The sequence below is a fragment of the Leucopleurus acutus genome (assembly GCF_964270905.1).
Source record: "Leucopleurus acutus genome assembly, chromosome: 2".
Lineage (NCBI taxonomy): Eukaryota > Metazoa > Chordata > Mammalia > Artiodactyla > Delphinidae > Leucopleurus > Leucopleurus acutus.
Window position 1 is genome coordinate 30,483,637 of NC_139143.1, and position 1,068,316 is coordinate 31,551,952.

General features: G+C 38.1%; 2 protein-coding genes, 1 long non-coding RNA gene and 1 pseudogene across 5 annotated transcripts; 2 read left to right on the plus strand and 2 right to left on the minus strand.

Moving 5' to 3' along the window:
- Positions 1–149,894: 149,894 nt before the first annotated feature.
- On the plus strand, positions 149,895–754,636 carry RGS7 (regulator of G protein signaling 7; the record flags this gene model as incomplete). Of its 2 annotated transcripts, XM_082833652.1 has the most annotated exons (18): positions 149,895–150,030; positions 151,204–151,330; positions 446,560–446,656; positions 576,369–576,419; positions 618,781–618,887; positions 623,553–623,604; positions 668,072–668,136; positions 668,998–669,074; positions 669,181–669,262; positions 717,990–718,064; positions 723,289–723,387; positions 724,600–724,661; positions 725,664–725,774; positions 727,017–727,142; positions 732,215–732,401; positions 735,230–735,319; positions 736,890–736,943; positions 754,489–754,636. In XM_082833652.1, 17 exons carry the CDS (start codon positions 151,253–151,255, stop codon positions 754,537–754,539), a joined length of 1,464 nt encoding a protein of 487 aa, XP_082689778.1. In that variant the 3' UTR covers positions 754,540–754,636. The 2 variants fall into 2 exon arrangements, with proteins under 2 accessions (XP_082689778.1, XP_082689779.1); XM_082833653.1 differs by lacking the exons at positions 149,895–150,030; positions 151,204–151,330; positions 446,560–446,656; ... (3 more) ...; positions 669,181–669,262; positions 736,890–736,943 and having other exon boundaries at positions 618,844–618,887.
- LOC309957517 (guanine nucleotide-binding protein G(s) subunit alpha-like) lies at positions 673,614–674,367 on the minus strand. Its single transcript, XM_082832798.1, has one exon. The coding sequence runs from the start codon at positions 674,308–674,310 to the stop codon at positions 674,038–674,040; it is 273 nt and encodes a 90-aa protein (XP_082688924.1). The 5' UTR covers positions 674,311–674,367; the 3' UTR covers positions 673,614–674,037.
- Positions 754,637–817,013: 62,377 nt separating the features above from the next.
- LOC309973736 (centrosomal protein of 78 kDa-like) lies at positions 817,014–838,190 on the plus strand (annotated as a pseudogene). The gene is made up of 11 exons: positions 817,014–817,076; positions 817,241–817,503; positions 821,080–821,252; positions 821,347–821,419; positions 822,647–822,760; positions 824,796–824,926; positions 834,246–834,323; positions 835,551–835,726; positions 836,550–836,721; positions 837,044–837,092; positions 837,630–838,190. The product of its transcript is annotated as a centrosomal protein of 78 kDa-like (transcript).
- A 30,867-nt stretch (positions 838,191–869,057) lies between these two features.
- On the minus strand, positions 869,058–877,360 carry LOC309958158. Its single transcript, XR_014326008.1, has 3 exons — positions 876,792–877,360; positions 874,743–874,957; positions 869,058–869,752 (listed from the first exon to the last, which is right to left on the minus strand). It is a non-coding gene; the product is annotated as an uncharacterized lncRNA (long non-coding RNA).
- Between the last annotated feature and the right edge of the window lie 190,956 nt (positions 877,361–1,068,316).

Below are 1,068,316 nucleotides of genomic sequence, written 5' to 3' on the forward strand. Positions count from 1 at the left end.
ACATAACCACTTATGTAATAAAGATAATAGCAGATCAGGTTTGTAGCCTCAAACAGTCTTTGTACAGCTATCTGCTATATCCTAGCATATTATGAGCCATCATTGAATCCTTTGAGCTGACAGTCATCTTTGTGTGATGTTAGTGAAGTAAAACACTGTGCTTTATGGTGAAATCCTACATAAGCGTTTTAGGATTCCCTGTGAGAGGGTTGTACTGAAAATCAACTTCAGTATTTGTACACTGAGGACAGTGTTGTCTCATGGGACGTTTGGCAATGTCCAGAGACATTTTTGGTAGCACTGAGGAAGGAGTGCTGCTGGCATCTAGTGGGTGAAAGAGATGATGCTGAGCATCCTATAATGCACAGGACAACCCCCAACAACAAAGAATTGTCCACCCCCACATATCAATAGTGGTGAGACAGAAACTTAAACCCCAAAGCTACTATCTCTGGAAATGCTCACTGTTTAGTTAGGCTTCACTGCTTGCTTGTGTGTATTTATATCCTGGCATTGCAGAGACTTTATTAATTGAAACCATGAGGTATCTTAGATGTGAGCATGAACAGAAAAGTGTTAATGAAACATTAAGTGATCACAGTGCTCATGGCTTGGAATGACCTACACCCAGCAGGGTATCCAAGGATTTGTGCTGGATAAACATAATGGGGGTGAGGGGCTGTCAAGTACTTGCAAAAACGCCAGGTAAATATGTTTTAAGATGGAGACGAAAACAATCTATTGATCCTTAGCAAACATGTAAAATGCCAAGGGGCTTACTTGAGCAAACACATTTCAGAGGAGGAAAGTCATGGGACTTATGAACAGATCAGTCTAGAACTACACCAAACTTGCCACACAGACGCAGCAGGGAAGTTCATAGAAAGCCACGGGCTAAATTTACTCATTTAACTGTTTCATTTGGTTGACAGCAAAAGTATATATTCACAAAAATTTATGAGAATATTTCATACTCAAGTATATTTTAAAGATCATATGCTTGAATATGGCTGTTATATCTCTTCAACTGTCCTATTGGTCTATAACTACAGCAGCAAGAAATCTTGGAGAGACAAATTTAATGTTTTTTTAAAAAGACAAGATTAAAACTGGTAAGCTAAAATGAATTAGTTTTTTTTTAAGCAAATTCATTAAATTGGCCACTTAGCAACTGACTTTTTGAGCAACTAACCTAGAGCTGCTTCCATCTGCAAGCTGGGTGAGATGAAAGAAGCTGCTGATCATTGTCTGCCATCTGTGATGTCAAGAAGCAGAGCATCAAGATCACAGAACAACTGTGTGAAGCCAGGCAGATGAGGACATTGTCTTGGTATCTTCAGATTACCCTGGAGATAACCTGCTGACACTTTACCCTGCTCTTCAGGGCTTTCCACAAAAGACGTAACTACGGCTACCCAGCCACAGGCCAAGATGCTGAGTACCAAAGGAGCTCATTAAAATCTATTTGCTGTATTAGCATCAAACATATTCATTCATAAGCCTATGGAATCTGGGATTGAGAAGACCTCTGTCCCTAGGATTAACGGGTGGGAGATAATGAAATATGTTTCCCATATAAAACACCATACTCTAAAAGACAATACTCTCTAGGAACTTGTGGTCTGGGACTTCCCTGGCAGTCCAGTGGCTAAGACTTCACCTTCCAATGCAGGGGGTGCAAGTTTGATCCCTGGTCAGGGAGCAAAGATCCCACATGGCTCACAGCCAAAAAAACAAAACAGAAGCAATATTGTAACAAATTCAATAAAGACTTTAAAAATGGTCCACATAAAAAAAAAATCTTTAAAAAACAAAACTTGTGGTCAAGTGTGCATCATCTTGCCTCAGGTGAGAAAGGGGTTTAGAATGAAGAGTTTTTGATGAAAGCTACACATTGTCATCAGTAACTTGGGGCTAATTGTCATATCAAGACATTTAAACAAAGGTGAAATTTGAAGCTGTAAAAGAGAATGGCCAAGGAAAAGGCAAAAGGAAAATGAGAGGTAACCACTGAACGAGATAGATGTGGCCATGGAGGTTAAATTAGAGTGGTTCAGTCTAGATGCTAAGGCAGGAGAAGGGGGAAGCTGGTAAATCCAGTGGAGTTCAATTTCACCTCAGCTGCTTACTAGTCATGTTCCTGGCCACCACTTTATGTCTATAAACCCATTTCCTTATCCCTAAAATGGAGTTATTGATAACATATTTCATACTTACAAAGTACCAAGCGCAATCCCTGCCTCAATTAGCTTTCTCGGTTTCCTTCCCTGAAGAGAATGGACAAAATTACTAAGTGTTAAACAGATTTTAAAAGGTAAAATTGGATTAGCCATTTTTTCCTTCAAGAAGACTGTTCAGCCATATAATTTATCATCCAAACTGGAACACTTTGTGTTCCAGAACAAAAGGAGGTGCTAAGCTAATTTAAATCGTATAATTTTTTAAAAATTTATTGACCAAAAAATTTTTATCGTATTGGTGGACCTATAAATAATGCTACTCAAAAGTTAAGTTTAAAAATAGATTTTTCTCCAAAATACTAAAAACACATGTATGAGTATGTGTGTACATTAAAAGGCAAAATTTTTAAACGATTATCTGAACAATAAAAATTAGAGAAGCAGGGCTTCCCTGGTGGCGCAGTGGTTGGGAGTCCGCCTGCCAATGCAGTGGACCCGGTTCGTGATCCGGTCCGGGAAGATCCCACATGCCGCGGAGCGGCTGGGCCCGTGAACCATGCCCGCTGAGCCTGCGCGTCTGGAGCCTGTGCTCCACAACGGCAGAGGCCGCGGCAGTGAGAGGCCCGCGTACCGGAAAAAAAAAAAAATTAGAGAAGCAGAGTGACATCAACATCATGACTGGGTGAGATGCTCTCTTTATCTCTTCCTCTTCAATCTACAACCAGTAAAACATTAACAACTCAACAAAGATTCCTCTGCCCAACACACTGGGACACTGGAGAATTCCACATATCTGTACATCTAAAGGTGGCTAAACTGGAACACATAGAGGAGGTGGAACTGGAGGAATAGCAGAGGTGGTGCCTGCAATTGGGGCCCTCCGATTGCAGCAGCTGAGCCTACAGCCCCAGAAAACCTGGTAGCAGCAGGGGAGGCTGCACACACAACTCTGGCCTCCCAGCCACAGCAGTGCCCACAGTCACAGATAACTTGGCAGCAGTGGAAGCAAAACCTGTGCTCCCATCCCTCCAGCCGAGGAGGCACCCGAGAATCTGGTACCGCGCTCCCTGACCACACCAGTGCAGCCCATGAACCTGACAACACTGGACATGGCAGAAGTGCCCACAACCCAGGCACCCCCCAACCTTCCATTCCTCCCTATGGTGGTGGAGCCTGTGGCTCAGGAAATTCCAGATGCGACATAAGCGCCCACCATCCTGGTACCCCAGGCAGTGATGCCAGAGACAACAGCAGCAGCAAGGCACAAATGACCCTGGAGCACAGCAACGACAGTGAGGGCACTGAGCATCAACTCTGGCAAAGGCAGTGCGTGGAAAGTGCTGGCTCTCAAATATAACTAGAAGTAGCTCAAGCAAGAGAAACCAAAAACGTGTGCTATAGCACCACCTTCTGGAAAACAAAAGAAAAGCCTCTAATTTCTAACCTGTTGAATCCTTAGACTCAAGGGTTTTTTTTTGGGTTTTGGGGGTTTTTTTTGCGGTACGCGGGCCTCTCACTGCTGTGGCCTCTCCCGTTGTGGAGCACAGGCTCTGGACGAGTAGGCTCATTGGCCATGCATCACGGGCCCAGCCGCTCCGTGGCATGTGGGATCTTCCCGGACCGGGACACGAACCCGCTTTGCCTGCATTGGCAGGCGGACTCTCAACCACTGCGCCACCAGAAAAGCCCTAGACTCAAGTTTTAAAAAGCTTTGTGTAAAGGTGTTCACTACTTCAAATGTGCCTGGGGGGGGGGGCAAGATGGCGGAGGAGTAGGAGGACATGGAGTTCATCACTCCCCACAGATGCATCAAGAATACATCTACAGGGCTTCCCTGATGGCGCAGTGGTTGAGAGTCCGCCTGCCGATGCAGGGAACACGGGTTCGTGCCCCGGTCCGGGAAGATCCCAAGTGCCGCGGAACAGCTGGGCCCGTGAACCATGGCCGCTGAGCCTGCGCGTCCGGAGCCTGTGCTCCGCAACGGGAGAGGCCACAACAGTGAGAGGCCCGCGTACCACAAAAAAAAAAAAGAATACATCTGCAAATGGAACAAGTCTCATAGAGCACTGGCTGAACACTAGCAGAGGACCTCAGACACCTAAACGGACAAGAAAGATCCCCGCATAACTGGGTAGGATGAGAGAAAGAAGGGAAAAAGAGGAGAGGAAGTGGGACGGGAACGGCAGCCCTTTGGAGGGCAGCAGAAGGAAAGGAGAGGTTCCTGCAACCGGGGAGACCCCTCGCAGAAGGAAAGGAGAGGTTCCTGCAACCGTGGAGACCCCTCACCAGCGGCGAGATCAGATGGGACAGAAGGGGAGCTTTGGGGGCTCTTGCAAGACAGTGCAGCACCAGGTCTGTGGCAGGACAGAATGAGACCTACACAGACAGTCCGTGCCCCAGCCTGAGATGTGTGTCCCCAGTGCAGACGGGGGCTGGGTGCTGGAACGAGGGATTTGGGGAGCAAGCCCAGGGAGAGGACTGCTCTTGGTTTCGAGGAGACAGCCTGAGGGGATAGGAGTGAGGAAATCCGCAACCGGAGAGTGTGGAAGAAACCCGACTGCCATGGAAGTGAAGCGCCATAAGTGACACGCAAGGGGCAGAGCTGCCATTACAGCCTTTCTCCCCATGCACTGGCCCCTGCCTCCCTGGCCACTAGGAGGGGCCCCCACCAAGGTGGCTCTCTCGCGCCTGTGACCTGACGCTAGGAAGGGCCCCTGCTGGGGCCTCTCTCTCACACCCACAACTGGGTACTAGGAAGGGCTCCTGCTGAGGACAACTCTCTCATGTCAGTGGCCACTGGCTCCACCACACACCTGTCACTGCCAGGGCTCCAACGACCCCAGCCACCATGGTGCCTCTGCACCCCCTCCTCACTGGGGTGGACTCCTGTGCTCCAGGGAAGCCTCAGGAGCAAACCCCTGTGGGTGGCCCACACGTGGAGGTGGGACTGAAAACACAGCTGAGCCCCAGGGACCATGCAACTAAGGAAGAAAGTTTGGAATCTTTCCTCACAGCTGCACAAACTGCAAATTGGCACCTGTTCAACCGGCCTTGTAAACTTAGCACCTACAGAATACCTAAACAGACGACAAGTGCTCCTGCAGCCAAGACAGGCTTAGCTTTAGCAGCTATAGACTTTGTGAACACATACACATGGGGGTTGGGCCAGGCTAGAGTTGAAGCTGCCCCATAGCATGCACAGCAGGTCCAGATCCATGATTACTGCAATCCTGGGACCTGACTTAGGTGGATCTATGCTGGTGGCCTGGTGAAAACAACATCTGAGAGACACCAGAGTCAATTGCTGGCATACCCACAGTTAAGGTGGGACCTAGAGCAGTGCCAACAACAGTGTAATCTGAGAGCTCACACAACGGGTGAAAGGTGACGCAACAGAGCACAGCCACAGGTGAACAGGTCCAGAGAAGGAATACTCAGTGGCTTCCCTCCCAGTGGGGGTGCTCCAATCCCACCTACCTCATACCGCAGATCAGATACACAGCTAAGAAACAGATCTGGGGGCCTACTCCAACAAATAAGGAACAGATCCTACCTCTGACAGGGCAGCAACAACCACAGAGCAAAGGGGAGGCCCTGCTCAATATCCAGTGCTGGCTCTGTTTACCACAACATCAGTCACACCTCCTATAAAGGAGATAATGGCCAGCATACACTGAGGAAAGAGGTGGCAGACATCTATGGTAAAAACAATGCTCACACCAAAACCTATTAAACCCAAACAGGCTACACAGGGAAATTCCCACATAAAATAGCCCTCCAAGACAGTCTGAGGGTCTGGCATTGGGCAGAAGAACCCCCAGAGCATTTAGCCTTGAAGGCCATCAGGGCTTGAGTGCATGAGCTCCACAGGGCAGGAGAAACAGAGACTCCACTCTTGGAGGGCTCACATAAGGTCTCATGTGCACTGGGATCTGGCACAAAGCAATAGTGCCATAGGAACCTGGGCTACACTTACCTAGGGGTCTTAAAGTGTCTCCTGGGAAGGTGAAGGTCGACTGTTGCTCACTGTGAGCACAAGGACACTGGTAGCAGAAGTCCCAGGGAATATTGATCAGAGTGAGATCTCCTGGAGGTCCACACTTCTCCACCAAGACTCGGCCCCACCCAACAAACTGCAGACTCCAGAGCTGGAATGCCTCAGTCCAGACAACCACCAAGATAGGAACACAGGCCCACCCATCAGAAGACAGGCTGCCTAAAGTGATACTGAGCTCACAGCCACCTCAAAACACACCCTTTGACATGGCCCTGCCCATCAGAGGGACAAGACCCAGCTCCACCCAAGAGACGGCAGGCACCAGTCCCTCCCACCAGGAGCCTGCACAAGCCCCTGGACCAACCTCACCTACCAGGGGACAGACACCAGAAGCAAGAGGAATTATGATCCTGCAGCCTGTGGAAAGGAGACCACAAACACAGAAAGTTAGACAAAATGAGATGACAGAGAAATATGTTGTAAATGAAGAAACAAGATAAAAACCCACAAGAACAACTAAATGAAGAAGACATAGACAATCTATCTGAAAAAGAATTCAGAGTAATGATAGTAAAGATGATCCAAAATCTCAGAAAAAGAGTGGAGGCACAGATGGAGAAGATACAAGAAATGTTTAACAAGGACCTAGAAGATTTAAAGAACAAACAAATAGAGATGAACAATACAATAACTGAAATGAAAAATACACTAGAAGGGATCAGTAACAGAATAGCTGAGGCAGAAAAAGGAATAAGTGAGCTGGAAGACAGAGTGGTGCAAATCACTGCCACAACAGAATAAAGAAAAAGAAATGAAAAGAAATGAGAGTCTCGGAGAATTTGGGACAATATTAAATGCACCAATGTTTGCATTATAGGGGTCCCCAAAGGAGAAGAGAAAGAGAAAGGGCCTGAGAAAATATTTGAAGATATTATAGCCAAAACCTTTCCCAAAATGAGAAAAGAAACATTCACTCAAGTCCAGGAAGTGCAGAGAATCCAATGCAGGATGAACCCAAGGAGGAACACACCGAGACACATATTAATCAAACTGACAAAAATTAAAGACAAAGGAAAAAATAGTAAAAGCATCAAGGGAAAAACAACAAATAAAATAAAAGGGAATCTCCATAAGGTTATCAGCTGATTTTTCAGCAGTACAGAAGGGAGTGACACAATGTATTTCAAGTGATGAAATGGAAAAACGTACAACCAAGAATACTCTACCCAGCAAGGCTCTCATTCAGATTCGAAGGAGAAACTGAAAGCTTTACAGAGAAGCAAAAGCTAAAAGAATGCAGCACCACCAAACCAGATTTACAACAAATGCTAAAAGAACTTCTCTAGGTGGGAAAGAGACCAGCAACGTAAAAAACATTGTACATACATAGACTGCTAAATCAAAACCTCATGAGAAATGCAAACCCAAAAACTACAATAGATACACACAAAGAAAGGAAAAGCAACCCAAACACAACACTAAAGATGGTCATTAAACCACAAGAGAAGAGAACAAAAGAGGAAGGGAAGAAAAAAGACCTACAAAAACAAACACAAAACAATTAAGAAAATGGCGATAAGAACACACATATTGATAATTACCTTAAATGTAAATGGTTTGCTCCAACCAAAAGACATGGACTGGCTGAATGGATACAAAAACAAGACCCATATATATGCTGTCTACAAGAGACCCACTTCAGACCTAGGGACACATACAGACTGACAGTGAGGGGATGGAACAATATATTCCATGCAAATGAAAATCAAAAGAAAGCTAGAGTAGCCATTCTCATATCAGACAAAATAGACTTTAAAATAAAGACTGTTACAAGAGACAAGGAAGGACACTACATAATGATCAAGGGATCAATCCAAGAAGAAGATATAATAATTGTAAATATATATGCACCAAACATAGGAGCAGCTCAATATATGAGGCAAATGCTAACAGCCATAAAAGGGAAAATTGACAGTAACACAATAATAGTGGGGGACTTTAATACACCACTTACACCAATGGACAGATCATCCAGACAGAAAGTTAATAAGGAAACAAATCCTTAAATGACACATTAGACCAGATAGACTAAACTGATATCTATAGGATATTCCATCCAAAAGCAGTGGAATACACTTTCTTCTCAAGTGCACACAGAATATTCTCCAGGATAGATCACATCATGGCCCACAAATCAAGCCTCAGTAAACTTAAGAAAATTGAAATCATATCAAGCATCTTTTCCAACCACAAAGCTATGTGATTAGAAATAAATTGCAGCGTTATTTACAATAGCTAAGCTATGGAAACAACCTATGTGTCCATCAACAAATGAATGAATAAAAAAGGAGTAATACATAAATATACGATGAAATATTACTCAGCATAAACAAAGATGAAATCTTGCCATTTATATCAACATGGATGGACCTTGAAGATTAATACTCAGTGACTGCTTCACTAATACTAAATGAAATAAATCAGACAGAGAAAGGCAAATACTGTGTGATTTCCCTCATATGTTGAATATTAAAAAATAATAATAAATAAAATAAATGAACAAACCAAAACAAACTAAAACAAACATGTAGATACAGAGAACACATTAGAGGTAGCCAGAGGGAAAGGGTCAGGGGAAGGGTGAAATGGTGATGGATGGAAACTAAATTTTTGGTGAACATTCTGTACAGTATACAGAAGTAGAAATATAATGTTGCATACATGAAACATATAATATTATAAACCAGTTACTTCAATAACAAATTTTTAAAATAACAGAAGCAGAACTATTATTCATGGTACATATTAAAGTAATTTGATCAGTGTCTTATTATCTGTCTCTAATAAAGCATCACTTGTGTTTTCTAAAGAATGTACTTTTTTCCAATAGGGTCTTATTATTTTGAATTCTTCCACAAAATTGGCTATAATATTTAAAGCTACATTTGTGGTGAATAATTATAAATCTTTTACATTTTCAATTGACTCTTTGTAGACTACAATATTTTTAATTGAGCAACTAGTCGCTCTATAGCTGCTGATGTACCTGATAAGCTCAGAGCAAATTCTAAATGAAAGATACTTTAAGTACTATATTTTGTTTGTTTTTGCTCTTTTTTTTAACATTTTTATTGGAGTATAATTGATTTACAATGGTGTGTTAGTTTCTGCTTTATAACAAAGTGAATCAGTTATACATATACATATATCCCCATATCTCTTCCCTCTGTGTCTCCCTCCCTCCCGCCCTCCCTATCCCACCCGTCTAGGTGGTCACAAAGCACCGAGCTGATGTCCCTATGCTATGTAGCTGCTTCCCACTAGCTATCTATTTTACATTTGGTAGTGTATATATGTCCACGCCACTGTCTCACTTTGTCCCAGCTTACCCTTCCCCCTCCCCATATCCTCAAGTCCATTCTCTAGTAGGTCTGCATCTTTATTCCCATCTTGCCCCTAGGTCCTTCATGACCATTTCTTTTTTGCTTTTTAGATTCCATATATATGTGTTAGCATACGGTATTTGTTTTCTCTTTCTGACTTACTTCACTCTGTATGACAGACTCTAGGTCCATCCACCTCAATACAAATAACTCAATTTCGTTTCTTTTTATGGCTGAGTAATATTCCATTGTATATATGTGCCACATTTTCTTTATCCATTCATCTGTTGAAGGACACTTAGGTTGTTTCCATGTCCTGGCTATTGTAAATAGAGCTGCAATGAACATTGTGGTACATGACTCTTTTTGAATTATGGTTTTCTCAGGATATATGCCCAGTAGTGGGATTGCTGGGTCGTACGGTAGTTCTATTTTTAGTTTTTCAAGGAACCTCCATACTGTTCTCCATAGTGGCTGTATCAATATACATTCCCACCAACAATACAAGAGGGTTCCCTTTTCTCCACACTCTCTCCAGCATTTATTGTTTGTAGAATTTTTGATGATGGCCATTGTGAGTGGTGTGAGATTATATCTCATTGTACTTTGGACTTGCATTTCTCTAATGATTAATGATGTTGAGCATTCTTTCATGTGTTTGTTGGCAATCTGTATATCTTCTTTGGAGAAATGCCTATTTAGGTCTCCTGCCCATTTTTGGATTGGCTTGTTTATCTTCTCAAAGTACCAGCTTTTAGTTTTATTGATCTTTGCTATCGTTTCCTTCATTTCTTTTTCATTTATATCTAATCTGATCCTTATGATTTCTTTCCTTATGCTACCTTTGGGGTTTTTTGTTGTTGTTCTTCTTCTTTCTCTAATTGCTTTAGGTGTAAGGTTAGGTTGTTTATTTGAGATGTTTCTTGTTTCTAAAGGTAGGATTGTATTGCTCTAAACTTCCCTCTTAGAACTGCTTTTGCTGCAACCCACAGGTTTTGGGTCGTTGTGATTTCATTGTCATTTGTTTCTAGGAAATTTTTGATTTCCTCTTTGATTTCTTCAGTGATCTCTTGGTTATTAAGTAGTACATTGTTTAGCATCCATGTGCTTGTATTTTTTACACATTTTTTCCTGTAATTGATATCTAGTCTCATAGTGTTGTGGTTGGAAAAGATACTTGATATGATTTCAATTTTCTTAAATTTACCAAGGCTTGATTTGTTACCCAAGATATGATCTATCCTGGAGAATGTTCCATGAGCACTTGAGAAGAAAGTGTATTCTGTTGTTTTTGGATGGAATGTCCTATAAATATCAATTAAGTCCATCTTGTTTAATGTATCATTTAAAGCTTGTACTTCCTTATTTATTTTCATTTTGGATGATCTGTCCATTGGTGAAAGTGGGGTGTTAAAGTCCCCTACTATTATTGTGTTACTGTCGATTTCCCCTTTTATGGCTGTTAGTATTTGCCTTATGTTTTGAGGTGCTCCTGTGTTGGGTGCATAAAGATTTACAATTGTTATATCTTCTTCTTGGATTGATCCCTTGATCATTAGGTAGTGTACTTCTTTAACTCTTGTGACAATCTTTATTTTAAAGTCTATTTTGTCTGATATGAGAATGGCTACTCCAGCTTTCTTTTGGTTTCCATTTGCATGGAATATCTTTTTCCATCCCCTTACTTTCAGTCTGTATGTGTCCCTAGGTCTGAGGTGTGTCTCTTGTAGACAGCATATATATGGGTCTTGTTTTTGTATCCATTCAGCCAAACTGTGTCTTTTGGTGGGATCATTTAGTCCATTTACATTTAAGGTAATTATTGATATGTATGTTCCTCTTCCCATTTTCTTAATTGTTTTGGGTTCATTATTGCTCTTCTGCAGGACTGGTTCCTTCTGGGGGGCCCTAAGGAAGCACCTGTTGCCTTGCCTTTTCCAGCTTCAGAGGCTGTCTTGCATTTCTTGGCTCACTGGCTCTTCCTTGCAATGCTCTATTGTCTTGCTTCTGTCCTCACATTTTCTGCTACTCATTCTGGCAGGAATGACTACATCAAACACATCTTCCCTCTACCACTGAGTATTTTAAATTATTATTACAACACTGTCATGAACTACTGCATACTCTAAATTTTGGCCACTCTTTTACTTTTTTTCTACATAAGGCAGTAGGGGAGAATTTGGAGGCAAAGGGCATGAACTTTTAGATATATATAGTTGATTCTCATTATTTGTGGCAGTTATGTTCTACAAAAGTCACAGCAAAGACTGATTTAGTGAATACTAAAGCACTGCTCCCATGAGAAATAGAAAGTTAGGATCTCACAAGCCCCTGGGCAACATATTTTCGTCAACTAATTAATATATAACCTTGTTTTATGTGTGTTTCTGTTTTAAAATCTCTTATTTAATGTATATAAGTTTGATTCATATATATATGAATATATGTATATATACATATGAATATATATGTGTATCTATGGTTGATTCATTAACATTGAACTCATGCCAACAGCTCTGTAACTCATGCCTGAACCAAGCTTATCTCATGCACATGCTTTCTCAGGAAGCCAAGTCACAGCCTTCTTGTGCTTGGGAATACTGGACAGCACTGCATTTGGGGGGCATTTTAAACAGCAAAGTGACCAACAAAGAGCACAAAAATGAGAAAAAGATAGCACTAACTAGACCAAGAAAAGAACACTTGTTTACAGAATGAGAGCTAAAACAAGAAGGTCAAGCTTACCTTATTTGAACTCAGCTAGGAGCATGCGTGTCAAGCAACCCAAAGTTTTCACCACTCTGAACATGTTCACAAATGGACCACAAAAGCACTATCAGTATTAATTTGGGGTTACAAATAAATTTTAGTGAGTAGGTGAACTACTCACTATTACTATTTGAACTACTACTATTCTATGGAATCTGTAAATAATTAAGGTTGACTGTATTACAAAACACTTTTCTAGAAAAATTGTACAAATTTTTACAACTAGTAATAATTGTATGGGGATAATCTTTCAGCAAACAATGAGGGTTTTCATTTCAAAAAATTGCCCAACTAACAGTTTCGTTTTTTGACGGTATCTCATCGTTAGTTTAAATTTCTTCTGTTACTACTGTAGTCAATTTTTTAACCCATTTATTAATTTGGTTTTTTGTTCCTGAACTTTGTTAATTTTTCTAATGGGTTTTAGTGTTTTTGTACCAATTTGAATGAGCTTTGTATGTATCTAGTTTGTCAAGCTTTGATATAATGAATGTAAATATTTTTTCCAATTTTTCTGTTTGCCTGATAGCTGAATTTGTAGTATATTTTGACATGCAGGGATTTTTCATTTTTTATGGAGCACTCAAATCTGTCAACTTTCCCCTTTGGCTGTTTCAAGATATTTGGAAGCAAAAGAAAGAGACAGGGGTATAATTTGAGGGACAAGGAGAATCCAGGGAAGTTTTATTCCAGTGTCTTTGCTCTTCTTCTTTCTCTCCTTCTCTCTTGCCCTCCCTCCCTCCATTTCTCCCTCCCTCTACCCCCTCTCCCTCCATTCCTTCCTTTCTTCTTCTTTCCTTCCCTCCTTCCTTTCCTTCTTTTTTTTTAAATGCTAAAACTTAAACTTTTTATTGACATAGAAGTAGATTTGAAAAGACACCAAAGATACAAGAGAAAAAGTGTTGGATGGAGTAAAGTCCCAGAAGAAACAAGAATGAGTGTCATGGATAGTTTAGATTTGGCAAGAAATAGGACAGAGTTTATATTTTAAACTGGGGATACAGAAGTGAGGAGCAATTAAGGAGACCCAAGGAAAGGGATCTTATTCTTTTCTGGTGTCTCTATTCTTCAGAGGGCCTGGCACATGGTTGGTGGGTGCTCAACAAATCCTTCAGGGGTTGAAGGTTTAATATTTAGCTGGGTTATAATCAAGGACTCTCTCCTAAACCACATTTATAAAAAGACTGCAGCTTTACTGAGGTATAACACAATTTTTTTGTACTACAATGAGTCTTTTGTTTCTTTGAATACCATGCCTGCCAAGTAAATATTTGAAAGAGTATTTTATTGACTGAAGCAATACAATAGATGGGTGCATCCTTAGCTCATTGAGATGAAAAGTCTCAATCATTATCCCCTAAAATTTTCTTTAGAAACCAAGAATGAAAGGAAAAGACTGCTATTTAGTCTGTTCCTGCTCAATAGCAGATGGATAACTGCCTTTCCAGTCAAAAAAACCTCACTTATAGGACTTTACTACTGTCCTGCAGACTGAATTGCTGAGAAAATCATCACCCAGAATTCTGTGGATCAAGCCAGATTGATTTATCACATCAACCATGTCCTGTACAGTGTGCAAGGAGGGTGGCAAAGGCTAGTTTAAATAAAATGTGTATGTTCTTGCAATTGTCAAACCAACCAGAAAAGATGATGAAAATAGTCACTTCCTCACAACAGTAGAAAAAGATGTGTTAATTTTCATTTTAATTTGAGCTATTCCTAATGTATTTCACAGTTTTGACAAGATGAGAAGTGCTTTGCACTTTGTCTTTTTTTTTAATCATTAATCACGAAAATTATCAATATAACTTATGAATTTTGATTTTGGATTATGTACCTATATATGGTTCTATTTGATGTATGAATAAACACACAAAACAAAACTATGGATTTAGATTTATACTCTGTAGTTATTTTTTGGGAGGGGGGCTGGAATTTAAACTGACCACTTTTTATTTTTAATTGAAGTATACTTGATTTACTATATTGTGTTAGTTTCAAGTGTAAGAAAAGGGATTCATTTATATATTTTTTTCAGATTATTTTGCATTATAGGTTATTATAAGATATTAAATATAGTTCCCTTTGCTATACAATAAATCCTTTTTGCTTATCTATTTTTATGTGTAATAGTTTATATCTGTTAATCCCATACTCCCAATTTATCTGCTCCTCTCCCTTTCCCCTTTGTTAACCATAAGTTTGTTTTCTATGTCTGGGGGTCTGTTTCTGTTTTGTATTATTTTTAGATTCCACATATAAATGACATCATATAATATTTGTCTTTCTCTGTCTTACTTCACTAAGTATAATATTCTTTAGGTCCATCTCTGTTGCTACAAATGGCAATACTTCATTCTTTATGGTTAATATTCCATTATATATATTTATATGCCATATTATATATATACGCCACGTCTTCTTAAGCCAGTCATCTGTTGATGGGCACTTGGGTTGTTTCCATGTCTTGGCTATTGTAAATAGTGCTGCTGTGAACATTGGGGTGCATGTGTCTTTTCAAATTAGAATTTTCATCTTTTCTGGACATATACCCAGGAGTGGGATTGCTGGGTCATATGGTAGTTCTATTTTTAGTTTTTTTAAGCAACATACCTACTGTTTCCCACAGTGACTGCACCAATTTACTTTCCCACCAACAGTGTAGGAGAGTTCCCTTTTCTCCACACCCTCTCTAGCATTTATTATTTGTAGACATTTTGCTGATAGCCTCTCTGACCCATGTGAGGTGATACTTCATTGTGGTTTTGATTTGCATTTCTCTAATTAGTGATGTTGAATATCTTTTCATGTGCCTATTGACAATCTGTTATGTCTTCTTTGGAGAAGTGTCTATTTAGGTCTGCCCATTTTTTGATTGGGTTATTTGTTTTTTTGATACTGAATTGTATGTGTCGTTTGTATATTTTGGATATTAATTCCTTGTCAGTCACATTTTTGCAAATATTTTATCCCATTCAGTAGATTGTGTTTTTGTTTTTGTTGATGGTTTCCTTTGCTGTGCAAAAGTTTTTAAGTCCCATTTGTTTATTTTTGCTTTTATTTATTTTGCCTTGGGAGACTGATCTAAGAAAATATTGCTGTGATTTACATCAGAGAATGTTATACCTATGTTCATTTCTAGGAGTTTTATGGTGTCATGTCTTATATTTAGGTCTTTAAACCATTTTGAGTTTATTTTTGAATATGATGTGAGGAAGTGTGCTAACTTCATTGATTTACATGCAGCTGTCCAGCTTTCCCAACACCACTTGTTAAAGAGACAGTCTTTTCTCCATTGTATATTCTTGCCTCCTTTGTCACAGATTGGTTGCCCATATAAGTGTGGGTTTATTTCTGGGCTCTCTATTCTGTTCCATTGATCTATATGTCTGTTTTTGTGCCAATACCATGCTCTTTTGATTACTGTAGCTTTGTAGTATTGTCTGAAGTCTGGGAAGATTATGTCTCCAGTTTTGTTCTTTTCCCTCAGGATTGCTTTGGCAATTCTGGGTCTTTTCTGGTTCCATATAAATTTTAGAATTATTTGTTCTGTGAAAAATGTCATGGGTATTTTGATAGGGATTGCATTAAGTCTATAAATTGCTGTTGGTAGTATGGCCATTACAATCCAAAAGCATGGGTTATCTTTCCATTTCTTTGAACTATCTTCAAGTTCCTTTATCAAAGTTTTATAGTTCTCAGCATATAGGTTTTTCACTTCATTGGTTAAGTTTATTTCTAGGTATTTTATTTTTTGACTCAATTTTATTTTATTTATTTATTATTATTATTATTATTATTTGCAGTACGTGGGCCTCTCACTGTTGTGGCCTCTCCCGTTGCGGAGCACAGGCTCCAGACACGCAGGCTCAGCGGCAATGGCTCACGGGCCTAGCCACTCCGCAGCATGTGGGATCTTCCCGGACCGGGACAGGAACCCATGTCCCCTGCATCGGCAGGCGGACTCTCAACCACTGCGCCACCAGAGAAGCGCTGACTCAATTTTAAACGGGAGTTTTTTTATTCTCTTTCTGATATTTCATTGTTAGTGTAAAGAAATGGATTTCTGTATGTTAATCTTGTATTCTGCTGCATTGCTGAATTCATTTACTAGTTTTAATAATTTCTGTGTGGAGATTTTAGGGGTCTCTCTATAAAGTATCATTAAACTAACCACATTTTTTATACCAAAATAATCTTAAATGAAATAGGATGAATTTCCATTCTACTGGGATGAGATGATAATAAACTAAATTCTGATTTTAATTATCTTTTGGTCATGTTTATACTTATAATTATTTAGATTCAATTTATTTAGCATATTTCTGCCTCATTTTCTATTACATTGCTTCTAGGAATAAATTATTGTATATTTGTCAAAATGTAATTTTTGACTATAGTATTTATCTTGTATATCAAATTACAGACATATTTGAGCAAAAAGCAACTGTAACAGTGATTCTTACCCCAGTTGGTAGTGGGAGTGACACATTGGAATCTTTGGGGGAAGTTTAAAAAGTAAATCAATGTCTTACTCCATCCTCATGTATTAAATCAGTTTCTGAGGGAGGGCCCCAGGCATTGCCATTTTTGTAGAAAGCTTCCCAGGTGATTTTTATGTCTAGCCAGGATTGGTAACCACCAACCTATATAACACAATGGTAATTTTTTCCATATATAAATAAGCAATTCACTACATCCCAGATAAAATGTAGTCATTTTTAGTATGTCTAATGAATGCACATTTTGCAGTTCTTGTTATGACACTGTTTAAATCATCTGGGCAGGATTTCACATTATCAATTACTTATGTTATTTTAAATTCTCTAGTTATTTCTCCTTTATTTCCTTGAAGTCTTAAAGGGCCTTGATTATACGGGAGAAATTTTTCATTGCCATTTTATTTTATAATCAAACATTTTTCAAAAGTAATTTTTCTGTATTACTAACAGCCTTTTGGAGAGAATAGTAAAGTCACAGTTTCTTGGAATGTTGTGATACTTTCCCAAAATAAAAATTCCCCCTGCCCACCCACACACACACATGCACACACACACATAGCACATATTTTCTACTGCTATTCTTATTTTAACATAAGCAATATGTGACTTTATATTTTCATAGTTGTTAGATGTAATTTTATTGAGATTCCTCACTGCCCATTTCAATACTCCCCAATCATAAATGAACATGTATTCCAAAAAATCATCCTAACTTTGTGAATACAATAAGTATACCACATAACATTTTCTCATTCTATATAACTCTACTTGTCATAGGATAGTAATAGTCAAACCTGAGCTGAAGACCAAGGTATTTGTGTCTAGTTTGCTGTGCTTAAGTCATGGAACTTCTCTATTTCTCAATTATTTAAACTGAAAAAATTGGATCAAAATCTTCCCATCATCTAATTTTTCCAGCTGTTTGAATGGCATCCTAGTGTTTTCCTCACTGACTACCCACTATTTTTATTTTACCTTATTTTATTGAGCTATTCATTTAGAACTATTTTAGACTTACAGAAAAGTTGAAAAAATAATACAAAAAGTTCCTTTATAGCTCTCATCCTCCTTCCCCTAATATTATCATCTTACATAGTAGTACAATGATCAAGAACAGGAAATAAGCATTCATACAGTATTATTAACTAAACTATAACCTTTCTCACAAATTTCAGCAATTTTCCCATTATTATTCCTTCTCTGTTCCAGAATTCTATCTGATGTCCCAAACTGCACTTAGTTGTTAATTCCCTTTAGTTGCTTCCAGTCTTTAACAGTTTCTCAGTCTTTCCTTATCTTTTATGACCTTGACACTTTTAAAGTGTATTGACTATTTAAATTATAGAATATTCCTCAATTTGTATTCCTCTAATATTTTCTCATTTTGGGGATGAAATTATACAATTTTGACAAGAGTAACAAAGAATGATATGGTGTTCTTCTCAGTAACATCATATCAAGAGTTTCATGGTGTCTTTACTTATTTTTTTAACATCTTTATTGGAGTATAATTACTTTACAATGGTGTGTTTGTTTCTGCTTTATAAGAAAGTGAATCAGCTATATATATATACATATACCCCGATATCTCCTCCCTCTTGTGTCTCCCTCCCACCCTCCCTATCCTACCCATCTAGGTGGTCACAAAGCACCGAGCTGATCTCCCTGTGCTATGCAGATGCTTCCCACTAGCTACCTATTTTACATTTTGTAGCATATATATGTCAATGCCAGCTTACCTTTACTTCGTCTCAGCTTACCTTTCCCCTCCCCATGTCCTCAAGTGCATTCTCTATGTCTGCGTCTTTATTCCTGTCCTGCTCCTAGGTTCCTCAGAAAGTTTTTTTTTTTTTTTAGATGCCATATATATGTGTTAGCATACGGTATTTGTTTTTCTCTTTCTGACTTACTTCACTCTATATGACAGACTCTGTCCATCCACCTCACTACAAATAACTCAATTTCGTTTCTGTTTAAGGCTGAGTAATATTCCATTGTATATATGTGCCACATCTTCTTTATCCATTCATCTGTTGAAGGACACTTAGGTTGTTTCCATGTCCTGGCTATTGTAAATAGAGCTGCAATGAACATTGTGGTACATGACTCTTTTTGAATTATGGTTTTCTCAGGATATATGCCCAGTAGTGGGATTGCTGGGTCGTACGGTAGTTCTATTTTTAGTTTTTTAAGGAACCTCCATACTGTTCTCCACAGTGGCGGTATCAATATACATTCCCACCAACAGTGCAACAGGGTACCCTTTTCTCCACACCTTCTCCAGCATTTATTGTTTGTAGATTTTTTGATGATGGTCATTCTAACTGGTGTAAGGTGATACCTCATTGTGGTTTTGATTTGCATTTCTCTAATGATTAGTAATGTTGAGCATCTTTTCATGTGTTTGCTGGCAATCTGTGTATCTTCTTTGGAGAAATGTCTATTTAGGTCTTCTTCCTATTTTTTAATTGGGTTGTTTGTTTTTATGATATCAAGCTGCATGAGCTACTTGTAAATTTTGGAGATTAATTCTTTGTCAGTTGCTTCATTTGCAAATATTTTCGTCACTTTGAGGGTTGTCTTTTTGTCTTGTTTATGGTTTCCTTCGCTGTGCAAAAGCTTTTAAGTTTCATTAGGTCCCATTTGTTTATTTTTGTTCTTATTTCCATATCTTTAGGAGGTGAGTCAAAAAGGGTCTTGCTGTTATTTATGTCATAGAGTGTTCTGCCTATGTTTTCTTCTAAGAGTTTGATAGTGTCTAGCCTTATATTTAGGTCTTTAATGTATTTTGAGTTTATTTTTGTGTATGGTGTTACAGAGTGTTCTAATTTCATTCTTTTACATGTAGCTTTCCAGTTTTCCAAGCACCACTTATTGAAGAGGCTGTCTTTTCTCCACTGTATATCCTTGCCTCTTTATCAAAAATAAGGTGACCATATGTGTGTGGGTTTATCTCTGGGCTTTCTATCCTGTTCCATTCATCTATATTTCTGTTTTTGTGCCAGTATCATACTGTCTTGATTACTGTAGCATTGTAGTATAGTCTGAAGTCAGGGAGCCTGATCCCTCCAGCTCCTTTTTTCTTTCTCAAGATTTGGCTATTCGGGGTCTTTTGTGTTTCCATACAAACTGAGATTTTTTGTTCTAGCTCTGTGAAAAATGCCAGTGGTAGGGTGATAAGGATTGCATTGAATCTGTAGATTGCTTTGGGTAGTAGAGTCATTTTCACAATGTTGATTCTTCCAATCCAAGAACATGGTATATCTCTCCATCTGTTTGTATTGCCTTTAATTTCTTTCATCAGTCTTATAATTTTCTGCATACAGGTCTTTAGTCTTCTTAGGTAGTTTTATTCCTAGATATTTTATTCTTTTTGTTGCAATGGTAAATAGGAGTTTTTTCTTAATTTCACTTTCAGAGTTTTCATCATTAATGTATAGGAATGCAAGAGATTGTGCATTAATTTTGTATCCTGCTACATTACCAAATTCATTGATTAGCTCTAATAGTTTTCTGGTGGCATCTTTAGGATTCTCTATGTATAGTATCATGTCATCTGCAAACAGTGACAGATTTACTTCTTCTTTTCCGATTTGGATTCCTTTTATTTCTTTTTCTTCTCTGATTGTTGTGGCTAATACTTCCAAAACTATGTTGGATAATAGTGGTGAGAACGGACTACCTTGTCTTGTTCCTGATCTTAGTGGAAATGGTTTCAGTTTTTCACCATTGAGGACAAAGCTGGCTGTGGGTTTGTCATATATGGCCTTTATTATGTTGAGGAAAGTTCCCTCTATGCCTGCTTTCTGGAGGGCTTTTATCATAAATGGGTGTTGAATTTTGTCAAAAACTTTCCCAGCATCTATTGAGATGATCATATGGTTTTTCTCCTTCAGTTTATTAATATGGTGTATCACATTGATTTATTTGAATATATTGAAAAATCCTTACATTCCTGGAGTAAACTCCACTTGATCATGGTGTATGATCCTTTTAATGTACTTTTGGATTCTGTTTGCTAGTATTTTGTTGAGGATTTTTGCATCTATGTTCATCAGTGATATTGGCCTGTAGTTTTCTTTCTTTGTAACATCTTTGTGTGGTTTTGGTATCAGGATGATGGTGGCCTCACAGAATGAGTTTGGGAGTGTTCCTCCCTCTGCTTTATTTTGGAAGAGTTTGAGAAGGATAGGTGTTATCTCTTCTCTAAATGTTTGATAGAATTCAGCTGTGAAGCCATCTCATCCTGGACTTTTGTTTCTTGGAAGATTTTTAATCACAGTGTCAATGTCAGTGCTTGTGATTGGTCTGTTCATATTTTCTATTTCTTCCTGGTTCAGTCCCGGAAGGTTGAGCTTTTCTAAGAATTTGTCCATGTCTTCGATATTGTCCATTCTATTGGTATATAGTTGCTTGTAGTAATCTCTCATGATCCTTTGTATTTCTGCAGTGTCAGATGTTACTTCTCCATTTTCATTTCTAATTCTATTGATTTGAGTCTTCTCCCTTTTTTTCTTGATTAGTCCAGCTAATGGTTTATCAATTTTGTTTATCTTCTCAAAGACTGGTTTTTCTGTTTGTTTGTTTTTTGGTTTTTTAAAAATTAATTATTTATTTTTGGCTGTGTTGGGTCTTCGTTTCTGTGCGAGGGCTTTCTCTAGTTGAAGCGAGTGGGGGCCACTCTTCATCACAGTGCAGGGGCCTCTCACTATTGCGGCCTCTCTTGCTGTGGAGCACAAGCTCTAGATGCGCAGGCTCAGTAGTTGTGGCTCATGGGCCTAGTTGCTACGCAGCATGTGGGATCTTCCCAGACCAGGGATCGAACCTGTGTCCCCTGCATTGGCAGACTGATTCTCAAACACTGCACCACCAGGGAAGCCCAAGAACCAGTTTTTAGTCTTATTCATATTTGCTATTGTTTCCTTCATCTCTTTTTCATTTATTTCTGATAGAGCTCTATGATTTCTTTCTTTCTCCTAACTTTGGGGGTTTTTTTGTTCTTTCTCTAATTGCTTTAGGTGTAAGATTAGGTTGTTTATTTGAGATGTTTCTTGTTTCTTGAGGTAGGATTGTATTGCTATAAACTTCCCTCTTAGAACTGCTTTTGCTCCATCCCATAGGTTTTGGGTCATCATGTTTTCATTGTCATATGTTTCTAGGTATTTTTTGATTTCCACTTGATTTCTTCAGTGATCTCTTGGTTATTTAATAGTGTATTGTTTAGCTTCTGTGTGTTTGTAATTTTTACAGATTGTTTCCTGTAAGTGATATCTAGTCTTATAGCATTGTGGTCAGAAAAGATACTTGATACGATTTCAATTTTCTTAAATTTACCAAGGCTTGATTGGTGGCCTAAGATATGATCTATCCTGGAGAATGTTCCATGAGCACTTGAGAAGAAAGTGTATTTTGTTGTTTTGGATGGAATGTCCTATAAATATCAATTAAGTTCATCTTGTTTAATGTATCATTTAAAGCTTGTGTTTCCTTTTTATTTTCATTTTGGATGATGTGTCCATTAGTAAAGTGTGGTGTTAAACTCCCCTACTATGATTGTGTTACTGTCGATTTCCCCTTTTACGGCTTTAGCATTTGCCTTATGCATTGAGGTGCTCCTATGTTGGGTGCATAAATATTTACAATTGTTATATCTTCTTCTTGAATTGATCTCTTGATCATATTTAGTGTCCTTCTTTGCCTCTTGTAATAGTCTTTATTTTAAAGTTTATTTTGTCTGATATGAGAATTGCTACTCCAGCCTTCTTTTGATTTCCATTTGCATGGAGTATCTTTTTCCTTCCCCTCACTTTCATTCTGTATGTGTCCCTAGATCTGAAGCGGGTCTTTTGTAGACAGCATATATATGGGTCTTTTTTTTGTATCCATTCAGCCAGTCTATGTATTTTGGTGAGAGCCTTTAATCCATTTACATTTAAGGTAATTATTAATAGGTATGTTCCTATTACCATTTTCTTAATTGTTTTGAGTTTTTATTGTAGGTCTTTTCCTTCTCTTGTGTTTCCTGCCTAGAGAAGTTCCTTTAGCATTTGTTGTAAAGGTGGTTTGGTGGTGCTGAATTCTCTTAGTTTTTGCTTGTTCTTAACTTTTGCTTGTCTGTAAAGGTTTTAATTTCTCCATTGAATCTGAATGAGATCCTTGCTGGGTAGAGTAATCTTGACTGTAGGTTTTTCCCTTTCATGTCTTTAAATATGTCATGCCACTCCCTTCTGGCTTGCAGAGTTTCTGCTGAAAGATCAGCTGTTAACCTTATGGGGATTCCCTTGTATGTTATTTGTTGCTTTTCCCTTGCTGCTTTTAATATTTTTTGTATGTGTTTAATTTTTGATAGTTTTATTCATATGTGTCTTGGCGTGTTTCTCCTTGGATTTATCCCCTATGGGACTCTCTGTACTTCCTGGACTTGACTGATTATTTCCTTTCCCATATTAGGGAAGTTTTCAACTATAATCCCTTCAAATATTTTCTCAGTCCCTTTCTTTTTCTCTTCTTCCTCTGGGACCCCTATAATTTGAATGTTGGTGCATTTAATATTGTCCCAGATGTCTCTGAGACTGTCCTCAGTTCTTTTCATTCTTTTTTCTTTATTCTACACTGCTGTAGTTATTTCCACTATTTTATTGTCCAGATCACTTATCCTTTCTTCTGCCTCAGTTATTCTGCTATTGATTCTTTTTAGAGAATTTTTAATTTTATTTATTTTGTTGTTCATCATTGTTTCTTTACTCTTTAGTTCTTCTAGGTCCTTATTAAACGTTTCTTGTATTTTCTCCTTTCTACTTCCTAGATATTAGAACATCTTTACTATCATTACTCTGAATTCTTTTTCAGGTCTACTGCCTATTTCCTCTTCATTTGTTTCTTCTGGTGGTTTTTTATCTTTTTCCTTTATCTGCTGTGTATTTCTCTGTCTTATCATTTTGCTTAACTTACTGTGTTTGTGGTCTCCTTTTTGCAGGCTGCAGGTTCATAGTCCCCATTGTTTTTGGTGTCTGTCTCCCGTGGCTAATGTTGGTTCAGTGGGTTGTGTGGGATTCCTGGTGGAGGGGACTGGTGCTTATATTCTGCTTGATAAGGCTCGATCTTGTCCTTCTGGTGGGCAGAACCACATCTGGTGGTGTGTTTTGGGGTGTCTGTGACCTTATTATGATTTTAGGCAGCCTTTCTGCTAATGGGTGGGGTGGTGTTCCCGTCTTGCTAGCTGTGTGGCATAGGGTGTCCAGCACTGTAGCTTGCTGGTCTTTGAGTGTAACTGGGCCTTAGCATTGAGATGGAGATCTCTGGGACAGCTTTTGCCATTTGATATTATGTGGAGCCAGGAGGTCTCTGGTGAATCAATGTCCTAAACTTGGCCCTCCCACCTCAGAGGCCTGACACCCGACCAGAGCACAAAGACCCTGTCAGCCACACAGCTCAGAAGAAAAAGGAGAAAAACAGAAAGAAAGAAAGAAGAAAATAAAAAGAAATTATTAAAATAAAAAATAATAAAAAATTATTAAAAGTAAAAAAATTAAAAAGTAATAAAAAAGAAAGAAAGAAGAGAGCAACCTAACAAAAAGCAAACCCACCAAGTATAACCAGTGCTAAAAACTATACTTAAAAAATAAATAAATAAATAAACAGGCAGCCAGAACCCTAGGACAAATGGTAAAAGCAAAATCAGACAAAATCACAAAGAAGCATACACATACACACTCACAAAAAGAGAGAAAAAAAAATATATATATATATAAAAGAAAGAGAGCAACCAAATCAATAAACAAATCTACTAATGGTAATAAACTCTAAATACTAAACTAAGATAAACATAAAACCAAAAACAAATTAGATGCAGAAAGCAAACCCCAAGTCTGCAGTTGCTCCTAAAGTCCACCGCCTCAATTTTGGGAAGATTCATTGTCTATTCAGGTATTCCAGAGATGCTTGGGTACATCAAGTTGATTCTGGAGATTTAATCCATTGCTCCTGAGGCTACTGGGAGAAATTTCCCTTTCTCTTCTTTGTTCGCACAGCTCAGGGGTTCAGCTTTGGATTTGGCCCTGCCTCTGTGTGTAGGTCGCCTGAGGGCATCTGTTCTTCACTCAGACAGGACAGGGTTAAAGTAGCAGCTGATTAGGGGGCTCTGGTTCACTCAGGCCTGGGGGAGAGAGTGGTATGGAATGTGGGGGGAGCCTGAGGCGGCAGAGGCCGCTTTGATGTTGCAACAGCCTGAGGCATGCTGTGTGTTCTCCCAGGGAAGTGGTCCCTGGAACACGGTATCCTGGCAGTGGTGGGTTGCACAGGCTCCTGGGAGGTGAGTTGTGGATAGTGACCTGTGCTTGCACACAGGCTTCTTGGTGGCTGCAGCAGCCTTAACATTTCATGCCCGACTCTGGTGTCTGCACTGATAACCACAGTTTGCACCGGTCTCTGGAGCTCTGTTAGGCGGTACTCTGAATCCCCTCTCCTCGGGCATCCTGAAACAATGGTCTCTTGCCTCTTAGGCAGTTCCAGACTTTTCCCCAGACTCTCTCCTGGCTAGCTGTGGCGCACTAGTCCCCTTCAGGCTGTGTTCAAGCATCCAACCCCAGTCCTCTCCCTGGGATCTGACCTCCAAAGCAGGAGCCTCAGCTCCAGTCCCTGCCTGCCCCAGTGGGTGAGCAGACAAGCCTCACGGGCTGGTGAGTGCTGGTCGGCACCGATCCTCTGTGCAGGAATCTCTCTGCTTTGCCCTCCGCACCCCTGTTGCTGCACTCTCCTCTGTGGCTCCGAAGCTTCCCCTCCCCCACCGCCACCCATCGTCTTTGCCAGTGAAGTGACTTTCTAGTGTGTGGCAACTTTTCCTTCTTCACAGCTCCATCCAAGCATTTCAGGTCCTGTCCCTATTCTTTTGTCTCTGTTTTTTCCTTTTTCTTCTTCCCTACCCACATACATGGGGAGTTTCTTGCCTTTTGGGAAGTCTGAGGTCTTCTGCCAGCATTCAGTAGGTGTTCTGTAGGAGTTGTTCCACATGTACATGTATTTCTGATGTATTTGTCGGGAGGAAGGTGGTCTCCATGTCTTACTCCTCTGCCATCTTGAAGGTCTCTATCTTTACCTTATTACCAATGTTGTTTACCTTGATGTCTTGGTTAAGCTGGTGCCTTCCATGTTTCTCTAATGTAAAGTTACTATCCCTCCCTTTGTAGTTAATAAATATCTCACGGAAGTATGTTGAAAGTATGCAAGTCCTATTTCTCTCACGAATTTTTGCATCCGCGGGTAGATCTTTTCTGCATCAATTATTATTGTGGTATTTGCTTAATGGTGGTGATTCTCTTTTTTTTTTCTTTCCTTAAAGAAGAGTTGTACTTTTCATCATTTATTACTTATTTTGTTATTTATTTATATCAGTATAAAACTGTGGAAAATTACTTTTATTCTCTATGTTAAAACCAATAAAAACATTATTGATTTTGTGACTCAATTTGCTCTAAATTTGGTTATTCAGGTTAGGCTACCCCTTATGTTCTTTTGACAGGCTCTCTTATTTCAAGTGCATTTTAACTTTCCTGGTACTAAAAGATTTTCATCCTTTGTAACTACATGACCTCCAAACATTTCTATGATGATCTTACCTGTGCAAAGTGTTCACTTTGAAGTAGAAAACTGATGAGTTACTGTGACTGGTAATTATATTCTCCATTAATTAGTTCATTTTTATGTTATAACCAACACAATTGTAAAATTGAGAATTGCCTGCACCTCAGTGATACCAATGTCACATAAAGTGGGTAGATGAGTATTACCAAATACCACACATAAATGAAAAATAATAAACTGAAATCACATCTAACTTACAAAATTGTAGATGTGCATACCTCCAAATGAACCTAAGTATACTGCATATTATTGTAGGGGTTTCAAGGGATTTGGGGGTTGTCCAAGGTAAGGCATAACCATAAGATGGAAGTAGTACACCCAAGCTTTATTGGGTGACACTTTGATAGATGTGAATGAGGGCAAAATCTCTCATAGTATTTGACCTCCTAGAGTTTAAAGATTAGGGGGTCATCACTCAGAAGGGTAGGAATGCAAGGGAACTCTTAGGGTAGAGGTGCATCAGAGATGGGATTTATGTGGACACAAGAGTGAAGCCACCTAGCAGCATGGTGGGAGTCTTTCAGTCAGACAGTGCCAAAAGGAAACAGTATCTTGGGGTCTTTATGGCCTGGATCTTATCCTATCTATAGTTAGCATATGTTGGGTGCAGTTTTTCATGAGGTACACAAAACAGGCAAGCTCTAATGGTTAAAAATCTGCTTTTTTGGACCATGTTTAAAATAGCTGGATGTGTAAAAATTTGTTTGTCTCTGGTAGGCTTTTGAGCTAAGAGGTCTTTGAAGCAGTGAAGAAATAAATAAGCTAGGGTCCATTACAAAGAAGCCATCTTTGACTCATTTATATAATAAACATAAAGTTGTACCACACTTTTCTCATGCCGCATCAACTCTCAGTGCCATCAATATAATGAATGATTATTGAGGGTGAGCTGGAAGGCTAAGCCATTGTCAATCATCTGACAGAAGAGGAGGGTGAGTAATGGATAACAGTTTGTGCCTAGAGATAAAATATTCAATACCAGACAGAAAAAGATCAATTGGACTCAACCTCCAATGCCATACTAACACTTTGGGGGAAGACATAGGAATAGAGTGAGTTCATACATATAAAAATTAATGAAGTAAAGGGCAAAGAGGGTGCTAGCTGGATGACTCTTGTCAGCATACTTTATGCAGCAAGAACGTTATTAGCATGGGACTGTTGCAATAGCAGTAGTTTAAAACCTGCATTACAGCTCTGTCTCTCTGGTGGGAGAAAATGGTATGCATTCAATGAGAAGCTGAAGATGGCATGCGATTCCTGATTATCTACTTACCACATATCCAAGGGGCCCTTGGGAAGGATTTGAAGTGACTTCTGTGGTGGAGTGGACAATTCTGGACTTGGATGTCAAAGTCCTCTCCAGATCTTGAGATTGCTACTTGCTTGTCCTGATACCCTAAGTAGAGGACTTAGCTTTGTAAAACCAACTTTCTTTGCAAAACAGGAGTAGAACTTTCTAATTCACATGGTTGTTGTTTGTGCTGCCATAAGTCTCAGAATGTAACTACTACCAAGGATGACCTTCTAAACGTTGTCTGGCCTGTGGTGACAGAGTAGGTGGTCGCCATACCAGATATTATTTAAATGGTCTGGAAACAGTCCCCCTCAATGCTGGCTTGAAGACTCATTACAGTATAGGGCTCCATGAATATAGTGACCATGTGTATTTTGTCTACCTCTGAATATCCAACATCTTACACAGTACTTGACACATAGTAAGTACTTCATAAATATTTGTTGATCAAATAAGGGCATTATTCAAACTCCTTCTTTGAGAAAACCTTGACTCTAGGCAACAATCCCTGATAAACCAAACATTATTAAATCATTAACATTGGCTTAATCAATCAAATTAACTTCAGCCATGTAGCAATATCCTTGGGGAATGGAACATAGTTTTCATAAATGAGGTCTAGACCGTGGGATATTATTGAGTAAGGAAGGTAAAACTATGGTGTTGGGGCAGGTGGTTGCTGAGCAGTAGGGAGCTAGAGGAAGTTAAAATGCATTGAAAGAGGAACACTCAAAATTAAGAGAAGGTTTCCAAAAACAGACACTTAAAGCAAATGTGAAAAACTTCCTGGGAATAAGTTCTGTGCCTATACAAATTTTAATGAGTTTGAGTCTCTATCTTACTGGGGATAAGACATTATGGAATTAATCATATCTTGAATATGGTTAGTATTTCCTAGAAGAAATCAGAAAGGGATAGACACCCATTTTTGCAGGTCCCACAACCCAGTTATCTCTGAAGTATAGATCTCATAAGGCCAATATGCACAGAGAGAACCACAGGAAAAGGAGGACAGAGGAGAGGGAGTAGGAGAAGAGAAGTGACAGGAGCATGGATTGAGTGAAGGAAGGAAGAAGCAGGGAAAAATAAGGGCTAGAAAGGAAAAAATGAGATGCTAACAGTCTGAGAGCTGCCTGCCATTAGTTACCTGAGCTGTGTTTCAGAGTTCCTGCTCTACTCAACCATTTCTTGGCATAGGCCAGAGCCCTCAGATAACTTTTTTCTATCACTCTCACCCACAATTTCAACTACAATTGCCTTTGAAAGGTATTCATCTGCTTCTCAAATGTTCCTACAGAAAGAAGTCTTTAGACTCTGAGTACTATTGTGTATCTCAGCCACCAAGAAGAACATTTATGGAGAGTAATTGGGCAAGTTGAGGGTATAAACCCCAGAAGAAACAATGTATTTTGACCAGAAAAATTGGTTGGCAAATGTTAAGGTTTTTATGAGTAATCATGATGATTTTTAAAGTAATTATAATTTGTTCCGTACTTTGTCACAGTTGTTTTGATTTGTGGCTTTTATCAGTGTATAAAGTTATTTTGTTGTCCTTATTTTTAGGAAGATATTCACAGCGTTGAAATATTTCAAATGCCAATGATGTTAGATTTCTTGAATATTTTCCCTTTCTAGTGCCTGATGAGTCATTGGACTATCATTCTGTCCCAAGAACATTATGGTGACACCAGTCTTAGTCATAAATCTATTACCATTGTGGAGGTGGGGTGGTAGGTTATAGGAAGAAATCTACACAATGAGAATAATCTGTTTTAATCTTAAAGTTGGAGTTATTACCCACATTTTAAAAGTAAATTTATTTTAAAGTAGATTTCCAAGCCTACAATTGCTCAGCTAGCTGCCCTATTATCATGCTATCACCAGCTGCATGAAGTCTTGGGTTTCAAAGATATGCCGTTTGGATGCTATAGTTCATAATTCAATTTTCTTTTCACCAGCATGATGAATGGAGTTTGGGCAGATAATCCTACAGAAAGACTACATTCAATTACTAAATAGAATGTAAGCCATGATGTGTCCTGTTATATCACCTAAGCATAAAGCTGGAACACACCTACAGATTATCTGCTTCAGTTCCTTATTAAGTATGAAACTCATAGTAGCAAAGCTCTGATAAACTTTCATACAGAGGAGATGAACACCAAATGTTGGTTGATTAGCAAAGCATGGCATACTATTGAAAAATCTAAACAGAAGAGCTATTTTCAAACATGATAAATAGATCAAATAGTTCTGTAAGAATTAAAACTGACAGCTTTTCTAGTTATGTTATAACACATCAAAATACAACACACTATTGAGCCTTTCAGGTTTTGAGGGGGAAAAGAATGCCTTTAGTTTCATTTTATAACCAAGAAATATGTGTAAAACTAAACCTTACCTCATCCCTTACCTCCATCCACATCTACAGGTATGACAGCCGGAGGGAGAAGATATATGTACCATACGGGTTCAGTTTTCTCCATAAAATAGAAGGTTGACTTTCCCAACTTCATATCTCCAGATTGGTTAGGTCAGATCACTCTGGGAACATTATATTTGAAATAATCTTATTTTGGGTACATTTTAGGAAGTGGATTAAGAAGTATGGTCTCTGTTCTTCAGGAATTGATTTACTTCGGTTTTTCTATTTCATCATAATTAATTAACACTTTAAATTGCTGAAGAGTTTTAGAAACAAAATAAGTTCTCATAGAAGCTCCATTAAAAGTACCATTAATCTTATTTTACATAAATTTCATACAAAGAGATTGAAAAAGATCCCTAAACACGGGATATCTAGAAAGAATGGACCATTTGATCCAGTTTAACAGTTCTTTCTGACAATCAGAGCTAATGTTTAATTGTTTTTCAAGAAATTGACCAAACCTGCAAATTGTTTTGGCCTTTTGTAAATACAATGATGATATATAAAATGAGACTTTCTAACTGCTTATCTGTATGTACTTCTGTAATTCCTTCCTTCGTGTAAATTGATTGCTGAATGAGTGAAAATTATTTTACTTGGTTCTGACTATTAACCAATAGTCAATCTTTCACTATTCATCAAAGTTGGAAGGAGGAAAATTATTTATCTGACTTTAGTGACTTAACATTATAAGAAGTTTTTTGGTGCTTAAAAAAATCTTATCAAAACAACATATTTTATGTAGATAGAACTGAAATTTATTGTCTTACTTAGAGGTTACTTTTATTTTTATTGCTAATGGAAATTTCTGATTCTGATGAAAATTACTTACACTATTTTATTTGTAAATTATTTAAATCCTTTTACTTGTGAATTATGTAAAATGTTTCATTTTGAAAAATTTAAAAAGTAAAATATACAAAGAACTCTTAAAATTTAACAATAAACAAACAACCCAATTAAAAAGTGGGCAAAGGATCTGAGCAGACACCTTAACAAAAAGGATATACAAATGGAAAATGAGTATATGAAAAGATGCTCAACATTATTGTCATTAGGTAATTGGAATTACAACAATGATGACATACCATTACCACCTATTAGAATGGTGAAAATCCCAAACACTGACAACACCAAATACAATTGAGGATGTGGAGCACCAGGAACTCTCATTCATTGCTGGTGGGAATGCAAAATGGTACAGCCACTTTGGAAGGCAATTTGACAGTTTCTTACAAATCTAACATACACTTACCATAAAACCAGAAATTGCTCTGGTTTTATAGTGTTTATACAAATGAGTTGAAAACTTATGTCCACACAAAAACATGCACTACTTTACTCATAGTTTCCAAAAATTAGGGAAAAAAATTCTCTCAATGAGTGAATGAACAAACAAACTCTGGTATATCCATACAGTGGAATACTATTCGGTGATAAAAAGAAATGACCTATCAAGCCATGACAAGACATGGAAGAAACTTAAATCCACCTTTAGTGAAAGGTGCTAAATGAAAGTGAAAGAAGCCAGTCTAAAAGGACTACATACCATATGAATTCAACTATATGACATTCTGGAAAAGATAAAACTATGGAGACAGTAAAAAAAAAAGTAGTGGTTACAAGAGGTAACAAGCATTTTTAGAGCAGTGAAACTACTCTGTGTGAAACTGTAATGATATATACATGGCATTATGCATTTGTCAAAACCTGCAGAACTATACAACACAACTAATAAACCCCAATGCAAAATATGGATTTCAGTTTATAATAATGCATCCATATTGGTTTATCAATTGTAACAAGTATACTTTCTGCTCAATTAATTAAAAATATGCAAAAGCATACAGAATATAAATGGATTTTTACAAAACAAATACTATAGAATCACCAACTATAGAATAAGCTTACCATAGAGGACTTACAATAGACTAAGCAACTAACTAAACTAGTCGAAGCTATTGAGTGTGGCACTATGGTTGGTTTTCATCTGAGAAGTAAGAGTAGAATATGCTACCTTGATAAGCTTCCAATTTGGAGGAAACACCAGAGATTTATATTACCATATTTTAATAATTCTAAGATGCTTTAAAAAAAAGTTTTAGAGATGCATCTCTAAAACTGGATGCATCTTACAATTGATGGCATTTTATAATTGGTTAACTTTTCTTTTTCTTAGTGAAACATAAAATTTATGAGAGCTTGGAATTCAATAAAATATGGTAGCTGCTCCTTTGTAGTCTCTTAACTTACTTTCTTACTTTCTCTCTAAATTTAAAGAGAGCTAATTCAAAGTTCTAGGAGAGCAGGTTCTAGTATGTCCATTAATTTTTCTGATCCCTGGTTTCATCATCTATAAAATGGTAGAAGTTAAAAGATCCTTAAGGTTCCTGCTAGCTCAACATTTGAATCTAGGTCACTTTGTAGTAAGACAGGAGATACATGGACTCCAGGCTAGACATTTACAACTAGCCTCCTGTTTATATTTCCTGAGGCAGGAAATAGAGGGACTCCAGGTTAGACATTTACAGCCAGCCTCCTCTTTACACTTCCAGATAGAAATAACAACAGGAACAAAGTAAATAGCTGGCCTTTGTCTCCAGTGGACATGCTAAGGTAACAGTAATGGCAGGGGCAGAAAGGGACTAAATCCTGCTTGGGTAAAAGATCAAGAGGTCACATATTTCTCATCCTTGGGGTCAGGGAGACCTCAACTGCACATGCACAGAAAGACTCCTCAGAGGTCAAAAAGGAATGGTCCTGAGTCAAAGAACAAAGTAAGATGATTGACCAGAGGAAAACAAAGATTCAGAAGACTACCCCCTTATAAATGATTTAAACTTCCCAAAGGCATGACTTTTGTCTGAGTTCACCGTGTGTCTGTTGGCATGTACTCTGCTTTTGAAATACACATCTTAGACTTTCTACCTTCTATCTCCTTGTCAAAAAAAATTTTTTTTCAAGGCAGACAAGAACTGAGGCCCAGATTTTAGCCACTGGCCCTCGTGGTCTAGTGGCTAGGATTTGGCACTCTCACTGCTGCAACCAGGGTTTAATCCCAGTCTTGCTTCCAGCGGCTGCTCACTGCTGTCATTCCGAAACCAGTAGAACAGGACAGTCAAACTGCAAGGTAATACAAATGAAATTGAATTGTTCTTCTCTCCCTGTGAAGCACCTGGGTTGTTTCCAAATAGAAAATGCAGCTTAGTAATAGTTGTGAGCAAGAAATGTCTTAGCCAAGCTTAGTGAGGAAATAGCAGCAGAATCACAGGACTTGGAGTATGTGATCACACATTTTATATATTTGGCACCACCTTGGACTTTCATATGAATAAAAATGAAGAAGTTTTTAGTTTTTGAAAATAAAATGTTTCATATTTGATTTGCCTATGAATTATACTTAGAAGTAAGGGGAAATTAGCTAAATCTATAAGGAACCCTCCAACTCTCCATCTGTCTGCTCACCCCATGCATTCCCAACATCCTTCTGCACTCCTAGCCCAACACCAGTGCCACCAAGTATTGTTCCCATGACCACTTCTCCAAGCATCTCCCAAGGCTCTACTTTCTGCATATAAGCCTATACTCTGCAATCTACCTTCATTACTTAAGGCCACTCTAGATTGTGGACTTTATCCTTCCAAACATTTCCCAGCAAGTCCATGAATAATACTCCAAATGTCTTAGCTAATATCAAAAGCTAGAGAGCCTCTTTTAGGTTGATTATGAAACCGTGGATTTTATGTTTATTATAGTTGTGATTTGAGAACAAATTAACAAACCCAGAAAAGCTGCTAATATCTGCTACTTGCCTGCATGAACATGGTGTTAATAACATAATTACATTATATGTTAATGATAATGTTTTATTATGGTAATGAACTATTGTTCTTTCAAATTAACCCCACAGTGGCATTAGTTTAGCCTTTAGTCTTGCTTAAATCTATTAATTAAATGGCCAGAAGTATCTATGTAAATCTACCACTGCATTCACCACTGAAACCTGACAACTGTTTATGTGACACAGAACTGCTGATCACTTCCTTGAGAATCTGTCTCCTGACAGTTTTGGTAAGAAAGTAAGATGAGTAATGTAATGAATAGACATCAGAAGGGAAAGTTTAGGGCAATTAACATTAAATCATTTCTGTTTTGCTGAATTGCCCACATAAAATGTGATAGAAAAATTAATACATGATTTTAAATACAGGAGACATGAAATCCTACTATTTGCTTTCTAATCAGAACTTGAGATTAGATATACAAATTTGTCTTCTTCTTCAGCTTATTGATATTTATTATTTTCATACATCTCATACTTATTGGTATCTTGGTTTTTGGAGGATAATAAATATTGAGAAAAGCCATTATTTCTCTTTTCACATCTCCCAACCTCCCTTCACAGTTTAAGTGAAATAAAAAAATGGTCACTCACTTCTCCCTAATTTTCCTTCTTTCTTCTTCATCACCTAGTGTATATCAATAATTACTTCCTAGATTTGGATAATTATAGAGATTGTGATATATGTGAGTTCACACAATCAAAATTGATTTGATAACAGCATTCAATAAATAAGCTGACCAGTAGAGGGAGTCAAGATGGTGTTGTGGGAAGACGTGGAGGTAGCATCTCCCCACAGCTAGGGCACCTGCCAGCCACTGATGGGGAACTCTGATGCCCAAGGAGATGGAAGGAACCCCAAAGTGAACCAGTGGCTTGCAAGATCTTGGTTCATGAGCCCAGGGTCAGCCTGAAGCTCCTGCAGTGGGAGCTCTGAGTCCAAACCACTGGACTAACAGAGACCCTCATACCCCAGGGAATATTCATCAGAGTGAGGTCTCACAGAATTCCTCATCTCAGCACGAAGACCCAGCTCTACCCAATAGCCTACAAACCCCAGTGTTGGAAGCCTCAGGCCAAACAACCAGTGAGACAGGAACACAATCCCAATCATAAAAAAAAAAAAAGAGAGATGGCAAAAAAAGTCATAGATGAAGGAACAAGGTTAAAACCTACAAGGCCAAATAAGTGAAGTGGATATAGGCAGTCTACCTGAAAAAGAATTCAGAGTAATGATATTAAAGATGATCCAGAATCTCGGAAATAGAATGGAGGCACTGATTGAGAAAATACAAGAAATGTTTAACAAAGATCTAGAAGAACAAAAGAACAAACAAACAGAAATGAACAACACAATAACTGAAATGAAAAATGCACTAGAACCTATCAATAACAGAATAATGGAGGCAGAAGAATGAATAAGTGAGCTGGAAGACAAAATGGTGGAAATAACTGCTGAGGAGCAGAATAAAGAAAAAAGAATGAAAGGAATTGAAGACAATCTCAGAGATCCCTGGGACAAGACTAAACACAGCAACATTCTAATTATAGGGGTCCCAGAAGAAGAAGAGAAAAAGAAAGGGTCTGAGAAAACATTTGAAGAGATAGGAGGAAGGAGAAGAAGGAAGCTGAAAACTTCCCTAACATGGGAAAGGAAATAGTTACTCAAATCCAGGAAATGTAGAGTCCCATACAGGTTAAACCCTAGGAAAAACATACCAAGACACATATTAAACAAACTAACAAAAATTAAATTCTAAGAAAAATATTAGAAGCAGCAAGAGAAAAACAAAAAATAACATACAAAGGAATCCCCATAAGGTTATCAGCTGATTTTCAGTGGAAACTCTGCAGGCCAGAAGGGAGTGGCAGGATATACTTAAAGTGATGAAAGAGAAAAACCTATAACCAAGATTACTCTACCCAGCAAGGATCTCATTCAGATTCAATGGAGAAGTCAAAAGCTTTTCAGACAAGCAAAAGGTAAGAGAATTCAGCACCACAAAACCAGCTTTACAATAAATGCTAAAGAAACTTCTCTAGGCGGGAAACACAAGAGAAGAAAAAGACTCACAAAAACAAACCCAAATCAATTAAGAAAATGGTAATAGGAACATACATATTAATAATACCTTGAATGTAAATGGATTAAATGCCCCAACAAAAAGACACAGGCGGGCTGAATGGATGCAAAAAGAAGACCCATATATATGTTGTCTACAAGAGACCCATTTCAGACCTAGGGACACATACAGACTGAAAGTGAGGGAATGGAAAAAGATATTCCATGCAAATGGAAATCAAAAGAAAGCTAGAGTAGCAGTACTCGTATCAGATAAAATAGACTTTAAAATAAAGAATGTTACAAGAGACAAGGAGGGAGACTACATAATGATCAAAGGGTCAATCCAAGAAGAAGATATAACAATTATAAATACTTATGCACCCAACATAGGAACACCTCAATACATAAGTCAAATGGTAACAACCATGAAAGGAGAAATCGACAGTAACACAATAATACTAGGGAACTTTAACACCCCACTTACATCAGTAGACAGATCATCCAAACAGAAAATAAATAAGGAAACACAAGCTTTAAATGACACAATAGACCAGATAGATCTAATTGACATTTATAGAACATTCCACCCAAAAGTGGCAGAATACACTTCCTTCTCAAGTGCACATGGAACATTCTCCAGGATAGATCACATTTTGGGTCACAAATCAAGCCTCGGAAAATTTTAAAAAATTGAAATCATATCAAGCATCTTTTCTGAACATGATGCTATGAGATTGGAAATCAATTACAGGCAAAAAATACACAAATACATGGAGGCTAAACAGTGCACTGCTAAATAACCAAGAGATCATTGAAGAAATCAAAGAAAAAATTTTAAAAATGAAAATGAAAACATAATGACCCAAAACCTATGAGATGCAGCAAAAACAGTTCTAAGAGGGAAGTTTATAGCTATACAATCTCACCTCAAGAAACAAGAAAAATCTCAAATAAACAATCTAACCCTACACTCAAAACAACTAGAGAAAGAAGGACAAAGAAAATCCAAAGTCAGTAGAAGGAAAGAAACCATAAAGATCAGAGAAGAAATAAATGAAATAGAAATGAAGAAAACAACAACAAAGATCAATAAAGCTAAAAGCTGATTATTTGAGAACATAGACAAAACTGATAAACCCTTAGACAGACTCACCATGAAAAAAAAGGGAGAAGACTCAAATCAATAAAATTAGAAATGAAAAAGAGGAAATCACAACAGACAGTGAGGAAATACAAAGGATTGTAAGAGACTCCTACAAATGATATGCCAATAAAATGGACAACCACAAAGAAACGGACAAATTCTTGGAAAGGTACAATTTTCCAAAACTGAACTAGGAAGAATTAGAAAATATAAACAGATCTATCACAAGTAATGAAACTGAAACCATAATTTAAAATCTTCCAATAAACAAAAGTCCAGGACCAGATGGCTTCACAGGTGAATTCTAACAGACATTTAGAGAAGAACTAACACCCATCCTTCTCAAAGTCTTCCAAAAAATCGCAGAGGGAGAAACACTCCCAAATTCATTCTACAAAGCCACCATCATCCTGATACCAAAACCAGAAAAATATATCACAAGAAAAGAAAATTATAGACCAATATCACAGATGAACATAGATGCAAAAATCCTGAACAAAATACTAGTAAACAGAATCCAACAGCACATTAAGAGGATCATACACCATGATCAAGTGGGATTTATCCCAGGGATGCAAGGATTCTTCAATATACACAAATCAATCAATATGATACACCACATGAACAAGTTAAGGAATAAAAACCATATGATCATCTCAATAGATGCAGAAAAAGCTTTTGACAAAATTCAACACCATTTATGATAAAAACTCTACAGAAAGTGGGCATAGAGGGAACCTACCTCAACATAATAAAGGCCATATATGACAAACCCACAGCAAGCATCATACTCAATGGTGAAAAAATGGAAGCATTTACCCTAAGATAAGGAACAAGACAAGGATGTCCACTCTCACCACCCTTATTCAACATAGTTTTGGAAGCCCTAGCCACAACAATCAGAGAAGGAAAGGAAATAAAATAATACAAACTGGAAAAGAATTAAAACTGTCACTGTTTGCCAATGACATGATACTATACACAGAAAATCCTAAAGATGCCACCAGAAAAATACTAGAACTAATCAATGAATTTGGTAAGGTTGCAGGATACAAAATTAATGCACAGAAATCTCTGGCATTCCTATACACCAACAATGAAAAATCAGAAAGAGAAATTAAGGAAACACTCCTATTTATCACTGCAACAAAAAGAATAAAATACCTAGGAATAAACCTGCCTAAGGAGGCAAAATACTTGTACTCAGAAAACTATAAAATACTGATGAAAGAAATCAAAGATGACATAAACAGATGAAATATACCATGTTCTTGGATTGGAAGAATCAATATTGTGAAAATGACTATACTACCTAAAGCAATCTGCAGATTCAGTGCAATCCCTGTCAAACTACCAATGGCATTCTTCACAGAATTAGAACAAAAAATTTTACAATTCATATGGAAACACAAAATACCCTAAATAGCCAATGCAACTTTGAGAAAGAAAAATGTAGTTGGAGAAATAAAGCTCCCAGACTTCAAACTATACCACAAATCTCCAGTAATCAAGACAGTATGTTACTGGCACAAAAACAGAAATATAGATCGGTGGTACAGGATAGAATGCTCAGAGATAAACCCACGCACATTTGGGCACCTAATTTATGACAAAAGAGGCAAGAACATACAAATGGAGAAAAAACAGCCTCTTCAATAAGTGGTGCTGGCAAGACTGGACAGCCACATGTAAAAGAATGAAATTAGAACACTACCTAACACCATACACAAAAATAAACTCAAAATGAATTAAAGACTTAATTGTAAGACCAGATACTATAAAACTCTTAAAGAAAAACTTAGGAAAAACACTCTTTGACATAAACCACAGCAAGATCTTTTTTGACCCACCCCCTAAAGTAACGGAAATAAAAACAAAAATAAACAAATGGGACTTAATTAAACTTAAAAGCTTTTGCACAGCTAAGGAAACCATAAACAAGACAAAAAGGCAACCCTCAGAATGGGAAAAAAAAATTTGAAAATGAAACAACAGACAAAGGATTAATCTCCAAAATAATACAAACAGCTCATGGAGCTTAATATCAAAAAACAAACAATCCAGTTAAAAAGTGGGCAGAAGACCTAAATAGATGTTTCACCAAGAAGACATACAGATGACCAAGAGGCACATGAAAAGATGCTCAACATCACTAATTATTAGAGAAATGCAAATCAGTACTGCAATGAGATATCACCTCATGCCAGTCAGAATGGCCATTATCAAAAAATCTAGAAACAATAAATGCTGGAAAGGGTGTGGTGAAAAGGGAACCCTCCTGCACTTTTGGTGGGAACATAAATTGATAAAACCACTATGGAAAACTGTATGGAGGTTCCTTAAAAAACTAAAAATAGAAATACCATATGACCCAGCACTCCCACTACTGGGCATATACCCTGAGAAAAGCATAATTCAAAAAGAGACATGTACAATGTTCATTGCAGCACTATTTATAATAGCCAGGATATGGAACCAACCTAAAGGTCCACTGACAGGTGAATGGATAAAGAAGATGTGACACATATATACAATGGAATATTACTCAGCCATGAAAAGGAATGAAATTGAGTTATTTGTAGTGAGGTGGATGGACCTAGAGTCTGTCATACAGAGTGAAGTAAGTCAGAAAGAGAAAAACAAATACCATATGCTAACACGTATATATGGAATCTAAAAAAATAAATGGTACTGATGAACCTAGTTGCAGGGCAGGAATAAAGAGGTATACATAGAAAATGGACTTGAGGACATGGGGTGGGAGGGCAAAGCTGGGCGAAGTGAGAGTAGCATTGACATATATATACTACCAAATGTAAAATAGTTTGCTGGTAGGAAGCAGCAGCATAGCACAGGTAGATCGGCTCAGTGCTTTGTGATGAACTAGAGGGTCATGGGAGGGAAGCTCAAGAGGTAGGGGACATGGGGACATGTGTATGCATATGGCAGATTCACTTTGTTGTGCAACAGAAACTAACACAGTGTTGTGAAGCAATTGTACTCCAATAAAGTTTTATTTTTAAAATATATGAATAAATAAATAAATAAATAAGCTGACCATCTAGTAAGCTGGCTACCAGAACTGTTTCTCAGACTTTTCCTAGCATGCTTGCTACTAAGTAAATACAAAGAAAATGCTTTTGAGCAAGATGGTGGCATGAGAAGAAGGCATTTTTATTCTTGCTCCCAAATTCCTATTTAAATGAACAGTAAAATATACAAATATATTTTTAAATAACTAAAAACTAGACATGAATATTATCCACACATTAGAGGAAGTGAATACAAACCCTAGAAGAGCTCTTCTGACAAGCTATAAATTTCAAGAACTGAAGCAAAAATAGGCCCTGGAGCTAAAACTCCCACCTGCCTTTTCCCACCAATAGGATTTGTGTTCCACTAGTAAACTCATAGGTCCCTGTGTTCATTCTTGTTTCAGTCTAGAAAGTAGAGAATTAGAGTTCAGCTAAGGTTTGCTCTTTACTCTTGTGAGACTAAGGAGAAAAGTGGCTGGAGACTTCTCTCTAGTGAACTGACAGTATTAGTGGCATAGATGAATATTCATTAAGTGAAAATCTATGATTTATGTTCCGTCTCCATGCCCCAGACTGTTAGATCATGACAGTGGTTTATAACTGTAAACATTTCTTTAAAATGTGTGGACTGAGATCAAAGGTATTCAACCTATTTCTTGCTTGCCTCAAAAGTTCACCATGAGAGGACTTCCCTGGTAACACAGTGGTTAAGAATCCACCTGCCAATGCAGGGGACATGGGTTTGAGCCCTGGTCTGGGAAGATCCAACATGCCACAGAGCAACTAAGCCCATGTACCACAACTACTGAGCCTGCAATCTAGAACCCGTGAGCCACAACTACTGAGCCCACGTACCACAGTTACTGAAACCCGTGTGCCCTAGAGCCCATGTGCCACAACTACTGAGCCTGTGTGCTGCAACTACTGAAGCCTGCATGCCTAGAGCCCATGCTCTGCAACAAGAGAAGCCACTGCAATGAGAAGCCAGCACACCACAACAAAGAGTAGCCCTCACTCACTGCAACTAGAGAAAGCCCACACACAGCAACAAAGACCCAACACAGCCAAAAGAAAGAAGGAAAGAAAGAAAGAAAGAAAGAAAGAAAGAAGGAAAGAAAGAAAGAAAGAAAGGAGAAATCTCTGTTATAAAAAAAGTTCACTATGAGATGAGTTAACTGAAATATTGTAGGATGTATGAAAATATACTGCAGTACACATAAAATGGATCACTCAAAAATAATTACTTCTATTGCCTTCTTCAGAAATAGATTTTCTGCCTGATTAAGAAGGAAATTCTAACTTCTAGCAAAATCATTAGTCCATTGTATACATATGATTTTATAATAAGTATTTATGAAATGAACATAATTTTAGGACAGAAAGATTACATGGAGATGAAAAATATATTTTTTGAAAACAAAAAGATGGTTAGGAGAGGACATAGGGAAAGTAAAAGTTACTAATTAATAATTATAAATGAAAGGATGGTTGGGAGAAATCAAAAGTTAGTATTTTACTCCCTGATGCGAGAATTAGAGAAAACTATAGAACACTTGAGAGAAAGGTAATTTTCCAAACACAGTCCATACAGCAGAATAGGAAAAAGCAAGAAGAGAATGGATTTGAAAGAAGGAAGGAAAGAAAGAAAGAAAGAAAGAAAGAAAGAAAGAAAGAAAGAAAGAAAGAAAGAAAGAAAGAAAGAGAAATTTGACATGAGTTAAACATATCAATATGTCTGACAATGTAAATGGACTAAATTCCCTTATTAAAGTGAAAAACTTTCAGATTGGTTTAAAACAAAAACAAAACAACACCAAATACCATAATATATTGTTGGGGCTCAGAGTAGGCCACACCAAAATGAGACTCAATGGCATATTGAGTATTCTGAATTAAACTTACTTAAGAAATGGCCAATGCAATGGGGACACTCTGAGTCTCCTTTCTGTTTCCCTGTAAAGCATGAAATAAATATCCCAAGTGAAAGATGCATTCCTTGCATCTGGAGGTAGAAGGGCATGCTTATCACTAAAGATATGAAGTTCAGGCTCAGAAGACTGTATAAACAAAACTTGTTACTTCTTTAAATTACTACCCCAAGTCCAAACTCTGCTTAGATTCTTCACTAACTGAGCACCCAAAACCTAAGTTTCTTTGTCCTATCAATTCCTCACAAATTTATTGTTTCTTTGTCTAAAAAGTATAAAAGCTGCTTGCTTTGGCCACTTCTGAGGTCCTATTTCTATGGGACCTCCAGGTACATGTATTAAAATTTATTTCTGGAGTCACGATGTCAGAATAGGAGGACATGGAGTTCACTTCTCCTCACAAGTAGATCAAGAATACATCTATAAATGGAACAAATCACACAGAGCACCTGCAGAACACTAGTGGAGGACCTTAAACCTAAAAGTACAAGAAAAATCTCCATGCAACTGGGTAAGACTAAAGAAAGAACAAAAGAAAAGGGAAAATAGGAAGGGACAAGCACCCCTGGCAGGGAGCTGAAAGAGAGGAGAGTTTCCCACACTCAGAGAAGCCCCATCACAGCAGAGAACTCAGCTAGGACAGAGAGGAAACTTCATGGTATCAAAGGGGAATGCAGCAACTGGTCAGTGGAAGGCAGGACAGAGTAAGATCTGCATGCATGGTCCATGCTGCAGCCCTGAACACCCCAGCCTGAGTTGTGTGTCTCCTGGTGTGGAGGGGGTCTGGGTGCTGGAAAGTGGGGTTTGGAGACTGGGCCCAGGAAGTGGGCAGCTGTTGGCTGTGAAGAGACAGCCTGAAGGGACAGGAGTAAGGAATTCCATGACCAGGAAAGTTTGTGGAAGAAACCTGGGCCACCATAGAAGCAAGGCACCATTGTTGAATAGTGTGCAAGGGGTGGGGCTGCCATTGCACCCCCCTTCTCCAGCTGCTGGCCCCTGCCTCCACGGGCACTGGGAGAGGTGCCCATCTGAGCAGGCTCACCCACCCCTCAAGCCAAGGACTCCCCGACCTGCACAGACTCCGGGGACCCACACACCACACCTGCCAAATCCTCCTTGGGAGTCAGCTCTGGGCACCCCAGCCTAAGATGGGTGTCTGCCAATGCTGGTGGGGGCTGGGTGTTAAAGTATGGGTTTAGGAGAGCAGACCTGGGGAGAGGACTGCTGTTGGCTGTGCAGAGATGACCTTAGTGGATGGGATTGAGGAGCTCCGCTGCCAGAAATTCTCCTGGACTAAGTGGGTTCTGCCTTGGAAATGAGACACCATCGTTGAGTGGCATGCAAAGGGCAAGGCCACCATAACGGACTCTCTCCGTACATTCCAGTCCCTGCCTCTGCAGACAGTGGGAGGAACTCCCACCAGAGTGAGCATGCCCTAATCCGTCACAGCTTCCTGCCAGCCCCTGCCTCCACAGGCTCTAGAGGGGGATCCCATCAGAATGAGCATGTGAGCCCCAGTCATGGCCACCTTATCCCTCTCCTGCCTGAGTGAGAAATCTTGCCATCTCCCCCTTTTGCCTGGGTAAGGAACAGATGCCTGAGGGTGGCCCACACACAGAGGTGGAGGCAAAACCAAAGTTGAGCCCCAGGGACTATAGGACTAAGGAAGAGTAACTGAAATCTCTCTGTGGAGCTGCACAAGCCACAGATCAAACCCCTATGATTGGTTTGGTAAACCCTGCATCTGTGGAATATCTAAATGGACAAAAAGTGCTCTCACAACTGAGACCAGTCTAGCTTTACCAGCTGTGGAATTTGGGGGCAAGAACATGTGGGAACTGGGCCAGGTCAGAGTCTGAGCTGCCCCCACAGTGCCCACAGTGGGTACAAGAGACCTAGCCAGAGGTCTTGGAGGGCCTCCTGGGGAAGTGGGGGTTGGCTGTGGCTCATGGTAGCTGCAAGCACACTGATAGCAAAGACCCCAGGAAAATTTTGTTTTGTTTTGTTTTGTGGTCGTTTTATTTTTTTATTTTTCAAAGTTTCAAAACTTTTAACTTATTTTTTGAAATTTTTAAATATATTTTTCTGCTTTTATTTTACTTTTTTGAGGGTCCATTTATTTTTGTTTGTTTTTGTTTACTTTTGGTTTTTTGATTTTTGTTTTTTTAATTTTTTTCTGATTTTATCTATTTTTTGGTCATTTTTGTGTGTTTGTTTTTTGTTTTCTTTGCTTTTTTTACTTTGCTTTCTGTTTTTGTTTTTTTTTATTTGTTTGTTCTTTTCTTGTTTGTTTTGGGGTTCCTTTCTTTGGTTGGTTTCTTGTTTCTTCTCATAGTGTTTGTTTCTTTAGTTAGTTTTTTGTTTGTTTTTGTTTTTATTACTTGTCTTGGGTTTTGTTTGTTTTCTTTTCTTTTTCATTGTTGCTTGTTAGCTTTGTTATTTGCCTTGGGTTTTGTTTGACTGTTTATTTTCTTTTCCTTTTTCATTTGTTTCTTTTTGGTTTGTTTGTTTGGTTTTGTTTTTATTACTTGTCTTGGGTTTTGTTTGTCTGTTTCTTTTCATTTTCTTTTGTTTTTATTTTTGTTATTTTTCTTGGGTTTTGTTTCCTTGTCTTTTTTTTTTTTTTAGCTGCACCACATGGCTTGCAGGGTCTTGGTCCCCCAGCCAGGGGTCAGGCCTGTGCCCACAGCAGGGGGAAGCACTGAATTCAGGATGCTGGACCACCAGAGAATTCCTGGCCTGAAGGAATATTAATCAGTGTGATCTCACCTGGAGGTTCCCATCCCAGCACCAAGACCCAGCTCCACCCAACTGCTTGCAAGTTTCTGTGCTGGATGCCTCAGGCCAAACAACCAGCAAGACAGGAACACATCCCCAACCATCAACAGAAAGACTGCCTAAAGTTGTATTAAGCTCACAGACACCCCAAAACACACCACCTGGCACAGCCCTGCCCATCAGAGGGACAAGACTCAGCTCCACCCACCAGAGCACAAGCACCAGTCCCTCCCACCAGGAAGCCTACACAAGTGTTTGGACCAACAGGGGAAGACACCAGAAACAAGAGGAACTATGACCCTGCACCCTGTGGAAAGGAGACCATAAACACAGTAAGTTAGACAAAATGAGATGACAGAAATATATGTTGCAGATGAAAGAGGAAGATAAAAACTCACAAAACCAAATACATGAAGAGGAAACAGGCAATCTACCTGAAAAAAAATTCAGATATGATCCAAGATCTCGGAAATAGAATGGAGGCACCGATTGAGAAGATACAAGAAATATTTAACAAGGACCTAGAAGAACTAAAGAACAAATAAACAGTGATGAACAACACAATAACTGAATGAAAAATACACTAGAAGGAATCAATAGCAGAATAACTGAGGCAGAAGAACGAATAAGTGAGCAGGAAGATAGAATGGTGGAAATAACTGCCATGGAGCCAAATAAAGAAGAGAATGGAAAGAAATGAGGAGAGTTTCAGAGACTTCTGGGACAATGTTAAATGCACCAACATTCGAATTATAGGGGTCTCAGAAGAAGAAGAGACAGAGAAAGGGACTGAGAAAATATTTGCAGAGACTATAGTTGAAAATTTCCAGAACATGGGAAAGGAAATAGTCACCCAAGCCCAGGAAGCACAGAGAGCCCCATACTGGATAAACACAAGGAGAAATATGATGAAACACATATTAATCCAACTAAAAAAAATTAAAGACAAAGAAAAATATTAAAAGCAGCAAGAGAAAAGCAACAAATAACATACAGGGGAATCCCCATAAGGTTATCAGCTGGTTTTTCAACAGAAACTCTGCAGGCCAGAAGGGAGTGGCAGGATATATTTAAAGTGATGAAAGGGAAAAACCTACAACAAAGATTACTCTACCCAGCAAGGATCTCATTCAGATTCAATGGAGAAATTAAAACCTTTACAGACAAGCAAAAGTTAAGAGAATTCAGCACCACCAAACCAGCTTTACAACAAATGCTAAAGGAATTTTTCTAGGTGGGAAACACAAGAGAAGAAAAAGACTTACAAAACCAAACACAAAACAATTAAGAAAATGGCAATAGGAATATACATATTGATAATTACCTTAAATGTAAATGGATTAAATGTTCCAACCAAAAGACACAGACTGGATGAATGGATACAAAAACAAAATGCATATATACACTGTCTACAAGAGACCCACTTCAGACCTAGGGACACAAAGAAACTGAAAGTGAGAGGATGGAAAAACATATTCCATGCAAATGGAAATCAAAAGAAAACTGGAGTAGCAATTCTCATATCAGACAAATAGACTCTAAAATAAAGACTGTTACAAGAGACAAGGAAGGACACTACATAATGATCAAGGGATGAGTCCAAGAAGAAGACATAGCAATTGTAAATATATACGCATCCAACATAGGAGCACCTCAAATATAAGGAAAGTGCTAACAGCCATAAAATGGGAAATTGACAGTAACACAAGAGTAGTGGGGGATTTTAACACTGCACTTTTACCAATGGAGAGATCATCCAGACAGAAAATTAATAAGGAAACACAAGCCTTAAATAGCACATTAGACCAATAGACTTAATTTATTAGTTAAGACTTAAATTATTAATTAAGACTTAATTTATAGGAAATACGACCCCAAAGCAGCAGAATACATTTTCTTCTCAAGTGCAGACAGAACATTCTCCAGAACAGATCACATCTTGGGTCAAAAATCCAGCCTTGGTAAATTTAATATCATAACAAGCATCTTTTCCAACCACAACACTATGAGATTAGAAATCAATTACAGGGGGAAAAAACCCTGTAAAAACACAAACACATGGAGGCTAAACAATGCATTACTAAATTATCAAGGATCACTGAAGAAATCAAAGAGGAAATCAGAAAATACCTAGAGATAAATGACAATGAAAACACAACAGTCCAAAACGTATGGGACACAGCAAAAGCAGTTCTGAGAGGGAAGTTTAAAGCAATAAAATCCTAAAATCAAGAAACAAGAAAAATCTCAAATAAACAACCTATTCTTATACCTAAAGCAATTAGAGAAAGAAAAACAAACAAAACCCAAAGTTAGTGGAAGGAAAGAAATCATAAACATCAGAGCAGAAATAAATGAAATAGAGACAAAAAAATAGCAAAAATCAATGAAACTAAATCCTGATTCTTTGAGAAAAACAAAACTGTTAAACCTTTAGCCAGACTCATCAAGAAAAAAAGGGAGAGGACTCAAATCAATAAAATTAGAAATGAAAAAGGAGAAATACAAAGGACCGTAAGAGATTACTATAAGCAACTATAAGCCAGTAAATTGGATGACCTAGAAGAAATGGACAAATTCGTAGAAAGATAAAACCTTCCAAGGCTGAACCAGGAAGAAATACAAAATGTGAACAGACCAATCACAAGTACTGAAATTCAAACTGTGATTAAAAATCTTTCAACAAACAAAAGTCCAGGACCAGATGGCTTCACAGGTGAATTCTATCAAAAATTTAGAGAAGAGTTAACACCTATCCTTCTCAAACTCTTCCAAAAAATTTCAGAGGAAGGAACACTCCCAAGCTCATTCTATGAGGCCTCCATCACCCTGATACCAAAATCAGAAAAAGATATCACAAAAAAAGAAAAGTACAGGCCAATATCACTGATGAACATAGACACAAAAATCCTCAACAAAATACTCACAAACCAAATCAACAACACATTAAAAGGATCATACACCTTGACCAAGTGGGATTTATCCCAGGGATGCAAGGATTCTTCAATATGTGCAAATCAATCAACGTGATACACCACATTAACAAACTGAAGAATAAAAACCATATGATCTTCTCAATAGATGCAGGAAAAGCTTTTGACAAAGTTCAACACCATTTATGATAAAAACTCTCCAAAAGTAGACTTAGAGGGTACCTACCTCAACATAATAAAGGCCATATATGACAAAACTACAACTAACATCATACTCAATGGTGAAAACCTGAAAGGATTTCCTCTAAGATCAAGACAAAACAAGAATGTCCACTTTTGTTAAACATAGTTTTGGAAGTCCTAGCCATGGCCGTCAGAGAAGAAAAAGAAATAAAAGGAATACAAATTGGAAAAGAAGTAAAACTGTCACGTTTGCAAATGACATGATACTATACATAGAAAATCCTAAACATGCTACCAGAAAACTAGTAGAACTCATCAGTGAATTTGGTAAAGTTGCAGGATACAAAATTAATACACAAAAATCCCTTGCATGCTTATACACTAACAATGAAAGACTGGAAAGAGAGATTAAGGAAACAATCCCATTTACTATCACATCAAAAAGAATAAAACACTTAGGAATAAGTGTTTAGGAATAAACTTACCTAAGGAGGCATGAGTGACAAATGCAGTTCTATAAAGGGACCATTTCTCAGTGAAGGATCAGAGCTGAAGATTTCTAGAGCTGGGTCTTTGGATGAAACTATCCAAGTGAGGAGAAACCTAAACCTAAGGCTAAGGCATGGATACATTTTTAACTTCCAAGACCCTCAGCTGGGGCTCCTTTAACAAAATACCACAGACTGGGTGGCTTATAAACAACAGAAATTTACTTCTTACAGCTCTGGAGGCTGGAAGTCTGAGATCAGGGTGCTAACATGGTCTGGTTCTGGAGAGAGCACTCTTCCAGGCTGCAGACTGCCAGCTTCTCTCTGTGACCTCACAGGGAGGACAGCAGAGGGGAGAAGCAAGCTCTTTGGAGATACTTGTAAGGGCACTAATCCCATTGATGAGAGTGGAGCCCCTATCACTTCATCTAATCCTAATCACTTTCCAAAGGTCCCACCTCCTCATACCATCACATTGGAGGTAGGGTTTCAACAGATAAATTTGGGAGGGACACAAACATTTAGTCCATAACAAGGACTGAGATGCTATCGTGTCACATTTGTTATTTCTCCAGAGCATTCTCTTCAACATGGGAGAGGTGCCAAGCCTGGAGATGGCAGCCTTACCTGGAGATACATAAAAGCTTATGCCCACCCCACCTAGGAAAGCCTGCAGTCACTGACTGAGACAGTGATGTTGGGGAATAGAAGATTGGCACTGCTGCTTCAAGTCAGGACACCACTGCTGCCATTCATGCTCCTGAGCTCCCTGAGGGACCAGATGAAGCTGTGTCTTTTCTTAGCTTCTTCCTCTGCCCACTCCAGTGTCTCTTTGTTTTAAATGTCCTTATTGGAGTATAATTGCTTTACAATGTTGTGTTATTTTATGGTGAATAACAAAGTGAATAAGCTATATGTATACGTATATCCCAATATCCCTGCCCACTTGTGTCTCCCTCCAACCCTCCCTATCCCACCCCTCTAGGTGGTCACAAAGCACTGAGCTTTTCTCCCTGTGCTATGCAGCTTCTTCCCACTAGTTATCTATTTTACATTTGGTCGTGTACATATGTCAATGCTACTCTCTCACTTCGTTGCAGCTTACCCTTCCCCCTCCTGGTGTCCTCAAGTCCATGCTCTACGTCTGTGTCTTTATTCCTGTCCTGCCCCTAGGTTTTTGAGAACCATTTCTCATTTTTTTTTTTTAGATTCCATATATATGTGTTAGCATACAGTATTTGTTTTTTCTTTCTGAATTACTTCACTCTGTATGACAGACTCTATGTCCATCCACATCACTACAAATAACTCAATTTCATTTCTTTTAATGGCTGAATAATATTCCATGGTTTATATGTGCCACATCTTATATGTGCCATTCATTCCATGGTTTATATGTGCCAATTCATCTGTTGATGGACACTTAGGTTGCTTCCAAGTCCTGGCTATTGTAAATGGTGCTGCCATGAACATTGTGGTACATGACTCTATTTGAGTTATGGTTTTCTCAGGGTATATGCCCAGCAGTGGGATTGCTGGGTCATATGGTAGTTCTACTTTTAGTTTTTTAAGGAACCTCCATATTGTTCTCCATAGTGGTTGTATCAGTTTACATTCCCACCAACAGTGCAGGAGGGTTCTGTTTTCTCCACACCCTCTCCGGCATTCATTGTTTGTAGATTTTTTAGTGACGGCCATTCTGATTGGTGTGAGGTGATACCTCATTGTAGTTTTGATTTGCATTTCTCTAATGATTGGTGATGTTGAGCATCATTTCATGTATTTGTTGGCAATCTGTATATCTTCTTTGGAGAAATGTCTTTTTAGGTCATCCACCCATTTTTGGATGGGTTGTTTGTTTTTTTGATATTGAGCTGCATGAGCTGCTTGTATATTTTGAAGATTAATCCTTTGTAAGTTCCTTCACTTGCAAATATTTTCTCCCATTCTGAGAGTTGTCTTTTCATCTTGTGTATGGTTTCCTTTGCTGTGCAAAAGGTCTTAAGTTTAATTAGATCTCATTTGTTTCTTTCTTTTTTATTCCCATTTCTCTAGGAGGTGAGTCAAAAAGGATCTTGCTGTGATTTATGTCATAGAGTGTTCTGTCTATCTTTTCCTCTGAGAGTTTGATAGTTTCTGGCCTTACATTTAGGTCTTTAATGCATTTTGAGTTTATTTTTGTGTATGGTGTTAGGGAGTGTTCTAATTTCATTCTTTTACGTGTAGCTGTCCAGTTTTCCCAACACCACTTATTGAAGAGGCTGTCTTTTCTCCATTGTATATTCTTGCTTCCTTTATCAAAGATAAGGTGAACATATGTGCGTGGGTTTATCTCTGTGTTTTCTATCCTGTCCCATTGATCTATATTTCTGTTTTTGTGCCAGTACCATACTGTCTTGATTACTGTAGCTTTGTAGTATAGTCTGAAGTCTGGAAGCCTGAGTCCTCCAGCTCTGTTTTTCTTTCTCAAGATTGCTTTGGCTATTTGGGGTCTTTTGTGATTCCATACAAATTGTGAAATTTTTTTTTTCTAGTTCTGTGAAAAATGCCAGTGGTAGTTTGATAGGGATTGCATTGAATCTGTAGATTGCTTTGCATAGTATAGTCATTTTCACAATGTTGATTCTTCCAATCCAAGAACATAGTATATCTCTCCATCTGTTTGTATCACCTTTAATTTTTTTCATCACCATCTTATAATTTTCTGCATACAGGTGTTTTGTCTCATTAGGTAGGTTTATTCCTAGGTGTTTTATTCTTTTTGTTGCAATGGTAAATGAGAGTGTTTCCTTAATTTCTCTTTTGGATTTTTCATCAGTAGTGTATAGGAATGCAAGAGATTTTGGTGCATTAATTTTGTATCCTGCTAGTTTACCCAATTCATTAATTAGCTCTAGTAGTTTTCTGGTAGCATCTTTAGCATTCTCTATGCATAGTATCATGTCATCTGCAAAGAGCGAAAGTTTTTGTTCTTCTTTTCCAATTTGAATTCCTTTTATTTCATTTTCTTCTCTGATTGCTGTGGCTTAAAGTTTCAAAACTATGTTGAATAATAGTGGTGAGATTGGGCAACCTTGTCTTGTTCCTGATCTTAGAGGAAATTGTTTCAATATTTCCCCATTGAGAATGATGTTCACTGTGGGTTTGTCATATATGACCCATATTAGGTTGAGGTAGGTTCCCTCTATGTCTACTTTCTGGAGAGTTTTTATCATAAATGAATATATGAATTTTTTCAAAAGTTTTTTCTACATCTATTGAGATTATCATATGGTTTTTCTCCTCAATTTGTTAATACAGTGTATCACATTGATTAGTTTGCATATATTGAAGAATCCTTGCATTCCTGGCATAAACCCGATTTGATCATGGTGTATGATCCTTTTAATGTGCTGTTGGATTCTGTTTGCTACTATTTTGTTGAGCATTTTTGAATCCATGTTCATCAGTGATACTGGTCTGTAGTTTTGTTTACTTTTTTCTGAAATCTTTTTCTGGTTTTGGTATTAGGGTGATGGTGGTCTTGTAGAATGAGTTTGGGAGTGTTCTTCCCTCTGCTATATTTGGAAGAGTTTGAGAAGAATAAGTGTTACCTCTTCTCTAAATGTTTGATAGAATTCTCCTGCCAGTCCATTTGGTCCTGGGCTTTTGTTTGTTTGAAGATTTTAAATCACAGTCTCAATTTCAGTGCTTGTGATTGGTCTGTTTATATTTTCTATTTCTTCCTGGTTCAGTCTTGGAAGGTTGTGTTTTTCTAAGAATTTGTCCATTTCTATGTGGTTGTCCATTTTACTGGCATATAGTTGTGTGTAGTTACCTCTCATGGTCCTTTGTATTTCTGCAGTGTCAGTTGTTACTTCTGTTTCATTTCTAATTCTATTGATTTGAGTCTTCTGCCTTTTTTTCTTGATGAGTCTGGCTAATGGTTTATCAATTTTGATTATCTTCTCAAAGAAACAGCTTTTAGTTTTATTGATCTTTGCTATTGTTTCCTTCATTTCTTTTTCATTATTTCTGATCTGATCTTTATGATTTCTTTCCTTCTGTTAACTTTAGGGGTTCTTTTGTTCTTCTTTCTGTAATTGCTTTAGGTGTAAGGTTAGGTTGTTTATTTGAGATGTTTCTTGAGGTAGGATTGTATTGTTATAAACTTCCCTCTTAGAACTGCTTTTGCTGCATCCCATAGGTTTTGGGTCATCATGTTTTCATTGTCATTTGTTTTTATGTATTTTTTTATTTCCTCTTTGATTTCTTCAGTGTTATCTTGGTTATTTAGTAGCGTATTTTTTAGCCTCCATATGTTTGTGTTTTTTACAATTTTTTCCAGTAATTGATATCTAGTCTCATAACGTTGTGGTCTGATAAGATACTTGATATGATTTGAATTTTCTTAAATTTACCAAGGCTTGATTTCTGACCCAAGATATGATCTATCCAGGAGAATTTTCCATGAGTACTTGAGAAGCAAGTGTATTTTGTTGTTTTTGGATGGAATGTCCTATCAATTAAGTCCATCTTGTCTAATGTATCATTTAAACCTTGTTTTTCCTTATTTATTTTTATTTTGGATGACCTGTCCATTGGTGAAAGTGAGGTGTTAAAATCCCCTACTATTATTGTGTTACTGTCGATTTCCCATTTTATGGCTGTTAGCATTTGCCTTATGTATTGAGTTGCTCCTATGTTGGATGCATATATATTTACAATTGTAATATCTTCTTCTTGGATTAATCCCTTGATCATTAGGTATTGTCCTTCTTTGTCTCTTGTGATAGTCTTTAAAGTCTATTTCTCTGATGTGAGTATTGCTATTCCATCTTTCTTTTGATTTCCATTTGCATGGAATATCTTCTTCCATTCCTTTACTTTCAGTCTGTATGTGCCCCTGGGTCTGAACTTGGCCTCTTGTAGACAACATGTATATGGGTCTTCTTTTTGTATCCATTCAGCCAGTCTGTGTCTTTTGATTGGAGCATTTATCTTTAAGGTAATTATCAATATGTATGTTCCCATTACCATGTTATTAATTGTTTTGGGTTTGTTTTTGTAAGTCTTTTCCTTCTCTTGTGTTTCCTGCCTAGATAAGTCCTTTAGCATTTTTTGTAAAGCTGATTTGGTGGTGAATTCTCTTAACTTTTGCTTGTTTTTTAAAGGTTTTAATTTCTCCATAGAATCTGAATGAGATCCTTGCTGAATAGAGTAATCTTGGCTGTAGCTTTTTCTCTTTCATCATTTTAAATATGTCCTGCCACTCCATTCTGGCTTGCAGAGTTTCTGCTGAAAGATCAGCTGTTAACCTTATGGGGATTCCTTTGTATGTTATTCGTTGCTTTTCCCTTGCTGCTTTTAATATTTTTTCTTTGTATTTAATTTTTTATAGTTTGATTAATATGTATCTTGGCATGTTTCTCCTTGGATTTATCCAGTATGGAACTCTCTGTACTTCCTGGTTTGATTGACTATTTCCTTTCCTATATTAAGGAAGTTTTCAACTATAATCTCTTCAAGTATTTTCTCAGTCCCTTTCTTTTTCTCTTCTTCTGAGGCCTCTATAATTCAAATATTGGTGCGTTTAATGTTGTCCCAGAAGTCTCTGAGACTGTCCTAAATTCTTTTCATTCTTTTTCCTTTATCCTGCTCTGAGGTAGTTATTTCCACTATTTTATCATCCAGGTCACTTATCTGTTCTTCTGCCTCAGTTTTTCTGCTATTGACTGCTTCTAGAGAATTTTAAATTTCATTTATTGTGTTGTTCATCATTGTTTGTTTGCTCTTTAGTTCTTCTAGGTCCTTGTTAAACGTTTCTTGTATTTTCTCTATTCTATTTCCAAGATTTTGGATCATCCTTACTATCATTACTCTGAATTCTTTTTCAGGTAGACTGCCTATTTCCTCTTCATTTGTTTGGTTTAGTGGGTTTTTACGTTGCTCCTTCATCTGCTGCATATTTCTCTGTCTTATTTTGTTAAATTACTGTGTTTGGGGTCTCCTTTTCACAGGCTGCAGGTTCATATTTCCCATTGTTTTTGGTGTCTGCCCCAAATGGATAAGGTTGGTTCAGTGGGTTTTGTAGGCTTCCTTGTGGAGGGGACTGGTGCCTGTGTTCTGGTGGATGAGGTTGGATCTTGTCTTTCTGGTGGAAGGACCATGTCTGGTGATGTTTTTGGGGTGTGTCTGACCTTATTATGATTTTGGGCAGCCTCTCTGCTAATGGGTAGGGTTGTGCGCCTGTCTTGCTAGTTGTTTGGGATGGGGTGTCCAGCACTGGAGCTTGCTGGACGTTGAGTGGAGCTGGGTCTTAGCATTAAGACAGAGATCTCTGGGAGAGCTCTTGCTTACTGATATTACATGGGGCTGGGAGGTCTCTGGTGCTCCAATGTCCTGAACTCGGCTCTCCCACTTTGGAGGTCAGGCCTGACACCAGGCCACAGCACCAAGACCCTGTCAGTCCCATGGCTCTAAAGAAAAGAGAAAAAGGAAAGAAAAAATTAATTAATTAATTAATTAAAATAAATCATTATTAAAATATAAAAATAAATAAAATAAGAGCAACCAAACCAATAAATAAATCCACTAATGATAACTAGTGCTAAAACCTGAACTAGATAAACATAAAAATCAGAAACAAATCAGTCACAGACAGCAAAGCCCAAGTCTACCATTGCTCCCAAAGTCCACCACCTCAATTTTCGGATGCTTCATTGTCTATTCAGGTATTCCATAGATGCAGGTTACATCACGTTGATTGTGGGGATTTAATCCGCTACTCCTGTGGCTGCACAGAGAAATTTCCCTTTCTTCTCTTAGTTCACACAGCTCCTGGGTTCAGCTTTGGTTTTGGTCCCACCTCAGCATGTAGATCGCCCTCAGGCATCTGTTCCTGCTCAGACAGGAGAGGGTTAAAGCAGCAGCTGATTAGGGTGCTTTGGCTCACTCAGGCCGGGGATAGGGAGGGGTACGGTTGTCATAATTGGAATATGAGGCAAGCTTGCAGTGGCAGAGGGCGCTGTGACATTGCAACAGCCTTAGGAGTGCTGTGTGTTCTCCCAGGGAAGTTGTCTCTGGATCACAGGACCATGGTAGTGGTGGGATGAACAGGCTCCCGGGGCGGGTGGTGTGTAGATAGTGATCTGTGCTTGCACACAGGATTCTTGGTGGCAGCAGCAGCGTTAGCATTTCATGCCCATCTCTGGGGTCTGGGCTGCTAGCTGCAGCTCATGCCCATCTCTGGACCTTGCTTAGGCAGTGCTCTGCCTTCTGTGGGCACATGGGAAAGGAATCCTCTCTCCTTGTGCACCCCCAAACAATGGTCCCTTGCCTCTTCTACAGGTCCAGACTTTTTCCTGGACTCCTTCCCGGCTAGCTGTGGTGCACTAGCCCCCTTCAGGCTGTCTTCACACTGCCAGCCCCAGTCCTCTCCCTGTGGTCTGACTTCCAAAGCCCAAGCGTCACAGGTGAGCAGACAAGCCTCTCAGGCTGGCGAGTGCTGGTTGGCACTGATCCTCTGTGCGGGAATCTCTCCACTTTGCCCTCTGCACCCCTGTTGCTGTGCTCTCCTGTGTGGCTCTGAAGATTCCCCCCACCCCCACCGCCTATCTCTGCCACTGAAGGGGCTTCCTAGTACGTGGAAACTTTTCCTCCTTCACAGCTCCCTCCCAGAGGTGCAGGTCTTGTCCCTGTTCTTTTGTCTCTGTTTTTTCTTTTTTGTTTTGCCCTACTCAGGAACATGGGGATTTTCTTGCCTTTTGGGCAGTCTGACGTCTTCTGCTAGCATTCAGTAGGTGTTCTGTAGGAGTTGTTCCACATGTAGATGTATTTTTGATGTATTTGTGGGGAGGAAGGTGATCTCCACATCTTACTCCTCTGCCATTTTGAAGCTTCCCTCCCCGCCCTTCATTTTTTTTTAACAGGCTCTTTCTTTCTTTTTTTTTCTTTTTACAGGCTCCTTTTGAGAGTACTCCCACAAAAAATCACTGTGCAAGACTCACCTTCTGAGACTTCTGGGAGACCCAAATAAGACATTTGCCATGGTGTAAGTAGGGTGATGAAGTGGTCTGTTGGGCAGTTCATGGCTGGTCAGTGATATCACAACATCCAAGCCTCTGTGTAGCTGTGGTTTCATCATCATCTTAATGGCTATATGTGGTAGATTACAAAAATGACCACCACTTTCCCCCCTCACTTCAAGCAGTGGAATCTCTTTGCCTAATCCCTGAATCTGTTTGGCCATGTGGTTTGTTTAGGCTAACAGGATATTAGCAAACTTGATGCAAAGACTAGAAAAGTATATGTGTATTGGGCTTGCTAGTTTGCTGTTCTTGGATCCCTGGGCTACTATGTGAGTGAGCCCAGGCCAACCTGCTTGGTGATGAAATGCATGTGTCTCAGTTACCCACATTTTCCCAGAAGCAAAGCTGCCTAGCTAACCAGAATTGTACCTTAGATACATGAGTGATCCCAGCTGAGATCAGCAGTAGAACCACACAACCCAAATTGCTGATGCACAGAATCATAAACTAAATAAATGTTTATTATTTTAAACCACTAAATTTTGTTTATTTTATAGCAAATACTAACTGATACAGTGTCATAAACTATGATGGCTCATATTTATTTATACATTTTTGCTGTTTTAGGTTCAAATCACAGCCCTACAAATGCATATGGTATGATAGATGCATATAAAAATATAAAGACACAAATATATATGTTGCAAAAATATCTTTTTAAATTAATGACTTTCTTGAAATTTAGACAGGTAAATGTTGTAGTTATCAGTAATTTACATTTTGGGTAGGCAATTTATACAGTACAATGAAGGAAAAGATTCTTAACATTTATTGAGTGCCTTCCATGTGTTGGGAGCTTTCATATTTACTATCTCATTAATCCTCACAATTACATAGTTAATGCACTGTATTTATTTTTACAAGAGAAAACGACCCTTAATGCTCAGAGAGGGAATGTAACTTGCCCATGGTGAGTTGATTAGCAGATGGATTTGAAGATTAGTTTTCCTGACTTCAAAGATGCTATAATCAGGGAATTCCCTGAGGGTCCAGTGGTTAGGACTTCACACTTTCTCTGCTGAAGGCCCAGGTTTGATCCCTGGCCAGGCAGCTAAGATCCCGCAAGCCATGCAGTGCAGCCAAAAAAAAAAAAAAAAAAAAAAAGATGCTATAATCAGGTACCTCCTGCAAGCCTAGGAATTTTCTTTAAGTGGTTAATTGGAAATTGGAAATGCAGGGCTTCTCAATGCAATATGTATCTTTCATAACAGTGTAAGTATAACTGGATGAATCTGTGGACCCTATTTACCACCCTTTCAATGTTGGCCTCCATGGCTTATATATAGCTCAGATTTGCAAGAAATTTTCAAGCAATTGTTATTTCCATGTTTCAGTTTAGAACAGAATTTCCCAATTTTCAGAGTAGGAGATACACCTCTAAACTTTAAAATAAACCCTTCCCGTCATCTGTCATCTAAAACATCTCCTCAGGCATAATATATATTTTATATTCAATACAAATGTTTATTATGCACACTTCTTTTTTCAGTACGCGGGCCTCTCACTGTTGTGGCCTCTCCCGTTGCGGAGCACAGGCTCTGGACGCGCCGGCTCAGCGGCCATGGCTCACGGGCCCAGCCGCTCCGCGGCATGTGGGATCTTCCCGAACCGGGGCACGAACCCACGTCCCCTGCATCGGCCGGTGGACTCTCAACCACTGCCCCACCAGGGAAGCCCCTATTATGCACTTTTATGTGTCAGTCTTTGCCCTAGGCTCTGGAGAGGTAAGAAAGAGTAAAACATAATCCATTCTCTCAAGAAGCTTAAATTCTAGTGAAGGCAATAAATACACACATAGTTATAAAACAATCTAGTAAATGAAATGTAAGAGTGTTACATTGCACACTTGTGAGTCTGGGGGCTGGAGAGGTGGAGCGGTCAGGGTGAATTTCTTAAAGGAGATGATATCTAAGTCTCAGAGGAGTCCACATGGCTAGGGGTGGGAGTGGGTAGGCACATTATTAGTTAAGGGGATAGTAACTGCTGGAATGAATAAACCTCCAAATTTCAGTAGCCTAATACAATAAAGGTTAGTTTCTTATTCACATTTCGGTCTAATGCAGATGTTCCTGTTGGGGGTGGGTGTGGATGTGGATGGGGCTCAGTCCCTAAAGTCATTCAGGGATCGAGGTTGACAGAGGCTCTGACATTTTCAACACACAACCTCTGATGTCTCATTGGCATCCAGAAGAGAGAAAAGACAGGGTGTAGAAGGCACTTCTGCATCTTACCCACTTCAATATACTTCACTTCTATAAATACTGCATTGGTCTACATTCATGGACTAGTCACATGGCCCAGCCAAAAGGACCAGTACTTTGTTTTGTTAACTGCTGTGTACCCTGCACTGGGAGCAGTCCCTAACACATATTAAGGGCACAAAAATACTTCTTGGACTTTTTGTGATTGAATGAATCTTTATAACATCCAGCACACAGTGCCATTTCATGTATATTTGTAGAAATAAAATGCAGTTTCCCATCCTCCTGTTTCCCTACCTTAAACATAGTCAAAATGTAGTGAAAAACCTAAGGCATCAGAATATGTGGACTTCTTAGTAATGAACCTAAGTGCTGTGACAAGTTGGCAAAATTCTAGGAAATGTTTGTTTGTTGGGCATCAAAGAGGTACCATATCTCTCTAGTCAGACTCTCTCTTAGCTGGAGATTTTTTTCCTTCTGCCCTCCTTCTCTCCCTTTCTTCCATTTCCACAGGCATGAGCATATTCTACAGTGCTGCTGTCCCATATGCTTGGGGGAATACAGAGATTTATTAGACATACTTTTGCTTTGCAAAAGAAGCCCAGATACATCACCAAGAACAAGAATACAAGGAAAACAGTGACAAGCACCACATTAGAGCCATTTATAGAACTGCTCTCTTCCCTGTTCTCTGAGGCCAGGGAGGGGCTGGTTCTAGAATACTTCCCATCATCTAGATGGTTCTAGGATATCAGCTTTACCTTTTCCCTATCTGGAGACTCTGGTACACCTAACATTCAGATGCCATCGCCCACTTCCTAGTTCTAGTGAGAGGAAAGTAGAGAAAAGATGACTGGGTGAAAACCTTCTACTGTCAAAGCCATAATTTTCATGTTAAACATCTGATGTCTCCCAAGAGAACGTTCTTGTCGTACATGTGTGCCTGAAAGTGATTCTTCCCATGAAGAATATTTTGGTTGTCAGGCCCAAAGATTAGAATTGCACATGTCAGAAGGACAGTTTTTACCCTCTTTAAGAAGTAAGTTAACTAAAATGCATATAAATAGCTATTCCCACAGATGCAGCTGAGTTTGGAGGACACCCTAACCAGCAGAAGTTAGTGATTTTTCATGCAATCAGGAGAATTAGCTTTAAAAAACACTGCTTCCCAGTGAGACATTCATCAGCCAGTACATCAAGTCAAGCTCCAAGTTCTCAAGCACCTTATATTAAATGGATCATGAGGTTCCTCAGTAGCTTGAAGAATATGATGAATTTGTAGCCCTAGGGATTCATACTCTGTTACAAATGTTACATGGCCCACTGATAATTCCCAAGGGCAGCAGGGTTAATGCCAAGTTAATGTCATTAGAGGAAGAATCAAAGATCTCACCACATTTCTTCTTCAGGAAGAAAATTTCAGTAATGAGGTAATAAGGACATAAAATACTGTGTCTTGTTGGGATATCAGCTAAATGGTTGTTTATGTTTTCAATTTCAAAAAAAGTCATGAAGAATATGGAACATTCTCAGTTCTGGTCATATCACCAACATCTACATTGTGTGCATTTTACCAGATTTTCTAATTTCCAACTGACGACCTCACCAACTCTAGCCCTTTCTTACTCTTCCAACTGGTTGTTTGACTTCTATTTTTATGATTTTGTCTTATTAACTACATGAGCCAAATTATTGGTGTCAATCATGAAAAGTCATCTAAATGGAATTTATTTTCTTTAATATTTACAGGGAAGAAAACCAGTACCCTGTGTAGACAGACATGTTTCTAGTTCCCTGAAAACTGATACCTAAAAACCTAAAATGGTCAGTCTGGAGATCATGGGCAAACTGTAATTGCTCTGTCAAGAAAGCCAACTTGCCTTCTGCAGACCTATTAGGCAAAAGCAATAAGATATGTTAATGTCTTTAATCTTTGGCTTTACGTTACTCTTAGACCATTCTTCCTTGAACTTGTTTTTAGGTCATAATCAAATCCAGGATTCTGTTGAGGTGGGCCTGAAATGTCCTTAATGAATAGTCTATAAAGTATATATTTCATTAGGATTAGAAAGTAAAGCTATATTTTAGGAACAAGTATAAGTAACAGCAAACATCCAGAATCATTCATTTATTAAAATAACACTTCAGGGCTTCCCTGGTGGCGCAGTGGTTGAGAGTCCACCTGCCGATGCAGGGGACACAGGTTCGTGCCCCGGTCCGGGAAGATCCCACATGCCGCGGAGCGGCTGGGCCGGTGAGCCACGGCCGCTGAGCCTGCGCATCCGGAGCCTGTGCTCCACAACGGGAGAGGCCACAACAGTGAGAGGCCCGCGTACCGCAAAAAAAAAAATAATAATAAGATAAAATAAAATAACACTTATGTGATGATTCAGAGGCCTGAATCTGAATTATCATTCTGCCACTTACTAGCTATCTGACATTGGACATCTGTCTTAACCATTTTGAGCTTCATTCAGTTGCTGATGTTTAAAGTGAAGATAATAATGTTTTATCATCTGACTTCAAAGTTTTTTTTTTACAATAAAAAGATTTTGAAAATGCCACTTGAGATATAAAAGTTATAAACTATTATTAAAATAATCCAACAAGTAGGCCTCACATACTATTGCTTATGGGTAAGTCCTTTCTGCTTTGCATTTTAAAAAATACCTAAAGCCAGATAAAATGAACCAGAAGACCTTTTTGTTCCTATTATTTTCAGCTCGGAAGGTGTATTGAGATGGAGGAAAACTACCTTAGAGCTTATTAGATTAGTGAACGATTGCATACTGTGTTAGATGGGTTTGGACTAAACTTGAATTAATACTACTGCTAGACGTAGGGGTTTTTTAGATTCCACATGTAAGTATTTGCATTTCTTTATCTGACTTCTTTCACTTAGAATAATGCTCTCTAGATTTATCCATGTTGTTGTAGATGGCAGAACTTCCTTTGGTTTTTTATGGTTGAATAATATTCCATTGTTTATATAGATCACATTTTTAAAATCTATCCATCCATGGAAGGACATTTAGGTTGTTTCCATATCTTGACTATTATGAAAAATGCTGTAATGAACATGGGTATGCAGATATCTCTTCGAGATACTGATTTCAAGTACTTTGGATGTATACCCAGAAGTAGGATTGCTGGATCATAAGGTAGTTCAATTTTTAAATTTTTGAGGAACCCCCATACAGTTTTCCATAATGGTGATGTAGGCCAAAGGCACAAATTTCTAGTTATGAGAATAAGTAGTGAGGATCTAATGTACAACAAGATAACTATAGTTAATAATATGGTGTTGTATAACAAAGTTGTTGAGAACAGATTTTGAACAATCTTAGCACAAGAAGAAAAAGACTTAAGTATGTGAGGTGATAGATGTGTTAATTATTTCGATCTTGGTAAACATTCTACAATGTATATGTATATCACAAGTTGTGCACTTTAAATATATACAATTATATTTGTCAATCATTCCTCAATAAAATTATTTTGAAAATAATACTAGACAGAATAAGTGATTTGAAGAAAATATCCTGCCTCTTTATTAAAAGCTTGGACAGAATTTTCATAGACTCATAGTGTCAGGGAATACAGATGCTTGGCTCTACTATCTTTAAAGTTATGAGGGCAAATCACTGCTGTTCACTAAGTTGAAGGATCTTAAAGTTAATTTCTAGATCCCTAAATGAGACCAATACAACTGATTTTCTAAAAAATAAGAAGAGTAGACTTTGGTATATAATATTCTAAATGATGAATTTCACTAACTTTTAGTCACTGAGGTGACTAGTTTTGGGGTATCAGATATCTGACTTCAGTCAGAGTATGAATTTGGTTGATCATAGATCAGGCTCATGATAAAATAGAATAAACAGAAGATACAAGCCCTTTAAAAGAAAATGTTTAATCCCAAATACCAATTCTACAACTGCACATTTCCTCTGCTGTAAAGGTGAGAGTTGAGGGACTCTCACAAATGCTAACATGGGAAGAATCTTTGATGTATTTTAAGTTTGGGTTAGTGCTGAGTCGTATTTTGACACTTTGAGGAGAATGTGATAGTGAACACTTCCTATGGCTTCTCTCATTTTGGAGCCAAGAACTTCATCAGCAACCTCTAATGTATGAATGACAATTGATGATTAGTTTTCTATGTGGCAGACATATCTTGATTGATCCTGGAAGGAAATATCCTCTTAACATTTTGGGAATTTGTTGATGCATTGTATTTCATCTTAACCCATGTCAAATCATAAAAAAAAATAGATATTTTCATGGCAGCTCCTTTCTTTTAAATGCAACAAAAACTTTTATTAGAACATTGAAATTATTTCATTTAATCCTTGCAAAAACTCTGTGAGGTTTCACATTTATTAGCTCCCAGCTCTCATTGAAAGGTGTGAAAACTGAGGCACAGAAATTACAAGAGAACAGTCAAAGCGTTTATTGTTATATATTTGTAAGAGGAAGTTAACAAGTACCCAAGTACATGCAAGTAGTGAGCTGGCCCTGTCTGGATACATGTACAAGTGTAAGCTTCAAAAATATATATGCAAATAACAATAGAATTCAAAAATCCATGAAGCAAAAATTTTAAAGATTAAAAGGAGAAGTATACAATTTAACAATAATAGTTGGAGACTTGAATATTCCACACTCAATAATTGATAGAGTGCAGAAAAACAGCAAGGAGTCACAAGACTTGAACAAAACTGTCAACCAACTTGTACTAATCAATATTTATAGAATACTTCAAATGACAGCAGAATATACAGTCTTTTCAGAAGCACACGCAACATTATTCAGAATAGATCATATGCCAGGTCATAAAACAAATTTCAATAGATTTTAAAGGATTAGAATCATGTAAAGTATGTAAATTAGAAATTAACAGTAGGATGAAATTTGGGAAATCCTCAAATATTTGGATATTAAAAAAAACACTTTTAAATAACCCATTGGTTGAAGAAAAATTCACAAGGGTAATTATGAAATACTTAAACTGAATGTAAACATTTATGGCCATGAGTGGCCATAAAATGGTACAACTACTTTGGAAAACAGTTTGGTCATTTCTTAAAAAGTTAAATGTAATCTTACCATATGACCTAGCAATTCACTCTAGGTGTTTAGAAGAGAAATAAAAGCCTATGCCCAAAAAAAAATTAAAAAAAAAAAAAAAGCCTATGCCCATAATAAGACTTATACATGAATTTTTATACAGCCACTATTCATAATAGTTCCAAACTGGAAACAATCAAATGTGCACAATAGACGAACCTCAAAAATATTATGCTAAGTGAGAAAAGCCAGATGTCACATACTACATATTATATGATTCCATTTCTATAAAATGTCTAGAAAAGGCAAATCTACAGAGACAGAAACCAGATCAGTGTTTGCCTAGGTCTGAGTTGGAAGGGAGATTGACTCCAAATGAACACAAGGGAACTTTTGGGAGGTGACAGAAATGTTCTCAAACTAGTTTTGTGTAACGGTGCACAACTTTATAAATTTACTAAAAATCATTGTAGTGTGCAGTATGATGGGTGAATTTTACGCTATGTAAATTTTATCTCAATGAAGCTGTGAAAAATCATAAGCAGCAAGGAGTAATTTTTGGACAAGTAGAGATGAAAGAAGATTGACAATGTGTTTACAATTGATGAAGCTAGTTGATTCATAATGGGTCTCATTATACTATTTCTTCTACTTTTATATATGCTTGTATATTTTTAAAATAAAAAGTATTTTGAAAGTTAATATTAAATCAAAATTAACAAAACAAACACTTGCTTTCCCACTCCTCTGGTGCCTAAAGTATATCTATCTCTTTTAAACAGTACCAATCTGGGACTTCCCTGGTGGTCCAGTGGTAAAGAATCCACCTTCCAATGCAGGGGACACAGGTTTGACCCCTGGTCAGGGAACTAAGATCCCACATGCCACAGAGCAACTAAGCCCATGTGCCACAACTACTGAGCTAGTGTGCCTCAAGGAGAGAGCCAGTGTGCTGCAACTACAGAGCCCACACACCCTGGAGTCCATGCGCCACAACTAGAGAGGGAAAATCCGCATGCCACAACCAGAGAGAAGCCCATGCACCACAATAAAGAGCCTGCACCACAATGAAAGATCCCATATGCTGCAACTAAGACCCAACGCAGCCAAAAAAAAAAAAAAGAAGAAAATAAATATATAAATATTAAGAACAGTATCAATCTTCAAGTGTCTCACCAGATAATTAAACCACAAATTAACTTAAGCCAATTTAATTTAACAAATTTTGATTGTACATCAGTTGTATGCAGGATTTCATGTTGATGCTTATGGCATTTTTTTTTTCTCCCCGCCAGTTCCTGATTGATTGAAGCAGATAGTCATGTCATTGTTTTTAAATTTGGTGTTTTCTGTTCCTTTTCACTGAATTTTTATTATTGTCAAGAGTATGAACTTAGAAACATTCTGTTCTATATCTCTCCCTAGATCGCCTTCCTTTCCCATATTTTATCTATAGATAATAGAGGTTTCTTATAGATAATGGAGTTTTACCCTCACAATTCAAAACATGTAATCATAGAAGCAAAATACTTTGCAATGTGGTAAGATAATTAGGTTTTGGAAAAAGTAATTTACCCCCTCAGATGACGTCCAGCAGAGACAGTAATTCAATGCCATGCTCCAAGTGACAACAAGGTCACTTTGTAAAACTGATTTACTTCATATAGAGATGAAATGGGTGAATTCCTCCCATCAAAGGGTAATGTACTCAGCTGAAGTAGCCAGTCCATAATTCTAGCTTTACCTATTTGAAAAATCTCAGAAGGAAGAGAGAGAATGAAGAACAGTTTTAGAATGTTTTTCATTCCCTGCTTCCCCTTAAAACAGAATCACCTATAATGGGACATTTGAGATACTGCATTCACAAACCTTATTAAGATATTTATTTTGGGGCAATTGTTAGAGTCAAAGGAAGATTGATGTCCCTAGGTATGATCAGGCCCTGAACTGTCTTAACTTCTAGAATTTGGGTACAATGTCAGGAAAGTCAACACAAATTAAACAGACTAACTCTGCATAGAGGTAACTTTGTGTAGCAAACATAAGAGATAAGATTATGGAAGGTTTCAAAAGCTCATCAAAGACATGGGAGAATGTCTAAAACATTTATCAAAAAAAATCTCAGGTTTTCTGAAATCTCCACACCTGTTATTGGGCCTGTAAAAAGCAGGAGCTCAGTAAAAAGAACTGAACTGAATGTTATTTATCAGCATTGACAATGACTAATGTAAGATAAATTGTAAAACTATTAATGATGTTATGCCTCAAGTGGTAACAATATATACATATTGTGGTATATATACTCAAGGACAAAAAAAATTAAAGATATATGTATACTCTATAACATTATATATATATACTCATATATAAAGTATACATGCACACATATATATACTCTTTTAATTTTAATTTTTTTAACGTGTATATATTGTGACTAAGAAAAAAAGACACCATCTCTGAGAGATACAAGAATTTCTGTCACTACAAAAGGTGACTACAAAATAAAATAGGAAAAAATGTTCAGATTACACCACAATCTAAATGAAGTGTTTTTACTGTTTCAGCCATCTGATTATTTACTCTGGAAACACTTTCCAACTTGAAAGGCATCAGGCAACAAATACAAGTATCTTGGCCCTTGAAAAAATAGCTTCCAGTGGAAACTGGAATTTTGTTTTGTAAATCAGTGTTTAGTCTTAATGTAGCTAGTATTAATTGTGTGACCTTCAGAAAATCAATTTACTTTTCTGGGTTTCATTTTCTTCACTTATACAATATAACATGAGATTAGGTGAGTATTTTCCCAATTGTCTCCCTCAGAATGAAAGTCCTAGAAAAGTGCTCAATCTGCTAGAACAACTGGACATCCCCATTTATTGACTTGCCATTGATTGTTCATTGAGTCCATGAGCGTTGGTTAAAGTGTATTCTATTTTTTTTAAAACATATTTTCACTTTAATTTTCCTTCTGTCTTCAGAGTATGAAGTACTACTCCCTCTGACCTGAAGAAGGGGAATGGTATTCCCCAGTACTGCCTTTTTTTCCAATTTCCTGAAGGTGAAATCCTTCTTTAGAAATGTCAGATGAGTATCAGTGAAGACAGATCCCCAGACTGGTAAAAAACGTTGCTGTCCTTTCTGTGCAGGACTTTCTAAAGGACTTGTGGCATCACACATCCTTATGCATCCAGGTCTCTCAATCTAGCTGCAGGACATGGCCATTTGCAATGACTTCACTGAGTCCATATTCCCTATAGACAATTTTAAACTTCTTATTATTTTTTTGTATTTTATTGAAGTATAGTTGATTTACCATGTTGTGTTTAATTTCTGCTGTACAGCAAAGTGACTCAGTTACACATATATATACTCTTTTTCATATTCTTCTCCATTATGGTTTATCACAGGACATTGACTATAGTTCCCTGTGCTATACAGTAGGACCTTGTTGTTTAGCCATCCTATTAATATATATAATAGTTTGCATCTGCTAATCCAAAATTTGCAGTCCTTCCCTCACTCACCCCCTACACTTGGCAACCACAAGCCTGTTCTCTATATCTGTAAGTCTGTTTTGTTTCTAGATGTGTTTATTTGTGTCATATTTTAGATTCCACATATATGTGATATCATATTGTATTTGTCTTTCTCTTTATGACTTACTTTACTTAGTATGATAATCTCTAAGCCCATCCATGTTGCTGCAAACAGCATTATCTTATTCTTTTTAATGGTTGAGTAGTATTCCGTTGTATACATGTATCACATCCTCTCTATCCACTCATCTGTCGATGGACATTTAGGTTGCTTCCATGTCTTGGCTATTGTGAATAGTGCTGCTATGAACAAAGGGCTGTATAGCAGTTTTGAATTATAGTTTTTGAAATATACTTGAATTATAGTTTTGAATTATACTTGAATTATAGTTTTGAATTTTTTGAATTATAGTTTGTCTGGGTATATGCCTAGGAGTGCGATTGCTGGATCATATGACAGCTCTATTTTTAGTTTTTTGAGGAACCTCCATACTGTTTTCCATACTGGCTGCACCAACTTACATTCCCATCAACAGTGTAGGAGGGTTCCATTTTCTCCACACCATCTCCAGCATTTGTTATTTGTAGACTTTTTAATGATGACTGGTGTGAGGTGATACCTCACTGTAGTTTTAATTTGCATTTCCCTAATAATTAGCGATGATGAGAATCTTTTCATGGGCCTATTGGCTATCTGTATGTCTTCTTTGGAGAAACGTCTATTCAACTTTTGTATTCTTGACCTCTTTACCTCTCTCATCCCTTGGCTTAGCACTTGGTCTGTGACTATTTTGCTTTGATTATATGTTTGGTCAGGTTTTTTTGGCTCTGCATGGCCAGCATATTCAACCACAATTTTGTCCACATTAGGTCTCCAGTTCCTTCCACCACAGTCACGGGTAAGATGTGATCTTGTCTATCTTCATTCTCAGTATCCCCATTGGCCAGGCCCTCCATTAAAGAAGGACTAGAAAAGATCTGGAAGCTGCCTTTTCACCATTCTCCCAATCTCCTGCACAATTGCTTATGATGGGAGGTTTGGGGACACACTGTGTATCTCTGCAAGTGCCTTAGATTTCTCTTTTGCCCCCTACCATGTGGGGTCTCCTGTGACGTTAGAGGGAGAAAAATGGAGAAACTCACATTTACCATGTGCCTCCTACACCAGGAACTGTGCTAGTTGTTCACTTAATATCTACATCACTGCCATTTCACAAAGGGGATAACTAAAGTTCACAGAAATTTACTTAACTTTTCCATAGCTGGTAAAGGGCAGAATTATGATTTGATCCCTATGCCTTTTTCTTTCCTCTCCATATCAGTGCCTCACTTGAACATCTATTTATGGACATATAGCCCAATGTCTAGAGAATCAGATATAATGAAATTTGAGTTTCACATTATTTTTCCAATACCACTTAATAAATGATAATGAATATTGAACATATTCCTCCATTTATTCAAAAAACATTTATTGAATAAGTTCTATATCAGGCACTGTTCTAAGCATTTGGGATACATCAATGAAATAAAATGACAAAAATCCTTGCTTCTTGTACAGTTCACATTCTAGTGGGTCAGGGATAGAAAATAACCAATAAGTACAATAATAAAAAAGTAAATTGTATAGTATATTCAAAAGTGTAAATAAACAGGAGAAAAGAAATAGAACAAGATAAGGGGAATCACACTGTATGTGGTTTAGAGGGAGGTTTACATTTTGAAATGGAGTGGTGATTGAGAAGATGACATTTGAGCTAAGACATGAAGGAGTCAAGAGAGCAACTGGGTGGTAGAAGACTTTCCAAAGGCTCTGATGTGACTGAAGCAGAGTGAGCAGTATTGGGAGTCAGGGAGAGGGGAAGGAAGGAGAGGAATACAGAGACACTTGCACACAAAGGATTTTGGAAGGGCTTTTCTTTTACCTTTTTTGAAATAGGGACCCCTTGAGGGTGTTTGAGTAAAAAAGTGATTGATTAAGTTTAAAAGAGTGCTGTGTTGAGAATAGACTGAGATAGCTTAAATGTCTAATTTATCATTGTGCATTTACTATGTCTCATGTAGGTTAAGACTGGATCTTAACAAGAACAAAATCATGGCAAATGTTCATTTCATTAGACTAAGATGAGCAGCTGAGAAGAGGTGGCTGTAGTCAAGCCTAGAATGTTAACAGTAATGGAGTGTAGGAAACATGGGGGCAAGTAATAACCAGAAAAGGAAAGTGTGGTCTCTAATTTAAGAATCTTGATTTATAACCCCAGGCTTACTTCCAGGATTGATCTCTTTGATGTTCATCTTTCTTTTCTCCGTTTTGTGAAAAGATTTCAGTTTCATAATTGAATTTTCCCTGAACGATCCTATTTTCAGTTATACATAAAACTTTAAATTTCAATGTATGTGACAAAGAAAACACAAGACTTTGGGCACAATTCTTTTTCTTTTTTTTTTGTATTTTTTGAGCATATGCCAGTAGCTACATGAAATTCTTTTAATACCTGTTAATTGATTCTTTTATATTCTCTGTTTTTCTTCCTTTTTTACCTACATAATTCCCTTAAAGGATCCAAGACAAGGGACTTCCTTGGTGGCATAGGGGTTAAGAATCCACCTGCCAATGCAGGGGACACGGGTTTGAGCCCTGGTGCAGGAATATCCCACATGCCGTGGAGAAACTAAGCCTGTGTGCCACAACTACTGAGCCTGCTCTAGAGCCCGCGAGCCACAACTACTGAGCCCACGTGCCACAACTACTGAAGCCCGTGCGCCTAGAGTCTGTGCTCCACAACAAGAGAAGACACCACAATAAGAAGCCTTTGCACCACACTGAAGACTATCCCCTGCTTGCCTCACCTACAGAAAAACCTGCACGCAGCAATGAAAACCCAATGCAGCCAAAAATTAATTAATTAATTAAAAAAGAATCCAAGATAAGATGAATAGAAGAGCTTTCCAAATAAATGTGAGAATCTTCTCTCTCATCCTCTTTTGTCTTTATGAGTTCTCTCTTACCTAACTTAGAATTTAGAATGTGAAACAGATGTTTCTACTCTCAAATAGCAATTTGTATTTCTTTGATACTCTTTTCCCTCTCGTCTGAAACATGAATCATATTTATATGTATTAAATATAAGTTAAAAAACATTTACCAAGCACCATTTAAATTCAAAGCACCAGTAACCCTCAAAGAATTCAGACAATACTACAAAGCTATAGTAATCAAAACAGCATGGTACTGACACAAAAACAGACATATGGATCAATGGCAAAGAATAGAGAGTCTAGAAATAAACCCACGCAACTATGGTCAATTATTCTTTGACAAGGGAGGCAAGAATATACAATGGGAGAAAGACAGTCACTCAGCAAGTGGTACTGGGAAAGTTGGACAGCTGCATATAAATCAATGAAGTTGGAACACACCCTCACACTATAGACAAAAATAAACTATAAATGGCTTAAAGACTTAAATATAAGACATGACACCATAAAATTCCTAGAAGATAACATAGGCAAAACATTCTTGGACATAAATGGTACCAGTGTTTTCCTAGGTCAGTCTCCAAAGACAATAGAAATAAAATTTAAAAGTAAACAAATGGGACCTAATCAAACTTACAGGCTTTTACACAGCAAAGGAAACCATAAGCAAAATGAAAAGACAACCTACAGAATGAGAGCAAATATTTGCAAATGATGCAACCAACAAGGGCTTAATTTCCAAGATATACAAACAGCTCATACAACTCAACAACAAAAAACAAACAATCCAATCAAATAATGGTCAGAAGGCCTAAATAGACATTTCTCCAAAGAACACATACAGATGGAAAATAGGCACATGAAAAGATGCTCAACATCACTAATTATTAGAGAAATACAAATCAAAACTACAATGAAGTACCACTTCACACCAGTCAGAATGGCCATCGTTAAAAAGTCTACAAGTAACAAATGCTGGAGATGGTGTGGAGAAAGGGAACACTCCTACATTGTTGATGGGAATGTAAATTGGTGCAGCCAGTATGGAAAACTGTATGGAGGTTCCTTAAAAAACTAAAAATCAAATTATGATATGATCCAGCAATTCACTCCTGGGCATATATCCAGACAAAACTATAATTCAAAAAGATACATGCACCCCTATGTTCATAGCAGCACTATTCACAATAGCCAAGACATGGAAGCAACGTAACTGTCCATTGACAAACAGATGGATAAAGAAGATGTGGTGCGTATATACAATGGAATACTACTCAACCATAAAAAAAAATCATGAAATAATGCCATTTGCAGCAACATGGAAGCAACTAGAGATTATCATACTAAGTGAAGTAAGTCAGAAAGAGGAAAAGACAAATACCATATGACATCACTTATATATGGAATCTAAAATATGACACAAATGAACCTATCTATGATGCAGAAACAGACGCACAGACATAGAGAACAAACTTGTGGTTGCCAAGGGGGAGGGAGTGTGGGAGAGAGATGGACTGAGAGTTTGGGGTTAATAGATGCAAACTATTACATATAGAATGGATGGACAACAAGGTCCTACTCTATAGCACAGGGAAATATATTCAATGTCCTGGGATAAACCATAATAGAAACGAATATAAAAAAGAAGAAAAATTCAAAGTACCAGGCTAGAAATTGAAATATGAACATGGACAGGCAAACCCTCTGAGCTCCAGGAGCTCAAAAGGTAGTGGCTTTCATTCCAGTGGGAACTTTGTTATGGGACCATTATTAAAAGCATCATCTAATATTTCTTCATGGCCATGCAGAATTAAATTATTGTGACTGAGGCCATGAACAACTCTCCTGCCTGCACTATCATTAAGGAATGGGTCACACGAGATGTTAGAAATTCTTGCTAGCCACATTATAGCCTAGTCAACTTACACTCTTGGTGACTTTCTCTGCTCATTCTGGTCTTGTAAAATCACTATTGGGATTCAGAGTTGCAGGAGTACCTTATATATCTGAAAGATTTGTAAATAAATCCAGTATGTACAGATCTAGATTTAAACAATAGGCCAATTACTGATTATTCATTTTACCAAAAGATTCATAGCTAATTCCTTTAAGAGGCACGCTCCTCTTATGTATTTAAATTTTTTTTTAACATCTTTATTGGGGTATAATTGCTTTACAATGGTGTGTTAGTTTCTGCTTTATAACAAAGTGAATCAGTCATACATAAACATATGTTCCCATATGTCTTCCCTGTTGCGTCTCCCTCCCTCCCACCCTCCCTATCCCACCCCTCCAGGCTGTCACAAAGCACAGAGCCAATATCCCTGTGCCATGCAGCTGCTTCCCACTAGCTATCTACCTTACTACGTTTGTTAGTGTGTATATGCCCATGACTCTCTCTCGCCCTGTCACAGCTCACCCTTCCCCCTCCCCATAACCTCAAGTCCGTTCTCTAGGAGGTCTGCGTCTTTATTCCTGCTTTACCTCTAGGTTCTTCATGACATTTTTTTTCTTAAATTCCATATATATGTGTTAGCATACGGTATTTGTCTTTTTCTTTCTGACTTACTTCACTCTGTATGACAGACTCTAGGTCTATCCACCTCATTACAAATAGCTCAATTTCGTTTCTTTTTATGGCTGAGTAATATTCCATTGTATATATGTGCCACATCTTCTTTATCCATTCATCCGATGACGGGCACTTAGGTTGTTTCCATCTCCGGGCTATTGTAAATAGAGCTGCAATGAACATTTTGGTACATGACTCTTTTTGAATTTTGGTTTTCTCAGGGTATATGCCCAGTAGTGGGATTGCTGGGTCATATGGTAGTTCTATTTGTAGTTTTTTAAGGAACCTCCATACTGTTCTCCATAGTGGCTGAACCAATTCACATTCCCACCAGCAGTGCAAGAGTGTTCCCTTTTCTCCACACCCTCTCCAGCATTTATTGTTTCTAGATTTTTTGATGATGGCCATTCTGACTGGTGTGAGATGATATCTCATTGTAGTTTTGATTTGCATTTCTCTAATGATTAATGATGTTGAGCATTCTTTCATGTGTTTGTTGGCAGTCTGTATATCTTCTTTGGAGAAATGTCTATTTAGGTCTTCTGCCCATTTTTGGATTGGGTTGTTTGTTTTGTTGTTATTGAGCTGCATGAGCTGCTTGTAAATTTTGGAGATTAATCCTTTGTCGGTTGCTTCATTTGCAAATATTTTCTCCCATTCTGAGGGTTGTCTTTTGGTCCTGTTTATGGTTTCCTTTGCTGTGCAAAAGCTTTGAAGTTTCATTAGGTCCCATTTGTTTATTTTTGTTTTTATTTCCATTACTCTAGGAGGTGGGTCAGAAAGGATCTTGCTGTGATTTATGTCATAGAGTGTTCTGCCTATGTTTTCCTCTAAGAGTTTAATAGTTTCTGGCCTTACATTTAGGTCTTTAATCCATTTTGAGCTTATTTTTGTGTATGGTGTTAGGGAGTGTATTTAAAATTTTGATAAAATCCATTAAATATTCACAGTTGACATATTACTCTTTAGGGGTACAAGTATTAAGTAGAGAGAGAGGTATAGTTGTACCTTGGCAGCAGCAATAACTCCTATTAATTCTGTGAAGTGAAAAGATAACAGTATTGGAACTGGAGATTCCCTGAAGATAAAAATCTGTATCACAGAAACTGAAGGCAGTTACTTATACCAAAGGGAGAAAGGGAAGGAAGGAGGGAGGGAGAATTCATTTGTCATTTCCTCAAGGACAGACCAAGTAGAAAAAGGAGATGTACTTTTCCAGTTCCCTACTAACACAGGGAAAGCTTTTAGATGATATTTTATTTATTAAATGCCTTTTCTATTTTCTGTTTGTGTTCATGTTGTATATGTATATTTTAAAAACTCATACTTTTGGTAAATATCACTATGTAATATATATTGTACTACTATATTCTATCTATCACATTTACCAGATCTATCTATCATCTATCTATCTATCATCTACCTACCTATCACCTATTTATATAGCCATCTATCCTTCTACTCATCCAGCATAAAAATCTCTGCTCAAGATAACTACATTTTACAAGAAAATCTTTCCATTTCTAATTCTAGCCCACTCTGGAATCTAGAGTGATAAAAAATAGTTTCAAGAGGGAAAGATTATTGTGAGACTTTTCCTCTCTTCAATATATCACATTTCAGGGCATTCAAAAATCAAATGACAAAGTAGTCATTGCTACCTTAGAAGCTATGGAGAACAACACCACACATGCATACACATACCCCTGTCTTCTTAGAGTTTATCAACTACTGAAGAGACAGAAACCCAACATGTGATCCAACCGCTGAAAATCAGCTTCTGCTACCAGCAACAGAGAACACAGGGCAGGCAGGGGAGCTTATGCCTAGAAGATTCTGCATTCTTTACATGCAAGCTGAGGAGCACACCCCAAAATCATTTATTCAGTAGAGTCAAGATGTGAACATTCCTCACTCTTTTTCATGTTTTTACTTCATTTTGAAGAAAACAGCCCTGCCTAGTTCTCTTTTGAAAGAGCTGTGGTCAGACCCAGTTTGCAGGGGGCTTGTGCCCCTCACAGTCTGACTCTTTAGCACACTTGGCTCCAGGCCACTGGTAACCAGTATAGCTCATGACCAAATGTCCTTCCCATTGCCAGGTTGTGGGAGGCCATGAAATGTTCACAGTATGTCAATGGAATTCATCCAATGTGTGCCATACACTACCTTTTAAAAAAAATTGAAGTACAGCTGATTTACAATGTTCTGTTAATTTCTGCTGTACAGCAAAGTGATTCAGTTAAACATATATATACATTTTTTTAAAATATTCTTTTCCATTATGGTTTATCACAGGATGTTGAATATAATTCCCTGTGCTGTACAGTAGGACCTTGTTTTTTATCCATCCTATGTATAATAGTTTGCATCTACTAACCCCAAACTCTCAATCCATCTCTCTCCGACCCTCCCTCCCCCTTGGCAACCACAAGTCTGTTCTCTATGTCTGTGAGTCATAGATAGGTTCATTTGTGTCATGTTTTAGATTTCACATATAAGTGATATGGTGTTTTGTCTTACTCTTTCTGACTTACTTCACTTAGTACTATAATCTCTAGTTGCATCTATGTTGTTACAAATGGCATTATTTCATGATTTTTTTATGGCTGAGTAGTATTCCATTGTATATGTGCTTCCTGTACCTGGATTTCTGTTTCTTTCTTTAGGTTTGGGAAGTTTTCAGCCATAATTTCTTCAGATACATTTTTGATCCCCTTTTCTCTTTCTTCCCCTTCTGGGATTGCTATTATGCGTAGATTGGCATGTTTTATATTATCCCATAGGTCTCTTATATTGCTTTTATTTTTTTTCATTTGATTTTTTCTTGCTGTTCTGATTGGGTGATTTCCGTTATTCTATCTTCCAGATTGCTTATGCATTGTTCTGCATTATTCATTCTGCAATTCATTGCCTTTAGCTCAACTTTCTCTCTGCAAAGGTGTTTTCTAATTTTTCTTGGCTCTTCTTTATAGTTTCTAGATCCTTTTTACAATAACTTTGCATTTCTGTCAATAGCCTTTCTTAATTCATTCAGTATTTTTATTACCTCCTTTTTGAACTCGGGATCTAATAGACTGGAGAGGTCTGTTTCACAGTTTGTTCTTTAAGGGGAATTCTCCTGGTCTTTTAACTAGGAGTGGTTCCTCTGCTTCTTCATTTTATTTATATTTCTCTTACTCTGTGAGTTTAGGAGAAACAATTATTGACTGTGGTCTTAGGGGGCTATTTATAGGTGGGACTGTCCCTGTGTAGCTTGTGTGGGTTTAATATTTTTGGTGCAAGGGCTGTTTTTAGTATGGATGCCTGCTGCCTCTTTCCTCAGCATGGGCTGGCCATTATCCCCTTGGTAGGGGCTATGTAGATGCAGCTGCTGGTTCTTGGCAGCAATGGCAGGTTTTGAGCTCCCCTGTAGCCCTTGAGTGCGGCTCACAACTGCTCCTGGAGGCCGGGAAGGAAGGGGCTGCCATACACTACCTTTTGATCAAAGGGAGCTGTAGGAGAGAAGCAGTAACAATTCAAACCAAGAAAACATATCCCATTTCCCAAGGGAGAAAGAGTCACAGCTTGAGAGGACTCTTTCTTTCAGGTCCCCACAGAAAGCATTGCCAGATGGCCCCCAAAGGTGGTGGGGAAAGTGAGCAAACACACAGGGTCTCCTCCTGGAGACTGCCTCAGGCAAGCGTGTGATTCATGTGCCTGGGTACTGTACTCTGAAGCTGGGGTCTTATCTTGGTGATTTAGTGGCCTGAAGGAATTTTGGCAGCGATTACATACACTTGGCTCAGGAATGAAGCATATGCTTGGCAGACTCATGACTCATTATTTTCTGATAGTGTTTACATCCTGATCAGTGTCCTCAGATTAAAACTACTGTCCATTGTGCGGTGATGTCCGTGTGTGACTACAGCTCAGCACAGGAGTGCAGGCACCGTCCTGAGCTTTCACAAAGTGCCTGCTGAGCTACAGCCTCATGCGGCTACAGGCACACTGACTCGCACTGTAGTTCTCCTCTTCTTCTGTGATGCATTTTTACCCTAAACACAGATTCGGTGATTAAAATGATCAAATGATAAGAAGCACCAGTTTTTTCATCACTCAAATCTGGATTCAAATCCTCTTTCCACTAGTTAGCAAATGGGTGAAACTGAGCAAGTCATCTAGGCTCTGAGGCTCAATTTACTAATCAGTGAAATGGGGATATTAGCATACCACTCACTGCCTTACTTTGAGGAATAAATTAGATGATGTATTTAAGCTGCTCTTCAAGGAAATTGGCATGACTAGAGTGTAAGAAACACTATTTATTACTATCGGCAAATCTGTCTCCAAAGCTGCTTCTGTGAACTGAGTGGTAGGCGACCGTATTCCTCCTGATTTATTCAGTAGCTGCAGCTGAATTCAGTCCACCTGAAATAGAATTTTCTATCTGGAAGGGGATGCTGCAAGTAAGATTCTAAAATCTGGAATTGGCTGAGTGAAAGAGGTGGGACTTTGGACAGTTAGGACTTGGATATTTCAGGCTACAAATCTGGTGACCCTTATTATGTGATGGAAAAACATTTGGTCAGATTGCCACCTGCTGTTCTTTGGAATACAGACCATGTGCTATGGCAGCTTTGCTATTAGCATAAGTAGTAGGAAAAATCCAGAACCCCGGCATGAGGTTATAGATTTTTTTTTTCTGAAGGAGAGCTCTGTACTCAGCCTAGAGTTTGCTAATCTGTAAGCAGGGATGGGAGAGGTATTCTTTACCTGTGGCCTGCATTCTAAATTCACTGCGAAGCCTATATTTTGCATACATGCAGAATTTTAAAAATAAATGTATTCTTACCAAACTCAGTACCTGAGTTTCTTATACACAGTCTCCTAAGTGTTCTTTAGACAAATGCCAATTAACTAAGATCATATTACGCTTGATATGTCCCCACTAATGCCTATTATATTTTAAACTACCTCAAAACATGGCCATTAAGCTATGGAATAGAGGACTTGGAAGAGCCCAGAGATCAGCAGGTGAGGGAAAGGAATCTTCAAGCTAAATATCATGTCTAGATAAAATATTTGTCTGTGGTTATTCACACATGGAATTAACTGACCAAGAGCAAAAAGATTGGAAATCTAAATTTTTGATGGAACTATACTGCCAAAGGCCATAATTATTAAACCTCTAAGTCCATTCCTGTATCCCAAATTCAAACCAAAAGAAGTGGGCCCAAAAAATCTGTGGCCCCCTAAGGGAAGTTATCCTCTACAAAGCCTGCTTCATATGTAGTCTTGTATGACAATGGTCAAGAGATGGTCTCCCAGGGAGTAGAATGTGAGGCTGTTGGATTGAGTAAACCCAGGAATGTATCCTAGTGATAGAGCACAGAAGTTCTGGGCTTTCCTGCCTGGCAATGTTTGGTATTTGCTCTGGTAATATCTCTGTTATGTGCTTTCCATGGTTCTCTTTCCCAAATAGGAGTTAATATTGCCCTTAACCTGTTCCTTTTTTTAACCATTAAATATTGAGTGTTCTGGGGAAAGATAGCTTGTCTTTCAGTTAACCAGTCATTAGACTATGTGAAGTCCCATATAGATCTGATGGAAAGGTTGCACCCAGAGACTTTGAAGAGCTAAATGAAGCAAATAAATTAGGCTTTGAGGTTGATGCCTTTGAGGAGCAATGCTAACATATTCTGCCTTGGAAGGAAGGGTGTGTGTGAATGTTGGGTATCCGAAGGAGTTGACTATGACAGATATAACTAATTGTCTCAAGAGCCATTCTCCCCTTACTTACTAAAGAAACTCTAATTTTATTTGAAGTGGCAAACAAACAATCCCACTTACCAATCAATCACCCACTTAGCAATCACCTTCCACTTACCTATAACCTCCACAGACTTCCTTGAATAGTCATCTGACCCACTTGGACTAATGAGGTACAAGCAGAAATCTATTGGCTAGGCCTCCAGAGTTTTAATTTTCCTGATTAAAAAAGAATAAAGCTGTTTAGCATTTACTATTTGCCCCTCATCTTCCTCTCTTCTTTTACTTTTGGCTGGAATTAAGACTCAGAGCCTGAAGGTGGAGGAGTCACCTTGAGACCATTAAGACAGAAGCTGCATGCTGAGAATGGTGGAGCAGGTAGCTAGCAGGAAACTAGCTCCTGGTGACTTCCTTGAGCAGTTGCACCATCTATGGATTGACTGTCAATTTCTAGATTCCTTCTTATGTTAAAAAGTCCCTTACTTGTTTAAATCCCTGCAGTTGAGTTTTTGTGTAAATACATGTATACAGCCACATTTTAATAAACTGTGGCTTGGTTGCCAAGAGAAATAAGAGATCATGGAAAAGAGAGGAAGGTCAAACATTCTTAGTTTTGGGAAGTCCATAGAAGCAATACCTGAAATGATGTAAATGGCAATGGTGTTGTGAAGGAGGCAACTGTGAGCTTTATATAGTGAGGGTGATGGTACCTAAGGAAGTTGAGGAGACAGAAGAGTGTGACTGTGCCAGAGGCCAAAAGGAGAGGTGAGGCCAAGAGGGGACAGTGGTACTCTCTTAGGTAAAAGACCTTGGGACAGATAAAGGCCCGTGTCAAACAGAGTTACCCTGCCTGGGCCCAGGAACATAGTAGCAAGCTTCGCTAGTACATGTTGGGACTCAGAGGTGGAAGAATCAGCAGAATGATCTCCCCATCTTCGGGACATTCTATGAAGAGTCATGTTTGGGTTGTAACATGGGTCTTCTGCTCTTCTGTCATTTTCTTCTGAATGAGGACAGTCATTCAGGGGACTAAAAAGGCTGGGTTAAGGTTTTGTGCTGGCTGTTCAGGGGAGTTGTCTGGGTATGCCGCTTTCTAGCATCTGATATGCCTGAGGGAAGTTGGGGACAGATAGGCAAGGCGAGCTATCATTTAGGCCTTCAAATCACCCTCAGTTAATCCTGTTTGACTCGTAATAGCCTGGGAAGACATTTATTTGCCTTTAATATATTTTTTACCTACTAATTCCATGAGATGTGATATTAGGCATAGGGTCTCCTTGTCTAATGAATATATAACAGAATTCTAGTCAAGAAAAGTGATTACATCTTAGTTACCTGTATAATAAACAACTGAATAATTTCAGTGGTCTCTCTGATTTTTCCTGATTTCTGTTCCTGCATTTTAAGAAAATACAAAGGAAAAGGCCCTCTAAGATACAGCAGGCTTCCAAGCTTCAAGCAGACCTCAACTTGGAAGGCCTGAACTTGAAAACACTGGTAATGGATTTGCTCAAATCAAGCAGAATAAAGTCGTCCCTCCTGGCATGAATAAAAACAATCATAATCTTCAAGTAGCATGTACTACATAGATGTCATGATTATGCCTCTCCTTTTAACATACTGATAAAGAAAACAAGAAATGGAATAAAACAATGAGGAAATCTGTCCATCCCTGCTTTTGCTTCCATTATTAGTTTTAACAGAGATTATAAGGTCATAGTGGTTTGCCCATCAGACCTGGCTCATAGGCCAGCTATGTTTGGCCCAGCGTTTTAAGAGATTTTCTAAGTATTTGTTGTTAAGCCAATGGATCAGAGACTATTAAGAACACATCTGTAGTTAAGGACATTAGGTTTCTTTATATTGTTGCCATAGGGGTGATCTCACTCTGGGGAAGTTTCTGGTAAAGTGTTGTTGAAAGGGTCTTCTTTTAGAGGTTGGGCTTGTGTTCAATTTTGAGGAGGAATTGGGAAGCAGATACCAGTTCTGGATTTCAGACTACCAAGAAACTAGGAAAATTCAGACATTGAGTATCTTAATAATTTGTACCTACAAGGTGGGAGCATTATATGAGTCTAGATATACAATTGTTAAAGAAGCAGTATCCACTCAGAAATAAGAGATGTTAGCCAGAAGAGGAGTTTTAGCCATTTTTGTGTCATGGGGTGACCTCATCTATGTCTTGTTCTGAACATGGTCATGGAGTGACCTTATTTGTCTTGCTTTGAGTATTATAATTTGGGGGTAACATTGTGGTCTGGTTGTCAGTAGGGCCATTTTTTTACTTTCTCATTATCAACATTTTAAAAATCAAGAGATTTTCACCTAATCTGAATTTGTCTCTTTGGGGAAAAAAATGGAAATATTGGAAAATGCTGGGCTTTTATTTCCAGGTGACACTAATTGGCTATTTTATCTCCAGTTTGCCACAGTCTCCACCCACTTATTGTTTGCTAACAGGCATACTTTATTCTTTCATGTTATTTTCCTGACCTTTATAGACGTGTGCATTTTAAACCTCTGGTCTAGATAATTAGCTAACCTCTGTTTTGCAATGGCCTAGGTCTTTTCAGTTATTGAAAATGTTTAATTCTCAAACTTTCTTCACAGTTATTAAAATGAAAGTATTTACCATCATTTAACTAAATCTCTATGCATTAAATTTTGGTCTATATTATTTTAGGAAAATAAAATGAAATCCGCAAAGCATATATTACATTTCAACTGATTGATGAGTCTCTAAATGACTCAGCTGATTTATGTTGGATTTTAAAGGTAGTAAGCTAGAACACATCTTTCAAGGTAAATCCCATAGGATACTTGTAATTTGTCCATCAGTAGGACTCTTGAATACAAGTGACAGAATAATCTCACTCAGAGTGGCTTAAACAAAAATAATTTATTGACTCACATAACTAAAAAGGCAAGGGGAATATTTGTCCATACTGCTTGATCTAGGCACATAAATAGAGCCATCTATTTACATCTTTTTAGAGTCTTTTCCATTTCTCATCTGGTCTTCTTTTGTTGGCTTCCTTCTCAAGCTCTGCATGAATATGGCAAATATATATTAAACTATACAAATATAGTTTAATGTTTGACTCTCTTCTCTTTTTGAAAGCTGCACATTCATTTTTTTTAAGTTCTCAATTCGATTATTCCATTTCATCCCTTTGGTGAATAAATTAACAAACTTAATAAAAAAAATCAGTACTGTATGCTCTATGCCAGACACTGCTGAGTGATAGGAATGCAAAGGCAAACATAACACATTTCCTTCGTTCAAAGAGCTCATAGTTCATTAAGGGATTCAGACAAATGGGCAAATAATCATAATCTAATGGGATGAATGCTATTATACCCATATGTACATGGCGCTAAGAGACCATAGCTATCAGATCCAACTCTGCCTGAGTAGGGAGTGGGTGGTCAGGGAAGCTTGCATACAATAAATACCCCTTGATCACTTACCATGTTCAGATAGTATGCTGAGGGATGGGGTTACAATGGAGATAAGAAAGCCCTCACAGGTCTTACCATCCTTAAAAGAGGAGGAGGAATTTGTCAGATGGAAGATTGTTAGTGACATTCTTAACAATGTTAGTGACATTCTCTTTGACCTAGAAGTTGTCCTTCTACTGCCCATCCCCTGAGCAACTAAATAAACTAAAAACAATACTCACCATAGCCCTGCTGCTAATTTCATTATTGGCAACCCTAATGATCCTAAATTCACACTTCACCTTGGCCAGCATAATACCAATCATCCTATTAGTGCTCACATTCTGAGAGGCCGCACTCAGACTATCCTTACTAGTGATAGTATCAAACATATACAGCACCGACTACGTACAAAATCTTAACCTCCTCCAATGCTAAAATTTATTGTTCCTATGATTATATTAATACCCCTGACTTGGCTATCAAAAAGTAATATAATTTGAATTAATGCTACTGCCCATAGCCTGCTAACTAGCCTCACAAGCCTACTCCTCCTTAATCAGTTTAATGATAATAGCCTTAATTTCTCATTAATGGAATAATAAATAATTAGTGCTAAGACATGACTTGTTTAGAGAACTCCAAGAAGTTCAGTGTGCCTGGGAGAGGGGCAGAAAGTCAAAATGAAGAGAAAGAAAAACTAAATCACAAAAAATCCTGAATGAATGAATTGTATATTGTAAGAATGAGGAGCATTTGAAGTCTTTTCATTGGGGTAGTAATGTAATCAAATTCCTATCTTATGAAGATAATTCTAGCATTGGTGTGGAAATGGATTAGAGCAGTGGCCCCAACCTTTTTGGCACCAGGGATGGGTTTCATGGAAGACAATTTTTCCATGGATGGGGTGGGGTGGGGGGCAGGGATGGTTCAGGCGGCAATGTGAGTGATGGGGAGCGATGGGGAGCGACAGATGAAGTTTCTCTCACTCGCCCGCCACTCACCTCCTGCTGTGCGGTCCAGTTCCTAACAGGCTGCAGACCGCTATGGGTCTGCAGCCCGGGGGTTGGGGACCCCTGGATTAGAGAAAGCTGAGATAGGAGGAAGGAGACCAATTAGAGATATATGTTAACTTTTGAGCTGAGGATTTGGATTAAAGGATGTGCAGTGGAGGGAAATTTTAAGAGAGAGTCTAGAAGTAGAATTAATGAGATTTTGTGACCAAAATATAGGAACAGTCCACAAATGAAGGCTGAAGATGACTCTTGGACTTTTGCCTTAGGCATCTTTGTGATTAGTGGTGATATTAACAAAGGCAATGGAAGGAGCAGAAGATTGGTGGATGGTGTGAGGAGGGGAAGATAATGAATTCCACTTTGAAGATATTAAGTTTGAAGTAGTGGCCTGATATTATAAATGCCAGAAAACAATTGAATGAGTGGGTCTGCAACTCAGGAAACAGGAACTAAGATATATAGATTTATTTAGAACACATCAACCAGGGAATCGAAGACAAGAAGTTAGGATTACTCAGGGAGAATGTTTAGAAATTTTAGAGGAAGACTAGGTTGGTGCCTGGGCAAATTTGGAATGTAGTTGAGCAAAGAGAACCCATGGAAGCAGAGTGACAGGTAAAAAGACAGGTAAAAGATTTTATTAAAGAAAGGAAAGAAAGTATTTCTGAAAGGAAAGTGTAGACAATAATGCCAACTGTTGCAGAAGTGAAGTAAAATAAAAACGAGGAGTAGATTTTAGATTTGGCACCTTGATGTCTGTAATAGTTTTGGGTATAGGTGAGGAGATAAGTATAAAAAGCCAGGAGGGTGGAGGAAAGAATGGATGATGAAGAAATAGTTGATGTATGTTGCTTTTTCCAAAAGTTTGGCTATTAAGGAGAAAAGAATGATAGCTAGAGGAATTCTCAGAGCAGAGGTTAACTTTTGTTTGTTTGCTTAATTATTGTTTATTTTATTCCAGGTGGGGAAGAACTGAGTATATTTACTTATAGACAAGGTACAGTCATGGAGAATAAGTTCCTACCGGGTTGTGAGAGGATTCATGGAGCAAGAACAAACTGGAGGCAGGAGATGATGAAATTTAAAGAACAGCCAGAGGGATTAGCTCACTGGCTTTCAAACTTGTCTGTGCCTTAAGTTCACCTGGAAAGCTCGAATGCAATGCCAATGCTGAGACCCTGTTCTGAATTTCTGAGACTGGGGCCAGGGAATGGATACTTTTTAATAGCTTTGCAGATAACTTCAACATATAGTCAGCATTTCCTAAAACAAATAAGATGTATCCAAACTCATCAAAGTGTTAAAGGGTGAGGAATATTTCCAAGGCTAGAACATCATGAAGGGAGTTTGAGATGATCCTCTCTCAATTCTAGGCACTAATCAGGACTTTATTTTTTTTCTGGCATCTGACAAGTTACAGAAATAAGATATGGAGGCCATGAAAGAGGTCCAGAGAAGCGCAAAAGAATAACAAAGTTGAAGTACTTGTCCTCCAGGGCCCAGGGGTGTCAAGGAATTTCTCTGGTCATATGAATGGCTTTGAGATGATGAAAAATATGTTTGAAGAGGATATTCTTTTTAGAAAATACAGAGAAAATAGATATAAAAAGGGAGTAAATGAATTCTAGGGAACTTTTTGATCCTTGGGAAAACTTTTATATTGAATAAGCCCCATAAAGTTCCTGTCATTTCTGAAAGGAAACAATAAGACAGAGCTCTAACTCCAAAACATTCCCTCAACACACACACACACACACACACACACACACACACACACACACACACACACGGAGAAAGGGAGCTAAACCTAAAACAAAAAACCAATATTTGGGATTTTTATTAGTTATGAATATGTTTGTCTATAGGCAGCAGAAAATATGACTTCACTGACTTAGCAAATAGGAATTGCTTATGTAATATGACCATCGAAGTAGCTGTTAGTGTTGGTTCAATGACTTGATAAGAAACCTCATGATTCACTTGCTTTGCCTTTTATTTTTTCATCCCACGCTCAACACCTTATGTTGTACGATAAGCACTCCTCTTCCTGGCACCAACGCACATTCAAGTCTAGGAAAGGAAGGAAGGGCAGGAGGTTATGCAGGCTGTGACTTTTCTATTTTATCAGAAAAGAAAAATCTCCCTCAGGGACTTCTGCTCCCTGGCAGAGAATGCTAGCTGCTTATCCAACATTTGTCCTCCCATAGTCCTCAATGACAGAACCCAATTTTATTTTGGGTGTCACTGTGCTCAGCTAAGAGACTATATGTCCCAGCTTTCCTTGCAGCTAGGGCTAGTCAATAAGACAACATGGGGCTTCCCTGGTGGTGCAGTAGTTGAGAGTCCGCCTGCCGATGCAGGGGACGCGGGTTCGTGCCCCGGTCCGGGAAGATCCCACATGCCATGCCGTGGAGCGGCTGGGCCCGTGAGCCATGGCCGCTGAGCCTGCGTGTCCGGAGCCTGTGCTCCGCAACAGGAAAGGCCACAGCAGTGAGAGGCCCCCGTACCACAAAAAAAAAAGAGTAGCGGGGAGGTCAGTATATACGTGATTTTGGTGAAGGGGGATAAGTGTAATCAAACACCCATTTTGGCAAAAGGTTGCTGCTAGTCATGAGGAGCAGACGTCACCATTAATGATTTTAGTGCTTTTCTAGATATGAGAAGATGCAAGAAACTGGGGTCATAAAATTGTCTTCTGAAAATACCTATCTGAAGACCTATTCAGCTGGTTTTCCCAGAGCACAGAGTGTCTCATTCCTGATCTCCGCCTTGAACTTCTTTCAGGGTGTGTTGAAGGTCAGTGGCTGCAGTGGCGACTTCTTTCTTCCATAACCAAATGGCGAGCAACAATTTTTAGCTGGCAGGCTTTTTTTTTTTTGCGGTACGCGGGCCTCTCACTGTTGTGGCCTCTCCCGTCGCGGAGCACAGGCTCCGTACGCGCAGGCTCAGCGGCCATGGCTCACGGGCCCAGCCGCTCCGCGGCACGTGGGATCCTCCCGGACCGGGGCACTAACCCGTGTCCCCTGCATCGGCAGGTGGACTCCCAACCACTGCGCCACCAGGGAAGCCCTGGCAGGCTTTTTTATACATATCAATTTATTAGAGAAATTACCTACCAAGTGGTTAATTTTGGCACAATGCATATACCCTGATGGGGTTGTGGCAAGAAGTCCCTCATGAATGCCATGTTTTTCTCTCAGAGAGAGTAGCATTTGAGGGCATTGCTACATTTATGCAAAGTTGAGTAGTTTGTCAGGGTGACTGCCAAGTGGCAGATCTTATCTGAAGTGCTTTTAACTATTCAGCATACTCCATATGTCTTCATTTTAATTTAATCTTGGAAGTCCTTGTTTCTGGACAGAATGCTAACCTGAGGGTGGGCTCTGCTCAGTGGCCTCCATTGTCACTTTGGGGTATCTTTTCGTCATGTCACATGGCTACTGCCACTCCTCTTTCTATGGAACTATTTAAGCCTGTGAAACCCACCTCCTGTGGAACAGCTGTTTCTCTTCTCCACTTTTGTCTCCACTGAAGAGTCACTCAGCAGATTCTGTGGATGTTTTTGAAGCTTTGGAGCCCAGTGAGGACTGAATTTTTCTCATGTTGCCTCAATCTTTTAGACTATAAGCACAATTCCTTCTGCTCCACCTTTTCTGCAGGTGTGGGATACAGCTCTGCCATTACACTTTTCTTTTTAGAACTTCTAAGTTGTGTTTAATTTGCTGATTTTATTCATTCCTTTCTTTCTTTAAAACTGCAGGACCCCCCGGCACAGGCTGAGATACCTACATGTCCCTGAAGTTCATTCAGCTACTCTTCAAGTGTTTAAAAACATTCAGCCTGGGCTTCCCTGGTGGCGCAGTGGTTGAGAGTCCGCCTGCCAATGCAGGGGACACGGGTTCGTGCCCCGGTCCGGGAAGGTCCCACATGCAAAAATTCAGCCTTTGGATAAGCTACCTCTATTCAAGGCTATCCATTCACAGTTTGCTCCTTCACCCTGAGAACAGAATGAAATTTGGGCAGTGACTCTAGCACTTTCCACCTAAGCTTTAAATTAATAATTTAAAGGTAAATTCTCCCTAGTGTCAACATTCCAATACCTGGAATGTTGTTCGTTGCCTTGAAATTTAAAAGCAAAAATTTCTGCTCAACAATGCCTAAAAGGCCTATATATGGAGAAATTCTCTTTGTCTTAAAGTTGAATCCTTACCTCAGCTACAAGTACTTAGAGAAATTATGCCTTCTAGTCCAAGGTCAGGCTGTGGAGATACTGCATGCTGATACTTTGCACTGTTTTCCAGAACGCTGGTACCTTCAGGTTTGTCTCCATAGAAACAGCAGTTTACTGTGGCAAAGTTGCCATAAACTCATGTGAACCACTAAGGTGAAAAATCCAACATGGCTGAGCCTGACACCCAAAGCTGCGTACCTTGGTGATGACAGCTAAAAACTAAATAAAGGCGCAGTTGTTAAGACACAGCCACATGGCTCTGAATGGCCTCTCTAGGTTTTCAGGGTCCAAGCTGTGTACTTACTGAAGCCCACACCTAAATTCCCATGGCTTGGCCTCAGCTAAAGACTCACCATGTCTTATTTTGGTCTGGTTCTCAGATTTCTGGCCCAATCCAATAGATGTTGTACACATCTATTTTTCCCCCCTGCCCAAGTATTGAACCACTTGAAAAAAGAAAAAAACAATAAGTTATAGAATGGATGTCTGTGTCCCCCTGAAACCTAATGCCTGAAGGGATGGTCCTAGGATGTGGGACCTTTGGGAGGTGATTAGGTCATGACAGTGGAGCCCTCATGAATGGGATTAGTACCTTCATATGAAAGACAGCCCAGAGAGCTCATAGGATTATCACAGTAGCATAACAATGAACTCTATTGTGTGGGTGTTTTGGTAAATTTACATTGCATTTCTCTTGGGTAAACACTTGGAAAATGAAATCTTGGCTAATAGGGTAGGCACATGTTCAGCTTTAGAATGTATGACCAGTTTTCTGAAGGAATTTATAATTTATTTTATTTACAGTTTATCCAAAGGGATTTACCAATTTATATTCCCATCACCAGTGTAGGAGAGCTCCAGTTGCTTTACATCCACATGAACATGTTTTTTTCAGTCTTTTTAATTTTGGCCATTCTGGTGGTTGTGTAGTCATATCTCTTTGTGCTTTTGATTTCCATTTTCATGATGACTAACAATAATAAACATGTTTTCATATTCTTACCAGCCCTTAAATATCCTTTTTTGTGAAGTACATTCTCAAGCATCTCCTCCAATTTTCTGGGCTAGTTTGATGTTTCTGGGTTGTTTGATGTTTGCTTATTCATTTGTAGGAGTTCTCTGTACATTTTGTATTTGCATCCAGACCCAGGACATCTCTCTCAGTACCACAATGAGTCCATACATAAGCATCCTGGATGTACAGGGAGTTATACCACCTTTTAGGGTAAAAATTTTGACCATCAGGGAACAAGAGTTGATAGGTTAATGTGTTCCCTTTTTATCTTACTTGGACAAGCATCCTGAAAGCATGCTGTATAGTCTTAGTCAGTCCCATGGAATTGAGACACCAGTTGTCTGCATCAGAGGCCAAGTCAATAATTTACCCTTAAACTCCAATATCAAAAGCATTCTTCCAAGACTTTTTTAAGAGCTGCCTCTCCTCAGACAATTTATCCTTTTGTTGAATTTCTTTAAATATCACATAGTATTTTTTTAATGAACAGTTCAAATTTATTCACCCTTAACTTCCACACAGCAATAGATATGTTTGAAAATGCATTTGCTATATTTACAGCACTGTGCTCAGCCCTTTATATGTATATCAGCAAATTCTCACACACACACAAAATAATTACTGTTATTAGCTCTATTTTACAGATAAGAACTTTGTACGTAGCAGTTTAGTAACTTACTCAAGGTTGTGTAGCTAGTATGAACTGAAACAGGAAACCAAACTCAGATCTTTTTTCAAAACTCCTGTTTGAGGGACTTCCCTGGTAGTCCAGTGGTTGAGAGTCCACCTTCCAATGCAGGGAATGCAGTTTCGGTCCCTGGTCGGGGAACTAGGACTCCACATGCCACAAGGCAGCCCGAGTGCCACAACTGGAGAGAGGCCTGTGGGCTGCAACAAAAAATTTCGCATGCTGTGTCTGGGACCCGATGCACCCAAATAAACAAATAAGTAAATATTTTTTAAAAACAAAGCTTTTGAAAATAAAATCCTGTTTGATTAATTACAATGTTCTGCTGCTTTACTTTGATTGTAGTTCTACATCCAAACATGATAAATTTGCTGCTGATATCACATGACATAATTTTCAGTGTGTTCCCTAAGGCTTCTTCTCATTATTTTCATATGTTAATGAGGAGGAGGAGAAGGATATAGATGAGGATGATGACAATGAATCACTTAGTCTGATATCCCTTATAAAAGAAAAAGTAGGGAAATCTCTGGGGGAAAATATCATTCACCTCAAGAGGAACAGATGGCTCAAGCTTACAAGGAGCTACGCAAACACAGTTAGGAAACTGGAGCCTTTTCTAAGCATACAGTGGGCTAATAAAGAAAACAAACATTTACTAACCAGTGTTGAATGAGATAACAGGAAAAAGAACTGCAGCCATAATCATAGGGCTTTGGGCAAGCCAGGGAGAACATAAAGGGAATCTTATCCTATAGCAACATGGTTAGTTTCCCATTTGCCCATCCTGAGAATGTTTAATCTCTGTTTTACTACTGTTGGCTCACTGAAGACAGAGATTGGAGTGAAAGGACCAAAGACTTTGGGGCTGCACATACTTGGGTTTAATACCCGGACTTGGCCACTTACCAGCTGTATGTCTTTGCAGAAGCTGCTTGATGTCTCTATGGCTCAATTTTCTCATCTGAAAAATGAAACTAATAAAAGCCTGGCTTTGCTGGGATTTTGCGGAGGTAGGTGTCTGGAATTGTTTCCTTGGCAAACATAATGAAATGATAATTTGCATGCAACAGTTTTATTGGGCTGTTTTCAGGATCACCACCTGTGGGGGAGCAAGGGAAGCAAGTTTGGGCTGAGCAAGAAGCTGACGGCCTGGGCAGTTGCAACAGAAACCTCAGCTGATCCTGCAGGAGCTCTAGAGCTGAGATGACCCTTAAGAGTTGCCCTGCCTGAGGCAAAAGGTCAGGTTTTTATACCCCACCTCTCCCTGTGGACCAGACGTTGGATGTGGGTTGTGTCCAGTGGGGAGTTTCTGACCTTGGGCTAGGTGGCTCTCTTTAGCTTAAGCAGATTACCCAAGAGCTGACACTCTCAAGGGATGGCCAAATGAGTGCTTCCGTTGTGAAGGGGGGTCTAAGTAGTGGCCCACAGTATCCACTAGAGTAGGTAAAGCCCCAATCCCATGACTCAGTAGGTGCCTCTTCACCCTAACTCTCCTTCCCAGAGTCTCACTGTGCTTTTCCTTAAGACACTGTAATTGAACTTTGAGCTGCCACCGTTGGCGTCTACCCTAGGGATCGTCCATCTTCCTGGCCCCATTCCCAGCTTCTTTTCCTGAGGTGACAGCATGCCTTTGAGGCAAGACCCAGTCACTCAATTCAGAGACTATCTTTGAGAAGTTCCTGAGAGCTACCACCTTTTAAAGCCTACATCCTGGAGCTGTTTATCTTGAGAGTCTTTGAACATTTCTGCTCATCTCTTCTTTACTTCAGATACTAGAGTTCAATTTCCAAACATGAACCTGGCACAAGTCAGACAGCACAAAAAAACTGCCAATAGCCAGAAAATCAGGTAAAAATCAACAAAACAAGCCCCACTGAATGTATCTGCACGGAGGTCAGGCCATTTCCCATAATAGAGTCAGAAGAATAAGAGAACTGGCTGGGAATAGCTAGCTAGCTGACAGATGGTACACTTCTCACATGGCCCCAGGGCTGAATGAGTAGTATTTTGTATATTATGTGAACCCTTCCAAAGCATCAGTGCTGGTTTGATTAGTGACAGCTAATATTTATCAAGCCCTTCCCATGGGTCCTGTGGGTTATCTTATTTTCTCCTCACTGTAACTGGGTGGGGTTCCTGTGAGGAGGGGAATACTAGTTTCTCCATTTTGTACCTGAGGAAATTGAGGCTTAGAATGAATTTAGTTTTCTAGGGTCAATGAGATTTGAATCTAGGTAGTTGACTCTTAACATCTATGTGGGAATTATGGCCTAAACAATAGGAGAGGTGCAGAGTCCAGTAGCTGCTCCCTCAGATCCAGGAATGATCTCTTTGTGTCAAGGAGGAACACATGGTATATAGTGGGTTGAATAGTGTCCCCACCAAAATTCAAGTCTAGCCAAAACTTCAGAATGTAATCTTATTTGGAAACAGGGTTAAAATTAGCTAAGGATCTAAGATAAAATAATCCTGGATTTAGGGTGGGCCCCAAATCCAATGACTGGTGTCATTAGAAGATGAGCAGAGGACACAGAGAGACACACAAAAGGAAAGTCCATGTGAAAACAGAGGCAGAGATTGGATTGATGTGATCACAAGCCAAGGAATGCTCAGGGCCACCAGAAGCCAGAAGAGGCAAGGAAGGATTCTTCCCTAAAGTCTCCAGAGAAAACATGGCTCTGCTGATACTTTGATTTCAGATATCTATGCTCCAGAGCTGTGCAAAGTAAATTACTGTGGTCTTCAACCAGCAAATTTATGTAATTTGTTATGCCAGCCCTAGGAAACTGACACGTGGTATAATAGAAACAGACCTAAACTGGAAACCATTCTTGTTCTTCTGTAAAATGAGGAGTTTGGTTTAAATGACCTCTAAAATCCCCCTCATCTTTGTCAGTGTATGATCCTAAATCATGCCCTTCCCCAAAATAATCTTTGCACCAGCCATTTAATATCACAGTTACTCAGATCCTTCAATACACCTTTTAAAATGGTGTTTCTTCTACAAATCTCTTAAGTAAAATGTAATCTAAAATGACTTCAGTTTTGAAAATACTCTTCATTTGTTCTTGCCATCTCTTCACTTCCTAATACAGGCACTTATAGCACAGATGACAGCATCAAAAATTAATGCAAGCATTTGAATTTGCCTGAGTTTGTTGCTTTTCAATGGGCTATGTCAGTAATGATTAGATTCTAGAGAGAAATTGACTCTCAGAAGTAATCACACCAATAACCTACAAAAGGCTGAAGACTATGAAATGCAGGACTTTTCACAGTACAGATAATGCCCATGTAAATGTTCTTCCTTACTTAAACTTCTGCAAGATAAGACTGTGACCAACACCTCCTCATTATGGGGGCAGCAAAACTAAAACAATGCAAAAGTAGATTTCTACCCCTAAAACACTTTGCTTCTCAGTGGCCCCACAACTAAATCTAGATATGGATCATACTCCTTCACTTTAGAGATCCTGTTTACATGCCATTGGCTGAATGCTAAAAGCAACAGGGAGCTGAAGAAAAGAAAAGTTAATTAACTTGTCCAAGGTCACCCAGTCAATAAGTAAAGGAACCAGATTCAAAGTTAAGACAGTCTGACTCCAGAGTGTGTGCGCTTAATCCCTACTGTACTTCCACAACATCCCCATACTATGATTTGGAGAATGGATTTGATGGAATCAAGAATGAAGAAAATGAGACCAGTTAAGAGACTGATGTAATTTTCCAGGCAAGAAGTGTTACACACTTGAATTAAAATAGAAGTAATACTGTAGAGGGAGTAGATTGCAACATTAAGGAGGTAGAAGTTAGATAGACTGATTTGCAGGAGAGAGAGTGTTGAGATATATGACATCCTGGTTTGCTTCTTGGTAAGTGAATAAATGGTGGTGTTATTCACTTAGGTAGGGAGCACAAGAGGAGAAGAGATAAGCTTGAGTACAGATAATGTGTTCAGTTTTGGACACACCAATTGTATCTCCATTCCTGTGGAGATGTTCAGTAGATGTCTAAATGGTATATATCTTACTCCCAATTTTTACATGTCTCCAGATTTTCTTGGCTTCTCCTGCTTCCCAAGCACTTGGCCACTTTCTCAGTGGAGAACCTGAACTGCTTGCTACCCTGTCTCTCAACACTGCTGGCAGTTCCAGTCACTGTTAGTGAAGGCCAGGCTCTGGCAGTCTCCATTGTCCCCAGAACAGTGGGAGCCACTGCAGCTCTGGCCTCCAAACCTGGCCTGAATGCATCTGGAGGTGATGGTTTCTCTACCACTCTGGACTCAGATGAAGTACTACCCTGGGAGATTGGCTTCCCCAACAGCTTCCCATAACCTGGAAGTATAGGAAGTAAATGGTCCAGGTGGCGAAATTTGACTAATAAAAGACAAAAAAATGGAGAGAGCCATCAGATACCTTATTCTTTCTGCTTTCCCATGACAACTGTTTCATGGCACAATGGTTCCAACATCTTATCTGGAGACATCCCCTGGAGAACAAGCAAAAGAACAGTGCTTTTTTGGAGGCTGTACCAACCTGGCCATGTTACAAATTGTATTTGTTTTCCCTTTTTTTCTTTTCCCCTCATTCTTGATTTCCTGGATTGTACCTCCTCCCTGAATAAAGTATTAGCTTGTAAGCTTTGTCTTTGCCTCTGTTTTCCAGGGAGCTTTGGTTATAACAATTGGTACAAGAAGTGGCTCTGGAAAGCAGACACTTAGCATGAGGTTTTGACAATGTTCTTTCCACCTCTATAAAGTCAGTAAGAAGTTACTGCTGGAGTAAGTGTGATGGCAAAACTCCTCTGGCATGTAGAACATAACAAATACTAAAGCTTTCACATGTATTTAACTGGGACAAGATGCAGGTGGAAGGGAAGGAGAAAAGAGATCAAGTACATGCTACACTATGTTGGTATAAGGGCAAGAATAATTACAAGTTGTGCTGTGAAGTAAGTACTTTTTTCCCCCTAACTTCCAGGGCTTTATTATTTTTTTTTTGAATTTTATTTTAACATCTTAATTGAAGTATAATTGCTTTACAATGGTGTGTTAGTTTCTGCTGTATAACAAAGTGAATCAGCTATACATATACATATATCCCCATATCTCCTCCCTCTTGCATCTCCCTTCCACCCTCTCTATCCCATCCCTCTAGGTGGTCACAAAGCACCGAGCTTATCTCCCTCTGCTGTGAAGCTGCTTCCCACTAGCTATCTACTTTACGTTTGGTAGTATATATAAGTCCATGCCACTCTCTCACTTCGTTGCAGCTTACCCTTCTCCCTCCCCGTGTCCTTAAGTCCATTCTCTATGTCTGCATCTTTATTCCTGTCCTGTCCCTAGGTTTTTCAGAACCTTTTTTTTTAATTCCATATTTATGTGTTAGCATACAGTACTTGTTTTTCTCTTTCTGACTTTGAAGTAAGTACTTCTGAGAGCACTGAAGATCTTGCAAAAAATATAAACAATAAGTCCAGAGTAGTTAATTTCCATCTTAAGGAATACTGTGACTGTTAGGGTACCTTTGTGGCAATTTTAAAGGGGATGCCTGTCAACTGCAGCCTCAGGGCATGCTCTGCTGAAATATCAAGTCTAGGATCAAATTATAAGTTTGGCTGTGTTACAAACAAGGCTTAATGCATAGATTGACAGGTTTTCTATGTCAAAGTCAAGGCCCTCACAGGGAAACAGTATACCTTGAGACATGGGATGACAACATTTGGGTTGGACTAATCTGAGCATCTTATACTTGTAAATTCCCCAAGATCCTTCTAGCAAGGAATACAGCCTTCTTTCCCTTGCCAGAGAAGAATAAATTTTACTTTTCTGGAAACTGTAGAAAACATCATCTGAATGAGGTTACCTGTAATATAATGTTAGCTTCCAAGTTTCACCTCTCTACTCCTCTTTGGCTTCAGGCCAATAAACAGGGCCTTATGTCAGCACAGCCTGAGCAGGGAAACATAGCCTCTGTTTCAGGAAAGATAGCCAAAACATGTCAAAATAATCAAGTGGCATGACTACTATGTACCAGTAGGAAAGGGGAGAATATTTCTGAAAGGGGATATTTAGGGTATTATATCGTGGTATGGAGAAAGCTGAAGCAGGATGAATAGAAAAGAATTTATTGATATGGGTAGAATTCTCTCATGACTTGGGATTTAATATTCTTTCCTGGAAAGATACATGTGTGCCAAGTGTGCCAATTTCATGGGGCTGGCATGTTGGTGAAGTTTTCAAGCAAAGACATTTGCTTAAAGCTGGTTCTTATATTTTGTTGGGATGACTCCTTGAAGCTAGGCATGACAATGACCTTCAATAGATGAAATAGAGATGACAGAATCTCCTTGGCCCAAGATCGAGGAAGGAGTCAGAACGCTCAGGGGTATAGAGTATGAGGATGGGTTTGCATGTAAAACCCCAAATCCATCACTTGACAGTGTTGCCACAGGAGTAGTCAGAAGATGGTTGTTTCACCAAGGCAATCAAGAAGGACCAGAATCATAGGACTTCCCTGGTGGTCCAGTGGTTAACACTCCACACTCCCAATACAGGGGGCCTGGGTTCGATCCCTGGTCAGGGAACTAGATTCTGCATACCACAACTAAGAGGGTGCATGCTGCAACTAAAAGATCCAGGATGCCACAACTAAAAAAGATTCCACATGCTGCAATGAAGACCCCACATGCTGCAACTAAGACCCAGCACAGCCAAATGACAACTAACTAACTGAATAAATAAATAAATATTTTTTTAAAATGAAGGAAGGACAAGAATCTTTAAAAGGCTTGGTAGCATTCTCTTCTCTTAGTGAGGTTTGACAAAAGGGTAATTCTGCCATGGAACTGGACTTCCTTTTAACAATGAATATGATGGGTTTCTGGAAAGTCAGAGGCCAGAAGTAATATTAAATCTCAGAAGGCAAGTAGACATATGTGTTATTTATATATTGCTAAGTGCATTTATTAATTCTAACAGTTTATCTTCAGATTCTATATATAAAATAATCTTTTCTGTACAAAATGAGAGTCATATTACTTCCTTTCCAGTCCTCATTATCTTTTATTTCCTTTTGTTGCCCTATTGCTTAGGCTTGAAACTTTACCTTTCTTACAATGCTAACATCTTTATCTCGTCCTTGAGCATGGGGGAAAATATTTCAATGTTTCACAATTAAATGTGATGTTTGCTGTTGATTTTTTGTAGATATCTATATCTAGGTTAAGAAAGTTCCCTTGTCTCCCAAGTTTGCTAAGAGTTTTTATTATTATTATCATTATTATCAATCAATGTTAAATTTTAAATCTTTTTTCTGAATTTATCACAATGATTTTTCACCTTCTGTTAATGTGGTGAATTACCTTCATTGTTCTTAAATGTTAAAATATCTTTACATTCTTGGGTTAAAATCAGTATTTTTGTGATGTATTTCTGTTTTGTACCTCTGGGTTTTATTTGCTTTTTTAGTTTAAGATTTGACATCTTTCCATGAGAAACACTGACCTTAACTTTCCTTTCTAGTACTGTCTTTGTCACATTTTGGTATTGTGTTAATACTGGCCTCAAAACAAATTGGGTAGAAGAATCAATATTGTTAAAATGACCATACTACCCAAGGCAATCTACATATTCAATGCAATCCCTATCAAATTACCAATGGCATTTTTCACAGAACAAAAAAATTTTAATTTGTATAGAAACACAAAAGACCCCAAATAGCCAAAACAGTCTTCAGAAAGAAGAAGAAGCTGGAGGAATTGTGCTCCTTGACTCCAGGCTATACTACAAAGCTACAGCCATCAAAACAGTATGGTTCTGGCACAAAAACAGACATGTAGATTAATGGCACAGGATAGAAGGCCCAGAAATAAAACTACATTCTTACGGACAACAAAAAAAGCAAGAATATACAATGGAGAAAATACAGACTCTTCAAAAAGTGGTGAGGGAAAAAGTGGTGCTGGGAAAACTGGACAGCTTCAAAAAGTGGTGCTGGGAAAACTGGACAGCTACCTGTAAAAGAATGAAATTAGAACACTCTCTAACACCATATACAAAAATAAACTCAAAATAGATTAAAGGGCTTCCCTGGTGGCGCAGTGGTTGAGAGTCCACCTGCTGATGCAGGGGACGCAGGTTCGTGCCCCAGTCCAGGAGGATCCCACATGCTGCGGAGTGGCTGGGCCTGTGAGCCAGGCCGCTGAGCCTGCACGTCCGGAGCCTGTGCTCCGCAACGGGAGAGGCCACAACAGTGAGAGGCCCGCGTACTGCAAAAATAAATAAACAAATTAAATTAAATAGATTAAAGACCTAAATGTAAGATGAGATACTAGAAAAATTCCAGAGGAAAATATAGGCAGAACACTCTTTGAAAAAAATCACAGCAACTTTTTTTTTTAAATCCATCTCCTGGAGTAATGGAAACAAAAGCAAAAAAAAAAAAAAAAAAAAGTGACCTAATTAAATTTAAAAGTTTTGCACAGCAAAGGAAACCATCAACAAAATGAAAAGACAACCTATGGAATGGGAGAAAATATCTTCAAATGATACAACAAAGAGATTAATTTCCAAAATATATGAACAGCTTATACAGCTCAATAAAAAAAAAACAATTGAATCAAAAAATGGACAGAAGACCTAAATAGACGTTTATCCAAAGAAAACATACACATGGCCAATAGGCACATGAAAAGATGCTCAACACTGCTAACTTTCAGAGAAATGCAAATTAAACCTACAATGAAATATCACCTCACACTGCTCAGAATGGTCATGATTAAAACGTCTATAAATAATAAATGCTGGAGAGGGTGTAGAGAAAAAGGAGCCTGCCTATGCTATTAATGGGACTGTAAATTGGTGCAGCCACTATGGAGAACAGTATGGAGGTTCCTTAATAAACTAAAAATAGAGTTACCATATGATTCAGCAATCCCACTCTTGGGCATATATCTGGAAAAGAAAAAAACTCTAATTTGAAAGGATACAGGCACCCTAATGTTCACAGCAGCACTATTTACAGTAGCCAAGACATGGAAGCAACCTAAATGTTCATCGACAGATGAATGGATAAAGAAGATGTGGTATATATACGCAATGAACTATTTCTCAGCCATAGAAAGAATGAAATAATGCCTTTTGCAGCAACACGGATGGACCTAGAGATTATCATACTAAGTGAAGTGAGTCAGACAGAGAAAGACATTATTTTAGACTCCACATATATTACTTATATGTAATATAAGTAATATATTACTTATAATATAAGTAATATATTACTTATAAGTAATATATTACATGTGGAATCTAAAACAATGATGCAAATGAACTTATTTATAAAACAGAAAAGACTCACAGACATAGAAAACAAACTTATGGTTTCCAAAGGGGAAAAGGGGGAGGGATAAATTAGGGATTTAAGATTAACAGATACACACTACTATATATAAAATAATAAACAACAAGGTTCACTGTATACCACAGAGAACTATATACAATATCCTTTAATAAAACATAATGGAAAAATATGCATAAGGATATATATTCTTTTACATATATTCTCTCTATATATATATGTATATGTGTAACTGAATCACTTTGCTGTACAGCTGAAACATTGTGTTGTATGTCTGAATCAACTATACTTCAATTTAAAAAATAATCAATAGCAAAAAAAAAAAACATCAAAAAGAAGGAAACTCTTTCCCTTTCTAATCTCTGAAAAATTTTGTGTGACATTGGTATTACTTCCTCTTTAAATATTTGGAACAATTCATCAATGAGACCATCTAGATCTGGATATTTCTTCATGACAAAAACTCTAATAGTGGGTTCAGTTTTGATCATTGTTTTATGACTGTGGCTAGGTCCTTTTTCAATGGATATTTCTAATTCATAGTGAAAAGTTTTAGCATTACGTTCTTGATAATATATTATTATTTTTTATTGTCTGTGGGGACTGTAGTGATTTCTCCTTTTTATTCCTGAAATTGGTAGTTTATGCATTCTCTTTTTTTTCTTGATCAGTCTTGCTCAAGGCTGTTTAATTGCATTACTCATTTTGTAGACCCTGATTTTGATTTTTTTCTGTTGAACATTTTATTTCACTTAATTGATTTTGACATATATTTATTATTTATTTTTCTTTGATTTGATATTATCTTTCTATTTATTTTGATGAAATATTGGATCATTTATTTTATGCCTTTTTTCTTCACTAATATATGTATTTACATCTATAAATTCTTCATTTCTAAACACTGTTTCTGCTTTATGCCATATTTTGGCATGATATATTTTCATTGAAATTAAGTTAAAAATACTTTCAAATATTTATTTCAATTCTTCTTTTGAATTATTTGTTACTTAAAAGCTTACTGATTAATATTCCTAACATTTGTAAATTTTCTGGTTGTATTTTTGTTGATGAATTTAAGTTTAATTGCACTACAATTTAAGAATGCACTTTCAGTTATTTTAATTCTTGGGTATGTATTGAGGCTTGCTTTCTAATGCAACATATGAAGAGTTTTGGCAAATGCTCATGTGCGTTCTGCAATTCTTGACCATAGTGTTATCTTTAGGCAAAGTATGTAATGTTCACATTTTATATATTGTTACTATTATTCTATCTCTTGGTTCTTGCACCTTTTGTAAGATATGTGTTAAAATCCCCCAAATTGATTAAGATTTATGTATTTATTTTATTCTTCCTTTCTCGTAATCTCTTTGTCTGGTTTTGGTATTAGGATAATGCTGGTCTCATAGAATGAGTTATGAGGTGTTCCCTCTGTTTTTATTTTTGGAAGAGATTGTAGAAAATTGGTATAATTTCTTCCTTAAATGTTAGGTAGAATTCACTAGTGGAAACATCTGTGCCTGTTACTTTCTATTTTGGAAGATTATTAATTGTAGATTCAATTTTGTTAATAAACATCAACCAATTCAAATTATCTATTTCTTCTTGTGTGAGTTTGGTAGATTGTATCTTTCAAGGAATTTGTTCTTCTTTTAAGTTATTAAAATTGTGGATATAAGATTTCATATATTTGAAGACGTTCATAATATTTTTTTATTATTCTTTTCCTTTTCAATGTCTATGGCATCAGTAGTGATGACCCCTTTTCATTTCAAATATTAATAATGTCTACTTTAAAATAAAACATCCAGTTATCTCACCAGCAAAGTTAGGTTATTCAGGAACAGCCAGAGAAATTGCAATTTGTGAAGCACTAGCTATGGCAAGCCATGGGCAAATACAGAGAAAAAAGGAGGGGGGCTTGCTTTTATAGGGAAAAGAAGGAGATGGGAAGGTCTGTTCAAAATGAAAGTTCATTAGAGGAATGTAAGAATTCAGGGTGGCCATGGCTTCCCATTGGCTGAGTTGCATCATTTTTCATTGGCTGAACTTGTTGCTGGGAAAGATGAAAATCTTCCTTCCTCTTCCTAGAGAAGTAGAAGCACCTTCATGTTAAAGGTGCAAGGTGCGTCTCTTCCTGTTTGAGGAAATTGACACCAAACGAAAGAGGTAGCACATGAGAACTCCTTCAACAGATTTTCCTGACCAACTTTAATTGAGGTTTAATTTATTAATTTTCACAGTCATTTGTGTCTCCTTTGTTATCTTGATTATAGTGGCTAGAGATATAACAATTTTATTGAACTTTTCAAGGAATTAGCTTTTGGATTTGTTGATTTTCTCTATTAATATCTTGGTTTTGATTGTATTTATTTCTGCTCTGATTTTCACAATTTCTTTTCTTCTTTCTACTTCGAATTTATTTATCTATTTATATTGAAGTATAGTTGATTTACAATGTTGTGTTCATTTCTGATTTACAGCATAGTGATTCAGTTTATATATATATATACATATATATATATTCTTATGGATATTTTTTCCATTATGGTTTATTATACAATATTGAATATAGTTCCCTGTGCTATACAGTAGAATCTTGTTATATGTATCTAATTTATACATATTAGTGTGTATCTGTTCATCTCAAATCACTAATTTATCCTTTCTCCCACACCCTTTCCCCTTTGGGAAACAACCAACCATACTGTTCTCCATAGCGGTTGCACCAATTTACAATCCCGTTAATAGCATAGGCAGGTCCCCTTTGTTCTACACCCTCTCCAGCATTTATTATTTATAGACTTTTTAATGATGGCCATTCTGAGCAGCGTGAGGTGATACCTCATTGTAGGTTTGATTTGCATTTCTCTGAAAGTTAGCAATGTTGAGCATTTTTCATGTGCCTATTGGCCATGTGTATGTTTTCTTTGGATAATCGTCTATTTAGGTCTTCTGTCCAGTTTTTGATTGGATTGTTTTGTTGTTGCTGTTTTTGTTGTTATTGAGTTGTATGAGCTGTTTGTGTATTTTGGATTTTAAGCCCTTGTCAGTTGCATCATTTGCAAATACTTTTCTCATATTCCATAGGTTGTCTTTTCATTTTGTTGATGGTTTCCCTTGCTGGGCAAATCTTTTAAGTTTGATTTGGTCCTGTTTGTTTAGTTTTGCTTTTATTTCTGTTGCCTTAGGACAACAACCAAAGAAAACATTGCTACAATGTGTGTCAGAGAATGTTTTGCCTATATTCTCTTCTAGGAGTTTTATGGTGTCCTGTCTTATATTTAAGTCTTTAAGCCATTTTGAATTTATTTTTGGGTATAGTGTGAGGTAGTGTTCTAACTCCATTGATTTACATGCAGCTGCCCAGGTTTCCCAGCACCACTTGTTAAAGACATGGTCTTTTCTCCATTGTATATTCTTTCCTCCTCTGTCATAGATTAATTGACTGTAAATGTGTGGGTTTATTGGGGGACTCTCTATTCTGTTGCGTTGGCCTATATGTCTGTTTTTGTGCCACTACCATGCTGTTTTGTTTACTGTAGCTTTGTAGTATTGTCTGAAGTCTGAGAGGGTTATTCTTCCAGGTTTGTTCTTTTTCTTCAAGATATCTTTGGCAATTCTGGGCCTTTTAAGGTTCAATATAAAATTTAGGATTATTTGTTCTAGTTCTGTGAAAAATGTCATGGGTAATTTGATTGGGGTCCATTAAACCTGTAGATTGCTTTGGATAGTATGACCATTTTAACAATATTAATTCTTGCAATCCAAGAGCATAGTATATATTTAAATTATTTTGAATCATCTTCAGTTTTCTTTATCAATGTTTTATTGTTATCAGTATATAAGTCTTTCAGCTCCTTGGTCAGGTTTATTCCTAAGTATTTTTTATGTGATTTTTAAATCTTTATTTATTTATGTATTTATTTTTGGCCATGCTGCATGGCTTGTGGGATCTTAGTTCCCTGACCAGGGATTGAATCCAGGCCCTGGGAGTGAAATCACTGTGTCCTAAGCACTGGACCATCAGGGAATTTCCTTAATTCATTTTTTGGCTGTGTTGGGTCTTCGTTGCTGTGTGTCGGCTTTCTCTAGCTGTGGTGAGCTGGGGCTACTCTTCATTGCAGTACACTGGCTTCTCATTATGGTGGCTTCTCTTTTTGTGGCACGTGGGCCCTAGAGTGTGTGGGTTTCAGTACTTTACAAGTGGTGCACAGGCTCAGTAGTTGTGGTTCATGGGCTCTAGAGCACAGGTTCAGTATTTGTGGCACTTGGGCTTAGTCGCTTCATGGCATGTGGGATCTTCCCAGAGCAGGGATCAAACACGTGTCCCCTGCATTGGCAGGTGGATTCTTAACCACTGTGCCACCAGGGAAGTCTCCCTTTATGTGATTTTAAAAGGGTTTTTTTTTTTAACATTCTCTTTCTGATGATTCATTGTTAGTATAAAGAAATGCAATGGATTTCTGTATGTTAATTTTGTACCTTGCTACCTTACTTAATAATTTTGTCAGTTCTAGTAGTTTTTATGCGGAGTCTTTAAGATTTTCTATATATAGTATCATGTCATCTGCATATAATGACAGTTTTACCTCTTCCCTTCCAATTTGGATACACTTTCTTTCTTTTTCTTGTCTGATTGCTGTGGCTAAGACTTCCAAAACAATGTTGAGTAGAAGTGGTGAGAGTGAGCATTCTTGTCTTGTTCCAGATTTTAGTGGGAAGGCTTTCAGCTTTTCCCTGTTGAGTATTTGTTGGCTGTGGGTTTGTCATAAATAGCTTTTATTATGTTGAGATATTTTCCCTCTAAATCCACTTTGGCAAGAGTTTTTAATCATTAATGGATGTTGAATTTTATTAAATGCTTTTCCTGCATCTGTTAAGACATCATGTGCTTTTTGTCTTTTCTTTTGTTGATGTGGTATATCATGTTGATTGATTTGCATATTCAACCTTGTGACCCTAGAATGAACCCAACTTGATCATGGTGTATGATTTTTTCATGTGTTGTTGGATTCAGTTTGCTAATATTTTGTTGAGGACTTTTGCACCTATATTCATCAAACTTATTGGCCTGTAATTTTCTTTTTTGGTAGTGTCTTGTCTGGTTTAATACCAGGGTGATGATGGCTTCATAGAATGACTTTGGGAGTGTTTCCTCCTCTTCAATCTTTGGGAAGAGTTTGAGAAGAATTGGTTTAAGTTCTTCTTTTTATGTTTGGTAGAATTCTCCAGTGAAACTGTATGGTCCTGGACTTTTGTTTGCAGGGAGTTTTTTAAATTACATATTCTATTTCACTTGTAGTGGTCAGTCTGTTCAAATTATCTGTTTCCTCTTGATTCAGTTTTGGTGGGCTGTATGTTTCTAGAAACTTGTCCATTTCTTCTAGGTTGTAAAATTTTTTGGCATATAATTGTTCATAGTATTCACTTTTTTGTGTATTTCTGTGGTATCAGTTGTTATTTCTCCTCTTTCATTTCTTATTTTGTTTAATTGGGTCATCTCTTCTTCTTGTTGAGCCTGGCCAGAGGTTGTCTATTTCATTAACCCTTTCAAGGAACCAGCTCTTGGATTTATTGTTTTTTTCTATTGATTTTTATCTGTATTTTATTTATGTCCTCTCTGATCTTTATTATTTCCTTCCTTCTGCTGAATTTAGGTTTTTGTTTCTTCCCTTTATAATTCATTTAGGTGGTAGGTTGGGATGTTTATTTGAGATTTTTCTTGTTTTTTGAAGAAGGCCTGTATCACTATGATCTTCCCTCTAAGGACTTCTTTTGGTACATCCAATAGATTTTGTATGGTTGTGTTTTCATTGTCACTTGTCTCAAGGTATTTTTAAATTTCCTCTTTGATTTTATCATTGAACCATTGGTTTTTTAATAGCATGTTGTTTAGTCTCCATGTAATTGTTTTTTGTTTCTTTTCTTTTTTTTCATTTCTCTTTCTGTGGTTGATTTCTAGTTTCTTGTTGTTGTGGTCAGAAATGGTGCTTGAAATAATTTCTATCCTCTTAAAGTTGTTGAGGCTTATTTTATGTCCTAGTATGTGGTCTATCCTAGAGAATGTGCACTTGAAAAGAATGTGTATTCTGTATTTTTGGATATAACATCCTGAAAATATCAAAATTCTAACTGCTCTATTTTATCATTTAGGATTTCTGTTGCCTTACTGATTTTTTTCCAGAAAGATCTGTCCATTGTTATCAGTGAGGTGTTAAAGTCTCCTATGATTATTGTATTTCCATCAATTTCTCTTTTTCTGTCTGTTAGGATTTGTTTTATGTATTTAGGTGCTCCTATATTGGATTTACATATGTTAACAGGTGAAATAACCTCTTCTTGTATTGATCCTTTTATCATTATATATTGTCCTTTTTATGGGTAGTTTCTTTAAAATTTATTTTATTGAAGTATAGTTGACTTACACTGTTGTGTTAATTTCTGCTGTACAGCAAAGTGATTCAGTTATACACATATATATTCTTTTTCATATGCATTTCCCTTATGGTTTATCATGGGATATTGAATTAAAGTGTTGTTCTTTATCTTTCTTTATGGCCTTTGTTTTAAAGTATATTTTTTCTGATATGAGTATTGCTACCTCCTCTTTCTTGTCATTTACTCTCACATGAAATATCTTTTTCCTTCCCCTCCATTTTAATCTTTGTGTGTCCTTCATCCTAAATTGTGTCTCTTGTAGGCAGTGTATTGTAGGTTCTTTATTATCCAATACACCACTCTATGTCTTTTGATTGGCACATTTAGTCCATTGACAATTTAAGGCAATTATTGATATGTATTTATAGCCATTTTAAATGTTGTTTTCTATTTGATTTTGTATTTTTTCATTTTTACTTTCTTTTTCCTTTTGTTTTCCTTTTGTGATTTGATGGTTTTCTTTGTATTATTCTTGTGTTCTCTTCTTTTTGGTGTTTGTAAATCTATTGTATGTTTTTCATTTGTGGTTACCCTGTTTTTCAAGTATTTTATCCCCTTACTATACCTACTTGCTTTAGACTGGTAGTCATATAAGTGCAAACACATTCTAAAAAATACCCCTACATTTTCTTACTCCCCTCCCCCACATTTTATGATTTTGATGTCCTCTTTTACATCTTCATGCTTATCCTTCTGCTGTTCATTCTAAGTATCATTGCTTTCACAAGATTTTTTTTTTTTTTTTTTGCTTTTGTTGTATTTTTTAATCTGTGTACTGGAGTAAGTGATTTACTTCCCAATTGTGATGTTCTCTTTCCTATAGTTTCTTGCTTCTTTTCTATTTGGAGAAGACCTTTCAATATTTCTTTGAGTTTTTGCTTTTCTGTGAAATTCTTTATCTCTCCTTCGATTCTAAATGATAATCTTGCTGCATAGAGAATTCTAGTTTGCAGTTTTTTCCCTTGCAGGACTTTGAATATACCTTGCTACTCCCCTCTGGCCTGCAACCTTTCTGTAGAGAGGTAAGCTGATAGCCGTATGGGGGGGTTCCCTTGTAATTAACTTTTTGTTTTTCTCTTGCTACCTTTAGAATCCTCTCTTTACCTTTAACTTTTTTCATTTTATTTATAATATGTCTTGGTGTATGTCAGTTTGGGTTCATCTTCTTTGGGATCCTCTGTGCTTCCTGTACCTGGATGTCTGATTCCTTCTCTAAGTTTGGGAAATTTTCAGCCATAATTTATTCAAATGCATTTTCAATCCCCTTTTCTCTTTCTTCTCCTTCTGGGATCCCTATTATGTGTAGATATGGATGCTGTATATTATCCCATAGGTCTCATATATTGCTTTCATTTTTTTGCTTTTGTTTTTCTGTCTGCTATTCAGATTGGATGATTTCCATTATTCTATCTTGCAGATCACTTATTCATTCTTCTGCAATATTCAGTTTGCTATTTATTGCCTTTAGCTCACCTTTTGTCTTGGCAAATGAGTTTGCTCTATCATTGTCACAGTCACGTCAGGTCAGGAGTCTTCCCCAGTTGTTGTAGTAGAAGCCCCCAGATCCATTTCTGAGCTGTGGTGTGAGGTGGGTGGGAATGGAGCACTTCTTCTGGGAGAGGAGCCACTGAGTATTCCTCATAGGAACTGTCCATTGGGAATTGTGCTCTGTGGTGTTGCTTGTCACCTATTGTGCAGGCTCACACAGTACACTGTTGATGGCATGCCCTTGGCCCCAGCTCAAGTGTGGGGATGCAGGCAATTGGCCTGGGTGTCCCAGGCTCTGTGCTCACAAAGTCAACAGCACAGGTCTCTTGGTGCAGATCTGCTGAAGTCTGGCACTGGGACCGCAGTAGCCATACACCTGGGTCCACCAAGGGCAGTTTGGAATCAGCACAGACCCTGACCTGCCTCCAGGTGTGTTCACCAGCAAAACCCACAGCCACTAAAACTGGACCCGCCCCAGCAGTGGGAGCACCAGTAATCTACTCAGATGTCCAGCTGGTGCTGCTCATGGAGTAAATCCATGGATCAACAGCCCTGGAACACTGCTCAGATTTCAGCCCTGGTTATGGATTCACATGTCCGCTGGGGATCAGCTCAGATTTCAGCCCAGCCTCTTTGTGTGGGCCACCTGCTCATGCTTGCATACTCCCAGAGTTCATAGAGGTGGAGCTGGACCTGCTGTGAGCATACCAAGAATGAAGCTGCTATGGCTGCATCCTGCCCCTCCCTTTGTTTACAATGGGCCTTCTATGGTGGACATGGGCTCCATCCTCTACACACACCCAGTTGCACCTCAGACCACACTCCAGCCCCTTCAGGCTGTCTCCTTGCAGCCAACCCCAGTCTTCTTGCCAGGTCTGTCTACTGAAGCCCGAGTTTCAGCTCTCAGCCCGTGTAAGCACCAACAGTTGTGTGTCTTGGTCTGGGAAGTGCAGGGAGGTGGCCAGGACTGCCTGTGCTGGTTTCTTTCTGTTCTGCCTGACAGAATCCAGCTGCTGCATTCTCCTCTGAGTCTCTGAAGCTCCCTTTGTGTCCTGGCTGATCTCCCATCAGTAAAAAGCTTTCCCAGGTTGAGAGTCCCATTCCTCTTTCACAGCTCCATCCCATGGGCACCAATCCCATCCAGATTCCTCTTTTTTTGTTTTTTTTCTTTTGTACTACCTGGTTATCTAGTGATCTTTCTTGCAACTTTGGTTATATGAGATATTCTGCCAGTGTTCTGTAGGCATTCTGTAAGAATTTTTCCACCTGTAGATGCATTTTTGATGTATTTGTGGGAGGAGGTGAGCTCCATGTCCTTCTAGTCCACCATTTTCATCTTCTCTTCTTTACTTTGGATTTAATTTTCTCCTTTGTTTTCTTGTTTCTTAGAATGGAAGTTTAGATAATTGATTTTAGATCTTTTTTTCTAATGTATGCATTTAATATTATAAATTAATATTTTAGCATGGTTTTTACTGCATTCTACAAATTTTATTAAGTTGTATTTTCATTTTCATTTAGTCCAAAATATTTTTAGCTTCTCTTGAGACTTATCCTTTGACCATGTGTTATTTAGAAGTGTGTTGTTTAATCTTCAAATATTTTTGTATTTTCTAGCTCTCTTTCTGTCATTGATTTCCAATTTGATTCTATTGAAGTCTGAAAGCATACTTTGTATGATTTCTACTTTAAAAAATTTGCTGAGGTGTGTTTTCTGCCCCAGGATGCAGTCTATCTTGGTGAATGTTCCACGTGGGCATGAGAAGTATGTGTATTTTATTATTGTTGGATGAAATATTCTATAAATGTCAGTCAGATCCAGTCGATTGATGGTGTTGTTTGATTCAACTATATCCTTATTGATTCTTTTTGCCTGCTGGACCTGTTAAGTACTGATAGAGGGGTGCTGAGGTCTCCAACTATAATAGTGGAATTTTCTATTTCTCCTTGCAATTCTGCCAATTTTTCTTTCATGTATCTTGATGCTGTCTTGCTAGGTTTATGCATGTTAAGAATTGTTATAATTTCTTGGAGATGTGACCTCTTTAATATTACATAATATCCTCTTAATCTGATACTTTTCTTTGCTCTTGATTCTACTGGTCTACAATTAATACAGCCATTCTCTTTTCTTTTTGTGTGTGTTAGTGTAGTATATCTTTCACCATCCCTTTCTTTTCTCTTATTTTTTTTATTGGAGTAAAATTGCTTTACAAAGTTGTGTTAGTTTCTGCTGTACAATGAAATGAATCAGTTATATGTCTATTTATATCCCCTTCCTCCTGGAGCTCCCTCCCACCTCCCAACCCCCATCCAACCCATCTAGGTCATCACACAGCACCAAGCTGAGCTCCCTTTTTTCCACAGCATGTTCCCACTAGCTATCTATTTTACACATGGTAGTGTATTTATATCAAACCTAATCTCCCAGTTCGTCCCACCCTCCCCATCCCCCCGACCCTGGGGTCGACATGTCCATTCTCTATGTCTACATGTCTATTCCTGCCCTACAAATAGGTTAATCTGTACCATTTTTCCAGAGTCCACATATATGCGATAATATACGATATTTGTTTTTCTCATTCCGGCTTACTTCACTCTGTATGACAGACTCTGTGTCCATCCACATCTCTACAAATGACCCAATTTTGTTCCTTTTTATGGCAGAGTAATAATCCATTGTATATATGTACCACATCTTCTTTATCCATGCCTCTGTTGATGGACATTAGGGTGTTTCCATACCCTGGCTATTGTAAATAGTGCTAAAATGAACATTGGAGTGCATGTGTCCTTTTGAATGATGGTTTTCTCAGGGTATATACCCAGTAGTGGGATTGCTGGGTCATATGGTAGTTCTATTTTTCGTTTTTTAAGGAACGTCCATACTGTAGTCCATAGTGACTGTATCAATTTACATTCCCACCAACAGTGCAAGAGGGTTCCCTTTTCTCCACACTCTCTCCAGCATTTATTGTTTGTAGATTTTTTGATGGTGGCCATTCTGACCAGTGTGAGGTGATACCTCATTGTCCTTTTGATTTGCATTTCTCTAATAATTAGTGTTGTTGAGCACCTTTCATGTGCCTCTTGGCCACCTGTAAGTCTTCTTTGGTGAAATGTCTATTTAGGTGTTCCAACCATTTTTTAATTGGGTTGTTTGTTTTTTTGATATTGAGCTCCATGAGCTGTTTGTATATTTTGGAGATTAACCCTTTGTCAGTTGCTTCATTTGCAAATAATTTCTCCCATTCTGAGGGTTGTGTTTTTGTCTTGTTTATGGTCTCCTTTGCTGTGCAAAATCTTTGAAGTTTCATTAGGTACCATTTATTTTTGTTTTTATTTTCATTACTCTAGGAGATGGGTCAAAAAGGCTCTTCCTATGGTATATGTCAAAGAGTGTTTTCCTATGTTTTCCTCTAAGAGTTTTATAGTGTCTGGTCTTACATTTAGGTCTGTAATCCATTTGAGTTTATTTTTGTGTATGGTGTTAGGGAGTGTTCTAACTTCATTCTTTTACATGTAGATGTCCAGTTTTCCAAGGACCACTTATGGAAGAGATTATCTTTTCTCTATTTTATGTTCTTACCTCCCTTGTCATAAATTGGTGACCATATGTGTATGGGTTTATCTCTGGTTTTCTATCCTTTACCATTGATCTATATTTCTGTTTGTCTGCCAGTACCATACTGTTTTGAGTATTCTAGCTTTACAGTATAGTTTGAAGTCCAGTAGCCTTATTCCTCCAGCTCTGTTTTTCTTTCTCAAAATTGCTTTGGCTCTTGGGAGTCTTGTGTTCTTCCACACAAATTATAAAATTTTTTGTTCTAGTTCTGTGAAAAATGCCTTAGGTCGTTTGATAGGGATTGCACTGAACCTGTAGATTGCTTTGTGTAGTACAGTCATCTTCACAGTGTTTATTCTTCCAATCCAATAACATGGTGTATCTCTCCATCTGTTTGTATCATCTTTGATTTCTTTGATCAGTGTCTTATAGCTTTCTGCATACAGGAATTTTGTCTCCTTTGGTAGGTTTATTCCTAGGTATTTTATTCTTTTTTGTTGCAATGGTAAATGGGAGTGTTTCCTTAATTTCTCTTTCATAATTTTCATCATTAGTGTATAGGAATGCAAGAGATTTCTGTGCATTAATTTTGTATCCTGTTACTTTGCCAAATTCATTGATTAACTCTAGTAGTTGTCTGGTAGCATCTTTAGGATTCTTTATGTATAATACCATGTTATCTGTAAATAGTGACAGTTTTACTTCTTCTTTTCTGATTTGGATTTCTTTAATTTCTTTTTCTTCTCTGATTGCCGGTGCTAAATCTTCCAAAACTATGTTGAATAATAGTGGTGAGAATGGGCAACCTTGTCTTTTTCCTGATCTTAGAGGAAATGGTTTCAGTTTTTCACCACTGAGAATGCTGTTGGCTGTGGATTTGTCATATATGGCCTTTATAAGGATGAGGTAGGATCCCTCTATGCCCACTTTCTGGAGAATTTTTATCATAAATTGGTGTTGAATTTTATCAAAAGCTTTTTCTGCATCTACTGAGATGATCATATGGTTTTCATCCTTCAATTCCTTAATATGGTTTATCACATTGATTGATTTGCATATATTGAAGAATCCTTGCATTCCTGGGATAAACCCCACTTGATCATCGTGTATGATCCTTTTAATGTGCTGTTGGATTCTGCTTACTAGTATTTTGTTGAGGGTTTTTGCATCTATGTTCATCAGTGATATTGGCCTGTAATTTCCTTTTTTGGTGTCTTTATCTGGTTTTGGTATCAGGGTAATGATGGCCTCATAGAATGCGTTTGGGAGTGTTCCTCCCTCTGCTATATTTTGGAAGAGTTTGAGAAGGATAGGTGTTAGCTCTTCTCTAAATGTTTGATAGAATTCACTGGTGATGCCATCTGGTCCTGGACTTTTGTTTGTTGGAAGATTTTTAATCACAGTTTCGATTTCAGTGCTTGTATTTGTTCATATTTTCTATTTTTTCTTGGTTCAGTCTTAGAGGGTTGTACTTTTCTAACAATTTGTCAATTTCTTCCAGATTGTCAATTTTATTGGCATAGAGTTGCTTGTAGTAGTCTCTTATGTTGCTTTCTGCAGTGTCAGTTGTTACTTCTTTTTCATTTCTAATTCTGTTGATTTGAGTCTTCTCCCTTTTTTTCTTGATGAGTCTGGTTAATGGTTTATCAATTTTGTTTATTTTCTCAAAGAACCACCTTTTAGTTTTATTGATCTTTGCTATTATTTCCTTTATTTCTTTTTTATTTATTTCTGTTCTGATCTTTCTGATTTCTTTCCTTCTGCTAACTTTGGGTTTTTTTGTTCTTCTTTCTCTAATTTCTTTAGGTGTAAGTTTAGGCTGTTTATTTGAGATGTTTCTTGTTTCCTGAGGTAGGATTTTATTGCTATAAGCTGCCCTCTTGGAACTGTTTTTGCAGCATCCTGTAGGCTTTGGGTCATCATGTTTTCATTGTCATTTGTTTCTAGGTATTTTTTGATTTGCTTTTTTATTTCTTCAGTGATATCTTGGTTACTTAGTAGTGTATTGTTTAGCCTCCACGTGTTTGTATTTTTTACAGTTTTTTTCCTGCAATTGATATCTAGTCTCACAGCATTGTGGTCAGAAAAGATACTTGATACAATTTCAATTTTCTTAAATTTACCAAGGCTTGATTTGTGACCCAAGATGTGATCTATCCTGGGGAATGTTCCACGTGCACTTGAGAAGAAAGTGTATTTTACCACTTTCAGATGGAATGTCCTATAATTATCAATTAAATCTATCTGGTCTATGGTGTCATTTAAAGTTTGTGTTTCCTTATTTGTTTTCTGTTTGGATGATCCATCCATTGGTGTGAGTAGGGTTTTGAAGTCCCCTACTATTATTGTATTGCTGTCAATTTCCCCTTTTATGGCTATTAGCATTTGTCTGATGTATTGAGGGTGCATAAATATTTATCACTGTTATATCTTCTTCTTGGAGGGATCCCTTGATCATTACATAGTCTCCTTCCTTATCTCTTGTGAAAGTCTTTATTTTACAGTCTATTTTGTCTGATATGAGTATTCTTACTCCAGATTTCCCTTGATTTCCATTTGCATGGAATATCTTTTTCCATTCCTTTATTTTCAGTCTTATGTGTCCCTAGGTCTGAAGTGGGTCTCTTGTAGAGAACATATATATGGGTCTTTTTTTTGTATCCATTCAGCCAGTCTGTGTCTTTTGGTTGGAGCATTTAATTCATTTAAATTCAAGGTTATTATTGATATGTATGTTCCTATTACCATTTTCTTAATTGTTTTGGGTTTGTTTTTGTGGGTCCTTTTCTTCTTTTGTGTTTCCCACCTAGAGAAGTTCCTTTAGCATAAAGGTAAAACTGGTTTGGTGGTACTGAATTGTCTTAGCTTTTGCTTGTCTGTAAAGCTTTTGATTTCTCTGTTGAATCTGAATGAGATCCTTGCTGGGTAGAGTAGTCTTGGTTGTAGGTTTTTCTCTTTTATCACTTTAAGTATATCCTGCCACTCTCTTCTGTCCTGCAGAGTTTCTGCTGAAAAATCAGCTGATAACCTTATGGGGATTCCTTTGTATGTTATTTTTTGCTTTTCCCTTGCTGCTTTTAATATTTTTTCTTTGAATTAAATTTTTGTTAGTTTAATTAATATGTGCCTTGGTGTGTTTCTCCTAGGGTTTATCCTGTATGTGACTCTCAGTGCTTCTTGGACTTGCATGACTATTTCCTTTCCCATGTTAGGGAAGTTTTCCACTATAATCTCTTTGAATATTTTCTCAGTAACTCTTTTTCTCTTCTTCTTCTGGGACCCCTGCAATTTGACTGTTCATACCTTTAGTGTTGTCCCAGAGGTCTCTGAGATTGTCTTCAATTCTTTTCATTCTTTTTTCTTTATTCTGCTCCTCGGCAGTTATTTCCACCATTCTGTCTTTCAGCTCATTTATTCGTTCTTCTGCTTCAGTTATTCTGTTATTGATTCCTTTTAGTGTATTTTTCATTTCAGTTATTGTGTTGTTCACCTCTGTTTTTTCTTCAGTTCTTCTAGATCTTTGTCAAACATTTCTTGTATTTTCTCAATCCATGCCTCCATTCTATTTCTGAGATTATGGATCATCTTTACTATCATTACCCTTAATACTTTTTCAGGTAAGATGCCTATTTTCTCTATTTATTTGGTCTTGTAGGTTTTTACTTTGCTCCTTCATCTGTGACATATTTTTTTGTTGTCTCTCTTTTTCTTTTTTTTTTTTTTTTTTTTGGTGTGTGGGATTGTGTTCCTGTCTTACTGATTGTTTGGCCTGAGGATTCCAGCACTGGAGTTGGGTAGAGCTGGGTCTTTCTGCTGAGGTGACAACCTCTGGGAGACCTCACTCCAATGAATATTCCCTGGGGTCTGAGGTTCTCTGTTTGTCCAGTGGTTCAGAGTCAGAGGTCCCATTGCAGGAGCTCTGGCCCAACTCCCAGCTCATGAACCAAGATCCTGTAAGCAGCATGGGGCAGCAAAAAGAAGAAAAGCAAAAAAAGAGTGACTTCCCTGTTGGCACAGTGGTTAAGAATCAGCCTGCCAATGCCAGGGACATGGGTTTGAGCCATGGTCCAGGAAGATCCCACATCTCGCAGAGCAACTAAGCCCATGCACCACAATGTCTGACCCTGCTCTCTAGAGCCTGCGAAGCCACAACTGCTGAGCCTGTGTGCTACAACTACTGAAGCCCGCATGCCTAGAGCCTGTGTTCTGCAACAAGAGAAGCCACTGCAATGAGAAGCTCACGCAGTACAACAAAGAGTAGCACCCACTCGTTGCAACTAGAGAAAGTCCACGCACAGCAACGAAGACCCAATGGAGCCAAAAAAAAGAAAAAAGAAAAGCAGAACAATAAGAAAGGGTAAAAAATAAAATTAAACTAGAAAACTAAAAGATATGTTAGAAAGAATAAAAAAAATAAAAATATAGATGAAACAACAACCAGAAGGTAAAACAGAACCACAGTAGTAAAAAAGAGAAGAAAAGGAAAACAAAAAAAGCTGGAAAAGGTCTTGGTTGTGGAGGGCGGCACTTAGGCTGGGGCGGGGTTTAGGTGGTGGGCAGGGTCTATGTTTAGGCCCCAGAGGGCCAGTAAAGGCCCTCAGGAGGCTGGGAGGGGGCTTAGGCTCAATGCAGCAGGAGGGGCCCAGGCATGCCTCTGGTCTTGGAGGGTGGAGGACCAGGTCCAGGACCCCAACAGACTCACTGGGCCCAAGTGGGCAGGGGAAATGTTAGGCATGTTCCCCCCTGATCTTCCAATCCCAGAGAGCCCCTCCCCATGGTCTCTCTTTTTCTTCTGCCTCCTCCCTCCTATAACCCTCGGACCCATTCAGCCAGTGGGGACCCTGGAAGGCAGGGGACAAGACCCAGAAACCCAACAGGCTCCCCAGGGCCTAGTGCATGGGGGAAACACCTACAGTGCCACCTCTGATCCCCCAGCCCTGGATATTCCTCCCATCTGCCTCTCCTCCTCTTCTCCCTTCCTGCCTTCCTCCTACTTCCCTAGGACCCCTGCATCCAGAGGGAGCCTCAGAGGGCAGAGGACCAGGCCCAGGAGTCCAGCAGGCTTCCCAGGGCCTGAATGGGTGGGGGAAACGCCTGCTGAGCCTCCCCTCATCCTCCGCTCCTGGAGGGGCCCTCCTTCCCGCCTCTCCTCTTCTCTCCCCATCTCCCTCCTATGTCCCTAGGACTAAAGCAGCCCGGAAGGGGCCTCAGAGGGCAGAGGACCCGGCCCAGGTGTCCTGCAGGCTTCCTGGGCCCCAACTCCCCTGGGCAGGGGAGATGCTAAGTGCACTCCTCCCGATCCTCCAAGCCCCCGAGGGTCCCTCCAGGCATAGGAAACCCTCCCCCTTCCCAGATACACCCTAGGGGTGCTGGTCCTGTCCAGCCTTCACTACTCTTCCCCCCTCACTCTCCCCTCATCCTATCCCGTTGCTCGGGAGTTCCTCCTGTCTCCTTGGGCGTCGAAGTCCCCCACCAGCATCCAGCAGGCACCCTCGTTGTGGGGAGACATGAACTCCGTGTCTTCCCCCACCACCATCTTAACATGCAGTATTCCTTTACTTTTAATCTATTTGTGTTTTTATATTTAAAATGGGTTTCCTATAGAAAACATAGTGCTGGGTCTTGTTGGTGGTGGTGGTTTTTTTAACCCATTCTGATAGTCTTTTAATTGTTGTATTTAGACCATTCTAATTTAAAGCAATTGTTTATATTGCTGGATTAGTATCCACCACTTCTGTAACTGGGTCCTATTCATTGCCCTTGTCTTTTTCCCTTTTATTTGTCTTCCACATCTTTTTCTGCCTTTTGGTTTTAATTGAACATTTTATAGGATTCCATTTCCTCTTCTCTCTTAGCATATCAATTATAATTCTTTAAAAATATGTTTAAGTGGCAGACCTAGATTTTCCCACTATCTCAGTCCACTTTCAAATAATACTATACTGCTTTATGGGTAGTGCAGGTAACATAACAGAGTATTACCAATTTCTCCCTCCCCTACTTTATAACATTACTGTCATATATTTCACTTATCTGTAAGCTATAATCATCATTGTTACTATTTTTTTTAACAAACTGCTATTTGATAGATCAGTTAAAAATAAGAAAAGTAAAAGATGTTATTTTAAGTTCATTTGCTCTTTCTCTAATATTCCTTTATTCATATAAATCTGATTTTCTGACCTATATCATTTGCCTTCTCTGTGAAGAACTTCTTTTTAGCATTTCTTGCTAGCCAGATTTATTGGTGGGCAATTCCTTCATTGTTGTTTACCTGAGAAAGTCTTTGTTTCTCTTTCACATTTGAAGAATAATTTTACTGGGTACAGAATTCTACGTTGATTGGTTTGTTTGTTTTTGTTCTTTCAACACTTTAAATATTTCACTCCATTCTCTTTTTCCTTGCATGGCTTCTAAAAGAAGTCTAACATAATTATTTTATTTAGTTAATTTTTATATTATTAATATTGATTATGAAATGTACATCTTTATCTCTAGTAATGCCTTTTGCTTAAAGTGTACATTTTTGGGGTTAATATAGATATTCCACCTTTTTTGCGGGGGAGGGTTACTGGGATATACTTTTCTACCCCTTTATTTTTAACATTTTGTGTGTTTATATTTAAAGTGTGTCTCTAATAAATAACATGTAGTTATATTTTCTTTTTAACTCATCCATAGTCTTAGTATTTAGCACATTTATGTTTTTGTTATTACTGATGTATATAGACTTATTTATATCTTTATATTATATTTTTCCTATTTAGCACTTCTCTTTGTTTTTATCCCTTTCTGGTGTCTTTTATTAATTATAAATAAATTAATACCATTAATATCTTAGTGAGATATTTTTCTTGTTCCATTTCCCTCTGTATTTATTTGACATATATTTATTCTTTTACTGTTCTTTTAATGGTTACCCCAGAGATTACAATATGTACCCTTGACTTATTATAGTTCAATAATAACTATTATTTTTATTACTTCCCAATAATGTTAGAAGTTAGGGATATTTTAGTTCCCTTATTTTGTTACTCTTGCCATGAATTTTACTTATATTTTAACTCTCACATAATATTGTGTTTTTATTAAAGTCAATATTTATTTATTTTTACACACATATTTACCCTTTCTAGTGCACTTTATTTCTTCATTCATTTCTATCTTTCTTGCCAACAAATTTCTTAGTTTTTTTTTCTCTTTCTGGAAATGACTTTTATGATTTTTTTTTGGTATGGATATTTTCACTCATTAAAGAATTCTAAGTTGGCAGTTATTTTTTTAAACACCTTAAAAATATCATTCTGTTATCTCTTGACCTCCATCATTTTTGTTGAGAATTCAGTTGTCGTTTTAAAGTCATGTGTCATTTTTCTCTTTTATTCATTTTAAAGTTTTTCGTTATATTGGTGCTGAAAGGCTTTACTATTATTTGCTTACATCTTACTTGACTTATTTAGCTTGTGGTTGGCAGTGCTTCTTCTATATCATTTTGCTTCTCTCTAAAGAACTTATTTCAACATCTCTTGCAAGTCAGGTTTATTGGTGAGAAATTTCTCCAATTATCATTTATCTGAGAATGTATTTCTCCTTCACTTTTATAGGATAATTTTGGTGGATCAGAATTCTAGGTTGGTGGTTGATCTGTGGGTTGATGTCTTTGATTAGTTTTGAAAATTTCTCATATAGTTTTCCTCCAAATATTGTTTTTACTCTTTTCTTTCTTTCATCTGTACATTACAACTCTTCATTTTACCCCACAATATCTTCCACTTTTTTTCTGTATTTCCTATTCTCAATGGTTCTGTTTTTTAATCTCAGTGCTGCTGTTTGATTATTTTCTGTTAACATTTCTTCCAGTTCACTAATCCTGTCTTCAGCTGTGTCAAAACTGCTGCCAAAGACCTGTTTGATTCTTAATTTCAGTTACTATATTTTTATGTTATAGAATTTAAATATTAAATGAATTACAACACTTTGGTGAAGGTCTTTATCTTTTAATCTATTTTCTCCATCTTTGCCTCTATGTTCTTGAACATGCCAATCATAGTTACTTTGAAATTCTTAATTTTCAACTTATTATCTTGATTACCTTTGAGTCTGTTTCTTGTCTTCTTCCCTCTTGGCTTACAATCATATGTTCCTGTTTCTTGGCATGATTAGTAATTTTTAATTGAAAGGTAGATATTGAATAGAAAAAAATAATGATAGAGGCTTCAGTTTATATTTCTCCATAGAGATTTTACCTTTTCCTCTGCTGGGCATATAGAGAAAGGGCTTATAACTTTATTTCAGTCAGAAACTGTGTTGAGTCAAGGCTATATTTTGGTTTTGGAAAGGCTTTGTCTAGTTCTGGTTAATTTAAATCCTAGGTTGTAAATTTTCACTGTCTTTTTGTGTTAACCTAAACAAGTAGACTGCCAAATATTCCTCCAGCAAAGATGGGTTTATTCAGGACCTGCTGAGAATTGAAATTTGGGGTCTGCAACCATGGTGAGTCCCAGGCAACTTCCCCCATGGCAAGGGAAGGAGAGGAAAAGGAAGTAGGGAGGGCTACATTAGAGAGTCCATGGCTTTTCATTGGTTGAGTCCTTGCCAGAAAAGAAAAGGAGTCTTCCTTTTTCCTGTTGGACTGTTATCATTACAGGGTGTGAGAACTCCCCATTTTGGTCTCCCACTCTATTTAATTGAGGTTTCTGTTGATTAATTTTTTACATTTCCCCGTTTTGATCAAGACCATTCTCTGAAAGCATCTCTGATCAAGTATCAGGTTTTCTATTTTCAGCAGCTTTTTGTCCCTCAACATCAGGAAGGACCTTTCCTGGGCGTCATGTGTCTTATCAATGGGAAAGTTCACAGATTGAAAGCCTATTAAGGTCACAGTGAAGTAACAAGTTAAGGGTAGGAGGGAGAACTGTCAGGCACTTTTTATCTAAAGTCCATATGTTATCAAGTTCATAGACATTGGAGATCATGTGAAACATTACATCATCAAAGGTTTGGCAATAAACTTCCAATAGACCTGGTCCAGATACCTTAGGAAAGCTGTCTCATCAGATGTCATCTGCTTCAATTCTGGGAAATCTTTACTTTCAAGTTACCAGATGAAGTGTATGTCCATTCAGGGTTCAGTGTTTTCTTTAGGTGTGTAACATGAATCCAAAAGTCTACTCCTTAGAGTTTGATGGCACAAGGGTTGGTTAGCAGTACTTGATAGGGGCTTTTCCAGCAAGGTTGAAAGAGTTCTTGTGGTGGTGTCTTTTCCAATAGATAAAATTTCCAGGTTGCAAAATGTGATGCTTAAGGTCTTCATCTCTAGAGAGTACACTGTGAAAAGATGGCTCTACCAAACATGATTATTTTAATAGAAGCAATTAGGCCTTTGCAATATTAGAGTATCTCTCCTTCTATCAGTTGTGGATCAAAAGAAGCAGGTGCCAATTGTATTGGATGTCCTGTGACCATTTCAAAGGGTGAGAGTTTATAGCTCCAAGAGGGATAAGTCTGAGATTTAGAAGGACCAACAGCAATGCTTTTGACCAAGGTATTTGGAGGGCCTCTACGAATTTTGTCAATTGAGTGTTAATAATGCTGTTAGTGCATTAGAAGATTGAGCACAGTGAAAGTGTTGTAAAACCAGACACACAGCACAGACTTGTTAAAACACCTGGCCAAGAAAACAGGTTCCTTGGTCACTATGAAGTTTGAATAATCGTTCCCAAAAGGACTTTAGCCACAAAAAAGGTAGTAGACTGTCTGCAAGGGAAGGCTTCAGTCCAGTCTGAAAATGGGTAAAAATGCTGCCTCGACATCAAAAGTAGTTATAATAGCATACTCAGCACAATATTTGCCACTGTCACCTTTAAAATAAGAACCATCAGTGAACAATGAGAAGTAAATATTATCCAATGGGATTTTCTGTAGATCATCATGAGGAGTCAGGAAGTGGTCCATCAGTGTTAAGCAGTCATGAGGGACTTTGTCAGTGATGGAGGGAAGAAGAGTAGCTGGGTTAAGTTTATTGCAATATAAAGAGTTATGTGCATGGCAGTTAACAAAAGGACTTCATAGGAGGTGAGGCAGCTGGCTGAGAAATACTGAGTGTGATGACAATTCAGGAGAGCTTCTACTGCATTAAGTACAAAAATAGTTAAAGGGGATTCCACAATAACTTTCTCTTTGGCCTTAGCCAAAAGGGAAGTGGCCATAATGGCTCTAAGACCAGAGTGTTATCCCCATGTCACAGGGTCCAGTTGCTGACTATAATTCTCCATAGGTCCATGGTAGTCCCTGTGTTTTGGGGTGAGTACACCAAGGGCATTCCCTTTTCATATATATAAGGGGGGATATGATAATTAGGGAGCCCAAGGGGAGATGAGTTCATCAAATTCTCCTTTAAGGCTTTAAAGGCTACATTGCCCCATAAAATTGGACTGGGGCTGTTACTGTTGAGTAAAACCTATAGTGGTTTGAGCATAAGAGAAATTTGGAATTCAATTTCAGCAATAACCAAGTAGCCCAAGAAAACCTCACAGCTGGTGCTTTGTTTTGGGTTTTGGGAAACATAGGACACCATGAAGTCTATCTGGAACTAGGTGTAACCCTTGTTCTAATATCAGATGCGCTAAATACCGAACCTGGATTTGGGAAAACAGTAATTTTTCTTTGACGACCTTGTGTCCCTTTAAGGCTAAAAGTTTTTAGATGCTGTCTTCTCATGAGGAGGTTTCAGAAGTAGAGCAAAGAAGCAAATGGTCCACATATTCCAATAAAGTAGAACCTCTAGGGAACTTTATGACATCCAGACCAGCCTTTAGGATTTGAGAGAAATAAGAAGGACTCTTACTATTACCCTGAGACATTGCTGTCCAGGTGAATTATTCTTCCCAAGTGAAGTCAAAAAGGTTAAGGCAAAAAGCTTCATTAAATGGAATACTAAAGAATGTACTGCATAAATCAATTACAGTAAAGAGTTTACTTCCAAGGGGAATGGATGTTAGTAGTGTATGGGAGTTAGAAACAACAGGCGTTGAGGGATAACAATGTTGTTTACTGCTCAGAGGTCCGGGACAAACCTCCACCCTCAGCCTTTAGGTTTTCTCACCAATAATATGGAAGTGTTATAAGGGTTAGTACAAGGAATAATGACACCTTGAGCGTTGTAATCTTCTATTATGGGCTTTATGCTTTGGAGGGCTTCTTATAGGGTATTGATTAATTCTGAGAAAACGTTTTGAGAGGTCTGTTTGCATCTTGATAGGAGTTGTGCTGTGAATTTTGCCAACATCAGTTGGAGATTTTGCCCATAAGGAAAGTGGTAGCTGATTCAATAAGGATGAATTATTAGTGTTTCCAGAATCACCTCTAGTACCATCAGAGATGGAACAAATAAAAGATGTCAAGGGTCATTTAATTCACTTGGTGGGTTCCTTTGCTTACTACTGTTAATTTTTAGAATCATTTCTGTCTTTGGGAAGAAAGACATACTGGTATGATACTACTCTAAGAAGAAGTCTCAACCTTAATAAATAGATGGGGATGGAGGAACTAAGGAGAAAAGTGTCAGTACCTCTCAAAGAGCCTAAACAAAAGAGAATAAGTTTAGAGAGAGGAACCTTTTGAGGTTTATTAGAGATGTCTACTATTTGAACTGTTTTAGTACCCCGAGGTAGGGGCTGCTTTATGGTAATGGGGTTGAGCACGAAGAGTGTGGCTCTGGTGTCAATTAGGATTGGAAGCAAGTCATCCCCAGCCTGGAGAAATGTTTCTGAAAGCCAATTGAAAGGGAAGAGTGGGAAGAGCCCCTGCAGTTCCTTGGAGCCCCATCATTGAGAATTGGGAGAAAGTTGGAAAGGCTGGTTAGAGGGCTGTAGGCACCTAAAGCACTTCAATTTGTAATGATCTCGTTTCCAATGTCCTGGCTCTTTGCAATAACAGCAGGAATCAGGAAGGTTTTGGTTTTGTTTAGGAACTTTCATTTGGTGGAGTTGAAGATTAAGAGCTGATTGTCAGATTAACAAAATCAGGAGTGGACATAGTTTCCATTCCATCCTGGTCTTTCTTACTAGAAGGAAAAGGTCCCAGTTCAGCAAATTAATAAACATAGAGTTAAAAGTTACCCAGGTGGAATCAATATCTGAAGACTAGAATTTTCTTTAAAGACTACCTGAAGTCGATTGTAATAATCAAGAACAGGTTCTTCAGATTTTTGTGTGCAAGACTGAATTTTGTTTCAATCAACAGTCTTCAGAAAAGTCCTAGGAACTGTTAGGTTGATAAGTCTGAACGACTATATTAAATTCCTTAGCAAATCTGAGGAATTCAGTTACTTTGGGAAACTTTTTGACTATGGCTTGCAGTTCAGCTTTAGTCCAGGGAGTATAAGAAATTAAGGGTTTAACCTCTGGATCCTCAGATGGCTTAACTTTAAAGGGACAGGTTCTGACAAGTTCAGAGGAAAAGAGAGTGAAAAGATTTTCAGAGAAAGGGAGAAGTTTGGAGAGACACTTGGGGGAACTGAGGTTGTAGTGGAGGCATAGGCAGCACAGAAGGCAAGGAGGCAAAGTCTGACCACAAGGAGTTGAGAGAGACAAGACAAGGCTCTGCTGGAGGCAGAGCCTGAGACAGAGAAGCCAAGAAAGAAGAGCCTGAGGTGCCGGGAGCCATTTTATCTCTCTTTGGTAATTTGTTTGCCTCAGTTAATCTTAAAATCTTATTCTTTAGTGAGGCAATTTTAGATTCCTAACAGCATTGGGAAGCTTTGAAATACCAATCGGAATAAGCATTCCACACAGTTCTGAAAAATTCTGAGCTATTGTAGTCCAATTCTGTTTCAAGGGAATTAAGTTTGGGGATTCCAAAATTCCCCATAAAGGTCATTGATCTTCTAAATTGCTTTTGGTCAGGTCAGTCTATTTAATTAGAAATGCACAGGAGGAAGGACTGTGTTTTGTTGCTGTGCTTCCCAGCTTGCGGGATCTTAGTTCCTTGACCAAGGATTGAACCTGGGCCACGGCAGTGTAAGCACCACATATTAACCACTGGACCACCAAGGAATTCCCAGGTTATGATTTTTAAAAATAAAATCAGCTGGAGTTCCTGTGAGGGGAGCACCCTCAAAATACTTAGATAACTAGGATCCCATTTCCTACAGGTCTTTTATCCTCTAGAATAAAGAACAATTTTCAAACAACTTAAAGAGCTTACAGAACAAACGGCTCAATTTGAACAGCTTGCAAGCTAATCCCAGCCAATACTAAAAAGATAACTTTGTCTGGGAGGAGCCAGGTCTCCAGAAGACAGCTCTTCTAAAGGAATGGGCTATGGGCTGAAAAACCAGCACAGTTTCATTTATTTTTTCTTAATCATCTTTACTGGAGTATAATTGCTTTAAAATGGTGTGTTAGTTTCTGCTGTATAAAAAAGTGAATCAGCTATATATATACATATATAACCCTATGTCCTCCCTCTTGCATATCCCTCCCACTGTCCCTATCCCACCCTTCTAGGTGGTCACAAAACACGGAGCTGACTTCCCTGTGCTATGCTGTTGCTTCCCACTAGCTATCGGTTTTACATTTGGTAGTGTATATATGTCCGTGCCACTCTCTCACTTCATCCCAGTTTACCCTTCCCCCTCCCCGTGTCCTCAAGTCCATTCTCTATGTCTTTATTCCTGTCCTGCCCCTAGGTTTTTCAGAATCCTTTTTTTTTTTTTTTTTTGGATTTCATATATATGTGTTGGCATACGGTATTTGTTTTTCTCTCTCTGACTTACTTCACTCTGTATGACAGTCTCTAGGTCCACCCACCTCACGAAAAATAACTCAATTTCATTTCTTTTTATGGCTGAGTAATATTTCATTGTATATATGTGCCACATCTTCTTTATCCATTCATCTGTCAATGGACACTTAGGTTGCTTCTATGTCCTAGCGATTGTAAACAGAGCTGCAATGAACATTGTGGTACATGACTCTTTTTGAATTATATTTTTCTCAGGGTATATGCCCAGTAGTGGGATTGCTGGGTTGTATGGTAGTTTTATTTTTAGTTTTTTAAGGAACCTGCATACTGTTCTCCATAGTAGCTGTATCAATTTACATTCCTACCAACAGTGCAAGAGGGTTCCCTTTTTTCCACAGCCTCTCCAGCATTTACTGTTTGTAGATTTTTTGATGATGGCCATTCTGACTGGTGTGAGGTGATACCTCATTGTAGTTTTGATTTGCATTTCTCTAATGATTAGTGATGAGCATTCTTTCACGTTTTTCTTGGCAATCTGTATATCTGCTTTGGAGAAATGTCTATTTACATCTTCTGCCCATTTTTGGATTGGGTTGTTTGTTTTCTTGATATTGAACTACATGAGCTGCTGGTAAATTTTGCAGATTAATCTTTTTTCAGTTGCTTCATTTGCAAATATTTCCCCCCATTCTGAGGGTTGTCTTTTCATCTTATTTACATTTTCCTTTGCTGTGCAAAAGCTTTTAAGTTTCATTAGGTCCCATTTGTTTATTTTTGTTTTTATATCCATTTCTCTAGGAGGTGTGTCAAAAAGAATCTTGCTGTGATTTATGTCATAGAATGTTCTTCCTATGTTTTCCTCTAAGAGTTTTATCGTGTCTAGCCTTACATTTAGGTCTTTAATCCATTTTGAGCTTATTTTGTGTATGGGGTTAGGGAGTTTTCTAATTTCATTCTTTTACGTGTAGCTGTCCAGTTTTCCAAGCACCACTTATTGAAGAGGCTGTCTTTTCTCCATTGTATATTCTTGCCTCCTTTGTCAAAGATAAGGTGACCATACATGCATAGATTTATCGCTGGGCTTTCTATCCTGTTCCATTGATCTATATTTCTGTTTTTGTGCCAGTACCATACTATCTTGATTACTGTAGCTTTGTACTATAGTCTGAAGTCCGGGAGCCTGGTTCCTCCAGCTCTGTTTTTCTTTCTCAAGATTGCTTTGGCTATTTGGGGTCTTTTGTGTTTCCATACAAATTGTGAAATTTTTTGTTCTAGTTCTGTGAAAGATGCCAGTCGTAGTTTGATAGGGATTGCATTGAATCTGTAGATTGCTTTGGGTAGCAGAGTCATTTGCACAGCGTTGATTCTTCCAATCCAAGAACATGGTATATCTCTCCATCTCTTGTATCATCTTTAATTTCTTTCATCAGTGCCTTATAGTTTTCTGCATACAGGTCTTTTGTCTCCTTAGGTAGGTTTATTCCTAGGTACTTTATTTGTTTTTTTTTATTTTGCAATGGTAAATGAAAGTGTTTCCTTAATTTCTCTTTCAGATTTTTCATCATTAGTGTATAGGAATGTAAGAGATTTCTGTGCATTAACCTTGTATCCTGCTGCTTTACCAACTCATTGATTAGTTCTAGTAGTTTTCTGGTAGCATATTTAGGATTCTCTATGTCTAGTATCAGGTCATCTGCAAACAGTGACAGCTTAATTCTTCTTTTCTGATTTGGATTCCTTTTATTTCATTTTATTCTCTGATTGCTGTGGCTAAAACTTCCAAAACTATGTTGAATAATAGTGGTGAGAGTGGGCAACGTTGTCTTGTTCCTGATCTTAGTGGAAATGGTTTCAGTTTTTCACCACTGAGAACAATGTTGGCTGTGGGTTTGTCATATATGACCTTTATTATGTTGAGGTAAGTTCCCTCTATGCCTCCATTAAGAGGGAAGTTTCTAGCAATACAATCCTGTATCAAGAAACAAGAAAACTCTCAAATAAACAACCTAATCTTACACCTAAAGCAATTAGAGAAAGAAGAACAAAAAACCCCCAAAGTTAGTGGAAGGAAAGAAATCACAAAGATCAGATCAGAAACAAATGAAAAAGGAATGAAGGAAACTATAGCAAAGATCAGTAAAACTAAAAGCTCATTCTTTGAGAAGATAAACATAATTGATAAACCACTAACCAGACTCATCAACAAAAAAAGGGAGAAGACTCAAATCAATAGAATTAGAAATGAACAAGGAGAAGTAACAACTGACACTGCAGAATACAAAGGATCATGAGAGATTACTACAAGCAACTATATGCCAATAAAATGGACAACCTGGAAGAAATGGACACATTCTTAGAAAAGAACAACCTTCCGAGAGTGAACCAGGAAGAAATAGATAATATAAACAGACCAATCACAAGCACTGAAATTGAAACTGTGATTAAAAATCTTCCAACAAACAAAAGCCCAGGACCAGATGGTCTCACAGACGAATTCTATCAAATATTTAGAGAAGAGCTAACACATATCCTTCTCAAACTCTTCCAAACTATAGCAGAGGGAGGAACACTCCCAAACTCATTCTATGAGACCACCATCACCCTGATACCGAAATCAGAAAAAGATGTCATAAAAATAGAAAATTACAGGGCAATATCACTGATGAATATAGATGCAAAAATCCTCAACAAAATACTAGCAAGCAGAATCCAACAGCACATTAAAAGGATCATACACCATGATGAAGTGAGGTTTACCCCAGAAATGCAAGGATTCTTCAATATACGCAAATCAATCAATGTGATACACCATATTAACAAATTGAAGAATAAAAACCATATGATCATCTCAATAGGTGCAGAAAAAGCTTTTGACAAATTTCAACATCCATTTATGATAAAAACCCTACAGTTTCATTTAAAGCAGCCTCTTCCCAATAGAATTGGGCTGAAGGCATTCTTAGCCAGCTTCAGTTGAAACAGTCTGATCTCAAGATCAAATCAAAGTGCCAAACAAGTACTTCATACAGAACAAGGCCTTAATCACAAGGATGAAACCTTTATATAGATCCCAAGTAAAAACTAGAGAGCTTCAAATGCAGAGAGTGTGAACCTGGATCCAGGAGAAAGATGTACCTTCAAACGCCAGGGTCAGGCAGAAAAGCAGTGAGTGACAATGGCCTCCACTGTGGATGCCCCACCTATTTGCTCACCAGCCACAGAGCTGCAGGGGTCTTCTCTGGTCCCCATACATGCCACCAAAATGTTGATCTGAAACAAATAGACTGCTAGATATTTCTCCAGCCAAGATGGGTTTATTCAGGATCAGCAAAGAATTGCAATTTGGGATCTGCAACAATGGCAAACCATGTGCAAGTCCCCACGTGGCAAGGTAATGAGAATGCTTTTATGGAGACAGTAAAGAAGTTGGAAGGGCTACAGTAAGCAAAGAGTACATGGCTTTTCATTGGCTTAGTCCTTGCCAGGGAAGAAGAAGAATCTTTTCCCGTTGAGCTCTGCCTTCATCCCAGGACATGAGAGCTCCCCTTTCTGGTCTTCAAGCTCTATTAATTTTTCACATTTCTGATAGCCTGATATGTTCACTGGGAGCCCTTCCCCTAGCAAATCCTGAACTCTAATTTTTATGTCAATATCACAGGGAGACTGCAATAAAGCATGGCTCTGAATTTCAGGAGATTTCAGCTCAGGTTTATATCTTCCAAAGACATTCAGCTATAGAAATAGACAAATTCCTTGAGGGCAAAATGTTTCCCCACCAGATTCAGTTTCACTCTTCTCTACTAGGTGGAATGTTGCCTCCTCACTTCCAATGTTGTCTCTCTAGCCTTGTGAGATTTACATAGTCTCTTCTGGTTTCTGTCCTCCAGCTATGGCCCCCTGCCTGGGAAAAGCCCAAATTATCAGCCTCTTGCCTTGGAACTGGAATTGATAATTGCTCTCAGTAACAAAGTAACTACCATTGTGGTTTCAAGTTGCATTTCCCTGGTGACTAATGATGTTGAGCATTTTTCATGTGCTTATCAGTCATAGATATATCTTCTTGGCAAAAATCTTTTGTCCACTTTTAAACTGGGTTTTTGCCTTTTTATTGTTGGATTTTAAGAGTTGTTTATAAATTCTGGATACAAGCTCTTTATCAGATATATGATATCAAAATAATTTCTTCCCTTCTATAGGTTGTCTTTTCACTTTCTTGATGGTGTCCTTTGAAGCACAAAGGTTTTTAACTTTAATGAAGTCTATTATATCATTTTTTTCCTTTTGTTTTTTGTGCTTTTGCTGTCATACCTGAAATTGTTCCCTAAGCCAAGGACATGTAGATATACTCGTAAGTTATTCTTAGCGTTTTAGAGTTCTGACATTTAGGTCTATGATCCATTTTGAGTTATTTTGGGTAAGTGGTGTGAGTAAAGATCCACTTTCATTCTTTTGTGTGTGGGTGCTAGTTGTTCCAGCACATTTGTGGAGAAGCTATACTTTCCCCATTGAATGACCTTGGCACCCTTAACAAAGATCAATTGGCCATAGATATCCATAGATATATGGATTTTATTTTGGACTCTTAATTATATTTCTTTGATCTATGTGTCTATCTTTATGCCAGTGCCAAACTGTCTTGATTTCCATAGCTTTGTAGTAAGTTTGGAAGCAGGGAAGTGTGATTCTCCAATTTTATTCTCCTTTTTCAAGATTGTTTTGCATATTCTGGATATCTTGAATTTTTATATGATTTTTAGGATCAGCTTATACATTTCTCAAAAAAAGGCAGATATTTCAATAGGGTTTGCATTGAATGCACTGTCAGTATAGTTTAAAATTACATTTATCTTATGAATCAGAAGAACATATTTTTCGTATTTTAAAGCCCATTTGCGTTTCTTTTTCTGAAATAAGAACTCATGTCTTTGACTCTTTTCTTGTTTGGGTATCTGTTCCAGTTCTATTCTTATAACACTCAAATTATGTTTGAGAACAAGACTAGAGGGATGGACATGTTTCATAGTTACACTAGAATATGGACTCATATATACTCTTCATGCTCCACTTGTATTGTGGTATAGGATATTTCTGATTAAAATAACCAGACCCACATTTAAATTCAACAAGGGAAAAACTTGTTCTTTTTTCCTCTTTCCTCAGAAGACAAAGTATATTTATTATTATGTCCATGGATTGAAAATTCCAAAATGACTTTCATCAAAATAGCCAGACAACTCATACTTGGAAGAAAGTTGTTTCACAAGACACATCAATTTATTATTAATTTTTTTAAATCAGTTTCTTTTTCTTCACATGTTTTTTTTCTTTGTTCTCCATGGGGAGAATTTATAGAATTCTTGCCCTCTTTCTGTTTTGAAGGAATTTCCCCTTAGTTATGTTATTTCTCTCTTATCCTTCCTTACCTGGTATGGGCTAACAATTATTTATGTTTCTCTTGTATTTTTCAGTTTTCTAACTACAATTTATAGGTTTTAAATTTAGCCTAGTCATGCTCCTTGGAAGAAAAAGGCTTAGGTATATAGCTATGTCTTGGTTAGTGAGAAAAATAGCACCCAGATGTGTCAAGGTCAGATAACCAGTGTCACCATGAGGTGCACAATGACAGAGGGATAGGGAACATCAACCTCCATACTGATCAAGGGTCAGTGATGGGTAGTTTTGCTGTTCTCTCCACTATGCTAAGAATTAACTTATAAGTACAGGTGTTTGACAGCTTTTGTTTCAAATATGAAGACCTCTTATTCTATTCCCCTGGAGTACTGAAAGTGTGCATTTTCATTCACTCCAAACAGACTGTCAGTGCCAATGGGTATTAATCAATTCTAGATCACTAAAGGGCTGTGTGAATACCTAAATGGCTCTGCCTGTTCTTGATAACACATTAGAGAAACGAATAAGGCAGTGAAATTATAACATAATTAATTTCAAATCATGAGCAAAGTAAGATGACCATGCATTTTAAGCAAGTTTTCTCTAAGGGCTCAGTGCTGTCTCTTTTCAAATTTCTTTCTGAGAGCAGCTAATGTTCTCTATCTGTCCAGTCTCTCTCACTTCTTTATTTTAAATTGTCCTGTATGCTATTTCATCATTCTTCTTGGTGACAGACATAGATTTTTGAAATATTGACTTGGGTACATAGCATGGAAAGAAAAAGAATATGTTATAGAGTTTGAATGTGGTTAAGTGTGGCATTTCCACTGAAGAATGATATGAACAGAATTTTGCTTGTATTTATTTAACATATTTCTCCTAAGGAGGTCAAAGAACTTTATAAATGTGGCTGTGAATCACCTTTGCATTACTTGCAAGTGGTGCCAAATTCACAGGATTTTTCATGGCACTAGTATTAGCAGAAAACACTGATATTTGCCAGTTTCAGTTAACCATGTTCTCTAGGTTTTTTCACTTTAGTTGTTTCAGAGGACAAGATTTCCTTCAGGTATGGCTAAAGCTATTTTATCAAGAAATTGTTGAAAGAAAGGGACTAACTTCCGTGTAGGTTTTCATGTGCCAGAGGCCATGCTAAAAGACCAAAGGTGTTATCACATTTGATCCTATGGCAGGCTTATGAGGTAGTTTTATTATCTCCACCTATTTCAGATGAGGAAACTGAGGGTTCTCACATTGCAGAAGAGAGCTCTGAATCCTAGTCTAACTCCAAAGCCTGAACTTCCTCTTCCATATTCACTATCCCACCCCCAAGGAGATTGCATGAGAGTCCTGTGCTCAGGATGCAAAAGAAGTAGACTTGGGTTTCCTTGGCCTACAATTACATTTCTGTTAAATTCCAAAGTGTGTGTTTTTTCATATAAATTTTTAGAAAATATTTTCAATTCCTTGATTTTTTTCTAGGATAGGGGCTATACCTCACACTTCCAGCCAAGTTCACTGAAAATGGGACTTTTGTCAGAAGAGGCTAAGCATGACAGAAGCTTATTGCAAGTCAGCTTTATCAAGGATCATTTATGAATGGCATTTTTGGGCCACTTCACTCTTTACAAATGAATTCAAAATCAGAATGTTCACTTATGGAAGCAACAAGTATGTACTGTATGGTACAGAGAAATATAACCATTATTTTGTAATAACTTTAAATGTAGTATAACCTATAAAAATATTGAATGACTATGTTATACACCTGAAACTAATATAATATTGTAAATCAACTATACTTCAATTAAAAGAAAAAAAAGAAGGTTCATTTGTGGAGAAACCATGCTTTCTGCTACTATGTACATGTGGCCAGAAAATGGGAAGAAAAGGAATATGGAAGTAGCTTAGATCAAAATAGAATAAATAAATAAACTAAGTGTGCCTGGAAATACATGGCCATATCATGTCAGGTCCACTGTTGGTGCTAAGGCTGATCTCTCAGAGGTGTCAGAGCTGTAAGAAAGCTCAAAGATCATAAAGTCTAATCGACCCATTTTTTCAGATGAAAACATTGAGCCACATGTGGCAGCGGCGGGGGAAGCCGGATTCCACAACTGCAGCAGCAGGTTCATGGCAAGAATCATAGCTTGCAGGCTTCCCCGTGTAGCCTCATCTTCCTGCAGCTTGTAGACCCTCAGGATTATTGGAGCTGCTGCAGAGGCAGTGGTCACCCAGAGCAGCAAGAGTACCACCACCAAGCTCCTTCCCCTGGAGCTACACTTATCATTGCAACATCAAGATGCTATAAGTCTGGTCTTGGTGCTCTGGCCGGGTGTCAGGCCTGAGCCTCTAGGGTAGGACAGCCAAGTTCAGGACAATTGGTCCACCACAGACTGCCTGGCTCCTCATAATATCAATCTGTGAGAGATCTCCCAGAGATCTCCGTTTCAATGCTAAGACCCAGCTCCACTCAACAACCAGTGCTGGACACCCCATGCCAAACAACTAGCAAGACAGGAACACAACCCTACCCATAAGCAGAGAGCTACCTATAATCATAAGGTCACAGACACCTCAAAATACACCACCGTACATGGTCCTGCCCACCAGAAGACAAGATGCAGCCTCATCCACCAGAAGACAAGTACCAGTCACCTCCACCAGGAAGCCTACACAACCCACTGAAGCAACCTTACCCACTGGGGGCACACACCAAAAACAGCAGGAACTATGAACATACAGCCTGTGAAAAGGAGACCCCAAACACAGTAAGTTAAGCAAAATGAGAAGACAGAGAAATACACAGCAGATGAAGGAGCAAAGTAAAAACCCACCAGAACAACAAATGAAGAGGAAATAGGGAGTGTACCTGAAAAAGAATTCAGAGTAATGGTAGACAAGATGATCCAAAATTGTGGAAATAGATGGAGAAAATACAAGAAATGTTTAACAAGGGCCTAGAAGAATGAAAGAGCAAACAAAAAATGATGAACAACACAATCATGGAATTAAAAATTCTCTAGAAGGAATCAATAGTGGAATTACTGAGGCAGAAGAATGGATAAGTGACCTGGAAGATAAAATAGTGAAAATAACTACCACAGAGCAGAATAAAGAAAAGAAGAATGAAAACAAATGAGGACAGTCTCAGAGACCACTGGGACAACATTAAACGAACCAACATGTGAATTATGGGGTCCCAGAAGAAGAGAAAAAGAAAGGGACTGAGAAAATATTTCAAGAGATTATAGTAGAAAGCCTCCCTAATATGGGAAAGGAAAGAGTCATTCAAGTCCAGGAAGAACAGAGAGTCCCATACAGGATAAATCCAAGGAGAAACATGCCAAGACACATATTAATCAAACTACCAAAAATTAAATACAAAGAAAGAATATTAAAAGCAGCATGGGAAAAACAACAAATAACATACGAGGGAATCCCCATAAGGTTAACAGCTGATCTTTCAGCAGAAACACTGTAAGCCAGAAGGGTGTGGCAGAACATATTTAAAGTGATGAAACGGAAAAACGTATAACCAAGATTACTCTACCCAGCAAGGATCTCACTCAGATTCGACAGAGAAATTAAAACCTTTACAGAAAAACAAAAGCAAAAAGAATTCAGCACCACCAAAATAGCTTTACGACAAATGCTAAAGGAACTTCTCTTGGCAGGAATCACAACAGAAGGAAAAGACCTACAATAACAAACCCAAAATATTAAGAAAATGGTAATAGGAACATACATATCGACAATTACCTTAAATGTAAATGGATTAATGCTCCAACCAAAAGTTATGGACTGGCTGAATGGATACAAAAACAAGACCTGTATATATGCTGCCTACAAGAGACCCACTTCAGACCTACGGACAAATACAGACTGAAAGTGAGGGGTTGGAAAAAGATATTCCATGCAAACAGAAATCAAAAGAAAGCTGGAGCAGCAATTCTCATATCAAACAAATTAGACTTTAAAATAAAGACTATTACAATAGACAAAGAAGGACACTACATAATGATCAAGGGATCAATCCAAGAAGAAGATATGACAATCGTAAATATTTATGCACCCAACATAGGAGCATCTCAATACATAAGGCAAATGCTAACAGCCATAATATGGGAAATTGACAGTAACACAATCATAGTAGGGGACTTTAACACCCCACTTTCACCAATGGACATATCATGCAAAATGAAAATAAATAAGGAAACACCAGTTTTAAATGACACACACATTAAACACATTAAACAAGTTGGATTTAATTGATATTTGTACAACACTCCATCCAAAAAAACAGAATACACTTTCTTCTCAAGTGCTTATGGAACATTCTCCAGGATAGATCACATCTTGGGTCACAAATCAAGCCTTGCTAAATTTAAGAAAATTGAAAACATATCAAGTATCTTTTCCGACCACAATGCTATAATATCAATTACTGGAAAAAAACTGTAACAAATACAAGCACATGGAGGCTAAACAATACACTACTAAATAACCAAGAGATCACTGAAGAAATCAAAGAAGAAATCAAAAACTACTTAGAAACAAATGACAATGAAAACATGACTACCCAAAACTATGCGATGCAGCAAAAGCAGTTATAACAGGGAAGTTTATAGAAGTACAACCCTACCTCAAGAAACAAGAAACATCTCAAATAAACAACCTAACCTTACACCTAAAGCAATTAGAGAAAGAAGAAAATAAAACACCCCAAAGTTAGCAGAAGGAAAGAAATCATAAGGATCAGATCAGAGATAAATAAAAAGGAATGAAGGAAACGGTAGAAAAGATCAACAAAACGAAAAGTTGGTTCTGTGAGAAGATAAACAAAATTGATAAAGCATTAGCCAGACTCATCAAGAAAAAAGGGAAAACACTCAAATCAATAGAATTAGAAATGAAAATGGAGAAGGAACAACTGACACTGCAGAAATACAAAGGATCATGAGAAATTACTACAAGCAACTATATGCCAATAAAATGGACAACCTGGAAGAAATGAACACATTCTTAGAAAAGCACAACCTTCTGAGACTGAACCAGGAAGAAATGGAAAATATAAACAGACCAATTACAAGCACTGACATTGAAACTGTGATTTAAAATCTTCAAATGGGGCTTCCCTGGTGGCACAATGGTTGAGAGTCCGCCTGCCGATGCATGGGGCACGGGTTCATGCCCCGGTCTGGGAAGGTCCCACATGCCGCGGAGCGGCTGGGCCCATGAGCCATGGCCACTGAGCCTGCGCGTCCGGAGCCTGTGCTCCACAACGGGAGAGGCCAAAACAGTGAGAGGCCCACGTACCACAAAAAAAAAAAAAAATCTTCCAACAAAAAAAAGGCCCAGGTCCAGATGGCTTCACAGGTGAATACTATCAAACATTTAGGGAAGCACTAACACCTAACCTTCTCAAATTCTTACAAAACATAGCAGAGGGAGGAACACTGCCAAATTCATTCTACGAGGCCACCATCACCCTGACACCAAAACCAGACAAAGGTGTCACAGAAAAAGTAAACTACAGACCAATATCACTGATGAACATAGATGTAAAAACCCTCAACAAAATACTAGCAAACAGAAATCAACAGCACATCAAAAGCATCATACACCATGATCAAATGGGGTTTATCCCAGGAATCCAAAGATTCTTCAATATTCGCAAGTCACTCAATGTGGTAAACCATATAAACAAATTGAAGGAGAAAAGCCATATGGTCATCTCAATACATGCAGAGAAAGCTTTTGACAAAATTCAACACCCATTTATGATGAAAAAAAAAAACCCTCCAGAAAGTAGGCATAGAGGGTACTTACCTCAACATAATAAAGTTCATATATGACAAACCCACAGCCAACATCATTCTCCATGGTGAAAACCTGAAACCATTTCCTGTTAGATCAGGAACACGACAAGGTTGTCCACTCTCACCATTATTATTCAACATAGTTTTGGAAGTTTTAGTCACAGCAATCAGAAAAGAAAAAGGATTCAAATCAAAAAAGAAGAAGTAAAGCTGTCACTGTTTGCAAATGACATGATACTATACCTAGATAACCCTAAAGATGCTACCAGAAAACTACTAGAGCTAATCAATGAATTTGATACAGTAGTAGTATACAAAATTAATGCACAGTCACTTGCCCACTGTGACCTAGATTTTAAGCAGTGAAGTCAGCTAGAACTCAGATGTTCTGATGCCCTCTCTAGTCCTACTCCAACATTCCAAAAGGGCAGGAACAAGGTCGCAACACTTTCTGTATTCCTTCCCAAACATTATACAGCATCTCACTCATAATATGTGTTCAACGAATTTGCAAACTAACTGAAGACTGTATATAATATTTAAAAATTGTGTCACTTTGGGGCTTCCCTGGTGGCGCAGTGGTTGAGAGTCCGCCTGCTTATGCAGGGGACACAGGTTCGTGCCCCGGTCCGGGAAGATCCTACATGCTGCGGAGCGGCTGGGCCCATGAGCCATGGCCGCTGAGCCTGCGCGTGAGAGGACCACGTACCGAAAAAAAAAAAATTGTGTCACTTTGGAAGTAATCTATATCAGAATTTAAACATTTTAACAGGAAGGAGTGTTATGATGTGACTTCTTTTGTGTTATGATATCTAGTCATCTTGTGTGAAAGTTATAGGATTTATGCTATGTTAAGCTATGCTAAGTAGTTCAAATGGGGTCACAGTGGCCAATGTGAACTTTCATATTAGTTGTTTTGAAATGTCTGCTGTAGGATTGCAAGTGTCTTTGAGTAAAAAACTAAGAGTGTTAATTTCGATAAGGGATTTATTAGGCAAATTAGGATTTATGTCACTGGAACTGAAGGAGTAACTGATAGAGACAAGATCCCCTGGGGTATAACTGTTGCTCCTACTGACAGACAGACTTCTTAAAATGAGACCACTGAGCTGCATGACTGGAAGGATCTTTGCTGGAGGAGCCAACTCTGAGCTGCTGAGAGCTATTCCAGGAAACTGCTGGGGGCTCCCTCAGAACAACAGATGTCTTCCCACACATACTTGTCACTTTTCATGAGCCCTGCTGCTGGACCTGAGATGCCTCCTTCCCATGCTTTTCCTTGGAGCGTCTTGTTACCCCCTTGCTATTTCCCCACTTTGACTAACTCATGTTGTGTGCTAATTGTGTGCAATGTACCTAGTGATTTGTGAATTGAATTGGCTACATTTCATAAGTCTATAATTCTGTGATTCTTTTCTCTTTTTTAAAACTTTATTGGAGTATAATTGTTTTACAATGTTGTGTTAGTTTCTGCTTTATAACAAAGTGAATCAGCTACACATATACATATATCCCCATATCTCCTCCTTCTTGCATCTCCCTCCAGCCCTCCCCATCCCACCACTCTAGGTGGTCACAAAGCACGGAGCAGATCTCCCTGTGCTATGTAGCTGCTTCCCACTAGCTATCTATTTTACATTTGGTAGTGTATATATGTCCATGCCACTCTCTCACTTCGTCCCAAGTTACCCTTCCCCTTCCTCATGTCCTCAAGTCCATTCTCTACGTCTGCAGCATTATTCCTGTCCTGTCCCTAGGTTTTCCAGAACCTTTTTTTGTTTGTTTTAGATTCCATACATATGCGTTAGCATATAGTATTTGTTTTTCTCTTTCTGACTTACTTCACTCTGTATGACAGTCTCTAGGTCCATCCACCTCACTACAAATAACTCAATTTCATTTCTTTTTATGACTGAGTAATATTCCATTGTATATATGTGCCACATATTCTTTATCCATTCATCTGTTGATGGACACTTAGGTTGCTTCCATGTCCTAGCTATTGTAAATAGAGCTGCAATGAACATTGTGGAAATGACTCTTTTTGAATTATGGTTTTCTCAAGGTATATGCCCAGTAGTGGGATTGCTGTGTTGTATGGTAGTTTTATTTTTAGTTTTTTAAGGAACCTCCATACTGTTCTCCATAGTGGCTGTATCAATTTACATTCCCACCAGCAGTGCAAGAGGGTTCCCTTTTCTCCACAGCCTCTCCAGCATTTATTGTTTGCAGATTTTTTGATGATGGCCATTCTGACAGATGTGAAGTGATACCTCATTGTAGTTTTGATTTGCATTTGATTAGTGATGTTGAGCATTCTTTCATGTTTTTTCTTGGCCATCTGTATACCCTCTTTGGAGAAATGTCTATTTAGGTTTTCAACCCATTTTTGGATTAGGTTTTCGTTGTTTTGATATTGAACTGCATGAGCTGCTTGTAAATTTTGGAGATTAATCCTTTGTCAATTGCTTCATTTGCAAATATTTTCTCCCATTCTGAGGGTTGCTTTTTTGTCTTGTTTATGTTTTCCTTTGTTGTGCAAAAGCTTTTAAGTTTCATTAGGTCCCATTTGTTTATTTTTGGGTTTTTTTTCCATTTCTCTAGGAGGTGGGTCAAAAAGGATCTTGCTGTGATTTATGTCAGAGTGTTCTGCCTATGTTTTCCTCTAACAGTTTTATAGTATCTGGTCTTACATTTAGGTCTTTAATCCATTTTGAGTTTATTTTTGTGTATGGTGTTAGGCAGTGTTCTAATTTCATTATTTTACATGTAGCTGTCCGGTTTTCCCAGCACCACTTATTGAAGAGGCTGTCTTTTCTCCATTGTATATTCTTGTTTCCTTTATCAAAGATAAGGTGACCATAGGTGCATGAGTTTATCTCTGTGCTTTCTATCCTGTTCCATTGATCTATATTTCTGTTTTTGTGCCAGTACCATACTATCTTGATTACTGTAGCTTTGTAGTATAGTCTGAAGTCTGGGAGCCTGATTCCTCCCGCTCCATTTTTCTTTCTCAAGATGGTTTTGGTTATTCGGGGTCTTTTGTGTTTGCATACAAATTGTGAAAGTTTTTGTTCTAGTTCTGTGAAAAATGCCCTTTGTAATTTGACAGGGATTGCATTGAATCTGTAGATTGCTTTAGGTAGTATAGTCATTCGCACAGTGTTGATTCTTCTGATCCAAGAACATGGTATATCTCTCCATCTGTTTGTATCATCTTTAATTTCTTTCATCAGTGTCTTTTAGTTTTCTGCATACAGGTCTTTTGTCTCCTTAGGTGGGTTTATTCCTAGGTATTTTATTCTTTTTGTTGCAATCGTAATTGGGAGCGTTTCCTTAATTTCTCTTTCAGATTTTTCATGATTAGTGTATAGGAATACAAGAGATTTCTGTGCATTAATTTTGTATCCTGCTACTTTACCGAATTCATTGATTAGCTCTAGTAGTTTTCTGGTAGCATCTTTAGGTTTAGCTAGGTATATTATCATATCATTTGCAAACAGTGACAGCTTTACTTCTTCTTTTCTGATTTGATTCCTTTTATTTCTTTTTCTTCTCTGATTGAGGTGGCTAAAACTTCCAAAACTATGTTCAATAATAGTCATGAGAGTGGACAACCTTGTCTTGTTCCTGATCTTACAGGAAATGTTTTCAATTTTTCACCATGGAGAATGACGTTGTCCATTGGTTTGTCATATATGGTCTTTTTTATGTTGAGGTAAGTTCTCTCTATGCCTACTTTTGGGAGGGTTTTTATCATAAATGCGTGTGGAATTTTTCAAAATCTTTTTCTGCATGTATTGAGATGACCATATGGTTTTTCTCCTTCAGTTTGTTCATATGGTTTATCACATTGATTGATTTGCATACATTGAAGAATCCTTGCATTCCTGGGATAAACCCTACTTGATCACGCTGTATGATCCTTTAATGTGCTGTTTGAGTCTGTTTGCTAGTATTTTGTTGAGGATTTTTGCATCTATGTTCATCAGTGATATTGGCCTGTAGTTTTCTTTCTTTGTGACATCTTTGTCTAGTTTGGGTATCAGGGTGATAGTGGCCTCATAGAATGAATTTGGGAATGTTCCTCCTCCTTCTATATTTTGGAAGAGTTTGAGAAGGATAGTTGTTAGCTCTTCTCTAAATGTTTGACAGAATTCGTCTGTGAAGCCATCTAGTCCTGGGCTTTTGTTTGTTGGAAGATTTTTAATCACAGTTTCAATTTCAGTGCTTGTGATTGGTCTGTTTATATTTTCTATTTCTTCCTGGTTCAGTTTCAGAAGGTTGTGCTTTTCTAAGAATGTGTCCATTTCTTCCAGGTTGTCCATTTTATTGGCATATAGTTGCTTGTAGTAATCTCTCATGATCCTTTGTATTTCTGCAGTGTCAGTTGTTACTTCTCCTTTTTCATTTCTAATTCTATTGATTTGAGTCTTCTCCCTTTTTTTCTTGATGACTCTGCCTAATGGTTTATCAGTTTTGTTTATCTTCTCAAAGAACCAGTTTTCATTTTTATTCATCTTCGCTATTGTTTCCTTCATTTCTTTTTCACTTATTTCTGATCTGATCTTTATGATTTCTTTCCTTCTGCTAACTTTGGGTTTTTTTTGTTCTTCTTTCTCTAATTGCTTTAGGTGTGAGGTTAGGTTGTTTATGAGATGTTTCTTGTTTCTTGAGGTAGGATTGTATTTCTATAAACTTCTCTCTTAGAACTGCTCTTGCTGCATCCCATAGGTTTTGGGTAGTCGTGTTTTCATTGTCATTTGTTTCTAGGTATTTTTTGATTTCCCCTTTGATTTCTTCAGTGATCTCTTGGTTATTTAACATTTTATTGCTTAACCTCAATGTGTTTGTATTTTTTACAGATTTCTTCCTGTAATTGATATCTAGTCTCATAGTATTTGTGATTAGAAAAGATACTTGATATGATTTCAATTTTCTTAAATTTATGAAGTCTTGATTTGTGACCCAAGATATGGTCTATCTGGGAGAATGTTCCATGAACACTTGAGAAGGAAGTGTATTCTGTTGTTTTTAGATGGAATGTCCTATAAATATCAATTAAGTCCATCTTGTTTAATGTATCATTTAAGGCTGTGTTTCCTTATTTATTTTCATTTTGGATGATATATCCATTGGTGAACGTGGGGGGTTTAAGTCCCCTACTATGATTTTGTTCCTGTCGATTTCCCCTTTTATGGCTGTTAGCATTTGCCTTATGTATTGAGGTGCTCTTATGTTGGGTGCATAAATATTTACAATTGTTATATCTTCTTCTTGGATCGATCCCTTGATCATTATGTAGTGTCCTTCTTTGTCTCTTGTAATAGTCTTTATTTTAAAGTCTATTTTGTCTGATATGAGAATTGCTATGCCAGCTTTCTTTTGATTTCCATTTGCATGGAATAGCTTTTTCCATCCCCTCACTTTCAGTCTGTATGTGTCCCTAGGTCTGAAGTGGGTCTCTTGTGGACAGCATATATACAGGTCTTGTTTTTGTATCCATTCAGCCAGTCTTTGTCTTTTGGTTGGAACATTTAATCCATTTACATTTAAGGTAGTTATCAATATGTATGTTCCTGTGACCATTTTCTTAATTGTTTTGGGTTTGTTATTGTAGGTCTTTTCCTTCCCTTGTGTTTCCTGCCTAGAGAAGTTCCTTTAGCATTTGTTGTAAAACTATTTTGGTGGTGCTAAATTCTCTTAGGTTTTGCTTGTCTGTAAAGGTTTTAATCTCTCCGTTGTATCTGAATGAGATCCTTGCTTGGCAGAGTAATCTTGGTTTTAGGTTTTTCCCTTTCATCACTTTAAATATGTCCTGCCACACCCTTCTGGCTTTCAGAGTTTCTGCTGAGAGATCAGCTGTTAACCTTACGGTGATTCCTTTGTATGTTATTTTTCACTTCCTGCTTTTAATATTTTTTTCTTTGTATTCAATTTTATATAGTTTGATTAATATGTGTCTTTGCATCTTTTTCCTTGGATTTATCCTGTATGGGAGTCTCTGCACTTGCTGGACTTGGTTGAGTATTTCCTTTCCCATATTAGTGAAGTTTTCAACTATAATCTCTTGAAATATTTTCTCAGTCACTTTCTTTGTCTCTGCTTCTTCTGGGACCCCTATAATTCAAATGTTGGTTTGTTTAGTGTTTTCCCAGAAGTCTTTGAGACTGTCCTCAATTCTTTCATTCTTTTCTCTTTATTCTGCACTGCAGTAGTTATTTCCACTATTTTATCTTCCATGTCACTTATCCACTCTTCTCCCCCAGTTAATCTGCTATTGATTCCTTCTAGATAATTTTTAATTTCGTTTATTGCGTTGTTCATCATTGTTTGTTTGCTCTTTAGTTCTTCTTGGTCCTTATTAAACATTTCTTATATTTTCTCCATTCTATATCCAAGATTTTGGACCATCTTTACTATCATTACTCTGAATTCTTTTTCAGGGAGACTGACTATTTCCTTTCCATTTGTTTGGTCTGTTGGGTTTTTACCTTGCTCCTTCATCTGCTGTTTCTCTGTCTTCTCATTTTGCTTAACTTACTGTGTTTGCGATCTCCTTTTTGCAGGCTGCAGTTTCATAGTTTCCATTGTTTTCGGTGTCTGCCCCCAGTGGCTAAGGTTTGTTCAATGGGTTTTGTAGGCTTCCTGTAGAAGGGGACTGGTGTCTGTGTTCTGGTTGATGAGGCTGGATCTTGTCTTTCTGGTGGGCAAGACTGTGTCCGTTGGTGTGTTTTGGGGTGTCTCTGACCTTATTATGATTTTAGGCAGCCTCTCTGCTAATGTGTGGTGCTGTGTTTCTGTCTTGCTAGTTGTTTCGCATAGGGTGTCCAGCACTGAAGCTTGCTGGTCGTTTAGTGGAGCTGTGTCTTAGTGTTGAGATGGAGATCTCTGGGAGAGCTTTTGCCGTTTGATATCATTTGGATCTGGGAGATCTCTGGTGGACCAATGTCCTGAACTCAGTTCTCCCATCTCAGAAGCACAGGCCTGATATCTGGCCAGAGCACGAAGACTCTCTTAGCCACACAGCTCAGAAGGAAAAGGAGAAAAAAAGAAAGAAAGAAAGAATAAATAAATAAAATTATTAAAATAAAAAGTAATAAAAATTATTTAAAATAAAAAAGTTAAAAAGTAATAAGAAAGAAGAGAGCAACCTAGCAAAACAGCAAATCCATTAGTGATAACCAGCACTAAAAATTATACTAAACCAAAACAAAACAAAAAAACAGACAGCCAGAATGCTAGGACAAATGGTAAAAGGAAAGCTATGCAGAGAAAATCACACAAAGAAGCATACACATACACACTCACAAAAGGAGAAAAAGAAAAAAATATATATCTCTATATAAAATAAAAGAAAGAGAGCAACCAAATCAATAAACAAATCTACCAATGATAATAAACTTTAAATACTAAACTATGATGAACGTAAAACCAAAAACAAATTTGATGCAGAAAGCAAACCCCAAGTCTACAGTTGCTCCCAAAGCCCACTGCCTCAATTTGGGGGTGATTTGTTGTCTATTCAGGTATTCCAGAGAAGCAGGGTACATCACGTTGATTGTGGGGATTTAATCTGCTGCTCCTGAGGCTGCTGGGAGAAATTTCCCTTTGTATTCTTTGTTCGCACAGCCCCCGGGGTTCAGCTTTGGATTTGGCCCCTCCTCTGCATGTAGGTCACCTGAGGGTGTCTGTTCTTCCCTCAGACAGGACGGGGTTAAAGTAGCAGATGATTAGGGGGCTCTGGCTCACTCAGACTGGGGGGAGGGGCGGGTACGGAATACAGGGTGAGACTGTGGCGGCAGAGGCGGACATGACATTGCAACAGCATGAGGCACGCCGTGTGTTCTACTGAGGAAGTTGTCCCTTAATCACAGGACCCTGGCAGTGGCAGGCTGCACAGGCTCCAGGGAGGGGAGGTGTGACCTGTGCTTGCATACAGGCTTCTTGGTGGCTGCAGCAGTAGCCTTAGTGTTTCATGCCCATCTCTTGTGTCCACACTGGTAGCTGCGGCTCACGCCTGTCTCTGGAGCTCGTTTAGGTGGTGGTCTGAATCCCCTCTCCTTGTGCACCCAGAAACAATGGTCTCTTGCCTTTTAGGTAGTTCCAGACTTTTTCCTGGACTCCCTCCCGGCTAGCTGTGGCACACTAGCCCCTTTCAGGCTGTGTTCACGCAGCCAACCCCAGTCCTCTCTCTGTGGTCTGACCTGTGAAGCCCGAGCCTCAGCTCCCTGCCCCCACCCATCCCGGCGGGTGAGCAGACAAGCCTCTCAGGCTGGTGAGTGCCGGTTGGCCCTGATCCTCTGTGCGGGAATCTCTCCGCTTTGTCTTCTGCACCCCTGTTGCTGCATTCTCCTCTGTGGCTCTGAAGCTTCTCCCCTGCCACACCCGTCTCCACCAGTGAAGGGGCTTCCTAGTGTGTGGAAACTTCCTCCTTCACAGCTCCCTCCCAGAGGTGCAGGTCCTGTCCCTATTCTTTTGTCTGTTTTTTCTTTTCTCTTTTGCCCTACCCAGGTACCTGGGGAGTTTCTTGCCTTTTGGGATATCTGAGGTTTTCTGCCAGCGTTCAGCAGGTGTTCTGTAGGAGTTGTTCCACATGTAGGTGTGTTTCTGACGTATTTGTTGGGAGGAAGGTGATCTGTATGTCTTACTCCTCCGCCATCTTGAAGGTCTCTCTAATTCTGTGATCTTTGACCTGGCTTCACCGCTGGGCCCTGACAAACAAGGAGAGAGGAATAAACTCCTGATAAGGACAAAGTTTAGTTTTTATTTTTAATTTTTTCTTCTTTGCCAGCCCCCTGACATTGGTATGGGAGTTCTAATTAGCAAGAAAGTGGCCATAAAATAGACAAAGGGATGGTAAAAGTGGAGAATAATTCATTAATGTGAGTATTGTGCCATAAATAATTGAGAGTTGACTACAAAGAAGAAAGTATTTCTTAAAAGTCTGTCATTTGGGATAAGATTTCTTAAACCACTCTGCTTTTTTCACCCTGCCTATATCAATCTCAAATCAATTATCCCATAAAATGTCAATGTAATATTGTGACCAGCATTATCCATTTAACATGTCCTCATCTTTGTACTTGCCCCTGTGTCACTTGCAGTTCTTTCACACAATAAAAGCCTCAAATCAGTAAAGTGCTTTCTTCTAGAAATTCAAAGTGCTTTCTCTATGTTAATGTTTAATTAATTCTCAAAGCATTTCTCTGTGGAGTGGGCATGTAGTAGGAAAAGGAATTATTCTTTCCCTTTATGACACACAGGAAACAGGTTTGAAGAGCATATCATTTCCATCTATTGTGGAACGTGATGTTAATTCAGTTTTGTTCAAAGTCATAGACCATGTTCTTTTCAAACAGAATCATGTTCATTGATTTATTCACTCAATAAATCAGCAAATAATTACTGGGTGCTCTCTATATGTCAAGTCCTGTTCTAGACCCTGGGGATATAGCAGTGAACAGGAGAGGAAAAATGCTTGACCTCGCAGAACTTAAATTCTTTCAGAGGGAGACAGACAACAAACATTGTCAATAAGTAAATTGTATTGTATGTTTGAAGGTGATAAATGCTCTGAAAAAGAAAACAAATCAGTGTAAAAAGGAAGGGGAGTGACAGGAGGGGGCATAACTTCAAATAAGTTATTTAGAGTAGGCTTCACTGAGAGGGTGCCTCAGCAATATCTGAGGGAAGAGCTGTCAGGGCAGACACCCTGGCTGACACCCTGATTTTGGACATCGAACCTCCAGAGCTGTGAAAGAATACACTTCTGTTGTTTAAGCTACTCAGTTTGTGATGCTTTGTTACAACAGTCAGCAAACAAATAAACTATTTCCAATATTTCAAAAATATTAATCAAATTCTATTTTTTTCCAAGGTAAGACTGAAGCTAAAGACAAAGACAACAACAACAAAAACCTTAAATGTCATTGTTTGGGGTGGAATTACATTTATTTGGTGAAGTAACAGGACTTTTACCTGATGCTCAGGAGTTCTATATAGCATGAAAAAATGGATGCATTATTACATTTTACAATTTAATTTGTTTGACACAAATATCTCAAAATATAGGGTCCATGAGGAAAATGATAAGTGATTTTGAGCGATGATATCTGAGACTCACATATTTACATGGTTTTGGAAAGAAAGAAACAGAAAAACATCCCAAAATATCCATGTTGTTTTGCTGTTTGCAACATAAAAAGTCATTACAGAGGCCAAAAATACAAAAAAGAACATATTAAAGCTTTATGTTCTAAGATCCAGACAGGCTTTGAGAGGTGATCTAGTCTAATTTCCACAGTTTATATATGAAAAATGTGAGTCCTAGAAATGTTAAGGTGATGGACATAATTTTTTTTCCAATATTCTGTAACACAAATTATGAATTGTTTAATGAGGCTTAATAATAACAATAGAAGAAATGGTGAAATGTGTTATTCCTTGAATCTTCCTCCTTGATATTTGCCTTGCAAGGGTAAGTAGTCAGAAGCATTCTTGAGTCATAAATGCACAGAGAGAAAGGTGTAAGTTCGGTATGTGGAGGGATGACAGTGGGATGAGAGATGAGACAGACAGTAGAATGAAAGGCATCTTGGTGGGAGACCCCTGGATTTTTTTAAACTCATGCTGTTGCTAGAGGCACTTCTGCACATTTTTTTTCACAGGGCTTTGGAGACACACAGAGGCATGTTTGACTCCAGGCTCTGATAGTTAGAAGGTATATGACCATGGTCAAGTTTCCTAACTTGAACCTCAGTTTCTTTACATAGCTTTTGGGGTAAATTTTGTCAGAAATTGTGAGAATTAAAAAAAATGTATAGGATGAATATAGATATAAATTATGTCTATATATAAATATAGATATGGTAGGAATCCTGTAAATGGTGGTCTTATTAATTTCCTAATGCATTTCAGAATTTCTTGCCTTTGTGTCTTACTGAAAACCCTTTTTGTTATCATCTCTACATGGAGATATCCTATCAGTCCTTGAAGAGTTCAGTTTGAATGTCAACCCCTTCCCTTCAGTCAGTTCACATACTTTCTATCCTTCAGTTTTGCATTTTCATGTAGTTATTGGTTTCAAGGTTTTAGCTCCCTAACTTGGATTTCTCGTAGAATAGTGAAAAGCACCAGGAAGACTTGGATATGAACTCTGCCAGCCACTCAGTCAGGAAAGTAGAACCACTATTAGTATAATGGAATAAGAAGTGTATTTTAGGAACAATAGTTTACACAATTGAAATATCTGAGAAAAGTCACTACCAGACCCTCTGAGGCCTTTGTGTCGGTGGGCAAGTTGAAGCTTACAGGGATATCTCAGAAGCCAGACATAGCCGGGTGCTGGAGGGGACCATTACAGGAAGCTGGTAGAAAGTCAGCGGAAAGCTATGGTCTTTGCATGGCTACCGCTCCTTTAGGTCCACATTCAGACTCTTGGTATGTGTGTGGTTGCTGATAAGGGTTGGGAATTAGGAATGTCTAAATATGAAGTGAGGGAGAGCAAGGACATGCTAGAACGCTCTGGGACTCTGTGTGCGTCACAGTGTCAAACTACAAAGTCCTTCAGAGAGGAATAGGTGCTATCTCACTTTGTTTTCCTTATTTTGCACAAATTCCTCCTTTGGCAAACTCTGCTCACGTGCACACAGGGAAGGGGATCTTGGGAAATGTAGTTTTGGCTAACCAAGTTGACACAGTAACAACCAGCACAGCCACTTATTGGTTATGTGGGCTGTACCTGGACAGTTTATGTAAGCTTTCTAATCTTCCCCTTTCCCACTGGTGTATCAGTGTAAAAGACATGACAACTATAACTACCTCTGCAGGGTTTTAGTGAGGATTAAATGAGATAATAATGTAAAGAATGTATTACTAAATATAAAAATTACTTATCATATTATTATTATTAGATACATCTATTCATTTAGCTAATGTGCATCTACTGTGTGCCAGAAACTGTACTCTGCCTGAGATGTTATATAGCAGTGAGATAAACAGACATTATCCCTGTCATCATGAAGCTGATCAGACACCAATTAGATATTCAAATAGAGGTGTTAAGCAAGCAGATGAAAGACTGGATTTCAGAGCATGGGTCTACATTAAAGGTATATATTTGGGAGTTATTAGTATTTAGGAAGCATTTGAAGATCTGAGTCTGATTTAGCTCACCTAGGGAGTGCTCGTAAATTGAGAGAAGTAGAAGCCCAATGACTGAGATATGAGGCATACCAAAATTTAGAAGTGAAAAAGATAAAGAGGAACAAGCAATGAGGCTGAGAAACAGCAGCCAGAAATGTAGAAAAGAAATAAAAGGGGTGAGGGGATGAGAGAAATAGGTGAGGGAGATTAAGAGGTACATACTTACAGACACAAAATATATGAGTCACAGGTATGAAATGTACAGTGTGGGGCATATAGTCAATAATTATGTACTATCTTCATATGGTGACAGTAACTAGACTGACTGTGGTGATCATTTTGAAATGTACAGAAATATTGAATCACTATGCTGTGCAACAGGAACTAACATAGCCTCACAGGTCAATTAAACCTCAAAAACAAACAAACTCAAAGAAAAACTGATCAGATTTGCGGTTACCAGAAGTAGGGGTGGGGGGGAGGTAGAATTGAATGAAGGTAGCCAAAAGGTACAAACTGCCAGTCACAAGTTAAATAAGTACTAGGGAATGTACTGTACAACATGATAAGTATAATTAACACTGTGGCATGTTACCTATGAAAGTTGTTAAGAGGAAATCCTAAGAGTTCCCATCACAAGGAAAAAACACATGTTTTTCTTTTCTTTTGTATCTATATGAGATGGTGGATCTTCATTCACTAAATTTATTGTGGTAATCATTTTATGATATATGTAAGTCAAATCATTATGGTGTACACCCTTAACTTATATAGTGCTGTATGTCCATTATGTCTCAATAAAACTAGAAGAAAAAAAAAAGAAATGACAGCGGTGTCCTGATAACCAAATGTAGAAAGTTTTTGAGAAGGTGAGAGGGATCAACTTTAACTTCAGAAAAGTTGATTCACATGATAATTGAGAACTGACCATTGATTTAGTAACAAGGAAGTCATTGTCAGAATAGAATGGGTTCAAGACAGAATTTGGGTGAGGAAGTTTTTGGTGTAAAAGGAAGCAGAAAAATAGGACAGGAGTAAGTGGGAAGTGTGTCAAGGGAGATTTTACACGTTATCTATAACTGTATCTACATATAGATATCTTATGTACATATCTTACCTAAGATAATCTACACATAGATATAGATATCATATCTATATGATGGGTGGATAGATGGATGGGGTATATTTTACACCTCATTCATAAAATATGAAATGTTAGCTCTATTCTGTTAGTTTGTTGATTGATGGGAATGTTCCATCAGTGCTGAGCTTGGGTGTCCCCTATAGGGACAGAACCTCTACCTCGAGATGTGAAGGAGAATGACTGCTTGTTTCAGGCAGTTCCTCCTTAAGAGAAAAATGTTCAAACTGAGTGAATATGCCCAGTTATTCTTTCCAAACTTATTAATCCAGTTCATGACAACTTCCCGGAGTTGACTGAGAGAAGGGGAAGAGAGAGGGGCCGAAGGGGAAGAGGTAGTTTTTGGCTATGGTAAGAAGGTTAAGGACATATATAGAGAATTTGAAAAAATGGCAACTTTGCTGAAAAGGATCACAATTTCCAGAGCACACCATGGCAACAGTTTGGGAATTGGGGAAGAGTGGGAGATGGGTCAGTCTAGGGTGTGTGTAAATGTAGTTTGGGCTAGTAATCTTTGCCCTGTAGTATTTAGAACAGAGGACAGGTTGAATAAATATTTGTTCCCTGAGTGAAACCTGACAGGACCTGGGTGGGACAGGGGAAATGCACTGGTGCACATGGCCCCTGGGTTTGCTTTGAACAGTTGTCCTGACCACGGGTAAGTTCTATTCTTACCTAGGATGTTAGGAGGGGCTGGCTTGATTATTTTCTGTCTCTCCACCACACCTGGCCCAGCTGTGGAAGGAAAACTTCAGGTATTTATAACTTCACAACCCTGCCCCTGAAAGCCAGACACACAAATTCCTTTTACTATAACTGGGACACAAGTGATTTTTCTTCTTAATGTGGCTCTAATCCTTACAGAAAAATTAGTGACAGCAACCTGAAGAATAATTATGGGGGATCAGCACCTCACACCTTCTTTGAAAACTGCTGGAGGTTGAGAGTAAGTGGGTGAAAGTTCCTCTGAGCACCATCTGTCAGAGAGAGAAACCAGATATTGGGGATGTGCCTTCATTTTAACAGGTGGCAAGATGTTCCCCTCGAGTTGGCAGCCTCCAGATCATTTCCCGTTTCTCTAACTTAGGAGGAAGCTGTGAAAGTCGCAGGCAAACGGGCTGAATGACTCATTTGATCCTGGACATTTCCTTCACTCCTAGGATGTCTCAATATCTCTCTACTCTCGTTATTTAAGCATAACGATGAACAATCATCTGCTTCGCTCGCACAGTCAGCGAAGTCATCAGACACGTGACGAAACTGCCGGCTGCAAGGGGCTCCATCCATTCCTGCATGCCTCCATCCATCCACCCACCTACCCATCGCCCTTCCTGTTCTCCGGCTTACACTCCCATCGCCAGGCCTTCAGCGGCGCGCACACCGCCGGGCCGGGTGTGCAAGGGCTCGGGCTGCGCGCGCTGGGGGCAGGGCGGCAGCTTCCCACAGAGGAGACTGTGGGGCGGCGGGGCCGGAGGGGCCGGGAGGCCGCGCGGAGCCGAGCCCCGCCCCCTAGCCAGCACCTACGGACGCCGGGTCCCACGTGACAGTCCCCTCCTCCCTCCCCAGTCGCGCGCACGGGCCGGGCGTCTCGGTCCCGCGCGCGCTCGTGGTCCGAGAGCCCGGGAGCAAAGCGAAGCGAAGGAGGGAGCGGCGGAGCGCGGGCCGTCAGAGCCCTGTGCCCGCGCGGAGGTGATGAAGCTGGCCGCGCGCTGACACCGCCGCACCCAGCCGCCGGGAAGAAGGCGCCTCGGGCCGCGACCTTCAGGAGAAGGTACGTGGCTGGGGGTGGGGGTTGGGGGGAGGCGGCGCTCCGGAGCCCCGCGACCCGGTCTTCGGGGCTGACACTGCCGCTGGCCCGGCTCCCGCGCGCGGCTTGGGCTCGCCTGCCATTTGCTGCCGCCGTGAGAGCCAAGCAGGCGAGCTGGGCTTGCTTGTTTTCCCCTCAGTGCCTGGTCACTCTGAGGCTTCCGCAGTTAGGTGCTGCTCACGGTGACCCAGGTAATTGCCTAAAGGGCCGACCTCCCACCTGGTCTTGTTTCCGGGACACGTTCTGATGCCTTCTTGCAAAGGTTGGGCAGGGTTACGCCGTGACTTCTGAAGCCGAGTGGGCCGAGGGGAGAGGAGCCAGTGGCCGGCAGTGCAGGCAGGTGAAAGTCGGAGAAGCTCCCTGACTCTGTGCGGGAGACCTAGGGGAATGAAGACGAAACACATGACTGGAGAATGGCTCGGGGAATGGGCCTCTCTGATGCGCCTGCATGCGGGAAACTAGCCAGACACCTGGGAGAAAGTGTGCTGCCACAGGGTGTTGCCTTTCTGCCCATTCGGGGAAAACACCGAAGATACTGTGGAGATGCAGTATTGGGAGAGAAGAGAACTCATAGGATGGAAATGGTAACGGTGGTTTTTTTTTTTTTCAGTGAGCCTTAAACACTTTAAAAAATGAGTACCCAGAAAATCAAGTCAATTAAAACCATAGTCAAATGACTAATTTTAACTAAAAGATTGTCATTCATTTCTTTCTTATAATTCCCTGGGAGTACTGTAGGTGTAAATTCAGTTTTTTTTTTTTTTTAAATCTATTTCTGTGCTATTTCTTGCAAGCCAGCCCCAGCATTTAAGCATGCTCCATTGTGGGATGGGTGCTGTGGATGGGGGAGATGATCAAGAGTCAACCTTCTTAAGGGCTTCCCTGGTGGCGCAGTGGTTGAGAGTCCGCCTGCCGATGTACGGGACACGGGTTCGTGCCCCGGTCTGGGAAGATCCCACATGCCGCGGAGCGGCTGGGTCCGTGAGCCATGGCCATTGAGCCTGCGCGTCCGGAGCCTGTGCCCCTCAACGGGAGAGGCCACAACAGTGAGAGGCCCGCGTATCGCAAAAAAAAAAAAAGTCAACCTTCTTAAGTACTACCATTAGGATCTCACTGATGTCTCTCTGACTCTTGCAGGGAGGAGTGATAATTCTTGTATCTAAGAGTGGACCACGTGTGTGGTGACATGGCCCAGGGGAATAATTATGGGCAGACCAGCAATGGGGTGGCAGATGAATCACCCAACATGCTGGTGTACAGAAAGGTAAGGATTTCTTCACTTTCGTGGCAAAAGGGAAACTTCTGGCTTCCTTGAATTTTTTTCCCCTCAGATCAATTTTGTGGCCTTATGGATTCTCCAAATCCCCAGTGACTGCACATTATACTTGAGGATGATCTGACATTCTCAAGTAATGCATATGTGTAGAGACACAGTGAAGTAAATGAGGCTACTCATACTGTGTTCTCACACTTTCCCTGGTGATCTTACATAGATTAATCCGCAGTCAGCAATAGCAGCAAGTTTGGACATCCACATATTTTGTTTGTTACATACATGATTTTATAGCATCTGTAATAGATTTTAGAAGCTTTTTCTTATACTCCTTCTAAGCATTTAGGTTATAATGATTATATAAATGTATAAAATTTTAGAAATGAAAATAGACTACTTTGCAATTCTGGGGCAAGAGTGAATGTGGCTGTGAATATATGGGTGGTTTAATAATTTTACTTTTAACTAAACAATTCCAGTTTTTTTTAAGTTAAATCTTAGCTTTAAAGCCACCATAATAAAGGTGTATTTGAATATTGTGTATGCTTCAGAGTGGTTGCTTAGGTAAGTTCATTCTGGTTATAGTCAACAATCTTCCTAAAATTAAGGAAGCAGTATTTTTTATTTAACTTCTGTACCATTTGTTTCTATTGCTTTTTATGCTGGGATTATTTTTCTTTAGCATATTATCTGTAGTGCTTATGGGGCAAGATTTCTTTAGTTAACACTAGCAATGGTAAAAAGGAAACCAGACCTCGAAATGAAGGAAATTGTTAAAGATTTTGATTAGTGTGAGCACATTGAAGAGTCTAGGATGAGTTTGCTAGAGGATCAGAACTGGTTATGAATAAAGATGAAAAGCTTTCCACCTTGACCTATACTAAATGAAAACTCTCCTTCTATGTGAGCCAGGATGATTAAGAGGTGGTGATGATATGTGTTTGAGGAAATCTTGTTATTGCTTTGATGTGAATATGCATGGACATCCTGTCAATGCTAGCCTTGTAGACGGTAGTGTATTGTGTACCTATGAATGCACTTTTGTGGGTCTGGGATAGCACAGTAAAACTTTTTTCCCACAGGGAAAAAAAATTGCCTATTTTAGTCTTAAAGCATCGCAACTGGATAAATCAAGAAAATAATCCACTTGAGCCTAAGTTATTACTGTTATTTTCCTACATTGATTGAAATTACTGGATATTTGCCCATTCTGTATAGATGTGGTTCTGAGAAGAACTATCTTAGGGGCAGTTATGTGTTTTTTAAAGAAGTTATAATATTCTTTATTGTTTTGTATGACTGAATATTGTAATATGCAAGATGTGAGAATTGTAAATTCTACCTTATAGGTTTGTGCAATGTCGAGAGTTGGACTTCTGTAAAATTATCAGTAGTTAGCTATTTTTGTTAGGTCAAACACTATATTCTCTGTTTCCCTATTAAAAGATCAGGGGCTGAATTGATTGGACACCTAACAGTTAATCTTGATTAGAAATAAACTTAATATGACATCAGTCTGTGTCTCATTTAGTCAGTTATCATGAGAATATGTGAAAAATGAGGCTAGGAGTTTTATAGATAGTTATTGGATTATTTAGTGTACCTAAGCTTCATATTGCTAATTTTGAAACACTCTATAAATTGTTGTTTAGCATCAAATTGCCGTTAGGGCTACTTATAAATTAACAGGTTATGATAACTTCAGGGAGAGAATGTAATGCCTCATTTCTTTTAAGCATTTGTATTCTGTTGGGTAAGGTTGGAACTGCTTGTGCTACTTCTTTGCCCTCCTTTTCCTAGCTTTTTGTTTAGGGTAATGACACATACAATTTATTTCTAGAAATGATTTCCCTGATAAATCATTGTTGGAAAAAAGTTGACACCAGTAAATTTTACTCACAATGCTTACTTATGCATTTCCTGTCTATCCTTTTATTCTCTGAACATATATCTTTTTGTTTGTGATATAAATAATAATATATAAAGAAATACCAGATAATTTGTGTAAAGAAACACAGTTGTTCTTGGTTAGCATTTGTTGGTTACCAAGTCAAATGGTCCATGTCTGTAGGCAGACATACAACATGATGTTATGTGACCATTTTACCTCTGTTTTTTGTATCTTATGTGGGCTTTGACATTTAATATCTTCTCAGTAGAGGCCAGATTTTAATGTGAAGAACAGCAGAATAGTTGGAGAGGGGTAAAAAGGAAAGGAGTAGGTTGACTCCATATGTCAACTGCTCAACCTGCATGAAAGAATAAGCGACTTGTTACAAATGCTTATTAATCATGAAGTCAGTCAAAGGTTAGGAAAGAGCTTCAGCCTCACGGTGCATTGCTTAGTATCAGTGAAGAGAATAGTTAGAGAAATCGCTGTTTTATTGATTCATGCCAATTTTCCACTTCTAGTTCACTGTTGAAACACAGTTCTTAAAGTGGGTTCTGTGTTCTCACCACTTCCCCTCCCTGCAAGCCACCTCTTGTTTACTGCCCAGGATTCTGATGATTTATACCTACTAAAGATATGCATGTGCTGTTTCCATTTTTTCTCAGTAGATTATGAATGAGGTTTAGGAATATTCTTGTGCGGCAGAGAAAACAGTGAATGGTTGTCAAAGTGTGATGCACAGAAAAGAGCTGGGATTTGTGAATTTCTTGTGTTCATCTGATGTCTCTCCATTATGATTATCCTCATATGGATTATTGGAATTCCTCAACATAATGGGAAAGTTCCAGGGATCTTTTTTCCATGGAGAATTCCTTAGCGATGTTCGGGAAAAATGTATTTTCAGTGGGTAGAACTATGATCCTCCAGGCAGAGTGAGTGCTGCCATAGTGAGGGCTACAGGCTTTAGTAACACTGTTACCGACCAGGGTTCTTGGACTCCTTAATCAATAGAAATTGATAAGAGGCCAGATGAGAAATTCAGGCAAGGGTTTATTGGGATGCCCACTGCAGCACAGGGGGGTGAAAACAAGGAACAGTTCCCCTTGCTTGCTGCCTGAGTGGAGGGTGAGCTGGTCCCTTAAATGGGGTGAGGGTAGGGGCGGGTCCAGGAGGCTGGACTGGAGGTATGGCTTGGGTGGTCTGCCCACTCCCTTGGTGGTGCTGGGTGCAGGGATCATGCACAGCACCCTGCTTTTGCTCTGAACGCCTCATAAGTGGCAGTTGGGTTTTTGGTCTTTTTGTATCTTGTTCATAATTTGCCCCAGCTGCACATGCACACAGTTATTTTTAGTCCCTTATAGTTTCTTTGTATTCTGTTGCTGCAGGAGACGTTCATCCAGGTGCAAGCACTGCAGCAAAGGGTCCCAGGTCCCAGCCTGTCTCAACACTGCCTCACAATCAGGGTTGGTACCTGGAAATCAGTCTCGGATATTTGCCAGTACCTTTTTGGCTTAATGTGAGGGCTCTCTGTAGGCTTCATTTGATATAAGAGGTACATTAAAAAAATCCATATGGACAAAATATTTTCCTTACAAATTTTTCAATTTATAATGCTGCTTTTTTTTTTATAAGCAAGTGATTAAGTTAGTGTGGTTATGTCATTTTATGTATTTGAAAACATTCAAAAGTTTATAAAATGTGAAGCTTAACCACTTTTATTTCTGGGGTTTCCTAAGCTCCCTTCAGATAGACCTTAACTAGAAGGGAATAGAAAAAATCAACTTCTTTAAGAAGAGACCCACCTAGCTCCAACTCACCTTGGATTCAGACTAGCTTCTTGAAATGTAGTGAGGTGAAACGTATGTAGAGGTGAAAACTCAGAACTCAAACACTACTGTCATTCTTGGCCTGCTTTGGGTAAAACTCTCATTCCTGGGGGTGGTACTGGCTGTAAAGGATCGCTGAGCTAGAACCCAGGGTTACAAGGAGACACATTGTAAATTTGGTGTCTGGCCAGCATGCTGCCCACTAGACAGTATACATCACTTTTTGTCCAGAAGCTGACGTTCCTGCATTTGAAAAACAAAATTTCTAGGGCACCTTGGGGCCAATATTTCATATTGGCTGGAATGCTGGCTTCTTACTAGCAAGAATGCTCAAAATGACCAATAATTTCTGTTATTATTGCAGCAACAGTTTATCTTCCGGTTGTCAGAAAAGAAAATGAAAATATTTTCCTCATTCACTGTTTTAGTGGAATGAACACATATTTTGGAAATAGCAAACCTATAAAGTTCACTATGCCTCTCCCCTCCCCCCACCTTTTCCCTTACCCATTCTCTCTTCCCCTCCTCTCTCTTCATTTTCCATCTAGTCACTCTCATTCCGTTTGCTTCTTCCTTTTCACTTTTCAAAACGACTTAAGTGGGGACTTCCCTGGTGGCCCAGCGGTTAAGACTCTGTACTCCCAATGCAGAGGGCCCCGGTTTGATCCCTGGTCAGAGAACTAGGTACTGCATGCTGCAACTAAAGATCCCGTGTGCCACAACTGAGACCCCATGCAGCCAAATAAATATTTTAAAAAAAGACCTAGGGTGAAGATGTAATTTTCCCTGAGATGCTGCTCATTTTAGTTGTGAAAGAGAAAATGATGTCTTTTGGATATGAGAGCAGGTACCATCTTGTTTGAGTACCTGTTATACACAGACATTCAGGTGCTTTTAAACTCGGTATTATATTGTGGTAGTGGCAGAAGGTTAGTCTTGAAAGATTAAGACTGCTCTGTTTTTTGCAGAGTAAGATGGGACCACTGGCCTTTCTTACATAAAGGTGTAATGGGAGCTATCAGCCCAGGAGGAAGATGACCTCTGCTGATTGGCTTGACCTAGACATTGCCTTTGAAAGCTTTTTCTGAAGTAAGTCTGTTCTGTGAAAACAGATATATTTGCAAGAGAGGGGAGTGACTAGTTTTCTTCTTTGGAAAAGATTTAGTCACAGACATCACTAGTTTCTTAGGGGTGAGTTAGCTGACATTTTGGCACTAACTCAGTGCATTTGTCACTTCAGGATTGTCCAGTGTGGTCAACCTTGAAGGTGTCACATTCCTCCCTCCTCGAACTCCATTATGAAAAATAGCCTTTGACATTTTTGAACCTTAGTTATCTTGATCTGTCTGGGTATAGGGTGCAGCTACATGTTAGTACAGTAAAGAATATTTCTAAGTGATAACCAGAGAAAGGCCTGTTAGAAAAGGAAGGAATGTTTGCAAATGGATAATCACAAAAGGTATTTAGGCCCCTCAGATTTCTAAACTAGGGGCTCAGATGGGAGGCGGGCATCAGAAAGATTCCATTTCTAAAAAATTCCAAAATGGAGTGTCTTCTCTATGCATTATTTGAAAGCACCTTCCTAGACTAAAGGATGTTGTCTACTATAAATATGAATTTAATCTGTTTGAATCAAATGCAGACCTGTTTTTCCCTCAGTGACACAAATGCGTCCTGAGATAGGATAGGACCACCATCTATGATACTTCTGAGAAGTAGATAGAGACATTTTATGAGTAATAATTTAATGTTGAATTTTGGGTAATAATTAACTTGAGTTCGGAGCAAGAAAGCCTTTCATGGTGGAGTTTTTTCCTCACCAGTTGTTGCTTATCAGTACTATTTGTGGGATTAAGATAAGAATTTGTGGCCTGAATTTTATTTCCGTTTCTCACCTCCAACCTCCCCAAATCTAATGGATCAGAGGAAAGTGCAGATGTAGAAAGGAGAAGCTGTGAAGGAATTTTATTGCCTTATAATAGCCTTTGTGGCTCTATTGAGTGATGGAAAGCAGGGTATATTTCAGTAGTATGGTTGATGGAATGTGATCACTGCAGAGAATATGAAAATATTTTGGATTTGGATAGTTTAGTGACTTAATAAATACTAAGTCTCCTTGAAAACGATATTGTGGAAAACAAGCAACACAAGTAGTTGGCCCTTGCTACGCCTTTCATAGCTGTGAAAAGGAGGCATTTGAATGTCAGAGTTACAGAGGCTTCTATCTTACAAGATATCAGTCTAATTATAAAATAATTGTAAATGTGAATGTGGGTATGCAGTTCCTTAGGGAAAAAAAGACCCACTTCTCTGCCATTTGCCCAAGGCAGTATGAAAATTTAACTTTCCCTCTTTTTAATTCCCTTTGTCTTGTGTCTAATTCAATTAACAAAGGTCTCAGGACATTGGAACTCTAATAGACAATCATGAAGGTTATTTCAGCTCCATTAAAATTGCCACCTGACCTAGGCTAGAAAAAATTTTGACTGAGGGGCCTATCCAGGGAGAGAAGTTGTTCTGTCTTCCGGAAAAATATGTAGAAAAATGGCAGCTTTGTTCTAGCTGGGTTCTTAAGAATAGTCTAGAAGCCTTCTTATGTTAGGTCCTTTCTGGTGATTAGCAAGTAAAATTTTCTTAAGGAGTCAGTGTGCTGAAGTAGAAGCATGTGCATTGTAGTTGGGCGGTTTTGGTTTTAAGTCATGGCTCTGCCATTGTTTAGCTCTGCAGTTGTGGTTTAGCAACCTAACTCCTTTCATTTCAGTTTCCTTATGTATAAAATGACAAAAAATAAGGAAACATTTCCTTCATAGAGCTGTTTGATGATAAAATGAGGTAGCCTATGTTAGACCCTCAATGAATGTCTCAAAAATGCTATAATAATAATTATACAATTATAATTATAGCATAATTTATAATATATAATAGTTACATTATATATTATAATTCTAATAACTATTCTTTTATTATTACTATTTATTTAATGAAACACCTTGTATGTTCCATGGGGTCCAATATGTTGCTATATTTTTTGATAAAGGTGAAAATGTGAACATTTTAACCACTTCCAGTCATGTCTTTCTGGTAGTTGAAGAGGCAGATTCTGTAAGATGATTTGGTAATACCATTTTATGACACAATGAGTGTCCTGTCTTATGTTATTAGTTCAATATAGCTAGCTTCTTCTATTTTTAATAAGCCCTTTGAATTATTATCTAATATATCTTTGAAGTCTGCATAGTTACTTAGGTATTATGTAAACTCAATAAAGCCTTTGCATTCTGGAATTTCAGAGGTAAAAGGAAACTAAGACTTTATCTACTTTTTAATTTTGCAGATTATGAAATTTAAGATCAGAGAAGTAAGTAACATGATTTGTCTAAGGTCACACAGGTTGAATTCAGGTCTTTATTTGTCTTTCTGTGGTGTGTGTGTGTCTCTCTCTTAAAATAAATGCAGTAAGTCTTGTGTTTGTAGTTCAGTTTCAGTAAGAAATCAGCATCCTGGTTACTCTGTGGCATCTATGGATTAGTCCAGGGTATTTAATCACCCATTATAAATAGATTACTAGATTCCCTTTTCCCTTCAACTATAGTTTAGCATTTGGAGCCCCAGGAATGATAAGATTGGGAACTAGACTGACTGACCTACCCTGGTAGTAGTTCTGTCTTTGATTTGATCCTGACTGGAAGTTCTAGGCTGATGAAAACCCAGAATTTGATGCTCTGTGGCAACACTGTCCAATAGAGCTTTCTATCTTGATGGAAATATTCTGTGTACTGTCCAGTATAGTAGCTACTAGCCACAGAGGGTAGTTGAACGCTTGAAATGTGGCTGATGTGACCAAGGACTTGAATTATAAATTATATTTAATTTTAATTAATTATAATTTAAATTTAAATAGCCCCCTGTGGCTAGTGGCTATTATATTTGATAGCATAGTGATTATGGAATAAAGACCTTTGGAAAAACAGCATCAAACCCAAGAGAAGAGATAAAAGAAAATGCTAGACTTAGCTTGAGACTTGGCATGCAGTGCTTGCAACAAAGTAGGGCCCAACAAATAATTTTTTAAAATAATAATACAGATGTAAGGTTTTAAGGGAGGACCATGGTCTGCTAAGGAGATATTAGGAGATATTATAATAAATGACACCAAGGGTTGATGTTTTGTTATTTTTCATCCTATGGAGACTTTAAGTTGTCTGCAGAGGCTGGCCCTCCAGAGGTCAGATGATAGGGGCTGTCTTTCAGTAAGACTAAAGTCTGCATATGCCATGAATATTCCAGGAAGTGCACTCGCAGCATCTCAGATGATTTGCTGATGTTGAAAGTATTCCAATTAATTTCTATCTTATGGTGTCTCAAACATGCATCATAGCCATTCCAATTCCTAATAAGACTGAGGGAAAACCAGAAGCCCTGGGTAAAAGGGATTTAAAGTGGTTGGAATCCTTGTTCAGAGTTTAAAATTGGGTTATAAAGAAATCCATTGTTTTTAAGCTCACTTCTCTTTCATATGTCTCAGAATGTTGAAAGGAAGGCAGTAAGTAGTCTAGGGAAAGTAGTAGTTCATGACGGAGTGACAGAGTCTCCAAGTCAGAAGGGCTAGATGTGAATTCCTGCTCTGCCCCCAACTGGCTGTGTATGTTTGGGCAAGTGTGTTAACTTCTGGAGACTACTTTACAGAATCATTGGAAAGATGAAGTATAAGTGAGAATGTTTGACTGAGAGTGATTGACAGGTAATACAGACTCTTTTTGGGAATTGTGGAAGTTACTGAGGTTCCTTGCAAGAATAAACTTTGCAAAACTCTCCTTGCCAAGTCTTCCCTGCTTGCTGAGTGTCCCCATGCCTGTAGGTCATGTAGAAGTCCAGCTAACATGCTTTCCTCCATTTGGTCATTGCTGGAAGTTGTCAAGACCAATATAAATCTACATAACCACCTTTGGCCACACAGAAGCTTTTGAACGTTAGGCAAACTGGTTCAGTAGAAAGTTTTTCTCTAGTACGGAAATCTAGGGAAAATTTTCACCTTTAATATTTAAAATGATGTATACCAAAGCATTTTGAAGAAAATTAAGTACACATAGAACATATTATTAATAATATTTCTCTTGCTGAACTTTTTTTAGTTGCATTTCCTCTGGAAATTAATGCCATTTGTCACTTGCTCTGTTTTATATTTAGTATTTTGGGTTTTGACTTTTGGTTTATTGTTAATTAGAATAGTTGTTATTTATTGAGTGTCAAGGCTTTTATCTGTATTACCTGATTTCCTTAAAATATGTTGCACGTTGATTATTAGCATCCTGTTTTTCTAATAAGAAAGCTGAAAGTGACTTATGCAGACTAAGTGACTGCCCAAGATTGCTCAGGAATTAGTAACAGAGCTGGTGAGCTCCACAAGGGTGGAGACTCCTATTTTTCAGTGCTGTGTTCCCAGCACCTAGAAAAATGGCACATAATAGGTGTTTCTGAATATTGAGTGCCTAAGCACATGAATCAATGGGTGAATAAATGAATGAATGCTTGATCCAAAGACCGTATTCTTGCCTCTTCACTGTGTTGCTTCCATTTAAGTTAGTGAATGGACAGCGCACTCAAAATTCAGTTCTGTACGCCATACATACATTGAGCCTCAGCTCTGATTGAGCCTTGTGTGGGCATTGGGGATAGAGTTGTGGTCTAGATAGATAGGGTTTGAGCCCTCACTGAGCTTATTTTACAGTGGTGAGGACAGAGGTCAGACAACTTATCATAGAGTGATTACTGCTGTGAAGAGGGAAGAACTGGGTGTTAGGAAAATTTATTTATATTGGGTCATCTGGTTTCTGAAATAAATATTATGTTGATATGTATCTTCTGTTTGCAGTTCTGAGTGCTTAGCACAGTGCCCAAAGTGCCCAGCTTCTGACACTTAATAAGTACTCAATAAATGAACTAAATTGAGCTAAGCTAATGTTGAAAGTCTTCAGAGATTTATGGAGACAGAGGAGGCAAGAGTGTTGATCTTATCCCTTAGAAAACCAAATGTCTCCTTCCATAGACTTAAAATTTACTTAATACTTGTGAACTTGAATGAAATTACTTTGCCTCTTTGAGTCCCAGTTTCCTCCTCTGAAAAATGGAGATAGTAATAATAATAATGATAAGTTATTGTAAATAGTGCATGTAAAGCTTGGATAAGTAGGAAACATTTAATATATGTTAACTATTACCTATAAATGCTGCCCCCAAAGGATTTCTCTGTAAGTGGAAGTGATGACATATAAGGAGGATTTCCCTTTAAAATTTGTCTTTCTTATACATATTTTAGAATTTAGAATTTGCTGCTCTTCATTGGCTCTTGATGGTTTTGTTTAAAGCTGTTTCATATGGTAAATGTACAATAAATATTAAAAATTTTTCATCATACACAATTCAAACAAATACAAAAGTAGAGAAAAATAATATAAAGAATCTTCATGTACCCATCACATCGTGTCAACAATTCTTAACTGCTGGTAGATCTGGTTTCATTTATGCTTCCTCACTTCGGATTTCCCCCAGTTGGTTATTTTGAAGCAAATCTCAGAAAATATATCATTTAAGATATAAATTCTTTAGTGTGTATAAGTACTTTTAAGGAAGATAAAGGTAAAATAAAGGTAAATAAAATGATAATTTGTCCTAGGTCCTTAAAATAATGGCATATTTTACTCCATGAGCTTTATCATTTTTTTCATATTGCTCAAATGGGTCTATCATTCTTTCTTTTTCTTTTTTCTTTGTGGTAAAATACATCTAACATAAAATTTACCATTTTAAACATTTTTACATGTATAGTTCAGTGGCATAAAGTACATTCACAGTGTTCTGCAACTCTCACCACCATCCATCTCCAGAACTTTTTTCATCTTCCCAAGCTGAAACTCTGTACCCATTAAACAGCAGTTCCCCATTCTCCTCTCCCTCAACCCCTGACAATCACCCTTCTACTCTCTGTCTCTATGAATTTCACTACTCTTTGTACCTCATATAAGTGGAATTATACAGTATTTGTTCTTTTGTGACTGGTTTATTTCACTTAGTATAATTTCCTCAAGGTGCACCCATGTTATAGCATGTGTCAGAATTTTCTTCCTTTTTAAGGCTGAAAAATACTCCATTGGATGTATATACCACATTTTGTTTATCCTTTCATACATGGATGGGCATTTGGGTTACTTCCACCTTTGACTGTTGTGCTAATGCTGCAATGAACATTGGTGTATAAATATCTGTTCGAGTCCATGCTTTTAATTCCCAGAATCGGAATTGCTGGATCATATGGTTATCGTATTTCTAATTTTTTGAGGAACCACCATGTTGTTTTTCATAGTGGCTACACTATTTTACATTCGTACCAGCAGTGCACAAAGGTTACAACTTCTTCACATTCTCACCAACACTTGTTATTTTTGATAGTAGTTATACTAATGGGTATGAAGTGACATCTCTTTGTGGTTTTGATTTGCATTTCCCAAATGATTGAGCATCTTTTGCTTATTGGCTATTTTCATATCTTCTTTGGAGATTTTGTGAACTTTTAAAGAGATTTGATTGCAGTTAGGAATGGTTTGACCTATGAACTACATGACCACTTAGATTTATGTCTAACCAAAATTCTGTTACTTTTGTTTGGATTTCTGAGCTACCTTTTTAATAATGGGGAGGTCTTTAAAGTCCTTTCTATCCTTAGCTTCCAAGTTTACAGTTAAAGTGAAACCTCCATAATTGACTCTTTTGGGTGATGGTAGTGATGAAGCTTAATGAATAAAAAAATTAAAAATAATAGCACATTTAAAAATGAATTCAGTTTTATTTGTTTTGAATCTATGAAGTAACTGCTTTTGGGGCTACTGGGATGGGACAGGCAGTCCACATCTCTTAAAGAATCTTGTAAATGTTTTAAAGAATATTCCAGACTCTCTCAAATTAGAATATTTATTGTCTTTCCTTGACTTTTATTTAGTCTTTCCATTCTTTTATGTTTAGTACATTTATGTTTGGAAAATGTTAGTGAATATAGAGCACTCATTCTATTCTTAAGGTAAGAATAGAGATATAATTGATTTTAACCAGAAAAGTTACTATTCATTTAGATTAGTATAGAAAGATAATTTAAAATGAATTTCTCTTTTCATCTTAAATCTTGTTTTTATGCAGTTGTATATTCTTTTCATAACATTTCTTTTAACTGATTTGAACTGATTAACTGATTTGAAGATGTCTTAGTATAGGTCATTTGGGATGAGACTTTCAGTGGCTTCAATCAAAAGGACTTTATCTTTTGGAAATGTGTTCTAGCATTCCTCATTGCTGTCTTACTCTGAAAGTTTACTAGAAACTAATTAACTTACTTGTACACTATGATTTGTTTGACTTGTACCCTATTGATTTGTTTGACTCAAAGCTCATTATCACTTTATAAAACTGTGGTAAACCCCTCTGTCCTTGATATTTCTTTTCCTCTTCTTCTGTAGTAATAGCACTCTGCATTTTCATCTAGGCACATGGCCACTAGAATAAAGATTGCATTTCTCAGGCTCCCAGGCAGCTAGGCATGGCCATTTGATATATTCTGGCCAATGAGATGTAAACAGAAGAGGTGTATATGGTATCTGGGAAGTGCCCTTAAAGAAAGGGAGTATACCTTTCTTTTTTCCTTTTCTTACTCTTCCTGGCTAGAATGCAGTCATCTTGGCCAGGAGGTAGAAGCTGAGAGTTATGGATGGCAGAACAACAAAAGGGAATGAACCTGGGTCCCTGATGATTATAGAGTCAGCATACAAACCTGACCTGCCTACATAATTCTATGTTAGAGAAAAATTAAAAATTAAGAATTCTTCTTCTATATTTTTTAAAGATTTTTTTAGAGCAGTTTTAGGTTTACAACAAAATTGAGAGGAAGGTACAGAGATTTCCCATATAATCCCTACCCTACATAACCAACCTTATTATCAACATTACTCATCAGAGTGGTAGATTTTTACCAAAGATAAACCTATAGTGCTGCATCATAATCACCCAAAGTTCGTAGGTTACCTTAGGGTTCACTGTTGACGTTGTACCTTCTGTGGTTTGAACAAATACATAACGACATGTATCCATCATAATATCATACAGAGTAGTTTTATTGCCATCTTTATGTCTTCTTTAAGATACTATGATTTGGATTTTCTGTTACTTGCGACCAAATCAAATTCTAACCAACTTAACGACATCCAAAACCTTTTATTTTTAATCTGTAAGATAGTAATAGGGAAAATGTTTTTTTTTTCTTTTGAAATATACGTTTCTTGTTTTATTTTAAAAGCAGCCTATTTGCTTTCTAGGAATAAATCTAGTTTCTTTTAAATAATATAATTGAGAAATTCTGCCGCATTAATTATGTAAATAGTTCAATTTAATTTAGTAAATATTTACTGAACAATTGTTTTGTGCTAGGTAATTTTGCTAGAAGTGTCAGGGGGTAAAGAATCAGTGATGACAATCATATATTCTTTATCAGAGCACTTTACAATCCCAAGATTGGAGGATCAACAGTTTTACAGTTAATTTCTTGTATATATATATGTGTATGTGTAAAACCTCATAAAATTGATGGTGCACTTATTAAATTTTTTATTATTTATTATTTTAAAATATTTGTTTATTATTTATTTATTTATTTAATTTATTTTGGGTCGCATTGGGTCTTAGTTGGGGCACACCGGATCTTCATTGAGGCATGCAGAATCTTTCGTTTTGGCAGGCGAGCTTCTCCTTAGTTGTGGTGTGCAGGTTTTTCTCTTCTCTAGTTGTGGCGTGCAGGTTTTCTCCTCTCTAGTTACGGCGTGCAGGCTCCAGGGCACATGGGCTCTTGTTGTTGTGGCGCGCAGGTTCCAGAGCGTGTGGGCTCTGTAGTTTGCAGCACTCAGGCTCTCTAGCTCAGTAGTTGTGGCGTGCGGGCTTAGTTGCCCTGCAGCATGTGGGATCTTAGTTCCCTGACCAGGGATCCAACCCGTATCCCCTGCATTGTAAGGTTGATTCTTTAACACAGGATCACCAGGGAGGTCCCTTACTCAATTTTTAAAAGATTCTTGTTTTCCTATGAGGAAACCAAGGCCTGGAAAGGTCATTTTCCCATGTCAAAAAATAAATGCACATTAAAACCATATGTTTGGGCTTCCCTGGTGGTGCAGTGGTTAAGAATTTGCCTGCCAATGCAGGGGACAGGGGTTTGATCCCTGGTCCGGGAAGATCCCACATGCTACGGAGCAGCAAAGCCCGTGAACCGCAACTACTGAAGCCTGCGCGCCTAGAACTTGTGCTCTGCAACAAGAGAAGTCACCACAGTGAGAAGCCCCTGTACCGCAATGAAGAGCAGCCCCCACTCGCAGCAACTAGAGAAAGCCCACGCACAGCAACAAAGACCCAATGCAGCCAAAAATAAATAAATACAATAAAATTAAAAAAACAAACAAAAAACCCCATATGTTTCATTTTATTGCCAATTAAGTATGCTAGGTATAAGAGTAAACACTTTTAAAATTTTTGAATTTATTTCTTTACCTTAGAAATTACTCATATGACAGACTTTATAGCTGAAGATGCTCTTCTTGCAATGTCTTTTTAGCTGATTTGAAAATTGAATCATTTTACATACTAAAACACAAGCTACTTAAAGTTGTGGAGCTAGGCCAGTACTGCCTAAATTTATTTGAACACTATATATGAGCCTTATTTTATGCTTATAAAAATTTTATAAGCATTTTGTTGAGCATATTTATGAAAAAGAATTACCCTTCTTGGTAGCATCTTCGTGGGAAATTGTACATTCTTAACCATGCAGATGAGGTGCTGAGTTGAATTTTAACAAAGAGAGTCAAGTAAGTGCAATGAAAACAATTTATTTATACCATCTATTCCATCAATCTGTGGTGCCTGAGTATATCAGAAATACCCACACAACAAAGCAAAATATAGACATTTCTGCTGTGGCATAATAAGTTCCACTAAAAAAGCCCCACACTCTGCAAAATCACACACTAAAAATAACTGGCATTTTGAAGGAAATAGAATTGGAATAGATCACTCAAAATGTTTTAACCACCAAAACATTTAATGTTATAATTAAGCAATACCCAAAAAAATCTTATTAAAACTTCTAGCATGTCTATAAAAACATGTTAACTTCCCTATAAGTAAAGAAATAACACAGTAATACAAGACTTTACCTTTAGAAAATACAGGCGAGGGTGGCTTGATGGAAGAGTATATAAGGAAGTATTGTCTGCTGAATTATGAAAACAAGGACAGAGGGACGTTAGCAGCAGAATTTGCAGGTAGAGGAGCAGTGACAGGCTTACCATGAAATGGTTCTGGCTCCTTATCTAGTGTTTGCTTGTTTGTTTTGTACAAATATATGAGAGAAATGTGCAATAAACCCTTTTGAAACCTAGCATTTAGCCAGACTGAGCCAAGAGGAAGAATGGGTCATGTGAGCAGTGCTACATTCCTCCAGTGCTTGCTGTACCCACTATGTGTATACTTTGTGTTTGGCTGTTGTATTGTGGTGGCACAAAACGTAGCGTGCTAAGAAATATTGTGCATGAACCTATGGGGCTTCTATGTTGGTCTGACATAATTCCCTCATTTACCTATGGGCTAATTCTTGCTATGGAAATACACTCTGTGTGAAACACACTACATCAAATGATTGTTAAAGTCCTCACCGTTGAGCAAGGGAGACCTGCCCAGTCCAGGCAAGAAAAAAAGCAAGTGTGTTTGAACTAAGGGTGGTGCAAGGAAAGGAGGCAGAGGAGGTGAACAATGGGTAGATAAAGGCAGACAAGGGAAGGTGAATGCTTTGAGAACACACTGTTTCCCATGTGTGATTTTATTTGATTTTCGTAACAGTCCTATGAGGGGGTACTGTTCCCTCATTCTACATATTAGGGGAATGAGGCCCAGAGAGGGTAAAGACTTGGCCCAAGATCGCACAGATAGAAAATGGTGGTGTCAGGATTTGAAATCAAGTCTGTGTAACCCCAAATCCTGTGTTTTACAAACTATAGCAGGTGACTTCCCTACTGGGTTGGAATATGGGCCCTGTAGCCCGTGTCTTCAAGGCAGTGGGCCACACTTCTATGGCTTTGTGAACTTAGGGAATCTTTTAAACTCCCTGAGCCTCTTGTACCTCACATATGGAGGTGCTAGGAATAGCCACTTCAGAGGATTATTGTGACAATTGTATATGATTACACACGTAGAAGTGTTTTACAAATGTGTAAACATTTTGCAAGCAATAAAGCATCTTATTTTCTCTCCACGAAACTTCCAGCTCTTTACATTAAAAATGATTATAAATGTTTTTTTTAAGATTACAGGCTTAGTAGTTTATATAGTCACAAGTTAAAAAGCAGAAAGAGGAAAGTCCCTGGGAAGTTTGGTTCCAAAGCAAAACGCTTCTGTACGTTAAGTAAACTGAAGGAGGGAACCATTGATTCCAGCTGCAGATACTGCTTGCATGTGTGCTTATTTTTTTTTTTTTTTATCTTTTTGGCTCTGTAAGAAGATCTGGTTCTGGTTTCCCTTGTGTCCCTAGAGAAACTAACGTATCACTTGGCAGATTTAGTGGATATTTAATAACTGACAGATTTAGGACTGTGTGAAGGAAGAAAGAGAATTGTGGTTAAAATTTTTACAACAGATTCAAAATATTTGTTTCTACTATTTTATTAAAAAGTAGTTCCACAAACTAAGACAAAAATGGCAGTTTCTCAATTTGCTTTGTAAGTTGTTAAAAGCAGTGGCATTTGCTGCAATCTCAAGAGTGTTTAAATAGCCACTTAAGCCCTTACAGAGTAAAAGTACATTGGACTAATCCGAAGTCCCCGGTTCCGACTTTGCTTATCATTACTAACTGGTTGGTTTGGACAATCTGTCTGGGTCTTAATTCTTTGCTTTGTGAAACGTGTGTGTGTTTGTGCATGTGGGAAGGGCATAGTTGATGTAAAGATGCTTTCCAAGCAGTGCTAAGGTTTCAAGGTATGATTCAAGGTGCTGGAATAACTTCCCATACTCCCCCGGTAACCTGAGAGATATAATCCATCTCTCAAGGTTATAGACCACCCCATTACAAGTGGGCTCAGTCTTTAGTTTCTTGCTGTGCTGTTTCATTTTATTTGGTTTAGCCCTTCTTATTAGTGTGGAGATTGGAATAATCAATGTGAAGGAAATTGTCTCGTGGATATTATTTTTGATTGTTTGGAACATTTGACTAGCAAAACCCAGTGCCCCTTCCTGCTAATTGTTAATGACTCCTAATGTGTCGTAATTTAATAATGCTTGTGGAAATAAATGTTTGCTTTCTTTTGTATTTGCATATATTAGAGCTTTTGCATAAATCAACTGATGATTCTGGAAGTGATTGTATAGCTAGAACTACTGATATGGATTTTTGCCAAGACATGGCCTTTTTCATTGCAGTTCCCTCTTTTTATAAAAATACAAAATGGTCATAGTATTCAAAGGAAACTGAAAAATCCATGGACTTTCTTAATGCTACTTTTTAAAAACTACATTAGAGAAGGAAACTTTTATCAGTTGAGTGGCTATTGCTGTTTGGGAGGAATGCTCTGTTTGCCCCTCCTCACTGTATTGCCCTATGATATACAAAAGAACTTTCTAACAGCCATTCAACTGTAGAATGAGTCCCTTCAGGATAGGAAGTTTCTTTTTTTAAGAGGTGCATCAGTTCAGTGAGACTGAGTGTAATTGAGCTTATTAAAGCATTCCATGGCCTAGAATGATCTTAATGATCTATATGACCCATATAACCTCTGACTGAGAACAGATTCTGCTATTTCAACCATTGCCCTTGTTTTTAGTGGAAACCTTAATTATTCTTTCAAGGGAAAAAGATTTTAAACCACCAATTAACCACCATCTTCATAATGTCAGTCTAGAAGCTGAGAATTCTGAAAAGCTTTTACTTTTCTCATCCACTCATCTGCTTATTCTAGATGATTGTATTTCTGGTTTACCTCGTTTTTATTGGAAGGGAATAAGACACTTTTTTTTTTTTTTTTTTTGTGGTACGCGGGCCTCTCACTGTTGTGGCCTCTCCCGTTGCGGAGCACAGGCTCCGGAAGCGCAGGCCCAGTGGCCATGGCTCACGGGCCCAGCCGCTTCACGGCATGTGGGATCTTCCCGGACCGGGGCACGAACCCGTGTCCCCTACATCGGCAGGCGGACTCTCAACCACTGCGCCACCAGGGAAGCCCTAAAACACTTTTTGATATATATTACATTGACTTATTCTACTAATAGATTTCTGAGCAAGTTCCTTTGTGGTTATGGATTTGTTTTACTTAAACATTATAGAACCAAACAATGTTCATGAAACTATAATATTATACTTGCTATTTATGTAGAACTTTCACAGAAACTTATTAAAACAGAGAAATACAAAGGACTATTTTTTCTACGAAAAAGATGAGAAAACTAAGATGCAAAATAAATAGAACATTTTTGTATTAATAAAGAGATCTAATAAAACTCAAAATGGCCTTTTGATCTTGCTAATAGATCATAATGCCTATACAAATAGTTTTGATATTCTTACAAAAAATAAGAAAATACAATGTATTCCTTTAAATCATTGTTAAATTATTGAGATTTAAGGAGTCAAATCATGACTGTCAGGCTCAGTAAAAGATTGCCATAGCCTAACATTTAAGCAGTATTTTGACCTTTACAGAGTGCTTTTAGAGATGCTATTTCTTTTTAGCCCTCATAGTTATCCTGTGGGAGTTATTATCCTTATTGAGTACGGCAGATGAGAAACCTCAGTCGTAGACTTAGCCAAGATTATAGATCTGAGGACACAAACCCAGGGTTTTCTAACTCACAAAGTAGTTCTCATTCTTCCAACCTAAGTCTTTCCTTAGTTGTCTAGATACCATTTTGAATACACCTGTTATAATGGCCTCAAAGTAAAGACTGGAATGATCCAGTTGAGATATATCCAGTCACTACTGGATTACTCATGGCAAATTCTCACATGTGACTAAACAAACTTTGTGAAGTTGCTGTCACCTCAGTAACCTCATCTCACCAACTGAGTGTTTTTCTATCAATACCAGTAGCCCAGCAGACCTTGAGGAGTAAGTGGTGGAGAAAGCTAGGGAGGCAAATGACAATATTGTAGTGGTTGATGCCTTTAAGGAGAGCCTAGGTCTGCCTCTCTGTTGGTCTGTTTGGAGATTTTTTTCTAAACTCCACCTACTGAATTTCCTCTCTGTGAGAGACTCTTCAAAACAAAATCAAACCTTGTATTTGTTACCCTTTTCCCCCCAGGCGACAGTGAATTGAGACCAACTCAGTTATGACTGTTCACCATTTTGGAAAAAAACTCTCCATCCCTTGCAGGCGGCAGTGAAAACAAAGGCTGGTGGGGAAATAGGACTGTCTGTTGCATTCCTATAATGTCAGAACCCGTATTATATGGTTCAGAAATTGAAATTTTAATTTTTTTCTTCCTCCTGTTTGTGTCAATTTGTGGGGAGGGTTCAGAGGCTTTATTTTACCAGTATTCCAACTAAATTCTCCAGGGAGGGTCAAGCTGCCAATAAGTTTCTGCTTCTCATTTGTTTACAGGTATGCAACTAGGAGATACACCACAATCAGGTTTTCAAAACAGTTTGCACAATTAATTAGGCTTTATCTAAAAGAGAAGTGTTTCGTTATTTTTGATATTTCATTGGCAGTGTATGAAGTAAAAAATTACTTTTTAAAATTGAATGGTACTATTTGGAATAAATGTTTAAATGAAAGGACAGGAGTGGAGGCTGAGGGTACAGTGGGTGAGAGGGAGATTCAGTGTGAAAGTACCCCAAGAACAATTTTGGAAACTAGACTGTGCTCTCAGTCTATTACAATCTATTACAATTTTAACCTTCCTGGACCAACAAAATTCCTCCTCTGTCTGTCGAACTCTCCCAACATTTGATTGATGTTTCTTTTATGATACGAATCACTTTTCATCTCTGCCTTACCATATGTCTTTGTATTGTGTGCGTATGAATGAATAATTACCTTGTGACCCCCTTACTGGGAATATCTGAATATAAGCTGTATTTCTCATTTCGTATTTCTATAAAACATTCCTGGGCAAACTACTAGCTGGCTAGTAAAATTGCCCAGAGTTCTACCCATGAGTAGATTTAAATCACTGCTGTTTTAGAGAGTCTATGGATTGAGTGAAACTAGTAAGTAAATGCAGAAATAAAATAGCAAAAATGATTGCTAGATTCCAGGTCTAAAACAGTCTCACAGTATGTAAAAGTGAATAAGTAATAGTAATAATAGTGACTCTAATAAGAATATCAAAAACAACAGTATAATAGTTAAAATATATTATTTCTTTACCATATGTGAGGCATTGTGCTAAGCACTTTACATATGTTATATAATTTAATCCTTAAACTAGTTACAGATTTGGAGAATTTAGGGAAGATGCCAAGGCTAAGCTGCATTGACAGAGCCAGGATTCAAACCCAGATTTTTTTTTAAAGCTTGTTCTCTCCACCATTATATTATAATGCAATAGATTCTCAATCGGGTTTCATTAACAGTTTTTCACCCTCAAAGTGAAGCTAAGAGGTTTTGCAATCTTAGTGGTGACTTCAGTTCAATAAACAACAGCACAATGGGTAAGTGATAATACCCTCTTTCTAAAATTAGACTGTTTCTCTCATTTTTGATAGACAGGATTAGGAGTTGGCAATAAAATAGTATGTATATTTTAAATGTCTCTTTAGTTGGTTTTTGACATCTGCTGGAGCAAACAGTTTAAAAAAATAGAAGGAAAAATCCACTGAAGAAGAATGCATTTAATATAGGAATTATGAAAAAGCTGTACTAAATAGAGATGAAATGATGACTGATGAAAACATTTGTTGCATCCAAATAGAAACAGGGTTTTATTTTGCTTTGTAGTGTGGAAGATTATGCCTTTAGATTCTAGGGTGTATAAATAGTTTCCATAAGAAAATTCAACCACAGAGTGGCTTGACTAGTATAGTGGAACTTCTACCACCTATTTTCTGGACATTATAATTCTGTTTTTGCATAAATGGTTTCAATTGCTTTTTTTTTTTTCTTTGCCGTACGCGGGCCTCTCACTGTCGTGGCCTCTCCCGTTGCGGAGCACAGGCTCCGGACGCGCAGGCTCAGCGGCCATGGCTCACGGGCCCAACGGCTCCGCGGCATGTGGGATCTTCCTGGACTGGGGCACGAACCCGTGTCCCCTGCATCGCCAGGCGGACTCTCAACCACTGCGCCACCAGGGAAGCCCTCAATAGCTTTTAGTTTTATCAACCCTCTTACACTTCAGATCACATTGAGCTTGCAATCAAAGGAAGTATTTTTCAGAGAAGCTACTGTATAGCAAGGCCCTCTTCAAGTTCTGTTGATACTTTCGTGATTGATTATTCAAACCTAAACACTGGCTTTATGTTGAAATCTTTCTAATTACATTTTATTAAATTTCATTCAGTTTTTCATCATGTTGGGTTTTTTTGTCTGACAGATCATACGTTCTATTCCATTTCACTCTCAGATGTGTGACATGGGCCACTTAAAGCTGATCGCATCAGAAGACAGAGCCATGAGCCCTCACTTTAGTTAAAAACTTGCCAGCAAATTTTCATTGACTTATTAACCAGTATTTTCTGTAAAATCTAATTTGAAAACATCATTTTCAATTCTAATTTCTAATCATTGAAATTTAATGTATCTTTATAATTGACCTTAAATATATTTTAAAAATAAGATATGACATAAATAATAATATAGATAAGCTTCAAATACATTTTTTAAAGAACAAGATGAAGTACAAACAATAAACATATACAAAATTTGGTAAGAGCTGTTGCGGGCAGGCCTATTGATACTGTTGGTTTGAAACCTCAGGAGCTTCCTGGGTGAAACCTGAAACCCGCTCCATACATGGAAGGCAAGGGGAGATGGAAGAGGCAGACACTCCAGTTTGGTAGGTGGCAGGTGGAATAAGCAGGAAACTCATGTATGAGACTTGCCTTGGGCAGCTAAAATAGGTCTCCACATCTGCCTGCCAGAAACTTAAAAAGGTTATCTTGTTACATCAACTATATACCTCAATGAAAAATAGTAATAGTGCTAAGGTTGAGAAACCCTGGGAAAAAAAAAAAGTTTATCTAGAGGCCTTCAACTGGGTTCAGTCACATATTCAGTTCAGATGGTCTCAACACCACATTGCTCTCGGAAGTCTGCGTTCTTCAGAACGGCTTCTGCTGGGAGAACCTTGCCTGAAATGTGTAATCCAAGGACTGGAGAGGGATGAAGAGCCTTTGACTGCCCAGGTGCAGCTCAGGGGTCAGCCTGCGGTCACGTCCTTTCCATGCCCTCTTCCAACATATACATAGCGAAGGGAAGTGAAGGGACTTCACTTACTATTATTATTATTATGATGATGACTTATTATTTATGTCATATCTTATTATTTATGTCATATCTTCACTTCTCATAGGGAAGTGAAGAAGGGGAGGTGATAGCAGAAGGATTCTCTACATTTAATAAGGGAAGGTGCAAATGAGGAGGCCAGATATGCCCAGCAGACAGTCTATGGTGATAAGCCTTACTTCCTGGAGTGTCCTGAGAGAAAGACAAAGAGTGGAGTTTCTTTGCCCCTCACTCAGGAGTTGATGTAATAACACAGCTGGGGTCCCATAAGTTGGATGTTGAGGGATTGCCTCTTTCTCTCAGTCTTTTCCCATTAGAGGTGACTGGAGATGAAGCTCCTGGAGGTACCTCTGTCTGCATAGGAATCCTAGGGAGGAAAACCGAAGTTACTGGTGGTATTTGAACAGCTTATGACTTTCCTAAGGAAGCTAATAGCCCTGGGGAAGCTGACCTTTGCTGGGGGATTTGGCAAAGGGATTACACTGTTTTATGGGTAGATCCTGTTACCGTGTACTTAAGTTTATTTAACAGTGTAGTCTCTAGAATAGAGGCTACATGTGACATAGTAAAAAAAAGAATAAAAAACTAATGGTTGTTCGAAGTCATCCTGTTTACCTGGAGAAGTGAGAAAAATTACATTTTCCTCTAATCAGCGTACAGATATTCTCTCTTTCTCTCTCTCTGTCCCCCCACCTTTCTCCCTCTTTCTTTCCCTCCCTCTGTGTCTCAATACTTGATTTGGATTTAAGAAAAAAAAAGTTAATAACTTCTGAGCATAATGCCATCCTACAACACAACAGACACATGCACAGCAGATATCAGATCTAAAATCTGTGCTTGATGCCTTGGAGTTTGAAAAATGGTCTCTACATAAAGGTTGGAGTGACCCAAATGGATCACCATTTCTCTTGTCAAGAGGCATATCCTGTAACTTTCCTATAGTAATGAAGTGAATGTCAAAAAAGATTTATTTGGGAGGCAAGTATGTGCACCTGTGTCTGACAGTGGATTATGCATACATGAAACATGCCTTGAAGCTGTTCAGATCCTTTAATTTTCTCCTACTTCCAACACTCATGTTAACAACATAAATACCCGTTTTACTGTTGTGTGATCATTTTGCAATTTTGTATTTACAGCTTTGTGTGAGTAACTGGAGAGTGAGCATGGTAGTACTTATTGTATGACTTTTTCCCCTTTTATTTTTTCCAGTTTTATTGAGCTATAATTGACATATTACATTGTTTCAAGTATATAACATAAGGATTTGGTATTTCTATATTTTGTGAGATGATCACCACAGTAAGTTGAGTTAACATGCATCACATCACATAGTTACACATTTTTTTCCTTTTGATGAGAACTTTTAAGATGTACTTTTTGGCAACTCTCAGATATCCAATATTGTTAACTTTAATTATCATGCTGTATATTATATCCCCAGAACTTACTTATCTTATAACTAGAAGTTTGTACCTTTTGACCACCTTCACCTACTCCATCCCCCTCTCTGGCCCCTGGAAACTGTAAATGTGATTTCTGTTTCTATGAGTTTTTTTTCTTTTAGATTCCACATATAAGTGAGATCATACAGTATTTGTCTTTCTCTGTCTGACCCGCTTCACCTAGCACATTGCCCTCATGGTCTACCAATGTCATTGCAAATGGCAGGACCTTCCTCCCTTTATGACTAAACAGTATTCCACCACATACACACACCACACCCTCTCCATCCATACATCTGCTGATGGATACCCAGGCTGCCTCTATGTCCTCGGCACCATAGACAACACACACCACAATGAACGTGGAGGTGCAGACATCCTCTGGGTATAGTGATCCTGTTTCTTCAGACATATCCAGAAGTGGAACCGCTTGACCATATGGAAGATCCATTCCTAGTTTTTTGAGGAACCTCTGTTCTGTTCTCCTCAGTGGCTGCATCAGTCCATACTCTCACCAACAGTGAATGAGGCCCACCCTCATCCCTGCCAGCACTAGCCATCCCTCATCCCCCTGATAACAGCCATTCCAACAGTTGTGAGGTGACACCTCACCATAGCCCTGCTCTGACCTTCTTAATAATTCCATACACTTGCTGGACACCTGAATATCTTCTTTGGAAAAAGATCCATTCAGTATTGTATGGCTTCTGTGTAACTAGTAGGTACAAGGATCCCCTGCTAGTTTGGATCACAGTGATCACTCACTAAGAATTGATTGAAAAAGGCCGCATAGGTCCCTTGCATCTAGTTTCACACTGTTGTGCTTAACAGCACCAGGAAGGCCTGCCATTGTAGTGAGTAAAAAGTTTGTCACATTGAAATAGAGAAAATCTTTGTTGTGTAAATAATTGTTTTTTCTTAGTTACTAGAATCCTTTAAATCTCCTTAGAGTCAGGTTGTTGATGGGGACGAGTGGGCATTGAAATATGTATGACGTTGACTAGTTTCAGATGTGTTTACCAGTATTTTTCTCATATCAAGATTACCTTGTTTATGAACTTCACATTCATTTTTTTCATTCCTCTTCATTTAAAATGTAGCTTTGACTATAAAGTCATAACTTTATAGTAGAATGTGAAGTGTTATAGATTACTCTGACCACAGAACATTTTTCATTCTGAATATAAGTATTAAATATATTTCTTAAAGAAAGAGCAATGAGCTGAGCCTTATGAAATAGGTCAGATTTTGACTTAAACATATAAGTTAGAAGAGGCGTCTAGCCGGGGGAAAATAGCCAGATAAAATTAATAGATATGAGAATAAGCCATGGAAAGTTGGTGGGCAACAGTAGGGAATGATGCCAAGAAGTGAGATCAGATTCTGAAAGGTCGTGATGATCATGATAAAAGAATTTAGCATTTATTCAGCAGACAGTGGTGCTCTATAGAAGAGTTTTTAATTGGGGATGACTATGAATTAGGAGGTCTTCTGAAGCAATACAAAGATTGCACACGTGAGAAGGCAGAAGGCTCAATGATAAGGCCCTCATAAAATCCCCAGGAGGGTAGTGAGGGCGTAAGTTGTACTATTTGCAGAGAAAATGGAAAAAAGGGCATTGGTTATATATGAGACGTAGCATCACTAGGTGGTAATAGAAAAGCAACCATCATCTGTGTCATAAGGCAAAAAATGTTCTGGGTTTCTGCTTCCATATCTATTCTTTTCCATTCCAAATTGTCTCCAGGGCAATGCATCCTGTGTTTAAAATATTCACTATAATACTCTGTTTTAAGTGAACAAGCTAGTGATAAGTAGCTAGAGAGTTAGTTTAAATTTAAAGCTCATTTATTCCTTCCTCTATTGAGTAGAAAAGAAAATCATCATCATTATTGTCATCATCACGATCAGGACTATCATCTAACAACACCGAAGGCTATCTGTGCTAACCGCTATTGTTCATAATCTCACTTATTGCTCATAATAGCCCCTTGAGGCACTCTTACTATACCCATTTTACACATGAGATAGATGAGGCTTAGAGAGATTAAATAGCTTGCCTAGGGCCACATAGGTAGTAAATGGCAGAGCTGGGCTTTGGGCTCAGGCAGCCTGGGCTTTAAAAAATGACACTGTTTGCCTATGCCGCTTTGCTACAGCAGTATATCAAGAATAGATTAAATTCTTTTACTATGAACTTCCAGAATTTACGCTAATTATTTGGGTATGTTACGAATCTGTCATATTGGGGTTTGGGGTATATTTCAGAATAGTTGTAACCCAGCGGGTTGGGTTGACTGGAATCAGATTCTCAGGGTGTCAAGACCTCAGACAGCTCTCAGGCTTGTTCTCTAATGGGAACTGCTTCTGTCTGGCATTTTCATTTGTCCTATTTTCTACTAGTTAGCCTTCATCCTATACTTCACCTTTTGTCCTCCCTCATAACATTAAATTATGTTGGCTCACTCTTCTGATTTCTAATTCCAAAATTTTGAGATTAGAATCTCATTGCCTGGTTTATCTTCTGATACTTGGGCATAGGTTTGCCACTGCCTAGTGTGTGCATTGGCTGTCCTTCAATGAGAACCCAGTTTCTCTTCTTAAAACTGGATTTGGGGGAAGGAGAAGACTGTACTCCCCTAGGCCTGCCCCTTCAGCCAGAGTGATGGGTGACACAGGCTCTGACAGGTACCTCTTTGGTTTAGAAGAAGTAGATGGTATATGTTACAAATGCATCACTATTTAAGTAAAATAAATTGTCACATCATCTATTGGTAAACACTGTGTATTAGCCAGAACTTGGTGTGTTCATTGGCTTATTATCAGGAAATTTTCTATTATCACAGAATCAAACACTTCACCTTTTATTTTTTTTTAGTTTCCAAATAAAAATATCACAGTAGTTTGTAGTGTATGAGAATAACTATGATATTTAAATGATTAAATCAGTTCATCAAAATCCCTTGGTTTTTGTTTTCTACTTTGATAAAATTTACATGTTTGTTTCTTACTGTCAGAAGAATTTAGAAATCATTTTATTTCCCAGCTCTATCAAATTGATTTCTGTTCTTTGGAGTATTCTAAGACTGCAGCATAAAATTCAAGGTCTGGGCAATATTTGTGTGATTCTGTTTTCATTTGTTCCTCATTTGGGAATTCATGAATTATGATATCTTTATCTTATATTTCATAGACTATTTGCTAGGAAAAGGTAGGGCCATTGACACTGTGACTGTATGGAACTGATACTTGCTACTCTACAGCCCAATAGGATTTCTGAAACTAGCACTTTCAGTAGTAATCATGTTGGTATTTATTATTTAATGCCATAAAGGTCTTCAGGTTTTCTGAGGTTGGAACTTAAAGAACACCTGAGGGGCTGCCTGGCATCAAGGCTTAGTTCACCCTTAAAGGGCAATTCATGCAGCTGATAATTCAATTCAGGGTAAACCGTTTTTTTACTTGAATTTTTTACATGTAGGTTATTCAACCATCAGATTTTTTTCATTAACTTTCTTTATATGAGAAACAAGTGGCAGACAAGCTGCTATATGTATATTTGTTAAAACAACTTCTGATGTCAGTTATAGGGTGAACATAGAGTCATTAATATCTTACAACACCTGAACCTATTAAATAATGTTAGCAGATATGTGTGGATTAAGTGGAGAAATAAAATAATCCTGGAATGTCTTCTGAATAATTATTTTAAAAGATCCAGTCATTCACTTTTAGTTCTGCAGTTGTATACCTACTATGTCCTCACTGCTGTGGGAGGCTATGAAAATGAATAAGATGTGTTAGAGGTGGCAAGAGAGATATAAACCAGAAGACTGAGAGTGTAGAGGACAGAGATGTTACCCTCATATGGCATAATTTGGGCAGGTTAATAGAGGAGGGGTTTGGATGAGTTGGGTTTGAATCCGTGGAATGGGAGGTATGTTAGTCCAGTTGAAAAAGAGAGGAGAGAACAGACATGGAGCAGGGGTGAGTTCTCTGAATGCTAAGAGAATAGCACAAGGTCTTTTGGATATGAAGTATAGATTTTACAAAGGATATGTGGCTTACCAGTGAAGGAGGCAGGTTGGAGCCAGCTTGTGAAGAGCTTGAATTCCAGACCAGAGGTTTGTACTTTATTCTACAAATAACAAGCAAGAATTATACAGTTTAAATCAGGACACATACACATACACATATACACATTTTTGAGCTGTGTTTTAAGAAGTCTAATCTGTCTACTATGTGTGGGATATACTAGAGAAGATTATTTAGGATTATGGTTATTAGTTCTAGGTATATTTTATTCTTTAAATTGGGCAGTAAATATCTGATATATGTGGTAATTCTGACAGAACTGAAGCAACCACAACCTCCTATCCTCATGTTGTTAGGTATAAATGACAATATTCTTTGGTTTGAAGTAATAATTTTAGGAAGAAGTTTGGAAGAGTCTGACATTGAAGTAGTTAAAAATCTGACTTGTGATTCTGAATCAAGTGGAATAGTTTTCACTATGCTTTTGGAAAGTGAATCTGATGTGTCCACCCAACTTTGTATTTGGAATGTCATGGAAGCATGTTGGCTGAGCTGAAAGGGAGATAGGGTTCACATCCAGCTGGAGACTCTGAATTGCTTAGAAGCAGAAAGCATTGGAGAGAAAAAGACTACTCATGCTTACTACGTTTTTAATATAGAAACAGCTTCATTTCTTTGGGAGATAGAAAGGGCAATAATGCTCAAAGATGAGATGGCCAAAAGTGACTCTCTTATTCTGCAACAATTTGATCTGAAAGAATTTCTTCCTGTGGTGGTACAGTTTAAGGAGAAATTTATTATCTCCTCCCCACCACACTGCCCAAGTTTGGACCTAGGAATTGGATTTGGGAAAGAATAAATTGACACCAGGTTTAAATATTTATAAAATCTTTATGAAACTCCCTTCTTCAGATCTAGACTTCCTGTACTGAGTGGCAGTCTGCATGTCTTCCAGTCATTCACTGTGGGCCATTGCTTATAACAGTGGGTTTTGCTGTTTCCTCTGTCCATTCAAGTTATATAACATAGAGTGTTTACACTGATATATTAGGTAATTGTCCAGTCCAATTTCTATTTTGCTTTGTATTGTAGACGCAGCTGCATTTTAATTTTATATGTTATTGGAACAGAGAAGGCTTGTGCCCACATCCCAACCACCCCTTTTTTGCTACTGCTACAGAAAGTGCTTGCCTCACTGCAACACTCAGCACCCTCTACCATAACTGTATATTTACCTTGTATCTCCACTAGTCTCTGTTGAGAGAAGAGGCATTGTCTCTCCTTTCTAGTTCCAGTGCCTAACACTGGAACTGCTTTTTTTGCTACTGCTACAGAAAGTGCTTGCCTCACTGCAACACTCAGCACCCTCTACCATAACTGTATATTTACCTTGTATCTCCACTAGTCTCTGTTGAGAGAAGAGGCATTGTCTCTCCTTTCTAGTTCCAGTGCCTAACACAGTGCCATCAGTTAATGTTTACTCAATAAATACTATTAATTAAATTAATGGATTGTTTACATAAATAATTGTAACCTTTTCTAAGGCATCACATCACCTAGTTTCGTTTAACTACTCTAGTCAAAGGGCCAATCGCTTAAGTGAGAGAAAGAACAAAGGTCAACCATTTGTTTAACTTATGGAAATGTCAAAGTTATCAATTCACTCATCTCTTTATTCAGTAGGTGCTGTGCTAAGTCATTTGGGAATAACACACTTTCTGCAGTTATTTCAGTGTGATAAGTGCTTACTGTAGATGAATGCATGGAGGGTTCTGTCCAAAGGATAAACATTTATGTTGCACTAGAGAGCCTGAAAAGGCTTCCTGGAGCAGGTGATGCTGAGTTTTGAAGGAAAACCAGGAGTTAATTACTTTAAGAACACAGGGAACGGTACTTAGGATATCAGGAAGAGCATCTATAAGGGCGCAGAGTTGGAGTCAGCATGATGCTTCAGTGAACTACAAGTACTTCAGCATGGATGGGAAAAAGCCTGGGAGAGTAGTGAGCTTCTTTTGGACATTTTAAAACTTTAAAACAGAAATTATAAAATATTTTCTTAAAGATATTTAGTAAGTGAAATGAGATGGTAATGGTCTTTCTCTTTTCATTTATCCTTATTAAAAATAAAACTTTTGGGGCTTCCCTGGTGGTGCAGTGGTTGAGAGTCCGCCTGCCGATCGATGCAGGGGACACGCACGGGTGTGTGCCCTGGTCCGGGAAGATCCCACATGCCGCGGAGCGGCTGGGCCTGTGAGCCATGGCCGCTGAGCCTGCGCGTCCGGAACCTGTGCTCTGCAACAGGAGAGGCCACAGCAGTGAGAGGCCCGCGTACCGCAAAAAAAAAAATAAATAAATAAATAAATAAAACTTTCTTCAACCCAATAGTAATACATGATTATTATGGTAACTTGGACTACATGGAAAAGATAAAATAAAATAAAACTCCTCCTTTAATCCCTCCATTCAGAGATACTACTGCCATTAATATTTTGGTGTATTTTCTTACTGATTTTTAAAGTATCAACAGTTTACAGATACCATTAACAGTAATAATTGATGTGTTTTTGTAGGTTTTTTCTTTTATATCAGTATTCTATATCTAATTCCATAGATGTAGAACATGGGAAAAATGAAAGTCAAGCAATAAATCATTAAATGGCCTTTATTTTAGAAAGGGAGAAGAAAATTAACATTTATAGACAAAATGTTAGGTTTTTCATATTAAATATTATCAGTCAACCAAGTTAACGTTGCCAGAGGAATTCAGACTCTAATCTCTAGAAGATAAGAAGTGCCTATGGGATGCTACCATGTCTGCATGGATTTCCTGCTACAGTTCTGGTTGTTCACTTAATCATTTAAACAGTCTGATGAATCACTTGAAAAATCACAGATAACCCAAATGTCTTACTTGAGGAGTAATTTATGGATCAGTGCCCTTCATATGATCTTCTCTTTCTACCCTCTGTTTTTTAAAAAAAGTCAAATGCCATGCCTGTTTAAAGGGTTAAGTCTATGCAGCCTTTTCTAAATGAATCAGAGAGTTGAATTATTATTTTATTCAGTAATAAAAATTGAATAATTTTTTATTGCTTTATAATGATTAAAATATAGTATGAATGTTGACTACTTTTACTTGTAAAACAACACTCCTATGTTGAAAGTCCTCACAGTAGAAGCACTTAAATGCTGGCAATTCCATACATGTACCTAAGAATACTTTAAAATACTATCACATATAAGAACTGACTTTTAAAGGTGGCGAGCTCTTGGGCTTCCCTGGTGGCGCAGTGGTTGAGAGTCCGCCTGCCGATGCAGGGGACACGGGTTCGTGACCCGGTCCGGGAGGGTCCCGCATGCCGTGGAGCAGCTGGGCCTGTGAGCCATGGCCGCTGAGCTTGTGCATCTGGAGCCTGTGCTTCACAACGGGAGAGGCCACAGCAGTGAGAGGCCTGCGTACTGCAAAAAAAAAAAAGAAAGAGTGACAAGCTCTTTGAGACCACCTACTTGCTACATTTCAGCCAAGTCTTATTTTATAGTTAATGTGAAATACTGTAGATGTGTACAATTTTATTGTTATTTTATTGTTAAAACTGAGATACTTCCATTAGTGTTTGATGTTTGGATTCCCATATTGACTTAATAACTTTAACTTATTGTCCATATATATGTATTTATTATTTTCGCTTTTCTATCAGAATGTTTACTCTTTGGTTATAAACTCCTGGGTAGCAGGGGATATGTCTGTAATACATAGACAAATATATTAAACAAGGAATAAATATTATGCTCAGACTCTCCATTGAGAAGGTGAAGTGGGCCAGGAGCATCAAGATCGCAGGAGATGGCTTTCCTATGGAATACACAAGAAAGGATTTGGTTTATGTAAGGAAGCCAAGGCCTTGAAAAGGAATCTCAGAATAACTTGTATGGCATATGAATCACTGTTTACTGCCCAATGTTATCTTCTGCTTTGGCAAAGGAGATGATGATATTATTGTCCTTGGAAGATATATTCAGAACCCAAAATATATCCAACAACAGCAGCTGAGGAATGGCTTCGAAGCAGATGTATGAAATCTCGATAATCCAAAGAGATACATCTATAATGTAAACAATTGAGATGTTTATTCCATGATGTTTTGTAAAGGGTGCATACTTTGGCATGTGGGGACCACATTGGTCTCTCCTCTCAAAACTCGTCATCAGAATCCTGGGTGGCTGGGCGTGTGGTCCTTAGTATAGTGGGTTCTTGGGTGAGGTCTTAAAAAGCCTGGCTCGAGGTTCAGGGTTTGATTCAGCTGAAGGGTTGATAGCAGCTTCTCTCAGGCACATTGAGAGACCCACGAAAAGGTAAATGCAGAAAGCAAGACAAAGGTCTTTTCCCCATATTCGGCTCCAGGTCATCTTAACAGCTTGCTTACTGGAGACCAAGCTGAAGTTCTAGAGCTGACTTGCGTTGTTTCACAATAGTCAGTTATTAAACATACAGATGACCAATAGGCACGTGAAAAGAAGCTGAACATCGCTAATTATTAGAGAAATGAAAATCAAAACTACAGTGAGGTACCACCTCACACAGATCAGAATGGCCATCATCAAAAAAGTCTACAACTAACAAATGCTGGATGGAGAGGGTGTGGAGAAAAGGGAACCTGCCTACACTGTTGGTGGGAATGTAAATTGGTGCAGGCAATATGGAGAACAGTATGGAGGCCCTTCACAAAACTAAAAAGAGAGTTGCCAACCAGCAGTCTCACTCCTGAGCGTATATCCAGACAAAACTCTAAGTTGAAAAGATCCATGCACCCCTATGTTGATAGCAGCACTATTTACAATAGCCAAGACATGGAAGCAACCTAAATGTCCATTGACAGATGAATGGATAAAGAAGAAGATGTGGTATATATACCCAGTGGGATATTACTCAGCCATAAAAAAGAATGAAATAATGCCATTTGTAGTAACATGGATGGACCTAGAGATTACCATACTAAGTGAAGTAAGTCAGAAGACAAAGACAAATGCCATATGATATCACATATATGTGGAATCTAAAATATGACACAAATGAACTTATCTACAAAACAGAAACAGACTCACAGACATAGGGAACAGGCTTGTGGTTGCCAAGGGGGGGTGGTGGGGGAGGGATGGATTGGGAGTTTGGGATTAGCAGATGTAAACTATTATATATAGAATGGATAAAGAACAAGGTTCTACTGTATAGCACAGGGAACTGTATTCAATATCCTGTAATAAACCGTAATGGAAAAATAATTTGTGTATGTATAACTGAATCACTTTGCTGTACAGCAGAAATTAACACAATATTGTAAATCAACTATACTTGAATAAAATAAATTTAAAAAGAAGAGCCAACTGTTAAATTCCCAGGAAGTCTCTGTGTTGGTTTTTAAACACAGCCATTTAGTATTAAGTAACATAAACTTACAATTCAGTAAATTGTATTAAAAGGAGGTAATAAATACTCAAAACTCATCACTTCCTAATTATTTTTTCCAAATTTTATTATTTTCTGTGCTTTTAAAACTGTTTACATCTTGTAAATAAACTGCTTATCTCTTCCCAACTCTAGGTCCCATATCATACATTGGAAGCTTGAAATCAGCCACATTGGGATAGTTACACCACAGAAATCAGCTAACAGTACAAATGCATTGCTTACTTGATTGTTTTATTGAACTCAAGATCTGAGAAAGTGATGGCAAAAACATTGACAATGCAGATATAAACTTAAAATACATCGTTTTTAGAGCTGTTACATTGTGAACAGCCAAGAAAAAAAAGAAAAAGAAAATGTTCTCCTGATATTTGAAAACTGTAATCTGACTCAACAAAGTTGCTCACGTCATTGATAAACAAGAAAAGTTTTGACATTCATCTTCACTGTTTTACTCATTAAAATAAAAATATCAACCAGCATTCATGCCACATATAAAATTATAACAAAAACTATTTGGAAAGGAGTTATGGATTGAGATGCAACTCCATTTGTCAAATTATGGTTGAATTGCAACCACAGTTGGCTATGGATAAAACAGTTGGGTAGAAACCAATGAAAGCATCCTGTGAGAATCAATTGGCTGTGTAGAATTTACAATAAGAAGTATGTATATTGTATTCTTGGTAAACTGTGTGGTACTCATTCTATCAGTATAATTTATAATAAACTTATGTTTATACTTACAGTTTTGGAGGGCCAGGTGCTGTCATTCATTAGCATAGTGCTGCCAAACTAGAAGCTGACAGCAATACCACCTACCCCTTAACCTTAAAAGTTTGGGCCTGTTTATGGGGCTATGATTATGAGGCTGTGGAAAAGCCCTTTCTCCTCCTTCCTTTGATGAGTAGAAATTTATTTCATAGACTCAAGGCTTCCTGATTGTTTAAAATGTTAACATTCTTGGGAGAAGTGGCACATTATTCTTTATTAATCATTTGTATTATAGTATGCTTGAATTTGTTATATTGATTCATTGATTAGAGAGCCAGGGATATTGTGGAAGTGAAAAAGCTCAGAATGGAGAGTCAGAAATCAAAGAGGAATTTTACACACTTCATTATTTTGTTCAATGGCAGCAAGGAATTTAGAATTAGAATTATTTATGAATATTGGTCACAGGAGAGTTTAACATCCGTTGTGGGGTTTAAATAGTTTGTTTGCTTCTTTTATCAGGGTCTTTTCTGGTCAGCTGGCGCTATGTGACATTCCACAGCTCAGGGGCAGGAAAGTTAATAAGGGAGAATTGTTGGTATTGTTCAAAACATAATTTAGTCGAAATTATCAAAAAGAAATCATACTAGAGAATGCATTCAAATCTTTGGTACAACCAGAAAGTGTCTCGGTTATTGATACATTTTTTAAGCCATTAAATTCCTGAAATTTATTTTCTCCTAGTCTGAAATTTTAAGGCAATAAGGCATAGCAATTTTCAGACAATAGAGAGTTAACAGGATAAATATGCTGGAGGAAATACAGGAGTCAAGAGAAACACTGTAAGTTAATTATTAAAAAAATATGAAGTCAAAACATTAAAATACCCCTGGTAAACAAAATGAAGTGGTTGATTGTGAGCTTGATCACTATTCAATTTAAAATAATTCTGTATGAGGCTTCTCTTTTTCTTAGGTTGAACTCGCTACTGTTAAGTAGATCTTCATTTCTGGCACTCCTCCACTCCCCGGGGCCAAACTTATTTCTGCCATCATCTGTACCTCAAAAAACGGTACTACCACTCATTCCATTATTTAAGTAAAGAAATTTAGAAGCTATTCTTGATTCTGTCCTTTTTCTCACGTTGTATTCTATCCATCAACAAGTTTCCTTGGCTCTACCTTTAAAATACATCATGACTTCATCCACATTAAATCATTTCATAGTTACCACTATCATCTCTTACATAGACTACTGCTATTTTTTTCTCCACAGTACAGACAAAATGGTCTATTAAACATTTCAGTTAGCTTATGCCACAGCATACTCAAAAACTCAGTGCACTGTAGGTCCTTGCCTTAGTCTACAAATCCCTATGGGGCTTGGGCCTGGCCATTGCTCTGACTGCTTCTCTCACCAAATCTCCCGCAAGGGTCTCTCTCTGGCCCTTTGCTACAACTGCTTTGGTCTCTGGATGGGTTCTGAAGGTGCCAAGCTCATCCTACCTCAAGCAGTTTACAGCTGCTGTTCTTCTGTCTGAAATTCTCCTTCCTCAGATATTCACGAGTCACGATTTCTCTTAGCTCATACATCAACTTTCTTGAACTCCCTGCATTACTCTCTTTGTTTTCACCCTGCTTTATTCTTCTTAGCCCTAATCATTACATGATATTATATTACATATGATTACATATGATTTTTAGTGTTTATTGTCTGCTTTTCAATGAGGACTTCCTTGACCACATAATTTAATAATGCTCGGTCTGTTTCCCTGATATTCCTAATTCCCTTTACCCTCTACTAATACATTGCATTTATCACTTTCTAACATTGTATGTAATATTATGCTATTGTTCCTAGTGTATTTCCCTCACTAGAATGTAAGCTCCATGAGAGTAAGTACCTTTGTAGGTCTTGTTCACTGGTGCATCCCCAGTGCCTAGAATAGTAGGTGCTCAATAAATAGTAACTGAGTGAATAAAGGTGAGGAATGAAAAATTTGTTGAGTGATTGGAAAAAGTAAGGAAAAGCTCCCTATGGTTTGTAACCTAGTGATATTAATTCCCTAATCAAATGTCCTTTGGGAGGCTCAAAGTTGGTAATATGCTAAGAAAATCGCAGTTGTGGTGAAGTTCACTTTTGAAAGCTTTAATTTTTCAAAGTATCAAATGTTCATCTATTTACTGATGAAAAGAGAGGCTCAGAGCAATGCCCTGTTGCTCTTCCTGTGTATGTACTCGTCTCAAGTATCAGGGGCAGAGAGAATTAGCTTAAATTATTTTGGGGCTTTATTTTCCATTTGGGGAACACATTCCACGATACAGTCAGTTCTGCTATAACACTCATTTGAAATCACAAGTTTGTTCCAACGCAATTGATATATTAGGGAGCAATTTGCATCTAATGCAAATTCACTTGTGAGTGAATGAAGAAAACTGCACCCAGCTGAATTGAGCCACATACAATAGAAATACACAAAACGCACATTTCTCAAACATCTACCAACTACCTCACAGTTTAGACCTATGCTATGAGCCACATCCACCTTCATATGGTGTCACCACTTTGCAATTTCAGACAACCCTTTTTCTATCACTTCACAATAACACAAGTTGTAACCCTTGCCATGCTCACATCTGTTAGCCAACATCAGGTCTTTTCAAGATGAAGATTATGCATTATCTTGAAAAAACTTAAATACTGTAGAAGTTATGTATTTATTAACCAATTAACATGTGAAAAACTGCTGCCCTTTTTAATAGGTTTGCGTCTTTTTTTCATGTGTCAGAGATGAAGTTTTTTTAAAATTAATTTTTATTGGAGTATAGTTGCTTTACAATGTTGTGTTAGGTTCTGCTGTACAGCAAAGTAAGTCAGCTATATGTATAAATACATCCCCTCTTTTTTGGATTTCCTTCCCATTTAGGTCACCACAGAGCACTGAGTAGAGTTCCCTGTGCTATACAGTAGGTTCTCATTAGTTATCTGTTTTATACATAGTAGTGTATATATGTCAATCGCAATCTCCCAGTTCATCCCATCCCCCCTTCACCCCCAGTATCTATAAATCCATTCTCTTCGTCTGTGTCTCAGTTTCTGCTTTGCAGATAAGTTCATTTGTATCATTTTTCTAGATTCCACATATAAGCGATACTCTACTATATTTATTTTACTCTTTCTGACTTTACTCTGTATGACAAACTCTTGGTCCATCCACGTCTCTGCAAATTGCACAATTTCATTCCTTTTTATGGCTGAGCATTATTCCACTGTATATATGTACCACATCTTCTTTATCCATTCTTCTCCTGATGGACATTTAGGTTGCTTCCATGTCCTGGCTATTGTAAATAGTGCTGCAGTGAAATTGAGAGGCATGTATCTTTTTGAATTATGGTTTTCTCCAGGTATATGCCCAGTAGTGGGATTGCTGGGTCATATGGTAGTTCTCTTTTCAGTTTTTTAAGGAACCTCCATACTGTTCTCCATAGTGGCTGTATCAATTTACATTCCCACAGATGAAGTTTTGAGTGTTGTGTCTCTAACTACATTTTCCCCCCATAAGCTCTGTGATTTATTATTTATTTATTTAATTTAATTTAATTTTTAATTAATTTTATTTTTGGCTGCGTTGGGTCTTCCTTGCTGCGTGCGGGCTTTCTCTAGTTGCAGTGAGCGGGGGCTACTCTTCGCTGCGGTGTTTGGGCTTCTCTTGTTGTGGAGCATGGGCTGTAGGCATGCGGGCTTCAGTAGTTGTGGCTCGCGGGCTCTAGAGCGCAGGCTCCGTCATTGTGGCACATGGACTTAGTTGGTCTGCAGCATGTGGGATCTTCCCAGAGCAAGGCTTGAACTCGTGTCCCCTGCACTGGCAGGTGGATTCGTAACCACTGCACCACCAGGGAAGCCCCTATTGCCCAATTTTTTGTAGTGCATAATTTTTAGGAACACCTATGTTGTGTTATAGCTGAACTAGCTGTGTTTTCAAAAGGGACTAGCAAAATGTCTAGTAATAATAATACCTTAAAATTGTGTTACACTTTGCAATCTATAGGTTCCATTTTTGTTATCCAATTTTTTACTTTAATAATGATTCTTTGAGTAAGATACTTTATAAATGAAGAATCAAAACATGAGAGAGGGTTGAGAACCTTGTCAGGGGTCAAAAATCAATGTCAGAACTATAGTCAAATCCAAGCCTCTGTCTATAAGTGCAGTTCTCTGCCTCAGCAACTACAAGGACCAAGATGAGAGGATACTGGCTCATTTCTTTGATCACTGTCTTGCAGATATGCATTCCATATCCCTCTGTGGGAAAAATATTTCTGATAGTCAAATGAATACCTTTATTTATTTATTTATTTATTTTTGTGGTACGCAGGCCTCTCACTGCTGTGGCCTCTCCTGCTGCGGAGCACAGGCTCCGGACGCGCAGGCTCAGCGGCCATGGCTCACGGGCCCAGCCACTCCGCGGCATGTGGGATCTTCCCGGACCGGGGCACAAACCCGTGTCTCCTGCATCGGCAGGCGGACTCTCAACCACTGTGCCACCAGGGAAGCCCGAATACCTTTGATTGAGCAGTGAATTTTAAAAAGCAATACAAGAATATTAAGTTAAGAATTTTAAAATTTCACATAACAGCAGAATAGGAAAGAGAGCAATTCTGAATTGAGTGAGGGAGGCATTTAAAGGCTAAGGGAGGATGATTCACCCATCATTTGCTCCTATAAGCTCCTTTTCATGGATAGTCATTAGCTCCCTGGGAATTTTATGATGTCATGATTTTGTCCTGGGTTTTCTTGACTGTAGGGGATGGTATATCGGTGAAAAGAACATTTTCCTGTCTTCCTGTGTTGACTGTCTCTTTGTCTTTCATCACACACACACATGCACACACACAACACACATACACACACACACGGCTTCTTCATCCAGGTCTTAATTTACACTGTTTCTTAAGATAGATATACTTAATGGAAAATGGTTGACTTGACTAAATTAGAAGATGTATTTGCTGCCACGAGTCAATTTCTCAAGTTCTTGACTTTTTTCATAAAGAAAAGAATAACTGCAAGTATTGGTTTCTTGTTCCCTTAAGATGAAAGTTCTTTGAAAAAATCCACCTTCAGGAAGAAGCAAACATGTTGTGTGCCTTGGAAATATGACTTATTAACTTGTAATGGAATTACTCACAAGACAGCATTAATGGCATTTTTGGGCTGATGCATCTCTTATCTTGCTCTGGAATGCTAGCATATTTTTGTGAGTAGCAGAGACTGTGGCATTAAAACCCCTCTCACTAGGATTCTCAAGGATACTTGTGCCAGTGTGACAAATGGATTATTTTATACACTACCAAACGTAAAATAGATAGCTAGTGGGAAGCAGCCGCATAGCACAGGGAGATCAGCTTGGTGGTTTGTGACCACCTAGAGGGGTGGGATAGGGAGGGTGGGAGGGAGGGAGACGCAAGAGATATGGGAACATATGTATATGTATAACTGATTCACTTTGTTATAAAGCAGAAACTAACGCACCATTGTAAAGCAATTATACTCCAATAAAGATGTTTAAAATAAAAAATAAATAATAAGAATCTGAGTACTGTATGGTGAGCTGTCAGACTGATGCAATCATGGAGACTCATGAATCATGTGCTATTTTAATTATCACATTAAGCACAATATTGTAATTTGAGATTAATTCTAACATTTGCATTTTGCCTTGCCTCCTATGCCAGACAATCAAATGTCACAATCTGTATTGTTTTCCTAAGTTTTCAGTGAATCAGGAATCTTCTATAGGAAAAGACACTGTAACGTACAACATTGTAACACAGCGTTCCTCAGATCTTTGGTATTATACTGACCTTGTCACTTTTGCATTCTAGTAATGCTTCTAAGTATGAGTTTATTGCTGAAATCTTCTGTTTCCAGTGGCAAATGTCAGATGTCTATAATTTTAATGCCAGATGCCGTGACTTTTGAATAATTTCTTTTGATAATGAACTTTCGTTTTCTTTTTTTTTTTTTTTGCGGTTCGCGGGCCTCTCACTGTTGTGGCCTCTCCCGTTGCGGAGCACAGGCTCCAGATGCGCAGGCTCAGCAGCCATGGCTCACGGGCCCAGCCGCTCCGCGGCATATGGGATCTTCCCAGACCGGGGCACGAACCCGCGTCCCCTTCATCAGCAGGCGGACTCTCAACCACTGCACCACCAGGGAAGCCCGATAATGAACTTTAATTACAACAGTCTGCAATATGACTAGGATGATTGGGTGATTCCTGTTCCTTATGGACTCCTTGGGTTGTTTATTCTTGTCATTTTCATTTCGGTGCTTGCATGCCTTGAATTTTATAGGAGAGATTATTGAAAGATAAGCAAGTGAAATAAAATGAACAGTTTTGAGCCCACTGTTTGTCCATGTACTCATTAATGCCACTCTGACATAGGTGATGGCTGTCCTCAGTTTAGAGAGGATGATGGAGAGTAAAACAAAGGAGACCTGATGTTATAAGAACCAGTATATAAGTAATTCCAAACATTTTTAGTTTAAAAATCTGTATTAGCTAGCTTTCTTTTAATAAATCTGGCTTTCTTTCTTTTGCTGACTATTTCCGTGTTCATTAAGCTCGGAGGACACCCACACAGTGTGCTCATTGTAAGTATCCGTGGTGTGAACCAATGTATAAGTCTGGAGAGCATGCTGTAAAAAGCAGCCGAGAGTCATGGTCAAATCTACTAGATTACGGATACTTATATCCAGGCTATGTTAGAAACTTTAAAAATACTTAGCAACTGTCTAGCCCAAGCCCTTAGAAGTACTTACACAGATGAGCACAATCCTTTCTAGGTCTCTCAGGAAATAGACCAGCTGATAAAAATAATTTGCTCTGACCCCCTAACAGGCTTGTTGCTGTTATCTTACAGGGCAAATGTTTAAAGTGTGATACTTTATCCAGTTGCTTGATCCACATCAGTGTAAAAATATAAAGTTGATTTGTTTTTGGTTAAACAGAACTGGAATATTAGAATATAGCTAAGTTTTAAGCTGTTATTTTGATGGTCCTATTTTAAATACCAAAATGGGATCACAGTTCCTTCTATATTCAGTAGACTGTAAGGGATTTGATTGGGAGGCTGGACTGGAATTGTTTTTCTATTCTGGTCAGTGTGCCCTGGGCTGCAGGCTAAAGAAAGCACTCAGTGCCTCCCCACCTCATTATTCTCATCTCCCTAGCAACTGCAATGGCATCAGTGCCTGAAACAGCCCTTGAAAAAGGATAAAGATCATTGTGTCGAAAGTTATTCCTAATTTTGCAGAGGTAAAGATGTGTGTGCATCCATCTGCACATTTTAAGCATAAAATCACAAGAGTGAAAAAAATTATTGGAGTGAGGCGAAAAGCTGAGTATCAACATACAGCTGGAATTCTCACTGAACACATATTCTTATTGCCATCTACATCTGTACCCTGAGGTCAAGGGAAGATAAGACTTTCACCGGGGACCCCCGCTGAATGCTCTGGAGCTTTGCGTCAGTAACTTCTTTGGTAAGACATCCCATTCATTCAGTGATTCATTTAAGAATATTAACTGAGCATCTATGTGTGTCAGACACTGCAGATGCTGGGAGACGCAACAGAAACACAAAACAAGTAAGACTCCTGCTCTTAGGGAATTTCTATTCCAGGGTACATTCATTCATGTCTTGATATGACTTATGAAAAGGGCCTGGAAAAAGGCCTGCCACATTATGAGTAATCAATGACCAGCATCCTCTTCTTATCTTCTCCTTACCTGAACTTTACTTTTCTAAAGGAAACCTATTTCTTTTAGTTGGTTTGAATGAATAACTAAATCTCTTAGCAGTTTGTTGAGATCTATTGGTGAGTTAATAGAAATGTATTTGAAAGCCCTGATCACTGCCTTTACTCAATGGGAAGTACCAAGATAATTGATGTACTCAAATGTCTTGTTTATTTTTATATAATGTGCGTTTGTTATTTATTTCTTTTGGCAGTTGGTTACGCCAGTTTCCATTAGAATCTTTCTCAGTGTGGCCTTATTAGCAGGTCAGTGAATTTAGTAAGTTTTCCTTTAACCACGTTTAAATTCATTAGGATGGAGTGGAGAGTATGCACTTCCAGGGTCCACTCATAGTGTTTGGGATGTTCTCAAAATGTTCCTATAAATGACTCATCCAATAGATTGCATATAGAGATTGGACAGGAAGAAGAGCATTTTTCTATGGTCACATTTATAGTGAAGATGAAAAAATAATACCTAAACCCCAAGAAACACAGTAGAATCTTTCAATAAAAATCTGTTTTAGCAAAAAACACTCAACAGGTAACCAAATACTAATTTGCCTGTCAAGGGCTTTGATTTCATTTTTACAGCCTTTCTCCCTTACAAACCATCTCATTACCTTCTTACCTTGTTGTTAGTGTGCTATGAAAGGAAACACTGGATAATCAGTCATATGACACTATTTTGCCAGTTAACCTCTTCTGTTCCAAAGTAGGCTTCTAGAGGTAGGTGTGTGTGTGTGTATGTGAGAGAGAGAGAGAGAGAGAGAGAGAGAGAGAGAGAGAGAGAGAGAGAGAGAATGAGTAGGAGGTCTTCTTGTAGTTACTTAGAAAATATACTAATATGTCTTTTCTTTATTCTGATCTGAATTCTATGCTCCAAGACCATAAACTATTCCAACTTCATTTCTACTGGTTAGTTACAGGTTAGTTAGACCTTGAAGGAAGTTACTTCACCCCTTTACATCTTTTTCCTTCTATAAAGAAGAGAGTGGGGAGAGTGAAGTTTTTGAGAAGGCCTTTGAAGTCCATCCAGTTATAAGATTACTCTGTTCTTTTAATAAATGTCTTTGAGGACAGTGCCCACTCTGGGTTCTTTGAACACACCCTCTAATATCCTGACACACTCATTAGCAAGAATGGCTGTTACCTGAGCCTGTGAGAGCATGGCAATCACTTTGGTGGAACTCGATCTAGAAAAACTGAGATCGAAAATGTTGTAGGATTGAGCATCAGCTTCATATTAATGCCTGTTTCTCTAGTTATGTGTTTGTTTTTTTTTTTTTTAATAAGAGAAAGCTAGCCACTGAGGTAGAAATGCTGGGAAAAAAATGTTTGTAAATTACTTCATTAAAACTTGGAAAAGGATATGAGCCAGCGAAAATAGTTTAAAATTCCTAAAAAGAATCTACCAGAGAAAACACAGAATACCTTTAGAGAAATTAGGCAGTTGTACCACTCATAAACAGAAGATCTGAAAAATTTAAACCTTTAAATAATATAGTAGATCAGGTTTATTGTAAAGTTTGGTTGTTAGATATTGGGACAACTTTTTTTTGACAGATCAAGAGGGTTACAACATATTACAATTAGTCACTGTGTTTTAATTCATGACATAGCTAAATACAGGTAATAATAAAAGATACTGATAACAATGTGCAGTTAAATAAATCTTTGACACTACATTCCCAGGACCTTCTCAAACCTCACACATGGCAGATACATGATTTCTTACTTTATTTTCAAGCCAGCACCGTAACTATCTTTGATGTCCCCTACCATCTTTCAAAAGTAAATAACTATATATTTTAAAGTAACTCCTTATTTAGCAGTATGTATACAACCCGAACTTTGTTAATACAGGAAAACTGAATGGTCAGTTCTTTTCTCCATGTGCACTTCTCCCAATCCCCTCTCAACCCCTTGTTGAGTCATTTGCTTTTCTATCCAGCTTGTAGCACCTAGAACTCAAATTCCTGCCTCAGCCGGATTACAAACTTTTAATCATCAGGCACCTCCTGGGCCACGTGCAAATAGCAAAAGCAACAACTCCAATCCATTGAGAACTTTTGTTGGATGTACTTCAAGACAGATCTAGGATCTGATGCTTCTCATCACTTCCAGGGTTACACCCTGACCTTAACCATGACTGTGGCTCTCCTGGATGGGTGAAACACCTAACTCATATCTCTGCTTCCACACTTGCCTCTATGGTCTTTTCTCTGCACAGCAATCAGAGTGACCTTGTTAAAATGTAAATTCACCAAATGGTTGACAAATGGAAATTTCTCTTATAGGTATATTCAAATAATAAATGAAGGATAAGTGACAGAATGCAAACTGGACATCTGATGATATTAAAAAAGCATTGTTAATTTTTCAAGTTTGAATCAGAGGTTTGATGGTAAATATTTAACAGTTGGATCTCCAGAAATAAAAGCCCTGATTTTCATGTTTGTTGATTTCCGTGAAGTATATACTCCGCCTATGGCCGATTTCAAGGTCAGAGATCCCTGAATGAGAAGAGATGCACACAGGCTAAGCCAATGCTTTCAGGCTAAGCCAATATATGAACTGCTCCAGCCCACACTGGGGGTGATAATTATATTGCAGTGGTGTTAAAAAAAAAAAAAGTGCCTATATTTTGGAAGTGCCTACTAAAATATATATAGTTGAAATGACATGTTGTCTGAGGTTTTCCTCAAAATGATCTGGGGTGGGGGTGTGTAGGGAGTATAAATGAAAAAGTATTTTAGTCATAAATATACTGGGGTTTCTTATACATTTTTCTCTACTTTACATATGATTTACATTTTCTAAAATAGAAAGATTTTAAAAAGTAGGTCACATCTTCTACTGAAAATCCTCCAGGGACTACCTTTCTGAGTAGATGCCAAAGTCCTGACTATAACATGAGAGGCCTACGCTTGACCGTCTCCTTTCACTCTGCTCCACTGGTGTTGATGTCCCTGCTGGCCTTTCAGTATGCTAAGCCTGCTTTCTCCTTTGGGCCTTTGTACTGGCTGCTGTCTCTGCCCAGAATACTTTCTCCCAGATGACCACAGAACTCACACCTTCACTTTCTTCAAGCCTTTGCTTAGATGCCATCTTCTTAATAAGGGCCCCATTGAATGCTCCATTCTGCCCACAGCCCCAGCCTAGTACTTGTGATGCCTAGTACTTATCATCTTCTAACACATAATATTATTTACATATTTAAATCAATATAAACTACATATTTAAGTAGTTAGAATAGTGCCTGGAATGTAATGGTTACTCAAAATAATTTTTTATTGAACAAAATGAGTGGATGCAGGTGACATCTGTGAATGTCACAGAATTTTTCTTCTCTTGTTTGACACTTCTGATTATATTACCTGCACTGACTACAACATTTAAACTATATTTTTGGAAGATGGTACTGCTGGAAACACTTTTTAATATTGATAAAAATAGTACAAATTATCTTAGATTCTCTTCAAAAGCTCAATATAAATTTGTTTCTACACCAGAAGTACAGAGGTAGAAACCTTTTAAGAGACTATAATAAGTATCTTAAAAACAGAATCAGTAAGCTTCCAGAGGAAAAAGAATGACAGTTTGATTAGTTTACTTCCAAAATGTCTTGGCCATTGTTTTAGGGAGTTTACAATTTTTAGTTAGGAGCTGAAACAATTTTTAGTTAGAATCTTTTAGATTCTAGAATATTTGCTTGAACCAGAATTCCCCCACCTCCACTATTCCCCCATTATCTTGCAGCATATACTTAGATATATGCTTTTTTCAGTACTTGTTCATCTAGGTAGATTAACTTTGACACTCCTTAACCATCATCCCCAAATATTCAGGGGAACATCTTGTAAGAACTTCAAGGAAGAAGAAATCTCCTCACTTTTTGGACTTTCAGGCAAACACTGTTAATTCTAGATGAACTTCCTAATGGCGTGGTCCAAACAGAGAGCTCAAAAACTTGTCTGATGTTTTTTCGTACATGTAGTTAGGGTACATGGATCTAAATGCTATATTGAATTGTGTAGTCCTTTTAGTACTCTTCATTTCTGCACTGATTTCTTTGCTCTAGCAAACAAAATTAACTATTTCAGTGACCCAGGAATGGGAGCACTCCAGTATAGAATGTGAGAACCATGGTTGGTTTTTTGCTTAAATCACAGCCAACTAATGACTAGAGGGCTTGGTTTTCATTCTGTTGCACAGCATTCAGTGGGACACTCAGGTCTTGAGTAAAAGGAGAAAGGCTTATTAGAAAATAAGCATATGAAAAGATGGGGAAATGCAAATTAAAACAACAATGAGATACTACTACAGGACTGTCAGAATGATTGAAATCCAGAACACTGACAACACCAAATGGTGGTGGGGATGTGGAGTAACAGGAACTCTCATTCATTGCTGGTGGGAATGCAAAATGGTGTAGTCACTTTGGAAGACAGTTTGGCAGTTTCTCAAGAAATTAAATGTACTCTTCCTACAATCCAGCAGTCACTCTTTGTTATTAATCCAAATACATTGGAACTGTGTCCACACAAAAACCTTCGCATGGATATTTATAGCAACATTATTTAAAATTGTCAAAAGTTGGAAGCAACCACGGTATCCTCCGGTAGGCAAATAGATAAACTGTGGTATAACCAGACAGTGCAATATTATTCAGCATTGAAAAGAAATGAGATGTCAAACATAAAAAGACATGGAAGAACCTTAAATGCATGTTATAAAGTGAAGGAAACCAATCTGCAAAGACTACGTACTGTATGATTCCAACTATATGACATTCTGGGAAAAGCAAAACTATGGAAACAGTAAAAAGACAAGTGGTTGGCGGGGATTAGCAGCGAGGAAGGGATAAATAGGTGGAGCACAGTGGGTACTTAGGGCAGTGAAATTACTCTATATGATCCTATAATGGTATTTACATGTCACTATACATTTGTCAGGACTCATAGAATATACAGTACCAAAAGTGTAACCCTAATGTAAACTATGGACTTTGGGTGATTATGATGTGTCCGTATAGTTTATTGGATTGTGACAAATGTACCACTCTGGTGGGGGATTGATAATAGGGGAGGCTCTGTGTGTGTTGCGGGGGCAGCAGGATATGAGAACTCTGTATCTTCAGCTCCGTTTTGCTGTAAAAAATTAAGTCTGTTTAAAAAAAAGATAGGCCTAATAAAACTGAGAGGAGAGTACCTAAGTGATGCCTTAATGTGACTAGTTAAGGAATAAAATGAAAGGCTGCTCCATAATGAACTAGATTGTTATTTATTGATTTGCAAATATGAGCATAGATTTTAGGAATGAAAATCAAAGCTGTGTTTCAAAATTAGAGTGGATTAGATCTCATAGTCTTTTCTGTTTTCCTGCAAAAGATGCAGTATGTGTAGTGATGCTGGTTTCAGATCATTTCCTAAATATTCCAGTTGCCATAGCAGCCAAAGCTGATGATGGAATTTATATACAAAGTCCTCAGAAAAGAGATTTGCCAAAAAAGTCTTCGGAGTTGCTCAAGATAGTTGGCTTTTTCATATCTCATCTTCAGAACATTACTTTGCTTATAAGTTTTCAGCATTTATTCTAGTAACTTAAGATAGTAGTATTTTTTTTTGAGCTAAAAATATGTACCTATCATCTAAGTGACATACATGAAATGGTCAGTGTAGTAACTAGACAGAATAATTGAAACACTGACTTTCCTGGAAAATATGGAGACTATTAACAAGCCTAGGAGTGTCAGAGGTTAGAAAGGGAAGCTCCAAGAGTCTTCAGAACTGTATTAGCTCATGTTAGTTAGCCCTTCTTTCTCTTTAAACATATTATCATTTCTTGGGGACTAATCATAGATTTAAGGTTGTACACACTAGGGACTTCCCTGGTGGTGCAGTGGTTAAGAATCCGCCTGCCAATGCAGGGGACACGGGTTCAAGCCCTGGTCTGGGAAGATCCCACATGCCACGGAGCAGCTAAGCCCGTGTGCCACAGCTACTGAGCCTGTGCTCTAGAGCCCGCGAGCTACACTATTGAGCCCCTGTGCTACAACTACTGAAGCCTGTGCGCCTAGAGCCTGGGCTCTGCAACAAGAGAAGCCACTGCAATGAGAAGCCCGCACACCGCAATGAAGAGTAGCCCCCGCTCGCCACAGCTAGAGAAAGCCCACACACAGCAATGAAGACCCAACACAGCCAAAAAAAAAAAAAAAAAAAAAAGGTTGTACACACTAGAATTAAAATTAAAGGGTGAGAAGTACTTGTCATGTCTGCAGAGATCACTGAACCAGCTCTGGACTCCCCTGGAGATGCAACTTTGTAGCTTCTTGTTCTTTATCTGCTGATTTATGTGATGGTAAACATGCCCCAGCCTTGGGCACAGCTCAGTTGACCTTATTACGTTTGTTTTTCTTTTCTAGAAGGTTATCCTAAGGTCACCAGAATGTTGTGAACGGAATCAAAACAATGGACACTAAATTCTTTCTCCATGGCTATGTGATCTCCTCAGAAGATTAGATGATGGGAGTTCTGGAGACTTTGAGAGAACTGACCTTTACCAGTATTGCTACTACCAATTAACATGGTTTCCCTGTTGACTGGTGCAACCAAGTATTTGCTTAGTGTTTAACATACATAGAAGAGAACAAGCCTTATTTGGGGAAAACTATTTGTGAGATACTTCTTCTGGTCTACCAGAATTTTCTCTAAAGTTGGGTCTTGGTTTCCACTTAGCCTAAGCATAATAATATACAAGGGTGTAGATGACTGTGCTGAGTGCTATGAAGAAACAATAGAAGGTGCCATTAGGGAATATGGAAAAACCTGATTTAGTCGGAGGGGTGAGATGAGCCAAGATCTTCCTGAAGTGGTAACATTTAAGCTGGGACCAAAAGAACGAGTAGGTGTCAGTAAGGCAAACAACTCTACTTGGATTAACTGACCTTATTTCAACTTTTCAAACATAAAGCAAACTCCCTGATCAGGGTATTCACACAGGCTACTTAACATTGGCTTGAAATGCTGGTCCTCTCCTGGTTTGTGATTATTTTTGTAATTATCCATTTAATATTAGCCTTCCCTAGTAATCTGCAATCAGGAGTCATATTTCTTTCTTTATCATCTGGATTTGAGTAATATTGAATTACTTTGTGATTCCTCTTCTTTGTCCCATTAGTCACTGTCCATCCAACATCTCCTTTGAAGGGAGTGAGTTAATGTACTGGTAGCAGATCCAATGGTAAATGAATGAGATTTGGCTTGAATATTTTTCTGTGCTGCCCAAGTTCCCTTTAATAAAATAATTTTGGTGGTTTTCTGGTTGACTATCTTTAATATATTGCTTTACCATTTATAGTAATAGCACACTTTTGTTTCAGTGTTTGATTTAGGTCTTGTAGTACTTAAACTTTGCAACATATTACAGTTGTTCCTTCACCATTTCATTGGACACCTTCAGATGGAAGTAGATGCTACTTCGAGTCACTTTGATTTTACTTTCTTTGATACTGTTCATTAGAAAAGGATTCTTGAGGACTTCCCTGGTGGTCCAGTGGTAAAGAATCCGCCCTCCAATGCAGAGGATGTGGGTTAGATCCCTGGTCAGGGAACTAAGATCCCACGTGCCGCAGGGCAACAAAGCCTGCACGCCACAGCTACTGAGCTTGCGTGCCTCAACTAGAGATCCCGCATGCCACAGACAACAGAGCCTGCGCACCTCAACTGGAGAGCCTGCATGCCACAAACTACAGAGAGTGCTCTGGAGCCTGCGTGCAACAGCTATAGAGCCCTGGATCCTGCGCCACAACTGGAGAGAAGCCCACGTGCCACAACGAAAAGATCCCGCATGCTGCAACAAAGATCCTGCGTGCTGCAACTAAGACCAGATGCAGCCAAAAAAAAAAAAAATATATATATATATATATATATATAATTATAAAAAAAAGAAAAGGATTCTCATTACCTCGTACACTTATATCTCAGGATTAGGACACTGAAAATCTGCAACTCCTTAAATCAACCCATTATTGAAGTCCAGATTAATGGGGGATTTAAGGATTTATGAGGTCAAAAGCTGTCTGTGGCTTAGTACTGTAATTATTTACATGTCAAGAATTCAGCCATGCCTTTTATAGACTTCACAGCAGCTCAAGCTTTACCATGTAGTTCTTCCTAGTATTGGCCAATTCTACTGTTGAATTTTCACCTGGTGGTGATGCCCCTGGTGACAGGATCATTCTTACTTGCTAATGAATTCCTAAATTTCTGAAATGAGGTTTTTAGGATCACAGAGTTTGTTGCTGACTTTTCTCCTGGTAGAGCTGAATAATCAAAGCCACATTCAAACCAGATATGAAGAAAGCTGACTATCTATTCCTATACCTCATTACAAAAATTCACACCTTATATTGGTAGGGCATTCTTGTTGTATTCTTTCTGAATTTAATCCACTCATCTTAATCTGGTTCTGAAATGGTGCTGCTATCCTTCTAAGGATTGATTCTCATAATCTATCTGTCCTTTCCATCCTTCTGTTTACAAATTAATTCCATAAATATTCATTGGCCCAAATATTCATTGGGCCAGACAGTTTTCTAGGTTCTGGGGCTAGTGCAGTCCATTAAAGACACAAAAATCACTTTCTTAATGGAGTTCACATTCTAAAGGCATGAGACAATGAGTAAGAGAAATAAGTAAAATATAGCATTTTAGTTGGTGATGAGTGCCGTAGAAGAAATAAGGGAGAGAGATGGAGTGTTGGTGGGCAAATTGAACATTTAAATCAGGTGGCCAAGGGAAAACCTAGCTGAGAAGCTAACCTTTGAGAACAGATGTAAAGGAAATGAGATGGCACTATTGGGGGAAGAATGTCCAAACAGGAAGAGCAGCAAGAGGGAAGATCCTAGAAGAGAAAAGATGCCTGGAATGGTCAGGGAAGGATGAGTAGACCAGAGGGGTAGGACCAGTAGGGAGAGGAAAGAAGATAAGGTCAAATATGTGACAGGGATCAGGCCGTGTGGGGCTGTGTGGGCTACCTCAAGGACACTGTGGCTTAGTTACTGCGAGGGAGATGGAAAGACCCTGGAGTTTTGAGGAGAGGAATGACATGATCTGATTTACACATAAGCAGATTTACTCTGGCTGTTGTGTAATAGGCTGTAAGGGATACAGTTGGAAGCAGGGAGACCAGTTAGGAGGTTGTTGCAATAATCCGTGCAGGAGGTAAAGGTGCTTTGGATCATAGTGGTGGCTGTGGAGGTGGTGAGGAGAAGGATTCTGGCTATATTTGTAAGGTAGATCTAAGAGAGTTTATTGATAGATGGGCATGTGAAGGAAAGCAACAAGTCAAGGATGACTCAGAGTTTTTTGGCCCAAGCAACTGGAGGTGTGTAGTTGCTATTAAGAGAGATGGGGGGGGGGCTTCCCTGGTGGCGCAGTGGTTGAGAGTCTGCCTGTCGATGCAGGGGACACGGGTTCGTGCCCCAGTCCGGGAAGATCCCACATGCCGCAGAGTGGCTGGGCCCGTGAGCCATGGCCGCTGGGCCTGCGCATCTGGAGCCCGTGCTCCGCAACGGGAGAGGCCACAACAGTGAGAGGCCCGCGTACCGCAAAAAAAGAAAAAAAAAAGAGAGAGATGGGGAAGACTGGAGGAGCGCAGATTTGGTAGAAGATGGGAAGTTTGACAGAAGGCCTCCTTGTTCCTCCCTTTCTCAAGACCCATGGCTATTCTCAGGCCTTCCTCAGTCCTGACACATACACACTCACTCATTCCCCACTGAAGGTGGTTGACAGGTTCCTGGGAGCTAGAGTCTCATTTAGTGCTGAACAATGGGGCTGAGGGAGGGGAGAGGATATGTGTAGAGACAGAGTTGCCTTTTTAACATCTGAATTTTGGATGGAGTCCTGGAGGGCCAGGGACTTGAAGAAAAATACAAATTATGCTAGAATTCATGTTTCATTTTAAAGTAACATAATCTCACAAGGAGTGAAATAAAGAACTTTGGTTGTAGCTGTTCTGATACGCTGGTATGTATTTTCCTCTTTCATGTCAGAGTTGAGACCTCAAGCTAGAAGCCATTCCTCTGGGATTCACATTTTTTAATTCCCTCATGCCATCCTTCACCTCCTGGGCCCCTCCTGCCTGTTTTAGGTCTTGCTCCCAGCCTGTTGGGTAGGGTCCATATTTGCTTCTTCACAGCTGAATTTGTTGAATGAATGGCGTTCAGCTCTATGGTGTGACTTGTGCCTTAAAAAGCTCTTTGGTTATAACAGATCATCCTATTATTTGTAATTGATTTTCCTTTACGTAAGTGTTTCACATTGAGATTGGGCTTCACTGGGAAGGGGTTCATTGAGATATGGGTACGTAAGCTATTTGAATGATAGCAAAGAAATAATGTGCTACAAAATTTTAAAGCTGAAAATGGAATAAATCTTTGAGATTCAGAATTCTCAGAGGTATTAGCATGTCAGTTTTTTGGTAAACTCTATTTTATCTGGTAGTGTTTACATGTTTATACTATAAGGCCAATTGTGTTATTACTTTGAAAGACGCTCACCTAAAAAGTGTTGATTTAAGGAAAACTTAAGTAATAGTACAAGAGGGTCATAGTTATAGCAAAAATTGTGAAGGTTGGGATGCAAATATAAGCTTGGGAAACACAGGTCTAATCTAAACAACCAGTTGATACTTGGAAGTATTCTTCCGTAGCTCTGCTCAGTGGTCATTCAGCCTATCATTGTGTATGTTGAAGACTGGAGATTTTGCATGCTATAAGGTCATATTCAGACAGTTGGGATTTATGGGAGTTCTCCAACTGCATTAATGGTACTTTTCTTCTGAATCTGTCTAATAATTGTAAGAAATTTAGTACATGGATCTTCAACTCTCAGTTACCCTGGGCTGCTTCTCAAGCATGTTTTGTTTGTTATTTTAGTACTATTATTAACAATAATTAGATAGGTAACATAGATTCAAACAATTTTAAATATTATCTACCTTGGCTCATAGAAATGAACAAAAGAAGAATCAATTTATGTGAAAAAGAGAATAGACTGAACAGCTGATTCTTGTCCTTTTCCCAAGCTGGCCCTTGGGGGCAAGGAGAGACATAAGCAAGACCCAGCTTTTGGTTTGCTTTTATAGGGATGTATTAGGTGTAAAAAATTTCCTCTTTAATATTAAGGAAAAGTGTCAGTTTGATTAAGGAACTGCTAAAACTGTGTCTTAAAAAACAACTAATTAAAATAAAGCCAATTTGAATTGATAAATATATATATATTTTAGTCCACAAAGCTAGGAGTTAATTTGTCTCTCCTGACTGCTACCAAACTGCATGGCAGATTTTATCATTACAGTTATTAAAGAAAATATCCTAAGTCAGGCAGTGTTCACAGACACCTGCAACCAGGCTAAGTCCCATGCAACAGTGTCTGAAAGAACAACTTCATTTCTATCCATTTCAAAAGCTGGTATGTAGTTAGTGATGGGCAGAGTTAAAAAACAACAGTTATTCTGTTGGTTGCTGTGGTGATGGCCTCAAGCTGGTAGCACTTCAGAGACGAATGTCTCCAGCTCATTTGCATGAGGCAGAAATGACGTGATGCTTAGGGTATGGCACTCCAGGTGTGTTTTTAACATGACAGTTACTGCGGAGAAATGTCTATTCTGAGACAAGTTGCCTTTATTTTTAATTTTTCACTTGAAAACATTTTTATGTCACTTGACCCCCTAATCACCATTTCCAGCAGCCATTTCTCAGAGTTCAGTCTGATGGAACTTTGTACAGCGCTTACCATTTAGGGTGACTCAGCATTCTCAGCTCCTTTCCCGTGGTACTGAAATAAGGGATCACCTTTCTGTTTGTTTTTCCTGGCTCTGTCAGTGCCTCCTTCTCCACTTAGCTTCCGAAGTGTGATCCTCCAACGTTGTTGCCTATCTCCTCTGTCTGACTCTTTCTGTGTCCCTTCTCCCTTCTCCTCTCTCTCCTTCTGCTCTTCATCTCCCTGTCTCCTCCTCTATTATCCGACCACCTCTCATGTCTATACAGATGATTCCTGAACCAGCCCAGGATTCTCTCTCCAGTTGCAAATTCACATTTCTAACTCCCAGTTAGAATCTTCTCAAGATACTCTGTGGACACTTTAAACTCAACTTGTTCAAAATAAACTCATACTCCTACCTCAATTTTTGTGAATAATATGGATCTCTAACTAACCGCCCAGAATTGAGTCTTTGAGGCTATCTTCAATCCTCCCCTCTCCCAGGCCATTTGTATCCAAGCATTGGTTGATTAGTTTTATAACCCGACACTTGGATCTACCTCATCCTCACCTTTGTCACTGAGGCCACATCTGTCACTGCCTGACACTTGGACTCCTAGCATAGTCTTTCACCTCTGATTGATTCAGGATGCTACTTGCTGGAGTTCCACAAACACAGCTCCAACTTAGCCTTTCCTGATATTCAAAATATGCCCTGTGGACAGAAGAAAATCTCTATTCATAAGTGTGGTCGTCTGACCCTATTCCCTGTTTTCTGCCTCAACACGGCTGTTTGCACCCACACACCACTGCTCTGGCTGCATAGGAAATGGGTTATGTTTTCTTACTGACTTGTCCTTGCTGACATTTCCCCTTTGCTTTGAAGACTCTTTCCCTCAACCTTTGTTACCTTTACATTTGTAAATGTAACTATTTTTCTTATTATATAACAAATTTTAAATCATGAAAGTAACCTCACAGAAATTTTGGAAGACAGTAGGAAAATATTAGAAAGGAATTAAAATTCTTGCATAGTCACATCACTCAGATGTAAGAACTATTATATTATTTAACTTTATTTTCATTGATATACATTTACCACACATTTAGTTTAGTGATATTGATAAACACGGTATGTACAGGTTTTACATCAGCTCTTTTTACTTCGAATTACATTGTAAGCATTTTCTGGTGCATTAAATGTTATTTGAGAACGTGTAATGTCTGCAAAATATTTTATCATATGGATGTACTGTAACTTATTCAAAATCTACTGGTTTGTGTAGTAAATAATTTTAAAGAGGCATAGTTTTCTGTTGAATTTTTAAGATGATTATCCCTATACTGTTTCTTTAGGACACATGGTTTATTTCCTTCTGCCCTCCCTTTCTTCTCTCTGTTGCCCTTTATTTTCCCTGGGGTGAGGAGTGTTCAGGGTAGATTAAGCATTTGGCTGTAAGCAGGGGCAATGGCTTGTACATAATCCACCCACTCTTGGCTTGATTGCTGATAGCATCTTCTCAGACCCATAACCTGGACTGGTTGTGCTATGAGGAGTTTCTAAGTCCTGTACTGTTCCGTTGGATTAATGGGATCCTCTTCTATCCTCACTATTTGTCTCTCTGATGGACTAATAAATGGACAAAGTACATGAAAATCCACAGCCCTGTTGTCCCTTTGCTACTAGGGCTCTTCAAACTTCACTATACAAGTAGCATTTTACCAGGATGGTGAAGTGGCACTTCACCATCCTGTAGCATTTTACTTTTTGGGGTCATACCCGTTTCCAGAGAGTGCTTTCTTTCTTTCTTTTTTTTTTGCGGTACCCGGGCCTCTTACTGTTGTGGCCTCTCCCGTTGTGGAGCACAGGCTCCGGACGCACAGGCTCAGCGGCCATGACTCACGGGCCCAGCCACTCCGCGGCATGTGGGATCTTCCCGGACCAGGGCACGAACCCATGTCCCCTGCATCGGCAGGCGGAATCTCAACCACTGCGCCACCAGGGAAGCCCTATTTCTTAAATGATCCCTTTTACACCCTCTCTTCTTGTTTTAAGGAATTGGTTTGTATAGAAAGCTGTGGAAAAAATAGTATGGATTAAAGTAGAGGCCAAAACATAATTTCTCTCACTGATTGCACTGTAGAAGGAGTGCTCCTTGTGCTTTGGTTGGGACACTGAGTATTCTCTGGGCTGGAATTAGAAGAATAAGGAATGTCTGATATCCCCTTAGGCTGGTAGCACTGTCCCATTTTAGGTGGTAAACCATGTTCTGTCTAGTAGCAATCCTCAGGTCAGCTCTACAAGTTAGTGACCAGTGGAAATTCCTCAGGGTTCTTTATCAGACAACCATCTGCTTAAGCTTCTTTTTCTGTGTTAACGTTATTTCAGTTGCTAGATTTACGAACTATAAGCCACACATCAAAAGCACCCACAATTCTACGAGCCCATCTAAAATGGCCTTTACATGAACTGATCCTGATGTCCAGGGGACCTTGGCTCACTGTCTTCCTCCCTTGTGTTCTCATAATACTTGGATTATTCTGCTCTCAAAGTGTATATCTCATTTGGCATAATCTGTGTACATTTAATCCCCTTTACCAGTCTAAATTCGTTAAGGACAGAGAGGCGCTTTATTTTACCTTGCCATGTTCTCAATAGAAATCTGGGAAGGAGGTGGGGTGAGTGGAAACCAAACATGAGTGCTTGTGGCTCACTAAGTCAGGCGCATGATACTTTACCTGTGCCATTTTATACTTTCATTATACTGATTAATTGCATGCATACATGCAGATATCCTTTAAGTGCCAATGTCACATTAGAAAGTAGTGTTCACATATACATGTGTTTGTAAGTAAGTTTATAATCCATCTAGTCAACCCATGAAATGTCTACACTCATTCTCCATTGACAGTTGAGAAAACCGAGCTTTGGAGAATTTATATAATTTATCCAGACTCACACAACTATAAAGTGACAAAACTGGTATCCAAATCCAGATCAAATCAATTGTAAAGCCTCTTTGTCACCCTTCCACACCCCCTACTTTTTATAAACGTATGCTGAGGTGTTTAGTTAATGTGCAATTGAGTACAGAGTTCATTCTGTTTTTTTTTTTTTATCAATCAATCAACCTGAAATGAGAATAGGCCAAAATTTCCTTTCTACTTTGCATAAATAAAAAAATGAAACAAAGGGTTTTTATTTTGCACCCTGAGATAGTGGATGATTAGAGAGATATTTGGATATTTGGAGTTCACGTAACCATGCTAATTTTCTAAGTCAGTGCTACCTTTTAGTAAGCTTTTGTTAGAGAAGTTACTCATGTATCTTAAAATTTTAGTCTGTTGGCTAGTGGATTGTGTCTGAGGGAAATTTGCACACGTTCTTTGGAATGCCACTTTATTTTCAAATCATGTAAATCGCACATTTGGCATCAGCTAGTGCTATTTTCCTTTTGATCATCTTGCCTATAGCAGCTCTGGGTGAGACATTATTACATATGCACTCCCTAAAATACATACTTCTCATTTACAAACACTTGTACATGTGAACCCTACTTTCTGCTGTGACATTTGATTTTAAAGGGAGATTTTCACATGTGTATGCAACTAACTAGAACATAAAAACACTGAGATGGAAAATACAGGGCTGTTTTAACTTTTGCATATATTCTAATGATATCTCCCTTGGTGAGATAAGAAATTTCTCCACAAAGGATTCCTGCTGAGCTTGAATAAGTGATAGCACCACCTACTTTCAATGTGAGTGCACTGGGCAGAGCCGTGGAGAGCGCCCCTGTGCTCTACCTTGCCTCCATTGCTCCTCTTCTCACTTCAGTAGCAGCAGGCACAGTCATGACCCAACTCCGTCCTCCTCCCGACACCATTCCCCATCTACCCCCAGGCAGATTGTTTGAGAGTCTGTTTGATCTCTGATGCACCTGAGACAGTGAGGTGTGATGAAAGCTTCCTTAATTTAGAATAAGTGCTCAGGAACCCAGGTGCTTTTTAAATATGCTTTGTGGTTACTCCATAAATATTTGTTCAGTCAATGAATGAGATAAGTGCACCTTTTACTAGGCACTTAACAACTACTGTGTCATGGAATCTGGAACTATAAAATTGAATGAGAAAACCTGAATGAGTTGTTGCATAGAATCTAATTGTTGAGGAGGGTTACTAGGTGTTACTATGCAACATGGTGAGTATTATGATGGAATCCTGGAAAGGCTATTAGGGGAATATAGAGGACAAATAAATCAAGCTTGTAAATCAGGGAGTATTTCCTGACAACTAGACAATGGGACTAAATTTTGAAGTATGAGTGGACATTTACTAGATGAAGAAGGTCCACAGGGCAGAAAGAGGAAAAAATTTATGCAAAGAAAACTTCAGAGTTAAGGAAAGGATGATGTATTTAGGGACCTGCAATTAGTTTGAATTGACTGGAGAAGGAGACTTAGATGCTGAGGCTGACAGAGGGGCAGGAGCTAGACTATGAAGGGCTTATGTGCTTAGTATCTCATGGAAAGTTTGACTTGCATTGTCTTGGATATGGGGCTGCTCTGAGACCAGCACCCCTTACTGAGGGAAGAATTGGTGTCATTACTTGCCTTGCATATTAAGCCTTATACAACAAAAACAACAACAAAGAATGGTCTGGGCATTTGCAGAAGTTGAGTGGATTTATACAGTTACTAAGCAGGCAGGTTGCTTTGGTTTTGGCTGGCGTCTAATGTCAGAACAGTGCAGTCACTGGAAGGCATCCTTGTGGTAGTGGTAATTGTGTTCCAGAAAGGCGTATTTCCTGCTGAGTAGCTAGAGGTTAGGATGGAGAGGCTACAGGGGCCAGAACCACCAATCAGACGTGGAACCTGAGTTCCAGAGGTTGGGGAGGAATCCTATCCTGCAGGTCCTCAATTTCTTGAGAGAGGCTTTGGGCAGGGTGCCATGAAGAGAATTTTCAGGACTTTCCAGAAATGGATTTATTCCTTTACAGGATATTGTAATTGTTAGGAGCCCTCAGTTTGAAAATGGAAGTAGGCCTTTTTACTTATCTTACTCCTCTTGATGGCAGATAACCTTGATGTCTGCAGCAATGCAGTTTCCCATCTGAGGAGTCTACAGATCAGAGAGAAGTTTCCCTTCCTTTACATCACTGCCCCACAGGCACTTCAGCACATTCATAACAGATTCAAATGGAGTTGGAAGGAGGATCCACTGTACACTTCGTAAGACTTCCTGAAAAGCCTTCTCAGAGGACAAGTAACTGGCATGCTGGTCTCCTCACCTGCTCAGAGATGAAGCCTGAACTAGATACATGAACGAGAACAGGAGCTTTGGAGCAGAACAAACCTGGACTCAAATCCTGAATCTTCTCATCTCTAGCCATGTGATCTCAAGCATGTTGCTTTACCTCTCTTAGCCCAGTTTTCACATGTGTGAAAACTTCACGGGTAATAAAATATCAGGTGCTTGGTCACATAAACTGTATGATCTGTTGATGTTCATTTTTTCTCATTGCCAAAACTTCACAGTTTCTGTGCTGTGGAAATTTTCATTATTTCTCATAAGTTTCTACATCAAGTAAAATGTTAATTGATCTGCAACGAGGTGCCCCTAGTTTTCTAGAAGAGTTCGACTTTCAAATGACTTGTCCTATGTCATGTATCTTGATTTTTTTTTTCAATCACAAAATCTGGCACCACAGATGTCCAAGCCTGACTGTTACTTCCTTTAGAACAGGGCAGAAACCTGATTTCTGGCAATGCATGTGATGTTTATACGGGAGAAGTTCATCTGTCATATGTATAGTAGATGTTTATAGGTATCTATAGAAATGAGGATAACCAGAAGAATCTTCCTTTGACTAAGATCATTATATGATGCAGAACACTTCTGTATTACAGAAAAATAGAATCGGAGAAACTAGAGCCAGCGACTTACAGGTCATACACTGTACTAGTGACCTCATTGCCATGTATCCTTTGTGCCCAGAGAGAAAGGGTTCTGTCTTCACTGTAATCTTTATGTTAATGGGCAGAAACCACTCCTTTTGTGCTAAGTCCCTGGACACATCATGACTTCTCTTAGCATTGATCAGAATAATTTTGTTTAGAATAATTTAGTGATGTCTACCGTGTGTGTCACCGTCCAGTGGCTTTAAAAAAATACTGTAGTCAGATGTATTTTGAGCTTTAAGGTCAGGTTATTTTATCATGACATACAGGGATCTATATTTTGAAGGCTCTCCAATGGTTGGAGTCTTTGCAGGAATTAAGCACTGAAATCTAGATGCCATTTGTCAATTGTGGTGGATGGTGTATAGGTTACCAAACAGAAGAAGAGGGCTTCAAGTGGCATGTTTATGGGACTGTGAAGTCACTTTAATGATATTACTCTTTCTTGAACAATGTGGCATAACTAGAGACTTCTGGAAGATAGCGATAGTCAGGCTGGTAGGAGCAAGCCGCAGGGGGCTGGCTTTTATTCAGGAAGCTGAAAAGACCTGATAGAAGGATCTCTGTTTGGACTAGATGGAGAGAAGGAGAAGAAACTCAGAGGTTGAATCAGACTGATTCCTGGTGAGGCAGGTTTGATATACTCTCTATTCGATTGAACCAGCAGATAGTCTGTATATTCAGACTTGCTAATAGGATAATACCATCGTCTCTTCATCCCCCCCTTTTAAAATTACAGTGGGAATTCTTCCTGATGGTGTTTCGGAATTAGGTTTGGATGGAAGGAAAGGAAGCATCATATATAAAATAATAGGAAACAATTTCATTCTCCTGTATTAGAGCTGATGAAGGGAGTCAGTGTAAAACAAACTGGACTGAATGGAGAATCTGTATTCTGCTCTTAGTTTTACCACTAAGAAGTAGCATAACATTGTCCAAGTCACTTCATTGCCTTATCACCTATGAAAAGATCCCTAAGGCTCTTTCTGTCTCAGCACTGCCATGACCTTAGGTATGGGAGAAGGTAATAGAATTGTTGAGGTTTTCTGGGATGGAATGGGTATGACTGGAGATGAAGGTAGAGAGAATGGAAGTGACCTCAAAAAGGGACTTGAAAAGAATGATTTCCTTGAAGATAATGCAACAAAAAGTTGGTAGAAAACAAAAAATTTTGAATTCAAAAGGATATGATCAATAAACAAAAGGATTATGATTACATTTACAATTATCATTTTCAGGTTATTACTAACTCTTATGATAGAGTTTCAAAAATAAGGAATATGATTGATAATCTTTATTCTAAGAGACTTGAACCTTTTAGATTTGGTGTATGTTTGTGGGTGAGGGCTGGGGAAATTTTGGGGCATGTAACCTTGAGGACCACATTCCACAGAGGGTACTCATAGCTACTGTGAAATAGTCAGGAGTCCAGCCCGGCAGGAAGAGATCAATCAAGACCAATAAGGAGCTTCCTCATTGGTAAGAAAATTTATTACCTGAGAGGAGTTTTAGTACACTGTTTGAAAGCACTGACTCTGGAGACACACTTCTTGGGTGTGAAACCTGGCTCTGCCACTTTTAGGTGTGTGACCTTAGACAGGCTACTTAATATCTTTTTGAATCAGTTTCTTTGTGTGTAAAATGGAGATGATAATAACTTTACTTTAGAGGATATTATGAAGATTAGATGTAAAATACCTAGGACAGACTTCTGTCTCCAAGAAGGTGAAGTAGACATACTTTTCCCTACTGGATCCTCTAAGTACAATGAAAAGTCCTGGACACTATATACAAACAAATGTAAGAAGACTATGAAAGGAGGAGATAAGAAGTTAGACTAGCTAGGGACTTTGGAACATGAGGAATGATACCTCTAATGAGTTCTCTGGGTAATCTTTTTGCTTCATATCCCAGACTTGGAGTAGAAGAAGGCAGCAACCCAGAAATTCCAATGGGCACAGACCAGAAAAAAAACGCCACAAAATCCTCTCTAGTTGAGGGACCAGGAAAAGGGCAACTCAGAAAGACAGATACTTTTAGATAATAACAGCTCCACTCTAGCCAAACACCACAGAAAAAACTGTGGCCCCACCACCACCCATACCAGCAAAGGCTTGGTGGGTAGACTAGACATTTTCTCTCACAAAGCTGTAATGAGGTACCCAACACCTTCATCACAGTGGTGTCAGAGAAGATCAAGTAGGGGTCGGGACTTTCATTCCTTGTTGTTAGTATCAAGACTGTCTCCCCCATCCCACACCATGGTCAGTGGAAACAATATGGGTAGCCTGGACAGTAACGAGGTAAACCCTCTCTTTTCCTCTGAGGTGGTGTCAGAGGAGGCTTAATGGAGTCAGGACTTTCACCATTACCCAGGGGTAATGAGAATATCCTCATTGTGGTGTCAGAGCTAGAAATACCACCCATGACAAAGAGTGACAGGGAGCGCCCTCCACTCCCAGGTGTCAGTGGAAGCCAAGTGACAAAACTGAACTTCATCTGGCAATAATGAGGTAGCACCCTCCCCAATACCCTGCCAGAGCAGTGTCAGAGAACATAAGATCCAGAGTCTCCTAACATGTGACAAAAATGCTGTGTTTCAGTTGAAAATCACGAACCATACTGAGGACCAGGAAGATCCCAAACTAAACGAAAAGAAAAAAATCAATAGCTACCATCATCAAGATGACAGAAATGTTAGAATTATCTGACAAAGATTTTAAAGCAGCCATAAGAATGATAATACTTCCGTGAGCAATATGAGCACACTTGAAACAAATGAAAAAATGAAAAGCCTCAGCAGAGAAATTGAAGATATTAAAGAAGAAAACTAACTGGAAAATTTAGAACTGAATAATGTAATAACTAAAATAGAAAGCTCAGTGAATGGGCTCAACAGCAGAACGCAGGTGATAGATGAAAGAGTCAATGAACTGGAAGATAGAACAACAGGAATGACACAATCTGAAAAACAGAAAATAGACTGAAACAGAATGAACAGACTCAGGACCTGTAGAATTATACCAAAAGATTTAATATGTGGGTCATCAAAGTTTACTGAAAGGAGAGGAGAACGAGGGTGGGCTGAAAAGGTGATCAAAGAAATACTAGATGAAAACTTCCCAAATTTGGCAAAAGATATACACCTATAGATTCAAGAAACTGTGAATGAACTCCACCCAGAATAAACCCAAAGAAATTCATGCAAGGACACACCATAATTAAACTTCTGAAAATTAAACTAAAATAAAAAAATCTTAAAAGCTGCCAGAAAAAATGTCATTTTAATCTATGGGGCAAAAAAATAAATAAATAAAATTTTCATCAGAAACATTGGAAGCTAGAAGGAAGTGACATATTATTTTTCAAGTGCTGAAAGAAAATAATTTTCAACCCAGAACCCACTATCCAGCAAAAATATCCTTCAGGAATGAAGGGGAAGTCAAGTCATTCTCAATTGAAGGAAAACAGAATTTATTGCCAGCAGACCTACCCTAAAAGAATGGCTAAAGGAAGATCTCTAAACAGAAAATAAATTATAAAAGAAGGAATCTTAGAACATCAGGAAGGAACAAAGAACATGGTAAGTGAAAGTATGGGTAAATATGTAGTTTTTTCTTCTCCTTTTGAGCTTTCTACGTTATGTTTGGCAGTTGAAGTGAAAACTACAACACTGTCTGATGTGACTTTAAATGTATGTGAATGAAGTATTTAAGGCAATTATATTATAAAGAAGAGAGGATAAAGGTACATAAAGGGAGTTAAGTTTTCTATATGTCACTCAATTGGTGAAATAATGACACCCAAGTGTCAACAACCACCCAAGTAGGTTTTGATAAGTTATGTATCTATAATGTAAAACCTTAAAGCAACAAATAAAAAAGTTATACATGGAAATTCACTTAAAAAGATATCAAAATGAAATTCTATAAAATGTTCAAATAATCCACAGGAAGGCAGGAAAAAGAAAACATGAAAAACAGAGGGAATAGAAAAAATTACAAAGGCAGACTTAAGACCTAACATATCAATCATTACATTAAAAATAAATGGCATAGTACACCAATAAAATTAGAGAGCTTGGCAGAGTGGATTTAAAAACATGACTGAGCTATATGCTGTCTGTAAGGAACTGACTTCAAACATAATAATTAACAGAAAGTGAAAGAAAAATAAATTTATACAAATACTAATTAAAGGAAACAATGAGTGACTATATTAATATCACATAAATTAGGCTTCAAGGTCAAAAAAATTACTAGAAACAAAGAAGAACATTATATAATGCTAAAAATGTCAATCCAGCAAAAAGACATAGAAGTTTGAAATGTGTATACATCAAAAAACAGTTGCAAAATATTTGAAGCACAGCTCATAGAATTGAAAGAAGTAGACAGATCGACAGTTTAGCTGGAGACTTCAGCACTCCTCTCTCAAAAATAGATTAGAACAACTGGCCAGAAAGACAGCAAGGATATAGAAGAACTCAGCAACATCTTCAACCACCAGGATCTAATCAATATTTAAAGAACACTCTAGAAGTAAGATATATATATATATATATATATCTTATATATATATATATCCACCAAATGGTTATGGAACACATGCCAGATAGACCACATCCTGGGACATAAAACTTACCTCAGTAAACTTAAAAGAATCGAACACATAAATAATATGTTTTTTGACCACAGAGGAAACAAATTAGAAATTAATAACAGAAAGGTAACAGGAAAATCTCCAAACGCTTTTCACTAAACAACACATTTCCAAATAAATCGTGAGTCAAAGGGGAAGACAAGCAGGAAATAGTTTAAAAATATTGAACTGAATGAAAATGAAAATAGAATATATCAAAATTTGTGGGGCCTAGTTAAGTAGAACTGAGAAATTTAGAGCATTAAAAACATATATTAGAAAATAAGAAAAGCATCAAATCAATAAGAGGAGCAAAGCAGGAAGAAATAAGGAAGTAATAAAGATAACATATAGAAATGAAATTGAAAATAAAAAAATAGAGAAAGCAATGAAGCAACAGACTGGTTCTTTGAAAAGATCAAATAAAGTAGCAAACCTCTGGCAAGACCAACAAACAAAAAAAGAAAGAAGACATATATTACCAATCTCAAGAATGTAGCAGGAGCTATCACTATAGACTGCAGATAATAAGGAAAATAAGGAAATACTCTACACACATAAATTCAGTAACTTAGATGAAAGGACCACTTTTTCAAAAAACACAAATTACTACAATCTACTCAATATAAACTTGATAATTTGAATAGCCCTATAACAAATGTTTAAAGAGTTGATACCAATTCTACACAATTCCTTCCAGAAAATAGAGTAGGAGACAACACTTCCCCAATCATTTTAGGAGCCTCATATTACCCTTATACCATAACCAAACAAAGACTGTACAAAAAGAGAAAAGCTCACATCAGTATCTCATTAATATAGTGCAAAAATTCTTAACAAAACAATCACAAGTAGAATTCAGTAGGATAAAAAGAATTATACACTATGCCTACCTGGAGTTGATTTCAGTGATCCAAGACTGATATAGTAGTTGAAAATCAATCATAAATCTCCGTATTAGAAGGCTAAAGAAGAAAATTCTCATGATCGTATCAATCAGTGCAGAAAAACCATTTGACAAAATCCAACAGCCTTTTATGGTAAAAACTCTCGGAAACCTAGGAATAGACGAGAACTTCTTCAATTTAAGAACATCTACAAAAAACATACAGCCAGTGTTATTCTTAATGGTAAAAAACTGAGTACTTTCTCCCTAAAACTGTGAACAATGTGGGGATATTTACCCTCTCCACTCTCATTCAACACAGTGCTTAAAGTTTTAGCCAGTACAGTAACTCATGAAAAGGAAAGGACATTCAGATTAGAAAGGAAGAGGTCTCTCTTTGCAGATGACATGACTGACTATGTAGAAAATTCCAAGGAATCTATGAAAAAACTCCTAGAACTATTGAGTTCAGTAAGATCATAGGATACGTATGGTACGTAAGATACAATTGGATACATAAGATACAATTGATCTTAAAATCAATTGTATTTCTGTATCATAGCAATGAAAATTTTGGCACCAAAATTTAAAATATAATACCATTTACACTTGCTAAAGATAAAATTGAAATATTATGTGTAAACCTTGTGAAACAAGACATATGCTGAAAACTATGCAATGCTGATCTAATAAATCAAAGATTTAAATAAATGGAGAGACATACCATGTTCATGGATTAGAAAACTCAAAATATTAATAATGTCAATTCTCCCCAAATTGATATATAGGTCTAACATAATACCTATCAAAATTCCAGCAAGATGTTTTTGTAAATATAGGCAAGAATACTCTAAAATTTATAATGAAAAGCAGAAGAACTAGATTAGGTAAAACAAACTCGGAAAAGAAGAATAAAGTTGGAAGAATCAGTCTTTTCAATTTTCAAAACTTATTATATAGCTACAGTAATCAAGACTGTGTGGTATTGGTAAGAGGGACATATACATAGATTAATGGAACAGAATAGAGTAACCAGAAACAGATCCACACAAATATGACCAACTGATTTTTGGCAAAGTTGCACAGTTTGAAGGAGGAAAGGTAGCATTTTCAACAAAAGGTAATGGGATAATTGGACACTCATGGGGAAAAATGAACCTCAACCTCTTATGTTTCACATTTTATACTAAAATTAACTGAAACTATATTATGGACTTAAATATAAAGTCAAACTGATAAAGCTTTGATGACAAACATAGGAGAAAACCTTTGAAATGAAGAGTTAGGGAAAGAGTTTGAATATATGATACTAAAAGCATAATCCATAAAAGGAAAAAAATCAATAAAGTGGACATAATCAAAATTAAAAACTTTTGCTCTCTGAAATACCCTGTTAAGAGGATCAAAAGACAAGCTATAGACTGGAAAAGAATATTTGCAAACCATGTATTTGACAAAGGGCTAGTATTGAGCATGTATAAAGAGCTCTCATGACCCATCTGTAAAAAACCAAACAATCCAATTAAAAAATGGCAGAAGAAACGAAGAGACATTTCACAAAAGACGACAGATGACAAATAAGTATGTAAAAATATGTTCAACATCATTACCCATAAGGGAAATGAAATTTAAAACCAACAATAAGAAATAACTACACAGCTATCAGAATGGCTAAAATAAGAAAATAGTGACAACAGCAAAAACTGGGGAAATTCAAAGAAACTGGATCACTCATGCATTGCTGGTGGGAGTGTAAAGTGCAGTAGGCACTCTGGAAAATAATTTGGCAGTTTCTTAAAAAAGTAAACCTGCAACTACAATTCTATTTTCCCAGAATTTGCAATCCTGGACATTTTTATCCCAGATAAATGAAGATTTATATTCACACAAAAACCTGTATATGAATGATTGCAGCAGTTTTATTGATAGTAGCCCTGACTTCATTTGCTAGGGCTGTCATAACAAAGCACTGAAACTTTGGTGGCTTAAACAACAGATAATTGTTGTCTCACATTTCTGGAGACTAGACATCTGAGATCAAGGTATAGTCAGGGTTGGGTCTTTCTAAGGGCTCTGAGGGAGAATCTGTTCTAAGCCTCTCTCCTATCTTCTGGTGGTTTTCTGGCAGTCACTGTTGTTCCTTGGTCTGATCTCTGCCTTCACGTTCACACAGAGTTCTCCCTGTGTTTATGCCTGGGTACAAATTTCCTCTTTTAATGCTGACATAAGTCACATGGATTAGGGGGCCCACCCTACTCCAGTATGACATCATCTTATTATTTATCTGCAAGAACCCTGTTTCTAAATAAGATCATATTCTGAGATACTGGGGGTTAGGACCTCAGCATATGAATCAACAAACCCCAAACTGGAAACAACCTAGAAATCTTTCAACAGGTGAATGGGTCAACTGTGACATATACTGTAGAAAACTACCCAGCAATAAAAGAGGGACAAACTATTGATACGTGCAATAACCTGGATGAATCTCTAGAAAATTATAATGAGTGAAGAAAGCCAATCCCCAAAGTTTACATGTGGTATAATTCCATTTATATAATATTCCTGAAATGACAAAGTATAGAAATAAATAACTGATTAGTGGTTGCCAGGAGTAACGGAGGGGGTGGAGTAGAGGGATGTGGGTGTGGCAGGCAGTATGAGAGATTCCTGTGGTAACGGGCAGGGTCTGTGTTTTTTTACTGATATCAATATCCTGGTTATGATACTGTACTATATTTTTGCAAGATGTTACCATTGGCAGATATTGACTAAAGGTTTCAAGTGGTCTCTCTGTATTATTTCCTGCAACTGCATGTCAATCTGCAGTTATCTCAAAATAAATTTGTAATACCAAAAATAGCTAAGACGTAAGTGTGTGGTACATAGCTAATTGTTCAGTAAATGAGCATTTGACTCAGTAAATGAATAAATTAGCACTAAATACTGTTATTATCTTTGATAAAAGACCATTTTTTTCATATAACTTCAGCACTGAGTGTGTCTACACATAATACATTTAGCTTTTACCTTCCCTCAAAGAACAAATGTAGAAATAATAAGAAAATCAGTAGGTACCAACACCCATTCTTCACAGTAACTGGACTCTGTCTTTCCTCTTGAGTCCTAAATGGAGCTCTCTTGAGCTTTCTTGGATACTGGGTACTGAAGGAAGTAACATCTTTGTCCTAATTATCTTCCATGTACTCCGGTGTATTTCTTTGTTCAGCTATGTTATAAAGAAATTCTGGGATATTGCTGCCTTCCACGTTGCCCATGATTTCTTGTGGTCTTCATTGGGGAAGGAACCAACCAGAGCATGTACTGATTGTGTCCCACTATGGGGAAGATGTGTATGTTGATGGAGGCCCCCATGTGAATAGCTGTTGGTATGTGTTCCTTTTGTGGTGGAGTGAAGAGAGTGCTTCTCCCACTTTCTCTCTGAAAATGAGAATGGATAATGGAAACAGGAAACGTACAATCCATTTTCAATGGATTTAGAAAACATCTGCTACCCTAAACCACAATGTATGAGGAAGGGTGGACAAGTACACTAGAGGTCAAGGAGAAGTGTGCAGAGACATTGAGTCAGCATGCTCAAAGTGACAGTTTATAGACAAAGCCAACAGAGTACAAGTCTTCAAAGTGGGTGGAACAACCTGAGGGGCAAGACAACCATCCACTGTTGAGAACAGTGATAACAAGGTGCATGGGCTGGTAAGGGAAGGATGAGTAGTTGTGGGTGAATGAGAAATGACACTGACGTGCTATAGTTGTGAGCTGCGGGCAGCAATGGAGGGTCTGCACTGGGCAGCCTCCAGCTACTGAAGAACCCTCACCCACCCTGTGTCAGAGAGAACCTCTCCAACAACTTGTACATACCTGCTCCAGGAAGAGCTCACATTTTTCGAAAACAAGTGATAAATTAATAAGGGGGGTGGGTAAGGAGAAGAGCCAAGAATAAATTTTGTACAAAAGTAATGTAGAAAAGATTAGAAAAAACAAATACAAATGGCAGATGGAGAATGTGCACTCTAAAAATGTTCTCTGAACAGAATATTTGTGTTTTTTAAAAATTAAAGCAATAAGTTCCATAGAATAAACATTTCAACCATGCATATGAGATCATGGAAGATGTGGTGAGGCAACAGAAGAATGTGAAACATGAGCTGCTTGAGGTCAAGAAATAACGTGAAAGAAAAAAAATTTATCAAATATGAAGTCCTGCTTGGAAGCAACACAAAGGAAATTAGAGATTATTGAAAATAAGGCAGGCGAAATGGGGAGGTATTAGGCAAAGGATGCAAATCCTCATTATACAAGATGAGTAAGTCCTGGAGATCCATTTTACAGCATTGTATCTATAGTTAACAATACTCTATTGTATACTTCAAATTTTATTAAGAGGGTAGATCTTAAGTGTTTTTTATCATAAAAAATAATAAATAGAGAGGGCAGTAAAAGACTTTTGGAGGTGATGAATGTTTATGGCAGATTGTGGTGATGGTTCCATGAGTGTATACTTATCTCCAGACTCATGAGTTGAATACTTAAATGTGTACAACTTTTGTATGTCAGTCATACATTAATAATGTCATTTGAAAACTACGGTTACAAATATGAGTGTGACAGCATTGAGGAAAGCAAGCAAAATGATGACATGAGTAAAGGGTAAAATGATTTTAAAAAATGATAAATATGGAAGAGAAAGTGAATCAACATACATATATTTACTATTCCTGAAGAAAAGAATCAATTAATGAAATGGAAAAAAATCTAAAGATTCAATTTAAGAAAACTTTTCATAACCAAAAGAAGCCTTGAGGCCAGGATTCAAGGGCCAAGAAATGTTGACACATAATAATCAAAATAGATATATATCCTAGTAACTTTACTAGACCTCAGAATTGTAAAAATAATTGAGGTATAATAAGATGAAAAAACTGAGCCCAGCTTTAGACTTTTCCACAAAATTATCTAGAGCAGAAATAGAGGAAATTGGAGCAATGCCCTGCACTCTTCTGTACACCCCCCACAAATTGAAGCAGTGTTTTTAACAGCAAAAGAATCAAAGCAATCTGTAAATGTCAATCATTAGAGAACAATTTAAATGAATTATAATATTAAATTATAGTATATGCATACAATGGAAGATTATATAGCTATTAAAAGAATATAGCATCTCTAATAATAATATATGGAATGATTTCCAAGGTATATTTTAAGCAGAAAACCCAGTGACATGCTACTCTATATTATTTTAAGATATATTTTTAAAAACTGATAATAGAGATTGTCATTGAGCAGAGGTAAGAGGGATACCTTTCTCTGTCCCTTTTTTCTTCCTCTGTGCACATGCTATTAAGATAAAGAACTGAAACAAAAAGAAATGGACTTGTTTATTCAAAATATCTTCTCTACTAGTGCCTGAAAATTGACCATTAGAGTCACCTTTCCGTTTTATTCATTGATTTCCATTTTAAGGTGCAGATATTCATAGGTCAGATAGCACATTGTGATTCCCTTGGGAGAAATGGACCATTACAATTCCTTTGTTTTTCTTCAGAACACTTTTATCAGAGAAGATGCTCAACCAACACTGATTGTCTGGACATTCACTAAGCTAAAATGAAGCAACAAAATAGGATCCTTAAGATGATTCATATTGTTGCTTGAGTATGAAAGTATTACCAGATTGTCAGCATTGCTCCTTAAACCCATTTATCCAAATGAAACATGGAATTGAGAATTAGAAATAAAATTAGCACTTTGAAGCCATTTTTTACTCTGCTTTAAGAACTGTATTTTTCCTTTTTGACCTGTCAGTAGAATCGTATTACCTTTCAGGCTTTATCAAGAGCTAAATGTACTAACGGCAAGAGTTGCCCCAAGTTAATTGTGTTTAGTCTAAACTGTTTATAGAATATTTTTGAAGTCCCTAGAGTATTCTGTGCTCTGATCCATTCTGAGCTGATCTTAAAGTCACCTACTTCATTTCCAAGTTCTGTAGGACAAATCTCACTGTAACCCCTGTGGTTCCCACTACTGGCACAAGAGTTATGACAGACAAAGGCTTTAAATAGGGGAAGGTGGATTATCTCCATATCTCCATATCTCCATATCTCCATATCTCACATACAACCACATCAATATTTCTCAGCCATTAACATGGCTCATTTTGGTCATGATTTAACCCACACAAGCCTGTATAAGGCACCTATCTAGATTCATTAAAAGCTTCAAATGATTAAGTCTCCATTTGAGTTGTTGCTACCCCTACTAAACAAATAGTTTTTCTTTTACTGATTTAATTTTGTTTCCTACTGTAACTTTTTGAGAAATGTATATTCAACTGACAGAACTGAGTGAAAAGAGATGAGTGAAAAGTAACTGAGTGAAAAGTAGCTGAAATGCTATCTGGAATGGCAGTGCTTGGGCCCTGGCTAGTTTAAAGCATACAAGCTTGATTCTTTCCCTTTTGTCCTCACGTAGGGCTCTTTGAGATCCCTGGGAGAAGGAAGTCCCTGGAAAGCTTTTATAGATGAATACCCTGCCTACTCTTAACTCTGTTTTTCTATCTGGGCCATTAATAAAAATCTACCAGCTGATCTTAATTGCTACAAGGGAGAGAAAGATGCTTTCAATGTTGGCTAACATTTCCTACCACAGAGGGTTTTAAAGAATCAAGACAATGCCTTAAGCTACCGTAAGATGCAAATAGGGAAACACAAAGCTCAAGATGGCGGAATAGGAAGTGCACTCCATCTTACGAGAACAACAAAATCACAACTAAGTGCTGAACAACCACTGACAAAGAAAACACTGGAACCTACCAAAAAAGATACCCTGCATCCAAAGACAAAGAAGAAGCCACAACAAGATGGCAGGAGGGGCGCAATCATGATAAAATCAAATCCCATACCTACCAGGTAGACAACCTATAAACTGGAAAACAGTTATACCACAGAAGTTCTCCCACTGGAGTGAAAGTTTTGAGCCCCACGTCAGGATTCCCAGCCTGGGGGTCTGGCAAAGGGAGGAAGAGCCGCCAAAGAATCTGGCTTTGAATGCCAGTGGGGTTTGATCACAGGAATTACACAGGACTGGGGGAAACAGAAACTCCACCCTTGGAGGCCATGCACAAGGACCCATGTGCACCAAGACCCAGGGGAAAAGAGCAGTGACCCTGTAAGAGACTGGTCCAGACCTACGTGCTGGTATTGAAGGGTCTCCTGCAGAGGTGGGGGTGGTTGTGACTCATGCGGGGACAAAGACACTGGCAGCAGAATTCTGGGAGTACTCATTAGCGTGAGCCCTCCTGGAGGCCGCCATTAGCCCCACCCAACAGCCTATAGGCTCCAGTGCTGGGAAGCCTCAGGCCAAACAACCAACAGGGTGGGAACACAGCCCCACTGGTCAGCAGAAAAGCACAACCTTCCTGAACATGGCCCTGCCCACCAGAGGAACAAGACCCAGCTCCACCCACCACCAATCCCACCCATCAGGAAGCCAGCATAAGCCTCTTAGATAGCCTTCATCCACCAGAGGGCAGACAGAAAAAGCAAGAAGAACTACAGTCCTGCAGCCTGTGGAATGGAAACCACAATCACAGAAAGTTGGACAAAATGAAATGGCAGAATATGTCCCAGAAGAAGGAACAAGATAAAAGCCCAGAACAACTATGTGAAGTGGAGATAGGCAACCTTCTGGAAAAGGAATTCAGAATAATGATAGTGAAGATGATCCAGGATGTTGGAATAAGAATGGAGGTAATGATCAAGAAGATGCAAGAAATGTTTAACAAAGACCTAGAAGAACTAAAGAATAAACAAACAGAGATGAACAGTACAATATCTAAAGTGAAAAATACACTAGAAGGAATCAATAGTAGAATAACTGAGGCAAAAGAATGGATAAGTTATCTGGAAGACAGAATGATGGTAATCACTGCAGCAGAACAGAATAAAGAAAAAAGAATGAAAAGAAATGAAGACAATCTAAGAGACCTCTGGGACAACATTAAATGCACCAACATTCTTATTATAAGGGTCCCAGAAGGAGAAAAGAGAGAGAAAGGTCCTGAGAAAATACATGAAGAGATAATAGCTGAAAACTTCCCTTACATTAGAAAGGAACCAGTCACCCAAGCCCAGGAAGCACAGAGAGTCCCAGGCAGGATAAACCCAAGGAGGAAAATGCTGAGACACATAGAAATCAAATTGATAAAAATTAAAAACAAAGAAATAATATTAAAAAGAAGGGAAAAGCAACAATAGCATATAAGAGAACTCCCATAAGGTTATCAGCTGATTTCTCAGCAGAAACTCTGCAGGCCTGAAGGGAGTGGCACAATATATTTAAAGTGATGAAAGGGAAGAGTCTACATCCAAGAATACTCTACCCAGCAAGGCTCTAATTCAAATTTGACAGAGAAATCAAAAGCTTTACAGGCAAGCAAAAGCTAAGAGAATTTGGCACTATCAGACTACCTTTGCAGCAAATGCTAAAGGAACTTCTCTAAGTGGAAAAGAAAAGGCCACAGCTAGAAACAAGATCACCGGTAAAGGTAAACACACAGTAAAGGTATGAAATCATCCACACACAAATATGATATCAAAACCAGCAATTGTGAGAAGGGGAGAACACAAGGCAGGATATTGGAAATGCATTTTTAATTAAAAGACCAGTAACTTAAAACAATCTTGTTTGTATATAGACTGCTATATCAAAACCTCATGGTAACTGCAAACTGAAAATCTACAATGGGTACACACACACCAAAGAAAAAGGAATCAAAACACAACACTAAACTTAGTCATCAAATCATAAGAGAAGAGAACAAAAGACAAAGGGAAGAAAAAAGACCTACAAAAACAAATCCAAAACAATTAACAAAATGGTAATAAGAACATACTATATCAATAATTGCCTTAAACATAAATGGATTAAATGATCCAACCAAAAGACACAGGCTGGCTGAATGGATACAAAAACAAAACCTGAATATACACTGTCTACAAGAGACCCAACTTCAGACCTAGGGACACATATAGACTGAAAGTGAGGGGATGGAAAAAGGTATTCCATGCAAATGGAAATCAGAAGAAAGCTGGAGTAGGAATACTCAAATCAGGCAAGATATACTTTAGAATAAAGACTCTTATAAGACACAAAGAAGGACACTACGTAATAATCAAGGGGTCAATCAAAGAAGAAAATATAACATTGTAAATATATATGGACCCAAAATAGGAACACCTCAATATATAAGGCAAATACTAACAGTCATAAAGGGAGAAATCAAAATAACACCCCACTTTCATCAATGGATGGATCATCCAGACAGAAAATCAATAAGGAAACATAGGCCTTAAATGTCACATTAGACCAGTCCGTTAGACCAGATGGACTTAACTGATATTTATAGAGCATTCCATCCAAAAGCATCAGAATACACATTCTCCTCAAGTGCACATGGAACATTCTCCAGGATTCGTGCTATGCCACAAATCAAACCTCAGTAAATTTAAGAAAATTAAAATCATATCAAGCATCTTTTTGGACCACAATGCTGTGAGATTAGAAATCAATTACAGGAAAAAAAACTGTAAAACACCACAAACACGTGGAGGCTAAACAATATGCTACTAAATAACCAATGGATCACTGAAGAAATGAAAGAGGAAATCAAGAAATACTTAGAGACAAATGAAAATGAGAGCACAACGATCCAAAACGTATGGGATGCAGCAAAAGCAGTTCTAAGAAGGACTTTTATAGCAATACAATCTTACCTCAGGAAACAAACAAACAAAAAATCACAAATAAATGACCTAACTTTACACCTAAAGCAACTAGAGAAAGAAGAACAAACAAAACCCAAAATTAGCAGAAGGAAAGGAATCATAAAGATCAGAGCAGAAATAAATGAAATAGAAACAAAGAAAACAATAGAAAAGATCAAGGAAACTAAAAGCTGGTTCTTTGAAAAAATAAACAAAATTGACAAACCTTTAGCCAGACTCGTAAAGAAAAAAAGGGAGAGGGCTCAAATCAGTAAAATTAGAAATGAAAAAGAAGTTACAGTGGACACCACAGAAATACAAAGAATCATAAGAGACTACTACAATCAACTATATGCCAATAAAATGGACAACCTAGAAGAAATGGACAAATTCTTACAAAGGTACAATCTCCCAAGACTCAACCAGGAAGAACTGGAAAATATGAACAGACCAATCGCAAGTACTGAAATCGAAAGTGTGATTAAAAAACTTCCAACAAACAAAAGTCCAGGACCAGGTGGCTTCACAGGCAAATTCTATCAAACATTTAGAGAAGGGTTAACACCCATCCTTCTGAAACTCTTCCAAAAAATTGCAGAGGAATACTCCCAAACTCATTCTATGAGGCCACCATTAATTACCCTGATACCAAAACCGGACAAAGATACCACAAAAGAGAAAATTACAGGCCAATATCACTGATGAACATAGATGCAAAAATTCTCAACAAAATACTAGCAGACCATACCCAACAATACATTGAAAGAATCTTAAACAGTGATCAAGTGGGCTTTATCCCAGGGATGCAAGGATTTTTCAGTATCCGCAAATCAATCACTGTGATACACCCCATCAACAAACTGAAGAATAAAAACCATATGATCATATCAATAGATGCAGAAAAAGCTTTTGACAAAATTCAACACCCATTTATTGTAAAAACCCTCCAGAAAGTGGGCATGGAAGGAACATAACATAATAAAGTCCACATATGACAGACCTACAGCTAACATCATTCTTTTTTTTTTTTTTTTTTTTGCGGTATGCGGGCCTCTCACTGCCGTGGCCCCTCCTGCTGCGGAGCACAGGCTCCGGACGCGCAGGCTCAGCAGCCATGGCTCACGGGCCCAGCCGCTCCGCGGCATGCGGGATCCTCCCGGACCGGGGCACGAACCCGTGTCCCCTGCATCGGCAGGCGGACTCTCAACCACTGCGCCACCAGGGAAGCCCGCTAACATCATTCTTAACAGTGAAAAGCGGAAAGCATTTCCTCTGAGGTCAGGAACAAGACAAAGATGTCTACTCTCGCCACTTTTATTCAACATAGTTTTGGAAGTCCTAGCCATGTCAATCAGAGAAGAAAAAGAAATAAAAAGAGTCCAAATTGGAAAGGAAGAAGTAAAACTATCACTGTTTGTAGACAACATGATACTATACATAGAAAATCCTGAAGATGCTACTGGAAAACTGTTAGAGCTCATCAGTGAATTCGGTAAATTGGTGGGATACAAAATTAATATACAGAAGTCTGTTTCATTTCTATACACTAACAACAAGAGATTAGAAAGAGAAATTAAAGAAACAATCTCATTTACCGCTGCATCAAAAAGAATAAAATACCTAGGAATAAACCTACCTAAGAATACAAAACACCTATACTCTGAATACTATAAGATGCTGATGAAAGAAATCACAGATGACATAAAAGGATGGAAAGATATATCATGTTCTTGGATTGGCAGAATCAGTATTGTCAAATTGACTGTACTACAGAAGACAATCTACAGATTCAATGCAATCCCTATCAAATCACCAATGGCATTTTTCATAGAACTAGAACCAAAAACCTTACAATTTGTATGGAGACACAAAAGAACCCGAGTAGCCAAAGGGACCTATTTTTTCTTTTTAAATTTTTTTTAGATTTTTTGATGTGGACCATTTTAAAAGTCTTTATTGAATTTCTTACAGTATTGCTTCTGTTTTATGTTTTGGTTTTTGGCCACAAGGCATGTGGGATATTAACTCCCTGACCAGGGATTGAACCCACACCCTCTGCATTGGAAGGTGAAGTCTTAACCACTGTACTGCCAGGGAAGTCCCAAGGCAATCTTGAGAAAGAATAGTGGAGCTGGAGGAATCAGGCTCCCTGACTTCAGACTATACTACAAAGCAACAGTAATCAAAACAATATGGTACTGGCACAAAAACAGTAATATAGATCAGTGAAACAGGATAGAAAGCCCAGGAATGAACCCACTCACCTATGGTCAATTTATCTACAACAAAAGAGGCAAGACTATACAATGGAGAAAAGACAGTCTCTTCAATAAATGGTTCTGGGAAAACTGGACAGCTACATGTCAAAAAGTGAAATTAGAACATTCTTCAATACCACAGACAAAAATAAACTCAAAATGGACTAAAGACCTAAATGTAAGAGATACTATAAAAGTCTTAGAGGAAAACATAGAACACTGACAAATTGCAGCAATATCTTTTCTGATCAGTCTCTCAGAGTAATGGAAATAAAAACAAAAGTAAACAAATGAGACCTAATTAAACTCAAAATCTTTTGCACAGTAAAGGAAACCATAAACAAAATGAAAAGACAACACAGAAAATGGGAGAAAATATTTGCAAATGATGTGACTGACAAAGAAGTAGTCTCCAAAGTTTACAAACAGCTCATGTGGCTCAATACCTTAAAAACAAACAACCCAATCAAAAAATGGGCAGAAGACCTAAACTGACATTTCTCCAAAGAAGACATACAGATGGGCAATAGGTATATAAAAAGATGTTCAGCATTGCTAATTATTAGAGAAATGCAAATCAAAACTACAATGAGATATCACCTCACACCAGGCAGGATGACCATGGTCAAAAAATCTATAAACAAATGCTGGAGAGGATGTGGAGAAAGGGAACTCACCTACACGGTTGGTGGCAATGAAAGTTGGTACAGCCACTATGGAGAATGGTATGGAGGTTCCTTAAAAAACTAAAAATAGAGCTATCATATGATACAGCAGTCCCAGTCCTGGGCATATATCCAGAGAAAAACTTGGTTTGAAAGTATACTTTCACCCCAGTGTTCATTGTAGCACTGTTTACGATAGTTGAGACGTGGAAGCAACCTAAATGTTCATCGACAGATGAATGGATAAAGAAGATGTGGTACACATACAATGGAATATTACTTAGCCATTAAAAGAATGAAGTAATACCATTTGCAGCAACATGGATGTACCTGGATATTATCATACTAAGTGAAGTAAGTCAGACAAAGAAAGGCAAATATATGATATCGCCTATATGCAGAATCTAAAAAAATGATATAAATGAACTTATATACAAAACAGACTCACAGACCTAGAGAATGAACTTCTGGTTACCAGGGTGTAAGGGTGGCAGGGAGGGATAGATTGGGTGTTTGGGATTGACATGCATGCACTCCTATATTTAAAATAGAAAAGCAACAAGGGCCTATTGTATAGCACAGGGAACTCTGCTCAACATTCTGTAATAACCTACATTGGGAAACGAATTTGAAAAAGAATAGATACATGTATATGTATAACTGAATCACTTTGCTGTCCACCTGAGACTAACACAACATTGTTAATCAACTATACTCCAATGTAAAATAAAAATTAAAAAAATTATCCTCAAAAAATTAAGTTGCGGGCTTCCCTGGTGGAGCAGTGGTTGAGAGTCCGCCTGCCGATTCAGGGGACACGAGTTCGTGCCCCAGTCCGGGAGGATCCCACATGCCGTGGAGCGGCTGGGCCCGTGAGCCATGGCTGCTGAGCCTGTGCGTCGGAGCCTGTGCTCTGCAACAGGAGAGGCCGCAACAGTGACAGGCCCACGTACCGCAAAAAAAAAAAAAAAAATTAAGTTGCAAATAGGAAGCTAGCATACTCCCAAGGTGACCGAGCCTAAGAATGTATAAACAAGTATCCTGTTAGGGGTTTGTTATAACGTGTTTTTAAGGAAGCAAATAACTAATTGCATAAACTCTTCCTACTGAATATCACCTTTCCTCAAATTGAAAAAATAGACAACTTCCTTGGGTCATCATATGAATTAGTAGGTACTGAGCAAAGTCTTGTCTGTCCTGGGTCAAAGCACAGTCCAGGACTGTGGCTTTAATGTATGACTGTGGCCACTTCTGAAATGTCTTTCTAATAATCCATTCTGTTTCTTCAACCAGAGCTGAATTTTCAGCTATACTCAGTCTTTATGGTGAGGGAGGTCTAAAAAACTGTTCTGCTGAGCCAGCTCTGCCTTGCCTATGGTAATCAGATACCATAAGTACACTCATAGTATACTGTTCTTACCCTTACTTCTCACTTCTGTCGGTAAAATGAAGTTGCTATCCAGATAAAATAGGAGCACATCTACTTTGCCAGAGTTAACTTGAATAATCAATCCATCCTGTATAAGGTAAGGTCTTCTCAGTGCTCTGGTTATGATATGATCTGAAAGAACATATTTAGAAGGTCAATGATACGGATAAGAAATTTAGTATAATTTCTCAGCTTAATATAAACCAGGGGAAACCTAGGCTTGCAATTTTCCATTGTCAGTCATGAGATTGGGAGGAAATACTGAATGTAACCACAGGGCATTTCCATGGGCAGTAATGAGGTTTTATTAGTAATATAATTGTATTCATTTTAAACCTGGAAAAGTCATGAGTAATAAGTTCAAACCATCCATTAAAAAATTTCTAACTTAATTTCTATATTTTCCACTTAAATACATTAGAGTTTCTTGAGCCTTCTCAGTTAATGTCATAATCATATCTGCATAGATTACATTGATGTTTCTTCATCTGTAAAATTTCTTCAGATATCCATGTTACAAAATCATAATAAATAATATTAGTTCTGGGTACAAAGTTGCCTTAGAATGGCATCATTACTAAAAATTATTTAAATAGTTCTGTTATTTGTGTAGTCTTTGCCTCTTCAAAAACTTCAGGGGAAGTTTAGTTTAATTAATCTTTGTCCAGTTAGGTGTCTGGTTAATACAACCAATCTGGTGTCTAATACCACTCTCCTCATTTTACACATTCAATAAAAGTTTGAGCGGCTACCAAGTATCAGCACCAGTCCAGATGCTGAAAATATAAAAATGAAGGAGATTTCTGGATGCATGTAGGAAGTAACAAGAGACTATCACTCCCACACTAACTTTGACATTATCACTCCCACACTAACTTTGACATCAAGTCAAAGTTGGTACTCTATAGTATTATAACCTTCCAAATCCATCAGAGCTGAGTATGAAGAGAAAGCCAAATTAACTAAATTTCAGAAAATGACAAGCTGTTTCTGTGAGAGGGGAGACCCATAGTTGCTTTCATTCTTGGTTGATTAGTAGGAGAGGAAAAATCTACCATAGACAGAAGGATAAAGAGAAACCAGCTTAACTTCTGACAGTTGCATGTGAGTAGGCATGAAGGATTAGAATTCCAAAGAGCTCCAGACACAGCATATCTGCTGCCATCTGCCAACTCTTTTCCAGGGACCTTCACCAAATGTGCAGAGGTACAGTGCCAAATAGTGGCATCAGAACAAGTTTGCTGAACTAATTTATCCCTGAGATATGAGAGGTCTTTCTTAAATACAAGGTGGAAGACTATTGAAGGCTAGGGATAGGGCAGGAGATAAGACAGATTTCTCTCATGCATTTTAGACCATCGTCAAGTATACTATAGTAGCCCCCTAATGGCTGGGAGTGGGGCAGGAAAGCTGAGATTGTCTCACTAGAGTAATTAGGGACTTCACAGAATGTACTGTAAAAGCCTTCTGAAGGCTAGGGGTCAGGTATTAGTGCTAAGAGGGATATCTTGAGGTGCAGAAAGCTATAGGTGGGACTGGAGAAGAAAGATGACTCCCTAGAGACCAAAAATACAAACTGGAAGATGTACTGAAAAGTAGGTAGAGATTTCTCAGAGCTTGAAAATTTGGTGGCTGAGTGCCAAAGAAGAACAGTATTTCTAGAGACTTGCCAATGGCCCAGTCTTGCTGAAGGGAAAGTCCTGATCATGTCTTTGAACTTTTGAAGCCGGTGCGTAACTAAATCTGACTAAAGCAAAACTTTAGCCCAGACACATCTCAACTACAGATTATCCTAACTAAGCACTGACGGAAGTAGGAGTGTATCCTTTCTTGGGAAGTACTATTATTTACTTTAGTCTCTAATATTACTTTACTAACAATGTCTCAACCACAGTAAAAATACATGAAGTATGCAAAGATGTAAGGAAGATGGCTCGAAGTCAAGAGAGAGGATATAGTCAATAAAAGCGGACTAAGGGTTGGACTGGAATTATCAGGCAGACTTCAAAAAGCCCATGATATGTATGTTAAAGGATCAGTGGAAAAGTGGACAAAATATGTAAACATACAGGAAATTTCAGCAGAGAGATAGAAACTATAAAAAAAAGAGCCAAAGAATATGCTAGAAATGAAAACTACAAAAATAAAAAAAATTACTTGATGAACTTAATAGATAGAGGAAAGGATCAGGAAACCTGAACACGTGAAAAGTGAACAAATGATCCAAACTGTAAAATAAAGAGAAAAAAAGAGGAAAAAAATGAAACAAGCTACTTGAAACATGGGGACATTTTCAAAGTGGTCTGATCATAGGTAATTAGAACCTATGGAAAAAGAGGAGAAGAGCAGAGAGAAAAGAAATATCTGAAGAGAGAGTAGGTGAGAATTTTTCAAAATTGATTAAAGGCCTCAACCTTGACAAAAGATCTGGAGAAAGACTGGTTATGTGGATGGGGTTAGGAACTTCTTTTCAGATTGGGTATTCAAGGAATGCTTATATGAGATTAGTGTAATTTGAGCAGAAATCGTTAGCCATGGTAAAATACAGTTGAGAGCATTCTAGGGTGAAAAACAAACAAAATAATCCTGGTGTGTTTGAGGGTGGCAGGAAGCCAGTGAGGGGAAAGCTGTGGGAAATAATGTGTAGAGGTCAGCAGGAGTGAGATCACATGACCTTGAGTAGGCCATTGCAAGAGGTGATGGGCAAATTCTGTTATGGGAAGATATTGGCAAGTCTTAATGCATTTGATGGGAATTGTTTGGACTATGGGAATACCCAAACAGATTTCTACATCTGATTTCCTTTTTTTTTTTTTTTTAACATTTTGAGATACAAAAATGTTAATTCAGGGAAGATTCTTTACTTGTCTTTCTAATCAAGCTCATCAGGAAGCTCTGAGGTCATCTTTGGGTAAGGATCAAAATAATTTTAAAGGTTATAAAATCTATTTACAATTTTGGACTTTTAAATTTATATTTTAAAAGGAACATTTTAGCCAGGTTATTTTCCACCAGCAGAAAAGATACAGGTTAATTTTCCACATAGGTCAGAAGTGAAATGATGAATGTTTCAGCCACTGTAGTGATATTTAAAATAGGAGCCATGCAGAATTCAAAAGGGACGTTAAATGTCTGAACAGGGAGTTTTATTTCTATGAATGTTACTTCTGAACTGAATGTTACTTCTGAATGTCAGGTCTTCTGTAGTTCTCATGACCTAGGCCAGTAACCTACCTGACGAGTGAAAAGCAGATTCACTAGAGCTTCAATTGGAGTTTTCTTTAAACTGTGTTAAAGTTTCTTTAAACTACATTAAAACTTGAAAGTTTTCTTTACTCAGACAGGTACTTGATCTTCGAGCTATCAGTACACTTTCCAAGGCCACCAGGTTGGAAAAAATTGTTTTAGGTTTCATGTAAGCCATGGGAACATGGCTTAAATTTTGTCTGTTAAAATAAAGAAGTTTAAGTAGATTTAGGATTAAGTTTTATCCTTGTAAGACTTGTAGTACAAAAAACAAATGACCCCAAGATCATTAAAAGAGGAATATCTCTGCACCCTGAGATAGATGGAAGGAATGCAGTTCTGTTGTACCATGTGTCCGGTTTTAAATATGGTGCTAGTTAGGCCAAGGGCACAAATTTGCTTGTGCCATAAGAATGTCCTTAGCCTTATTCTACTCTGCCCACCGAAATGGAGAATTTCAATGGGAATTGGCCCTGTGGGAGAGGAACTGCCATTTTAAAGCTAGGACCCTTGAGAGTACTCGAGCAGACGGGGCAGGCATTCATCAGTGGAGTCAGGTAGGGCTGGCACAGTAGGCCTCCTAGAGAAGGTGAGGCTTAAACCAGTTCTGAAGGAATTGAGATGAATTAACTAAGATTTCATAATATTCAAGGTCTTCAAGTTTATTTAAAAAACAACATGTCTGTTCCTATGTGCTATCCAAGTCATTTCGCTTGCTGATAAATGCACTGCTGAAAGTAAAGATGTTCAGAAAGAATGAGCTGTTTTTAATTCAGCTTCATAACGACCTAAGTTTGCCAACTACTTTTGAGTCCATGGCCCTAAATGGCTAGAATGATTTACAATGCAGGATTTGTTCTTGTATTGTTCAGGCAGTAGTGTAAATTTCTACTGGAAAATCCATAGATTAAGTGTTGAAAATGGGACAGGTCTCATTTGGGATACCTATGATGCATTTAGATAGAGGAAGTGTACTTATGGTTCAAAGAATAGCATATCTCCCCTTTGTTGTCAGAATCACTTTTCGTTCTTTTTAAATTTCTTTCCCTTTTATTTTTCTTTCTTTTTCAACTACTCTCACTCAATCTTTTCTTTTCCCTTTTCCTTGCTTTCTAAATCTGACCAGAGGCATATAAACAGACAAGCTGAATACATATTTCTGGCAATTATTCTTGGAAAAAACTTTGGAAAATTATGTGACTGTTGTATTACCATTCCCACCTAGTAGAATCTATCAAGATAAAAATACATGACTCGGCAGGAGCCCTTGCTTGAGGACCCCTGGGAATGAAATGTGTGGTTGAACCCAGTCTTCTTTCAGGTTTATTTTTACTTGCTGGCATCCTCAGTCATTGTGTTTGTTCACTAGGAGGTGTCTACCCATGTTTCCACAAAAAGCATCATTGGACTAGAGTGTCACCTCCATAATCCTCCTACCATGTTCAGCTGAGGCTTTTAGGCTGGTTGCAAAAGAGAATTTTTTAAAAAGAGGCCCGAGATTCTGTCAACTCTTCCATTTTCCTTAAAGTATTAAAGCTAATCTCCTGGAAACATGAGATAGTTGATTTGAGTTAGGAACAAAAATGACAGGGATGGTAAGTATCACTCTATATACTTAGTCTATATAGTCTCTAGAATAACTGCTGAAGAAATTTCTTATATATTTATCTAAACAAAGAATTAAAGTTTTAAAATAATAGTACAGGTTTCTAGATGAGCATGGAGCTTTGAACACCTGTTTTACCTCAGCTCCCTTTTAAAAGTCCACTTAAATGCTAGTGTAAGGCATAAAAATGAAGTTCAACAGTGAAGAGGAAGGAGGGAAATCAGGAGTGGGCTAGAGGTGTCCACACATTTTTGGAATATGTAAAGAGGTTGGAGGAGTGGAGACTGATTTAGCAGTGAGATAAAGCTGTTAGTAACTTATGCCTGTAGATGTCATCAAGCAACACCACAGATTCCCAGAAAGGCAACATGATTGGAGGCTTCAGGTACCACAGACAGCAAGGATAAAGTACAGGGCAAGACTACAGGAAAATCCATCCATGTGTAGCATTTAAACCTTCACTTTCCTTCCTATACCCGACAGTGTCAGGAAACGACCCCTACCCTTGCTTCTATAGAAGTCTAGAAGTCTACAGCTGGAAAAACAGACTGGAGAAACTGTTACCTCAGGGAGCTCAGGCACATTGCAGGCCTGTGTTCTCAAGCAGGGACTGTTTTGCTCCCCACCCTCTGGGGGATGTTTGTCAATATCAAGAGACATTTTTAGTTGTCACAACTTGAGGAGGCTTCTGGTATCTAGTGGTTAGAGGCTAAACAGTCTAGCAATGCACGGCATGGCCTTCCATAGCAAAGGATTGTCTAGCCCCAGATGTCCTCAGTGCTGAGGTTGAGAAACCCTGCTCTGGGGTAAGGAGAGGCACAGGGCTTGATGGGAATTAAGCCAGAGTCTGCACATTGAACATTGGGAACCCCCGCTCCTTTCCTTACTCTGGTCTTGGAATGCCAAATGGCAGGCAGGAACTCTGATGAGTCTCTTCTGCAAGAGAGAAGAAAAGGCCACCAGGCAGTGACTTTTGGGGAGGGGAGGTGCCAATAAAAATGCCTCTCACTGCCAGATTGTCCAACCATCAACTGGCAAGACCACCAATACACAGGTCCAATCAACGTGTTAACATTTTATCTTTAAATATGAATGACAGGAAATAATCTTAGAAATATTTCAGACTCAGAAAAAAAAGCACACACTTAAACTGAAATTAAAATTGTAAAAAGTGTAAACAGAGAAAACCAAAAAAAAAAAAGTGTAGAAAAAAGAACACTTCAAAAAAATCTCATAATATCCTCAGAGAGATAATAGAAGTTTCAATGTATTCTATACTAAAAAGAGAAATCAGAGAGCAGGAAAGAGCTTTTTGAAATTAAAAATATGTGGGGCTAAAAAAATAGAAGAGTTAAATGAAAGTTGAACTTTGCTAGGAAGTAAAATAAGAAGCAAATTGACAATTGGAGAGAAAAGATATGAAAGCTGGGGCTTTGACATCTGTCTACTAGAAGTTCTATAGAGAGAGAATAATAGGCAAAGAAATGTGAGAATAATTCCCCAAACCAAGGAATATGAGTCTCCAGAGGGGAAGAACTGCCAAGCAGCCAGCACCAGAAATTGAAAGAGAAAAATCAAGGCAAATCATTGTGAATTTGTAGAACACCAAAGAGAAAAAATAGGTCCAAACAAAGGACTGGGAATAGGAATTGCATCAGTCTTCTTAGCAGCAACCTGATCCGCTAGAAGTTAATGGAACAATCCCTTCAGAGTTATGAAGAACAATGGTGTGACCTGGTCACAGTCATCTAACTAGAATTCTAAACCCAGTCACACCCTCCGTAAAAGGTTAAGGAAGGAATAAAGGCATTGTCAGACAGGCAAGAGGCCCCAAATCTACCTTTTATGCATCCTTTTTTGAGGAAGATACTGGAAAGGGGGGGAAGGTACAAGGGGTGAACCTGGGATCCTGGAAGCAAGGTCCCAACCTCAGAGAGTGTCTGAAGACAGGTGCAGAACAGCTGTGCAGGTGGTCTGGTGAGCACCCAGTCCAGCCTGGAGACAGGCAGAAGCTCTTGGGCAGAGTCTCCAGGTAAAGAAAAATGAAACAATGATTTCCTGTTTTGTTGGAGCACAGACTTGACTTAATCATGGCACATACAGAGAGCAGAGGTCTGAATTATTGGGCTGTTCTCATAAATTCAATGCTATATCTGAGATCTGAGGAGGTTTGAGGAAAAGGAAGAAAGAATTTGTCTGATTTTGTTGTCACATTTTATTGGATTGGCCAAAAAGTTCGCTCGGGTTTTTCCATAAGGTGGTACCAAAAACCCAAATGAACTTTTTGGCCAACCCAATATATCCAAAAGACTTGCTTACACTCCTTAAAATAAAACTCTGTTTTTCACTATGTCCCTGGAGTTTCTACCCAATGTTTAAAAAATGTTAGGAGTTACACCAATAAATATTAGTTGAATGAATGTTTCAGATATGGACCTTGGTTCCACAAATTGTGGAAGAGTACAGAAGACTGCACAGAAGTTCTGTATTCTGTCTTGAGGGAAGGTAACATTCAGGTGAAAGAGGCCTGACTCCAAATGAGAAGGCTCGAGAAATGGAGTGTTCATCAGTGACTAAGAACTGGAGAGAGTTTTTAAATAAAGGAAAAGGAATGGAGAGATTTAGCCAATTATGGAGCCAAGATAATCCCGATAAAAACCACTTTCAAAAATCAGATAATGGAGTCAGTGTGTGATCTTGACAACATGCAATTCCCCAGTTCTTGGGGTTTAGCTAACAAACTTAATGAGGCACTTCCAATTATTCTGAAATCATGGAGACCTAGCATGAAACCAGATCTATGCATAGAAGTTGCATAATAGTTTCTAAAATAGGTGAATAACAGTCTTAAAAGTTTGGTGTTAATCCTCAGAACAACAATGATTTAAATGAGATAAAGGCAGAAGAATGGCAAGCGGCTCTGAGGCTCTGGAATCCTAGGTAGAGAATTCTGAATTTTGTGGTTCACAAAACCTTGAGCTCTCCACAAACACCCTCTACAGATCACCTCTATTCCAGCCCCTGGAAACCAGGCTGTCTTGTACATTGAAAGGCAGGGAGGATCAAGAGGGAGGTGAATATAAATTGCTCTTGTCTAGTACTCAGATGACTCAGGATTTGTGTGACCTGGATGCTAATGTCACACATTAATTGAATGTTGAATCATTTTACCCCATAATTCAATCTGAGTAGTCACAGTTCTGTTTTTTTTCCTGAGGCTAAATGTCCATCTCATGTGTGCTGTTGACTCTTTTATATTTGTTACCCTATGCTTCGGTCCTTGTAACTCATCCAAATCCTTCCTTTCTTTCGCTTGTCCAACCAATTCAGGCTCTTCTTGGAGCCCTGCCCCCTACCCCACCCACTTGCCCTGACTCTGCATCCTGAGGATAGATATTGATCTTGTAGGACTGCCTCTGGGAACACCACCCATGGCTGTTCTCCACCTGCCTATGGAAAATTTCTCTGCATCTTCTTGGCCTCTGCTGGCTTCCTGGATACCCTATAGCAAACCACCTTCTGGGTACTCAGAATCAACTGTATGCTTTAACTTTGCCCATGGGTCTGTTTTGATTACCTTCTCTTCACCTATTGGTGAGGGAGGGATTACCATCCTAAGATTATGGGATGGCCGAACACATGGCACCTGAAACTGGACAGATGAGATCAAAAGCAGTTTATTAAGCATATACACTCACAGCCTGGCAGAGGAGAACAGACTACCACACAGAACATGTGAAGGCTGCACTTTGGAACAGAGTGAACAAGAAGGCAATGTGGTTGGTAGCCTTTGTAGTAATAAGAGGTTGGGGTGATATCTGGTTCCTGTGGGAGGATGTGATTGGCTTGTTTGAATAATTCCAGGGGCTGGCAAGGAACTGAAGCACACTATTCAGGGATAAGCAGGTACTGTGTCTGCTCTCCTTGATAAGGAGGGCTGTTTGTTTAGCTAGGGGACATTACCTGTGGGAACTTGCAGTTGGGCCATTCCAGGCCCCTCCTGGTTTGCTGCAGACTGTCAAGACATGTATAATATTAGGCCTTGATAACCTTAGGGTCTTTCCTTTATCTCCTGCTCTATTTGTGTGTTTATGTCTACTTAATCCTTTCCTGCCCCAAACACTGCATTTACCTTTCCATCTCTTGCGACATCATGGGAGAAAGTCAATCCACACCCACTGCACTGATCTACTTAGTATTATGAGGTAAAATAGCTTGGTGGAAACTTCAAGATTGTCTGCCTGGATAACTTCATTTCGTAGCTGAGGGAATGGAGACTATGGCATGCCTTGATCATAATCCCACAGTTAGTATTGCTGCCGGGGCATGAAGTTATTAAGATAAAATATTCGTTTATTTGATTGACAGTGAGATCCTTTGGAGTTTCCATCCAGGAGCCATAGAATGCCTGGGTCCTCATCAGCTGAACAGGGACCTTAAATATTTTAAGAATTATAGCAATGGGTCGTTAGCCATAGACACACGCGTCTCTCCTGTGGCGTCTACAGTACTTGGGATCCATCCAGGGAGGCTTCCTTCTCTTTTTCTTCCCTAGCATAGTGTGAATGACCAAGGCATTGCAAGGGGGAATGATGAATGGAGTAGGGAAGTGGGCTGTAACCCTGTATATGAAGGGCTGAAATTCAGACTTTGAGGATATATAAATGTGCCCTAGCGTTGCTAAATTTATCTCACTTGAAAATTCCTTTTTTCCACCTGTCCTTTGAAAATAACTGTTATTTTCCCTGGCCCATCCACATAGTATATATGCAACATGTACTATTTTTATTTCAATCTGAAAATTACCTTCATTTTTTTCTTTTTTAGTGTGCAAACACACTGTAAAAATCAGGGAAAATAGCATTTTTTATTTCCTGCTCTCAACTATCATACTTTTCTATAGGTCTAGTATTACTAAACGGTTATTTTTCTCTCCTTGGTTACAATTAACATCATGATTGCTGGTCCTTATTTAGCAGCTGTCTTCCTGGTATAAAGGGTAGAATAGAATTCTGGAGCTGGAAAGGATTTTTGTGACCACCTCAATTGTTGCCCTTATTTTTTATTATCCAACATTTTTATTGGAGTATAATTGCTCTACAATGATGTGTTAGCTTCTGCTGTATAACAAAGTGAATCAGCCATATGTATACACATATCCCCATATCCCCTCCCTCTTGCAGCTCCCTTCCAACCTCGCTATCCCACCCTTCTAGGTGGTCACAAAACACCGAGCTGATCTCCCTGTGCTATGCAGCTGCTTCCCACTAGCCATCCATTCTACATTTGGTAGTGTATATATGTCCATGCCACTCTCTCACCTCGTCACAGCCCACTCCTTCCCCTCCTTGTGTCCTCAAGTCCACTTCCACATCTGCGTCTTTATTCCTGTCCTGTCCCTAGGTTCTTCAGAAACTTTTTTTTTTCAGATTCCATATATATGTGTTAGCATATGGTATTTATTTTTATCTTTCTAACTTCACTCTGTATGACAGACTCTAGGTCCATCCACCTCACTACAAATAACTCAACTTTATTTCTTTTTATGGCTGAGTAATATTCCACTGTATACATGTGCCAAATCTTCTTTATCCATTCATCTGTTGATGGACACTTAGGTTGCTTCCATATCCTGGCTATTGTAAATAGAACTGCAGTGAACATTGTGGTACATGACTCTTTTTGAATTATGGTTTTCTCAGGGTATATGCCCGGTAGTGGGATTGCTGGGTCATATGGTAGTTCTATTTTTAGTTTTTTAAGGAACCTCCATAGTGTTCTCCATAGTAGCTGTATCAATTTACATTCCCACCAACAGTGCAAGAGGGTTGTGTTTTCTCCACACCCTCTCCAGTATTTATTGTTTGTAGACTTTTTGATAATGCCCATCCTGACCAGTGTGAGGTGATACCTCATTGTAGTTTTGATTTGCATTTCTCTAATGATTTGTGATGTTGAGCATCCTTTCATATGTTTGTTGGCAATCTGTATATTTTCTTTGGAGAAATGTCTATTTAGGTCTTCTGCCCATTTTTGGGTTGGGTTGTTTGTTTTTTTGATATTGAGCTTCATGAGCTGCTTATAAATTTTGGAGATTAATCCTTTGTCAGTTGCTTCATTGGCAAATGTTTTCTCCCATTCTGAAGGTTGTCTTTTTGTCTTGTTTATGGTTTCCTTTGCTGTGCAAAATATTTGAAGTTTCATTAGGTCCCATTTGTTTATTTTTGTTTTTATTTCCATTTCTCTAGGAGGTGGGTCAAAAGGGATCTTGCTGTGATTTATGTCATAGAGTTTTCTGCGTATGTTTTCCTCTAAGAGTTTTATAGTATCTGATCTTACATTTAGGTCTTTAATGCATTTTGAGTTTATTTTTCTGTATGGTATTAAGAAGTAGTCTAATTTCATTCTTTTAGATGTAGCTGTCTAGTTTTCCCAGCACCACTTATTGAAGAGGCTGTCTTTTCTCCATTGTATATTCTTGCCTCCTTTATCAAAGATAAGGTGACCATATGCGCATGGGTTTACCTCTGGGCTTTTTATCCTGTTCCATTGATCTATATTTCTGTTTTTGTGCCAGTACCATACTGTCTTGATGACTGTAGCTTTGTAGTATAGTATGAAGTCCATGAGCCTGATTCCTCCAGCTCCGTTTTTCTTTCTCAAGATTGCTTTGGCTCTTCAGGGTATTTAGCGTTTCCATACAAATTGTGAATTTTTTTGTTCTAGTTCTGTGAAAAAAGCCATTGGTAGCTTGATAGGGGTTGCAATGAATCTATAGATTGCCTTGGGTAGTATAGTGATTTTCACAATGTTGATTCTTTCAGTCCAAGAACATGGTATATCTCTCCATCTGTTTGTATCATCTTTAATTTCTTTCATCAGTTCCTTATCGTTTTCTGCATACAGGTCTTCTGTCTCCTTAGGTAGGTTTATTCCTAGGTATTTATTTTTTGTTGTTGCAGTGGTAAATGGGAGTGTTTCCTTAATTTCTCTTTCAGATTTTTCATCATTAATGTATAAGAATGGAAGAGATTTTTGTGCACTAATTTTGTATCCTGCTACTTTACCACATTCATTGCTTAGCTCTAGTAGTTTTCTGGTAACATATTTAGGATTCTCTATGTATAGTATCATGTCATCTGCAAACAGTGACAGTTTTACTTCTTCTTTTCCAATTTGGATTCCTTTTATTTATTTTTCTTTTCTGATTGCTGTGGCTAAAATTTCCAAAACTATGTTGTATAATAGTGGTGAGAGTGGGCCACATTGTCTTATTCCTGATCTTAGTGGAAATGGTTTGAGTTTTTCACCATTGAGAACAATGTTGGCTGTGGGTTTGTCATATATGGCCTTTATTATGTTGAGGAAAGTTCCCTCTATTCCTACTTTCCGGAGGGTTTTTATCATAAATGGGTGTTGAATTTTGTCGAAAGTTTTTTCTGTGTCTATTGAGATGATCATATTGTTTTTCTCCTTCGGTTTGTTAATATGGTTTATCACACTGATTTGCGTATATTGAAGAATCCTTGCATTCCTAGAATAAACCCCACTTGATCAGGGTGTATGATCCTTTTAACCTGCTGTTGGATTCTTTTTGCCAGCATTTTGTTGAGGGTTTTTGCTTCTATGTTCATCATTGATATTGGCCTGTAGTTTTCATTTTTTGTTACATCTTTGCCTGGTTTTGGTATCAGGGTGATGGTGGCCTAGTAGAAAGAGTTTGGGAGTGTTCCTCCCTCTGCTATATTTTGGAAGAGTTTGAGAAGGATAGGTTTTAGTTCTTCTGTAAATGTTTGACAGAATTCGTCTGTGAAGTCATCTTGTCCTCGGCTTTTGTTTGTTGGAAGATTTTTAATCACAGTCTCAATATCAGTGCTTGTGATTGGTCTGTTTATATTTCCTATTTCTTCCTGGTTCAGTCTCAGAAGGTTGTCCTTTTCTAAGAATTTGTCCATTTCTTCCGGGTTGTCCATTTTATTGGCATATAGTTGCTTGTAGTAATCTCTCATGATCCTTGGTATTTCTGTAGTGTCATTTCTTACTTTTCTTTTTTATTTCTACTTCTATTGATTTGAGTCTTCTCCCTGTTTTTCTTGATGAGTCTGGCTAATGGTTTATCAAGTTTGTTTATCTTCTCAAAGAACAAACTTTTAGTTTTATTGATCTTTGTTATCTTTTTCTTCATATCTGTTTCATTTATTTCTGATCTGAGCTTCATGATTTCTTTCCTTATGCTAACTTTGGGTTTCCTTTGTTCGTCTTTCTCTAATTGCTTTAGGTGTAAGGTTAGGTTGTTTATTTGAGATTTTTCCTGTTTCTTGAGGTAGGATTGTTTTGCTCTAAACTTCCCTCTTAGAACTGCTTTTGCTGCATCCCATAGGTTTTGGGTAGTCATGTTTTCATTGTATTTGTTTCTAGGTATTTTTTTATTTCCTCTTTGATTTCTTTAGTGATCTCTTGCTTATTTAGTAGCATATTGTTTAGCCTCCGTGTGTTTGTATTGTTTACAGTTTTTTCCCTGTAATTGATATCTAGTCTTATAGCGTTGTTGGAAAAGATCCTAGATGCGATTACAGTTTTTTTAAATTTACCAAGGCTTGATTTCTGACCCCAGATATGATTTATCCGGGAGAATGTTCCATGAGCACTTAAGAAGAAAGTGTATTCTGTTGTTTTTGGATGGAATGTCCTATAAACATCAATCAAGTCCATCTTGTTTAATGTGTCACTTAAAGCTTGTGTTTCCTTATTTATTTTCATTTTGGATGATCTGTCCATTGGTGAAAGTGGGGTGTTAAAGTCCCCTACTATGATTGTGTTACTTTTGATTTCCCCTTTTATGGCTGTTAGCATTTGCCTTATATTTGGAGGTGCTGCTATGTTGGGTGCATAAATATTTACAATTGTTATATCTTCTTCTTGGATTGATCCCTTGATCATCAGGTAGTGTCCTTATTTGTCTCTTGTAATAGTCTTTCTTTTAAAGTCTATATTGTCTGATATGAAAATTGCTACTCCAGCTTTCTTTTGATATCCATTTGCAGGGAATATCTTTTTCTATCCCCTCACTTTCAGTTTGTATGTGTCCCTAAGTCTGAAGTGGATCTTTTGTAGACAGCATATGTACGGGTCTTGTTTTTGTATCCATTCAGTCAGTCTGCGTTTTTTGGTTGTAGCATTTAATCCATTTGCCTGTAAGGTAATTATCGATATTTATGTTCCTATTACCATTTTCTTAATTGTTTTGGGTTGAGTTTTGTAGGCCTTTTCCTTCTCTTGTGTTTCCTTCCTAGAGTAGTTTCTTTAGCATTTGTTGTAAAGCTGGTTTGGTGGTGCTGAATTCTCTTAACTTTTGCTTCTCTGTAAAGATTTTAATTTCTCCATTGAATCTGAATGAGATCCTTGCTGGGTAGAGTAATCTTGGTTTTAGGTTTTTCCCTTTCATCACTTTAAATATATCCTGCCACACCCTTCTGGCTTGCAGAGTTTCTGCTGAAAGATCAGCTGTTAACCTTATGGGGATTCCCTTGTATGTTATTTTTTGCTTCTCCCTTGCTGCTTTTAATATTTGTTCTTTGTATTTAATTTTTGATAGTTTGATTAATATGTGTCTTGGCACGTTTCTACTTGGATTTCTCCTATATGGGACTCTCTGTGCCTCCTGAAGTTGATTGACTATTTCCTTTCCCATATTAGGGACTTTTTCAAATTTAATCTCTTCAAATATTTTCTCAGTCCCTTTCTTTTTCTCTACTTCTTCTGAGACCCCTATAATTCGAATGTTGCTGCATTTAATTTTGTCCCAGAGGTCTCTGAGTCCATCCTCAATTCTTTTCATTCTTTTTTCTGTATTCTGGTCTGTGGTAGTTATTTCCAGTGTTTTATCTTCCAGGTCACTTACCTGTTCTTGTGCCTCAGTTATTCCACTATTGATTCCTTCTAGAGAAATTTCAATATAATTTATTGTGTTGTTCATCATTGTTTGTTTGCTCTTGTTCTTGTAGGTCCTTGTTAAACGTTTCTTATATTTTCTCCATTCTGTTTCCAAGGTTTTGGATCATCTTTACTATCATTACTCTGAATTCATTTTCAGGTAAACTACCTATTTCCTCTTCATTTGTTTGGTCTGGTGCATTTTTACCTTGCTCTTTCATCTGCTGTGTATTTCTCTGTCTTCTCATTTTGCTTAACTTACTGTGTTTGGGGTCTCCTTGTCTCAGGCTGCAGGTTCATAGTTCCCATTGTTTTTGGTGTCTTCCCCCAGTGGGTAAGGTTGGTTTAGTGGGTTGTGTAGGCTTCCTGGTAGAGGGGACTAGTGCCTTTGTTCTGGTTGATGAGGCTGGATCTTGTCTTCCTGGTGGGCAAGACTGTGTCCGGTGGTGTGTTTTGGGCTGTCTGTGACCTTAGTATGATTTTAGACAACCTCTCTGCTAATGGGTGGGGTTGTGTTCCTGTCTTGCTAGTTGTTTGGCATGGGGTGTTCATCCCTGGATCTTGCTGGTTGTTGAGTGGAGCTGGGTCTTTGTATTGAGATGGGTATCTCTGGTAGAGCTCCCACTGATTGATATTATGTGGGGCCGGGAGGTCTCTGGTGTACCAAAGTCCTGAATTTGGCTCTTCCACCTCAGAAGCTCAGGCCTGACAGCCGGCCAGAGCACCAAGACCCTGTCAGCTCCACGGCTGGAGAAGATCAGCTATGAGTTGGGTGTCAGCCACTGCCCTGTTGTAGCTCTGTCTTAGCTGTCTCCAAAGGTCACCCAGATACATTGGGTTATTCCACCATTCCTCAGAACTTGCATATGGCAGTCTAGGCTTTTTAGATGTCCTCCTAATTCTCTTGATTGAAATACCTTTCACTCATGGTAGTGAGAGAGATGCTAATAGTGTTGGTTCTCTTTTGTTCAGAGACTGGAACAGTCTGAGCCTTCATGTGGCCAAGTCAGGAGCAGCTGGCCAATGGTCCCAAAGTGATAACATGTCAGATTCCAAGAACGCTTTCTGCAGCACCTGAGCCGTAGTCCCAAGCAGCTGCTCTGCTCAGCTGCAACACTCTTACCGGGGAACTTGGTGGGACCCTCAGATGAGGATTTCTGCCACCCCTAGTGCCTGATTTGCCCACCCAGGCAAGGAGATGAGAGCGTCTCCCAGCCCCGTCTCACCAGAGGAGTGGACACCTGCTATTGCCCTCATTTTTGAGAGGAGCACCTTGAAAGCCAGGTAGAGCTGCAACTGGAATATAGTGCATGAGAAACCAGACAATTTGAGGCTGCTGCTTGTGTGGCGTGACTTGAGGAGTGCCAGCAGGGCTCCCTTGCTAAGTGCCTGCTCCACTGTCTGTCATCCATGAGGACATTGGAGCCATTGAGGCTTGAAGAAGTTTTACATTAGAAGTCTTCTGTTGAAACCAGATGTCTTAGGGAAGAGTCCCACATTAAGCCCATTTTAGCCAAACCTTTGGATATTTGCTGGAACTGTACAAGGAATTAGCAGAATGAGACACAGCGTTGATCTGGAGTTAGGGAACAGTGGGATATGGAGGGAAAGGGCATTCCAATGCTTTGTTACTGACTTTCATGACAATATTGTCTACATATAAGGTAGATAATATTATCCCCATATTAGAGATGAGGGGCCCAAGATTCAGAGACATTAAGTGTTTTAGGTCTACCTATGGAACAAAAACAAATCCTCCCAAAATAAACGATATAACACTTTATTCTTTCGCCTTATCTAAACCCAAGTTGAATGTCTTTTGACTTTAGAAGCATGAATGCTTGGATTGTTTACCCTGTGAAAAATCAGGTGTTACTTTGAAGTCTGGCTTTTTCAGGCAATATAGGTAATTGATATACTCAACATAGGTGGACAGAAACAATTAGGTTACATTTAATGATGATTCAACCTCTAAACAGGTATTTAGAGCCGCTTTGTCTGTGCCCAGTAGAAGCCAGGAACAGAAGAGCAGTACCAAGTAATCAGTGCCTACCCTCCAGTCATCTGTAGCGTGCTTGTGAGAGTTTCCTAGGAGAAACTATTGAATGTCTGTTAGGACAGCTGTGTGGCTTAGCCTAGTGTTGTAGGTGCTCAAAGAAGACTGAGGCTAGTAGAGCCACGGTGGTTAGAGGAGCTCCACAGTGAAGGTGGAGCTTTTAGTGGACAAGCAGTGAGAATTTGGGCGGATATAGGACAAATCTCATATGAATAGGAGGCAGTATGGTGCAGCTGAGCAAACATAGGGAGTCAGATGACTTTGCGTTCATTTTGGTCTTTGCTATTCAACAAATTGATTATGGGATTATGATTATGATTTTAATCTCTAGACTAAGTCTTAAAATGAGAGAATAAGACTACATGATCTCTAAGGTGCCTTCTAGTGCTAATATTTTATAATTTTAAATGGTACACATTAAATAGAGTGGTATTAGTTGAGATTTGAGTACTATGTCATGAGGCCCAATGATGCCTACAAGTGGGGATGGCAAAAGTGTCCTGCCTGCTTTGTCCTAGACCCTTTCATTCTTGGGTCTCATAAACAATTGTTGTTGCTATTAGATTAGTATTTTAGTGGTATATAATTTGTTCCTGACTTCATTCTTTGTGGTTTCTTTTTAGTCTTTATACTTATAATACCTTTATATTGTCATCCTAGTGAGTACATTGTGATAAGCTCCTTGAAAACAGGGCCATGCCTAATTTTTTTTTTTTTGGCTGCGTTGGGTGTTTGTTGCTGTGCATGGGCTTTCTCTAGTGGTGAGTGGGGGCTACTCTTCGTTCTGGTGTACAGCCTTCTCATTGCGGTGGCTTCTCTTGTGGAGCACAGGCTCTAGGTGTGCAGGCTTCGGTAGTTGCAGCACATGGGCCTAGTAGTTGCGGCACACAGACCCTAGAGTGTGCAGGCTTCGGTAGTTGCTGCACGTGGGCTCAGTAGTTGCGGCACATGGGCTCTAGGGTGCGTGGGCTCAGTAGTTGTGGCTCACAGTTTCTAGAGCGCAGCATACCTAATTAATACTTGCCTAGTACAATGTATGCCACATATTTGCTGCTAAATATTTGCCAGATAGAGTTAAATAGAACATTTAAAGTGCTTTTCAACTTTTTGTAACATGAGAGAAGTTTCATTGGTCCTTAGAATTGTGCTAGAAACTGAGATGAGGGAGAGTGGGAAAAGGAGGGAGAAGTGGCCTTGGTTATGTGGGCCAAAAAAAAAAAAAAAATGGAATTGGGGCTAATATCTCTATCTTTGTATAATTTCCTACTGTGGAGCCTGCTCCCCTGATGCAATTGACATTGCCTGTATTACTGGAGAATTATCATTTCTATTTAGATGTAGAAATAAAAGAATGATGGTGTAGATTTAGACTAATTGTTTTCTTTGAGGTACTGTAGGATAGTAGTATGGAAATGTGAATTATCATGTTGCTAGGCAAAGTTAATTGGTGTAGAAAATTTTCTGTGTATCTTGCCTCTGATAGATCATTTGAGTAATCCTCTCCCTACTTCCCCCCTGAATTTTTGCTTGTTAAAATTCAGACTTTGGTGATGTTCACAGAATTTCTAGCCTAAATCAGTTCAATTAGAACCTCCGTAGGGTTGTCTGTTCCTTGTTAGGACTGTAAGTTGTTTGACTTGCATGACCTTGGCCTTTCCTAATGTAGGCATGGACTGAGAAGAACCTGTGGTTGTTGGGGAAAATAAAAACATGGCGTTTTATGATTTCCTCATTTCATCTACTTAATTTTGTTCCTTAAAAGACATGGCATGCATGAATGAGTACTGAAAGGCTGCTGTAGCTCTCACTAAATATTTAAGTAAATTAATTGCCTTAGAAAAGGTCATCATTAGATGTTATAAATTATGTGATTCAATGAAACTAAATTCTGCCACTCAAATTCTTCTATTACTTCTTGTGTCTGAAACATATAAGACTTTTAGTCTAGAATAGTTTTCTCATTTCTTTCCCACCCACATTCCCTGTCAATTTGTTTTCTCTACTTTGAGTTCAGGCTTTTTCCTCATTCTTGCAGGGGAAATGGGGTTCACTGTGTGATTATTGAAGCGCTACAGTTAATTCCTTTTCTGGAAGAAAGGGGAAGTCTTTCTCCCTTCCATAAATCAAAATGAATAGGATGAAATGAAAAAAAAAGGATTAAACCTCTTGCCAACCCAGTATATGAGATCTCATTAGATCAATTATATCCAACGATTCCAGATCTAAGTTTTTAAGAGGCCATGATATATGTCTTTAATTCACTGTTTAAGTCCTCCTACCTGCGTGGTGTTATAGACTATTAATTTTCAATGATGAAAATAATTTAATTAATTTTCTCTCTACTTATTTAAGGATTGGTCTAATAGAGTAAAAGCTGATTCTGATTCTAGCAAACACTTTCTGCGTGAAATTTGGCAAGCCATTTCAATTCTCTGCATCTCTGGTTCCTTATCTGTGAGGCAAGGCGTAGTTTTTCTTTTCTTTCCTTTGTGTGAGCCTGCAAGGGGAGTTAGAGAATGAGAGGTGGGGAGAAAGAAAGTGGGGAAAGTCTTGATACTGTTGTCCTACTGAATTAAAAATGATGTTTTCCTCACACTTTAGACAGAATTTTAATTCCCAGAGGGAAATGTATTGTTTTCTCTTAAATTAGAATATAAGCATTTTAAAGACAGGAACTTGTGCCTTCTCCATATTAATTTAGACTGTACAGGGCAGACCCAAATATTGCAAATTTTTATTTCATAGATTTGTGCCTTTAGGCACAATCTTGGTTGTTTTAACTTTGTTTTGCAAAGTCTTCCAAAGTTTTCAGTACAGTAATGTATACATATATTATTCTAATAGCAGTTTAAAAATAACCGGCATCTTGGCCTATGGGAGAAATTTGAGAAAGTCCTTGCTGTGGACTGAATGCTTCTATTCCCCAAAGTCACATGTTGAAATCTTAACCCCCAAAGTGATGGTATTTGGAGGTGGGGCTTTGGGAGGTCTTATCTTAGGTCATCAGGTTATAGTTCATGATTGAGATTGTAAGGAGAGACGAGAGAGCTTGCTCTAGCACTTTCTGCTCTCTGCCATATGAAGATACAACAAGAAGATGTCCATCTACAAACCAAGAAGCAGGCTTTCACCAGACACTGAATATGCCAGCACCTTGATCTTGGATTTCCAGCCTCTGTAACTGTGAAAAGTAAATTTGTGTTGTATAAGCCACCCAATCTATGGTATTTTTGTTATAGCAGCCTGAGCTAAGATAGTCCTTTGAGGAAATAGTGCAAAATGTAAATAAGTGACAGCAAGACTACCTCACAATTACAATGTATCCTCATCCTCAACTGTTGACCATTATGTGTTTCAGCAGATACCAGTTGTTTAATACTTCTCTGTGCTGGAAGACTTTTTGAAATTATGTCAGGTGTTGGACAGACATTTTGTTCAGAGCATAAAGTCATTTTTAATAATTTCTGTCTCTTTGGAGAATGAATCTAAATTTTTCCAAACACCTGGAGCCATTCTAGAGATGTATAACTTTTAAGATCTTGACACTCTAATTTCCTAAGTCATCTTACACAAACCACATGGAGTGATGGTTCAGGCTTGCTGCAGTAAATTTTTTGGGGGTGGGCTATAGGATTACAGAACAGGGGTTACCAACTGGTGAAGATCTTCAAAGATCTTTAAACTTTACCTGGGACTTCTCTGGTGGTGCAGTGGTTAAGAATGCAGGGGACACAGGTTCGATCCCTAGTCCAGGAAGATCCCACATGCCGCGGAGCATCTAAACCCGTGTGCCATAACTACTTAGCCTGCACTCTAGAGCCTGCGAGCCACAACTACTGAGCCTGTGTGCCACAACTACTGAAGTCCGTGTGCCTAGAGCCTGTGCTCCACAGCAAGAGAAGCCACTGCAATGAGAATCCCATGCACCGCAACAAAGAGTAGCCCCTGCTCGACACAACTAGAGAAAGCCCACGTGCAGCAACGAAGACCCAATGCAGCCAAAAATAAATTAAAAAAAAAAACTTCACCTGATCCATGTCTACTTATATTCAATAGTATTGTTTCCAACTTCTCCACTTTTAGTTTCTGTTGTTGTTCAGGGACTTCTCAGTCTATTTCTTTTTCCACCTCTGGTATCTCAAAATTTCAAGAAATAAAAAGTAGATTATTTTCATAAAAATATTTTTGAATTCCAGCCATAACTTCTGGTTTCTCTCATTAATGGAATGTCCCACATTCTGTTTTGCAGTGAGTGCTTATGTCGTTAAGCACCCACTTGAGAGTTTTAGTGAAGGGCATAAAGCTAGGGAATGCCTTCCTTCCAGTCAAACCCAAATTCAGAGCCCTTTCTGCTCCATATCTATCTGAAGAAAGAAGCACATTGCAAATCCTCCAGGAATCGAGCCCTGTCTACTTACATTTGGACAGTAGGCCCCCTAAATGCTGTTGACAGTTACTCTTCACCTCCCTCATCCAGTTTAAGCACAGGGAATATTTTTGTTGCTGTTCCCTCAGATTCAGTGTCTGCTCATTTTTCTGTCTGTCCTTAGAGTGCTTTTTGTGTTAGTGTTTCCTGTCATAGGCAGTTAGTTCCTGGAATTTCTTTGATTCAGGTTGAATGACACTCTGTTCAAGTTATGGGCATTACTAACTGCATCTGTCAATGACATGGTGGAAAGCAGGTTTTTAGGTGGTGATTAATGCCAGTCTCTCTACAAAACCTGGCTTCAGGAGTAAAATAATAGAGTTATTTCTCATTCCCAGTAGAAGCTTAGAATACCTTTATTTATGCCTCATAAAATTGGACATGACTGATTCAGAACTAGTGATCTCTGCTTGCTGTGTTATATGTTTATCACCCAAATAAGTTGAAAATCAGTAGTTGCTAACTAATAATTATATAAACAGGATCAGTGTAAGGTATTGTTCACTTATTTAGAATTGTGAGAACTTTAGCAAACTAGTTCCTAAGATTATATATCCTCAGGGTTAGAAAAGATCTCAACAGTCACCTTCAGTCCTCTGTGTGGCCTAGTTTCTTCATCTTCAAAAGGAATGAAGACAGAATAATTAGACAAGATGATCTACCAGCTGTGAAATTCTGTGATGCTATGTTGTGGGTATTTCAGCACTTGAGTTGGTGAATCAGGATCAGTCTCAGGAATAAATTGAACATTTTGGGGGGAATATCAGAAATGTTGGTTGCTAGTACTCTCCAGGTGTTAAAGTGCCAGGCAATATAATTCTTAGTATATAATTATTGCTTTGCAATTTATTCAGTTATTTTTCTGAGAACATTCGGAGATTAGTCAATATTATTTTGAGAATAGTCAGCATCTTACAACTAATTTATAAACATACAACTAAATCCTGAAAACCCAGCATCCTATGGACTAAATGTTTGTGTTCCCCAGATACCTATTTTGAAGTCCTTAATTTGTAATGGGATGGTATCTGGAGGTGAAGATTTGGTGAAGTAATTCGGTTTGGTTGATGGTGGAGGCTTCATGATGGAATTGGTACCCTTATGAGAGGATGAACAGGCCGGAGTTTTCTCTCTCTACCATGTGAGGGCACAGTAAAAAGGCTGTCTGTAAACCAGGAAGAAGAAGAGGGCCCTCACCAGAACCCAGTCATGCTGACACCCTGAGTTCAGCCTTCCCAGCCTTCAGAACTGTGAGAAATAAATTTTTGTTGTTTAAACCACTTACGTTATGGAATTCTGTTACTAGCATCTTGAACAGACTAAGACACATCTCAAAACAAAACAAAACAAAACAAAACTCCCTCTCTTTGGATTTCATTTCCTACAAACGTGATTTTATTACCTCCTTGAATGACTCCCATGTCCTGCCAGACCAAAACCACTCTCCTAACTTGCACGCTTGCATTTCTTAACCTGTCTCGTAGTGAGAAGAAATTTAAAGAGAATAACACCAGAATCTATTGTTTATTTCTTACTAATAGTGTGTTACATGTAGATAAACCTAGCAAACGATAATAGTTCTCATCCAGAGTTTTTATCAACAATATTGTTTGTCCTCATAAATTTGGGAGTTAAATTGAGTTACCATAGAGATGAGAATAGGTCAAAAACCAATTCAGATTCAGAAGAAAATAAGTAACCACTATAGAATTCTGTGTGAAGGCTTATTTCTGACTTAGGTTACTACACATGACATAGGTTTTCCTCAAGTTTCTGTGAAACTCTGGAATTTCAGGGAATGAATACTGCTTATTTCTCACAAAGACAGTGAATCCTGAGGAACAAAAGACAGTGTGCTTAGGACAAGGCATAGTGGACTTGATGTTCTGCCTCAAGGCCCATGCAGAATAACCTTTATCTTCCTTGAGAATGCACAATGTTGGTGTAGAGGTAGGAGAAAAGAAGTAGCGGCAGATGGGCTCTTGTTAGTCTGGAGGTCGTGTTGTGAAGATAGCTCTTGTTAGTCCGGAGGCCGTGTTGTGGAGATAGCTATGTGCAGGAAATGATAGGCACACTCTAGGGGCCGAGGGCCTTGCTCCTACAACCACAAGAAATAAATTTTGTCAACAAACGGTGAGGTTGGAAGAAGACCCTGAGCCTCAAACAGGATGCAGATTTAGCCAGCGCCTTGACTGCAGTCTTGTTAGACCCTGAACACAGAGGGCTGATGTAAATTGTGCCCAGATTCATGACCTATGGAAACTGTGAGGTATTAAATATATGTTGTTCTAAGATGCTAAAAAAAAAAGAAAAAAGGAATGCACCATGTCAAACATCTGCTAGAGAAGGTGAAAATGCCGTAACGTCTACCCTTGAAGGATTTAAAATATATTTATTTGTAGAACTAATAATTTGTAGAACTAACTAAGTGGATGTGTGTGGGTGGGGGGGAGTTGTGAGGCTTAGCAAAACTCAGGTGAGAGGCGACCAAGTATGGTCTCAAGGCCTCCTGTCCCTCTAAATTCTTTGATCCTCACGGAAAAGAGGCATCATATTACAGAATTTCTCTATAAGATCTCTTGGGAAATAGCTACTAAATGAACTGAGAAAGCACTGAACTGTGTGTAACATGTTCCCCAAGTATTGAGACTTGACTTTGTGATGTTTCCCAAAGAAAGAAAACCACGGGGTGGTTTCAGGGTGGGTGTCTGCTCGGGGACATGATGAGAACTTGGTCTTCATCTCCTGGTAATAAGCTCACCTTTCAGTTCCATTTGCTTTCAGAGTCATCAAGAAAGAAGGACAAGAGCTAATCTTTTCTTGACCTATGCTTATGAAGGACTACATCACGCCTGCAGTGCCATTCTCTGCAGCCTTGCCATGTAAATCTGGGTGTGGCTGGTGAGGGTTCTTTTGCTCTTAACAGAGCTCCCAAATAATTTGCTTCTTCCAGTGGCAAAAGGATTGCCTTACTATGATTTAAATGTTTAGCTTAGTATTTGGAACTTGAACATACATTCTTGAAAAATTCAGGGCTTCCTGTGAATTGGAGAGCCCTTTGACTGGAAAGACCTTCACTCCAGTCAAACTTCATGTGCTTTATTCCTTAGACTTTACTTTCTTTTCTTTCTTCCTCACAGTCATATACTCTCTACAGTGAGAGCATGATAGTAAAACATTTCAGTAGAGGTTCTTGTCTTGCTAAGCTACAATGATAAAGGTAAGATATCTGAGTAATAATTAGTGTCTTTGAAGCCCAAGGTGGTTGTTGAAGGCTTCAGGTACTTTTTTATTAGCACCAAACACAAAAATTAATTAAAAGCAGCCAGGGATTAATTTTAAATCTGTGTCACTGGTAGTATCTTCTCAGTATCAAATAGTTACTTGAATAATGTCTCCAAAATGTTGTAAAAGTGTGTTTACATTTTCAGAGGATTCGGTATTTGGTGCAAAAACCAAGATTTGAAAATATACAATGAAAGAGCCTTTAGCATGTTATTATTTTAAAGAGTGATCAATAGGTAAATATCAGAGTATCAGTCAAGGACACTTATTGAAAGCCGATACTAAGTATAAGGGATTCAAAGATGAGCAAGGCTGAGCTCTGCCTTTGAGCTGAGCAGAGGAGGCAGACATGAAAATAACAAATACAGCAGAACAACTCACTATTCAAAGGGCCTTTCAGAAATCCACTGGGCTCAGCCTCCTTGTTTATTGAACTTCCTGATGCTACCAATATTTCTTGGTTTGAATGAGTTATTATTTCCTCTGGAGTTATAGAGTTTTATATTTGTTACTTGACAAATGACAGACATCATCTGACAAATGTCCAAACACTCCTGTAACAGCCATTTATCAAAGTGACTAGTGCTTTAAAGGCACAGTGCTTACCCCTAAGTACAGACGGTTTGTGCACTAGAGAGACCTGAAAGACAACAGAGAGGCAGAGAGAAAGGCATTGCCTGCTTTATCTTCTGTGATGTTTGGTGTTTTTATCCAAACATTAATTCTCGCATTTTAAAGTGCTTTAAGTTACTTTGTAGGAGGTGAATGTCAAAAACCACAGCACTAAAATGTTAACAATGGTGACTCCAGAAATTATTTAGAGCATCATTTTGTAGTTCATAGGTCAAAAGTAGAAAGGTAGGGATAATCAGCTACACAATTTTAAAAGGAAAAGAACCATAAGTGCTTGTTATAGACTGAATGTTTGTGTAGCCCCCAAATTTGTATGTTGAAATCCTAACCCTCAATGTGATAGTATTTGGAGGCTAGAACTTTGGGAGGTGATTAGGTCATAAAGCTAGAGCTCTCACGAATGGTATTAGTACCCTTGTAAAAGAGATCCCAGAGAGTTCCCTCCCCCCTTTTGCCATGTGAGGATGCAGTGTGACATCAATGTACTAGGAAGTGGGCTCATGAATATCCCAGTGCCTTGACCTTGGACTCCCAACTTCCAGAACTATGAGAAATAAGTTTCCATTGTTTATAAGTCCACCAGTGTATGGTAATCTGTTATAGCAGCCTGAACAAACTAAGATGGTGCTTTTGACCTGTTTCACTGACGTAAGATTTAATTTACCCTTATTCCCTCCTCCAACAAAATTGTTTGCTCTTTCTTTTAAAAAATGAATTTTTATTAAATATGAAATATAAAAAGGTAGTGTAAAATATGATGTATGCCAGAGAATAACACTTAAATGTGTAATGTACTCATCATTTTCCTTCCACAAAAAAATTACCCTTATCCTGATTCTTCTATTTATCATTCTCTAATTCTTTACAGTTTTCCCATATATGTTTGCATTCTGAAACAACATCTCTGGCTTTTCATATTCTTAATATAATATTAATAGAATCATATTGTATATATTCTTTAAAAATTTAACCATTATGAGTCAATTCATTGTTAACTGCCATATAATATCGCATAATTTATTTATGTACAAATACACTACCGTTTATTTATCCTTTAAACTGCTGAAGGAAATTTTCAGTGTCTTTCTGTGGTACAAGCAGTGGTACTAGAGGCATCCTTGCATATGCCTCCTGGCGAATTGTCTAAGAGTTTCTAAGATGTATACCTAGGAAGAGATTGCTGGGTCATAAGGTCTGCATATGTTCAGAAGACACAATGTTATTAGTATGTCAGTTCTCCCACAAAAGATTTATAGATTTAATGTAATGTCAGTCAAAATCCCAGCAAGCGTTTTAGGCAGAAACTGACAAGTTGATTCCAAATTTATATGGAAATGCCAAAAGCCTAGAACTGCCAAAACAATTGGGAAAAGGAGGTCAGAACTGAAAATTTTACACTATTGATTTCAGGACTTACTATAGGAAAGTAAGCAAAATAATCATCCTATTTGTGTAAAGATAGACAATTAGAACAACAGAACAGAATAGTAGTCTATAAATAGACCACACGCATATGGTCGAAGGGTTTTGATAAAAATGCTAGGATAATTCTATGGGTAAAATAATCTCTACAACAAACTGTGCAATAACAATTATGTAGTCATATGAGAAAAAAAATGAACCTTGACTTTTACCTTGTACCATGTGCAAAAGTTGACTCGAAATGAATCATATACTAAAATATCAAAATCTAAAACTTCTAGAAGAAAATCTTAGTGTCCTTAAATTTGACAGAGTTTTCTTATGTGCGATACAGAGCTATAAAAGGAAGGTCAGTAAGTTAGACTTAATGAAAGTTAAAAACAGGGATGAATAGACAAGTTACAGACAAAGCACATGTTCAATAAAGAACTTGTACCTAGGCTATATTAAGAACTCTTACAGCTCAATATAGTCCACCTAAAAACAGGGAGAAATGTTAATATCCAATGTTAATATCCCTAAACAAAGGAGTGCTTATAATAAGAAAATGCTTTTCAATAAGAAAAAGTATACCGTGATAGAAAAATGTGGATGGTATGTAAACAGACAGTAAACAAAACAACAAAAATACTAATTTAACTCCATTAATAATTAAATATGCAAATAAAAGTAACTCAATATTTTTCATTTACCAAGATTTCAGAAATTAAAAAAAATCTAAACAAATCAGGTGTAAAGCAAAACAGGCAATTTCAAGTACTTCTGATGGTGTATATTCACAGAATTTTTTTGGAGGGCATTGTGCTAAATGTGTCTGAGTATCCCAACTTCATTTTTGTGGACTGGGCAATCACACACTTAGAAAATAATTGTATATTTTTAAATATATATTTACTGTAGCACTAGTTATATTAGTAAAATTATAGAAGCAACCTAAATGCTCATTAGCAGAGGAGTAGTTACATAAATTATAATATATGCATAGTATGGAATATATAGCTATAAAAAGTGATGATTGACCAGTTTTTCCCATTTCCATCCATCCTTTTATCCATCCATATATTTATCTCTTCGTGTGTGTGTGTGTGTGTGTGTGTGTGTGTGTGTGTGTGTGTGTGTGTAACTAGGTGAAGTTACTCCTGAATTAAATGTTACATGTTCTGAGGCAGAAAATGAGAGTTTTTCAATCGGAAAGAAAAGTGCTTCCCCTGCTTGAGGTGGTAGGGAGTTTAGGAGAGAGGGATGGGTCTAGGAAAAGCTGAGAAAATACATATGGACAAGTGAAAATAATGAGATGGTGGCTCTAAATCATGATAGAATATTTTGCACTGCTCAAGAAGAATATACTCCTTGTGGTAATGTCTACATTTGCCCCATGGACTGAATTAGCCTCCCTCCAATGATGTTATTATCTCCAGAGAAAGAACTTAGGGAGAGAAGAAAGCTTTTTATGCAGGATGAGATTCAGATTCAAAGTTAATACATAACTTGAATATTAAAAGAAATGTAATATCATTTAATTCCCTAACTGCTGAAGCAAAACACACCTATTATTGTACATCAGTGTATGCTTATAAGAAGAGATGTCTTGAATACAGTCACTTAAAAGCTTATGGTGCTCATCTTTGGGTAGTGAGATTTCTACTGACTATAACTTTCTTCTTCTAACTTTTTTATGTTGTTTGATCTTTTCCAAACAACCAAGTATTATTTTTACAAAATCCAAAAGATTATTTAAATAAAATGCCATTAAATTTTGCATGTGATCATTTCATTAGGGAAATGAAGCTGACTAATTTTAAATATGTTTAATTAATTTTTGAACTTTGAAAATGTTTTCATCTACCTACAGATACTCCTGTACAAACTTCCTGTAAAAATTAAAACATTGAACTCTGTAAAGAAAATTCCTCTTTCTTTGACTTAGGAATGTTATAATTTTGAAGATAACCTGTATATTTTCAAGAGTCCCTCTTTTGTTCTTATGCCTTTTCTGTTTAATTTTCACCTCTCTACAGATTGTCATAAGTAAGTTCAGCAGTTACCAGGATTTCTGAAGGTGGTGTGTGTTTTATAAAAATTCCTCTTATGAGCTCAGAGATTAGAGCAGATATGGCCAAACAGTAGTTTTTAATCTACTTAAAGAATATCTTGGAATAAATTTTGTAGTAGAGTCCGTATAATAATGCTCACTCTGGCAAACAATTTAAAGTACTTCTCATAATATATACATATGTATATATTGGGCTGGCCAAAAGATTCATTCATTTTTTTCCATAAGATGGCTCTAGTAAACTTAGTTGTCTTTAGCTTCATTCAAAGCAATTTTAATGGGTTGTATGTGACAGCTGTCATATCAGCATGCATTTTAAAAAAAGACTTATCAAAATTGGTGAATTTTGGGGACTTCCCTGGTGGTGCAGTGGTTAAGAATCTGCCTGCCAATACAGGGGACATGGGTTCGATCCCTGGTCCAGGAAGATACCACGTCGCGGAGCAACTAAGCCTGTGAACCACAACTACTGAGCCCGTGAGCCACAACTACTGAAGCCCACGCACCTAGAGCCCATGCTCCGCAACAAGAGAAGCCACCGCAATGAGAAGCCTGCGCACCTCAACAAAGACCCAATGTGGCAAAAATAAATAAATAAAATGGTTAACTTAAAAAAAAAAGCCTGAATTTTTGTGTATTTTAATATTGAAGATGGAAGAAAAAAGCAACATTTTCGGCATATTATGCTTTATTATTTCAAGAAAGGTAAAAATTCAACTGAAATGCAAAGAAAAAAGATTTGTGCAGTGTATGAAGAAGGTGCTGTGACTGATCAAACGTTTCAAAAGTAGTTTGTGAAGTTTCATGCTGGAGATTTCTCACTGGATGATGCTCCATGGTTGGGTAGACCAGTTGAAGTTGATAGCGATCAAATCGAGACATTATTTGAGAACAATCAATGTTACACCACGTGGGAGATAGCCAACATACTCAAAATATCCAAATCAAGCATTGAAAATCGTTTGCACCAGCTTGGTTATATGAATCGCTTTGATGTTTGGGTTCCACATAAGTTAAGTGAAAAAAACCTTCTTGACCGTATTTCCGCATGTGATTCTCTACTTAAACCTAACGAAAACGTTCCATTTTTAAAACAAATTGTGATGGACAATGAAAAGTGGATAATGTACAATAATATGGAACAGAAGAGTTCGTGGGGCAAGCAAAATGAACCCCCACCAACCACACCGAAGTCTGGTCTTCATCCAAAGAAGGTGATGTGTATATAGTGGGATTGGAAGGGAGCCCTCTATTATGAGCTCCTTCTGGAAAACTAAATGATAAATTCCAAGTGCTGCTCCTAGTTAGACCAACTGAAAGCAGCCCTTGGTGAGAAGCGTCTGGAATTAGTCAACAGAAAATGCATAATCTTCCATCAGGATAACGTAAGACCTCATGTTTCTTTGATGACCAGGCAAAAACTGTTACGGCTTGTCTGGGAAGTTCTGATTCATCCACTGTATTCACCAGACATTGCACCTTCGATTTCCATTGATTTGGGTCTTTACAAAATTCTCTTAATGGAAAAAGTTACAATTTCCTGGAAGCCTGCAAAAGGCACCTGGAACAGTTCTTTGCTCAAAAAGATGAAAAGTTCTAGGAAGATGGAATTATGAAGTTGCCTGAAAAATGGCAGAAGGTAGTAGAACAAAAGGGTGAATACATTGTTCAATAAAGTTCTTGGTGAAAATGAAAAATGTGTCTTTTCATTTTTACTTAAAAACTGAAGGCACTTTCTGGCCAACCCAATATATTATGTATATAATTATATCTCAGATATAGTATAGTTTGAAAACACTGCCTTAATAAATTATTCTCCTGGTCTGACATCCAGTAAGGGGGCTCCTTGGTATAAGTAGAGGAAAATCAAAGAATAATAAGGTCAGCTTCCTGGCCCCGGAGAGCTTAGGCTATGACTCTGTGGGCCTCTGTTTTGGGGAACATAATCTTCCCATTAAGTTGACTTAAGTTTTTGTAATACTGTGATTAGTTATTATGAAAAGTCTTTGTAAGTATTTGTTATCTAAAACAAAATAAATCAGAATAGGTTCTCTGATGCTACAGTCTTAAACTCATCAGAATATAATACTCCTGAGATGAGGTACGTTGTTCTAGAGCTCAACTCCTAATCTTCTAAAACTCACCGTGTCTTCTTAAACCAGTCATTTAAATTTTCCTATTTCCATTTTGGTCATCTGTAAACTATAAATAAAACTGACCTCATTGACTTCTTTGGTAAGTATTCTAAAATTGTAGACAACATTAGAATAAGATTTACTTATCCTGAACTCACAGGGAATTAGTAGTCATTAATTGCTGGGGATTTAAAGTAGGTAGGGATGGATTAGATGCTAGCATTCCAATTGTTTCAGATTAAAAATTGAATAAGATATGGTGTATGACACCTGGTTAGATTTGCACTTCAGAATTGTCCTATAATATTGGAGCAACTAGGTAATCCACACACAGCCTGGGCCTTGAGGTTTTCATTTATTAAATGGATGTAAGAGTAGGACTTGCTCTATTTAATAAGATTAGTATGAGAGTCACATGAGATAATATATGAAAAAACTTTATGCATTAGAGTGGCCTATGAGTATAGATGACTAATGTGTCAGATTTTTCCTTAGTATAAATAGAATACACTGGATTATCATCTAGGTTTTTATTTTCTATGTATATTATATGCATATAATTTAAGGAAGTCATTATGAATATTCTTGCATTTTCTATGCCAAAATACAGCTGTAAATATAAATGCAGTTGTGGTACATAAAAATGTTTACTACGCTACACAACAGATGCACATATCCCACATACCCCACCCTACCCACATCCTGAGATGGACTTTAGAGGTTGTAACCCTTGTAGCATCAAACACTGACATGCAAAGTACTACTGGATTGCTGGTAGCTTTTGGCCAGAGTTTCCTGCAGAAATTGTTACCTATCTCACAACAAATATATTCAACAATTTTTTTCTACTTTATTTTCTTCAGATACTGCAATACTGAAGTTCAGGTTGATTTTTAGCCCCCACATATCTCTTCCCCTCAGAGCTTCAGAAGTATTTTTTTCTTGTTATTTTTTTCTTTATATTTTATTTTTTTTCTTCTACCATTTTCTGCATGTACTATTTGGCCTATTACAGGCATTTTTGGCCAATCAGAAACTTTGTTTCTTCCAGGCCAATAAATTACTCTGTGATCTAGGCCAATCAGAGTGTCTTACCTTAATTCACTTTTTACTAGCAGCCCAGGGTCATCATTTTGGCTGTCAAAGTGAGTGCATGTATGATTAAAAACAAGCCAAAGAAAGATTCAGGAATCTGAGAAAATCCCAAGCCAGATTAATAATGAAGAAAAGAAAAGCACACCTATGAACATCATTATAAAACTTCTGGAAAACAAAAGTAAAGAAAAACAGAAATCTAAACACAGAGACCAAAAAGAGACATATTAAGTAAATGGGAATGTTGATAAGAATGGCAGCTAACTACTCCCTAATAACAACCGTAGACAAAAAATGAAAAAGAAAAAAAAAAAAAAAAGGAACAGCATTTTTTAGTGCTAAAGGAAAAAACCCTGTCAACCTAGAATTCTATATTCAGTGAAGCCTTTGTGGAAGTCCAAGTGTCCAGCAAAGAAATTTTAGCACACTGTTGGATACACTGGAGAGGGTAAGAAGAATATTTTGACTTTCACCCCTGTCATGCTTCCTTCAGCTCAGTGCCAAGAGAACACATCTTGGGCCGTAATTTCTGCTGTGGAGGAAAGTGAAACTATGTTAGTGAGCACTTCCCTAGCTATTACGGACACTGTCAAAGAGGCTCATTTCTCTCTTTCCCCATCCAGAGTACTGACTGTGAGAGGCATGATTTGGCGGGGGTGGTGGTGGTGGCAGTGAGTGGCTTGGAGAAGAGCAGCCAGAGCTCAGAATGGAATGTATCAGAACATGGATTCTACTAACCATGTCATGGACTCTACTGGGAGGCCTGCCCATGAGCTGCTGGGGATGCCTTGCCTGCAGATAACTCCAGTTGGCCCATGGGCACCCCTAGTGCTCCATGGGCCTCACTCACATATCCCCCACTCCATGCCTGTCTCATCGGTATGCTCCTGATGGCAGCGAGAGCAAGCTATTGTAGATGGCGAGTGAGTACATGCAGAAAGCCAACCAGGATCTGCAGGCCTGGGAGAGACCACAAAGTTGAGCATTTAGCACTGCCCTTGTGAAAGCAAAAGGGAAGCTGTCAGCATCCAGCCTGGCTTGGCAGGATGGAGAGAAGGCATACAGCCTTAAGAATTCTGCCACGAGAGAGTAAGAAATGTGGAGCAGGCAAATCCGTAGAAGGTCTGAGTGAGCCTTAGGATCCCTAGTAGGGCTAACAGAAGGCATTTCTCTCCTGAAATTAGTCACTAAAAGATGTTGGAGGTGACTGCTACTTCAGATGTGAAGACAGCAGTGCAAGACATGAAGGAACGTGAAAAAATCAAGGAAACATAACATCAACGAAGAAATCAAATATTTTTTTCAGTAACAGATCCCTAATACATGGAGGTCTACAATTTACCTGTTAAAAATTAAAAATAGTTGCTTCAAGGAAGCCTAATGAGCTACAAGAAAACACAGAAAGACAATTGAATGAAACTAGGAAAACCATACATTAGTAAAATCAAACGTTAACGAAGAGGTAAAATCATTACAAAGAACCAAACAGAAATTCTAGAGTTGTAGAATAGAGTTAATGAAATGAAAAATGCAATAAAGAGCATCAATAGTAGAACAGATCAAGCAAAAGAAAGAATTTGTGACGTAGAAGACAGGACTTTTATAATTGTCCAGTCAGAGAAGAATGAAAATAAAGAGTGAAGAGAGCCTGCGTTAACTATGGGATATCTTGAAGAGAAGCAATCTGCAAATTATTGGATTCCAGAAGGAGAAGAGAGGGAGAAGGGGACAGAAAGCTTGTTTAAAGAAATAATAGGGGCTTCCCTAATGGTGCGGTGGTTGAGAGTCCGCCTGCCGATGCAGGGGACACGGGTTTGTGCCCCGGTCCGGGAGGATCCCACATGCCGCGGAGCAGCTGGGCCCGTGAGCCGTGGCCACTGAGCCTGCGCGTCCGGAGCCTGTGCTCCACAATGGGATAGGCCTCAACAGTGAGGCCTAAAAAAAAAAAAAAAAAAAGAATAATAACTAAAACTTCCCAAATCTGGGGAGAAATTTGGACACCCAAATTCATGAAGCATATAGTTCCTGAAACAAATTTAATCAAAAGAGATCTTCTGCAAGACACATTATAATAAAACTGTCAAAAATCTAAAACAGAGAGAATCTAAAAAGAAACAAGAGAAAAATCGTTTGTACTTGCAAGGGAATCCCCATAAGGTTATCAGTAGATTTCTCAACAGAAACCTTACAGGCCAGGAGAGAGTGGGATGATATATTCATAGTGTTATATGAGAAAAACTGAATACTTAATCCAATAAAATTTTCCTTCAGCCCCGCTGAGCCTGCGTGTCCGGAGCCTGTGCTCCGCAACGGGAGAGGCCACAACAGTGAGAGGCCCGCATATCTCAAACAAACAAACAAACAAACAAAAACTATAGCTACAATAATTTGGTAATGAATACTCAATATAAAAAGTGGTAAACTGTGACATCAGAACCATAAAAGAGGGAGAGTAAAAGGGTAGAGTTTTTGTGTGCTACCAAATTAAGTTGTTACCTTTGTAAAATACACTTGTTTCTATAAGAAATATTGTCTAAGTTTAAGTAGTACAGTCTGGTGATTTGATACACATATATAATTGCAAAATGATTATCACAATAGGGTTAGTTAATTTTATCTTAATAAAGCTGGAAAAGGTAATACAGGAGATAGAAATACATTAAAAATTTTTAAATTTATATTGGAGTATAGTTGATTTACAATGTTGTGTTAATTTCAGGTGTACAGCAAAGTGATTAAGTTATATGTATACATACATCTAATCTTTTTCAGATTCTTTTCCCATTTAGGTTACTACAGAATATTGAAGAGTCCCCTGTGCTATACAGTAGGACCTTGTTGATTATTTAAAAAAATTTTTTCTTTTTGTTTTTTGGCCACATTGGGTCTTTATTGCTGTGTGCGGGCTTTCTCTAGTTGTGGCAGGCAGGGACTACTCTGTTGTGGTGCATAGGCTTCTCATTGCTGTGGCTTCTCTTGTTGCGGAGCACGGGTTGTGGGCATGCGGGTTTCAGTAGTTGCAGCAGGTGGGCCCTAGAGCATGCGGGCTTCAGTAATTGTGGTGCGTGGGCTCAGTAGTTGTGGCTCGTGGTCTCTAGAGCGCAGGCTCAGTAGTTGTGGCGCATGGGCTTAGTTGCTCTGCAGCATGTGGGATCTTCCAGACCAGTGATTGAATCCATGTCCCCTGCAATGGCAGGTGGATTCTTAACCATTGTGCCACCAGGGAAGTCCGATTATCTATTTTACATAGAGTCGTATGTATATGTTAATCCCAAACTCCTCATTTATCCCTCCCCCACACACACATTTCCCCTTTGGTAATCCTAAATTTGTTTTCTAAGTCTGCAAGTCTGTTTCTGTTTTGTAATTAAGTTCATTTGTATCATTTTTTTAGATTCCACATATAAGTGATATCATATGATATTTCTCTGTCTGACTTTCTTCACTTAGTATGATAATCTCTAGGTACATCCATGTTGCTGCAAATGGCATTATTTCATTCTTTTTATGGATGAGTAATATTCCCTTGTATATACATACCACACCTTTATCCATTCCTCTGTTGATGGACATTTAGGTTGTTTGCATGTCTTGGCTATTGTAAATACTTCTGTAGCGAAACTTGGGGTGCATGTATCTTTTTGAATTATGGTTTTCTGTGGATGTATGCCCAGGAGTGGGATTACTGGATTATACGGTAGCTCTATTTTTTTAAGGTATTTTTTTTTAAGGTTTTTAAGGAACCTCCAAACTGTTCTCCACAGTAGCTGTACCAATTTAGATTCTCACTAACAGTGTGGAAGGGTTCCCTTGTCTCCACACTCTCTCCAGCATTTATTGTTTGTAGACTTTTTGATGATGGCCATTCTGACTGGTGAGAAGTGATACCTCATTATAGTTTTGATTTTTATTTCTTAAATAATTAGCAATGTTGAGCATGTTTTCATGTGCTTTTTGGCTATCTGTAGGTCTTCTTTGGAGAAATGTCTATTTAGATCTTCTGCCCATTTTTGATTGGCATGTTTATTTTTTTCAAATTGAGCTGCATGTGATGTTTTGTATATTTTGGAGATTAATCTCGTTGGTTGCATCATTTGTAAATATTTTCTGCCATTCTGTTGGTTGTCCTTTCATTTTGTTTATAGTTTCCTTTGCTGTGCAAAGGATTTAAGTTTAATTAGGTTCCATTTTTTAATTTTTGTGTTTATTTTCATTACTCTCAGAGGTGGATCCAAAAAGACATTGCTGCAGTTTATGTCAAAGAATGTTCTCCCTGTGTTTTCCTCTAAGAGTTTTAGAGTATCCGATATTACGTTTAGGTTTATTTTTGTGTATGGTGCTAGAGAATGTTATAATTACATTCTTTTACATGTAGCTATCCAGTTTTCCCAGCCCCACTTATTGTAGAGACCGTTTTCTGCATTGTATATTCTTGCTTCCTTTTTCATAGATTAATTGACCATAGTTGCATGGGTTTATTTCTGGCTTTCTATCCTGTTCCACTGCTCTATATTGCTGTTTTTGTGCCAATACCATACTGTTTTGATTACCATAGCTTTGTAGTATAGTCTGAAGTTGTGGAGCCTGATTCCACCAGTGCCACTATTCTTTCTCAAGATTCCTTTGGCTATTCAGGGTCTTTTATGTTTCCATACAAATTGAAAATTTTTTTGTTCGAGTTCTGTGAAAAATGCATTGGTAATTTGATAGGGATTGCATTGAATCTGTAGATTGCCTTGGGTAGTATAGTCATTTTGACAATATTGTTTCTGCTAGTCTAAGAACATGGTATATCTTTCCATCTGTTTGTGTCAATTTTGATTTCTTTCAACAGCATATGACAGATTTTGGAATACAGGTCTTTCACCTCCTTAGGTAGGTTTATTCCTAGGTATTTTATTTTTTTGATGTGATGGTAATGGGATTGTTTCCTTAATTTCTCTTTTTGATCTTCCATTGTTAGTGTATAGAAACACAACAGATTTCTGTGTGTTAATTTTGTATTCTGCAGCTTTACCGAATTCATTGATGAACTCTAGTAGTTTTCTGGTGGCATCTTTAGGATTTTCTATGTGTAGTATCATGTCATCCGCAAACAATGATAGTTTTACTTCTTTTCCAGTTTGGATTCCTTTTATTACTTTTTCTTCTCTGATTTCTATGGCTAGGTCTTCCAAAACTATGTTGAATAAAAGTGGTGGGAGTGGATATTCTTGTCTTATTCCTGTTCTTAGAGGAAATGCTTTCAGCTTTTCACCATTGAGTGTGATGTTAACTGTGGGTTTGTCACATATGGACTTTAGTATGTTGAGGTATGTTTCCTCTATGCCTACTTTCTGGAGAGTTTTTTATCATAAATTGGTGTTGAATTTTGTCAAAAGCTCTTTCTGCGTCTATTGAGATGATCATATGGTTTTTATTCTTCAATTTGTTAGTGTGGTATATCGCACTGATTAATTTGCAGATATTGAAAAATCCTTGCATTCCTGGGATAAATCCCACTTGATCATGGTGTTTGATCCTTTTAATGTTTTGTTGGTTTTGGTTTGCTTGTGTTTTTGCATCTGTGTTCATCAGTGATATTGGTCTGTAGTTTTCCTTTTTTGTGGTATGTTCTCTGGTTTTGGTATCAGAGTGATTGTGGCCTTATAGAATGAGTTTGGGAGTGTTCCTTCCTCTGCAATTTTTTGGAATAGTTTCAGAAGGGTAGGTGTCAACTCTTCCCTAAATGGTTGATAGAATTCGCCTGTGAAGCCACCTGGTTCTGAACTTTGTTTGTTGGGAGTTTTTCTTTAATCACAGTTTCAATTTCAGTATTTGCGACTGATCTGTTCATATTTTTTATTTCTTCCTGGTTCAGTCTTGGGAGATTGTACCTTTCTATGAATTTGTTCATTTTTTCTAGGTTGTCCTCTTTATTGGTGTATAGTTGCTTGTAGTAATCGCTTATGATTATTTGTAGTTCTGTGGTATCAACTGTAACTTCTTTTTCATTTCTAATTTAATTGATTTGAACTCTCTCCCTTTTTTTCTTCATGAGTCTGGCAAAAGGTTTATCAATTTTGTTTATGTTTTCCAAGCTTCAGCTTTCAGTTTCATTGATGTTTTCTATTGTTTTCTTCATCCTTATATCAGTTATTTCTCCTCCAATCTTTACAATTTCTCTCCTTTTACTAAGTTTGGGTTTTGTTTGTTCTTGTTTCTCTAGTTCCTTTAGGTGTAAGGTTAGGTTGTTTATTTGTGATGTTTCACGCTTTTTGAGGGAAGTTTGTATTGCTATAAACTTCCCTCTTAGAATTCTTTTGCTGCATCCCATAGGCTTTGGATTTTTATGTTTCATTTTATTTTTCTCTAGATATTTTTTGATTTCTTCTTTGATTTCTTCAGTGGTCCATTGGTTGTATAGTAGCATATCGTTTAGCCTCCTCGTATTTGTGTTTTTTTTGTTGTTGTTGATTTATAATCTCATAGTGTTTTGGTCAGCAAAGATGCTTGATATGATTTCAATTTTCTTAAATTTACTGAGGCTTGATTTGTGACCCAAGGTGTGATCTATCCTGAAGAATGTTCCATGTGCTCTTGAAAAGAATGTGTATTCTGCTGGTTTTGGATGGAATGCTCTGTAGTTATCAATTAAGTCCATTTGGTGTAATGTGTCATTTAATGCCTGTGTTTCCTTATTGATTTTCTGTCTGGATGATCTGTCCTTTGATGTAAGTGGGGTGTTATTGTCTCCCACTATCATGGTGTTACTGTCAATTTCTCCTTTTATGGCTGTTATATTTGCCTTATATATTCCAGTGTGCCTATTTTGGGTGCATATATATTTACAATGTTATATCTTCTTCTTGAATAGATCCCTTGATCATAATGTAGAGTCCTTCTTTATCTGTTATAACAGTCTTTATTTTAAAGTCTATTTTGTCTGATATGAGTACTGCTACTCCAGCTTTCTTTTCATTTCCATTAGCATGGAATACCTTTTCCTGTACCCTCTCTTTCAGTCTGTATGTGTCCCTAGATCTGAAGTGGGTCTCTTGTAGACAGCATATATACGGGTCTTGTTTTTGTATCCATTCAGCCAGTCTGTGCCTTTTGGTTGAACCATTTAATCTATTTACATTTAATGTAATTTTTGATGGGTATGTTTTTATTGCCATTTTGTTAATTGTTTTGGATTAGTTTTTGTGAGGTTTTTTCTTTCCTTCCTCTTATGTTTTCTTCTCTTGTGATTTGATAACTAACTTTAGTGTTGTGTTTAGATTTCTTTTCTTTGTGTGTATCTATTGTTGATTTTCAATTTGTGGTTCCCGTAAGGTTTTGATTGAGCAGTTTATATATGTACAAGATTGTTTTAAGTTGCTGGTTTCTTAATTTAAAATTCATTTCAAATATCCTGCATTCGTACTGTCCTCCTCTCAAAGTTACTGGTTTTGATATTATATTTGTGTTTGTATGTGTTTCTACATTTACTGTATGTTTGCCTTTACCAGTGAACTTTCACATTTTGTAATTTTCTTCTTTCTGGTGGAGACCTTTTCTTTTCTGCCTAGAAAATTTTCTTTAGCTTATCTTGTAAAGCTGGTTTGGTGGTATTGAACTCTCTTAGCTTCTGCTTGTCTGTAAAGCTTTAGATTTCCCCATCAAATCTGGATGAGAGCCTTGATAGGTAGAGAACAGTAAGGCCCCTACATGCGAACCTTCAAGTTGTGAACATTCATAGATGCAAACGTGTGTTCTATCAACATCAGGCGTGAGTGAAATTGCAGCTTTCCCTTTGTCTTCTGTTGCTGAGGATCCTTCAGCTTTATCATCTCCCACTCCCTCTTCCTTCTCCAGTCAGTAACTATTCTTGCCTGTTCACTCGATGCTAGCCCCTGTATGACAGCTGTTGTACTGTACTGCTGTACTTTTCAAGGTACTGTATTGTAAGATTTAAAATGTTTTTTTAAATTTTTGTGTGTTTGTTTTTTATGTATTATTTGTGTGAAAAATATTATAAACCTATTACAGTACAGTACTATATAGCCTATTTTGTTCATTGGATACCTAGACTAGGTATCCAACTTTGTTGGACATACAGACAAATTGGACTTACAAACCCACTCTTGGGATGGAACTCGTTCATACTTCGGGGACTTACTGTATTCTTGGTTGTAGGTTTTTCCCTTTCATCACTTTAAATATATCATGCCATTCCCTTTTGGCCTGCAGAGTTTCTGCTGAAAAATCAGCTGATAACCTTAGGGGATTCCCTTGTATGTTACTTGTTGCTCTCCTCTTGTTACTTTCAATATTTCCCCTTTGTCTTTAATTTTTGTCTATTTGATTAACATGTGTCTTGGTGTGTTTATCCTTGGGTTTATCCTGTATGGGACTCTGCACTTTGTGGACTTGGGTGACTGGTTCCTTTCTAATGTTAAGAAAGTTTTCAGCTATTATCTCTTTATGTATTTTCTCAGGCCCTTTCTCTCTCTCTTCTCCTTCTTGGACCCCTATATTGTGAATGATGGTGCATTTAATATTGTCCTATAGGTCTCTTAGACTGTCCTTATTTCTTTTCATTCTTTTATCTTTATTCTGTTCTGCAGCAGTGATTTCCACCATTCTCTCTTCCTGCTCACTTATTTGTTCTTCTGCCTGATTTATTCTGCTCTTGATTCTTTCCAGAGTATTTTTCATCTGTATTGCTCATCTCTGTTCTTTATATCTTCCAGGTTTTTGTTAAACCCCTTTTGTAACTTCTCAGTCTCTGCCTCCATTCCTTTTCCTATATCTTGTATCATCTATGCTGTTGTTCCTCTGAATTCTTTTTCAAGTACATTGCTTAATCTCCACTTCACATAGTTGTTCTTCTGGGGTTTTATCTTGTTCCTTCCTCTGGAACATATTCCTCTGCCGTCTCATTTTGTCTAACTTTCTGTGTTGTGGTTTCCATTCTGTAGGCTGCAGGATTATAATTTGTTTTGCTACTGGTGTCTGCCCCCTGGTGGGTGACACTGGTCTAGACACTTGTGCAGGCTTTCTGGTGGGAGGGACTGGTGCCTGCTCACTGTTGGGTGGAGCTGGGCCTTGTCCCTCTGGTGGGCAGGGCCATGTCAAAGGGTGTGTTTAGAGGTGGCTCTGGGCTCAGGAAGATTTTTGGCAGCCTGTTTGCTAATGGTTGGTGTTGTGTTCCTGCCCTGTTGGTTGTTTGGTCTGAGACATTACAGCACGGGAGCCTACATGCTGTTGGGTGGGGCCAGGTCTTAGTGTCTAAAGGGTGGTCTCCAGGAGAACTTAAGCCAGTGAGTATTCTCTGGTACCTCCACCACCAGTGTTCTTGTCCCTGCAGTGAGGCACATTTCCCCTGCATCCCCAGAAGACCTCTCAAACTAGCAGATATGTCTGGCCCAGGCTTCTGTGAACTCACTGCTTTTTTCCTGGTTCCTGGTGTGCAGGAGAACTTGTGTGCAACCTCCAAGAGTGGAGTTTCTGGTTCTCCCAGTTGTGTAGAGTTCCTGCGATCAAGCCCTGGCCAAATGCTCTGGGGCTCCTCCTCCTGATGCAAGACCCGTGGACTGGGGAGCCTGACATGGGGCTCAGAACTCTCACTCCTCTGGGGGAACGTCTGCGATATAATTTTCCATTTTGTGGGTTACCCACCCAGTGGGTATAGGGTTTGATTTTATCACAAATGTGCCACTCCTACCATCTCATTATTTCTTCTTTGTCATCGGATGTAGAATATCTTTTTTAGTAGCTTCTGGGTTTTTTTGTCAATGGTTGTTCAGCAGTTAGTCATGATTTTGGTGTTTTCATGAGAGGAGGTGAGCTCAAGTCCTCCTAAACCACCACGTTGTCTCCAGCTCTAGGAACACATTTCAAAAAATAGCACTCACCCCAAAAGAATACACAAAATGTTTAGGAAATGAGGGACAAAGCAACAAACGCAGTACGGTGGGAGACTGAAACACAACCATGTCATTATTTACATTAAATTTAGATGGGATAAACTCTTTATCTAAAAGACAGATTTTCTGAATATTGAAAAAAACCCAGGACCTAAGTATATGATGTCTACATGTATATACTTTAAATAGAAAGACACACATCAATTGAAAGTAGATGGATAGAAAAATATATACCATTGCAAACATATTATAAGACTTTGTTGGTTTTATTACTATCAAAGTAAATTTCAAGGTAAGGAATAATATCATAGATAAGGTAAAATAAGGATTAAAAGGTCAATTCATAAAAAATTCATAACAATTCTAAATGTTCATGTACCTAAAAATGTAACTTCAATATATATAAAGCAAAAATTGTCAGAAATAAAGAGAGAAACATATTTAGACATTTTAACGTTCCTCTCTCTTTAATTGACAGAAAAAGGAGTTGGAAAATCAGTGAGGATACAGAAGACTTGATCAACACCATCCATCAACTTGACCATATTGACAGTTACACCATAATCAGTTAATGTAGGCTACACATTCATTACAAGTGTACATGTAATATTTATCAAGAAATTGTATTTTGGGTCATAAAACAAATGTATTGATACAAGACATTAATTTTGTCTCTATTTCTTTCAAAAGACAAAGATTTTAAAATTATTTTATTAATCTAAAATCACGATCCCTATTTTTTTCAGTTGGGAAAAGGAAGCTCATTTACTCCCAACTTACTCTAATTAAATCCAGTTTGATTCTTGCTCTTGGTGGCCACACAGACCAATTACATGATTGTATTACTTAAGAAAGCTATCACAAAGCCTTGCCCTCTGGGCCTCCTAGGCTGGCTGTCCCTGGCACTATTGGTAAAGAGCAATAGCATGTGGATTTTTCTTTCAACTAAATGATTTATGCACATAGATTCTCTTTCTTCCTATTATTGCAATTTCAGATTCATGCAAAAGTACTTACCTTGTAATATTAATAACAGTGGAATTCATGATAACCAAATTCAAGAAATACAACTTGGTGGTACTTTAAAATAAACTGAACTATTTGAATTAAAAGATTTAATTCAAGTATAGCTTTATTCTTTCATTCAGAAATAATTATTGAATCTTTCTTACAAGATGGGCCTTGTTTTGAGAGAGCTTACAACTTAGAAAAGGATACAGTGAAATGTTCCAAATGTGTCTCATTTTGTCTACAAAATGAGGATATATTCTCTTTTAAAGACCAGGTGTATGATTACTTCAGCCTCCCTCCTGCTTTAGTGCAGTAATTCTAGTCTTTTGCCATGTCTCTTTTCATGTATTTCTGGGAGTCCCAAGGGGATGGTTACTAATACATGAATTTATTCTGGTTGTTGCTGTGTTTTCACCAGTCAGCCAGTCATGTCAGTTCTGCCCTAGGGCCACTGCTGGGTTCCTTCTGTGCCCCCACTTCCTGGAAATGGCTCCCTTTGGGCCACTGCTGCTCTCCTTTGTGTTGCTTCATCCAAGCATGGGTGCTTAATTTTATGAGATTTACAATATGTTCAGGAATAACAGAAGAAAATAACAACAAAGAGAACAATTTAGAATGACTACTAGAAAGGCCCTTTTAAAGCTCACAGGCCCAGACCCCTCAGATTCTAGCCTAGTACCATGTTGCAGAAGCTAGTTTATCTACCCATAAAGGACTGCTCAAAACCCAGAGCCATGCATCCTTCAAGTTTGAGCAAGAGGGAGATTTGTTCTTCTCATATCCATTCCTTTTAGTTTAAGACTTGCCTTCCTAAACCTTGTATTGGTACTGGAATTAATCTCTGCATTGGAACATGGACAGTGAAAATATCTACTTCCTTCAAAAGAAATTCCACCTTCTACTTCTGTAGGGACATAGTCTGTTCCTAGAGTTAAAAGCACACTGTCATGCTAGACCACAATAGTGAAGAATCAGTATATTTCCCTAAGTTTGAATTATTGTCTAGAAATACACAAGTTGAAAAATATAGTCAAATTTAAGTGAGCCAGGTTCCATTCCTTTTTATAGTCATGTCTCACTTTCAAGCAGACCTGTGACCTGCATATCCTTCCTGCTAATTTTGGGGGTATTCATTTCTGATCTCTGAGATAGCCACCCCAGTCTTAATCCGTACCCAATCACCAAAGACATTCAAACATTTTTAAAGAAAATAATATACAATTGCATAGGTCAGTCTTAATCCATACTTGGGAAAGGAAATTGCTCTAAAGGAAATAATCTGGAGACATTCAACTCTGCCTACCACAAAGGGGCACTTTTACATCATTATGCTGTATTATTTTTGGCTTATAACACTCTGTATCCAGAAAAATCTCTGCTGTACATTTGTATATCTCATGGTCCTTCTGAAAAAAAAGTTCTCTGAATGATGAGATTGCTGCCTCCAAAACAAAGTCAACTGTTTACCTCTTGTCATAGAAGATGTCTTTGCTGGATGCTCCAATAGCATGGTGTTTTCAGGTTTTTGCCTTTCCAACGAAACAGGTGACTTTCTTCATTTCTCTTTGCATGTTTAATAGGCACCTGGAGCATGATGTAGCGAAACAGAACTCTTGATTTCCTCCTCCCCCCAAATTTCTCCTGTCCCTCTGTACCCCATTTCATAAAGGCCAACTCCAGCAATTTGGTTGCTGAAGTAAAAACCTACATTTTTTTTGGATTCATCCCTTTTCCTCATCTTCCCCATTCTCTCTTTCTTCCAAGCTGTTAACTATAGTCTTGTTGGCACTGCATAAAATATATTCCAAATTCATCTATTTCTCTCCCTTCTAGTCAAGTGACCCTGTGATTATTGTAGTAAACAACTGGTCTTTCTGCTTCTATTCTTATATATTCTAGGAGCTAGTGATTTTTTTGAAGTGAAAACCAAGTGGGAGAGAAAATATTTGCAAATGATATGACTGATGAGATTAATTTCCAAGATATATAAATAGCTCATACAACTATCAAAAAATCAAACAACCCAGTCAAAAAATTGGCAAAAGACCTGAATAGACATTTTTCCAAAGAAGACATAGAAATGGCTGATAGACACATGAAAAGATGCTCAGCATCGCTAATTACTAGCAAAATGCAAATTAAAACTTCAATGAGATACCACCTCGCTTCTGTCAGAATGGCTATCATCAAAAAGATATAGCTCTGGCTATACAAATAGCAAATGTTGGCAAGGATGTAGAGAAAAGGGAACCCTTATACACAGTTTGTGGGAAAGCAAATTGGTGCAGACACTATGAGAAACAGTATGGAAATTCCTCACATACTAAAAATAGAACTACCATAGAATTCGACCACTCCATTCCTGGGTATACATCTGAAAAGAAATGAAAACACTAATTTGAAAAGATACAAGCACCTCCATACTCATAGCAGCATTAGTTGCAGGAGCCAAGATAGGGAAGTAACCTAAATGTCCATCAACAGATGAATGGATAAAGAAGATGTGGTATAAAACAATAAATGCTGGAGAGGGTGTGGAGAAAAGGGAACCCTCTTGCACTGCTGGTGGAAACGTAAATTGATACAGCCACTATGGAGAACAGTATGGAGGTTCCTTAAACATCTAAAAATAGAACTACCATACGGCACAGCAATCCCACTACTGGGCATATACCCTGAGAAAACCATAATTCAAAAAGAGTCATGTACCACAATGTTGCAGCTCTATTTACAATAGCCAGGATATGGAAGCAATCTAAGTGTCCATCGACAGATGAATGGATAAAGAAGATGTGGCACATATATACAATGGAATATTACTCAGCCATATAAAGAACTGAAATTGAGTTTTTTTGTAGCGAGGTGGATGGACCTAGAGACTATCATATAGAGTGAAGTAAGTCAGAAAGAGAAAAATAAATACTGTATGCTAACACAGATACATGGAATCTAAAAAAAAAAAGGGTTCTGAAGAACCTAGGGGCAGGACAAGAATAAAAACACAGATGTAGAGAATGGACTTGAGGAAACGGGGAAGGGTAAGGGTAAGCTGGGACGAAGTGAGAGAGTGGCATGGACATATATACACTACCAAATGTAAAATGAATAGTTAGTGGGAAGCAGCCACATAGCACAGGGAGATCAGCTTGTTGCTTGGTGTCCACCTAGAGGGGTGGGATATGGAGGGTGGGAGGGCGACGCAAGAGGGAGGAGATGATGGGGATATATGTTTATGTATAGCTGATTGACTTTGTTATACAGCAGGAACTAACATACCATTGTAAAGCAGTTATAGTCCAATAAAGATGTTAAAAAAACAAGTTGTGGTATATATACAGTGGAATATTACTCAGCCATAAAAACAGAATGAAACTCTATTATTTGCAACAACATGGATGGACCTAGAAGGTATTATGCTTAGTGAAATAAATGAGAGAAAGACAAATACTCTATGTTATCACTTATATGTGGAATCTGAAAAATAAAGCGAATGAATATATGTAGCAAAACAGAAACAGGCTCACAGATATAGGAAACAAACTAGTGGCTACCAGCGGGGAGAGGGAAGGGGGAAGGGACAAGATGGGATAAGGGATTAAGAGATACAAATTACTATTTATAAAATACATAAGAAACAAGGATATTTTTTACAACACAGGGAATATAGCCATTATTTTGTAATAACTTTAAATGGAGTATAACATATAAAAATATTGAATCACTATGCTGTATACCTGAAACTAATATAATACTGTAAATCAACTATACTTCAATTAAAAAAATAAAGAATATAATTTTGCAACCTAAAGAAAAATAAAGTGAAAACCAAATGCCACTTTCCTGCTAAAAGACTCAACTATATTTCCCTACTGCACTTAAAATAATATTCAGATTTCTTTCCATGACTTATGAAATCCTATGTGATGAAGTAAGAATCCTTGATTCTTGGTGGCTTATTGGCTGTGAAGGCAGTGGGAGCGATATCAGCTTTGCTTCTTCAGTGCAAATGCTTGGCATAGGTTTCTGATTAAATCACCTTCTCTAGGATAAAGAGAGAAAACAGGATTGGATTGGAGAATGGGAATGGGAGACACAGAAGACACAAAGGAGAATGAAAGAGTGACAAAAGATATTACAAATGTTTAAAAAAGAAATTTCAAAAAGCAAACGTGTTGTTTGTTACCTGTGAAAAAAGAAAATAGCTTCATTCTAGGTTGCTGCTTCTTAGGTGATAACCATGTGAAAGAATAGGCTTCTGAGAAACATGGACAGTAGGGGTCTGTTTAGGTTCACAGACGTGTATGAGTTTGCTCTGGTATCTGAGTCACTGTTAGCAGAGTAGGGGCTGTAGGGGTCTTACGTATCTCATGCACCCTGAAAGGTGAAGAGGGTTCTTTAAGCTCACCAGGCTCTCCAAGGTATTTTTCTAAGTGTTGCATTATTTTGTCTGCTTTTCCATGAGGTTGCCAATCACTTCTAGGAGGCAGAGGGGTGAAGGTCAAAGTAGCCCCCTTTGAAAGCAAGCAGTTCCACAGACATGTGCTCCCCCTTCTCTGTGGCCTTTAAGCCCATGGAATATTGAGATGAAAATAGAAAACAGCTCTGGAAAATTTATGCCTCAAGAAATATTGAGCCAAATTTATTTGCTAAGGCATTGCTAATCGGTTTTATAGAAAAGTAAAATGACTCAGAATCAGATGTGGGGCAAGGTGTCAGAGGACTGTTTCCTTTACTTGAATTGTCAAGTGGAAGGCGTTTCCTCTGTAAGGCCAATAAGGCTGTCTTGAGGTCCCAAGTCTCCTACTTTCTCTCTCACTGGAGAGAAGCAGAGGGCTCTTCCTGGAGAGGACCAAGAGGGAAGCAAACAGACTGTTCCAGCTGATGAGGAATGCTGGAAGGTGAGCTGAGGTTATCCTCCTAATTATTGCTGACCTCCTCAGGAGGGCAGATGGACTACGTGTGATGAAGATGAAGAAGTGATGGCATCTGTTGGAAGGAACTTAAAGGCATTTGGATGCCAGGTTTTCCTGAAGCCCAGTAGGCCAGCATGTGTTGTCAGAAGAGTGCTTAATATGAACAGAAGTGGCTCAGGGAGCAGGGCAGTGATTTGTTTACCTTAATCTATGTCCCCCAATAATACAGTATTTATCTTTGTTTTTCATGTTATAATTTTAAATGTTATTAAAGCATTATAATTTAATGTTTTAATGTTATAATTAACATCATAATTTCATATTTTGAATAATTATATTTCTAATTATATATATATAATTCCTAACCATTAATATGTAAAATTCTTAACTATATATAATAGGAATATAATATGTATGTGAAGCTATATATAAAACTATATAAAACTATATATATAACTTAACTATATATACTTAACTATATATAACTTAACTATATCTAAAATATATAGTTACAGACTTATTTATGGTTATATTGATATATTTCTCATATGTATATGAGAAATATATCATATACATATAATATGTATATGATATATTTATACTCATTATTTATATAAACACATGTTTAGCAGACCCATGTTTCAGTGAGATCTACTCTTTTATATGGTTACTTAAAAGTGGCAACCCAGTTTGAATTTAATACGTTTTGTTTTCTTACAAGCAATGTTTACACACACACACGTGTGTAGTATTTGTGACCATGTTTAAAGAGCAAATTCTGTAGCTCCATCAGGCTTATTCCTTGAGTCTGATATTAGTCAGAATCATGTAAGCCTGATGAGGCATCACTTCTGTGGTGGCAGGTGTCTAAACTGCAGGATCAGTGCACTGAATCATTAAGAGTAGCAGCTGACACTCTTCTCGTTCTGCCGGGGTGTTCACTCAGGCACTTGCCTGTGTCAGTGGCAATTAGATGACTCAGCTGTTTCGCCATGCAGCCTTTTCCCCCTGCAACACTTTCGCTTCAGTGTTGCAAATGTTGCAGGGGGAAAGTCTGAAAGTCTGAAGTATAGAAAGTCTCTGTTTCTATGTTTATCTGACTCCTCAAGCCATGGGGCCCTGGATCATTATTCATTTACTTTACTTGAGCCACTTCTGTTTTAGCTTCAATAAGTGGCCTTGGTGGGCTTCACTCCTGCCATATGTGTGCTAAATTGCGGACAGTGTAGTAATTGATGACATGCTTGTGTATTTTCTATCTTGTCTGATAAAAGCACAACAGATGCAGGTGTAAGGTATACTGTACTTATTTACAGATTTCTGGCCCCATTCCCAGAATTTCTTTTTTTTCCCCCCACTTACCATGAAAGTGGATTTTCTTTTAATTACTCTTTTTTAAAACCAAGGTATAATTTATATACAACAAATGCACAGATTTTCAATGTACAGTTCAATAATTTTTAACAAATGAATTATACCCACGTAATTGTGCACCAAACTGTCGAACATTTCCATCACCCTGGAAAGTTCACTTGTACACTTTTGCAATCAGTCCCTTTCCGTGAAACAATCTCTTTTCTTACTTCTTTCATCATAGGTCATATCTACCTGCTCTAGAACTTTCTATATGGTATCATACAGTAGGTACTGTTTTTGTTCCTGACTTGATTAAAATGTCTTTGAGATTCATGAAGAAATTTATTCCTTTCAAGTACCAAGTAGTGTTCCACTGTATGAAGATACTACTGTTTATATATTTACTTGTTGATGCTCAGTTGTTTCCATTTTGAGATTATTGGGTTGTCTATTTATTATTGATTCATAGAAGTTTTATATATTCTAGATAATAAGTTCTTTGCCAGAAGTTGGCTTTGCAGATATCTCTCCCAGTCTGTGTTTTATCTTTTCATCTTCTTAATGGTGTCATTTGATGAGCAGAAATTTAAAATTTTGATTATGTTCGTTTTATGATTTTTTTTATGCCTAGTGCTTTTTGTATCCTGTCAAAGAACTCTTTGCCAACCACAAGATCATTCTCTTGTGTTTCCTTTTAGAAAACATTGAAGCTTTCTAGTTTCAGATTTTGCATGAAGGCTTCCTATCTAAATCTAATTCTTGTGTATGGTGTGATGTAGGGGTCGAGGTTCTTTTTTTTTTAATATGGATATACAATTGATCTAGCATCGTTTGTTGCAAAAATTTTCCTTTCCCTATTGGCTCTGTGTGTGTGTGTGTGTGTGTGTGTGTGTGTATTTCAGGACTTGATCTGTTTCACTGACTTGTTTATCTCCCTTTATGCAAGTGTCTTAATTATTGTGATTTTATGGTAAGTCTTAAAAGCAGGTAGTATAAGTCTTCCAAATTTGTTCCTCTTTTTAAGGTTATTTTTACTATTCTTCATCTTTTGCATTTTCATACACATATACAATCAACTTGTTAATTTCTACTACAAGCCTCAAGGAATTTTGATTGGGTTGCACTAAATTTATAGATCAATTAGGGGAGAACTGACACTTTAGCAATATTAATGTTTCCAATTCCTAAGCATGTTATATGGTTTAACTTTTTATTTAATAACTTTCTGCAATATGTAGTAGTTTTCAGAATACAAGTCTTACCTATCTTAAATTCATTTTTGAGTATTTTATGTTTTTCCTACAATTGTAAATGAATTGCTTTTTAGTTTCATTTTCTAATAGTTCACTGATAAAATATTGAAATATAATTAAATTTTGTATATTTTGTATATTGATCTTAATTCCTGTGACTTTGCTAAATTCACTTTTCAGTTCCAGTAGTTTTGGGGGGGGGTAGATTCCTTAGAATGTTTTGTATGTACAATCATGTCAACCTCAAAAAAGACTGTTTTGCTTCTTTCTTTTTAATTTTTATACCTTTATTTTTTTCTTACATTGTTGTCTTACATAGAACTTCCAGTATATTTTTGAATAGATGTGGAGACAGTGGAAATCTTGTTCCTGAACTAAGAAGCATTCAATATTCACCATTAAGTATGACATTAACTGTTTGTTTCTTCATATATGCCCACTATCAGGTTGATGAAATTCCTTTCTTTTCCTAGTGTTTTGAGAGTTTTTCTTTTTTCATGAATGGGTGTGACATTTTGTCAAAAATGTTTTTGAATCAATTGAAATTTTTATTTCTCTTTGATTCTGTTAATGTGATGAATTACCACCATTGATTTCATAATGTAAAACCAACCTTTAATTCTGGCATAAGCTCCATGTATTAATGAAATTTACCCTTTTTGTATAGTGCTGAATTTGATTTGTTAATATTTTATTGAGGACTTTGTATATTTATTCATGTAGGTTATTGGTCTATAATTTTCTTTTTTTATAATGTCTTTGTGAGGTTTTGGTAACAGGGTTATGCTGGCTTCATTAAACTACCTGAAAAGTATTTCCTTCTATTTTCTCGAAGAGTTTGTATAACACTGGTATTCGTTTTGTCCTTAAACCTTTGATAGAATTTGTGAGTAAAGATATATGGGCCTGGGGTTTTCTTTGTTAAAAAGTTTTAAATTATGAATTCAATTTTGAAAATGGATATAAAGCTTTTTGAATTTTTCTGTTTCTTCTTGTGCTAATTTTGGTAAGATGTGCTTTTCAAGGAATTCTTCCACTTGCTCTAAGCTGTTGAAGTTATAGGCATAAAATTGTTAATGTTTTTGTCTTCTTGGAGAATTGAATCCCTTTTCATAATGTAATAAGCCTGCCTATCACTAGTAATATTTCTTGTCTGAAGCCTACTTTGAGATTAATAAAACTACTTTAGCTTTCTTTTGAGTAGTATCTGAATGGAATATCTTTTTTCATTCTTTTACTTTTAATCCATTTATGCCTTTATATTTAAAGTGGTATTCTTACAGGCAGTATATAGTGGGGTCTTGCTTTTATCTAATCTAACAGTCTATATTTGAATTAGTGTGGCTTACATTTAATGTGATTATTGACATGGTTGAATTAAAATCTACCATCTAACCAGTTGTTTCCTTTTGTAAATTTATTATTAATTTTTAATTTTATTTTTTAAATTTTATTGGAGTATAGTTGATTTACAATGTTGTGTTAGTTTCAGGTGTACAGCAAAGTGATTCAGTTATATATATACATATATTCATTCTTTTTTTAGATTCTTTTCTTATATAGGTTATCGCAGAATATTGAGTGGGGTTCCCTGTAGTATACAGTAGGTCCTTGTTGGTTCTCTATCTCATATATAGTGGTGTGTGTGTGTTCATTCCAAGCTTCATCCCTCCCCCCACATTTCCCCTTTGGTAACCATAAGTTTGTTTGCGATATCTGCGAGTCTCTTTCTGTTTTGTAAATAGGTTCATTTGTTTCCATTTTTAATTAGATTCCACATATGAGTGATATCATATGATATTTGTCTTTCTTTGTCTGACTTAATTCACTTAGTATGATAATCTCTAGGTCCACCCATGTTGCTGTAAATAGCATTATTTTATTCTTTTTTATGGCTGAGTAATATTCAATTGTATATATCGATATGTACCACATCTTCTTTATTCACTGCTCTGTTGATGGACGTTTAGATTGCTTGCATGTCTTGGCTGTTTTGCTCTGTGGTGACTTGGCTACTGTAAATAGTGCTGTAATGAACATTGGGGTGCATGTATCCTTTTGGATTATGGTTTTCTCTGGATATATGCCCAGGAGTGGGATTGCTGGATCATGTGGCAGCTCTATGACCAAAATCATATTGCTTCTTTAGTGAATGTAACGTGGGCATGATAATAATGCTGGGACCTTCCACTTGAATTTTCTTAGTCCTATACTGTTCATATTCTCTCAAATCTAAACAAGCTCAGCATAAGTCTGACTGAGGTTGTGGCTTATTGGCAGATAATGTACACAGTTTAATAACATAGGTCTTCCTTATCTGTAAATAATGTGTTAACTAGAAGCATAATATCAAAAAATTAACACCATTTTCTATATGTGATGGATGTTCAGAAGTCCTTATTTTGGGTCAAATGACAAGGTGTTAACAAGAGAAATTAGCATCTGTGGGAGGTTTAACTGGGTCATTTGGTGTCTGTAAATTTGCTTCATGACTAACTCTATACACTGAGGAAAAATAAAAACCTTGAACTCCAAAATTGCATGTTACATAATATAATATCCTGAATACATTTCACGTTTTATTAGTTTCCAGATTAAAAAAACAGGTGAGTGGTTCCTTTCTAAGTGTTTAAATATGTACATTCATGCACTAGACAGTTTGCTTTGTGCTAGTCATGCATTCAATTATGTTTCTAAAATGTCAGCGATATAGAATATATATATTAGGGACATTTGTCATCTTGGGTGTTCTGCCTCCTCTTCCTCTTTCTGACAGTATCTCAGTAGGAAGCAAATCAAGGTGCTTGGCTTCATGCCAATAAAACTGGAGGGTCCCAGAGGTTCCTTCCACTGGATTGTTCCTCTCACTGCCGCATTTCCACTCAGAGGCAGACACAAAATCCAGAGTTGACTAGTCAGACCCTTTGTCCATGTACTTAAAATCCCGAGTGACAGATAAGTTGGAATGCTTTGTGGCTGAAAGCATGAGATGAGCCAGCTTACAGTGGCTTAAGCAATAATTGTATGATCTCATATAGCAAGAGATCTGGAGGGAAACATTTGGTAGCGCGAGGGTTCATAAGCTTAGAAACAGCATAGAAGACTCAACAGCTTCCCTTTCCTCAGAGGGCTGGTTTTTCATTCTCACATTTGTCATATCATGGTCCCAAACTACAGATGTTATATATTCACACAGGCACACAGGAGCATATAAAAACAGAACTGAGGGGTAGTCAGGAAGCCAGAAAACACACACACTCTCTTTCTTTCAGAAAACAAACACTTCCCAGGTCACCTTCAAGAGACTTCCTCTTATGTTTCATTTCCCTATGCCTAGTTAAGGGAAACAGGGAAAATGGATACCTGGGAAGCAGGTTTCAGTCAGCAGGGAAGAAAGGAAGGGAGGAATGGGCACAAAAACAAAACAAAAAAAACCTCTCACAATCAGGATGAAAATCCAAACAGTAATTATTGCTGGAGTTTATAAATTCATTCCATTGGCCACATCCACATGAGCCGTGGAGCTAATATTGCGATGGAAATCTTATAGAGCTGCCTGATTTGTTTGTTCCAAGTTTTGATCTTATACATCCCCAGATTTAAAAAATATTTCCCTTTTTGCTTATGTTGCCAGTTTGCTCTTTACCAAAGGAACGCTAACTTTTTCAGAGACTAAGAAGCCAGGGTTCTGACATCAGCTCTGCCATTCAGTGTTTGTGGGACCTTCTGAAATTAATCATGCTACCTCTCTGAACTTCAGCTTCTCATCTATGGAATCGAATTGTTTAACGGCTTTGCATGTTATTGTCATTAACACCTATGATTTTGTAAGATCTATTATTATATTCAATTACAGACCTTCTCTCTCTTGAATATTCCCAGAATGGTTGAATAAATTTGCTTTTTTTCTGCTACATCAAAAAAACAAAGAGCTTATTAGTATCATGATGAATACATTAAAATAAAAATTAGATTTAAAAATCTGAGAGGGGGCTTCCCTGGTGGCACAGTGGTTGAGAGTGCGCCTGCCGATGTAGAGGACATGGGTTCGTGCCCCGGTCCGGGAAGATCCCACATGCCGCGGAGCGGCTGGGCCCGTGAGCCATGGCCGCTGAGCCTGCGCGTCCGGAGCCTGTGCTCCGCAACGGGAGAGGCCCCAACAGTGAGAGGCCCGCGTACCGCAAAGAAAAAAAAAATATGAGAGGCTTCTGAAGGCCAAATTGTATACCTAAAATATTAGGAATTTAGATTTAGTACCCTGGAAATAGCATGGAATTCAAAGTTGATATTCCATGAAGTTTTTTTTTCTACTTTTTCTACTCCTTTGCAGGAAACCAGCTGATATCAACTAAGCACCTACAATGTGTTGACACTACTCCAGTTACTGAGGATGCAGTAAAGTGTGGTGTATAGGTTTGGATTAAGTTTGACAATAGGGAACAGAGACCTAGAGACACAACAGCTTAAATCAGGGAGCACTGTATGTCTTTCTCATGGAAAGCCCAGAAGTAGGTGACCAGAGTGGTATATGGAGATGCAGGCTCTTCTCGTACCGTTGCTTTGCTATGTGTGATCCCCTATTCCTAAGATCACCTCATGGTCAGGATGGCTGCTCCTGACCTGCTGGTCAGGTCAGATTCTAGCTATCGAGAAGGAGAAAAAATTATATTTAAAGACTAATTATAAATATATATATAAATATAAAGAAGGAAAAGATATACACTGGCTGTTTTGGGGGGAAGATTTCTGGAAGCTGCCTCATGAACTCCTGCTCACTGACCACAACATACTCATGCTGCTACATGTAACTGCTGGGAGGTTGGGAGATATAGTCTTTAATTTTTTGCTGTGCTTACTGAAAACTTAAGGGCTCTATTACTTTGGAAGGAGAAGATGAATACTGATGAACAACTAGCAGACTTTCTTATACATGGTGATTCAGTTTTTTGAGATGAGTATATAAGTATTTAGTTAAAATGAAATATAGAAAAAGCAATGATAGACCTCCAGTTTTAGCATTTTGGAAGCACGTAAGAGAAGCTCCATGTGTATGTGTGTATGTGTGTGTGTGCACTGTGTACGTGCATTTCACAGTGGAAGATAAGGCAGGTGGAGAGAAATCGAGAGAGGTTCCTAGGATAGGGTAATGTATAAACTAGACATGAGATATAAATTAAAATTTAAGCAAGAAACATAGGATTGCAGGGTGCTACCAAAAGTTCAGTGCTAAAGAAACAAACACTCTGAGTTACGGATGATGGGAAATGATGTTAAGTAGCAGGCAGAGATTGTGTCATGGAAATCTTCTCATACCATCATATGAATTCTGTAAAAACATTATAAGATTTTATTTTATAAAAACCAGTGGTCTACAAAACTAATTTTATTTATGTATACTGGCAGTGACCAATTTGACAATGAAAATAAAAGCACAATTTCATTCATAATAGCATCAAAAAGGCCAAAGCACTTAGGATTACATGTAACAAAAGAAGTGCAAGGCATGGACATTGAAAATTACAAAACATGAGTGAGAGAAATTACATGTTCATGGATTGGAAGACAATATAGTCAAGATGGTAATTCTCTAGTTGATCTGTATATTCAACACAATCGCTAAGTCCCCACAGGCTTTTGTTTTTTCTAGAAACTGATGAGATAGTTCTAAAATTTATATGGAAATGTAAAAGACTCAGAATATCCAAAGCAATTGAAAGAAGAAATTAGACCACTAGTTAGACCACTCAATTCAAAACTTATTATGAGCGTATGTAAGTTAGACAGTGTGGTATTGGTTTAAGAATACACATATAGATCAGTGGAACAGAATTATGAGATCCAAAAATAAATCCTGTATTTATGGTCAACTAATTTTCAACGAAGGTGTCAAGATGATTAAAAGGGGGTAAGGACAGCTTTTTTGTATAGTAGTAGTGGGACAATTAGATATCCACAGGTAAAGTGGTGAATTTAGATCCTTACCTTCTATCACACACAAAATCAACCTAAGATATATCATAGGGCTAAATATGAGCTAAAATTTTAAAACTTCTAAAAGAAAAAACATAGTAGAAAATCTTTGTGATCATGGGTTAGTCAACATGTTTTTAGATATGACACCAACAGCACAATCATGAAAGAAAAATTAATAAATTGGATTTTGTCAAAATTAAAACCTTTTGTTCTTTTAAAGGCACCATTAAGAAACTGAAAAGACAAGCCTTAGCCTGAGAGAAAATATTTGCAAATAATTTATTTGATAAAGATATGTGCTATAGAATATGTAGAGAAATCTTACAAATCAGTAATAAGACAATTCATTTAAAAATGGGAAAAAAGCTGAATAGCTATTTCATCAAAGAAGATATATCATATTAATAGCCCTTAAGCACATGAAAAGATGGTCAACAGCTTTTGTCATTAGGGAATTACAAATTAAAACCACAATGGAGTACCACTTCTCACCCAGTAGAAAATGTCTATTATCAAAAAGGCAATTACCAATGTTGGCGAGGATGTGGAGAAAATGAAACTCTCATGCATTACTAGTGGGAATGTCAAGTAATTCAACCACTTTGGAAAACAGTTTGGCATTTTTTTGAAAAGTTAAATATGAACTTACAATACAACTCAACAATTTTACACTTTGCTATTTACCCAAGGGAATTGAAAATATATGTCACACAATAATATGTACCCACATGTTCATAGCAGAACTATTCATAGTAGCCAGAGATGCACACAATTCAAATATACATCAAATGGTGAATGACTAAAAAAATGAGTATATGCATATAGTAGAATATTTATAGCAATTAAAAGGAACGAACTACTGATACAAGTTGTAACATGTAGGAACCTCCAAAACATTATGCCAAGTGAAAGAACCCAGACTTAACAGATTACATTTATGTGAAATGGGTAGTACAGGCAAATCTATAGATACAAAAAGCAGATAGTGGTTTCCTTGGGGCTGGGTTGGAAGCAGGCTTTGCTGCACATGGACAAAAAATCTTTTAGGGGTTATAGAAATGTTCAAAAACTGAATTGTGGTTGGGGTTGCCAAACTTAGTAAATTTACTAAAAATCATTGAATTATACACTTAAAAATGGGTGAATTTTGTAGTATGTAAGTTATACCTCGATAGCACTCTCAAAACAAAACACAATGATCTGAATTAGAGTGGTCTATGTTCTGAATTAGAGACATATGGCAGAAATCCTGAGAAGACTTATAAGTATATACATGTTCAGAGCCCCCCCACCCTCCCGCCCCAAGGCTGTTCTGAACTTCTAGGTTTGGAGTGGGCTTAGGCATTTATTTTATGGAAATGATCCCAGGTGATTTTTTTTTTTGCGGTACGCGGGCCTCTCGCTGCTGTGGCCTCTCCCGTTGCGGAGCACAGGCTCCGGACGCGCAGGCTCAGCGGCCATGGCTCACGGGCCCAGCCGCTCCGCGGCATATGGGATCTTCCCGGACCAGGGCATGAACCCGCGTCCCCTGCATCGGCAGGCGGACTCTCAACCACTGCGCCACCAGGGAAGCCCTCCCAGGTGATTTTGATGTGTACCTTTAGATGATACTGTAAGAGGGAGGCACTTGAAGGCTTGTAATCAGGAGAGGCCTAGGGTTACATTTATCCGTTAGATATAGAACAATGACAATTTAGAGGAGGGTGGGTTTGAAGATAATTTGACTATAAGGCAGAGATATGTTAGGAGCTTATTGTACTTGTTCAGGGAAAAAAAGATGAGGACCTAAACTGAGGTAAGCTAAAGCACCTGTTTCCTTATCTATAAAATGGGGATAATAGACTCATTTTATTAGACCTTACTTCATAGAGTTGTTGTGAGGATTAAATGAGTTTATATGTGTAATGTGCTTAGAACAGCTCCTGGCACAGAGCATTATATGAATATTTGCAATTACTATTATGATTATTATCACTAGCAGCAGCTTGGGACATGTCTGAGAATCAGGAGTGTAGATTTGGATGATCAGGTGAACATGGTAATACTGACTCTATAAGAGAAGGAAAATTCAACAGGACAAGGAATCAAGATGACACAGGAGAGAAGTGGGCAAGCAGGGGGTGGGACTGGACATACCTCACCCTCTGTGACAGGGGGAACACGAGTATGGATGTGGTGGTAGGGGCACTTGCAAGTGGGGAGGAGATGGGGAGCTGAGCTTGGAAACAGGCACTTTAGTTCTGCCTACATTGGGGCTGACACCTCGCTGTGCTCTAGGTAGAAGAAAGCAAGTTTGTCAGCTGAGAGGGCCATAGTTGTGGACCTGGAGAAGCAACATAGTGCCCAATACATTCTTGTTTCCTCATCTTTTCAAATTTTACCTCTGAGCATTAATACTTTTACTAGCTCTTAGTACCCTCTCCTGTTTCCCTCAGTAAACCTTCTAGGAGTTTCTGCTCCTTAAGTTTGCTACACTGTTGTCTTTATCCTTAGGTCAAAACTTTCTCATGTTGGCTTTGATGAAACTAGGTCTGAAATGGCTTCTATTTTATTGCTTTGTTCATAAAATAAATGTATGACTGGGCAGGAGGGTGACGTAAATGCCCTTTGAGGCCAGACAGGGAAGATTCTGCCAATATTTGTGCATTTTACAAAGCCAAAGAGCATCTATTTATTTATCCCTTTTGAAGATGTAAAACATAACAGGCTATTTGATGAAAACATAACAGGCTATTTGATGAAAATTAATAGTACCCTCTTTAGTTCTAATAAAAATTCCTTTATTACCATAATATCTTTATAGATATGAAGTGTCTTCCTCTTAATGATTTCCTAGAACTCCAGTGGTAGAATTATATTTTGCTTCATACTAACTCTGGGAGAGAGTTGGGGATGAGAACAAAGCAGCCTGATCAAGTGACTGTTTGTAGTACAGATCAAGAACTAGGCTTCTAGGAGTTATTTGACATCTTATGGAGATAATAAGATGTGATCTAATTTCATAAATAGTGAAGTAATTGAAGAAGGAAGAAAGAGAAGTAATTTCTCCCTGAATATAAAGAAGTAAAAATGAGCAGGAGTAGATAATGTTTGTATAATGAGCTACTTTACCTAGTCTGGTTGGAGAACAGTGCATTCTAGTTTTGTATGATTCTGACAGAGTTTTCCGTACAAACCTAAGGACAACTAATTTTCAAGGAGTCATAATAAAACAAACCATGTTTGACCCTATGGCTTTATTAAGCATAATTTAACTTTACTTAATGATTCAGAAAATGCTCTCAGGCATTGTACAGGCTTTGGGGTCAATATTATTGCTCACTAAGTGAGTACCAGACTGTAAGAGTCAAAGATGGCCCATAGTTTGTCTCTGTGACATGCTCCGCAATTCTTCCCAGAAAAATCAGTCTCTGTGCCCCCAAATTAAATGTGTTTTCTTACTCCATTGACACACATCGAGTAGGAATTTCCAAGAATGATAAGGCAAGGACTTCAGGTAGAAAGTCAGCCTGATGTTAGAGAGACAGTATAGTACAGTAAAAAGAACCTTGAATATGGATGGTGGAGGTTATTGGTTTTAGGAACTGATGAAGATTTATCATCCTGTAGCCAAAATTCTGAATGTTGGGCAGTAGCCCTTTACGCTGAACTGTAGAGGTTATCTGTTTTCTGTTATAGATCTACAACCATATGTTTTAGAACAATCAATTCCTTTGGTTTTGAGATCGGAGGCCAAGCCCATTGCTATTCTGTTTGGTATCTTTATGTTCATAGATAAATTTTATGAATGTTCCCAGGATTTGAAGATCAGTGTTGGCAAAATTATTTTTAAATGATTCTGATAATTTCCCCCCAATGTATCCTTCACTCTCCCTTTATCGTATGGCAGGGTTCCCAGACCAATCAAGTTCAATTCTGAGTGTAAACTGATAAAATGAATGTTTTCTTGAGGAGGAGGAAAGAAGGAAGTGGCCTACTACACCATTTGTAAAAAGCTCTTTAAATATTTTACTCAGCGTTCTTTGGTGCAACCGCATTTCTGTGTCTTCATATATTTAGAGCAGCTCGGTTAGCTTTGGAAGGCAGTTACAGAGAGCTTTCAGCTAGCTTTTGGCCACAGACAGATGGCATCAGATGACTAGTGCGGAGGATGTCTCACCTGTAAATGAGGGCAAGGAGAAGTGGAAGCTGCAGGCATGAGGACTCTTGGCTAGAATAGAGCGTGTGGCTGCCAAGAATTCAAAGACCAGAGAAGAGGTTTAAAGATTTCACTACTGTAGGAAGTTTCCTATCATCTACTTCCTAAGTCAATTTTCTCAAAAATGCTTTGCAACGTGCTTGAGTATAGCTACAGTATATTAGGATACTGCCTCGGAAAGCAAGGCCTGAACTGCGAGTCAGTAGACCATCTGTTCTTGCTTTATTAGCAAGTTGTGATGGGGGTAGCAAACGGAAATTGAATACTTTCTAATTACCAAGAATGGCATTTTTCTCTGAGTGTATGCCCAGTAGTGGGATTGCTGGGTCATATGGTAATTCTATTTTTAGTTTTTTAAGGAACCTCCAGACTGTTCTCCATAGTGGCTGTATCAATTTACATTCCCACCAACAGTGCAAGAGGGTTCCCTTTTCTCCACACCCTCTCCAGCATTTATTCTAGACATCACCCCTTAATAGAGAAATGACAAGGTCATACTGGAGAAGAACACGTGGGCTGAGAGATGTGTGGGGAACATCTTTGGAAAACACAGTATGCCACCACATTAAATAAAGTAATGTTAATGAAGAGTTCTTAGCTAAGTAGAAGTACCCTCAGGGTATCTAGTTAATCAAATCACTATTGCTTATTAAATCTCTGAGTATCTTTAATTTGACAAATGTCATTTATTGACCCTGAAATCTGGCCTTTTGCATACTGAAACCAAATAAAACTGTCCTGAGCTTTCAGGCTCCATACCAGTTACCTGCTACCTGATACAGCTTACCTTTTCCCTCTATGAACAATTTTTGCCACAGAATTTATTTTGCCCTCAGTTGGATTTCATCACAGTCAAATGCATCCTCAGCCATTGTCACTTGCTGGCTGGGCAACCTGAGCAGTTTCTTTCATCTCTATGAGCCCCTAATTTGAGGTGTGAGGAGTTCAGGATATATGGTTCCTACGTTCCCCTACAGCTGTCATGTTCTCTCATTGCATGTGTGCACATGGATATAGCCCTATACATGGGTTTTATTTTGCTATAGTAGATCCCACCTTAGAAAACTTTTCCCTAGCTGACATAAGTGAATTTTAACGACCTTGGAATTCCTCACCAGAGCTGACCTTTGTATTGGCAGTTCACAGTCTTTACTGCATCAGATCCCAGCTTGCCTTCTGAAAGCAAAAGTGACACACCTTTTTTTTTTTTTTTTTTGCGGTACCCGGGCCTCTCACTGTTGTGGCCTCTCCCGTTGCGGAGCACAGACTCCAGACGCACAGGCTCAGCGGCCATGGCTCACGGGCCTAGCCGCTCAGTGGCATTTGGGATCTTCCAGGACTGGGGCACGAACCCGCATCCCCTGCATCGGCAGGCAGACTCTCAACCACTGCACCACCAGGGAAGCCCGACACACGTTCTTATACATTTGAACGTTTCACCTAAGAAGATCATGACCATTTTTCATGAAGTCATCTGGGAAAGTAAAACCTATTTTGTATTACAGTGTGGTTTTTTAAACTTTTGAAACTTCAGAATTTAAAAAAGCAAACAAAACAAAAACTACATGCAGAATTGATTGTTAATATATTGAGTTTTGAAAAATAATTATTTGCTATTGTTATCAAGGGTGATGGTGGCTTTCTCTGATCAGTTCCTGCTTATCCTTCAGTGTTCAGCTGAAATGTCATCTGGAAGTAATCAGTCAATTTTCCCTATTATATAAATTCCTAATATCTTATTTATCTCCTTCATAACACTTGTCACAAGTGTTATGTAATTGAATAATTATTATGCAATGAATGATATATTGTTTTTTCCCATTGTCTTTATTCTTTTTTTATATTTTATATTGGAGTATAGTTGATTTACAATGTTGTGTTAGTTTCAGGTGTACAGCAAAGTGATTCAGTTATACATATATCTATTCTTTTTCAGATTCTTTTCCCATATAGGTTATTACAGACTATTGAGTAGAGTTCCCTGTGCTGAGTAGGTCCTTGTTGATTATCTACTTTATACATAGCATTGTGTATATGTTAATCCCAAACTCCCAATTTATTCCTCCCCTCACCTTTCCCCTTTCTTTTCAAAGTCTGTGAGTCTGTTTCTGTTTTGTAAATAAGTTCATTTGTGTCAGTTCTTCAGACTGTATTTACATTTAGAATCTGTTATTTTTTGCCTCCACTTTTGTATAAGCTCCATGGTGGTCTAACTCATTATTTCCCCCACTGCTTGGTCATTAATAGGTGCTCAGCAGAGTTTCACTGTATGCAGGAATGAAGAATAGGATATACTCTCAATCCTGTATATTGAAAGAGATCATCTAATCATCTTAACCACCAGACTCTGTGCGACTTGCTCATCCTGAACATGACTGGAGCAAGTGGTCACAGAAAAGGATGCTAGCCTTCCTCCAGCCCCCTCTCAAGGGTACTTGCATACTGTGATGGTAGCCAGCTTATTGTTCCTTACATTTTGTAGGAGCATTTAATATTTAATAAAACATTTTGTTTTCCTCACCTAGAGGGTAAAATAGATTTTCTCGTTTTCTCTTCTTTACTCAGGGAGCGTCTTTATTTGGCTAATGCCATTGTCTTCTTTAACAGATGAGTGTGTTAGGGAATTTTAAGGGACTTGGGGTGCTCTCACCTCTAGCACTCTTAGTTTGAGATGTAGCTGCTGAACTGCCCTTGTGGATGAAACAGTACCCTCTTGATCACATGAATTTCTCCTGGCTTCTAGCCCAAGGTTCGAGTGGTATTGCAAACGTCAGCACCCTTGAAGAGGTTTCAAATATTTAGTCCAATAAATCAATTTTTCCTCACTCCTACCACTGCTAAATGGCACTCTTTTCTCAGTGGCAGCAAAGAAAAGGCAACTTAACATGAAAACTGCAGTTGGGAAGTTGGCATACAGCTCCTGTTTATGTCTCGCTCAGGCTGGACTGTTATCACTGTTGATTTCTGTACCTAACAAGTCAGAAATAACTGAGCTCAAGAAAGTATTCATACTTTCACCCTCTCCGTCAACATGAACTTTAAGATGCTAAATAAGTCATATGCTCAAAGAGAAGCTTGGTGGAAATATCACAGTCACTCAAAGGCCTTGTAATATCTCTCTAAAAGGCACATTAAACATTTCGCATCCAAAGCCTGCTCATTCAGCCAATATTTGTGGAGCAGACACTATGTGCCTGGTGCTGGGGATACAGCAGTGAATGTGAGAAGAATCCTTCCTGCCTTCAGGTGTCCTACCCCATTTTATAAGAGAGGAAGCTGAGCATAGAATATGAAGATTTATTGCAGTTCTTATGGTGTCAGCAATGAAGTCAGGTATATTATACCTTAAGACAGTATATTTACTATATATGTCTTTCTTGGAGATTGCATGAATTATTTAGGTAATTTAAGCCCAATTCTTTTACTTTTCCTTGAATTATAGGGACCTGTCTAAAATGCATATTTCCTAAATTGCACATTTTCCTCAGTTCTCCACTATGCTCTGAGTGAAGCACCACAAACAACGTTTTTTTTTGGTCTAGGTCATTTCCATATCAAACTTTTGTTGAAAACATTCTATGCTGCAATCACTCTTCTATACACTGTTGGGGAACCAAAATTGTAGTGGGCCTGTTTAGAAAAGCTTGCTGTGGAGAAGATGAGACAAGGCACAGACTCAAGAAACTAAATGGAATGATTGCCCATGGTAGTTGCTAAAGAGGAGAAACATGGGCCTCCCCATTCTTTCTCAAGAAGTATTTTATCCACTGATGTATTTGGTGGTGTTTATATTTAAATACAGTGAACATTTCACAGTTAGCCTCCTATTAAGTCTTCATCAAGCTACATCTGACCAAATTATTGTCATGAATTTTTGTCTAATTTTAGTGATGGGAAGAAAGAGACTGTGTATTCTAATAAATAAATTTGGAATCAATATACTATATAAATATAGAGTGTGTAGTTTGTTTACCAGTCATTAGACAAGGCATTTCACAAAACATCTTTTCTTGGAAACTCACAGTATGTAAAGATAGAGTCTTAGGACTGTCCCGGGCCATGTCTTCTTATTCCCTTCTAGTGCAGAGTGACAATTTTAGTATCAACTTGAACATTTCAATGGATGGGACCTCACAATGTGATAATAGAAACAAAAATATCCAGTGTTTTATATGCTTTTACAAAACATATTTTCTTATTAAATTCTCCTAGCAGCCTTACTTGTTATTTTTAGAACAGCACTAATTTTTGGAAAGTCTTCTTTATATCAACCAGAACTTTCTGTTTTGCAAACTCTAACTTACGATCCTGATTTAACTTTCTAGAGTTAAGTAGAACATGCTTATTTTATCTGGGTGAACATAATAACCTCTTTTAGATGACAACTTTAACAATATTTGAAGGTACTACCAATGTTCTCTTTTTCCAATCATCTTTTCTCTCCACTCATCAACTTAATTTTGCCTTTTTTGGGGTCAAACTCTGCCGTACTATTTAAACCTATTCCTTGTGGAAATTGCTTGCAGACTCTCCGACAACCTGGTCACCCCTCTCTGGACACAAATTTACTATCATCTTTAAACTGGGGCGCTGGGAATAGAATGCAGATACCTGACTGTGTGTGGCACAGTGAGATTCTTATCTTCTTATCTTGATCAAGGCATTTTCTTCAGGTGAATGGGAGGTGTCATAGCGTAGAGTTCAGAGTGTGGACTGTGGAGTCAGCAAGGCCATTGGTTAAATTGTGGCTGTCTGCCTGTGGCTGTAAGACCTTGAGCAGTTTACCTAGCCTCTCAGTTTGAGCTTTGGTTTCCTCAGCTAAAACATGCAAAGCGTAATATTTACAAAGCAATTTTGTTGTAAGATATGTGTGTAATCTTCTTGTTACTATTAATAACAATAATAATATAGCTCAAAACTTGGATGTGAGGCAAGTGCATCACCCTGTTCATTTATATTAAGCTTTTCACTAACAGACTCTTGGTTTCTCTTACACATTACTTTTATTATTATTATTATTATTTTTGGTACGCAGGCCTCTCAATGTTGTGGCCTCTTCTGTTGCAGAGCACAGGCTCTGGACGTGCAGGCTCAGCGACCATGGCTCACGGGCCCAGCCGCTCCGCGGCATGTGGGATCCTCCCAGACCGGGGCACGAACCCGCGTCCCCTGCATCGGCAGGTGGACTCTCAACCACTGCGCCACCAGGGAAGCCCCACATTACTTTTAAAATCTGGTTTCTGTCATCCTGTAGACCTGTGGTTCTCCAACTTATCACGTGGAGAGCAGTTAGAAATTCCAGTGCCCAGGCTGTACTTCAGAAACCAATTAAATAATACTTTCTGGGAGTAAAGGCCAAGCACCAGTATTTGTTAAGGTCTTACAATTTTCCATATGCAGCTAACTTTGAGAACCACTGCTGTAGAATGCTGAGAATAAAGATAGCTTAAATACTATCTAATTCAACATTTACGATGTTATTCAGATTAAGTAATGCTAACAGGTATAATAAATCCACAAATCTTAGTAGCTGAGCACCGTGAAAGTTCATTTCTCACTTACACTATGTCCAATATGGATGATCCTAGTCATCCATACAGACTTCTGATGCTACTTCTGAAACCTGAACTCCTTCCATTTTGTCTCTGATCTCCTCTAATTCTTAGAGTTTTTCCTAAAAAGTCATTTTCTTGATCAGGGCTCTCCAGAGAAACAGAACCAATAGGATATGTACACACACACACATACACATACACACATACACATATATATGTACATATTCATGTATATACATGAATATAACTATATTTATTTAAAAATTTGTTTTAAGGAATTTGCTTACACAATAATGAAGGGTGTCAAGTCTAAAATCTGCAGGTTGGGCTAGTAGGCTGACCCTGAGAGGAGCTGATGCAGTAGTGCAAATCCGAAGGCACTCTACTGCAGAATTCTCTCCTGCTCAGGCGACATCACCCTTTTGTTCTAGTCAGACTTTCAACTGATTGGATGAGGCTCAGCACATTTTGGAGGGCAATCTGCTTTATGCAGAGTGCACTAAATGTGATTTATTCCCAAAACATCCTCACAGAAACATCCAGAATAATGTTTGACCATCTATCTAGGCACCCCATGGTCCAGCCAAGTTAATACATAAAATTAGCCATCACAGTTAAGCCTGAATAGTTTTCATTAACCAGGTCTGGATGTGGCATTTATTACATCTGTTCATGTTTCACTGGCTAGAACTCAGTCACATCACTACAACCAAGCACAAGAGAAGCTGGAAAATATAGTTTAGGTGTGCACTCAAGAAGAGAGGAAATGGGTGAACATCTAGCCAGTATATGCCACATCTGCATTTAAAAAGCAAAGAAATAAATATTAGCTCTTATCAACTAATAGAGGGTTTTGTTCTTGTTTCTTCTTATTTAACCAAAGTGAAGAACCTTATTTTTGTCTTCCTCTATTTCTCAGCTTTGCTTCATTCCTTCTTTTTATTTCAGTAGAATCTAAATCCTTAATATACTTGTAGAGTATTAGCAATATTAATAATATTAACACTTACACTGTCACTACAGGAAGAGTCTTCCTGCCCTAAGATTAGAATGATCTTTATGAGAACCCAGTAGGGTTCATGAAAAACTATAACCACCCCACATAATTTGAACATCTGTCTTCTAGTACTTTCTCTCCCTTATTTGAGAGGAATTTGCCCCCTTTCCTACTTTAAAAAAAAGGGGGGGAGGATAAGGGAGTATGAGAGGAAAGAAAAATAATTTTCTCTCAGGAATAGACTCTACTTTCAAAGGTTCTTAACCCTGGCTACACATTAGAAATACCTGGGGAGTTTCAAGTATATTCTGTGTTGGACCCTGTCTCCAGACATTTTAAATTAATTGGTCTGCAGTATGGCGCAGGCATTGATATTTCTAAAGAGGTTCCTAGGTGAATATGACCAGGGGTAAGAATTACTTCCAAAATTACTTTTATTGGCAGTGTTAAAATCTAGAATTAGGGCTTCCCTGGTGGTGCAATGGTTGAGAGTCCGCCTGCTGATGTAGGGGACACGGGTTCGTAACCCGGTCTGGGAAGATCCCACATGCCACGGAGCGGCTGGGCCCCGTGAGCCATGGCCGCTGAGCCTGCGCGTCTGGAGCCTGTGCTCCACAACGGGAGAGTCCACAACAGTGAGAGGCCCATGTACCGCAAAAAAAAAATCTAGAATTGCAAAATTGGATATTTATTTAAATACTAAATAATATAAAGTTATATATATGTATGTATGTGTGTGTATATATACATGTATAAAGTTTTATGTATAAAACTTTTTCAAGCAGGCAACATAACAGAATGAAGCAGACCATAATAGCAATCATATTAAATATATATGACATCAAATATATATGACAGAAGAGCCGAAAGTAGAAATTTACTTCTTATTTATAAATCAGATTAGAGATTAGCAAGTATTCTTGGTATGGAATTTAAAGACTGCCCTTATGTGGAAGTTTTGTGATATCACATACAACAGATTAAAAAAATGTGCATTGTCATATGAATGGCAATTTAGAATCCAGATGATTTTTATGAGGAAGCCCAAAGCAAACCACCTCTTCTTCTGTTGGCATGATCATTCCAACTCTAGGTTTTGAGATTCAGTTAAACCGAGGATGAAAAAATGAGGAAATTTTGGACATAATTTAGTTTTGATTTTTATTCACCTTTTAATATAGGAGTATAATATGAATTAACATATGTACGTAGTGTGCAAAGAGTGAGCAAAATAATCCTTTCCTCTTTGGCTTTCACTTATCTTCCTAGTTCTGTTTTCCTGTAAACATATAAAGATGGCTTGGGTCAACTTTGTTACGAGGCTGCGTTGTGAAATTGACCCTTGATTGGTACTGTACCTGGACTGGGAGCCCTATAAATGCCTGATAGGAAGCCATAATTTTGGCCCCAGACTGTGACTTGAATAATCAACATGTCCCTTTTGGGGTTCCTGAAAGGTATGTCTATGGAGTTATTCAAAAAAGATGTGAGGCATGTGTTTTCTAAACCAAGATGCCCCTCATACCTTCCAGATGTGAATCTGGTAGCTCCTGACAACTGGGTAAGCTACTATAAGGACTCCCCCAGAAAGAGGAACACTTGGTGCTTTCCTGCTGGCATGCTGTATCTACTGTCCTGTAGCATCTTATTAGTGGTTATCAAAGGGTGGTTCTTCAGTCCAGCATCATCATTATCTCCAGGAAACTTCTTGAAAGTTCAGATTCTGGGGCCTCATCTCAGGACCACTGAATCAGAAAGCCAGGTGGAAGGGGAGGGTTGGGGAGCAGCAGTCTGTGTCTTAACAGTCCCTTGAGGCAATTCTGACACATACTCAAGATTGAGAACCATTGCTCTGAGTGATCTTGATGCCAAGTGTGGCCTATGGTAGTCTTGTGTGTCTGAGTGTTTAATTGAACCTATGACAGTAATCTTCTCTGGTGTGCATAGTGCATTAACTATGTTCAAAAATGTGTCAGGGAAATGCACGTGTTTTCCCAATGAGTTAGAATTGGTTTTAGCATTTAATGAGGATAGTTTGACATATGTTTTGTGGATCATAACATAAGATAAAGTTCCTATTTGTGGTGAAACTCACCGAGAGTCAATTTCACCTATTAAATTCCATTTTCCCTAAAGCAAAAGTTCTCACCTGAACAAGGGATAGGGAGGGAGGGTGAAAGGATATTTGAGTCTTTTGCAAGAAACACATTTGTGCCCTTCCTCATTAGAGTTAACAAAATTTGAGGGCGAGGAAACGTGTCATTCAAGGACACATACACACACCCACACACATGCACACACATACACACAAATTTCCCTCCCTGTTTCTTTTTCTTCCCTTCCCTTCCCTTCCCTTCCCTTTCCTCCCTCCCTCTTCATTTTTAAATTTTTTTCTTTTTTCACCAACTATTTAATTCTCTTATAAATCTTTCTTTTTATTAATGCCTCAAAAGATAGAAAGGAATATACCAGTTAAATGGTTAGCTTTGTTCTTTTGAGTTTTGGAACTTTCAAAATTGATTAAAAACCATCTGAAAGCATATCCTGTAGTAGAGAATTCTTTATTACCATTTTCAGTATTATCCTCTTGTGTCAAGTTGAGATAATCCTGAATGGCTTATGTGAAATGGCTCTTGTTTGAGGAAAATGTAATTAGTCTAGGCTTAACACATACATAGTTAAGTGAATAATTGGTGGCAATCTTGTGATTGGAAAGTTCTTTTAGTTTAAGTGGAACCTTGATCTTTGCCAGTGAACCACTTGGGAAGGTAAAAGAAAAATTTTTTAAGTGTATTTAAAAGGCTTTTGTTGGTACAGTGGATTTTTAGTTTTAGTGGGGTCTCTTGCTGATTGCGTATGGTTTTTACCTGAAGGGAAGTTTCATCAGTGGAGTAAATGGGCATAATAGGTTGTAACACAAATCTGCCTATGGAACCCTAACTTGCTGTATTACACAGTACTCCTAGTTTTAAGTGACTCCAACTGTATTAGTCTACTCAGGCTACCAGGACAAAATACCACAGACTGGGTGGCTTAAACAACAGACATTTATTTTCTCACAGTTCTGGAGGCTGGTAGTCCATTATTAAGGTTCCAGAAGATTTGGTTTCTGGTGAGGAACTCCCTTCCTGGCTGGTAGACAGCCACCTTCTCACTGTGTCCTCACATGGCTTTTCCTCAGTGTGCTCATGGGATTGGATGAGTAGGAGAAAGAGAAAGAACTTTCTGATGTTTCTTCTTATAAGGATACTAATCCTGTTGGATCAGGGTTCCACCCTTATGACCTCATTTAACCTTGATTACTTCCTTAGAGGCTCCATTTCCAAATACAGTCACACTGGGGGATTAAGGCTTCAACATATAAATTTTGGAATGACACAAACATTCAGTCTATAGCACCAACTTAACTGAAAATGTCTTAAGGGCAATTAAAATGTTCATATAACTGAAAGTTCAGGTTATCTATCAGAGTTGCTGGATGCAGGCTTAAATGAAGTTGTTGGGACTCTGTTCTTCTATATTTCTTAGCATTGATTTTTATTCTCGGCCAGACTCTCTCCAAGAGATGGCAAGATGACCACTACCAAATTCCAAGTTTATATTCTGTCACCTAACTCAGTGAAAGAAAGCTTCACTTTACCAACTGTTTTGTTCAGATTGCTATGACTGTACCTCTTTTAGTTTATTTGAGCCATAAATTCATTCCTAAATCAATTACATTGATCAGGAGGCCAATTGGTCAGACCTGGGTTATGTGTCCAGATCAAGGATTGGGGCAGATATGTCCAAAAATATGGATCAGGAATAAAGGAGGAGAGGTTACACAAAGGAAACTATAAATGCTGTTGATGAAAGGAGAACCCATTCTTGGCAGGCAGAAGTAACATAGGCACCATACTTCCTAAGCAGAGTGGACCTTCCTTCAGAAAACTGCATTTATCTTCCTACAAATATGGCTGGTATCGATAGGATCCTGTCTTAGTTGGTATATATTTTTTCTAAGAGTGAGCTGGATTTAGAGTGACTTCATGAACACCATTTGAAGGTTTAAGTGTAAAAAGTCATAATTTAACCAGGTATATTTTAAATATATAGAATTAAGCTGGCCATGCTTTTTTTCTTTCTTCTCCTTTTTTTTTTTTTTTTTTTGATGTGGACCATTTTTCAAGTCTTTATTGAATTTGTTACAGTATTGCTGGTTTTTTTTTATAGTTTGGTTTTTTGGCCCCAAGGCATGTGTGATCTTAGCTCCCCAACCAGGGATCGAACCCTCACCCCCTACAGTGGAAGGTGAAGTCTTAACCACTGGACGCCAGGGAAGTCCTTTCTTTCTCCTTTTTAAAAGTTCAGTGAAGTTCCTGCTCTTCAAATGACATGGGTCATTGCTACTTTTAATTAGTATAATTTTCTAATATTCTTTTCAAAATTTCTATATGTGTATGATGTATAAACAGCAGTGTTTTTCCCTTTGAGTAATTTTAGATAGAAGTGAAGTTCAGTTATTTTATGAATTTTATTTTCCTTGTATTATCTTCACTTAATTTATAAATTATATAGTGATTTATCGTTGCAGGTAGATGAGCTGAAAGATGAGGTATTTAATAATGCCAATTTTTGGAATGTACTTTTTCTGTTGGGGATTTTAAAGACATTATCTTCCTTACTCACATGGGTTATAAAAGGCTTAGGCATTGGATGTTTGCCAGCTGATATGAAAGGCATAACAGTGGTTATGACTGTACTATGTATGCTGGTGAATAAAAGACATAAGTAAGGTATCCCCATGAAGAAGTTTACAGTCCAATCTGGGAGACAGTCCACTCAACAGAAATGCAAAGCCATCTCAATTTTCTGGAAAAAAAGGGGAGGCTAGTGCTGAAATCATGAACCCTGAAGTAATTCCATTAATTATTAGCTCTGTGAATTTACACAAGTTACCTAAAATTTCTGGGCCTTAGTTTTCTTATTTGTAAACTAAACGTAATAGACTCTATCTCACAGAGTTGTTAGGAGAATTTAAAAAGTTAAGATATGTTAAACATTTATAAAAAGAAACTGGGTAGAGAGTAAATACAGGCACATGGCCTATTTTTATCTGTTTATTTTAAGATAATTTTGTTGAACATACTATAACACATAGTTGGAAATTCAACTGAGGGAGACACTCTGGTCTTGGTAATATCAGAAGAAGTTGTGTAAAACTAACCCTTCTGCTTATAAGAATGATAAATTTTGGGGAAAAAATTTTTAAATTCTCAAGTCATTGGAAAGCAATCAAAAGCAGACAGAAGTTAGAGGGCATCCAACCGTCCAACAAGAAATCTACACTGGTTAAGATTCACATTTGTAAGTCTTTTACCCCAAGAACACCTCCTAAATGACATCCTATGGGGGGCTAGAACTGAGGCAGAAAGTTGAAGTCCTATCAGCCTGAGGAGTCATAAAAAGAAAGAGATTGGAATAGCCAGAGTAGCTGGAAATTGAGGGAAGTAATACCAGAAAAGAGAGAGAGACAGAAGGGGCTGCAAAATATAATGTAAACTCTCCTCAAATCCTTGCTTGACCCGTGAACTGCACATGTGTTACACATGTGCTTGGAAAATCTCCAAAGGATCTAAGGAGAAAAATAGTAGCTGGAGGCTTGAAAGAGCTTAGCAGGGATGTCAGCCACTACCTATTACTAGGAGATAGAGTTTGAAATTTGAATCCGGTCAAGTTAAGAGAATGTTGGTAAACATGTTGTTGGACTTTTCATTGAAAACCTAGAAGGGCCACTGTTTAGGAATAAATACTATGTATCCAGACTAAAAGCATAACCAATATAGGGCATATCCTCATGAAACATGACATTAAATCTCAACTTGGTCAAGGCGATTCACCAGTGATTTAACTGCCTGCTAGTACAAATCTCAATACTCTTCAAAGGAAGACAACAGATTCTAAAATTTTACAATGAAATATCCACAATATCACTATACAATAAAAAATCACTAGACCCACTGGAAAAAATAATGTTATAGAAATAGACCCACGAAGAATACTTATATGGAATAAGCAGACAAGTACTTTATCATAAATATATAGTCTACAGGAAAAATAGGTATATTAAAAAAGGCATGAGGAATTTGAGGAAAAATAAGAAAAATGTAAAACAAAACAAACTGAATAGAAATGCAAGAACTGAAAAATATGAAAGCTGAAATGAGATGAGATTAATAGCAGACTAGACACAACAGAAGAAGCAATATATTTGGTGATAAATCAATAGAAGTCATCTAAAAGGAGGCACAAAATGAAAAGATTTTAAAAATGAACAAACACAATGATCTGAGGGACAGTATCAAATAGTACAATACACTTTTAATTGTAGTCCTTGGCAGAGAGAAGAGAGAAAATGAAGAAGGAAAAATAGTTGAAGAAACTTTGGCTAAAAAATTTCTAAATTTGGTCTAAAACAGTAATTCACAGATCCAAACATCTCAGTCAATGAATATTAAGAAAACTGTACCTAGGCACATCTGCTGAGGTCTTAAGATTAAAAAAAAAATCTTAAGGTCGACCAGAGAAAAAAGGAACATTATATATTAGATAAAAATGCTAAGAATTTTTAAAGATAGCTGACATGTCATTGGAAATAATTGAGGCCAGACAAAAATGGAATAATATCTTTTAAGTTCTGGGAAAAAACTTGTTAATCTAGAATTCTGTATTAAAACAAAATCATATTTTTTAAAATGAAGGCACAATAAAGACATTTTCAGGTAAATAACAACTGAGAGAAATTGTTGCTGGCAGATCTGCAGTCCTAGGTATGCTAAAATAGATTTCTTCAGGCTGAAGGAAAATGATCCAAGATGGAAACTTAAAAATACAGGAAAGAAAAGCAAAGGACATTATTGATATGTAGATAAATATAATGAATATTTTAGTTTCTTTCTAAAATTATTTAAAGTCAACTGAATGTTTATACCTAAACTAATGACAGTGTATTTATTGAGTTTATAACATGGGTAAGGGTACTTTAAACAATAGCAAAAGGATTGGGAGGTCTGTAATGGATTTATACATACATTATGTATCGTGGTATAATATTAATGCTATATTAATATTATTAATATTCAAGGTAAACTGTGCTAAGTTCAGAATGCATGTCCTAATCATGATGGTAGCAACTAAAAGATTACTACAAAGAGGAGTACCGAAAAATTCAGTAATGATGTTGAGTGTGACCATGAGGAGGGAGGTGGATGTTGACTAGTCTTTTTTTTTATACTCTTCTGTAGTGTGATTTTTATTTATTTATTTATTTATTTTTGGCTGTGTTGGGTCTTCGTTTCTGTGCGAGGGCTTTCTCCAGTTGCGGCAAGCGGGGGCCACTCTTCATCGCGGTGCATGGGCCTCTCACTATCGCGGCCTCTCTTTTTGCGGAGCACAGGCTCCAGACGCGCAGGCTCAGTAGTTGTGGCTCATGGGCCTAGTTGCTCTGCGGCATGTGGGATCTTCCCAGACGAGGGCTCGAACCCGTGTCCCCTGCATTAGCAGGCAGATTCTCAACCACTGCGCCACCAGGGAAGCCCTTGACTAGTCTTTATACAGACTTCAAGTAAGTTTTCCTGTTTCCATTACTATGGCTAACTTTCACCTCCTGTCATATATGGTCCATTTTCACGTGAGTTGTGACAGCCTCAGTCAGATAACTTGATTTGCATTCAGGATTCATTCTGATTTGTATGCGATGAACATAAAGTAATGATTGGAGCAGAGATATTTCAGTGCTTTGCCACTGCAAGTGAGATTTACGGTCGGTAATGAAAGTGCAGTGTCTGATACCCAAGGGCATGCTTACAAACAAGACATTATCTATCAATGAGTCCTCATCCTTCAGAAGCAGTTTAATTAAAAGATATATAACCCAGAATCCCGAATGCATTCCAAGTCAGCAGCATCAAAGCAGAGCCCATAGTATGTGGCTGAAGGTCATCCTCAGGTGTATTTCACCAGGAGGCTGACAACAATTGAGGGTAAATAGGAAAAAGAAAAAAAAACACTTGGATTAATATAAGGATTGGCCCATTTTCACAGGAACTGATTTCAGGAGCTTTGGGAAAATGTGAGAGAGTTACCAAATAAATGCAGCTCTGACCAAGGAGCAGTAGGAGAGGTGTTGATTATGGAAGCGACATCTGTGACCTGGGACACAAAGCTGGTCCTGCAACATTTGCTTATGTTCCTGGGCAAGTCATTCATTAGACAGAATGCAGAGAGCATACCACTGATGAGCTGGGGACCTTGGGAAAGTCACCAAAATTCTGGAGGCCTCAATTTTTTCAACTGAAATGAGAGGGTGGGACTGAATGATATCTGAGGTCCCTAAGATTCTGATTCAGTGCTGCAGTCAGATACAACTGAGGCCCTTTCCAGCACAACCAAGAGCATCCTCCACTAAGCCCTCCTTCTCCTACCCCCCCCAACCCTGGTACCTTCAGATTCAGTTTTTATCCTCACTGGCAGGACCAGCTACATAATTTGTGAGGTCTAGTGCAAAATGAAAATGCAAGGCACCTTGTTCAGATACTAATTAGAATTCAGGATGGAGAGAGCAGAGCATGTCTTCGAAGCACAGGGCCTTCTAAATGTGGTACCCTGTGTGACTGCCCAGGTCACATGTCTATGAAGCCACCTCTGCTCCCTGGACTTTGAATATGGAAACTTAGTAGTGACACAGATTATCCCAAATGACAAATATGCAAATATTACATATTGATGGTGGAATATTTATAAACCGTAATTGTATAAACCTGCCTCCTTATAGTACAAATTTGACATCTGACATGGTAGAGAAATGGTGATAATGGTTAACCATAATTTTACTGACTGAGTTAATTTAATTACTAGTAATGATATTTATTTTCTAATAGACCTTGTGTTTTAGAGCTGTTTTAGATACATAGTGAAACTGAGTGGAAAGTACAGATATATATATGGAATACGTATTATATGTATCCTATATACCACTCACCCACCACCACACATATGCATAGCCTCCACTATTATCAGCATCACTTACCAGAGTGGTACATTTGTTACAACTGATGAGCCTACATTGACATATCATTGTCACCCAAAGTCCACAGTGTACATTAGGGTTCACTCTTGGTGTCGTATATTTTATGGGTTTAGACAAATTTAATGACATGTATCATATAGAGTAGTTTCATTGACCTAAAAATTCTTTGTGCCCCACTTACTTGTCCTTCCCTTCCCCTTAACCCCTGGCAACTACTGATCTTTCTACTGTCTCATAGTTTTGCCTTTTCCAGAATGTCATATAGTTGGAATCATACAATATGCAACCTTTTCAGATTCGCTTCTTTCATTTAGTAATATGCACTTAATTTTCTCTAGGTCTTTTTATGACTTGATAGCTCATTTCTTTTTAGTGCTGAATAATACTCCATTGTCTGGATGCACCGCAGTTTATTTATCCATTCACCTACTGAAGGGCATCTTGGTTGCTTACAAGTTTTGGCAACTATGACTAAAGCTGCTGTATACATCAGTGTGTAAGTTTTGTGTGAACATAGTTTTAAATTCTTTTGTATAAATTCCCAGGTGTACAGTTGCTGGCTTGTATAGTAAGAGTATGTTTAATTTTGTAAGAAACTGCCAAACTGTCTTCCAAAGTGGCTGTACCATTTTTTAATTCTCACTAGCAATGAATGAGAGTTCCTGTTGCTCCACATCCTCACCAACATTAGGAGCTGTCAGTTTTCTGAACTTTGGTCATTTTAAAAGGGGTGTGGTGGTACATCTTTTCAAATGCTTATTTGCTATTTGCCTGTATTCTTTGATGAGGTGTTTGTTCAGCTCTTCGGCCCATTTTAAAAATCAGGTTATTTTCTTATTGTTGAGTTTTAAGAGTTATTTGTATATTTGGGGTAACAATCCTTTATGAGATTTTTTTTTTCCAAATATTTTCTCCCAGTCTGTGGCTTGTCTTCAAATTCTCTTGACTTGTTTCTTGCAGAGCAGAAAATTTTCATTTTAATGAAGTTCAGCTGATCAATTCCTTTGTTCATGGATTGTGCCTTTGGTCTTGTATCTAAAAAGTGTCATTGCCAGACTAAAGGTCATCTAGATTTTCTCCTGTTTTTTCTTCTAGGAGTTTTATAGTGATACTGGCTTTCTTTTAACCTGTATAACTTGTCACCATACACACAGTGCTTCTCACCTAACACAATTATATTGGATTCTTAGAATCCAATGAAAAATACAGTTATTTTCCAGGTTAAGAAAATGAGGCACTGAGACAGAGCAATGATTCAGAGCCATCTCTTTTTACTCTTGGTCCAGTTTTCTTTCTTTGAGACCATGATATCCCACTACATCACCTCCCTGAAATAAAACTTGATGGAACACAAAGACACTTTTATTTAGAAAGTTCAAACGGCTCTAGGTGCAATTCCTTATGGAAGATTGATTTGGCTGTTTTGTATAAATAGAACTGGTACAGCAGATACCATTCAAGAGAACCTTTATGAATACCAACCATATGCTAGAATAGCCTTGGCTGCAAGGTCTTTTGTGATTTCTTTTTTTTCTTTTGTTGAGTACAGAGGACACTTACCTCTGCTGTGAATGGCTTTCACCCCCCCACTTTGCATTTCTTGCTATTGAACTAGAGTAATGGGGTCTTTAGTTATGAAAATCAGGGGTTTCTAAACCTTACAATAAAATTGCTGTTTCAAGAATAAGATGCATTTTTCCCAAATAATATTGAAACTGTTATCTGCTTGATACTATACTCTGCCTGTCTCTCATTTTATGTTGGGGGTTGGGGTAGGTAGAGGAGGATAGACTGATGAATTAATACACGGGGTTAGGAGTTCAAATTCTAGCTCCATACTTACTAACTGTGTGATCTTTGGCAACTTACTTAATCATCCTGTGCCACTAAAATACTGGAAAATATTTGTACCAACAAAAAAGGATTATTGTGCTGAGTAAAAGAAATATAAAACACATAGTTTGCTCCATAAAAATTAGATAATAACAATTTATTATTTTAGGAAGTAAAGTGAAGAGTTGATAGAACAGTGTTTTATGAGTGATTTTATTAGCAACTTGGTGACACACTCCAGGAACTAGCATGAACAGTATGCAAAATGGGGTTATAGTGAGATGGCAAAAATGGAATGAAAATGACAAAAACAGAATTTAGGGGAAAATGTTAATAGTAAGGGAACTAACAAGAAACAATAAGCACACAAAAACAAAAAGCTCAATCAAAACAAAAAATATCTGAACTAAGCGTCAGAAAAGTAAAATTAACCAAATCAGATTATATAAGAAAATAAAAAATACAACCTTTAATTCAATTACTTTATTTACCCAGAATATGCATTATACTGAAAGGCAGATTAAAACTAATGTAAAATGGGTTTAGAAACTGTTGAAAACAATTAAGGTTAAGGTAATTTGTAGCCAAGTTCAAATTTGTATGGTTACAGTTTTGCTTTATGTCAGTGCACTCTTAAAATATCTATTTGTAGCATGTTGCAAAATAGTAGATGACAATTCTCTTAAAATAGTTATTTAGTTCAGGAGAAAGTAAGCTATAAGCTTATGAATAAGGTATGATCCCTGCCTCTGGGTGGTCAGGCATATAAAAGTCAATAAATATTTATTGAATTTAATTGAAACATGTAGAGGTACAGGTAGAGGCCTTCTCAGAGGACTTTTGGTTTGGTGACCATAATATACTGTTAGCCTTGAATTTACTTATGTTGCTATGTTACCAAAATAGTATCTATAATTTATTCCTTTTATAATCACAGGGTAAAAAGATCCTTAGCAATCACTTGGTCCTTGTCATCTCGTGTCCAAAGCTTGTTCATCCTCCACAAGGTTTGATTCCCACTAGAAATCTATTTATTGAGTCCATGCTTATTCTCCTTCACATCTAATCCTTGTTGTTTGTAATTTGGGAAACTTAAACACTGTGGAATGTGCCTGCTATGATTTTCATGACTACCCTCTGCAGCAGTGCAGACAGCAGGCGGACAGAGAGGCTTGAGGACCCCTGCAAGCTGTCATGTTCTTCTCCTCTTTCTGTTATTTAGGTGTAAATTCACCAATATTTTCCATTCTTCTTTTTTTAAAGCGGTGGCATAGCCTCTCTCTTCAAGGCCCCATTTTTCCTAGAACAGAATACAGTATTTTCAGTGCAGTCTGATATGGACAAACTATAGAAGCATTATTAATTCTCTCATTCTGGGCACTATTCTTTAACAGCACCTAAGATCACATTAATATTTTTGACAAGCACATTACATTATTGATTTATTTTAAGTTACTGTATATCTTTGTGCCTCAGTTTCTTCACCTGTAGAATGGGAATGCCAATAAATTTACTTTAAGGGTTTTGTCCAGAGTGAATGAGTTAATGCTTTTAAATGATTAGATACTTTAAATGATTAGAGCAGTGCCCAGTACATGGTAGACCCTTCATATATGTTAGCTGCTATTATTTTATGATTTTTATTATTATTCTTATTAATGGTCAGTTAAAATTCCTAAGTCTTAATCATATTGATGTTCAATCACATTCTTCTCATCCATTCTAATGGGGTTTTTGTTTTTATCTTTAAGGGAAAGATTTGGATTTACTAAATATAATCTTGTTAAAATTCCATTATGCCATGTTATCTAAATCAGGATACTCTTATCCAATTCATGCTGTGTTCTTCTAGGCTGTGCATTATTTCACATGTGATAAGTGCATCATCTGTGTGTCCCAGGCTGTTAAATCATTGTTAAAAGTGTCAGATTGGTCCCTGCAGTGGACCACTAGAGACGTTGCTCCAGGTTGACACTGATTTAATAATTAGTTTTCTTTGGAGATAGATGCCCAATCAGTAAAGAGCTGACTGGAATTTATACCATTCAGCCTGTATTCCATGCACAATAGATCCTTCATCCAGGAACATGGTGTTGATGAAGGAAGAGCCCCTGCCTTCAGAGGAGCTCCGCTTCTGCCTGAGTGCTCACAGATTTTCAACTGTGGCTCTGTGATCTCTTTGGCAAGTTCTTTCAGTACCTGATAATGTAGTTAGAACAACAAAGATCCTCTTACCTCACCTGAATATTTCTCTGTTAATTGTGTTTTTAAATCTCTCAGGGTTTCCTCCCCTGTTTCCCAGACCACATAGGCAGATTGGAAAGAACAAAACTATTGCTTGAACACACAGCTTCTGCAGTGTTGTGAGCATGTTTGGGACCTTGTTTCTCATTCTGGTGTAGGGCTGGGGTGGGACAGATGGGTGAAATAGGGAAACTATAGTATACTTTTCGCCTGGGATGTTCCTCTTTGCTATGGCAGAGGACATTGCATAGGGGCAGGGCTAACTGGGAAGGGCTAAGGATTGAAATTAGATCAGTTCATTGAGGGGCTCATTATCACTGCCTTCCCTCCATCTTCCAAAAAGAGAATCCTGGTGTGGTTCTGGAAATGCCTCCTGGTCTGTGGACATCACTAAGCCTGTCACAGTAACCCCATTCCTGTGATCAGTGATTGGCTCAGACATGAGCATGAGATGAATAGTGTGGGACAAAGACCAAGTGAGAAGAATTGTGTCCTAAACAAATGTAAGAATTACTACTATTTTCATTTTGGAGAAAAAACAGATGGCAAAGATATCAGTGTTTCTACTCAAAATCCCACAACAAGTAAAGCAGAAAGAATCAGTCTACTCTTTAATCTTGAGTATTGAGCCATTATTTTCTTTTCCAGTGGCAGCAATTCAGTGAACCTTCCATTTGAGTGTAGTTTTATGGACAATTAACTGCTTCTGTTAACTGATATAGGGGAAAGAGATATAAAAAAATTGCACAACATTTTTACTTGAACACTTCACTTGATTTTTTTTTTTTTTTTTTTTGCGGTACGCGGGCCTCTCACTGTTGTGGCCTCTCCCGCTGCGGAGCACAGGCTCCGGGCATGCAGGCTCAGCGGCCATGGCTCACGGGCCCAGCCGCTCCGTGTCATGTGGGATCCTCCCAGACCGGGGCATGAACCCGTGTCCCCCCTGCATCGGCAGGCGGACTCTCAACCACTGCACCACCAGGGAAGCCCTTCACTTGATTTTTTTGGTGGGTTTGGTTAATGAACCCTTTTGAACAAGCCCATTGTGATTCTCTTTGCTAGTACCTTTTATTTCATCCCCAGCAGTTATCACAGCCTGAAATTTTCTTGCTTGTTTGTTCTGTCTCCTCCAGCTAAATGTGGGCTGCATGAAGACAATGGTATTGTCTGTCTCATATTCCAATGCCTGGAATAGGTAGTTGCTTAATAAATATTCACTGAATGAACAATCAGATTTTCTAGCCATCTCTATTACATCAACATGTAAACTATGCAAACACATTTTTTTTTTTTTTTTTTTTTTGCGGTACGCGGGCCTCTCACTGCTGTGGTCTCTCCCGTTGCGGAGCACAGGCTCCGGACGCGCAGGCTCAGCGGCCATGGCTCACGGGCGCAGCCGCTCCGCGGTACGTGGGATCCTCCCAGACCGGGGCACGAACCAGCGTCCCCTGCATTGGCAGGCGGACTCTCAACCACTGCGCCACCAGGGAAGCCCGCAAACACATTTTTAAAGTGCATTCTCTATTCCTGGCATAGTGGTAAACAAAAGAGCCCTATGTGATTCTTAATTTTTAGAAGGGAAAAGCAGAAAAGGAAGGAAGGAAAAGGAACGAAGGAAGGAAAAGCAACGAAGGAAGGAAGAGAGAGAGAGAGATGGAAAGATGGAGAGACAGAGGGAGGGAGGAAGAAGGAAAGATAGGGAGAGGAAAGGAAAAAGAAAGAAAGAAAATAAGAAGGAAGAAGGAGGGAAGGAAGGAAGAAAGGAATGACTATGACAGTTCTGGAGGCTCAGAAGTGCAAGATCAAGATGCCAGCCAATTTGTTTCCTGGTGAGAGCTTTCTTCCTGGCTTGCAAATGGCTTCCTTCTCCCTGAGTTCTCACATTGCCTTTTCTTGCAGTGTGCACATGGAGATCTCTGTCTGTCTCTCTCACTCTTCCTTTTCTTATAAAACCACTAATCCCATCATAGGGACCACACCCTTTTGACCTTATATAACCTTAATTACCTCTCAAAAGTCTTATTTCCAAGTACCATCATATTAGGGGTTTGGGCTGCAGCATATAAATTGGGGGTGAGGGACGCATTCAGCTCACAAAGGAAGGAAGAAAAGAAAGAAAGAAAAGGAGGAAAGGGAGAGAGAATATGAAGGAAGGAAGGAAAGAGGTAATTTGAGAAAGCATTAAGTGCTATGGAGAAAAATAAGACTGAGCCATGTAATGTGACTGGAGAATTATGCTAAATTTGGTGGTCACATGGCCGCTTCAAAGAGGTGACATTTATTTAAGATTGATATGTAAAGGTGAGCAAGAAGAGAGTTCCAAGCAGAGCGGTAGGTAGTCCAATGGTTCCGAGGAGGAAACGGCTCACGGTGTTTGAAGAACTGAATGCCAGTGGGGTGAGCATGGTAGGTGAAAAGATGGTGACGAGGAATAAGGTTAGTCACATTGATGTGGGCTCCATAAAACAAAGATTTGTAAGTCATGGTTAAGAAGTTCTAATTTATGCTGAGAGTATGGGAAGCCAATGAGAAATTTTTAGAAGAGGAGTGAAACCATCTGATTAGGTTTTTAAAAGTTCACTCTTTTGGTCATGAGGCAAATGGATTGTAACTCGGTAAGAGTGGCATCAGGAGACCAGTTTAGAAGCTATTGTATTAGTTCATGACTAGTAATGATGTGTGGCACCAAGGTGGTTGTAATGAGGATGGGGAGAAATAGATGTATAACAGATGCCTTTTGAAGGGTGAGTCAATTGAATTTGCTAAAAGATAGACATGGGGCTTAAATGCAAAAAAGGGACATTACTGCTTAGATTTTTGGCTTGAGCAAAGAGCTTCAAAGCTGTGAGAAAAGTCAGGTGTCTTGATAACTTCCTCTGCAGTTCTATTCATCCAGGCTATGAATTATCAAGACCCCATTACCTCTTGCAATCATTACTGGTACCTTATAATGCATTTTTAAGGAGTTTCTTCTAAGTTAGAGTCAGGAAATATTCAAGATAGGACATTCTATGAATACTAATTGATTTTTTTCTCCATTAGTTAATTATTTTATGAATTAGCAAAAAAGTTCAAAAATAGTGATTAACATAAATTTAGGGGCCTATCTGCGGATTCTGTTATTGATTCTTGAATTTCATGACCATGGATAAAAAGAGATAAATCTATTAATAAATAATTTTACTTTTGTGTATCTATATATATACATACTGTATGCATATATATGTATGTGAATATTATTTTAAACTCAACAGTTCTGATAGCAAGATGTTCAAATATGAATTTTTAGTATAAGGCACTTAAAAGCCCTTGAATGGAGTATTTCATTATTGATACAATTTAACTGTATTATCTATATTATAGCTTATGTATTGTCACTCTGTGAAAAGCCAGTTTAAATCATTAATGAAAACTCCAGAGTTTTCCACCATTAACATTTCTTTCAATATACTCATTCTTTTTTTGTTTGTTTTTTGTAGGGGTAGGAAGAAGAACAAAAACAAAACAAAAAGGCAGTTGAGACAATAGTCTTTTCTCTTTTGTTGATAAATCTAGCTGACTTTTTTTTTTTTTTTTTCGTACGCGGGCCTCTCACTGTTGTGGCCTCTCCCGTTGCGGAGCACAGGCTCCGGACGCGCAGGCTCAGCGGCCACGGCTCACAGGCCCAGCCGCTCCGTGGTATGTGGGATCTTCCCAGACCGCGGCACAAACCCGTGTCCCCTGCATCGGCAGGCGGACTCTCAACCACTGTGCCACCAGGGAAGCCCAATCTAGCTGACTTTTAAAGTGAGTGCTCTAAATTGGATTCTTTCATTTTTAAATATTTCTATTCTAAATTGGCAGACACCACGATTATTAGCTTTTTACAGAGAAAGAAAAAGAGTGCTATAATTACCTTAATTTTATTTTTTGGCCAAATGAATTTCTACTTTATTCACTAAGAAAATTGTACAGCCCCCACCTCAAATTTATTATGTGTGCTATGTGTTGTTTTAAGACCTTGCACATCACACCTCACCCATCCCAACCTCTCCCCATGTCCTACAGGATAGAGAACACTCTGGAGCTTGGCAGGCAGTCACAATGCTTGACCTTTTGTTCTTCAACTTTCTGTTCCTCTGGGATCCTTTTCATTTCAACCAATTATCCTCTTTGCTGTGTGTTGACTCTGATTCTTGAGCTCCCTTTTTTGTGTGGTTTCTAAGAGTATTTCACCACATATGGTTCTGTCCCTCCCCCTTCACACGTATCTAAGTTCTTTTCATCATTTTAGGCTCATTCTTTCTAAAGTTTTTCTTGAACTTTGGTCAACTGAACTTTCCCCCTTAATTTACTTTTGGTAAATTCATACTCCCTTCACCCATTATTCCCACCCCCCCATTTATTAAAAATAAAATAAATCATAACAAGCATCAGTAAGTAAAGAGCTAGTAGCTTAATGGCAAAGAGGCTTTTTTTTTCCAAAAAATACAAATTTGGTAATATTTGACATTTAGTCTGTGTATCTAGATTGTTGGCCATTTGAAAGGGCAATAGAGTTCCTATTAGGTTTGACCCTCAGATGATGGCTTCAGGAAGATAAATTCTGTTTTCAAATAATGTCATCATCTGGACTGCATGTGTCATATCTTCTGGTTGCCAACAACAAAAATATCAAAGGAATTGTAAATTTCATGAAGGTTAGTACTATTTTTATCCTGCCACTACTGTACCTTAATTGTTTAGAAATGTACCTTCCATGAATGAATGAAAAATAACAAAGGGAATTTATTATATTTTAACAGAAAAAAATAGCATTGCAGGGGTTAGTGTACTTGTTTTGTGATTGCCCTCAATGTGTCAATCAAGAGATTGGGATTATATCAGGCCGGATTGTTGCTTTCAAGTCATAGAACCTTCCTTTGATTGATTTAAGCCGAAAGAAATTTGGTGAAAGGATATTGTTTGGGGTATTCAGTGCTCACAGAGTCAATGAGAAACTGGAGGACCCAGCTTGAAAAGGAGCAGGAACCAAGATACCGCTAGATGGCCATGGCAGCCAAAAATGCAGATGCCTTCTAAAGACAGGAAAGTAGAGCAGAATGGATACATGGTCTGGGTTTGAATGAGAAAAGTCACAGCTGAAAGGTACAGAATCTGCCCAGGATCTGCCAAGCAGGAAGATTACATGCTAAGTGTTGAGGACAAAGCATTTCAGGATGTATCCCTCTCTTTGCTAGATTACTTCCAGTTTTGGTGCTGTGGCCCAAATTAATTGTCCTTATTATTCTTATAAAGAGGCCTATTTTCTTATTATGGGAAAAGTATGTTTGCCTCATAGATGAGCTACTTCTAGACTAATAAACTATGCCAGCTGATGATATTTTATTGTTGTTTACTATGTTTGTAAGTTCCACAGGCATGGGGAAACAGATATCATGAATATCTATCATAAGAACTGAGTAGATATTTATGAATGAATCTTGATAATGTAGGATGTGAATTTTGCGGTTTTAACACCTATCCCTTTGGGGTTTCCTATTCTGATGCCAGAAGAGACAAGTGCTCTCATTTTGGGAGCCTCACTACCTGGGATGATGTAAGCCGAAAATCTCTATAGCCATGGCCAGACTTCTCCTGCCCTCATCTATAGGATGAGTGTCCATAATGGTGGAAGAGAACCATGTAAAGACATAGAAACAGAAAAAGGGGAGAGACAGAGAGCTGCTATGAAAGTTATAATTATGGGATTACCTAAAGTTTTAATGTTTTTTAAATGTTTCCTTACGTTAGTTTGGTTAGCTTTTTGATTTTTAGGAATTTGTGCATTTTATCTAAATTTTTAAATGCATTGGCACACAGTTGTTCAAAATAGCCTCCTCTTAATCTGTTTTAAATTTTTTAAAATTTTTATTTTTCTAATTTAAAAATTGTATCCACTGTTTTAGATTCTAGTCCCACATAGGTCATTACAGAGGGTTGACTGGAGTTCCCTGTGCTATTCAGTAGGTTCTTATTAGTTACCTATTCTATATATAATAGTGTGTATGTGTCAATCCTCATCTTCCAGTTTATCCCCCCCGTCCCCATTACCCCCTGGTAACTACAACTTTGTTTTCTACATCTGTGACTCACCTTTTGTTTTGTAAATAAGTTCATTTGTACCATTTCTTTAGATTTCACATATAAGCAGTATCATATGATATTTGTCTTTCTGTCTGACTTACTTCACTCAGTATGACAGTCTCTAGGTTCATCCATGTTGCTGCAGATGGCATTATTTCATTCTTTTTTATGGCTGAGTATTGTTCCATTGTATACATGTACCACATCTTCTTTATCTGTTCCTCCATTGATGGTCATTTAGGTTGCTTCCGGTCCTGGCTATTGTAAATAATGCTGCAATGGACATTGGGGTGCATGTATCCTTTTGAATTATGGTTTTCTCCAGATATACACCCAGCAGTAGGATTGCTGCATCATATGGTAGCTCAATTTTTAGTATTTTTAAGGAATCTCCATACTGTTCTCCATAGTGCCTATACAACAGGAACCTCCATACTGTTCTCCATAGTGGCTGTATCAGTTTACATTCCTGTCAACAGTGTAGAAGGGTTCCCTTTTCTCCACACCCTCTCCAGCATTTATTGTTTGTAGATTTGGTTGATGATGGCCATTCTAACTGGTGTGAAGTGATACCTCATTGTAGTTTTGATTTGCTTTTCTCTAATAATTAGTGATGTTGAGCATCTTTTCATGTGCCTCTTGGCCATCTGTATGACTTCTTTGGAGAAATGTCTATTTAGATCTTCCACCCATCTTTTGATTGGATTGTTTGTTTTTTGATATTGAGCAGCATGAGCTGTTTGTATATTTTGGAAATTAAGCCCTTGTCAGTCGCTTCATTTGCAAATATTTTCTCCCATTCTGTGGGTTTTCTTTTAGTTTTGTTGCTAGTTTCCTTTGCTTTTAATTTTAATTATGTCCCATTTGTTTACTTTTGTTTTTATTTTCATTACTCTCAGAGGTGGATCAGAAAAGATCTTTCTGCGATTTATGTCATAGAGTTTTCTGCCTATGTTTTCCTCTGAGATTTATAGTATCCGGTCTTACATTTAGATCTTTAATCCATTTTGAGTTTATTTTTGTGTATGATGTTAGAGAATGTTCTAATTTCATTCTGTTACATGTAACTGTCCAGTTTTCCCAGCACCACTTATTGAAGAGACTATCTTTTCTCCATTATATATTCTTGCTTCCTTTGTCATAGATTGACCATAGGTACCTGGATTTATTTCTGGGCTTTCTATCATGTTCCATTGATTTATAAGTCTGTATTTGTGCCAGTACCATACTGTTTTGATTACTGTAGCTTTATAGTATAGTCTGAAGTCAGGGAACCTGATTCCTCCAGCTACATTTTTCTTTCTCAAGATTGCTTTAGCTATTCACAGTCTTTTGTGTTTCCTTACAAATTTTAAGATTTTTTTTTGTTCTAGATCTGTAAAAAATGCCATTGGTAATTTGATAGGGATTGCATTGAATCTGTAGATTGCCATGGGTAGTATAGTCATTTTGACAATATTGATTTTTCCAATCCAAGAACATGGCGTATCTTCCCAGCTTTTTGTGTCATCTTCTCTTTCTTTCATCAGCTTCTTATAGTCTTTGGAGTACAGATCTTTTGGCTCCTGTGGTAGGTTTATTCCTAGATATTTCATTCTTTTTGATGTGATGATAAATGAGATTGTGTCCTTAATTTCTCTTTCTGATCTTTCATAATTACTATTTTGGAATGGAAGAGACTTCTGTGTATCAAGTTTTTACACTGCAACTTTACCGAATTCATTGATGAGCTCTAGTAGTTTTCTGGGAGTATCTTTAGGAATTTCTATGTATAGTATCATGTCATCTGCAAACAGTGACAGTTTTACTTCTTCTTTCCTGTTTGGATTCCTTTTCTTTTTCTTGTCTGATTGCTGTGGTTAGGACTTCAACAGTATGTTGAATAAAGTGGCTATAGGGGACATCCTTGTTTTGTTCCTGATCTTAGAGGAAATGCTCTCAGCTTTTCACCATTGAATATGGTGTTGGATGTGGGTTTGTCATAGATGGCCTTTATTATGTTGAGGTATGTTACCTCATTACACAATTTCTGGAGAATTTTTGTAATAAATGGATGTTGAATTTTGTCAAAAGCTTTTTCTGCATCTATTGAAATGATCATATGTTTTTTCTTCTTCAGTTTGTTAGTGTGGAATATCACACTGATTGATCTGCAGATATTGAAAAATTGTTGCATCCCTCGGATAATTCCCATTTGATCATGGTTTATGATCTTTGTAATGTATTTTGAAATTCAGTTTGCTAGTATTTGTTGAGGACTTTTGCAGTGATGTTGGCCTGTAGTTTTCTTTTTTGTAGTATCTTGTATGGTTTTGGTATTGGGGTGATAGTGGCCTCATAGAATAATTTCGGGAGTATTTCTTCCTCTCTAATTTTTTGGAATAGTTTTAGAAAGATAGGTGTTAACTCCTCTCTAAATGTTTGATAGAATTTGCCTGTGAAGCCATTTGTTCCTGGACTTTTGTTTGTTGGGAGTTTTTTACCCACAGTTTCAATTTCAGTACATATGATTGGTCTGTTCATATTTTCCATCTCTTCCTGGTTCAGTCTTGGGAGTTTGTACCTTCTAAGAATTTGTCCATTTCTTCTAGGTTATCCATTTTATTGGCATATGGTTTCTTGTAGTAGTCTCTTATGATCCCTTGTATTTCTGTAATGTCAGTTGTAACTTCTCCTTTTTAATTTCTAATTTAATTGATTTCAGCCCTCTCCCTTTTTTTCTTGATGAGTCTGGCTAAAGGTTTATCAATTTTGTTTATCTTTTCAAAGAACCAGCTTTTAGTTTCATAGATCTTTTCTATTGTTTTCTTTGTCTCTATCTCATTTATGTCTGCTCTGATCTTTATGACTTCTTTCCTTCTACTAAATTTGGTTTTGTTCTTCTTCTTTCTCTAGTTCCTTTAGGTATAAGTTTAGCTTGTTTATTTGAGATTGTTTTGTGGTGTTTCCTGAGGTAAGCTTGTGTTGCTATAAACTTCCTTCTTAGAACTGCTTTTGCTGCACCCCATAGGCTTTGGATCATCGTGTTTCCATTGTCATTTGTCTCTAGGTATTTTTGGATTTTCTCTTTGATTTCATCAGTGAGCCATTGGTTATTTAGCAGCATATTGTTTAGCCTGCAGGTGTCTGTGCTTTTCACAGATTTTTTTACTTGTAGTTGATTTCTAATCTCATAACATTGTGCTCGGAGAAGATGCTTGATATGATTTCAGTTTTCTTTAATTTACCGAGGCTTGCTTTGTGGCCCAGCATGTGATCTATCCTGGAGAATGTCCCACGTGCACTTGAAGAAAATGTATATTCTACTGCTTTTGGATGGAATGTTCTATAACTATCAATTAAGTCCCTTTGTTCTAATGTTTTATTTAAGGCCTGTGTTTCTGTGTTGATTTTTTTTCTGGATGATCTGTCCATTGATGTAAGTGGGATGTTAAAGTCCCCAAGTATTATTGTGTTACTGTTGATTTCCCCTTTTATGGCTGTTAGCATTTGCCATATATATAGAGGTGCTCCTCTGTTGGGTGCATACATATTTACAATTGCTATGTCTTCTTCTTGGATTGATCCCTTGATCATTATGTAGTATCCTTCTTTGTCTCTTGTAACAGTCTTCATTTTAAAGTCTATTTTGTCTGATATGAGTATTGGTAATCCAGCGTTCTTTTGATTTTATTTGCATGGAATACTTATTTCCATCTCTTCACTTTCATTTTGTATGTGTCCCTAGATCTGAAGTGGGTCTCTTGTAGACAGCATATATATGAGTCTTGTTTGTGTATCCATTAAGCCACTCTATGCCTTTTGGTTGGAGCATTTAATCCGTTTACATTTAAGGTAATTGTCTATATGTATGTTCTTATTGGCATTTTGTTAATTGTTTTGGATTTATTTTTGTAGGTGTTTTCTCTTCCCTTCCTGTTTTGTTCTCTTCTCTTGCTATGTGATGACTGTCTTTAGTGTTGTGTTTGGATTCCTTTTCCTTTTTTGTGTGTATGTGTATTGTAGATTTTCCCATTAGGTTTTGATATAGCAGTCTATATATGTACAAGATTGTTTTAAGTTGCTGTTCTCATAATTTAAAATTTATTTCAAATATCTTGCATTTGTACTCTCTTCCTCTCAAGATTACCGGTTTTGATATTATATTTGTGTGTGCATGAGTTCCTACCTTTACTGTATGTTTGCCTTTACTGGTGAGCTTTCCCATTTTGTAATTTTTTTTGTTTCTGGTGGTGGCTTTTTCTTTTATGCCTAGAGAATTTCCTTTAACTTTTGTTGTAAAGCTGGTTTGGTGGTGCTGAATTCTCTTAGCCTTTGCTTGTCTGTAAAGCTTTTTATTTCTCTGTCAAATTTGAATGAGAGCCTTGCTGGGTGAAGTATTCTTGGTTGTAGGTTTTACCCTTTCATCACTTTAAATATATCATGCCACTCCCTTCTGGCCTGCAGAGTTTTGGCTGAAAAATCACCCAGTAATCTCAGGGGCATTCCCTTTTATGTTATTTGTTGCTTTTCCCTTGTTGCTTTTAATATTTTCTGTATGTCTTTAATTTTTTTCAGTTCAATTTATATGTGTATCAGCATGTTCCTCCCTGTGTTAATCCTGCCTGGGACTCTGTGCTTCCTGGACTTGGGTGACTATTTCCTTTCTCATGTTAGGGAAGTTTTCAGCTATTATCCCTTCATATGTGTTCTCAGGCCCTTTCTCACTCTTTTCTCCTTCTGGGACCCCTATAATGTGAATGCTGGTACATTTAATATTGTCCCATAGGTCTCTTAAACTGTCCTCATTTGTTTACATTCTTTTTTCTTTATCCTAATCCACAGCAGTGATTTCCCCTATTCTGTCTTCCTGCTCACTTATCTGTTCTTACACCTCATGTATTCTGCCATTGATTTCTTCTAGTATGTTTTTCATTTCAGTTATTGTATTCTTCAACTCTGGTTGTTCTTTATATTTTCTAATTCTTTGTTAAAATTTTGTTTTAACTTCTTGCACTGTGCATTCATTCTTTTTCTGAAATCTTGGATCATCTTTTTTTTTTTTTTTTTTTTTTTAATGATCTGGCCTTACCTGCCTCTCTAACTTCATTTCAGGATGAAGTTTGTAAACCACATCAGGGTTTTTTTTTTAACATCTTTATTGGGGTATAATTGCTTTACAATGGTGCGTTAGTTTCTGCTTTATAACAAAGTGAATCAGTTATACATATACATATGTTCCCATATCTCTTCCCTCTTGCGTCTCCCTCTCTCCCACCCTCCCTATCCCACCCCTCCAGGCAGTCACAAAGCACCGAGCCGATATCTCTGTGCCATGCGGCTGCTTCCAACTAGCTATCTTCCTTATGTTTGTTAGTGTGTATATGTCCATGACTCTCTCTCGCCCTGTCACAGCTCACCCTTCCCCCTCCCCATATCTTCAAGTCCGTTCTCCAGTAGGTCTGTGTCTTTATTCCTGTCTTACCCCTAGGTTCTTCATGAATTTTTTTTTTTTCTTCTTAAATTCCATATATATGTGTTAGCATACGGTATTTGTCTTTTTCTTTCTGACTTACTTCACTCTGTATGACAGACTCTAGGTCTATCCACCTCATTACAAATAGCTCAATTTTGTTTCTTTTTATAGTTGAGTAATATTCCATTGTATATATGTGCCACATCTTCTTTATCCATTCATCTTGGATCATCTTTATGATCATTACTCTGAAGTCTTTCTCTGTTAGATTGCCAATCTCCACTCCACTAGTTGTTCTTTTGGGGTTTTATCTTTTTTCTTCATCTGGAACATATTCCTCTGATGTCTTATTTTATTTAAATTTCTGTGTTTTCCCAGTTGGTTCCAAAGGCTGCTGGATCATACATAGTTTTCTTGCTTCTGTTGTCTGCCCCCTAGTAGGTGAAGCTGGTCTAGAGGCTTGTGCAGTCTTCTTGATGCGAGGGGTCGGTTCCTGCCCACTGCTGAGTGGAGCTTGTTCTTGGCCCTCTGGTGGGCAGTGCCATGTCAAGGGTTGTGTGTAGAGGTAGTTGTGGGCTCAGGAGCTCTTCAGGCTGCCCATCTGTTGATTGGTGGGGTTGTGCTTATGCCCTTTTTGTTGTTTGGCCTGAGGCATCTCAGTACTGAAGCCTACAGGCTGTTGGGTGGGGCCCTGTTTTGGTGCTGATGACCCAAGCAAGATGTCTGCCTTCTCGAGGGTTCATGTGTCTGAACAGTACCCGAAATTTCCACCACCAGTGTCCACGTTTCCAGGGAGCACCACAGCCATACCTCACCTCCCCACAAACCCCTCCAAGACCAGTGGGTAGTTTGGGCCTAGGCTCCTGTGAAGACACTGCCTTTGACCTGGGCTCTGGTACGTGTGAGACCTTGTGTGTCTCCTCAAAGAGTGAAGTCTCTGTTTTTCCCAGTCCTGTGAGCTCCTGCAATCAAGCCCTGCTGGCTTTCAAAACTAAATGCTTTGGGAGCTCCTCCCCCTGATGCCAGATACTCAGGCTGGGGAGCCTGATGTGGGGCTCAGAACTGTCATGCCTGTGGGAGAACTTCTTCAGCATAATTATTCTCCAGTTTGTAGATGGCCCACCCGTGGGGTGTGGTATTTGATTATATTGCGAGTGCCCCCCTCCTACTGTCTTGCCGTGGTTTCTTCTTTATATTCTTGGATATAGACTATCTTTTTTTGCAGGTTCCAGTCTTTTTCATTAATGGCTGTTCAGCAGTTGGTTGTGTTTTTGGTGTATTCGTGGGAGGAGGTGAGCCCATGGTACTTCTATTCTGCCATCTTTTTTTCCTCCAGAGATTTATGTGAACTTTGCCAAACAGTAGCTTCTGGGGCTGCGGGTGACGGCCAGGAGGACACTCAGCAAATGGTTGGTACAAATGGAAAGGCCCCTCATTAACCACACAGCTGCTAGTTTGCATTACCACCAGCAACTCGAAACTACAGCCAAGTAGTTGGCTGACTTAACATGGAGGCTGAGAAGCTTTTTCTTGCAGTACTGATGAAGAGATTAATAAAAAGGACATGGCCCTCGTAGCTGAGTACAGTGAGTTTTCATCCAAGTGGCCTTGTCTTCTTCTCATAAGTTTGTTTAAGGTATTCTCTCCTACAGGGACAGAGCCTGTCCACAGGCCTGCCACTGCTCTGTCTCTATAAGTTTTCCACTCAATCAACGGCTGGTCCCAGTTGGTGTGTGTGCTTTCAGGTCATTCACTCTTGATTACTTGACATTAGATGATCTTGGACAAGTTATTAATTCTCTGTGAGCCTCAGTATTCTCTTCATCAAATAGGGATAATGACAGTAAACACTTCATTTGGTTTCTTCTTTATGGATCCTCAAAGTTCATCAGAAAATTTAAAAATCCTCTAGCTTATCTTGCACTACTCTATTTTCTCTTCTTCTATTTTTAAAGTCACACAGGAGAAAAATAATCAGTTTTCAAAGTTCCATTGATCTGATCTCCCTGCACCAGCAAAAATGTGTCCAAGTGATTCTGCCAAAAAGTAAGCCAAAAACTCATCAAAGGTAAAACGAAGAAGTGAGGAGTGGAGAAGGAAGGGGACGGTGAAAGCTGGGGGTCTTTGAACTGGGAGCCCAAGTAGCCAGAGAATATTTTCATGCTGTTGAAATCTGCAGTACTATATACCCGCTTTGGGTGTCATACAAACAAGCACACTCGCGGACACACACTTTCTCTTTCTCGCAAAAGCAGGTGCACATTCACACTCACACAAACCCGTGTGAATAATCTATCAATAGTAACCTCTAATAGCTGTTGCGTGCTGCAAATGATTCAGCTCACTTTACCTTTTGAGTGGTGTAAGGTCAAAAGAATATCCAAAATCAAGGGGGGCCCCCACAACCATATAGATTGCAGATCCCTCTCCCCCAGGCAGATTCATGATTTTACTACTTTTATCTTTTAATTTCTCTACTACCTTTGTGTGGGAATGATATCCTACATTTACTCTATGTTTGCCTTTAGCAGTGAGTTTTTACTTTGTAACTTTCTTGTTTCTAGTTACTGCCTTTTTGTTTTGTGTTTCTTTTTCTAAGTTCCTTTTACATTTGTTGTAAAACTGGTTTGCTGGTACTGAATTCTTTTAGATTCTGCTTGTCTGTAAAGCTTTTGCTTTCTCCATCAAATGTGAATGACAGACTTGCTGGGTAGAGTATTCTTGGTTGTAGGTTTTTCCCATTCATCACTTTATATCATGCCACTCCCTTCTGGCCTGCAGAGTTTCTGCTGAAAAATCAGCTGATATCCTTATGGGAGTTCCCTTTTTATTTTATTTGTTGCCTTTCCCTTGCTGCTTTTAATATTTTCTCTTTATATTTAATTTTTGTGATTTTGATTACAATTTGTATTGATGTGTTCCTCTTTGGGTTAATCCTGTATTGGACTCTCTATGCTTCTTGGACTTGGGTGACTGTTTTCTTTCCCAGTTTAGGGAAGTTTTCTGCTATTACATCTTCAAATTTTTTCTCAGGGCCTTTCTCTCTCTTCTCTTTTTGGGACCACTGTAATGTGAATATTAGTGTGCATGATGTTGTCTCAGAGGTCTCTTAAATTATCCTCATTTCTTTTCATTCTTTTTTCTTTTTTCTGTCTAGTGGCAGTGATTTCCACTACTCTGTCTTCCAGCTTAGTGATTCGCTCTTCTGTATCACTGAGTCTACTATTGATTCCTTCTAGTATATTTTTCATTTCAGTTATTGTGTTCTCTATCTCTGTTTGGTTGTTCTTTAAATTTTGTAACTGTGTTAAAAACTTCTAACTTCTCACTCTGTGCATCCCTTCTCCTCCTGAGTTCTTTGAACATCTGTAGCATCATTACACTGAACACTTTCTCAGGTAGCTTGCCAGTCTCCACTTCAGTTAGTTCTACTTGTGGGGTTTTATCTTTTTTCCTTCATCTGGAGCATATTCCTCTGCCTCCTCATTTTGTCTAAATTGCTATTTGTATTTTTATGTATGTGATAAGTTAGTTATGTTTCTTGAGCTTGGAGTAGTGGCCTTCTATAGAAGACATCCTATGTGTTCCAGTAGTGCACTCCCTTCTCATCACCCAAGCTTTATGCTTTAGAGTTTCCCCTTAAGATGGCTGTGTGGGTCCTTCTGTTGTAGAAGCCTGATTATATGGGTGGTCTGGTAGGCCTGATTGGCCCCTAGTCCTGTTGGTTGCCAGACCCTGCCTTGTATGGATGCTGTTAGCTGCTGTTTAGCAGGGCCTGGTCACAAGGCCTGGTTGCAGAACCCTACGGGGCCCCAGGAGTAGTGCTGGCTCACTAGTGGGTGGAGTCAGGGTCCCAAAAACTCTGGGGCTGTTGCCCACCACTGGCATGTGAAGCCAGATCCTGGGGTTAGTTCCACACTACTGACAGGCACAGCTGTTTCCTGGAGTCTGGCTGCAGGACCTGGGGTTCCCAGAGCTTGTTTCAGATCATGGAGGGGGTGCTTGTTCCTGACACAGTTGCATATGGGGTCCAGGGTGTCCTGAAGGTTGTGTTGGCCTGCAAGTGGACAGGGCTAGGGCCTAGTTGTTCCTGGGGTACTTTCTGGCATCCTGTTCATGAATTTGGTCTGCTGGTTGGGGATCATAGTTTTCCTCCTTCTGATGACTGCCCCTGATGGGTTAGGCTAGTCTAGAGGCTAATGGAGGCTTCCTGTTGGGAAGAGCTGGTGCCCACTCAATGGTGGGTGGAGCTGGTTCTTGGCCTTTCTGCAGTCCTATGGGGCACTTGTAAGTATGTCCCACTGGCCTTCAAAGCCAACTGTCTAGGGGCTTGTCTTCCTGGTAGTGGACCCCCAGGCTGGAGTGCCTGATGTGGAGCTCAGAACTCTCACTTCTGTGGGAGAACCTCTGCAATATAAATATTCGCCAGTTTGTGGGTCACCTACCCAGGGGGATATAGGGTTTGATTGTATCATGAGTCTGCCCCTACTATCAGTTTCATGGTTCCTTCTTTATGCCCTTTATTTGTAGAAGGTCTTTCCTGGTAGGTTCTAGTCTTTTTCATTGATGGTTGTTCTGCAGGTAGTTGTGAGTTTGGTGTGCTAGTGAGAGGAGGTGAGCTCAGGGTCATTCTGCTTCACCATCTTGGCTGCTGTCTTCATGGTCTTTTCTTAATTTTCTATCATTATTTTCTTATTCTTCTGGCCTTAATTTTTTCTTCTGACTCATCTTCCAATTCACTGATTTCTTTTGTTTGGTTCTGTATAGCCTACTGTTCTGTCTATCCACAAAGTTTTAAATTTCAGTTCTAGAATTTAAATTTTCTTTGTTTTCAGAGTTTTTGGCTCTTTGCTAAGATTTTTCACCTTATTTTATTCTTTAATCACAGTTATTTTGAAGTTCCTATCAGATGAATACAATAACTGGATTTCTCATGGGTCTTTGAGTACTGTCTGTTTTTTTTCCCTCTTGCTATTTGGCCACATCTTTCTTTTTTTTTTTTTAATTTATTTTATTTATTTATTTTTGGCTGCATTGGGTCTTCCCTGCTGCATGCATGCTTTCTCCAGTTGCGGTGAGCGGGGGCTACTCTTCGTTGCAGTGCATGGGCTTCTCATTGTGGTGGCTTCTCTTGTTGCAGAGCACGGGCTCTAGGAGCGCGGGCTTCAGTAGTTGGGGCACGAGGACTCAGTAGTTGTGGCTTTTGGGCTCTAGAGCGCAGGTTCAGTAGTTGTGGCGCATGGGCTTCATTGCTCTGCAGCGTGTGGGAACTTCCCGGACCAGGGCTTGAACCCGTGTCCCCTGCATTGGCAGGTGGATTCTTAACCACTGTGCCACCAGGGAAGCTCTGGCCACATCTTTTAATGTGGTTATTTTTAATTGAATATCATATGTTGTAGATGAAAACTTGTAAGATATTTTGAAGCTTGAATGAATGTTCTTTTCCAGGTAGGAGTCAGATTTATTTCTTGAAAGCTGCTTGGTGAAATGGCAATCCCCTTAACCCTTTAAGGGGTTGAGCTGAACTGAAGCTTTTCTTAAGTTTTTATGAGGGCTGATCTGTTTTCTCTTTACCTTACTTTCAGTCTGAAGCCCTCTGGGGTCCCTAATGGCATCTTATATCTTCACCCAAGGCTATTCATACCCTTAATGGCTGTGAAGTCAAATTTTTTTTGCCCTTCCTTGTGGAACTTTTAAATACTTCATTCAGTCTCATTCAGTCTCTGAGCCTTTCAACACCTGCTTTGGAGGTATACTGCCTCGTGGCTTCCCTTATCTCAGAATTTTGGCTTTGAAAATCCTCTTTATCTTCATGACTCTCTGATGAGTTCAAACATAAGGGTTTTATAATTTTTTTTCAGCTTTTATATTATTTTCTGCAGGAAATTGGTGAGAAACAAAATGACCTCCATTGCCAGAGCAGAAGTCCGCTGCATTTTTGAAGAACAAAAACCTTGTCTTTGAAGTTTTATTATACTACCCATTTTCTGAAACTCACCAGCTAGAGAGACATGATGGTTAGAAATCACATTAGTTAATATTCAGGATCCAGGATGTTAGGAGTTATCATCGTAGGAGACCTGACTAAAGACGGCAGGAGCCAAGCCCTTCTTCCAGTATAGGAGGGTGGTAGAGAGTGTCTGAGACTCAGATCCACAGGGCTACCCAGGACCATCCTCTGGGGCAGCAAGGGATGAAGGAGGTTCTGAGGGAAGTGGCTAGCATTCTTGGATTAGCTATCTGATTTGGGGCTTAAAGAGGATGAATTATTTCTCACTTGGTATACTTCCAGCCTCAGTCAGAATTGGCTTCAGAACTGACTTAAGTCTGATTTTGTAGGTGATAGATTTGGCTATAAGGAATGCAAAATCCATAGAAAAAGAAAAACTTGTGGTTCCCAATACAAACATTTGTGTCTCTACAATTAAAAACAAGGCAAAGATGGCTGCTCTCAACACCTTCATTTAACATCATGCTTGAAGTCCTCACAGATGCAGTATGTCAAGAAAAGGATATAAAAAGTATACAGACAAAGAAGAAAGAAATAAAACTGCCACTATTGTCAGATGGAATGACTGTCTACATAGAAAATCCTAATGCATCTACAAAAAATTCCTAAAACTAATTAGTGAGTTCAGCAAAGTCATAAGATCTAATATAAACATACAAAAACCTATTGTATTTCTCTATCAGAGTAGTGAACACATGGATATCAGAACTAAAAAGATATTACCATTTATAATCATTCAAAATAAAAAAGTAAGTACAGGACAAAATGTATAGGACTTCTTATGCTAAAAACTACACAATGCTGATCAAAGAAAATCTAAAGAAATGGAGAGAAATATCTTTTTTGTTACTCAAAACAATAGAAATTTATTCTCACGCTGTTTCAGAGACTTGAATCTGAGATCAACATGTCAACACTGTTGATTCCTTTTTATTGGTTCTGAGGGAGAATCTATTCCTTTTCCTCTTCCTAGCTTCTGGTCCTTACTGGCAATCCTTGGCATCTTTGGCTTGTAGACTCAGTACTCCAGTCTATGCTTCTGTTGTCACATGGCATTCTACTTGTGTATCTCTATCTTCACATGGCATTCCTGTATCCAAATTTTCTTTATTTTATAAAGACACCAGACCAGTCACTGGTTTAGGACCCACTCTTCCTAATCCACTATGACCTAATTTTAACTTGATTATTTATATCTGCAAAGACCCTATTTCCAAATAAGTCACATTCACAGGTCCCAGGGTTGGGCCTCAATATATATTTTTTGAGGGACAAAATTCACCCTATAGCAATATGCCTTATTTTAAATTATATTTTTGTGGATTGGAAGACTCAGTGTAGTAAAGATGTCAATTCCCTTCAAAACCGACTTACTGATTCAACACAATTTCTCGCAAAATTCCAGCAAGATTTTTGTAGATATAGAGAAGATTATTCTAAAATTCACATGGAATTCAGAGGAACTAGAAGAGCTAAAACAATTTGAAAAAGAAGAATAAAGTGGGAAGAATCAGTCAGATTTTGCTATCAAGACTGTGGAATTAACAGTGGAATAAATGCATAGATCAATGGAACAGAATAGAAAATTGGAAATATACCTGCACAAATATCACCAATTGAGTTTTGATAAAGCTTCAAAAGCAAGTCAGTGGAGAAAAGATAGCCTTTAGCCTTTTCAATAAATGGTGTTGATGCAGTAGGCTGTCCAAAGGGCAAAAAATTGAACCTCAATCAGTCTCACAGCTTAGACAAAACTACCATGTATATTAACACAGAATGGATCACAGACTTAAATATAAAATGTAAAAGCATATAAGTTAAGAGAAAAGAGAAAAAACTTTGCAGTATCTATGCCAGGGCAAATAGCTCTAAGACTTGATACCAAAAGCATGATTTATAAAACAAAAAATTGATAAATTAGACTTTATCAAAGTTAAAAACTTTTGTTCTGTGAAAGACCTTGTTAAGAGGATAAAAAGACAAGCTATAGACTGGGAGACAATACTGCAAACCCTATATATGACAAAGGCCTAGTATCTAGAAGGAATTTTCGAAATTCAACAGTGAAACAAGCAAACAATACAATTAGAACATGGGCAAAGATAGGTCAGCAAGTGGTAGTCTCAATCAAGGTATTTGTGGGTTTAATTTTTTTCCTCATGATTATTACATTTTAATAAGAATTTTTATTTTGAAATAATTATAGAATCATATGCAGCTGTAAGAAATGATACAGAAAGATCCCATGTGCCCTTTACTCAGTTTCCCCCAATGGTAACATCTTGCAAAACTATACTATAATCTCATAACCAGAATATTGACATTGATACAGTCATCTTCATCACCGCAAGGATCCCACATGCTGTCCTTTTACAGCCGAACTTACTTCCCCTTCCACCACATGCCCTCCTTAACTTCTGGCAACCACTGATTTGTTCTCCAACTGTATAATTTTGTCATTTTAAGAATGTTATATAAATGCAATCATATATAACCTTTTGGAATTGGCTTTCTTCACATAATTTTCTGGAGAGTCATACATGTTGTTGCATGTATCAATCATTTGTTTCATTTTATTGCTGAGTAGTGTTCCATGGTATGGATATACCATACCATGTAATATTGCTTAAGTTTGCTTAACCAGTCACCCATTGAAGAACATCTGAACTGTTCCCATTTGGGACTATTATGAATAAAGCTTCTAAATATTTGTATATAGGTTTTTATGTGAACATAAGTTATCATTTCTCTGCAATAAATGTCCAGGAGTGCAAGTACTGTGTAGTATGGTAGTTGCATGTTTAGTTTTTAAGAAACTGCCAAACTGCTTTCCAAAACGGCTAAATCATTTAAATAACCACAAGCAATATACGAACATTTCAGTTCCTCCACATTCTCACCAGCAGTTAGTGTTGGCACTATTTTTTATTTTACCATTCTGATAGATGTGTTTAATTGTGGTTTTAACCTAATGGATAATAACATACATATTTTCATGTGCTTATTTGCCATCTGTATATCTTTGGTAAAAATTCTTATTAAAATGTAATAATCATAGGAGGAAAAAAATTAAACCCATGAATACCTTGACTGAGACTACCACTTGCTGACCTAATTCCTTGATTTTACCTGATTCCTGTTTCATTATCACAGACCATTTCTTTTTCTTTATGTGTGTTGTTTTAGCCTCCTCAGGTAGACTGTGGGCCACTTGGGCACAGAGATATGTCTTCCATATGCCCTTTTTCCACATGCTTCACAATTCCTGCACCAATACTGAGCATGTGGAAGTGAACCTCACTTAATGTGTTTGGCAGTTGGGCAAATAACTGAGAGAAGTGGTGTTACCACAAAACCCTGTTACTTCATTGAGTTGGAAATGTAAAATGAAGAATAAAACGGTATTTTTGTTTTGTTTCTTTACCCTCAAGAAGACATATGAAATAGATAAGCATAAGATTTGTATAGCAGGTACATTTTGTATTTTTTGGTTGATAGTTTGAATTTCTGCTGAATTGCTAAACATTAGAAGTATTTTTTGTATTTCTTCATATACTTTTAAAACATTTCTTTGAGGTAATGATAGGAAGGGTCTCTTAGTACTTCTCTTTCTAAATAAGTAAACAAATTTATGGAGGGGTTAATTTACTACCCAAGATCACAAAATAATGTCACAGAAACATAGAAGGCAGTCAGTATTAGTCCTAGGGCTTTTCCTTGGTTTTCCAAGGTGATTCTTACTATTTCTGTTACTGATTTGTAATTTTAAGTATGGTTTCTTTGTAAAACTTATGAGGAGGGTTAAGAGCCTATAATCATAAAATTCCTCAAATAAAATTTCCATGGATTGAAAGATGAAGACCATATTTTTTGTTACCACTTTATAACAGTTTGCTATAAAGAAAAATATCTTATAATTGAGGTTCTCTTTTGATTCTTATACGTATTTCGTATTTATTATAGAGTTCTTTTTTTCTGAAGACCTACTCAACTGTTTAAAAAGTAGATTGGTTATATAAGTAATTAACATATTCACTTGTGAAAAACTTTCTGTATGATTGCTCAAGGCCTGCCTGTGCTTTTGGGAGAGTGGAATGAAAGGACTATAATGGCAGTTAGAGAAGCGTCTAATTCTCCTTTTACCTTTAGATGATGTTGTAATGCAGTCAGTGTAGTGGATGTTTGTTAGTTCATATCATTTGATCGAACACCAAATTGAATAATGGAATTGAAATAAGCAATCCCCTTGCTAGATGAAGAGAAACAAACAGATACTTAAAGGTGAAGATAGCTATAGGGAGTAACTTATAGTTTGCTTTTTTTAGAAATGAAGTAAGGTAAATGGCAGTATGCACTAGGTTAATGTTAATTTCTTTATAAAAAGATTCTCAGTTCTTGAAGTGGGGCAACCCTGTGAGCCTAAAAATTTGATCTTTGGCATTCCAGTTCTATTGAGCTGTATGACATAGAGAACTGATGATGAAAAGAGCCTTCAGTTAGTATTCCAAACAATAGAATTGCCTTCTCTAAAAATATACTGGTATTTAATGATTTTTTCCTCCTGAAAGTGACAGTTGAAAAAAAGTATAAAATCTCGAATTTGAGTTCAAATCTTAGCTACTTCACTTACTAACAGTATAGCCTTGGACAATTCATTTATCACTCCAAACTTAGTTCTCTTCATCTATACATAGGCAACTGTTATCCACCTCACAGGATTGTCAGGAGGATGAAATGAGGTGACAGTACTGTGACTGCTGTCCAGTAGGATCTTAGTAGATGCGGAACCTAAATTGAGATCTTATGTAATACTGTAAACTCCCCTGTTTATTCTTTATTTTTCCTTCACTCCTTCACAACATCTACCCTTTCTTTTTGTCTTTATTAAAAAAATAATCACAGAGGTTTGTATTGGGTCCTTTCCCCTCTGCTATAACCTTTCCATACTTGAAAAACAAGTTTATCACAATTTTCTCATCTCTACAATAGGCAATCTCTTCTCCTTCAGCATGCTGAGAAGTCTGTGGGATTCAATATTAAAGGAACTTAAGTTTATATGAAGATAATATGCCTGTATCATTCTTGGCAAATGAGTTGACACAAAAGACCACAGGGTTCTTCACCTGTCTACATTTCTATTTCGTTCAGTGTGGAGTTCCTTGTCGTAGACATATGCTAATGTTAGATAAGAAGCATGATCAGGAAACAGAATTTCAGGGAAAAGAGGTTTGAGAAGAGCTGTAAGAGTCAGATAAAAATGGTTGGAAGGGCTTCCCTGGTGGCGCAGTGGTTGAGAGTCCACCTGCCGATGCAGGGGACGCGGGTTCGTGCCCCGGTCCGGGAGGATCCCACATGCTGTGGAGCGGCTGGGCCCGTGAGCCATGGCTGCTGAGCCTGCGCGTCCAGAGCCTGTGTTCCGCAACGGGAGAGGCCACAACAGTGAGAGGCCCGCTTACTGAAAAAAAAAAAAAAAATGCTAGGGAAAACCATCTTAAATGAGGGCTCTTGTGATCTTCTGCATCAGTTGATAAATTAGACTTAATCAAAGTTGAAACCTTTTCCATTTCAAAAGAAATCGTTAAGAAAATTAAAAGTCAAGCTGCAGATTGGGAGAAAATGCACACAAAACATATATATCTGATAACTGACTTGTATCTAGAATATTTAAAACATTCTTACAACTTAATAAATGAAAGAAAAACAGCCCCACAAAATGTACAAAAGCTTTGAGTAGACATTTTCACAGGGAAGATATACAAATGGCAAATATGCTCCTGAAAGGATGTTTAAAGTGATTAGTCATTAGGGAGACTGAATTAAAAGTACAGTGAGATACCACTGTACACACACTAGAATTTTTGCATATTTTTGGCTATAACGAAAAATAATGACAATAGTAAATGTTGATGAGAATGCGGAGAAGCTGTAACTTTCATTCTTTGCTGGGTGGAAATGTAAAATGTATAACACTGTGGAGAACAGTTTGGCACTTTAAAAGTTCACAATAACTAACCATGTGGTGCAGTAATTCTACTCCTAAGTATTTACTCAGTAGAAGAGAAATGAAGAAACTATACCTACACAAAGATTATATGTGAATATTCACAGCAGCATTATTCATGAGAGAGTCAAAATTTGGAAACAATTTGGATGTCCATCAGTTGGTAATAGATAAACAAAATGTGGTATATTGATGCAAAAGCATGCTATTTGAAAAAAAAGAAAAGAAAAAGGAAACAGTCTGCTGATATTTGTTACAACATGGGCAAACCTCAGAAAAGTTATGCAAAATGGAAGAAATCAGACATAGCAGATCATATAATGTATGATTTCATTTGCATGAAACATCTATAAAAGGCAAATTTTATAGACACAGAAGGCACATCAGCAGTGGCCAGGGACTGGGTGAGGAGCAGTGATTGATTGCAAATAAGCACAAGGCAATCTTTTGGGGTGATGGAAATGCTCTAAAAGTAGATTGTGGTGATGGTGACTAACGCACTATATATTTTCTTAAAATAATTGAATTGTACATTTTTATGAGGTGAATTTTAAATTACATTTCAACACTAAAATTTTTAAAAATATGCTGTCAACTTTTTAAAATTTAACAGTTTTTAATGTCTGTCTGAAATGCATGCAATTATTTCTGTTGATTATCTTCCCTTTTCCCTTACATTGTAGAATTGCCTAACACCTGCATTGAACTTATGACTGACTTTGGAACCTGACCTTTGCTATGATGTAACTCCATCATTTTATTTAATCTCAAAGCAGAGACAAATCACAAAACATACACTAAGGTCATAGAAATTGTTCTATTCTTTTTAAAAATAAACAGTAAAATTCACTTTTTTTTGCATTACAGTCCTATGAGTTTTGTCAAACATTTACAGTCATATAACCACCAATCAAGAACTGTTCCATCGCTACCCTCCCTCCCCCAGACTCCCTCACGCTATCATGTTATAGTCAATACTTTTCCTTGCTTCCAATCCCTGGAAACCTTTTACTGTTTTCTGTGCCTATATTTTTACCTTTTCCAGAATGTTCTATACATAGAATAATATAGTATGAAGACTTTTGAATCTGGCTTATTACACTTAATATAACATTTGAAATTCAGCTGTGGTGTTGCCAGGTATCAGTATTCTGTCCATTTTTATTGCCAAGTCATATTCTATTTCATGGATGTATCATTGTTTATCTATTCACCAGATGAAGGGTATTTGGGTTGAAATTATGAATATATCCTCTATGAACTTCATGAACAGGTTTTTGGGTAAGCATAAAAATTTGGGGGGTAGGTAGGAGTGGTTTAACATCTGGTTTGTAACAGTTTTTAATATTTGTAAGGTTTATAATGATGGTTGCTTTTTTTATCCCTGATACTGGTAACCTTCTCTCTTTTTCTCTTAATGAAACTGGCTAAAGGTTTATCAATTTCTTAGATTTTTTTTCATGAACCAGCCTTTGATTTTATCTCTGTTTTTCTGCTTTCAATTCCATTGATTTCTTTTCATGACTGCTGTTTTCTTCCTCTGTTTATTTTGGGTTTAGTTTGCTCTCCTTTCCCTAATTTTTTAAGATGGAAACTTAGTTATTCTGTTTAAATTTTAGTGTTTAATGCTATGAATTTTCCTCTAAGCAGTTTTGAATGCATCCCACCATGTTCGATATGTTGTGTTTTCATTTTCATTCAATTCAAAATATTTTCTAATTTTCCTTGTGTCTTCTTTTTTTGGTTCATGGTTATTTAGAGGCATGTTTTTAAGTTTCAAAACACTTGGGGATTTTCCAGTTATCTTTTTGTTTGTTGTTAAGCTCTAGTTTAATTCTATTATGATCAGAGAATTTATATGATTTTAATTTTTATGATTTCTTAAGGTTTATTTTATGGCTCAGATTATGGTTCAGCTTGGTGTATGTCCCAAATGCACTTTAAAGAATGTGTATTCTGCTGTTGGGTGGAATGTCCTATAAATGTCAGTTGGTAAAGTTGGTTGGTACCATTCTCAGGTCTTCTGTATCTTTACCTATTTTCTGTTTGTTCTATTGATTACAAAGAGAAAAGTACTGAAATATTCGGCTATAATTGTGAATTTTTCTTCGTTCAGTTCTATCAGTTTTTGCTTCATGAATTTTGAAGCTCTGTTTTTATTTATTTATTGTGATTAATCCATATTTTATTGTATTTTAACATCTTTATTGGAGTATAATTGCTTTACAATGGTGTGTTAGTTTCTGGTGTATAACAAAGTGAATCAGCTGTATGTATACATATATCCCCATATCTCCTCCCTCTTGCATTTCCCTCCCGCCCTCCCTATCCCACTCCCCGAGGTGGACAAAAAGCACAGAGCTGATCTCCCTGTGCTATGTGGCTGCTTCCCACTAGCTATCTATTTTACATTTGGTGTATATATGTCCATGCCACTCTCTCACTTCGTCCCAGCTTACCCCTCCCCCTCCCTGTGTCCTCAAATCAGTTCTCTACATATGCATCTTTATTCCTGCCCTGCCCCTAGATTCTTCAGAACCATTTTTTTTTTTTAGATTCCATATATATGTGTTAGCATACAGTATTTGTTTTTCTCTTTCTGACTTACTTCACTCTGTATGACAGTCTTTAGGTCCATCCACCTCACTACAAATAACTCAATTTCGTTTCTTTTTATGGCTGAGTAATATTCCATTGTATCTATGTGCCACATCTTCTTTATCCATTCATCTGTCGATGGACACTTAGGTTGCTTCCATGTCCTGGCTATTGTAAATAGAGCTGCAATGAACAATGAACATGTGCAAGGCACATGACTCTTTGAAATATGATTTTCTCTGGGTATAGGCCCAGTAGTGGGATTGCTGGGTCGTATGGTAGTTCTATTTGTAGTTTTTTAAGGAACCTCCATACTGTTCTCCATAGTGGCTTATCAATTTACATTTCCACAAACAGTACAAGAAGGTTCACTTTTCTTCACACCCTCTCCAGCATTTATTGGTTGTAGATTTTTTGACTATGGCCATTCTGACTGGTGTGAGGTGATACCTCATTGTAGTTTTGATTTGCATTTCTCTAATGATTAGTGATGTTGTGAAGGTCTGTTTTTAAATGGTCATAGGGATTTCATATTAAAATAGGATAGACAAGTAGAAACAATAGAATTCTGTATTTCTCTTTAAGAAGTTACTTTAAAAGGAGAATCATCTTCATGCATAGACCATGTGGGCACAGTTTCTTTTGTTCTGTCCCTTAGACTACTTAGTGGTTCTCAGACTTTAAAGTTAAAAATCCTACATGATTGTAGACCAAAATCCATGTGTACTTCATGGATAATTTCAGGAATGTACAAAGATAAATTTAACTTTATCTGATTTTTCCTAATGTACTTACTTTAGAGCCCAACTTCCTATAAAAGTGCACCTCCACAATATTTTTTCTCCTTTATTCTACTGGGAATGTTCAAATCAAAGGTTACAGTCTCAGCTAAATTCTATGAACTGCTTTTTTCCTTAGTAGACTAATTTGAGCTTCCATATCTCTTCAATTATGTCTGTATCATGGCAGTTGAAATTCCATTATATTTGATATATCTATGAGCTGCCTTCCAAGAATAACTTAGCCATCTGCTTATCCAGTGCTTGTCATAGCAACCTGACATGTGGTTAGGCCATTAGGGGTTATTTTAAAATAAATAGGTATAAAAATGAGTGTAAATTTTCTGTCATCTTCAACAAAGTAGCTAGGTAATTTATGTTTTTATTGGCTCCTGACCTCACGTAATAATTGTGGACTCATGATCCTTAGTAGACTACTTCACTCAATACATTTTTTTTTTAGTCAATACATGTTTTGATTAACCAGAACCGTTTATGATCATGGAGTGCACAAATAATCTAGTTAGCTACTAAGTGACTTTGCTTTTTCTAATGTAACCCTCTTTGTCTATTGATTGATGCAAAGTTGCATGGAGGTGCCTCATCCTTACTTGTAATACCCAGAGGTGAGCTGCTGTCAATTTGTAGCTCTCTAGTCCGACCCTCTTCTGCTCTGTCCATCTGGCTTCTACCAGATAACACTATCACTTCTTTTAGCTACTGCTTTTTCCTGACAATGATGTCACAGATGTGTTTTGGTCTGAAGATGCCTAAGGGATGTCGGGTTCTCTGATATCCTTCTTGTGCCAAGGCCATATAGAAGTAGGGAGAATGCTCCTTTCTCATTACTGTTCCATTTTTTCCACATGGTTCCCATGTGGTTCACAAATGTTTTTCTATATATAAAACCTGTCTTTCCCAGTCCCTTACTAGAATTCAGACAGGAATATATGGGAAGACTGGGCTGGAGGACAGATTTGAACTTGTAGAATTATTCTTCTTCTTTACAAATTATCTTTGCACTTGACCCAGCTTGACTTCTTCCTGAGAGTGAATTTTTTTCCCCAGGAAACTTTTCAGTACCATAGGTAGATAGACTACCTACAGGCCTGACCCATCTATCTACCACACATACCTAGATTGCTTAAGTCCAGGTGTCATCACAGTTGTGATAAATGAAGGATGATTTATTGTGCTTTGAGTATCTACAGGGCCTATTTAGCTATTTACAACAGGATGGGCCAGACTAGAAAGGTCCTACACCTGCCTGGTGAGATGGAGCAGATAGCTGTCGGCTGAGCTGAGCCTTTTGCATGTCCTGATAGTAGAAATTAAGTACCACAGATAGGCACACACCCAAATCATACTGTAGTCATTGTTGCAGAGAAACAATTAGCAATAGAGGTTTCCAGAAAAGGTAGTGTAATAGGCACATGTATGAAGTCCAAGGACTGAGAAACTGAGACATGGTCTACTTCTATGTCCAAGCAGGAAGGCAAGTGGTATTTGGGTGATCACTAACAGGGAGAAGGGCCCAGCCGTCAGACTCAGTTCTGAGTCTAGGCTTCAGGTTTTAGATAAGGGATTAGTGAGTACATGGCAGGGACCCAGTGCCAGGAGAGGGTTATCAAAATGAAGCAAATAAATGGGGGTTGGAGCATGTATGAATGCATTTATTCATTCTTTCTTTTAAAAGACATTTATGGAAACCTAAATGTGCCTGGTGCTATGTTAGAAAGAAGCTTGTTCATAAGACCTAGAGAAACTAAAGCTCAGGAATGGGATGCAAACTCAATTTTCAGAACAGAGATACAATACCAAGGTCAGAAGAGCAGCAAATGTTGCTCTGTGCTGACACCTGAAAGTATGAGCTATCATTTAGAAAGCATTCATAGCCATACTAACATTGATGTAGCACCTATTATATGCTGAGAGTTGTGTGTGCTAAATGCTTTATTTGCATCATTTCATTCAGTTCTCTCAAATGCCTTGTACAGTACACATTATCTCCATTTTTAGAGGTGAAGAAATTGATCATTAATCACAGCTGTGTCAAATGGAGTATGATTTATTGTTCTTTGGGTTTCTGTGGGGCCTGCTTAGTTATTTACAACAAGATGGCTCAGGCCAGTAAGGTCCTAATCCTGTCTGCTAAGATGGAGCAGATAGTAGCTGAGCTGAATCTGTTGCAGGTGCTGATGGTAGAGACCCAATTCAGGAAAATGAAACGACTTAGGCAAGGTACCAAAATTATGGGACTGAAGGAGAGTCAGAATTTCCAACCCTGCTTTTCTTGCATCACAGTGCCATCGATTGTAATACTGTAATATACTAGTCTTTCTGGTCTGTTAAGATACAGAACATTATTTGTTCCCCCACTGTATGGTCTCAGAACAAAAACTCTTTCAGAATTCTTACGCTTCCTTCCTATTTTTCTTCTGTATTCCCCTATGCATCTTGCCACCATCAGTAGGGCTTCTTGTCACAGTTCTGGCTTTTCATTCTAATCAGCAGCTTTTGATCTGTTGTAGGCTAAGAAACAAATAAGACCTGGAGAAACTAAGGCTCAGGAATGGGATACAAACTCAAATTTCAGAACAGAGACACAATACCAAGGTTCCAAATAATTAGCAGATGTAGCTCTTTGTTGACACCTGAAAGTGTGAGCTATCATTTAGAAAGCATTCACAACCGTACTAATATTGATGTAGCACCTATTATATGCTGGGAGCTGTGTAAATACCTGCCATTTATTGAACCTTGTCTGTCTGGCAGGTTCTGTGCTAAATCCTTTACAAGTTTTATCTCATTTAATTCTTACTACTCTACGGTAGAAATACTATTCTTTGTTTTAAATAGACTAATTTTAGAGCAGTTGTAAATGCCACAGCCAAATTCAGAGGAAGTACAGAGATTTCTCATATATTCCCTGCCCCTACACATGCATAGCCTCCCCAACTATCGACATCCCCCACTAGAATGGTACATCTGTTATAGCTGATAAACCTACATTGACATATCATTATCACCCAAAGTCCATAGTTTACAGTAGAGTTCACTCTTGCTGCTCTGCGTTCCATGAGTTTGGACAAATGTATGATGACATTTATCTACCATTATAGCATCATATAGAATAATTTCATTGCCCTAAAAAATCCTCTGTGCTCTGCTTATTCTTCCCTCTCCCCTCTAACCTCTGGAAACCACTGATCATTTTCCTCTTTCCATAGTTTTCCCTTTTCCAGAATGTCATAGAGTTGGAATCATACTGTATGTATCCTTTTCAGATTGGCTTCTTTCACTTAGTAACAAGCATTTAAGGTTCCAGAGGTACCAGTCTTCCCAATTTACAGATGAGAAAAATACAGTCTGTGAAAGCTGAATGACTTGCCGAGGATTACACAGAGAGTGAGTGGCAGGGCTTCCCTGGTGGTGCAGTGGTTGAGAGTCCGCCTGCCGATGCAGGGGACGCGGGTTTGTGCCCTGGTCCGGGAAGATCCCACATGCCGTGGAGTGGCTGGGCCCGTGAGCCGTGGCTGCTGAGCCTGCGCGCCCGGAGCCTGTGCTCCGCAACGGGAGAGGCCACAACAGTGAGGCCCGCGTACCGCAAAAAAAAAAAAGAAAAAAAAAAAAAGAAAGAGTGAGTGGCAGATGTGTCTGACTTCAGAGCTGGAGAGAGCTCCAGACTCCCCTCCTCCCACTGACCTTTGTTGGTAGCAGAGTCAGGAACCTTAAAGCCCCTTGACTCCTGATCTGTTGCTCTTTCTACAATGCCATTTTGCTTCTCAAATAAGGTCCTGCTATAATAGAAGAGTAATTATAGGGATAGAAACCTTATTCTCTGCTTGGAAACATTGTCCCACATGTAAGCCATGTCCTAGAGATCTGTTTCTCAACATTACACTTCCTCATGGTTGCCATGCAACAAGAAATATGTGTCAAGGTGTGTTTCTTATATATGATGCTCTAGACTGATCATTTTTATCTTAAGGGAGAACAACACACACACACACACACCCCTTATATTATTGTGTCCCTCTGTTTACCAAAAATTCCACTAAAGATTCTTGTCCACCTTATATCTGAATCACACCGATGGATGGATGACTGTTAATTATATAGGACATCACAACATTAAAAATTTTTTTTATTATTGCAATATTAGATTTTAATTTAACATTTCATAAAGGGAAAGGCATCTACCCAACTAGATTTTAGGACCCCTAAAGGGCAGGAAGTGTATTCTGTATTCCTTTGTGTCCCTCATAGTGCCTATCAGAGTGCCTCATGTGAGTATAATTTAATATTGATTTGCCAATTAACCTGTCACTAAAACCAAACTCTGGTAATCACACCATATGAACAGAAACTCTTGGTGAATTTTTTCTTGGGCGTCCACAGACTGTGATGTTACATTCTTCTGGAATTTGGTGCAGAATTGGACTAACATGCTTTTTAGATCAACTGTAAATCATTAGACTTTCTTTCTGTAATTATTGTGTTGAGGGAAACTGTTGGTCACATGTTGTCCATCTGAATCTGTGTGGCAATGAATCATGTGCTTGTGGAGATTTATTATGCACCAATATTATGAATAATGAAAGGCCTTTAGAGCTAGATTGGGATTTACCTGCCTACAGGACTTTGCTTAGTTGTGGCTCCCTCATTCCAGTATGTCAAATGGGAGTGCTAACTGTCTTTTAGTAGCTCTGATTTGGTGCTGCAGTGACTCAGAATGATAATTGATTGATGATTAAGATACCCCATCAACCAGAGTTTTTGAGAATCTACCAAATATTAGACACTTTTTAAATTCTAGAACTTCAACTGTCAACATATCAGGCATTTTCCCACCCTCAACAGAGCTTATGGTTCAGTAGAAATGTAGCCAGTGATGCACCATGATGGAAGGTAATTAGCATGTGTCTTTAGGCTGAGCTACAACATAGCAGGCATCTTTAGACTTCTACACAGTGAGCACTAAAGATATATAGCACAGTTTGGTATATATCTTGGTATATAGCACAGATTGATATATATCAATCTTACAGTAGAATCTAAAACTGATGCACAAGAGATAAATGGAAATGATAATGAATAAAAAGTTTATTTCTTTATTCCAAACATCTGGTATGAATAAATGGATTAAATTTTAACTGGATTCTGATATCATATCAGTAAAACCTAGTATGTAGTACTTAGAAACTATATCCACAAGGAAAATGATATGTTTGGAGGGGTTTGAATCTAATGCATTATATCAACCTCATTATACACTGTTGACCACATCCTCCTTGGAACACTCTCTTCTGTTGGCTTCTTTTGGTTTTCCTCTCTTTTGGTTTTCCTCCTATTGAAGTGGCCCTTGATGGCTATTCACCTTCTACCAACCTCCAAATGGTCAACTCCCAGGGTTTGATCTTGGGCACTCTTCTTGTCTCTATGCTTAGTCTCTCCCTAAGTGATCACAGCTAGTCCTATGGTTTTAAATCCATCCAAATGCTGATGATTCCCAAATTTATATCTCTTACTCTCAATAATATTCTAGACTCCTGACTTACATATACAACTACCTTTTTCACATCTCCATCTTATTACCAGTAGGTATCTCAGGCATACTGCAACTAAATTGAACCTCTGGGTTTCCCCCATCCTTCCCTTCCTCCCCAGTTTTCCCAGTCTCAGTAAATGACACATCCATCCAGTCAGTTGCTTAGGCTCTTAAGAATAAGACCTAGGAATTGGCTTTGATTACTCTCTTTTTCTCTCCATTCCTACCCCATTCCCACAGGAAGTCCTGTTGCCTCTATCTCCAAAGTATGTCTTAACTCTGTTCATTCCTCTACCTCCCCACTGCCACCCTCAGTCCAAGCTATTATTAATTTTCACCTGAACTTCTGCAGTAACCTCTTAACTATTCTGTCTCAAAGTTTGCTTTCCTGCAGTCCATTCTGCACTCAGCATTCAGAGTGCATAAAGTTACTTGAATAACTTTAATACTATTAGTCCTATAAAGACATTCTCCTGTTTAAACCTTTTTAGTGGCTTTCTGTATTTACAATAAAACTCAAATTCATAAATATGGCCAGTATGAACCTCTCTGACCCCATTTTCCAGTGTGTTCCCCATCCCTTTCTGTGCTGTAGGATCACTGGCATTCTTTGTTTTGAACATGCCAAATGCGTTCCTGTCTGAAGACCATCATATCTGCTATTCCCTCTGCATTGGATGCCCTTGTCTGGCCCCTGACTTCTTACCACTCTGGTGTCTGCTTCTTCAGACAAGTCTTCCTTGGCCAGCTCTACGAAGTAGCTTTTCACTCACTTTGTGACATGATCTGATTTTATTTCTTTCACAGCCTTTTTCATGATCTCTTTACTGACTGTTACAGGCATCTTTATCCCTACACAAGAATGTAGGCTCCTTGAAGGCATGTGCTTTTCCATATTCATTGTTCTCTCCTACTCAGCCAAACAGGGTACCTATCAGGCACTCAGGAAATACTGCTTGCATAAATCACTTAGCTCTGTGCATAGCCTCAAAATCCTTTTCAGTTTGGTGAGACGGTACCGTGTCAACTTTACACATCACCATTTTAGAACTTGAAAGGCCGAGTTGCATAGAGTCCTGTTGCTGGAGAGTGCCTCATGCCTAATTCAGCATTTCTCAGAGGAGGGAATGAGCACACTAGACTACCAGAGGATCCTGCCATGGGACTTCACTCTCTTGGGTTTCCCTCAAGTAGTAAGTATTCAGAGTAGAGTCTGTTTTTCCTCATAAGGTTAGTATTATTGTTAGTCATATCCAAAGCTCACAATGGCCTATAATAGGGAGACTGCAGAGTGTGTGACTCTTGATTACCCAAAATGCAGCTGCTTTGTGCCTTTATCTAAAATATAAGCCCCAGTCCCTTGTTTTCTGTCCCATTGGTTGCGTATAAATCTCAGACCCTCATTTACTACTCCTGGGTTTAGCCAATTAGAAAAGTTCATCTGGCTTCTAGGTAACTGATGTTCTCCTGGAGGTGGTAGAGGGTAAAATGAGCACTTGAAAAATACCGACTCAGAGATAGCTAAGCACTTTTTCCTCCGTCCTTCAGATGAGTGTGCAAACGAGTAAACAAACTAATAACCCAGATCTTAAAACAGTATCCCGGGCAGCTTTGGTCTTTCCAAAGCTCAACTCTGAACTAACCCTGATAAAAATCTTTCAAAGCTTTCTATTGCTTACATATCCTATTTTAGGATAATGCTCAAGGGCTCCTGATTTCAGCCTATGACTCCCCTTCACAACCTTATCTCTCATGTCTTTACTTCAAAGGATGGCAGAATAACAAAGGGGAGCTGGGGTAAGGCTGCCTGGGTTTCTGCTTTGCCTCAGCTCTTGTTACTTTCTAGTGATTAGGCATCTGATCTTTCCTTGTTTAAATTTATTGACAGCTCAATCCTCTTTTCCTCCTCTGTCATGGACTCCTCCCACCATACAGCCTGACCCACCTCTCTCTTTGAATTCTCATATTTCTCAACTGCCCTCTTACGGTATTATACTTACCACATTCTGGCTAGCGTTTTGGCATTGATGCAGACATCCACGTCCTTTCCTAGTCTACAAGCACCTTGCAGTCTTGCAGGTCTGTGAAAACTTGTAAACCTTGGACCAAAGCCTGGTCTTCCCTCTGGAGAAGACCTCTTCCACACATGTGGCATCCTGGGGGTTATTCATGGAGCAGTGAGTGAGAAAGTGACACTCAGAGAGCTAGATGAGTCCCCACCAAACTGGTGATGACTGAAGTGACTGCTGTGACAACTAATCTCCCACCCCTCTCTCCCCTCTCCTGCTTGTAGTGATGGTATAAAAGTAGTGATGGTATAAAAAAATCTTACATGCCACTCATGTGTAACAGGAGACAAGGATGCCTTCTTCTTCTCATGTATCTTCTGGCATTTTCTGTGAATTGGAGTCTAGAAACACATGGGAGATATTTTCCCTTTCAAATACACTAAAAAAGAACTCCATTATTTGCTTTTCAGTGTTCACAGAACTACCACAGACAGGAGTGCTCTTCCTACTAATCACAAAGTATGGAGGAGAAGGAAGGAGTTGTCCCAGTATAACCAGTTTTTCACTTAATTTTTGAAAATAGCTCAAGATTGTAATGTGTTCTGGCTTTGGGAACACAAAGTTCCCAAACTAGCTGTTTCCTGATGTGTAAAATGGGAATTAGTAATAGCCTCACATTACTGGACTGAATGTCAATATTACGACATAGTATGAGTGTGTTTCGTGTTTGGTCATTGCAATCGTCGTTGCTTTTGTTGTGGTCATCCATTTACAATGCTTGATGTCAGTCTATTTATCTCTTGTAAAAATAAAATACAGTGTGTGTGAAGAAAAAAAAAGAGGGAGGAGATATGGGGATATATGTATAAAAAAAAAGGGTCTTACCCAATAGAGTTTTAAGGATTAATTAAAATACTTCATATAAAGCTCTCAGCCCAGTGCCTGGTGAAGACGATGATTGGGATCTTAAAAATAAAAGTTTCCCTTGGGTGTGCCATGCAATACATTGAATTTTCATTAGCATTAATGGCTCACTCTAATTCTGTGGATCTGAACAAATCCATTTCTTATCTGGTATTGGGAACAGAAGAATTAACCTCTTAAAAATTTGTCGGGCAAAGTAAAGATTTAGATTTCTAAAGTTGCTTCGTCCTTTCTGACTCTGGTTTTAACACATAGAAACTGCTTTTGTGGACTATAATTAAAGTGGTAGAATGCTTCCATGTCCGATTTTCAATTTTCTCAACATGGTACTTCAAGCAATGCCCCAACTTAACCATTTTATTTAAAAATTGGGTCGTGTCGTATTAATTTCTTAGGATCACTAAAATTGTTGGGATCCTAAAATCCTCAGGATTAATGAACAAGGGTTATGAGCTCCAATTTTTTTTTGCTTTCCCTTCAGCAGACCTCAAAGTGGGTAGCAAGTGAACATATGAAGTCAGTGCACTTGGAAATAATTTGTATCTTTAAACAGTTAAACTCTCTGTATGCCATGGTGTTAGGGTAAACTGATTCAGAAACATGAACAATATTTCCTCACTTGGCCTTCCTCCAGGGTAAGTATGAATAAGTGTGTTCTGAGTAACCTGGAGGGATGGGACTGTGGACCCCTGTTTCTCAGTACTGCCTCAAGCTGCATGGCTTACTGTAAAACTGCTGTATCATCTGGCTTGACCAGTAGGAGAGCAGTGGTGGTGGTTGGGTAGATGCGGGGTTGGGAGGCAAAAACTGGTAATTATCAGATTACCATAAAAGTAGCTAACCTAAAGCCAGATAACCACTTTTCTCTCAGACTAATCAACCATACTTTCTATATGCTTTGAAATAAAAACTTCTGGCTATTAAATTCCTAAAATATGTTTATATACATTATGATATTTGATATTCATAACAACCCTGTGACCTAGGTAACTCAGGCATCTTTATTTATCTGTACAAAAAAGGAAAAGAAGAGTCAGGCAATCAAAGTATAAAAATCCACTGGAAGAAGTAAGCTAGAATAGAGGCCCAGTTGTGGAGGCCAGAGGCTGTGGTTCAAATCCTAGACCTGCCCCATATAATGGTGACTTTGCCAAGGGATTTAAAACTTCTGAGCCTCAGCTTATGAATTTGAAAAATGAAGATTGCAATAGTCATTATGTAGGATTTATTACAAGGGACATAATTTGGAAACTGTAGGTAAGATATGAAGATGGTCTGATAATCTCTAAGGAAAAAATTTGCAATGGCCTATTTATGCTTCTCTTTCTAGGACCAAAAAGTTATGCCAAGAAAATTCCTTGGCTCCCTTTTACTGCAAAACTTTGACAGAAAGAAGGCCCGATTGACATGTATACTTAAAGTTACTTGCCTTTTGCTCTTTAAAAGAGCATTGCGAATTCTTGAAAAAAAATGTAATGCAGTTACGGGTAAATAATCTTCACTGTTTATTGCATTCTTTCTGAACTTTGAAAGTAAAATTTCCTTTCCTGCTCATTCTGCTCATTTCCACTTGACAAACAGATGACTCATTTCTCAAGGTTTGAAGATGGCAACGATTTAAAGTTTTCAAAGTCACCAGCAAATAAACTGACTTCAGGCTGAGTTTAGACACAAAACCAGATTTATTTATTTATTTATTATTATTATTTTTTAAGATGTTGGGGGTAGGAGTTTATTAATTAATTTATTTATTTTTGTTGTGTTGGGTCTTCGTTTCTGTGCGAGGGCTTTCTCTAGTTGTGGCAAGCGGGGGCCACTCTTCATCGCGGTGCGCGGGCCTCTCACTATTGTGGCCTCTCCTGTTGCGGAGCACAGGCTCCAGACGCGCAGGCTCAGTAGTTGTGGCTCACAGGCCCAGTCACTCCGCGGCATGTGGGATCTTCCCAGACCAGGGCTCGAACCCGTGTCCCCTGCATTAGCAGCAGACTCTCAACCACTGCGCCACCAGGGAAGCCCAAAACCAGATTTATTTTGTCCTTGGGTTGTCAGTTCAAAATCTGGTGAATTCTGTCTAATGTGAGTCCAACTTGCTGTCCACAAAGCATTAAACTATGGATAGTACCTTAATTTTATTCAGTGATTTATAAACGTACAAAGTCCAGCAGCCATGTCCTATTCTTTGCCATATTCTTCTGATTAAGTACTGGATTTTAAGATACTGCTTTTTTTTTTTTTTCTGTGAGTGAATGTAATTACAAATCCTGGATGTAATACCTGTTTTTATTTTACCATTTTAACTTTATATTTTGCAGTTTCCTTATCAAAGTCAGTTTGCTTATTCACCCAAAATAATAGCCAGTGATGCCAGGAAAGACCTTGGTATCCAGATTGCCACATAAGCTGTGCTTCTTAAAAAATAACTTAGCAGAATCAGAAAGCAGAAGACATAACCAACAAGTATCTTGGCAGCACAGAAGTGATTGTATAAACAATAGGATCAATTGAAAAGCAGTTTTTAGAACACGCTGAGTCCCGGTAGAGAAATCCTAGTTTGCTAAAGGTTGATCTGAGCATAATGAGTTCAGTTAACCTATCTCATAATTTTCCACTTGTTAAATTGTGAAGATAATGCAGTTTTTTCTGGGTTGATAAACGGGATATTTCAAGAGTAGCACAAACACTAAATTTACACAATATCAAAAGGAATCAACTGAAAAAAAAACCATCTAGTCAATCCATTTGCTACAGATGCATTAACTTTGACTGATTTTTTTTCATCTACGGAACTGAATGATTAAGAAAACATTACAGAGTTGTTTAAATTAACAAATTATCTGATGAATGTAGAGAAAGCTGGAATCCTTTCCATTTAATGTACCTATGTCACTCATGGATTAGGTACAGAAATAATCCGTTTCTCAAAATACCTAAGATATTCCCATGTGTTAACTCAATGACAGGTACTATAAAGTGATTTAAAAACCTCTAGAACTCACTTATGATTATAAAATTGAACTTCAGAAGATTTTTGTATAATAGAGTACTATGTAAGAGTAGAGTTACATAGATGTTTAAATTTCTGACATTTTATTTCATGGAACTGTGGGTCATATAAATGATCTATAAGTATGTGTTAAATGAATGAATAAATGGGTAAGTGAAAGAACATTTATAGGAGTTAAAAGAACTGAGTTGTTGACTAAGATTGTGTGGCTATGTCTCAGCTGAATCATCAGCACAATGGGACTGCTGTCTGATTTATGGGATTATAGTGAGAAATGAAAAAAAAGAAAACTTTGGAAACCATTTAAATAACTATTTAAATGTAATATGATGCTTTATTTAGTATGGTAACATTTAATTTTTCCAACATTATGAGAAAATGACATGTTTGGTGAATGAAACTTCTAGGCATTCACCAATTTAGGTAGTATTAAAATAACCAGTTTGACAGAAATTTTCTAAAATATGGTATATATTTCTTTCCTTTATTAAACAGAACATAATGAACATAATTTAACCTTGCTCTAATGACTCATACTCATCGTTACAAAGTGGGCTGCAAAGTAATAATTTTTTCTTGATTATTAAGTTTGTAGGACTGATGGCTCCTACATCAAATGGCCCCTGACTGCTTTGCTTGTCTAATTAGCTTATTCCTATCATCTGTCTCTTCTGACTATCCTAAGAAGATGACTTTATTGCTTCTAGTCTTTAGTTTTCTGTAGGCCTGGATGAGGTAGGATTGACAGGAGAAAATGGGGATCTAATGCAAAGCAAATAATTTTCATCCTGGAACTGGATTCTCTTTCTGTGCTACAGTAGCAGAGTGAAATCTTCCCTGTTGCACAGGCAAAGTCACTTTCTGCTCTCTGCTCTGATTTCCATCTACCCTTTGCACATTGACCCGTATTTGTAATTGCCAATTGCTCTGCCAGCCTGCCTATTCCTTGACAGCCTGGTAAACTTGGGCAGAAATCATCAATTGTACACCTCCTGTCATTATACCTGACATACATAGTAAGTTTATAATAAATATTTGTAGAAATAAACGCATAAGAGATTTACCAGCTCTCTTTGTCTCTGTCTCTCCAAATAGGGCTGTTGTGTGTCTTTTCAGGCTGCTTGCAAAGTTGTCTAGAATCAAAACATATTAAAGGATAATTGTTTCTGATTATAATATCCAGGGATAATTCATTGTTTTCACTTCTTTTAAAAAATTTTTTAATTTTAATTTTTTTATTGGAGTATAGTTGCTTTACAATATTCTGTTAGTTTATACTGTATAGCAAAGTGAATGAGCTATACTTATATATATGTATCCCCTCTTTGTTGGATTTCCTTTTCATTTAGGTCACTACAGGGCATTGAGTACAGGTCCCTGTGCTATACAGTAGGTCCTCATTAGTTATCTATTTTATACATAGTATCAATAGTGTATATATGGCAATCCCAATCTCCTAATTCATCCCACCCCCCCTTCTCCCGTGGTATCCTTATGTTTGTTCTATGTTTGTGTCTCTATTTCTGCTTTGTAAATAAGATCGTCTATACCAATTTTTTCAGATTCCACTTATATATGTTAATATACAATATTTGTTTTTCTGACTTACTTCACTCTGTATGACAGTCTCTAGGTCCATCCATGTCTCTACAAATGACCTAATTTTGTTCCCTTTTATGCCTGAGTAATATTCCATATATATGGAATATATATATATGTTTGTATATATGTACAAACATAAATATATATATTTACAAACATATAAATATATATATATATGTTTGTATATATGTACAAACATCTTCTTTATCCATTCATCTGTTGATGGACATTTAGGTTGCTTCCATGTCCTGGCCATTATAAATAGAGCTGCAGTGAACATTGGGGTACATGTGTCTTTTTTGAATTATGGTTTTCTCTGGATATATGCCCAGTAGTGGGATTGCTGGGTCATACGGTAGTTCTATTTTTAGTTTTTTAAGGAACTTCCATACTGTTCTCCATAGTGGCAGTATCAGTTTACATTCCCACCAGCAATGCATGTGGGTTCCCCTTTCTCCACACACTCTCCGAGCATTTATTGTTTGTAGATTTTTTGATGATGGCCATTCTGACCGGTGTGAGGTGATACCTCATTGTAGTTTTGATTTGCATTTCTCTAATGATTAGTTATGTTGAGCATCCTTTCATGTGTTTGTAGGCAATCTGTATATCTTCTTTGGAGAAATGTCTATTTAGGTCTTCTGTCCATTTTTGGATTGGGTTGTTTGTTTTTTTGATATTGAGCTGCATGAGCTGCTTGTAAATTTTGGAGATTAATCGTTTGTCAGTTGCTTCATTTGCAAATATTTTGTCCCATTCTGAGGGTTGTCTTTTCATCTTGTTTATGGTTTCCTTTGCCATGCAAAAGCTTTTAGGTTTCATTAGGTCCCATTTGTTTATTTTTGTTTTTATTTCCATTTGTTCTAGGAGGTGGGTCAAAAAGGATCTTTCTGTGATTTATGTCATATAGTGTTCTGCCTATGTTTTCCTCTAAGAGTTTTATAGTGTCTGGCCTTACATTTAGGTCTTTAATGCATTCTGAGTTTATTTTTGTGTATGGTGTTAGGGAGTGCTCTAATTTCATTCTTTTACATGTAGCGGTCCAATTTTCCCAGCACCACTTTTGAAGAGGCTATCTTTGCTCTATTGTGTATTCTGCTACTTTTGGATGGAATGTCCTATAAATATCAATTAAGTCTATCTAGTCTAATGTGTCATTTAAGGCTTCTGTTTCCTTATTAATTTTCTGTCTGGGTGATCTGTCCATTGGTGTAAGTGGAATGTTAAAGTCCCCCACTATTATTGTGTTACTGCTGATTTCCCCTTTTATGGCTGTTAGCATTTGCCTTATGTATTGAAGTGCTCTTATGTTGGGTGCATAAATGTTTACAGTTGTTATAGCTTCTTCTTGGATCGATCCCTTGATCATTATGTAGTGTCCTTCCTTGTCTCTTGTGACAGTCTTATTTTAAAGTCTATTTTGTCTGTTATGAGTATTGCTACTCCCTCTTTCCTTTGATTTCCATTTGCATGGGATATCTTTTTCCTTCCCCTCACTTTTAGTCCGTATATGTCCCTGGGTCTGAAGTGGGTCTCTTGTAGACAACATATATATGGCTCTGTTTTTGTAACCATTCAGCCAGTCTCTGTCTTTTGGTTGGAGCATTTAATCCATTTACATTTAAGGTAATTATCAATATGTATGTTTCTATTACCATTTTTTAATTGTGTTGGGTTTGTTTTTATAGGTCTTTTTCTTCTCTTGTGTTTCCTGCCTAGAGAAGTTCTTTCAGAATTTGTTGTAAATATGGTCTGGTGGTGCTGAATTCTCTTAGCTTTTGCTTGTCTGTAAAGCTTCTGATTTCTCTGTTGAATCTGAATGAGATCCTTGCTGGGTAGAGTATTCTTGGTTGTAGGCTCTTCCCTTTCATCACTTTAAATATATTATGCCACTCCCTTCTGGCCTGCAGAGTTTCTGCTGAAAGATTGGCTGATAACCTTATGGGGGTTCCCTTGTATATTATTTGTTACTTTTCCCTTGCTGCTTTTAATATTTTTTCTTTGTATTTAATTTTTGTTAGTATGATTAATACATGTCTTGGTGTGTTTCTCCTTGGGTTTACCCTTTATTGGAATCTCAGCACTTCCTGGACTTGATTGACTATTTCCTTTCCCATATTAGGGAATTTTTCACCTATATTCTTTTCAAATATTTTTTCAGACCCTTTCTCTTTCTCTTCTTCTCCTGGTACCCCTATAATTCAAATGTTGGAGTGTTTAATGTTGTCCCGAGACCTCTGAGACCGTCCTCAATTCTTTTCATTCTTTTTTCTTTATTCTGGTCCGTGGCAGTTATTTCCACCATTCTGTCTTCCAGCTCACTTATATGTTGTTCTGCCTCAGTTATTCTGCTATTGATTCTTTCTACTGTATTTTTAATTTCAGTTATTGTGTTGTTCATCACTGTTCTTTAGTTCTTCTAGGTCCTTGTTAAACGTTTCTTATATTTTGTCCATTATATTTCCGAGGTTTTGGATATCTTTACTATCATTACTCTGAATTATTTTTCAGGTAGATTGCCTATTTCCTCTTCATTTACTTGGTTTTGTGGATTTTTATCTTTCTCCTTTGTCTGCAACATATTTCTTGGTCTTCTCATTTTGTCTTTCTGTGTTTGAGGTCTCCTTCCTGCAGGCTGGCTGCAGAGTTGTAGTTCCTCTTGCTTCTGGTGTCTGCCCCCAGTGGGCGAGGTTGGTCCAGTGGCTTATGTATGCTTCCTGATGGGAGCGACTGGTGACTGCATTCTGGGGTTTGGAGCTGGATTTAGTCCCTCTGATGGGTTGTGCTGCATCAGGTGGTGTGTTTTGGAGTGTCTGTGGGCTTAGTATGACTTTAGGCAGCCTATCTGCGGATGGGTGGGTTTGTGTTCCTGTCTTGCTTGTTTGGTGTGGGACATTCAGCACTGGAGCATGTGGTCAGTTGGGTACAGCCAGGTCTTTGAATTGAGACGGAGACCTCCGTGAGAGCTCTTGCTGTTTAATATTCCCAGGGACCAGGAATTCTCTGGAGTTCCAGCATCCTGGACTTGGCACTCGCACCCCAGAGGCTCAGGCCTGACCCCCCAGTTTGGGAACCAAGACCCTGCAAGCCACACAGCTTGGCAATAAAAGGAAAAAGCAAAGAAAAAAAAAAGAGCAGATAGAAAACAGATGAAAACAAAGAGGCAAAAAAACCCAAGACAGATAACAAAGACAAAAACAAGCAAACAGCAACAACAACAATTAAAAACAAACAAACAAATGAACAGACAGACAAAACCCCAGATGGGTGGTTAAAGCAGAACCAAACAAAAACAAAAACTAAGAACATACACACATACAAAAAAAGGATAAAAAGAAAAACGGGGAAAATAAAAAGCAAGAGAACAACCAGACAAAGAAAAGAACCCCAAAATGTTATCAAACAATTAAAACAAAATTGACAAAAACAAAAAATAAAAAACAAAATAAAAGCAGAATGCGAACTGAATGAAAAAGCAAGTAGAACAGAACAAACACACAAAAATGATTTTAAAAAGATAAGAACAAAGGAAAAAATATGTAAACAAAATAGAACAAAGGAAAGAAAAAAGAAAAAACAGAACAACAAAAAAGTAACATAGAAATAGAAATATAAAAAAGCAATAAAAATATGTATAAAAAACTAAAGTATAATAAAAATAAAGCAAGTAAGAAGACAACAACAGAAAAATCAAAACTTAAAAAAATAGTAAAATTGTATTTTCCTGGGGTCTCATCTCTCAGTGTCCTTGCCCCCACCGTGAGTCACAGCCAGCCTCTTCCTCTCCAGGAGACCCTCCAAAACCTCTAGATAGGTCTTTGGTCCCCCTGTGGGCACTGTGGCAGCAGCTTAGACTCTGACTTGGGCAGACTCCTGTGGGTACTAGTCTCCAATGTCCACAGCTGCTAGAGCTAGAGCAGTTTCATTAGTGGGAACACTCGTTGTCCATTCAGATATTCCATAGATGTGGGGTTTACCTAGCTGATTGCAGTGATTTATGTCTATGGCATTTAAAAATTTTTTAAATGACATTTTAAAAAAGATATTATCCACTCGATAAATAAAAGTGAGGGAGGTGTGCGGGAAAGAATATAAATGAAAATTAAGTTTATTCATTATTTCAAACCTTTGGAAATTAATTGAAAGCAAAAACCTGTATGGTTATTGGAATGCCTGGCGTAGAAAATCTAAATGGTGCCCCAACACACTTTGTGATGAACAATTGGCATGTCAAGGAAATTCCAGCACACTTGTATATGAGAATACTACTATTATCTGCATGACTCAGCTGCCATAGTAGTTACCCACCATGCTGATAGTAACTGAAAGGAGAGCCACATGGTAACTGTCTAACAGAGTCATTTTAGGATTCCATTAGGGATGTCACTAGGAGATCAGTTGAGATTTAGATATGTTCTTTATTGCTGCAACTACCTATCCTCAGCTGAGTTAATGTGGGAAATAGGCTGGTTGAGAACCATCCTAACCATTGAGGATATCAATTATAAACACACTAACACACATGCATATGAACATATATAAGAAAAAAACCAAACCAATTTCTTATAAACTACATATAAGAATTTCATTCAAATTTGCTTCTGTTTAATAGGTAAATTCCTCATTTACTAACTAAAAAGTGATCAAGTCATCTTGCATTAGCCATCAGTAAAGTGTATTTACTAGACTCAAGTTAACAATATGTTGTTTTCAATTAATGGCTAAAGAAGCACACATACATATATGCATACACACATTGTCACATACACATTCGGATGAAGACGACTCTTGATTTTCTTAAGGACTATAAACTTAAGGAGCATATTCATATATATATATATATATATATATATATATATATATATATATATATATGCTTTTCTATATCCATTTATATATGACCATACATAACATATATATGTGTGTATATATTTATAGTTTCTTATAGCTGCAGAAAAAATTACCATAAACTTCCTAGTGACTTAAAACAGCACCCATTTATGAACTCAGAGTATATGTGGATCACAGGTCAGGAGTCTGGAGACAGCCTAACTGGGTCCTCTGTTCAGGGGCTCAAAAGACTGAAATCAAGATGTCAACCAGGCTACATTCTTATCCGAGGGCTCAACTAGGGAGGAATCCACTTCTATGTTTCCTCAGGTTATTTGCACAATTCATTTCCTTTTGGCTGTAGAATTCATGGTGGTTTTCTTCTTCCAACTTAACAATAGAGAAATGGAGAGAGAGCGTTTGCTGCTGTCACACAGCATTTTCATTTATGTCATATTGGATAGAATCCAGTTATATGGTCTTATTACCAAGGTTGGTGTCTTTATTACATTGAAAGACAGGGAGAACAGATACTGAAAGAAATCTTACCATCTTTGCCTTGGTGTGCCCCTAGCCACCCAACTACTTGTATGTGTTCTTTACTCCACACCTCTGACATAGTTCCTCCTTCCCAAAGGAGGCAAGCCCAATGTTCTAACCACTTACTGTATCTGAACCAAAGTCCAAGATATCTGCTTCAATCTCCTGCTTTCTCCCATGTATGGGTAGTATTTTTCTTATTTTGGTGACCTATAAACTAAATGACATGTTATTTGCCCCTCCCAGCTTATCCCATTTCAGTGAACCAATGGCATAAGAAACACTAATAGAAACTCTCATTCAGACAAGAGGAGAATGGGGGACATAGGCACTGTTCCATAGCATTGGGTTGGCCAAAACGTTCCTTCGGTTTTTCAGTAAAAAGAAACATTTTTCATTTTCCTCAAGAACTTTATTGAACAATGTAACAACACAGCAACATAATCATTGTTTTGTTCCACTACCTTCTGCCATTTTCCAGGCAACTTCATAATTCCATATTCCCAAAACTTTTAATCTTTTTGAGCAAAGAACTGTTCCAGGTGCCTTTTACAGTCTTCTAGGGAATTGAAATTTTTTCCATTAAGAGAATTTTGTAAAGACCAAAATAAATGGAAATCCAAGGGTGCAATGTCTGGTGAATACAGTGGATGAATCAGAACTTCCCAGCCAAGCTGTAACAGTTTTTGCCTGGTCATCAAAAACCATGCGGTTTTGCATTATCCTGATGGAAGATTATGCATTTTCTGTTGACTAATTCTGGACATTTTTCATTGAGTGCTGCTTTCAGTTGGTCTAATTGGGAGCAGTGCTTGTTGGAATTAATCATTTGGTTTTCTGGAGGAGCTCATAATAGAGGACTCCCTTCCAGTCCCACCATATTCACAACATCACCTTCTTTGGATGAAGACCGGCCTTTGGTGTGGTTGGTGGTGGTTCATTTCTCTTGCCCCACGATCTCTTCCATTCCATTATTGTACAGTATCCACTTTTCATTTCCCATCACAATTTGTTTTAAAAATGGAACATTTTCATTACGGTAAGTAGAGAATGACATGCGGAAATATGATCAAGAAGGTGTTTTTCATTTAACTTATGTAGAACCCAAACATCAAAGCGATTCACATACCCAAGCTGGTGCAAATGATTTTCAGTGTTTGATTTGGATATTTTGAGTATGTCAGCTATCTCTTGTATGGTATAATGTTGATTGTTCTCAGTTAACGTCTTGATTTGATCACTATCAACCTCAACAGGTCTACCCGACCGCGGAACATACTCCAGTTAGAAATCTCCAGCACGAACTTCGCAAACCACTCTTGACGTTTGATCACTTACAGCACCTTCTGCATACACTGCACAAATCTTTTTGCGTTTCAGTTGTGTTTTTACCTTTCTTGAAATAATAAAGCATAATATGCCGAAAATGTTGCTTCTTTTCTTCATCTTCAATGTTAAAATGGCTACACAAAAATTCATCTATTTTATTAAGTTTTTTTTTTTTAATGCACGCTGATATGGCAGTTGTCACAATACAGTCTAACAAAATTGTTTCAAATGAAGTTGAAGACAACTAAGCGACACTAGAGCCATCTTATGGAAAAAAGCTGAACGAACTTTTTGGCCAACCCAATAATTACCAATCTGACTGGTTAGGAATAGCAAAGATTTCCTTCCCTGGTCGTAGAGCATTTTTCTTGCTGAACTTGTCCTGCAGGCCCTGGTTCTGCCCTCCATTGTTCACTGTCTTTGTGCCCTCTGGCTCAGCCTTCCAAAAGACTGTTCTTAGTGCATTATCATACATGACCTTTCTATGGGAGGGTATTGGGGAGCATGCCATGCTTGAGGTTGCTCAGTTGGTGTTAGTTTTGGGGCCAGGGTTCTCATGGAGTCTGAACATTGATGGGCTTTTTCAGGCTGGGAGTGTGGATTATTTGGCAATAGTCTTTCAAAAACTTAAAAGGCTTCTGATCTATTTATTCATAATAGTCTCATCTGCAAATAACTATAGCCAAAGGCACTGTCTAGGAAATTTTTCAATCCAAAATCTCTGGCTCTACTCATCGCAGCCTATGTCAACTACAGGGTGACTTCCTTGCGATCTTCTAAAATAATAGCTTAAGCTTTTCCCTGTCCTCAGTTTCAGGGCTTTTGTAAGACAGGATTATCATTTCATTCCTGTTGTGGCTGCACCTTGGAGCTATTCTAGACTAGCTGATTTAATCTCATTTTATATTCTATGTCTTCCCATTTGTTAGGCTCCAACTACAGTGTCTTCTTTCAGTTCTTCAGGTAGCTGAACTTTTTTTCCTGCTCAGGGCCATTGCCATATGCTGCTTCTCCTTGAAATGTTTTTCCCTGCATAGCCTCTTATTCTTCCTCCTATCCTTCAATGACTGACTAACTCCATTGCATGCCCAGTTCCCAAGTTCAAATGTCACCTATTAAGAGAGACTTTTCTGACCACTATATGTACATAAAGTCCCCCATTTTTATTCTCTATTTTGTCTTCATGTTTCCTTCATGGTGTTTACCCAATGGATGATTTTAAAATTTGCTTTCTGTAATGGGTTGAGTAGTGTTGCCCCCCCCCCCATTAATGTCCACCTAGAATCTCATAATATGACCTTGTTTGGAAATTGAATCTTTGCAGATATATCAGTTAAGGATCTTGAGATAGAATTATCCTGGATTTAGGATGGGCCCCAGACCCAATGACTGGTGTCTTTGCAAGAAGAGGAGAGGACACAGAAAGACACATGGGGAAGAATGCCATGTGAAGAAGGAGACAGAAATGGGAGTGATATTGTCACAAGCCAAGGAATGTGAGAGGCCACCAGGAGTGGAATAGGCAAAGATATTCCTCTTGAGCCTTTGGAGGGAGCATGGCCCTGTTAATACCTTGATTTCAGACTTCTGGACTCTGGAAATGAGAGAGAATAATTTTTTTTGTTTTATGCTATGCAGTTTGTGATAATTTGTTATGACAGCCCTAGGAAACTAATATACTTTTATTTTTATTTGATTTTTTCCTGACTGTTCTGTAGAATGCTGCTTCTCAGATATGAACCTGCATCAGAGTCACCATGAAGGATTGTTAAAACAGACTTGCTGGGCTCCAGCCCCAACATTTCAGATTCAGTAGGTCTGAGGTTCTAAGATGAGACCTAAGAATTAACATTCCTAACAGTTTTTCAGCTCATGATGATGCTTCTGGACTGTGGGGTCAAACTTTGAGGACCACTGCTCTCAGGTATAAACTTCTGAGGTTAGGGACCAGATTTGCCATTTTCAACATTGTACACTAGAGCCCTGGCATGGAGTCTGACACATGGTGTGCGATCATTACATATTTGTTAAGTGAATTATTAAGTTGGTAGGTTAAGAAACTCATATTTGTATAGGTTACTCATTCAACATATTTTAGACCTAGCATGAATGCTGATTACAAATATAAACTGCTGTGCCCAACAATAAAGTTGTATACAAATTTAGTACCTACCTCCTTCTGTGGTGTTAATAGCTAAGTATCCTGGCTGTTCACCAAAATAAGTCCAATGGTGAGACTTCATATACAGAAGGAGTGAACCCTTTACAAAGAGGCAGCTGAGGATTTGAATACAATGGAATGGAAATTTGACCTATATGATTGTATGTGAATATTACTGTTCAGTACTATGGTTATGGTTATAGACATTTGAGTTAAATTTTTTCCAGTGATGTTCAGATTATATAAAACCTTATTGGCAACTCTGAGAATAGTTCCTTGCATTCAGACTACTGAGGAAAAACGTTTCCTCAATATTGGGATTTATTGATCCCAAGTACATATTAGCATATGTTGGTTGCAAACTGGTGGCCCATGGGCAAAATCTGCCTAGTTGATGTGTTTTGTTTGGTTTGCACAGTATTTTTTAAATGTGGGAAACTTCACATACATATTTAGATATCTACCTTCTTGATAAAAGCCCTTAAAGCAACAGTCTGCCAGATCTAATTAGAAGCTACCACATTTAGATGGGTCAGGGGCTCCTCAGAGAGACAGTACCCCACTGCTTATCTTACACCTGACTTTCATTCCGTTACTTCCTTGGCCTTCCTGTAGACACATGAGTTTTCAACCTGTCATGTTATATAACAAACATTAGAACATGTGCTGTGTATAAGGAACTGAAATTGGATGTGAAGAGATGATTAAGACAGCCCTCAGCCTCCAAGCACACATGGTCTATTGGGAGAGATAGGCACTGAAGCAAATAATTATAATGGTGAAAGTGATATCTATAATGGAGGTTTGCCTAAAGTATTAGAGGAATTACTACTAATTATTGCAAAGAAGCGAGAGAGAGGGAAAAAAGATCCAAGTTTTTTGTTCTTTCACAGATGAAATGCCATAGATGTGGGGAAGATTTTTTTTAAAATGCAGAATGATTCTTGGCAAAGTGCATGATTTCCACTGGGCTTGTCCTTTGCTTTTTTCCCTTTTTATATGTAACTATTTTGTTTATTGAAAACATTTAGTTTGTGCTTCTCTTATCTTTGCTACTGAGGATAGCGATATGGTAACAAGTTTATTGATTTTGTCTTTTTCTTTCTTCATGCTGTCATGCACATGATAAAATATTTCATTTCAGATTACTGCTTTTTCAGTGTCACCAGAAACAAATGATAATAAAAATAATTAAGTAAACAAAGTACTACCAACCATCGCCACCAATATGTTTCGTATTTGGCCAATACTGTTTTGGTTTTAGCTAACTCTGGCGTATAAGACACTTTTCATCAATGACTTGTTTTACTTTTCATCAGAATCATCATTTTTAACCTGGATGTATGAAGCATGATAATTGCCTGGGTAATTATGACAGAAGTATAGGGTTGGACAAAAAATTTGTTCGAGTTTTTCTGTACAATGTTGCAGAAAAAACCCGAATGAACTTTTTGGCCAACCCAATATGATTTCATGTAGGATTTAGCATAGGAACACTTGGAGAAATTCCTCCTTATACTTTGTAATGGCATCATGCTTGTTTCTGCTTGTGACCTCTGCCTAAAAGAATTTTTATTACTCCCAGGAATATGCACCTGATTATCTGTGTTAATTACTGGTGGAAAAGGAATGAAGCACCAGGATCACCTAGAGAAAAGAGGTTCTCAGGCTTAAAGTCTAAAGATTTTTGTACATGAAACTATCTTGAACAATATAATAAGATCTACCAACAAAGAATTTTCGCCAAAATGAAAGTGAGATATTAAGTGTAATACTAGATCCATTAAGAATTTCAAAGTGTTCTTAATGTGACAGTCAGTGCAAATCATTTGACTTTCTATGAGTCTTATTTTTTTATTACGTGTGTTCCATCCCCCCTATACTAATGCCTCTCTTCTACTCTCTCTCTTTTTCCCTACAGTCCTACTCAGTACTTCTACTTTCTTCCAGTGTATTGTCTTGGCCAAGGATGTTAAGTTATCTTTGCTTTATGTCTCTTCTTTTTAATATAAAAATAAATATTTTTGTCTCTTATGTTAAAAGGTAATAAGAATTAACCTGATAAAATCTAGGAAAGAATTAAATACATATTGTTATCAGGTTGCTGCAACCAAATAAAAATCATCCTTAAAATTTCACTGAAGTATAGCAAGTATTTCTTGAGAGTCTAGCTCCTGAAACATGAAGAGTCCTGAGCATTGTTTTGTGCTTAACATGTTTAGAACAGTGTGAATTCATATGGTGTGAAAGATTTCTTTTAAAGTTAGTGTCATCTGGTGTGTCTGGCTGCACTGAAAACTTGGAGTTGTGTCAGTCTGATTAGGATATCCTACTGAGTGTGTGGTTAAAAACCCTGCTGTGCTTTTCATTTTTTTACCTTTCCTTGGTCCTGGCTTGAGGGTCAGCACATTGTTATGACTAGAATTGACTACCATGTTTAAATTTCCAACTGAGCCAGTTTTCTCTGATTTTCTTCTGGCCAATCCATGTGTTACTTGTTCCTGACCAAAATGACATTTTATTTAGAGAGTAGAAAGCCTCAGGCAAACTCTAGAAAGATAATAGAAAGTAGTTAGTGAAAATCATTGACCCTCAAGGTAACTATTCTAGTGTGTTGGAATAAAGGTTATAATTTGATTTGATTTGGCTTTAGAAGTTGTGAATTGGAGGCAAGAGGGAAGCCTTTGGTGTTGCCCAGGCCTGCCTTTGTCCTGTTCCCAAGAAGTCCCTGAGCGTGGTTTTGATAAGGTCAACCCACTGTGATCCAGAGGTTGGCCTGGACCTACAAACTCAGAGATCTGACTGGTTAACACAATTGAAGTCAACCTGTCCCTCAGCATGCAATTACATATCATCCCCGTTCATAAAGTTGGACATAAAGCAGAGCAGAATTTATTAATTTCCAGTAAAATTGGCCAGAGTGCTGAAATCTTGTGTCCTCTAGTCAACCCAAATGCTCTCTACAGTCAAAATACATAAGAAGCCAAATAAAAATGGAAAGCTAGTTGTGAACATTTATTTGAAAAGAGGGATGTTACACTGTTATCTCCGCAAAGCCACATATAGCCCTAGTACTGAACGAGTTGAGCTAAATCACCCTGTTTTCACTGAAAGGATTGAAAGGTCACTACAGTTGCTTGCTTCAGGCACCTTCTTTTCATGGCTTCTGATTAAGCCCCTATTCGTCCCATTGGCTGAGTTCAGCCAGAAGTGATCATGCTTTCCTACCCATGGAGCTAGTCTTTCTTTAAGGAGATGTTGCATATAACTGTTCCTATCATATAGTTTTTAAAGTGGTAAAGGCAGGACAACTTAACTTACATCTTTTACAATTTCTTGGAACATAATGCTGTCATTTCCAATATACTAACTATAGGTCTACATTCTACACTTAAAAAAATATATATTTATTTATTTGGCTGTATTGGGTCTTCCTTGCGGCATGTGGGGTCTTCGTTGTGGCACTTGTTGTGGGTACACGGACTCCTCTATAGTTGTGGCGTGTGGGCTTTCAGAGCACTTGGGCTCTGTAGTTGTGACACATGGGCTCTCTAGTTGAGGCACGCAAGCTCAGTAGTTGTGGCATGCAGCTTACTTGCCCCACGGCATGTGGGATCTTAGTTCCCCTGACCAGGGCTTGAACCCGTGTCCCCTGCATTGGAAAGTGGATTCTTTACCATGGACCACCAGGGAAATCCCTAGGTCTACATTCTAAAGGTATAACAGGCTTAATGAAGGCAACGATTGTCAAAGGACTGGAAACTATGGTTTAAAAACAGTTGCAGACTGCCTTAATTCTAATAAGCACTCTGCTATTTACTGGCTATGTAGACTTGGCAAAGAAACTTACAACTTTAAGTCTCAGTTTTCCCATCTGTAAAACGGGAATAATAATATTGCCTGCTTCATAGAATAGTGAGGATTAAATGACATGATATATACATAAGGTTAAGCAAATTTCCAGGCATTTATTGAAGTAAGCATTAAGTTGAATGTTAGTTATTACTATTTATAGTATTATAATACATGCTCTTTTTAATCATGCCTTAAAAACACCAATCAGGTGAAGTGGGCTGATCAGGTTTGAATGGAGATTTTGATTCTCTTGGTGCAATGAGTTCTCTGTGTCAATGGCAAAACTTCCAAGATCTTTCTAACTGCTACTTTTGGATACATTGAAAGCTATAGTCCCTCCTCATGACTAAATCCAATCAAAAATTATATTTCAGTTACTCCAGTACCTCTACATATGCAGATACAACCTGGGAATGATGTAGTTTCTATTTTGGAACTTCTCAAAGAGGGTGTTTTATTTTATGAAGATTTCTTAGTCATTTCTACAGATGATTTGGATGTCTAACCAAATTCAAAATGCATTAGCTACCATATTCCTTCTGATTTCAAACCAGCAAAATGTGGTAGACAAAATGAATACACTTTGAAAAGTCCTGCTATAGATAACATGGCCTGGATGGTTTGATAGGTCAGGAAAAGAGAAATCAAATTTCAATTAAAATATTTAATAAGCTGGAATGGTGCAACAAAATATGCAACTCCTCCATAATTCCAGGACAGTTTGAATATCAAATTGACTCATCACCATTTTAATTCTGAGTTGATTTGTTATTATTATGAAACAGCTCTTATTTTGCAGGTATAATTGATAATACAAATAAAGAGCCAATACATAAAACTCACATTGAATTTTGTGAGCATGAAAGCTATAACAACGCTCTATTTTAAATTCAAATATACATTCCACATCCCAGTTCTTCATTGCTACGTATCTCATGTGTCCACATATCATTCAGGTGATGAGTCACTCAGTCTCTCTTACTTGGAAGAGGAACAAAGTAATATCTTTCATTTTAATGTCTGTCTTGAATTTTATAAAGAGGGTGAGATCTTACCCAGAACTCTTTGCACTGTTTAGAAGAAAGGAATACCCTCTCTTGATCTTGAGGGCTGAGTCATTGTCTGTATCATAAGAAGTCAAGGATGATGGAACATTGCTTTTTCAAATTCCCTTCCATGATAATGACTAGCCCCCAATTTTTCCACATTGAAATCATACATCTGACATGTTGTAAAAGGAAGAGCTAACATAGGAATCTCAGGTCCATATTACTTAATGATAAGAAAAAGTTCTACATGTTCTATCAAAAATATGACAAAATGGCCCTAGGAAAAGGTTTTCTTCCTGCCATATTGACTTAACCTTTTCCAGAGGTGCTCCAGTTTCTCATCACCTGCTTTGCCTTTGGGCCAGAACACCTTCTGCCCTTCCCACCCTTCATCCATCTGGCTTCATGCTGCTTGTCCTGCATGGACTTAACTCAACATCACCTCCTCTTAAAGATGCTGTCTACACTGGCCTTCTTCCACTCTGACTTAGGTGGTGTTCTTCTGTATTCTTCTTTGATCCCATAGCACTCTGCTCATACCTCAATGCTCTTATTAACTAAGTAGAAATATCTCATTTTCTTGTCCATTTTTTTTAGTGTATAGTAGATACCCTATATGTTTGTTTAATAAGGAATAAATGAAGGGATGAATGGAAGAAATGTTTATTTTTGCCTGGGGCAGTTGGAAAGTTCCTACATTTGGATTGTCTAGAAGGATGGGTAGGTGTTTGTCAATAGAGGAACAAAGAAGGGGATTGTAGGTAGAAAGAACTGTGCATGACAAAGACAAGAAATGAAAACACTTGGCGAGTAGAGGGAGGAGTTAATGTTTTGCTGTATAGTGAGACAAGTGGATGAGATAAAGTGGAATCAGATGGGTAATAGAACAGTGTTGGACAGGTCAGGTGAGATTAAATTATGAAAGGCTTTTGAAGCTGGAGTAAGCAGAAAAGAAATCATTGTTACTTCTTAGGTAAGCAACAGATGTAATTGAAATGGATTATGTGTTTACAAACAATAGAAAAGATAAACACATCTATCATTTCTTTGTGAACTCTGACTCCATAAAGCTCAGTATACTTTGAAAAGTAAGAATAGGCATAAGCTCTTGGGTACTCTTTTGAGAAACATTGCATAAATAAATTGATGGATGGAGAGAAAGATAGAAGGTTCATGGGTAGATTTGTGGCAAAATTTTTATGATTTGCATGTGCATATGGGAACCCCAGACGTGTTAGTATTCAATTGGCCATTAATGTGCCCTTTGGGATTAAAATTTTTGTTTCTAATCTTCTGATATCTTTGACAATAAAGTTTCAGGCATCTGGAGACTAAGTGCTATTGTATCAAAGCCACTGACTCCCAGGGATAAATTAAAATTCTGGAACTTTTAGGAATAGTCCAGGGAAAACATTTTCTACCTTAGTTTGGGAGGCAGATCATAAATATTCTTTACGCTTAAACAGGTATCATCATTGCTGGTACATTTCCCTATTGTTTACATGTTTGAAGATGTATCCATTCATTTATCTAGGCAACATTAAAATGGCTCCCATTTATTTGACAAATACTATTTTTCCAGCTCCATATTTAATACAGATATTTTGACCTAAAATTATGTGAAGAAATGATTGAGTCTGAATTGGGGTCTATAAGTCATTATGCATTTCTGTATAAGGTGTTTAGTGTTTTGTGAGAGGTGAGATAATTATAGACAGGTGTATATGTAACAAGTCTATCTATGTGAATACCCAAATTGGGGTATTCATCAGTAATCAAATGTATGATATTTTGCCCATCGAACCTTAAATCATATAGCTCAAGAGTTGGCAATTTTTCTAAAAAGGGCCAGATGGTATACATATTGGGCTTTGTGGGCTATACGATACCTGTTACAACTTCTCGCTTCTGTCATTCCAGGGTAAGCAGCCATGTACAACATGTAAATGAATAAGCATGGCTGTGTTCTAATAAAGCTTTATTTATGGATACTGAAATTTGAATTTTGTATGATTTTCACATATCATGAAATATTATGCTTTTTATTCTTTTCAACCATTAAAAGACCTAAAAAACATTATCAGCTTATGAGCCATACAAAAACAGGTGGCAAGCCAGATTTGGCCCATGAGCCAATGTTTGCTGATTCCAGACAAAGATGATCATCTTTGCATCTAGAATCATTTTCTGGATCTGCCTGATGGATCTACTTCCAAGTTGCCTGGATGAGAAGCATCCCTTCCTTGGAAACCAGTTTTTACTTAAGTATTGATGAGAATGATTCTCACACCAACTACTAATTACCTTTTACAACAGGTGGTTTTCCATGTGGTGCAAACCAAGGAATGCATTGTGAATCACAGAGGGAAGGTGGTGTGGGAAATCCTTACTTTCAAAGCTTTCCTAGCCTCAACTGCTTTCTCTCCCTCTTCACTAACTCATGTTAGAGCATCAGACTTTTCAGGAACTGATGCCAGCCAGGGCTCCTGGAAGTAGGTAGAAGCAATGGAAAGTAACATTCAGCAGGAAAAGGGTGGCCCCTGTATCCAGGTTATATCTTGGAATAGATGTTTTCCTTTTTTCCCCAAGAACTGCCAGTAAGCTAGGAATGCAAGTTGCACTGATGAAAATGCCAGTCCTAGCAGCTGTGACCAACAGCATGCTTACCTTTGGTAGAGATTTTAAAAATATATATGTACATTCACACATAAGTATGTATACATGTACTCATGTACAGGAGGTAGGTTGTAGTCAGAGTCTGGGATATAAAATGATAATTAAGCAGTATCCTTGGGACCAGTATCTGGAAGGGAGGAAAAAGAAGCAATACTCATGTACAGGAGGCAGGCTGTAGTCAGAGTCTAGGATATAAAATGATAATTAGGCAGTATCCTTGGGACCAGTATCTGGAAGGGAAGAAAAAGAAGCAATACTCATGTACAGGAGGCAGGCTGTAGTCAGAGTCTAGGATATAAAATGATAATTAGGCAGTATCCTTGGGACCAGTATCTGGAAGGGAGGAAAAAGAAGCAATAGGGAGTAGAGGGAGAAGTTGAGCAGCTGTGCAGGCCCAAAGACAAAGACCCTGTGGGGAGCTCTGTAATTAGAATTGTCCATCAGAGTTGTCCCACGTTGGGCCAGGATAGGCACATCTTTATGCTCTCATACTAATTATGTCATTAGATTGAGAGCCACCCAGGAAGGGGTATGACCTTATGTGAGGCTGTTCTCTGCAGTTGGCTGACAGCTGAAGGCTCTCTACTGACTACTCACAGACTAGGCTACAAGTCCTTTAATGAAGAATTCTGTTTCACTATCCCTTAACTCTCTGTCCATCTGTCCATCAATCCATCCATTCATTTATCTATATATCGATCAGTCTACTGTGTGCGTGTGTGTGTGTCCTAGCATAGTGCCTAGCTCTTGAAATAATTTGCTGGAAGGACTAACTATAATTAATGTCTGACGAGGCATCATAGCTAGTTATAAGTATTTGTTTTGTTTTTATTACTTAGCATGAAATTTATCTTTGGGTAGTTTATCTTGAGATTAGTGAGTTTGTGATAAAGTTCTTTTTTATTGCCTTTATTGATTTTCTTTTTCATATCTGGACTACACTATTTTTTTGAAACAAACATGGCTGTTTTGACAATTTTTTTTGTTTGTTTACAAGTTACTGTCATTGTTGACTACATCTTCGCTTGGAGTGATCATTTATTAGATGCCCTCATGTCCCACCTCTGCTATCACTGACAATGAAATCAGGTAGCTGACCCTAAATTGTCTATTATTTCGCTCTCCTCTTTGCCTTTGTCATCCAATATGTCTCCAGGCTCTGCCAACTTTACCTTAGTATGAGTTTTCAGATTTTGGCATCTGCAATATCTGCCTAAGGCTAGGTTCTACTTATCTTACACTTAAAATATTTTAATGGCCTCTGGCTTGTTTTCTTGGCATTTGTGGAGACACCTTACATCCAGCAACAGATTCATTTTCAAGAGGTTCTAATAGTTTTACTTTCTCTTGGTGCTGCCCTGGCTCTCACTGGCCTTTTCTTAAGGTCCCCCTCCTGTCACTGCTGCCTGTTATTCTTATGTCCTGGGCTCACCCCTTCTCTTCAGCCAGAGCCATACTGGCCTTCTAGGAAGACACACTGGTTTTCCCTTGAGTTCTGTACAGTTGCTGTTCCCTCGGTTTGAGATTCTGCTCTCCCTGTATCTCCGCGGGGCTCTTTCCCTCCCTACACTTATGACTCTGATAAAATTCCATTTTCACAGACCAGCGTTAACCATCTGCCCAAAGAAGCCAGACCCATTTTTTTTTAATTAATTAATAAATTTTATTTATTTTTGGCTGTGTTGGGTCTTTGTTTCTGTGCGAGGGCTTTCTCTAGTTGCAGCGAGCGGGGGCCACTCTTCATCGCAGTGCTCGGGCCTCTCACTGTCGTGGCCTCTCTTGTTGCAGAGTACAGGCTCCAGATGCACAGGCTCAGTAGTTGTGGTGCACGGGCTTAGTTGCTCCACTGCATGTGGGATCTTCTCAGACCAGGGCTCCAACCTGTGTCCCCTGCATTGGCAGGCAGATTCTCAACCATCGCGCCACCAGGGAAGCCCAGACACATTCTTCTCTATTCTCTTACCCGTCCTTATTTTTCTCCGTGGTATTTATTAGTATCTAAAAATATTTTATATACTTATCACTTGATTTTTTTCATCTTCCCACATTACAATGTCACCCACAAAAACAGGACCTTTGTCTATCTCCTTCGCTGTTTATCCTGTGTCCTTGCACTGACAAAGGTCAAAGATCAAAAGGGCAAAGATCCTTACACTGACCCTCTAGGAAATTATACATTTTGATAAAATTATACATTAAAATTTTTTATGAAGTATATTTGATTTACAGTGTTAGTTCCTGGTGTACAGCAAAATGATTTGGTTTATATATATATATATATTTTTTATCATATTCTTTTGCCTTATGGTTTATTACAAGATATTGAATATAGTTCCTTGTGCTATACAGTAGGACCTTGTTATCTTTTTATATATAGTAAGATTGTATCTGCTAATCACAGACCCCTAACTTATCCCTCTGCCAGCTCCTTCCCCTTTGGTAATCATGTTTGTTTTCTATGTCTGTGAGTCTGTTCTGTTTTGTAAATAAGTTCATTTGTGTCATATTTTAGATTCCACATATAAGTGATATCATATGGTATTTGTCTTTCTCTCTGTGACTTACTTCACTTAGTGTGATAATGTCTAGGTCCATCCATGTTGCTGCAAATGGCATTATTTCATTCTTTTTATGGCTGAGTAATATTCCATTGTATATATGTACCACATCTTCTTTACCCATTCCTCTGATGACGGACATTTGGGTTGCTTCCATGTTTGGCTATTGTGTAAATAGTGTTGCTATGAACATGGGGGGGGGGCATGTGTCTTTTAAAATTATAGTTTTCTCTGGGTATATGCCCGGGAGTGGGATTGCCGGATCATATGGCAACTCTGTTTTCAGTTTTTTAGGAACCCCATACTATTTTTCATAGTGGCTGCAGCAATTTACATTCCCACCAACAGTGTAGGAGGGTTCCCTTTTCTCCACACCCTCTCCAGCATTTGTTATTTGCAGACTTTTTAATATTGGCCATTCTGACCAGTGTGAGGTCAGATTGTATTTTTGATTTGCATAAAGTTAAACATTTTAATAATGTATGTAAAAGCACTTTAGAGCATTTAAAGTATACCCAAAAAAGAATATTAGTCCTTGATTTTGTGCAGTAGTACTGTACCCTGGAATACTTCTCACTCTCCTCACTTCCAAGCCATGTATCTTCTTTCCTTCCAAGCTCAGCCTAAGGCTAGGCTGTTCTCCATTAGACCTTTCTGTTGCTGTATTTTAGGAGCCCAATAAATAGTGCCTGCTTCCCTGCCCATATTCTGGGCAGGTGGAGACACAAAACATAGCAGTCAGACTGCTGAGACCACATTACCACCATTATTACTGGTGAAGGCTATGCTGGAAGATGGGGTTTAGATCTGCAGGCAAATGTGCTACCCAGTGCGGAGCACTCAAAGTAGACACGCTCACCTGCGTGGCCATAGGCAGCACTTGACTGGGCCAGACCCCTCCTCTGTTGTGAACAGCTTACCTTGGCGGCACAATGGAGAATATTTCCCTTAACATATTTTTCCATATAAGCCCATATTTTTACTTTTAAAGTGGATTGAGCTGAATTGCATACAGCTTGAAGGCAATGGTTGGGTCTTCTGGTACCTGCAGGGATGCTATGCTGTCATTGCAGTTGTCAGCAGTTCTGATAGTATTCTTTACAATACTACCACTCTGTTATCAGCCTGACAAATGTATCTTATTTTTGTCTTGAAAAATGAACATAATCCGTTTGTGGGTTTATGTGTAAATCCACAATGACTACTCATTATCAGTTGATGTTTATTCTGAGTGACACAAATGGGGAATGTATTACCTAAATTACTCTGAGTTCCAATTACACAACTCATAGATCTTCATAAATAAAAATATGCACTGATTTGCAGTCCAGGCATATTTAGTAAGTGATCTGATTAGCAAATATCAGTAAAGAGATAGGCAATAAGACATTTGTTTCAGTCAGAATCAGTTAGGGTATGGAAACTAATAACCTCCAAATCTCAGTGGCTTAAAACAAAGTTTTCTTTCTCACTTTTGTCCTCACCCACTGACACACTGCTGGCTCCTGTGATAGGAGGAAGAAGGTGATCTCCTCGCAGCAAACATGCAAAATGCTTGTCATACCTTCCACTCACAGCACAGTGCCAGAGCTAGCCACATAGCTCTACAACACAGGGGTCCAACTCGCATCCTCCTAACATGTCCCCAGGTAGTGGACAGCTAGAAATACTTGGTAAAGGGCATTAGGGACTACATCAGCATTGTAGCATATGTAGCATGTGAAGCATATGGCTACATTGAATCAGAGACTAAAGCAGACTATGTTGTGGCTAAAAGCGTCTGGACCGTTCACCAAGCTTAATGAAAGAGTTTCATTCAATGACAAAAAAAATAGCAATTGCTATTGGGTAAAGTTCTCAATATGTCTGAATAACTTAAAAGAGCTTTTACTAGGGAACCGCTGCTCTATCTTCAATGAATAATAATATTTTCAATAATGATGCAAAAAGACACTACCTGGGACCTGTATTTACCTATTTTTAAGTAACATACATTCTGCAATTAAGGCATATTTTATTGATATTTTTAAACTGGGAGGTTTTTTGTTCCAGAGTTAGAGTTAAATTATCAAGAAAACTATCAAAACATATATGGCACTGATATCCAGCTCTACATTTTCCATTCCCCTTAGGACTCCTTAGGACTTAGGCGTGTCCTAAAATTCCATTTTCTTGAATCTCAGTGAGACAGAGTCACCTTTCTTCCTCATTTTCCATTAAGTCACTCATTAAATTTCTCATTTGAATCAATAAGAGTGCTACTTACAGGGGCAAACCTTAGGTTATGAAGGCAAATAAGAAGTAAGTGGAATATTCTAGACTAGCTTTGTTGATAAAGTGAATGTACCATGAGCATAGTTTGCAAAGATGGATCACTTCACAGCCCAAGGTAGAGTAAATGTTTTTATAGACAGCCACATGGCAACAAGAGTTGGTATCACATTCACAATACCTAAAGATGCTAACATGAAAATGTCTCTCCCTCTGAGATAAAGTTCTTTAATATAATTTAAGAGAAATTCTACTTGATATTTTTCTGGTTCTTCTAACAAATATGTTATAGTGCTTTTTCTTACCATAATAGCAAGCCAATGGAAATGGAGTCATCTTATTAGATGTAACCCAAGTGTTTTGTCAGCCTGGAGTCCAGACCTAAAAGAGTTCCTAGTCCACTATTCCCTCTATACACTTGATAACTCCCATCTGTACTGCCTGTGACAGACTGGGTGTTTCTCCTCTGGTCATTGTTTACAATCCCTTCCTCAATCCCACATGCCAAGTGAATGCTTCCGTTTCCTTCTGCTGGAGTCTCTACACATGTCTGGGCTGCCTTCATGGACATGGTCTAAGGAGCTCAGGCTTTCTTTGCTCTGACACTTTGGGGGCACATGTTGTAGTACCTGCTCTTCAGGGCACGGGCACAAATGCTTGCCAGCACCATCTCTCTTCCTACAGATTTTCAGGCATGACATCAAGGGCCAAGCCCCAGGGGATATAGATCAAGCTTCTAAATCCTTTCTCTAGGATGGAGGTGAGGGGCAAACTCTTCAGCATTCCCTATGGAGTGGGGCATATGGCACAGTTTATCCAAAAAACCCTTTGTTAATCTCCAAACCTACCATTTTGAACCTCAGTATGGGAATCAATTTTATATCTTCAGTATGACTGAGGGACCAAGTCATCATTTTTCCCCATGGTCTTGTTTTCTTATCCTGGAAGGTAAGGAATTAAGGCTTCAGGCAAAACTGAGACTGAAATAATTATATTTTGATATCTTTACTGTGCTGACATTTATTCTCAAATCTGTCTACAAGTGAACATAGAGTGAAACTGAACATAGAGTGAAAACATGCATCTCTATAAATGGGTTACGTATTGCACTAAGTGTAATTTTATTGGTTACTACAGTTGCTCATATTCCCAAACAAGTTGCAATCATGTTACCACCTGTCTTCATTTTATGATCCACATTATTTTTCTTTTTGCTCATCCATACTGATATATATGTAATTCAGTGACAAGGGATGGCAGCCTCCCTTTAACACATGAGCATTGTACCCTTGGTCTGTACATTCCCCATGTGCAGGGAAGACGAGTAGAGTGGTTTAGAAGAAATGCCCATCATTCCCTTCCCCACTGTCAATCTCTATTGGACATACAGCAGATGTCCACACTGGTCTCTTTGTCCATCCCCCAACACATTTATTGCTATTATACTATGGTATGGATATAGGTATGGATATGGTTAACTGATAGTTAACAACTACTGCTGGTTAATAAGATAAGGCCTAGCCAGTCTGTTTGTTTATAGAACTTATTCTGGAGAACAGGGCCATGTGAGTATAGTACCGGTAGGATGACACAACAAAACAGCAAGTCATGTCAGTAATTTTATAAAAAAGGAAATGCTCACATTAGCTACTTATGAAGTTAATTGGTTACATTTTCCACTTTTCACTTGGCTGTTTGCTGTTTGTTTGCTGTGTGTATAGCCAAAGTAAGCACCTGAGGAATATTTTCTGCTTTTTGTTCAGTTAGAACCACAGATATTTGTGCTAGACTGTACACTAAAGATCATCAATCCAGTGATGCCCTGTTGAAGCATGAAGACCTTTTAAAATGTCAACATAGTCGCTACTGTATTTTTTGTATGTGCAACAAAATTAAAAATAAGCAATTAGGATTACATCAAACTAAAAAGCTACTGCACAGCAAAGGAAACAATCAACAGATTGAAAAGGTAACCTACAGAATGGGAGAAAATATTTGCAAACCATATATCTGATAAAGAGTTAACATCCAAAATATATAAGGAACTCCTACAAATAAATAGAAAAAACCAAATAAACTGATTTAAAAATGGGCAAAGAAGCTGAATAAACATTTCTCCAAAGAATGGCTCCAAGGGATGGCTATTTAACAACAAATAAGATAAATGTTAGTGAGGATGTGGAGAAAAGAGCACCCTAGTACAATCTAGATGGGAATGTAAATGGTACAGTCACTATGGGAAACAGTATGGAGGTTTCTCAAAAAACTAAGAATAGAGATACCATATGATCCAGCAATCCCACTTTTGAGTATATATCTGAAAAATTGAAATCAAGATCTTGCAGAGATATCTGAACTCCCATGTTTACTGCATCATTATTCACAATAGGCAAGACCTGGAAACAATCTAAACGTCCATCAACAGATGAATAGATAAAGAAAATGGAGTGTGTGTGTGTGTGTGTGTGTGTGTGTGTGTGTGTATACACACACACACACACACATATATATACATACATATATGTATACAAAGAAATATTAAACAGCCTTAAAAAAGAAGGAATTTCTGCCATTTGTGACAACAAGGATGAAGCTGGAAGGATATTATGCTAAACGAAATAAGCCAGACACAGAAGATCATGGTACCTGGCCATGGTCAAATACTACATGGTACCACTTACATGAGGAATCTAAAATAGTCAAGTTCACAGAAGTGGAGAGTAGAATGATGGTTGTGAGGAGCTGTGGGAAGCGGGAAATGGGAAGGTATTAGTCAGAGGGCACAAAGTTTTATTTTATTTATTTATTTTTATACGTCATACTTGAATTTTATTTTTTAACAATTTTTATTGGAGTTGATTTACAATGTAAATAGTTGATTTACAGTGTTGTGTTAGTTTCAGGTGTACAGCAAAGTGAATCAGTTATACATATATCCACTCTCTTTCTTTTTTTTCTTTTTTTCGATTCTTTTCCAGAGGGCACAAAGTTTTAGTTATATAAGATGCGTAAGTCCTAGAGAAATCTATTGAACAGTGTAGAGCCCATAATTAACAAAACTTTATTGTATACTTAAGAAGTTGCTAAGAAGGTAGACCTTAGGTTGTATTCCTATCACACACAAAAAGAATCATTTAAAAATTTTTTTTAAATTAGGACAACCTTAAGAAAGGTATAAAGATAAAATAAAAAGTCTTTTTTAAAAAAATATTTACGGACCAAAGCTACTATAATTTCAGTAATGCTTTTGAAGGACACTGGTTTTCTTAGGCACAAAAAACTACATATATGTGAAACTGTTATTTTGTTATTGTGTGTGTATGCATGTGTGTTCAGTCTTTACGTAGCCTTAGACTATATGTGGGTTTTCAGATCCTTATAGTAACTCCCGACTTGACCCAACTGGTTGGGAACCACCTGTCTATAACTATCTGTATTATTTTATGGGTGAGGAAAACATCAGGTGAAGTGACCTGCTTTAGGCCACACATAGTGGAAGGAGTGTTGTCATTTAGTATTATGATTATTATATTTCAACTGACACTCATATTTGTACTGGGCTAAGTGCTGGGAATAAAATATTGAGACATAGTCCATGAGAAGTTAAGACATACGTAGAAAACAAAAGGGTTTCTAACTTATACTGACCAATATTACCAGGAGACCCTGTTCATTACCATCTGGCTAAATGACGTGAAGTGAATAGAACATTTGAAACTACCACGTAGTACCAGTAAAGTTGTCTTGTCACTGGGCATATAGATGCAGTTCCAGCCTCTGAGGCTTAACATACTTCCTGGAAAATAGTAGTCATTCAATGAATATTTGTTGAACAAACGAATGAATGAGAAGAAAGTAAAGAAATAAGAAAACAGCATATTTTTTTGAGTCGCTTTATGGTATTGTGTTGATTCCTTACATATGTAATACTTAATCTAGATGGACTATTTAACCTGCCAAAAAAATTTAAAAAATAAAAATTTAATTACTTTGTGGACTGATTCTCAAAATGCTTTAAAGATGCATTTTACTGGTACCCTGCATAGAAATTACATGTTAAAACTGTGTGATTTAGTGGTAGTATTGGAATTACTGTCTGAGTCATTTATGCCTGTCATTATTGAATCTTTTTTTTTGTTTTTTCCTTAATCATAAAATATGGAGAAGTAAAATTCATTATAATTTATATTTTACAGACAGTAGAAGACCAAGACAGGTAATGTGGCTTACCCAAGGTCATATAGCAAATAAATTCATCCAAAACTGAGAAGAGAATCCTACTTCTAGGTTAAGGCTCTAGGTTAAGGTTTGCTAACCAGAGCAAACAGTAATGGTGGTGTAACCTTACAACAGACTGAAATTAACTTAGATTTTGCACTTTTGGCATATAGGGAATGATCATATTGGATGCAAATGAGTGGGGAAGGAAAAGAACCCGGGACATTGAATTTCTTTGCATTAGTCAGTGTGTCCCCCTGTTTTTTATAATAATCTCTACACCTTTCTCTGACTAGCCAGAGAGTAATTTCTTTCTGGAGGTTGACTTTGCTGGAAAATGGAATCTTGTGTGCATGTGTTATTAGTTCCATGAGGCAGGCTGGATGGAGGTGGTGATTGTCAACCCAAGGGATGCTTCAAGTATGAAATAGATGTGCAAGTAGAGTCACAAAACTTAGCTATCAATGAAGCAAAACAAACAAAGAAACAAAAAAACCCAACCTTGGGAAAGGCAATGAGTGACCTCTGGGGAGAAAGAAGAGAATATCTTATTTTCTTGCTTTGGTGTATAGTTTAGGTTGGGAATCTTGTCCCTAAATTATTTATGTTCAGAGCTCAGCTATTGTGATAGGATCAGGTTTTCCAGATGTTTCTTCTGATGCTGACATTTTACTGAGTAAGGATAAGGGAGCAATTGTGTGACTCTTTTGGTGCATCAGTGGCTTCTGGAAGTGCTTTAGCCCAGAACATACTTGCCTTCCCTTCCTCAGCCTTCTTTATCTGCCAACCCCACCCACAACAGAGCAGAGCTGTGGTTGGTTACCTCTTTGTCCTCAGCCAACAGACAAAAACACCTTATCCTTTCCAAACTGTGACTTTTCCCTTTGAGGGTAAACTTAAGTGATAAAAATCGTATAACTTGCTCTTCCGCAAAACAATGAGAAGTATCAGGAAACTTGCAAGGTTGAAAAACACTCAAAGAAAATGCAAATTTCACTCTAATTATCACCACTAGAACTGCTAATTAAACTGGGGATAAGACCATGGAATATAGAATTTAAAAAGAGCAGAGGACCTTGAAGTCTATCTAATTCAACCTTGAATCCAAAGTACAAATCTCTTGTCAAAAATCCTGCTTGATGCTTTCTCTCAGGACAACATACTCCCTTTTTATTGAGCTCTAATTGGTGTGAGATTCTTCCTGGAGCAAGCAGGCATCTAAAACATTTTATAAATGACACCAAAGCCTGAGGTGGGGAAGCAGGAGCAGAAAGGAAGAAAGGGCCAACTCCTCCCGACTCACTAAGCTGCCCCTTCTTGGGAGGGTGAGATTTTAAGGCAGAAGAAGAGGCAGGTGAGCTAACAGAAGAGGAAAAATGATAGTGCTTCTCATGCTGTCCTGCAACATTGACTAGTTCAAGGGTTTCCTGCCCCACTGGCAGCTCTGGGGTTGACTGGCTGGATGTCAACCCTGTGCTGCAGGCTTGTTGCTGCTATGGGGGATGGAAGATTCCAAATACCAGGTTTAGCATCCCTCCGCTTCTGTCTTGCAAATGCAGCCAGATACTTATCTGGCAGCACTTATCTAGGCAGGCCCAGGACAGCACAATGACAGAGATGATTAGGTTTCTGCTGAGGAGTGCCAGCACTTTGAAAGCACTTGCCTGGCGGGTTAATATTCTGCCTCAGTGCAGATCAGTGAAAGATTACATTTATGGCTTCCCAGGGAAGGTGGGGTATTTTGAAGGTTTACAAAACTGCTTCTGTGATTAATCCTCTGTGCCTCAGTAAATGATAATAGTGTCTAGAAGTTCTTACTGATAAGACCTTTTGCCAAACATCCTGTGAGACCCACAGAGGGTATTGGGCCATACCTACTGTCTGTGTATGTGTGTGCACACTTGCGCAAGTGCGTGTGGTAGATGCATTTACAAGAAAGGTTTGGTATAAAGACCAGTGAAATAAATAGCATATGCCCCGGCACATGGGTATCAGTTTGAATGAGAATTTGGTCTGTCTTCCTGAAGCAGTCCATCTGAAACATGCTTTTATTTTTCTGTGTATTATTGGAACAAATTTGGAAAGTCAGTAAAATCTGTACATTATTATTTCAGCTAAGTAAGTGGTTTAATTCTTTGGAAAATACATCCCTCCCTTGCCTTAAATATTCCATTCAGAGCTGCCTGCGTATAGCAGTGGTTCTTACCTCTAGAGGGAATAGCCATCTCCCTGAGGGCTGTCAAGAATGCAGATTTCCAGTCCTGCCCACAGAGAGTCCAGCTTAGTGTATCTGGGACGCCAGGGACCGGCATTTGAGGCACTGGGGATTCTCAGCCCCTTGACCAGGCCTCATAGCTGCTCCTTCCTGGGCTGCTCCTCCTGGAGGCTTTGGCTGGGGCTTTGCTCTTCTCTTGCCCGCACTCCGCATCAGTAGAGAAGTTCAGTAGTCAGCAATCCATATCTCCAATTTGGGTAGAGAATATCTATTGTAAAAGCACACTGGCTCTTAGGGTAATTACATACCTTTGGGTTGGAGAAAGCTGCTCTGGTAACTTTAGGGAAACTGAAGAAGTATGCCTTTCCTATTTTTATGCTGAGTAGGGTGGAGGTGGTGAGAATGTCTTCTACTGTGAGTGACTACAAAGCAAGATAGGGAGGTGACAGTGCTCACAAGAAACCCAAATGCTGTGAAATCAGGGGGGAATGGACACTAATGGGTAAATTGTGTCAAAATATGTCTGAATCCATGACTTCAAGATAACTATTAGTATTATCCTTCCATTTTGTGCATATAAGTATTGGTCTTGGTTTTAAATAAGGAGTTTTGCTTATTCTCTGTGTCAGTCAGTGAGCCAACAGGAAGGAGGATGCACACTTGAAAGGAGCTATTTGAAGAGAATGAAAGATACTCTGTCCAGAGGGTGGGCAAGGTTAAGGAAATCATCAGTGAATGGAGAAAAATAAGGGACCAGTTACGGCAAGGAGCCCTTCACACCTCTGGGCTGATGGTACAAGGGGAGGGGGGTCTTGGTGGGAGTTGTCAAGAGTATCCAGTCCTGCCTGCCTGGCAGGACTATTCAATAGGAAAGGAAAGGCATTATCCACTGCCAAACTGCAGCCCGCAGGGAGAGGGCAGAGGAAGAATGTTCTCCAGTCATGCTCTCCTCCTGCCTGTGTCCCAGTCATAAGCCAGACACAAGCAGCTTGGTGTGGAGGACAGCCTGCAGGGCAGAGAGTAGAGGAGGGAAAAGAGCAGAGCACATGTGGAGAGCCAACAAGAATATCCAGCAGGGTCTCTCTCTGCAGGGTAGTTCATGTAAGGAGCAGTACTCAGAAACAGGATGGTTATTGGGTATAGTTCTCTAAAAGAATCTACATGGGCTAGAAGTAAATTACAGTCGTAATCTTGGGGTAGAATCAAGATTATGACTGTAAATATTAGTTGAGGCAAAGCTTTTAAGGACAGTTACTTCTAAATTGGGGAATTATAATGACAAGAAAAAAATTAGTTGAGAAGAGTCAAATGAAAGTATTTTGAAATGAACACTTTATAAGAAAACATGGCATAAGCACATGAAAAGATGCTGAACATCAATAGTCATTAGGGAAATGCAAATTAAAAGCACTATGAGGTCCAACTACACACCCAGTACAATGGCTGTCATCAAAAAAGACAGACAATAATATGCTGGTTACGATGTGGAGAAATGGGAGCCTTCAGACTTGTTGGTGGGAATGAAAAATGGTGCAGCCACTTTGGGAAACAGTTTGGCATTCCCTTAAAAAGCTACACATAAGCTAATCATCTAACCCAGCAATTCCCCTCCTAAGTATCCATTACCTACCCAAGGGAAAGAAAAACGTATTTTCATCCAAAGATAGTACATTAATGTTAATTGCAGCATTATTCATAATAGACCCAAAGTGGAAGCAACCCAAACGGTCATCACAACTGGTGAATGGATAAACAAAATATAGTACATTCATACAGTGGAATGCTATCTGGAAAAAAAGAAGGAAGAAAGGAAGGTAGGAAGGAAAGAAGGAAGGACACAATCTACTAATAAATGAAGCATCAGGGATGAACCTAAAAAAACATTTTGCTAAATAAAATAAGTCAGACATACTTTGTATGATTCCATTTATATGAAATATCCAGCAAAGATGAATCTGTGGAGACAAGAGTTTTGGAGCATTTTTAATCTTTGCCGATATTTTACTTCTCTTCATTTCTGGAGCTGAGTGTTATTCATTGATGATTTTGTATAAAATATTACAAAAAGGCCTAGAGTTGGTACTTAGCTTAATGTCAGGGGCATTCGTTCAGCCCTAATCTGGATTATGAAGATATGTTATTTTTTTAAAAGCATATTATGGGGGGAAGACCTCCACTAAGCTGTTTAAGAGAAATGGAAATAATCCTCAAAGCTTTTGAAGAAATATAAAAGAAATATTTATGCAGAGAACTTCAAGTAGTAAGTGGAAAGGATGGAGATGAGTTTTTTTGGACATGATCTTTTAAAATGGGGGCTATAGATAAGTGAAATAAAGAGGCACAGGGTATGAAAGTATATTAATTATCAAATTCTAAGCATCTGTGGCTATCACTGGATCAAGACAATAGATGAGATACTTTTAACAACCAAATTCTACAGAAGCCAGGTGTGCCTGATGGGGGCTGTCCCTCACAGCGGGCATGCTGTGCTTCTTGTTGGCCTCCTATTCACATGTGGGGTATTTAGCTCCAGTTGCCCAATTGTGCTCAGCCTGTTCAGTATCCTTAAATCTCTCCTCTTCCTACTCTCTCCTCCTCTCTCTCCACTTGTTCTCTAATGCCTCTCTCTTAATTTTGGTTCACTGTGATACCTCCCTTTTTGGTTGCCCATAGCATTTATTACTAGTGTTACAAATTTTGGCTCTCGATTAAATTAAATTTAGGAATTGTTTATATATTTTATTTTGTTATTCTCTAATAGCTTTGTGTTGATTCATATCATCTTCTCAAATGATAGCATTCAAGTTCCTCTTAGGTAGCATACAAATACACTTTGTGATTCCGTAAAAATAGTGATAATACTGGTAAACCAGCTCTCTGGGGAAATAAAGGCCCTAATTTGTAACATTTGCTAAATTCTGTGGTTTAAACATTCTTGCCATGGCCAATTTCAAGCTAGCTATTATTTAACAATCTCTCACACAATTCCTGAAAATTTAACCACTGGGTCCTGCAAACAGGTGTGTGACAATTCCAGCTCACACTGCAACCAGTGTAGAGACTAATGATGTTCAGCAGCCTGCTTGGACAGTCTGAATTGGCTCACAATGGAAGTTATGGAAGTTGAATTTTTAGGTTCTTATAATGAATATTAAATTTGGGAGCTCAAAGTCATAAAAGACCCCTTTGTAAGCCCTTGTATATTCATACTCCCTAAAACAACAAGAAAGAAAAAACAGTAAAAAAAGATACCAGTAACATACATATATGAAAAAGACTCAGTGTTTTTAATTCAGATATAATTCATTAAAGTTACTTATTTGACATAGACTCTGTGCCACGCTCTGACTTAAGCCCCAGATACTTGAAGACCAAAGAAACATAACTACTCCCCTCAAGGAGTTCACAGTAGGAAAGGGAGAAAAGTAAAAAGAGATGCCTATAAAATATAGTTTTTGCTGGTGGAAGTCAAGGAACATCTATACCAGACTTGAAGGGAGGAGTGTATATAATAAACATTGTTTAAGTATAATATATAATATAATATTTAAATATAATAAACATTGTTTTAATAATGAAGTTTATAATAGAATTTTACATTTGCTTAAATGGACATCAAGATGATCTAGGAAACTAACAGATTAACAGAAGGCACATCTTCATGGCTTCTTTGGGCCCCTCCTAACTCTAACATATGAAAATTACACGTTTTTAATACAAAGGAAGAGAAAATAGATGACAAATCGTTGTGAAAATAAAATAAGAATAGTATAATTCCCATTTGTAATTTTTAAACCGATGAATTTACAAATGCACTTGAGCTGAGACCATGAGCAGTCCCCAAACCAATTGAAAATGAAAATAAGGTAGAACAAATTAGTTATTTTGGGGTGCTCTTTAAAAATAAAGAGTATAACCATTTTCAGGTAGTCAGGTAGTTTTGTTGCTTCTTCACCCCAAGTTTCCCAGTTCCTGCCTAGGGGCTTTGTGCCTGGAGCTCCTTACCAGATGCCCAATGCTCCACATGGCCACTCACTGTGTGATTTCGTGGCAGCTGTGTGAGCAGGAGAGAACTCTGGGGTGACACACACCTTTATACTGTGGATGTCTCCACTCACCTCTAAACCATTAGGAAAGGTTTCACAAGGTGCTATCCAAGAAAACTCTCCATCATGACCACCTGTGGAGACAGTGGAAACTTGTGTTTACTTTTTATTTTTTTGACTTTTTCTACTCATTCTTTTTTTTTAATTGAAGTATATTTGATTTACAATGTTTTGTTAGTTTCCCGTGTAGAGCAAAGTGATTCCCTTCTATATATATATATATATATACACACATGTATATACATGTGTATATTATTTTCCATATTATTTTCCATTATACGTTATTACAAGATACTCAATGTAGTTTCCTGTGCTACACAGTAGTACCTTGTCTATTTTTTTCCTGATTTCTTTTCTTTGTTAACATCTTTATTGGAGTATAATTGCTTTACAATTGCGCGTTAGTTTCTGCTTTATAACAAAGTGAGTCAGCTATACACATACATATATCCCCATATCTCTTCCCTCTTGCGTCTCCCTCCCTCCCACCCTCTATCCCACCCCTCTAGGTGGTCACCAAGCACCGAGCTGATCTCCCTGTGCTATGCGGCTGCTTCCCACTAGCTATCTATTTTACATTTGGTAGTGTATATATGTCCATGCCACTCTCACTTCGTCGCAGCTTACCCTTCGCCCTCCCCATGTCCACAAGTCCATTCTCTATGTCTGCGTCTTTATTCCTGTCCTGCCCCTAGGTTTTTCAGAACGATTTTTCTTTCTCTTTTTTTAGATTGCATATATATGTGTTAGCATACGGTATTTGTTTTTCTCTTTCTGACTTCACTCTGTATGACTCTGTATGACAGACTCTAGGTCCATCCACCTCACTACAAATAACTCAATTTCGTTTCCTTTTGTGGCTGAGTAATATACCATTATATATATGTGTGACATCATCCTTATTCATTCATCTGTCAATGGACACTTAGGTTGCTTCCATGTCCTGGCTATTGTAAATAGAGCTGCAATGAACATTGTGGTACATGACTCTTTTTTAATGATGGTTTTATCAGTGTATATGCCCAGCAGTAGGATTGCTGTGTCGTATGGTAGTTGTATTTTTAGTTTTTTAAGGAACCTCCATACTGTTCTCCATAGTGGCTGTATCAGTTTACATTCCCACCAATAGTGCAAGAGGGTTCCCTTTTCTCCACACCCTCTCCAGCATTTATTCTTTGTAGATTTTTTGGTGATGGCCATTCTGACTGGTGTGATGTGATACCTCATTATAGTTTTGATTTGCATTTCTCTAATGATTAGTGATGTTGAACATCCTTTCATGTATTTGTTGGCAATCTGTATATATTCTTTACAGAAATGTCTATTTAGGTTTTCTGCCCATTTTTGGATTGGGTTCTTTGTTTTTTTCATATTGAGCTGTATGAGCTGCTTGTCAATTTTGGAGATTAATCGTTTGTCATTTGCTTCATTTGCAAATATTTTCTCCCATTCTGAGGGCTGTCTTTTCATCTTTTTTATGGTTTCCTTTTCTGTGCAAAAGCTATTAAGTTTCATTAGGTCCCATTTGTTTATTTTTGTTTTTATTTCCATTAGTCTAGGAGGTGGGTCAAAAAGGATCTTGCTGTGATTTATGTCATAGAGTGTTCTGCCTATGTTTTCCTCTGAGAATTTTATAGTGTCTGGCCTTACATTTAGGTCTTTAATCCATTTTGAGTTTATTTTTCTGTATGGTGTTAGGGAGTGCTCTAATTTCATTCTTTTACATGTAGCTGTCCAGTTTTCCCGGCACCACTGTTGAAGAGGCTATCCTTTCTCCATTGTACATTCTTGCCTCCTTTATCAAAGATAATGTGACCATATGTTCGTGGGTTTATCTCTGGGCTTTCTATCCTGTTCCATTGATCTGTATTTCTGTTTTTGTGCCAGTACCTTACTGTCTTGATTACTGTAGCTTTGTAGTATACTCTGAAGTCAGGGAGCCTGATTCTTCCAGTTCCATTTTGCTTTCTCAAGATTGCTTTGGCTATTCGGGGTCTTTTGTGTTTCCATACAAATTGTGAACTTTTTTGTTCTAATTCTGTGAAAAATGCCACTGGTAGTTTGATAGGGATTGCGTTTAACCTGTAGATGGCTTTGGGTAATATAGTCATTTTCACAGTTTGATTCTTCCAATCCAAGAACATGAAATATCTCTCCATCTGTTTGTATCACCTTTAACTTCTTTCATCATGTCTTATAATTTTCTGCATATGGGTCTTTGTCACCATAGGTAGGTTTATTCGTAGTTATTTTATACTTTTTGTTGCAATAGTAAATGTGAGTGTTTCCTTAATTTTCAGATTTTTCATCATCAGTGTATAGGAATGCAAGAGATTTCTGTGCATTAATTTTGGTTCCTGCTACTTTACCAAATTCATTGAATAGTTCTAATAGTTTTCTAGTCGCATCTTTAGGATTCTCTATGTATAGTATCATGTCATCTACAAACAGTGACAGCTTTACTTCTTCTTTTCCGATTAGGATTCCTTTTATTTCTTTTTCTACTCTGATTACTGTGGCTAAAACTTCCAAAACTATGTTGAATAATGGTGGTGAGAGTGGACAACCTTCTCTTGTTCCTAATCTTAGAGGAAATGGTTTCAGTTTTTCACCATTGAGAATGATGTTGGCTGTGTGTTTGTCATACATGGCCTTTATTATGTTGAGGTAAGTTCCCTCAATGCCTACATTCTGGAGGGCTTTTATTATAAATGGGTGTTGAATTTTGTCAAAAGCTTTTTCTGCATCGATTGAGACGATCATATGGTTTTTCTCCAATTTGTTAATATGGTTTATCACATTGACTGATTTGCGTGTGTTGAAGAATCTTTGCATTCCTGGGATAACCCCCATTTGATCATGGTGTATGATCCTTTTAATGTGTGGTTGGATTATGTTTGCTAGTATTTGGTTGAGGATTTTTGCATGTATGCTCATCAGAGATATTGGCTTGTAGTTTTCTTTCTTTGTGAGATCTTTGTCTGGTTTTGGTATCATGGTGATGGTGGCCTTATAGAATGAGTTTGGGAGTGTTCCTTCCTCTGCTATATTTTGGAAGAGTTTGAGAAGGATAGGTGTTAGTTCTTCTCTAAATGTTTGATAGAATTCGCCTGTGAAGCCATCTGGTCCTGGGCTTTTGTTTGTTGGAAGATTTTAAATCACAGTCTCAATTTCCATGCTTGTGAGTGGTCTGTTTATATTTCCTATTTCTTCCTGGTTCAGTCTCGGAAGGTTGTGCTTTTCTAAGAATTTGTCCATTTCTTCCAGGTTGTCCATTTTATTGGCATATAGTTGCTTGTAGTAATCTCTCATGATCCTTTGTATTTCTGCAGTGTCAGTTGTTACTTCTCCTTTTTCATTTCTAATATTATTGATTTGCATCTTCTCCCTTTTATTCTTGATGAGTCTGGCTAATGGTTTATCAATTTTGTTTATCTTCTCAAAGTACCAGCTTTTACTTTTATTGATCTTTGCTATTGTTTCCTTCATTTCTTTTTCATTTATTTCTGATCTGATCTTTATGATTTCTTTCCTTCTGCTAACTTGGGTTTTTTTGTTCTTCCTTCTCTAATTGCTTTAGGTGTAAGGTTAAGTTGTTTACTTGAGATGTTTCATGTTTCTTGATTTATGATTGTATTGCTATAAATTTCCCTCTTAGAACTGGTTTTGCTGCATCCCATAGGTTTTTGGTCATCTTGTTTACATTGTCATTTGTTTCTAGGTATTTTTTGATTTCCTCTTTGATTTCTTCAGTCATCTCTTGGTTATTTAGTCGTGTATTGCTTAGCCTCAATGTGTTGGTATTTTTTACAGGTTTTTTCCTGTAATTGATAATCTAGTCTCATAGTATTGTGGTTGGAAAAGATACTTGATACAATTTCAGTTTTCCTAAATTTACCAAGGCTTGATTTTTGACCCAAGATATGCTCTATCCTGTAGAATGATCCATGAGCACTTGAGAAGAAAGTGTATTCTGTTGTTTTTGGATGGAATGTCCCGTAAATATCAATTAAGTCCATCTTGTTTAATGTATTATTTAAAGCTTGTGTTGCCTTATTTATTTTCATTTTGGATGATCTGTTCATTGATGAAAGTGGGGTGTTAAAGTCCCCTACTATGGTTACGTTCCTGTAGATTTCCCCTTTTATGGCTATTAGTATTTGCCTTATGTATTGAGGTGCTCCTATGTTGGGTGCATAAATATTTACAATTGTTATATCTCCTTCTTGGTTTGATCCCTTGATCATTATGAAGTGTCCTTCTTTGTCTATTGTAATAGTCTTTATTTTAAAGTCTATATTGTCTGATATGAAAATTGCTACTCCAGCTTTCTTTTGATTTCCATTTACATGGAATACCTTTTTCTATCCCCTCACTTGCAGTGTGTACATGTCCCTAGGTCTGAAGTGGGTGTCTTGTAGACAGCATATATACGGGTCTTGTTTTTGTATCCATTCAGCCAGTCTGTGCCTTTTTGTTGAACCATTTAATCTATTTACATTTAATGTAATTTTTGACGGGTATGTTTTTATTGCCATTTTGTTAATTGTTTTGGATTAGTTTTTGCTTAACTTAGTGTGTTTGGCATCTCCTTTTCGCAGGCTGCAAGTTCATAGTCTCCCTTGTTTTTGGTGTCTGACCCCAGTGACTAAAGTTGGTTCAGTGGGTTGTGTAGACTTCCTGGTGGAGGGGACTGGTCCCTGTGTTCTGGTGGTTGAGGCTGGATCTTGTGTTTCTGGTGGGCAGAATCACATCTGGTGGTGTGTTTTGGGGTCTCTGTGACCTTATTATGATTTTAGGCAGCCTCTGTGCTAATGGGTGCGGTTGTCTACCTGTCTTGGTAGTTGTTTGGCATAGGGTGTCCAGCACTGTAGCTTGCTGGTCGTTTAGTGGAGGTGGGTCTTAGCATTGAGATGAAGGTCTCCAGGAGAGGTTTTGCTGTTTGATATTACGTGAAGCCAGGAGGTCTCTGGTGGACCAATTTTCTGAACTCAGCTCTCCCTCCTCACAGACACAGGCCTCACACCCAGCCGGAGTACCAAGACCCTGTCAGCCACATGGCTTAGAAGAAGAGGGAGAATAAAAGAAAGAGAGAAAGAAAAAATAAAAGAAAATAAAGTTATTAAAATTAAAAACATTAAAAAGTAATAAAAAAAGGAAAAGGAAAGAAAGAAAGAAGAGAGCAACCAAATGAACAGACTAACCCACCAATGATAACCAGTGCTAAAAACTATACTAAAAAAAAAAAAAGAAAGAAAAGAAAAACGGACAGACAGAACCCTAGGATAAATGGTAAAAGCAAAGCTATACAGACAAAATCACACAGAGAAGCATGCACAGAGACACTCACAAATACAGAAAAATATCTATATATCTATATGTCTATATCTATATATATTAGAAAAGGAGGTGAGCAGCCAAATCAATAAACAAATCTACCAAAGATAATAAACTCTAAATACTAAACTAAATAAACCTAAAATCAAAAGCAAATTAGAAGCAGAAAGCAATCCCCAAGTCTATCGTTGCTCCCAAAGTCCACCACCTCAATTTTGGGATGATTTGTTGTCTATTCAGGTATTCCAGAGATGCAGGGTGCATCAAGTTGATTGTGGGGATTTAATCCACTGCTCCTGAGGCTGCTGGGAGAAATTCCCCTTTCTCTTCTTTGTTCACACAGCTCCTGGGGGTCAGCTTTAGATTTGGCCCAGCCTATGTGTATAGGTTGCCTGAGCACGTCTGTTCTTTGGTCAGACAGGAGGGGGTTAAAGGAGCAGCTGCTTAGGGCGCTCTGGCTCATTGAGGCTGGGTGATGGGAGGGGTACAGAATGCGGGGAGATCCTAGGGCGGCAGAGGCCAATGTGATGTTGCAACAGCCTGAGGCGTGCCATGTGTTCTCCTGGGGAAGTTGTCCCTGGATCATGGGACCCTGGCAGTGGTGGGCTGCACAGGCTCCCTGGGAACAGAGGTAATGGATAGTGACCTGTGCTTGCACACAGGCTTCGTGGTGGCTGCAGCAGCAGCCTTAGCATTTTATGCCCATTTCTTGTGTCCACACTGATAGCTGCAGCTTGTGCCCATCTCTGGAGCTCGTTTAGATGGTGTTCTGAATCCCCTCTCCTCGTGCACCCCGAAACAGTGGTCTCTTGCCTCTTCAGCGGTTCCAGACTTTTTCCCGGACTCCCTCCCAGCTAGCTGTGGGGCACTAGCCCCCTTCAGGCTGTGTTCATGCAGCTAACCCTAGTCGTCTCTCTGGGACCTGACCTCCAAAGCTGGAGCCTCAGCTCCCATCCCCCACCTGCCCCGGCGGGTGAGCAGACAAGCCTCTCAGGCTGGTGAGTGTGGTCGGCACCAATCCTCTGTGTGGGAATCTTTCCTCTTTGCCCTCTGCACCCCTATTACTGCACTCTCCTCTGTGGCTCTGAAGCTTCCCCTCCGCCTCACCCGTCTCCTCCAGTGAGGGGGCTTCCTAGTGTGTGGAAACTTTTCCTCCTTCACAGCTCCCTCCCAGAGGTGCAGGTGCTCTCCCTATTCTCTTGTCTCTGTTTTTTCTTTTTTCTTTTGCCCTACCCAGGTACGTGGGGAATTTCTTGCCATTTGGGAAGTCTGAGGTCTTCTGCTAGCATTCAGTAGATGTTCTGTAGGAGCTGTTCCACATGTAGATGTATTTCTGATGTATTTGTGGGGAGGAAGGTGATCTCCACGTCTTACTCCTCTGCCATCTTGAAAGTTTGTCCTTTTTATCTATTTTCTATATAGTAGCTTGTATCCGCTAATCCCTAACTCCTAATTCATCCTTCCCCACCCTTTTCCCCTTTGGTAACCATAAGTTTGTTTGCTGTGTCTGTGAGTTTGTTTCTGTTTTGTAAATAAGTTCATTTGTATCGTATTTTAGATTCCATATATAAGTGATATCATATGATGTTTGTCTTTCTCTGTCTGCCATACTTCACTTAGTATGATAAACTCTAGGTCCATCCACACTGCTGCAAATGGCATTCTTTCATTCTCCTTATGGCTAATTAGCATTCCATTGTATACCACATATTTTTTATGCATTCATCTGACGATGGACATAGTGATTGATTTCATGTCTTAGTTATTGTAAATAGTGCTGCAATGAATATTAGGGTGCATGTATCTTTTCGAACTATGGGTTTCTCTGGATATATACCCAGGAGTGCAATTGCTGGATCATATGACAACTCTACTTTTAGTTTTTTGCAGAATGTCCATACTGTTTTCCATAGTGGCTGCAGCAACTTACATTCCCACCAATAGTGTAGGAGTGTTCCCTTTTCTCCACACCCTCTCAAACATTAATTATTTGTAGACATTTTTATTATGGCCTTCCTGACCAGTGTGAGGTGGTACCTCATTGTGATTTTGATTTATATTTCTCTAATAGTTGGTGATGTTGAGCAGCTTTTCATGTTCCTATTGGCCATCTGTATGTTCTTTGGAGAAATGTCTTTTTAGGGCTTCTGTTCGTTTTTTGATTGGCTTGTTTGTGTTTTGTATTATTGAGTTACATGAGCTGTTTGTGTATTTCGGAAATTAAGCCCTGTTGGTTGCATCATTTGCAAATATTTCCTCCCATTCTGTAAGTTGTCTTTTCATTTTGTTTATGGTTTCCTTTACCGTACAAAAGCTTTTAAGCTTTTGATTAGGTCCCATTTGTTTATTTTTGCTTTTATTTCTTTTGCCTTTGGAGACTGACCTAAGAAAACATTGCTATGATTTATGTCAGAGAATGTCCTCTTCTAGGAGTTTTATGGTATCCATTTTATATTTAAGTCTTTAACCCATTTTGAGTTTACAGTAGTTTTGCATATGGTGTGAGGGAGTGGTCTAACTTTATTGATTTACATGCAACTGTCCAGCTTTCCCAACACCACTTGCCAAAGATACTGTCTTTTCTCTATTGTATATTCTTACCTTCTTTGTCTTTGATTAATTGAACATATGTGTGTGGCTTTATTTTGGGGCTCTCTATTCTGTTCCATTGATCCATATATCTGTGTTTGTGCCAATACCATGCTGTTTTGATTCCTGTAGCTTTGTAGTATTGTCTGAAGTGTGGGAGAGTTATGATTCCAGCTTTGTCCTTTTCTCTCAGGATTTCTGTGGCAATTCTGGGTCATTTATGGTTCCATGTACATTTTAGGATTATTTGTCCTGTTTCTGTGAAAAATGTCATGGGTAATTAGATGGGGATCACATTAAATCTGTAGATTGCTTTGGGTAGTATGGCCATTTTAACAATATTAATTCTTCCTATCTAAGAGCATGGGATATATTTTCATATCTTTAAATCATCTTTAGTGTCCTTTATCAGTGTTTTATAGTTCTCAATGTGTATGTCTTTCACTTCCTTGGCCAGGTTTATTCTTAAGTGTTTTATTCTTTATGATGTGATTCTAAATGGGATTTTTTTTTTTTACTTTCCCTTTCTGAGATTTTATTGCTACTGTAAAGAAATGCAACCAATTTCTCTATGTTAATCTTGTATCCTGCTACCTTGCTGAATTCTTTTATCAGTTCTAGTAGTTTTTGTGTAGAGTCTTTACAATTTTCTGTATAATATCATGTCATCTTCATATAATGACAGTTTTACCTCTTCCCTTCCAATTTGGATACCTTTTATTTCTTTTTCTTGTCTGATTGCTGTGGCTAGCGCTTCCAATACTATGTTGAATAGAAGTGGTGAGAGTGGGCATCCTTGTTTTATTCCAGACTTTAGCAGGAAGGCTTTCAGATTTTCACCATTGAGTATTATGTTGGCTGTAGGTTTGTAATAAATAGCTTTTATTATGTAGAGATGTTTTCCCTTTATACCCACTTTGGTAAGAGTTTTTATCATGAATGGATGTTGAATTTTGTTAAATGCTTTTTCTGCATCTGTTGAGATGATCATATGTTTTTTGTCTTTTCTTTTGTTGATGTGGTGTATCACATTGATTGATTTGTGCATGTTGAACCATCCTTGTGAACTTGGGATGAACCCCACTTGGTCATGGTGTATGATCTTTTTTATGTGTTGTTGGATTTGGTTTGCTAATATTTTGTTGAGACATTTTGCATCCATATTCATCAAAGCTATTGGCCTGTAATTTTCTGGTGGTGTCTTTGTCTGGTTTTGGTATCAGGTTGATGAAGGCTTCATAGAATGTCTTGGGAGTGTTCCCTCCTCTTCAGTTTTTTGGAAGATTTTGAGAAGGATCAGTATAATTCTTTATATGTTAGGTATAATTTGCCTGTGAAGCCATCTGGTCCTGGACTTTTGTTTGTAGGGAGTTTTTAAATTACAGATTCCATTTCACATCTAGTGATCAGTCTGTTCAAATTATCTCTTTCTTCTTGATTCAGTTTTGACAGGCTGTATGTTTTAAGAAACTTGTCCATTTCTTCTAGGTTGTCGAATTTGTTAGCATAGAATTGTTCACAGTTTTCTTTTATGGGTTTTTTGTATTTCTGTGGTACTGGTTGTTATTTTTCCTCTTTCATTTCTTATTTTGTTTATTTGGATCCTCTCTCTTTTCTTCTTGGTGAAGAAAAGATGGCCAATAGGCACATGAAAAGATGTTCTACCTTTTCTTTTATATTTGTATCTCTTCTCCCTTAAAGTAAACATCATGGTTCCTAATATCATCAATACATCTACTTATTTTCTCTATTGTACAATAAAATGCACCAAACAGTCTCAAAACTAGAATACCAACACTACTACAAACAGTAAACACACTAATAAAATATAGGATATGTTTTCAGACTTTTTTTTTTTTGCTCTTAAACTCATATATCACTAAAACTGGACAGCTAATTACAAAAGTTATCTGAAATAATTTTATTCTGCGTGGTTATCAATTTGAAATATACTTAATCTCATTTATTTCTATTTAGTTTTATATAAAAATGGGTTTTCTTTTTTCTTTTATAATTACTTTCATTACTGTATTCCTTCACTTTACCAATGTAAATAAACAGTATTTCCATTTGTATTACCATTGTTTTATTGAAGTGTAATTGATTTACAATATTATATTAGTTTCAGGTGTACAACATAGTAATTTGATACTTTTATACATTACAAAATGATCACCATGGTAAGTGTAGTTACCATCTGCCATCATGCTGTTATTATAATATTATTGACTATATTCCATATGCTGTATATTACATACTGTGACTTATTTATTTTATAACTGAAAGTTTATGCCTCTTAATCTCCCTTACCCATGTCACTCATTCCCTGACTTACCTCCCTTATGACAACCATTATTTTATTATGTGTGTTTATAAGTCTGTTTCCCTTTTGTTACATCAATATTTGTTTATTTTTTTTAGATTCCCCGTATAGGTGAAATCATACAGTATTTGTCTTTCTTTGTTAGACTTATTTCACTTAACATAATACCCTCTAGGTCCACCCATTTTTGTCACAAAGGTAAGATTTCATTCTTTTTCATGTCTGAGTGTGTGTATATATATATATATATATATACACACACATATACACACACACACACACACACGCGCGCACACACACACACACACACACACTACATCTTCTCTATCCATTTATCCATCGATGGACACTTAGGTTGCTTCCATATATTTGCTGTTACAAATAACACTGCAATGAACATGTGGGTGTGTGTATCTTTTTGAATGAGTGTTTTTGTTTTCTTCAAAAAAATACCCAGAAGTGGAATTCTGGATCATATAGTAGTTCTATCCTTAATTTTGGGGGGAAACTCCATACTGTTTTCCATAGTGGCAGGACTAACTTACAATCCTACCAATACTGCCCAAGTGTTCCCTTTTCTCCACATACTTGCCAACACTTTTTGTTTGTTATCTTTTTATTAGCAGGCATTCTCACAGGTATGAGGTAAAATCTCATTGTTGTTTTGATTTGCATTTCCCTGATAACTAGTGATGTTTAGCATCATTTCATGTTCCTGTTGGCCATCTGTCTTCTCTAGAAAAATGTCTTTTCAAGTCTTCTGCCCACTTTTTAATCAGATTTACCAAAAAAAATTTGAGTAGTATGAGTTCTTTGTATATTTTAGATATTAACCCCTTTTTGAGCATGTCATTTGCAAACATCTTATTCCATAAGTTGTCTTTAGTTTAGCTGATAGTTTCCTTTACTGTACAAACCCTTTTTAGTTTATGCAATCCCATTTGTTTATTTTTGCTTTGGTTTGCCTTTGCCTGTGGAGACATACTCAAATAAACATTGCTAAGACTGCTGCCAAAGAGCATACTGCCTGTGTTTTCCTCTAGAAGTTTTATGGTTTCAGGTCTTACATTTAAGGCTGCAATCCATTCTGAGTTTACTTTTGGATATGGTTTGAGAAAGTATAGTTCAGCTTGATTCTTTTGCATGTAGGTGTCCAGTTTTCTAGCACAAATTATTGAAGAGGCTGTTTTTTCCCCATTGTATATTCTTGTCTCCTTTATCATAGATTAATTGACCATATAATCATGGGTTTATTTCTGGGTTTTCTATTCTGTTCCATTGATCTTTGTGTCTGTTTTTGTGAGTAATATATAGTTTTACTGTGATAAAGTACTGTTTTTACTGTTTTTACTGTAATAAAGTACTGGTTTTACTATTTTTACTGTTTTTACTGTTTTACTGTTTTTACTGTTTTGTGAGTAATATATGGATTACTGTAGCTTTGTAGTATAGTTTGGAGTCAGGGAGCATGATGCCTAAAGCATTGTTTTTCTTCCTCAAGATTGTTTTGGATGTGTGGGGCCTCTTTTGTCTCCAAACAAATTTTAGACTTAGTTGTTCTAGTCCTGTGAAAAATACGATTGGTATTTTGATAGGAATTGCAATGATTCTGTACATTGCCTTGTTGAATATAGTCATTGTACGCTATTAATTCTTATAATCCATTAGCAAGGCATATTTTTCCATTTTCTTGTGACATCTTCTGTTTCTTTCATAAATGTCTTATAGTTTACCAAGTACAGGACTTTTATCTCCTTGATTAAATTTATTTCTATTATTTTTGCTGCAAAGGTAAATCGGATTGTTTTTTTAATTTCTCTTTCTGATAGTTTACTTTTAGTATACAGAAACATACAGATTTCTGTATATTAATTTTGTATCTGTAACTTATTGAATTCATTTATTGTTTCTAATAGTTTTAGTTTTGTGGCTTCTTTAGGCCTTTCTATATATGGTATCAGGTCACCTGCAAACAGTGACAGTTTCAGCTGTTCCTTTCCAATTTGGCTTCCATGTATTTTTTTTGTTCTTGTCTGATTGCTGTGGCTAGGATGTCTAGTACTATGATGAGTAAAAATTGTCGAGAATGGGCATTCTTTTCTTGTCCTTGATCTTAGAACAAGTGGTTTCAGAGTTTCCCTGTTGAATATGATGCTAGCTGTAGGTTTGTCATATATGTTTTTCATATGTTGAGGTAGGTTCCCTCTGTACCCAATTTGTTTTGATAGCTTTTTTTTTTGAATTTTATTTTATTTATTTTTTTATACAGCAGGTTCTTATTAGTTATCAGTTTTATACACATCAGTGTATACATGTCAATCTCAATTGCCCAATTCAGCAGACCACCATCCCGCCCCCCACCACGGCTATCCCCACTTGGTGTCCATACGTTTGTTCTCTACATCTGTGTCTCAACTTCTGCCCTGCAAACTGGTTCATCTGTACCATTTTTCTAGGTTCCACATACATGCGTTAATATACTGTATTTGTTTTTCTCTTTCTGACTTACTTCACTCCATATGACAGTCTCTAGATCCATCCACGTCTCAACAAATGACTCAATTTCGTTCCTTTTTATGGCTGAGTAATATTCCATTGTATATATACCATATCTTCTTTATCCATTCGTCTGTCAATGGGCAATTAGGTTGCTTCCATGACCTGGCTATTGTAAATAGTGCTGCAGTGAACATTGGGGTGCATGTGTCTTTTTGAATTATGGTTTTCTCTGGGTATATGCCCGGTAGTGGGATTGCTGGATCATATGGTAATTCTATATTTGGTTTTTAAAGGAACCCTCATACTGTTCTCCATAGTGGCTGTATCAATTTATATTCCCACCAACAGTACAAGAAGGTTCCCTTTCTCCACACCCTCTCCAGTATTTGTTGTTTGTAGATTTTCTGATGATGCCCATTCTAACTGGTGTGAGGTGATACCTCATTGTAGTTTTGATTTGCATTTCTCTAATAATTAGTGATGTTGAGCAGCTTTTCGTGTGCTTCCTGGCCATCTGTATGTCTTCTTTGGAGAAATGTCTATTTAGGTCTTCTGCCCATTTTTGGATTGGGTTGTTTGTTTCTATAATATTGAGCTGCATGAGCTGTTTATATATTTTGGAGATTAATCCTTTGTCTGTTGATTTGTTTGCAAATATTTTTTCCCATTCTGAGAATTGTCTGTTCATCTTATTTATGGTTTCCTTTGCTGTGCAAAAGCTTTTAAGTTTCATTAGGTCCCATTTGTTTATTTTTGTTTTTATTTCTGTTACTCTAGAAGGTGGATCAAAAAAGATCTTGCTGTGATTTATGTCAAAGAGTGTTCTTCCTATGTTTTCCTCTAAGAGTTTTATAGTGTCCTGTCTTGTGTTTAGGTCTCAAATCCATTTTGAGTTTATTTTTGTGTATGGTGTTAGGGAGTGCTCTAATTTCATTCTTTTACATGTAGCTGTCCAGTTTTCCCAGCACCACTTATTGAAGAGACTGTCTTTTCTCCATTGTATATCCTTGCCTCCTTTGTCATAGATTCGTTGACCATAGGTGCGTGGGTTTATATCTGGGCTTTCTGTCTTGTTCCATTGATCTATGGTTCTGTTTTTGTGCCAGTACCATATTGTCTTGATTACTGTAGCTTTGTAGTATAGTCTGAAGTCAGAGAGTCTGATTTCTCCAGCTCCATTTTTTTACCTCAAGACTGCTTTGGCTATTTGTGGTCTTTTGTGTCTCCATACAAATTTTAAGATTGTTTGTTTTAGTTCCGTAAAAAATACCATTGGTAATTTGATAGGGATTGCATTGAATCTGTAGATTGCTTTGGATAGTATATTCATTTTCACAATATTGATTCTTCCAATCCAAGAACATGGTATATCTCTCCATCTGTTGGTATCATCTTGAATTTCTTTCATCAGTGTCTTATAGTTTTCTGCATACAGGTCTTTTGTCTCCCTAGGTAGGTTTATTCCTAGGTATTTTATTCTTTTTGTTGCTATGGTAAATGGGTGTGTTTCCTTAGTTTCTCTTTCAGATTTTTCATCATTAACATATAGGAATGCAAGAGATTTCTGTGCATTAATTTTGTATCCTGCAACTTTACCAAATTCATTGCTTAGCTCTTGTAGTTTTCTGGTGGCATTTTTAGGATTCTCTATGTATAGTGTCATGTCATCTGCAAACAGTGACTGTGATAGCTTTTTTTTTTATCATAAATGGATGTGGAATTTTGTCAAAAGCTTTTTCTGTATTGAGATGATCATATGAGTTTTATTCTTCAATTTGTTAATATCGTGTGTCACAGTGATTGATTGAAGGATTTTAACCATCCTTGTATCCCCAGGATAAATCCACTTGATCATGATGTATAATCCTTTTAATGTATTGTTGAATTAAGTTTATTAAAATTTTGGTGAGGATTTTGCAGCTATGTTCACAAGTAATATTGACCTATAATTTTCTTGTTTGTGGTAACTTTGTCTGATGTTGTTATCAGGACGATGGCTAGCCTCATGAAATGAGTTTGGAAGTGTTCCCTCCTCTGCAATTTTTTGGAATTCCTTGAGAAGGATAAGTGTTAACTTTTCTTTAAATATTTAGTTGAATTTACCTATGAAGCCATATGGTCCAGGACGTTTGTTTTTTGGGAGTTTTTTAATGACTGATTAACTTTCATTATTTGTTGTAGATCTGTTCATATATTCTGTTTCTTCCTGGTTCAATGTTGGGAGATTGTACATTTCTAGGAAATAATCCATTTTTTTCTAGGTTGTCCATTTTATGTACATGTCATTGTTCATAGTAATCATTTATGATTCAGTGTATTTCTGTGATGTCAGTTGTGTCCTCTTTCACTTCTGGTTTTATCTGGACACTCTCTTTTTCTTTTTTTTTTTTTTGATAAATCTAGCTAAATATTAATCAATTTTGTTTATCTTTTCAAGGAACCAATTCTTATTTTCATTGTTCTTTTTTATTATTTTTTAGACTATTTTATTTATTTCTACTCTGACAATTACTGTTCCTTTTCTTCTACTGACTTTGAGTTTTGGTGGTTCTTTTTCTAGTTCCTTTAGGTACAAGTTAGATGGTTTATTTGAGATTTTTCTTATTTCGTGTGGTAGACTTGTATCAGTATCAACTTCACTCCTAGAACTGCTTTTGGTGCATCCCATAGATTTTGGATCATCGTGTTTTCATTTTCACAGTCTTCAGGTATTTTTAATTTCCTCTTTGATAATCTCCAATGACCCATGTTTTGTTTAGTAGCATATTATTGTTTTTCACATTTTTTTTCTTGTAGTTGATTTTTACTTTCACAGCATTGTGTTCAGAAAAGGTGCTTGATATGATTTCAACCTTCTTAAATGTATTGAGAATTGTTTTATGGCCTAACATGTGATCTATCCTGAAGAATGTTCCACATGTACTTGAAAAGAATGTGTATTCTGCTTTTGGATGAAATATTCTTTATTTTTCTATTAACTCTGTCTCATCTTAGGTGTCATTTAAGGCCAGTGTTTCCTTATTGATTTTTCTGTCTGGGTAAACTGTCCATTGATGTAAGCAGGGGGTGTTAAGATCCTCTACTATTATTTTATTACTGTAAATTTCTCCCTTTTTACCTGTTAATATTTGCTTTATGTATTTAGGTGCTCCTGTGGTAGGTGCATATATATTTACAGTTTTATGTTTTCTTGGATTGATCCCTTTATCATTATGTAATGTCCTTTGTCTATTGTTACAGTCTTTGTTTTAAAGTTTGTTTTCTCTGATATATGTATTGCTAACCCAGCTTTCTTTTTCTTTCCATTTGCATGGAATACCTTTTTCTATCCCTTCACTTTTTCTCTGTGTGTGTCATTAGATCTGAAATGTAGGCAGCATATGTATGGGTCTTGTTTTTAATCCAGTCAGCCACCCTGTCTCTTTTCTATTGGAGCATTTAGTCCATTTACATTTAAATAATTACCAATAGGTTTGCACTTATTGCCATTTTCTTAATTGTTTTTGTAGTTCTTTTTTGTTCTTCTCTTCTTCTTTTGTTCTCTTCCATTTTGATTTGATGACCTTATCTTTAGTGTAATGTTTTGATATCTTTTTTTTTTTAAGCCAAGCCACGCGGCATGCGGGGTCTTAGTTTCCCCAACCAGGGGTCTAACCCACAGCCCCTGCAGTGGAAGCATGGGATCTTAACCACTGAACCACCAGGGAAGTCCCTTCTTTCTCTTTTTTGTGCTGTATCTATTATACATATTTTTTGCATTTATGACAGGAGTATATTAAAAAACATACATTTTTACATTGTTTATCACTTAAGTTCAAATGCATTCTAACAACCCTGTACTTCCCCCCATCACACCCCTGCCATTCACTGGTTTTGACATCATCTTTTACATGTCTTTTTTTCATGTATCTCTTAGCAACTTATTGTTGATATAGGTGATTTTAGTACTTTTGTCTTTTAACCTTTCTACTGGCTTTACAAATGGTACGTCTCCTACCTTTACTGAATGTTTGCCTTTACCAATGAGATCTTTCCTTTCATAATTTTCACATTTCTGGTAGTTGTCTTTTCTTTTCCTCTTAGAAAAGTCCCTTTAAGATTTCTTATAGAGCCAGTTTAGTAGTCCTTTTACTCTTGTAGCTTTCGCTTGCCTGTAAAGTCTTTATCTCTCCTTCAAATCTGAATAGTAGCCTTCCAAGTAAAGTATTCTTGGTTGTAGATTTTTTTCTTTCTTCCCCTTGAATATATTGTGCCACTCCCTTCTTGACTTGCAAAGTTTCTGCTGAAAAATCAGCTGATGGTCTTATGCGAGCTCCTATGTATGTAACTAGTTGCTTTTCTCCTGCTGCTTTTAAAATTCTGTCTTTATCCTTTATTTCTTACATTTTACTTATAATGTGTCTTGAAGTGGAACTCTTCGTGTTGTTCCAGACCCAGTGCTTCCTGTATCTGGGTGCCTATTTCCTTTCCCAGGTTAGGGACGTTTTCAGCTATTATTTCTTCAAATAAGTTCCCTGCCCCTTTCTCTCTTTCTTCTCCTTATGGGACACTTATAGTGCAAATGTAGCACACTTCATGTTGTTCCAGAGGCCTCTTAAACTATCCTAATTTTTTAATATTGTTTTTACTTTTATTCTCTTCAGTTTGGACTATTTCCGCTACTCTGTTTTTCAGTTCACTGATTCATTCTTCTGTATCATCTAATCCACTGTTCATTCCTTATAATGACTTTTTTATTTCAGTTATTTTATTCTTCAGCTTCTTCTTTATGTTTTCTAGCTGTTTGTTAAACTTCACTGTTTTCATGTATTCTTCTCTCAAGTTCGTTGAGCATCTTTATGATCATCATTTGACCTCTTTATTGGGTAGATTCCTTATCTCCACTTTGTTTAGTTTTTCCTCTGAGGTTTTGTCCTCTTTATTTGGAATGTATTCCCCTGTCTCCTCGTTTTGCCTAATTCTCTGTGACTGTTTCTATGTATTATATAGGGTGGTTACATTTCCTGTACTTGGAGAAGTGGCCTTACATAGGAAGCCTCCTATAGGGCTCAGCAGCACACTGTCCTCTGGTCACCAGAGCTATATGCTCTAGGGTTGCCCAATATGTGAGTGTGTGAGCCCTTCTGCTGTGGCATGGTGAACTACTTTGTGCACACTAGTAGGTGGTGCTTGCCCCCAGCCTGGTTGGCTGCCAGCCCCTGCCGCTAGTGGTGGCTGTTAGCCTGCTGGTGGGTGAGGTTAGATCCTGGGGTGGCTGGATGCGGTGCATGCAGGAGCCCAGGGCTGCTGCTGACCTGCTGGTGGGCAGGTCCAGGTCCCAGGGCAGTTGGATGCAGAGCCTGGGGGCCAGGTCTGTTGCTGGCCTGCTAGTGGCAGAGGCTGGTCCTGGAGCAGCTGGCTGCATGGCCTGAGGGATCGTGGAGCTGATGCTGGCCCACTGGTGGGTGGGTAACCCCCCTGGCACTAATAGATTAGTGGGAGGACTCCTAATGGTGCTTGCCAGCACCTGTGTCCTTGTGGTAGAAGGAGCTCCCCAAATGGCTGCTACCAGCACCTATATCCTCAGGGGGATTCCCAGTTGCCTCCTGCCTCTCAAGGAGGCCCTCTAAGAGCCTCACATGGGTCTGACAGAGGCTCCTTTTAATTTACTGCCTCTGTGCTGGGATTCAATGTATCTGAGATTTTTGTGTGCATCCTTTTAGAGCAATCTGTTTCCTGTAACCCTCCCATTCTCCTGTGTGCAAGCCCCACTGGCCTTCAGAGCTGGATATTCTGGTGGCTTGTCTTCTTGGTGCAGGACCCCAGGCTGTAGAGCCTGACATGGGGCTTGGACTCCTCCCTCCTTGGGGAGAACCTCTGCAATTGTGATTATCCTCCTGTTAGTGGGTTGCCTATTCATGGTGTATGAGTCTTGAGTATACTGTATCTTCACCCCTCCTACCTATCCTATTGTGGTTCCTTCATTGCACCTTTTGTTGTGGCAATTCTGTTCTGTTAATCTTCATGTTGTGCTTATCAATAGTTGCTGTGTAAGTAGTTGCAATTTTGGTGGGCCTGTGGGAGGAGGTGAGCTCAGGGTCTCCCTACTCCACCATCTTGACCACTCCTCCTCTGTATTACAATTTTTACAATCTATTACATTTCTGCAGTGTATTACGATGCATTTACAGTGTTTCACTTACATTTTTCAGAGCCCTTTTTAAATAGAAAATCCATTCTTGTAAGTTGAGTTATTGAAAAATTTTAAAAATAAATCTGATTTTTAACTTTGAGATTCCTTGTATTCTGTAAAATTTTGAGCTAATGTACCCCCCCAGGAAATGCAAGTATCTCATATAAATTTGTGCCAATGGATCCCATAGTCCTATACTCATGACAGTTATACTTATTATTTAGTTGCTTGATTATTTTTTACTTTGATTAAAAATAACATTGCTTGAGACTTTTCTCTTTGCTAGGTGTTGTATTTTTGTTCATAGCTGATAGGCTGTCAAAATTAATGAAGACAGGGATCTTTTTCCCTACCCAAAGCACAGACTTGACCCTGTGTTTTCCATCAACAATTATTGAACAGATACATAATGAACACTTCTCTGGGCTTCACTCTACCTGTGGAGATGTGGGAACCATTCAACGAAGTCCTTGTGATATTGTAACAAAATATTTATGGATTTCTATCTGAAAAATATTAGTCCCCCCAAATTATCCTACTTCTTAATTATTTTTGTGTATGACACATAACAAGTAGAATATTTTCCATTGTCTTCAGGCTTTCAAAAAGGTTTACATTGTATTCATGGGAGTTTCTTATTAGTGAAAAAAGGAGCAGAATCCCTGGCTTGTGAATACTGACAGTCCTTCAAGAGGTCCATCACTAATAGACTGCCACTTCTTTCTTTCCTTTTATTAAACCTAATACATCACATTTTCCAGTTAGGATGGATGCTGCTGCTGCATTTAGTTTGCTGTATTTTAAAGCATCATCTATTAACAGGGTATGTAATGTGTTTCAAGCTGGTTTAATGAGCCAGACAAGTGAAAACAAATGTCCTTCATTCTCTGCTTGGTTAACAAATATTTCTTCTGCATTTTATTATGGGATAGCTAGCAAAGAAGCCAAAGTTTTTTGTTTCTTTAAAAGAAAAAACATCAGTGAAGTAGCATTGGATGTTGGGTTTAATCAGCTCTAGCTTGTACATTTGTACTGCTTAGATTTGGAATCATAAGTAAGATACAGAAAACTGAGATCTGTGATATTATGAGAGAAATTCTGGTAGATCCTTAACAGTTTAGGTGTCTTTTTTTCTTTTAAAATATATTCCTATTCTTTGCCCAATTCCCACACATATGTCTAAAGAGACAGTCTCTTCCTCACTCTCACCAACTTTAACCCATCTTCTAGAACAATAATTCTGAACAGTGGTCCCAATATCATCAACACCAGCCAGCTTATCCAGGAAAAATGTTAAAAATGCAAAATTTCAGGCCCTACTTCAGATCTACTGACTAATAAACTCTGGGGGTGGGACCCAGAAATCTCTGTAAGCCTTCACTTTGATTCTGATGCAGGCTCAAGTTTGAGAACTTCTATTTTAGAAAGAGTGAGATAATGTCTTTATTTTGGTGATTAGATTCTTGCGAATGAGCAGAGATCCAAATTCCTTTACTTTTCCAAATAAACATTTGGTTTCTTTCCCTGTGTGCTGAGTGTTTAGTTTAATTCAAGAATGAGTATGATTCATGCGTGACTCTGGAAAGGTGTTTTTATTTATAAGGTACAGAGAGTAAAGTCTAAAGGAGAAAAACATATATTGCTTAATTTTTTTAAAAAAGTGAATCATGTCATCGGCATAAACACATCATTCTTCAGACTGGCATTAATTCAGTTAATATTACTTCCTAAATTGCTGCCATCAATATCATGTTACCACCACCTCTCCTTTCAGAGCAGAATTATGCTGGCCTCTTGTTTTCTTTCACTTTGTAATTAAATCTTTTTTCCTATTAATTTGCATTTAATTGCTATTAACACCTATCTCCAAAGATGAATGGGACAGAGTAAGGAGTTGTCATATTTAGCTTACATCTGAAAGGAATATTAAAAAGCAAAAACACTCAATCCAAACCCTTAATGGTTCAGGAAAGGAAATGGTATTCAAGAAAGTTAAGTGGCTTGCAAATTTAGGATCTCTCTTGCTTTAGCAGAGAATGTTTATAACTGTTTGTTGTTAGCAATTCGTCATAGTTAGGAAAAAGATTTTAGACTTACTGACTAAGAAATATGTATTTTTTGGCATGAAGTCATTACTGATTTCATCTTTGCCTTTTTCTTATTGTCTCCCTTCTTATTAATAGACATGAATACTTGAAAGCTTCCTGCAGGATTTATAGAAGTAATTACTTGCTCAAATGTTGCCGAGCAGACAGGAGATTCATTCCAGGACTTTTTTTGTGTGTCAAAATGATTCTAGTTTTTAAAAATGAGAATGAACAATGGTCCATAGTACAATTAAAAGCATAAGTACAGAGCTTAGTTCTTTTTATTTTCTTTGTCATTGTTAATCACTTAAAATGGGTAATTAATTCTCAAATTAATCCCTGGAAAATTAAAGGAACATCTGGTGAAGTGTATTATTTTGGATTATTTTACAAAGAAGTGGTTACCAAGTGAGTGCTTGCTGGGCTAGAAAAATTGTAACCTTAACCTGTTTTTTTTCTCCTTTTGAAAGTCAGCCAAACAATGCTCATTCTCAATAGAAGTAATAGCTCCATCTATAGTCTATAGTAACACTGACAATTTGAAGACTGTTTGCTGAGCAGTGATAGCAACTTTCTGACTTATATTCTTGCCCTAGATTCAGAGAGATGGATCAGTGATTATACTAATCAAAAGCTTGCAATTCTAAAATACCCGGAAGAAATTCAGTTACATCATTAATTTGATATAAAAGTAATTACTTGAAAAACAGTTTTAATAATATAAGAGATCTGAGATGAACTTAGGTTGACTGTGTAAGAGTCATTCCCCCTACCTCTTGGTACACCCCCAATTTTTTTTATTTTTTTTTATTTTTGCGGTACGTGGGCTTCTCACTGTTGTGGCCTCTCCCGTTTCAGAGCACAGGCTCCAGACGCGCAGGCTCAGCGGCCATGGCTCACGGGCCCCGCCGCTCCGCGGCATGTGGGATCCTCCCGGACCGGGGCACGAACCCGTGTCCCCTGCATCGGCAAGCGGACTCCCAACCACTGCGCCACCAGGGAAGCCCTGCAAAATAATTTTGAAATATTTTGTAGAGCTGTCGATCATTCATGTATACTTACATATATACATATATTCTATAGTTTAAACTTTTTGATATAGTGAAATCTTTTCTGAACTTTTATGTAACATATCTCTCTATATTTCCCCTTTAACTCTATTTAGCTACATTTTTGAAAGTTCAGTTATTTTCAGTTAAAATTTGTTTATCCTTCTATATTTATGAAATATGTTAAACTTTTTGCAGAGAACAATCTCTAAAACTATGTTTTTACATCTAAGTATATACACCTAGATACATGTTAGTACCACTGTTTATAGTCTACCCTGTTTAAATATTTACCTCTATTTTAATTTTAATTGATAAAATAGTATGGAAATTTATTTTTTTTTCTAGCTTAATAGAATTGTACTCTCTGTATGATTCAGTCCTTGAAATATGTTGAGACATACTTTATGATCTAGTATATGGTCATTTTTTTATAACTGTCACATGTAAGTTTAAAAAATTATTATGTATTTTGAAAAGATGTTTCCCAAATATTACAAATATTCTTTATTTGATAAATCCCTAATTATCCTTCAAAGATTCCAATATAGTGTCACCTCCTCAGGGAGGCTCTTCTGATAGCTTAAGGTAGATCCTTCATCTGGTTTCCCCCAATAATATTACTTTGACATTGAAATTTATACATTTATGTGCATATCCACCTTAGACCATAAGATCCTAGGTCAAAAGAAACTTCTAACTGATCTTTACTACTGTACCTAATTTAATACTGTACCATAGTCCACATAGTAGGCACTCAGGAAATATTTCTGGAGGGAAGGAAGGAAGGAAGGAAATAAAGAAGGAAGTAAGGGAGGAAAGAAAGAAAAAGAAAGAAAGGAGGGAAGTGAACAATAGAATGGTAATATGTTGAACTTAATCATATGCTTAGGATTCTTCAAGGTTGGTTTCTGTATTTAGATAATGCTGTCACCAAGACAAAAAAAATATCAACTCAGGGTTGCTAAATAAAGAATGAGCAATTTGAAGAGAAGACGCAATTATAGCCAACACTTACGTGGTGTTTTTCTGTACCAAAAAATTTCCTAAGCTCTGCAGTAGGTGTATGGGGGCTGGGGGTAGGAGGGTGTAAACTCATTTAATCCTCACAACAGCTCTGTGAGGTGGATACTATTATTTATCAATTCTATTTTTCAGATGCTGAGATTGAGGCACTAAAATGTTGACTAACTTTCCCAAGATCAGAAGATGGAGAATAGCAGAACTGTGGTTTTTATCCAAGCATTATTGCTCTAGAGCCTGTGGTTTGAACCTCATGCCATACATACTACCTTAATAAGTACAAATGGGAAAAACCTCAGATTTCAGCAATTTTGAGAGAAGGAGCAAAATTTGAAAACTTTTTTTGTGGAGGTCCTCTTGAATGGAGTTGTCTTCTGACCCTTGAATGTGCTTTCCAAAACTCCAGGTCCCAGCTGTGGTTCTGCCGTCTGCTGCCTGAGGGTCAGTTCTAGAGTTATTTAAACAGCTTACATCTATCTCCCTCTGTTCCCTCTGCACATTGGAAATAAGAGCATTTTTCCTTTGTTAGAGGGCAGCTGTGAGATAATGTCTGAAATGCACATTCCTAAGAGGGAATAAGATCTATGTAGTAAAGGGGAGTTAATATATGCCATAAATTAGATGGGGAATGTAAAACTCTCCATCAGCTCAGGCTGTTTCCATGCCAGGTCACAGTGAAGAGGACCTCCCTACTCAGAGCAATAAATATGTATGTACCTATTACATTCTAAACCCACCTACTATGTGTCTAAATTAATTCTGAAAAGAAGGAAGATTGCTTTATCCTTTTAACAGCCGGCATGAGAACTTTTCTTAAATAGAGAACTGGCTTTGTTGGGAAAGCATACTTGGAATAGAAACTGAAGGCTGAGTGTGGGGGAGGAAGCTGATGTGCAGGAGAGCAGAGGAGGAACCCGTGGCTTTTCTGCAGAGGAAGGGGAGGCTGAAGTCAGTGTATGTGTGTGTGCATCGGAAGTATCTGGATGAGGGAGAAGGGAGGACAGAGACCTAGAGAAATTCGAACATTGCAGTGGGATGTAGCCCTCTCCTTGTTATCCCCTCAAATATTGAGTGAATTCTAGAAAACCTTGAATTGAAGTGAGTAGCATTCTTGTGGAGAGCTATGTAAGAGCTGATTTTGAGCTCACTATATGCAGGCACAGAATAATGACCTTGTGTCTGGATAAAGCTGAGCCAGGAAAGGTATTAGCAGAAATCTCAGGACAGCTTAAGATTTCCTCATATTGTTCATTGGAGGGTCAAAGAAATTCTACATAAACTCCAAGGACATAGAATCCCAGCTGATATCTAGGTTGTGGTTCTGAAGCAAAAAGGCAAGACAATGCCAAAAATATTTAAGATGCCAAGAAGCATTTTCTGCCTAATGTCTTGGGAGAAGACAAATGCTTTAGTCGCTGAAGAAGACCTCCCACGTCTTTATATAATCAAGTTTCTTTAGGCCTTACCAGTCTGATGGTACAGAGAGAATCAGTTGATCAGTAGTGATCCAGTTTCACTGGTTCTTGCCTCTATCTGCAGCTGCTTGCTGTTTCCCATCAATTTTCCCCAAGCACCCCTAGGAGGGCCCGAAGTGTGTTTCATATGTCCACATGATCAGGTCAGCTCCCAGGGACTATTGGTGGTTTAGTTGGGGGTCACATGGCTCTGCCCTGTCCACTAGGCACAGTCTAGCTCCCACAGTTTGGGACACTTCACTGCAGGAAGCTGAGATTGGTTCCAAAGCATTAGTACTGGTTCCCACCTAGTGTTACTCTTTTAATGGAGCAGCTTTTTATTATTTTGTTTTCCTTTTGAGTGCTACTCCTACCCACCCCCCACCTCTGCCTTCCATAGTAATAAGACAAAAATCTAAAGAGAAAAACAGATGTCCTCAAAACCTGCCTCCCCATCTGCTAACTAATGATTTTATAAAGCTTGGTGGTAGAAGGCACCTTTTGGCTCTTATTAAGAGGCATATTCTTTTTTTTTTTTTTTTTTTTGCGGTACGCAGGCCTCTCACTGTTGTGGCCTCTCCGGTTGTGGAGCGCAGGCTCAGCGGTCATGGCTCACGGGCCCAGCCTCTCCGCGGCACGTGGGATCTTCCCGGACCGGGGCACGAACCCGCGTCCCCTGCATCGGCAGGTGGACTCTCAACCACTGCGCCACCAGGGAAGCCCACCACCCCGATTTTTATGCTGGAAAGTCAAACTAGTTGGTTACATTTTATGTATGGCTGCATCAGTTATAGGGTTTATTTCCAAACAGATTTTCGAATGACAGTTTTATTGTTGCTGCTTTTTATGGACTTGTTTTCTTTGTTCCTCTTTTTGTTGTTGTTCTTTCATTACCTTAACCTAGACCCATACATACCTTCCAAGTGTCTTGTACTGAGCATTAGCCTCTGAAATCTCCCTACAATATAAGGTTCTACAGCTCCACTGTTTGGAAGTCCTGCATACCACAGTCCTGTCTTAGAAATCTTTGGTGCAAGTTAGAAGAGTAAGACCTCTGGAAGCCTTATATTGGAGACATATGTTTAAAACTTTTTTTCCCACCAATATTGCACAATTTGGTCACTGAATCCCTTTTCCTGATATCGTCTATAAACTGTCCAAATTACTAGTGTTCTGCTCTCTGGGTATCCTTCACAGTCCCAAGAAACACACAGGGGCCTCGGCAAGGGTATTTAATGGAATAAGAAATACCATCTACAGTGGAATGGTAATTGAGAGAGCAGTGTTCATGGGAACACATTTTCCTGGGATCAAAGCCTTCTACTGGGACCTAAGTATGTGTATAAAATCCTTGCCTCTAGTCTTTCTTCACAATCCAAAATGTGGTGTGAAACAGGCTTACTTAATCTATTTAAAATGTGCCTAACATTTACCTTTACTCTAATCCTCCATTCCCTATTTCCTGAACTATGGGCAAACTTCATTACTGGCTGCTGTGGTACCATGAATAGCCCCTTTCTTGCTTGGTCCACTTTCTTTTTTTGCCTCTATCTCTAGGCCCAGGTATTTCTAGGTCTGAGACCAGCTCTGTCCATGAACAGGAAACATAAGGAAACTCAGGGGATGTCTGGCCCACTTGCTCATTAATTCAACAAGTATATCAATATTTTGGACATATATATGTGCCAGGTAAAAACATTTCTGTGCAAGACATGGTTTCTACCCGTAAGTTGACAGTATAAAGGAAGAGACAGATAAATAAAATACAAATACAATATCAGGCAATAAGGACTATGTTAGAGGTATGCAGAGAGCAGGGTGTGTGAGAGAAGGTGACTCACAGCCATGGACTCTGAGTAGAATCTTGCAGGATAAGCTGAATTTTACCAGGTCGGCTGGTCAGGCCAAGGCTCAGAGGCATGACAGCTCTCTTGAGAGAAATGACTCAAAACTTCAATGTGGGAAGGAAACGAGGGGATGAGGATTGTGTTGTGGATGGGGGAGGGCCTCTTATGCAAAGCCAAGCTCTTTGAACTTTATCCTAAAGACAAATAAGAAACACCAAAGTATCTTCAACAAGAGAGCAAAATAATTAGATTGACTCACAACACACTACTCTGACCACAGGGTGGAGGGTAGCCTTTAGAGATCGAGACTGCACACCACAGTGCAATGGTTGTCTCCAGGATAAGTCCTATGCGATCCTTTGAGTTGCAAGCAGAGCTAGTCTTCCTTTGCATGGAACACCATTGTTAGTTGAAAGAACGACGAAACTGTTGTTTCAGACATGGGTGTTTGGCAGACTTATTTATTTGTTTGAACAAAATGATCCTGTCACTTCAAGGAAAAAAAACCTGACAGTATTAATTGCCAATAACAAAGTTCTGTCTTCGGAGTAAAAGTTAGAATTTCGGAAAACTCGTAATTGTCATAGTGGACCTGGCAGCTTCCTAATAGTTAAAGATGTTTATCATTAGATTGGTGGTGATATTAACAAATGTCATGTTTGCTCTTATATAATGAAATGTGTCAGGATTTGAGAGATCTACATAATTCAGTGACTCAGTTTTCAGATGACCAATGCACAATATCCCTGGGTAAAAGATTCATTCAAAGTGAAAAACAGACCAATAGATTTTAATGTTAATAGAGGATGAAAAGTTCATTGATAAGGTGTCAGATTCTACAGCTCAACTAACCATTGATAACCTATAGTGTTTTAGTGTAGTATCGAAGAGGAATATCCTCAGCTGTCTGAAATAGCTATTAAAATACCTCTTCCTTTTCAACCAAAGAACATACTGCAACAGATTGAATGCACAATAGATATAAGAATCCAGCTGTCTTCTCCTAGGCCAAACATTGAAGAGATTTGCAAAACTGTACAATAATGACACTTCTTACTAAGTATGACTTGGGAAATATAGTTATTTTGTGATAAAAATTATGTTAACATGTAATGGATTTATTATAATTTTAATGAAATGTGTATATGTATATTTATATTGCTTACTTTTGATTTCAAAAATGGTAAATATTAATAGGTATAACCCATTTGAACAGAAACTCTTTAGGGTTCCCAATAACTTTTAACAACGTGAAGGGGTTCTGAGATCAAAAAATTTGAGGAGCTGGGTTAGATGTCTCTTTCTAGAGACCAGAACTTTGGCTTTAAATGAAATGAGGTTTTTTTCGTTGTTTGTTTAATTGTTTGGGTGGATCTTAAGGATTGGAACTACTTGCTTACATTTATTTCCTCATGGAATGCACCCAATAGAGCAGTATTTTACAAACTCTAGTTAATTATGTCCTATTAGGTATGGAAGCAATTGAGAGGGTTGTAACTAGTGTTTTTATTATAATATAATGGGGATATAATGGAAAATGCCAGACTTCACTACCTAGACTAAGTGCAACTATTGTTTCATGAAACTATTTTTTTTTTTCAATTAAATCTATGTATGTATATAGGAATATGCATGTTTGAACTGGGTCATCATGGAAAATGTTTATGTCACTGTACATTGCTGTAAAAATTCTGAAAGCCTTTGCAAGAGAGATCTTACAATGCTCTTACAAGTGGTTTTATTAATCCAGCCTCTGCTTGGGTTGACCTTATGCTGTTTTTTTTTTAACATCTTTATTGGAGTATAATTGCTTTACAATGGTGTGTTAGTTTCTGCTGTATAACAAAGTGAATCAGCTATACATAAACATATATCCCCATATCCCTTCCCTCTTGCATCTCACTCCCACCCTCCTAATCCCACCCTTCTAGGTGGATATAAAACACCCAGCTGGTGGGAAGCAGCCACAAAGCAGAGGGAGATCAGCTCGGAGCTCATGCTCTTTTGATTCTTTGCAGCACTGACTCTGGTTCCCAAAGCCATTCCTTGATTTCTTACCCAAGGTCCTTTTTGTCTTTGTTGGCTTCCCCATAACAACTTTAGGATTGAATTATATTGCAGCTTTTCTTTTTCCTCTGATTATTTCCTCTTTGTTGCCCCTGTCCTACTTCTACTCAGGCCTGTGCATAACACTTTTTCACTTTCTCTTACAAATACCTGCTCCACAAACTATCTGTTCTAGTCAAATTAATCCAAAGCTTTCTTACTGCCTTAGTTTTGTTTACATCCCTCCACTCAGTTTATCTGATCTGTACTCAGTGTTCAAAGCACAACCCAAAAGATCTCTCCTCTGGGAAGTCATTCCTCACCTCCTTTCCTGTCACAAACCCGAGTACAGTGTAGGCATTTGACATTTCTACGTTATAGATTTCACAGTAACTATAATACTAGCAACTTTAGTGAAGCATTTAGAGAGAATTATTCAACAGTTGGTTCAACCACTGACATATGGACTGAATGACATAGTTTCTGTATAGTTTCAAAAATTCTATAAATCTTAGCAGCTATTCCCAGGGAATGCATGAAGACAAGCAGAACTTGAAGTGAGAGTATTTCAAAGTCTTGGTTGAAATTCAAAGGATTGTTAGTACTGTATGCAATCAAATGGAAAATTTTCAAGGTGGTATAAGTCTTTTCCTCAAATTTCCCCTAATAGGAGACTAGACTGTGTTCTAGGGACATTTATATTGTATTTTAAGAGGAAAATTGATGTTCTTTTTTTGATGGCAGTATGTTTTTTGGAATATTATTCTCCATTGCCATGCTTTGCAAGTGGGCTCACTAGAGTGTTCACGTCTTACCAACTGTGTAACCTTGAATCTATCACTTTAATTTTTAGACCCTTAATTCTGTCATCTGTAAAAAGATGTTAATAGTAATAACATTATCTATATTACATGGTTATTAGGAGCAAATTAAAAAACATATATAAAAGTACAGTGCAAATTTTTAGTATATGAACTATTTTGCTCATGAAAAAAGGTCAGATCTAGTGCCAAAAGTATCCATAGTGGCAGGAGGCTAGCACCCAAAGCCTACTAGATGAGCCCAGTCACTTTTTATGTGAGAAATTCACACTAATTGAAAAATTAGTATATGTTTTCTTAAAATAATACCTTTTGTAGAAGGAATTTATATTCCTTTTAAAAAGTAAGTTGGCATAATAACTTGATGGTTTTTATAGCTGAGTGATGAGTACATAGGGGCCCAATGTATTCTGTTTATCTGTGTCTATTTAAATTTTTCTACAATAAAAGTTTAAAAATTACACATATAATGCAAATTTTAGAGAGGTCTAATTATAGATCACATAAGATTTGGTCTCACATGACTCCCCCCTTTCTAGGCACAGATTTCCTAGGCTGGATATATTCATTTTCTTCCATGTCAGTCAATACCTAGCACCAATGGAAGGACACAGCATGGCCCTTTAGAAAGCAGAGTAAAGAACGTTTATACTCCCCAAAATGAAACTAATCCAAATGACAGAGCTGGCAAGAAGAAAGGAGAAGCCAGCCTGTCACATTTCACAAATGCACTGAGGAAAGATGATTCCCCACTAGGGCCTGAATCCAATGATCCTCCATTTGAGAATTCTTAGTGTGCATGACCCTCAAGGGTACATAAGCAGAATTTTGAAAAAGTTAATTGATAAGTATTTAATAGAAGAATAAATGTCTCCTGGAAGAAATCATTTAGGTTTATACCCATGGCTCTTAACTGAGCAGTACAGCATTGCTGGGGTTGGAGTGGTTGGGATTTACTTTGGTCTTTTAGAACTTTTAAGGTATAAACATTTAAACCAACAACTGTCCAAAGATTCAGAGCAAATCATTCTTTCACATAAGAATAATCTATTTCTGATCAGTTGCTCAACTATCTACTAAATCAGTGTTTTATTTGACCTCAACACCTCTCTATTAGTCATAGAATGTTAGAACTGGAGAGGGATTTTGGTTCTATAAAAGGCATTGTTTGGACAAGAATTTACTCCAAATTTTTCTCTGGAATTCTACTACATATAATTGTATATGTTTAAAAGTGTGGAAATATAGACCACCCAAATGAGAACAAAAGATATTCAGAGCTTGCATAGCTACGGAGTCAGCCACCATCACTAGCATTTGGCAGATATTCAAAAGCAGGCAAGGGCGTGGGAAAGCTTTATACTGAAAAAGAGAAGGCTTCAGATCGGCCCTGATTGCAGGTTGTTGGCATGGGGAAGTTGGAGGTGGATATCTTATTGGCTTGGGGACCATATTTAGCTTTCTCTGGTTGGTCCTGAGTTGGAAGCAGGGGCAAAAATTAGGGAAGCTACTATTCATTGCCCAGGTCCTTACTGTTCTAGGCTCACTGCTGCAGAGCTTGTGATTTGGCTTCTTGGGCTGGTTGCAGAGTTTGTGGGTCAGAGTTCTCTTGTCATTTGTGGTCTGGCTGTTGTCTCTTTGTGTATTCAGTCTCTCAGAGGGTGCTGTTCAGGATATACATACAGGTGTAATTAAACGAGTATTTCTTCTCAAGAAACTTGCAGTAAAAGAGGGCAGAAAAAATATTGTACATAGATGATTATAGTAATACAGAGTGTGTCATTAAGAAGGGAATAAAGAAAGTCGTAATAGTCACTCTGAAAATAAGGCAGTTTCACTTCATAGTAGTGCACTTTTGGAAATACTGTCATCCCAGGGTCTGGGAAGGGGAACAAATGTTGACAAGCACATGTTCCATCAAAGAAGTAGCATTCTCGTTTTATAGAGAAAAAGACTAAGGTTCAGAGACGTTAAATTACTTTCCTAAAATCATTCAGCAAATGACAGAGCTGAGATTTCCACCTGGTTCTCTTGGACAAGAAGGGTCATTTACTTCACTTCTAGTTCCCAAAAGTGCATACTTATGAGGGTATCAAAATGTTAAGGGAGCAGATGCAGTTATAAAAATATATTTAATATTTTAATTTTTTCTTTAAGACCATAAAAAAATGCTATTGTTTTCATTATTCGAGCTACAGAAAATAAATCTCCACAAGTTTCTCTTGACTGGTGGAGACCTGCAGAAATTGATGACTGTCAATGGAGGTGTTTCAAATTGTCTAGGAGTCTGTGGAATTTGCATTTGTCAAAGGGGAAATAGTTTTAATGATTCAACGTCACTGCACTTTAGTGTAATTATGTAGAACTAAATTTGCTGATTTTTTTTTTACTTATCACATTTTTTTAATTGAAGTATAGTTGATTTACAATATTGTGTCAATCTCTGCTGTACAGCAAAGTGACTCAGTTATACACATACATTCTTTTTTATATTCTTTTCCATTATGGTTTATCACAGGATATTGAATATAGTTCCCTGTGCTATACATTAGGACCTTGTTGTTTATCCATTCTAAATGTAATAGTTTGCATCTACTAACCCCAAACTCCCAATCCTTCCCTCCCTTCCCCCCATCGCCCTTGGCAACCACAAGTCTGTTCTCTGTGTCTATGAATCTGTTTCTTGTTTGTAGGTTCATTTGTGCCATATTTTAGGTTCCACATATAAGTGATATCATATGGTATTTGTCTTCCTCTTTCTGACTTACTTCACTTAGTATGATAATCTCTAGTTGCATCCATGTTGCTTCAAAAAGTCATTATTTTGTTCTTTTTTATGGCTGAGTAGTATTTTATTGTATATATGTACCATATCTTCTTTATCCATTCATCTGTCAATGGACATTTAGGTTGTTTCCACATTTTGGCTATTGTGAACAGCACTGCTATGAACATAGGGGTACATGTATCTTTTTGAATTATAGTTTTGTCCGGGTATATTCCCAGGAGTGGGATTGCTGATCATATGGTAATTCTATTTTTAGTTTTCTGAGGAACCTCCATACTGTTTTCCACAGTGGCTGTACCAACTTACGTTCCCACCAACAATGTAGGAGGTTCCCTTTTATTCACACCCTCTCCATTTGTTATTTGTAGACTTTCTAATGATGGCCATTATGACTGGTGTGAGGTGATACCTCATTGTAGTTTTGATTTGCATTTCTCTAATAATTTTTGATGTTGAGCATCTTTTCATGTGCCTCCTGGCTATCTGTATGTCTTCTTTGGAGAAATGTCTATTAAGGTCTTCTGCCCATTTTTCGATTGGGTTGTTTGTTTTGTCATTGTTGAGTTGTATGAGCTGTTTGTATATTTTGGAGATTAAGCTCTTGTCTGTTGCATCATTTTCAAATGTTTTCTCCCATTCCGTAGGTTGTCTTTTCATTTTTTTTTTTTTTATGGTTTCCTTTGCAGTGCAAAAGCTTGTAAATTTGGTTAGGTTCCATTTGTTTATTTTTGTTTTTATTTCTATTGCCTTGGGAGACTGACCTAAGAAAACATTGGTATGATTTATGTCAGAGAATGTTTTGCCTATGTTCTCTTCTAGGAGTTTTGTGGTGACATGTCTTATGTTTAAGTCGTTAGGCCATTTTGAGTTTATTTTTGTGCATGGTGTGAGGGTGTGTTCTAACTTCCTTGATTTACATGCAGCTGTCCAACTTTCCCAGCACCACTTGCTGAAGACACTGTCTTTTTCCCATTTTATATTCTTGCCTCCTTTGTCGAAGATTAATTGACCATAGGTGTGTGGGTTTATCTCTGGGCTCTGTATTCTGTTCCATTGATCCATATGTCTGTTTTTGTTCCAGAACCACACTGTTTTGATTACTGTAGGTTTGTAGTATTATCTGAAGGTTGGGAGAGTTATGCCTCCTGCTTTTTTTTTTTTTTTTTTCCCTCAGGATTGCTCTGGCAATTCTGGGTCTTTTGTGGTTCCATATAAAGTTTTGGATTATTTGTTCTAGTTCTTTGAAAAATGTCATGGGTAATTTGATAGGGATTGCATTAAATCTAGCTTCGGGTAGTATTGCCATTTTAACAGTATTAATTCTTCCAATCCAAGAGCATGGAATATCTTTCCATTTCTTTTAATCCTCTTTTATTTCCTTTATTAATGTTTTGTAGTTCTCAGCGTATAAGTCTTTCACCTCCTTGGTTGGGTTTATTCCTAGGTGTTTTTTTTTGTTGTTTTTTGGTATGATTTTAATAGGTATTGTCTTTTTGCATTCCCTTTCTGATATTTCATTGTTAGTGTAAAGGAATCCAACTGATTTCTGAATGTTAATCTTGTATCCTGCTACTTTGCTGAATTCATTTATTAGATCTAGTAGCTTTTGTGTGGAGTCCTTAGGGTTTTCTATATTTTGTATCATGTCATCTGCATATAATGACAGTTTCACCTCTTCCCTTCCAGTTTGGATACCTTTTATTTCTTTTTCTTGTCTGATTGCTGTGGCTAGGACTTCCAACACTATGTTTCTAGAAAGTTGTCCATTTCTTCTACGTTGTCAGATTTGTTGGCATATAATTGTTCTAGTATTCTCTTATGGTATTTTGTAATTCTGCTGTGTCAGTTGAAATTTCTCCTTTTTTATTTCTTTCTCTCTCTTTTTTTGGATTTCTTTTCTTCTTGGTGAGCCTGGCCAGAGGTTTGTCAATTTTGTTTACCCTTTCAAAGAACCAGCTCTTGGTTTTGTTGATTTTTTTCTATGTTTTTAGTCTCTATTTTATTTATTTCCTTCCTTCTGCTGACTTCAGGTTTAGTTTCTTCTTCTTTTTCTAATTCTTTTAGGTGATAGGTTAGGTTGTTTACTTGAGATTTTCTTGTTTTTTGATGAAAGCCTGTATCGCTATGAACTTCCCTCTAAGAACTGCCTTTGATGCATCCCATAGATTTTGTATGGTTGTATTTTTAATTGTCATTTGTCTCAAGGTATTTTTTAATTTCATTTTTGATTTCTGTGTTGACCTATTGGTTTCTTAGTAGCATGTTATTTAGTCTCCATATAATCATTTTTTTCTCATTTCTTTTCCTGTTGGTTTCTAATTTCATGCCATTGTGGTCATTGAAGATGCTTGAAATAATTTCTATACTCTTAAATTTGTTGAGGTTAATTTTTTGCCCTAGGGTGTGGTCAATCCTAGAGAATGTTCTGTGTGAGCTTAAAAAGAATGTATATTCTGGGTTTTTTTGGATGTAGTGTCCTGAAAATATCAACTAAGTCTACCTGTTCTATTGTATCATTTAGGACCTCTGTTGCCTTATTGATTCTCTGTGTGGAAGATCTGTCCATTTATGTGAGTGGAGTGTTAAAGTCTCCAATATTATTATATTCCTATCAATTTCTCCCTTTATGTCTGTTAGTATGTGTTTTATGTATTTGGGTGCTCCTATATTAGGTGCATATATGTTGATGATGTAAAATCCTTTTCTTGTATTGATCCTTTTATCATTATATAGTGTCCTTCTTTATCTTTCTTTATAGACTTTGCTTTAAATTCTATTTTCTTGATATGAGTACTACAACTCCTGCTCTTTCTTGTCATTTCTGTTTGCATGAAATATCTTTTTCCATCCCCTCACTTTTAATCTATGTGTGTCCTTTGCCCTAAGGTTGGTCTCTTGTAGGCAGCATATTGTAGGCTCTTGTTTTTTATATCCAGTCTGCCACTCTGTGTCTTTTGATTGGAGCATTTAGTCCATTGACATTTAAGGTAATTATTGATACATATGTATTTATTGCCATTTCAAACCTTGTTTTCCAGTTGGTTCTTTGTTCTTTGTTCCTTTCTTTTTCTTTCTTTTTTTTTTTGTTTGTAGTTTGATGATTTCCTCTTATTTTATCCTTGTGTTCTCTTCTTTTAGGTTTTTGTGAATCTGTTGTATGTTTTTGATGTGTTGTTGCCCTGTTTTTCAGTTATGTTAACCCCTTTCTATATCCTCTTGGTTTAGACTGATCATCATATAGACTCAAACACATTCTTAAAAAAAGAAAAAGAATCTGCATTTTCTTACTCACCTTCCCCACATTTTATGATTTTGATGTCCCTTTTTACATCTTCATCTTTATCCTTCTGCTGTTCCTTATGTTTATCATTGCTTTCAGAAATAGGTTTTTATTTTCTTTTTGATTTGTATACTGGCTAATTTAAGTGATTTATTTTCCAATTGTGATTTCCTCCTTCCTGTTTCTTCTTGCTTTTTTTCTTTAGAGATGACCTTTCAATATTTCTTTTAGAATATGATTCATATTGCTGTATTCTCTTAATTTTTGCTGGTCTGAGAAATTATTTCTGCTCTTATTCTAAATGATAATCTTGCTGGGTAGAGTATTCTAGGTTGCAGATTTTTCTCTTTCAAGACTTTGAGTATATTTTGCCACTCCTTTCTGGCCTGCAGTGTTTCTGTAGAGAAATCAGCTGATATTCTTATGGGGATTCCCTTGTAAAGAAGGGAGAGAGAGAGAGGAAGGAATGTGGATGGGACCTGCACCTCTGTGAGGGCTGTGAAAGAGGAAAGGCTTCCACATACTGGGAAGTCCTCTCACTGGCAGGGACAGAGGGGGTGCTTCAGAGCCTCAGAGGAGAGCACAGCAACAGGTGTGCAGAGAGCAAAGCAGAGAGAGATCTGCACAGAGGGTTGGTGCCAACTGGCACTCTGTAGCCGGAGACGCTTGTTCACTCGCCTGCTGGGGGAGGTGGGGGCTGGGTATTGAGGCTCAGGCTTCAGAGGGCAGACACCGGGGAGAGGACTGGGGTTGACTGTGTGAAGACAGCCTGAGGGGGCTAGGGTGTAGTGCGCCACAATGGAGGGAGTCCAGGAAGAAGCCTGGGCCTGCCAGAGAGACAAGGGACCACTGCTGGGGGGGCGTGAGAGGAGGAGGTGGGCCTGCCATAGGAGCTTCTTTCTCTGTGCACTCGCAGGTGACAAGGCACTGCCTCCATGAGCTCCAGGGGCAGGTGCAAGCCTCGGCTGCCATCTTGGACTCCAGAGGTAGGCGTGGAGTGCTGCCGCCACTGCTGCGGGTTCTGTCAGTGGGTGCAGGTCATTGCCCCCACCTTCCCAGGAGCCTGCATGGCCTGCCACTGCTGAGGGTCCTGCGATCTGGGGCCCACTTCCCGGGGGCATGGGTAGCCTGCCACCACTGCCGAGGACTCTGCAACCTGGTGCCGACCACTTCCCCCACCACCCGCAGTGTGCACAACCCACCGTGGCCACTGCTGAGGGCCCCGCGATCCGGGGAAAAGTTCCCCGGGAGCATGTGAGGCCCGCCTCTGCTGAGGGTCCTGAGACCCAGTGCCAACCACTGCCCCCACCTCCATGGGGGTGCACGACCCACTGCCACCTAGGGTCCCACGATCCGGGGCCAACTTCCCTAGGGGCATGTGACCTGCCAGCTCTGTTGCAGAGGGACCTGCAACCAGGAGCCAACCTCTGCCCATGCCATCCTGGGAGCCTGTGCAAGCCATGCACCTGCACACCTGCACACTCCGTATCAAGGGGATAACAGCCAGCACACGCTGAGAAAAGAGATGGAAAGCATCCAAACCAAAAACTGCTCTCACGCCAAAAAAATATTAAACCCACACAAGCCACACAGGGACAATCCCACTTATAAATAGCCCTCCAAGTCTACAAGAGATAATTATTTCTCCTATACTCACAGACTAAGAGAATTTGACTATTTGCTAGAACAGGGAAACACTTATGTTTACTGGCTTACTTTTATGATAAATTATGTTATGTGGTAAAGGCTACAGATGAATATCCAGATGAAATACATGGGATGAGGCCTGGGAGGGTACTAAGTGCCGGATCTTCTGTCCCCATGAAGTTAGGATGTGTCAGACTCCCTGCATGTTGATCTGTTCACCAATCTAGAAGCTCCCTGAACCCCATATTATTGATATATTTTTATGGAGGCTTCATCAACTATGCAGGATTGAAAATTTACTCCATTTCTAGCTCCTCTCCCCTCTCTGGTGAATTGGGGTCGGTGTGGGGGCTGACAATCCCAAGCTTCTAAACATGGTTTGGTTTTTCTGGCGACCAGCCCCCATCACAGAGCCTATTAAGAGTTACCTCATTAGAACAAAAGACACTCTTATCACCCAAGAAATTCCAAGGGATTTAGGAACTCTGTCAGGAACCAGGATCAAAGATCAAATATCAGAATGAAAAATGGTCCTGGTACCCTTATCACTTAGGAAATTACAAGGATTTTAAGAGTTCTATACCAGGAATCAGGGGCAGAGACCAATATATATACATTTTCTATTATTTTGCACTTATGCTTTACAAACATACTGCATATTCCATTAATCCCTCCCCCTGCAAAGGGATTCATACAAATTCCTATATATATAAAATGTGGAGTAAGTTCTTTTTCTTCAGCATAACTGTAATTCCCAGTTCATCCTAGCTACCTCTCTATATGCTTAATGACACCTTCACTATGATTTCCTTCACCTGGATTCTTTTTTCCATTCAGCCACTGTGTGTTAGATAATTTATGCTGTGTCATATTTTACCTTCCTTCTTTGTAATGCTAGGTAATTGTCTGTGGTTAATCTCTATTTTTAATGCTTGGTGTATATCTCTGCTGTTGCCTTGATAACATATGTATTATATAGCATGTGATACTATACTTTGTAATAAGGAAATTTGGCCTACAGGAGAAAAGTGCTGTTTAATGCAAGATGTATCCTGGCAAGGGTTTAAACACGTATAAATGATGCTGAGATGTATCCCAGCCTTTTAGGTGAATGGATGCTTTTAGCATTTATGTCTGTTTCCTCAGTATTTTCTATCTACACTTTAGCACACTCACTGGAAGGAATGGAGTACATTTAGAAACTGAATAAGTTAGTAGACATGAATGGAAAAAAAGAATGATTTAATTACAAATTTTATATTCAATAAATCATGTTACATTCAATCAATCATGTTTCCCTAGGGATACAACTTAGGTTTTTGCATCACACAGTGTTACATTACATATTTGCATAACATTCAAGGAAGCACTTTATAGATAATAGAATACAGACAATTTTTGCTTTTGAGACACTATTATAATGTGATTCCTTTTTGCACATAAGTGCACATATGGCAGGTCCAGTTAGACCTCTGAGACCTAATAGTTGTAAAACTCATGACTCTTATAGAACCTGGAGGGGAAATATAGTTGATGTAAGGACTATTCCTTCAAACCAGTATTAAAAAGTGATTACAGGGCTTCCCTGGTGGCGCAGTGGTTGAGAGTCCGCCTGCCAATGCAGGGAACACGGGTTCGTGCCCCGGTCTGGGAAGATCCCACATGCCGCGGAGCGGCTGGGCCCATGAGCCATGGCTGCTGAGCCTGCGCGTCCAGAGCCTGTGCTCCGCAACAGGGGAGGCCACAACAGTGAGAGGCCTGCGTACCACAAAAAAAAAAAAAAAAAAAAGTGATTACATCTCATAATTATGTTAGATGCACACACAGGCACATAAATATAATAATGTTATAACATTACTATATTTGAACTATTTTTAGGGCAGTGCCTGAGCTTTGTGCAACAGCAGAACAAAATTAGGATTTCAGATTAGTATTTCTAGCTAGGGCAGTGACTAGCCCAAGCCAATCTTGATTATGGTACTGAGTCTCCCATGACCTTCTGATGTCCATGGTTTTATTTTTTTTCTTCCAGTTTTATTGAGATATAATTGGCATACTTCTAATACTGTGTCAAATAGAAATGGCAAAAATGGACATCCTTGTCTATTCCTGATTTTAGAGTAAAGGCTTTCAGTTTTTCACAGTTGTGTATGATGTTAACTATGGGTTTGTCGTAAATGGCATTTATTACATTGCGATATGTTCTCTCTATACCAACTGTGATAAGAGTTTTTATCATGACTGGATGTTGAATTTTGTCAAGGGTTTTTTCTGTGTCTACTGACATGATCATGTAATTTTTATTTTTCCTTTTGTTAATGTGGTGTATCACATTGATTGATTTGCAAATATTGAAATATTCTTGTGATCCTGGAATAAATCCAACTTGATCCTGGTGTATGATCCTTTTTTATATACTATTGGATTCACTTTGCTAATATTTTGTTGAGGATTTTTGCATCTATTTTCATCAAAGATATGGGCCTGCAATTTTCTTTTTTTGTAGTGTCTTTGTCTGGTTTTGGTATTAGGGTAATGGGGGCCTCAAAGAATGAGTTTGGTAGTGTTCCATCCTCTTTAATTCTTTGGAATAGTTTGAGAAGAATAGGTATTATCTCTTCTTTATATGTTTGGTAGAATTCCCCTGAGAAGCCATCAGTCCCGGACTTTTGTTTGCTGGTAGTTTTTTTAAAATTACAAATTCAATTTCACTACGAGTGATTGGTCTGCTCAAATTGTGTTTCCTTCTGATTCAGTCTTGGAAGTTTCTATGTTTCTAAAACTCTGTCCCTTTCTTTTACGCTGTCCAATTTGTTGGTATATAATTTATTTAATTTTATTTATTTATTTTTGGCTGCATTGGGTCTTCATTGCTGCATGCGGGCTTTAGTTGTGGTACGCAGGCTTTCTCTAGTTGCGGTGAGCAGGGGCTACTCTTCATTGTGGTGTGTAGGCTTCTCATTGTGGTGGCTTCTCATTGCAGAGCACGGGCTCTAGGTGTGCGGGCTTCAGTAGTTGTGGCACATGGGCTCAGTAATTGTGGCTCACGGGCTCTAGAGTGCAGGCTCAGTAGTTGCGGCACACGGGCTTAGTTTTTCCGCGGCATGTGGGATCTTCCCAGACCAGGGCTCGGACCCATGTCCCCTGCATTGGCAGGCGGATTCTTAACTACTGTGCAACCAGGGATGTCCCAGTTGGTATATAATTGTTTGTAGTATTCTCTTGTGATTTTTTTTGTATCTCTGTGATATTTGTTGTTATTTCTCCTCTTTCATTTCTTATTTGGTTTATTTGGGTCCTTTTTTCTTTCCCTGATTAACCTGGCTAAAGGCTTATAAGTTTCATTTATCTATTCAAAAAACCAACTCATGGTTTCACTGATCTTTTCTATTGCGTTTTTCGTCTTTATTTTATTTATTTCCTGTCTTATCTCTGTTATTTCCTTTCTTCTGCTGACTCTGGGCTTTGTTTATCCTTATTCTAATTCCTTGAGGTGATAGTTTAGGTTATTTATATGAGATTTTTCTTGTTTCTTGAGTAAGGCCTGTGTTGCTACACACTTCCCTCTTAGAACTGCTTTTGCTGCATCTCATAGATTTTGGTGTGTTGTGTTTCTATTTTAGTTAGTCTCAAGGTGTTTTCTGATTTCCTCTTTGATTTCTCCATTGACCCATTGGGTTTTAGTAGCACGTTGTTTAGTCTCCATGTGTTTGTGTTTTCCCCATTTTTCTTCCTGTGATTGATTTCTAGTTTCATACTATTGTGGTTGGAAAAAATGCTTGATGTAATGTCTAATCTCTTAAATTTGTTGATGCCTGTTTTGTGGCCTAGCATGTGATCTATCTTGCAGAATTTTTACATGTGCACTCTAAAATAATGTGTAGTATGCTGTTTTTTGGATCAGGGTTGTATAGATAGCTGTTAAGTCCAACTGTTATACTGTGTCATTTAAGATCACAGTTGACTTGTGATTTTCTGTCCACTGATGTAAGTGGGGTGTTAAAGTCCCCTACTATTATTGTATTACTGTCTGTTAATATTTGTTTTTAATATATTTGGGTACTCCTATATGGGGTGCTTATATGTTAATGAGCATAATATCCTCTTTTTGTATTGATCCTTTTATCATTATGTATAATGCCCCTCTTTGTCTTTTGTTTATAGCCTTTGTTTTAAAGTCAAGTCTAATATGAGAATTGCTACCTCTGCTTGTTTGTTTTTTCTGTTTGCATGCAATATCTTTTTCCATCCCCTTACTTTCAGTCTGTGTCTCTAGCTCTGAAGTGAGTCTTCTGTAGGCAGTATATAGGTGGATCTTGTTTTATTATCCAGTCAGCCACCTTATGTCTTTTGATTGCAACATTTAGTTCATTGACATTTTAAGGAATTATTGATAAGTATATACTTATTGCCATTTTCTTACTTGATTTCTGTTTGTTTTTATAGTTCTTTTTTGTTCTTTTTCTTTTTGTTTCTTCCCTTCGATTTGATGATTTTTCTCTAATAGTATTTTTGTGTATTTTCTTTTTAGTTTTTGTGTATCTATTGTAGGTTTTTGATTTGTGGTTACCATGAGGTTCATATATGTTGACCTACACCTAAATCTACAAGTTTTAAACTGATAGTCTTTTAAGTTCAGACACATTCTAAATGTTCTACATTCCCCCCCCCCACATTTTGTGTTTTTAATGTCATATTTTACATCTTCATGTTTATCCCTAAACTATTTATTGTAGTTATAGTTGCTTTTACAATTTTTTTCTGTTCATCTTCCTACTGGCTTATTTAAGTGGTTGGTCCTTAGCCCTTGCTATATATTTGTCTTTCATAGTTGGATTTTCCCTTTCCCATAACTTCTTCTATCTTTTCCACTTAGAGAAGACCTTTTAACATTTATTTTAGGGTAGGCTTAGTATTGATGAACACGTTTAGGTTTTGATATATATATATATATATAATGCCACTCCCTTCTTGTCTGCAAGAAGTTTTTGTGAGAAATCAGCTGATAGCCTTATAAGGATTCCCTTGTATGTGATTCTTTGTTTTTCTCTTGCTCCTTTTAGATTCTGTCTTTAACTTCTGCCTTTTAAATTATGGTATGTCTTGGTGTGGGTCTGTTTGAGTTCATCTTGTTGGGACCCTCTGTACTTCCTGTGGTTGGATATCTGTTTCCTTCTTCACATTTGGGAAGTTTTCAGCCATAATTTTCTCAAATATAATTTCTATCCCATTCTCTCTCTCTTCTCCTTCTCAGAGCCCTATAAAATGAATGTTGGTATGCTTAATGTTATCTTGGAGATCTCTTAAACTGTTTTGATTTTTTAAAATTTGCTTTTCTCTTTGCTGTTCTGTTTGGATGATTTCCATAATTCTATCTTCCAGATCACTTATGTGTTCTTTTATGTCACTTAGTCTGCTGTTCATTCCTTCTAGTGTTTTGTTTGTTTGTTGTTGTTTTTGGTTTTTTTTTATTTCAGCTATTGAATTCTTCATTTCTGATGGGTCTTTTTTATATTTTCTCCTTCCTTGTTAATGTTATCACTGTGTAGATCTATTATTTTACCTAATTCAGTTAACATTTTTATAACCAATGCTTTGAATTGTTTACCTGGTAAATTGTTTATTTCTATTTCATTATTTTTTCAGTGGTTTTCTCTTTCTCTTGAGAAGAGAGCAGTTAAGAGCACTTCCTCTGCTTTTACATTTTGCTTAACTGTCTCAGCTTCTATGAATTTAGGTAAAACAGTTGCCTATTGCAGTTTTGGAGGGGTGTTCTTATGTGGGAGCATTCCCATATAGACTGTTTGTAACCATTGCCTTTGTGGGAGAGCTGGATTTAATGTGGACGCAAGTTATGTCTTTCCTCAGGGTGTACTGGTAACTATCACTTTGGTAGGAGGTGGGGCTGGAGACGGGAGGGATAGAGCTGGAGTCAGTTGTGAGGTGGAAATTGTCCTCTGCTCCGTGGCTGTCACTGCCATATTCAGTGTGGGGCCTGATCCCAAGTTGCTGGAGCAGGAGTCCTGAGGATTGGGACTGAGCTGGCTTTGTTCCCTTTAAGTGTATTTTCCCCTCTTCCTGCACTGGGACCCTTGCCCCAGAGAGGGTAGTACCAAAGCAAGAGGGGCCATGCAGGCTCTCAGCTTGTGGTTGGCTGTAGACAGAGATTTGAGCTGTTTCCAATGTGCTGCCTGTGCAGGCGTCCATATTTGTATCACTCACTCCACTCAGACGCAGCCTTGGGTGCAATTCTCCTTTATCCCTCACAACTGATCACTGCCCCCCCAGTCTCTGCCTCCCCCAGCTTGTTGTGGGGTCACACCACAGAGCTGGCAGGGTCAGCGTGGACTTTTGGCATGCATCGGGATGTGAGCTGTGGTTGAGCAGTGCTGTCAAGAGGTCTGGGCTGCTTCTGGTGTGCTGCTTGAGCAAGCGCCCCAAATGGGTGCCACAGCCCTGCCCAGTCTCTGCTCCTGGACTGGGCTGTTTGTGCATCCTGGGGTTGAGTCTTCTCGTCTCCAGATTCAGGGCCACGTTGTAAGATACAGTAAGTAAGGCAGGAGTGTTTACTTGCCTGGGGCTGAAGTGCAAACCGAGGCAGTGGCAGGATACTTTGGCAGTTGCTAGAGCAGACCCCCCAAAATATTGCATGCTCTTTATGAGCAGAGTCCAGGCTTCCTAATGCCCCATTGTCCCAGCAGTCCTCCATACAGCCAGTGGGGCTCATCTCCCCCACATAGGACCCCAGGACTAGGGTGTCTAATCTGTAGCTCTCACTGCTCACTCCCCAAGGTGAATGTCTGTGTATTCTCCCTTTTCCTCTGAGCCCCCTCCCATGAGCACAGGTCCCAACCTGATCACTTTTCTTCCCTTTCTGCCTGATTATGTATCTTTCTTACAGCCTTGGTTGTAGTGGAGTCCTTCTGCTACTTTTCTGGTTAGTGAGAATTGTTCCACATGTAGGTGTATTTTTGATATATTTTGGGGGAGAAGTGAGCTCTATGTCCTCTTACTAGGCCATTTTGGTTGATCTCCTACAACATCATTTTTTGACATATATACATATGAAACGATTGTCACAATCAGTTTAGTAAACATCTATCATCTCATATAGATACAAAATTAAAGACAAAAAAATTTCTTCTTGATGAAAGCTCTTAGGATTTACTCACTTAACAACTTCATTACAGGAGTTTTAATTATATTTATTGTGTTGTACATCACATTCGTAGCTCTTATTTTTCTTATAACTGGAAGTTTGTGCCTTTTGACTGCCTCCATTCAGTCCCCCCTCTCCCTACACCGCTTTGTTAACCACAAATCTGATCTCTGTTTCTATGAGTTTTTCTGTTTGTTTTTGCAATAAAATTGCCCTAGAACACTTTTAATTCCTGTTACACAACATAATGATTCAATATTACTATACATTTCAAAATGATCACCATGGTAAGCCTAGTTATGATATGTCACTGTGCAAAAATATTATATAGTTATTGACTATATGTCCCACACTGTACATTTCATACCCGTGACTCATTTGTTTTGCAACTGGAAGTTTTTAAGTCTTTATCCTCTCACCTATTTCTTTTTTCCCTCTACCCCCCTCCACTCTAGCAACCACCTATTTGTTCTCTGTATCTACAATTCTATTTCTGTTTTGTTATGTTTGTTGATTTGTTTTGTTTTTTTAAATTCCACATATAAGTGAAATTATACCTGACATCCATATTTTAACTGTAAAATAATAGATATAGGTGTTCTAGCAGTAAGTAAGGCAAACTCCTTATTTGACTTTATTTTTTTCTCATAAAATTATTGAATATTGTTGTCAAGAAGAAGGCAGCCAAGGGTTCTGATTTCCTTGGCATGAGAATTTTGTTTTCATGAGGAAAACAAAATTGTGGGGGAGATAAAAGGCACAGTTATTGGATGAGACGTTATACATTTGTATGTCTAGGTTTGGACCTACTTTGCTTAGAGATTTTGTATAAACTCAATCATTATGCATCCTAATTTCTCTTTTCACTTAAATAATGAGTGAATAGTTGCACTAAACTTGGTGCAGAGAACTTTTTTGTAGGCAGATCAATAAGAGGGAGGTGATTTTTGCCAAATCCCCATCTCCAGCCTTCTGCATGTAAAGGGTGAATCAGAAAAGTCACAATGAATTTTTCCTTATTTAGAGCTAACTGTTCAGTAGGTTGGAAAGATCAATATGGCTGTTCAAATGCTTTTGAAAAAATAAAATAGATATTAGCTTTGTAGTGCCTTGAATTGTCAGCACCAGGAAAGGTAGAGTTAGAGGAGGAGTTTCTTTTTTCCCTTTTGCCTTCTACAATTTACTCATGGATCTCAAAAGAATTCTAAGAAATTGAAATTTAAAAATCAAGTTGTGAAATAAGGAAACCAAGGAACTTCCCATAGAGAAAAAGGTCAGAATCAGCAGCAGCAAAAACCAATTTATAACTCTGAAAAACATGAAGCATAATGCACATAGCCAAATCATCGTATCTTTATTTTTAGTGTGTGTATCTGAAGTAGGTAAACCTTCATCATTGGCATGATTATACTTTTGTCCTTTTAAAGTACTTTTGCCTTGTCTTCAGGTTATAATCCTTTAAAAAATTGTTTTAAATGGGAGCCACAGACAGGGTATTAATTCTTACACTAAGCAGTCTGGATTAACCTAGGCTAAGCAGTAATCATATATACGGTGGTGATGACCACAGGTCATTATTTTGATTACGCTTGTTAAAACAATATTGAAATCACTCCAGAGATATCTCTGAGCATCCATTTTACAAAAGAAGTTGTCATAAAGTAAATTACTTAAGTAATATATATTGATACCACATCATTAAAATAGGAGTTTTTAGCCCTTCTGCCCACACTTAATCCAAAGCCCTCATGTTTCCTCTCAGTGGAAGCAGAATACAGTTATTGCTTGTGGCCCCAAAAGTAACACTCCATGCACTGACAATTAGGTCCTGTCTGGACCAGCACTCTCAACCAGGATTTTCTGAGAATATTAAACCCTAATTGACTGAGGGTTCCATTTTATGTGATAAATTAACTTCAGAATACCACTAGTCCACTACCAACTTTGAGAGAATTGAGAAGATAATCACTAACATCATATTCTGAAGGGCTTAATTCTCTAATGGAATCCCTTATGGGAAAGGAGCCTGGGCAGGGTATTACTTCATTTGGCATTGTCCTTTGCATTTTTATGAAAGAATAGTCCAACCTAGGGGAACCTATACATCAATGAAACCACTGGACAAACCTCTTTTTCTAGTCCTTGGAAGGGATCTCACACCTCTGACTCCTGGACCCTGGCAAGAATGTTCAGATTCTAGGTCTTCAAGCATACAGATGGGCAAAGAGCTGCCTGGTGCTTTCAGGTTGGGAAACAGTGCAACACAGGGTGAACACAGATCTTTTCTTATCTCCCTAACTCAGAAAGTTTTTCTACCTTGATCAATACTGCAAGGACACTTGTCTCTTAAATTTCTTACTCAGTGCACCTTCCCTTCTGATCTTAAATCTCTTGACTGTTTTCTGTATCTGAAGCCTTCCTGATAGTGATGGGACTCAGAGAACTTAACCTTATATTTATTAGCTCTAGCCAGGCTAAGGGGACAGAAAGAACAAAGAAAGTTAGTGTGAGATTGATCAAAAGGACCAGCTCTTGTTATCTTAACTACTTGTTCCTTTACCACATAATGCTTAATATTCTGAAATCAGGATTCAACTTCACTTAAGAAGACCCTGGGAAGTATGACTTAAGGGCGATATTCATAATAGTACTTAATAGTTTTTGAAACATTGTTTTACATGTATATTTCATTGAATATGAGAGATAAGTAACATTATCTCTATTTAATGAATAAGGACACAAAGGTTTAAAAATAGGTGACTTGCTCAGGATTATTTAACTAATATTCCACCTAGCTGAGTATTAAAGTTAGCCCCGTTTTGTTATTTCACACTTGGCCCAGACTGAATAGCATCCTCTCTTACCTCTAGACACTTTGCTAACTCTGGATCTTTATATGTTCAAATTAATTGGGATAGTGTTGCCTGACTTTTTGCCTCCTTTGTTCAGTTCCACTGTTCCTGACTTTGCTTCCACATTATGCCAAACGTTGTTATGGAAATTTTGTAATGATGAGACCTTTTAAGAAGAACTTTTAGAACATTCTTTAAGAACCTGTGTAAATTCTTAATGTAGAAATAATGAATACATGATGATATCTTTCATTAAATGATAAAACATGGCATCAGTTTTCCTGTGTTTACTTTTATTAGGTGGATTTCTGTACTGCTACCCACCTTAATCCCTAGTCAAAGATATGACTTATCTAGGCTTGATGATATAAGAAATTTTTAATTAGGTGAGAGGAAGGAAAGAAGGAGTAAAATAAATTCAGGATTTTATTGTCTTTTTTTCTATTTAAACATGAATGTTAAACTTCAGTACAATATACTAATGACATTCTTGGTCACAAATACAGCTGTTTATGAGATGTGGATGGATAGACTTAAGTGCATTTTATAGTTTTTAAGTAACTTTGTGGTGAAAGTAAATTATAACTTAAATAACATTTATATTTTAACATGCACTCCAAAATGAATCTGATGTCTCCTGAATTATATTCCATTTTCCCTCTGTAGCCATTTTTTTATCTCTGTCATTCATAAATTCATCCAGATCTTTTTTTAACGGAAGTGTAGTTCATTTACATCATATTAGTTTCAGGTGCACAGCATGGCACTTCAAAATTTTTATAGATTATACTCTATTTAAATTCACCACAAAATAATGGCTATATTTCCTTGTAGACTATCCATTTTAAACATAGTAGTTTTTACTTCCTTGCCCCTACCCCAACCTGCCTCTTCCTTCCTACCTCTCCCAAATAGTAACGAACAGTCTTTTTTCTATACCAGTGAGCCTGTTTCTGTTTTACTATATTCATTCGTTTGTTTTAATATGTAGATTCCACATATAAGTGATAATATAACAGTATTTGTCCCTGTCTGTCTGAATCATTTCACTAAGCATAATACCTTCCAGGTCTATCCATGTTGTTGCAAATGGCGGAATTTCTTTCTTTTTTATGGCTGAGTAGTATTCCATTGTGTTGATTATTATTATTATTTTTTTTGGTGTGTGTGTGCATGTGTGTGTATCTCACATCTTCTTTTATTACTCATTTTTTGATGGACTCTCAGATGGCTTCAACTTCTTCATTTTATAAATAAGGCTGCTATGTGTATTGCAGTGTGTGTATCTTTTTAAATTAGTGTTTTTGTGTTTTTTTGATATACACCCAGGAGTGGATATGCTGGATCATATGGTAGCTCTATTTTTAGTGTTTTGAAGCACCTCCAGACTTTTATGCATAGTGACTGCCTCATTTACAATCCCACCAACAGTGTACAAGGATTCCCTTTTCTTTACATCCTGGCCAACATTTGTTATTTGTAGTCTTTTTGATGATATCCATTCTAAAAGTGTAAGGTGATATTATCATCATTGTTTTAATTTGCATTTCTCTGATGATTAACTATGTTGAGCATCTTTTCATATGCCACCTGTATGTCTGCTTTGGAAAAATGTCTATTCAGGTTCTCTACCCATTTTTTAAAATGGGTTGTTTATTTTATTTTTATTAATTAGCACCAGGTCTTAGTTGCAGCAGGCAGGCTCTTTAATTGCAGTTTACAGGCTCCTCTGTTGAAGCTGTCCAGCTCCTTAGTTGCAGCTCATGGGCTCCTTAGTTGCGACTCCAGGGCTCCTTAGTTGTGGCTTGCCAGCTCCTTAGTTGTGGCACTTGGGCTCCTTAGTTGTGGGACACAAACTTGTAGTTGCAGCATGCGTGTGGGACCCCGTTCCCTGACCAGGGATCCAGGCCCCCTGCATTGGCAGCGCAGACTCTTATCCACTGTGCTGCCAAGGAAGTCCCAAGTGGGTTGTTTATTTTTTTGATGTTGAAATGTATGAGTTCTTTTTATATTTTTTATATTAACTCCTTATCAGATATATCATTTCAAATGCATTCTCCCATTAAGTAGGTGGACTTTTTGTTTTGTTAATAATTTCTTTGCTGTGCAAAAGGTGTTTACTTTGATGTAGTCCCATTTGTTTACTTTTGCTTTTGTTTCCCTTTCCAGATAAGACATATTTAATAAAAATATAACTAAGACTGATGGCAAAGAGCTTATTGCCTGTGTTTTCCTCTAGAACTACTATGGTTTTAGGTGTTTCATTTAAATTTTTAATCCATTTTGAATTTATTTTTGTGCTTCATGTGAGAGAGTAATCCAGTTTGATTCTTTTGCATTTAACTGTCCAGTTTTCCAAACACCATTTGTTAAAGAGGCTGCCTTTTCCCCACTGTATATTCTTGCATCCTTTTCCATAGATTAATTGCCCATATAAGTTAGGGTTCATTTCTATGCTCTCTATTCTGTTCTAGTGATCTATGTGACTGGTTTTGTGCCAGCACCATACTGTTTCGATGCCTGTAATTATGTAGTATAGCTTGAAATCAGGAAATGTGCTACCTTCAGCTTTGTTCTCCTTTCTAAAGCTTGTTTTGGCTTTTGGGGGTCTTTTGTGTTTCCATACAAATGTGAGAATTATTTTTTCTAGTTCTGTGAAAAATGCAATCTATCCACCAGAGGGCAGACAGCAGAAGCAAGAAGAACTACAGTCCTGCAGCCTGTGGAACAAAAACCACATTCACAAAAAGGTACACAAGATGAAAAGGCAGAGGGCAATGTACCAGATGTAGGAACAATATAAAACGCCAGAAAAACAACTAAATGAAGTGGAGATAGGCAACCTTCCAGAAAAAGAATTCAAAATAATGACAGTGAAGATGATCCAGGACCTCAGAAAAAGAATGGAGGCAAATATCGAGAAGATGCAAGAAATGTCTAAGAAAGACCTAGAAGAATTAAAGAACAAACAAACAGAGATGAACAATACAATAACTGAAATGAAAATTACACTAGAAGGAATCAATAGCAGAATAACTGAGGCAGAAGAACAGATAAGTGACCTGGAAGACAGAATGGTGGAATTCACTGTTGTGGAACAGAATAAAGAAAAAAGAATGAAAAGAAATGAAAACAGCCTGAGAGACCTCTGGGACAACATTAAATGCAACATTTGCATTATGGGGGTCCCAAAAGGAGAGGAGAGAGAGAAAGGACTCAAGAAAATATTTGAGGAGATTATAGTCTAAACTTCCCTAACATGGGAAAGGAAATAGCCATCCAAGTCCAGGAAGCGCAGAGAGTACCATACAGGATAAACCCAAGGAGAAACACGCCGAGACACATAGTAATCATATTGGCAAAAATTAAAGACAGAGAAAAATTATAGAAAACAGCAAGGGAAAAGCAGCAAGTAACATACAAGGGAACTCCCGTAAGGTTAACAGCTGATGTCTCAGAAGAAACTCCACAAGCCAGAAGGGAGTGGCATGATATACTTAAAGTGATGAAAGGGAAGAAGCTACAACCAAGATTACTCAACCCAGCAAGGATCTCATTCAGATTCGATGGAGAAATCAAAAGCTTTACAGACAAGCAAAAGCTAAGAGAATTCACACCACCGAACCAGCTCTACAACAAATGCTAAAGGAACTTCTTTAAGTGGGAAACACAAGAGAAGAAAAGGACCTACAAAAACAAACCCAGAACAATTAAGAAATTGGTAATAGGAATATACATATCGATAATTACCTTAAATGTGAATGGATTAAATCCTCCAACCAAAAGACACAGACTTCCTGAATGAATACAAAAACAAGACCCATATATATGCTGTCTACAAGAGACCCACTTCAGACCTAGGGACACATACAGACTGAAAGTGAGAGGATGGAAAAATATATTCCATGCAAACGGAAATCAAAGGAAAGGTGGAGTAGCAATACTCATATCAGGTAAAATAGATTTTAAAGAATGTTACAAGAGACAAGGAAGGACACTACATAATGATCAAGGGATCAATCCAAGAAGAAGATATAACAATTCTAAATATATATGCACCCAATATAGGAGCACCTCAATACATAAGGCAACAGCTAACAGCTCTAAAAGAGGAAATCGACAGTAACACAATAATAGTGGGGGACTTTAACACCTCACTTACACCAATGGACAGATCATCCAAACAGAAAATTAATAAGGAAACACAAGCTTTAAATGACACAATAGACCAGTAAGATTTAATTGAAATTTACAGGACATTCCATCCAAAAACAGCAGATTACACTTTCTTCTCAAGTGTGCATGGAACATTCTCCAGGATAGATCACATCTTGGGTCACAAATCAAAACTTAGTAAATTTAAGAAAATTGAAATCATATCAAGCATCTTTTCTGACCACTATGCTGTGAGATTAGAAATGAATTACAGGGAAATAAATGCGAAAAACAAAAACTAATGGAGGCTAAACCATATGTTACTAAATAACCAAAAGATCACTGAAGAAATCAAAGAGGAAATCAAAAAAATACCTATAGACAAATGACAATGAAAACACAACAATCCAAAACCTGTGGGATGCAGCAAAAGCAGTTCTAAGAGGGAAGTTTATAGCTATACAAGCCTACCTCAAGAAACAAGAAAAATCTCAAGTAAACAATCTAACCTTACACCTAAAGGAGCTAGAGAAAGAAGAACAAAACCCGAAGTTAGGAGAAGGAAAGAAATCATAAAGATCAGAGCAGAAATAAATGAAATAGAAACAAAGGAAACAATAGCAAAGATCAATAATACTAAAAGCTGGTTCTTTGAGAAGATAAACAAAATTGATAAACCATTAGCCAGACTCATCAAGAAAAAGAGGGAGAGGACTCAAATCAAGAACATTAGAAATGAAAAAGGAGAAGTTACAACAGACATTGCAGAAATACAAAGCATCCTAAGAGACTACTACAAGCAACTCTATGCCAATAAAATAGACAACCTGGAAGAAATGGACAAATTCTTAGAAAGGTATAACTGTCCAAGACTGAACCAGGAAGAAATAAAAAATATGAACAGACCAATCACAAGTAATGAAATTGAAACTGTGATTAAAAATCTTCCAACAAAGAAAAGTCCAGGACCAGATGACTTTACAGGTGAATTCTATCAAACATTTAGAGAAGAGCTAACATACATCCATCTCAAAGTCTTCCAAAAAATTGCAGAGGAAGGAACACTCCCAAACTCATTCTATGAGGCCACCATCACCCTGATACCAAAACCAGACAAAGATACTACAAAAAAAGAAAATTACTCTCTGATGAATATAGATGCAAAAATCCTCAACAAAATACTAGCAAACAGAATTCAACAACACATTAAAAGTATCATACACCACAATCACGTGGGATTTATCCCAGGGATGCAAGGATTCTTCAATATATGCAAATCAATCAATGTGATACACCATATTAACAAATTGAAGAATAAAAACCATATGATCATCTCAATAGATGCAGAAAAAGCTTTTGACAAAAATTCAACACCCATTTATGATAAAAGCGCTCCAGAAAGTGGGGATAGAGCGAACCTACCTCAATATAATAAAGGCCATATACGACAATCCCACAGCAAACATCATTCTCAATGGTGAAAAACTGAAAGCATTTCCTCTAAGATCAGGAAAAAGACAAGGATATCCACTGTCACCACTATTATTCAACATAGTTTTGGAAGTCCTAGCCATGGCAATCAGAGAAGAAAAAGAAATAAAAGGAATACAAATTGGAAAAGAAGTAAAACTGTCATTGTTTGCAGATGACATGATACTATACTTAGAGAATCCTAAAGATGCCACCAGAAAACTACTAGAGCTTGTCAATGAATTTGGTACAGTTGCAGGATACAAAATTAATGCACAGAAATCTCTTGCATTCCGATATACTAGTGATGAAAAATCTGAAAGAGAAATTAAGGAAACACTTCCATTTACCATTGAAACAAAGAGAATAAAATACCTTGAAGTAGGGCTTCCCTGGTGGTGCAGTGGTTGAGAGTCCACCTGCTGATGCAGGGGACATGGGTTCGTGCCCCGGTCCAGGAACATCCCACATGCCGTGGAGGGGCTGGGCCTGTGAGCCATGGAGCTGAGTATGCTGAGCCTGCGCATACAGAGCCTGTGCTGCACAATGGGAGAGGCCACAACGGTGAGAGGCCCGCATACCACAAAAAAAAAATACCTTGGAATAAACCTGCCTAAGGAGACAAAAGATCTGTATGCAGAAAACTGTAAGACACTGATGAAAGAAATTAAAGATGATACCGAAAGATGGAGAAATATACACCATGTTCTTGGATTGGAAGAATCAATATTGTGAAAATGACTATACTACCCAAAGTAATCTACAGATTCAATGCAATCCCTGTCAAATTACCAATGGCATTTTTTACAGAACTAGAACAAAAAATCTTAAAATTTGTGTGGAGACACAGAAGACCCAAAATAGCCAAAGCAGTCTGGAGGGAAAAAAGCGGAGCTGGAGGAATCAGAATCCCTGACTTCAGACTATGCTACAAAGCTACAGTCATCAAGACAATATGGTACTGGCACAAAAATAGAAATACACATCAATGAAACAAGTTAGAAAGCCCAGAGATAAACCCATGCACCTATGGTCAACTAATCTATGACAAAGTAGGCAGGGTTATACAATGGAGAATAGACAGTCTCTTCAATAAGTGGTGCTGGGAAAACTGGACAGCTACATGTAAAAGAATGAAATTAGAGCACTCCCTAACACCATACATAGAAATAAACTCAAAATGGATTAAATACCTAAATGTAAGACGAGACACTATAAAACTCTTAGAGGAAAACATAGGAAGAACACTCTTTGACATAAATCACAGCAAGATCTTTTTTGATCCACCTCCTAAAATAATGGAAATAAAAACCAAAATAAACAAATGGGACCTAATGAAACTTAAAAGCTTTTGCACAGCAAGGGAAACCATAAAAAAGATGAAAAGACAACCCTCAGAATGGGAGAAAAATATTTGCAAACGAGTCAACAGACAAAGGATTAATCTCCAAAGTATATAAACAGCTCATGCTGCTCAATATTAAAAAAACAAACAATCCAATCCAAAAATGGGCAGAAGACCTAAATAGACATTTCTCCAAAGAAGACATACAAATGGCCAAGAAGCATATGAAAAGCTGCTCAACATCACTAATTATTAGAGAAATGCAAATCAAAACTACAATGAGATATCACCTCACACCCATTAGAATGGCCATCATCAGAAAATCTACATACATCAAATGGTGGAGAGGGTGTGGAGAAAAGGGAACCCTGTTGCACTGTTGGTGGGAATGTAAATTGATACAGCCACTATGGAGAACCATGTGGAGGTTCTTTAAAAAACTAGAAATAGAATTACCATATGACCCAGCAATCCCACTACTGGGCATATACCCAGAGAAAACCATAATTCAAAAAGACACATGCACCCCAGTGTTCACTGCAGCACTTTTCACAATAGCCAGGTCATGGAAGCAACCTAAATGCCCGTCGACAGACGAATGGATAAAGAAGATGTGGTACATATATACAATGGGATATTACTCAGCCATAATTAGGAACGAAATTGGGTCATTTGTTGAGACAAGTGGATGGATTTAGAGACTGTCATACAGAGTGAAGTAAGTCAGAAAGAGAAAAACAAATATCGTGTATTAACACATATATGTGGAACCTAGAAAAATGGTAGAGATGAACCAGTTTGCAGGGCAGAAATTGAGACACAGATGTAGAGAACAAACTATGGACACCAAGGGGTGAAAGTGGCGGGGGTGGGGGTGGGGGTGGGATGAATTGGGAGTTTGGGATTGACATGTATACCCTGATGTGTATAAAATTGATGACCAAAAAAAAAAAAAAACAAGCAGATGAAAACATTCAGACCTCTAGGCAGAGATTGCATCAGAACAAAGATCTTGGGGAAAAAATGCAATATGTATTTTGATAGGGGTTGCATTGAAGCTGTAGATTGATTAGATAGTATAGTCATTTTAGCAATATTAGTTCTTCCAATCTAAGACCATGGTATATCTTTCCATCTGTTTGTGTTTTATTTTCTTTCATCAGCATCTTACAGTTTTACAATTACAGGTCTTTTACGTTCTTAGATTTATTGTGAGGTATTTTTTTATTCTGCTGCAATTGTAAATGGGATAGTTTTCTTAATTTCTCTGATAGTTTGTTGTAAATTTATAGGGATGCAATAGATTTCTATATATTTATTTTAAATTCTGCAATTTTACTCAATTCATTGATGAGTTCTAATTGGTTTTTGGTGGCATCTTTAGGATTTTCTATATATAGTATCCTGTTCTCTGAAAACAATAACAGTTTTACTTCTTTTCCAATTAGAATTCCTCTTTTTTCTTGTCTGACTGCTGTGGCTAGGACTTCCAATACTATGGTGAATAAAATTGGTGAGAGTTCGCATTCTTTTCTTCTTTGTGATCTTACAGGAAAGAAGTTCATGTTTTCACCCTTGAGTATGATGTTAGCTGTGGGTTTGTCATATATGGTTTTTATTATGTTGAGGTTTGTTCCCTCTATACCCACTTTGTTGAGTGCTTTTTTTTTATCATAAAGGAATGTTGAATTTTGTCAGAAGCTTTTTCTGCATCTGTTGAGATAACCATATAATTTTTATTCTTTAATTTGTTAATGTGGTATATCACATCGATTAATTTGCAGATTTTGTACCATTCTTGATACCGTGGGATATATTTCACTTGATCATGATTTATGATGTTGTTAATGTATTATTGAATTGAATTCTGTTTCTTAATATATTGTGGATTTTTGCATCTGTGTTTTATCAGTGATATTGGCCTGTAATTTAATTTTTTTGTGGTATCTTTTTCTGGTTTTGTTATCAGAGCGATGGTGGTCTCAGAGAATGATTTTTGAAGCATTTCTTCCTCTGCAGTTTTTTGGAGTAGTTGGAGAAGGATAGGTGTTAACTCTTGTTTAAATGTTTGGTAGAATTCACTTTTGAAGCCATCTTGTCCTGAACTTTTGTTTTTTGGGATTTTTTAGATTACTGATTCAATTTCATTACTAGTATTTGGTCAGCTTATATTTTCTATTTATTCCAGACTCGGCCTTGTGAGATTGCACACTTCTAGGAATTTGTCCATTCCTTCTAGGTTGTCCATTTATTGGCATATAATTTTTCATAGTTTTCTCTCATGATCAATTTATTTCCCTGTGGTGTCAGTTGTAATAACTTCTTTTTCATTTATGATTTTATTTATTTGGTCCCTTTTTTTTTCTCATGAGTCTGGCTAAAGTTTTATTGATTTTGTTTCTCTTTTCAAAGGACCAGTGCTTAGTTTCATCAATCTTTTCTCTACCTTTTATTTTCTTAGTCTCTATTTCATTTATTTCCACTCTGAACTTTATTATTTCTTTTCTTTTATTAACTTTGGGTTTTGTTTTCTTCTTTTTCCAGTTCCTTTAGGTATAAGGTTATGTTGCTTATTTCAGATTTTTCTTGTTTCCTGAGGTAGGCTTTTATTACTATAAATTTCCATCTTAGAACTTCTCCTAACCATAGATTTTGGATCATTGTGTTTTTATTTTTTTATTTTTTTTTTGTCTCCAGGTATTTTTAAAATTTCCCTTTTGATTTCTTAAGTGACTCATTGGTTTTTCAGTAGCATATTGTTTAGCCTCTATGTATTCTTTTTTTTTTTTGCAGTCTTAACTTTTTTATTTGATTGGTTTTTTGTAGTGATATCTAGTATCATAATGGTGTGGTCAAAAAAAATGCTTGGTATGATTTTAATATTTGTAAACTTACTGAGACTTGTTCTGTGGCCCAGCATGTGATCTGTCCTGGAGAATGTTTCATATACACTTGAAAAATTGTGCATTATGCTGCCTCTGGATGAAATTTTCTTTATTTATCTATTAACTCTATTTTGTCTAAGGTGCCATTTAAGGCCAGTGTTTCCTTCTTGATTTTCTGTCTGGATAAACTGTCCATGGATGTAAGTGGAGTTTAAAGTCCCCTAATATTATTGTGTTACTGTCAATTTCTTCCTTTATGTCTGTTACTATTTGCTTTATGTATTTAGGAGGTCCTATGTTGGGAACATACACATTTACAGTTGTTATATCTTCTTGGACTGATGCCTTTATCATTATGCAATGTCCTTCTTTGTCTCTTGTTACAGTGTTTGTTTTAAAGTCTATTTTGTCTAATATAAGCACTGCTACCCCAACTTTCTTTACCTTTCAGTTTTCGTGGAATACCTTTTTCCATCCTCCCACTTTCACTCTGTCTATGTCTTTAGATCTGATGTGAGTTTCTTATAGGCAGTGTATATGTACGTATGTATATGGGTCTTGTTTTGTATCCATTCGGCCACTGTATGTCTTTTGAATGGAGTATTTAGTTCATTTACATTTAAAGTAATTATTTTTAGAGGTGTACTTATTGCCATTTTGTCAATTGTTATTGGGTTGTTTTTGTAGTCTTTTTTTCCCTTTCTTCTTTTGCTGTCTTCCCTTCTGATTTAATTACTATGTTTAGTGTTATGTTTGGAATCCTTTCTTTTATTGTACCTGTGTATCTATTATAGATTTTTGGTTTGTCTTTACCAGATCATTTGTATATAGCAATCTGTTCATATATGTGATTGAGTTGATGATCTCTTAAGGTCAAACACATTTTACCAACCTTGAGTTTTTACACATTTAATGATTTTTGAGATCCTATTTTACAATCTTTCTGTTTTATGTATCCTTTAACTACTTATTGTGGACATAGATGATTTTACTGCTTTTGTCTTTTCACCTTCCTGCTGGCTTTATAATGGTTGATCTACCATCTTTATTGAATATTTCCTTTTACCAATGAGATTTTTCTTTTCATAATTTTCATGCTTTTAGTTGTAGTCTTTTATTTCCTGCTTAGATGTATTCCTTTAACATTTCTTTTCCAGTCGGTTTAGTGGGGGCTAAACTCATTTAGCTTTTGCTTGTCTGTAAAACTCTTTATTTCTCCTTAAAATCAGAATGATAGCCTTTCTGGGTAGATGTTTCTGTTATAGGTCTTTTCCTTTCATCACTTTAAAAATATCATGTCATCACTTCTGGCCTGCAGAGTTTCCACTGCAAAGTCAGATGATTGTCTTATGGCAGTTCCCTTGTATGTAACTGGTTGTTTTTTCCTTGCTGTTTTTAATATTCTCTCTTTAATTTTTGCTCTTTTAATTACTGTGTGTCTTGGTATGATCCTCTTTGGGTTGGTTTTGTTTTAGACTCTGTGTTTCCTGGTAATGGATTTCTGTTTTCTTTTCCAGGTTAATGAATTTTCAGCTATCATGTCTTCAAATATGTTCTCTGCTCCTTTCTCTCTCTTTTTTCTCCTTCTGTGATCCCTATAATGCTAATATCAGTATACTTGATTTTTGCCGGTGGTTTCTTAAGCTGTGCTAATTTTTTTTTTTTCCTTTCAGCTTAGATGATTTGCACTACTCTCTTCCAGTTCACTGACCCATTCCTCTGTGTCATCTGGTCTACTTTTGATTCCTTCTAGTGTATTTTTTACTTTAGTTATTGTATTCTTTAGCTTTGTTTTGTTCTTCTTTATATTTTCTAAATCTTTGTTAAACTTCTCACTGTGTTTACCCATTTTTCTCCCAAGTTCTCTGAGCATCTTTATGATTATTATCATGAACTGTTTATTGGGTAGATTACTTATCTCCACTTTGCTTAACTCTCCTTCTGAGCTTTATGTTGTTTTTTTGTTTCAAAAATATTCTTCTGTCTGTCATTTCATTTTGCCTGATTCCCAGTTTTTATTTCTGTGTATTAGGAAGGTTAGTTACATTTCTCAATCTTGGAAATGTGGCCTTATGCTTGAGATGTCATATGGGGTCCAGCAGCACACTCTCCTTTGTTCACCAGAACTGTATGCTGTAGAGGTGCCTTGTATGTGGGCTTCATGGGCCCTTTTGTTGTGGCAGGGCCAACTAGTGTGGGCATACTTGTAGGCATGACTGGCTCCAGGCTAGTTGGTTGCCAGGCCCTGCATAGCCCAGAGACTATCAACTGCTGCTGGGTGGGGCCAGGATATGAGGTGGCTGACTTTGTGGTCCTGGGAGTCAGAGGTTGCTGTTGGCCCCTGGGGTTGGGGCCAGATCCCTGGACTGCTGGCTGCATGGCTTATTGTGTCTTGGAGCTGGTGTTCACTTGGGGCTGGGCTGGGGCCCAGGGTGTCTAGAGACTGGTGCTGTCTCACTGGTGGGTAAGGTCGGCTCCTGGGGCTAGTGCCCAGTCCACTGGTGGGCAGGGCCAAGTATTGAGCCTCCTCAGGAGTGGGACCAGTTCCTGGGTCTGCAGGGGTTGTTCATGGGGGCCTATGGCTGCTGCCTGCCTTCTGGTGGGTGATGCTGTCCTGGGGCAGTCCCAGGACTAGTGCTGACCAGCTGGCTGGAGGGTCTGGTCCTGGTGCTAATAAGGTAGAGGGAGGACTCCAAAATGGCACTTGCCAGCTCCAGTGTCCTTGTGGTAGAGTAAGTTCTCCAAAATAGCTGCCGCTCTTGTCTATTTCCCCAGGATGAGTCCTACTTTCCTCCTGCCTCTCTGGGAGGCTCTCTAAGATCAGCAAGTGGGTCTGACCCAGGCTACTTTCAAATTACTGCTTCTGCTCTGGGTCTCAGAACATGTGAGATTTTGTGTGTGACCTTTAAGAGTGGGGTCTGTATTTCCCACAGCCCTTTGGCTCTCCTGAAAACAAGCCCCATTGGCCTTCAAAGATGAATTCTGGGAGCTCATCTTCCTGGTGCAGGACCCCTGGCCAGGGAGCCTGATATGGGGCTTGGACCCCTAGCTTTTTGAGGAGAACCTGTGCAATTTTAAGTATTCTCTCATTTGAGGTTCTCTTCCTTGGGAGTTTTGGTAGCTTACCTGAGAGTATGGATCATGACTATACTACACCTTCGCCTCTCCTACCATTCTCATTGTGATTCCTTCTTTATATCGATAGCTGTGGAAGATATTTTCTGCTATTCTTCAGGTTGTTCTCATCAATAGCTGCTCTGTAAATAGTTGTAATTTTGGTGTGCCCATTGGAGGAGGTGGGCTCAGCGTCTTCCTACTCCTCCATCTTGGCCACACTTTTTAGGCAGTCAGTACTGACTTTTGATTGAGTAACTAGTTCTCCTACATATTGCCTGCCATCCTATAGTATTCATGGCTGGCTTGTGAAATGGTGATTTGTAGAGCTCCAAACTGTAAAATCTCTAAAAATAATAAATGGATGTTTGAGTATTAGCAAGCCTCCATGGTGTCTCATGGCAGCATTATGATAAACATTTAAGTAGTATTGTTTCATTAATCTTCACCCCTGATAATATGTATACTATTATCCTTTTTTCCATTAAAAAATGAGAAAGCTAAGTCTTAGAGTAACAAAGTAACTTACCTGTTCATACAGCTTGCAGGTAGCACAGCCAGGACCAAACTTAGATCTGACAGTCCTAAGTGCATGTTCATAATCACTCTGGTGTTTGGATTGAAACTGAAATGGGTTGACAGCTGGAAGCAAATGCATTTGTAAAAGGTCTGGTCAATTTAATCAGCTCATCGGTTTTTGACTGAGATTTGACTCTTTGACTTAAGTAAGAAAACTTACCCAGTTCTGAACACTGATGATTATTTCCAGATTAAGTAATTTTGTAGCTAGAAGAAATCTTACAAATCACCTGCTTCTAACTTTTTATTTTAAGGGTTAATTAAATAAGACTGAGAGAGAGCCTCTGTGACCAAAGACATGCCCCGTTTTACTGCCCATAGTCTACTGTTATGTTATCCCATGCTCAAAGTCTCCTCACCTTCAGAAACAGGCTCATGAGTGTGAAAACACATTCTGACCCTGTATAACTCAATATCATCCTTATGAAGATAGATAGATAGATAGATAGATAGATAGATAGATAGATAGATAGATAGAGATAGATATGTAGATAGATAGGTAGGTAGATAGATAATCTTCTTTTGGGATGCTCGTGATATCTGAGTCTTTTGGCCTTAAATTAAATTGCCCTAAAGAGTTTTAATATTTATTAGAGTTACTTTTATAGTATCTTGCTGTGTGGCTTGCTTTTTAGTTTGTCTGCTTTTAGCATTCTCCTCATCCATTTTCCATTGCTTATAGTCGGAAAGCAGATGATAAAGCATGTTAAAACCTGCTTATTATAAAAATAGTCTCTGAGTGAATGCTTAAATGAGTTTAGAATGATGTGTTTTTTATATGTGGCCTTTGTGACTGATTTTAGCTTTTAAAAACTAGATTATATTGGGTTTTTGTTTTGTTTTGTTTGTTTGCTTATTCTATGTCATGATAAGGTTCATGTGTAAATCATATCTGAATTAAGATAAAAACAGCTGAATACATTTTGATGATCACATTTTCAATCTAGAACACAAATCCTATTTTTACATGGAGTTTAAAATTTTTTTCTGCTGTGGAACTTATGGCTCAGGAACATTGAAAATTTTAAAATACAACCACAGAGGTCACTTTTAATTCCCAGATTCCTAACCTTGCTACTTTGGGATCCAGCGAACTGAGAGATGGACCTTAATTCAGCACCCAGCCAGAGGTGATGATTGTCACATCCACGGAGCTTAGGTGATTAAAGTGGGAGTCAGAGAGGTTTCCATGTCCATCTAAGCTGGCCTAGTTTAAACCATTAAGCTGATGATAAAAGGGTTTACAGGCTGATACTAGGCAAGGCAAAGCAGCTTATTCCTCATTTCTCAGCATTGTGTCAAGTAAATGAAGGACAAACAACAACAAAATAAAGCCATAAAAGTGTATATTTTTTCATGTTTCTATAATTGGATGAAATATTTTATTACATGTGAAGAACTGAATATTGTTGGGGTCTTTGGGGGGTCTGATTAAAAAAAAAACAGACTTCCTTTCCTAGCTGAATTCTGAACCCACTGAATATCACAACCAAAGAGTAAAGCAGTTAGAGGTCACGGTATCACCTTGATCGCTGACAAAGCTATTATATTGAAGAGTGTTTGTGAACACAGGAGACTTAATCCTGAAACCCAGTCCTTAACAGACTACTCACCCACTGGGGTAGGCCTCTCCACATCAGCAGATTTGGATATGGGCTTCCCTACAGGAAAGGGATGGGCTCTGTAGGCCAATTTCTCATTCCCAACTCTTTTACCTGATAAGTCAGTGCAGCTCCCCAGAGTGGAGTGAGTTAGGGAACAGAGAGAGGCAGGAGAATTAGGCTAATGGTGCTCCCGCCACATGGAAAAGGAACATAAGGAGTGGAGAATATGCAGCTCAAAGTATCAGGGGTGTGGTGTGTGTAGACATCTGAAGTCCAATATTTATTGTCTGTGTGTGGTGTTTTATATATGCTGTATCATTTAATAAAATACTGTACTCCTCCCACCCCAACCCAACCCTACAAAGGTTGTGGAATAGTTGTTATAAATATTATTATATACATTTTACACATGAGGAAACGAAACCTTAGAGAAGTTGCTTAGCTTGCTCAAAGTGTCATGAATGATAATGAGAAGATCTGAAACCCATTTTCCCACATCTTAGTTTCTCATGTTAATAAATCTGAAAATACTTATCCAGGCAAATAAGATCTCTTCATTGAAAACTGTTCTGAAGCCGTGTTGATTGGTGATTACTTGATACAACATTCAGACTGTGATTTTTTTAAACTTTTTATTTTGAAATAATTTCAGATTTACAGAAAAGATGCAACAATCTTACAGAGAAGTCCCTGTATGCCCTTTATTCAGCTTCCTCTAATTTCATCATCTTATATAATGATAACATAATTTTCAAAAATGGGAAATTGATATTGGTACTACAGTATTAACTAAACTACAAACCTTACTCAAATTTCACTACTCACCCATTGTTTTCAATATTGACTGAATTTTTTGAAGGCAGCAAGTGTATTATATTCATATTCACATCCGTAGTGCCTTCTGTAAGTCTGGTCTAGAATCAGTCATAAGTAACTGCTTGTGAGATGAGTAAATAATAGATTTTGAGTTTCATACTATCAATACAACTTGTGTATATTTGTGTGTATATATGTGCCACAGGCTTAGAAGCACATACAAAAGTCTGAAGCTGTGATTTGAATGAATGTTATTCAGAACTAAGTTCCACATTAGACTTGGTAAAGCAAAGCCATGTAAAACTGAAAAATTATCAAAAACAAAAGAGAATGTACTAATCAGATTGAAAGAAAGATACATACATTGGAAGGTACTAAATTAGCAAAAGACTATGGTGTGACATTCATTTTATTACTTTTGTACATGTGTGTGCATGCATGTAGATTTCATATGTCAGTTTAGTAAATGCCTGGGCAAGAGAAGAAGCAGTTGCTGACAGTCCTGTATTTCTAGTCAGGTTGTGGATTTATGTTAAACCAAATCATATAAACTCTCTTGTTTGAAGAGAAAATCCAGATTGATGCTTTTTTTTTTTTTTTTTTTTGTGGTACGTGGGCCTCTCACTGTTGTGGCCTCTCCCGTTGCGGAGCACAGGCTCCGGACGTTCAGGCTCAGCAGCCATGGCTCATGGGCCCAGCTGCTCCGTGGCATGTGGGATCCCCCTGGACTGGGGCGCGAACCCGTGTCCCCTGCATCGGCAGGCGGACTCTCAACCACTACGCCACCAGGGAAGCCCCAAATTGATGCTTTTAAGTCTTCTATTTTCTTTTGCACTGACTTCAGTAGAGATAGCATTAATGAAATGTGGATCTTGTTATCACAATGTTTTCTGATCATTTATAACCAAAGAATGTGAAACCAGGAGAGAGGCAATATTCCAAGCACAAAATTTTTCTTAAGCTTAATGAACTCTGAAATAGCCACATTTCTTTCTGTTTTCTCAATCATCTTTTAACCAAACTGAAAATATTAATGTGACAAAGTATAGAAAGACAAGAATATGGCATTATTCTTAGGGAAAACAGGTATACAAAATTCTTATGAGGACTGATTTTTCTCAAAAAGTTCAACTTTTAAAACGTTTTAATTATTTTATTATTGTTATTTAGATGGAAGACGTCATAGCACGCATGCAAGATGAAAAAAATGGAATTCCTATACGTACCGTCAAAAGCTTTCTTTCCAAGATACCTAGTGTCTTCTCTGGTAAGTTTGCATTCAATGTAACACTATTTTCTCCAGCACTTTTCATATAACTATGTGAAATCTATTCTAGTCATTTACTATTGACGCTCTCTCTAACTCATTATTCAATAATTACTTATAAAAATTTATGTCATGTTCAACATCATGTTGGATACTTGACTTGATAGTAAAACAAATCAAAACAGCAAAAAAAAGAAAAAATCATGACCTTACCCAAAAGTAGTTGCAAAGACATAATGAACAAATGTGAAATAACAGAAAATATATATATATATTAAAATATAGATGTATGAAACAGTGTGCTGTAGATTATATACAAAAGTTAGGAAGGTGACAAAAATCAATGAAGAGGCAAGAAAGGGTTCCTGAAGAGCAGTGATAAGCTGAGTTTGAAAAATGAGGAATTATATCAGCCTCAAGACTACTACCTCAACCAATTCTGCATGCAAAACTGGGAATGACCAAACTGCTAAGAACAGGGTGGATAGATGGGAACAAGTAGAGTTGGGTCAAATAAGGAGGGTCTAGGGTCTTTGAAAGCCAACCAAAGAATCTAATTCTGATATAACAGAAAATATGGAGATACCTACAATTTTTGCAGAGAATGTTATGATGAAAGTGCTTGGGGTGAATTGATATTCAGTAAGGGTCCTTGTCACTGTGATAGGTATAAGGCTCTTGTAGGAATAGTTTGAATGCTAAGGATCTGATAGCCAGGGAGTGGAGGAATAGAGAGGAGGAAGCATGAAGATTTGGTGAATAACTAGGTATATAGGATATAAGATGACATGAACCAATGGTTTTTGTTTTTTAATTGGGTGATTGTGAGATATAGGAATTATTATTAGAAATAGGGAAACGCCACAGATTTGGTTGAAAGTGACCAGAGAAGCCCTAGAGAAAATGGATAATAATAAGTTAGAAATAGGTGCTCTGGCTCCAGGAGACAGTGAGTGGCCAAGCTCTGGGGACTCGGGTGTGCTCTGTCCTTGGATGGCATGACTTAGAGAAGAGACAGAATCAGAAAGACCAAAACCTTCGCAGCCAGTAAGGAGAGTAAGGAGGCTGGTGCTGAGCATGTGGAGGGGAGGGTGCTTGATGGAATTCATGAACAAGAGTTGTGTGATGCTTTCTTGTGAACAAGGATCAAAAGAAGACCAATGACCAGGAATCCTTCAGCCTTGGTACAATGGTAATAATTAGGGCCAGAACACAAATAAGTAGGCCCAGATGTTGATGTTTAATAGCTGCATTGCTCTCAGATGAAAGAGAGAAAGCAATAGAGCAGATAAGAGCTGCAGTAGCATGACATTTTGCTCTAATAAAACGTATTCTTTTTCCTGTTACTACCTTTCAGTCCCACTTTGTTCCAGTTTCTTGTTCTTCCTTGATGATGCCCTATATTTTCCTATATCTGGGACTTTATCTCTTCCTTCCTCAGTATTCTACTTCCAGACTTCGAGGTCATTCTGACCATTAAATTCTGTCCATTCTTCAGCAGCTAGCTCAGAGAGCTCTTTGGAGAAAACTATCCTGAGTTTTGTTCTCTGTTCTCTCAAAAGACTTGTTGTTATTGTTTTGCCTCCCTGTTAGTAGTTATTATGCCCCACCTTGCCTTATAGTTATTTTTTTATATGTCCTGTATCCTCGAGTAAGTATTAAGCTCCTTGCCATCAGTAACTCAGAGAGTTAACTTTACCTCTAAACACAAGTATGAAAACTACTTGTATTTTGTCAACCAATGAAAAAGAGAACTTATCTCTTTAAAATACTTCAATACTGGGGTTGTAAACTGAAATGCATTCACAATCCAGGCAAATAAATTCACTAAGTTGCCCTTCTGAACTGGGAGCTGTGGTCAATTAAATAGTGCATAGCCCATCCAGAGGCGTTTTAATTCAGGAATTTAATGGCTGAATGCAAAAGGATTGCCCATCAGTTTAAGCTGAGCTTCAAGTTAGAGTTACCTGCTCTAATGGTAAATCTAAAATTTTGGTTGAGTTCTTCAAGTAATAATACCTCCAATACAATTCCAATATAGCATTGTATTGGAAGAACTCTTGATTGACAATATTAAGGTCTTAATTAAAAAGTAAGAATGAGATTGAACCATGAAGTGCCTGTTATTATTTTAATGTTCATTAACATAAACCAACAATGTTAGCTGTGAAATAAAGAGAATATCAATGACAATTTTCATATTACTGTAATTAGTTTCTAATTATCATTCAGTGTTTCCTAGAAACTTTTAGGAGCTCTCTGCCTCACAGGTTCAATTAGATGCTTTGCTGTAGATTTAATTTGTATGTCTAGTATTATGTCTAGTATTTTATGAACCTCTTTGTATTAATATTCCCAAATTATAATCGTCTGAATCTCCATCTACTTTACTAGCAGTTTTTGGTCTTTTTTAGTAATTTTCTTATCCTGCTATTTCTTATGGTGATTTGGGATTAATCCCTGTATTCTTTTGTGGCCTGACTTGCTACCCACTGCTTACTTTCCTGCCTCTTTCTGCTTCTTCTTTCTCTTTTTCATGTTCTACTTCAGAGCCGCTAATGAAACAAGGGATCTACTAACTTTAGGCCCTTACTTCAATCAGAAACCAACTGTGATGAGTGATGTAATGTGTGAGAGGAAGGTAGTGTGATTGTTGGGGAAAGGAGTCTATTTTGTTATGGACCATTTCACAAGGGAAAAACTGTCTCAAATACTGTTGATCTAGCTCTTTCAGGTTACCCATTTATGCTCCCTAAAGGCTTGATGAACAAAGCATGGTCCATGAACCAAGAATATCAACATCACCTGGGAATTTATTAGAAATACAGTATCTGGGCCCACTCCAGACCTACTGAATCTGAATCACAATTTTAACTCTAAAGTTTAAGAGGTACTGCCTTAAGTAGGGCAGCAGGGCCAGACTGGGTTCCAGGCCAGCACTCAGTTTTTACTGGGTGCAGTGGCCAACGTGTTTGTGCAGAGCTTTCTGTTTCCCTTCAAGGGCCCTGATTATTCCTTCTGCAGTCTGGCCTCAATCAAGCCCATCCCAGTTTGTCTAATGGTTTTTTCTTGTTTTGGTTTTGTTTTGATTTGTTTGTTTCTCTTGTGGGAGGGAGAAGGGATTATAAAGAAGAATCTAGTTCCTTCCAGCTCCTTTACTCCAAGCCAAGAGCCTCTTCAACCTCTAAGATTGAGGGATGTTAACAGTTATGTGGAGGGATGGAAACTATCCAGCTCTACAAGGCAGCACCCATATATAATACACATGTCATGGTGGCCAAGTAACGTTCATATCTACCTCAGGGGAAAACAGCTGTATTAAGAACATGATGATGCAATTCCATCCTCTCACAACATCTGAGATCCAAACCCAGTATCATGGCTATTACATAGATAATATAACAGTGGTTTGGGCTTTGGAAATTTTTTGTTTGTTTATTTTTCCCCACCTCCTGATAAATGCTTTCTTCCAGCTAAACATCCAAGACTTCTCTAATTATTTTGGTTTTGGAGTTGTTAATTTCAGCCTCCTGGTTTCCATGGTCCCAACATCAGATGAAAAATCTTTGGATGAACACTCCATGTTGATCTCTTGAACTATGGGATAGGAGATGTCCTTGGGTAGGACAATGTCCAATCACAACCTTGTTTTCCCCCAGAATTGCCTTCTCAACTTGTGAGACAGCTTAGGCAGTTCCATTGGTGTTATATGACTGGACCCCCTCAAGTTCAAGAAATGAAATCAGTGGTGGGCATTTGAATGTTTTCATATTCTGGACATTCAGTATTTCACTTATTCTAGATCATGGTGAAATAAGCCCTTACCCATTGTATGAGTTTAATTTTCTTCAATGGATTGACTGGGAAGTTACTGTGTTTCCAGATAACCCACCGCAGGAAATAAATCTGACCGCTCTTCTCAGTTCTTTATAAATGGTGTAGGTTTTCATTAAAATGGTCAGAAATAAATTGGGGGTTGTAAGTCAGCCATTCCTGCATTTCATATATTTCTGTCTTTTGTCTTGATAGCTTGAGGACATTCTCCATCACGAGCACATCGATACTTAAGTAGTTGCATCTTTTTGTTACTGTTCTTTTGCAACTTATTTCCATTCTTCATCTGAATGGATCACTTTTAACATGCTCTCATAAAAATGGCTTGCCACCAATTGGCAAGAGCAAAATTTATAGTCAGAAGAGTTATTTAATAGTCCTTATGATGTGTGGGTTTGGCTAGCCTTAAGTCTTTTTTTCTAAAACTACTTTATTGAAGTATGATTAAAATAAAAACCTCTATACATTTAATGTATTCAACTCAGCGAGTTTGGAGATAAGTATAAACAGGTGAAATCATCACCACTATCCATTGCCATAAGCATATCCATCATCCCGTAAAATTTGCTTCTGCCTTAATTAATTAATTTTGGGTAAGAACATTTAACATAAGAGCTACCATTTTAGCAGATTTTAAAGTATGCAATACAGTTTGTTAACTATAGGCACTATGCTGTACAGGAGATCTCTATAACTTTTACATCTTGTGTAACTGAAAGTTGTACCCTTTGACTAATATGTCCCCACTTCCCCATCTCCCAGCGCTTGGCAACCACTATTCTACTCTCTGCTTTTATGAGGTTGACTGTTTTATATTCCTCATATATATGGTGTCATGCAGTATTTGTCCTTCTGTGTCTGGCTTATTTTAGTTGGCATAATGTCCTCCAGATTCATCCATGTTGTCACAAAAGGCAGGATTTCCTTCTTTTTTAAGGCTAAATAGTACTCTATTGAGACTTTAGCCTCAAGTCTTAGGCTCAAGAAAGCATCTTTAATTCTCTAGAATCCACTCAGGCCATTTTTTCCCTCTGTGTTCTATTCTTACTCTCAGCAAGTTTGATAACAAAGGAAGCCCTAACCAGTAACATGCTGAGCTACTCCAATTACATGGAAATAGGAATTATTATATTTCATATTACTGGATAATGAATCATTATTCATATTTTATTATTATTTTGGTCCTCTAACAGGGTATACAGTTCTCTGTGAGGCCTTGTTCTTTTCAGGCATGTATGTGAAACTCAGCAGTATATATGAGCTTAAAAATTAAGTTGCTTTTAAATGAAATAATTTGAATATGTCCTGCCTCTTATCTTTTATTCTTCCAAAGGTTGTATGAATGTTTATTAGTGTCATGGAGAAATGATCTGTATAGGCTTAAACTTATCTTGTGGGTAGCTGCACCGGTAAGAAAGAAAAGGAGAAAGCTTGGTGATATGGACTGGCTGAATGCAAGTTTAATAAGTACATATTTTGCATCTAAAGTTTTTGAGAACAGCTTTCAGGGTGCCTTATGACTTAAACCTGATTACATCTGGAGTTAACTAAAGGACAATAAAATTAGAAATAAATATTATGGAATATTTTTCTCTGGAGACTGTAAGACTGTCTAAGTAATTCTAAGATATTTCTAAGAGTCTAAGATGCTCTTTTCTGAAACTGACATCTTACTGTGAAATATTTTTCATCTGTCATTGGAATGGCTAGCATGGGTTCTACAGAAATTCAGAGAGAAATAGATTGCTTTTAAAACAATTGTAAAATATTTTGGCATGAATCATGCTTGTAATATTTTGCTTTTATAATATCCCATTGGTAATTCAAGAATCTAAAGAGGAAATTTATAAGCAATAAATAAGAAAGAAAAAATATCTAAAAATATTGGCAGTTCTTAAAGTTCAATTCTGAAAAAATAAATTCTTGGAGAAAACAAAAAATTTTAACTAGATTTGCAAGAAACATAAACATTTGCCAAAAGCCAGTCCTTTCTTTGTCATCTTCTTGACATACCTCTCTGACAAAGTCACAAAACAACTGGCACATGGTAACTACACAATCAGCCAAACTGAGGAACAGAGGGGAAGCTGAACTGTCACATAATCAAACAGGTATTTAAATTATCTTTGCTGTGAAAGATTCTTCACCCCATTTTGGTTGTCACTCTTATTGTAAAATAGCACCATGAAGTGATTAGAAATAGTAAAGAATTCTAATCTCAGCTACTTGGACTCTCTGGCATTTGTTCTAGATAATTCTTTTTCTATAGCTAAATACTACTGGGAAAATGATAAGGTTAGCTATGTATTGGGCTTTCACTGTATTTGTAGATAAATGACTTATTTTAAAATGTGGTTGAATCAGTTTGATTTGACCAAGATAAAAAGCAAGCTCTTGTTTTCACCAGAATGTTAGAAGAAATGGTAAAAATTCAGTAATACCTTAATGCTTTGATTTCACCTTTAGTTTTCTTTGTAGCCACGCCAATGAGACCCAGGAACTATTTTTCTCTTTCAGGGTAACTGTAGATGGTGGTGCTGTTTCTCTGGAGTGCTTTTTGGACATCTGAATTTGCTATTTTGTATTTTAAGTGAATATTATTGGGATTGGATTGGATTTTGTCCTCCAAATAACTTCATTCCAGAGAGGGAAAGTCTGTTCAAATACATAAATATGTCTGTCAAAATTCTACAGATAAGAGTCCTCTCTGACTACCAACTGTGTTGGTTTTCTGGAGTAGTTCTGTTACCTTATCCTTTACTCAGAACATGGCTTCTCCCTATATGTTCTTGCTAGGGCAAAGACTCTTTCCAACACAACTGAATCATTTTATTGTTGTATGACCAACAGCTGTAAATAAATCTCTGGATATGGACCTTTTTACTTAAAATTATGAACACAACTCAAGAGTAAATCATTATCAATAGCCAAAATATGTAATTTACTTGACAAAAATCATTGTGCCCACAGAATAGCAGATTTCTATCCTTAAGGAGCTCTCTGGAAAAGACTCTAAGAACTATGATGAACTTCTAGTTCTCTCATTCCTACCTGGGAATCTGACAGGTTCATAGATAAACACAGGGTGAATGCACAAACATGTAGCCAAGGTTCTATGGAGAAATATTGAGGCTCACTAATATTGTAGCTTATTTTTTGGACTTGGGGAAAAAGGGCAATTGATGTACTTTTTTTAGAATTTCCAAAAACCACTACTACATTTTTACAAAGAAGAACTGTACATGGCAGTGTTGAGAGTATTTTGGCATGGTTAAGGAACAATATATTGATAAAAGGCAGAAAACAGAGTGCAGTCATAAACAAACAACTGTCTGTAAGTCTGGGGAATCCCAACTTGTGTTGAATTTATCTTAGAATTTAAATATTATCTTTAGGCATCTGGACTCTTCAGATTTACAGATGATGACAAATTTTTCCAAAAAGTAAAAACCGAAACCATGAAAGAAAACGAAAATCAAAGATGAGAACACCAGGATATGTGAAGAACTTTCTGGAAAGTTATCAAGAGAGAGAAAATTTAGCCAAATAGAAAATAATACATTTATAAAAAATAATGCAAAGTCAAGTCTGGGGCAGGTTCAGCACTAATATTTAAGACCCATGAAAGGAACTAGAGGGTCACCAATAGCCTAGTCCCTAAAGTTGCTGCTCCGTTGTGCTCCTGTGATCAACAAGATCCCACTGAGGTCTTGAATAAGGTGTTGAGTATAACATAGGAGGAAATTGGACAGAAATAGGAAACTATCCTACCCATATTTAGAACCGTATGAATATCAGCTCCTCAGAATTAGAGCTATTTCTTGCCATTTTTTAATCTAACCTCAAGGCAGATTTAACAGTTTGAAAAAATTCGATTGAAAATTTGACTGATTGAAAAGGAAGCCTAGGTAATGAAAAGTAGAAGTTGTTACTGGTCATGTGTTAAAAATATAAACAGTTCAAAAGGGTTAGATAAATATAGATAATGCATGCACAAGAGATGAGCAAGAAAAAATGGGATACTTGGGGTTTATTCTTATTTTTTGATGTTGATGTTACTGGGAAATTCAATATATCTGTGTGTGGCACACAGGAAATTAGCAATAAATGGAAAAATTACTGTAGTTAATACCAATAATATTATTACTTTTATTACCACCTTCAGAGGCCTGGATTAGGCCCAGGTTTATACGTTCTCTTTCCTCCTAGATAGTTAATCTGTTGCAAGACCAGGGGTAATTACCTGTGCTGGAGGCTCTGTAGCATCTGGCACAAGGTTATTTTAGTATCTCCTTAAAAGGTATTTGTTGAATACCTATTACTTTCATTAGTTGATGATCATTTCCCACATTCTCAAGGTGCCTTATAGATTTTAACATGCTTTAATGTGTCCTGTCTTTCATTCCTCACAAGTAACTAAACATATGAAATTGAAATCTTCTAGGGAGATGAATGCATGTTAATTGTTCTTTTCATATAATACCATTGGAACTTAAGATCATTACACATTGATATTGATTTTTTTCCTTTAATAAATCACGTTTTGACTTTCTTAACTAGCTTCTTTATTATCATAATGTCAATACCCAGCTAATTGTGTCATCTGGACTCTTAGTGAATGAATAAAATAGTGATAGAGGCAATCTTGCAAATTTGTTTTGGGAGATTTAAATGATGCAGACATATTAACTTTTCATTTATTAGTTACCTACTCTGAAAATTTTCACAAATGTTGACTTCTCTTTAAAGCAACAGGCCTGAAAAGCTTAATTTTGCTCATTGGTGAGTTTTTTCCTAAAATCATAGAAATGATAGGTTGCTAAAGAAAAGCCTATCAAAGTGGAGCTTTACTTCTTTAAATTAATGAATTAGCATTGCTTTCTTTTGGGAGGAGATCAAAATTGAGTGTAGAGATAGACGTTTATTTGGAATGATACTAAAGCCTTCATTATCTCCAAGAATGAATAAATCTTGATGACTGAATTGCTGGTCTGTATGTGTTTTGTGAAATGATGAATCAGTGCACAATGTTCGAGGTATACCATTTTGCTCTGCCTTTTTATCCTGATGATACCATCTGGGTTTGTCTTCATTTCCCTCTCTCTCTGAACATATTTTGAAGGGCTTCCATTTTTCACCTCCTAGAAATTCTAGGATAGAGAGCTATCCTGTCCTTACCCTCATCCTACCCTATTGGCATCCCCAAGCCAGCCTGTATTAATCATTCCTTTCTTTGAGTTTTTCTAGCACTATGTTCGTCTTCATGGAGTTTATTTTACCTGACATTTTGTCCTCAGTGAGCATGTGCTATGATTCTTACTAGTGGCTGTAAGCACTTGGAGAACAAGAATAATTTCTCATTTCAATTTGAATCCTCTGTAGATTCAGTGTCTGGCAGATAGTAGATACTCAGCAAATGTAATGACTTCTCATAGGACAGCTGATGTCCCAGGCATTCAGGTACATCCACAACAAATTCCACTTTTCGATTCATTGGCAGTGGAAAGAACACTCAGTGTAATTACTTTGCTGTCATTTACTAGCTTAGATGGGTTTCAGCATGGAGACTCAGCATGGATTCCAGAGTCCAAGACACTTTCAATTTAAATTATATTTTGTTTAAAGTGAATATTTACAACATCAGACATTCCCATATTTAAATGTAAATATTCTTCAACCCTGTCTAGAATAGTGCAAAAAGTATATATATTCTGGTAGTAAAGAGACCTGGATTTTAGTCCTGTATCTCATGTTGCAAAGGAGAACATTATGTGTTAAGTGACAGCTCCAGCTCCAATGCTTATAAGAATATCAATGTTTTGGTCATAACCACTATCATAGGAACTACCGGCATTTATTGAGTGCTTACAATATACTTGATATTCAGTAAATATTTACTTTTTAGGTGTATTCTTTTATATATTATTGTCCTCACAAAGATAAATAAAGTTCAGAGAAGTTAAATAACTTGGCTAAGGAGAGACTGTTAGAAAGGTTCTAGGTATTTTCATCATAAACACCTTTGCCACAAGTAGTTTCACAGCACAACTAACTGGCTGTAAAGCCATTTTGCTATAAAAGAAAAAAATAACTGGTTGATTGACAGTTTTGTTTTGATTACAGTAGAAAATAATAAAATACCAGTTTCTGCAAATCCTTTGGTGAGCAGTCATCCCTCCCACCTGTCAGAATCAGAAGTTTTCCGAGTTAAGCAAATAGAAGAGGCGGCTAGTAATTCCCAACAGCTTTTGAAGGCATTAATGATCGATTCTTTAGCTAATTTAGTTACAAGGGCTTGTTCTCTCTTGCTGTGTTTTCCAAATTTATGACATAATACTAGAAGTTGGAGGCAAAAGGAGAATCAACCTCCTCCTATCCTCCTGGCCCCCAAATGGTTACATGATTCCTGATGAGTATAAGTCTCTTGAAAACGTTGAAAATTTTAACAGAATATGGCTTAGGTTAGCTCACCAAAGGATTTGCAAAAACTGATATGTTATCATTTTCTAGTGTGATGTCAACCATATATTTTGTCTTTTACAGCAAAATGGCCTCACGGCCAGTTAGTTGTAGGCGAAACTGCTTGCAGGGAAGGTATTTATAGGAACACAGTGGACACATGTTAGGTAAGCTGTAGAGCTGACATTTAAATCTAGGATAATCTAGTGTGTGTGTGTGTGTGTGTGTGTGTGTGTGTGTGTGTGTACATATATACAAATTATGATAATACATTATCATATAGTGTGATAAATATTATAATATATATATCATAATCTGATCCCATTAAATAATTTGAATCCTTCCTGTTTCATTCTGCATTCAGCTTGTAAATGCCCTTTTCTCTTTTACAAAGAAATCAGTCAAGTAAGAGACTTCTCAGGATAAGGTGACATGGGTAGTAATCAAGGGGCTTTTCTTTTGAGACTTGATTACTTTACAAGCATCAGTCCATTCACCATAGTACTTGGGTATCTTATCCAGTGAAAAAGTGCCATGTTTATTTAGGAGATAGGCACAGTCAATGAAGGAGAAGAAAACAACATGCTGAGAACGTGTAGTGGAAAGAAACAGAACAAAGCAGAGCAAAAACAGAACAATAGCTGGAGGGCTAAACAAGGGACCATGCTTATGTAAACTTCCCTGGAACAAACCATGAATGTTCCCAGAACTGGGGCACATCCAGAATTCCACAGCACTATGTCCATCACTTTTATCCAAATACCAGGACTGTCACATTACATAATTTTCACATTTGTTCTTATTTTTGATGACCGCAGAACAGACTTGTGTCCCAGTTAGCCATTTTGTCCCTTTCATTTATTCTTTGGGTCAGATTTCTGCTAACTCATGTCATTTGCATAACTGCTCAGATCTGTTTCCAGGGAAACGGTTTTACTTTCCGTGTAAATATAAGATATTTGTCCTAACTCCCCTCTGTCACATTTTGTTACAAAGAGACATTTTGGGTAGTTGTTTATTCTTAAATTTCTCTTTGAAACAATTTCTTGTGGAAATCATGTACAAAATTACTTATCCCTTTTGCTATATGCAGGACTCTATTGAGAAAGGAGAAGGTTGACTTAAGAGGGTTTGTTTGGAGCAGGGAGAGTCAGAAAAGTTGTGAGATTAGACCTTTAGGTTTGTCTCCAGCCTGTGATGTGGAATTAATTTAGAGTGTGATTTCTGTCATTAGCTGGAGATTTGGGGAATTATTTACACACGGTCAAATTTCACATGTGAACAAAATGACAGTTTTGGAAACTACACCCTTTCTTTTGCAGCATTGGAGTTCTTCACTGAGCAAAATTTCCCCCATTGTTTACTGCTGAGTGCTGAGTGTTCCGTGTCTGTGGGGGTTCCTGGTGGAAGGAAGCCATCAGGAGGTCTGGGGGCTGGTCAGGGAAAGCTCATCAGTTAAAGGGAGAGGGATATGGAGGCAGATGAAGGACATTGTAGAAGAGGCTCAGTCTGAGAAACATGGCACTTGAATCAAATAGCGTCATCTTTTCCACACATCATGGCAGATATGGATCACCCTCTGGGGGGTCCTCCAGGTGGGCTGCTCAGTATAACCTTAGGGTGGCTTTGAGTGTTAAGCCATTGCAAGTTGATACCTGAAAACTGCCAATTTCAAATGATTTTGGAACAGAGTTTGATGATGGATGCATCATTCCAAGCGTCAGTCTAGAAGATACAATCAACGGAGTTGCACTGATGATGTAAAATGTTTGAAAAGCAAAGCCTGATGTAAGCTTCATGTGAAAAATCATTGGTCACTTGGTCATTTTCACCCCACAAATAGTGGTATCTTAAGGTGACAAACTAATTTGGTTGTTCTTTTCAGAAGGACAGTTTTTGGGACCCATACATCTTCATGAGATCATGTGCTTTTTAGTGATCTTTCTTCCTCAGAACAAATTTCATGTTAGAAATCTTCCAGGGCCCATCTGTGGAAGATACTGAGAATATAGAGGACTGGATTGCCTGGGAAGATCTGCTTTCTCTCTTTCTCTCCCTTATCAAAGACATGTTAATAAAGGGTTAATCAGTTCTACGTATAAAATCTTTGGTTTTTAAAGCTTTTTGCTACCTGACCTCTTTGTTAGACTAAGCCTTAGAGAACCCAAAAAGGAAGTTCAAAATAGAACTAACATTTTCTTTAAAAATTTAAGGATCTTCCTCTTTCAGATGAGAGCAAGGAGGTTTCTTTTAATGTTTGACTTTTTCCCCCTTCTCTTTTTTGGCAGCCTTCACATGTACAAATCTCACTGAAGTCATTCCAGGCTGAAAGCATTTATGATCAAATACCAGAAAGCTAAAAATAAGTATTCTACCCTTTCTCTAGAGGTTACTGAATATTTATTTCTCTTAACCTTTCTGGTCAGGTGGCAAGAGATGGATTTTAATGGTTGCTGGGGGCAAATGTGTTGGAAGATCAGTAAATAATTCAAGATAACTGCACTCAAAACCACCCTTCAGTGCCAAGCAGTCTGGCTTGTTTCACAACTTAAATAGTTTTGGAAAACGGTGATACAGCCAAAACTCCAAGGCCAGTATTAGATTACACCAATTTGTAGCTATTTGTAGTATTTGATGGCTTCAAAGCCATCCTCCCTTTTCCTGGCCCTATCTCCTTGGATTTCCTTTGGGTAACTATCTCATCCCACTCTCAGTCCAAGTGGTTTGAGTGGGGCCACCCAATCTCTGGATCAAGGCTAGGGGAAGGAATGTGACTCAGCCTTGGCCAATCAGATAATCATGGCCAGTACTTTTGCTGGATCAGTTGAGGAAAGAGACCCTTTCTTTCTGCATGTTGTTAAGCTAGTAGGTATAAACCTAAGGTAAAATTTGTCTGAAAGTGAAACTAGTACAGAGGAGAGCAGAGCCATAGATTAGAATGAAATTTGGTCTTGAGAACAACTTTTGAGCACCTATATCCGGCTATACTTGAAGCTTTTCAGCTACTGTGCCAATAAATTTCCATTTTACTTAAGTTAGCTTAACCTTGTCTTCTGGTAATGAGTTCTGAATTATACATTCCTCTTAATTATCTTCAATCCTCATTTTTTCCCAAGGGATTCTTTGCATCTGACACCAAACTTAGTTATTTTGATTTTTTTTTGGGGGGGGGTTGGGTAATTTTAAAGTCGCCTGTTTTTATTTCTTTGAGTTGCAAAACTAAAATAATGCATCATTTTTCCTGCTTAAAGATAGAGCAGTCTAAGACCAAAGACAGTTAATTTTTGTCTACTTTTATCACTGAGGTCTACAGCCTAGACTTGACTTGCCACAGTTACAGAGATTCAAAGAAAGAAGACGGCATTTATAAATGATGAATTAATTTTACCAGGTATTGCCCATTAACTTCTTAATTATATTACTATAATCAAGTTTCTGTGGCTTTTTCTTCCTCCTAGATGCTTAACACTAGAAAGAAGCCTGGTAATGCATACTCTTGTGCCCACTGCAATTTTTCAGACTCACCCCTTTCTGAGGGAGTTTTACCACAATATGGACCACAAGAAGTAAAAGCTGTGTTTTTTTTACTCTCAGATCTTGTATCAGTGGCCCTGGTATGGAATACATGATCAGAAAATATTTGCTTAACCAACTAGTTTATCTAACTTTGTAGTCCAAGTGTATATTAATTCTACATAGTCACCTCTTCAGTAATGTTTTCTCATTGAGTATCTTCTACAGTCAGATTTTGTGAAATACATTGATGATACAAAAATGAGAAGGCATATTCTACCCAATTGCACTGGGAGTTTTTCATCAACATGGAAGAATGACCAACAGAGTTTATCATCTCCTATTCTTCCCCAAACCCACAGAAGTGACAATAAAGGACTGTTTGAAAGGTATTAACCCACAGGGACAATGAGAGAATGAAGCAACGGATGAAAGATGCAATTTTTTTTTTTTTGAATAAGGAAAGTGATGGAGGAGAAGTAAGTGTTCACACTTAGCAGAATGGACAGAACTATATAACCCAACTTCCAACCCAGTGAGAAATGAGCCAGTTTGCCCCACAGAACTCAGTTCTGTGAAAGACTTAGTTGAGAAACAAGGCTGGAAAGAGATTTATTGAAACAATAGATCTAGAGCAGCTGGATCCCCAGGACCCTCCCCCACTCCATGCAACCTTCCAGAAAAGTCACAGAGTTTTATTTTCTGGAAATATTGTGCAGCTCCTAATTTGAGAATCCCAAATGCAGCAGGGAGAGCTGGGGTGGAAAAGGTAAATAAGTGAAAATCTGAATTACTGACTTTGTTCTTCTTTCCCCAGTCTGCCTGCAGGGTGCCAACCTACTGCCTAGCTGCGAGCTTAGCGAATTCCCCTCTGGAGGAAGTCACTGGCCCCAGAGAATGGCCATGATGTACTGACATTTGTTTCCATCCTAAATTTCTTTTGAAGTGTAAAGTAATGACATTATACAGGAAGACAGGTGCAAACATACACACACCTGGAGAAAGGCGTTGATTCAGCTTCAGTAATTCAGCAAATATTTCTTTAAGTTGACAACAGCCAAGGCCCTGTGCAATCAAGGGTATCAGTAGGTAAGAGAGTTTCCAAGACTGGCTAGTGAGAGGGGTATACTCTTTCTGAATTTACAGAGCAAGTGATGGAACTTAAAATCTGTTTACCTGTGTATTCCCAGTAATTTTAAACTTACAGTTTTTATTCTGGGCTTTTAATTTATAGACACTAAAGTTTTCATTGAAAGAAAAGGTTCTGTGTTAACATAATTCAAAGGTAACTTAAGATTTGTATACTTTTTCCTGTCTCTAAAACGTTTTTTATGCATTACATTTTTCTTAATAGTTTTGGAAATCATGGTCAGTTTCTTACATTAATGATCATCTTTTCTAAGATTTTTTGTTTGTTTGGTCTGGTGCCTCATTTCTATTTCATTAGTTTTGGTCTGTAAGTTCCTTGAGATCAGGACTCTGTCTCACCCACTTCTATATCCCCACACACAGAGATGCTAAATAAATGCTTGTTATCTTTTTTGTGTGTCATTGTTGAGTAGTACAGCAGTCCTTAAGCAACAGCGCAGTGTCATCTCCTTGAACAATGTATCAGTCATAATTTTATTTTATATATTTTCTGATGCTTTGACATCTTGGGTCCTTGCTTACCCATGAGATACTGCCACTTCCAGGGCTGGCCAATTTCTAGAGAAGGTAAAGGATTGGCATGCAAGTGCGCCTTTCATATGCAAGCCAAAAAATCCAAAGCCCACATCCCCACCACCTCCTTTCTCTGGCTGTCACAGGGCTCTTACACTTCTGGACCACTGATCCCATCTTACTCACCCCATGGCTAGGTACCAGACAACTCAGGACAGCCCCTATTCCTCAGAGCCTTCTGAAATTATTCAAACTAGGCAATCCTAATTCTGCTTACCCTGTCTTACGTTGCCTTTCCCATGAAAATGACAATGAGGCTCTTGTCCATGCTTTTCCCCATCTCTCTCTGCCTCCTGACTGACCCTGGTGCTTCCCCATGTGGCCCCACATGTCATGCCATTCCTCCTGCTATAGGAAACTGTAAATAAACCTTCTTCCTTCATGACTATTATTTCTGTGTCTGTATGTCTTACCATACATGCTTAAAAGAAATCCTGGATACATTTTAAAACAGTTGACTTATTCATAGACTTGGCTGGTAAGGAAACATTGCTGTGCCCAGATGTATTCAGTGTTTTCACTTACACACTAACATCAGCATGGTGTTAGTTCGCCATGTCCCTGTTCGCACAGGATACCACCAAGCCCAAAGGGACCAGATGACACATCACACAAGTGGTGGGTCACTCTGTGGCTGAGAAGTCAATTCCACACTGTAGTTAAGCGGCATTATGGTCTGCAGCTATGCCCAAAGAAGGACAAAGTGGAAAATTCCATGCTTCCCTGGAACCAGGAAGGTTGATGGGAAACAGCCTCATGGCAGCCTTCTGCAAAATGGAGAGCCTCCTTCAAGATAGTCTGTGCAACAGCTCCTCACAGAATATCTGTCTTGCCATGCTCCAGGAAGGATGGCAGAGAACATTCTGCACAGACATGGTCAGACTGCAGTTGAGCCTTGCCTACATGGTCTCTGTGGGCATATGCAAGGTTACAGGGCACTCTGGCAGAACTGTCCCCTACATTTGTCACTTCTCAAGGTCTTCTGGTATTTCTAGCACTGTGATAGTTTAATGAAAGCTTTAGTTTTTAATTCTACCCAGCTTAACTCATCAGATGTGCTGTATGTGTATCAGATGTCTTTCAAAATATCTTTACCACTTAGATTACTAGATTGTGGATCTATTCTGAGAGATGTCAGAAATATTGCCATCTAGTTCTATCCATTTCTTTAATTATTTCAACTTCTACGCTTTTTATGTAATTTGAAAGTGGTAAAACATCTTTCAGTAAAAGGAAAAGACTAAGTGTCACATAGCACTTCATGTTTAAAGTGAAGATCCTCCTTCCTTCCCCTTTTCTTTCTCCTTTCTATTCTTCCCTCCCTCTTTCATTTTTGCCTTAATTGGGGTAGGTAGTGTAGTCCCATGTTCATCTATGGATGGAGGTGATTGGAAATGTGATTTAATTAATATTAGAGAGTGAGTGAAAGTCAGGATGTAGACCTGAACATTCATCTAGATATCTTGATTGGACCTTTGATTGTTAATTGTTCTCTGTATTTGTCTAGTGAGATTAATCATATAACTAAATTAAGGAATGTATAAAAATTTAGCACAGCATACTTTCATATATAATATTCTTAGTAAAAATTTACCTTAAAAGTAATTTAGCATCTAAGGATTAGCAAAGCTTTTACAGGACATTTTATTTGAGCCTCTCTGTACCCTGTGAGGTAAGCACAACTGCTTTTTCACCATTTATAGCAAAGTAACTGAAGATCAGAGAGCAAAAATGTCTTGACCAGAATCACACTGCTAATAAATAAGATATCTAAGATTTGAACCCAGGCCTGGCATACTTTTACATAGTAATAATTGTCTTTAATCTCATGCATGTTCTCTAAGGCACTGTTATGTCCTGAATTTTGTCCCCTCCAAATTCATATGTTAAAGCCCTAACCCCTTGTACTTCAGAATGTGACTGTTTTGAGGTATAGGGCCTTTAAAGTAGTAGTTAAGTTAAAATGAGGCCCTTGGGGTGGGTCCCAATCTAATCTGACCGGTATCCTTATAAAAAGAGGAGATTAGGGCACACAGAGAGACACCATGGATGGGTGTATACAGAGAAAAAGCCACATGAGGACACAGTGAGAAAGGCGGCCATCTGTAAGCGAAAGACAGAGGCCTCAGGAAAAACCAAACCTGCTGACACCTTGATCTTAGCCTTCCAGCCTCCAGAGCTTTGAGAAAATGAACTTCTGTTGTTTCAGCCATCCAGTCTATAGTATTTTGTTATGGCAGCCCTAGCAAACTAGCATAGGGACAAAACAGAAACTGAGGAATTCATTAATTAAACCACATTCTTAAACCAAACCAGCCTTCTGTTCAGGAGCAGTTCTTAGCAGAAACCATGGAATGTCTACTAAACTAGTGCTGTGAAAGGTGAATGGATATCTTTTTATTTGGTGATGTTTAAAATATCTGGCAAGGCATGCTGGCTCTGGGAAATACCCTATTACCTAAGATATAATCAGTCCAGTCCAAAACCTCCTACCTAGAAAGTGAGTTAGAATACTAAAATTGCAGAGTATGCTCCTCCAGCTATAAACTAAAGTGAAATACCTACAGAAATAGGAAAAAATTAAAGTAGTCATGAAATACAAAGTTTTTATAGAAAATGCCGCATGCCACCAAGATAACTAGAGAATATATGTTTAGTAAATATCAGAAAAAGGAAGACAATCAACCTTTTCTGATTCAGTTTTTATAAAATGTGCACATAATGGAAACCCAATGTTCTTGTCCAGCTTTTTGAGGAGAAATGGGCATTTTTTTTATCCCCATCATTCATCCCTCTGAGTTATGTGAATATAATGAATTTTGTCTCATTTTCTCTTCTAAACAGGGAACATCCCACATTGTACCCGATAGCTGATTACCCAAACATGGCCTCCTGTTGGTTTGTTCTCACAATATTTTCTTGTAATGGCTTGCTAAATTCCATGCCTAAGAAAATTATTACCCATTCCAGGCATGCCCGCACATCCTCTGGGTTTGTCCTTGTACCTGCTTCGCAGTGGGGCAGCTCTGCTCACAGTGTGGACATCCTCCTATGGAGGCTTGCTTTGTCCCTAATCAAGCCCTGAAGAGGCATCTCCTTATGGCACTCACAGATGGCTGTGTGGAAAACATTTTCTCATCTTGGTAAAGCTTTTTTTAAGGTCATCTTTCGGTCAAGGTGAACTTTAAAAATAGTTTTACAAAGAGGCTAGAAAACAGTTGCTTGACTAACATTGGAAAACCTCTAATTCCCCAGCTTATAGAAGTGACAGATCATAAATAAATTGATTTTCTTTAGCCTACCCTAATGACTTCTTGGCTGGAGGCTTCTTTACATTTCTACCAAGCTGTGGAGAATCCCACAAGTTTATTTGAATTACTGAGCTGTATGGAGTAGAATGGCAAATTATCAATGAACTGATCAACTTATGTGTCATAAAAGTGACCAGTTCAGCTGCTTCCTTTCTTCCCCTACTTACCTTTCCAGATGTTACATTTACAGTCCCTCTTCATGTGTCCTTTCCACATCTGTCCACTTTCTCCCTCACCTTGGTTCAGGGAGCAGACGTGCATATAGTCTCCTTGTCAGGAGAAAGAATGCTGCCCTTCTTTGGATGGCCCTGTATTATCATAGACAGAGGCTTTGTCATCTGATCCTCTTTGAACCTGCCTAACTTCTGTGTGCCACTGGGCAAAGTGCTTAGTGTAGTGTATTTGAGACTCCATTTTCTCAGTAAAATGAGTATAACCATGCCTTCCTTTTTCTTAAGAGTGTTGGAACATTAAACGTAATTTATATGCATATATATCTCATATCTATACATGCATATATGCACACACCCAGTAAATATAAGGCATTTATGATATATGAATTCCTCCTAGTACAGGTTCTGTTTATTTTTTCCTTCTGTCATTTAATTTTGTTTCAATGTAATTTTTTCCAATAGCATGTTGCTGTCAAGGGCACTTTTGATTATTACATTAGTACATTTTCATATGGGTCAGAAATAAGTCAGCAATAAAGTAAACTGTGTTTCTTTTACATTTTCATGAATCTCTCACCATTTCAGTAGTACAAAAAGCCATATTTGAAAACTTGAATAAAGGCGAAAGGTGTTATACTATCCCTTCCTCCCCAAAGTGGTCTGATATCATTGCATAATTTCTTCTCCTCATTAGGATTGTCATTCATGCAATGTTTAAATTTTTCTCTTACTGACTTATATAGAAATTGTGTTAGCAGATTTGTACCTGTTATTCTTTATTGCTCTGAGGTATTGGAATTTTACTACTAGGTACTAAAGCTTTTAAATTAAGCATAGTCAAATTTCTCCATTTCTCTGGAGAGACGGAACATGGAGGAATCAGAGTTATCATTGTATTAACTATACAAAAGTACACTACTAATTTTAAAATATCTATATATATCTCTGGTAATATAAAGATTGTGATATTGAGCAAAGTTGGAAAAATATCTACTCCTATTTTGCTTCTTGTGTTTCAAACATCTTTCTCCCTGATGTCACAACTATACTGCTTTCCTGCACCTTCCATTTACAACATCCTCAGAGGAGAGGCACTGTGAGGTAATGATTATGAATGACCCTGAAGCCACACTCCCCAGTTAAAACCAGCCCTTCCATTCATGAACTTTGTGACCTTAGACTCTATTGTGCTTCTGTTTCTTCATCTGTGGAAAAAGAGTGATAGTGGTTGTTGTGAAAATTAAATGAGTTAATATATGTAATACATTGCTATAGTAGCTGGGTGCTGGTAAATGCTCAGGAAGTTTTTAGCTATGGTTGTTAGCTGTCATAGAGCAGAATAAGGAAGAAAAGCTAAAGGAAATCCAGAGTGTCCATATATCTTTAGCTTTGGTTACAGTATGGGTCTTTCCAAAATTAGATTTACCAATAGTATTTTAGATAGATGGACAGAAAAAAAGAAATGAAGGGAGGGAGGGAGGAAGGAAAGAAGGGAGGGAGAAAGGAAGAAAGAAAGAAAGAGGGAGGGAGGGAGGGAGGAAGGAAGATAAAGAACCCAAAAGCTGAAAGTAAACTTTATTTTCTCTGGTCTAAATACCTACCCATTGAATTAATACAATGCATTCTGTATAGCTTATTAGCTTCATCCCACTGTTGGCTGGTGGGGTAGCTTATGGTCAACAACAACAAAGCTCATATAAGTTGCTGTCAATTCTGCTCCATTCTATATTGTTGCTTTTTTAAAAACCTCAATGTATGGCTTTACTTTATATTCCATTTTGGACTCAGCCTATCAACTCTACTCTCTGTCTAGATCATTTAGATGGGAGCAGTTACCTATGCATCTTAACTATTAGGTAAGAAACCAACCATAGGAAACATAATAATTTATTGTTCTGATTATAATGATTTCTGTAATTATTAATATATTTTCAGATCGTGTACTTAGAAAAAGTTCACATTTCTGAGTAGGTTTCTGGTTTTTCATGAATGTTTACTAACTGTATGTATAGGTATCCAAAGTCCTGGAGAGATAGTTCTCAGTGGTCCTCACTCAGTCCCTGCTTACTTAACATTGATAAGTGTCTGCTAAGTGTCAAGCTAGTATCATGGAATACAGAGTTAAATCAGGGACAATCCTTATACTTAAGGAGTTTCCAGCCTAGTGGGAGAGGAAGATACATACACAATGATCTTCATAATACCACGTTGTAAATATTATAATACAACGGAGGGCACAGCTAAGTCAAGCTGCAACACGTAATAGAGATCATTACTTTAGCTTCATTTAACTATTGTGGTATTTCACCAGAATGGGTACATTAAGGCTTAACAGCATTCATCTGGCAACTTCACACAGCTAATTAGCAGTTAAGCCCTTTGGGAAATTCAAACCTCCTGATGCTAAACAATGTAAAGTAGGACACGCTGTATTTTAGTGCAGGAAGGAAACATTTCTTGTCTTTCCACCAAATCAACACATTAGTTGCTTATTTGTGCCAATGATCTCAGAAGCTCTGTAACAACCAAGTTTGCCTGAAGATTCTTTCTTATTTCTTCCTACAGCAAGGTAAAGGGCAAGCAGTTCAGTTCCACCTTAACACCAAGAAGTCTTACAATAATGGTCCACATAATGCCTCTGATAGATTTCAGTTTTGCTGTTCTTGTTCCTAAGTCAATCAAGTACCATAATTTAAAAGCTTCAGTGAGTATCTCTGAGTGGGTCTTAGAAGTGATGCTAATTATTATTTGAGGAACTAGAGATGAGAGGTAGACAACTGGGCTCATCTAAAGAGATGAGGCTCTTAGGAAATAAAGAAAGAGGGCTATAAGGACTATGTGTTGAGGTCACAGTGTTGCCCACTGTAAATATTTAATCAAGATCTCACAGTTTTATTTTTAATAGTAATGAACTTGGCGCATGGGTAGAGAGAAGGAAACAGAAGTGATTTGTTCAACTCGCAGGAGTCCTGCGAGTGTAGTTCCTTCATTTGCAGTGTTTATACTTAAGGAGACCAGAGCAGAGCAGAGCTGAAAGTATCTTTTTTTGTCAGCATGATTGTTTGAGTGGGCCATCCTAGAAGGGACTAGGTGCTTCAAAGTTATACTGCTCTTCATAACACGGATCAATGGAACTTGGATCAATGCATGTACATTTCTGATTGCTCATCCATTCACTCATATAGATAATCTTGAGGGTAAATGAGGAATGCCTTTATGGGTAATAGGTTAGAGTTAGGAGTGAAATAAAGATCAAAATTTCATAAAGGTAGTAGTTAATTTTTCTTGCATGAGATAAATGAGAATATCATTTACTACATTATTAATTTATAATGTATGCTTTGCATGCACTTACATGCTGTTTTATTGTCAGTAACTACTCTCTGTGTGGTAAATAATACTAAATAGCATCATTAGAGTGCATACCAAATGCCAGGTATTGTTCTAAGAGCTACATACGATTTATCTTATTTAACTCCCACAACAATTCTATGAAAGAAGTATTAGCCTAGTTTAACACCTGGGAAGTTTGAGGCTAAGAAATAGTTCATCTAACATCACTCAGCTAATTAGTAAATGAAGTTTATTTATACCCAGGTAGTCAGATTTTAGCTTTTCCACTTGACAGTGTATGCTCCCAATAAACCAATTGGATGGATAAGAAAAATTGGTGAATAAATAAGAGAGAGATACTTTAAAAAATAAATATAAGCAATATATAGAGAGTAATAAATGTTTCTGTTATTGAACATTAATAACATTACCAGTAACTTAAACTAAACTATGGTGGTGTGTATAATTCCCATTATCAGATAGAAACATAATATTTTAACCAAAAAACAGTGAACTTGATCCTGGTGCCACATTCTAAAGGGAATTTAACATCTGACATCTTGTACAACAGAAAGGTTAATGTCTTCAGGAACAGCATTTCAGCAAAGAGTTTTTGTGTGGCTACTCTGTAAAAACTGACAAAAGTGGTGAGTGGGGAGGATGTTTAAAACTCGGAGAGCACCCATCTGAGCCAACTCTTTTGTCAGGTGTTTTATCTGTGAATCTTTCAATCTGAACAACTACCTTGTCATTATTCCTTGGTATTGTCCCAGTTTTATAGAAGAAAAAACCAAGACTCACACAGATTAACTATCTTGTCAAGCTTATGCAACTAGAGGTGGTGAAGGTTTATCTTTCTAATTCCAAAATCCATGCTTCTTCACTACACCATGTTTAAAATATAATGATGGTTCAAGCTAGAGTCTCATATATATGACTTTATAGTGAAGTTACACTTAAAGGAAGGGATTCTCAAAGAAACTCGAGCACTGGAATCTATTTTTTTTTCTGGATACACCACACAGGGACCCCAGTAAGTTAAAAACTTAAAAGTGAAGATGTTCCTGTCGAAGGGACTGTGTGCAGAGCTCCTTTCTTCTCCTTCTTCCATAAGATTCCTATGGCACTTTAGGTGCACAAGGAATACCTGGAGCACTGGTTTAAAAATGCAGATTCCTGGGCCATGGCCCCAGATAATCTGATTTGGGGCTATGAATCTGCATTTTAAATAAGCACTTCAAGTGTTTCTAATACGGATGTCTTAGAAAAACATTGACCTGCAAAATGCACAGCCTGCCCCTTATCTGATTTCTCTCAAGTATCACGTGCCTAGGTTTTTGGACAAGATCTCTAAGATTCTTAAATTTGGTAAATTTACTTGGATTGTAAAAGTAAATGCTGATTTCATACATTATAATAATACCATCATTTGTAAATGTAATAGAAAAAGAGCAGTGACTGACACACAATGGATTGTCAATAATATTTGCCAAATTAATGAATAGATGAATGAATGAATAATGTAATTTCAAGAATTGCTCCAAGTTGGGAAATAGGAAGAGACACAGTATATCGGTCCAGTGCAAAAAGATAATTTAATTGAGTTGAGTAAAATAATTGTTATGAAAAATAATGGTGTCATGGATCAACATCTGAGTTTTTATGCCAATGATTTCTTCTTAGTGATTGTTTTTCTATTTTGAATAATTTGCATTAATTTACAGAAAAATTAACCAGCTTTACAGAAACCCAGTAAAGCACTAAATTAGAATCCTATTAATTCTCTAGATATTTGTTACTTCAGAGCATCTTCTGGTAATAGAGGATGGCATCTAAAGAAAGAAAGGCAGGTGACAGCAGAAAGTTTTAAATGACTATCAATTAGATAAATCCCATACTTTTAAAGAGAACAGGTCCTCTGTTTAAAATGTCTGTTTGGGGGCCTAAATTACTTGCTTTCTGAGATTTCCATGCTGAGAAGCTGTAATTCTGCTCTGAATCTCTGTGTGAGAGCCTGCAGTTCTTTGGCAATTGATCAGGCCCTAATCCAAGCCAGAAACAAAACTCTTACTGCCTTTTTTAAGAGGAGAATATGGAGTGATCCCCATATGAAATACTCAAATTCTTCAAAACTATTAACGTCCACTAAAAGATTTAGTAATCTGTGGCTTTCCTACATCACTCACTCTGATCAGATTTTCACCAATAATCTAATGTTAGTGAGGAATTGTGAAGGAATAAGGCTAAATAAAAACTAGGTGGGGTAGGGGAAACCTTCAAGATGGCAGAGGAGTAAGACTTGGAGATCACCTTCCTCCCCACAAATGCATCAAAAATACATCTACATGTGGAACAACTCCTACAAAACACCTACTGAATGCTGGCAGAAGACCTCAGACCTCCCAAAAGGCAAGAAAATCCCCACGTACCTGGGTAGGGCAAAAGAAAAAAGAAAAAACAGAGACAGGAGAATAGGGAGGGGACCTGCACCAGTGGGAGGGAGCCGTGAAGGAGGAAAGGTTTCCACACACTAGGAAGCCCCTTTGCGGGCGGAGACTGCAGGCGGCAGAGGGGGGAAGCTTTGGAGCCACAGAGGAGAGCGCAGCAACAGGGTTGCAGAGGGCAAAGCAGAGAGATTCCCGCAAAGACGATCACTGCCGACCAGCACTCACCAGCCTGAGAGGCTTGTCTACTCACCCACCAGGGCAGGTGGGGGCTGGGAGCTAAGGCTCCGGCTTCGGAGGTCAGACCCCAGGGAGAGGACTGGGGTTGGCTGTGTGAACACAGCCTAAAGGGGGCTAATGCACCACAGCGAGCCAGGAGGGAATACGGGAAAAATTCTGGACCTGCAGAAGAGGCAAGAGACCGTTGTTTTGGGGTGCACGAGGAAAGGGGATTCCTTCCCTGTCTGCCCAGAGAAGGCAGAGGACTGCCAAAACAAGCTCCAGAGATGGGTGTGAACCACAGCTATCAGCTCGGACCCCAGAGATGGGCATGAAATGCTAACGCTGCTGCTGCAGCCACCAAGAATCCTCTGTGCAAGCACAGGTCACTATCCACACACACCCCCCCCACCCCGGGAGCCTGTGCAGCCCGCCACTGCCAGGGTCCTGTGATCCAGGGACAAGTTCCCCAGGAGAACACATTGTGCGCCTTAGGCTGTTGCAAGTCACACTGGCCTCTGCCGCCGTAGGCTTGCCCAGCATTCCAAATTTAACTACCGTACCCCTCCCTCCCCCTGGCATGAGTGAGCAGATGCTTTAACCTCCCTCCTGTCTGGGTGGGAACAGATGCCTGAGGGCGACCTACACGCAGAGGTGGGGCCAACACCAAAGCTGAACCCCAGGAGCTGTGTGAACAAAGAAGAGAAAGGGAAATTTCTCTGTGCAGCCTCAGGAGCAACAGATTAAATCCTCACAATCAACTTCATGAACGCTGCATCTGTGGAATGCCTGAATAGACAATGAATCGTCCCAAAATTCAGGCGGTGGACTTTGGGAGCAGGTGTAGACTTGGGGTCTGCTGTCTGCGACTGATTTGTTTCTGGTTTTTTTTTGTTTTTTTTTTGTGGTACGCGGGCCTCTCACTGTTGTGGCCTTTCCTGTTGCAGAGCATAGGCTCCAGACGCGCAAGCTCAGCGGCCATGGCTCACGGGCCCAGCTGCTCCGCGGCATGTGGGATCTTCCCGCACCGGGGCACGAACCCGTGTCCCCTGCATCGGCAGGCGGACTCTCAACCACTGCACCACCAGGGAAGCCCCTTGTTTCTGGTTTTTAAGTTTATCTTAGTATAGTTGTTAGCACATGTTATCATTGGTGCATTTGTTTATTGGTAGGGTTGCTGTCTTCTTCATTTTTTATTATTTTTTATTTTAATAATTTTTTTCTTTCTTTTTTTCTCCCTTTTCTTCTGAGCCATGTGGCTGACAGGGTTTTGGGGCTCCAGCCTGGTGTCAGGCCTGAGCCTCTGAGGTGGGAGAGCCGAGTTCAGGACATTGGACCACCAGAGACCTCCCAGCCCCATGTAATATCAATCGGCGAGAGCTCTCCCCGAAATCTCTATCTCAATGCTAAGGCCCAGCTCCACCCAACAGCCAGCAACCTCCAGTGCTGGACGCCCCATACCAAACAGCTAGCAAGACAGGAACACACCCTCACCCATTAGCAGAGAGGCTGCCTAAAATCATACTAAGTTCACAAACACCCCAAAACACACCACTGGACATGGTCCTGCCCACCAGAAAGACAAGATCCAGCCCCACCCACCAGAACACAGGCACCAGTCCCCTCTATCAGGAACCCTACACAAGCCACTGAACCAACCTTAGCAACTGGGGGCAGACACCAAAAACAACGGGAACTAGAGCCTATTGCAGCCTGTGAAAAGGAGAACCCAAACACAATAAGTTAAACAAAATGAGAAGACAGAGAAATATGCAGGAGATGAAGGAGCAAGGTAAAATCCCACCAGACCAAACAAATGAAGGGGAAATAGGCAGTCTACCTGAAAAAGAATTCAGAATAATGATAGTAAAGATGATCCAAAATCTAGGACATAGAATGGAGAAAATACAAGAAACGTTGAACAAGGACCTAGAAGAAGTAAAAAGCAAACAAAGTGATGAGCAACACAATAAATGAAACGAAAATTTTTCTAGAAGGAATCAGTACCAGAATAACTGAGACAGAAGAGTGGATAAGTGACCTGGAAGATAAAATAGTGGAAATAACTACCACAGAGCAGAAAAAAGAAAAAAGAACTGAGGACAGTCTCAGAGACCTCTGGGTTTGTGCATTAAATGCACGAACATTCGAATTATCCGGGTCCTAGAAGAAGAAGAGAAAAAGAAAGGGTCTGAGAAAATATTTGAAGAGATTATAGTTGAAAACTTCCCTAACATGGGAAAAGAAATAGACAATCAAGTCCAGGAAGTGCAAAGTCCCATACAGGATAAATCCAAGGAGAAACAAGCCAAGACACCTATTAAACTATCAAAAGTAAAATACAGGGGCTTCCCTGGTGGCGCAGTGGTTGAGAGTCCGCCTGCCGATGCAGGGGACGCAGGTTCGTGCCCTGGTCTGGGAAGATCCCACATGCCGCGAAGCGGCTGGGCCTGTGAGCCATGACTGCTGAGCCTGCACGTCCGGAGCCTGTGCTCTGCAACAGGAGAGGCCACAACAGTGAGAGGCCCGCGTACCACAAAAAAAAAAAAAAAAAAAGTAAAATATAAGGTTAACAGCTGATCTTTCAGCAGAAGCTCTGTAAGCCAGAAGGGAGTGGCAGGACATATTTAAAGTGATGAAAGGGGAAAACCTACAACCAAGAATATTCTACCCAGCAAGGATCTCATTCAGATTTGACAGAGAAATTAAAACTTTTACAGACAAGCAAAAGTTAAGAGAATTCAGCACCACCACACAAGCTTTAAACAAATGCTAAAGGAACTTCTCTAGGCAGGAAACACAAGAGAAGGAAAAGACCTACAATAACAAATCCAAAACAATTTAGAAAATGGTAATAAGGACATGCATATTGATAAATACCTTAAATGTAAATGGATTAAATGCTCCAACCAAAAGACATAGACTGGCTGAATTGATACAAAAATAAGACCCATATATATGCTGTCTACAAGAGACCCACTTCAGACCTAAGGACACATACAGACTGAGAGTGAGGGGATGGAAAAAGATATTCCATGCAAATGGAACTCAAAAGAAAGCTGGCATAGCAATTCTCATATCAGACAAAATTGACTTTAAAATAAAGACTATTACAAGAGAGAAGAAGGACACTACATAATGATTGAAGGATCAATTCAAGAAGAAGATATAACAATTGTAAGTATTTATGCACCCAACATAGGAGCACCTCAACACGTAAGGCAAATGCTAACAGCCATAAAAGGGGAAATTGACAGTAACACAATCATAGTAGAGGAATTTAACAGCCCACTTTTGCCAATGGACAGATCATCTAAAATAAAAATAAATAAGGAAACACAAGCTTTAAATGATACATTAAACAAGATGGACTTAATTGATATTTATAGGACATTTCATCCAAGAAAACCAGGGTACATTTTCTTTTCTAGTGCTCATGGAACATTCTCCAGGATAGATCCTATGTTGGGTCAAATATCAAGCCTTGGTAAATTTAAGAAAATTGAAATCATATCAAGTATCTTTTCCACAATGCTTTGAGACTAGATATCAATTACAAGGAAAAAACTGTAAACAATACAAACACACAGAGGCTAAACAGTACACTACTAAATAACCAAGAGATAACTGAAGAAATCAAAGAGGAAATCAAAAAATTCCTAGAAACAAATGACAATGAAAACACGATGACAGAAAACCTATGGGATGCAGCAAAAGCAGTTCTAAGAGGGAAATTTATAGCAATACAATCCTACCTCAAGAAACAAGAAACATCTCAAATAAACAACCAACCTTACACCTAATCAATTAGAGAAAGAAGACCAAAAAAAATCCCCCAAAATCCCAAAGGTAGCAAAAGGAAAGAAATCATAAAGATCAGATCAGAAATAAATGAAAAAGAAATGAAGGAAATAATAACAAAGATCAATAAAACTAAAAGCTGGTTCTTTGAGAAGATAAACAAAACTGATAAACCATTAGCCAGACTCCTCAAGAAAAACAGGGAAAAGACTCAAATCAACAGAATAAGAAAAGAAAAAGAAGTAACAACTGACACTGCAGAAATACAAAGGATCATGAGTGATTACTACAAGCAGCTAGATGCTAATAAAATGGACAACCTGGAAGAAATCGACAAATTCTTAGAAAAGCACAACCTTCTGCGACTGAACCAGGAAGAAATAGAAAATGTAAACAGACCAATCACAAGCACTGAAATTGAGACTGTGATTTAAAATCTTCCAACAAACAAAAGCCCAGGAGCAGATGGCTTCACAGGCTTATTCTATCAAACATTTAGAGAAGAGCTAACACCTATCCTTCTCAAACTCATCCGAAATATAGCAGAGAGAGGAACACTCCCAAGCTCGTTCTACGAGGCCATCATCACCCTGATTCCAAAACCAGACAAAGGTGTCACAAAAAAAGAAAACTATAGTCCAACATCACTGATGAACATAGATGCAAATATCCTCAGCAAAATACTAGTAAACAGAATCCAACAGCACATTAAAAGGATCATACACCATGATTAAGTGGGGTTAATCCCAGGAATGCAAGGATTCTACAATATACACAAATCAGTCAATGTGATACACCATATTAACAAACTGAGGGATTAAAAAACATTTGATAATCTGAATAGATACAGAAAAAGCTTTCGACAAAATTCAACACCCATTTATGAAGAAAACTCTCAAGAAAGTAGGTATAGAGAGAACCTACCTCAACATAATAAAGGCCATACGTGACAAACCCACAGTCAACAACGTTCTCAATGGTGAAAAGCTGAAACCTTTTCCTCTGATATCAAGAACAAGACAAGGTTGACAACTTTCACCACTATTATTCAACATAGTTTTGGAAGTTTTAGGCACAACAATCAGAGAAGAAATCTTGAAATAAAAGGAATCCAAATTGGAAAAGAAGAAGTAAACTATCACTGTTTGCAGATAACATGATACCATACATAGAGAATCCCAAAGATGCTAGCAGATACCTACTAGAGCTAATCAATGAATTTGGTAAAGTAGCAGGATGCAAAATTAATGCACAGAAAACTCTTGCATTCCTATACACTAATGATGAAAAATCAGAAAGAGAAATTAAGGAAACACTCCCATTTACCATTGCAACAAAAAGAATAAAATACCTAGGATTAAATCTACCTAAGGAGACAAAAGACCTATATGTAGAAAAGCATAAGACACTAATGAAAGAAATTACAGACAATAGAGACAGATGGAGAGATATGCCATGTTCTTGGATTGGAAGAATCAACATTGTGAAAATGACTATACTACCCAAAGCAATCTACAGATTCATTGCAATCCCTATCAAACTACCAATGGCATTTTTCACAGAAGTAGAACAAAAAATTTCAAAATTTGTATGGAAACATAAAAGACCCTGAATAGCCAAAGCGATCTTGAGAAACAAAAACAGAGCTGGAGGAATCAGGCTCCCTGACTTCAGACTATACTACAAAACTACAGTAATCAAGACAGTATGGTACTGGCTCAGAAATAGAAATATTGATCAATGGAACAGGATAGAAAGCCCCTAGATAAACCCATGCACACATGTTCACCTTATCTTTGATAAAAAAGGCAAGAATATACAATGGAGAAAAGACAGCCTCTTCAATAAGTGGTTCTGGGAAAACTGGACAGCTACATGTAAAAGAATGAAATTAAAACACTCCCTAACTCTGTATACAAAAATAAACTCAAAATGGATTAAAGACCTAAGTGTAAGGCAGATAGTATAAAATTCTTAGAGGAAAACAGGCAGAACACTCTATGACATAAATCACAGCAAGATCATTTTTGACCCACCTCCTAGAGTAATGGAAATAAAAACCAAAATAAACAAATGGGACCTAATGAAACTTCAAAGCTTTTGCACAGCAAAGGAAACCATAAACAAGATGAAAAGACAACCCTCAAAATGGGAGAAAATATTTTCAAACGAAGCAACTGACAGAGGATCAATCTCCAAAATATACAAACAGGTCATACAGCTCAATATCAAAAAAACAAACAACCCAATCCAAAAATGGGCAGAAGACCTAAATAGACATTTCTCCAAAGAAGATATACAGATTGCCAACAAACACATGAAAGGATGCTCAACGTCGCTAATCATTAGAGAAATGCAAATCAAAACTACGAGGTATCATCTCACACCCGTTAGAATGGCCATCTTCAAAAAATCTACAAACAATAAATGCTGGAGAGGGTGTGGAGAAAAGGGAACCCTCTTCTATTGTTGTTGGGAATGTAAATTGATATAGCCACTATTGAGAACAGTATGGAGGTTCCTTAAAAAACTACAAATAGAACTACTATATGACCCAGTAATCCCACTACTGGGTATATATCCTGAGAAAACCATAATTCAAAAGGACACATGTACCACAATATTCATTGCTGCACTATTTACAATAGCCAGGACATGGAAGCAACATAAGTGTTCATTCATCAACAGATGAATGGATAAAGAAGATGTGGCACATACATACAATGGAATATTACTCAGCCATAAAAATAAACGAAATTGAATTATTTGTAGTGAGGTGGATGGACCTAGTCTGTCATACAGAGTGAAGTAAGTCAGGAAGAGAAAAGCAAATACTGTATGCTAACACATATATATGGAATCCAGAAAAAAATGATTCTGATGAACCTAGGAGCAGGACAGGAATAAAGATGAAAACGTAGAGAATATACTTGAGGACACGGGGAGGGGGAAGGGTAAGCTGGGACGAGGTGAGAGAGAGGCATGGACATATACACACTACCAAATGTTAATTAGATAGCTAGTGGGAAGCAGCCACATAGCACAGGGAGATCAGCTCAGTGCTTTGTGACCACCTAGAGGGGTGGGATAGGGAGGGTGGGAGGGAAACACAAGAGGGAGGGGATATTGGGATATATGTATACATATAGCTGATTCACTTTCTTAGAAAGCAGAAACTAACACAACATTGTAAAGCAATTATACTCCAATAAAGATGCTTAAAAAAAAAAGACAACAACAACTAGGTGAGAATTCAATGAACCGTTTTGGCTCTACAGTGTTGGTATTGTTCCACTAGGCATTTGAGATGATGACAGGACAATGTGAAGCAAGGAGGGATTGGATACATTCAGCTGAAAAACTTACAGTCTTGGCTAAATGTCATTAGTTATGCTTAGCCATACAGATTTCTGTACTTTGGATATGTAAGTATAAATACTGAATTCTAAACAATTGGTCACTTTTCATTAGAAGGTAGCCCTTTATATGCATACTTCTCTATTCACTGTGAAAGACTTCCTATGAAAGATAATTTCTAATAAGGCTTTGAAGGGTAGTGATTATGCTAACTGACATTTTTTGTTGTTGTTGTTGTTGCGGTGTGTGGGCCTCTCACTGTTGTGGCCTCTCCCATTGCGGAGCACAGGCTCCGGACGCACAGGCTCAGCGGCCATGGCTCACGGGCCCAGCTGCTCCGCGGCATGTGGGATCTTCCCGGACCGGCTACCTGACATTTTTTTAATGATTAAGAAATGCAGGTGATCACTGAAGGAAAAACAAAAATAGAAACTGTGAGCAAGCTAGCCTTACTGGGATGGAATAAATGATCTATGATTCTTGACTGTTGGGATGCAGCCAAGCATGGGTCTTGAAGCTAGATATACCTTTTAGGTGGTAGATAGTGAAGATTCAGTGTGGCAGATTTAATAGGTTACAGAGAGAAACAGATGATGATCTAGGCCCACAGGAAATATTGAAAGCTGTAACTCAGGGTGATGAAAGAATCCCGCCAAAGGGATTGTATGTTTCACCTTGCTTCCCAAGCCTTCACCTGGTGAGTTTGTTTCTCAATACCTAGTTCAAGCATCACTTCTTCTAAAGTCCTGTCTGCTACCCTCCCCTTTCTTAACTGATTTAATTGTCTTCCTGTATGCTCCCATAACATCCTGTTTATGTCTCTATCTTAGCACTGATTAGGAATGGATTAAGAATTTTAGAGGCCCTTGTACTGAGAAGACAAAACTATTGTATAACCCAACAATGTAATAAAATTAAGGTAATATTAAATGATAATGTAAGGTTAATGAAGTCCACAAAGCTCTGAATTTGTCCACTGGTGCTTGTTCTGTTTCTTTTTTATACCAACTATATCAAACTCCTCTAAATTTTTTCTCAACATCCTTTGTTCCCTGTTATGCTAGTATCCTAAGTATGAGTTTAGTCCTTCTGTTGGATAATTTTTTTAATTAAATGACCCATTTTTGTGTTTATTTTCACCAATATACAGTGAGCTCTTAAAGGGAAAGAAAGTGTGATTCATTTATTATCGTATTATAAGAGTTTGTCAATAAATATTTGTTGAACTGGACTTAACTGAACCTTGGTAGACAATAGAGAATTTGGTTGTACTAAGTCCAGGATATCAGTCAACATGCGTTAGTGAAACTTCTCAGTCTCTAGGTTTGGGGCATACTCCAGTCCTTAAGAAGCAAACCTGGGGGGTGGAAGTGAAGAGGGAGGGGAGGAAAGGGAATCACTCCCTTTCCTAAAGAGACAAGAGAATGATAGAGTAAGATGTGAATGTGGGATTCAATATCAGGGCTAGAAAAGCAGCAAGAGTGATTTAATTTTAGTGAGCTTAAAGTCTTGGATCACTATTTCTTAAATCCACACTACTTCCCACCCTCAGGGTAGGTTAAGAATTGGTTCTAGAAACCAAGATGCTGGACACCATGTTGAAAATATTGCCTTATTTGATTTATTGAAGTATCTCTTCATTGATATTTTTTCATTTGTTCAGCAACAGGCTACTGTATGTCAAGTTAGGTGCTAAGGATACCAGGGTTAACACTGACATACCTAATCTACAGCATAACAGAGTTTGCAGACTAGCAGGGGTTATAACTGCATGAGTAACCTAGCTTGTCCAAAATGGTGTTTATAATAGTTTCTCATTGTAAATAGCTTGGTATTTGCTCTGACTGGTTGGTGCGTATACTATTAACAGTTATATATTTTGAATATCACCCTTTTTTTACAGTAAGTAGCTACAATGTAATTAGAATACAGATTTCCATTTTATAAGAGTTCCTTTGGCTGATGGGTAGAACGTAAAGTAGAAGGGTCAAGACTAGAGACAGAAAAACAGTGAGAAAGTCACTGTAGTGACCTAGGGAAGGTGGGAGGGTGCTGGCAGCCTAGATTTTGGATGTGCCAGTGGAGATGGAGAGAAACAGATGGATTTGAAAATTATTTAGGTGATAGAGTTAAGGGAGCTTGGTAACTGATTGAATGTGGGAAACAGTCAGCTTATAGGGTCGAGTTAGTTAGATGACAACAGAGTTCTTTGTAAATTGAGAAGGTATAGATCCATCAAGGCTAGTCTCCCTTAGTGATGCTTCAAAGGAATGGTCTGCTCGGCTTACTGGATCTTGACCCCTTTTTTGTATACATCACTCATTTCAAAAATAAAAATTTATTTCTAACACTATTATTTAATTAAATCCTCTGGGAGACACTGTGATAACATTATATGAAGCAGTTTTGAAGCCGCCTCTGGAGTGTAGATCCCTGATCAGCTCCATATGTTAGCTGTCCATCCCTGGAGTGTGGATTCCTTATTTGGCTGCTTCAAATGCTAACTAACCTACTCCACACATACATCACACTATTCATATTGAAATATTTTAAAAATGAATTATGACTTTTGACCATTTTACTGGGTCTGAAGCTCATGAGAGAGATAGGGGCTAGAGGTATAGATTTAAAAATCATCAGCATGTAGATGGTAGAGCAAAGCCAAGGGAGCAAATGTGATATTCAGAGGATAGTGTGTAAAGTGATAAGAGAAGGGTCTCTGCCAGCTTTGGGAGATACCAACATTGTAGGTATAGGCCAAGCATGCAGATCCTGAAATAAAGATAGCACCCTGAGAGTTGGGAGAGAAGCCAGGATAATGATTTGTCACTCAATTCAAGGGAGGTGATAAAGTAGCAACAGTATCAGATGTTCTCAGATGTCTTTTGAAGTTTGCTGCTGACTTTGGCAAGAGCAGTTTCAATGGCATGATGGGGTGAAAACCAGATTGCAGTAGGTTGAGGAATAAGTCAGATGTGAATTCATGCAGACACAGCCAAGTCCTTCAAGAAGAATGTTTAATAACTGAATCATAGACTCTAGAGTGGACCTTAGATTTCATCTTGTTTATCAGAGAACTGTCACATGAATCCATCTTGACTCCCACCCACTTTAAAAGTAAATATTGAATAACTACTACATGCAAGACACTAAGCTAATTGTCCTAAGTAGTTTACAATCTGCTAGAATGAGACTAAGTATACAGATAAGCTAACATAAGATCCAAGGATTCAAAACTTGTAAATTTAATTCTTAGAGAGGGACAAGAACACAGATCCTATAGTAAGATAGGTGAATAAGTGTATGAATTTTGAAGTCAGTCTAACTAAATTCAGACCATCTACACTATTTAACTGTGTTTTTTTTTCCTCTCTCTCTGCCTCCTCCTCATATGTAAAAATGGGATAAATAATATAACTATTTCATAAGGTTTTTGTGAGGATTAACTAATGATTAATTTAAAGTATGGCTTTAATATAATATAGTAAATCCCAATAAATAGTGGGGATTTTTACCTAAACTAGCCCTCTTATTGTACAAATGAGAATACTGAGGCTCAAGGAATTTAAATGACTTATCCAAATATATCAGCTAGTTAAGGTTAGAGCTGGAACCAAGACACCAAATAACTGAAGTCTCGTCTAGGTTTCTATGTTTTTAATAAACCATGTTCCATCTACTTGCAATGAAAATTCAGAGAAAACAATACTTACAGAGTACATATTATATAAGATAATCAATTTGGTTAAATCTCCACAATTAGTTAAAAAATTACTTAGTGTCTAAAATAATGTTAACTAAATCAGTAATGCCAGCGAAATTCACTGTCTTGAAAGTGAATTTCTATAAATAGATTAAAGTTACTTTGATCATAGCAATGGTGCGCATGTTTGCATGGGCTAGGAAATCAATTGGGAGGAAGAGCAAAAAAGGACTCTTCTTATTCCAAGAAGCAGTACACATGATAGTGAATAGAAGATAAATGGAAACTATTAAGTCAGTCTGTCTTAATTTTAAATAAATGTCTTTATGTATGTATTTGTACAATTTTAATAATGATTGCCCTGAAAGAAATCTCAACCTGTTAAATGACTAATAATAACCATTTATCCTGTACACATAAACAAAGGAGAAGCCAGACACCACAATTAACAGTAATATGCTGAAATGAATATTAAATGGTTCTTGGACTGAATACAAAGCCAAAGGGAGGAGTTGTGAGTACTAATCCCACTGCATCATCTTCTCTAAATGGAGCCCTGAGAAGCCCAAGAGAGACCACAGATCTCCCCAGCTATGCCTCCACAGGATAATTGTCTTCGAGTTCCTTTATTTGTTCAACAAGTATGTATTGAAAAACTATTGTGTGATAAACAGTATTCTTTGCACTGTTAAAGTAGTAAATCAGACAGATATGATCCCTGAACTCATAGAGGTTTACATTCTAAAAAAGAGATGGAGAAAATAAAGACAAACAGGCTTCCCTGGTGGTGCAGTGGTTGAGAGTCCGCCTGCCGATGCAGGGGACACGGGTTCGTGCCCCGGTCCGGGAAGATCCCACATGCCGCGGAGCGGCTGGGCCCGTGAGCTATGGCCGCTGAGCCTGCGCGTCCAGAGTCTGTGCTCCACAACGGGAGAGGCCACAACAGTGAGAGGCCTGTGTACCGCAAAAAAAAAAAAAAGAAAGAAAGAAAGAAAGACAAACAAGTAAATGAATGGGATGAGATGGTTACAGTGTTAATAGGAATGTTAAATAGGGTGATGGTATAGCCATAGGAGGCAACACAGGAAGGAAGATACTGCTTTAGATACAATGCCTGTTAGGAGGTGACACTTGAATTGAGATCAATAATAGGAAAGAATCAGCCACTTAAAAATCTAAAGATAAATCATTCCAAGCAGAGATAATATTGAATAGTATGTGCAAAGATCCTGAAGCAGGGATGGCTTGCATGATTGAGAGCTAGAATGAAGGTCAGTAAGGCTGCAGCACAGTAAACAAGGTAGAGTATGGTGTGAGAAAAGATTGGAGAGGTGACCTACACAGTCTGTAGATCAGAGGTTTGCAAACATTTTTTAAAAGCATAACTTGTATTAAGACATACGTTTTGCATTGCAAACAAATACACAGCCTATATAGATAAAACTGAAAAACAAAACAAAACAAAAAAGACTTATCCCACTACATATGATTCACTGTGGTATTTATTCTGCTGTATTTTTTTTTAATGTAGGTCATAATCTGCCAAACTGATATGATTAATGGTTCATGATATACTGGCATGGGATCTTGTAAAGCATAGTAAGAAAATTTGTAATGAAATTACTAATTTCATTAGTAATGGGAAACCATTGGAGCATTTTAAGTAGAGTACTGACTAGGAATTAAAAAGCAACTCTACTTGTTGAACAGTAGACATGCAAAAGTGGGGACCAGTTAAACAAAAGATTGGATGATGGCTTGGACGAAGTGATGGTGAAGAGGGTGAGAGTGATTGGATGAATTTGATATGAGTGCTAATGAATCTGCTGATGAATTGGATATGGGCAGTAAAGAAAAGAGAACAATCAAGGATGATTTTTAGGTTTTGGTCCATGTAACTGGCAGGATGTTGACATTCTTAATGAATTTTGGGGCTATTGGGGAAGTAGCAGGTCAGGAAGTGTAATTTAAAAGTTCTGTTTTAAACACGTTGTACATTTGGACTGCCTATTAGACATGCAAGTGGAGCTGTCAAGTAGATGGTTGGATCTTCAAATCAGGTATTCAAAGGGGAGGTTGGTGTCAGAGATATTGAGTGGAACTCACTGGTATGTGCTCCATGGAATTGGATGTTTTCATCTAGGGAAACAACGCAGATGGAGGTGAAAAGAAGGATAAAGACTAAACCCAGGGAATCACCAGTATTTAAAGGAAGGAGTTGCCCAGGAGTTTGGCAGCTTTGTGCATCTTAAACAAACTTATTCCTTTGTGTAGCTCTCACTGATTCTTCTGCTGTGCCCTGGTCTCCCGTTGCTGGACTACATCATCAAATCACAGTTTAGCACTTAGTTGCATTTGATATTGTCCTGGACTATTTATTTATTAATCTTTAGTTTTATATATTCTCTTCCTAACTTTATTGTAGGTCTAATAAGATCAAGGACTCTCTTATACCTCTTTTATGTCTGTCAAATCCATTAATTCAATGCATATTTATTGAGCATGACAGCCATAGGTCATAGAACATTTCTGAGCACAGAAGAGTAGATGCTTTTTGCATGCAAAAAAAAACTCATGATGACAATAGTGAGTCAGCATCGAGAATCTTATTGTTAAGGAGAATCCCCAAATGCAGAATTATTTAAATGTATTCACAGTCAATCTAGAAATAATAGGTGACAAAAGAGTACATTGGAATTTGCTGTATTCTTTGTTGACAAATAGTGATGGAAATTTTGTTTTTAAATTCCCAAAATTAACTATAACTTTTCTACTTCCCGGGGAAAACCTAGGAAAAGTCTCCAACATTTAGGGCCAGTGTGGGCAATATTCAGTAAAGCAAATTAAGCAGAGATCTACAAAGCCATGATGGGAAGTGTCCTGCTGGTCACTGAGCAGGAGTCTGCCTGTTCTGTGGGGTGTGCATAGTGTGGACTTTTTTTTTTTTGATAGAACACTGATTTCTGAAAATAAGTAGAAAGCATCTATACAGCTGAGCTTAAATATAGCCTAATCATGTCATTAGTCTTCCAGACAAGATAATTTTTTCACTAATTAGGGTGAAAATGTAATCTCTTGAAAGATACCTGCACATATTTGACTAAATTCCAGGTGTCTCCAAAACATATACTCTTTCTTCCTAAAGGCATGTTTATTTGGAAGAGAAATTCATTATCATAAAGCAATAACACTGAAAACACCTCTTGAAAAATACTTATACTCTCAAGAATAAAATGAAGATTGATGTCATACAGTGAGGTGGTTCACCAGAACTCAGTGAAAATTGGGGCTAAGTAAACTTTCCAACTAAAAAAGAGTATCCTCTCCTTCCTGTTCTACACATAGTAGTTGCATTTTTTTTCTTCTCTCCCACTCAAGTGTGGCTGATTTGTCAATACCAGCCTTTTTTTTAGTAGAGGGGCCACATTTCCTAATGAATAATAATAATTTAAAAATCCTAGTTTTTGAGGACTAGCAGCTTTATTTGAAAATATGTTAGCTGGATTAATTCCAAAACCTCTTTGGCAAAACATTTCCAAGTTTCTGGTAATAGACAAAAAAGGAGATTCAATATATGAATATATTTCTTAGGTTTACTGTATTTTTCCCAATGTTTCAAAATCTAACAGTGCTTTCTAGACTCTAAAAATAATTTTCTTTCTTTTTTGTATTTTCCATTAATGTCACATTTGTACACATGTTAGTGAATGTTGGCTGGAGGTATTTAAATTACCTCAACATGAAAGGGCATCACTCTATCTAGATGAATTTGGATCTTATAACATTTAATCTCTCAGTCTTAATCTGTCACTAGTACAAAAAAAAGCATCATCAAAATAAAAATAGGAAAAAAAGAATAAAGGGATTCAATGCAAGCAACCAGATAAGAAAAACCAAGTTTTGTCTTTCTTAAAATGCCTGTTTTCTTTGTGATCTCAACCAATTCAAATTCAAAGCAAAGGCTCCAGTAAAAAAGTAGGTATCTAAAGCACACACTGCCCTTAGAGGGTGCAGCTGCTCTGGGGCAAAGGCATCTGTGGAAGTCCTTGTCTCATGGCAGCTTGGGAGGCATGGTGGGGTGGTGGTGTCTCTGGATGGTCCTCTCAGGACTTCCCTCAAAAGTCAGAACACTGTCAGTGAAAAGGGAATAGTTGCAGCTCCGTGGCAGTGCGACTGGTTTGTGTGAATTGTGTGGTGGTTAAGATAAATGGAAGTGACAATCATTTTTCCAAAGTAATTTAATAAAACTTGTTATGAAAGGGACACTATATATGTGAATATTATTAACAGCAGCTGTTTTCTAATATAAACAATGACTAGCAGTACCATGAAGTTGAGGAGACAATGTGAACGCAACGAGGAGAAAGAATCCCATTAATTCCCCCGAAAGTCAGAACAATGTCAATGGAAAGGGTAATAGGATTCTCCTACATATTTCAGAGGGAGCTTGGCCCTTCTGACGTTTTGATTTCAAACTTTTAGTCTCTGAACTGTGAGACAATACATTTCTCTTGTTGGAAGCCACCAGGTTTGTGGTCCTTTGTTATGGCAGCCCTATAAAGCAGACACAGTGCCTAAGAATTGGGTGAAAAGACCAGAGAAACAGAGCACTTTGTACATGCAATTATCTTAGAGGCATAAGACATTATATCAGAGGGAGAGTATCAATAATTTCCCCAGGCTTCTTGATTGATTTGTGAGGACATTGTAGCCCCAAGAGAGTAGGTGGCTCATCCAGGTGATGAGCTCAGTGTATCAGACAGAATGCTGGAATTCAGGTGTCCTGACCCACAACTGTTGTGTACTTTTACACTTGGACAGGTGGCCTCTCCACTTAATGTTATTAAATAATCCTGAGTGACAAGTATGGAGTTATGCAGGTGCAGAGATTTGACAAATGTTATTTGACATGGATGTGATTTTTTTCCCAATGAAATTAGGCATATATTTAGTAGCAAACTTTCTAGTTGCATCCAGGATATTATGCACAATGTATCATTATTTGGCAAATTTAGAAAATAAAATTTCAGCACATTTATTTAATATCTTCCAGAGAGTTTAAATAGAAAAAGGTACCACGTGGTATTAATAATAATACTGTCACAGTGACACCATGAACTGTGAGTGACAGGCTGGGTGGCCATGCCCTACTGGTGGGCTTCTCTCCTTGGATTTATGCAGGCATCAACTGGAGGTAAAGGGGAGAGTATGAGGAAAGCAGATTCATCCGTTCCTCAAGAAAATTCTCTAAAAGTTTTTTAAAAGGCTTAATAATTTTTATGAGAGTATAATTGTTGATGCTGAACTTTATGTTTTGTTTTAAGGAGGCTAAGCCAGGTTTCCAGATTACTGACCCTGTCCTGGGGTTACGAACAGAGATGGATCTAAAGCAGAGACATGGTAATACCATGGGAATACTTTGTCGTGAGACAAGGGAACACCCTTAGACTCTTTCTCCTCAAATTTGGTAGTGACTCCCCCACATGCACACACATATACCATGATGGTTTATAGAGGCCATTAGCAGGCCATTGAGAATTGTGAACAATTATTTCATTGAGAAGATTTGAATGGTGTGTATTTCTCATTTGCCTGAATATTCAAGTGTAATGAGTTAATTTGCCCATTTGAAAGTGTTTCTTGTCTTCTATTAAGTGGTAAGTACTAATAGTGATGTTTGAGTAAAGAGTTCCCTGTTTGAAGTACATTAAAATTTTAATAAAGGAAATAATTTAGGCCTTCCCTGATGGTGCAGTGGTTAAGAATCTACCTTCCAACGCAGGGGACATGGGTTCGAGCCCTGGTCCGGGAAGATCCCACACACTGAGGAGCAACTTAGCCCATGAGCCACAACTACTGAGCCCACACATCACAACTACTGAAGCCCGCACACCTAGAGCCCATGCTCCACAACAAGAGAAGCCTGCGCACTGCAACAAAGAGTAACCTGCACTCATTGCAACTAGAGAAAGACCGTGCACAGCAACGAAGACCCAATGCAGCCAAAAATTAATTAATTAATTAATTTTAAAAAGGAAATAATTTAAACATTTGAACGATTTGAATTCTATTGTTGTAAAAATATGTTTGTCAGAGGAAGGAAGAGAAGAAAGAAAGAGAAGGGAAAAGAGAAGTGGAGGGAGGAAGGAAGGAAGGAAAGGGAAAGAGGGAAAGGAAGGGAAGGAAGGAAAGGAAGGAAGGGAAAGAAAGTAAAAGGATGGGCGAGGGAAAGGAGATTGACTGAAAGTGTCTTAGTCTCCAGTGCAGTTCTAGGAAAAGTTCAGCAGTGCCATTTGGAAGTTCTCAAGCTAAAATCACAAGCAGTGTCCTGTGTCCGTCAGGAATGGGCCATTTTAGTAAACTTATTGTGCTCAATCATTGATTGGTAGCAACCTGGGAGAGGTGTGGCCTCAGTGCAAACCTCAAAGTGACTTGTTCTCTCTATAACATTTCTCTTTGCCCTGACCTAAAGGTAATCAAGACCATAAATACAGGCTTTAAGTTCCTGCAGTCCTCTGCAACTTGGCAGATGTGAGACTGACCCTCAGACGTGGGCCCATTGGCTGCTCAGAAAATTGCTGCTGCTGGAACAAGCCATTGGAGGAACTCTAGCGTTTCCTTTCATCCTGTTCCTTCTGAGCATGTGTGGGGATCTGGGGGCAGTGAAATTTAAACTTGTGTGAGTTTCAATCACACTGCTGGCTACTGCTCATCCATTTTATAGGTAATTGCTAGATTGAGGAGGATAAATAGGAAGTGACAAGCCTACTGGCTAGGGAGAAGCATGAAAACCTTCTGTCTACAGATTTGGGGAAGAGCTCATTCGAGTTACTCTGCAAGGGAGAATTAATCTTCACACATAGCTCCTGGAAAATCAGTAGAGTGTGGTCCTATCATGAGTAAGAGTTACAGTTTAGTGACAGACAGACATATATTCAAATAATTTCAAATAATTAGTGAGTGCTGAGACAAATTATGCTGAGGATGCTATGGGTACCTGAAGCCTCAGGAAAAGTTTCTTATAGGAAATGACCTCTCAGCTAAGTCTTCAAGGAGCTCGGTATTTTATATTTCTACTCAGTATTTTAGTACTGCTACTGCTGCTGCTGCTACTACTACTACTACTACTATTACTACTACTACTACTACTTTTTCTCCTTCTTCTTCCTCCTCCCGCTCTCCTCCTTCTTCTTATTTACTCAGTAATTACTGTTTCTGGAAAATATTTGTACATCTTTCCCTTTTTAAAGCCCAAAGCTCCTTAAGCATCTTCTTGCAGTGAATTTTAAATATTCACTAAAATATGTTACAAGTCTATTTTGGAGATTGGAAACCACTACATGGCCCTTACATGACCTGACCTTTCCTGTGATGGTAAAATTATTATTAAATTAATAAACTGAGACTGGTGAGATGAGTACTTTAAAAGATAGGCGCTGCTCTTTAGAGAAGCAAATTTCCTGCAAAGTATTTGTGGATAATAAAACAAGATAAGATGTTGTCTCCATCCATAAGGGCTGCAATTTGTAAGAGATAAAAGAACATAAAGAAAATGAGCATAATACACAAAAGTGCCCAATTGTAAATATATTTTATTTCAAAAGGTTTTTTAAAATCAGTCTTTTGGATATAATGCATTTTCCTATAATGACAGTGTTATTAACAAAATTTTATTTTTTAGGCCAGTCCACAAAATGATATAAGGTAGCTTAAATGCGGTGCTAAGAACCCTGATTAGTAATTATTCCACAATCATCAGGCTCTAAATGTGACCCCGTGGATATTGGTGCTTGTGGATAGGGTGTGGCGAACTTAGGGTCTGGAAGAAAGAATTTGCCAGAGGAAGTGCTGTGGCTTGTAGGCTACTCATTTTAAGAATGATACCAAGTTTATGAAAAGGCCTATCAGCATGGACAGTTGAAGTCTGATGAGACAGTTCAGGAGAGGAAGGGTAGTAAGTCCATAAATAGACTTACTGGGGGTTGGGGATAGAATATGCTAGAAGTAGTTCAACTTCTTACAACTCCAAGAACAACTCTTGAAAACTTTAGGCTTCAGTGAAGCTTATCCTCTTCTGATATACCTAATTGTCTCCCTCTCATTTGTAAAACTTTCTGAGTATTAAGAAACCTAAGAAAAGCTTCCAGAAAAAAATTATGATTTTATACCTGACCTCATGTTGTCCCTCTCTTAATATGACATGAGAAAGGATAGAAAGAAGTAATGCAATACATTTTTTAAAATGCACATTCCTCCTAAAGAAAGTTCTCAATAACATATCACTTGCTTTCATTATCCTAAGCTCTACAACACTTTGTATCAAACTAAAAGAAAGGCCTGAGCATTTGAGAGGGAGTTTCCATTGTGAGAGATCACTGTAGCAAGATCTTTCAGGAAAGAATTCTAAAAATGGTGTCACGGGTAGTCTCAGATTTTGACAGATCAAGAATATGGGTGTTGGCAGTTCAAGGAAGACATGAAGTAATTTACTTGAAGTTCTTTCTCTCCATTAAAGATACATGGTTTTTCAAGGTTTTCATTTGAATGACACCACAAAATTGATGATTCCTTCCTTTGGCCAGTTAAGGAAAGAGACAAATATTTAAAGATCAAATGGCTCTGCCTAAAATAACAACAGAAAATGAAATGTTGAGGGAAACTGAAAAATTCTAAACTCATAAACCACAAGGATCTCATAAAAAGTTTGCCTGCCCTTCCCCAAGTAATGAAACAAGTTAAAATCCCAAAGGTACCTTTTACACACCAGAGCACATTTTCAATTTTGTAGAGCTGGCCCAGGTTGCTGGGTGTTCAGATGAATTGTTGGAGGAGATAGAAAATACAGAATCCCTTGACTCCCAAGGGTCCCTTTTTCTTCTTTGACTATATCCCTCTTGAAGGACTTTTTAAAAAGTAGAAACATGGATTCTAGCCTTCTTGGTCATGTTCCAAAGATATTTTTCGAACAATAAACAGGAAAACAAGGACGAGTTTCAAGGGGAAGGCATCCATTCTAGTTTTGGGCAAAGCAGGCCTGCATGGAATACCCTTATTATTCAAACCTACCTAGAGTAACATAACTTACCTGTTCTAAATTTATGCAAAATGTGGCCAAAAAGTAAAAGAAAGGAGTCTACCATGCAAAATACTGATTTAAGAACACATCTGAGAAGAAAGCACACTCAAGGAAGTAGAAGAAAATTTAGACAAGTATTTTACAACATGAAGGAATTTAATAAAATTTAAAACATATCATCTAATGTTCTGAATGAAAAAAATCAAAGATGAGATGAACACACAAGAGAATTTGATGTAAAGGGAACTAGCCACGTTAAGGAAAGAAACTAAAGAGAAAGTAATTACCATTGCAGAAATTAAAAACTCATTAAAACTCAAAAAATCAACACTTCAAAGCTGAGGCAGTGATCAAGCTGCCTGAATTTAGAGAAAAAGAAGAGGTTAAAACAATTAATTATATTAATAATTAATATTTTGAGCATTTACTCTGTGAAAGAAACTGCTCTAAATTCTTTACGTGTGTTAACTTATTTAGAGAGAGGATTATAGATATGGAGGCAAGAAATGAATACCAAATACCAAATGAATACCAAACCCATGAATTTTTAGAATACCTGAAGATTATATAAGAACTGAAAAAAATCATTTTTTAATTGAAGTAGAGTTGATTTATATTAGTTTCAGGTGTACATCATAGTAATTCTATATTTTTATAGATTATCATTTTTTAATTGAAGTAGAGTTGATTTATATTAGTTTCAGGTGTAAATCATAGTAATTCCATATTTTTATAGATTATACTCAATTTAAATTGTTAAAAAATAATGGCTATATTTCCCTGTGCTGTACAATATATCATAGATGCTTATTTATTTTATACATAGTAGTTTGTATCTCTTAATCCCCTACTCCTATCTAGTCCCTCCTCCCTTTCCCCACACCAATGGTAAGCACTAGTTTGTTCTCTATATCTGTGAGTCTGTTTCTATTTTGTTGTATTCATTCATTTTTCTTTTTATTTTTTAGATTCCAAATGTAACATAGAGTATTTGTCTTTTTCTGACTTATTTCACTAAGCATAATTCTCTCTAGGTCCATCCATGTTGTTGCAAATGGCAGAATTTTGTTTTTTATGGCTAAGTAATATTCCATTTTGTGTATGGAGAGATATATATATATGCATATCACATCTTCTTTATCCATTTATGTGTTGATGGACACAGGTTGCTTCCATATCTTGGCTATTGTAAATAATGAACATTGAGGTGCATGTATCTTTTTAATGAATTAGTGTTTTCATTTTGTTTGTATATATACCCAGGAGTGGAATTGCTGGACCATATGGTAGTTCTATTTTTAGTATTTTGCAGAACCTCCATACAGTTTTCCATAGTGGTTGTACCAATTTACATTTCTACCAACAGTGTACTAGGGTTCCCTTTTCTCCACACTTTCACCAACGTTTGTTTTTTTGTAGACTTTTTGATGATAATCATTTTGACAGGTGTGAGGAAATATCTCATTATGGTTTTGATTTTCATTTCTCTGATTGTTAGTGATGGTGAACATCTTTTCATGTGCCTGTTAGCCATCTATATACCTTCTTTGGAAAAATGTCTATTCAGGTCTTCTGCCTACTTTTTAATTGGGTTGTTTGGTTTTTGTCTTTTTGTTTTGATATTGAGTTCGTGAGCTGTCTAAATACTTTGGATATTAACTCCTTATCTGTAATATCATTTGGAAATATTTTCTTCCATTTAGTAGGTTGTCTTTTTCTTTTGTCAATGGTTTCCTTTGCTTTGCAAAAACTTTTAAGTTCAAATACGTCCCATTTGTTTATTTTTGCTTTTGTTTCTTTTGTCTTAGGAGAGGGATCCATAAAAACATATTGCTGTGGTTTATGTCAAAGTGTGTTCTGCCTATGTTTTCTTCTGGGAGTATAGTTTCAGCTCTTACATTTAGGTCTTTAATCCATTTTGAGCTTATTTTTGTATATGGTGTGAGAAAATGTTCTAATTTCATTCTTTTACATGTGGCTGGCCAGTTTTTCCAGCACCACTTATTGAAGAGACTTTTTCACCATGTACTGTCTTGCTTCCTTTGTCATAGATTAATGACCATAAGTGCATGGGTTAATTTCTGGGCTCTCTGTTTTGTTCCACTTTTTTATGTGTTTGTTTGTTTTGTTGGTTTTTTTGTTTTTGTTTTTGTGCCTGTACCATGCCTTTATGATTACAGTAGCTTTGTGATGTAGTCTGAAGTCAGGGAGTGTGATACCTCCAGCTTCATTCTTTTTTGTCAAGATTGCTTTGACAATTGGGGGAATTTTGTAGATCTGTAGAAATTTTAGGATTATTTGTTCTAGTTCTGTGAAAATGTCAAGGGTATTTTGATAGGGATTGCATTAAATCTGTAGATTGCTTTTGGTAGTATAGACATTTTAACAAAATTAATTCTTCTAATCCATGAACACAGGATACCATTCCACTTCTTTGTATCATCTTTAATTTCCTTCATCTATGTATTACAGTTTTCAGAAAATAGGTCTTTCACTTTCTCAGTTAAGTTTATTCCTAGGTATTTTATTCTTTTTGATGTGATTTTAAAAGGGACTATTTTCTTGCTTTCTCTTTCTGATAGTTCTTTAAGAATGTACAGAAAAGAAGCAGATTTCTAGATATTAATCTTGTATCCTACAACTTTATGAATTCATTTATTAGTTCTCGTAGTTTTTTGGTGGAGACTTTAGGATTTTCTATATATAGTTTCATGTCATCTGCAAATACTGAGAATTTTACTTCTTCCTTTCCAGCGTGGATGCCTTTTATTTCTTTTTCTTGTCTGAGTGCCATGGCTAGGCCTTCCAATACTATGTTAAATAGTACTGCTGAGAATGGCCAACCTTTTCTTGTTCCTAATTTTAGAGGAAGAGTTTTTCACTGTTGAATGTGATGTTAGCTGTGGGTTTGTCATAAGTGGTCTTTATTATGTTGATATATGTTCCCTCTATACAAACTTTGAAGAGAGTTTTTATCATGAATGGATGTTGAATTTTGTCTAATGCACTTTCTGCATCTATTGAGATGATCATGTGATTTTTACTCTTCCTTTAATGTGGTATATCACATTGATTGATTTGTGGCTACTGAAACATCCTTGGATTCCTGGAGTAAATCCCACTTGATCATGGTGTATGATCCTTTTTATATATCCTTGAATTCAGTTTGCTAATCTTTTCTTGAGGATTTTTGCATCTACTGCAATATATTCATGAGATATATTGCCCTGTAATTTTCTTTCTTCTTCTTTTTTTTTTTTTTTTTTTTAGTAGGGTGTTTCTCTCATTTTGGTATCAGGGTAATTGTGGCCTTGTAGAATGAATTTGGGAGTATTTCTTCCTCTTCAATTTTTAGGAATAGTTTCAGTAGGATTAGTATTAGCTCTTCTTTATATGTTTGGTAGATTTCCCCTGTGAAGCTGTCTGGTCCTGGCCTTTAGTTTGCTGGGAGTTTTAAAATTACAAATTCTATTGCACTATTAGTGATCAGTTTGTTCAGATGGTCTGTTTCTTCCTTGATTCAGTCTTGGAATGTCATATGTTTCTAAAACTTTGTACATTCCTTCTAAGTTGTCCAATTTGTTGGCCTATAACTGTTTGTAGTATTCTTTTATTATTTTTGTGTGTGTGTCTCTATTGATATTAGTTGTTGTTTCTCCTGTTTCATTTCTTATTTGGTTTGTTTGGGTCCTGTCTCTTTTTTTCTTAATGAACCTGGCTTATCAGTTTTGTTTATCTTTTCAAACAACAGTTTTTGATTTCACTTATGGTTTTTATTAGTTTTTTGAGGGAGAATGTCTATTTTATTGATGTCCTTTCCATTCTTTATTATTAACTTCCTTCTGCTGACTGGGTTTTGTTTGTTCTTCTGTTTCTAATTCCTTTAGATTATAATTTAGGGTGCTTATTGGAGATTTTTCTTGTTTCCTGAGGTAGGTGTGTATACCTCTAACTTCCCACTTAGAACTGCTTTTGCTGCATTCCATAGATTTTGGAAAGTTGTGTTTCCATTTTCATTTGCCTCATGGTATTTTCTGATTTCCTCTTGGATTTCTTCACTGACCCATTGGTTTTTGTTTTTTTTTTAACATCTTTATTGGGGTATAATTACTTTACAATGGTGTGTTAGTTTCTGCTTTATAACAAAGTGAATCAGTTATACATATATATATGTTCCCATATCTCTTCCCTCTTGCATCTCCCTCCCTCCCACCCTCCCTATCCCACCCCTCCAGGTGGTCACAAAGCACCGAGCCACTCGGTGCTTTGTGACCCATTGGTTTTTTAGTAACATGTTCTTTAGTCTCTGCATGTTTGTGATTTTCCCATTTTTCTTCCTGTAATTGAGTTCTAGTTTCACATCATTCTGGTTGGAAAAAATGCTTCAGATAATTTCTATCATATTAAGGTTGTTGACACTTGTTTAGTAGCCTAGCATGTGATCTATCCTGGAGAATGCTTCAAGTGCACTAGAAAAGAATGTTTATTCTGCTGTTTTTTGATGGAATATCCTGTATATATCTATTAAGTTCAGTAGGTCTAATGTGTCATTTAAGACCACAGTTTCCTTATTTTCTGTTTTCATGATCTGTCCATTGGTGTAAGTGGGTGTTAAAATCCCCTACTATAATTGCATCATTGTCAATTTCTCATTTTACATCTGTTAATATTTGATTTATATATTTCTGTGCTCCTACATTAGGTGCATATATGTTAATGAGCGTTATATGCCCTTCTTGTATTGACCATTTTATCATTATTTCATACCTTTCTTTGTCTTGTGTTACAGACTGTTTTAAAGACTATGTTGTCTGACATGATTATTGCTACGCTGGCTTTCTTTTCATTTCCATTTGCGGTGAATATCTTTTTCTCTACCCTCACTTTCAGTCTGTGTGTGTCTTTTCCTCTGAAGTGAGCCCCTCATAAGCAGCATATAGATGGGTCTTGTTTTTTACCCAATCATCCACACTTTGTCTTTTGATTAGAGCATTTAGTCCATTGACCTTTAAAGTAATTACTGATAAGTATGTACTTACTCTCAATTTGCTACTTATTTTCTTATCATTTTTGTAGTTCTCCTCTGTTCTTTTCTTCTTCTTTTAGTTTCTTCCTTTGTGGTTTTCTTTAGTGGTATGCTTGGTTTCCTTTCTCTCTAGTTTTTGTGTATCTTGTTTTCTCTCTAGTTTTTGTGTAAGTTTTTGATTTGTGGTTTCCATGGGGCTCATATGTGTTGACTTATAACTATATCTATTTCTTTGAAACTAGTAGTCATTTAAATTCAAACACATTCTAAAATATCTACATTTTAACACCCCTTCCCATATTTTATGTTTTTGATGTCATATTTTATATCTCAATGTTCATCCCTTCACTGTTTATTGTAGTTATATTTGACCTTACAATTTTTGTCTTCTAATCTTCATACTAGCTTATTTAAGTGGTGGATCCTCAGGCTTTATCTATATGTTTGTCTTTCTAGTGGGACTTTTCTTTTCCTATAGATACTTCTTGTTGTAGCTTTTTTTTTTCCTCATAGAGAAGACCCTTTAAAAATTCTTTAAATGTAGGTTTAGTATTGATGAACACTTAGTTGTTGCTTGTCTGAAAAGTTCTTCATCTCTCCTTCAATTCGGAATGATAATCTTACTGGGTAGAGTATCCTAGGCTGCACATATTTCCCTTTGAGCACTTTAAATATATGATGCCACTCCCTTATGGCCTGCAAATTTTCTGTAGAAAAATCAGTTGATAGCCTTATGGGGGTTACCTTGTATATCACTCTTTGTTTGTTTGTTTTTTGCTTCCTTTAGAATTCTCTCTTTATCTTTAATTTTTACCATTTTAATTATGATATGTCTTGGTTTTGGTCTGTTTCAGTTCATCTCTGTGCTTCCTGTACCTGGATATCTGTTTCCTTCTTAATGTTCTGGAAGTTTTTGGCCATAAGTTCATCACATCCATTATCGATCCTTTTGTCTCTCTCTTCTAATTCTGAGACCCCTATAATGTGAATGTTGATATGCTTTATGTTGTCCCAGAGGACCTTAAATCGTTCATATTTTTTAAAAATATGTTTTCCTTTTTGCTGTTCTGATTGGGTGATTCCCATTATTCTTTCTTCCATTTCACTTATTTGTTTTTTTGCACCACCTAGTCTGCTGTTCATTCCCTTTAGTATGTTTTCCATTTCAGTTACTGTATTCTTTATTTCCAACTGGGTCTCTTTTATATTTTCTAGTTCCTTGTTAAAATTCTCACTGTGTTCCTCTATTCTTTTCTGTAATTCAGTTAGCATTCTTATTACTAATGCTTTGAACTCTTTATCTGGTAGATTATTTATTTCTGTTTCAGTAGTTGGTTTCTCTTGTTTTTTCAACTGAAACAAATTCATCTGTCTTCTCATTTTGATTATCTTTCTCTGTCTCTTTGAAATTAGGTGAAACCATTACCTATTCCAATATTGAAGGGGTGTCCTTTTGTGGGAGCATCCCTATACAGTCTGTGTGTGCCCAGTGTCTTTTGTAGGAGAGCTTGATCTGACATGAGCATGAGTCACATCTTCCCCCTGGGTGTGCTGTCAGCTATCACTTAGTAGGTGTTGAGGCTGGATATGGGAGTCCTTCAGCCAGAGCCAGGTGTGAGCCAGGCTTCTTCCATGCTGAGTGACCAATATTACCCTATTGGCATTAGGGTTCAAACCCAAATTGCTGAAGTAGAAGCCTTGAGATTTGGGTGCAAGCTGGCTCCTTTCTGTCTAAGTATGCTCTGTCCACTCTGGCACCTTTGCCCCCAGTTGGAGCAGTGCTGGAGCAGACACTCGGCATGAGTCTAGGTACAGGTTGTGGTGATGATCCCAGCCCCAGTTAGCATCCCACACCACTTCTGATGCATTGCCTCCATAAGCACCAGTAATGGCATCCCTACCTCATTCAGATGCCCTTCTGGGCTGGGCTTGCTCTGTCCCTCACAGATGAGAACCCCTTTGGCCATGGAAGCAATAGGGTGCTATTGTGGAGCTACAGGCATGAGGCATACCCAGCCACAGCTGGCACTTATCTCAGGTTGGGATGTATGTAAGAGTGGTGGCAGGAAACTGGCCAGAGTCTCATGCAGTTTTTTTCTGCTTTCTCCACCTTGTTTCAAGAGAGTGGAGTCTGGGTTTCTTATAGCCCTTCTGTTAGTCCCAGTGGTTTTCTAACTAGCTAAGGGGAGTCATCTTCTCAGTGTCCAACTCCAGGGTGTGGTGCCCAATATGTGGCTCAAACCACTCACTCTACAGTTAGGCTCTTTGCCTGTGTAATTCCCCTTCTTTTTTATGTCCTCTCCCAGGGACACAGGTCCCAATTTGAGCACCTCACTTCCCTTACTACCTGAGTATGTGTGAATCTTTCTTAAAGCCTTGGTTGTACAAGAGTCTTTCTGTCAGTCTCCAGTTAGTTTTCTGTGGTAAATGCACCACATGTAGATGTGTTTTTCTCCCTTTTATTTATTTTTTAAAAAATTTTATTTTATATTGGAGTTTAGTTGATTAAAAATGTGTTAGTTTCAGATGTACAGCAAAATGATTCAGTATACATATACATGTATCTATAAATGAACTTATTTATGAAAGAGAAACAGACTCACAGACTTAGAGAATGAACTTATGGTTACCAGGGGGGAAGTGTGGAGCGGGGGATAGATTGGGAGTTTGGGATTGACATGTACACACTGCTATCTTTAAAATAGATAAGCAACAATGACCAACTGTATAGCACAGGGAACTCTGCTCAATATTCTGTAATAACCTAAACGGGAAAAAGAATTTGAAAAAGAATAGATACATGTATGTGTTTTTGATATGTTCTTTGGGGATATCCATGACTTCCTACTTCCACCATCTTAATCTGAATCTCAACAAAAATCTCTTTTTAAAACCTTTTATTGAGGTATAGTTGATTTACAATACTATGTTAGTTTCTGCTGTACAACAAAGTGATTCAGTTATATATATTCTTTTCCATGTTCTTTTCCATTACGGTTTATTACAGGACATTGAATATAATTCCCTGTGCTATACAGTAGGACCTTGTTGTATCTGCTAATCCCAAACTCCTAATTTATCCCTCCCCCACCCTCTTTACCTTTGCCATGAGTTTGTTTTCTGTGTCTGTCTGTTTTGTAAACAAGTTCATTTGTATCATATTTTAGATTCTGTATATGGGATATCATATAAGAGATATGATATCATATTAGATTCTCTTTCTGACTTAGTTCACTTAGTATGATAATCTCTAGGTCCATCTATGTTGCTGCAAATGGTATTATTTCATACTTTTTTATGGCTGAGTGGTATTCCATTGTGTGTGTGTGTGCTTGTGTGTATACACACACAGCACATCTTCTTTATCCTTTCATCTATCAATAGACATTTATGTTGCTTCCATATCTTGGCTATTATAAATAGTGCTGCTATGAACATCAGGGTGCATGCATCTTTTTGAATTAGAGTTTTCTCCTGATATACACCTAGGATTGGGATGCTGGATCATATGATAAGGCTATTTTTAGTTTTTTAAGGAACCTCCCTACTGTTTTCCATAGTGACTGAAGCAATTTACATTTCCACCAAGTGTAGGAGAGGTCTCTTTTCTCCAAACCCTCTGCAGCATTTGTTATTTTTATACTGTTTAATGATGGCCATTCTTACTGTTGTGAGGTGATACCTCATTGTAGTTTTGATTTGCATTTCTCTTAACAATAAGCAAAGTTGATCATCTTTTCATGTGCCTAATGGCCATCTGTATGTCTTCTTTGGAGAAGTGTCTATTTAGGTCTTCTGCCCATTTTTTGATTGAGCTGTATGTTTTTGTGTTATTGAGTTGTATGAGCTGTTTGTATATTTTGGAAATTAAGCCCTTGTTGGTCACATCAATTACAAATATTTTCTCCCAGTCCAGATCACTTATTTATTCATTCTTCTGCATTATTCAGTTTGCTGTTTATTACCTTTAGCTCAGCTTTTGTCTCAGTAAATAAGTTTTCTAATTTTATTTTGCTCCTTTTTACAGTTTCTAGTTCCTTTTTATAGTAATCTGCCTTTTTATTTGATAGCCTTTCTTAATTCAGGATTTTTATTACCTACTTTTTGAACTCAGGGTCTAGTAGTTTGGAGGGGTCTGTTTCATTCTTTGTTTATTCTTTCAGGGCAATTCTCTTCATCTTTTAATTGGGAGTGGTTCCTCTGCTTCTTCATTTTACTTATATTTCTCTGAGTCTTTGAGTTTAGGAGAAAGTTATCTACTGTGCTTGAAGGGCTATTTTTATGTGGGAGTGTCCCTGTGTAGCCTGTGTGACTCTGATATTTTTGGTGCAAGGGCTGTTTTTAGTGTGTGGGTGCCTGCCAGATCTTTCCTTAGCGTGTGCTGGCTGTTAACCTCTTGATAAGAGGTGTGATTGGTGTTGTGGTTATCAGAGCCTGCCCTGGATGTTGAGCAGGGCCTCCTCTTTGCTCTGCAGTTGTCATAGCCCTGTCGGAGGCAGGGTTTGTTCCCCAGTTGTTGGAGTAGAAACCCCCAGATCCGTTTCCAAGCTGCAGTGTGAGGTAGGTGAGAGTGGAGCGCTTCCACTGGGAGAGGAGCCACTGAGTATTCCTCCATGGGAGCTGTCCACTGGGAAGTGCACTCTATGGTGTTGCCTGTCACCCATGTGTGTCTCACAAAGTATACTGTTGGCATTGCCCTCGGCACCACCACAACTGTGGGAATGCAGGCAATTGGCCTGGGTGTCCCTCAGGCACTGTGCTCAGAAAGCCACTAGCACAGATCCTTTGGTGCAGATCTGCTGAAGTCAGGCACCAGCACTGCCATAGTTGCACGCCTGGACCTGCTGTAGGAGCTACAGTAACAGCTCAGACCACAGGGACTCCTCCATGTGCGCACACTGGCAATGTCTACAGCCATTAATGCTGGAGGCGCTGAGCCATGAGTAATCTGCTTGGATATCCTGCAGGCACTGAGCTTACAAAGCTTCTGGTGGTGGCATAAATCTGTGGATCACACAGCCACTGGGACACTGCTCAGATTTCAGGCCTGCCTCCTCATGACCACCATGCCTGTCAGTGGCTTGAAACAGGAAAATGTCTGGAGATTCATACATGGAAGGTTTTTATGGGCCAGACCTGGAAATTTCTGCTCACATTACACATGGCCAGAACTACAAGAGAAGCTGGGCGTGTGTGCTATGTGTCCAGGATGATTTGGTCAGCTAGTCTCTACTACAGTGTACTTGGGCAAATTATTTCATCCTGTTCCCAAATATTCATATTTTTTTAATGGAAGCAGTAAATAACTTACCAAGTAACTTAACAACCTTCTTAGGGAAACTCTGTTGATTGCTCGCATTGCACTGAGCAAAGGCATTTTTGGAATGAAAGTGTACTAACTTTGTAAGTATGGGTTTTAGAGTAAGACAGATTTTCAATGTAATAAATGTTGCTAAATGCAACAACACAGCAACCACCAAACAACTACAGCAAAACTATCTTCTATATGACATTTCTCTGCCCTTTACACCTTCAATGGCATAACTTATGTATAAAACTTTGTTGCAAATCAAGAATATATCATACAAATATCCAATAGCACAATTATCCTGTGTTTCGATGTTCTATGTACCTATACTCACTTCTCCATACTTGTGTTTCATTCAGTGTGCCAATAATCAGCTCATACTTTGGTATTACCATTAAATTAAAGTTTGTATGTAACTTATCCTTCATTTTCTGGGAATTTTAGAGACATACAGTTTGATATAGATGCATGAAGGTAATTAATTGACCTCTTACATCTATATTACAATGCAGAATAATATTCTTTTCCAGTAAAGAACTGAGTTTACAGAGGAAGAGAAAAGGGTCATATTCAGGGGGAAATGGCATTTCAGCTGGAATTTTGACGAAAGATTACATTTAAAGAATTAATTTATGTTAAAGGTTTAGAATAATAATGATAAGTACACAGTAAGTAGTCTATAAATATAGCTATAATGATGGTGATGGTGATGGTGGTGGTAATATGGTGAAAATGCTGATGGTTATATTGATGCGGGTGCTGATAGTGCTGGCGGTGGTGGTGGTGGTGATGTTGCTATATGTGGTTGTATGAGTTGATTTGGGTATAGCTTTTGGTAAAAAAAACAATGTTACTAATCCTTAGAACTTTCAGTCACTGATACATGTCATTGAGAAAGCAGATTAAAAAATTATTTTGAGTGTATATTGAACTGTGTCCCAGTTCCTGAAGTTTTTCCTAATCATTCCTACCAGAAATGATGTAACTAAATGTACCTAAATGATGTACTCTAAATTTCTTTGGATGCTTCTTTGAAATGATCTTACAGTTTTGTTTTTAAATATCCTCTATCTGATTTCTGTAGAAATATTTCAAAGGACTGTCTGGCTTGGAAATTCTAGGGGTGAAGTTAGACATTTCCTTTCCATCACCTCACTTGATTTGAGAGCGAGTACTGAGCTGCACATTACCTGACTATGCTGTGACCTAGTCTTGATGTTCTAGCTCCCTGCCACCAAACACTATGCCCCAAAGAAATGATGCCTTTCCTCCTTTTATCTTCAGATCTTCAGCAACTCTAGCATCTTTAGTCCACTACATATCCCCCAATTCCTCTGAAAAGAGGGTTCATTCCACCCTGAGTATCTATTAATATTAAGCGCGAGAAGAACTGGAGAGCTAGAAGAAGGAAATAGGATGGATATCCCTAACCTCTAAAATATTTTGTATTGATAGTATAAATGTCTATTAACTGATCCATCTTTGTGCTGGTTTTAGTTCTTTGCCCCTTGTTCAATATATTTAACGTTAGTTTATTGGCTCCCTCTCCTTAGAGCCTCAATAAATTCTATCTGAATGAATAAATAAGAATCCCTTTTACCAACCCTTGCATGACACAGAATAAGACATCTATAAACAAATGTTAATTATAAAACTGCTTGCTTTCTGTTATTCAACCAGCATAATTTTACAGAAAGAAGCGTAATGTTACTTGGTATTTTTAAAAGTATTTATTTATTGTTTCCTTTTGGAGAGGAACTGTGTGACTTTATCATGACTTTCTATCACCAGTTGGACCTTGTTAGCTCATTAATATACAGGTACATGAGCAATAGCTTTGTAACATCCAGTTTCATCATGTTTCAAAGCCTCTTGCTTTATTCAGTACTTGATACCTGCAGAGATATTATTCTGTCATCCCATGCCTGGTGGTATTTGATAGTTATTCTGGCAACAGTAATACAACTTTAGTAAAGGTCTAAAGATGCATTTCAAATCATACAATGGCTTGACATTTCATTTGGGAAAGTATAAGTATGGGGATTATTTTTCATAGATGTGCAGACCAAGCTAAGAGAATAATATTTTAAAAATAATGAGATTGTAGTCAAGAATGACATGACACAATGTTTGAATTTACATCTTCATTTCATTTGTGTCCCTTGGTTTCCTCTTTCTGTGAAAAGTGTAATGATGCATTTATATTTACCAGCCAACATCACATATATGGTGAACTGTTTCATGAGTTTCTAGACTAGCAGCGGTTCCCAGGATAAGTCTCTCAAGGTGATTCTTTATGAGAGAAGTACTTGATCAAATAATTGTGGGATGTGCTATATACTATAACTTCTTTTTGGAGCTATGCAATGTTCATTAGCATTTTTAAGGTTCTGAAATATAATAAGGATACTTTTTTTTTTTTTTTTTTTTGCGGTACGCGGGCCTCTCACTGTTGTGGCCTCTCCCGCTGCGGAGCACAGGCTCCGGACGCGCAGGCTCAGCGGCCATGGCTCACGGGCCCAGCAGCTCCGCGGCATGCGGGATCCTCGCGGACCAGGGCACGAACCCATGTCCCCTGCATCGGCAGGCGGACTCCCAACCACTGCGTCACCAGGGAAGCCCTGGGTTCTGTATTTTAGTAGCTCCATCAGGTAACTGAATTCATTGAAAATGATCCCTGTGATAGTTATGTTCTTATTATGAAGTGTAGTAGCCTCCATTCAAATAAAAGCTTTTTAATTATAATTTCTCTTTTTTATACATGCTTCATCTCTGTGGTTCTCCAGCCACAGATAAAGGAAAAAGACAATGCTCCCTCGCAGAAGTTTGGTTTTAGTGATTTTCAGCAATGCAGAATATGAAAAGCTCCCTGCCACAGCCTCAAGAGCCCTGGGCACTCTAAGTGGTTAAGAGCATGAACCTGGTATTGGACTGAGGGTTTGAACCTCAGATTACTAGCTGTGTAACCTTGGGAAAATATCTGAACTTCTCTGTTTTACTTTTATTAGCTGTGAACCTGGATAAAGATAGCATCTAAAGGGTTGTTGTGAGGATTAAAGTGCCTAATACATAGAAGGGCTTTGAATCAGTCATAGGCACTTTGTAAGTGTTCAATAAAGCATAGATAGCACTACTACCTATTAACCACTGACCTGTCTTCTTCAAATATTGTGTATTTTAACTTTCCTTGAAAGCCCATATCCTCAACTATTTGTGTGCATTTGCGAGTACATCACTTGCCTTCAAATACTTGGCATTTCATGGGTTGAAATATTTTTTCTCTGATACCAAGAGATGGCATTCACTCTTCCTGAGAATACTTTATAGACTTCCTCACAATAGAGCCTGAAACCAGTTGCCCCCTGAGGCTGATTTCTGGGTACTCAATAGAATGAAAGCTATTGCAGCCCTTCAAAGTTTCTAAAATCATCAGTAGCACTCAATAGGAATTTATCAAAAAGTAACATGGGTAGAAAGTAACATTTTAATTTGCAATCAGCGGTTGCTTTGACCTACTCTATTCTTGATATAGGGATGAGAGCATCACATTTGCTTTTTTAATATGAGCACAATAGAAAGCTGGCCTAAATTACCCACCTAATTAACACATAATCTTTTCAAATTAGTGAGCTGCAAGGGGTTTTTTTATTTCAATTTTATTTTATATTGGAGTATAGTTGATTTACAGTTTTGTATTACTTGCAGATATACAGCAAAGTGATTCAGTTATACATATACATATATCCATTCTTTTTCATATTCTTCTCCCATATAGGATATTAAAGAATACTGAGTAGAGTTCCCTGTGATATATAGTAGGGCCTTGTTGAATATATATTTTATATATAGTAGTGTGTATAGGTTAATTCCAAAGTCCTAATATATCCCTGCATCACTGTTTGAGATTCCACATATAAGTGATGTACACTTCTCTTCTCACGATTGCTGGTTTTGGTATCATATTTGTGTGTGGATGATTTCCTACCTTTACTGTATGTTTGCCTTTACTGGTGAGCTTTCCCATCCATAATTTTCATGTTTCTAGTTGTGTCCTTTTCTTTTCCACCCAGAAAAGTTCCTTTAGGATTTGTTGTAAGCTGGTTTGGTGGTGATGAATTCCCTTAGCTTTTGCTTTTCTGTAAAGCTTTCGATTTCGCTGTAGAATTTGAATGGGAGCCTCGCTAGGTATTCTTCGTTTGTAGGATTTTCCCTTTAATCACTTTATTTTCTTTTAATTTTTAAAAAAATTTTATTGGAATATAGTTGATTTATAATGTGTTAGTTTCAGCTGTAGAGTAAAGCGAATCATTTATACATATACAAATATCCACTCATTTTTTTCCCATAGAGGCAATTACAGAGTATTGAGTAGAGTTCCCTGTGCTATAAAATAAGTCCTTATTATTTATCTATTTTATATATAGTAGTGTGTATATGTCAATCCCAATCTCCCAATTTATCCCTCCTCTGCTTTGCCCCCTGTAACCATAAGTTTGTTTGCTACATCTGTGACTCTATTTCTGTTTTGTAAATAAGTTTACTTATACCGTTTTTTAGATTACACATATAAGTGTTGTCATATTTGTCTTTTGGTGTCTGACTTACTTCACTCAATGTGACAATCTCTAGGTCCATCCATGTTGCTGCAAGTGGCATTATTTCGTTCTTTTTTCTGGCTAATATTCCATTGCATATATGTACCACGTCTTCTTTATCCATTCCTCTGTTGATAGACATTTAGGTTGCTTCCATGTTGAGGCTATTGTAAATACTGCTGCAGTGAACGTTGGGGTGCACATATCTTTTTGAAGTATGGTTTTCTCCAGATATATGACAAGGATTGGGAATGCTGGATCATATTGTAACTTTATTCTTAGTTTTTTTAAAGAACCTCCATACTGTTCTCCATAGTGGCTGTACTAATTTACATTCCCACCAACAGTGTGGGAGGGTTCCATTTTCTCCACACCCTCACCAGGATTTATTGTTTCTAGATTTTTTGATGATGGCCATTCTGACTGGTGTGAGGTGATACCTCATTGTAGTTTTGATTTACATTTCTCTAATAAATAGTGATGTTGATCATCTTTTCATGTGCCTGTTGGCCATCTGTATGTCTTCTTTGGATAAATGTCTATTTAGATCTTCTGCCCGTTTTTTGATTGGGTTGTTTGTTTTTTGATAGTGAGCTACATGAGCTATTTGTGTATTTTGGAGATTAATCCCTTGTTGGTTGTTTCATTTGTAAATATTTTCTCCTATTCTGAGGGTTGTCTTTTTGTTTTGTTTTTTGTTTCCTTTGCTGTGCAAAAGCTTTTAAGTTTAATTGGATCCATTTTTTTATTTTTGTTTTTATTTTCATTACTCTGGGAGGTGGATCAAAAAAGATCTTGCTGTGATTTATGTAAAAGAGTGTCCGACCTATGTTTTCTTCTAAGAGTTTTATAGTGTGCAGTCTTACATTTAGGTCTTTAATCCATTATGAATTTATTTTTGTGTATGGTGTTAGAGAGTGATCTAATTCAATTTTTTTTTACATGTAACTGTCCAGTTTTCCGAGCACCACTTACTGAAGAGACTGTGTTTTCTCCATTGTATATTCTTTCCTCCTTTGTCATAGATTAGGTGACCACAGATGTGTGGGATTACCTCTGGACTTTCTATCCTGTTCCATTGATCTATATTTCTGTTTTTGTGCCAGTACCATAGTGTTTTGATGACTGTAGTTTTGTAGTATAGTCTGTAGTCAGGGAGGCTTATTCCTCCAGCTCCGTTTTTCATTCTCAAGATTGTTTTGACTATTCAGGGTCCTTGGTGTTTCCATGCAAATTGTAAAATATTTTGTTCTAATTCTGTGAAAAATGGCATTGGTAATTTAATAGGAATTGCATTGAATTTGTAGATTGCTTTGGGTAGTATTGTCAATTTGAAAATACTGACTCTTCCAACCCAAGAACATGTGATATCTCTCCATCTGTTTGTGTCGTCTTTGATTTGTTTCATCAGTATCTTATAGTTTTCTGGCTTCAGGTCTTTTGCTTCCTTGGGTAGGTTTATTACTAGGTATTTTATTCTTTTTGATGTGATGATAAATGGGATTGTTTCCTTAATTTTTCTTTCTGATGTTCCATTGTTAGTGTATAGGAACTCAAGAGATTTCTGTGCATTAATTTTGTATCCTGCAACTTTACCAAATTCATTGATGAGCTCTAGTAGTTTCTGGTAGCATTTTCTATGTATAGTATCATGTCATCTGCAAACAGTGACAGTTTTATTTCTCCTTTACCAGTTTGGATTCCGTTTATTTCTTTTTCTTCTCTGATTGCCATGGCTAGAATTTCCAAAACTATGTTCAATAAAAGTGGTGAGAGTGGACATCCTTGTCTTGTTCCTGATCTTAGAGGAAATGCTTTCAGTTTTTCACCTTTGAGAATGATGTTAGCTGTGGGTTTGTCATATATGGCCTTTATTATATTGAAGTATGTTCCCTCTATGCCCACTTTCTGGAGAGTTTTTATCATAAATGCGTATTGAATTTTTGTCAAAAGCTTTTTCTGCATCTATTGAGATAATCATGTGGTTTTCATTCTTTGATTTGTTGATGTGGTGTATCACACTGATTGATTTGCGGATATTGAAAAATCCTTGCAGCCCTGGGATAAATCCCACTTGATCGTGGTGTATGATCCTTTTAATGTGTTGTTGGATTCAGTTTGCTAGTATTTTGTTAAGGATTTTTGTGTCTAGTTCATTAGTGATATAGACCTATAATTTTCTTTTTCTGTGATATCATTATCTGGTTTTGGTATCAGGGTGATGGTGGCCTCATAGAACACTTTTGGGAGTGTTCCTCCTTCTGCAGTTGTTTGGGAGAGTTTGAGAAGGATAGGCGCTAGCTGTTCTAAATGTTTGATAGAAGTCGCCTGTGCAGCCATCTAGTCCTGGACTTCTGTTTATTGGAAGATTTTTCATCGCGGTTTCAATTTCAGTACTTGTGATTGATCTGTTCATATTTTCTATTTCTTCCTGGTTCAGTCTTGGAAGGTTGTACCTCTCTAAAACTTTGTCCATTTCTTCTAGGTTGTCCATTTTATTGGCATATAATTGCTTGTAGTAGTCTCTTATGATCCCCTGAATTTCTATGTTTTGAATTGTAACTTCTTTTTCATTTCTAATTTTATTGATTTGAGTCCTCTCCCTTTTTTTCTTGATGAGTCTGGCTAAGGGTTTATGAATTTTGTTTATCTTCTCAAAGAATAAACTTTTAGTTTTATTGATCGTTGCTATTGTTTTCTTCATTTCTGTTTCATTTATTTCTTCTCTGATCCTTATGATTTCTTTCATTTTACTAACTTTTTTACTAACATTATTCTTTCATTGTTTTAGGTGTAAGGTTAGATTTTTTATTTGAGATTTTTCTTGTTTCTTGAGGTGAGATCAAATTACTATAAACTTCCCTCTTAGAACTGCTATTGCTTAATCTAACAGATTTTGGGTCATCATGTTTTCATTGTCATTTGTTTCTATGTATTTTTTTATTTCCCCTTTTATTTCTTTAGTGATCTCTTGGTTATTTAGCAGCACTGTTTAGCCTCCATATGTCTGTGGTTTTTACAGTCTTTTTCCTGTAATTGATTTCTAATTTCATAGTATTGTGTTTGGAAAAGATGCTTGATACAATTTCAATTTTCTCAAATTTTCCAAGGCTTGATTTGTGACCCCAGATGTGATGTATCCTGGAGAATGTTCCGTGTGCACTTGAGAAGAAAGTGTATTCTGCTGCTTTTGGATGGAATGTCCTATAAATATCAATAAAGTCTATCTGGTCTAATGTGTCATTTAGGGCTTGTGTTTCCTTATTAATTTTCTGTCTGGATGATCTGTCCATTGGTGTAAGTAGGGTCTTAAAGTCCCCCACTATTATTGTGTTACTGTTGATTTCCCCTTTTATGGCTGATATCATTTGCCTTATATATTGAGGTGCTCCTGTGTTAAGTGCATATATATTTACATATGTTATATCTTCTTCTTGGATTGATCCCTTGATCATTATGTAGTGTCCTTCCATGTCTCTTGTGACAGTCTTTATTTTAAAGTCTACTTTGTCTGATATGAGTATTACTACTCCTTCTTTCTTTTGACTTTCATTTGCATATGATATCTCTTTCCATCCCCTCACTTTCAGTCTTTATGTTTCCCTAGGTCTGAAATGGGTCTCTTGTAGGCAGCATATATATGGGTCTTATTTTTGTATCCATTCAGCCAGTCTTAGTCTTTTACTTGAAGCATTTAATTCATTTATGTTTAATATAATTACCATATGTGTGTTCCTATTGCCATTTTCTTAATTATTTTGGGTTTGTTTTTGTAGGTCTTTTTTCTTCCCTTCCTCTTTTGTTCTCTTCTCTTGTGGTTTGATGACCATCTTTAGTGTTCTGTCTAGGAAGCTTTTTCTTTTTGTGTACATCTATTGTAGTTTTTTGGTTTGCATTTCCCATGAAGTTTTGATATAGCAGTATGTGTGTGTGTGTGTGTGTGTGTGTGTGTCTGTGTGTGTGTGTGTGTGTGTGTCTGTGTGTGTGTGTATATATATAATGTTTTTTTAAGTTGCTGGTCTCTTAATTTCAAATGCAATTCCCATTTCCGGCATTCGTACTCTTTTCTTCTCATGGTTGCTGGTTTTGTTATCATATTTGTGTATTGATGAGTTCCTGATTGTACCATCTGCCTTTACCACCAAGCTTTTCCATTTGTGATTTTCTTGTTTCTCATGGTGACCTCCTTTTTTTCCCTGCCTAGAGAAGTTTCTTTAGTTATTGTTGTAAAGCTGGTTTGTTGGTGCTGAATTCTCTTAGCTTTTGTTTGTCTGTAAAGCTTTTTATTTCTCCATTGAATCTGATGAGAGCCTTGCCGGGTAGAGTATTCTTGGTTGTAATTTTTTCCTTTCATCACTTTAAATATATCATGCCACTCCCTTCTGGCCTTCAGAGTTTCTGCTGAAAAAATCAGCTGATAACCTTATGGGGATTCCTTTGTATGTTATTTGTTGCTTTTTCCTTGTTGCTTTTAATATTTTTTTTAATGTTTTTTAGTTTGATTAATATGTATCTCAGTGTTTTCCTCCTTGGGTTTATCCTGTATGAGATTCTTCACTTCTTGGACTTGGGTGACTATTTCCTTTCCCATGTTAGGGAAGTTTTCAATTATGATCTCTTCAAATATATTCTCAGGCCCTTTCTCTTCCTCTTCTTTTTCTGGGACCCCTATAATTCAAATGTTCATGCATTTAATATTGTCCCAGAGGTCTTTAATATTGACCTCATTTCTTTTAATTCTTTGTTGTTTATTCTGTTCCACAGCAGTGATTTCCACCATTCTGTCTTCCAGCTTACTTATCCGTTCTCCTGCTTCAGTTATTCTGCTATTGATTCCTTCTAGTGTATTTTTCATTTTAGTTATTGTATTGTTCATCTGTTTGTTTGTTCTTCTAGGTCTTTGTTAAACATTGCTTGTATCTTCTTGATCCACACCTCCATTCTTTTTCTGAGATCTTGGATCATCTTTACTGTGCTTGCTCTGAATTCTTTTTCAGGTAGATTGCCTATCTCCTCTTCATTTAGTTGTTCTTGTAGGCTTTTATCTTTCTCCTTTGTCTGCAACATATTTCTTTGTCATCTCATTTGTCTACCTTACTGTGTTTGTGTTTTCCTTTCCATAGTCTGCGGGATCATAGATTCTATTGCTTCTTGTGTCTGCCCCTTTTGTTTTGTGCATGAGAGACCTTGTGTGCTCCCTCCAAGAGTGGAGTCTCTATTTCCCCCAGCCTTGTGGAGCTCCTGCACTTAAGCTCCACTTGCCTTCAAGGCTAAGTGCTCTAGGGTTCTTCCTCTCAATGCCAGACTCTCAGAATTTTTTGGAGGGCTTTTGTTTGTGTGTGAACATCCCTTTGTAGCCTGCGTGGTTTTAATTTTTTTTTTTTTTTTTTTTTTTTTTTTTTGGTGCAAGGACTGTTTATAGTATGAATGACTGCCACAACTTTCTTCAGTGCATGCTGTCTGTTTTCCCCTTGATAGTGGGTTTGACTGGTGTTGTGGTGACCAGAGCCTGCCCTGGATATTGAGTGGGGCCTCCCCTCTGATCTGTGCTTGTCACTGCCCTGTCAGGGGTGGGATCTGCTCCATAGTTGTTGGAGTAGAGGCCCAAGATCTGTTTCTTAGCTGTGTTTCTGATCTGAGTTGTGAGGGAGGCAGTATTGGAGCACTCCTACTGGGAGAAACCACTGTTCCTCCCCTCTAGCTGTTCACCTGTGAATGTGCTCTGTTGTGTCCCCTTTCGCCCACTGTGCTGGATCACAAAGTACACTGTTGGTTGCACTGCTCTCAGTCCCACCTTAATCGTGGGTATGCTGGCAGTTAGCCCTGGTGTCCCTCAGGCATTGTTTTCACCGGGCCACCGGTGCAGATCCACTGAGTTCAGGTCCCAGGACTGCAGTAATCGTGTACTTGGACCTGCTGTGAGAGTTATGGAGGCAGCTCAGACTCTGACCTGGCCCAACCCCACATGTATGTGCCCAGAAAGCCCACAGCTCCTAAAGCTAGACCCGTCTCAGCTGCAGGAGCACTTATTGTCCGTTTGGATGTTCCACAGGCGCTGAACTTAGGAAGCCATCAGCAGAGGTGTAACTCCATTGTTCATGAAGCCACGAGGAGAGATTTTAGCTCTTCTTCCTTAGTCACATGGCCCCTGGGGCTCAACTGTAGTTTCAGCCCCAGCTCTACGTGTGTTCCTCTCACATGCAGAGCCCCACCTCTGCACGTCTGCTCCTGAGGCTGCTGGAGCACATGAGCCCATGAGGTGGGCGGGAGCCAAGGTGACGATCAGGGAAAGCAGGTGGCCCAAGCTGGAGGGTGCTGAGGAAACAATTGATCAGGGTGAGCATGCCACCCAGACAGGGAGGGGGTGGAGGAAGCGATTGCCATGAGTGCATGAACCAGCTCTGGCAGAAGCCCTCCGTAGTGCCCATGGAGGCAGGGAATGGTAAGTGAGGAGAGATGCTGCAATGGCAGCCCTGCCATTTGCTTGTCACTCAAAATGGCACTTTGCTTCTGTGGTAGTCTGGGCTTCCTCCACAAGCATTCCTGGTTGTGGACCTCCTCACTCCTGTCCCCTCAGGCTGTCTCCTCTCAGCCAACAGTAGTCCCCTCCCTGGGTCTGCTCTCCAAGCTCCACGTTCCAGCACCCAGTCCCTGTGTGCACTGTGTCTCAGGATGGTGCATACAGGGCCGTGGCACAAACCATCTTTGGAGTTCTCACTCTGTCCTGCCTGCCACAGACTGGTTGCTGCACTCTCCTCTGAGCCCCTGAATCTCCCCTTCTGTCCCACCTGATCTCCCTGTGGTGAGGGGTTTCCCCAGATGCAGGAACCTCTTCTCACCTTCAGCTCACCCCCTAGGGGCACAGGTCCCATCTTGCTTCCTCTCCTCTTTCTTTTCCCTTTCTTTGTTTCATCCTACCCAGTTATGTGGGGATCTTTTTGTCCTTTTAGGTGTCCAAGGTCCTCTGATATTTCAGCAGGTGCTCTGTGAGAATTGTTCCATTTTTAAGGGTATTCTTTTTTTTTTTTTTTTTTGTGGTATGCGGGCTTCTCACTGTTGTGGCCTCTCCCGTTGCAGAGCACAGGCTCTGGACGTGCAGGCTCAGCGGCCATGGCTCACAGGTCCCCAGCCGTTCTGCAGCATGTGGGATCTTCCCAGACTGGGGCATGAACCCGTGTCCCCTGCATCGGCAGGCAGACTCTCAACCACTGCACCACCAGGGAAGCCCTTTAAGGGTATTCTTGATGTGTTTATAGAGAGAGATGAACTCCACGTCCTCCTACTCCTCTGCTATCTTGCGAGACCCCTTTCATCACTTTAAATATATCATGCCACTCCCTTCTGGCCTGCAGAGTTTGTGCTGAAAAATCAGCTGACATCCTTATAGAGATTCACTTGTATGTTATTTGTTGCTTTTCCTTTGTTGCTTTTAATATTTTCTCTTTTTTCCTTTAATTTTTGTCAGTTTGATTAATATGTGTCTGGGCATATCCCTCCTTGTGTTTGTCCTATATAGCACTCTCTGTGCTTCCTGGACTTGAGTGAGTGTTTCCTTTCCCATTAGGGAAGTTTTTGACTATAATCTCCTCAAATATTTTCTCAGTCCCTTTCTCTCTCTCTTCTCCTTCTGGGACCCATATAATGAGAATTTTGATGCATTTGATGTTCTCCCAGAAGTCTCTGAGACCATGCTTATTTCCTTCATGCTTTTTTCTTTATCTGTTTCACAGCAGTGATATACACCACTCTGTCTTCCTGCTCACTCATTCGTTCTTCTGCCTCATTTATTCTGCTATTGATTTCTTCTCTTGCAGTTATTGTTTTGTTCATCTCTGTTCTTTAGTTCTTCTAGATCCTTGTTAAACTTTTTTTATGTCTTCTGGATCTGTGCCTCCATCCTTTTCCCAAGATCTTGGATCATCTTTACTATCATTATTCTGAATTCTTTTTCAGGAAGATTGCCTATATCCACTCCACTTAGTTGTTCTTCTGGGGTTTTATCTTGTTCTTTTGTCTTGAACATATTTCTTCACCATCTCATTTTGTCTTGTTTGTGGTCTACTTTCTGCAGGCTACTGGGTCATAGTTCCTCTTGCTTCTGGTGTCTTGCCACTGGTGGGTGAGGTTGGTACAGGGACTTATGTAGGCTTCCTTGTGGGAGAGACTGGTGCCTGCCCACTTGTGGATGGAGCTAGGTCCTTTCCCTCTGGTGGACAGGGCTGTGTCAAGGGGTGTGTTTAGTGGTGGCTGTGAGCTCAATACAACTTTAGGCAGCCTGTTTGCACATGGGTGGAGCTGTGTTCCCACCTTGCCTGTTGTTTGGTCTGAGGCATCCCAGCACTAGAGCCTGCAGGCTGTTGGGTCTGGCCACATCTCGGTGCCAAAAGGGCTACCTCCAGGAGAGCTCACACTGGTCAATATTTCCTGGAGCCTCTGCCACCAGTGCCCTTGCCCTCACAGTGAGCCACCGCTGAGCCCCATCTCCCTAGGAGACCCTCCAAACCCACCAGTAGGTCTAGCACAGGCTCCTATGGAGTCACTGCTTTGTGTTTGGTTCCAGTGAAGGTGAAACCTTGTTTGTGCCCTCCAAGAGTGAAGTCTCTGTTTCTCCCAGTCCTCTGGACAGGCTGGGGAGACTAGCATGGAGCTCAGAGCTCTCACTCTTGTGGGAGAACCTCTGTGACATAATTATTTTTAAGTTTGCAAGTATGGGATTTCATTATATCGCAAAAACACCCCTCCTACCGTCTTGTTGTGGCTGCTTCTTTGTCTTTGGATGTAGAATATCTTTTCTGGTGGGTTCCAGTCTTCTTCATTGATGATCATTCTGCAGATAGTTGTGATTTTGGTGTTTTCATGACAGGAGGAGAGCTCAAGTCCTTCTACTCTGCCATCTTGTCTGGAATTGAGGGGATGTTTTTAGTTTGGATGCTTCCAGCCTCTTTTCTTAGTGTGTGTTGCCTGTTATCCCCTTGGTATGGAGTGTGCAGGTGCGGCAGTCTGTGTGCACTCCCGGGACAGAGAGGGCAGCCATCAGTGCCCACTCACGCATCTCACAGTGGCAATGGTAGCTCGCATATCCCCGGGACAGTATAGGCAGTGATTGGCACCTGCTCCTGGGTCTCGTACTGGCAGCAGCAGCCTGCACAGTCCCAGGATGGCAGGGGCAGTGCTTGGCCCCTGCTCATGGTCTGTTAATGGTGGCAGTGGCCCATGTCCACCTCTGGAGCCCAGTATGGTGGCAACGGCTCACGCCCACCCCCAGAGCTCATGTAGGTGGTGTCGTATTGCCTGAGAGCATGCACAGGTAAAGAAGCTTTAATGGCGACTCCACCCCTCTCCTCGTGCACCCCGCCCCCACCAATGATGGCACCTTGCCCGTCTGGCAGGCCCAGGCTTCTTCCAAGTATGCACTCAGTTGCTACACTCCAGCCTCTTCAGGCTGTCTCCACACAGCCAACCCTGGTCCTTTCCCTTGGTCTGACCTCTGAAGCCAGCACCCAGCTGCTGCCCACACCGGGGGATAAATGTCTCAGGCTGGGGAGCGCATGGCGGCAGTACTGACTGTCTGTGCACATCACCTTCCACTTGCCTACTGCAAACCAGGTGCGGCACTCTCCTCCGAGGCTCCAATGCTCCCCCTCTGTCCAGGCTGATCTCCCTGCTGGTGCAGGAATATTTCCTCATTCACGGCTCCCTCCCTGGGGCACAAGTCCCATCCTGATTCCTTTCTCTCTCTCCCTCTTTTTTTTTTTCATTTTTCTTTTGTCCTACCCAGCTACGTGGAGGTTTTCTTGCCCTTTTGGAAATCTGAGGTCTTCTGCCAGCATTTAGTAGATGTTCTTTATGAATCGTTCTACTTGTAGATGTATTTTTGATGTATTTGTGGGAGGAGGTGGGCTCCACATCCTACTCCTCCACCATCTTAATTGCTCCCTGCTCTCTTTGAGAATAATAAATACACATCTCTCTCCACAATTTCTTTTGTTCTTTGTGTACATGTGTTAGTTTCTTGACTAAATTTGACCTTGCACTTCATAATTTAGGCTTCCATGTGGCATTGTTCAACCTATCAAATGACATTGAGATTTGATTAGATTGACACTGAGATTTGATTAGATTGTCTTTAAAACGGTCAATTCGCATTTCTTTCTTGACCTTAGTAGTAATATAGTGAGATATCACTCAAAAATGTCACAGACACCCTAGCTCATCATTCTTCAGTGGTGTTTGTGCTTCCCACTGGATGGTCAAGAGTGGCAGTAAAACCAGTTTCAGCAATGAGAGCACCGTGGTATTCAGCCATAAGGCATCAGAATAAGCACAAAACTCTGAAACTATTTACCGTGATCGCCCAAGTCTGCAAGGTTGCTAAGAAGTACTTCCTGGATCCGAACCAGATTTGCTTGACTTGAGCCATATTTTCCTTCTTCCCCTCTATAAGCACAGCTTTCAGCTTTTGAGCATCTATTACGTACAGGTGCCGGGCTTCACAAACTTCCCCATAGCCCTGTGAATATTCTATTTCCCTTTGTAGTATAATGATTCAGACATGGCCTCTAAAACTAGAAACCCAGGCTTCTAGTCCTGTCCACCAATAGTGTAGCCTTGGGTAAATCACTTCGTGTTTGTACATTAGTATTCTCATCTTTAAAATGGAGATAGAAAGCATTGTCAAAGCAAAAATTGCACTGGACAAACTCAAACAGGCAAAGAAGACATTTTTCAAGGCTATTGCAGTAGGGGAGATAAACCAGAAAGCAATCTGAACTCAACTTCACTGAAACAAAGGGTGGGAGAATTTTTTTGAGACGTGGGTGGGGGAGATCATAGGCCATCTGTGTTTTCCAGTTGGCCTTACTCAAAGAGCAAGTAATCTTTCCTGTATCTTTGTGACAGGAGGTAATTTTACAACTTGTAGCAAGGTACCCACTGAGGTTAGGCTCCTCTCCTCCTACAGATACTGGGATTTAGGGGTGCTATCCTTCATGATGATTTCTTTTCATGGGGATGGCTCCCAGCTCCTTGAAAAAGAGTCCTAGGTTGTAAAACAGGCAAGAGGTGTTTTTAAAATGCACCTCAGAGGAGCAGAAAAGGAATTTCAATTACAAATTTTCTAAAGGAAATGCTTTAAGAAAAGGGAGGTCAGGGGCCAAGAGTCAGGAAAAAGCCTGTCTACAGTTTATTCAAGCTGAGGAGAATGTTACGGCCATCTTGATCATCACCTACATCCTTTTAGGTTGTTACAATCATTAACTAAGTAAAACCAAATGAGTAAAATGTAAAGTACTAAAAACAATGCCATAAGTGCTCAAAGAGTATTAGTTATTATTCACGATAGGTAGGACATCCATGGTTTAGAGAATAGGATTTGGGGTCAAACAGACCTGCCCATAAATTCCTACTTAATGAGGGCATGGGCAAGTTACTTAACCTTTTAAACCTCACTTTTACCGTATATTGTATGAGGTTGAAAACGTGTATCTAATAGGGCTATTGTGAGGATTAATGAGGTTGAGTATTACAAGCCTTGCATATAGTCAGTTCTCAATAAATGATAGCTAATATAGTTCTCTTAGGTCCCTGTTCTGCATCAAAAACTGCTGTCTTAAACAGCACAGCGTAACATGCAGTGTTCAGAGAGAACCCAAGAGGTAACTGGCCACATTTATCATCACTTACTGTCACCCATCCCTACCTTAGGAATGCCAGGTGTGCAGTTGCTTATCCTTTCCCACTATTTTTCTCAGGTTGAACAGAGCATATGCTTGTGTATCGAAAAGTAAACTAGGGTAATGGAGGTGGGACACCAAGTGGTTAATGATTATTTGATAATGGAAACTAATTAGATTTTTCTAAGACACAAAACTGGAACATTATCATATCCATTAGGAATGTTTCCACATAGATTTTTAACAGTAAAGAAAAAGACATTCAATCCCAGTTAATAGTCTACCTTCCATCCCCTTTTTTCTCTATATAATTTTAAAATTTACAGATAGAGAATCTAAAACTGTCCACACATCACTGAGTCAGCTAATACCTAGTTCTTATTTTGCAATTGGGTAAATGGTCTTGGAATCCATCCTGCCAGTAAGCTGTGCAGGTTTGCATTACTCTGCACCAGTCAGAGGTATGTTTGCTGTCCAAATGATATGTATATGCTCAGAAGTGAGGCTAAAGCATTATATCCAAGAGTATATTTAAACATTTTGAAAACAAATTGCAGACCTTGAAAATTAAGATAATACACTGTATTTTGAAATAACCTTTTTTTGTTTATTTAGAAATGGAATGTTATTGTGTCTTTGCTCTCCTATTTACTCAGCTCTGTGCCTCACCCCTGGCATGTGCACTGAACCAATGAGAAATAAAATAGCACACCTGCTTATCACAGTAGAATGAGGACTTCCAAGCAGCTGCTGTAGTGTTACAGAGGAGGATAGATGAGTGTAAATTGTTTATTGCTACTGATGCATGCATAATAGAACTTCTTTGGTTCTGGAGCCCAGATTGAAATTTGAGAAAGAAAATAAGATGAGGCAATGCAGCTATTTCACAGTACTAATAGGGAGGTCTACCAACACTGCAAGTCTTTCTGTCAGCATTTCTAATTAAACTGTAAACATTAACTGAATTACCCTTCTGTCTAAATTTCCCATTGACAACATAAGAACCATATTATTTGCTTCTTCTCTATTCAAAGGAATGATCCAAAATTGCTTCTGAAGATAAAATATTGTGATCCACTTTGGGGAAAAAACTATAATTTGATATGGTTGATCATGTTTCCTTGAGTATTTAGCCCTGATTGTATCGCGGAATCTATTATATTGGACAAGGAAATAAAAATATTCCACTATGTTCTTCTAGAGAAATCTAGAACTTTACAGAAAAAGTTAAGATTGATCCTTTGACCAAACTGATGGATTGTTTCAGTGCAATGGCCAGTTTAGCTAATGCATTTTAGTGGGTTGAATGGTGACCCCTCAAAAATATGTCCACACCCTAACTTCCAGAACCTGTGAATGTCAACTTATTTGGAAAAAATAAAGGCCTTTGCAGATGTGCTAAAGTTAAAAATCTTGAGATTAGATCACCCTGGTTTATCTAGGTGGGCCATAAATCTGACGATGAGTGTTCTCATAAGAGACAAGAAAGGTGAAGAAATAGAGAAGGCCAAGTGAAGATGGAGGCAGAGACTGGAGTGATGCCACTACAAGGAATGCCTGGAGCCACCAGAAGCAGTAAGAAGCAAAGAAGCATTTTTCCCAAGGCCCTTCAGAGGGAGCATGGCCATACCAACACCCTGATTTTGTGCTTATGGCCCCCAGAACTATAAGAATAAATTCCTGTTTATTTAAGCCACCAAGATTGTGGTAATTTCGATGGCAGCTCTAGGAAAGCATACAAGCATATTTTCTTGATTAGAGAGGCCACGTCCATGGAATGAGCAATTCATTGGATTATTTTGTTTTGTTTAGATACAGCTTGTGAGACAACTAGTAGATGAACTATTATAAAACAAAACCCACTTAACTATAAAAATATGCCATGTTTATATAACTCTATATCAAGTGAGCAAATCAAGTATTCATTCCTTTTAATTGAGTCAGACTTGTCACTTGGCATATGAGAGATGGAATCAGCATTGACTGAGCACCAGATAAAAAAAAAACCTCAAAAATAGATTTAGTAATTTGGTAAGATTCTCACAGATAAGAAGAAGTGTGACTTCCACTTTCACCTCCAATATACAAAGAGTTTGTGATTCATCACTCCCATCCTTACAATAAGAAAAGCCTGGACAAACCGAAAATCAATGACCTGTCTTAGACCCATTAGAGAACTGAGGTCATAGGTCTACTTGCCACCCTGAAACCTATAGAGATAGACTCACAGGGATATACCACATGAGAGCAGGAAGGGATGGGCAGAATTGCTTATGGGGAACGGAAGATGCTAGATATTGTCAATTAGTAGGAACTCTTAAATAGTAACAATGATGAATTGCTGGAGATTGAGGGCAGAGTAGCATGAGAGTGAGAGACTCATAGTCATAGTAAGGCCCTCATACATTGTGGGCTTTCACTTCAGAAAGCACACCAGGTTCTCAGGGTTAGGTTCTAAGGAAAATCTCCTCAGAGCCTTGGCAGGGGGAATGGAAGGGTAACTGTCCCAGTCTCTTTTCTGCAACAAAGGCCTTCTCTCCAGGGAAAAGGAATTTTTCAGAGGGAATTCTGGAACTTTATCATAGCTAGGATAAGGGAATTATGCCCCACTCAAGCACTACCTACCCTGAGGAAAAAAGAAAAAACATGGTCATCAGGGGCAGCCCTTCAAGGAAATAGAAACACCCAGAGAAGGGAGCAGGGAAAGTGGGAAAAACCCCACAAATCTATATCCCTTGAGGAGGGTGGGGCAGAAACACACATGAAGGCCACAGCCCCACTAAATGACTGAGAAGTAATCAGAAAATTATAGAATGTTCCTATCTGCTATTCCCTACCACCACACCAATAAGCCTCCAGTATAATAACACTGTATTACAGTTTGAAGACCAGTAAGGCACAGATCTTCTTGAAACTCCTACCAAGAGTAGCCCTCAAATCAAGAGAGAAGACAAAACACAAAAGCAAAAATAAACAAACGAAATGGACCCTAGAGGAATTGGAAGCCTCTGATCCTATAGCTGCAACTAACATTAAACACAGCTGAACTCCTAGACATATTAATAGAAGTTCTCACATTAAAGCCTAATTTACCTTAGTCTCTATTACCTGATACAACATTTCTGGCTTTCAACAAAAAATTTCAACAAAAATTACAAGGCATGCAAAAAGGCAAGAAAAAAATGCAGTAGTCATCAGGACAGACAAAGTAATCATCAGAACCAGACTAAGACATAACACAGATACTGGAATTATCAGACAGAGAATTTAGCATAGCAGTAATTAAAATATAAAGGACCCTAATAGGAAAATATAGAAAACATAAAAGAAGGTGAAGTAGGATTTTTTTAAAGGAAAACTAACAAAAACCTAACATACTCAAACTGTAGAAAACTAAAGACAAAGAGAAAATCTTGACAGAAGACAGACAAGGATAAAAATCATCTGTAGGAAAATGCACAAGGATCAGAGCAGACTTCTCAACAGAAACTATGCAATCAAGAAGAGAAAGGAGTGAACTTGAAATATTGAAAGAAAATCTGCCTTCCTAGAATTCTGTGTTTAGCTAACTTGTCCTTGAAAGGTGACATAGAAATAAAGCCTTTTTCAGACAAAAACTGAAAGAGCTCACCACCAGCAGACTCTCCCTGAAAGAAATTCTTCAGGCAGAAGTAAAATGACATGAGTCAGAAACTTGCGTGTAGACAAAGAAAGAGTGAGCATCAGAGAAGAAATAAATGAAGGTAAAACAAAATCTTTTATTTTCTTATTCTTAACTGATCTAAAATACAACTTTTTAAAGCAATAGTATTAATAACATTAGGGAATTAGAGCACATGGATAAATGATCTAAATGATAGCAATGTCATCAGGGATGAGAGGAATTAGGAATTCTCTGTTATAAGGTACCTGCACTTCTGATGAAGTAGTGTAGTGTTATTTGAAAGTGGACTTAATTTTTTTTAAGATATATATTGTTTATCCCAGGGCAACTTTTAAATAGTTTTTAGATTAAATAGAAATTTTTTAATTAAAAAATAAGCATAAAAAGGGGAGATAAAATAGAATGATATAAAATACTCAGTAAGAGAAAGCAGTAAAAGAGGTGAAAAGAAAAAAGAACACATGCAGTGGGTAGAAAACAGGTACAAAGATGGTAGATTTTAATCCAAATATATAAATAATCACTTTAAATGTGAATAGTATAAAAGTACCAGGTAGGGCTTCCCCGGTGGCGCAGTGGTTGAGAGTCCACCTGCCGATGCGGGGGACACGGGTTCGTGCCCCGGTCCGGGAGGATCCCACGTGCCGCGGAGCGACTAGGCCCGTGAGCCATGGCCGCTGAGCCTGTGCGTCCGGAGCCTGTGCTCCGCAACGGGAGAGGCCACAACAGAGGGAGGCCCGCGTACCGCAAAAAAAAAAAAAAAAAAAAAGTACCAAGTAAAGACAGAGATCGTCAGATTCGATTAAAAAAAAAAATACCCAAGAGTATGTTGTGTATAAAAAGCCCACTTTGAATATAAAGACTCAGATAAATGCTACATAGATGGAAAAAGGAGATTCTAGTCCCAATCCATTGATATGTATTACAAAGTCACTTAAACTTTCTGGACCTCATTTCCTTATCTGTATTTGTTTTCATGTTGTTATGAGTTTTCATGTAAAACTTTTGCTAAGGAGTTTAAACCTTCTTTGGTATGATATAGGCTCCAACTTTTCATCATTTTCTATGCACCATGTTATCCTGTCCTGCCTTGTACCCTGTAAGTGATTTCTGCTATAGTCTTATGAGGTAGGTCTGCCAAATTCCAGGTTAATCATTTTTAGATGAACATTTTTCTAGTGACCTTATAAATTAAATAATAAATTCAGACCCAGTTATGGACTGAACAAACAGCTTGACAAAATTGCATACTGGGTTTTAAAATTTTGTGAATTTGTTTATATGGGAGTTCGTATAGTACAAGCCACAGAACTCGGTTATTTTTTAACTTGAAGAGACAAGTAAAACATGGAGAATCAGGACACGTCAATGTCTTATTCTGATCTGACTTGATACTTATAACAGATTGGAAAGAAAGAAAATGCTTGTTTTTAAAAGGATGAAGGATCTAAGTGAAATTATCCCAAATATGTAATTGCCATTTATTTAATTAAATTAATTGAAATAAATTCAGTTGATGGTGATTGTAATCTACCAAAAATTTGAGGACACTAACATAAAAAGAATAGAGGTTGACTTTACTTAGTGCTGTCAATCAGTATAAGATTAATCAATTAATCTATAATTTACAAGACCATAATAACCTTCTGGGAAGCACATTCATCTCAAAGCATGTGCTTTGGTTTGAAATATCTCTATGAAATCAAGCCATAATGGTCAATTTGTTAAAGTCTTGTACATTGGATATTTTTAATTGTTCAAGTTAACATTAAGCTAATTGAATATAGTTTACTTCATTAGCAACCAAGAAAAAGTGGTGAAAATCCTAACTCTGAAAATGAGAAGTTTTATTGGATGGTTTTTGCATCATATTTTGTCTTCTAAGCTGTAGCAGAACAATGAGCCTAGAAAGTATGGGGCAGATGTGCATAATGAAACTTAAAATTTTAGATAAAATGAAAATGTAACATTAAAAGTCATGACTTTTCCATCAATCTCCCAAGAGATTGATTTAGAAGATCTTGCACTTTCTCTGAGAGCCTGGAGATGAAAAATGCAAAGCTTTTTGAAACTGTGGTTCTTTAAATTTATAGGTATCTTAATCATGAGTTATGAACATGGGAGAATTTTTCAATTCATGCTTCAGTGCTCATAAGCATGCAGAAGAGTGAAGGGGTCTTCTGAGATCTGGCGACTCTTTTAGTTTTATCTTACTGTATTCACCTATGTCCCATCTGAACTAGACTGCAATGTTGTTTCCATTAAAATTCCTGCCTTTTGTATAAGCTGTGGAGCCTGTTTATCTCCACATGAGGATCTCATCTTTCAGTCTGGTGAAGACTTACCCATTCTTCATTGTATTCTTCAATGTGTCGGCTGAAATGCCTTTTCTACTCACTAGAGCCTGGAATGACTTCTTTCTTTCCAAGATTTTCAGTTATTTCTAACACTCATATGGAAACTTTCATACTGTAGTTATTTGTGGGAATGTTTTACTTTCTTCATATGATTTTAGGCATCATACTATCATGGTGCTTCCTGGAACGTGATAAATATTCAAAGAATACTAATGAATAAACAAATGAGTTGAGCAGTCTCCATGTTTAGGAAATGATGATACAGTTACATGGTTGGCCCAGTAATTTCTGCTATCTTAACAGTCCTATGATATCCTTTGGGCTATAGCCAAAAACAACTGGAGAAAGCTTGTAAAAGTTTAATTCTGAAGATACCTGTAGACAAGTAATATAGAGTGCATCTGTTCAATGAATTTAAAATTAAAGTGCTGTGTGACCCATTAATGTTTAAAATTTTATCCTTATGTAAGATTGCATAAAAGGCTAATATCATAAATATATATAAATACTATCTAGACAATGCTATCTGATTATTGGATAGATTCAAATTTTATACTGAGGGGTGGATGTAAACGGAGGGTATGCACAGAGTGAAATAATTTTGATTTTCTGTGTTAGGTACTGTCATGCCATCTAGTTTTTGCATTTTGAGACAAAAATCTCAATAAATGTAGAAAATGGAAGATTGTGGGGAAAAAAGAGATCTCATTTCACAAAAAAAGGAAGCAAGGAGATGTAGGCTTGGTGATGTGAATCTCATATTTGACAGCTAAGACCTTTTTAGAAATAGTGTTTTTAAGTCTTTCATCTAGAATAGACCATCACCATCATTTCTCAAGTTAACGTCCTAATGCTTAGTGAGGTTCCCTGAGAAGGGTGTTCTCTTTGTAGCTCTCATTCCCTGGAATTTTACTGAGAGTAGGATTTAACATGATTCATTTACATTATTAGGCTGAAAGTTCCCATTAATATGCTGACTCTCAAGAGTGGCATCACGTCTCTTTGTCCTCTCCTGCCCTATGTCTTTCACTAATATGATATGGTAGAGACACTTTAATTATGCACTGTAGCACTAGGTAACATCTCTATTTTCCATTTTAAGGTATAGTTCTTAAATCCATTGACTAGGTTCATTTCCTTTTGCTCTGCATGAGTGGAAAGATGCACACTTATTGAGCTGGATTTCTCACCATCAGGGAGAAAGCAATAGTCAAGCCTTCTAAGCTATGAAATGGAAAGGAATTTCCCTTTCGAACCCCTAGTTCAGCTTTTTAAAATTAACCACCACAACACGACATCAATAGGCACATACATATACATATACATACATATATATACATCCTTTTTATTTCTCACTAACTGACCTGAACTTCCTCATGAGCCCTATTTCTATTCATTCATTTCCAGTTTCTTGAAATATGGCTTAATTTTTCCTATTACATATAGCCGAATCACTTTCTGTTTATCCTGTCACTTCCCAGTGACTTCCTGGCATTTAGGTAAAGTTTCTTCAAGTCCCCTTACCTTCTCCTTTCCTTTTCTTGGACAACATTCCAGTGCAGAGGGGTAGGTTAATATGACGTCGTGTTTTGCAAGAGGAGCCTTGGACCACTTGCTGGCTTCAGGTCCTTATTTGCTCCTTGGGCTCTCACTGACCTTCACTGAGGTGTCTTGCCATACTAATGTCTTTGAGTCTTGCCCTCTGGCCTGGCTGTATCCAATGTTCAATTTTCCAGCGTTGACGCAGCCCATGGTCTGTTCTTGTCAATGTTAGAGACTCCCTTCCCCACCACCACCATCAGTACTGTTGTCTATAACCGGCTACCCTTATCTACAGGTTCCTCGTTCCACACTGTAGAGAACCTCAGTAGGCAACATATTTCTTAATTCTCATCTGGCTTCCATGCCCAGCACTCAAGGGCCTCAAGAATTTTTGGATCTCTTCTACCTCTCACAGGTCCTTCTTGAGCAAACAGGGCCAGATTCCACTGTTTCTCTCCTGAGTCTCCTCCACTGTGCTATCAGCCATTCAATGAGGCCGGCCCCTCCCATGGTGCTAGGAAGGAAGTGGCGTATGAATCATTCTGCCTTTGGATCACCAAACCTATCTGATAGGTTCTGTCCTTCTGTGGCAGTCAACCAGTACTTTCTGCTGAATGTTGCATTAAAAGAACTCAAAACATATAAATGAAAAAACAAAATCTTTGTATGTTTCTTAGACTAATCCAAAAGGATTAGCACTCCCAGGGAGCATACTCCCCCAGACCTCTTTTATAGGCTTTTCTCTGCTTGAGACAAAATAAAATTTCCTTTTATATCACTAGAGTTATGTATTTAGTTTTAGTTAAAATAAAATACATATAAAAATACATATAGTTCTTGTTACATACCAAAACAGTCTGTGTGCAGCATTTCTGATGAGAGGATCAAACATCTGATGGAGTTCATCACCTCTTGCACAGGAGCCAGTCAGCATATTCTCCCCATTATGCCATCCTAGATGCTCATATTCTCAGATGAGACCCGTTGATAGGATCAGCAAGAAATTGGAACATTGGCCATGAAAGATGTTAACTTGAAAGTCACAAAATTAGTTATGAATGTTAAGTAATGTGTAAATGCATTTCTAGAAGAGAAGTTAAGCTTTCGATCTATGAGTTTTAATTTCATTTCTTCCTCTTGGCCTTCTCTGCTAGGTTGGAGAGCAGAATAAAATATCCAAAAATGCAGTTTCATTCTTGGCATATTACAAATGATCAGCAGTTGTTCCTTTCCGGGTGTTGAACCTGCCAGTGAGAGATCATCACAGAGCACAGTTCTTAATCCTTTTGGGACTTTCTACTGATGTGTTTGGTTAGGAACAGGAAAGCACATGTTGCCAAATGTTTCACTTTAAGTGTTTACATCTATGTATATTCTGTTGCTAATATTAATCCATAGAGGGATCCAATTTCTTTGGCTTTACAAGCACCCAGACTTTGAACTATTAACATCATTAGATATTCATTCACAGCACCAACAGGGTAATCACTTTAGAGCAAAGTGCCCTTCAGATACTCAAACCCAGATAGTCATACCAAGTCTCTTACCTTTTTATTCTAGGCACTACCCAAATGCCATCTCATTTAATCTACTACTTGGCTAGGGCTGCCATAACAAAGTATCACAGATTGGCTGGTTTAAACAAAAGAAATTTATTGTCTCACTGTTCTGGAGATGTGTGTCTGAGATCAAGGTAACAGCAAGGTTGGTTTCAGGTGAGGCCTCTCTCCTTAGCTTATAGATAGCCATCTTCTCCATATCTTCATATGGTCTTCCCTCTGTGTATCTATGTCCTAATTTTCTCTTCTTATAAGTACACCCATCATATTGGATTAGGGCCTAGTCTAATATAACCTTATTTAACCTTAATTACATTTTAAAATACTCTGTGTCCAAATATAGTCACATTCTAGGATACTGGGAGTTAGGAATTCAACATAGGAATTTGGGGGACACAACTCAGCCTATAACATTCACTTGACTCTACAGTGTTACACTTTCACCTGACTTAATCCTTCTGCTTTACAGTTTGTACCTCATTGCTGGCTCTCCTTTCAACACTTTGCAGTATGCCTTCCAACATCGCTATTCAATGACAAAGGTGACAGAGGTATTCACTTCCATTTCTGGATATACTGTTGGATGCCAAATGATGCTGCCAGGATGCCAGATGATGCCAAATGATCCTGCCAGTTCTCAACTCAGTGACTGGGGAAATATGTGAATGGCACCTCCTATTGGAACTATAACCTCCAAAGCTATTGAATAGTCTTGGAATTCAGGTCAGTGTAGACTTCTTCACCATAGAGACCCAAGGGTCCTTCTGTGTTTCTTTTGCTCTTTCTCTGAGGTCTGGCAACTTCTTTTCCTATATTCTCCAACACTAAGTCACTCAGAATTGATTTACATTCCTCAGGGCCGGCAGCAGCAACATCACCTGGGAGCTTGTTAGAAATGGAGACTATCAGGCCCCAATCCAGTTTTACTGAATCACAGTCTGCATTTTAACAAGATTTAAACAATGTGATTCATATTTGAGAAGTGCTGGTCTTTCTGGCATCTCTGTCATTCAAGAGGAGAAAAACTAAAGAGTTTTATTTCAGTTACTAAGTCTTACTTATATATAGAAACTCCCTTATAGGTCTCTTTATAGAGATTATTTTAGATTCCTGACCTTAATAAAAACTTGGGTCTTTCCTGTAAGACACTGCTTTCTTTGCAGCCATGTATAGCAGTGGTTGAACATGCACCACATATCCATGTGTTTGATGTGGGGCAGGAGAAAAGATAGGTTTTTAAACTTTATTGTCATAAGACTCTCGAATACTTTCTAATTCTTTCAATAATTTTTCTAAACCCCCTAGATCATTGAATGTCCTCCAGGGCCTATCCTTGCACTAGACACACCTTGAAAACCTCCTGCTTCCTCTGTGAGCTTGTACCTGTACAGCTGACTGCTGCTGGTGGAAGCCTCTCTGCCCAGAACACCATGCTTCCCAGCCTCACTTGGACCCTTAGGGCCTCTTGTCAAACCTTGTCAGCAGCCTCTCCCACTTTTCATAGCAGCACTTACAATTCCTCACTTCTTCCTTCAAATTCTTAAATAATAACCACAACTGACTCAAAAGATTGCCATGCGCCTGGTTCATAGGAAAATTTGAGATATAAACATACCAGTTTCCATACTTTGAGAGTACTTTCAATTTCTAGTCCCATCTTTCTTTCCATCTCAGAAAAAGGGTTTTGATTCATATCCTGCATGTACTTTGTCCTGTACTTTGATTTTAATTCTATCCTATCTCTTCTAGGACCTTCCTTTTCTATAATTCTCTCTCATACATAGGTTCAATCTTTTCCATCCAAGTGTTTAGAGAAGGCTCTCAAGCTTCCAAACTAAACCAGGATCATTTGTTTTAATCTTTCATTGTTCCCTTTAGTTTTGGTCACAGTATTTGCCACTCTAGTTATATATTTAATTTGGGATTATATGTACAGTATTTTCTCTCTTGCTAGAGTCTGAGTGCCATACTGTTGTCTATGAAGCTTCATTTTTTTTTCTTAATATTAAAAAAAACTTGAGGGTAAAGTACAGTTAAGCCCTTGAGGAGATGGAATAAAATGAGATAAAAAGGGATTTGCTCTGGACAGAAAAATAGAACCATCTTCTTCAGAAACTGGGGAAAATAGGAGGGAGGAGATATAAAGACAAACAGATTTATACATGTGGATGTAGTAAGTTGTTGGAGTTAATCTTTGTTAACCTCCATTTTTAAATTGAAGTGAGAGGCAAGGGGGGTCATTTGAATATTAGGTTGAGATTTATTGACCCACTGATACCACTGGGGGTTTTTTTATCCCCACCTTCTAACTTTTAAGGTTCAGAAATACTACATTCTGTTTGTCAAAAGCAGGTGGAAGGTATTTACATAAAATAACAAAAACATAAGTCCATAATAAGAAATGACAGGAATATTCATAGCAGTTTTATTTATAATGACCATAAACTAGAAACACCCAAAGGTCTATAAACAAACTGTAATATATTCATACAACGAAAAGAACTCAGCAGTTAGAAGGAACACTGATACATGCAATAATATGAATGATTATCAAAACAGTATGTTGAGCAAAAGAAGCCAGGCACAAGTAAGTGCATATTGTAAAATTTTGTTTTATAAAGTTCTGGGACAGGCAAAACTAAAACATCATGATAGAAATGAGAATCCTAGTTTTCTCTGGGGAAGGGGTTATCTTGTCCAAAAGTGATCATGAGGGCATTTCAATTACTATGATGATGAAAATGTTCTGTATCTTAACTGAAGTAGTACAGACATCTGTCAGGACTTAGCAAATTTTATACTTGAAATATGTGCATTTTGGTATTTATAAATTGTACCTCAGTAAAGTAGGGCTATAAGTTTTAGTTAACTTAAGCGTCTCTGTTTTACATTCATTTTAGCAACCTCATAGCAGTTGAGAAATTTGAGCCAGTAGTGGAAGATTGGAACAGTCACCGTAAAGAACAGGAGAGAAGCTAACTATGAATGCCAGTTCCTGATGTCCCGTCTCCTTCCTTCTCTCACTCTATGTTAGGCACCCTGTGTACTCGCTCCTATAGTAGACTGTTCTTAGGTCTGTCCTAGCACTTACCACATCTGTTTCCTTGCTTCAGCTGCCATTCAGTGAGTTCTTTGAGAATGATCATCGTACTCTTTTAGCCTTTCCTCTCCAGTGTGCCAGTGTCCCCATAATTACACAGCATGTATTCATGACTATGGTGTGAATGGGTGGAAAATAAATTACTGAGTACCAGTGAGAAAGGCTGAGGTAGGAGACTAAGTTCCTAATGGAGGTCTATGAGTTGTGCAGATTCTTCAGGATTTTCAGTCTTGGTATTGGAGTAAGGGCACAGGGTCAGAAGGGTCCAACTTTCTCCTCTTTATGCCACTACCTTCCCTGACTAGGCAGTAAGTTCCTCTAGGTAGAAGTCATGCTTCTCTTGTGTTTCCTTTCAGTGCCCAAGAGAGTGCTAAGTGAATTTGGCTTAATGACCAGGTGTGTGGATTCTTGTGATGCTTTGATGGAGACAGGTGCAGGGGTAGGAGGGAGAATGCCTTCATGAATTAGAATTGGGTTTGTGTAGTAATTATGTTTTGATGCAAACTCAGAATCCCTTGTTAAAACAAAACACTTTATGGGATTCTGTTATCCTCGTCACTAAAGTTCTTTTATAAGAGTGAGGTTGACACTCAGGAAAGTGGACTTACTTGCTCAAAACACCAGAATATCAGGTTGTAGAGACATTTTATTTGGGGAGGTGGGGGTAATTGAAAACAATGCTGAAATGAGTATATTTGTGTGTGAATATCTTTATGTGTGTTTATATCTTTATGCCCTTGTATAGTAATAGGGCACATTTTTTAAATAGCAGATTTTCTGAGCTATTAAGGTGATAGCTAGCTATAATTTAATAAATTTTACAAAATTATCCTGCAAAAGGACTGAACTCTAACTAGTGTATAAAAGTTCTGGTTCCCTATCCTTTCATCAAAATGGTGTATTATGAAACATTTTTTTCATTTTGCCAATGTATTGAGTATAAATTTTATGTATATATTGTTTTATTATTTAATATGGACTATTTCCATTTAATATTTAATGAATGTCTTATTCATATATCTGCCTGCTTTGCTGTTGGGTTACTGGTCTCTAATTGTTATTTTCTCAAAGTTTTAAATTTATATTCATCCATTCATCAACCATTTATTGAATTCTTATCATATGCCCAAACCACTTGAGACACTGAAGGTACAGTCATGAACAAGGCAGATCACATGCTTGTCTTCATGGGGGATGAAAACAAATACCCATAAAATCTAGTGTTAGTAAATATAAAATGTAACATCAAGATGATGAGTGCTGAGAAGAAGAAATGGAAGAAATACTTCCTTTTCCAAATTCATTACAAAAACTTCACAATTGTTCCTTTTTTTAAACTTTGTTTATATGCCTTTCCTTTTTTCTGTATAGAATTTTTTAATTTTAAAACTTCATATCAGTCATTTATTAATTTTTTTAGCTTCTTGCTTTTGTATCTTATTTAGAAAACTTTCATCCTTACTCATCTACCTTTAAAATTTTCTAATTTTCTTCTTCTGCTCTAAGCTAATTTGAACTTCTGTCTCTTGTTTTCAGTTTGGAGCACTTTTTTTAATTCCCTTGATTTTCTTCTTACTCTTACTTCATGGAAATGTTCCTTCCAAGTTGAGTGGAAGAGATACTAACACGTTTTTGTTGTTGCTGTATGTCTATATTGTGTTAGGTCCTGTGCTATTTACTTTTACATGTTAATTTCATTTTGAAAAAGTAAAGATTAGCCTGTGAAAACACATACATATTCAGAGAATTGTTCTTGTAGTACTGTAGTATGTGGACAAGTGCTGTCCATTAGACTTTTCTGCAATGATGTAAATGTTCTGTATCTGCAGTTCCAATACAGTAGTCACTAGCCAAATGAGGGTATTAAGCACTTGAAGTGTGGCTAGTGTGACTGCAACTGAATTTTTTTTTAATTTTTATTGGAATATAGTTGATTTACAATGTTGTGTTAGTTTCAGGTATAGAGTAAAGTGAATCAGTTATACATGTACACATATACACTCTTTTTTTAGATTATTTTCCCATACAGGCCATTACAGAATATTGAGTAGATCTCCCTGTGCTATCAAATAAGTCTGTATTAGTTATCTATTTCATATATAGTAGTGTGTATATGGCAATCCCAATCTCCCAATTTATCCCTCCCCCTTTTTTCCCCATGGTAATCATTTGTTTGCTACATCTGTGACTCTATTTCTGTTTTGTAAATAAGCTCATTTGTACCAATTTTTTTTTTTAGATTCCATGTATAAGGGATAGCATATGATATTTGTCTTTCTCTGCCTGACTTACTTTCCTCAGTATTACAATCTCTAGGTCTATCCAAGTTGCTGCATATGGCATTATTTCATTCTTTTTTATGGTTGAGTAATATTCCACTGTATATATGTACTTCATCTTCTTTATCCACTCCTCTGTTGATGCACATTTAGCTTGCTTACATGTTTTGGCTATTGCAAATACCACTGCAATGAATATTGGAGTGCATGTACCTTTTTGAATTATGGTTTTGTCCAAATATATGCCCAGGAGTGGGATTGCTGGATTATATGGTAATTCTATTTTTAGTTTTTTAAGGAACCTCCATACTGTTCTCCATAAGGGTTCTCCCAATTTACATTCCCACCAACAGTGTAGGAGGGTTCCCTTTTCTCCACACCCTCTCCAGGATTTACTGTTTGTCAACTTTTTGATGATGGCCATTCTGATTAATATGAGGTGATACCTCACTGTAGTTTTGATTTGCATTTCTCTAATAATTAGCATTGTGGAGCATCTTTCAAGTGATTTTTTTTAACATCTTTATTGGAGTATAATTGCTTTAAAATGGTGTGTTAGTTTCTGCTTTATAATGAAGTGAATCAGTTATACATATACATATATCCCCATATATCTTCCCTCTTGCATCTCTCTCCCTTCCACCCTCCCTATTCGACCCCTCTAGGTGGTCACAAAGCACCGAGCTGATCTTCCTATGCTATGTGGCTGCTTCCCACTAGCTATCAATTTTATATTTGGTAGTGTTTATATGTCCATGCCGCTCTCTCACTTTGTCCCAGCTTCCCCTACCCTCTCCCGATGTCCTCAAGTCCATTCTCTAGTAGGTCTGTGTCTTTATTCCCATCCTGCCCCTATGTTCTTCATAACCATTTTTATTTTTTTTAGATTCCATATATATGTGTTAGCATATGGTATTTGTTTTCTCTTTCTGTCTTACTTCACTCTGTATGACAGACTCTAGGTCCATCCACCTCACTACAAATAACTCAATTTTGTTTCCTTTTATGGCTGAGTAATATTCAATTGTATATATGTGCCACATCTTCTCTATCCATTCATCTGTTAATGGACACTTAGGTTGCTTCCATGTCTTGGCTATTGTAAATAGAGCTGCAATGAACATTGTGGTACATGACTCTTTTTGAATGATGGTTTTCTCAGGGTATATGCCCAGTAGTGGGATTGCTGGGTCGTATGGTAGTTCTATTTTTAGTTTTTTAAGGAACCTCCATACTGTTCTCCATAGTAGCTGTATCAATTTACATTCCCACTAACAGTGCAAGAGGGTTCCCTTTTCTCCACACCCTCTCCAGCATTTATTGTTTGTAGATTTTTTGATGATGGCCATTCTGACTGGTGTGAGATGATATCTCATTGTAGTTTTGATTTGCATTTCTCTCATGATTAGTGATGTTGAGCATCCTTTCATGTGTTTGTTGGCAATCTGTATATCTTCTTTGGAGAAATGTCTATTTAGGTCTTCTGCCCATTCTTAGATTGGGTTTTTAGTTTTTTTGATATTGAGCTGCATGAGCTGCTTGTAAATTTAGGAAATTAATCCTTTGTCAGTTGCTTCATTTGCAAATATTTTCTCCCATTCTGAAGGTTGTCTTTTTCTCTTGTTTATGTTTTCCTTTGCTGTGTAAAACCTTTTAACCTTCATTAGGTCCCATTTGTCTAGGAGGTGGGTCAAAAATGATCTTGCTGTGATTTATGTCAAAGAGTGTTCTTCCTATATTTCACTCTAAGAGTTTTTACAGTGCCCGGTCTTACATTTAGGTCTCTAATCCATTTTGAGCTTACTTTTGTGTATGGTGTTAGGGAGTGTTCTAATTTCATTCTTTTACATGTAGCTGTCCAGTTTTCCCAGCACCACTTATTGAAGAAGCTGTCTTTTCTCCATTGTATAGTCTTGCCTCCTTTATCAAAACTAAGGTGACCATATGTATGTGAGTTTATCTCTGGGCTTTCTATCCTGTTCCATTGATCTATATTTCTGTTTTTGTGCCAGTACCATACTGTCTTGATTACTGTAGCTTTGTAGTAGAGTCTGAAGTCAGGGAGCCTGGTTCTTCCAGCTCCGTTTTCTTTCTCAAGATTGCTTTGGCTATTCGTGGTCTTTTGTGTCTCCATTCAAACTGTGAACATTTTTGTTCTAGTTCTGTGAAAAATGCCAGTGGTAGTTTCATAGGGATTGCATTGAATATGTAGATTGCTTTGGGTGATATAGTCATTTTCACTTGATTCTTGATTGTTGATTCTTAAATGTTGATTCTTCCAATCCAAGAACATGGTATATCTCTCCATCTGTTTGTATCATCTTTAATTTCTTTCATCAGTGTCTTATAATTGTCTACATACAGGTCTTTTGACTCCTTAGGTAGGTTTATTCCTAGGTATTTCATTCTTTTTTGTTGCAATGATAAATGGGTGTGTTTCCTTAATTTCTCTTCCACATTTTTCATCATTAGTGTATACGAACACAAGAGATTTCTGTGCATTAATTTTGTATCCTGCTACTTTACCAAATTCATTGATTAGCTCTAGTAGTTTTCTGGTAGCATCTTTAGGATTCGCTACGTATAGTGTCATGTCATCTGCAAACAGTGACAGCTTTATTTCTTATCTGATTTGGATTCCTTTTTTTTTTTTTCTTCTCTGTTTTCTGTGGCTAAAACTTCCAATACAATGTTGAATAATAGTGGTGAGAGTGAGCAACCTTGTCTTGTTCTTAGTGGAAATGATTTCAGTTTTTCACCACTGAAAACAATGTTGGCTGTGGGTTTGTCATATACGGCCTTTATTATGTTGAGGAAAGTTCCCTCTATGCCACTTTCTGGAGGGTTTTTATCATAAATGGGTGTTGAATTTTGTCAAAAGATTTGTCTGTATATATTGGATGATCATATGATTTTTATTCTTCAGTTGTTAATATGGTTTATCACATTGATTGATTTGCATATATTGAAGAATCCTTTCATTCCTGGGATAAACCCCACTTGATCATGTTGTATGATGCTTTTAATGTGCTGTTGGATTCTGTTTGCTAGTATTTTGTTGAGGCTTTTTGCATCTTTGTTCATCAGTGATATTGGCCTGTAGTTTTCTTTCTTTGTGACATCTTTGTCTGGTTTTGGTATCAGGGTGATGGTGGCCTTGTAGAATGAGTTTGGGAGTATTCCTCCCTCTGGTATATTTTGGAAGAGTTTGAAAAGGATAGGTGTTCTTCTCTAAATGTTTGATAGAATTCACCTGTGAAGCCATCTGATCCTGGTCTATTGTTTCTTGGAAGATTTTTAATCACAGTTTCAATTTCAGTGCTTGTGATTGGTCTGTTTATATTTTCTATTTCTTTCTGGTCAGTCTCCAAAGGTTGTACTTTTCTAAGTATTTGTCCATTTCTTTCAGGTTATCCATTTTATTGGCATATAATTTCTTGTAGTAATCTCTCATGAGCCTTTGTATTTCTGCAGTGTCAGTTGTTACTTCTCTCTTTTCATTTCTAATTCTATTGATTTGAGTCCTCTCCCTCTTTTTCTTGATGAGTCTGGCCAATGGTTTATCAATTTTATCTTCTCAAAGAACAAGCTTTTAGTTTTATTGATCGTTGCTATTGTTTCCTTCTTTTTTTTTTCATTTATTTCTGATCTGATCTTTATGATTTCTTTCCTTCTGCTAACTTTGGGGTTTTTTTGTTTCTTTCTGCAATTGTTTTAGGTGTTTATTTGAGTTGTTTCTTCTTTCTTACTGTAGGATTGCATTGCTATAAACCTCCCTCTTAGAACTGCTTTTGCTGCATCCTATAGGTTTTCTGTCGTCATGTTTTCATTGTCATTTGATTCTAGGTATTTTTTTATTTCCTTTTTGATTTCTTCAGTGATTGCTTGGTTATGAAGTAGTGTATTGTTTAGCCTCCATGTGTTTGTATTTTTTACACATTTTTTCCTGTAATTGATATCTAGTCTCATAGCGTTGTGGTCGGAAAAGATATTTGATACGATTTCAATTTCTTTAAATTTACCAAGGCTTGATTTGTGACCCAAGATATGATCTGTCATCGAGAATGTTCCGTGAGCACTTGAGAAGAAAGTGTATTCTTTTGTTTTTGAATGGATTGTGCTATAAATATCTATTAAGTCCATCTTGTTTAATTTATCATTTAAAGCTTGTGTTTCCTTATTTATTTTCATTTTGGATGATCTGTCCATTGGTGAAAGTGGGGTGCTAAAGTCCCCTACTATGATTGTGTTACTCTCCATTTCCCCTTTTATGGCTGTTAGCATTTCCCTTATGTATTGAGGTACTCCTCTGTTGTGTGCATAAATATTTACCATTTTTATATATTCTTCTTGGATTGATCCCTTGATTATTATGTAGTGTCCTTCTTTGTCTCTTGTAATAGTAGTATATTTTAAAAACTATTTTGTCTGATATGAGAATTGCTACTCCAGCTTTCTTTTGAATTCCATTTGCATGGAATAATTTTTTCCATCCCCTCACTTTCAGTCTGTATGTGTCCCTAGGTCTGAAGTGGGTCTCTTGTAGACAGCATATGTACAGGTCTTGTTTTTGTATCCATTCAGCCAGTCTATGTCTTCTGGTTGGAGCATTTAATCCATTTACATTTAAGGTAATTATTGATATGTGTGTTCCTATTACCATTTTCTTTATTGTTTGGGGTTTGTTATTGTAGGTCTTTTCTGTCTCTTGTGTTTCCTGCCTAGAGAAATTCCTTTAGCATTTCTTGTAAAGCTGGTTTGGTGGTGTCGAATTCTCTTAGGTTTTGTTTTTCTGTAAAGGTTTTAATATCACCATCGATTCTGAATGAGATCCTTGCTGGGTAGAGTAATCTTGGTTGTAGGTTTTTCCTTTTCATCACTTTAAATATGTCCTGCAACACTCTTCTGACTTACAGAGTTCCTGCTGACAGGTCAGCTGTTAACCTTATGGGGATTCCCTTGTATGTTATTTTTCCCTTGCTCCTTTTAATATTGTTTCTTTGTATTTAATTTTTGATAGTTTGATTAATATGTGTCTTGGCATGTTTCTCCTTACTCTTTTTTCAGGTACTCTTTTTCATGTTTCTCATTACTCTTTTTCAGGTAGACTGCCTATTTCCTCTTCATTTGTTTCATCTGGTGGGTTTTTACCTTGCTCCTTCATCTGCTGTGTGTTTCTCTCTCTTCTCATTTTGCTTAACTTACTGTGTTTGGGGTCTCCTTTTCGCAGACTGCAGGTTCGTAGTTCCCATTGTTTCTGGTGTCTGCACCAAGTGGCTAATGTTGGTTCAGTGGGTTGTGTAGGCTTCCTAGTGGAGGGGACTAGTGCCTGTGTTCTGGTGGATAAGGCTGGATCTTGTCTTGCTGGTGGGCAGGTCCGCATCCAGTGGTGTCTTTTGGGGTGTCTGTGATGTTATTATGATTTTAGGCAGCCTTTCCGCTAGTGGGTAGGGTTGTGTTCCTGTCTCTCTAGTTGTTTGGCATAGGGTGTCTAGCACTGTAGCTTGCTGGTCATTGAGTGGAGCTGGGTCCTGGTGTTGAGTTGGAGATCTCTGGGAGATTTTTGCCATTTGATATTACATGGAGCTAGGAGGTCTCTGGTTTACCAGTGTCCTGAACTCGGCTCTCCCACCTCAGAGGCACAGACCTGACACCCGGCCAAAGCACCAAGATCCTGTCATCCACACGGCTCAGAATAAAAGGGAGAAAATAAGAAAGAAAGAAAAATATAATAAAATAAAGTTATTAAAATAAAAAATAAGAAATAATTATTACAAGTAAAAAAAAAAGAAAAGTAATTAAAAACAAGGAAGGAAGAAGAGAGCAACCAAACCAAAAAACATATCCACCAATGATAAGAAGTGCTAAAAACTATACTAAAAAGAAAAAAACGGGGAGACAGAACCCTAGGACAAATGGTAAAAGCAAAGCTATACAGGCAAAATTACACACAGAAGCATACACATACACACTCACAAAAAGAGAAAAAGGAAAAATATATATATACTGTTGCTCCCAAAGTCCACTGCCTCAATTTCGGATGATTCGTTTTCTATTCAGGTATTCCACAGATGCAGGGTACATCAAGTTAATTGTGGAGATTTAATCCACTGCTCCTGAGGTTGCTGGGAGAGATTTCCCTTTCTCTTCTTTGTTCGCACAGCTCCCAGGGTTCAGCTTTGAATTTGGCCCCGCCTTTGCATGTAGGTTGCCTGAGAGCATATGTTCTTTGTTCAGACGGGACGGGGTTAAAGGAGCAGCTGATTAGGGGGCTCTGGCTCACTCAGGCTGGGGGGAGGGTGGGGTATGGAATATGGGGCAAGCCTGTGGCGGAAGAGGCCATCATGACGTTGCAACACCCTGAGGCACGCCGTGTGTTCTCCCGGGGACGTTGTCCCTGGATCATGGGACCCTGGCAGTGGCATGCTGCACAGGCTCCTGGGAAGGGAGGTGTGGATAGTGACCTGTGCTTGCACACAGGCTTCTTTGTGGCTGCAGCAGCAGCCTTAGAGTCTCATGCCCATCTCTCGGGTCCACACAGATAGCTGCGGCATGCACCAGTCTCTGGAGCTCGTTTAGATGTTGCTCTTAATCCCCTCTCCTCATGCACTGCAAAGCAAAGAGGCAAGAAGTCTCTTCGGCAGTTCCATATTTTTTCCCGGACTCCCTCCTGGCTAGCTGTGGCACACTAGCCCCCTTCAGGCTGTGTTTATGCAGCCAACCCCCATCCTCTCTCTGGGATCTGAGCCTCAACTCTCATCTCCCACCCACCCTGGCAGGTGAGCAGACAAGCCTCTCAGGCTGGTGAGTGCTGGTTGGCACCTATCCTATGTGCGGGAATCTCTCCACTTTGCCCTCTGCACATGCTGCTCTCTCCTCCGTGGCTCCAAAGCTTCCCCCCCACCAGCCCTGTCTCCACCAGTAAAGGGGCTTCCTAGTGTGTGGAAACTTTTCCTCCTTCACAGCTCCCGCCCCATGGTGCAGGTTCTGTCCCTTTTCTTTTGTCTCTGTTTTTTTTTTTTTCTTTTGTCCTACCCAGGTACGTGGGGAGTTTCTTGCTTTTTGGGAGGTCTGAGGTCTTCTGTTAGCAGTTAGTAGGTGTTCTCTAGGAGTTGTTCCATATGTAGATGTATTTTTGATGTATTTGTGGGGAGGAAGGTGATCTCCACGTCTTATTTTTCCGGCATCTTGAAAGTCTCCCTCTTTCATGTGCTTTTTGGCCATCTGTATGTCTTATTTGGAGAAATGTCTATTTAGATCTTCAGCCCATTTTTGAATGGTTGTTTGTTTCTTTTTGATATTGAGTTGCATGCGCTGTTTATATATTTTAGAGATTAATCCCTTGTCAGTCGCTTCTTTTACAAATATTTTCTCCCATTCTGAGGGTTGTCTTTTCATTTGGTTTATGGTTTCCTTTGCTATGCAAAAGCTTTTAAGTTTAATTAGGTTCCATTTGTTTATTTTTTATTTTTATTTTCATTACTCTAGGAGGTGGATCAAACAAGATCTTGCTGTGATTTGTGTCAGAGTGTTTAGCCTATGTTTTCCTCTAAGAGTTTTATAATCTTACATTTAGGTCTTGAATCCAGTTTTGAGTTTATTTTTGTGTATGGTGTTAAAAGAATGTTCTTATTTCATTCATTTACATGTAGCTGTCCAGTTTTCCCAGCATCACTTATTGAAGGGCTTGTGTTTTCTCCACTGTATATTTTTGCCTCCTTTGTCATAGATTAGATGAACATAGGTGTGTGGGTTTATCTCTGGACTTTCTGTCCTGTTCCATTGATCTATATTTCTGTTTTTGTGCCAATACCAAACTGTTTTGATTACTGTAGCTTCGTCATTTAGTATGAAGTTGGGGATGCTGAATTTTCCAGCTCCATTTTTCTTTCTCAAGATTGCTTTGGCTATTCAGGGTCCTTTGTGTTTCCATACAAATTGTAAAATTTTTTGTTCTAGTTCTGTGGAAAATGCCATTAATAATTTGATTGTTATTGCATTGAATTTGTAGATTGCTTTGGGTAGTGTAGTCATTTTGACAGTATTGATTCTTCCAATCCAAAACAATGGGGTATCTCTCCATCTGTTTGTGTCATCTTTGATTTCTTTCATCAGCACCTTATATAGTTTTCTAAGTACAGGTCTTTTGTCTCCTTAGGTAGATTTACACCTAGGTGTTTTATTCTTTTTGAATGTTCGTAAATGGGATTGTTTCCTTAATTTCTCTTTCTAACCTTTCATTGTTGGTGAATAGGGTTGCAAGAGATTTCTGTGTATTAATTTTGTAACCTGTAACCTTGCCAAATTCATTGATAAACTCTAGTAGTTTTCTGGTAGCATCTTTAGGATTTTCTATGCATATTATCATGTCATCTCCAAACAATGATAGTTTTACTTCTTCTTTTCCAACTTGGATTTCTTTTATTTCTTTTTCTTCTCTGATTGCTATGGCTAGGACTTCCAAAACTATGTTGAATAAAAGTGGTGAGATTGGACATCTTTTTCTTGTACCTGATCTTAGAGGAAGTGTTTTTCACCATTGAGAATATTGTTAGCTGTGGGTTAATCGTATATAGTCTTTATTATGTTGAGGTAGGTTCTCTTTATGCCCACTTTCTGGTGACCTTTTATCATTAATGAGTGTTGAATTTTGTCAGAAGCTTTTTCTGCATCTATTGAGATACTCATATGGTTTTTATTCTTCAGTTTGTTAATGTGGTGAATCACATTGATTGATTTGCATATATTGAAGAATCCTTGCATTCCTGGGATAAACCCCACTTGATCATGGTGTATGATCCTTTTAATGTGTTGTTGGCTGAATTTTTAATTTAATTTAATTTTAATAGCTACGTGTGGCTAGGGGATAACATATTGGACAGCAGAGTTCTGGACCATTTGATGGTAAAAAAAAGAAAATATTTTCATCTTACCACTTGAATCACATTAAAGACATGAGTAGGGCCGTTTAAAATTTCTCCCTCCCTTCCCTCCTTTTCTTCCTCCCTCCCTCCCTCTCCTTCCTTCCTTCCTTCCCTCCCTCCTTCCTTATTTCCTTTCTTCCTTCCTTTGTTGCCCCTTTCTCTTCTTTTTTCTTTCTCTTTCGTTCTTTTCTTTCTTTCTTTTTTCTTTCTTTCTTTTTCTTTCTTTCTTTCTTCCTTTCTTCCTTTCTTCCTTTCTTCCTTTCTTCCTTTCTTCCTTTCTTCCATTCTTTCTTTCCAGTTTTATTGAGCTTTATATGTGGTGAGATATAATTATAGTAACCTGGATAGTTTTAGAGTATAAAATTTGATGAATTCTGACATATGAATACCTTCCTAAAACCATCACCACAATCAAGATAATAAACATTTCCATAACTCCCAAAAGTTCCCTTGTTCCCCTTTGAAATCCACCCTCCTTATCTCCCCAGCCCTACCTACCCCAGACCCAGTCACCACTGCTCTGGTTTTTGTCAATCTAGAGTAATTTGCATTTCATATAATTTTATGTAAATAGAATCATACAATATGAACTCTTATTTTCTATTTTCATTCAGTATAATTATTTTATAAATAAAATGTCTGCCTTCTAACATATTAAAATATAATTGAAATTAAAATTTCAGTAATTTTTTTGTTTTTCCATTACAAAACAAAATAAATTTTCTGAAAGTGATTTTAACAACATGTGGACATAATTAATGAAACAGTTCCCAAAAAGAGAAAGAGCAAAGTAGGAGCCTGAATTATGATCACTTGGGTTATTTGATGGAAAACACTACCATTTTTTATTGAAATCTCTAGATGAGTTTTTTGAGGTAAGGCTGTCTTTGTCTCCTTATTGGTAAAAATAAAAGCTTCTATGAGGCCATTTAATCAAAGTTAGCAAATATGTTTGTGTTAGAACATTCATTTTCAAACTTGATAACACATTAAATTCACTTGGGAAGAGTTTTCACAATGCCTATGCACAGACCCTTCTCCTGACATGTTGAATCAGATTTGTTGTGGGTTGTGCCTAGGGATTCATAGTTTAAAATTATCCCAAAGTGATTATAAAGAGGAATAAGGGTTGAGAATCATTGGGATTAGACCATTCAACAGAGAAAATTCCACATTCTGCATTTTATCTTTACTAGTATAATCAGTGAGCCAGTAACCTATTTCTTAAAGCATACCTGCTAATTGAAAGTATTAACATATAGAAAGAGAAAATGCAAGTGAGAGATAAAGAGACCCTTAATAAAAAGAGCAAGGACATTTTCAGTAGAGTTTCTTCATTTTGAAAGGGAAGCAACTGGGTTTGAGGGGTAGAGCTAGGACTTCATATCCAGTAGCAGATAATTGCATAACTCAACCTCCAATACCCAAACATTTGAATGATCAATATACCATACATAAAAGTAAATTAGAATACTCTTAATTGTGTAGGTCTTTGCTTAGGAGAAGCATTCTGTTAATCATTCATTTAAGAAATACTTAACAAATATCAATATTTATGTGATGGTAACTTCTAGTGCTGGTTTCAAGGAAGCATTTTATATCAGGTTCCAAATCTGTGAATCATGTACCACCATCTGCTGCAGAAGCAGGTCTCCTTGGGGTACTTATGGCAAGGAAGAGGAACACCTTATTACTCCCTAGGATTTGGCATCTATCACTACACAATCTGTTATGGTGGTCAACTGGTCTGACTTCCTTTTATTCTCTAGCTGAAACCTCTTCATTTCCCAGGCCACATCCTATCACCTGCTTTGCTCTCTCAAGGACAAAGAGAGCATGCTCTTCACACAGAGGACGTGGGCCTGGGTCCACACCTCAGGCATGGTTCACACAGGTAAAGCCATGTAAAGAGGAAAAGTACCACTGTCAACAGAAGACAGAGATTTATACTTTTTTTGTGTGTGTGTGTGTGTGGTATGCGGGCCTCTCAGTGTTGTGGCCTCTCCCGTTGCAAAGCACAGGCTCCGGACGCGCAGGCTTAGCGGCCTTGGCTCACGGGCCCAGCCGCTCCGGGCATGTGGGATCCTCCCGGACCGGGACAGGAACCCGTGTCCCCTGAATTGGCAGGCGGACTCTCAACCACTGCGCCACCAGGGAAGCCCAGATATTTACACTTTTATTCCTTCCCTTAGAACTCTGCCTCCTATACTCCATCTCCTAGTGATTTTGAGCATCCTAAATTCACACCAAAGGTTAGTTTGTGTCATTAACATTTTTCTACAATTCACTTTCTGCTGTAAACACAATGGGCTTAATAAGAAAGCTTATGATCAACCAGAGAGGACAGTAGTTTGGGGAAAAAAAAGAGGAGTCAGGGGAGAAGTGATCTAAAGAGCTAGAAATTCCAAAATGTTTTTAAAAAGTCTATTTCATCATCATATTATTATTATTATTTTATATTTTATACCACCTGTGGCACCTATAGTCTACCTTTGACACAGTCAGATTGAGTACGCAAATACTGCCTCTTCTCAACTCATTCAGAGTAAATTCCAAAGTCCTTAAATGACTTTCAACCCTCTATGTGATCTGCACCCATGCACTCTTTTTTTTTTTGATGTCTAGAGATTTTATTTTATTTTATTTTTTATTGAAGTATAGTGATTTACAATATATTAGTTTCAGGTGTACAATAGTGACTCAATAGTTTTACAGATTATACTCCATTTAAAACTATTATAAAATGTTGGCTATGTTTCCTGTAATGTACAATATATCCTTGTAGCTTATTTATTCTATACCTAGTAATTTGTACCTCTTAATCCTCTCTGCCTATCTTGCCCCTCCCCACTGGTTACCACTAGTTTGTTTTCTATATCTGTAAGTCTGTTTCTGTTTTGTTATGTTCATTTACTTCTTTCAGTTTTTTAGATTCAGTATGTAACAACATAGAGTACTTGTCTTTGTCTGACTTATTTCACTAAGCATAATACCCTGCAGGTCCATCCATGTTGATGCAAATGGCAAGACTTTATTCTTTTTATGGCTGAGTAGTATTCCATTGTATATGTATGTATATACCATATCTTCTTTGTCCACTCCTCTGTTGATGGGTGTTTATGTTGCTTCCATATCTTTCTTGGTTATTATAAATAATGCTGCTATGACCATTGGGGTGCATGTATCTTTTTGAATTAGTGTTTTTGTTTTCATCAAATGTATACCGAGGAGTGGAATCACTGGATCATATTTGTAGTTCTATTTTTAGTTTTCGGGGAACCTCCGTACTGTTTTCCAAAGTGGCTGCACCAATATACATTCCCATCTACGGCATACTATGGCTCCCTTTTCTCCACATCCTGTCCAACATTTGTTATTTGTGGTCTTTTTGATGATAACCATTATAACAGGTGTGAGGGGATATCTCACTGTGGTTTTGATTTTCATTTCTCTGATGATTAGTGATGTTGCATCTTTTCATGTGCCTGTTGGCCATCTGTATATCTTCTTTGGAAAACAATCTCTCAGGTCTTCTGCCAATTTTTAAATCAGGTTGTTTGCTTTTTTGAGTTCTATGAGCTTTCTATGTATTTTGGATATTAACCCCTTATTGGACATATCATTTGGAAATATTTTCTCCCATTTAATAGGTTGTCTTTTTGTTTTGTTGATGGTTTCCTTTGCTGTGAAAAAACCTTTTAAGTTCAAACAGGTCCCATTTGTTTATTTTTGCTTTTGTTTCTTTTGCCTTAGAAGACAGATCCATAAAAAATATTGCTGCAGTTTATGTCAAAGAGAATTCTGTCTATATTTTCTTCTAGGAGTTTTATGGTTTCAGCCCTTATATTTAGGTATTTAATTCATTTTGAGCTTATTTGTGTATATGGTATGAGAAAAATATTCTAACTCATTCTTTCACCTGTAGTTGTTCAGTTTTTCTAGCACCATTTATTGAAGAAACTGTCTTTTACCCATTGTAATTTCTTGCCTCCTTTGCTGTAGATTGATTGACTATAAGTGTGTTGGTGGGTTTATTTCTGGGCTCTGTATTCTGTTCCAGTGCTCTACGTGTCTGTTTTTGTGCCAGTTTCAATTACTGTAGCTTTGTAGTACTGTGCCATGTTATCTCCATTTTGTTCATTTTTCTCAAGATTGCTTTAGCTATTCAGGGCCTTATTTAGTTTCATATAAATTTTAGGATTATTTGTTCTAGTTCTGTGAAAAATGTTATGGGTGTTTTGATAAGGATTGCATTAAATCTGTACTTTGCTTTGGTAATATGGACATTTTAACAATATTAATTCTCCAACCCATGAACACAGAGTATGTTTCCATTTCTTTGTGTCATTTGCAATTTCCTTTATCTATGTATTATAGTTTTCAGTGTATTGGTCTTTAACCTCCTTGGTTAAGTTTATTCCTAGGTATTTAACTCTTTTTGATGTGATTTTAAATCGGACTGTTTTCTTGCTTTCTCTTTCTGATAGTTCATTATTAGTGTACAGAAAAGCAAGATTTCAGTATATTAATTTTGTATCCTGCAACTTTACCGAATTCATGTATTAGTTCTAATAGTCTTTTGGTGGAGACTTTAGGGTTTTCTATGTATAGTATCATTTCATCTGCAAATACTGACAGTTTTATTTCTTCCTTTCCAATATGGATGCCTTTTATTTCCTTTTGTTGTCTGAGTGTTGTGACTAAGACTTCCAAAACTATGTTAAATAGAAGTGGTGAGAGTGGACATCCTTGTCCTGTTCCTGATTTTAGAGGAAAAGCTTTCAGCTTTTCACTGTTGAGTATGATATTACTCGTGAGCTTGTCATAAATGGCCTTTATTATGTTGCGATATGTTCCCTCTATACCAATTTTGATGAGAGTTTTTATTATGAATGGATGTTAAATTTTGTCAAATGATCTTTCTATGTCTATTGAGATTATTATGTGATTTTTACCCTTCCTTTTGTTAATGTGTTATATCACATGGATTGATTAGTGGATATTAGACTATACTTACATCCCTGGAAAAAAACCACTTGATCATGGTGTATGATCCTTTTTATATATTGTTGAATTTGATATGCTAATATTTTGTTGAGGATTTTTTCATGTATATTCATCAGATATGTTGGCCTGAAATTTTCTTTTTTTTAGGGTCTTTGTCTGGTTTTGGTATCAGGGTAATGGTGGCCTTGTAGAGTGCATTCGGGAGTAGTCCCTTCTCGTCAATTTTCTGGAATAGCTTGAGAAGGATACATGTTAATACTTCTTTATATGTTTGGTAGAATTCCCAAGTCCCAGACTTTTGTTTGCTGGGATTTTTTTGATTGCTAATTAAATTTTACTACTACTGATTAGTCTGTTCAGATTGTTTATTTCTCTGTCATTCAGTCTTAGAAGATTTAATGTTTCTAGAAATTAACCCACGACCTCTTTGTCTTCATATTCTCTTGCTTTTAACTTTACTGACTCTGTTCAGCTCTACTTACCTCCTTGCTGCTTCTCTTATATGCCAAGCAGGATTCTAACTTTGGGCCTTGGAATTAGTTTTCTCTGCCTGGAATATTTTGCCCCAGATATCTACATAATTTATCCCATTAGTTCCTCCAAATCTATGCTAAAATCTTACTTTACCAGAGATGTCTTCACTGACCACTCTATAAAAGATAGTAACATGCCACCCACCCCCAACTCCAGGCTTCTTGCCTCATTACTCTTATTTTTTTCCACTGCAGTTATCACCACCTGACATATTTACATGTTTATTTGCTTATTTTCTGTCTATCCTCTTCAGAGTATAAGAGCCAGGAATGTTGTTCACTGCTATTTTCCCTGTTCCTAGAACAGGACCTGGCCCACTGTAGGCACTACAGTCTTTCAGAAACTACCATTTATGGAGTGGCCATCATGGCTGGACTGTGCAAGATGCTTAAAATGTATTTTCTCTTTACATCATACTGAGACTTTGAGAGAGAACTATTTTTTTTAACAGAAGTAAACAATTGGACTGTAGGCATGATACATACAAATTAAGTAGCAGTGTTTGAATAATATGCAGCCAAATTTTAAACTGCAAGAGAAGAGATGAATGGACCTATTTAGAAAGGTGAAAGACAGTCTTCTAAAGGAATGAATCATGAGTAAACCTATTAAATGAACTGTAGAAAATTTGTTATGACAAAGTTGGTAAAGTGAGTATCAGTGAAAAGCTGAAATAGGAAGAGTAGACAAGGATTCATTTGCCAATTAGGTATCACTTCCCTTTCCTTTGTTTTGCTTCATAATATGATTTTATGTCAAGAAAATGAAGCAGAAAACCAATAACACTCTGACCATCTGAGGGCTCGTAATAGAAATTCTAAGTTAAAAAGGATCTTCAAGATGAGTATAATTAATATATCTATGAACAGATTTTTCACTGAAATACGTGAACTTGCCAAAAAATTATGTTATTATATGTCTTTTAAAAAATTTATATCTAGCCTGTATCACAACTTACTAGCCTACATCACAACAAGTTGTGAAATGTGAAAGTGAACTATAATAAAACAGGAGATAGGTTGAGGAGCACTTATTTTCCCATGATTCAAATACAAAATATTATGTTCAAAAATAAGGATAATGAAAAATTCTTATTTTTATAACTATTTCATGGGGTAAAGTGCTTTAATATTATTGCTTAAATTTAGATGAACACTATAATAAAGAATGCTATATAGTAAACTATGGCGAGCTAAGGTTTGACAGTTGGTTTTTTTCGTCAAGAGAATGCTTTGGTGAGAATGGTAAAATTAAAAGTGCCTGCATTCTAGGAAAGTTCCATTCATAATGTAACCATTCAACACATGTATCTATTAAAAATAGATGTTGAAGTATTTACTTTCAGGAAGATGGGCTACATTTATTTCTACTTATTCTTCCTGGTAAAGACAACTTAAAACCCTTGTCACTATATATGAAAAAAATGTTAGACTCTGAAAGGTAGATAGAACAAGTGAGGCTACAAGACCTGAGAAACCAAAGAATGGCATAGTTATGAGTTCCCTGGCAGTTATAGATTTGCTTCATATATCCCAGACTTGAAGCAAAAAAGGCCAACAACCCAGAAATGTTAATGGGTGTAGACAAAAAAAGAGAAAAACCCCAATTAAGCTCATGCTCTCAAACCAAAGGATTAGGAAAAGACAGCCTAGCAAGTAGATAACTTTTATATAATAATTGCTGCACTCCAGCCAAACACCACAGAAAAAGCTATAGCCCCCATCCCAACCACACCATCAAAGGCCAGGTGGGGAGCCTAGATTTCTATCCATTTATAATGAAGTAATCTCATACTGACACTGGAGTGGTGTCAGAGAAGGCCAAGCAGGGAACCAGGAATTTCATCTCCACTGGCCAGTAAAGAGGTCCCTTCCTCCAGCCCTGATGTCACTGGTTAGCCACACCCACCTGGTAGTAACAAGGCATCCTACATCTCCTCACTGGAGTGGTATCAGAAGAAACCTAGTGGAGGGCCAGGACTTTGACCATCACCCAGTGGCAACCAGGCCACCCCCATTGCAGTGTCATATTTCTACCTCCACCTGGCATTAATGAAACAACCCCTCTTCCCTTGAAGAAGAACTGCCAGAGAAAGCAACAGAAGGTTTAAATAAAATCCAGAGTCTCATAACATAGTATAAAAAGGTTCAGATTTCAATTAAAAATCACTTATTATACCTAGAGCCAGAAATATCTCAAGCTTAATGAAAAACAATCAGTAATGCCAACACTGAGATGACAGAGATGTTAGATTATCTTACAAAGATTTTGAAGCAGCTATGATAAAAATTTTTCAATAAATAACCTTGAACATTTTTAAAACAAAACACTGGAAAGACTCAGAAAACAAATAGAAATTCTCAGCAAAGAAGTGTAAGATATGAAGAACCACCAAGTAGAAATTTTAAAACTGAAAAATACAATAACCAAATGAAAAAGCTCAGTGGATGGGCTTGACTAAAGAATGGATGAAACAGAGGAAAGAATCAGTAAAATGGAAGGTAGAACAATAGAAATTACCTAATCTGGACAGCAGATAGACAGTAGACTGACAAAAATGAACACAGCCTCTGGGACTTGTGAGACTATAACAAAAGATCTAACACTTGTGTCATCAGAGTCCTGAAAGTAGAGGAAAAACAAGGTGAGGATTAAAAAAGCACTCAAAGAAATAGGCTGAAAATTTCCCAAACATAGGACAAGACACAAACTTAGTCTAAAATAGGATACATAAAAATCAATGAAATCCACACTAAGACATATAATAATTAAACTACAGACAACAAAAAGAATTTTTGAAAGCTGTCAAGGAAAAATGACACTTTAACTATAATAGAAAAATAATTCAAATGAGAACAGATTTCTCATCAGAAAACAAAAAAAAATGGCATGACATTTTTCAGATGCTGTAAGAAAAGAATTGTCAACACAGAATCCTATACCCAGCAAGCATTTCCTTGAGGAATAAAGTGAAAATAAAACATTCTCAGATGAATGAAAACTAAGAGAATTTGTCACTAGCTGACCTACTCTAACAGAATGGCTAAAGGAAGTTTTCTAAATTAAAAGGAAACAATAAAGGAAGGAAACTTGAAACAACAGAAAAAAAAAAGAAAAACATGGTAAACAAATAAGTAGGTAAATGCAATAGGTTTTCCTTCTACTCTTTAATTTTCTAAATTGTTTCATTGTTAAAGAAAAAACATAACAGAGTCTGATATGCTTCTAAATGTAGATAGAATAATTACTTAATAAATATAACAAACTGGAGATTAAAGGGACATAAAGGAAAATAAGGTTTCTATCCTTTACTCAAACTGGTAAAGTGGTAACACCAGTAAGTTGTGATGTTATGTATATATACTGTAATTTTGGCATCAACTATGAAATGCTATACAAAGTGATACCCTCAAAAACACTTAGATAACTCAAAATGAAATTCTTTTTTTTTTTCACTAACTGGTCTCTCTGCTTTTCAATTTAAGTGAGTCTCTGCAATTTACCCCTTACTCAGAATGACCTTAAAGCTCCAATACGATCATGTCATTTCCTCATTTAATATCTTTCAAAGGCTTCTTGTCAACTAAGAATAAGGGGTACACAGCTTTTGGCTTACACAGCTTTTTGTGACCTGTGTCTTTTCAACTCACCAGGCTCAATCCCACCACTTTCCTTCCCCACCACCCCAACTCAGATCCAGCTGCACTAGTGATCTTAAGACTTTGGAAAAAACAGAGACTTTAGTGATGCTTTGGACTTAGTTTCAAACCAGGCTTTGACATGTCAGACATTTTGTAGGTTACTCAAAACTTTCCTGAGCTCCATCTTGTCTTCTCTAAGATGAATGTAATATCACCTACTTCATTAGATTGTTATGAGAGCCATATAAGTTTTGTTAATTTGATAGTTATATACTTTTGCATCAAATATCTAACATATAATAAATGCTTTAAATGATAGCTGTTATTTTGATTACTCACCCTTTGCCTAAAATATTCTTTCTCCAATGTTCACCTCTTCTTAAAACAGGCTTAATTCTTTCTTTAGAATTCAGCACTGATATAACTTTCTCTGAAATTCAATACTTTGGTTAAACTTACAAGAATTAAAAAAACTTACAAGAATTAAGTTTGAGTTTGTTACAACTGGGTTCAATCTTAGTTCCATTATATTCTATTTGTATAACTTCCATCAATTAACAATTTCTCAGATCTTAAGTTTCCTCATTTGTTCAATGAGGATGAAAATCCCTATCTTATGGGTTTCTGTGAGTATTAAATCATTTTTGGAAAGGAGAAATAAATGTATGCCTTCTTTCCCAACACACAAAAGTTCTCTCACTTCTACTTTTTCTCTCTATCTCTCAAAATGAAATTATTAAAAAATGTTAATACAATCCATAGGATGGCAGAAAAAAAGAACATGGAGAGAAGAAAAACATGTAGAAAAACCAGAAAACAAAAAATAAATGGCATGCTTAAGCCTTAACATATCAATAGTTACATTAAACGTAAACTTGATAACACACCAATTAAAAGACAAAAGTTGGCACAGTGGACAAAAAAACATGACCCAACTACATACTCTCTACCAGAAACTAACTTTAAACATAGTGATATAGGCAGGTATATAGTAAAAGGGTAGGAAAAGATACATTATGCAAACTTTAATCAATGGAAAGCTGGAGTAGGTATATAAATTTCACACAAAACAGACTTCCTTACAAGGAAACACATAAGAAATAAAGAAAGAGAGTAAATAGAGAGTTTAATTCTCTAAGAAGACATAACAAACTTAAATGTGTATATACCTAAAAAGAGAACATAAAAATACACAAACCAAAAATGGGTAGAACTGAAAATAGAAATAGACATCTCCATTATTACGATTGGAGATTTTGAAACTCTTCTAACTGATAAATCAAGCAGCATTTCCCACACTTACTCTCACCGTCCCAAACAAGAGACACTATGGTTTTCTCAGAACACAATTTGGAAAAAGCTGCTCTGATTGGTCAGTAATCATCTTGAGCTCTGGGAGAGGGTGAGAAACAATCCTTAGGGTCATCTCAATTTCCTTTTATCCCTTCATTATAGTCATTTTTACTGCCTTCTTGTTTTTGCAGCCTATCTTTAAAGATTCTTAGGCTTTGAAAAGACACAAAATCCTTGCTTTGTGTCTAAAGAGATCTTTTTATGGTTTATTGAATTTACACAGCAAACTTTAAAAATCCAGATAAATTCCCATGGTCTTCATTAAATATCTGCTTAAAAAACAACTAGGAGCTCTACCCAATAAATCTAACTTATTTTCACTGTGCTTCACTAAAAGGTATGGAAATGTATTTTTACTCTATCTTCAGTGCACATTAGTAGTAATTGCTGTGAATATTTGGGCTTTTGTCTCTGTATTTTTTCTTTTTTTTCATTTACATTTAGGTAATATATTTTAGTGTAGAAGGTGAGGTAGGATGTCACCTTTATTTTTACATTTTAATATACATTTTAAATGATTTTATTGTCATAATACACTTCATATATGGTAGTATTACCTCTCATTTCTCTACTCTTTCAAAAATATCCTGTGGTTTTCAGCCTCGGTGCATGACTCAGCTCAGTCCACTTCAAGATGCTGACAAACAGGGCTAGTCACAGAGCCTGTTGAGCTTTACCCTACATGACCATGGGCACTGGCAGCTGTGTTGGGCCATCTTGCCTGTAGGATGAAGCAGTGCCTTCAGATGCCTGCCTCCTTGTACTTCCAAGAGATTCGTTCAAAATGGCAGAGTAGAAGGACATGCTCTCACTCCCTCTTTCAAGAACACCAGAATCACAACTAAATGCTGAACAATCATCAACAGGAAGACACTGGAACTCACCAAAAAAGATATCCCACATGCAAAAACAAAGAAGAAGCCACAATGAGATGGTAGGAGGGGCACTATCACAATAAAATCAAATACCATAACTGCTAGGTGGGTGACTCACAAACTGGAGAACACGTATACCACAGAAGTCCACCTACTGGAGGGAAGGTTCTGAGTCCCACGTCAGGCTTCCCAAACTGGGGGTCCAGCAACGGGAGGAGGAATTTCTAGAGAATCAGACTTTGAAAACTAGCAGGATTTGATTGCAGGACTTCAGCAGGACTGGGGGAAACAGAGACTCCACTCTTGGAGGGCACACACAAAGTAGTGTGCACATCAGGACCCAGGGGAAGGAGCAGTGACCCCATAGGAGACTGAACCAGACCTACCTGCTAGTGTTGGAGGGTCTCCTGCAGAGGCGGGGGGGGGCAGCAGTGTCTCACCAAGGGACAAGGACACTGTCAGCAGAAATTCTGGGAAGTACTCCTTGGCATGAGCCATCCCAGAGTCCGCCATTAGCCCCACCAAAGAGCCCGGGGAGGCTCCAGTGTTGGGTCGCCTCAGGCCAAACAACCAACAGGGAGGGAACCCAGCCCCACCCATCAGCAGACAAGCGGATTAAAGTTTTACAGAGCTCTGCACAACAGGGCAACAGCCAGTTCTACCCACCACCAGTCCCTCCCATCAGGTAACTTACACAGCCTCTTAGTTAGCCTCATCCACCAGAGGGCAGACAGCAGAAGCAAGAAGGACTACAATCCTGCAGCCTGTGGAACAAAAACCACATTCACAGAAAGATAGACAAGACAAAAAGGCAGAGGGCTGTGTACCAGATGAAGAAACAAGATAAAACCCCAGAAAAACAGCTAAATGAAGTGGAGATAGGCAATATTCCAGAAAAAGAATTCAGAATAATCATAGTGAAGATGATCCAGGACCTCAGAAAAGGAATGGAGGCAAAGATCGAGAAGATGCAAGAAATGTTTAACAAAGATCTAGAAGAATTAAAGAAAAAACAAACAGACATGAACAATACAGTAACTGAAATGAAAACTGATACACTAGAAGGAATTAATAGCAGAACAACCGAGGCAAAAGAACAGATAAGTGACTTGGAAGACAGAATGGTGGAATTCACTGCTGTAGAACAGAATAAAGAAAAAAGAATGAAAAGAAATGAAGACAACCTAAGAGACCTCTGGGACAACATTAAATGCAACAACATTCACATTATAGGGGTCCCAGAAGGACAAGAAAGAGAGAAAGGACCAGAGAAAATATTTGAAGAGATTACAGTCGAAAACTTCCCTAACATGGGAAAGGAAATGGCCACCCAACCAGGAAGTGCAGAGAGTCCCATACAGGATAAACCCAAGGAGAAGCATGCCAAGACACATAGTAATCAAATTAACAAAAATTAAAGACAAAGAAAAATTATTGAAAGCAGCAAGGAAAAAACAACAAATAATATACAAGGGAACTCCCATAAGGTTAACAGCTGATTTCTCAGCAGAAATTCTACAAGCCAGAGGGAGTGGCATGATATACTTAAAGTCATGAAAGGGAAGAACATACAACCAAGGTTACTCTACCCCATAAGGATCTCATTCAGATTCGATGGAGAAATCAAAAGCTTTAGACAAGCAAAAGCTAAGAGAATTCAGCACCACCAAACCAGCTCTACAACAAATGCTAAAGCACCTCCTCTAAGTGGGAAACACAAGAGAAGAAAAGGACTTACAAAAACAAACCCAAAACAATTAAGAAAATGGTAATAGGAACATACATATCGATAATTACCTTAAACATGAATGTATTAAATGCTCCAACCAAAAGATACAGGCTTGCTGAATGGATACAAAAACAAGACCCATATATATGCTGTCTACAAGAGACCCACTTCAGACAGAGGGACACATACAGACTGAAAGTGAGGGAATGGAAAAGATATTCCATGCAAATGGAAATCAAAAGAAAGCTGGAGTAGCAATATTCATATCAGGTAAAATAGACTTTAAAATAAAAAATGTTACAAGAGACAAGGAAGGACAATATATAATGATCAAGGGATCAATCCAAGAAGAAAATATAACAATTATAAATATATATGCACCGAACACAGGAGCGCCTCAATACCTAAGGCAACAGCTAACAGCTCTAAAACAGGAAATCAACAGTAGCACAGTAATAGTGGGGGACTTTAACACCTCATTTACACAAATCAACAGATCATCGAAACAGAAAATTAACAAGGAAACACAAGCTTTAAATGACACAATAGACCAGATAGATTTAATTGATATTTATAGGACATTCCATCCAAAAACAGCAGATTACACTTTCTTCTCAAGTGTGCATGGAACATTCTCCAGGATAGATCACATCTTGGGTCACAAATCAAGCCTCAGAAAATTGAAATCATATCAAGCACCTTTTCTAACCACAACGCTATGAGATTAGAAATGAATTACAGGGAAAAACACGTAAAAAACACAAACACACGGAGGCTAAACAATACGTTACTAAATAACCAAGAGATCACTGAAGAAATCAAAGAGGAAATCAAAAAATACCTAGAGACAAATGACAATGGAAACATGACAATCCAAAACCTATGCGATGCAGCAAAAGCAGTTACAAGAGGGAAGTTTATAGCTATACAGGTCTACCTCAAAAAAAAAAGAAAAATCTCTAACAAACAATCTAACCTTACACCTAAAGGAACTAGAGAAAGAAGAACAAACAAAACCCAAAGTTAGGAGAAGGAAAGAAATCATAAAGATCAGAGCAGAAATAAATGAAATAGAAACAAAGAAAACAGTAGCAAAGATCAATAAAACTAAAAGATGGGTCTTTGAGAAGATAAACAAAATTGATAAACCATTAGCCAGATTCATCAAGAAAAAGAGAGGACTCAAATCAAGAAAATTAAAAATGAAAAAGAAGTTACAACAGACACCGCAGAAATACAAGGTATCCTAAGAGACTACTACAAGCAACTTTATGCCAATAAAATGGACAAACTGAAAGAAATGGACAAATTCTTAGAAAGGTATAACCTTCCAATACTGAACCAGGAAGAAATATAAAATATGAACAGACCAATTGCAAATAATGAAATTGAAACTGTGATTAAAAACCTTCCAACAGGGCTTCCCTGGTGGCGCAGTTGTTGAGAGTCCACCTGCCGATGCAGGGGACACGGGTTCATGCCTGGTCCGGGAAAATCCCACATGCCGTGGAGCGGCTGGGCCCGTGAGCCATGGCCGCTGAGCCTGTGGGTCCGGAGCCTGTGCTGCGCAACAGGAGAGGCCACAACAGTGAGAGGCCTGCGTACTGCAAAAAAAAAAAAAAAAAAAAAACCTTCCAACAAACAAAAGTCCAGGAGCAGATAGCTTCACAGGTGAATTCTATCAAGCATTTAGAAAACCAGTCATTCTCAAACTTCGAAAAAATTACAGAGGAAGGAAAACTCCCAAACTCATTCTATGAGGCCACAATCACCCTGATACCAAAACCAGACAAGGATACTACAAAAAAAGAAAATTACAGACCAAATCAGTGATGAATATAGATGCAAAAATCAACAAAATACTAGCAAACAGAATCCAGCAACACATTAAAAGGATCATACACCATGATCAAGAGGGATTTATCCCAGAGATGCAAGAATTCAATATACACAAATCAGTCAAGGTGATACACCATATTAACAATTTGAAGAATAAAAACCATATGATCATCTCAATAGATGCAGAAAAAGCTTTTGACAAAATTCAACACCCATTTATGATAAAAACTCTCCAGAAAGTGGGCACAGAGGGAACCTATTTCAACATAATAAAGGCCATATATGACAAAACCACAGCAAACATCATTCTCGATGGTAAAAAACTGAAAGCATTTCCTCTAAGACCAGGAACAAGACAAGGATATCTTCTGTCACTACTATTATTCAACATAGTTTTGGAAGTCCTAGCCATGGCAATCATAGAAGAAAAAGAAATAAAAGGAATCCAAATTGGAAAAGAAAAAGTAAAAGTGTCATTGTTTGCAGATGACATGATACTATACATAGAGAATCCTAAAGATGCCACCAGAAAACTACTAGAACTAATCAATGAATTTGGTAAAGTTGCAGGATACAAAATTAATGCACGGAAATCTCTTGCCTTCCTGTACACTAATGATCAAAAATCTGAAAGAGAAATTAAGGAAAAACTCCCATTTACCATTGCAACATAAAGAATGAAATACCTAGGAATAAACCTACCTAGGGATACAAAGACCTGTATGCAGAAAACTATAACACACTGATGAAAGAAATTAAAGATGATACCAACAGATGGAGAGATATACCATGTTCTTGGATTGGAAAAATCAATATTGTGAAAATGACTACACTACCCAAAGCAATCTACAGATTCAGTGCAAGCCCTATCAAATTACCAATGGCATTTTTTACAGGACTAGAAAAAATATCTTAAAATTTGTATGGAGACACAAAAGACTCAGAATAGCCAAAGCAGTCTTAAGGGGAAAAAACGGAGCTGGAGGAAACAGACTCCCTAACTTCAGACTATAGCATAAAGCTACCGTAATCAAGACAATATGGTACTGACACAAAAACAGAAATATACATCAATGGAACAAGATAGAAAGCCCAGAGGTAAACCCACACACCTATGGTCAACTGATCTATGACAAAGGAGGCAAGGATATACAATGGAGAAAAGGCAGTCTCTTCAGTAAGTGGTGCTGAGAAAATTGGACAGCTACATGTAAAAGAATGAAATTAGAATACTCCCTAACACCATATACAGAAATAAACTCAAAATGGATTAGAAACCTAAATGTAAGACTAGGCACTGTAAAAACTCTTAGAGGAAAACATAGGAAGAACAATCTTTGACATAAATCACAGCAAGATATTTTTTGATCCACCTCCTAGAGTAATGGAAATAAAAATAAACAAATGGTACCTAATGAAACTTAAAAGCTTTTGCACAGCAAAGGAAACCATAAACAAGACGAAAAGACAACCGTCAGAATGGGAGAAAATACTTGCAAATGAATCAATGGACAAAGGATTAATCTCCAAAATACATAAACAACTCATGCAGCTCAATATTAAAGAAACAAACAACCCAATCCAAAAATGGGCAGAAGACCTAAATAGACATTTCTCCAAAGATGACATACACGTGGCCAAGAAGCCATACAGATGGCCAAGAAGTACATGAAAAGCTGCTCAATATCACTAATTATTAGGGAAATGCAAATCAAAACTACAGTGAGGTATCACCTCACAGCAGTTAGAATGGGCATCATCAGAAAATCTACAAACAACAAATGCTGGAGAGGGTGTGGAGAAAAGGTAACCCTCTTGCACCATTTGTGGGAATGTAAATTGATACAAGCCACTATGGAGAACAGTATGGAGGTTCCTTAAAAACCTAAAAATAGAATTACCATATGACCCAGCAATCCCACTCCTGGGCATATACCCAGAGAAATCCATAGTTCAAAAGACACATGCACCCCAATGTTCATTGCAGCACTATTTACAATAGCCAGGTCATGGAAGCAACCTAAAAGCCCATCAACAGTCAAATGGGTAAAGAAGATGTGGTGCATATATATACAATGGAATATTACTCAGCCATAAAAGGGAACGAAACTGGGTCATTTGTAGAGACGTGGATGCATCTAGAGACTGTCATACAGAGTGAAGTTAGTCAGAAAGAGAAAAAGAAATATCGTATATTAACGCATATATGTGGAACCTAGAAAATGGTACAGATGAACCGGTATGCAGAGCAGAAATTGAGACACAGAAGTAGGGAAAAAACGTATGGACACCAAGGTGGGGGAAAGTGGCAGGGGGTGCGGGTTGTGGTGGTGGGATGATTGGGAGATTGGGATTGACATGTATACACTGATGTGTATAAAATGGATGACTAATAAGAAAAGTAAAAAATAAACTTACAAAAAAAAAGATAAGACAAAAATCAATGAAAATGAAACCAGAAAAACAATAAACAATAACAAAAAATGTATCTACAATCATTTGTATTATTTTTTAGAATCCACATATAATAGAAAGTAAAACTTGTGGTTACCAAAGGGGAGAAGGAAGTTGGAAGGGACAAATTAGGGTTATGGGATTAACAGATACAAGTTGCTATATATAACATAGCTAAGCAACAAGGATATACTGTATAGCACAGGAAATTATACCCATTATCTTATAATAACCTAGAGTGGAATAAAATATACAAAAATACTGAGTCACTATGCTATATACCTGGACCTAACACAATACTATAAATCAACTATACTTCAATAAAAAAGAATGTACATAACCACTAAAAAAAAAAAAGTACAATCTCAGTTTTATATTGATTACAAGTTAATTGATAATATTTTAGAAATATATTATTAAAATTAAAAAAATATTCTGGGTATTTTGCATGTCTAGTTTTCTATGTGAACATTAGAAACAGCTACTATAATTATAAAACCAAAATTCCATTCATATTATTAAGTTCTATATTATTGTAATTTATGTAGATTTAACTTTTTATAATAGGCCCCTTGAAAAAGTGACATTCTTTGAAGTCTTATTTGAGTTGTTGGATACTTTATTTATTTATTTATTTATTAACATTTTTATTGGAGTATAATTGATATACACTGTTGTGTTAGTTTCTGCTTTATAACAAAGTGAATCAGCTATATATATATACATATTTACCCATATCTCCTCCCTCTTGTGTCACCCTCCGACCCTCCCTACCCCACCTCTCTAGGTGGTCCCAAAACACCAAGCTGATCTCCCTGTGCTATGTGGCTGTTTCCCACTAGCTATCAGTTTTACATTTAGTAGTGTATATATGTCCATGCCACTCTCTCACTTTGTCCCAGTTTACCCTTCCCCTCCCCATGTCCTCAAGTCCATTCTCCATGTCTCTGTCTTTATTTGCTGTCCTGCCCCTACGTTCTTCAGAACCTTTTTTTTTTAGATATCATATATATGTGTTAGCATATGGTATTTGTTTTTCTCTTTCTGACTTACTTCACTCTATATGACCATATCTATGTCCACCAACCTCACTACAAATAACTCAGTGTTGTTTCTTTTTATGGCTGAGTAATATTCAATTGTATATATGTGCCACATCTTCTTTATCCATTAATCTGTCGATGGACACTTAGGTTGCTTCCATATCCTGGCTATCATAAATAGAGCTGCAATGAACATTGTGGTACATGACTCTTTTTGAATTATGGTTTTCTCAGGGTATATGCCCAGTAGTGGAATTCGTGGGTCGTATGGTAGTTCTATTTTTAGTTTTTTAAAGAACCTCCATACTGTTCTCCATAGTGGCTGTATCAATTTACATTCCCACCAACAGTGAAAGAGGGTTCCCTTTTCTCCACACCCTCTCCAGCATTTATTGTTTGTAGATTTTTTGATGATGGCCATGCTGAATGGTGTGAGGTGATACCTCATTGTAGTTTTGATTTGCATTTCTCTAATGACTAGTGATGTTGAGTATCCTTTCATGTGTTTGTTGGCAATCTGTATATCTTCTTTGGAGAAATGTCTATTTAGGTCTTCTGCCCATTTTTGGATTGGATTGTTTGTTTTTTTGATATTGAGCTGCATGAGTTGCTTGTATATTTTGGAGATTAATCCTATATCAGTTGTTTCTTTTGCAAATATATTCTCCCATTCTGCAGGTTAGCTTTTCATCTTGTTTATGGTTTCCTTTGCTGTGCAAAAGCTTTTAAGTTTCATTAGGTCCCATTTGTTTATTTTTGTTTTAACTTCCGTTTCTCTAGGAGGTGAGTCAAAAAGGATCTTGCTGTGATTTATGTCATAGAGTGTTCTGCCTATGTTTTCCTCTAAGAGTTTTATAGTCTCTGGCCTTACATTTAGGTCTTTAATCCAGTTTGAGTTAATTTTTGTGTATGGTGTTAGGGAGTGTTCTAATTTCATTCTTTTACATGTAGCTGTCCAGTTTTCCCGGAACCACTGTTGAAGAGGCTGTCTTTTCTCCATTATGTATTCTTGCCTCCTTTATCAAAGAAAATGTGACCATCTGTTTGCAGGTTTATCTCTGGGCATTCTATCCTGTCCATTGATCTGTATTTCTGTTTTTGTGCCAGTACCATCCTGTATTTTTTACTGTAGTTTGTAGTATACTCTGAAGTCAGGGAGCCTGATTCTTCAAGTTCCATTTTTCTTTCTCAAGATTGCTTTTGCTATTTGGGGTGTCTTGTGTTTCCATACAAATTGTGAAATTTTTTGTTCTAGTTCAGTGAAAAATGCTAGTGGTAGTTTGATAAGGATTGTCTTGAATATGTAGATTGCTTTAGGTAATATATTCATTTTCACAATGTTGATTCTTCCAATCCAAGAACACGGTGCATCTCCCCATCTGTTTGTATCACCTTTAATTCCCTTCATTAGTGTCTTATAGTTTTCTGCACACAGGTCTTTTGTCTCCCTAGGTAGGTTTATTCCTCGGTATTTTATTCTTTTTTTTGCAGTAGTAAATGGGAGTGTTTCTTTAATTTCTCTTTCCGATTTTTCATCATTAGTGTATAGGAAGGCATGAGATTTCAGTGCATTAATTTTGTATCATGCAACTTTACCAAATTCATTGATTAGCTCTAGTAGTTTTCTGATAGCATCTTTAGGATTCTCTATGTATAGTATCATGTCATCTGCAAACAGTGACAGTTTTACTTATTCTTTCTTATTTGGATTCCTTTTATTTCTTTTTCGTCTCTGATTGCTGTGGCTAAAACTTCAAATACTAAGTTGAATAATAGTGGTGAGAGTGGGCAACCTTGTCTTGTTCCTGATCTTAGTGGAAATGATTTCACTTTTTCACCATTGAGAACAATGTTGGCTGTGGGTTTGTCATATGTGGCCTTTATTATGTTAAGCTCCCTTTATGCCTCTTTCTGGAGGGTTTTTATCGTAAATCGGTGTTGACTTTTGTCAAAAGCTTTTTCTGCATCTATTTAGATGATTATATGGTTTTTCTCTTTCCATTTGTTAATTTGGTTTAGCACATTGATTGATTTGCATATATTGACGAAACCTTGCATTCCTGGGATAAACCCCACTTGATCATGTTGTATGATCCTTTTAATGTGCTGTTGGATTCTCTTTGCTAGTATGTTGTTGAGGATTTTTGCATCTATGTTCATCAGTGATATTGACCTTTAGATTTCTTTCTTAGTGACATCTTTGTCTGGTCAAATCTGAATGAGATCCTTTCTGGGTATAATCTTAGTTTTAGGTTTTTCTCTTTCATCACTTTAAATATGTCCTGCCACTCCCTTCTGGCTTGTAGTGTTTCTGCTGAAAGTTCAGCTGTTAACCTTATGAGGATTCCCTTGTATGTTATTTGTTGCTTTTCCCTTGCTGCTTTTAATATTGTTTCTTTGTATTTAATTTTTATAGTTTGATTAATATGTGTCTTGGCGTGTTTCTCCTTGGGTTTATCCTGTATGGGCCTCTCTGTGCTTCCTGGACTTGATTAACTATTTCCTTTCCTATATCAGGGAAGTTTTCAACTATAGTCTCTTCAAATATTTTCTCAGTCCCTTTCTTTTTCTCTTCTTCTTCTGGGACCCATATTATTCAAACGTTGGTACGTTTAATGCTGTCCAAGAGGTCTCTGAGACTGTCCTCAATTCTTTTCATTATTTTTTCTTTATTCTGCTCTGTGGTAGTTATTTGCACTATTTTATCTTCCAGGTCAATCATCTGTTCTGCCTCAGTTATTCTGCTATTGATTCCTTCTGGCGAATGTTTAATTTCATTTATTGTGTTGTTCATCATTGTTTGTTTGCTCTTTAGTTCTTCTAGGTTCTTGTTAAACGTTTCTTGTATCTTCCCCATTCTATTTCCATGATTTTGTATCATCTTTACTATCATTACTCTGACGTCTTTTTCAGGTATACTGCCTATTTCCTCTTCATTTATTTGGTCTTGTGGGTTTTACCTTGCTCCTTCATCTGCTGTGTATTTCTCTGTCTTCTCATTTTGCTTAACTTACTGTGTTTGGGGTCTCCTTTTTGCTGGCTGCAGGTTTGTAGTTCCCATTGCTTTTGGTGTTTGCCCCCAGTGGGTAAGGTTCTTTCACTGGGTTGTGGAGGTTTCCTTGTGGAGGGGAGTGGTGCCTGTGTTCTGGTGGATGAGGCTCGATCTTGTCTTTGGTGGGCAGGACCATGTCTTGTGGTGTGTTTGGGGGTGTCTGTGAACTTTCTATGATTTTAGGCAGCTTCTCTGCTTATGGGTGTGGTTGTGTTCCTGTCTTGCCAGTTGTTTGGCATAGGGTGTCCAGCACTATAGCTTGCTGGTTGTTGAGTGGAGCTGTGTCTTTGCATTGAGATGGGGATCTCTGAGAGAGCTTTCACCATTTGATATTATGTCGAGCCAGGAGGTCTCTGGTGGACCAATGTCCTGAACTCGGCTCTCCCACCTCAGAAGCTTAGGCCTGACACCTGATTGGAACACCAAGACCCTGTCAGCTACACGGCTCAGAAGAAAAGGGAGGAAAAAAAAGAAAGAAAAAATTAATTATTTAAAGTTATTAAAATAAAAAACTTTTTTAAATTATTAAAATAAGAAAGTAATAAAAACAAAAAGCAAGCCAGAAAGAAGAGAGCAACCAAACCAAAAACAAATCCACCAATTCTAACAAGGGCTAAAAACTATACTAAAAAGAAAAAAAAGGACACACAGAACCCTACGACAAATGGTAAAAGCAAATCTATGCAGAGAAAATCACACAAAGAAGCATACACATACACACTCACAAAAGGAGAAAAAGGAAATATATATATATATATATATACAAGAAAAAAAGGAAGAGAGCAACCAAATCAATAAACAAATCTACCAATGATCATAAGTTCTAAATACTAAACTAAGGTAAAGATAAAACCAGAAACAAATTAGATGCAGAAAGCAAACTCCAAGTCTACAATTGGTTCCAGCCTCCACTGCCTCAGTTTCAGGATGATTCCTTGTCTATTCAGGTATTCCACAGATGCAGGGTACATCAAGTTGATTGTGGAGCTTTAATCCGCTGCTCCTGAGGCTGATGGGAGAGATTTCCCTTTCTCTTCTTTGTTCGCACAGCTCCTGGGGCTCAGCTTTGGATTTGGCCCCGCCTCTGCGTGTAGGTCACCTGAGGCCATCTGTTCCCTGCCCAGACAGGACAGGGTTAAAGTATGAGCTGATTAGGGGCTCTGGCTCACTCAGGCCAGGGGGAGGGAGCAGTACAGAATGTAGGTCGAGCCCGCAGTGGCAGAGGCTGGCATGATGTTGCAACAGCTGAGGCGTGCTGTGTGTTCTCCTGGGGAAGTTGTCCCTGGATCACAGGACCCTGACAGTGGTGGGCTGCACAGGCTCCCTGGTGGGGAGGTGTAGATAGTGCCCTGTGCTTGCACACAGGCTTCTTGGTAGCTGCAGCAGCAGCCTTAGCGTTTCATGCCCATCTCTGGTGTCCACGCTGATAGCCACGGCCCGCCCCCATCTCTGGAGCTCGTTTAGGTGGTGCTCTGAATCCCCTCTCCTCGTGCACCCCAAAACAATGGTCTCTTACCTCTTAGGCAGGTCCAGACCATTTCCCAGACTCCATCCTGGCTAGCTGTGGCTCACTAGCCCCCTTCAGGCTGTGTTCACGCAACCAACCCCAGTCCTCTCCCTGGGATCTGACCTCCGAAGCCCAAGCCTCAGCTCCCAGCCCCCACACAACCCAGCGGGTGAGCAGACAAGCCTCTCAGGCTGGTGAGTGCTGGTCGGCAACCATCCTCTGTGTGGGAATCTCTCCACTTTGCCCTCTGCACCCCTGGTGCTGCGCTCTCCTCCATGGCTCTGAAGCTTCCTCCCCCCGCCCAACCCCAGTCTCCACCAGTGAAGGGGCTTCCTAGTGTGTGGAAACTTTTCCTCCTTCACAGCTCCCTCCCAGAGGTGCAGGTCCTGTCCTATTCTTTTATCTCTGTTTTTTTTCTTTTTTCTTTTGTCCCACCCAGGTATGTGGGGAGTTCCTTGCCTTTTTGGTCTTCTGCCAGCATTCAATAGGTGTTCTGTAGACGTTGTTCCACATGTAGGTGTATTTTTGACGTATTTGTGGGGAGGAAAGTGATTTCCATGTCTTACTCCTCCACCATCTTGAAGGTCCCTCCCATCTCTTTAATTTTCAGATTCAGGTTATGTTTACAAAGGCCCATATTTTCTGTGATTCTACTTTTGGTTCAGGGCCATAGCACTCTGGGTAAGAACCTGGAAAGAAAATGTAATCAACCACATAATTTGCTTTTGCCATCATATCTACAAATGCATTTAAATGTCCTCTTTTCTTTAAAGTGTTGTAGACCAAGACTTAAAATGTGTTCCATGTTTAGCAAAAGGAATAATATCTGTTTTAATTATTACTCTGGATTTCAGGGATGTTATTAGCTATGGAAGACTGTAAGACATGCTTTTACATTATAACTTTGACCCAGTTTCAATCTGTGACCAGAAGATAATTTTAATTCTATGAAAACTGGATAATCTTTTCTAAATAAAGCTGATATATAAAAATCCAGGCATAACAATAATCAATTGGATGTTATTCATTTTAGAAAATAAATTCTTTCCTTAAAAAGATACACACTCATATAAAAACACCCAATTGCATATACACCATGAGGTTCTTTTGCATAGCTCTTTTACTACACATGAAGTGTGTCTTTATTCACACACACAAAAATGTATTCAGTCTTTCAGGAATATAATAATTTCATAGAACAAAATTTATATTTATAACAAAGCAGAATAGCATGCTTATTTCATCCACAATTTGACATGCTTTTGAGCTCCACCTCCTCTCTCTTTTCTGCTTTTTTTTCTGATAGAAATATAAAAGCTAAAGAACTCAAGGCAACTGTGGTTTAACCTGTTGGTTTGTCTGCCAAGTAATCATTCTTTCTGGAAACTCTTTCCATCTATGCCTCCCACCAGCACAGCTGTGTTTATGATCCCACCTTTCTTACCACAGTTGACTGATACAGGAATGAGTACCTTCCCCAAACTAAGGCCCTCCATCAGAAATTAGGAGCTGTGACTACAAAATTTTAGCCTCAAACTACCTGCTTCCTTCAGTGAAGGAGATGTAAACCCAGGAAGTATGAGCCCTTAGGACCCACTTTGTGGATGAGAAACAGCAGAGACTGTTTTTTAGAGAGAAATACATCCAGAGAGGAACCACAAGGAACTCTCATGTCATCAGAGTCCTGTTTCCATTTTTCCTTGAGGCCCAAATGTATCCTTTCCCTTTGGTCCAGGATACCTTTTAGCAAATTCCTTAATTAATTTGTTTATTTTTTATACTTCCCTCAAAGACTGTTCTTTGTAATCATAAGTGTCCTAATGAAAGAACTCAAATTTTATTGTTATTGATATATTAATCTGAGATATTAGCAAGAAAGTGTCAATGGAGACTCTTCAAAACACTGAGAATAGAAGTACCACATGATCCAGCGATTCCACTTCTGGGTATTTATTTGAAGGAAACAAAAACACTTACTTGAAAAGATATCTGCACCCTCAAGTTCACTGCAGCATTATTTATAATAGCCAAGGTATGGAAACAACCTAAGTGTCCATAGATGGATGAATGGATAGAGAAAATGTGGTATGAGATATTATTCAACCATAAAAAAGAAGGAAATCTTGCCATTTGCAACAACATGGATGGACCTTGAGGGTATTCTGCTAAGGGAAATAAGTCAGACAGAAAAAGAGAAACACCAGATAATGTCACTTACAAGTGGAATCTAAAACAACAGCAACAAAAACCTGAACTCATAGATTCAGAGAACAAATGGGTGGTTGCCAGAGGCGGAGTTTGGGAGGGTGGGAGAAATGGTGTGAAGTGGGTGAAAGGTACAGACTTCAGTTATAAAAGAAGTAAGTCCAGGGGATGTAATGTACAATATATTGAATATAGTTAATAATACTGTATTGTATAATTAAAAGTTGCTAAGAGAGTAGATTGTAAAGGTCCTTGCCACAAGAAAAAAAAAAAACAACTTTGCAGCTATATGAGGTGATGGTTGTTAATTGGACTTATTGTGGTGATCATTTCATGGTATATACAAATACTGAATCATTATGTTGTACACCTGAAACTAATATAATGTTATATGTCAGTTAAAAAAAAGAATCAATGCCCTCCAGCCAAAGACCACCAGGAACACACCTATGATTGAACAAGTTGAGTTTATTACTCTTAAGCGAGAGAGAACACACACCCTAGGGAAGCCAAAGGATGTCTCAGTAACAAAGTGTTAGAAATAATCTATTACAGGATTTAGACTTTGGATGTCCTATTGGATCCTCAGACCTGACGATGGTTGTGCAGTTGCATTTAAGATGGGACAGGATACGTCAGCAAGCAGGAACACAAGTAATCATCAGAAACAAAACATTGTTTTCAGATATTAGCAATTACTTATTCTAAAGATTAAGGAAAGATTCAGTTCATTCTTTCAGCTTTACAAATGGGTAATATATCAGCTTACAAAAAAAACCTTTATTTTTTTAAATCTTAAAGAAATACTGCAGTAAAAATTAAACTGAATTAAATTATTTTTGCACCAAGAATTTTAAAAATTATGACAGCGATACACAAGAGTGTCATTAAATGTTGGATGGGAATGACTGTTGGGCTGATTTTTCAGTGTTTGGGGTCCTTTGTGCATAAAGTACATGTCTATAAACATTGAAGCTATACCTACAGTAAATGTTTAATAGTGATCTGTGTTAGAGCACTTTGAAGAGAATGAGGGAAATGTGATTAGTAAGACATCATTTCTTCCCTCAAAGGACTCACAGAAGAGTAAATCTGCTTCACTCCACATTCTTTCCTACTTGTCCCTAAAACTATAGGTCTACAGCAAGATTTTCATAGAAACTCAATAAATGTGCATTATATACTATTTAATGATGATGATGATAAACATTTATTGTTCCTATTTCAAGGAACCAAGAATAATGTTGGAAAAATATTTTCCAGATATACAGGATGTTATATTTAGTGAGAGATCCTGAGAATACTTAACCCATAAAAAACAGGGACTATTTATGGTATTTGTTAAATAAAATACATTCATATTGCCAGGACCATGTCTATGTGGTTCTGAGGGTTCAGCAAAGTATTTAGGCAGTGCAAAGAGCCTACTACTCATTTTCCTGAAAGAGAAATATTACAAAGGTCAATGTCTTTGCCTCAGGAATATTTGGAACCCTTCCATTGTGATTAAGAGCTAAATGTTTTCATTAAAAGCTCTAACAGAAATTACAAAAAGAAGGATTTTTGTTAAAGATACAAATCAAAATTGTAACATTTTGGTTGCTTACAAAGTCCTCATATATCATATTTGCAAACATTTCACAATATTTTTCTTTTGGTGAACCTCAGTTTCAGGTTCAGAGTGTGGATAGCTATAGTTGTCACTTGTAGGTGAGGATGTGCTCTAACTTGTAGAGGGTATATGGCCTGCAATGGAAGTATAGTAGGCTCTGCCCGGAGCATAGTCCAAGCCTTGTCACTCGGCATCAGACCAGACTTGGGGAAGTCCCTTTACTACTCAGGTCCATGGCATGGGTGAGGAAATAATATTGATGTCTAAATGTCTTTGATTCCTTTGCTTTAATTATGGATGGAGTGGTGAATTGATAGCCTTGAAAAGGGAAAATTATCACCGTGAAGGGTGATTACGGTAGCTGAAAATTACAGGCCAGTCAAATGTTCTTTATATGACCAATGCCATCGTTTTGTAAATTCTCTTAGAGTAGCATATGAGGAGGGGAATCTTGCTGTTTGTTCATCTAGTCTTTTAACATTTACTCATCACCTTTTATGCCAGGCACTGGTCTGGGTGCTTGAAATCCAAAGATGAATAACACACACCCTTACCTCCAAGGAACTCATGATGCAATGGGAAAGACAGACAAAAATTAACAAAAGATGATAAAACCATTGACAAGTGTAATGAATGATGAGGATATTAATAGGTCTTAGCGGAGAAAGACTTTACCTGGCAAGGTGAGATACGGATGAGCAGAGTAGGCTTCCTGGAATAGTTAATATATGAACTGAACTTTATGAAATCAGTTGGGATTAACCAAAGGAAAAAGAGGCAGAGACAGAATAGCATGAGCAAAGTCATGGAAATAAGAAACAATATGGCATGTGCAGAACTATGAGCAGTACATAAGGAACATTTTTGCTTTGCTTGTTTTGCTTGTTTTCATTGCAAATCATAGATTATGGGATTATACAATAATAAAGCTTCCACTGCTCCTGCTAAGTAGAGAGAACACATAATTTTGTAACTCTAAAAGTGTTAGGTGCCTCTAAGATTTCAAGACAAGAGTATGGGCACTGATCAGGGCTAAACTTTCCAGAAGTTGCAATCACAGAGACAAATTTACCTCTTAGGGCCGTGGTCCCCAACCTTTCTGGCATCAGGGACCGGTTTCATGGAAGACAGTTTTTCCATGGACCAGGGTGCAGGGGGATGGTTTCGGGACGATTCAAGAGCATTACATTTATTGTGTACTTTATTTCTATTATTATTACATTGTAATATATAATGAAATAATTATACAACTCACCATAATGCAGAATCAGTGGGAGCCCTGAGCTTGTTTTCCTGCAACTAGATAGTCCCACCTGGGGGTGATGGGAGACAGTGACACTCAAAGTGTGTTGCTTATGTTCAGTCTACTCCCCAACCTCATTTTGGTCGCTGTCACTGCAGAAAACCCTGCTTCACAGAGATAGGGCGTTGGGAATGGAAGCAGGCTTTTCAGTGCTTTTGTGGCAATCTCAGGATATTCCACCTTGACTTTAATCCAGAACGTATGGAGATTTGAAGTTGTCTCAAACATACTTTTAAGGCCACCGTCATTTGTGATCTCAAGCAGTTGATCCTCTTCTAGCACAGACAAAGTCGATTTCGCCTGGCTTATTCACAAATGGGTTGTGTATCCATTCCTTCCCAGTTCGGGGGTCTTTTGTGGTTAGGAAGTAATGCTCAAACTCTTCTGAAAGCTAAGATAGGTGATCATGCACCAGCTGGGAGAAAGAAGGCCCTGGCTCAGCCTCTTTCAAAACCTTTGCTAATGTTTGAAACATGTCAAAAATCCCAATGTTCTCTTGTCACCCCCATAATTCCAGTTTGGATTGAATGCAGCCACTTTATCTGTTGACTTGAACACCGTTGTTCTTCTCCCCTGAAGTGACAGATTGAGTTTGTTGAGCAGGTTGAATATGTCACACAAGTAAGCAAGTTTTGTGACCCATTCTATGTCACTGAAATGTGCTGCCAGTGGTGACTGTTTTTCTAAAGAAATCTCTGGAGTGGCTCTTGTAACTCAAAAACTCTGGCCAGTGATCTTCCTTTAGAAAGCCATCTCACTTCTGTGTGTAAGAGAAGATGTGTTGCTCTGCATCTATCTCCTCACAGAGCTGCACAAACAGACATGAGTTAAGGGCATGTACCTTAATGTGGTTGATAATTTTAATCACATCCTGCGAAATGTTGTTAAGTTCAGGTGACATTTTTTGACTAGCCAACATTTCTCTATGGATGACACAGTGCATAGACTCACATTCAGAAACAACCTCTTTGACCCGAGTAGTGAAACCAGAAAGCTATCCAGTCATGGCAGCCGCTCCATCCGTGCATATACCGACACAAAATGACCAATTCAGTTTTCCTGATATGTAACCATTCAAAGACTTGAATAGCTCTGCACCTGTGGTGTTAGTTGGCAACAAAAGTTCATGAAACACATCCTCATGCTCATCCTCCTGAAAAATATATCACAGAAAAGCAAGCATTGTTGCCTTGTTGTCAACATCGGTAGACTCATCAACTTAGATTGCATATCATGGTGACTCATTAATCCTCTCTAACAATTGTGCCTCAATATTCTCTGCTGTTTCATTAATTCATTTAGTTATGGTGCTAGCTGAAAGAGCACCAATTGTGCCACCTTTTGAACTGCAACCTCTCCTAAAAGTTCACGACAAATGTCCTTAGCAGCAGGCAGGATCAACTCTTCACCAATAGTAAAGGACTTCTTAGCTTTAGCAATGTGATTAGCCACTAAGAATGATGCTCTCAGTGCAGACACATTAGAGGAAGTGGTGGCCTTCAGCAATTGCTTCTGTTCTTCCTGTTCACGTTTTTTTCTTTTGAAAAATTCCAAAGCCTTGTCTTTTAATGCAGGGTGCTTGGTCTCCATGTGGTGAAGCAGTTTTCAAGGTTTCATGGGTTTGTTGGATAGCCGGTTGCTGCATATTATACAAAGTGGGCTTGGAGAATGTGAATCACCTGTTGCAATGAACCCGTAAATTAAGTAGGACTCTTGATATTTTCTTTTAAATGCAGCTTTCTTTTTGTTGGCAGTCTTAGAATCTTCTACTCTTTCACCATTGGGTCTTTCCCCTTTCCAAAGAAGCTCTCTAACGACGTTTGTTTTTTACTCTTTTTGGCTAGGGTTAGCTTGTGGGCTTACCAAAACTGTGACTGAGACAGGTGTGCAGTGAGGGAAAGAGAGGCAGAGAGAAGTGGTAAATAAAATAATGGGAGGGCCACGCGCAGACTAAAGTAAGTGTCGGATTCTGACTTATACCCTGCCACCAGATGCAGCTGTACAATTGAAGTACATCAAGTCACTTGCCACTATAAAGCCTGCCACCAGATGCAGCTTAATTGTCACTTGCCACTCACTGATAGGGTTTTTTTTTTTTTTTTGGCTATGTTGGGTCTTCATTGCTGTGTGCAGGCTTTCTCTAGTTGCGGTGAGCAGGGGCTACTCTTCATTGTGGTGCACGGGCTTCTCATTGTGGAGGCTTCTCTTGTTGTGGAGCATGGGCTCTAGGCGTGCAGGCTTCAGTAGTTGTGGCTCATGGACTCTCTAGAGCACAGGCTCAGTAGTTGTGGTGCATGGGCTTTGTTGCTCCGTGGCACATGAGATCTTCCCACACCAGGGTTCAAACACGTGTCCCCTGCATTGGCAGGCAAATTCTTAACCACTGCACCACCAGGGAAGTCCCACAGATAGGGTTTTGACATGAGTCTGCAAGCAACTGATTTATTATGGTCTCTGTACAGTCAAACCTCTCTGCTAATGATAATCTGTATTTGCAGCCGCTCCCCAGCGCTAGCACCACCACTTCAGCTCTACCTCAGATCATCAGGCATTAGATTCTCATAATGAGTGCACAACTTAGATCCCTGGCATGCGCAGTTCACAGTAGGGTTCGCGCTCCTATGAGAATCTAATGCCACCGCTGATCTGACAGGAGGCGGAGCTCAGGCAGTAATGCGAGCGATGGGAAGCGGCTGTAAATAACGATGAAGCTTTGCTCGCCCGTTGCTCACCTCCTGCTGTGTGGCACAGTTCCTAACAGGCCATGGACCGGTATTGGTCTGTGGCCCAGGGTTTGGGGATCCCTGTCTTAGGGTATAAGATACTGTTGCATCTCTTAACTAGTTTCACATTTTTTTTAAAGAAATAAAGCCAAACAAAACATCCTGCTTGTTACTCTGATGTCCTCAGTATAAAGATAAATGAAATTAGAACACACCATAACACCATACACAAAAATAAACTCAAAATGGATTAAAGACCTAAATGTAAAGCCAGACACTATTAAACTCTTAGAGGAAAACATAGGCAGAAAACTCCATGATATAAATCACAGCAAGATCCTTTTTGACTCACCTCCTAGAGAAATGGAAATAAAAACAAAAGTAAACAAATGGGACCTAATGAAACCTAAAAGCTTTTGCACAGCAAAGGAGACCATAAACAAGATGAAAAGACAACCCTCAGAAAGGGAGAAAATATTTTCAAATGAAGCAACTGACAAAGGATTAATCTCCAAAATTTACAAGGAGCTCATGCAGCTCGATATCAGAAAAACAAACAACCCAATCCAAAAATGGGCAGAAGACCTAAATAGACATTTCTCCAAAGAAGATATACAGATTGCCAACAAACACATGAAAGAATGCTCAACATCATAATCATTAGAGAAATGCAAATCAAAACTACAATGAGATATCATCTCACACCGGTCAGAATGGCCATCATCAAAAAATCTACAAACAATAAATGCTGGAGAGGGTGTGGAGAAAAGGGAGCTCTCTTGCAGTGTTGGTGGGAATGTAAATTGATACAGCCACTATGGAGAACAGTATGGAGGTTCCTTAAAAAACTAAAAATAGAACTACCATACGACCCATGAATTCCACTACTGGGCATATACCCTGAGAAAACCATAATTCAAAAAGAGTCATGTACCACAATGTTCACTGCAGCTCTATTTACAATAGCCAGGACATGGAAGCAACCTAAGTGACCATCAACAGATGAATGGATAAAGAAGATGTGGCACATATATACAATGGAATATTACTCAGCCATAAAAAGAAATGAAATTGAGTTTTTTGTAGTGAGGTGGATGAACCTAGAGTCTGTCATACAGCGTGAAGTAAGTCAGAAAGAGAAAAACAAATACCGTATGCTAACACATATATATGGAATCTAAGGGGGAAAAATGGTCATGAAGAACCTAAGGGCAAGACGGGAATAAAGACGCAGACGTACTAGAGAATGGAGTTGAGGATATGAGGAGGGGGAAGGGTAAGCTGGGGCAAAGTGAGAGAGTGGCATGAACATATATATACACTACCAAATGTAAAATAGATAGCTAGTGGGAAGCAGCCGCATAGCACAGGGAGATCAGCTCAGTGCTTTGTGACCACCTAGAGTGCTGGGATAGGGAGGGTGGGAGGGAAGGAGATGCAAGAGGGAAGAGATATGGGGATATATGTATATGTATAACTGATTCACTTTGTTATAAAGCAGAAACTAACCACCATTGTAAAGCAATTATACCCCAATAAAGATGTTAAAAAAAAAAAGATAAATGGAACTCTAAAGTGTCCTGGATATGTACATTTGTACACGGAAATTTTAGCAGATCTGCCACTTATTTTTTAAAGATAAAGCTGAGAAATTGGGAGAAAGGGGCAATTCCTTTCTACACCCCTCCTGGCCATAAACCCATTTGAATCAGTTTTTAACATTACTATGATAGCATTTCTCTTTCAATCTTTTGGTTCCATAAGATGCTGGAATTTTTTTTCTCCCTTTCTCTGTCTCTGCCTCTCTCAACTGGGAGTTAAGGTCTTGCTGTCATAGATGCATAATAGATGAGTATGGTGAACTGGATTTACATTTGACAATAAAATAATTGATAATGTGTTAAAACCATACATATATTGGGTGATCACACAACAATAAAACCACTATAATGATACTGACAGGTAATCACATTGGCTCTTTTACAGTGAACTGAGACCACCACTGTGACAGAAATACCCAAAACTAGGCCAGGAAAATAAGTTTCTTGTTTCCTGAATTAAATGTAATTTCAAATTAGACTGCTTTGTATTTCTTTCTGTTTGGGAAAGGGTGGGGGGAGAGGGAGAAAGAGAGAGGGAGACAGAAGAAAATTTTTTTTAAATAACACTTTTCTGAAGGTATTTTAAAATCACTTTTCACATTAAGAAAAAATTATAGTCCTGGAACCAATATTTGGCTCTCTTCAAGAGTAGAAATTTTCCAGTGGCTGCTCATATATTTTCCCCAAATAGATGCTCAAATGTGAAAAACGAGCAGGGCGCCTGGAGATAGCTAATAATATTTAGGTACCTGGAATTCTACATTGGTCAAGTAACACATTTGAAAAACTGAGTTTCCCCTTTTATAAAAGGGAAGACCATGCCTCAAGATAACTTAGGCTGTAAGTAATAAGTTAAGCACAACATTCTGCAACATCTGTGTTCTTATGAATGGTTTCCCCTCCTTCCTTCCCTCAGAGCTTCCTTAGGATCTAGTTGAAGTCATCCTCTCAAATGCAGTTAAATCAACGGCAGTTGTCAAGGAACAGTTATAAAAGAATACAAGTTAGATTCAATACTTGAAGTTAATATTTTTTAAATGCATGCATATTGAAATTGATGTTGGGTGTAACTGTTTTCATAAGTTTTAGGACATTATTGTCAAGCTTGGTGATTAAGTTTATTTTGAAATTAATTTTGAACTATTCTGCTTTAAGCAACTAGAATTATTTGGCCATTGTTAATATCACTCATTTGCCAGGTCTCAGGTGGGTAGGCTACAACTGTACCCAGTCTCCAAGAGAGGTAGAAATGGAATTTCAGTTCACACAAAATTTCATTCATGCAGCCCTGATACAGCTTACTAAGTATATGTAACTATTTACATGATATATTTTTTGCAGTTTTATGTAGAAATGAATTATGCTGAGAGCCAAATTAAACAGAAATGAACATCTCAGGTAAATCAGCGCCTCTCCTGAATCTCCCATTTCTGCTTATATTTTCACCATTCCGTTCATTCCTAATGCTCCTGGACTGTAAACTTTGAGTCCTCTTAATTTTCCCACTTGCCAACCCCAGACCTAGTCACAAGGTCCTAGAACAAGTCTAATTTTGTTCTAATTCACATGTACACTGAACTAGCTCAGGGCCTTATCCTTTCAATCTTGGATCACAACCCACTAGAAATGTTAGCTGCCCTACTTTCCTTTTGACCAGCCTACGGCTCTCCACACACATTGCCAAAGGTGAGGGTCAAGGGAAGTTCTGTTGTGTAAATGAATCTTGAGTGTCTTGAAAATAGTGGAAAGGCCTTTCAGTCAAAGAAAATAGTATTATAAAGACACAATACTATAACAACACAAATTTGTTGCCAAAAACTGACAACCAATTTGGGTTGGCTTGAGAGTAGATACAGGGACTGGATGGGGAAAACCAGAAATGAGACAGTTATCATCTTATAAAGTATTGGTTATGCCATGCTAAGAATTGTGCTTGAAACATAGTGGGCACTCAATAAACATTCATTAAATGAATAAATCAATGAATCACTTTATCCACTACTAGTATATTAAATCTTTATGTTTAAACATTTCATATTTAATAATTGACTAGATTGCACCTTGGCTCACTGAAGAAAAACAATGTATTCACGCTCTGTTTTCAATACTTCATATGTGGCTGATCTTTAATCTGTTATTGTAACAACTAGAAACATTCCTACTCTTATGAGTGCTAAATGTTGAGTTCTTAAGGTTAACATATATAAATAGATGTTCATATATATGTATATATATATGTGTGTTTCTTTTTCTCTTTTTTCAGGGTCAGACATTGTTCAATGGTTAATAAAGAACTTAACCATAGAAGATCCAGGTAAATAAATAATTTTCCCATCGATAAAAGTATTTTCTTTGTGGTTTTAAGAAATATGTTTTTTCAGGGCTAACATGACAAGCAAGCAAACCTGAAAAATTATAATTACATTTTAACTATGTTTTTCCCATTTATACAGATTTTATGGTAGTCAATGTATATTTAACTAAATTTTATTTAGTTTACTTTAACATTTTTTCAATATATAATGTCCTATTTTATAACATTTGATTCAGGTGATTAGCGACTGTTAGAATGGATGAGCAGTATACATGTCCATAAATAATTATACATATAATTTATAGCAAGTGATTATGAAATAATGAAATTTCTCTTCTGAAAACACATAGAACTAAATCTCATTAATTTATAATTTTACCTTAACTCCATTTTTGCATGAGGTTTGAAAACAATGTTATTTGTAATTCCAATTTTTTATCATGCTTACATTATGTTTTTAATACCCTTATTGCAGCCATGGACTCATTTATTGTGGTGGACATTTTCTGTATTCTGCAACGCAAAACCAATGTCCACAATTTGAGAACAGTTTCTGCCAGCACACTTCTTCATTGCCTAGAACATATTCTGAATTGTGAGGAATTTAATGACTTTAAAGAAATATCATGTAAAAGCCTTCATGTGTGGCTAATATTTCACATCACTGAAATAAAAGTGAGATTATTTTGTTTAGAGAAGATGCTGAAAAAAACAAAAGAAAATAACATAAAAATTGGGATTACAGTGACAGAATGACATAATAGAGAAAGATGGCAATACACTAGCTATACAGACACTATTCCTTCAATTTAAAAAAAAAATTGTTACGGCTTTTACTCCTGCTTCTGGTGATTACCACCTTAGAATGATTTAGAAATAATAGTACATGGAGATGCAAAGTTTTTATTTTTACTCATTTTGAGCTAACTTTATAAGGCCGTGCCACCAGAAAATATACTTCTAATTCTGTAAAAAATGTCTGTGTACATCCCCTGATCACTTGGTATATGATCTTTTAAAATACTTATTCTATCAAGTTAAACAGGAATAAAACAAGTAAGTAAGGATGAAGCAGCTACTGCCAGCATCAAATTATTACTAGGTGAAAAAAGGAGATAATTATTGAGAAAGGAAGCCACGGTCTTGACAGTTTTACCTTTCAGCCTCAGCTCAGTGGCGTTCCTGACTTTATAAACTGTAGCACCAGACAAAAGACTCCAGTGCTAAGAAAACACTGGCACAGTCACAGAAAACCAGGGAACTACTGATTTGCAAAGAATATCATTTCTCAAAAGGTGAAGTAGATACAAAAGAGTAGTTCTTTTGCAAATTAAGACTGAAAGTGTACTTCAGTAATAGTCTGAGAAACAGGGAAAATATACAGGTATAATATGCTAGTAAGAAACACTCGTTGTTTATAATTTATATAAGAAATATCATTTTAGCTATAATGTATATGAAAAACTGATTTTATTTGCTTGTTCAACCGTTTAAGGAAGTTGTAAAGCTTCATTAGAAGGTATATAAAAAGATAAAATCAATTATATCTGGGAAAGAACATTCATGATTTTCAGTCATATTTATGACAGGCTGAAAAATTAGTTTTTGGTTGGTTGGTATGGAGTGAAAAATTCTGTGCTGGATTTTAAGAAGCATTGATGATTGTTCTGAAGATATAACAGATTTTGCACACAGAAAATGAATCAATCTGGGAGATGATTCTAGTTAAATACGATCAAGAATGTAGCTGACATCTACTTTGGTGGTTGCATGATTAATTTAATCATACCATTTTAGAACTGCTCATGAAGAGATAAGTAGTTATTATAAAGCTAGGTCTAATTTTAACTTCATAAATTATCTGAAGATATTTAAATATAAAAGAGAAACCCATGCCAGGCTTCTATGTTGTGCTTATTTGGTGATCAAGTGGTTGTTTGAAGAACTCTAGGGGTCATTTGAAGTTCTAGATCAATAATTTGTTGAAAGAGAATTTTGTGGCAAGTTGGAAGAAAAGACTAATGCTTTGGTATGGGAGCAGGTTCTGGTGATCCATTTAGAGACGGGGAGAGGATTGCATGATCTTCAGGGACTTCTGAGGGAAAGGGGTTGCATAATCCAACACCAGTATATATTTACATATACATACCAAATTTTCCTTTTACATTCATTCAACGATGGACAGTTAGGTTGCTTCCATATCCTGGCTATTGTAAATGATGCTGCAATGAACATTGGGGTGCAAATATCTTTTTGAGTTAGTGTTTTTGTTTCCTTTGGATAAATTCCCACAAGGGGAATTGCTGAATCATATGGTAGTTCCATTTTTAATTTTTTTTTTTTTGCGGTACGCGGGCCTCTCACTGTTGTGGCCTCTCCCGTTGCAGAGCACAGGCTCCAGACGCGCAGGCTCAGCAGCCATGGCTCACGGGCCCAGCCGCTCCGCGGCATGTGGGATTTTCCCGGACCGGGGCACGAACCTGTGTCCCCTGCATCGGCAGGCGGACTCTCAACCACTGTGCCACCAGGGAAGCCCTATTTTTAATTTTTTGAGGAACTTCCATAATGTTTTTCATAGTGTCTGCATCAGTTAACACCAACAGTGCACAATGGTTTCCTTTTCTCCACAACCTTGCCAACATTTGTTATTTATTATCTTTTTGCTAATAGCCATTCTGACAGGTGTGAGGTGATATCTCATTGTGTTTTTGATTTACATTTCCCTGATGATTGGTGATGTTGAGCATCTTTTTCAAGTACCTGTTGTGGACATCTGTATGTGTTCTTGGAAAAATGACTATTCAGATCATCTGCCCATTTTTAATCAGATTTTTTTGTTATTGAATCCTTTATATATTTTGAATATTAACACTTACCAGATATATGATTTGCAAATATCTTCTCCCATTCAGTAGGTTGCCTTTTCATTTTGATGATGGTTTCCTTCACTGAGCAAAAGATTTTGTTTGATCTAGTCCCATTTGTTTATTTTTGCTTTTGTGTCCCTTACCTTTGGGGTCAGGTCCACCAAAACATCACTGAGATCTATGTCAGTGAGTTTACCACCTATGTTTTCTTCTAGGAATTTTATGATTTCTGGTCTTACACTCAAGTCTTTAATCCATTTTGAATTAGTTTTTATGTATGATATAAGATAGTAATCTAGTTTTGCCCTTTCACATGTGGCTGTCTAGTTTCTCCAACACCATTTAATGACATTTCATGACACCAAAATAATGTCATTTCTTTCTTTTATGTGTTTGGCTCATTGGTAGTAAATTAATTGACCATATATTTGTGGGTTTATTTATGGACTGTCAATTCTGTTCCATTGATCTGTGTGTCTGTTTTTGTGTCAATACCATACTCTTTTGATTAATATGGCTTTGTGATATAGTTTGAAATTAGGACGCTCGATACCTCAGGTTTTGTTCATTGTTCTCAAGCTTGTTTTTGCTATTTGGGATCCCTTGTGTTTCCATACAAATTTTAGAAGTATTTGTTCTAGTTCTACAAAATATATCTTTGGAATTTTTATAAGGATTTCATTGAATCTGTAGATTGCTTTGGCTATTAGGGGCATTTTAACAATATTAATTCTTCCAATTCATGAGCATGGAATATCTTTCCATTTATTTGTGTCTTCAGTTTCTTTCCTCAGTGTCTTATAGTTCTCAGTGTACAGGTATTTCACTTCCTTGGTTAAATTTATTCCTACGTATTTTAATTTTTTTGATGCAATTGAAAATGGGATTGTTTTCTTCATTTATCTTTCTGATAGTTTGTTAGTAGTGTATAGAAACACAACAGATTTCTGTATATTAATTCTTTATCCTGAAACTTTACAGAATTCATTTATTAGTTCTAATAGTTTTTTGGTGTAGTCTTAGGATTTTCTATATATAGTATCATGTAAACTGAAAACAGTGACAGTTTTACTTCTTCCTATCCAATTTGGATGCCTTTTATTTATTTTTCTTGCCTAACTGCTGTGGCTAGGACTTCAATACAATGTTGAATAAAAGTGGCAAGAGTAGACATCCTTGTCTTGTGTCTGATCTTAGAGGAAAAGTTTTCAGCTTTTCTCTGTTCAGTATGATGTTAATTGTGGGTTTGTCATATATGACCTTTATTATGTTGAGGTACATTCCCTCAATATGCCCTTACTTGAGCATTTTTGCATAAATTGATGTTGAATTTTGTCAAATGTTTTTCTGCAACTATCAGGATGATCATATGATTTTCTATGTTCACCAAGGATTTTGGATTGTAACTTTCTTTCTTGTGATGACCTTGTCTGATTTTGGTATCAGGGTAATGCCAGCTTTTTGAAATGTGTTTGGAAGGTTTCCTTTCTCTTCAATTTTTTGGAAGAATTTAAGAAGGATCGATATTAAATTTTTGAATGTTTTGTAGAATTCACCAGTAAAATCTACTGGTCATGGGCTTTTGTTTGTTGGGAGATTTTTAAATTACTGTTTTAATTTCCCTACTAGTAATCAGTCTATTAAGATTTTCTATTTCTTCATGATTCAGTCTTAGAAGATTGTATATTTCTAAAAATTTATCCATTTCTTCTAGACTGTCCAATTTGTTTACATATACTTGTTTGTAGCAGTCCTTATGATTCTTTATTTTTCTGTGGTATCAGTTTTAAATTCTCCTTTTTAATCTCTGATTTTATTTGTTTGAGTCCTCTCTCTTTTTTTCGTGGTTAGTCTAGCTACTTTGTTGATTTTATCTTTTCAAAAACCAGCTCCTTGTTTCATTGGTGTTTTCTATGGTTTTTTTTAATCTCTACTTCACTTATTTCCACTCTGATCTTTATTATTTCATGTATTCTACTAATTTTACCTTTGTTCTTTTTATAATTCCTTTAGGTGTAAAGTCAGATTGTTTATTTGAGATATTATTGTTATGAGGTAGGAGTGTATTGCTATGAAATTCTCTCTTTGAACTGATTTTCTGCATCCCATAGACTTTGCTATGTCATATTTATGTTCTCATTTCTCTTTAGGTATTTTTTTTTCTTCTTTTGATTTCTTTGATTATCCATTGATACTTTGGTATCAATTTTATTTAATTAGATTTAATTATAGATTTTATTTAATCACCATTTTTTGTGTTTTTTCTCTTTATTTCCTTGTGATTGTTTTCTAGTTTCATACAATTATGGTAAAAGAAAATACTTGACATAATTTCAATCTTCTTGAATTACTTGAGACTTGCTTTGCAATCTAACATGTGATCTATCCTGGATATTGTTCCGTATGCACTTGAGAAGAATATGTATTCTGTTGCTTTGAGATGAAACATATGTATCAGAATGTATATATCTCTTAAGTATATGATGTAAATGTGTCATTTACATCCACTGTTTCCTTATTTTGTCTAGATGATCTATGCATTGATTTAAGTAGGGTGTTAAAGTCCCCTACTATTGTTGTATTGCTTTCAATTTTTCAACTTAAGTCCATTAATATTTGCTTTATATATCTTGGTGCTCCTCTGTTGGGTTCATATACGTTTATAAAGGTTATATCTTCTTGCTGAATTGACCTATTTATCATTATGTAGTGTTCTTCTTTGTCTTTTATTATAGTTTTTGTTTAAAGCCTATTTTGTCTGATATGAGTATAACTACTCTTGCTTTCTTTTCATTTCCATATGCATGGAATATCTTTTTCCATCCCTTCACTGTAAGTCCATGTGTGTCCTTTCTTCTGAAGTGAGTCTCTTGTAGGCAACATATAGATGGGTCTTGTGTTTTAATCCATTCAGCTAGTCTGTGTCTTTTGATTATTGAATTTAGTCCATTTACATTAAAGTAAGTAGTGATAATCATGTATTTTGCCATTTTGTTTATTGTTTACTGGCTGTTCTTATAGTTACTCTCAGTTCTTTTCTTTTCCTCTTTATCTCTTCCCTTGTGTTTTGTTGATTTTCTTTAGTATTATGTTGAGATTCTTTCTCTCATTTTCTTTTATGTATTTACTACAAGTTTTTTTCTTATGGTTATTATGAGCTTCACATATGACAGCCTGTTTAAATGGTAGACTGTTTTAAGTTGGTAGCAACTTAAATGTGAACACATTCCAAACTTTTATCTTTTTACTCTCCCACCCCCCTACCCTGGACAAACGTTTTACTCATGATAACACATTTTACATTATTTATTTTATGCATCCTTTAATTAATTATTATAATTTTAGTTATTTTTACTTGTCTTTTAACCACTATGCTTGCTTTATAAATGCTTGATCCACTTCCTGTAGTATATATTTATCTATACCGGTGAAATTTTTATTTTCATATGTTTCTTATTATTAATTAGTGCGTTTTCTTTTCACCTTAAATAAGTCTTCATAATATTTCCTGTAGGGATGGTTTAGTGGTGATGAACTCCTTTTGTTTTTGTCTATCTGGGAAAATCTTGACTTCTTTTTCAATTCTGTGTGATATTCTTGGTTGGAAGTATTTTCCCTTAAGCACTCTGAATATGTCATCCACCCCCTTCTGACCTGTAGTTTCTGCTGAAAAATCTGTGATAACCTTATGTGGTTTCTTTTCATATGTAACAAGTTGTTATTCTCTTGCTGCTTTTAGGATACTCTTTTTATCCTTAAACTTTACAATTTTAATTATAATGTGTCTTAATATGTGTCTCTTTGAGTTCATCTTATTTGGAACTCTCTGGGCTTCCTGGACCTGGATGTCTATTTCTTTTCCCAGATTAGGGAAGTTTTCAGCTACTGTTTCTTCAAATAATTTTTCTGGCTCTTTCTCTCTTCTCATTCTAGGACCCCTATAATGCATATATTTCATTTGATGTTGTTCCAAAGCTCTATTAAGATGTCTTCACTTTTTAAAATTCTTTTTTCATTTTTCTACTCTTGTCTGTGTTAGTTCCATTGTTTTGTCTTTCAGCTTACCAAATTCTTCTACATCATGCAGTCTGCTGTTGATCCCATCTAGTGTATTTTTAATTATGTCATAACTTCTATTTGGTACTTTTTAATATTTTCTGTCTCTTTGTTGAACTTCTCACTGTGTGTATTTATTCTACTTCCAGGTTCAGTGAGCATCTTTATCTTGCTCTTTCAATTGGGACATACTCCAATATCTCTTTATTTTGCCTAGTTTTCTTTATTTGTTTCTAACTAATAGGTGTATTAACTATCTCTCCCAGTCTTGAAGGAGTGGCCTTATTTAGGTGATGTCTCCTGGGACTCAGAAGTACAATTCTGCCTGGCCACTAGATCCAGGAGTTCAAGGGGTCTCCCCTATGTGTGCTGCATGCACCCTACTGTTGTGGTGGAATCCTGACTGCTGTGTGGCACTGGTGGATGAGTCTGGATCCCAGGTTAGCTGCTGGGAGCAGCTGCCAAAGGGCACTGGTAGATGGGGCTATTGCTAATCCAGCAGGGCTCTTAGTGAGGCATGCCCACTGGTGCTAAGAGATGGACAGTTCCAAAATGGCACCCTCTAGTGCCAGTATTAGCAAGGTAACCAGTGATCACATAAATGGCTCAAATCAGTGATTCATTTCCAGGGGGGTATTCCACCTGGTTCCTGTCTCTCTGGCAGATGCTTCAAGGTTAGTAAGTGGGTATCCTATACCTATGATCTGTGTACTTTTTTTTAAATTGAAGTATAGTTGATTTACAATGTTGAGTTAGTTTCAGGTATACAGCAAAGTGATTGAGTTATATATATATATACATATATTCTTCTGCAGATTCGTTTTCATTATAGATTATTACAAGATATCAAATATAGTTCCCTGTGCAATACAGTAGGTCCTTGTTGTTTATCAATTTTATATATAGTAATGTGCATCTGTTAAGTCCAAACACCTAATTTATCCCTTCCTCCCCCTGCCTTCCCCTTTGGTAACCATAAGTTTATTTTCTATGTCTGTGAGTCTTTTCCTGTTTTGTAAATAAGTTCATTTGTATCATTTTTTTAGATTCCATGTATAAGTGATATCCTATGATATTTGTCTTTCTCTGTCTAACTTATTGGGATAATCTCTAGTTCCATCCAAGTTACTGCAAATGACATTTTATTCATTTTTATGACTAATATTCCATTGTATAAATACCACCTATTCTTTATCCATTTATTTGTCAATGGACACTTAGGTTGCTCCATGTCTTGGCTGTTGTAAATAGTACTTCTATGAACATTAGAGTGCTTGTATCTTTTCAAATTAGAGTTTTCATCTTTTCCGGATATATCCCCAGGAGTCAGATTGCTGGATCATATGGTAGCTCTATTTTTAGTTATTTTAAGGAACCTCCATACTGTTCTCCATAGGGGATGCACCAGTTTACATTCCCCCAAAGAGTGTAGGAGGATTCCCTTATCTACAACCCCCCTCTAGCATTTGTTTGTAGACTTTTGATGTTGACCATTGTGACTGGTGTGAGGTAATTTTGATCATTGTAGTTTGATCATCATTGTAGTTTTGATTTGCATTTCTCTAATAACTAGAGACGTTGAACATCTTTACATGTGCCTGCTGGCCATCTGTATGTCCTCTTTAGAGAAATGTCTATTTAGATCTTCTGCTCATTTTTTGATTGGATTGTTCTATTTTTTAATATTGAGCTATATGAGCTATTTGTATATTTTGGAAATTAATCCCTTGCCAGTTGCATCATTTACAGATATTTTCTCCCATTCCATAGGTTCTCTTTTCATTTTGTGTATGGTTTCTTGGCTGTGCAAAAGCTTTTAAGTTTAATTAGATTCCGTTTGTTTATTTTTGCTTTTATTTCCATTACTCGAGGAGATGGATCAAAAAAAATATTGCTGCTTTATGTCAAAGAGTGTTCTGTGTTTTCCTCCAGGAATTTTATAGTATCCAAACTTACATTTAGGTCTTTAATCCATTTTTAGTTTATTTTTGTATATGGTGTTAGCTAATGTTCTAATTTCATTCTTTTACATCCAGCTTCCCAGTTTTCCCAACACCACATATTCAAGAGACTTTTTTCCATTGTTTGTTCTTGCCTCCTTTTTCATAGATTAATTGACCATAGCTGCACGGGTTTATTTCTGGGCTTTCTATCCTGTTCCATTGATCTGTGTGTCTGTTTTTGTGTCAGTACCATACTCTTGAATACTGTAGCTTTATAGTAGATTCTGAAGTCAGGGAACATGATTCCTCCATTTCCATTCTGCTTTCTCAAGATTTTTGGCTATCTGAGGTCTTTTGTGTTTCCATACAAATTTTAAAATTATTTTTCTAGTTCTGTGAAAAATCCCATTGGTAACTTGATAGGGATTGCCTTGAATTTGTAGATTGCCTTGAGTAGTATGGTCATTTTAACAATATCGATTCTCCCACTCCAAGAATACCACCATATATCATTCCACCTGTTTGTGTTGTCTTCAGTTTCTTTCATCAGCATCTTCTAGTTTTCAGAGTACAAGTCTTTTTCCTCCTTAGATAGGTTTATTCCTATGTATTTTATTCTTTTGGATGTGATGATAAATGGGATTGTTTCCCTAATTTCTCTTTCTCCTATTTCATTGTTGGTGTATAGAAATGGAAGAGATTTCTGTATATTGATTTTGTATCATGCAACTTTATTGAATTCATTGATGAGCTCTAGTAATTTTGGTGGCATCTTTAGGCTTTTCAATGTATAGTATCATGTCATCTGCAAACAGTGACAGTTTAACTTCTTCCTTTCAAATTTGGATTCCTTTTATTTCTTTTTCTTGTCTGCTTGCGGTGGCTAGGACTTCCAAAATTATGTTGAGTAAAAGTGGTGGAAGCAGGCATCCTTGTCTTGTACCTGACCTTAGAAGAAATGCTTTCAGATTTTCACCATTGAGTATGATGTTAGGTATGGGTTGTCATATATGGCCTTTATTATGTTGAGGTGCATTCCTTCTATGCCCACTTTCTGGAAACTTTTTATCATAGATGCTGTTGAATTTTGTCAGAAGCTTTTCCTGCAGCTATAGAGATGACCATACAGTTTTAATTCTTCAATTTGTTAATGTGATGTATCTCATTGACTGATTTGCAGATATTGAAAAATCCTTACATCTTTGGTATAAATCCCACTTGACCATGTTGTATGACCATTTTAATGTGTTGTTGGATTGAGCTTGCTAGTATTTTGTTAAGGATTTTTGCATCTATGTTCGTCAGTGATATTGGCCTGTAATTTTCCTTTTTTTGCGATATCTTTGTCTGGTTTTGCTATCAGGGTTATGCTGGCTTCATAGAATGAGTTTGGAAGTGTTCTCTCCTCTGTAATTTTTTGGAATACTTTCATAAGGATAGGTGTTAACTCTTCTTTAAATGTTTTGTAGAATTCACCTGTGAAGCCATCTGGTCCTGGACTTCTGCTTGTTGAAAATTTTTAAAATTACTGATTCAATTTTAGTACTGGTAATTTGTCAGTTAATATTTTCTATTTCTTCCTGGTTCAGTCTTAAGAGATTGTCCCTTTTTAAGAATTTGTCCATTTCTTCTTGGTTGTCCATTTTATTGGCATATAGTTGCTTATAGTAGTCTCATGATCCTTTATATTTCTGTGATGTCACTTGTAACTTCCTTTTTATTTCTGATTTTATTGATTTGCACCCTCTTCTATTTTTTCTTGTTGAGTCTGGCTAAAGGATTATCAATTTTGTTTATCTGGTTAAAGAACTAAAGCTTTTAGTTTCATTGATCTTTTCTATTGTTTTCTTCGTCTCTATTTCATTTATTTCTGCTCTGATCTTTATTTCTTTCCTTCTACTAACTTTGGGTTATGTTTGTTCTCCTTTCTCTGCTTGCTTTAGGTGTAAGGTTAAGTTGTTTGAGATTTTTCTTGTTACCTGATGTAAGACTGTATTGATCTAAAATTCCCTTTTAGAACTGCCTTTGCTATGTCCCATAGGTTTTAGATCGTCGTGTTTTTGTTTCCATTTGTCTCTAGGTATTTTTTGATTTCCTCTTTGATTTCTCCAGTGATTCCTTGGTTGGTTAGTAGCACATTGTTTAGCCTCCACACGTTTGTGTTTTCTGCCTTTTTTTCCTTGTGGTTGATTTTTAGTCTCATAGCATTTTGGTCAGAAAATATGATTGATATAATTTCAATTTTCTAAGGCTTGTTTTGTGGCCTAGCATTTAATCTACTCTAGAGAATGTTCCATGTGCAATTGAAAACAATGTGTATTCTCTGCTCTTGGGTGAAAATCTCTCTATATATCAATTAAGTTCATTTGGTCTAATGTGTCATTTACAGCCTATATTTCCTTATTGATTTTCCACCTGGATTTCCAGTCCATTGTTGTAAGTGGGGTGTTAAAGTCCCCTAAAACAATAAGCTTTACCATTGATTTATCCTTTTATGTCTGTTAATTTTTGCCTTATATATTGAGATGCTCCCATGTTGGGTGCATATATATTTTCAATTTTTATATCTCCTTCTTGCATTGATCACTTGATCATTATATAGTATCCTTATTTGTCTCTTGTAACAGTCTTTATTTTAAAGTCTATTTTATTCAAAATAAATATTGCTACTCTGGCTTTCTTTTCATTTCCACTTGTGTGGAATACCTTTTTCCATATCCTCACTTTCAGTCTGTATGTATCTCTAGTTCTGAAGTAAGTCTTTTGGAGGCAGCATATATATGGGTCTTTTTTCTTCATTCAACCACTCTATGTTTTTTGGTTGGAACATTTATTTAATTTACATTTATGGTAATTACTGGTATTCCCTCCCCCTTTTTTTTCTTCTCTTATGATGTGATGACTATCTTAGTGTTACGTTTGGATTCATTTTTCTTTTTTGTGTATATATCTGTTATAGATTTTTTGGTTTGCAGTTACTGTGAGGTTTTTGTATAGCAGTCTCCCTCTTTCTCCCTCTCTCTCCCTCTCTTTCTCTCCCTCTCTCTCTCTCTCTCTCTATATATATATATATATATATATATATATATATGTATATGTGTGTATATACATATATTATATTATATATATGTGAATTATTGTTTTAAGTTGCTGATCTCTTAATTTCAAATGCATTTTTAAAAGCCTGCATTTGTCCTCTCTTCCCCTCACGATTTCTGTTTTTAATATCATATTTTACCTCTAATTGTTTTCTGTATCCCTTAACTGCTTATTGTGGTTACAGATGATTTTACTACTTTGATCTGTTAACTTCCCTACTAGTTTTGTTTGTGGATGATTTATTACTTTTCCTGTATGTTTGCCTTTGTCAGTGAGCTCTTTCATTTTGTAATTTTATTGTTTCTAGTTGTGGCCTTTTCTTTTTCACCTAGAGAAGTTCCTTTAACATTTGTTGTAATGCCGGTTTGGTGGTGCTGAATTCTTTTAGCTTCTGCTTGTTTGTAATGCTTTGATTTCTCCCTCAAATCTGAATGAGAGCCTTGCTTGGTAGAGTATTCTTGGTTATAGTTTTTTTCCTTTCACCACATTAAATATATCATACAACTCCCTCCTGGCCTGCAGAGTTTCTGTTGAAAAATCAGCACATAGCTTTATGTGAGTTCCCTATTATGTTATTTGTTGCTTTTCTCTTGTTACCTTTAATATGCTCTCTTTATCTTTAATTTTTGTCATTTTGATTACAATGTGTCTTTATGTGTTCCTTTTTGGATGAATTCTGTATGGGACTCTATGCACTTCCTGTACTTGGGTGACTGTTTCCTTTCCCATGTTGGGGAGGTTTTCAGCTATTATCTCTTCAAATGTTTTCTAGTGTCCTTTCTCTCTTCTCCCTCTGAGACCCCTATAATGTGAATATAAGTGTGCTTGATGTTGTCCCAGAGGTCTCTTAAACTGTCCTTGTTTGTTTTCATTCTTTTTTTTTTGTTTTGTTTTTTTTTTGTTTTTTTTTTTGTTTTTTTTTTTGTTTGTTTGTTTTTTTGTTTTCATTCTTAATTCTTTTTTTTCTGTTCAATGGCAGTGATTTCAACTACTCTGTCTTCCAGGTTACTGATCTGTGCTTTTATATCATTTAGTCTACTATTGATTCCTTCTAGCATATTTTTCATTTCAGTTATTGTATTCTTCATCTCTGTTTGGCTCTTCTTTAAATTTTATAACTCTTTGTTAAAAATTCTGACTCCTTGCTCTGTGCATCCATTCTCCTCCCTAGTTTTTTGCTCATCTTACAATCATGACTCTCAAGTCTTTCTCAGGTAGATTGCCTGTCTTCACTTCACTTAGTTCTTCTGGGGTTTTATCTTGTTCCTTTGTCTGGAACATATTCCTCTGCTGCCTCATTTTGTCTAACTCCCTATTTGTATTTTTATGTTTTAGGTTATTTCTGTTTCTCAACCTTGGAGAAGTGGCCTTCTCTAGGAGACATCCTATGTGTCGCAGCAGTGCACTTCCCTCTTGTCACTCCAGCTGTATGCTCTAGGGCTTCCCCCAAAGAGGGCTGCATGGGTTCTTCTGTTGTGGTGGTCTGACTTATATGGGTGGTCTGATAGGCTTTACTGGCCCCTAGTCCAGTTGGTTGGAAGGTCCTACCTTGTGTGGATGTTGCTGGCTGCTGTTTAATGGTGCCTTGTCATGAGGCAGCTGGTTGCAGAACCCTAAGGCACCCCGGGGCTAGTGCTGGCTCACTGGTGGGTGGAGTCTAGGTTGTGCAGGGGCTGTTGCCCACACACTGGCATGTGAAGCCAGATCCTGGGGTTAGTGCAGGACTACTAGCAGGCAGAGTTGTTTCTTGGAGCCTGGCTGCATGGCCCATGGATCCCATAGCTCGTTTTAGATTGTTGGTGAGGGAAGGCTAGTTCCTGACACAGTTATGTATGTGGTGCAAGGTGTCCTGAAAATTGTGTTGGCCTACTAGTGGGCAGGGCCAGGGCCCAGCTGGCCACAGTGTAGGGTCTGGCTTGCTGTTGGTGGTCTTATTCCGCAGGCTGTGGGATACTGGTTTTCCTGGTTCTTGCATCTGCCCCCTAGTGAGTGAGGCTGGTCTAGAGGCTAGTGCAAGCTTCCTGGAGGGCAGGGCCGGTGCCTACTCGCTATTGTGTGGAGGTGGGTCTTGGCCCTCTAGTGGGTAGGGCTGTGTCTAGGCGCATGCCTAGAGGTGACTCTGGGCTCAGGAAGTCTTTAGGCAGCCTGTCTGCTGATGGGTCCATACCAGGTTAGTTGTTTGGCCTGAGGCATCCCAGCATTGGAGCCTACAGGGTTTGGGTGGGGCCAGGTCTTGGTGCTAATGATCCAGCAGTGTTCACATATTTGGATGTTTCTCAATATGCCTGCCACTAGTGTCTTTGTTCCCAAGATTCCCCACCTCTCCAAGAGACTCTCCGAGTCCAGAAGATAAGTCTGGCCCAGGCTCCTACCAAATTACTGCTTTTGCCCTTGGTCCCAGTGTGGGTAGGGTTTTGTGTGCTCCCTTTTAAGAGTGAAGACTCTATTTCCCCTAGTCATGTGGGGCTCTGTAATTAAGCCCTGCTGGCCTTCAGAGCCAAATACTGTGTGGTCTCTTCTTCTTGGTTCTGGAACCCCAGGCTGGGGAGTCTCATGCGAGGTTTAGTACTCTCACTCCTGTGGGAGAGCCTCAGCAATATAATTATTCTACAGTTTGTGGGTCTCCCCCCTCCCTGGGGGATATGGGATTTAATTATATTGTGAGTCCACCCTTCCTACCTGTATCATTGTGATTCCTTCTTTATGTCTTAGTTGTAGAAGATCTTTTCTGGTAGGTTCCAGTGTTCTTCATTGATGGCTGTTCTACAGATAGTTGTGATTTTGTTGTGCTCATGAGAGGAGTGAGCTCAGGGTCTTTCTAGTCTGCTGTCTTGGCCAGTCTCCCTGTGTACTTTTTGTTCTGTTCTTTTTGTGCTGGTTTTGGGTTGAATGAGTCTGTATATAAGATGTTTAAGAACAGGTTTTATGCCCCCTGCAGTTATGTAGTTTTCCTGGGCATATTCCCCATTGGTTTTCAAAGCTAAGCATTTTGGGGGCTTGTCTCTTCTGTTCAGGATCAAAGGGTTAGAGTGCCTGATGTGTAACTTGAATCCCTTTCTCCTCAGAGAGAATTCCATACCTTTGTGATCCCTCCTAATTGTGGATTGCTGTGGCTGAGATGTGGGTTTTTCCTTGACAAGCCAGTATCTCTGTCTTTTCTTCCTGTCTTGAAGCTCTCCTTTTCCCTTTGTTGAGGAGGTTCTGTTCATTCAGTTTTCAGGTCCTTTTCCAAAAGAATTATTTCATATGTAGTTGTAGCTTTGTTGTGTCCATGGGAGGATGTGAGTTCAGGGTCTTCAGTACTGCCATCTTGAACCCACATTTCTCTGAATGCTTCATATTAGGCATATTCCTAGTTATTTTGTGTAACTATTATATGTGGGTTCTCCCTTCCATTATATTTACTAACTGATTATTGTTTGTACATATGAAAATTATTAATTTATATATGATAATTGTATATATCAGTACATTACTAAGTTTTACTTTTGTTAATATTTTTGTATTTGTAATTTATTTTAAAACTAGAATACTTCTTCCAGCAGGTTTTCCAGATTATATGTGGTTACAGTTGAGTACCTGAGCCCTTGCATATGTGTCAGTAACTTTTTTTGCCTGTGTGTATGCTGACAACATGGCTAGATATAGAGTACATGAGATAAACTTTCATTTTTAAAACATCGTAGATATTAATTCATTGCTGTTATGCATTCAATATGCTGTTTTTCCCCTGCCAGTATTCTTACCATAATGTCTTCCCTCTCTTTGGAATTCAAAATATAGGTACACAGTTCCTAGTTGTTTATACTTTTCTTTTTTTTTTTTTTTGGTGTATTTATATTATGTGCTGAATCATTTAAGTTGATTTAGGTTTTCTTAAATGAAGAAAATTGTTTTTTCCTTTTCTGTTATTGAACTTCATATTTTTCATTTTTAAAATGTGACTACTATTTTGTGCTTTTCTGAGAATTGAAATATATACATATAAATAAATTAAGCAGTTAATACTGCATCTAGTTGCTCAAAACATGTTAACAATTATAGTTAGTTTTATATTCATTGTTGTTGTTATATCTAATTATTTTCCTGTTTATTTGCTCTGGTTTATTCTTTTGAAACATTTACTGGTATATTTCACTCCATTCTATACTGCAATTTTTTTCATTATTTTCCTAGCTTTTCACCTTTCTTCTCCATCTAGCTTAACTTATTTTGTACATTACACAATTTCTTTTAATTTTCTTCATTGGCAATTCAGCTCTTTATTGCTGCTAATAGAAAATAAATATATTATGGTACTTTAAATTTTTCTTATTTTCTCCAGTTCTTTATTTATTTTTACCTGCCCTTTTGCAAGTTCCCTACTAATCACAGTGTGCTGTCTTATTAGTTATCTTTTATCTCTTCTTATATTACATCAGTGCTGTTCACTTTTTACATTATAATTGCACATAGAAAATACTGTCATAATTTTACTTCTTGTCATTTTATGTCTTAGAAGTGTTTGTGGGTTTGTTTTTTGAATTGTTTTCCCATTTATTCTCCTCAAACATAAAATATTCTACATAGAACTGACATTTAGTTATTGATAGGGTGGATGGATTGTCCTTAGAAAACTCAGTGCCATAGTTTCCCTTTTTTTCAGCTGGAGCTTCAGTGCTGGTAATATTAATTTGCCTTAATAGGTTAGCTTTCTTTTGATAGACTGAGTCATGTGGTGAAGGAGCTGGAACTGTGGAACCCTTATATCAGGACTTCATCATGATATTATAACTGTCTCTGAGTGTGATGAACCCATTTCATGGGGTTACATTCTCTCCCTATATTCTGCTTTGTCAATTGCCCAGCTGCCTGCAAGCTGTGGCCTTTCCAGATTTCTGTGGTATTTATTCTCCACTGTGGTAGAGAAAAGCAGTCCAAACATTTTACTGTTGTTATAGCCCTCCTTCGGCTGCTTTTGGGTGCTGTTGATCTACTTGAATGAACAGGATCCAAAATAGTGTGCTCTGTTCTCTTCTGTGTTCTGCCCTTCCCATGCAGATTTTGGGGTTTTATTCCAAAGTCTTCCAAAGTCTTCTCAGTGCTGTGGTGCTTTCTTAGGAGGTGTTGCAATCTGGTCCAATATATATTATATTCTTAGACTTTGGGGGTGTATGTTTTGCCACCCTTCCCTAATTTTTAATGCTGATGCAGGTTTCTATTTTTGTAGTTTGTTGCTGCTGAGTTGATAGTTATAAACTTTGCTTATGTTGCCATGGTGCTGGAAGTTAATGATTTTATTAATACTTTTCAACTCTATTTCTTAGAACATAGAATATAAATGCAAAGCACAGAATAAATTGCATTAGCCTTAGAGTTAGAGCTTAGCTGATAGGCTAAATGAAATGGTACTTTGGTTTCATAGAAAGAGAAATTGATAGGGTAGGAGTGTGAGAGGAAGAATTTAGCCCTTGGTGAACATCTTTTCTCACTGGCATCCACTGGAAAGCATGTTGTACACTACCAATGTCTTCAGTTGGTGATTCAGTCAGTGGCTTGCATGTTGTTTCTTATTCCCATTGACAAGGTCTCTTCCTTTCTTTGACAATATTTGCTTTACCAGGCTTAGTTCGGGATCACAAGAAGTGATCCTGCCTCAAACTGGGAAAGTGTGTTGTGCTTCCTAAGGCCCTGTGGCATATTTCTGTTTTACTGCCAGCTGCATGAGAATAATTCTGCTGCTCTCCTACCATTCTGAAGTATGGGGTTCTTTGAGTTGTCTGAGGTCCTCTCTGCCTGGACAAACCATACAGTCCTTGCACTATGATCCTTCTGGGTCACCAGGTCTCTATTTAGGAAAAGAAACAGGTGGTCCCTGCTCTTGGCTAAAGGTATTAACCTTGTGCTTGTTCTTTTCCCCATTGTTTGAAATAGTATTCTGTCATATCAATTAGGTTTTGCTGTGTATCAAACCACCCCAAAATTTAGTGGCTTAGAACAAACAGCTATTTTATTTAGCTCATGATTCTGTGGATTGGCTGGACCAGAGTTTACTTGGTTGATTCCTGCTAGACTTTCTGATGGACTGTAGCTAGCTGGTGGATGGATGATCTAGGATTTGGGGCATATTTGGTACTTGGTAGGCTGTCAGCCAGGTGCATCTCATTCTCTCATCCTTTAACCTGCTAGCACTGGCTTTTTACCATGGTGTTTTCTGGGTTCCAGATACAACACAAGCTTCTGCTAGTGTCACATTTTCTATTGCTCATTTGCCAAGCAAGTGCCATGGCCAAGAACAGAGCCAGTGTAGGAAGGTACATTCAAAAACATGGATGCAGAAGGGTGCAAGCAAATTGGGGCAATTACTACAAAAATCTTCCACATCTGTATTTCTCCTGCCTTTCAGGTCTGCCCTCCTATGGTATGTCCTACTAGCTTTTGACTTGGAGTTGCAAAATTCATCCTCTAGAACCTGTTCATTTTTTCTTAGTAAATATGCTTTATGTCCAATATCATATCATACTAATTATAGATGTGATTTGAGTGAATTTATCAAAAACAAAGCTTTGGTGAAGTTTGCATCCTTCACAAAATGATTGACAGACATCAATAACTTCTTGATATCACCTTGCTCATTTGTGATCCTTGCTGCCTCTCCCTGGAAGGGTCACTCTTACCAAACTCTTGAAGTGATAATGACCAAGGTGAGTAGTACTTCAGACTAATGAGTAGCTAGGATTTGACATGAGTCTCACTCTGACCCGTGGATATCAAAGAACATTAAATATTTCTATGTTCCCTGAGTGGCAACCTGCTTGCTCTACCTTTCTCCTTCTCTTTGTCAGCCCATGCTTCTTGAGATCCCAGTATTCCTTGAGAGGCGTCCTAGAAATGAAGATGGGTAATGGGCTTTGCAGACATGCTTGAGCTTGAATCTGTATCTGTACTTACTGTCTATGGAGCATTGGGCAAGTTACTTAATTTCTGTCTTTTTTTTTTTTATTTTCTTCTTCAGTAAGATGCTTTTATTACAATGTTTTCTGAAGCTCAAATGAGTCAACATACAAGTGTGCCAAAATCCTGATTTTATTTTTAAATAGGCCAGATTCTTTTAAACTCTGAACATTTGCAAGCATATTTAACTAAATTGAATTCTTTAAAAACGTATGCAATTTTTATACTAGCCTTCAAACACAACCTATTCCTTCTCATCATCATTCAGCTCCCATTGGCTTTCCTTTACAATGAATATTTTCTGAGCATATTTACATTTGATAGCACTCAATTTTTTGCTTAATTTTATTAGCTTTTATTTTACATGTTGGTCTTGTCGCTTCATTCAAATCTAGAGAACATAATGGCAGAGAACATATATCCCCTCCAATCATTGACTGAAATGCCAAGATCAATTAGTTCCCAATTATCACTTGATATTTTTTTACTAATGGGAATCCACTGAAGTGATATCAAGTTCATGGTAACTACTGATTTAGTTTGTGATCTCCTAAATAGATGAGAAGTGAGGAGGAAGAAATTTCAAATGAACTTTTCTTCATCTAAACCAAACCCAATGTAAAAGAAATGGTTTGGGGGCTTCCCTGGTGGCACGGTGGTTGAGAGTCCACCTGCCGATGCAGGGGACACGGGTTCATGCCCCGGTCTGGGAGGATCCCACATGCTGCGGAGTGGCTGGGCCCGTGGGCCATGGCCACTGAGCCTGTGCCTCCGGAGCCTGTGCTCTGCAGCGGGAGAGGCCACAATGGTGAGAGGCCCGCGTACCGCCAAAAAAAAAAAAAAAAAGAAATGGTTTAATGCAGACAGAAGAATAAGTTTAAGGATAAATATAGATTTATCCAGGATAAAAACTTAATTTTGAATAGTTGCAAAATTTCTTCCTTTAGAAGTATCATCTGTTGTAAAAAAAAAAAAAAAAAAAAAAAAAAACCTGTGAAGATTGAGATTCAGACAAAATTGATATTCAACCAGATGTTTTGCTTACATATTATCAAACTAGATTGAATATCTTGTCACTGAATTAATTGAATCAACCTATTACGTTCACCATTATACAGAGTCTGTCATCTGCCTCTAAATCCTGCCACAAGTTCTCTAGAAAAAGTGATATAAATTCTGTTAAATATAATAAAACTCTGTTACAAGTGGCCTTAGTATTCTATGGATTTGGTTAGCTTGCCAGTGAAATCAGAATGTATCAGAATTGAGAAAGTATATAGTATCTCTGTTATCCTTGATAACGTTTACTTGCAAAGCATTTCACGCTTTTTCCATATAGTTTTTAAATAGATCATTTCATTTGAATACCACAAAAATATCAAGAAGTAGTCATTCAGACATAGTTATTTTACAATTGGAGAGTCCAATTGGAGAATCTCCAATTTTACAATTGGAGAATCAACTGAGAGGAAATTATGACAAAAACCTGTTTAAATACATAGAAACATGTCTTCCAATCTCTACCCTGTGTGTATGCTCCTTTTTGCACAATTATTTCAGACCTAGATTCTACTTTTCCTTAAATGGTTGGCAACCATGAGAGGTGTATAGATCCACCTGACCAGATGTTTCATTATATAGTGTCTTTTGGAATAAAGAAATTGATTTTCTCGGATTTGTTGTTGTACTTACCTATTGCATCCTGGCCAAACCCTTTGTTAGAGCTATTTCCTATATATTTCAACTCATATGTATTATAGGCAAAATAAAAAGAGATCTTTTCTGTATGCTCTTGTTTCAAACAATAGTCTTACTTGGGTAGTGGGAGGAAAGAAGAATTTAAAACACTCTGCACCTATAAAAATACATATTTTATTGTCCAGTCTACAAGTTATCATGTCAATATTAAATAGATAAAAGTGACCCCTTTATTATTTATTGTTCCAGTGCTAATGAACCAGTAGAGGAAAATATTCTTTCTTTCTACGGCATAATTTTAAATTCTGGTGATAATATGCAAGAAATCATAGATTGGAGCCATCACACACACCTCTAACAAGATTGATTACTTTGACCGTGTTCAGAATGATAGATATTACCCAAGCATACATCTTGCAAATGTGCATTTTTTGTTTTAAATAATGCTTAAAGAAAACACTAATAAATTCCTCATATCTTTGAGTACCTGCTCCCAACCCATGTCCCTGCTACTGCAGCCAGAGCTTCATAGTTATTCATATGTACATAGGGGATACTATACGTTGTTCTAATTATTTTCATGTGAGATGAGCAAGAGCCATAGTTTCCTATATGTATTCATTTTAGTGACTTATTAGCTTCTCCTGAGAAGAGAGCAGTAATTCCTTTTTGCATATATTCTATTGGTATCCCAGTTCTTTAAAATACAAATCACGGTATCTTTATATGGAATATAATCAGGAGCCTGTCTTTTGGTGGGCTTTGCCCCTTGGGAATACTCTAGCAAGGCAGAAAGTGAAAAAGTCTGCAAATGTTTACTCTATGATATCTTCCAATCAAAGTAATCCATACCAACAAGTAAAGCCCAGTCATATCTAGCCTATTGGGATCAACTCTTTCATTTAACTTATATCCTAGCCACACTTCCTTCTCCTCCTCTCCCCCATTTTTCTATCTATTTATTTATGTTTTGCATTTGCATTTAAATACCATATTTCATAATGGAGAAAGTGAGTGCTATTGTCATTTTATTAATATAATAATGCAGTTGCTGTACATAATTAAAACTTAAAACCCAGAATGTACTGCAAAATGTTCATGAAGTCCATAAATCAAAGTTTTGATTTCCAGAATGGAGGCTATTACTCCCAGCTTGTCTGCCATGGTTTTAGCCACAGGCAGGCCATTTTTCCTGCTGATAGATGCTTTTTCTGGTTTGGGCTCTGGCTGTCTTCATCTCCCACCTTGATTACTATATTGCAATAACAGTAGAAAAAAATTATAATACATTAGCATTAATGAATTGGGTGTCCCCAGGTACCATACTGTATGTTTTCTTCCTATTTATATCATTATAAATAGGAAGGAGACAAAAAAGTTCACATGTATTGAACACCAACTGTATGCCAAGCACCTGTTGAAAACTTGGTATACAGTTGACCCTTGAAAAACACAGGTTTGAACTGCACAGGCCCACTTATTTGCAGATTTTTTCAATTGTAAATACTACAGTACTACACAATCTGAAGTTTTTGAATCTGAACATGCAGAACCCTGGATATGGAGGGGACTGACTGTAAAATTATACTCAGATTTTCAACTGTGTAGAGGGTCGGCACTGTGCAAGGGTCAACTGTATGTTATTCAATCTTAAAGAAAAAAGAGAGAGAAACTTCATAAAGTAGGTGGTAGACCAGAATACTAAGTCTCAGATCGTGAAACTAAGAGAGAGAGAACCAGTATTCAAATCCAGATACATTTGATATCAAAAAATGAACTCTTTCAGGTCCAGACAAGGAATATCAATTTCACTTTACAGATGAGGTTCCTAAGACTCAGAACAGACCTGAGATGTGGAGCTGGGATTCACACCTGCTGTGTCAGACATGATGCCAACACAATGCATTTGTCAGAGATTCAGCAGGTACCCTCTAGCTATGCTAGTTCCATCATTTGATTTGTACTGGCTAGCACATGCATCTATAAATGTCAGTCCCAGAGTCTTGTAACCTCTCTCAAGTTTACCTGAGTGGATGATTTTCTGTATTTTATTTATAGTTGCCAACTATTTATTAAGGAATATACTAAAAGTAGCTGGGAATGTAATCAGAATTGCAGTCTTTTCGTTTGTAAAACTTGAACAAGCATAATGATAGCATCATTCAGTGTGCTTTTAACTAGGTTATTAATTCCACTTAGGAGCATTTTCTGTCTCAGCAGAGCTTGATATTTCTATCTTATCCACTAGAAAAACCAAAAATAAAGATTACTCCACAGACCAAACTGCCCTGTGGTGTTGTCTAAATTCTTCTAGGAGCTGGTTGGCCTATTTGCTGTCTTCTTCTTTTTAGGTCTTCACTTTCTTTATTATTAACCTTTTTATGTACACATGTTCCTTTTATAAGCCAAGTTGAATATTTTTGTTTTGAAGAAGAAATAGGGCATGTACAACCTTTTAAAAAAAAAAGGAGGGCTTCCCTGGTGGTGCAGTGGTTGAGAGTCCGCCTGTGGATGCAGGGGACACAGGTTTGTGCCCCGGTCCGGGAAGATCCTACATGCCACAGAGCGGCTAGGCCCGTGAGCCATGGCCGCTGAGCCTGCGCGTCCGGAGCCTGTGCTCCCCAGCGGGAGAGGCCACAGCAGTGAGAGGCCCACGTACCGCAAAAAAAAATAAATAAATAAAATAAAATTAAAGAAAGGAAGGAAAGTAGGAAAAATTAAGGAAAATAGAAAAAAATTAGAAAGAAGGAAAGAAAAGTAGAAAGAATTGGTAAAGCTAATAAGGCCTAGAGCATAAGATATTGAAAATATATCTATTCATCAAGGTAGGCTACTCAGAAAAAGAAAGGAAATGTAAGTGATTATATCTGTTATCCAGAAGGAGCCATAGACAGTTGTGTAAAAGCTATCTAAAAAGTCAGGCTCCTTTATCTTTTATTAAATATAACAGTATTTTTTATCTCCTAGCTGAAGAATGAGTTAGGTTTTTTCCCCCTCTGTATTTGAGTTGAGGGCAATACTACTTGCTCTATTCCTATGTCATAATTGTGAAGCTTTTCCTTTTATTACAACTAAGAATGCTAGGAAATGCTAGCTACAGTAGTACAGAAAACATGATGAGTGCTGATAGAAGCTTTGTAACCTAAATACGATCCTACTATGGCATGAATATACCGGTCTGTTCACTATCACTTGGTCACAAACCATACATAAAGATTACTTCTTTCACAGTAAAAAGATTATGCTTTATAAAATAATGAGTCTGAGAAATTCAATGTAACATATAATATGATTTTTAAATTTTGAAAATTCCCATGTAAATGAGAAAGTCGTGGGTCTAATAAAACTAAAATGCTTTTTTAAATTTTGCAGTTATATTAAAATGTAAGTGATTGGACCTCTTGAATTATCCAGAATTCCTCCTTCCTAATACCTGGGCACCGAGGCCCATTAGAATACATACTGTAGAATTCTGGTTAACTACATTTCACCTGAGGCACACACTCAGAATATGGTTTGTGTCATTTTTCTATAAATAACAGCTCTGTTGATTTAATCTAAATTTTTGGAAGGGGATCTTCCGGGTGTCACTAGCACTTTGATCCTTTTGAATGGCCAAAAGGAAGTGTCAGATTTTCAGACTCTGGAGGGTTACTTGTCTGTTTCAGCAAACCTGACATTTGATTCTTCCTTTGCTGAGTTTCATCCATTAAAATATCTGTGGTTTGGGTAATTGGGAGCTGCTGTGTAAGCAATGATAAACATACCACTTCTTTAATCTTCTTCTGACTATTTCACCAGTGAAGCCTTGGCCTTCATTTAATGATCTGCCAGGTTTTCCTTGGGTATTTCCTCAAGTGCGCCTTCTGCTTGGTAGGTGGTTCAATATATCTTTTGGGGGGATAGATGTCAGATGTCACACATAGTACCCTATAATGCGCACATTATTCTTAAAACATTTTGGATTATTAAAAAGCAATATAAGTCCACCATATGTAATTTGGGAAATGTGGAAAAATATAAAGAGGAGAATAAAAAGTTCTCATAAAAAGCAGTCAGATAACCACTAAAATTCTGGCATATTTTTTTAGTCTTCTTTGAAGGCCTGAGTTTTTTCATTGGAATTTGTCTCACTCAGTGTCTTTCCCTCCCCACATCTGGGAGTTTTCCTGGGCCACTCAGGAACCAGTATCTCATGTTCCTTTGCCCTCATCTGTTTGTGATACCCACATCCTTGCCACAGCTTCAATTGCCCTTATAAGTTTGCTGTGTCCCAGCATGATGACGCCCTGCCACCATCACTTGACCCCAGCTACAGGCACCATTCCTTCCTGGAAGCTACGAAGCCTGCGCTTCTTCCCAGACTTCTACCTTCATCTCCCAGACTCTGACTCTACACAAGATTTGTTTGAGCCTTATGGAGAGTAGAAGGAAAATACATCAGGAAGCGTAACTATTACCCCTTCACAGTCCAGATCTGTCTTTGAGTACTTTAGAAGCAGATTGCCTCTTGCCCTCCTCATGTCTAGTGACAGTGGCCAACATCCCCAACACTGACAATCTTCCAGGCATATTCAGGCCCAGCATCTGGGCTAAATTAACTCCTAGCCAATGAGAAAAGATGAAATTTGCCTTCATCCTACTCTTAGCCACAGTTTCTAAATTCTCATAGCTGACTCTAGGATTGGACTTTTCCAAGGACATCTGAGGGCTGACCTTTTCTAAGGATATGTTTTTGGATTGACCTCTTCCAAGGGCTTGTTGACATAACACCACCCCTGTTGACAGGCCTGGATTGTCCTTCTGTTGTCACATGATGGTCTGATTTCAGGACATTTTCCAAAGTCTGGGGCAGATATTCACTAGACTGTGAACTTTGTAAGTAGAAGGACTTTGTTTTGTTCTTTGCTCCATATCTAGCATCTTTACTATGCCTGGCATACCTATTGGGCATTTAAATATTATTTAATTGAATATTTTTAACAAAGAGAATATTAACATAAAAAATAGACTGTTTTTTATCTTTCATATTTCATTTAACGTTATATTGAGGGCATTTTCATATTTATGGCTCAAGCTCTAGATAGAGGTTTATCTCGAAGTGAAAAGCCCTAGGTTCCCATTACCCTACATCACACAGAAAGCGTTTAGTTATAGAACAGAAAATGAAACATCCTGGGGTTATCAATCCATAGGTTTCATATAATCTATTTTTCTCTAAGTAAAGGCAAGGATAAATGTTATCCAACTGCAGGAAACTTTTCTGAAACAGCCTAAGGAAGTAGTTTTTATTGCATGGAAAATGAGTTTTATGAGAAAATAGTAGCTCCTGTTAGAAATAAAACATGATTTACGTGTTGAAATATTGCAGCACTCTGAAAACCCAAGCAAAGGCATAGCAATGACATAATGAGAGTCTCATAAAAATCATAAAAAGACAACATAGTTTGGAAGTTTATCTTTAGTCCTCAAATAATATCATATTAAGTGAAATTGCTGCTTTAGGTTATACTTCGATTATTTTTCTGAGAATTTTTCAAAAAATATAAAGCTATTAGAAAGTATCCTGAAACCCAGTAGGAATTCTTTTTTAAACATGATTCAAGGGCTCTCCACTTGCTTCCAGCTTAGAAAAGTAGCAGTTGTAGACATTTCTTTTCATACAGTTCAGGAGAGTGAGTAAGTAGAACAGCGTTTCTGGAATGACACATTTATACCAACAAGTATCAGGAGATAAGATGATATTGTGGGTTGGATCACACGACTACTGAATTACTTACTCTTCTGGAAACTTTCTACTCGATCTGGTGTGTAGTGAACAGCTATTAAGGAAGGAGAGCATCTTGTCCCTGTACAATAGGCAAATTCCCATCGCCTCACTTTTTTACAAACATGCACCCTTAGTTTTATTAATGCCTTCTAGCTCCCAACTGGCCTCCTAAATTTAGTAAATATGCCTAATTTACTAACAGAGGTTTAGATTATTTGGTATTTATTCTTTTTGGTGTTCTCTGAGCTTCCTGGGTTTAGATTTGGTGTCTGACATTAATTTTGCGAAGTTCCTCACCATTATTATTTCAATATTTCTTCTGCTGAATTATTTTCTCCTGGTATTTTCTATATACACATACTAAACACATATACACATACTAAACATACATATACACATACTAAACCTTTTTATATTGTCTCACAATTCTTGGATACTCTGTTTTGTTCTTTTTTATTATTTTTTTTTCTCTGAATTTCAGTTTGGTGGATTTCTATCTCCGAGCTCACTGATTCTTTTCTCAGTCTTATGAAGTCTACTGAGTCCAGTAAGACATTTTTCATTTCTGTTACAATATTTTTGATTTCTAGCATTTCCTTTTGACTCTTTCTTAGCATCTCTCTGCTTACATTGCCCATCTATTTTTGCATATTTTCCACTTTTTCCATTAGAGCCCTTACCAGAATAATCATAGTTATTTTTAATTTCCTCTCTGATAATTTCAACTTCTATGTCATATCTGATTTGGTTCTGATGATTGTTTTGTTTCTTTACACTGTATTTGTCTTGCATTTTGCACGCCTTGTAATTTCATTGAAAGCTGGGCATCCTCTTCCTTATAATAGGAACTAAGGCCTTTAATGTACTGATTTTTAGTAATCTGGCAAGTAGTTGGGCTGTGTTTAATGTTTGCTATAGTGATCAATGACAGAGGCTTCAAATTCCTCTAATGCTTTCATTTTTGTCCCTGCGCTTGACTTTGGGCTTCTCTAAGCACTCCACCTCAGAGAACATCTGTTTATTTCAGCTTTGAAGTGTAATGTCCTGATATTATACTGGATCCTTCAGGTGTTATGGTTAGGTATTGAGGAGTGGGGGAATTCTATAATCTCCAACTAAATCCCAGTGTGTTAATATGCCTGTGTCTTGGAGCTGTGACCTTCACAAATATTCTCCAGTTGTATAGATCTTCCATCTGTTTACAACTACCTTTATTCCCTGGCTGTAGCTTTCCTAAACTATTTTCTTGAAATACTTTCCTATCAGCTATGTTTTCATTCCTCTTGGCTAGGTGAGATAGGAAGTCTAGGGAGGGCTGGCATGGAAGAAATGCCCTTTCTCCAGTGGGAATAGGTCTGGAAAAGTTTTTTCCCCTGCAGTATAGTCCTGTGTTGTGGAGAAAGCTCTGAGCATATTTCACAATGACTATTCTTTCTCTCCTCCTTTGAGAGCCATGAGGGGTCTTTCTTGGGTCTTCATTATAGGAATCTAGTGGGATCCTAGAATTATAGCCCGTGAAAGTGTGGTGCCTCCCCAGGACAAGGCCCTGGTGTTTCTCACTCTTCTGCTAGTCTATACTTAGCCCCAAGGTCTTTGTCAAAATTGTTATTTTAGTGTTTTACTAGCTAATGGATCTAACAACTCTCTTCAAAGTAAGTAAATCTTGGCTGTGTCCCTGGATGAGTCTGTCTCTGCAGACTTTGGGGTGGAGGTTTGTCCTTCAACTTCAGTTCTTTGATTGGTCCAAAAAAATTAGTTGATTTTCAGCTTGTCCAGCTTTTCCTTGTTGTAAAGATGAGAGTAACAACTTCTAAGCACTTTACTTGTCTCAGCTGAAACCAGAAGTCACTGTTTGAATTTTTAAGCACAGCATATTCCACTGCATTGTGAGTCTCTTGAGGATGGACCTAGAGACAACATCATATTCACTTTTGTATCCATGGGATGAAACTAAGCATACAGTGAATAATTGTATGGATAACAGGATGGATATATGGACGTATAGATGGGTGAAGAAATGAAGACTCATAAATTGCTAAAACCTGGTATGAATCAATAATGGAGAAAAAGTTTAAAGGAAATAAGAAGGAGATATAATTTTATTAATTAATTATATAAGATAAGCCTAGGAAACAAATCCAGAATGAATAGTGACAAGAATTAGAAGGGAGAGCACATTTAGGCGAATTGGAGATAAATTAAAGGACCTTTCTCTTCACCATGAGTCTAATATCATTCCATGTCTAGTCTACACCAGGCTTTCTCAAAGCTTTCATTGGAAACTGGTGGATGTCTTTTTTTTTTTCACTCATGCTCTATATAATAAGACTATTCATTTTATCTAAAACTCAATATAATGCAGCACAACTCAAATTAATGCAAATTAAAGCAAGACACCATTTATTCCATCAAATGAAGAATGAGGAAATAAATAGTAATGCCAAGTGGTTCACAAGTTTGCAGGGATACCAACACATTTACAACCTCCTGGTGAGAATTTAAATTGTATGCATTTCTGGAAATTAATTTTGTAGTGTACAGAAACACTTTAAAAATATGTGTAACTAAAAAAGAAAAAATGGGCTTCCCTGGTGGCGCAGTGGTTGAGAGTCTGCCTGCCGAGGCAGGAGACACGGGTTCGTGCCCCCGTCCGGGAGGATCCCACATGCCACAGAGCGGCTAGGCCCATGAGCCATGACCGCTGAGCCTGCGCATCCGGAGCCTGTGCTTTGCAACGGGAGAGGCCACACAGTGAGAGGCCCGCGTACTGAAAAGAAAAAAAAAAATGTGTGTAACTTTTGACTTCATTACTTATTTCTAAGAATTTGTTCCATGAAATAATGTAGGATTCATTTATCTGTTTTTGCTAGTATACCTTTTAGTTGTTTGTAATATTCTGGAAAGTTAAGGCACTAATAAGAGAGCAGGCCAAAAAAAAAACCAAAACTAAAAAAGTTCCAACTCACATAGAACTTAAATGTTTATTGGAAAAGGTTAATACTAAGTAACAAATAGATAAACATGTAAAATTATAAGTGGTAATGAGTGATATGCATATAATTAAAGCAAAGTAAAATGGTATGTAGTGAGTAAATCCTATGTTATTCTGTGTAGTCAGGTTATAGTACCCTGATGTGGTAGATTTCACCAGACATCAACTGGGGGAAGAAAGGAGGATGTTCAGCTCTCTGGAGGAAGAGTGCTGAGCGTCTCAGGCAGAGAGAGCAGCAATTGCAAAACCTCAAGGCATGAATATGCATGGTAAGTTTGAGGAAGAGTGAGGAGCTCTGTGTGCTAGAGCAGGATATGTGAAGGGGAGGAAGACAGAGAAGTAACTAGTGGCTAGATCATGTAGGATTTTTTTTAAGGCCAAAGCAAGCACTTTGAACTCTATCCTGAGAAATATGAAAAATTATTGGAGGATTTTAGTAAGAGTGACATGACCAGATTTACATTTTTAAATAATCACTGTGGAAAAGAGCAGGGCATGAATGGAAACTCATTGAAATGTTGTTTCAGTGATTCAGCCAAAAGATGATACCAGATTGGACTGAGGTGGTGATGGCAGAAGTGGGTATTAAATAGGTAGATTCTGAGCTCATCAGGTAGAATCATAAGAATGTTCTCACGGACTGGATGTGATGAATGGGAGAAAGACAGGTATCAAAAACTGAAAATTACAGGCCAATATCATTGATGAAGAGAGATGAAAAAATCTCCCTCACCTATTTCTCTCCTTCTCTGCCCACCTCCCCTCTGGCAATCACCTGTTTGTTCTCTGTATCTGTAACTCTGTTTCTGTTTTGTTAAGTTTGTTCTTTTATTCCATTGTGATGTCTTTGTCTGGTTTTGGTATCAGGATGATGCTTACCTTATAGGATGAGTTTTGAAGCATTCCTGCCTCTGAAATTTTTGGAAATAGTTTGAGAAGGATAGGGGTTAACTCTTCTCTACGTGTTTGGTAGAATTCACCTGTAAAGCTGTCTGGTCTGGAACTTTTGTTTTGGGGGAGTTTTTGTTTGTTCGTTTTGTTTTGTTTTCCTGATTTAATTTCATTACTGGTAATTAGTCTGTTCATATGTTCTGTTTCTTCCTGATAAGTCTTGGGAGATTTTACATTTTGAGGATGTTTTGTATTTTTGTGGTGTTGAGTGTAACTTCTTTTTCACCATTTCTGATTTTATTGATTCGGGCCCTCTTTTTTTCTTGATGAGTCTGCTAAATGTTTATCAATTTTGTTTATCTTTTCAAAGAATCATTAAACTTTTCTATTGTTGTGGTCTCTATTTCATTTATTTCTGCTCTGATCTTTATGAGTTATTTCCTTCTACTAATGTAGGGGTTTTTTTGTTTGTTTTTTCTAGTTCTTTAGGTGTAAGGTTAGGTTGTTTGAAATTTTTCTTGTTTCATGAGGTAGGTTTGTATTACTATACACTTCCCTCTTATAACTGCTTTTGCTGTGTTCCATAGATTTTGGATCATTGTGTTTTTTATTTCATTTATCTCCAGGTATTTTTCTTATTTCTTCTTTGATTTCTTCAGTGATCCATTGGTTGTTAAATAGCATATTTTTTAGCATCCATGTTTCTGTTTTATGCAGTTTTTCTCTTATAGCTGACTTCTACTCTCATAGTGTTATGGTCACAAAAGATGCTTGATATGATTTCAATTTTCTTAAATTTACTGAGACTTGTTTGATGGCCTAGCATGTTATCTACCTTGGAGAATGTTCCATGTGCACTTGAAAAGAGTGTGTATTCTGCTGCTTTTGCATGGAATGTTCTATATAGATCTATTAAGTCCTTTTATTCTAATGTGTCATTTTAGGCCTTATTGATGTTCTGTCTGGATTATCTGTCCATTGATGTGCGTGGGGTGTTAAAGTCCCCTAATTTTATTGTGTTCCTGTTAATTTCTCCTTTTGTGTCTGTTAATATTTGTTTTATGTATTTAGGTTCTCCTACGTTGGGTACATATATATTTCCAATTGTTACATTTTCTTGGATCACTCCCTTGATCATTATGTAACATCCTTCTTTGTCTCTTGTTACAGTCTTTATTTTAAAGACTATTTTGTCTGAAATAACTATTGCTACCCTAGCTTTCTTTTGATACGCATTTGCATGGGGTAACTTTTTCCATCCCTTCACTTTCTGACTGTGTGTCTGAAGTGAGTTTAGATCTGAAGTGAGTTTGCTTGTAGAGAGCATATATATGCACATGTATTCATTCAGCCACTCTATGTCTTTTGATTACAGCATTTAGTCCACTTACATTTAAAGTAATTATTGATATGTATGTTTTTATTGCCATTTTGTTCATTGTTTTGATGTTGGGGGTGCCATTCCCTTCTGGCCTGCAGAATTTCTGCTACAAATTCAGCTGATAGCCTTGCAGGAGTTCCCCTTGTGGGAGTTCCCTTGTATGTAACTTGTTGTTTTTCCTTTGCTACTTTTAATTATTCTCTCTTTATCTTTAATTTTTGCCATTTTAATTACAGTGTGCCTTAGTGTGATCCTCTTTGGCTTGATCCTGTTGGGAGTCTCTGTGCTTCTGGACATGGATGTCTGTTTCCTTTTACAGGTTAGGGAAGTTTTCAGCTATTATGACTTTAACTCTATTCTCTGTTCCTTTCTCTCTCTCTTCTCCCCCTTGAGACCCCTATAATGAGAATGTCAGTATGCTAGATGTTCTCAGAGGTCTTTTAAACTGACCTCATTTCTATTTTTTTTTTCTTTTTTCTGTTCAGCTTGAATATCTGTCTTCCAGCTTGCTAATCCGTTCTTCCATATTATTTATCTACTGTTGATTCCTTCTAGTGTATTTTGCATTGCAGTTATTGTATTCTTCATCTCTGGTTCTTCTTCATATTTTCTAACTCTGTTAAAAAGTTTTGACTTCTCACTCTATTCATTTAATCTTTTCTCAAGTTCTTTGAAAGTCTTTACAATCACTACCTTGAACTTTTTATCTGGTAGATTGCCTATTTCCACGTCACTTAGTTCTTCTGGGGTTTTATCTTGTTCCTTCATTTGGAACATATTCCTCTGTCACCTCATTTTGCCTAATTTATTATTTTTGTGTATTTGGTAGGTTGGTTACATTTGCCAACCTCATAGAAGTCACGTTTTGTAGGAGACATCCTGTGCATCCCAGCAATGCACTCCTCTCTTATCACCAGCTCTATATGCTCTAGGGGTGCCCCCTATTTGGGCTGCATGGGTTCTTCTGTTGTAATGGGCTGACTACTGTTGTTGGTGAGCATGGCTGGCACTGGTCTGGTTGGTTGCCAGGGCCTGCCTTGTGCACAGGCTGCCAGCCACTGGTTGGAGGGGAGAGGTCACAAGGCTGCTGGCTCTGGGGCCCCAGTTGTGTACCAGGGCTAGTGTTGGCCAACTGGTAGGTGGAACCAGGTTCTAGAGTTGATAGTTGCATGGCTGGGGGTCCTGGATCTAGTGCTGATCTGCTTGAGGGTGGGGCCAGTTCCTGATACAGCTGGCTGTGGGGTTCAGGGTGTCCCAAAGCTGGTGTTGGCCCATTGGTGAGAGGGTCTGGATCCCAATATGGCTGGGGTTCCAAGATGTCTTGGAACTGGTCTTGGCCTGCTGTTGACCACAGCCAGGACCCAAGGAGTCTCGAGGCTGATGCCCTCCCACTGGTAGGTAAAATCAGGTCCTTGGGATAGTGCCAGCCCACTAGGGGGTGATGCTGGGTCCTGGGGTCTTGGACTGTAGGACGCTGGGGTCCTGGAGATTTTTGGCCCACTGGTTGGTGGGGCTGGGCCCCAGGGGGTCCTGGGTCTGGTGCCTACCCACTGTGAATCATGGTGGTCCTAGGACTAGTGCCAGCCCACTGGTGGACAGAGCCAGGTCCCAAGGTCTCTGGCTGCAGGGCCCTGGGGATCCCGGGGCTAGTGCTAGTGCATTGGTGTGAAAGGCCTGGTCCTGGGACCTCTGGTCAACATTGCTGGGTCTCAGGGCAGTTGTGGACTTCGGAGGTCTTAAGGAAGCAAGCCTGCTTGTTTGATGGGGCTGTGTCTCTGCCTAGCTAGTTGCTTGGACTGAGTTGTCCCAGTTCTGGTGCAGACAGGCTGGTGGGAGGGGTTGGGGCCGGTACTAATTAGCTAGAGGGAAGATTCTAAAATGGGGCTTACCAGCACCAGTGTCCATATGATAAAACAAGTTCCCCACAATGGCTGCCACCATTGTCTGTGTCCCCAGGGTGAGTTCTAGTTGCCTCCTGCCTCTCCAGGAAGCTCTCCAAGATCAGCAGGTGGGTCTGCCCCAGGCTCCTGTCAAATTACTGCTTCTGCCCTGGGTCTAGAGCATGTGAGATTTTGTGTGTACCCTTTAAGAGTAATTCCCTATTTCCCACAGTCCTCTGGCTCTCCCAAAATTAAGCCCCACTGGCCTTCAAAGCCAAATGCTCTGTGGGCTTGTCTTCCTGGTGCAGAACCCCTGCACTGGGGAACCCAATGTGGGACTCAGACCACTAGCTCCTTGGGGAGAACCTCTGCAACTGTAATTATCATGCCATTTGTGAGTAGCCCACCCAGGGGTGTGGGTCTTGACTATACTGGGTCTCTGCCCCTCCTACCCATCTGTTGTTGTTCCTTTTTTATATCTTTAGTTGTAAAAGATGTTTTCTGCTAGCTTCCAGTTTTTTCTCATCAATAGTTTCTCTGTAAATAGTTGTAATTTCTCTGTAAATAGTTGTAATTAGTTTCTCTGTAAATAGTTGTAGTTTCTCTGTAAATAGTTGTAATTGTAATGGGAGGACATGAGCTCAGGGTCCTTCTACTCCTACCATCTTGGCCACTCCTCTAGAATTTCTTGATTTGAATTCTGGCAATAGAGTCTTCTACTCTATGTATTTTATTAGAAGAATCTTATGAAACCATATACTTTTTAGAGGCTGATTGATTTTAATCCTTTAAAAATATCTGGTGTTTATAAATTCTGGCTTATTGTGCAAAAATAGAAAATAATTTTGTGGAGGGGTGTTAATCCTTTTATTAGCTCATCCATATTTCTTCTTTATGTTTCTGAACCTGCCTTATTGTAGTAGTATACAATAATCATAGTTTCAATATTTAAAATGAAAATTGTTGATGGAAGTTTGTGCTGATTTTAAAACAGCAAAAATAAAAATTATTTTAATACATCTCATTTTAATAAATTTACTTCCTCTAGTCTCCAAACTTTTTCTTTGCAAAAGAGTATCTCTATTGATTAGATCCATGGGATATATTGTGTATTAGAATTCTAGACGTCACTTGTTTGCATGTTTCCAACACACACATAAGCCAGTATATAAACACAGAGAGAAGAAAAGAAAACTGATAAGTACATGTACTTATGCAAACTGGAATTTTTTCACTTTGAATGTTGTAATGATTATTTAAACAGTTGCTGACATCAGTCCTGATATCCCACACTACACCCCCAGTTGAAGCAATGATTTCTGCAAAATAGAGATAAAAGGAAATTTTATCTTGTTTTGCTTAGAAATTTCATAAAAACTGACTATTTCCATGATCCAAGGGTATAGCTTTGAAATTAGCTTTATACTTCATTATGGTTTAAATATCATTAAGGAATAGTGATTTTAAAAACGTAGTACCATGAGCAGGTAATATCAGAAGACTATGTGGCTTATTCTTTTTGTATGTGTGTGTGTGTTAGTTTCTGCTTGATAACAAAGTGAATTGTCTATACATATACATATATCCCCATATCTCCTCTCTCTTGCATCTCCCTCCCACCCTCCCTATCCCACCCCTTTAGGTGGACACAAAGCACCAAGCTGATCTCCCTGTGCTATGCGGCTGCTTCCCACTAGCTATCTATTTTACATTTGGTAGTATATGTATGTCCATTCCACTCTCTCACTTTGTCCCAGCTTACCCTTCTCCCTCCCCGTGTCCTCAAGTCCATTCTCTACATCTGCATCTTTATTCATGTCCTGCCCTTAGGTTCTTCAGACCTTTTTTTTTTTTAAGATTCCATATATATGTGTTAGCATACAGTATTTGTTTTTCTCTTTCTGACTTACTTCACTCTGTATGACAGACTCTAGGTCCATCCACCACACTATAAATAACTCAATTTCATTTCTTTTTATGGCTGAGTAATATTCCGTTGTATATATGTGCCACATCTTCTTTATCCATTCATCTGTTGATGGACACTTAGGTTGCTTCCATGTCCTGGCTATTGTAAATAGAGCTGCAACGAACATTGTGGTACATGACTCTTTTTGAAGTATGGTTTTCTCAGGGTTGGTGGGAATGTAAACTGATACAGCCACTATGGAGAACAGTATGGAGGTTCCTTAAAAAACTAAAAATAGACCTACCATACCACCCAGCAATCCCACTATGTGGCTTATTCTTTAGGAGTGACATGTGATTTTCAAACCAAATGCATTTAGGGCATTCTGTCACATGGCATGAGTTACTGGGTATTTGTGTGCATTTTTACAACTAGCTTTTGAAAATATATAGATAGAACATACATCAATCCAGTTTTTATCTATTTGGAATAAGTATTACATTTGCTCTGTGCACAAATCACTCTTAATTTACCATAGGATTGAGTTTTAAGCAACTGAAATTCAAATCTGCTATTGTATTTCATATTGTACATTTAAATTTATTGTTTGTTTTATTGGGGCAGGCACAATGGCAAGAGTATCTGAGGAAGAAAGAAAAATATCTATTTCCATTTGATACAATGAGGCAAAATAAATGTGGCAGCATCTCTGCCACAACTTCCAGCATGGGTGTTGATTGCACACCATGTCATAGAATCAGAGTTGGAAACAGTTTAGTGATCCACCCCTGCATTTCCAGATGCCTACTTTAAGGTCCAGAGAAATGAGATAACTTAAGATACGCAGTCACAGAAACTAGACTATGATTGGAATTCAAATCCCATGACTGCAGTTGAGCGTGTTTTTCCATGATATGCACGCATTCTTGTTAAGTAGCATGTGCTGTCTTTGATTTGAAGAAACATAAGCTGCAGAAGCTCCCTGTCTTTTTAAAAATTGAACTGTAGTGGATTTACAATGTTTTATTAGTTTCAGGTGTACAGCAAGGTGATTCCATTTTATATATATACTTTTTCAGATTCTTTTCCCTTATAGGTTATCACAAAGTATTGAGTATAGTTTTCTGTGCTATACAGTAGGTCCTTTCTGGTTATCTTTTTTTATATATAGTAGTCCCTGTCTATTAAAGTTAGCTCAGTGTCTTACTTTCCTTCCAACTGATTCAACCAGACTAACTGGTGGAAATTTTGCAGAATATATACTGAATTTTAGAGGGAATGTTGCTTTCCACTGTCATTTATTATTGCCTTGCTTTTGTGATTGTTGTAGATTGCTTACACTATTCTTGAATAAACTCAGTGTGAGTTTTCTCTCATCTGAATACTATTCTAGCACCTAATCATGCATATAAATAAAATAGAATCTTGTTGAAGTGCAGCTGATTTTACACAATGATGGAACTACCATTTATACAGAAGGATATACTATATCAGTGAAATGAACGTGCTGATATCCTATAGTTACCAGATAACATAGATCTTAAACCAATTCTCCACACCAATATCACATAGGTCTTTCTCTCTCTTTTTAAAAATTTCAGCATTATTCTTCATATTGAAATAATCTCTTAAGGTGTCATACTTACTGATACTAGGCAACTAGACTTTTCTACCCTAAGTGTGTGATAAGGGCCATTGATGTTTGATCCTGTTACTTTCAGTACCAATTTTTTAATAAGTTAATTTTTTTGAGTCCTGGGAAAATATTATGCTTCCTTAAGAAATCCTCTCCATTCTGACTGCTGTTCCTGTGCTTCCTCTGTCACTGTTGTTTTTCAGCATTGCCATTCTTGGTGTGTCCTCATATCATTCCTCCCCGCCCCCAGCTCCTGAACTGTGGGAGTTCTCACTGATCTGTTGCATTTTCGTGTTTCAGATTGTAAACCTGGTGTGCAGAATATGTTACCTTTGGAAATCTCTTCCTATAACTATGATACCAAATCTTTGGGATTTGGGTAGTGTTCTTTGCTGCCTAGGAATAAGTGTAAGTGTATTCCAGAGCAGATTCATCATCTGTACACTAAAGATCCCAGTCTGATCACCTGGAAGACTTTAAATTGTGTTCAGTTGGAAGTGTTTAACATGATCTTGAAGCCTGGATCAATACCAACTACTAGTTTCCCCACTGCCTTTTGCACTAGACTAAGTGCTACTGAATGTGTCCTTTCATAATATCAACTAACCGATAATAACTCACATTTTTGGAGCACTTCTATGTGGCTGGCCTTATTTTACGTGCCTTGCACATTTATCTCAATTGTTCCTCACAACAGACTTTTAACATCAGCATTTTATTATCTTTGTTTTACAGATGAGGACACAGGCCCAGAGAATGTGAGCCTTCTGCCCCAGTCATACAGCTAGCACATGAGGGAGTCAGAGTTTGAACCCAAGTGGCTGGCTTGTACATCCTAGCTGCTTCACCCAACACTGTGCTCCTTTGTTTGGAAATATTATTCGCTTGCATTAATTACCTACTGTAAACTTCAAAGTTGGTATAAATTATGCTTCTGTTTTTATTTCTCCCAAATAGAATCTATTTTATCTTATTTAATCTATTTTACCATATTGTACGCTTCTAAATCCTGATTTTTGATTGCTAAAAGGCAAGTGGCACTTCATTTTTCTATGTGGAAATGATTTTTTTTTAAAAAAAAAAAGGAGAAAAGCCCCAATACTTACTTCTTTCACTAACTCTTACTATCGAGAAGATAGACCTACCTCAGAAATCCCTAACTGTAGTAATAGTTCACTTTTATTTGGCCTTGTCGGAGAAAAAAAATCTTCTGCGTATGTGATTTTTCTACATGATTAATCTTACCTTGCAAATGCCTATTCTAAAAAAAGTATAATATTTTGAAATATTTCTCTAATGACCACTTCCCTGTCTTCTTAGAGAATAACAAGTTTAACAAAATCTTTCCTTTATGACTCAGAATCATCATGATAAATGTCTGTTATTTTACTATTTAATAACTTACCTCTGTCTACTTTTTAGTTTTTCTTTCCTTGATGTCGTATCATCGGCTGTCACTTTTTTTCTATTTTGAGTGGATTTCCTTCTAAAATACTACTCCCCATAACACTAATCATATTTGCTACATCACGTATGCTGTGTTGATAATGAAACGATCACATTTGCTAATATATACACATAAAAGTAAAAATGCATGACAGGAATAAAAATAGAAGATTTAGTGAAATTTTGTATTATTATGTCTTCACTCAGAGGCATTGTTCCATCGCTGTGAAATTATAGGATATATTTGGGAGATGCTGAGATTACCCGCTGTGGGATCCCTGGATAAAGAAGATATTACTGAGTTCTGAAAATATGTTATAAATACAGAACTGAATATAGAAATATATATTTCTACATATGGAAATATAGAACTGAACACACAAGTCTCTTTTATAGTATGCTTTTTATCCTATTAACTTTCTGAAGTCGTTGTGATTCAAAAGCAAATTACACCATGCAGAATTCCTTTTACTTTTAAAGGATTTTGATAATTCTGTTGTTTAAGCGTTTAAGGCGAAGTAATGCGATGAGTGCATCAGGCTTAACAAAGCTACACTACGTTGTTCACATAGTAACAGTTGTTTAGAGATGCATTTTTACTTCCCGGTTTGTTCATGGCTTGAACATCCAAATGGAAAATAAACTGGAATCTTAATGGTAAGTTTATTGTTGAAGTTTATCCAGTTGTGTGGGTGACGTGGATAACATATGTGCAAGACGATTTATTAGTAATTATTTTGCTAAGAAGCATAATGTTGTGGGCCTATCTGGTGCGCCATTATTGGGAGGGTGATCTTGATAGACTACCCATTAGATTCTTTCAACACTTAGTTCCAAGACTGCCAGTGGTCCTCCAGCTTCTTATTAGATTAAGGCTGTGCTGAGATTCAGGGGCAGCTGGATCATGGGGAAATGTAGCTCCATGCTTATTACTCACAATAAACAATTCAACCTTGAGAAAACTATCCCAAGCCCACCCTAAGATCTCTTAGTGGTGTTTATGCCATTTATATCACTATTATCTTTTCCCATATAAAACACTTAGAACAGTCCCACCTCAAAAGCTTTAAAAGTATTTTGAAAAGATATTATGAACATCTAAATTATCTTGGCAAAGCGTAAGCTGCTCATCATCACGACACAAGATAACTAGTATTTTTTGTGCAGTATATGTTTTTCATATTCCATATGTCATTTATTCATAAATTTACTTATTCACTCATTCAGTAAATACTGATTCAATAGCTACTTTTGCTATTGCTATGCTACATGTCAAGCTTATGGCCTTAAATGAGACAGAAAATTCACCCCGCTGCCCTGATTTTCATCTAACCATTCATCCTGTCTTGGTCATGTTCTCTGGAGGTCCTGTGATAGAGCATGTAACTTGTCCAATCTCAATCTCTCTAGGTTACTGTTTGACCAATGACCTTGAAATCATTTTATAAGGTTTGTTAGAAGTTCAGTCCTCTTATATATTAAGTTAAATAGTTTGATTTGACCTCTACATAGAACTATGTGTGGGCCATGCAGAAACTAAATTTTGATCTTATTGATACCGCCACAAATGTACATCTATTGAATTCAAGGCATTTAAAAAACCTATCAAAACCAATTTTCCTTATTAATAAAATTATGGAGCATGAGAATCTGTTGGAGGGTTGCAAAATGAGAATATATATCATTAAACCAAACAAAAACGGAGTATTGTACCTTGAAAAAGGAGGTTGAGATTACTTGCCAATTCACTATTATTCTCTTCAGCAAACATTTATGCAGGCCTAATTATGGTAGTGTTATGTGAAGAAAACCTGCAGACATTCATCTTGCCCTCTAGAAATGTATGATTTATCATATAATTAGTATCTATTGAATACAGAAATGTAAGAACTTGCTTATGTTCATTTGCTTCTGATTTTCTTTTCTGCAGCTTCCCTATATTTACTTACACTATGTTTTTCTAATCCTCATCAACACATTAGCACCTGTTTTTTGATGTTTCTTTGTTTTATTTTAGTCACACTCTTCCCTGTGCTTAGAGTTTAGAAACTTTACTATTAATCTTTCTGGGCATCTGTTCTCCTTTCTTGTATCTATACTCTGAAAATTTCCCCATGTGCCATAATTCAATTTACCTTTCTGGAAAGTAGTGCTAATAATATTTTCCTAGGCCACAGACTCCTGGAATAAAATGAATAAGATGATTGTAACAAGATAGGTGGACCACCTGACTTTGAAATCCCCAAACAGATGTAATATATTGCTCTGCCCAGGGCTACCAGACAGGAACACCCAGGGATTCTGAACATGGCCAAGGCTGTAAGCACCTGCTCATTATTATAGGCCAGCATTCTTAACAGATCCTCTTGCCATTTTAATTTTATAAATAATCCACAAAAAGAAGACATAACTGGCTTATGCTATTTAGGACTGCCAGCTCCCCCACTCAGCCGAGTTGAAGGCAAATTTATGGAAGTGGATTTCCTGAAAGTACTTTAAAGAAAAGTAAAAATCATTCAGTGTGTAAATAATGAAGCACAATAGCTACCACCTGTTGAGTATCTACTATGCACAGGGTACTATTCCATCTTCTTCTTTATATATATTCTTATTTGATTTTCATACCAGCTCTGCAAGGTGGGTTTATTACCTCTATTAATGGATAGGAGAGTTACAGAGAATTTAAGTAACGAAAGCTAGTGAGTATCTCCAAAGGTTTTGTTCTTCCCACAATATCACACTACCTCCTGAGCTTTAATAAGAATCACAGAATATGTGGGTATATACTTACAAGCAGCTTAGACTTTGAGAAGACCTTGACTTTGAACTAAAGGGATGCGTAAGTGATGAAAAAATCCTCCTTTGTAGAAAAAGAACATTCTATGCAGGGAGAGACTTGATTGGTAGTGTGAACAAGATGACTGGGACACTTAATAACAGTCTCTGGACACAGGACAAAGAGGATGATTGGCAGTTGTTCTTTATTATTGACAAAATCAGTGGAGTGGAGGCCAGAGGTAGAAGAAGTTACCAATTAAAATATTTGCAAGATGTTAGATAATAATTAAAAGGGGCACTGTAGTAGCCCATTACAGGTAAAATTTAACAATTATCTTATTATTAGCCAATATAGGCATGGAAGTGAGGAGAGTAATTTACTGCATAAATTAAAGTATTATGTTCCAACTATTTCCCAGACTACTGGGAAAATATAATGTTTTCATTGTCATATAAACCTCTACATAGTTCATATGTAGAATACTGTATACAGAGTAGTAAAAGCTAGAACAGTCTGGCCAACCACAGACTGCAGGCTCACTTAGTGCAGCATAAATTTTTCTAGATGCCTTAACATTGCCTGTTAACATTGCCTCTAGTAATGGTCCATATCATTAGAAAAATTGCTGATAGTATTGGAAATTCATATTACAGGGCAGGGTGTGATGCAAGCAAGAACACTTTTTAAAGTTTAAAGTGCTATATAAATGCCAAATAGAATTGTTTGTGGAAGGTTATTAACATATAGCAAAATATGTCCCATCTATAAAATGAAGGAACCAGATTCTGTGATTTCAGGAAAAACCTTCAGTTTCAATGTTCCATAACTTTATGTTCTCATGGGCTGGTCGCCATGCAGTGTTGGTCATTGAACAGTCACTACCAGGAAGCAGAGCCATCTTAGTACCTTATGTGGAAGAGCTGAAAGAAGAAGTACAAAGACAGGCTTTTCAGGATGCTGAGAATTCCAATGCAAGAATGTGTTCAAATGGAACAAGATAAAATTCTACATGGCTATAAGTCAACAGTTTTAAAGAGAGCTTTTATATGTGTTTTTTGGTTTGTTTATTTTCATGAAACAGTTGAGGCACTCCATTTGGGAACACTAATGGCTGCCCATGGCTACTTCTTTCCAATCTCGGATCATGTCCTCACACTCAAGGATGATGGCACCTTTTACCGGTTCCAAGTAAGTTTAATAAAAATATTCTTTAACAGTAAAAACAAGTCTGCATTTTCATTGTTTTACAAAAATTTTGAAAATTATGACTTATTTTACTTTGACTTAAGCTAGTTAGAATCTAATGATTTGTGAAAGCTAAATTGTGTGATGATTTAAATTATATTTTATATAAAATGTTTGAGAAAAATTCAGAGAGTGACAATGGAATTCATGAAGATGAGAGAGTTCATCTGTAAGTAACATTTATTTGCTAGGAAGGAAGTTGAGAGATTAACTAAATTTGTTACACTCTAGACCCTGCGTGATCCAGAGCCATCTACAGTCCAAGCAAATAGTCATGGGAATGCTTGAAGCTCCAGGATAGAATTTAGCTAATAAATACATATCCTCTGCATGTCTGAGACCTACAAGTCTATGAAGACTGACATGCATGATGCTTTGCGTGCATATACTTATCTGAGACAGGAAGCCACCTTAGATAACTTATAAACTGACAAGAGTCGTTCTAGGTCATTTTTCAAATGAGATACCTATAAAGAATAATCTTTCAGGAAATGATTGTGGACTCTAATTTCAGTTATTGAGCATTCAGTTGACACTTGAGTTTACAGTGGTTTACCTGAAGTGTATTCTACATTTCATTAGACATTATGGTTCATTAGTAACTGACTGGAAGATTCCAGCCTAAAACAATTAAGGCATATATGCCAGAGTTCAAACTCTAGCTCTAGGTATTTTCAGAGGATTCTCCCCATTGTCCAACTTTTAGACATTGGAGCATTCTTCTCACTAGCTCTGAATGATTAGATGTTCTATATCTAAATAAAGTGACTTGGATGCCTAAGGACTTGCTTGGACGTTGCAGTTGAAAACAGAGGGAATATGTTTTAAAAAATTGTTCTCAAAGATCATTGTCCTCCTAGAAAACTCTCACTACCACTTCCTTAGGGCACGTCTATCGAAGGCAAATAATCATAGGACTTTCTGCACTGAATGGCTAGTAAATAAAGCAGTCTCCTGAAACTGTGATACTGACCTAAGTATTCAAGCAATTTAAATTAGTTGAATCACTTAATTTTAAAAGGCTTTAAAATAATGAAGCTTTATCCTTTATAGAGTTAAATTTAAAGTAATGGTAGCTTTAAACAGCTTATTATTAAGTGAGAGTAACTTGTGGTCCTAAAGTTAGCAATTTAATAAATAGAAATTATTAGTGATTAGCAAACAAATTATGTATGTGTTACTAACACTTTTTGATTTTTTAAAAGGAGTTACTTTGCTATTGCAGGATCACATTTTCCATAAAATTTTATTTTCTTATACAAGTTTTTCATATGCAGACTCTAAGTAAACGTTAGGCCTAAAAATTTCTTACAAATTCTAAATGAAATGTATTTTTTTAACAAAAATACCAACTTTTATCCATGTTCGCTATCAATATTACAAGTAAAATCATCTGTGTATAATGTAATATATTTATAAGGGAAACATTGAATATAGTCTATCTGTTAACAATTATCTAATTCAAAAATTTCCCTCAAAACAAACTAGCTGAGACATGGCCTAAAATTAGTGGTGATGTCTTGAATTAGTATAATTTACAACCTTTAACTCTGCTGTTGTCATTTCCAGACTGAAGTTAGTAGGCAGACAAGGTGTTCTTTTCTTTTTTGCGGTACGCAGGCCTCTCACTGCTGTGGCCTCTCCCGTCGCGGAGCGCAGGCTCCGGACGCGCAGGCTCAGCGGCCATGGCTCACGGGCCTAGCCGCTCCACGGCATGTGGGATCCTCCCGGACCAAGCATGAACCCGTGTCCCCTGCATCGGCAGGCGGACTCTCAACCACTGCGCCACCAGGGAGGCCCCAGACAAGGTTTTATTGTCATGCTCATGGGTCAAAGATGAGCAAAGCTGGGAATGGATCACCCTGCATTCTGCAGAAAAGGAGAGACTGTTTTTAAAGAACTTTACAACAAAGCAAGGGAATGAGTACAAATGATAAACTAATTATATCACTACTAGGTATAGGCAGAAGATTATCAAGTTCAATATGCCTAAATAGATAATAGATAATCTTTTAAATTACATGAATTAATGTTAAATATTAAATGTTAAATATTTTAATGACACATCCACATTCAAAATAGGATAGAAACATGACATATTTGTAAATCTAATAACCATACAATCTAAAAACCAAGGGTTTAAAAACAAACAAAAGAAACCCCAGAAAAATCAGGGATTATTTAATTCCTGCTACAGTGTCTACCAAGGCATTAATTAGTTTATATTTGAACAGCTCTAATAACAGAAAATACATTATTGTTCAAAGTGTTTCCTTCCATTTTTGTGTTGGTTCCAAGCAGCATTAAGTTCTTTATTACATTGAATTGAAATTCAACTCCATGGAAGGATTTTAAAAATCATGGGTTAAAATAGGAAACTTGCAATATTGTGTTTACAATTACTCCAGTGAATGATTGAGATTCTAACCATCATTAGGAATATGAAAAAGCTTTGGGGCATGAGTTTGAGGCAAACAGAACTCTTACTTTAATTTCACTGGTATGCCGCAGTAAATGTGTCTCAATTTTTCAATCATATGATTTTTGTATTTACTGTAAACTTGCAATTGTCTAATTTATCCTCCTTAGCTAACTGAAATTGAGTTCTGACATGATTATCCAGGTCACTTTCATGACTTTCATCACATTAGTATAGGTGCCAAAGATTACTGAGCAATGGCTAGACAGTTTTGGATCTGTTTTATTATGGCTAAAGAAGCAAACTCTGAAAAGCAGAGAAACTCATACATTAAAATGTCCTAAAGCCTAGTTTGACTGTGAAAGTAAATTTTTAAATTCCAACAAACTATAGGAGTTTGTTATTTAAATTTTCTTTTACTATAAATCAAAATATTTTTCCTAGAAAAAAAATCTTGCAATATTAGTGAAGAGTGTTGGTTTTGTGCCTTTTCCACATAATATCACAGGATAAAATAGCTTCATTCATTTATTTTTACAGTCAGGAAATTGTCACTAAAGTAAATGATAGAAAAATAAAGAAAAATTATAAGAATGCTATTGAAAACATTCCTTGTGGTTTTGAGAAAAAAAGTATGTGTCTGACCAGTCTGACTAGAGTATATATTTTTAGAGTTAGATAAATAGGTATGCATACGCATGCGTGCACGTACACACACACACACACACACACACACACACACACACACACACCCCTCCCAAAATGAAGAAGCAACCCAAAGGGAATAATGCATTCTATGAGAAGTATCTCAAAAGCTAGCAGCCCACATGAAAGGAAGATTTTTTAACTACTTTGTTTCTCTATGGTTCTCCTAGAGTAGTGACCCAGTTTTACTCTCAGACTAGGTTAAGTGGATTCATTTGCCAAGGAGGGGGTGCTGTATAAAGCCTTGATATCCCCCTTTATCTAGTGCTTCAGCTTTTTTACCCTCTAAATGTATTCTGTCACTTTGTTCATATATATACAAAATTAGTATTAGTATCCTTCTTTATGATACTGGAGCAATTCCCAAGAAAGCATAGAGGGTAAATCAAATCCCCTGGGAGTCCTAAACTGGAAGGGCTCTCTCCCAGAGATTCAAACAGTTCTCCCAATTACCCTTTTCCCCCCTTGAGAGTCCCTCTTCTAGAAGGCAGAATTATCAAACAGGTAATCAGAGATTACCCTAAATATGCTTGTTACACACAGATTGTTAATATAATTGACTAATAAATATAATTAAGCCCACAAGGCTGACGTCTGTAGTCACTGTTCCATTGAATCCCAGAGCCATCATCATCCAAGGAAACAGTTTGAAAGAGTAGACTGGTGGTGATGGAGTATCCTCGGGGTCTGGAGCCAAGCATGTCCAGCCATGAGGGCTAGAAAAGCCCTATCAGAAAATATAACATGCTGATGATAATAATTGGGTTTTCTCAATCAGATATTTTCTTTGTAGTTTCATCAGTTTCCAGAATTTCACAGAATCATGTATCTATTTTTAAGCAATCAACTAAGTTATTAGTTAAAAAAAATCATCTCTGACTTGTGCAGTTTAAAAATTTAGAGTAATAAGTGTCTCTATCCAGAGATATTTTTTAAAGTGAAGGGGAAAAGTTGTTTTAATCTAGCTGGATAATGTTGAGAGCTGCATTATATAATTAATAGAACCAAGCAAATGATTGCCAGATCTTAAGGAAAGATTCTGACGGTTGAACTTTTGGGTCTACTGAGGGCAATGATGAAATACATAAATCATAAAAAACAATTTGCTAAATTTAAACATAGCTCATCATGAGTCTTCCTGAATATAATACTTTGCTTTCAGTCTTTGTGTATTAACACTTTTTATTTGAATAATGCAATCAGTCCTTTTACCTTTTTGTCAGATGACATACAATTGTAGCAAATGAACACTGTCTTAAATACCTGCTGGTGCTGCACCTATTTGGAAGCTGAACAGTTGCTTAGCAAAGTAAATGTAAAAGAAAAACCTTACAATGCCTCTCTGAGTACTTTTTCTGGGTAATAAAACATACATTGTTAGCAAAATTCTAGGTAATTGCTGAAGATAAACACAGCTCATAAACCAGGAACCCCACTAATTCTTTATGTGCCTAACCTAAGTTCCACTTCTTTTCATTCCACAGACACCCTATTTTTGGCCATCAAATTGTTGGGAGCCAGAAAACACAGACTATGGTCAGTGCAATATCTCCTCATTTTATTATTGACAACTAGTGTGTATGGATGAACCCATGCTTGCATTTTATTATTTGTCACTGAGAAAAGAAAAGCACAGTTTTCAGTATGGGACTAATATTTCTAACATTGAATTTATGAATGGCCTTGTTTGGAAAGTCACCAAACCTGGTGGCAGCTTATTCCATGTTATAGTGCCCCCTGTGACTATTAAAAAAAATACTTTCTTCTGAATAGATGAAAGAGCTATAAACAAGCTAAAAGGGTTTTTTGTTTTTTTTTTTCTGTACCACCTTGGTCTACTAGAAAGAGTAACAAAGGGGCTCAGAGAGCCAGAGTTTTAGTTCAGCTCTCCTATTTAGCTATGATTTGTGGTAAATCCCTTGCCTTTCCCAGACTCCATTTTTCTCACTATTATTTGAGGCATCCTATGATTCTACAAGCAGAAGGTTTTGTTAAACATGAAAGGCCAAATGCAAGCAAAAGAAAAGATACAATAGGAAATTTAATCATAGTGAATCAACTTCAGTCAACTTAGAATGAACTCAGTTCAACAACCATGATCTTAGTTAAGCTCTTCAAGGAAATAGGCCCCTAATAAGTGCTCATCTTCTTACATCTTCCTGAAGGCTACAGTTTTCAAAAATAATATTGTATGTATGGTTTTTAAATGTCATTTCTACAAGTATTCATTGAGGATTTGTTCCAATGCAAAGTGTTATAGTAGGTGCTAGGATAACAAGGAGACTCTGACTTTATCTACACTGTTGAGTAACTCATAGGCTAGACGAGAAAAGGGAATTATACAGAAGGAGTTGCTGGGAAGTGCTGAGGGAATATAATAGTGGTATGTGTAAAATATATGGAAGTTTAAAAGAATAAGAGAGTGACTTTGAGGGTTTCTAGAGTGATTTCACAAAAGAACTGAGGGCATCTGAGTTGGATTTTAAAGGAGGGGAGATTTTTCAGGAAACAAGGCAGAGAAGGCATTTGAGGCAGAGTGCCAGCATGTTCAAAGACAGAAACTTCACAGCAATCTGGCTTTTGTTGGCTCCTGGAGAGACGTTTTGTAAGAAAACCATAGGAAAGCCCATGGAGTCATCCCTCATTTTTGTCATTTCAGAAAGTTGAATTTCATAGTTCATCCAAGGGTGGTCAGGTGCCAACCAAAGATTCAAACTAACATAATTTATGGAAGACAATCTGAAAACCAGAATACTGAACCATTAATAGAGAGAATAGATGATTCCTTTCCAGTAGTGGGAATGTTGATTTTTTTTCATCCAGGGTACACATTCTTCAAAACTGACGCACTTGGAGAAAGAAGTTAATTAAAAAAAAAAAAAAAAAAACCTGCCGATTTGTGGATCTGAGTTGGAGAACTTTGTGATGTATTTTCTCCAACCTGGGATGATACCTGGGAATTATTTCACCAAAGAGTATGAAGTTCTAGTGGAGAAAATACCTGCACACCTGAGAAGGAGGTCATGGAGAAAAACCCAGGTGTTGGAGGCAGACAGACCTGACCACAGATACTGCCACAACGATGTACCACATACTAACTGTGTGACTTGGGCAAGCATGTAACATCTTTGAGCCTCAGTCTGCTCACTATTCAAGCAGAAATAATAATATTGACTTTCTAAAGTTGTTGAAATAACCCAAATTAATATGCCTAAAAAACTGGTATTGCTCCTATGATACTTAATAAATCAAAATTGTTTTCGGTCGTCATCGTTATTGCCTGACAGACAAACTGCCTCTGTTCCTTACAGAAAAGCAAATTCTTAATGTTCTCTCAGTCCATATTTTGTGTTTTTCATAAATATGTTAGTGTTCCCAATTGCAGTTCGTGTTTCAGCACTTCACAGTAGATTAATGTTTCTGTGGTAAGGCCAAGGAAATGGCATGGCTTACACAGAAAATCATTTACAGAACATTCCTCAAAGTCAGTCATCTCAAAATTATTAATGTCATTCAGTTTAACATTAGCTCTTATTGGTGTCCATTTCAAAGGGAATCATCTTCTAAACTTTCTCCCGAAACCTGGAGAGCCTGCAATTTTTAACTAAAAATAAGCATAGTCTTTATTATTCTATTTGTTTCCCCCCCTGAATAAACATATACCTGTTTAAGTCTCATTTGCTTGGATTATATACAAGTGAAGAATAAAATAATTATTCAATAAAAAGTTATAGAAAAAATTAGAGGAAGTGAGATGATAATGATCTCAGACACTGTTCCACTCCTACAGGCAATGATGCTTTGTCTTCTATGATTTTTCTTTTTAGGTACAAGTATAGAAGCAATTCAAATTATCCAACTTCGAATTTTCTACCACCATTTATTTAAAGAACATTTATAAAGTATGAACACTTGCTTATAAAGAGGATGTTGATACTGTGATGTAGTTGGGTGTGAGGCCCAACAGAAATAATAGTGATTAGTTAGGCTGTTTATTCTGAGACAGCTTGGGGCAGACAGGAGTTTATTGCTTAAAGCAGGTTTAAAGAATGGTTTCTTATATTCTATTAGTATCTAATGTCTATTTCCATCACCAATTCAAACTTACTAGGAAGCCTCTGCAAAACATAAACCTCTTAGGTCAGTTTATGTGGAGAAACACTTTTCCATGGTTACCTTGGTTTTGTAGAAAAATAGAATATGTTGATCATGTTTAATGGCTAAGACAAGGCAATATGGACTAAAGGGCTATGAAAAAACACAGTACTTTGAAAATCAAGTTGTGTGAGATTTCTGGTATTTTTTCACCCAAGTACAAAATTATTCCAATCCAAGCCAATTAAAATGGAGTCTGGAATGGACTTCCCAGGTGTATTTGCATAAGAATCATCTAGTATAAAAGGATTGCAATGAGGGCTGGAGGCCAAGACATGAGGAAGTTTAAGAGAACTGTGATAAGAAGTAGAGACAGTAGTGGTGGTAGCAAACTAAAACAGAAGCGAGAGACAGGAAGTTCACTGATATCTCTAAGCACACACATTGCACATTGACGTTCCTACAGATGATCACACATTGACCAATATCTTTCGTCTGGCTCCTTTTGAGGGTTAAATCTCCAATGTTCATATAGGACTTGAACCCCAAGAAATCAAAATTTCCAATAAAGACAGGAGCTGACCCTATACTTGTATGACTTATGTCACTCACTTCACCCAAATCCTAGCCTTGTTGGAGCATATCTTTATTGAATACTTTTATATTTTGTTCATTGTAGATTTTTTTGCAGTTTTATTTTTTCATATATTACATTAAAGTATTATTTTTCTTGATTAGTGAGTTTTTTGGCACTCCCTTGACTTTCTCCCCCTAGGCAAGTGCCATACTCATCTCATCCTAGGGCCAACTGAGACCAACATATGACAATTGCAGAAAGGCAGAGGTGTTCTCAACATAAGGACCTTTTAACAATGAAAATTGTCCGGAACTTGCATTATCTTGTAGGATGATGGTTGTGCCTCAGAAAACATTCAACCAAAGGCCTGTATTTTCTCCAGGATGTTGTGAGGTCTTTCGGGCATAGCAATTGTATGCTGACATAAAATAATCACAGCAGCTTTGAGATAAATAGTAATTTTTTCCTTCAGGGACAGATTTTAAGTTGGTTAGTTAACATTGGTATAAAGATTGCTATAACCAAATACTGCATTTTGGGGATGGATGACAAGGAATTTATGATTAGAGAGATTGAATACACAATAAATCAGTGAACTTTAAAATAAATGCATGAGCAAAATCAAATTAATAGCATATATAACTTCATGTCTGTGTCCTAAATCTTAGTTGACAAAATACCAATGCCTTAAATCTTTGTATATTAATAATTCCATGATATATAATATTGAAAAACTTAGAATTCAAGATTTGGGGGAAAATAGAAGAACTTCACTTTTCTAAAAATTAGTTTGTTTCTTGACCTAAGACACTGAAATGCTTTCCAAAATATTCATCCCGTTAATAAAATTGTGTGGTGTAGTGCGGTTCCTACTTCATTCTCTTTGGCACTTAAGTTTTAAATTGTTTGTTTCATAAGACCTTTAATAGAGCCTCTACAGTTCTATGTAATAGTCCTACATAGAACACCTAAAACCTTTGCCGTTCACTTTTGATGACTCTGTCCCTGCTATGTCTATTTTTGAAGTACATGTTAGTGGTTCCTAAAACCATGTTTTAGAGAAGAATTTTTTAAATTTCCAGTTTTGGTACAGTTTTAAGTATACAAAAAATTGAACAGAAAGTAGGAGAATTCCCCTAAACCACCTCAATACCACCCACACTCTTTCCTATTATTAATATGTCACATTAGTGTAGTAAATTTGCTACAATTGATGATCCAATATTGAAACATTATTATTAACTAAAGTTCATAGTTTACATGAGAGTTCACTCTTTGTATTGTGCATTCTGTGGGTTTTGACAAATGTATAATGACATGTATCTACCACTGCCCTAAAATTTCCCAGAGTTCTACCTGTTCATCTCTCCCTCTCTCCTCCTGAACCCCTGTCAACCACTGCTATTTTTACTATCTCCTTAGCTTTCCCTTTTTCAGAATGTTATATAGTTGGAATCACACAGAATGGAGCCTTTTCAGATTAGCTTTATTCACTTTAGTTCCTTCTGAGTCTTTGAATGAAGTTGAAGAACATCTTGGATGTCCATTTGTTCCAGCACCATTTGTTGAAAGCACTATCCTTTCTCCATTGAATTGCCTTTGATCCTTTGTCAAATATTGGTTGACTATATTTATGTGGTGCTATTTCTGTTCTGTTCCATTGATCTATTTGTCTGTTCTTTCTCTAATACAGCACTTTCCTGATTACTATAGATTTATACAGTGTCTTGAAATTGGATACTGTCAGTCCTCTAAATTTGTACTTCTCCTTCAGTATTATGTTATATATTCTGGGTATTTTGCTTTCCAAAAACTGTAGGATCAGTTTTTCAATACCCACAAAATAACCTGCTGGAATTTGGGATTGCAGATCAAATTAGAAATAACTGATATCTTGACAATATTGAGTCTTCCTATCCATAGAACATGGATTATCTTTCCATTTATTTCTTCTTTGATATTTTTCATCAGAATTTGGACTTTTAATAAAGCTCTAGTACTCATTTTGTTAAATTTATACCTAAGTACTTTTTATTTAGCACACTATTTACAGTCGTGTGCTAATGTAAATGGCATCATATTTTTAATTTCAAATTCCAATTACTCATTACTGATTTATAGAAAAGCAAATTTTATAACATTAACTTGCTATAATCACTTTTTAGTTCTAAGAGTTTTTTAGTTGTTTCTTTGGATTTTCTATACAGACAAATATCTGTCATCTGTGAACAAAGACAGTTTTCTATTTTCCTTTTCAAACTATATACTTTTAATTCCTTTTTTCTTGTCTTATGGCATTAGCTAGCATGTCTTGTAAGATGTTGAATAGGAGTGGTGCAAGGGGACATCCTTGCTTTTTTCCTCACCTTAACAGTAATGCATCTAGTTTCTAACCATTTATTATCATGTTAGCTCTAGGTTTTTTGTAGATGTTCTTTATCAAGTTGAGGAAGTTTCCTGTCCAATCCTAGTTTTTCAAGAGTTTTATTTACTTATTTGTTTTTGTTTGTTTATAATCAGTACTATATTTCATCAGATACTTTCTTTGCATTTATTGACATGTTCATATGATTTTTCTTCTTTATTCTGTTGATATGACAGGTTACCTTAATTGACTTTTAGTCAGCCAGTCTTTCATAACAAGAATAAATCTCACTTGGCTATGATGTATAATTCTTTTTATACATTGTTGGATGTGATTTGCTAATATTTTATTGGGGGTCTTTTTAAAATTGAAGTATAGATGATTTACAGTGTTTTCATGTGTACAGCAAAGTGATTCAATTACATACACATAAATATATACACATATATTCTTTTTCAGATTGTTTTCCATATTAGGTTATTATAAGATATTGAATGTGGTTCCCAGTACTATACAGTAACACTTGTTGTTTATCTGTTTTATATATAGTAGTGTGCATCTGTTAATCCTCAATTCCTAATTTATCCCCCCCCATTGGAGATATTTGCATTTATGTTCATGAGAACATTGATATGTAGTTTTCCATTCTTTTTTTTTTTCGGTACGTGGGCCTCTCACTGTTGTGGCCTCTCCCGTTGCGGAGCACAGTCTCCGGATGCACAGGCTCAGCGGCCATGGCTCACAGGCCTAGCCACTCCGCAGCATGTGGGATCTTCCCAGACCGGGACACGAACCCGTGTCCCCTGCATTGGCAGGCAGACTCTCAACCACTGCGCCACCAGGGAAGCCCTGTAGTTTTCCATTCTTGTAATGCCTTTTTAGGTTTTGGTATTAGGATAATACTGGCCTCAAAGAGTAAGTTAGGAAGTATTCCTTCTCCTTCTATTTTCTGGGAGCAATTGTGGAGAACTGGTATTATTTCTTCCATTTTAATGTTTGGTAGAATTCACCAGTGAAACCATATTAGCTTTGTGCTTTCTGTTTTGGTAGGTTATCAATTACTGATTAAATTTCTTTAACTGATGTAAGCCTATTCATATTATCTTTTTCTCCTTGTGTCAGTATCGGTAGATTTTGTCTTTCAGAAAATTGGTCTGTTTTATCTAGGTTTATCTGTTTATCAAACCTGTGAGCTAGAGTTGTTTATAATATCCCTTTATTATCTTTTTTAAATCAATGAAATCAGTAGTGAAAGCCCCTCTTTTATTTCTTATGTCAGTAATTTGTGTCTTATCTTGTTTCTTTTAGTTTGGCTAGAGGTTTATTAATATTGATCTCTTCAAAGAACCAGCTTTTGGTTTTGTTGAATTACTTTATTGGTTTCCTGTTTTCAAGTTCATGACTTCTTTTTTTTTTTTAGTTCATTGATTTCTGCTCTAAAATTTTAGTATTTCTTTTCTTCAGCTTACCTTGGATTTAATATTTTCTTTTCCTTTTTTTGTTTTCTATGCTGGAAGCTTAGGTTATTGATTTTAGATCTTTATTGTTTTCTAATATATGTATTCAATGCTATAAGTTTCCCTCTAAGCACAGCTTTCACTACATCACAGATTTTGATTAAGTTGTATTTTTATTTTCATTTAGTCAAAAATATTTTTCAATTTCTCTTGGGATTTCTTTGACTATATGTTATTTACAAGTGTGTTGTTTAATAACAGGCATTTGAGGGCTTTCTAGCTGTGTTTCTGTTATTAATTTCTGACTTAATTCCATTGATGTCTGAGAGTACACTTTGTATGATTTCTACTTTTAATAATTTGTTAAAGTGTGTTTTATGGCCTAGAATGTGGTCCATTTTGGTGCATTACCTGGGAACTTGAGAAAGTTGTATATTCAGCTTTTGTTGGATGAAGTATTTTATAAATTTCAATTAGATCCAGTTGATTGATGGTGCTATTCTGTTCAACTATGTCATCACTGATTTTTCTGCCCAGTGGATCTGTCAACTACAGATAGATGTGTGTTGAAGTCTTCAGTTATAATACTTGTCTATTTTTCCTTAAGTCTCTCAGTTTTTGCCTCCAGTATTTTAATGCTCTGTTGTTAAGAGCATAAACATTAAGGATTTTTATGTCTTCATGAGAATTAACTCCTTTATCATGTAATGCCCCTATTTATTCCTAATAATTTTTTTCTGCAGTCTACTTTGTCTGAAATTAATTTATCTACTCTTGTTTTCTCTTTATTAGTGTTAACATGGCATGTCTTTCCTCCCCTTTATTTGTAATCTATCTGTGTCTTTATATTTAAAGTGGGTTTATTATAGACAGCACATAATTAGATCCAGTTTTTAGTGCACTCTGACAATCTTTGTCTTTTAATTATTATATTTAGACCATTCCCACTAGAAGTGATTATTAGTATTGTTGGATTAATATATATCATATTTGTAACTGTTTTCTATTCATTTCCCTTTTTCTTTGTCTTGCTTTATTTTTCTTTTTTCTTCCACCCTTTTTCTGCCTTCCCTGATTTTAATTGAGCATTTTATATGATTCAATTTTCTCTCGTATCTAAGTATATCAATTATACTTCTTTTTAAATTTTTAAGATTGCCCTAGAGTTTTAAATGAAAATTTGATGTAATTCTTAGCCTTTGTCCTCTATATGTAAGGTGTTCCCTCCTACTCCCACCCCAGCTTTGTTCAAGGTTTTCGCTTTGTCTTTGGTTTTCTGCATTTAGAATATGATATATATAGGTATAGTATTTTTGGTATTAATCATGCTTGGTGTTATATATGAGTTTCCTGGATCTGTGGTTTTAATGTCTATTGGTTTCCTAGGGCTGCCATAACAAAATACCACTGACTACATGGCTTAAACAACAACAAAAATTTTTTTTCTCACAGTTCTGGAAGAATTGTTGGTTTTTATTTTGTTCAGCAGTAACAATTTCCAAGCTACTTATAGGATGGACCAACAGTCAGAGAGCATTTTTTTTAAGGGAACTCCTTTATTTTTATATTTTATTTATTTATTTTTGGCTGTGTTGGGTCTTCGTTTCTGTGCAAGGACTTTCTCTAGTTGCGGCAAGCGGGGACCACTCTTCATCGCTGTGCGCGGGCCTCTCACTATCATGGCCTCTCTTGTTGCAGAGCACAGGCTCCAGACGTGCAGGCTTAGTAATTGTGGCTCACAGGCCTAGTTGCTTCGTGGCATGTGGGATCTTCCCAGGCCAGGGCTCGAACCCGTGTCCCCTGCATTGGTAGGCAGATTCTCAACCACTGCGCCACCAGGGAAGCCCCCAGAGAGCATATTTTTATAGGGGGAAAAATGAACAGATCATGACCAAGCTTGTTGTTTTTGTTTACTTTGTATCTGCTTTTCTTTCATTTTTTTTTTCTTCAGTATTGAATCCTGGGATGGTCTCTGAGCCAACATCTAAGAGAAATGGAAAACATAAAGTTGCTTCTTTCTGCTCTATGTGTTCTCCCTTCCCACTGGGCTTTGGAGAGTATCTGAAAAGCAACCATTAGTGTCTTTTGAGGTTGTTGTTTTCCCCTTGATTTCCCTGTAGGCAGCTTTGGAGCTGCTCTAGAATGGAAAGGGAGAGAAACGTGGCACTCTCGATTGGAAAAGCATGATATAAGGGCAGAGAAACAAGATAAAAGTGTGTTTAAGCAGAATTCTAGTAAGCCTTTCATGTTCTTAAATTTTATATATGTTCTACTATAAACCTGTAAAGAACATAATTTACATGTTATGTTCCAACATTTTTTCCCAAAAGCTATCATGATCAGTGGTCATTTCTAAATTGATGTGCCCTGGATCAAAATCAGAGGTGGATTCAGAAAGAAGAATAAAATGTCACATCTTACCAGAAATGTCCCATCATGATTCAAAATTACAGATTATCTGGAATAGTTAAAAGTTTAAACCACAAAATGAATAAAATGAAAATCTTCACTGATCCAGCCACTTTGCAGTAATCTAATTTGTGGAAATGATGGACTCCCATACATCTCTCTTAATAAAAATGAAAATCTATATTTAATATTTTATTACTGTAGTTATACAGGGTAGTATTGGTAATATAATCTATTTTATAAACTAAATATTCACCATGTTTTAGCAAAAACAACAACAAATTATGTCTTAAAAACAAAATGCATTTACTCAATAAACAGAACTACTTTATTGTTTAAGACTTTTTAATTTTAGAGCTAAAGCATTTATGACATCTTAAAAATACAAATATTGGCACAAATTGTTCTCCTTTATAAAATGTCCCAAGTTTTTGTCATTTCAAGACACAAAACGTACTGATAAAAATGTTATTGAATGAATTGGGTCCTGCTGCTCACTGCTTACAAAATCAATTACATACTCACAAATGTCAGGAGAAAGGAAAGGTGCCTTTAATGAGAGTGCCAGCAATCTGGGGAGATATTGGACTCAGCGCTCCCCAAAAACCACCTCCAAAAATTCTGCTCAGCCATAAACACTCTTAAAGACAAACAGAGAAGTAATCTCAGGTAATTATTGAGATGGGGGTCAGAATCATTGCAGTCTCCCACTGTGTGCAGGCTTGTGGACTCCTCATGATCTTCCTCTAGATGTTATCTTTTCACACAGTTTGGTCACAGAGTTAGATCAGGTGATTACTGAAAGGGAAGCAGGGAAGAGATATGGTCATCTGTTAATTATGTATTCTTCACTTCTACTTCTTTGATCTATGGAACTGACAAGTTAGGCAAGGTATTGTGTGATTAGTGTTGCAGGATACAAAATTAATACACAGAAATCTGTTTCACTTCTATACACTAACAACAAAAGATCAGAAAGAGAAATTAAAGAAACAATCCCATTTACCATCACATCAAATTAATTAATTAATTAATTAAATACCTAGAAATAAACCTAACTAAGGAAGCAAAAGACCTATACTCAGAAAACTATAACATACTGATGAAAGAAATCAAAAACGACATAAACAGATGGAGAGATATACCATGTTCTTTGATTGGGAGAATCAATATTGTCAAAATGACTATACTACCCAAAGTAATATACAGATTCAATGCAATCTCTATCAAATTACCAATAGCATTTTTCACAGAATTAGAACAAAAGAATTTACAACTTGTATGGAAACAGAGAAGACACCAAATAGCCAAGGCAATCTTGAAAAAGAAAAAATGACTTGGAGGGGTCAGGATCCCTGACTTCCGTCTATACTACAAAGCTACAGTCATCAAAACAGTATGGTACTGGCACAAAACACATGTAGATCAATGGAACAAGATAGAAAATTCAGAGATAAACCCACACACTTATGGTCACCTAATCTATGACAAAGGAGGCAAGAATGTACAATGGAGAAAACACAGTCTCTTCAATAAGTGGTGCTGGGGAAACTGAACAGCTACATGTAAAAGAATGAAATTAGAACACTCCCTAACCCCATAAACAAAAATAAACTCAAAATGGATTAAAGACCTAAATGTAACATCAGATGCTATAAAACTCTTAGAGGAAAACATAGGCTCTCTGACATAAATCGCATCAAGAACCTTTTTGATCCACCTCTGAGCATAATGAAAATAAATAAATAAATAAACAAATGAGACCTAATTAATCTTAAAAATTTTTGCACAGCAAAGGAAACCAGCAACAAAATGAAAAGAAGACCTACAGAATGGGAGAAAATATTTGCAAACAAAGCAACCAACAAGGGATTAATCTCCAAAATATACACATAGCTCATGCAGCCTAATATCAAAAGAAACAAACAACCCAATCAAAAAATGGGCAGAAGATCTAAATAAACATTCTCCAAAGAAGACATACAGATGGCCAAGTGTCACATGAAAAGATGCTCAACATCACTAATTATTAGAGAAATCACCTCACATTGGTCAGAATGGCCATCATCAAAAAATCTACAAGCAATAAATGCTGGGCATGGAGAAAAGGGAACCCTCCTATACTGTTTGTGGGAATGTAAATTGGTACAGCCACTATGAAGAACAGTATGGAGATTCCTTAAAAAACTAAAAATAGAGCTGCCATATGATCCTGCAATCCCACTTCTGGGCATGTATCTGGAGAAAACCATATTTGAAAGGATACATGCACCCCAATGTTCATTGCAGTACTATTTACAACAGCCAGGACATGGAAGCAACCTAAATGGCCATCAAAAGAGGAATGGATAAAGAATATGTGATACATATATACAGTGGAATATTACTCAGCCATTAAAATGAATGAAATAATGTCATTCACAGCAACATAGATGGATGGACCTAGAGATGATCATACTAAGTGAAGTAAGTCAGACAGAGAAAGACAAATGTCGTATGGTATCACTTGTATGTGGAATCTAAAGAAATGGTACAAATGAACCTATTTATAAAACAGAAGTTTAGTCACAGATGTAGAAAAGAAAATTTTACCAGGGGAAAGGGGAGGGAGGGATAAATTGGGAGATTGTTGTTGACATATACACACTACTATATATAGAACAAATAACTAATTAAGTACCTACTGAATAGCACAGGGAACTATATTCAATACTCTGTAATGACCTATATGGGAATAGAACCTAAAAAAAGAGTGGATATATGTGTATGTATAACTGACTCACTTTGCCATACAGCAGAAACTAACACACTGTTAATCAACTATATTCCAATTAAAAAAAAAAGATTTGAAAGGTGTGCTTGTGCCAGAGATGAGTAGAGCATGGGGGTGCCTGGTTTAAAAGTTAATTGAAATATAGCTTTCCTAAAGTGACAAGAAAAGAGGCGTCCTCCTGAGGGCAGTTTTCTGCAAGAGCTGCTTACAAAAGGAATAAACCATTAAATGGCTTGGTTTTTACCTGACTTATGCAAAGATTAAGACACCTTATTTACTCTCTTTCCCAAATATTATATGCTTTTACATATGCATATGAATATTGCACACACATTTATTTATTTATTTAAGATAAATAGATCATCTCTAATAGTTAAATAGTTCCAGTATCCATAGTTATGTGTGATTGATTGAAGCAGTGCTTTCTTCAAATGCCATTTGTAAATACATATTAATAATGCACTTTGGTTTGGGAGTTTGCTAACATCATTCCATGGACTTTACACATAAACTTAGAATTTTTATTTAAGGATGATACATATTTTAGTGAGTTAGAAAATATAATATTACAATGATTTAGTTATGACTTGTTACATCCCTCTCTAAATTTGAACTTTTTTTTTTAACATCTTCATTGGAGTATAATTGTTTTACAATGTTGTGTTAGTTTCTGCTTTATAACAAAGTGAATCAGCTATACATATATACCCATATCTCCTCCTTGCTTCTCCCTCCCACTCTCCCTATCCCACCCCTCTAGGTGGTCACAAAGCACAGAGCTGATCTCCCCATGTGATACAGCTGCTTCCCACTAGCTATCTATTTTACATTTGGTTGTGTATATATGTCAATGCTACTCTCTCACTTCGTCGCAGCTTACTCTTCCCCCTACTGGTGTCCTCAAGTCCATTCTCTACGCCTGCATCTTTATTCCTGTCCTGCCCCTGGGTTCATCAGAACGATTTTTTTTTTTTTTTTTTTTTTTAGGTTTTGGGTTGTATGGTAGTTCTATTTTTAGTTTTTTAAGGAACCTCCATACTGTTCTCCATAGTGGCTGTATCAATTTACATTCCCACCAACAGTGCAAGAGAGCTCCCTTTTCTCCGCACCCTCTCCAGCATTTATTGTTTGTAGATTTTTTGATGATCGCCATTCTGACAGGTATGAGGTGATACCTCATTGTAGTTTTGATTTGCATTTCTCTAATGATTAGTGATGTTGAGCATCCTTTCATGTGTTTGTTGGCAATCTGTATATCTTCTTTGGAGAAATGTCTATTTAGATCTTCTGCTAAATTTTGGATTGGGTTGTTTGTTTTTTGATATTGAGCTGCTTGTATATTTTGGAGATTAATCCTTTGTCAGTTGCTTCTTTTACAAATATTTCTCCCATTCTGAAGGTTGTCTTTTTGTATTGTTTATGGTTTCCTTTGCTGTGCAAAAGCCTTGAAGTTTCATTAGGTCCCATTTGTGTATTTTTGTTTTTATTTCCATATCTCTAGGAGGTGAGTCAAAAAGGATCTTGCTGTGTTTTATGTCAGAGTGTTCTTCCTATGTTTTCCTCTAAGAGTTTTATAGTGTCTGGTCTTACATTTAGGTTAATCCATTTTGAGTTTATTTTTGTGTATGGTGTTAGGAAGTGTTCTAATTTCATTCTTTTACATGTAGCTGTCCAGTTTCCCCAGCACCACTTATTGAAGAGGCTGTCTTTTCTCCATTGTATATTCTTGCCTCCTTTATCAAAGGTAAGGTGACCATATGTTTGTGGGTTTATCTCTGGGCTTTCTATCCTGCACAAACATTTAAATGTATTGTGTGTGTCGACTGAAATAAAAAACACACAATGTAAGCGCAGTGAGTTTCAGTTTTATCCAGGGACCTTACTGAGGACTAGAGCCCAGGAGACAGCCTCTCAGATAGCTCTGAGAAACTACTCTGAGGTAGGGGAGGAGCCAATATATATATGAATTTCTGGCTGGGAAATGCATGTAGTCAAGCATAAAATGATTACTGCTAATCACAAAGAGCAGATATCTCAAGTTAATTATTTTAGTGCTTTTTTATGTATAGGAAGATGCAAGAATCTGGGGTCATTGAAATTCTTCCTTAGACATGCATCTTAACCATCCAGGAGCCTGTATGTTCAAAGCACAGAATGCTTCATCCTATTTTTCCATCTTGAATTCCCCTCAGGGCACACTGTCTGTGGGCAACTGCAGTGGGTTGCCACTTAACCCTTTGTGTAAGGGGATAATGAATGACACTCTTTGTTCTTTTTGTTTACAAATGTATACTTGCATCACGCCTACATAAAATACACATATAGTTATCCAGATAGAAAATTAAAATAAGTCCTAAACATAGTATCTACAAAATAAAATTAAGGCTATATTAATATTTTTGAAATACCAGCCTAGTTTATAACCTCAATCTCTAGAAATGCTGTCTGTTATACTGAAAATAACTGCAGTTAACCAAGCCACCAGCTTGGAAGTATCATGTTGCTTATCTCTCCAAGTGGTGAAACAAGCCTATTGAGAAGATTCATACCTAATGATTTGTGCTACTTATTGGTTTCTGGTTTGGCTCCATCCTTACATTTCCTTATGAGTCTTTTCTTCCTGTCAGCTACCAATAATGATATGAAAAAAGAGAAACATATTTGACATATTTGATATTTTATAGCAAAAGATATTCAATTCTTAACTGCCTAATGTCAGCATTGTTATTTTGTATCTTTACATTATTATTTATTCATATATTAAGCAGGGAAAAGTTTTCCATTAACTGTGCTATGTATGATATACATATGTAAATATATTGTGTTCATGTTTGTGTATGTGTATTGGAGGTGGATGAGGGATGATTTTTTTGTATGGAAAGACCAATTTTGGAAGGATTGAAATACATTACAATTTTAAATAAGCAAAATCAGCAACATGCTTCCCAACAAGGAACTAATTCTGTGTCTTTGCAAGTCACGAGAATGGAATTTTTAGGACCTGCTATCTCTCAAGTGCTTTATATTTCACTGTTTCTTGAAGTGTGGCCCTGATTTGTCTGCATCAGCTCTGATGATTTTAAAATGCAGATTCCTGGTCTCTTTCCTGACCAATTGAATCTGAGACTTCAACCTGAGAATTAGCATTATTAATTAACTCTTCCAGATGTACACTATAGTTTGAAAAACAGGCAGTCATTATTTATTTAGTTTACCAAGTCTGATTAACTTGATATTTGTATTTCTGGTATCTCTACATTTTCTCTCATTTTGAATGATCATTCCTGTTTGTTCAACTACATTTTAAATAATGGTATATCAGAAATTTGAATAACACTTAACAGCTTATATTATAACTTTACATACATTATTTGCTTTAATCCCTCTCAGGAAGTCTTCAGAGTATTATTAGCCATACTCTACAGATGAAAAAAAAACAAAACAAAACAAACAAAAAAACAAAACCAAGAAAAAACAAAGGACTAGAGAGGTAAAGGATCTACCCTGCTGCTAAAAATGACAGAGCGAGGATTGGAACTCAGAACTTCTGACTGAGTTTTATGCTATTCCCATTCTACTATACTTGCCTTTCTTTCATGGTCCACTGGGCATGGGTGTTTCTCAGTTACGCCATACCATGGTGGCATTTATAAGACATAGCTAGCTGGGTGTTTAGCTACATGTGGCCAATATGCAGCTGCCTATGCAATGATATTACAGTTAAAGGCATTGTTATGCACAAGATAATTCAGGAAGGACCTGCACAGTGAGTCAAATAGAGGACCCAGGTTGAAACCTAGATTATATCAACATTTACAGACAAATTACCAGAAGAGGAACCAGCAAAAGAGAATGAGTAAGAGGTGTGGAGATCAGATTTCAGTGAAGGGATGGGAAGTTAGGAAACAAAGGCAGTAATAAGCTGATAAGCTCAGACTGTTTTCCCAACTATTTGACAATGAAGTGAGAAGATAGAAAAGGATGGATGGGTGGATGGATGAATGAATGAATGGGATAGAAAGAAAAAAATGGAAAAAGCAAGCTTGCTCAGTAGATGGAAACGATGATGCAGGGTTAGTGGTATGTCGTTCAATATGGAAGAAAGATGGATTTATTTGGAAAATAAAGGGAAGTTTTAATGAAGGGATAGAGACTAGAAAAAGTAGGATGAACAATGCATCTTCTACAGATGTTTGCCCAGGATACAGTAAGAAAGAGCAGAGGATTCCTAATTCAGTCCAGAATCTAGCACTTCTTTCTCTCTCTAGTGTGCTGATTCTTAACAGGCAATACCCTTTAGAATAATAATTTCCCATCCATCCGTGCTATCATTTAGAACTGAATTTCAAACTGATTATGGCACATTTTAGTAGGGTAAAAGACTGTATGGCTCCATTATCTTACCCTAAGTAAGTTTTAGGTAGAAAAAAAAACCTCAATAACAATAAAGTGGCACTGTATAGGAAAAACTGTGGAATAGATATGTTTGTTTCAAACAAAGGAATATGGATAACTCATATGTGAACTGTAATGTATGCATGTTTTTTGTGAAATTATTGGAAACCTATTGTCTTGGAATGCCTTGATGTAAATATGCATCATGACACACTGTGGGATTAACTAAATAATTTATAGCAATCTGAATAGTGGTGATAATATAAAATAAGCATTAATTTTCAATTTAAAGTCATTGAAAATTATGACCAACTCAGAACAACACTGCAGATGCTATAATATCCTCTTCAAAAATTACTGGAATCCCAATGATCCATGGATACATGTGTTCAAAACTGTGACATTGCCAAGTGTCATGTGACAGTAAGACTTCCCAGGAAAATCTTACTTAGAGACCACAGTAAATTCTATTAACGGGCTAATTTAAGTTTATGAATTTCAAATTTTAATGTAACCTTTTTGGTTGTCATATCCTGATGCAGACTGAAGGAAACACTTGCAGCATTGGGTCATTTCACAGCCCTTCAGAAAGAGCCGTAGAGCAGTGGGCTGTGGGCCTAGTTCTGAGAATCATGGATTTGGGTATTTGTTTGGATTAACAAGCTCTCCCAGTACCAATTCCTTGGATATACCAAGTACGCCTTCTAGCTTTGTTGTGAATTAATTGAATCACATAATCAGGTGCCTTTCTTCAAGTGACAATACAGTAGAAGTACTTAGAAAACTGTAGTTGTGGTTATTCACTTGTTATTTGGCTATTTTCATTACAATTTTGTAATTACAATTTTGTAATTACAATTTCATGTATTAAAAATTGTAACTGTGGTTTATTTGGGACCTGGATCAGGATAGAAATATTCTGGCTTAGGTGGAGCTTTTTTTTTACCTGGTGGGGTTGGAATAAAAAGGGGGTAAGGGGCTTTGACAGTATCAGTGTACAAGCAAAACTTCCCATTTTGCTTAGGCTTAATAATTACAGGAAGCACATTATTTCATTTAAAGTTTTACTAAAGAAAAATAGTTAATCATGGTAACCATGAGAAAAAAAAAACACATTCACACTCCTTATGGAGACTTTTTTGAAGATCAAAGAATGGAAGGGAAAATTTAAAAATAACAAAGATCATTGGTAAGATCATTTATAATTTAAGTAAATACTAATAGGCAATGCATTTTACAAATTAGCAATACTATTTTATGAAGACTCAGTTTTCTCAAGTCTAGCAATTAAAGCGGCATTATTTTTTCATTGTTTTAATATAGAGTGGCTGGGGGCGTGCAGACTCAGTTTTTGGTCCTTGAAATTTTCTCAGCCTGGGAAGTTAGAGGTAGAACCTTCACACCCTGGATGGTAAATATTCTATATCCTATGACTCTCTGGTTAGGTAACAGAAATTTTTGTGGCATAAAGCTGAAATAAGACTACTTCTAAATCCAAGTGATTTTCAAAAAATAATTTTTGTTTTCTTTAATTAAAACCTGCTTAAAGGGAAATTTGCATATCTGATTTCATATTTTCCTTGAGCAAGGAGAGGGTAGGGGGACTTAATATTTTGTTTCTACATTCTCTTAATAGAAGGGAGATTTAGATTATTTTAAATCACACTAGAAAAAGGTCCTCATGGGAACCATGGAGAAAGTGAAGCAAGAGAGTAAACTTGAGCACCTGGCTAGGTTCTGAATTTTCTGTTGGCATAGCAATTGCATGTGCTGCAACTCTTCTTGCCTCAGAATGTCAATGTCAGGGTTAAAACATGACTTTCCCCAGTAATGGAATTTCAGAGCTGCAGGGAACCTGGGATCATCCAATTCGACCATCTCAGCTAAAGAGGAGGCAGCTGAGTTCCAGAGAGTGATAGGATTTGCCAAGCCAAGGTCACAAGTTATTGGCCGAGTTTAGAACACACTAAAAGTTAGATAAGTAGAAGACTGCTGAATTCTTACCTAGCAGAGCATTCAATAAAGACTTTCAATAACTTATTGAATAGTTGCTACTTTTCTCAGGCTATTAAGGACATATACCAAATGTGCTATGCCTTTGCATTTCTATCATTGTTATGGAACAAATTCTGGCAAGATAAGTTTTCTGTGACTGACCTGGGCTATGCTTTCATGCTAAGTTTGAGGTGTCAGGTTCTTGTTAAGTTTCTCTGCAAGCCTAGAAATATTATCCTAAGGCTGCCCAGTCTCCTACTGTTGCTTCCTGGTTTCTTTGTAAATTGTTGGCCAGCTTCCAGCTATTATAATAAAAGTAACAGTGATAACACACTGTACTCCCAGATTACCGTGCTATTTGTCAAGTTCTTGTACTATTCATCAGGCTGATTTCCTGGAGGGAGAGGCAAAGGGCAAGAACTGCAAAGCCATCTTAAACATATTTCCGTTTTAGATATAGTTTACGAGCTGGGGAAAAACAATATCTCTGCTTAATTTATAGGAAGGAACTAGAATTCTTCTGCCCAGCTGACTGACTATTCAATTCAAACCACCAAATGAAATACCTTGGAGTTAAAATGTGTCAAGAGTGACTTCACAAAATGGAATCACTGGGACATGACTTAGCAATTGCTGAGTGCTTTTTGAAAGTTAAATCCTGTCCAAAGGCGGTGCAGTACCCTGAGAGGACTTTTAATGTTATACCTGGCAGCCTGTCTAGGGCACAGTTACATGAGAAGTTATCAAAGTGAATAGTTCCACAGCCTCTTTCCAAAGTGACTGGCACAGCCTTGGGTGAACTTTATAAAAATTTGCTTAGAGATCCTGGTCTCCATCTAGCATTTCTATGCCTTAGGCCACTGTAGTTAACATAGACATAGATGACTTCCCTACTGAAACCTGTGTCACAATATGAGTAACCAGAGAGCATACTCTCTGGTTACTAAGTGTCAGATGGCCCAAGAACACTCTGACTCACCTACTTATAATTTGTATGGCCCTGGGAGTGGACTTAAGCTCTTTGGGTTTCACTGTCAGCATCAGTACCTCCTTTCTGAGACAGTTGATTTAAGGGTCTGGATAAGATAATACATGTAAATGCCTTAAGATAGAGCAAGGCTCATGGAAGCATGATCAGATGACATTTCCTTTTCCTTAAGGAGGAGACAGAAGTCCACAGCTTTAATTATTTTCATATTTATAGTTCTTGGCTTTTATTCCAGAGATGTCCTAAAGGAATTCTGTCTCCTTAAAACTAGACCTTCAAGGTAAGTATTTGAAGATTTTAAAAGTCCAAGTGTTCAATTACCATAGCAGATCTCCCTATTTTAAATAGAAGTATAGTTGATTTACAGTGTTTCATATGTATGGCAAAGTGATTCAAATATATATATATATTCTTTTTCACATTCTTTTCCATTATAGGTTATTACAAGATATTGAATATAGTTACATGTGCTATACAGTAGGTCCTTGTTGTTTACCTATTTTACATATGGTAGTGTGTATCTTTTCATCTCAAATCCCTAATTTATCTACCCACTCCTTTCCCCTTTGGTAACCATAAGTTGTTATCTATGTCGGTGAGTCTGTTTCTGTTTTGTAAATAAGTTCATTTGCATCATTTTTTTAGACTCTGCATATAAGTGATATCATATGATATTTGTCTTTCTCTGTGACTTACTTCACTTAGTATGGTAATCTCTAGGTCCATCCATGTTGATATTATTGACATTATTTCATTCTTTTTATGGCTAACATTCCATTGTCTGTATATATATATATATATATATACCACATCTTTTTTATACACTCACCTGACAATGGACATTTAGGTTGCTTCCATGTCCTAGCTACTGTAAATAGTGCTACAAAGAACATGGGGGTGCATGTGTCCTTTCGAATTATGGTTTTCTCCAGGTATAAGCCCAGGAGTGGGACTGCAGGATCATATGGTAGCTGTATTTTCAGTTTTTTTGAGGAACCTCCATATTGTTCTCCATAGTGGCTGTACCAGTTTACATTCCCACCAACAGTGTAGGCGGTTTCCCTTTTCCTCACACCCTCTTCAGCATTTATTGCTTGTAGACTTTTTGATGATGGCCATTCTGACTGGTGAGAGGTGATATCTCATTGTAGTTTTGATTTGCATTTCTCTAATAATGAGTGATGTTGAGCTTCTTTTCATGTGCCTCTTGGCCATCTGTATGTCTTCTTTGGAGAAATGTCTGTTTAGGGCTTCCACCCATTTTTTAATTGGGTTGTTTGTTTTTTTGATATTGAGCTGCATGAGCTGTTTGTGTACTTTGGAGATTAATCCCTTGTCAGTCGCTTCGTTTGCAAATGTTTTCTCCCATTCTGTGGGTTTTCTTTAAGTTTTGTTGATGGTTCCTTTGCTATGCAAAAACTTTTAAGTTTAATTAGGTCCCATTTGTTTATTTTTGTTTTTATTTCCATTATTCTAGGAGATGGATCCAAAAAGATATTGCTGCAATTTATGTCAAAGAGTGTCCTGCCTATGTTTTCCTCTAGGATTTTTATAGTATCCGGTCTTCCATTTAGGTCTTTGATCCATTTTGAGAATGTTCTAATTTTATTCTTTTACATGGGACTTTCCAGTTTTCCCAGCAGCACTTATTGAAGAAACTGTCTATTCGCCATTGTATATTCTTGCCTCCTTTGTCATAGATAAATTGACCATAGGTGCGTGGGTTTATTTCTGGGCTTTCTATTCTGTTCCATTGATCTATATTTCTGTTTTTCTTCCAGTACAATACTGTTTTGATGACTGTAGCTTTGTAGTTTAGTCTGAAGGCAGGGAGGGTTATGCCTCCAGCTTTGTTCTTTTTCCTCAGGATTGCTTTGGCAATTCTGGGTCTTTCATGGTTCCATTTAAATTTTTGGATTAATTGTTTAGTTCTGTGAAAAATGTCATGGGTAATTTAATAGGGATTACATTGATTCTGTAGCTTGCCTTGGGTAGTATAGTCATTTTGTCAATATTGATTCTTCCAATCCAAGAACATGGTATATCTTTCAATCAGTTTATGTCATCTTCAATTTCTTTCATCAGATCTTAAAGTTTTCCGAGTAGAGGTCTTTTGCCTCCTTAGGTAAGTTTAACCTAGGTATTTTATTCTTTTTGATGCAATGGTAAATGGGATTGTTTCCCTAATTTCTCTTTCTGATATGTTAGTGTATAGAAATGCAACAGATTTCTTCATATTAATCTTGTACCCTGAAACTTTGCCGAATTCATTGATGAACTCTAGTAGCTTTTGGTGACATCTTTAGGATTTTCTCTGTATAGTATCATGTCATCTGCAAACAGTGACAGTTTTAGTTCTTCCTATCCAATTTGGATTCCTTTTATTTCTTTTTCTTGCCTGATTGCTGTGGCTAAGACCTCCAGAACTATGTTGAATAAAAGTGGCAAGAGGGCTTCCCTGGTGGCGCAGTGGCTGAGAGTCCACCTGCCGATGCAGGGGACACGGGTTTGTGCCCCAGTCCGGGAAGATCCCACATGCCGCGGAGCAGCTGGGCCCGTGAGCCATGGCTGCTGAGCCTGCATATCCGGAGCCTGTGCTCCGCAACGGGAGAGGCCACAACTGTGAGAGGCCCGCGTACCACACACAAAAAAAAGTGGCAAGAGTGGGCCTCCTTGTCTTCTTCCTGATCTTAGAGGAAATACTTTCAGCTTTTCACCATTGAGTATAATGTTAGCTGTAGGTTTGTTATATATAGCCTTTATCATGTTGATGTAAGTTTCCTCTAAGCCCACATTTTGGAGAGTTCTATCATAAATGTGTGTTGAATTTTTTCAAAAGATTTATGCATCTGTTAAGATGATCATATGGTTTTTATTCTTCGATTGGTAATGTGGTGTATCACACTGATTGATTTGTAGATATTGAAAAATCTTTGTATCCCTGGGACAGATCCCACTTGATCATGGTGTATGATCCTTTTAATATATTGTTGGTTATTATGTTTGAAGATTTTTGTGTCTATGTTCATCAGTGATATTGGCTTAATAGAATGTATTTGGGAGTGTTGCCTCCTATTCAGTTTTTTGGAAGAGTTTGAGAAGGATCAGTATAAGTTCTTCTTTATATGTTTTGCCTGTGAAGCCATGTGGTCCTAGACTTTTGTTTGTAGGGAGTTTTTAAATTACAGATTCTATTTCACTTTTAGTGATTGGTTTGTTCAAATTATCTATTTCTTCTTGATTCATTTTGGTGGGCTGTATGTTTCTAAAAACTTGTCCATTCCTTCAAGGTTGTTGAATTTGTTGGCATATAATTTTTCATAGTATTCCCTTGTTGGGGTTTTTTTTTGGGATTTCTGTGGTATCAGTTGTTACGTCTCCTTTTTCATCTCTTATTTTGTTTATTTGGGTTCTCTCTGTTTTCTTTTTGGTAAGCCTGACCAGAGGTTTGTCAATCTTCTTTACCCTTTCAAAGAACCAGCTCTTGGTTTTATTGATCTTTTCTATTGTTTTTTAAGTTCTCTTTTATTAATTCCTCTCTGATCTTTATTATTTCCTTCCTTCTGCTAACTTTAAGTTTTGCTTATTCTTTTCCTAATTCTTTTTGGTGATAGGTTAGGTTGTTTATTTAAGGCTTTTCTTGTTTTTTTGAGGAAATCTGTATTGCTATGAACTTCCCTCTGAGAACAGCTTTCACTGTATCCCACAGATTTTGTATAGTTGTGTTTTTATTGTCATTTGTCTTAAGGTATTTTTAAATTTCCTCTTTGATTTCATTGTTGACCCATTTGTTTTTTTAGTAGAATGTTGTTTAGTGTACACATCTTTCTGCTTTTCCCATTTTTTTCCCTGTAATTAATTTCTAGTTTCATACTGTTGTGGTTGGATAAAAGTGCTTGATATAATGCCTATCTCTTAAATGTGTTGAGACTTGTTTTGTGACCAAACATGTGATCTATTCTGGAGAATCTTCCTTGTTCACTTGAAAAGAATGTGTATTTTGCTGTTTTTGGATGGAGTGTCCTTTAGATATCTATTAAGTCCAACTGGTCTACTGTATCATTTAAAATCACTGTTGCCTTATTAATTTTCTATTTGTATGATCCGTCCATTGATGTGAGTGGGGTGTTAGAGTCTCCTACTATTATTGTTTTTCTGTCAGTTTCTCCTTTTATGTCTGTTAGTATTTGTTTTATGTATTTGGGTGCTGTATATTAGGTGCTTATATGTTGATGAGTGTGAAACCCTCTTCTTGTATTGTTACTTTTACCGTCGTACAGTGTCCTTTATCTTTCTTTATGGCCTTTGTTCTAAAGTCTGTTTTGCCTGATAGGAGTATTTCGACCCCTGTTTTCCTATCATTTCTATTTGTATGAAACATCTTTTTCCATCCCCTCACTTTTAATCTATGTGTGTCCTTTGCCCTAAAATGGGTCTCTTGTAGGCAGCATATTGTAGGCTCTTGTTTTTCTATCCAATCTACCACTCTGTCTTTTGACTGGTGCATTTAGTCCATTGACATTTAAGGTAATTATTGATAGGTATGTATTTATTGCCATTTTAAGCCTTGTTTTCCTCTTGATTTTATATTCCTTCTTTGTCCCTTTCTTTTTCTTTCTGTTTTTCCTTCTGTGGTTTGATGATTTTCTTTTGTATTATCCTTATGTTCTCTTCTTTTTATTTTTGGTGAAACTATTGTATATTTTTGATCTGTGGTTACCCTGTTTTTCAAGTATGTTAACCCCTTCCTATATCTACTTGCCTTAGACTGGTAGTCATATAAGCTCAAACACATTCTAGGAAATGAAAAAAAATCTACATTTTCTTACTCTGGTTCCCCACATTTTATGATTTTTATGTCCTCTTTTACAGCTTCATGTTCATCCTTCTGCTCTTCATTGTGATTATCAAAAAAAATTTTTTTTTAATATACGTACTGGCTTATTTAGGTGACTTCCTTTCCAATTGTGATTTTCTCTTTCCTATAGATTCTTACCTCTTTTCTATTTAGAGAAGACCTTTCAATATTTCCTTTAGGATAGGTTTAGTATTGCTGTACTCTTTTAATTTTTGCTTGTCTGAGGTATTCTTTACCTCTCCCTTTATTCTAAATGATGATCTTGCTGGGTAGAATATCCTAGGTTGCAGATTTTTCCCTTTCAGGACTTTGAATATATCTCACCACCCCTTCTAGCTGCAACATTTCTGTAGAGAAACCAGATGATAGCCTTATGGGGGTTCCCTTGTTATTTACTCTTTGTTTTTCGCTTGCTGCCTTTAGAATCCTCTCTTTACCTTTAACTTTTGCCATTTTTATTATAATACATCTTGGTGTAGGTCTGTTGGGTTTATCTTGTTTGGGACTCTCTGTGCTTCCTGTACCTGGATATCTTTTTACTTCTTTAGGTTTGGGAAATTTTCAGCCATAACTTCTTCAAATATGTTTTTGATCCCCTTCTCTCTTTCTTCCCCTTCTGGAATCTCTATTATGCATAGATTGGCATGCTTTATATTATCCCATAGGTCTCTTATATTGCTTTCAATTTTTTCATTTGGCTTTCTGTCTGCTGTCCTGATTGGGTAATTTCCATTATTCTATCTTCCAGATCACTTATTCACTCTTCTGCATTATTCATTCTGCTATTCATTGCTCAGCTTTCATCTCAGCAAATGAGTTTTCTATTTTTTCTTGGTTCCTCTTTATAGTTTCTAATTCAGTTTTACATTACTCTGCATTTCTTTCAATAGCCTTTCTTAATTCCTTCAGTATTTTCATTGTCTCCTTTTTGAAACTGGTATCTATTAGATTGAAGAGGTCTATTTCATTGTTTGTTCTTTCGGGAGAATTCTCTTGGTCTTTTAACTGGGAGTGTTTCCTCTGCTTCTTCATTTTACTCATATTTCTCTTATTCTGTGAGTTTAGGAGAAACAATTATCTACTGTTGTCTTGGAGGGCTATTTAGATGTGGGAGCATCCCTGTGTAGCTTGGTGTGGGTTTAATATTTTTGGTGCAAGGGATGTTTTTAGAATGGATGCCTGTCACCTCTTTCCTCACTGTATGCTGGCCATTATCCCTTTGTAAGGGGATGTGCAGATGCAGTGGCTGGAGCCCAGTCCTGGGATTCTCAGCGGTGGTGGCAGCTCATGTGCACCCCTGGAGCACACGATGGGAGCAGAGTTGGCTCACGACCATTCCCAGAGCCCTAAAGGGCAGTGGTGATGGCTTCTGACTGATCCTGAAGCCCAGAGGTGTGGTGGTAGGGGCTTGTGACTGTTCCTTAAGCCCAGAGCAGGGGGTGATGGGGTGGTGGTGGCAGCTTGCAACTGCTCCTGGATTCTGTAAGGGTGGCAGTGCTGGCTTGCAACCACTGCTGTAGCCTGAGGGGGTGTGGCAGCAGTGGCTAGTGATTTGTACCTCATGTAGGTGGTGTCCTGCCACCTGAGAGTACATGCAAGGGAAAAGCCTGCAATGGCAGGTCTCCCCACTGCCCTCATGCACCCCCCAAACAATGGCACCTGGCCTCTAAGGTGGGCCAGGCTTCCCCTGCATACACCCTCAGTGGCAGTTGCACCAGACTCCAGCCTCTTCAGTCTGTTTCCACTAATCCCATACCAGTCTTCTCCCTGGGTTTGATCTCCAAAGCCCAGCTCCAGCACCCAGCCCATGCCCACACCAGCAGACACTGATCTCAGTCTGTGGAGTGCAGGGCAGTGGCACTGACCATCTGTGCAGGTCTCTCTCTGTTCTACCTGCTGCAAACCGGTTACTGCAATCTCCTCCAAGGCTATGAAGCTCCCCCTTCTGTCCTGCCTGATTTCCCTGCCAGTGAGGGGACTTCCCAGGTTGCTTCCTCCCAGGGGCACAGGTCCTGTCCAGATTCCTTTCTCATTTTCTTTTTTTTTTTCTTTTGTCCTACCCAGTTACATGGAGATTTTCTTGCCCTTTCAGAAGTCTGAGTTCTTCTGACAGAGTTCAGATACTCTGTGAGAATCGTTCCACCTGTGGACGTATTTTTGATGTATTTGTGGGAGGAAGTGAGCTTCACATCCTACTCCTCCACGACCTTGATTGCTTCTCCCCTACAATTTTTTTTTTTTTTTTTTTTTTGCGGTATGCGGGCCTCTCACTGTTGTGGCCTCTCCCGGTTGTGGAGCACAGGCTCTGGACATGCAGGCTCAGTGGCCATGGCTCATGGGCCTAGCCACTCCATGGCATGTGGGATCCTTCTGGACCAGGGCACGAACCCATGTCCCCTGCATCAGCAGGAGGACTCTTAACCACTGAGCCACCAGGGAAGCCCCCCACAATTAGTTTTTGATAGCATATTTTATATCTAATTGTTTTGTGTACCCCTTAACTGCTTATTGCTGAGGTGGATGATTTCATTACTTTTGTCTTTTAACCTCCCTACTAGCTTTGTTTGTGGATGATTTCATACCTTTAATCTATGTTTGCCTTTACCAGTGAGCTTTTTCATGCCATATTTTTTTGTTTGTTTGTTTCTAGTTCTGGCCTTTTCTTTTTTGCCTAGAGAAGTTCCTTTAAGATTGCTGTAAAGCTGGTTTTGTGGTGCTGAATTATTTTATCTTCTGCTTGTTTGTAAAGCTTTTGATTTTTCCATCAAATCTGAATGAGAACCATGTTGAGTAGAGTATCTTGGTTGTAAGTTTTTCCCTTTCATCACTTTAAATATATCATACCACTCCTTTCTGGCCTGCAGAGTTTCTGCTGAAAATCACCTGACAGCCTTATGGGAGCTCCTTTTTATGTTATTTGCTGCTTTCCCCTTGCTGCTTTTAATATTCTCTATCTTTAATTTTTGTCATTTTGATTACAATGTGTTTTGGTGTGTTCCTCTTTGGGTCAATCCTATATGGGACTCTCTGGGCTTCCTGGACTTGGGTGACTGTCTCGTTTCCCCAATTAAGGAGGTTTTCAGCTATTATTCTTCAAATATTTTCCAGGTCCCTTTCTCTCTCTCATCTCCTTCTAGGACCCCTATAATGTGAGTATTAGTGCAACTGATGTTGTCCCAGAGGTCTCTTAAACTGTCCTCATTTCTTTTAATTCTTTTTTCTTTTTTCTGTAGCAGTGGTGATTTCCATTACCCTGTCTTCCAGCTCACTGATCCCTTCTTCTGAATCATTTAGTCTACTATTGATTCCTTCTAGTGTATTCTTCATCTCTGTTTGGTTGTTCTTTAAATTTTCTAACTCTTTGTTAAAAACTTCTAACTTCTCGCTCTGTGCATCCATTATTTTCCTGTGTTTTGTGCATCCATTATTTTCCTGAGTTTTTTGATCATCTTTAAGATCATTATTCTGAACTCTTTCTCAAGTAGACTGCCTATCTTCACTTCACTTAGTTTTTCTTCTGGGTTTTTATCTTGATAAATCTTCTCTAATAAAGGCATTTGATCCCATACAGTAACAAATTCATACTCCTATTTTATAATAACATAGTCTTCATTATTAACATAGTCAGAAAATTAAATAATTTAAAAATAATTTGTATAATATATTCTCCTAGTTAGTTTTCTTTTAAAATTTAATTTATCTTGCTGTTAATGTTTGAGTTGCTGTAGAGTCATAAATTTAAAAAAATAAAATTACCTTAATTACTGTTATTTCTTACCTTTTCATTCCTCTAAGTGCATTCCTAATGACTAAATAGTTAAATGATTCTTAGATTTTATAGTACTGTATTAACAGCAAATTTAAAGTACTTCCAAGGAATTACTTTGGAAACTATGTTTTTAAAGAAGATAATTATCTCTTTTTTCAGAGTGAAATTAAGATTAATTTCACTTTGTTTTTAAAAGGTCCAAAAATTATTGAGGTTTTAAATATATGTCCATTCAGCATAGATATAATTACAAAATATATTTGCATCTTTGGGTAGGTGTAAGAAGAACTGACTGACACAGCATACTTCCCAGAAATTTTCCCATATTGCTCCCCCTCACCACTGAATGGAATAAAAAACAAAGATAGAAAATCTAGACTAGAATGTATCATTAGAACAGTGAAAATTAGAGAGTGATGCCACACATCACTCACTTGAAAGATGTATCTCTTTTCTGGAATCAATGGAATTTAGTCAAGACAGGAAGATGGTGATATCATTTCTTTTCTCAAGAAATTAGGGCAGCTTTATAGAATGAAATTGGATGAAATTCTGACCAACCCATTAATGATTTCCAATATCTATACATGAGAGCTAGAGATGTAAGTCTTGGATGGCAGAGAAAGACTTGCTCCATCTTGGATCAAGGTTTCTTAGGCTTAAACACAGCATTGGAAAAGACAGCATTGCCTAATGTTTTGTCCCTGACCTAGATTTCATAAAGCATCTCAGGTTCTCTCAGACATTTGGGAAGCAAGCTTAAGAGTAGAGGGGAGAGACTGAGAGAAGAGCAATGAAGTACCTTGAAGGGTAGTTGCTGCTGGCCAACAGCTACCACAGAGAACCCAGGATTATCAACATCTTTTCCAGCTCACCTTCATCAGTGTAGTGGCCTCACTCCAAAATGAGTGAGCAAACACCAAAAGAAACCAGAAATAAGAAGGGTCACCATAACGGGTGATATCTCTCCTTTCCTGGGTAAATATACATCCCATCAAATTTAGATTTTTTAAAAGTTGTGCAAAAACAAAACTTCCTTTCTTTAATTATCCAAGACAATAGCTTTCTCTTCCTGGCCTCCAGGATTCAATAACTGTGATTAAAAATAGTTTACAAATGGAATGTGAATACTGTAAGTAATTTTTAAAAACTATGACAGAGCATAGGATAAATTCTGGTCACTAAAAGTATTAGGAAGATAGGAGGAAGTGAAGATAGGTTAAGTTATTCATCATTTATGAAGGTAAGCATTAGACAGTGTTTAATTTCTGAGGTTAACTTTCAAGAAATATGTATTTAAGCATTTATTTAAATATATGAGTGCCACTAAAGGAACAGTAACAAGTTTTATTACTTCTAAATTATTAAAGTAGGAGTTAGAGAACACTCCATGTAACAAAAGGCAGAAAACAGAATTTCAATCAGAGAGAGAGAGAGGGACATGATGACATAAGAAAAGGAATAACAAACATTAACTTACACAAATGAATATAAATATTTGTCTATTAAAAGAACAATATCTTTATGTTAGGTCATGAATAAAATTCAACAATATCTTTCTACAAGGAAGACAAGTGAAACAAACTGACTCTTTCAGTTAGCATAAATGGTGAAAATAACAGTGGAAAATGAAATTAGGGGTTGCAATATACACCAGATGAAAAATAGTTCAAGGTACAAAGTATTAAATGGAGCCAAATCAGTGAAGAAAACAATCCATAAAAATTTTTATATTAAAATCTATGATATGAAAACTATTGGAAATATAAGAAAACACATAAAGAAACATGATGAAAGTGTTGCACTTAACATACCTCTTTCAAGCCACAATGGCAAAAATTCAAGTCTGGCATTTAGGAGAGGATATTAACATATTGCTGAAAAGGTATAATGAGTAGAAATTTGGCAGTGTCTTATAAAATTCAGAATGTGCCTGTCCCTCAAACCCCTGATACCAATTCCAGGAGTATATGCTATAATAATTCACTGGATAATTATTTATAATAGCTTTATTTTTTAAAAGATTTTTTATGATGTGGACCAATTTTAAAGTCTTTATTGAATTTGTTACTATATTGCTTCTGTTTTATGTTTTTGTTTTTCGGCCACGAGGCATGTAGGATCTTAGATCCCCAACCAGGGATTGAAACCTCACCTGCTGCATTGGAAGGCAAAGTCTTAACCACTGGACCACCAGGAAGTCCCCTGTAATAGCTTTAGAAAAAAGAAAGAAAGAAAAAAACTAGAAAACATCTAAGTATTTAAATATACGGATATGGCTAAATAATATGTGATTCAGTCATAGGATAGACTACAGCAGTCAAGAGAAATAAGCTATATCTATAGAAAACAGCCTGAGTAAATCTCAATGATGTTATGCTGAGTTAAAAAAAAAAAGCAGGTTTCTGAACGTGTACTGCAGATGCCATATGTCTGTATCATTATTAAATTTCTCTCCAAAAGCCTGGGGCGGGGGTGGAATATATATATATATATATAAAATTATGTTTTTGTCTGTTTTATATATATATATATATATATATGTCACAGGTCTAATAAATAAAACTTCAAATCCCCCAATAGAAAAACTAGCAAAGTCATGAATAGCTAACTCACAGAAGGAAAAAGTACTCAAATAGTCAGTAAACATTCATTGATGTTTTCACTCAACAAATCTGTTTTGAACATCTACTATGTGCCAAGTACTATTGTAGGCAGGGGGATACTTGGGAAAACAAAACAAGCAAAAATCTCTGTCCTCTTGGAGCTGACATTCTAGTGAGGGCAGTAGGGGGGGAAATTAAGCTAATAAGCAAACTACATAAATGAATACATAAATTGTATATTAGGAGGTAAAATGTTGAACGGAGGAAGGCAATGGGAAAGGGGCTAGTAAGGGGTGGGGAGGGGAGATGTTGCTGAGAGAATACCAGTTCAGCCCTGAGGGCAGAGCCCAAGCTTTCCAGAAATAGGTAAAGGAACAAAGGCCAGAAGCAGAACGTCTGTTATGCAGCTCAAGCACAGCTAGAGAGCAGCAGGAAAGGAGGTCAGAGGACAACTTAATGGGGAAGCAAGGACTTTGGCTTTTAGAGTGAGATGAGATGGGAAGCAGTTGGAAAAATGGAGAGTTTCAACACAGTGGCAATCTGATTTATTTTAACAGAATAATTCTGATTGCTTTGCTGAAAATAGACTCTCCAGAGTTGGAGAAGGTATGAGTCACACTCATGTCTAAACTTTACAGAATTTGTTTTTAAGGATCAAAATGTTTGAAAGGTGCTTAGTCCCTAATCAGCAATAACACTTTCAGGAAATAAACAATTTCTAAAAAGTAAAACACATGCATGTATACATACATGCAGAAATATTAGTATATAATAGCAAAACTATGGATATAACCCAAGTGCCCAGCAATAAGGGATCATTTAAATAAATTACAGTACATCTTGGGACTTCCCTGGTGGTGCAGTGGTTAAGACTTCGCCTTTCAGTGCAGGGGGTGTGGGTTCAATCCCTGGTTGGGGAGCTAAGATCCCACATGCCTCAAGGCCAAAAAACCAAAACATAAAACAGAAGCATTATTGTAACAAATTCAATAAAGACTTTAAAAATGGTCCACATCAAAACAATCTTTAAAAAAAATTATAGTACATCTCAACACAGGACTGTCGTGAAATAATTTTTTAAATATAAAGAGCAACACTTATTGATATGAAAATTTAGCCACAATATAATATTAAAGAAAAATGTTTCTAAGACAGCATTTGTAGTACAGTTTGAGTACATTGTAAATAAATATATGCAGTTAGATTTTTATATAAATATACATATTCATGTGTATAGTAGTGGATGTATATAGAAGGAGAAAACCCAGAATATATACCAAAATAGTGGCAGTGAGATTATACTTGACAATGATTTTTTACTTTAATATTTATATATTTTCTACATTGTCTGAACTTTTACAATGAGGGATTAAGGATTTTAAATTTTAAACTACTTCAACTTTGAGGTAAAACAATTTGCACACACTTTGAATGGCAATATAATATCTCATTGAACAAATATGCATGCTTTCTTTGCCTGTTCCCCATTGTCATTCCTGTATCCACATCGTGGATGCTTAAGTCTCTGGTGCCTCTTGTGTTATTTCCTTGGGTTATGGTCTCAGAAGAGCAAGTACTGGAACAATGGCCATGAATGTTTTAAGGCTTTATTACTCATTGTCAAAACCCTTTCCAAGGGCTTCCCTGGTGGCGCAGTGGCTGAGAGTCCGCCTGCCAATGCAGGGGACACGGGCTGGTGCCCCGGTCCGGGAAGATCCCACATGCCGCGGAGAGGCTGGGCATGGCCGCTGAGCCTGCGCATCCGGAGCCTGTGCTCCGCAATGGGAGAGGCCACAGCAGTGAGAGGCCCGCGTACCAAAAAAAAAAAAAAAAAGAGTAGACATGAACGCACCATGCAACACTGACACACAGAGTACCATAGTAGTTGCCATCAACTCACATTGAGATTATTTAAGGCTAAGACATTGGCTTGAGGCTCATTTCGTGGCTGTTAGGTGCTGGGAGTCATTGCCCCCACCAGCCCAAGTGGGAGGAGTGGGTGGGGAGTGCCTCCACTTCAAGCCCAGAGACAGTTCAATGGGCTTCTGAGAGTGCTTGACAGCAGTCACCTACCCCGGGGGACACACTGGACCATGAACTTCCAGGCCTCAGAATTACAAAGGGCAAGAGACAGGCCGTCTAGCTATGGATGGGGCATTGAAAGGGAGGTGGCTATGTTCTGTGGCCTACTTTCAGGGCAAAGAGTGCATGAATGTTTCTAAGCCATGTGTGAGAGGTAGTCCTGTCTTAGAAGGCAGCCTGGAGGGACAAACAGCATTGCAAAGAGAAGCTAAAGGTACAAATCAAGGGCTATGGCATTTGCCAGCCCCAGCAAAAGGGTGCTGCAGGTGAGAGATCCCCACAGGAGATCTCGCAGGGAGAGATTCTACAAAGCATCCACAAAAGTACCTGAGAAATACAGTAAACTTTAAACCCCTGCCAAGTCCAGAGAATGGCAACACTAGATCATCACGGTGGTACCAGTAGGGTAAGAATATCAGCACTCACCTTTCCGCTCTTTCCTTGCTGTACTCCAATCCCAGAAGACGAGAAGCCTTGGTTACAATACTTTGAGGCGGACACAGAAAAACAAGGTGGAGAAAGAAGGCACTCACACTTATTTCACAGAAGCTGGGGGAAAGGGGAAGCCTTCAAGACCTTAAACCAAGCTTGGAGTTTCGACGATTACTTGGATGCATTCTTATTCATAAACTGGGACTTTTTGAATTACCCAAGAGTGACAAACAAGACTGTGAAACTTGCCTGAATTTTTATTATTATACCACAAAGTAAACTTTAAAAGATAAAAAAGAGTTGCATTATGACTCTATGTGTTACATTTGTATTACTTTGGTTGAAAGTTGGATATTTTTCCAGTATTTACTTGGCAATTGTATTTCTAGTCTTTATGAATTATATTTATGTCCTGTCCATATTTAGATATTAGGATCTCAGTGATTTTCTCACCGACCTCTGTGATACAATTCTGTACCCTTTTGTCATGAGTATCAGTGTTTGCTCAACAGGCTACTCTACATTTAGAGCTTTATGAAATTAAATGGAAAAACTGATGTCAGATTTTACTTTCTACTCAATTAAACATGTGATCCAGAAACTTCGACTTTTCCATCTAAATTCTAAGTTGTATTTAAGCCAAATTCTATGCCTTTACTACACAACTATTTAAGCCAGAGTAACACTTCAGGGTTTCTCAAACTTTCTTCCACTTAGTGGCAGAGCTTCCTATTAAACTACTTGTTTGTTGACCCTTTAAGTCCTCAAAACTATCTCATTATAGTCTCCCAGAAAACTACTGCAAAGAGATATATTTACATTTTAAATTGAAGTTAAACCTTGATAATGGGAAATATCTTAAATAGAACTGCAGAAATGGGTTTTTTCATTGTATTTTCAATAATTTGGCAGTACAGAAAAAAATTCAAGCATTATATTAAAAAGTATTCATACTTTGTACCAGGGCCTAGGTCCATACACAACATCATAGGGCACTTTTAGTGCCTAAATAATTAGAGATCAGTACAAAAAGAATTGAACTGAGCCATAGTTTTGACTATGCCCAAGTACTCCCATTTTTTCAATCTTTGATAAATTGAATTAATTTGAAACTCTTTTTCATCTGCTTGATCCTCCTCCCTCATCCATATCAGCCCAATGCTGATACTCTCTGCTGATGAAGAATAAAAGTATCATCTGTTCCTGTCAACATGCTGTACCGTGTCTAGACTAGATTGGTGAGGTTTGGGCCATTCCAGTCATGACCATATTTGGTCTATTTTCAACAGAATTTCAGAGTGTTCCCTACTCTGCTAATACAGCCTTCACCTTTTCCCTTCTTTCTCTTTACCAAAGAGTCTAGTAGAAATTACTTGAATTAATTCAACTTCTCAATAGCTTCTTCTGAAAATATCCTGTACATTCATTTATTCATTCATTCACTCATTCAACAAATACATATGAAACATCTGCTCTATAACTGGCACTGCCTGTCCATACCTTCATTTTGTTTCCTAGACAGTTAAAGAAAATTGCATTTACCTATAATAAAGGATGCATAAATTCTTAGTGAACATTCATCTTAAAAATATCACTCTGCTCCTGCTTTATTCATTAGTTTACCTAATGAGGTTAGAAATATGTTTCCCAAAAGGGGTCTTATTTTGAAAAGAACAAAGTTTAGATGACCACAATCAATAAAACAAGTAGAGGCTGATGCAGCCTTCTGCATATATATAGAGGAGGGCTGACTGATGGGGCTTGAAATTTGATTAAAGGTGATTCCATAGGAAATCTGAAATTATTTAATTAGGTATTTAAGAAAATTCAATCTTTCTCTCATGAAGAGATACCCTCAGGAATGTTGCATATACATTACAATCTCTTTCACCAACTGCTGAAAACATTTTAGATATTTTGTTAAAATCACGGTGGCCTGTACATTAAGTTTCTTCAGGAGAGAGTGTAAATTATATCCAATTAGGAAATTACATCATATCAATTTTGTTTTTCAATTTTCAATTTTGTAAATTTTGAAAATTAATAATTTTTAAAATCAGTTATTTTGTAATCTACATATGAAAATTACTAATATTAATAGAAAAATAAAATTACCATAGTAGATTATAGAGAGAAGTGTTCTAAAATCTATCCTAGGTTTTTAGTGTTTGTAGTAATATTAGCATCATTCCAAGGTTGGTCTCTCCTTTCCCATGACTTTCATACAGGAAATCTTAGAGGGCAGAAATTGAATAAATAGCATCAGTGTTTTCAGTGGCCTCAGATTTTTTGTATAAGTTATTTCCTCACTGATATCAGCTGGATTTCATTATCAAAAACTGAAGGTGGTACAGATTAGTGCAAAAGTTGTATTTATAAGGGATCCCCCAGGGCTAGCCTTACAAAAAGTGATATTTGACACTCTTTATCCAATGGATTTATTTGGCATCTAGAATTGATAGAGTTTATCTTGAATTTTATGAGACTCAAATACCATATGTTATGGAAAATTACAAAAATATTCTGAAAATGAGACTTTCCAGAGGGCTCTGAATAACTTTTTTGTTTTTGGTTGGTCATATTTTGTTTATTTTAATTTAATTTTTATTGTATATTGGAGTACAGTTGATTTACAATATTGTCTTAGTTTCAGATGTACAGCAAAGTGATTCAGTTATACACATACAAATATCCATTCTTTTTCAGATTCTTTTCCATATAGGTTATTACAGAATATTGAGTAGAGTTCCCTGGCTATACAGTAGGCCCTTGTTGATTATCTATTTTATATATAGTAGTGTGTGTATGTTAATCCCAAACTCCTAATTTATCCCTCCCCACCACCTTTCCCCCTAGTAACCATAAGTTTGTTTTCAAAGTCTGTGAGTCTGTTTTGTAAATAAGTTCATTTGTATCATTTTTTTTGATTCCACATATAAGTGGTATCATGTGATATTTGTCTTCCTCTGTATGACTTATTTCACTTAGTATGATAATCTCTAGGTCCATCCATGTTGATGCAGATGGCATTATTTCATTCTTTATTATGGCTGAGTAGTATTCCATTGTATATACGTACAAAATCTTTTTTATCCATTCTGCCTTCGATGGGCATTTAGGTTGCTTGCATGTCTTGACTATTGTAAATAGTGCTGCAGTGAACATTGGGGTGCATGTATCTTTTCGAATTATGGTTTTCTCTGGGTATATGCCCAGAAGTGGGATTGCTGGATCATATGGTAGTTCAATTTTTAGTTTTTTAAGGAACCACCATACTGTTCTCCATAGGGAGTGTCCCAATTTACATTCCCGCCAACAGTGTAGGAAGGTTCTGTTTTCTTCATACCCTCTCCAGCATTTATTGTTTTTAGACTTTTTGATGATGGCCATTCTGACTGTTGTGAGATATTACCTCATTGTAGTTTTGATTTGCATTTCTTTAATAATTAGCTATGTGGAGCATCTTTTCATGTGCTTTTTGGCCATCTGTATGTCTTCTTTGGAGAAATGTCTATTTAGGTCTTCTGCCCATTTTGTTTGTTTGTTTGTTGTTTTTTTAATTGGAGTATACTTTTTTTACACTGCTGTGTCAGTTTCTGCTGTACAGCAAAGCGACTCAGCCATACATATACATATATCCCCTATTGTTTGGATTTCCTTCCCATTTAGGTCACCACAGAGCACCAAGTAGAGTTCCTTGTGCTACACCGTAGGTTCTCATTAGTCATCTATTTTATACTTAGTAGTGTATATATGTCAATCCTAATCTCCCAATTCATCCCCCCCCCCTTCACCCTTGGTATCCATATGTTTGTGTCTCTAATTTCTGCTTTGCAAGTAAGATCATCATTACCATTTTTCTTGATACCACATATATGTGTTAATATACGATATTTGTTTTTCTCTTTCTGACTTACTTCACTCTGTATGACAGTCTCTAGGTCCATTAATGTCTCTGCAAATGACATAGTTTTGTTCCTTTTTATGGCTGAGTAATATTCCATTGTATATATGTACCACATCTTCTATATCCATTCCTCTGTTGATGGACATTTATGTTGCTTCCATGTCCTGGCTATTGTAAATAGTGCTGCAGTGAATATTGAGGAGCATGTGTCTTTTTGAATTATGATTTTTTCAGGGTATATGCCCAGTAGTGGGATTGCTGGGTCATATGGTAGTTCTATTTTTAGTTTTTTAAGGAACCTTCATACTGTTCTACATAGTGGCTGTATCAATTTACATTACCACCAACAGTGCAAGAGGGTTCCCTTTACTCTACACCATCTCCAGCATTTATTCTTTGTAGATTTTTTGATGATGGCTATTCTGAATAGTGTGAGGTGATACCTTGTTATAGTTTTGATTTGCACTTCTCTAATAATTAGTGATGTTGAGCATTTTTTCATGTGTTTTTTGGCCATCTGTATGTCTTCTTTGGAGAAATGTCTATTTAGGTCTTCTGCCCATTTTTTGATTGGGTTCTTTGTTTTTTTGATGTTGAGCTGCGTGAGCTGTTTGTATATTTTGGAGATTAACCCATTGTCAGTCACTTCATTTGCAAATATTGTTTCCCATCCTCTGGGTTGTCTTTTTGTTTTGTTTGTGGTTTCCTTTGCTGTGCAAAAGCTTGTAAGATTATTAGGTCTCATTTGTTTATTTTTGTTTTTATTTTCATTACTTTAAGAGGTGGATCCAAAAAGATATTGCTGTGATTTATGTCAAAAATTGTCCTACCTATTACTTCCTCTAGGAGTTTTATAGTATTCAGTATTCCATTTAGATCTCTAATGGATTGGTGTCTTGGATTCCTTTTATTTCTTTTTCTTCTCTGATTGCTGTGGCTCAGACTTCCAAAACTATGTTGAATAAAAGTGTGGAAATCTTTGTCTTGTTCCTGATCTTAGAGGAAATGCTTTCAGTTTTTCACCATTGACTATGATGTTACCTGTTGGTTTGTCATATATGGCCTTTATTATGTTGAGGTACATTCCCTCTATGCCCACTTTCTGGAGAGTTTTTAATCATAAATGGGTGTTGAATTTTGTCAAAAGAATTTTCTGCATGTATTGAGATGATCATTTGTTTATTTTTGGTTTTATTGCCATTACTCTAGGATATGGCTCGAAAAAGATATTGCTGTGATTTATATCAAAGAGTGTTCTACCTATGTTTTCCTCTAATAGTTTTATAGCATTCAGTCTTACATTTAGGTCTTTAATCCATTTTGAGTTTGTTTTTTGTATGGTGTTAAAGAAATTTCTAATTTCTTTTTTTACATGTAGCCGTCTAGTTTTCCCAGCACCACTTATTGAAGAGACTGTCTTTTCTCCATTGTATGTTCTTGCTTCCTTTGTCATAGATTAATTGACCATAGGTGCATGGGTTTATTTCTGGGCTTGCTGTCATGTTTCATTGATCTATATTTCTGTTTTTGTGCCCATACCATACTGCTTTGATTGCTGTAGCTTTGCAGTATAGTCAGAAGTCAGGGAGCCTGATTCCTCCAGCTCCACTTTTCTTTCTCAAGATTGCTTTGGCTATTCAGGGTCTTTTGTGTTTCAATACAAATTTTAAGATTTTTGTTCTAGTTCTGTGGAAAATGCCATTGGTAATTTGACAGGGATTGATTGAATCTGTAGATTGCCTTGTGTAGTACAGTCATTTTGACAATACTGATTCTTCCAATTCAAGAACATGGTATATCTTTACATCTGTTTGTGTCATCTTCAGTTTCTTTCATCAGCATCTCATAGTTTGGGGAGTACAGGTATTTTGTCTTCTTAGGTAGGTTTATTCCTAAGTATTTGATTATTTTTCATGCAATAGTAAATGTGATTGTTTCTTTAATTTCTCTTTCTGATCTTTTGTTGTTGTTGTATAAAAGTGGAACAGATTTCTGTGTATTAATTTTGTATCCTGCAACTTTACTGAATTCATTGATTACCTCTAGCAGTTTTCTGGTAGCATCTTTAGGATTTTCTATGTATAGTATCATGTCACCTGCAAACAGTGACAATTTTCCTTATTCTTTTCCAATTTGGATTACTTTCATTTCTTTTTCTTCTCTGATTGCCATGGCTAGGACTTCCAAAACTATGTTGAAGAAAAGTGGTGAGAGTGGAAATCCTTGTCTTGTTCCTGATCTTAGAGGAAATGCTTTCAGCTTTTCACCATTGAATATGATGTTACCTGTAGGTTTGTCATATATGGCCTTTATTATGTTGAGGTATGTTCCCTCTATGCCCACTTTCTGGAGAGTTTTTATCATAAATGGCTGTTGAATTTTGTCAAAAGCTTTTTCTGCATCTATTGAGATGATCATATGGTTTTTGTTCTTCAAACTGTTAATGTACTGTATCACACTGATTGATTTGTGGATATTAAAAAACACTTGCACGCCTGAAATAAATCCCATTTGATCAAAATCCCATTTTGATCCTTATAAGGTATTGTTGGATTCAGATGGCTAATATTTTGTTGAGGATTTTTGTGTATATGTTCATCAGTGATATTGACCTGTAGTTTTCTTTTTTTGTGATATCGTTTTCTGGTGTTGGTATCAGGGTGATGGTGGCCTCATAGAATGAATTTGGGTGTTTTCCTTCCTCTGCAATTTTTTGGAATAGTTTCAGAAGGATAGATGTTAACCCCTCTCTAAATGTTTGATAGAATTTGCCTGTGAAGCCATTTGTTCCTGGCCTTTTGTTTGTTGTGATTCACAGTTTCAATTTCAGTGCTTGTGATTGGTCTATTCATATTTTCTATTTCTTCCTGATTCAGTCTTGGGAGATTGTACTTTCTACAAAATTGTCCTTTTCTTCTAGGTTGTCCATTTTATTGGTGTATAGTTGCTTGTAGTAGTGTCTTATGGTCCTTTGTATTTCTGTAGTGTCTGTTGTAACTTCTCCTTTTTCATTTCTAATGTTACTGATTTCAGTCCTCTCCCATTTTTTCTTGATGAGTCTGGCTAAAGGTTTATCAGTTTTGTTTATCTTTTCAAAGAACCATCTTTTAGTTTCATAGATGTTTTCTTAGTCTGTATTTAATTTATTTCTGCTCTCATCTTTATGTTTTCTTTCTTCTACTAACTTTGGGATTTTTTAGTTCTTCTTTCTCTAGTTGATTTGGTATAGGTTTAGGTTGTTTATTTAAGATTTCCCTTGTTTCCTGAGGTAAGATTGTATTGCTATAAACTTCCCTTTTAGAACTGCTTTTGCTGCACCCCATAGGATTTTGATCGTCATGTTTTCCTTGTCATTTGTCTCTAGGTATTTTTTAATTTTCTCTTTGATTTCTTCAGTGATCCATTGATTGTTTAGTGACATAATATTTCACCTCCACGTGTTTCTGTTTTTTTTCTTGTGGTTGATTTCTAATGTCATAGCCATGTGGTCAGAAAAGATATTTGATATGATTTCAATTTTCTTAAATTTATAGAGGCTTGCTTTGTGGTCCAGCATGTGTTCTATCTTAGAGAATGTTCCATGTGTACTTGAGAAGAATGTGTATTCTGCTGCTTTTGGATGGAATGTTTTATAAATATCAATTAAGGCCATCTAGTCTAATGTGTCATTTAAGGCCTTATTGTGTTTCCTTATTGATTTTCTGTCTGCGTGTTCTCTCCATTGATGTAAGTGAGGTGTTAAAGTCCCCCACTGTTATTCTGTTACTGTTGATTTTTTCTTTAATGCTGTTAGCATTTGCCTTCTATATTGAGATCCTCCTATGTTGGGTGAACATAAATTTGCAATTGTTTTGTCACCTTCTTGGATTCATCTCTTGATCATTATATGGTGTCCTTCTTTGCCTCTTGTAACAGTCTTTATTTTTACATCTATTTTGTCTGATATGAGTATTGCTACTCCAGCTTTTTTTTTTTAATTCCATTTGCATGGAATATCTTTTTCCATCCCCTCACTTTCAGTCTGTATGTGTCCCTAGATCTGAAGTGGGTCACTTTTACACAGCATATATACAGGTCTTGTTTTTGTATCCATTCAGCCAGTCTATGCCTTTCTTTGTAGTATTTAATCCATTTACATTTAAGGTAACTATCAATATGTATGTTCTTATTGGCATTTTGTTAATTGTTTTTGATTTCTTTAGGTAGGTCTTTTTTCTTCCCTTCCTATTTTGTTCTCTTCTCTTGTGATTTGATGAGTATCTTTAGTGTTGTGTTTTATTATGTTTTTTCTTTTGTGTATGTATCGTAGATTTTTATGTGAGGTTCCCATGTGGTTTTTATTTAGCTATATATATATATATATATATATATATATATATATATATATTCATATATATATACACATATATATGTGTATATGTGTATATATATATATATATATATATATATATATATATATATATATATATATATATATATATATGAGATTTTTTCAAGTTGCTGGTCTCTTCAAATGCATTTCCAACATCCTGGATTTGTGCTCTCCTCATGATTGCTGGTTTTAATATCATATTTGCATGTGGATGATTTACAACCTTTACTGTATGTTTGCCTTTACTGGTGAACTTTCCCATTCGTAATTTTGTTTGTTTCTTTCTTTCTAGTTGTTGCCTCTTCTTTTCTGCCTAGAGAAATTCCTTTAGCATTTGTTGTAAAGCTGGTTTGGTGGTGCTGAATTCTCTTAGCTTTTGCTTGTCAGTAAAGCTTTTCATTTCTCCTCAAGTCTGAACGAGCGCCTTGCTAAGTAGAGTATTCTTATAGTTTTTTTCCTTTCATCATTTAAATATATCATGTCATTCCCTTCTGACCTGCAGAGTTTCTGCTGAAAAATCAGCTGATAGCCTTCCATTGTATGTTATTTGTTGCTTTTCCCTTGTTGCTTTTAGTATTTTCTCGTTGCTTTTAATTTTTGTTAGTTTGGTTAATATGTGTCTCTGCATATTCCTCCTTGGTTTTATCCTGTATGGGACTCTCTGTGCTTCCTGGACCTGAGTGAGTGTTTCCTTTTCCATGTTAAGGAAGTTTTTCTCCTATTATCTGTTCAAATATTTTCCCAGGTCCTTTCCTCTCTCTCTTCTCCTTCTGAGACCCCTATAATGCAAATGTTGGTACATTTAATGTTGTCCCAGAGCTCTCTGTGACTGTCTTCATTCATTTTCATTCTTTTTTCTTTATTCTTTTCCATGGCAGTGATTTCCACCAATCTGCCTTCCAGCTCACTTGTCTGTTCTTATGCCTCATTTATTCTGAAAATTATTCCTTCTAGTATATTTTTCATTTCAGTTATTTTATTGTTCATCTCTGTTTTTTGTTCTTTGAATTATCTACCGCTTTGTTAAACATTTCTTTTATCTTCTTGGTCTGTGCCTTCATTCTTTTTCTGAGATCTTGGATCATCTTTATGATCATTACTCCAAATTCTTTTTCAGGTAGATTGCCTATCTACACTTCACCTACTTGTTCTTCTGGGGTTTTATCTTGTTCCTTCATCTGGAACATATTTCTCTGCCATCTCATTTTGTCTAACTTTCTGTTTGTGGTCTCTGTTCTGTAGGCTGCAGGATCGTACTTCCTCTTGCTCCTGGTGTTTGCCCCCTGGTCGTTAGGTTCTTCCAGGGACTTGTGCAGGCTTCCTGGTAGGAGAGACTGGTGCCTGCCCACTGGTGGGGGGAGCTGGGTGTTGTCCCTCTGGTGGGCAGGGCCATGTCAACAGGTGTGTTCAGAGGAGGCTGTGAGCTCAGGACAACTTTTGGCAGCCTGTCTGCTGATGGGTGGGGCTGTGTTCTCACCTTGTTGGTTGTTTGGCCTGAGGCGTCCCAGTACTGGAGTCTGCAGGCTGTTGGGTGGGGTTGGGTCTCAGTGCCAAAATGGCAGCCTCCTGGAGAGCTCACACTGATGAATATTCCCTGGCCCTCCACTACCAGTGTCCTTGCCCTCACCATGTGCCACAGCCCACCCGTGCCTCCCCAGGAGACCCTCTAAGACTTGCAGGTAGATCTGGCCCAGGCTCCTGTGGAGTCACTGCTTTGTCCTGGATGCCAGGGCACATGAAACCTTGTGTGCACACTTCAAGAGTGGCGTGTCTGTTTCCCCCAGTCCTGTGGAACTCCTGCACTCAAGTCCCCTGGCCTTCAAAGCCCAATTCTCTGGTGGTTCCTCCTCCCGATGCCAGACCCTCAGACTGGGGAGCCTGACGTCTGGCTCAGAAGTCTCACGACTGTGGGAGAACTTCTGAGATATAATTGTTTTCCAGTTTGTGGGTTGCCCACCTGGTGGGTATGAGATTTGATTATATTGTGAAAATGCCCCTTCTCATGTGGCTTCCTGTTTGTCTTTGGATGTAGAATATCTTCTTTGGTAGGTTACAGTCTTTTTTGTCAGTGGTTGTTCTGAAGATAGTTGTGATTTTGGTATTTTGTGAGAGAGCTCCATTCCTTCTACTTCAACATCCTGTCTCCTCCCTTCTGAATGTCTTGATATTAACATGAGAGTCACTAATATTCCTGAAATCACTGAAGAAATTTGATTGTTCGATGGCAATGCTGCTGTCAACGTCCTCTTTCTATCTGTCATTTATCCTGTAAATCTTCTGCCCAGATGGACTTTGCCTGGTAATGGAGAAGACAGAGTCCTCAAGGAAAATAGAATTAAAAGGTTATTGGATTATAGTTAGGTCAGATGTATACTCTCCTCTCTCCTAGTGACAAAATGACTGATTGATGATTGATCCTTGTGGATTGCAGCAAAGAAGATTCTAAGAAGCCTTCGGTTTACATTAATAAATTATTTCAGTTGACAGTAGAATACGGAAATAACTAAATGTGCAAATAGTGATTCCCTCTTCATGCAATTCTTTTTTTAAAAATTGTTTTATTTGTATATCCAGATTTTAACATTCATTTGATCTTTTATTGAAAAGGCTTTATTTTTTTCCCCTTATATTTTGAGGAAGCTAAAATCGTGACAACTATTTAATGAAATAAAGTAAATGGTTACCAAGTTTCTAAACATATCTATTTTCTTATAACACCTTTTTATATTACCGCTATGTTTGAATTTCAGTAATGATGTTACAGATTACTTATTTTGTCCAAAAAAAGATAAAAAGAGAAAATTACAACTTGGGGAAAAATGACAAAGACCAACATGTCTTGGTTTATAATGCTCTATTTTTATTTTTAGTGTCTCAATGTAAATAAGCAGGTGAGAGATGATTGATTTTTTTTCCTTTACAGCGGTTTACCTCTGCAAAAGAACAATGCAAAACAAAGCAAGGCTGGAACTAGCTGACTATGAAGCTGTAAGTACCAAGGACTTCCTGACAAAGAAAGGTATAAAATGAGCAAGAATAAGGCCTACGGTCATTTCTGGGCACTCTTAACTTTCTACATTCATGGATCTTAGGGATCAGATTTCCAGGGAAGGGCAGCATAATGATTTAACATATCCCTTACTTGCTTATTTCCTCTCATCATTCACACTGAGGATGGTGAAATTCTAAATACACAGACTCAGAGAAGAAGGAGGAAGCATATCTTATTTGCTAAAATTGACTTAAATGTAAAAACTTATATATATGTATATATATATACTATATATAATGAAGATATCCAAACTTAGAGAATTATAGGGCATTTACACTGGGAAAATGGTTTTTGCAAAACCTTTATGTTGGTCACCATCCGCAGATTAAATTAATCTCATGTAGTTTGTTCAGATGGTTGCTATGTTCTGATTTACTAAACTTGAAGCACTGTCTACAACTGGGTAGTAGGGGGCTGAAGGTTTAAATTTTTCTCAGGAACTGGATAGACTGGTTGAATCAGTAGTAGAGAGTATTGCTTTCCTGTTCCTCAGTAAAATGAGCACAGGAAAATCCAATGGATTAGTCTTGAACACTTTTTTTATATAAGGTAAGTTTAGTATTTTTGATTTTTAGTTATATTCTCCAACATTAATATTCATAATAGGTTTTCCTGTGTCCTCTATGACTGTTAATATGAGTATTAGCTGCGTTCAGTGAGCATGACTTATCATTCCAAGTACACTTACTCCTTTAGAAATTCTGATTTGTTTTTTTGGTAAATACATATGGTAGATAAACTAGAAGGGAGTCGTAAAGCTGAGGGCCAGAATGTCTTCACCGTGGTATATTTTTCAGGAGAGCTTGGCCAGGCTGCAGAGGGCATTTGCTCGGAAGTGGGAGTTCATTTTTATGCAAGCAGAAGCACAAGCAAAGTGAGTCCTTGTGAGTCTTTTGGAAGATTTGTCCAAGTTGTGGCCTTTTGTCCAGAGAGGCACTATAATTAACACTACTTATTATTCATTATTATGATATTAACAGGGTGGACAAGAAGAGAGACAAGATTGAAAGAAAGATCCTTGATAGTCAGGAGAGAGCATTCTGGGACGTACACAGACCCGTGGTAAGCAAGAGCACCAACATTGTCTAACTTCATAATCTCAGCCTTTGGAAAGTAAAGGAAGAATGCAGAATGCAGTAACTCCATCACTTGTCCCAAAGTCTTGGTGAATTATTTAAGAAAAGATTGCCACTTTTGTGTAAGATGACTAGAGTTCAATAGTATAATATTTTTTAAAACTATGCATTTTTCTAACATGACATTACTTGCTTGCTCATTCTTTGCTTTTGAGGTGCTTGATACTTTCATACACTTGAAAGAAAGAAGACTGCAACAAAGCAGTTTTGCATGGCTTATGATCTACATTTTTCTGGATTGATAGTAAAAGTATTAGTCAAAATGTTGTTCCTCCACTAATTTTTCTTTTTAAAACTTACTAACAACATGCTTTGAATGTCAACTTTCATGGAAACATTTTAGGTGGCTCAGTTTCAGTTCAGCTCATACTTCTAATGATGTAACTGGTCATTGAATCTACATACAGTAACTTAGCTGGTTTTCTTAAATAGTAATGTTAAACCATGTGAGTCAGAGTAACAAATAACAAATGTCCTTGATTAATACCAGAAAACTTTGTGTAAGGAATTAAACAGTGGTTATGAGCATTCATAAGAAAGCATGTCTACTCTCATATAGCATATTTTGATGCTAGGTCTTTGTTTTCTATATATTTCTTTAAACACAGACCTAGAGAATAATATTTACATATTATTATTAAATAACAGGATCACAGCATGAGACAAATCAAGATTCTTTGAGAATATCTTAAAATTTTCTTCTCAACTACCTTTAGAAACTGACCAAAATAGGTCTGTTTTCCAAAGGTTTGTATATATATCTGTATCTATACCTATATACATATAGTTATGGATATATATTGATATATATTTAAATTTTAGATAGTAATGCAGTTGTTAAATTTCATATGGAATTTTTGGAATTCAAAAAAATTAGAACTGAGCTTTAACTGTCTTTCCTACTCAAAATTCAGCTTGAGTTTTATTACTCATGGTATAAAGGATTGTGAGGCCACATGCATAAGTATTGCAAGGATATGAAGTAGGATTTTTCCTCGCTTGTTTGTTTGTTTTAAGCCATCTCTAGAAACTGGTTAATACATTATGTTCTCATGTTTCTCCACTTTATGCCCCTGGACATCTGGTGGCCCATCTCTAGCCTAGTTTAACTTTGATGGCCTATATCCTCCTGGCAACCCAAGAGGACTCACTCCATGCCGGTTCCCCTACACTGCCCACATCAATTCTATAGCAAAAACTCATGTTCTCCCAGCATGTCGATTGATCTCACCTCAACACACTCCCCTGCTCCATCCCCCAAGAATTACTCAGCCAATCCCTTGCCTTCTATGTGCCCTGTTGGAAGCAGAACCTGTTCACAGTTGTTCTTTGCTCTAACCAGTGTAAGTCAGGCTCCAGTCCTCTGTGTCTCCACAGAGCAAGAAGCACATATGAGTGCTCTCCAAGGGGTCACCTGCTATACCCCTCATTAGGCTTTCAATTAGAAAGTCATCCAAAGGAGCACCTGGAGGCAGAAACCACCCTGAAGCCATTAGTTCCATGTCCCTTATTCAATTTGTGGATGCTTATGAGGGGCTTTATAACACTTAAAATGAACATGTTATGCAATACTTGGTTATTGTTTATTTTCTAGAGGGAAAAAAATAGAGTTTTGGGTTATCTGTATGCCTCTGAGAATGGAATGCACCTAATCCAACCCTACCTTCAACTATTTATTTTTTACATTACAACTCTGTATCCCATTTAAAAAGAAAAAAAATTTTTTGCAGTGGTCCCAGGTGCATGTGAAGTGATGACACTTGTCTGGAGGCCATGTCAGACACACAGGTCCTGCCTCGTATCTGGTTTTTAGAGTTCTGGGTCCTTAGTGAGAGTTAATACAGAGATGATGCTGGCAGGGACATTAGCAGCAAGACGCTCCTATAAGAGCTTTTAATGGCTATTTCCCCAGCACAATGCATAAGCTATATCTCTATTCATTGGCTGTAGTGTTAACTAAACAATGATAAGAAGAGCTTTCTAAGATAACCATACCTCCAAAAAGTGTCCTTATTTTTATTTTGGTTTTGAAAAAGTCTTATTACGAAAATATGAACACACTACTACAAGTTTTTAAACTGTAGAAATTAGTATTCTCATTAGAATAAAAATCTCTACTCAGATTTAATAGATTCATAACACAATTTATATTTTCCTGAACTGCTTTAGCTTTATTACTATATAAAGTATCTTTATTTTCAAAAACCAGAAATGAAGTTATCCTATCAGTACTATTTGTTGAATTTTTTTCATTTTATTTCTTCTTGCATAATCCTACTGTTAAACCTTTCCAAAAAATGTAGCAGAGAGCAATTAATCCTTATAAAGCTTTTACTAATTCAAGTAAAGGTGATGTGCTACATTGCATTTTGTTTGGTTTGCTTTGATTTGATCTGGCTTGATGCTGCCATTTATTTAGTTAAAATAGGTTGGAAACCATTAGCCAAAAGTGTAGTAGGGAAGAGGAAATCTCAAAAAGAAGCTCAGAATCTTTAAAGTATACTTAAATTTAATGTAAAATATTATATTACATGAACTTAGAGATGTAGAAAATATATGCAGTGTGATTTAGTTTTTTTAAATGCCGTCACTTAACGCAGTATACTCATTTTATTGCATTTAATACCTTTATGAAATAAATTTAGCTTCTTTAAGCATGTCCGTGTTTACTCCAGAAAAAAAATTAAGGTCTTAACACTGAAAAGGACTCTTCAGTTGTCAAGGACTCCAGACAGAATTGCCACACACTAACTACTCAAGATGATAGTAGGGGAAATACACCAAATTGTAGCAAATGTCAAAGATAATTTGGGATTTGGGTTAACTTGTGTATTTAGTGTTTTGATACTTTTATGAAGCCTCTTCAAGGGCTAATGAATTCTTAGTCTATATTAATTGAATTTGAGCAACTAGTTAAATTGAAATAAAAATTCTGTTTGCCACACTGCTGAAGGGTTTCATTGATACTAACTTCCTAGTACTTGTTTTAATATTATCAGATCATGGTCTTTTGAAGAGCAGGAGTTTGTCTGAAATTTTATATACATTTTTGTAAATTTTTCTTTGAATAAATTAGTTTGGAGCAGTCTGGTGAAGTGTGTGTGTGTGTTGTGTGTGTGTGCACACGCACACAAAAATACATTAAAATTTGGAGTTTAAAAGTTTCTGAAGAAGAGGTTATAGATTTGCATAAGAAGTTTAAGGAGTTCCATAAGATTCAAAGTTTTTGTAACCTATTGAGTTATATCAGAGTGATTTTGAGGCCCAATAACAGAAAGGAGCAATGAGATTCTTAAAATACAATCATCATGGAGCAAAATAAAGAAGTCCAGTGGACTGGCCTTTCAAAATATAATGGTGCTGATGCTCTGGGTCCGAGGGGTGAAGAGCAACCAAACTTGTTCCACACAGCCCTGCTGTGGAGCCAGTTTATATCCTTTGCACAGACTTCGTTTTTGTTTTGTTTGTCTGTTACATTTTTTTTGGCTTTATTGAGGTGTAATTGACAAACTAAATTGTAAGATATTTAAATTGTACAATATGGTGATTTTTTATACATATTCATTGTGAAAGGTTTCCCACCATTGAGTTAACACTGACTGAGAGTTGATCTAAAGAGATGTAGTGTAGGGAATTTAGGCCAATTTAATTCTGGGCACATTCAGATGTGTGCATTGCAAGGTGGAGTCAATATACCTTGGAAATCCACAGTGACCTGGTGGGAGCACTGAGACAGTACTTTGAGAGAGTACTGTGGGGGTACATTATTTATACCACAAACTATAAAGTATAAGACCACAATTATAAATATTCTTGCAGATACACTATGACAGGCACCACCTTGACACATTTTTTTTTTCAAAGAAGATGTTGGGGGTAGGAGTTTATTAATTAATTTATTTATTTTTGCTGGGTTGGGTCTTTGTTTCTGTGCGAGGGCTTTCTCTAGTTGTGACAAGCGGGGGCCACTCTTCATTGCGGTGCACGGGCCTCTCACTATCACGGCCTCTCTTGTTGCGGAGCACAGGCTCCAGATGCACAGGCTCAGTAGTTGTGGCTCACGGGCCTAGTTGCTCCGCGGCATGTGGGATCCTCCCAGACCAGGGCTGGAACACGTGTCCCCTGCATTAGCAGGCAGATTCTCAACCACTGCGCCACCAGGGAAGGCCTTGACACATTTTTATTGGGGGTTGGAGAGAACCTGGTATTTGGTCAAGGTACAGGTCTTTTTTTTTTTTTTTTTTTTTTTTTTTTTTTGCTGAGACATGCAGATAATTTTTATTTATCACATATGTTAATACTCATTTCTACTTGTAGAACAGAGTCACAGATAGACGAGCAGGCTGTTAGTAGGTATTAGAAGGGTTCAGGGGTCTAGCATAGCATCTAGTACACAGTAGGTGGCTCGGTAAAGATGTGTCGTAGCTCTCAAATGCCAACTTTTGGTACAGTAAACTGTCAATCACTTTTTATGTAGATGCCTTGGATAGTTGATACACTACATTTTTGTCAATTAGGGATCTTTTTTTTTTTTTTTGGTTTTTTTTTGTTGTTGTTGTTATCTTTAGAGGTTAGGTGGTAGGGCCCCCTCCCCCCTCCCCAACAGAATAGTATTCTTATTAGAAGTTCCTAAGACGGGCAATTCCAGCATGCAAAGTGTGATAGAACATAGCCGGGAAGATGAGACACTGAAGCCATCATCTAGGGGTAATGTTGTCCATCGCTGTTGCTCCTTGCGGCCTGCGGGTCCTCTTCGCCGCCCTCTCCATTAAACCGATTAACATGCAGGATCCTCATTTGCTTCACGATGGTGCTTTTACCAGATTCTCCAGCACCCAGCAGCAGCAGGCGGTGCGTGGCCCGGTAGACCTGCTTGTCCTTCTGCAGCTGCTTCTCGATCTTTTTGTTGGCCTCGCGCTGCGCCTTCTCCTCGTTGCGCTGGTCCTCGGTCTTACTGTTTCCGAGGCAGCCCATGGCGGCGGCGGCGGCGGGGCGCGGGGCGCGGCCGGGCTGCTGCGGCGGCGGCGGCGGCGGCGGCGGCGGCGGGGCCGGGCGCGGGCGGCCTCACGCGGGCGGAGAGGGCCGGGGCAGCCGGGCGGGCGGGCCGGGCGCGGGCTCGGCTCCTCGGGGAGGAGCGCGCGGGGCGGACTGCGGACCGCGCGGGGAGGGTGGTGTCGGTCTGACCGAGCCGAGCGCGCGGCTCCCGGCCCCTCGAGCCGAAGCCGAGGGGTCTGATGGCCGCCGCGGACCGAGGCGGACCAGAGCAGGAGCTGCGGGAGCTGCTGGTACAGGTCTTTTTAAATTTTTTATTGAAGTATAACATACATACTAGAAATGCAAACCAAAATCACAATGAAATAGCACCTCACACCGGTTAGAATGGCTGTTCTAAAAAGAGAAGAAATAACAAGTGTTGGTGAGGATATGAAGCAAAAGTAATTCTTGTGCACTGGGAATTCTTGGTGGGAATGTAAATTGGTACAACCACTATGGAAACAGTATGGAGGTTTCTCAAAAAATTAAAACTAGAATTCCACTTCTGGGTATTTATCCGAAGTAAATAAAAACACAAACTTCAAAAGACATATGCACCCTCATGTTCAATGCAGCATTATTTACAATAGCCAAGACATAGATGTGACCTAAGTGTCCATTGATGGATGAGTGAATTAAAAAAATGTGGGACACAGGCATACCTCAGCGATATTGTAGGTTCAGTTCCCAACCACCTACAAAATTTTGGTGGTGTATATAAAAGTTGTGTTTACATGATACTGTAGTCTATTAAGTGTTCAGTAGCATTACATCTAAAAAACAATGCCTTAATTTTAAAATACTTTGTTGCTAAAAAATGCTAACCATCATTAGAACCTTCAGCAAGTCATAGTAATAACATCAAAGATCACAGTTCACCATAACAAATATAATAATAACGAAAAAGTTTGAAATATTGTGAGAATTACCAAACTGTGACTCAGAGACACAGAGGGAGCAAATGCTGCTGGAAGAATGGCGCTGACAGACTTACTTGGGTTGCCACAAATCCCTTCGATTTGTAAAATGATGCAATATCTGCAAAGCACAATAAAGAGAAGTGCGATAAAATGAGGTGTGCCTGTATGTATGTATGTATGTATGTGTGTGTTTGTGTATATATTTGTACATACATATACACATATATAATGGAATATTATTCAGCTATAAAATGAATGAAATCTTGCCATTTGTGACAATGTAGGTGGAACTTGAGGACATTATGCTAAGTGAAATAAGTTAGACAGAGGATGACAAATACCATATGAGGTCACTTATAGAGAGCCACGGGGTTGGGAGGGTGGGAGAAATGGTGTGAAAGGGGTGAAAAGGTACAGACTTCCAGTTATAAAAGAAGTAAGTCCTGGGGATGTAATGTACAGCATGTTGACTATAGTTAATAATACTGAAGGGTATATTGGAAAGTTGCTAGACAGTCGATTTAAAAAATATGCATCACAAGGAAAAAAATTTATAACTGTGTGGTGATGGATGTTATCTAGACTTATTGTGGTGATCATTTTACAATATATACAAATATTGAATCATTATATTGTACACCTGAAATGAATATAATGTTATATGTCAATTATATCTCAATAATAATTTTTTTTAATTTTTAGATTTTATTTTGGGTCTTTGTTGCTGTGCACGGGCTTTTTCTCTCTAGTTGTGGTGAGCGGGGACTACTCGTCATTGTGGTGCACAGGCTTCTCATTGCAGTGGCTTCTCTTGTTGCAGAGCACAGGATCTAGGCACGCGGGCTTCAATAGTTGCAGCACACAGGCTTCAGTAGTTGTGGCACACGGGCTTCAGTAGTTGTGGCACATGGGCTTAGTTACTCACAGGTATATGGGATCTTCCCGGACCAGGGATCAAACCTGTGTCCCCTGCACTGGCAGGTGGATTCTTAACCACTGCACCACCAGGGAAGTCCTGCTCAACAATAATTTTTTAAAGTATAACATACATACAGAAAACTACACAAAGCATAAGTGCACAATGAATTTTCATGAAATGAACACAGCCAAATCACCAGGATCCCAGAGCCCTACTAGTGACCATTCCAGTCACTACTCCCTAGGTCAATGGTAACTTCTCATACCATAGATAAATTTGCCTACTTTTAATCTTTATATAAATGGAATTATTAATATCACTCTTTTTATATTCAACATCTTTTGAGATTCTTTCATATTATTGCATGTAGTTGTAGTTTGTTTATTCTCATTACTGTATTAGTATTCTATTATGTGAGAGTAGAGGATTTTATTATATACTGATGTTAAATTAACTTCCACAATGTTACTACTCCATTATTTTATCCATAATTTTGATATTCAATTTATTATTTTCACTAACTTGTTATGTTCATGATTCAACTTAAGTTACTCCAGACTTTTGTTTATCACACAAAACCATCAACTCAATCTCTTTAATTTAGGTTCAAAAGCAATGCAGACCTCAAAATAAAATAGAAAAACAAGGTGAATGATAGTGTATCATATGGTATTATATATAATAAAAGAGTAATCTTTTGTTATATATAGAACTCATACATCAATGAGAAAATGTCAAAGAAGTAAAAAATGTAATGGAAAACATTTATATTTTTACCTATTAAGTTTGCAAAGAATTTTTAAAAGGTAATATCATAACCATATATTTGCATACAATCTTACCGTCTTAGGTCCAAAGGCCCATTTTAATTCTTTGTTTGTTGGGAGAGGCATAAGTAAGTAGATAGGTAGGTAGCTGGATAGATAGGAAGATAGATAGATGTTAGATGATAGATAGATAGATAGATAGATGATAGAAAGATAGAGGAACAGGCAGACATGTGTAGAAAAAAGACTGAAAAGATATATACACAAATATCAACAATAGTTATTTATGAATGTTGAAATTCTGTTGATTTTCTTCCTTTTGCTAATCTGTTTTAAAATTAAAATTTAATGAATGTTTAGATATACAGCAAGAAAAATCAATAATAGTTTTAAAAAGTGAATAAGGACTTCCAGTCCAGCATATAAAGAACTTGGAAGTTGTCACTCCCATTCTCACAATAAGAAAAAAAGCTGAATAAACTGAAAATCAACAATTTTTCTTAGATTCGTCTCAGAATGAGGTCACTGGGCAAAATACTTAGTCCCCAAAACTGGAGAGACAGACAGGCAAATACAACTTACCAGAACAGAAGCCCAAGAGCAGAAACCTCTGAGGAACCAATGCTGGGGTAAGAAATCCTAAACTGTAATCAACAAATTGCTGGAAGTTCAGAGTAGACAGACTTGAGCTGAGTCTTAAGGGGACACCACACAGTTTTGTGAGTTTTACCTCCAGGAACCCTACCAGATTCTCACAGTGAAGTTTGAAGAAAAATCCCTTTGTACATCTCTCAGGGGAAGGGGAAGAGAAACTATTTTGAAATACACTCAGGATATTCTCTTCTTCTTAACAAGACCTGTCTTTAAGAGAAACTGATCAGGGTTGTACCAAAGCCACAACATGAAGGAAGGGAAATACCCAACTTCAACCCTGGTCTTACCAAAATGAGGGGAAAAAAATCTGAGAGGAATTTGTAAAGGTCACAGCCCTGGGGCACACGCTCACTAAAAGATTGAGACCTAATCACAGGACTATAGGATGCTTCCCCTCTCCCTACACCTTACCACAACATTAACAGAGCCTAAATAACAAGAGGGAATTGCAAAGGAAAGAACTGCACATCTCAGGCCTTATTTAAGAAGCCTCAGGGAAACCCAAAGACAACTGGGAAGACAAAAACAAGGAAACCAGATGAAAGTTTAGCCTCTGATACAGCAAAAGAAAACAATAAATACAGCCTACCCCTAGCCAGATATACATAAAACCACACAATAAACACCTATTTATCTCAGTTTCTTTTACCCAGTACGTCATGTCTGGCTTTCAATTAAAAACTGCACATACAGTAAACGAAAATAAAAACAGCTCAGAGATACATTAAGCATCAGAATCAGACTCAAATATGGAAGAAATGTTGAAATTATGAAACCAAGGACTTGAAACAAGTAAGTATGATGAATGTGCTAATGGAAGAAGTGAACAGCATAAAAGAATAAAGAATAGAGGTACAATATAAGCAGAAGCACAGAAACTCTAAGAAAGAATCAAAAGGAAATGTTAGAATAAAAAAATACCATAACATAAATGAAGAATGCTTTTGATGTGCTCATCAATAGACTGGACATGGCCAAGCAGATGGTCAGTGAGCTTGAAGAAATGTCAATAGAAATTTCAAAAACTCAAGTGCAAAGAGGAAAAAGAGATTGAAAAAGACAGAATATCCAAGAGCTGTGAAATAATTGCTAAAGGTGTAACATACATGTAATAGGAATACCAGAAAGAGAAAGGAAGAGAAGAAATATCTGAAGCAGTGATGACCAATAGTTTCCAAAAATTAATACCAAACTGAGAACCGGAAGCTCAGAGAATATCAACCAGAGTAAATATCAAAAAATCTAAACCTAAGCATATCACATTCAAACTGCAGAAAATGAAGACAGAGTGAAAATCTTGAAAGAAGCCAGAGGAGCAAGATTAACAATTGCATCAGACTTCTCTTTAGAAATCATGCAAGCAAGAGAGAAGAGTGAAATATTTTGTGTTGAAAGAAAGAAAAAAAAACACCTTAGAATTCTATATCCAGCAAAATTATCCTCTGTAAGTGCAAGAGAAATGAAGTCTTTCTCAGACAAACAAAAAATGAGGGAATTTGTCATCAGGAGACTTATCTTGCAAGAAATGCAGAAAGAATGTCTTCAGAAAGAAAGAAATGGCATAGGTCAGAAACTCAGATCTAGTTTTTATTCTTAATTTAAAATAGTTCAAATAATAATAGCAACAGTGTATTCTGTGATTATAGATTAAGGGTAAGTGGAATGAATGAAAGCAGTGTTATAAGGTACAGAAGGGAGAAGGAATTGGGAATAATCTATTATAAGGTACTTGAATGGAGTAGTATTGTGTGATTTGAAAGAGTAGTTGGAGTAGATGTAAATGTATATTGCAAACCCAAGGGCAACCACTTAGAAAAGTTTAAAATGAAGTAGAATTGGTATGTTAAGAGAGGAGGAAAAATATGGAATTGTAAAAATTCTCAGTTGAAAACATAGAGGGCAGAAAAATAAAGAAAAGAAAAAGAAACTGAGCAATGGTGACAAATATCAATAGAAAACAATAAAAAATATGGTAGATATTAATTCAGCTATAAAAACTATCACTTTAAACAGCAGTGGCCTAAATATACCAATTAAAAGGCAGAGATTGTCAGAGTGAATAAAAAAGACCTAATTGTATATTAAGAAACTCACCTTAAATATAAAGACAGAGGTAAAAACTAAAAATAAAGTAAAGCAATGGAGAAAGTAAAGGGATGCTAACACTAGTCAAAAGATAGGTGGAGTAGCTATATTAATTTCAGATGAAGCCAGCTCCAGAGCAAGGAGAATTATCAGAGATGAGGAGCAACATTATGTAATGATAAAGAGATCAATTATTCATGAAGACATAATGTGTCAAATTATGACGTAATGTGTGTGCACAACAGAACATCAAAATATGAGACAAAAACTGATAAGAACTGCAAGGAGACATAGATGAATACACCATTATAGCTGTAGTCTTCAACACACCTCTGTCAGCAGTTGACCAGTCTAGCAGGCAGAAAATCAGTAAGGACATAATTGAACTGAAGAGCACCATCAATCAACTGGATTTAATTGATATCATAAAATACTTCATCCAATACAGCAGAATACACCTTCTCCTCAAATTCCCATGGAACACACTAAGAGAGACCACATTCTGGGCCACAAAACACACCTTACTAAATTTAAAAGGTTTTAATAGAAATTTTATGAGGTATTCCCAGACCACAGTGGAATTAAACTAGATATCAATAACAGAAACATAGATGGAAAACCACAAAATACTTAGAGTTAAGCAACACACTTCTAAATAACGTATGGGTCAAAAAGAAGTTTCAAGAATAATTTTAAAATATTTCAAACTAAATAAAAATACATGTTATCTAAATTTGTGGATGCAGTGAAAGCTGTGCTTGGAAATTTATACATATATGCATTGATGCATATGTTAGAAAACTCTAAAATCAATAATCTAAACTTTTACGTTAGAAAACTAGATAAACAAGGGCAAATTAAATCCAATTAAGCAGAAGAAAAGAAATAAGAATTAGAGCAGAAATTAATGAAATTGAAAACAGAAAACTGATAGAGAAATACAATCTGATAGAGAGCTGGTTGTTGGAAAAAATCAGTAAAGTTGATGAGCCTCTAGTCAGAAAGCGGACACAAGTTACTAATATCAGAAAAAAAAGAGGGACAATTACTACTGATCCCATGGACATTAAAATAAGAAAGGAATATTGTAAACAACTCTATGCCCACAAATATGAAAACCTACATGAAATGGACAAACTCTTTGCAAGGCACTATCTACCAAAACTCACCAAGAAAACAGTTAATATAAATATGCCTACATGTATAAATGAATAAGCCTGTATCTATTATTAAAGATAGCAGTCTATTCAACTAAATAAATTGAATCTATAAGAAATAACCTTCCAAAATAGAAAGCAACAGCCCAGATTAGTTCACTGATGAATTCTAGCAAACATTTACAGGAGAAATTATACCAATTCTTTACAATTTTTCATGAAAATAGCAGAGGGGCTACTTCCTAACTCAGTCTAGGAATCCAGCATTACCTTAATACTCAAACCTAACAAAGTCATTGCAAGAAAGGCAAACAATTTCTTTCATGAACATAGGTGCAAAATTTTTCAATGAAGTATGAGTATATCACATCCAACAATGTATAAAAAGAAGTATATGCCACAACTAAGTGGGATTTATTCCAGGTATACAAGGCTAGTTCAACATTCCATAGGCAACAGGCTAAAAATCATATGCTTATATCAATTTGACAAAATCCAACACCCATTCAATGATTAAAATTTTCAGCAAATTAGCAATAGAGGGGAACTTCCTCAACTTGATAAAGCACATTTACCAAAACCCTACAGCTAACATCATACTTAATTGTGAAATACTAGATGATTTCCCTCTGAGTTTAGGAACAAGGCAAGATGTTCCCTCTCACCACTCCTATTCAACATCTTACTGAAGGTCCTAGCTAATATAATGACAAGAAAAGGAAACTGAACATACATAGATTGCGAAGGAAGAAATAAAACTGTCTTTGTTCACAGATGACATGATGGTCTATGTAGAAAATCCCAAGGAATCAACAACCACAGCAACAAAACTCCTAGAATTAATAAGTAATAATAATAAAGTTGCAGGATATAAGGTTAATACACAAAAGTCAACTGATTTCTTATATATTAGCAATGAACAATTGGAATTTGAATTTTAAAACACAATACCATTTCATTAGTGTTTAACAAAAATGTTAAATGCTGTTAGATATAGATATAAGGCTAACAAAATATGCACAAGATTTATATGGGGGAAAATACTGAAAGAATTTCAATATTTGCTGAAAAAAATTTTTTAAATCAAAATAAATGGAGGGATATTCCATGAATGGAGATAGGAAGACTTAATATTGTCAAGATGTTAGTTCTTCAATATTAGATCTATAGATTTAACACAATCCAAATCAAAATCCCAGCAAATTATTTTGTGGATATTGACAAACTTATTCTAAAGTTTATGGAAAGGACAAATGACACAGAATAACACAATACTGAAACAGAATAACAAAGTAAGAGGACTAATACCATCTGACTTCAAGACTTACTATAAAAGCTACTGTAATCAAAACAGTATAGTACTGTTAAGAAAATAGGCAAATACATCAGTTGAATAGAATAGAGAGCCCAGAAATAGACCCACACAAATATAGTCAACTTATATTTGACAAAGGAGCAAAACAGCTCAATGGAGAAAGGATAGTCTTCCCAACAAATAGTGCTGGAACAACTGAAGATCCACATTCAAAAAAAGAGGAAGAAAATGAACCTAGACACAGACCTTACACCTTTTAAAAATATTACCTCAAAATGGATCATTCACCCAAATGTAAAATGTTAAACTAAAAATTCTTAGAAAATAACATAGGAGAAAATCTAGATGACTTTTGGTTTGGTGATATGTTTTTAGATTCAACACCACAGGCATGAAAGAAAAAAGTGATGTCAGTTTATTAAAATTAAAACTTTTGGCTCTGTGAAAGACACTGTTAAGAAAATGAGAAGACAAACCACAGACTGGGAGCATAATATCAAAACAAACAAATAACTGAAAATGGACTAGTATCCAGAATACACAAAGAATTCTTAAAGCTCAAAAATGAGAAACAACCAATTAAGAATGGACAAAAGATCTGAATAGACACCTCACCAAATAAGATATACAGATGACAAATAAGTATATGAAAAGATGTTCAACATCATATATCATTAGGACATTTCAAAGTAAAACAATGAAGACACCATAACCGCCTATTAGAACAGTCAAAATCCAAAACACAGACAACACCAAATGCTGGTGAGAATGTGGAGCAAAAGGAACTCTCATTCATTGCTGGTGGGAATGCAAAATGGTACAGCCACTTTGGAAGACAGTTTAGCAGTTTCCTACAAAACTAAACATACTCTTACCATGTGATACAGCATTCATACTCCATGATATTTACCCAAATGAGTTGAAAACTATTGTCTATACACAAACCTGCACATTAATGCTTATAGAATCTTCATTCATAATTGTCAAGACTTAGAAGCAACCAAGATGTTCTTCAATAGGAAACTGTGCTACATTTATACAGTTAAATATTTTTTCAGCAATAAAAAGAAATGAGCTATCAAGCCACAAAAAGACGTGGAGGAACCTTAAATTCATAGTGCAAAGCTAAAGAAGCCAATCTGAAAAGGCTATACAATTCCAACTCTATGACATCCTAGAAAAGGCAAAATTATAGAGACAGGAAAAATATCAGTGGTTTTTAGATTTTGAGAGAGGCAAGGTAGAGCATAGGACATTTTAGGGGCAGTGAAACTATTCTATAGGATACTGTAATGGTAGATACATATCATTATATATATGTCAAAGCTCATAGAATTTACAACACAAAAAGTGAACCCTAATGTTAACTATGTACTTTAGTTAATAATAATGTATCAATATTGGCTCATCAATTATAACAAATGTGCTACACTGATGTAAGATGTTACTAATAGGGGAAACTAGAGATGGGGCAATTATCTGTACTTTCTGTCCAATTTTTCTGTAAACCTAAAATGGCTCAAAGAAGTCTATTTTTTTAAAAAGCTTAGATTTTTTAAAAAGTGAAACAGAGAGCATATCACAGGAGGAGTAATGAGCCCAACAAAATCTCTGACCACAAGGACACACCAGTGTCGTACGGTATCAGCAGACAAAAATAAATTTTATTTGCATAATATCAACCAGGTCCATCCTTGCAGAAAATTTGTGAGTCCTTTCACTGTGTGTCTTTGTGCACTCTATAGTCATGACCTTGAAATAGAATATAATGAAGCCTACTTATTGGTCTTCTGTTCTATTCAGTGTGCTTGGTTTTTATTTTCCTTTTGTGGTAGATACATTATTGACACAGAGTGGTAAAAAACAGAGTCCCCAAAAATGACTTGCAGACATTTTTTTTAATCTCTTTGAAGTGTCAAGCTAATGCTGCATATGAGACATATTTTTCTCCCAATACTATTTGTTGGGAAATTCTGCCAATGGTTTCTCCTGGATGGGAATAAATACATTCAAAATACTACTTCAGAGACTGAGAAAAATTCAGAATTCTGTTTCTCAAGCATTAGATGTACTACTGTAATAGGTACACCTCACATGTTATTTTGAGGCATGACCATACATTAAGTGTGCACCTTAAACAAACAAGTACACCATAAGATTTCGTTGCCCCTGTGGAATACATTTTTCTAAATATACTAGTAATAGGAGAGTTGTTTAGCAAGAAAAAATGTAATAAAATAAAAGCATTAAATTTCTTTGATTTTCATTGAAAAAATATATGCGTTTCTTTATTGACTCATTAATTTAGTATATCTTTCAATCAACATTTATAGAAGTGTGCTGCACTAAAAGCTAAAAACACAAAGATGAATAAAACACTGTCAGTGTGATTGAGGAACTCTAGCCTGGGGATGAATGAATGGAGACTTAGATGGACAATTATCATGTAGATACTATGATGAGATTTATAATAGAGCTATGAATACAGTGGCCTGAAAAGTACAGGAATGACTGGAGTAATTAGTTATGATTATCCCTAGAAAAAAAAAAGACTTAAGGGAACAGGAATCTTTTTCTTATATATGAAAGGCTGTCAAATACAGGGGGCGGGGGTGACCTAAATATGCTGAATGAAAACGGTATGGTATATGCCAGTGATTATAAAGTAACTTTATTTTAGGCTCCCATTTTCTGCTTCAAATTCACTCTATGATGCTAGTTCTTCCCACGGACCTGGTCACAAACCTCTATGGGCCCATGATTTCTTTGGTCACTCTCCTGTGAAACATTCTATAATGACAGTAAATCCCCAAACATAGTATTGATTAAATATGCAGTTGCAAGGCATAATCAAACTGCACACCTAATTTAAGAGTGAGGCTTCTTTTTTCCAAGGTTCCACACATGGAAAAGTGGGCAGTTGTTGGTTTCTTCTGTCTTTTCCCATCTAGCATATTTACTCCTTGTTCCCATCTCACTAACCATGGTTTCTGATATGTCCAGAGATAGAATGGAAGGGGCTGGAGAAGTTGGGACCAGCAGTCTTCTTGCCTGCTATGATAATTGAACTTTGGTGCTCCCTGGGTTGGGCAGAAGTGGAAGCCACCATTCTCTTGTGGGTGCTTTTGTAGGCCCTTGGCTGACCACATCCCTGTCTCTGGGAATTTCTCCCTTGCAGCTGTCTTTGATTAGGGAGAATGGATCTCTAGTTTGGCTAGTTACATAATTTTTCCTCATCCCCTAGGGATCCAGTAATATCTATTGCTTTTCTTTGCTGTCGCTTCACCCCTCCAGGAAGCCCTCTTGGAAAGGAACCTGAGAAGACCCATGCCAGCTAACTCTCATCTGGATTACAACTGGCCCTCTAGAAGCCTATATTCGTTGTCCCAGCGAGCCCTAGGAGTAATTCACTTCCCAAACTTCGCTCTCTATTTTGCTGCTACAGGCTCATTCATCAGCCGCTTGCGTTCGTTGTCTTGATATGGTGCCATCACCAATCAACTGTGTCCCTCACAGTGAAGGAGACACATCATTAAAAGCCCTCTCCTGGCTTGGACAGAGAGGAAGCAAAACTTACAGAAGACTTCTCTCCTAGAGTCCCCTCCTCATCTCTGACTCCTGATTCTGCCCACTCAACCCCAGAGTCAGCAAGGGATTTAAGAATCATCTATTGCACTACTTAGTACCTCCAGTCCAATGTTGATAGAACTGATGAGAACAGACAAGCTTGCCTTATTCTTATTCTCAAGAGTAAAGGGTTTATTTACTGTTCTACCATCAACTATGATGCTGGCAGAAGGATTTTCACAGATCAGTGAGAGGGTTAAGGATTGTCTGCTTCTTGGCCTTCTATTTGAATTTTCTATCACTTGCATAAAATGTGACTTAGCTGAAACTTCCACTTTCAAAATCCTACTACATTTGGAAGTTACTGACAGCATATCTATCTATTTAGATCAAGTTAAAATTTTGCTTTCATTAATTCTGCAAATTAAAAAAGTAAACTATAGCTATATTCTATAAATACAAAAAAAGTATATCATGTGTATTATCCAGGCAGGAAAAAAAAGGTTAGCTACATGCAATCAAAATTTAGTCTATGCCACAAGACAGTGAAACAGCATGTATATAATTTAAGGAAGTAGAGAATGTACTTAGGCAACTTGTCTTCCATGTACAGTGGAAATATAGAAACTCTCAGGTATAATTTAAACTATTACTCTATTACCCAAATCATTTTATTAAGGAAAAAGAATCTTACTTGAGAACTTCCTCCAACTGACCAAGGTAAATCCAATAAATAATTAAAATATGTGAAAGTCATAATCCAAAAGACTGGTGGTAAATAATGGAAATCATTTACATTTTTATTAAGTATGCAATAAATAAAACCTCATGATAGTGGTAGAATAGATAGCTCTGAAATGAATAGAGATATATTTATGTTCTTGGTATATAATAAAAGCTTTTGGTAGAAAACATCACACATTAGTGAGGATGAGATAGATTAGTCAACAAATGCTCTCAAAAGAAGTTATTCTGAGGAAAAAACAATTTCTTGCCCTATTCTCCACATGAAAACACATTGAAAATTGATTTAAAAGCAATTCTTTTTTAGAAAGGAAAAAGAAGCAAAGAAAGAAATCTATAGAAAAAAAGAAAAAATCCTATTCAAAAATAGAGGTTTAGGGACTTCCATGGTGGCACAGTGGTTGAGAACCTGCCTGCCACTGCAGGAGATGCCAGTTCAATCCCTGGTCCAGGAAGATCCCACATACCGCTGTGCACCTAAGCCTGTGCGCCACAACTACTGAGCCCTTGTGCTCTAGAGCCCACGTGCCACAACTACTAAGCCCTTGCGCTGCAACTACTGAAGCCCACATGCCTAGAGCCCATGCTCCACCACAAGAGAAGCCACCGCAATGAGAAGCCCACGCACCACAATGAAGAGTAGCCCCCGCTCACCGCAACTAGAGAGAAAGCCCGTGCACAGCAATGAAGACCCAACACAGCCAAAACAAACAAACAAACAAAAGAAAGAGCAAAAATAGAGGTTTACATTTAGCTAATGTTAGGATAGGGGAAACTTTTCATGCCTAAAGACAGCAGAAGAAATCATGAAGATAAATGTCAAATAAATTTAACTTAAAAATTAGTTTTTATGTTTAAAAATATAATTAAAAGGAAATAGACAATCTTTGAAAACTATCAGTATTAGCAATGTATAAAATAACTATACAATTCAGGCTTAACCTGACAATTTACAATAGAAAATATATAACTGGCTATTAAAAAAAAATTTTTTTTTAAGTTTAACCTTTCTAGTCATAAAAATGCAAATTAAAACAAAGAGGTGCCACTTGTCTTCAATCCATTTCATTTAAAATTTTTAAAATAAATCATATGTAATCCTGGCAAAAGTAGTAGTGAGATAAGTGCTCCTAAAGCTGTGGTAGATGGGTGCATTGGTATTACCTTCTGAAAATAATTCAACAATATGAATACAAAGTTAAAATATTTTGCACAAGTAAGTTATCTGAAGTCATGCAGAGAAAGTGGAGTGGTTAAACATACAAGGATAGATAAAAATCAAAACTATAAATATTACACTTATGTTATAATAAATATTTAACAAGAAGGGATGGTTAAATAAGATGTGCCCACAAGGTGAGATACATAACTGTTCACAATGAGAGTTTCAAAGAGTTTTAAAGATGTGGGAAAAGCCTATGCTGAAATATGAAATGAAATTCTCTGTATATAAAATTATATGTAATATGATCCCAATTTTGTTAAAAAATAGACACCTAGAGAAACAGGTAGAGAAAGAATATTCCAAATATTGATTGTAGTTATTCTGGGATATTTGATATCATAGGTAATTTTAATTTCTACAGGGAGTGTGTCACATTTATACTCTGAAAAATTATAAAAGATAAAATATTCTTAGACCCTGTTAACTGACCCCTATCATCCAGGTGAAAGGAAGGCATGTTTCTGCCATGCTCTGAAATGGCCAAGACACACCTGGAGTATGGTATCCCGTCCCAGATACTGCATTCTCAAGCGTAATGTGTAGAAATGCTGGCTATCTTTTGAACAGGGTGAGCAGAAAAATGAGGGTAGGGGGTAAGGCGCGGTGATAAGCTGTATGAGAATAAGTGAGAGGATCTGAGAACTTTAGCTTAGGACAGAGAAGCTAAATGCTATTACTCATCTGTTTTCAAGTGTTTGAGCAGCTGTTATCAGAAAAATGTGTGGCATTGTCTTACTGTGATTTGGATAAAGGAGGCAGATTTTGTCGGAATGAAGAATGTTCCCATCCATTTAATTGTCCCATGATGACATCACAGAGCAGAGAGGTCTCTGTCTTTTGAATAGTCCAGGGTTGTGGCATAAGGGTCACCCCTCCTGGGTCACTGCTTGGGCCTCCATGCCTAAGATTCAGTGCTCCTCATTAGAAGAAGGTGCAATGGGAGAGTTATTGATGAAAGGACTTCAGACTGAAATTGGAAAGCGTCACATTCCAACAAACTTAATGAAAAGAGACAGAACATAAAGTCCTTTCATCAATTCAGATTTTAAATTTGGCATATATTAGATTATATATGATAGTAAGCTCACTAAGAATAAAGGAGCAGGAGAGAGGAAAAGAGCTTGAGGTTTAAATTCTTGTTGTTGTATTATCAACAGTGATTGATAATTGATTGCACATTTCGCCCATGACCAAAGGCTGTTATTTTGCATGTGAAATTAGTATCTGATATTCTTTTAGCCAATGATTTGGAATTTAGTAAGACCAGGGTGTGGTTTTCACCCTTGTGAAAGCAGTCATCTAAAATGTCTCTATTCTGTTTAACCTCAAAGACAGAGATGTGATGTTTCTCTGAAGTAACTCCAGAAAGAAGGTTAGATGCATTCCCACAGAGAATATGATTGAATTTTTTAATATGCTCCATAATGAGCATGGATTGTCACATATTTTCCATTTCTAAAATAGATAAAGTGCTTTGAAATTTGTTGTACATTAAGAGACTGCTCCCTTTTCCTATCAGTTTAAAAATGGAACTGATTTTTGCAAACATACTGTTTTCTGGCTGTGAGGAGTGGTGTTAAATTTTCAAATAATTCCCATCATTGGCTTCATTAACTTAGATAGTGCGGATGTTGATAGTTTTAGTATTAATGTGGACCAAGAAGTTGCATCTTGTGTTTGAGAGAGTGTTTTCATCATAAAAATAATACAGTTTTTGTTATAATTATTTCATGTTTGGCTATCTTGAGGAAAACAATCCTCTAAAAATGTCTCTATTCCACCATGATAATTTCTGATGAGACTATTTTTTATTTGCTACATTAAGAGAAGTGATGGCAAATTGGATACAGATACATTCTCCAAGGCAGACAATATTTTCTCCAGAGAAAATATATTTAGTATCATTTTTCTGAGAAATCCTGGTCTAGAAACCTCTTAAAACATACAAGTTGTTATATTATCTTATTTATTCATATGATGTCTTACATTTTATCTCTTCTTTTTAAAATACCTAAAAACGTGCTAGAAAAAAAATTATGTGATTGTGAGGTTACTCTCAGCAACCTTCATTAATGTTCGATATTTAAGCACACTTACAAGTGTAACTACTTATAATCTAGGTAACCTAAAATTGGTCTTTTTTTCCTTCATCAAATCTCAAGTTCCTGAAAAGTGTCACTGAAAGCAATAAAAACCCCCAGAGATCCCTAAGACCGAATGATTTTTTGTGTGCCTTAGAGACAGGGGACGGTGATGTTTACATTGATGATACCCTTTTTTGTCTTGGTTGGTTCTTTAGCTTCCTTTGATTGTGAGGAAGGAGAGTGAGGTCCTGCATACTTAGGCACCGTCCCTGTCACCCCCCAACACACACACAGGCAGCACTGGGAGAACAAATACCTCAGTCTTCCAATGTTGGGAAAGAAGATGGCTATAGATAACAACAGCACCCAGAGAGCATTCACTGGGTGTCAGGCACTGTTCTCAGTACTTTATATAAATTTGTTCACCCAGCCTTCACAACAACCACAGGAAGCATTGTTATTTTCTCTTTGCCAATGAGGACTCTCAGACACAAAACGCTTAAGTTGCACGAAGTCCCACAAGTGGTAAGTGGGGAGCCAGTATTGAACAGGTGATTTGCTCCAGGGTTCATCCTCTTCATCACGACACCTTACAAAGGGCCCCTCTACAAAGCTAGTATTAGCATGTAATATGATTGCTTATAAATTTTCTTTTTAATCCTTATATTACTCTTGTACGGGAGGAAGAATAATTTTCTCCCTACTCTCTGAGTTCCTAGCTGAACCCTCTGATAAAAGACGGATTAACAAGAAGAAAAAAACAAACAGAAATCTATTAACATGTGTACCTCATATATACGTGGAAGATACCCAGGAAAAATGTGTAGCTCCCATGAGTTACACAGCGGTGGCTTAGAATTCAGGGTTAAATACCATCTTAATAGGGAAAGGGGAGAGGGATGTAGGCCTGTGAGAGAAGAATCAATGGTTTTTAGGAAAGATGACTGGTCCCTTAGAAGAACAGTTGGGGGAGGTATGACAGAGTTTGTCTGGGTTTGGTGTTGACTTCTAGTCTCTTCTCTCATAAGAATCAGTCTTCCTCAGTTGAATCCCAGGGAGGGGATTAGCGGCAATTGAATTTCTTTTGGAGGATCTGTCTTTAGACAAATAAGGCGAGTTGAGAGAAAGCTGCTTTAAATGCTATATCTCAAAATAATCAATATGCCAAAGCAAGATATTTTGGGGTGGGCTGTTCTACTATCCTTCACTCCTTTAGGTTTGCATTAATTTTTAGCCCCATTTCATAGATAAGGCAACTGAAGTTCAGATACTGAGTTTTCTTTTGTTTTCTCCTGGGACATGTTCTCCTTTAGGAGGAGCCAGGAATGAACCTTGGTCTTCTGAATTACATTCCATTGCTTCTTCCCCTAACTCGGCTGCCTGTCAAAGCCAGGCCCTGAGGCTAACATGACAGTTCCTGAAGGAAAGCAATTAGGGTGAGTTAGGACTTATAATAAACCAAGGAAAAGGAAAGGTATAACCTTTTCAATGAAACAATCTTAATTAAAGGCAAAGTAGATTAAATCTTTTAAACAGACATGCCTGTCTAGAAATCTCACACCACCGAGTATAATTATACTGGCAAAATTTAGAGTGAAGGAGAGGAGAGAAAAGAAGGAGTATTATATTTGGATACTAGAGAGTCCCAGCACAGCAAGAAAATGGATGATCAGATAACACAGATTTTAAAAATGGGATGAAGTCATCATCCAGGTTGGAGATCTCACCTTCTACACCAGGATGTTTTGACTTTAGTATGTTTTAATATCTAGTAAGTCTCATCTCCCCAATCCCCATTGTGCTCCTCACTCAATGCTCTTCATTTTAGGTTTTTCCTAGTTATTTTTCCATTTGAATTTTGGAACCAATTGTCTAACATCAGAAAAACAAAAAACTTTTTGGCGTTTTAATTGGATTTGTTAAATTTATGTAAAACTTGGGAGAACTGACTTCTTTATGAAGTTAAGTTATCCTATCCATTTGACATATTTACTTTTGTGTCTTTCAGGAACATCTTTAATGTTCCTCATGCAACCTTTTACACATTTCTTGTTAGGTTTCTTTTTATTTTGTTTTTAATTTTTTATTGATGTAACATTATTATAACATTATATGTTTCATGTGTACATTATATTTCAACTTCTGTATACATTATAGTACTCACCACCCCCCAAAGTTTAGTTTTCATCTGTCACTGTACAGTTGACCCCCTTTACAATTTTGCCCTCCCCCCTGCCCCTTCCCCTCTAATACCTGCTATTCTGTTCACTGTAGCTACATGTTTGTTTTTATTTGGTTTGGTTTGTTCATTTATTTTGTTTTTTTCTGTTTTGTGTTTTAGATTCTACATATGAGTGAAGTCATATGGTATTTGTCTTTCTCTGTTGGACTTATTTCACTCGGCATAATACTTTCAAGGTCAATCCATGTTGTCTCTAACGGCAAGATTTTTAATCTTTTTTATGGCTTCTTCATTCATTCATTCATGGGTACTTGGCTTATTTCCATATCTTAGCTATTATAAATAATGCTGCAATAAGCACTGGGGGGCAAATTTCTTTTCGAATTACTGTTTTCGTGTTCTTTGGGTAAATACACAGAGGTAGAATAACTAGACCATATGGCAGTTCTATTCTGAATTTTTTGAGGAATCTCCATGATGGTTTCCATAGTGGCTGCACCAATTTACATTCCCACCAATAATGTATGAGGGTTCTATTTTCTCCACATGCTCTTCAACACTTGTTATTTTTTGCGTTCTCTATAATAAATATTCTAATGAGTGTGAGGTGATATCCTATTGTGGTTTTGATTTGCATTTCCCTAATAATGAGTGATGTTGAATATCTTTTCATGAACCTGTTGGCCATCTGTATGTCTTCTTTGGAAAAAATGTCTATTCAAATCCTCTGTCCATTTTTTAATCAAGTTGTTAGGTTTTTTTTTTTTTTTTTTGATGTTGAATTGTATGAACTCTGTATATTTTGAATATTAACTTCTTATTGGATATATAATTTGCAAATATCTCCCATTTGGTAGGTTGTCTTCTTGTTTGGTTGATGGTTTACTTTGCTGTACAGAAACTTTTTAATTTGATGTAGTTTCATTTTTTATTTTTGCTATTGTTTACTTTACCTGAGGGGACATATGTAGAAAGTTTCTAAGTCAAATGTTTTCTTCCAGGAGTTTTATACTTTCATGTCTCACTTTCAAGTATTTCATCAATTTTCAGTTGATTTTTGTGTATAGTGTAAGAGAATAGTCTACTTTCATTCTCCTGCCTGTGGCTGTCCAGTTTTCCCAACACCATTACTAAAGAGGCTGGCCTTTCTCCATTGTATGTTCTTTGCTCCTTCATATATGAATTAACTGTTCATATATGTGTGGGTTTATTTCTGGGTTCTTGATTCTGTCTCATTGATTTGTGTGTCCATTTTCCTGCCAATACAATGCTGTTTTGATCACTATGGCTTTGCAGTATAATTTGAAATCAAGGTGTGTGATACTTGTAGCTTTACTCAGGATTGCTGTGGCTATTGGGAAGCTTTTGAAATTCCATGTAAATTTAAATAACTTTTTGGTTCTTTTTCTGTGAAAAATTGTCATTGAGATTTTGATAGCATTTACATTGAATCTGTAGATTGCTTTAGGTAATATGGACATTTTAACAATGCTAATTCTCCTAACCCATAAGCATGGAATATTTTTCCATTTCTTTGTGTCTTAAATTTCTTTCAGCAATGGTTTTATTGTTTTCAGTGTAGAGGTCTCCTTGATTAAATTTATTCCTAGGTATTTTGTTCTTTTTGCTGCTACTGTGAATAAGATTGTTTTCTTAATTTCTTTTTCTTCTTGTTAGTTGTTAGTGTATAGAAGTGCAGCAGACTTTGTATATTGATTTTGTACCCAGAAATACTTGTTTATTGTTTCTAATAGGCTTGTGGTAGAGTCTCTAGGGTTTTCTGTATCTAAAATCATGTCATCCACAAATAGTGACAGTTTACTTCTTCCTTTCCAGTTTGGATGCTATCTATCTATCTATCTATCTATCATCAATTGATTTATTTATTTTTGTGCCTAAGTGCTCTGGCTAGGACTTATATTACTGTGTTGAATAAGAGTGGTAAGAGTGGGCATCCTTGTCTTGTTCCTGATCTTAGAGGGATAGTTTTCAGTTTTTCACCACTGAGTATAAAGTTAGCTGTGGGTTCATCATATACGGTCTTTATTATGTCTAGGAAAGTTCCTTCTATCCCCATTTTTTTGAGAGTTTTTATCATAAATGGTTGTCAAATGATTTTTCTACATCTATTGAGATGATCAAATTTTTTTTTATCTTTCATTTTGTTAATGTGGTGTTTAACATTGATTGATTTGCAGATATTGATTCATTCTTTCATTGCTGGGATAAATCCCACTTGATCATGGTATGTGATCTTTTTAATTTACTGTTGTATTTCTTTGCTAATATATTGAGGACTTTTGCATCTGTGTTCATCAGACATATTGGCCTGTAATTTTCTTTCTTTGTGTTGTCCTTTGCCTGGGTTTGGTATCAGGGTAATATTGGCCTTGTAAAATATTATGAAGTATTCCTTCCTCTTCAGTTTTTTTTGGAAGAATTTTAGAAGGATAAGCATTAAATCTTTGAATATTTGCTAGAATTCACCTGTGAAGCCATCTGGTCCTGGGCTTTTGTTTTTTGGGAGATCTTTGATTACTGATTCAATCTCCTTACTAGTGATCAGTTTACTCAGATTTTCTCTTTCCTCATGATTCAGTCTTGGAAGGTTGTATGAGGCTAAAATTTTCTATTTCTTCTAGGTTGTCTAATTTGTTGACATATAGCTGTCCATAGTATTGTGTTGGCCAGAAAGTTCATTTGGGTTTTTCCATAACATCTTACCTGAACGAACTTTTTGGCTAATCTAATAGTTTCTTATAATCCTGTGTATTTCTTTGGTATCTGTTAATTCTCCTCTTTCATTTTTTTTTTTTTTTTTTTTTTTTTGGCAGTATTGGGTCTTCATTGCTGTGTGTGGGCTTTCTCTAGTTGTGGCAAGTGGGAGCTACTCTTCATTGCAGTACGTGGGCTTCTTGTTGCAGAGCACGGGCTCCAGGTGCATGGTCTTCAGTAGTTGTGGCACATGGGCTCAGTAGTCATGGTGTATGGCTCTAGAATGCAGGCTCAGCAGCTGTGGCATGCAGGCTTATTAGTAGATCCATGGTATCTTCCAGGACCAGGGATCGAACCCATGTCCCCTGTATTGGCAGGTGGATTCTTAACCACTGTGCACCAGGGAAGTCCCTCCTCTTTCATTTCTGATTTTATTCATCTGAACTTTCTCTCTCTCTCTCTCTCTTTTTTTAGTGAGTCTAACTAAAAGTTGGTCAGTTTATCTTTTCAAAGAACCAGCTTTGTTTCATTGATCTTTTTCTATTGTCTTTTTAGTCTCTTTTAAATTTATTTCTACTCTGATTCTTTTTTTATTTCCTTCATCCTACTGAGGCTTCATTTGGGCTTCATTTATTCTTCTTTTTAACAGCTTCTTTAGATATAAAATTAGATTGTTTGAGATCTTTCTTTTTTCTTGAGGTTGGCATGTATTGCTATACACTTCCCTCTTAGTATTGCTTTTGCTGCATCACATACATATTGGTATGTTGTATTTTCATTTTCATTTGTCTTCACATATTTTTTAAATTTCTATTTTGATTTCTTCATTGACCCAATAGTTATTCAGTAGTATGTTGTTTTGTCTCCACATATTTGTGACTTTCTCAGCTTTCTTCTTTTGGTTGATTTCTAGTTTCATACCACTGTGGTCAGAAAAGAGACTTGATAGGATTTCAGTCTTCTTAAATTTATTGAGATTTGTTTTATGTCCCAACATATGGTCTATCCTTGAGAATATCCATGTGCATTTGAGAAGAATGTGTATTCTGCTACACTTGGATGGAATCCTCTGTATAAATCTATAAAAGTTCTTTTGATCTAACGTTCCATTTAAAGCTGCTGTTTCTTTGTTGACTTTCTGTCTGGATGACCTATCCACTGGTATAAGTGAGGTTTAAAAGTCCCCTAATATTATTGTGTTGCTGTCAGTTTCCCCCGTGAGGTCTGTTAATAAGTGCTTTATATATTTTGGTGTTCTTTTGATAAGTTCATATATATTAATAACTATTATGTCTTCTTGATGAATTGTCTCCTTTATTATTATATACCGTTCAGTTTTGTCTCTTCTTACCTTTTCTGACTTGAAACCTATTTTGTCTGATATGAGTATGGCTACACCCACTTTCTTTTGGCTGCCATTTGCTTGTCTTATTATCCATCCTTCACTTTGAGCCTATATTTGCCTTTAGAGCTGAGATGAGTCTCCTGGAGGCAGCATATAGTTGAGTCTTATTTTTTAATCCATCCAGCCACTCTATTTTTTGATTGGTGAATTCAATCTGTTTACATTTTGGGTGATTATTGATATATGAGGACTTAGGACTGCTATTTTAGCTTTTGTTTTCTGGTTGCTCTATATCTCCATTATTTCTTTTTCCTTGTGTTTCTATCTGTCATTTTGGTTTGGTAGTTTTCTATGATAGTTTTCTCAGTTTCCTCTTTTTTTAATGTGTCATGTTTCTGCTCTGGATTTATGTTTTGTGGTTGTCATGATGTTTGTATAAAACATCTCATAAATAAAATAACCCTTTCTCTGCTGATAACATCTTATCTTCATTTGCCTATATGGGTTCCATTCTTTTCATCTTCCTCTTTTATGTTTTTGTTGTCTCAAATTATCCCTTTTTATGTTGCAAGTTCATTACCAAATTGAAGTAGTTATAGTTATTTTTACTGCTTTTTTTCCCTTTAACATTTATGCTTTAATTAAGCATAAATGTTATGCTTAATTAAGCATAAACTCTATTCCTGTATAGAGTTGCAATTTTCTGATTTTATTTTTCACCTTACTCAATGTTTTGTGTACTTTTACCTTTCATTTCAGGTAGACTGCAGCTGTTTTCAGCATTTCTTGTAAGCCAGGTCTAGTGGTAGTTAACTCCCTCAGCTTTTGTTTATCTGGGAAAGCTTTTAGTTTTGCTTCATATCTGAAGGGTAAATTTGCCAGATTTTTGGCTGACAGCTTTTAATCTTTCAATTTTTTTTTTTTTTTTTTTTTTTTTTTTTTTTTTTTGCTGTATGCGGGCCTCTCACTGTTGTGGCCTCTCCCGTTGCGGAGCACAGGCTCTGGACGTGCAGGCTCAGTGGCCATGGCTCATGGGCCCAGCTGCTCCGCGGCATGTGGGATCTTCCCAGACCAGGGCATGAACCCGTGTCCCCTGCATCGGCAGTCGGACTCTCAACCACTGCACCACCAGGGAAGCCCTAATCTTTCAATATTTTGAGTATGTTATTTCACTGTCTCCTGACCTGTAGAGTTTCTGCTGAGAAATCTGCTAATAACCTATTCAGGGTTCCTTTGTAGGTTACTGTCCTTTTTCCCTGGTTGCCTTTAAAATTCTTTTTTGTCATTGACTTGGCAATTTAGTATTGGAGAACGTCTTTTTGTGGTGAGGTAGTTAGGTATTCTCTTAGCTTTATGGACTTGTATATCCAGTTCCTTTCCCACATTTGGGAAGTTCTCAGCTATTATTTCTTTAAATAAACTCCCCATTCCCTACTCCTCCCTTCTCCTTCTGGGGTACCCATTATCCTTATGTTGCCCTTCCTAATGGAATCGGATAGCTCTCATAGAATTTCTTCATTTTTTTTTAGATCGTAGTTCTCTCTTCTTTTCTACCTGTATCTTTTGTAGATTTCTTTCTTAGAGCTTACTAATTCTCTCTTACATATGTTTTGTTCTGTTTCCAATGCTTTCTAATGCATTTTTATCTCATTTATTGAGTTCTTCAGCTACAGAATTTCTGTTTGGTTCTTTTTTAGAGTTTCAATCTCTTTGGTAAAGTGTTGCTTCAGTTCATTCATTTTATTCATGAGCACATTGCCCTGCCTTTCTGAGTGTTCTTGTAGCTCACTGAGTTTCTTCATGACAGCTATTTTTTTTTTGACCACACTGTGCAGCTTGTAGGATCTTAGTTCCCGACCAGGGACTGAACCTGGGCTCTCGGCAGTGAGAGCATGGAGCATGACAGCTAGTTGAATTCTCTATCAGTTACTTTAAGTTTGGTTTCTGGAGAATTGTCATTTTCTTTTTATGATACTGTGTTACCATGGTTCTTCATGGTGCTCAATGAGTTGTTCCTCTGTTAGCATATTTGAATTAGTGAAACCTTTCTTCTTTAGGTAAAGCTTTTTTTTTTTTAAACATGATTTTAACTTAACAGGTCAGTAATTGGAGGCCTTTCTTTGGTTTTTCAGTAGGTGGCACTATAGAACAAAGTTTAAGTTTCTGTTGCCTGAACTGCCTCTGGTTATGGAGTAGGCACTTTCCACCCTATACAGTCTCTGCCAGAAGTGTTCTCTGGTGGCCTTGTTGTCACTGCTTGTGCCTCCAGGGTCACTGGCACCTTGCTGCTGCTGTTGTTGCTACTGTCACTGGTGTTGCTGCCTGGGGCTTTCGAATGGCAGGCACCTCCACCATGTCCTGTGTCGCCTGGGTTGTCAGCTCTGCTGCTGCAGGGAGGGTGGGGTCAGAGTCACAGGCACCTCCACTGCTAGAGGGATGGGGTCTCAGGCCCTCCTGCTGCTGCTTCTTGATTACCTGTGCAGCTGTGGCTAGGTTGTGCAGGAAGCTGTGCACCATCTCCCTTGCTACTATTAGGTTCTCTGGAGTTGCAGGTCAGCCTCTGTGGTCAGGGGGCCTGGATCAGCACCTCTTCTGCTCTTCCTCACGTTCTGCCTCCTCTATGTGTTCCAGTCTACCCACCTTTTGATGTACAGATGTATGAATTCTCTGGTGTCTTGATATGTTGGGCAGAGGAACATTTGTTGTGTTATGCATGTTTTGCTGGTTGTAGATTGAAGAGGAGAGTCAAAGGGAACATTTCAAGCCACCATGATGCTGATATCACCAAAATGTGCTTTTTATTTTTTTTAATTTTTTTGTTGTTGTTATAAATGGAGTTTTCTTTTCTATTGTTCTTTTTTTTAAAAAAAACTATGTATATAATTAAAAAAGTGCGCATTAACTGGTATCTTATATAGGTGAGATTTTCAAACATTTTTGTCTTACTCCTTTTCACTCCTAAAAACTATTGTGTATCCCAAAGAGTTTTTGTTTATATGATTTTTATCTATTGGTATTTACTACATTAAAAATTAAAACTGAGGAATTTTTAAAATATGTATTTGTTGACTCATTTAAAAAAGAAGAAGCCAATTGCATAATAAACTATTAGCACAATTTTAATGAAAAAAATTGGCATATTTTAAATACCAAAGGGAAAATTAGTGAGAAGAGTGGCACTATTTTAAACTTTTGCAAATCATTTTCATCTTTAGCTAAATAGAAGACAGCTGTATTCTCATGTCTGCTTCTTCAGTCAATCCATTGCTATGTCACATATCATATAATCTCTGGGACACTCTACTGTACACTATTGAGAGAATGACAGTGAGAAAACCACATAATGTCATAGTATTTTTATGATAATAATTTTGACCTTGCAACACCCTTGAAAGAAGACTGCTGGTGCAGAGTGTTGTTGTTTTTGTTTTTTTATAAATTTATTTATTTTTTAAAATTTTTGGCTGTGTTGGGTCTTCATTGCTGAGCGTGAGCTTTTCTCTATTTGTGGTGAGTGGGGTCTACTCTTCATTGCGGTGCACGGGCTTCTCATTGCAGTGGCTTCTTTTGTTGCAGAGCACAGGCTCTAGGCATGTGGGCTTCAGCAGTTGTGGCACATGAGCTCAGTAGCTGTGGCTGGTGGGCTCTAGGGCGCCGGCTCAGTAGTTGTGGCGCATGGGCTTAGGTGCTCTGCGGCATGTGGGATCTCTCCGGGCCAGGGCTCAAACCCGTGTCCCCTGCATTGGCAGGCGGATTCTTTTTTCTCCTTATATCTATTAATAATATGTGAATTTTCTTAATGTGATATTGAATTTTTTTGTTTTTATCTATTTAGAACTTTTTCATGGACATTCAAAAGTAAAATTGGCTAGTATTAGATTTATTTTTTATTTCTGTAATGAAATATTTACTGTAAAATATCACAATGGTATTAATTTTGGCATTAATATTTCCATGTTTCAGAAAAGCCTAATACATAATTATGTAATTTCTCTAATGTAGATATCTATGATGCGAGGTAGGGTAAAGCAACATTTTATCATGAGCCCAAATGATGGATTACACAAAGCTTGACAGAGAGAAACATTTTGCTCACTTCTATTCCCAATCCTCCAACCATGCATAAGCTCTACACACTGTGGCTTCTCTTCATTTATATTTTCCCCTCTCTCAAATGCTAAGGACTAGGGGGAAGCTAATGCAGCCACAAAGTTCAATGTAGTGCATCAAAAGAGTAACAGCAGCTAAAAAAGACGTAGCTCAAATACCAGCTTACTGCTTAAGTGTGTGATTTTACTAAATGTCTTCAAGTCTCAGGGTCCTCATTTGTTAAATGTGGATAATAATACCTACCTCATAGGTCCAGTGAGAACACATTGAAATAATATGTGTAAATTGCTTTTATGTACCTGGCACATAGTCATTGTTTAATAATTGGTGGTTGAAGTTTTTTTAGTAACCATGCTTTTAAAGGGAGACAAAAAATGCAGGAGTAAATGAGTGTAGAATAGTTGGCATTATACCTTTGACCTGGTTTAATCAGGGAAGACTTCTGGGGATCAGAAAAGCTTGAATTAAGGTTTGAAGCTTGAGTAAATGTATTAGTATCTATTGTCGCATAACAAATTGCCCCCAAACTTCACAGCATAAAATAACAAATTGTTTGTTTTTTTGTTTGTTCTGAGGGTCAGGAATCTGGGAGTTGTTTTCCTGGGTAGTTCTGACTTAAGGTGTCTCATGAGATTGCAATCAAGTTGTCGGCCTGGGCTGCAGTCATCTGAAGGGACTGGAGAATCTGCTTCACTCAAATGGTGGGCGGGAGGAGATGCTTCAGTTCCTTACAACATAGACCTCTACATAAGGATACTCAAGACATGGCTTCCCCATGACACCCCAAGATAGAAAGAGCCCAAAGTCAGAAACTTCATCTGAACTAATCTCAGAAGTATCATACCGTCACTTGCACAATGGTCTATTTGTTCACACAGACTAACTCTGGTACAACATGGGGACTATACAGGGTGTAGATACCAGGAGGAGGAGGTCATTAGGAACCATCTTGGAGGGTGAGTATCACAGTAGAATTTGGGCAATGGAAAGAAACAAAACTGGGAGGAAAAGAGAAAACTAGGTCAGACCCTAGCATGAACATCCCTGTCCTTGACATGGGTGACCCATGCAGATGCTGATGGAGCTATCTTATGGTAACCTCTAAGCAGGAGGTGGAGACAACAGAGCCCTGGATCAATGGAGAAGGGCTAACCCTACACACTTCTCCCAGTTGAACAAGGTGATTTCCTTGCCAAACCACCAGAGGAAGAACATGAAAGAGTAATTCCTAAACTAAAGAATGCCTCTTGCTACCCATATTAACCTTTAGGCAAGTTATGTATATGTTCTCAACTTTAATTTCCACATTCTCTAAGCAGAGCTATAATCTCTCACAATATTGAGCAAAGCAAGCTTTGAAAGTCGAGTGACAGGCATGAGGTGGTAATCATCCCCTTATAAGAAGATAGAGTCCTAACACATATAGTCTGCTTGCCGCTAACTATATTCAGCCAGTGCCAGGCATATAGCAACCTAATGTTGTATCATAGATGTATTTTGGATTCACCAGTGAATTAATAATACCTGCTCTCTCCCCTGCACACATCTTTTGAATGACACTCATTGGCGTAGTTTAAAAGGCACACAGGTTTTTTCTGTCACTGGGCTCTATTTGAGCCAATCAAGGGATAGATGGTCAGGTTCAAATCAATAGAACTTTATCAGCTATCACAAACCTCAATGATTTCTGGCATTGGCCATGCACTAAAGGTACTTAGCTGTTCAAGCTGTGCCTCTGTTCAGATGTACGTTTTTCAACTGAAACACATGTTTAATGTGTACCACATGGACATAAGAGTATAATAATACATGTGGATTTCTGTTGATGATGATAAGAATATTGAGTAGTACCTTTATGGAAGTATCTGATTACAAAAGCTTTTTGCATTCATTATGTCACTCATACTTTACAGGGACCTTGTAGGGTGGGTAATTATTGTCCTTAATTTACAAACAAGAGAAGCAAAACTCTGAGGAGTTTTGTTGACGATCATACAGCTAAGTCTCAATCTTTACTTATGACTAAAAGATGGGCATTTGCTCCAAAACTCCATGTAATCACTATTAAATAGTATGTAATCTTTCTTTGTCAATTCATAGTGTATATCAGGATATTTTATTGCATGAGGGTCAGCTTTGTGCACATTAACTAGTTTTTATTTTATATTACTGAAATGATTAATTGAGCTGTTCATTTGTTTGGTGGTCTAATGTGTCTTGCATGTCTGCTTGCTCTCTGAGGAAGGCATAGGACAGTATATGTCCATTGTCACAGCATCTCTGAGAGGAAGATAAATATTATCAGCCATGCTACACTGCTGGGGAAAAAGCCACAACATGGAATGTGCCTTATTAGTACAACAGGTATAAAACCTAGAACCCCCCAGGTCTGATTCTGGGCTGGAACCATAGTATTCTATAGATTGTAAGGGAGATGACTTTTAATTTTGTACCACATATAATTTACATGCATAATTTAATGTGTTCATTTGATACTTAAACAGTAGCAGAACTTTAATATATTTCCTAATATCTCCCTTGAAAGGTATCAGTGATAATCCTATTGCAACTTTTGGCATTGTCAGTTTTGTGGTGTCCATGAGAAACAAATTATATCAGAGTCAGTAAGAATGATGCAATTTTCTGTCCTTAATCCTCAAATCAGCCCATGTTCCTGATGCTGCCTTCTCTATCAATAGTCTGTGATCTTGTTACTGATTCTTTTAACTGTTTTAGAAAATCCAAATTGTGTTAATCCAAATTTAACTCTTACTTTGTGCTATGAAAAAATAATAGTGTTTCTCTCTCTTACTCTAACCTGTATCTTTGGATTGAAAAATATTTTGACAATGTGGCTATCATGAGCCTCTATGAATGAAATTACTCTTTTTTGCTCCCTGGTTATATCTTTTATCCTCTGTTTGCTCTTTCCATCCTTAAATAGACTTGGAGATACAGTGTCCTATTATTATGTAATATCTGATGCTTTTTACATGAGCCAAGTGTAGAATAAAAACTGCTTTCCCTATTATTAAGTCAGTCCTTCTATAGCCAGTGGGTTGACAACTCTTCAAATTATTGTGCCTAGATTTCTGACCTATGTCTTCTGAAATGGTGAGAATGTGGATAATTGTTGGGGTGACGCTTAGAGCAAAGCCCTGTGGACCAACAGCCAACACTCAAAGAGGTGGGAAGAGTATAGTATTGATCTCAAGTACTGATAGTATGTATGCTTGGCAAGTGTCAGGAGGGAAGGACAACCTCTAGCTCCAATGAGCTACTGGGAAGCCAGCCTCTTGGACTATTCCTACTATAGCTGAACTAAAATTCAGTTTGCCAGTGGGAAAACGTCAATAGGTAATCTTTTAAGTATATAGAGAGAAAGACAATAAATCAGGCAAGATGTTAACAACTGAAGAATATAAAAACAAAAGAGTCGATATAGTCCTTTGAACCACTCTTGAAATTCTTTCAGTAGGTTTAAAATCATATGAAAGTTAAAATGTGCATACAGACACACACACATACACACACACATGCGTGTACACAGTCTGTAAGGGGATGACTGGGCAAACAAATGGGCTCAACCTGCCAGTATCCTGACAGGGCCAGTATGAGTTCTGATGTCAGAGAGAGAAGTTATTATTTAGGCTCTGTTTTGTTCTTTTCATTTACTTTTCCCCAGATACACAAATTGTACTGAAAAAAAAGAAAAGAAAGGTTGTGTTCTCTTAAACTGACACCAAGTATCTGTTTCAAATGAACTTTTTCTTGAGAAAAATAATTAAATTAAAATTTAAAACAATCTAAATTCATAGGAAAAAAAGTAAATCCCCTTTAAAACCCAGAAAGTTCTAGAAAATTTCTCCTCTACTCTGCTGTTTTCCCTTTTTACAATTGTATATGCTTCCTCACAGTCAAAAACTGGATTTTCAAAACCAATTAAATTTCATTATCAGAAACTCCAACATAAAGACATTTATCATTGCATATTTTCAAATGTAGCAGTTAGCCCTTGGGAAATGAAAAATTGAAGCTACCATTAATGAAATGAAATTCAAAGATATTAATCTGGTGCCTGACTTGATGTATCTGAAGAATTTTGAACTGAACGTAGTTCTACACCCTTGTCTCCATCCCCACCATATAATAAGTCCCCCAATAGTACTTACTCATCTATTTATTAAATATGATATCTGGCCTTAAATTTGCTAAAGTTTGTTTGTTGCTTTTCAGTAGAGTTCAACTGGTTTGTTTTTATTTAGCAGTTTTCTCAGATCTTAATAAACCAGCTGAAAGCATGGGAGAAAGACTCAATCCTTTGCTATATGATTGTTTTCTTTATGTCAAGATATACTGCTGATAATAATAACAGCTAATGTGTTTCCTGTGCTCTGTGTCAGGAGCCATGATGAACCCGTTCCACACTATTTCATGCAGCATTGAATTTGGTGCTGTTACTATTGCCCTCTCTGTGTAGGTGGAGACTCCAAGACTTGGAGCAGTTGCTTAACTCTTTTGAGACTATATACCCCATGATGTTAACTCTTTTGTAGTTGTGTTGTTTTGTTCTTTTTATATATTAGTATCATTTTTAAAAGTGGCATAACCCTTTAAATAAGTGACTTATTCAAAGATTTTCTACATTCTACAATGAATGATTCTTTTCATTGGGGGTCTTAATCTTTAATTTCTTAATAAAGAGCAATGGGGAACAATGATACCACAGTGAGTCTTTTGGAAATTTAGCTCTTTTACTCTAGGGCTACAACTCACTTTTTATATATTTTTTATTGTAGTAAAAAACCCTTAACCTGAGATCTAGCCTCATAAAAATATTTAAGTGTACAATACATTATTGTTGACCACAGGTATAATGTTGTACAGCAGCTTTCTAGAGCTTATTCATCTTCCTTAACTCAAGTGTTATGTTCATTGATTAGCAACTTCCTATTTCTCCTTCCCCCCAGCTCCTGGAAACAACCTTTTGATTCCGTGAATTGGACAATTTTTAGATACCTCATAAAAGTGGAATCATGTAGTATTTGTCTCCCTGTGACAGGTTTACTTCACATAGCATAATGTTCTCAGGGTTCATCTGGGTTGTCACATGTTGCAGGATTCCCTTCTTTTTTTAAGCTGAATAATATTCCATTGTATGAGTATACCATGTTTTATTTATCTCTTCTTCTGCCAGTGGACACCACAATTTATTTATGTATTCTTTTGTCAATGGATACTTAGGTTGTTTTCACACTTTGGCTATTATGAACATTGCTACAGTGAACATAGGATTGTTAATATCTCTTTGAGATTCTGATTTCAATTATTTTGGGGGTTTTATGTTTTTCTTTATTTGCCCTGACCTCATCCCAATAAACCATTCCCAAACTAATCACGACTCCTGAGTGAGTTTTTTTTTTAAAATAAACTTTGTTTCTTAGAGCAGTTCTAGGTCCACAGAAAAATTGAGCAGAAAGTATAGATAGTTCCCATATCCCCCCTGCTCCCCACACACACAGCCACCCCCATTATCAACATCACCAGAGTGGTACATTTGTTATAATTGATGAACCTACATTGAAATATCATTGTCACCCAGAATCCATAGTTTACACTAGGGTTCACTCTTGGTATTGTACATTTTATGGGTTTGAATAAATGTATAATGACGTGTATCCACCATTATAGTATGATACAGAGTAGTTTCACTGCTCCCCAAAATCCTCTGTGCTCCACCAATTCTTCCCTCCCTCTCCCCAACCCCTGGCAACCACTGATTTTTTTATTCTCTCCTTAGTTATGCCTTTTCCAGAATGTCATATAGTTGGAATCATACAATATGTAGACTTTTCAGATTGGCTTCTTTCACTAAGTAAGATGCATATCCGTTTCTTCATGGCTTTTTATGTTTAATAGCTCATTTCTTTTTAGTGCTAAAAAATATTCCATTGCATACCTGTACCACATTCAGCTACTGAAGGACATCTTGTTTTTAAAATTTTTATTGGAGTATAGTTGCTTTACAATATTGTGTTAGTTTCTACTGTACAGCAAAGTGAATCAGATATACATATACATATATCCCCTCTTTTTTTGGATTTCCTTCCCATTTAGGTCACCACAGAGCACTGAGTAGAGTTCCCTGTGCTATACAGTAGTTTCTCATTAGTTATCTATTTTATACATAGTATCAATAGTGTGTATATATATATATATATATATATATATATATATATATATATCAGTCCCAATCTCCCAATTTATGCCACCCCCCTCCTTGGTATCCACATGTTTGTTCTCTACGTCTGTGTCTCTATTTCTGCTTTGTAACTAAGATCATCTATACCAATTTTTTTCAGATTCCACATATATACATTAATATATGATATTTGTTTTTCTCTTTCTGACTTACTTCACTCTGTATGACAGTCTCTAGGTCCATCCACGTCTCTACAAATGACCCAATTTCATTCCCTTTTATGGCTGACTAATATTCCATTGTATATATGTACCACATCTTCTTTATCCATTCCTCTGTTGATGGACATTTAGGTTGTTTCCGTGTCCTGGCTATTGTAAACATTGCTGCAATGAACACTGGGGTGCATGTGTATTTTTGAATTATGGTTTTCTCTAGGTAGTGGGATTGCTGGGTCACATGGTAGTTCTACTTTTAGTTTTTTAAGGAGCCTTCATACTGTTCTCCATAGTGGCTGTATCAATCTAAATTCCCACCAACAGTGCAAGAAGGTTCCCTTTTCTCCACACCCCCTCCAGCATTTATTATTTGTAGATTTTGTGATGATGGCCATTCTGACCTGTGTAAGGTGATACCTCATTGTAGTTTTGATTTGTATTTCTCTAATAATTAGTGATGTTGAGCATCTTTTCATGTGCTTTTGGGCCATCTGTATGTCTTCTTTGGAGAAATGTCTATTTAAGTCTTCTGCCCATTTTTTTGATTGGGTTGTTTGTTTTTTTGATATTGAGCTGCATGAGCTGTTTGTATATTTTGGAGATTAATCCTTTCTCCGTTGATTCATTTGCATATATTTTCTCCCATTCTGAGGGTTGTCTTTTCATCTTGTTTATGGTTTCCTTTGCTGTGCAAAAGCTTTTAAGTTTAATTAGGTCTCATTTGTATATTTTTGGTTTTAGTCTCATTACTCTAGGAAGTGGGTCAAGAAAGATCTTATGCTGTGGTTTACGGCAAAGAGCATTCTGCCTGTTTTCCTCTAAGAGTTTTATAATGTCTGGCCTTACATTTAGGTCTTTAATCCATTTTGAGTTTATTTTTGTGTATGGTGTTAGGAAGTGTTCTAATTTCATTCTTTTACATGTAGCTGTCCAGATCTTCCAGCACCACTTATTGAAGAGGCTGTCTTTTCTCCATTAGGTAGGTTTATTCCTATGTCTTTTTGTTATTATTGTTGCAATAGGAAATGGGACTGTTTCCTTAATTTCTGTTTCTGATCTTTTGTTGTTAGTGAATGGGAATGCAAGAGATTTCTCTGCATTAATTTAGTATCCTGCAACTTTCCAAATTCATTGATTAGCTCTAGTATTTTTCTGGTGGCATCTTTAGAATTTTCTATGTATAGTATCATGTCGTCTGCAAATAGTGACAGTTTTACTTCTTCTTTTCCAATTTGGATTCCTTTTATTTCTGTTTCTTCTCTGATTGCCATGACTAGGACTTCCAAAACTATGTTGCATAACAGTGGTGAGAGTGGACATCCTTGTCTTGTTCCTGATCTTAGAGGAAATGCTTTCAGTTTTTCACCATTGAGAATGATGTTTGCTGTGGGTTTGTCATTTACAGACTTTATTATGTTGATGTAGGTTCCCTTTATGCCCACTTTCTGGAGAGTTATTATCATAAATGGGTGTTGAATTTTGTCAAAAGCTTTTTCTGCATCTATTTAGATGATCATATGGTTTTTATTCTTTAATTTGTTAATATGGTGTATCATATTGATTGATTTGCATATATTGAAGAATCCTTGCATTCCTGGGACAAATCCCACTTGATCATGTTGTATGATCCTTTTAATGTGTTGTTGGATTCAGTTTGCTAGTATTTTGTTGAGGATATTTGCTTCTATGTTCATCAGGGATATTGGTCTGTAATTTTTTTGTGTGATATCTTCGGTTTTCATATCAGGGTGATGGTGGCCTTGTAGAACGAGTTTGGGAGCATTCCTCCATCTGCAAGTTTTTGGAAGAATTTGAGAAGGATAGGTATTAGCTCTTCTCTAAATGTTTGATAGAATTCACCTGTGAAGCCATCTGGTCCTGGACTTTTGTTTGTTGGAAGATTTTTAATTACAGTTTCAATTTAATTACTTATGATTGGTCTGTTTATATTTCTAATTCTTCCTGGTTCAGTCTTGGAATATTGTACCTTTCCAAGAATTTGTCCATTTCTACCAGGTTGTGCATTTTATTGGCATATAGTTGCTTGTAGTAGTCTCTTTTGATCCTTTGTATTTCTGTGAAGTCAGTTGTAATTTCTCCTTTTTCATTTCTAATTTTATCAATTTGAGTCCTCTCCCTTTTTTTTCTTGATGAGTCTGGCAAAAGGTTTATCAATTTTGTTTTTCTTCTCAAAGAACCAGCTTTTAGTTTTATTGATCTTTGCTATTGTTTTCTTCATTTCTATCTCATTTATTTCTGCTCTGATCTTTATTGTTTCTTTCCTTTTACTAACTTTGTGTTTTCTTTCTTCTTTCTCTAGTTGCTTTACATGTAAGGTTAGATTGTTTGAGATTTTTCTTGAGGTGATATTGTATTGCTGTAAACTTCCTTCTTAGAACTGCTCTTGCTGCATCCCATAGGTTTTGGGTCACAATATTTTATTATTATTTGTTTCTATGTATATTTTAATTTCCTCTTTGATTTCTTCAGTGATCTCTTGGTTATTTAGCAGTGCACTGTTTAACCTCCATGTGTTTGTGTTTTTTATAGTTTTTTTTTCCTGTAATTGATTTCTAATTCCATAGCATGTGGTCAGAAAAGATGCTTGATATGATTTCAAATTTCTTAAATTTTCTGAGGCTTGATTTGTGACCCAAGATGTGATCTGTCCTGGAGAATGTTCTGTATGCATTTGAGAGGAAAGTGTATTCTTCTGCTTTCCGGTGCTATGTCCTATGACTATCAATTAAATCTGTCTGGTTTATTTCATCATTTATTTATTTGTTTTAATAAATTTATTTATTTATTTTTTTGGCTGCATTGCTGCGTGTGGGCTTTCTCTAGTTGCGGCAAGTTGGGGCTACTCTTCGTGCGGTACACAGGCTCTAGGTGGCTTCTCTTGTGGCAGAGCATGGGCTCTAGCCACACATACTTCAGTAGTTGTGGCATATGGTCTCAGTAGTTGTGGCTCGTGGGATCTAGAGTGGAGGCTCAGTAGTTGTGGCGCACAAGCTTAGTTGCTCCGTGGCATGTGGGATCTTCCCAGACCAGGGCTCAAACCTGTGGATTCTTAACCACTGTGCCATGAGGGAAGTCTCTATTGTGTCATTTAAAGCTTGTGTTTCCTTATTTATTTACCATCTAGATGAACTGTCCATTGGTGTAATTGGGGTATTAAAGTCCCCCACTATTATTGTTTTACTGTTGATTTTCCCTTTTATGGTTGTTAGCATTTGCCTTATGTATTGAGGTGCTCCTATTTTGGGTGCATAAACATTTATAACTGTTATATCTTCTTCTGGGATTGATCCCTTGATCATTACATAGTGTCCTTCCTTATCTCTTGTAACAGATTTTATTTTAAAGTGTACTTTATCTGATATGAGTATTGCTACTCCAGCTTTCTTTTGATTTCCATTTTCATGAAATATCTTTTTACATCCCTTTACTTTCAGTCTTATGTGTCCCTAGGTCTGAAGTGGGTCTCTTGTAGACAGCATATATATGGGCCTTGTTTTTGTATCCATTCAGCTAGTCTGTGTCTTTTGGTTGGAGCATTTAATCCATTTACAGTCAGGGTAATTATCAATATGTATGTTCCTATTACCATTTTCTTAATTGTTTTGTGTTTGTTATTGTAGGTCTTTTCCTTCTCCTGTGTTTCTTGCCTAGAGAAGTTCCTTTAGCATTTGTTGTAAAGCTGGTTTGTTGGTGCTGAATTCTCTTAGCTTTTGCTTCTCTGTGAAGCTTTTGATCTTTCTGTTGTATATGAATGAGACCCTTGCTGGGTAATCTTTGTTGTAGGTTTTTCCCTTTCAACACTTTAAATATACCCTGCCACTCCCTCTGGCCTGCAGAGTTTCTGCTGAAAGATCGGCTGATAACCTTATGGGGATTTCCCTTGTTTGTTATTTGTTGCTTTTCCCTTGCTGCTTTTAAGATTTTTTCTTTGAATTTAATTTTTGTTAGTTTGATTACTATGTGTCTTGGTGTGGTTCTCCTCGGGTTTATCCTGTATGGGACTCTCTGCACTCCTTGGACTTGGGTGGCTATTTCCTTTCCCAAGTTAGGGAATTTTTCAACTATGACTTCTTCAAATTTTTTTTCATGCCCATTCTCTTTCTCTTCTTCTGGGATCCCTATAATTTGAATGTTGATGTTTTATGTTGTCCCACATGTCTCTGAGGCTGTCCTCAATTCTTTTCATTCTTTTTTCTTTATTCTGTTCCTCAGCAGTTATTTCACCAATGTATCTTCTGGCTCACTTATTCGTTCTTCTGCCTCAGTTATTCTACTATTGATTCCTTCTAGTGTACTTTTCATTTCAGTTATTGTGTTGTTCATCTCTGTTTGTTTGTTATTTAGTTCTTCTAGATCTTTGTCAACATTTCTTATATTTTCTCGATCCGTGCCTGCATTCTGTTTCCAAGATTTTGGATCATCTTTACTATCATTACTCTGAATTCTTTTTCAGGTAACTTGTCTATTTCCTCTTCATTTATTTGGTCTTTTGGGTTTTTACCTTGCTCCTTCATCTGTAACATATGTTTTTGTCATCTCATTTTCTTTTCTGGGTGGGGCTGTGTTCCTGTCTTACTGGTTGTTTGGCCTGAGGCTTCCAGCACTGGAGTTTACCGGCAGTTGGGTAGAGCCAGGTCTTGGTGCTGAGATGGTGACTTCCAAGAGACCTCACTTTGATTAATATTCCCTGGGGTCTGAGGTTCTTTGTTAATCCAGTGGTTTGGACTTGGTGCTCCCACCACAGGAGCTCAGGCTTGACCCCCAGCTTCTGAACCACGATCCCACAAGCCACATGGCGCAGCCAAAAAAAAAAAGGAGCATAACAGTAACAAAGAATAAAAAATAAAATTAATAAGTAAAAAATATATTAGAAAAAAATATATAAATGAAACAACAGCAAGGTAAAACAGAACCACAATAGAAAAAAAGAAACCAGAAAAGGCCTTGGCTGTGGGGATGGGGCTTAGGCAGGGGAGGGGCCTAGGCTCAGGACACTCACAGTTGGAAAATGCCCTGGGGGTGGGGCTGGGGCAGGGAGGGGCTTAGTCTGGGGGAGGCGGCAGGCCTAGGCTCAGGATCCCGAAAATGCCCTGGGGGTGTTGGGTGGTAGATTTTAGGCTCTGCTTGGCCAGAAGGGCCTCAGAGTGTGGAGGATCAGGCCCAGTACCCAAGCAGGCTCCATGGGGCCCAATTGGGCAGGGGAAACACTGGCCACGTTCCCTTCCAATCCTCTGATCCCCCAAGGTTTTCTCCCCATCCCTGTTGATTCCCTCATGGTGAGTGGGCCCCTCCAAGTGTGGAAACCCCTCCCCTTCCCCAGCCACCCCTCAGGGTACCAGTCCCATTCCTCCTCCACTTCTCCTTCCCCCTTGCTCTCCCCCATGTCCTACCTGGTCACTTGGGGGTTCCTCATGTTCTCTTAGGTGTCTGAGGTCCCCAACCAGTGCCTGGTATGTGCCCTAGTGGTGAGGAGATGCAAACTCCACGTACTCCTACTCTGCCATCTTAACTGCACCCCCAGAAATTTTTAATTTTATTGAAGTTCAATTGATCAATTATTTCTTTCATGGATTGTGCCTTTGCTGTTGTATTTATAAAGTCATCACCAAACCCAATGTCACCTAGATTTTCTTCTATGTTATCTTCTAGGAGTTTTATAGTTTAGCATTTTACATTTAGGTCCATTTTTGTGAAAGACATAAAGCTTGAGTGAGCTTTTAAAAATCTAAAGCATACCAAGTCACTTTCATGTTTAAAACCCTCCAATGACTTCCACTTGTGTTTAGAACTGAACCAAAGATTTTACCATGGTCTATAATTTCTACCTAACTTAACCACTTTCCACGACTCCAAAGTGTCATGGTACATTTCCCTCCCCTCTGCTACAGCAGACTTCCTCGTGCCTCTTGACATGTGGAATTCATTCATAAAATACATTGAAGTAGGATTACTTAATTAAGAATCTATAGCCAACAAATAAGATTGAGTAGGAATCATGAGTAAGTATTATAGAGGAATGTGAATGGAAGGAATTCCAGGGTAATTGCCACAAACAACTTCTTTCAGTCTGTGTTTAACGTTTAGTAAATTGGTGGGTCAGCAAGGCTGAAAGAATCAGAAGCTAAATCAATTGGCAAGTGCCCAAAACAGAAAGAAAAGCTTGAATTGGCTCTTTAAAAAAATATCCTGAGGTTGAACACTTCAAAAATCTAGAATTACTTTGTATAAGAGTAAGGGATCATTTTAATTGAGGTACAATATACTGCAAATTGTGTTTTTAAAACTGGTACAGTGTTACAGAAGGACAAATCATTTTCAATAATTTAATTGTGTTTGAACCAATAATTAAATATATTCAAAATTTTAATCTTCCCAGAGTCATGTCTGATTTTTAAATTTCCAGGAATATGTGTATCCCTTACTGTCAGCTCTATATGCCACCTCATTCTTAAATCTCCACTTATTTGTCACTTAGGACATTGTTTTGCCCAGTTACACATCAGCTACAGTTGATTGAATTTAAAGATAGTTGTTCTCCATTACTATTAATAGTGCTGCTCTTCACCAAGGATCCTGAAGATATCCTAAGTTATCCTGAAAACAAGTGTGCCTTCCACTACAACTAATAAAAATGCATTATGTCATGAGAGGAAATAAATGATTTTTAGATGCTTTCAAATAAAATATCAATAATGAAAGCAAGGGAGGGTGGGATGGAGGGAGACGCAAGAGGGAAGAGATATGGGGACATATGTATATGTATAACTGATTCACTTTGTTATGAAGCAGAAACTAAGATACCATTGTAAAGCAATTATACTCCAATAAAGATGTAAAAAATAAATAATAATAATAATGAAAGCAAGAATCCCAGCTTCTGTTTTGCAACTCATTAAGACACTTAAATGAATGCTATGGCAGTAATATTTCTCAATATTATGATCATTTTGCCCCTTCAGGAATGGATTCCAAGACATTAAATTCTACTTTTAATAAATAGTATTATAGTAATATTACAGCACAGCTTAGTTCTGTTTAAAATAAATTCATCCTTGAATTACTAGAAATAATGTATGCTTCTTTTCTAGGCCAATGTAAATACAACTTTATTATTCCTTAAATCCAACAATACTGTGTACTTAATATTATATATGTAAAATAGTACATATTTGAACATATTTACTGAGTGCCTACTTGATAATGGTAACGTTATTTATATCTTATTGGGAAGATATGTTTTGTAGTTCAGAAAAACAATTTATGCATAACATTTCAAGCAGATCTGCTGGCAGCTAGTGGTATATATTATATATGCTTCAAAAAGATAACTGCCTTTTTAAAATACCAAGGCCAACAAGGTCTTATTGGGATTAAAATTGCTTAAAAGCAAAATTTTTAAAAATATTTGTCTGCCATATTGGTGAGGACAAACAGAATGTACATAAGAATGGATGTCTGAAATGTTCTGTTGTTGTGTAATGCCCTCTACCAACTTCTGTCCAGTCCTTATGCTCCTACATTGCAATGATTCATCTGTCTGGCATCCTTATTATATTAACAGAATATTGAGGTATGGCCATACCTTCCTTTTTTTTTATTTTTAATTTTTTTTTGCTGTACACGGGCCTCTCACTGTTGTGGCCTCTCCCGTTGCAGAGCACAGGCTCAGCGGCCATGGCTCACGGGCCCAGCCACTCCACGGCATGTGGTATCTTCCCGGACCGGAGCACAAACCTGTGTCCCCTGCATGGGCAGGCAGACTCCCAACCACTGCGCCAGCAGGGAAGCCTCATACCTTCATTTTTATATCTTACCATTTATCACTAGATCTGACAATTAGATACAGAAATAAATTTTCTTTAAATTATTTTAAAATTCCCCCCAAAAATGTATTGCTGTGTTTCATTCACCACAGTGCCTGATGTCTGAAAGCAGTTATTTTGCAAGTATCAACACTAGGTCATGACCTTAATTATTCAGAAATATACTAGATGACTTTGGGCATCTAAGCTTTTTTAATATTCAAGAATCCCCTATTTAACTTAGGTACCAGAGATCTGTCTAAGCATTAGCTGTCCTAAGAGGCTCTTTAGAAATGAAAGGAAGCTGGAAGGTCACTGAGACATGCATCCCAGGTCCAGTTTATTATTTTAACCATTTTGCCATTAGCAAAAAATTTTGAACTGGCATATTTCATTAGCCTGGAATGGGAGCAGAGTTATGGGACATTACCTCAGGGTTCAGTCTTCTAATAATGTTTACTTTTAGGATCAATGCCTTCTTATTAATTTGCTGATTAATGGTGTTAAGAATTGGTTCAAATAGAATTTTAGATGTCTGCTAATGGCTCATTAACTAAATTTGAAAGGCCATACTCTTTTAACTCTGAAAATGAAAATTCTAATTCTTTTTGAGACTGCAGTCAGATACATTCTTATGCAAGGGAAAAAAATCTTTCCTCTTCATGCCTTCAGTGGTTGACACAATTTCTGGGGCCATTTGTCAATACCCATATGGTATGACTTGGTATGAAGTATGATTGATTTAGAATTCTAGCTTATAACAGAAGGAGTTTTCAAGTTCTATTAGTTCAGACTTCTCATGTGCATAAAGAAAATATATTTTCTGTATTTTTTATAATTGGCCAATTTTTCTCAGAAACCCATTTGAAAGATAGTTTTCAACGTGTGTGCTCTGCATGATACAATCATTTAAATCATCTGCTAGGAAACTTTTGGATAAGTGATCACACTTTGAATTTTTTTTCCACCTCTCCCTGCTGCTATGCAAGGTTGTTTTTGATAGCAGTTTGGGGTACAAATGTTTTATTTTTATATGATCTTCTGGCTTCTTTCTGATTTCTGCTTTAGCTACGTCAGTGGAGTCTATTCCTAGGACTGCTATCATGGGGGTACCATCTCATATCTGGGCACTCACTGCTGGAGTTTGTGTTCCAGACATTTGCTCCCAGTGTAAAACCCCTGCACACCTCGGCCTTGGTCTCAACCTTAGGCTCCCATCCATCTGTTAATCTTGTCAGAACTTCTACCTCCTTTACTACTGAGGCATGCAACAAACTCTGGGTCTCTTGCTTGCTGTATACAAGCCTCGGGAAACACTATTTCAGGCTCATCTCTCTTGCCAACTCCAATTGTAAGGATTCATGTTGGCTGTGATGGCATGTGGTGATTCTTCTAGGTATATAAATGGGACTAGCTATACCACCCACACATTACAGGCTCCCTCATAATTGTCTGACCATTTCTATCACTATTTTCTTTCCCCCTAGGGTTTCTTCTCTAGAGGAGGAAAACGAGGACACCTGTTGAGTGCTGCCTCTTACCTTTATTTTTCTTTTTCCCCTGGTCAAAGAGGGACATGCCTTCCTTTTCCTGTATATCATATCCTCATTTATCCCACTCCTTAACGTATAGAAGAAAATCTCCTATGATCTATCTTGCCATGCTTGGCTCTTGATATATCGATGAGAACTTAAAGAATTTCACTGCCTACACTTCCCTAATGAGCTTAGGGGTGGAAGGCTGCAAGGAAATGGAAATTGAATAGGAAATGAACACACATTGTTCCTGTTTTAAAACATTATCTTTGTTACTTCTAGATCAATGGTTATGACTCCTGGCTGCATATTAAAATCACCAGGTGGGGAGCAGTTGGTGGGGAGGCTAAAACATACTTATGCCTAGACCAGCCACAGAAAATTAAATCAGAATATCATATATTGATCAGCCTCATGCTGATAAAGTTTAAGTGAATGCTCAGTGTCAGTTAGTAATAAGTCTCACCCAGGAGGGTGCTCTTCCTTCCTCCTATACTTCCAAGCAGACCACGGTGCTAAACCAGCTATTTCTATTCTTAAATAGATATGCAAACCAAACTTATAGTTTATTTAATGTTTATAGGGCAGTGTATTACAGTATATATATATATATTTCACATATAACCTACAAAGAAAAAAATGATTTACTCTTTATCACTTACAACATTATGGTGGAGTTTTGTCACAATAGTTGTACTATCAGGGGAGGGTTCTTTAAGGAAAATGTCCTATGTCCTCATTATACAAAGAGCTAATCCCTATTGCTTACCAGAGCTTGTGGAGAACTTCTTATTTCCCTAATCACGTCAGTGCTGCCTTTTGCCTTTCCCACCACTCCATCCCAACTCCTCAAAAGGATTGTTTCCACGTTCATATTTTCTCTGGAGTCACTTTCAAGGATAACTGATGTTCTAATGATCTTTCAATCTGTGGGGGAAAAATAGAGAAATTGAGCAGAGATGTGCAATGTAATAAGTTTTACTAGTACTGGAGATCCCTACATCTTGTATCAAAACTTGAAAGTAAAGGAAACACAACCATGTAACTGATAACTTCCAATCACTTCTAAAGGATAAGTGATGGTTGAGGACCTTTCTAGATTTAAGATCCCAAGTATTTTTAAGTCTCCTTTCTTCTGTTTCCTGATTCATATTTTCTCTCCCCTACCTCCTCTCTTTTTCTATTCCTCTTCCCTTTCTCCTCCTCCCTCTTCCTTTTTCTCTCTCTTTCTCTTTTCTTCCTCCCTCCCTCTTCCTCTCTTCTTCTCCAAATAAAAAGGAAGCTTTACAGCTCTTTGTTTCTTTGCAACAGAATGATAAATCTGGCAAAATGACACTTCTGTGGTTGTCAAAAAACAAGGAGCAGGCTGTCCACCCTTTTCCTCCAATCCACCCTGTTTTAAAGGGGTTCACCTGCCTGTGGGAAACAAAAAAGAAAGTCAGGAATTCCTGAGAAGAAGCATGGTATATTCATTCCCAGTTGCTTTCTTCATCTTCCTCATTTTAACCATTAACTCCATTGCACATTCTGTCTATAGAAAACAAATATTCCAAGTCACTGGATTTCATGAATCATTGTAGAAAAATTACTCTGGGATATGAGCTGGTTCAACTGAATGCCATTGGATTTCTAACTTAGGAGAAGCAAGCAACCATCAGTGTCTTTGTCATCACTCTGAGTGAAGTTGAATGCAGGTATCAGCTGGGGGTATCACCCCATTTAGTCTCTGGACACCCTTGCTCTAAATCTGTTGGGTTAGCAGCTACTAATAATACTAACACCCACTTTCACATGCAAATCTCTTGTATTTCTTTTTCCTGTTTCTCTGGGAGTTATTCTAGAATGGTATCTGAAGGTTTTTAAACTTGAGGAGTAAAAGAGTGCAAAGCATTTCATCACTGGCTACTGCTGAGAGAAGTGGCTGTGGCCATTTGAAAAGGGCGGCCAGGGACTTGTGTCATCACAGCATTTGCTCAGGTTCTGGAGAGTGAGTGCACTGATCAAAAACTTTACACCCAAAGATTCCTTTGTCTTTCTGTTTTCCATTTCTAGCCTGGATGCGTAAATACCACTGAAGTGGACATTAAGAAGTCATCCAGAATGAGAAATCCACACAAAACACGAAAGGTAAAATTGACATTTGTTGGGCTGATCTTGGTAATGTGTTGGACTGTTTAGAGGATGTCAAACACACAAAAAAACCCTTTTATTCCATTTCATGAGTACCTTCTAGTATCTTCCCTGCTCTTCCTTGTTGCTTGACTGGAAGAAAATCTGGAAGTTCAAGCCCTGGACTTCTGTCGGTTCCTCTGTCCCCAGGAAATAGCCCCCGTCCTGATTCTCAAGTGTGTCAAGGTCCCAAAGTGTGTGTTGGGGGGTGGCTGTGAAAGGAAAAGGATGCTGAGAGAAGAGCCATTAACAGAAAAAGGTATCTCTTTTGGAGCCCAGGAAATGAGGAAAAGTAGAGATTATCTGAGAAAAAGTGGTACTCATGAGAGGAGGGCCTTGTTAGAGAAAAACATGAAGAAAAAAAGACATCATCATAAAGATGTTTAATTATAGATATCATATGAGGACCATGTTTTAACATCAGAATTTAATTTATAGTGACACAACTATAGAATAGTGGTTATAGGTTCAGGATCTCTTATGTGAGGAAGTATGTAACAAAAACAAAGTGCTATTCTGAATTCAATGACATTTAATATAATTGCTTGAAAACACATAGCAGAAGTATCTACATTTTTTTAAAGTAACACATACATGTAGAAGACATTTTTATTTATTCCATTAAAAAATGTTTGATGCACATAAGAATGTCTGGCCTATAGCAATCACTCTGAGGACACAGCCAAAGGTCAGTGCCACTAGATCAAAACATCCCACAAACTTCAAGACCTTCTCTTCTGTAGCTTTTTACTTATGCAGCATTTTCCAGGATATGTGTCCCAGCAGCAGGTACTAAACATTTTTTTGTAGTCTTATTTCTTAATGTCTTCTTCTTCCATCCCTATAAACATAGCATTATGTTCAAAGGCCCCAGTACCGTCCAAGTACCTTTTCTTTCTTGTAAGACAGTTTATCTTGATGTTAGGATAAAGAAGCCACAGGAAAAGTGCCATAAAATCCATTCAGATGAGGTGCTCAAAAGCTTTTGCCCCTAGCATATCTCAGAAAAAGAGGCAAAGCCAGACCAAAGCAAGCCTATTGGCCCCTCTCTCTTATGATCAGCCCTACTCAGTTCCTCTCATCCTCTGCTCACAGCATGGCCTGAGTGTACCGGGACGAGCTTTGTGGAACCAAATTCAAAAATCTATCAGCTCTCCCAAAGTACATTAAGCCACTTCTCTCCACTTTATGAATTTTGAAGAGTTCAGAATACATTACGTTGTGTCAAGTTTCCCCCAACAGACATCAAGTGAGCTATGCTCTGATTCAGAAGAAAAAGTATATGGATTGGTGAGATAGAACTTAAAGATTAATAAAGTAATTGTTTACACTCTCCCTTTAGCACTATACTCAGTGATGATATCTTACCAGTGCGTCACATTGCATCATTCTGTTTGAAAATTTGGGAAGCATTAGTCTGCAGTGTTTATAGCTGTTTATACATGAAAATATTGGTATTTCTTTACTTCCATATGCAAAATGTGGAAATTTAAATTTTAATGTGTTATAAAATGGGATAAATTATTCATATCTTAGAGCAGCACAAAAGTGTTTTAAGTAAGAAGTACAATAAACTTGCAGGCAAGAGAAACTCTGCTCAAAATAGATAAAAGAGTGGAATAGTCTAAAACCTTGGGAGTAGGCCAGGGCAGAGTTAGCCCTGGATATTACTGGACGCAGGGACTCAGAGACAGGCAGAGCTGTCTCTCTCATTCTTCTCCAGTCTCCTTTCTCTGCCCTCCGTCTGCACTGGCTTCCTCCACATGGCATCAGACATGGTCACAATCATTCTCCAGTTGAGCTGAGAATCCAAAGGAAAGAGAAGTATTCCCTCCCTCATCACCAGTTAGAAAAATCCCAGAAATTCCACTCCACATAGAAAGGGATAGAAGCTTCCTGCACACTTTAGTTCTTATTTTAAAGTCCCCTCCCCTTGACAAAAAAAAAAAAGTAGGAGAGAATTTTCTTAGATCTCTTCTGAAATGTAAAGTGAAATCACATATGAACAGATTTAAGTAGAAAGTCAAATCTGTTTCATTTAATGAATAACCTATTCAGTATTCATTTGGATGATACTACATATGAAAAGTGCTCATCCAGGCACCCTGGGGAATAAAAGCTGTGTTAATCAAGTCAAAGCATCTTGGTTTAGTAATTATCTTTGCTATTAAAATTCAAAATGGATCCCAATTAGTTAATTTGATTTCCCCGCATCTGCAAATATTAAGACACTGAGAAAATATTATTTATCTTTCTCTCTAGCCTTACCCACCCTGTGCCAAGATTTCTAATACATGTAATTTTTCTAAAAAATGCAAATCCTTTTACATTGTAAATGATCCTCATAACTTGTCAGCCAAAATAGGATCAATTTTCTTACCTCCTTTACCCATAAATTAAGCCCTGAACATAAAATTGCATTATTTGTGGCTATTTTCACTCTAGCCAAGAATCAAAGTTAAAAGCTATCACTGATCCCCAGAAAATGAAGCTATCTGGGTCCAGCTATCACTGGTCCCTGAATCATGAAAGGGAGAATTCATGATGTTTACTTACATATAAGGCTAAAAAGGAAACTTCCCAGTAACCTCAGAGCCAGTGGCCAGGCTGCTGGAAGACTACTTGAAACAACACTGCCCAATGGCTTGGGTCTTATATAGAACTTCATGAAGATGACATGAAATGCATGCATATTGAAATAATCTTAGAAATGTAGAGCTAGAAGATAATTTATGGATCATTTTACTTCTATGACACCATAAATTGTGTTTTTTTCTAGAATTTTTCTATAAATCTTGGCCTCTCCTGTTGCGGAGCACAGGCTCCGGACGCGCAGGCTCAGCGGCCATGGCTCACGGGCCTAGCCGCTCCGCAGCATGTGGGATCTTCCCGGACTGGGGCATGAACCCGTGTCCCCTGCATTGGCAGGCGGACTTTCAACCACTGCGCCACCAGGGAAGCCCTAGAAATCTTTTAAATTATTTTAAATCTTAACCAAAAAACTTACTGTTAGAACTGTCAGCTAACTTGTCTTAAAAACATTTTTTTACATGAACTAGAGATTCTTATTAAAGAACTTTAAGTAGTTAAACCAATGTAAGCAAGAATGGAAAGTTCACACTTTAGAATCTTTTTTATTTTCTTTATCAAAAATTAGCGTGAGACAACTGAAAAAATAGCAGACATTGGAAAGTACGATTGTTTCATTATTAGTGATCTTTCACTTGCCTAATTTTGTTTGTTTGTTTGTTTGCGGTATGCGGGCCTCTCACTGCTGTGGCCTCTCCCGTTGCGGAGCACAGGCTCCGGACACACAGGCTCAGTGGCCATGGCTCATGGGCCCAGCCGCTCTGCGGCACGTGGGATCCTCCTGGACCAGGACACAAACCCGCGTCCCCTGCATCGGCAGGCAGACTCTCAACCACTGCGCCACCAGGGAAGCCCCACGTGCCTAATTTTTAAATAGCCACGTCAGCCGTTATTTCAGAGTTCAGAGGGTTATGGTATTTAATCACCCTCAAAAGCAAGTAGTAGTAGTTCATGCAGGGCTTTTCTGTTTCTTCAGTGGAAATTAAGTCTCCTTTTGTTCTAGGCACTATGCTTTTGTCATTCTTTTCTTTCATGATACTTATCACAGTTTTAATCATGTTTATTTGTGTGATTCTTGTGTAACCTTTAGGTTGTGAGTTCCAATGAAAGAGGAAGCATACCTATTTTTGTTTATCTCTATATCCCTAATGCTTAGCATTATATCCAGCATATAGTAGGTGTTCAATAAACGTTGAATAAATGCCAAAAGGAAAGAAAAAGAAACAGTCCAATCCATTTAGTTCAGTCCTGTTAATAATTAATTCACAGCGTATGTGCTACTCCTTGGGTTGAAATGTATGCCCAGTAACAAGAATTGAGTTTCAATAGACTGGGGCTATGGCAAAGGAGGGAAGATTGAAGGACCTACCAAAGATAGTCTGAAAACCAAGTCAAATATGTTAAAGATGGGCTAAGAGCCAAATAACAGGGAGTCACAAGGAAAAGGGGCCCAGGTATAGAGCCAAAAGGTTAACATTAAGAAGAGGTGGAGTCCAAGTGAAAACAGGTAGTTAACAAAACACATTTGAATTTAGAGTTACTGGTAAGGTTGGTGATGTGCCTGAAAATTGGCTTGGTTAAGCATCTACCCTCTGCTGATTTCAACAGTTTCTTTCCACTATTTGGTAACTTTAATTCTGTGGGGCTCATGAAACTTTATCATGTCCTCATCCTTCATCCTCATGTCCAAAGAAAAAGTGCTCAGTAGCTACATTAAGTTCTTTATTTTAAAGTAATAATACTTTGAATTTAAACAAAAATTAATTTGGCCTCTTCCTTGAGTTGACATGTGAGATGTCTCACCTTCAGTTGGGAATGAATTTTTGTCCCTTTAAGTCCCCGGATCTTTATTTATATATACTATGGGTCTTTCTCAAAATAGAGCATTCCTAAATAGCGGGTTTGATCTTTTGACAAAATAGTAAAGAAGCACTGGGACATTAAGAATTTCAAAGATGTGCAAAACCTTAGGGGTCACTGATGTTTGCAAATGGCATCCAATGGAACCAAGTGACAAGGCCAGTATTGTAAGGTAAATAACCCAGTTTTGAGATGGGAAAGTAGGAGCACCCTGGAGTGTCTTTATCATACCATCAGAGACCAAATCAGCAATGGAATTCTTAACTTAGTTTCTCTCCTTAGTACTCCATTCCTTTCCTATGTAAAACAACTCAGATTATTTTTACGCTGGCTTATTACATTTTTATTCTATTCTATATCCACCTCTATTTTATTCTGAAATCAATATGTATTAGATGTTGTGTTGTGTTGTGTTGTCATTCCCCAACTTAGTACTCTCAGCCCACCCCCACACTTTATCACACTAAGCTAGTTTTTTTTCATATAATCAATTATTCTGTCAGTTAATCTAACCACGTATTTTTTCCAAAAAGCTGTGCTTCTATTTTACATCCATATTTGTGATAGCATGTACGATAGCAGTGCCTTTTGAATTTTGATAAGAAGCTTAATCCAATATGCAGCAAAGCTTTGAGTTACCTTACTGGATATATAACACGAAACTACCTTTTAGAAAGTCTGTGACTATAAATGGTATTTTGTCCTAACATATTTTGTTTTTATTTTAATATAGTCTGTCTATGGTCTTCAAAATGATATTAGAAGTCACAGTCCTACCCACACACCCACACCAGAAACTAAACCTCCAACAGAAGATGAGTTACAACAACAGGTAAGTCAACCTATAATAATGGTTTACAGGGTACATGGGTTACAGAGTAGCAGGTATGAAGACCAGATGTTGATGTTAATAGTAGGTATTTTTAAAACTGATTTTTAGGATTGACTGTTTCATATAGATTTGTAGTGAAAAGGTGATTTTAAGATACGTAGTCACTTGAAAATGTATCAGTATATGGAGATAGTTTTCAAAACTCTTCACTCTTTAATTCCCCAAATCCTTTTTCCTCTAACCAATTTTTTAAAATTATACACACTGATTTATCGGTGCCTCCATTATTAAGAGTTATTTTATACTCCAGAACTCTGTCTTAAAGAATGAGAAGACAAGAGGTTGGTGACATTAGGTCATGTGTTTTCCACCTCCAGTCATGTGGCATGATCTTCACAAAAGAGTGCTTAATCTTGTTTCTGCAGTACTGATATCTATAAGCCTCTTGAAGTTTTCCCTCATTAGCACTGATGAACAGTCATAGTATGTATTGTTTCTTGTTTCACACATTGATCAATAGCGTTGGCTCCAAGTAATATTTCAAAGCGAACACCAAGGGTCTCATATCAAATCATAGTTAAATATCTTGGTTAGTTAAGTCATGGGACTCTTTCTCCTTTTGCTTATTTTCCCCTAATATTTTATTGTAACATGGTTTATCAGTTGTGTAATACATACTTTTTCTACTATATTTATAGTCACCATGAAGGAAAAGTAATTCAGAGAGTTTTAAATTTTCCACATGTTATTATGTCCATGTGAGAATTTGTCCTGAAATGTTGATACAATTATTCTTAAAACAAATATAACTGATGCTTTTGTTGGGTTAGTATTAGGAAGTAGGGTTTATTTTGAAATTATAGTAACGAATAACAAACACATTTATTTTCTGAATTTAATGTTTGAGGGAGAAATGATTCTGATTTGGATAAATGCTAAAATTTCTACAACACTTTTAAAATAAAGTCACATTTTGTTAAAGCAGGCAGAATGTTCAAATTCACTGCTGTTCCAAAGCAATACTGGTTATGTTTACATTCAAACAGAGTTTAATTTTTTGTTAACTCTTTTAAAGCCCTCATGTCTGATTTTTTCTACAGACTTTGAAATTTTACTGGTTGAGAACATATTCTAGTTTAGAATTGCTCAGTCTATCAGAATTTAGAGCTGAAAATTGTGAGAATGTAACTACTTCTTTATCTCTTTTTTCAGATAAAGTATTGGCAAATACAGTTAGATAGACATCGGTTAAAAATGTCAAAAGTTGCTGATAGGTAAGTATTGCAAGACACCCATATAAATAAAAAAATTTTCATATGACAATTAAATGTGCTCAATATGGTAAGGGAACTGGTGGGAGGAGAAGTTATAAATAATTGGAGCCCTGTAAGAAATATTATTTTCCTTTTCCTTTTTGAACATGGAAAACTTTCAAAGAGCTCTTTTGTTGTACTTCGAATGGCAGAATAATCATTATTATCTTAGGTCTCTAGAGGTCCAGTCTTTGTGCAACCAGAATCAAATACAGAAGATAATTCCAAGGAGTTGAATCTTTTCACTCCTGCTAGGAGAAATGAAACTTTCAATTTATTAAGTTACCTTTTGGCAACTTAGAAGCTCTTTGTAAATTCATCTTAACATTCACACTACTCAGTTATTTTATGACTTCAGAATTTGAATGAAACTCAGATTTTATATATTTTCTTATTTTTCATTTAAGTCGGTTTTTAAGGCATTCATGTTCTTCACTTTGGGGCATTGCCAGATCTTACCTCTCCAACTTTTTTCCTCTCTTTTTTCCCTTTAGGTTTTTTTAGATACAGATTTTTTTCCAAAAACTTGTTGTCAGTGATTCCCCCTTTACCTAATTCCTGTAAATACTTTTGACAAAAAATTTCCATTTAACCCCTTGTCCAAGTTGAGCTAAACTTCTCTGTTGTGCTGTGGGTGGGCTAGTTGACCAAGGATTGGAACTGACCTTTAGCACTTCCTTTTACACAGTGACCTCTTCCATTTTGCCTCATTTTAATGGAGGGATATTAATTCATATTGCTTAGGCATGGGGAGAGATGGAATCCTTAGCCATATTTGTCTTCCAAGAAGCACAATAAGTTGATGCATTAAAGTTATTGAAACATGAAAACTGCTATTGGATTTCATTCTATAAGCAAGCAAGGATTCCTTGGCCAGATGTTTTTGTATTGTGTCCCTTACAAAGATCAGATAAAACCTCAGACAGAAAACTAAGGAAAATGAAAATGTTTCTTTCTCTCGAGTCTGCTAAGTTACACGGAACAGTATGTAGAATATGACCCATTTCTTGTGCCACCTGACCCTTCTAACCCATGGTTGTCTGATGACACTACCTTCTGGGAACTTGAAGCAAGGTAAGTGACATTTTCTCTTCCTTCCAAATATTTCACTTATTTCAGGGTTTGATTGAAATAGGAAGAATCTTATGGCTGACTAATTGTAAAAGTAATTTTACTCTGTGCCTACATTAGCCATGATATAAAGCTCTTGTTCAAGGTAATGGTTTTTGAACGTTAGATATTTGCATTTATATTAGATTTGCATTTCCAGAAAGAATGGCACAAAAAATTAGAGGTGCAAGCGGTTCAAGGAAGACTAGTCAGAGTTAGGGTCCTTAGTTCTTAAAATTTAGCTCATTGTTTTTAGCTTCCTTGAAAATCTGCATAGCCACAAAAGCCCATCTATTCAAGTAAAATGAATGCTACATCCATAGTTACTTAAGCCCAATACAAGTATGCCTTTATAAATTCAATTTTAAAACAAAATGAATTTACCATAAACACTCTAAGAGAAACTGACAAGAGACTGACTTCTTAAGAAAACCAAAGCACAATTTAAGACTCCCTGGTTTCTTTCATCAGCTATATAAGGGAAGAATTATATCATCAATCTTGATGGAGTCATAAAAAGATCATTGCATACCCCTTTACAGAGTGAGGATTTAGTATTCTGTAGCACTCCTCTAGAATGCATTTATGGACCTTCTCTTCCATCCAGTGGTTCTTAAATGCTTGACAAGTACAGATCTCTTCATCCGTTGAATTCTAGATTTTATACATGTGAAAGTTGGAACCCCAAAATGTTGTGACTCAACCAGGACTAGGTCACACATTTAATCAACAGCAGAGTCATAAACCAGGATTTAAGTCTTTTGAGTCTCAGTGTATTTTCCTCCAATACAACCTGCCACCATGAGACTTCATTGTGTAGTGGTTAAGAAATTGAGCTCTGGGGTCAGAATGTCTGGAATATTACCTGTTCAACATTGGCAAGTTATAACCCTCTTTCTGCCTCAATTTCTTCATTTCTAAAATAAGAATTATAATAGGATCTGTCTCATAAAGTTGCTGAAAAAATCTAAAAGAGAAAATCCATCTCTTTATATCTAATGCTTAATAAACATTAAACTTTATTATTAATGCCTAACTTTCATCTCATGATAATTTCATGCAGATCCATCAATCAGATTTTTTTTTCTGAAAAATATGCTAAAGATGGGAAATTAAAATCATATATGATTTTGAGGGGAAATATAATAGCAGAAGATAGAATTTGTAATGAAAGGAATATATTTGGCTTTGTTTTATCTCCTATAGCAAAGAACCAAGCCAGCAGAGGGTAAAACGATGGGGTTTTGGCATGGATGAAGCATTGAAAGATCCAGTTGGGAGAGAACAGTTCCTTAAATTTCTAGAGTCAGAATTCAGCTCAGAAAACTTAAGGTAAACCATGTTGTTTGACTCTTATACTATATGCAAGAGAGACCTACCTGTGATGAGTCTGGTTATTTTGCACTTGATAGACCAGTTACTATCCCACCAACATCATGATGATGATACGGGCCCATTGAATTTCTGCCTCCTGATGGAAGAAGAAAAGGTAATGAAAGCAAAGCACTTTGTCCAACATTATCACTTCCTCATAAAGGTTTATTTTACGCTGTCTCCTGATCTTTTACCTATGTAAATCTGATGCATTTGAAATGGCCTGCATAAAGAAGTGTAACACTTAGACTAGTATTTGGCAAAGTGTGGAATCATTGATAATATTTATGCAGTTTAATTAAAATATCACCTATTTATCAATATTGGTCTTCTTTGTATATGACATCTCAAGTAAGATCTAGAAAAAGAGGTTGAATGCTTCTATAAAACTTGAAACAAGACTGTGGAGTGCATTTACTTTGTACACTTAAATACAACCTCAGGGCAGTTGAGAGCATCACCTCACTGAGCCCTGCTGGAGGGGTGCGCATCCTTCCCATCTGCTGTAAACAGCATCCTTACATATTTTTGAAACTTTTCTGACTTGAGGCACCTGGAAATTGAAATTTTAAATGTGAGACGTTGGAATAGATTTTAATGGCTCTAAGATCACTGAAGTGAGTGATAACTTTCCACTACATAAAATGGTTTTTCTACAAGCTCTTTCATTCATTATTCTTTTGAAACTTAACACCCTAATTTACTTTCCCATGACTTGTGCAGTCCTGGGAAATTCATTTACAGAAAGGCATCAGCATTCATTTGTTTTCACTGGAACTAAGCAGCTCCAGAAATGTCACATTCTTTTCAGGAGATTTAACAGATACCAATACCAAACCATTCAGAAATACATAAAATTTTGACAGATGTCCCATGGATTAAGCAAGTTGACCACAGACAGAGTCTGAAGGAATTTAATTACATGTGCATGCCTGTCATGGATGGTTGGGATGCAGCTTCCTATTCTCTTTCAAGTTTATGAGAACACTTGTTTGACAGGGCTTTCACAAGGTCTTCAGTTGCTAAGGATTTTTATTGGACCTACTAAATAATATTTTCTATCCTGAGGTCATATTATCAATTATTGAGTACAAGAATGAATAAAAATAAAGCAGAGATAAAGTCTATTTTTAGCCTTTTAGTGGATGGGGAGGTGGAGTTTCCTCTAATTCTCTAAGTTTTTGAAAAAATGCTGACATCATGGGTTTCATGATGAAGAAATAAATAAGCAGTGCCCCACCAGTATCACCTAATCAAATAAACATCCTTCCTGCTCTTAATAAAAGTACAGCCTAGTGGTGAATACAGAGAAGAAAACAGATCACAACACAAAATCATGGGTATTAGATCAGAGAAATACAGAGGAATGGCAAACCCGGAGGTAGAGATCAGTAAAGGCATCCTGAGAGAAACAGCTTCTAGGCTTGGATGATAAGGAGATAACCAGGCAAAAAAGGAAGAGGGAAGAAGTTTGGGGCAAAAGGAATAGCGTGTGCAAACTCTGTTTCATGAATGAAATTGAATCACTGCTGTTTTCTTAATCCGTGCCTTAACTATTTCTTATCTCAGTAATTCTATGCCACACTAGATTGCCTGATAAGTAATTGCATATAAGAAAGATTACATATTTCATTGTGTGAAAATGTATAAATATCATCCAAAAGGCTTTCTGTCCTAAATTTTAAAAATACAGAATAGTTAATTTGAAGTAGTCCCGGCCCTAGTTCTATAGGGCTTAGATATTTAATATTTTTATGGAAGAAGCGTTTAGTTCTGGAAAAGGTAAATGCTTGCATATGTTTTTGCAGTCTAGGATCTCCCTTACTCCATTTCTTCCTTTAATTTAAATGGCCACATGTATATGTCTTTTCCTGCTGTGTTAGGAAAACAGGGGCTGGATATCCCAAGAATCAGAGGTTATATAAAAATATTGCACATAGACAGCAGACATAAATGTCTACCAAATGCTATCTTAAATTTTGGGCTAAACTGATCATTTGGAAATAGATTTATTATAAGTGTTTAATTAGAGCAATTTCTTAAATCTGAACTAAATTGCTTTTAGAGTCCTTTTTCTTTGTAAGCATTGTAAATGCTAATAAATCCTGTTAATTTTTTTTACTGCATGTTATGTTGAAATAAAAACAAAGTAAAATTAAAAATGAAATATTATATATTTCATATATAGTCACATATATATTTCTTGAGTATATACCATAAGCTTGTTATATGTTTCCATACTAAGGATTGATAAATATAGATATAATTCTTGAATACCTTCTATATGCCATAATATGCTTCATATTCACTACTTTTATAAGTATGCCATGCTGTATTTTGTATTTATTATTTCTGATTATCATTCATCTAATCATAACTTCAGAAATGAAATGTAAATATTCTTGCCCCATTTTACAGGCAAGCAAAATATGACTGGAAGAAGTTAAGCATCTTTCAGAATCAGATTACAATCATTGGCATCCTAGGCTTTCTATAATCCAATACCAAGCTACTGTCCACTGCTCCCCCAACCTGAACCCCCTGCTTCTGCCTAGGTATCTGGTGTCACAGACCGAGGGAGACAAAACAGTCAAGTTAGCCAGCAGGGCTAATTACACCTAACTAAGTCTCAATGCATCTTATTTAGCATCTGCTATTTAGGGAAGTGTGACACTCATATGAGCATTTTCTTCTAGTATTGAGACAGAAACAATAGTCAAGAAAAACTGCTTATTGATAAGTACTTATTCCTCAAATATAACTTCTGCTCTCGCTTGGTGTATTTTTGCTCATTCCTTTTTCAGGTAAAGCAGAGTAAGTACTAAGTAAATGTAATAATATGAATGTTATATGAGTGCCTAAAAATATGTCAAGCACTTCAAAAGTGCCCTTTACATAATTTATCTCATTTAATCTAATGGAAACCCAGTGAGATAGGCATTAGCATTCCATTTTACTGATGACAAAATCAAGGCTGGAAGACATTAAGATAATTCCTCATAGTCCAGCTACCATATAATAAGGGGCTATAATAAATAGCCAGTGCCCTTTACATTCTACTAAATTATTACAATGACTATGCTGAGGATAAGGCAGTGATACTTTTAAGGAGGCATTCAAGAGAGTGGTTTTGAGCATGTCATCTGCTGCCGATCTGGGGGCAAACCATAGCTGTGGCACTCACAGTGGGTAACTTAAATAAGTGACTTATCCTTCATATCTTCAGTTTTCTCTAAAGTGGGGGAAATATTAACACATACTCTATAAAGTTGTAGGGATTGCATGAATTAATATAGCTAAATCACTTAGAATATTGCCTGCACTTACTTGTCAGTGTAGATGCTCTTAGTATTACCTCCTCTACCCTTTGATATTTCACCCGTAATTTCAAGTCTATTTAAGATGCCACTGCATCTGTACAGCCTTCCTAGAACTCCCTTTTCCAACCCAGTACTTGCCCCAGCAGAGGGGCTCCTTCCTGCTCTGCATTCCCAGACTATCTGGTTTGTGCTATTCCTTGAGAATCTCTCATGTGCTTCCTTGTATTATGGCCATTTGAATGGTGTATCTTTGCTAGTTCAAGGACAAAGACATTCTTTTTATCTGTGTGTTCAAAGAGTGCTGAAATGAACCTGAATGAGCATGAATTATAACACTCATGCTCCCTCAGATTGCACGTAGCCTTCCTATTAGATTGCACAGTGTCAGAACCTGTATTTTAAAAGGAAATGGTCTTGACCTTTCACTTCTGAAAGCAACCCATGGTAGTTTTATGTTTAAAGCATTTTTCATGTTGGATTATCTACTGTTATCTATCTACAGGAAAATGGTATCTAGAAACTGGAAAATTACTAGGTTGAGTAATATTTGATATTCTAATTGTAGCTCAACTACTTTATTACTTATTTTTGAACTTTCATTAATCCACAAGTTAAAACGTAATAGTTATGAAGGTACTGCTTATCCCCTTCTACCTTTCTTAAGACTCTGTAGCCTGTAGTGACCTTCACCTCTGTTGTCATCTTTTCCATTTCATGATCACATCTGGCCCCTGTTGAGGATAACATAGATCTAGTACTTCCTTTTTCAGGTATCTTTTTTTAATTTAAAAACACTATATGATGTGTTATATACATATTCATTTTGTCATCATTTCTAGGTCTAACCAAAAAGACATAATATAGAGCAAAATTTTAAAAAATGAAACCCATTAATAGAATGTGACTTCTTATTAGACTTTGCTATTTGCTTTTATCAAGCAAAACATGTTCTGGTGTTCTTTCCTTTCAGAATATACTATATTCTATACAGAAGCATATCAAATATATTTTTATATTTAGCAGTGAGTCAGTATTATTTTTTCCAGAACTTCTGAATTGTTATAATGTCTCTGCAAATTTAAGCCTTTTGAACAATTACATGTGAAAGCTTGCTGCTTCTGTCATTTCATAACTCCCTGAATTAAATCGCCTAAAATTAGTTACTTGCCCTGATTTCTCCAGCTAGGGCATTTTCTAATCTGTGTCCAGGCCTCTTTTAATCCCAGTAAAGCTTCACTGTAATTCCCTTACCTGGTAGAGCAGAAAATCCTCTCCATACTAACCCTCATTGCTCAAATGGACAAAAGATCCAAAAGATAGAATATGTGGCATACTTTATCCCCCGCAATCAGATGATCCGCGTCACTCCCCTTAATGCCCTTCAAACTCCTCTTCCTTTCTAATAAATGGTTCTTTAGCAGTGCTCCTTTGTTTCAGTAAAATTTAAGGTTGTACAGAATCAGGACCCTGGCAGATCTGTTTCTAACAGAGAACATCTAAAAGAGATAGTTTTCAAGATTTCCTTTCCCCAAATGTTATATCTTTGAATACGACTAATTAAAAAAATCAGTAAAGGCCTGTTTCTGGAAGACTTCAGAGAAAATGAGTTCATTATTATGCTTCATTGTGAATTGAATGATAGGTCAATAATTTAAGAATTTTCGGATTATGAGGCATTGGAGTAAATGCTTGGTGTCACATTTTGCATAGATTCTGGCTAGCAGTGGAGGACTTGAAGAAAAGGCCTATTAGAGAAGTCCCCTCTCGAGTTCAGGAAATATGGCAAGAATTTCTGGCTCCAGGAGCCCCCAGTGCTATTAACTTGGATTCTAAGAGCTATGACAAAACCACACAGAATGTGAAGGAGCCCGGGCGATACACATTCGAAGATGCTCAGGTTGGTACATGGATGGGCCTCACATTGCGTCACAAATGTTCTCCTGAGAAGTTGAAAGTTGGAATACTTTTGTTTTATTTTCATTATAATTGGTGGCTATATCTAATATTTTCAATTTAGGTAACTGTATGTAAAATAACTAATTGATCTAAAAGAAAACAGAGATGCTTTAAAATGAGTTTTTAAAGCCTGGGAATTTTTGTAAATTTGAATGTTTTTACATGAAAATTTCTTGAAGGGAAATATTTTAAATATTTGAAAACTTTTTACTTTATTTTCTACTTTGTCACTTCAGTAACAGGTATTTGAACTCTTTAACTTGTCTTCCAATGAGGAGATTCTAAGATTCTGACATTCCTAAATAATTTATTATTATGGATAGTCAGAACTAAACTAAATTAGCTTGAAGTTATGTAAAATTCAAACCACTTTTGTCTCTGATGATAAAATGAAATAGTAAATTTAGGCATTTATTATTTTTCCAAGTTACTTTTTTAGTCTGCAAAAAGAAGAGAAAAGGAAATTGATATTACTATTAACATCCTAAGACAAATTTTTATGTGTTTTTTCTTTTTTTCTCAAACTGGGTATAATTGCCTCCTTAGAAGCAATTTGAATTTCTACTTTTTCTAAAAAAATATTGTGCTCAATAGGAAAAATAAACATGAAATGAGAGGATATTATTTCCTAATGATGTGTTGAAATTGGCTTTTAAACCAGAACATGCATGCTTCATAATTTCTTAAAACCTCTTTTAGAGAAGAATGTTAGCTCTAGAAAGTATCTTGTTTTTTAAATAACTACATTACTAAAACAAAATATAGAAGATGAAGAATAAGGTACACAAATTTCCTTTCTTATTTTTACTCTCGGTAGAAAATATATTTATCCTTTGCTTTGGTTTAAAAAGAAATGAGCCACTGTGCAGAAAACTAACACAAGTTGAAACAGCCAACCAAAAACCCATTCATTCGCCCTGACTCTGCTATGGTCTTCTATGTGGAAATAATTACATTCTATGGAGACACATGAGAGAGAGCAGGATGAAAATTCTGGCTCTGTTGCTTATTTCTCTGCTGGTTTTTCTTTCTTGCGGTTCAAGATAAACTTTCAAGCATTTTTCTGGAGCCAACAGCGTGTAAAATATTTGAAATTACCTTCCCCAAATCTTAATATTAAAAAGAACATTTCTTTGTTATCTTTGTCATTGAAGAATATTCTTGCTTATTGGGTCTTCAATAAAAGGAAAAGGCATGATTTTCTATAGAAAACACTACTACCTGACCGTAGGCTTCTTTTTTCAATCAACCTCAGATATTTAATTCCAGCTTTTTGTAGGCTTTTAAACCATATATTCAAAAATATAATAATAGAATTTCCTGCTGCTGTTTAAGAAGAGATGCAATGTAATAAGAAAGCAGATTCTGGAGCCAAATTGCCTGGGTATTAGTCTGAGCTTTGCTCTGTGACCTATTGCAAGTACTTCACTTCTTCATGCTTCAGTTTCTTCATATTTAAAATAGATATAAAAATGATTACCAACCTTGTTGAGGTTTTGTGAGGATATAATTAACTAATATAGGCAAGCACTTAGAAGTGTACCTGGCATATACTCAAGCATATTTGAGCACTTACTATGCATACCCTTATACTTTGCTAAACATTTGTCATTCCTCTAATCCTGACAATAACTCTATTTTATAGATTAGAAAATTTAGACTCAGAGAAATGAATAAAGTGGTCAAAATTTACATTTTATAAGTGGTAGATCTTGAGCAACATAACATCTGAATCCCAAAATGATTGACTTCTAAATAAGACATTGCCTCACTTTTCCAACAACAAATTCTGATGCAGTTCCAAATGTACCATATTTTTGGAGATGAACCTTAGACTAGATATTGAGACTTAATCCAGAACGTCTTTAAGTGGATTCACAGTAACTACAAATTATCGCTGGTGTGTTTAAGACCAGGGAAACTGAGTCATTTCTTAAAATATATATTTTCTCCAAACAAGAAGAGACTGGGACATTCCGGATACTCTCAAGTTGTTCAAAACTCCATGTCTAACAGACTGGAATGAACAAGGAGCATTTATGCTCCCCTAGAGTGCAATAAGCCAAAGCAGAATCTCCCTAGATTGGGCCAACACTGAACTGGATGGATACATTTTTTTCTTCTTTATTACCAATATTCATCATCAAAACAGAATATTGCAGACTGATTAGGATTATCAAATATTTACCTAATCTATCTATGAATAAGTCAAAACATGCACACAAATTGGGAGGTTTAGCAATTAAATATCACAAAATTTATCTTTGGACTTGTGCTCTGGCCTAAAGTGGATGTAGATGACAGTTTTCACCAAACAAATGATTCATTTGGGAAGTCTGCACCCTTCAACTACATATAAATGCCAAAGGCTTCTAGAATGATTATTGAATCTTGACTTCACATCATTGTCTTTTGGCCTGGAGTAATCTTAAGAGACAGCAGATTTATTTATATTCTTAAATGATCTATGTAAATCAACAACTTGATTTGAAATTACTTCATGACAATCTGCTAACTAAATTCCATTTTTTTTTAAGGACTGGTTGTGGTTTAGCTCCCAAACCAGTTTAAACATTGATCCTTGAATAAAATAATAGATTTGAAAGTCTAAATGTTCTATAAGCATATAAGGTATTCTCATCGGCATTATCATTATTATTTTTAGCTGCTTCCAGATTTGTTTTTGAACCAAATGTTGTATTCTTATCACAGTACTTGATTTTTCATGAGAAATAATAAGGAAGCACCTCAACCATTATTTCTTTTTAGGAGCACATTTACAAACTGATGAAAAGTGATTCATACCCACGTTTTATAAGATCCAGTGCCTATCAAGAGCTTCTACAGGCAAAGAAAAAGGTATTGGTTCTTTGTGAATTCTTTTGACCTAGTTCTCAGTTGTAGTTATTTGGAGTAGTTACCTCTGCTGGGCCCACAGTATTGGACAAATGGTAAGTGAATATACTCCAAGACCCTCCCCCAAACCTTTGCATTTTATAAGGGCCATTTAAGTTGTATGGGTTTCTGTTTGTTGATTGCTTATTTTCTTCTTTGTTTGTTTGTTTCTGCAGATGTTCATGCTTTACAAAGTTGTTTAGACACCGTTTTCATGTTTCATGTTAGTCTTCTGTATGCCAGTTTAAGGAAATAAAAAATTACAATAAAGAAAGGAAAAGAACAATGTCATCAGATCAAAAACTTAAAGAGGGTTTTCCTTGTCCAGTAAGCTAGAATGTATGTTTTGGGCCATATGCTCCATAACTCATTGTTTTCAATGATACTTGCCAAAATGCAGTAATGTTTGCTTCCACATATTTTCATTTGGCATTTATTCTGAGTCACTTAGTATCCCTACGATGAGGTTTCATACCTAAGATGAGAGCCAAGCACATTTTCGAAGAGCTGCAATAGGCTACATTGTTCAATTAATGTTTATAATCAAAGTCTCACTGTAAATAACACCTTCTATAACCAGTATAACAGGGAATGGAAAATCTGGATGTAAACATCAACATCATTCATTATTTTGTAATGTTAAAATAGTCCATAGCTTCTTGAAATTCTGAGATGAAATTATAATTGTGTAATTCATGATCATCATTTAAGCTAATGGTATTTTTCAGAGTTCATTGACTTTGCAATGGGAAATAGATACTCTGTAGTTGCACTGTCCAGTACAGCAACCACTAGCCACATGGAGCTGTTTAAATTTAAATTAGTTAAGGTTACATAAAATTCTACTCAAATTTCTAATACTCAATGGCCACAGCTAAAGACTTCTGAAATATTAGTTAGTATAGAATGAAATTTCCATGCTTTCAGAAAGTTCTACTGGACAGCAATGCTCTACAGAATTAATGATGTTATCAACAGAAATTTAGTACCAGTAGAAAATTATGAGGAAATTCTGAAGTTAAGCCACTAGATTTTCAAACATTTAGGCTTTGAAAATGTTGGCATAAAACCTTAACATATCTACTTCATTTTAGTGTAATTTGATTTTGCTTGAAATCACACTATTTTGTTTGCACAAGAAGAATTTTGGTGTTAAAATTAAAAGCACTAATGCAAACAGAGCCCATGTCCTGTGACATGGCCTTCTGCAGCAACTCTCCTGTCTTCCTGATCCCTATGATTTAGAACATGAATTTGGTGTTGCATCATTTCATCATCCTGTCTTTTTCTGCTGTTTTTCTTTCTTTCTTTTTCTTTCTTTATTTCTTTCTTTCTTCCTTCCTTCCTTCCTTCTTCTCATTATTTCTTTTGTTCTTTTCTTTCTTTCTTTCTTCCTTCCTTCCTTCCTTCCTTCCTTCCTTCCTTCCTTCCTTTCTTTCTTTCTTTCTTTCTTTCTTTCCTTTCTTTCTTTCTTTCTTTCTTTCTTCTCTCTCTCTCTTTGTTCCTTTGCCCCACCCAACCCCACACATGTAAGTCGGAATACTCAATGGATCGCAGAACATCTTTTGAAAACTTTGCACAGAATGTGGTAAGTTTTAATTTTTAAGGAATTACAAATCATTAAGTCCAATTGGGAAACATTCCCAGTTTCAAGCCCCATCTTCCACCTTGCATCCTTTGATGTAACAGCAAAGGTATTTATTGCCTTTATTCAAATTCAGAATTTCCTGCTTCTTACTTATCTTTCTGTCCCAGCACTTTCTGGAGTAGATAAGATATCACACGTGAAAATCTATATGTATCAAACTAAGGCTTGGAAAGAAATGTGTATTATGATACATAAAATGAAGAAACTGTTCTTTATATTTTAATTTTTATTCTATGTATCTCTTTCTTCATTAAAGATAGTGCATGCATTTCTATACTCTTTCCCTTAGCTCTTCCTAAGGCTTAAAAGGTTAAGAACAATGAGGGTTCTGTGCTTTCTACTTTTGCAGGGAGAAAATGACTTATTGAACAGTTTAAAGCCAGACTCAGTATGAATGGGGGTCGGCAACAATATATGCCCCACCAAAGACCCACTAGCATGCCTTTCTTATTCTTTATTTTTCAGGAAGGTATTGAAAACTATTGCATAAATCATCCAGGAAACCAGTAGTTTCCCTACCAGTGTTTTCTTAGCATCTTTCCATGTGCATAAGTGATATATTTGTTTGTGGGATTCTTTTTTTTTTTCTTTTTTTGATATTGTGCCAGTGCCTTTGGAACTTTCTAACATTGTGTAAGCTCAAACTAAAGCCTTCAACACATTTATTTTTATAGGGCAGAAACATCCCTATTTTCCCATGCCATAAAAACTGTACACCAACACTGAGGGCCAGCACTAACCTGTTATGAAAAGAGGTAGAAAAATCTTGGTTTATACTCAAGTTTGTCTGCATTGTCTGTTGAGTTGTGTGGTCAGCTCCATGCTGCTGCTGCTGTGGGTGTGTGTTGTGGCTTTTGCTGTGATGGCCAGTTAAGTGGAGTTATGTGTGTTGAAATGTAAGCAAATTGGATTCAGCAAAAATATGTTTTTTGTTTTTAGTTTCCTTCAAGGATCCTTTCGGTGGGGAATGTTAATCAGTTCTTTTTATGAATTCCTAGTTGTGGCTGTGCCCAGAGTATTTGAAAGATTTTAAAAAGCAGTGTATACTTTGAACACTCAATGTGATTGCACAAATTAAAGGACTGGAAAATGAAGGACTCCAGGAATTAATCACACTATAAACTTCCCAAAATTTTGGCTGGATCTTTTGGAGTCTCTGACCTTTAATATAAAATTTTCTTAAGCATGCCTCATAAGTCACCATGGGAAGATAAAGACAATGCTAAAGAAATGCCTCAAGATTTTGCTGGAGGAAGTCGCCACAGGATGTTGCACAGTGTTCTGTGTATTGTTTAAGAATTGTTTCAAATTCATTCTTTTCTAACATAACGCTGACAGAATATTGTTCTTGAGATTGGATTGGAAATTTCTGTAATATAATTAAAAACATATAATGCAAATTAAGGAATATGGAAAGGGGAAGCAAATGGTTGTCTTTCCTCCAACACCATCCCCAAATCTCACCAACTTCCCCAATTCTTAAAGTAGTACCACATTGTAACTCATTGCAAACTTTAAGAAAGGATCAGTAGGAAATAAGGAAAGAGAGAATTAATCATCTACACCTTCAACTAAAATTTATATGCCAAGTGCCAACTATACTGCAGACATTGCTATGTCTTAGGAAAAAGACCTCAATTGCTAAGGTACATAATGATATAGACAAAATGTTATGTTGTGCAGGAGAAAGATAAACTATTTCAACTTGTATTAGGGTGGATAGGGAGGGTCCATGGGTAATGTGAGAATTCCCAGAAGAAGTTACATTTAACTGGATAAATAGGATTTCATTAGGCCAAGAAAGGCAACCATCCTTTTAAGAAGAAGGGGGAAAAAAGGCTGGGATTACTGAAGAAAGAGAAGTTGAGTAACATTCATACCATAACACATATATACACACAACATACTGATAAATTTCAGATAACCTTCAGACACAATTGTTTAGGGTTAATCCTTTTCCATCCAGGAAAATAAAAAGTAATGTTTTTATTGAATATTTTGTTTTGGTAGTACTCTAAAGAAATGGAGTAAGAAAATTAGAAAGACTCTCTGATTTCCTCAGTAGATTATGAATGATAACATTTATTTAATTAGTTATGAGAAATAAATTTCCATCCTGAAAATTATTTATATACAAAAATTTTAAATATTAACTGTATATCATTGTCTTATGATGGTTAATTTCTATTTAAAGTTCCCTTTAACTTTCTATTTTCATTTATTTTTTTATTTCCCCTTGGTTCAGTGTTCCTCCATAATATGATTACTTTTAGGGTCAGAAGTTGTGTTAGCCATCCTAAGTACTTAACATAATACATTTTATGGAATACCTTTATAGGATCAATAAAATGATTTTAACACAAGATAAAGAATGAGTGATTTTATTATCAGATAGACATAATGGAGGAAAGACACAGTTTAAATAAACATTTTAAAAGAGTTCTATGTGCAGGTTGCTCTGGTAAATACGGGGAGGCTACAACATAGAGTATCCAAGAAAGAAATGGACTTGGGGAATTACAGGTAAATAAGTGTGTAGACTTTAAAAGGAACTAGGAAAAGTGAGATAATGATAATAACTCACATTCACTGAGTGCCTGCCATGTGCCAGGCTCTGTACTAGGCACTTTATATTATCTAATTTAATTTAATCTGAACCTACAAGTTAGGTAATATAATACTCATTAATTTACCCATTTTACAGGTGAGAACACTGAAAGGTCAGAGGAGTTACTTAATTTTCCCAGAATCATACAGTTAGTTAAGGAGCTAGCACTAACCCCAAATTTATTTTGTTCCCAAATTCTTTCTTTCTACACTGATCACCTTGCTCTTCCAACGGTAGAAGACAGATAAATCTTTCCACTTGATGATAACCTCCTCTGGAATCTGAGTCCATTTCCATTAGTGTTTATTTGTAGAAGTTTATTTACATTTCAGCATAGTTATTTTTATAACCTGGCTTATAAAAATGGCATCACTGTTTTGTTTCACACAAGAGTCAAAAACGTTTTGCTTGACAGCTCTTCCTAATACCATTGGAAATCCCATTGGTTACTGAGGTTAATAAATTCTTGCAGGCACTTTAGAGAATAATTATAGTAAACAGCTAACAGCTGCATAGCATTTTACAGTGTTCCAAGGACACTCATTACTTTTTGTTTGTATTTTTGTTGTTGTTCTTTACAAACACAACTATCGTGGGAGGTGGTCAGGTAGGTGTTACCATCATTTCACAGATAAGCAAACTGAGGACTAATGGGGTGAAGTCATTTCACCAATATTAATCAATTGTTGAGTGTTAGGGCCAGGCCTAGAAGCAATGTTTTCTGACTTTAAATTCATTACTTTATAGACTACTCCTTTTCTTCTCATTATACCCAACACTGGAGGGATAAAAATAACTCACATTTGTGTAATACCTTCACCTTGGCTTGTTGTCCAAGAAATCTCATTTCTTATCATTTACTTTTTTATTATTTTCCTTGCCATCAGAGAATTTTCTTCAGGTCTTTCAAGGGTTGCTGTGTCCTCATGCCTTTAAATGTTATTCTTATTAAGTTGATTTCATTCTCTTTTGACAAAGTTCATGTAATGGTTGTTTTCTTTCCAACCATTAAATTATCAAAGTATCTGTCTGCCATATAAACCTTAAGGGAGAACAGATAGGAAATAAGGGGAGAAACAAAGTAGGAGGATTGATCATCTACACCTTCAATCAAAATTCATAAATCAAGTGCCAAATGCCAACTGTATTACTTATTACCTCTTCTCCTTAATTTGCCTTTGGGCTACAGAAGTAGAAATGAGAATTAAAAAATGTTAATGTTGAACTTCCAGAAACTCACCTAATCTAACCTCTTTTGGAGAAAAATTTTACCCTATCTCAATGAAGACAATTTACTGCAGAGCCTTAAAAGAATCAACATACAAGATATAATGACCACTTTGCTCTCCCACCCCCTCTCCTCCAGTGTACTGATGCTAGTGCATTGGGCTTGTAAGGTACCCTCTCAAGACTGAAATTACCAGAAGTTTTGGAAACTGTGTGAGAGAATTTCAACAAAAGGACTGAGTTGGCGCTGAAATCAGTTGATTTTTTGCAATCAAATCTGTATTTAACTCTATGAATCATTAGTATACGTATTGATAAGAACAAATGTAAATATAAATCCTATAACTTGTTTGGAGTGTTAAAAGTGAGAAAGATACAATATGCTTAGTTCTTTTAGAATGTTCTTTTTGTTTAAATCTAGGTAAACTATTTTTCTAAGCCCATCATGGAGTTCCTAGTTAATACACCTTATGCAGATTTTATACAAGCAGCAAAATGTGGTTTAAAAAAAAGCCCAGACCTGGAAGCCTGACATGTTAATGTTAGGTTTGAAACCCAGTCTTACACTTCTCTTGCTGTATGAATTTTTAGAAATCAGTTAACTGCTGAACCTTAATTTCTTCATCTACAATTTCTCTAGCCAGAAATAGCTCTAATCAGTACTTGTGCAAAATAAATAAATAGATAAATAAATAAATAAATAAATAAAATTTAAGAAATACTTTAATTATGCTTTTGAAACATGCTTTATTTACTTAAATTGCATCAGAAATATCTTCCAGGTCATTTCATATTCTTCTACATGATTATATTTATTGACTGCATGAAATTCTTCTGAATGGATATACCTATAATGCATTTTTCCATTCCTCTATTGGTGGACATTTATGTTGTTACTTATTTATTTATTTCTTTATTCATTGTCATTGCAGCTCAAAGTGTGGTAAACATTCTTCAAGTTAAATATTGATTTTTTTTCTCATACTCATAAAAAATTGAGTTGCTTGGTTAAATGGAATGCAAAATTATGAAAGAAGAGATGTCTATTTATTTTTTTCTCTCTTATCTTTACTTTTGCCCTAATGCAAGAGATACACTAGAGGGAAAAATAACTTATCACAGAAGACAGAAATCAGAGTTCATATTCTTGATTTCCAAAACCACTTGTGTTACACATTAATAACGGGCTTCCTTATCAATTGGTCCTCAATCTCTGAAGAATTATAGTGTTTTCTGGGAGCCTTACACTTTTTTTCAAGACGCTGTCAAAAACACTATGGATTATTTCTAGTCCCTGGTCAAATGATTTTTAACTTGGTTTTATTAAATGTGAAATCTAGCATGAAACTTCCTCTGCATACCCTAACAATCACTGTGATTGTACACTGAGACTGCCCTCTCCACCCAGTATAACCCTATGAATAATACAGATTCCAAGTTTTGGAAATACGGCCTCACACCAGCTATGGAGCAATACTGCAAGAGTGCAATGCCGTGTCAAATCGACTCATGCAGACCCCTCAACTGTGCAGTTGAGCTGGACATTGGTTCTCCTTAAGATTGAAACATGGCATTCCTGGTTGAGTGCTCTAGACTTTGCTGTATGGGCACATTAGTGTAGATAAGCTGTTGGAAAAGGATCCTAGAGCCCCTAAAAATAAAATTTATAAACTTGTCACTGGGTTTGCTCACCATGAATAATACCAATATAGAAAATTGATTGACCTGGTGATCTATGTTCCACTCATATGCTACATTTTTATCATTGTTTTCATATATTATGTTACTAGTGCCTAGATTATTCATTCATTCAACATATATTGAGTTTTGACTATATGACAGGTGTCAGGGAAGAAGAAACTTTCTTCTACCCTTCTAGGTTCTTCTGGCTGGTCTAAGAATTAAATTGACATGAGACAGATTAATAAGAGAAAAATCAAAAGTTTAATAATATGTATACATGGGAGAGACCCAGGAAAACTAACTCATCAAAACGTCTGAAACTTTTAACTTAAATATCTTCAGCTAAAGACAAAAGAGGATGTTGGGGGTAGTGGTTTGGGACCTCAAATGTGAAGAAGGCAACTGACATGGAGAGGGGAAAGCAAATGTTTGGTAGGACATGCAGAAACAATGGGACACAAAGAGGAATTTTAACAGACTTTCCTAGGTTTCTCCCTATCTCCTTGCCTAGTTCATATTATAGTTATCTATGGTGATTACTCCCTTCCTGGAACAGGTTCTCTATCTACATTCTTTAGGCAGTCAGGGGGAAGGTCAAAATTTCTTCCTGAGTGTTTTGGGCCTTGGTTATTTTCAGTTTGAAATAATCCACATGCCAAAGAGACATTTTGGGGTGGCAAATCTTGCTCCCATACACAGGTTATGTGCTACGCAGGTTATGTGCTCCATACACAGGTTATGTGCTACGCAGTGGTTGAGAGTCCGCCTACCGATGCAGGGGACGCGGGTTTGTGCCCCGATCCGGGAAGATCCCACATGCCGCGGAGCAGCTGGGCCTGTGAGCCATGGCCACTGAGCCTGCGCGTCCGGATCCTGTGCTCCCCAGCGCGAGAGTCCACAACAGTGAGAGGCCCGCATACCGCAAAAAAAGACATCCTGTTCTTACTTTCACTTCCCTTGATACCAATTTCTACCACAATGAAGTCAGAAAGGGCATTCTCTAGATTGTATTTATACTAATGAAGTTACACTATAGTTAGACCTCCATGGAGTTAATGAGATCCTCGATTCACATAAACATCCCTCATAATGAAGCAGATCATCTGCTTCACATAAACATCCATCATGATATAAAAGCAGTTTAGAAACTGTGAGAGGGAAGGGTTTGATTTTATATTTGTGCACCTGTGAATTTACCCTAAGGAGAACTTTGTGCATATTCTTTTCTGATTGAGTGCTATAGTTATTGCTTGAGGTTATAGGTATATTCATATAGAAAACTATGTTAGAAAACTCCTAGAGCACCCTAAGTAAATATAATTTATAAACTTGGCATTGGGTTTCCCTACCATAGATATTAAACACATAAAGTGAGTCTGGTCAAGAATGAACTACATTCTCCTCTTTCTTCTCTAGTGGACCTGAAACTCATCTCATTTATCATTTTGTAGTTGACATATATGGCTATCCATCTTCTTTTATTGAAACTGCTTTATGGTGATAACTTGCCTGAGAAAGCAGTTTTAGGTTCCCTGCAGCATGATGTAAATTGATTGGTGTGAAATGTATCAAACTATGTAGGCTGTTTAGTTTGGCCAATATATCTTTATTTTCCCCTAGTGGCATCATTAGTTCTTAAGTTGCCACTCAAGTTCTATAAACTATAAATTGTATAGTGGTTTTTGGCCAAAGAGCGTCCAGTACAACTCTGGAGGCTCCTAAGGAATGTTTTGAGGCTGCTGAGTAGACAACCCCCAGTGGTAAACTTCCCCCTTCGTTGCTATATATGCCAGAGGCAGAAGTTTCAATAGTATTTCCCAAAGCACTGCTCTCATATACCTAAGGACTTGGGTTGAAGCCAGTGATCATGAGGCCCCAGCTACCTGCATAATTGGAGACCACCCTGGGCGCTCTATTTAACAATTTTATAACCCAGTAGTACCCATGTGTCCAAGGATTATTGGATTCTTTTATCCAACAACAAAAAAAATACTTATTGAGCACCTATTGTGGGTCAGGCACCTTCTTCCTAGTTAAGAATACATAAATAATAAAAATAGGAAGCTAGTAGGTAATAATAATAAGCTAATAATAGTAGTAATGACAAATATAAATAATAATAATAGTTAATAATAAGAAGAAATAATAGTCACTAACATGTATACCTTAGTCGGTTCATTCTTCTCATGAAAGTTAACTGTTCAACGAACAGAACTAGTTTCCTACCAGCTTCCCATTAGCTTACTTCACGTACATCATGAAAGTTTTCCTTAAAGCAACACAGAGTAGGCAGGAAGAAGAGTTAAGCTTAAGCAAGAGATCTGCTTATTAAATAGTTGGGGTAAGCAGCCCTAAAGGAGGGAGAGAACAAAGGTAGAACCAGAAAGAGGGTCTAAGGACTTGACAAGTTGTGTTCCAGGCAAAACTGCCATGGAGATTTCCAGTTAGAGGAATATAGTACAGAATAAGGTAATCAAAAAGATAGCTCATAATCTGGATCCAAACAATGGGCCATTTTTTATATGCAGAAGATGAAGGTGGAAGGCAAGTTAAGAGACCCTAAAGATAAGAGGACATGATAGGATCAGTAGCTACTATATTAATTCATATTTGATGATAATGCCAAGAATTTGGTTAATGAGATAGAGGAAGTAAAGGAGGAAGAGTACAACTTTTAGCACCAGTATATTTACATATAGGCTACAGTATTTTTGAGCTAAGTTTACTGGAAGAGTTGATAGTAGAAAAATAAACTTCAGACTGTCTCAATTAGGAATTGAAAGTTATATAATAGTTAATAAATTATTTTACATTATCACTTCTATTTTATTTGACAGTATATGAAATGGAAGTTTTACTCAACTATGACAAAAAATTGTTGCTGAGTAAAGCAAGAAGATGGGGAATATTTGTGTATGCTTGTGTACGTTACAATACTTGTCAAGTACTTGAAGACAGTCAACTATCAATCTCAGTATTGATCTTAATTACCTCCCTGAGTTAAATAGAATTTAATAGTATTACATACAGTTAAATAGAATTTCATCAATAGCCTGAGGACAATACGTTTGCATATTCTTTTTATAAATATGTTTTACATAGCTAGGAAAAATATAAATGGAACTTAAATTGATAAAGATTGGGATTATGTCTAAATTTAATTTCCACTAAAAATACATTCATATGTTTAATTATATCTAGATATGAAATCACTTACTAAGCAGCCCCATATCATCATCAAGCCATCTCATTCGCTGTTATCCATTCTAAAGCCACATGTCCCATTGTATGTGTTCATTAGCATTCCTTTATGAAACACTTTTCAGAAAAGAAAGCCATTTTTATATTTATGACCAGCCATGGGTGTGAATTTTACTTTTCCATAATTTATGCTAGTACTTGGAGGCAATAACTCTAAAATGAGTGATTTAAAATAGCTAGACAATAGACATCTTTATCTGAATTGCATACATGTTTATAGACTTAGATATATTTTGTTTATAAACAAACACCCTGCTGTGTTTTCTTAAGTGTTTGGCAGGTACCATAAGGCAAGCCCAGACTGGGCAAAATCCCATATCCTCTGCATTGTGCATCACATTTTGATTGCTGTTTTTGTCACTGTTGTTTTCCAACGTCCAGAAGTTACCATTATTAAAATAAGCTTGTGGTCATTACTGGAAGTTTAAAACACCATTTCTAAATTGCACTGAGTATTATTTCTGGAGAATAAAAGATCAGCCGTCATTTTTTTGGTTCATCAATTCATTCCTATTTACTTATTTTGGTGTTAAAGATTTTTCTTTCTATTTCATCAGCAATAGAAAAATTACTCGATAGACACGGCTGATGTAAACAGGGATAGCAAGCACCCGTTATCAAGACTGTTCACTTGAAATATACATATTAATATCTAGGAGGAACATACTTCCAACACCAGGAAGAAAAGACTATTGGGAAGTCTTTATCTTTTCTAATTCTAAAAGTCTTCAAAGGACTTTTGGGAGACATTGAAAATGATGAATTTTTGGAGTCTCAAAATTGAAAAGGGATTTAGAGGCATCAATTTCCCCAGGTCCAATCCCCAGCCTTTGCATGAATCTCCTCTGTAGACTCAATGACAAGTATGCCTCCAGCATTTGCTGGCCTGTAGGTTCCAGAGACGTGGTACCTTTAGAACGCAGGGGTAGTCAATTCCATTTTTTAGAATTTCATTCCTTGTTTTTAGAATAATCTACTTTTTGGTAACTTCGGAGTTGATCCTAGTTCTGTCTCCTGGAGCTAGGCAGAATAATACAAACATTCCAGTAGATCTAGACATCTGTTGAATTACTTGAAGGTGTAATTATATCTCCTCTCAAGTTTTGTTTTTATTTCCATTAGTTAAAATCTAGTTCACCGTTTTTCTGTATGGTTCAACTATCCATATCCCATATCTCAAAATAACCAGGGGCTTGGAAAATGCAGATTCCTTGACCTTATCCCAGATAAACTGTGTTAGAATCTCTCTCTCTCTCTCACTATTGACAAGCTGTTTCAGAATTCAGTTTAAGAACCATGATCTAGGTAGCAGCCGGACTTCTCCTTACCAAAGATCAGTGGTTCTCACTTCTTCACTTTAGCTGCAGCAGAATCATTTGGAGAACTTCTCATAACACAGATAGCTAGACCTCACCTCTCAGAAAGGCTAATTAAGTAGTTTTCTGGTAAGATCCAAGAATTTTAATTTTTTAATAATTCTCAAGTGATACTGATACTACCAGTTTGGAGACCACACTTTGAAAACCACTGCCCTAGCCTAACAGATTCCCTCCACTCTCCCCACTGATAGGTGCCAAGGGCACACCTAGTGTCACATCTGAGAGGCTACTCTCCAGTTATGCTGACACATTTTTGCAAGCAGCATTTGAATTACATGGATGAGTCAATTGTGTTTGTTCCCATAGCTGTTTACCATAATTGAACTTATAGTAATTACATAATTTATGTAAATGTCATATAAGCTGCTGAAATTTGAGTATGAAAAGAAAAAGATATTTCTATGAAAACTAAGCTGAACACTTAACAAGACTTAATAAACTTGCCTTAAAATTGCAATCAAATTAAATCTGAGTGAGCCTTGCATTGGGAAAGTGGGCTTCTAATGTTTTCTCATTCAATAATCTCATGTTCTTTCACCACCTTAATTGCTCACCTCCTATATCCACCCCAGTTCATCAGTAGTCCTCCAAAACTGATAACTGAACACAATACTTGAGAAGTAACCGAACCAGCATAGATTGGAAATATTATCTGCCCAACAGGAAAGAAAGAACATATATAACTTTTACAATCCAGTCCGAGCATTGTATCAGCTTCCCCACCCCAGCTCCCAGTCACAGCAGCCATATCAAATTGTAGGGTCATTTGGGGCTTAAAATTTTTTTTTAATCTAGAATTTTTTTTCTTGTGAGCTCAGATTACGTCTCCCCAATCTTCTCTTTTACTGCTAGATTGGTTTATTGTTTGTTTATTAGTTGTCATGTAAGTTTGGTTCTTTATCCTTCTTTCCATTAAGTTTTATCTTGTAAGTTATAGCCTTACATAATTTTTTGGAGTATCTCTTTGTTACCCTGTCTTTTAACTAAGATTAGCAAATTGGCATCATACATTCATTTTAGCAGAATTCCATCAGTTTAATAATGCAAATTATTGATTAAAATGCCATAAAGTACAGAGAGGAAGACAGAGTTCCACTACTCCAAAAATTAGCACACCTTGAAGGTAGTTGTTTATTTAGTTATGAACCTCACCTTTTTCTGTGTCATCCACAGAGATACCATGAAAGACTGCTAAATGCCTTACTTAGTCCAAGAACCTTTGTTTAAAGCAACTTCCTCTCCTCAAGTCTGGTAAACTCTTTTTAAAAATGAGTAAACGAGCGTGTACATGACAAAGATCTAATATAGTTTATATGGGGAGTTCTTATCAAAAAAATAATCAGAAGAGCACTACGTCATTAGAAAAATGAGCAAAGGTCTTCAACAGTTTTTTTTTCTTTTTTCGGTATGCGGTCCTCTCACTGTTGTGGCCTCTCCCACTGCGGAGCACAGGCTCCGGACGCGCAGGCTCAGCGGCCATGGCTCACGGGCCCAGCCGCTCCGCAGCATGTGGGATCTTCCCCGACCGGGGCACGAACCCGCGTCCCCTGCATCGGCAGGTGGACTCTCAACCACTGCACCACCAGGGAAACCCTATACAAACTGTACTTGTGTACATTTATATGTGTGTAGGACTAAAATAACATTTCAGAAACAATACATTCCCTTATTATGTGCAACGCACCCTGATATATTTTGATTTATTCTATGATATGTAATTTTTTCCTTAATGTTGGTAGCATCTTTCTAAATTGATTTCCTTTCCCACTAATGTCATGAATTTCAACAAAACATTGTTTTAGAAGAAATATATGTTACATGGGTAATTGATCAAAATAGGATCATTTTAATAAGCATGTTACTCATAATAAGCCATAATACTATGCACAATATAATATCAGTTTTGTTAAAAAAATAAAATAAAATAACATTTTTGTATAAAAAGTAAAATGATATATTAGCATGTAAATAACTGTATTTTGGGTAAAGTTTATTTCTCTTTATATTTTTCTATGTTTTCCTCATTTTCTCTAATGGATATACACTTTTTATTTCAGGAAACTATTCTTAACTAAGGAAATGAAAGTATTTGGCTTTACTTTTTCTATCTCAAACCACACAGGGAGCTAGTAATAAGTGCTTACATATAAATGTATTCATAAACCATCTCTTTTAAGTACATAATAACAGAATTTTTTCCAGCGTTCAACATTAAATATACCAGCCTCCAAACTAGCTACAGAATCCCCTTCCTTTCTTTCTTCCTCCTTTCCTTCCTTTCTTTCTTAAATCTCAATAATTGAGCTTTCTTTAATTGTATTGAAACTCACACTTTTCAGTTTTGCTAAAATTATTCACGGTGATTCAGTAAACTCACCTGCAAATTAACCTAGGAGGCTTGGTTTCATTTAAAGCAGGGAAGGTCTTTCCAAACCCCTAGCCTAGTTCATTTCCTTCTTAACACATTCCCAGTTAGTTTCATTGATATGAACAACTAGGGCAAAATAAGAGTTGAAAAGACCCAAATTCCGCCACTTAATTATTTAATAGGGTGTGACCAAGTGCTCCCATTTCTCATCCTACCTTGCCTCTCCTCCCCCAAGATAAAAGTTACTTGTCCCAATACATTTGAATCTCGTTGCCCTGGTTTCTAGAAGCTTATTCTTAAAATGTGATTTCCAGCCAAGGAACTCAGCTCATGCAAAGCAAGCACATATTTGGGGACTTCTATAATATTAATATTGTTTAACAGGTATCAGTTGCTTCACCAAGCCAGGTAACTTAGAGAATTGTACAAAATAGCATGTACAAAAAATGTACAAGTACTGGCAAAGAGTCCAGAGAGGGAAACTGCAGAAGAACTTAAGGGGCAATTAGAAGACTTCAGCCAAAACCTGAGTAAGAAGTTTCACTGAAGACTGAGTAGAACCTGAGCTGAGAGAGTAACAAGTGCAAAAGCCAGCCAAAGAACCATTCTGTGAAGTGACAGTAGGTAGTTTGAAAGGCCAGGGAAACCAGGTTATGAAGGATTTTGAAACCCAGGCAAAGACATTTATATTTTTTAAGTGAAACCAGGGCAATTTTCAGTATGAGAGTAAAAGAGTAAACAGATAACATCCGTTAGTTCAACCTGTTTTAAGAGCATACGTGTCCTATCTCTAGTCCAACAGCATCTCATTACCACCAAACAGTCAGCTCTTTTTATTACACAGCTGTGGGGCTGAGCACAGGTTAGACAACTGGGTCATATACACCAGTAGAAAGTCAATGACAAGATTTGCCGTCTCTTGGTCTCAGCCTCTCACTGTGGCCTCTGGAGCCTACATGGCATTCTAGAATATACTTCTAAGTCTACAGCAACATGTGGGAAAGACTAGGAGGCAATGATAAGAAACACACAAGTAGAAATTATAAGAGTTAAGATGTTAACATCTTTTTTAATCCAAAAGATGCTGATAATTTCCTATTCTTCTCTTTAAGCTCTTTCATGCCTATCTTCTAAAAATCCATCCCTTCATTTATTGTTGGTTTGTTTAGTGTCCTGTAGACTCAGAAAGACTGCTGTATGTCTTTATGACAGTAATAAAACAAACAGTTGGTCACTCAAGCAAATATAGCTTCTCTCTACTTCCTTTATGGATTAGTGTCTGCAGGAAAGGAGTGTGGAAATTTGCCTCCATCTCAAGGCTCTCAGACTGGAGCTAAGAGCCTGACCTTTATGTCCATTTCTACTGGCTCACAGCTCTTTGTCAACTTTATGTTATCACTTTAAGACCAAGAAAGATGTTAAAAATCAGGTGAAATTCATAACTTTTGATAGTTAACTTGAGAAGGCAAAGAACCAGCAATAGGTAGTTTTGTTTGGGGGAGTTTTATTTTCCTAATTATAACAAAATCTCTATGCAACATTTAAGATAGGAAGGAATTGGTTTGGTGGAGATGAAATTTTATTGAGACACTAGAAAACCTTCTTTGTTTATGTGGTAGCTGTATTGTAGAGTAGCCAGAGGCTCTGTCTTCACTTAAGTGCCAGTTAAAGTCAGGTTAATTTTGTCCTAAAATTGATCATGTGCTTCTTTTGCTAGCATACTGTCCATTAACTAGATATTACAAAATCTCATAGGATCTTGAGTTTTTATTTTGTTTTGTTTTGAGTTTCTGTCTTTGTCTTTCTCTATGGATTTCCATTTACAATATAATCTATTTCCTTTATTTTTTTTAATTTTTATTTTATATTGGAGTATAGTTGATTAACAATGTTCTGTTAGTCTCAGGTGTACAGCAAAGTGATTCAGTTATACATTATATGTATCTATTCTTTTTCAAATTCTTTTCCTTTAGAAAAGAAAGGGTATAAATCATATAACACAAATGTAGTCATTTGGTTAAAAATAATTATTATTCATATGGAATTCAGTTGTAAGCAATTTGGTAAAAGCTGCTGTTGGTAAGGGATTTTTAGCCCTTTTAGTTTCTAGAATTAAGACTTTAGAACTTAACTATGAAAATTTCCAAAAAAAAAAAAAAACCAGAAAATTTCCCAGATTCTTCAACTTAGAAAAATTATGAAAAGATAATTAGCAGAATTATCTTTCAAGGTGATTTCATACAGCCTCCAAGGAACCTCACTGAAAAGGATTGTTACAAAATATCTGATGTGCAATTATATTATTTCCTACCCTCAAGAAAGGATTAGTGTTCTTTTTAAGATTTTCCAGTAGAGTGAGCAACTGGTATTTCTTTGTGCACTAGAGAGCACCTAGGTATTTTTCTTTCCAGTATGTGAAAAAGGCAAGATTTGCACAGGGCTTACAGATAGATCCAAGTAATCTAGGTCTTCAAATCTAGATGACTCACTTGGGTGTCCATGCTATTTACTTTGACCCCTAAGTGGGGCACTTAAGTTCTTTTTACTATTAGTTACACCCAAATTTACCTTTTAATTGTCTCAATACACAGAACAAATACCCTTATTACATATTTGGTGAGTCCATATCTCACAAGTGTTTCATTGTGTGGCTATGTTAAGATGTATACATGTGTTCTCCCATTTCTGTTCATCTGTTTTCCTATTATCACAAACCCGAGGTTTACTGTAGGCCTCATTCCATGAATGAGTGTTTTTAAATTATCTCCTGGGACAACAGCTTATCAAGCTAAACTTTTACCTCCCCCCCTTTTAATGAAGCCTATACCAGGACAAATACTAATAGCTTCAAGGATATTTGGGGGGAAAAAGTAGAAAGAGAACAATGTTACTATTTGTTACATTTACAAAGATGACACAGTTTCCACCCATCCAAATGAAAAATGACTCTGAGTTGCAAATGGCTTCCTATTTCAATGTAACTATGCTATTCATCTTCTCAATAGTTTGAACCAAATTACATTAATCTGTAGTTTTAAAATAAATAGTTTTATATTAACATCTTTATCCTCCTCCTCAACTGTATAAGAATTCACTCTTATGCTTCAACCAGTATATGGTTCTCGCCATCTCACAAATGGCACTAGAAACAGTAAGCACTTTTTAAAAATACGTTAGCCTCAGAATGAATATATATGCACACATGTTAATAACATAAAACAGTAGTAAATATATGAAATAATATAGTCTCCAAGTATAGAAAAGTAGTTTTTCTATTCCAACATTATTTGATTAACCTATTGCTCAGGTTTGGAGTGTTAAAAGTAGTATAATTTCAGCTTCCAATGCATGAGAAATTTTCTGCTCTTCTCAGAGTCAGAATTGTGACTTTGGGTCTCAGTGTCCTAATGAGAAAGAATAATAATAATAGTAATAATATAATAAGGTAATAGGTAACATAAACTGAGTATACAGAATGTTCTGAGAACAGTTTTAAGTAATTTACTTGTATTATTCTTCACAACAAGCTTTAAAAATAGGTACTACTATTATCCCCATTGTATGAATGAGGAAACAGGCACAGAAGTGGTGGCAAGAAGAAACAAAGCATATTTTGTTTATAAGGCCAATGTAAAGTAGGGTGTCCTATTAAAAATCTTTGTTTTCTTTCATATTTTTCTTCCCATAGAGTGATTAGAGCATAGCTAAGTGGGAAAGATCTTTGCTAAACTTTGGCTCTTTTACTATCAGTTGCTAAAAACTAAGTTTTGAACCCTTTCTCCAATTAAAAGAGATGATGCTTCGTTTTCATCACTGCTGTTCAAGTATACAAAAAGGCCTTTTCAGTTACTGTACAGTATGTAAAGAAAGCTTGATTTTGGAATTATTAACAATTTCTTAAATATATCATTCTTTTCCCAAAATATGGTCATGAATGCTGATTCCTCTCCCCAAACCATACCACCCATTTATCAAACTCTGAGCCACATTAGGTGGTAAATCAAGACTATTGCTATGACTAAGTTATTACTAAATATTATATTTCTTAAAAAATCTTTTGATTTTTCCATTATTATTTTATCCTCTGAGAAGTACAAATTCCATCTATTTTTATACTAGAACATACAATGAGGGATAAAACAGAAATAACCAATTAATGATCTGCTATTCTGATCAGAAATTTAAAATTTCTTACCTCTCTAGAGTATTTGTAATTTACAGGGACAGTTTTGATTATCAAGGTTTTCAGAAAACGAATATGTATAGTAGGTATTAACATAAAATGTAGAATCAGAATATATGGGATTTTTCTGGGATTGGGGTTGGAAGAAATCAAGTGGAAAAGGAAGGTGTATACAGTTTGAAGTACAGAACAAATAGACTTTTATCTTTAGATGTATAATTGGCACTGGTTGTTTGTTTTTCCATTACCATATAGGTTAGGGGATAGACTCAATCTTGAGTTTCCAGCAATCTCACCCTCAAAAATCATTTTATTTAATTAAATCATACCCTCTGCATACCTAGATATTTATAAATGCAACACTAATTTCAGCAGTGGAACAAGAATGCATTCACATTGCAGAGCAGCTTCCTAAGGTTTGTTGTAACATGTTTATAACCAGTTGCAAACCTAGGTGTTGCATCATCGCTAAGCCTCAGTGGAACATTTTGGACATGTTTTATGATTTGCTGATTTGTGCTGTGAACCCATCAGTCTGTTTGCAGTGGGGAGGAAGTGGGTGGGAGGGGTGGGAGGATGGAAGAAGGGAGGATCATTTTGTTTGATGTGTTGGTGGAGGGAGGGAGGGAACTTGGTCATGAAGTTTAAACTAAGATGCACCTAAAGGGTTCCATTTTGACCCTTGCACAAAATCAGCTGCAATAAATAGATGCTACTCATAAGCAGGTTTTCAGTGATCATATTGTTTTTTTTTCTTGTTTATATTTTTTTCTCAGGGGAAATCTCTCACGTCAAAGAGGTTAACAAGCCTCGTTCAGTCTTATTAAAAGGATCATCTTGTAGCATGAAAGTGAACTGGAGTCATTGCATATACTTTGTAGTTCTTTGTTGTTACCTGCAGCAGAGGACATTAGACCAAGATGTTGCATGAGCAAAGGACCTGAATTGTTCTTTCTTTGTGTACATTAAGGCACTGCCATCTCCAAGGGACTCTACCATCTCAATGCCTCCATTTCAAAATGTCTGCTAACTTCCTCCTTGTACTAAGCTGGATCTGTGTCTTTTCCTTTTTTAACGATTCAAGTGAAGTAAATCTTCCCCCCTCCCCTTTCTCTCTATCTTAAAGCTTCTTCTAGACACACAGTTCACTAAAAATTCAGTCACAAACTGGAAGAATTGTAAAAGGAAAAAAAGCATATATCAATAAGTATACATACAGCTTCACATTTATTAAATAAATTAGCACAGAAAGTTTCATTTCACCAATATATCACAGTCAGAAACAAGCTTATGTCTTTGTCTGTTGTCTGTATATTCTTGGTTAATGTTTCTCGCATTTATTTTTATACCATATTTAAATGAAACACCTTTTACTCGAAATGTATTAAAGTTGATCCCTTCTCTGTAAATTTGTGAATGTTTATATTGTTGTTTTATCTTTCATTAAAAGATGCATAATCTCGTTGCTTTTGTAACTTTTGACTTCTGTGCTAATTGAAAATGAAAATGCTGAGAAAGCATCAACAAATGTAGTCACAATGTAAGCTCTCACCCTGGAAGTTTATTTCAGGGTTTCAAGACAAGCTTGGATGGTGCAGCAGCCAGGAGCAGACTGAAAGTGATTCATCTGGGAGCTCACCCAGGATCAGGTAGATGCTTTTGCTCCCCTGGGAAACAACACAAATTGGCCTTCCACATTTTCAGAGCTATTTATGAGGTCTTTCTAATTATGAATATGCATCTCTGTGTTTTACAAATGCATATTTTATTAGAATTATGTTTTAGTGTGACTTTTCAACTCAGGAACAGATTCTTTTCTTTAAGTATAATTCTAAACTGCCTAGATTGGTGGCTCTTAACTCTGGTGCTTACAAATTCCTTTGAGAACATGATGGTAATTACTAACATTTAGTGAGTGCTTACTAAGTACCTACCACTGTATTATGGGCTTCACATGCCCATAAAATCCTCACATTTAATCCACACAGCAGGCCTATAAGATTATTTCTGCAATTTTGAGAATATTGAAGCAGAGAAAGGTTAAGTAACTTGTTCAGAGTCACACAGCCTAGTGGTGGGTTGGGATACAAATCCAGATGAAGGACTCTAGAGCCCACTGTACTACGCTGATCCACTATACCACACAAATTCTTTTGGTAAAAGTTAAGTGAAAATCCATACACACTCTCACATAGGAAATATTTGCACTGAATTTTAAGACATTCATAGAATACCCTCTGAAATTCATCCAAGGACCCCAGGTAAGAAACCTGACTGCCTTTAAGGGTTGGATCAGTGACACAGAAGGTCACCCAGCCAAGAGACAGGCCTAATCTGTTTGCTTTTGCATCCACCAAAGGATTGCAGAATCTGGTTATTTAAAAAAGAAAAAGAGATCGAGTTATTAATGGCTATTAATTACTGTGAGTAAATTTAAATTCCAAAAATTTACCAATATTGATGCAAAATCAATAGTGGAGCTTGTTGGCTACTTTATAAACTGCTGCAAGATGGAAGAGACTTATATATAGGCTATAATCTGAACACTGTGAATAATTTAAGAAAGATTTAATTATATGCCCATATGGCTTTTTAAGAACAATACATAAAATGCAAATAAACCTAAGTTTATAGATGTTCTCCCTTAAAAACACTTAAGTCAGGACAGCTTTGAGCACTGAAGCTAAATTGAAACCCTATCTAAAGGAAACATTGTTTGAAAGAAAACAGTAACCCTTTTAGAAGAACATGATGCATAAACAATAAGCCTTGCACAAATATGATTGGTCATTTTGGAGACTATTTTTCAAAAACCATTCTTACTAATTCCAAATCATAGAATTGGATTTATACAGAAATGAAAGGCATATGAATGACAATAGAGGGCAAAGAAGTGAAACCCTCAGGCAAGTATCCCTAAGTCAGGAGCTCCCAGTAAAATTGTGAGTCAGTTTCTAGGTTCAAGTACATAAAAGTTTTAAGTGGCCTAATGACTCATTTTACTGTGGTTTAGACAAGACTCAGGTTACAAAACAGTGGTATTTCAGGAAAAGCACTTGGAAAAGTTATGGAATTCCTTGCACCTAACTCAAATAAGCATGGGGCAACTGTCTCCCACCCCACCTTGGGACAATTTTATCTATAAGGCATAGAATAAAAATCTCTCTAGTTTCTAATGAATAAAATGGTTTCTAAGAAGTCTTTTTCTACCTTAAAGCAATTTAAAAAGTTATTCACCAAAGCAGTGACCCAGAGTTCCTACACTTACACCGCAAAACTATGTAATATAGCCTCTAAATCGCATCAACTGCTTCTTTCCTTTGCTGTGTATGTTACAGTAATGTTTTTGGTGGATCTCCAAAGGAATTTCTGCTTGAATCAGAGTAATAGAAAGGTAGTCAGCAACCTTAACTAAGCCATCTCCTGTCAGATGCCAGGAAAATAAATGAAGGCAGAAACCTTCCCTCTTCATTATTGCAAGTGTGTGAGTTGATCTTGCGACTTAGGAGTAAAGTTCTCAATTCTCTTTGTAGATATACGATGGTTTATTAATAATTTTGGTCTATGGGGAAAGGCAACTCTTGGCTACCAGCATGAATTTAGTCCAGCTACATGCACTGATCATCTCACATATGATTTTTGTGTTCTTAGATACATACTTGAAAGAGCACATTGAAATATTCCATGGTTTTACTGTTCCCCGTCACTATCTCTCCTAGCTGGACAGGAGACCAAAGCCAAGTGCTGAATCAGGATACCAGAGACCAAGGGAAAGGTATAGAGAACAGTGAGGTGTGATGGTGGGTTGAGAACCAACCAGATAAAGTCAATGAAGAATTAGGACCAAATGGGTGACCAAAAACTGAAATTGATAAGTCAAGGAAACTATGTCTTGAACAAGTGGATTCTGGAAATTATAGCTCTGCAATATAGAAATGGGACTTTTCAGAGAGCATCAATAGCCTCACCTGTGTATAGAAAAGAAACTTTTGCGGGAACCTAGCCAGTATGAGCTAGAGGTGGTTGATGGTTATTATAATGTAGCAGAGATGAAATTACCTATCTTTCCCAGTTCAGGGTATTCAAAGGAATCTTTGGCCCCAAAGTACAAGAATAAAAACTTCTCCCTCTCTCACACTCTAAATTTCCAGAGGTCTCCTGGGATAACACAGGGAAGTGGGTATTTAGTAACTAAAATATTCAGTTTTGTTATCATTATTTTATAGAAAATACACATTTAGTTAACTAATTTTTAATAATTTCTTTGCTTACCATTCTTCTTTTTTGCATATATTCTTCACACTTCTTCTTTTTCTCTTGACAGAGACCATTCTCTATCAAGAAGTAAACTTGGAAGTTGAAAAGTAGAAGGGAGTAGAAGGAAACAAAATATTTTAACTTTGTCTTATTTTTGAGAACTGAAGTACAGAATAGCTTTATATTTAGCTAGAAAAAATACATTTAAAATTTTAACTATGTACTTATAAAATATACAATATGAATATTGAAATGAAAAATACCACTTCTAAAATATATGATAGGGAAATGATGAAAAAAGAATACTAGATCTATACAGTTGGAAATACAAAAGGGGAAGGGAAGTAAGAGCGTATTAAATGGCAAACACAAAATAACGTGGAAGAAATAAATTCAAATATTTTAGTAATTAAAATGCAGGAGATGATTTAAAATCATCTTTTAGAAATTCTCAGATTAGACTAAAAGTGCATCTGGGCATAGTTTATAAGAGACACCTAAAACAATACTACCCAAAGTTCTAATCCAAGGTGGCAGTGTGGGAAGATTCTGAACTCACCTTTTCTCATGGATGCAACATATCAACATCTGCATGTAAAGAAATTCCTCCTGAAGAAGAACTGACAGCTAATTGAACAGCATCTGTACAACAAAAATGATAGAGACGTTTGTAGGAGGGGTGTACCCATAGAGATGGGTAAGAGAAATGGAGACACAGTATGTTTTGCCAAAAGTTTTACTTTCGTTTTAGGTTCGAAGGATTCGTTTACAAGAAGACACCACTCGTCACACAAATGACAATTTCAACTTAATTTTAAAAAAAATCATTAAAAATAAAGAAACAGAAATGAAAAGGGAAAGAAAAGTAAAAGCATGTACACCACCAAATTGGGCCAACACCTACACCCAGACTCCAACAGAGCTGGGAAGTCCCAAAAACAGTAATCTGGAGTCCCAGCTGGGAAAAGTCCCAGGCAGTGTGTCCACTCTGCAGGTGAGACTTCAAATTGCAGTTTAGAGGAGTCCCGCTTATAATACCAGGCTGCAAAGTGATATCATCAGTTTGCATGCAAATATGCAGCTCTGAGTTTCTTCAGCAATGCTGTTTATCTCATTTTGTGTATTATAAGAAGTTCTAGACCCCCGGGAACTTGCCAGGTCCCCAAGGCTCAAGAAATTCCATGATCCACTCCCATCTTTTTTTTTTTTTAATTTTATTTATTTTTATTTATTTTTGGCTGCTTTGGGTCTTCATTGCTGTGCGGGCTTTCTCTAGTTGTGGAGAGTTGGGGCTACTCTTCATTGCAGAGTGTGTGCTTCTCATTGTGGTGGCTTCTCTTGTTGCAGAGCATGGGCTCTAGGCATGCGGGCTTCAGTAGTTGTGGCACGCAGGCTCAGTAGTTGAGGCACATGGGCTCAGTTGCTCTGAGGCATGTGGGATATTCCCAAACAAGGGATTGAACCCATGTCTCCTGCATTGGCAGGCAGATTCCCAACCACTGCACCACCAGGGAAGTCCCCCTTCTTTATCTTAAGTGCCTCTGGACTTGCTGGCGGCATCTCACAAGCAGGCACATAGTCCAGGCAAGGTCACTAATCAGTTAGAGGCCTAATGTTGCCTCTGAAGCCTGAACAAGTCTGCTTCCATTTCAAACCTCCTAACACAGTATTGACAGGAACCCCACCCCCAACACTGTGACATGCAGTAGGGAAGCATATCACTGAAGGGCAGGCGCATAGACTTGCTTGCCCTGGGGCACAATGGAGAAACACTGGTTTAAAGGGCACCTAGACTATATGTGAGGGAAATTCACTTACCAACCCTAGAACTTCTGCCAAACGGGAAGGACACTGCTGAAACTCTCTCCAAGGTCAGAGGTGCAAGACAGCAAGATTTTTTATATTCCCTTTTCACCTTGATATCACAGGTGGGAACGTGATCCAGGGCTCTAAGTCAGCCTGCCAAGGCCAGCTCAGTGTGCCCCAGATCCCAGTCCACACTATCTCAAGCCATCCCCCCAAGGCAGTTCTGGTGCACTGCATCTCAGGTTCCCCTGACTGTATGCACTCCAGCTCCAGCTGTCCCACCAAAGTGGTCTTGGTGCAGCCCCAGAAACCCCCCTGGCCCATGCCTGCTCCAGTTGTCTGCCAAGGCAGCTCCTGCATGGCATGCCCCAGTGCCTCCACCCCCCTGGCCCATGCCCACTTCAGCTGCAGATGGCCTGCCAAAGCCACTCAGTACATGGAGTCTACACAGGAGATCCAGAGGAATATGTTCCAAACAAAAGAACAAGATAAAACCCCAGGGGGAAAAAAAAAACCTAATGGAACAAAATAGGCAATTTACCACATAAAGAGTGAAAAGTAATAGTCATGAAGATGCTCACTGAACTCAGGAGAAGAATGCAGAATCACAGTGAGAGTGAGAACGTCAACAAAGAGAAAATATGAGAAGAACAATCAGAGCTGAAGAACACAAGAACTAAGATGAAAAATATACTAGAGGGAATAAACAGTGGATTAGATGATACAGCAGAAAACCAGTGATCTGGAGGACAGAATAGTGGAAATCATGAAATCAGAACAGCAAAAAGAAAAACAAATTTAAAAAATGAAAACAGTTTAAGGAATCTTTAGGACAACATTAAACATACTAACATTTGCATTATAGCAGTCCCAGAAGGAGAAGAGAGATAAAAGGAGGCAGAAAAAATATTTGAAGAAATAATAGCTGAAAAATTCCCCAACCTGGAAAAGGAAACATATCTAGGTCCAGGAAACACAAAGAGTCCCACACAAGATGAACCCAAAGAGATCCACACAAAGACATATCATAATTAAAATGGAAAAAGTGAAAGATAAAAAGAAAATCTTAAAGTAAGCAAGAGAAAAACAATTAGTCACATACAAGGAAACCTCCATAAGACTATCAGCTAAGTTTTCAGCAGAAACTTTGCAGGCCAGAAGAGAGTGGCATGATATATTTAAAGTACGAAAAATAAAAAACTTACACCCAAGAATACTCTACCCAGTAAGGTTATTTAGAATTGAAGGAGAGATAGTTTCTCAGACAAGCAAAAGCTAAAGGACTTCATCACCACTAAACCAGCCTTATAATAAAAGTTAAAGTGTCTTCTCTAAGGAGAAAAGAAAAGGCCATGACTAGAGATAAAAAAATATATAGGAGAAAAGTCTCATTGGTAAAGGCAGTCGATAAGCCACTTTAAAGGCTAGTACGAAGGCTAAAAGGCAAAAATAACTATAGCTACAAAAAGTAGGTAAGGGATACACAAAATTTTTAAATGTAAAATATGACATCAAAAACATAAATTGTAGACAGTAAGGGATTGAAACTGTAGTGCTTTTAAAATGTGCTTGAACCTAAGCAACTATTAGCTTTAAATAAGCCACTATACATATAGGACAATATATATGAACCTTATGGTAATCACAAACCAAAAACATACATTAGATACAGGAAAAAAGGAGAAAGCACTCAAGCATGGCACTAAAGAAAATCATCAAACCACAAGAGAAGGGTTCAAGAAAAGAAGAAAGGAACAGAAAAGAACTACCAAAAAAAAAAAAAAAACAGAAAACAAGTAACAAAATGGCAATAAGTACATACTTATTAATATTTGCTCTAAATGTGAATGGACTAAATGCTCCAATAAAAAGACATATCTAAAGACACACAGACTGAAAGTAAAGGGATGGAAAAAAGATATTATATGCAAATGGAAACAGAAAGCAAGGGTAGCAATGTGTATATTAGACAAAATAGACTTTAAAATAAAAACTCTAACAAAAGAAAAAGTTGGCCATTACATAATGCAAGAAGAGGACATAACATTCATAAATATTTAGCACCCAACAATAGAAACACATAAATATATAAAGCAAATATAAACAGACATAAAGGGAGAAATTGACAGCAATATAAAATAGGAGGGGACTAACACCCACTTACATCAAGGGACAGATCATCCAGACAGAAAGTCAATAAGGAAATATTGGCCTTAAACAACATATTAGATCAGATAGAATTAATAGATATATACAGAAACTATTTGCAAATGGTACGACAAATAATGGGTTAATATCCAAAACATTTAAACAGCTCACACAACTGTATCAAAAAAACAAAACAAAAACAAACTGATCTTTTAAAAATAGAGAACCTGAATAGACATTTTTCCAAAGAAGACATAGAGATGGCCAACAGGCACATGAAAAGATACTCAACATCTCTAATCACCAGGGAAATGCAAATTAAAACCACAGTGAGATATCACCTCACATCTGTCAGGCTATATCAAAAAGATAACAAATATCAAGTGTTGACAAGTATGTAGAGAAAAGGGAACCCCTGTGCACTGCTGTGGGAATTGTTACAGCCACTATGAAAAATAGTATGGAGTTTCCTCAAAAAATTAATAATAGAACTACTATATGATCCAGCAGTTCCACACTGGGTATTTACCTGAAGAAAATGAAAACACTAATTTGAAAAGATATATGCACCCCAATGTTTATTGCAGCATTATTTAAAATAGCCAAGAAATGGAAGCAACCTGTCTATCAATATATGAATGGATAGAGAAGACGTGGTATATATTTATAATGGAATATTACTCAGTGATACAAAGAATTAAATATTGCCATCTGTAACAACATAGATAGATCTAAAGGATATTATACTAAGTGCAGTAAGTCAGAGAAAGACAAATACCATGTGATTTCACTTATATGTGTGAAATCTAAAAAACAAAACAAATGAACAAACAAAACAGAAACAGACCAATAGATACAGAGAACAAACTAGTGTTTACCAGAGGGGAGGAGTATGGTCCCCTTCAAGGAGGGATGGTTAAAATAGGTGAAGGGCTTTAAGAGTTGCAAACTTCCAGTTGTAAAATATATGTCATGGGGATGTAATGTGTAGCATAGGGAATATAGTCAATAATATTTTAATAACTTTGTATGATTACTAGACTTTTTGTGGTGATAACTAATGTATAAAAATATCAAATCACTATGTTGTACATCTGAAACTAATATATTATGTCAATTATGTGTCAGTGAAAAAAATACTACCCCAAAAAATGGAACATAAAAATTTTGAGAATATATATCTATCCAAAAAAACAATTCAATGTGAAAAGCATTAACTGAAATCAAGAGGCACATTCATATGGATAAATAATCCATAATCCATAAAGAATTTAAAACAATCATAAACCTACATTCACCTAATAATACAGCCTCAAACTTTAAACAAAACTGCCAAATTGGACAAATACATAATCACAGTGGGAAACTAAAATACTGCTTGCAAAAACTAAATGTAACAGTTATTAAAGATATAGAATATTTGAGTAATATAACTAACACACATGCATTTGCACACACAGACAAACACACACAACAGAGAGGGTACTGACTTGGTTTTCCAACACTCTCAAAACATTTAGAAATACTGACCAGATATTATGTGCAAAATAGGCTCAATAAATTATTGAAATAGGCTGAATAAATGATTTGTATTATTTGCTAAGATACAATAGAAATCAACAATAAAATGATAAACTTTCTTTAATACAAGTAGAATATAAAAAGCAAACTACAATATTCTTGAATTAAAAAGGAAATCTAAATAATACTGGGAAAATAGATCTATCTGATCAAGAAACTAAAGCTGTTACTCACTCTAAAAAAACAAATAAAATGGTAAGATCTCCAGATTAACCATGAAAATAAAAGATGTAGCAAAATTAATAATATTCAAATTAACGTCTTCAATATTCTTTTCTTCTCCCTCTTCTTTTTCCTTTCCTTCTCCAACTATTCAAAGCCCACATCATTATGTGGGGCTTAGCAAGGTGAGTGGCTATGCAATGTGGGTGCTTGGGGAGAGTCATAGAGGCTCAACATAAGGAGACAGAGACCAAGCAGGGAGATGAGGTGGTCCTCACAGGGAAGGCAACCTAATATGGCCTATGAAAGACTGGGCAGGGTGAAGAGAGTGTTCATAAGAAAGCACACAAAGCAACAGCCCAGGGACAACCAGGGTATCAGAAACCAAGCAAAGTGAGGGGGGCATCCCCAGGCCTGAGGGTATAGGTTTTTGGAGATTGAGAAGAGGGAAGAGGACCTCTATATAGGGGCCATCCAGAGTGGGGCCCACAGGAGGCCAGAGGGCATCCACCTGGGGAGGTAGAGGGTAGTTGGCCCAGCAGCATGGGATGTTAGATCTGCCATATGCTGAGGAAGGAATCCTTGCATAGAGAGGGCAGTGGCAGCAGCAGCTAAGAGCAGGGCATTGGAACCTGAGCAGGGTAAGGAGGATGTTCACAGGAGGCCAGCACAAGATGTCAGAGCCAGAAAAAGTTGAGAATGTGTCTATCTAGAAGGAAGGCTCAGCACAGGATCCAGAGGCTTAAGCATATTATAGTCCACATGGTGAGTGGACTGGTACAGCATGTTAGAGCCCAAAAGGATAGAAGAAGGCTACCATGCGGGGAGTGACTCAGCCCAAGGAGGATGAATAGGGCATTCAATTGGAATAGGGAGAGGTAGATGCAATGTTGGAGCCCAAAAGAGGTAAAGAAGGCATTCTTACACAGTACCAAGTATGGGAGAGGAGGTAAGGAGGAAAAAGGCAATGGCAGTCAAGAGAGGAATAATGGCAGCCAGCCTTCTAACTGTTGGAGAAGGGGTTTAGAAATATGAAAAGGGAAACAACTAGAAAGAACCCTAAGATGTTTGATTAGCATTAGAGATGCCACTGTGAACTTGTTTTCATTATATAGCAATGGATATAGATATAATGTGTACATACATACATACACATAGGTCAAATAAATAGATGTAATGTGTACCTACATACACATAGGTCAAACAAATTCCCTATGTCCACTGAGAGAGCCTAGGAGCAGCTGCATCTCAATGACTAGAAGCAATCCAAGCTCCCAGATCACAGCTTCTAAGTGATGCTCCTGGGAAAAAGGAACTATAGCTTCTTGGAGAAAACAGAAAATTCCAGGACTGGGTCAGGGATGGCAATATATGAGGATAAAATGTCTAGATAAAACACCCGAAACTAAGGAAGTACACAGAGACTAATGGGGAAATGTCTAAGGACATAGAAGTCAACTTGAAGGAGCTCTCACTGGCCAGTTTGAGTATTAAAATAAGTAATGAAATTAACAGATTATCTAATGATTAAATAATAATCTAGTGAATAAAATAGTAATCACTGAATCTAAATTATTAATACAAATGAATGAATGAATGAACTGAATATTTGATTAGGATGGGGTATTTACATAGTTTCAGAGTAGCTCCCCATAAATCATATCAATTACAAAAGAGGAATGAGTAACTTTACAAGGGAGAAGCCTGGAAGGCACCACGTTAATCAAGTCCCAGTAACGGGACAAATCCAAATTAAGCACCCACTTTCAAGGATGCAATGAGAAGAATAAGCATCATTTCAGTGATATTCCTGCCAAAGATGCACAACTTTAACCATGTGGAAACATCAAACTCAAATTGAGGAACACTCTGCAAATTACTGACAATGTTCGAAACTGTCAGCATCAAAAAATAAGTCAAGGTGGGGGCTTCCCTGGTGGCGCAGTGGTTGGGAGTCCGCCTGCCGATGCAGGGGACACGGGTTCGTGCCCCAGTCAGGGAAGATCCCACATGCCGCGGAGCGGCTGGGCCCGTGGGCCATGGCCGCTGAGCCTGCGCGTCCGGAGCCTGTGCTCCGCAACGGGAGAGGCTACAACAGTGATGAGGCCCGCGTACCGCAAAAAAAAAAAAAGTCAAGGTGGGACTGAGAAAGTATTCCAAATGGAAGAAGACTAAAGCAACATAGCAACTAAATGCAATGCATGGCTCTGGACTGGATCCTTTTGCTATAAAGCATATTTATGGGCAATTGGCAAAGCTTGAACTGGCTTTGTTGAATAGACTGCAGTAATAAGTCAGTGATAATTTCCTAATGTTGATAGTTGGATTGTTGATATATAGAAGAATGTCCTTGTTTGTAGGAAATACACACTAAGGATTTGGGGGGTGTCAAGATGGTGGAGTGGGAGGACACGGAGTTCATGTCTCCCCATGACTAGGGTACCTACCAGATGCTGGTGGGAGACCTCGACACCCAAGGAGACGGGAGGAACCCCCGAGCAACCAGGTAGGACATGGTGGGGAGTGAGCGGGGAAAAGAAGTGGAGGCCAGACAGGACCAGTGCCCCTAAGGGGTGGCTGGGAGAGCGGAGGGGTTTCCACACCTGGAGGGACCCTCGGGGGCTTAGAGGATCAAGGGGGAACACGCCTAGTGTTTCCCCTCCCCACTTGGCCCTGAGGAGCCTACTGGGGTCCCAGGCTGGATCCTTGGCCTCCCAAGACCCGCTTTGACCACATTGGTCCTAGGGGCTTAGGAGGGAAGGGGGGCAAGAAGAGGAGAGGTGGATGAGGAAGGGCCCTCCAGGATCAGAAGATCAGGGGGGAGCGTGCCTAGTGTTTCCCCTGCCCACTCAGCCCTGGAGAGCCTGCTGGGCTCCCAGGGGCTGGTCCTTTGCCCTCTGAGGGCCCCTACGGCTGCATGGGTCCTAGGGGCATAGGAAGGAGAGAGGAAGAGGAGGAGAGGCAGACAGGGTGACCTTCCAGGACCAGAAGATCAGGAGAAGTGCAGCTGGCATTTCCCCCACCCACTTGAGCCCTGGGAAGCCTGTTGGACTTCCAGACCAGGTCCTCCACCTTCCAAGGCCTCCTCTGGTCGTGTGGGTCCTAGGGGCGTAGGAGGGAGGGATGAGGGGGAGAAGAGGAGAAGTGGATGGGGAGGGGCCCTCTGGGATCGGAGGATCGGGGGAATATGCCTACCATTTCCCCTGCCCACCTGGGCCCCAGGGAGCCTGCTGGGCTCCCAGGCCTGGTCTTCTGCCCTCCAAGGCCCCCTCTGGCTGCGTAGGTCATAGGGGCATAGGAGGCTGGGGGGAGGGGGAAGAGTAGGAGAGACAGACAGAGGTGGGGACCCTCTGAGGCCAGAGGATAAGGGGAGGTGCGACTGGGGTTTCCACCACCTACTCAGGCTCTGGGAAGCATGGTGAGTCCCAGGCTGGGGCCTCCACCCTCCAAGGCCCCCTCCAGACACGTGGGTACTAAAGGCATGGGAAGGAGGGAGGAGAGGGGAAGAGGAGGAGAGGCAGACAATGGCGGGAGGAGACTCCGGGATCGGCGTGTCAGGGGAGATATGGCTAGTTTCCCACCTGCTCAAGCCCCAGGAAGCCTGCTGGGCTTCCGGGCCTTGTCCCCTGCCTTCTGGGGCCCCCTCTGTCCATATGGGTCCTAGGGGCCTAGTGGGGGGGAAGAAGAGGAGAGGTGAACAGGGAAGGAACCTCCAGGATCAGGGGTTCAGGGGGAATGCCCCTAATATTTCTCCTGACAACTCAGGCCCTGGGGAGCCTGCTGGGGTCCTGGGCCTGGTCCTCCAACCTCTGAGGCCACAGGCACTCCTGGGCCCCACCAGCTGCACTGAGCCTAAGCCCCCCGCTGCCCACCCCCGACTGTGGGCCCTTTCCAGCTGCATGGGTCCTAAGCCTAGGTCCTGGACCCCACCTAAACCATGTCCCTGCCTAAGCCCCACTTCCTACAGCCAAGGCCTTTTCCAGTTTTTTTTTTTCCTCTTTTTTGCTATTGTGGTTCTGTTATACCTTACAGTTATAGTTTCACTTATATATTTTATTTTTTCTAATATATCTGTTAGTTTTCTAATCTTATTTTACTTTTTACTCTATCTTATTGTCCTGCTCCTTTTTTTCTTTTTCTTTCTTTTTTGTTTTTTTGCCGCCCCATGCAGCTTGTGGGATTTTGGTTCATGAACCAGAGGTCGGGCCTGAGTTCCTTTGATGGGAGATCCAAGACCGAACCACTGGACTAACAGAGAACCTCAGACACCAGGGAATATTCATCGGTGTGAGGTCTCCCAGAGGTGCTCATCTCAGCACCAAGAACCGGCTCTACCTAATAGCCTACAAACTCCAGTGCTAGAAGCCTCAGGCCAGACAGGAAGATAGGAACACAACCGTATGCTAACACATATATATGGAATCTAAAAATATATGGTTCTGATGAAGTAAGGGCAGGACAAGAGTAAAGACGCAGATGTAGAGAATGGACTTGAGGAGACGGGGAGGGGGAAGGGTAAGCTGGGACAAAGTGAGAGAATAACACTGACATATATACACTACTAAATGTAAAATAGATAGCTAGTGGGAAGCAGCTGCATAGCACAGGGAAATCAGTTTGGTGCTTTTTGACCACCTAAAGGGGTATGATAGGGAGTGTGGAAGGGAGGCGCAAGAGGGAAGGGATATGGGGTAAAAACCTACAAGACCAAATAAATGAAGAGGAAATAGGCAATCTACCTAAAAAGAAACTAAGAGTAATGATAGTAAAGTTGATCTAAAATCTTGGAAATAGAATGGAGACATGGATTGCAAAATTACAAGAAATGTTTAACAAAGATCTCGAAGAAGTAAAGAACAAACAGAGATGAACTACACAATAACTGGAATGAATAATACACTAGAAGGAATCAATAACAGAATAACTGAGGCAGAAGAATGAATAAGTGAGCTAGACAGAATGGTGGAAATAACTGTCAAAGAGCAGAATAAAGAAAGAAGAATGGGAGTTTCGGGAAGATGGCGGAAGAGTAAGACGCGGAGATCACCTTCCTCTCCACAGATACACCAGAAATACATCTACGCGTGGAACAACTCCTACGGAGCACCTACTGAACGCTGGCAGAAGACCTCAGACCTCCCAAAAGGCAAGGAACCCCCCACGTACCTGGTTAGGGCAAAAGAAAAAACTAAACAGAGACAAAAGAATAGGGACGGGTCCTGCACCAGCGGGAGAGAGCTGTGAAGGAGGAAAAGTGTCCACACACTAGGAGCCCCTTCGCGGGTGGAGACTTCGGGAGGCGGAGTGGGGGAGCTTGGGAGCCGCGGAGGAGAGCACAGCAACAGGGGTGCGGAGGGCAAAGCGGAGAGTTTCCAGCGCAGAGGATCGGGCCGACCGGCACTCACCAGCCGAGAGGCTTGTCTGCTCGCCCGCCGGGGCGGGCGGGACTGGGAGCTGAGGCTCCAGCTTTTGTCGGAGCGCCGGGAGAGGACTGAGGTTGGCGGCGTGAACACAGCCTGCAGGGCGTTGGTGCGCCGCGGCTGGCCAGGAGAGAGTCTGGGGAGGGGTCTGGACCTGCCGAAGAGGCAAGAGACTTTTACGTCCCTCTTTGTTTCCTGGTGCACGAGGAGGGGGGATTGGGAACGCTGCTTGGGAGGGCTCCGGAGACGGGCGCGAGCCGCGGCTAAGAGTGCGGAGCCCAGAGACGGACATGGGACGCTAAGGCCGCTGCTGCCGCCGCCAGGAGGCCTGTGTGCGAGCGCAGGCCACTAGCCACACGCCCTTCCGGGGAGCCTGTGCAGCCCGCCGCTGCCGGGGTCCCGGGATCCGGGGACGGCTCCCCTGGGAGAGCGCACGGCGCGCCTCAGGCTGCAGCGTCACGCCGGCCTCTGCCGCTGCAGGCCCGCCCTGCACTCCGTGACCCTCCCTACCCCCCGGCCTGGGTGAGCCAGAGCCTCCGAATCAGCGGCTCCTTTAACCCCGTCCTGTCTGAGCAAAGAACAGATGCCCTCCGGCGACCTACACGCACAGGCGGGGCCAAATCCAAAGCTGAGCCCCTGGGAGCTGTGAGAACAAAGAAGAGAAAGGGAAATCTCTTCCAGCAGCCTCAGAAGCAGCGGATTAAAGCTCCACAATCAACTTGATATACCCTGCATCTGTGGAATACCTGAATAGACAACGAATCATCCCAAATTAAGGAGCCCTGTGGATGAAAGGCTCTTGGTGCTGCAGCCAGGACTCAGTGCTGTGCCTCTGAGGTGGGAGAGCCAACTTCAGGACACTGGTCCACAAGAGGCCTCCCAGCTGTACATAATATCAAACAGCAAAAATCTCCGAGAGATCTCCATCTCAACGCCAGCACCCAGCCTCACTCAACGACCAGCAAGCTACAGTGCTGGACATCCTATGCCAAACAACTAGCAAGACAGGAACACAACCCCACCCATTAGCAGAGAGGCTGCCCAAAATCATAATAAGTCTACAGACACCCCAAAACACACCACCAGACGTGGACCTGCCCACCAGAAAGACAAGATCCAGCCTCATACACCAGAACACAGGCACTAGTACCCTCCACCAGGAAGCCTACACAACCCACTGAACCAACCTTAGCCACTGGGGACAGACTCAAAAAACAACAGGAACTACGAACCTTCAGCCTGCAAAAAAAAAAAAAAAAAGGAGACCCCAAACACAGTAAGATAAGCAAAATGAAAAGACAGAAAAACACACAGCAGATGAAGGAGCAAGATAAAAACCCACCAGACCTAACAAATGAAGAGGAAATAGGCAGTCTACCTGAAAAAGAATTCAGAATAATGATAGTAAGGTTGATCCGAAATCTTGGAGATAGAATGGACAATAGAATGGACAAATTGCAAGAATCAGTTAACAAGGACCTAGAAGAACTAAAGATGAAACAAGCAACGATGAACAACACAATAAATGAAATTAAAAGTACTCTAGATGGGATCAATAGCAGAATAACTGAGGCAGAAGAACGGATAAGTGACCTGGAAGATAAAATAGTGGAAATAACTACTGCAGAGCAGAATAAAGAAAAAAGAATGAAAAGAACTGAGGACAGTCTCAGAGACCTCTGGGACAACATTAAACGCACCAACATTCGAATTATAGGGGTTCCAGAAGAAGAAGAGAAAAAGAAAGGGACTGAGAAAATATTTGAAGAGATTATAGTTGAAAACTTCCCTAATATGGGAAAGGAAATAGTTAATCAAGTCCAGGAAGCACAGAGAGTCCCATACAGGATAAATCCAAGGAGAAATACACCAAGACACATATTAATCAAACTGTCAAAAATTAAATACAAAGAAAACATATTAAAAGCAGCAAGGGAAAAACAACAAATAACACACAAGGGAATCCCCATAAGGTTAACAGCTGATCTTTCAGCAGAAACTCTGCAAGCCAGAAGGGAGTGGCAGGACATATTGAAAGTGTTGAAGGAGAAAAACCTGCAACCAAGATTACTCTACCCAGCAAGGATCTCATTCAGATTTGATGGAGAAATTAAAACCTTTACAGACAAGCAAAAGCTGAGAGAGTTCAGCACCACCAAACCACCTCTACAACAACTGCTAAAGGAACTTCTCTAGGCAAGAAACACAAAAGAAGGAAAGGACCTACAATAACAAACCCAAAACAATGAAGAAAATGGGAATAGGAACACACATATCGATAATTACCTTAAATGTAAATGGACTAAATGCTCCCACCAAAAGACACAGATTGGCTGAATGGATACAAAAACAAGACCCATATATTTGCTGTCTACAAGAGACCCACTTCAGACCTAGAGACACATACAGACTGAAAGTAAGGGGATGGAAAAAGGTATTTCATGCAAGTGGAAACCAAAAGAAAGCTGGAGTAGCAATTCTCATATCAGACAAAATAGACTTTAAAACAAAGACTATTAGAAGAGACAAAGAAGGACACTACATAATGATCAAGGGATCAATCCAAGAGGAAGATATAACAATTGTAAATATTTATGCACCCAACATAGGTGCACCTCAATACATAAGGCAAATACTGACAACCATAAAAGGGGAAATCGACAGTAACACATTCATAGTAGGGGACTTTAACACCCCACTTTCACCAATGGACAGATCATCCAAAATGAAAATAAATAAGGAAACACAAGCTTTAAATGATACATTAAACGAGATGGAGTTAATTGATATTTATAGGACATTCCATCCAAAAACAACAGAATACACATTTTTCTCAAGTGCTCATGGAACATTCTCCAGGATAGATCATATCTTGGGTCACAAATCAAGCCTTGGTAAATTTAAGAAAATTGAAATTGTATCAAGTATCTTTTCTGACCACAACGCCATGAGACTAGATATCAATTACAGGAAAAGATCTGTAAAAAATACAAACACATGGAGGCTAAACAATACACTACTTAATAATGAAGATATCACTGAAGAAATCAAAGAGGAAATCAAAAAATACCTAGAAACAAATGACAATGGAGACATAACGACCCAAAACCTGTGGGATGCAGCAAAAGCAGTTCTAAGGGGGAAGTTTATAGCAATACAAGCCCACCTTAAGAAGCAGGAAGCATCTCGAATAAACAACCTAACCTTGCACCTCAAGCAATTAGAGAAAGAAGAACAAAAAAAACCCCAAAGCTAGCAGAAGGAAAGAAATCATAAAAATCAGATCAGAAATAAATGAAAAAGAAATGAAGGAAACAATAGCAAAGATCAATAAAACTAAAAGCTGGTTCTTTGAGAAGATAAACAAAATAGATAAACCACTAGCCAGACTCATCAAGAAAAAAAGGGAGAAGACCCAAATCAATAGAATTAGAAATGAAAAAGGAGAGGTAACAACTGACACTGCAGAAATAAAAGAGATCATGAGAGATTACTACAAGCAACTCTATGCCAATAAAATGGACAATCTGGAAGAAATGGACAAATTCTTAGAAAGGCACAACCTGCCAAGACTGAATCAGGAAGAAATAGAAAATATGAACAGACCAATCACAAGCACTGAAATTGAAACTGTGATTAAAAATCTTCCAACAAAGAAAAGCCCAGGACCAGATGGCTTCACAGGCGAATTCTATCAAACATTTAGAGAAGAGCTAACACCTATCCTTCTCAAACTCTTCCAAAATATAGCAGAGGGAGGAACACTCCCAAACTCCTTCTACGAGGCCACCATCACCTTGATACCAAAACCAGACAAGGATGTCACAAAGAAAGAAAACTACAGGCCAATATCACTGATGAACATAGATGCAAAAATCCTCAACAAAATACTAGCAAACAGAATCCAACAGCACATTAAAAAGATCATACACCATGATCAAGTGGGGTTTATTCCAGGAATGCAAGGATTCTTCAATATACGCAAATCTATCAATGTGATAAACCATATTAACAAACTGAAGGAGAAAAACCATATGATCATCTCAATAGATGCAGAGAAAGCTTTTGACAAAATTCAACACCCATTTATGATAAAAACCCTGCAGAAAGTAGGCATAGAGGGAACTTTCCTCAACATAATAAAGGCCATATATGACAAGCCCACAGCAAACATCATCCTCAATGGTGAAAAACTGAAAGCATTTCCACTAAGATCAGGAACAAGACAAGGTTGCCCACTCTCACCACTCTTATTCAACATAGTTTTGGAAGTTTTAGCCACAGCAATCAGAGAAGAAAAGGAAATAAAAGGAATCCAAATCGGAAAAGAAGAAGTAAAGCTGTCACTGTTTGCAGATGACATGATCCTATACATAGAGAACCCTAAAGATGCTACCAGAAAACTACTAGAGCTAATCAATGAATTTGGTAAAGTGGCAGGATACAAAATTAATGCACAGAAATCTCTGGCATTCCTATATACTAATGATGAAAAATCTGAAAGTGAAATCAAGAAAACACTCCCATTTACCATTGCAACAAAAAGAATAAAATATCTAGGAATAAACCTACCTAAGGAGACAAAAGATCTGTATGCAGAAAATTATAAGACACTGATGAAAGAAATTAAAGATGATACAAATAGATGGAGAGATATACCATGTTCTTGGATCCGAAAAATCAACATTGTGAAAATGACTCTACTACCGAAAGCAATCTATAGATTCAATGCAATCCCTATCAAACTACCACTGGCATTTTTCACAGAACTAGAACAAAAAATTTTGCAATTTGTATGGAAACACAAAAGACCCCGAATAGCCAAAGCAATCTTGAGAACGAAAGAAGGAACTGGAGGAATCAGGCTCCCAGACTTCAGACTATACTACAAAGCTACAGTTATCAAGACGGTATGGTACTGGCACAAAAACAGAAAGATAGATCAATGGAACAGGATAGAAAGCCCAGAGATAAACCCACGCACATATGGTCACCTTATCTTTGACAAAGGAGGCAGAAATGTACAGTGGAGAAAGGACAGCCTATTCAATAAGTGGTGCTGGGAAAACTGGACAGCTACATGTAAAAGTATGAAATTAGATCACTCCCTAACACCGTACACAAAAATAAGCTCAAAATGGATTAAAGACCTAAATGTAAGGCCAGAAACTATCAAACTCTTAGAGGAAAACATAGGCAGAACACTCTATGACATAAATCACAGCAAGGTCCTTTTTGACCCACCTCCTAGAGAAATGGAAATAAAAACAAGAGTAAACAAATGGGACCTAATGAAACTTAAAAGCTTTTGCGCAGCAGAGGAAACCATAAAGAAGACCAAAAGACAACCCTCAGAATGGGAGAAAATATTTGCAAATGAAGCAACTGACAAAGGATTGATCTCCAAAATTTATAAGCAGCTCATGCAGCTTAATAACAAAAAAACAAACAACCCAATCCAAAAATGGGCAGAAGACCTAAATAGACATTTCTCCAAAGAAGATATACAGAGTGCCAACAAACACATGAAAGAATGCTCAACATCACTAATCATGAGAGAAATGCAAATCAAAACTACAATGAGATATCATCTCACACCAGTCAGAATGGCCATCATCAAAAAATCTAGAAACAATAAATGCTGGAGAGGGTGTGGAGAAAAGGGAACCCTCTTACACTGTTGGTGGGAATGTAAATTGATACAGCCACTGTGGAGAACAGTATGGAGGTTCCTTAAAAAGCTACAAATAGAACTACCATATGACCCAGCAATCCCACTACTGGGCATATACCCTGAGAAAACCATAATTCAAAAAGAGTCATGTACCAAAATGTTCATTGCAGCTCTATTTACAATAGCCCAGAGATGGAAACAACCTAAGTGTCCATCATCGGATGAATGGATAAAGAAGATGTGGCACATATATACAATGGAATATTACTCAGCCATAAAAAGAGACGAAATTGAGCTATTTGTAATGAGGTGGATAGACCTAGAGTCTGTCATACAGAGTGAAGTAAGTCAGAAAGAGAGAGACAAATACCGTATGCTAACACATATATATGGAATTAAAAAAAAAATGTCATGAAAAACCTAGGGGTGAAACAGGAATAAAGACACAGACTTACTAGAGAATGGACTTGAGGCTATGGGGAGGGGGAAGGGTAAACGGTGACAAAGCGATAAAGAGGCATGGACATATATACACTACGAAACGTAAGGTAGATAGCTAGTGGGAAGCAGCCGCATAGCACAAGGAGATCAGCTCGGTGCTTTGTGACCACCTGGAGGGGTGGGATAGGGAGGGTGGGAGGGAGGGAGACGCAAGCGGGAAGAGATATGGGAATATATGTATATATATAACTGATTCATTTTGTTGTGAAGCTGAAACTAACATACCATTGTAAAGCAATTATACTCCAATAAAGATGTTAAAAAAATAAATAAATAAATAAAAATATTCACACCAGATTAAAAAAAAAAAAGAAAGAAGAATGAAAAGAATTGAAGACAATTTCAGAGACCTCTGGGACAACACTAAATGCACCCACATTCGAATTATAGGGGTCCCAGAAGAAGATGAGAAAAAGAAAGGGTATGAGAAAATATTCAAAGAGATTAGAGTCAAAAACTTCCCTAACATGGGACAGGAAATAGCCACCCAAGCCCAGGAAGCACAGAAAGTCCCATACAGGATAAACCCTAGGAGAAACACACCAAGACACATATTAATCAAACTAACAAAAATTAAATTCAGAGAAAAAAAATAAAAGCAGCAAGGGAAAAACAAAAAATAACATACAAGGGAAGTTGATTCCTCTTGCAGGACATACTTAAAGTGATGAAAGGGAAAAAACTACAACCAAGATTACCCCGCAAGGATCTCATCCATATTTAACAGAGAAATCAAAAGCTTTACAGACAAGCAAAAGCTAACAGAATTCAGGACCACCAAACCAACTTTACAACAAATGCTAAAGGAACTTCTCTAGGCAGGAAACACAACAGAAGAAAAAGACCCACAAAACCAAAACAATTAAGAAAATGGTAATAGGAACATACATATTGATAATTACCTTGAATGTAAATGGATTAAATGTTCCAATCAAATGACACAGACTGGCTGAATGGATACAAAAACAAGACCCATATATGTGCTGTCTACAAGAGACCCACTTACAAGAGACCCACTTCAGACCTAGGGATACATACAGACTGAAAGTGAAGGGATGGAAAAAGATATTCCATGAGAACAGAAATCAAAAGAAAGCTGAAGTAGCAATACTTGTATCAGAAAAAAGAGGCTTTAAAATAAAGACTGTTACAAGAGACAAAGAAGGACACTACATAATGATCAAGGGATCAATCCAAGAAGAAGATATAACAATTATAAATATTTATGCATCCAACATAGGAGCACCTCAATACATAAGAAAAATGCTAACAACCATAAAAGAGGAAATTGACAGTAACACAGTAATAGTGGGGGAATTTAACACCACACTTACACCAATGGACAGATCATCCAAACAGAAAATAAATAAACACAATCTTTAAATGACACAATAAACCAGATGTATTTAATTGATATTTATAGGACATTCCACCTGAAAGTGGCAGAATACACTTTCTTCTCAAGTGCACACAGAATATTCTCCAGGGCAGATCACATCTTGGGTCGCAAATCAAGCCTCAGAAAATTAAAGAAAATTGAAATCATATCAAGCGTCTTTTCTCACCACAATGTTATGAGATTAGAAATCAATTACAGGAAAAAAACTATAAAAACACAAATACATGGAGGCTAAACAGTGTGCTACTAAATAAACAAGAGCTCACTGAAGATATCAAAGAGGAAAAAGAAATACATAGAAACAAATGACAATGAAAACACAATGACACAAAACCTATGGGATGCAGCAACAGCAGTTTCATGAGGGAAGTTTATAGCAATTCAATCTCACCTCAAGAAACAAGAAAAATATCAAATAAACAATCTAACCTTACGTGTAAAGCAACTAGAGAGAGAAAAACAAACAGAACCCAAAGTTAGTAGAAGGAAAGAAATCATAAAGATCAGAGCAAAAATAAATGAAATAGAAATGAAAACAACAGTAGCAAACATCAATACAACTAAAAGCTGGTTCTCTGAGAAGATAAACAAAACTGATAAACCTTTAGAAAGACTCATGAAGAAAAAAAGGCAGAGAACTCAAATCACTAAAATTAGGAATGAAAATGGAGAAATTACAACTGACTCCACAGAAATACATAGGATCATAAGTGATGACTACAAGCAACTATACGCCAACAAAATGGACAACCTGGAAGAAAGGGACAAATTCTTGGAAAGTTACAACTTTCCAAGACTGAACCAAGAAGAATTAGAAAATATAAACAGACCAATCATAAATAATGAAATTGAAACTGTAATTATAAATCTTCCAACAAACAAAAGTCCAGGACCAGATGGCTTCACAGGTGAATTCTATCAAACATTTAGAAAAGAGCTAATAATTATCCTTCTCAAACTCTTCCCAAAAAATTGCAGAGGGAGGAACTCTCCCAAATTCGTTCTACAAGGCCACCATCACCCTGATATGAAAACCAGACAAATATATCACCAAAAAAGAAAATTACAGACCAATATCACTGATGAACATAGAAGCAAAAAACCTCAACAAAATACTAGCAAACAGAATCCAATAACACATTAAAAGGATCATACACCATGATGAAGTGAGATTTATGCAAGGATTCTTTTTTTTTTTAAGTTTATTTATTTATTTATGGCTGCATTGGGCATTTGTTGCTGTGCACGGGCTTTCTCTAGTTGAGGCAAGAGGAAGTTACTCTTCATTGCAGTGTGCAGGCTTCTCACTGTAGTGGCTTCTCTTGTTGTGGAGCATGGGCTCTAGGTGCATGGGCCTCAGTAGTTGTGGCACGCAGGCTCAGTAGTTGTGGCTCACAGGCTCTAGAGTACAGGCTCAGTAGTTGTGGCACATGGGGTAGTTGCTTCACAGCATGTGGGATCTTCCTGAACCAGGGCTTGAACCTGTGTCCTGTGCATTAGCAGGTGGATTCTTAACAACTGCACCACTAGGGAAGTCCCAGGATTCTTCAATATATGCAAATCAATCAATGTGATACACTATATTAACAAAAGAATTAAGGAATAAAAACCATACGATCATCTCAATAGATGCAGAAAAAGCTTTTGACAAAATTCAACACCAATTTATGATAAAAACTCTTCAGAAAGTGAGCATAGAGGAAACATACTTCAACATAATAAAGGCCATATATGACAAACCCACAGCTAACATCATTCTCAATGGTGAAAAACTGAAAGCATTTCCTCTAAGATCAGGAACAAAACAAGGAGGTCCACTCTCACCAGTTTTATTTAACATGGATTTGGAAGTCCTAGCCAAGGCAATCAGTGAAGAAAAGAAATAAATGGAATCCAAATTGGAAAAGAAGATATAAAACTGTCACTGTTTGCAGATTACATGATACTATAAAAAGAAAATCCTAAAGATATTACCAGAAACTACTAGAGCTCATCAATTAATTTGGTAAAGTTGCAAGATACAAAATTAACACACAGAAATCTCTTGCATTCCTATTCACTAAAAAAAAAGATCAGAAACAGAAATTAAGGAAACAATCCCATTTATCATCCCATCAAAAAGAATAAAATACCTAGAAATAAACCTATGCAAGGAGGCAAAAGACCTGAACCCAGAAAATTATAAGATACTGATGAAAGAAATCAAAGGTGACAAAAACAGATGGAAAGATATCCCATGTTCTTGGACTGGAAGAATCAATATTGTGAAAATGACTCTACTACCCAAAGCAATCTACAGATTCAATGCAATCCCTATCAAATTACCAGTGACATTCTTCACAGAATTAGAACAAAAAATTTTACAATTTGTATGGAAACACAAAGGGCCCTGAATAGCTAAAGATATCGTGAGAAAGAAAAATAGAGCTGGTGGAATCAGGCTCCCTGACTTCAAACTATATTACAAAGCTACAGTAATCAAAACAGTATGGTACTGGCACAAAAACAGCAATATAGATAAATGGTAGAGGTTAGAAAGCCCAGAGATAAACCCATGCACATATGGTCACCTAATTTATGACAAGGAGACAAGAACACACAGTGGAGCAAAGACAGCCTCTTCCTTCAATAAGTGGTGCTGGGAAAACTGGACAGCTACATGTAAAAGAATGCAATTAGAACACTCCCTGACACCATAAATAAAAATACAGTCAAAATGGATTAAAGACCTAAATGTAAGGCCAGACACTATAAAACTTTTAGAGAAAAACATAGGCAGAACATTTTTCGACATAAATCACAGCAAGACCTTTTTTGACCCACCTGCTAGAGTAATGAAAATTAAAAACAAAAATAAACAAATGGCACCTAATGAAACTTAAAAGCTTTTACACAGCAAAGGAAACCATAAACAATATGAAAAGTCAACCCTCAGAATGGGAGAAAATATTTGCAAATGAAGCAACAAAGTATTAATCTCCAAAATATGCAAACAGCTCATGGAGCTCAATATCAAAAAAACAAACAACCCAATTAAAAATGGGCAGAAGACCTAAATAGACATTTCACCAAAGAAGACATACAGATGGTCAAGAGGCACATGAAAAGATGCTCAACATCACTAATTATTAGAGAAATGCAAATCGAAACTACAGTGAGCTATTACCTCGCACTGGTTAGAATGGCCATCATCAAAAAATCTACAAACAGTAAATGCTGGAGAGGGTTTGGAGAAAAGGAAACCCTCTTGCACTGTTGGTGGGAATGTAAATTGCTACAGCCACTGTGGAGAATAGTATGGAGGTTCCTTGAAAAACTAAAACTAGAACTACCGTATGACCTAACAATCCCACTGCTGGGCATATACCCTGAGAAAAGCATAATTCAAAAGGACACATGTACCCCAATGTTCATTGCAGCACTATTTACAATAGCCAGGACATGGAAACAACCTAAATGTCCATTGACAGATGAATGGATAAAGAAGATGTGGTATATATATACAATGGAATATTACTCAGCCATAAAAAGAATGAAATTGGGTCATTGGTAGAGATGTGGGTGGACCTAGAGTCTGTCATACTGAGTGAAGCCAGAAAGAGAAAAACAAATATCATATATTAATGTATATATGTGGAATCTAGAAAAATGATACAGATGAACCTATTTGCAGGGCAGGAATAGAGACGTAGATGTAGACAATGGACGTGTGGACACAGTGGGGGAAGGGGAGGGTCGGACGAATTGGGAGATTAAGACTGACATATATACACTACCACGCATAAAACAGCTAGAGGGAACATGTTCTAAAGCACAGGAAGCACAGCTCGGTGCTCTGTGATGACCTAGATGCATGGGATGGGGGCGGGGCATGGAAGGGAGGTCCAAGAGGAAGGGGATATAGGTATACATATAACTGATTCACTTCGTTGTACAGCAGAAATTATTAACTCCAATAAAAAATAAATAAATAAGGATTTGGCGGTGTTGGGGCCTTATGTCAGTACCTTACTATCAAATTATTCTTGTGGGGGAAAATATTTTGTACTTATTTGCAACAGTTTGAAGTTTGCTTCAAAAAGAAAAAGAAAAAGTTTAAAGATAATTGTTTCAAATAGAGATAAATGTTTTATTTCACTTTTAGAAAAATATGGGAAATGCCTGAGTAACTTTACTCTAATACCTGGATGAAGTGGATAAATTTCTAGAATATAATTTAGAGCATTCAGGTAAGCCATATAATACCAAACTCTCCTATAATGGAGCACCTAAAAATACTGGACAACATTTTAAAAAATTATTTTAAATGCATAACTAAGTTCACAAGAAGGTGGATTATCCTCAGAGAAAAAAGAAAGTAGAAATACAATATAGGGTTAGCATAAGATTGTAAGCATAAGAACATTCAAAAATGTCGATGAACAAACTATCATAATAGATTTCAGCAAGTTTCTCATATGTATGTTAGATACATTGCTGATGGAAGGATCCACATGTGAAACACAACATATTCTAAATAAGAGTAATGACTAATAAGAAAAAATTAGGTGAAATACTCCATTCAAAATGATTTTTAAATAAAAAGCAGTTAAGAATAATTTTAACAAAGTGGATGAACGTCATAAAGAAAATAATACATTTTGTTGAAGAACATAAAACATCTAAAAAATGGAGAATGAGAATTTTCAATAATATTACACACATATCGATTTTTTCAAATAATTTAGAATTTCAGTGCAGTCTCAATCAAATGTAAATAGAACTATTTGTGGAACTTTTCAAATTAATTATAAATTTATACAGAAGCATAAATGAGCAAGAATAAATGAGGCAAAAAATAAAATGAACAAGGTAAGACCACTTAATCTACAATTTAGCAAGAAATTCTATAAAGTTATAGTAATTTTAGAATAGTGAAATTGGCCCAGGAATAAATCTATAGATAAATGCAATAGAAAAGAGCCCCCTTAGAAGCATACACAGAATAATTGTATGATGGGGAGGCATCATGAATCAGTGGGGGAGAATTTGGACTATTTAACACATCTTGCTGAAACAATTACATATCTCTGTGTAAATAATAAAATCATGAAATACAAAATAAAGTCCAGATGGATCAGAAACATAAATATTTTTAAAACTGAACTATTTGAGTCAAAAAGAAGACTAACTTTATGACCTTAGGTTAGAAAGATATTAATTAAATTATCTCAATAACACACATAGAACAGAAAAACATTAACAAATGTGGCTATAATCAGAATTTTAAACTTCTTCTTAATGAGAAATAACATTTACAAGGATAAGACAAACAACATATAAGTAGAACACATAAAACCAAGAATTATTTTTAAAGCTATGTAACCAAGAGAACTCCAAAATTTAAGAAGACAACAGAAAATGTGTGCAAAATGCATCAATAGACAATTTGTGGAATCCAAATAGACAACAAACATATGAAAAGATGGTAAAAATCACCCATTATTAGGAAAGTGTAAATTAAAATCATGACATTATTTTTCATCTATCAGGCCAAAATTTTAGGATCTAACAGTATTGCATATTGATGACTGTATGAAAAACAAGTTCTCAGACACATCACTGATGAGAGTAAAAATAATTACAACCATTCTGGAAGGGAATTTGATGCATCTATTAAATATGAAAATGTACATACCCAATTTCTCCACAATTCTACTTTCAGGTCTCTGGGTTAAATAAATATATATGGACAAGGAGATAGATACAAAGGTAAGTACTGCACCCGCTTAATTATAGAAAAGTAAAAGAAAGTATGCACATGATGCAATAGGGGAATGAAATGAAGTGAAATGAAATATCATGGATTATTATTTAGTTGTTATGAGCATGAATTATATTTGTATTTATCAATATAGATAGCTCTCAAAAATATGGTTGAATAAACAAGTAAGCTCTTAAATAATATGTACAACTATTTAATGTTTTAAAAACTCAGGGGCTTCCCTGGTGGCGCAGTGGTTGGGGGTCCGCCTGCCGATGCGGGGGACGCAGGTTCGTGCCCCGGTCCTGGAGGGTCCCGCGTGTCACGGAGCGGCTGAGCCCATGAGCCATGACCGCTGAGCCTGCGCATCCGGAGCCTGTGCTCCACAGCGGGAGAGGCTGCGGCGGTGAGAGGCCCGCGTACCGCAAAAAAAATGCTCAGAACAATAATATTTGTGTGTGTGCGTGTGTCTAAATGTACGTAAGAGAACTCCGATAAAAATAATTGTCTTCTTGGAGATTTAGTCAATATGGGTCATGATAGAGGTCAAGGTTAAAATGGAAGTTTATTTCTAAACATAACATTGTAATTTTTAAAGAAATGATCATATGTTCATATATAACTTGTGTACTTTTTCAAAACTTGAGAAAAATAAAGGCCAGAAGTGTATATAATATATGATATCCAGGCAACAAAATAAATTGAACAGAGACTAGAAGGTGTGATGCTTGCTGGGAGAATATGTGCTGGAAATTATCTTATGGGCTTCTTAGGTCTTACTAATATGAAATCTACAAGGGAGAAAAAATACATATTCTTTCTATACTGTATTTAGAAAGACTTCATTTTCCCCTTGTATCTATCATTAACACCCACCATTTATTTAAGAACAGGTTTCTAATCTTGTCAGAAAATGAGGACCATTAAATCGCCTGATGCACATGAATTGCTGCATGCCCTCAGCATAAACAGAACTTTATCAATTTGCTGACTTTAAGATGACTTCAAGATTCAAAGCTCTGATCCATAGTCTCCACTATCAAAGATGCCTCAAGGAGAAAGACAAGCTGCATCATCCATACTAACCAATCTGTGGCTTACTTGATCTTGTCTGTCTCAGAGAGGCTTATTCCCATCTCAAGTTCACTGACTGTTTTCATTACATAGGTTCTTTTGAGGTTCTGACCTGAAGCAAGTACAAGTGGAAAGGCTCAACTATTTAAAGATGAAGTGGAAGTTCAGCCTTTAACTCCTACGTCCAAAATTTTCTTCTGTGACCACACATGAGGGTATCGCAAATTTAAAACCTGACTACATGCCTCTCTATCATTCAGGCCACTGTAAGATTAAATGTGACACAATTGATTCAGAGAAATATTAATAACTGGATTTTTTTCACCTTAGCTTCCTAAGCTCCCAAAGAAGTTTCATCACAAGACTCATTCTCCCCTCCAGAGCTTTGAAAAACATAGATTGCATATATGCAAATGGAAAGCTTTCTGTTAAGAATTAATGACTAATACAAGAAGAAGCTCCTATCAACTCTCATAGAATCACAGTTTTCAGAAGAATGATAGAGTAGAGAAAATGGCCCAAGTTAGAGTACAGACAATCTAAGTCCAAACCCAAACCATGGGACTTACATACTCCACATGGCTATAGGGAGAGTTGGGTCTGCAAAGCAGACTCTGGGATTTCTTCTCTAGCCAGGCTCTAAGACCTCAGATTACTTCCCACAGTAGATAAAACAGAAACAACGGAGCTCTTATTTCCTGAGAAGAGGATATGCCCATATGAGCTTATCACAGGTATATAGAAAGGAGAGGAGGAGCCCTGGTCCTTGTTTTTGAGCCAAAGTAATGTCTGCCAAGACTTCCAGTCTCTCTCGTTACCCTGAAACTTTTCTTCCCAGAGGACAAGAAGAAGCTAACAAGATCTGTCAGAAGCTGAAATTAATTGGTCCTTTTGGAGCAATTGAATCTACAAAAAAATTGACTGGTACTGGTAAGTGAATTTATAGATAAAAGATCTATACATAAAAACCAATTGAATTGAAAGCATTTTCAGAATGGTAAAGACTTCCAGAAGTCTGATCCTCCATAAAAGCAATGAGAATGCTAGCAAAAGTGATCAAAATCAATTTTTTTCAGAAATCTAGAAATTAACTAAAGGCTTGTAATAATTGGAAAAGCATTTATTCAAGAAAGCCAGATGAATTTTGGTAAAAACAGTGAGTCTTTGGTGTTTTAACTCATCTTTTTCCCATCCCCCTTTCCCTAGCTTCATGGTCACTTTGAAAGCCAAAAGCCTCACAACTACAGTGAAAGCCATCAACCTCACAGCCAGCAGACAGAAGAAAGTGTGTTTAGATCTCCACAACAGCCCCACCCCAAAAGATTCATCACTCTTGGATCTGTCTGGCAGCTTCCTGAAAAGCTCTATTCTCAGGTCTTCTCTTCATTTGACCTGACTTAGAACTTGCACTGTGAGAAGAGCCCTATCACTAGGGTGTTGGCTGAAAAAACAATCAGTAGCAATTATTTAACATCACAGCTACCTGAGGCAATGATACCAGTTGGGGATTATAGGAGGCTGACTTAAAAACATAAAAGGAAAAACTGAGGAATGATAAAACTATGATATATTCCAAGGAATCTAGAAGGTCACACACAGGTACAGTTCTGGGCATATGACCAAGAAAACCCTGAGAAGGCCCTACTCTTTCACCTTTGACTAATCTTAAGCCTCTGTGAAAACAGGAAGTGAAGGCTAAGGAAGAATTGTAAACTCCCTGCTGGAGTATTGAAAATATGAGCAATTTACATACAGAGCCTCTCAGTGAATGTTTGGAAGTTTATTGATTCAAGGTATTTAAAGAAATCTCTGTCTAATTTTTAGCTGACCACTAAGGTACCTGAGCAGACAATTAAGTGACTGCACATGACAAAAATTAGACTTAACAGGATTAGTCCAGGGAAGTCTTGAAACAAAGAGCAGAAACAATGACAAGAACAAACAATAACAAACATTTGGGGAAGGGAGGGTGGCACCAATCTAATTTCTAGAATTACCACATTGTATTATCTAAAATGTACAGTTTTCACCAACAAATTACAAGAAGTGCACCCAGGCAGGAAAGTATGGCCCATACTCAGGGGGAAAAAAGCAATCAATAAAAACTGTTCCTGCAGAAGCCCAGATGTTGAATTTACTGAACAAAGATTTTAAATCAGCTATTATAAATATGGCCAACAATGAAAGGAGATCAGGTCTAAACAATTAGAGGAGAATATGAGATATTATCTCACCAAATAGAGGAAGAAATATCCAAAGTTAAAAAATACATAGAGACAGAAATTAGATTACTGGTTGCCATGGGCTAGAGGAAAGGGGGAATATTGAGTGACCAGTAATTTGTTTCTTTTCTGAGTGATGAAATGTTTTAAAATTAGATAGTAGTAATGGGTGTACAACTCTGTTAATATTCTAAAAACCACTAATTTGTACAATTTAAAAGGATAAATGTTATGATGTGTGAATTATATCTCAATAAAGATGTAATAATAAATCAATTGTGTTTCTATATAGTAGCAACAAACAATCAGAAATTAAACTTAAAAAATACTATTTGCAATGGCATCATAAACATGAAATACTTAGGGATAAATTTAACAAGATGTTTGAAAGATCAGTACATTGAAACTTCAAGCATTACTGAGGGAAGTTAAGGAAGACCTAATTTAATGGTGAAGTACATTCTGTCCATGGATTGGAAAAAATCAACTCACCTATATTGACAAGTGATTTTTGACAAAGGTAACAAGATAATTCAGTGGAGAAAAGATCATCTTTTCAACAAATGATGCTGGTACAATTAGATATCCATAGGGAAAAAATTGAACTTCATTCCATACACAAAAATTAACTCAAAGTGGTCATAAACCTAAATATAAAACTAACACAATAAAACTTCTATAACTAAACATATGGGAAAATTTTTGTGACTTTGAGTTAGTCAAAGATTTCTAAGATATGACACTAAAAACATGATCCATAAAAAGAGAAATTAATTAATAAATTAGATCTCATCAAAATTTTAAAGTTTTGTTCTTCAGAAGAAACTGTTAAGAGAATGAAAAGTCACAGATTGGGAGAAAATATTGTTAGTTTTATTAGCTACTTGGTAAATCCATCTTCACAGCTAGCAGTTGGTAGAATCTGGAATTCAAAGTCAAGAGTGTCTGACTGCAAAGCCCATGTTCTTCACCAAATCAGATAGGTCTCCTCCTACAGCAGTAACACTGTATCTGGCCCATGGTATACGCTTAGTAGATAATTGTTGCATGAATGATACCAATTAAGTAGGTGGGAACTCACTTGTATGTGTATTGTCAAATGAAAAAAATTCACAACCTATAAGCTGAGAACTATGTTTTTATTCGGTGAACAAAACTGAGGACTTAAGCCCAAGACACAGCATCTCAGATAACTCTGAGAGATGGCTCTGAAGAGGTAGAGGAGCCAGGATACATAGGAGTTTTTGCAACAAAGACCAGGTAGTCAGGACTTTAAAAGATTACTGTTAATTAAAGAAAATCAGATATCTCAAGTTAAGGAATTTAGCACTTTCTGTGTATGGGAAGATGCAAGAGTCTGGGCTCACTGGAATCATTCCTTTGATATGTACCTCAGCTATCTGGGGCCAGTATCCTATGCTTTCTCATGGTGAGGCTCCTCAGGGTGCACTGTTGGGGGTGGCTGCAGTGGTTGACTGCTAGATAGCTGGCATCCTGTTTCTATCCTGAGTTCCCTCAAGTCTTATTGTCAGGGCAGCTGTAATGTGATGACTTGATGGCTGCAACATCCTTTGTTTACTGATATGGCAGGCAACATTTTTTTTCATTGATAGTCCCTCCCTTTGGTCATAAATTCAACCAACGTTTGGGAGACATTTCATGACCAATTTTGTACCATGTTGCTAGGAAGGCTCATTCCTAAATCAGGCAAAGATTCTGTTGATATGCCACTCAGTGTGCTAATTTCTGGATAAGTCCTGTTGATAATTTAAAATTCTGTGAATCCCCTGTCTTACTACTTTTTTATGATCCAGAAAATGTTTTCCCTTGTTGCTTCTTCCCATATCTATCACACTATTACAATTATTCTATGTGTAGTTATGAATTTAATCTATTTCCTCAAGATGTTTAGCTATCATTAATTTTGTTGGAGGCCAGGTTACACTTTGGGTAATGTAAGAGACAAGAATCCTATAAAATAGGGCTTCCCTGGTGGCACAGTGGTTGAGAGTCTGCCTGCTGATGCAGGGGACACAGGTTTGTGCCCCGGTCCGGGAAGATCCCACATGCCACGGAGCGGCTGGGCCAGTGAGCCATGGCTGCTGAGCCTGCGCGTCCGGAGCCTGTGCTCCACAACGGGAGAGGCCACAACAATGAGAGGCCCATGTACCGCAAAAAAAAAAAAAAAAAAAAAAAAAAGGATCCTATAAAATAGACAGGATATAAGTAATACAACTAATAACATTGACAAAGTCACAGTGTAGCAGGGAGACACAAAGTATAAGTAATTTGGAAATAAAGAACAAATTAAAACAATGATTAGTATAACTAGTTGTAATCTAGTTGCAATAAATCATCAAGTACACCAGACAGCCAGCTGGAGAAGCCAAATTCTGAAAGGATCAGATAGAGAGAAAAGATGCATGTTTCATCTTTGTTTACAAAGGTATACTTTATCAACTTGTTGCAGTTCATAGCATAAGAAGAAAGGTTTCTGGAAAACAAAGATTAAAAGCTAGTATATTTCAAAAGAAGTCATAAAGTTATAAATCATATTTATCAGTTCCTCATTCCACATAATTAATTAATTCCTGTTGATTTGGATGAAGTCATCACTTTCCCTATTTAAGTGATATGATCTAAAAATTATCAGAAACTTGTATCTGTCAAAAAAGTCCTTTTATGAATTTTGTTGAAGATCTCCATTTTATAAAAGCATCAGTGCAAAATAATGATTGTCTATAAAGGACAAAACTTAAAATGGCATGGTTAAAGATTTGATTACAATGCAGTTGGCAAGAAACTTGGACTTTTCTGTGACATATAACACTTTAAGATAATAACTAGAATTAGAACCAATAACATTATACCAGGACATATCAGACTTTCAGGAATTCTATATAAAGTTTGGAATATCTATATTCATGACATTTATTCATACAATACGACCTAAGGTTTATGTCCAACCGCTTAATAATGTTTCTTTAGTAATTTAACCTACCAAATAAGCCTACTTGGTTTAATATTACTCTCTGAGGGCTTCCCTGGTGGCGCAGTGGTTGAGAGTCCGCCTGCCGATGCAGGGGTCGCGGGTTCGTGGCCCGGTCTGGGAAGATCCTACATGCTGTGGAGTGGCTAGGCCCATGAGCCATGGCCGCTGAGCCTGCATGTCCAGAGCCTGTGCTCTGCAACGGGAGAGGCCACAACAGTGAGAGGCCCGCGTACCACAAAAACAAAACAAAAAAAAAGCAGACCTCCAAGAAAATGTGTTCTCTTAACAGAGAGAAAATCAAACTCCAGTCTTGTACTAGCTTACTTTTAACAACAAAATTCATTTACTTAATTAAATTCAATCTAAATTTAGCTAATCCTGATCATGCATCAAACTCTTTTCTTGGGGATCCTTTTCTGCAACCTCTCATCTCATCTCATCCTTTTCTGCAACCTCTCATAATATGTCTCCATATTAGTTTGTGCCTTATGTTTCCATCCAAAAACAACCAGCTCTAAGACAAAATTAATCTTTTCCCCTTAACAAAATATATTGCTACTCCTCATACGTTCTTTTGCTGAAAACACACATTCTACTTTTCTTGCGTACTGATAGATTTCCTTTATTATTCCTAGTAGCTTTAATTACATATTACAAATTTAACCTTTAAAAAACTTAATCCCGGGACTTCCATGGTGCGCAGTGGTTAAGAATCTGCCTGCCAATGCAGGGGACATGGGTTCGATCCCTGGTCTAGGAAGATCCCACATGCTGTGGAGCAACTAAGCCCATGCACCACAACTACTGAGCCTGTGTGCTGCAACTGCTGAAGCCCGTGTGCCTAGAGCCCCTGCTCAGCAACAAGAGAAGCCACCGCAATGAAAAGCCCATGTACCACAATGAAGAGTAGCCCCTGCTCACTGCAACTAGAGAAAGCCTGTGCCCAGCAACGAAGACCCAACACAGCCAAAAATAAATAAAATTATTAAAAAAGAAAACAACTTAATCCCTAGCAAAAACTGACAATCAGTAAGTGATTGTGAACTGTCTGTCATACCAGAATTTCCTGATTGGAATATCCCATAGCCTCATGAAACATATAACAATTGATTCAATGTGGTACAAGACATGTCTAATAAACGGAAACATCTTTAGTTTCCCTCTCATAAGTAAGTAAATTTAGACCTGTTTAGCAATTTAATGTTCTAGCATCTTATTTTCTTTGGAAATGACCTAGCTATTCAATAAACTTCCATCATTTAACTTAATTTAGCACAACTCTAGAATTTCCAGTTAACATAACTGGAGAGGTAATTTTAAGTAGACATTTTAAAAAATATAATTGTTTTTAAGGAGTTCACCCAAAAGCTCTTATCTCATTTGCATTCCATTTACTTATAAGAATTTCATCATACCAAGTTATTTATTTTTCTTGGTGACAAATTTGCAACAGATGTAACAAGATCTTATTTGACTTCTATTAAACTGAGGTACAATAAAAGTATTATACTTAATGTTGATGACTCTAAAGACGTGTATAAATTAGTTCAACAAACTTGAACTAACCTTAATACCAGATGTCAATTTAATATTGAATATTTCCCAGTTCAAGTGAACCTGAAAGTCATTTGGGTTGGGTTTTTTTATATTTAGAAATATTCAGTTTGTAAGCACTTACTGTTAAGTCAATTAAATAGAGCTCTTTTATAAATTTAATTTTGATAATATTTTCCAGAGATAGAGACATCTCATATGTATAAAGTATACACAGACATATAAACAGAGAAAACTAGAGATCTCAAGGCCTCTCTTAAAAAAAAAGTTATGAATCAGGTATTACAATATAAACTTACTAGTTTATATATAACCGTTGGGATAAATTAAAGCTGACTAAGGCTTTAGTATTTGTGGAAAAGACTTTTAAGATTTGTATTTGTCCTTGATAAAATTCTAAGGACACTAGATTTTCAGCTGAGGGAGGCTTCCCAACAGTTTGAGTTTAAAGCTGCCACTTTTTCCCCCCTTGGTTTCAGGTTTTACCTGATTAAGAAATTAGGCTCAGTCTCAGATCCTTGTAGCTAGTTTGTATTTCTGATTTGTAGAGATATGCAAGACAAAAACAGTTGTTTTTAGCTCTCCCAAAGAACTGGTCTGTCACCTAAATGATATTAAAAGATTGATTTGCCCAACTATATTTTCTATATTGGTGAGAATATTTCTAACTAAACTGAAATTTAAGTGTTCTAGAACTTCAGGGTTTAACTTATCATGCCTTCAAAATTTGTATAAGGCATTCAACAAAGAACCTCTTTCTGAGTTCACAAGTTAAACCTGAAGCAAAATCACTAATTTTATTGTTATTAACCCCTGAATATTAGTTTCCAGTTTTACTTTATATTGTACGGTTCAGGTAACCCTATTGGTTTTCTTTGGTATGGGTAATTAATATTTTCTGAGGGACATATTTATATGCCTTATCTTATAATACCATGTAAGGCAAGCATTTCCCCATGAAACATGCTTATCTCACAATATAAATAATCAAAAGAGATGTAACCATCTCATAAAAAGCCCATATACATACACACACACACACACACACACACACACACACACACACACACACAAATAAATTTTTGTAAACTTTATCTTGATCCTATCAACTTTTATACCTTTGACTTTAGTTTTCATTAGGACTCAGTCAACAAGTTTTGATCTTACAGGAGGAGTCCTAGAAGTTTTTCTTTTTATTCCCTGTCCAGTTTATCTATTTTTAAATAAAAGGCCCTGGGATCCCCAGAGAGGGGTTGAGCCAAGGAACTCAGGTCCTTTTGTCAATCTTGATTAATTGGCCTGTTGTTTTTTATTAGTTGTTTTTTTATTAGTAATTAGTAATTATTGGTCAGGTATCTCAGTGTAATTTTTTCAGCCCTTTAAATCTATCTATCTATCTATCTATTGATCAATTGATATAGATAGATAAATAGATAGATAGATATATAGGTTTTAAACTGGGGTAAATAGAGTGGATTTGTTCGGCCTTTAATGTTGGGGACCAGTAGGGGATCCCTTCTGGTCCATTTAACCTTAGGTAGTGTTATATCAAAACCTTGTGTTTTAATCTCATAAATGTCTGTTTTGCTTATCCCATTTTAAATAACCATCTAAAGATTTCTTTATTCATTTGGGATAAGTCCCTTTAAAATTTCTACCTTGTTGGGAAAAATCTCTAGACTTTCCTCACAGTTTTTTTCCTGTTAATCAACTTAGTTAACATTAATTATTCTAATGTTTTTGTTAGAATCTGTAAGACCCATTAAGGGGAAGCAGAGAATAATATAAGCCTTCCCAAACTGGTTTTTCTTGTTTGTTTTAAACTAAGCAAGTTCCCACATATTTTTGCCCTTGGGGATCCTTCCCCATGAATCCTGTGCATTCTTTCATCTTAGCACCAGAGACAGATTATATCAGTGTTATTTATTTTGAGTACCTGTCTCTCTATTTGGAGTGCTTATAACCTGCCCTTATCCATCCAACAATAAGCAGAGTACCTGGAATATAGAAAAGTTGGATGGAAGTATTTTAAACCTACTGATGAGCTGCAGAAGTCCTATATGCCTTTAAAATGAAACAGTCAAGTGTTGAGAGTATGTCTGTGCTCCCTTCTTCTTAGGATCTAAAGCGAACTGTAACTTCCAAGTATACAAGCCTTCTTTACATCCATTGAAAGCAATCCTACATACTCATTCATGTCTGCCAGACTCAGTGGCTTGCTGAAACCTGGCCCTGGCTAATAAGTAAAAAAATCTCCAAGTAACCTTGATCTGCATTTAAATGTGTAAGATTAATTGTTCATGGGTTCATAATATATACTTTAGTCATTTGTTTAATATGCTAATCTGGGTCTTGTATTCTGATCCCCAGTTTTCTTTTAAGGCAAAAAATATATAAAATAAAAATACATACATATAAAATGTAAAATATAAAAATAGGGTGCAGCAGTTTGGTATGATGAAGAATAGATTGACTTGTTGGAACACTACTATATTTTATTACTTTAAAGATTCACCAATTATAAAATGAACAATTATATTATGTATCACTATAAAAGGGGAAAAAATAGCCCACAAACCACTGTCAATTAAACCAACACAATGCTTTTGTACCACTAAGAATTTTATTTTAAACTTATTGAAAGAGTTTTTTAAGAACTTATTCAAACATTCAGTCATATATCACTCTTGTATATCCATAAAGAGAAAAAATATGAGATAAATATATTGTTAAAGGATTCCAAAAGTTTCTTCTCATTCAGAATCTGGTTATTCAGAATGACTTTGCATCCCAGTTATTGATACCCTCATCCTTCCACAAAGTATTTTCATCTGTGTCATCAAGAGAACAGTGGTGTAGGACTTCTTAGGAGAGGACTACATCAGGAGCAACCTGCCGTACATTTTGATGCTGGCCTTTTCTTGATCTTACCAGAAGATGTCAGTAGAAGTTTTTTCAGACAACAACCAAATCGATTATTCCTTCCTCAAATGGTCCTTAAATGGTCTGTTGGCGAAAGTATTGAAGGCTATAGTTGCCCAGTCCTGCACCAGAAATAGCAACCAAGGGCTGCATACATAGGTAGTAACAGCTAAGACATGAGACAGTGACTGCGGGATGCTGTTGATTATAAGATATATCCCAGTTTCAGAGAAGTAAAATGTGCAAAAAAAAGTATGTCTTAGAGTCTTTGGATCTGTCACTTGCTATTTGTGGCATCTTGGGCAACAGGAAAAATGTTTAGAGCCCAGGATTTTGAGTGTTCTTAGCAAAACATTGTACTAGAACAGTTTCATCTTTAAAAGTACATCCTAGGGCTTCCCTGGTGGTGCAGTGGTTGAGAGTCCGCCTGCCGATGCAAGGGACACGGGTTCGTATCCCGGTCCGGGAAGATCCCACATGCCGCGGAGCGGCTGGGCCCGTGAGCCATGGCCGCTGAGCCTGTGCGTCGGAGCCTGTGCTCCGCAACAGGAGAGGCCACAGCAGTGAGAGGCCCGCGTATCGCAAAAAAAAAAAAAAAAAGTACATCTTAATCTCATCCACTTGAATGTTAAAATACAGCCTATTATGGAATATTGAAAAGTTAGAATATGGAAATTCTTTCTGTCCCTTTTTACACTATACTAGTGTTAGAATATCAGGACACATTAAAATGCTGTAAGGAATGGGTAGTTATATTATTATCATTACTTACCCATGTTAATGATATATCTCTTCATTAGATGATCCAGACTTTTGAGAGTTTTACTTTCTAAACTGATGGAGGAAACACAATTTAAATATACTTTGACAATAAAATTTAATATCTGTTCACTTCAGTAGACAGGAATTTTGGAATATTGGGGAGTATTGGGAGGGAACATCTCCCCCATTATGCTAGCTGAAATCGAGGTTGATAAGAGTAATTTTCTGTCTAAAACAGATAAAACACAGCAATATATATATATATATATATATATATATATATGAATCACTTAGTAATGTGCATGAAATAATATGAACTAACATTCATTGTTATATTTAAACAATGTCCTAAAATTTCAAGTAACTTAGAACATCAGTTCAGATTCTTCATTTGCAAACAACAGAAAGCCAGTTTAGTTAACTAGCTAAAAAAGGAGGTTCTGGAGGCCTGTTGGGACTTACACAAGCTGGTGGGAAGCTGGAGCATCAGGCTTGGAAATGAAATACCTGGAAGTGGGAACCTTGGCCATGCTGCTTGGGCCCACAGGACAAGGAGAGAACTCTAGGCATTTTCCAAATCTCTGCCTCTCTGAGTCATGATCCTGGTGGAAAATTTCCAATTGCTTGAGTGGAAGTCACAAGATTTCTGGGTGACAATTTGGGGGCTACTGAGAAGAAGTACTTATTTGGTATAATAGGCTCAGATTAGTGTTTTTTGGAAATAAAGAGATAAATCCCCTGGAGTGAGTGGCCCAGTTGAAGCTCTTGTACCAATCAGTCAAGGCTTCCCCAACTCTTCCCCAGCTGGGCTCCCCATACTGCTTCTGGGTCATCTCCTCTGATTGACATAGCCGAATAAGTGTGGATGGGAGACTTGAAACACCTGATCTGACTATATGACTTTACTAAGAAAAACCTCTTGCTGGCTTTTAGTTGCCTCCTGAGTAAAAATCCAAACCTTTTATCTGGCTCTTCATAGTCTCTGGAGTCAGAATGTCTATGGCTCAAATCCAGGTTCCACCAGTTTCCATCTCAATTTTTGTACCTCACTTTCATTGTCTGTGAAATGGACATAAGAGTTGCTGTGTGATTAAAAGAGTTTATACACATAATACAATCAGAGCAGGATCTGGCACAGAGTAAGGGCTTTGTAGGCATGATTATTAATCTTGTCAATATTATCTTTATCATCTTGTCAATTTTTATCTTTATTATTGTCTAGTGAATAAGGTATCCAGCTTATTCTTGTTAATAGAATTGCAGGCACCTAAAGTCCCACTGTGAAACATTGTGTATGTAATGTGTATGCATTGTGAGGGAAATAATTCCCAAGGAGGGAGACTGGGATGCTGTTAAGAAGGAAAGCTAAATGTTGGATGGTGTATTAGTTCTCCAGAGAAATAGAACCAATAGGAGATCTATCTATCTATCTATCATCTATCTATCTATCTATCATCTTATGTGTACATATATATATATATATACACATATATATGGGAAGAGAGAGAGAGAGAGATTATAAGGAATTGGTGGAGGGTAGTGGCTAATCCCAAGACCTACAGGGTACATCAGCAAGCTGGAGACCCAGAAGAGGTGATGGTTTAGTTCCAGTGTGAAGGCCAGCAGGCTCGAGACTCAAGAATAACAAATGTTTCAGTTGATGTTTCAGTTCAAGTTTGAAGACAGGGGGAATATGGTGTGCTGGTGGCTGGTATTCAGTCAGGAAAGAATTCTCTTACTTGGGGAAGGGTCAGACTTTTTGTTCTATTCAGGCCTTCAACAGATTGGTTGAGGGCATATTAGGGAGTGGTCTTCTGATTTACTTAGTCTACCAATTAAAATGTTAATCTCATCCAAAAACATCCTTTCAGAAACACCCCAAATAATGTTTGACCAAATATCTGGGCACTCCGTGGTCCAATCAAATTGACACCTAAAATTAACCATCACAGATGGCAAATCAATAAATAAACATACCGTGATTTGACTATAGTTACTTTAACAGAATATTGAAATTTATTTATATAACTCAAATTCATAAGCAGCATATAAGCATTGAAATGTCATTGTTTAAGTAAATGGGTAGGGGAATGGAATTAAAAATACTAGCTGTATCAACAACCTAGTATTTGGGTATATCATGGTTAGTGTCTCTTTGAGCTGCAATGTATACCAGTTTAAAGTTTATTTATTAGACAATTAGGGTCAGAAATCTTGTAGATCTAAATGTGCATTATTATGCATAGGGTTAATGAAGAGCACATTCCAAACTAAATTAGTAATGATGAAATTAACTAAATTAATAATTATGAAATTAATAAAAGAATAACAAATAGCCAAAAGTGACTGGGACACTGATAAACCATATCTTTGTCCTGAATATTGCAGGGTCTCATAGGAAATGGTGCATAGTGAAGCAGAGGTTTGTAGGATTGCCAAGAGGTAAATATAAACAAAACTCTCAACTCTACCAATATGATTATCTAAATCTAGTGGATTTTCAGTAACAGTGCTTAGTGCACAAAAAAGTAAAAATCTGTGTAACTTCATTTCCAACAAGAAACAAGGAGAGAACTTGCATTTTGGCATCAGTTTGAAGCTCATCAGAGATGATATTTTTATCCACCAATGGGCAAAACAGATCTTCCACAAGCCTTTTACAGAGATTTGGGGAAGAGGTTATCAGTGGCTGAGTTGAACACACTTTATGTTTCAATATATCATTAGGGTAATTAGTTCAAGTAATGGATAATTAGTTTGAGGACTTTTGATCCATTTATACTTTCCCCGGTATTTGCTGTTTTCGTTGGTCATTAGCAAATCAAACCTCAAAGTGTGGGGGAGGTAGGTATGGGGGTAAAAGAAGGAAAAGAAAAAATTGAAAACTGAAAAGCAAATAAGAAAATGAAAGGAAAGAGCAGGGGAGGAGAGGGAAAGAGAGAAGTGGAAAGGGGAGAGGAGGAAAAGGCGGGAAGGGCAGGAGAGCAGGGGGATTTATATAACTGCATTTATATCACTGACATTATGAAGATGCCATGTAGGAATCCTAATATTGCTGCTCCCCTAAGGAAGAATCTAAGTAGGACAAGCAAGAATCACAATAGTATCCACATAGGGCAGCTCCCAGACCTTTTCCATAGGGAGCCATATGGCGGGGGCGGATGGTGGTGGGAAGTGGCCCACAGGTGTTTATGAGGATGCCTCCAGGCTCCCTGAAGACTCACCCATTGACATCTTTTAGTGCAGGCCCAGCTCTGCTGGCTCCATGGAGCCCTTCTTGATTATCTTCACTGAAATAATCATTTCCTCCTCAGAACACTAAAGCACATTTTTGTTCTTCTACTCTTAGACATATCATGAGTATATTTTTAGAAATAAAACATAACCCAGAAATTTTTCCAGCATATAAATGTGTTTATATGCAAATACATGCTGACTAATACAGTTAATTTTATTTTACTTGTGACTGACTTGCTCCTATAAGCCATTTCAAATCCCTTAGGAAATGAGGTTTGTATAAATAAAAATTAATCTACATACAAAAGAAATCTTACAGAGGTGTAATAATACTTTACATAAAGTTACTCATTTAATACATTTTGTTACCTGAAATGTGAGACTGTCCTGGAAAAAACAGAACGTGATTCCCCAAATTATCTATGCTGCCACGTTTTATATTGCATGAGTTGTGTTCAGGTCTATTTTTCCCTTCCAGATTCTCAGGAAACTACCTTTAATTCTGACCATTATAATAGGAGGTTAAATGGGCAGTTTTGACCTTAACAATTGACTTGCCTGACACTCAGAGAATTAGCTCAAGGCTAATTGACAAGTCAGGTAGGATTTTAACCCAAGCCATCTATCCCAAGCCCTGTGTTTATTCCACTAACCTACAAAGTTTTGCTTGAGTGACTTTGAGAAGGTATAAAGTTAAGAGCCTCCTTTGTCACCAGTGACGGTATTAACCTTTGAGTGAGAGCATGGTCTTGGGGAACTGAGTCTGCCAACTGTCTTCAAATTCTGAGGATGTCCCCTTGGCCATTGTGATTAAGATATATTGTGCTATATCATACCAGGAAAGTCTCCCTCTCCTGCCTGCTTTGCAAAACATTGAAGAATGCTTGTCTTGTCTGATCAAACTGTTCATAAGACATAAAGGGACCCCCAAAATTATCTTGCCCTGACTAGACATAGGATCTTGCGCAGTTAATTACCTACAAGTATGTATTTCCTTCTCCTGAAAATGTAGGTAATTGAAATAGATACTTTTTAAGATTCTTTCATCAGAACACAAGAAAAGTGTTTCCTAGGATTACTTTCTGGAGTTTTGAGAACAAGGGTCAAATATGAAGATAGAATCATCAGAATAATATTGCCTTTTAAGAGACAACAGTATAGCTGCTTTGAAATGTACTATGGAGGGTTCATAGCATAATGGTTAGCTCTGGACTATTAATTTGGGTATGACTGTCCAAAAATAAAAGTAAGTTATATTTTTAATTCACAGATTATAAACCTATGTAGGGAAGAAAATGAAGTAAAATGAATAAATTTCACATCAAATTTATTTTTTTTGTCTTGCTATACACTCTTTTAGACCCTAGGAACTTAATTTATAAAAAATAATGTTCTGTGTGCCTTGGTACATTTATTCTTGCCACAGAGGTCTCTCCTCTATAGTTCACTCTCCTTTTTCTCTCTCATCAGTCTTGTTATAGCTTATGTCTATTGTTATGTTCAGACCACATTTAGATGACTTTTTGAACTAAGCACTAATGTCGCTAAGCACTTATGTAGGCTATCCTGTGAGCCAGTTCTTTAAACAGCCCCTCCAAGATTGCAAACTCACATGCCCACTGCTCTGGTTCAGGATCCCAGTGCAATTAAAGAAAAAGAAGAGACCTTTTATTCCAAAAGGCTTGATGTCTTTTGATGACGTTTTTTGATGACTGTTTTCTTTCGTATCATAATAGATATTTTCTTTTAGATGTAGCTTCTAACTGTCACTGTCATCAGACCGCTCTCTGAATCTGGTCTTTCATTGCCATTTGATTTATTTAGGGCTTTGCAGTTGTCTTTATTCCTCAGTGTAACTTGGGTCCATGGACAAGTGTGTGTCAGCCACTCCATCACGTGGGGTGCAAAGATAGCAGAATCTGTGCTTAAGTTTTATCTTTGAAGAAAACAAATTATACTGGCAAGAAACATAGACTTGCAAACTCAAATAAAATTGATTCCTGATGGAAATGTGACCTTCATGAAACGGTTGTTAAGAACCGTTTGTGAAGAACCGGTTGTGAAGAAATAAATGTGGTTTCTGAGCAAGTCTGACATCTAGTGGTCAATTGATATTTCTAAGCTAGCTAAAGGAGCCAGCTCTGTTCAAGTGAATTGTGATGGAACTGTTGTACAGATATGGTAAGCCTACAGACTGATGGAGTCAGTGCAATAAAGTTAAAAGGTAAGGAATGGAAAATTATGAAGGTTACTCAGATATTTGTTATACCTGTCTATGATCAGACAACTTAAGTGACTATGGACTCAGAGACATGAGTCCAGGCAATCACTTCACAAGGAAAAGAGGGACAGAGAAAGGAAAATGTGCATGGGATTGTATGTGTTTATTGATAAAAATAATAACTACTTTACATGATACCATATGACAAGTCTTATACAAACTGCTGCAAACATCACCGTCTTCCTGGAAACCTTGAAAAGTAAGTAATATGATACTTATGGCAGATGAAATTGAGAGGTTCAGTGACTTGCTGAGTTGCCCAAATTCTTATAACAAAAGTTAGTAGAGATAAATCCTTTGTCTAGAATTTATCTCTAGGATTTCCAGCTAGGCTATAATAGCCCAGCACAACATAACAGGCAGAGGAGATTAAGGGGTAATTATGGGGTAATAATATCATACTATTACTAAATATAAATAATACTGTTAATTAATATTGTTAAAATAAATAATAATAAACTATTATTATCCATAAATTGAAGACAAGTAAAAGAAAAAATAAACCTCTGCCTTAATACAGAGTTTTAAATTTTATTTATAATCAGTTAGCACATTTGTGTGAATTATTTTTAAGATTTGAACCTTTTTTCCCCAGTTTTATTTTTTGTGAGATATGAATGACGTATAACATTGGATTAGTTTTAGTTGTACAACATGATGCTTTGATGTAAATATACAGCGAAATAATCACCACATGTGTTTTCCTTTAGGGTGTCATAATTTGCAGCTGGAGACTATGTTAGAAGAGAAAAGACAAGCAAAGAAATCCTTACTCGCTCCACATCTCCAGTTTTCTGACCAGAGAGCAACTTTCAACATGACATGACTGCTTGGCCTTTGAGTATCACCAACGCTTCACCCTTTTAGAAGCCTTGGGTGGCTTCTTGCCATGCAATACGGTTGCCAAATAGGACGGTACTCTAGATATTTTTCTGACCTAAGCCCAGCACTCAGGAAGCTCAGTGAACCCCGAAGATTTAAATTAAAAAATTACGAGGCCTAGTCAGTAAGTATGGTTGGGCCTTAAATTGCTTTGCAGGCTGATTTTTTAGTCATTCTAAAAGACTTATGACATTATTCAGTTTTCAGCTCATAATTTCTAGAAGAACTCCTCTGAATCCCATGACATCTAAGAACCCTAACCATGGCATAGAGCCCTTGTCTGAGTCAGAAAACCCTAGTCTAAATGAGCTAGAGTGAGGCTTCTAGGGGCAACGTGATTCAAAAAGACACCAAGCAAATAACTTAGAACATGTTCATAAGTGTGTAACAAAGGAGGGGTAGGTGGTGATGTGCAGAAAGGGGCTGGGGGTGGATGCCCAGACTCATTAAGCTGGCACTGCCACTGCTCACAAGTTATTTGTTGTTTAATGGTGGGCTGCTTGCTGTGGAAAGAAATGTCAAGGCAGGAAACTGGCAGGCCTGGGATCAGGAGAAGGAAAAATTTTCTCTCATCTCAAGCCAAGGTGTTTCTTCATGAGAGAGGCTGACTCTGGGCTCTGGTCAACTACCTGACTTGGGGTGGTTCCTTGTGGCTGACTGTGAAGGCTGTATGTTCAAAGAGGTGTGTGATCTGAAACCATGAGTGTCGAAGCCAGCCTGTTGCCAACAAACTAGTGAATACAACAAAAATAAAGCAGACTCACAGATACAGAGAAAAAAATAGTGGTTACAAGTGGGGAGAGGGAAAGGGGAGGGTCAATATAAGGGGTAGGGGAAGAAAAGGGGTTATTATGGGATTATATGAAATTATCTGTGTGAAACTTTTTTTTAACAACTTTATTGGAGTATAATTGCTTTACAATGGTGTGTTAGTTTCTGCTTTATAACAAAGTGAATCAGCTATACATATACATATATCCCTATATCTCCTCTCTCTTGCATCTCCCTCCCACCTGCTCTATCCCACCCCTCTAGGTGGTCAGAAAGCCCTGAGCTGATCTCCCTGTGCTATGCGGCTGCTTCCCACTAGCTATCTATTTTACATTTCGTAGTGTATATATGTCCATGCCACTCTCTCACTTCGTCCCAACTTCCCCTTCCCCTTCCCCCATCCCCAAGTCCATTCTCTACGTCTGCATCATTATTCCTGTCCTGTCCCTAGGTTCTTCATAACCATTTTTTTTTAAGATTCCATATATATGTGTTGGCATACGATATTTGTTTTTCTCTTTCTGACTTACTTCACTCTGTATGACAGACTCTAGGTCCATCCACCTCACTACAAATAACTCAGTTTCATTTCTTTTTATGGCTGAGTAATATTTGATTGTATATATGTGCCACATCTTCTTTACTCATTCATCTGTCGATGGACACTTAGGTTGCCTCCATGTCCTGGCTATTGTAAATAGAGCTGCAATGAACATTGTGGTACATGACTCTTTTTGAATTATGGTTTTTTCAGGGTATATGCCCAGTAGTGGAACACCTGTGTCGTGTGGTAGTTCTATTTTTGGTTTTTTAAGGAACCTCCTTACTGTTCTCCATAGTGGTTGTATCAATTTACATTCCCAACAACAGTACAAGAGGGTTCCCTATTCTCCACACCCTCTCCAGCATTTATTGTTTGTAGACTTTTTGGTGATGGCCATTCTGACTAGTGTGAGGTGATACCTCATTGTAGTTTTGATTTGCATTTCTCTAATGATTAGTGATGTTGAGAATTCTTCCATGTGTTTGTGGGCAGCACCTGGGATGCTGGGTGCCTGGTTGGGGGCAGGACTGCAGACCGCAGAGGGCCCTGCAGATACGCTCTCCTGGGAACTGGATCGATCGGATCCTGGAGCAACGAGGAGCAATCAGGTCTGCACAACAAGGAGTTCTGCATTGTAAAAGAAGCACTAGGACATAGGGGCTGGAGGGTGGGGACACTGCGGGAGAGCCCTGCTAGAAAGCTCCCACAAAGAACTTTCTAGGTCAACAGAATTAGGGCTCGTGACCAAGACAGGGACACTGGGGAGTTACAAGCATGGGCAGTAAATGCAAATGCCAATAGGGACCCAACAGTCATATAAATGAGTATAACAGGCCCAACATGACAGACTCAGCACAAACTCCCTACGTTACCTGTTAACTGTGAGGGCCTGTTCTTTACTTCCACAGAGAAACAGTCTCCCTTTTGCTTGAAACATATGGCCCTCCCAGTCTGTTTCTCCCACTTTCAGAGACACGGGGATTATGAAATAAGACATCTGGCTTTAAATCATCTTCCCATGTTCCAGTAAGGGCTCAAATTGCGTGTTTTAAACCCTGTGAGCCACACCGAGCACTGCCGTGGGCTGTGCTGGGCCACCGCTCCCAGGCGTTATCACTAAATCCCACAGCGAGGGCAGGGCCTGTGGCCTGAATGAGTTGGGGGGCAGGGAGAAGGTGCCAGGCTGACAGAGTGCTAGCAGGGGGCCGGGAGGGTGTGGAAGCAGCGGGTAATCCTGGGACTGCAAAGCTTCCAGGACAGAGTCTGAGCAGCGCTCCCCAGGGAGTCTATGACAGAAGCTGATAAGAATGGTTGTGACTGGAAAAGTGGTGCCAGTCAGTCATAGAAATTTAGGAAATCCTGAATTAACAGGGCTACAAGGGTTTCTTGACTCAACTTCCTAGAGCGTCTCAAGAGCTCCAGTGAATCATGAACTCCCAAGAGGATAATTCATACAGGAACAGAGTTTTCCCCAAATGCATGTGGCTGAAAAACCCACTGCATCTCTGGGATGAGTATTCTAGAATGCCCACTGAGAAACCCCGGGACTTCCCAAGGTATAAGAGGGGTGTGTGTGAGGGGAAAGGCACCACCTCAGCGCGAAACAGCATCTCACAAAGGTGGTGAGGGTTAGGAGGGCGCAAGAAAACCGCAGGCAGTTGGCAAGCGATGACAAGACGCTCGTTTCAGTGGTGTCTGCTCCAAAAGACAAACCAGAAACAACAAGGGCGCGACGAGTGCATCCTGAGGTGAGAGAAGCCCACAAAAGAGTCACTAGGCCTCTCCTGACTGCCTAACTTTTAAATAAAAAATTAACTCTAAATTTGCACATGATTAGGAAAACTAGAGTAAAAATATAAAGATCTATTCCCTTCCATACAGGTGGTTGCCATTAACAGTCTTTTGTGCATTTTCAGGATCAGACACACAAATGTGTATAAGTGTATATATGCGTGTTTCCATATGTACATATATACATATATAGTATTTACAAATACAAACACTGTGGGTTTCTAAGTGGAATAATAGACATGTCCTTTTCTACACCTGCTCTTTTTCCTTTTGACCTGATGACGTATCAGGTCATCTTCCCAGTTTGCTCACAGACCTTCCCCGTTCTCCACACACGTTACTCCATACCACGGATGGATCCTAATTTCCTTCATCAGACCCCTCCTGAAGGATATCCGGGTTGTCTCTAGATTTTCCCCATTACGTAAGTATCCCTCATTGGACTTGCAGGTGCCTGACTTTATGCACACTTCTGTGCAAGGCAGAGTACTGGCAGAGGGCAGGTGCCTAGAAGTAAAAGTCTTTGGTCAAAGAGCAAGAGAGTTTTGAACTTTGATGGACGCTGCAAACCTCGCTCCATGATTAAACACATTTATTATACTTAACATAGGCAAAGTGTGCTTGTTCCCTCGTCTACACCAGATGTTATCAGTCTTAAGAATTTCTGCCCATCAGAGGGGAAGAAAATCCCATGGTTTTCATCTGCATTTCCTAAAGAAGTTGGCCCCTCTTCATTTGTCTAGTAGCCAGCTGTGTTTCTTCTGAGTTGTTTGCTCATACAGGTAGAAACCATCCCCTGCCTTTTTAAAATTTGGTTATCCTTTTTCATTTATTTGTGGGTTATTCTCTATATCAACAGTAACCTTTATATGTTAATACACTACCAAACTTTTGTGTCTGTCATTTTGTTTTCTTTATGTCTTGAACTGTAGGAAAGTTTTAAATTTTCATGTAATTAAATATCTTTTACTTTATGGCTTCTGAGTTTTATGGCTTACTTAGGAAGGCTTCTGTACTCCCTACATTTACACAGAAATTCTTTCCTGTATTTTATATCTGCTTCTTGCATTTAGTTGCATTTACATCTTTTCGACTGACTAGAATTTGTGTATGCTGTGATGCAAATATATAATTTCTGTTTAAATGAATTATCAATGCTTCAATCAGTCAATTAGACAAAAAGTCAAGTTAGACTTTAAAATTGTCTAAGTTAAAATACAATTCTCAAGTAAACAGGGACCAGTTTCTGGACTTTTCCACCGATCTGTCATTCCCTCTGTCAGTGGCTTTATATGTTAATAGATCATATGTTAACATTACATTTTATTAATGTTAACAATATGTTCAAAATGTTTCATCTATCCTTTTGCAATAACTTTTTCAGGTGAACAATGAACTGACATCTAGATATTTACTAATTTTTGTGACTGTTGCGAATGGGATCTTTCCTTGTTTTTTAGTGTTATATCTGGCTTATGGGAAAGTAACTGACTTTTACATACTTAGACATACCTGATCACAATTCTGAACATGATCATTTCTAGTTTTTCCACTGATTCCTGCATTTGGAAAAAGCAGTCATTATCATCTGTGATTTTTGTTCTTTCCTTAGTAAAGGCTCCAGAACCGGCCCACCACCCCCCCGACTCTCCCCATGTTCTTCTCCTGCCTGATCCCACTTCCCCGCTGCACCTGACTCTAATCTGTCTGCGCTGCTGTAAAACACTGTCTGTTCACAGGATTGTGATGACAATAAAATGTATTCATATCTGTAAAGTGCCAAGGGCTCTGCCTACTTTATTTTATCTTGGGGTTGTCACTAGACACATCACATGCGTCCCTCTCTTTCCTAAGGCATGGACCCCACATGAAAGGGTGTCCTTGTATCTGGATATGGATTTTGTCACTTCAAGAGCTTTATCATATTAAAATTAATATCTAATACATATTAAACACTATGTGTTAGGAACATCCTAGGTGTGTTCCATAAGAACCACAAATAATATTGACAGCTAACCGTTAAGGAATAACCATTAATGCTGTTTTAATTTTAGCACACCGGATATATAAGGGGTATAAGTTCTAGTAGCATTAAAAAAAAGAAAGAGTTACCAATTCTAATAGTAGCTTTTCCTTTTCAACCACTTTCCAAAATTATAGTTCTCCTTTTCTGTCTAGCAGCTTTGTATGGTTCCTTCACCGATGGAGAAGTTATCCACTGGTACTGAGACAGAAATGATAAATATGCCATTTAAGTTACAGGTAATTTAGGAGGGTTTGATCTTCATTGGAAATTAAGATATTTTAAGTTAATAAAAGGTCTTCAATCTGCATTTCTGGGAAACTAAATTAAAGCATCACACAACATTTTCAAAAACAGAAAAGCCATTTCATTTGACTAAAAACTTAGTTTTAAGATGGCAGAAAGTACCTTGATAATTTTCTTTTAAGAAGGAAAGAAAAGTCATTAAAGAGAAATTCTTCCGAGAGAATTAAAACATGTTATATACCTCTGACTTGGCACTCCTTCCATTCTGGAGACCTTTTTTGATAACTGTTTTCATCACAGAATGATTTAAAGTAAAATAAATTGAAATTAGACTAATTATTTCCCAATGAGTGGCTATTTCCATTTAAAACCAAAGCCAACTAATTATTGCTTTTCCCATAAAATTAAATATGAAATCTACATTATGTAATTGTACACTTATTTCCCCCTTTGTGTATTCTAATTTCTTCCTCAGAAACCTAAGATGCCATCTTGCAGACTGCCCACAGTGGCTACGATTTTGGCAGCAGCAAAGGGCAACTTTAAACATTTTGCATCTAAAGTGGCTTTGGATACCTTTGGATAGAAAGTACAGTCTGAGCCATTTTACAAAATGTGTGGCCATTTTACAAAACAGCTTGACAGTTCCTGCAAGTGTTAAACATAGAGTTACCCTATGACCCAGCAGTTCCACTACTAAATATATACCTAAGGGAAATAAAAACTTATGTCTGCACAAAAGCTTGCACGTGAATGTTCATAGAAGTATATTTCTGAAAACAAAAGGTGGAAAAAATTCAAATGTCAATCTGACAAATGAATAAACAAAATGTGGAATATCCATACAATAGAATAGCATTCAGCTATAGAAAGGAATGATCTATTGATCCATGTTACAACATGGATGAACCATGAAAGCATTATATAAAGAAAAGCAGCCACTCTCAAAAGATCACATATTGCATGGTCCCATTTATATGAAATGCCCATAATAGCAAATCTGTAGAGACAGAAAGGAGATTAGTGGTTGCCTAGAGCTGAGAGTGTTGAGAGAATCAAAAAACATTGTTAATGTGTAATGGGTTTCTTTGTGGGGGGACAGAAATCTAAAGTTGGATTGTTGTGATGGTTACACACGTCTTTTAGTGGTTACACTAAGAACCACTGAATTGTATACATTAAAGGGTTAAATTATGGTATGTAAATTACATCCTAATAAAGCTGTTAAAATTATAATTTTATATTTATAAATTTGAAAATTCATCCAAAATGACAAATTTTTAAAACATGCAACCTAACAAGAATAACCCAAGAAAAGAAATATCTAAAAAATCTATATCTACTTAAAAAGTTGTTTGTATAATGAAGTACCTTTACAGAAAATGATTTCCAGGGATAAATGGCTTTCCAAGTAAATTCTTCCAAATACTCAGGGAAGAAATATTGGTAATCTTACATAAATCCTTCCAGGAAACAGAAAATAATATATTGCTCAAAAATTTTATAAGGCCAACATAAGCTTCAGATCAAAACTAAAAAGAATATTACAAGAATAGAATCATAGGCCAGTTTCTCTTTTGAACATGTATGCAAAATTTGTAAACAAAAGCACAAACTGTATCCATGGTATGTAAAACAGTAATATATCACAATCAAAGTGGCTTTATTCTAATAATGCAAGGTTGGTTTCATGTTCCCACATGAAACTGATCCCAGAAATGAATTAGAGTGGGAAAAAAAGTCATTTAAAAAAGAAGTCTTGGGAATTCCCTGGTGGCCCAGTGGTTAGGACTTGGAGCTTTCACTGCTGGGGGCCTGGGATTCAATCCCTGGTCAGGGAACTAAGATTCAGCAAGGCATGAGGCAGGGCCCCCCCAAAAATAAAAGAAAAAAAGAAGTTTCAACCAGGAGAAGCACAAGAGTGAATAAAAATAACAGATAACACCTTATGAAAAGTGGGTGAAGATTATGGAATACTTGAAACTTTTAAAACAAACAGAAATTGCTAAAGATTCAAGAGGATGTGACAAATGTTGTACATAGGCAAAAAATAAAATAAAATAAAATAAAATATACAAATGATGGGAGCCCAAAAATCCAGATACCCAAATCCCATCTCTTAAAATCCTCATTCAATGGGTTCCGGATTTCCTCTATGTTTCAAAATCTACAGGTGATTCTGATAGGATTCACAGACACAATGTAAAGCTTCTGCTTTACAGGGAATAATACCATATTATTTTGTTATTTTATAGTTATATTAACAGGCTGTACTATTCACAGATAAGTCTGATGTCAAAATGCACTCCCCACTAGGGTTAAAAAAGGAACTAGTGCTCTCTACTGCTACTTGGTGGCAGCATGCATGTATTGCAAGGGCAATTATTGTAGGAATGCAAATTAATGGAAGATTTTAGAATTGGAAGGCTACATAGAGGTCACCTAGTCAAACTTCCAACTATTATAGTTGTGAAAACTAAGGCCCATATAAATGAAATGATTTATCTCCAAAGAGGGTTAGTGAAAGAGTACAAAATAAAATATACCTCAGAACTTTTAATTTAGTGCTATTTTTATTAATCTCAATATTAGCTCAAACTTCAGTGTGACACATCTGGGATTGAAGTCTTGCTTGAATTTAGTGGTTGCGTGCCTTTTAGTAAGTTACTAAAACACTTTTAACTTCGTTTCTCACATATGTAAAATGGTGAGCCTTGACTGATATAGAGTATGAGATAGCCTAGCACTGTTTTCAACACAAACAAGTACTTAAAATTTTTTGCCTCTCATCCCTCTTAGACAACCTCTATTCTCTTAACAATAAAAGTGTCTTTCAGCTAGCAAAGCACCCCAGAGCTGACCACATTCTGGCAAGAGATATAGGATTATTTTTCTTACTGGTGGTTCTTTATACGTGATATTTGAACTGCACTGAAACATGAACTTCTCTTGTTTATACTGTATTAATGGACTTGATAGATGAATTTTAAAAAGTAATATGCAGGAATTAAGCTGCATTACTCTCAAGAAATATTATTCGATAGTGGTGGCTAGAATGATAAACAGTGTTTGGACAGGGAGTCCATATTGGATGTGAACTACCTGTACTCCCATTCGTCTATTAAGAATAAATAGAATCCTTTCAAAATCTGTTTTAAAGGGCAGTTATTTTCTTCTGCCTCATTTAAGTTACCTCAAGAAAAAGACAATCTCCTGAATCCTTGTTTAAAAGGCTTTTAATATAAAGCAAATAATGTTTTGCAACATTTCCCAAACTTTCCATTATCAAATTAGCTGAGGCTTCTCAACGATGATCATTTCACAATATCTCTATTTTCACCTTCTTTAAATGAATTGGCCTCATAGATGTGCCATTAAAACAGAGCTGCACCCTCAACATACTTTAAAGTTTGTATTCAAACAGTATGAAGAAAACAGGATCAGGAAATTCAGCCATAAAAGTGAATGGATTACTGATACATGCTACATCATGGATGCAACTAAGTGAAAGAAATCAGACACGAAAGGCCACATATTGTATGGTTCCATTTATACGAAATGTCCAGCAATGGCAAATCCATACACACGGAAAATATTATACATTTGTGGTTGCCAGGGATTTGGATGAGACGGAAATAGGGAATGACTGCTTAAAATGGGTGTAGGTTTCCTTTTGGGGTTATGAAAATGTTTTGCAACTAGGCAGTGGTGACAGTTTCACAGCACTGTGACAGTACTAATTTCCACTGAACGGTACAGTGAATTGTAAAATGATCAAAATGGTGAATTTTATGTTATGTTCATTTTATTACAATAAAAAAGGAGAAAGAAATAGGGAAAGACTTTGAGTTTGAGAAAGTAAGGTGAACTGGTCAAGGAAAAGACAGCTCTACTGTTCAGTTTTCTCTCAGCTCTCCCAGTGCATTAATCCTCAGCAAAAAGTAGCCTGAACTTGTAGATGACAGTCATTCAACACAGTCCAGGGAAAAGTAATAAAATAAAACCCAACTATTCTTATTTAGCACATCTATGACAGGTTAACTTCCTGCTCAGCCACATGGACATTCATGAGGACGTTTCACTTTAGGTGTCCTCTAGTTCAGCACTTTACTCACAGCTCATTCACACATGTATACAACAGCATTTCTTAATTTAATGGACTCTGCAGTGCTGGTTGTGATCAGTCTCATGAAAAGAAAAGGGAAGGAGGAAAAAGCCTCCACATTGGCTTGGTGGTCTTGGGATGAAATGGATGCAGAAGACAGCTTGAGTGTCAAACTGGAAACTTTTATTTTCCTTTTCTTCTTCTTTTTATCCCATGTCCTCCTGGGCACTTTATCGTGATTTTGCTGTGTGTGTCTCTAATAGCCAGATGCAGATTCCAGGAAAATGACATATAAATGAATATAAATAATCTAATAGTTTTAGAATTTGCTTTGGCCATACTCCTGGTCTCATTCTACTTCTTGTAGCAGTTGGCTTTAAAGAGCATTAGCTATGTATATATTAAATATAATATACATATATCCAATATTAAATATTATATTGGTGTATAAATGTAATATATTACTGTTTAAATTAATGTATAACAATTATGTTTTATATTAACATGTATTTTTGCATAGCATATATTGTACACAAAATATATGACTAATGCAATGTATTTATATTTTTAATATGTTCACAATACTAATATGATATATCATTAATATTGATTATAAAACAATTACATCATAATATATAAATATATAATTATTATTATCTGATATAATACATTATATTTAAAGTATTCTATATAACACAATACATAATGTATTATTATAAGACAAGTATATTATACAATATAAATAGTATATATTTTTAAATTATATATTACACATACAAGTATGTATAACTATCATTTTATTTACGTAGGAATCTGTTCATAACAATTGATGTAAAAATATGCAATATTTTAAATCAAGTGGGCCATAATCTCACTACCTACACATAACTACTTTTAAAATCTTGAACCCTGTCTAAATCATGCTTACATATCTCTCAACCTGTTTTTCTACACATGCACATATACACACATTTATACACAATATATATGTATACTACCAGTTTTCAGTTCAATGTATATAAATATATGATATATATAATTATATTCCTGTGTATGTATACAAATATAAATCAAAGGGCTTCCCTGGTGGCGCTGTGGTTGAAAGTCCGCCTGCCGATGCAGGGGACACAGGATCGTGCGCCGGTCCAGAAGATCCCACATGCCACGGAGCGGCTGGGCCCGTGAGACATGGCCACTGAGCCTGCGCGTCTGGAGTCTGTGCTCCGCAACGGGAGAGGCCACAACAGTGAGAGGCCCGTGTACAGCAAAAAAAAAAAAAAAAAAAGTATGTGTATAGATATGTATTTCACATATTTATATAAATATATCATATAAATAATGTATGTGTATATAAATACATGATTATATACATACACACACACAAATAGACTTATTTAAACAAAAGAGACCTAAATAAACATAGTTCTCGAAAAATAAAACTAGTTATGCCTCACTGTTTCAATAACAGATTATAGTTTTCTACTGTATGTGCTTCTGTAATTGTTATGAACAATTCCCATTTGTTGAATGTTAAGTTGTTTTAATTTTTTGCCATTATTAATGAAGCTCTGAAGAATATGGTGGGCAAGATTACTTGAAAAACTCTCCTGAAAGAAAAGAGTTAGGTATGCTAGGTTAAATGTAAACAACTTATTTTTAAGTGCAAGTCTGATTTTTGAAGTGTGCAGTCGAAATTTCCAGGACCCATGAAGGAAGGGTGGTATATGTGTGAGAGTTATAGCTATATTAAGAGTGGATTGAAGATCTTGATAGCTTAGAACAGAAGCTGGCAATCCTGTTTTTATGGAGCGAAATAGCAAATATTTTAGGCTTCGTGGACCAAAGAGGCAAAATTGAGGATATTATTTAGGTACTTAGGTAACCATTTAAAATATTACCAGTTAAAATGTGAAAATTATTCATAGCTCATAGGCCATAAAAAGTAGGCAGCTGTCTGGATTTGGAATACAGGCCGTAGTTGAATGACACACCTGGTATAGAGACTTGTTTTTAAATGGCCATGACCACATGGGAGGCAGGAGGTAAGACTCCATCCCTACTAGATGGGAAGTTAGAACTAAACCTATCTATCCCTAGCTTCACCTTTAATGAAAGGGTGTGTCAGTAAAAAAAAATATCTGCTGGCAAAGGGAGACTAAGACCAAATTCTCTTGGCCTCTGCTCTGGGTAGGAAACAGGTAGGAAATCTTGAGAATTCTGAACCCCAGATCTGTGTTCACAGTGTTTGGGTTGCAAATTTATTTGTGGTCTTGCAAACAGAAGGTAAGAAATTACCTTAAAATGCTCCCAGATTGGTGGTATTCCAAACACAGAACTAAACACTCTCTGGAGAGGTAGACCTTCAACCCAGGCCTACAGCGTTCCCACAGATAAAGTTTAGCTAAACATGAGCTCATGATCTAAATTTACACAATAATGAAGAAATCAGCTACAATGGGAGAGAATCAGCAAAAACAATCAATACCAGAATTAGATTCCCAAGGCCATCCATTGAATGTTGGAATGATCAGGTGCAAGGCAGAAAATATACATAAAACTAGAACTGAAACAAGGAGCAAGGATGTTTTAAAAGACTGGGTAGGATCTTTAAAACATTTTTAAAGTACATGTCATTGATAAAGCTAAAAACTCAAAGGTTGTGTAAACAGCAGATTAATCATGGAGAAGAGTGAAATTATGCTGTTTTTAAAAATATGGCAAATCAGATTTTCTGCCTAATTATATAAGTAGATTTCTCTTAAAAAATACACATATTTTAAAGACTTATTGGCTGTAAAATAACTAAAGGATATTTCAGAGGGCTTCTCGCCAAAGAAAAGTGTGAAGTAGCAAAACACAGAAAGTGGAGGGGAAAAAATGTCAATATATACATTGCTATAGGGTGAACTAAGCCTTAGGCCAGCAACTATGAGGAGGAGCTGACCCTTAGATACTTACAACTAAGCTGGAATCTTCAAAAAGTTCAACTATTTATAACTAAAAAGATTTCTTAAAATTAATAACCAAGTGTTTTAATTGACATCAGAAGAGCAAAACAATAAACCCTCAGAACATAGAAAAATTAGATAATAAAGATATGAGCAGAACTTAATAAAACAGAAAAAAGTATAAAATTGAGGTGATTTAGTAAGTCAAAAAATATTCTTTGAAAATATTTTAAAAACACACTTTGATTAAGCAAAACAAAAACAAAAGTAAATAATACACAGAAAGAATCAGGACAATGTCATAGTAGAGAGTAAAAACAGAGAATATATGAAATGCCAGTAAATTTGAACATTTATGTAAAGTGGACAGTTTCCTAGCTCCTAGAGTTTACCAAAACTGACACAAGAGGAAATTTGCAGCTGGAGTTCTTGTACCAGTAAGGAATTAAGTCAATAGTTTACAATCTTTCACCAAGAAAATACCAGACCCACCCAGATCTTTTGGGTGGGGAATTCTATCAAACTTCTATTAAACAGATAACATCAGTATTAATAAAGAAAAACTTCTAGAGAGTAGCAAAGGAAGAATGCTCCTTTATTCATCTTATGAAGTCTATATAATCCTAATACTGAAAATACATTAGGACTGTAAGGAAAAAGAAATTTACACGTCAAATTTACTTTTAAGTATAAAAGCAAAAATTTTGATCTACAATATTAGCTACCCAAGTTCACTAGAGTAAGAAAAAGCATGAGTAAGTTAGGTCATCCAATGAATGAAAAGGTAGTTTAATGTCAAGAATATATATCAATAGATTGAAGTCACCACATTTTATTTCTTTCATCTGTCTCTTTAAAAAATGGATAAGTACTTATATTGATCTCTCTTGTACTAGGCACTGTGCTAAGTCACTTACATATTTACTCCTTTAAACCTTCTATCATCCCTGGGGGAAAGTTCTATTTTGCTTCCATTTCTTAGCTAAGACTCTAACCCCCAGGAAAGTAAAGCAACATTTGTACGTTTTTGTGGATGGTCAGTGATGGGACCAGTACAGGAACATCCAAAGTCTGTGCTTGGAAACAGTGCCCCATGTTGACACTCACATTACAGATGAAAGGAAAGGAACCATGCACTTACCATATAGATTAAATGTCACATTACACGTTAAAGGAAGGGAACCACGCACTTACATTATAGATTAATACCCACATAACAGGTTAAAGGAAAAAGAAACATGTGCTTCTCTCAAAAGTTGTAAAGAAAGCATATCCATTTCTAAATACATTTCCCAATTTCTTTTGCTTGTTTTCTGACCTTTGTAGTGCATTCTGCCATGAGGAAAATTTTAATTCTTATATAATTAAATGTATCCTTTTTTTCTTTGAATCTTAGAAAGGTGTTTCTCATGAATAATTTATTTCAAGTCTCCCAGGTTTCTGATACTTTTACAGTTTCATTATTTTTTTACTTTTAACTAGTTGCTGTATCTAGAATTTAGTAATGATAGCCATATTCTCCCACTTTTGTTGAATAAGTTTTGCTACTGACCCAAAATGTGAATTTTATTTTAATCTCAAATCTCTTATGCTCTTGCATCTAATTTTAAGATGTTTCCTATCCCACTGGTTGTTTTGTCTATCTGAAACAAAATGCTACCTTAATTATAATGTAATTATAATATAATAAATGTAATTAGTAAACATAATACCATATATAATAAATAGCATAATATAAAATAACAAAATATAATTTACCATATAACAAGGTCAAAAGAGAACAAAACTATACAATCACTTGAAATATCCCCCAAAGATATTTTATAAAATTCAATATTCATTTCTAATTTAAAAGAAAGAGTAAAATAGGGATTGATGAATGCTTCTACAGTAAGACGAAATTATATATCTAAAAGAGAAAGAGGTAAATGATAAACTTTAGTAACACTGGCAATAAATACAGGACAAGATGAAGATGCCTGATATAATGTTAAAGAAAAAGAATTATGTAACATTGTCTTTGCAGCACTGATGAGTTCAGTGAAAAGAGAATCTCATAGAAAAGAGTATCTCGTTCTTCTTAATGTATGTACACTTGTCCACTGCATGAACATAACAGCTTATTTAACCAATATGTTACTGATCTGCAACTGGATTTCTAGGTTTCCATGGAATTTTATTATGCACAATTGTTACAAACTCTAGGACTTCCTCTTATGTTTATATCTTTTGAAAGAAACAATACCTCCGCAGATGATTTATCTGTGCTGGCTGCTAGCAGACTATGGCTACTTCTCAGTTCTTCCCTTTACATTCCTAGTCAATATGAAAACGGAAGGCAAGAAGGTCTTCTCTTTAGAGACTCTAAATATAGGTCTTGGTGATAAAGTCTTGGTGGTAAAGTCTAAAAATATCAACCCAGAACAAGTGTTTTTCCAGCTGTAACTATGTGTGATTCCCTTGGTTTTATTACTGTAGAGGATGTAATAAGACAAGACTGTAGGGTCTGCCCTCAAAGTGCTTCCAGTAAGATGAGGTAAGCCAAGTATGGTGGCATATCTAATTCAAGACAAAATATAATGGCTCCTTTTCTCTCATAGCAAAACTTCGTGGAGTGAATATAGAAGTCACTGTAGGCTCTTAATTAAAGGAACACAATAAATCTTGTATTGGAAGGTGGTTATTCTGGTCTCTTTGCAGAGATGAATTGGAAATTGTCTAGAAGAAGGAAAATTAGCTTAACCAAAGTTAAACTCATAAATAATTGAGCATCTGTGGCCTATGTTTCTCTTTGATCATAATTTCTCCCAATTTATACACCTCTTTGATACCCGATTAATCATTGTCAAAGATGCAATTAACAATGATTATTACTGTGTATTAGGTTTTGCCTGGGCCCTGAAGAAACCATCCTAAATTACGAGCTATGATTGTCACTTGATTTTCTCACAAAGAACAATCAGAACTCCTGGTCTTAAGTGGCTTGGAATGTGAAACTAAGAAGTCTCTTAGATATTATTAGAGGACCCCACAGAACCCATTGGTGAAAGTTTGGAAAACATTGGGCTTCTTAAAATTAATTCTTGTAGTGTGTTACGAAAGATGACTGAACCAAAAGGATAACAGTGTTTCTGGTTCTGTTGTTAGCGTTCTCCATGCAAACATTGCTGAAGCTTCTGGACTCAATTTCCTTCCCCATGTGTGAATGTCACTGAAAATATCCAATTCCATTCTATCCCCATATAACTTCAGAAACTAAGCAAAATGAAGACTCAAAATTCATTTCAAATAATGAAATGAAGATATAATGTAGAATGTAACTGGGAAAAAACCTGGTTTAAATTCTGGAAAGTACCGACTATGCAATTCTGGATAAGTTGCTTAATCTTGCTTAGTCTAATTTAATGCCCATCTCACAGGATGTTATGATGATTAATTTAATATCTTTGTATAACATACAGTGTTATGTAATTTCTTCCTGTTCTTCTTGAGTAAATTCATATCTTTAAGCAACTCACTTTAAGAAATAGTTACTTACTTGCTTAAATTACTCTTACCTTCTATTATCAGCTGAATTGTGTCCTGCTCAAGTTAATACGTGGAAGTCTTAACCCCCAATACCTCGTAATATGACTGTATTTAGAGATAAGGCCCTTAAATAGGTAATTGACGTAAAATGAGGTCAGATGGGTGGGCTCTATTCCAATATGACTGGTGTTCTTATAAAAAGAAAATATTAGGACACAGACATGCAGAGAGAACAAAGTAATTATTAGTAACCACGATCATGTCGTGAATGCATGGAATACGTCACCATTTGCCAACCACCGTGTCAAGTCAGCAGAAACTACAGAAATTAAGAGCTCACCGCAGAAATTCACACACCCGTGCACCAGGTAAGGGACCACAGGCAGAAGTTCACTCAGCCTTTCAGGGAGTCCCTCAGGGAGTGCACGCTCTCTCCTGGGCAGGGCGAGCACAGACACTTATCGGGAGTTGTACTACTTTTAAAATGCATTGATACAACCATGTCTCACTGGATGAGTCAGCAAACGCTTTTTGTAAACCCCAAATTCTCCACACCTCCTACCTTTGGCGCGGCCCTAGTCTCAAAGCTCCCGCCCCTGCTCCTCAGGCCGCGTCCCCATGTGAGGCGACGCTGCGTGCGGACGCACGGCGAGCGCGCAGTCGTCCTCGAGCCCCGCCCCCACGGAGCCGCCTGCTGGTTTGAACCGCATCCCCGCGCGCGGAGGACGATGGGGCTGGCGCCAAGGGCCGGCGATTCGCCGCGGGAGGTGGCGCGGGAGCGCGGCATGGAGGTGCTGGCCTAGCTGGGGCCCGTGGCCCTACGTCGTCTGGCTGCGACGCGGATCCTGCGCACGCTGCAGGGCGGTGAGCGCCCGAGGGGCCGGGAGGCGAGCCATGAGGCTAACCTCATGGCGAGCCGAGGACCCTCAGGCGGGTGTGGGCATCGTGCCCACAGCTTGCGTCCCCTAAGCCGCGCTCGGGCCATGATCACTCGGTGAAGCTGCGCGGCGACACCGCGGCCGACTTCTTCCCGCGCTGTGAGGACCTGTGCGCGCTGCAGGACTCAGTGCCTCTGCCCGCCTTGCGCCCTTCCCTGCGGGAGGGCCTGCTGGACTTAACGCCGACCGCCTCCGCAGGGTGGACTGGGCGCCGCTCCTGAGCACCCTCTGCCCCTGATCTGTATCCAGAGCTTCTTCCAGCCACGGCTGGGCGAGACAGGTTTGTAGTTCCCGCTTCCAGGGGCTCTCGTGTGGGCGCTGCGAAGCGGGGTTTTAGATGGTGCAAGGTGGAGGGTGGGCACTAGAATCGGTGCCCAGTGCCCGGGTGTGCGTGCACTAGACAGGGCGTGCGGCTTAGGACTCCTGCCAGCTCGGTGACCCCGGCCGAGTGCCTTAAGGCTTCTAGGTCTCAGTGTTCTCATCTGTAGCATGGGCTTAACAGGACCCACTCTCTGTGGCGGTTACAAGGACTCACTCTGTTAATGCTTGTAGACTCTGCAATGTAGAACACTTAGCACAGTTTGGAGCATCGTTAATTGTTCCACAGATGTAACCTGGTCTATTGAATGACTTTGCCTGGTACAGACCAAAGCGATTAGGAAATTGATATATCCCAGCTTCATTTCCTTTCCATTAAAACAGGGCTCAGGATAAAAAAAATCTTTTTTTAAAAAATAAATTCGTTTAATTAATTTATTTATTTATTTGGCTGTGTTGGGTCTTCGTTTCTGTGCGAGGGCTTTCTCTGGTTGCGGCGAGCAGGGGCCACTCTTCATCGCGGTGCGCGGGCCTCTCACTGTCGCGGCCTCTCCTGTTGCGGAGCACAGGCTCCAGATGCGCAGGCTCAATGGGCCCAGTTGCTCCGCGGCATGTGGGATCTTCCCAGACCAGGGCTCGAACCGGTGTCCCCTGCATTGGCAGGCAGATTCTCAACCACTGCACCATCCGGAAAGCCCAACAAAGTCTTTTTTTCAATAGTCGTATCATATAGTGGAAAGAGCACCGGTGTGAAGGCAGCTTAGGGTTTGAATTCCAGGGCTTATGCTGTCTGTGGCCTGCGCAGGTTACTTTTGAACTGCAATCCCCACACTTGTAAAATGACATTAAAAACCACTCTTTTTGAGGGTTCTTACAATTAATTAAGCACCTTATGTGTGTAAAGTATCCTGGCACTTGAATGAGTTGTCAGAATCGGGGGCTGCTGGAGACGATGCTTCTGCCCTAGGTAATCTCCCCTTCTACTGGGCAGCAGGTAAACACAAGCACAGTAGTCAGTGCTCTGGAAGAAGTGAGTTCTGGTGCTACAGAGCGCAAAATCTTTTTGTTTTTTAATTTAATTTTTATTCTATATTGGAGGATAGTTGATTTACAATATTGTGTTAGTTTCAGGTATACAGTAAAGTGATTCAGTTATACATATATCCATTCCTTTTCAGATTCTTTTCCCATACAGTTTGTTACAGGATATGGAGTAGAGGTCCCTGTGCTATGCAGTAGGTCCTTGTTGATTATTTTATATATAGTCGTGTGTATATGTTAATGCCAAACTCCTAATGTATCCCTCCCCGCCATCTTTCCCCTTTGCAGAGCACAGAAACTTGGAAGGGAAAGTTCAGGGTAGGCTTCTTGGAGGAAGTGCCATCCTTTCTAAGGATATGTAGAAGCTCCTGGGGTGGCAGGAGAAAGCAGTGTGTTGAAGTTTGAGAAATGTAAGAAAATATGGCAAAACTAATGTACAGGACTGGAACTCAGGGTTTGGGAAAGAAATGAGAGTTGATACTGAGAACTTAGTGGGGCCCAACAGAAAGACGCCTTGTTTGTCCTGTCAGAAGATTGGATGTTTATCCTGAAGGCTGTGGGAAACCCTAATAAACAATAAGATGGACTTCTGGTTTAGAGGCTCACTCGGACCTCCATGTGGAAGGCAGTTGATTGGGTGCAGCGTGAATTGTAATCTAAAGGTCCCACTTAAGTTATAAAAGGTTGGACTGCATTTTGGAGATCCGAGAGAGAATGGGTGGGGCCTGGTGACCAGTTAGAAAAGGGAGGGCAGCAAGCGTGGGTGACAGTTTACAGCTGCATCTTTTTGTGAGATACAGAGCACAGTAGGAAGGGATTGGGGGTGGCGAGAGGATCTTACTTCATCTTCAGTGCTTTAGAGGGGCCTGGTAGATGGGTCTAGGCCCAAGGTTCAGATCTGGGCTTTTTGGGAGGACAGGTGTTTGAAGGCATGTGAGATACTTAGGTTACCCACAAGACGATACAAAGAATCATAGGTCTGAGAGTTTTTTAAGTGAGTGTATATATATATATATATATATATATATATATATATACATTTTTAAATTTTATTTATTTATTTATGGCTGTGTTGGGTCTTCATTTCTGTGCGACGGCTTTCTCTAGTTGTGGCAAGTGTGGGCCACTCTTTATCGCAGTGCGCGGGCCTCTCTTAAGTGAGTATATTTGAGGATGTTTATAAGCTGAGAGAAAGTAGCCAGCAGAGGAAGGGTGTGAAGATTTAGGAGAGGAAATGATTGTTCATTTGTTTTCAAAAAGCTGAATACTTATCGTGTGCCTGGCCTTTTTCTAGGATCTGGGGTTCACACCATGTGTTATCTCTTCTGCAAGGACAGTTCAACTCATCCCCTAGTGAAGAGAAATCAGATTTTTCTTTGCATCCCATTCAGGTGTAGGAACTGTTCCATACCTCTGAAGGGACTTTACTTAACCAGAGTAATAAGTTAGAAATCAAAAGAAATTAGAGCTGGAAGGGACCTTAAAGACCACAGTACTTAATTTTGCCTAATATTTTACATTGATTGTAAGAAAAATTTATTGCAGAGCCCATTCTCTTCAGAGTTCCTTCACTGAACTTTCTTTATGTCTTGCATCCAGTGGGTCCAGCTTGTAGATTTTGGCCTCTTCCTAAATTTGCTTCTTCATCCACATTGCATTTTGCCCGGACTATGGCAGAAGCTCCTGGGTGGTTTCGCGGCCCCTGGACTCAGTTCCTCTAAGTTCATCTGCCTACTGGGGTTGAGTGATCTTCTAACATGAAAAGATACGCCTAAAATAATGCTGCTAATGGCTTGCCCACACAGAGTTAGTGCATACTAGCCGCCCAGTCTGTGCTCTTCCCAGAGGCGTGTAGTCTGAACTGTGCTCTACCGAGCCTCCTGGGGCTCTTTGGCCCTGAGGAAGGGGAGCTTTTTGTGATCACTCCCTTTATCTAATTGGTCCTTCAGCAGCGGGGTGCCTTTCTCTAATCAGCGGAGGCACCCTTACTCAGCCAGTGGTAGCCCCGGGCCTCATCACCTGTGGGATACAAGCCATGCTCTCTCCCAGGCTTGATTCGACCGACATCTCTATTTTCTGTCCCTTCTCACACTTGGACCCCTGGCCTTTAGTCATCGCCACCTGCAGTATTTACAGTGACCAGCAGGAGTCAGGCTTGAGTGTCTTTGCACAGGTGCTCCCTCTGCAGTTAATGCACCTCCTCCTCCAACTCTGCATAGCCTCATCTTTCTTGATTGTACTTCAGGTTTATCATGAAGCCGTCGCTTAGACATAACTTTTTGCCTCCATAGGAACCTCTGTTCATAAAGGTTATGGTTCTTTATATCATGTGATTGAAATTTTGAGTTTATACATGTCCCTCCTTAATGAGGCTTTAAGGGCAGGAGTCGTTTCTAATCCTTAGCACAGAGCAGATGTGTTTTTTCTTTTTAGCTGCTTTTTAGCGGTGATAAAATGTATGGTTTAAATCACTCATTTTACAATAATTTTGCTTTAGGTTTTGACAGAAATAAAGTTTCCAGAAGTTGTGTTCCTGCAATAAGAAATAAAGATGTGACCTTCCAGTTGTGTAAAGCTCTTAGATGCTGTGTAAGTGCGTCAGGTGCGCTAAGGAACCTGGAGCTAAGTGGGCTAGTTGTGAGAGAGAGAGACGTAACTATGTTAACAAAGGTGGTAAGCCTTCATTGTGTCCTGCCAACATTTGATAGTTGCTTTTGGGGCAAACTAAAGGGGTAAAATTTTAAACTGTTCCTCCCCATTAAAGGGATTGAATAAATCGGCCACTTTGGGGCACCAGTGTCTTGCGAATTGTCCAATTGGAGATGGTGGTTTAGAAAGTGAGTTTCAGTCTTGTTTAAGTCTCTTCCCATCAGACTGGTCTCGTGATTTCCTACACACCATGTTACTTCCTGTCTGCCTTTTCTTGGTGTTGTTCATGCCTGGATCACATGTACCATGGAAGTTTGTCATGCTGGATACTGTCAGAATTAATCTTACTTAAGTTTGTGTTAAGCCACAAACCACATGTTTTGTATATTTTCTGTTTTTTGTGTTTGTCTATATTTTTATGGTTTCTCTTCAAGAAATATTATGGGAAGGGAAATAGCAAGATGTAAAGAGCAAAAAAGTCATCATGATCTTTAAATTGTTAGAATATGTATCTGCAATCATAATTATAATGCACTGTGGTATGTGTTCAAATAGGAAATATATGTAACGTCCCGTAGGAGCAGCAAACTCAGTGGTGTTGGTGAGGGTGTGTTATGGAAGTAATCACAAAGCAGGTGACTGTTGGTTGGGGTCCTGAAACATTAGTGTGTGTTCCCTGTGTCCAGTAGTGGTCTGGAGGGGTCAGGAAGCCTGCCTTTCAATTTGGGGGAACAGAGGGTTTGAGGTCCTCCCTCTTCTATTGCTCTAGTATACTGCATAGCACCTAATAAAATACTGGGTTTATAGTTGACATTTAAATCGCTGATTGATCATCAAGATTGGCATGTATCATTGGAAATGAAAATCGGAAGAGTCTTATGCTCTTTAGGTTTTTCTTTTTTTTCCTTTGTCTCAAAAGTATGTAGTACTTTAGTGAGTGGTTGGGAAGAAAGTTTGCAGTATCCAGTGTATTCAGTTTTAGTACCTAAATAGAATTAAACTGTTGCTGTAAACTGGAATAACACTTTGTTACTGACAAGTTTTAGAATGCATCAGTTCATCAATTACCTGTTTGGGAAGATTGCAGTTAATGATTTTAAGAATGTGGCTATAGGGCTTCCCTTGTGGCGCAGTGGTTGAGAGTCCGCCTGCCAATGCAGCGGATGTGGGTTCGTGCCCCGGTCTGGGAAGATCCCACATGCCACGGAGCAGCTGGGCCCGTGAGCCATGGCTGCTGAGCCTGCGCGTCCGGAGCCTGTGCTCCGCAACGGGAGAGGCCCGTGTACCAAAGAAAAAAAAAAAAAAGAATGTGGCTATAAACTTCCAATTGACTCAAGAAAAGCAAACAAATCAAGATTGACAAATGTATAGGCTCTTCATCTTATTGTGTGTGTGTGTTTTTATTTTCCTTTTAGTTATTTGTCAAGGTATAAAGAACTCTATCACTCTTAAGACAGTAAACTTCACGGGGTATAATCTGACATGGCAGGGAGCAGATCACATGGCCTAGATCTTAAAGGTGATTTTATGTTTAAACTTTCATGAAAACATGTGATTGAAGCAGATTAACATATTAATACAGATGGCAGTTAATTTTTGTCTTTTAATACATGTGAGTGCATCTTCTGTTTTGTTGAAAGAATCTGACCAAATGGTAATGTGAATTGCTGTTGCATAAAGTATAGTGTTGAATCCCCAGTCTTTGCACTTGAGTTTAACAACTCTGTGGTTTTCTATCTTCTTCCTGAGACACTATCTCAGGTCCATCCTTGTCACACAGAGTGGTAAATTAGAGAACGATTAATATCACCATTTACAGAAGTGAGACTGAAATCTCAAGCATCCTGAACATAGGAACTGAAGGGGCCTCTCAGCAGTTCAGAGAGTTATTACCAAGCCAGTCGGCCTAATTCTGCTCAGTTTTCTCTGTAGCAGAGCCTTCCAGGTCCTTCTTTTGAGCTTATTTATTTTTATACACAATTCTGTGTGGTTACTGTACATAATACTAAATAGTTGTATTAACTGGGTTTAACTGGTGATGTATTTACATCAAGATCTAACTTCGTTTTGTTGATATCTTTTTAGGGGCTTGCCATTCATCAAAGCTCGTGATGTATGTAATCAGTTGCTGGTGTGTAGCTATCATATTTATGATATGTAGGGCTTGAATTGGGAGAGGTGGATGGTCATTCTTATTGCTTTTTAAACTGACAGAGCCTTACAAGAAGCATTTCCCTCTCTGAAATAAATCCATGTAAAACATGTTTGGTCGCTCTCCCAATGCAACTGTGTAGTTGTGTGGATTTGGCACACAACTGGCAGCCTTGTGGTTGTCTGTAAACAAGGAAGCCTGTTCTCCAGTCCGCACGTCAGCTGTTACCCAGTGAAATGAACTTGACTGCCATTTCTGACCCCTCACATGGAGCTGTCATACTCAAGAATGTTCATATGTTTTCAAGAAACATTGTTTGAGGGCTATATGTACAAATTCCTGATCAAAAAGCCAATATAAAGCAACATCTCCCAAACCTCTGCTCTCTCACCAAGGCCACACACATTCCCTCACTTCTGGCCTCATGGCAAGCTAATACTGTCAGTATCAGATTCTCCTTCCCAGCGGTTCTAGGAGACTGCATAGTTGCTCTGTGAAAGACACCACTGCTGAGGTTGAGAGAAGAGCATCTTGGGTGTCAGTGCTGCCCTTGCATGCCCAGAGAGAGAGGTGTGCACCTCGTTCTCCTGTTAGGGTTTTCCTATGCTGCAGGTTTGCTGCTTGTTGTCAAAATGATGTCCTAGTGACTTGTCTTCTGCATAGTTACATAATCCCAGCACACTTCTTTATGATCTGTAGAATTTTGTGGGGTTGTGGCCAAGTCAGGTTTTAAATGTTTGGAAATGTCCAATTGAACAACATTGCAGTGGCAGTGAAGCTTGACAGGAGAATTGTATTACTGTTACCCTAGTTTTGGCTTAAGGGTGATGAGAAGATGAAATTTTGATGGGTCGGTTTTAGTTATGTATGTGTATGTGATTTACTTTTTAAAATTCTAACATCTATTATACACAGCTTAGATATGTTGACTTTCTGATTATTCTTCTGATTGTTTATCAGTCCCTTTACTGATGTATTTTCCTCCAAAAAACTACATTTTCTTCTAGACTGTTTTTGTCTGATAGTGAAAAATAAATTTTTCATTTGCAGTCTAAATTTGATCTGAGAAAAAATGGTTACCTTGGATCTTCCCTTGGCTTCTGTGAAAGAAACTTAATAAAATAATATGGGCAATTCCCATTACTAATCTTAACCATGTACAACAGAGGTCTGTACAGTAACATAGCAAAAATAAGTTACTGTACTTTTACTTAGTCATTGCCTGTTTTAGACTAAGGAGCAGTGAGAGACGTTTATAAATAATGATACCTCAGATCACTTTTGTTAAATGTCCTCTAATATTTGCATATTTGGTATCTGGCTTGTGTTGTCTTTTATACAATCTTGTCTTCTTTCTTTGCACTGTAGTTTAACAACTCTGTGGTTTCCTATCTTCTTCTTGTGACACTCAGGTTCATCAGAATTTCCTGTGACTGTGACAGTAGAGAGTCCTTCCTCCTCAGAAATTGAAGAGGTCGATGATTCCTCAGAAAGTGTTTAGGAAGAGCCAGAGAAAATTTGTTTGAAACAAGAAGCATTGCCGGTACAAAGGTATCACTTTAAAGCTATAGAGAAGATTATTTTTCAAACGGAAGGCTAATTGCAACATGGCACAGCTTGTGTGAGGGTTCTGTTTTCTCCTCCCATCTGCATTGTATCCCCTTGAATGGTTAAGCTTAGACCAAGGTGAATGGTGGACATTTGAACTCTAAGAAATAAAAATCAAAACATGTCGTTAGCAATATATTTTCCTTTCCTTAGAACCTTAGTATATTAGATTTAAGGGAGAACCTTAGTGATCATACGATAAAGAAATTGAGTTCTGAATGAATATAGTCAGCTGATTCAGTGCTCTTGTTTTACAGATGAGAAAATTGACAGTTCTAGTTGAACTCTCTTTTTACAAGAGGAAAATATGGCCTCATTTTAAATAAAAGTAAAGTTGAAAAAAGTTTTGATGTTGATATTCTCCTTTCCTAAACTAAAAAAAATATCAAGAAGCTACATTCCATTACCAAACAAACCTGACCTCTAATGTCATTCCATACTATTGTTTGTATGGACAGAAAAGAAAAATGGATTTTCATAAGAAATTTTTGCACCTAAAAAATAATACATTTATTTTATTTCAACTTTAATGAAGAGCTGAACATTTCTAGTAAATAAAGGAACACCATTTGGGGGGGGACCTTGTCTTTGTGCTACAAAGTCCCATGTTTAATTTTTTAAAATTATTTAATATGATTTTCTTTTCGTATGGAACTTGTCCGGTTTCAGAACTAATTATCCCATTATTGTAGGACTATGGGAATTAACTCTTTGATTTTCAAAAGAGAAAGTTAGATTTTATTTTTTTAATTAAAATTAATGATAATATAGAGAAATTTTAAGAAAAAAACTTAGAAAATTATGAAATGTTAGAGTAGGAGAAATTTATAGTTCATGTAGAGTTACCCTCTTTCATTTTATAAATGAGCACCTACAATTTGTAGCACGTAAGTGGTTTATTAGTAAATGGCAGAGTACGACAAGACCCTAGAGCATCTAACCCGCATTCCTTGTCATTTTAGATGTGTTGTATTCATTTCCTTCACGAGTAGACCAGGAGATTGTATTTCTAATAGCAATGATAGACACTGGGGAAGACCAAGAAGTTTACACACTGGGACCACAGAATAGCAGATTCAGAATGCACTGAGAACCCTTTCAGCTCTTCTCCGTTTTGACAAGACACTACAAGGATGGTATCAAAGTGTTTAATTATATAAGCCCACAACAATCAAGAGATTTCAACATAGTTTTGAAAGACAGAAGACAAGTGGAAGAGTGTGAAACCGAAGCAGTAGAACAGAGGAAAAGCATCATCTAGAATATGCACAGGGACCACCTGCAACTGAGGAGGATTCTGACCCCACCTGCAGAAGTAGCCCCATGCTCAGATGCGCATGTAGGAGAGAGGGTGGAGTTAGTTAAAAGTGTGACTGAAATAGGGGAGCTCATTGAAGGGTTGTGTTTGGAGGAGCAGACTCCCAGCCCCGCCCTCACGCTCCTGAAATGAGATGCTTTCATTTTGAAAACAGTGAAACTGGCGAGAACTAGGGCAGCTAGTGTGAGTTTTTACACCCTAGAAAATTGTGTTTGGGGGGGATCCTATTACAGTTACTCCCCGCTTTTTCCTGCATAAGAAACCAATCAATCGTTGACTTCAGGGAGCTTTCTGCACTCATTCTTAAATAGAAAATAACTGTCATTTGCCTGATAGTTGAGTAAAGCTTCCAACATGAGAGGGGGAAAAAGAGTGAAAACATATCCTAGTAGGACCAGGGACAATTTAGGGAACAAAATAATTTAAGAAAAAACCCTAATTAGTATCCTGAGAGAGGTTTAAAAAGAGCTAGCAACTATAAAATAAGATTAGGGTGTTAATTAAAAAGAGAATGGTCAGAAAGCAAGAGAGGTCTCTTGGAAATGAAAATATGGTTGCTGAAATAAATTCAGTAGGAATCTAAAAAATTTCTCATTATATAAAAAAGAAAGACACAATGGAAAATGTAATAGCAATAAGTTAGAGAGGCTGCATCTGGGAGATGCAACATGTTACTATTAGAAACTCCAGACCCAGAAAAAAAATGGAGGAAAGCTGTCAAAGGGCAACAAAATTCCCCACAGCTGAAAGTAGACATCAGGCCTCAGATTGAAAATAGTTACTCATGTTTTGAGCGAGATGAACAAGAATAGACTCTTAAAAAAAAAAAAAAAAAAAAAAAAACGAATAGACTCACACCTAGGCACCCTTCATTGTGAAACTTTAAAATACTGAAAAAATAAATTAACATAGAATAAAATACTGACAGGATACATCCATTCCAGAGAGAAAAATACTGGTCACCTAAAAAAAAAAAAGTAAAAATCTGACTTTATCATACTTGTCCTCAGCACCATGGATCCTGGAAAGCATTAGAAAGATACCTCCAAAGTTTCTCAGACACATAATTTTCACCCTAGGGGTTTGTATCCAGCCAAACTATCAGTCATAAGTGGAGGCTGAAGAAGATATTTTGTACACAAAGAAAGTTGAAAAATTGACCTCCTGTGCTACATCTTAAGCTATTTATAGAAATAATCCAGCAAAATGAGGCAATAAACCAAGAAGGAAGGTAATAGGCGATTCAGCGCAGAGAGTAGCTAGTCTAGATTGGATAGGCTTCTATTGATTGTGTGATTGAGAGCTTAGAAACACCTTGAGGCATATTGTACTTACTAGATATTAGGCACTGTTGGAAGGGAGGAGGGAGAGGAAGAGGAGAAGGAACTTGAACTCCAGAGGACAAAAGGCTATACTGACATAAACATGAAGCAAACTAAGCTATGGTTGATTTTTAACGTACTATTGGTGAGGAAGAGAAGAATCCACTTAAACTTGACACTATAGATGTCCCCCTTTTCAGTGACACACAGGGGTAATGACCACCTATCTAATTTGTTGTCCAAACCAGAACTTGTCCAAACTCCTTACACTTCAATAGTGTAAGGAGGCGCTCTAATATTGTAACATCAGGACAACAGGTATAAACTGGAACAGCCCAAGGCGGCTTGGGGTATGTGGTCACCCTGCACAAGGGCAGTGACACTGACACAGTATGGAACGAGGTGTAGTCTATACACAGAGACAGTACATCTGCAGTGGGCAATATTAATTTCATTGTAATAATGGCAATACTGTCTTGGCTTGCAGCTTTTATTGTCAACTTGCATGTAATAACAAATAACTAACCTAAACTATACTTAGTATGTATTTGCATTAACTTGGTATGTACTGAAATGTACTAGTATGTACTTAGTATATATTAGGCTCTAAGTGTTTTTGCATATATTAACTCATTTAATCCGCTGTATAGCCTTATGATGTTGATGCTAATATCATTCCCACTTTTGTGAAAAGGAAGCTAAGAAAGGGTAGGAACTTGCCCAGGTTGTACCTAAATTAGGGTTGGATCGAGGCTTTGAGTTTAGGTTCTCTGCCTGTTGTCTTAAACCTTACTGCCTACTGACTCTCAAATAACAGAAGACTTAACTGCACATAGAACAGAATATAAATTTCAACTTTGACAATGTAAAAGCTAGGTTTGGAAGGTAGACAGGAGGTAGAAAAAAGGGAAGATGGTATGAATGTCCTCATTTTACAAAGCGTGACGTTGAGAGAGTTTATAGTTGATCAACAATGTAGGTTTTTAAGTATATCACTACAAGTCAAAGAGATCATGAACAGTGGAATAACTAATGATGACATAACTTTACTGAGCAGTGTGGACATAGAAGAGTATAGAGGAACTAAACCCTTACTTAGTAAAATAGAAAGTGAACAGATAATGCCACCAATTTAGTCAGAAAATGGTCATGTAAGAGTATTACTTGGAAATGGAGAAGAATTCAAAATAACAACAGTTGGACCTCCCTGGTGTCGCAGTCGTTAATAATCTGCCTTCCAAGGCAGGGGACACGGGTTCGAGCCCTGGTCCGGGAAGATCCCACAGGCCGCAGAGCAACGAAGCCTGTGTGCCACAACTACGGAGCCTGCGCTCTAGAGCCTGTGAGCCACAACTACTGAGCCCACGTGCCACAACTACTGAAGCCTGCCCGCCTAGATCCTGTGCTTCACGACAAGAGAAGCCACTGCAATGAAGAGTAGCCCCCGCTCACCGCAACTAGGGAAAGCCAGCACGCAGCAACGAAGACCCAACTCAGCCAAAAATAAATAAATAATAATAAAATAACAATAGTTGACGTAAACCTCATAAAAAAGGAAATCCAAACAGCCAGTAAACACAGAAAAGTGTACGACTTCATTAAGTAATAAGAGAAAAGTGAGTCAAAACCAATGAAACTACATGCCAATCAGTTTGACAAATACATAAATAAAGTGTGGTACTATCAGGTATTGTAGACCTGGAGTACTATGGGAATCCTCTACCCTGCTTACACTGGAGTATAAATCAACACAACTACTTTGGAAAGCATTTAGCACTCTCCATTAACTAACTCCATTAACTGGCTTGTGAGCCAGCAGCCCTCACCCCCGCCCTGTGTAAATGCACCAGAATAACCGGTACAGCAGGATTCCTGTCCATGATTTGCATTAGCACAAACTGAAAACAAACCAAATGTCCATTAAGAGTCAAAAATTTAATAAATTATGTGTATTCGTACAGTGGGAAAACTATCAAGCAATAAAATTGAATGAACTAGAGCTACAGGCTGCAATGTGGATGAATTTTTTAAACCAATGTTGAGTGAAAGAAATAAGATAGAAAAGATTTCATATACTATGATCATCTACATAAAGTTAGATGTTGACGAAACTAAACTCTTTTGTTAGGGATGCATGCAGGTTAAAGGAAAGGATTGTCAAGAAATGAGGATGGTGTTTAACTGGGAAGAGAGAAGGAGATTGTGATGGGAAAAGGATATGGGGGGGGTTTGAGATGCTGACAAGTATCAATACTTTCAGATTCGAGTAGTGTTTATGTAAGTATTCTCTTTTTATTTGTCACATTGACAGTTTTGTTCTGTGCACTTCTCAGTACGCATATCTTATTTTATAATTAAAAACCTGAGTAAAGAATTGGTCGCTTCTTGAGTGCTGGATGTGGGAGTGGGATGAGACTATTTCATTTTAAGCCCTTCACTACTGTTTGCGTTCACATGTTATTCATTCAGCGTTAATTGAACATATGCTGTGTACCAAGCACTCTTCTAATTTTATATGTGTTTTAACTCATGTAATCCTCACAAGAGCTCTGTGATATGGGAGCTTATCTCCATTTTATAGATAAGGAAGTTGAGACCTAGAGTTATAGAACTTGTCCAAGGTTATATAGCTAATGGGTAGTGCCAGGCCCATTTGCCTCAGAGAATCTGAATTTTTACAATATAATCTAAAAGAGAAATTTAATTGCTAATTATAAGAAAAAAAATTGCACATTAAAGAAGATGACAAGTTTTCATCTATCCAGTTAGAGAAAAACACACAGTCTGTCTTTCACACAGGTACATCTTGTATTGGCAGGGATTTTCCTTATTAAGCAATTATTTATTGACCATCTACGTTGTGCTAGGCACAGGTGCTGGGGATAAACACTTAATAAAATACACCCCCTATCTTCAAATAACTTGCACTCTACGTGAGGAAATAAGCCAACAGTTGTAGTAGAGGTTATATACCAAGTGATACATCGCTGATGGCAGTATAAAATCTCAAATCTTTTGGAAAGAAGTTTGGAGATAGCTACCTCAGAGCCTTAAAAATGTTCATTTGCTTTGATCTCAAACTCATTTTTATGGATTTATTGTAAGAACGTATTCTCAATACGGAAAAAAGCTTTCATGCATAAAAACGGTTATTGTCTGATAATATTGAAAAATTGGAAAGAATTTAAATGTGTAAAATGGTTAACCAGTAAACCCACTCAGTGGAATATTTTGTAGCCCACACACAAAAAAATCAAGGTTATGAATCTCCTGATTATATGAGAAATGATTGATTTCAATGTTAAATGGAGAAAAGTTGAACATAAAATTTGATATCCAATATGATGGGAGCTTTGTCCCAGAAAAATCACCCTAGCCGGTGTACAGAAGGGAGGAAGGAGAGCAGATGACAGGAAGGAAAATTATTCCAAAGCCTTATCATTAGTCTTACTCAAGTAATAGAATATCAAGCAATTTTACTTTCTAACTTTTTCATTCCATATTTCCATGTAAGGGACATGAATTATGAATACTTTGTAGGAGGACGGTACACTTTTTCACAAAAATTTAACACTGTGTTCTAATTCCTTCCATTAGAGGGAGAAACTGTTGCATGTAATTGCACTTTGATGTGCTATTTAGAACCAGTCAGGAATTTTAGTCTACTTTTCTCTGACTGTGGTGAGGGTTTTTTGTTTGTTTGCTTATTTGTTTAGGATTTCTTTGAAATCAGTTTTAGAAGATTGATTAAACCATCATATTAAAAGTAGAGGAATTTTGCAATTTTTTTTCCTTTTTCCCCATTGAAAACTTGACTGGCTTTAGTAATGAAACATTAAAGAATTTGAAGTTCTTAGACTCTCAATTTTTTAAACATGTTCTGAATATAAAAATATATGTTCATTGAGCAAATGTTTGTAAACAATGAACAGCTTCTTGAAGGAAATAGAAGCCACCTCTGCATGTACACACACCTAATCTGCTCTTTTGTCTTAAAAAAGTATCAAAAATATTTTGCCATGTCACTAAATACTCTTCTACATCAGAGAATATGATTAAGCTTATGCATCATCTCCCAGGAAAAACGCACAGATATATTATGAATGTAGAACTCCTGAAGCCCATTCATTAACTCTGGTTGAGACCTCTTGTCATTCTTTTCTTAGTGGCTTCATAGCACATTCCTTCAGACGGTGAGCTGTTTTTCTTTAAGCCAGTCCCAATTTGGAGGCTCTTAGCTTTCTTCTAGGGTTTGCTTATAAACAATCTTATGATATCATGTTGGTAGATAAATCTTTGCCCACATCTTTGATTTCCTTAGGGTAAACTCCTGATGTAGGATTGTTGTTAGGTACCAAGAGCTACTCTCCAGAAAGTGATACCAGTTCCTCTCCCAATGATGGCATATAATAGAGTTCCTCATTCTTTAAGTGATTGTTCAAAGCAGTTAAAAGGTATAAATATACCGTACTGTTTTCATAAGTATAGGAATTCTGATTGTTCATCGCTGCATAAGAAACCACCCCGAAACAGTGGCCTAAAACAACGACTAGTCATTTATTTTGTTCACGAACCTGGAGGTTGAGTAGGATATTGATTCTTTTACTACACTCTTACTGACTGAAAACAATACCTATTTGACTAGCTCACAGTTCTGCAGGTCAGAAGTCCAGGCACAGCGTGACTGGGTTTCCTGCTCAGATACACACGGGAACATGTGGGTTCCCTCCTGAGAGTGTTAAAGCACGTGAAATTTAAGTCTAAGACATTGAGCCCCAAACGTTGGATGTTCACCATAGTTTGTGTGGGTCACAGAGCTGAAATCAAGATGTCAGTCAGGCTGTGTTAGCATCCAGAGTCTCTGGGAAAGAATGCCTCCAGGCTTCTTCGGCTTGTTCGCATAATTCAGATTCTGCAGTTGCAGGACAGAGGTCCCCATTTCCTTGCTGGCTGTCAGTCGGGGGACAGTCTCAGCTCCTAGAGGCCTCTCGCTTGCCTTCCCTGCTGCAGCATTTGACTTCTTCAGAGCCAGCAATGGAGAGTCTCCCTCTTGTCCCTTTTGTACTTCAATTCAGGAAGAGTTCAGGTCCTTTTCATGGGGTGCCTGAGTAGGCCATATCCACTTAGAATAATCTCCCTATCTTAAAAAAATCAACTGATTTTGAACCTTAATTCCGTCTGCAAAATCCCTTCACTGCAGCACCTAGATTTAGAGGTTGATTGGATAAGTGGAAGGTTTGTGTACTTCAGTAAGTAGGAGTCTTAGGGGCTCTGTTAGAATTCTGCCTATTGCAAGCAGTGTCCCCACTTCACAGACCGAAGTGTCTTATTTCCTGAAACTCCTAAGGGAGTTTATCAGTGTTCATTTTATTTCAGTGACCTTGGTGAATGGGAAGACCACCACCTCCGTGAGCAGGAATGGCACCCAGCGTCCTGAGTCCACAGTGTGGCTCTGCTACTTAGTGGTGTGACCTTGGCTGTGCTGCTCTACTTACTCTACTTCTCTGCCTCTGTTTCCCTCATCTGTAAAATAACATGGAGTTAGTGATTGTTCTTTCCTCGTACGGTTTGTTTTTTTTAAAATAAATTAATTTTATTTATCTATTTTTGGCTGCGCTGGGTGTTTGATACTGCTCTCGGGCTTTCTCCACTTGGGTCGAGTGGGGGCTACTCTTCGTAGTGGTGTGCGGGCTTCTCATCACGGTGGTTTCTCTTGTTGCGGAGCACGGGCTCTAGGCGCGCAGGCTTCAGTAGTTGTGGCACGCGGGCTCAGTGGTTGTGACTCGGGGGCTCTAGAGCGTAGGTTCAGTAGTCGTGGCACACGGGCTTAGTTGCTCCGAGGCACGTGGGATCTCTCCGGACCAGGGCTCGAACCCGTGTCCCCTGCACTGGCAGGCGGATTCTTAACCACTGCTCCATCAGGGAAACCCCCTCTTAGGGTTTTGATAATTAGATTTAATGCCCAGGGAACTCCAGGAACAGTGCTTGACTGTAAATTGCTTTAAAAGTGATTACTTTTGGAGCTTCCCTGGTGGTGCAGTGGTTGACAGTCCGCCTGCCTGCCGATGTAGGGGACACGGGTTCATGCCCGATCTGGGGAAGATCCCACTTGCCGTGGAGTGGCTGGGCCCGTCAGCCATGGCCGCTGAGCCTGCGCGTCCGGAGCACGGGAGAGGCCACAACAGTGAGAGGCCCGTGTACCGCAATAAAAAAAAAAAAGTGATTACTTTTTAAAAAAATTCTTTTGAATCTGCAGTTAATGCAATTCAGGTGTGTTAAGCATGTTCATTAATAGGACTTCCTACTATAAAGAGACCCACAAATAAAAATAGAACTTTTCTTTCTTGTTCTTAACTATTTATTTCTGACTTGCTATGTTATACGCATATATGCCTTTTATGATGGGCTGCCACAAATTTATGTTGGAAAAAGTGGAATTTAAATAAATCTTTACTATGTTAATTTGATAGATTTTGATAATTCATTTCACTAGCATGGTATGATATCTGAGTTCACTTCTGGCTCTGCCCCTAAATCCTGATGAGTCCTATAGCTGGAAAGGCTTTTGGATATTATACTACGAATTAGTTATAACATTTACTCTGTTTGTTTAGGAAAAACTGGAGGAGTGCCTAAAGCAGTTAAAGGAGGAAAGACTAATAAGACTTAAGGCTGATAAATGAGTCAATGAAGTAAACAATTTCTTATACTTTTGGGACTGTTTTGGTTTTATTTCGATTTGATTTTAATCCATATACACATAGTTTGTAAACTTTAAACCTGTAATATATTGCAAATTGGTTGTATCATATGGACTTTTGCATTTACTGGTATTTAGTGATCATATGATCTATATTCCAGAAAACATGTTTTTAAAAATGTGAAAATCTCGTTTTGTGTGTGTGTGTGTGTGTGTGTGTGTGTGTGCGTGCTTTCTTATGACATTAGCTTATGTTCTGTTCATGATTCTTTGATTCAAGAAAGCACTTTTTGTGCATATACTATATATACAGTAGCATAAAAGACATAATGAGACTCTCCTGGCAATGAATTAGGAAAGTGAATCATTTAAATAAATTTAAGATATTGGAAAACTTCTAAGAATGTAATGAAAGATAAAATTATATACTATAAGAATTACATCAGGTAATGTGCATGAAAGCAGGGCATAACCTAAAAAGTTCTATCTAAATATACTTTATCAGAGGTTGAGCGTAGGGAGGAATTTTTCAAAGTGCATCCACTGGATTGGCGGACACTCATTCAATAAATGGTGAGCACCTGCTTATATAAGGCAAAAGGGGCATCATGAACATAACAGCCTTTCTGAGAAGTACTGGAGTTGAGCTTATAGGGGGCTTTAAGTGCATAGGTGATGAGCGGAAGGGGAAGAGTGCACGGGAGTGAACATTTTGAAGGAGCCAAAGAAAACATTGGTGATCGTACATTTAATAAATTGGGTTTGGTATGATTTAGGACTTTTAAACGTAAGCATTAGATATTTTGCTCGCTAAAGTTAATTCTTAACATCCAGCAGAGTTGTAATATGTTTTGTTCAGATTCTATAATTTACTTTCTAATTTAAGGGAAACTTAAAGCAGGTAATTTTCTAATGTGGAATGAGGCTCCATTATGAATTGAACCAGTTAGAAATGTGATCTTTTGTGAAAGATCGTTAATAAAACGATAACTTTGGTTTATTTATATACCACCTAAGCGTTATATAGGAAACTTTGTTGGGTGCCTGGGGGTTTTGGTTATTATGTGATATGGTCTCTGTCTTTACTGGTGGAGAGTTAGCTTAATTACAGATTAATTACATTTTGAGTGTTTTAGTTTTGTTCCTTGAAACTAGGCAAGACTACTTTTGATGACAATGAGAAAAAATCATGTCAGACATTTTCCGTCTTCTTTTATAGCTGGAACATGAAAATGCCCAGTTAAGAAATATAAATTTCTCTTTGTCTGAAGCCCTTCATGTCCACTCATTGACAAGCATGATCCTGGATGATGAAGGTGTTTTGGGCAGCATTGAGAATTCTTTTCAGAAGAATTCTTTTCAGAAGAATTTCTTGGATCTCCTTAAATATGCTGGGTTAGTTCATTTCTCTTCATGGCGTTCTTCTCTTTCCAACTGTAATGGTAGTTTGCTGAGGAACTGGAGCAATTTTCATCACTTGCGTGGCCTTATTTAGCCAAATTTAGTGTAATTATAGGTAATATAGTTGACGTTTTAAAAGGAGGAATTAAATTTTTTAAGAAATGCAAATAGGGGAGCCTGCTTTGGTAGAGTGGGGAGCCTATTATAAAAGAGTAACCTGTAGACAGAGTAATTAGTAGGTACAGTTTTTTGTACGGACTAAATTGAAGGCAGTTTTCATTGAAAATATTCGGGAATGGATAAGAATTTTCCTATCTTTCATTTACTTTGCTTGTTTGATAAGTTTGAATTAAAGTTATTTTTGTCTTAGACATAAAAATTATTATTAATCTGCAGGGAAGATATAGGTCAGTGGTTCTCAACCGTGAGCAATTTTGCTGAAACAGGGGAGTGGAGATTGATAGTTGATGGAGTGGTGTTTTGTCAGTGAATGAGTTGGTGTTGGGAAGGAAGGAACAAACACATTCTTGGAAACTGGAGGAAAGGTGGTAAAGAAGTGTGGGAATGGAGGTGTGACTGGCAGTGGACGGGGTGCATGGTACATGTTGAAGCTGCTAGTGAGACAGTGGGATGTCTCCTAGAGGATGAATCTGGAAAGGGCTGAGAATCTGGGGGAGAGAGAGGCTTGTAGTCTGGAGTAGGATGTTGGCTTTTAAGATTTTAGAAGTATTTCATGATTGTAGGTCTGGGGAAATCTAAACTGCTCTTCTGTGATTATAATAACCTTTGTCTTTTCTCCTTTCCTCCTCTGGTCCAGGCTTGGGCAGCTGGCCACAATGGCTGGTATAGATCAGTCAGATTTTCATTTACTAGGTCGTCCCCAGATGAATTCTACTGTTAGTAGCCCACCTAAAGAAGAAAAGAAGGCACTTGAAGAAGAAAAATCAGAATCAAAGCAGAGTGCCCCAGGACCAACGCAAAATCTCCAAGTAAGTGGAGAGGACAGCACTTAAGGATTCTAAGAGTGATTAGCAAAAAGGAAATGACCAAGTCAGAGAGAAAATAATAATGGTCAGTCTCTAATAGTTCACATGCTCGGGAGCTAGAAGACTCTGGAGTCCTCTCCAAATCTGAGATTAGTAAATGTGGGCCCGTTTCATGATACTGTATTGTTGTACATAAAAAAACTGGAAGTTCTTTAGAAAATGTATGAGTTAAAGCAAACTCTCCTTAATGAAGAAAGAAAACATTACAGAAAATATCCCAAATTTTAAATTGTATAAATGTCTGTTCTATTCATATTTTATCTAGGTTTCTATTTGTATGCAGTCAGCTTAACAATGAAGGAACACTAATGGAGGTACACGTACTGATACAATTTTTAAAGTAAGTAATCTTGACATAGCTGATACGTAAGATATTACAGTGACTCACCTGGTCATGGGAATGGGAGGGGAAACCTGTCAGCTTTTCCTCCAGCCTCACTTGGAGCCCCCTTCGCCCAGCTCAGCCAATCTCAGACTGGTCTTGGGAACTGACAGTCTGGTCACAAACTATATTATATACTGTTTACATGTGCCTGGAGGATAGCAAAGAAATTAATTTCCTTACAGAGTAGGGTTTTATTTTTAGTGAGGGAAAGGAAATGGGTAATAACTACCCCAGTCACCAAAGTCTGAAAATGTAGCGGACATAGCCTTGGATATAGCTAGGTTAAGCTGAGAATCACTTGGCAGGATATAATTAGAGAAAAACTGGCTCTGAAATCTTCTGAATAATCAATTGACTGTGTTAATAATAAGATCACAGAGTAACATTGAAGTTTTGAACTCTACTTTTTAATGGTTGGCTTTGTTCATCACCGAATTTTTGTCTTGTCTTTTGTTTTTCCCTCCAGTTTCAGAAAATTACAGGTGATGCTGGGATTCCTTTGCCTGTCGACTCCTTCCATGTCCCAGTCTCTACTCAGGAGGCCTTAGAAACTTCCAAAGACAACCTGGGGGTCGCAGTCACAGAGCAGCGGCAGGAGTCTTTTGAAGATTTCATTGCTAGAACATATTCTCCTTCAGCAGACGTCATTTCTGGAACTGGAAGTCAAAGAAAAGAAGAGGAATTACTTAGAAATAGCAGGTCTTCTTCAGAGAAAATGACCAGAGCATAATATACCAAAAACTACTCTGCTAAGAAACAACCTGGGAAGGACCTGCATTCTTGCTCTGACTCACCTGTAAAGCAGAAAAGCAAAGGAATTGGGCAAAATAATTCTTTGCTTAATGAACCAATTAGAAGTGAGTCTTCGAAAAAACACATTTCTGTTAAGAAAGAGAGTACAATAGTGACTGTTTCTTCAAAGACAACTAAAAGTAAACTCAGTCTACTAGAACATTCTGAAAGTGATACTCTTGGATCTGATTGTGAATTTCCAGAAAGCATCCATATTCCATCACGCCTAACATAGGTCTAAATCTTTTAAAATCTTTTAAAATTATGTTTTTGCCTTCAAATTTTAATAAATTACTTATGTTTTTATTATAGCATATGGTGTTTTAAAATACTTGACTGGAAGCCATTAGAGAAAGATTTGTCTATACTTTTTTATTATAATGGAAGTTTTGGTGTATTTTTCCTTGTGACAGTTTGCACCATTCATTCAGCTAGTGTTTACTGAGGGCTTCATATGTACAGTCCTTTTCTGGGTGCTATTGCTTTCAGCAGTGAACAAAATAAAGCTTTTACTCTCCTGGAACTAACACTCTGTGGTGGGAGAAAACATTAACAACAAAACAGGGTAAGGGGTAAAAAGAGATGGGAATAATAAATGGAATAGTTTTACCATTTGGTTAACTGTCAAACTATTATAAATCGTATGGCCAGAAGCCATTGACATATTTTAATTCACAATAACCAGAGAGCATCAAACAATTTACCAAGGCACTTAACCGTGTTTATGGATTACAGCAACACTATGAGGTAGGGAACTATTACCATCCCCACTTATAGATGAGGAGTCTGAGGAGACATTTTGTGAGTTGCCCAGAATTACACAGCTGTAAGTAAGTGGGAAGCTGGGATGTGACCAGAACCCATGCTCTTTTTTTATGTATGGACTTTATTATGTTTCATTTGTTTCTGATTTATGTGATTTTTTTAAAGATTTTTTTTGATGTCGACTATTTTTAAAGTCTTTATGGAATTTGTTACAGTATTGCTTCTGTTTTATGTTTTGGTTTTTTGGCCACAAGGCATGTGGGATCTTAGCTCCCCAACCAGGGATCGAACCCTCACCCCCTCCATTGGAAGGCAAAGTCTTAACCACCGGACCACTAGGGAAGTCCCCCTTCTGTGGTGATTTTTATGGCAGTTTTTTAAAATTTTATTTTTTATTGACGTATAGTAGAATTACAGTGTTGTGTTAATTACTGCTGCACAGAAAAGTGACTCAGTTATACATTTATATACATTCTTTTTCATATTCTTTTCCATTATGGTTTATCACAGGATATTGAATATAGTTCCCTGTGCTATACAGTAGGACCTTTTTGGGTTTTTTTAAATACATCCACTTTTTTAAAAAATAAATGTATTTATTTTATTTTTGGCTGTGTTGGGTCTTCATTGCTACACGCGGGCTTTCTGTAGTTGCGGTGAGCGGGGGCTACTCTTCTATGCGGTGTGCAGGCTTCTCATTGTGGTGGCTTCTCGTTGCAGAGCACAGGCTCTAGGTGCATGGAGTTCAGTAGTTGTGGCACACAGGCTTCAGTAGTTGTGACTTGCAGGCTCTAGAGCGCAGGCTCAGTAGTTGTGGCAAAATAGTCAATAATTTAATACTGAATGGAGAATTAAGGACTCTAGAGCTAACCTTTGGAGAAAAGTAAGAACCGAAAAGATAAGATTTGGAACACTCATTATTCCTGTTTTCATATAACAGGGTTTCTTGTCATCCAACTATTCGTTATCTACATCCTAAGGTGTCTATAGATTCTAGCCCTTCTAAGTCAGCAAATTGCTCATCCTGTTTCAGCAAATTGCTCACTGATGGATTCATAACATAAACATAATACCGTATAATAGAAATAAAATTCAACTTTAAAGTGAAATTCTGAATTTTAAAGATATAATATCATGAAGCCATTGTAAATAATGCCAGAGATCTGCTTGGTTAAACATACAAAGCCATTGATAAATGAGGATGTGTAGTTAACAATTTAAAAAAGAGGTACAATAGAAGTAAAAGAAAAAACAATTGAGTATCAAATAATTAAGAGAAGGCCTTGGAAAACAGTTGAATTTTTACCAGAATTAGCCTGTTTGAGCTGCTAACATTGAACATGCAGTGAAGGACAGTTTACTGTCCCATAAACCAGTTTTGCTGAAATAATCACTCAAAACAGAATGTAATTCTTTTTTTTTTAATTGTGGCACTTGTGCGAAATTAAAATTTAACCTAAATTTTACTGGCTATAAGAGAAAATATACTGGATTCGTTTATATAATAACATATTTTGACATAAATTTCAAATGAAAATTATTTTCAAACGTATTTTCAATTACTCTTCAGTCACTATTTACAGATGATTTTAAGTATATGGATTTTTTTTTTCATGTACAAATCATCCTTGAAAAATAAGGATTCTTTTACTTGAGTAGGACGTATCTTAATCCAGAGATCAGATCTAGGTCCAATAAACAAAATTTTAAAACTTAAAATTTTCTAATAGTAAAAGGCACTTAAAAGGTTAAAACCTCCTAACAGACCAGCATTCCGACTATAGAATCAGCCGATTTATGGGTAGTGAGCATTTTGTTATCAAAATACTCACCCACAGCTGAGTGAGCCTATAGCATGGATACATGGTAGATTTCTGTACCAGAAATTGGATGAGCTTGTGTGTGGATTTCCTTCCAAATGCTAAGATTTCAAGGGCTTAACTGAGACCAGAACAGCATTTTCCAAAGTTGCTAGAAACAGAGAGTCCTTTAAAATGTTCCACTGACAAAGGGTTGTAGAGCCAAATAAAGTTGAAAAACACTTCAGACCAAACTCTACTTAACAGTGAAATTCACAGAGCACATTATAGCTCATTCCACATCTCAAAAGTCCTGCAGTCACGAAACATGTTTAAATTTACTGAACCCAGGATTTCTCAAGTTTATTTTACTACAAAATCCTTTTTCTTACTTTTTTTTTCTTTTTTGTTGACTTCACATTCACTAATGTCCCATGGGAGCATAGGTGATATTCAAAATATTTAACAAACTTCAAGTGAAGGCACTAAACAATCAGAAGGCTGTCTGACTAATTAGACTGACCCTAAAACTAGTGTTCTTTGGATCCCTATTTAGAGGAAAAATCTGGTTTAAAACTGAGATCTTAATTGATAATCTAATGCCATCAATCTGCAAAGTTGCCTTAATTAGTAGGGTTTTTTTTTTCTTTTTTTCTGGTTACAGTTGCTGGACTTAAAATGTAGCTGATATAATGTAAATCATTTCAAAAAGGTCAAATGTATGATGTCACATGTTCTCTAGCATCAAATCCATTTCACTAAGTCTAAAATAATCTCTTTCAAGAGACGCAATATTTTTTTAACCCTGGAAGGTTCGGTTCTAACCTTAAAATAACTTAAAGACACTTTTCAAAACTAAACTAAAAATTTAAATAATAAGTAGAAAAAGGCAAGAGCTAAAGTAAGAGACATTTTCACTGGCCATTAAAAAAATTCTCTTCTTAAATCTGATTTTTAAAAATTAATAGAAAAGACTGGCAATTAACTTATTTTCCCTGGTGACTACTGCCTGTTTGGGGTGATACAAACATTCACCTAGATAACTGTGATTTAGGAGTAATAAGAATTATATTTTTGGTCTCTGTCCCAGTTTCTGCCACAGAGTTTCTAAAACCCTTGGGATTTCCTAAGTGATGAGATGATAATGGTGTCTTTTGTTATGTTAACAAGGTGATCTTTGGAAAGCACCTAAGGATGGGAGCAGGCAGCATGTGGAGCCAACCTTGTGATTAGAGGTTGGAATTTTCAGTCCCACCCCCTTGCCCTCAGGGCAGGGAAGAGCCACTCAAGATTGAGCTCAATCGCCCATGGCCAATGAGTTATTCAGTCACACCTGTGTACTGAAGCCTCCATAAACCCCCAAGGACAGGGTTCAGGGAGCCTCCCAGTTGGTGAGCACATGGAGATTTGGGGAGAGTGGGCTCCATGCTTTCTCCCCATACCTCGTCCTATACATGTTCTCTATCTGGCTGTTGCTTTTATCACTTTATAATACACCGGTTAATCTAGTTAATAGAATATTTGTGTGAGTTCTATGAGTCACTTGAGCAAATTAATTAAAGCTAAGAAGGGGGTCGTTGGAGCCTCTGATCTGTGGTACAAGGGTCAGAAGCACAGGTGACAACATATACTTGGTGACTGGCACCTGAAGTGTGTGTGTGCATTCCTGCTGGACTGAGCCCTCAACATGTGAGATCTGATGCTATCTACAGGTAGATAGTGCCAGAATTGAGTTGAATTATAGGACATCCAGCCGTTTGAGCACTGCTACGCTCTCTCATTGGAAATGGGGTGCTCAGGACCACTTAATGCTTTCCAGGCTCTGGCTTCTGTGAATTCATGACAACAGTAACCTCTGAAACATACACATGTACCTTTGCCACAAAAAACTTCTGATAGACACATAAGAAATTAATAAAAGTTGCTAAGAAAGGGGGTAAGGGACCTAACATTGGTTGGATGAGGGGGAAAAATATTCCAGAAGGAATTACGACTACTATCTATCTTTTGATAGTATGTGATTTTTAAATATGTGATCTCATTAGATTTTCCAAATACAAATAAACAAGATAATTATCATTTTTTTAAAAAAAGGCTGAAGAAAATGTAGTTTTATATACTTCAGGAAAAAGAAAATTGAGGGAGGATTTGATTATAGTGTTCAGTAGGCCAAGAAATGTGAATAAATAAAGAATTACTATAAAGGGGCCAGAAAAATGATTTAGGAGACAAGACTTTAGGAGACACTTTCTGATAAGCAGAGCAGTAACTCTTGCCCATTTCCTTTGTTTTTGGCCACGAATGGTTAAAGGCTCCTGTGAGAGGGCTACAAGGGGACTAGTGTCCACATCAAGTGGACAGCTTAGATCCTGATACCAACTACTGGAAATTATCCAGGGCCCAGGAAAGAAGTACTGGTAAGCTGCAGTTGCCAGCACGGTGCTTGGTAGATGTAAATATTTGTGGGTCCGCTAAATTAATGGTAAGACTATAATTCATAATATCTTGCACACAAACTAGATTGGTAAGTTTTCAGTGGATGACTTTATTACCATTCCGAACTCAGTTAGATGGAACAGTACTCCTCAATGATTGAGAAATCAATCTTCCTCAAACTTCATGTATCACCATCTGCAAACATTGCTCTCTGTCACAGATTACCTGCCTTCAGCTATGGATGACACAGTGAGATGCATTTCATTCTCCTCTTCCTGGACACACAGAACAATGACCTTTTCTCACCTCCCTTGGAGCCAGGCAGAGGTCAAGTTTTTGCATTCTTGTTGAAAGGGTATGGGTCTACCACTTTCAGGCCTGGCCAGGAGATATTATGCATGATTGCCCATGTTCCCTTCTGCTGTAGTTTAGGTAGTCATGCATTTAAGACAACACCTCAAGGTGGAGGGGGCATGGGTTCCTGATTCACTACTTGAAAGCAATCTGCTAAGAATGAACCACCTAATTCACACTGGTCTCTGACAAGAGAAATAAACATTTATTAAGTTAAGACACTTGGCTTTCAGGAGTGTTTGTTAGACTACCTAGCATCAATTACCTTGAGTAATTCATTGCTAAACTGGTACACTGGTAATAACCATGGACTAGTGATGAGTCTACTTAATTCCAATCCTCTCCATTTCTCATTGCTGATTTACTCTATACTCACCAGAAATTATTTTTCATAGGACTTCTTGATGACCATGTCAGTCTAGAATTATCCATAGTACCTCTATGTCTATCTCTTCCTCCAATTCAACTTCCCAGTAGGGGACCTGGCATTACCCCTCTGTGTAGATACAACCATGGAGGATCAGGTCCTAACGAGATCGTATCTAGAAGGGCCCTGTTCTGCAAGGTTAATGGTTTATTTTGCTATACCTTGGATTCATATGTTGGTTTAAAATAAAAAGTGACATGATTTTTGAAGGTTGAAGCTGAGTGGCTGAACCAAATTTCTATAATCAAGTTAACATATATTTTCCCCCTGAGTCTGTACTAGGTCATTTCTTAAAAATTATTTTTTCTATCCTATGAATCTGTATGTTTACATGAGCATTAGCTATTATTCCCAACGTCTATGTTATGGACGGAAAATAGGGTTCTTCTCGTGTCCCAACTCAAATCAAACAGTAAAGCATTGTTTACATTATACAAGGTTTACATTGCACAGGACTGTTTATATTCTACAAGGATCCTGAGGTCATGTCTAGACCCAATGGGAAAAAATGTCATAATAGATTAGTAAGGACTGTAATGAAGATGGAAGGGGAAAGTGGTGGCATATGTGCTAGGCATTTATTTCCCCAACTGAGGTCATTTCCTTGTCATGTACAGTAAAAAATCACAATGCTACTGTAGTTGCTCATGTGCTGCAATCCACTGCCCACCCATCCACCCATCTAACATTTTTGAGGACTTAATCTGTGCCAAGGACTCTACGCTCTGCCTGAAAGACAAGTGAAAAATACAACCCAGGTCTTTCCTGAAGGAGCACATAAAGGAAGACTGATCTCTGAATAGTAAGTAACACAAGATAATGGCTGAATGGGTGGTGTCTTTTATCGTGTACTTGCAGGATAGAAAGCAGAGAGAAAAATAGCTCCAAAGAGTTGGACAGTTATATTATCATTGATTTTCGAGTGACCACCAATTAAAGGGCATGCTTAGCAGCTAGAAATGAGGACCTCATTAGATGACTACAAGAGCCAGACACTTTCAAAACTTTCCCCTAAACTCTCAGTTCCATTTTCATTTCATGAAGAGACAGCTTGGGAAGTCAGAGGTCACGCTCTTGTATGTCCACAACAGGGATGATTTAAGGCACCGGTAAGCTCCTGCTGAGCTGCCACCTAAGGTCATACGATTGTGAATCATGGCGGGATATAATGACTTGGGCAACATTCTTTCCTGCAAATGCGTACAAGATGGATGGTGAATAGTATTGAAGTATAATATATGGTGCCGATCATGAATTTAAATTCCCTCAGAAATGGAGGACAAACAATTAGCAAAGGGCATTCTTGACTTCGTTGAGCAGCAATGCCTCTCTGACTCCTGAGACACTCATTTTCAGCAGTCAGGCCACAAGATGTGTCTTCAATTTCTGCAAAATCTAGTTCTAGCTAGATTTTGGGAACTAATGGGAACATGATCTTAATGGATGTCTCATGTTTCTCATGCAGCGTGGCTGTGGAATTTTATGGGATGGAGTCAACAAAAAAGACAGGTCCTTTTTTACAGCATTCTTTATATCTGTTCAATCTTGTCACTACCATCGTGTCCTACTAAAAGGACGTTTCAGGGACTGTGTGAGGCCTGGTACAGTGCGTTTTTATAGTCAGAGTGGGTCAGCGGATGGAGAATCACATGAGAGAAGACAAGAGGATGAGGTGCTATTCCCAGCTCCGGCTTCACCTCAGAGAATGACCTTGGCAGAAGCACTTAACCTCACTTTGAATCTTTGAACCTCAGTTTTCTCATCTGTGAAATGAGGAAAGAACATCTGCCCCTTTCCTCCCTCTCAGGATTGTTGGAGGATTAAACAGATCAGGGCTATAACCTGAAGTACGGTGAACTCATGAGGAAAAAACTTAGACATCACTTAACTGTATAATATTCTTTTTAATCATTACTAATTTCCAAAGGTGAAGAAAACCTTGTTAAAAAAATATGTAAGCTGACTGTTTTTCTGGAAACAAAATAAAGGCTCAACTAGCAACCCTGCATTAAAAAAGAGAACCTGAAATTCACATTCCAAATCTACTTCGAGACAGAAAGACCCCCAAATTCCTTCTAGTTTCCTAAGATTTTTCCACTATAATTTTTTTTCGTTATTGTCTTCTTCATAAAACGTTAGTTATATTTTGGGGTTTTGCTATTGCATAGTTTAGCATATATAAGGAAATCGTCTTTCCAATTCACTAATAAAAAAGGGAGTACAGGAGAGAAGAAGGAAGAGAGGGAAGGAGGAAGGAATAAACAGAGAACAAACCCACGTGGCTAAAAGAAACTGACCTGAGAAGACAAAACAATTCATAATTTAAAATACTATATAATACAAATGAAGTTAAAGATGTGTTTGCCCAGAAGAGGACTGACTTGAAGTAAACTGATATGATTTTCTGGATAACACCCTGTATTTCCCTGCTTTAGTGAAACAGTCAGTCATAGAAGAGCTCTATCTACAGGGAAATTATGAAAGAAATAATCTTCATTTCTCCATGATTCTTTAAAACCAAATTGGACTTTATTCCTTCTTATTTCTCTCTCAAACTCCACTCCTCGACATAGAAAATAGCATTCTGGAATGACTTAGAATTAGAGATCAGTCAATATTTCATGATTTTAAGGTTCTTCATTATGAAAAATGTGAATTTGGGCCCAATAATCCTAATCCTAGCTTTTCCTTTAGTTCTATAGTTCTATCAGGCCATGTTGTTAGAGCACTGTTTACACTTATTGCCAATAGTCTCTGGATTGGAGGTCAAACTGTTACTTACCTTCTTCAGCATACCCTTCAATGATTAAATGCCCCCAAGGACTTTTAAGAATCATTTTCATCTTGTAAATACTTTTTAATTGACATCTTAACTTTATAGTTGCTTCCCCTGTGAGGGAAAGAGACTAGGGTGATGGAGGGTTTTTGCTTCTTACTTTCTATTTTTTCAAGGACTTATTACTTTTTAAATTAAAATCAAGGAACCAGCACAAGAATGCTAGTAAGGTATAAGTGAGATGTAATGCTTGGTGTGCATAAGGGTTCAATAGTCCACTGCGAGAGTGCAGCCTTTTGAACAACCTCAGTGATAAGTGGGAACCACTTGTCCAAGACTATTTTATTTAAGATGCAATACTCATTTCTATCCCCTTCAATACATTTTAAGTACCCCAAGCTAGAATAATGGGGCTACAGGTGCAAGAAGAATATTATACCAAACAGGGGCAATATAAAAAAACATTACAATCAAATTTTCCTTATTAAAAATATAAGTCAAAAACCTAAATACAATATTATTCCACAGAGTTTTAAGGTATATTAAAAACATTGTGATAGGATGTTTCAAAAATTATGGTACAATCCCCTTCTGACACCCTCATTCCTGAGTCACCACTTCAGCAGGACTGGGCTTTGGCATACTCAACCTACATGATGAGACAACAGCAAAAGAGCTTGATGGCTCAGTTGCCGAGGACTAGCCCACTAGGTTCTGAAGACAAGTGGACCAGGTGCTCCCACTGTCCATGCCAACGACCAAACCTGTGAGTGAGGCTGTCTCAGACCAGCTCTCACTCAGCTGATCCATCAGTTGACTAAAACTGCATGAAGGAGCCCAGATAAAACCAAAAGTAAAACACTACCCAGATGAATCCAGTCCCAAATGGCCAAGTAATTGCTATTTTAAGCCACTAAGTTTTTTGTTGTTGTTGTTTTGTTTTTTATATCTTTATTGGAGTATAATTTCTTTACAATGGTGTGTTAGTTTCTGCTTTATAACAAAGTGAATCAGTTATACATATACATATGTTCCCATATCTCTTCCCTCTTGTGTCTCCCTCCCTCCCACCCTCCCTATCCCACCCCTCTAGGTGGTCACAAAGCACCAAGCTGATCTCCCTAAGCCACTAAGTTTTGAGGTGGTTTGTAATACAGCAAAAACTAATCTATACTATAATACAATTTGGTCAAGTGGGTTTATCCTTGAGAATGCAAGGTTGGTTCAGTATCAGCCAGTCAAATCATGTGATTCACTGTATTAGTTACATAAAAGGAGAAAATCATATCATCATTCTTTTTAGATAGAAGAGATAAAAAGCATCCCATGAGGTTCAAAATCTATTGGGTAGGGTAAATTTTATAAAACTAGATCCAAATAATAACTATCTTTCCTTGATAAAGGCTATATACCAAAAATACATGGCACATGTATACACTAACAAAAATTATTATACTACTAATTTTTTTTAAAAATTAGCATTTCCTTTAAGGAGAGAATTGAGATAAAGATTTCTAACATTACTGGTCTATTGGAACCAACCTTTTTGGAGCTGTGTATTGAGAGAAATAGAAAGAGAGAGAAGGTTTAGAAGAATATAGATTAAAATGTCATATTTATAGATTGTTTTGATTATGTATTTCATTGGAAACAAAGGGAAATCAATAAGCTATTAAATCTAAGAAAAGAGCTCAACATAGGGGCTGGAAAAAAATTAATACACCAAAATCAATTGTGTTCCTCCATAGCAACAATATCTAGATACAATACAAGATGAATTTACCATAGTAACAAAACCTATAGAGAGTATGGGGTTTCACCTAATAAATTATGCAGAAAATCTTCATAATGAAAACTTTACTAGAGGACACATGAGTAAAAGAAATATATATCACAGGTATGGATGAGATGACTTACTATAATAATATAAATGTCCTTATATTAATCTATAAAATTAAATGCAACTGTAATAAAAGGCCAAGCACTTTTTTTTTGAGGGACAGCATAAAAAAGTGATTCTAAAATGTATCTGGGGGACTTCCCTGGTGGTGCAGTGGTTGAAAATCCACCTGCCAATGGAGGGAACATGGGTTCAATCCCTGGTCCAGGAAGATCCCACATGCCACGGAGCAACTAAGCTGGTGCACCACAACTGCTGAGCCTGCACTCTAGAGCCCACGAGCCACAACTACTGAAGCCCACGAGCCTGGAGCCTGTGCTCCGCAACAAGGGAAGCCACTGCAATGAGAAGCCTGTGCACCACAACAAAGAGTAGCCTCCTGCCCCACCCCTCGCTGCAACTAGACAAAGCTCACACGCAGCAATGAAGACCCAACGCAGCCAAAAAAAAACGAAAAGAAAAAAAAAGAGCAGATTGCTCTGTCTCCTATAAAAACATTAAAATAAAATAAATGTATCTGGAAGAATAAAGTTCTCCATACAGCTAAGGTAGTTTTGAAAAATAAGCTCAAAATGGAGAATGTGCCCTATACATTAAGATATATTGGGAAGTCATGATAGATAAGAACTGTGTGATGCCCTTGGAAGAAACGGCAAACAAGAAAACAAATCAAACAGGTGGCCTAGAAATAGAGCTATATACAGATAGGAAGTTGGCACATGAAAGAGATGGAATCATAGTCCAATGGAGGAAGTTGAATTACAGGTTTTGGGGAAACAGTCTCATTTTAAAAAGAGATATGAGACTGGATCTTAACCTAGTGATATCACTTATGTTGTACCCAGTCCTATATAGCTCACCTAATCTTCACAAAAAAATCCACAAGGCATAAACTATTGTTCTCATTTTACAGGTGGAGAAACTGAGGTATGAGAGATAAAATGACTAGCCTAAGAAGTACATGGTGGAGCTGGAACTTAAACCCCACAGAAATCATTATATTAACCATTATGTTATATAATTCCACCTAATGTACAAAACTAAAATACAATAGTTTTAATATCTAAATGTGAAAAATAAAATCTAGAGAGAATAAAAGAAATTGCAAGGTAATATATTTGTGATTTCAGGGTAAGAGATGAAATAGACCTTTGAAAAATAAAGAAGCATACATTGTATGAAGCAAAAGTGATGAATTTAACTATATTAAAATTATAAATTTATTAATATAATAAATCTGATTTAAAAAAATGGGCAGAAGAGCTGAATAGACATTTTTCCAAAGAAAACATACAGATGGCCAACAGGCACATGAAAAGATGCTCAACATCACTAGCCATCAGGGAAATGCAAATCAAAACCACAATGAGAGATCACCTCACACATGTCAGAATGGCTATCATAAAAAAGAACAAAACAAACAAGCCTTGGCGAGGATGTGGAGAAAAGGGAACCCTGGTACACTGTTGGTGGGAATGTTAACTGATGTAGCCACTAGAGGGGTGGGATAGGGAGGGTGGGAGGGAGACACAAGAGGAAGAAGATATGGGGACATATGTATATGTATAGCTGACTCATTTTGTTATAAAGCAGAAACTAACACACCATTGTAAAGCAACTATACTCCAATAAAGATGTTAATAAAAACAAAAACAAAACAGAACAACCATATAATCCAGTAATTCCACTCCTGCATATATATCTGAAGAAAACAGAAACACTGATTTGAAAAGATGCATGCACCCACATCCGGTGTTTATAACAGCATTGTTTACAATAGCCAAGATATGGAAGCAACCTAAGTGTCCATCAACAGATGAATGAATAAAGAATACGTGCCATATATACACAACGGAACACTGCTCAGCCATAAAAAATGATTAAATTGTGCCATTTGCAACAACATAGGTGGACCTGGAGGGTATTATGCTTAGTGAAATAAGTCAGACAAATACTGTAATGATATCACTTATAAGTAGAATCTAAAAAATAAGACAAATGAATGGATACAACAAAACAGAAACAGATTCACAGATATAGAAAACAATCTAGTGGTTACCAGTGGGGAGAGGGAAGCGAGAGGGGCAAGAGACAGACTGGGAATTAGGAAGTGCAGACAACTTATGTATAAAATAAATGAGATACAAGGATATATTGTAGGGCATGGGGAATATAGCCAATATTTTATAATAACTTTCAATGGAGCATAATCCATAAAAATATTGACTCACCATGTTGTACACCTGAAATTAACATAATATTGTAAATCAATTATACTTTAATAAAAAATTAGAATTTTATGTACAATAGAGGATACCAAAGTCAGACTGAAAAACAGTTGATGGGTAGAAGACATATACATTATCTAAAACCCAATAAAGGACTCAACATCTGAATACAAAGACTTCTACATCTCTAAAGACACAGAATACTCAATAGAAAAATGAGCGAAGGTCATGATAGGCAATTCATAGAATGGAAAACATGAATAGCAAGAAAGTATATGAAGACCTAACTTTTCTAGAATCAGAGCAATGCAGAATTAAAACACCTTACTTCATATGAATCCACACATGCCAAATTTCCAGAAGTTAAAATGCAAATTATGCTGTGGAGCAACTACGCCTGCACACCACAACTACTGAGCCTGTGCTCTAGAGCCTGGGAGCCACAACTACTGAGCCCGCGCGCCTAGAGCCTGTGCTCCGCAACAAGAGAAGCCACTGCAATGAGAAGCCTGCGCACCGCAACGAAGAGTAGACCCCGCTCGCTGCAACTAGAGAGAGCCTGAGTGTAGCAACGAAGACCCAATGCAGCCAAAAATAAATAACTTAATTTTTAAAAATGCAGATTAACAGCATGTGGTGACAAAGGATATGGCAAGAGAGAAATTCCAAGTATTGCTGGTGAGGGGAAAATGGTACAGCTATTCTGGGGAGGAATCTGTGAAATAAGGCATATATATGACTTCTACCTCAGCCATTCCACGGCTGCACTGTTACTCTGCACTGTTACTCAAGGGGACATGTGGAAAGAGTGTATTAATGCTTTATGGTGGACATAAAGTGTTGAAAATAGCCTAAGTATGTATCACCAGGGTAATGGATAAGCAAAACATGGTATTAACATATGGTGGAATATTAGACAGTGGCCAGAAGCAATAATTTCTATGGAGCAACACAGACGCATTTTAAAACAATACTTTTGTGTAGAAAAAATAAAAGAATAGGATATGATTTTTAGTCGATACTACTTTTGCAAAAATTAGAAAATACAAAACAATTCGGTATTTCAAATATATACATATGTTTAAAATAACTATGAAAGGTGAGTTGGGAAATTACATATTAAATGGCCCAAATGGTGCTATATAGGGGAAAATAAAGGAAATAAATCTGGCAGAGGAACGTCGGGGCCAAAACCAATCTTCAAAGTATTAGAAAATAGAGTGACCATACACACTGATGATAGAGTGACATGAACTGAGGCATATGGTCCCTTTTGAGTAAATGCCTTAAATACAAACTAAAAAAATGTCATAAGATTTACAAGCACTATAAAAATATTTAGCATTATTGCAGTAGATAGTAGAAATATATAACCTTTCAACTTAAATAAAAACAAGACTGATGAAATATCATCTTTGTTCCCATGTCATCCATGCTAAGGAAGAAATAATAAATCAGCTTTTAAGATAGAATTTTTTACAATGAGAGATAAAAAACAAACAAAAAGAAACCCTAACTGTTTATCCCATGAAGGGAGAAAAAAACAATTTGAAAAGTCAGAGTAGAACTCTCTGAGGACAATATTTAACATCAATTTTTGTAAAACAATTTTAAGAAGCTGGTTTTGAATTGTTTATAGAGTTTCTAATTAGCATGCTGAGGAAATACAGGGTCCATCTTAATGCAGAAGCAAATAAAAAGTTCTGACTCTTAAAATTCTAGAGTAGGTGCGTGCAGGTGTGCTGGTGTGTATGTGTGTGTGTGTGCACATTTGCTGTGTGTTTTCAATAAACTCAAGAGTACATAAGGGTGTATGTTATTACATTGTAACAATTCTTGAGCAAGTCTAACTGAAGGTCAGTAGCAAACAAGTAGATGCCGCTTGGGTGGCCCCCCAAACTCTCAGGTAATGCGCAGATCTGGCTTGGCAATCACGTTCTGCTTTTAGACATAATGCATTTTTAAGTTCTTGTTAGCACTGAAAGACTAACTTGAATATTCTGCAACTGATGAAATGGACAACAGAGCAGTAACCTAGAGTTTACAAGTATTTGAGGCAGTAAAACTTTAGTTCTAGATTTAACTTGGATTTTAGTCCTAATTTAACTTGGATTTTCTACAACGCATTTTTTTTCTATAAACTGGAGGTATATACCACCATAATCCTAAAAAACCTGTGACTTTGGGCTTCTGGGGTCTAAGCCTTCTCTCTAAGTGACTGAAAGGTACAACTGGATATTAGACCCGTCTAAAAATTGTCCTTTTCTGTCCTCACATACAAGGGTTCAGCTTGATTTTTGGATAGCTGTCATTAAAAAAAAAAAAAAATGTGCAAAGAGCTAATGCCTTTTGCTACAAGACAAAACAATTTCTCCTGGACATGCAGTAATAGGAGGCAATGCCATGTGTTGGAAGCATGCACATATTTTATGATAGATATTAATCTGGAGGTTAACAGCTAGATGCTCTGGTTGAAGTAGTTTATTTCAAACATACATATAATGTTAACCCACTTTGTAACAAAGTCTTCAACATTTCATATGCAAATTCGTTTTTCTTTCTAGTTTAAGCCCAAGGAAATCCCCATAAATCTTGTCTCCAAAGAGAAAATATAAAGAATTCTTAAGATTAAAGAGTTCTTATCAATTGTATAAAAAACTAGAAATGTACTAACTAGACAAAAATGTAGACGTCTAAGAGAACGTCCAACAAATAGAAAAGTAGAGGACTGCACTGAGATTGCAATCCTGAGAAAAATACATTATTTCTAAATGAAAAAGTAAAAGGAGATAGAATAAATTAAAGCCAGAAGAAAAATTTAAAACCTACAAAAATACGAGTCAATACAAAGTTAAAAACCCATGAATTTTACTATATACCCAAAGGCTTCACAAAAGATCTCATGAATATCACAAATTAAAATAAAACAAACAAAAGCCAGAAATATTGTTTTCCCCAAATTGTACTACTACCTGCTTATTGCTTCAGTGGTAAGAAGAAAAATTATCTTCAAATAGTTAAATTGTATACCTACTTACATTTTAACTCTTAGGTGGATCTTGTTATATAATATATATGATCTTTAAAGAAAACTTGTTGATTGTTTATTTTGGCATCTGTTAGGAAATTCCTATTTAATTAGATAAATCTCCTTAGATAACTCTTAAATAAAAATAGATGCAAATATAGTATGTTTCATATCATTCATTTTAGACCTCTAAGAGTTGGAAAAGCTCAACCTGGAGAAGAAACTAGTTTTATTGAGGGAAGAAACTACTTTCCAGTTTAGAAGAGGAGGGATTATCCCATTTCTGTAGAGGAAGCAATCAGGAAGATACAAAAAGAATGAGCCTTGCCTAGTGCTAAGGCCAGAACTACTGTGAATATATTGTACCAGATCTTGTAAAAACAGCCACTGTGCTGGCACTCACAGGCCTGGGTCATGGTGTGTTCAACAATAAAACTTTGTTCCAAAGGATGGAACTCCTTCGGGCCAAAAAGCTTTCACCTGCATTATTCCATTAACCTCACTGTTTTGTTATGGGAAATGTGTTTATTTTTTGAAATGACATTGAAATATATCCTTAAAAGAACACTTTAGGTCTCAACAAGATTCTCTTCTCTTTCAGCCAACACATTACCTTTTAGAAATCAACAGTCTACTTCTTTCTTTAAATCATCACATTTCAAAGCTGTAGCAGCTAATAAATGTTAATATAATTTTTCCAAAACTGCCGTCTCCCTAAATTTCTATGCTGTCTTCTTTATCCTGTCTTTTCAAGGTAAAGGTATCTTTCCAGTTTTCTTAGCATTATCAGGATTATGGATTTTGTTCATTGTTAAAGTTTGTTATTTATGGACATAAGTTAATGTAAATGCAAAAATATCTCGTATTATTCACAAGCTGGCTGACTTAAATCACTCGCTCTTAAAGCAACTTTACTGCTCTCCAATCTGTTCAAATGCACGGAAATATAAATTCAGGATGATGTGGCTTTTCTGCAATGCTTTCTTTTCAGGCTGCAGTCTACATGACAGCGTTATACCTTATCCTTGCTGCTGTTGTTGTTCAATCTATAAAATCTCTCTTGAAGACCCCCAAAACAGCCTGTAATTTAAACTTTTACTTTTGGTGACTCACTGTTTTCAAATTGCCATCTCTGACCATATCCCCCTTCCAGGGGAATTTATGCAGACTCTTAACCCATAATTGCTTTACTCTTTACCTCTATTTCTGGGTTCTTAAATTAACTGTTACATCAGTGTTCTTCATTACTCAAATTATTTTTTCTTAAGAACTTTTCCTGGAAGTAAGTTCATGCTATTTTTGACAAGCAAACATTTGACTTCTGAAAGAATTCTTATGGAAATGGGTTTATATCCCAAATGCACCACCAAAAATCTTTGTGACCTTGCATAAACGTCCCTTACCATTTCAGGTGCTATCTTTGCTTGACTCCAAAGGGAACTGATTAAAACTATGAGCATCTAGCTGTTATGCACTTCTGGCTCAGTTTGGTCAATGAAACTCTCAAAAATCCATCAGATTTTCATTATTTTTATCATTAGCCTGTTTGTGTAAAATAAGTTACCATTTATGGAGCCAGTGTTCTCCTTTATTCCGGCATCCAATCATTGTAAATATTTCTCGTGGACACATTCTTAGAAGGCCTATGAATAACCTGGCCTCTTACTGATTCTCCCTTTTGGAGTCTTACTAGTCAGACTTCCCCAATAACTTTCAGAGAGCGTTTTCCCCCTTTCCAGGTCTTCTTTTTGACTTCTATACGCCATAGAACTTTCAAAAGTCATCACACCAATACTAATATTACCACATACCCTCCAAAAAGCTCCAAGCTGTTTATGCCTATTCATTAAGTTAATACTTTATCAAAACTTGTCCAATTGAGTAGTTTTAGCACAGATATTTTACACATTTTAGCACAGATATGCTCTGTTTAAGGCTGACAGATCCATTAGGAATTAACTTTCTGGTACATTTTCCCTCTGACATTTTCCTCACAACTGGGTTTCCTCATAACTGAACCATCAGTTATCTCTTGCCTATAGAAAGGCAGATAAGAGAAAAGAAAGCTAAGTGAGAAAAGATATGTAAATAGACTAGCACAATATTGGACACATAATAAGTATTCAATAAATGATAGCAAGTATTCTTACCCTTATCCTCACATTAGTTTATATGTATTAAAAACTGATTACTGGACTCAACTCTTACTTCCATTTCTCATTAGATCCTCACAGAAACCCTGGAGGAAGCGAGGTTTTATCCCCATTTTACAGGTTGGGAGACTGCAGCCTAGAGGGCTTAAGTACCTTAAGTGAATTCATATAGTCAAGAAATAAGCCTATATTTGTCACAATCACTTGCCCATGCTTTGACGTGACACCATCACCCATCATTTACCCAGCTTCACCAAGGTACTACTAAATTTTTTACTCTTATTCTCCTCTCTTTGCTTCATACTGCCATTGTCACCAGCCCAGTCAAATTCACTTTTAATTTTCCAATGTTAATGAAGGGAGTAGAAGGTGGAAATTGAGGTTAAAGGAGGAAACTTTAATGTTATTCAAGGATGACTTCATCTTAACTTCCAGCCTTCGTCTACCCATTCTCTGCTCCAGTCACACGCAGAGTATTTGCTATCTCTTCCATAAGTCTTGACTTTTCTTGTCTTTATGCCACTTTTCTTTTCTCCATTTGCAATGAATCTCCCTTTCCCTTGGTTCTTCACCATTTCTTACTCCATACTCTCCATTAAAATTCAAATCTACCTTTAAAGCCCAACTCATATACCAGTTCTGTCCTGCAGTCTCCTGGATCTGCCAAGTCAGAACTAACCACTTGCTCCTCCATGCTCCTGCAATGGCAATGATGTTAGAAGGGTGAGTGATTTTACAGCTCGCTCACCACCTGCGGGAAATATGTCCTATTTGCCCTTCCACATCCTTTCTCCACCCAACTCTATATGGATGGCTTGCATGGCCTATCTTAGTAAGTGTCCTTGCTCTGGCTTCTGTTTGGCTCACCAATGAAGAGTACCAATAGAAGATTGTAGGGAATGAAGGAGGGGAGTAAAGTTAGGGTATTAATTCTTGCCAAATTGCTGGGAGTTGGCTGCATCCCCCAACTAATGTATAGTGCTTCTCTGTGGGGCATCACAGCATCTTTGGGGAGGACTCTCTCTCCAGCAAGGCTTCCTTTCTCTTTCATCTCCTATAAAATAGCCACACTTTTACTGAACCCAGGGCACTACACTATCTCTTGATTCTCTACCTTGGGCTCAACTTATCCTTATTGATGTACCCCTGATTTCCTGCTGAGACCCTGTCTGATGAACTTCGTAATATGCTCTTCTAAGCTGTTAATTTTACAAACCACATTATTACACTTATTAGAAGAATGTCTTCAGGATGTGGCAGTAAGCTCTGATTGATGATAATGGTAAACAGCTAGAATTTATGGAACATAAAGTATGCTTTGGTTACTCTCTTGAGTACACCGTGTGCATTATTCTAATTAATTAAAATCACTATTAGCTAAGCAAGGCACACAGATGCTAAGAGGTTCCCAGAAGTAACTTGCTCATGGTCACTCCAGTGTCTCAGTAGTGTTTAGGACTCAGATCTGTCCAAAGCCTAAACCTTAAGTTCTAGGTCTAAGCAGTGGGTCTCAAACTTGAGTATGCATCAGCATCACCAAGACAGCTTGCTGAAACAGGTAGTGGGCCCCACCCCCAGAGTGTCCGAGTCTGTAGGTCTGGAGCAGGGCCCAAGACTTTCACTTCTAAAAATTCCTACGTGCAGCTGATGTGCTGATCTGGGTACCAGACTTTGAGAACCACTAGTCCAGGCATTTTAGGTCCAGAATTTCAGGTGTTAGAATAATTTTCTGGTGATAAATTGTCGGAAAAAAAAAAAAAAAGCACTGCATTTTCCTGTTTGTAAGGAGGTAATACATTCAATCTTAAAGAGTCAATAATGGGGCTAAGTATTTAAGAAAGAAGAGTTATTCTCCAGGAAGATAGGAGGAGATGGACATTCTAAGGACAGGAATGCCCTTTCAGGAAACTTGCAAAGGGAACAGAAAAATAACATAGTAAGATTCTGCTATCCAGTGTTCACAGAACATGAGTGGGATACTCTTGACTGTAAAATGGGAAGCCAACTTTTGCTCACCATATACATACCTTATTCAGTACAAATGTTTATTAAGAATCTCCAAAAGCTAGACACTAGGCATCAGGGCTACACTGATAGAGCAGATAAAGTGCCTGGCCTCAGGGAGCTTGTGCTTCAGATGATGTACATCAGCTAGATACACCGAATGATGGATACTATATTGGGTTCACACTTCGTCTCAAGAAAAAAATATATACATAGACGTGATCCAGGAGTCAAATGGCAAAAGACCTAGCCTCAAAGTGAGTGTTAATTTCATTAAATGGCAGGTAAAAATTATTTTATATGCCGAGATAGGCTCTGCTTAAAAGACACACTATTCCTCCAAACGTATTATACAAGCCAGCTTATAAACCTGTGACTTTTTCTAGGAGAAATGTTGCCTTCTTTCCCAAGAAGGGAGCAGTAGGGGTCGGGGTGGAAATAGTTTCATCATCAGAGGCACAGTCTCACTACTACTGCTCAGCTCCAATTCGCAACCTTCTGAATGGTTTCCAGACTAAGTAATTTAGCAAAGTGATGAAGAAAAAATGGCCCATTAATCTTATGATGCGTGTTATAACTTAACTCTGGGTTTAGCATAGGAAAAATATTATTTGCATTGATTAGAAATATGCTTTATGGCTGCATATATTATTCACTCTGAACATTCTAAAATTATTAGCTGGGTTGACATGATGAACTACACAGGAGTACTTCGAGATGACATCTCAATGTCATCTGTTACTCACATCATATAGGTCTAGGAATCAATATGTATTTTACTCAATATGAGATCTTATTCCAAACACCAAAATATGCCTGTTTTTATTCGATGGTTATCATCATGAAACTACCAGCTAAACATCATTTAGAAAATTCAAAGCAAGTAAATTACTGTATTAACTGTCCACCTATGATTATGACTTTCCTCCACTTATAGCTGAACCTAATATAATGATCTGGTCAGTCTGACTAGGAGGATTTATTCATTAATTTACTCAAATGTTCTGAGGTATATTTTGAAGGACTTAAATTATGGTCTGGTTTGTAGGATCCAACAGTAAGGGTGCAGGTTTATCTCCTACAAGCTCTGTGACCTTGCCCAAGTGACTTAGCATCTCTGAGCCTCACTTTCCTAATCTGTAAAATAGAAACAATAATAGAACCCAAGTTGTAAAGCTGAAGGAAAAAAAGTAATATGGTAATGTATTTTGGCACAAAAGAGCAGTTACGCTGATGGTCATTATTTGTGAATACTGTTGCTAAGATTATTGAAAACCTGTTGTGTGTTAGGTGCTGTTCAAGGACTAGAATTTTAAGACTGTTCTTCACCTTTATCCCAGTTTTACCTGCAAAGTTCTGCCATGCACTGGAAAAACATACTGGTGTTTCTCGGGAAGGGGACCACTCAGGTGACATTTTTGTTTCACCAGGTATATAAAGTATACAAAGGTTATAGTGTATCTTTTAAGTCCTTTGGACGTCTAGTTACCTTTTACTAGAATGATTCTAGTAGATCCTGATAGATACCTGAGACAAGGTCAGGTCAGTGGTGTTGGTACCTTTTCTGGCTTAAGAGCATAGGGCAGAAACACAGGAAGGGAGGTCTTCCTTTTCCACTCCTGTTACTAAGAACCCTCTCGAATAATGACAATCTGAAACAGATCACTACATTGTTGCATGTTGTAGAATCAAAGCAGTGTACAAAGCAAAGAGCACTGGCCTCCATTATACGTGCATTTCACTTGAGATTCACTTTTCTAGACCGTGGAGAAAGCAGATGTTCCAACAATTTCCAGGTACTGGAATATTACAATCTGGCCATCTCCACCACTGCATGTTTGATCACACTGTTCCCTGCAAATGGAATGCTGTTCCATCAAGGTCAGATTGACCAGTGCAAATACCTGATTTTATCGTACGGTCAGAACCAAATTAACTTACTGAAATTCTGCCCAGCTCAGGGTCTACCTTCTCTGTGAAACCTCCTGCGAGATCCCAAGTTACAAACAACTCTATCTTCTTCAGAAGACATTGTATACTATATAAATAGTAATTTACATATAAATATATGTATATGTGTGTGTGTTTCTTTGTTACATTAAGTTATAACTCCTGTGGTTTCTCTTCTTAACTAAACTGGACCCCCTTATCATCACAGTGGCCATGTACATCATTGTATCCTCCAAAAAATCCAGATAATAATATCATGGATTCAGTATATAGTTGTTTAATAGAAAACAATTAACTAACCACTGCAGAATACTAGTGTCTCTCAAGGTGTGTTCAGTGGATCATAAATCCTATGAGACAGTCCATGAAGGAAAAGATTTCAAATAAATTTGGGATCTGTTGTCCACTACATCTCCTTATCAGAGACTCATAATTCACAAGACTCGTAAAAAGCTCTGTAGCAAAGAAACTGTTGACTTAGTTTGACCCAGTATTTCTCTTACAAGAGTATCAGTTCTGGAGGTCAAGGACATTTTCCACCTCTAATACAACATCTCTACTGCCTAGTAGAGTGCCTGGCACTTAGTAGACACCTAATAAATATTTGAATAAGTTTCAACATACATTCCCCTTTTAAGCTATAGAAGAAAAACACAGTATATAGTAGATTTTGATTTACTTGGGGAGAATAATAATATGAATAGATAAATTTACACAAGTCATTTTAAAGTATATATATTTGATAATACTTTTTTCCACAAATCTACACAATTGCACATTTAGTGGTGATAGTAAACGAACTACATTTGCTTCTGAAAACTTGCTAAGAAGGATGGCTACTAAAAACTACAACTTGAACCCAAAACAACTGATTTAGTTCATCGGTCCCCACTCCTTAGCAGTTTTAATATAGAAGAAAATAGACGCATATATTTCTTTTCTGCCATAATATGACATCATATAAGGAATGCTATTTTATTAGCTAGAAATAAGATTTGCTTTTGTTATTTTAGTACATTTGATCACATAAGAATAATTCTAGATTTTTTCCCCTCCTGTGACTCTCACAGCATCCCCATCTAAAATAGACTTTGGAGATTTAGATCAAATGTCATATCAATTGTCCTAGACTGCTTACTATGTGCTTTCACTATAGATTTTAATGTCAATAGAGAAAGGAGAAGGAAAAGTCAGAGGGAAATGAAACAGGTGTATGCAACACCCCTCTCTACTACCGACATTTCTCAGAATTCTGGGAGAAGTTGCATCTATAAGTGGAAAGTGGAACTCACGGTGGTTGAACTTCTCATGACGAATTTTTTTTTTCACTACTGAAGAAAAATATGTTTGATTTTACCGTAACTGAAAAGTTCTCCTGTTTCACTTCTGAGGTTTGCCCTCAAGACTACTGTTTACCTAATGGAAGTGACTCCTATGCATGCAGGAAAAAGTGCACCATTTGAAGGAAAAGCTAAAGGAGTGATATTCAGGTAGCTCCTCATTCCACCAATGAAAACATACACATAGATTTTCCACTTTACACCTCATTTTCCACCTTATTTTCATGATTTTGAAATGAATATGTAGGGTCTGATGAGTCTGTCAATAGTCTATAATTATTAGTGTTATTAAAATAGAATACAAATGATAAGCCATATGTAAAAATGCTGTGTGAATAAACTGCTATACCCCAAATAATACAAATGAGTGAATGGCAGTAATTGCTAAGAGGGATTAACAACATAAAGGATATTAAAAAAATGATGACCGTATTTCATATTTATGTGTCTTTTTCTCTCTCTTTTTTTTTTTTTTTTTTTTGCGGTACGCGGGCCTCTCACTGTTGTGGACTCTCCCGTTGCGGAGCACAGGCTCCGGACGCGCAAGCTCAGCGGCCATGGCTCACGGGCCCAGCCGCTCCGCGGCATGTGGGATCTTCCCGGACCGGGGCATGAACCCGCGCCCCCTGCATCAGCAGGCAGAACACTCAACCACTGCGCCACCAGGGAAGCCCTTCTCTCTCACTCTTACTCAACTCCTAAATAACTAAGAGAATATGCTCACAAATGGTAAGCATGTTTTGGATGTTCGATGCGTGTTTGTGGGAAAGAACCAAAAAAAACTGCCTCAATTAGGTCAAATATCATACAAGAGATGAATGAGATTAGAGATGGGATTGGGATTTGTGTTAGTTACTCAATAGCTAACCAACCACAGATATGACAGTGTAGTGCAATATGCAAATATACTTTTAGACAACTTCTCTTAAGTTATCTACTGTCTGTAAAGACAATCACACTCAACTGCTCTGCACTTAACCCCAGAGCTTCTGAGTTAGAATCTGTTAGAAATAGGTACACGTTTCATTGCTTTGGCAACATTTACATGGCTCTGCATCAGGCAATACAACTGCTGAGATCACACTCTGGGAATTCAGGAAAGGCTAGTGTCCAGTTCTGGTCATCCTACCACCCAACTGTGATCTAGGGTAAATTCCTGATAAAAAAAAGAAAAGAAAAGAAAAACCCTGAAGATGCTGAAACAGTATTTCCTACTTCACAGGGTCGTCATGGGGATAAAAGGTCATTAGGATAAAGTGCCTCTCACCCAGGAAACACTGATAAATGCTACTGATGCTACCATCATCATCATCATGACCGATCAAGAACATATTGCCACATGGAAATTCAACATTCCCTGGGCCATTCACAACTTTCCTTTAAAGGACTCATATTCTATGTGGGGTCTTAACGCCTTCAAATAACAGAAAATACAAGTCTTTAGGCCTTTTTTTCTGTAGCTAATTTTGGCATCTTTCACCTCTGTCCACTTAAGTGTTGGTTTAGCATATTCTTGTCACACAAAGAAGCTACTTCCCAAAGAGAGGAACAATGTGTCAAGTGACAAAGACATTGAGTGAAGTCTTTCACATCATAGATTGTCCACGGTACAGCTCAGCTGGTCTCTGGGTTGGAAGGCCTGGGTCTACTTTGCTCGTCTGTTACAGGGGAAGGGACACGGTCCTTAGCATGTGGTCTGTGAAACAGAGGCAGCTGCGGGTAGAATTATAACACAAGCAGAACTGGCTTCAATTCTTCCTTCTTAGGTCTTTTTCTTCTTGTTCAGCTGTTCAAGGAACTTGCCTGCCCTCTGTCCCTGCCAGGACGATGTTACATCTGCCTGGATAAGTAGGTCACCATTGTATATCAGGAAAGGTCTTATTTGTAATCATCAGGAACCAGATACGGCTAATTTGAGCAGAAAAGGAAACTTTTGGAAGTTTATGGTTAGGTCTCAGTAACTAGAAGCAGACTAAACAACCGAAAGCCAAGGCTATGCTATTGCAAATATAGGATCAGGCCAAAGTGATGTTATAAGTCCTAGCTGGCCTTGCTACCAAGCAGGAACAGGAAACAGAAGGTTGACCCAGCACTGCTGGCCTTGCTTCTTTACATCATTTATTTGTCATTCAAAATCCAAGAGAGGGGTGCAGTTGGCCAACCCAAGGTCGCCCGACTGTTTTCCATCTGTAAGGGAGACTGAGCATGTGAGTAAACAGTGTATCTGACATGTTCAGCTTGTATAATGAGAGGAAGGCTCTGTTTCTCACCAAGACCCACAAAGTGGAAAATTCCCCAAAGAGAAAGGAATTTCAGATCAGATGCTTGGAAAGTTAAAAACAACAACAACAAACAAATGCAGATGTGGAATTAAAGACATGGAGTCATTAAGAACCTATATATGGAGTGATTCAGACCTGAGTTCACATCTGGAGCAAGCTACTCAATCTTGCTGAGCTTCAATTTTCTTTAAAGGAAACAACGTGGAAGATGATATCCACATGTAACTTGTGGTACACATGAAGGAGGGTAGTACAGTATATGATGCCGGGCACATCCTATGCATTTTCTAAAACTACTAGTAGTACTATTATTATTGTTACTTATTATACAATTTATTGTAGAAATTAACAGGGAGAGTATTAATAAATGTTAATACAGTGCTAAGTGTCACATTTATGATCTCAACTAATTATCTGTTGATTCAACAAACATTCCACATATCAGAAAATAACCTGTTAGTATATACATATATATATATATATATTTTTTTACAGAAGAAAAGAAACCCTGAGGCTTAGAAAGTGTAAACAATGTACCAAAAGTCACTCATTTAAGAGGTAATAGAATATTATTCAGCCTTAAAAAATGAAGGAGATCCTTTCATTTGTGACAATATAGATGAAACAGGAGTGCATTATGCTGATGAAATAAGCCAGACAGGATAAATACGAATGATATCATTTATATATGGAATCTAAAAAGAAAAAAAGCCACACTCATAGAAACAGAGTAGAAAACTGGTTGCCAGGGGCTGGGGTGTGGGTGGGGAAAAGAGGGGAAGACTGGTAAAAGGGTACAAACTTTCAGCTGCAGGATGAATAAGGTCTGAGGATCTACTGTATAACATAGTTACTACAGTCAATAATACTCTATTGTATAACAAACATTTTCTGAGAGAATAGAACTTAAGTGTTCTCACCACAAAAAGAAAAAAAGGAAAAAGGTGTCATGAGCTGTTAGATGTATTAATTAACGTGATGGGAAGGATCCTTTTACAACGCATATGTATGTCAAATCATCATGATATATACTTTGACTATCTTACAATTTTGTCAATTATACCTCAATAAAACAGAAAAAAAAAGAGGTAATAAAGATGAGACTCCAATCCAGGATTATCCAGCTCAAAAAACTACACTCTTAACCATTACAATATAGTATCCATCCATATGTTGTAACTGTAAAATGCTTAACACAAAGGAAACGTTAAATAAATGGTATTTATTCTAACTCTAATGCTTACTAGATATTAGTTATGTGGTATGCTTTACTTCTAACTACAAGGGTATAAGGTGCAAATTCTTGCTACAGAACATAAAAGCCCCTGTGGTACCCTGTAGGATAAACACAGTACCTGTAAATCTCTCAACCCAGAGTCTCCTCAAGTTGGAGGTCTTTACCCCCTTTATAATGTGGGAATAATGCCCTTCCCACATTTGCACTGGGCATGAAAATCCATACTTCCAGGTGTATACTGAACCTCCACTTAGCTCCTCGTCACCTTGGAATCACCAGACCAAAGATCATTTATTCCATTAATATAAATGATGTAGGGATAGAAGTACAGAATATACAGAGAGTGTTGGAGGAATCCAAACAAGTCCTCCACTCTCAAAACAAATTTTAGAGTTCCAAAAGTAAAGAGCAATGTTTGGAAATAAAACTAAAAATGAAACTAACATCTACAATTAGCCAAGTATTTATTATGGGCCAGGCTACTTACTAGGCACTTGATAAACATTACAGCTCATCTTCCTGCAGTCCTTCAAAGCATATAATATTGTTTCTATTTCATAGAGAAGAAAATTGTATCTAAGCAGGTTACTGATTAGCCCAAGACCACAGGGCTAGGCTGTAAGAAAAGAAGGCCAAGTTTCAGTGGTCAAAATGGTGATGGATGTTATACCTAGAAGAGTACAGCTAATCAAATAAAAATATTCAAAACGGTCCTAATGTATTATTAGGATTTCTTCAGAATAACTTGGGTGCCTTAGTGAATACAGTAGTGGTAGGCACTACAGTCTCTTTAATTTGCTAATCATACAAATCTACTTTAATATTCTTGGTGACAAGGAGCTAACTACTGATAAGACAGCTTCTTCAGTTTTGGGGCTACTCCAGGGTGAAATGCCGGAACGTCTTACTGCCTGCAATGTTACCTAGTTCTACCAGGGGGAATAAAGCAGAACAAGTAGCCACTGTTCTTGACAAATGGATACAGTTTCAGTTTTTCAAAATGTGAGTGTCAGATTCATTCACTGTATCAGATAGATCTGTCAAATGGCTTTGCCCATTTACTAATGGATGGCACACTGCAGACACACGTTGGGTCAAAGGACTCAATGTCACCTCATTGATACTGTCATCAATATAATTTGTATTGGCATTTTGTCTCACCCTGACTTTAAGGACTATGTGAGGAGATCCAAGTCTCCAGACCATGGACTGATCACCTCTGCTTGACACAGTATTCTCTGCTCATTTCCAGAGGGGACCAAGGATGAGCTCTTGTACTTCTGAGTCTATTCACCCTACCTGGCAACACATACTAGCTGGGCTGACTGGATCAAGCAGGAGCCCCAGAGTTTAAATTTCCAGCTGCATTGGAGGAAACAGAGGCTATGCCCCAATCCCATAACCCCTCACTTCTTACTGCTAGCCTATCCTAGGCTGTTCTTGCTGATAGGAGTATTTCATGCTAAAAATTAATTTTGCTTACCTGATGGCAGTCACACAACCTCAAATGCCATTTTAATAAATAAGGCAACCACCAATGGAGTGTGATTTAGGGTTTTTTCTTCTGTAGACCCTGCCTACCCTATAAAATCTCCCATTACTGCATCATGGAGACTATGATCCCTTTCCGAGGGAATACATTCTTTCCAACCATAAGATGAAATAAGAACTTACATTTCCATACTGCCCAAAAGGAAATAAATTGATTACAAAATGCAGGAGAATGACTGATTTTCCACATTTGTTGTGTTCATTAAAGGGTTTTTGAATAGACTTGACAGTATTAAAGAAGTTCAACACACACAAAATAAAAATTAATAAATGAAGAGAAAAAAATTGCATTGACAACAAACAAAATAAACACATTGAGATATAAAAGGTTGTTATACATCGATGAAAAATGGATGTCATAAAGTCACAAACTAAAAAGTATTAACAGCCAATAAAGATATGAAAATATGTTCAACCTTGCTATTATTAATCAAAGAAATACAAATAAAATAATTCAGGTGTCATATTTTACTGACTAGAATGACAAAGTTCTAAAAAACTTAGTAATACTGGTATTGATATTGATAATGTTGGTACTGATGAGTGTGTGTAAGAAACCACACTGGATGTTAAATTCTTGGTAGAAATAAAAAGCACGGTAACCTTTCTGGAAGACAATATGTCAGTGTGTACCAGAACTGACAACCAGCCATTCAAGTTCTAGAAGTCCATTCTAAGGAAATAAACAAATGCTCAAAGACATATGAACAAGGATGCTTGTCTCATTGTTTAGCAAAGCAAAACAGGAATAATCTAAATGTTGAACAGTAGGGACTGGTTAAATAAATAATAGAATGCTGTTCAACCATTAAAAATGATGCTGCAGATTTTTATTAGGTGATGAGTAATCATACTTATATTACTAAATAAAAATGTTATAGAACTGTTTTGTAGTTTGATATAATAATTAAAGGTATTTTATACTTGCATTGTATTTATATGCACCTCATCACAAAAAAGTTTCAAAAGACACCCTCAAAAATGTTACAGAGATGACTTATCAGAAATGGGATTTTGAGTTATTTTTCCTTTTTTCTTTAAATCCTTTCAATTTTGGAGTTTCTGCAATGAACCTGTATTATTTTTACAATTAAAAATATTTAAATTTACAACAAAAGGATCTAAATTCCTCCAGTTTTCCATTTATTTTCCACCTTGGCTCAGGGTATTTCTATAAAAAACAAAAAAAACAAAAAAATCAGCTTATTTTCTCTTTTGTATCAATCTAAATTTACTTTTCATAAGTTAACTATTTTAGTCTGGCAAAAGTTTCACACAGGAAAATTGTTAAGGTCTGAGTATTCTATTACCTTTAAAAGCACTGGAAACTTTGAAATTATTTCTTTCAGAATTTTCATATAATACTGAAAGGCGGGGGGGAGGTAGCAAAATGAAGGGAAATAGATAGTAGTAGTCAACTTCAATTAAGAAAAAGCAACAAGAGGCAGTTTGTACTCTTTTGATACGGCAGAAGCCCCATGTGTCAACTCACGCTAAAAAATGTATATATAGACACACATATATATGTTTGTGTGTATTATATGTATATGTGACACACACACATAATTAATCCACAGTCTTAGGCTAATCACTCATTGTGGCAGAAACAACGAGCTGTTGACTACACTTTAATTAGCTCCTCCAGCCTGTAGAGGCATCACTAGGACCAAGATAGGAACAACATTCTCCATTTCCACTTGCATCTGGGTATGGTTCTATCCCAAAGAATGTGACCAGAGGTGACCTGAAGAGTTTATGTCTGAAGGATAACGAGTTGATAATTGTAGCTTGCAGCTTCCTCTCTCCTTTCCTTTTTAGGACAAACGTAGAGCCACTTGATGAAGGTGGTGGGTCCCTGAATAACTGAGCAGAAAACTGACCCTCAGACCACCAAAGTCCATACTACACTCCTGAGTGAGTGAGAAATGAACTGTCCATGTGTTGCTCCACTGAGGTTTAAGGTTTATTATTTAGTGTTTAACTAACGCATTTTTTCTTTAAACCTCAGTTGCCTTCTCTGTAAACTAGTCTTTGAAAAGGATCCACTGTAAGTTTTTTCCATTGCTTATGTTTTTATCTTAGTTTTTAATTCTCAGAAACATTGCGCGCATTTTACCTTTTAAGTTAGTAAGTCTACTTTTTTTCCCACAAAGACGGGTTCTTCAAGTTATGGAGAAGTCATAGCAGACTGTTGCTTCAGTTTAAGATACGCATTCACATATGAGATGAGAAGGGTGAGGACCCAGAGAAACGCCTTTGACAGAGGGGAGTGAGAGCTTACTGAAGAATGTTTAGTAATAAAGAATTCAGATGGGAGAAACGGATGGGTTACATCTAACAGATTTGCTCAAAGGAATTCTGGAAAGGCAAATATGTGAAAATGTATAGCAAAGACATGAAATGCCTTTTGGTCCCTAAATGGATTTCATTTCAAAGACGTGCATATTGCAAATACATGTACCATAACACTTCTCTGTCAACTTCTAGAATTTTCTAAAGCCTGACAGAACATCTGCAGAGAGAGGATGTCATTCCAAGATAATCGACTGCAAGTTACTAAATTAAGATAAAAATGTCCTTAACCTTGAACAGTTTTTAAAGAGATTTTAGAAGAAAGGAGCCCTCTAGGGGGTTGTATAACTATATAATTGTACCCTTTCTAAAAGGCTATTTACAGATACATAATGTTTCCCCTCCATTCTTTAAAGTAAAATATAGGATAAAAAAAATAGTTTGGGGATAATATTTGTTTGGGACAGCAGGCACTGCTAATCAGTACCACTCTCTCCTTATTCCTTACTATCAGAGCCCTGGTTTAGGAGACCCCATTAAACTTAAGGCTAAGGTGGCCAGTTTAAAATCCAAGCTGATGAGATCTAAGTGCAAGTCTGCTGACCATCTGTGGTAAAAAATTTGCTCTCTGAGTTAGACACTGCCTTTTTTTTCTTACTTAATTTCTTTTTTTTTTCCTCTTCTTTCTTCCTGCCCAAATTGTTGGAACACTATTGGAGATTCTGGGGTCACTTTGAAGCTATGTGGACATGCTAGAGATGTGGAAGCTGGAAGAGCGAAGCAACCCAGTCCCCTGGTGATGCCCTTCAGCAGCTGGACTAACGCTAGAGGGACTATCTCCAAACTTCCTGCTACCCGTGGAAAGTAAGGTAAATCACTCATTCACTTTCTGTTACCTACTAACTGATCCAGAACTCTAACCTCAGGGTTCTAGAACCCTTCTCAGTATCCCATAGTCATACTCATGTTCCGGACTCCTGATCATCAGACTTGCTTATAGCAGATGTATGGGAGGGCGGGCTCTTCTGGAAGCCCTGATACTTCCTCCCCTACCCCCACCACACACAAATAATGATCTTTATGTCCACTCATCCTTCTATCTACACTCAGAGGCCAGGGGCCCCAGGAAGGCTTCACTGACAACCCTTTACTCCTCTCTACATGCAGAAAGGGTAGAGGTGTGGGCTCTGGAATCAGACTTCCTAGACTTGAATTCTTAATCTGTTACTTACCAGTTTAGGACGTGGGCAAAGTAGTTACCTTCTCTGGACACCCCTGTAAAAGAGGAACACTAAGTAGCACCTATGTACCTTACTGAAAGGATTTAAATGAGCAAATGCAGGTAAAGTTCTTATAATTTTTTCTTGGGTCAATCAATTCTAGCTGCTATTGTTACCTTTGATTAATTTAGGGCAGAGTCCCTTTGCCCTCCTTTGGTTCTCTGGGCCCTTCTCATTCACAACACACACAACCGCATACTGCAGAGTTTTGAAAGGTGGTTCTCAAAATGTGGTCCCTGGGCCAGCAATATCAGCCACACCTGGGAACTGGTTAGAACTCTGGCACTGGAGCCCAGCAATCTGTGTTTTAACAATATTCTCAGGCAAATCTGATGCACACTAAAGGTTGACGACAACTGAGAACATCTGTCTCAGACTCTCCTGGAGGCATTCACCAAAAATAGAGTTACAGGACCTTACACCTGACCAGCTGGAGAAGGGCTCTAGTAATTGGTTACTGGTTACTGGTTATAATGCTTGTCATGATTTTTCAGCACATAAATGTTTGAGAATCACTGCCATTTTGAATGTGTGTTTCACTTGTCTGTTTTTCCAGTGGACTTTACTTCCTTGCAAGGAAGGTTTGTGAAGATTTGTTGCTGTTGTTTGCATTATTAGTTTTATTATGCTAATTCTAGAATCTCTGGTGCATAGTGCAATCTCAGGCAGGAAGTAGTGGCTCATTAAAACAGGTATCCCAAAAGTCCTAGTAGAACTTCAAGATTAATTCCTTCAGGAAGTGGTAAAATTGTCATTAGATGCAGATGATATGATACTATATATAGAAAACCCTAAGGACTCTACATGAAAACTACTACAACTGATAAACGAATTCAGCAAGGTAGCAGAATACAAGATTAACATACAGAAATTGGTTGCATTTCTTTATACCAACAATGAAATATCGGAAAGGGAATGTAAAAAAACAATGCCTTTTAAAATCACAACCCTCAAAATAAAATACTTAGGAATAAACCTCACCAAGAAGGCAAAAGACTTATACACTGAGAACTGTAAGACATTAATAAAGGAAAGTGAAGATGATTCAAAGAAATGGAAAGACATCTCATGTTCTTGGGTTGGAGGAATTAGTATTGTTAAAATGCTCATACTACCCAAAGCAATCTACAGATTTAATGTGATCCCTATCAAATTACCCATGACATTTTTCACGCAATTAGAACAAATAATCCTAAAATTCATACAGAACCATAAAAGACCCACAATTGCCAAAGCAATCCTGAAGAAAAAGAACAACGTTGGAGGCATAGCCACCCCAGACTCAGATAGTACTCCAAAGTCACAGTAATCAAAACAGCGTGGTATTGGCACAAAAACAGACATATGGATCAATGGAACAGAATACAGAGCCCAGAAATAAACCCACACACCTCAGTTAATCTTTGACAATTAATCTTTGACAAAGGAGGCAAGAATATATAATAGGAAAGAGACAGTCTCTTCCGCAAGTGGTGTTGGTAAAGTTGGACAGCCTTATATAAACCAGTGAAGTTAGAACACATCCTTTCACCATACACGAAAATAAACTCAAAATGTCTTAAAGACTTAAACATAAGACATGACACCATAAAACTTCTAGAAGAGAACACAGGCAAAATATTCTCTGACATAAATCATACCAATGTTTTCTTAGGTCAGTCTCCCAAGACAATAGAAATAAAAATGAAAATTAACAAAGGGGACCGAATCAAACTTACAAGCTTTTGCACAGCAAAGGAAACCATAAACAAAATGAAAAGACAACCTACAGAATGGGAGAAAATATTTGCAAATGATGCGACCAGCAAGGGCTTAATTTCCAAAATATACAAACAGCTCATACAACTTGATGACAATAAAAGCAAACAACCCAATCAAAAAAATAGGCAGAAGACTTAAAGAGACATTTCTCCAAAGAAGAAATACAGATGGCCAATAGGCACATGAAAAGATGCTCAACACTGCCAATTATTAAAGAAATGCAAATCAAAACTACCATGAGGTACCACCTCACACCAGTCAGAATGGCCATCATTAAAAAGTCTACAAATAACATATGCTGGAAAGGGTGTGGAGAAAAGGGAACCCTCCTACAACACTGTTGGTGGGAATGTAAGTTGGTGCAGCCACTGTGGAAAACAGTATGGAGGTTCCTCAGAAAACTAAAAATAGACCTACCATATGATCCAGCAATCCCACTCCTGGGCGTATATCCAGACCAAACTATAATTCAAAAAGACACATTCACCCTGATCTTCACAGCAGCAATATTCACAATAGCGAAGACATGGAAACAACCTAAATGTCCATCAACAGATGAATGGATAAAGACGATGTGGTATGTATATACAATGAAATACTACTCAGCCATAAAAAAAAGAATGAAATAATGCCATTTGCAGCAGCAACATGGATGCAGCTAGAGATTATCATACTAAGCAAAGTAAGTCAGAAAGAGAAAGACAAATACCATGATACCAAATACCATGATACCAAATACCACTTATATGTGGAATCTAAAATATGACACAAATGAACCTATCTATGAAACAGAATCAGAGACATAGAGAATAGACTGGTGGCTGCCAAGGGGGAAGCAGGTGGGAGAGGGATGAACTGGGAGTTTGGGATTAGCAGATGCAAACTGGTATATATAGATTGGCTAAACAACAAGGTCCTACTATATAGCACAGGGAACTATATTCAATATCCTGTGATAAACCATAATGGAAAAGAATATGAAAAAGAATGTATATACATATGTATAACAGAGTCACTTTGCTGTACAGCAGTAATTAACACAACGCTGTAAACCAAGTATACTTCAATAAAAAATAAGTTAATTAAATTTTTAAAAAGATTAATTCCTTCAGAAGAACAAGTACTACACATTCACAAAAAAAGCACCCTTTGAAAGTTTAAATTTTTGAATTTCTTTGCCACTTCCTTAGTTTTGATCATCTTGGACAATATATTTTTAATATTGACTTTTAAAAAGAATTGTGTTTCAGTGTGTGCTATCCTTAGAGAGACAGAAACAGATAAGTACAACTAAATACTTATTTTTCAAAAGTCTCAAAAGTATAAGGGAAATGAAAGTAATTATATCTTCAAATGATTTTGGGGTATGTTTCTAATTTCATACTTCTGATGCGATTAAAGATTAAAACTGTATTAAGACATTTGAGACATGCCACATTGGTATTAAATGAATTTAATTTTGTGTAAAGTGGTAGAAATATTTTCTTCAGCAAACATACCTGCAGATATAAAATCACAACCATAAATCTACAAAAAAGCGAGCAACTGAACGAAATCTGATTGGTTATTTCCCTGCAGTATGGATCTGCTAATAATTTAATTTACTACTTGCTAACAGAAGCCAAAATTTAAATATACATATATATATATGTGTGTGTATATATATATATATATATCTCTTCAATTTTAAATCATTCATATATATGAACAAGTATACATACACATATATAACAATTGTTCATATATATATAGATAGATAGATAGATAGATATACAATTTAAATTAAAGAAAGTACATCTGGTGGCCTATTTTTTCCCCCCGATTCCTAAAGAACACCATATTCTATTCTAGGCAGTGGAATGTCAATCCACCTTAAGGGTTGTTCAATGAGCATATCTGAGAAACCACTGGTTTAGCCAATGATGTACTTATTGAGGGAGGCCCTAGTGCCACTGTCAAGAGCTTATCCACAGGAGAGATAAGAAGGTACTTGTTTGGTTTGTGAAAAGAAGGAGTAGTGAGGAATGGCAGGTAGCTGCAGGCTGATGACACGTGATGTCCATATATATGTAGAACCAACACACCCATAATTGTACCCATTTTCCATACCCAAATCCAAAGCCTTTATATCATTAATCCCAGGCAAAAATGGTAAGATTCATGTGTGTTACTATCCCACGGCTTCAAGATGCCTATAAACTCATATGAGTATGTCTTAGTTTTATCAGTGGAGGACAAACCAGGCTTCTATCACCAAGCCCCATTCCATAACAGGAATTATGGAATTCCTGTATGTAACAGGACGGGTTACAAAAGCACCTAAGATCCCGTTGTCAGTACATGACGGAAATGAGTTCAAATCCAGCCTGTCTGACTTGTTCTTAATCACTAAGGTATGAAATTAAGCATGTTGCCCTTTGCCTGATTCTCCTTCTGAGGCCTGAATATTTCACTTAGCTGAGTGCAGAAGAGAGAAAATTCTCTCTCCTTGACCCAACTTGGCATCAATATCCAACTCCCCTTCTCAAAATGGGTTGCTTCAACGAGTAGCAATGAATGCCGGGTCGTGGACCAGTCACCTTGATGACTAAGAGTCAGACACTAGGGAAAAAAAATGCTCTGTGACAAACCTACCCTTGTACAGAAACAAGACAGAAATGGGGGGACAGGGCAGAAGATAATGGAATAAGGCATAGGAAAAACAGCACCTGGCATCGTGATAGTAATAATAATAATAGTAGTAGTAGTAGTAATAGTAATAATAATAGACTTTACTATGCTCTAGGCATTGTATTAAGTGCTTGGTGTAAGTGACTTCATTTTAACATTGAAAACAAGTCTATGGGGATGAAATATTATTAACATCATTTTATAGGCAGGAGTATTGAGGTTCAGGTAATCAGGTAAATTGCCCAAGCTCATATGGTTAGCAAGTGGAAAGCAGAGATTTGAACCAGCACCTACACTCCTAACCATTATGCTATAACCATTATGCTGAAGACATAAGAATTCCAATGGTCTTTCCCCATAACCCACTCCTGCACTCCAGACTTAAATAGTCCAAGATCAAGAGAGAGCAAGCTTGGAGTTGCCACTCTTCAGTGAGTGTCAATCATTTCAAAACAGTGTATTTGCTAACAAGATGCAGTTCCTGAGATAATCTTCTCAACCAGGTATCAAGAAACAGGAAGCAAAGATTCAAGTAACAGTATGTTCCTACTTACGAGGAAGGTGGGACAGCATAGTTGACACCGGGCTTAACTGTTCTGGAAAACATGGTCCCAGTAGGCATACACGCTGGTACATTTTCCCCACCTACCAAATACAAAAGAAGTATTTCATTTCCATGTTGCTCTTCAAAGTTCCACCTCATTCGTGCCTGTCATTCATCCTCTGGCCTCTTCCTGTCTCCATTTCTGTACAGAAAGGTGCTGAGTCTCTGCTCTCGGATACGAAAAGGGTGTGTTAGGAGAGGGAGCCAAGGTACCTCAAAGTCTTTTTTTTTTTTCATCTTAATTCTATTATGCCAACTCCACTGAACTTAATTAGAGTGAATACAGAATTACACAATTACCCTCTGTTCTATTCTTCAGATGTTATATTTTGATAAAATTTACGACATGCTGCTCTCCCCCTGAACACCAGATGAACACTAGAAATGGATGTGTGTTGACATAAAATCTATTACAATTAAAGTATAGCTTACATAATGATAGTGTTAACATAAAATTACAGATGTGTAGAGACAACGTGGTCATGCATTTTTTAGTATAAGTACATGCTTAGACCAATATCTGTTAGCGGAATGAAGATGGAAGAGAATTTTGGTTAAGCCACAAAGGCTGTTTAAGGACTTGCAGATAGCTAAGGGGAACTCAAAGACCAGTAAGATAATATTTCCCCTGCCATGTTTTCAATTGCAAAGTGAAGGGAAGATGTGCAAGTAAGTACCCCTATGGAAATTACAAGACAAGTACATTTTTTTCCTTGAATACCTGGGTAAACGCTTAAATTCTAATGTATATCTGTGATGCAAATTTTCAACTGAGTTTGATAAATCACAAAATAATAATTATACATATATGTATATAAAACTGCATGGAACTAGACAGTTCAGAATTACTTCTAATTAAAGAGGTACCCTATGACAACTAACTTAAACCTTACAAAATATGGTTCCAAGTACCCTATCAGAGTGAAAAGTAGGAGACTGAAATGTTTATTGTAAATGTTTGTAGTCATGGTGTCTTAACTAAAACTACTGTGTCACAAATACTATTAAAATAATTGTGACATTTTATTCACTTTTACTGCAAACAACAAAACAAACTATAGGTATTTTTTCATTTCAGGTAATTATTTTAGCTAACAGTTATTAAATGTTTTGAGAAGACAGAGTGCTAACTGCATTACTTCATTTTATCTTTAAAACAGCGCTTCCATGTAATTATTCTTAATATCTCCATTGTATTAAAGTGTATCTCTAGTTTAGACCTTTCTTCAGAACTGCAGACTTGTGTATCCAACTGTGTACTCAGCATCTCTACTTGGACGTCACGAAAACATCTCAAATCTTATACCTCCAAAACTGGTCTTTAATCCCCCAAACATGCTCTACCCCAAACTTTTTCCATCTTAGGTGACAGTAACCACACCTTTCCAGTTCCCCAGGCCCTAAATCTCGAATTCACCCTTGACCCCCTCTTCCTTTCCATTCTTGCTTTCAATCTACCACGAAATGCTGTCACAACCTTCCCAATGTGCCACTTCTGAGAATTACCAGCCGCTAGCAGCCTGGTGCAGGCCACGAACATAGACCTCGAGGATCCTGTAGCCACCTCCCGAGATTCTCCCTGACTCCACTCTCTCCCCACATCCTCAAGGCCACAGATAGAGTTACGCTTTTCAAACAAGAGACAGTTCATGCCACACCTTGGCTAAAATCCTGCCCCTGGCTGCCTACATTTAGAGTAAAAGACACAATGCATGTGATGGCCTCCCAGGACTTACCCAATCCATCCCATCACATATCCGACCTCCAGCCCTCCTGCTGTCTCTTCCTCCCCACTGGCTAAGTCAGCCAGGGTGGCCTCCTTGATATTCCTCCAAGCTGCCCGGCATATTTCTGCCTTAGAGTTTTGGGACTGGTTATTCTTGCTCCCAGGGAGTGGTCTCCCCATCATACATTCTGACAACTCCCTCACTTCAAGTCTTTGCTCAAATGTCAACTTATAAAATCCACCCTGACTACCCTATTTAAAATCAGAACCTACCTGTACACTCCTCCAGCACTCCCAACCCAAGCCTCTTCAGTGAGCTTCACATCCTTTTCCTTATCCCGTAGCGCCCATCAACCTGTGACAAAGCATAGAATTTATTTATAACATCCGTTTCCACACGAGAGTGTAAGGAGGGAGAAAGCATGCAAGAAGGAGCACGCAGGCAAAGGCTCTTGTCTAATTTATTCATTGATACGTCCAAGCATAGAGAACAGGAAGATGCTTGATAAACAGTCCTGAAAAAGATACAGATGAGGAAAGTAGTAGTAAAGCTCAGAAAGTTTAAGCAACTTCCTCAAGGTTCTAGTGCTAGAAGAGGGTCACAGTAGAATTCACACTTGGGGATGTCTAACTTCAAATCTCTTAGCCGCTCTGCTATCTTTTTTTTTTTTTTCTTTGCGGTACGCGGGTCTCTCACTGCTGCGGCCTCTCCCGTTGCGGAGCACAGGCTCCGGACGCGCAGACTCAGCAGCCATGGCTCACAGGCCCAGCCGCTCCGCGGCATATGGGATCTTCCCGGACTGGGTCACGAACCCATGTCCCCTGCATCGGCAGGTGGACTCTCAACCACTGCGCCACTAGGGAAGCCCTTCTCTGCTATCTTAAGTCCATGCAATTCAGGATTTGTTTTAATCAGTGCCATGGAAATTCTCACTCCACTGAATAGGATCACTAAAGTGTTCTCTGTCTAGATTTATATATATATTCTCCATTTAAACAAAGGAAACAGAAGAGGGGAATTCATCATGGGTTATTGCGGTAGTTTTACAGCAATTTTAGCAATAATGACATTTAGGTAATAGTGATATTTAATGATAGCACAATAATAATAAAATAATAGCTCTTAAATGTATTGAAGACGAATCGCATGCTAAACTCGGTGCTAAAATATTTCCATGTATAGTTTGTGCAAAATCCTTATGAATATTCTATCAGATGAGCTTTATGTGTAACTCCACCAGGCATACTTCTCTTATTCCGCTTTCAAAGATAAGGAAATTGATGAGAAGTGTGGTAACCATTTGATCAAGATGAGACTGGTAATAAGTTGTGAGTATGAATTTAAATTCAGGTCTAACTCCAGAATTTGATTCTCAATCCATACATGAAAATTCTGATAATTCCTTTGATAAGGGTATGTTCTCTCCTGGAAAACATCCCCCATTATGTCTGCCTGTGCTCATACCTTCAGAACACAGTCAAGTTTGAAACATGATAAAAATGTTTAAATAGTGTGCTTTAATAAATGGAAATATCTTCATCTAAACAATAACACAAAAAGGCAGGCTGAGCCCTTTGAAGTGGCTTCGTTGCTATCCTCCATCCAGAACAAGAGAAGGAATCAATAGCTGCAGAGTAAAGAAAGCATGAAACCCAGAGATGGAGGATTCTGTAAATGACCAATTACAAGACTATTAAGCCACACTTTCATAGCAAGAGGCAAAATATTCCATTAAACTGAAAATTCTTCTACCCCTCACTCCAAGGCCCACACACATTAATGCTGCATTTATTAGGATGTATTTCCTGTGCTCTATCAACGTGACTTTCAGCAACTGTATTAATACAGTCCTTTCGCTTTGCACATATATCTGAATGATGGATTCCATTACTGGAGTTTTGTAGAAAGAGTGGAGTGAATGAAGTAAAGTTTGGGAAGAGCCATCATAATCCATAATGATGGGCACTGAATCAGGACAAGAAGAAACCTCTCTTCTCATTTATTTGAATGAAAATTCTACTATATATTTATTGCCTCTGTACAGGGCCATCTGTTGAATAATGGAAAACAAGCATCTTTCATTTGCAGGTAGGATTTGTGTGCTCAAGTTTCTATGGGCCTGCAGAATTAATCTTGTTTTAGAAATGAAATAAAATGTAATTTCTTACAGTAAGTAGATGTGGTTAAGCAACTGGCAACTTTGATGTCTTTAAATCACTGCAGTTTCAGGGTAGGCAAATCTATAATTATTTCAAGCACTTCTTTACTGGTGCAACAATTGAGCAGTGTACATAGTGGTCAACAACCTGGGCATTGTCAGACGACTCTAAGTTTGAATCTAGACTTTGCCACTCACCAGCTATGTGACTTTCAGCTATGAGAATCACTTTCTTCAGCTTTACAGTGTGGATTATTATATGCCCTTTGCAGAACTACTGTAAGAACTAAATGTATATGGGCACAGTGGCTCATAGTAAGGGCTCAAATTAGTACTGTGGTCACTACTAGTAGTATTGAAAAGGAATTAGAACTTCTATTCTCATAAAGTGGGATATGTGTCCCTTTATCATTGTAATTTCATATCATTTTACTTTTGACCTTATAATTTAATAGCTTGATCCAAGAAACATTTAGCAGTAAATATAATTGAAAGAAGATTACCTGTCAAACATGAAATACTGTAGTATCAAGTGTGCTGGCACAATACTCTTCTCAGATAATTAACCTGTAAAAATATGTTGTCTTCTTTTTAATTAAGCACATTGAACATATATATTTACTGTGCCAATTGGCGAGAGGTCCATTAATTAATTAGTCTAACTATATGTTGCATAAATGTCTTCTAAACATAATCGTATATGTATTTTATTTGTTGGGAAAATGTGTTTGAGATTGTTCTTTTCTGCCTATTTAAAGTAAAAGAGGGTGAGAAGTAGAGTTAGGCTTAATGTACTTTGTACTCCATTATGCCATGAAAATGCTTCTGTGCCCTGGAGACAACAACAAAAGATTTGCTTTAATGACAAGAATCAAGTATGTTCTAAAGCTTCCAGGTAGGAGGCGTATAGGTTGCAGTTTATATCAGAAGTATTTGCTCTCTCTCTCAACTGCGTCTAGATGGGAAAGATGCGGTCACAAATGCTTCAAGGTGATACAGTAAATGTTGGAAAGAGGCGGGTAGGAGGCAGAGTTTTGAATATCTCAAACCTGAGCTAGAAGGATTTTATTTAAAGAAAATAGAGGATATTACTTTTCACTTAAGGAATGCCAGTCAGCAAACCTGACATTAATGTAGGAAATTAGCTCTTTCAGCTATGATGCTTTCAAATGCACATTACTGAAAACAAATTCAAAATAGTCAAAGGAAATTTAAAAACAAAAACCAAACAACAACAACCTCAACAAACAAGTACTAGAAATTCAGGGATGCAGCCATATTCAGATACAGTTGGATCTGGAAGTTCCAGAGTATCAGCAGGGTTCCAGCTCTCTCTCCATCGCTCAGCCCTGCTTACCTCTGCAAGACTTTATTTTACAGAAAGTCTCTTCTTGTGCTGGATGGTCACTGGGAGTCCCAGAGTCATATCTCCCCAGCTTAGAAATTCCAGAGAGAAAAGACAATTCTTCCATTTTTCTCTGAGACAAAAGTCCTGGGGAGGAGTCTGATAGCCTTAGCCGAGGTCAGATGCCTACCCATGAGCCAATCACCTGCTTTACTGGAGTTCAGTCCCTGGGCGACTCATCCCCGGGCCCGTGAGGAGGCAGGATGGCATTATCTGGCAGTTCTCCAAGAAAAGCCTGCTGTTTTTGTAAGATGAAAGGGGAGAGGACATGGATAATGAAACCTGTATCTGCTTCTGTAAAATCCACAGAATCTTACTCCCTGCCCTGTGTCGATGACCATGCAGTAAGCTGACCCAGGAGGTCATTTTTCTCACAACAGTCTTTATATATATGACTAAGGAACACACTGGTAAAAGAATATGGGAGAAAGTCTGAGTATGACAAGTCAGCTAGACTGATATTAACTAAAAAAGCTGTGTGAAAATATCCTTAAAAAGTTGCCCCCAACTCACTCAAAGTCCAAAGTTGGAGCTGGAAATACAATGTCATGGAGTTTGGATAAGAACAGGTTTTCTCCAAGCTGAACTATGACACAGAGATTAGAGACTTCTAGAAACTATACTTTTTCAAAGAAAAAACAACACATGAGAAAAATGAGGCCTAGAAAAATTAAATGACTTAAGCTAACTAATGGCAGGACTGAGACTAGAGTATACTTTGTGTAATTGGCTATAGTCTTTTTTTTGTTTTGTTTTGTTTTTGTTATCACTTCAGAACGAGACAAACTTAAAGAAAGGAAACACAACCAAAACTCAGTGGTTGGAAAAGAGATGGATGTGAACGCCCACTTGTTTCTTACATATAAAGTTACCCCTCGCAGTGTTTTGGAGGAGAAAACGCTGGCTCTTCCCAACGTCGGTTACATACACAAAGATTCCAAAGACAAGGCAAGTGCTTTGCAAACAAAGTAACTAGAACGAGCTCAGGCTTCCCCGCGCCGGGTCCTACGTTCCACGGTCAGAACCACCAACTGTATCCCCCCGGGTAACAAAGTGATTCAGAAAAGCTGGCGCCTTCAGAGAAGGGAGAAAACTTAGCCGGGAAGAGAGGAGAAAACTTGCTCAGCTTCTTGCTGGGGTCTGAAACGATCCCAATAGAGTCCTTAAACCCCTCAGGTTTCCCCAGTCAAGCACCCTCGCCTCCAACCTGGGCCACCCCAGATCTGACTATCAGACGACAGAAGTCTGCGGACGCACGGAGAGCTGACCACCCCACGAGAGGGACCTACGCGCGGCCGCGCCCACTCACCCGCCGCTCCCCGGGAAACGGGAGACCAGCCCGGGGTCCAAGTCCTGGGCGTGGCAGACTCGCCCCTCTCCGGCCCCGGCTCCAGCTCACCTCGGCGCGGCCCGCCGGGGCGCCGCCATCTTGACCACAAAGGGGGCCTCGCGCCGGAGGCCCCTGAGCGGGCGCCCTGAGAGGAGCCGGAGCGCCGGGTAGGCCCAGGTCGGCGCCCTACGTCCCTCGCGCGCTCGCGCCCCGTCCACAAGCGACGAGAGTCCCGCACGCAGCGCCCGACCCAGGCTTCCGCGGAACCGGCGCCCCGCGCAGCCCGCACCGCGGCTCAGGCGGCGCCGAGGGCGGCCCGGGCGGAAGAGCGGGCGCGGGGCACGCGCTCGGTAACTTGGCAACGCGGAGCAACCCGGCGTCTCCGGCGAACCCCAGCCCTCCACCGCGAAGAAGCACGGACCCCCGCACCAGCCGCCCAGCCCGCGCCGCCCCTCGGTCGCTCCGCCCGCCGCTGCCCGCTGGCTATGGTCTTTTAAATCCATGATACAACGTCTATATGTAACAAATCTGTTAAACCCTAAATGTTTATGATATTCAAGTAATCCATTATCTGAATTATTCTTGAAGATAAAACATCCAAAGACTTCTTAATTGTATGGGTATACATACGTAAAATACACGTGGAGGAAACTTCAAATATAGTATGTGCCTGTCTCTATTCCTTCCCTCTCCGCTCTTTTAAAAAATGCCCCTTTAAAAATTGCCCACTCACCATCTGTTAGGTAAATTTGCTGAAACACAGTAAATGTGGAGACAGAAATTGTTATAGAGACTATTCCAAATGGCACTGACACCTGTATTTATGAAATTTTTAAAAGGGTAAGTTAGAGTTGTTTTTTTTTTTAAAAAAAAATCCCACTATAGTAACACCACATCATCCTAGGTGCCCAGTTCTATCCAATTACATAAGATGGAGAAAGAGAGAGAGAGCGAGAGATAGAAACAGAGAGAGAGAGAGAGAGAGAGAGAGAGAGAGAGAGAGGAGAAAGAGAAAGAAGAAAGGAAGAAAACCAAGTACTTAGGTATAAAATGTTGCTCCCAAAGTTTGAGATTATACTCAAGCATCAATGAACAGAAGGAAAACACTTACAAATTTACAGATGTATTTCATTTATGGTATGAGGGACACAGGTTTAGATTTGCAACACGCTCCCACAAGGGTCAAATTGACCACTTTTTTCTATCTAGTTGCTCTTGAGAGAACAAAACAATTGAAACAGATGCCATTCAATTCCAAGTCTATAGCTTAGACCATGTCACTACACATGAAATATTGTTCATTCAGAGTCAGTACATAGCAAGAGTAATTTATACTCTCAGAGTGTTTGCTCTCAAGTCAATAGCAGAGAAGCCTTGAATAAAAACGTTCCCATTACTTTCCATTGTAATAGATCTTACTTATAGCCGATGAAACAGTGGTCAGAGGAGATTTATTCTTTGGACACCATATTATATAATCTCTCCACTTTAAGCCATCCCCCACTCGGCGATTATTTTTTAAATATGTTACTCGTAGTCAATATTAATTTACATTTAATCTTTCTTAGCATTAGGAGAGTATTATTTTGTACAGGCTCAGAAACAAATCTCCCAAAATTCCTCCCTGATGCTCCCTTCAGGCTGAAAATGCATTGCAGGGTGGCTGCAGTGACTTACTTCTAGTTGGCAGAGCCCTGGCCACACACTAATTTCATTAGCCTCAAACTCCTGGATTTGAAAGATCCACTGAATAGGATTCCTGTCCTCTGACATGTCACTTACTAACCAATTCAGCGTGCATACAGAGGAGAGAAAGGACTTGCTCAGCTCTGGCCCACCGGCAGGCAGATGAGAATTCCCCGTCAGAGACACTGTTTACATCTGAGTGGTCATTCTTGCCCGGGTCCTCATTTTTAGGAAGGAACTTCAATCCAGGCTTTGCCGGCAGCTGCAGCATTTGTTACATCCATTACTAGCTCCTTGTTCCTTCCTGCCCCCCAGTGCTTAGCATCCCTCATTTCAGTCACTAAGTCTTCCTTCCCCCAGCCTAGAAGCTTACCTCACCATAAATTTTTATCTCAAATGATAGGTTTGGCACATTCCCCACAGCAACCCACAGGGACTGGGGAAAAGAAAACTCAAATCTCTGGAGAGCTAAGAATTCAACCATTTAGAGGAGTTTCTTTTATACAGGACAGTCTTCATTGAGCTGAACCCTGCAATCCCAGAGAAGATTCACCTACCCGTTCTTTTCCTCTTTCCCTAAAGTGACTGTGTCTTTGAACAATGGGTCTGTGTTCCACTATTCTCTCTATTCATTTTGCAGGTTTACAGAGGCTGGGAAACTGGGGACTGGACTTACATGCCAGGAGCTTCTAAGATCACACGCAAAAATAAGGCTACTGGAAGAGATTGTGGGAATCTATCTCTGTATATTTGAACATGGGCAGTGGTTAACCAGGATGCTCACACCAAGCTTATATCCAGCTTGCAGCACAAGCTACAAGTTGGTGCATCCCTCCTACTACCAGCCTCTTCTCAATAAATGCAGGTGAAAACTGGGGACACTTTTCCCTCAGCTGTTCAATCCAACATTAATAGCGGCAATTTGCAAATTAGAGGAAAATGACAGTGTTTTCTCTGAATGGTTTTGGTCCCAACGCACACTGCTAATGCTGGCATTCAGTTCCTTTCCTTCCCAGCCCAGGGAACGGGGGAACTAAGCATAAGGCAAGCGTTCTCTTTTCTTGCAAGTGCCTCAGATCCACACACCAGAGAAGGAATCATCTCCCCCTGGAATCTTTTTCAGCAAACACAATCCTTCAGCCTAGTCTGCAAGCTCTCTCTTGACTTTAAGATTTCACTCTTTTTTCGACAGGCAGGCCCATCTGCAAGCTCCCAAGCTCCAAGTGAAGGCACCAAAATAATTTTAAAAATGTCAAACAGCAAATGTGCCTTCAACCCCCAGAGGTCCAGTAAAAATACTGTGAGTTGCCCCTGTGGTTCTCAGGTGACCTCTGATCTCATCCTCCCTGCAGCGCTGCCTCCTCAGGTTCTCTAGTTTAAGCTCAGAGGTAAAGGAAGTGCTTCTGGGTTTTGCTTACAACAACCCAGGCTCTTCCTGAAAGCATTACCTCAAAGTGAAGGCTGCCCAGAAGCACTTTTGGCCTTGCAAACATCTAGAGGTGGCATATTCAACAGGTGCTAGGGATGCTCAGAGGCTCAGAGGGGCCATACCAGGCTGCAGCTTTAGACAGGCACCCCTCCTTCTGGCACAAACACAAACTTCATAGCCCTGGGTGCTGATGTAGTGACAGCTTGAATCTCACAAGGAGTCCCCTCCGAAAACCCAACATGCTTCAGGAAAGGCACTTGAGAGGGAGCCGACTTTTTAGCTACGGGGAGCATAAGGGTCAGCCAGAACATCTGGAGAAGGGACTAACTGAGCTTGGGTCCTACCAGGCAGGGAGAGAGCTGTGCATTAGGAAAGGATCACTTCAAGACAGAGATGAACAAAAAACTTGGAGATAGGGGTAGAGAAGGAAAAGAGAAGCATAAATTGAAAGGGAGAACATAAAAACAGAGAGACAAAAAAAAAAAAAAAGCAGGGAGAAAGACACAAGGAGAGAGACACACAGGAAGAAAGACAGAGAAACAAGAGAACCCATAGTCACGCAGACCCTGAAACTCAATTTCTTCATCCAGAAGCCATCCATCTATACCCAGGGCGGCACGGGAGCCGTGGCGCCGAGGCTGCGAGAGCAGGCTGTGAGAGAGCACTGCAGCACCGCCCACCGCTCAGCGGGCCCGATCCGCCGTCCTCGCATCTTCCGCCGTTGCCCGCCTGCACCCGGAGCTAGAGGACCGCCCGGCCTTGCTCAGCGCACCCTACTGCCTCCCTCCAGGCGCCTTCTTGTCTGGCTCTGAGAATCGTCCTCAAAACCCAGGACTGGGGTTGGGGGCTGCGTTAGGGAGGTCGTGGGAAAGGATGGGCACAGGGTGGGTGCAGAAAAAGCGACTGTGTTTCGCAGTTAGCATGAGCTCACCTCCGGGCTCTGAGCTGGCAGGAGTAGAAAGCTGATCGCCCGGCTCCTGCCAGTGGCCGGATCGCAAAGGCAGTTTAGACGGTGCAAACAACTGCCCAGAGCAAATCACCTGGGGGCACGTCTGCCGGTGGCTTCTCCCCGCTTGAGGACAGTCCCCACGCCTTCCGCCCCATGCACTCGCAGAGACAGGTTACAGGTCGGGAAATCCAACCCGAGCGAAATGGGCAATTCACGTCCAAATGTAGGTGAAGACCTAGCCTTCGGTTTAAGAACTGCCTCCCTAAGCTCTTCTCGAAATTTTCCAAGGGAGCTGCAGCTTGTCGGGCGGCTTGGGGCAGGGAAGCTGGGGAGTTGAGAAATGCCTAGTTTCTAGGCGTCTTCTCATCTTCCATATTCCTTGCGCCTAAGTGGCTCTCACAGGAGCCCGGCACTTTTACAAGCCTGTTTTGGAACCATATTTCACTCGAATGCAAACCCATTTAAATCATCGCCTTGTTTTTCGGAGACTGTTTCTTGTCAATGGGGCCATAAATCCAGAATGTCAAGCCGGATAGAGTGGAGCGCGGACAGGGGAGAGATGGAAGGGAAATGAATCAAGCAGGGAAAGTACCTCCTCGGGTGAGGTGGGAGGGATTCGGCAGGATCTCCAGGGTGGAAATGAGCGAAGGCCAACCAGACCCCGCACCCCTGGAGTCCAAGCCAGCCTTCAGGATAAAGAGCGCGGGGAGCTACGGCGCGCTCTGCCCCGGAGGGAGCGCCCCCCTACCTGGAAAAGCCTCAGGATGTTGGCTACCATGATGGAGACCGAACTCCCCGAAGCCCCAATCACTCCAACTACTTTCTCGGGCTTGACGAAAACCGGAGGCTCGCCGTTGGCGCAGCGCACTTCGGAGGTGTCCTTCTGGATGAGCGCCTGGACGAAAGTGAGCGACTGTTCGAGCGCATAAGTGTCCCTGGAACAAGTGTCCAGGATCCGCGCTCCCAGCGTCACGTTGGGCAGCGGGTTGGGATCGCTGTTGATCTGGTTCAGGGCGTAGAGCATCGCTTCCAGCCTGTGGATCCCGTTCTCCCTCTTGATGTCGCCGCAGGGCACTCCGCTGGGACCCTTCGCGTGCACCGGGAACAGCCCCCCGAGGGTGACGTCCCCCTCGATCCGAATGGAGTGCGGGGCGTACATCTCCTGGCCGCGCGCCGCCGCCGCCAGCACGCACAGGAGCACCTCCAGCACGCAGCAGGGAAACTTCATCAAAGTCAGGGCGCGGAGCAGCTTCCCCAGCTGGACCATGCTGCTCCCGCGGCTGCGGTGGTGGCGGCGGCACTCGAGGGGACGGTGGCGGGCTCGCCGGAGTCCTGGCCCCTTGGGGTGAGCTCCTCCGGGAAAGCCCAGGGTCTCCTGCGGGCGAGGAGGGTAGGGGCGCCCGGGGAAGGGCAGCCGGCGAGGGTGGGGGGGTCCCGCGGCGCCTGCCAGCTTGGGGCGCAGTGCGCTCTTGGGTTCCCCGGCCAGCGCGCCGCGCTCGAGCTCGCGCTCGGTGGCTTGCAGCTCGAGCTCTCCAACAGCCCAGCACTAGGGAGAGAGCGAGGATGGCTATCGCTTTAAACGCGCGTTCGGCTCCCTCTCCTCCTCCGCCCACTCCCTCCCACCCTCGCTCGCTCTCAGGCTCTCCCCACCCTTCCCAGCGCCCACCCTCCCCACGGTTTTGCATCATCACGCAGGGAGGGGCTGCGTGCTGAGGTAAGGGGGGAGGGAATGGGTGGGCGGCTGTGGGGGGGGAGTACCTCCGATTGGGAGTTTCGAGGTCCCCAGGGAATCTGGGGATTGCAGGTCGCAGGCGAAGGCTGAGCTCCTGCTTCGGTCTCACTGTAGAAGCCGCTCGCTCGCCCGCCTGCACCCACACGCACATTCTAGGCACAGGGTGGCATCAGCCCCGGACAGGGCGGTTCTAGCTGGGGCTGACTGCTTGCAACCCTGAGGTCCGGAGCCGGGGCTGTCAGCACCGGGAGAATGCGAGGTAGTCGAAGGTGATGCCGCCAAGCATGAAGGGTAGTAGGGAGACCCCAGTCTCTACTGCTAATTCGTCTGTGCCAGTTTTTCCTAAGAAAAACACACATACACACAGGGGCCTGATTTATGACCTAAAGAACCTTTACGCAGAGACTTCTCCGGGGCCAGGCACTGGGCTAGCCTGTAGGGAAAGACGCCAACAAGAAATGCTGGGAATGGAAATGCATCTTTGGTCTTCAGGGGTTACTGTGGCCGGAGCCGGATGAAGTAACCCTGGTCTCCAGTAAATCTGTGGCGGATTCGCTCCTTTTCTTCCTTTCATCGCAAGAGATGAAACAACTGAGAACTCTGCAGAGCGCACTTTCTTCTCTGGCGCTGACACGTGTAAGGCTCCCTCCTACCCATTTCCAGAGATGCTTTTGGGCTGATGTCAGGTTTCCTCGGGCAGGAAATAGCAAGAAAGAGGTGACAGTAGGAGGAGCAGACAGAAATCTCCCCATCGATCCAGTGATCCAGTGATCCATTCTTTTTTGGTTTTTTCTGGCTGAAGATTTGGGGGGTTTGGAGAGTGGAATCAGGATGCCAGAGCAGGTTGTAGTGCAGTTAGGAAGCTGTTTTTCAAAGGTGTCCCCTCCTGCAGGTCCAGCCCAAACTTGGCCCATTAAAGCAACAAGTGGCCCTAGTTCCTACACAAGGAAGGGCAATGTATCTGCCCTTGTTGCCCACGTGTACTGCTTATGGTGGTCTCTACTCTTGCTGAGCCTTTCTGTTGGAGTGCAGCAAAACTGTCTTATACAGAATTGAGGGCGCAGAGAAAACCAAAACAAGACTATACTTTCTGTTGTAATGTTAGTGTACTAAAGAAAAATGTCCTTGCACATAAACAAAACAACACACACACACACACACCCCTAAAAAGTCAGAAGTTGGGAAGTTGGTTGTCTCTTCCACCAACCACCTGTATGACCTTGGCACTTCTGTTCCTGTGCCTGAGTTTTACTTTGCCCATCTGTAAAATGATGACATTGAATTGAATGTTTTACAGGTTAACTTTTAACTTTCAAATCCTCTGTTGAAATAGGCCATGCACCTTTGGCCATGGTGTTCTTTTTAGACCAATATCCTTTGTCGCTTTATGTGTAGGGCACCCGTTTTTTGATACCCAAACAACACTTCAAACATTTCCTGGTACAGAGGATTTTATTTTTTTTCTTGTTGACCACCCATTTATCTTCCTTCTAGGGAGAGTCCAGTCCATCATTTTCTTTTCAGACATGCCCCTCCTCCAGGTTTCAATACTTAAGGTTTGAGGAGGAAAAAAACCTTCTGGCTACAGTGTTCAAGGAAGGGAATAGAGGCTAACAAGAGTTATGCCGGGCTAATCCCTGGACTTCTGCTGGAGTAACGAGGGTGATGACATAGGGTTACCACTGTCCAATAGACAATCCGTGCCGGAGTTAAAAGAAAAAGGAGCCTCCTTCCTCTAAATGCTTTATGTATATCTTTTGGACAATGTTACACTATTTGATTTTGTAAAAACATACCATTTTACTGCCATGTTCAAGAAAAGTGATGTAAAAACTATGCGAAGCTACCCCCGTATACAATGTGATCATCCGTCACTCATAGATGTGATGCCCTGCTATATAAGTGCACACCTTGTGCAACCTTATGCTGTGATGCGCCCGCCCCTTCCAGCCAGCCCTGGAGCTGCGAGCATATAAGCCCGCAGCTGTGCCAGAAACTCCCACATAAACAGGGAAATATTTGAATCCCTTAATGAGAGATACCAGAGAGGAGAAAAGGCAGAGAGAAGGGGTGGGGAAGAGAGAAAGGGACCTGGTTAAAACATGTGAACTCCTGGATCCACATGTGCCTGAAAGATTGCCTCTTTTTTTTCAATTATATAGTATTTTATTTCTGTTGTTTGAAGTCAAAATATCCTCTTGTAACTCACCTATTCTGCTATTCAATACATTGGATCAAAAAGGCTGGAACAAGTGAAATAGATATCCTGTTAAGGCAGCATTAGCTAATTTGGAAAGGGGGAAAGAAGCAAAGCAATAGAAAGGCATCCTTGGGAACACAAATACTGTGATCCTAGTATTTAGGCATCAGTACCTCAGGCTATATTTGATAGAGACTGTATCCTTATTTAGTTTTTAATTTAAGGCTATTTAGTAGGCACTTGGTGCCAAAAAATATATTTGAAGAGCTGTGTTACAAGTAATAACACTTGATTTTTCACCTGCCCATGTGAAGATCTATGTTCTCTTCCATTTCCAGGTCACAGCTTGCAATTGCTCAACAAATAGTTCTTGGCTGACTGTTGAATGTTGCCTTATTCTGTGTTCTCTCTTTGCTCTACTCATTCTCCCCAAACATCTGGCAGCAATCATTATCTTCTTTTTGTTGCAGTCATCTGTGTGCATGTTTTATTTCCCTTGCTAAGCTGGAAGATCCTTGAGGGTAAGGGGCTAGGTATTATAAGGGGCTAGGTATTATTTATCTTTTTACCTCGGACAATGTTCAGAATGGTGTTTTGTACCTAAGAAGCACTCATGTGTTGAATGAATCAGAATTGGTTTGCCATTCCCCACTGCCTTTATCTCACAATAACAGAAACATAAAGTGGGCAGAAACGATGGCAAATAAATTGTCCTCTTAGTCACAGAATGCAGTTTCTAGAACTTAAAGAATAATTAGTAGATTTTGAAATAATTTTGTTTTACAAAAATTTCATAAGATTGAAATACTCTAACCTTAAAGCTCTTGATCAACTCTAAAGGAGGGCTTTAATTGGCTCTTCCTGAGTCAAGTGTTTATTCCTGGGCCGATAACTGGGGCCATTGTCATAATAGAAAGTGTGATTTGTTACCAGAGAAAGAGGAAAGTGACGCTGGGCTTGCAAGATATTTATATCTTCAGCCAGAGTGCATAGGATCTGGAACTTAATTGGTGACGCAGTATTTGTTTGAGATTATATGAATGAAAAATCTTTGTGTAAGAGTGATTAATCTAAAACTTGGCCAGTCATTGTCCTAGTGTCATATTAAATTGCAGGAGAATCTAGTTTTAGGCACAAAGATCATAAATATAAAATGTGTTCCCAGCCTTGGTTCTGTGTAGTCAGTAATCTATACTCACCCTGTCATTAATAAAAATGAAAGTTAAGGACTCAGTCCTAACTTATATGCTTAGCATTGTATTTTGTTAACAACCTCAGTTTTATTTTCTTTGTTCTCCCCTGTCCATCATCTTCTGCAGAAAATAATGTCTCCACTTTCAATTCCCTGTCTATTTAAATGCAATTTGTAATTTGTAAAGTTGTCCTCCTTAAGGGCTGCTGCTTCTGCCACAATAATGTACTCTGGCCATTATTATACTCTTCCATCTTTCATGTAGGTCTCCATCCATAGGTTTTGTTTTCATAGCTTTTTTTTTTTTTGGCGATATGCGGGCCTCTCACTGTTGTGGCCTCTCCCGACGCGAAGCACAGGCTCCGGACGCGCAGGCTCAGCGGCCGGCCATGGCTCACAGGCCCAGCCGCTCCGCGGCATGTGGCATCTTCCCGGACTGGGACACGAACCGGTGTCCCCTGCATTGGCAGGGGGACTTTCAACCACTGCGCCACCAGGGAAGCCCTATACTTATGATTTTATATTTGCTTATTTACTTTTGTCTCCCCCCTCAGCTCAAGAGAGACTATATTCATCTGTGTTAATCACTGCTGTGTTTCCTGAACATGCCTATAAATCATACTGAAGAATGGTGCCTGAAATTTGGTAAGGGATCAATCAATTTTCTTGGCTGGATGAAGAAATGTGTTCATAAATTAATGAACAGATCTTTGGGGCTTCTGACTTGAGGACTAATGGGAAGAGGATGGCAAATGGTCGGGACAGGGTACTGCAAGAAGTAGTATTTGGAGTACTCTGATAGCTATCCTAACAGATAAGATTGTGTTCATTTAAGTAGTTTTAATGAGAGAGCTGGGAACTAGGGACACACAGCATTAAGGTTTTTATAATGCATTCCATAGAGTTCTTTTTAAGTCTGTACAAATATCATTGAAAATATATGCATACGTATACACCTCTGTTACTTTACTTAGTGCTTTACGAGAGCCCCTCAAGGAAGGGGTAGTAGCAACTCTCAGTATCCTTCCTTTATGATGAGCTTAATTTATTCAAAGTTACATCATAATTTATTTGTAACTGTGAAACTAGACTTAGTTATTGAATAGACCCTCCCTAGAAACGTATGACATTAATAAAACCAATAAAACTTTGTTCAGTTTCTAATGATAGACACACTACAGACTCAATTATGGGCGACCCAGTTTAATGAAGGGAAGAAGTGATTGAACAAATATAGAGCAAACAGAATATGAAGTTTTATCCTCCATTAATATTAGTAACGGATAGTGTGGGCTCCAATGCCTTCAAGATAGCTTGAGACCATCATCTCTGTGTCATGGGCAGGGGGATGTTCAGTCAGGATGTCTTTCACTGTCACTGAGAAAAATTTCCATAATATATAATGATACCTACTGAAACTGATATGGGGCATTTGGGTAATAAGGAATCCATTAGCATATTTTTCTGGAAGCCTTGACTACAAAATGAAGACAGTAGATTTGGACACTTTCAGCCATGAAGAAGTTGTTTGGATATTCATCTTTATGCCTAATGAAATAAGCTTATTTCATCTCTGCAGCTTCCCATGTACCATTTTCCCACCTCTGTTTTATGTTTGGAAAGACTTTTAGAAATTGAAAGTCAAGTTAAAAAGTGAGTGACAACTTAAATGATATATGGAATATTTTGCTGACTTACAAGAGCATGCAGAATTAAATATGACCCAGTTCAAATGTTTATTTTAACGTGTATGTTGAGGTGGAGTTTTCAAGGTGCCAGAAAATGAGAATTCACCTTGCAGTGTGTGTTACCAGTTCTGTTCATTGCACAGAATCATCTTCATAAAACATACTGTTTTCTATGTACCTGGTATATATCTCAATTAGTTTGAAGAATTTCTCAGATACCTCTTAATATGTAGTGCTCCAATTCCAATCTTGCCATGTCCTGTACCAGTGACACAGCACACAGGAGTTTTATTTCTCTTTATTTCTCTGGGTTGTTCAGAACCCGATGAAAGAACAGTGGAATGGGATCAAAGAGATCAGGGTTCTTGTCCCAGATTTACCATAAAATAATTGTGTCCTCTTGGGAAAATTATAGTCATTCTAGGTCCCTTTTCTTTACTTTGACAGAGCTGCACTAGATGACCCCAAATAATATAGCACTCTTTCAGTAGTAGCTTAGATGTTATTGGTTTTCTGAAACAAATGAAGACAATGACACATGAAGCTGTGCAACATCTCTGTAGCTCTGTTGTCTTAGAGTTGCCTGCATTTTACAGATGATAAGATGACTGTGCATAGAAGTAGATGTTTGGAACCAGCGGTTCCAAAGTAAGTGGAGGTAAACCACAAATTTCCTTCCTTCCTGAAGCTCACTTAGCCAAAACATAGGCTTCTGAATATTAAGCTGTAAAGCATATTATCAGTACATTTGAAAAGAAGCTATTCTTCTAGGATTTCCAATTAATAGCAGGAGGTTTTGAAATGCTTAAAAGATCATCTGATTTTGTGAGATTTACAGCTCTATTTTCCTGTCAAGCAAGTTGTATTAGTGCCAGAGAGTCATCTGAGCTTCTGGATGCTTCTCTGAACCTCTTGAAGTTTTCTTCTTGCTATCTGAAATTCATGCCAGGTAAGCCTTTTTCTAGAGCGTATGGACAGACTTGTGTATTTTTATATAGGAAAGCGATGCAGTGAGTCAAGTCGGGGGTTAAGCCCTCATTCTCAGAGTGATATTGAGCTCCTGGTGAAATATAATCATCATTTCCTCAGAATCGAAAAGCAGTTATCTCAGGTGTATAATCCTATTAACTATTTATACATTTACGTACGATACATGGATTTATTGTACCTACGAGGTGTGTTCTCTTTGGGAAGTACAAAGCTCTTAGAGACATAGGTTGTTCATTTTTTTGTTTTCCCACAAATACTGTGACCCTTTGAGCAGGAAGGTCTATATTTTACTAACATCTAGAACCAGCAGTTAACACGGTGTCTAAGATGTAGTCAATAAATATGAAATAGATAAATGAACACATTTTTATGTAAGGGCCAGGAAATGGACAAATAGAAATTTTTCATTTTCAGTCACAAAGCAACAACAGACATAAAAATGATACAGACAACAAGTGCTACGGTCATTCAAAGAAGGCATAGAATAGATAGAAGGATCTCCTCTATGGCACAGGGAACTATACTCAATATTTTGTAATAACATCTGTATGGGGCACCTGCTCCACACCAGGCCCTATGACAGGTGCTTACATACTTTCCCTCTTCCCCATCCTATGGGGAAAGTACCTCTGCTATAGATTTAACATTTGCCTCCCCCAAAATTCATATGTTGAAATCCTCCAAGGGATGTTAGAAAAGGTCATTGTTCTGTGTGTCCAGGAAGAGGAGAATGAAATGCATCTCACTGTCTCATCCATAGCTGAAGGCAGGTAATCTGTGAGAGAGAGCAATGTTTGCAGATGGTGACACATGAAGATTGAGGAAGATTGATTTCTCAATCATTGAGGAGTACTGTTCCATCTAACTGAGTTCGGAATGGTAATAAAGTCATCCACTGAAAACTTACCAATCTAGTTAGTGTGCAAGATATTATGAATTATAGTCTTACCATTAATTTAGCAGACCCACAAATATTTACATCTACCAAGCACCGTGCTGGCAACTGCAGCTTACCAGTACTTCTTTCCTGGGCCCTGGATAATTTCCAGTAGTTGGTGTCAGGATCTAAGCTATGCACTTGATGTGGACCCTAGTCCCCTTGTAGCCCTCTCACAGGAGCCTTTAACCATTCGTGGCCAAAAACAAAGGAAATGGGAAGAGTTACTGCTCTGCTTATCAGAAAGTGTCTCCTAAAGTCTTGTCTCCTAAATCATTTTTCTGGCCCCTTTATAGTAATTCTTTATTTATTCACATTTCTTGGCCTACTGAACACTATAATCAAATCCTCCCTCAATTTTCTTTTTTCTGAAGTATATAAAACTACATTTTCTTCAGCCTTTTTTTTAAAAAATGATAATTATCTTGTTTATTTGTATTTGGAAAATCTAATGAGATCACATATTTAAAAATCACATACTATCAAAAGATAAATAGTAGTCGTAATTCCTTCTGGAATATTTTTCCCCCTCATCCAAACAACGTTAGGTCCCTTACCCCCCTTTTTAGCAACTTTTATTAATTTCTTATGTGTCTATCAGAAGTGTTTTGTGGCAAAGGTACATGTGTATGTTTCAGAGGTTACTGTTGTCATGAATTCACAGAAGCCAGAGCCTGGAAAGCATTAAGTGGTCCTGAGCACCCCATTTCCAATGAGAGAGCGTAGCAGTGCTCAAACGGCTGGATGTCCTATAATTCAACTCAATTCTGGCACTATCTACCTGTAGATAGCATCAGATCTCACATGTTGAGGGCTCAGTCCAGCAGGAATGCACACACACACTTCAGGTGCCAGTCACCAAGTATATGTTGTCACCTGTGCTTCTGACCCTTGTACCACAGATCAGAGGCTCCAACGACCCCCTTCTTAGCTTTAATTAATTTGCTCAAGTGACTCATAGAACTCACACAAATATTCTATTAACTAGATTAACCGGTGTATTATAAAATGATAAAAGCAACAGCCAGATAGAGAACATGTATAGGACGAGGTATGGGGAGAAAGCATGGAGCCCACTCTCCCCAAATCTCCATGTGCTCACCAACTGGGAGGCTCCCTGAACCCTGTCCTTGGGGGTTTATGGAGGCTTCAGTACACAGGTGTAACTGAATAACTCATTGGCCATGGGCGATTGAGCTCAATCTTGAGTGGCTCTTCCCTGCCCTGAGGGCAAGGGGGTGGGACTGAAAATTCCAACCTCTAATCACAAGGTTGGCTCCACATGCTGCCTGCTCCCATCCTTAGGTGCTTTCCAAAGATCACCTTGTTAACATAACAAAAGACACCATTATCATCTCATCACTTAGGAAATCCCAAGGGTTTTAGAAACTCTGTGGCAGAAACTGGGACAGAGACCAAAAATATAATTCTTATTACTCCTAAATCACAGTTATCTAGGTGAATGTTTGTATCACCCCAAACAGGCAGTAGTCACCAGGGAAAATAAGTTAATTGCCAGTCTTTTCTATTAATTTTTAAAAATCAGATTTAAGAAGAGAATTTTTTTAATGGCCAGTGAAAATGTCTCTTACTTTAGCTCTTGCCTTTTTCTACTTATTATTTAAATTTTTAGTTTAGTTTTGAAAAGTGTCTTTAAGTTATTTTAAGGTTAGAACCGAACCTTCCAGGGTTAAAAAAATATTGCGTCTCTTGAAAGAGATTATTTTAGACTTAGTGAAATGGATTTGATGCTAGAGAACATGTGACATCATACATTTGACCTTTTTGAAATGATTTACATTATATCAGCTACATTTTAAGTCCAGCAACTGTAACCAGAAAAAAAGAAAAAAAAACCCTACTAATTAAGGCAACTTTGCAGATTGATGGCATTAGATTATCAATTAAGATCTCAGTTTTAAACCAGATTTTTCCTCTAAATAGGGATCCAAAGAACACTAGTTTTAGGGTCAGTCTAATTAGTCAGACAGCCTTCTGATTGTTTAGTGCCTTCACTTGAAGTTTGTTAAATATTTTGAATATCACCTATGCTCCCATGGGACATTAGTGAATGTGAAGTCAACAAAAAAGAAAAAAAAAGTAAGAAAAAGGATTTTGTAGTAAAATAAACTTGAGAAATCCTGGGTTCAGTAAATTTAAACATGTTTCGTGACTGCAGGACTTTTGAGATGTGGAATGAGCTATAATGTGCTCTGTGAATTTCACTGTTAAGTAGAGTTTGGTCTGAAGTGTTTTTCAACTTTATTTGGCTCTACAACCCTTTGTCAGTGGAACATTTTAAAGGACTCTCTGTTTCTAGCAACTTTGGAAAATGCTGTTCTGGTCTCAGTTAAGCCCTTGAAATCTTAGCATTTGGAAGCTCATCCAATTTCTGGTACAGAAATCTACCATGTATCCATGCTATAGGCTCACTCAGCTGTGGATGAGTATTTTGATAACAAAATGCTCACTACCCATAAATCGGCTGATTCTATAGTCAGAATGCTGGTCTGTTAGGAGGTTTTAACTTTTTAAGTGCCTTTTACTATTAGAAAATTTTAAGTTTTAAAATTTTGTTTATTGGACCTAGATCTGATCTCTGGATTAAGATACGTCCTACTCAAGTAAAAGAATCCTTATTTTTCAAGGATGATTTGTACATGAAAAAAAAAAATCCATATACTTAAAATCATCTGTAAATAGTGACTGAAGAGTAATTGAAAATACGTTTGAAAATAATTTTCATTTGAAATTTATGTCAAAATATGTTATTATATAAACGAATCCAGTATATTTTCTCTTATAGCCAGTAAAATTTAGGTTAAATTTTAATTAAGCACAAGTGCTACAATTAAAAAAAAGAATTACATTCTGTTTCGAGTGATTATTTCAGCAAAACTGGTTTATGGGACAGTAAACTGTCCTTCACTGCATGTGCAATGTTAGCAGCTCAAACAGGCTAATTCTGGTAAAAATTCAACAGTTTTCCAAGGCCTTCTCTTAATTATTTGATACTCAACTGTTTTTTCTTTTACTTCTATTGTATCTCTTTTTTACATTGTTAACTACACATCCTCATTTATCAGTGGCTTTGTATGTTTAACCCAGCAGATCTCTGGTATTATTTACAATGGCTTCATGATATTATATCTTTAAAATTCAGAATTTCACTTTAAAGTTGATTTTATTTCTATTATACGGTATTATGTTTATGTTATGAATCCATCAGTGAGTAATTTTCTGAAACAGGATGAGCAGTTTGCTGACTTAGACGGGCTGGAATCTATAGACACCTTAAAATTAGGATGTAGATAACGAATAGTTGGATGACAAGAAACCCTGTTATATGAAAACAGGAATAATAATGAGTGTTCCAAATCTTATCTTTTCTGCTCTTACTTTTCTCCAAAGGTTAGTTCTAGAGTCCTTAATTCTCCATTCAGTAATAAAGTATTGACTATTTGCAGCCTTCGCACCATTCTCCCCACTTCTAGGTCTGAGTTTGATAAACCTTTTGGTTTCATCCTTTCTTTGTGAAGTAGTGTTCCTAGTCAAGCCAGAAGGCTGTTCCATTAAAGGTTTAGCATTTTAGTGATTTTAGTAGTAAGGGTAAGGATAAGTGGTCTTCAGCCCGTCACAGTCTTCCACCCAACCTTTCTTCAGATGAATTTCCTGCAGTAGAAAAATTAGACAACCAGGCTGAATGATTGAGTCCCTGACCATGACTAGCAATGAACTACTCAGCCCTGGCTTCCTGGGCATGCCATCCTTCAAAAACAGCCTGCCAGATGGAATCTCAATCCCCTAGCTTGGCATTCAAGATACTCATACTCTAATCCACCAAAATCCACTTCCAGTAGTTCTCCCCACTTCTTTCATACAGCAAATATCCATTCACCCAACTGCATTCACTTATCTGGAGTACAAGTTCTTTTCCTTATATTCCAATATATCCCTATTTCATCTGCCTAGGAAGTCTTTCAAATTCTTCACAATCCTAAATCCTACATGGTCTTTACTTTCCTACCTTTACAACTTGACCTTAAGAAAATTTTTGCTTTCCAAGATCTATAAGTCAATCAATCAATAAACCATTAATAAGTTCATAGGCTGCTTCAATACAGTTCTCCTCAATACAAATATAGTTGTCAATCCTTAATAATAACAGCTTATATTTGATCACATAGAAATGTATTTTAACTCACATATTTGTTATCTAAAATGATAGTATAGCACTCTTCATTTTGTTGGTTATTTTCACATGTTTTAATGTCAGTATCACCTCTTTGAAGACTTAAAGTATATGTTGTCCATTTTTCCAGTATTTTAATATCCTGCCCTGTTTTACATTTAGTGGGTGTTCAATAAATGACTTCGACACTTCACAAAATGGAGAAAATTTTCCCTAATCCTACAAGCGTTGACCCTGTCTGACTTTGCACATCACTTGTTAATGGCAGCTGGGTAGTTGTGTTTGATAGAAATTCAAGAAAAAATTTCTACGTGTTTCAAGACCAAAGCCACGGTCATATGAGGACCTTAGTCAGCATCATGAATATATTCTTAAACATATAAAATGGAGAATTGCACTTTTATGATTTTGTGATGAATCACGTGTAAAACAGTCATTCACATTTTATTTATTTATTTTTTATTATTTTTAAATATCTTTATTGGAGTATAATTGCTTTACAATGGTGTGTTAGTTTCTGCTTTATAACAAAGTGAATCAGCTATACATATACATATATCCCTATATCTCCTCTCTCTTGCATCTCCCTCCCACCCTCCCTATCCCACCCCTCTAGGTGGTCACAAAGCACTGAGCTGATCTCCCTGTGCTATGTGGCTACTTCCCACTAGCTGTGTATTTTACATTTGGTAGTGTATATATGTCCATGCCACTCTCTCTTTGTCTCAGCTTACCCTTCCCCCTCCGCGTGTCCTCAAGTCCATTCTCTATGTCTGCGTATTTATTCCTGTCCTGCCCCTAGGTTCTTCAGAACCATTTTTTCTTTCTTTTTTTTTTTTTTAGATTCCATATATATGTGTTAGCATATGGGATTTGTTTTTCTCTTTCTGACTTACTTCACTTTGTATGACAGACTCTAGGTCCATCCACCTCACTATGAATAACTCAATTTCGTTTCTCTTTACAGCTGAGTAATATTCCATTGTGTATATGTGTCACATCTTCATTACCCATTCATCTGTCGCTGGACACTTAGGATGCTTCCATGTCCTGGCTATTGTAAACAGAGCTTCAAAGAACATTGTGGTACATGTCTCTTTTTGAATGGTGATTTTCTCAGGGTATATGCCCAGTAGTGGGATTGCTGGGTCGTATGGTAGTTCTATTTTTAGTTTTTTAAGGACCCTACATACTGTTCTCCATAGTGACTGTATCAATTTACATTCCCACCAACAGTACAAGAGTGTTCCCTTTTCTCCACACCCTCTCCAGCATTTATTGTTTGTAGATTTTTTTGATGATGGACCCATTCTGACCCGTGTGAGGTGATACCTCATTGCACTTTTGATTTACATTTCTCTAATGATTAGTGATGTTGAGCATTCTTTCATGGGTTTGTGGTCAATCTGTATATTTTCTTTGGAGAAATGTCTATTTAGGGCTTCTGCCCATTTTGGGATTGGCTTGTTTGTTTTTTTGATATTGAGCTGCATGAGCTGCTTGTATATTTTGAGATTAATCCTTTGTCAGTTTCTTCATTTGCAAATATTTTCCCCCATTCTCAGGATTGTCTTTTCATCTTGTTTATGGTTTCCTTTGCTGTGCAAAAGCTGTTAAGTTTCATTAAGTCCCATTTGTTTATTTTTGTTTTTATTTCCATTTCTCTAGGAGGTGGGTCAAAAAGGATATTGCTGTGATGTATGTCATAGAGTATTCTGCCTATGTTTTCCTCTAAGAGTTTTATAGCATCTGGTCTTACATTTAGGTCTTTAATCGATTTTGAGTTTATTTTTGTGTATGGTGTTAGGGAGTATTCTAATTTCATTCTTTTAAATGTAGCTGTCTAGTTTTCCCAGCACCATTATTGAAGAGGCTGTCTTTTCTCCATTGTATATTCTTGCCTCCTTTATGAAAAATAAGGTGACCATATGTGCGTGGGTTTCTCTCTGGGCTTTCTATCCTGTTCCATTGATGTATATTTCTGTTTTTGTGCCAGTACCATACTGTCTTGGTTACTGTACCTTTGTAATATAGTCTGAGGCCTGGGAGCGTAATTCCTCTAGCTCTGTTTTTCTTTCTCAAGATTGCTTTGGCTATTCAGGGTCTTATGTGTTTCCATACAAATTGTGAAATTTTTTGTTCTAATTCTGTGAAAAATGCCGTTGGTAGTTGGATAGGTATTGCATTGAGTCTGTAGATTGCTGTGGGTAGTAGTGTCATTTTCACAATGTTGATTCTTCCAATCCAAGAACATGGTATATCTCTCCATCTGTTTGTCTCATGTTTAATTTCTTTCATCAGTGTCTTACAGTTTTCTGCATAAAGGTCTTTTGTCTCCTTAGGTAGATTTTTTCCTAGGTATTTTGTTCTTTTTGTTGCAGTGGTAAATGGGAGTGTTTCCTTAATTTGTGTTTCAGATTTTTCATTATTAGTGTATAGGAATGCAAGAGATTTCTGTTCATTTATTTTGTGTCCTGCTATATAACCAAATTCATTGATTAGCTCTAGTAGTGTTCTGGTAGCATCTTTAGGATTCTCTATGTATAGTATCATGTCATCTGCAAATAGTGACAGCTTTACTTCTTCTTTTCCAATTCGGATTCCTTTTATTTCTTTTTCTTCTCTGATTTCTGTGGTTAGAATTTCCAAAACTATGTTGAATAATATTGGTGAGAGTGAACAACCTTGTCTTGTTCCTCATCTTAGAGGAAATGGTTTCAGTTTTTCACCATTGAAAACGGTGTTGGCTGTGGGTTTGTCATATATGGCCTTTACTATGTTGAGGCAAGTTCCCTCTAAGCCTACTTTCTGGAGGGTTTTTATCGTAAATGGGTGTTGAGTTTTGTGGAAAGCTTTTCCTGCATCTATTGAGATGATCATATGGTTTTTGTCCTTCTATTTGTTAATATGGTTTATCACATTGATTGATTTGCATATATTGAAGAATGCTTTCATTCCTGGGATAAACCCCACTTGATTATGGTGTATGATCCTTTTAATGTGCTGTTGGATTCTGTTTGCTATTATTTTGTTGAGGATTTTCTCATCTATGTTCATCAGTGATATTGGCCTGTAGTTTTCTTTCTTTGTGACATCTTTGTCTGGTTTTGGTATCAGGGTGATGGTGGCCTCGTAGAATGTTTGGGAATGTTTCTCCCTCTGCTATATTTTGGAAGAGTTTGAGCAGGATAGGTGTTATCTCTTCTCTAAATGTTTGATAGAACTCGCCTGTGAAACCATCTGGTCCTGGGCTTTTGTTTGTTGGAAGATTTTTAATCACGGTCTCTGTTTCAGTGCTTCTGATTGGTGCCTTTATATTTTATATTTCTTCCTGGTTCAGTCTCAGAAGGTTGTGCATTTATAAGAATTTGTGTGTTTCTTCCAGGTTGTCCATTTTATTGGCATAGAGTTGCTTGTAGTGATCTCTCATGATCCATTGTATTTCTGCAGTGTCTGTTGTTACTTCTCCTTTTTCATTCCTAATTGTATTGATTTGAGTCTTCTTCCTTTTTTTGTTGATGAGTCTGGCTAATGGTTTATCAATTTTGTTTATCTTCTCAAAGAACCAGCTTTTAGTTTTATTGATTTTTGCTCTCGTTTCCTTCATTTGTTTTTCATTTATTTCTGATCTGATTTTTATGATTTCTTTCCTTCTGCTAACTTTGGGGTTTTTTTGGTTCTTCTTTCCCTATTCGCTTCACGTGTAAGGTTAGATTGTTTATTTGAGTTGTTTCTTCCTTCTTGAGGTAGGCTTGTATTGCTATAAACTTCCCTCTTACAACTGCTTTTGCAGCATCCCGTAGGTTTTGCGTCATCGTGTTTTCATTGTCATTTGTTTCTAGGTATTTTTTGATTTCCTCTTTGATTCCTTCAGTGATCTCTTGGTTATCTAGTAACATATTGTTTAGCCTCCATGTTTTTGTATTTTTTACAGTTTTTTTTCCTGTAATTGATATCTAGTCTTGTAGCATTATGGTCAGAATAGATACTTGATGCGATTTTAATTTTCTTACATTTCCCAAGGCTTGACTTGTGACAGGTCAATATATGACCTGTCCTGGAGAATGTTCCATGAGCACTTGAGAAGAAAGTGTATTCTATTCTTTATGGGTGGAATGTTCTATAAATATGAATTAAGTCCATCTTGTTTAATGTGTCATTTAAAGCTTGTGTTTCCTTATTTATTTTCATTCTGGATGATCTGTCCTTTGGTGAAAGTGGGGTGTTAAAGTCCCCTCCTATGATTGTGTTACTGTTGATTTCCCCTTCTATGGCTGTTAGCATTTGCCTTATGTATTGAGGTGCTCCTATTTTAGGTACATACATATTTACAATTGTTATATCTCTTCTTGGATCGATCCCTTGATCATTATGTAGTGTCCTTCTTTGTCTCTTGTAATAGTCTTTATTTTAAAGTCTATTTTGTCTGATATGAGAATTGCTGTTCCAGCTTTCTTTTGATATCCATTTGCATGGAATATCTTTTTCCATCCCCTCACTTTCAGTCTGTATGTGTCCCTAGTATGTGTCTGAAGTGGTTCCTTTGTAGACAGCATATATAGGGGTCTTGTTTTTGTATCCATTCAGCCAGTCTATGTCCTTTGGTTGGAGTATTTAATTCATTTACATTTAAGGTAGTTATTGATATGTATGTTCCTATTCCCATTTTCTTAATTCTTTTGGGTTTGTTATTGGAGGTTTTTTCCTTCTCTTGTGTTTCCTATCTAGAGAATTTCCTTTAGCATTTGTAGTAAAGCTGTTTTTGTGGTGCTGAATTCTCGTAAGTTTGGCATGTCTGTAAAGGTTTTAATTACTCCGTCGAATCTGAATGAGATCCTTGCTGGGTAGAATTATCTTGGTTGTAGGTTTTTCCCTTTCATCATTTTAAATATGTCTTGCCACTCCCTTCTGGTTTGCAGAGTTTCTGCTGAAAGGTCAGTTGTTAACCTTATGGGGATTCCCTTGTATGTTATTTGTTGTTTTCCGTTGCTGCTTTTAATATTTTTTCTTTGTATTTAATTTTTGATAGTTTGATTAATATGTGGCTTGGCATGTTTCTCCTTGGATATTTCCTGTATGGCACTGTCTGCGCTTCCTGGACTTGATTGCCTATTTCCTTTCCCATATAAGGGAAGTTTTCAACTGTATTCTCCTCAAATATTTTCTCAGTCCCTTTCTTTTTCTCTTCGTCTTCTGCGACCCCTATAATTCGAATGTTGGTGTGTTTAATGTTGTCCCAGAGGTCTCTGAGACTGTCCTCAATTCTTTTTATTCTTTTTTCTTTATTCTGCTCTGCAGTAGTTATTTCTACTATTTTATCTTTCAGGTCACTTTTCTGTTCTTCTGCCTCAGTTATTCTGCTATTGATTCCTTACAGAGAATTTTTAATTTCATTTATTGTGTTCTTCATCATTGTTTGTTTGCTCTTTAGTTCTTCTAGGTCCTTGTTAAACGTTTATTGTATTTTCTCCATTCTATTTCCAAGCTTTTGGCTCATCTTTACTATGATTACTCTGAGTTCTTTTTCAGGTGGACTGCCTATTTCCTCCTCATTTGTTTGGTCTGGTGGGTTTTTTCCTTGTTCCTTCATCTGCTGTGTATTTCTCTGTATTCTCATTTTGCTTAACTTACTGTGTTTGGGGTCTCCTTTTTGCAGGCTGCAGGTTCGTAGTTCCTGCTGTTTTTGGTGTCTGCCCCCCATGGCTAAGGTAGGTTCAGTGGGTTGTGTAGGCTTCCTGGTGGATGGGAGTGGTGCCTGTGTTCTGGTGGATGAAGCTGCATCTTGTCTTTCAGGTGGGCAAGACTGCATCCTGTGGTGTGTTTTGGGGTGTCTGTGACCTTATTATGATTTTAGGAAGGCTGTGTGCTAATGGGTGGGTTTATGTTCCTCTCTTGCTAGTTGTTTGGCATAGGGTTTCCAGCACTGTAGCTTGCTGGTCGTTGAGTGGAGCTGGGTGTTAGCGTTTAGATGGAGATCTCTGGGAGAGCTTTCGCCTTTTGATATTAGGTGGTGCCGGGGGGGGGGGTCTCTCGTGGACCGATGTCCTGAACTTGGCTCTCCTGCCTCAGAGGCACAGGCCTGACACCCTTCAGAGCACCAAGACCCTGTCAGCCACACGGCTCAGAACAAAAGGGAGAAAAAAAGAAAGAAAGAAAGTAAAAAATAAATAAAATAAAGTTATTAAAATATTAAAAATTTTATTAAAAATTATAAAAATTTTATTAAAAATTAAAAAGTAATTTCAAAAAAGAAAGAAAGAAAGAATAGAGCAACCAAACCAAAAAAGAAATCCATCAATGATAACAAGCACTATAAACTATACTAAAAAGCAAAAAAACAAAAGACGTACAGACAGAACCATAGGACAAATGGTATAAGCAAAGCTATACAGACAAAATCACAGAAAGTCCACCGCCTCAATTTTGGGATGATTCATTGTCTATTCAGGTATTCCACTGCTGGGATAGATTTCCCTTTTTCTTCTTTGTTCGCACAGCTCCTGGGGCTCAGCTTTGGATTTGGCCCCACCTCTGCGTGTAGGTCACCTGAGGGCATCTTTTCTTCACCCAGGCAGTACAGGGTTAAAGGAGTAGCTGCTTCGGGGGTTCTGGCTCACTCAGGCCGGGGGGAAGGTGGGGTACGGATTGCGGGGCGAGCCTGCCGCAGCAGAGGCGAACGTGATGTTGCACCAGCCTGAGGCGCGCCGTGCGTTCTCCCGCGGAAGTTGTCCCTGGAATTCGGGACCCTGGCAATGGTGGGCTGCAAAGCCTCCCGGGAGGGGAAGTGTGGACAGTGGCTTGTGCTTTCACACAGGATTCTTGGTGGCTGCAGCAGCAGCCTTAGCATCTTATGCCTGTCTCTGGGGTCCGCGCTGATAGCCGCGGCTCGCGCCCGTCTCTGGAACTCGTTTCGGCAGTGCTTTATTAATCCCCGCTCCTTGCGCACCCCGAAACAGTGGTGTCTTACCTCTTAGGCAGATCCAGACATTTTCCTGGACTCCCTCCCAGCTAGCTGTGGCACACTAGCCCCCTTCAGGCTGTGTTCACACAGCCAACCCCAGTCCTCTCCCTGGGATCTCACCTCTGAAGCCCGAGCCTCAGCTCCCAGCCCCCACCTGCCCTGGCAGGTGAGCAGAGAAGCCTCTGAGGCTGGTGAGTGCTGCTCGGCACCGATCTGTGCGGGATGCTCTCTGCTTTGCCCTTCACACCCCTGTTGCTGTGCTCTCCTCCGTGTCTCCAAAGCTCCCCCCCTCCCCCACTGCTCCCTGTCTCTACCAGTGAAGGGGCTTCATAGTGTGTGGAAACTTTTCCTCCTTCACAGCTCCCTCCCAGAGGTGCAGGTCCCATCCGTATTCTTTTGTCTCTGTTTTTTCTTTTTTCTTTTGCCCTACCCAAGTACGTGGGGAGTTTCTTGCCTTTTGGGAAGTCTGAGGTCTTCTGCCAGCGTTCAGTAGGTGTTCTGTAGTTGTTCCGCTTGTAGATGTATTTCTGATGTATTTGTGGGGAGGAAGGTGATCTCCACGTCTTACTCCTCTGCCATCTTGAAGGTTCATTCATATTTTAAATACTCTTCAGACCACAATTTTTAAACTTTTATTTCACTAAACATAATTATTTAATAATTAAGAGGTGTCAAAATATTACAGTTGGTTTTTCTTGTCATTCTGTTTGTTTGTTTGATCCCATATTGTATCTTGGAGATTTTGGGGCAACTTACATTCTGTAGTAGTATACAGTATATATGCACAGTGTTTTTAAAAATCTGATGTATAAATATTGAGTTTTACTGTCACCTAGATGGCAGATATGTAAAAAATAAATTCATTAAAATATTTCTAATGTCCTGGTTTTAAAATAGGGAGCACTTTCTCAATGTTCATCTCTTCACATAGTCATTAAGTTTCCTACTTTAACAAAAGTCACTTGGTTCTCTGCGCGCCAATGAACTTGAATGTTAAATTTACAAGTTCATGCTAATGTGTTCTCTGCTAAAGTTGGGAAATTTTCTTTCTGTGTATCCATTGACATTTCACTATTTATCATGGTGGTGTAAATTCTTGGGTTAGCTTGACCTAAAGGCATCCAAATTCATGGAAATGGGACAATATAATTAAATATCACAATTAATGGGCTTGATGCTCCTATTTCATTCTTCACACAAACATATTAAAAGTAGATTTTTTTTTTATTACGTAAGACTTGGTTCTATATATAGTTCAGCCAGAAGTAAAATTATTCCTAAATCACCCTGTCTCCCAACCTAATGCGTCAGCTTCAGCCTGTACACATAATGACAGTCAGACCTTGATTGGCTTTTTTCTCTTCCAACTGGCAGTGTAGACAGCAAACAGGAACCCTGTCTGAGAAGAGTTTGTGTATAGACCCAGAGAAAAATTTTAACATGGCACTGTTGTTTATGTTATGATCAACCAAATTTATTGATCCAGTCATTTATTTATTTGTTCTTACAAAGTCCTGTATTCATCCATCCAGCACATTTCCTGAATACTTACCATGCACCAAATACTGAAACTACAGTAATAAGCAAACCAGACATAGCCCATGTAGTCCCGGATTTCATAATTTGGAAAGCACAGCTGGACTAGAGTTACCCTTAGGAAAAATACGTTCAAATATAATTAGATAATCACACAAATATGTGAAATGAATAATAAACATATGATGCTGTAAAAGCAATGAGACCCAGTATTTTCAGGAGGTCAAAGAAAGGCTTTTTTGTGTCAGTGCCATTTGAACTGAGATGGGAAGGACGCATTAACTAAACAATGGCGGTGATGGGGAAAGTAATCACTAGCTATCTGACCTCAGGTTACTTAACCAGTTTATGCGTCAGTTTTCTCATCTATCAAATGACAAGGTTAATAGTACCTACTTTATAGGGTCTGGTGAGGATTTGGTAAGAGTTTAGGACTATGTTCACTACATGGGCTCTATGTAAATATTACATATTGTTGTTACATGGCATTTTTACCCATAGTTTGCTAAGTTAGAAACATACTGAAGAAAATAAAAATAATTAAATAATACTGAATGTTGATTTCAGATTTATTCAAAGTAAGATGCAAGTGATAAATAAAACTTTCCATACAAAAAGTCACAATTCAGGTAGGGAGACAACACGGAAAATGTTGAAAGCGATAAAAATGATGATGTGAACTGCTTACAATATATGCATTATGAAACGACACCTAGGAAAACTGGAAATCAATGAAGTTGTGTTAATTGCTATTTTTTCTGGAAAGGGAAGATGGATGCTTGCAATAAACTTAAATGAAAGATTTTTTAAAATGGTGCCCTGGGAACAGAGAGGCACAAAAGCATGCTCATAATTTTGTGGCTTGGGCTGAAGCATTTCTCAAATGTCCTTGAAAGTTTCCAAAGACAGTCTTTCCTCAGGAAAGTATTTCTCCTGTGAGTAAATAATGTTCTTGCCTAGAAATGAAATGCAGTAATATATTACATTGCAAGTGAACTGTTAGCAAGACTGGCAGCAGAAGTTCAGAAACAAATGTCGCATTGCAATCTAGAGTTTGAGGCTCTGTATCTGAACTTCCATAACTTCTAAAGCGATGCCCTTTGTATTCAATCAAAATAGTCCAGAGAAGAATTTTGACTTCTCTTTACTTAACTATTAGAAGGATTTATTTGGAATTATTATTGTGTCATGCATGTTCTGCCTTAAATTTTCTGTGGTTGAGTTGCACCATTGATAAGCTAAGGTTTCTTTCCACCATAAAAAGGCTCCTTTTAAGGAGTCCTATAATAATGACATTTAAAATACTTGCTTGCTTTTGAAGAAAGCTTCATGCTTTCCAAAGTGCTTTATAAACGCATTTCTACGAGGCAGGTGGAACATGTCCTGTCAACAGTATTTTACAGAAAAGAAAATGGAGGCTGTAAAGGAAAGCTGCTTGGTCAAGGTCATTCAGTGTGTTAGGCGAGTTTTCATCACAGGAGTACTCACAGTTGAGCAGGGAATCCAGCAGGGAAAGCTTAAGGCTTTAGTCTATCTTTACACAAGTATTTTTGCATAAATGAAAAATTTACCCAAAGTGAAGTGCATTAGGTACCTAATACTGCCTTCTTGTTCCTTAGAGTCTAGTGAGGGATATAGACTGAGCATATTCTATCCCAGTGAAGATAACTTAGATTATTCTGAGGATGATCACTTGGGCTTCAGAATCTGAATTCCAGCTTGACCCCTTACATGAAGGAAGGCTCTTTCAGAGCCTGTTTCTCCATCCCTTAAATGGCAATTTTAATTTGAATGCTCTCTCATATGTTTATTAACTCATTCACTTAACAAAGCACCTGCTAGATCTCAAGTACTCTGCTAAGAATGATGAAGCTTTTCTAGGAAGCCAGAAGGCATCCTTCAGTGGATAGCGGAGGTCAAGAGAGGTTAGAGTTAAAACTTGAATTTGACAGTGGGAGAAGATGAAAGGTTCACACGGCAAGGAAAAGAGAAAAAGACTATTATACAGGTTAAAGAGCTAGACCTGGAGATATTTGGAGTGACAAAATTTCTGAATTTTGATGTACCATACTTCCTGCCTCAGTTTCCACATCTTGGAAATGGGAATAATGATTAAACATGTTTCACAGTATTCATTTGGTAGAGATTAAATGAGGATTAAATAAGCATGGAAAGTGGCATAGGACAAATTTGATAAATTATTATGTATGAAAGTGTGTATAAATAAAATCAATTGCCATGACCCCTCTTCGTACCGAGTGATCACAGCACGCTTTAATTTTCTAGCTGAGTCTGGATATGGATTCGTAACTTTATTCAAACAGTGTATCAGGCACCACTTAACCTTTGGATTGGCTGGAAATTTTTGCTCCTCTGCTCTAATACAATTTAATTTTAATTTTGGTTTTTAAGGTACATGGGTATAAATAAGAAGAGTGTTAAAGAAATGTATTTCAGATTTTAAATTCAAAAGTGTAGAAAAACTTTCTTTTACTATTTTTCATTTTACGTTTGGACCAGCTACTTTTTCTTCTGCACCCAGGCAAAAGGGATTCTGAAGAAAACACTTTAAAATTTTGATTTCATATATAAGATAGTGGGAGCCTCTGCCTGCTTGATTTACATTTGTGCTCACCTTCCACTTTATGTGGGAGGGGGCATACGAATAAAGGAAATTTTTATATGATTTCAAGTTATTTAATTCCTGATATTATATTTAGCCATGATAGAGTGTTATGATTTGCCTACAACATCCATCCTTCCTTTTCTTGTACCTTACGTTGTTCAGAGAGGACTTGTGCCTGTTCTGCTTTGAATTTCTCAACCAGTTCAGCTGCTAAAATCACAGGTGAAGCTTAGTTTCTGCTGATTTAATCCACCCAATCGAGATAGAGTTTCTCATTTTATTCAGCAAATATTTACTATGCCTTAAAAAAAGATTTTTTAAAAAATGCATGGTCTTATTTGCTGATGCTGCTGGGAATTAATTAATTAACTAAGTTTTAGGTTCACAGTAAAATTGAGCACAAGGTACAGAGATTTCCCACATATTCCTCTTGTGGGAATGCAATAAATTGGTACAGCCACTGTGGAAAACAGTACGGAGGTCCCTCAAAAGCTAAAAATAGAATTACCATATGATCCAGTAATCCCACTCCTGGGCATATATCCAGACAAAACTATAATTCAAAAAGATACATGCACCCCAATGTTCGTAGCATCATAGCGGCGTTATTTACGATTGCCAAGACGTGGAAACAACCTGAGTGTCCATCAACAGATCAATGGATAAAGAAGATTATATATATATATATATATATATATATAATTTAAATTTATATATATATATTTACATACATATATATATAAATACTACTCAGCCATAAAAAAGAATGAAATTAATTTTGCCATTTGCAGCAACATGGATGGACTTGGAGGGCATTATTCTAAGAGAAACAAGCCAGACAGAGAAAGATAAATACTGTATGATATCGCTTATATGTGGAATCTAAGAAATAAACTAGTGAATATAACATAAAAGAAGCAGACTCACAGATGTAGAGAACAAACTAGTAATTGCCAGTGGGGGAGGGGGATAGGCAATTTAAGAGTTGGAATTGGGGAGTGGGAAGTACAAACTATTGGGTGTAAAGTAGGCTCCAGGATGTATTATACAACAGGGGGAATATAGCCAATATTTTGTAATAAATGGAAAGTAGTCTTTAAAATTGTATAAAAATATTTTTTTTAAAAAAAGATACTTCTTAGCTGATAGAAGCTTTAGAAGTCTACAGAGGCAGATAATTTTAAAATTGCAGCATATAACTTCTGGAGCCTGGCTGACATTCTCATAGGAAGCCGCATGAAAATTACTTTCAAAGGCATTCACCTTAGCTTAAAGGAGTCTGTTCCTTCAGTGTGTATTAGTCCATGGTGCATCCTTACTTTGACTTATCTGTGAGGTTCACTTCTTGCCCCCAGGAACAAAGCCTGCAGAGGGGCAACTTGTTTGGCTTGGGAGCCTGCCCAATATGAAAAGTTTGCAGGCAAAATCAGAAAGAACAGCTGCAGGAGGAGAGATGAGGGTTGCTGACAGCTAACGACTCAGAAAGCAATTTGCTTGAGAGCCTTCTGCTTAACAGGAGGCAGCATGTGCTGGGCAATGGTTTACCATCCACTGCCAAGCTGGTTTCTACACCCTGAGTCCTCATTCCATCAAAACACATGTCCTGAGGGAACGCCCAGCCACCAGCTTCCACTTACCTGAGTTAGCATGATCTGCCATCTAGAATTTCAGAGAGCTTTTCATTTATTAACTCACATGAACCTACTTTATCCTGAGGCTCTGGATACTAGTCCCATGCAAACTGATTTAATAACAAACATTTAAGTGCAAATCCAAGGTCATCTAGATAATATTCTTTGACAGCTTACTGCATATGAGGCACTGCACTGTGCACTTTTTATACCATATCAGACTTCATAACAGACCTCTGAAGTGGGTGGTTAAGTTTCCTGCCAAGGGATCCATACACAAGAAACAATAATCAGAAAATACCAAAGTATTATTTATTACTAGTGAGCTAGCCGCTGTTACTTCATTTTGGAATTCTAATTGAGGCTTTCCTTCTCTCTCTCTCTTGCCCCCAAATCACAGATGACTAGGTCATGGGACAAGCTTAAGCTAACATGCCTTATTCTGTGAATCATAAGCTGAGCTACTGGGACAGAACCTTGTGACATGTTTGTCACTTTCAAATGTAATAATTCTACCCATTGCTCCATAGGTGTTCTGGTTACTGACCAATAACATTAACAATTCCTCTTCCAAGAATAGGATGGAGGGGAAAGGCACTGGATCTCCTATGCCTCCCAAACATGTGAAGGCCAAAGCATGGTGGGAGGAGAAGCATATCTCTTTGTAATATGTTTTATTCCCTGTTTTATAGATGTGCATATGGAAGATTAGAAAGGCTGAGTAACTTGTCCATGTCATGTAGCCCATGCTTTTAACTTTTTTATTATACCACTTATCCTTCTCACCTATCAATTTGCCTTTTATACTGATGTCCTGAGAAACAGACCACTGTATGGTATAGAAATGAACAACCATAAATAAGCTGGAAATGCATTTCTATTTACATTAACTAAGATAGTCACTTGTTTCTTTTAAGTGAGGTCCTCCACCTTTTTAGGGACCTGAGTAAACTAACGATGTGCTTCCATTGATTAAACAAGAATTCTCCAATATTCCATAGAAGAACCACACATTTCTTTAAGCCCTATGTATGCTTCTAGGGTTTAGATTCTAAATCAAATATGTTTCTGTTTTTCATTAAAAAAAATGAACACAGGATTTCACTTGTAAATTTATTAACTTCTTTTTTCTGTCTAGCAACAAGCAGTGACTGTTGTTGGGTTGGTGGACATAGTAGAGATGGCCATTCAGAAAATCACAAATTTTAGGAACTCTAGCATTCATGTAGCTCAGAACTGTAAGAAGAGACCAGAGGAAGATCAACATGCTTTAAAGTATATTACAAATCAATATTGAAATAGAGCTTAACATATAATTCATCTGGAAAGAAGCTCAGAACATGATTGCCAGTTATTTAATATTCTGGTCAAAGACAATGGAAGCACTATTGCTTTTTGACTGCCATTGGAAAGGTCAGGTTTCAAACAGCAGTGCACTAGTTGTGCTCAAAATGACTAAAGAATGATGAATAATTAAGTGAAGAGGAAATGGGAGACCTGCATTCTAATCTTGTTTTGGCCACTGATGGGAATCATGTGGACTTTAAGCCCATCACACAGTCATTTACCACCTTGGTTTTCTCACCTGTAAAAGGAGGGAGTGACTATAGTTATTTAATAATCCTTGATGATCTTTAGCTCTATGATTCTAGAAGCATCTTGATTTAATACAGTTTGACGATTTATGTCTAAAACTCTAGCAAGCAGAAAAATGTTCTTTTATTTCTAAAATGGACTTGACATTGCGTTAACAGAGCAAATGAAATCTTTTAAGGATTGTTCAAAGAATCACCAACTTAAAATTCATCTCCATTGTTGGTTTTTATTGTCTGTTTAACTTTTACTAGATCTATAATAGTTTTATTTATTTTCCTTTGCACCTGGACTGACAGCCTGTGTGGTTGGAGAAACACATCACCACTTATTTTAGATACTTTGTTATCAGAGCCAACTCTGTAATCTTTGCTCTGCCTGTGAATTATTTATTTAATTTGATGTGTTTTTTCCTGGATTCATAGAATTTCCTTTTGTCATGATGCTTCTTTCCATTTATGGGACTGTACATACAGCTGACTAAACCTCTCTAGTGGCCGAATACACATCAGGTCTTTTGTGTGAAGGATGCTAGCTAATCTTCCCGCTCATAGGCTGACTACATTTTTATTCATTTGCTTTTTTTCTACTCACCCCTGACAGTAGTATCTGTGGAATAAATAAAATAATGATACCTACTACTTATTTAAATCGGATCAGAAAACTTGACCTTTTCCTAATTTTTTACATTTGCTAGCTTTTTGGCAATATGCACCCCTATTTTTCTCTGAATCTCAGTTCACCCTCTACATGGGAATAATTATGCCTACCATACAACGTGGTGATCATAAAAGAAATTCTACCCATCTACTACCATACTGGGGAAAAATATTTGGATTGACTTTTACCAGACTTGGAGGCACATGTTTGCAGTGGCCTGTTTGAAAATACTGACTACATGGGGTACAGTGTGATACTCTGAAGCCATCTTACAGAGGTAGATAATATCTCTCCCAGGGCATCAACACTAAAAGTGAGAAGCATTTTGATTTCTCATCAGGAAAGAAATGTTCTATGATGTTAATGGTTCTTAACTTTTGGTGATTCATTAAAATCTCCTGGGAAGCTTTTGATAATCTTAAAGCCCAGCCTGTAATTTATACCAATTAAATATAAATTTCTGGGGGTTGGACTGAGGCATTGGTATATTTTAAGGTATGCAGAATGTAATGGTTAATTTTAACTGTCAACTCAACTATATCCTGAGATACACAGATATTTTGCTAAACATTATTTCTGGGTGGGTCTGTGAGAGTGTTCCCAGATGAGATTAGCATTTGAATTGGTAGATGGAGTAAAGCAGATTTTCCTCTCCAGTGTAGGTGGGCCTCATCCAATCTCTTGAGGGCCCCAAAAGAATAAAAAGTCAGAGGAAAGGAGAATTTGCTCTCTCTGCCTGAGTGTTTGATCTGATCCCCTGCCCTCTGACTGTGGCTTACGTCAGTTCTGAAAACTACACCCCTGGATTTCCTAGTTTCCAGCTTATATTTAATATACAATATATTTAATATGTTTAATATCAATTACATATGTTAAAGCAATTACATATATTACATTATATTTATTATATATCTCCTATTGGTTCTGTTTCTCTGGAGTACCCTGACTAATATGGTGCTTCCAATACACTGTAAATATTGAGAACTACTATATATGTTAAAATACTATGGCTAAGGTATTACCAAAGTGGATGGTCTGACAGTGTAGTTCTGCTTCTTAAATGGGCAACTCAATGAGGATAAGTAGCAATGTAAATTATTTTTTTCATTTTAAACAGTGGCCAGTCATATATATATAAACACTTTGGGAGGGTATAAGACACTAATTAAAATAACTTATAGGATATAAGCACTAAAACTACATCGACTCGCCACTCAGAAGGAATTCTAGGCCCAAGATATAGAAACCTCCATACCTGAATCATTGGAAAAGATGTAGAAAAGACTCTAAAACTATTGAAATTTTCAGAGATCCCTTGTGACCCTTCCGGAGGTCATGATATCAGGACTCACTGGCCCCTGAGTCTTGTTTTGTAATACAGAGAGGGACCCACAGTTACATAGTAAATTGACACCTGAGACTTGGTTTTTTTTCAGCTAGAAGTGGAAAGGAGAAATATCTTTCACTGAAGCAGAGAGTAGAGGTGTAAGTGAGGAAGACAAGGTAAAGAAAGAGAAAAGAAAATAATCCACTTAGAGAAGACTTGCTCTTGGGGCAAGCCCTGGACATATAGTCATTTATATATCCTATTTCAGGATACATTGCATGCTTTACTGTAAGTAAGCATTTAATGATTTGTCTTCCACATACTTTGTTTCATTAAAGAGATCCACTTCTGCTGGCATTTTCTTTCATGGGATCCCAGGCCCTTAGCCTAGTCCCTTAGTAAAGTATTTGTGGAATGAATCAGTCAATATGTCCTCAAACTCAGTATCCTTCTCAAATCAGTTACCTGCTTTATACCATAACTGAGATTATATTATCATAGTGTTAGGACTCAAAGGGAAATATGATCTCGATTTTAGAAGTTTACATCATCTGTTTTATCACCTCATCCAATGTAAGAATTCATGCTATAAAAGTACTGGTAATCTGGCCTCTGTTTGAGCACTCCTCGTATCTTGAATGCTCTACTTGGTGAGTTAAGTCATCCAGCATACGAACAGCTATAATTTCTACAAAGTACTTCCTTATAGTTGCCTTCCTGAAGCATGTCACCCATTGGTCTTAGCTTGACCCGATGGAACTACAGAGAAATATATTTGAGTTTCGAATACCCATGTTTGCACTTCACATCTTTGTAGTCCATTATCACACAACTGAAGTCTACTTTTCTTCAGGAAAACATCTAATGTTTTTTTCCTAAAAATCCTGTGAAAGTATGTCTAGGCCCTTTCCCATCTTGTTTATTGATGTTTGTACTTGCTTTTGTTTTCTAAAATACTCCCAAAAAGGCAATGCTCAGAACTGGATCTAGTGCTTCTGACATTGTCCTTTTGAGACAGAATGAGACAACATATGCAAAAAAGGAAATCTATATTTCTACTAAGTATAATTGTCTAATTCTTATATCATAAAATCTGCATGTGTTTGTTTCAAAAATAAAAATACAGAATAGTATAAATATACAATATTTTATATAATAGAATATAGATATAGAGTAGTATGGAAAAAAAGCCCTGAAGTCATTCAAAATAACCCATTACCCAAAGAAAAGTACTTTCAGATCCATTCATCTCTGCTTTTTCTCTCACTATATTGTGTGTATGTTCGTTTGTGTGAACATCACACAAACATACTAACATATACACGTAGTTTAACCTAAATAAAAACATAATGTTTTAAACCCGTTTTAAAATTTAATGTAAGCATTGGACATTATTACATAGTTATAAATTTAATTCTGCATCAAAGTTTGCAAACTCTTGGCTGACTAGTTAAATTCAGCCCGTAGACATTTTATTTCCCACCCCCCCGTCCCACCCCTGGGCCTGCACAACATCTGAAAAGCCTAGGCATGTTGCAGCTTCTCCTGAAAAGTGGACAGTCTGGTGATACTTGGTGTGCAGCCTTACCTGGGTGTAGGGGAAGTTGAAGCTCAGGTACATCTGATGCCCTGGGAGGTGTTCTCCAACGAGAGCTTCATCATCAGCGTTTCCTGTTTGATGCAAACAGCCTTCAAGAACAGCCCCTCCTGGGTGAATTTGTGTTCCCGGAACATGATCATTTTAATAGCTGTAGCTCTAGGCAGTGGCTGTACCACCATTCATTTCATAAACCCCCTTTCGGTAGACCTTAATGTTGGTTCCATGTTTCTCCTATTATAAATAGTGTTGCAGCAAATATCTTTTTCACCCAGTTGCTTGATAGTCTTATGATGAGCTCCCAGACTAGATGTGGAATTGTGTGGCCAAAGTAGACTTCAAGGTCTCAGAACTTGTTTTAGTCTTTTAAACATCATGAGAACCACAAAAACAGCCTTTATTTTTCACCTGCACTCTGTTAAGCAAACACGTGACCACTCTATATGTAAAAACAATTTTAAAAAATAGAGTTGTTCAAAAATATATAGTAATTAAATTAATATTTTAGGGTAGAAAAATTATAAAATACAGAAAAATGTAAAGGAAAAATATAAATACACTTGCAGAACTTTGAGATAAATATTATCTTTTCCATTTTTGCATTTTCCCACTAATATATGCATATATATTTATATAAACATATATTTACATATATTTTATACATACATTATTTAATAAGGCTAAGATATACTGTTTATATAATTTTCATTTCTAGTACCTTTTCACCTAATGTTATGACAATTTCCCACATGATCTAATATTCCTCATTTAGAAAATTTAAAAATTATTTAATATTTCAACATATGATATCACTTATTTAAACAATGCCCTATTGTTGGAAACAAATTATTTCCAAGTTTTTCTTTTTTACAAATAGTATTCCAATTAATGCCATGGTACCTAGATTTCTGTGAAATCCTTAGAATAAATCTCTACACATGTACTCACTAGGTCAAATATCCAACTCGTACAGACAATTTTTTAAAACTATATTCAGACCTTTACATTCACAACTCTATTAAGTATATTGATTTCATTTGTTTTGCTCTTTTATTTTCACCCTGTTGATAGATAGGTAGGCAGATAGAGAGAGAGAGATAGGCATTTCTTTTAATTTAATACGTCTCTCATTGACCTTGTTGCGTCATGTCTCTGCCTCTTCTAAATATTTTTGCACAGTTTTGGCGTTAACTGGGTGTTTTGCCAAAAAGTCAGTTCAGTGCTCCTCAGATAGTTGTTCAAGACTGCCCGCCTCCTCAGGTGCTGAAAAAGGAAATTCTAATGATTTGTTAACACTTGTAAATATAGATAAGATTAAGGCCCCAATTTTCTTATGAAAGCTTACTACTTGGGGCTGGTTTCACAGAAATATCATAACATTATATGCAGTCAAGTTGCACTGATATTCCATATGAGGAAACAAAATCTGTGAAAGGATTTAAATATGAAAATAATTATGTAAATGATAAATATTATTTATTATTAAGTATAATTAGTAGTTGTCAAGCAGATCCTTTTCTCCCAAAGAGCCACAAATCTTTCAAAATGAATGCTTGCAATTAATAATATTTAGATAGGGGAAAAATGAGTTTTTCTCAGCTTTTCCATCATAGCCTAGATACTGCCAGGCAAACAACTTGATAGAATCAGTGGAAGCTTAAACAGGTGATAGTCTCCTCTTGCTCTCCAATTTATCACTAAATGGCTTTTCTATGGATTGCAATCTTTGAAAGGTTTTAATTGTAGCCTTCTGCTATATTTACCATTAGAAAATTTCATTTTACATGGAGCGTGCTGTTCTAATAAGCAGTGGGTTTTTCACAAACTTGTTTATCATTCACAATGATTAGGTTCCCCCTTATTTGAACTGGTGCATAAAATGCCACTTATGGTTTTTTTTTAATTTTTAAATTTTATTTAATTTATTATTTTATACAGCAGGTTCTCATTAGTTATCCATTTTATACATAGTAGTGTATATACGTCAATCCCAATCTCCCAATTCATCCCACCACCACCCTCCCCTCGCCACTTTCCCCCCTTGGTGTCCATACATTTGTTCTCTACATCATGTTTTTAAAGGATTTTTTCTCTTTGCCGTTCCTGTTAGTGTAACCGGAGGTGGGGTCTAGCTGCTCGCCGCTCAAAAGCAAGTAAAGAGGCAAGGTTGGTGGAAAGGAAAGTTTACTTTGTTTTGGGTGCCAGCGACCAGGGGGTGTGGGAGGGAGGACGCCTGTCGGAAGGCCAGCTCCCCGCACCCACCCAATCGGGGGCAAGAGCTTTTATAGGCGGAGGGAGGGGGGCTACACGCAGAAACAGCACAGTCAGCTCTGACCGTCATCTTGAAATTGGTCATCGGTGGTCTGACCAGTGTCATCTTGATTGTTTTAAGTACAGTTAGTCTTCAGTTCCAGGGTCGGTTGGTTCTCATTTCTTTGAGGCCAGTTCTCAGAATTGTGAATTGTGGCAGCTTATGTCATGCCTACAGTCTGGTCATCAGGTACTTAACTTCTTCACCTAGTGGGGTTTCACACAGCTCACAGGATATGGCTCAGAATATTATCTATAGCCACTGAGGAGGAACTAAAGGTCCTTAACTTTGCTTACTGATAAATTATTATTGTTTTGTCCTGTTTGACTGCTTTTATTTTTTGCTTCTGCATTTTCTCACTTCTCTGGTTAAACTTAATTTTTGGCTAAAGTTTTTCCACAGACAAAAAGCAGGCAGAGGACATGGTTAGGGGAAAGGATCATAGGGTCCTGCTCTGTCTCATTAGGAGTCTCATTTAGGTGCATAGTTAATGTCTGCATCGCTTGGCCTCTGCTAGAAAAGGAGTGAGGTGCACAGGATGCCCACGGTCTGCTCAGAAAGCCTACAAACATTGGAAAGGGATGGCGTTATCTGCCACGCTGTCAACCTGTTCTACTCGGTGTGCTACTGCTGTTATAGCACATGCTGAGCTGTCATTAAAAATCAGTCAAAGCATTCTGTGTAGCCTAGGGAGGTGTGGGAAGAGGGGTCATTCCAGTTGCATAAAGATGATGCATCTGGTTGGCAAGAGGGCCCATATTCATGTTTAATCATGTATGGAGCCTCTGTCCTCCTTCCTGGTCCCCGTTACTCATCTGTTCAGGTCTCCCTGCCTCCCTGACCGCCTCCCTCATCTTCCCAGCTGCTCATATCTGTACTTGATTCAGAGTATCTATGAGAGTCGGCCCTGAGCTGCAGGGCCTGATCTCTGCAAAAATGGATTGGTCTGTCATGAGCCGCACAAAACAAAACGAAAATCAGGAAACGAGTGAAAGCATCTGTGAGCTAAAGTGGAATAATTATACCTCGGTACCCTGTTTATAAAGATATATAGCAGGCTTCCTGCCATATTATCACCCAGTAAGTGTACTTTTTTTTTCTCCTTTTAGTGAAGAGAGAATGCTTTTATGTCAATCTATTCATGCTTAAGACTCGCAGTGCCTACTGTCTATAACTGTGAGATACAACTCGGGAAGGATATAGATGGAGTATTTGGCTTCAATAAGGTGGGTGGAGCAGGAAATGGGCCCTACACCTGGCCCTGTTTACAAGTGACTTGTTAAAATGAGCATCTACACCAGGAAAAATTAATCAGCATATGTAACCATAAGGAAGGTGGAAAGTGCTGATCACATACATTGCTCAGGTGCTGTCAGAGAGATTCCGGGGCTGATGGAGGCTATACAAGCCCTAGCATCAGATGGGAACAACTCTCTCCCCCACAAGCTAGCCCGCTTTCCCCCTTCCTAAAGGCAGGCCCTTACAAATGTGGTGTCTGGGGTGGTCCTCTAATTTTCCCTAATCTGTGTGTGGCTGTGGAATGGGTAACGTGCAAACAAAGTGCAACAAAGGGTAATGAAAATGACATGAGCTCTGGAGTGAGACAGAACTGCATCCAAATCCCATCCCTATCATTGATTTAGTTACGTAAATTGAACAAGTTCCTTAAATTCTCTGAACTGCAGTTGCCTTGTCTGTGAGGTAGAAATCATGTCAGTCTTTACTGGGTTATTGTATGCATTATAAATAATATATATAAAAGGCCTAGCACGGCACTGACATAAAACAGACACTCAAAGTGGTAACTATTACTATAACTCAGGAAAACTACTCTGCCCAACGTAGGCAGTTCTAAAGTGAAACAATATATAATAAAATCTTATTCAGAAGAACTTACAAGTAGGCAGTGGATTGGGTAGCTATATCCTATGGCTAGGTCTCAGTGCATCAATTCATATCCAAGGAGATTCTCAACATGTAGTAGATGCAACGTATTTCCAATTAATGTCATCATAAGAACTAAACCTTTGTATTTCTTTGGTTTCTAAGAAATGTTCAACCTTAATAATACGTTAGAGTATTTCTGGGTTTAGCTCTTACTAAATTATAAATGCTATCATTTTATACCTAAGATGCATGGTTCACTCAGTGCAGGTGGGGGAAAACTGAATGTTTTAGACTGGCTAACTCTGGGCTGCTGAAGTTCTGGTACACGGACTAAGTGGTGAAGTCAGTAAAGCTGATGAGGTTTCATTCCTAAATGTACTAGGACTAGGTCAAGATGCTAGTTTCCAACTGCATATATCCTTTCTGATGATGATCTTTTTTTTTTTGTTTTTTCTTGCTTGAGTGTAAAGATATTCTTTTCTCTGTATTTTTGAGAAAATATTAGCTTGGCTGTCCCAAGATAACATATGACGTTATGTTAGCTAAAAACTATGACGTTATGAAAGAGTGACTTCAGTGACTCAGTGCTTCCCACTTGGTAATTTCTCTCACCCTCAGGAGTAGGCTCAAATGCTAGCTCCCATCAATTACTGGATGCCCCATATTTTCCCAGCATCATTATAATCACTCCTATCAATTCAACACCGGTAATGAGCCAGGCTGCTTATCCATTTACAACCTTCACTGCTTTATATATATTAGCTCAGTTTGCTACCTCTTGTCCCCCTCAAGCCAATATCAAATGTTTATTAATTAGGTAAAAATGGTATTAACCACTTACATCAGGAAGGGCAAAAGGGTATCATCTTGAGTGCCCATTTTGAATGAGTGGTAATGGTTGGCAGAAGTACTGAATTAAGAAAAAAATTTAAGCTCTGTCCAGCCTTAGGGGGGAAGAATGCCGTGATTGATTAGCAGTGTCTGCCTTGGTTAAAAGAAAAAAGAATAGAAATAGGTTGAGTGACTTGCGGGACGGAAAGGATGGGGATTCTTGGGCTCAATTTCCTTTCTGTTTATAAGCTTCTTAGAGACACAGGTAATGTTTCAACTTTCCATCATGTTGCCACAGTGTTCATTTCCAAATCATTTATTTCTTCACTCCTCCATTTATTCCTGCTGAGTTCTCCTGGACTCAGAAACTTCACACACTCTATTCCCTTATGTTGAGCCTCACATACTTACAGGTGGCTTCCAAGTGGCCTCCAAGGGTGGCCTTGTCCTGTTTATCCCGAGAAACTCCCCCAGGTTAATATGTGTCGCAACGTCTTTCTCTTTTATTCTATAGAACTTGTATGAATTTGTAATTATTTGTTAGAATGTTTTCTTGTTAATTTACTGTTTCCCTCACTGAACTCTAAATTCCATGAGCCCAAGAACCGCATCTCTCTTTTTGACAAGCCACCTTATTTATACCCAGCACACACATCTGGGAAAGAGTAGACATTTAATAAATATTTGTTGAAACAGCAAATCCACTAAACTTTGGAGATTCAAACTTAATAAAACATGGATCCTGGCTTCACAGAACTCATTGTAGTGAAGCAGAAAGTTGATTAAGTAAATGATTATGATGCAATGTGATAAAAGAAACATAGATGTAAGGAAATATCACTGCCTGCCTGGATCAGGGGACAGGTGTTGGGGACGCATTCTAAAAGTGATGTCAAGATTGAAGAGTAAGGAGTAAAAATGGACCTTTTAAGAAAAATCAAGCGCTGCAACTTGTGCGATTTGAATTTGATATGTTCCACCATTAAAGTTTTTTTTTAAATCAAGCAGGGTATATTAACATGCAACTGTAGTATTGCCCTAAAAGCATTTTAAAAGAAATATGGATGTCTTACCTACAGAGGCACACAATTAGGCTTTTCCCTCAAGGTATTCTTAGTGTTAACCCTTTATATTGCTTTTTACTTGATGTACCCACTAATTGTTCTGATCCAGTGGCCTTGATGAAATTTTTCATCATTTGCAAAAGTGTCAGTGGGGATTATGTGAGCACGAGTCTTTCAGAATTTTAAGTAGAAAATGGCTCACGCATCTCCTACAGTTAGGGTACATGTGGTTACAGTAGAATAATTTAGAGAAGTGAAATTGGGTTTGTCTCTTTAGGTTTAAATATATGACTTGGGGATAATAAAGGAAAATCATTACTAGCACAACAAGGGATATTTAAAATAAAAGATGGTTTTAGGTACACCACTAACTTTCTTACAGCGTCAATGATAAATTGTTAGGTATTATATTGATGGTAGCAGGCGGTAACATGTCCCTTTGTAGTTGAAGCTTTTTTTAAAGCTTATTTTTATTTTTATTTTTTAACATCTTTATTGGAGTATAATTGCTTTACAATGGTGTGTTAGTTTCTGCTTTATAACAAAGTGAATCAGCTATACACATACATATATCCCCATATCTCTTCCCTCTTGTGTCTCCCTCCCTCCTACACTCCCTATCCCACCCCTCTAGGTGGTCACAAAGCACCGAGCTGATCTCCTTGTGCTATGCAGCTGCTTCCCACTAGCTATCTATTTTACATTTGGTAGTGTATATATGTCCATGCCACTCTCTCACTATGTCCCAGCTTACCCTTCCCCCTTCCCATGTCCTCAAGTCCATTCTCTACACCTGGATCTTTATTCCTGTCCTGCCCCTAGGTTCTTCAGAGCCTTTTTTCTTTTTTTTTTAGATTCCATATATATGTGTTAGCATACAGTATTTGTTTTTCTCTCTCTGACTTACTTCACTCTGTATGACAGACTCTAGGTCCATCCACCTCACTACAAGTAACGCAATTTCATTTCTTTTTATGGCTGAGTAATAGTCCATTGCATATATGTGCCACATCTTTATCCATTCATCCATCGATGGACACTTAGGTTGCTAGTTGAAGCTTCTTTTACAAATAAGCTGGGGTTTTTTTTTTTTGGCTCGATTATATATTTATTCTTTTATAAGGCAGAGAGGAAGAAAGAGAGGGATAGACTAAGGAAGTATGGAGCAAAACATTTAAAATAAGGTAGAGTGTAGTAAAATACAGGAAGGTAGACTGGAAGGCAACAGTAAATTTTTTTTAAAGAGCTTTTATAATTATATTACATCACTTGACAGAGCTTTAGTGCTTTGTGTAGGCCTTTAAAACTTCCCCCAAACATGTTAATTCACCTTGATTCAATCAGATGCACAGAAGAAGTTCCTTGTTGGGTTGGTAAAGCAGAATCATATCCAGGCTCTAGCTGGATCCAAACACTATTGCAGTTCTGTACAAACCTGTGTGCTATGTACAGATGGAAACAATAATATGTAAACCTGTTCCCCTTTGGTACATTGATCATTTCCTAAACTTATTTCACCTGTACCCACCACCCCTCCCCCCCCCACACACAAAGCACTAATACCCCTGTAAGATATATTAAATGTTTTGATTTGGATAACTAGAATTTGATCGACAGAATTCCTCCAGCAAGAGGGAGTTTTAGGTAGAATGGAAGAGAAACTCATGGAAATGCTTGAATGGTCCTTTCCTTGATTCCACAAAATGAGTAAGACTGATCGAGCCCCTTTAATATGCAGCATCCATATTGCATTTGTTCTTACATTTTATGCTGTAATTAAATAGAGTAAAAGTTATTGAGTGAATATTAAGTTTATTGGGTAGCTGAGTTGATAATTGTATTTTATTTTTGTGCATTGGAAATCTATGTACATTTATATTGTAGGAATATGGCAATGCTCCAAGAAAAATGAGAAATTCACTGGTAATTTCCCACCCAAAGAGAGCCATTGTTAACGTTTTAATATTATATACTCTGTGTGTCAGTTTGTTTTTTAGTCAAAAATGGCATCTTATTGCTTGAATTTGCATTTCACTGATTATGTGATAAAAACTCCTTTTTAGGGCTTCCCTAGTGGCGCAGTGGTTGAGAGTCTGCTTGCCGATGCAGGGGACGCGGGTTCGTGCCCCGGTCCGGGAAGATCCCACATGCCACATGCCGCGGAGCAGCTGGGCCCGTGAGCCATGGCCGCTGAGCCTGCGCGTCCGGAGCCTGTGCTCCGCAACGGGAGAGTCCACAACAGTGAGAGGCCCGCGTACCGCAAAAAAAAAAAAAAACAAACAAACCTCCGTTTTAATTTAATTTTTCTTGAGGTAACATTGGTTACCGCCTCTCAGCTCGAAATTCACTCTTTTGTTACTTGCTCTGTGAAAAGTGCTAGGGTCCTTTAAATAGTCTTTCCTTGGCCAGCTCGTGTGATGTTAGGCTTTCCTAATTGATGGCACCTGAGGAAGGTGTTGCTTCGTGATGCCCCGGTGCTTGCTGGGAAGGCTCTTGATGGCATCTTCAGCACCCACTCACTCCTGCAGCACCGAGGGCGTCCTCAGCCCTGCTCCCGGGGCTCACAACTTCTCCAGTAGTCGGCTTCAGCAGTGCGCAGAGAGAGCAGTGGACGACAGCTTCCGTCAGCATCTTCTATCAAGCAGTTTCGGAGTAGCGCCTCAGGTGAGAAATCTCCCCATGCATAGCTTTACTGGAACCCTAGAATGTGGATTTCCAGCAACTTACAGACGGCATATTTCCAGAAAGTTCCACCGTGAGACACCACAGCAGCTTCTTTACCATCCAGTGAGCCACAGTCATGCCCTTTTCAACCGGGTCTGGACCTCAGTCCTGTGGGCAGGGAGGAGGAAGTCTTCTTTTCAACTGGACGGTTAGCGGCTCTCCTTATTTCTGCTGTGTGTTTTGGCGTTCTCTTTACTTGTCGCTGGCCATTCCTTCCTTACTCTAATCCTCTTTCATAATTAATAGTTTTTTCATTACACTTTCCATGCTCAAATTACTGTTTGTTTTTCTTCTGGTTGGACCCAGAATAATAACTAAATAATCTAATATTAGTGTGTTATTGTTTTATTTTAAAACCCGTTTTTCACATTTTTTTGTTTCTACATCATTATTTTAATGGTTTCATAGTAGTCCATGTAGTAGTAAATACTTCATGCCTATTGTTATATAGTTTATAATATATGTTTTCATTTTCACAATTGTAGACAATGCTTTAGTGAACATCTTGGTACACATCCTTTGCTCCTATCCATAATGATTTTCATTAATTCTCAGTCATTTGGACATTTTAGTCAGAGGCAAATGATGAACACACCACGTAAAGTGCTTTATATATTTCCAGGGGAATACTGAACATATTATTTAGTGCCATAGCAAAACATCAGAAAAAAGTGAGGAAATCATGATTTTTATTGTCTTCTGCCAAACTCTCATAGCAAGAATCTGAAAAATCTCTGGTGAAACACAACTGAAACTAGATTTGAGATTGAGCCATTAAATCCCAGTTATCACCAATCACTTCTGGCTGCTTCTGATTAAACACTTTCTTTGTGTTTACGATTGGGGAATCCACCTCATGAAAAGAATGGCAAATGGGAAAGAAGTAAATGATTCGGAATATCTTGGTCGTTCCTGGGAGAGCGCTCTGACAAAGCAAACGGTTTACCTGAATGTCTTAAGCAAACTGAGCTTGGCTGATTTCCTGTGCTTACAGAAAAGAACCGCTGTAGCTTCAGCTGGAAACCCTAAGCCAGTGGCTCAGTGGTTGTTTTTTTGACGTGCCTGCATCACAGGTATAAACAATCTGCGATGTTGAGCTAAACATACCTAAACTGCTGAGGATCTTTCAGGTTAATTTAAACCAACAGGGAATGATCCTGACTGGCAACAATAGAAGATTCTCTCCCAGCAGGAAGTGCATGGGGGCATCCCTTCTAGATCAGACATGCTTCAGAGACTGCTTCTGGAAGCGGTCGTCTTAATTGAATGTCTGTTTCTGAATGTTTGTTGCTCACAGATGTTTCTCACCAACACTGTTGAGCCTTTTGGTGGTTTCTAAAAGAGGCTATGTTAATCTCAGAACAAGGAGATACAACATATATGACGTGTAATCTCACTATAATGATAAAAATAGACACATGCCATCATTATTGTCATGGGCATTATAAACAACACAACACAATCACTGTAACTTATTGGGCACCTGTTATGCAGACAACATGTCTCTTGTCCATGGATTAGTGTAGTTAATCCTCACAAAGCTCTTAAGAAGTAAGTACCAATAATATCCCCATTTTACAGATGAAGACACTGAGGAAGAGAAAAGTTAAGAATTTGCCTATGATCAGTTATCCATCTGTTCAGCCAGTGCACAAATTACACTGCCCAACTCCAAGATCAGGTGAGTACAATGGCCTGAGCACCATGCTTTACTGCTTCCCAAATATTTAGGAGCTAAAAGAAATCAAGTAGTGGACCTTAAAGAAAATCTTCCTCTACCTTCGTTCAACTCTTTTCGCTTTCATTTTGGTGGAGTCTGTGAGAGACTTAATGTATCATGTAGAATTATCAAGTTAAATGACTGCATTTTTCCCCTTAATTGACCATTTTGAACTGAATTGCTTGGATTTATCAGATTTTTTATAACGCAGTGGGGTCTACAATAGCTATTGCCAGCCTCTTTCCCACCATCACTACACCTGACAAATAAAATTCACACATATGACATTCTATCATGTGCTTATCCAGAATTAATGCACAAAGCTGCATAAGTAAAAATCTGGTTTATGCACAGTTTCTTCCAGGCCAGCTGCTGTGTCTCCCAGTCACCCTAGGGTCTGCAGTTAAGGACCTGCAAGTCTAGAGAAACTGAGAGAGACGTGTTGGCTTGGCCAATAGATCTTGAGCACCTATAAAGTGCAAGGAGCTGGATCACTGTGGTGGACTTGTCGGGGATTTAAAAATAATAAGACAGCCTAGGAGACAGGCTTTGACACCACTGACAAAAAAACACTTCAATTACCAGGCAGTGAGAAAAGGAGGGCCGTGGGTAGAGGAACATGTCAGCAGGGTGTGCTGCGCGTGGCCCATCTTCAAGTCTCAGTTGAATTCTACTGTTCAAATGTGGGCCACTTGTGGGAAATTCTGTACCATGAGGGTTTTTCTTAATGTTTAAAAAGTCTTACACAAAGATGAATAGGAGACATAGCAGGTGGCAAATCAGAAAGTTGTGTCTTGTAAACAGGGGGAGGTCAATCCAACCTCCAAATCCCAAAATATGTCAATATCCCATAATAGAGAATCACTATCAGGGAACTTGCTGTTTGTTTATTAGTGGCAGCATGGCATAAAATCAGGATAATTCAGCGTTTAAAATCCCTTTGTTTGAATTTATAACTAGTATAAATACTTCTAAGATTATATACATTTAAATTTTTTCTGCAACAAGTTAGACAGGATCACAAATTCACATGATGCTCAAAAGAACACTCAGAAATATTTAATGAAAACCTTCATTCTAGTGATGAGGAAACTCTAGCTCAAATAAGAAGCAAAAAACCATATTCAAGCAAACAAATCTGTAAAAGAGTTGTAATCAGAAATATCCAGTTGTCCTACCTCCTAATTTTGTGATCCATCTGCTTCACCATCAGTCAAAAAATCTGATTCTTCGAATAAAGAACTTTGGCTTGGCTTTATCGAGTAAGATTAAAAAAAAAGAAAAAACCAAACACTTAGGCAAAGGAACAAACAGCCAAAATTAAGTAAATCTGGGATTTTTTTTTTAAACCAGCATTGTCTGCATTGTTATTTTGGGCTCAGAGCGATAGCTTGATGCCAAATTTAAATGGAAAGCATTATCTACTCCATATTTATAAATCTTTAGATTCTGCATGTGTCATGAAAAATGTAAGTAAATTTTATAATAGTAAGGTGTGTGGGATTAATTTGTATTCTATGTTGAAAAGCTCCACGGTAGGCAATTAATTCATGAAACACCAGTGATTGCTGCCTTAAGGGCTACATTGCTAGATAAAATTACAGACCTCAAATCTTATTATTACACTGGTATCTATTTTTTGTGTGGTCTAGGGAATATATAATCTTAAATTGAATATTTACCTAATCAATAGGCTAAGGGTATCTTCTGGGTTCTGCCCCCTTCAACTCTAGAACACATTGTCTAGTTGTGAATATTAATATGCTGCTTATATAGTTGGGTACTACTGCTTACTGTTTTCACTTCATGGCACACTTATTAAATGATACTTGTATGCTATACTAGAATAAACTAGAAGGGATCTAAATGGAGCTTGGTAAAAATTGTATAGCCTTTATATTAAACAATGATAAAGTAAAACAACTAATATAAATAAAAATTTAAAATAATAAGCCATAATAAAGTATAAAGTATTGGGGAAGATATCAAATACTTAATTTACATAATTTTCAAGTAATGCTTTTCAGGATTTTTAATGAGAAACTTGTAGTTGCTTCCACAAACATAAGTGTTCTTTGGTTTTTTTGTTTGTTTGTTTTGTTTCATTTACCAGATCTTACTCTTGAAGTTGTGACTGTAATTCTAATCAATGTTTTAATAACATCTATTTTTGATCATCACATTAGACAAGAAAATTTTAATCATTTTTACGATCATTCAAAATTTTTCAAGCCAGTGTTTTGTTTTTTTTTTTTAATTATTATTATTATTATTATTTTTTGCGGTACATGGGCCTCTCACTGTTGTGGCATCTTCCGTTGTGGATCACAGGCTCCAGACACGCAGGCTCAGAGGCCATGGCTCACGGGCCCATTTGCTCCGCGGCATGTGGGATCCTCCCAGACCGGGGCAGGAACCCGTGTCCCCTGCATCGGCAGGCAGACTCTCAACCACTGCGCCACCAGGGAAGCCCAAGCCAGTGTTTTTAAAAGAATCTAGTTTCTTCTTTCTTTGGCACACAAAAACTCATTGCAGTATCATCTGATGATGTGTATGAGACTGATTTCGTTCCAAGTTGGTGGTTGCTTTTATAAGGTATGTCCCAATAATGATGGTAGAAGGCACAGACTGTGGTAGAGCCTTCACATCCACTAGGCGGTCATATCATCTTTACATGAAGACAGAGATGGGCGGGTAACCACCTAAACACACACTGACAAGGTCTCCTGGGACTCCCGCCCCTGACCTGCTGTATCTTTGTTCTGGATCATTAGTTCTTGTAGCAATCCTAGCAATCTCTTGTTCACCATGAGCATTGGCATACTTGCCGCTGGCTGTTGCACAAGTTGATGCCCGCTGGTTGAACGGCGAGAGAACTTTGATGGACCCATGGGTGTGGCATTTCTCACTGTGTCTGCCATCCGAGACCACTTTTGACCTTTTGTCTGACTCACTCTCTCGGGTAACCTTCCTGGGAGACCCTAGAGAGGCTATTTGTGGCTGAATGTGAATAGTTCCAGGGTTCTGGGTAACCCAGGCTGTACCAGGCAGCCCCAAGGGTTGAGGGGATCATTATCTCATGTCCCACTTACAAACATTAGATTCAGAACTGTATACCTAAGCAGACTGCTTGGTACCCTCTGATTCAGGTATGTGACTTAAAACAGCCTTGAAGAACTTTGAAAGTAATATAAAAAATGGCAAAATTCTCTATTTTACCCTTTCTTTACCTAGACTAAACGTGCAGCCTCACAGGAGCTGAGAACATATTTATTCTTTATCTTTTACTTGAGACACTCAGCAGGAAGGTAACACACTTTGAATGAAAAAGGACAATTCAAGTTAGGTTGGTGCTTTGCCTAAGCCAGAAAGGTTTAGGGAGCGAAATTGAGGATGAAGAACAAAAGAGACAAGCTTTTTTCTTTTCTTTTTTTTAACCTCTGACGGTTTGACTTAATTCTATTATTTGAATGATTTTGAATTGATTTGGACACACCCACATTCAAATATAAGTTCAAAAATGCACTCTAAAATCAAATGGAAAGTAATTTGTGTGGTCTTGTTATGAAAATAATTGTTTTATTCTCTGTATACTCCAGTCTCTCCACTCATTTATTCATACTTGTATTCATCTAGTTAAACATCATTCATATATTCACAAAATATTTGTTACTGTGGATACTATACCTGGTATTGATCTAGGTGCCGAGCTGGAAAGGTGAAAAAGTCATTATCATTACCTTGGAGGGTCTCCCAGTCTTGAGGGGAGTCATAGAGGTTAACACATAATTATTGTACAGTTGGACAAGTATCATTATAGTCTTATGAACAGAATATCAGGAGAAAAATATTTTATTTAGTCTTATTATGTATTTGAGTATTCACCTGCCCAAGACAGAAATCTATCTAATAGAGTTTGTGCTTTTAAGGACATAATCCAACATGATATTTTTTATTTGCTGAGACCTTTTCTCCATGAAGTGAATTAGGAGCCCAGGCTTCTTCTATGTCCTGACTCTATTTCCTAGGGCCTCAAAGCCTTTGGAATGTAATTGGAAGACAGAGGAGAAAAGGGTGTAGAGGCTCTGCTCTTAATCACTCCATCCCAGAAGTGACATTCATTACCTTTGCTCACATTCCATTGACAGGGTATACATGCAGGAGGTGCTGGGTCCTGCAGCCCTGGTAAGTTAACATCTAGCAAAAGTTTTACACAGAGGAAGGCTAGGAGCTCTTTGCTGAATTGCTCACATTCTCTGGACAAAAGTAAGGAAGTCTGTGGCTGTTTATCCCCTTCTCAAATATATGCTTCATTTTTTTCCATCTCTCTAACTCTAATCATGGGCAGCAATATTTCTTCAATATTTTATCCACTCACACTGTCCAGGGAGGTTGCTTCGGCACAACAAGCAAGGCACGCTGGGTTTATTTTTATAGCACATTTCCCACAGTCGTATCAGATAAAATGCATTACATCTCACCAGGTGACTGCTGAATAATCTCACAACTGTGGCTTCCATGTGAAAGGCAGAGATGATTAGCTTCCAAGGTGTTTGTGGGCCAGAATTGCTCTGCTTCCCTTAACTAGGTAGGTTAGTACCTGTTCGAGTTCTTTGAGCTTTGTATACTGTTCCCTTGATTCACAGAAAGAAATCATAGACTTAATAGTCTGGTTGTGAGGATTAAATGAGATATTTTATATAAATTGCTAAGCATGGCTTTAGGCACATATAGAAAGCAATCCATAATTGAGGCTCTTGTCATTGCTAATTAAGGATAGGATATTAAGCGAAAATGGAAATGTCCTTTTTGTGGAGGAGGATGATATACTGAAACATTTAAACGTATTATTTCCTGTAACTAATTTCTAATGAGATTTCAATGTGTGCTTGCTGTCTGATTCCCCAAGAGAATGGATTTTCTCCCTCACCTTATCACATAGATATTGCCTGAATAAGGTCCTAATACCTGTAACTGAATTCACTTTTAGGATTGCACTATCCTTTAAGAGGCAGCAAAATATATTAATAAAGAGTGTTAGTTCTAAACTCAGATTTCAAGTTCTAGCTGGGTTACTTATCAGCTGTGTGACCTTGATCAACCTGTTTCTGAATCTGTGAATGTTAGCCAGTGATATTCCTTTCTAGGGACATTATGCTGGGAATGAGATGATTTATATAAAACACTTAGCAGAGAAGATGGCATAGAGCAAGTACCTAATACATGTTACTTTAATCATGATTACACAGCATATTGGGATTGGGGTCAGATGACCTGAGTTTGTACCTGTGTTCTGTTGCTTTTAATCTTACTGAGCCTCGGTCTCCTCATCCATAAAATGGGGCTAATAATATTCTCTTCACACGGTTGTTATGGTGATTTTAACGTATGTGAAAGTTCATAGAATCTTGCCTAGAACCTGTAAAATATTAAATACGTGTTAAAATTATTTTCTTTTATTTGCGGTATCTGTGGCCCTAGGCAAGTTGATCTGCCTCTCATATTGGTTATGCCTCCTACTTGGCCTGTTATAGTTAACATCAAAAAAAAAAAAAACCAGGGTTTCCCTGGTGGCGCAGTGGTTGAGAGTCTGCCTGCCGATGCAGGGGACACGGGTTCGTGCCCCGGTCCGGGAAGATCCCACATGCCGTGGAGCGGCTGGGCCCGTGAGCCATGGCCGCTGAGCCTGTGCATCCGGAGCCTGTGCTCCACAACGGGAGAGGCCACGACAGTGAGAGGCCCGCGTACCGCAAAAAAAAAAAAAAAAAAAAAAACCAAGAAAACAAACCCTCAAGCAACTCTAAAAATAGTACTATATCTAACATTATTATTTAAGAAGAGGATGGCATTCTGTTCCTGAAGGATTTGGCCATTGGAATTGTGGAGGAAGACCATCTTGGGATTTGTGTGGTGACAATTTCTTAAATGCATGGTATAGCATGGTTGCTTTCATCACACAGTAGGGAAATACTAATATCTATAATTTTATAATCCCTAACCCAGATTAACTTTAAAGCCATTAGTAAAGACGAATTCCATTTTGATATTTAGTACCCTGCTAGAGTATCTCTCACTACAGAAGTTTAAAATAAGCATAAAAATAAATCCAGAAACAGATAAAACTAGCCTGTGCTGCGGAACACCATATTCCCAGGCAGTCCAATCTGAGGTCCACAGTCAAAAAAGATTTTAATCTATGAACTATGTCTACAGTGGGTGTTGATGGGAAACAATGAGAAATTGACGCCTTTTTACCCTCCCTCTGTCCTGAGGTGGTTTCTAATTCAGGTTCCATCATTACAGCATTATAGAGAAGCCCTGCTATGCTAATATTTTTCTTAGACTTTGAACAAACTCAGACACCATAAGATTGTTTTTTTTTAACAAGGAGGGAAACCTGAGAGCTTTCTGTGGTATCTCTCTTGTACTCCTCCTGTTCTCCTATGTGGATGCCCTTCTCTATCTTATATCACTTCCCCAGTTCAAGAATCCTTCAAGAGTAGCCTCAAAGCCCATCTCTTCTTTGCAAAGTTACTTGTTCCATATTGCTTACATAGATCTCTCTCTTCCAACCCCCTTGAAACACTGTTCTTATCTTTCAGTTGAGTGTTGAATCACAGAATTTCTATCATATTATTTAAGTATTATTTAAGTAGCACAGGGAGAGGCTAATCCTTGAAATCAGGAAATAATTATATCTTAAATTATAATTTACAGCTCCGTGGCAGTGAACACAGTGGCTAAATAAATAAAAGTTTAATTAAAATGGTATGCAATGAGGGCCATACAAAAATGCCGTTAAGAATAACATCGTTTGCATAAAACTGAATATCTAAAAACAGCTAGATAACTATTTAACTTTCCAATTGTATGTATAGATAAAGCACAAGGATTTGCCCATTAGGATTTTATTTTCCATGGTAGGTCATTTCAGATGCTTTAAGTGACCCTACAGGCATCTTTTTAAGATTACCTTTGGACCCTGGTTTTTCATCTTGGGACTGCCGCCATGTACAATCCTAAAATGTTCCATAAAGGCTCAATCTTGCTTTTATTTCATAAGCCGTTTCCATTTAGTTAAAATTAAACTCTCAGCTACAGGAATATCTCCCAGGACTCAAAGCTTTCCCGTCTCAATTAAAGCATCTAACCTGCTAGCTTCCTGAGGGCAATGAGCTCAGAGTGAAGCTGAATGACAGTGAAACCCCAAAGTGATGTGACATCGCTTCATTCCAGAATGGGTGTATTCCAGAACGGCTGCATCTAACATATGCACAAAATCTCCCTCTCGATTTGCACTTCCAACACCATTCCTAAAATGTAAGCATTGTTCTTTGGTGTCTCATAGGTAGCATAAATTAAATGGGATAGTTTTTATATTGTGTTCCACCTCCATGTAGATTTTTCTTTACTGGTTTCTACATGTGTCTCAAGTTAAAGCACTGTTTCCTAACTATCTCACTCCCTCTCCTGTTTACCCTCCTGTCCCTCACTTGCATACCAGAGCACAGTAAGCAGACACCTTTCCTAGTATCCACCATTGATCCATCCCCTATTGCCCTGTCCTCATAGGACCTGATTTGATAGGAAAAGATGTTCATTCTCAGATATTTACCAGCATGAGTGAGACTACCAATGCTTCATCCTTTCATTCACTGTGTTAGGTTTGTAAGAGACACTTAATCTCTTTTGGCGCCCAGCTGGAAATCCATAGGGAGAGAAGGAGCAAACAGGTATGCTGCTAATTATAAAATAGGTTGTTATGATGGGACACAGAACAGGGAATGAGAGCTCACCTGGTTGGAAGAAGGTGATCAGGGGTTTGACTTTTTAATAACTTTATTGAGGTACAATTTACACACAATACATTGTTCATATTTAAAGTATACTAAATACTGTGAGTTTTAATATATGCATAGACCCACAAACCCAGCATCCCAATCAAAGTACCAAATATGTTATAATTCCCAGTGTTTTCTTGTGCAGCTTTGCAATGCTTTCTTCTCTCTATGCTTTACTCACTATATATTAGTTTACATTTTCTAGAATTTTATAAAAATGGCATTATGCTTTTTTTTTCTTGGTCTGGGTTATTTTACTCAGCATAATAATTTTGAGATTCATTCATGTCATTGAACATATCAATAGCTTACTCCATTTATTCATTTACTTATTTATGGATGAATAGTATTCCACTACAAGAATATACCACAATTTAACTTTGCACTTCCTGATGGGCATTTGGGTTGTTTCCCGTCTTGTCTTTTATAACTAAATCTGTTAGGAATATTTGTCTACAAGTCTTTGTGTGGATGATATACTTTCATTTCCTCTTGGTAAAAATTTAGAAGTGGCCTTGCTGGGACATACTATCAGGACTTCTGACTGATGGAACAGCATAAGAGGTTGGAATACACACAGTAATGAATCTTTGAAGGAAGAGAGTTGGGGCACCTTTTGGTCCCTTCCCAGGAGATGAGTATATAGTTCAAAGGTACCTTAAATTTGCCAAGTTTTGAGTCTCAATTCTCGACCTTCTTTTTCAAATGTGGTCCTTTGTCAGTATTCCTTTGTTCAGTAAATTGTACCACCATCTGTGAAGTAAATAATGGCTGCACATAACTAATCAATAATCAGCCATTTTGTCCATATTTTCAAATGTGTTGGTATAAAGCTACCACAGTATTATTTTGTAATTAAAAAAAAATTCTCTCTGTTTTATAGCTAGTCCCATCACTATCATATTTGCCAAGTATTGCTTATTTTATTGGTCTTTCTAAAGAAAAAGCTTTTGGTTTTATTTGTCAAGTTTACTGCTTTTCTTCTCGATTTTTGACTTTTCTCTTGATTAATTTTGTCCTTCCACTCTTTGGGATTTACCTTGTTCTTTTTCTATGTCTACTGTCCATTTCCTGTAGCTTCAAGAGCCATTTTCAACAACTCAACGAGCTCTGCCGGCTGTGTCATGGCCACTTCATCATATGCCATTAAAACTTAATCTCATACACTGGGTGAAGACTCAGCAATCTTATTTTGCTTTCACAATTGTTCTATGGCCTTGGATTCTTCTTCTTCTCCTAAATTAGCACTATCATCATGGAAAATTCTAGTGGGCCTAGAATTCTAGTCTTGCCTTTCCTGCAGTTTCATAATAAAAGAAAAATTTCCACACTGTTTTTGATGTTGATCGAAAATTTAGCAACACTTCTTTGCACTATATTCAAATCCCAAAATATAAGCAAGCCTCCATGCACACAGGCTCATTGAAATGTCATAATTTCAAACTGTGTATGACCTTGAACAATGACCTTTCCAAATACTCCACACTCTTCCTAGGTGTTCAGACTTTTTCATTCCTACAACATCTTTACACATGGTCAATTTGTGTCATAAGTTCTTCCTCACGCCCACTTCTGAGTATATATCCAAAGGAAACTTATCATTATTTGAAGATATCTGTACTCCCATGTTCATTGTAGCATTATTCACAAGAGCCAGAGTATGGAAACAACCTAAGTGTCCATAGTAGATTAATGGATAAAGGAAATATGGTATATATATACAATGGAATATTATTCAACCTTAAAAAAGAAGAAAATCCTATCATTTAAGTCAACATGGATAAAACTGGAGGACACTATGCTAAGTGAAATAAGACAAAGACAAATAGTGCATGATGTCACTTATAATGTGGACTCTAAAAAAATAATGAAATAAATCAACTCTTCCCTCCCTGTACATTTTCCTCAGCAGAATCTAGCAGCCTCTACTATGAGTCTTATCTTTTTTTTTTTTTATTGTTTGTACCAGATCACAACCCCAGGGAACCTATGTATTTACCAATGTATATCTAGATTATAGTTTACCATTGTTCTTTTTCTTTGCAATTCATTCCATCCACTTCTGGCATCAGAACCTCATTTTTCCTTTGGAGAAGTCCTTGTGATTCAGGTAGGCTGTGTGTCTCCTCCCTAGGCTGTGTGACTTGGGGCTGGCTAGACACATTGTTTTATATATACTCTATATGTCTTAAGTACTTATTTCTCTGTTTTCCATCATTTTCCCTCCAAATTTTAGTGTAGTTATTTTTTAATTGACATTTGTAATCCTTTTTTTTGTTTGACTAAGGTACTGTTCAACTGATCTTCTGAGTGCTTAATTTAAGCATTTTTAATTCTAGAAGTTTCTTTTGGTTGCATTTCACAGATAATTTTTGCTTAAATTGTACATGTTGTCCTTTTTTTAATACATTAATCATAATTTTAAATAATAGTTTCATTGAGATATAATTTACTTTCCATATTATTTAACGTGTACAATTTAATGTGTTATGCATCTACCACCACAATCAATTTTAGAACTTTCATCCACCCCCCAAAAGAAAAAGAATCTATTATAGGTCACTCACTCCCCCATTTCTCCAAACCCTAGGCAGCCACTATTATACTTTGTCTCTACAGATTTGTCTAGACTGGACATTGCATACAAATGGAATCATACAATTACTTAGCATGTTTTCAAGGTTCATCCATGTTGTAGCATGCATCAGTACTTGATTTCTTTTTATGGCTGAATAATATTCCATGGTATAGATATTACTAGGTTTCATTTATCCATTCACAGTAAATAGCCATTTGGGGTATTTCCACTTTGGGGCTCTTATGAATAATGCTGCTGTGGTTGGATTTACGTGCAAGTTTTGTATGCAGGTCTAGATTTGTTTTTTAAATTGACAGACTATTTCAGAGCAGTTTGTGGTTTACAGAAAAATTAAGTAGAAAGGACAGAATTCTCATACCTCCTTACCTCTCTACCCAGTTTCCCCTATTATTAACATCTTACATTAACGTAATACATTTGTTATAGTTAATGAACCAATATTGATACATTATTACTAACTAATGTCCATGGTTTACTTTAGACTTCACTCTTTGTTTTGTACATTATATGATTTTTGACAAATGTGCAATAACCTGTATCGACCATTACAGAACCATACACGGGAGTTTCTCTGCCTTTAAAATTCCGGGCTTCACCCATCCTTTTCTCCCTCCCCACAACCTCTGGCAACCACTGATCTTTTGACTGTCTCCACACTTTTGCCTTTTCCTAAATTTCATATAGCTGCAATCATATAATATGCATGTAGCCTTTGCAGATTGGCTTTTTTTCACTTAGCAATATGCATTTAAGCTTCTTCCATGTCTTTTCATGGCTACATAGCCTTTTCTCTTTATTGCTGAATGCTATTCCTTTGTACCGATATACCATAGTTTGTTTATCCATTCACCTATTGAAAAACATCTTGGTTGATTTCAAGTTTTGGCAATTATGAAAGAAAATGTTATAAACATCCATGTGCAGGTTTTTATGTGGATGTAACTTTTCAGTTCCAATGGGTAAATACCAAATAGCATGATTACTAGATCACTGTATGGTAAAAGTATGTTTAGTTTTGTAAGAAACTGCCAAGTATCCTCCTAGTAACAAATGAGAATCCCAGTTGTTCTGCATCATCAACAACTTTGGTATTTCAGTATTTGGATTTTAGACATTTGAATAGGTGTGTAGTGGTATCTCATTGTTCTAATTTAAAATTCCCTGATGACATGGAGTGTGTAGCATCTTTTCATATGCTTATTTGCCGTGTGTCTATTTTCTTTGTTTAATCATAGTTGTTTTTTAACCAAAGCCTACTAACTCTTGTCCTCCTGTGTCTATTTATATTGTCCTTTTTCCTTCTTTTTTTTTTTTTTTGAGCTTTTGATCATTTAGTCTTTTTCCTGGTATGTCCAATTATTTTTATTTTAAAATTGGGCTTAACTTATTTTAGGAAACTATAAAGATATCCACATTCAGGATGTTGTTATCGTTCCCTTGAAAAGATTTCCTTTTGCCCATGGCAGACAGTTACTATAGGGACTGGAAACCTTAGTCCATTCTCAGTTTGAGCTCATTCAAAGCCGTTTTTCACTCTGTGTGAAGGTTGCTCTCTTTCTGTCTTGACCTTCCTCTACGGGTGTTGCCCTTTGGGATTACCATGTGAACGTTTAGATTCTCCCTATTCCCAACTACCCTTGTATTTGTTAGGCTTTAAATGTAATGGTTCCCCCAGCCCTGTGAGACTAAGGATACGTGTAGCTTGTCATTCCATTAGTTGTTGCCTTTAGCTTGAGCTCTTGCCGTTTGGCTTCTGTGGTTAGAGTCTTCTGAACTCCTTGGCTTTTCAGCTCCTAGGCTGTATGAGTTGAATCAGCAAATGCCCCAAGGAGAAAAGCTGCACCAAATGTCAAGCTTGCGTCTGTGTTTCCCTTCTCTCCAGAACTTGGCCCACATGTCTCGGTGTCTCTCTAACATTCGGATGCTGGCGAAGAGATGTTTTCTTACTTTATCCGGGTTTTCTAAAATTTCTTTAGACTTCACCTGATCTTATGTTATTATTGAAGTATCATCTCATTTATCCCTAGGAAGAAAATTTACAATTTTATGTTTTATTATTTTATTTTCTATATTACCTCAGTTTCTGTAGAGACCTTTTACCTGATTCTTCAGTCTAGTTCCTGTGTTACCAGTAAGATGGAGATAGGTGGAGGCTAAGAATATTGGGGGGAAAATCACTGATGGAATGATATGTCTTGCTCTTTTTGTTTTTCCTCTCCTTATTTACTCTGGCAGCCTACATTTGCCCTTCTTGATTTAACCCAGTTGCCCAAATAAGCAACCCACTCTGGCAAAGACCTGACTTTACTCTCATAAATGTCTGCATGTTAGGATTAGCTAGATGATGAACACCATGCCAAAGTTCTTTGTGTGACCAGTCAGAATGGCCATCATTAAAAAAATCTACAAACAATAAATGCTGGAGAGGGTGTGGAGAAAAGGGAACCCTCTTGCACTGTTGGTGGGAATGTACATTGATACAGCCACTATGGAGTACAATATGGAGGTTCCCTAAAAAACTAAAAATAAAACTACCGTATGACCCAGCAATCCCACTACTGGGCATATACCCTAAAAAAACCATAATTCAAAAAGAGACATGTACCACCATGTTCATTGCAGCACTATTTACAATCGCCAGGACATGGAAGCAACCTAAGTGTCCATCGACAGATTAATGATAAAGAAGATGTGGCACATATATACAATGGAATATTACTCAGCCATAAAAAGAAATGAAATTGAGTTATTTGCAGTGAGGTGGATGGACCTAGAGACTGTCATACAGAGTGAAATAAGTCAGAAAGAGAAAAACAAATACCGTATGCTAACACAGATATATGGAATCTAAAAAAAATATTTGTTCTGAAGAACCTAGGGGCAGGACAGGAATAAAGACGTAGAGAATGGACTTGAGGACACGGGGTGGGGGAAGGGTAAGCTGGGATGAAGTGACAGAGTGGCTTGGACATATATACACTACCAAGTGTAAAATAGATACTAGTGGGAAGCAGCCACATAGCACAGGGTGATCAGCTCCGTGCTCTGTGACCACCTAGAGGGGTGGGGTAGGGTGGGTGGGAGGGAGGGAGACGCAAGAGGGAAGAGATATGGGGATATATGTATATGTATAGCTGATTCACTTTGTTATAAGCAGAAGCTAACACAGCATTGTAAAGCAATTATACTCTAATAAAGATGTTAAAAAAGCCAAAAAGTTAGAGAGTAAAAAATTCAAAAGAATTGCCCACACTCCTCCAACAGACTTTCTAACATTTAGCAGAACAGAATTCACACTGAATCTGGTTTATGAGTAAAAGAAAAGTCAACTTTAAAGTGGATCACAGATGACAACATTTCTTTTCCATGTGCCTGCTTTGGAGCCATATTTCTGCTGACCACTCAAAACCTTCCTCTTGAGTATTCTGTGATATATTAGAACCAGGAATAAGGGATGTTAGTGCTGGAAGGGTCAGCCAGTGGTCTGCGATTTAATTCACATATCCTTTCTGCACCAGGCTCTTTAAGATTATTGAGTTAGCCTAAGAATTTTGAAACTGTAGAATTCAAGACAGTACATTACAATATGCCAATATTACTATTCTCCTGCTCTGACATTCTCCACTGATGGACAGATGAAGGAGAAGGAAGGGCAGTCACCAGTAACTGAGAGCAAATAAAACTGGAATATTATAATTCAGTATCATTTGAGTGACTGAATTGGCTGGCAGAATGTTCTCCAGTTAAAGGTGAGGAAAGATTAATTCTGCACATGACACCACTACTGTATTTATACAAGTCTACTGGGACAGTTGTTTGCCTTGAATTGTTTTCTTCATTCATTTCTGTCAGACAGTTGTGTTGACTGATTTTCCTTTTTGATGTATGAAATGACTGTTTGACTGAATTTACCATTTAATTTCCACTTAATGCACTGTAAAAACAATATATTAGTCAAATTGGATTGGAAGGTATGAATATGTTTACCCCAGAACTAGACAGAAATATAATATTTCCTTCTACAGAAATGTAAGTCATATGCCCTGGATTTGGGGGAAATGTTCCAATTTCAACTATTTTGCCACGTTTCAAAAATGTAGGGTCACTGATCCCATAGTAAAAATAAGAAGATCTGTGAAGTCCAGAAAAACATAGTTTTATGTGACTCTGACAATCACATAACACAAAAGAAAAAACTATTATGAGATAAATTTTACTGAGTTTCATACTTATCAAAACAAGTTTCATACTTGTTTATATGTTAAACTTTTGAGTCTTTTTCTAGAAGTTCTTTAGGAACAAACACTTCAAATATATTCATAGAAAACCCTCTATTTATAATTTCATTCTTCCAATATTTATAGTTACTATGAGAGGCCATTTCTCCATGTCCCATCCCATGATTCTCTGCTCCTACTGAACATTTGGAAATTGGTGGCATGAGCAGGAAAGTGAAGCAGTTTTTGAGATTACTGAACAATGCTGATTTTATAAAGACTGCTTTCTTCCATAGTTGACAAACTTATGATGGTACCGATGGTTGGATACTACTCTTAGAGATGAAAAAGGTCTTAAGGAATCTTCCGTATTCCATTCACCAATCTGTGTTCTTGTTCAAGGCAAAATTACTTCCTTTCAAAATTAACATATTAGCTTAATAATAATTTTTAATCTTAAAATAATCTATCTGTGAGAATGGGAATTTTGGGTAGGAAAAAGTGACAGAAGATGGGACAAAAAGAGAATTCATAGAAAGACAAAACAGAATTTTTTAAATGGTGGGTACGAACTTCTATTTCCAACTCTATCAGTTTACCTTAGGAAAACATACTAGAAAGGCCAGATAAATCATAAGCAACATTTGACTGTGAGCGTTAGAAAGCTACTGAGGTAGCCATGACCTAGAAAAGTAAAATAGAGAAAGAGACTCACTGAAGTGAGAACAATATTCTGCACATGCGTTTCTAGCCCAGTCATTTAGAAACTACTGATGAGCAAAAGTCTGAGAAACCAAATGTGGCTCCTAAGAGGTAGAAAAGCCAGTAGATCTTAGGACAATGTCATAGGACTAAGGAAACCAGAGTTGGAATTGAGAAATAACAAGGCAGCTAGAATTTTAAGGACCAAAATCAGAGAGAGAGTAAAGATTCAGAGAACGGAGCTGGATTCAGCAACAGTGTTCCCTTGCAGTATTTTCCATGTATAATAGGTAGACAAGACAAGATGCTAAGAAGTCAAACAAAAGCTAACTGAAGTCAAAGCAAAGACTTAGTTGGCTCATAATGCTGAAGAGACAAAATTGGGGTTCAGAACCTATGAAAGATTTGTGGCCCAATGGAAAACTAATGATATGAATTAGGACATTGGAAGTCTCTACGTGTGTGTGTGTGTGTGTGTGTCTGTCTGTCTGTCTGTCTGTGAGTTAGGAAGGTTGATGCAACATCTACACTGAACCTTATAAAGAAGGAAAATGAGTATGAAGTTGGTCCAGTGACTGAGGTGATCTTCCCCTCTGCTCCCTACCTAAGAATAGGAAATTCTCTCCTCAAGAAAATACAGTTGACCCTGGAACAATGTAGGGGTTAGAGATGCTGACTCCCTGTGCAATCAAAAATCTACATATAACTTTATGGTCGGCCCTTCTTTTCTGTGGTTCTGAATCTGAGGTTTCAACCAACAACAGATCATGTAGTACTGTATTACTTATTGAAAAAAAAATCCATGGATAAGTGGATCTGTGCAGTTCAAACCCAGGTTGTTCAAAGGGCAACTGTAATGTCATTCAGATTCTCTACAACTTGTCATATCCCAAGTCTGGTATTCACTGAAGAATTACCAAGAAAAGGAGAATTAGAATAAAAAACAAAACAGAATCAGAGTCATAGATGACCTAAACATTAAAGTTCATACATATTTTGGTAAATATTATCAAGTTCAAGAAAATAGATGACAAGGTGAAGAAATTAACTTGACAACTAGAAACTATAAACTGAAGTTGAACTGATAGAATTAAAAATTATACGAAATTTAAAACTCGGTAGTGGATTGGACACAGGTAAAGAGAGGTAAGTGAACTGGAAGATAGAGTAGTAACAATATTAAGACTAAAGCATGGGAAACAAAAAGAATAAAAAGTACACAAAAGCGCATTTGAGACATATGGGCCACAGTAAACATTTTTATCATATGTGTAAACTGGAATCCAAAGAAAAAAGGAGAGAGAGATTGGGATGAAAACAATATTTCAGAAATATTAACAGCTGAGAGTTCTCTAAAACTAAAAAGAATATATGGAGCCATAAATTCAATAAGCACTAAAAAAATGCAACAAATACAAAGAAAACCACACCTAAGATCACCACAGTACAATTCATGAATAGCAAAGAAAAACATGACATCTTAAAAGCAGCCGAAAAAGAGAGAGATTACTTTCAATGGAACAATAGGATTAAGACTACAGCTTACTTCTCAGCGAAACTGACTGGATACTAGAAAATAATGGAATAACATTTTTAAGTGCTAAAGAAAAGAACTGCCCATTGGGAATTCTAGAGGCAGCGAAAATGTTGTTTGGAAGGAAAGATGAAATAAGGAAATTTGCAGACAAACAAAATTTAGAAAATATTTTCTCATCAGAACTGACTGAATTAAATTATAAAGGGAGACCTGCAGGCAGAAGGAAGATTATCACAGATGAAAACAAGGACTTTATAAAGAATTATGTATAACAGAAAGGATAAATAAGTGGATAAACCTAAATAAAATCTAACAACACAGAAGGGTAATAATAAAATATATCAAAAATTAGAATGCATTAAAACAAATGGAAGAGGAAAAAGTAGTAAAAGAAATTTAAGATCTCAGCATTGCTTGAGAAGCAGTAAAAGACCTAATAAGTCATGGTACATGTGTAACTGCTACTTATGTAAAAATAACAAGCTAATACAAGGGAAAATGGAATTTGAAGAAATCTCAAAGGAAGAAAGAAGAGCAAAAGGAACATAACAAGGTGGGACAAATAGTAAACAAGGAGTAACCGGTCTATAAGAAAATACATTAACTGTAAATACTCAAATTAAAGGACAAGGATTATTGAAACAAACAAAAAACCTAATTCTATGCCACCTACAAGAGACAAGAGTCAGATTGAAAATGAAAGGATTAAAAAATTATGTCATAACAACAATAAGTAACATGGAAGAAGATTTTTTAAGGTTAACATAGATTTGAAAGCAAAAAGTATCACTGTTGATAAGGCAGGATAATAAAACCCACTGTTACTTTACAAGGAATACATTATAAATCTAAACTTCAATGCAATATATGAAGGGAAATTCCAAAAATCTAAGTAGAAATAGAAAAATCTAAATTACCTAGATCAGTAACACAGAACCACAACAACAAATCAGCAGCTTATAGAAGATCTGAATACCATCATTAAAAACTTTGGCCTAAATTTACATAAAACACTGCACCAACAATGATGGAATATATATATTACGCAGAAATTTTTAGGTGCACATGGCACATTTATAAAATTGACTATATTCTGGTTATAAAACAAGACTCCGAATAAGCAAGAAATGTAAAACTATATAACCAATATTTTACCAAATACTTGAATATTAAAAACATACTTCTGATCATTATGTAGGTCAAAGATAAAGCTGCAATGGGAATTAGAATTTTATTAATTCAATGATAATGAAAATATGCCATAACAAAACCTGTGGGTTGCAAATAAAGCTGTGGTCACAGAGAAGTTTATGTATTCCAATTATACTCTCTAAATGTAAAACAGAAAGGAATAAAGCAACTAGAAGATAACCTGTCACCCTGAGGTAGGCAACTCCTGAACTGTACCTGGTGGGGAAGGCAGGGCAGAACTTCAGGAGGCCAGCTGAGAGCACGGTGAACACCATGTCAGGAGCAGTCTCCAAGAAAGAGAATTTAATGTACAAAGGGATGACTAAAATATATTTAAGAGCTAGCACCCTGACCCCTCTTAAGAATGACTTATGTTGCTGGGGAAAAAATAAGAAGTGCTCGATGTAGAAGGTGAATAGCTTTATAATTCCCAGGAGAATCTTGGTACCAGGACCACACAATGAAGAACTTGGAGTCCCCATGGCTAATCCAGTAGAGAGAAAAGGAGAAACAGAGATGCGAGAGAAAATAAATGGAACTCTTGGTGCAATTTGGTGCTGCTGCAGGCCCAAGTCCAGGTATGTGCTCTCTATCTCCATATCTTAAATAAAAGCCACCGTGTTCCTCAGTCTTTCAGGTACTTAGAATTTCTCTTTAGAACCTGAAAATGGGGTCAGCTTTCCTGTCTGTATTGCTACAGTACAAAATAGAGGCAGGATGTTTGAAATAGTTCTCCATCTGGCAGAAGAGGCCTTAAAGCTGTGAGCCACTCACTGCAAACCAGCAGGACATGAAGGATTCTTGATCAGATCTGAAGCTACTGGGAGGCTTTTGAGGAGTTAAATCCCATAGTAAATACTGTACCTTCAATGGCCCCTTCTCCCTCTCTGTCCAGTCTTTCTCCACTCCCGTGGGGGCCCAAAGGGGTTAAATGAGCACTCTTTGACTTGTACTTGGTGGTCCCAGAACTTGACGTGGGCTTGGAGACTTCCATGAAATGTCTGCCTTCCATCTACTGGTTTGGGTTTCTTGGTCTCTCTGCTCCAGGCTAATCCCTTCAACCTGCTTTTTCCATTTCTGCCAATAATCCCCCTCTCCAGACCTTCCTAATGCTCTTCTGGGGCGGGAGGAGACTTACTGAGGGCAATGTTTATTTCTAGAGGGAGAGGTGGCCACATGACTTCACAGTGGTCGTCCCGTTGATTATTCAGTTTCTGTCTAGATTAGTCGTGGGTGTTTGTGCACCCCAGCCTCACCCCCAGGAGGCTTTAGAACACTGTCCTTATCTCAGCACTGAACCTCTCTCTAGCCTCCTTCCCTCTCTCTCCTTACCCATCTTTACCCACAGACTCGCAGGCTTTCTGCACCTCTGAGGAGGATAAGCACTTCACAGAACCTCTGCTACAGAACCAAACATATTGAAATGATTCTTTACGAAGATACTGAAACAACAGAAAATGAATACATGACGATTGTTTCTCCTGAGGGTTCAGTTACCTAGGGGGCCTTTAGCAAACTTTGATTGATAAATCCTTTCCTTCCTTGGCAATAGTTGATCACACTGTGAGGAAAACAAGTTAGAGAATGGAAAAATAATATTTGGATTTCAACAAAATAATAAAGATGCAGGGACTATCTTTGACTTTTGCAAGGTGAGAAGGGAGTTTACATTTTGATTATTTGATGGCAGGAATCCCTTTTAAAACAGGGCCAGTCTGCATGATGCATTTAAAAATCAACCTTTTCAAATATAGCCATAACCCCCACAAGATTTCTTGATTTCTCTGGGTCAGATAAACCATCACATTTCACAGTGGTGCCCTGTATATGAAAGTGATAAACATAACCTGGAAGCACGGCAGTGGCTAAAAATATGGAGCTGGCAGCCATTCGCTGAAGTGATTTTTTGCTTTTAATTCATTGCATAAAATGCTAATGTCCAAATTCAGGCAGGTAGATCTTACCAACCATCAAGAGCTTCAACCCGGCTAACAATTAAGTATGCACTTTCAAACCTTACTTTGACTGCTCCAGAAATTTACTGGGTTTCTTTAATGCCTCTGTTACTAGTTCCTTTGTGTCATTTTGTTTTTCTTTAAACACATAGCTGTGTGATCTTGGGGAAGTTATATTATTTCCTTGAGACTTGGTTGCCTTCTCTGTGAATATCTGGGTATAATTTTAGTATTGCTCAATAGAATTTTTGGTGATAATGAAAATATTCTATATCTGTACCATGCATTGCAGAATTCAGTAGCTACATGGAGCTAATAAACATCTTTGAAATATGGCAAATGCAACTGAGGAACTGATATTTTAATCTTATTTTTAAATTTGTTTAAATATAAATAATGCCATGTGGCTAGCATCTGTTGACAGTACAGATCTACATAATATTTTAAGGACACTCTCCACTCAAAAACTCTACCATTCATTAACTCAACCTAAATATTTTTGCCCTCTGACAAACAGGAAATAATTTATGCTTCCCTTGAAATTATCTCTCAAGACCTTTGTCAGTTTGGGGACATTATATTCTTAAAATTGACTTTGCTTTATGAAACTTTAATAATGTTGGAGTTTCCTGCCCTTGGTACCACCTTTGTGATGATGGGAAATATTGTGGATGATCAAGGACCATTTCAAGAGATCATGGAGAGAAACCTCCTTCTGGGTTTAATTTCATTATGAGGATGTCAAAATGCTAAATTACTTAAAATAAAACCCGTACCGTTTTTATGCTAAGTTATATTCTACATGTAGCTGGAAAAATGTTAAAAAGATTTTTAAAGAACTGCACATCTATTTTTGAAGCTGATTTGGCTGTTCAAGGCTTGCTAGCACTTTATCCATCTCAGTACTATTTCACTTAGTAAACAAATGCAGTTGCCATAATTGCTGCATATGTGTCTGTGTTCCCTTCTTGTTTATATGTTTTTGAAGTGAGAAACAATATTTATATCACAGTGCCTATGTAAAGCACAATATCCATTGCTAATTCAGATTGTGTTTTAAGATATGAGACAAAATTTAAGACTTTTACTGTAGTCATAAACATTTAGCAAACCAACCAGAAAATAAAAGCTAATTTTCAGTTGGTTGGCCAAGAACAGAAAAGCGAAGAATATCTAGTGCAAAACCATATCTCTAATAACTACTGTTGGATTTAGAGCACACACATGCTAAACTTATTTTAAAATATCTTCTTATCAAAGATTTGAGGTTGGACCTGAAAAGATATCAGAAGTGAAAATAGTCATGTGGTCTGACCAGCGTGGATCACACAAAGTAAGTGTATACTATATATAAAGTAGATAAATTACGAGGTCCTACTGTATAGCACAGGCAACTATATTCAATACCTTGTAATAACCTATAATGGAAAAGGATCTGAAAAATATATATATATCTGAATCACTTGGCTGTACACCTGAAACACAACATTGTCAATCAACTAGACTTCAAGTAAAACAAAACAAAACAAAAAAGTAAGTGTAAAGGGAAGTATAGTTTTATAAATTCACCTCTGATATCCAATGGACCAACTGAAAGACAACAGAAACTACAACTTTGTAGGAGACAGGACATGGCCAGCAAACTAGGCCATTACCCTTGGTAACGGTCATACCTGCCAAGAAATATACAGACTAGCCTGCATTCATGAATACATAGGAATTCTTCATTTATCTGGCATTATTAGGCAATGAGGTATTGTATGTTAGGAGAAGTTTTTTTTAAATGACAAATTTAAGAGGAGTTATTTTAACCTTCACTCGGTAATTTTTTTCTAAAATTAAGAAATGTATCTACTGGTGTATCTAATGTTTCCTTGATAACTCGGGGTCATCAGTTCCATCAACGTTTGCATGAATAATGTGAATGGAAACAAGACAGGCATGCTTACTGAAACTGAAAATGACACGGCACTGGCTGGAGTAACTAATGAGAGAGCAAGAAAAAAAACAAAAATGAAAACAAACTGTGATCAAGAAACAATCAGTCAAGTTCTGACTTTCTGTACTTAGTTTCAAAACGAAATACCACAAATCCCAGCGAGAGACTCCAGCATCATTAGCTGTCTTTCTCCTTTGTTCCACCTTCCTTTCCTTTTCCTTCTCCTTCTATCCTAGATTGTTCCAGGAAGTGTTTATAGCTCCTTGCAAGACAAATTCTAATACTTGCTTTCTCTCACACAAACTTCACAATATGTCCATGTGATAAATGGTGTGGAGGTAAAAGACAATTCATCACAGGGACATCTCCTATGAAAATAAAATTAGAGACTAGCTTCTAAACATGCAGAGAGAAGGGCGTGGTGTCAGGCACTAATTTCCTTGCGAATTCCTCTCCATTTCTAATAGACGTTCTTATTTACCAAGATCCCTTTTTATTGGTGTCCCATTCCAGACTGCTCTACTCCACCCATCCTCATCCTGTAAAATACATTCACACTCTTTTGTGACCCTACTTATTTGCCCATTAAATAATCAATCATAGAACTGTTGGAATTAAATATAGAGTGAAATTAAAATACTGGAGTCACTTGAGGGTTTAGCAGCTCCACCAGAAAATACTGGGCATGGATTTAAAAGAGGCTGCGTGGGACTTGCTCTTGTCCAAGTTCTTTCTCAAGAAGTATCTGAAATAAGCCTAAATTCAGAGTTAATCAGACTGGCCTGCTTTCTCAGGTGGACTGGAACTCATTGCTCTTTCCCCTCAACTCCCTGATGTCAGTGGCACTTTCCGGAGGTGAGGTGGACTTCTCTGCCTACTGCAGAAGCTCAGTTTCCCCCCAGGCCCACTCCCTGTCTGAATCCCACACTGGAGGCCCAATGCCAGCCTTCCCAGAACATTCGTGGTCTCCTTTCAGTTTTTGACCTGCTCAGATTGAGTCCCTGTAGACTCTTCCTTAGCTTGAAACCTGATCTTCCACACCTTTCCCTGACCTCGATGGTTACCTTCCTACTTTAGGCCTCAGGTGCTTTAGCTACAAAATGATATAGTTGCCCTTAATTCTAAAGTCTTATTTCTAAAGCTCTACAATGTGATGGCTCCTTGAAAATGTTTCTCTTTGCTGGTTTTAATTTTGTAGAGAATTAAAACCCCAGCTACTCTAAAAGACAGTAAGTTACATTGGATAAGGAAAGTGTGCTTTTGTATTTAGATTAACAGGGATGGAAGACGACTTAGTATGTTTTAAGATACTCATGATCCATTCTCGTGAGAGTTGGGGGAAGAAGGGGAAGAGAGTTAATAAAATACCAAACGATTGTGACAAATTAAGTTCACCAAGATGTAGTTGATTAGTTACTACTTGAATAAGCCACACAAATCCAATTCAAGTTGTCCTTTATTTTTCTAAGAAGGGATCCCAGTGAACTGAGTCCCATGTTCAGTAACTCCACGTTCAATGGCTTAGTCTTTAAAAACTGTTATGTTACTGGAAGAAGAAATATTGCCCATCAGTCCTAATTGATGTTTAGCTATCACGCACATTTGAAATAAATTTATTACTTTGCCTGATCTCAGTGTAATGCATTCCAAAGTGGCAAAGAGCACACGAAAAGTTATGGAGTCTCCATCTTCTACACTAAAGTGTGCAATAAATTACATATTATTTGGCCGTGAAATTCACAAGCCATAGAAACCACACCATTAGCAATGTATACAGTGGTAATCAGCAGGTAATGAGAATGATATAAAACCAAACAGACTGTGTATGTTGGCACTGCTGCCAATTAAGCAATTATTAAATGCATTCATATGCATCTACGCTAGGTAAGCTCTTTGAGGGCAAGTGCTATGAATTCTACATACCTGTCAGGATATTATATATAGACCAGTTTCTATGGCCTTTATTCAAAGACGCTGAGAAAGGGTTACTCTGGGTAAATTCAGACCTTTTCTCAATATAGAATTTGGTCAACATGCATTCTGAACAGCAAAATTTCACAGTGCTTTCAATTTTCCTACACTAATTGCCACCTCAGCAAATGCAGGATTAAGTATAATGGATTATAAGAATTTAGAAAGGAAAGATGGAAGAGAAGAAGGAAGGTAGAAAAAAGGTGGGTATGGAATACTTCAATATTTATGTAAAGAGTGGACCTAAAACTAACCTGAGGTTACCCTGAGCTATTAGCGTATGCTATAGAAACTTAAATGAAAAAATAAAAAACCCAGCAAGGGAAACTCAAAGATTCTTTGTTTTTTCACTTTACTGCATATACACGTCCATCTTAAACAATCTATATGCTTATATCCAATAAGAGAGCATTGTTTCACAAGGCTATTTGGGTTCTATCAGCATGTAAAGGTCGGACAACTCAACTTTAGCAGAGTTAGCCTTCAGATGAATAATTGCTTCTCTCAGGTTGTGAGCATTTGAATTTTCCAGAAATGTTTCCCAAAACATGAAAATTAAAAGAGTCCTAGGACAGCGTCCTTTAGAAGTTTTACAGTATCAAGGTTTTTGGAGGAAGAGTATCCTTGTCGATTATCAACACAATGATTCCAAGCAGGTCAATTTATGCTGAGAATATTATATAACAGAACCCACTTCATCTCCATTATACTGACAATGATCTTCGTTACTTCAACCTTGTGCTTCTTAGTAAAGTTGAAAATACTGAGCCAAGAACAGACAGTGACAATGCCAGAGACTCAGATGTACCTATAGGTGCCTTCAGACAACATCAGCCACCCAGGCTAAAGTTCTGGTTTAAAACATCCCAACATGAATGAATCTCAAAAACCATGTGCTGAGCAAGTGAAGCCAGATCAAGAGGGCACCTACTGTATTATTCAACTTACATGAAATTCTGAACTGGGCAAAAGTCATCTCTAAAGATAAAAAACAGATCCATGGTTGCCTTGGGGTGGGAGATGGGGATACTTTTGCAAAAGCCTAGGAGGAAACTTTCTAGGGTTTGAGAATTGTTATCTATCTTTATGGGGGTGGTAGTTATACAAATGTATACATTAATTACAAGTCACTGAACCGTTGACTAAAAATGTCTGCATTTTATTGTATGTAAATGATACCTTAATAAGGTTGATTACAAAATGAACCAAAACCAAAACAAAGCAGAAGAAAAAGCTCTCAAGACCTCAAAGGAAATACACTGTTTTCTTCCAGGGTACCAGACTGGAAATGAGGCATTGGTCTGTTCTACCCTCAGATTATCCCTAGGATTATCTAGTCTATTTTAAAGCACTAGAGTCCCCTATCAGGAAAACTCACCCCATGTTTAATTATTTTGATTTCTTCTCTGCCTCTTCTCCCAACACAGTGAAGCCATTCACGGAAGAAAAACCAGCTTTTTCCAACTTTGCATCATCGCATATTCTTTCCAAAGCTATTATTTATGGAATAAAATTTGGCTACACTTTGTAAAAATCTAGCTTTTTGAGACTTACAAATCTTAACAGTTAACCTATTGCCTCCACTGGAATTTATAAAAAAATTATTTTGAAAATGAATAGCTGAGACTTGACATTTTTGTTTTTTGTGATTTTCTCTTCCCCTAAGAGGGAAGTGAGTAGGAATGAGAAACACATACATAAAGAAAAAAAATTATCTTGCTGCCTTTGCATGGTTATAATTTATAGGAGGCCCTTTTCAACAATAATCTATTATCAGAATCAATAAAATATAATCTCCATGAAGGCCAGGCCAGGATATTTGTCTCTTTTTCAGCAGATTGCAATACGAACCACATTCATGGATATGCTTCTTGATGATCTTTGTAATACTGTAACAGTTGACCATTTCCTCATGCCTCTTCACCTTAACTTAAACCTGGTTTTTCACTAATGACCTCACATTTCCTTCTCTAACACTTGGTTGTGGGCCTCTTTTCCAACTCCAACTCCAACTTGCATTTCACTCTGGAACCAAAGGAAGACTCACACCTTCCTCCTTTTTAGTGATACTTGAACGTCATTACCATATTATGATCACCCTGAAGAATACCCAGACAATTGTTATTTCAGAGCCATCTGACAGTTTGTAGCTCTAAAAATTAACTAAGGACCGCATTTGTCAAAAATATCCTAGTTTAAGATTTTGGTAATACAGCAACAGTAATTCCGAAGTCATTTATGACAATCAGTGTGGGAAACACCCTCCTTCGGAAAGATCCTTTGCCATACAATACTCTTTCCCTGTCTGATAATAGGGAAGAATGGCCGTGGAAAGTAACCTTTTGTGGAAAGAAATACTTGGCCTCGAGAAGGCTTGAAGTTCATACATTTTTCTTGAATTAGATTCTCCATTAATTACTTTATCCACAAAGAGGTAATTATCAGAGTTATGTAAGCAATTAAGGAGATGCTACTCCACATTCTTTCAGCTTGTTGACCCTTCTCACTTTATTTCATGTGGCTATCTGAAACATCAGTGATTTACATGTCTTTCTTTCTTTCTTTTTTTTAAACAGATTTCTGTGTCTGTGTGTCCCCATGATGAAAACATCATTAAAGTAAAATATCATGAATAGACTCTTAAGAAGCAGAGTCTACTTAAAGTCCTGGAAAATATGAAAGCACTAATATTCATGAACAACTCTACACTCTGAAAGTTACTCCAAATTTTGTTGATCTCTCTTTTGTCTAGGAGCTTTTCAAATTTTCTACCATGATCATTTGTTAGTTTTATAATTAATTAGTAAAGGCATTACATCATACAATCTTTTGTTATCCATTGCAGTTTTAAAACTATTCCTTTCCTTGTCCTCAGCAGATATGTCATAGATTATTAGTACACAAGCAAAGACTTTCAATGTAACAGTACTTTATAGTGAGAAGAACTATACTGAGCTATCTCTATCCTAAGACAATGCACTAGAAAAGCACTAGGACTTCTTAAGCACTAGGAATACAGAGACGATCAAGGGGCAAGTTCCTTGCCTTCGAGTATACATAATCATTATAGCAAATGCTTAAATAGCACTTAGTATATAACTCACCACAGCAGTCTTATTATCCTCCTTTTTAATAGGTGAGCAGAGGAAGCCACAGGGAAGTCATAGGGTAAAGCCAGAATTTGAACCTAGGTAGACTAGTACATTCTCCACGGCTTTAACTATTACGTTAAAATATATATATATTATATATATATATATATATAAGTTATATATATATATATAAAACTCCAAGTATTCCAAAGTTACAAAACACTTATCTACCAAAACTCAAAAAGGAGCACACAAACTTGCATAGAAAATAAACATGTAAAAGTTCATAAAGAAACCACAATATAACCTGCTCCACATAATATACTGACTGCAGTGTACTGGGCCTCTCCCATCCTTAGGTAGATGGAAATTACAACAAAATAATACTTTTCACCCTTGGAAGCCACAGCATCTCTCATACCAACCAACCAATTACTTCCTTAGAGAGAACAGGAAATTAACCTGAATATCATTTTATATATATATATATATATGTATGTGTATATATATATATAGCATTACTGATGTAGAATCTTTGTTTAAAGACAATAACTTCAATAGCAGAGGGAACTTTACCATTGCAGGCTTCAGATAACCTCTATATTTCTCAGATTTCATGCTAAATCATAAAATGCCGTATTGTGTCTGCAGCTATTTTTTCAATAGTCCATTTTCTTAAATGGATGAGCAAAGCAGTAAATACTGAGGGACATTTTGGCTCCCAAATCCTAAAGCCATTCTGATTATGCCTGGGTGATCATGGGGACGTCATCGGAACTACCAGAGGACTGGCTGAAATACCAGTTTTGTGGCCACCTTACAAATTAGAAATTATACAGAATCCAATTTTATTTTTTTGTTAAGTAATTCCTATGAGGCTTTTGGGATGTCAATGTAAAGTCCTTTCATGTGTAATCTTTATCCATTAGATAGGGAACAATGCCAATCCCCGTCATAAATACTTTCACAACCTGACACTGAAAATCCACTGTAGGGCATAGGACCTGCAAATAGGATATGAATCACACACATCCACTCATTCAGACAACCCACAAATATTCATTTTTAAGTCTACTATATGCCAATAATGTACCGGCCTCTCAGACGCTAAACCATGCTAAATGCTGAAAGAGACATAGTTCTGGCCCTCCTGGAACTTATTACCTACAGAAGTGCCTTCATTGTAAATGGTCAGGTCTCAGCCAATGCTATTATCATCAGTGTGTGACCAAATGATACAGCTTGCTTTCTAAACAAGTTCCACACTCTTTGCTTTCAACATTTTTGCTTTCCTTCAAGCACATAATCCAGTGGTCAATTTCTCCCAGTTAGTGAGGTTTGGGGAAAATGTACCCAGTGAACATTTCCTTGTGGCCTCACTCTTTCCTCACACTCTCCTCTGTGCTCTTGAGCTAAAGAGTCCTGGATTAAAGTCACTTGCTCTAACCTTATTATTTTAAAATACGGCTGCTCCTGCTTTGAGGATTTCCACTGGACCAACACAGCAGCAAAGCAGCACTGAATCAGAAACAGGTAAATTTCAAAATGACAGCTCTAAACATATCCACTCTCCTTTTGTTTTCCTCCTATCCCTTTGCTCTGAACACCTCTGCCCTGAGGCTTTGCCTTTACCCTTCTCTGATTATAGCTCCAAAAGGGTTTCCAAGAGCAGGGAGTATTTACGGTTTCATTTGCTCCCAAGTCCTTTGTGGAAAAGGATACTTGCTTCCTGATTCTTACTAATTCCACACTCACATCATCAACACAAAAATCATCATTTAAAAAAAATATCCTCAGCTTCATATTTCTTCTGGGCCAACACTGAAAGAATATTTTCAAAGAAACAATATCCTCTCTCCTTTGCTCTTCTGAGTTTCACGTTCTTACCTCCAGTCTCATTTTCAACTCTTATAACAGGATGCATCACAAAAACAGAAGAAAGTTCTTTGTGCTTTCCTGTACCAGCTAATTATTCTAATTTGTTCTGTCTCTACCAAACAGAATGTGAAATCAACACAAAGCCTTATTATGTGACCTCTTCCAAGGGAATGGTCTGAGAGTTGTCTATGTACTAATGAAGCTCAGTGTGTATTAAGGGTTGACTGAAGCAATCATCAGGAATTTTCATCCCTTAAATTAGTGTTTTCCACCAAATGCACATTTTCATTTCAGATAATATAACTTTTAAGTTCAGAATACAACTGGACAAAAGAAAAGAAAAAAAGGTAACCAACACAACATTAGCAGTAATAACACAGTAACAGCTATCATCCTTCCCTGAGGAATTCAGCCTACTTTATGGACACAATTTAGTACAAACTCATAAGAAAGCTAACAAAGCCCCAAACCACTTCACAACAGCGTAGAGAGGTAAAGGTCAGAAATTATTACTGCCAGACCCAGCAGACAATGGCACCTACCGGAAGGAGCACAGGACAGGAAAACCTGGAAGCCTGTGTTCCAGTTTCGGTTATTCCTGTAAGCATTAGTATGATCTGAGTGAACTCAGCCTGCCTTGCTTTTTCTGTTTATAAAAACCTACATCATCCTCTCAGTAGAATGAAATGCCACATCTGAAAAGTTGCAGATCTCTTTAGGAAAGAAACAAAACTCATGCTTTCCAACCAAAATGGAATAATTCAGTCAATGGAGACTTAATAAAAATCTGCCATAAACTAATTGTTTACTTGAAATCTATCTTTTGTGGTATATTTATTGGGGTAAGGAGTGTAAGCATATCATAATTAGAGTTACCAATTATTCCAGAAATCAAGGTCATTGAGTTCAGATTCCAACTTTGACCCTGACCCAGGCTTACAGAGATGTAAGATGTCCCAATACCTCATATCCACCATACATGGGAGAAACAAGGTATGCAGACAGATCCTCTTATAAATATCCCATATGTAGTGGTTTTAATACAGGGTCTCAGATTCATTGCCATTCTTCGCATCCAGATGTGGGCATTTTCCCTTGAATTTGGGCAGGCTTTCCATGGCTTCAAACAATAGAGCAGGGGTCAGTAAATTATGGCTGGTGGGCCAAGTCTAGGCCTCTACCAGCTTTTATAAATGAAGCTTTATTGGAACACAGCCATGTTCCTTAGTATATGTATTGTTTGTGTCTGTTTTCACATCACAGAAGCAGAGCTAAGTAGTTGCAAAAGAGACTGTATGGCTTGTAAAGCCTAAAATATTGACTGTCTGACACTTTATGGAAAAAGGTCTCCAAAGCCTGCAATAGTATATAATGAAAGTGATGTACATCTTATGTAACATCTAAGACTAGGTCATAAAAGGTCATGCAGCTTTTGCATGATTCTCGTGGAATGCTTCAACCCTGGACACTCATTCTCTTGGGATACTCTATCTTGAATCCTAACTACCACGTTATGAGAAGTCCAAGCCACATGGGCAGCCATCTATAGGCACTCCAGTCAACAGTCCTTGTTGGGCCCAGTCTTCAAGGGCCAGACATGTGAATTAAAATTATCTAGATGATTCCAGCCCCAGCCATCTGAATCCTCATGAGCTGAGGTTTCAGACATCAGTCATGGAGTAGAGACAAGCCATCTCCTCTGTGTACTGTTTGAATGTACTGTTTGAATTGCTGACCCACAGAATCTGGGCACATATTAAAATTTTTGTTTATTTCACCACTAAGTTTGGACTTCTTTATTATGTAGCAATAGATAACTATAGCACTGTGTCTGTACACAGATCTACATTTCACAGAGCACATACTTTTAGATGTGAATGTTGACTGCTCAATTTCTAAGAAGAACGTATACACACACATAGGTACAAACTGTTTATGTATATGTAAATATTAGACCTATATAAACTAATCTATATTATCCATAAAATGAGGGGGCCTTGATAATGGCTAACATTATTTTTTGGTATTTATTGTGTTCCAAGAACTGATAAATTCTTGCATTGTATGAATTTTCTCTTTTAACCGTCATAGCAACTCCCTAAGAGAAGTAATGTTATCTCTATTTTATAGGTGAGAAAACTGAGGTAAAACAGATAACATGCTCAAGAGTACTCAGCAAGTAAATTTTAGAGTCAAGATTTGAACCCAAGTTCTCAAGTTTTAGATCCCTTACTCATACTCACCAAGTATATACTGAGGAAGAGGATGAAAGCTGAAGCCATTACCTCATGCTCAAGAAGTTAGACAGAAACTTAACAGGTATATTTGAAAGAAGACAGGACTTGGAGTCATAAGTCCAGAGTCTGAGTTATGAGATGAATTCTCCTCTCATCTAGACATAGGTTTGTTTTTAGAAAATGAAGATCACTGCATATTTTGATTGTTAATTTCTGTACTTAATGATTACCAAAGAATGGAATTTCACCAGGGAGCTATTTTGCAATGACATAAACTATTTTATTTTTTTGGTTTGTTTTTGTTTTTGTTTTTGCGGTATGCGGGCCTCTCGCTGTTGTGGCCTCTCCCGTTGCGGAGCACAGGCTCCGGACGTGCAGGCTCAGCGGCCACGGCTCACGGACCCAGCTGCTCCGCGGCATGTGGGATCTTCCCGGACTGGGGCACGAACCCGTGTTCCCTGCATCGACAGGCGGACTCTCAACCACTGCGCCACCAGGGAAGCCCGACATAAATTATTGATTCAAAATCAAACCATTATTATAAATTGTTGATTCAAAATCAAATCTTTATTAAGTCTCCCTTGCATCAGAAGTCTTTCCCACTATTCTTTTCTTTTGAAACCCTTTCCTGTCTACTCTTGGCCAAAGCTTGAAGCCTAATTTAACACTTGGAAATAAAATAATGAAATAGTCATAACACAGCAATTCCAATGCCTACTGAAACGGAAGCTCTAAATAATTTTTTTTAAAGTTTTTTTTTTGCGGTACACGGGCCTCTCGCTGTTGTGGCCTCTCCCGTTGCGGAGCACAGGCTCCGGACTCACAGGCCGAGCGGCCATGGCTCACGGGCCCAGCCGCTCCGCGGCACGTGGGATCCTCCTGGACTGGGGCACAAACCCGCGTCCCCTGCATCGGCGGGCGGACTCTCAACCACTGCGCCACCAGGGAAGCCCTCTAAATAATTTTTCAGATAATTTAGGAAATTAAAAATATTTACATCATAGATGCAAAGACAGAAGTTACTTGTGTAATAAATGGTGAGACAAAAAGTTTCTGGTCAAGTAGATTTGTTTAAATATGAACACTAATCTGAGTTCTACCCCTGTGCTAAAACCCAGTGACAGGTTGCATACAGCTTCTAAAGGGATATAGTTCAGTGCATTGGGTCAAATTCATGCCATAAAATGTGGTATTAGTAGTAGTACTAGAAGACAGAGTGACTGTCTTCTTTGGGACATAGATGAAGACCCCAAGATAGACAATATCAAGGACAAATTATGTAGAATAAGATATTATCTCAGTCCTTGGAACATGTCATCCAGGATAGAAAAAGAAGTAGATTTATTATCAAGTACATGAAGCCAGAGACAGTAAGCAATGAGTGGTAGTTGGTTAAAATAGACAGGTTTTACAAGTAGAGGCACGGACGTAGAAAACAAATTTAGGGTTACCAGGAGATTGTGGCGGGGAGGCTAACTTGGGAGATTGGGACTGAAATATACACACTACTATACATAAAATAGATAACTAATAAGAACCTGCTCTTCTTATTAGCACAGGGAACTCCACTCAATACTCTGTAATGGGCTATTTGGAAAAGACTCTAAAAAAAAATAAAATTGGGGCTTCCCTGGTGGTGCAGTGGTTGAGAGTCTGCCTGCCGATGCAGGGGACACGGGTTTGTGCCCCGGTCCGGGAAGATCCCACATGCCGCGGAGCGGCTGGGCCCGTGAGCCATGGCCACTGAGCCTGCGCGTCCAGAGCCTGTGCTCCACAACGGGAGAGGCCACAACAGTGAGAGGCCCGCGTACCGAAAAATGAAAAAAAAAAGTGGATATATGTATATGTATAACTGATTCACTTTGCTGTACACCTGAAACTAACACAACACTGTAAATCAACTATACTCCAATAAAAATTTTTTTAAAAATTAGGATTTAAGAACCATAGTCAGGGAGCAGTGTGGATTGGAAAGATCTGGCAAGAAATATTTCTGCATCCTCAGACAGTGCTCCCCAAGCTGGCTATTGCAAGGGTGAGCATTTAAGAGATCTTTGACCTAAGGAGGACATGAGATTAACAATCTATCCCAATGTGCATGAATTATTCTCCTCGGTGCTATCAGAAATCAGATGGCATCCTAGAGCAAGGGTCAGCAGATCTTTTCTGTACAGGGTCAGATAGTAAATATTTTGGATTTTCTGTACCATACGTCTCCGTTGCAACTGCCCATCTGCTGCTGTAGCACAGAAACAGCCATGCACAATACGTTAATGAATGAGTGCGGCTGTGTTCAAGCAAAACGTTATGTACAAAACCAGGAGTCAAGCGAGATCTGATCAGTGGGCCAGAGTGTGTGGACTCCAGTTCTGGGTCAGTGTTCACAGCTGAATGAGTCATGAGGCCTTAAGTTCCAGTTCTCATTGTACTACTTTCTACCTGGGTGAACTTGGGTTCATCCTTTTATTTATATGGGCCACTGTATTAGTCAAGGTTCTCCAGAAAAACAGAACCAACAGCATGTGTATACAATGTACCCATATATACTGATAGATATAGATCTAGATATCGATATTGATGCCTAGATCTATATCCATATCTATATAAAGATAGAGAAAGAGAGAGAGAGATTTTAAACAATTGGTTCACACAATAATAGAGGCTTGGTAAATTCAAAATCTGCAGGTTAGCCTGTCTAGAGACTCTAGGAAGACTTGCAGTTCAATTTCTGTAAGTCTTCTGGCAGAATTCCTTTTTGCGACAGGGAGGTCAGTCTTTGTTTTATTAAGAGCTTCAACTGATTGGATGAGGCCCATGCATATTATGGAGGATAATCTGCTTTACTCAAAGTCTGCCACCAATTTAAATATGAATTTCATCCAAAAACACCATCACAGGGACTACCCTGGTGGCACAGTGGTTAAGAATCCGCCTGTCAATGCAGGGGACACAGGTTTGAGCCCTAGTCTGGGAAGATCTCACACGCCATGGAGCAACTAAGCCTGTGCACCACAGCTGCTGAGCCCATGCACCTAGAGCCCATGCTCTGCAACGAGAAGCCACCGCAATGAGAAGCCCGCGCACCACAACAAAGAGTAGTCCTCGCTTGCTGCAAATAGAGAAAGCCCACGTGCAGCAACGAAGACCCAATGCAGCCAAAAATATAAATAAAACATAAAAATTTAAAAAAACACAAAAACACCATCACAGAAATATCCAGAATAATATTTGACCAAATAACTGGGCATGGTGGCCCAGACAAATTGACATGGAAAATTCACCACCTAAGCCATAGTTTTGTCACCTTTTACTGAGAAATATGACTTATCTGAACTATTTTGATACCTAGAAGATACCTTCTAGAGGTAACACCCTCAGTTTTTTACACGGTAGGCAGTAGAGGGAAAGAGTCCATTTGCCCAGTCAGATGACACCTAAAGGATAAAATTCTGTCTTTTCTCTCCAACCCACAAGGATGAATGCCAAAAATACATCACTTATATCTGCTTTAGCTAACATAGGATAGGTCTGGAACAGACCTATGCTCCCAGTAAGTCTCATGAAATGCTGTTTCATTAAGGGGAGACTTTACTTGCTAAGATTAGAATCAAAACAGGGTGGTGGATGAAAAACTGCCCAAGGATATAAGCTCATGCAAGGAAGCAGGAGAGAGAATGGGTATCCGAAGATGTGCGCTCTGAGCCAACACTAATTCCACAGCATCAGGTTGTAATTCAAGGAGCCCAACTGCTGGGTTTTTTTTCCCCTTCTTTTTTCCCCCAAAGAGGGACAAGCATACTGACAAAGGAAGAGCATTAGTCACCACAGATAAATTCCTTTTTAGAGGTGATCTCGCAAATGATTTGGCTCAATGTAGACTATGATTTGGCTCCAAAAACCATAAGCTAGGGCATTTCATTCCAGGTCCCTCCTCAAATATCCATGATGGGTAAAACTTTGGCATCAGTAGGGCTTGAAATCTCCCCAGGTGATTATAATATGTAACCAGGGCTGAGAAACTGGAGATGTAGAGAGAATTTAAATTGAACTTTAGTTAAACAGTAAAACAAGCTCCAACTCTACTGGCTGGAGCTAGACAAGGGATATGGATTTAGTGGGATGAGAAGATAAAGAACACCAGGGAGTAAATCAGATGCTTTACACCTGTGCTTAGCTAATTGCTACTCAGATAATTCAGACAATCTTACAGCACCTGAACCCTGAAAGTCCTTAGTTCTGTTTAAAAAAAAGTAACTCTTCAAGTAACTGAACTCTGAGAATAATGTAAATCATAAAGAAAAAGAAGAAATCTTATTTTTGAATTAGTTCATTTCATATATACTATTTCACTTTCATGGTATTAACTAGTTATCTTTCTTTTCATTTTATGTTTGAGGAAAGTAAAGCTTTAAAAATCTCAGTAATTTTCTCAAGGTCACTTGTTAAGGGTGTGGGAGGCAGCATAATGGCTCCTAAAAATGCCTTCACCCTAATCCCTAGAACCTATTAATATCTTACCTTACATGGTAAAGAGGACTTTGCAGATATGACTGAAGTTATAGACCTTGAGATAGAAAGATTATCCTGGATTACCTCATGGAACAAATCTAATTGCATGAGTCCTTAAAAGCAGAAAACCATTCCCAACTGTAGAAAGAGAAAGAGAGAGATGTCCTAATAGAAGCAGAATCAGAGAGATGCAGCATTTTGGGTTTTGTAGGTGGAGAAAGGGGACTCTGAGTCAAGGACTACAAGTGGCCGCTGGAAGCAGATAAAGTCCAGGGAACAGAAACACCCATAAGAGCCTCCAGAAAAGAATGTACCTCTGCCAACACTTCTTTTTTCTTTTTTAACCATCTTTATTGGAGTATAATTGCCTTACAATGGTGTGTTAGTTTCTGCTTCATAACAAAGTGAATCAGCTATACATATACATATATCCCCATATCTCCTCCCTCTTGCATCTCCCTACCACCCTCCCTTCCCTATCCCACCCCTCTAGGTGGACACAAAGCACAGAGCTGATCTCCCTGTGTTTTGTGGCTGCTTCTCACTAGCTATCTATTTTACATTTGGTAGTGTATATATGTCCATGCCACTCTCTCACTTCATCCGAGATTACCCTTCCCCCTCCCTGTGTCCTCAAGTCCACTCTCTATGGCTGTGTCTTTATTCCTGCCCTGCCCCTAGGTTCTTCATAACCAATTTTTCTTTTTTTTTTAGATTCCATATATATATGTTAGCATACGGTATTTGTTTTTCTTTTTCTGACTTACTTCACTCTGTATGACAGTCTCTAGGTCAATCCACCTCACTACAAATAACTCAATTTCATTTCTTTTTATGGCTGAGTAATATTCCTTTGTATATATGTGCCACATCTTTATCCATTCATCTGTCGATCCTGCCAACACTTTTACTTTACTCAATTGAGACCAATGTCAGACTTGTAAGGTAATAAATTTACATTGTTTTGAGTCACTAAATTTGGGGTAATTTGTATGAAAGCCATAAAAAAAATACAGAGGTCCTACAAGAGCCAGGCTATATATTTATACTTAAGTATTTCTGAAATGAATTTAACCTTGTGATTGACAGCAGCAGCAGTAGCTTCCAAGGGATCCCACCACACACCGGAGGCAAAAGCAGCCTAATACAAAGCAGTGACAGCAGCAGGTCACTGCCCCACACTTGGGGTAGAGGGGGACTTGATCTACTATAGCAGCAGCATAGCCTGAATGGGAACCCATCCTCCTGTGGCACTAGTCCCATCAACATTAGTCTAATCTGCTAGCATCTGCTGTGCCAACAGGCCCAACATATACAAACCCTCCAACTCAGTAGCATTAAGTGAGCCAGGCTCAGTGTTTCCTGAAACTCATATCCAATGGCACTGGAAAGCCCAGATATCACCTACTGTTATGAAAACATAAACAATAACAGAAGACTGGGAACTTCAGAAAGAAAAGGGGAACAATGGGATGGGTGAAAACAAATGGGGTAAATATAAGAGACTATCATTAGCCTCATGAGTTTCTTAAATTCTATATGATTGTCAAAGCAAAAAAGATGACACCACCTGATGTGGTTCTCAATGTAGAGAAAGGAAATACTACAAAAAATCATACTTTAAAACTGGGAAATATTAAGAGACCTAAATGGAAGTAAAATTTTGAAACTTCACTTGAAGTAATAAAACACTGATTCCAGTAGGCTATGATAAGTTACATACGTATAGTGTAATGCCAAAAGCAACCACTAAGAAAACTATACAAACAGTATACACAAATGATTCTAAATAAATTAAATTAAAATATGTTTAAGTAAAACCCACAAGAAGGCAAAATAAGAGAAACACAGGATTGAGAAACTAAGGTAAAAGACAAAACAAAAAATAACATGGTAGACCAAATCTTTGACATGGCAATAATTACATTAACTGTAAATGATCTAAATAACCAAGTCAAAGACAGAGATTGGAAGAGTAGATTAAAAAATCGCAAGCATGGTCCAACTATATACTGTCTATAAGAAGCTTACTTTAAACATCATGATATAGGTAGTTCAACGTAAAAGGATGAAAATGATATATCATGTGAACATTAATCAGAAAAAGCAGGAATGGCTATATTAGCATCAGATAAAGTAGAATTCAGAGCAAAGGAAATAATTAGGGGCAAAGAGGGTCATTACATAAAGATAACAGGAATAATCCACCTAGATGACCTAGTGATAGTAAATGTGTGTGCACCAAACAACAGAACTTCAAAATACATGAAGCAAACACTGAAAAAGGTTAAAGGAGAAAGTTTTAAATCCACAATTATTATTTGAGACTTCAACACAGCAATTTATAGAACTACCAGAGAGAAAAATCAGCAAGGATATGGAAGAACTGAAAACAGCATCAATCAGCAGGATATAACTGACATTTAAAGAACACCCTCAATAAGAACAGAATACATATTCAAGTGTCCATGGAACATTCACTCATATACCATATACTGGGCGATAAAAAAACATTAGCAGATTTAAAAGAATTAAAATCATAGAGAGTATGTTCTCTAGCCATAATGGAATCAGAGTAGAAATCAATAAGAGAAAGACAACAGGAAAATCTTCAATCACATGAAAACTAAACATCACAATTCCAAATAACTCATGGGTAAAAAAGACAGCATCAAGGAAAAATTTTTAAATGCATATAATAAAAGAAAATGGAGATATAACAGATCAAAGTTTGTGGAATGAAGTGAAAGCAATGCTGAAAGGGAAGTTTATAGCACTAAATTGGGAAAGAAAATAATTCAAAGCAATAATCTAATTTTCTATATTAAAATAGTAAAAAAGGAAGAGGGAAAAACACTAAACAAGCAGAAAGAAGGAAATAATAAAGATGAAACAGAAATCCATGAAACTGAAAACAGGAAAATGGGGGGGAAATCAATGAAACAAAAGGCTGGTTCTTTGAAATAAACAATCTAATCAATAAAGATCTAGCAAGACTGATAAAGATAAAAAGAGAGATGGTACAAATCACAGATATCAGAAATGCAACCAGGGATACCATGACATATCCTGCAGGTTAATGAGGGACAAGTTATTATGAACAAGTCTACACTACAAATTCAAAAATGTAGATGAAATGGGCCAATGCTTCTACACCCAAAACTACCAAAACTCAGCCAAGATGAAATAGATAATCTCAATTTTCCTGTAACCATTAGAAACACGGATTTTTCATTTAAAAACTCCCAAAAGAAATATTCAGGCTTAGATGTTTCACTTTTACCCAAGACTTAAAGAATTAACACCAACTTTACATGATTTGATAAAAAACAGAAGTAGAGGGAACAGTTCCTAATTAATTTTATGAAGACAGTATTACCTTGATACCAAAACCAGACAGGGATAGTATAGAAAGAAGAAAACTACAGACCAATATTTTTTATGAAATTGGATGTAAAAATCCTCAGCCAAATATTAGCAAATTAAATCCAGAAATACATAAAAAGAATAGTATACCATGACCAAGTGGTATTTATTCCAGTTATGCAAAGTTGGTTAAATATTTGAAAATTAAACAATGTAATCCACCATATCTAATAGATTAAGGGGGAAAAGTCATGTGATCCTATCCATTAATGCAGAGAAAGCATTTGACCAAATCCAATCCCATTCATGATTTTAAAAAAAGAAGAAAAAAAACTTCAAGCAAACTAGGAATAGAAAAGGAACATATTGAAACTCATAAAGATGATCTACAAACAACCTATACCGACATTATATTTAACTGTGAAAGACTGGATGCTTTCTCTGTAAGATCAGAAACAAGGCACCGATATCTGCTCTCACCACTTTTATTAAATATATTACTGGAGGTTCTAGTAAGAAAATAAAGCAAAAATAAATAAATACATAAATTTAAAAGTTAAAGTTTTAAAAAGTTTATTTAAAAGATAAAAGGACTATTCCTACTATGTTGAATAGGAAGGAACATATCCTACTGAATGTTGAATAGTAATATATCCTATTATATTGCATAAGGAGAAGTAAAGTTGTATCTGAAGATGAGATGATAATCTAAATGGAGAAAATACCAAGGAATTCACAAAAAGCTTGAGAAATAATATTAGTTTGTAAATGATTTAGAGTACAAGATCACCACAATTTTATCAAATTATATATTAATAACAAATGTGTAGAAGCTTAAATAAAAATATGTGATGCCATTTACAACTGACTTAAATAAATACTTAAATATAAGCCCAATAAGACATTTATAGGACCTCTATACTGAAAATTTCAAAATGCTGATGAAGAAAAATTAAAAAGTCCCAAACAAATAGGGAGACATACCTTGTTCATGGATTAGAAAACACAACATAATAAAGATGTCAATTCTCCCCAAGACAAGAAGCTTAACACAATTACTCTTAAAATGCCCTCAAGGTTTTTGTGGATATAGACAAGCTTATTCTAAGATTTATGTGGTAAGAAGAGGCTGAAGAATAGCTAAAACAATTTGTAAAGGAAGATTAAAATGGGAGGAATTAATCTACCCAATTTCAAGATTTTGCAGTAATGATGGAGGGTAGATACATAGATCAATGGAATGGAATAGAGAACCCAGAAATAGACTGACATAAATACATTTAACTTGTTTTTGACAGCAGTGCAAAAGCTATCAAGGAAGAATAGACTTTTCAAAAAATGGTACTGAAACAGTTGGACATCCCTCGACAAAAACAAACAAAAAATGAACCTTAACCTCCACACCTTACACAAAAATTAAATCAAAGTGGATCATAATCTTAAATATAAAAGCAGGACATTTTTAGAAAAACAAATAGGAGAAAATGTTTGGCATCTAGAACTAGGGGAATAATTCTTAGACTTGACACCAAAAGTATGATCAATAAAAGCAAAAACTGATAAATTGGATCTCATCAAAATGAGTTAAAAATGCTTCATAGAAGATCCTTTTAAGTGGATGAAAACTCAAATTACACAGTGAGAAAACATATTTGAAAATCCCATATGAGACAAATGACTTGTATCTATAATATACAAAGAACTCTCCAAACAACTTAAAAAAATCCAACTAGAAAATAGGCAGAAGACAGGAACAGACATTTCATGGAAGAGAATATACACATGGCAAAGAAGCACATGAAAAGATGCTCAACATCATTAGCCATTAGGGAAATGCAAATTAAGACCATAATGAGATGTCAGAGAACAACTAAAATTAAAGTATAGTGACAACATCAAATGCTGGTGAGTACGTAGAAAAATTATATCACATCACTGGTGGGAAAATAAAATGGTTTAGCCACTCTGAGAAACAGCTTGACAGTCTCTTTTAATCCTAAAAGTAGATTCACCCTACAATGCAGTAATTGTACTCTTGAGCATTTATCCAAAAGAAACAAAAACTTAATTAAGTTCCCACAGAAACTTACACATAAATGTTCATAGCAGTTTTATTTATAATAGCCAAAAACTGGCAACTACCCAAATGTCTTTCAGTGGATGAATGTTGAAACAAATTGTGATAAAATCTTATGATAGAATACTACCAAGCAACAAAAAGGAACAAATTATTAATATATGCAAAAATTGAAATGAACTTCAGGGGAATGATGCCGAGGGAAAAATTTTGAAAAGCCAATCTCCGAAGATTAAGTAATTCATGATTATGTTTACATATTATTCTTAAAATAACAAAACTGTGGAGATGGAGAACAGATTAGAAGTTGCCAAGGGTTAGAGTGGGGGTAGAAGGTACAGTGGGGGAACTCTGTGAGGTTTTTGTGGTTCCAGTAAAAATAATACAGCAATCTTGGTTTTAATCCCTAAAGATTTTTAAAAGCAATTCCTAATAAGAGGTGTCCAGATATTTAGCAATGGCAGCAGATTAGAGGTATAGCTCCCCAACATGACGACCTCAAAAGAGATCATACTAATTCAATGCATATGTTAATTTCAAAAAAAAAGGCCAGTCACAATATTTAAATGGTATATATCTTAACGATATTATTCTAAGTATCCAGCTATATCAGATGGACTAGCAAGATTTTCTGTACCTTCAACCTTATTTAAGACAGTTAATCTTATAATAAGACAGTTAAAAAAAGAAAAAGAAAAAAAAACAAACCTCAACTACAGTTGGATATTCTCATAGGAAGATGAGGTGAAAATATGTAGCAGCGGTTCAAAAGCTTAAGCAGTGGCACCTAAATTTGGTTGTGCATTAGAATCATCTGAAGCACTTTTAAAAAACCCTCACACTGACGGTTGGTCATCCTAGACCAATAAAATCATTTTAAATCTCCTCAGACGATGCCAATGTCTAGCCAGAACTGAGAACCAGTGGACTAAGCAGAAGGGGATGTTTCTACAAAGATCTCTTAACAATAAGTCCTTTCACCCAATCAGATTTACCTCCCCGCAAAGGGCTAAAGAATGCTAGATGTTGTCCATACTTGCTTAGCTTTAATTAGCACTTGTGACTTGCCCAAAACCTAGATCATGTTTCCCCTACATTTCATGTTATTCCCTAAGTTTTTCAAACCCAGGGCTAAGGGGTTTGCCAGGATGAGATTTTAAGTGCTCACACAGGGGAAGTCCCTGGCAAACCAGGACAGCGGTCACTCTACATTGAAATGTAAAGCATCCTAAATAACCCTGCCACTGCTCCCAGATCCTAGTCTGTGCCAACCAGTGGAGAAAAGGCATTCTCCATTACTACCACGGCAAATGCTGCTGTACTTGCCTTGGCTGGTCCCTATCTTTTCCAGGCGCCACTCCCCTTCACCTGCTGGTGGATGCTTTGGCCAGCTGACAATGCAGATATTTTCAAACTTTAAGGTGAATAAAAATCATCTGGAGGGCCTGTTATAACAGAGATCACTGAGCCCCACCAGAGTTGCTGATTCCATAGGGCTGGGACAGGGCCCTAAAACTTGAATATCTGACACATTATCAGGGGATGCTGGTAAAGCTGGTCAGGTTGTTACCGAATGCAGGTTCGTGTGTCTGAAGCACAGTGAGGCCAAACAAACCTAAAGGTTGGAGTCTGGAGCAGAGAAAGGTTTATTGCAGGATCGAGCAAGGAGAGGGGTGGCCCATGTTCCAAAACACCCTGAAATCTCCAAAGGATTTCAGCAAAGCATTTTTAAAGGCCAGGTGAGGGCGGGACGTCCCAGGGAATGTGATCAGCTCATGCACAATCCTCTGATTGGTTGATGTTGAGGCCACAGGGCAGGAAACATTATCCATCCTTAGGTGCCAGAAGGTCTGGGCGCTATGTGCTCACGATCATCAAGGAGTTAATTTCTTCCATTGGGTGGTGGTTTTTAGCATCTTAAAACTCAAGAAACATGCCTGAGATACTATTATCTGAGTACTTCAGAGAGGAACTACAGCAGAGGATATGGGCGATGGGTCTGTCCTAGGAAGGCCCCATAGGGTTCTGCTTGGTTACAAGGTGACCATACTTTGAGAACCACTGCTCTAGTGGCTTGGAATGTTAAGAAAGTAATGGAAGAATCCCTTCCCAGGTCTAGATTCTAGTATCGTCAGCTATTTTGGTGGGGGGAAGGGTAAGTTTTGTCCTTGCTTGGACTTCTTGTTCATTTATATCAAAGCCTATTTGAGGCAGTGCGCTCAGCAGTCCTGCAGTTCTGTCTTTTGCTTCAACAGTGTTTGGAATGAACAGACCCAGGGACACTCCTTGCTCCAGCCCCCGACCACCCTCCAACCTTTCTTCCTGTCGCAACCTTTGGAATCAGCCACTCAGCTATCCTCAGCCTCCAGGACAGGCCAACACCGGTTTTTGAGCTTAGTTCCTTATCACTGATCAACCACGAGTTCCCAGGTTCTTCAGAATTATTCCATCGAGGTGGAGGCCGCCGTCCACCGCCTGTTTAACATGCATCTGGGGACACTTACCTCTCTCTGAGCTTCTATTTCGACAGCAACAATGGAACTCTGGACAGTGTGGGCCACATTTTTCGCCAACTGGCTGAGGAGAAGTGTGAGGGCACCCAGCGTCTCTTGAAAATGCAAAACCAGTGCTGTGGCCGCGCCCTCTTCCAGGATGCGCGGAAGCCTTCTCAAGATGAGTGGGGTAAAACCCAGGACGCTGTGGAAGCCGCCATTCTTAGGGAGAAAGACCTGAACCAGGCACTATCGGATCTGCGCACCCTGGGTTCCGCCCGCGGAGACTCCCACCTCTGTGACTTCCTGGAGAGCCACTTCCTGGAGGAGCAGGTAAAACTCATCAAGAAGATGGGTGACCACCTGACCAACCTCTGCAGGCTGGCTGGTCCGCAGGCTGTGCTGGGCGAGTCTCCGAAGTCCAGGAGTCAGGAGTCTCTGAAGTCCAGCGGCCTCTGAGGAGCCCCTCTGGCGTCAGAGCTTCTGCCTGATGCCCCGCTCTGCAGCCACTAGGCAGCTTTGTAACTGCCCTGGAACCCTCTCCCAAGCCTTGGACCAAATGGAAACAATAACGCTTTTTGCAGAAGAAAAACAAAAAGCCTATTTGAAACACAAACAGAATAGAGAAAAAAAGAAATATATATATATGTATATATATATATATATATATACATATATATATATTCATGTTCTTTTAACATATGAATTGCCCCACTTTATCTGTGTGAAATAAGTTTGTTCCCGTTATTGGGCTGGTTCTCAAGCTTTGCTGCTCGTTTGAATTACCTAAAGAGCTTTTAAGAGAAACATTGTTGTCTGGGTCCCAGCCCCAGAGATTTTGATTCAGTAGGTCTAGGGAGGAGCCTGGGCACAGGGAGGTCTCAGAGTTCCCCAGGTGATTCTAATGTGTAGCAACTTTGTGAACCACCTCTTGGCTTCAATCCAGCTAGTGATGAGATATTAAATCTAAGACACATGGACTAGTGCGTGAGCTCTGTTGCTAGGTGTATTCCATTTTCTTCCTCCTGGAAGATTCGTGCCAGGGAAAATGACTGATAGTTGTGTTACTTCTCTGAAATGGATTGAAATTTCCAATTAGTGTGAACAGGGGAGGGTGAATAGGTGAATGCAATGAGGTGTATCATTTACGTATTGCCCTATGTGTATGGCTAGAAGCTTTTGCAACTGAGGTCTGCCCTACTTTTCATGCTAATGGTAATGCTTGTCCTCCTAATGCAGCTGTAAACTTTATAAGCCCATAGGTAGACAGCATCACAAAATATTTACCCCTCCCCACTGGCCCACTGTCAAGCTTCACTCCCCTTCCCCAATACACAAATGTACATCAATGTGCTTGACACCAATATCAACATATTGACCTTCTTCTACTTTGCAGCTTCCCTCTTATCAGGAGATGTCAGCATTTAGCGCAAGGACCAATGCTTGCCTCTTGGTGAGTAATGTAGACAATGCCTCCAAGAGACAAACAGCCCTTAGGGAGGGGGAAAAAGTCTTTCAAAAAGGTTGACGCCCAGAGGAGGCATTTTCAGTCATCTCAGCTTAGAGGTCAAATATCCAAAATTAAAAAGGTTAAAAAAAAGAAGAAGAAAGCAAGGAAGAAAAGAAGGAAACAATTTTCTTATCTCATAGTAATAAGGCAGTTTTCCTTAAAAAAAATGACTTAAGCCTTAAATTCTCTTTCCTAATCAAAATGTGCTTTTCCGTCTTTAGACTATTCCTCTTATATCCTGTATTATTCATGACGTTTAATTCTTGAAATAGCACATGGCTGAAAACAGAAGCTAACCTCTTGTCCACTATGAATTAAATCTTCTTTTCCTAGGACCTGTCTACAATGTACAATTTGGGGTTTGCCAACATAATTATTTTCTCTGAAATAAGTTACAGCATTTTGCCTTTTCAATATATAGTTATACAATATATTGTTAACACAACATAGTTAATATAGTCAATATAGTAAATATAACTATAACACACATGATATGATGCCACTTTGGTGATTTTCTTCATCCATGTAATTCTGAAATTTGACAGTATAGTTTTCATATTCTAATGAGCTGAGTATTACCTTTGCAAGGATAGAAAAATAAAATACATAATATTCTTGTGTGGTTTGCCCCTGGGGTGGATTACCATAATGGGGGGATATTTGAGCCTTTCCCCAAGTCATTAAAAAACCTCCACTGAGCAGCCCCTTGTCCTCTCCAGGGAGTGGGGGGAAAGGATCTTTAATCATAATAATCCTGGGGGGAGAAATCTCAGAAATAAGACATCTGCTTCTGTGCCTTGTTGTTTTGCAGAATAGCAATGATTGCTTTAGCAGCTTCTATTGCCCTGTGTGTACAATAAGTGTACATAAAATTGAATGAACGCATAAAAGAAGGATAAACCCACCCAGCTTAACAAATCCACTCTCTCACCTGCTGTGCCCTGAAACATGAAAGAAAGAATCACGGGATCATAAGGATTAATAAAATAACAGTCTCTCTTAACAATATTGACAGGAGGTATAAGGATAATTTGTCTGATGTGGGACCAACAGCTTAACTGCTTAATTCTTTTTTTTTAAGAGCAATTCATTCATTTATTGTTTAAAGATTGCAAGACAACATTTTAATTTCTGTAGCACAATTTAAATGTTTTACTTCTTTGATAAAGCAGAGTATAATAGAAAAAACAATTAGTTTCCAGTAATATCTATATCTCTATTCAGAATTAAGTCTTCCACAGACATGTAACCTGGAAACAAAAGCCTGTTACAATAAGCAAAGCTTCAACAGAGCTGCTACTTTTTGGGCCAGGGAAAGGTTCATCCCTATAGGAGGAGGATGTGCTATGTAAAATGGCTGCAAGGTCACAGCCTTGAGGGCGCTGGAAGTCTATTATCCTATTCCACATTAAGTAGTTTGGTGAACTTCAAACGTCCGTTCATCTGCAACCAAGCTGGCAAACTTTAACTGATATTTCAAGCAGGTAAAAAATAAATTAAAAGAAATCCTTACACTGATGTTCCTTGATTTACACTGTTAAATGGTTCATTAACATGTAATTCTGGCTAAGAATTACATTTGAGACTCCTTGCTCAGATTTTGGTTAACAGTACAAATCTTTCAGAAATTCAAGTTCTTATTAATCAATAATTTGTCAGCTAGGATACATTCAGGCATCAGCTGCAACTACAGAATAGGTGCACTGCCTCAGCGCTTTGGAAAGACATAGTCTAGAACACTACTAGCAGACAATATATCTGTTACTAGACAGCATATGTGCAGTACAGCAAGACAAAAACATATATTCATGTGTGCCGCAGACCAGCCAGAGAAACAGGATTTCACCGCCCAGGGTCAGAAGGGAAGGGGTAAGGAACTGAAGTAGCACCGATGAATGGGGTCAGAAGGACCAAGACAACTGATGGTTGCAAGGCAAATTTTATTATGCTACAGTGGCAGATTATATAGACTAGAAAAAGGAAGGTTGCCAGATGGTGGTTTACATTATCTACAGACTGTCTCGGCTCAAGGTTAACTTCCCTGGGAGGAAACCCATAAACCCAGAATCATCAAAAATAACCTGCATGTGTAGGGGGGAGACAGCTTTGCTTGTCTCATTTTACATTCTTTCTGATTTCTGGGCCCTGGTGATTTATCTCCCATGGAATGGAACAAGGAGGGGAACAAGTAGGGACAGTCTCTTCGAGCAGCGGCCGCATGCCTGGCATGTCTGTAGCCTGCTCTCAAGGCTGACTGCTTCCCACAGGTCCCCCTTTTTTATTTTTTAACTTTTGCTGCAAAATAATTCCATGTAGTTTAGTGCCTAGAGTAGTATACTGTTGCATGAGGATATGAAACAGACATGAGAAGATTATTATCAACAATAGGCAAATTATGGCCAGGGTAATAAATCCTGACAACCTTCCAGTAATCCAAGACTGAGGGTTTAACCACTTTAAATGATCCAGTAAAGTTTGAATTACATCTTCTGGTGAAATAAAATCAAGATGTGCATTTTGTATATCCTGAATTTCAGCATTTAATTTCTTAAGATCAAGGTTAATATTATTATCTGACCAAACACTCAGCAGATGCATTTTTACTTTTTCCCATTCCCAAATACAGTCATTGTACTTTTAAGGAGTAACACAAATCCATGTATACGTTGCATGACAAGCTAAATGCATCCTCAATTTTAATGCTGCCATCTGATCTCCAATCCCCAAAATTGCGTTTTTAAATTCATCTAACTTGTTACTAATCTGTAAATCTATGTGACTTTGTAAAGATAAAGCAAGACTGGTATTTTGAGATAACTGATTAGCAAAGTGAGCATGATTAATACTCTGTGAAAGAGCAAGACCGGCAGTAGCCGCGGTAGCAGACAGAGCAGCCGAGGCAAGTAAACTTACTATTAGCCACCCAAGAAAGTGTCTCCTTCTCTGCAAGGCTTTAGAGAGTTCCACCCATGCCTGTACTCCAGTATCTTCATACCAAGGTTCTCTCAGATGTACAGGCACCATAACATATATGGGTTGCTTTAGTATAAGCACAGATTGCATTCCTGCAGAAGGGAACATACAACTGCTAAAAATACAATTAACACAGCTAATATTATATCCTCCTTTGGAAGAATTACCAATGTTAATAGAACCAAACAGCACAAGTTATAACAGGTGTATTGGAATAAGTTAGAGCTAGTTTCCATATATCCCAGTTCTTTTGAAATGTGATAAACCTATCTATGATGGGAATAGAAGAGATAAGAATTGACCTCTTAAAAAAAAAAAAAGAATTGACCTCTTGGTATAATCTATAGTACACCATATTTGGTTATTATTCCAAGATGCATTGCAACGTTCAAAAGTGGATCCAGGAAAAAAAAAAAAAAAAAAAGTGGATCCAGGAAAGTTAACGATCATAAAAGGAGGAAATTGATTTTTTGATTTTCTGTTAAGAATAGTAACCTTATGTCCAGCTATAAGTATCCCTTGTCCTCCAAGTAAACACTTCATACAGAAATAATTTCCTGAATCTTCACCTGTAACCTTGGCTATAGTAATAGCGGAATCCCTAAGTGGTGAGGCGTATGAGATTTGACCTCTAATATTAATAGGTTGCCCATTTTATACCAAATGACGGTATCCTTAAGATCCTCTCGTCAGCTGGTAGCCGGGCATATAAGAGTAATGTTGGTTCCTGTAAAACGAAGGATGCCTGGAGAGCCTGACAAACTAATTGATTGATCCGTTCCCTCATAAACATCTGTATGCTCATAACTAATAGCCTTTACACATCCAGTTTCCAGATTCAATGGGCTAAGACAGACAGGTTGGGTACTAAACCAGTTAGTATAATTTACAGACATATTGATTTGTTTTATATTCCCAATAAGAGGCCCATAAACACTTATCATTGTAAAATACAGGAAACTCTGCTTCAGACCAAGATATGGTTGTAATGGTGGAGGATCAGGTACATAGGTCCAGTAAGTTGCTGCATTAACAGAGGGAACACATGAAATGGTTGCCAACATAGCCAAAAATAAAGTTACAGGTGTAACAGGATTATTCTGTTGTTTCACTAACTCTTGAGCTAGTGAAACCAATTGTTTAATTTGTCCCCAAGTTGGAACATCACTCCTTTGAGTCGTCCTGGCAAGTGGTCTCCTCTTCTTCTTCTCTTTCTGAATCAACACTGTCAAATTTTCGGGAGAGATGCAGAGCTTCTTCATCTTCTGAACTAGTTGTGAGCTGTGGTGAGTCATCTATTTGCTTGACTAAGTGCTCAGGAAGCCAGCGAGGTCCAGGCGCTGATCTGGGAAAGAGACACACGTGACCACGTCCCCAAATCAACACAGGATCAGGACCACACCAAGTGCTGGTTAACGGATCTTTCCAGAGGATCTCCGGAGATTGAGAAGCCAATCTTGGCTCAGCCACCAACCTTTCCCCTGCAGAGCAGACAAATTTGTCAACAGTGAGAAAATTTAAAATAAACAGAACATGATTTATAAGGTTATGTGGTGTTGTTCTATACAATTCCCCCCTTTTTATTTTTTCAATAGTTAGCTTTAAAGATCTATTTGCACGTTCTATAATACCTTGTCCTTGAGGGTTATATGGAATGCCTGTAATATGGGTAATTTGTAATGAATTACAAAATGTTGCAAAAGCAGCACTAGAGTAAGCGGGCCCATTATCTGTTTTAATAATTTTGTGAAGGTTCATGAAAGCAAAACAGTGTAATAAATGAGTGATAACATGTTTAGTAGCTTCTCCGGTCTGTGCTGTAGCACAGAGGAAACCAGAATAAGTATCGATAGTGACATGAACAAACTGTAATTTCCCAAAAGACGGGATATGAGTAACATCCATTTGCCATAAATGTCTAGGTAATAATCCACGAGGATTAACAACATAATGTGGAACAGGAAGGTGAGGTAAGCATTGTGGGCATTGCTTAACAATTTGTCAGGCGGCTTCACGAGTAAGGGAAAATTGTGTGTGTAATGTAGCCGCCGACTGATGGTGTAAAGCGTGCAATTGCTGTGCTGCTTGTGAAGCAGTTTGATCATAACTTACCATAATATGAGGGTGTCCAGGACATGGACCATGAGTATCAACAGTATGAAGATAATGAATGCAGTACATTAGCCATTCTTGACAGCATGACAAACGGAAAGGAGGAGTACGGTAAATTGGGACATGTCCTGCTTTAGGGAAAAGAGATTGAGAAGGAGGAGTAACTTCAACTCTATTCTTGGGAGGAAAATGTACAGGATAAAGATCACATTTAGATCGAGTTAAAACATCTGCAGTCGCATTAAGTTTAGCCAATGGACCAGGCAAGTTAGAATGAGCACAGATATACAGACCTGCAACAGAACCATCGTGGGAACGAATAAGCTGTTGAAGCAAACGAAAAGAGGATGATAATTCAGGGTCATTAGTATGTCCTATGGTCGCAGTCTCCAAAAGAAATAATAAGCTAATAAGATATTTACTATCAGAAAACAAATTAAAAGATATAGAAGGCAAATGTTTAAAAGCCATAATGACAGCAAACAGTTCAACACGTTAAGCTGAAGTCAAGGAAGTTTCTTTAATGAGTTTTGTTCCGTCATCAAAGATTACAGTAGCCACTCTTGAAGAAGAACCGTCTGTAAAAACCAACGGTACATGAGGAACAGGCTGTTGCCTAATTATAGAAGGAAAGATATGAGTTAAGTTTGCTGAATTGGATCAATTTATCAGCAGGGTAATGGCATTCCAAGGTACCTGAAAATCCTGCAAGAGCAAGACCCCATTCATTACTATGTTGAAAAAGCCAATTTTGTTGACTAACTGAATAAGGGATAATAATTTGAGAAGGTTCTATACTTATAGGTTGTAAGCATCTAGTTCTACCTTGCATTATTAAATTACTAATAAGTTCATAATAAGGGTTAATAACTTTAGAGGGTGTAGTTTTCATATGAATCTATTCAATAATTCCAACAGTTTGCCATAAGACGGCAGTAGGCACATGAGGAGTTGGACAAATTATTAAGAAAATTGGAAGGTGAGTATGAATTCTAGTTAATTGTGTAGAACTGATAGATCTATTGACTATTTGTAAAGCTTGAAACCCTTCTGGAGTCATAGAGCGTGAAGAAGAAGGATCTGAGTCACCTTTAAGAATATCAAACAAAGGCTGTAATTGAGCAGTAGTAAGTTTTAAGGAAGGCCTTAGCCAATTAATATCTCCAAGTAATTTTTGAAAATCATTTAATGTTTTTAAATTATCAACTCGAATTTGCAGGTTTTGAGGCCTAATAGTAGTGTTATCAATATATTTCCCCAAATATAAAAATGGAGATTGTCTTTGAATTTTTTTTGAGGCAATGACCAAGCCAAATGATTGTAAGGACTGTTGTAAGAATTGAAAAGCAGTCTCTAATAAAGAAATATTATCAGTGGCTAAAAGTATATCATCCATATAATGTATGAGATATAACGATGGAAACCTTTTTCTCACAGGAGTCAAGGCCTGAGCCACATATTTTTGGCATAATGTAGGACTATTTGCCATGCCCTGAGGCAATACTTTCCATTGAAATCTCCTCATGGGTTCCTTAAAATTTAAGGAAGGCAAGCTAAAAGCAAAATGTTTTCTATCTTCAGGAAACAAAGGAATAGTGAAAAAACAATCTTTTAAATCTATAACTAAAAGGTGATAATTGTGTGGTAGGGCTGTTGGAGAGGGTAGGCCTGGTTGAAGAGCTCCCATTGTTAGCATAGTTTTATTAACAGCTCTTAGATCCTGTAATAACCTATACTTTCCAGATTTTTTCTTGATAATAAAAATAGGAGTATTCCAAGGACTACAGGAAATTTCTAAATGCCCTAATTGTTCCAGTACTAATTGTTCTGCAGCTTCTAATTTCTCCTTTGTGAGGGGCCATTGGTCCACCCATACAGGGTCATCAGTCAGCCAAGTAATTGGATCAGCAGCGAGTGGAGGAGAATCCAAGGCCCCTAAGAAAAACCCAAACCTTGTCTATCATTTTTTATTTTCACATCAATAGGATAGACAGTTCCTTGTTGATTTGTTCCCAGCCCTTTTGTGGGAAGAAATCCTTGATCCAACAACATATTAGAGACTTGGGAATTTGGACTATAAAGTAATACTCCCATTTCTTTTAATATATCTCGGCCCCAGAGGTTTAAAGGCAGCCCAGGCAAAACATAAGGCTGGAAGTATCCTGAATGGCCCTCACTATCTTGCCATAATAATAACTGACTGCTTTGCATAGGAGAAGAACTTTGTCCTATTCCTTGAAGTTCTGTAATAGTAGGACTAATGGGCCAATGTTTAGGCCAGTGTACCTGCGTCATAACAGAGACATCAGCTCCAGTGTCTAACAAACCTGAAAAAACCTTTCCATTAATGGTTCATTTCATTTCTGGACGTTCTTTCCCTATCTTCTGAATCCAGTAGGCAGCATTAGATGATCCAAAGCCTTTGTTTCTCTCTTTTGATGTTGTAAAATTTGTCCATGAGGTACAAAGGGCGAAAGTAGCAATTGTGCAATTTTATCACCAGAAGAAATAGTTATTATGTTTTTAATAGTTTGTGCCATGACTTTTATTTCTCCTTCATAGTCAGAATCTATGACTCCTGGTATAATAGTTAAACCTTTCATGGTGACACTACTTCTTCCCAATAATAGTCCCATCAAACCCTTGGGTAAAGGTCCATAGATGCCCATAGAGAGGGCCTGAGGACCCATTTCAGGAGTTAATACATAGCGGGCGGAGGTACTGAGCTCCAGTCCTGCGCTTCCTGGTGTTGCTCTGGAGAGCGAGGATATTGTATGTTTTTGTTTTTGGTTAATGTCTGATTGATAATTTGAGGAGGATACACAGACACTGCCCTTATTATTTGTTGGGGCCGGGGAAGGCCCCGGGAGGAGTTTCCTGACAGTGGTGTCCCATCGTTGTGGGCCACTGAGCAACAATCTTGTGCCCAGTGTTTTCCCCTATTGCATTTAGGGCATAAACCAGGGATTTTCTGACCATCTGGAGGTTTTTGAGTAGGGAAGGAAGGACTAGGGTTAGAATTAAAAGATCTACATTCTCTAGCAAAATGACCTGCCTTTCCGCATTTAAAACAAGTCTTTGTTTTCTTTTGATTGTTTTTAAACCCCACTTTAGTTAATGCTGCAGCCATAGCAGCACCCTGTATATAAGCAGGCCCAATGTCTGCACAAAGGCGAATATAATCCTCCAATGTTCCCTGTTTTCTCCAAGGTCGAATCGCAGCCTGAGACGCATTATTAGCATTCTCAAAAGCAAGCTGCTTAACTACAATTGTACCAGTGAGTCCGTCCACAATGAGTCTCCCCACTGCCTGTGACAACCTATCTACAAGATCAGCATATGGTTCATCAGGTCCCTGTCTAATTGTTGAAAGATCCTCAGTTTTGTGTGTAGAAGGTCATTTCCTCCAGGCTTGTAATGCCAAATGATTTATTTGAGGATAAGCAACAAAGGGATAAGTTAATTGATCTTGTAAAGAAATATATTGTCCTTCCCCAATCAGTATATGATAATCAACTGCAATATTATGGGCAGCATTCTTTTCTGCTTGTTCAGCAGCCCGTTCATAAAAATCAAACTTCCATATTAAATAATCTCCACCATTTAAACAAGCTCGTGCAATAGACTTCCAATCAGCGGGGGGAAGAGCTTCTCCTGTCAACCATAGCAGCAGTAAAAGGAGCAGTGGGCCCATATTGAGCACAGGCAGATTTTCAATCTTTCAAAACTTTCAAAGGGAGAGCCTGATGCTCCCTAGTAGCTTGTTGAGGATTATTAGGACCAGGTCTTTCTATGACGGGACAACAGAAAATAGGATCTTCTCCTCGTTTTATGGCTCCTTGTACAGCGCGCTGCAAGGGACTGAGCATTTTTACAGATGTAGATTTTTGAGGAAGACAGTCCTTATTAACCTGCAGCTTTTTCACTGATTTACCTATCATAGCCATTAGAAAATCATCCTCAGGATATTTCTCTCTTTTATGTTTAAAAGCCTCATCTGTTAAGTCAAAATGTTCCTCTTCATCTAAAACATTTAAATTAATTAGCTCTTTCAATTTAGGAAGTGGCGACACAGTAGCTGATACTACAGTCTCTCCTTCTGCCAGAGGCTTATGTTTTTCTGACTTTACATTCAAATCAACACTATCATGAGAAGAATCTAAACATATTTTTATCAGATTCCACAAACTATATGTAACAACAGGAGTATGAGTAGGCCCTCGAGCCTCATAATAATTTTTTAAATCTTCTCCAACTTTCTGCCAGATTTCTATGTCAACAGAGCCGCCATCAGGAAACCAGGGAGATACACCATGGATATGCTGTAAAAATTCAGTCAACTGTGAAGGTAGAAACTTTATTACCCCGAGCTTTAAGCATGGAAAGTAAAACCTGAGCAAATAATTCACACTCCTTTGAGCCCTTTTGCCCCATCTTATTTTACTTCTGACTATTGCCTTATGCCTCTATTAGTTTCACTTTTACTGGTGGCCACACATATTTTGCATAAGGGTTCTCTTACCTGCACTTTCTTTTTCTTTTAATTGCCTTCACGCTTCCTGTTCGAGTGCCACTTGCCACGGACCAGCCGGAGAAAGAGGATTTCACCGCCCAGGGTCAGAAGGGAAGGGGTAAGGAACTGAAGTAGCACCGATGAATGGGGTCAGAAGGACCAAGACAACTGATGGTTGCAAGGCAAATTTTATTATGCTACAGTGGCAGATTATATAGACTAGAAAAAGGAAGGTTGCCAGATGGTGGTTTACATTATCTACAGACTGTCTCGGCTCAAGGTTAACTTCCCTGGGAGGAAACCCATAAGCCCAGAATCATCAAAAATAACCTGCATGTGCAGGGGGGAGACAGCTTTGCTTGTCTCATTTTACATTCTTTCTGATTTCTGGGCCCTGGTGATTTATCTCCCATGGAATGGAACAAGGAGGGGAACAAGTAGGGACAGTCCCTTCGAGCAGCAGCCGCATGCCTGGCATGTCCATAGCCTGCTCTCAAGGCTGACTGCTTCCCACACATATGTTGCCTTGTTTAAGCCTCAAGCCCTCGATCCTTTGTTGAAATACAATAATTTCATTCCTATGGTTTTCAATACCAGAAACTCAACTTCCAGGAGGGCTAAAGTCTAATTTGTACTCCAAACCAAGTAGCAGTGCAGTTCGCTACTACTGAGGCTGAATCCATAAAGACTTCAAGACCACGTCCAGAAGACAAGTGATTATATATAACACCCTAGAAGGTCTGAAACATAATTATCATATACATAGCTGGTCCTTCAGAGCTTTTTACCTATAGCATGTTTTTTGATGAATTTTATTTAATGTACTGGAGATAACTGTGACTTACTGATCAAATATTTGAATACTTATACTTACCTGGGATTTCATTTCTGCTGAAAGAAAAAGGAAGAACAGGACTCACTTAAAAAAAAAACTTTAGAAATGAAAGTAAAAATCTTACCCCACACTATCACTTTTGGAAGCAGCATAGAGGGGCAGTCAACGGTAAAACACTGGTGAAATAGGTCAAAACTCTAGGCCAAAAATCCATTATTATTATCATCAGTGACAGTACCACAACTGTGCCCTTCGTAATTAATAATCACTCCTAAGAATCTTCATTTGGCACCAGATGATGTGTTTAAGAGAAACAGTCTGGGAGGTTTTGAATCAGACTTGGTTTTTTGTTAGCCAAGTTACAGGAGAATTTTTAAAGTGGGGGGAAGGGAAGAAGGAAATGGACCAGGAAAAGAATTTAAGCCATCATCTATAAACCAACAAAGCAATAATAGTTCCAAACATTATGTCAGACACTAAAATGACTGATATAGGCTCAAGTGGTTTATAAAACCTATAAAAAGACTACACCAGCAAAGTCCCCATTTATCTGTAGAGTTCAGAAACTAAAACAGGGAATATTTTAGCTTAAAACCTTATCTCAAGAGAATCATATACACTTCACATGAATAAAAATACCTGAAACCAAACGTTTTAAAAAGCTCCAATACCCAAAATATAAAGAAAAATATTAATTCAGAAGACTCAATCAATCCATCACAGAACGGCTGGGCAATCTCTATCTCCCTTCCACACTAACCATCCATCCCATGGAAGACCAAGGGAGATCAGACCTTCCAGACTTACCTTCCAGACCTTCCAGACACCTGGCTGCTGCAAAATTCTATGGAGACTCCTTGTGGAACAGCAGTTTCCCATCTCTTGTGTCTCTCCCTATCATGATCATGCAGGAAGCAAGTCTGGCTGTGCTATTTCTTATCATTGTCTGTCACCCATCTGCAGCATGGTATTGTACAGATAGGGAAAAAGTAGTTCCCTTTCCCCCAGAAGGTTGAGGCTCAGGTACAGGGGTAATTCTCCTGTGCACACAGTCATTATTTAGGCCGACTCAGTGACTTCAACAGGCTTAATCATGTGATCAGGTTTGTTGCCAGCTGCATAATGCTCCCACATTTGTAGATAGAGCCGCTCTAGGTCTATTGTGTATTGTTTGGTGTTGAACAGAGGGCTAGATGTTCTCTGCTTCCAGACTTTGCCACGAATTTTCTTCAGGTATTCTAGATCAGTTCCCAGTTTCACAGCTATGTCTTCATATTCTTGTCTATTTTTAGCAATAAGCTCAAGACAGCCTAAACAAGTGAGCTGGGAAGCTGCAACTTGGGAAGCAAGAGTCTCTCCTGGCATAGTCACCATGGGTGTCCCTGACCAAAGGACATCCATCCCTGTGGTGTGTCCATTACAGAGTGGAGTGTCCAAGCAGACATCAGCCAGCTGGCCTCTCCGAACATGTTCCCCTTTAGGAGCAACAGGTGAAAAAATGATACGGTTCTGGGGAAGGCCCATATTTTGTGCGTACTGTTGAATATTAGGTTCTCCTACTGCTGGAAAACGCAACAGCCACAGTACACTATTGGGAACACGCTTCAGAATATTTGCCCACATCTGCAAAGTAGATGGGTCAATTTTATATAACTGATTGAAGTTACAGTACACAATGGCATCTTCCGGTAACCCGTACTGAGAACGTGTGGTTACAATAATGGTACAGGGAACCTCCTCTCCAGTGGCAGCCTTAATGTTGATCTGGGTAGTTGCCAGTCCATTGCTAAGACTGAATCCATTAATTGTTATCTGAATTTGTCCTCTGTTAATCATTTCAATAACTGTCTCTGCAATAGTATTCATAGGAATGACAGGCATATTAAGAGCTGTATTACTGCTGTCTGCATTGTCTCCTCCATCAGGACATTTCATCTTGACAATTTGCACATCTGGGAGACTATCAAGAAATGCTTTGAGGTCGATGCCATTCAGCACAATCCGATTGTCATAAATGTGCCCATTGGACTTAAAATCGATGACTGCTTTCTTCTTCAGGTGAGGGAACATATTAGCATGATCACCAATAAAGAAAGTATGGGGCATATAAGCCAGTTTCTCAGAATACTGCTCAGCAACTTCAGCAGGTGAAGTTTCCTGATCAGTGATGATATAATCCATGAAAAGCACGCCACTGGTCCCAGGGTAGCCCAGCCACATTGCCTGAATAGGAGCTGGCCTGAGAGCAAAGAGTTCATTTCGAGCACCCCTGGTATAACCATTCATATTTACAAGGATGTGTATACCATCTTGATGGATGCGATCAGCTGCTTTCCCATTGCATGGAATCTGAGAAAGATCAATGAAATGATGGGCTTCTGCCATCACCTTCGCTCGGAAGTTTGTGCCATCATCTGGGCTCAGGGCATAACAGAATACCTCAAATTTATCAGGATTGTGCATGCCTGGAATAGACTGCATAAGATGAGAAGTAGGATGATTCCCAAAGTCAGAACTCACGTATCCTACACGCAGTCGACCATCACTGAGCTTCAAGTCTTTTGGATGTTCATACGGTGGTTTATGAAGGACATTGATCTCATCCAAGCAGAGGTTCCCATGGCTCTCAGCAATAGCCTTCCTGAAGCCATGAGAAAGAGGATACAGCATACTATGATGAGGCTGCACAGAAGGCAACCTATTCTTCTCCAGCTGGTCAGCCACAATGCTGACCAACTTCTTCATTCGCTCATCATAGTCTGTCCAATCACAGATAATCTGCAGGCAATGAGCCAAATCACAATAAGCGTCGGGAAAATCAGGTTCAAGCTTCAGAGCAGTGTGATAAGAAGCAATTGCTTCTGGAATATTCCCTGAATACTTGTGAATGGAAGCCAGATTGCTGTGGGCATCTGCAAATGCAGGGTTAATCTGAATGGCACGAGTATAACACTGCAAGGCTCCCTGAACATCTTGCATCTCCTTTAGAGTGTTTCCCATGTTACAGTAGGCATCAGCAAAGGTAGGACTGATTTGAACAGCCTCCTTATAATGCATCAGAGCTTCCTGCAGTTTTCCCTGCTTCTGTAATACACTTGCTAAATTTGAATGGGCAACAGCAAACTCTGGGAAGACTTCTAATGCTTTACAATACAAGAGAACTGCCTCTTCAATGTTTCCCTGGTCTCCTTTGATATTGGCTAGGTTATTCAGAGAGTCTGCATGGGTGGGACACAGCCGCAGAGCTGTATTATAACAATCTTCTGCTTCGGGAACACTGCCCTTCTCTTCCAGAGCGTTGGCTAGGTTGCAGTAAGCATCAGGGAAATGTGGTTGCAATTCAATAGCTCGCCTGTAGGTGTCTATTGCCAGATCTATCAGGCCTATGCTCATAGTATACACAAGCCAGGTTGGCATGTACCACTGCATGATTTGGGCTCAAGCTTAGGGCACAAAGGTAAGCTGCCACAGCTCTGTGAAAAATCCGTGCTTCTTTCAAGACATTTCCTAAGTTGATATAAGCATCCAGAAAATTGGGGTCAAGGGTGACAGCCTTTTCAAAGTGATGAATTGCAAGGCAAATCTCCCCTTGTGCATTGAAAACACAGCCAAGATTACTCCAAGCTACTGCAAAGTTCGGTTGCATCTCCATTGCTTTCAAATAACATGCCTTGGCTCCTTCCAAGCGACCCAGGGCTTTGAGCAGGTTCCCCAGGTCACTGCGAACACAGTACAAATCAGGATTGCACTGAATAGCAGAGACATAAGCTTGTACTGCCCCTTCCATGTCGCCTGCTGCTACCAAAGCAGCTGCCAGGTTAATATAACCACTGATGAAATCTGGTTTGAGATGCAATGCATGCCGGTAATGCTCAGTTGCTTCCTGCAACTGCCCTCTTTCCTTGTACACATTCCCCAAATTCGAATAGGCTTCTGCCAGAAGAGGGTTCTGTTTAATTGCCAGAGTACTAAAGTGGGCAGATCTGTCCAGCCTTCGACACTGGAAGTGTAGAGATGAAAGTAATAAAAGTACTCCAGTATTGTCTGGCTCTTATCTCCACAGCTGCATGCAGTGTCTCTCAGCTGCCTCAAAATCTCCTGCCTGATATTCTCGATGTGCAAACTCAGCTAACCCTTGGAAGGAAAGCATACGTTTCGTTGGTTCTGTGCTGTCGGCCACATTGCCCACAGAAGACGCCATCTGGAGCTTCTGGAGAGAGTGAGAAAAGGGGGTAATTGAGTCCCCCTGCCGCCACTACTGGCAAGAATGTTTCTAGAGGTAGGAAATATGAGGGCAGCAGACGTACCACTGCTTTGGCAGGCTTAAGCAGCGGCAACAGTTACAGGCACCGAAACTTAGGAACTCTGGTTGGCCATCTACCTCTCATGCTCTTGAAATCTTAATTCTTAACCCTGCCCTCTTCCACCATTTTTCTCCTAATCAGGGAATAAAAATTACCTATATACTTGCCTTAGAAGAAATCAAAAGTCAGTAGTCCAAACACTTTTTAAAATTTTGTTTTCTGTCCAGTTGGAAAGGAAATACATGATTGACTTTACTTCATCATTCATATAGTCAATGTGGAAAACATTAGGGCTGTGAATTTCAATACAGTAAGATCAGAAAATTTTAAATTGGCCTTCCCAAACCACTAATAAGTAACCGATGTTGTATATAATGCTAAAATCTTAGAGACTGAGTTTGATATTTTAAAAGTTCTGAAAGGATTAGCTAATTTCTCCTCATCATATTTCTCATGCCTCAAACCTGAGTATTACTTTTTTAAAAATAAATTTATTTATCTTTATTTATTTATTTTTATTTTGGCTGCGTTGGGTCTTCAATGCTGCGTGCAGACTTTCTCTAGTTGCGGCGAGCGGGGGCTACTCTGTTGCGGTGCCCGGGCTTCTCATCACAGCAGCTTCTATTGTTGTTCCACAACTCTATGGGTTCCTTTTTAGGTCCTATGAAGAACCCTAGAAATTAGTCCATGGAATTATAGGTTTTTGCAAAATTGTCAAAAGTGAGATATTTTAACTTCCATCAGGTAAGACCAGCATCTCTTTCTTTGCCAATTTTCCTTCTATCATATTCCGCTATGTTGGATCATACTGGAATGACCACAGGCTTTTTTGAAATCTGGCTAAGGAGGTTTTATTTTTTCTGTGGTACGCGGGCCTCTCACTGTTGTGGCCTCTCCCGTTGTGGAGCACAGGCTCTGGACGCACAGGCTCAGCGGCCGTGGCTCACGGGGCTAGCCGCTCCGCGGCATGTGGGATCTTCCCGGACCGGGACATGAACCTGTGTCCCCTGTGTCGGCAGGTGGACTCTCAAGCACTGTGTCACTAGGGAAGCCCTAAGGAGATGTTTTAAGTGAGGCTATTATGTGATTTTCAGACACCGCCATATGTAATTGACTATATACTATCCCATTACAGGAATAACTTCCAGTACTCATACTGACTACTCTACTGACTTAACTAGCACAAGACACAGAAGCATAAGGACAAAAACCACCTTACAATATTGCCATGTCTTGCACTTCACAGCTCTCAAAGCATGTGTGTTTGAAGAAGATAAAAAGAACTGAAAAGTACAAAACCAGAAGCTATTCTGTGGAAAATTATTTCAATCATCAGGCATGTGAAAGATAAGTCAAAGATTCAGTTCTCATCAATGCTTAGTCAAAACGGAAATTTTCTTCTGTCAAGAATATACTCCAGGGGCTTCCCTGATGGCGCAGTGGTTAAGAAGCCACCTGCCAATGCAGGGGACAAGGGTTCGAGCCCTGGTCCAGGAAGATCCCACATGCCACGGAGCAACTAAGCCGGTGTGCCACAACTACGGAACCTGCGCTCTAGAGCCCGTGAGCCACGACTACTGAGCCTGCGAGCCACAACTACTGAAGCCTGCGTGCCTAGTGCCCGTGCTCTGCAACAAGAGAAGCCACCGCAATGAGAAGCCTGTGCACCGCAACGAAGAGTAGCCCCCACTCCCTGCAAGTAGAGAGAGCCTGCGCACAGCAACGAAGACCCAACACAGCCAAAAATAAATAAATAAATAAAAGAATATACTCCATCAACAATGTGTGTAATGGAATGGTGTGAATGAGTATTTTATCAGAATTCCTGTAATGCACAAACCTATAGCAGTACTGAAATCAGTAATGCATTTATAATAGTAAATATTTATGAGGAAGTAATCCATAGAGGTTTTCTCAAAGTTAACAATGAAAATTAATGTGACATTATCAATAATAAATTGTGAAGCTGAAATAAACTTTTCTAAACTATTAATAACTAGAAGCAAATTCTAATCAACCATGTTACAAGAAATCTATGTCTAAAAACTACAAAGTTTATTTCTTAAAATTTTATTTCGAAAATACATAAACTGTCGTATGAGGAGGCAGTTAAAGAATATATAGCTAAAAGAGTGGGGGAAAAGTTTTATAGAGACACATGTGGCAGTAGTTAATTTTTAAATGTCATTTTTCTAGATTTTGTGACACCTATAGTATTGATATTTGAAAGCATTTAAAAAATTGTAATTTGAATTTTTGCTACTTCCAGGTAGAATAAAATATTTTGAAGCAAAACAATGTTTACACTGAGAAAAACAAAAAAAGCCAAATAAAATAGCCAGCATTCAATCAAAAAGTTCTACACAAACCAAGAGATAGAATCATATGACTAAAATTCTAAGAAAAGAACAGATAATACAAAAATATTTATATAAGATATTGTGTATCTTTATCAGGAAAAGTCTTTATCAAGAAAAGACTTTAAAATCATCAGAATTAATATTATATTTTATTTATTTGTGTATTATATTTATATATAGATATTTATATATTTATATAAAGAACTTAAAGATAAAGCCCTAGTTAAGGCAGTGACAATAGCAGTAGCAGTGGGAGTGAAAAGAAATGGTTATATTCAAGCATATTTTGTCAGGAAAAGTTCAAGATCAAATGTCTGACTGCATACATGGGATGGATAGACGGAGTGGGAAAAATCAAAGTTAACTATAGAGGTTCTAGTGAAGATGGGGTTGCCGTCACCCAACCCAAGGGGCTGCGATCATCCCCAAGATCTAGGAGACTCAAAGGGAAGGTCATGGTCAGAGGCAAAGTTAATTGGTGGGAAAATAAGACTCCCAGTCTCTCCATCTCCTTATACCAGTTTTTTTTTTTAACATCTTTATTGGAGTATAATTGCTTTACAATGGTGTGTTAGTTCCTGCTTTATAACAAAGTAAATCAGTTATACATATGTCCCCATATCTCTTCCCTCTTGCATCTCCCTCCCTCCCACCCTCCCTATCCCACCCCTCTAGGTGGTCACAAAGCACCAAGCACATCTCCCTGTGCTATGCAGCTGCTTCCCACTAGCTATCTATTCCTTATACCAGTTTTGTTTTTCTGCTCATATACGTAGCAGCATTTCATTCAAGGGGAAAGTCATTGATCTGACTGGTCAAATTAAACAACATAGTTCAAGGCACATTTACAGTGGTTAGTTCCTCCACAATTTAGAAAGTCACATTCACAATTTCCCTCTTCCTACCCCGCAGAACACATTGGCCATTCCTCCAAAGTTTCCACTCCACAGAGTGGACCAGAGATGACATTAGCCCAGAACTGAGAGCTTGGCATGAGATGGTGTCAGCCCCACATAGAGCTCTGGCATAAGTTATAACCCAGCCCAACTCTACAGAGAGCTCTGCATGGAATCCTGGGAGTAAACTCAGCCATAATAATGTGATTCTGTTTTTCATTTGCTTTTCTTCCTTGATTAACTTTCCCTGGCCACTCTGACAAACGAACTTTCAGGCATTCCTGGGCCACTCACTAACTTTATTCCATTTAATGTCATCCAGATTCCCAAGAAAATTACTAACTATAAGGAGGTAAATTTGGAACATGGTAAGTTTTAGATGCCTGAAATATACAGGTCATTGAATCCAGTTAAGTAGCAAATTATCTGGATCTCAAATATGCCAGTAGAATAGCAGACTAAGCTCAATTTAATGTACTCTTACTGGAGACACATGTAAATTCTGGGTCAATTTTGAAAAAGTTAAAAGCACATAGCTGAGATTAAAAGAAAGAAAGGAACGCCTGCATGTTTCAGAAAGTAACAGAGAAATTAAATCCAGAGAAAGAAGAGTGCACTGATGTCTGTGGGTTCCGTTCCTTAGTATAGGCCTTATGTAAATAGGAGCTGGAGCTAGAAATCTAACATTACCTTGAGGCCAGGAATTTAGACTCAGGATGGAACAATATTGAGAAGTTGGTACAGATATCCTACAGAAATTTCATGAGGAACTGCTTAGTCCATTAAGAGGGCCAAGGGCGGTGGTGAGGAAGATTGATATCTCTTGAAAACCTTCAGGTACAGAAAACATCAGCACCTCTGAAAAGTAGGCCTGTCCTTCCCAGCGTTGTGATGGCCAGGTTGTCACTAACCTGTAAGGCCCTGTATGAATCAGAAACTGCAAGGAGAGTAATTCAAAGAAAAACAGATGCAGGATGGGTTTGGCAATAAATCCTAGGACCCTATCAGAAACAAAATTAAAACCACTCTAAAGGGAAATTTTAACAAACCAGAGCAGATACTATCCTAACCAGAATAGAATAATAGTTCTGAGGAAGGTACTTTAGTTATTTAAGTAATATTCAATGCATTTCCATGGCCAGGCCCTTTTGAAGAATTCTAAAACATATACAAACAATTCGTTTACATCTTATATATCCCACCATCCAGAGCAAAATTCTCTTAAGTACTGTACTGGTGGAAACTGGGCAGCACTATGGAGACAATAAAAAGGTGTTTACCATCAAAAAACGTGAAGGTAAGAAAGATAATGTCTAATTTTTAATTATCCTGTGGTTTATTGAAATCTTTTGGAAACCCAAAATAGAGAAAACCTAGGAGGCAATGAAGACTTAAATCTTTAGAGATTTATCAACTCATCTATAAAAGCTTTATTAATCTCTTCTTTTAATACCATTCCTGAGAGGTATAAATGTGTCCAGTGATAGGGTTGAAGAAGCCTGAGAGAATTTCAATTGTTTACTATTCTTGGTCAGCTATTAAGACCTTTCAGGAGCATCTTGATTTTCATGGCATCATCCAACAAAAAGCAGGATATTTTACAGAAAGTCCTGGTCCACTTTTTGGCTTGCTTTTTTGTTTATGTTTTTGGTTTTCTCACATTGGGCGGTACATTAGGCTACCTATTGCATACTCCCTCATTCATTCATGCATTCATTCAAACAATATTTACTGAGTTGAGATATTTAATTAACACCCAATAAATGATGTTTAGATGAATGAATGTGCTTTTTATCAAAGTAAGTGTAAGTACTGAGAAAAATTACAGAATGTATGATCCCAGCCCCACAAAAGCATATAATTGTGTTGAGGATATAACATATGCTGGTGAAATAACTAATATATCATATTGGACAGTTTCTAAGTTCAAAAATGAGTTTTTATAAATAATCAGAGCCTAAGGAGGACAAAGAAGGGACAGTTCATTATGGGTTGAATCTATCAATAAATGTACATTTCAGATGAGATTTGAGATTGACCTTAAAGAAAGAAGAGGACTTAGATATATGAACAGAGAACAAAAAAGGCATGGTGATAGCATGTGCATAGATAGTGTGGCCAATATTTATGTTCTTCCTTAAAGATAGTCAGAGATAACCCAAATGTAACTGTTTCCATGGGTCCATTCTCAGTATCCAAACAAAATGGCAAATCCTATCTTAGTAAAACTAATGAAAAACACAGTCTTTAACAAAGACATTGTGAAGGAAAGGGGGAGAGAAAGGCTTGCATCCCACACCACACAACAAAACTTATTTAATTATTTGTTTCATTTTCTCCCTCTGAAAATTTCCTCTCCCTCTCTCTGTACGTCTCTCTTCTCCCACATCTGGCCACACTCTACCAGCCACCTTTCCAGATCTTTCCAGAACTCTCCATCCTAGTTTCATTATGCCACAAGTTAAACATCTCACAGGTCTCCAGGATGCATCCTCATCACTTATTCCACAAAAACAGACAAAGGACACTTCTCAGGATCACATTTCGTGGAAGGAAGAGGTAACGAGGAGTGATTATAAATACTATAAGGTGGAGAGCAGTGACTTAAAATACCATTTTTCCTCTTAGAATGTGAATACAGGGAACTTTGGGAAACTAGAAAGTCTAGAAAGGATTCATTGATAATTATTTATTTTCAATGAATAAAATAAAATGTAATAATACGGCTAAACTCTGACAGATTAACTTTTTCAAAAGTTGCTTTCACACACCTTCACTATTGGGATGTTTGATAAACACATCTTTCTTCTTTCTTTGCAGATACTGGCACCAAACTTTCAAACAATAAGAAACTTCCCATAAGTCCCTTGCCAGGCAAGATTACGGTATAACAATCCAAACAGATTTTTGAAGAAGACAACTGGTTGAAAGCACAGGAAAAGAGCTGGGTTTCTCTTTTTCAACAGTCACATAATGAGTAATGTGGGAATTCGTTTACAAAGTCTCTCTCCATGAGGGGCTAAGGTTAAGATTAGAACTTCTGAGGCCAGAAGAGCAAAATAACTACAACAACCCACATATTTTCAAGAGCCGCACTTTGGATGTGAGGGACTGATTTTTCCCACTCTGTTTTCAGCAACCCAACTGGTGTCTTTATTAAATGACATAAGAGAATACAGTGTGGCCAAGAAGGCTTAGATTTCCTTAGCCCCAAGTCAGATATTCTCAAGTGACTGTCCACTTAAATTAAAAAGAGAGATTTACAAGAGGAAACTGGATACAACTGAGTGTACTTTTATTTCAACCCTTTACCTGAATGTTTTGTTTTGTTTTCAGTTCTCCACTGAAGTTGCCTACATTAATATATTTTTAAGAACATTTCCTTAAGTTGAAGTATTCATTCAGTATATTCATTTACTATAATTGAGAAAAGCCAAATGACTTAGGCAAATTCATTTCTATATTGCCACAGCAGTGTATTGTGAACTAAATGACACCTGGCAGTTCTTTACTCAGATACTAACTCAATTAGAAGGCAGAACAAGGATACCTACCCATTCAGGGAAGGAAAGGTCACTTAGCCTCTGTAGCTGTCTTAGGTCTCTTATCATCACAGTAACAAACTGAAGACTAAAAACCATACGATCATCTCAATAGATGCAGAAAAAGCTTTTGAAAAAATTCAATATCCATTCATGGTAAAAACTCTCCAGGAAGTGGGCATAGAGGGAACATACCTCAACATAATAAAGGCCATATATGACAAGCCCATAGCGAACATACTCAATGGTGAAAAGCTGAAAGCATTTTCCCTAAGATCAGGAACAAGACAAGGATGCCCACTCTCACCACTTTTATTGAACAGAGTTTTGGAATTCCTAGCCACAGCAATCAGACAAGAAAAAATAAATAAATAAAAGGACTCCAAAATGGAAAGGAAAAAGTAAAACTGTCACTGTTTGCAGATGGCATGATACATAGAAAATCTGAAAGACACCATCAAAAAACTATTCGAGCTCAAACATGAACTTGGTAAATTTGAAGGATACAATAGATTTCTATATATAAAATTTGTATTTCTATACACTAACAGTGAACTATCAGAAAGAGAAATTAAGGAAACAATCCCATTTACAATCGCATAAAAAAGAATAAAATACATAAGAATAAACCTGCCTAAGGAGGTAAAAGACCTGTACCCAGGAAACTATATGACACTCATAAAAGAAAGATGACACAAACAGCTGGAAAGATATACCATGGTCACAGATTGGAAGAATTAATATTGTTAAAATGACCATCATACCCAAGGAAATCTACGGATTCAATGCAGTCCGTATCAACATATCAAGGGCATTTTCCACAGACCTAGAACAAATTTAAAGTTTGTATGGAAACACAAAAGATCCTGAATAGCTAAAACAGTCTTGAGAAAGAAGAACACAACTGGAGGAATCATGCTCCCTGGCTTCAGACTGTGCTACAAACCTACAGTAATCAAAACAGTATGGTACCGGCACAAAAACATCCATCACTGGAACAGAATAGAGAGCCCAGAAAGAAACCCATGCACTTATGGTCAATGAATCTATGACAAAGGAGGCAAGAATATGCAATGGAGAAAAGTCTGGGCTTCCTTAGGGATGGTTTCATCAATTAATTTGTTTTCTTAAATGGACCATACTTTTCCATGTGTTTGTATACCTTGTGAGTTTTTTGGTTGAACATTGGGCTTTCAAATATTATAATGTGGTGTCTATGGAAATCAGATTCCCCCACTTTCCCAGAGTTTTCTGGGCTTTTGATTGTTGAAGGCTGTAGTAGTCTGTTTGTTTAGGGACCTTTCCAAACTAGTTTTGCAATGACTGTACTCCTTATTGTATGTAGGCACTGAAGTCTCTGTTCCTTTAGTTCATGTTTAGCTAATGTTTTGACAGAGATGTCCTTGAATTCCTGCACCTAAGACAAACAAAAACAAATATACACAAGCACATCCACATGCACACTCAAAACCACACACCTCTCCCCATTGTGCAGATTGCTGGATCACTCCTTCAACATTTAGCTGATCTGCACTGAGTTCAGGGCTCAGCCCATGGTAAAAGCTTAGAGACTCCTCTGGTGTTTTCAGAACATGCATCTTATCTTGAGTATGCATGTGGTTTTCTTAATTTCTCTGGACACATATGTACTTTTTGTATGTTCTAAGTTCCCAAAGAATCTCCCCCAACTTTTGCTCCTGCATCTTATGTGGTCTATTGTATTTCAATGCACAGTCTTCTGCCCCAGCCATCTGTGCTTTGTTAGTTCACCTTGCACTTTTTTTGAGCAATGACCACTGCTTTTCCAGATTGTGTTCCAGGTTAGCTAAGACAGAGATAAGCATCTTGTGTCAGTCCTTCAGGTAGCTCCCAGACAGGTTAGAACAGATACACATAATAATCCGAGAGTATGGTTTCTTTTCCTCCCTCCTGAAGCAGGATTGAGGGTCCCATACCAGGAATGGTCTGCTGCTGTGTGTGTGTGTGTGTCTGTGTGTGTGTGTGTGTCGTTTGCTTGAGTGCAGTGTTTTTTGTTTTCTGTACTGAATTCATTAGCATGGGTCGGTATAAAATTTAGCATAGGTCGATATGTAATTTGTAAACTAATAAAGTCTTAAAAGTGAGGAATTAAGTCTTTTAAAATTTAATTATTTATTGTAAAGAGCAGAATAGCATACATAAACAGATGCCTAGGGAAAACTTGTATTCTAATTTGGAACTCTCATGAACACCTATGTTTTTTTTCTTCTAATGGTATGATAGTAGGCCATTTGATTATTTCTATTTTTATGGCTTTAGCTTTAGAACAATGAAATATTCGTAAATTTTAAAAAGTATTTTTCTTTATTTGATGGGGGTGGGATACTGGAGAAATGAAAGGTCAAACACCTATTGAGGAATCCATACTTGTCTATATATTGTGTACTTTTATTTCAATAACTGATTTAAAATTCCTAAAAGGATGCTATAATAAGTTATTATGCCATTTTACAGACTGAATTAAGTGAATTTCAGGGAGGTATGAAACTTGCCTAAGGCTATCCAGCTGTAAAGCAGTAGAAGTGAGAATTAAATCCAGGTATACCTATCGCCAAAGTTTCTGCTTGTCTCTTTACATCATCCACTTTTACTAGCCAATGCTTTCCTGCTTACAAATATGACTGACGTTTCCAGTCAACAGTCCTTTGTAATCAGATAGAAAAATTACTGTTGATTCTCTAAAGACATATTCCTTTTCCATTAAGTGACTTTAGTTGTTCAAATAATACTTCCAGACAGTAGTAATCATACAGTTGGAGACTAAGAACAGAACTCAGGGATGTGTCTAGCAGTCAGTAAAGACCAACTGGGCTCACGGATGATATTTACGGTCATTTCCTCTAGACTAACATAATCTTATTAGTAAGACCCTAATAATTCACAGTACTGCCCTTGCCTGATTGTTTGTTCTTCTCCCTCTATCACGCTCTCTTTCCCCATATTATTATTATTTTTGGCAATTTTTGGTGAATTAAATTCAGGGATTGGTATTCAGGAGTACTAGTCACAAAAGCAGAGAATCTTAGCTCACAACAAAGGAAGAAAATAGAGAAAAAGTATAAATTATATGAATACACACACATACACACATGTACCAACTATATGTTGCACTTCTCCAAAATCTATTCAGTATCTACACATTTATTGTATATTAGCAGTAAGACTAGAACTGAGCGTAACGCTCTGTTTACAAGGCACAGAAAACAGACCCAAATATGGAAATTACTAGCAATGAGAATGGGGAAGAAAGACTACAACAAGGAATGTAGATGATATTTTTGTTTCCTAGCTGTGATGCCAAATATTGAACTTTCAACTTGAGACAAGGAGGCCATAAAAAGTTGTATTAGTTTCCTAGAGCTGCCATTACAAAGTACCAGAGACTGAGGAGGTTAAACAACAGAAATTTACTCATTCACAGGTCTAGAGGATAGAAATCTGAGGTAAGGTGTCAGCAGGATTGATTTCTTCTCAAGTATCTCTTCTTGGTTTGTAGGTGCCATGTTTTCCTTTTGTCTTCACATGGTCTTCTCTCTGTGCATGTCTGTGTCCTAATATTTTCTTTTTATAAGGACACCAGTCATACTGGATTAGAACCCACCCATTTGACCTCATTTGACCTCAGTTACCTATTTAAGGGCCTTATCTCCAAATACAGTCATATTATGAGGTATTGGGGGTTAAGACTTCCACATATTAACTTGAGCAGGACACAATTCAGCTGATAATAGAAGATAAGAGTAATTTAAGCAAGTAAGTAACTATTGTTTACAGTGAGTTGCTTAAGGATATGAATTTACTCAAGAAAAAACAAGAAGAAATTACATAACACTGTACATTATACAAAGATATTAAATTAATCATCGTAACATCCTGTGAGATGGGCATTAAATTAGACTAAGAAAGATTAAGCAACTTTTCCAGAATTGCATAGTTGGTACTTTCCAGAATTTTAACCAGGTATTTTCCCAGTTCCATTCTACGTTATATATTCATTTCATTATTTGAAATGAATTTTGAGTCTTCATTTTACTTAGTTTCTGAAGTTATATGGGGATAGAATGGAGTTGGATATTTTCAGTGACATTCACACATGGGGAAGGAAATTGAGTCCAGAAGCTTCAGCAATGTTTGCATGGAGAACGCTAACAACAGAACCAGAAATACCGTTATCCTTTTGGTTCAGTGATCTTTCCTGAAGCACTACAAGAATCAATTTTAAGAAGCCCAATGTTTTCCAAACTTTCACCAATGGGCTCTGTAGGGTCCTCTAACAGTATCTAAGAGACTAACTAGTTTCACATTCCAAGCCACTTAAGACAAGGAGTTCTGATTGTTCTCTGTGAGGAAATCAAGTGACAATCATAGCTAGTGATTTAGGATAGTTTCTTCAGGGCCCAGGCAAAACCTAATACACAGTAATAATCATTGTTAACTGCATCTTTGACAAGGATTAATCAGGTATCAAAGAGGTCTATAAATTGGGAGAAATTATGATCAAAGAGAAACATAGACCACAGATATTTAATTAATGCTCAATTATTTATGAGTTTAACTTTGGTTAACCTAATTTTCCTTCTTCTAGACAATTTCCAATTCATCTCCACAAAGAGACCAGAATAATCAGCTTCCAATACAAGATTTATTGGGTTGCTTTAATTTAAAGCATACAGTGACTTCTACATTCACTCCACCAAGTTTTGCCAGGAGAGAAAAGGAGACATTATATTTTGTCTTGAATTAGATATGCCACCGTACTTGACTTAGCTCATCCTACTGGAAGCACTTTGAGGGCAGATTCTACAGTCTTGTCTTACATCCTCTACGGAATCACGCCAAGGGAATCACACACAGTTACAGCTGGAAAATCTTTTGTTCTGGGTTAATACTTTTAGCTTTTACGACCAAGACTTTATCACCAAGATCTATCTTTACAGTCTCCAAACAGAAGACCTTCTTGCCTTCCGTTTTCATATTGACTAGGAAGGTAAAGGGAAGAACTGAGAAGTACCCAAAATCAGCTAGCAGCCAGCATAGATAAATCATCTGTGGAGATATTGTTTCTTTCAAAAGATACAAACATAAGAGGAAGTCCTAGTGTTCGAAACAATTGTGCATAATAAAATTCCATGAAAACCTAGAAATCCAGATGCAAATCAGTAACATATTGGTTAAATAAACTGTTATGTTCATGCAATGGACAAGTGTACATACATTAAGAAGAACGAGACTCTTTTCTATGAGATTCTCTTTTCACTGAACTCATCAGTGCTGCAAAAACAATGTTACATAATACTTTTTCTTTAACATTATATCAGGCATCCTCCTCTTGTCCTGCATTTATTGCCAGTGTTACTAAAGTCTATCACTTACCTCTTTCTCTTTCAGACATATAATTTCTTCTTATTTTGGAAGCATTCATCAATCCCTATTTTATTCTTTCTTTTAAATTACAAATGAATATTGAATTTTATAAAATATCTTTTGGGGGATATTTCAAGTGATTGTATAGTTTTGCTCTCCTTTGACCTTGTTATATGGTAAATTGTATTTTGTTATTTTATATTATGCTATTTATTATATATTGTATTATGTTTACTAATTACATTTATTATATTATTATTACATTATTTTTAAGGTAGCATTTTGTTTTAGATAGACAAAACAAGCAGTGGAATAGGAAGCATCTTAAAATTAGATGCAAGAGCATAAGGGAATTGAGATTAAAATAAAATTCACGTTTTGGATCAGTAGCAAAAATTATTCAACAAAAGTAGGAAAATATGGCTATCATTACTAAATTGTAGATACAGCAACTAGTTAAAAGTTAAAAAATAATTAAACTGTAAAAATATCAGAAACCTGGGAGACTTGAAATAAATTATTCGTGAGGAATACCTTTCTAAGATACAAAAAAAAAGGATACATTTAATTATATAAGAATTAAAATTTTCCTCACTGCAAAATGCACTACAAAGGTCAGAAAACAAGCAAAAGAAATTGGGAAATATATTTAGAAATGGATTTGCTTTCTTTACAACTTTTGAGAGAAGCACATGTTTCTTTTTCCTTTAACCTGTTATGTGGGTATTAATCTGTAATATAAGTGCATAGTTCCTTTCCTTTCATCTGTAATGTGAGTGTCAACATGGGGCACTGTTTCCAAGCAGACTTTGGATGTTCCTGTACTGGTCCCATCACTGACCATCCACAAAAACTTACAAATGTTGCTTTACTTTCCTGGGGGTTAGAGTCTTAGCTAAGAAATGGAAGCAAAATAGAACTTTCCCCCAGGGATGATAGAAGGTTTAAAGGAGTAAATATGTAAGTGACCTAGCACAGTGCCTAGTACAAGAGAGATCAATATAAGTACTTATCCATTTTTTAAAGAGACAGATGAAAGAAATAAAATGTGGTGATTTCAATCTATTGATATATATTCTTGACATTAAACTACCTTTTCATTCATTGGATGACCTAACTTGCTCATGCTTTTTCTTACTCTAGTGAACTTGGGTAGCTAATATCATAGTTGAAAATTTTTCCTTTTATATTTACAAGTAAATTTGACCTGTAAATTTCTTTTTCCTTACAGTCCTAATGTATTTTCAGTATTAGGATTATATAGACTTCATAAGATGAATAAAGGAGCATTCTTCCTTTGCTACTCTCTAGAAATTTTTCTTTGTTAACATTGATGTTATCTGTTTAATAGAAGTTGCATAGAATTCACCTCCCAAATGATCTGGCCGGGTCTGGTATTTTCTTGGTGAAAGCTTGTAAACTATTGACTTCATTCCTTTACTGGTGCAAGAATTCCAGCTACAAATTTCCTCTTGTGTCAGTTTTGGTAAACTTTAGGAGCTAGGAAATTGTCCACTTTACAGAAATGTTCAAATTTACTGGCATTTCATATACTCTCTGTTTGTACTCTCTGCTATAACATTGTCCTGATTCTTTCTATATATTATTTACTTAGGTTTTCGTTTTGCTTAATCAAAGTGTGTTTTTTAAATCTTTTCAAAGAATATTCTTTTGACTTACTAGATTACCTCAATTTTATACTTTTTTCTGTTTTATTAAGTTCTGCTCATATCTTTATTATCTATTTTTCTATGTTCTCAGGGTTTATTGTTTTACTCTTCTGATGTCAATTAAAACTCTTGGTTATTAATTTTAATAAATCTTTTTGTTATAAATAGTTGAACTTTTTAAGATTCCAGCTTAGTTGTAAGTATCTAAGGGTCAGCTCCTCCTCATAGTTGCTGGCCTAAGGCTTAGTTCACCCTATAGCAATGTATATATTGATATTTTTTCCCCTCGACTTTCTGTGTTTTGCCACTCTCACTTTTCTTTGCAGAGAAGCCTTTTGAAATACCCTTAACTTATTTTACAGCCAATAAGTCTTTAAAATACTGTGTATTTTTTAAAGATAAAACAACTTATATAATTAGGCAGGAAATCTGATCTGTCATATTTTTAAAAACAGCATAATTTCACTCTTCTCCACGATTAATCTGCTGTATTACACGACCTTCGAGTTTTTAGCTTTATCAATGACATGTACTTTAAAAATGTTTTAAAAATCCTACCCAGTCTTTTAAAACATCCTTGCTCCTTGTTTCAGTTCTAGTTTTATGTATATTTTCTGCCTGGCACCTGATTATTCCAACATCTGATGGATGGCCTTGGGAATCTAATTCTGGTATTGATTGTTTTTGCTGATTCTCTCCACTTGTAGCTGATTTCTTCATTATTGTGTAAATTTAGATCATGAGCTCACGTTTAGCTAAACTTTATCTGTGGGAATGCTATAGGCCTGTGTTGAAGGTCTACCTCTCCAGAAAGGGTTTAGTTTTGTGTTTGGAATACCACCGATTTGGGAGCATTTTAAGGTAATTTCTTACCTTCTGTTTGCAAGACCACAAATAAATTTGCAACCCAAACACTGTGAACACAGATCTGCGGTTCAGAATTCTCAAGATTTCCTACCTGTTTCCTACCCAGAGCAGAGACCAAGAGAATTTGGTCTTAGTCTCCCTTTGCCAGCAGATATTTTTTCTCCTGACACACCCTTTCATTAAAGGTGAAGCTAGGGATAGATAGGTTTAGTTCTAACTTCCCATCTAGTAGGGATGGAGTCTTACCTCCCGCCTCGCATGTGGTCATGGCCATTTAAAAACAAGTCTCTATACCAGGTGTGTCATTCAACTACAGCCTGTATTCCAAATCCAGACAGCTGCCTATTTTTTATTGCCTATGAGCTATGAATAATTTTCACATTTTAACTGGTAACATTTTAAATAGTTACCTAAGTACCTAAATAATATCCTCAATTTTGCCTCTTTGGTCTACAAAGCCTAAAATATTTGCCATTTGGCTCCATAAAAACAGGATTTCCAGCTTCTGTTCTAAGCTATCAAGATCTTCAATCCACTCTTAATATAGCTATAACTCTCACACATGTACCACCCTTCCTTCATGGGTCCTGGAAATTTCGACGGCACACTTCCAAAATCAACCACGCACTTAAAAATAAGTTGTGTACATTTAACCTAGCATACCTAACCCTTTTCTTTTAGGAGAGTTTTTCAAGTAATCTTGCCCACTGTATTCTTCAGAACTTCATTAATAATGGCAAAAAATTAAAACAACTTAATATTCAACAAAAATGGGAATTGTTCATAACAATTATAGAAGCACATACAGTAGAAAACTATAAACTGTTATTGAAACAGTGAGACATAACTAGTTTTATTCTTAGAGAACTGTTTATTTAGGTCCCTTTTGTTTAAATAAGTATATTTCTGTGTATGTATGTATATAATCATGTATTTATATACACATACATTATTTGTATGATATATTTATATAAACATGAAATACATACCTATATACATACCTTTGATTTATATTTGTATACGTACACAGGAATATAATTATATATATTATATATTTATATACATTGAACTGAAAACTGGTAGTATACATATATATCATGTATAAATGTGTGTCTACGTGCATTTGTAGAAAAGCAGGTTGAGAGATATGGAAGCATGAGTTAGACAGGGTTCAAGATTTTAAAAGTAGTTATGTGTAGGTAGTGAGGTTAAGGCCCATTTGATTGAAAATATTGCATATTTTTACATCAATTGTTATGATGACCAGATTCCTATGTAAATAAAATTATAAATAGTTATAGATACTCGTATGTGTAATGTATAATTAAAAGATATATAGTTTTAGATATGTATTATATTTATATTATATAATACAATTGTGTTATACTAATACATTATATATTGTGTTATATAAATATATTAACTATAGTGTATTATATCAGATAATAATAATTATATATTTATATATTATGATATAATTGTTTTATAATCAATATTACAGGATATATCATATTAATATTATGAACATATTAACCATATAAATACATTTCATTACTCATATATGTTGTATATAATATATGCTAGGCAAAAATATATATTAATATAATACATAATTGTTATACATTAACATAAATATTAGTATATTACACTTATACATCAATATAATATTTAACATTGGTATATTTATGTTATATTTAATATATACATAGCTAATGCACTTTAAAGCCATCTGCTACAAGTAGAATAAGACCAGGAGTATGGCTAAAGCAAATTGTAAAAATATTAGATTACTTATATTCATTTATATGTCATTTTCCTGGAATCTGCATCCGGCTATTAGAGAGGACACACAGCAAAATCAACAAAAAGTGCCCAGAAGGACAGAGGATCCTTTATTCATTGGAACCTCAAAGGAAACACAGTGCTATTCAGTTCCCCTTCAAAGAGCCAAGAGCAAGCCTTGAAGCACCCAGTAAAAGCCAATTCAAACGAAAAAGCTTTTCCACTTAAACTGGAAAAAGTTAAGTTCCCAACAGACCCCCTACATCAACCACCGAAGCTCATTTGGCAGTAGAAACAATAATGTTCACCAAACAACAAGAAACCCAAAACAATATTTGTTTTACCAAAACCAAAAAAAAGCAGCTAATTAGTGTCTTTCCTGTTTGAAAGAAGGGGGTGGGAAGTGGGCAGAAGACCTGATAGGAAAGATAAAAAGAAAAGGAAAAGGAAAACAACAGTTTCCAGTTTGACACTCAAGCTGTCTTCTGCATCCATTTCGTCAAGACCACCAAGTCAATGTGGAAGCTTTTTCCTCCTTCCATTTTCTTTTCATGAGACCGATCACAACCAGCACTGCAGAGTCCATCGAATTAAGGAATGCTGTTGCCTACATGTGTGAATGAGCTGTGAGTAAAGTACTGAAGTAGAGGACACCTAAAGTGAAACGTCTTCATGAATGTCCATGTGGCTGAGCAGCAAGTTAACCTTTCATAGATGTGCTAAAGAAGAGTTGGGTTTTATTTTATTTACTTTTCCCTGGACTATGTTGAATGACTATCATCTTCAAGTTCAGGCTACTTTTTGCTGAGGATTAATGCACTGGGAGAGCTGAGGGAACACTGAACAGTAGAGCTGTCTTTTTCTTGACCAGTTCACCTTAGTTTCCCAAACTCTAAGTCTTTCCCTAATTCTTACTCCTTTGTATTGTAGTAAAATGAACATAACACAAAATTCACCATTTTGATCATTTTACAATTCACTGTACCATTCAGTGGAATTTACTACTGTCACAATGTTGTGCATTGTGACACACTATCACCACTGTCCAGCTACAAAACATTTTCATCACCCCAAGAGGAAACATACACCCATTCTGAGGAGTCATTCCGTATTTCCCTCGCTTCCAAACCCCTGGAAACCACTAATGTATAATATTTTCCATGTGTATGGATTTGCCACTGTTGGACATTTCATATAAATGGAACCATACAATATGCAGCCTTTTGTGCCTGACTTCTTTCACTTAGTTGCATCCATGATGTAGCATGTATCAGTAATCCATTCACTTTTATGGCTGAATTCCCTGATCCTGTTTTCTTCATACTGTTTGAATACAAAATTTAAAGTATGTTGAGAGTGAAGCTCTGTTTTAATGGCACATCTACGAGGCCAATTCTTTTAAAGCAGGTGAAAATGGAGATGTTGTGAAATGATAATCGTTGAGAAGCCTCAGCCAATTTGATAATGAAAAGTTTGGGAAATGTTGCAAAAAATTATCTGCTTTATATTTAAAGCCTTTTAAGCAAGGATTCAGGAGACTGCCTTTTTCTTGCAGGTAACTTAAATGAGTCAGAAGGAAATAACTGCCCTTTAAAACAGATTTTGAAAGGATTCTATTTATTCTTAATAGACGAATGGGAGTACAGGTAGTTCACATCCAATATGGACTCCCCGTCCAAACACTGTTTATCGTTTTAGGCACCACTATAGAATTATATTTCTTGAGAGTAAGGCAGCTCAATTCCTGCATATTACTTTTTTTTCTGCATATTACTTTTTAAAATTCATCTATCAAATCCATTAATACAGTATAAAGAAGAGATGTTCATGTTTCAGTGCAGTTCAAGTATCAGGTATAAAGAATGCCCAGTAAGAAAAAGAATCCTATATCTTTTGCCAGAATGTGGTCAGCTCTGGGGTGCTTTGCTAGCTGAAAGACACTTTCATTGTTAAGAGGATAGAGGCTGTTTAAGAGGGATGAGAAGCCAAAAAATATTAACTATGTGTATGTGTTAAGAACAGTGCTAGATTATCTCATATTCTATATCAGCCAAGGCTCACCATTTTACATATGTGAAAAGGGAAGTTAAAAGTGTTTTAGTAGGGCTTCCCTGGTGGCCAGTGCAGGGGACGCGGGTTTGAGCCCTGGTCCGCGAAGCTCCCACATGCCACAGAGCAACTAAGACCATGCACAACAACTACTGAGCCTGCACTCCAGAGCCCGTGAACCACAACTACTGAAGCCCACACACCTAGACCCCGCGCTCAGCAACAAAGAGAAGCCACCACAATGAGAAGCCCACGCACTGTAACAAAGAGTAGCCCCCGCTCACCGCAACTAGAGAAAGCCCGCACATAGCAAGGAAGAGCCAACGCAGCCAAAAAGAAATAAATAAATCTATTTTTAAAAAATTTAAAAAGTGTTTTAGTAACTTACTAAAAGGCACACAATCAGTAAATTTGAGCAAGAATTCAATCCCAAATCTGTCACACTTAAGTTTAAGCTAATACTTGAGATTAATAAAAACAGCACTAAATTAAAAGTTTAGAGATATTTTTAATTTCATACTCTTTCACTAACGCTCTTTGGAGATAAATCATTTCTTTTATATGGGCCTTAGTTTTCACAACTATAATAGTTGGAAGCTTGACTAGATGATCTGTATGTAGTCTTCCAATTCTAAAATGTTCCACTCATTTGGATTCCTACAATAATTGCCCTTGCAATACATGCATGCTGCCACCAAGTAGCAATAGAGACTATTAGTCCTTTTGTATCCCTAGTGGGGAGTGCATTTTGACATCAGACTTATCGGTCAATAGTACAACCTATTAATATAACTATAAAATAACAAAATAATCTGGTATTATTTCCTGTAAAGCAGGATCTTTACATTGTCTGTGAATCGTATCAGAATCACCTGTAGGTTTGTTTGGTTGTGTTTTTTTTAACATCTTTATTGGAGTATAATTGCTTTACAATGGTGTGTTAGTTTCTGTTTTAGAACACCTGTAGGTTTCTAAACATAGAGGAAATCCATAACCCATTGAATGAGAATCTTCAGAAACAGGACATGGGCATCTGGATTTTTGGGCTCCCATCATCTGTATATTTTATTTTATTTTTTGCCTATGTACAATATTTGTCACATCCTCTTGAATCTTTAAATTTTTCATTTTGTTTTAAAATTTTAGAATATTCCATAATCTTCACCTACTTCTCATAAGGTGTTATCTGTTATGTTTATTCGATCTTGTGCTTCTCCTGGTTAAGTCTTCTTTTTTTCCTTTTTTTTGGGGGGGGCCCTGCCTCATGGCTTGCAGGATCTTAGTTCCCTGACCAGGAATTGGACCCCAGGGCCCCAGCAGTGAAAGCGCCAAGTTCTAACCACTGGACCACCAGGGAAGTCCCAAGACTTCTGCTTTAAATGACTTTTTTTCCCACTCTAATTCATTCCTGGGATCAGTTTCATGTTTGAACATTAAACCAACCTTGCATTACTAGAATAAAGCTACTTTGACTGTGATATATGATTGTTTTACATACCATGGATACAGTTTGTGCTTCTGTTTACACATTTTGCATGCATGTTTAAAAGAGAAACTGGCCTGTGATTCTATTCTTGTAATATTCTTTTTAGTTTTGATCTGAAGCTTATGTTGGCCTTATAAATATTTTAAGCAATATATACTTTTCTGTTTCCTGGAAGATTTTTATGTAAGGTTACCAATATTTCTTCCCTAAATATTTGGAAGAATTTACTTGGAAAGCCATTTATCCCTGGAAATCATTTTCTGTCAAGGTACTTAATTATACAAACAACTTTTGCAGTAGATATAGGTTTTTTAGATATTTTTTCTTTCTTGGGTTACTCTTGTTAGCTTGCATTTTTAAAGAATTTGTCATTTTGGATGAATTTTAAAATTTATAAATATAAAATTATCATAATTTTAACAGCTTTATTGGGATGTAATTTACATAGCATAATTTTAACACTTTAATGTATACAATTCAGTGGTTCTCAGTGTAACCACTAAAAGACTTGTGTAACCATCACAACAATCCAATTGTAGATTTCTGTCCCCCCACAAAAAACCCATTACACATTAACAAGCTTTTTTCAATCTCCTCAACCTTCTCAGCCCTAGGCAACCACTCATCTACTTCCTGTCTCCACAGATTTGCTATTCTGGGCATTTCATATAAATGGGACCATACAATATGTGATCTTCTGTGAGTGGCTGCTTTTACTTTACATAATGCTTTCATGGTTCATCCATGTTGTAACATGGATCAATATATTATTCCTTTCTATAGCTTAATGCTATTCTATTGTACGGATATTCCACATTTTGTTTATTCATTTATCCGATTGACATTTGAATTATTTCTACCTTTTGTTTTTAGAAATATGCTTCTATGAACATTCACATACAAGCTTTTGTGCAGACATAAGTTTTTATTTCTCTTAGGTATATATTTAGTAGTGGAACTGCTGGGTCATAGGGTAACTCTATATTTAACACTTACAGGAACTCTCAAGCTGTTTTGTAAAATGGCCGCACCATTTTACATTCCCACCAGCAATGTACGTGGGTTTCAATCTCTTCTCTTACAGCCTAACATGTCATCTATGCTGGAAAATGTTTCACATGTAGTTGAGCAGGATGAGTATTTTACTGTTTGGTTGAGTGCTCTGTAAACATTTATTAGGTCTTGTTAATTCATAGTCTTGTCCAAGTCTTCTATATCGTTGTTGATCTTCTGCCTAACTGTTCTATCCATTATTGACTGTGGAGTACTGAAGCCCGTATGTAATGTGCAATTATCTATTTCTTCCTTCAATTCTTCATGGATTTTGGTATTTTCTTCTTCATGTATTTTGGTTTTACCTTATTCAGGGCAAATATGTTAAAAATTTTTGTATCTTCCCTTTCTTTATCATAAAATGTCCCTTTTCATATCTAGTAACTTTTTTGTTTGTTTTAAAGTCTATTTTTTCTGGTATTAGTATAGCCACTTCAGCAATGCTTACGGTTGCTATCTGCATGATGTATATTTTTTCATCCTTTTACTTTGTACACATTAGACTTTTGAATCCAAGGAGTGTCTCCTATAGAAAACATTTTTTAAAACCCAGTTTGACAATATCTGCCTTTTGATTGTATTGTTTAATTCATTTACATTTAGTTTTTATTATTGATATGGTAGGATTAATTTATGTCTATCATTTTACCTTTGGTTTTCTACATGTCTCATATTTTTGTTTTATTGTTATTGTTGTTGTTCCTCCATTTTCCTTTTATAGTAAGTAGATATTTTCTACTGTAACATGTAATTCCTTTAATGATTTTTAACCACATTGTTTGAGTAATGGCTGCACTAGGGCTTATGTAATACATCTTCTCAGAATCTCTTCAGATTTTTACTAGCTTCATTCCAGTGAGAAAGAGAAACTGTACTTTTATAGAGCTGTATTCCTTCCCCTCTTTTTTGTTTTTATTACATTTATATATGTTACATACATAACAACATATTATTATAATTATTACTTCTCACAAGCTTATCTTTTCAAGGAGCTTAGAGAAGAAAGTAAAGCAAATAAACATTTTTGAGTTTGTTGGGTTAATCTATTTACCATTTCTGGTTCTCTTCCTTTCTTCCTGCGGATTCAGCTTATGATCTACTGTAATTTTTATTCTAATACAGCTTTGCTCTCACTGCCTTCTTTGTGCCATATCATCAAATATATTTCTTTATGTTATATAGAGAAAAATCCAAATATAGTCATATTTTTAGGCACTTACTTTTTAAATTAGTTAATAGAAGAAAGGAGAAGAAATTTGAAATTACAGTATCTTTTATAATTCCCTACACAACAGCTCTAGTCAGCATTCTTTGTTTTGTTTTTATGGCTTGAGTTACTGTCTGCTATCATTTGAAGAACTTCCACTAGTATTGCTTGTGAAGCCCGTCTGCTAACAATGAATTCACTCAGTTTCTGTTTCTGTTTCTGAGTTATGGTAAAGTATTGATGATAAGTTGTGGAGTGGTAGGAAAAACTAAAATGTGATGTGCTGTATGATGTATGTTTTACTGAAGTGTCTTGGTCAAATTCTAATGATTTATGATAGAAATCACATAAAGCAAGCATCACAATTCTTCAGGAATGTTCTGTAGAATGCTTATGTTAATGATGAATATGTGAATCCCAAATCTTTCACTTGTACTGACTTTATCTCATTAATTCTTCTCCCAGCAATGCCATAACTAGAGTTGAGTTCTAAAGTGTACCTTCCTCTTTTCCAATAGAAATGGTCCCATAATTTCAAAAAGTTCTCAAAGGTGAAAAAGTGCACATGGCGTTTATCACGTTTGCAAATGCCAATGAAAATGCTAAGGTAACACTGTCCAAAATGCAATATTCTTCTGTGAGGGCACCCAACTTTAAACAAATACACATATTCTAAATACAGCTTAGATCTGTGACATGTTTTGGCCAATGAAGTGTGAGCAGACATGATGGCCTTCAATGAGCAGCAGAGGGCTTAAATGGGCTTGTGCAGTTGGGCTCACCTCTTATGTTTCAGTGAACTTTGTGAGAAGACAGGCCTGGGAGCTGCGGCCTCACAGTTGGGCTCCAGAGGAAGATGTGTGTTACAGACCTCAAACTGATCCAAAACATGGAGCAAAACCAGCCATCTAGAGGTCTAAAAGAGAGCCACTGCAGCTAGCCCATAGGTCCAAGAAAAATAAATTCTTGTTTATGTAACTGAGTTTTGGGTCGATTTTTTCCAAAGCATTATCAGAGCAAGAGCTGACTAACACAACATCCTCCAAATCATTGTTATGTGAATGGCTGCCACCATGCCTACATGTAAGGCAATAGTGTACTCAAATTGTGAGAGTTCTTGAACTCTTGGTACCTCTTCAACACAAGGCACATGGCTAAATTTCCACAAATAAGTTCACTAATATACCACAAAGATCTCCCTGAACTTTTATTAAATTTAATGCAAAGTTCTTTCTTTTCATTTTCTGCTTTTACATAGTTAAAATGCTTTTTATCAATGTAAAACGGCTCTTGCCTTTTGGCTTCTGTCGTGAGAGTCTTTTGAACTCTGAAACACTGTAGGATATCACCTATATATGGAATCTAAAACATACAACAATCGACCGAATATAACAAAAAAGAAGGAGAGTCACCAATATAGAGAACAAACTAATGGTTGCCAGTGCGGAGGGGGAGGAGGGGGCAATACAGGGGTGGGGAAGTGAGAGATCTAAACTACTGGGTGTACGGTAGGCTCAAGGATGTATTGTACAACACAGGGAATATAGCCAATATTTTGTAACAACTGTAAATGTAAAGTAACCTTTAAAAAGTATATAAAACTTTTTAAAAAAAGAAATCATACTTAAAATGCGAAACAATTTAAATGTCCATCAACAGGAAAATGCACATATAAATTATTGTATTTCCCTACATGGGAATCCTACATAGCAAGGAAAGTACATGAACTAGACAGATCTTTACGTGTCAGCATGGATGAATCTAGAAAAGATAACACTAAATAAAGCAAGTAACAAGAGAAAACAAAATAGAATACTATATGCAGTTTAAGAATACTTAAAAATGTAGCCTACATAGAGAGACATCCATGCCAGTGATGGAGACCAAGTTCAGAAGAGTGGTTACCCAGGGTCAGCTGGGGAGTGGCTGTGTTTGGGAAAGTGGTCACACCAGACTCTTCAACAGGAATGGTAATGTTTCACTTCACACACTGGCTGGAGGACGGAGGAGTGTCTGCGATCTTATAATGTGACCACGCTGCATGTGAAAGCCATTGCTGACCACATCTAGGGGATCTGATGCGCGGTAGCTGGTAGTGGGTGGAGGCATCCAGAAGGTGGTGGTAGAAGAGGAACGTTGTACACGTAACGCCTAAGGCCTGACCAGAGGACGACCACTGTTCTAGAAACTGGACACAAATCCAACTTCTACGGCCAATCTTAGAAGACAAACTGAGGCATATTTAAAATTTTAACACTTTATGTGAGCAAAAATAGATTCAACTCAGGCACCACAAAGCGGAAGAGGTGAGGAGCACTCCAGCCACAGGAGCTGCAGAGATGTTTATTTTAAAAGGGCAGAAGCAAAGCAAGGAAACGACTGATTTGCTATGGCTTTAACGCCTAGTTGGTGGTTTGTGACTGGGTGTCCTCAGCGGTGTTCGTCACCCTGGGGCGTTGACAGGCTTAGATTTTGGTTGGTTTACGTAGGCGGCCACATCACTAGAGCCACCGCAGGCTAACGGCCTCCTTGCAGGGTTAATTTACTAACACCAATTGTCTGAGTCCTTCCTCTTACTCAGTCACTTCACTTCCTACGCCTCAGTTTCTCTTCCGTAAAGTGGATATTCAGTAGGAAATTCTCTGTGGAGGTGTCAGTACAAAACAAAGTGATTATTAGTAACCACGATCATGTCCTGAATGCATGGAACACGTCAGCATTTGCCAACCACCGTGTCAAGTCAGCAGAAACTACAGAAATTAAGAGCTCTCCGTAGAAATTCACCCACCCGTGCACCATGTAACGGACCACAGGCGGACGTTCATTCAGCCTTTCCTGTGTCCCTCACAGAGTGCCCGCTCTCTCCTGGGCGGGGCGAGCACAGACAGCCGGAGTTTAACTACTTTTAAAATTCCTTGATACAACCATGTCTCACTTTTGTTTGGATCAGTCAGCAAACGTTTTTTGTAAACCCCAAACCCTCCACAGCTCCTACCTTTCGCGCCGCCCTAGTCTCAAAGCTCCAGCGACTGCTCCTCAGGCCGCGTCGTCATGGGAGGCGGGGCTGCGTGCTGCTCCTCAAGCCGCGTCGTCATGGGAGGCGGGTCTGCGTGCGGACGCACGGCGAGCGCGCAGAAGTCCTCGAGCCGCGCCCCCACGGGCCCGCCCAGAGGCTTAAACCGCAACCCCGCGGCTCTGGAGGGCGTTGATACCCGCGCCAACACCAGGCCGTGCGTGGGCTCCGGAGCGCGGCATGGAGGGGCCGGCCTAACTGGAGCCCGTGGCCCTATGTCTTCTGGCTGCGACTCCGGTCCTGCGCACGCTGCGGGGCCGCAGCCGCCCGGCGGTGAGCGCCCGAGGGGCCGGGAGGCGAGCCGGGGCCCCAGGCGGGTGTGGGCATCGTGTCCGCAGCCAGCGTCCCCGAGGCCGCGCTCGGGCCATGATCACTCGGTGAAGCTGCGCCGGGAGAGCGCGGCCGACTTCTCGCGCTCTGAGGACCTGTGCGCGCTGCAGGGTTCGGTGCCTCTGCCCGCCTTGCCGCTTCCCTGCAGGAGGGCCTGCTGGAGTTAATGCCGACAGCCTCCACGGGGTGGACTGGGCGCCGCTCCTGAGCACCCTCTGCCCCTAATCTGTATCCAGAGCTGCTTCCAGCCACGGCTTGGCGAGACAGGTTTGTAGTTCCCGCTTCCAGGGGCTCTCGTGTGGGCGCTACGAAGTGGAGTTTTAGATGGTACAAGGTGGAGGGTGGGCACTAGAACCGGTGCCCAGTGCCCGGGTGTGCGTGCAGTAGGCGGGGCGTGCGGCCTAGGACTCCTGCCAGCTCGGTGACCCCGGCCGAGTGCCTTAAGGCTTCAAGGTCTCAGTGTTCTCATCTGTAGCATGGGCTTAATAGGACCCAGTCTCTGTGGCGGTTACAAGGATGCACTGTGTTCATGCTTGTAGGTTCTACAATGTAGTACACTGAGCACAGTTTGGAGCATCGTTAATTGTTGCACAGATGTTACCTGGTCTGTTGAATGACTTTGCCTGGTACACACCAAAGCGATTAGGAAATGCGTATATCCCCGCTTCATTTCCTTTCCATTAAAACAGGGCTCAGGAAAAAAAAATCTTTTTTCAATAGTCGTATCATGTAGTGGAAAGAACACCGGTGTGAAGGCAGCTTAGGGTTTGAATTCCAGGGTTTATGCTCTCTGTGGCCTGGGCAGGTTACTTTTGAACTGCAATCCCCACACTTGTAAAATGACTTTAAAAACCACTCTTTCTGTGGGTTCTTAGAATTAATTAAGCAGGTTATGTGTGTAAAGTATCCTGGCACTTGAATGAGTTGTCAGAACCAAGGGCTGCTGGAGACGATGCTTCTGCCCTAGGTAATCTTCTCTTCTGCTGGGCGGCAGGTAAACACAAGCACAGTAGTCAGTGCTCTGGAAGAAGTGAGTTCTGGTGCTACAGAGCGCAAAATCTTTTTTTTTTAATTTAATTATTATTTTATATTGGAGGATAGTTGATTTACAACATTGTGTTAGTTTCAGGTATACAGCAAAGTGATTCAGTTTTACATATATCCATTCCTTTTCAGATTCTTTTCCCATACAGTTTGTTATAGGATATGGAGTAGAGTTCCCTGTGCGATGCAGTAGGTCCTTGTTGATTACCTATTTTATATATAGTCGTGTGTATATGTTAATCCCAAATTCCAAATTTATCCCTCCCCACCCCCATCTTTCCCCTTTGCAGAGCACAGAAACTTGGAAGGGAAAGTTCAAGGTAGGCTTCTTGGAGGAGGTGCCATCCTTTCTAAGGATATGTAGAAACTCCTGGGGTAGCAGGAGGGAGCAGTGTGTGTCAGAGTTTGAGAAATATAAGAAAATATGGAAAAACTAAAGTACAGGACTGGAACTCAGGGTTTGGGCAAGAAAAGAGTTGATATTGGAAACCTACTGGGGCCCGACAGAACGGGGCCTTGTTTGTCCTGTCAGAAGTTTAGATGTTTATCCTGAAGGCTGTGGGAAACACTGAAGAACAGTGAGATGCACTTCTGGTTTTGAGGCTCTCTCGGACCTCCATGTGGAAGGCAGTTGATTGGGTGCAGGGTGAATTGTAATCTAGGGGTCCCACTTAAGTTATAAAAGGTTGGACTGCATTTTGGAGATCCGAGAGAGAATTGGTGGGGCCTGGTGACCAGTTAGAAAAGGGAGGGCAGCAAGCGTGGGTGACAGTTTACAGCTGCATCTTTTTGTGAGATACAGAGCACAGTAGGAAGGGATTGGGGGTGGCGAGAGGATCTTACTTCATCTTCAGTGCTTTGGAGGGGCCTGGTAGATGGGTCTGGGCCTAAGGTACAGATCTGGGCTTTTTGGGAGGACAGGTGTTTGAAGGCATGGGAGATACTTAGGTTACCCACAAGATGATACAGAGAATCATAGGTCTGAGAGTTTTTTATGTGGGTATATTTGAGGGTGTTAATAAGCTGAGAGAAAGTAGCCAGCAGAGAAAGGGTGTGAAGATCTAGGAGAGGAAATGATTGTTCATTTGTTTTCAAAAAGCCAAATACTTATTGTGTGCCTGGCCCCTTTTTTAGGATCTGGGGTTCACACCATCTGTTATCTCTCCTGCAAGGACAGTTCAACTCATCCCCTGGTGAAGAGAAGTCAGATTATTCTTTGCATCCCATTCAGGTGTAGGAACTGTTCTGTACCTCTGATGGGACTTTACTTAACCAAAGTAATAATGTAGAAATCAAAAGAAATTCTAGCTGGAAGGGACCTTAAAGGCTACTGTACTTAATTTTGCCGAATATTTTACATTGAATTTAAGAAAAATTTATTGCAGAGCCCATTCTCTTCAGAGTTTCTTCACTGAACTTTCTTTATGTCTTCAATCCAGTGAGTCCAGCTTGTAGATTTTGGCCTCCTCCTAAATTTGCTTCTTCATCCATATTACATTTTGCCTGGACTACGGCAGAAGTTTTTGGGTGATTTCGCGGCCGCTAGGCTCAGTTCCTCTAAGTTCCTCTGCCTGCATGGATCGAATGATCTTCTACCATAAAAAGATATGCCTAAAATAATGCTGCTAATGGCTTGCCCACACAGAGTTAGTGCATACTAGCCGCCCAGCGTGTGCTCTGCACAGAGGCGTGTAGTCTGAACTGTGCTTGGCCAAGCCTCATGGGGCTCTTTGGCCCTGAGGAAGCGGAGCTTTCTGTGGTCACTCCCTTTATCTAATTGGTCCTTCAGCAGCGTGGCTCCTTTTTCTAATCAGCGGAGGCACCCTTACTCAGCCAGTGGTAGCCCCAGGCCTCATCACCTGTGGGATACAAGCCATGCTCTCTCCCAGGCTTGCTTGGGCCAACATCTCTATTTTCATTTCTGTCTCTTCTCACACTTGGACCCCTGCCCTTTAGTCATCGCCACATGCAGTATTTACTGTGCCCAGCCGGTGTCAGCCTTGAGTGTCATTGCACAGGTGCTCCCTCTGCAGTTAATGCACCTCCTCCTCCAACTCTGCATAGCCTCATCTTTCTAGATTCTGCTTCGGGGTTATCATGAAGCCATCACTTGGATATAACATTCTGCCTCCAAAGGAACCTCTGTGCATAAAGGTTATGTTTCTTTATCTCATGTGATTGAAATTTTGAGTTTACACATCTCCCTCCTTAATGAAGGCTTTAAGGGCAGGAGTCGTTTCTAATCCTTAGCACAGAGCAGGTGCTTTTTTTTTTTAATGCTTTTTAATGATGATAAAATGTATGGTTTAAACCACTTATTTTACAATAATTTTGCTTTAGATTCTGGCAGAAATAAAGTTTACAGAAGTCGTGTTCCTGCGATAAGAAATAAAGATGTGACCTCCAGCTGTGTAAAGCTCTTAAATGCTGTGTAAGTGCGTCGGGTGCGCTAAGGAACCTGGAGCTAAGTGGGCTAGTTGTGAGAGAGAGAGACTTAACTGTGTTAACAATGGTAAGCCTTCATTGTGTCCTGCCGACATTTGATAGTTGCTGTTGGGGCAAACTAAACCAGTAAAATTTTAAACTCTTCCTCCATTTTAAAGGGATTGAATAAATTGGCCACTTTGGTGCACCTGTGTCCTGCGAATTGTCCAATTAGAGATGGAGGTTTAGAAAGTGAGTTTCAGTCTTGTTTAAGTCTCTTCCCATCAGACTGGTTTTGTGATTTCCTACATACCATGTTACTTCCTGTCTACCTTTTCTTGGTGTTGTTCATGCCTGGATTGTCTCCTGTACCTGCTCAAACCTTGGTCCGTTCTCATTTGTACCATGAAATTTTGTCATGCTGGATACTGTCAGAACTAATTTTACTTAACTTTGTGTTAAGCCACAAACCACACATTTTGTATATATTCTGTTTTTTTTTGTTTGTCTATATTTTTATGGTTTTCGTCAAGAAATATTATGGGAAGGGAAATAGCAAGATGTAAAGAGCAAAAAAGTCATCATTCTCTTTAAATTGTTAGAACATCTAGCTGCAATCATAATTATGATGCACTGTGGTATGTGTTAAAAGAGGAAATACATGTAATGTCCTGTAGGAGCAGCAAACTCAGTGGTGTTAGTGGGGGTGTGTCATGGAAGTAATCAAAAAGCACGTGACTGTTGGTTGGTGTCCTGAAACATTAGTGTGTGTTCCCTGTGTCCAGTAGTGGTCTGGAGGGGTCAGGAAGCCTGCCTTTCAATTTGAGGGAACAGAGAGTTTGAGGTCCTCTCTCTTATATTGCTCTAGTATACTGCATAGCACCTAATAAAATACTGGGTTTATAGTTGACTTTTAAATCACTGATTGATAAACAACATTGGGATGTATCTTTGGAAATGAAAATAGGAAGAATCTTATGCTTTTTATTTTTTTCCTTTTTTTCCTATATCTGAAAAGATATGTAGTACTTTGCTGAGTGGTTGGGAATAAAGTTTGCAGTATTCAGTGTATTCAGTTTTAGTATCTAAATAGAATTAAACTGTTGCAATAAACTGGAATAACAGTTTGTTACTGACAAGTTTTAGAATGCATCTGTTCGTCAATTACCTGTTTGGGAAGATTGTAGTTAATGATTTTGAGAATGTGGCTATAAACCTCCAATTGACTCAAGAAAAGCAAATAAGTCAAGATTGACAAATGTATAGGCTCTTCATCTTATTGTGTGTGTGTGTTTTTTTCCTTTTAGTTATTTTTCAAGGTATAAAGAATTCTATCACACTTAAGACAAGTTAAGTAAACTTCATGGGGTGTGATCTGACATGGCAGGGAGCAGATCACATGGCCTAGATCTTAAAGGTGATTTTATGTTTAAACTTTCATGAAAACATATGTGATTGAAGCACATTAATATATTGATACAGATGGCAGTTCATTTTTGTCTTTTTTTTTTTTTTTTTTTCCGGTATGGTTCCCTCCCACTCTTGTGGCCTCTCTCCCGTTGCGGAGCACAGGCTCCAGATGCGCAGGCTCAGCGGCCATGGCTCACGGGCCTAGCCGCTCCGCGGCCTGTGGGATCTTCCTGGACCGGGGCACGAACCCGTGTCCTCTGCATCGGCAGGTGGACTCTCAACCACTGCGCCACCAGGGAAACCCTAATTTTTGTCTTTTGATACATTGAGTGCAGCTTTCATTTTGCTGAAAGAATATGACCAGTTTTCAGTTTGGGATTCTACCATTTAGTAAAGATACTCCACTTAATTTTAGAAATAAGAGATTTAATATATAATACCTAATAATACTTTTATGTATTTTAGTTACTGAAAATATTTATTGTAATACTGTGAAGAAACTATGCCGTTATAGTCTTCAAGACTTAAATGAATCAAGTGTTTATTAGCTGCTGTAGTTTTTAAACTAATAAAAATCAGTACATCAGCAATTTGTAAATGCAGTTTTTAAAATAATGCCTTAACAACTTTACAGTGGTTATAATGACTGTATTTAGGCCTAAAGTTATTTAATAATTTGACATGAAGCCTTTTTAATAGTTTGATGGTGCAGATCAGGGATAGGTAATCTATGGCTGGTGGGCCAGATCCAGCCCGTCACCTGGTTTTGTAAAGGAAGTTTTTTGGAACATAATCGCACCCATTGTTTACATGGTAGTTATGGCTACTTTCACCCTACGCCAGTGGGGCAGAGTAGTTGCAACAGAAACTGTATATCCCACAAATCTGGAAATGTTTAAATTTAGGTTTTAAAAATTGAAAAATTCTTTGAACCTATACAGGGCAAGTCCATTGACCCCTGAGGTAGAAAACAGCCAAGAACTTTGGTGCCAAAGCCAAATGGCCTAGGTTCAAATTCCCTTTCTCCCATTTCATAGCTAGTGACCATGGGCAAATCACTTAACCTCTATGCCTCATTATGAGGTTTAACTGAACTCATTTGTATAAATAGTGCCTGGCGCATACTAAGCACTGTGCAAGTGATTGCTGTTGTTTTTGCTTGGAGCTTTTATAAGTTATTGTTAATAGAAAAATGACACTAATGATTTTCCTTTTAGAGTATCAAAGGCACTTTGAGTCTTTTATTTTTTCAAGAATGTAATATGACTTTTTTCATTTACAGTCAGTGTTCCCTGTTACCAAAATTTACTTTATGAATATAAAGAATTGAATGTCTTTAAGACAGTACTTGTGCTTAGATGTCAAACCATTATCTTCCCAAGGCACATCCAACTGGCTCTGCATAGTCCAGGCCTCTGAAGTTTGTGTGCACACCCTAGGTAGCATGTGAGATCCATTTTGTAAATATAGTTTTTAAAATAATGCTTGGAACTTCCCTGGCGGTTCAGCAGTTAAGACTATGCGCTCCCAATGCAGGGGGCTTGGATTCGATCCCTGCTCAAGGAACTAGATCCCACGTGCCTGCCGTAACTAAGAGCCCACATGCCACAACTAAAAGATCTGGCATGTTGCAACTTAAGACCTGGCACAGCCAAACAAACAAACAAATAAATAAATAAATATTTTTTAAAAATAAGTAAAACAAAATAATGCCTTAGGAGTTAGGAAAAGAAAATATTAGAACGTTTTTACCTTTGTATTATTTTAAAAAATCTGTGTAGTTTATCATGTACCTAAATTATATGTATGGAACTTTGTGTATATAATTTGTTAATAAATAAGATGCTTGTTAAAAAGTTTTCTTATGGTTTTCCCAGTCAGGTGTTTGGAGGCCATTGGAGGACAGAATGATGAAATATAGAGCCTCAGCAAAGATAGAATTTAGAACCAATTCCCTAACTTAGAAGATAAGGAAAATAATTCATAGACTGTAATTGAGTTGTCCAACTTTACATAAGTGTTCAGAAACAGGAAATCCAGTGGCTAGAATCTAATCACTGACTGACTAGAATCTGGGTCACTGGACTCATAAACCAGAAGTGACTGTTTCATTTCTCAGGTTCATGCTCCTGGCATATATACTTGATATGTGTGTGTGTAAATCTCTGACGTAATAAGCCGTACTCAGTAGGCACACACTGTTTCCTTATTCAAGCATCTTAATTTCATCCCATTAAATCTTTGAAGTATCAGACTATCAGAAGGCATGAAGAAACCTGGGCTGAGTGTCTTCGTTCCAGGAGACCTGATCTTGACTGTATGGCTGGTTTGAGGCGCATCACTCTGAACTGCAACACGCTCATTGGTGACCTGGGTGCAAGTGCTTTGGCAGAATCTCTTAGTGAGGATTTATGGCTTAGAGGTAAATTCTAAAATTGAAAATACTGAATTTTTAATATGATATATGCTTAGCTTTTGGCATGATACTGTTGTGATAGGATGTTTTTTAAAGCCTCATTTTACTGATAGCTTTTATTTTGCTTTTAAACTTTCTCTAAGAGTGCATATATCCTTTATAGAAAATACAGAGTAACAAGAGAACAATTACCTATAATTTTAATACCCAGATATAATCACTGTTCATTTTGGTGTATATACTTTCAGTCTTTTCTTTTCTATAAATATATTTGTACACTTAGGGATTACAAAAGTAGAATTGTAGTATACTTGCTATTTCATATTCCTGCTTTTTTCACTTAATGATGTATCATGTAGTATTGCATCGTATTGATGTCCCATAGTTTAATCAATTCTTTGCCATTAGATTTAGACAGTTTGCTTTTCCCTGTCACAAACAATGTGAATACGTTATATATACATCTCTGTGTCCATCGGGCTTACTTCTGTAGAATAAGGTACTACAAGTGGAATGACTAAGTGTGACATATTTTTAAGACTTTTGATACACATGGCCAAATTACCACCCAGAAATGCTATGCCAGTTTGTAGTCCACCCCAACAGTAGATGTGAAGCCTGCCTCTCACAAACACTGGCTTGTAGCACTTGTAAAAAAATGTAAAACTACAAAAATGAGTACCTCTCCATTTTCTATGCAAGTGGGATTACTCCAAATTCTATAACATTTTTCAATTAATTTAGTATGAGCATTTTAGCAAGTCAGTAAATTTGCATCTCCTGCATCATTTTTTGGAATTGTTCAGTATTCCATTATATGAATATGCCACAGTGCACATAGCTTATCCATTCTTGTGTATAAGCTTTGTCCAGTTTTTCAGTTACAAATAGTCCTCTGATATATATCCTTACCTATATCTCTGACTATTTTGGTAAAATTCTTAGAAAGAGAGTTGTTGGATCAAAAGGGTATAGACATTATTTAAGCCTTTTCCTACAGAATCTTGCCTGAATCTGATAGGAGAATAACCACATTTTGTTTTATTTTGTATTCATTTGATTTACTGGCTGTTTGTATTAATTTGGCTATTTGGTTAATTATACCCTGTGTCCATTCTTCTGTAGTGAGAGTTTGTAAGGGTTGTATGATATCCTGTCAGATCCATATGTCTGACTTGCTATTTCTATGTGTCATGGGGGTGTTGAAAGACTCCACTTATTTTAATGTGATGGTCCACTCAACACTTAAATAAATGACTCATGATAGTTATATTTTTTAATACCTGTGCTTTGGTGATGATCCCTTTGGTTTAAATGAGTAGGTTGTTCAGCCCCACAACTACTAGAATTCATGATCAGTTTTTCTGGTTTTTGTCTGACTTTTTATGGAGAGAGTTCTTGACCATCATATTTCATGATAGGTTTTTAGTATGTATTCTCTATTCACACATTGTTTGAATTTGTTATTATTTGTAACCTCTTAGACTTGTCTTTTTTTCCTCTAAAACTAACAGTTATTACATTTCTTCTATTTTGTTTTCCCCTTTTAACTAGTTTCATGTGTGATTTGGAGCTGAAGATCATGATCAAAAGAATGCAGTGCATTTCTGAGCTCCACCAGATTTTGCTTGTGAGGTTTACATGCCGCTGCCGCCCTTACTAATTATGAACTGAGATTCATTTTGTGATGCTTTTTGCTCATAGGTTATATACAGTTATTCTTCAGTTCTGTAATTGTAAAATATGTTGGATGATTTATTGGGACTAAAGGCAGGGTTATCATTGCACATCCAAGAAGAGGTTTTTAAATTGGATTATGCATTATGTGTGTGCGTATACATTTCTGTTTTTTTCCATATCCAAAATTACAAACCTGCCATGACTTCTCTTGTGCAGGACTCTTCCACACGTGAGAAAATGGGAGCTGTCTATATGTTAAATCTGTATAGACTTCGCAAATGACCTTTTGTCTTTCATCGAAAGCACTGAACCTGCAGCAGTGTGGCCTCACCAGTGAGGGAGCAAAGGCTTTACTAAAGGCCCTTGAAACCAACAGAACTCTGCTCGTTCTGGATATAAGAAAAAATCCACTTATTGGTATGTGGTCACTTTTTTTAAATTGATAAACACATAGGAAAACAAAAAGAATTTGTTCATGTATTGACAGTTTTTAAAACTTAATGTGTTTAACTTTCCTCATCATATACAGCTGGCCCTTGAACAATGTGGGGCTAGGGGTGCCGACCCCTACGCAGTTGAAAATCTGGGTATAAGTTTATAGTCAGTGGTTCCGCATCTGTGGATTCAACCAACCTTGGATCGTGTAGGATGATAGTACATATTTATTGAAAAATATCCATGTGTCAATGGACCCGCGAGGTTCAAACCCATGTTGTTCCAGCTGCAACTGTACTTTTCTAGTGTTGCACTTCCCTTATGTCTTTAGCAGATAATGTACTAATTAAAGTGAATTATACTTGTAAATTGTTCTTATCTCTACTCTAAAGAGAGGTGAACCTAGATACTAAGCCTGCTTCCACGAAGAGCATTATTTCTTTCCTGTGCAACCTCTGAATTCTTGCCAGAAGTACTTTATTCATTTGTCAGATTCACAAGTAATTTTTTTACTATCTTCTGTGTGCCAGATATGGGTTTAGGCACTAGGGATAAAGCAGTGAACCAGACAGACAAAAGTCTTGCCCTCATGGAGCTTACATTCTAGTGAAGGAGTTCAGATAGAAATGAGTAAACAGATACGTCATATAATTTTAGGTAGTAGGAAGTGCAAAAATATCTTAATGTAAGGAGAGTGAGGGGGGGCAGGTAGGACTCCATTGGACAGGTTTGTTAGGGGATGGCTTTACTGGAGAAGTGGCATTTGAATGGAGACCTGAATGAAGAGAGGAGCAAGCCATGGAAGAACTGGAGTAAGCACATTCCAGGACAAGGAGGCAATGAGTATGCAGGCATGTAGGTGGGTGGAGTATTTAAGGAAAAGCAAGGAGGCCAACATGGCCAGAGTACTGAGTGAAGAAGAGTGTGGTATGACATGAGGTCAAGGAGCTAGCCAGGGGTCTGCTCTTGTAAAGTCTTGAAGGCCAGAGTAAAGATGTGGATTCTTCTAAACGAGTAGAGGGTTTTGAAGTGGGACAAGGCATGATCCAAATAGTATCTGAATAAGATGACCTGGTATAGAGAATAGACTTGGGGGGATAAAGAAGAGAAACAGGGAGGCCAGTTAGGAGACTATCACAGGGTTCCAAATAAGAGATGTTTATGGCCTAGGTTAGGTTGGAAGTTTGCAGCAAGTGAAAAGTGGTTGAATTCAGGTTGTGTTTTGAGGGTGTAGCTAACAAGGCTTGCCGATAGATTAGATGTGGGGTATGAAGGAGACAGTAACAAGGAGACAAGTCGTTGATGATTATGTGTGCAACTGGGTGGTATCACTTAGAAGGGGGCTGATGGGAGGAGCAGCTTTTGAGGGAATATCAGGACTTTGGTTTGTTATCTTGGATGCCCTTCAGGTATCTAAGTGTCTGGACGGTGCTTAGACTGTACTTTCTATCCAAAGGTATCTAAAGCCACTTTAGATGCAAAATGTTTAAAGCTGACCTTTGCTGCTGCCGAAATAGTAGCCACTGGGGGCAGTCTGCAAGATGGCATCTTAGGTTTTTGAGGAAGAAATTAGAATACACAAAGTGGGAAATAAGTGTATAATTACATAATGTAGACTTCGTATTTAATTTTATGGGAAAAGCAATAATTAGTTGGCTTTTGGTTTTAAATGGAAATAGCCACTCATTGGGAAATAATTACTCTAATTTCAATTTATTTTACTTTAAGTCATTCTGTGATGAAAGCAGTTACCAAAAAAGGTCTCCAGAATGGAAAGAGTGCCAAGTTAGAGGCATATAACATGTTTTAATTCTCTTGGAAGAATTTCTCTTTAATGGCTTGTTTTTCTTTCCTTTTTAAAAGAAAATTATCAAGGTACTTTCTGCCATCTTAAAACTAAGTTTTTAGTCAAATGAAATGGCTTTTCTGTTTTTGAAAATGTTGTGTGATGCTTTAATTTAGCTTCCCAGAAATGCAGATTGAAGACCTTTTATTAACTTAAAATATCTTAATTTCCAATGAAGATCAAACCCTCCTAAATTACCTGTAACTTAAATGGCATATTTATCATTTCTGTCTCAGTACCAGTGGATAACTTCTCCATCGGTGAAGGAACCATACAAAGCTGCTAGACAGAAAAGGAGAACTATAATTTTGGAAAGTGGTTGAAAAGGAAAAGCTACTATTAGAATTGGTAACTCTTTCTTTTTTTTAATGCTACTAGAATTTATACCCCTTATATTTTCCAGTGTGCTAAAATTAAAACAGCATTAATGGTTATTCCTTAATGGTTAATTACTTCCTTAACGGTTAGCTGTCAATATTATTTGTGGTTCTTATGGAACGCACCTAGGATGTTCCTGACACATAGTGTTTAATATGTATTAGATATTAATTTTAATGTGATAAAGCTCTTGAAGTGACAAAATCCATATCCAGATATGAGGTCACCTTTTCTCCCTTTCATGTGGGGTCCATGCCTTAGGAAAGAGAGGGACGCATGTGATGTGTCTATTGACAACCCCAAGATAAAATAAAGTAGGCAGAGCCCTTGGCGCTTTACAGATATGAATACCTTTTATTGTCATCACCACCCTGTGAACAGTGTTTTACAGCAGCGCAGACAGGTTAGGGTCAGGTGCAGCGGGGAAGTGGGATCAGGCAGGAGAAGGACATGGGGAGAGTCGGGGGGGGCTGGTTCCAGAGTCTTTACTAAGGAAACAACAAAAATCACAGATGATAATGACTGTTTTTTCAAAATGCAGGAATCAGTGGAAAAACTAGAAATGATCATGTTCAGAATTGTGATCAGTTATGTCTAAGTATGTAAAAGTCAGTTACTTTCCCATAAGCCAGAAATAACAATAAAAAACAAGGAAAGATCCCATTTGCAATAGTCACAAAAATTAGTACATATCTAGAAGTCAGTTCAGTGTTCACCTGAAAAAGTTAGTGCAAAAGGATAGATGAAACATATTAAACATATATGTTAACATTAATAAAATGTAATGTTAACATATGATCTATTAACATGTAAAGCCACTGGCAGAGGGAAACACAGATTGGTGGAAAAGTCCAGAAACTGGTCCCTGTTTACTTGAGAATTGTATTTTAACTTAGACAATTTTAAAGTCTAACTTGACTTTTTGTCTAATTGACTGATTGAAGCATTGATAATTCATTTAAACGGAAATTATATATTTGCATCACAGCATACACAAATTCTAGTGAGTCGAAAAGATGCAAATGCAACTAAATGCAAGAAGCAAATATAAAATACAGGAGAGAATTTCTGTGTAAGTGTAGGGAGTACAGAAGCCTTCCTAAGTAAGCCATAAAACTCAGAAGCCATAAAGTAAAAGATATTTAATTACATGAAAATTTAAAACTTTTCTACAGTTCAAGACATAAACAAAACAAAATGACAGACACAAAAGTTTGGTAGTGTATTAACATATAAAGGTTACTGTTGATATAGAGGAGAACCCACAAATAAATGAAAAAGGATAATCAAATTTTAAAAAGGCAGGGGATGGTTTCTACCCGTATGAGCAAACAACTCAGAAGGAACACAGCTGGCTACTAGACAAATGAAGAGGGGCCAACTTCTTTAGGAAATGCAGATGAAAACCATGGGATTTTCTTCCCCCCTGATGGGCAGAAATTCTAGACTGATAACATCTGGTGTAGACGAGGGAACAAGCACACTTTGCCTATGTTAAGTATAATAAATGTGTTCAATTCTGGAGTGAGGTTTGCAGCGTCCATCAAAGTTCAAAACTCTCTTGCTCTTTGACCAAAGACTTTTACTTCTAGGCACCTGCCCTCTGCCAGTACTCTGTCTTGCACAGAAGTGTGCATAAAATCAGGCACCCCCAAGTCCAATGAGGGATACTTACGTAATGGAGAAAATCTAGAGACAACCCAGATGTCCTTCAAGAGGGGTCTGATGAAGGAAATTAGGATCCATCCGTGGTATGGAGTAACGTGTGTGTGGAGAACGGGGAAGGTCTGTGAGCAAACTGGGAAGATGACCTGATACGTCATCAGGTCAAAAGGAAAAAGAGCAGGTATAGAAAAGAACATTTCTGTTATTCCACTTAGAAACCCACAGTGTTTGTAAATACTATATATGTATATATGTACATATGGAAACACGCATATATACACTTATACACATTTGTGTATCTGATCCTGAAAATACACAAAAAAAGTTAATGGCAACCACCTCTATGGAAGGGAATAGATCTTTATATTTTTACTCTAGTTTTCCTAATCATGTGCAAATTTAGAGTTAATTTTTTATTTAAAAGTTAGGCAGTCAGGAGAGGCCTAGTGACTCTTTTGTGGGCTTCTCTCACCTCAGGATGCACTCGTCGCGCCCTTGTTCCTGGTTTGTCTTTTGGAGCAGACACCACTGAAACGAGCGTCTTGTCATTGCTTGCCAACTGCCTGCGGTTTTCTTGCGCCCTCCTAACCCTCACCACCTTTGTGAGATGCTGTTTCGCGCTGAGGTGGTGCCTTTCCCCTCACACACACCCCTCTTATACCTTGGGAAGTCCCGGGGTTTCTCAGTGGGCATTCTAGAATACTCATCCCAGAGGTGCAGTGGGTTTTTCAGCCACATGCATTTGGGGAAAACTCTGTTCCTGTATGAATTATCCTCTTTGGAGTTCACGATTCACTGGAGCTCTTGGGACGCTCTAGGAAGTTGAGTCAAGAAACCCTTGTAGCCCTGTTAATTCAGGATTTCCTAAATTTCTATGGCTGACTGTGGCACCGCTTTTCCAGTCACAACCATCCTTATCAGCTTCCGTCATAGACTCCCTGGGGAGCGCTGCTCAGACTCTGTCCTGGAAGCTTTGCAGTCCCAGGATTACCCGCTGCTTCCACACCCTCCCGGCCCCCTGCTAGCACTCTGTCAGCCTGGCACCTTCTCCCTGCCCCCCAACTCATTCAGGCCACAGGCCCTGCCCTCGCTGTGGGATTTAGTGATAACGCCTGGGAGCGGTGGCCCAGCACAGCCCACGGCAGTGCTCGGCGTGGCTCACAGGGTTTAAAACACGCAATTTGAGCCCTTACTGGAACATGGGAAGATGATTTAAAGCCAGATGTCTTATTTCATAATCCCCGTGTCTCTGAAAGTGGGAGAAACAGACTGGGAGGGCCGTATGTTTCAAGCAAAAGGGAGACTGTTTCTCTGTGGAAGTAAAGAACAGGTCCTCACAGTTAACAGGTAACGTAGGGAGTTTGTGCTGAGTCTGCCATGTTGGGCCTGTTATACTCATTTATATGACCATTGGGTCCCTATTGGCATTTGCATTTACTGCCCATGCTTGCAACACCCCAGTGTCCCTGTCTTGGTCACGAGCCCTAATTCTGTTGACCTAGAAAGTTCTTTGTGGGAGCTTCCTATCAGGGCTCTCCTGCAGTGTCCCCACCCTCAAGCCCCTATGTCCTAGTACTTCTACAACGCAGAACTCCTTGTTGTGCAGACCTGATTGCTCCTCGTTGCTCCAGGATCCGATCGATCCAGTTCCTGGGAGAGCGTGTCTGCAGGGCCCTCTGCGGTCTGCAGTCCTGCCCCCAACCAGGCACCCAGCACCCCAGGTGCTGCAGAGAACTTGCTGGGGTCCCCCGTGCCTTGGCAGAGACAGCTCTCTGCCAGATGCCCTTCCTTCGTCTCCCCCTGTCCTGACCCCTCCCACCTCCCTTCCTCTGAAACCTTCAACCTTCCCTCGGGCAGAGTTACTTGCTCAGCTCTGTGCTTCCACAGCCCTTGTCCTGTGGAATTTGAATTCCCTCCACAGCTGTCTTGCTAGGTTGGGAGCAGCTGATTCCCCTTCATCTTTTTCTTTCTTCCCTCAGCCCCACAGCAGGGACACTCTTGGGCACCGTGCGAATTTAATCTTCAATTTCTAGTTGTTATGACATTGTTGCTGTGATGATACCACCTACGTTCACAGTAGGATGGATAAATGTGTGGGGGACGACTGTAAATACAGATTCTTTGTAAATCCAGGTTTCTAATTCTTCCCCCTTTTCATATTTTCCCCTTAAATCACATGTCCTTTTGCTGCTCCAGCTCTATAATTGGACTGTCGCCTGGGGAACCTGAGGCAGCAGAATATCAAAGAGGGTAGACACTAAGTTTTTAACGTAAATGTCAACCAGGATACCTACTAGCTGTGAAAAGGGGGTCCCAGAATTCAGGCTCAAAGCCTATTACCATATACTTGGTTTCCCTGCTTGTGTCTCTTCTGTCTGTCGACGTGCACTTGACTCCTATTAACTTTAACAGGAATTATGTGTGTGCCCTGAGAGGCGAGCATAGCTTTTAATGGGGGCTTCCTCACCCTGCTTTTCTTTGCTGACTACTTTTAATGAATCCCACCCAGTAGAAGTGGAATAATAAGACAGGATGTGCTTGAGAAAATGGAGAGAGTTATTACATATTTTCCTTGTAATCCAGAATAACATGTCAGCTCTTCTGTTTGTCTCCTTTGTTTGTCAGTGGAAGATAATTTTGGCTTGCTTACTTTCCAAATCAGAAACTGAAGTCCAGTACTAACGTATCCTAGATGAAACTTGACTCATTCATTTTTGAGAGTCTGTATGAGCCCTGTGCAAGGTGCAGAGAATGAAAAGACAAATTTATTGACTTCAATAGATATTTACATAGCATTGAATGTGTTCCAGATGCTGTTCTGAATTTCTCAGTTATCTACTTTTGCATCATAGAACACTTCAAGACAGTGACTTAAAACCACAGCCATTTCTTTTGCTCAGGATTCTTTTCAGTCAGCAGGTGGGGCCGGGCTCAGTGGGGTGATTTCTTCTGCTGGTCTCGTCTGAGATCACTTATTCAACCAAAGTCATCTGGTGATCCACCTAGAGTCTAAATGGCCCCCCTCATCTGTCTGACAGCTGTTGCTGGCTGGCTGTTGGCTGGGCCTGTTATTTCCAGCAGGCTAGCTCGGGCTTGCTTACATGGCAGTGATGTTTTAAGAGGGCAGATATAGAAGCCGCATGCCCCTTGAGGCCTCACTTGGAAGTTGCACAGCGTCACTCCTGTTGCAGTCTCTTGGTCAAAGCAAGTCCACAAGGCCAGCCCAGATTCAAAAGGTGTGGAGCACAAGACCCCACCTCTTGCTGGGAGGGCTGCAGAGAATTTGTGGCCATTTAGTCCTCACATCAGAGAGGCACAACAGAGAGATTTAGTAACTTGTTCAAGGTCACACAGCTTGGGACAGTACAGTGTTTTAAGTGCTTTGAAAGCTGCTGCTCATTATTTTTAAATCTTACCGCCACTATTCGGACCAACTCATTTTTTTTCTCTGCAGCCTTGTAGAGAAAGGGTCGTTCACATTGCTGTGTGGCTGCCATGGGTTGGAAGCCTCATATATATATGTTGTACCACTGAACTGTCATAACTAGTATGAAATGGAGATATTACTATTATTCCTAATATTCAGATGAGGAAACTGAGGCTCTTGGAAATTAAGTATGAGTCGTATAAGAGAATGTTAACTCACTGTTCCATATGCAAGAGTGGTCTCCCTAAGTAAATTATAAATGTTCTGGCACAGATCTTTTTTTTAATCTCTTGTTTGCATCTGGAAAATGGTTTTTAAAACTTTTCTGTTGCTTTGTTAATGGTAGTTGCACATCGTAGAAAAATAGCTGGAACAAAAAACATGTTTTTCAGATGTCCAGTGGAGCCCCAGAATAAAAGCAAGATGAATATTCAATTCCACATTGGCAACACCAAAGAAGATGATGCTTTAGAAAAAAGATTTCTCGACAAAGCTCTTGAACTCAATATGATCTCCCTGCAAAGGCATAGGTGAGTACATGTCCCATTCAGAAGCTTGTCAGAGAATTGGTTTAGTTTTCAGACGCTGAAGCAGACACATCTAGGAGCCTGCCCATCCTGGAGTAGCAGTTATTGTAACTAGTTGGGAAAGACCGTTTGTTACGGGGGTGCTCCTGCTGCTGCTTACAGGCCCCTTAGCATGATTCCACGGCCGGGAGCATGGCGGGGGCCACACCTTCTAGGAGCTTTGGTCAAAATTTCCTTTGACAATCTCTGCTCTGACAGCACAGAGGGTGCCATCCCATCTCTGGTGCAGCTTGCACAGCCTGTTCAGTGTAAGAACAGACACTGCTGCTCCCCTGAACGTCAGAGAGAGTAGTTAATTCTGTCAGCTCCATGAAAAACGTATGTTCTCACGCATGAGAATAGCTGCCTGCCCCCTGCACGGCAGGCTCATCGAAGAGTTGAGCTAACCTAGGTTACCTGTGAGCGTGATGGTCCTTCACTGCGTTTGAAAGGAATTTTCTAATGACTGAGATGTGTGACGCTCCTGGCCACCTGCGGGGGCTTTCAGGTGGGAGGTTGGACACGATGGCTTCAGGTGCCGTGACTCTCGCAGGAGCTGGTGACGGGAAGGAGGGTCGTCCTGATGCTCAACCAGATGCTCCTGTTCTTAACGGCTGCATCGGTGGTTCTTCTGGGTCCGTGGGAGGCATTCAGGCCTCTCTGCATAATGCTGTCACCATCGAAGATGTCAGAAGCTGGCAGTCTTCATGAAGCATTTTTTGGAGATGCACCAGCCATGAGCACATCCTAACCAATATACATTCTGCCCTTGAACAGTGTACAAAATTGAGAGTCGTTTGGGCATGGCTAAAAAAACTAAACAAACACAGTATTTTTCTCGAATGAACATACTTATGATAGATTTTCTTCTTTTTTCAGAGAACAGCAAAACATCTATAGCTATCCCAAGCTGTTGAAACTTAACCTTAATTCTGACTTGAACTGGAAGCTTTTAAAAAGTCTTCTCTTGCTTTTCTACCAAATTCCAGCTACTGTTGTCTTTGCTGCTACTTTTTCTGCCTAGATCTCATATTCAAAGCTGCCTATGGGTTTAATTATATGCCAATTGCAGGTTGTTGTTTTTAGAGACACACAGACACACAGCGTGGAGGGTGGGTGGGGCCCTGTAGGTGCTGAATTTTGATCCTTTGCAAGATGACAGCAGTGGGGTCTTCTGGACTTTCTTTATACGGTTATACTCATAAAGCGATAAAAGTGACATACTATATGTTTATATAGCAAGGTCTGTTTTTAATACCAAATAGTTTATATCTCTATGCATTTATATCTCTGTGCCTTTATATTTCTAATAATACGGTTCTTGTTGGTATATGTTGAGACCTTGAGAATTTGTTAGGATCCCTGACCTTGTGCATTAGAGTGTTACGTTCTCAACAGTTGTGTGCCTCCCCTCTCCCTTTTTAAGCTGCTTCACAAGATTTGGAAGCTCCCTGAATCACTTTTACTTTCCTTTCAGTGGGTAGAAGAACGGTTGGTTGGTTGGTTGGTTTTTGTTTTTGTTTTTCAGTTATGCTGTTAAACTAAAAATCTGTGTTAAATTCCCTTACTGTTTCTTCACGTGACTGTTCAGTAACAGGAATATTCGGCCCTCCATCTTTTTGCTTTTATCTTGTTTCCTAATTTATTCCAAACCAAATGGAATTAAGGTATTGTACTTGCTGGAAGGTAATTAAAAGACCCTAACACTTGGTGCATTACCTGGGAACACTGAGAAATAAAAAGAAAGGAGCAGACATCTTAGAGAGCAAACTGTCCTTGTGGAAGATATTTTGTTACTGCCAAGGAAGGTAGTCTAGTGCCTTAGTTTTTAATGTATGGTGGGACGTTGAGACCTTTGACTGTTTGAAAATATTTAGGTTTGTGCAGTAAACTGCTGAAGCCTAGAAAAGGTTTAGTGCATGCTGTATAAGTGTCCCGTGCTTGCTGGGAGACTAATAAACTTGGAGGCTTAACACAAGAGAAATTTACTATCTCACAGTTGTAGAGGCCAGAAGTGTGATATCAAGGTGTCAGCAAGGCTGCTCTCCCTACAGATGCTCTAGGGGAGATTCTATCCCTTGCCTCTTTCAGCTTCTGGTGGTCGCCCTCTTCCTTGGCTTGAAGCCACATCACTCAGTTTTTGTCTCTGTCTTCACATCACCCCCTTTCTGTGTCTGTATCTTCTCTTTTGTCTGTCTCAAATGTCCCTCTGCCCTTCTTGTATAATAAGGACAATTGTCATTATATTTAGGACCCATCCACATAATATAGGATGGAAATCCCATCTCAAGATCCTTAATGACATTTGCAAAACTTTTTTTTTTTCAAATGAGGTAACAGTCAAGGATTAGGACATGGATATATCCTTTTGGGGGCCACCATCCAACCAGCCGTAAGACACTTTGATTTTGGCTGATGGCTGCAGCTTATGGTGTGGGAGAGTGGCTGTTTCTTTCGAGCCACTTAAGTAAAGGTCTGACATAAAGAAAAGGGGCATTAGGGAGTTGCAGGTGACTGAGCAATACCTGGAGCGGAATGAATAAGGCACCTGAAGGGTCTTTAGTATACAGAGACCTTTACCTGGCACTTGACTTGAGACTGTGCAGGAGTTTACAGGGCAGGAAAGTCTCGGGCAGCCGTCCACCTTGCCTTACTCTTCAGGTACAGTTTTTCCCAAGCAGGCTTGACTGAGAAAAAGACTCAGTTGTAAGGAAAACATGTCTTGTAGAACTTGTCAGCATTGACACATATGGTCTACCATAGGCTGAAGTGACTCCCTTTACATGTGGACCCAAGCTGACACTGGATTTGTCAATTATGCTGGAGAAAGAAATGTTCTCTTAAAGGCAGCTGCCTTTGGTCTGTGCAGTTCCATAGCAGGAGGCAGTGAAAATGGCCATGACGGCATAGGACTGTCAAATCTACGCATCAGAACTGGAGGTGTAATGTCACTTGACAGAACCCGTAATCAGTTCAGTACTGCAGTGTGAACCACAAGGTCATCAAAGAGGAAGGATAACTCAAGAGTCCATGTGTGACAGATGCTCAGGGCTGTACACTGCACGTGGCAAATTCATAGTGACAAATCAACGTCAGGCTTCAAAGATTCCTCCTGGTTCGAAGTTTGCAGGTCAGAAATTTCAGTGAAATGGCATACTAATGGACGTCCTAGTGAGGCTAGAACAAAAGAGACTTTATCTTTCTCTCAAATGCCATTGAGTTTCTGCTTTGTTCTTTGGTCAAATTCTGTACTGGATTCTGGGCACAAAAATGTGCCTAGTTTCTGTCTTCTAGGAGTGGGGCTTTGGCTTGCTTTTGAGATTGTTTTTAAATTGTGGGGATAGTGCTGTAAAATCAAATTGTATCTTAGTAACTCTTTAGACTCTTTAAAACACGGTTCATGAGAAACTTGATAAACTGATAAAACAGCCAAGGCCCTGAGAGACCCACACCCGTGTCAGTGACAGAAGTCCAAGCTACAGATACTGAAGGAGCCCTCAGTCGCATTCAGGAAATGAAAGCCCTGTGACTGAGAATGAACCAAATGTACAGCTGGGAGGATGGTTTATGGACATTTAGGACTTTGGATTTTTAACCCACAGTAACAAGGAAACTTGATTTCAAAATTGGGCTTTAATACTTTGGGACCTTAATTCATAAGAGCGTTTAATGTGTACCCTTTTAATTTCTCTGTGAAGAATTTGATACTGGCGGAGGTGTACTTTCAAATTTGCAACATTTCTATGATTTCTGAATTGTATTACTGGATGCTTTTATGTATTTAATCTTAGTTTTTCATTTAACCTCATCAACTTTCTATGGTTAGCTGTGCTGTGGATGGCTGGTAAACAAAAAGTTGTTTCTGATCATTGGATATGAGTAGCCCTGGAGTTAATTTAAATTAAAGCAATTTCTCACCCATATCAGAGACTTCTGGGATGAAACTCTAAGTTGTCCACCAGCAGTTCCCAGAGGCCACTCAAATGAGTAGCCCCATAAAAGTGCGAGCAGGACTGTCCTGATAAAGGTCTTTTCTTTGTCCTGAAGGGAGAGCCATATTCCGTTAATTACAGGCTTAAAGGCATAGTTGAGTGTGTTAAGAGATTGAAAAAAACAGGGAAACATTAGTGAAACAGGAAAGCATTAGTGACAATTTCCCTTCTCGTTCCTAATGGTACCAGCATGTGAAGGGAATTTGAGTAGTATAACTTTTAACCTCCCTGCTCTTATATTCACTGACACTGGCTAGGTGAGGTGACCTACTTGACTGGCAAAGTTGGGAAGAATAACTGGCCATGCTTTGCTAAGCTCTTCTTTCCTTCATCTTGGGAGTGAGTCTGGTGATAGAGAGACAAAAGTTCTCTGCTCCATTGTGGACATGCCCCTTTCACATGGGTTTGCCTGGAACCAACTTGCTGCAACAAAGTGGGTAAGTCTGGATAATTCTAGAATTCACTTGACAGAGACTCACTTGGCTGTCTCATGAAACCCCATTTTCCAACATGGGCTCTAAAAGTAAAAAGTGACATAACGTGTGGGCTCCAGTGCAAAATGAAAATATAGTGCCTCTTGTTCAAACTGCAAAGAAAAAGTGTTGTTGAAAGTATTTGCACTGGGGTGCATAGTGTCCTCCCCAAATTCACGTTCACCTGGAACCTGTGAATGTGCCCAAGTAAATTCTTTTTTCAGATAGAATCGAGATAAGATGACATCATACTAGATTAGGGTGAGCCCTAAATGGGTTCTATGGGTTGTTCTCTCTTCTCTTTTTCATATATGTCATCTTTTTCATCAGAAGTGTTTGGCTAATATTGGGAAGTAACACGAGTAAGAAAGGATATGATAAGATTCCTTGGACATTCTTGTTTTTTAAAAAATAACTGCTTTCTTTCTGTGTTAGAAGTAAGTTCAGATTCAAATGGAAAGCATGGCCTCCTGGAGCTGTTAACACCTTCACTTAGTCTTGGATGTGAGCAGTAGCACAGAATTCTGGTGGAACTCAGTAAGACTCCAAATGGGTACCAAATAAGTGTGTCATGGAAAGCACACCATAAGCAGGGTGAAAACTAGATGTGAATGGGGCAGCAGGAATGGTGGAGACACACATATTGCACATGTCTCCTCTGCTCATGTGTATATTTTATTGTCCTATAAATTTTACTTACAGAACGTAAGTTCAAAGATAAAATCATTAAGAATTTCAAGACAGCAATAGCACAGCATGAAACCAAGCAAGCGTGGGGCCCTTCTGAGCATGGTTCATGCAGGATTTGATCGACTGATAAAAGAGCCAGGCTCTGAGATACCCACACCATGTCAGTGACAGAAGTCCAAGCTACAAATATTGAAGCAGCCCTCACTGCCACTCAGGCACGGAAAGGCCTGTCACTGAGAATTAACCAAAATGTAAATTTAGGAGGATAATTTATGGACTTTTAGGACTTTGGATTTATAACCCACAATAACAAGAAAACTTCATTTCAAAAGAGAGTGTGAGGTCTTCATGTTTGCTTTGGTTGTTGAGGGTCCTTTGTGGTTACATATCAATTTTGGAGTCGTTTCTTCTATTTCTGCAAAAATAGGGGATTTTGATAGGCATTGCTTTAAATCTGTAGGTAGCTTTGTGTAATATGGACATTTTAACAATAGTTTATGAGCGTGGGATGTCTTCCCATTTATTTATGTTTTCCTGAGTTTCTTTCAATAATGCTGTAGTTTTCAGTGTACAAGTCTGTCATGTCTTTGGTTAAGCTTATTCCTAAGTATTTTATTCTTTTTGATGCTATTGTAAATGGAATTGTTCTCCTAATTTCTTTTCCGGATTGTTCATTGTTAATGTGCAGAAATGCAAGTGATGCGTATATGTTGATTTCATATTCTGCAAACAAACTTTGCTAAGTTGTTTTATTAGTTCTAATAATTTTTTTGTGAAATATTTAGCATTTTCTACATCTTTTTCAATAGTTTCCCTTTCAGCCTAAGTGTATCCTTAAATCTAGGGGACATTTTGACCTCCATCTTAGGCTTTCATCTTAATTCTCAACTTCTTCAGAGTCTTAGCTGGTTAGTGTTCTCCTCATTGTTTGCCACTTTGGAGAATCCAACAAAATGTTCTACTCAAGGGGAGCCCTCTTTTCTCTTCCACCTCTGAACCTGAATATCACTTATTACTTACTTCATTCTCTTAGAACTTAGCATTCGAAGTTTAAATGGTGATCTTTCTTAAAGGAGGTCAATGTGCTCACCGAATTCAGGACCTCTGGTGAGTTGTGTCAAGTGTGTAGGAATCATATTAACTTGTTGGCTGTTACCCCCCTGGAAAAAGTGGCGTTTGAGCTTGATATTCAGGTTTATTGGACACCGCATTAAAGAGTTTAACAGAATAAGAGTAAGCTGGTCTTTCCTAAAGCAGACTTTATCCAAGAGTGACCTTGTAGCCACCTGCATCAGGCTCATCCTCGTTGAGTCATTGAGTGCCCTCAACCCCCCTAAACTGTAAACTCCTTATAGACAAGACTTAAGTTTTATAGCTCTTGTTCCCCTTCCCTATACCTAAACATGCCTGGAATAGAAGGTGGCACTAAGAACAGGTGTTGCTTTATTATAAACTACAGTTAGTACATGTATATGTTCATTTCCCTCTGGGAAAGGAGGCTACATTCCACAGGATTCAAATATCAAGCCTTTAAACTTTCTTGAACCCATAGATATATAAATAGTTGCATAACAATCCTCCCTCTATACAACTCTAAGATGATCATATCAAAGTATGGTCATTAATTGTTTTTTTTGTTTGTTTTTGAGGTACGCGGGCCTCTCACTGTTGTGGCCTCTCCCGTTGTGGAGCACAGGCTCCGGACGCTCAGGCTCAGTGGCCATGGCTCACGGGCCCAGCAGCTCCGCGGTGTGTGGGATCTTCCCGGACCGGGGCACGAACCCGTGTCCCCTGCATCGGCAGGCGGACTCTCAACCACTGCACCACCAGGGAAGCCCCCATTCATTGTTTTTAATTGCAAACAGATAATAAGCAAAGTGAAAGGAACTTCTTCCACAAAAATAAAGGCCAAAGTTCAAAAAGTCAGATTAATATGGGGTTTGTTACTATTCTAAATAGTAAAGAACAATGGCAAGAAATGTCACAGTGCTGGTTGCTATTATCATCTTTTCATTTTCCATTACAGTTGTTTATATTATCTTCATGGGATATCACTGAAGTTATCAAGGTTTCTTAATAGTCAAATTAAAAAACAAAATCCCTTGAAATGCCAATACAAAGAAAAATGAGTCAGAACATGAAAAAGTGTTTTAGACAAGTTGACAACATATATTCTTTGCACATATCTCTTTTTGAGAGAAGTTCCATCTTATTCACACCCACATGTACAATAGACTGAATAAAATACAACCCCATCACTCAGTGGTGATAAAAAAAGGAAAGACAAGCTGGTTCCAGAAAATTCCTCTATTTATTCCTAGTATCTGGTTGCATCTGGCAAAAAAGAGCATTTTGAAATATTCTCTAAATTTTTGTATTTTATAATAATTTGCTTATTTATCTCAATGTAAATATTAAAAACACATGAGAAATATTTTAACGTTTGGCATTTGACTATTTCTGTCTATTTCCTTAATGTTTCCTTTGCGTCCTATGATGATCTTTTGGGATAGACAGCACACACCACTCTCATACTCCCCAGACTCTACAGCCCCATACACGTGCAAAATAGCTTGTGGGTCTGCGTTAACATACTCTGGGTTGAGGCAGGAAGGCTGTAGAGTACATAGTTTTTACACCTGAACATTTTAAGTGTTTTTGGAAAGTAACCCTAGTTTGAGTGCAGGTTCCATCGATTTATCAAATGCATCTCAGGTATACCTAGGTATGTCCAGTAAAATGGTAAGGCTATATTACTGGGAGACTATTTACATGAGCAAGTGGAAAGACATCCGTGAAAGAATATATTATAACCAAGGGTCACATATAATACATCAATCAAATAGAATGTAGATCCCAGAAACATATCCACACATATAAGGACAATTGATTATTCAACAGAGCTGCAAAGCGAATTTTGAGGAGAAAGGATAGTCTTCTTGACCAATGGTGCCAGAAGCATATAGCACACGGATACTGTGCATGGATAGCCATATCAAAAGTATGACCTTTGATCCCTACTTCACACCATATAAAGAATTAACTAAATGTAGATCAAAACATAAATCTCTAAAACGTGGACAAAATCTTTTTGACCTTGGGTTAAGCAAAGATTTCCTAGAGATGACACCAAAAACAAGATCCATAAAAGAAAAAAAGTGATAAATTGGGTTTCATCTTTGGAAGCCATTATTAATAAAAGAAAAGCCACAGGTTGGAAGAAAATATTTACAAATTATATACCTGAAAAGACTTGTGTCTCTAACACGTATAGAACTCTCAAAACTCAGTAATTAGAAAATTTTTTTTTAATTAACAACATGGGTAAAAATATTTAAAAAGAGATCCTGCCAAGGAGGTGTACGGATGCAAATAAGCACATGAAGTTGCTCAATGTAATCAATTATTAGCTATATGAAAATGAAAGCCCCAGGAGATACCACTACACACATATTGAATGGCTAAAATTAGAAAAGTCCAACCACACCAAGTATTGGTGAGGCAGTGTAGGAACTGCAAGTCTTTTACACTGCTAGTGGGAAGGAAAATGGTACAGTCACTTCAGTCAACAGTTTGGCTGTTTCCTTATAAGTCGAACATACACCTACCGTATGATCCAGCCTGTCTGCACCTAGATATTTATGCAAGGAAAATCAAAGCATATGTTCATACAAAGACTTGTACATGGATCATCACAGCATCTTTATTTTTAATAGAATTGTAACAACCTCGAGCACCCATCAACAGGTGAATGAATAAACATACCGTGATATACTCATACAGTGAAACACTACTCAGCAAAGCAAAGTGATTGACTATTGATACCTACAAAAATATGAATTACTCTCAAAATCATTACATTGTGTGAAAGAAGCCAGATAAAAGAGTCCTCACTGTGTGAATCCATTTATGTAAATTTCTAGAAAATTGCAAACACGTGTCTAACGATAGAGTGATATGATAGCGTATCAGTGGTCACTTGGGGATGTGGAGGGGTGGAATGTGAGGGGAAAAAGGGGCTTTATGAATGAGGCATAAAAACACTTGCAAGTGAGGATATGTTCCTTCTCTTGATTGTGTTGGCAGGTCCATGGGTATACGCATATTTCAGAACTTAAATTGTGTTCTTTAAGTATGTGCAGTGTACTGTGTGTCCCTTCTATTTAACAGAGCCATTAAAAAAAGGCTAAGAACAGATGTTTGTCTCAACAAATAAATGTAGCAAAGAACAGAAAAGTTAAGTACAGTATGATCTCTGTCAGTTGAATTTTCCTATAGTTTATTTCCCTCAAAAAATATATCCCAGTTCTTAAAAGAGATGGGATTCTTAATAAAAGGTAAAAAAAAAAAAACCGGCAAAGCCATCAGCAGGGTGAGCTCCAGCTACTTTTCAATTGTGGGACACTAGGTGCACGGTGCAGACATGCTAGGATGTTTGTTCTTCCTGCCCAATATTTTAGAGAGGATATTAAACACCCCTGTTAAATGCCTGCAAGTGATGGCCAGAGTGGAGTTTGGAGAATGATGTCTGTGATCTTTAATACGGTGGTGCCTTTGTAAAGAGTCTCAGAATTTCCAGGGTAATTGTGGAGTCAACTTCTTTTTGTTTTTTGGATGATATATATGTCTAACTCACCTCAAGAATATATCCACGTAGACTTGAAGTTAGGGACCAGCTGGTGTAAATTTGTGTGGTTATCTCCTGACCTAACCTTTTAGCTTCTTTTTGTTTCTTGATTGTAGTTAAGCTTCATCTTGCCTCAGCGCCTTTGTATTTGCTTTTACCATATTTTGGAAATATTATTTCCAGAAAAATTATCCATAAATGATTCTATTCTTTGGCACTCATCTTTTAAAGATATTTTTCCGTGATTGTCCTACCAGCCTAACTTAGTCCCAATTTATCAGATTACCTTACTTCTTTCACAGAATAATAATAAAAACAAATATTATCTTTGGTGTCTCTTTGTATTTAGATGAACTTCTTCCCAAAGAACTCAAGCCCCACAATGACAGAGGTTGTTACCTTTCTTATCCCTTATTCTGTGTCTTAGAACTGTGTCTGGCATGTAGTAATCACTCGAGGTCTGTTGACTGTGTAAAGAATATGTGAGTAGATGAACAGATTTGGAGTTATTTAAGGTCACTCTTAATGATGGCTGGTGTTGGTGATTAAATTAACATTGTAGGTTTTAGAGTTGGAAGTGATCTTGCTGAGTCTCAGAGCTACGGCAAAACTCTCCCTACTGTAGCATCCCTGACAGATGATCAAGTCTGAGCTTGAATAACTGTATATGAAAGACCCTAACCAGGGCAACCTCGTAGCTTTCTTCAAGCAGATCACAGCCTTCCATGGGAGTTTGCTCCCTATTAGTCAGCTGTAATTAGGAGAAAACGGTTTGATTTACCCAGAATTATCTTCTCTCAGTCTCCTTGTTCTAGTTCCTAGAGAATAGACGGGACAGAGTTTCCTCTAAATTACATCCTTTGGGTTTGCACTCCTGCTTGTAACAAAATAAGCACCATGCTACGGCAAAATTCCCCTTGATTGTCTGCCATTTGTTGCTACATTCCTTGTTAGTGTTTAGAAATAATTTGTCTTAATGTTCCACATTATAATTGATGGAGTACAGAAATAAAAGAGATCTCGGGGTTATGTCAGAAGCAATCAGACAGATATTTTAACTTACCCTTTTAATGTATTTAATGCTGACACCGTGAGGAACTGAGCAGTATAGTCACTGCGTTAGTGCTATTGCTGAAAAAATGTATTTATAGTGAAATTTATGGTCACTTTGAAAGCATTAGCTGATGGGGGAATTGTCAGCTACATCTTAGAGCTCTGAGCATTTCTCAAAACGTTGTGATACAAAACACCTCTGCCTTTTCTTGTATTTCTGTTACATTCAACTGCTTCACAAAAAGCATTCGTCATATTCCTGAAATAATGATGGGCTTAGTTGAGATTCTTCTGGGTCCTAAGGGACCAACATGTGTGCATAATAGTGTCGAGTTACACAGAGCCTGGATGTTTGGCTCCAGACTGAAAGCCCCATGGAGTCGTTTTCTCACATCTGTTCACCAATGTGTATGAATGGGAGAAAACCAAAGTTCTGGTTTGTTTGATCAAGGGGAGCCACACTCCTTTTACTTTTGCTGTGAGAAACAAGTAAAGAGGTGTAAAATATCTGAAAAGAGCCTCTTAAGGTTTGGTAGAATGCTCAAGTGGGATGTAGAGAATATACAACAAAAAGAAAAGCAAGTGAGTACTGCTGGCAAACTTTTTCAAGGACAGCTAACAAATTAATAATAGTAGTAACAACAATAGTAAGATTGATTTTAAAAGACTTAAGAGTGGCATGGATTCCTAACCACTCTACATGTATTAACTCCACGCCACAGCCCTGTAAAATGGGTGAGGTTATTAAGCCCTTGATTTTCGAAGAGGAAGTGAAACACAAAGAAGTACCACTCCTGAACTCCCACCACTAATAAGTGGTGGAGCTGGGGAAAAAAGATCCAGGCAAATTAATTTTAGAGTTAGTGCTCTTCACCCGTAGGTTATATCCCACAGGTAATATTTGCACATTTTGAAATCACTTTACAAATACTATTTTTACCCCTAAAGTACACAGGGAATACCCAGGGAAATTGGCATTGTAATTATTTTTATATCTTTGCCAATAATCTGTTAACTTTTGGCAGTTTAGTATCCTTCCCCAACTTCTTAAAAATTCAGCCTACAATCCAAAAAAATAAGGGCTAGTGAAAATAAATGTCTTGTAAATCCAGTTCAAGAGAGCAACTAAAAACTAAGGCCTCCAAGGATGTAAAAGAGAAAGCAAAAGAAAAGGAGAGACAAGAAGCCCAAACCCTATGATTAAGCTCCACGTTGTTAGGTAAAGGGGCATTTAATTAATGCTTCTTTAATACCGTGTGCACAGAGGCATGGCTCTACAGAAGCCAAGGAGTCTCCCTTTCATCACTGATTCATGGTATGCACCTGTCAGGGTCACTTCCTTCTTTGAGCCTCAAAGCTTTTCATGAAGACACTGAGGGAAATGGAACAAGGTTAGCTCTCACAAGCCAGCTCTCATGTTCTCTCATGTTACCTGTGAGTCTAGGTAAGTGCTGAATGTCTTTAACATGACAGATTATGTTTTTTCTTAACCATTTCTCTTCTCCTGATTTTTACGTAATTTCTAATACATAGTAGAATAGTAGAAAAGAAAACATACTGCACTGAAAAGTAACTGACACACTAACTTTCCATTCTCATTTCACTGCCAATTCAGCCAAACGCCTTCTGTAGAATTCTGATGCAGACCATGAAAACACACTGTAAGTGTTCCAAAGTCTTTTCCATATTTGGTAGTCCTGTGATTTCCATTGGCAGAACTATCTTGGACTGTCATCTGAAAATCTATCAAAAAGAAATTAAGTAATAGGAATTCATATCAATGGTATTAGAGAAAGAAATCCTTGAACTTATCTTACTGTGTGAACCTTCATCCATGTACAAAATCAACAAGAAAGTTTAAACTTTAAAGGCAACATATTCCCATGAATATAAGGGAGAACATAACACAAATAATATACAATGCTAACATTATGTACATACACATATATACAAGTGGTCTTGAAATATATTCCCAGATATTAATTGGATTAAAGTTTGGGGCATTAAAGCATTTTTTCTCATAGAGAGCATTATTCTTTAAGGCACATAGAGACACACATATCTGCCCTGCTGGCCTCTCACAGTTTCAGTTGATTCTACTCATGTCCCCGGTTCATTTCCCCATATATTTATTCTCGGATTAGTGATTTTTGAACAGGTGTTTCTCTCTTTAGAAATACCTGTGCCATGACCACAGAGTACTCAGATTTCTTTTTGGCATTTGGCGGCAGATGATGGGGAAAGTGACGAGTTGTATGACAGGAGAGGTACAAGGTGAACCTTAGAGTAACTAAGACTTTATGCATAGTTCTTAATCCCAAAAGGAAAAGAGAAGGATAGCAGCGAAAGTCATTGGAATAAAGGACCTCTGAGATGAATCAGCATTAGGATAATTCATTGGTTACTGACTGTCCAGTCGGTTTAGGTTATAAAGTATTCCTGAGTGACTGCATCACTTTATGAAAGGTTCTACCTAACTATAGCTTTCTTTTGCTGGAATTAGTTTATATGGCAATAATATGCATAGAGAATGGCAATTGTGAATTCATGTCTTCCCCAAATTGAAGACACTTGTTAAGGTACAAGTTTACCCAAGACTGCAAATGATTTATCCATACTATACTAACTGAGACTGTGTCTTACCATTCTTGTTTGTTAAAGGAGATAACAAGGCTAACTTTGAGTAATAGCAGGATACTTAGAAAATACTTTCAGGTTAAGTTTTGTAAACTAAGTTCAGTGTTTACCCACCAAAAGCAAATCAGCTCATTTAGTGTTGCAGGAAATGCCTTCATACTTTTTCACTGCCACTAAAGGAATTTAAAACACCTGTTGGATATATTCCCTCCTAGAATGCCATTTGTACACTTATTCCTAATAGGGCCTGTTATTTTAAATGCAAACTTGTATTATAAGGCTCAGAATTGATACTCAGTATTTTTAGTGATCACATGGTTTAGGGTTCTCAGATTTGGGCTCAGACTTGCATTTCAAGCATTGCAATGTGGGCCTGTTAAATGATTTCCTTGCAACCAGGAAAAATTGTTTATCTGAATCTGAAGTCCAATTAAAAAAATGTGATAGTGGTGATAGTGGTTGATGAAGCCGACTAGCGTAGCAGCTAGGGCAGTTATAGACAAGTTACATTTAACCTCTCTGTGTCTCAGTGTCTTCCTCTGAAACTGAGTTTCTTCATCAATGGGGATAAATACTGGTACCAATCTGACAGAGTTATTGTAAGAAATGAAGGAGTTCACAAATTTCTTAAAGGCTTAATGTTTGGCTTGTCGTTACTAAATGCTGGTAATTATTAGTAAAACAATATCCCTCTATTATTTATTATATCAAAATAATAATGACAAGAGCCTGTTATTTTAGTAGTTCGATTTTTTGGTCATATAGTTTAGACTAACTCATATTGTTTAAATGTGAAACCAAGAAGAAAAACAGTTTTGTTTTGTTTTTTTTAACCTGGTCAAGGAACCCAAATCACCTAATTCAGAAATGTTTCTAACTTGGCATCTGCTTTTAATCTGTCACAGCCAGAGAAAGTTTAATGTCTCAGAAAGTGACAGCCTTGTATTTGTGTAGCATAAAAAAGAAGATATATGCTAGATAACATATATACCCCTTATCTTAGTCATGCCACATATAATGCAACACTATTCCTGCTGGGTTCAAACATTGTGATCCAGAGCCTGCCATTGCCTATTATTAGGAGCAGGAAAGCGTAAGAACCGTATGTGTTTGCCCTTAAGTTGGTCTACAACATACATGCTGTCAATCAGCCTCTGATAGTACCCTCCCCGTGGACAACCTTCTGTGCCCTTTTGAGCATGCTCAGATGGAGTCTACCATCAGTGTGGTAGGACTTCACTTCGCTTCAAGTGTGTCCAAGTTGAAGGGTGAAATTAACAAATACTAACCAAATTTGTGGCTGTCCAAACTAGGAAGATAGTTAAAGAATCAGGACATGAAGAATCAGGCAAATACTCATTCGGCGTCAACCCAATAAAAAAGCTTGGTGAGAAAAAAGTTGCCAAAGATGAAAGCCCAGAATAGTGCTACTTTAGCCTAACCACAGTGTCAAAGCAAATGACACACATACACACAAACGCAAAAGGAAGCCCTCTTCACACTAATGCCCCCAAATCCTTTATGGGTCTTCAAATTGAGCAGCTTAGGTAGGTTGATGGTTGTCCTTTACGGACTGGATCCACCTAACAAGACTGGTTACTAACAGAATACCTCTGTTTTGTCATTTAATCGACATCCCAAACTTAATATACCTTGCAATCAAATACACACATAGTCACTCATGCTTTTCCTGTAGACTCTCCAAAACAGAAAAGCGCAGCTCCGTTCTTCCTGGTGCTCAGTTACAGAATGTGATTCATCTTTGACGTTTTTCTTTCTCTCTCCTTTCACATCCAATACACAAGCAAAATGTGTCAGCCCTATCTTTGAGATAGAACCAGAATTTGACAGTTTCTCGATTTTTCCACTGTTACCACTCAGGATTAAGATTTCGTTGTCTGTCATCTTAATTATTATCCCTCTGAACTGTGTCCTTAACACAGTGGCTGGAGAACACTTTGAGAATCTAAGTCAGAAGAATTACGTGACTTCAGTGTCTTCCCCTTCATCATAGTTGAAGCTGAAGTTCTTAAAATGCTGGAAAGTTGCACCATGATTATCCTCCACATTATATGTTTGATCTCATCTCCTCCACCTCTACTCCTTGCTCACTCTTTTCCAAACACCTTATACTCTTTAGTCCTTGATGTTCAACAAGTATAGTAGGAAGACATTTTCACTTGCTATTCCCTTTACCTGAATTGCTGTTGTCTTTACTATCTACAGTACTCATCCACTCACTTTTTTAGGTCTTTCCTCAAATATCACCGTCTCCATTATGAGTCCTTGCTTGCATTCCCTGTAATAACCTGAAGCCCCACTAATACACCCTACCTCCTTAGGAGCCTCCCTTCTGCTGTAGAATCTGTTGAATGAATGAATGGAGTGAGCTATGTCTAATTTCCAAAAAAATAAACATCAACCGTGAACTCTTGTTGAGAGACGGATTCAGGATTCAGGATTAAAAGAAGTGTAAATTCAGGCCTTACCATTCACTATCCATTCCCTCAGGGTTCTGCTATGGTGTATCTTTGAGCACAATTTGATAAGACTAATTAATAGCTTAAATTCGTTAGAATCCCAAGCCTTTTATAGTAGAAATGTGATAAAAATTGTGTCAGAGATTCTCAACAAAATGTTAGCGAATTGAAGCCAAAAAAGTATAAAAACAATTATATACCATGACCAAACGGGATTTGTGTCAGGTACATAAGGCTGGTTCAACATTTGAAAATTAATTAATATAATCCAACCAAGACAAATAAAGGAAAAAAAATATATAAATACATGCGGAAGAAGCATTTGACAAAATCCAGTGTGCACTCATGAGAAAAACTCTCAGTAAACTAGGAATAGAGAGGGACTTTCTTAACTTGATAAATACGATCTACAAAAAAACCAATAGCTGACATACTTACTGGAGAGAAACTCAATGCTTTCCCACTAAGATTAAGCACAAGGCAAGGATGTCCTCCTTTATTATAACTTTTCAATATTGTGCTGCGAGTCCTTGCTAATGCAATAAGGCAAGAAAAGGAAATAAAAGGTGTACAGATTGAGAACGAAGACATAAACCTGTCTTTGTTCACAGGTGACATGATCATCTATGTAGAAAATCTTAAAGTGTTGACCCAAAACTCCTGTAACTAATAAGTGATTATAGCAAGGTTGCAGGATCCAGGGTTAATATACAAAAGGCAATTGCTTTCCTATATCCCAAAAATGAACAAGTGGAATAGATTTAAAAAAAACCTGACACTATTTACATGAGCATTGCCAAAAATGTAATACTTCTATATAAATCTAATAAAATATGTACAACATCTATAGGAGGAAAACTACAAAACCGTGATGAATGAAGTCAAAGAATAACTAAATAAATGGAGAGAGATTGCATGTTCATGAATAGGAAGACTCGGTATTCTCAAAATGTCAGTTCTTTCTAAGTTAATCTATAGAAATTCAGTGCAATCCCAATCAAAATCCCAGCAAGTTATTTTATGGATATTGACAAACTGATTCTAAAGTCCATATGAAGAGGCAAGAGACCCAGAATAGCTATCACCTCATTGAAGGACACAGTTGAAGGAATGACACTACCCAGCTTGAAGACTTATTATGCAGGTGCAGTAATCAAGACAGGGTGGTATTGGTGAAACAAGAAGTAGATCAATGGAACAGAATAAAGAGCCCCAAAATAGACCCACATAAATACAATCAACTGGTCTTTGGCAAAAGAACAAAGACAATACAATGGAGCAAATATAGTCTTTTCATCAAATAGTGCTGAAACAACTGGATGTCCATAGTTAAAAAAAAATCGAGACACACCTATATATAAATATACACTGTATACATACATACAGTGTACATATACTATATATATACACACCCGTATATCAATATATATATACAGCATGTTCACGTTTATAATGTGTATACTATATATATACACATACATACATGTATACAATATGTACACACAAATATATAGGCTTGTATGTATACTGTATATAGTACTTACACATATACTACAAACGCACGCACATATAAACGTGTATACATATATATAATATGTATACACACATATACAAATTAATAGGCTTGTATATATTCAGTATTTTTACATATATAGTTTTGTTTTAAGGAGTTGACTCATGTGACCGTGAGGCAGGCAAGTCAGGGCAGGACTCTGGGCTGGAGACACAGGGAAGAGCTGATGTCCCAAGGCCATTGGAGGAACAGTTCCCTCTTTCTAGGGAACCTCATTTTTCTCTCCAGTCCTTCAAGTGATGGACAAGGCCCACCCACACCGTGGCATTGACAATCTCCTTTATGCAAAGTGGACCCATTTCAGTGTTAACCTCTCTTGAAAAATACCTTCCTGGCCACATCTGGAATAATGTTTGTGGTTGCCGGGGCCCCACGCAGTGCGCACATGAGATTAACCATCCCCGTGGCGATGATGACACTTTATTTTCTCCCTTGACCATTGTCACTACTATTCCAATTAAAATGGCAGTGCTATGAGGGCAGGGCATTTCCTTTTTTGCCAGTACTGAGCGTCCGCGGTCTGGTGCCTAGCATAGGCTAAATACACGGCATTTTTGTGAACAGAAGCCGGGATTCTGGCTGTCATATTTAATAGGAATTATAGTCTTATTATTGGGGGGGAGGGTGTGTGTCACGGTGTGTCAAGTGCGGGAGTCGAACCCGCCACCACTGGCCCTGAGGAGTCTTCCCGGGTCCCCGTTTCGGGCCGGTGGGGGTGGCCGGGGGCAGCCGAAGACGTGCGTCTGTGCGTGCGTGCGTCCGTCCGTGCGTGAGAGCGTGCGAGTCCACGGGGCGGTCCGCGCGTGCCGCGAGTGGTTCAGCCCGGCCCAGGCTGTTGTGCTCGCCTCACGCCGGCCCGAGTTGGCGACAGCGCTGGAGGCCCCGGGCCTGTGACCGCAAAGAGGGAGCCGGGGGCCGGATGGGAGCGCGGCGGCGGCAGCTGAGGCCCAGGCCAGGCACCCTCCCCTCAGCCTCCGTCTGCCCGTCTGCCCCGCCCCCGCCGGCGGCGCCGCGCCCCCCCGCCAACCGCCAAACTAGCACGGTGCGGGGGCCGCGCGCGAAGACATGGGGGAGAAGCTGGAGCTGAGGCTGGAGTCGCTCGTGGGGGCCGAGCCCGCCGTCTACCCGTGGCCGCTGCCGGTCTACGTAAGTGCCGCCCGTCTCCTCCCGGGCCCCCGCCCCTCTTCCCCCACGGCGCGTACTGAGCCCACCGAGAAACGGAGCGACTCGAGTCGCCAGACCCTGTTTGGAGGCCCCCTTCCCGCCCCGCCGTGGTTCTCCGCGGCAGTTTCTAGCCCCCGCGCGCAGGGTGGGCAGAGGGGAGCCGGCGCCGGCCGGGGGCGCAGACTCAGCCGCGGGGACCCCGTGCTTCCGAGGGGCACCTGAGCCAGTCTGCGGTTGGCTTTGCAGGGCTGGGGACCCCGGTCCCCCCGGGCCTGGAATGCCGGCCGGCTTGCCCTTCTGTACTTTAGGATCTGACATGTAGGGTTTCTTTTTCCTGGTAGTTTATTCTTAGCGCTGTCAACGTGCTTAGTTCTTTTTTTATTTTTCAGGGCACCCTTTCCTCCCTCACTCCAGTTTTTTTGTGTTTCTGTTTTGTTTTAGTTAGGCATTTTGTCCCTCTGATCTTGAGTGGGTGGGCTGGCAGGACACTTGGAGAGGAGGCATTCTGTCCCCTGATCTTGAGTGGCCTTTGGAAAATGACACGCCAGACGTAAATTTACACAGGCGTCCGGTGAGTCCAGAAATGCAGGGTGTCCGGCTAGGTGGACGCCCGGCCTCTCGTCCCCCGTGGCGGCGTGGTGCGCGTGTTCCTTGTCTCAGGGTTTACGCTTGGGCCCTGCAGCCCATCTTCCGGAGGGAAAGCGCAGCGGGCGCCTTGGGCCAGCGCCTTTGGGGCGCTCTTTCGTGCGCTCGGCTTGCGAGGGACCGGCCTCCAGGCGACCCGGCCCTCGCGCGGGCTCCGTGTGTGTCAGTTCGTGGAAAGTGTGTCGCGGCCGGGGTCGGGGTCGGGACGCTGGGACCGCCTGGGAGCCGATGTTGACTCCCGGGAGCCGATGTTGACTCCCGGGCCCCGGTTCTCCGCAGTTATCTGAGGTCCGAGGGTTTCCAGCCCGCCACCGCGCACTGGCGCTTTCTATTTTTGCCCTTCCTGTGCCCGGAGGCGCGGCTGAGCCTGGGCTCTGGCTTTTCCGGTTGGGTAACTCCGGGTGGCCCGGGTGGGCGGCCTGAGCAGTGGGCAGGACGGGGAGACATCCCAGGGGAGGGAAACTGAAAGTGGGGAGAACCTTCAGAACTCCAGCTGATGCACTTGCCTCGCCTCCCCGCCCCTCTTACTGCACTTGTCATGCACCGGTTGGCTGGCCGGCGCATTTTTCAAAATGTATTAATTTGTTTATCCTTAGTAGCCATGAAGCATAGTTCACTTGTAGTGCACAGTTGTAGGAGTTTTGACAGATGATCGCCGTCAGGCGGCAGAGCAATCCTGTCATCCCACTTGCTGCCCTTTGGCGCCAGCGCGCCTCTAGCCTCTTGGCCACTAATCTCCTCTCTGTCCCTAAGGTTTTGGCTTTTCCAGAAAGCCAGATGAACGGAACAACAGCATGTAGCTTTTCAATTCTGGCTGCTTTGGCTCAGCAAAACCTATACGAGATTCATCCCAGGTTTGTTTTTTTTGTTGTTGTTGTTTTAAACATTGATTTAGTTAGTTATTTACTTGGCTGTGCCGGGTCTTAGTTGCGGCACATGGGATCTTCATTGGCGCATGCAGTATGTTTTAGTTGCAGCGTGCGGGATCTAGTTCCCTGAGCAGAGATGGACCCCGGGCCCCCTGCATTGGGAGCGCGGAGTCTTAGCCACTGGACCACCAGGGAAATCCGTCATCCCTGTTGTTGCGGGTATGAGAAGCCACTCCTTTTTCTGGCTGTGTTGTATTCCATGATGCGTTTGTCCATTCGCCTGCGGGTGGCAGGACTTGTGGGATGTTTCCAGTTTTGAGGGGATCAGGAATAAAGCTGCTGTAAACATCCCAGGGCAGGTTTCCATGTGAACTTGGGTTTTTACCTCACTTGAGAAAATACTCAGGAGTGGGACTGGGATCTGTGCTAAGTGTATGTTTAACAACCCTTCTGCATCTTAGAAATTGGTATTTTTGAGTATTGGAAGAGTTTAGAAATGCACTGTGACCCAGCACCCAGGCACTTGAAACGAAGTTGAAGGTTCATCTGGAGATGGTCATGTTGTCCCCGTCTCTGTCTTTTATTCGAGGCAGAGCAAGGCCACAGATTTGTAACCCTTGTAAGGAAGGCCTCGTGTGTCCAGGCCCTGGCAGGACCTGGCTTTCTAGTGGTGGGCGGTTCTGAAGTGGAGAGAGCGTCTTTCCCTTGCTGGCTGGACCTCGCTTGGCAGGGTGCAGGGTGTGCTGCCTGCCTCGCCGGGTGCTCTTTCTGCTGGTCAGCAGCCATTCCTGGTGTGTCTGTCCTACTATCAGGCAGGCGGTCAGGGGCCCTAGTGAAGTGCTCAGCGAGCTGCAGCCTTCCTAAAGCTTTGCGGGTAATGTCTGCTACCCTCCCATTTCCCTGATGAGGAATTTTGCTTTCTCATGGGAAGTGAGGGGGCAGTACTTTATAAGAGTTCATATTTTGTGATGACTCGATGCTGAATACATTAAGAAAATGGGCTCCTTCCAGAAGCTTAACTTCTTAGAAGGTCAGGTTATTCACGTGACCGCACATTTGAAATGAGTGAGCTTGTTTGTTCATTGATTCATTCATTCTGCAAGCACCTCCTGGATATTTAGAGTGAGTGTTCCAGGGGGCGCGGAGGACAGTAGACAGTATTCTTTTTTTTTTTGATTTTTGAATTTTATTTAATTTATTTTTTTATATAGCACGTTCTTATTAGTCATCAGTTTTATACACATCAGTGTATACATGTCAGTCCGACTCGCCCAGTTCAACACACCACCATCCCCACCCCCCCGCGGCTTTCCCCCCTTGGTGTCCATACGTTTGTTCTCTACATCTGTGTCTTAACTTCTGCCCTGCAAACCAGTTCATCTGTACCATTTTTCTAAGTTCCACATACATGCGTTTACATACGATATTTGTTTTTCTCTTTCTGACTTACTTCACTCTGTATGACAGTCTCTAGATCCATCCACGTCTCAACAAATGACTCAATTTCTTTCCTTTTTATGGCTGAGTAATATTCCATTGTGTATATGTACCACAACTTCTTTATCTGTTCATCTGTCGATGGGCATTTAGGTTGCTTCCATGACCTGGCTGTTGTAAATAGTGCTGCAGTGAACATTGGGGTGCATGTGTCTTTTTAAATTATGGTTTTCTCTGGGTATATGCCCAGTAGTGGGATTGCTGGATCAAATGGTAATTCTATTTTTAGTTTTTTAAGGAACCTCCATACTGTTCTCCATAGTGGCTGTATCAATTAACATTCCCACCAGCAGTGCAAAAGGGTTCCCTTTTCTCCACACCCTCTCCAGCATTTGTTGTTTGTAGATTTTCTGATGGTGCCCATTCTAACTGGTGTGAGGTGATACCTCATTGTAGTTTTGATTTGCATTTCTCTAATAATTAGTGATGTTGAGCAGCTTTTCACGTGCTTCTTGGCCATCTGTATGTCTTCTTTGGAGAAATGGTTATTTAGGTCATCTGTCCATTTTTGGATTGGGTTGTTTGTTTCTTTAGTATTGAGCTGCATGATCTGTTTATATATTTTGGAGATTAATCCTTTGTCCGTTAATTCGTTTGCGAATATTTTCTCCCATTCTGAGGGTGACAGTATTCTTATTCTCAAAACTTATGAACTAAGGACGGTAGGTGATCTATAAACACAGAAGTTCAGCTGAGGTGTAGTGCCCCGTATATGGGATCAACTGAGGTCCCAGAGAGTGGGGCTGCCAGATTTGCCCTGGGGGAGGTGTGGGTGGTTTCTCTGAGGTGGGGGCACCCGCAGGAGGAAGTGTAAACAGCCACAACCGCCTGTACTCGGAAATGTCCAGCCTCCAAGATGGGCTTTTGCGCAACTGACAAATAGGAGGGTGGGGTGCAGGGCGAGTTTTGTTCCTTCTGTGACTGAGAGTTCCCAGATATCTACTTATAGCTCACGGTGGCATTTCTAAAGCAGGATGGTCCTTCTTTTGGTGGGAAAACCGGGTCTCAGCTCAGGAGGAAGCAGGTGATATCTTCGGCTGCCTGATGGCAGGGCAGGAGCCAGAAAGGGCGTGCAGTGGTCCTTCCCCTCCGTGACTCACTGAGGCTGTGGGCGTGGAGCGGCCCCAGCGTGAGTGTCCCCGCCTGCTTCTGACTTCCTCCTGAGAGCCCACGAGTCTCTGATGAATGCCTGCTGAGCAGTCACACCCTTCACTCCACAGTGGGTAGTAGCTGAAGTGGGAGGGTGAGTGAGCCATCCCTCCCTGTGACTCAGAAAACATTTTCTGATCTGACCTCTGCTGGTGTGAGTCCTGCCTAATCTGAGCTCAGGTGGAAGGCAGGTTAACCCTTTGAGGACTTTCCGTGGGTGAAGTAGCCCCTTTGAAGAGGAAGGGATCACCGGGAAATGCCTGGTATTCTGTATGTACATGCCTGTTAGCTTTCATACTTTGGTCCCTAACATCCAAATGCCGCCTGTATACTCTGTTCCTGGTGGGAGGGGCCAGAGGCAGCCAGCCGGCCCTTTGGATATTCACTAGGCAGGAGGCGGCTGGGAGCTGCAGGGGACCGGCCCCCAGTCTACCTCTAAGAGCTGCGTCCTTTTTTCCTTAATTAAATTAAACTTTTTATTTTGAGATTATCGTAGATTCTTGCACAGCTGTCAGAAATAGGTCGGACACATCCCACATTCTCTTTACTCAGTTTCTCCCGATGGTGGCATCTTACAAAGCTACGCACCGATGTAATGATTTCATTGTCATTGATACAATCAAGATACAGAGTGTTTGGTGTCCCTTTTGGATTTGGGGACCTGTAGGGTGTGACTGGCTGTGTCTGCGCATCCCTGGGCCCCGGGCCCGGTGCATGTCTCCCAGGAACCCCCTCTTCTCCCTCTTTCTTTCTGCTGTGTCCTCCTCTCATGGTCCTGGCACTCTTCCCCAGTGCGTGCGCCTTCTCTCCCTGGCTGTGGGATGACAGTCCTGTTTCCTTCCTCCCACTCAGGGTGCTGCCTGGAGGCCTCTTTGACGTCTTCTCTGTCCCCTCAAGCTGTCCCTGCCGTTCCCACCAGCCGGGTCTCCTGCCACGCCCATGGCGTCAAGTGGTCCCAAGGGTGTTAACAGAGGACATGCCGGGTGCCTGTCCATGGTCCTCCGCAGCTCATGCGTGGCTCTGTAGTGCCTCCCTCACTGCCCGCCTTTCTTGTTCCTTCCCAGACTCTCTCTCCCCACCCACGGCCACTGTCGCGGTGCCTAGCCCGGGGCTCTGTTCCTCAGCGCCCCTGTGTCGGACTGGGCCCTCTTCCTGTCCAGGGCGCCTGGCAGGGCTCCCGAGTCACAGGTTCCCGTGAGCTGCAGTTGGGAGGTCGGAGGCTGCGTGCTTCACTGAGTATTGACCTTGGATGACGACGCCTCCTCATCTCTGAGGGGCTTCCGTTTGAATCCCCTCAGTTAGTCATGGGGTACGCGGCCGATGTCGGGAAAGCACGTCAGGCTCACACCAGGTGCACGGGCAGCCGGTGTGTGAGAGAGGTTACCTCTGAGAACGCTGGTCCTTTAAAAACCTGACACGTCTTTTCCTGGGTGGGGAAGGGGTTTTTGCAGGCTGTGTCCCTGGGGGGGGGACCGCCACGGGGTGGTGCCCACGGGGATGGCAGGAGTCATGGGGCTTGGGGCGGGGAGCTCTAGGGAAGGATTTGCATGTCCCATGGTGGTGGTGGCTCACGTTTCCCCTGGTGTGCAGGTGCCTCCCTGGCGTCTGCTCTGTGCTCACCCTGCAGGCTGAGTGAGGGTCCCACCGGAGAGCAGGTGCTGGGGCCACAGGACACGCTGGGCCCACACCTGGTCTGGGACAGACACCAGGTGAAGGGGTGGGACAAGGGGAGGAGGAGCCGCGCTGGGTGTTGTGTCTTTTTAAATGACAGCTTTGCCGAGATAGCATTCACACACCACTGAACTCACCCATATGAAGTGTACAATTTAATGGCTTTTACTATATTCACAGAGCTGTGCAGCCTTCACCTCTAATTCCAGAACATTCCATCAGCACAAAGGGCCGGCAGTCCCCTGCTCCAGCCCCTGACACTCTGTGTCTGTGGATCTGCCTGTTCTGGACGTTTCCCATCAATGGAATCACACACTGTGTGTCCTTCTGTGTCTGGCTTCTCTCACTGAGCATCATGTTCTCAGGGTCCGTCCACGTTGTTGTGAGTGTCAGGGCTTCACCCCTTTGCATAGCTGAGTGATGCTCCCGTGTGTGTGGCCCAGGTCGTGGGGTCTCGAGGCCCCTGGAGAGGCGTTCGTTTGGCTTGGTCCTGGGGTGGGGTGACGCCAGTTGCACTGATACGGTGCTAACAGGACCACTTGCTGGACTGGGAGACAGTTGAATTATGTCTTAATAGTGGCTTTGGTTCTCCTTTCAGTATCTGGTGTGTTGTAGCTTCCCTGAACATGGTGAGCAAAAGCTGCCTCCCCACAGCACCTCTGGGACCCTCTGACAAGCCAGGTGCGTGCCTGGCCCAAGACAAGATGCCTGGGCTTCCCTGCCAATACCTGAGCTGGGAGGGACATGGACACTGGGCAGCACAAGACACGGGCTCTCCTCCTTCCGGGCTCTGGTGAGTGTAAGTTTGACTAGAATACAGTTTATCATTTTACCTCTGATTCCCTGTAGTTGACTGCTGGTCCATCATGACAACATTATACCCAGACTGCCAAGCCATTTTACCGTCCCATGGAACCTCACTGCAGATGCATTCTGCGCATCTCTAACATTTATCTTCTCTGGACCTGCTTTCAGAGCAATGTGTTTTGTTAGATCCAGTCACAGAGCTATGGAAACAACATAGGCTGTCTTATTTTAACTGACATGTGGTCCCCATTTCTTTTTTCTACTCCCTTACTTATGGCCGTTAACAATGACTCTTTCTCCACTCTTTTCATGTCCCACTAGACTCTGTTGTGTGTCCTTGCTCTCTCACCTGCAGAGGATACCTCTTATTTCAACAAGAAAGTAAGTGTTTCAGACACAAACTTCCTCATCTTCTTTCTGCTGACTCTGGCTGCCTTCCAATACATGTTCCATGATGCAGACACCACCATCTCCACTTCAAATCCGTCTGTGACTTTCCATTGCTCTTAGGATAAAGACTAATCTCCTCACCATGGTCTAAAATGTGGAGTCAAAGGATGGCTTCCGGTGGACAACTGGTGCCGTTCTGTAAGATAAGGAGCTTGCTTCAGAAGGTAAATCATATGTCCACTACATATACTGTTTAGTTTACCAGGCAAGACTTTCTTGGTGAAAGAAGCAGCGTTGACTTGCATTCTAGAGCAGGCTTCTCATCTGGCTGTGCACTGGTACTCTCTCTCTGGGGGTGCTAGTCTGCAGCGCAGGGCATCCCCTGGGCAGGATGGAGCATGATCTCTGTGGCCTCGTCTTGCAGCTCCTTCCTTTCATTCTCAGTCATCCAGCCCACAGTGGCCTCCTTTCAGGCCTGCATACTTACAAGGGCGCATTGCCCATGCTGCCCCTCTGCAGGAAATGTCCTTCTGTTTAGTTTGCAGCTGATTGATGCCTCCTCACCGTTCGCATCTCTTCTCATGTGTCACTTTGCCAAGAAAGTGTCCCCTTACCTACTCAACTCATCACGTCCCCCTACCGTAGCTCACATAAAACCACGTACCTCTCACTTACAGCCTTAATCACATTTCACATCCAGTTTTAGGTAGGTGTTTACCATATGGTCCGTGAGGAAGAGATCATGCCTGTTTTGCTTACTCTTGATTCCCAGCGACTAGCAGAGTTACTGATAAACTTTGTTAGATGGAGAAATGAATGTATCCAATCCCTGGTGAAGCCCTGCCCGTTTTTCTTTCTAGTGTCTCTCATACTCCTCCCTGCCATCTGTGTCACCGTTACTCCACGTCTACCGTTTATGAGTTTACACCTGGATTACGATGACTGCTTCGGAGATTCGCATGTCTTTCTATCTTCCTAGCTGCAACCTCTCCTACACCTCCCAAGGCTCTTGGGTTATGCCATTGCCCTCTTCCGAGCCATCCGTGGCACCCACTGTCAACCCAATACAGCCAAACTCTTAAGATTGACACTCAAGACCCTCCATAATTTGGCTTCAATTTCACTTTCTAGACTTTTTAAGAAAGAACTGGGTCTAATTATCTGTGCATATCTGCTCCGTTTCAAATCTACCCATGACGTTAATTTTTGTTTTCTAGTCCAGCTATTTTACACCTCCTTCTCTGGGAAGACTTCACTGAGAATCCAAGCGATTTCTGGATCCCTTCTCTCCCCTGAAGCTGTAAACAGTTTAACAAGACAGGTGCGGAACTGCCGTAAGGTAATCTACATCTTGTCTCCCTCTCTGGTATCTAACCTCCCTGCGAATGGGGGTACGTCTCCGTGTTCTGTGCGGTTTTCAGCAGAGTACTCTCTACACGTAGTGGATATTTGATTTGGTAAGTGACCGAATAAGTGAATGAGTCACCAACATAAGGGTATTGTCTCATTCTTTCTCGCTTTTTCCACTTTCAAGTTTCTTTAGTTAGTTTCCTCAGACAAAAGGTTTCTTTGTAGCTACACAGTGGCCAGGTCCACAGAATGTTGCAGATAGCTGCTGAAAACATCCCTCCTCCACTTGAGAATGGCTTGCTCTCCCTCTCAAGCGGAGAGAGCTGGGATTCGATATTTAATTAAGCGCCTCTGTTCACTTGGCATTTAGAGGCACTAGGGGGCGTTAGTGCTCTACACCCGGTGAAATGCCTGTTTCGTTTGTGATTTTCCTTTGTGAAAAACAACTATGCACAGAGTGTTTTGAGCCAATTTTCCATCCTTTTAGATTGACGGAAAGCATTTTACCTACGTAGAAACAGAAAACGAATAGAAAGAGCGTCGCATTGCGTTTAATGAAAGCTTAGGGCGGTCTCGGTGGTACGTTAGTGAAGTTATCTGGGGACACCTTAGCCACGTACATGGTGTTGGAGAGGCACCGAGAATTCATTCAGGAGTTCTCAAAGTTCGAGGACACAGTTGCCTTACACGTAGGCACGGTGGCAGCCGTGGACATGGCAGTGATTTGGAGAATGTTGTACTCGTCGGCTCTTGCTGTGATAATGCTTTGCAACAAATCTCCCCAAAACTCACTTACATAAAGAAGAATCTAGTTTTCTCGGACCTGTGGGCTAGCTGCAGCGGCTCTCTTGTAGACCTCTCGATGGCGGGTGTTGCTCCATGCCATGGGTCAGTTTGAGGTCTGTCCCGCACACCTTACCGTGGAGCCCAACTGTGAGGCTGCAGGTCCCTGTCTTCTCGCAGAGTTCACTGAAACGTAAGAGGTGAGCCCAACCACACAAGGCCACGTAAGGCCTCTGCGACTCCTTGAAGGCCATCGTGTCTTCCCTTGGCCTCCTGGGAACCCCCTGGCCCCAGGATGCAGCTTCGGTAGCCCAGGGCAACCGGCGGAGGGGGGCGGGCGGGGCTGCAGGAGGGTGGAACGCAGAGGTCACAGAGGGTGTGGGTGTGGCCACCTCTGCTGTGACTGAACCAAGGGCAGGGGGGCTGGGGGTCCAGGGCAGGGCCCTCAGAGCCCGGTAGGCCCAGGGGGGCGGCTCAAGCACCTAGGCCCAGGCCGAAGAGCGCCTTCTTGGTCTGCGCGGCAGGCCGGCCTCTCGCCTTGCCACTCAGGCCGCCCTCCCACTTGAAGTGTGTGTGGCACGCGTCCGCGGAGTACACCTCGCTGCACAGGTAGCCGTGGGACTGGGCGTCGTAGCTTCCTGCGAGGCGGCCGGAGGTCCCGCAGGCGGGTGGGTCCCTGGGACAGACGCGCGGAGCGGCTCCTGCCCGGCCCCCCTGAGAACCGTCGCCGTTCCGTAAGGCGGGGCGCCTGCTTCAGAATGTAAGTCACATGTCCGCTCTATTGATGCGCTGTTTAGTTTACCAGGCAAGACTTTCTTGGTGAAAGAAGCAGCGTTGGCTTGCATCCTCGAGCAGGCTTCTCATCTGGCTGTGCACTGGTACTCTCTCTCTGGGTGTGCTAGTCCGCAGGGCAGGGCATCCCCTGGGCAGGGTGGAGCGTGATCTCTGCGGCCTCGTCTTGCAGCTCCTTCCTTTCATTCTCAATCATCCTGCCCACAGTGGCCTCCTCTCAGGCCTGCATACTTACAACGGCGCATTGCCCGTGCTGCCCCTCTGCAGGAAGTGTCCCTCTGTTTAGTTTGCAGCTGACTGATGCCGCCTCACCCTTCTCATGTCTTCTCAGGTGTCACTTGGTCAAGAAAGCGTCCCCTTACCTACTCAACTCATCTCGTCTCCCTACCGTAGCTCACGTGACACCACGCACCTCTCGCTTATGGCCGTCATCGCCTTTCGCATCCAGTTTCAGGTAGGTAAGTTTACCCCGTGGCCCGTGAGGAAGAAGAGATCACGCCTGTTTTGCTTACTCTTGATTCCCAGCGACTAGCCCGGTTACTGATAACCTCTGTTAGAGGGAGAAAGGAATGCACCCAATCCCTGGTGAAGCCCCGACCGTTTTCCTTTCTAGTGTCCCTCGTACTCCTCCCTGCCGTCTGTGTCGCCCTTACTCCGCGTCTACCGTTTATGAGTTTACACCTGGGTTACGGTGACTGCTTCGGAGAATCGCATGCCTTTCTACCTCCCTCGCTGCGACCTCTCCTACACCTCCCAGGGCTCTTGGGTTATGCCCTTGCCCTCTTCCGAGCCGTCCGTGGCACCCGCTGTCCACCCCGTACGGCCAAGCTCCTAAGACTGACACTCCAGGCCCTCCGTAATTTGGCTTCAGTTTCACTTTCTAGACGTTTCAAGAAAGAACGGGGTCTAAATATCTGTGCACCTCTGCTCCGTTTCATATCTACCCACGAGGTTAATTTTTTTGTTTCTTCCAGTCCACCTATTTTGCACCTCCGTCTCTGCGAAGACTTCACTGAGAATCCAAGCGATTTCTGGATCCCTTCTCTCCCCTGAAGCTGTAAACAGTTTAACAAGACAGGTGCGGAACTGCCGTAAGGTAATCTACATCTTGTCTCCCTCTCTGGTATCTAACCTCCCTGCGAATGGGGGTACGTCTCCGTGTCCTGTGCGGTTTTCAGCACAGTACTCTCTACACGTAGTGGATATTTGATTTGGTAAGTGACCGAATAAGTGAATGAGTCACCAAGATAAGGGTATTGTCTCATTCTTTCTCGCTTTTTCCACTTCCAAGTTTCTTTAGTTAGTTTCCTCAGACAAAAGGTTTCTTTGTAGCTACACAGTGGCCAGGTCCAGAGAATGTTGCAGATAGCTGCTGAAAACATCCCTCCTCCACTTGAGAATGGCTTGCTCTCCCTCTCAAGCGGAGAGAGCTGGGATTCGATATTTAATTAAGCGCCTCTGTTCACTTGGCATTTAGAGGCACTAGGGGGCGTTAGTGCTCTACACCCGGTGAAATGCCTGTTTCGTTTGTGATTTTCCTTTGTGAAAAACAACTATGCACAGAGTGTTTTGTGCCAATTTTCCATCCTTTTAGATTGACGGAAAGCATTTTACCTACGTAGAAACAGAAAACGAATAGAAAGAGCGTCGCATTGCGTTTAATGAAAGCTTAGGGCGGTCTCGGTGGTACGTTAGTGAAGTTATCTGGGGACACCTTAGCCACGTACATTGTGTTGGAGAGGCACCGAGAATTCATTCAGGAGTTCTCAAAGTTCGAGGACACAGTTGCCTTACACGTAGGCACGGTGGCAGCCGTGGACATGGCAGTGATTTGGAGAATGTTGTACTAGTCGGCTCTTGCTGTGATAATGCTTTGCAACAAATCTCCCCAAAACTCACTTACATAAAGAAGAATCTAGTTTTCTCGGACCTGTGGGCTAGCTGCAGCGGCTCTCTTGTAGACCTCTCGATGGCGGGTGTTGCTCCATGCCGTGGGTCAGTTTGAGGTCTGTCCCGCACACCTTCCCGTGGAGCCCAACTGTGAGGCTGCAGCTCCCTGTCCTCTCGCAGAGTTCACTGAAACGTAAGAGGTGAGCCCAACCACACAAGGCCACGTAAGGCCTCTGCGACTCATTGAAGGCCATCGTGTCTTCCCTTGGCCTCCTGGGAACCTCCTGGCCCCAGGATGCAGCTTCGGTAGCCCAGGGCAACCGGCGGAGGGGGGAGGGCGGGGCTGCAGGAGGGTGGAACGCGGAGGTCACAGAGGGTGTGGGTGTGGCCACCTCTGCTGTGACTGAACCAAGGGTGGGGTGGGGCAGGGGGTCCAGGGCAGGGCCCTCAGAGCCCGGTAGGCCCAGGGGGGCGGCGCAAGCACCTAGGCCCAGGCCGAAGAGCGCCTTCTTGGTCTGCGTGGCAGGCCGACCTCTCGCCTTGCCACTCAGGCCGCCCTCCCTCTTGAAGTGTGTGTGGCACGCGTCCGCGGAGTACACCTCGCTGCACAGGTAGCCGTGGGACTGGGCGTCGTAGCTTCCTGCGAGGCGGCCGGAGGTCCCGCAGTCGGGTGGGTCCCTGGGACAGACGCGCGGAGCGGCTCCAGCCCGGCCCCCCTGAGAACCGTCGCCGTTCCGTAAGGCGGGGCGCCTGCTTCAGAATGTAAATCACGTGTCCGCTCTATGGATACGCTGTTTAGTTTACCAGGCGAGACTTTCTTGGTGAAAGAAGCAGCGTTGGCTTGCATCGTCGAGCAGGCTTGTCATCTGGCTGTGCACTGGTACTCTCTCTCTGGGTGTGCTAGTCCGCAGGGCAGGGCATCCCCTGGGCAGGGTGGAGCGTGATCTCTGCGGCCTCGTCTTGCAGCTCCTTCCTTTCATTCTCAATCATCCTGCCCACAGTGGCCTCCTCTCAGGCCTGCATACTTACAACGGCGCATTGCCCGTGCTGCCCCTCTGCAGGAAGTGTCCCTCTGTTTAGTTTGCAGCTGACTGATGCCGCCTCACCCTTCTCATCTCTTCTCAGGTGTCACTTGGTCAAGAAAGCGTCCCCTTACCTACTCAACTCATCTCGTCTCCCTACCGTAGCTCACGTGACACCACGCACCTCTCGCTTATGGCCGTCATCGCCTTTCGCATCCAGTTTCAGGTAGGTAAGTTTACCCCGTGGCCCGTGAGGAAGAAGAGATCACGCCTGTTTTGCTTACTCTTGATTCCCAGCGACTAGCCCGGTTACTGATAACCTCTGTTAGAGGGAGAAAGGAATGCACCCAATCCCTGGTGAAGCCCCGACCGTTTTCCTTTCTAGTGTCCCTCGTACTCCTCCCTGCCGTCTGTGTCGCCCTTACTCCGCGTCTACCGTTTATGAGTTTACACCTGGGTTACGGTGACTGCTTCGGAGAATCGCATGCCTTTCTACCTCCCTCGCTGCGACCTCTCCTACACCTCCCAGGGCTCTTGGGTTATGCCCTTGCCCTCTTCCGAGCCGTCCGTGGCACCCGCTGTCAACCCCGTACGGCCAGGCTCCTAAGACTGACACTCCAGGCCCTCCGTAATTTGGCTTCAGTTTCACTTTCTAGACGTTTCAAGAAAGAACGGGGTCTAAATATCTGTGCACCTCTGCTCCGTTTCACATCTACCCACGAGGTTAATTTTTTTGTTTCTTCCAGTCCACCTATTTTGCACCTCCGTCTCTGCGAAGACTTCACTGAGAATCCAAGCGATTTCTGGATCCCTTCTCTCCCCTGAAGCTGTAAACAGTTTAACAAGACAGGTGCGGAACTGCCGTAAGGTAATCTACATCTTGTCTCCCTCTCTGGTATCTAACCTCCCTGCGAATGGGGGTACGTCTCCGTGTTCTGTGCGGTTTTCAGCACAGTACTCTCTACACGTAGTGGATATTTGATTTGGTAAGTGACCGAATAAGTGAATGAGTCACCAAGATAAGGGTATTGTCTCATTCTTTCTCGCTTTTTCCACTTCCAAGTTTCTTTAGTTAGTTTCCTCAGACAAAAGGTTTCTTTGTAGCTACACAGTGGCCAGGTCCAGAGAATGTTGCAGATAGCTGCTGGAAACATCCCTCCTCCACTTGAGAATGGCTTGCTCTCCCTCTCAAGCGGAGAGAGCTGGGATTCGATATTTAATTAAGCGCCTCTGTTCACTTGGCATTTAGAGGCACTAGGGGGCGTTAGTGCTCTACACCCGGTGGAATGCCTGTTTCGTTTGTGATTTTCCTTTGTGAAAAACAACTATGCACAGAGTGTTTTGTGCCAATTTTCCATCCTTTTAGATTGACGGAAAGCATTTTACCTACGTAGAAACAGAAAAGGAATAGAAAGAGCGTCGCATTGCGTTTAATGAAAGCTTAGGGCGGTCTCGGTGGTACGTTATTGAAGTTATCTGGGGACACCTTAGCCACGTACATTGTGTTGGAGAGGCACCGAGAATTCATTCAAGAGTTCTCAAAGTTCGAGGACACAGTTGCCTTACACATAGGCACGGTGGCAGCCGTGGACATGGCAGTGATTTGGAGAATGTTGTACTAGTCGGCTCTTGCTGTGATAATGCTTTGCAACAAATCTCCCCAAAACTCACTTACATAAAGTAGAATCTAGTTTTCTCGGACCTGTGGGCTAGCTGCAGCGGCTCTCTTGTAGACCTCTCGATGGCGGGTGTTGCTCCATGCCGTGGGTCAGTTTGAGGTCTGTCCCGCACACCTTCCCGTGGAGCCCAACTGTGAGGCTGCAGCTCCCTGTCCTCTCGCAGAGTTCACTGAAACGTAAGAGGTGAGCCCAACCACACAAGGCCACGTAAGGCCTCTGCGACTCATTGAAGGCCATCGTGTCTTCCCTTGGCCTCCTGGGAACCCCCTGGCCCCAGGATGCAGCTTCGGTAGCCCAGGGCAACCGGCGGAGGGGGGCGGGCGGGGCTGCAGGAGGGTGGAACGCTGAGGTCACAGAGGGTGTGGGTGTGGCCACCTCTGCTGTGACTGAACCAAGGGCGTGGGTGGGGGGCTGGGGGTCCAGGGCAGGGCCCTCAGAGCCCGGTAGGCCCAGGGGGGTGGCGCAAGCACCTAGGCCCAGGCCGAAGAGCGCCTTCTTGGTCTGCGTGGCAGGCCGACCTCTCGCCTTGCCACTCAGGCCGCCCTCCCTCTTGAAGTGTGTGTGGCACGCGTCCGCGGAGTACACCTCGCTGCACAGGTAGCCGTGGGACTGGGCGTCGTAGCTTCCTGCGAGGCGGCCGGAGGTCCCGCAGGCGGGTGGGTCCCTGGGACAGACGCGCGGAGCGGCTCCTGCCCGGCCCCCCTGAGAACCGTCGCCGTTCCGTAAGGCGGGGCGCCTGCTTCAGAATGTAAATCACGTGTCCGCTCTATGGATACGCTGTTTAGTTTACCAGGCAAGACTTTCTTGGTGAAAGAAGCAGCGTTGGCTTGCATCCTCGAGCAGGCTTGTCATCTGGCTGTGCACTGGTACTCTCTCTCTGGGTGTGCTAGTCCGCAGGGCAGGGCATCCCCTGGGCAGGGTGGAGCGTGATCTCTGCGGCCTCGTCTTGCAGCTCCTTCCTTTCATTCTCAATCATCCTGCCCACAGTGGCCTCCTCTCAGGCCTGCATACTTACAACGGCGCATTGCCCGTGCTGCCCCTCTGCAGGAAGTGTCCCTCTGTTTAGTTTGCAGCCGACTGATGCCGCCTCACCCTTCTCATCTCTTCTCAGGTGTCACTTGGTCAAGAAAGCGTCCCCTTACCTACTCAACTCATCTCGTCTCCCTACCGTAGCTCACGTGACACCACGCACCTCTCGCTTATGGCCGTCATCGCCTTTCGCATCCAGTTTCAGGTAGGTAAGTTTATCCCGTGGCCCGTGAGGAAGAAGAGATCACGCCTGTTTTGCTTACTCTTGATTCCCAGCGACTAGCCCGGTTACTGATAACCTCTGTTAGAGGGAGAAAGGAATGCACCCAATCCCTGGTGAAGCCCCGACCGTTTTCCTTTCTAGTGTCCCTCGTACTCCTCCCTGCCGTCTGTGTCGCCCTTACTCCGCGTCTACCGTTTATGAGTTTACACCTGGGTTACGGTGACTGCTTCGGAGAATCGCATGCCTTTCTACCTCCCTCGCTGCGACCTCTCCTACACCTCCCAGGGCTCTTGGGTTATGCCCTTGCCCTCTTCCGAGCCGTCCGTGGCACCCGCTGTCCACCCCGTACGGCCAAGCTCCTAAGACTGACACTCCAGGCCCTCCGTAATTTGGCTTCAGTTTCACTTTCTAGACGTTTCAAGAAAGAACGGGGTCTAAATATCTGTGCACCTCTGCTCCGTTTCATATCTACCCACGAGGTTAATTTTTTTGTTTCTTCCAGTCCACCTATTTTGCACCTCCGTCTCTGCGAAGACTTCACTGAGAATCCAAGCGATTTCTGGATCCCTTCTCTCCCCTGAAGCTGTAAACAGTTTAACAAGACAGGTGCGGAACTGCCGTAAGGTAATCTACATCTTGTCTCCCTCTCTGGTATCTAACCTCCCTGCGAATGGGGGTACGTCTCCGTGTCCTGTGCGGTTTTCAGCACAGTACTCTCTACACGTAGTGGATATTTGATTTGGTAAGTGACCGAATAAGTGAATGAGTCACCAAGATAAGGGTATTGTCTCATTCTTTCTCGCTTTTTCCACTTCCAAGTTTCTTTAGTTAGTTTCCTCAGACAAAACGTTTCTTTGTAGCTACACAGTGGCCAGGTCCAGAGAATGTTGCAGATAGCTGCTGAAAACATCCCTCCTCCACTTGAGAATGGCTTGCTCTCCCTCTCAAGCGGAGAGAGCTGGGATTCGATATTTAATTAAGCGCCTCTGTTCACTTGGCATTTAGAGGCACTAGGGGGCGTTAGTGCTCTACACCCGGTGAAATGCCTGTTTCGTTTGTGATTTTCCTTTGTGAAAAACAACTATGCACAGAGTGTTTTGTGCCAATTTTCCATCCTTTTAGATTGACGGAAAGCATTTTACCTACGTAGAAACAGAAAACGAATAGAAAGAGCGTCGCATTGCGTTTAATGAAAGCTTAGGGCGGTCTCGGTGGTACGTTAGTGAAGTTATCTGGGGACACCTTAGCCACGTACATTGTGTTGGAGAGGCACCGAGAATTCATTCAGGAGTTCTCAAAGTTCGAGGACACAGTTGCCTTACACGTAGGCACGGTGGCAGCCGTGGACATGGCAGTGATTTGGAGAATGTTGTACTAGTCGGCTCTTGCTGTGATAATGCTTTGCAACAAATCTCCCCAAAACTCACTTACATAAAGAAGAATCTAGTTTTCTCGGACCTGTGGGCTAGCTGCAGCGGCTCTCTTGTAGACCTCTCGATGGCGGGTGTTGCTCCATGCCGTGGGTCAGTTTGAGGTCTGTCCCGCACACCTTCCCGTGGAGCCCAACTGTGAGGCTGCAGCTCCCTGTCCTCTCGCAGAGTTCACTGAAACGTAAGAGGTGAGCCCAACCACACAAGGCCACGTAAGGCCTCTGCGACTCATTGAAGGCCATCGTGTCTTCCCTTGGCCTCCTGGGAACCTCCTGGCCCCAGGATGCAGCTTCGGTAGCCCAGGGCAACCGGCGGAGGGGGGAGGGCGGGGCTGCAGGAGGGTGGAACGCGGAGGTCACAGAGGGTGTGGGTGTGGCCACCTCTGCTGTGACTGAACCAAGGGCGTGGGTGGGGGGCTGGGGGTCCAGGGCAGGGCCCTCAGAGCCCGGTAGGCCCAGGGGGGCGGTGCAAGCACCTAGGCCCAGGCCGAAGAGCGCCTTCTTGGTCTGCGCGGCAGGCCGGCCTCTCGCCTTGCCACTCAGGCCGCTCTCCCACTTGAAGTGGGTGTGGCACGCGTCCGCGGAGTACACCTCGCTGCACAGGTAGTCGTGGGACTGGGCGTCGTAGCTTCCTGCGAGGCGGCCGGAGGTCCCGCAGGCGGGTGGGTCCCTGGGACAGACGCGCGGAGCGGCTCCTGCCCGGCCCCCCTGAGAACCGTCGCCGTTCCGTAAGGCGGGGCGCCTGCTTCAGAATGTAAATCACGTGTCCGCTCTATGGATACGCTGTTTAGTTTACCAGGCAAGACTTTCTTGGTGAAAGAAGCAGCGTTGGCTTGCATCCTCGAGCAGGCTTCTCATCTGGCTGTGCACTGGTACTCTCTCTCTGGGTGTACTAGTCCGCAGGGCAGGGCATCCCCTGGGCAGGGTGGAGCGTGATCTCTGCGGCCTCGTCTTGCAGCTCCTTCCTTTCATTCTCAATCATCCTGCCCACAGTGGCCTCCTCTCAGGCCTGCATACTTACAACGGCGCATTGCCCGTGCTGCCCCTCTGCAGGAAGTGTCCCTCTGTTTAGTTTGCAGCTGACTGATGCCGCCTCACCCTTCTCATGTCTTCTCAGGTGTCACTTGGTCAAGAAAGCGTCCCCTTACCTACTCAACTCATCTCGTCTCCCTACCGTAGCTCACGTGACACCACGCACCTCTCGCTTATGGCCGTCATCGCCTTTCGCATCCAGTTTCAGGTAGGTAAGTTTACCCCGTGGCCCGTGAGGAAGAAGAGATCACGCCTGTTTTGCTTACTCTTGATTCCCAGCGACTAGCCCGGTTACTGATAACCTCTGTTAGAGGGAGAAAGGAATGCACCCAATCCCTGGTGAAGCCCCGACCGTTTTCCTTTCTAGTGTCCCTCGTACTCCTCCCTGCCGTCTGTGTCGCCCTTACTCCGCGTCTACCGTTTATGAGTTTACACCTGGGTTACGGTGACTGCTTCGGAGAATCGCATGCCTTTCTACCTCCCTCGCTGCGACCTCTCCTACACCTCCCAGGGCTCTTGGGTTATGCCCTTGCCCTCTTCCGAGCCGTCCGTGGCACCCGCTGTCAACCCCGTACGGCCAAGCTCCTAAGACTGACACTCCAGGCCCTCCGTAATTTGGCTTCAGTTTCACTTTCTAGACGTTTCAAGAAAGAACGGGGTCTAAATATCTGTGCACCTCTGCTCCGTTTCACATCTACCCACGAGGTTAATTTTTTTGTTTCTTCCAGTCCACCTATTTTGCACCTCCGTCTCTGCGAAGACTTCACTGAGAATCCAAGCGATTTCTGGATCCCTTCTCTCCCCTGAAGCTGTAAACAGTTTAACAAGACAGGTGCGGAACTGCCGTAAGGTAATCTACATCTTGTCTCCCTCTCTGGTATCTAACCTCCCTGCGAATGGGGGTACGTCTCCGTGTCCTGTGCGGTTTTCAGCACAGTACTCTCTACACGTAGTGGATATTTGATTTGGTAAGTGACCGAATAAGTGAATGAGTCACCAAGATAAGGGTATTGTCTCATTCTTTCTCGCTTTTTCCACTTCCAAGTTTCTTTAGTTAGTTTCCTCAGACAAAAGGTTTCTTTGTAGCTACACAGTGGCCAGGTCCAGAGAATGTTGCAGATAGCTGCTGAAAACATCCCTCCTCCACTTGAGAATGGCTTGCTCTCCCTCTCAAGCGGAGAGAGCTGGGATTCGATATTTAATTAAGCGCCTCTGTTCACTTGGCATTTAGAGGCACTAGGGGGCGTTAGTGCTCTACACCCGGTGAAATGCCTGTTTCGTTTGTGATTTTCCTTTGTGAAAAACAACTATGCACAGAGTGTTTTGTGCCAATTTTCCATCCTTTTAGATTGACGGAAAGCATTTTACCTACGTAGAAACAGAAAACGAATAGAAAGAGCGTCGCATTGCGTTTACTGAAAGCTTAGGGCGGTCTCGGTGGTACGTTAGTGAAGTTATCTGGGGACACCTTAGCCACGTACATTGTGTTGGAGAGGCACCGAGAATTCATTCAGGAGTTCTCAAAGTTCGAGGACACAGTTGCATTACACGTAGGCACGGTGGCAGCCGTGGACATGGCAGTGATTTGGAGAATGTTGTACTAGTCGGCTCTTGCTGTGATAATGCTTTGCAACAA

Excerpts from the sequence above, each read along its gene's own strand:
- LOC309957517 (XM_082832798.1), bottom strand. The coding sequence starts at position 674,310 with ATGGGCTGCCTCGGAAACAGTAAGACCGAGGACCAGCGCAACGAGGAG.